The 1153433-nt window shown below is 43.3% G+C and overlaps 3 protein-coding genes across 12 annotated transcripts; 1 reads left to right on the top strand and 2 right to left on the bottom strand.

Annotated features, from left to right (window-relative positions):
* Positions 1-79990: 79990 nt before the first annotated feature.
* VCAN (versican) lies at positions 79991-192981 on the bottom strand. Of its 2 annotated transcripts, XM_073583450.1 has the most exons (15): positions 192746-192981; positions 186275-186350; positions 157475-157852; positions 156586-156760; positions 155018-155145; positions 148433-148720; positions 140860-143259; positions 120652-127674; positions 119943-120059; positions 118319-118432; positions 112212-112370; positions 112035-112117; positions 93562-93706; positions 91474-91656; positions 79991-82608 (listed from the first exon to the last, which is right to left on the bottom strand). In XM_073583450.1, exons 2-15 carry the CDS (start codon positions 186342-186344, stop codon positions 82478-82480), a joined length of 11394 nt encoding a protein of 3797 aa, XP_073439551.1. In that variant the 5' UTR covers positions 186345-186350; positions 192746-192981; the 3' UTR covers positions 79991-82477. The 2 variants fall into 2 exon arrangements, with proteins under 2 accessions (XP_073439551.1, XP_073439639.1); XM_073583538.1 differs by lacking the exon at positions 120652-127674 and having other exon boundaries at positions 192746-192979.
* Positions 192982-564704: 371723 nt separating this feature from the next.
* On the bottom strand, positions 564705-1094854 carry XRCC4 (X-ray repair cross complementing 4). Of its 9 annotated transcripts, none has more exons than XM_073582954.1 (8): positions 1094717-1094854; positions 1015979-1016123; positions 999227-999417; positions 847252-847418; positions 836463-836606; positions 834746-834834; positions 733629-733785; positions 564705-565068 (listed from the first exon to the last, which is right to left on the bottom strand). In XM_073582954.1, the coding sequence occupies exons 2-8, from the start codon at positions 1016115-1016117 to the stop codon at positions 564957-564959; spliced, it is 999 nt and encodes a 332-aa protein (XP_073439055.1). In that variant the 5' UTR covers positions 1016118-1016123; positions 1094717-1094854; the 3' UTR covers positions 564705-564956. The 9 variants fall into 9 exon arrangements, with proteins under 9 accessions (XP_073439055.1, XP_073438795.1, XP_073438995.1 ...); XM_073582694.1 differs by lacking the exon at positions 564705-565068 and adding an exon at positions 694359-694590; XM_073582894.1 differs by lacking the exon at positions 564705-565068 and adding an exon at positions 694359-694590 and having other exon boundaries at positions 834746-834831.
* A 47-nt stretch (positions 1094855-1094901) lies between these two features.
* On the top strand, positions 1094902-1135629 carry TMEM167A (transmembrane protein 167A). The gene is made up of 4 exons (XM_073583361.1): positions 1094902-1095039; positions 1129648-1129757; positions 1132677-1132711; positions 1135204-1135629. The coding sequence occupies exons 1-4, from the start codon at positions 1095037-1095039 to the stop codon at positions 1135272-1135274; spliced, it is 219 nt and encodes a 72-aa protein (XP_073439462.1). The 5' UTR covers positions 1094902-1095036; the 3' UTR covers positions 1135275-1135629.
* The last annotated feature ends 17804 nt before the right edge of the window (positions 1135630-1153433 follow it).

Genomic DNA, 1153433 nt, shown 5'->3' with positions numbered 1-1153433 from the left:
AGTGATTAAAGATAAAAACTTACTTTGAGAAAATTTGTCTATCTTGCTATATCCCAAATTTAAAAATAATCATGCAAGAAAAAGTGAATTTTTTAGGTACAAAAAAAATGTTAAATCATCGATAGTGCTTAGAAATGTGCTTCAATGAGAATCTAGAGGCATCCACTTTTTTAATAAAAATTGACAACTGTTCAGCTCAATGTATGATAATAAATTCTCCAGTCTAAATTTACCAAGTATATAATTTTAAATGTAAGCCGTCATTTGGGCATATAAGACTGCATTGATTATACTTCTGAATCTTCATAATTGATTGTGTTAAAGGTCCTTCCGCACTTCTTACAGGTAACCTTTGCCTCATCAGTAGGATTTTGGACAAAGAAGTGCCACACTGCACTCTTCCTACTATGGTATACATTTTCTGGCCTTGCACGCTGTGCTAAGTTGACCATCTGGCCAAGCTGTCCTGCAACTCTTAGTTTTTGTTCCACGTTTTTGGACAGCTACGGGCCTGACAGATAACTGTTGCTGCGATATCAATGCCTGCTGCGGATCCTTCTCCTTATCTGAACTATTGCCAGCGCCACCCTCCTCCCCCAATGGATGTCAATCCGGGTCAAGAACTGGGTCATCCATCACCTCCTCTTCAAAGTCATCTGCACCTTCCTCTTTACCTTCCTCGGTGTCACTGTGTAAGGTGGTATATTATGCGGCACGGGGCACCTGAGTTTCATCAGGGTCAGATTCTGGCTCAATAGACTGCTAGGGCAATGTAGTGCTCTGGGTCGATATACCAGCAGAATCATCTAGCAGTGGCTGTGCATCAGTGCACTCCATGTCAGATTCATCTTGGACTGGGGAAATCTGGATTTGACTCGATAACACAGGCATGGTATGTGAAAAGAGCTCCATAGAGTAATCTCAAGTGTGGGCTGCCGCATCCTTAACTTTTGGTGGGGGTGAAGGACACAAGGAAAGGTGTTTTTCCTGAACAGAACCCTGCACTGACGACTTCGTGCTTGCAGGTTTCTAACGTTCAGAAGAGGAGGCAGCTGGTGGCTGTTTCGGAAATGTATGCCAAAACCTGTTCCTGATGTTCCAGCTTTAAAAGCGGTTTTCCTACTCCAAGAAAAGGCAACCTTACATGCCTTCTTGGACCAGACAATGACGCAGGCTCAACACCTCCTGCCTTAGCTGCTATTGTGCTTTTGCCAGAACCAGCCAATGCACCACCACCATCAGTACCAGCTGCGCCCCTCTGCCCACGTCTGCAGCCTCTTCCACCATACTTCCTCATGTTTGGGAAAATGTACCAAAAATACCAGCAGAGAGATGGTACTGTATGAGGTGTGTCCAGCTGTGTAAGGTGTATTAAAAAAATTAAATCAATGTATATATTTTGTTAGTCACAGACGCTCTCACAATATGTATTGGTCCGTAATCCAACAAGCAGATATACGGAACTGTACCAGAAGTGTACAGCTGTATTCGTTTTTTGTGCAACTAACAATCTCCATATATGTATTTACGGAGTGTCTCACACACACACGCTGACTCTGTATAGATGTGACTGTAATGCGAACGGCAGATATACAATACTGTTTGAGAATCGGACAGCTCTATACGGTGTCTGTATGGAAAATTGTCAATCTCCGTCTATTTGTATACGGACTGACACACACTGTCTCTGTCTAGTTTTGACCGTTTCAAACAGCAGATATACAAAACTGTTTGAAAAGTGGACAGCTCTATAAGGTGTAGGTCTGGAAAAATGGAAAATCTCCTCGGCTTGTTTTTCCAGAGTCACACCCAGATAGCTTCTATTTGTCCGTGATACCAGCCGGTACACGGTAGTGTGTGAGGAGCGTACACCGCTATACGGTGTCTGCATGGAAAATTGTCAATCTCTGTCTATTTGTATACGGACTGACACAAGCTGTCTCTGTCTAGTTTTGACCGTTATCAAACAACAGTTATACGAAACTGTTTGAAAAGCGGACAGCTCTATAAGGTGTAGGTCTGGAAAAATGAAAAATCTCCTTGGCTTGTTTTTCCAGAGTCACACCCAGATAGCTTCTATTTGTCCATGATACCAGCCGGTATACGGTAGTGTGTGAGGAGCGTACACCACTATACAGTGTCTGTATGGAAAATTGTCAATCTCCGTCTATTTGTATACGGACTGACACACGCTGTCTCTGTCTAGTTTTGACCATTATCAAACAGCAGTTATACAAAATTAAAGATACGAGTAACAAATATACACCGGCGCTACCAAGTACAAATAATGATGGATATGTGCAATACAGCCGCTGCTGGCGAATGCCCAGGGTCTGTGCACACCCAAGGAAAAGTAAATAACAAAAAATCAAGAATTAAATTGCACCTGCGCTGACTGACTATATCCTTCAATGACCACCTAAGTAGGTCATGAATGAATGCTGTACTTACTTCCTGTGTACTGTGGGGCTGCAGATGAATCCAGCATGTGCCATGTGTAAAAATGGCTGTACCCCGATGGAAACCAGAGACGCAACACCAAGGAGGCGTCCCTCCTATAGACGGTGGTGTGGGAGCGTCCCTTCAGCTGTCAGCCGCTGGACACGCTGAAAAAGATGGTGGCGCGCTCCGGCTGAGAGGCGCCGCCGGCGTGCAGCGGCAAGGAGGAAGAAGAACCAGGTGACGTCACCGGGAAAAGAGGAAGGGGGCGCGTGCAGGCCAAACTAGAAGCCAACGCATTTCTAAGGTCTGCGGACCTTCTTCATCAGGGCTGTCAGACCCTGCTGCGCCTAACCCTATATGTGGCATAAACCACACCTCCCCCCACCTGTCAGCATAAAGGGCATGCTAGATTCCAATACATCTACCCACTGCCTGTCAGGAAATGATGCAAAAAACATCTAAAAAAAGGTATCCAATGAGAAAATATTCATATATATGATATATTTTGAGAATAATTTAAAACCATTTTTTTAATATAATCCAATTAAAATATATATCATATACAAATAAACATAAAACTTAAGTGTTCATATTTTCTAAAACAAAACAAAACAAAACTTTCCCTTAAAAATGCATGCATAAAATTCGTGCAATAAAATTCGTTGCACGGATAAAAAGGTTTTTTTTTTTTTTTTTTTTTTATAACAATAAAAAAGAAACCATCAACATGAATGTTGCACATAACAGAAAATATGTTGATAACCATTTGGATAAATCTGAAATCCATCAAAAAAAGGCATATAACTCCACTTCTTGATTGAGGCCCCTAGGGGCCAACAATAAAGAGTGAAAATCCACTGCGACTCAACCCGAGACATTTGCGCCAAATAATCACCACCTCTCACGTTTTTGTGTACTCGTTGGATACCACAAAACGATGTTCCCTTAATAGATTTATTATGGTAATCTTTAAAATGTCTAGAGAGGGGATGACCACTATAGCCTTTTTCTATATTATTGAAATGTTCTTTCACTCGATCCATGAGTCTGCGTTTGGTGCGACCAACATATATTTTTTCGCAGGGGCACCTGATTAAATAAATAACACCAGTGGTAAAACAAGTAATCGAGTCCTTAATCTTAAACGACAATTTGTTATGAGAGTCGGTAAATGCAGTCTGTAAAATTTTCTTAAAACTGGTACGACTGCAACAAGAGCATGTACCGCACGGTATAAAACCCCTTGGACGTGCCCCTGATGAGATTGGCAAAAACGGTTTAATAGTAGGGGCTACCAAATTACCCACCGTTTGAGCCCTCCTAAATACAAATCTTGGAAATTCCGGCAAAAGATTACCTATTATTTTATCACCCCGAAGAATAAACCAATGTCTCCGAATAATATTCATGAATTCTTTATGACCAGAATGATATTGGGTGATAATAGGTAAATCCTGGATTTGCTCAGTGATAGTGGGTAACTTTATCTTTATGAGGATCAATTTTATTTACAAACGTGGGGCACCGCTATGGGTACCCGTTTTGCACCCAGCTACGCAAATCTGTATGTAGCCAAATGGGAGGAGACCCATATCTTTCAATCAGGACAACTTCGGTCTGATTTGGTAATGTGGCGACGTTTCATTGATGACGTCTTATTTATTTGGAAGGGGTCTCTGGGGGATCTAGAGGCCTTTATTTCAAGTTTAGATCTTAATATGTTTGGATTGGAGTTCACTGCCACCACTAGTACCACCAATATTCACTTTCTGGATCTTGAAATTTATGTGGAGGAAAATAACTTATATACTAGATGTTTTCATAAAGAGGTTGATTCTAATAGCTTTATTGATTTAAATAGTTGTCATTTACCAGCTTGGCTTTTAAACATTCCTAAAGGGCAGTTCACGAGATTAAGACGGAACTGCTCCAAAATAGAAGATTATACTGTTGAGGCTTTGAATTTAACCAAGCAATTCCTCACTAAGGGTTATCCTGAAGATCTCCTCGATGTAGACCGAAAAAAAGTTGAATTGTTATCTAGGCATGCTCTAATCCACAAATCTGATCCTGATGGTGCTAAGTTACCCACTATCACTGAGCAAATCCAGGATTTACCTATTATCACCCAATATCATTCTGGTCATAAAGAATTCATGAATATTATTCGGAGACATTGGTTTATTCTTCGGGGTGATAAAATAATAGGTAATCTTTTGCCGGAATTTCCAAGATTTGTATTTAGGAGGGCTCAAACGGTGGGTAATTTGGTAGCCCCTACTATTAAACCGTTTTTGCCAATCTCATCAGGGGCACGTCCAAGGGGTTTTATACCGTGCGGTACATGCTCTTGTTGCAGTCGTACCAGTTTTAAGAAAATTTTACAGACTGCATTTACCGACTCTCATAACAAATTGTCGTTTAAGATTAAGGACTCGATTACTTGTTTTACCACTGGTGTTATTTATTTAATCAGGTGCCCCTGCGAAAAAATATATGTTGGTCGCACCAAATGCAGACTCATGGATCGAGTGAAAGAACATTTCAATAATATAGAAAAAGGCTATAGTGGTCATCCCCTCTCTAGACATTTTAAAGATTACCATAATAAATCTATTAAGGGAACATCGTTTTGTGGTATCCAACGAGTACACAAAAACGTGAGAGGTGGTGATTATTTGGCGTAAATGTCTCGGGTTGAGTCGCAGTGGATTTTCACTCTGGATTGTTTGGCCCCTAGGGACCTCAATCAAGAAGTGGAGTTATATGCCTTTTTTTGATGGATTTCAGATTTATCCAAATGGTTATCAACATATTTTCTGTTATGTGCAACATTCATGTTGATGGTTTCTTTTTTATTGTTATAAGAAAAAAAAAAAAAAAACCTTTTTATCCGTGCAACGAATTTTATTGCACGAATTTTATGCATGCATTTTTAAGGGAAAGTTTTGTTTTGTTTTGTTTTAGAAAATATGAACACTTAAGTTTTATGTTTATTTGTATATGATATATATTTTAATTGGATTATATTAAAAAAATGGTTTTAAATTATTCTCAAAATATATCATATATATGAATATTTTCTCATTGGATACCTTTTTTTAGATGTTTTTTGCATCATTTCCTGACAGGCAGTGGGTAGATGTATTGGAATCTAGCATGCCCTTTATGCTGACAGGTGGGGGGAGGTGTGGTTTATGCCACATATAGGGTTAGGCGCAGCAGGGTCTGACAGCCCTGATGAAGAAGGTCCGCAGACCTTAGAAACGCGTTGGCTTCTAGTTTGGCCTGCACGCGCCCCCTTCCTCTTTTCCCGGTGACGTCACCTGGTTCTTCATCCTCCTTGCCGCTGCACGCCGGCGGTGCCTCTCGGCCGGAGCGCGCCGCCATCTTTTTCTGCATATCCAGCGGCTGACAGCTGAAGGGACGCTCCCACACCACCGTCTACAGGAGGGACGCCTCCTTGGTGTTGCGTCTCTGGTTTCCATTGGGGTACAGCCATTTTTACACATGGCACATGCTGGATTCATCTGCAGCCCCACAGTACACAGGAAGTAAGTACAGCATTCATTCATGACCTACTTAGGTGGTCATTGCAGGATATAGTCAGTCAGCGCAGGTGCAATTTAATTCTTGATTTTTTGTTATTTACTTTTCCTTGGGTGTGCACAGACCCTGGGCATTCGCCAGCAGCGGCTGTATTGCACATATCCATCATTATTTGTACTTGGTAGCGCCGGTGTATATTTGTTACTCGTATCTTTCATTCTGTGCAATCACACTCAGGCAGCTCCAATGGCCATTAACGCTTTGAAGCTCGATAGGAAACACCGTTTCTCTCGTGTCAAAGAGCAGTTTACGGTGAATCATGATCCTCAAACTATGGATCACCAAGCACGTACTTTGCTTAAGTCTCTAGAGAAACTTTTGTTCATTGAAATGAGAGATTTATGGGAAGTAACTACACTAGAAAAGTATGCACAGGCCAAAATCATACCTAAAGGGTTAATTATTCATAAATCTTTGGCTGGGGATTTTGGAGATTAATGTATACAACAAGAATGGGATACTATGTTTTTTAATTTTTCCTTAAAGACTCTTGAATTTGTGATTAATAAAAGGATGTCTAATTTGAATGAGACAAGTCGTCAGGTGGAGCTATTGTTGGATCAGCTACAAAAATATAATCATTTGACTGATCTTCATACCTTAGTCACTAATATTCTTTCCAGATTAAAGAATAGGGAAAGAGAGATTATCTCTAAAAAAATAAGAAAATTCCAAAGAGATAAGGTACCTAGTGAGAACTATTCGGATTTTTCATTCTCTCTTTCTCCTAGTACTTCAGTACCCCTTATGGGCACTCAACGTCAGTCTGGGCAATTTTTGATACTCGATGAATACAACATTACTCCACCATGTACTACCCCTGATAATTCATTTGCATTTTCAGTGTATGCTAATACTAATTCTACACAGTACACTCCGGTTTCTGTGCATCAAACCAAACGAGACTGTCCAGGGATTTGCAACCCCATTTCACCATCAGTTACCGCTTTATCTGGAATGCCTCCTAGAGTCAGTACAACTTCCAATAGTGCACTTGGTTCCCCTCATATAAGGCATACTCATGAGGGGACTCCCCCTCCCCCCCAATCTCTAATAGATTCCAACCCCTATTAAATATGGAAATTGATGGGGAATCTCCTAACAATTGGGAGGATGGGGTGCCGTCTAGTTCCCACAGTAATGCATCTGTGGTTACAGAAGGAACCCTCACCACCAATTTTAGAGAAGAAATTGGACAATCTAAAATGCGTTTACATAAAAACACATTTAAGCAATCAGTACAAGCTACTATACCTAAATATATACGATCTAATAAAAATCCAATAACTAGTATTAATCTTAAAAAGGGACCATCTATCCAGCATCCTAAAAAAGGTAGAGGTCCCACCTATCCCACAAATCGGGATTTTTTTCGGGTAAAAACCACAGGACTAAGAGGGGCAAGAGAGGCGGGAAACTCGCCCAAAAGAAAATAAAATCTAATTCTACATCTTTAGATCAGCAGATGATATTTAACTTGAGCTCCTACACTTTAACACTTCATGAAGAATCATTATTAAGAAAAGGTTTAAAATTTGCCCCCACGGCCATAGCTAAACCATTTAATCTCTATATTGGTCTCAAGAAGTTTTTACGTAATTTAGCTATCAAAAAATATTTTTTAAAGAAAGGATCAATAGGACCCAATGCAGACCAATTAAGCGTATCCCAGTATGTACACACGAATTTGGCTAACCCCTCCAGGTTTAACCCCATTCAGGAGTATTCTAGTGCCTTTTGCACTTTTGAAACTATGGTCACAACAGATCTTAGACGCATTAAGAATAATAATCATAGATTTTTACCCCATAATTTGACTCCGCAGGAACGTAAATCTATAATAGACCTCCAAAAAAATGAAAATATTATTATACGTCCTGCGGATAAAGGGGGGGGCATTGTAGTATTTGATCATAATATGTATCATCAAGAATTCTTGAGGTTGTTGGGGGACACAGTTACCTATAAGAAATTAAATGGGGACCCCACTGTTCGATTCATTAAGAAACTAAGTTTATTAGCAGAATGGGGAAAATCCCATGGCTTATTGAATAAAAAGGAATTTCAATATATTGTTAAGAAATCCCCTAGTACATCTATATTTTACCATATTCCAAAACTTCATAAGGATAAATTGTGTCCTCCTGGGAGACCTATAATTTCTGGCATTAATTGTCTAACTTCCAATCTTTCTCGTTATGTTGACATACATCTGCAGAAATGTATGCCTCTGGTACCAGCTTATCTTAAAGACACTAGTCATACATTACAAATTCTTGAAAATATTCAATGGCAAAATGGATTTATCCTTGGGACCCTCGATATCAAATCCCTTTACACAGTGATAGACCATCAAAAAGGATGTGAAGCGGCCAGATATTTTTTGGAAAAACTGGATTTTTATACCAGTACTCAATTGGATTTTTTATTAGAGAGTATTTCTTTCATTCTCACACATAACTATTTTCTTTATGAGGATCAATTTTATTTACAAACGTGGGGCACCGCTATGGGTACCCGTTTTGCACCTAGCTACGCAAATCTGTATGTAGCCAAATGGGAGGAGACCCATATCTTTCAATCAGGACAACTTCGGTCTGATTTGGTAATGTGGCGACGTTTCATTGATGACGTCTTATTTATTTGGAAGGGGTCTCTGGGGGATCTAGAGGCCTTTATTTCAAGTTTAGATCTTAATATGTTTGGATTGGAGTTCACTGCCACCACTAGTACCACCAATATTCACTTTCTGGATCTTGAAATTTACGTGGAGGAAAATAACTTATATACTAGATGTTTTCATAAAGAGGTTGATTCTAATAGCTTTATTGATTTAAATAGTTGTCATTTACCAGCTTGGCTTTTAAACATTCCTAAAGGGCAGTTCACGAGATTAAGACGGAACTGCTCCAAAATAGAAGATTATACTGTTGAGGCTTTGAATTTAACCAAGCAATTCCTCACTAAGGGTTATCCTGAAGATCTCCTCGATGTAGACCGAAAAAAAGTTGAATTGTTATCTAGGCATGCTCTAATCCACAAATCTGATCCTGATGGTGCTAAGTTACCCACTATCACTGAGCAAATCCAGGATTTACCTATTATCACCCAATATCATTCTGGTCATAAAGAATTCATGAATATTATTCGGAGACATTGGTTTATTCTTCGGGGTGATAAAATAATAGGTAATCTTTTGCCGGAATTTCCAAGATTTGTATTTAGGAGGGCTCAAACAGTGGGTAATTTGGTAGCCCCTACTATTAAACCGTTTTTGCCAATCTCATCAGGGGCACGTCCAAGGGGTTTTATACCGTGCGGTACATGCTCTTGTTGCAGTCGTACCAGTTTTAAGAAAATTTTACAGACTGCATTTACCGACTCTCATAACAAATTGTCGTTTAAGATTAAGGACTCGATTACTTGTTTTACCACTGGTGTTATTTATTTAATCAGGTGCCCCTGCGAAAAAATATATGTTGGTCGCACCAAACGCAGACTCATGGATCGAGTGAAAGAACATTTCAATAATATAGAAAAAGGCTATAGTGGTCATCCCCTCTCTAGACATTTTAAAGATTACCATAATAAATCTATTAAGGGAACATCGTTTTGTGGTATCCAACGAGTACACGAAAACGTGAGAGGTGGTGATTATTTGGCGCAAATGTCTCGGGTTGAGTCGCAGTGGATTTTCACTCTGGATTGTTTGGCCCCTAGGGGCCTCAATCAAGAAGTGGAGTTAGATGCCTTTTTTTGATGGATTTCAGATTTATCCAAATGGTTATCAACATATTTTCTGTTATGTGCAACATTCATGTTGATGGTTTCTTTTTTATTGTTATAAAAAAAAACCAAAAAAAAAAAAAACCTTTTTATCCGTGCAACGAATTTTATTGCACGAATTTTATGCATGCATTTTTAAGGGAAAGTTTTGTTTTGTTTTGTTTTAGAAAATATGAACACTTAAGTTTTATGTTTATTTGTATATGATATATATTTTAATTGGATTATATTAAAAAAATGGTTTTAAATTATTCTCAAAATATATCATATATATGAATATTTTCTCATTGGATACCTTTTTTTAGATATTTTTTGCATCATTTCCTGACGGGCAGTGGGTAGATGTATTGGAATCTAGCATGCCCTTTATGCTGACAGGTGGGGGGAGGTGTGGTTTATGCCACATATAGGGTTAGGCGCAGCAGGGTCTGACAGCCCTGATGAAGAAGGTCCGCAGACCTTAGAAACGCGTTGGCTTCTAGTTTGGCCTGCACGCGCCCCCTTCCTCTTTTCCTGGTGACGTCACCTGGTTCTTCTTCCTCCTTGCCGCTGCACGCCGGCGGCGCCTCTCGGCCGGAGCGCGCCGCCATCTTTTTCAGCGTGTCCAGCGGCTGACAGCTGAAGGGACGCTCCCACACCACCGTCTACAGGAGGGACGCCTCCTTGGTGTTGCGTCTCTGCTTTCCATCGGGGTACAGCCATTTTTACACATGGCACATGCTGGATTCATCTGCAGCCCCACAGTACACAGGAAGTAAGTACAGCATTCATTCATGACCTACTTAGGTGGTCATTGCAGGATATAGTCAGTCAGCGCAGGTGCAATTTAATTCTTGATTTTTAGTTATACAAAATTGTTTGAAAAGCGGACAGCTCTATAAGGTCTAGGTCTGGAAAAATGGAAAATCTCCTTGGCTTGCTTTTCCAGAATCACACCCAGATAGCTTCTATTTGTCCATGATACCAGCCGGTACACGGTAGTGTGTGAGGAGCGTACACCGCTATACGGTGTGTGAAAAAATGAATGCTCAGTAACTCACCAGGACAAAATAATAATAGTTGGAGTGCTTTGAAAAAAGCAGTTTGAACAGCAGTGTGCACACAGCAATGCAGCTAGTAGGTAGCCTTAAAAGGCAGCCTAATCACCATCAGCGCTGCTGCACACAACAAAAATCCTCCCCTTTCACTGCACACTTACTGTACAGTGAAAAGCGCTATCAGCAGAAGCAATTTTTTTTTCTTCTTCCCTGCCTAATCCTCTCCCTATTCAAAATCAGCAGCAGCAGCACCTCTCCCTATTCTAAGATCGGCAGAAGTAAGATGGCGGTCGGCGGTCACAGCCTTTTATACCCACTGTGACGCCACACAAAGCCAATCACTTCAATGCCCTTCTCTAAGATGGTGGTGGCCGCTGCCCATGTCATCGCGTTGCCCACAGTGTGCGTCCTCCATCATTGGCTGAGAAAAGGCGCTGGAAGCATTATTTGAAATGCGACTTTGGCGTTCTGATCGGCGACCTCATGGCCGACCTCACGCTGTGGTCATGTTTCGATCGGCAAAACCCGACTTTAGCTAAAGTCGCTATTTTTTAATTTGACTGACCCGTTTCGCTCAACTCTAGTCGCATGCTGTCCATTTCCTTGTGATCCTCCTTGAGATGGTTCTGCTCCTTCATTGGAGTCCAGCTGTGTTTAATTAAGTTGATAGGACTTGATTTGTAAAGTCACATACCGGTTTATATAAGACCTCACAGCTGACAGGGAATGTCAGACCAAATGATAATCATGAGGTCAAAAGAACTGGCCAAGGAGCTCAGAGACAGAATTGTGGCAAGGCATAGATCTGGCCAAGGTACAAAATAATTTCTGCAGTACTCAAGGTTCCTAAGAGCACAGTTGCCTCCATAATCCTTAAGTAGAAGAAGTTTGGGACCACCAGAAGTCTTCCTAGACGTGGCTGTCCAGCCAAACTGAGCAATCGTGGTAGTAGAGCCTTGGTGAGAGAGGTAAAGATAAACCCCAGAATCACTGTGGCTGAGCTCCACAGGTGCAGTAGGGAGATGGGAGAAGTTCCACAAAGTCAACTATCACTGCAGCCATCCACCAGTCGGGCCTTTATGGCAGAGTGGCCCAACGGAAGCCTCTCCTCAGTGTCAGAAATATGAAAGCCTGCATAGAGTTTGCTAAAAAACACATGAAGGACTCCCATACTATGAGAAATAAGATTCTCTGATCTGATAAAACAAAGAAAGAGCTTTTTGTTGATAATTCTAAGCAGTACGTGTAGAGAAAACCAGGCACTGCTCATCACCTGCCCATTACAATCCCAACAATGAAACATGGTGGAAGCGGTATCATGCTATGGGGGTGCAGGGACAGGACAACTGGTTGCAATTGAAGGAACATGATTGCAGCCAAGTACAGAGATATCCTGGTTGAAAACCTCTTCCACAGTGCTCTGGACCTCAGATTTGGTCAAAGATTCACCTTCCAACAAGACAATGACCCTAAGCACACAGCTAAAATAACAAAGGAGAGGCTTCAGAACAATTCTGTGCCATTCTTGATTGGCCAAGCCAGAGCCCCGACCTAAACCCAATTGAGCATCTTTGGACAGACCTTAAAATGGCTGTCCACCAATGTTCACCATCCAATCTGACAGAACTAGAGAGAATCTGCAAGGAAGAATGGCAGAGAATCCCCAAATCCAGGTGTGAAAAACTTGTTGCATCATTCCCAAGAAGACTCATGGCTGTACTAGCTCAAAAGGGTGCTTCTACAAAATGCTGAGCAAAGGGTCTGAATAGTTATGACCATGTGTTATTTCCGTTTTTCTTTTTTAATAAATTTGCAAGAATTTCTACATTTCTGGGGGGTTTTTCAGTCAAGATGGGGTGCAGAGTGTACATTGAGAAAAAAATTAACTTTTTTGAATGTACCAAATGGCTGCAATGAAAGAGAGTGAAAAATTTAGAGGGGTCTTAATACTTTCTGTACCCACTGTATGTGGAGGGTATTGTGTTGTTACATTATTAGTGGAAGTGGCATTTTTTAAGGTATCATATTCTATGATGGTCATGAAGGGAGTATTGTAGTGGGTGAGAATGGTATGGAGTTTCAGTAAAAGTTAGGTTGTATGCCTTTTTACCAAATGTACACACAGTTTGATCCTTGCTGTCAGCACTTCCTGGCACTGCCAGTTATTATAACTTCTTCATGGACTCTTATCATGGCAGCAGCATGGCACAGAACTCTACAGCACAAGGCTGCCTTTGGATCAGAGTCAGGGCTGCCTCTGCACCAGTAACATTATCAAGCTCCTCTCCCTCATAATTGAAAAACCATTAAATTATTTCCTGGCAATCTGGTACATGGTACCTGTTCGACAGCAATCCTAAAAGATGCCAGCATTAGTGATTAAAGATAAAAACTTACTTTGAGAAAATGTGTATATCTTGCTATATCCCAAATTTAAAAATAATCATGCAAGAAAAAGTGAATTTTTTAGGTACAAAAAAAATGTTAAAGCATTGATAGTGCTTAGAAATGTGCTACAATGAGAATCTAGAGGCATCCACTTTTTTAATAAAAATTGACAACTGTTCAGCTCAATGTATGATAATAAATTCTCAAGTCTAAATTTACCAAGTATATAATTTTAAATGTAAGCCGTCATTTGGGCATATAAGACTGCATTGATTATACTTCTGAATCTTCTTAATTGATTGTTACATGAAAAATCATAGTAATCAATGTGTATGAGCAAGCAACTAAGTGACTTCTGATGTGCATGCTGGTGAGTGAAATGTATGAGCTACTATGTGCATAAGCCCTTGGAAAACAGCCACAGCTACTGTTTCAATGCTTTAATCTTATGGTATTTTTGATTTTATTTATTTGCTGTTTTATGCAAAATATAAGCCGCTGGCAGCGTTAGGCCGGGGTTACACTAGAGAGGAATACGGACGAGTGAAAGGCGTTAAAAGCACGCATTAGACACGGACAAATGATTCTCTATGGGGTCACTCGCACCAGCCATATATTTCTCATCCGTATTCTACGGTCCGTGCCAATCGCAGCATGCTGCGATTGTCAGCGTACTTCGGCCGTAGTACGCCAATGCAAGTCTATGGGTGCGCAAAAAATACAGGTTACACACGGACCACACGTGTGACCTGCGAGAAATACGCAGGTCTTTTGGCTGCTGCCAGGAAATGGCCCAATCCATCATCAGGAAGCTGATACATACAAATCACCTCAAATAGCACTCCAGACATCCAGGAAGTCAGCCTCCACGGAGTACAGCAGCGTCATGGCGACATTTTATCTGAATGTGGAAATGCTAATTGTCCTGGTACAGGAGCGTCCCGAACTATGGGACCAACGTGATACCCATTATGCCAACCGGGCAAGAAAGGAGGTGTCATGGAGGTGCATATGTAGGCAGATGTTCTCCATGACTTTGGTGATCGGCCACGTGATGAGCAGCAGAAACTGAGTAAGTACAAGCCAAAAAATTAGTAAAATTACCGCACAACAAAAAATGAATATAGAATCAGCACCCCCCTTCCTGTGCTTGTACTTTTTTCCTCATGAGGCCGTTAGATTTTGATGTGACATGTGGTTTGACACTGCCATCATTTGGGCCAGGCTACAAGCTCCTCATCCTCCTAGCCAAACAAGTTATTAAGTGTAGTTACTTGATACATAAACTAAAGTGACCCTGTGTATCTGGCCTGTATGTCCCAATTAGATATGCCACCATCGGTAGAAAGCACACCCCAGAAGGCCCCATGCCTAGACTACTGGTAGCAAATGTGACCTATCAAATAAGTGAATTTGACAATATTTCCTGTCACATTGCAGTGGAAGATGTGATGAGACGCTGGCGAAGCATCCAGGACCAATACTGTCGGGAACGTCAGCAGCGGTCCAGGAGTGGGGATGCTGGCTACGTCAAGAGAAAGTACATATACTATGACCGCCTCTCCTTCCTCGTCCCAATTCTGGATCTCAGACCGTAAGTAGATACCTCACACCACATTACACAGATACTTTGCAGGGCCAAAAATATTTAGTTATTTTTGGCTCTGTTCTATTTCACAACAGAACTCAGTCCAGCCTTACGGACAGAGGAACTGGCTCCGAAACCGACCCCATCATCGATCCTGTGTGTGCAGGGGAAGAGGTGGCTGGCCCATCTTCTCCACCTACTAGGAGCCTGGCTGAAGATTCTAGTCAGGAAGTGCCATTGCCTGCGCCCCAAACCCCACCACCAGGACCATCTTATGCTGCTGCAGCATCAGCTAGAGCAGATGAGCAGGGCAACATCAGCAGCAGCCCAACTGGCCACATCCGGGGCTCCCCACAGCCTGCTGCCACATCCCGGTGAGGAAGAAGCCGAAGGCAGCAAATACCTGCCACTGATACCCGCACTAATGTGGACACTAGGGTCCTAAATTATTTATCCAGAGTAAATAGTGATGATGGGGAGGAGGCATACTCACACAGCCTGGCCCTTTATCTCCGTGCCCTTTCCCGTGAGATCAGGCTCCGTATTCGAGGATGTTTTCAGATCCTGTTTGATGCGTGCACATACCCCAATACTCCCTACGAATTATTTGAATATATTGAGAGGTGGCAGCTTTCCCCAAGAAATCTCATGCGCCTTAGGCACCCCCCACAAATGCATGCTCAAGCAGGATCTGAGGATCCTCAAATACGTGAGCCTACACCTCACCCCCTTCCTCCCACTACCCAACCTTCAATACAGCAGCCACAAATGTCTGCCTCTAGCCAACCACACCAATATGGCCACTTGTTCCCACCCGGTGTTGGAGGCTGGTCCCAACCTGGTTGGGGACGATATGGCTATGTTGGTGGGTATGAGACACGTGCCTACCACAGCCAACAAGATGCCCCTCCTCATTATTACTCTGGCCAGTACCACCAACAATCACAGGAGGCAGGACACTACCCACATCATGGGCAACAGTATGGCCCCACACAGGGCGATGTTGAGCAGAGTAGCCAGCAGCAACCACAGGCTACTCTTCCGCCTTCTCCTTCTCCAACGTATGAGAATTTATAATTCTGTGTCCACAATCAGTCTGATGCCAGGAGATGTCCAGTGCGGTTTCACTGGTGATACAAATACCAATCCAAAGGAAAAAACAGGTGGTCTCCATCACCAAACTTTGTGAAAAAAGTGTAAGCTCACATTTTTTCAGAATGTTTTCCAATCATATTAATAATCCACCATGACAGGCAAGGCTACCTTACGCCTTTCAGACAGATATTACATGTCTGTACAAAAGAGAATATTTAACCATGCTATACTGGTCAAGTGAAAGGATGAAAATACACTACTCACTTGTTAAGACATAGAGAGAGCATGATGTTCTTAAGGCTGGTCGCCTTGATTTGTGGCTATAGATAGCTGGCAAAAAAATTACTACTTCACTAAGGCCAGCACGCCTTTTCTAGGCATTAGCAAGTGAGTAGTGTATTTTCATCCTTTGACTTTACAGTATAGCGCGGTGAAATATTCTATTTTGTACAGACATGTAATATCTGTCTGAAAGGCGTAAGGTAGCCTTGCCAGTCATGGTGGATTATTAATATGATTGGGAAACATTCAGAAGAAATGTGAGTGTTATCTTTTATCAATAATTTTGGTGCTGGAGACCACCTCTTTTTTCCTTTTGATTGAAAATTTCTAATGTAGCAATGTTGTTATTGCATAATGTTATTTTGTGTTCTGTTTGAAAATGTTACTTTTCAAAAAAGTTTTCTTATGCAAAAAGGCCAATTTGGCCCATTGCCACAGTTTTCATATGGCAATAATATGTTTGCCTTTAAAAAAACAAACAAAAAAAGGCAAAAGTAAAAATTTGTCTACTACAGTTTACGTATCTGTGTGATTTATCAAAAACAGTGTCAGCATACTAACATACGCTTAGCAATGCAATGAAACAGTAATAGAATCAGAAGGGGTATAAATGTATATATTTAGACACACATAAAACCAAAAATTATGTGTGCATAATTGTGACACAGCATGCTCTTGCCAAGAAGTTTCCCCCTCAAGTGAGGTAAAGTAATTAAGTGAAAATATCACGCACTTTGAGCCCAGAGAGCGGTCTACATTGAGGGTTGATATGTGGTCTCACCCTAGGCAGATTGTCCGGCCTACGCACAACACCAGCCGAGGAGGAACAATCATGTATCCTGGTGAAGTTATGAAGAACCACACAGGTTTTTACAACTTCATTAACATTTTTTTCACTCAGCTGAATGGCAGACTGGAGTACCCGCCATTTGGCACAAAGAATGCCAAAGGAACACTCCACCAGTCGCCTAGCACGTGATAGGCGCAAGTTAAAAATTCTGCGCCTGTGGTCAAGGTTGCGCCGGGGATATGGCCTCATGACATTGTGCGTTAACTGAAACGCCTCATCTGCCACAAGGACATAAGGGACTGATTCTTCAGTGGAGCCTGGTAGCTGGCGTGGTGGTGGTAGATCCAACTGGTTGGTGCGTAGCCGCCGAGCCATTATGGAAGTATTGAAGACTCTAGAGTCTCCCGTCCTTCCATAGGCCCCAATGTCAACAATTATAAACTTGTATTGAGGGTCTGCCAGAGCCAACAATACAACAGAAAAGTATTGTTTATAATTGAAGGATTGGGAGCCAGAGTTCGGCGACTTACGCACCCGGATATGTTTGCCATCAAGGGCCCCAATACAATTAGGAAACTGGCATTCCTCTTCAAAGTCCCTTGATATCCTCAACCAGTCTTCCATCCTGGGCTCGGGCATGACGACTTGATGGAGTCTTGTCCGGATTTCTATACATGTTGACCTGACTATGCCAGAAATGGTAGATCTTCCAATGAGAAACTCATGGTGGAGGGCGGCATAAGACAGACCAGTGGACAGGAAGCTGAAGAACAACAGAAATGGATAATTTTAGAATGCAGAAAGTCCAAAAAAATCAGTTACATGCCGACCAAACTTGGTAGGAATTGAGATAGACTAACACACACATATTTGGTTGCACAATGACTAAGTGATATTCAGTACATATTAGACCTAACATTCTGGTCTGTAAGTTTAAACATATGTGGACTAAGATGAGGGCACTAAACTTAGTCCAATAAGCCAAAAATACATACTTTGGCCCACACATTATGAACATAGAGAATGTGGTTTTGTAGTACATACCGTATTGTGAGTAGAAGTCGCTCCTCTGCAGATATAGCTTTGCGCATCCTTGTGTCCTGAAAGGTTATCCCAGGGCGCACTGTCTCCAAGAGTCGATCAAATGTGGCAATGCTTATGCGACAGTATTGGAAAAATTTAACAGGATGCTCCCGCAGAGAAGCATAGAGGCGATGGAAATGACCTCTTGTGAGTCGTTGCCTCAAAAGTGGATGGACCCACATGCGTCTCCTCCTCCGCGGATCAACTATCACTGGGTATGGGTGACCAAAGCGGCGTGACAAAAGCCAGTTGAAGAGAACCTGCTCAGTTGTGTTGAAACTCAGACCCTCTGCCATGTTGCACATACAACACCAACACACCTAGTGAAGGCAAGGTCACAAATGGACAGAATGGAGGCAGCCACCTGTTCCTGAGGCAATAAATAGGGTGCAGGCTAATTATTTAAATAGTTAGCAGGCCTCAAAACTGTTAAATGTCCATTTTGCAAGGCTGCGAGAAAATCTCAGCATACGGATTGCATACGGATGCCATACAGATTACATACGGATGCAGACATGCGCAAAATACGCAACCACACCTTGCTTACGGATAACATACGGAGCACTATTTAGGGGTCATTCATCCGTATTACGCCTGTAAACTACGGACCGTATTTTGCGTCGGTTAGTGTGACCTCGGCCTTAATGAAGAACTTCATGTAAGTGTTTGCGTTCACTGCATTATAACTTGTCGAATGTTCTTCAAGATCGTTTTATTTTCTGATCATTTAATCAGTACAAATTATAATTAAGTCACACTAATCCTTAATTTGCTCTGATGGTAAATTTTTAATATCTGATTTTCATAAAACTTTACTGCTTTATTTTACTACATCATAAAAATGTCTTTCCTTACGTTTCCTCACACTAGCAGATAAAACACCATAACTGTATGACATATTAAGCACATTTTGTCCTCGGGCTCAGAGCATCCAAGTGTTTAGTAATGGAGAACAAAACAATATATTATTCCATTTCAGTAGCATCTTTTTCACCGAGAGTTGTAAAAGTTGAGCTCTTTCAAGGCTGTCGCGCTAAAGTCCACTGGCATTTACACATATTTCTAAGATTGGAAAATCACAAGCTAATAAACCGAACACACAACAAATTATAGATTTCAGGATTTCACTATTATTCTATTTGCTATCGTACATAGAGGTTTTTTACTAGACCTATAATGTCATTTTCAACCTTGCCATTTATGATGAAATTATTAACATATTGTTATGACTTAACTTTATATTTGCAACATAGACCATAGCAAATTTCTGCCCTCTGATTCATTATATTTAACATAACTTACTGTGATGATGAGATAATGGCAAATATGTTTAAAGGGAACCTGTCACCAGGTTTTGCCGATACGAATTACGGCCACCACCTTTCAGATCCAACCTGCAAGAGAAGAAAAATAAGTTTTATTATACTCACCTGGGGGTTGGTCCGGTCTGGAGGCTGTTGCAGGCCCTGGTCCGGCGCCTCCCATCTTCTTGCAATGCCGCCCATCTGCTTGCTTCATGGCTCCCCGGCATCGCGCTTTTGCACAGGCGTACTTCTCTCTACTATTGAGGGCAGGGCAACGTACTGCATTGCGCAGATGCCAGGAAAGATCAGCTCCCAAAACAGGGCTATTTTTTGGAAAGTCTTGGTAACAACATGCCATATCTTTTTCACTCTTAAAAATCATATTGCTCTTTTGTCTTCCTTAAAAACAAGGATAATTTTTGAACTGCTGGAAATAAATCCTTTGTAATTGCCTAATAATTTTCTCATCAGTGAAACTGTTGTTGACCCCTGGTTTAACTCTTTGATTAATGGGATAATTTTTGGACAGCTGCTTCTTCATTTATCAAATTGGTAGGCTCTTTATCCTTCTGAAATGGATAATTTTTGCATTGTTGCAACCAACTATGTGAAAATATCATGGATTATTCCATTGGAACCACCTGTGTATGAAAAACAGAAAGTCAGGCATCTGTCCCCAAACAGAGATAATTTGTGGACCTGTCATACAATATAAGTAGCCTAGAAAGACTAACTCTTCTGTGTTTGGTTAAATAGCTTGCTGGTTACCATCACTTTCCATCTGTTTTTTTCCTAGCCAGATAAGTTGAGGTCACTTGGACATTAAAACAGCTGTATTTGCATTGCAGAACTCAAAATGGCTCAATAGACTTCATGGGAAATTCTGAATGTTATACAATGTGTATCCTCTATCTATTACTGTATTCTTGAAAGATCAGTGTTTTAATTCATATGCAAATGTGGCATTAAGTGTTCTGGGTGTGACAGAGCACTTCCTGAGCTACTGCCTTCCAAGCTTGTTTTCCCGCCTAGCACAAGCCACTAGCTCACTGTCTGTGTGACATGAGACACATGGCAAGAAAGTCAGACATTGTAACATTGTGCTATCAAACAAGGTAAAGAAGCAAGTAGGTGAGTAGGTGGAGAAGTAACCTTGGCAGGCAAAAGCTCAGAAAGTGCGCTGTGATGCTGAAAATACTTAACGCTTCATTGCTTATGAATAAAAATACTGCATTCTTGAGCATGCAGCCATAGATAGAAGATATAAAGGTGTCGATGTAATTAGCATTCAAAGATCTGCATGCAGTTTGAGGGATTCTTCTTACTCACAGTTTCCCTTTAAGATGTCATACTGAAAAGTACTATCTATTTTATATCTGTTTTTAAAGTATACTTTTCAATATCAAAGGTTGTTTTTCTTTTCAAATATTTTAAATGGCTTATCCAACCTTAGAAAAAAATGTAATGTCTTTTCAACCCAGGTAAGCCAGATTCAGAAGGTGCTCTGGGCCCACCGTTTTCTGACGCACTGGAAGTATCCATCCTTATTAAGTAATGGTATCTCTACTTATCAGCACCAGAAATCAATTGAAAGGGGTCATTGGCTTGTTGGAGTCAGCATTGTGATGAAAAGGAATAGCTGTGACTCTAACTATGTGCTGTATGGCCATATACTGTAGTAGCATATGATACATATATTATGGTGTACAGTGCTATTAAGGAGAGCAACTGTCACTAAGCTAACCATGGTCTTAACATGCCATAAACTGTATGGCCATATACTGTAGTAGCATATGATACATATAGTATGGTGTACAGTGCTATTAAGGAGAGCAAATGTCACTAAGCTAACCATGGTCTTAATATGCCATAAACTAATGGCAGAAGTTTTTCCTAGATAAGATCAAGTCACTCATGAACCTCAATAACAGATTGAACTACAGAAGTAGGTACCGCTTTAATAACATTATCTCAATTCAGCACTAGTTTACCAGAGATCATAGGGGAGCAGCTTTTAAAAGGGTTGTCTACATCTTTCAAGTTGATGACCGATCTTTTGATAGGTAACATAGTAACATAGTAACATAGTTTTGAAGGCTGAAGGAAGACCTTATGTCCATCTAGTTCAGCCTATTTTTAGTGCAGCTGTTCTGCATTGTTGATCCTGGGGAAGGCAAAAAACTCACAGAGTAGAAGCCAATTTTCTCCATAGGGAAAAAATTCCTTCCCCTAAGCTGGGTCAACCATCTACCTATAATATTCTGTTATTCATAACCTTCTATACTGTTACTCACAAGAAAAGCATCCATTCCTTTCTTAAATTCATTCAGTGAGTTGGCCATCCCCACTTCCTCAGGAAGAGAATTCCAGAGCCTCACTGCTCTTACCGTGAAGAACCCTCTTCTATGCTGGTGCAGAAATTGTCTTTCCTCCAAATGAAGAGAATGCCCCCTTGTTCTTGTCACAGTCCTTGGTACAAACAGTTCATTGGAGAGTTCTCTGTATTGCCCTCTGATATACTTGTACATATATATTGTCTCCCCTAAGTCTTCTCTTTTCTAGTGTAAATAGACCTAATTTTGATAATCTTTCTGGGTATTGTAGTGAACCGACTCCATTTATCATTTTAGTAGCCCGCCTTTGAACCCTTTCAAGTTCAGTATAGAGATGAGCGACTTTGCCTTTTTTCTGGTCGAGTCGGGTTTCATGAAACCCGACTTTCGCAAAAGTCGGGTCGAGCGAAATCGGCTGATTATCGTGAAAAGTCGAAGGCCGACTGAAACACAAAACCCAATGCAAGTCAATGGGGAAGCAAAGTCAGCAGGGAGTGGAGGACAGGAAACACACGTACAGTGCCCTTTTGAATGCCAAAAACATCAATTCTGATTACTGAAGCTTTTCAACCTTAATTTACTTCATAATACTAGTTACGCACTGAAAAATGGGGGTTATTTGGCTAAATTTGTGGGGGGTAGGGCTGGCTCCAGGTTTTCATGTGCCCTGGGCCAAAGAGCGCCCCTTTAACACATACCACAACTCATGATGATCCGATACCGCAGAGAAATAGCGGCATAGTACAATGAAAAATACTTTACTTTTTACATCTCATGACTGATATCCATTTTTAATAGCTCCAAAAACGGACAGTATATTACTCCATACAGTATTATGGCCACCGCATAGTGCGCTATACAGAGTAATGAGGCCCATATATTTCTCCATACAGAATCATTGGTCCCATATAAAGTTCCATACAGTATATGATGAGCTCCACATAATGCTACAGTATATGTTGGTCCCCATGGATGAAGCTCCACTGTTTTATGGGCCCAAATAATGCTCCATACATAATGGGCCCCATTTCTAATGTTGTAGTGTATAATGTGCCCTGTAAATGCTGCTCCAGTGTCTGATGTCCACCTTTGGAATGCTCCAGTGTATGGTGGGCCCCATATATCATTCTCCAGAGTATGGTGCTCCCCAAAAATTGCTGTCCCAACATTGAAAACAATTATATAAGTCTAACTATGGAATCCCTGTACTAGTCTGGACTCCTCGTCGACCCCATCTTCCATCTCACTGCACTTGGCTGTTTAAGCAGAGGGTATACAGACATGATGTCATTGCGCTCTCTGATCAGACTATCACTGTCAGGAAACGCGGAAGACGTCATGGCGGTGGAGCAGGGAGAGGTAAGTATTTCAACTTTGCAAGTGCTGTGATCCTGAGCAAGCAGGGGGGACCCACTCGTTGGCGACGGCAGTGGCACAGGGCCCCTCTAATAGTACGGCGGTGTGTGGCGGTGTGTCTGTCTCCCACCAGCAGAGACACTTTTGCGTACTATGAGGGGTCCTGTGCCAGTGCTGTCGCCCATGAGTATGCCCCCCACCAGCTCAAGGAACCTGCACTTTCATCTGTACATTCCTCTTTGTCATCGGTTAAAGTGGTATAGTATGCGGGAAGGGGAACCTGAGTTTTCTCTGGGTCAGATTCTGGCTGTGTAGAGTGTGAGGGGAATGTAGTGGTCTGGGTCAATGTACCAGCAGAATCATCTAGCAGTGGCTGGGCATCAGTGCACTTGTGGCGTCCCCAGGAGTACGGTCGCCACAGTGGCATTACCTTCCTCCTAGGGAGTGTGATGTCATGCTTGGGAGCAACGAAGGATCTCTCTAGCAGTTAAACCAAAACACAACACATTTCCCACTCCACGCCAGCAGGGAGACCTCTGAACATGACTGCTGAGGAGCTGCTCTCTGTGGTCGGGAGGAGGTAAGTTAGGCCATTCTGTGCAGGGAAGGGGAAGTGTGTGGACGTGAGAAGGGAAGCTGGAGGATGAGCAGAGTTAAGGCTCACTCCTAGCTGGAGCGCATGGTCCGGATTCCGATCTTCGAGTTTGTAGGGACACTGACGTTCCTGCAGCAGTATCCGGAGGAAGTAGCAGCTGTAAATGCTCTGTACCCAACTGAGGCTCGGAGGCCCCAGCATCGACGTGTGTGAGCCAGAAGGAAAAGGCTGCAGCTGCCAGCCATACAAGAAAGTCCCAAAAGAGAGTCAACAGGGGGAACTTCATTGAACTCAGCACTGCGAGTACCTCAGATAAGCACTAGAACAGAGGCCACACTACCTATCTGCAGAGAGAGAAATCCAAATTGGCTTCCAGGCTGACAAACTCCTTCTCCATCTTTACTCTGGGTCCTGAATAGCACCTACCAAGTACAGCTAAAGGAAGTGCACGACTGTGTCTGTCATCTTTCTCCTGCGCCTGGTGCACGGCTCAGCTACATCCTGCACTGCACACCATCTCCCAACTCTTTCATCTGTCCTGCGACTACGGCCCTACCTGTGCAGGTCTTCTACATCTTTGCTGCACCACAACATCTGTCCCACAGAAGCGACACTGCAGCGCTGGTCAATCTAATCAGAAACCAGAGGTGGCGTCATGCATCATTCACCTATAAACATAATTCACCCCTTTGCATGGACGCCCAGGGCCATGCAACGGGTCACCACCACCGTGACACATCCCTGTGAGACAACGGCCCGGTACCGATTAACCCCTCTGCCCTGGCTGGCCACCCACACTCCATGTCAGATTCATTTTGGACTGGGGAATTCACAATTTGACTTGATAACCCAGGCATGGTATGATAGAAAGAGCTACATGGACTAATGTGAAGTGTGGCCTGCTGCCTCATTCAGTTTGGGTGGGGGTAAAGGACACAAGGAAAGGGGTTCTTCCTGACAAGGAGCCAGCACTTGACCACTCAGTGCTTGCATTTTTTTGAAACTTCAGAAGAGGCGGGCATATTTGAGGGAGTCTGTTTCGGCAATGTAAGCCAAAACCAGTTCCTCATGCTCCGCCTTTAAAAGCTGTTAACCTACTCCCAGAAAAGGTATCATTCCAGGCGTTCCGGAGCCAGACCATGACGCAGGCTCAACACCTCCTGCCTTAGCTGCTATTGTGCTTTTGCCACTACCAGCAGATGCACCACCACCATCATCACCAGCTGGCCCCCCCGCGCCCACGTCCGCGGCCTCTCCCACCAAACTTCAAAATTTTGCACAAAATAGACACAAAATAACATCAGATATATGGCACTGTATCAGAAATGTACAGCTCTATTCAGTCAATGGATAATTGTCAATCTCCATGTATATTCCATCAGTCACACAGAGACGCTCACAGGCTCAGTATTGATTAGACAAGAATATAAAAAGTAGACAAAGTGTACAGTATCATCAGATAGCAGGTATATATAGCATAGTTTAAACATTAACAATGTACATCTATATATCAGGAGTAGTGTTGAGCCACCACGCTAGTGTTTTGGTTCGTCACACAGGAGGCAAATTCGTCAAATGTTCGTCTAACCCCATTGAAAACAATGGCAGGCAAACACAAACACATACAAACACATAGAAAACAATTACAAAACTCCTTAAAAGGTGTCCCAAAGCAGAGAAAATGCTCAGAAGACAAAAATTACATATGGAAAAGGGCAACTACATTTAGAAAAGAGGGGGAGGAGTAAAAGGAGGAGGTGAGGGGGAAAAACAGATATAGGCTTGTCATTCCCTTATGAAGTCAAGAAAGGCTGGAATAAAAATGTAAAATACCAACCAAAAAAAAAAAATTCTGAAATCGAGCACGATCATATACCGTCGGACTTCCCACCAAAAAATTATGCCAACTGGCGTTCGGGCGGCGCTATTCCCACGAACCTCCAAACAGCGTCCATGAAGGCAAAGTGTTTGCTTTCCGGGGGCAGTATGATTGCAAAGCTGAACCTTAAAGGAATGTCCAAAAGGGCACCACCAGGAGTGGAGCCTGCGGCTTAATTGGACTCCACCTGGTAAACCACAACCATGCCACCTCAAGAAAAGATGCACATATTGAAAGCTTTGTCGATTGTGTGTGTGGTGTGGCATGTCCTTTTGTAGTTGTGCTAGCAATTTGTCAGCTTTATTCCGTTGACGAACGAGACTCCGGCATGCCCCCGCGGTACGCGTCAAGCTTACTAGAGGGATACGCGAGGCTCTGACACCATCATGGTCTTTCATGGCGTTACATGTCCGGGGTTGCATGCGTGCTACACTTAAAGGACCAGCTTTTGTCGCTTACAGGTGCAGATAACCAGCAGAACACCGTTAGTGATGGGGATCTGTGATTCCAATTATTCCCCATGAACGATGATTTCCCAGTAAGTGCAGGTCAACCGCAATTCCTGAATTAGGCCTAACCGGCATTCCTGAAAAAAATGCAAAAAATTACGTGTCCAAACCAAAGTTGCTGTAGCTTGCTTTACAGCTCCGCAGCCGTTCTCAGGCCCAGTATGGGTTTGACAAGATTCTAGAAAGTTGATAAAGGGTACAGTTTCACCGGGTACCACGTATATATGTAGCATAGTTTACACATTAAAAACCTATGTCTATATATCAGGAGGCAGGCTCAGACGGTCTCAGGCCCAGTATGGATTAGACGTGATTGGACAAAGGAGAGAAAGGGTACCGTATCACAGGATAACAGGTATGTATAGCATAGTTTACAGATTAAAAACGTAGGTCTATATATCAGGAGGCAGGCTCAGACGGTCTCAGGCCCAGTATGGATTAGACGTGATTGGACAAAGGTGAGAAAGGGTAATGTATCACAGGACAACAGGTATGTATAGCATAGTTTACAGATTAAAAACGTAGGTCTATATATCAGGAGGCAGGCTCAGACGGTCTCAGGCCCAGTATGGATTAGACGTGATTGGACAAAGGTGAGAAAGGGTAATGTATCACCGGATTACAGGTATGTATAGCATAGTTTACACATTAAAAACCTATGTCTATAGATCAGGAGGCAGGCTCAGACGGTCTCAGGCCCAGTATGGATTTGACCAGCTTGTACAAAGTTGAGAAAGGGTACATTATCACTGGATAGCAGGTATATATAGCATAGTTTAAATATTTAAAATCTCCATGTTCTCAGTATGGATTAGACCACAATCTAAAAAGTAGAAAAAAGGAAATGCATTTGAAGCGTACACCAGTATACACTTTTGGTGGTATTTTTAAATCTTAATATATATTTCTGTCTCAGTAAGACAGTCCAGACTCTCCGCAATAGGAAATGAGATGCATACAATTACTGACATAAATTCTAGTGATTGCAGAAATCTAGGAATTCCTATTCATGGGATAAACTTCCGTGACAATTCCCAGAGGCGATGCAGACCCTCAATTAATTAGTGTGTGGAGACAGCGAAAACCTTTCCTTTGCGAAGAAAGTGTTGCTGTATCGCAATACCGTTGATCCCATCGCCATTACTCATATCCATATAATTTTGATCACAGGGAGAGATGTAAACATGGTGCTCACTGCCTATCATGCTCTGTCACGTAACTTTGGAGTTCAAAAGACAGAAGCCACAGGCTGTAGGTGATTCATTTGGATTGGCATGACAGGGCACATTTAAAAATGTGTGCTGGAATGTCACACGTCTGTAGGAAAACTGTGAAAGCTGATGAGAAACCACCACTGCATCTCATTGTGAGTCTACGTCCATAAGAAATGGAAGCCATTGATCATCTGAAGCTAGATCCCGGCCAGCGGGACAGAGCATAGCTATGTCTTAACCATCATCTTCTATCAGTTCACCAAATTTGTAGTGGCAGTCCCAGTGAAGGATTTGACAGCCCAGACTACACAGCTGAGGAGCAGGGAGAGGTAAACATTGCAAATGCTGGGGCCCTGCCCAAGTAAGGGGGGCCCACTCATGGGCGTCGGTACTGGCGCTGGGTCCCTCATAGTACGGTGGTGTGTCTGACGGCGGGTGTGCACCCCCACCATCAGAGACACTTGACTGCACTATGAGGGACCCTGTGCCAGTGCCCGCGCCCAAGAGTCAGCCCAACCACCTGTCCAGGGCAGCGGCACTCGCACGGTTGCATGTGCTAGGTGGTGACCCCGGCCATGGGGGGAGGAGGCAGCCCAGTTAGGGAGGTTTACAAAATGGCATATGTTGATGTGGGACATTCACCTGCTGCTAAAGGCGAAATTGGTCAAGTCCCAGGAAGAGGTGGACCAAAGAAAGCCATTTTTCTGTCAACCTATGTGTCATCAGGGTAAGGTGTGACAAAATCCTTGGAAACCCATGCATGGTTCATTTTAATGATGGTTAGATCATCCACATTTTGGGTCGACAGACGGGTCCTTTTTTCTGTCAGGATTGATCCAGCAGCACTGAAGACTCTTTCCGATAGCACACTTGCAGCTGGGCAAGCGAGCTCCTGTAAGGCATATTGTGCCAATTCAGGCCAGGTGTCCAGTTTAGCTCCCCAATAGTCAAATGGGAATGACCTGTGAGGGAGAACAACGATATGGGAGGAAAAGTAGTTTGTAACCATACTTGACAAGTGCTGTCTCCTGTCACTTTCAATTGATGCAGTATTACCAGTCGTGTGAGCGGGACTTCAAAAATCAATCCACAATAAGGTCATGAAACCCCTGTCTCTAACGCCACTTCTGATGTGTGCACCACCAACACCTCTTCCAAGTTGCCCCCGGCCCCTACGGCTCATGTGACAACCATCACCACTGCTTTGTGCTGGGAATGCCTGAACCAACCGGTTTACCAGAGTTGCTTGTTTGTTAGCCAATATTAGGTCAAGGTTCTCCTGTGGCATGATGTTTTGGAATTTGCCTTTATAGCGTGGATCCAAGATGCTGGCCAACCCGTAGTCATCATCGTTCATCATTTTGTCAATGCGGGGGTCCCTTTTTACGATCTGCAAGGCATAATCTGACATGTGCGCCAATGTTCCCGGTGTCAATGAGGCACTGCGAGTGCTGGGTGGAGGAGCACTTTCAGGCAAATCCACATCCCTCCAGTCATGCACAAACCCAGTACCAGACCTTGCCACGCCAACATTTTCTCTTGCCCCACGAGAAGCATCCTCCTCCACTAAATAATCATCCCCATCATCATCCTCCTCCTCCTCTTCTTCCTCCACCTCGTCCACGACAGTTCCCTGAACAGACAATGGCTGACTGTCATCAAGGCTTCCCTCCTCCTCTTCCTCATTATCCTTGGCTGCAGATGCCTGCTCCTCGATGTGCGTCAAAGTTTGCATGAGCAGACGCATAAGTGGGATGCTCATGCTTACGATGGCGTCGTCTGCGCTTACCAGCCGTGTGCATTCCTCAAAACATTGAAGGACTTTACAGAGGTCTTTCAGCTTCGACCACTGCACACTTGTCAACTCCATGTCTGCCCTCAAAGTGCCTGCCCTTGTATCCTCCCACAAATGCATTATGGCCTGCCTCTGTTCACACAGCCACTCAACCATGTGCAGGGTGGAGTTCCACCTTGTTGCAACGTCGATAATTAGGCGGTGCTTGGGAAAGTGGAGCAATCGCTGAAGCTTCTGCATACGACTGGAGTGTACTGGCGACCGGCGGATGTGCGATCACTGTCTTCGAACCTTATGGAGCAGGCCTGTTAACTCCGGATAATTAGTGAGGAAGCACTGCACCACCAGGTTCAAGGTGTGAGCCAAGCAAGGTATGTGTCTGAGTTTTGAAAGGGCTATGGCTGCCACAAAATTCCGACCATTATCACTAACTACCTTGCCTGCCTCAAGATGTAGACTGCCCAGCCATGACTCAGTTTGTCACTGAAAGTAGTCGGCCAGTAGCTCCACCGTGAGTCTGTTGCCCAAACACATCATCTGCAACACAGCCTGCTGATGCTTTCCACTAGCTGATCGATAGTGGGACACATCGTGTGCACCACTGTCAGCTGCGGATGCAGTGCTCGTGCGACTGCGCTCTGTGGACGAGCTTTCGCTTCTGGAGGAGGAGGAGGAGGGTTAAACGCCTACAGCCAACTGTTTCCTATACAGTGGGCTAGGCAGCACTGTGCCATCACAGCTGTCCCCTGTGGACCCTGCATCCACCACATTAACCCAGTGCGCAGTGATGGACACGTAACAGCCCTGGCCATGCCTACTGGACCATGCATCAGTTGTGAGGTGCACCTTTCCACTAACTGATTGCTTGAGTGGATGGACAATGCGGTCTTTCACATGAAGGTGGAGGGCTGGGATGGCTTTGCGAGAAAAGAAGTGGCGACTGGGTAGGTTATAGCGTGGTACTGCGTAGGCCGTGAGTTCGCGGAAAGCTGCGCTTTCAACCAACCGATAGGGCATCATCTCTGATGAGATTAGTTTGGCAATGTGGGCGTTCAAACCCAGTGTACGAGAGGATGAGTACTTTCTTGTCCTACATATAGTCTCTGGGAGGGTGAGCTGGACTTGAGAGCTGCATATGGTGGAACTAGCGGTGGACAGGGCGGACTGAGAGAGGGTTGATGATGGTGATGGAGTTGGTGTTCTTTCTGATGGCCTAGATTCAGTCTTTCGTTGCAATAACAGCGTGATTCCCTGACTGATTTGCCCTTGCGACGACAACTCAACATTTGCTGCTGGTGGTGTGCTAACCGGTGGACTGACAGTGGGGGAAACAATGTAGCGTTGCTGACTACCTTCTTTGAGAGCAGTAGCACATGTGGTACGTGAGTTTTTGTAGTCCGTCCACTCTTGCAAGTGCATGGTGGTTAAATGTCTTAGCATGCAACTGGTATTCAAATTTCTCAGATTTTTCCCTCGGCTAAAGGTCTTTGCGCACTTCTTACAGATATCCTTTGCCTGATCATTAGGATTTTGTTCAAAAAAGTGTCACACTGCACACTTCCTACTTAAATAATTAAAAAATGCAACATGAGGACCCCTCTTTATTCTTGATAACCAACTTTGCTAACACTGACAGCTGAGGGTTGCAGCCCACAGCTGTCAGTTTTACCTGGCTGGTTATCAAAAATACAGGGGAACCCAATGTAATTTTTTTATATATTTATTCATAGTGCAGGCTGCGGCTGATGAATACTCCCATCAGCTACCACCTGATCTTACTGTTAACAGTTGAATACAACTCTCAACATTGTCCCCTGCTAGCGCTGATCGTAGCACGAGCAGGGGACAGTGATGTGAGCTGTCTTCTTCAGCACCTGGTGTTGGTGCATGTCACATTGATTACACAGGGATGTCATCCTTGTGCACGTGTGTGGGACATTTTGGGGCCTGTACTACTACCGGAAACACTGATGTGTGAAAGAGCCCTTGGTGAAATTGGTCATTTACCAATCTTTCACCGACTTTTGCTGACTTTTAGGAAAAAAGCTCAGGAATCCGAACATGAATCCGAATATGCAACATTCGTGCTGAATTTAGGATTGGTGAATATTTTCCAAAGAAGTTCTCTCATCTCTAATGATAATGACATAAATGCTCTAATAGACAGTTGACACCATGTACTAACATTCATGAAACATTAAATGAGCTGAATTTATAGTTTTAGATAATATTAGTTTTAAAAACATTATTATTATGCACTTTTTTGGAAACTTCATTAAAAAAACACATTGTAGTATGGTTTTTAAAACAATATAGGATATGAAATATAAATGCAAACTGGCATCAACAATAGGTTTGTACAGGGATACAAAACTGTTAACCTCTTACTGCCATGTGACGTACTATCCCGTCCATGTGCCCTGGGACTTAATTCCCAGGGACGTGATAGTACGTCACAGCGATCAGCGGCGCCCAAATGGTGAGCGCCGCTGATCGTGGCCAGGTGTCAGCTGATTATCACAGCTGACACCAGGCACAATGTGTCAGGGGTGGTCACGGACCGTCCCCGACACGTTAACCCCTTGCACACCGCGATCAAACACGATCGCGGTGTACCGGGGGTTAAAGGGAAGCATCAGCTGGGAAGGGGCTCCCTCCGTGCTTCCCTGAGCCCCCCACAGCAGTGCAATGTGCAGTGCTGCTGCGGGGGTCTCCTTCCCTGCAGGTCCCCGAATCCAAGATGGCGACGAGGAACTTCGGGGGCCTGCATGGAGCTGGCTTCCTCAGTGCCTGCAAAGCGCAGGCAAGAGGAAGTCTTCTTCAATGCCTGTGACAGTGATATCCCCTGTTATGAATGAGTCACCGTAGGAGGCAAAAACAGAAATACTAGCTAAGTCCAGAAAACCAGAGAAGGTGGCAGCTATCGGATTGCAGACCCCCTGAACCTAACAACAACAACTAGCAGTAGCCGTGGGGGGTTCCTACGGTGCCCTAGACCCCTCGATCACAGCCGGAGAACTACATAGCCTAAAGACAGAAAGGGATATCTAAACTGCCCCAGAGCAGACCCCAAAGCAATAGGCAGCCCCCAACATACAATGACGGTGAAGCAAGATGAAAAAACACTCACACAGATAGAAAGATAGGCTGAGCAAATGATGGGGCCCAAGCTAACAAAATAGGACAGAATAGAAAAGCTGCTGTCTGCAATCCGCCAAAACCCTCTCAAAAACAAGAGCCAACAGACTGATAGGGAAAAAAGCCCTGAAGACACTAGGCTTCAAAAAGACTATATCAGTACTCGGGTAGTATCTGAAGACAGAGCAAAAAGGAATTCAGCTCATCCAGAAGGGAAAGGCAGGAATCCAGAAAAACAAGGCAAAACAAAACCAAAACACAAATGCAAAAAGTAGAGCAGAAAACTTAGCTTTTGAGGAGCAGGAATCAGACTGGTCTCCAAGAATCCCTCAGAGTAAACACCCGCAAGGCAGAAGGGCGTCGGCTGCCTTATATCCAGTCAGCAATCCCAGTCACCCAGTCATCATCATTCTGCTAAGGTGCTTTGTAATCAGCCTCACTACCTTCCTTCACCAGAAGAGGGAGTTCATCAGACCTCAATGGTGAAGGGGAAAATGAACTCACAACAATCCCCCCTGGGACAACCTAATAAAGTTAAAAAAAAAGTGTAAAAATAATTTTTTAAAAATCGCTAAATAAATTAAAAAAAAATATTCCATAATAAATTCAATTTTTGGAAATAAAAAAAAACAATAAAAGTACACATATTTGGTATCGCCGCGTCCGTAACGACCTGCCCTATAAAACTCTCCCATTTGTTAACCCCTTTAGCGAACCCTGTTGTGTGTTCATTTTCCCCTTCATCGTCGATGTCTGATGAACTCCCTCTTCTTGTGAAGGAAGGTAGTGAGGCTGATTACCAAAACACCTGATCTGGTAGATGATGACTGGGTAACAGGAAATTCTGACTGGATATAAGGCAGCCGACGCCCTTCTGAGTCGCTGGTGATTTCTCTGCTGGATTCTTGGAGACCAGTCTGATTCCTGCTTCCCAAAGATAAGTTTTTGCTCTGCTATTGAACTTATTAGTTTTGTTTTGTTTACCTTGTTTTTTGGAGTTCAGCCATCCCCGGTCGGGGGTGTGCTGAGTTCGATTTTTGTCTCTGATCAGTTTGTCTCTTTGCACTGTCTTCAGAATTTACCTGAGTGGTGATATAGTCTTTTTGAAGTCCAAGCGACTTCAGGGCCTGTTTTTCCTATCAGACGGTTGGGACATTTTTTGGTAGGGTTTTTTACGGATTGCAGACAGCAGCTTTTCTATCCTGTCCTTTTTAGTTAGCTTGGGCCCCATCGTTTGCTCAACCTATCTTTCTATCTGTGTTAGTGTTTTCATCTTGCTTCACCATCATTATATGTTGGGGGCTGCCTATTGCTTTGGGGTTCTGCTCTGGGGCAGTTTAGATTTACCCTTTCTTTCTTTAGGCCTATTTAGTTCTCCGGCTGTGATCGAGTGGTCTAGGGCATCGTAGGAACCCCCCACGGCTACTGTTAGTTGTTGTGGATAGGATCAGGGGTCTGCAATCCGATAGCTACCAACCTCTCCGGTTTTCTGGACTTAGCTTGTATTTTTGTTTTTTCCTCCTTCGGTGACTCATTCATAACAGAACCCCTTAATAAATGAAAATAAAAAACGAAGCAAAAAATAATGATTTATTATCATACTGACGAACATAAAGTGCAATAACGCGCAATCAAAAAGATGCATATAAATATCCATGGTACCGTTGAAAATGTCATCTTGTCCCACAAAAAAAGAGCCACAATGCAGCATCATCAGAGAAAAAATAAAAAAGTTATAGCTCGTGGAATAAAGCGATGCAAAAATAATTATTTTTTATATAAAATTGTTTTTATTGCATAAAAGCACCAAAACATAAAAAAATGACATAAACAAGGTATTGTTGTAACCGTACTGACCCGAAGAATGAAACCGCTTTATCAATTTTACCGCATGTGCCCGAACATGATACCAATAAAAGCGTCAACTCGTCCTGCAAAAAATAAGACCTCAAAATATGGAAAAATTATAGCTCTCAATATGTGGTGATGCAAAAACTATTTTTACAATAAAAAGCGTCTTTTAGCATGTGACAGCTGCCAAATATAAAACCGCCATAAATAGTAAATCAGACCCCCCCTTTATCACCCCCTTAGTTAGGTAAAAATAATAAAATTTAAAAAAGTATTTATTTCCATTTTCCCGCTAGGGTTAGGGCTAGGGTTAGGGTTAGGGCTAGGGCTAGGATTAGGGCTAGGGTTAGGGCTAGGGCTAGGGGTGTGTTGGGGTTAGGGTTGGAGTTAGAATTGGGGGGGTTTCCACTGTTTGGGCACATCAGGTGCTCTCCAAACGCCACATGGCGTCTGATCTCAATTCCAGCCAATTCTGCGTTGAATAAGTCAAATGGTGCTCCTTCCCTTCCAAGTTCTGCCATGCGCCCAAACAGTGTTTTACCCCCACATATGGGGTATCAGCCCACTCAGGACAAATTGCAAAACAACTTTTGGGGTCCTATTTCTCCTGTTGCCCTTAGGAGAAAATTGGGGGCAAAAATATCATTTTTGTGGAAAAAAATGATTTTTTTATTTTCACGCCCAGGCGTTATAAACTTCTGTGAAGCACTTGGGGGTTCAAAGTGCTCACCACACATCTAGATAAATTCCGTGGGGGGTCTAGTTTCCAAAATGGGGTCACTTGTGGGGAGTTTCAATAGCTTAGGTACATCAGGGGCTCTCCAAACGCACATGACACCCGCAGACCATTCCATCAAAGTCTGCATTCCAAAACATTACTACTTCCCATCCGAGCACCGACGTGTGCCCAGACAGTAGTTTTCTCCCACATATGAGGTATCAGCGTACTCAGGACAAATTGGACAACAACTTTTGGGGTCCAATTTCTCCTGGTACCCTTGGGAAAATAAAAAAATTGGGGACTAAATAATCATGTTTGTGGAAAACTATGATTTTTTTATTTTCACGCCCGGGCATTATAAACTTGTGTGAAGCCCTTGGGGGTTCAAAGTGCTCACCACACATCTAAATAAGTTCCTTAGGGGGGTCTAGTTTCCAAAATGGGGTCACTTGTGGGGGGATTCCACTATTTAGGTACATCAGGGGCTTTCCAAACGCGACATGGTGTCCGATCTCAATTCCAGCCAAAAACATCAAATGGCGCTGCTTCCCTTCCGAGCTCTGCCATGCGCCCAAATAGCCGTTTGCACCCACATATGGGGTATCAGCGTACTCAAGACAAATTTCACAATAACTTTTGGGGTCCTGTTACCCTTGGGAAAATAAAAATTGGGGGTGAAAAGATCATTTTTGTGGAAAAAATATGATTTTTTAATTGTACAGCTGTACGTTATAAACTTCTGTGAAGCCCTTGTGAGTTCAAAGTTCTCACCACATATCTAGATAAGTTCCTTGGGGGTCTAGTTTCCAAAATGGGGTCACTTGTAGGGGGTTTCTACTATTTAGGTACATCAGGGGCTCTCCAAACGTGACATGGCATCCGATCTGAATTCCAGCCAATTTTGCATTGAAAAAGTCAAACGGCGCTCCTTCCCTTCTGAGCTTTGTCATTCGCTGAAACAGTGGTTCCCCCCCATATATTAGATATCAGCGTACTCAGGACAAATTGCACAATAACTTTTCCAGTCCAATTTCTCCTTTTACACTTGGTAATATAAAAAAAATTGAACCTGAAGTTTTTTTTTTGTGAAAAAAAGTTAAATGTTGATTTTTTTTTAAATATTCAAAAAATTCCTGTGAAGTACCTGAAGTGTTAATAAACTACTTGAATGTGGTTTTGAGCACCTTAAGGGGTGCAGTTTTTAGAATGGTGTCACTTTGGGGTATTTTCTATCATATAGACCCCTCAAAGTGGCTTCAAATGTGATGTGGTCCATATAAATAAAATGGTGTTGCAAAAATGAGAAATCGCTGGTCAACTTTTAACCCTTATAACTTCCTAACAAAAAAAAATGTTGGTTCTAAAATTGTGCTGATGTAAAGTAAACATGTGGGAAATGCTACTTATTGAGTTTTTTGTGTGCCTTACCTCTGTAATTTAAGGGCATAAAAATTCAAAGTTGGAAAATTGCGAAATTTTCAAAATTTTCACCAAATTTAGTTTTTTTTCACAAATAAACGCAAATTATATGAATGAAATTTTACCACTATCATGAAATATAATATGTCACGACTCACGAGAAAACATTGTCAGAATCAGTGGGATCCATGGAAGCGTTTCAGAGTTTTACCTCATAAAGGGACAGTGGTCAGAATTGTAAAAATTGGCCCGGTCATGAACGTGCAAACCACCCTTGGGGGTTAAGGGGTTAAACAGCATGCGTCAGTGCTCTAAATTCTGCTCGTCTGATGTCTTTGATCAAGCTGACAATGCAGGCACCGCATGCACTTATACTTTGTGTAACAAAAACACAAAATAAATCTTACTTTAAGAGGAAAGTGAATACTTTTATGCTATACGAGGGCAGAGGAAGCAAACGGTTTTGTTTCAGAGGAGTTAATTGATTGTCAGAAGTTGTCACAGGGTTTTAACTTGACTTTTTTCGTGCACAGAATTTTAACAAAACTCTTTCTGCACATTAGAGATAACTACAGTATGTACATGAATGTGTTCCATGGCACTATGTCAGATTTGTTCCCTTTGCAGGCAGTTAAAGTAAATGAGGCACTCATCTTGACAGTTTTCTGCCTTTATAATAATTTGTACAAATGCTTTCAAAACTTTCACAAAACTACAAGTACTAAATATAGAATGCTACTTTTATGTTCATTTAGGTAAGGGAAAGGTTGTGGCCCTGTATATGTTGAAACTTTTAGAAGACATCACCAGCAATATAGCATAAAGTGGTTGTCCAGTGAAAACATAATATCACTTTTCTCAAGAATAGGTGATAATTTGCTGACTGATGCTGGTCCCACCACTGGGACCTGCACAGATTGCCAGATGAGGGACTTTTTATTCCCATAACAAAATAAAATGACAGGCTGGAAACCACCCATTCATTCTCTATGGGGCTGCGTGAAAAAGTTGAGAGCAGAATTCAGCAGCCCCATAGGGAATGGAGCGCCAATTCTGGGATGACTGAGAGCTGATGTTTTTAGCCTGGGGGGTGCCAATATCAGCCCTCAACTCTCTGCCTAGCCTTTGCTGGTTCAATTTTCTAGGGGGACACATGTCAATTTTTTTCAGGGTTCCCCTGAAACTAGCCAGTAAAGGCTAAGCAAACAGCTGTGAGCTGATATTAATAGCCTGGGAACCTTTACGGTTATTGGCTCCTTCCCAGAATGTTAACATCAGGGGTCGGATTTCCCTCTACTGGTTAGGAAAACTATGCGGGAGCCCACGCAATTTTTAAAAAATTTTTTTGAAAGATAAGCACTACAGATATTGTGTTTCACACAGATTTCTGACAGTTGCTTTTTTGTTACAGCATATGTAGGTTAATTATGTTAATGCTCCTACATAGGCTGGTGAGAGTGTATGATAGTGTGTGTGTGTTTGTGTGTGTGTGTGTGTGTGTGTGTGTGTGTGTCTTTATTTAAATCTTTATGTACCATTTTATTAATGAGGGTATCTGGCTAACACCTGTTCATTACTAAACCTTGTGTGTGTAAACATTATAAATTTGAACATGCTATGTAATGATATTATGGTCTTCAATGGAGAATTAAAAAGAAGAGGTTGAACAGGAAATTACATCACAGTTCTTTTTTTTAATAATATATCTTTATTTAGCTCTATGGATTTACAAAAACGCATTTCAAAAACGCATGCAAAAACGCATAAAAAAGCACGTTTTTCTGCCAAGAGATGCAGAAATTTTGCAAGCAAATACACAATGTGCGCACATAACCTTATATCAAGACTGGTATTGCTCAAGGTATAATTAGCACCTCAGGCAAATCACGTTATGAAATCACGATGCCTACTCACAGCCATTATCCACAATACAGAATACAGACAGCAAAGGAGGATGTCATGTTCCAAGACCAGTAAAGCAGAGGCCAAAGGGAGCTGTGTTTAGCACTGAATGAGGGACAGGTTGTAAGAGGGTGAACTATGATTACACCAGAAGAGCACTAGGACTCTGTGGTGTTTGCCTGCTGCAGCTAAGAGCAGATGCTGCAAGTGTTGGCTGTCTAGAGCTGTAAGGGAAGCTTCCAGAAGAGAAGAGAGACTGCCCTGAGAGACACTGTGTGTGGAGCAGATTGTGAGAAGCAAAGAGATTGAACACTGTAAGAAACTGTATCTATAAGATACGCCATTTCTGGGACATTATCCATATCCATTATCCTGGGATTATGCCATTATCCATAGCCCCTTCCCAGGCTATTATCAGCCCACAGCTCTCTGCCTAGCCTTTGCTGGCTCTATTTTATAGGGGGACCCATGTCAATTTTTTTCTGGTGTTCCCCTGTAAACTAGCCAGTAAAGCTGGCTAGGCGAAAGTAAAGTAAAGCTTTACTTTATTTATTTATTTATTTATTTATTTATTTATTATTTATTTTTATTTTAAGTAAAGTAAAGTAAAGCTTTACGAGTAAAGCTCGGCGAAATCTCGCGAGGACGATGTCGGGATCCAAAATGGGGTCGGCGAAATCTCGCGAGATTTCGCCGACCCCATTTTGGATCCCGACGTCGTCCACGCCGGCGACATGTTCTTGCGGCGACGCCATCTTGAGTATCGCGGGATTTCCCGATACTCAAGATGGCGTCGCCGCAAGAACATGTCGCCAGCGTGGACAACGTCTGGATCCAGGATGGCGCTGGCGTAAGAAGTTGTCGGGGATCGTGGAGCAGCGGTGATGACGGCGTGAGAGAGAGGGTCGTATGTGGAGTGAAAGAGGGGGGGACGTGAGTGGAGATGGTGAGAGGAGTGTGTGTTGAGGAGGTGTGTGTTGAGGAGTGGTGTGTTGAGGGTTAACATGGCAAGAGGTGTGCGGTGACGTCACCAGTTACAACTGGACGGAAGTTGTTACAACCCGGAAGCTGCTTAGCGCATTTATTATTATAGATTTATGTTCGGTTTTATTAATGAGGGTTTCTGACTGACACCTTGAGCTTGGTAATATATATATATATATACTGTATATATATATATATATATACATACAGTCATATGTTTAAGTTTGGGCACCCCTATTAATGTTAACCTTTTTTCTTTATAACAATTTTGGTTTTTGCAACAGCTATTTCAGTGTCATATATCTAATAACTGATGGACTCAGTTATATTTCTGGATTCAAATGAGGTTTATTGTACTAACAGAAAATGTGCAATCTGCATTTAAACAAAATTTGACCAGTGCATAAGTATGGGCACCTCAACATAAAAGTGACATTAATATTTCGTAGATCCTCCTTTTGTAAAAATAACAGCCTCTAGTCGCTTCCTGTAGCTATTAATGAGTTCTTGGATCCTAGATGAAGGTATTTGCGACCATTCCTGTTTACAAAACAATTCCAGTTCAGTTAAGTTTGATGGTCGCCGAGCATGGACAGCCCGCTTCGAATCATCCCACAGATGTTCAATGATATTCAGGTCTGGGGACTGGGATGGCCATTCCAGAACATTGTTATTGTTCTTCTGCATGAATGCCTGAGTAGATTTGGAGCGGTGTTTTGGAGCATTGTCTTGCTGAAATATCCATCCCCTGCGTAACTTCAACTTCGTCACTGATTCTTGCATATTGTCAAGAATCTGCTGATACTGAGTTGAATCCATGTGACCCTCAACTTTAACAAGATTCCCGATGCCGGCATTGGCCACACAGCCCCAAAGCATGATGGGAACCTCCACCAAATTTTACTGTGGGTAGCAAGTGTTTTTCTTGGAATGCTGTGCTTTTTAGCCTCCATGCATAACGCCTTTTTGTATGACCAAGCAACTCAATCTTTGCTTCATCAGTCCACAGGACCTTCTTCCAAAATGTAACTGGCTTGTCCAAATGTGCTTTTGCATACCTCAGGCGACTCTGTTTGTGGCGTGCTTGCAGAAACGGCTTCTTTTGCATCACTCTCCCATACAGCTTCTCCTTGTGCAAAGTGCGCTGTATTGTTGACCGATGCACAGTGACACCATCTGCAGCAAGATGATGCTGCAGGTCTTTGGAGGTGGTCTGTGGATTGTCCTTGACTGTTCTCACCATTCTTCTTCTCTGCCTTCTGATATTTTTCTTGGCCTGCCACTTCTGGGCTTAACAAGAACTGTACCTGTGTTCTTCCATTTCCTTACTATGTTCCTCACAGTGGAAACTGACAGGTTAAATCTCTGAGACAACTTTTTGTATCCTTCCCCTGAAAAGCTATGTTGAATAATCTTTGTTTTCAGATCATTTGAGAGTTGTTTTGAGGAGCCCATGATGTCACTCTTCATAGGAGAATCAAATAGGAGAACTCCTTGCAAGTGGCCACCTTAAATACCTTTTCTCATAATTTGATACACCTGGCTATGAAGTTCAAAGCTCAATGAGGTTACAAAACCAATTTAGTGCTTCAGGAAGTCAGTGAAAAGTAGTTAGGAGTGTTCAAATCAAGAAAATGATAAGGGTGCCCATACTTTTGCACCGGTCAAATTTTGTTTAAATGCAGAATGCACATTTTCTGTTAGTACAATAAACCTCATTTGAATCCAGAAATATAACTGAGTCCATCAGTTATTAGATATGTGAAACTGAAATAGCTGTTGCAAAAAACAAAATTGTTATAAAGAAAAAAGGTTAACATTAATAGGGGTGCCCAAACTTTTAGATATGACTGTATACACACACACACATATATATATACACTGTATATTCACATATATTTGTTTTGTGTGTGTAAACATTATAAATATGAACATGGTATGTAATGAAATTATGGTCTTCAATGGAGAATGAAAAAGAAGAGGCTGAACAAGGAAATGACATCACAACTCTTTTTTTAATAATATATCTGTCATGATCCAGAGTGGATCTGACAGGTTAAATGTACATAATGAACTTTTTTTCCTTTGGCTGTGAGCTAAAGTGGTGTGATTGCCCCCGGTGGCCATTAGAATTATTGCACTTCTAAGTTGCCCCGTTGGTGGTGAGTGGTATCGCACTTTAGTTCTTTGGTTTAATGTGCATGTAATTACCAATCAGGTGTGAGGCTCTATAAAAGAGTGTCAGGTGTGTTTGGTCACCGTTGGTGATATTGTGAGTTCGTCATCTGGGAAGCAAGCCTGGGTGATGAAGGAGCTGAATGAGAGTCCTGGGCAGCCCAACCAGAGGGGTTGAGTCAGCTATGGAGTCTGCAAGGAGTGCTGGCATGGATTGGTGGAGTTCATCGTTGGAGTCTGCAAGAAGGGCTGGCATGGCGTGGTGGAGTCGCAGTTTTGGTGTCGGCAGGAATTGCTCGCATGGTTTGGTGGAGTGGCGACTATGGTGTAGAGTTGCACTCACCATGCTGGACCTGGTTGCTGAGAGCTGGACTCAAGCTTGCTTGACTTCTTGGCAGAAAAGTTGGATTCGAGCATGCTCGACTTTTTGGCAGATGCTGGACTCATCTTTGGGACTCTGTTTACTGGGCAGCTGCAACTGGTGGTGGACTCTGCTCCAAGGCTGCACTATTGTGATGGATCCGGTTATGGTGATGGATCGTGTTAGAGGAGAAGATGCACACAGGTGGTGGGCTCTGTTGCTGGGAGCGTAAGCAACAGAGCAAAGCTAAGTGGTGTTCCCCCTGTATTGTCATTTTCCCTTATGTGTGTTTAGTGCAGTTGTGGGATTAGTTTCCGCACCGACCAATTCCCTAGTGAGGGTTTAGGTGCAGGGCGAGTCAGGGTTTTAAGGTACGCGTGGGTCGCCCGGTGCGGAACCGGCATAGGGAACGTTAGGAGTGCAGGGACTCTGGCTCAGGGGAGTTCAGGAGGTCTCCACTTTCCCGTTCCGTATTGCAGGGCCCCATTGTTAATGTTACCGAGGTTTCCCTTTATTATTTAAATTCGCCTTACTGGAGGCGAGGTTTCCAGACTACTGCATATATGACATGTATTACCTAAATTCGCCAGTTGGAGGCGGCGTATCCAGCTGCACGTTTTATTATTTAAATTCGCCCTACTGGAGGCGGTGTATCCAGGGTCAGGCGTGTCATGGGTTCGCCTTGCGGTAGTCGCTGCGTCCAGACACACGCATGACCGTGACAATATCGTTATTTAGCTCTTTGCATTTAGAAAAATGGATGAAAAAAGCATGCAGAAACGCATAAAAGCGTGCGTATTTTCCACTGTGTTTTTCTGCCAAGAGCTGCAGAAACCTTGCAGAAATGTCTGCAAGCAAATACGCAACATGCGCACATAGCCGTATAATATCAAGACTGGTATCGCTCAAGGTCTAATTAGCACCTCGGGCAAATCACGTCATGACATCACGATGCCTACTCACAGCGATTATCTGCAATACAGAATACGGACAGCAAAGCAGGATGTCATGCTCCAAGGACCAGTAAAGTAGAGGCCAGAGGGAGCTGTGTTTAGCACTGAATGAGGGACAGTTGAGTATCAAGGAAGCATTTTTTCACCCTTTTCTAGCTCTTTACAAGTCAGAATAATGATGGCTGACCTGCTGTCATTCACCCGCATTGACACAAAACCAATCATAAAAAAATTACAAACTCTACAAACTCTTTGCAAAACTACAAAGGAGCGGTCCAGACAACAGTTATATAGTTGTTTGCATAGTTTTGGGTCTGAAAATATGGTATGGTGCATGACACAGAGACTCAGCTACAGTTTTACCTGAGGTAAAAAAAATGTGATTTCTCCATTAGCCCACGCCCAAATTGGCTTGTTGACATCTCCCTTGCACTTGGCAACCTGAGTGCCCCTCAGACCATCCATTCCCTAGCTGCGCTGTTGGGCATCATCCTCCTCAGATCGTGTTATCAATAGAACAGCAATATCTGGGATCTTTTTTTCTATGCAGGCACAAAAGCATCAAAAATTAATCTAGTAAATTGTTCTTGTGATAAATCAATAAGAAATTACCTGAGAAAATAATTTGACACAACCTAAAAATAAAGATTCACCCTCTTCTATTGACAAAAATTGAAGCTTAGCAACAAAACAAATCTAAAGTTTTTAGAAAAAAATATTTGCCATAAGCTAAATATCAAAAGTACACAGAAAATCAAACACTGCAGTGCTGCTGAATAGAGGTGATACAAATTGATTCGCAGGACCCAATTCAGTGGCCACTTAATTAATCGACTAGCTGAAGAGCCCGGAGTTGCCCGAGCATAGTAACTACCATAAGTACGGTTAGTCATAACAAATTATAATACTTATATCTATATATAAAGCAGAGTGTATAGCCCCACCCTCTCGGCATAGCCACATTCACTATAATATCCCACATCATCCCGTCAGCCAGAGCTTCCAGACTACTACCTCTAATATCCCACATCATCCCATCAGCCAGAGCCATCAGACTACTACCCCTAATATCCCACATCATCCCGTCAGCCAGAGCCACCGGACTACTACCACTAATATCCCACATCATCCCATCAGAGCCACCGGACTACTACCGCTAATATCCCACATCATCCTGTCAAAGTCACCGGACTACTACCCCTAATAACCCACATCAACTCGTCAGAGCAACCGGACAACTACCACTAATATCCCACATCATCCTGTCAGCCAGAGTCATCGGACTACTACCCCTGATATCCAACATCATCCTGTCAGCCAAAGCCACCGGACTACTACCCCTGATATCCCACATCATCCCATCATCCAGAGCCACCGGACTACTACCACTAACATCCCACATCATCCCATCAGAGCCACCGGACTACTACCCCTAATATCCCACATGATCCCGTCAAAGTCACTGGACTACTACCACTAATATCCCACATCATTCTGTCAGAGCCACCGGACTACTACCCCTAATATCCCACATCATCCCGTCAGCCATAGCCACTAGAATACTACCCCTAATATCCCACATCAACCCGTCAGAGCAACCGGACAACTACCACTAATATCCTACATCATCCCGTCAGCCAGAGCCATGGGACTACTACCCCTAATATCCCACATCGTCCCGTCAGTCAAAGCCACCAGACTACTACTCCTGTTATCCCACATCATCCTGTCAGCCAGAGCCACCGAACTACTACCCTTAATATCCCACATCATCCCGTCAAAGCCACCGGACTAGTACCCCACTGGACTACTACCCCTAATATCCCATATCATCCCATCAGCCAGAGCTACCGGACTACTACCCCTAATATCCCATATCATCCTGTCAGCCTAGGGTCTGAACCAGAGCGCTGAGTGGAACAGTCCTAACTTCTATACCACGGATCCCTTTAAGATAGGCCTGGCATCAGAACCAGAGCGCTGAGTGGATTTGCCCTGACTTCCATACCAATGATCCCTTTAACCCCTTCCTGACATGAGACGTACTATCCCGTCCACGGTACCCGGGCCCGTATGACCGGGGACGGGATAGTACGTCTACCGCGATCAGCGGCGCCCACGTGGTGAGCGCCGCTGATCGCGGCCGGGTGTCAGCTGATTATCACAGCTGACACCCGGCACAATGTGTCAGGGGCGGTCACGGACCGCCCCCGACACGTTAACCCCTTGCACACCGCGATCAAACGCGATCGCGGTGTACCGGGAGTTAAAGGGAAGCATCGGCAGGGAGGGGGCTCCCTCCGTGCTTCCCTGAGCCCCCCACGGCAGCGCAATGTGCAGCGCTGCTGCGGGGGGCTCCTTTCCTCCAGGCCCCCGAATCCAAGATGGCGACGGGGGCCTTCGGGGGCCTGGGGAAGCTGGCTTCCTCAGTGCCTGCAAAGCGCAGGCATGAGGAAGCCTTCTGCAGTGCCTGTGTCAGATCGCTGATCTGTCACAGTGATCTGTGATGTGACAGATCAGCGATCTGTCACAGGACAGTGATGTCCCACCTGGGACTATGTAATAAAGTAAAAAAAAATTAAAAAAAAAGTGTAAAAATAAATTAAAAAAAATCGCCAAATAAATTAGTAAAAAAAAAAAAAATATTCCCCAATAAATTCATTTTTTTAAAATAATAAAAAAAAAACAATAAATGTACACATATTAGGTATCGCCGCGTCCGTAACGACCTGCCCTATAAAACTGTCCCATTAGTTAACCCCTTTAGCGAACCCCTTAAAAAATAAAAATAAAAAACGAAGCAAAAAATAATGATTTATTATCATACCGCCAAACAAAAAGTGCAATAACGCGCGATCAAAAAGACGCATATAAATATCCATGGTACCGCTGAAAACGTCATCTTGTCCCGCAAAAAACAAGCCGCCACACAGCATCATCAGCGAAAAAATAAAAAAGTTATAACTCGCAGAATAAAGCGATGCAAAAATAATTATTTTTTATATAAAATAGTTTTCATTGCATAAAACCGACAAAAACATAAAAAAAGACCTAAATGAGGTATCGCTGTAACCGTACTGACCCGAAGAATAAAACCGCTTTATCAATTTTACCGCACGCGGAACGGTGTAAACGCACCCCCCCAAAAGAAATTCATGAAACGCTGGTTTTTGTTCATTCTGCGTCCCAAAAATCGGAATAAAAAGCGATCAAAAAATTTCACGTGCCCGAAAATGGTACCAATAAAAACGTCAACTCGTCCCGCAAAAAATAAGACCTCACATGACTCGGTGGGTCAAAATACGGAAAAATTATAGCTCTCAATATGTGGTGATGCAAAAACTATTTTTACAATAAAAAGCGTCTTTTAGCGTGCGACAGCCGCCAAACATAAAAACCGCCATAAATAGTAAATCAAACCCCCCGTTATCACCCCCTTAGTTAGGGAAAAATAATAAAATAAAAAAAATGTATTTATTTCCATTTTTCCATTAGGGTTAGGGCTAGGGTTAGGGCTAGGGGTGTGTTGGGGTAGGGTTAGGTTAGGGTTAGGGTTAGGGTTAGGGCTAGGGTTAGGGTTAGGGCTAGGGTTAGGGTTAGGGCTAGGGCTAGGGTTAGGGCTAGGGTTAGGGCTAGGGTTAGGGGCGTGTTGGGGTTCGGGTTGGAGTTAGAATTGGGGGTTTCCACTGTTTGGGCACATCAGGGGCTCTCCAAATGCAACATGGCGTCTGATCTCAATTCCAGCCAATTCTGAGTTGAAAAAGTCAAATGGTGCTCCTTCCCTTCCAAGCTCTGCTATGCGCCCAAACAGTGTTTTACCCCCTCATGTAGGGTATCAGCCTACTCAGGACAAATTGCAAAACAATTTTTGGGGTCCAATTTCTCCTGTTACCCTTAGGAAAATAAAAAATTGGGGGCAAAAATATCATTTTTGTGGAAAAAAATGATTTTTTTATTTTCACGTCCGAGTGTTATAAACTTCTGTGAAGCACTTGGGGGTTCAAAGTGCTCACCACACATCTAGATAAGTTCCGTGGGGGGTCTAGTGTCCAAAATGGGGTCACTTGTGGGGAGTATCAATAGTTTAGGTACATCAGGGGCTCTCCAAACGCACATGACACCCGCAGACCATTCCATCAAAGTCTGCATTCCAAAACGTCACTGCTTCCCTTCCGAGCCCCGACGTGTGTCCATACAGTAGTTTTCTCCCACATATGGGGTGTCAGCGTACTCAGGACAAATTGGACAACAACTTTTGGGGTCCAATTTCTCCTGGTACCCTTGGGAAAATAAAAAAAATGGTGACTAAAAGATCATGTTTGTGGAAAAAATACGAATTTTTTATTTTCACGCCCGGGCGTTGTAAACTTCTGTGAAGCACTGGGGGGGTCAAAGTGCTCACCACACATCTAGATAAGTTCCTTGGGCGGTCTAGTTTACAAAATGGTGTCATTTGTGGGGGGTTTCCACTGTTTAGGTACATTAGGGGCTCTCCAAAGGCAACATGACACCCGCAGACCATTCCATCAAAGTCTGCATTCCAAAACGTCACTACTTCCCTTCCGAGCCCTGACGTGTGCCCATACAGTAGTTTTCTCCCACATATGGGGTAGCAGCATACTCAGGACAAATTGGAAAACAACTTTTGGGGTCCAATTTATCCTGGTACCCTTGGGAAAATAAAAAAATGGTGACTAAAAGATCATGTTTGTGGAAAAAATACGAATTTTTTATTTTCACACCCGGGCGTTGTAAACTTCTGTGAAGCACTGGGGGGGTCAAAGTGCTCACCACACATCTAGATAAGTTCCTTGGGGGGTCTAGTTTACAAAATGGTGTCATTTGTGGGGGTTTCCACTGTTTAGGTACATTAGGGGCTCTCCAAAGGCAACATGACACCCGCAGACCATTCCATCAAAGTCTGCATTCCAAAACGTCACTACTTCCCTTCCGAGCCCCGACGTGTGCCCATACAGTAGTTTTCTCCCACATATGGGGTATCAGCATACTCAGGACAAATTGGACAACAACTTTTGGGGTCCAATTTCTCCTGGTACCCTTGGGAAAATAAAAAAATGGTGACTAAAAGATCATGTTTGTGGAAAAAATACGAATTTTTTATTTTCACGCCCGGGCGTTGTAAACTTCTGTGAAGCACTGGGGAGGTCAAAGTGCTCACCACACATCTAGATAAGTTCCTTAGGGGGTCTAGTTTCCAAAATGGTGTCATTTGTGGGGGGTTCCACTGTTTTGGTACATCAGGAGTTTTCCAAACGCGACATGGTGTCCGATCTCAATTCCAGCCAAAAACGTCAAATGGCGCTGCTTCCCTTCCGAGCTCTGCCATGCCCCCAAATAGTGGTTTACCCCCACATGTGGGGTATCAGCGTACTCAGGACAAATTGCACAATAACTTTTAGGGTCCTGTTACCCTTGGAAAAATAAGAATTGAGGGTGAAAAGATCATTTTTGTGGAAAAAATATGATTTTTTTAATTGTATGGCTTTATGTTATAAACTTCTGTGAAGCCCATGGGGGTTCAAAGTTCTCACCACACATCTAGATAAGTTCCTTAGGGTGTCTAGTTTCCAAAATGGTGTCATTTGTGGGGGGTTTCCACTGTTTTGGTACATCAGGGGTTTTCCAAACGCGACATGGTGTCCGATCTCAATTCCAGCCAAAAACGTCAAATGGCGCTGCTTCCCTTCCGAGCTCTGCCATGCGCCCAAATAGTGGTTTACCCCCACATGTGGGGTATCAGCGTACTCAGGACAAATTGCACAATAACTTTTAGGGTCCTGTTACCCTTGGAAAAATAAGAATTGAGGGTGAAAAGATCATTTTTGTTGAAAAAATATGATTTTTTAATTGTATGGCTTTATGTTATAAACTTCTGTGAAGCCCATGGGGGTTCAAAGTTCTCACCACACATCTAGATAAGTTCCTTAGGGGGTCTAGTTTCCAAAATGGTGTCATTTGTGGGGGGTTTCCACTGTTTTGGTACATCAGGGGTTTTCCAAACGCGACATGGTGTCCGATCTCAATTCCAGCCAAAAACGTCAAATGGCGCTGCTTCCCTTCCGAGCTCTGCCATGCGCCCAAATAGTGGTTTACCCCCACATGTGGGGTATCAGCGTACTCAGGACAAATTGCACAATAACTTTTAGGGTCCTGTTACCCTTGGGAAAATAAAAATTGGGGTGAAAAGATCATTTTTGTGGAAAAAATATGATTTTTTAATTGTACCGCTGTACGTTATAAACTTCTGTAAAGCCCTTGTGGGTTCAAAGTTCTCACCACATATCTAGATAAGTTCCTTGGGGGGTCTAGTTTCCAAAATGGGGTCACTTGTAGGGGGTTTCCACTGTTTAGGTACATCAGGGACTCTCCAAAAGTGACATGGCGTCCAATCTGAATTCCAGCCAATTTTGCATTGAAAAAGTCAAACGGCGCTCCTTCCATTCTGAGCTCTGCCATGAGCCGAAACAGTCGTTCCCCCCCACATATCAGGTATCTGCGTACTCAGGACAAATTGCACAATAACTTTTGCAGTTCAATTTCTCCTGTTACCCTTGGTAAAATAAAAAAAATTGAACCTGAAGTATTTTTTTTATGAAAAAAAGTTAGATGTTCATTTTTTTTTAAATATTCAAAAAAATTCCTGTGACGCACCTAAAGGGTTAATAAACTTCTTGAATGTGGTTTTGAGCACCTTAAGGGGTGCAGTTTTTAGAATGGTGTCACTTTTGTGTATTTTCTATCATATACACCCCTCAAAGTGGCTTCAAATGTGATGTGGTCCTAAAAATAAAATGGTGTTGTAAAAATGAGAAATCGCTGGTCAACTTTTAACCCTTATAACTTCCTAACAAAAAAAAATTTTGGTTCCAAAATTGTGCTGATGTAAAGTAAACATGTGGGAAATGTTAGTTATCAAGTTTTTTGTGTGCCGTATCTCTGTGATTTAAGGGCATAAAAATTCAAAGTTGGAAAATTGCAAAATTTTCAAAATTTTCGCCAAATTTCCGTTTTTCTCACAAATAAACGCAAGTTATTTGAATGAAATTTTACCACTATCATGAAGTACAATATGTCACGAGAAAACAATGTCAGAATCACCGGGATCCATGGAAGCGTTCGAGAGTTATGACCTCATAAAGGTACAGTGGTCAGAATTGTAAAAATTGGCCCGGTCATGAACGTGCAAACCACCCTTGGGGGTGAAGGGGTTAATAAAAGCCTGGGGTGAGAATCAGAGTGCTGAGGGATTTACCCTAAATTCCATACCGGGGATCCCTTTAATAGAAGCCTGGGGTCAGAATCAGAGCTCTGATGGATTTTCCCTAACTTCCATACTGGAGATCCCTTTAAGAGAGGTCTGGTGTCAGTACCAAGGCACAGAGTGTATTTGCCCTCACTTCCATACTGGGGATCCCTTTAAGAGAGACTGGGATCAGAACCAGGGTGCTGAGTGGATTTGCCGTGACTTGCATACCAATGATCCCTTTAATAGAACCCAGGGGTCAGAATCAGAGCATTGAGGGATTTGCCTAACTTTCATACAGGAGATCCCTTTACGAGAGCCTGGGGTCAGAAACAGAGCATTTGAAGGCAATTGCTGAGTGGAACGGTCCTAACTTCCATACCGGGATCCCTTTAAGAGAGGCTTGGGGTCAGAACCAGAGTGCTTAGTGGAATTGTCCTAACTTCCATACCAATGATCCCTTTAAGAGACCCTGGGGTCAGAACCACAGCGCTGAGTGGAACGGTCCTAACTTCCATACCGGGGATCCCTTTAAGAGGGGCCTGGGGTCAGAACCAGAGCTCTTAGTGGAATTGCCCTAATTTCCATACAAATGAACAAATGATCCCTTTAAGAGACCCTGGTGTCAGAACCACAGCGCTGAGTGGAACGGTCCTAACTTCCATATTTAGATGGGATCAGATTAAGAGAGGCCCTGGGGTCAAAACCAAAGCGCTGGATGGATTTGCCCTGACTTCCATACCAATGATATGATCCCTTTAATAGAAACCTGGGGTCAGAATCAGAGAGCTGAGGGATTTGCCCAACTTACATAGCGGAGATCCCTTTAAGAGGGAAGATGTGCCTATGGTATGGAGGATGTGTGATGTGTATATGGGCAGGGAGGGGGTGATTCATTTCTGTCATGTACTCTCTGCTCATGGCTGGGAGCTTATGTTCCCGGGGATGCTAGATTTCTCCCACCAGGTCAGTGTCTTCTGAGGCGTTGTCGTGGAATGGGAAAACTGTTGCTCATAGCAACCAATCACAGCTCAGATTCTTTTAAACAGCTCTGGTGAAATGAAAGATGCTTAGTGATTGGTTGCAAGGAAAACTGTTGCTCATAGCAACCAATCACAGCTCAACTTCTTTTAAACAGCTCTGGTGAAATGAAAGATGCTTAGTGATTGGTTGCAAGGAAAACTATTGCTCATAGCAACCAATCACAGCACAGCTTCTTTTAAACAGCTCTGGTTAAATCAAAGATGCTTCGTGATTGGTTGGTGATACACACATACATTCATTTTTTTATATAGATGGCAGCCTGACATGGGTCCAGCAAACCGCCTCCTACCTGCCAGCTTGTGCAGCTCTTCATCTGATTAGTCCCCCTGGTGCAACATCCCAAGTGAGTCACTCTGAAATGTTGCTGTCACACTACTCAAAAGAGGAGCCGAAGATGGTGTCATGTAGGAGGCAGTTTGCTGTCCTCTTGTTCAGTAGCCACATATTACTGATGTGGCCACTGGAACAGGTGGACAGAATCTTTACTGCTGAGGTTTGTGATCACCATTGTAAAATGGTACTGTATATTCATGATGGATTAATATAACTTTTCAAATTAATGTTTTGCAAACAAAAACATGTTTGTATTAATGGAAGATTTTAAAGAATAAAAAGGTCAATTTACTTGTCCCATAATTAGTTTGGCTACCAAAGTATCATTTAATAGCGGGTGAGCCAAGAAAAAAAAGAAAATTGTAAATTTAGAAGTCTAATATTTCATCACTTTCTGTATATAGCTCTGTAAGTTATTTATTGGACAGTTTTTACATTCTACACTTTTTGACAGCAAGTGCTGTTGACAGTAGAGAATCAGAAGGAGGTATCAGAATCTAGAAAATATGACATGCCATAAAAAGTACAATGCTGGTTGCAGAGCTATGGTTACTCACAAATATACTGTATATCACTCAATCTCCTGAAAAGCATAACTGACAACAAACCTATTTTTATGGATCACTCTCTTTTATGGTAAATCAGCTATGTAGTTTTAACTCAGTGATAAAAAAAATATTGGAGTTTTGTCAAACACATGTATCCAAGTTAAAAATAATCACTGCATTTAGCATGTAAAGGTTCTTACTACTGCACGTGGTTGGCTGAGCATACATTATCTATACAGGGCCTGTATATATTGTCTTGGTGTATAAAGATGGGACCAGGCTGAACTAGGCAGATCAGGTAGTCATTGAAAACAGAGTTGTGCAAGATCAATGAGAATGAGCATAATTTAGTATGATGCTAGAAAACATTAGCAGAGACATAAAAGATGCATTTGCCTGATACTGTCTAGTCTCAAAAATTCTTAAATAAAGACACAGGCTTTATTGCTTGCTGCCATACCTACTGTTCTTCATTAGAGAAGTCCAACAGACCTCTACGGGTTCTGGCCATTCGAGCTGCCATACGGACCGCACCCTCGAGGACTGTTGGACATTGCAAAGCGGACCTGGGAAACAGAGGTTACAGCCCACTGAAGCACCATCAAACTTGTGGCCCAAATGCAGGACAGGATCACGCAAGTGATGCCAATTGTCGGGTAGAACCTCCTTCAAGCAAAAGAGGGCCAGGCAAAGGTCTCCAAACAGGTCTAAAAGCCTGAAACAGTTTAGCCCTGGAGACCAGTGTTAGGCATTGAGTTCCTGCCTCTGCACAGAAGGAAGCCCAAGCCTTGCCTTCTGCAGTCTCCCATTCTTCTCCGGCCACAGAGGAGCCTGCTCAGCAGAGACGTGAGTCCCAGTGTCTTGCCCAGACTAATGCTAGGCGTCTGGGTGCTCCTCCAGGCTCAGCCATCGTACCATGTTTGAGTCAGCAGCGAGCAGACACTCATGGAACTAAGTCCTACTTTGCTCCTACTGAGCATGTCTGTGGGACAAGGGACAACCCCTCATTGGAGGTCGGAGGTCACGTACTCAGGTCCTGTTGCTGCTCCGATTGGACCACCAGGAAGGTCCCGGAAGGCTGCAACTATAAAAGGTTCAAATACAAAAATTGAGCTTGGTTTCAGTTGGTACACATGCAGCATATAAATGCATGTTCACATGGCCAAAAAGCATACAAAACCTACAAAAGACAAAATGAAAAAAACACTGCTATAATTAAATAAGTAAAAAGCAAAAGTGCATTTAAATCATACAGAGTTCTTAGTAATACTGTATTTGATCAAACATAGGATAAAAGCCGTCCCACCATCGACAAGGTGACTCTGTGGTCGGGGCGGTCCTACTCTGTCTAGTATTAGTAACCTTATCATGTGTTAAAGTTGACGTCTGTTGTGAGCTCATTTTCTCGTTCACCTTTGATGTCCGATGAACTCCCTCTGCTGGTGAAAGGAGGTGGTGAAACTGATTTGGATGGGAGAGACCTGTCACCTGAACAGGTGGATTGCGATTGGACATCAGGAATCTCTGAGTGGATATAAGGCAGCCAACGCCCTGTAGGGTTGCTGGTGATTTCTCTGCTCTGAGCTCTGGCCTCCAGATCAGCTCCTGTATTCTAAAGCTAAGTTTTGCTCTGTTATTGTTCCATGAGATTTTGTCTGATTTGCTTAGTTTTGTGTTCAGCTGCCCCGGCTGGGGCTTTGCTGAATTTCCATTTTTGTCCCTGATCTGTTTAATCTCTTTTGCTCTGTCTTCAGAATATATCGGAGTGCTGATATAGGGATTTTGAAGTCTAGTGACTTCAGGGCCGTTTTTCCTATCAGACGTGTTGGAACATTTTTGGTAGGGTTTTTACGGATTGCAGCCAGAATCTTTTCTGTCCTGTCCTATCTAGTTAGTTGGGCCCCATCGTTTGCTCTGCCTGTCTTTCTGTCTGTGTTTGTGTTTTCATCTGTTTTCACCGAAAATACATGTTGGGGGCTGTCTATTGCTTTGGGGTCTGCTCTGGGGCAGTTTAGATTTCCCCTTTCTTTCTTTAGGCTTATGTAGCGCTCCGGCTGTGACGAGGCATCTAGGACCACCGTAGGAACGCTCCACGGCTACTGTTAGTTGTTGTGAATAGGATCAGGGGTCTGCAATCCGCTAGCTACCAACCTCTCCGGTTTTCTGGACTTAGCTTGCATTTTTTTTTTTCCCTCCTCCGGTGACTCATTCATAACAGACGTCTGTGTGAATAAGGGCAGACAATACCGGGTCCCAACCACCTGACACCAGTCAGGGGAAGCCTATAAAAACAATTTCCAGCTCAGTAGAGGGAGGCCACACCCCAGCTTGCAAGAATGTAAAAATACAAAGAAAAAACACAAAAATTGAGCTTGGTTTGAGTTGGTACACATGCAGCATATAAATGCATGTTCACATGGCAAAAAAGCATACAAAACCTACAAAAGACAAAATGAAAAAAACCCTGCCATAATTAAATAAGTAAAAAGCAAAAGTGCATTTAAATCATACAGAGTTCTTAGTAATGCTGTATTTGATCAAACATAGCATAAAAGCCGTCCCACCATCGACAAGGTGACTCTGTGGTCGGGGTGGTCCAAAACTGTCTAGTATTAGTAACCTTATCATGTGTCAAGTTGACGTCTGTGTGAATAAGGGCAGACAAGGACCGGGTCCCAACCACCAGACACCTGTCAGGGGAAGCCTTTAAATACAATTTCCAGCTCAGGAGAGGGAGGCCACACCCCAGCTTGCAAAGAATGCAAAAATACAAAGAAAAACGAAAAAAATTGAGCTTGGTTTGAGTTGGTACACATGTAGCATATAAATGCATGTTCACCTGGCCAAAAAGCATATTAAACCTACAAAAGACAAACTGAAAAAAACCCTGCTATAATTAAATAAGTAAAAAGCAAAAGTGCATTTAAATCATACAGAGTTCTTAGTAATACTGTATTTGATCAAACAGAGCATAAAAGCAGTCCCACCATCGACAAGGTGACTCTGTGGTCGGGGGGTCCTACACTGTCTAGTATTAGTAACCTTATCATGTGTCAAAGTTGACGTCTGTGTGAATAAGGGCAGACAAGGACATGGTCCCAACCACCGGACACCAGTCAGGGGAAGCCTATAAATACAATTTCCGACTCAGGAGAGGGAGGCCACACCCCAGCTTGCACAGAATGCAAAAATACAAAGAAAAAACACAACATTTGAGCTTGGTTTGAGTGGGTACACATGCAGCATATAAATGCATGTTCACATGGTAAAAAAGCATACAAAACCTACAAAAGACAAAATGAAAAAAACCCTGCTATAATTAAATAAGTAAAAAGCAAAAGTGCATTTAAATCATACAGAGTTCTTAGTAATACTGTATTTGATCAAACATAGCATAAAAGCCGTCCCTCCATCGACAAGGTGACTCTGTGGTTGGGGCAGTCCTACACTGTCTAGTATTAGTAATCTTATCATGTGTCAAAGTTGATGTATGTGTGAATAAAGGCAGACAAGGACCGGGTCCCAACCACCAGACACCAGTCAGGGGAAGCCTTTAAATACAATTTCCAGCTCAGGAGAGGGAGGTCACACCCCAGCTTGCACAGAACGCAAAAATACAAAGAAAAAACACAAAAATTGAGCTTGGTTTGAGTTGGTACACATGCAGCACATAAATGCATGTTCACATGGCAAAAAAGCATACAAAACCTACAAATGACAAAATGAAAAAACCCTGCAATAATTAAATAAGTAAAAAGTAAAAGTGCATTTAAATCATACAGCGTTCTTAGTAATACTGTATTTGATCAAACATAGCATAAAAGCCGTCCCACCATCGACAAGGTGACTCTGTGGTTGGGGCGGTCCTACACTGTCTAGTATTAGTAACCTTATCATGTGTCAAAGTTGACGTCTGTGTGAATAAGGGCAGACAAGGACAGGGTCCCAACCACTGGACTCCAGTCAGGGGATGCCTTTAAATACAATTTCCAGCTCAGGAGAGGGAGGCCACACCCCAGCTTGCACAGAATGCAAAAATACAAAGAAAAGCACAAAAATTGAGCTTGGTTTGAGTTGGTACACATGCAGCATATAAATGCATGTTCACCTGGCCAAAAAGCATACAAAACCTACAAAAGAGAAACTGAAAAATAAACCCTGCTAAAATTAAATAAGTAAAAAGCAAAAGTGCATTTAAATCATACAGAGTTCTTAGTAATACTGTATTTGATCAAACATAGGATAAAAGCCGTCCCACCATCGACAAGGTGACTCTGTGGCCGGGGGGTCCTACAATGTCTAGTATTAGTAACCTTATCATGTGTCAAAGTTGACGTCTGTGTGAATAAGGGCAGACAAGGACCAGGACCCAACCACCGGACACCAGTCAGGGGAAGCCTTTAAAAACAATTTCCAGCTCAGGAGAGGGAGGCCACACCCCAGCTTGTACAAAATGCAGAAATACAAAGAAAAAACACAAAAATTGAGCTTGGTTTGAGTTGGTACACATGCAGCATATAAATGCATGTTCACATGGCCAAAAAGCATACAAAACCTACAAAAGACAAAATGAAAAAAACCCTGCTACTGTATAATTAAATAAGTAAAAAGCAAAAGTGCATTTAAATCATACAGAGTTCTTAGTAATGCTGTATTTGATCAAACATAGCATAAAAGCCATCCCACCATCGACAAGGTGACTCTGTGGTCGGGGCGGTCCTACACTGTCTAGTATTAGTAACCTTATCAAGTGTCAAAGTTGATGTCTTTGTGAATAAGGGCAGACAAGGACCAGGTCCCAACCACCAGACACCAGTCAGGGGAAGCTGTTATGAATGGGTCACCGACGAGAACAAAACAAAACAAGCTAAGTCACAGAAAACCAGAGAGGTTGGTAACTATGCAGATTGCAGATCCCTGATCCTAACCACACAACTAGCAGCAGCCGTGGATCGTACCTACGATGGTCCTAGACGCTTCGTCACAGCCGGAGGACTAAATAAGCCTGAAGCAAGAAAAGGGGAAAACTAACTGCCCCAGAGCAGACCCCAAAGGAAAGACAGCCCCCACACATGTATTGACGGTGAAACAAGATGAAAGCACAAACACAGGCAGGAAAATAGGCCGAGCCAGCGATGGGGCCCAAACTAACTAGAAAGGATAGGAAAGGAAAGACACTGTCTAAAATCTGCAAAAAGCCCTACAAAAATAAAGTCCAACACTTCTGATAGCAAAATTAACCCTGAAGTCACTAGACTTCTCCCACTATATCAGCACTCTGAAATATTCTGAGACAGAGCAAAAAGAGACCAATCTAATAAGGGACAAAAAGCAAATTGGCAAATACAGATAAATAAGAGTGGAAATTTAGCGCAGCCCCAGCCGGGGCTGGCTGACCACACAAAAAACTGAATAGACCAAAAAGATCAAGTGTGAACATTAGCAGAAAAACTTAGCTTTAGATTACTGGAACAGAGCTGAAAACCAAGAGCTGACAAGTCAGAAGGAATCACCAGCACCAGAATAGGGCGTCGGCTGTCTTAAATCCAGTCTGAGATTCCTGAGGTCCAATCGTCATCCTCATTATCAGGTGGCAGATCTCTACTGATTAAATCAGCCTCACTACCTCCTGCTACCACCAGAGGGAGCCAGGAAGGAGAACTCACAACTGGTGGACCAGAAAATGAACTCACAACAGGAAGCCTTTAAATACAATTTCAAGATCAGGAGAGGGAGGCCACACCCCAGCTTGCACAGAATGCAAAAATACAAAGAAAAAACACAAAAATTGAGCTTGGTTTGAGTTGGTACACATGCAGCATATAAATGCATGTTCACATGGCCAAAAAGCATACAAAACCTACAAAAGTCAAAATGAAAAAAACCCTGCTATAATTAAATAAGTAAAAAGCAAAAGTGCATTTAAATCATACAGAGTTCTTAGTAAGCATGTATTTGGAAGTCGCCTTGCTACACTTGTAAGGAGAGCTTTAAACTAGAACAACATGGGAAGGGAAGCAAAAGACCAGAAAAAGCCATACACCTGACAGATGCTATTGAGAACTCTGCTAATAGAAGTGGAAAGGAAGAACAAAGACGAAAGAATCTAATTAATAAAAATATTGGAGAAAGAGAAACCAATCACAAACTAAAATGTTTCTATACTAATGCACAAAGCATGGGCAACAAACAAGGAGAATTGGAACTACTAACACAGGAAAAGAAATATGATGTCATTGGAATCACTGAAACTTGGTGGGATGATACACATGATTGGAATACAAGACTAGAAGGATACAACTTATTTGCAAGAAACAGACTTGATAAACGAGGAGGAGGTGTTGCATTGTATGTTAGAAACGAGTATATCTGCACAGAGATTGAAGCTTCAGAGACTGGGAGTTCTGTGGAAACTGTTTGGGTAAGAATACAAGGACAGAACAATGGAAAGGACACCATTGTAGGCATTTACTACAGGCCGCCTGTGCAAGCTGAAGATATGGATGAACTCTTTATGCATCAAATGGCCAAGTTCTCCAAAAAATATGACATAGTTGTCATGGGAGATTTCAACTATCCAGACATTTGTTGGGAATCTCTCTCAGGCAAAACTAACAGGTCAAGGAAATTCTTATCCTCTCTTGCTGACAACTTTATCTTCCAAAAGGTAGGGGAGAAAACAAGGGGAACTGCTACCTTGGATCTAATCCTTATAAACAGGGAGGAAATGGTTGAGGAGGTAAAAGTGGCTGGAACCCTAGGAGGTAGCGACCATGCTATTTTAGAATTTTGGATAACTAGAGGCGGAAGACCTGTGAAGACTCAGACGTCAAGGTTAGATTTCAGAAAGGCAGATTTTAAGGGATTCAGAAAGATAATTGGAGGGATCCAATGGCTGGATATCCTTAAAGACAAAAATGTCCAGGAAGGATGGGAAATCTTGAAAAATGAAATTCTCAAAGCACAGTTGTTAACAATTCCGAAAAGAGGGAAGAATAGGAAGCATTTAAGGAAACCAGGATGGGTGAACACAGAACTTAAGCACATGCTAAAAAGGAAGAAAAAAATGTTTATAAAATGGAAAGAGGGAGGCATATCTAAAGAAGAATATAATGCTGTCTGCAGAATCTGCAGGGCACAAATCAGATTAGCTAAAGCTGAAAATGAATTGAGGCTTGCAAGAGATGTCAAAAGCAATAATAAAGGATTTTGGGGATATGTCAAAAGTAAAAGAAAAGTCAAAGATGCTATAGGATTTTTACAGGATGAAAATGATGAAATGGTAAGACAGGATGTTGAGAAGGCTGAACTTTTAAATTCCTATTTTGCATCTGTTTTCTCTCAGAAAGGAAATGTAACACCAACTGTTATTCACTGTCCTATTAAGGGAATAGAAGAATCCAGGATATCTATAAACAGAAAGATAGTGAGGAAACACTTAGCTAACCTAAATGAATTCAAGTCTCCAGGTCCAGATGAATTACACCCCAGAGTACTGAAGGAGATAGCAGAAGAAATTTCTGAACCACTCTCCATAATCTTTGAAAATTCTTGGAGAACAGGAGAAGTGCCAGAAGACTGGAGAAGAGCAAATGTTGTTCCTATCTTCAAAAAGGGGAAGAAGGTGGACCCAGGCAACTATAGGCCGGTGAGTCTGACTTCTATACCAGGAAAGATCTTTGAACAAATTATTAAACAACATGTAAGTCAATACCTGGATAAGAATGAAGTGATCAAACAGAGTCAGCATGGGTTTGTAACTAATAAGTCATGTCAGACTAACTTAATTTCCTTCTATGACGGTATCACTGATTGGGTGGATCAAGGAAATGCTGTAGATATAGTATATCTTGACTTCAGCAAAGCATTTGACAAAGTCTCTCATACAATCCTTATTGAAAAAATGACTAAGTATGGAATGGACAAGGCAACTGTTAGGTGGATTCATAGCTGGCTTAGTGATCGGACCCAAAGAGTGGTCGTAAATGGCTGCACATCCAGTTGGAAGAATGTCTCAAGTGGGGTACCACAGGGCTCTGTCCTGGGCCCTGTATTGTTCAACATCTTTATCAACGATTTAGATGAAGGAATTGAGGGTAAACTGATTAAATTTGCTGATGACACAAAGCTAGGAGGGATAGCTAATACTAGAGAAGAGAGAGAGAGGATTCAAAAAGATTTAAATAAACTGGAGAAGTGGGCAGTAACTAACAGAATGGTTTTTAACAGGGAGAAATGCAAAGTACTACATCTGGGCAATAAAAATGAAAAAAGCATATATAGAATGGGAGGAATAGGGCTAAGTGACAGCACATGTGAAAAAGACTTGGGTATACTAATAGATCACAGACTGAATATGAGTCAACAGTGTGATGCAGCAGCAAAAAAGGCAAATGCAGTTCTAGGATGTATTAACAGAAGCATACAGTCTAGATCACGTGAAGTCATTATTTCCCTCTACTCCTCTTTGGTCAGACCTCATCTGGAATATTGTGTCCAGTTTGGGGCACAACATTTTAAAAAAGACATCAACAAACTGGAGCAAGTTCAGAAAAGAGCGACCAGAATGGTGACCGGTCTGCAAACCCTGTCTTATGAGGAAAGGTTGCAGGATTTGGGAATGTTTAGTTTGCAAAAGAGAAGACTGAGAGGAGACTTAATTGCTGTCTACAAATATCTAAAGGGCTGTCACATTGTAGAAGGATCAACTTTATTCTCATTTGCACAAGGAAAGACTAGAAGCAATGGGATGAAACTGAATGGGAGGAGACACAGATTAGATATTAGAAAAAACTTTTTGACAGTTAGAGTGATCAATGAGTGGAACAGGCTGCCACGAGAAGTGGTGAGTTCTCCTTCAATGGAAGTCTTCAAACAGAGGCTGGACAGACATCTGACTGGGATGATTTAGCGAATCCTGCTTTGAGCAGGGGGTTGGACCAGATGGCCCAGGAGGTCCCTTCCAACTCTACGATTCTATGATTCTATGATTCTATGATTCTAATACTGTATTTGATCAAACAAAGCATAAAAGCCGTCCCACCATCGACAAGGTGACTCTGTGGTCGGGGCGGTCCTACACTGTCTAGTATTAGTAACCTGTATGATTTAAATGCACTTTAAATGCACTTGCATTCTGTGCAAGCTGGGGTGTGGCCTCCCTCTCCTGAGCTGGAAATTGTATTTAAAGGCTTCCCCTGACTGGTGTCCGGTGGTTGGGACCTGGTCCTTGTCTGCCCTTATTCACACAGACGTCAACTTTGACACATGATAAGGTTACTAATCTAGACAGTGTAGGACCGCCCCAACCACAGAGTCACCTTGTCGATGGTGAGACGGCTTTTAAGCTATGTTTGATCAAATAAAGTATTACTGAGAACTCTGTATGATTTAAATGCACTTTTGCTTTTTACTTGTTTAATTATAGCAGGGTTTTTTTCATTTTGTCTTTTGTAGGTTTTGTATGCTTTTTGACCATGTGAACATGCATTTATATGATGCATGTGTACCAACTCAAACCAAGCTCAATTTTTGTATTTTTTCTTTGTATTTTTGCATTCTGTGCAAGCTGGGGTGTGGCCTCCCTCTCCTGAGCTGGGAATTGTATTTAAAGGCTTCCCCTGACTGGTGCCCAGTGGTTGGGACTCGGTATTGTCTGCCCTTATTCACACAGACGTCAACTTTGACACATGATAAGGTTACTAATGCTAGACAATGTAGGACCCCCCCGACCACAGAGTCACCTTGTCGATGGTGGGACGGCTTTTATGCTATGTTTGATCAAATACAGTATTTCTAAGAACTCTGTATGATTTAAATGCACTTTTGCTTTTTACTTATTTAATTATAGCAGGATTTTTTTCATTTTGTCTTTTGTAGGTTTTGTATGCTTTTTGACCATGTGAACATGCATTTATATGTGTACCAACTCAAACCAAGCTCAAGTTTTGTGTTTTTTCTTTGTATTTTTGCATTCTGTGCAAGCTGGGGTGTGGCCTCCTTCTCCTGAGCCGGAAATTGTTTTTAAAGGCTTCCCCTGACTGGTATCCGGTGGTTGGGACCCGGTCCTTGTCTGCCCTTATTCACACAGACGTCAACTTTGACACATGATAAGGTTACTAATACTAGACAGTGTAGGACCGCCCCGACCACAGAGTCACCTTGTCGATGGTGGGACGGCTTTTATACTATGTTTGATCAAATACAGTATTACTAAGAACTCTGAATGATTTAAATGCACTTTTGCTTTTTACTTATTTAATTATAGCAGGGTTATTTTCATTTTGTCTTTTGTAGGTTTTGTAGCTTTAAAAGGTTCGCATGGCCACCCAGACATGCACTAATATAGAGACTGGTTGCTAAAGTGGTGTGAATGATGATGGATGTTTGAGACTGGTGAATGACTCATTATAATTCCCCTCCCTTTTTATATGCATGTTTTTAGGGTTTAGGGTTTTAGAGTCAGCACCGAGTACTGGCACTGCCTAGTGCCGCAGTGCTCTCAGCTCCTTTTACATATTAGCACTTGAGGATGCCATTCAGCATATGGCTCTTCAGTAGCATTACCGCAGCGTCCGCCAGTGCGGCACTGTACTCATTCAGTGCGGTAAGCAACTGTCTGCTGCACCCTGTGGCTGTTAACAGGGCTCAGCATTCATTAAGAGTCTACCCCTGGTGTCGCAGTAGCGGTTCCATGCGCGAGTGGGTCTAGAGGGGCGCTGACTCCGTGTCTTGGGGCAGCGTCCTGTGACGTCACACTAGCACTCTCCTAGCCATAGTCTGTGAGGCTGAACAAGTTACGGCTCCTACGGCTGTTAGGGTACCCTCTGTGAAGTAACAGAGTCCGCCTCAGTACACACCGGGCGACGTTAACCCACGTGAGTTCAGCTATCCCCTACTATACACTGTCCGTTATTGTCTAGCAGCAGTTAACACCTCTGCACGGTGGTCTGTGGACTGCGAACGCACCTAGTCTCTATGTTTATTTTATTAGGTGCGTTCCGCTAGTCTCTAACATTATATTAGCACCAGGGTCTGGCTAGCAATAATAGATGACCAGCGTCTGCAAAGGTACATCCAGCTGCTGGAGGGCAGGTTGGCAGCTCTTGAGCGGTCAACGTCAGTGGCGGATGTTACTGCGGTCACTGTCCAGGTGGCCGCGGAGGCTGCCTCTTGAGTCTTCACTGACATCCCTGCCTCGACATTGTCCCGCCTCCCGCTACCCGAGAAGTTCTTGGGTGATAGTGTCTCTTGTAGGGGTTTCGTGAGCCAGTGCGCTATTCAGTAAGAGCTGCTGGCCGCGCGATTCCCCTCTGAGCGGGCTAAGGTGGGATTCGTCATCTCTCTGTTGTTGTGCAGGGCTCTGGAGTGGGCTACCCCACTGTGGGAGCGTGGTGACCCCATGGTACAGAGTGCCTCTCAGTTCCTAGTCTCCCTGAAGCAGGTCTTTCTGGGACCATGGGTCACACACGATACTGCGCTCCAGTTGTTGGCATTGACACAGGGTTCGCTCCCGGTCAGACAGTATGCCATCCAATTTCGGTCGCTGGCTTCCGAGCTGGAATAGTCAGACAAGATCCTTATACCCATTTTTTGGAAGGGTTTGACTGATCACGTTAAGGATGCCCTGGCCACTCGGGAGGTTCCCGTCACTCTGGACTAGCTGATTACCATGTCCACCCACATTAATGTGGGTTATAACGCTCCCAGTCCAGACAGAGGGTAAGGTTGGCATCAACCTTCTCCAAACCTCTGGAACCTCTAGATCGAGCGTCCGAGCCGTCAGAGGCTATGGAGGTGTCCCGCACGGGGTCTTTTTCCCGATCTGCCCGAACCGCCATAGTCTGTCTCCATTGCCAACAGTCTGGTCACTTAGCTAATAGGTGCCCACAGCGCTCGGGAAACGCCCGCATCTAGTGGTAATAGGAGGAGGCCTACTAGACACCACACCATTCTCCTCCAAGCTAACCTTCAAGGGAATGCTAGAGTTCGGGTCCTCCACTCTGGTGGTAGAGGTTTGCGTAGATTCCAGAGCGGAGGGCAATTTTATGTCGTCAGCCTTCGCTCTACGGCACACGATCGCCTTGGTTCTGCTACCTCAGCCTGTCACCATCAGAGTGGTGAACGACTCGACACTACCCTCGCAGATTACCCATCAGACCGCTCCACTAAGGCTCTCGCTGTCTCCGTCTCATCACGAGGCAGTGTCTCTCCTTATAATGCCTGAGGGTATTGATCAGGTTCTCTTGGGAGTTCCCTGGTTGCGTTGCCACTCGACCCATTTAGAGTGGTCCTCGGGGAGAATTCTTATTTGGAGCAAGTCCTGTGAGGGTAGATGTTAGAGGGAGTATGTACAGGTTGCCTCCACTGAGGTCCCCACAGATCTTTCTTCGCTCCCTTAGCACTATCGGAAGTAGACAGATGTGTTCTCCAAGAGAGCGGCAGAGACTCTTCCACCGCACCGCCCCTTCGACTGTCCTATAGACCTCTTGCCTGGTGCCGAGCCTCCCCGGGGTTGCGTGTATCCCCTGTCTCTCCTGGAGACAGAGGCCAACTCACAGTACATCAGGGAGAATCTGGCAAGAGGATTTATTAGGAAGTCCGTGTCACCAGCAGGAGCGGGATTCTTCTTTGTTCAGAAGAAGAATGGAAAATTGTGGCCTTGCATCGATTACAGGGGTCTTAATGCCATCACCATTAAAGATAAGTACCCACTGCCCCTGATATCGGAACTGTTCGATAGATTGTGGGGAGCGAGGGTGTTTTCCAAACTCGGTCTGCGGAGGGCTTACAACTTGATACCTATCCGTGAGGGGCATGAGTGGAAGACGGCTTTTAATAACAGGGATGGCCATTATGAGTATCTGGTCATACCCTTTGGCCTCTGCAATGTCCCGGCCATCTTCCAAGACTTTGTAAATGACATCTTCCAAGATATGCTTTCCTCTTTGGTGGTGGTCTATCTGTATAATATCCTCATCTTTTCTCCAGATATGGAGTCCAACCGGAGAGAGGTTTGCAAGGTTATCGACAGGCAATTACAGGTGTACATGGCCATAGATTCTATCATCAGAGAGAATAGGGCTGATAATGCAAATGACCCTCGGATTGAATTTGATCAGAGCGTCAGCGTAGTGTGATCCAATTCTTTCAGATGAGGAAAAGATGGAGAAAAAAATTCTCCATCTTTTCCATTGTGGCAGTGGGCACAAATCAGACCACTCTCAGATGTCATCAGGGTGCAGTCCGATGATTTCCATGCACTAATTGACTTTCATGGACAAAGTGCGATTTGAATATCGGATCAAACTCAGACATACAGCGATTTTTTTCCTTGGACAGACTTTGTCCAAGGATAAAAGCGAATATTTGCACTGCCACATAGAATAACATTGGTCCGGGTTCGATCTGATGTTTTGTCGTATCCCACTTGTACCGATAATGTGGCCACCTACACCTCGCTTAAGATGTTGTAAAGAATGCACCAGTTTCAAAATAACACCATACCCACCTATTTATAGACTCTAAATTAATTATTTAAGAAGAAGAACCTAAGTCATGACTAGAGTTGAGCGACTTTTGCTTTTTTAGGGTCGTGTTTCGTTTCGTGAAACCCGACTTTTCCAAAAGTCGGGTCGAGCAAGATCGTCCGATTATAGGGAAAAGTCGGGGTCGTCCCGAAACACGAAACCCAATGTAAATCAATGGGGAATAAAAGTCGGCAGTGAGAGGAGGACAGGAAACACACCTACAGTGCCCATTTGAATGCCAAAAGCATCAATTCTTCTTACTTAAGCTTGTCAACCTTAATTAACTTCATAATACAAGTTACGCACTGAAAAATGGGGGTTATTTGGCTAAATTTGTGGGGGGGGAGGGATGGCTGCAGGTTTTCATGTGCCCTGGGCGAAAGAGCGCCCCTTTAACACATACCACAACTCATCATGCTCCGATACGGCAGAGAAATAGCGGTATAGTACAATGAAAAATACCTCACTTTTTACATCTCATGACGAGGCCCATCTATTTCTCCATACAAAATCATTGGTCCCATATAATGTTTGAAACAATATATGATGAGCTCCACATAATGCTACAGTATATGTTGGTCCCATGGATGAAGCTCCACTGTCTTATGGGCCCAAATAATGCTCCAAACATAATGGGCCCCATTTCTAATGCTCTAGTGTATAATGGGCCCTGTAAATGCTGCTCCAGTGTCTGATGTCCACCTTTGGAATGTTCCAGTGTATGGTGGGCCCCATCTATCATTCTCCAGAGTATAGTGCTCCCCAAAAATTGCTGTCCCAACATAGAAAACAATCAAATAAGTCTCCTCGCTAGGGAATCCCTGTACTTGTCTGGACAGGTGCTGTAGCTTGCTTAACAGCTCGCCAGCCGTTCTCACGCCCAGTATGGATTGCACAAGATTGCACAAAGGTTAGAAAGGGTACCGTATCCCTGGATAACATGTATGGATAGCGTACACATTCAAAATATATGTCTATACAGCATGAGGCAGGCTCAGACGGTGTTAGGCCCAGTATGGATTGCACATCATTGCACAAAGGTTAGAAGGGGTACCGTATCCCCGGATAACATGTATGGATAGCGTACACATTCAAAATATATGTCCATACAGCATGAGGCAGGCTCAGACGGTGTTAGGCCCAGTATGGATTGCACGTCATTGCACAAAGGTTAGAAAGGGTACCGTATCCCCGGATAACATGTATGGATAGCGTACACATTCAAAATATATGTCTATACAGCATGAGGCAGGCTCAGACGGTGTTAGGCCCAGTATGGATTGCACGTCATTGCACAAAGGTTAGAAAGGGTACCGTATCCCTGGATAACATGTATGGATAGCGTACACATTCAAAATATATGTCTATACAGCATGAGGCAGGCTCAGACGGTGTTAGGCCCAGTATGGATTGCACGTCATTGCACAAAGGTTAGAAGGGGTACCGTATCCCCGGATAACATGTATGGATAGCGTACACATTCAAAATATATGTCTATACAGCATGAGGCAGGCTCAGACGGTGTTAGGCCCAGTATGGATTGCACGTCATTGCACAAAGGTTAGAAGGGGTACCGTATCCCCGGATAACATGTATGGATAGCGTACACATTCAAAATATATGTCTATACAGCATGAGGCAGGCTCAGACGGTGTTAGGCCCAGTATGGATTGCACGTCATTGCACAAAGGTTAGAAGGGGTACCGTATCCCCGGATAACATGTATGGATAGCGGACACATTCAAAATATATGTCTATACAGCATGAGGCAGGCTCAGATGGTGTTAGGCCCAGTATGGATTGCACGTCATTGCACAAAGGTTAGAAAGGGTACCGTATCCCTGGATAACATGTATGGATAGCGTACACATTCAAAATATATGTCTATACAGCATGAGGCAGGCTCAGACGGTGTTAGGCCCAGTATGGATTGCACGTCATTGCACAAAGGTTAGAAAGGGTACCGTATCCCCGGATAACATGTATGGATAGCGTACACATTCAAAATATATGTCTATACAGCATGAGGCAGGCTCAGACGGTGTTAGGCCCAGTATGGATTGCACGTCATTGCACAAAGGTTAGAAGGGGTACCGTATCCCCGGATAACATGTATGGATAGCGTACACATTCAAAATATATGTCTATACAGCATGAGGCAGGCTCAGACGGTGTTAGGCCCAGTATGGATTGCACGTCATTGCACAAAGGTTAGAAGGGGTACCGTATCCCCGGATAACATGTATGGATAGCAAACACATTCAAAATATATGTCTATACAGCATGAGGCAGGCTCAGACGGTGTTAGGCCCAGTATGGATTGCACATCATTGCACAAAGGTTAGAAAGGGTACCGTATCCCCGGATAACATGTATGGATAGCGTACACATTCAAAATATATGTCTATACAGTATGAGGCAGGCTCAGACGGTGTTAGGCCCAGTATGGATTGCACGTCATTGCACAAAGGTTAGAAAGGGTACCGTATCCCTGGATAACATGTATGGATAGCGTACACATTCAAAATATATGTCTATACAGCATGAGGCAGGCTCAGACGGTGTTAGGCCCAGTATGGATTGCACGTCATTGCACAAAGGTTAGAAGGGGTACCGTATCCCCGGATAACATGTATGGATAGCGTACACATTCAAAATATATGTCTATACAGCATGAGGCAGGCTCAGACGGTGTTAGGCCCAGTATGGATTGCACGTCATTGCACAAAGGTTAGAAAGGGTACCGTATCCCTGGATAACATGTATGGATAGCGTACACATTCAAAATATATGTCTATACAGCATGAGGCAGGCTCAGACGGTGTTAGGCCCAGTATGGATTGCACGTCATTGCACAAAGGTTAGAAAGGGTACCGTATCCCCGGATAACATGTATGGATAGCGTACACATTCAAAATATATGTCTATACAGCATGAGGCAGGCTCAGACGGTGTTAGGCCCAGTATGGATTGCACGTCATTGCACAAAGGTTAGAAGGGGTACCGTATCCCCGGATAACATGTATGGATAGCGTACACATTCAAAATATATGTCTATACAGCATGAGGCAGGCTCAGACGGTGTTAGGCCCAGTATGGATTGCACGTCATTGCACAAAGGTTAGAAAGGGTACCGTATCCCTGGATAACATGTATGGATAGCGTACACATTCAAAATATATGTCTATACAGCATGAGGCAGGCTCAGACGGTGTTAGCCCCAGTATGGATTGCACGTCATTGCACAAAGGTTAGAAGGGGTACCGTATCCCCGGATAACATGTATGGATAGCGTACACATTCAAAATATATGTCTATACAGCATGAGGCAGGCTCAGACGGTGTTAGGCCCAGTATGGATTGCACGTCATTGCACAAAGGTTAGAAAGGGTACCGTATCCCTGGATAACATGTATGGATAGCGTACACATTCAAAATATATGTCTATACAGCATGAGGCAGGCTCAGACGGTGTTAGGCCCAGTATGGATTGCACATCATTGCACAAAGGTTAGAAGGGGTACCGTATCCCCGGATAACATGTATGGATAGCGTACACATTCAAAATATATGTCTATACAGCATGAGGCAGGCTCAGACGGTGTTAGGCCCAGTATGGATTGCACGTCATTGCACAAAGGTTAGAAAGGGTACCGTATCCCTGGATAACATGTATGGATAGCGTACACATTCAAAATATATGTCTATACAGCATGAGGCAGGCTCAGACGGTGTTAGGCCCACTATGGATTGCACGTCATTGCACAAAGGTTAGAAAGGGTACCGTATCCCCGGATAACATGTATGGATAGCGTACACATTCAAAATATATGTCTATACAGCATGAGGCAGGCTCAGACGGTGTTAGGCCCAGTATGGATTGCACGTCATTGCACAAAGGTTAGAAGGGGTACCGTATCCCCGGATAACATGTATGGATAGCGTACACATTCAAAATATATGTCTATACAGCATGAGGCAGGCTCAGACGGTGTTAGGCCCAGTATGGATTGCACGTCATTGCACAAAGGTTAGAAAGGGTACCGTATCCCTGGATAACATGTATGGATAGCGTACACATTCAAAATATATGTCTATACAGCATGAGGCAGGCTCAGACGGTGTTAGGCCCAGTATGGATTGCACGTCATTGCACAAAGGTTAGAAGGGGTACCGTATCCCCGGATAACATGTATGGATAGCGTACACATTCAAAATATATGTCTATACAGCATGAGGCAGGCTCAGACGGTGTTAGGCCCAGTATGGATTGCACGTCATTGCACAAAGGTTAGAAAGGGTACCGTATCCCCGGATAACATGTATGGATAGCGTACACATTCAAAATATATGTCTATACAGCATGAGGCAGGCTCAGACGGTGTTAGGCCCAGTATGGATTGCATGTCATTGCACAAAGGTTAGAAAGGGTACCGTATCCCTGGATAACATGTATGGATAGCGTACACATTCAAAATATATGTCTATACAGCATGAGGCAGGCTCAGATGGTGTTAGGCCCAGTATGGATTGCACGTCATTGCACAAAGGTTAGAGGGGGTACCGTATCCCCGGATAACATGTATGGATAGTGTACACATTCAAAATATATGTCTATACAGCATGAGGCAGGCTCAGACGGTGTTAGGCCCAGTATGGATTGCACGTCATTGCACAAAGGTTAGAGGGGGTACCATATCCCCGGATAACATGTATGGATAGTGTACACATTCAAAATATATGTCTATACAGCATGAGGCAGGCTCAGACGGTGTTAGGCCCAGTATGGATTGCACGTCATTGCACAAAGGTTAGAAAGGGTACCGTATCCCTGGATAACATGTATGGATAGCGTACACATTCAAAATATATGTCTATACAGCATGAGGCAGGCTCAGATGGTGTTAGGCCCAGTATGGATTGCACGTCATTGCACAAAGGTTAGAAGGGGTACCGTATCCCCGGATAACATGTATGGATAGCGTACACATTCAAAATATATGTCTATACAGCATGAGGCAGGCTCAGACGGTGTTAGGCCCAGTATGGATTGCACGTCATTGCACAAAGGTTAGAAAGGGTACCGTATCCCCGGATAACATGTATGGATAGCGTTCACATTCAAAATATATGTCTATACAGCATGAGGCAGGCTCAGACGGTGTTAGGCCCAGTATGGATTGCACGTCATTGCACAAAGGTTAGAAAGGGTACCGTATCCCTGGATAACATGTATGGATAGCGTACACATTCAAAATATATGTCTATACAGCATGAGGCAGGCTCAGACGGTGTTAGGCCCAGTATGGATTGCACGTCATTGCACAAAGGTTAGAAGGGGTACCGTATCCCCGGATAACATGTATGGATAGCGTACACATTCAAAATATATGTCTATACAGCATGAGGCAGGCTCAGACGGTGTTAGGCTCAGTATGGATTGCACGTCATTGCACAAAGGTTAAAAAGGGTACCGTATCCCTGGATAACATGTATGGATAGCGTACACATTCAAAATATATGTCTATACAGCATGAGGCAGGCTCAGACGGTGTTAGGCCCAGTATGGATTGCACGTCATTGCACAAAGGTTAGAAGGGGTACCGTATCCCCGGATAACATGTATGGATAGCGTACACATTCAAAATATATGTCTATACAGCATGAGGCAGGCTCAGACGGTGTTAGGCCCAGTATGGATTGCACGTCATTGCACAAAGGTTAGAAAGGGTACCGTATCCCTGGATAACATGTATGGATAGCGTACACATTCAAAATATATGTCTATACAGCATGAGGCAGGCTCAGACGGTGTTAGGCCCAGTATGGATTGCACGTCATTGCACAAAGGTTAGAAAGGGTACCGTATCCCCGGATAACATGTATGGATAGCGTACACATTCAAAATATATGTCTATACAGCATGAGGCAGGCTCAGACGGTGTTAGGCCCAGTATGGATTGCACGTCATTGCACAAAGGTTAGAAAGGGTACCGTATCCCTGGATAACATGTATGGATAGCGTACACATTCAAAATATATGTCTATACAGCATGAGGCAGGCTCAGACGGTATTATGCCCAGTATGGATTGCACGTCATTGCACAAAGGTTAGAAGGGGTACCGTATCCCCGGATAACATGTATGGATAGCGTACACATTCAAAATATATATCTATACATCAGGAGGCAGGCTCAGACGGTGTCAGGCACAGTATGGATTTGACGGCCCAGATTACACAGCGGAGGAGCAGGGAGAGGTAAAGATTGCAAAAGCTGGGGCCCTGGCCAAGCAAGGGGGGCACACTCATGGGCGTCGGTACTGGCACTGGGCCCCTCTTAGTACAGCGGTGTGTCTGACGGCGGGTGTGCACTACCACCGTCAGAGACACTTGATTGCACTATGAGGGACCCTGTGCCAGTGCCCGCGCCCAAGAGTCGGCCTACCCACCTGTCCAGGGCAACGGCACTCGCACGGTGTCGTGCGCTAGGTGGTGACCCCGACCATGGGGGGGGAGGCAGCACAGTTAGGGAGTTTTAGAAAGTGGCATATGTTGATGTTGGACATTCAACTGATGCAAAAGGCGAAATAGGTGAAGTACCAGGAAGAGGTGGACCAAAGCAAGCCATTTTTCTGTCACCCTATGTGTCATCAGGGGAAGGTGGGACAAAATCCTTGGAAACCCATGCGTGGTTCATTTTAATGAAGGTTAGATCATCCACATTTTGGGTTGACAGACGGGTCCTTTTTTCTGTCAGGATTGATCCAGCTGCACTGAAGACTCTTTCCGATAGCACACTTGCAGCTGGGCAAGCGAGCTCCTGTAAGGCATATTGTGCCAATTCAGGCCAGGTGTCCAGTTTAGCGGCCCAATAGTCAAAGGGGAATGACCTGTGTGGGAGAACATCGATATGGGAGGAAAAGTAGTTTGTAACCATAGTTGACAACTGCTGTCTCCTGTCACTTTCCATCGATGCAGTATTACCAGTTGTGTGAGCGGTATCTGAAAAATGAGTCCACAACATTGTCATGAAACCCCTGTCTCCAACGCCACTTCTGCTGTGTGCACCACGAACACCTCTGCCAAGCTGCCCCCGGCCCGTACGGCTCGTGTGAGAACCATCACCGCTGCTGTGTGCTGGGAATGCCTCAAGCAACCGATTTACCAGAGTTGCTTGTTTATTAGCCAATATTAGGTCAAGGTTCTCCTGTGGCATGATGTTTTGTAATTTGCCTTTATAGCGTGGATCCAGGATGCTGGCCAACCAGTAGTCGTCATCGTTCATCATTTTGGCAATGCGGGGGTCCCTTTTTAGGATCCGCAAGGCATAATCTGACATGTGGGCCAATGTTCCCGGTGTCAATGATGCACTGCGAGTGCTGGGTGGAGGAGCACTTTCTGGCAAATCCACATCCCTCCAGTCACGCACAAACCCTGTACCAGACCTTGCCACGCCAACATTTTCACTTGCCCCACGAGATGCATCCTCCTCCCCTAAGTAATCATCCCCATCATCCTCCTCCTCCTCCTCCTCTTCTTCCTCCACCTCGTCCAGGAGAGGTCCCTGAGCAGACAATGGCTGAATGTCATCAAGGATTCCCTCCTCCTCTTCCTCCTCATCAACATTGGCTGCAGACGCCTGCTCCTTAAGGTGCGTCAAAGTTTGCATGAGCAGACGCATAAGTGGGATGCTCATGCTTAGGATGGCGTCGTCTGCGCTTACCAGCCGTGTGCATTCCTCAAAACACTGAAGGACTTTACAAAGGTCTTTCAGCTTCGACCACTGCACGCCTGTCAACTCCATGTCTGCTCTCAAAGTGCCTGGCCGTGTATCCTCCCACAAATGCATTATGGCCTGCCTCTGCTCGCACAGCCGCTCCACCATGTGCAGGGTGGAGTTCCACCTTGTTGCAATGTCGATAATGAGGCGGTGGTTGGGAAGGTGGAGCAATCGCTGCAGCTTCTGCATACGAACGGAGTGTACAGGCGACCGGCGGATGTGCGCGCACAGTCTTCGCACCTTCTGGAGCAGGGCTGTTAACTCCGGATAATTTTTGAGGAAGCACTGCACCACCAGGTTCAAGGTGTGAGCCAAGCAAGGTATGTGGCTGAGTTTTGAAAGGGCTATGGCTGCCACAAAATTACGGCCGTTATCACTAACTACCTTGCCTGCCTCAAGATGTACACTGCCCAGCCATGACTCAGTTTGTCGCTTCAAGTACTCGGCCAGCACCTCGGCGGTGTGTCTGTCGCCCAAACACATCATCTGCAACACAGCCTGCTGACGCTTTCCACTAGCTGCTCGATAGGGGGACACATCGTGTGCAACAGTGGCAGCTGCAGATGGAGTGCTCGTACGACTGCGCTCTGTGGACGAGCTGTCGCTTCTGGAGGAGGAGGAGGAGGAGGAGGGTCGAACGCCTACAGCCAACTGTTTCCTAGACCGTGGGCTAGGCAGCACTGTCCCACCACCGCTGTCCCCTGTGGACCCTGCATCCACCACATTAACCCAGTGCGCAGTGATGGACACGTAACGGCCCTGGCCATGCCGACTGGACCATGCATCAGTTGTGAGGTGCACCTTTCCGCTCACTGACTGCTTGAGTGCATGGACAATGCGGTCTTTCACATGATGGTGGAGGGCTGGGATGGCTTTGCGAGAGAAGAAGTGGCGACTGGGTAGGTCATAGCGTGGTACTGCATAGGCCATGAGTTCGCGGAAAGCTGTGCTTTCCACCAACCGAAAGGGCATCATCTCAAACGAGATTAGTTTGGCAATGTGGGCGTTCAAACCCAGTGTACGCGGATGAGAGACTGAGTACTTTCTTGACCTACTCATAGTGTCTGGGAGGGTGAGCTGGACTTGAGAGCTGCATATGGTGGAAGTAGCAGTGGACAGGGCGGACTGAGAGAGGGTTGATGATGGTGATGGAGTTGGTGTTCTTTCTGATGGCCTAGAATCAGTTTTTCGTTGATATAACAGTGGGATTCCCTGACTGCTGTGGCCTTGCAACGACACCTCAACATTTGCTGCTGTGCTAACCGGTGTGCTTACAGTGGGGGAAACAATGTAGCGTTGCTGACTACCTTCGTTGTGATCAGTTGCACATGTGGCACTTGAGGTTTGGTGTTGTGTCCACGCTTGCAAGTGCATGCTGGTTAAATGTCTAAGCATGCAACTGGTATTCAAATTTTTCAGATTTTTCCCTCGGCTAAAGGTCTTTGCGCACTTCTTACAGATAACCTTGGCCTGATCATGAGGATTTTGTTCAAAAAACTGCCACACTGCACTCTTCCTACTTTGGCAGACATTTTGCGGCATAGCACGCTGTGATCTTTTGACCCTCTGGACAAGCTGTCCAGCAACTCTTTTGATGTTTGGAACCTGTCTTTGGAGTGCTCCGGGCCTGCCAGATAACAGCTGTTGCGATGTCGATGTCTGCTGTGGATGCTCCTCATCTGAGCTATTGGAAGCAGCACCCTCTTCCCCCAATGGATGCCAATCTGGGTCAACAACTGGGTCATCCATCACCTCCTCTTCTATGTCATGTGCACCTTTCTCTGTGTCACCGTGTATGGTGGTATAGTGTGCGGGAAGGGGCACCTGAGTCTCATCAGGGTCAAAATCTGGCTCTGTACACTGCGAGGACAATGTAGTGCTCTGAGTGAATGTACCAGCAGAATCATCCATCAGCGGCTGTGCATCAGTGCACTCCATGTCAGATTCATCTTGGCCTGGGTAATTCACCATTTGACTTGATAATCCAGGCATGGTATGTGAAAACAGCTCCATGGAGTAATCAGTAGTATGGCCTGCGTCATCCTTCAATCTTGGTTGGGGTGAAGGACACAAGGAAAGGTGTGGTTCATGAACATGAGCCTCCAATGACGACTCAGTGCTTTTACTTTTTACAACTGAAGAAGAGGAGGCGATAGAGCTGGAGGCTGAGTCAGCAATGTAAGACAAAACTTTTTCCTGATGCTCTGCCTTTAAAAGCGGTTTGCCAACTCCTAGAAAACTAAGCATTCGAGGCCTTATGTAGACAGACGATGATGCAGGGTCAGCACCTCCTGCATTTGGTCCTATTTTGCTCTTGCCACTACCATCAGATCCACCACCAACACCATCATTACCAGCTGCCAACCCCCGCCCAATTCCACAGCCTCTTCCACCAGCCTTCCTCATTTTTGGTAGAAATGTAGACAAAATCCAACAAACTATATAGTAATGTAAAACAAGGTACAAGGTGTCTATAGGACAGGGGAGTTTTAGAATTTCTGCACACACTTGTGGACAGTGGACACTTGTGGATTGTGTGCGGCCCACTGATATCTGAGCGCTATGTGACACGCTCGATGGCACAGCTGCCTGTGACCAAAGTGACGAGAGGATAATGGAGATTTTGAATCTCTGCGTACACTTGTGGACAGTGGACACTTGTGGATTGTGTGCGGCCCACTGATATCTGAGCGCTATGTGACACGCTCGATGGCACAGCTGCCTGTGACCAAAGTGACGAGAGGATAATGGAGATTTTGAATCTCTGCGTACACTTGTGGACAGTGGACACTTGTGGATTGTGTGCGGCCCACTGATATCTGAGCGCTATGTGACACCCTCGATGGCACAGCTGCCTGTGACCAAAGTGACGAGAGGATAATGGAGATTTTGAATCTCTGGGTACACTTTTGGACACTGGACACTTGTGGATTGTGTGCGGCCCACTGATATCTGAGCGCTATGTGACACGCTCGATGGCACAGCTGCCTGTGACCAAAGTGACGAGAGGATAATGGAGATTTTGAATCTCTGCGTACACTTTTGGACACTGGACACTTGTGGATTGTGTGCGGCCCACTGATATCTGAGCGCTATGTGACACGCTCGATGGCACAGCTGCCTGTGACCAAAGTGACGAGAGGATAATGGAGATTTTGAATCTCTACGTACACTTGTGGACAGTGGACACTTGTGGATTGTGTGCGGCCCACTGATATCTGAGCGCTATGTGACACGCTCGATGGCACAGCTGCCTGTGACCAAAGTGACGAGAGGATAATGGAGATTTTGAATCTCTGCGTACACTTTTGGACACTGGACACTTGTGGATTGTGTGCGGCCCACTGATATCTGAGCGCTATGTGACACGCTCGATGGCACAGCTGCCTGTGACCAAAGTGACGAGAGGATAATGGAGATTTTGAATCTCTGCGTACACTTGTGGACAGTGGACACTTGTGGATTGTGTGCGGCCCACTGATATCTGAGCGCTATGTGACATGCTCGATGGCACAGCTGCCTGTGACCAAAGTGACGAGAGGATAATGGAGATTTTGAATCTCTGCGTACACTTTTGGACACTGGACACTTGTGGATTGTGTGCGGCCCACTGATATCTGAGCGCTATGTGACACGCTCGATGGCACAGCTGCCTGTGACCAAAGTGACGAGAGGATAATGGAGATTTTGAATCTCTGCGTACACTTTTGGACACTGGACACTTGTGGATTGTGTGCGGCCCACTGATATCTGAGCGCTATGTGACACGCTCGATGGCACAGCTGCCTGTGACCAAAGTGACGAGAGGATAATGGAGATTTTGAATCTCTGCGTACACTTTTGGACACTGGACACTTGTGGATTGTGTGCGGCCCACTGATATCTGAGCGCTATGTGACACGCTCGATGGCACAGCTGCCTGTGACCAAAGTGACGAGAGGATAATGGAGATTTTGAATCTCTGCATACACTTTTGGACACTGGACACTTGTGGATTGTGTGCGGCCCACTGATATCTGAGCGCTATGTGACACGCTCGATGGCACAGCTGCCTGTGACCAAAGTGACGAGAGGATAATGGAGATTTTGAATCTCTGCGTACACTTGTGGACAGTGGACACTTGTGGATTGTGTGCGGCCCACTGATATCTGAGCGCTATGTGACACGCTCGATGGCACAGCTGCCTGTGACCAAAGTGACGAGAGGATAATGGAGATTTTGAATCTCTGTGTACACTTTTGGACACTGGACACTTGTGGATTGTGTGCGGCCCACTGATATCTGAGCGCTATGTGACACGCTCGATGGCACAGCTGCCTGTGACCAAAGTGACGAGAGGATAATGGAGATTTTGAATCTCTGCGTACACTTTTGGACACTGGACACTTGTGGATTGTGTGCGGCCCACTGATATCTGAGCGCTATGTGACATGCTCGATGGCACAGCTGCCTGTGACCAAAGTGACGAGAGGATAATGGAGATTTTGAATCTCTGCGTACACTTTTGGACACTGGACACTTGTGGATTGTGTGCGGCCCACTGATATCTGAGCGCTATGTGACACGCTCGATGGCACAGCTGCCTGTGACCAAAGTGACGAGAGGATAAGGGAGATTGGATTGCTTTTAAAAAAGCAGTTTGCGGAGCAGTGGGTAAACAGCAATGCCAGCGTGTCAGGAAGCCTTAGAAGGCAGCCCAACAACCAACACCACTGATACACCACAATATAGCCTCCCCTTGCACTGCACACACAGTGACTTGTGTGTTGTGCAGGCCAAATCGCTAGCAGCAGAAGCAGTTTTTTTGTCTTCTTCCCTGCCTAACGCTCTCCCTACAGAATCAGCAGCAACCTCTCCCTATACTAAGATCGGCAGAAGTAAGATGGCGGTCGGCGTGCACGCCCTTTTATACCCCCTGTGACGCCCACCAAAGCAAGCCAATCACTTGCATGCCCTTCTGAAAGATGGTGGTGACCCATGCCTATGTCATCACGTTGCCCACAGTGTCCGTGGATCCTGATTGGCTGAAAAAGAGCGCAAAACAAACTTTTGAAACGCGACTTTGGCGCGTAAGTCGCCGACATCGTGGCCGACCTCATCCTAGGGTCGGGTTTCGTTTCATGAAACCCGACTTTGCCAAAAGTCGGGGACTTTTGAATTTTTTCGACCCGTTTCGCTCAACTCTAGTCATGACTATAGAAAAATTATAAAGATTTTATTGTTACATCAAAAATACCAATAATCAACATTTACATATTAAAAATTAATGGCAGTGGGTAGAAAAGAGTTTTGATCCATAGGTGAAATAAACATGGCTGAAGGCCAAGTCAGGATTGCATAAAAATAAGAAGTAGAACCACCCATAAATTATAACGACCTACATAAGAAACACCAGCATCTTTTATCATTCTTATATCAGATTAATTTATTTGTTACTTTGTACCAAAAATTAAGCAAGAGGATAATCTAGTGAGGTCGCTATGATGTAAGGTCTATTGTGAAGTTCAAAGTATATATTTAATGTTCACTATACATGTAACATGATGTTAGGGTTGATGGAACAAACTAAATAAAATACTATAATGAAGTGCGTTTGAAACCCGGGGTCCACAGTGCAGAGGTGTAAAACTGCAGCGCTGCACTGCAAGAGTTCACAAAAAGTACACTGGGTTAACTGCACACAGTGTGAACGGAACGCAAAGGGACTGCACTCTGTTGCTCCACAGAGTAGTACAATGCTACAGAGCACCTAAGACAAAGCACACTGCGTTAAAGGTCACATGTGGACTGAACATAAAGAACCTGCCCTGTTACTCCGCAGAGCAGTAAGAAGAAATGAGTCAGAGCACGTGGATAAACTGTGCTCTGTGTACAGCATGTGCTAACTAACAGATGTATGCCACAGCGCGTGGCCTGGCTGTATCCTCTGAACTAAGTGAAGCGTGCACCAGCACGTGGCCTGACTGTGCCCTGTATAATAACGGATGCATGCCACGGCACGTGACCAGACTGTGCCCTGTGTAGAGGATAACCTGCCTCACCAGGAACAACTAACGCATACACTCACAGCCCACACTCACAGACACAGGCTATTTTAAGGCAGAGTCAAAGCCCCAAGCACACACACAACGCAAATATGAATGTGCTGACGGGCACCTCAGAGATCCTTTTATAGACTAGGCCAGTCAGAAAGGACCTTACTTGCTGGCCAATCCGGACTTGCTGCAGGACTTGAGCATCTGAGTAGAGGGAATCCTGGACTCAGCCTCAGGAGTGACTGCTCGCCACTGACTATTACCAGTTACTATAGCTGAACCTGGAGAGGCAGCAGTAACCAAGTGCACAGCCCGAGTGTGAGCAAGATGCTGAGATCGACATCTTTGCTGAGCAGCATTCAATGTGGTTGAGACTGAATGGGGAACCACAGAAGAAGACAAGATTTGGGATCCATCCTGTGCAGAGGGAGAATCCCGATGCCTAACACATAATATTATTAAAAAAGAGGTTAATTACCCATTGGATGAAATTATCCTGTTTGGACTGTGACCACGTACCCCGACGCGCATTTTGTGTGGATGTCGCTTCCTCAGGGGGCGTGGCCTCAGTGTGACGCATAAAGGTGCATGAACACAAATTGAACATCCTATTGGCCGTGGTGCAGTCATGTGACGGGAACGGCATAATATTTATACAAGACAGCTGTAAATGTTGATTATTGGTATTTTTGATGTAATAATAAAATCCTTTGAATTTTTATATAGTTATGACTCAGGTTCTCCTTCTAAAATAACCTCAGTTAAGATTTTTTTTTAAGACCAGTACAAGGGTCTTAATTATGCTTTTCTTCCAAAGTGGCAAACCTGAAGTATGTGCACAGGCTTGTAATACCTGCATGAGACACTTGGACATTTGAGTGTTTATTGGTCTTCGTTATCTAGAATTACACATTGTTCTATTCAGAAACGTATTAAAATTGAATAAATAAAAACACTATAAACCATAGACTAGCAAACAAACAAGGTTTCTTTGGTGAAACAGAAGCAGATATAAAAAGTTACAAAGGTTTAGACTTTCATTCACAAATACCCAAAGGTTCACATTATATACTATACAAGTTATAATATAAATACAGAAAAAAAAAGTATTGTGTGCATTGTAATAGTAGAAAAACATACAGGTCAACACTGTGGTGCATTGCTGTCAAGTACAAAGAATGATAACACAAGGTGCAGCAGTCAGAGGAGTGCATCAATCACACGACAAGTAATACAGACTGTATGCCGAGAAGCCATACTATGGACATTTTACTTTATGGAGTGGCTATCTTCCAGCCTTAGAGCAATTGCCAAATCTTCAATGAATTGGCTTATTGCAATAAATAATAAAAATCATTTTTCCAAAGGAGCGTCTAGTGAGTCATAGCGCCCCCTAGCAGTGAAATTTAGAATTTTCTAATTTCACTTTTGAACATAGTTCCTTTAACACACATTTCACTTCTAACTGAGACATGCCTATGTTAAAGCATGCACACAATGCATTTATATTACATAGTTCAATACATTCCTTTATGATGACATTACAAACTCTTTGCTTGATGTTGATCATTTATCTTATTTAAAGTGCAATTATCACATACACAAAGTAGAGGCAGCCATTTTGCAGACCATTAATAGGAATGTACTGTATCCAGAGTTAATGTATCATGTCATCGGTACCCCCTCCCAAAAAAAATAATGCATTTACTGTATTAAATAATGGAGCAGACCACAAAATGGCTTCTTAAACATTTGTATAGGTAAAATGTACACTTTTATACAATGATAAATACCTATGAAGGGGTCTTTAAATGCAGATAATTTAATGTATGTCCAATATAAATGTATACATATTTTTTCTTTTTTGCCTTTTTTTTACATTTTAGGTAATTATACCACAATTGCAAATACCTAAAGATGATATTTCAGTTCAGGACTGCCCATAGTAATAGGAATAGCCTATACGTATTTCAAGTGAGCAGGCGTCCTGGTGTCTTAATTTGTAAACTTACAGTAACTTGAAATATATTCAACTTGCTCATTAAAACAAGAGATGACATACTGATGCTTAGATCATGGTCGTCATGCATGGCACGGAAGCACCCTAAAAGCTAAATCAGTATGGCTTCCTACATTTATGTCTGAACGCTTCACAGCTGCCGCATTCATCAATAAACATTCATAATTTCATTAAAAAAAAGACCTAAAAATGATTATATATACAAAATAATTCACCTTTTTATTTTTATTTTTTCATTTTTTTTTTTTTTACAAAAATTGCAGAACGCACCTTGAATCTATGCGAATTTAGCGTGTTTGAAGACAATGAGAAAAATTCCCATTTTTGGTGAAAACAACAAAAGTCTCCAACTAGGTGCGAGTTATACAAATTCAGAACCGACATAACTTGTTTTACCTGTGTTGCATCTGTTTGTGCAGCAGTCTAGACATCGTTTATAAAACTTGCATCAGATAAAATGATGCAATCTTTACGGAGAACTTGATGCAAATAGGGCGCGTATATGTCAGGTTTAAGTTTGTATCAACGAACCTTACAAAATTGCTTTCTTTTGATGGATTAACATTACAAAATTCCCTCCAAGAAAACTAAAGAAATTAAACAATGAAAATAATTCATCCAACAAATCCAAATTGCCGAGTGGTCAAGGATGAACAAAGAAATAAAAATGTAAAAAAAAACAAAAAGTGTTGTGGAAATTATGTTCCCCACGTATATTTTTTTTTCTTTTTTTTTCCACGACACAAAAAACAATATTGTTATATGGCACAGGTTTCCTAATAATGCACCTACAGAAAAGTCCTTTAGTGGCACTGAGCTTTTTGTGTTATTTTTTCTTTTTTTTTTCTGGCTTTATCAACTAGAGTTGGCTTTAATTAATGATCTAACAGTTAAGCTGTATTGCAGTTATTAAATACGCCTGACTTTAGTATGACTACTTCAATTTTATATACATGATTAGAAAACATATTTAAATCATCTTATTTACAAAGGTCTTACAAAGGTCATCGGAGTTAGGGTCAAGCAGCTGAAATATTAACATAAGCTGGCATTAATACAATATGTTTGCTTGCCTTGGTGAAATAAACTACATTTCATACTAGAAGTACAATTTCTAGTAGGTTGGATATTACGCTTACATGGGGTTTAGTTCCCTATAAGTTGTACATTTGTTTAAAAAATGTTCTTGTTTTCTTCTGTTGCTTGAGTTACGCCTTTGTCCAAAACATCCATTATTGGAACAGTTAGATAATGCTTCTTGGAATTCAAAAGAAAGGCACTGTTGTTAGGACTTTGGCAGATATGATGTCCATTCAAAAGAAGTCCTGTGCATTCAACGTGGGGAATCCTGCCAAGTCCTGCTCCAACGGTGGAGATGTTTGGGAGCGTTTAGTGGAGTCCTCATCTCTGGTGGGCTAAATTTGTAGTAATATTTCTTGGAGTAAGTCCTTTGGTACACGGAAGCTAAGAATATAAGAAAGAATTATGTTATGCATGTTTAACAAATGTTATAAAGAAATATCGTTTATATCTTACAAATACAGATAAGCATGAGATTAATTAGGATTGCGTCCCAACAAGGGACATTATGATCAATGAAGCCCATACACGTATCATATATACACACTTATCAAGGTTTAAATACACGGTCCCTGTGGGGAAAACAGATTAAACAGGGGTTTGCTGATCATCACATGGATTTCATTTTATCAAGGTGTTATCTTCTTAAGCCAACCCCTTTCAAGAGGTTTAGTAGTTCTCGCCAGAATATTTCTGATGAGATATTTACACACGTTAGAAATTTACACATTTTTCGCCCAGGAATATGATGAGCAAATCAGCTTTACTCTCCTTTATTAGTTTCAGAAAAGGACTCTAACTTATCACAGTGACAATTTTTCCCAATTAAGAAAATGGATAATGAAATTCCGAAATACTTATTTCTGTTGAGAGTTTATTTTCCCCTTCACCATTGAGGTCTGATGAACTCCCTCTTCTGGTGAAGGAAGGTAGTGAGGCTGATTACAAAGCACCTGAGCAGAATGATGATGACTGGGTGACTGGGATTGCTGACTGGATATAAGGCAGCCGATGCCCTTCTGCCTTGCGGGTGATTACTCTGAGGGATTCTTGAACACCAGTCTGATTCCTGCTCCTCAAAAGCTAAGTTTTCTGCTCTACTTTTTGCATTTGTGTTTTGGTTTTGTTTTGCCTTGTTTTTCTGGATTTCTGCCTTTCCCTGCTGGGTGAGCTGAATTCCTTTTTGCTCTGTCTTCAGATAATACCTGAGTACTGATATAGTCTTTTTGAAGCCTAGCGTCTTCAGGGCTTTTTTCCCTATCAGCCTGTTGGCTCTTGCTTTTGAGAGGGTTTGGGCGGATTGCAGACAGCAGCTTTTCTATTCTGTCCTATTTAGTTAGCTTGGGCCCCATCATTTGCTCAGCCTATCTTTCTATCTGTGTGAGTGTTTTTTCATCTTGCTTCACCGTCATTATATGTTGGGGGCTGCCTATTGCTTTGGGGTCTGCTCTGGGGCAGTTTAGATTTCCCTTTCTGTCTTTAGGCTATGTAGTTCTTCGGCTGTGATCGAGGGGTCTAGGGCACCGTAGGAACCCCCCACGGCTACTGCTAGTTGTTGTTGTTAGGTTCAGGGGTCTGCAATCCGATAGCTGCCAACTTCTCTGGTTTTCTGGACTTAGCTAGTATTTCTGTTTTTGCCTCCTACGGTGACTCATTCATAACAGAATCACCCGCCATACCGCAGATCCTAGGGTACTCAATAGCAGGAAAGAATTGTTAAAAAAAAAAGTGTGTATATTTTTTCCTCTACATCTCTGAGGCCGTAGGGGGAATTTTTTTTTTCTCTCAATGGAGATAAAGCAATTGTCTGATCGTGTGGAGCAGCTCGCTGCGGAAGTGCGGGGAATTTCCACCTACCTTGCTCATTCACATGCTGCTGAACCAAAGATCCCTACTCCTGATGTGTTTTTTGGGGATCGTTCTAAATTTTTGAATTTCAAAAATAATTGTAAATTATTTTTTGCCTTGAAGCCTAACTCGTCAGAGAGCTCCGTGCAGCAGGTTAAAATTGTCATCTCTTTGCTGCGTGGCGATCCCTAGGATTGGGCATTTCTTTGAAACCAGATGATCCTATTCTGACTAATGAGAATGTATTTTTTCAAGCCTTGGGGTTGTTGTATGACGAACCTAATGCTATTGATCAGGCTGAAAAGACCCTGTTGGCATTGAGCCAGGGTCGAGATTCTGCAGAATTGTACAGTCAAAAATTCCAAAAGTGGGTGGTCCTTACTACCTGGAATGATAATGCCTTGGCAGCTCTCTTTCGGAAGGGTTTGTCAGAAGCCATAAAAGATACTATGGTGGGATTTCCTGTTCCCTCTGGTTTTGACGATTCTATGTCATTAGCCATTCAGGTTGATCGGCGTTTACGTGAACGCAGGACTGCACGAGAGGTGTTGCCACCTGTTGAACAAGTGTCTGAACCTATGCAATGTGATAGAGTTTTGTCCAGGGAGCAACGTCAGGAGTTCAGAAGGCATAATAAGCTGTGTTTTTTTGTGGAGATGCCTCGCATATTGTTTCTGTCTTTCCTAAACAAGAGAAACGTTTTGCACACACGTTTTCTGTGGGTGGTGTTCAACCTAAGTTTCTTCTGGCAATTACTCTGATCTGCTCCCTGTCCACATTTTCCACCAAGGCTTTTGTGGATTCGGGAGCAGCCCTGAATCTAATGGACTTGGATTTTGCTAAACGTTGTGGATTTCCGATGACACCTCTGTGGACGCCTATCCCTTTGAGGGGGATTGATGCTACTCCTTTGGCGAAAAATAAACCTCAGTTTTGGACCCAGGTGGTAATGTGGGTCGCCCCAGACCATCAAGAGAATTGCAGATTTTTGGTGTTGCATAATTTGCATGATACCATTGTTCTGGGGTTTCCCTGGTTGCAAATTCATAATCCAGTTTTGGATTGGAAATCTGTGTCTGTGGTGAGTTGGGGTTGTCGGTGTGCCCTTAGTGAGGCTCCGGTTTTTTCCACCTCTCCTCAGTCGCATGATGTTCCTGACTATTTGGCAGACTTTTATGATGTATTTAGTGAGAATGAGTCTGCGTCTTTGCCTCCTCATAGGAGTTATGACTGTGCAATTGAACTGAGCCCGGGGTGTAAATTTCCTAAGGGTCGGCTCTTCAATTTATCTGTACCCGAGCACGAGGCTATGCGATCCTATATTAAGGAGGCGTTGGAGAAGGGTCATATTAGACCATCCTCTTCACCCTTAGGTGCTGGGTTTTTTTTCGTGGCCAAAAAGGATGGTTCATGAAGGCCTTGTATTGATTATCGTGCCCTCAACAAAATTACTATTAAATATCAGTATCCATTACCCCTGATTTCGGATCTATTCTCCAGAGTTAAAGGTGCTTGCTGGTTTACCAAGCTTGACCTCAGGGGGGCGTATAATCTTATCCGCATTAAGCATGGGGATGAATGGAAGACGGCGTTTAATACTCCGGAGGGACATTTTGAGTACCTGGTGATGCCTTTTGGGCTCAATAATGCCCCTTCTGTCTTCCAGTGCTTCTTGAACGACATTTTCCGGGACTTTGTGGATACATTTTTGATTTTCTATCTGGATGATATTTTGATCTTCTCCAAGGATTGGGATTCTCATGTGGAACATGTTCGGACTGTGTTCCGGATCTTGAGGGAGAATTCCCTGTATGTCAAAGGATCGAAATGCCTTTTGGGGTACAGAGGATTTCATTTTTGGGATTTATTTTGTCTCCGTCAACTATTGAAATGGACCCGGCCAAGGTACAGGCCATTTATGATTGGGTTCAGCCCAGTTCTTTGAAGACCCTCCAGAAGTTTTTGGGTTTTGCTAATTTTTATTGGAAATTTATAGCAAAATTTTCTAGTATTGCCAAGCCATTGACTGATCTGACTAAAAAGGGTGCTGATGTGTTGAATTGGTCTCCGGAGGCTGTTTCTTCCTTTCAGGAGCTGAAGCGAAGATTCACTTCTGCCCCGGTTTTGCGGCAACCTGATGTCTCACTCCCGTTCCAGGTAGAGGCGGACGCTTCTTAGATTGGTGCAGGAGCTGTTTTGTCCCAAAAGGATCCTGTAACATCTAAAATGAATCCCTGTGCTTTCTTTTCCAGAAAGTTCTCTCCATCTGAACGTAACTATGATGTGGGGAATCGGGAACTGTTAGCCATGAAATGGGCATTTGAGGAGTGGAGACATTGGTTGGAGGGAGCTAAACACTCACTGACCACTGACCACAAGAATTTGATTTACCTGGAGTCGGCCAAACGCCTGAACCCTAGACAGGCTAGGTGGGCCTTGTTTTTTACACGTTTTGATTTTGTGGTCTCTTTTCTTCCTGGCACTAAGAATGTCAAGGCACACGCCCTCTCTAGGAGCTTCTTTGCTGATTCTCCTGTGGTGACCAAGCCTGCTACCATCTTAGGCGAAGGGGTAGTTCTTTCTGCCATCTCGCCCGATTTGAGACGTGCTCTGGAAGAGTTCCAGGAGGACAAACCTGAGCGTTGTCCCAGTGGAAAGTTGTATGTTCCTGACCAGTGGAAGAAGAGAGTGATGTCTGAAGTTCATTGCTCTGCATTGGCTGGTCATCCAGGTATTTTTGGTACTAGAGATCTGGTGAGTCGGTCTTTTTGGTGGCCCGCCTTGTCTCGTGATGTCAGGAATTTTGTGCAGTCCTGTGGGACTTGCTCCCGGTCTAAACCTTGTTCTCGCTCTAGTGGGTTGTTGATGCCTTTGCCGGTCCCCAGGAGGCCATGGACCCATATTTCAATGGATTTCATCTCTGATATGCCTGTCTCTCAGAGAATGACTGTTATTTGTGTGATTTGTGATAGGTTCTCCTCTAAGATGGTTCATCTTGTACCACTCCCTAAGTTGCCATCTTCCTCTGAGTTGGTGCCCCTGTTTTTGCAACAGGTGGTTCGCTTGCACGGGATTCCTGAGAACATTGTATCTGACAGAGGAGTTCAATTTGTGTCTAGATTTTGGAGGACTTTCTGTTCCAAGCTGGGAATTCAGTTGTCCTTCTCCTCTGCTTTTCACCCTCAGACCAATGGGCAGACGGAGAGAACAAACCAGACCTTGGAGTCGTATTTGAGATGTTTTATTTCCGCTGATCAGGATGATTGGGTTTCATTTTTGCCCTTGGCCGAATTTGCTTTAAATAATAGAGCTAGTTCTGCCACTTTAATGTCACCTTTTTTTTGTAACTTTGGGTTTCATCCTCGATTTTCTTCAGGGCAGGTGGAGTCTTCTGCCTGCACAGGTGTTGACACTGTGGTGGAGAGAATGCACCAGATCTGGGACCAAGTGGTGGATAAGTTATCTCTCTCCCAGGAAAAGGCCCAGCGGTTTTCCAACCGACATAGGACCATTGGTCCCCAGTTTAAGGTTGGTGATATGGTTTGGTTATCATCAAAAAATATCGCTAAGAAGGTGGCTTCTCCTAAGTTTAAGCCTAGATTTATTGGACCTTACAAGATTTTGGAGATTATTAATCCGGTCTCTTTTCGTTTGGCTCTTCCTGTCACATTTAAAATTCATAATGTGTTTTATAAGTCCTTGTTGAAGAGGTTTGTTGAACCAGTTCTTCCTGGGGTGGCACCTCCGGACCCTGTATTAGTTGAAGGTAACATGGAATATGAGGTAGAGAAGATACTGGATTCCCGTCTGGCTAGACGGAGACTCCAGTATTTGGTTAAGTGGAAGGGTTATGGTCAGGAGGATAATTCCTGGGTCTCTGCCTCTGATATTCATGCCAAAAGAATGGTGCGTGCCTTTCATCGGGCTCACCCTGATCGCCCTGGTGGCGTGGATGAGGGTTCGGTGACCCCTCCTCAAGGGGGAGGTACTGTTGTGAGTTCATTTTCCCCTTCACCATTGAGGTCTGATGAACTCCCTCTTCTGGTGAAGGAAGGTAGTGAGGCTGATTACAAAGTACCTGAGCAGAATGATGATGACTGGGTGACTGGGATTGCTGACTGGATATAAGGCAGCCGACGCCCTTCTGCCTTGCGGGTGATTACTCTGAGGGATTCTTGGAGACCAGTCTGATTCCTGCTCCTCAAAAGCTAAGTTTTCTGCTCTACTTTTTGCATTTGTGTTTTGGTTTTGTTTTGCCTTGTTTTTCTGGATTTCTGCCTTTCCCTGCTGGGTGAGCTGAATTCCTTTTTGCTCTGTCTTCAGATTATACCTGAGTACTGATATAGTCTTTTTGAAGCCTAGCGTCTTCAGGGCTTTTTTCCCTATCAGCCTGTTGGCTCTTGCTTTTGAGAGGGTTTGGGAGGATTGCAGACAGCAGCTTTTCTATTCTGTCCTATTTAGTTAGCTTGGGCCCCATCATTTGCTCAGCCTATCTTTCTATCTGTGTGAGTGTTTTTTCATCTTGCTTCACCGTCATTATATGTTGGGGGCTGCCTATTGCTTTGGGGTCTGCTCTGGGGCAGTTTAGATTTCCCTTTCTGTGTTTAGGCTATGTAGTTCTCCGGCTGTGATCGAGGGGTCTAGGGCACCGTAGGAACCCCCCACGGCTACTGCTAGTTGTTGTTGTTAGGTTCAGGGGTCTGCAATCCGATAGCTGCCAACTTCTCTGGTTTTCTGGACTTAGCTAGTATTTCTGTTTTTGCCTCCTACGGTGACTCATTCATAACTTATTTCTATATCAGATTGAATATTAATGTTCTGCTCATATCAATGCATTACTTCACACCTCTGCTGAAGCCTTCACAGAAGGTTACGGTCATGTATGACCACAATAGCTTTGATCAGTCTGAACAACTCAAAAATGCATTTCTGTATCTAAGGACAGCTAAAGCTGATCCTACACATATGATAGTTGTCGTCTTATTCAAGCAAAAGATTGCTTTATCCACTTCACTACACATATTGATGCTCAGAGGTTATGTGTTTTCAGTGTTTTCAATGTGGATTTAGAAGAAAGATGCTGTCAAACACTTCTTATAATTGGTTACCTCCTGAAGAACAAAATGGGTGGGTGATTGAAATAAAACTACCTGACCATTATATTCCCAAACGTCATCTGTCATGGTAAAGTTAGGAGACCTTCTACAGCCCCCACCCCCCATACACATTAGATAGCTGTTGGCCAATGGTTTGTCAGATCGTTTGGCCAGCAAATATCTCCACACACATGAGCTCTTGCTCTGCTAAGCACTACTATGTTCTCTGTAAGGCCAGTCACGTGAGTGAGGATTTTCTAATGCTAGTGTCAGAGTTAGAGCCGAGTGTTATGTTAAAGTGATCCAATTCTCTCGCATGAGAGAATGTAGAATTACAGCATAGTTGCGGAGAAGATGGAAAATGTAATTTCTCAATCTATCTATTTTCTGAGTCTGTGGATGGTGGATGTTCGACTGCACTTGAATGACATCCAAGTGCAGACTGGTGCTTCACCATGAAACGAATTCCATAGCCACTAGCAGTATGCTGCGAATTTTAACTCATGTCAAATTGGCAATGAGAAAAAAATAGCAGATCTGCACTGCTCCATAGAAGAACATTGGGCCGAGTGCTGTCAGATAAAACATTGGATAGCACACTGCCATGTTATACATTCATGTGACCAAGTCCTAAGAGAGCAGCATGGTTCCATGATGTGTTAAAATGTTCTGTAATTAACCCCTTCACTCCCGGAGCTTTTTTCGGTTTTTCGCTCCCCTTCTTTCCAGAGCCATAACGTTTTTATTTTCTGTCAATATGGCCATGTGAGGGCTTATTTTTTGTGGGACGAGTTGTACTTTTAAACAATACCATTGGTTTTACCATGTTGTGTACTCGAAAACGGGAAAAACATTCCAAGTGCGGTGAAATTGCAAAAAAAAGTGCAATCCAACACTTGTTTTTTGCTTGGCTTTTTTGCTAGGTTCACTAGATGCTAAATCTAACCTTCCATTATGATTCTCCAGGTCATTACGAGTTTATAAACACCAAACATGTCTATATTCTCTTTTATCTAAGTGGTGAAAAAAAATTCCAAAGTTTGCTAAAAAAAAAAAAAAAAATTGCGCAATTTTCTGGGACACATAGCGTCTCCATTTTTCATGTTCTGGGGTCGGGTGAGGGCTTATTTTTTGTGTGCCAGGCTGACGTTTTCAATGATACCACATTTGTGCAAATATGTTCTTTTGATCGTCCGTTATTGCATTTTAATCAAATGTTGCGGCGACCAAAAAAGCGTAATACTGGCATTTCAAATTTTTTTCTCGCTACGCCGTTTAGCGATCGGGTATCGGGTTAATGCTTTTCTTATTGATAGATCAGGCGATTCTGAATGTGGCGATACCTAATATGTGTATGTGGGTTTTTTTATTGTTTTATTTTGATTGAGGCGAAAGGGGGGTGATTTGAACTTTTAGGGTTTTTTCATTTTTTTTTAAATTTTTAAACAATTTTTTTTTACTTTTGGCATGCCATAGGAGGATAGAAGCATGCACAACTCGTTCGGCTCTGCTATATATGGGCGATGAGCAGATCGCCCATATGTAGCAGATTTACTGCTGTGCTTTGAGCGGCGACCACCGGGCGGCGCTCAAAGCCATCTGCCTGGAACAACCATAGAGGTCTCTATGAGACCTGTGGTTGTCCAGGCAATGTGACGACGACCCCCGATCACGTGACGGGGTCGGCGATGAGCTCATTTCCGGCCCTGAGGCCAGAAGTGCTATTTAAATGCCCGCTGTCAGCTTTGAGAGCGGGATTTAACTAGTTTAAATAGTTAATAGGCACGGGTGGATGGCGATTCTGCTCGCGCCTATTGCGGACACATGTCAGCTGTTCATAACAGCTGACATGTCGCAGCTTTGAGGTGGGTTCATCACCGGAGCCCACCTCAGAGCAGGAGATCCTTACCGATGACATACTATTCCGTCATCGGTAAGGAAGGTGTTAAAGAACCCTATTACTATCTAGAAAAAAATCTGCTGGTTTAAGTTAGTTATAACTAATCATTTTTCAAATGTATAACCAATAAACTGGTTGCACTTAAATGGGTATGCCATAGTTCAGTTCTAGGCTGTAGCTAGGTGGAGACATTTTGGAAGCTACCCAGCTCAAAGTTTTCCTCTGGAATTAAGCTATATCTCCTTTTAGTTAGTTATTTCATTGTCCCTCCAAAATATCTGCAAACTTGGTATAGTCTACATTGCTTTTCTTTACCTTTGGATATGAATCAATTTTAAGCTTTAATGTTTTATAACATGAAATATAGCTATAATAATAATATAATTTCTGAATCTCTATACTTACGTTTCATGCATGTGACTTTAGGTAAATCCCACCTTCCATCCCCTCTGCATCGGATAGTTGGCATATGCCGCTGAATAAAGCCATCTTGGCAGTGGTATCGAATCAGGGAATTTATTTCATATCTTGGTTTAGATTTTCCAAATGCCTTAGCATTTTCCACAAGAGGAGGCTGTCCACAGGCAACTGAAATAATAAATGACCAGGTATGGGTTACTGCGGACTTTTTGCACTAAATTTTACAAAACGTTTTTCTGCCTTTAGGTAAATCTGACAAGTTTCAACAGTCCAGAGAAATCATAGTGTGAACTTGTTACCCTCCTTCCTAATTCGATGCTGTACTTGTCAGCCAGCCACAACTTAATTGTTTTTCTAAAATAAAGATAAACGTCTCAGCAAACCAATTATCTCCCAGCGCTGCGGAGAAGTTCATAAGTTTAAATGTTGGCTTTAAACCACAGAAAAAAAGAGAAATGAATAACGTAGTTGGCAAACCACCTCATTATTTCACTATCACTTAAATATTTTATGAGAGTATCTTTATTACACATACAAAGCAGTTAAAAAAAATCATAGTTTCAGAACATTTTCGCAAGTTAGTTGGAGAATCTGGTAAAAATTGGAATTTCACATTAGAATTATTTAATATCTTTCAAGTTCCCAACCACAGGCTTTCCATCATGGAGGGTTGTAGCTTTGCTGTAGAGCCTTTGTGCTGGAGAGCATATCTTTTACCCCGATTTGCTTGCGTAAACTGGCTGTTAAATGACTGCCAATCAGTAAATATTTAGAGATCGACGATCTCATAATGCTGCCAGTCACCCCATATAAACGGACCCTAAAGCCCCCGTTACACACTGCGATATCGCTAGCAATATCGCTGTAAAGTCACCGATTTTGTGATGTAGCAGCGATATTGCTAGCGATATCGCTGTCTGATACTTACCTCCGACCGGCTCCCCCGCTGGTTATCGCTGATCGCGCGAGAAGGTCCTGGATCATTTCTCGTCATCAGCTTCCTGCGGCGCTTCCTGCTGTGACGACGAGCGATGCGTGGACGCAGGCGGGGGGACGTCAGGATCGCCGCGTCTGACAGGTAAGTAGCAACCCCCGTCCCCTGCGATGTCGCTGGTGAGATCTGCCTGTGTGGCAGCTCACTAGCGACCACTTAGCGATGCACCAGCGATCCATATCGTTGTCGGGATCGCTGGTGCATCGCTATGTGTAACGGTACCCTTAGGTTGAAGGTTGATTCCCCACTAAATTGTTTTTTTTTCAACCCTGCTTTTTGTGGTTTTACTCAGCAATCTAGTGATGACAACTCAAGATTAAAGTGGGATATTATGATATTACCAGCGCCTCTAATTCTTGCAGTCTAAAAGAGAAAGTGCTCAATTGTAAATATTGGTTGATACTTTTTTTATATTTTATTAAAGCACCACTTCAGCACTTTTTTAAAAAAATTCAGTGCTGGAGTGGTGCAACTAATCTTGGTTCACTGACCCTATTACAGTATTATACTTACCAGCTACTTTCTTCAGCTCTTCCCGGTGCCGCTCCGGTCCTGAGCCGTCATCTTGTGATCGCAACTTCTGACTGACTGACCGGAAGGTAACTGTCAAAAGCTCTCAGTGTAAGTTTATGAGAGCCTTGTCTTGGCCTTGTTCTGGCTCTCAAAGACTTACATTGAGATGTAACTTTTGTATCCGGATCAATCCGGCAGGTCACAACCTTCGGGAAATAGATTGGAGCGGCGCCAAGAAAAGAGGAAGGATGATAAAAAAAACTGCTTGAGTGGTATTTTAACAATGCGGGAGTAGAAGAAAACTGCCTATCAGGAGGGTGACTGTATTTATACCGGGCTCAGCATTCTGAGCACTGCTAGATCTACAGCAGAAAAAAGGATTGTATAAAAGTGACAGCAAGCAGACCAACAAGTGACACATTTCTGGAATCAGGGTCTCAGATTATGAGAAAAACAACTTAGCCCTGAGAAAAAGGAACCCTGGGGCCCAATAGTAAAGTCCTTGAAAACCAAATAGCCTAACAAATCTAAAATCATAATTTGTCAAAGTGTAATTTAAAAAATACCTGTTCCCTTCTTGCAAGTGTATGTGAGATGATAATTGCAGGGCACATCATTCCACTGTCCATTCTCATGCCAAATAATTACAACACAATCTTCACCCGCAGAAAAGAAGCTGTCTGGTTGGTTTGGCCTCCAGTTTTCATATTGCTGAAATATTTAAAAAAAAGAAAGAAAGAAAGAAAGAAAGAAAGAAAGAAAGAAAAAAGTTTACATTTACATATTTTTTATGTGATTTTTTTTTCACAGTTCAGTTATATTCAAAATGGATTTTTTTTATTTTACAAGGAAGTTGTTGCTGTTACAATAATAATCAACACCATCTATCTTATATTTTGGATTAACGGTTCACATGAAAACTCTTCAAAATTCAGACATCTGCCAGGCTAATGACTGGCGCAGCAAAGGCTTCAATACAAAATACAGATATTTATTTTTCTCTTCCCTGTTTTACTTATAAGGCTAAAAACCAGCGAGCTCCAACATTTCTGTGTTTTCTCAACATCTCCATGAGTGGCGTTTTATGACCTCACAGTTAATTACATCATCAAACACCTTTATCTTGGCTTAACGACTTTAGTTTTTCTCAAGGTCAATGCCAAAAAGCTTTACAAGAACAAGTTCACTTTCTATTCTTTTTTTTTTTTTTTTACATTTTTAATCTTCTCTTAGCAGCCTGGCTCACTGCCCGATGCCACAATACTTTGCCATAATTTCAAAGAGATAATTACACAGTTGCTGTATATGTACATTATATATATATATATATATATATATATATATATATATATATGTGTGTGTGTATATATTTGCATTAGCTTCAGGATTACATTACCATTGGTTTTATGACTCATACGAGAACTCAAAAGAGTCATTTTTTTATAGTAATTTGCATGTCTGCCACAAGTATGTTGTGGTGGATTATAAATAGATGAATATTTATACTGTTACAGATATAAAGATTTCATTCCGACACATTCAAGGGTAAATACCGACATCTAGAAATAGTGGTAGGCAAATAAATATATTTAGAAAATAATATTTTCGAAAATACTACAAGAAAACGAATACATTGTAATATACTTATATAACCGCTCCTAAGTCTAATACTACATTAAAAAGGTCATTAGTTTACAGTTACTGGTAGAGACATTGATCCCATGATCTATATAAACGCAAATATGGGCTAAAGAAAGATTTTTATGTGTAAGCACACAACGTGTTTTCGGCATAAACTTCAAATTCTTCAAGTAGAAGATGCTTTAGGAAAATTAATGATGGTGTTTTTCCTAAAGCATCTTTTATTGGCATCCTTTCTGTAGTTTTTCACTTTGCGCCCACCGTTTCTTTTATTTACTATTATATATGAGAGTGAGCCATGGAAGCCGCCTGAACAATGGTCAGGTGACTTCTTTAATAGTTTTTAGGTATTAAAGGACTTAGGTCCTGTTTACACACAAACTATAAGTATGTAATCCTCTAGATTCCTAAGAGTTCACAGAAGCAAAATAATAATTTGTAGCACTCCAGTATACTGGAGATGAGTAGGTCACTTGTAATTCAAATTTGTTGGCTTCGCAGAATTTTCCCCAAAGTTTTGATTTGCGGCAGATAAGCTTGCACAAATCTCAAAACTGGAAAGCTTGTATTTGCTCAGAAAATACACATGGGGTAGAGGAGAGATAAGGCCCTGCTGACCATAAGCTTACACTCTACAGAAGAGAGAGAGAGGACCCTGCTGACCATAAGAGCTTGCACTCTACAGAAGAGAGGAAGTACCCTGCTGACCAAAAGGGCTTACACTCTACAGAAGAGAGAGAGAGAAGACCCTGCTGATTATAAGAGCTTCCACTCTACAAGAGAGAGAAGACCCTGCTGATCATAAGAGCTTACATTCTACAGAAGAGTAAAGCACCAGTTACACACGGCAAGATCGATAGCGACAACGATTTTGTGACGCAACAGCGACATCGCTAGCGATCTCGCTAAGTGTGACATGCGGAAACGACCATCTCCCTGCTGAGATGTCGCTGATCGTGCGCGAACGTTCAGGATCATTTTTTGATCGCAGGCGTCACGCTGACCAGCATGCATCGCTGTGTTTGATGCCCCTTATCAACGACGAGCGACCTTGTTGGCGACTCCGAACTCATATAGATAGCGCTGAAGGACGCCTATTCAAAGTCTGAATCGCTATTATAGACAGTGTGTGACACGGTACCAACGATCGCCGTGGTCGTTAGTGACCTCGCTGATCGCTGATGCATCGTTATGAAGATCGGCCTGTATGACTGCTTACTAGCGATGCACAAACGATCTTAGCCAGATCGTATCGTTGTCAGAATCGTTGATGCGTCGCTACGTGTAACGGTACCCTAAGAGGAACCCCGCTGATCATAAGAGATTTCACTCTACAAGAGAAAGAGAAGACCCTGCAGACCATAAGAGCTTAGACTCTACAGAAGAGAGAGAAAAAGGACCTTGTAGATTCTAAGAGCTTACACTCTACAGAAGAGAGAGAGAGAGAGGACCCTGTAGATTATTAGAGCTTACACTCTACAATAGATAGAGGCAGTAACCTGCTGGCCATAAGAGCTTACACTTTACAATAGAGAGAGAGTACCCTGCTGATCATAAGAGCTTACACTCTACAGGAGAGAGAGAATGAGGACCCCGCTGACTATAAGGCCTTATGCTCTAAGAAAGAGAGTGAGGATCCATAATTGCTTATACTCTAAAAAAGAGAGTGAATGAGGGCCCTGTTGACAATAAGGGCTTTAACTCTACAAGAGAGAGAGAAGACTTTGCTGACCATAAGGGCTTACACTCTACAGAAGAGAGAGAGGACCCGACTGATCATAAGAGCTGACACTCTACAGAAGAGAGACAGTGAGGACCCTGCTGACATAAGGGTTTACACTCTAATAGGTTCTTTTACACTTGCTGTATTTTTGAGGGCCGGTTTTGCGGCCCCAACAGATATCTATGGGCCCACAAAAATTCATCGGAACGCCGTGCGGCTGTGAGGGTTGTATATACGACCATGAAAAGATATCGAGCTTGCTCTATATTTTTCACAGCTCACGGACATGGCCGCAATAGATTTCAATGGTGCTGCAAAAACAACAGTAGCTTGTTTTTGTGGTACACCGTATTTGCGGAATGCCGTATTTTTTCCCACCAATTTGTTTAAACAGGGAAAAACAGCGATCCAAGTAGGTTTTTTGCGGTCCGTTTTTGCGGGAGACCGTGATAATCACGGCAATACGGCCCGCAAAAACGAGCCACAAAAATCACAGGAAGTGTAAAAGAAGCCTAAGAAAGAGAGAGAGTAGTAGTCCACCAACCATAAGGGCTTACACTCTACAAGAGAGAGAAACCTGCTGATCATAAGAGCTTACATTCTGTAGGAGATGTAAATATTTATGTCCCCCCAAAAAAATTGAGAAGTATTGAAGGTGTGATACCTTTATTGGCTAACCAGAGAAATTATATTTGCAAGCAAGCTTTCAGGGCTCAAAAGGCCCCTTCATCAGGCTGAATTGCAAGTGAATTACTGCGAAAAGATGGCAACATTTAAATAGGAATTACAACAGGACATGAGATGATGCTAGCTATAGACAGGCCAAGGAAATCAAATTAAGGTTTTTTGGGACATAAGTATTTCCATCTATTTTTCTGGCTAACATGGTACCACAATTTTATTTTGTATTGTACATTCTGTAGGAGAGAGAGACTTACCCGGTGACTCTGGAGATGGAAAATTACTCTTCTGTACAATCTGTGCTCCACTGGGAACCGCAGTTCTGTGATGGGCCATGCACTGACCACCACTGCACAAGATATGATAATCGGCAAGATGTCATAGAAGTGGATTATGGGGAGGCCCAGACGGCAACACTAAAAGACATTAACCCCATCTCTGATGCTTCAGCAGTGTGGGAAATGTTTTGGCTTTTTTGTGAACACATTTCACAAATTTGGACTCAAATTTAATCTTCCACGGATTGATCTGCTCATCTCTATTCTGTACTTTATCAACTTGTTCATATATAGAGTTTCATTGGGTTTTTTTGCGTGTTTTACATGCATATTGATCTTCATTAAGGATAATCAACTAAAATATGAAGTTTTACAGACAATGCACCATGGGGCAAACCAGCTCTATGAAAGAAGAAGAAAACTTTCTCTCCAGTGCCGTCTCTTGGTGGTAGCTACTTTATAAATCAATGTTTAGCTTGTAATATGACTAAGGATTTTTACCAAACCAGAATCCATCTGTGGATAACTGCTTTGAGATTCTAGTGAAGAATTTAGATATTGCAGCTCAAAGAAAACTACCATCTACACCTTGACACCATAGTTATAGTGATACCCCATCCATTTGCCTTCATTTTAGTGCTATTGAGCATTGTTTTACAGCCGATATCTCAATGTTTTTACATAATTATTAAATATGACAGTTGTAGAGATTCAACCATAAATATTCTCCAAAACAGGGACTTTTATCATAATAAATTCTCCTTGATTCAGTATATTCAGTCTTCAGTCATAAAGTTATTGGAATTCTTTAGATGTCAATGCTGTGGCTTAGTTTTTGAAAAATGTCAGAAAATGTAATATTGAGGCATGGAGCGCTATGCTTTTCCATCCAGCATGCTGAAGATTAAATAGTACTCCTTGCAGTTATTGTTAGAGACTAGATGTCAGGCAGCTGAAAACATTGATCACTATTCTGGGCGAGCTCCAGGAACTGCTTCATTTGATCATGTTTGCCCTTGAAATTACAACATTGTTTGTTACTAGGTATAAACTTGAAGAAAAGTACAAAGGAAACCAAGTGTGACGTGAGGTCTCCCGTCTGGGTTTACTGATATCTATACCATATGTATTTCTTGCCTAGGTTTAGTAATTAACATAATGACCTGCTAAACTGGATCTAACATGACAATGAATAATTTATACTGTTGGCAGCTGCCTAATTAGAGATAAATGGATATTTGAAAGCCCTATAGGGAAAGCTTAGGATCGGTAAGTCTGATCATGAAAGTACTAAGGGCTTTTTCACGTATCAGGTGGAGGACGCAGCTCCTTTTTCAGGTTAAAAAAATACAATCATACTATGCCAATTGTCTCTTTAGAGAGAAAGAGGACTAGAACTCTAGCGCCTCCTACTGGAAGTATCAATCCTACAAGTCAATATCATCCATTTAGTGAGCCTTGCCACATGACTTAGGGTACTGTTACACCTAGCGATGCACCAGCGATCCCGACTAGCGATATGACGCAGTCAGGATTGCTGGTACATCGCTGGGTGGTCGCTAGTGAGCTGCCACACAGGCAGATCTCACCAGCGGCATCGCTGGGGACGGGGATCGCTACTTACCTGTCAGACGCGGCGATCCTGCGTCCTCCCACCCGGCTCCACGCGTCGCTCGTCGGCGCCACAGGAAGCGCCGCAGGAAGTGACCGACGAGGAATGGTCCAGCAGCTTCTCGCGCAATCAGCAATAACCAGCGGGGGAGCCGGTCGGAGGTAAGTATCACATGCAGCGATATCTCTAGCAACATCGCTGCTACGTCACAAAATCGGTGACTTTACAGTGATATTGCTAGCAATATCGCAGTGTGTAACGGGGGCTTTAGGATAAAAGACAAATTTAGTTAAAGGGTTGATATTGACTTTTAGGATTGCTACTTCCCATAGATGGCACTAGAGCTCTAGTCTCTGAAGAGTCAATTTTCATATTTATTGTCCCAGAGGAGCATGCATGGTGGATAGAAGTCTCCTCATTACCACTTAGATTTCAGTCAAGCTACTGAGGTATCCTAACGCGCAACACTATCATGGTGTAAAATGTAAAGAGTTAAATATCCTACGTGGCTTTGCAGGTCAAGAATAGGAAACTACAATTTTTCCATACGGAGTATAATTGCAACACTCCCACCAGTAGTGACTAGCATTTCTTAAAATGTCAAGGAAATGTATCATGCAAATGCTAATATTGTGATAGTGAATGTCATTTTGTCTACTCATTTTAATATACAGTAAAGCTGTATATTGCATTAAAACAATTATATGTTCAGATTCCTGACAATCACCGAGATATAAATATCATATATTTACAGTGGATTTAGATGCGGCAAACTTTGCAGAATCCCCAGATCCTAAACTTTCTGTGAGTAGAACAGTGCCCCCTTGTGGCGAATGCTGTACAATACGTCCAAGTGTTGGTCGACGTTCAAATGCCTAAACATTAAATAAGTGAACAAAAAAGTTGTGTTCTGCATGAAGGTTTTTGTAAGTTAGCAACTACATAATATAGTAGGGAACATTATTTATGTCATATTTACTCACCTTGTTTTCTTGCTAGAAAACAATGAACTGAGAAATTTAAAGGTAAATATATTTAGGCCACGGTCACACAAGACATAAGCAAGGATTTTAAACTTTTATGTGGGATCTAAGGGGTAGCGTTTCTCCTTGTGGAGATTGACAAGACAGGCCTGGCATGTCAGAGTGAGGAGGACTTATACGCCACACAATGCTCCTCTGGGAAATGACATATGCAAATTTCCTCTTCACAGAACTCTAGTGCCACCTATTGGAAGTAGAAATCATAAAAGTCAACCCTTTAACTAGTCTGGCCATATGATTTAGGATAAAAGCCAAACTAGAATCTCAAATTGCAGACACAATGTTTCGGGTTGTTGCCCCTCCTCAGTGCAAAGCATGACATCTGATTTGGCTAGGTGAGAGGCTTAAGACTGGAATCTAAGGGATAGAGATTCAGCCATAAATATTCTCCAAAACAGGGACTTTTATCATAATAAATTCTCCTTGATTCAGTATATTCAGTCTTCAGTCATAAAGTTATTGGAATTCTTTAGATGTCAATGCTGTGGCTCAGTTTTTGAAAAATGTCAGAAAATGTAATATTGAGGCATGGAGCACTATGCTTTTCCATCCAGCATGCTGAAGATTAAATGGTACTCCTTGCATTTATTGATAGAGACTAGATGTCAGGCAGCTTGTGGAGAGTGACAAGCCAGGACTGGCATGTCAGAGTGAGGAGACTTATACGCCACACAATGCTCCTCTGGGAAAATAAATATTGAGATTTTTAACATGCTCAATTTTTTTCCAGACAGAAGGACAGCGGTGCAGATTTTTAAATGTCAGTTTCTGTTGACATATGGGCTGAGACTTATTGTGCACCTTTCCTTCAATGAGGAAGTCAAAATCCTCAGAAAGACAAATTTTATCTTGGAAATTTTGATGTGGATTATCTGAGTGCTGCTAAAAAAACCCTGCTATGCTCACATTACTAATCCCTTCTGATGGCAGAAGTTCCCTGGTACCATAGGGCTTTATATACTGACCTGCAGCCATAACTTGTCATCTTGATAAATGACCACTGAAGCAGATTTGCCGGAATCTTCTACAGCAAATCCGTTACGGATCCTGCCTCTCAAAACGTAATAAATTACCCAACATGTAAACACTGTTACCGAGATTGTGCACGGAGAACATACATGTCATGGGGGTTGTCAGGTAGATGATGACTTGGATTCTGAGATCATCAGCAATAAAAAGTGTGGAGAAGAAAAGTAGTTTATAAAGGTTTTCTTTTGTGTACAGACGTCTCGTGGGCATTGAGATCTTTTGTGGGGTAATATAAATAGTAAGTCGGACTTGATTATATTTCAAACGCCATATAAGGCTACGGCGGGATTCGGCAGAAGAAATAGTCTATAAACGTCTGTGTTACTCCTCGAAAGAAATATGCTAAGAGCCACTGGCACCGACGCCCAGCTATGCAGAAATATAATAGAGAACTGCTTAAAGGGGATGTCCGGCTTTCCACTTTACACACGGAGTCCTCCTAACTGCAGCAAGTGTTCAGTTTCCCTGAAGCGCCTCCTTAAGGAAACAGACGCTGTAATGGATGAGCATGCTCGGCACTGCTTGACACTCGTTCAAACATCGGGGTGCGCGATCGAGTGTCACACAGTATCGCATAGTGCTCGAGTGCTCGGGTCCCCGTAAGAAGATCATTTGAATTATCTGTGCCGCACTGAAGAGTGGTGTTCCCCTACTGATATCGCCAGGACTCCTATGTCAGCCGGACTATTTGTGAGCTTTAGAACTCCAGGGACAGAGAGCGCGAAAGAGGTGCGTCCTCCGGAAAATGCTCCAGTTTCACATTCACTTCCATTATGCTACTCAAATCGAGCACTCTAGCATTTCATTGCTCAGTCATCACTAATCAAGATCCTGAACAATTGATGCCGTTCTTGCTACATGAGTTTTTAAAATCTAGTAAACCTTTATTCAATAAGTCCTTAAAGGGAACCTTTGTCAGGGTCCCTTGTCTGTCCCCAACTGCTATTATAGCTGGATGGGTGCAGATTAGTGATGAGCGAGTATACTCGTTGTTCGGGTTTTCCCGAGCATGCTCGGGTGTCCTCCGAGTATTTTGGCGTGCTCGGAGATTTAGTGTTTGTCGACACAGCTGCATGATTTGCGGCTGCTAGACAGGCTGAATACATGTGAGGAATGCCTGTTTGTTAGGGAATCCCCACATGTATTCAGGCAGCCGTAAATCATGCAGCTGCTTCGACAAAAATTAAATCTCTGATCACGTCAAAATACTCGGAGGACACCCGAGCATGCTCAGGAAAACACGAGCAACGAGTATACTCGCTCATCACTAGTGCAGATCTCTTTTGTAGTGAAACCTCCACCAGGGGGAGCTGGTGAGGGAAGAGAGGTTACACACTAAGAGCAGCAACCCTGAGCAACAGCACAGGTGCCACAGGTAACAAGAGAGAATAGTCAGACGAACCGAGTCAGAAACTAGCAGGAGCAGACGTACCAGAAGGAGCAGCAATACACGTAGTTAAAATACCAAGCCGAGAGTCAGAAAGCCAGAACATGAGCTCGGGGTCCAAAACGTGAGACGAAATACGTGGTCGGGGTACAAGCCAGGGGGTCAGATGCCAGAGAGGGAACGTAACAGCAGAGACGCATACCAAGAGACGGGGTCAGAGATCAGTCCGGGTCATACACGTGAATATCAGTCAAAGGCAGGAGGATCACCAAGGTACAAGGGTCAGAGGCTCTAAATTGGAAGCTTGAGCTATCACTAACACTGGTCAGCAGGCTGTGAGAGACTGAAATAGCCCAGCTAGCTCCAGAACAACGCTGAGGAGATTAACTCCCGCATGACCAGTCCGGAGTGAAGACAGCAGAAAATAAACTCCGGACTGGACCATGACATCTTTAGTCCGAAAAAACTATAAAAAAAAGTTATTAAAAATGAACTTACAGCGTCACATATAATAATGAATCAGGACTAGTCCGGAGGAGCGTCTCTTCGCTGGGCTTGTCCTGCCTTAGACCTTCTAATTACAATGGAAATGACTGGCAGCCTGCAATAGGAATGTTATGGAGGCTGTCAATCACTCACAGGGAGGTGTGATTAGATGATACAAGCCAGGGGAAGAGACATCCCACCCGATTAGTCCTGCTTCATTAGCAAATCTCATGCTGCAGGATAAAAGTTCATTTTTTAAAGATGTGCAGCATAAATGACCCCATCAGATTAATGAAATCCATGCACATACGGCGTCAGTCACGTGTGGAGACAGTCAGGGGACCTGACATAATAGTGCCATCATCTATCTTGCTCCATTAAAGCAAAATATATATTTACTATTTAAGGGAGCACAGGGCTCCCATATCAAGGCAACAATCCAACACTCTCTAAATAAGAGCAATCTGTAACTATCATCGCTGTCATTTTTTGCCAACAGCATATTCTTCGTGATGGCCTATAACTAGTAGTGACATTTCCGACACAGTTATTCTACATGCCGGTGACTATTTTTTTAAAACTATTTAATTAATGTTAAAGACCGTAAATTACATTTGAATTAATGTCTACATCTTAATATGTGAAGGCTAACGAGCGAACAACTAGGTGTACAGTATTTATAGCAATAGACCAGAAGAAACTCACTACAAATCCTTAGTAACTGAAGTGCAATAATAGCAAGCTGCCACTAGGTGGTGATGTTTCCCAATGGCTGTCTGGCTTGGAAGGTCCAGAAGTTCATTCTCACAGTTAGCCCCTTATTAATAGACTTGTATTTAGGAATTTTAGGTTATTTTTATTTTGTTTTCTTTCGGAAATATAGGCGCTAAGAATAGCAATGTGATATATTACTGCATGAGCTATTTGTTTCACTTTATAGCTTCATTTTAAACACGGGTGCAGTCTCAGGCTACGAAGTGTTTTCATTTCAGATTATGGGAGCTGAAGGAAAACAAATTACTTTACTGAAAATAATAATAAAAAATCATACCTTTACTTTAATAGCAAGTACTAGTATTATTTAGTTAATAGGACTTTTAAATACACCAGTTTACTATTAGCTTACTTGACCTACTATTTATGGTTTTTGAGTTCCATGTATCATATGAAAAATAAATAGCTATTTCTTATATCAAATTTTGCGTAATAAAAAAAATGAAATTCTTAGAATTTTCACGTTAGCCACTGGAACAGTTTTACGATCATACTTCCGGTAGAAGAAGATTTTTCAGAAGCCTCATTATCATAACAGACAGGAGACGTACAATGACAGGTGACATGACTATACACAGCTGATAACACAGGGTTCACCATTTACAATAGATGATGTCGCAAAATTCCTAAAAAATGACCTGCGCACATTGGATGCTGATATACAAAAAGTATGGTTTGAGTCAAACTGTTGTTGCTGAGGTATAAGGAGATTTCCTGCATGGACAGGAAATTAGAGTTTAAAATAGTCCCAGTGGCCAGTGTGAAAATTTCAACTTTCTTTTAATACAGATTGATTACGAAAAATAATAATAAAAAATATTTCAGCATAAAAACCTGAATCAAACATTAGATAATTTTCTAATGGCATATTACCATCATCAGCGTTAAGTTAACTTAAAATTGCACCAGCCATTGAAGAAAGTCAAGTTAGGTATCTAATTACACTATTTTTGTGTAATAATATCCTATTTATGTGTTATCTGAGCCAATCACCTGACCTGAATCCATCAGAAAATTAATGGATGGTACTAAAGCTCTGAGTTCATAGAAGGAGCCACAGGACTTTCATGATTTGAAGGAGTGTTTGTATGGAAGAATGGACCAAAATCACACCTGAGCAATGCCTGTGACTAGTTTCTCCATGCAAGAGATATCTTGAAGCTGTGATCACCAACAAAGGCATTTGTATGAAGTAGTAAATACATTTCAGTAAGTGTGTTCAATACTTATTCCCTGTGTAATGTCTCATTATTTCATATAACTTACAGTAATTTATGGAATCTATGGCTTTATTACTTTGCCAGTGTGGATTGGGTGGGCTCTTACCAACCTCTGGTGAGAATTTAATGTCAATAGCACTGTTAAATATATTTACTTAGAAAAATGGTGACGTGTTCAATACTTATTTCACCCACTGTATATATATTCAACCAGAAACATGGCTAACTTGGCACTGCCACCAGTGCTGCTGCAAGTGATTGACAGATTTCTCACTATGGAACAGACCTGGCACTGGGAGATGACGGCTAAGGACAGACACAGACTAGTCTCTTGTCTGGAAATGTCCCCAGTCAGCTCTTCAAACACTATTTTCTCTGAAATACAGGATCATTATAGAGACACATACATCTGGCTGTAGTCAGGCTCTGAATCATGATGCACGCAGCTTAGGCAGCATGAATCAGGAGACAGACTCCTAAAGCTGTTGGTTGAACCAGCGCTATACTCTACCTAACAGTAATTAATCACTGACGGCATATTGTAGCCGTTTAAAGTCCCATTTCCTTTCCCTTGCTTGATTTGATCTTCAAAATGAACTTTTTTGGCATCTAAGTGCCATGGTTGTTTGAAGAATTAATATTGCAGCCATATGACATCTGTTTCTTTTAAGATTTTAAGTTTTAGAACAATTTAATACATTTTGGATTCTTCATCAAGTGATGAAACAATGATATCTAGATTTGTGTTATATAATATCATTATAGGTTGTACAAAAGTACTAAGTGTATGGACAATAAGAAGGGATTTTGGAAGGGTCCATCAGGGAATAACTTATTGCAGGCAGATCAAACCAATGAGACCCTCAAAGATTATCATCTTGGGAAGATGCTAGTCAAGTCTCTACTCAATGTCAGGGGCGGACATATCATTGATGCAACCTGTGGTGCCACTCAAGGGCCCAAGAGCTACGGGGGCCAAAGCAGGTGGGATTGTGCATTATCATGAGCTATTGAACTGTAAAGGGCTCATATACTGTTCTTGCTTAGAGGCCTCTTCTGTCCGTCTACGCCAGTGCTCAAAGTATTACACATAACCAATGCGATGAAGGGATGGTTCTTCTAAGTGTGAGCTATTATTTGTGAGGAACCCCATCTATTACCTTTACATGTCCTTCCAGTGCACAGTATGTGCATACTGTTGGTCAAAGTGCACATTACCCTCTATACTAACTCATGAAGATATTATTCATAATGGTAAACTATAGTAATATACATTAAAATAGACAAAAAAAATCCAGAGACTTTTAGTAGAAGTGCTGAAGATTACAGAATTATATACGGTGGGAAAATAATTGTATTATTTATAAGCTAGAATAAGTCCCTTTAAGTATTAAGTGGTTGTAGATTTCTCTTATAACAAGTCAATTCCTGCACAAATCGCATCTGTTCCCTATAATTAACCTTCTCTAAAAGCCAGAAGAGGTTTAATGCAGGGAAATCTCCTAGAATCGGAGCACCCACAGACGAGAGGAGCCTCAATACGGGACCTGTGGAATAACAGGAGAGAATCTCTAGTTGGAACTTGTTACTTTGCTTTGTGCGGCTCCACGTCATCAGATAATCTTCAGCCTGCACACTTCCTTCCTATAAGCTGAGCTATAGACAATGTGATGTAGGACAAGAAACAGCCTCCTGATGGGACGCTAATCTAACATTATAGCAGTGACCTCACCGCCGCGCACAGTGCCAATTATCACCAGCCATTTTCCAAGTATTGTGAATAGCTCTTTGTATGACCTCTGCGAGTGTATGACTTGAGCCCAGCCAGTACAACAATACATTGTATAGATTACGCTGGTCTGCAAATGAGTGTAAAGCGCCCGTTACACATAGTGATATCGCTAGCAATATCGCTGTAAAGTCACCGATTTTGTGACGTAGCAGCGATATTGCTAGCGATATCGCTACATGTGATACTGATCGCGCGAGAAGGTCCTGGGCCATTTCTCGTCGGGCGCTTCCTGCTGGGCTTCCTGTGGCGCTGACGAGTGACGCTTGGACACGGGCGGGAGGACGTCTTCATCGCCTCGCCTGACAGGTCAGTAGTGACCCCCGACCGCTGCTATGTCGCTGGTGAGATCTGCCTGTGTGGCAGCTCACTAGCGACCACTTAGCGATGCACCAGCGATCCATATCGTTGTCGGGATCACTAGTGCATCGCTAAGTGTAACGGTACCCTAAGAATTGTCTATTATTGGCTAATTAATTACATGTTGTATTCACCAATCTCTAATCTAAATTATTAGATAGTTATACCTTAAGTGTGGGACCCAGAATTCAAATCTGTTTTAACCTGGGTTGTGCTTTCTCATGGGCTCATTGCCACCCCATAGTGAGTATTAAACTTTATGTCAATTACCAAATGGTTCTGAACACATTTCTGGCTCAGTAAAAGCAATGTTTGCTCCAGGTCTATGTGATTTGCATTCTGTGACAACTGCTATAGATTTTTCATTATCATTTTGGGGTCCAGATAACTTCCTGATTTCTTTTTAATAATTTTTTGGGGAATGCAAAGAGACCAGAAAACAGCAGTTTCACTATTCCAATTTTTTTTTTTACTTCAGCGGTCATCTTATGAGATAAAAGTGATTGTATTTTATTAGTTTGGATAGTTACACATGCGGTGATACCTAGTATGTTGACTTTTGAATTATTTATTTCTTTTATTTAAGAAAAAAATATATTATCTTCTTTTAGTCCCCATTGGGGACTCAAACCTACACATGCACAATAGACAGCAATACAAAGCTGAAGTGTAAACTAAGTAATCTGCTACGAAGCTAAGCCACAAGTCTACAAACATATCAGATAATACGGGCCTTTAGTAGGTCCTTGGCTGTCATAATAATGCCATTGGCACCTCAAAATCATGTTGTGGGAGGCTGATGGGTGTCAGAATGTAGATATCCACATATCAAATTCCAGCCTCTTAAATATCTTTCATAGGAAACAAAAACGCGGTCTGGTAAGGAGCGCTGAGTAGAAAATGGTGAAAGCAACAAAAATGATTAAAAGCTGCAGACCTTTATTAAAAGATAATCCACAAGCCACCTGATGAAGATGGCAGAACGCCATTGAAACGCGTTGTGGATTACCTTTTAATAAAGGTCTGCACCTTGTAATCCTTTTTGTTGCTTTCACCATTTTCTACTCAGCGCTCCATATCAGACTGCTATTCTCCCTCCCTGAGGGTGCACGGCAGGAGTTGCTCTCACAGGCGCTTCACTGGCAGTTCAGGACCTTCTGTCACGTGACTGCAAGGACCTTCAGTCACGAGACTCCAGTAATGCCTGGTCCTTCCAGGCATCGCACAGAGAATTTTCCTTCAGTAGGGAACGCTGAAGCCCTGCCTGGCCACCACAGTGGATCATCTTGCCATCACTCGCAGCTGTCAGCCATCTACCCCTTGGACGCACTACCTTCAATCACATGCACACTGAGGCTATGCAGGGGTGCATAACCTCCTAATGTTAGTGGCTACACAGCTTCACCTACAGTATATTGCTCCACTGGTCCTGCTCATGCGAGTCCCTATCCTCTTTTCTTTTGTGTCTTAAATATCTTTGTCACGATTGACTGCAGCATCTAAGGTGATGAACTGCTGCAACAGGAACTAGGTCCAATAGCAGAAAATACCTATGCTGTATGTTGCAGGCGTGGTACGTCTGTCATACATCTACAGCAGATATTACCAATCAAAATAAAGGCCAAGATGGCACCAGACACTGAAACTTGGAACTCAACCGGGCTTGCTGACATTAGCCATAAATAAAAAGCATTTTTTTTCACACTAGGCTATAGAATCGATAACTGTGGTGGAAATAAAATATTATAATGGGATCTGAGCTGAACTTCCTGACATTGCCCACTACACAGTGTACGGAGCTGTGCTGTTCTGAGTATGTGCACTGTCTACATCCAGCCTCCGCCTGAAATACCAACAGTCACTGATATCAGTGGTATCAGGTGTCGAACCCTCACCGATTGGATAAATAATTGAGAATTTCCCCCTTTTACAGTGAGAGGTTATATTACACGCAGCTCTGCAAATCTATCACCAACAAAATACAAAGTCAGGAAGTGGGGTGATGATGACACTTCTTCATACCCAATGATTGGCACATTAAGGACATTTTAGGGCTTGTAGCTGCTCCCAAAACAGCAAGTTACAACAGGGTTAGCTTTGATAAAGCATCATGCAACTGCCCTAATACTACATATAAGTAATGAAAACCTTTAAAAAAAAAATCAATGAATGTTTTCTCTATAATCCCATAATTGTCTTATTCTCAGGTCTCTGTCTTGTTGGACACAAGCATCTGTTATGTGGAGATGTTGAGAAACTTTCACTGTAGTTAGGCAAGTAATTAAACTGAACGATGTCCAAACCTCAAGTTTGTGTCACTTCCAAATATCTAGAGTTTGGTTTCTAAGTGAATCTGACAGAGTGGCAACATGCCTGATATGTAGTACATGGACAAAACGCTGAGCTGTGAAGACCAGCTAGGATTGTGCAATGTGCGGCCTCTGCCAGGGACTGTTCTCTGGAATAACATACACTCTGATCCATGTAATGTTAAATACCTAGATACGATGTTTATAGAAAAGTGGCCCTTGGCTCTATAGATGCTCCAACCACACCGTAGATTAAGTCATCTCACAACACAGGTCTATGGCAAAATAATAGCTCCTGATAAATCCTCAAAACACCTGATACTTGAGGCCCTCATAAGTGTACATGAAGAGTAAAGCACATCGACTTCATGAAATACACTTTGTAAGCAATATCAGCAAAAATTACACATTTTTTGCTTTTTATTGTTAATATTGGCACTCACAAAATAACACTTAGAAAGTGCCATATAGTCACATTTGTACGTTCAAAGCAGAGTGATCCCAAACTCTGTACATAGAAATCATGGATGTTTAAGGTTCTGTTTGTCAATCAAAATGTAGTTGTAGTCCTTGACCCCAATTCATCAAGACCGGCATATTGGAGTCTGACGCCCTTGATTCAATAAGATGCGCACACCTCTTAATGAATTAGGCGCGTCTGAAAAGTGTTTGCCTCTGTTCACCTCACCACAAATCTTACTCCAGTCATAAATTAGATGAGCCGAGGCATCACGCTCCCATTCCGCCTCTTGTCCCTCCTCATTTCTGCTCTATTTGGGGTAGCTAATAGACACAATTGTGAAAATGCCAAAAAATGCAACGTTTTTGTGCAAATTCAAGTTTGGCAAAAACTTTGCGTCTAATCGTAGTGTTTTAAGACAAATTTCAATCGAAAATACTTTGATGAATTGGGGCCATAGTTTTTAAGGCAAAAGCTAATTTTACACATCCAACATTCATGATCCAATTACAGACCCTGAAATCCAGACGGGGTCTCTTTGCCCAAATTCAATGACCTCATAGGCTTATATGAGGCAGCTGAATTCAGGTCAGGACACCACTGGTAGATCCATACATTGCTGTAATTAATATCAGAAATGTGAAGCTGGAAATGTTTCATTCTTAAAAATCAGTCTCATATCATTGGTGGGCTTCTTGAACTCTGTGACTGACTCTCTTACTGCCTGTGATAAGCAGGTATCCATTAAAATACATGAGAAAAATAGTGACTCTTTATGGCTCAGGGTTTTGTAACAGATTGCTTTAAAATCTGACAGCTTTTTCATCTACGATATGCAGCAGTCTACCTATTTCCGTGGCAGATTTTTTTTCCAGAGAAGTATATAAGTATCCAGATGAAAATTTTCTGTTGCATATAAACGAGGATGAGTAAACCTGATTAAAAACTGTTACTTAGGTTCCCGTTTCACATAGCGACGCAACAGTGATCCCGACAACGATACGACCTGGTAGGGATCGCTGGTGCGTCGCTACATGGTCGCTAGTAAGCTGCCAAACAGGCAGATCTCTTCAACGATGCACCAGTGATCCCGACAACGATACGACCTAGTAAGGATCGCCAGTGCGCTGTCACACAACAGCTATTCTGAACGATTCCAGCCTGCGCCCCTGAGTTCTGCGTCGCCAACGAGGTCGCTCGTCAGTGTCAAACACAGCAATGCACACTGGCCAGTGGGATGCCGACGATGAATAAATGGCCCAGGACATTCGAGCACGATCAGCGATATCCAGCGGGGGGGCCGGTCGCCGCTATGTGTCACATGTAGTGAGATCGCTGGCGAGATCGCTGATGCGTCACCGATTTGTGACGCAACAGCGATCTCGCCAGCGATCTCACTATGTGAGACGGGGCCTTTAGGATTCATTCAGACATCAGTCTTTTTACATATGAGTTTTACCTGTCTTTCACAGATAAAACTCGTACCTATTATAGACAGTGGAGCTGTTCACATGGCCATGTATTTTTGCATTCCGAGTGGTCTGCACCAAAACACAGAAAAATATCCAATTTTGATCGAAGTCACTGGTCTGTGAAAAAAATCAGACAGCACTCAGGTGCCATTCGTGTATGTTCTGTTTTTCATTGACTGATAGCAGAAGCTTGAGAAACTTTCATTAGTTTTTTTGCATGTGAGAAAAATTGATGAAGCACTGATGGTAAAAAAATGACACTGATCAAACACTGATGAAAATCTGATGCAAAATACCGATTAAAATCGGTCATTTTTTTGCCTTTGAAAAAAATCACTGACGTCTGAATGAGCCCTTACTGTCTTCAGAAAAGACAAATTCAAGATTTTTTTTATTTTGGTCAGTTTTTTATTTTTATAATGAATCTATTTCTACTTTATAAATTTGATTTAGTATATCTTGAAATTAATGATACTTTGCACTTTAAGGAAATTATATGCAGCCAGAAAGCAACTATTCCAGGCTGATGACAACATACACTGTATGAAGAGCAAGGAAAATCCCTGGCCCCTGTATTTGTTACTTTTTCCAAAACTGCCAATTTTAATCAGTTTTAGGTTTTCTATCCCCTTTTGTAGATACCGGGTCTCCAATTCATTTCATGTTCTTATTAAAAATATGCAAGCAAGAATTTACAACATTAAATTCTATGCCCTATAAATAATGTAAGTTTTTAGCCACATAAAGACAATACCATAGGTATATAGGCACTCACCAGTGTGCTGGCATCAGTCCAGCGGAAATCATGTTCGAACATTTTATCATTTAGACCAATCCACTGGTAGTCATGACCCAAACCTTATAGAGATAGGATGAGAATGGGAGAATATTTGTCAAAAAGGTTGTACAGGACAGAAGCCAACAGCAATTTTGCTTCCACATCGGTACTTACGGTTCACAAAGTTTTGCTCCTCCTGTGATAAGATGCTGGTCAGATGGCCTCCTTGGACACGACATTCTCTCTCAGCTGCATCCCACGTGCGCCGGTGAGCAAAGTATTTGTAGCAGTGGCCTTGGAATTTATGCCATCCATAGTCACAGACTTCTGAGTCTAAAGCGAATGAAACAACTGTAAGTGATTTGTCTTTGAGGATGAAGAAGAAATTATAAATATTCTGCTCAGTAATAGCATTTTATTATACTGTAACCAGCTTTCTCTTCTCTATAGAATACCACACGTCTTGGTAAGGGGCCTCAGCTGTGAAAGATATTACAGTACACAGTGGCATCACTTGAACCTCATGGCGCTCAATGCAAATCTCCAGCAGGAGGTCTCACAACTATCCTGGCTCTTTATTTACCGTATTTTTCGGACTATAAGACACACCGGACCATAAGATGCACCCAAAATTTTCAGAAGGAAAATGGGGTAAAAAAAATTAATGCGTCAAAAGGAGGTCCATATTACAGTCCTGAATTCAGCTTACCCGGGGAGGGATCGGCAGCGCTGGTGGCAGTAGGAGTCGGGTGATTCTTCTGGTGGTCAGACGCTGTAGGGCGATGATCTCGCTCCCATCCCAGCCTGGTGCGGCTGGTTCGGCCATGCTTGGTGGTGTAGGGGGCTCCGGGAAAATGGCCGCCGAAGCTGGGGCATGCGGAGCCGAGATCTCAATCTGTGCATGCGTCGCCTCTGGTGGCCAATTTTCCGGAGGCCACAGCATTGAGGCAATAGAAGTGCAGGACTCCGAACTTTCAGAAAATTTTGCTGGAGACCCTGGCACGACCAGGCACTGCCGCACCAGCCGCATCCTCATCGCACTACAACGTCGGACCAGGACCCCGGGAAGAATCGCCCGACTCCTGCTACCACCACGCTAAGTGTAAATACCGTACATTCCAACTATAAGCCGCACCCCTGTTTTCCCCAAAAAAAATTTTGGGAAAAAGGTGCGTCTTATAGTCTGAAAAATATGGTATATTGGTCTTCTCATATGGGTCGTAGGATCATTTTGGGCCCCACTAGCCTCCAGAGCCCTGGATGCAACAGTAAACCCTGCACCCATTAAAGTTTTGCCCGCTACAGCATATGGGTCATTTAAAGTACTGGTCTCTTGATAGAAGATGAAGGGATGTTTTTATCTGGATAGTTTCCAGTTACCAGTTAATCATCCCAAAAATCTAAAAATCTGCATGAAAATAAGCAAGCCAATGCTGCATTAAATTGTGCAGATTTTGGTGCAGAATTCTATGCGAAATATGAAAGGAAGACTAAAAATATCAATAAATTGAATCTGTTCACCTACAAATTTTGCTGCAAATCGCAGGTGATAAACAGCAACATTTGCAATAATATATTATATTGTAGATTTCTTGCAGATTTTTACTTCCCAACTAAAGTCAATGGTGAATATCTGACAATTCAATGAGCAATGCGTGACAGAAATTGAGATTGCTTAGGATTTTAAAATCTGCAAAACAGTTCAATTTCCATGCAAAAAAATTCTGCAGCAAAGCGATGAGATTTGCAGTCTGGTGCGGATTTTGATTGCACAAATGTACAGGTTGAATTCACAGTTTTTCCATCCTATGTGAACTTTCCTTATAATCCAGGGCATAAATGTGACATAGGATAGAAGAATCTTTTCATCTTCTATACGTTCTACAGTGCAAGCAGAATTGCAACCTCTGCACCTCGTACAGTTACACCCCCATATACAGTATATGTGTAAATAAAGTATAAAATTAGTATAACTGGTGGTATAAGTATACAGGGTGCAGAGATTGTATTCGCATCTGCACTCTTGACTCTAACCAAAAGATCCGTTTGTCATGAGGGACTTGATTATAAAAGGCCCTTGGTAACCTGGGTGTGGGTCTGCTATAAGTTTTGCACTGAGGCTAGAGTACCCATCATTGTATTTTTATTTCATTAATCAATAGAACACATGAAATGAAGAAGGTCTGTAATATACCGTATCTTATATGGGAAATGTATTTATTTCTCCTCCTGGACTGATCATTTGTTCACAAAATTCTCAATTCGGGGTAAAATCTGTGACTATAGATTTCCCCATTTCTGGGACAGGACTCTTTAAGTGTATGTGTAGGGTTCAGTGGACAAGAATTCCAGTTCGAGCTATAGTGCAGATACTGCGCATAAATCCTACATAACATAATAAGCATTCTGTTACAAGTGCCTTCTAATTATGGAACCTGATATCAGATGACTTGTCTAACGCTTGTTACAAATATTTTTCACATCTGGCTTGTCAAAAGGTTTGAGAGCGTAGCTTGGTGCTAGTCGATTGGGGTTAGCTCCACAAATATGAAAAGTATTATATTCCCTGCACCTGCGTTCTTTCCCAATGTATGGATAAGTAATGGCTTACATAGTACAATTGTGCAACTATAGCACTAAAACTCGCCAGCGCAGCTCCATCTGCTACGGGAGGCCTTTGAGCCAAGACTATGTGAGAAATTCTGCAAACTTGGCACATTATACAGAAAGCAGTCTACGTAAATGAAAATGCAGAACAGCAAAATAATTTCATTTTCAGATATTTATGTCCTCAATTTTTGCAAAAAAAAAAAAAGATTCATCTCTTTATGATCATAGAAAGTTAAATATCTACCATTTTGGACCTGCTTAGTTTTCAGCATGAGATCATTCTAGGTGTGAGCGCAGTTTACAGACGTAAAACACTTATTGTTTTATGCGAAATGCAGAAATTTGACCAAACTACAAGTAGTAAAAGTTAATCTAAGTATTAACCCACACCCATCCTGTGGTACAACGTGGTACATGATCAATCTACTTGGCAGTTCCCTTATTCCAATGAATTCAGGACTGACGCGGCAAAATGTAGTCTCCTGCCAGACAAGAGTGTCTACATCACTAATACAGCTTTATTTTGTCTGGCAGTATGGAAATTTGGCTGAGGATACCTTGCTCCATTTCCAAACCACTGCAGAGTCCTCCAGTAAAGGAAAAATTAAATCCAGAGACAAGGAACCAAATTTCTGTTACTGAGTGATAAAATAGGAAATGTCTAACCATCTACAGAAGCGGCCATGCTGGCCGGTTTTATTCCTATATGATGAGTTAGTAAAGTAAAAGGGTAGTCAGATTTCTCACTGTGGTAGTCCACTGGCCTGTGCATTACACGAATACTCATTCACTTTACTGGTGAAATTTGCTTAAATGGAATCTGTCAGCAGAATATCACCCAGAAAATATTTACATGTGATATAGCTCTATCAAAGACAAGTTCAGAAATACCTTCACAAGGCCAGTCCATTCCTCTACTCCTGAGAAATCAGTGTTTGAACTGATATGCAAATGAGGCTGAAAAACTATTTTCTGACTGACAGTTCATTTGCCTGCAGTCTTCCAGCTTCGAGGCTGTCAATCAAGCAGGAAGCGGTGGCGCTGGGTGGGGAATAGAATCGGAGTGGCAGAGGTTTAAGATCTACTATAGTCCTTCCGCCTCATTTGCATATTAATTCAAATGCTGGTTTCTCAGTTAAGGAGGAATAGACTGGCCATATAAATGTGTATATAAATAATTCAGGATGTGAAATCCTCCTGACAGATTCCAATGTAAAGGGCAAGCCAATATGGACAATGTACTGGAAATGACCTTCTTACCTGTAAGTGTCCTAGTCTTTTGTCTATAGTCATATCTAGCACCACAGCTAAGAGAAATTTCCATATTACAGAGGTGGCCACCCTTAGGGTACCGTTACACATAGTGCTGCACCAGCGATCCCGACAACGCTATGGATCGCTGGTGCATCGCTATGTGGTCGCTAGTGAGCTGCCACACAGGCAGATCTCTCCAGCGACATCGCAGGGGTTAGAGGTCGCTACTTACCTGTCAGACGTGGCGATCTTGACGTCCTCCCGCCCGCGTCCACGCTTCGCTCGTCATCACAGCAGGAAGCGCCGCAGGAAGCTGACGACGAGAAATGATCCAGGACCTTCTCGCGCGACCAGCGATAACCAGCGGGGGAGCCGGTCGGAGGTAAGTATCACATGTAGCGATATCGCTAGCAATATCGCTGCTACGTCACAAAATCGGTGACTTTACAGCGATATTGCTAGTGATATCGCAGTGTGTAACGGGGGCTTTAACCTTTCTTGAACTGCAATGTACTATAATTTGCCCCGGTAAGTATTCAATTATCTAGCCATCCAGTAAAAAGGTCATGTTAATTGTGCTTTTTCAGCTGAGAACCTATGGGTAATGGGTCAGATGAAGCCAGAGGCAAGACATCAATTGGGCAGCATGGTGGCTCAGTGGTAAGCAAATCTCAACCACCGCTGCGGCGGGGAAACGCGTTGGGGTGACTCCATACGTGATAAGTGGCCACTCTTTCAATCGTTGATGTTTATCTAGGGCATGTTTATTGTAATATCATGCAGATATATGGTGGACCTGTGATTATCATGATGTCTATTTTTATTGTTTTACTCATTTTCTGAGATTGTTTGTACTATACCCAGGGCATTCTGATGATTCATTTCTGCACTATCGGATATTGTTTTCCCACCTGTGATATTAGGGTCTGGCAGGGAAGCGAGGGACAGTCCTCGTTGAGTGGGGGAGCCAAAAAATTGTTGCTTAGGGTGCCAACCTCCACAGGCAGGCAGGGATCAGATAGGCTTAATTTAGGGCCGTGCAGCATCTCAGATTAGGTCATTTTTCTATTTTTTGCCATTTGCCGTTTTTTACTGGGAAGGTGTTTGTTTTAATATTATTGAATAAAATAGCATTTTAAGGGATTATATGTTCACTTGCATTTACTGGTGATTCCTGCAATATTGTTTTTCTTTCCAAATCTCAACAAGGACCACATCTCTGCAAGGAATTTGTATGTTCTCCTCGAGTTTGCATAGGTGTCCCCCCATAATCAAAAACTTACTGATAGGGAATTTAAATTGTGAGCCCCAGTGTGGACCGTAACGAGGATGTCTGGAAAGCGCAGTGGAATTTGATGTTGGGACGTGTTATAAGTGAATAAAATAAATGTACTTTTTTTTTCATGTTGAAAGTCGTAGGTCTCAGGGTTTTGTTCCCATTTAGTTTACTGCTGAATACTTGAGATTGTCTAGTGAACTAATCATTTAAAACAAGATTTTTTTTTATGTGGCTGCATAGGAATACACAAAGCCGTAAGTTAATAACCATCATGTACAAAACTGCCTTTGCCAACTAGCAATACAATGATACAAATAGGGAAGGCTGTCACCTGAAACAACAGCTATTTGTATGGCTGAAATCTACAATAAGAATATTACGACCTTCAGTCCGCACTGTAGCTTTTTACTGCCCAGGTCAAACTTCAGAGACAGAAATATTTAATTAGTTGCTATGGTGTTTGAGCAGATTTGGACCCTTAGGCGATGTAAGTCACTGGTGATATTACAGGATAAGATGTGTTTTTGATTTTATTCCCCGCTATTAGCACAATTCAACATCTGCTTTTCTTATGTGACCGGTCCACCGCACTGCAACTTCAAACAAAGTATAGCCCAAGTCCGCTTCCTTAATCAAGTCTAATTATCCATTAAGTGAAACTTGTTAAATCGAATAAAGATGTTCATCGTTCTCATTCCAGAGAGGAGCTGTCACTCTCAGCCCATATGGTGACACAAGAATATTGGATTGCACTTTGCATTGGGAAATTTACATTTTACAGACTGTAATAATATTATTAACTTACAGTGTATTAGGAAATGATCTATGGCAAAATAAAGGGTTAAGTGTCCTGAGAGGATTGTAAGTGTCCAAATGTCACTGATAAAGCAGATGTTCTTGGAAACTAACGCCAAAGATAAATGTTTCTAGTATAACTTTATATGTTGTAGCCAATCCTTTCATATATTGATTAAACTTTCTCATTTTTTACTCCAGATATAAGGAACGAGTAGTGAAGCGGATGTGGCTATGTAGCTTCCACTAGAGGCATCTGGTGGACATTTTCCAGTTATTGACACTTCTATAATATTTCATGATTTCTGATATGAAATAATTGCCAACCATTTTATTATTTTACCTTGCTCACAAAGCGCTCCACTGTAGCTGGGAAGACAGAGACACGTGAATGTATTAACGCCATCAATACAAGCAGCTCCATTCCGGCAGGGGTTCGACTGGCATTCATCAATGTCTGTGGAAAGTAAGATGATCAGGAAAGGAATGTAGTGAAGGGCCAACTCAATTTCTGGGTGACTAGAAGGAAGTTTCCATAACATATCTTCACGATGAACATATCAGGTAGAGTGACAGCTCATCATAAGTAATTTCTTTATAAAAATCTAAACATCATCGGTAACTAGAACACTTTACGGTATTTGGCATCACCAGCTCCTAGCGAATTGTTAATGGCTACTAAGATACCCACAGATCATGTAGACCCACTAAGAATTTTTATCAGAGTTTCCCTACTTCAATCTGAAATAGTAGAAGGCAGAAATTGAGATGAGAAAAGTGATCCAATTTAGTATCCCAGAGGCCTATCAAAAAGTAAGGGCATATTGGTTTATCACTAAGGCCTCTGATTCATCAAAGTAATTTCTCAAGAATTCTGGCTAAAATTGCTCTGAAAAGTTTCAAAATTGATGCGCAAGTTGTAGTTATGTATTAATTTTTCAATTCCTACTGGTTCTCCCAGCTCTGCCAAAATGGGTGAAGCTGGGGCAGATTGGAGGTGTGACACCACACTTCATCTAATTCATAACGAGCTTTGGTACCTCCTTATGTAACAGATCTAGCTCCAGTCAGAGGTGTAGTGAGGTGTGGTGCCCTCATCAGATTTGCCAGATTCATTAAGAGGCATGCATATTTTAATGAATCAAGAGCATCCGACTCTAACCCCTGCCTTGTGCTATTTGGGTGATCTTATCTACATGCATTTTAGTGGGAGGGAGAAATCTTTTGACAGCAGGGATAAATAAGGGTTACTTAGTCCCATCAGAGGTAATTAGTCAAGCACCCATATATATATATATATATATATATATATATATAGAACATGAGCACATAAACCAAAATAAATTGAGAATCAATCTTCAAAAAATAAATCCCTGGGTGAAGTGATTGACTTCAAAATCATTTCCATATCGAGTTGTCTTCTGGAGACATGATTGTGTCCCCATCACAATAAAGAACCACATCATCAAGAACATATAGGGAGATTTTAAAACTTGCCGTTTTCTGCCCTGGCCAGCAATTCAATTAGTTGTTCACCCTTAGGGTATGTGCAGACGATCAGGAATTGGCAGCGTTTTGGACGCAGAGCATGTTTGCTTAGTCTAAAGCGCTGCCGTCCATTGAACACAGGTGAATTCGCATATGTTCACTGAACCATGTGGATTCACTGCATCCAATACATTATATGGGTGAAATTTCTCTTGCAGAGACTAGCATCTCCGCAAGAGAAATAGACATGCTGCGGTCTGGAGAGACGCACGACATGTCCGTCTCCGTGGGTGAAATCCCATCCACTATGCTGTAACATCTGGCTGTTGCGGGTTGGATGCTGTACAAGTATGCAGCGTCCAACCCGCAGCATTTACTGATCATCGGCACATACCCTAAAACTCCGGACTAGTTCCCTTAATGATTCTGCCAATTTCTTACTAAGCAGCTTTACTTGAATGACTATATCCCTTACATACCAATTTCACAAAGCTCTCCGCTGAATCCAGGCATACATGTGCAGACATATGAGGAAGCTCCACGAGCATAGCATGTTCCACCTTGCTGACAAGGATTTACTCTGCAAGGATCTTGGGCTGCATGAGGCAATATCAAGATCGTTAGTGTAATAGTGTAATACATTATGGAGTAACATTTTTACAAGTTTATCAATGTTGATAAATTAAAATATACTGTATACAACTATTGTTTCAAGTTAACAATTGGTAACTATAAATAGCAGTCATGTTTCATTATGTATGTATACGTCACTAATTCCCAACTTTACCATTTGGACTACGAAGATAATTCTGAAAAAATTTAAATTGCAATTGCTGGATTAATTATGCATAGATAAATATATACAGTACACACAAAAGAGCACATATGGATGAAGACCAGTGAGAAACATTGCCAGTAAAGCTATGCAAGCAATGACAATGACAGCACTGACATTATTAGACCATCCTCGTGCAAAACATAATGATTAATGATGGATACTGTACACACATACACACACACACATATATATATATATATATATATATATATACAGTATATATATACATAACACATAAGATAAAGAACAATCACTCACACAGGGACAATTATGCATACTGAAAACTACACTTTAAATCTGTACCTAAAAGGATATAAAAAAAAGAATAAAATAAAATACTAGTATCTTACTTGTTATGCGAAGTTCAGTTTCATCAACATTATTACTAGTGGAGATCTGGATGTCAATATCTGGTAGTGGTGTCACTCTCTCAAAAGGAGTATCTTCTGTTTCCACTATTTCAGCCTCTTCAGTTTGTATAAGAAGTTGTGGTGTTGAATCCTCATTATCTGGGTCAACTGGTACTACCTCAATACTTTCTGCAGATGCAGTTAACAATGAAGGACTAGGCGCTGCACTTTCTTTGGGATCTATTTCAATATCTGGTTCATCAGTAGGTTCAGAAATATCAGACTTAATAGATACAATTTCGTTTCCAAAAACATACAAAGGACTAGAGGATTCTGCTTCAATTTGCTCTGTAACATCAGAAGGTTCTGGTGGGCTTTCTGTTGCATACATTGAATCAATGCCTTTTGGTTTGTAAGTAGCAGTAATATCAGCACTAGCTTCTTGTCCTGAGACATCATGGTCAGTTCCAGAACCAGAGGAAGGTAAAGTACTAGGAATAATTTTTCCGGTGTACTCTGATGCGCCGTTCACAAGAATGACAGTGACAGGAGCTTTTGGCTCTTCAGTTACTGACACAATACTTTCCAGGTCAGATAGATCAATACTTGATGTCACAATTTCATCTGTACTGTCTGTTATATTGACCTGAGATTGCCTAGAGGTTTCAATCACATCAGTATCTTTTGTTGAAGATTCAGGGCTAAATAATTCATCTTTAAATATTTCAATGGTGGCTTCAGGACTAGATGACAATAAAATTTGAATGTCTGGCTGATCTGTGACAACTTTCTCAAGTGTCACATCCTGAAAATCAATGGAACTCAATGAAATACCTGTTGTAGATTGTGCTTTGTCTTCTTTGACAGTAATTGTAGATGTAGAATATAGCCCTTCTTTTAAGCCTTCAATTTTTTTACTCAAGTCCTCAACCGAAAGAATACTTGAAGTAGGTTGAACCCTGTCTTGCTTAGCTTCCTCACTAGATGTTGATGTGAGATATTGCTCTGCTTCTTTCGTTTCTTTACCTACTTCAGGCTTGTATACATCTGATTCCGATATGGTTTTGGTTTTAGGCGATTCAGTTGCTGTCACATCATCCAATTCTTTACTAACAATTATTAGTACAGTGGATGTAGTAGATGTTTTATCTGAAACAGTGTCTGGAATTTCTGTACTTGGTAAACTGGTTGATTCAACATCATCTCTTTGAGTGGGAACAGGAAATGTAGAAGCAAATACACTTGGTTTAATTGGTTGGTGGGTTGCATCTGTAGCTTTAGAAGTTATGTCTGCGCCAGATCCCTCTGTTGAACCTTCAAATGAATCAATAAGAGGAACAGTGAATGTTTTCTTGATGTCAGAACTAACTGTTCCAGAAGTCGTAAACTGGATACCACTACTTTCACTTCTTGGTAATTGCGTTGACTGTTCCCTGACATCATCTTTACTTGTAACTCTTCTGGATTCGATGACAGAGATGTCACCTTCTGTCACCTCCCTAAAGGTGTCATCTTCAAACGTTGTTTGTGTATTAACCTCAGTTTGTTGTGCAGTTGAAATGTTTATTAGATTATATGGTTGTGGTGTTTCTGGAGATATCGTAGTAGAGTCAGCAACTGTTTTAGTTGAACTTAGTGTAATAATGTTAGGCTCCTCAGTGAATGCATCGTCTCCAGAGAGTTGGTCTTTTTGTGTGTGAACCTCAGTTTGTTGAGAAGTTGAAAGTTGAATTAGCTGATCTGGTTGAAGTGCCACTGGAGATATGGTAGCAGTGTCAGAATCTGTTTTAGCTGAGCTTATGGTAGTAACTTTAACAGCAATAGGTTCCTCAGTAAATATGTCAACCCCAGAACTTTGTTCTCTAAATGGCTCTGTTGACTGCTGTGGCTCAGTTGTGGATTGCACACTTTCATGTGTAGATTTTTCCACAGTTTCTGCTGCAGAAATAGCATGATCATCTGTTTCTTGAGTACCACTCTCATCAGTAATATCTTTAATTTGTGATGATGTAATAATGTCTGTTGAGTGTGTAGCTGACAATGAATCCATTGTTGTTTTGTCTGCACTTTCTTGATACTGGTCTTCTGTCAAATGCACAAAATCAGATGTGACACTTTCTTGTTCATCTTCTTTTCCAGGTGAGGGGGATTTCAAATCAGTGTAGAGTTTGGTTACAGGTGTTTGAATATCAGAATATGTATCTCCAGAGCCTTCAACATCAGATTTTTCTGTGGAAATTTTCTCTTCAATTATAGTAACTGATGAAGGAAGTTCCTCTGTAAATCGTGTGCTAGATTTCTCATCCAAAATAAATTCAGATGGAATGGGTGTAGAACTAGCTACTTCACTTATGGAGTCATTAGGTTGGGATAGACTCCATATGCTACTAATAGTACTTTCTTCTATTACTTCTGAGCTAGGTGTTTTACCAGTACCAATCAAGAACTCCTTTTCATCTTCAACACCAATAGGAGATGTTGTTGCCACCTTGGTTTGCAAAACTTCTTCTGTAGATGACTTTGTTTCATCTGTTAATGAATGAGATGTGCTTGGGCTAAGACTGATCAGTGATGCTGGCCCTTCTGTTTTTGTGGTTAAATCTTCCAAATCACTGACAAATTCAGTCTTTAGTGAAGGCAAAGTTACACTAATGTGTTCTTCTGTAACTAATGTTGCAATAAAAGATTCTGTGTGTGCTTCTAATTCCACACCTGAACCTTCAAATGTCACTTGTGAGTCAGTTACTTCTAATTTCTTTGGTGCGTAATCTGATGTTTCAAGACCTTCATCAATGTAAACTCTGGTAGCTTCAGTAGTAATGTGAGGTTCTAAAGTTTGGTCAGGTTGTAATGTTTCAGATTCTTCAGAAGTTAGCTGAATTATGTCTACAGTTTCAGGAATAGCAACATAGCTTACTGTAGGTGGTACTTCAGAAATAATGGATGATGTTGGTACAGAACTTGAAATCTTATCCAGATCGCCAGAGCCTAATTCATCAAATTGGGTACTAATGACTTTCTGAAGTGTTGAGACAGTGCTATGCTCCAGAATGACGCCAGGATGATCAGTGATTATGCTACTCACTTTAATATCTACTTCTGATGACTCTGTTTCTAATATTTTTACATGTTCTGTAATAAGGGAATCTGAAAGCTGTGGCTGTTGTGTCTGTGTCATTTCACCAGTAGGAGAAGTTGTACTAAACAAATCATCTTCTACTCCAGAACCAGAGTCAATAAATGATGACAATGTGCTCATCTCTTTCTCCAACTGGAGGGATTTTGTATAAGTTTGGAAATCTTCCTTGTCTGTAATTGAGAAAACTGTATCAGGTTTACTTGAAGATGAAGTTGCAAAACTCTCATGTGAGTCTCCAGAGCCCAGATCAGTAAATGGTAAGCTAGCAGTTACTATGTCTTTTAGAGTTGCATGACTAGTTTGTGTTTTTAAACTTATTATGGATTCCTCAGTTGGCACAGCAATAGCATCTTTAGTGAGTTTTTCTATCACAGTACTTGAGGAAGTATTTGAAGATGTAAACAATATATCCTCATCTCCTCCTGAGCCATATTCAGAGGTGGCTATTAGCTGAGAAGCAACCTCTGTGATCACCTTTAGAGGACTGATGGAGGACACAGGTGTAAACTTTGACTCTAAGCTTTCATGTGAAAATATCTTAGGTTCTTCTGTGCTGAACTGAATCGACAGTGGTGTCCTAGTTGAAATTTCTGGCTTAAATTCAGTTTTTGATTCTCCTGCACCCCTTGATAATTCTGTGGTTGGCAAAACTGTAGCAATATCTTCCAATTCTGATTCTTTTTTAACTTCAGATCTTGTCATAAATGAAACAGTAGACAACTTCTCTTCATCACCTGAGCTTTCATCTGTGAATGAAGATGACGTGCTAGCAATTGCATCTCTAGTCTCAGTAATATCAGTCGATGATGTGACTTCTATTTTAACTCTTTCAGAAGATTCAGATTCTGCAGTGGAAGGTGATAATGGTAAACTAGATATTGATTCATGTATCTTTTCTGTCACTATTTCATAATGAAGTTCTTTTGGTGTGATTGTTGAAATAACATCAAAGATTGATTCGGTTTGACCAGACCCAAAAAAGTCTTCTGTTGTTTTAGATGTGGATAATTTTTTTGGTTCCTCTACAGATGTTGTTGTATACAGTTGGGAAGCTTCTATTTCACCTTGGGTATACTCAGAAGATTTAGTAGTAAAAAAGACCTCCTCTCCAGAGCCTTCAATTGTAAAAGGGAATAAAGTGCTGACTTTTTCAGACACTGAAACTTTTGTGACCTCTTGGACAGACGACACTATGTGATCACCTGTAGTGAGTTTTGCTTTTGGTGTACTAAATATTATGGAGTCATCCAGACTCGTTGAAGTTAATTCAATATCACCTGATCCAAATACTTCATATGTACCACCTTTTACAGTTGGTGCTGGTGAACTATGCTCTTCATAAAATGGGACCTCGGTAGAAACTTGTTCTTGTGCCGTCTCAGTCTCTTTATCAACCAGTTCAGACTTCTCTGTAGTTTGTTCACCAGAAAATTCAGATTTGATGTCTGTTGGCGTGATTGTGGCAATTATATCATCTTTCTCTCCAGAGGCTTCAGAATCGAAAAGTTGCTGTGCACTTGTAGGTTTTTGAGATTGAGAATCTCCAGTCTGATCAGCTATCGTAATAAAAGAATCTGTAACGGCTGTTAGTGTCACTTTATCCCCAGGTATTTCTGGTTTTGGTGTGTCGCTACTCTCAGTAAATGGCAATGGTACATTTTGATCATCTTCTGTAGACTTCAGTTCTGCTGCAGAGGTCTCCGTGGAATCAATACCAATCTTTTCTGTCTTCACTTTGGGTGTTGTACTAAATACATATTCACTGACAGAACCAGAATCAACTGAGCTCGCCACTGGTATGATGGTGTCCACAGCAGTAGATACTGTTACTACGTCACTAGTTTCAGTAGTATGTACATCTAAAGTAGATGAGTCTTTGATGGTAAAAACTTCAGCTGACCCTTCAGTGTCATCAATAAGTTGGAATGTTTCTTGTGCTATAGTTGAAATGCTGTCTTCTTCACCTCTTTCAGTAACTACACTATTAGATTCCGTAATTTCTTGAGAAGGTGATGCAGTGGTCTGAAAAGGGGGTTCTGTAGACACAATAATCTTTGCTTCATCTGCTGTTTTTTCCTCACTCTCTTTAAGTACCTGCACTGGAGTTGTCACATTAGTTTTGGACTCTGTCTCGTCAGCTGACCCCTCGGTGTCATCAATAAGTTGGAATGTTTCTTGTGCTTTAGTTGAAATGCTGTCTTTTTCACCTCTTTCAGTAACTACACTACTAGTTTCTGTAATTTCTTGAGAAGGTGATGCAGTGGTCTGAGAAGGGGGTTCTGTAGACACAATAATCTTTGCTTCATCTGCTGTTTTTTCTTCACTCTCTTTAAGTACCTGCACTGGAGTTGTCACATTAGTTATGGACTCTATCTCATCAGCTGACCCCTCGGTGTCATCAATAAGTTGGAATGTTTCTTGTGCTTTAGTTGAAATGCTGTCTTTTTCACCTCTTTGAGTAACTACACTACTAGTTTCTGTAATTTCTTGAGAAGGTGATGCAGTGGTCTGAGAAGGGGGTTCTGTAGACACAATAATCTTTGCTTCATCTGCTGTTTTTTCTTCACTCTCTTTAAGTACCTGCACTGGAGTTGTCACATTAGTTATGGACTCTACCTCATCAGCTGACCCCTCGGTGTCATCAATAAGTTGGAATGATACTTGTGCTTTAGTTGAAATGCTGTCTTCTTCACCTCTTTCAGTAACTACACTACTAGTTTCTGTAATTTCTTGAGAAGGTGATGCAGTGGTCTGAGAAGGGGGTTCTGTAGACACAGTAATCTTTGCTTCATCTGTTGTTTTTTCTTTACTCTTTTTAAGTACCTGCACTGGAGTTGTCACATTAGTTATGGGCTCTATCTCATCAGCTGACCCCTCACTGTCATCAATAAGTTGGAATGTTTCTTGTGCTTTAGTTGAAATGCTGTCGTCTTCACCTCTTTCAGTAACTACACTACTGGTTTCTGTAATTTCATGAGAAGGTGATTCAGTGGCCTGAGAAGGTGGTTCTGTAGGCACAATAATCTTAGCTTCCTGTGTTGTTTTTTCTCCACTGTCTTTAAACACCTGCACTGGAGTCGTCACATTAGTTATGGACTCTATCTCATCACCAGAACCTTCTGGAAAAAGGTATGCAGTTGAATCGTCTACAATTTTCAGTGGACCAGTGGTTGCGACTCCTAGTTCTGCTTGTAAGTCCAGTACAGTTGAAGCATCCTCTGACAGAATAATGTTTGTTGTAGGTAGGATTGATACTGAACCTTGTGTTACAATATTGGGAAGTTCATAGCTTGGAGATGGCTTAACAAACATTTCTGCTGTGCTCTCAGAAATGATAATGGTTGGTTTAACACTTGGAGAAACATCAGATTCTTTATCACCAGATGATTCTTTTTGGAAAATGGGTAATTGTTGTGTAGAACTAGGTTGAAATAGTGTTTTGGACTCTTGTGATGTTAAATTCTTAACTTCTAAAATGGGCTGAGTAGTGGGTAGGTATTTAATTTTAACTTCAGTATCGCCACTTGCTTCAGGTTCTTGGGATTCAAGAGGAGTAAATTCTGGTGTGTCTGTCTGATGGAAACTTTGCTCAGTAACATCACTCAGTGGAGTAACTGATGAAATTAAGGAGGGTGTGACACTTTCAACCTGGTCTCCTTTAGCCTCCTCTGTTTTTGATAGTTTTGGTTCTGGTGTAATTTCTTGCTTTCCATTAATGAATTTTAAGGATGGCGATGTAGCAGCTGCAGTAGAATTGTCACAGTCAGTCTCCTCCTCAGAACTTGAAATTGGTGGTAAAATCTCTATGAAAGGATATTGTATGGAGTCATCAGTAATGTTATGTGTTGAAATACCCAATTTATGAAGAAGATGGTCCACTGGTCCTGTTGAAAAACAAATAGTGATTTTAGCTTGTGGATGGGGTAGTATTATTGCTAATGAATTGTAAATATAGTTAATGAAGTTAAGAACCATGATATGTACTATGAATGAACATGATAGACGAGGACAACGTAGCAAAGCAGACAACATTGTTAAACAATGAAGTGAGGAGTCTGCAACATATTTCACTCATCATTTACATAGTAATTAGTAACACAGGAACAAATTTATAGTTTCACTCTTTTAACTTTAATTGCATATTTCGTCATAATACTAATAACCATAACCATGCTGCAATAAATATTAATTGCATGTAACCGAGTACCAGAGTTTTACAGGCCAATAGCATCTAGTCTTTTATTTGATATATCATCATCAAACCAATAATGGACCTTATAAAAGCAATCAGGAACAACATATAATGAGTCCAAAAAGAGTTTTTCTGGGCTAAAATACTAATGACCTATCCCTAGAATAAGTCATGTCTCTTGAATATCTGATCTCGGTGTCGAACTCTTGCTACCCTCAAAAGTCAGCTGGTTGAATGGGCCATGAGAACCCTGGACTCTTCTCAAGCTCATCTCTGCAAATGTAATGGCTATGCCTGATATTGTATCTCAATTCTATTGACTTGAATAGGGCAATCTGCAGGGAGCTGCAGTACCAGCCACAGCTATTAGACAATATACAGAGATGTAGATGGTAAACAATGTTGATGTCCTAATGATAAGTGTCCTAATAATAAGTCATCATAAGAAAAGATTATCAATACAGAAGTCCAAGAATGCTGCATTAAGGTTTGTGTACATGGACTCAATGTGGATCTGTGTTGCACCAATCAATAAAGAGGCGCATGAAATCAAGGCACCCCTAATGTGCCCCAGTGTGCCACTAATTCTTATAGACGCCACAGGAAAACAACAATGATAACATATTCCCATATTCCATCATAAATCATGTTATAGAATAGTGTACCCTAAAATCAATGTTGTTTTTATCTAATTGCAGTTACTTTGCTGAATTCATGAGGCATAAGGCAATTCTGGTAAGGTCACAAACAATAGATGTGCAATCTTCAGTCTATGTAGCTTTGTATACTATGCAGAATGAGACACATAAAGGTAAAATGACAGTCTCTGCAGTGTTTCAGAGAAGACATAGTTTACAGATCTGGCCAGGACTATAGATGAAACTAATCTGGCGCTGCCCCTGGATGGCTTCTCCCTGCACCACTCTAGTTGACTGACAGATCTCTCACATGTGTGTACATCTGGACAGGCCTGTCAATTAATTGGGCAGGTGCAGGGAAAAGATGGCCGGTGATGGAGCAAGACTAGTTTATTCTATCAGTACACACCTATTCTATCCGTACACTGAAGCATTTTAAAGAAAGACAAACTAGTAACATAGTAACATAGTAACATAGTAATTAAGGTTGAAGGGAGACTTTAAGTCCATCTAGTTCAACCCATATCCTATCCTAACTTGCCCTAACATGTTGATCCAGAGGAAGGCAAAAAAACCCCATGTGGCAAACAGTAAGCTTCACATTGGGGAAAAAAATTCCTTCCCGACTCCACATACGGCAATCAGACTAGCTCCCTGGATCAACGCAACACTAAGGAAACTAGTGTATATACCCTGTAATATTATACTTTTCAAGAAAGGCATCCAGTCCCCTCTAAAATGTTAGTAGGGAATCACTCATTACAACATCATATGGCAGAGAGTTCCATAGTCTCACTGCTCATACAGTAAAGAATCTGCGTCTGTTATTATGCTTAAACCTTCTTTCCTCCAGACGTAGAGGATGCCCCCTTGTCCCCGTCACAGGTCTAAGAATAAAAAGATCATTAGAAAGGTCTTGGTATTGTCCCCGCATATATTTATACATTGTAATAAGATCACCCCTAAGCCTTCGATTCTCCAAACTAAATAACCCCAAGTGTAATAACCTGTCTTGGTATTGCAGACCCCCCAGTTCCCTAATAACCTTGGTCGCTCTTCTCTGCACCCGCTCCAGTTCAGCTATGTCTTTCTTATACACCGGAGACCAGAACTGTACACAGTATTCTAAGTGTGGTCGCAATAGTGACTTATATAGAGGTAAAATTATGTTCTCCTCCTGAGCTTCTATGCCTCTTTTAATGCATCACATTATTTTATTTGCCTTTGCAGCAGCTGCCTGACACTGGCCACTAAATGTGAGTTTGTCGTCCACCCATACACCCAGGTCTTTTTCAGTGACTGTTTTGCCCAGTGTTTTACAATTAAGCACATAATTATACATCTTGTTCGTTCTACCCAAGTGCATGACCTTACATTTATCCTCATTAAAGCTCATTTGCCATTTATCAGCCCAAGCTTCTAGTTTACATAAATCCTCCTGTAATATAAAATTGTCCTCCTCTGTATTGATTACCCTGCAGAGTTTAGTGTCATCTGCAAATATTGAAATTCTACTCTCTATGCCCCTTACAAGGTCATTAATAAATATGTTAAAAAGAAGCGGGCCCAAAACTGACCCCTGTGGTACCCCACTGCTAACTGTGACCCAGTCCGAGTGTGCTCCATTAATAACCACCCTTTGTTTCCTATCCCTGAGCCAGCTCTTAACCCACCTACACATATTTTCCCCTATCCCCATTGTTCTCATTTTATGTATCAACCTTTTGTGTGGCACCGTATCAAAAGCTTTTGAAAAGTCCATGTACACTACGTCCACTGCATTCCCTTGGTCCAGTCCGGAACTTACCTCTTCATAAAAGCTTATCAGATTAGTCTGACAGGAACGGTCCCTTGTAAACCCATGTTGATATTGGGTCATAAGTTTATTCTTCACCAGATACTCCAGTATAGTATCTCTTAGAAAACCCTCCAGGATTTTACCCACAGTTGAAGTTAAACTCACTGGCCTATAATTTCCAAGTTCAGTTTTTGTCCCCTTTTTGAATATTGGCACCACATTTGCTATACGCCAGTCCTGTGGTACAGACCCTGTTATTATGGAATCTTTAAAGATTAAAAATAATGATCTATCTATGACTGTGCTTAATTCCTGCAGTACTCGGGGGTGTATCCCATCCGGGCCCGGGGATTTGTCAATTTTAGTGATTTTTAGACAACGCCGTACTTCCTGCTGGGTTAAGCAGGTGACATTTAATGGACAATTTTTATCCCTGATCATGTTATCCGTCATGGGATTTTCTTGTGTAAACACTGTCGAAAAAAAAAAGTCATTTAGCATATTGGCTTTTTCCTCATCCTCCTCCACCATTTCACCCAGACTATTTTTAAGGGGGCCAACATTATCATTTTTTAGCTTCTTACTATTTATGTAGTTAAAGAATATTTTGGGATTATTTTTACTTTCTCTGGCAATGAGTCTCTCTGTCTCAATCTTTGCTGTTTTGATTTGCTTTTTACAGAATTTATTTAATCTTCTGTATTTAGTTAATGCCTCATCACTACCTACTTGCTTTAATTCTTTAAATGCTTTATTTTTATCTCTTATTGCACCCCTTACAGCTCTATTTAGCCATAGTGGTTTCCTCCTATTTCTAGCATGTTTATTTCCATACGGTATATATTGTGCACAGGTCCTATTCAGAATGCTAATAAACGTCTCCCATTTTCATTGTGTATTTTTATGTCTCAGGATATCTTCCCAGTTAATTGCACCAAGATCAACTAGGTTGGAATTGTTCAGCCAAGGGATCATTCATGCTATTGAAAGTAGATAAACAAGTGAGAAAACTCACACAGTTAATGTCTAACCGAGTATCTGCAAGAAAAGACCGCAAACTGCTTGTCAAAGATGATAGGAAAAGAAATAGCACAGATAATTACATTTGTAGGAACTGAAGAGTGAAGTATCTGTTCCCTGAGGGAGGAGATTGTAACAGACACCAGGTCAAGTGGTAGCGGTTGTGCAGTTATTAATTATAAAAGGACTAGGAGGGCAGTAAAGGGGAAGAGTCGACGCTTGAACCTGCAGCAGAACGGACGCATGGAGCAGTGAGGTTGGTTTATGGCCACCATTATGAGTGACTAGATGCCAATAAATAATCAAGTGACCAGAACAGAGTAAAGAGTCAAGTGACCAGACCCAAGTAAAAGACTGAAAGACCTGGAAAAGAGATAAGTGATCAGGGCCAGAACCAAGTGAGCAATACCGATGACAAGAGAAGTAAGATCATGTTAGAGTGACATTTGTGAGATCAGAATCAAAGCATGGCTAGGAAGAGTATTATTAAAACTTAACCTTTACTCATTACCATAAAAAGGCTAATATATACCCAAAATGGACATACAAATATCACAAAATATGTGCTCATGTTTACCAGTGCTCAATTAAAAATAATGTTTCGATCTTACCAGTATGAATTCTTATCCATGGTTAATCTGCCATGAAAAATTCAGCACGGGGGGGGATAAAGGAGAAGGATCACAATACAAAAATAGTTCCTATATTACTCCCTGGCGTGCCCCTGCTTGACTCCCTCCCTGACAAGTGAAGTACCCAAGTGTGAGTCTATTTACTGCTGCCCTCAAAACATGTAGCCTCCCAACATATGTAGCCTCCCTACGCATTTCTTCCATTCGGTGATTTTAATAAGTGATTGACAGCTATCTTTGTATTTACACTTAAGATATCTGTCAGCCAAACAGTGGCCAATCATTTGACCGACAGCCATTTCTTCTATATACAGTTGGTGTTCATTCGGTCACTTGTGTTCTCTATGAGAAAGTCCCCAACAGACAATTCTGCTGTAGGCTTATCTTCAGGAAGACAAGGTGATTGGCAGAAGTTGGACATGCCCAATCGATATCTCCTCCGACGACCAGTTGGTCGGCGCCCCTATAAACATTAGTATCAGCCGGATCTGTCAATAATACCAGGTTCAGCCAAAATTAGTCTAATGTGAATACAGGGAAAGCAATCAAGATTAACACGGGACTAGAGTGCACGGAAAGAGCAGGGATTTTAGTGCATAAAATATAAGCTAGATTAGGGTCACGTGACAGTAAAAAAAATTGGTCCTATATTAATCCAGAAAAGTGGGATGATTTTTTAATCACTTGTCATTTATGCGCTGTCCGTTAACAATCAATTTTTGTTTTACAGCAGTTATTAATCATTTTCAGGACCATTTACAAGTGGTGACATGTTTCTATTATACTTTTCCTCTAATTGTTTCTCTCTTGGTTTTGGCATATAAGTACTGATGTAAAATACGGACCAAATACTGAACATGTGAACATGGCCAAATACTGAATCTTGTCTCATCGAACTGTATATCAATCTGTTTAGCTCCTCCTGCTGTGTAACACACAGCTAGTTTGTACTGCATTTATCATATTCATAAATATGAAAATATTCTAAATATTAATATTTAACAAGCGCTTTTTGGGTATTGTGTAGTAATAGCCATTGCTCATTTGAGGTGCTGCCTTGATGCCCTAATGGCAAAAATGTGCAGAAATAGACAGCTCATTTTGGCCACATCTTAGTATTTGTACCTGTACCCTTTGAGAATTATTCTAACCTATTCACAGTCAAAAAAATGCTTTAACCCTGGCACCACACATAAACCCTAACCCACATATAATGAGTATGATTTTCAGTCTTGAAATCATCACTAATCCTGAATCTGATAATAAATATGACTGAAAAAATGTCTAAAGATAACACACAAAGTGGGTGGGCAGTGTATTATTTCCCAACTGTTTGGCTCATACACAGAGTTGTCCCCATAAAACACAGTAACCCTTAGTCACTTCCTTCATAATGTTTTTCTATTACGCCCTTGCCACGAAAAAAATGGTTTAAATAGATTTACTGTCTTGGAAAGGGAAACAGATACCTGTGTCTGCACATGTAACACATATGGACATCTGTTTTCCATAGGGGCTTTATAACCTTGGGAAGCACTTTATTTAATATGTGTGTATATACTGTAGCTAGGCGAGACTAGCACCATCTTATAATGCGGGATTTTACATACATTGTTTCCCTGTATGCTCAACTTTGATGTGGTCTGTGATCATAAATCAGCTGGAACGAGCTAAAAATGACAAATAATTTAGAAACTCTTCCACTGGACCATGAGAAGGATCTCACTAACTGATTCTCATAAAAGGCCACGTTCATATATTCAGTATTTGCTCACTATTTTACCTCAGTATTTGTAAGCCAAAACCAGGATAAATCCAGAAGTGGTGACGTGTTTCTATTATTCTTTTTCTCTGATTGTTCCTCTCCTGGTTTTGACTTACAGATACTGAGGTAAAATACTGACTAAATACTGAACGTGTGGCCATCAAAGAAGCACTCTCATTAATATTTTTTCCATTAAATATGTGTATCTATGTATGTACTGTCATGTGAGTGTAGTAATATACTCATCTACCGGCATTCTCTGAGACCTAGCACTGCTCTACTCCGCTCCTCTGCAAACTGTCCCGAGTCACACTGTGCTCTGCGTGACCCTGAACTGTCTTTTACATTGTGAGTCTATAGAACATCACAACGAGTCTCCATGCACTAACATTATAAAAGAGACTTCTGGCTCACGCATAGAGCATGGAGTGAGCAGGATAGACAGAGTTGTGGTGACATCACTGAGTTAGAGGAGTAGAATGGCTCTGGACCCCAGATAAAGCGACGGTAGGGGGATATATTATTACACAACTACATTACAAGGACATATACACACATTCAATGAAAACAAATATTAATGGGCGTGCGTCTGTAACCCATTCTACTGCAAGAAATTGCCTGTGGAACACAGAGGCAACAGAAGGCAACCAGTGCAAAATGTTTTATGAACCCTAAATACAAGCTAGTTTTTTTTTTAGCCAAAAATACATGCTTTTAAGCTAGATTATTTTTAAAAATCGTCTCCATTGGTGGACATCTCTTTTAATAACTCCCCCCCCACAACTGGCTGCAAAGGTTAAGAGGGTGTACATTATCTTGTGATTGATTCACAAGCAATTTTTTAAACAGTCAATTATTATCTGTAAATGGTCTTTTACAAATTAGTTTTGTTGGTGGGTATGCAAAACACTGGAGACAAATATCCCAAAGCCTGCAGGATATGATGCAAAATTATATCTGATATTAAAAGGATAAATGTATGTATTATTTATAAAAAACCATAATGTGACTGTTTTAGCACCTTTGAAGTTGTAAAACCCTAATGGGCCTCAGTTATCACATCTGTCTATCAGTAATCTGGCTTTGTTGCCCATAGCAACCAAATAGAGCTCCGCTTTCATTTCTTACACTGCTATTGAAAAATGAAACATAAGTTCTGATTGGTTGCCATGAGCAACAAAGAACATTTTGCTATCCGTTTTGATAAATGAGGACCAATGTGTGTGATATATATAAGAAAGCAAAAATAGATGACCATTAGTATACTAACAGTATGAAAATGACTCATAGGATATGGCTATCTATAATTGTTGGTATATTTGGTCCAATATGTTTTTCCCATGTATTACCACGATCTTTGACTTGACAAGTGTGAAGTATATAGAGCAAAGTCGATTCCCTGAACTATGGTGGCCTGTAAACCATGATAATGTCTTTCTGTAAACTGTTACTCAATGCAAACAGCAGTCAGAGCTGTCAAACAATATGTCTCTGATTTCAAAGGGGGGCTCACATCTGTATTTCCCATCCTCCAGGCTAATGGTTAGGACGTGCTGTAATTGCTTTTGAGAAGCTCCTCACCTGGACATGAATATTAAACGAAGCATCTCAAGCATGAAAAGTACCAACACTACTGTGGGAAAGTGAGATGAAAGGCGACACATTTACGCCCAGACAGACCCTATGTCAGCTATGCCTATATGAAGCTTGACTGTGATTTCCCCTAAAAAAAATTAAACATTTGCAAATGGTTAAAACAACAAAAAAAAGTAGAAAAGTAGACTTGCATGAATATCTTAGATATATGTGCCTATGTTAAGGTTATGTGCACACGACTGGAGTTGAGCAAATTTTTCAAAATTTGTTACCGATTACGATTGGCGGAAAATACTGTTTTTGAAATATTTGCCTAACAGAGCTGAACGTCATTGAAGCCAATGGGAGTAGAAATTAAGGAATATGTTCGGAATCGAACATCAAACACAAATTCGGCACGAATAGGGTAGCAATATGGCATGAATATGGCAAAGTCATATTTGGCCACTGATTCCGAACATATTCACTCATCTATACACATGTCTTATGGAAGCTGACTTACCCCGTAGTTCTTGAAACAGAACAGAAGGCACGTCAGGAAAACCTTGACAGTGTTTTTCTTGAAGCATCTTTTTTGCTATCTTTTTTTGTCATTTTTATGTGGCTTTACCGTTGGCAGGCGGCAACTTTTTTAATTTTACATATAATAGTGGTGGCTTTTAAGATCCCTAAAGAATGGTCAAGCTACTTTTAGCAGCTTCACACTTTTTAAAACCTATAACGTATAAAAAGAAATAACACAAGACTAAGCATATGAAAAGCAAGTTGTTTTGACACTGCAATGCATATGTTCATTCTTTTTTTATGGTTTTTGCTTTTAGTGCGGATTCAGACACTGTGCACATACCCTAGCAGTAGGGTCACACCACCGTTTTCTCCACATCCAAGGAAAACAGTCCGAATATTTTGATCAGAGAGGCATCTGTGTTTGGCAGACATGGAGGAAAAAAACCCAAGAGTATATCCACCTTCTCCATTCTGTCAGTCCGTGAAAATAAGACCACACTCGGATGACGTGTTTTATACATGCACTCATAGTCTTGCATTGCTGATTTTCATCCAACACTCAGATCAAAATTAGACATGTATCCGATTTTTTCCAAGGACCACTCAGTGCAAGGAAAAAATCAGACATGTGCACGGCCCCAAAGAGTATCAAAAGTCCGCGGATATCACTTGTCTGATAAAATCAGCCCGTATAGTGCTTTACCAATCCCTCTGCATGCACTATAAGGCACACTTTGTGATGGCGTAAGAAGTCATGCTGGTGAATTCAGTAGTATTAGGGTATGTTCACACTGCTTTTGTTTCCAGCATTTTTGAGCAGGTCCATTCACAAAATGCTAAAATGCATCTTCCTATTAATTTCATTGAAAAAATGACTTGCTGTTTTTATGTTGAGTCTTTTGAGAATCATTAAGCTTTGTGGCATGACTGTAGGAAAAAACAGTGTGAACATACCCTTACACTAAGGCTACTTTCACACATCCATTTTTTGCCGTCAGGCACAATCCATCCAATATGAAAAAAAGATGGATCCGGTGTAGTCAGGGGAAAAACTGATGCAACAGATCCGTTTTGTAGCTGGATCCGTTCTGAACTTGTGAACCCGAGAAATGCAGTGTGCGCATGTCTGGGAGAGAGAGAGAGAGTGAGTGAGTGAGTCTGGGCATGCTCAGAGGAGAAAAACTGAATGCGGTGGCTGGATCAGGCAAAAGACTGATCCGGTGGCCGGATTTGTCCATTAAATTGCATTGTAACCAGGAGCTGGTAGCGCCGCATCCGCTGCTGTCCGTTTTTTTCGCCGGACAAAAAAAAGTTACAAGATGCGTTGTGTCCAGCCGCCGGAAACCAAATTGTAGATGGATCCGGAAAAAAATGGACGAAACGCAAGCACATGCAGCGCGATCCGGCGCATGTGCTAGTCAATGAGAAAAAAACGCATCCAGCAGCAAAAAAAAAAACTGATCCGTTTTTTAAAAAACACGCCGGATCGTGCCTGACGGCAAAAAAATTGATGTGTGGAAGTAGCCTTAGAAAGTCAACAGTAGCTTAAGGAAACAGAGAAGCAATGGTGGATACTATGGTCTCTTGGTGTAAAATACGTTACAGAATACTTTAAGCGTGTAATATCGGTTTAGACATTAAGTGTGTCCCTGGCAACTCACAAAAGACTGGAAGGATTGTCTATGTATTGTAAGAACTGTATTTTATATAATGACAACACATCTGTGTCTCTAAGGAAGCCTACAAGTGGGGTAAAATATGGCGAAACTATCAAAATGAAGTCCCCTAACTTGTGAAACAAGACTGGTGATCCCGTAAAAAGACATTTCAGCTTGTTAAGCATTTTCAATACCGCCATGAAAAGAAAAGAATTGTTCTATTCACACCGTTTTATGAACGTTTTTTTCTAAGCTGTAAATCCAATCCAGTGTCCCATTGAAATCTATTCTGTTGTTGGAGTCAGTAAAATCCAGTAGTGACAAGTTTCTAAATACCCCTTAGACGCCAGGACTATAAGAGGCATGCCAGTAACATAACTCCCAACATTGTAAAAGCTTTTCTGCAACTTAACAGCTATTTAACCTGTTCATCACCTTTTATGTTCCTAATTGGAGGACTTAAAAGGGTATTCCATGTAATTACATTTACTCATATTTCTAATGTCTGTTCCCTGGGGGTCCCTAGTCCCCTAAATTATACATGTATGCAAACTTGTCTATTACTACCTCTCCCACAGACCACCAAGAATAATAACCCATACCCTTATTTCTTTAGTCTGGTTGGTGACCAAGAAGTCAAATCATTACCATGAAGTATGACATTGATATGCTTTATATGTTGTACTAGCTGAAGAGCCTGGCATTGCCTTGGCATACTAACCAACTGTGGTTAGTTATAACAAATTATAATGATTATATTGCACATAAAAACTGTGCATCTAATCCTATCCTGTGTGATACTGACTGCTGAGCCGTGTATCTAATCCTATTCTGTGTGATACTGTCTGCTGAGCCGTGTATCTAATACTATTCTGTGTGATACTGTGTGCTAAGCTGCATATCTAATCCTATCCTGTGTGATACTGACTGCTGAGCTGTGTATCTAATCCTTTCCTGTGTGATACTGCCTGCTGAGCCATGTGTCTAATCCTCTCCTGTGTGATACTGACTGCTGAGCCGTGTATCTAATCCTATCCTGTGTGATACTGGGTTCCCCCTGCAGTCTGTGTCAGAGGGTGGTCTGTGTTGGCACAGTAATAAATTGTGTTATTTCCAGCTTTACAGGATGATAACACCATAGAAATGATAAGAATAATAGGCCTCAGTTGCCACAACTGTCTACAAAGAAAACTGTTGCTGATAGCAACCAATCACAGCTCATTTTTCATCTTTTAAACAGCTCTTGGATAGTGTGGCGAGTTTTGAGTGGTGACTTTTGTGTTTCGACTTTTATGTGGCGAGGTTGGTGTATGTGTGGTGAAATGTGTGCTGAGGGTGGTATATGTGTTGAAGCACGTGGTAGTGTGTGGCACATTTTGTGTGTGTGTTCATATCCCGGTGTGTGTGGTGAGTATCCCATGTCAGGGCCCCACCATAGCAACTGTACGGTATATACTCTTTGGCGCCATCGCTCTCATTCTTTAAGTCCCCCTTGTTCACATCTGGCAGCTGTCAAATTGCCTCCAACACTTTTCCTTTCACTTTTCCCCATTATGTAGATAGGGGCAAAATTGTTTGGTGAATTGGAACGCGCGGGGTTAAAATTTCGCCTCACAACATAGCCTATGACGCTATCAGGGTCCAGACATGTGACTGTGCAAAATTTTGTGGCTGTAGCTACGACAGTGCAGATGCCAATACATACATACACTTTTTCCCCATTATGTAGATAGGGGCAAAATTGTTTGGTGAATTGGAACGCGCTGGGTTTAAATTTCAACTCACAACATAGTCTATGACGCTCTCGGGGTCCAGACGTGTGACTGCAAAATTTTGTGGCTGTAGCAACGACGGCCGATGCCAATACATACATACACTTTTGCCACATTATGTAGATAGGGGCAAAATTGTTTGGTGAATTGGAATGCGCGGGGTTAAAATTTCACCTCACAACATAGCCTATGACGCTCTCGGGGTCCAGACGTGTGACTGTGCCAAATTTTGTCGCTGTAGCTGCGACAGTGCGGTTGCCAATCCCGGACATACATACATACACATACATACACACACACCCATATTGAGCTTTATATATTAGATGAGGGCAAAAAATATAAATATGTGTTGGAGCTAGCACTGGCATTATATATATTTACTGTTATATACTTATACATATACTTATTTATTATGTGTCATCTTGCACAATATATGTACATGTTGGCTTAAAACTGAAAGAAGCATAGAAATGCATAATTACACACTGAAGGTGCCCATAATCTGAAAGCTGTCCGCTGAAAAAGCCATCATATGCATGCACAGTTGAATCACCCAATCATGCTTTTTTTTTTTTTAAATACAGTAGATGGAAGGGAGAAAGCCGCTACAAGGCTACTCTACTGGTGACTCATTTACTAGAAGAAAATGGATAAGACGTTGAAAATCAATATGGCTGATCCTACTTCCCCCAATCTCATCTGTCTGAGGAGAGTCAGACCGGCCCCATAAATACTACATGATAGTATTTTCCCACCAAAATTTTTGCAAGGGAGCCTTCAGACATCTGTCCCAACTCGAACTCCCTTACAGCTCCATAATATAAAGTTACAGGAGCTCCATGTACTGCCATGCATTGCTGTGTTAGGTGCAATGTATCATAGCTGTTCTACTCTAAAAGTAAAAAAAAACCTCCAAATGCCTCTGTATAACATGGACATAAGTCCTTCCTAGAAATCTTGCATTTTACCTTAAAATGCTTACGTTACCATAAATTTACACAGTATATTGATTAAACACATAACCAATGCAAAACAAAACCATGTCATCCAAGCCTACTATTTGCTTCATTTGCATTAAGCCTAGCTTAAAGTAGCCACAGTAGGAATTTGAATAATTTATTTTTCCTATAAGAACATGCACTTACATAAATGATGAAGCTATAAATATAAGTTTGTATTAATCAAGAGCTAACAAACATTAAACTAATGTCCTGTCCAAGCTGACCATGGTGTTGCTTTAATTAAAACAATCATAGCTTCCTACATTTTAATCTAGCCTACCCAAGTGATCATGGGATAGTCAATATGCTTTTCCTATTGCTCAATATAAAAATCATTTGTAGACAAATACTTTGAAAGTAGTGTTCAATCATATCATTACAGAAATAAACTACTCTATGAAAATACAGTAGATATGCGTGGGTTTTGAATATAAAATCACTACAAGGTAATCATCCTATGTTTCAAGAGATATAAGTGGAAAAGTTGTACCTGTGTAGTTTTCTGGAACGTCAACAACAATGATTTTGATAAGATCAGGCTTCAGACTGTCTTCAGTAGAATCTGTTGTTGGAACACTTGTAGAATAAGGCTCCTCAGCACTTGCAAAAAATTCTGTATCAATTTCTTCTGTCTTTTTACTTGTCATATCATATTCGATTGTAGTTTTCACAGGAGAAACTGATTCATCAATAACTATTGTTCCTTTACTGGTGTCTTCTTCTGGTTCCAAATCAAATAGGACTGGTTTTTGAGTAATAATGGGTGGAGGTAATAATGTTGTTTGTGAACTTACAACCTCCTCAGGGGCAGTAGTTGCATCTTCTCCTGACAGTATTTTATCTGTCACTGAAGATGAAGTAGCATCTGTTATAACCAATCTGTAAGATACATCTTCTGAGATGGTGGGAATTTCAGATGCAGACAGTACAGATTCATGATCAGATGAAAGCTCTGGTGCTGAAAGTGTTGTTGGCTTGACAATTTTGTCTTCTATCCCTGATGATTCTTCAACTTCTGACTGCAAATCTGTAACAGCATTTTTTGTTGTGACACTGTCACTTGGTCCAGAACTGCTAGTTATGGTAGGCTTTGTGGTTTCCTCTTCTTTTTCTTTCATATCTGATGGGATATGTGTTGAGGTTGTCTCTTGCTTTCGGTCCTTTGCCAAATCTGCAGCTGGCAACTCTGTTATTTCTTTTGAGATTTGTGATGTTTCATCTTCAGTAGGTTTCTTTGTAGGGATACCAGTGCCAAATTCCTTCCCTACTGTAACTTTTTGGACTCTTTCTGTTATGACTGATTCACTTTCTCTTTCTTGATCTAGACCACTTCCTTCAGAGGTCAAGTCTAGTGGTTGAATTGAGGATAAACTGTCTTTTGTAACTGAAGATTCTGGTAAAATTTCAGATGCTGTGGGTAGAATATATGTTCCTGTACTTTCTAATTCTGGCTCATATTCAATGGATATTTTGGAAGTCTGGATATCTTTAGGTGCCACAGTTACATCTTCTGAAACTTTATCTATGGCAGTCTGTGAAGTAACATATTTTGGAGCTACTGAAATTGGTTCTTCTGTTTTGTCTAAATCAGGCAGTTTAGACTGAGTGTCATCTTCAATGATTCCTGAACCTTCTGTTTTATCAAGTGGAGAAAGAGATGTTGCCACTGTTTCAGTTAGAGTATCTTTTGACTGGAGTGATGATACTGTTTGATCTGTAATTTTTTCAGATGTTTCAGACACATCTGGTGAAGAAGTAGCAACTGCCTTAACTAGCAATGGTTCTTCTGCTTTGGTGAGAACCTCTTTTGGTATGCTAGTTGTGTAAACATTCACTGTTTCAGTAAAAATCTGGTCAGTTGAAGTTTCTGATTCAGAAGTCAATACTGATTGGTCTACCACTTTATCTGTTGAGTCTGCATATTTTGGCAGGGTGGCTGTATCCATATCTGGGGATTCTGTGGCTTTTCTGGTAGATGTTTCTCTCGCAGATTGTGTGACAACTTCATCTGGGGATAGCTTACTTGTGTCAGGGGAGAGTTTGAATACTGTAAATACATCAATTTCAGGTGGTATACTGGACACCTCAGGTTCTTGTGGTGCTAATGAATCTCTTGTTGTTATGTTAAGCTCATCTGAACTTTTCTGTGCTTCACTGATGGACTCAGAACTACTAGAATAGGAAATAGTTGAGACAGGTGTTTCATCTGTGTCTTCAGTAATCGCATGTGGAATAATGACTGTTGGAATAATTTCTGCACTTTTAGCTTCCATAGTTTCTTTTGGAGAGTGAGAACTTAAGTGAAGGACTTCTTTAGTCAATGTAATGGGGCTAAAAGTCTCTGCAGCGTCTCCTGGTTTTGATGTTACAACACGAATTTCACCTGTAGACTCAGGAGCAGACACGCTGCTTGGATCAGATGTTGGCTGAACATCTTTTATGTCATCAGTGGACTGGACTTTTTCAGTTTCTACAGTTTTCTCTAAGATAGTGCTCTTTGATGGTGTCTCCATATCCTTTGGAACTTCTGTTTGCACAACTGATGGAAGAGAGGTTATCCTTGCACTTGAGTCCTCCTCCTTTTGAACTGGAGCTTGTTCTGTCTTGACAGTCTCGGGACTTAATGTTGTTTGTTCTTGTATAAACAATAGTGGGCTTCTTTCTGAATCAGTTGATGACTCACTTGGTTGACTGCTTGACTCCTGCACAGAACTTACTGGTATCGTAGACTGCACAACTGCTTCTTTTACAGATGGCTGTGTTGTAGTTATGGTGGATTTTGGCGTCACCTTAACTGGTTGAACTTCTATTTTCTTTATGGTACTTTGCGTTATAACTTCTGTAGGTAATATGAGTCTGACAGAAGCTGATTCTGTGATATTTTTTTTATCTGTGAAGCCAAAACAAAAACTTCATTAAACACAAATTATAATCATACTGTTTATCGTATATGACTTTCCTGCTATGTATTCCTATAAAAAATGTAGAAAGACTTACAATAAATGTGAAATAAAGTTGGATTTTACTATGTTGTTTCAGTAGCTTGTAAAGGCCGCTTGCCAAAATATTACTCCAAATATATACAATATTCAATGGCTTCCTTATTCTCAGGAGTTATTGCCCAACAATTATACTTTTATACTGCGTTTCATAGATTTAAACTGCAATTTCCTGTTCTTGTAAATTGTCTCAAATCATGTGGTAAATACCTGTGCCGCTTAAAGATAGACTTATTTTGTTTCAACTTCTATCTCTGTTGGCTTATTTTTGCAGGGTGCTATAAATTCGTTGTACCATAAATGTTGTGGATGTTATTTCAGGTTTCAGCATAATGTACAATTCCATTGCAATACACTTGGTAAGAAAATACCAACTTGATATTCACTAAGCAAATTTTTAGTCCCATAAGTCTAGCCAAAAATATGATTAAAAAATATTATTTAGGGTATGTTCACACAAAACCTATTATGGGGGTTTCGAAGTGAATCCATTTCAAAATGAACATAAAAAAAGCTTCAAAATTATTTTCCAACAAGGTTTTGAAAATCTTGGAGAGGAAACAATTAAGAAACACGTCAATTTTTATACAGATTCCTCAGGGAATCCTCTGGAAACTTAACAATGTCAATCGTAAGGCTGGGAAAAATGCAAAGCAAGATACAAAATCCTCTTCAGAAACTCAGATATGAAAATCTTGTCAAAAACCGAGTTGAAGATCTTATCTTACTTTCTACTTATTTAACTGCATGCAAAAGAATTCCTTCATTGTGAACTTTTTTCTAAAAAAAAGTCTGACACCTTTTTAGATCTATAAATCTGATCAGTTTTAAGAAATGCCTGTAGAAATCTACACTGCTATCACCAGGCACCTTTTTTGTCAGTGTTTCCCTGCACAATTCCAGATGTGAGTGAAGTCATTGAGTGATTGCAAGATTGTAAAATATGTGGGTGTGTTACAGTCACTCCAAGTTGTAAGAAAAAAAGCTTCTTTCTAGCTATCTAATTTAAGGTTTGCAACAATAGCACAAGTGATGGCTGAAGAATACTGATAAATGCTCTATGTTTAGAGACTGGACCGTCCTGAATTCCATTTCTCTGAGCTTTTTCAAAGTATATTCCACATGATGCAAGAAATCAAATGGACAGATGTTTAAATTCTTTGCTAGATCCCAGATAAGGGTACATATATGATGGGTGGTGCTAGCCCTGAGACAGATCTCACAACGTTGTATCAGACAGGAAATGATTCAAGCAAGTTTTACTCATGCATAAAAGTTGATTAGTTTCTCTGTATAAAGGGCCCAAAGTCTGATCTCATGGGAAAGTATTATTAAATCCCATTTTTTTCCCTCTCACACTTATGCAATTTTACTATTATGTTCCCTTGTGATACATAGAAAATCACAGGGGTTTACCAGCCTCATCAAATCTATTACAAACAGATAACAAAACTTTACCCACTTTACTAACCCTCTGTCATTCCCATGCTTCCTTGGTCCTCTGCAATTTACAATACTCCAGCAATGTGTTATCTCGACATGTAACCACTGCAGCCGATCATTGCGTTGACTGTTCACTGCTACAGCTGGTGATTGACTATAGTGATCATGTGTCAACACGCTATAGACTCACTATAATTAGGCAAACAACCAAGGAAGTGTCAGCACAGTAATAGCCAGGGATTGGTAAGGTGATTGCTTTTGTTTCTTTGAACTTTTTTGTCTTATTGTTTCATTTATTGTCTTCACTTTGGCCCTGATTCATCAATACCAGTGATTTGCTGGGAGGATGTGTAAAAGCTTAGGGTCCCATCACAGTAAACGATGCATCAGCGATCCCGACAACGACACGACCTTGTCAGGATCACTGGTGCCTCGCTACATGATCTCTGGTGAGCTGTCCAACAGGCAGATTTCACCAGCGATCAGGACCAGTGAGGACGCTGGTATCCAAGGTAAATATCAGGTAACTAAACGCGTGCGTCACTTAGTTACCCGCTGTGTACCTTGGATACCAGCTCCCAGCACGAACACGCAGGTATCCAAGGTACACAGTGGGTAACTAAGCAACGCGCGTGCTTAGTTACCCAATATTTACCTTGGATACCAGCTCCCAGCGTCTGCTTACAGAGCTGGGAGCTCGCTGATCGATGGTCTCCCGTTACCACACGCAGCGATGCGTGCTGGCCAGCGAGAGACCAACGATCAAAAAATGGCCCAGGACATTCCTGCACGATCAGCAATACCCGGCGGGGGGCCTGTCGCTGATGCGTGCCACACACAGCGAGATCACTGATGCGTCACAAAATCAGCGATCTCGCTAGCGATCTCGCTGTGTGTGACGGGCCTTTAGTTTGATTATTTTTTTAATGAATGACTCTATGGATTAATAATCGTTGGAAAAGGACAGTCAAACATTGTTTAGTTACATTTATGGGTTCTATATATTACATCCTGTAATGACAATAGAAGCAAGGACAGAAATCTTTGTCTATGATCATCTGTATAGACTTATCCTATACTTCAGGACAAACATGGACATTTGTGGAAAATTAACATTATTTTTCCTCTGACCAAATCTAACTAACTGAATGGCTATTGATGATCATGTACATTATTTTATTATTATCTAGTACCGGACCAATAGTATGTTGTGATTATTTATTAATCTTACAGGTTGGTCCTTCGTTAGATACATCATATATATAGTATGGAAGTAGAGGGAGATGTATGGTTGTCTATCTTAATTAATAAAAAGTGTATTACTTATGAGTATATTATGTAAATGGAACAGCAATACAAATTATTAAACAACATGTACTGTATGTCAATACCTGGATAAGAATGAAGTGATTAAACAGAGTCAGCATGGGTTTGTAACTAATAAGTCATGTCAGACTAACTTAATTTCCTTCTATGACGGTATCACTGATTGGGTGGATCAAGGAAATGCTGTAGATATAGTATATCTTGACTTCAGCAAAGCATTTGACAAAGTCTCTCATACAATCCTTATTGAAAAAATGACTAAGTATGGAATGGACAAGGCAACTGTTAGGTGGATTCATAACTGGCTTAGTGATCGGACCCAAAGAGTGGTCGTAAATGGCTGCACATCCAGTTGGAAGAATGTCTCAAGTGGGGTACCACAGGGCTCTGTCCTGGGCCCTGTATTGTTCAACATCTTTATCAACGATTTAGATGAAGGAATTGAGGGTAAACTGATTAAATTTGCTGATGACACAAAGCTAGGAGGGATAGCTAATACTAGAGAAGAGAGAGAGAGGATTCAAAAAGATTTAAATAAACTGGAGAAGTGGGCAGCAACTAACAGAATGGTTTTTAACAGGGAGAAATGCAAAGTACTACATCTGGGCAATAAAAATGAAAAAAGCATATATAGAATGGGAGGAATAGGGCTAAGTGACAGCACATGTGAAAAAGACTTGGGTATACTAATAGATCACAGACTGAATATGAGTCAACAGTGTGATGCAGCAGCAAAAAAGGCAAATGCAATTCTAGGATGTATTAACAGAAGCATACAGTCTAGATCACGTGAAGTCATTATTTCCCTCTACTCCTCTTTGGTCAGACCTCATCTGGAATATTGTGTCCAGTTTTGGGCACCACATTTTAAAAAAGACATCAACAAACTGGAGCAAGTTCAGAAAAGAGCGACCAGAATGGTGACCGGTCTGCAAACCCTGTCTTATGAGGAAAGGTTGCAGGATTTGGGAATGTTTAGTTTGCAAAAGAGAAGACTGAGAGGAGACTTAATAGCTGTCTACAAATATCTAAAGGGCTGTCACATTGTAGAAGGATCAACTTTATTCTCATTTGCACAAGGAAAGACTAGAAGCAATGGGATGAAACTGAATGGGAGGAGACACAGATTAGATATTAGAAAAAACTTTTTGACAGTTAGAGTGATCAATGAGTGGAACAGGCTGCCACGAGAAGTGGTGAGTTCTCCTTCAATGGAAGTCTTCAAACAGAGGCTGGACAGACATCTGACTGGGATGATTTAGCGAATCCTGCTTTGAGCAGGGGGTTGGACCAGATGGCCCAGGAGGTCCCTTCCAACTCAACGATTCTATGATTCTATGATTCTATGTAAAATAATGATACATGTGATGTAATTTAAGGCTTAAGTTATTCTAGCAGTTGACCTATAAATGAGAATTCCTGGACAATGGTTTGTATTAGTTTCTGTTGCTAACATTTAAGTTGAAGAAAACTTCCAACGCTGGTATTAAAGGTCATAGGATTCGTTTATTACCATGGGAGGAGTAGAAGATTTTGACTGTTAACAGCTGCAAAAGGTGACATCATCTTTCTTGTAACATCTGGATCACAGGCATTAAGAATAGCTAGTGTAAATTATGGGATAAACGTGTATGTTTGAACGATTGTTCTAGCTCTATACCGACCCATTATCAAAAAAATGTGTGATCTAAGCAGTATTCAAGAAGGAAATATATACTTTTTTGTACTTACTGTTTACACTGTCTAAAACGTCTGGTCTCCAAGTAAACATTTCCATAAGTATAAAATTCTTTAAGATCAAAGACTTGTAAACTGTGAGGAGCATTGAGGTCAGCAACAGGACTATGAAGAATAGAAACTTCTAATACAGCTGTTGGCTTTCTAGGCATTTCTTTTTACTTTGAGAATATTTCTAATATCATACAAATGTTATGGAGTCTAAGACATAATAAGAAACAAACATGTCTATCTTACTTCAGATGGTGTTTCCCATGGCTTTCCTGCATGTGGTCTTGAGATCTATGGCTGAAAATACTATTGCAAGTTCATGTCAAGTGATGGTTGAAAAGTGAGGCTGAACCTTATTGTCTTACTGTGAAATACTATAACTTCACTGCAGTAATTAGATTTTAAGTGCAGTGTGGACATCGTATTTTCTCCATCAACCTTTGTTGGTCAGTTTTCACCAAGGTTAAGGTAGCCATCCACCTCCAGTGGTTGTCAGCTAATCTTTTGGCCAGCAGCTTTTCCACCTTAACACATTAGTACTAGTGCTTGGCTGAAATGTGTACCTACCTTGAACACAGTATACATCATATTTTTCTTGTGGTCGAGGGAAGTATGTTTGGTTGGTAAACCGATATTTAGTCCTCACACCGAGCAGTCCACCTCCACATTGTGGCCTTGCAAAAGACACTGGGTAGCGAACACTGCCATCTGAAAGCCAACCATAATCACATTGGTCGAAGCCTTTTCGCCACGCAGCATATATGTCCCCTACTGTGGCAATGACTGCTTTCTTCTCCTCGCAAGCTTTTTTCGCTTCTTCAAATGTCACCTTTTTAGGTAAGTGGAATAGGTCACCTGATAAAAAATATGATTAACCAGTTCATTAGCAATTATTGGCCTTCCTCACAACCATCATACTCGATCAAAATTCATTACACATGCTATAATTTTTATAAACCAAGGTTCTTGACTACGAAATAAGTTTTACATAATACAGGCTGGTTTCCAGAATAATCTAAATAAACTTAGAAATTTAAACAAGAACTAAAAGTTTTCTTCTTCTTTCTCTTACAATGCCTCGTTAATGTTTGAATAAACCATGGCTAAAAGCAACCAAATCCTCAGCAAACACACTAACAATGAAGTATTTTATTTGTAAGGGATTTTCTCCAGTAACTAATGGTATCTGTGAGAGCTTCACTCATGTGCGAAGACCAGGTTACACCTTCATCTCGTGAAATGAAGATCCAGACAAAAAGATTCAGTAGGAAAAATGTGATTATAAATTAATTGTCTCTACTGTCATACTAGTCTTAATTTATTATGGCTGTATGCTATCACAGCTATATAAGAACTGTCTTTTTTATGTCTAGTATTTAATCCATTGTCTCAGAAGTATCTGACATTAACTGCCAGTTAAAAAAAAGTCTACTTGTTACCTAGAAAATTCACCATTCTTGACCATTGGTTGCCTTCTGGATTGCAACTAATCACCAATTAAATGAAAGTGACTGAGCGGCAATACTAGACAAGGCCTATATTTAACAGTGGTGCTGTTAAACAGAGGCTTTGTCTAGTCTAAAGCATCGAGCCACCACTTCTTTATTTGACTTTTTAAATACTATTCACCTTTATTGTTCTAATTTTTACTGAATCCATTCTAATAAATATCTGTGCTCCCTTAATAAATTAGAATGGTCCCAGAACTGTTGGAAATAAAATCCTTTATTATATACACTCACTGGCCACTTTATTAGGTACACCTGTCCAACTGTGTGTTAAGACTTAATTTCTAATCAGCCAATCACATGGCGGCAACTCAGTGCATTTAGGCATGTAGACATGGTCAAGACAATCTCCTGCAGTTCAAACCGAGCATCAGTATGGGGAAGAAAGGTGATTTGAGTGCCTTTGAACGTGGCATGATTGTTGGTGCCAGAAGGGCTGGTCTGAGAATTTCAGAAACTGCTGATCTACTGGGATTTTCACGCACAACCATCTCTAGGGTTTACAGAGAATGGTCCGAAAAAGAAAAAAAATCCAGTGAGCGGCAGTTCTGTGGCCGGAAATGCCATGTTGATGCCAGAGGTCAGAGGAGAATGGGCAGACTGGTTCGAGCTGATAGAAAGGCAACAGTGACTCAAATTGCCACCCGTTACAACCAAGGTAGGCAGAAGAGCATCTCTGAACGCACAGTGCGTCGAACTTTGAGACAGATGGGCTACAGCAGCAGAAGACCACACTGGGTACCACTCCTCTCAGCTAAGAACAGGAAACTGAGGCTACAATTTGCACAAGCTCATCGAAATTGGACAGTAGAAGATTGGAAAAACGTTGCCTGGTCTGATGAGTCTCGATTTCTGCTGCGACATTCGGATGGTAGGGTCAGAATTTGGCGTAAACAACATGAAAGCATGGATCCATCCTGCCTTGTATCAACGGTTCAGGCTGGTGGTGGTGGTGTCATGGTGTGGGGAATTTTTTCTGGGCACTCTTTGGGCCCCTTGGTACCAATTGAGCATCGTTGCAACGCCACAGCCTACCTGAGTATTGTTGCTGACCATGTCCATCCCTTTATGACCACAATGTACCCAACATCTGATGGCTACTTTCAGCAGGATAATGCGCCATGTCATAAAGCTCGAATCATCTCAGATTGATTTCTTGAACATGACAATGAGTTTACTGTACTCAAATGGCCTCCTCAGTCACCAGATCTCAATCCAATAGAGCATCTTTGGGATGTGGTGGAACGGGAGATTCGCATCAGGGATGTGCAGCCGACAAATCTGCGCCAACTGTGTGATGCCATCATGTCAATATGGTCCAAAATCTCTGAGGAATGCTTCCAGCACCTTGTTGAATCTCTGCCACGAAGAATTGAGGCAGTTCTGAAGGCAAAAGGGGGTCCAACCCCTTACTAGCATGGTGTACCTAATAAAGTGGCCAGTGAGTGTATATCATTTTAGTGTTCTCTTTGTGGCTTATCAACAGAATATTCCAATATGCCCGATGGATACATCCAACTCAAAAATTGGGTCCAGGTGTGTACTATCACAAATTGAGAGCCATTTTCAGAGTTCTTATAGAAATGAAAGTAGAGCCAGGGATGGACAACCACCACCTCATTCCTAAGAACACACAACGAGGACCCATTGTCAAAAAAATGAATAATTTTTTAACATGGGAACCTGTTGGTTTTTTGGTTCTGGATGCCTGAGAGATAGCATACATCAGGGGCATTTATCATAGCCATACAATAAAAAATATAGAATGTAAGAACCTATCAATGGGAGATGTCTGATGGATGGTCTAGCAAATGTCATCCACAGAGACATCCATTACATGCACACTTTTTACCGTCTTGGACCATACATCTCAGGATATATCAAATCTAGACACAAATTATTCTGTACACAAGATGTCATGACATAGACTATAGTCTCACTTAGGCCCATGATGTTAACTGAACTGATTTGTGTTTTTACTTCATATATGTTGAATGTTATACTATGATGTCATGTTGTAGCTAATAATTGCTGCAGATTTTTACGACATTTATATGGCATTTACTTACACCATATTGATAATAAAAGGGTAAAAAAGCTAGAAATGTCTGTGATATTAGTGAGTTATGGCTTCCTGCCTATCAGTGAAAGGAAAATGGAGAAAGTTAGTGCAGAATGTTTTTATAGCTGGATCTATGAGGAACTCGACAAAATCAGGATGCTACAATCATGCTAGAAACACATATACACTAGTGGCTTATGTTGTAACTCTGTCATTGCAGAGCAGAACATGGAAACCATGACTAGGTTTATGGTAGAGACAATAATGCAGTGTGTGTTAACCTTGGCAGCCTTTCTCATCCAGGTTGAAGTCAGCACTCGAAGAATTGACGGGATTTTCCTGTTCTGTGTATATGCACTTTAGGATTGAAAGAAAAACACCTGACTGTACGGTTCCTATTTTATGGCCATTAAATACCACAGACTAGACTTATGAGGTAGACTTGCTGGTCCAGACAAAGGCTGATTCAGATTCATCTTACTGGAAAGTGCTAGACGCTGTCTTATTAGCCGGTTCTTCAAAAGTCTGTCAAACCGTAAGCTCTCGGAGCTAGATTCTGCTTTCATGTTTCCTTATTAATATTATCCCACCTGTTTAGTTTCCCACTTTATTTATCCCCAAGCATATATGCATGTGTTTAATGATGCCAGGAGAAAATTAAATAGACAGCTTGCAAAATCTAACATGCCTTGCAGTTTATAGCTCTAGTCTTTTCCTTTTCTTTCCCTTTATTTAAACTTGTGAACAAAATCTGCGACACAAGACCTGGGCAAACTAGCAGGGCTTTAACTAAGGATCAATGCTAGTACAGGGTGTTCCCTTATGCACACAGTATGACCCTGAATATTTCGGTGTGTCACTTGATTTTAAAATATATCTTTTCTAAAATAAAATGCGTTGGTCAGAAAGAATTATGGGACAGAAGGTAAGTTTTGTTTGTTGTCTGTTACCAAGGAGATGAATAAATCTATACAGCAACTATAAGTCATATATACCCCCAAAAAACCCTTTCTGAAACTTTTACCCTCCCAAAACAATAAATATGGTTGTGTAGCTCTTTTAAAAAATAAGCTAGTTGCCTTAAATGTGTTTTTTTCTCCTTTGGAAAAAATGAAAAGCTCCCTCTAATGATACAAAATAACAAGCAACACTCGAATCCATCCTTGCCCAAATCCAGGGGAGAAGCTGCATCATTCCATGTGATATTTGTTTATCAGCGGCCTCAGTGGTCACATACCATATTACTAGCATCACGACTCCCAACGCTGAGCTGTGCAGCTGGGATGCTAGTAGAATCGCACATGACCAGTGAAGCAGCTGATTGACTGCCATGTTCATGTACTGCTGCCTATAAAGATTGTGAGAGGCCGTCTTAGCTTCTGTGCTGGTTCGGCAAGATTTTTAGAAATAAGTACATTTTATGTTTAGTTTTATAATATTTGCTACTATTTTCAAAGATTGGACGATTCTTTTAACCACAAAGAAACTTTTCCAGAACTTTCTGTTGGGCAAAGCAAAGAAAGTAAAAAAAGTCATTCATCTATAACAATAGATTTATATACACTCTATATTTTTTTAGTACAAGCTTTTAGCTGTCAAGTGTAATATAAACCCTGATGTGTTCTGCCAACTTCCCAAGGTCCTTTATATTTTTATTAGGGATTTTAGCTGTGCGATCTCATTTGATCTCATGCTATCACTGAAGAATCTAATTTTAGACAATGTGCATTAGCTGCCAGTATTAATTGTCAAGATGAATCCTATGATGCCAGTAAGCATTATCTAAAATGATGTGTTATTTTCTACTTGTGGATTTTAAAGAAAACTCAATTTACCTGATTTAGATATAATACGGCTAATTTGTGAAGCTCAATTTAGACACTTACATTTCGTACCTATCAGACTGATCTTAGAGATTAATAAATTAGTCTCAGTTGGTATATTAAGGGCTCAATCACACTGGTGTATAACACTGCCGAGTGCACCAATGTTTTATCGGATAGCACTCGGCCCAATGTTATAGTATGGGCCAGTGCAGATCTGCGATAATTTTCTCATGTCGAATCAGCATGCTGCAAGTGGCTCTGGTGTTGGGATCACGTGCACCCTTACAAATCTATGGGTGCATTTGAAACTTTGGACTCCACTCGGATGTTACCTGAGTACAGTCCGATGTACGCTCACAGAGACAATGGAGAAGATGGAGAAATTAAGTTCTCCATCTTCTCCACACCTGTGCTATGATTCTTTCATTCAAGAGAATTGGATCACACTCAGATGACACTCTCACAAAGTTGAACCAAGTATCATTAGCATAATCGGCCGTGATACTCTCCCACGAGAAAATACAAGCCAGCGTAAGCAAACCCTAAGCTGAATTTAGACGCTCAGAATTCGAACTTATCAAACTGATTTTAGAGATGACTAATTTGGTCTGAGAAGGCATTTTTAAGCTGAGTTTGGACACCCAGATGTTGAACCTATCAAACTCAACATAGAAATTTTTAAATTGGTCTGAGTTGGTATTTTAAAGTTGAGTGTAGACACTCAGATTTGAACCAATCAATTTTTAGACATTATTAAATTGGTCTGAGTTGGCATTTTAAAGCTGAGTTTAGACACTCAGATTTTGAACCTATCTGACTGATCTTAGAGGTCATTATATTGGTCTGAGTTGGTATTTTACACCCACATATATTTTATAAGAATAAATCCAATTTTCATCTTTTTCATCTGCTATGTTCCTCCTAAATAAAACCTTTTTTTCCCTACAATACAGTTGCTTACAAGTATCATTCAGATGCTGTTTACCTATTACAATAATGGTGATTTGCAAATATATTTTAAGCACCTTACGTCAGTTATCTGGCAAAACAATTGGACATTTACAATCTCCAGTAAAGATTAATCTTGGTCTGATTGGATAATCCGTTAATGTAAAGATTCTGTTAAGATGCCAATAACTTTTGGATATAATATTTAGGTAACTTTTGGATGTAAGTAACTCTTTCGGTTGACAGCTATTCCTGCTGAACACTGCACACTCTGTTGGATTGAGCATGAATGTAGTAGAAGACCAATTCGAAAGAAAAACAGATGCAGCACTTCTCAATTCCGTTAAAAAACCAAAGTCCTTTATTTAATTTCTGGACAAGGTTAGCATTGGGCTTGGTACATGAAAAACATGCAGAGAAAAAAAGCAGGACTACGACCATTTCGCGTTATACACGCTTCAACGGGTCTATATGCCAATGAGCATGGATGTGTTTTCAATGGGGAGAACAAATGACTTTTCATTACAAACATTTTTTTTTACCCAGGCAGTGCCAAAATTATTCACAAAGTCATTAGAAATGTCAAATGCTCCCAATGACAATGTGGCATTTAATGCATCAAACCTTAATAGTGTCTACTACACCACAGTCTGATAAAAAAAAAGCCTGAACTGACCACATACTGTAAGTATTGGGTTGGGTCAAATGATGATTCTCATTTTACAGAATTGTAATTAACTAAAAAGATATTTCCTGATTGTCATATCACTGTAGAATTAAAATAAAGCAATAAATTCTAGAATCTCACCATTTAGTTCATCCACAAAACAGTACACGTCGTATTTCTCCTCAGCTGGACGCCTTCCATAGGTTCGTATTCCTTCTTTCCCTTTTTTGTCACCATAACAGCCAGCTCTTGGATTACGGATTGGATACCTTAATGAAAACAGCAACAGGAAAATATTATTTTTAATTCGTAGTTACTGGCTGCCTTCACTATCACATTCATTTTTAATTCTTTTACTTTACAGTAAAAAAGCGTAAGCCTTACAATAAAGATCACACAATAACTTCAACATTAAGGTGACTATGCGTCTATCAATAGCCAATATTACATGTTAGAACAAAAGCTATCCGCTTCCCGAAAGGATAATTTGAATCTCTAACTTAAAGGGTTAACTTAAGGCCCCGTCTCACTAAGCGACTTACCAGCGATCCCGACACCGATATCAAGGTGTCAGGATCGCTAGTAAGTCGCTATGTGATCGCTGGTGAGCTGTCACACACACAGCTTCACCAGCGATCAGCACAGCGATGCCGAGCGCCCGGCATCGCTGGCCATCCCTGTAAAAAATAGAATCAAAATAAAAAATATAGTTATTCTCACCTTCCGACGTCCCATTCAGCCGTCCTGCCTCTCTCCACGCTCCGGTCCCAGTGATCCTTTGCACGAATGACCGCGAGATGTCATGGTCTCGAGGGATAACAAAGTCTCGCGGTCATTCGTGTAAAGGATCACTGGGACCGGAGAATGGAGAGAGGCAGGATGGCTGAACCGGACGTCGGAAGGTGAGAATAACAATATTTTTTATTATTTTTTTAATTATTTTTTACACCTGATCGCTGGTCTCCCGCCTGTCACACACAGCGATGCGTGCTGGCCAGCGGGAGACCAGCGACCAAAGAAATGTCCAGAGGTTTCTTCCAGCGATCAGCGATACCGGCAGGGGGGCCGCTCGCTGATCGCTGTCACACACAGCAATCTCGCTGGTGAGATCGCTGTTACGTCACAAAAGTTGTGACTCAGCAGCGATCTCGCTACCGAGATCGCTTAGTGAGACGGGGCCTTTAGATTAGAAGATTCACTTTCTAATACCCTATTTAATAGAGATAAGTGCCTCTGTCATGACTTCAGTAAATTAGCAAGTGCAGAAAGCGCCTACAAATATCAACTCTTCGGAGGACCAAGCATGCCTGCGCATTAAACAGATGATCCATTTATCTTAGTTCAACGGTTTCACAACCGATTACCTATAACCTTAAGGGCTCTTAGAAGTAGAAGAATCTGTGGTCAGTTTCTTTGGGGAAGCAAAATAGGATTGAAAAAAATGATAATCTCTTTAAGTTTCCCATATTGGTTGACCTGTAGAATTCAGGATCTCAAGCACCCAGGTATCAGTGCCCTGGGATCTGAAATCATTAATCCCATCTGTTTTCAAACAACAACTTGAAGGCCTTCAGAATTGACACAAAAGTTTTGGTTTTATCATTTTGCTCCTCACAATCTAATTATTCTTTGAATGGAGATAAAATAAATATTATACAATAGAAAGCAATTAAAAAATTGTAACAATTACAAGTTGGGTAAGAGTTTACCTAACAGTTTGGTCAGCGAGCCAGCCAGCATCACACTGCTCAAATCCATCTTCATAGGCCGCTCTCAGCTGTGCAGGTGTTGCAATTTGGGCACCATTTTCAATGCATGCCTTTTGGGCATCTTCAAAATTTAATATGTATTTGTCTACTGATGCTCGATAGTGAAACACGACTCCTGCAAAATAAGAAAATTAAAACATTGTAATTTTAACCAGAGTTTTATGTGTTTATGGATCTTATGATTTATAATTCATAATTGATTGGAAATGTTATCAATCCATGGTGGAGTTTTAGGCTTGAGAATCAGGTTGATTTCTCCATTTTGTTAGTTTGTGAAAACCAAACTGCACTCAGATGTCAACTAAGTGCTGTCCAATGTTTTCCATGAACTCATTGACTTGGATGGCCGAGTACAGTCTGATATATAACTGGATCCAACTTAGACATGCTACAATTTTTTCCTCGTGTTGGCTTGGACATGTACATGGCCCCATAGAATAACATTGATCCAAGTGCAATCTGATGTTTTGTTGGATCACACTTGGACCAAACATACGATACTCTGCGTGAGCCCTTATAGTAACATGAGCAAAACATGATGGATTTATGTGGTGAGCAGTAGTGATGAGCGAGTATGCTCGTTGCTCGAGTTTTTCTAAGCTTGAATACATGTGTGGAATGCCTATTTGTTAGGGAATTCCCACATGTATTCAGCCTGTCTACAAGTCGCAAATCATGCAGCTGAGACGACGAAAACTAAATCTCCGAGCACGCCAAAATACTCGGAGGACACCCGAGCAACGAGTATACTCACTCATCACTAGTGAGCAGTTTATGTGGACTAAAATATATTGACCATGGCACATGCCAGCTCTTCTACAAGCCTCACCTGAAACATCCAAAGATATGGTATCTTGAGTATCTTCAATGCCAAACAGCACCTCGCAGCGATAAGTACCAGCATCACTAGCCCGAAGTTTGACCATTGTTAATGAAGCATCACCAATGTCTTCTGGATGACTAGGTACAGACACTCTACCCCGATAACTTTGGCCAATTTTTATTCCACCACTCTGGGCAACTAAAACTGTAGTTTCCTTTGGATCTTTTCCATCTCGACTTCTCTCGATTTTTGTCCATTTTATCCTCAAAAATTCATTTGTAATATTATAGCTTGGTGGTAGTGTAGGTATCGTTGAAAAGAAGCATGGTAATGTCACTCTCCCGGACAACGTTCCTTTGACAGGAGGACTTTTTTCCACTTTAACTGAAAAGATACAAAAAAGATAGTTTATGTGAGAATCTAATGAAGAAATAAATCCTTGCATTAGTCATAAAATCGTTCATTTCTCATTGATTTTCAAGAGGTTGATCAAGTTTATTTCTCTTGGATCACATTTTTTTCGAGCAAACAGTATGGTAGATACTTTGCACTCTTGAGGAGCAAACACTGCATTACAAGTTACATTGTGTGGGATGATTTACTCAACATTAAAGTTTAGATTTTTTTGATAATTCTTACTTTTCCTCAATTTTACATTTTTTTTTGTTTCAACAACAAACCTCTAGAATTTTTTCTTTGCCTGGCCACACAGAATGAAATAACGCAATGTCAATGAACATCAGAAATGATTGCCCGTAATCACCGACTGGTGGAATAAAACAGTTCTAAACACTCAAAAGTAAGCAGAACATTCTCAATAACATAATTGTGCTGCATTTGCACTAACCATCTGAAATGACCCCCAGATTATCTACATATAAAGTTCTTTATATTCTACATATCAAAAGAATGTGGTTTCATTATTTTTCTACTTTCCTTCAACAAATTACATCATATTTGTCTGGAATGTATAGGAAGTAAGTATGGACTGCCAAGTGATTTGGATAATGGTTTATAAGTACTCTGCTCAGTGTAAGTGCATAAAACAATAATCTCTATTGTCTACCAAAACCTTTGTGAATATGATTTCCTTTGTAGCCTCAGGACACAGAATAGTCCTCCAGGAGAACAATGATCCTACAAATATTTCAAGAGCAATTTATTTCATCTTCCAGCCTAAATTTGTGGCTACAGCGCTTTTTATCAGGGTTTGTAACTATATCCAGCAGCCAATGTCGTCCTTAAGTGAACTCTCTATAAAATTCATATGGATTTTCATAATATAAAATACTATTTAAAGGTGTTGTCTAGGATAAGAGAAGAGTGTCTGCTTTTTTTCCAGAAAAAGCACCATTTTTGTCTGGTAGCTATGTCTGTTATTGCAGCCCTACTCTACTCATCTGAAAAGAGATGTCCTGCAATCCCAGAAACATCCAAGTGTGATAGTGTTTCTGGAAAAAAAAGGCAACTCTACAGGAGATAACACAATTTAATAGAAGCCTAAACCTAAAGTTGCCTATACACGTAAGCGTAAACTCATATGACAGATTGTGGCTTCTCGACTCTTTCCAGACGGATGATAATGGGGGAAGAAAAATTGGGCATGTTGAAAATTGTTGGGCATGTTCTTTTTGTTCTAAAGGGAGACAAGCTTATGATAGAGGTCTGGACAAAACCAGTTTGGGGAAGTAAAAAAATAAATTTGTCAGTAGAACAAGCATCAATCCAACAGCTACCAAAAGTATAGCTACTCGAGGTAAGTTTCTTAAGACAGCCATTACAGTCTTGTTCTATTTTAGTGAAGCAAATTCCACACATTAAGTTTTGATTTCAAGTTGGCTATACATGATAAAATGGCTGGCCATAGACATGGACAATGAGATACCCTTACATTACTAGACCTGCCGTGAGATACCATTGCAGTGAGGAGTGTTGTGCATCTTTCTATGTGTAGCATTTAGTTTTAGCTTCCCAGTACACTTCACCATCCATGGCTGGATTTCATGTTTTGAACTACAAGAAATTACACCGTAGGATTGGTGGCTTGTTAAATTGATACAATATTTACTTATGTCATGATTAGTCCTTGACTTTTGTTGCTGGTGCAATCATGTCTATGGTATGTTAAAGACCTGGTTACATATAACCATCAATTTGGTACTTATTCCACACTCACGTTTGAGTAAAGGAATATATTCCAAAATATACATATGTTTCTTATTCAGCAATACACTTAATAATGAAGTATCACAGTCAAAACCCACATTGTAATGTGCAAAGAATAGGACTACTCCGCAAAGCCCTGAGAAATAGAAGTTTCATACAAAAACACAACATTAGCAGATATGCAAACAATGTTAATTTTTTTAGAATGCTTTTTTTCTAGACTACATATATATGTGCAGACCTGGAGTTTTTCTGAAGAATTTGTCCTTCTCGACAACATTTCACAGTCAACAAAGATATTACTTACAAAATGATTCTTTAACTATGCAGATGCATTATTGAGTATTAATTGTAAATTATGGCATGGTTACAATTCTTTAATCATCTACAGCCTCAATCAGAATTAGGCAGGTTTTCGGGCTAATATCGCTGAGAATTCCTCACTGGTTTAATATCTATATATTGAATTATATTTGGAAATGTAGCAGATATAAAATAACTCTGCTGGAACATAATGCAGCACAAGCATTGCCTTGTAGGACTAACTTGACAACACAGGGCTTTGTCAAGTTTTTCTCGACTGGTTCCTGTAACAATTATGAACATTCAACATGTTGGCTGCGACTCAGGATAATCTCAACAAAAGAAGAACAATGTATTTGCAAAGCTGCTTAACTTTTTGAATCTTGATAAAATCTGTATGCTGAAAATTATTGTTTATGCTTCATGTTAAATGGGTTGTCTTCTACTGGATAACCCCTGCTTAAAGAGACTCTTTCAGCACAAAATGATGGTTCAAACTAAGTACCACTGTTCTGTGCATCCTGACGCAGCAAAACATTTATATACACCTTCCTACCTGATTAATTTCCCTTTATCTCCAACCTCCCCTCTTCTTTAATTGACAGCTCTGGCTTAATAGAAGCAGGGAACAGTGAAGATAGATGAAAACCAAGCAGGTGGGAAGGTGTAGTTAAATGATTGGACCCACCATGATGCACTGACCGCTCGTATTTGGTTTGAGCAGTCATTCTGTGCTGACAGAGTTGCTTTCATCCCTTCAGAACCCCATTTAAAATAAAAACATCCCACAGCAGCATTTAAGCAAAGTCAGGAATAGAGATGGGCGAACCCAAACAGTAAAGTTCAGCATCCATACCGAACACCTACTGTTCAGGCACGGACACCAAACTCAGACTTCACCAGGAAGTCTGTGGTGCTGTTCGGGATCAGAACCCCAAACACCAGGTGTTTGTTGCTTTGTCATGTGCATGACAGTGCTGCAAACACTGCTTTTGATCAACAGCAAAGTCATTACCACCGGGCAGATGGCTGGGAGCTGGTATTCTTAGACTGGTAAGGAGCCATGGATATTGCCCCCTCTGCCTAAAAACAGCAGTTTACAGCTGCCCAGAAAAGGCACCTTTATTAGATGCCCAATTCTGGTGCTTTTCCGGCTCTTACCACTTGCCCTGTAGCTATGGCAAGTGGAGTTCATATTTGTGGGGTTGATGTCACCTTTGTATTGTCTGGTGATATAAAGCCCACAGATTAGTAATGGAGAGGCGTCTGTAAGACACCTATCCATTTGTTAATCCTATAGTTGTATTGTAAAGACACAGCTAAAATAAAGTCTTTTATTTCAAATAAAAACAAAACATACTTTTCCTTTTTTCATTTAAAAATAACAAACACAGTTATATTCACCTAACACCCATTCTACTGAATCCCTCATCTCCTGTGATAAAACAAAAATAAAAAAACAACAATATCCCTCATCTCTCTGATAATCTGTCCCACATTGTAATCTGGGCATAAATAGTTTTCAACCTGGACGGTGCCAAGATGCGCCCATACAGGCTGAGGACAACTGATGAATGAGCTGCTGAGGGCGCAGTATCAGTAAGCAGCGGTGACCTCATCAAGGCTACTGTGCATCACTGGGGCTGCATTCCCAGCCAGGCTAGTGACGTGCAGTTACATCACAACTAGCACAGTTAGAAAGTCTCATGGTGCAGAGATGAGTTCACCGGTAGAATTTCACTGTGGTTAATTTGAACTGCGGTGAACTCACCTTTGCACCATGAAACTTTTTCTCACTGTGCTAGCGCTGATCTCACCAGAGGGGGGTAACCGCAGTTCATTGGCCTGGCTTGGTATGCAGCCTTTGTGACCTACGGTAACATCGATGAGGTCACCACTGCTTACTGATGCTGCGCTCGAAGCAGCTCATTCATCAGTTGTTCTCAGCCCAGACATGGATTACAAAATGGGACAGAACGTCGGACAGGTGAGGGACATGGTTGATTTTTTTATTTTTGTTAAAGGACTTTATTCTGGCTGTGTGTTAATTTACATTACAACCATAGGATTAGTAATGGATAGGTGTCTTAGAGATGCCTCTCCATTACTAATCTGTGGGCTTGATATCACCGGAAAATATAAAGGTGACATCAACCCCACAAATATGGACCCCCACTTGCCACCACTACAGGGCAAGTGAGAAGATCCAGGAAAAGTCCAAGAATTGGCGCATATAATAGATGTGCCTTTTCTGGGCAGCTGTGTTCTGCTCTTTTTAGGCAGGTGGATGGCCAATATCCATGGCTCTTTACCAGACTGAGATTACAAGCCCCCAGGTGTCAGCTTTAGCAAGCCTGGTTGTCAAAAATGGGGGGACCCCACGCTGTTTTTTTCATTATATATTTAAATAATTAAAAATACAGCAATGGGACTCCTATAGTCTTGATAACAAGCCTTGCTAATGCTGACATCTGAGGGTTGCAGCCCCCAGCTGTGATTTTTGCCTAGCTGGTTCTCAAAAGTACAGGGGAACCATGCCATTTTTTTATTATTATTTACAGCGCAGGCACCAATTGGTGAATACTCCCATCAGCCGCTCCTGCTCTCGCTGTTATTAGAGGCAGCAGGTGGAGGCTAATGGGAGCAGTAGTCCCACCAGCTGATGCCAATGACCGGAGGTGAACTTTTTTCCTACGATCACAGCTGTGCTCACACTGTCATGTGACATTGTGGGAACAATTGCTGTCTCACTGGCGGTAATGATTTTACCGCCAATCAGAAGCAGTGTTTGCCGCGCTATCATAAACAGCATGGCAAACACTGGATGTTCAGGCCCCCATTCAACTAAATGGGGTCCTGGTATTGTTCTGGTACACAAACCTGAACTTTTTTTAACTGTTTGGCTGAACCCTCCAGACCCGAACATCCAGGGGGTCTGTCCATCTTTAGTCAGGAAGGCTACTAAGGGTGGGTCATATGACATTGTTATGTTATGGGTCTGCTGCAGCCACTTAGTAACCTCTTTTTGGCTCTAGCTCATCAATATTCCATAAAGCTTATATTTGGATTCAGCATATGGTCTGTATGTCCATTATACATATTTATTTGTCCTATGATGCTACTGGATTTAGACTTCCACAAGAGTGTGTGATCATTGTTCTATGCAGTGATAAGATTGTGAAGACCTTATTATCAGTAATCATGTTTGCTAACTTTTTGGGTTGTTTGAGAAATATTTTCAACTTTGACCTCTTGATGACACACATGCATGCCACATTCCCACCTTGAAAGCACAATCGGCCGCTTCAGATCCTTCTAATGATAGGTCATTTTCTTGTCAGGTAAAAGTAATTGTTTGGAAATTGTTGTTTGTGAAAGGTTTCTTCGGGATTTAGGTGACCCCTGGGCAGTCTGCTACCTCCAGAGATTGCAGGAGGTTTAGTTTTCAGGGATCCTACTGGATTTCCTGGAATAGCTGGCAAGCTCTGCAATTATGTGTATATCTTTAAATTCAGCATGTGAATTGCTTTTAGTTGGGAAAGTAATGGGTGATGAAACATTTTGGAGGAAAAACATCTTCTGTGTGTCTAACACTTGCAAATGATTTAATATTTTTCCACATTACTAGGTAAGATTATGAGGTGGCCAGACATTTACAGCGAGAGTTGCTTTGTACAAGCGTTCCATTTCACTTATAATTACGTAGCACAGGGAGAAATGGAACTTATGCATCTTACAGCCTGAAGGCAGATACAATGACACAATTGCTTTCAGCATGATCACTGTGATAATAGTGTCTGTCATCATGACACTTAGGGAGGCTCAGTAGTGAAGATATTTTGCTGCCCTCAGTTTACCTTCATAGCTGGAAGAAAACTGTAGAACAAAACGAAACATTTTATGCATTTTATTGAACAATTTGTAACCAAACTTGGAAATGAAACGCTCAGTACAAAAGAAAATCCTCGAAACATGTGTTTTCTGTTATTATTGTTAGGGATCTGCTAAGTAAACCCTATTGAATTGCCCATGTATTTACATGAAGCAAAAGAAAAGAGTCTCATTTTAATGTTCAATGCAGTTTGGCATAAAAAGCTATTGTTAGACAAAGCTGATGAAAAACTAAATTCTTTTTAAGTGAGAGGGCTGGATTTTTTTCTAACCAAACCAGCTTATAAATCACTTTTAGCCTGTTGGAGAGGCTGCTAGAAATTCCCAAGCATTAATGGCAAAGTAGAAACCTTAATAGGACTTCCTTAGAGACTCCTAATAAACATTAGTGAGGGACTGTTGCATTAGCTAGAGTTATTTCCATAAAAAGCAGTATATAGGCTGTGGCTATCTATAATATCTATGTTAAGTGGGGGAGAACAATATAAAAGACTTCATTAGGAGCTTAATGGTGTCATTTTGTAATCACAGTATCACACATTGACAACAAGGAAATAGCTGTCAAATACTTACCCTGTTGAATAACATTACGCCAATAAAAACAATAAAACGCAATTTATATTCACACTCCTGACCACAGCACGTGACAGCCAGGGTCAATTTCTTTTCGAAGAGCAAAAATCAACTGCACTGCCAAAGACAAAGTATCATAGAGTAAAGGCCCCGTCACACATAGCGACTCACCAGCGATCCCGACAACGATATCAACGTGTCAGGATCGCTGGTGAATCGCTACATGATCGCTGGTGAGCTGTCAAGCCTCTCCACGGGCGGCGTCCTGCTGCCTCCTGGTCCCGAGCGTGTGGTGGCGGCACCTGTAACTCGCTGGTAACTAAGGTACACATCGGGTATCTAAGGGACGCACGTCCCTTAGATACCCGATGTGTACCTTAGTTACCAGCTGATCGCTGGTCTCCCGCCTGTCACACGCAGCGATGCGTGCTGGCCAGCAGGAGATCAGCGACAAAAGAATTGTCCTGGGCTTTCCTGCAGCGATCAGCGATACCGGCAGGAAACTTGTGACTCAGCAGCGATCTCGCTAGCGAGATCGCTATGTGTGACGGGGCCCTAACACAAAAAGAAAATGTTTGTAAACTGTCTTGCTAAGGGATAAACAAACCTCAAAGCATCGCTCCAAACTCCGATGACACGTTTAAGAATCCTGCACCAAATCATATAATCAGACAGGGGATTACATTGATTGTGGTCATTGTTATAGCACAGTCATAATATTCTTAAGACGGCTTGACCTTAATCAGGTTACCCAACGCCAGAAAACCAGCTAACAATTATATAAAAGAACTAGCTGAAGAGCCCGACGCTGCCCGTGCATAGTAACTAACTACGGTTAGTTATAACAAATCATAATGATTATATCTATATATATAAAGCTGAGTGTAGAGCCTCGCCCACTCCACACAGCCACATTCACTATAATATCCCACATCATCCCGTCAGCCAGAGCCACCAGACTACTACCCCTAATATTCCACATCATCCCATCAGCCAGAGCCACCGGACTACTATCCCTAATATCCCACATCATCACATCAGCCAGAGCCACTGGACTACTACCTCTAATATCCCACATCATCCTGTCAGCCAGAGACACCGGACTACTACCCCTAATATCCCACATCATCCCGTCAGGCAGAGCCACCGGACTACTACCACTAATATCCCACATCATCCCATCAGCCAAAGCCAGCGGACTACTACCCCTAATATCCCACATTTATCCCGTCAGCCTGGAGTCAGAACCAGAGCGCTGAGTGGAACAGCCCTAACTTCCATACCGGGGATCCCTTTAAGAGAGGCCTGGGGTCAGAACCAGAGCACTGAGTGGATTTATCCTGACTTCCATACCAATGATCCCTTTAACAGAAGGTTGGGGTGAGAATCAGAGAGCTAAGGGATTTACCCTAACTTCCATACCGGAGATCCCTTTAAGAGAGGCCTGGGGTCAGTACCAAAGCGCAGAGTGGATTTGCCCTCACTTCCATACCGGGGATCCCTTTAAGAGAGACTGGGATCAGAGCCAGGATGCTGAGTGGATTTGCCGTGACTTGCATACCAATGATCCCTTTAATAGAACCCTGGGGTCAGAATTAGAGCGTTGAGGGATTTGCCCTAACTTCCATACAGGAGATCCCTTTACGAGAGCCTGGGGTCAGAACCAAAGTGCTGCATGGATTTGCTCTGACTTCCATACCGGAGATTCCTTTAAGAAAGGCCTGGGTTTAGAACCACAGAGCTGAGTGGAACGGTCCTAACTTCCATACCATGGATCACTCTAAGAGAGGCCTGGGGTCAAAACCAAAGCCCTGGATGGATTTGCTCTGACTTCCATACCAATGATCCCTTTAAGAGGGAAGATGTGCCTACGTGATGTAGTATGTGTGATGGGGATATGGGTAGGGAGGGTGGGATTCATTTCTGTCATGTGCTCTCTGCTCCTTTCAAGGGGGCAGACAATGGCTGGGAGCTTATGATCCCAAAGATGCTAGATTTCTCCCACCATGTCAGTGTCTGCTGAGGTGTTGTCAAGTGGAAAAACTTGCTCATAGCAACCAATCACAGCTCAGCTACTTTTAACCAGCTCTGGTGAAATGAGGGATAGTTAGTGATTGGTTGCAAGGAAAACTGTTGTTCATAGAAACCAATCACAGCTCAGCTTCTTTTGAACAGCTCTGGTAAAATGAAAGATGCTTCGTGATTGGTTGATGATACACACATACATTCACACATACATTCACTTTTATATATAGAAATAGGTACAAATCACCCTACTAATGCTGTGCTGATGCATTCTAAATGTCTATTCACACTTTCTAGGAACACTTGATCATGATAGTCATGCAGCCTAAACAGACTACTGATAATTTGACGAATGAGCAAAGCATTAGTCCATCAGGTGTAATGAATGATCTTTTGGTTTGCACTAAAGATCATCATTCTCTGCAATGTATTGTCCTGTGTAAAGAAGACCTGCACTGCCAAGAACAATGGCTCAATGAATGATTTACTACAGATTCTTCCATGCACATCTGAAGGAGGGTGAGCCTGTATAATTTGCATTTACATGACTGCCAATCAGCAAATAAGTACCCGATTGGGGGCTGTTAAGTGTTGCCATTCGGCTAGTGTACACGGACCCATGGTCCATTACCATTCAGGTTTACTGGTCTCTAATGACCAACAGGAGTCACGCTGACAGTAAAGCTGGGCATACAGATGCCATAACTGGGAATCTGGATGACACCTATCTATCCCAACTGCCCCACATAAGTAAACATTTGACTAGCCTGAATGTTCATGTGAGAAAGCAGAGAAAAACACTGCCAGACACCTCTACCAGGAAACAAAATGGTTGACTTTTGTTTCCTCCAACATATAATGTTGGAGAACAGTAAGGAGGCCACCATTACTCACTAGTTATTGACCCATCCAACGGATAACAGTGGTGCCAGCAGACTTTGATCTAATCGGGGCCATTTGCCTTGATTATTAATTGTAAGGGTAAAATGTCAACACTACTGAGGTCAAACTAACCTGATCAGCTTCTATGAGGATGTAAGCTCTCAAATGGACCAAGGAGAATCGTTGGATGTCATTTATCTTGACTTCTCTAAAGCATTTGACACTGTCCCACATAAAAGATTGGTAAGTAAGAAGAGAAAGCTTGGGCTAGGGGAAAATGTGTGTAGATGGGTAGGTAGCTGGCTTAGTGATAGAAAACAAAGAGTGGTTATTAATGGTGCATACTCAGATTGGGCCAGGGTTACTAGTGGGGTACCACAGGGTTCTGTATTGGGCCCCCTACTATTTAATATATTTATTAATGATCTAGTGGATGGCTTACACAGTAAAATATCAGTATTTGCAGATGATACAAAACTATGTAAGGCCTCTTTCACACTTCCGTTTTTTACAATCAGTCACAATCCGCCAGGTTTTGAAAAAAAACGGATCCTCAAATTTTTTTTGAGGATCCGTTTTTTTCCCATTGACTTGCATTAATGGCGGATTGTGACGGATTGCTGTCCGTTGCATCCGTTTTTTGTGAGGATCCGCCAAAAGTTGCTGTCCGTCACCATCCGCAAAAATTTCAAAACGGAGCTTGTAAGGTTTTTTTTTTTTTGTTTTGTTTTGTTTTTTTTCTCTCTCTCTCTCTCTCTCTCTCTCTCTCTCTCTCTCTCTCTCTCTCTCTCTCTCCCCTTCCCGGCCAGCGATTCCTTTAAATTTCTTCATTTTCAGGATCCGTCTGAAAACGGATCCTGTGCCATCCGTTCACATCAGTTGAGAACGGATCCGCTTGTCCGCCTTTTTGGCGGATTATAACTGATGCAAAAAACTGAAGTGTGAAAGAGGCCTAAGGTAGTTAACACAAAGGAAGACAGTTTGCAACTACAGACAGATTTGAGTAAATTGGAGAATTGGGCTGAAAAATGGCAAATGAGGTTTAACACAGATAAGTGTAAGGTTATGCACATGGGAAGGAGAAACAGATGCTATAATTACTTACTAAATGGGAAACTGCTGGGGAAATCAGACATGGAAAAAGACTTAGGCATCTTAGTCAATAAGAAGCTAAATTGGAGTGCCCAGTGTCAGGTAGCTGCCACCAAAGCAAATAGGGTCATGGGATGCATTAGAAGAGGTCTGGGGACACGAGATGAAAACATAATTCTCCCTCTGTACAAATCACTCGTCAGACCACACTTGGAGTATTGTGTGCAATTTTGGACGCCGGTGCTCAAGAAAGACATTACTGAACTTGAAAGGGTTCAAAGGCGGGCTACTAAAATGATAAATGGAGTTGGTTCACTACAATACCCAGAAAGGTTATCAAAATTAGGTCTATTTACTCTAGAAAAGAGAAAACTTAGGGAAGACTTAATATTTATGTACAAGTACAGTATATCAGAGGGCCATACAGAGATCTCTCCAATTAACTGTTTGTACCAAGGACTGTGACAAGAACAAGTGGGCATTCTCTTCGTTTGGAGGAAAGATGATTTCTGCACCAGCATAGAAGAGGGTTCTTCACGGTAAGAGCAGTGAGGAAAAATTTTCTAATTCATGGAAATTTGAAAAGAACTTTGTGTACAGACAAATCCCCTTAAAATATGCAATTTATTACAATAGTCATAAAAAACACCTTCCCAGTGAAAAAATGACAAATGTCAAAAAATTGAAAAAGACCTAGTCTGAAGTGCTGCACAGCCCTGTACTAAGGCCTAACTGATACCTTCCTAACCGTGGAGGTTGGCACCCTAATAGTACGATATTGGCGCCCCCACTCAATGAGGACTATCCCTCACTTCTCTAGTGATCCCTATTATCACAGAGGGGAAAACAATTTTCAGATAGTGCAGAGATGAAAAAATCAGAATGCCCTAGGACTCGTGCAGACCAGACAAAAAAATCAAAAAATAACGATAAAAAATGCATTACAACCATATCATGATATCATGTGACCTATATGATATAATAACCTAAAAAAAGGCAGGATCAGCAGCTATTCTCCCTTAGAGAGATAAACACAGTCAGATACAATTATCAGATAATAAGTGGTCACTTATCATGTCTATGGGGAACCCTCAACGCGTTTCCCCGCCGTAGCGGTTCATCAGGAGGTATAACTGATGCTTTCAAAGATGTTACTGCTGCTTCATGCCTGATACCACAATGATGATAAGAGCAGTGAGGCTCTGGAATTCTCTTCCTGAGGAAGTGGTGATGGCCAACTCACTGAATTAATTTAAGAAAGGAATGGATGCTTTTCTTGTGAGTAACAGTATAGAAGGTTACAAATAACAGAATATTATAGGTAGATGGTTGACCCAGCTTAGGGGAAGCAATTTTTTTTCCCTATGGAGAAAATTGGCTTCTACTCTGTGGGGTTTTTTTTGCCTTCCCCAGGATCAACAATGCAGAACAGCTGCACTAAAAATAGGCGGAGCAAGGCTGCGAGAAAACACTTTAAGCACAGTTAAATGTCTCTCAGTGTGCACAGAGCGCAAAGTGCCAAGCTCTGTTACACCACAGAGCGGTACTATGAAGCAACGCACAAAGGACTATACCCTGTTAGACTGCACAGTCGCATAGAAAATAAAATACTAATGGGGTCCCTATAACTTAACCCCTAGGGAAGACTAAGCTGGTGGTTGACCCTGCTCTGACACACAGTGTGATTTAGCACGCACGCCTGGGGACGCCCGGTGCAGATGCTAAGTTCAAGTGGGATTTCCCTCCCTACATTGCCTGTCTAGACAAATACTCACAGTGCTATTAGCGGCACACGTGCACACAGGGTGGTAAAGTAGCCACCAACACACCAAACACACATGATACTAGCGCACAGGCGTGCGCCATTGAGAGCCTTTTATAACTTAAGCTCAAGTCCAGACAGACAGGACATTGCCTGTGGGCCAATCTGAAGCTGCCACATCACCAGAGCAGTTGACATCCGAGCACCAATGAGAGGGTGCCACATCATGAACATGCTCAGTAGGGTGAAATCTGGACATAGACTCCAGAGTACAGCGCTGCACGTGTATACCAGTAGTCACCATAGGCTTTGCTGGAGAGCCTGGGCAAGGTGCTGGGTCCGAAGTCTGTGCTGAGCAGCCATCCCAGCGGCCGAGCCTGAATGGGAGACCACTGCACCAGACAAGGCTTGGGATCTCTCCTGTGCAGAAGTAGAACAGCAACTATCACAATTCATGTCAACTGACGTCACTAAGGCTGGATGAAAAAAGACCATCATGGATCCAGAGAAGCTTTGACTCAGGAGCAGCAGGCAAATATTAATCATTTTTACTATTATATACAATTATCAGACAATTTTTAAAAATACATGTTGTTGGATGTCAGGCTATTTATGGATTTCAGACAATTCCTTTTCATTAGAAAAGTTTTTTTAAAAGTTGTCTTAAGTCCTACAGTATTACCAGCCATTAAACTTAAGGGGGTTTTACACTAAGCGATATCGCTAGCAATATCGCTAAAACGTCACTGGTTTTGTGACGTTATAGCGATATTGCTAGTGATATCGCTATGTGTGATACTTACCAACGACTGGCTCCCCTGCTGTCCATCGCTGATCGCGCGAGAATGTCCGGCTCCATTTCTCGTCGTCAGCTTCCTGCTGTGACGACGAGCGACGCGTGGAGGCGGGCGGGAGGACGTCAGGATCGCTGTGTGTGAAAGGTGAGTATCATGCGCTGCGTTGCTGCTGCATCGCTGTGAGATCTTTCTGTATGAAAGCTCACTAGCGATAATTTAGCGATGCACCAGCGATCCTGACCGGGTCGGATCGCTGGTCGGATCGCTGGTGCATCGCTAAATGTAAAAGGGCCTTTAGCAGCAAGTTTACAATTTCCTTGTAGTGCCAGAAGCTACTTAATAAGGATTATAAATAAAAAATTAATTAAGCACTAGACATTTTTCTCTTGAACGCCTTTTCAGAAATTGTCAATGTATACACATTGATAAGCAAGATTTGCAGTGACTTGAACTAAAGAACAATTGTTTTGTGATGGACTTGAGACACATAACAATTCATCTACTTTATGTGATCAAGTGCAAGTAGGCTTCCGATACATGCTGTGTAATATTGGCAACCATAAAATAGTGGAGATCCAAAATAAAGGTAACAGAGTTACTACATTTATCAATCATATGGAGCAAGTTATTCAGTCACTTAATGAGTTTGTGCTGAACATAGTGCAACGGTTACATTCTACTTATCAACAAAGGAATATAATTACCAAAAGACACAAAAAATAAAAGAGGAAGAACATTTTACGCTTAATTAGCAACTAACAAATGACTAGTTTATGACAGGTTGATTTCATTAATTAGTTCATGATTGCTCATTCTTCGCACTTACTTGATGTTATAGAAGTCACCAGAGTGTGACAGAGAGAGAGCAACCCACTCAAATGACATTATAAGGGCAGATTTGGCCATAGAGAATGAATCCAACCGGTATATGAATTTTAATTCATATAAACAACTTATTTATAAAATGACCTAAGAAACCACTTAGTTTCAGATGAAAAGTACACACTGCTAAGCCTTTTTGGAACACCACCACAAGTGGTACATTTTCTCAAATTTTTTTACATTTTTTGTTACTAAGCATAAGTTATTCCACCTGTTTTGGATTCTTAGCTTAGTATTTCTGGCTTTTCCAAATGGTTTTCAGTTAAAATCATAATAAGTATATTCTTTATATGTTTATGAGACAAAACTATTGGGTTAAAAATGACCAATTGTTACTCAAAAGCTTACCCTGTAAGGTATTTAACTGTCAATTAAACATACTTTTTGCTTTGTATACTTATCAATACATATTCAGACCAATGACTAATTGAAGACTCCAATATTTTTCTATACTTGAATAAATCTTTGCCATCAAGTCTACTATTTGTATATCCCCAACAATTCTGAAAATGAGGGTCATTAAATTTTTGTGCAGTAGTGCTTCATTTACTGTTCCATCAACTTCTTTGGGGCAAAGACATTGAAACAAGTAGTGGATCCACATGTGCCCTACAGCTCCATTCTCGAGAAGGGCAAGGAGCCAATTCATATATTTTTCTGAAACCTGTTATTAATGGTTTAACTCCATGTACTGGTACTACAAAGGCAAAGCCTGAGCTGCTACATTGTGGATGAACCGCTGAATAGAGTTGGTGCAAATTGATTAACAGGACCCATTATATTGGCCACGTCAGTAGTCTGTGGCCGCAGGACAGGAGCTCTGAGAAAGGAATCCTATTTCCCGGTGTCTGTGGCTCTTCTCTTGATTAGCCAACCTGAAGTGACATCATCATTACAGCATTACAAACATGTGACATTACACAAGGCAGACTAATCACAAAAAGAAACGTGAATCCTGCTTTATAGGGGTGGTTCATAGGGCTCATGTCCATCGGCTACAGATAACTGACCTCACAGAAGGACCGGGTCAATTCATCCCAACTGGAATCAATTCGTACCAACTCCAGAGGTGACCGATGTACTTCAACAAGAGTAAATGGGCTAAGCTGCAACACCACAGACAACTATTGGCAAAAGTGGCACCATATTGCTGAGCAACTCTTTTAAGGGTCATCATTGCTATTTATTTGCGAACTTATTTTTTTAACTAATTAATATTACCAAACTTCATGGTGGCCTCATATATTGGGAAAGGTTTCAGTTACGCTACTATGAACAATTTTTTTTACAACGATTGTCTATGCTTACAAATGTTAAAAAAAAGAGAAGCCCTGAATTCTTTAATTTTCTAAAAAAAATCCTGTTATCAATAATAAGATTAAAATACCGAAACCCACACCTCACAATTTCTACGTTTTGCCTTATAAAAATGTAGACTATTCTCTTGCAGGATATAGTTGCCTATATTAACATGTCTAACTAATCTCTACCCTGTTTAATCAAAAATCCCTTTCACACATATTTATTGCTCTGTGAAATTCAGAAGTGATGCCAGTAATGTGTTCTTGCTGGATATGGTTCAATTTCCCCAGCTAAACACACAACAGTTCACTATTTTCAAATAATTGGGAATTGAATTTTCACACTTCAGAATGTAACAATTTGTCATTTGCAGTTTGGGAGAGCGAGTACATCCAACGGGAACATAACTGGGGTTTGGCGTTTTTAGGTAATAAATAGTAAGGGAACAAAGGCCTCAGTGTTTTCACCAGATGGATTGTGGCAAAGGCTACTATACTGTAAGGAGGAGGATGTTAAACAGGCATTAGGTGCTGAGGGATCAATTACTTGATGTAGACTCTCTATAAATCATTGAAAACCAAGCTAATTGAAATTCCATCTGCGCACTTCATCTTAACTTTGTGACCATTAACTAGTCCTAGAAAGACACGGCTTGAACCGCTACTGTGAGGATTAACTACAGAGCGACGTACTTCTATGCATTTCTGTGGATCCCACCTTAAACCTCTAAGACTGTAACTCAGAGAGAGCTTTAAACTATGAACTCTGTTTCCAATGTATGGAAAAGGAAAGTTGGCACTGACTATTCAAGCACTAAATCCGCATAAAAAAAAACATTATGGGTGAGCTGTATTGAATTAAAAAGCTCGCAAGGTTTTTTTTCTTGGTCCTTTATAAAGTCATCGCTGGGGTCAACAGAAGGACATTAGCTACTTATAAAATAAGTGGAGAGTTTTCTTGTTAGAAGAACTTGACTTCATTTTCCATGGAAGATCCATAAATCCTGAAACTTATCAGAATGGTTAAACTACCATGCTCACATATTGTAAAATGTGGCAATTTGTCTTACAGAGGTTTTCCAACCAAAGGCATTTATCACCTATTCAATGGTTACTGAACCCCCTAACCCCCCCACCAACTACTAGTACAGAGATCCCCATTCTTCCTTCTTCAGGAGATGAATGGAGTGGCATGGTTGGCATGTTTTGTTTCTTATTCATGGGTTAGGTTAGGGTCCATATATATATTGGCCACCAAAATAAATGGTACATATGCTGTATAATGCAATTAAAGAGGACCTTTTACCACATATTCCACGATGAACTGGACACAAGATGTAATAGCGGCTGCAGCACACAATACAACTTGTTTTTTTTTAATAAACTTACCCTCTCTGTTACGGAAATATTAGCAATCAAAGTATTTGGCACCTAATGAATTAACTTTAGTTAAGTCCAAGCTTGTGTTTTCACTGCGGCCATGTACTTCTTCTCCCTCTATTAGTAGATATCTAAAACACCCACTTGGGTTAACGAAAGTTAATGCATTAAGTTCCAAATGATTATATTGCTAATTTCATTGGAAGGGTAAAATAACAAAATGAAATGTTTAATTCCATCGTGTGTCCAGTTCAACATGAAACATTTGGCGAAATTTCCTCTTTAAGAATCTGTTAACAGATGCAAACACCACAATATAGGAGTCCCTTATTACAGTAATGTGTCACTTACTAGACTATGTTTTGATCTTTCAACACAACCAGTTTTAACAGCAGGAGATTATCAATAGAGGACAACCGGCCATGTACATCCTAGTCCAACAACTCACCCAAGACTGGTTAGCAGTGGTGTGAACGGTGTTAAACTCAGCTCAACAACAGAGCTCTGCTAGATCTGCAGCAGAGAAAACTGTAATTATATTATAAGTGCTACACCAAGTAAACTCAGTGATACATCACTGGAATCAGAGTCTTTATCCCTACATTAAGCTGATGTCAGATTATAAAGCAGAAACCTGCTGACATATTCCCTGTAATATTTTATGTGTCCTGCTTGAATATTCATCATCCACAAAATGCAAAATATATCACCTTATCTTTTGGTTTATTCACGTAATATGCTATATTTATGTAGCAATCATATAAGTATTGCAACTAGGAATATCTGGGAGAAAAAAAGGGTCCAATTTTGAAGTTAAATAAAGGGTCAGGTGAAAGAATGAAATGCTCAGGCCTTTGTCTTTTCTATGTTGCCACAGAATGACATATCACACTATTCTTATCAATTCTAATTATGTATTCTTCCTAAAGAGTTTGGTAGGTGACTAATTCTTATTACGGATGTATAGCTAAAGTATGACATCTTGCAGCCAACGCTACATGGGAAAAGTATACAAATTAAATCTTCTCCAGAAGGAGGAAAATAATCTCGTTAGTGCCAACTTCAGAAAGTAGTTAACTTGTCAACATCCATCCCTTTACCAAGCCTAGTAAGAACTCAACAATATCCGTAACCAAATCTAAACCAGATTTTACAACGTCCATGTGAATATGGTTCTGGCTTTTAGGACATTGCAATTATCTACAAGAATTTAGTACAAGTAATTAAAAACCCAACAATATGCAAACTGTCTGCTGCTTCTCAACAAAGAGGTCATCAAAGGGTAGAAAACTAGATGGACATTGAACATTCCACATCTTCCGAGATCTTCACTGTACATTTTTATTTTTCAAAACTGGTATATTTTCCTTTTAAAAGCTAAGTGATCTGAGAAAAGTACTCTTATCCAAAATAAGGAGATGAAGATAGGTCTCCTGTCTGTTAGGATAATGACACCTGCCACAATTTAAGAGGAAATCCATGGCTGTAAGGCAAGGACACTGTGAAGCAATAAGAGACAGCAATTGAGGTAAAAGACAGATAAGACTCTTGACAGACACACAAAGAGTCTTTATTAATGGAAGCTTCCTGTTATCAATCTCTAGCATTTAACTTTTCACATACCTGAATTAGCAATAATGTCTATTGAATGTTAACTAAATACTCAAACTAAACACTAAAGGCCCCCAATCACTTTAGATAAGTGTCATGTTGATGATGGTTCGGCCAGCAACTATCTCGTCCGACTCTCTCATACATAAAAGCAAACAATATGGCAAGCACTCCTGTGTTCTCTATAAGAGAGCAGCTGACAGATATCTTTAGTGGTGGCTTATCTCGGGGACAACAAAAGGAGCATCTGTCCAAATCATACATGCCAGATACAGTATGTATCTCTATCCCTCTCTTAGAGGACCCCATACATATTAATCTGTTGGTCAAACCCATCAATTGGGCTGACTTTAGTCTAATGTGTATGAAGGCATTGACCCTAAAATACCAAAAAACAGTAAAGGCAGTGAGAGTCAATGTGAGCCAAAAGCTTTATAAACAGATTAAAAATTGTGTTAGGTGCTTAAAAGGGTTGTCCAATACTAGGACAACCACTTCTCATACCCCACGCTTGGCCCCGATAAAATAAAAAAGCCTATATTCACCTCCCGTGTCGGCGCTGTTCCACGGTGTTGGCACTCGTTCTCCCTGGGGCTCTCGTGCGGTTGTTGTGACACATGAAATTGGTGCCCAATCAGCGCTAGCGTCACTGTCCTGCGTTCGGACAAATTGAACATGAAGAGCAAGTCAGAAATAATCTCCAGACCGGACTTCCTCTTCATGTTCGATTTGTCTGAATGCGGGGACAGTGATGCCAGCTCTGATTGGTTGCTGATATAACGTGTCACAACAACCACAGGAGAGCCATGGGGAGAGCGAGTGCCGACACTGTGGGAGCAGCGCAAGCATGGGAAGTGAGTATAAACTTTTTATACTGTCAAACTTATACCCCACTTAAGTGTGGGGTATAACAAGAAGCTGTCCAAGAAGTGGACAACTTTTTTAATATCAGTAAAGTTAGATCAATTTTTCTTATGATTAAGGGAAAAACACTTGTAGTTTTAGACTAAGGTTCTGTGGCAAGGACCCATCAGAGGTAACATTTCAGGGGGTCTACCCTTCACCTATGTAGAATATGTGCATGTATGTATTTTTAATTCTATGATAATCCTTGTTGTGGAGTTGCTTGGTCGAACACATTTGAGATCTGACAATTATAACTTTGACAATACTTCTGTGCTGATGTCTTACAACAATTACAAATATATTGCAACCATATCATATAGTTAGTTAGTCTCAAGCTTTGGCTTCAGTTAGAAAAAAAAAAAGATTCAACATTTGTTTGGGTGTCCAAGCCTTCTTGCAGACAAAATGGCTTGACATGTGTAGATTGCCAGTTTAATTGTACTCATTGCTGGTTATCAGAAAGATTATATGGACAACACTGAGCTGATCAGAATGTATTGGACAACTGCTGAATGTTTTGCAATGAAGCTTGTAGGTTGCATGGCGCTTGTGATAATAGTGATCAATTTAGCTATCCTAGCTTTAATTCCACTGATAAGATTAGGTTTATCTTCTTTGTTTGGAATGCTTAGCATCCATAGAGACAAGAATATTTTTGTAATAGCAATAGGACATCTACTCCCTTTACATAAAATGGATACTGAAGCCAAAGCTTAACTCATATTTTAGATATGAAAATAGCCTCAGAGTGGTAGAGTCAATTTTTACCCTTTAAAGTGCTTTTCACATGACTTAAGATACGAAGCCCCTTTAAAGCTTCTATATTGACTTTTAGATCTGCTACCACAATGGGTGGCACTAGAGTTACTTTCCTCTTCCTCTCCATAAGGCTATTTGCTTCTTTAAATTGTTAAAGGAGCATTGCTTGGCTTATAAGACTCCTTAAAGTCTTGTGACGTTATAGCGATATTGCTAGCGACATCGCTGTGTCTGATACTTACCTACGACTGCTCCCCCGCTGGTTATCGCTGATCGCGCGAGAACATCCTGGACCGTTTCTCGTCGTCAGCTTCCTGTGGCGCTTCCTGTGGAGAGACGAGCGACGAGCGTGGAGCCGGGCGGGAGGACGCAGGATCGCCTAGTGTGACAGGTAAGTAGCGACCCCCGTCCCCAGCGATGTCGCTGGTGAGATCTGCCTGTGTGGCAGCTCACTAGCGACCACTTAGCGATGCACCAGCGATCCTGACCGTGTCATATCGCTGGTCGGGATCGCTGGTACATCGCTAAGTGTGACAGTACCTATAGTCGACATGGCACTCTCTACAAGGAGAAACTTTGCCCATTCAATCTCCTATTCTAGAGTAGTAGGCAAAGTAGATAATTTAATAATTAAATTTATTTGGCTTAATATTTGTTATCATCATGATAATCACACAAACCTTATGTCAGAAAATGTAAAATAGACCATATATATCTAATTCTTGAGCAAAACAGACTCTATCCTTGCATCTCGAAAAACATAGGGAACAATTGTCTTCTTACTATACAAATTGGATGTCTCATTGATCACAGTAGGGATTTCAAAAAGAGGACCAACCATTGAAAACCATCAAAGAAGTGTTTAACAGTTGACAATCCCTTTATGGAGTACTTCTCATTAATACACAAAGGAACCAGACTTCTATAGAGACAGAACAATTCATAACAAAACCCATACCAATACCGGCTGTGAATTCACCTAATAAGTTCTATAATTCCTTAACATAGGTCATTAAAAGTATATGTTTTCAAGAGTATGCTTAGTGCCTGCCTAAATGTTGACCATATGCTCTGTAAGAGCGACACACGTCATCATCTGATGTTAAAGGCCTTCCTACGCTGAATGATTATCACAATTTTCTCCTGTTTTTTTACCAATAATTTACCAGCTTAGAACTGTTGATACCAATTATTTTGTTTTGTTATTGATTTTTATTATTCATGCCAACTTAGTAGATACCATCATTGGCTGCATGTTTACATGTACAGACCAAAAGTTTGGACACACCTTCTCATTCAAAGTGTTTTCTTTATTTTCATGACTATGAAAATTGTAGATTCACTCTGAAGGCATCAAAACTATGAATTAACACATGTGGAATTATATAATTAACAAAAAAGTGTGAAACAACTGAAAATATGTCTTATATTCTAGGTTCTTCAAAGTAGCCACCTTTTGCTTTGATTACTGCTTTGCACACTCTTGGCATTCTCTTGATGAGCTTCAAGAGGTAGTCACCGGAAATGGTTTTCACTTCACAGGTGTGCCCTGTCAAGTTTAATAAGTGGGATTTCTTGCCTTATAAATGGGGTTGGGACCATCAGTTGTGTTGTGCAGAAGTCTGGTGGATACACAGCTGATAGTCCTACTGAATAGACTGTTAGAATTTGTATTATGGCAAGAAAAAAGCAGCTAAGTAAAGAAAAACGAGTGGCCATCATTACTTTAAGAAATGAAGGTCAGTCAGTCCGAAAAATTGGGAAAACTTTGAAAGTGTCCCCAAGTGCAGTGACAAAAACCATCAAGAGCTACAAAGAAACTGGCTCACATGAGGACCGACCCAGGAAAGGAAGACCAAGAGTCACCTCTGCTGCGGAGGATAAGTTCATCCGAGTCACCAGCCTCAGAAATCGCAGGTTAACAGCAGCTCAGATTAGAGACCAGGTCAATGCCACACAGAGTTCTAGCAGCAGACACATCTCTACAACAACTGTTAAGAGGAGACTTTGTGCAGCAGGCCTTCATGGTAAAATAGCTGCTAGGAAACCACTGCTAAGGACAGGCAAAAAGCAGAAGAGACTTGTTAGGGCTAAAGAACACAAGGAATGGACATTAGACCAGATGAAATCTGTGCTTTGGTCTGATGAGTAAAAATTTGAGATCTTTGGTTCCCACCACCGTGTTTTTGTGCGACGCAGAAAAGGTGAACGGATGGACTCTACATGCCTGGTTCCCACCATGAAGCATGGAGGAGGAGGTGTGATGGTGTGGGGGTGCTTTGCTGGTGACAATGTTGGGGATTTATTCAAAATTAAAGACATACTGAAGCAGCATGGCTACCACAGCATCTTGCAGCGGCATGCTATTCCATCCGGTTTGTGTTTAGTTGGGCCATCATTTATTTTTCAACAGGACAATGACCCCAAACACACCTCCAGGCTGTGTAAGGGCTATTTAACCAAGAAGGAGAGTGATGGGGTGCTACACCAGATGACCTGGCCTCCACAGTCACAAGACCTGAACCTAATCGAGATGGTTTGGGGTGAGCTGGACCGCAGAGTGAAGGCAAAAGGACCAACAAGTGCTAAGCATCTCTGGGAACTCCTTCAAGACTGTGGGAAGACCATTTCCAGTGACTACCTCTTGAAGCTCATCAAGAGAATGCCAAGAGTGTGCAAAGCAGTAATCAAAGCAAAAGGTGGCTACATTGAAGAACCTAGAATATAAGACATTTTTTCATTTGTTTCACACTTTTTTGTTAATTATATAATTCCACATGTGTTAATTCATAGTTTTGATGCCTTCAGAGTGAATCTACAATTTTCATAGTCATGAAAATAAAGAAAACTCTTTGAATGAGGTGTGTCCAAACTTTTGGTCTGTACTGTACGTAGGACATGTTTGTCTATGAGAGAGATCACTAAGCCTTAAAGTGATTGTAAGGAAAGTAATAACTTTTTACCAATGTTTCAGAATAAAAAAAAGCAGTACCCTCCTTACTGATCACCCTCCACCCCAATTCCAATGCGGTTCACGACCCCCACAGTTTCTACTTCCTGATCTTCTCAATATGCAGGAAATGCTAGGAGAAACCAATCACTAGCTGAGCCAAGCCCACACTATGGCCATAGATTGGAACAGGCATTTCCTATATATCAAGACAAGGCCGGACAGAGAAGCTTGTGTGGGACTTGGCAGAGCTCGACCAGGAACAGTGGGGAAATTGCTAAGATGAGTAATGCTTCTTATTTTAACCTATTTTGCACCATTAGTTAAAAAAAATGATCTACAGGAACAAGATCCCTAATGACACGTTGCCAGCAGAGAAGAGTTCCCTTCATGCCACCAGTGAGAATCACACAGAAGAAAATTTGCATTAGATTCTTGCCAAGAACTACTCAAACCATTGATTATTGACCAAAAGTTTGAAAAAAATTTTAAGCCGGCCTTTAGTAAAGATGAAAAGTGAGATTATTCGTAGAATGCAAAATAACATCAGTTTATTTCCCATTGGAATCCAATGCAGGAATATGCCTGCCAGATAATTATGATACATTTTCCCTGACCACATTCTCATTTTCCCGATTTCACAATTGCCTTTTTAAGAAAAGTGTTTTGTTTTTCCTAATTAGAACTAAAGACGTTTCTTGGCCCATTAAGCTCCTCTGTGAACTGTTTTTTTTACCCAATGCTCTGTTGCTTAATTATTGAGCAGATCTTTTTCTTCCATTTCTGCCAAATGTAATTGTTCTCGCGATCCAGCATTTGAGGAATTATTGTAGCTCATTTAATAGATGTGGTTAAATCGGTATGTTTAGTCCTTTTAACTAGACCTCTGTCTATTATTAAATTACAGGCTTGGTTCTTGCATGGATAATTCAATCAGTACTATAAATATGAACACGATTATTAGGATTCACTCAATTTTACTCATATTTCTTTGTTAATTAAACTCATTAACACAGTTTTAATAAGATGGAATTTATACTGCTAAGTGTCTCTCATGGATACAGTATATCTTATTTATTTCCATTTATTTCTACACAGCCATTAGGTAACCAGACACTCTTGGGCTCATCTAGATTTTGAGTTTCCTGGTTTAATTTTTGCTATGGTATGATCAGCTACCATATACCATTACTCTACTTGTTGGATGCACTACTTTGTACATGAATCCTAATAACTTTGTTAGAACAGTATTCAGACTAACCTGCAGATATTTCAAAGGAGTTGCTTTTTTGTAAGAAATGTTCTTCAAGTGATTAGCTTATTACATGGGATCCCCAACGATCATCAACCTGCTCAATTTCTCTACAATGCCACCACAGGGAAAATGATGTATTACACAGTTCTCATTATAATCAGCAAGTGATCTGTATAAGGCATAATATTCTGTGTCCTCTTTGTAGACACTCTTTGCTCTGTTTCTTTTCTATTTATTTAGAATACTCAAAGGGATTGTCCACTACAAGGACAACCCCTTCTCAGTATGAATATTTGTCGCCATGAAAATGAAAACAATTATATTCACCTCTAATACCGGTGCTGTTGCAGCGGTGTCAACTCTTGCATTCCTAGGGCTTATGTGCGGTTGTTATTAGTGATGAGCGAGTGTTCTCTTTACTAGAGTTTCCCGAGCATTCTCAGGTGTTCTCCGAGTATCTTGGGTGTGCGCATAGATTATGTTTGTGTCTCCGCAACTGCATGATTTGCAGCTGCTAGACAACCTGAACACATGCAGGGTTTGCCTGTTTGTTAGGGAATCCCCACATGTATTCAGGCTGTCTAGCAGCTGCGGAGACACAAAAATAATCTACGAGCCCACCCAAGATATTCAGAGAACACCCGAGCATGCTCGGAAAACTCGAGTAACGAGCACACTCACTCATCACTAGTTGTTATGACACGTGAGCCCGGCACCCAATCAGCATTAGCACCACTATCCCCGCCTTCGGACCTACATAATCAAGAGGAAGTGAGAGCTGCAGCTGGCTGCTCACTTCCTCCCGAGTACTAAGTAGGATTTCCAAAGTAGACAACTTCTTTAACACATGTTTAAAGCTTCTAGCATTTTAAGTTTCCTTTCTTTCCTAGTAAGTTCTAACCAAAGAATATAGAAGAGAATGCAAAGTTCACCACAATTTTTTTTTCTCTTTTGAACTGAGTTTACATTCAATTCTTAAAAAACTTCTGTGTGTTTAATGCAGAATGGAAACATATAACATACTCAATATTGGAAATAATGTGTCTATTACCTCTTGCTCAAACAATCAGCTTAGTTTTCCAGATAGCAAGGAAAAATGTTCTCCTTGGCATGAAGGTAACAGTAAGTGCCAGAGCATAAGCCATGGAAGACTTTAGTAATTGTACATTCTCATGGAAATATAACATTGGATCACTATAATTGTATGAGCCACACTGAAAGAACAAAGCATGCTTATGGCATATAGTTACAGTACAGACCAGAAGTTTGGACACACCTTCTCATTCAAAGGGTTTTCTTTATTTTCATGACTATGAAAATTGTAGATTCACTCTGAAGGCATCAAAACTATGAATTAACACATGTGGAATTATAAAATTAACAAAAAAGTGTGAAACAACTGAAAATATGTCTTATATTCTAGGTTCTTCAAAGTAGCCACCTTTTGCTTTGATTACTGCTTTGCACACTCTTGGCATTCTCTTGATGAGCTTCAAGAGGTAGTCACCGAAAATGGTTTTCACTTCACAGGTGTGCCCTGTCAGGTTTAATAAGTGGGATTTCTTACCTTATAAATGAGGTTGGGACCATAAGTTGTGCTGTGCAGAAGTCTGGTGAATACACAGCTGATAGTCCTACTGAATAGACTGTTAGAATTTGTATTATGACAAGAAAAAAGCAGCTAAGTAAAGAAAAACGAGTGGCCATCATTACTTTAAGAAATGAAGGTCAGTCAGTCCGAAAAATTGGGAAAACTTTGAAAGTGTCCCCAAGTGCAGTGGCAAAAACCATCAAGAGCTACATAGAAACTGGCTCACATGAGGACCGCCCCAGGAAAGGAAGACCAAGAGTCACCTCTGCTGTGGAGGATAAGTTCATCCGAGTCACCAGCCTCAGAACTCGCAGGTTAACAGCAGCTCAGATTAGAGACCAGGTCAATGCCACACAGAGTTCTAGCAGCAGACACATCTCTACAACAACTGTTAAGAGGAGACTTTGTGCAGCAGGCCTTCCTGGTAAAATAGCTGCTAGGAAACCACTGCTAAGGACAGGCAACAAGCAGAAGAGACTTGTTTGGGCTAAAGAACACAAGGAATGGACATTAGACCAGTGGCAATCTGTGCTTTGGTCTGATGAGTTCAAATTTGAGATCTTTGGTTCCAACCACCGTGTCTTTGTGCGACGCAGAAAAGGTGAACGGATGGACTCTACATGGCTGGTTCCCACTGTGAAGCATGGAGGAGGAGGTGTGATGGTGTGGGGGTGCTTTGCTGGTGACACTGTTGGGGATCTATTCAAAATTGAAGGCATACTGAACCAGCATGGCTACCACAGCATCTTGCAGCGGCATGCTATTCCATCCGGTTTGTGTTTAGTTGGACCATCATTTATTTTTCAACTGGACAATGACCCCAAACACACCTCCAGGCTGTGTAAGGGCTATTTGACCAAGAAGGAGAGTGATGGGGTGCTACGCCAGATGACCTGGCCTCCACAGACACCAGACCTGAACCCAATCGAGATGGTTTGGGGTGAGCTGGACCGCAGAGTGAAGGCAAAAGGGACAACAAATGCTAAGCATCTCTGGGAACTCCCTCAAGACTGTTGGAAGACCATTTCCGGTGACTACCTCTTGAAGCTCATCAAGAGAATGCCAAGAGTGTGCAAAGCAGTAATCAAAACAAAAGGTGGCTACATTGAAGAACCTAGAATATAAGGCATATTTTCAGTTTTTTCACACTTTTTTGTTAATTATATAATTCTACATGTGTTAATTCATAGTTATGATGCCTTCAGAGTGAATCTACAATTTTCATAGTCATGAAAATAAAGAAAACTCTTTTAATGAGAAGGTGTGTCCAAACTTTTGGTCTGTACTGTATATACTTATACATCATCTTCCATTGTCACCTCAATATTCATTAGGGAGCCATGAGTTTAAAGAAAATCTGTACCATGAAAAACTGATCAGGGAGGAGTCTACTATATGGCTATATAGTAAGTTATAAGTTGTATACAAATTATCAGAGGTTCTAGTATGAACAGAGGGTCATACGTCTTCAATCTTGGCCCTCCCCATGCAAATGCAAGTTGGGATTGGCCAAGAATGATTGGCTGACATCACTGATGGCGGCTTAGCTCCTCTTAGATCTAAAGGATCAGACATGTTGAAATCTAACAAGCCCAAGTCTTCTTTCCTTCAACATCTGCCATTGAAAGAGTTGGGAAGATCCCATTCACAATGGACAGTATGAAGTTCCTGCCAAATTTAGTGTTCATTTAATATGTATGGACAGCTTACAGGTGTAATCCATCAAATTTTATCTTTAACCTAATTCAGTTTTATTAATTTTTTTCACCATTTTTCTTTTCCAGACTCTTTATTTCCCTACCCATTCAGTTTTGGTGTTGTCTGTGTTCATAAATCAGCTCAAAGGAGATAAAAAAGACAGAAAAAAAATAGTTGGAAACTGTCCCAAAGGACCATCAGATTGAGCTCCTGAATGGATTCTCAGTAAACCCATTCTGTAGCCAGCAATACACAGTGTATCACATAGGCTGTGAAAGATAAATGTTGCAAAATTTTTAATGAAATACAATTTAAAAATGATTTTATAGCCAAAAATACATCCATTTAAGTAAAAAAAAGGTGGAAAACCCTTTAAATTAATATTTATATTCATTAACAAAATCAAAGCACCCACTATGTTGCAGCAACACATGGGAGGGATGGAAGAAGAACCATAGGTGCTGGTGGACCCAACAACTGATATGTGGAAGGGGGGACATCTAGCTCTGTATTTAGAACTGTACTTGCGTTAGTGTGAAGGAGAACAAGTGAAATTGGGATTTTGTATTATATAAAAACAAGATAAAAGTTGATTGGGGAAAAAAAATGAACGATTGCACATTGTAGAGATATAGCGCTAAAGTTTATGAACAAATGGTGGTAGAGTACATAGTCATAACCCTTTTTCGGTACCAAGAGAGCTTGTTCTACATCTGATGGCAGAAGAGCTACAACGGTAATGCCACAAAGTCTAAATGGGGCCCGACTTTTCACTCCAGTGGTCCATAGGAAGACTCTCCTGGGTACCGGCTATGAAAGGGAAGAAACAAGGAGCTTTTGTAGAGGTTGTAAATAATTTTAAGTTACATAAAAGCAAAGAGTCCCATAGCCACAGGTTACTTTGTGATAGTCACCAAACTGACCTAAGAAAAATTCTGATTTATAAATTCTAAAAGATTTTGGTGAAAAGATAAAATCTTACCTGCACGGAATGCATTAGAAATATGGAATGCCGAGCATATCCAAAAGATAGATTTCAGATCTAACAACATATTGACCTGGAAAGAAATAGAAATGTTTATTAAGTAATGACTCAAAGTCCCAAACGTGACATTTCAGTAACAAACAAACACAATTTAGTCATTTTGTCTCTGAACTCGCATGTAATTTCTCGCTCACAATAAGCGGTCTGTGGGAGCCATAGACTTCTTGACAATCAGCTGCTCTGGCCTGCTCCCCATGATGATGTCAGAGGCGTGAGCTAAGGGAGAGGACGGCTGAGAACCTCGTGTTCTGCTCGCTGACAATAAACAGATGTGAGGAAAGGAAACACCTTGAAAAAAATCTAAGCTTCGAGTAAGTCTGGCCATTGATGTTGATTTCATTAATGAGACTGGGCCAAGTCTATAAGTGCATCACAGGTTGTGAAACAGAACATCAATAATAATACAGGAAGACTAGTGTCCAGACGATGGCTTTTCAAGTTTAACTTTGGATTGTAACTTTACCCATGATAATATAAGAACCCTGATAGCTCCTTAGGCTACTTTCACACATCCGTTTTTTTAAATACGGCATGATGCGGCGAAATTTGTGTAAACCGGATCCGGAATTGGATCCGGTTTTTTCACATAGAATGTAATGATCGCCTCATCATGCCGGATGGACATGCGGCGCCTCCGGGTTTTGCCGGATACGGCAAACATGTGCCGTCCGGCGTCTGCAAAAAACGTTGGCTGCAACGTTTTTTTGCAGCGCCGGACCGGCTTTTTCAACTGCGCATGCCCGGGCACTATGAGTTTTAACCCCACAAGTGCCCGGCGCGCATCTCTCTCTCTCTCCCCCTCCCCTTCTCTCTCACCCTCTCTCTCTCTCTCTCTCTCTCCATACGCTCCATACCTTTCTTTGGCTGGCTCTCTCGTCCCCCTCTGTCTCTCTGGCTGCTCTCTCGTCCCCCGCTGTCTCTCTGTCTGCTCTCTCGTCCCCCGCTGTCTCTCTGGCTGCTCTCTCATCCCCCGCTGTCTCTCTGGCTGCTCTCTCGCCTCCCGATCTCTCTCCGGCTGGCTCTCTCGACCCCCGGTGCTGCGGCTCCTTTAAATGTCCTCCAAGCCGCATCAGGGGCCGCATGTACATCCGGTGTCACCGCTGCAGGCCGGATCCGGCGGCCCGGCTATTCGCCGCAGGCCGCCGGACCCCTGACACCGGATGTCTGAAAGAGGCCTTAGTGAACTCACATACATTTTGTACTTCATTATAAAAATACATAAGGAAAGAAATGCAAAGCTACCATATTGGCCGCCATGGATTACTGAGAAGATTAATTAAAAAAATATGCTTTACCATCCTTCACACAAATCCTATGGGCTCAGATATACGTTTCTCTTAACATAAACTTTTTAAAAATTCATAAATGGCAAAGTGAAATATTGCAATAATAAAACTAGACCTAAGCAAGAGAACTTCTGTAAAGATGTAGCATTACATTGTACCCTTGAGGACATGGACAAGCCAAGACAGTAGATGAATGGTCACATTGCCTGTTTCTTCATGAATGATCTTGCCCCCAAGTGTATAGAATAATGTATATATAGCATACATTTTGAAAAGGTGGCACAAAAAAGTGGTTGGTTTCATTAAGGACTAGAACAAATTAACATAAAGGCAGGTCAACCTTATGAGAGGTATAAATTTGGTCATCACTGGAAACTTGAGCCATTTCTTTTCCATTATGGACCACATCTGCAGTTAAGATGGTCATCACTTGTGCTTCTCTGCTGACTCTCTACAGCTACAAGAAAGTTTTTCCCCAGCAAGAGCTATTCATACAAAGGATTAATTCCGACTCTTGGGTGGAAAATTTGACAAGTAAGTCTTTTCTCTACTTGCTGCCCTTTCTCTGTCACGTTCTACATTTTACAAATTCCTGGAGCAAACCCCCACAAAGTAAATCCTGATATAGAGTATACTAGGTCTGTAGATTAGGTCTTTTTAACACTAGTGTCTTCAGTATTGTGTCCAAGTATCCACCAACAGTAATAAAGAGGTATTAACATTTTAGGCATTAATCCACAGGATATGCCATAAGTGCCTGATTACCTACTGGGAGAACAGAAGTCTGGTGGCCCATGTATGGGTTTACGGAAAGTGGAATAAATGTCTAAGATGAAAATTTCCCTTTAATAAATGGCTCTGTGTGGGAGTTCTATGGTGCAAATTGAGTGTAATTCATTTTTCTCCCAGGAAATGATCATTAGCAGCATAGATTGAGTAGGGGAAAGCATGTTTAGCCACTAAAAATGTGCTTTCCCCACTTGCCGCTATAGTGTGAAGACAGCTTTCAGCTAAAGACAAGAGTCACACAGAACAGACTGGTTGCTGGGTATATTACCCAACAGCCATAGTCTTTACAAAGGGTTGTCAGGCTGCACGTCTCTATCTGCCAGCTTGTCCTAAATTTGTCATCAAAGCTGAAGTATTGTTGAACTTAGGGCAGAAAAGGGGCAAGGACGCCAAACTACAACTTTCTAAATCTCATTACTTATAATTTTATAAAAGTGAACCCTAAACTATCATTTGTTAAAAGTTAAGTAGAGTGAATTGTAAAGCCAACCAGAGGATGGATGTATCTAGAGTGCTGTGCCTATTGCACATCTTCAGATTTGGCTAGTGTTGTAATACAAAGCAATATATGCATTGAGCTCTATTCAGATCATGTGTAATATTTTGATATCCATGAAGAGGTTTTCTATGACGATGGCGAAACTTGTGGTCCCCATCGTTGGGTTTGGTTCCAGGTGGCTCAAAAGAAAATGACATCTCCAGCTCCCAAACTAGATAGAATGCCCCAAATCACATTGTAAATGTGGTATATAATATACTGTATATTCACTTCATTACACAATGTACTATACTTTCACTGCCAGGCAAGACCAATGAAATCTAGTAGAACGCCCAACACATATTGTGAGGGCATTTGTTTTGTATGATCTAAAATAGCACAATAAGCATTATAGAAACTAAATACTGAAGAAACACATTTTAAATATTCACGCCATTTGCTATAAAGTCAAAACTTGTAGCACTACTAAGCCTAACAAGAAAATAGAAGAATAAAACCTAAAGCAGATGTTCTACCATAGCATACACATCGGTGGTTGAGCAGGGCATTGCTGGTAAACCTTCTTCACTATTCCAAAGGTATGTCCAAACAATGGCGCCCCTCATATAACATTCAAACCTTCTTGGCAAATACATAGAGGGCTTTGAAGAAACAATCGTCTGCCTACCTCTGGGCTTTATAGTATAAGTGATGTCTTTTCAATCCAGCTGTAAAATGCAACTGAAGCCTTTGATGTCAGGGTCATTCATTGAGTGTCCTACATATTGGCTGTTTAAGGATCCTTAAGTGACAGCCATTTCTCTTTGTAGGCTATGGAAGCACTGTCATCAATGGCGCTGCTCCACTGACCCAGTCTAATCCTTACCTCTCCTTGTAGAGGATGAAGAGTGCTCTGATCCTTTTTTTTTCCCCCTTAGCAACCTCCTCCTTAAGTTTGCACTTTCACACACCCCCCTCCTTAGCTGGTTACTGGTGGTCTTTAACAATAAGCAGTTGTCAAGCTCTGTCGTTTCCTCTAAGTGGGTGGTGATGATGTGGACTTCTTCTTTGGGCATTTCATGTCTGTGCATTTCCAAAGGTAGTGACCCCTATGCAAGATCCCGACACTTCTGGTTAAACAATAACTCACTATAGGTGATTGGCTCCATCAACATTATGGAATAAAGGAGAATATTGGGGGCAAGAAGAGTGTCCTCTCTGACAGAAATGATCCAACACACAGTGCTCTTGGTAGTCTGATGTCTCCTCTAGGCAACTAAAGTGGCAATGTTAACGCTTGATCTGCTAATAAGCAGCTAGTGTTTCCCAATATGTATAGACTTCCTTCCTGGCCACCATAATTATGTTCTTTGTCATCAATTGGTAAAACACATTTGGCTACTTGTTAATAAGATGATAAATACAAAAGACCACCTATTTGAGGTGAATGCCCCCTTCTTCGCACCGGATTTCTTTTACATGCACTGACCCCTAGATGTAGAAGACCACTTTTCAGTGCCATTTTTGGTGGCTGTCTCACTGGACACCACGTGTGGCTCTACTTGAGTCGATGCGATGCGAAAAACGCATTTAATAAAAAGCGCAGGCAAAAACAAATGACATCTTTTATTAGAAATGTAACTAGTGGCTAACAGAATGAGCCGCACTATGTGGGATACGGCCGGGGTCCACGTGGCGACTGATAATACGGACGTTCCCTGCAGTTTGCCCGGTTTTCCAGCGCCGCCTCCCTCCCACCGCTGCTTGCAGTCACCGCCCTATCTGTGGCCCATGGAGACAGCTGGCTTTTGTTATGTGAGACTGATCTGGGACTGCATCTTCTCAGAGGTGAAATCATATCCACCCCGGCCTCTGCATTCACAGGACACCTCTGCTCCGTCGCCTTTCCCTGTCGTTTTGCTTACTTTACCATTCATCACATCAATCTCAGTGGGATTAATGCTATATACACTCCTGGGCTACTCTCTGCATGCAACATGCTTTCATTCACATCTACCCACCAAAGTAAATGGGTCACAGATGCAGAAATCAAGGTAAAACACACAGGGCTATTCTCACATCAAACGTGACACTACAAGTCCCAGCATGCCACGTCACTCAACGGCTCTACCATTCAACCTGTAACCCTTCCAAGGGGACGCAGCCTCATCATTATTTCTTTATAGAGGACCATTGATTCCAATGTGAAGCACATAAGATGCTGAAGATTAATATACACAATGTAATTACTATAATAAACAATAGTGTCATAATAATAAAATAACTGCATCGTGCAGATCACTAGACAGAAGAAATCACTGATGCCAAGCAAAGACCTGACACAAAGGGGGTGTGTGAGAACCTCGTGTTATAGGATGGCTTTGCTGCATGATGCTGCGGAGAGCAATGCTCCTGTCGTCCAGCAGAGGTCGCGCCTCCCATTAGCAGAGCAGCAGCAGGCATTCCTAGACATCCCAGTGCCAGGGGCTGAGCCAGAACAATACCTTCAGCGCTGCGACTCCCATAGAAAGGAGCCCAGCAGCCTCGACACCCACAGAGCTTCTCACTTTCTTTATTAACACACTCTTTTCTTTTTTCTTTTTTTTCTTGTTGCCTGCCTTTAGTAAATCTTTAACCCCATAAAGTCAAAACCAAAAAAAATGCTACACTTCACTTGACTCCCATTACAAGGCTCTATTGAAATGCAGCAGCACGGTGTAACATCTGGGGAGTCAATATTGCCTCTAAGGGTAGCACATTGTTCACACAGCATGGTCAATGTACAGAGTTTGGGGGGGGGGGATCTAGAAGAAATGTACTCATTAACGTGGACCAGGAGCTGACCCCTGCCATAGAGGATTGGGAGCAGCAATAGTTAACTTGGCGAGTAGAAAACTAAGGAAACCAACTCTGTATATTCACTAATCACTCCCCATCCCTGCAAGCCTGGGGCAACCAACAGTGACAACTTCGGGGCTGCTGCATGTGGAAACGTCACTTCATCTCTGTATACCTATCTGGGCATTATAGAGAAGCTTCCCTAGTTTCCCTCACCATAGTCCAGGTCTAAGTCTTTGTCTGTCCCCTGCTTTGTGCAGTGACTCCATGGACCATGGACCCCTTGTGCTGAACACCTACATGTTCTTCTCTGTGTTCCCTTGTTGCTTTCTCCAATATATCCTTGTAGAAGCAAAGAATGGGACTGAGCTTTCCAGGAACAGCAGCCCAGTCCCCCCAGTCCTCCCAGTCCCCCCAGTCCTCCCAGTCCTCCCAGTCCCCCCAGTCCTCGCAGTCCCCCCAGTCCTCCCAGTCCCCCAGTCCTCCCAGTCCTCCCAGTCCCCCCAGTCCTCCCAGTTCTCCCAGTCCCCCCAGTCCTCCCAGTCCTCCCAGTCCCCCCAGTCCTCGCAGTCCCCCCAGTCCTCCCAGTCCCCCAGTCCTCCCAGTCCTCCCAGTCCCCCCAGTCCTCGCAGTCCTCGCAGTCCCCCCAGTCCTCGCAGTCCCCCCAGTACCCCCAGTCCTCCCAGTCCTCCCAGTCCCCCCAGTCCTCCCAGTCCCTCCAGTCCCCCCAGTCCTCGCAGTCCCCCCAGTCCTCCCAGTACCCCCAGTCCTCCCAGTCCCCCCAGTCACCAGATCTGCCCAGATGTCATCCCCGACAATTGACAAGACCCTCTCACACATCTCTCTGGCACCTTGACATATTGTCCTTTGTTTCACAGAACAATAGAGGAAAAAAAAAAGTTGAAAGCAACTGTCAATTATCCCCATATGCTACATTTAACCCTTTCCAGCACCACTCATCCCCCCCTGTTTGGCTCCTCAGCTAGACCCCACACAGGAGGAGCACAGGTAGCTTACCTTCCCAGGTGATTATTAGTGTTGTCTCCGCTTCATCAAGCCCAGTGTTGTGCAGGGATGTAGTCCAGAGGTCCTGACTCCTGCTGCCTGTGTGGGTCCCTGGCTCCGAGGATGCTGCTGTTAGCAGGCAGTGGAGGCTCCCAGGTCGCAGCTGATGATGGCAGCAGCAGCTCTCTCCCTCTCTCTCCCCAGCTTGTGTCTGCACAGAGTCCTAGTGGAAGAAGAACCAGAGTCTGTTTGGCTGCAAGTTCAAATGCGGGATGTGACACCCCTCATGATTATATCATTACCCCGTCAGCACAGTGGGAAGGAGGGGCACTCAATGTGAGAGGAGGGCTCACTCAGCCAGGGCTCACTCAGCCCCAGCCCCCCCACACAGGGGTGAGTGGCCATCCAGTCACTGTGCCAGAAGAAATGGTGATCAGTGTGCTTCCCCTTTAATCATAATAATCTGTGCAGTAGATCAGCCCAGACTTATACTAATCATTCATAAGAAGATGCACATGTGGGATTATGTGTATATATAGATATATATATATATATCATGGCTGGATGCTTGTGGAACTATTGCACCCACAACACTAGGACTGTGCTGCTATTTTTCCATATAGATGTATAAATATGTATATATATAAATTTCATATTCTCTCTCTATATTTATATATATATATATATATACTAAACAACGTATGCATCTCATTATGGAAGATTAGTATAAATCTAAGCTGATGTAATATAAAGATTATTATGATTGAAGAGGAAACAATTATATATATATATATCATATGAATATCTATATTTAGTGTCTTCCATTATTAATGCTGATATTATTTTTACAATTATTATATAATATTAATTACTGTTTGTCATCATGAAAAGTTTCTATTCTTTTCTCTAATGCTCGCCACTTTCCATATGCTAAAATGAAAATCGCCCCATATGATCCATTCAGATAATGTACCAGCCATGTCATGTCCGTCATTATTAAATCAGATGATGGCTCTTGAATCCAGTGGGCGTTTGCGGCTCTTTACGACCGATCGGTTGTATGATGCTTATTGGAAATGGCGCTGATCGAAACATTTCTTAATCAATGATCTTTTTTTTTTCACGACGATTCTTTAGTGTTCGCATTTCGTCTGCGTCCCCTTCTCCCCTATTTGGGATAGCCTCTTTATCATCTCCTGTGTGACAGTCCAAGAAAACGCCCAGCGCCAGCACCGTGTCCCCCACATCCCTTCTGGCCTCTACATTATTCAGATTGTAATACAACTTTCGGACATCTGGTGATTAGAACTTCTGGCAGTCATCGGTTCTCAGCGTGGACTCGCAGGGCTTCTATTGGGAAGCACAGACACGATTCCCATGATGTAAGGATTGTCTTTGCTGGCTTTAGTTACTGGCAACATAGCACCTCCTGCTAGAAACCCTAGATGAATGGGATGATTTTTCCTCCTATGCACCTAATGTGTTTTTGATGAAACATGAGTCTTTTCAGCTGTCACCTAGATAAACCAATGATCTTGTAGGAAAGAAGAAAGGGAAGTTTTGTGCAACCACAGAGAGAAGACTGGGAATGGAGCCAGGACGGTGGTGTAATCGCTTTGGATTCCTTCATGAGACCCATCTCAGCCCTAAAGATGTGATCTGACCACTGTGGTGGCAATAAACCTGATTAGATGGAAGTCTCTGCATTGTGTGTGTTATCTGCACTGACCCCCTAGAGAGCCTTGTAGGGCCATTCCCTGGAATTAGGAGCCTGTCTGTGTTCACACCTGTTGGAGTGAAAACAGCGTAAACAAATAAATGAATTTAGTGACAGTGGTAACAGGGGCTCTTCCTCTGACCCAGGCCCTATACAATGATGATTCAGCCCAAAGGTTAAGCAAGCAGTGCTCATCACATATACCTGGAAGCAAACAGGCTTGGAATGTCTTATGGTCATCCTTCTATTCTCCGTGGCACAATGAGCTAGACACTACCAAAGCCTGACTCATAGATGATCACAGAATAGGTGGATGAGGCGCTCCAGACATTGACTGACGGCTCCTCATTCATTCAAGAACCTTTTACATGTGCGATTATTCTGTATAATATTAGTACGCTCATTTAAAAAGCACCATTCATTCCATAGCGCTGTACAAACATCATCATCGCTGTCCCCATTGAGGCTCACGATCTACATTCCCTATCAGTATGTCTTTGGAGTGTAGAAGACAACCCGGAGGAAACCCACACAAACACGGGGAGAACATACAAACTCCTTGCAGATGTTGTCCTTGGTGGGATTAGAACCCAGGACTCCAGCGCTGCAGTGCTATCCACTGAGCCACCACGATGCTTAAAATATCAGAAGATCCAGTACAAGTTGGCAATAATTGGCTAGTGGAAATATCTGCAGTCATCAGCGAGAAATATAAGCTATCAGTGATCGAATCTCTTATCAAAGCGTTGACAACTGTTATTGGGGAAAGTTATATGACAGATAAGTGATGGTAAAAGAGATCGTTGCAAAAAATGCAATTAGAAATACATATCAATGCATGTTTTTGTGCTAATGACTCATTGAACATCTGCATGGTGTTTGTATGTTCTCCCCGTGTTTGCGTGGGTTTCCTCCAGGTTCTCCGGCTTCCTCTCACATTCCAAAGACATACTGATAGGGAATCTAGATTGTGAGCCCCAATGGGGACAGTGATGATAATGTCTGTAAAGTGCAGTGGAATATGATGGTTCTATACAAGTGAGTAAAATAAATATTAATAAACAATAGATTTTTTTTCTACCAATTTTTTTCAAAAGGATATTTGTTCACTTAATGTAAAATGTTTGCTGTGAATCCAGCCTAAAAATCAGCAATGAAATACATAATTGTTAAATGTGGACTTTGATGCTGATTTAAGCGCACAGTTAAGCCGCAGATTTCATTTACTGCATTGAAATCAATTAAATCTGCTGGGAAAATGCACAAAACACAGGACTTGTTGCAGATATGTCTTTCCGCAGCAAACTGAGAATCCGCAGCGATTTTTAATTTACGTTGCGAGTGAATAGGGTTTGATTAAACTTCATTCCCTAACAATGAGTCGCACTTTGTTGCAGTGATCTCATTCTCGGGATTCTGCCTCGATCTCCTGTTTTGGTTGCAGGATATTGGTGCATATTCCGCAGCTACATTTATGCAACTTATGCGCAACGTGTAAATCTGCCCATACTGTGGTTCTTCAGCCGAAAATGTCCAGGTCCAGTTTCCTGGTGGGGTCTTACCACTAAAAGGGGTGTAACTAGGGTGGGTGCAGGGGTTGCAGCTGCATCTGGGTGTAACTATAGTGGATGCAGGGATTGCAGCTGCATCTGGGTGTAACTATAGTGGGTGCAGGGGTTGCAGCTGCATCTTGGTGTAACTAAAGTGGGTGCAGGGGTTGCAGCTGCATCTGGGTGTAACTATAGTGGATGCAGGGATTGCAGCTGCATCTGGGTGTAACTATAGTGGGTGCAGGGGTTGCAGCTGCATCTGGGTGTAACTATAGTGGGTGCAGGGGTTGGAGCTGCATTTGGGTGTAACTATAGTGGGTGCAGGGGTTGCAGCTGCATTTGTGTGTAACTATAGTGGGTGCAGGGGTTGCAGCTGCATCTGGGTGTAACTATAGTGGGTGCAGGGGTTGGAGCTGCATTTGGGTGTAACTATAGTGGATGCAGGGATTGCAGCTGCATTTGGGTGTAACTATAGTGGGTGCAGGGGTTGCAGCTGCACCTGGGTTTAACTATAGTGGGTGCAGGGGTTGGAGCTGCATTTGGGTGTAACTATAGTGGGTGCAGGGGTTGCAGCTGCATTTGGGTGTAACTATAGTGAATGCAGGGGTTGGAGCTGCAACTGGGTGTAACTATAGTGGATGCAGGGATTGCAGCTGCATTTGGGTGTAACTATAGTGGGTGCAGGGGTTGCAGCTGCATCTGGGTGTAACTATAGTGGTTGCAGTGGTTGCAGCTGCATCTGGGTGTAACTATAGTGGATGCAGGGGTTGGAGCTGCATCTGGGTGTAACTATAGTGGATGCAGGGGTTCCAGCTGCATCTGGGTGTAACTATAGTGGATGCAGGGGTTGGAGCTGCATCTGGGTGTAACTATAGTGGATGCAGGGGTTCCAGCTGCATCTGGGTGTAACTATAGTGAATGCAGGGATTGCAGCTGCATTTGGGTGTAACTATAGTGGGTGCAGGGGTTGCAGCTGCATCTGGGTGTAACTATAGTGGGTGCAGGGGTTGGAGCTGCATTTGGGTGTAACTATAGTGGGTGCAGGGGTTGCAGCTGCATCTGGGTGTAACTATAGTGAATGCAGGGGTTGGAGCTGCATCTGGGTGTAACTATAGTGGATGCAGGGATTGCAGCTGCATTTGGGTGTAACTATAGTGGGTGCAGGGGTTGCAGCTGCATCTGGGTGTAACTATAGTGGTTGCAGTGGTTGCAGCTGCATCTGGGTGTAACTATAGTGGATGCAGGGGTTGGAGCTGCATCTGGGTGTAACTATAGTGGATGCAGGGATTGCAGCTGCATCTGGGTGTAACTATAGTGAATGCAGGGGTTGGAGCTGCATCTGGGTGTAACTATAGTGGATGCAGGGGTTCCAGCTGCATCTGGGTGTAACTATAGTGAATGCAGGGATTGCAGCTGCATCTGGGTGTAACTATAGTGGATGCAGGGGTTGCAGCTGTATCTGGGTGTAACTATAGTGGATGCAGGGGTTCCAGCTGCATCTGGGTGTAACTATAGTGGATGCAGGGGTTGCAGCTGCATCTGGGTGTAACTATAGTGGATGCAGGGGTTGCAGCTGCATCTGGGTGTAACTATAGTGGATGCAGGGGTTGCAGCTGCATCTGAGTGTAACTATAGTGGGTGCAGTGGTTGCAGCTGCTTCTGGGTGTAACTATAGTGGGTGCAGGGGTTGCAGCTGCATCTGGGTGTAACTATAGTGGATGCAGGGGTTGCATCTGCATCTGCGTGTAACTATAGTGGATGCAGTGGTTGCAGCTGCATCTGGGTGTAACTATAGTGGATGCAGGGGTTGCAGCTGCATCTGGGTGTAACTATAATGGATGCAGGGGTTGCAGCTGCATCTGGGTGTAACTAAAGTGGGTGCAGGGGTTGCAGCTGCATCTGGGTGTAACTATAGTGGATGCAGGGATTGCAGCTGCATCTGGGTGTAACTATAGTGGGTGCAGGGGTTGCAGCTGCATCTGGGTGTAACTATAGTGGGTGCAGGGGTTGGAGCTGCATTTGGGTGTAACTATAGTGGGTGCAGGGGTTGCAGCTGCATTTGGGTGTAACTATAGTGGGTGCAGGGGTTGCAGCTGCATCTGGGTGTAACTATAGTGGGTGCAGGGGTTGGAGCTGCATTTGGGTGTAACTATAGTGGATGCAGGGATTGCAGCTGCATTTGGGTGTAACTATAGTGGGTGCAGGGGTTGCAGCTGCACCTGGGTGTAACTATAGTGGGTGCAGGGGTTGGAGCTGCATTTGGGTGTAACTATAGTGGGTGCAGGGGTTGGAGCTGCATCTGGGTGTAACTATAGTGGGTGCAGGGGTTGGAGCTGCATTTGGGTGTAACTATAGTGGGTGCAGGGGTTGCAGCTGCATTTGGGTGTAACTATAGTGGGTGCAGGGGTTGCAGCTGCATCTGGGTGTAACTATAGTGGGTGCAGGGGTTGGAGCTGCATTTGGGTGTAACTATAGTGGATGCAGGGATTGCAGCTGCATTTGGGTGTAACTATAATGGGTGCAGGGGTTGCAGCTGCACCTGGGTGTAACTATAGTGGGTGCAGGGGTTGGAGCTGCATTTGGGTGTAACTATAGTGGGTGCAGGGGTTGCAGCTGCATCTGGGTGTAACTATAGTGAATGCAGGGGTTGGAGCTGCATCTGGGTGTAACTATAGTGGATGCAGGGATTGCAGCTGCATTTGGGTGTAACTATAGTGGGTGCAGGGGTTGCAGCTGCATCTGGGTGTAACTATAGTGGTTGCAGTGGTTGCAGCTGCATCTGGGTGTAACTATAGTGGATGCAGGGGTTGGAGCTGCATCTGGGTGTAACTATAGTGGATGCAGGGATTGCAGCTGCATCTGGGTGTAACTATAGTGAATGCAGGGGTTGGAGCTGCATCTGGGTGTAACTATAGTGGATGCAGGGGTTCCAGCTGCATCTGGGTGTAACTATAGTGAATGCAGGGATTGCAGCTGCATTTGGGTGTAACTATAGTGGGTGCAGGGGTTGCAGCTGCATCTGGGTGTAACTATAGTGGGTGCAGGGGTTGGAGCTGCATTTGGGTGTAACTATAGTGGGTGCAGGGGTTGCAGCTGCATCTGGGTGTAACTATAGTGAATGCAGGGGTTGGAGCTGCATCTGGGTGTAACTATAGTGGATGCAGGGATTGCAGCTGCATTTGGGTGTAACTATAGTGGGTGCAGGGGTTGCAGCTGCATCTGGGTGTAACTATAGTGGTTGCAGTGGTTGCAGCTGCATCTGGGTGTAACTATAGTGGATGCAGGGGTTGGAGCTGCATCTGGGTGTAACTATAGTGGATGCAGGGATTGCAGCTGCATCTGGGTGTAACTATAGTGAATGCAGGGGTTGGAGCTGCATCTGGGTGTAACTATAGTGGATGCAGGGGTTCCAGCTGCATCTGGGTGTAACTATAGTGAATGCAGGGATTGCAGCTGCATCTGGGTGTAACTATAGTGGATGCAGGGGTTGCAGCTGTATCTGGGTGTAACTATAGTGGATGCAGGGGTTCCAGCTGCATCTGGGTGTAACTATAGTGGATGCAGGGGTTGCAGCTGCATCTGGGTGTAACTATAGTGGATGCAGGGGTTGCAGCTGCATCTGGGTGTAACTATAGTGGATGCAGGGGTTGCAGCTGCATCTGTGTGTAACTATAGTGGGTGCAGTGGTTGCAGCTGCTTCTGGGTGTAACTATAGTGGGTGCAGGGGTTGCAGCTGCATCTGGGTGTAACTATAGTGGATGCAGGGGTTGCATCTGCGTGTAACTATAGTGGATGCAGTGGTTGCAGCTGCATCTGGGTGTAACTATAGTGGATGCAGGGGTTGCAGCTGCATCTGGGTGTAACTATAATGGATGCAGGGGTTGCAGCTGCATCTGGGTGTAACTATGGTGGGTGCAGGGATTGTAGCTGCATCTAGGTGTAACTAGGGTGGGTGCAGGAGTTGCAGCTGCATCTGGGTGTAACTATAATGGATGCATGGATTGCAGCTGCATCTGGGTGTAACTATAGTGGGTGCATGGGTTGCAGCTGCATCTGGGTGTAACTATAGTGGGTGCAGGGGTTGCAGCTGCATCTGGGTGTAACTATAGTGGGTGCAGGGGTTGCAGCTGCATCTGGGTGTAACTATAGTGGATGCAGGGGTTCCAGCTGCATCTGGGTGTAACTATAGTGGGTGCAGGGGTTGGAGCTGCATCTGGGTGTAACTATAGTGGATGCAGGGATTGCAGCTGCATCTGGGTGTAACTATAGTGGGTGCATGGGTTGCAGCTGCATCTGGGTGTAACTATAGTGGATGCAGGGATTGCAGCTGCATCTGGGTGTAACTATAGTGGGTGCATGGGTTGCAGCTGCATCTGGGTGTAACTATAGTGGATGCAGGGATTGCAGCTGCATCTGGGTGTAACTATAGTGGATGCAGGGATTGCAGCTGCATCTGGGTGTAACTATAGTGGATGCAGGGATTGCAGCTGCATCTGAGTGTAACTATAGTGGATGCAGGGGTTGCAGCTGCATATGCGTGTAACTATAGTGGATGCAGGGGTTGCAGCTGCATCTGGGTGTAACTATAGTGGATGCAGGGGTTGCATCTGCATCTGCATGTAACTATAGTGGATGCAGAGGTTGTAGCTGCATCTGGGTGTAACTATAGTGGGTGCAGGGATTGCAGCTGCATCTGGGTGTAACTAAAGTGGGTGCATGGGTTGCAGCTGCATCTGGGTGTAACTATAGTGGATGCAGGGGTTGCAGCTGCATCTGGGTGTAACTATGGATGCAGGGGTTGCAGCTGCATCTGCGTGTAACTATAGTGGATGTAGGGGTTGCAGCTGCATCTGGGTGTAACTATAGTGGATGCAGGGGTTGCATCTGCATCTGCGTGTAACTATAGTGGATGCAGGGGTTGCAGCTGCATCTGGGTGTAACTATAGTGGGTGCAGGGATTGCAGCTGCATCTGGGTGTAACTATAGTGGATGCAGGGGTTGCAGCTGCATCTGGGTGTAACTATAGTGGATGCAGGGGTTGCAGCTGCATCTGGGTGTAACTATGGATGCAGGGGTTGCAGCTGCATCTGCGTGCAACTATAGTGGATGCAGGGGTTGCAGCTGCATCTGGGTGTAACTATAGTGGATGCAGGGGTTGCATCTGCATCTGCGTGTAACTATAGTGGATGCAGGGGTTGTAGCTGCATCTGGGTGTAACTATAGTGGGTGCAGGGATTGCAGCTGCATCTGGGTGTAACTATAGTGGATGCAGGGGTTGCAGCTGCATCTGGGTGTAACTATAGTGGATGCAGGAGTTGCAGCTGCATCTGGGTGTAACTATAATGGATACAGGGGTTGCAGCTGCATCTGGGTGTAACTATAGCGGGTGCAAGGGTTTCAGCCGCATCTGAGCCCTGGAGTCTAGGGGGCCTAATAAATACATTTGTCCCATATGAGAAGAGCATGTTACTAAACACAAGTTAATAATTGGCGGTTTTGCATTGGGCCCCATGCTTCAGGTTACGCCACTGATGGCCACACACCGCCATGGACTCATTTTGAGGAAACGTGATTGGACAGATAGCCCCGCTTCTCATGTACAGCACCATGGAATTAATGGCGCTATATAAATAGATAATAATAATAACATAAAGGCTTCCTTTGTTAGTCATTCTGCATAATTTTGATTATGATGAATATCACACAAAATGCAGAGCTGAATCTATGCCATATTGTTGGTGTGGAGTCCTTAGTTATTTCCAGTAACCTAACATGCAGGAAAATGTAAGTGATTAATGATACTGACAGATGTCAGATACCGGTCTGGCAGCTACCTCCCATGTGGAATTTCTGTCACCAACTGGTTTCCCACAGTCTCTTACGGGAACACAGTACAGACCACCAACTTCTCCGAGTCTCACACACTCCATTATAACAATGGAAAATGCCAGCCCTGGTTCCTAAAATAGTCCCTACTGTCATGTAACCAAAAGTGACAGCTATAAATAGGTGTAATGACGTCACAAGCTGTCTGCAGTCTGTGCAGATACAGAGCGCTAAGGAGCACAGGCGGCAAATAATATCCGAACACTCTGTGCAAAGGAGCCCAAAGCCTATGTACAGTATGGGGTCCGGCCTGGGCCCTCAACTGATGTGGGCAGCATTCAATAGATCTTCTTATCTTTCAGGTTTAGATAAGAGGATGACATTGGTTGTATTATTGCTGCTCTAATGGCCATTGATCCATGGAATACAAGAGATTAATCAATGGATGGTGTGGAGCGTGCTGATAGGGTACAACAGAACTGAAGGCAATGTGTACAGATCCTGATAAGCTGCCTAATCACTACTATACCCAAGAAACTACAAGGGCACGTGCAAATGTAGCTGTCTCATATTTGTCTATCTATCTATAGATCTATCTATCTATAGATCTGTCTATTCATCCATCCATCTATCTAGCCATCTTTCTATAGAACTTTCTGTCTATCTATCAGCTATCTATCTCTGTCTATCATCTATCTATAGATCTATCTATCTATCAATCAAATCTATCTATCTATCATCTATCTATCTATCTTTCTATAGAACTTTCTGTCTATCTATCATCTATCTATCTATCTATCAATCAAATCAATCTATCATCTATCTATCTATCTACTATCTATCTATCTATTATGTATCTATCTAGAAAACACTGGTGATTGTCTAAACGCTGTGTCTAACATCATGTCCTCACTATATCTGAAACTGAACATGTCAAAGACTGAACTCCTTGTGTTTCCTCCCTCTACTAATGTACCTATACCGGACATTGCCATTTCTGTGTGTGGTTCCCCTATTACTCCCCAGCAACATGCCCGCTGTCTTGGGGTCATACTTGATTCCGAGCTTTCCTTTGCCCCCCACATTCGATCACTGGCTCGCTCTTGTCATCTGCACCTCAAAAACATTTCTAGAATTCGACCTTTTCTTACTTTTGACTCTGCAAAAACTCTTGCTGTTTCTCTTATTCATTCTCGTCTCGACTATTGTAACTGTCTTCTAATCGGTCTCCCTCTTACCAAACTCTCCCCTCTCCAATCTGTCTTGAATGCTGCAGCCAGGATCATATTCCTCACCAATCGTTATACCGATGCCTCTACCTTGTGCCAGTCATTACACTGGCTACCCATCCACTCCAGAATTCAGTATAAACTTATTACCCTCACCCACAAAGCCTCCATGGCTCAGCACCACCCTACATCTCCTCCCTTGTTTCAGTATACCACCCTACCCGCGCCCACCGTTCTGTTGATGACCTGAGGTTAGCATCCTCAATAATCAGAATCTCCCACTCCCGTCTCCAAGACTTTACACATGCTGAGCCAATTCTTTGGAATGCACTTCCCAGATCAATACGATTAGTCCACAATCCCCACAATTTTAAGCGTGCCCTGAAAACGCATTTATTCAAACTGGCCTATCACCTCAACATATTAACCTAATCTATCCCTGTGTGGCACAGCCAAAAGTTTTACCATAACCAGGTTCCCCGCATCATGTTCCCACATGCTTTATGCATCCATTAGCCCTCTGTGTCTGTACTGATACACACTTAACATTATGGCTGGTCCATACAATCAGGGCAACTGTTACCACCCACCTTTCGTGTCTCCCTTTTTTTTCCTCATAGACTGTAAGCCTGCGAGCAGGGCCCTCATTCCTCTTGGTATTTGTTATAATCTATGTGATTATTGTTATGCTGTAATGTCTATTGTCTGTACAAATCCCCTCCGAAATGTAAAGTGCTGCGGAATATGTCGGCGCTATAGAAATAAAATGTATTATTATTTATTATTATTATCTATCATCTATTTACCAATCTAATATCTATCTCTCCATCTATATGTCTGTCTATTATCTATCTATCTATCTATCTATCTACCATCTATCTATCATCTATCTACCTATCTATAGTGTTGAGCATTCCGATACCGCAAGTATCGGGTATCGGCCGATACTTGCTGTATCGGAATTCCGATACTGACTTCCGATATTTTTTCAATATCGGAATTCGGCATCGGAATCGGAAGTTCAAAGTTGATTGACAGCCTGACGTCATCATGATGCGCGGTGTGTGCGCATCATGATGCGCCGTCATTTCGGGCCTTCCGGGGGTCTCTGCCGGCCTGCCGGGGGGCTGTGTGGACTGCCCGGGGTCTGTACCGGCCTTCCGGGGGGCTGTGCCGGCCTGCCGGTGGTCTGTGCACCCTGTGGGGGTCTGTACCGGCCTGCCGGGGGGCTGTGCCAGCCTGCCGGTGGTCTGTGCACCCTGTGGGGGTCTGTACCGGCCTGCCGGGGGGCTGTGCCGGCCTGCCGGGGGGCTGTGCTGATGTCCGGGGGTCTGTGCAAGCATCGTCCGATGGGACTACAAGTCCCATCTGGCGATGCCTGCTACCATGACAGTGATTGACACATTAGCCAATGATGGGACAGTAGTAGTCCCATCATCCGGCTAATGTGTTAAATGTTTAAAAAAAAAAAAAAAAATACTACATACATACTACATACATACTACATGCTACATACATACTACATATATACTACATGCATGCTACATACATACTACATACATACTACATACATACTACATGCATGCTGCATACATACTACATACATACATACTACATGCATGCTACATACATACTACATGCATGCTACATGCATGCTACATACATACTACATGCTACATACATACCACATACATACTACATACATACTACATACATACTACATGCTACATACATACTACATATATACTACATGCATGCTACATACATACTACATGCTACATACATACCACATACATACTACATACATACTACATGCTACATACATACTACATATATACTACATGCATGCTACATACATACTACATGCTACATACATACTACATATATACTACATGCATGCTACATACATACTACATACATACTACATACATACTACATGCATGCTGCATACATACTACATACATACATACTACATGCATGCTACATACATACTACATGCATGCTACATGCATGCTACATACATACTACATGCTACATACATACCACATACATACTACATACATACTACATACATACTACATGCTACATACATACTACATATATACTACATGCATGCTACATACATACTACATGCTACATACATACCACATACATACTACATACATACTACATGCTACATACATACTACATATATACTACATGCATGCTACATACATACTACATGCTACATACATACCACATACATGCTACATACATGCTACATGCTACATACATACTACATATATACTACATGCATGCTACATACATACTACATATATACTACATGCATGCTACATACATACTGCATGCTACATGCATGCTACATACATACTACATACATACTACATGCTACATACATACCACATATATACTACATACATACAATACATTCATACAATACATACATAGACATACAGTACATATAACATAGAGTAACATACTTACCAATACTTGTCACATTGTTCCCCGAAGCCATTGTCTTTTCCGGAATAAATATTAACATAACAAACCACAAAAATACTCACCCATGATCCGAAGCAGTCCACGAGTTTGTCCCACGACGATCTTGGGTAGAGAACTGCAGCATCAGATGATGCTGCCGTTCTCTACGGGCTGCAGGAATCCAATGACGGAAGGTAGGTATCCTTCCGCACTGTATTCCTCCGCCACTTAAAAAAAAAAAAGTCCCTAGTCTCACTTTATGCCATTGCTGCGTGGGAAATTCCCACACAGCAATGGCATAAAGTGAGACTAGGGACTTTTTTTTTTTAAGTGGCGGAGGAATACAGTGCGGAAGGATACCTACCTTCCGTCATTGGATTCCTGCAGCCCGTAGAGAACGGCAGCATCAGCTGATGCTGCAGTTCTCTACCCAAGATCGTCGTGGGACACACTCGTGGACTGCTTCGGATCGTGGGTGAGTATTTTTGTGGTTTGTTATGTTAATATTTATTCCGGAAAAGACAATGGCTTCGGGGAACAATGTGACAAGTATTGGTATGTTACTCTATGTTATATGTACTGTATGTCTATGTATGTATTGTATGAATGTATTGTATGTATGTAGTATATATGTGGTATGTATGTAGCATGTAGTATGTATGTAGTATGTATGTAGCATGCATGTAGCATGCAGTATGTATGTAGCATGCATGTAGTATATATGTAGTATGTATGTAGCATGTAGCATGTATGTAGTATGTATGTGGTATGTATGTAGCATGTAGTATGCATGTAGCATGCATGTAGTATATATGTAGTATGTATGTAGCATGTAGTATGTATGTAGTATGTATGTGGTATGTATGTAGCATGTAGTATGTATGTAGCATGCATGTAGCATGCATGTAGTATGTATGTAGCATGCATGTAGTATGTATGTAGTATGTATGTAGCATGTAGTATGTATGTAGCATGCATGTAGCATGCATGTAGTATGTATGTAGCATGCATGTAGTATGTATGTAGTATGTATGTAGTATGTATGTAGCATGTAGTATGTATGTAGCATGCATGTAGCATGCATGTAGTATGTATGTAGCATGCATGTAGTATGTATGTAGTATGTATGTAGTATGTATGTAGCATGCATGTAGTATGTATGTAGTATGTATGTAGTATGTATGTATGTAGCATGCATGTAGTATGTATGTAGTATGTATGTAGTATGTATGTAGCATGCAGTATGTATGTAGCATGTATGTAGCATGTATGTAGTATGTATGTAGTATATATGTAGTATGTATGTAGCATGTAGTATGTATGTAGCATGTAGTATGTATGTAGCATGCATGTAGTATATATGTAGTATGTATGTAGCATGTAGTATGTATGTAGCATGCATGTAGTATGTATGTAGCATGTAGTATGTATGTAGCATGTAGTATGTATGTAGCATGCATGTAGTATGTATGTAGTATGTATGTAGTATTTTTTTTTTTTTTTTTTAACATTTAACACATTAGCCGGATGATGGGACTACTACTGTCCCATCATTGGCTAATGTGTCAATCACTGTCATGGTAGCAGGCATCGCCCGATGGGACTTGTAGTCCCATCGGACGATGCCTGCACAGACCCCCGAAGCCTGCACAGCCCCCCGGCAGGCCGGCACAGCCCCCCGGCAGGCCGGCACAGCCCCCCGGAGCCTGCACAGACCACCGGCAGGCCGGCACAGCCCCCCGGCAGGCCGGCACAGACCACCGGAGCCTGCACAGACCCCCTGGCAGGCCGGCACAGCCCCCCGAAAGGCCCGTACAGACCCCAGAGAGGCTGTACAAGGCAAAAACAGGGTTTTTCTTATTCCGATACCGGAAGTCCCATAGACTTGAATGGGACTTCCGGTATCGGAATCGGCGATACCGATACTTTTTTTAAAGATCGGCCGATCCATTCCGATCCGATACTTTGAAGTATCGGACGGTATCGCTCAACTCTACCTATCTATCTATCCAGCTATCTTTTATCTATCTCATATTTATCTATTATCTACCTATCTATTATCTATCTATCATTGTTAAAATAAATAAATAAAAAAAGCCGCATTAAATCCACCAGGTTCACATGCACATTTTTCAATTCACTGGCTATTAGAACAAAAATTTGCTTTTTTTCAAAAAGAAAGGCTCATTGTGGGGGCGAAAACGTCATACACTCTGGGCATGGAATAAACTATTTTTTGGTCATGCCACTAGGAAGCGTTGCCTTCTTTATTGTTTTTCTATCCATCAATGTATCTCTCTCAATGTCTATCTAACTGTATATAAAAGACCGGCGAAACGAGCGTAGGGGCGGCAGGCGGGGGTCCAGGTTTCCTCTTCTTAGGTAAGTTTGGCACACGGGCTATATGGATATAATTTCTGTTTATTTGCACTCTTGCATTTTATAATGATACTATATACATGAAATGCTCTGCGCTAGCAGATAATGTTCTGGGTCTATTATCAGAGTTCCATTGATTTTTTTCTATACTCCTTTTGGTCGCAGTGTTGCCCTTTTTCTATGGTCCTGGCTTCATTTTATATTCGGATGATTAACTGGATACAATTGATTATTATAACTAATTAGCACTATTTAACTTTATGTTTTATTATTATCCTAATTTATCAAAGTTTCTCATCTGTATTTGTTATATGATTAATTATTAATATAAGTAATAATTAAATATTACAATTATTTATAGCTCATTTACATGGACTGTTATGTATATACCTGGTAGAAATTCCCTTTTTGTCCTGCTTGGTTTGTGGTACTCTAACTTAATTTATTATATTGATTTTCTTGGTTAATTGATAAAATATTTGATTGTTTGAAAAACTCATGACCTCATTTTGTTCACGGTATTTATAGAGGTAATTTGGTGTTATGTATATATAACATGTCTAACTCCTGCAGAACGATCGGTGCCATAGAGAAGCAATGAATCTCGCATTTTGCGCCAGTTTGTACATCAGTGATACAGCAGCTGATAATGATGACTCAAGAATGAAATATACCGAGAGGGAGGAATACGGGTGTGCAAGAATTCACAGGGTACAGATGATTAACAATAAGTTGTAGTTTATCCCCAATGTGTTTCTAGGTCGAACGGACTTCTTCCTTACGGCAACCACAATACATTTTGGTTTCTTTTTATGATTGTGGTTCCGCTGATGCAGAGGTCCGTTCGACCTAGAAACGCATTTTATTCATTTGTCGATTGTGAGCCCTCGCGGGCAGGGTCCTCTGTCCTCCTGTACCAGTCATGACTTGTATCGTTTAAGATTACTGTACTTGTTTTTATTATATATATACCCGTCCTCACATGGCATAAATGGCACTGTAATAATTAATAAAAATCTGTATCCTGTGAATTATTCACCAGCAGTGCAGCACACCCGCAATTCTCCCTTTTGGGAGATGTTGGCGCTCTCCAACCATCGGAGTTGGAAACGCCCTATGCAAGTGCTGTGGTTTCACAGCATCACAAAGTGGTAAAACTTCTTGTTATTTGGTTAATGTCCTATGTATGCTTTTTGACAATCCCTAGGCTATCTACATCTTGAGTTTCCTGATCCGCCCGCAGTAGGATTCCCGGCCACATTGTATCTCCTTGAACAGTTAATGTAAATATTTACGTGTTCGGCTACAATATTTGTTATAAAGGGCCATTAATCTGAACCGAAATCTTTACTACAGGCACATAAGGAAAGTGCGAACACCTCCCAGGATGGTGACTGTGCCGCTCAAGGACTCCTCTCTCCAGTGTGCCTTCTGTATAGAGCCGGGACGGATCGCTTTACTAGCAATGTGAGTTAGGCCTGCATCTGAACACAAGGATGCAGTAGAGATCTTAAAACAGAAGGCTGCGTCTCCATTGTAAAATACCAGAAAGGCCACTTGGCTCTCACTGTACATAGCAATTAACTGTACACTCCCCTGCTGCTGAGGGAACCACATGAATTAATACTAGCTGGAGAAAAGAGAGACCGATTGAAAGTATCATAGAGGCAGAACACAGATCGCTCCCCCATGCGGCGTCCACCAGCCTTTCCTATGTATGTCACATAGCTAATTAGTGACCAGGCTACTTATAAAGGGTTAATGCATAGAAAAGCAGACTCCTCAACATTTCCCTCTCTTTCCCTTCATGTCCTTTGTTGTCTGTTAATCTCCCTTCTCCACAAATCCCAACACACCCTGAGCTCAGGGTTTTGTCTTCTCTGTCTCCCGTTTTGCATCAAGTCATCCAGTCACATCAATCAAAGACTATTGTACCTCCTGAGCACTAATTACTTCCTATTACCCGCCACTGCCTAGTACAATGATCCAGGCGGAAAGGAAAGGTTGGTGCCTTATACACCAAGGTTTGTGAAAACTTGTTAGCATTACTAACTGGAAAATTAATTCAGAATTTAGTAAAATGCCTGCAAGCCTTTCATCCCGGTGTTATAATGTCGTGTTCCCCTACTGTAAGATGCTATTTGTCATTTTTTTTATTATTTTTTTGCCTGATTTGAGATAATCAGTCAAACTCAAGTGATCCACAAGGAAAATTTAGCAGAAATGCCTGTTTTTTTGGGTAACTTATCATAATCAAGTCATCAGAACACATCATATTTGAAGGTGTGAGGAGCAATATCCTTAAAGCACATTGACCATAGTAACAGTAGTATTTCTTTGAACCATATAGATCATAGCACAATTCTTTCTAGATAATCATGCACAGATAAACCTAAACCAAAAAGAATAGTTTTCAACAGGGTTGGATTCATGTATCTAAAGCCCCCGTTACACACGCTAGCGATGTCGCTAAGGCCTCTTTCACACTTCAGTTTTTCACAATCAGTCACAATCCGTCAGGTTTTGAAAAAAACGGATCCGCAATTTTCTTTTGAGGATCCGTTTTTTCCCCCATTGACTTCCATTAATGGCGGATTGTGACGGATTGCCGTCCGTTGCATCCGTTTTTTTTGCGGATCCGCCAAAAGTTGCTGTCCGTCAGCATCCTCAAAGATTTGAAAACGGAGCTTGCAACGTTTTTTTCTCTGGCGGATCCTCCAGACACTCATTTAACCCGAAATTCTTTCTGGGTGCCGGACAAAAAAAAAATTCTCTCTCTCTCTCACTCTCTCACACTCTCACTCTCACTCTCTCTCTCCTTCTCCAGGCTGCGACTCCTTTAAAATTCTTCATTTGTCGGATCCGTCAAAAAAACGGACAGGTGGCATCCGTTGTCATCAGTACTAAAACAGATCCGCCATCCGTCCTTTTGGCGGATTTTGACTGATGCAAAAAAACTGAAGTGTGAAAGAGGCCTAAGTGTGACACGTGGAAACAACTGACGCCCTGCTGCGATGTCGCTGATCGTGCGCGAACGTTCAGGATCATTTTTTGATCGCTGGCGTCATGCTGACCAGCATGCATCGCTGTGTTTGACGCCCCTTATCAACGACGAGCGACCTCGTTGGCGACTCCGAACTCATATAGATAGCGCTGAAGGACGCCTATTCAACGTCTGAATCGCTATTATAGACAGTGTGTGACACGGTACCAACGATCGCCATGGTCGTTAGTGACATCGCTGATCGCTGATGCGTCGTTATGAAGATCGGCCTGTATGACTGCTTACTAGCGATGCACAAACGATCTTAGCCAGATCGTATCATTGTCAGAATCGTTGGTGTGTCGCTACGTGTAACGGTACCCTAACATTCATGGTCCAAGTATGAACCTTATTGTCCTGTCCAGCTACGGGAACTCTTCCTCAAACTCAGTAGACTCAAATATGCCTATGAGACACTAGAAATGGTCCTCCTACTATTTTAAAGGGCTATTACCATCATTGAAAAATTCAGCATACATCTCATTCTCTTATCCGCTTATACGAAATAAAGCGCAATGGTGCAATGAAGATATAAAGTGGTCCCATAAGCTGCAATGAATTATAGCATAATGAGAAAGTGAAATGCAATGAGTTAATAGTAAAAAGGAAAAAAGAAAAAAAAAGGGGGATACCTAATTTAATTAGGAAGGTGCCAAAGAAGCGTTTTTAAAGCGCAATGTTGATTCCCGGACGTTTTATGTGGCGCAGAACCTATAGGGTCATCATGGATATAATTAATGTTGTTATCTGAATGGCAGGCAATACTAGTGCGGTAAGTGTGCAGCAGAGGTGTTACCTTATCCCGCTGTATGGCAGAGGGGTGCTCCCGCGCCTGGCTGTGGCAGTGAGCATCTGTGGGGAAAGTCCCACAATTTAAGCCATGAGAGCGCCCAGGACCGGAAGTGTAGCGCTAAAACCGGAAGTGTTGTGCTCTGCTGGCTGTGGGGCGACTGCGCATGTCCATGACGTCAAAGGGAAGCTGCTGCTATGGAAACTAATAAGCACAGTCTTATAACTAATAAATGAAGCAAACAAATGTCAATATTTCGCATATATGTACACACAACCTCCTGAGAATTGCTATGGAAATTAGCTAGCAATTTATACCTTCACTGCACCATTGCGCTTTATGTCGTATATGCATTGAAATCTAAGGTAACAAATACTTCTCTTTTCATGTCTCTGACCTGCTCTTTATACGAGACCTGATGCTTTATTATGAAGTGTATAACTTTATCTCTTATTTGGAGCTGTGTTCATTGTATATATTGGACATATTTTGTATTTTTTCTATTTTGCTCCACTATGTACTCGGGGTGATCCCTTATTTTTAATTTAATATTTTTTATGCTCAATTAATTTTGGTGTACTGTGTTTATATTTATACACGTTATTTATTTTTCTTGCAGCGATATATGATTAAGACCCTGGCAGGGTCGAAACGTCACCTTTAATCGCATATGTAAATCTGCTCCCTTGCTTAATATTTGTATCATAATAAAATTTACTCTTTATGCAAGTCATTCCACTTGAGTGTGCGGTGAACATTAATCCTGTTGTACTTCAAGTATGCAGTCACTATATGTAAAAGGGGTATTCCCAGGTCCAAGATCCTATCCCAATATGTAGTACATGTAATAATAATAATATTAGCACATATATCCAATTAGAAATGTAATACAGTTCTACTGATAAAATGTCTTTCCTCATGTGCAGACATTGCAGGACCTTGGGTATCCATGGTTACGACCACTGATGTAGTGAGTTAGCTAGTTGCAAGTGGTTGCAACCATGGATACCTAAGGTCCTGCTATGCATGCATATGAGGAAAGAGACATGGTGAATGAGAAAAACTATACTACATTAATAATATGAGGTATTTGCTTATGTTATTTTTACACCTACTATATACTGGGATAGAAACTTGGAGATGGGAATATCCCTTTAACTATATAAATGTCATACTTCATTGGTTGACCCCCTACAGTGATGCCTTTAAGAGTTGCTAAGCAAGCACTGCTTGTCTATAATTCCATGGGGAGGATACTGCCTGGAAGATAACTCTGCCTCCAGACATTTATTTTACATGAAGGGAAAGTTACCAGTGTGATATGTAATGGTTACCAGTGTGACCAATGTGATGTGTAATGGTTACCAGTGTTACCAGTGTGACTTGTAATGGTTAACAGTGTGATGTGTGATAGCCACTCTCTGCTCTCCTGATCTTATTGCAGAGTTGTGTGTGATTATACCTGACACATCTGCAGGTTCCTCTCATCTTCAGCTTCCATCTCAAAGGTAGACAGGGCTGCAATACAGAAGAGTTGGGAGAACTGCAGTAGCTAACCTCTTTGTAAGTAGACACAGTTCAGCACCTGCAGGTTCCTCTCAGCTTCAGCTTCCATCTCACCGGTAGACGGAGTTGTAATATTGTTGCAATACAGCAGAGCTCAGAGAGAAGCAAAAATGTCTTTGTAAGAGGACAAAGTTAATTTCTCCTGTTCTGTGTTAGTTACTTGTCTCACTCTGGTAACTCCTCCTTTATGTAATACAGGCTCTGGAGGCAGAGTTATATTCCAGGCAGCGTCCTCCCCAGAGCCTGGAAGAGGTCATTTTCATATAAGAAAAACATGGATTTCTCAGGAATAAGATATCAGATCACAGATATGAAGGTATAATTTTATTCAGCTTCCTATTACTTGCATGTGCATAGGAGGGTTGATCTTACTGACAAATTCCCTTTAAGACATATTCTAAGAACATTTCATAAATGTCTGTAATAAGAATACCTTCCTAAACTAGTTTTTCATAGTAAATTGTTTGATGAGTTCCCCCAAGTGTCAGCGTTTTGTGTTCCATAAGGCATATTAATATAGAAACATTTCTGCTTGCACCTCCATTGATTCCATTGGTCAGTCTTTGTTACATCAAACTTTGAGAGGTGGTAAACAAAAAATGAAAAAGATTGACAGATTTAATGAAAGTAAATGTGATCTGTTGCAAATTATGCTCTGTTCTAAACAGTTTATGTGTCAGTTGTGTTTTTTGGGTGGGAGTATAGTTTACATATCATTTTACATATGTACTGCGTGTATCTTCAATGCCCTTCTCTCCCAGTGACAATTTCTCAGATCTGCACATACACAAGATTTCCAGCTCTTAAAAATCATGTTAAGGGAAATATTTGCAGTTGCAGAAATTTCTGCTGAGTGTAGAAACTCATGCACATGCTGCAAAAAACACATTCAGAGACATAGAATAGAAATTTTTATTACAAATAATTTAATGACCTAAAAAAATGGCATTAACTGTGCTGTCACTGCTGCGTCCTGTAATTATATAGTAGATATACATAGTATTGGAGGCATATTGCCAGCAGGAAGCAGTGGAGGTTCCTGGTCACTGATGGTCACAAGAAAGGTGCAAAATGTTTATTTGTTTACATTCTAAGACTCAATTTTTAGAGGTCAGAAACATATGAAAGCTTGATTTGACAGCACATGCTTTTATATAACCATATATCAATCATAATAAGAAGAACTCTGGTAAATAAGCTCTCTCCTGTCTTCTACAAGCGCATTCCTGTCCGCCTTATGATCATAGAAAGAGGCATTATTTTTCTTCAGTTGTGGTAACTGTCAGGATCAATAAAATGTAAAGTATTACCACATCACTCATACTAAGCAACATAAATCACTGCACAACTGAGTCCGGCCACATGCTATCTGTCTGTGGCATTAAAGACATTCAACAGTTCTGCAATCAACCTGGCTGGACACCCAAGAAGATGGTCTGTTTATTCAATTATCACCGGCTGATGGGTTTGGTGACTGATAAGCGACATGATTGATAATGGATTTGTGGACAATATAGGTATTACAAAATAAAATGGTACTAGGACTTAATGTAGTGTTCCTTTTTGTCTTTTTTTGTTACTTTCTTACATTTGTCTTTCAGTTATTAAGGTTTTATCCAGCTGGATTGTTGCATACATGAAGAGCATATACCCATTTATTCATACACCCAAAAATCTATGCATATACTTTTATATACAGATTATTCATACACACACCCATTCATACATACTTTTATAAAACTATTCATTCATAAACCCATTCATATATACTCCATATATCCAATAATTCATACTCATACCCATTCATACATACTCTATATTCTCATTAATTCATACATTCACACACCCATTCATATATTGTATACTCCATATATCCAATAATTCATACTCATTCACCCATTCATACAAACTGTATATGCAAATTAACTTATTCACTGATTCACACATAATCCATATGCTCATTAACCCCTTTCTGCCATCTGACGTACTATCCTGTCCATGGGACCCGGGCCCCTATGATTATCACAGCTGACACCCGGCACTATGTGTCCGGGGCGGTCACGGACCGACCTCGACACGTTAACCCCTGGCACACTGCGATCAAACACGATCGCAGTGTACCGGGGGTTAAGGGAAGCATCGGCAGGGTGGGGTGTTGTGAGTTCATTTTTCCCTTCACCATTGAGGTCTGATGAACTCCCTCCTCTGGTGAAGGAAGGTAGTGAGGCTGATTACCAAACACCTGGGCAGCAAGATGCTGACTGGGTGGCTGGAATTGAGGACTGGATATAAGGCAGCCGACGCCCTTCTGCCTTGCTGGTGATCCTGCTGGATTCTTGGAGACCAGTCTGATTCCTGCGTCTCAAAGCTAAGTTTTTCTGCTCTGCTTTGTACTCTTCAGTTTTGTTTTTGTTTTGCCTTCTTTTTTGGGAGTTCTGCCATCCCCGGCCGGGGGTGAGCTGAATTCCATTTTTGTCTCTGATCTGTTGATCTTTTGCTCTGTCTTCAGAATATACCTGAGTGCTGATATAGTCTTTTGAAGCCTAGCGACTTCAGGGCCTGTTTTTCCTATCAGTCGGTTGGCTCATTTTGGATAGGGTTTTTGCGGATGGCAGACAGCAGCTTTCATATCCTGTCCTATTTAGTTAGCTTGGGCCCCATCATTTGCTCAACCTATCTTTCTATCTGTGTTAGTGTTTTCATCTTGCTTCACCGTCATTATATGTTGGGGGCTGCCTATTGCTTTGGGGTCTGCTCTGGGGCAGTGTAGTTTTTCCCCTTTTTGTCTTTAGGCTATGTAGTTCTCCGGCTGTGATCGAGGGGTCTAGGGCACAGTAGGAACCCCCACGGCTACTGCTAGTTGTTGTGGATAGGTTCAGGGGTCTGCAATCCGATAGCTGCCAACCTCTCTGGTTTTTCTGGACTTAGCTAGTATTTTGTTTTTTCCTCCTTCGGTGACTCATCATAACAGAGGGGGCTCCCTCCGTGCTTCCCTGAGACCCCCGCAGCAGCGCGATGTGCAGCGCTGCTGTGGGACCCTCCGTCCCTGCAGGTCTCCGGATCCAATATGGCAACGGGGACCTTCAGGGGCCTGCAGGAAGCCTGCTTCCTCACTGCGTGCAAAGAACAGGCATGAGGAAGCCTGTGCAGCACCTGTCACATCGCTGATCTGTCACAGCGATCTGTGATGTGTCAGATCAGCTATCTCACACATGACAGTGATGTCCCCCCTGGGACAATGTAGTAAAGTTAAAAAAAGTGTAAAAATAATTTATAAAAAAATCGCTAAATAAATTAAAAAAAACATTCCCTAATAAATTCATTTTTTGGAAATAAAAAAACAAAACAATAAAAGTACACATATTTAGTATTGCCGCATCCGTAACGACCCGCCCTATAAAACAGTCCCATTAGATAACCCCTTTAGCGAACCTCTTAAAAAATAAAAAACAAAGCAAAATTAATGCTTTATTATCATACCACTGAACAAAAAGGGCAATAACGCGCAATCAAAGAGACAGATATAAATAAACATGGTACCGCTGAAAAGTCATCTTGTCCCGCAAAAAATGAGCAGCCACACAGCATCATCAACAAAAAAATAAAAAAGTTATAGCTCACAGAATAAAGCGATGCAAAAATAATTATTTTTTATAAAAAATTGTTTTCATTGCATAAAAGCGCCAAAACATAAAAAATGACATAAATGAGGTATCGCTGTAACCGTACTGACCCAAAGAATAAAACCGCTTTATCAATTTTTCCGCACGTGTAACGGTGTAAACGCACCCCCCCAAAAGAAATTCTTGAAATGCTGGTTTTTGTTCATTCTGCGTCCCAAAAATCGGAAAAAAAAGCGATCAAAAAATGTCACGTGCCCAAAAATGGTACCAATAAGAATGTCAATGCGTCCCGCAAAAAATAAGACCTCACATGACTCGATGGGTCAAAATATGGAAAACTTATAGCTCTCAAAATGTGGTGATGCAAAAACTATTTTTACAATAAAAAGCATCTTTTAGCGTGTGACAGCTGCCAAACATAGAAACCCGCCATAAATAGTAAATCAAGCCCTCCCGTCATCACCCCCTTAGCGAGGGAAAAATAATAAAATTTAAAAAAAGTATTTATTTCCATTTTCCTGTTAGGGTTAAGGTTAGGGCTAGGGATAGGGCTAGGGTTAGGGTTAGGGCTGATATTAGGGTTAGGGGTGTGTTGGGGTTAGGGTTGGAGTTAGAATTGGGGGGTTTCCACTGTTTGGGCACATCAGGTGCTCTCCAAACGCAACATGGCATCTGATCTCAATTTCAGCCAATTCTGTGTTGAAAAAGTCAAATGGTGCTCCTTCCCTTCCAAGCTTTGCCATGCGCCCAAACAGTGTTTTACCCCCACATGTAGGGTATCAGCCTACTCAGGACAAATTGTAAAACAACTTTTGGGCTCCAATTTCTCCTGTTACCCTTAGGGAAATAAAAAATTGGGGCAAAAATATTTTTGTGGAAAAAAATATGATTTTTTTTATTTTCACGCCCGGGTGTTATAAACTTCTGTGAAGCACTGGAGGGTTCAAAGTGCTCACCACACGTCTAGATAAGTTCCTTAGTTTCCAAAATGGGGTCACATGTGGGGGGTTTCCACTGTTTAGGTACATCAGGGGCTCTCCAAAGGCAACATGACAACCGCAGACCATTCCATCAAAGTCTGCATTCCAAAACGTCACTACTTCCCTTCTGAGCCCCGATGTGTGCCCATACAGTAGTTTTCTCCCACATATGGAGTATCAGCGTACTCAGAAAAAATTGGACAACAACTTTTGTGGTCCAATTTCTCCTGTTATCCTTGGGAAAATAAAAAAATTGGGGACTAAATGATCATGTTTGTGGAAAAAATATGATTTTTTTATTTTCACGCCCGGGCGTTATAAACTTCTGTGAAGCACTGGGGGTTGAAAGTGTGCACCACACATCTAGATAAGTTCCTTAGGGGGTCTAGTTTCCAAAATGGTGTTATTTGTGGGGGTTTTTCACTGTTTAGGCACATCAGGGGCTTTCCAAACGCGGCATGGCGTCCAATCCCAATTCCAGCCAAAAAAGTCAAATGGCGCTGCTTCCCTTTCGAGCTCTGCCATGCGCCCAAATAGTGGTTTACCCCCACATGTGGGGTACAACCGTACTCAGGACAAACTGCACAATAACTTTTGGGGTCCTGTTACCCTTGAAAAAACAAAAATTGAGGGTGAAAAGATCATTTTTGTGGAAAAAAATATGATTTTTTAATTGTATGGCTGTATGTTATAAACTTCTGTGAAGCCCTTGGGGGTTCAAAGTACTCACCACACATCTAGATAAGTTCCTTGGGGGGGTCTACTTTCCAAAATGGGGTCATTTGTGGGGGGTTTCCACTGTTTTGGCACATCAGGGGCTTTCCAAACGTGGCATGGTGTCCGATCTCAATGTCAGACAAAAAAATCAAATGGCGCTGCTTCCCTTCCGAGCTCTGCCATGCACCCAAATAGTCATTTACACCCACATATGGGGTTTCAGCATACTCAGGACAAATTGCATAATAGAATTTAGGGTCCTGTTACCCTTGGGAAAATAAAAATTGGGGGTGAAAAGATCATTTTTGTGGAAAAAATATGATTTTTTAATTGTACAGCTGTACGTTATAAACTTCTGTGAAGCCATTGTGGGTTCAAAGTTTTCACCACATATCTAGATAAGTTCCTTGTAGGGTCTAGTTTCCAAAATGGGGTCACTTTTGGGGGGTTTCCACTGTTTAGGCACATCAGGGGGTCTCCAAACGTGACATGGCGTCCGATCTGAATTCCAGCCAATTTTGCATTGAAAAGTCAAACGACGCTCGTTAACCTTCCGAGCTTTGCTGTGCGCCGAAACAGTGGTTCCCCCCACATATCAGGTATCAGCATACTCAGAACAAATTGCACAATAACTTTTGCAGTCCAATTTTTCCTGTTACTCTTGGTAAAATAAAAAAAATTGGACCTGAAGTAATTTTTTTGTGAAAAAAGTTAAATGTTCATTTTTTTAAACATTCCTGTGAAGCACCTGATGGGTTAATAAACTTCTTGAATGTGGTTTTGAGCACCTTGAGGGGTGCAGTTTTTAGAATGGTGTCACTTTTGGGTATTTTCTATCATATAGACCTCTCAAAGTGACTTCAAATGTGATGTGGTCCGTAAAAATAAAATGCTGTTGCAAAAATGAGAAATCGCTGGTCAACTTTTAACCCTTATAACTTCCTAACAAAAAAAATTTTGGTTACAAAATTGTGCTGATGTAAAGTAAACATATGTGAAATGTTACTTATTAAGTTTTCTTGTGTGCCATATCTCTGTGATTTAAGGGCATAAAAATTCAAAGTTGGAAAATTGCAAAATTTTTAAAATTTTTGCCAAATTTCGTTTTTTTCACAAATAAACGCAAGTTATTTGAATGAAATTTTACCACTAACATGAAGTACAATATGTCATGAGAAAACATTGTCAGAATCACCGGGATCCATGGAAGCGTTTCAGAGTTATTACCTCATAAAGGGACAGTGGTCAGAATTGTAAAAATTGGCCCAGTCATGAACGTGCAAACCACCCTTGGGGGTGAAGGGGTTAATTCATACATTCATACACTCATTCTAACATACTGCACATACCCATTAATTCATACACTCATTCACCCATTCATATATACTCCATATATCCATTATTTCACACATCCATACACCTATTCCTACATAGTCCATATACCCATTAATTCATATTTTCATACACCCATTCATACAAACTGTATATGCAAATTAACTTATTAACTGATTCATACATAATCTGTATGCTCATTAATTAATACATTCATACACCCATTCTTACATACAGCGGGGAAAAAAGTATTTAGTCAGCCACCAATTGTGCAAGTTCTCCGACTTAAAAAGATGAGAGAGGCCTGTAATTAATATCATAGGTACACTACAACTATGAGAGTCAAAATGAGAAAACAAATGCAGAAAATCACCTTGTCTGATTTGGAAAGATTTATTCTTCAAATTATGGTGGAAAATAAGTATAAGGTCACCTAAAAACATGCAAGATTTCTGGCTCTCCCAGACCTGTAACTTCTTCTTTAAGAGGCTTCTCTGTCCTCCACTCTTTACCTGTAGTAATGGCACCTGATTGAACTTGTTAACAGTGTAAAAGATACCTTTCCACAACCTCAAACAGTCACACTCCAAACTTCACTATGGTGAAGACCAAAAAGCTGTCGAAGGACACCAGAAACCAAATTGTAGCCCTGCACCAGGCTGGGAAGAATGAATCTGCAATAGGCAAGCGGCTTGGTGTGATGAAATCAACTGTGGGACCAATAATAAGAAAATGGAAGACATGCAAGACCACTGATAATCTCCCTCGATCTGGGGCTCCCCACAAGATCTCACCCCGTGGGGTCAAAATGATCACAGGAATGGTGAGCAAAATTCCCAGAACCACATGGAGAGACCTAGTGAATGACCTGCATAGAGCTGGGACCACCGTAACAAAGGCTACCATTAGTAAAACGCTACCCCACCAGGGACTCAGATCCTGCAGTGTCAGACATGTCCCTCTGCTTAAGCCAGTACATGTCAGGGCCCATCTGAAGATGGCTAGAGAACATTTGGATTATCCAGAAGAGTATTGGGACAATGTCATTTGGTCTGATGAAACCAAAGTAGAACTGTTTGGTAGAAACAAAACTTGTCATGTTTGGAGGAGACAGAATGCTGAGTTGCATCCAAAGAACACCATACCTACTGTGAAGCATGGGGGTGGCAACATCATGCTTTGTGGCTGTTTCTCCAAAAAGGGACCAGGATGACTGATCTGCGTATATGAATGGGGCCATGTATCGTGAGATTTTGAGTGCAAACCTCTTTCCATCAGCAAGGGCATTGAAGATGAAACGTGGATGGGTCTTTCAGCATGATAATGATCCCAAGCACACCACCAGGGCAATGGTGGTGTGCTTGCACATTTGCACATTTGCACAAGGAAAGACTAGAAGCAATGGGATGAAACTGAATGGGAGGAGACACAGATTAGATATTAGAAAAAACTTTTTGACAGTTAGAGTGATCAATGAGTGGAACAGGCTGCCACGAGAAGTGGTGAGTTCTCCTTCAATGGAAGTCTTCATACAGAGGCTGGACAGACATCTGACTGGGATGATTTAGCGAATCCTGCTTTGAGCAGGGGGTTGGACCAGATGGCCCAGGAGGTCCCTTCCAACTCTACGATTCTATGATTCTAAGGAGTGGCTTCGTATGAAGAATATGAAGGTCCTGGAGTGGCCTAGCCAGTCTCCAGATCTCAACCCCATAGAAAACCTTTGGAGGGATTTGAAAGTCCGTGTTGCCCAGCGACAGGCCCAAACCATCACTGCTCTAGAGGAGATCTGCATGGAGGAATGGGCAAACATACCACCAACAGTGTGTGCCAACCTTGTGAAGACTTGCAGAAAACGTTTGACCTCTGTCATTGCCAACAAAGGATATATAACAAAGTATTGAGATGAGCTTTTGTTAACGACCAAAAACTTATTTTCCATCATAATTTGAAAAATAAATCTTGCGAAATCAGACAAGGTGATTTTCTGGATTTGTTTTCTCATTTTGACTTACATAGTTGTGGTCTACCTATGATGTCAGTTACAGGACTCTCTCGTCGTTTTAAGTTGGAGAACATACACAATTGGTGACTGTCTCCTTTTTTTCCCCACTGTACTCCATATACCCATTAATTCATACACTCATATACCCACTAATACATACTCCATGTATCTATTAATTGATACACTGATTTATACAGACACTCGTGCATTCATTCATTCAAACATATATACACCCACTCTGTTAGGAGCGACAGAATGCACTAAATAAAAATAAATAATAAAGTGCATTCGTCGCTCGGGATCCACCATGCAGTAGGTGTTACACCGCTGCTAGGTAATGACAGATGAGCAATATGGCGGTATAATGCGCACGGGTTAGACTTCATCCGAAGTGCGCAAAGCGGGCTCTGTTCACACACAGAGGCGCCACAACATAAACATACGAAAACGCTGAGCCGCACACCTACCGAGTGTGCGGCGTCACTACTGCGGGCGCCAAGGAGGGCTGCAACTGCAGTGCAGCTTAGGGCACGGCCGCTAGTCGACAAAGCTAGTAGGCAGGCACAATGTCAGACGCTAGAGTAGAGGTGCAGTGTGCACAGTGGCCTAAGGCTTGCCACTGACTGGCGCTGACTGCTGCACTAATTCCCTATCCACATGCGTAATATCAGAGGGAAGGGGTTTCAAATGAGTCAGTCACCAGAGTCATACATCCGTCCATTCACACATTTAGCTTGCAAAGTCTATACTAGCGCATTATCCGAACGGTCATGTGCGCTTATTATAGGCGTGCGGGACCTTCCTGATCTCTGAGATGGACCAATGAGATCTGGAGCAGGACCTGGGCACATGACTCCCGCTCCCCAATGGGAGATCGCCTCATGAGCATGCCCAGTAGGAGCACGGAGGAACTTAGTCTCTGGAGCGGTCTGCTGCAAATTAATCTTCTCTGCAGTAAAGTAGATAGACAGCAGGAGACCGCAGAATGTGAGGCTCTGGACTCCTGCAGAGCAGACGCAGAAACCAGACGCCTAACACACTCTTATATGCTCAGATGCCTATTCATACATGATCCCATATAATTATTAATTCATATACACATCAATATATACTCATATACTCATTAACTCTTACACTAAGGCACCCTTTTATGCAAATACTCATTTGAACATTCATTCTTAATCTCATACATGCCTTCATAAATATTCCATATGCCCATTAATTCATTCATACACCCATTCATATTTACACCATATGACCATGAATTCAAACACTTATACACCCAATAACACATACTGTACATATTCCATATACTCATAAATTCATACTCCCATTAATACACACTCCATATGCAGATTAATTTATTCATATTCTTATTCAATGACATGAAGCAGCCAAAGCAGAGGACTGCAGATGAATTTGCGCTTCCATTCCAATCATGCATGCAGTGATTTAATTGTTAGGTTTAATTGGCAGTTTGTTGAAAGATGCCATACATACCAATACATGGTAATCATTTTCTTATCCTACCAGATTGTATGAATGGGTCTTTCATGTGATTCCAGTCCATACTTTTTAATATTTACATTTCACAATTTCCTGTGATCTTTTTTAAATTAATTCATACTGAATAATCAATTGATGCAATTTTAATTAGCAATTAAAAATAAATTAAGTCATCCAATCAAGAAAAAACATAATTAAATTATTCCAATTGTAGAAGTGTCAATAAAACATAAAACAATACCATTAATATTATTATGAAGGATACATTTTTATTAAATTGTAATGATAACAATTCTGTATTACACTGCATGGATTTACAGGGTGACAAGTTATAACATATTTTTATCCTATGTCCATAACATGCCCATCTATAAAGAGCAATATTTCTTATAAGTATATAAGCATTTCCGCAAATTAAATAATTTCTGATCTTTTCAAAATCATCGGCACAATAATGTATGATGAAATCACATTACGTTTCATGCAGATATACGTTTTAGATGTTTTTCATTGTTTATCCCTCCTGAAATCCTCAGCTGTGCATATGTTGACAATGGGGAGAGTGGATTATTCAGCTGCCAAGCACTCCTAGTGGCTGCATACCTCCTATGAGAAGACAAAGATCAGACATGTTGAAATCTAGCTTGCCAAATTGTTCTTTCTTCCAGTGTTTGCCATTGGTTCATGGTCAGGAGACCCCTACACTGTATACATTAGATGGTTGACGTGTACACCCAACGTTCATGTAATATGTATGGCTGCCTTTAATGTATTTCACTAACGAGATGCTAAATTATGCAGGGTGTTGAGTCAACCTTTTATATTATTGATTTATTTTACTCACTTATATAGCAACAGTAATTCCACAGCACTTCACAGACTTTAGCATCGCTGTCCCCATTGGGGATCACAATCTAAATTTCCTATTTTTGGAATGTGGGAGGAAACTGGAGTACCCAGAGGAACCCCACACAAACACGGGGAGAACATACAAACTCATTGCAGATGTTGTCCTTTTTGAGATTTGAGCTGAGGACCACAGCGCCGCAAGGCAACAGTGCTAACCACTGAGGTACTCTAAAGTTTGCCATATGGAGTAATTCATTTACTCCTTCAGGCCTAAAGGAGTGACTGAACTACTCCATATGACAAACTTTAGAGTAGCTTAGTGGTTAATATGGCAAACCCCTTTAGAGTGGAATATTTACTAAAGGAAGGAGCTGTGCAATAAATAATCATGACTATTTTAACAAAAAGATTTGCAGGAACATGGTGCAACGGCCACCCTGGTAGTCCGAGTGTGACAGCAGAGCCCTGTAAAGCTTGTCCTATCAAACCTCTTGTGATTAGGAGGCCCAGCTGTTGGAATATGTTTGGTGCAACAAATCCTTTCCTGTCTAAGAGTGTTTAGTTGCTAAATTTGTATGCTGTTCATAAAGTTAGAACAAAAAACTCCCAGAGGCTCACACAGGAAGAGCATGTGACTGTTTTTCCTGTTTTCCTGTGTCTGTGTATGAGAGAAGCAGCCTGCTGTAGATGCTGTGCAAATAGAGACACACAAACGATTTATTCCTGATCTATTAAGCTTATCATACATTGTTACTGATTGTTCCTCAATAGAGTTGAGCGACTTTTGCTTTTTTAGGGTCGAGTTTCGTTTCATGAAACCCGACTTTTCCAAAAGTCGGGTCGAGCAAAATCGGCCGACTATAGGGAAAAGTCGGGGGTCCGACCGAAACACGAAACCCAATGTAAGTCAATGGGGAATTAAAGTCGACAGTGAGAGGAGGACAGGAAACACACCTACAGTGCCCATTTGAATGCCAAAAGCATCAATTCTTCTTACTTAAGCTTGTCAACCTTAATTAACTTCATAATACTAGTTACGCACTGAAAAATGGGGGTTATTTGGCTAAAGTTGTGGGGGGGTAGGGCTGGCTCCAGGTTTTCATGTGCCCTGGGCGAAAGGGCGCCCCTTTAACACATACCACAACTCATGATGCTCCGATACGGCAGAAAAATAGCGGTATAGTACAATGAAAAATACTTCACTTTTTACATCTCATGATGAAGCCAATCTATTTCTCCATACAGAATCATTGGTCCCATATAATGTTTGAAACAGTATATGATGAGCTCCACATAATGCTACAGTATATGTTGGTCCCCATGGATGAAGCTCCACTGTCTTATGGGCCCAAATAATGCTCCAAACATAATGGGCCCCATTTCTAATGCTCTAGTGTATAATGGGCCCTGTAAATGCTGCTCCAGTGTCTGATGTCCACCTTTGGAATATTCCAGTGTATGGTGGGCCCCATCTATCATTCTCCAGAGTATAGTGCTCCCCCAAAATTGCTGTCCCAACATTGAAAACAATGAAATAAGTCTCCTCGCTAGGGAATCCCTGTACTAGTCTGGACTCCTCGTCGTCCCCATCTTCCATCTCACTGCACAGTATTTCAACCTTGCAAGTGCTGTGATCCTGAGCAAGCAGGGGGGGCCCACTCGTTGGCGACGGCACTGGCACAGGGCCCCTGATAGTACGGTGGTGTGTCTGACGGCGGGTGGGCCGAACCTGCACTTTCATCTGCAGCTTCCTCTTTGTCACCTTGTAAGATGGAACTGTATATGGGAAGGGTAACCTGAGTTTCATCAGGGTCAGATTCAGGCCGTGTAGCGTGCGAGGGGAATGTAGTGGTCTGGGTCAATGTACCAGCAGATTCATCGAGCAGTGGCTGGGCATCAGTGCACTTGTGTCGCCCCCAGGAGTACAGTCGCCACAGTGGCATTACCTTCCTCCTAGGAAGTGTGATGTCATGCTTGGGAGCAACGAAGGATCTCTCTAGCAGGTTAACTGATTGGGCGGCGTTATTCCCACGAGTCACGACCCTCCAAACAGCGTTCATGAAGGCAAAGTGTTTGTTTTACGTGGGCAGTATGGTTGCAAAGCTGAACCTTAAAGGAATGTCCAGAAGGGCACCACCAGGAGTGGAGCCTACGGCGTAATTTGACTCAACATGGGCAACCTCAACCATCCAGCAACAAAAAAGATGCACACATTGCAAGCTTAATTCCGTTAACGAACGAGACTCCGTGATGCCCCGCGGTCCGAGTCCGGCTTACTAGAGGGACACGCGAGGCTCTGGCACGTGAGATTGGCCAATAACTGGTGTCTCATGCCCTTACATGTCCATGGCTGCATGTGCGCTACACTGAAAAGGCCAGCGTTTGTCGCCTACAGGTGCAGATAACCCGCTGAACAACGTTAGTGATAGAGATCTGGGATTACAATTATTACCCGCGAACGATGATTTCCCAGTAACTGCAAGTCAACCGCAGTTCCGGAATTAGGCCTAACCGTCATTCCTGAAAAAATGAAAAACTTACGTGTGCAAACCACAGGTGCTGTAGCTTGCTTAACAGCTCGCCAGCCATTCTCAGGCCCAGTATGGATTACACGTGATTGCACAAAGGTGAGAAAGGGTACCGTATCCCCAGATAACATGTATCGATAGCATAGTGTACACATTCAAAATATATGTCTATAGATCAGGAGGCAGGCTCAGACGGTGTCAGGCCCAGTATGGATGACACGTGATTGCACAAAGGTGAGAAAGGGTACCGTATCCCCGGGTAACATGTATGGATAGCATAGTGTACACATTCAAAATATATGTCTATAGATCAGGAGGCAGGCTCAAACGGTGTCAGGCCCAGTATGGATTACACGTGATTGCACAAAGGTGAGAAAGGGTACCGTATCCCCTGATAACATGTATGGATAGCATAGTGTACACATTCAAAATATATGTCTATAGATCAGGAGGCAGGCTCAGACGGTGTCAGGCCCAGTATGGATTACACGTGATTGCACAAAGGTGAGAAAGGGTACCGTATCACCGGATAACATGTATGGATAGCATAGTGTACACATTCAAAATATATGTCTATAGATCAGGAGGCAGGCTCAGATGGTGTCAGGCCCAGTATGGATTTGACGGCCCAGACTACACAGCGGAGGAGCAGGGAGAGGTAAAGATTGCAAATGCTGGGGCCCTGCCCAAGCAACTCGTGGGCGTCGGTACTGGCACTGTGCCCCTCATAGTACGGCGGTGTGTCTGATGGCGGGTGTGCACCACCACCATCAGAGACACTTGATTGCACTATGAGGGACCATGTGCCAGTGCCCGCGCCCAAGAGTCGGCCTACCCACCTGTCCAGGGCAACGGCACTCGCACGGTTTCGTGCGCTAGGTGGTGACCCCAGCCATGGGGGGGGGGGCAGCACAGTTAGGGAGTTTTAGAAAGAGGCATATGTTGATGTTGGACATTCAGCTGATGCAAAAGGCGAAATTGTTCAAGTCCCAGGAAGAGGAGGACCAAAGCAAGCCATTTTTCTGTCACCCTATGTGTCATCAGGGGAAAGTGGGACAAAATCCTTGGAAACCCATGCATGGTTCATTTTATTGAAGGTTAGATCATCCACATTTTGGGTTGACAGATGGGTCCTTTTTTCTGTCAGGATTGATCCAGCTGCACTGAAGACTCTTTCTGATAGCACACTTGCAGCTGGGCAAGCGAGCTCCTGTAAGGCATATTGTGCCAATTCAGGCCCGGTGTCCAGTTTAGCGGCCCAATAGTCAAAGGGGAATGACCTGTGTGGGAGAACATCGATATGGGAGGAAAAGTAGTTTGTAACCATAGTTGACAACTGCTGTCTCCTGTCACTTTCCATCGATGCAGTATTACCAGTTGTGTGAGCGGTACTTGAAAAATCAGTCCACAACATTGTCATGAAACCCCTGTTTCCAACGCCACTTCTGCTGTGTGCACCACGAACACCTCTGCCAAGCTGCCCCTGGCCCGTACGGCTCGTGTGAGAACCATCACCGCTGCTGTGTGCTGGGAATGCCTCAACCAACCGGTTTACCAGAGTTGCTTGTTTATTAGCCAATACTAGGTCAAGGTTCTCGTGTGGCATGATGTTTTGTAATTTGTCTTTATAGCGTGGATCCAGGATGCTGGCCAACCAGTAGTCATCATCGTTCACCATTTTGGCAATGCGGGGGTCCCTTTTTAGGATCTGCAAGGCATAATCTGACATGTGGGCCAATGTTCTCGGTGTCAATGATGCACTGCGAGTGCTGGTTGGAGGAGCACTTTCTGGCAAATCCACATCCCTCCAGTCACGCACAAACCTTGTACCAGACCTTGCCACGCCAACATTTTCACTTGCCCCACGAGATGCATACTCCTCCCCTAAGTAATCATCCCCATCATCATCCTCCTCCTCCTCTTCTTCCTCCACCTTGTCCAGGAGAGGTCCCTGAGCAGACAATGGCTGAATGTCATCAAGGATTCCCTCCTCCTCGTCAACATTGGCTGCAGACGCCTGCTCCTTAAGGTGCGTCAAAGTTTGCATGAGGAAGACGCATAAGTGGGATGCTCATGCTTAGGATGGCGTCGTCTGTGCTTACCAGCCGTGTGCATTCCTCAAAACACTGAAGGATTTTACAGAGGTCTTTCAGCTTCGACCACTGCACACCTGTCAACTCCATGTCTGCTCTCAAAGTGCCTGGCCGTGTATCCTCCCACAAATGCATTATGGCCTGCCTCTGTTCGCTCAGCCGCTCAACCATGTGCAGGGTGGAGTTCCACCTTGTTGCAATGTCGATAATGAGGCGGTGGTTGGGAAGGTGGAGCAATCGTTTCAGCTTCTGCATACGAATGGAGTGTACAGGCGACCGGCGGATGTGCGCGCACAGTCTTCGCACCTTCTGGAGCAGGGCTGTTAACTCCGGATAATTTTTGAGGAAGAACTGCACCACCAGGTTCAAGGTATGAGCCAAGCAAGGTATGTGGCTGAGTTTTGAAAGGGCTATGGCTGCCACAAAATTACGGCCGTTATCACTAACTACCTTGCCTGCCTCAAGATGTATACTGCCCAGCCATGACTCAGTTTGTCGCTGAAAGTACTCGGTCAGCACCTCCGCGGTGTGTCTGTCGCCCAAACACATCATCTGCAACACAGCCTGCTGACGCTTTCCACTAGCTGCTCGATAGGGGGACACCTCGTGTGCAACAGTGGCAGCTGCAGATGGAGTGCTCGTACGACTGCGCTCTGTGGACGAGCTTTCGCTTCTGGAGGAGGAGGAGGAGGAGGGTCGAACGCCTACAGCCAACTGTTTCCTATACAGTGGGCTAGGCAGTACTGTCCCACCACCGCTGTCCCCTGTGGACCCTGCATCCACCACATTAACCCAGTGCGCAGTGATGGACACGTAACGGCCCTGGCCATGCCGACTGGACCATGCATCTGTTGTGAGGTGCACCTTTCCACTCACTGACTGCTTGAGTCCGTGGACAATGTGGTCTTTCACATGATGGTGGAGGGCTGGGATGGCTTTGCGAGAGAAGAAGTGGCGACTGGGTAGGTCATAGCGTGGTACTGCATAGGCCATGAGTTCGTGGAAAGCTGCGCTTTCCACCAACCGATAGGGCATCATCTCTAACGAGATTAGTTTGGCAATGTGGGCGTTCAAACCCAGTGTACGCGGATGAGAGACTGAGTACTTTCTTGACCTACTCTAAGCCTCTGGGAGGGTGAGCTGGACTAGAGAGCTGCATATGGTGGAACTAGCGGTGGACAGGGCGGACTGAGAGAGGGTTGATGATGGTGATGGAGTTGGTGTTCTTTCTGATGGCCTAGATTCAGTCTTTCGTTGATATAACAGTGGGATTCCCTGAGTGCTTTGGCCTTGCAACGACACCTCAACATTGGCTGCTGTGCTAACCGGTGGGCTTACAGTGGGGGAAACAATGTAGCGTTGCTGACTACCTTCTTTGTGATCAGTTGCACATGTGGTACTTGAGGTTTGGTGTTGTGTCCACGCTTGCAAGTGCATGCTGGTTAAATGTCTAAGCATGCAACTGGTATTCAAATTTTTCAGATTTTTCCCTCGGCTAAAGGTCTTTGCGCACTTCTTACAGATAACCTTGGTCTGATCATGAGGATTTTGTTCAAAAAAGTGCCACACTGCACTCTTCCTACTTTGGAAGACATTTTGCGGCCTAGCACGCTGTGCTATTTTGACCGTCTGGACAAGCTGTCCAGCAACTCTTTTGATTTTTGGATCCTGTCTTTGGAGTGCTCCGGGCCTGCCAGATAACAGCTGTTGCGATGTCGATGTCTGCTGTGGATGCTCCTCCTCCTCATCTGAGCTATTGGAAGCAGCACCCTCTTCCCCCAATGGATGCCAATCTGGGTCAACAACTGGGTCATCCATCACCTCCTCTTCAATGTCATGTGCACCTTCCTCTGTGTCACCGTGTATGGTGGTATAGTATGCGGGAAGGGGCACCTGAGTCTCATCAGGGTCAGAATCTGGCTCATTACACTGCAAGGACAATGTAGTGCTCTGAGTGAATGTACCAGCAGAATCATCTATCAGTGGCTGTGCATCAGTGCACTCCATGTCAGATTCATCTTGGCCTGGGTAATTCACCATTTCACTTGATAACCCAGGCATGGTATGTGAAAACAGCTCCATGGAGTAATCAGTTGTATGGCCTGCGTCATCCTTCAATCTTGGTTGGGGTGAAGGACACAAGGAAAGGTGTGGTTCATGAACATGACACTCCAATGACGTCTCAGTGCTTTTATTTTTTACAACTTCAGAAGAGGAGGTGATAGAGCTGGAGGCTGAGTCAGCAATGTAAGCCAAAACTTTTTCCTGAAGCTCTGGCTTTAAAAGCGGTTTGCCAACTCCTAGAAAACTAAGCCTTCGAGGCCTTGTGGAGCCAAACGATGATGCAGGCTCAACACCTCCTGCATTCGGTCCTATTTTGCTTTTGCCAATACCATCAGATCCACCACCAACACCATCATTACCAGCTGGCAACCACCGCCCAATTCCACGGCCTCTTCCACCAGCCTTCCTCATTTTTGGTAAAAATGTACATAAAATCCCTCAAACTATATAGTAATGTAAAACAAGGTACAAGGTGTATATAGGACAGGGGAGACGTAGAATTTCTGAACACACTTGTGGACACTGTTGGATTGTGTGAGGCCCAGTTAATATCACACCGCTATATCACAGGCTCAATGTCGCAGGTGTGAAAAATGTCACTCTAGGACAGGGGAGATGTAGAATTTCTTAACACACTTGTGGACACTGTTGGATTGTGTGAGGCCCAGTTAATATCACACCGCTATGTCACAGGCTCAATTTCGCAGGTGTGAAAAATGTCACTCTAGGACAGTGGAGATGTAGAATTTCTGAACACACTTGTGGACACTGTTGGATTGTGTGAGGCCCAGTTAATATCACACCGCTATGTCACAGGCTCAATGTCGCAGGTGTGAAAAATGTCACTATAGGACAGGGGAGATGTAGAATTTCTGAACACACTTGTGGACACTGTTGTGTGAGGCCCAGTTAATATCACACCGCTATGTCACAGGCTCAATGTTGTATGTGTGAAAAATGTCACTATAGGACAGGGGAGATGTAGAATTTCTGAACACACTTGTGGACACTGTTGGATTGCGTGAGGCCCAGTTAATATCACACCACTATGTCACAGGCTCAATGTCGCAGGTGTGAAAAATGTCACTATAGGACAGGGGAGATGTAGAATTTCTGAACACACTTGTGGACACTGTTGGATTGTGTGAGGCCCAGTGAATATCACACCGCTATGTCACAGGCAGAAATTGGCTAGTGTATGACAAACTACAAGGTGTATATAGAATTGGGCAGAATAGGAATCTCCCTAGAGTGTAGGTCTGTAAGAACGGAACATGTCCTCGACTTATCCTTACAGAGTGACACACAGATAGCTTCACTGTGGCCGTGATAACAGCCGTTACATGGTACTGAGAGAGGAGCATGCACGTACACCGCTGTCCGGTGTCCGTAAAATTGTCAAGCTCCATGTTTTTTAAGTATACGGACTGACACACGCTGTCTCTCTATAGTTTTGAATGTGATCAAACAGCAAATATACTTAACTGTTTGAAAAGCAGACAAAACTAGAAGGTGGAGGTCTGTAAGAACGGAACATGTCCTCGACTTATTCTTACAGAGTCACACACAGATAGCTTCACTGTGGCTGTGATAACAGCCGTTACACGGTACTAAGAGAGGAGCGTGCACGTACACCGCTGTCCGGTGTCCGTAAAATTGTCAAGCTCTGTGTTTTTTAAGTATACGGACTGACACGCTGTCTCTCTATAGTTTTGAATGTGATCAAACAGCAAATATACTTAACTGTTTGAAAAGCAGACAAAACTAGAAGGTGGAGGTCTGTAAGAACGGAACATGTCCTCGACATACTTATTCTTACAAAGTCACACACAGATAGCTTCACTGTGGCCGTGATAACAGCCGTTACACGGTACTGAGAGAGGAGCATGCACGTACACCGCTGAACGGTGTCCGTAAAATTGTCAAGCTCCGTGTTTTTTAAGTATACGGACTGACACACGCTGTCTCTCTATAGTTTTGAATGTGATCAAACAGCAAATATACTTAACTGTTTGAAAAGCAGACAAAACTAGAAGGTGGAGGTCTGTAAGAACGGAACATGTCCTCGACTTATTCTTACAGAGTCACACACAGATAGCTTCACTGTGGCCGTGATAACAGCTGTTACACGGTACTGTGTGAGGAGCGTACACCGCTGTATGGTGTGAAAAAATGCACGCTCAGTACCTCACCAGGACAAAAAAAAAATTTGGATTGCTTTTAGAAAAGCAGTTTGCAGAGCAGTGGGAAAACAGCAATGCAGCTATCAGGAAGCCTTATAAAGCAGCCTAACAACCAACACAGCTGATCTAGCAAAATATAGCCTCCACTTGCACTGCACACACAGTGACTTGTGTGTTGTACAGGCAAAATCGCTAGCAGCAGAAGCAGTTTTTGGTGTCTTCTTCCCTGCCTAACGCTCTCCCTACAGAATCAGCAGCAGCAGCAGCTCTCCCTATTCTGAGATCAGCATGAGTAACATGGCGGTCGGCGTGCACGCCCTTTTATACCCCCTGTGACGCCCCCCAAAGCAAGCCAATCACTTGCATGCCCTTCTCAAAGATGGTGGTGACCCCTGCCTATGTCATCACATTGCCCACAGTGTCCGTGGATCCTGATTGGCTGAAAAAGGGCGGAAAACAAACTTTTGAAACGCGACTTTGGCGCTAAAGTCACCGAGCTCGTGGTCGACCTCACCCTAGGGTCAGGTTTCGTTTCATGAAACCCGACTTTACCAAAAGTCGGCAACTTTTGAAATTTTTTGACCCGTTTTGCTCAACTCTATTCCTCAATAAAGAAGCTCTGTTGTCACACGCTTAGAAAGTATCCTGAATAATCCACTGCCAACACCAGCAAAAAGTAATTGTTTTGTTGTGATGGACACATGATGGCCATGAGGCCTACTTTCAGAAGAGGTAGGTAGGAGAAGGTTTATAGGGCTCTAGTCTGGCGGCTATGAACTAATAACATTGCTGTTGAACCAGGGTTCTGTGACTATTTTGCCTTATCTCTAATTATACCTTTTAAAGTAAAGTTAATAGATGGAGCACACCCTCTAGAACATCCATGTGTCCTTTTAGGACATATCCAAGGGGTTTAAGTAATGAAGAAGAACAGCATCTCATCCAGGTGATGGTCGAAACGTCGCATTTTGTCATGGCACAATAAATGTTTATATATTCTTCACCTGGATGAGATGCTGTTCTTCTTCATTACTTGGATTTTGTGTTCAACTGGGTCTTTGGACTTTGAACGTGCCTCTCTTGGATCAAGGAATTGCTGTCAGCCATTTTTTCGTTTATATATCCAAGGGGTTTGTCCCACATTTGGTTTGACCGAGAACACTGACACGCATAGACAGTAGTACCTATAGGCAGCACATGTTGAAATTTTTGGGTTAAAGTCAACACAAAGTATATTTTTCTGTTAGGGTGGGTACGTTATTTCAAAATAACCACGCCAGATATTACACTTAGTACATTTACTGTTTCCGATACGTACATTACTGATAAATGATTGTGCAAATTGACTCTATTCTATCCTTCCTCTTTGACTCATTGTATTTGCTATAGAGCTAAATAAAACAAACCAAGAAACATGATGATACGGATTTTCCTACAAAATGACTAAGAGATCTCATACTTATCATAGTAAAGACCTAGTTTAAGGTCAGACTTTTTTACAATAGGGAAGTCACAAGAGATTGGAAGCATATTGTATCTGCCTTTAATAAGCAGCACTAATTCGTAGAATATTGTTATTTATTTCACTTTTTTTAAGGAATTTTCTTTTGCCTCATTTCCGAAATGTATGAATATTTCACCAAATATTACAACGTATAGCCCTTACCTGAGTTATATATTTGCTATAGTTGTATTTAAAGGATTGTACAAAGTTTAAAAGTTACCACCTGTTCATGGATTATTTATAACTTGCTGATCACTGGGAGTCTCACCAATGGGATCCCACTAATCCTTAAATTGGGGCTTTATAGTGTCCTATTTGAATGAAGCAGCAGTTGATCACGCATACCACAGCGTCATTCATTGCTGAAGATAGCTGTGCATTGTGCTCAGCTATATCAGTCAATGTCGGTGATAATAGATAGAATGCCCAACTGCGGCGTCATTTAGACAGGATTCTACAGAGCCTTCGTTGGTAAGACCTCCAATGATTAGTAAGCTAACCCCTGTTCTGTGGATAGGAGATAACTTTCAACCTTGCCTTAAACCCTTTCGGCTATGTGCCCACGTAGCGTTTTTGATGCAGAATATTCCTGAGCGGAAACGCACACCCTCTTCCCGGGAAAACGTATGCGTTTTATGAAGCGCTTTTGTAAGCGTTTTTGACGCTTTTGCTAAGCATTTCTACATGCGCTTTCTTATGCGTTTTTGCAATACAATTGAATGTATGCGGAAACGCGTGCGTTTCTGCAAAATTAATGAACATAACAAGAAAACACAAAATGACAAATTTGCAAAAATACTCTGCAGTAATAAACATGACAGTAATCAGCAAGTGCTGGATAACAAATACAGGGTATTTAGTCGATACATTTTTTGCAAAAAGTGTATACCAAGCTGCTTCACCACGTCACGGTAACCCTTCACGAAGCAGTCCCTATCTAATGTATTTAAAACCTGAACATGTGAACAGTGTCTAAATGAACAGGATACAGACAGGCGCCTCCTAGTATATGGGCTTGTGGTGTAAGTCAGCTCATTTATGTGCATGTCACACAAGAGAGGGGTGGGGTCTCCCAAACCATGCTGAGCAAGGAAAAAATGGATTTAAAATATATGTGACATGCACAAGTGTGAACAAGTCGGTCAGACAGTGCTCACGCCACCCAATGGCTGAAACACAAGAGAACACAAATGAGTATTTTTACAAATTTGTCATTTTGTGTTTTCTTGTTATGTTTCAGCCAATGGGTGGTGTGAGCACTGTCTGACCGACATGTTCACACTTGTGCATGTCACATATGTTTTTAAAATTAATGACCATGCTGCGTTTTTTTCCGCTTAGCGTTTCCGCAGCGGAAAAAACGCACCATTAGCACAACATGTGCGTATTCCATTATATTACATTGGATGCTTTTCTTAAGCGTTTCCGCAGCAGAAACGCTTGTCTAAAAGCGCTGCGGAAATGCTTAAAAAACGCTACATGGGCACACAGCCTTAAGGCGTTATTTTCACTCTGACTTTTAAACCCTCTTTTCAACAGTGACTAAAGAAGCAGAAAACGGCAAAAAGTTACACAATTCACAAGTCACTGCTTTGTGAGTGAACAGCCCTCTGCTTGAAAGTTCGCCACTTTTGCAGATTGATCTCCTGGTGCTCTTCAAAAAAATCGTGCCTTTGGCAGCACGTGCTCAGATTAAGATCTCAGTTCAGTGACATCCTTTAGAGATTTAAATGAGCCAAGATCTCAATCTGCATCAGTGCCATACTGGTGGCATTTTACTAAAGACTGCCGGGAGATCAATCTGCACAAACGCCATCTGTTGATAAGACCGTGTTGGTGCAAACTTTCAAACAGAAGACAGGTACAGACAACAGAGGCAGGTGGAGTGGCAGGAAGGAGCCAAAGACTCTACCCACAGTGCCACCCCAGCGCACCTAAAGCTTATTACACCAAAAATTCAAATGAAGAACCACCATGCAGATTTCTTCCCTAAACATATCATTTTAATCTGTATAACAGCACTATTATGGCCATGCCTTTACTTTAACAGGCAAAATCGTGCTGACAGATTCTCTTTAAAGAGCTTACCGGCCTGCTCCTATGACCACACTTTCCACCACTGTGCTCTGGCAACTCACAGTGTTCTCCTAGACTCTGTTCTCCTGTAGCCACTCTTGTAGAAAAATATTAAAAAGACATCTAACTGCTGGTTACATGACAAGATGTGTTACAGACATTGGTGTGAAGTTTCTGACCCCAATGCAGTTTTTATTTATAGGGTCGATCCCATGTCAAACATTACAAATATATTCCATAAATGTCCTGCATTCATCTCAGGAATAAGGGCCCCATCACAAGTCACTGTCAATGGGGACATAGCTGGATAGTCACAGTTCTCTTCAGTCACTTGAAAGGGAGATCTAAAAATGTGAAGAGCATGGATACTCTCGGTATATATTTAAGTATACATGTAATAAAAGAAAATGTATAATACAAAGCTATAGTTATATATAGTTGGTATCCATTTCATGGACTGCTGCAATTCTTTCCCTGTTATTACTGTGAATTGTCTTAATATCCCTTCAGTCATGACAGTGAAATTCAGATTAAAGAGTAAGAGAAGATTACATCATGCTGTACAGAATGAGTAACGGAGTAGTATATAGTGGATTATTTTTTGTGTAGCTATGGTTACAAACAATGTAGTGTTGATGCGGCAAAAGTTATTAATAGGGGAAATTGAGGGATGGGTCATTGTAAGCCTCACTTGCACTTAGCAACACGAGAAATTTTAATAAGCATAGTAAACAGTGGCAAGACAATATAATAAGCAAGCTAATGAAAAAGCTAATTTTTTTCATTATATTTCAGAAAAATATCCCACCCTACAGACATGCAGAGCATCAAACCTGTACGTATGTAGATAAAGACATAGCAGGTGGGGCCATGCTGGTGAACAAGGAGGAAGGAGGAGGAAGATGTGGTTTCTTCTACGTATGTGGTTTCTTCAGGGAAGATGTCAATGCTGTATTATGGGTGTAAGGGTTGGCCAGGACCGTAGTCGTGGCCGAGGACTCCGGGGCAACGGTCTCCTGGCCTCCCCTCTCATAGACATGACAGCTTCCTGTCAGCATACCTGCAGCTCCATTCTTTTCAGGGCTTTCTGTAATGCGCTGCACGTTCTCCTCAGTCAATGTGGAACAAACAGAGTCACAGTCCTGTTCAACTTTAACAATAACAGCTTTACTCATTTTTGTACGCAACACATCCATTTTCTTTACAGCGGTTACCTCAGATTCCTCAGTGCACAATTCTGTCACTTTCCCTATGCTCTCACTGTCTTCCTTCAGCATATCTCCAGGACATTCTGTTCAGCATCACAGCATCCTCTCTATCCAGCTTCACCATTTTTGGGAGTTCCCCTGTCTGTTTCGCCCCAGACAAAAAGGCGCCTGCCCACATAGAAAGCTGCCTCATAATGAGCGATCTGTGTTGCCGTACCGCTGTCAACTGTCTCACTACCATCTGTAGTGTAGCCATCTGCACTGCTATGTTCTGCGCTGTTGATAACTTTGCGGCTGTGATCTGCACTGCTGTGTTCTGCAGTGTTGTCATCTGTGGCCCTCAGGCCCTGGACAGCTAGGCCTGTGTCTTTAACGATACAGAAGAGAAACCCTGTCAGGGCGCTCCCGCCCAACTGATTCAAATTCCAGATGCTCCCTGGCTTAACAGCTGATAGCCCCTCCTACTTTAACTACTTACAAGCTGAGCATCTCTAACCCCATCTAGTGGACAAACTAGGGTACTAAACTTTCCCTATCTATATAACAGTGTCCAATGTTAAATACATATAACAGATACAATAAATAGACATTTACATGGCATGTACAATAAATATGAATAGCGTTAAAGGGAAAGGGTACATAACATCCGACATTAAATATATATATATATATATATATATATATATATATATATATATACCTGTACACTTACGGACACTCCTTTGTGTCCCATACATGGGCATGACGTGTATTTACCATATTTTGTTTTTTAAATGTTTTTAATGTTGTCTTTTGTCTGCATTGTTTTTTACTTTTATTTCTGGTGATCCCTATTTTCTCATGCTGCAGGAGATCCCATTTACCATTTAGTTCACATTGCTTCTTTGCACTCCATTTTCTTTTTGTATTCTGGTACTTTGTAGTGAAGAAACAGTGAAGGAACATTACTGACTTTGTTAGTAAAATGTTTTATGCGTACTGTGGTGTAAAAGTAGCTTATCAGGAGGAACAAGTCGTAGGCTCCACATGTAATGTGTTCAGTTTGCGTAGAAGAGCTATAACACTGGTCTAAAGGGAAGAAAGAGAGCTTTCAGTTTGGTGTGCCTATGATCTGGATGGAATTGAGAAGTCATAATGATGATAGATACTTTTGTAAGTGTGATGTGGAAGGATTGAACCCTTCCTGACCATTGACACAGCGTATGCGTCATGAAAGTCTGTGCCAATCCGACCAATGACGCATATGCTGTGCTATGAATTGATAGCCCCCCCGCGGGTCAGGTGACCGGGGTCAATGAAAGGTCACCCGACCCAGAGGTACAGGGGGCTTTGTACTGCACCCCAGGGAGGGTGGCTTTGCCCCCCGTGGCTACGATCGCTCTGATTGGCTGTTCAAAGTGAAACAGCCAATCAGAGCAATTGTAATATTTCACCAATGAAATATGAAATGGCTGGAAACGGAGATCTGATCCCCCCACCGACTGACTGGGGCAATCTGCCCCTGCCACCAACTGACGGCAGCGATCTGCCGCTGCCATCACCATCTGCTCCCCCTCCCCTTTCCTCTGCTCCCCCCACCTTCCGATCCCCTCTCCTGCCCCCGGTACCTCCTATGTCCCTGTGTCCCTCCTGGATTCTTCATGGGTGCCGCCTTCTTCCAAAATGGCGGGCGCATGCACAGTGCTCCCACCGAATCTGCCGGGTGGCAGATTCATTCATTCATTTTGATCACTGTGATAAATCACCACAATGATCAAAATAAAAAAAATGAAATACACCCCCTTATCACCCCCATAGGTAGGGAGATATAATAAAATAAAGAAAATATATTTATTTTTATTTTTCCATTAGGGTTAGGGTTAGGGTTTGAATTAGGGTTAGGGTTAGAATTAGGGTTAGGGTTACAATTAGGGATAGGGTTGGAATTAGGGTTAGGGTTGGAATTAGGGTTAGGGTTGGAATTAGGGTTAGGTTTCGAATTAGGGTTGGGGTTGGAATTTGGGTTGGGGTTGGAATTAGGGTTAAGATTAGGGTTAGGGGTGTGTTGGGGTTGGGATTAGGGTTAGGCTTGTGGTTAGGGTTAGGTTTGGAATTAGGGTTGTGATGGGGTTAGGGTTGTGGTTAGGGTTGTGGTTAGGGTTGAGTTAGAATTGAGGGGTTTCCACTATTTAGGCACATCAGGCAGTCTCCAAAAGTGGCATGGTGCCACCATTGATTCCAGCCAATTTTGCATTCAAAAAGTCAAACGGTGCTCCCTCCCTTCCGAGCCCTGACGTGTGCCCAAACAGTGGTTTACCCCCACATATGGGGTTTCAGCATACTCAGGAAAAATTGCACAACAACTTTGGGGGTCTAATTTCTCCTGTTACCCTTGGGAAAATAAAAAATTGGGGGCTAAAATTTATTTTTATGGAAAAAAATGATTTTTTTACTTTTACAGCTCTGCGTTATAAACTTTTGTGAAGCACTTGGGGTTGAAAGTGCTCAACACACATCTAGATAAGCTCCTTTGGGGGTCTAGTTTCCAAAATGGGGTCACTTGTGGGGTGTTTCTACTGTTTAGGCACATCAGGGGCTCTGCAAGTGTAACATGACGCCCGAAGACCATTCCATCAAGTCGGCATTTCAAAACGTCACTACTTCCCTTCCGATCCCAAACGTGTGCCCAAACAGTGGTCCCCCCCATATGGGGTACCAGCGTAATCAGGACAAACTGGAGCTCAACTTTTGGGGTCCTGTTATGATTGAGTCACCGTAGGAGGCAAAAATAGAAATGCTAGCTAAGTCCAGAAAACCAGAGAAGTTGGCAGCTATCGGATTGCAGACCCCTGAACCTATCAACTCAACTAGCAGTAGCCGTGGGGGGCTCCTACGATTCCCTAGGCCCCTCGATCACAGCCGGAGGACTACATAGCCTAAAGACAGAAAGGGAAATCTAAACTGCCCCAGAGCAGACCCCAAAGCAAAAGGCAGCCCCCCACATATAATGACGGTGAAGCAAGAAGAAAAAACAAAACACAGACAGAAAGATAGACTGAGCAAAGATGGGGCCCACGCTAGCTTAGATAGGAAAGGACAGGAAGGCTGCTGTCTGCAATCCGTGAAAAACCCTATGAAAATAAGAGCCAACAAACTGACAGTAAAAAGGCCCTGAAGACGCTAGGCTTCAAAAAAGCTATGTCAGTACTCAGGAATATTCTGAAGACAGAGCAACAGGCAAAAGGAGATTCAGCTCACCCCAGCAGGGAATGACAGAATCCAGAAAAGCAAGGAAAACAAAACACTAATGCAAAAAGGCAAAGCAGAAATCTTAGCTTTAGATGAGCAGGAATCAGACTGGTTTCCTAGAAGTCCACAGAGAAATCACCCGCAGGCCAGAAGGGCGTCGGCAGCCTTATATCCAGTTATTAACTCCACTCAGCCAGTCATCATCATCAGCCCCAGGTGTTTGACAATCAGGCTCACTACCTTTCTTCACCAGAAGAGGGAGTTCCTCGGGCCTCAGTAGTGAAGGGGAAAATGAACTCACAACAGGGTCCAATTTCTCCTGTTACCCTTGTGAAAATAAAAAATTGCGGGCTAAAACATCATGTTTTGAGGAAATTTTTTTTTTTATTTTCACAGCTCTGCGTTATAAACTTCTGTGAAGCACTTGGGGGTTCAGAGTGCTCACCACACATCTAGATAAGTTCATTGGGGGGTCTAGTTTCCAAAATGGGGTCACTTGTGGGGGAGCTCCAATGTTTAGGCACACAGGGGCTCTCCATACGCGGCATGGTGTCCGCTAACGATTAGAGCTAATTTTCCATTCAAAAAGTCAAATGGCGCTCCTTCCCTTCAGAGTCCTGCCGTGCGCCCAAACAGTGGTTCCCCCCAACATATGGGGTTTCATCGTACTCAGGACAAATTGGACAACAACTTTTGCGGTCCACTTTCTCCTTTTACCCTTGGGAAAATAAAAAAATTGTGGCTTAAAGATCATTTTTGTGACTAAAAAGTTAAATGTTCATTTTTTCCTTCCATTTTGCTTCTGCTGCTGTGAAACACCTGAAGGGTTAATAAACTTCTTGGATGTGGTTTTGATCAGCTTGAGGGGTGCAATTTTTAGAATGGTGTCACTTTTGGGTATTTTCAGCCATATAGACCCCTCAAAGTGACTTCAAATGTGAGGTGATCCCTAGAAAAAATGGTTTTGTAAATTTTGCTGTAAAAATGAGAAATTGCTGGTCAACTTTTAACCCTTATAACTTCCTAACAAAAAAATTTGTTTCCAAAATTGTGCTGATGTAAAGTAGACATGTGAGAAATGTTATTTATTAACTATTATGTGTTACATAACGCTCTGGTTTAACAGAATAAAAATTCAAAATTTGAAAATTGCTAAATTTTCAAAATTTTCACCAAATTTCTGATTTTTTCACAAATAAACACAAAAATTAGTGACCTAAATTTACCACTAACATGAAGCCCAATATGTCATAAAAAAACCACCTCAGAATCGCTAGGATCCGTTAAAGCATTCCTGAGTTATTACCTCATAATGGGACACTGGTCAGAATTGCAAAAAAAAATGGCCTGGTCATGAAGGTCAAAATAGGCTTGGTCATGAAGGGGTTAAAAATAAGAAGGAAATTATATACCCAGACCTCCAGTAAGCGATTTGCCTTGTGCCTCACGATTCAGGAATACCTGCCCCTACACATTTGGAGAAACTTGAAGATACACTTGATTCAGAAGATTCACAACATGATGAGCAGGATTCTGATGAAGACTTTCACACTGGTCCTAATGAGCCACAGCTTTTTTCACAGCTCGAGTTATATGATTTGATCAGGGACTTGGACCTTCTTAAACATTGTGCAGAACTTTTAGTCTCTAGACTAAAGGAAAAGAACTTGTTTGCTCATTGTACCTGTTTTTCAAGGTACAGAAGCAGAGAAAAGGAATTCCTTCCATTCTTTTTTCAAGAAGGTGCTCTAGTGTATTGCAGTGATGGTCCTGCACTGATGGAAAATTTAACAATGAGTACAAGGTGAGCGAGTGGAGACTATTGATTCATCCAAAAAGTAAGAAAGCTGTGCTACTACACAATGGTAGAAAGTATGCTTCAGTGCCGATTGGGCATTCTCTACATTTGAAGGAAAGCTAAGAGAATTTAGACTTTTTTTTCTTAAGAAACTTAACTATGAGAGTTAAGGATTGTCAATATGTGGTGATCTTAAAGTTCTCTTTTTGCTCCTTGGGCAGCAAGGAGCATACACAAAGTACCCATGCTTTATATGTGAATGAAACAGCAGGGATAAGACTCATCACTGGAATCAAAAAAGTTGGCCAATAAGAACATCTTTGCAACCTGGACTCAAGAACATAGTTGGGGAAAGTTTATTTGATCCAACAAAAGTTCTCCTGCCACCACTTCCAATAGGTGGCACTAAAGTTCTAGTCCTTTCTGAAAAACAATGTGCATATCTCCCAGAGGAGCATTGCAAGGCTTAAAAGTCTCCTCACCTTGGCATGTCAGACTTTACATGTCACTCTCCGCAAGTAGAAAAGTTGCCCATTGGATCACTCTGCAAAGTAACTACTTGTGCGAGTTGGTGGTGGTGGTATGTGTGGTGTGTGTCATAGACCTGGGCAAGAAAACTGTTCTAAGCTTCAATATTTTAATTTATTCTTCAACATTTAAAATTGTATCTCATATACAGTAAGTGATGAAAACACAAGTAACGCTTTCTAAACTGTTATAAAAAAAAAATGTTGAGGGCCAAAATTTAATATTACTGAACACAGCGGGTTGTCTAATTTTTAAAATAAGACCCCCACATTCCACAATAGCAGCATTTCTCAGTGTATACATCAAATGCACACTGGGTATACATTTCTTTATAGCTGTCATTTGGCGTTTGTATGAATTCTGAACTTGGCCTTAAAAAAAACTTCTGTGATTAATCAGACTAGTTAATAAATCCCATCTGTGTGTGAAATTATCTGTTGACCTAGCCCAAGTACGATGCGAGGGGGAAACCTACCATGGATCAGCTATGTACCTGGCCATATACATGTGTCTCCAAATTGCTTAAAGAATCAATTGCTTGGTAATTATGTGGCACAATAAGGTTGTGTGTGGCCAATATTATTCATTAAAAACAGTAAATCACTCTGAGATTCTATACTTGAAACAGAAATCTTCAGCTTTCTAGTCGGGGACTGATTACTCACCTGGGAATACCATCAGAAGACATAAACATGTGTGATCATCAGTTTGTACTGATGGAAACCAGAGCAGGAATTAGATGTGAGTGACCACTTATCCTGTTTTATGGACTGACAAACAATCTCTAGACATTTTAAAGAGGACATGCAGCTACCCCTGACATGTCTGCTTAGTAAAAATCTGTATTTCCCATGAAGCTACAATTTTGGATAACGTTCTTTTGGATCTTTACATTCTGTCATTCTTACTAGAAATGTACGAATAAATAACAATAGGGAGTTATAATTCCTCTTCTGAAAGGGATATATGACCTTACACAGCTTATACAGCACTCACAGTGAGTAGTGGATAGTGATAGACTAGGTCGATCCACATCTCCAAGTGTTAACACCCAGTTGTAAATGTATTTAATAATTTGTAGTGGGAATAACAGGAATGGCATAACGCAGAGTTATATGAAAAGATGCTGCAACTGTGTTACATTATGGAATTTAAGTGTCCACAATGGCCAGGATAAAGAAAAGCAGCTACTATAGTGATATAGTCCACAAACCAAAATTTTACTGTTTCGTGACCCTTCCAGAAGTGATGCAGGCAGATATTCTGGGGGCAGGCTTTGGTTTCTTCCATTCATTTATCCCATGAAGAGCAAGCTTTATTATAAAGGGAGCAGTATAGGTCAAAGCCAAACTTATAGATGTCCACCACACCCACCAGTCAGCCATTATTTGCTCCAGTGGAGCCAGATCCAAGCACATGGAACAACGCTTCTAAAGAATAGGAACTGTTCTGCAGTACCCAGCAGAGGCCACTACATATTGAATTCCCATAATGTAACAAAATTATAGAATCTTTTCTTATCTCTGCATTTTAAAGTATTTTTTGGTCGTAAATGACACAGCCTTTCAGAGTCAAATGGCTGAAATCAAACAGCCAGCGTCTAATACAAGCTGCCAGTAGATCAGCAGTTGTCAAGTTCCCTCTAGGTTTTCTGTTAAATATTGAAGTGCCCCCTTTGCTTCTCTTGTACTTACATATTATAATAGACATATCTGGTTCATATTATATATCCCTTTATCTGGTTAATAATCTTCAGATCTGATATTTATTAACAGATTTTTTAATACAGCTTCTGAAGCCAATTAATTCCTGGACACTAGCCAGGTTGCAGCAATCTATGCCAAATCTTTCTGACTTTCTGTTAGCCTTCTACAAACCACATCAGAAGAATTAGCAATCTAGATGAGGGAAGTTAGACTAGGATGGTCATCTTTGGGTGAGACTATAGAGTTCTGCAATGTTGTTCCTTTGGCCATTTATGTATTTTGTACCACAAAGTAAGTTGCCATCAGTTCGTGAAATATACAACCAGAACGCATCAGGTGTTACTTTTAATTGTAATAGGAGAAATTTCAGAAGACAAAACATTCAAATGGGATAATGAATGATAGAACTCTATCATGTTGTTTGTAATCCAGTGCATATTTGGTAGACTGATGACCTGATACAAAGTATATCATGATCTCAAGTATAACATAATGCAGTTAAAAGCTAGAGAAAAGAACAAAGGACCATGTTTGGAAGCAAGCATATGTTGTATCCAAGACTACATCTCATAGTATGTAACCTTGTCGGGTGTGGACCCACTACACAACGGTCTGGGCTTAGCCTGGAGGGGCATAACTAAGTGACTACCAGGTATTCACTAGAGCCACTGATGGTAAGGATAGATTCCAGGGCAGTCCCAAGGTATGAAGCAGCAGACTGGTTATGAGGTTCAGGTGGGCAGAGGCAAAGATGTTGTCAGACAATTTGGGGCAGGGCAGGCAGCACGGGTTGAATATATGTAGGCAAGGAGAAGTGGAGAGGTCAGGATAGACAAGTAGGAATCTAGACAGAGACTGAAGTTGAACTTAGATCAGGTGAGGAATGGTGGGAAGATCTGCCTAAGAAACCCCCTGATACTTGGAGATAGGCCAGAGAATCACACCTTTGCAGGACATGATGGGTTAAATGTCTGCAGGAAGTGGCCAGGCTTCCCCATAGCGAGGTGGAGACTTAAGGTACTGTCACACTTAGCGATGTACCAGCGATCCCGACCAGCAATATGACGCGGTCAGGATCGCTGGTACATCGCTAAGTGGTCGCTAGTGAGCTGCCAAACAGGCAGATCTCACCAGCGACATCGCAGGGGTCGGGGGTCACTACTTACCTGTCAGACGAGGCGATCCTGATGTCCTCCCGCCCGCGTCCACGCGTCACTCGTCGTCACAGCAGGAAGCCCAGCAGGAAGCTGACGACGAGAAACAGTCCAGGACGTTCTCGCGTGATCAGCGATAACCAGCGGGGGAGCGGGTTGTATGTAAGTATCAGACATAGCGATATCGCTAGCAATATCGCTATAACGTGACAAAAACCAGTGACGTTATAGCGACATTGCTAGCGATATCGCTTAGTGTGACAGGCCCTTTATCAGCAGCAGGAAGATCCAGCAGTGTTGGAAATAATACAAGAGGACAGGACGATGGTGAGCGTGAGTAGGGTGGCACTTAGAGCCCTTGCGAGTTGCCAGTGTGACATAGTACACTTCGAGTGATCACAAAACACAAAATTACAAATGTCTAATGTATAGAAAAAGGTGTGTGGAAAAGCAGCTATTTCCACCAATGCAGTTTATACAGCTAATTTTGAACTATTTGCAATTTAATTCACTTCAAAAATAATTCCTGCCACCATTTCACACATTTCAGAAGACTTAATCAGCCACAGAAAGCTCACAAGAACTTAAGGCCCCGTCACACTAAGCGACTTACCAGCAATCCCGACACCGATATCAAGGTGTCAGGATCGCTGGTGAATCGCTATGTGATCGCTGGTGAGCTGTCACACAGACAGCTTCACCAGCGATCAGCACAGCGATGCCGAGCGCCTGGCATCGCTGGCCATCCCTGTAAAAAATAGAATCAAAATAAAAAATATAGTTATTCTCACCTTCCGACGTCCCGTTCAGCCATCCTGCCTCTGTCCACGCTCCAGTCCCAGTGATCCTTTGCGAGAATGACCGCGAGATGTCACGGTCTCGAGGGATAACAAAGTCTCGCGGTCATTCATGCAAAGGATCACTGGGACCGGAGCGTGGAGAGAGGCGGGATGGCTGAACGGGACATCGGAAGGTGAGAATAACTATTTTTTTTTTTTATTATTATTTTTTACACCTGATCGCTGGTCTCCCGCTTGTCACACACAGCGATGCGTGCTGGCCAGCGGGAGACCAGCGACCAAAGAAATGTCCAGAGGTTTCTTCCAGCGATCAGCGATACCGGCAGGGGGGCCGCTCGCTGATCGCTGTCACACACAGCGATCTCGCTGGTGAGGTCGCTGTTACGTCACAAAAGTTGTGACTCAGCAGCGATCTCTCTACCGAGATCGCTTAGTGTGACATCGTGGGCTGCCCCATAATGCCTTTAAGCTATCAAATGACATGGTAGAGCAGAGTCAATCAGGAGAGGCTATCAAAACCTATGTAAAGGCCAAAACAGAGAAAGCAGCAGTCATTTTATCATGATTCATGATAGTGAGAGCACATCATAGCTCACAGCTCAGCAATAGAGATAAAAGAGAAAGCCCAAAAACATTGGACAAATACTGCAAACAGTACTGTGTTGTACAACTGCAGCACTGAAGAAGATGAGTGTAGTAGTCTGTGAATAATCCAGAGATTGAAATGATGCTGGGATACATAGATAGATAGATAGATAGATAGATAGATAGATAGATAGATAGATAGATAGATAGATAGATAGATAGATAGGGTGTCAAGAGCAGTAGCAAACTCAGAGTGATTCATTAGTGATATGGTATAACTGGTATTTGTCCTGTGAATTGTAAGAGCGTAATATAAGAACAAAATGAGCAAATAGCATGCAGTAAGAAAATAAATAGTAATAGTACACATAAGTAACACAAGGTACTTAGTTAACACTATTTTGATTGAAGAAGCATAAAACTGTTGTAGTTCGCCTCACTATGTGACAGCAGATGTCAAAATAGATAGGGGCAGAGCAGGCGCCAGACCTGACTGTTCAGACACCGGCCTATGGTGCCTATGGAAAGCTATATGAACAAATTGACCAGCCCAGATAGGGGTTGCCACGCCCCTGTTTGTACAAAGTGCAGAAAACTAAAGCAAAACCAAAGAAATGAGCCAGAATATATGTTGATATAAATGCAATGTGTAGATGCACATTCACACTGTGGCCATTTCACAGACAGACCCTAAGATAAAAACAAAATGAGCAAATACCCTATAGTAAGTAAATATTAACAGTCAATGTTAACACTATTTTGATTAAAAAAGGTGTAAATGCCATCCTATGGCGACAAGGCCTCCCAATCAGGATGGTCCCTATCTCTTGTAGTTCACCTCACTATGTGTCAAAACACGTCAAAATAGATGGGAGCAGATCAGGACACAGTCTCATCTGTTCAAACACCTTCCCATGGAATGCTATTTAGATTTTTAAAATGCCTAGCCCAAAAAGTGGGGCCATGCCCCTGTTTGTATAGCGTACAAAAATATAAAACAAAACCAGCATCAGCCATTTTAGCATGATTCAGAATAGTGAAGGGATGTCAGATCTCACAGCTCAGCAACAGAGATAGCTAAGAAAGCCCTCAAACATTGGACAGTTACTACAAACAGTATGTAATGTGCTGTGAAAATGCAGTCGTGAAGAAGATGAGTGTTGCAGTCTGTGAATAATATGGTCAAGACTCAAGCAACAATGAAAAAAAAAAAAACTGTAGAAAAAATCCAGCTCACCACGGTAGAATCCAATGGCCGTGCACAGATAGAAGTTCGTGTTAGTAGCAAACAAGCAGTATCAAAGAAGGAAAGGTATCCAGCAACAGATCCATCAGTGAATAAACTATTTAAAAACAAAAATATTTATTGTATAACATGCTTAAATTTATGGTATAAAACCATAAAATAGACTCTGAACTATGATTTAGAACCAGTCGGTTTGACACACATAAGGTCATGAGTTTCCCAAGTTACTTGCCATTTTCTAAACTAATGGTTTTATGCCATAATTTTAACCATGTTATACAATAAAGACTTTTGTTTTTAAATAATTATTGACCAATGGATCTGTTGCTGGATACCTTTCCTTCTTTGTGTCAAGCCTCAAACCCAGCAGCGCTTGTGCACCAGGCGGCAGTTCACACCTCTGAGCTATTCAACTCACTTGACAGTTCATTGCTAAATCAGATACTATTACCTGTGTTGTTCCTGATTGTCTCCACCATGAGTTTCTGATTGTCACCGCCCTGAGTTCCTGATTGACTTCACTCTGTAATCTCCTGATTGAACATCCTTCTTAACCTCTTAAGGACCAAGCCATTTTGTATGTTAATGACCAGGCCTTAATTTTGAAATCTGACCACTGTCACTTTATGTGGTTATAACTCTGGAATGCTTCAACGGATCTTGCTGATTCTGAGACTGCTTTTTCCTGGCATGTACTTCCTGCTAGTGGTAATATTATTCGATATAACTAGCATTTATTTATGAAAATAACGGAAATTTGTCAATTCCCAAACTTTTTATTTTTGTACCCTTAAATCAGAGAGTGGTGTCGCACAAAATAGTTAATAAATAACATTTCCCACATGTCAACTTCACATCAGCACAATATTGGAAACATATTTTTTTTGTTAGGACGTTATAAGGGTTAAAAGTTGACCAGCGATTTCTCACTTTACAACAAAATTTACAAAACCATTTTTTTAGGGACCACCTCACATTTGAAGTGAGTTTATGGGGTCAGTATAACAGAAAATATCCAAAAGTGACACCATTCTAAAAACTGCACCTCTCAAGGTGTTCAAAACCACATTCAAGAAGTTTATTAACCCTTTAGGTACTTCACAAGAATTAAAGCAATGTGGAAGGAAAAAATGAACATTTAACTTTTTCCCCAAAATTTTACTTCGGACTCAATTTTTTTTTATTTTGTCAAGGGTATCAGGAGAAAATGAACCACAACATTTGTTGCTCAATTTCTCCTAAGTGCACCGATACCCCATGTGTGGAGGAAGACCAATCTTTAGGTGCACGGCAATGCTTAGAAGGGAAAGGAGCATCATTTGAGGTTTTGAATGTCAAATTGGCTGGAATCGAGAGTGGATGCCATGTCGCGTTTGGAAAGTCCCTGATGTACCTAAACAGTGGAAACCCCCCCACAAGTGACTCAATTTTGACAACTAGACCCCCCCAAGGAACCTATCTAAATGTGTCGGAAGCACTTTGAACCCCCAAGGGCTTCACAGAAGTTTAGAACGTAGAGCCGTAAAATTAAAAAATCATATTTTTTCCACAAAAATGATCTTTTCACCCCCAATTCTTATTTTCCCAAGGGTAACAGGACCCCAAAAGGTATTGTGCAATTTGTACTGTGTACACTGATACCCCATATGTTGGGGTAAACAACTGTTTGGGTGCATGGCAGAGCAAAATTGGCTGGAATTGAGATCGGACGCCATGTCACATTTGGAGAGCCCCTGATGTGCTTAAACAGTGGAAACCCCCCACAAGTGACTCCATTTTGGAAACTAGACTCCCCAAGGAACTTATCTAGATGTGCGGTGAGTACTTTGAACCCCAAAGGGCTTTACAGAAATTTATAACGTAGAGCCGTAAAATTAAAAAATTATATTTTTTTCCACAAAAATGATCTTTTTGCCCCCAATTTTTTATTTTCACTAGGGTAACAGAAGAAAATGCCAGTTCATTTTCTCAGGCTCCAGGGTTCAACGCGGGCAAGGCTGTGAGGGAGCGCAGCATCAGTGACATCACCGCTATTCACTGAAGTTGCGGGCGCCGGCAGCATATATGTATTCTATCTTTTCTATTCTAACCTGTCAGTGTGATTTTACAGCAGCCGCATATGAATTGCTGGCTTTTCAAAGGACACCGGTGAGTAAAAATCGGACAGCACTCGTATGGTGCGAGTGCTGTGCGATTTTTTTCTTGCACCCATTGACTTCTATTGCGGGTTATGATCCGATTTCTGTTTGCAATCGCAGCATGCTGCGATTTTTTTACAACCCGATCGTGATCCGATCCAAGCTGAAAAAAAAACGCAGATGAAGACACAATCATAGATTAACATTGGTCTGAATTCAATCCTATTTTTTATCGGATTGAATTTGTCCGATTTCATTGCAAGTGGGCATGAGCCTTAACAGTTAATAAACAGCGTTAATTATGGAAAATATAAGTCTAAGCTAATCATTTAAAATCTTTTTTTTTTCTTAATTTTTAAATTGTCAGGTTGGTCTCAAATGCCACAAAACAATTAACCCAGATTTTAGTTATTAATCTTACAGGCAGAAACTGTACATTGTCTGTAGTTTACAGTCACTCATTCTTCTAAGGGTGGAACAGAGTAAATTGCATGGTATCCTGGTTAAAAGTATGTATTCCTTATCTGGTATTTGGTGAAAAGTCAATAAAACAGCAAGGATTTTATTTAAGTCGAAAGATACAAGAGACCACGCACTTGTTCGTTATTCTTCTACTTTTTCGATACACAAAATTAGGGCTCATGCAGACGAGTGTATAAATCAGATGTGTGCAGACATCACACTGAGCCATGTCATTCAGTAAGGCTGTTTAAATGAACAATTTTTTTTTTCTCGGTTCCACTGTCCTTGAGAAAAAAATCGCAGCATGCACTACTTTCTTCCGAGTCTCAGTAGGAGACTTGCGCATTTAAATATATCTGTTAAAAAATATATTGGTTAAAAAATATATATATCCTACAGACAGCATCTGAGTGGCATTCGATTTTACAAATACATTTCTATTTTAAAATGAGGAAACTATTTCATCATGTACATTTTTTTATTGTAGATGTACGAAAAGGGATCTCACATGGATGTCACCCCGAAATAAAAAAAATGAACACACGGATGGCACATGTATGAAAATGAGATTACATTTCTAAAAGAAAATAATGATATGGATGAAACCTAGACAATGGCCGCATATGGTGGGGGGGAGTGGTCCCGATGATGACGTGAGGGGGCTTCTCACCAGGAAGGTGTAAGTGAAGCATCCCTATTACCTCATTGTGGTAGTGGTGCTCTGTGTGGCTCTCTGTGCTGGGGGGCGGCGGCTCTTTGTGCAGTGTGGGGGGCTCCGCCGGCATTTTGTCAAAGCCCGGAGGCCCCCGCAGCTCCATTGCTGTGATGCGGTGGCCTCCAGGAAAATGGCCCCTGGAGGCGGCACATGCTCAGATTCAGATCTCGCCGCCGCCCCCCCAGCACACAGAGCCACAAAGAGCACCGCTGCCGCAATGAGGTAATAGGGATACATCACTTACACCTTCCCGGTGAGACGCTCCCTCACCTTGTCATCGGGACCACTCCCCCCCACCATAAGCAATGACCGCAGATTGCTCCGCACCCACCCTATAAGATAACACCCGGCGCATAAGAAGACCCCCGACTTTTGAGAAGATTTTATATTTTATCTGGAAATGTTGGGGGTCGTCTTATACTGTATGCTGGAAAATACGCTATTTATTCCAATGGGTGTGCAACCAAACATTAAGATGATGATGCAAACAATTTTCTCGGGCCCATGTTTATGCTTTTGTGTGAAAAAATATTCAATTTACATTTATTTTCTCAGTTTCTTTTGTGTTGTTCCAATACCTACATGGGAAATGAATATGAGAATAACAAAACATGTGTAATTGCAATAATTTTCTTGAGGAACTAATTCTTTTTCTGAAAAATCTTTAAGAGTTCCAACTAGGGATGAGTAAACGTGCTCAGTGATACTCTGTTATCACTCGAGTATTATTGTGCTCGAATGTACTCGTTACTCGGCGAGTATTGGGTGGTACTCAATGAAAAACTCTAATCCCCACACCACATGTTTGGCACCTGTTACACAGCCAATAAGCATGTGGGGATTGCCTGTGTGTCATTGTAATGCCATAGCCATCTTGGTTGTGGCATTACTGTGATTTTCTGGCCATGTGACGTCATCAGGGGTTATAAAAGGTGCCGCCCGGCTCGTCCCACTGACGCCATTGCACAGCTCTGCCGCACTTCACATTAGAGGGAGAGTATGCTTGTCTAGGCCTGTGTGTACACAGTAAAAGAACAAAATCGACTGATACATACCAATCAATATACTAGAAAATTGCCTATCTGAAGGACAAAAAATTAATCTGGACATTCCAACAAGCATGAAACCTACACAAAAACAAAGGAGTAAAAAGTCCAAAATTGTATAAAAATATCACAAAGTTTTTATTATCCACATAATTGACATAATATACAGACTCAAAAGAGACAAAGCATAATTCAAAAGCTCATGTGCGAAGAGAACAACAACACTGTTGTAGCAGCATGGATAAGATTAGCAGCCCTCTGTAAGGATTTGCATAAAATTCATGTAAAAAAAAGTGCATAGTGCATGTAAAGTGCAAAAAGAGGGAGAAGTTCAGAGTGGTCTCCAAAAATATTACCCCCGAGGAAGCCCACGCGAAACGGGGCTGCTGCAGGACACACGCTGGCAGTCAAATATGGGTAAGACGTGCATCTCTCTTCTTTAGTAGTAATGCTTCTTCAATTGGGATATAGATTTTTGTGATAGCTGGTTAATATTTTTGGAGACAACTCTGAACTTCCCCCTCTTTTTGCACTTTACATGCACTAAGCACTTTTTTTACATGAATTTTGTGCAAATCCTTACAGAGGCTTGCTAATCTTGTCTATGCTGCTACAACAGTGTTGTTGTTCTCTTCACACATGAGCTTTTGAATTATGCTTTGTCTCTTTTGAGTCTGTATATTATGTCAATTATGTGGATAATAAAAACTTTGTGATATTTTCATACAATTTGGGATTTTTTACTCTGTTGTTTTTGGGTAGGATTCCTGTGTGTACACAGTATAACGAATCAGAGTCCTGTAGTATTGATACTGGTGCTGAAGCTGAACCATTATTCTAACAGCCCTTCTCAAAGCTAATCAATTGCTTTAGGCTAAGTTCACACGTAGCGGATGTTACCACGGGAATTCCGGAATTCCATTCCGTGGGAAAATCTCATTTTAAATTCTTTCGATTTTCCCACGGAAAAACTAGCGATTTGCAAGCGTAATTAGCTGTAGCATCGCTTGGAGAACTGATTGACAGGTTGGTCACACTCGTCAAACATAGTGTTTGACGAGTGCGACCAACTTTTTACTATTGAGGCTGCCTATGCAGCATCAGTAGTAAAAAGATCTAATGTTAAAAATAATTTAAAAAATAAAAAATCGGGTTATATTCACCTTCCGATGTCCCTTGCAGTGTCCCCAGGCTTCAGTGATGCTCCGGCAGGTCCCTTTCCCAGTGATGCATTGCGGCAATGACCTTTGATGACGTCGCGGTCTCGCGAGACTGCTACAGTATCGCGAGACAGTGACGTCAGCAAAGGTCATTATCGCAACGCATTACTGGGAACGGGACCTGCCGCGTGTATCGCTGAAGCCTGGGGACGCTGCGCGGGACATCGGAAGGTGAATATAACCCGATTTTTTTATTTTAATTCTATTTTTTACAGGGATATGGTACCCATAGCCCGGAGGACAGTCTCCTCTCATCCGGACCGTGGGTACCATCCGCAAATGTTCTGCTTACTTTTCGCATGGTGGTCACAGCCACATGCGGAAAGTAAGCAGAACAATGCATTCCTATGTGGGCGGAACTGCCGCGATTCCGCTAAATAATGAGCATGCTGCTTATTTTTCTGCGATGTGATTCTGCCGCGGGAAAATCCGCAGCATTAGCACTGCATTGCGGAATCCCATAGGATTGCATGGGATGCTTTTTTTTGTGTTTTCGCGGCAAAATTGCGCGTTAAAAACCGCGGCGAAAAAAATGCGACGTGTGAACGCAGCTTTACTGTTTGTATCACATACATTCTGCATTTAGTGTAATGAGGGAGAAAGTCATGGGGACAGTGGAAGAATACAGTCTGTACACAGGGAATAAGATTGTGCAGTCCCTTGCAAAATACATAGCAGCGGCTTTTTTTAAAGGGGGTGAAAAAATTGAATGTATTTTGATCCATCGAGCATTACGTGTTTTATGTTACTTTTTTTCTTACTCATACACTATTCTGTGTTTTGGGGTAAATTTTTTGATATGTAACACTCAAAAAATATTTAAAATTTAGCAGGGTTAAATTTCTCACCCTTACAACTTTGAAGGAAGGCACAGTACACCACTCCTGAAGCCAGAGGACTGCAAAATGCGCTCAGTTGGATAGCAGATAATGCTTCCAGCAGGATTGGCAACACCACAGTCTTCCACACCAGTCTCACCAGACTACAGTCTGGATTACTTACTCCTCACCCTGATCCTCTTTCCTCCCACCATATTAAGTTCCAGGAGACTAGTGATCCCACACTAGGACACTCCTCTCAACCTGCATGCTCCAAGAGAAAGACGATGATAACCTTTTTAGTGATGCACAAAACTAAGAGCAGCCATGGCCACAAGGAGATAATGGTGGGCAATGGCAAATTTTGGCTAAAGAGAAAGATGATGATGAGACACAGTTGCCGCTAAGTCTTGTTGTTGTTAGGTCGCGAAGTCAGCAGGACCAGGATGCAGTGGTGGGAAACAAGGCGGGCAACAATCAGATTGCAGAAACCATCCAAAACATCCAGACGCAAGATCTTGCGTCATTGGCTTCTAAGTCACATGCCCCTCACCGTATAACAAGCAAACATGTGGCTTCAGTGCCATTTTGTGAGTGTAACAGCGCAGTGAGGTTGCTGCTGCTGCTGCTGCTGTAAGTAGTCAGATAGTTAGCTAGGCTGTTGATTCTCAGCTAGTTCAGATAGATAAGATCCGGTGTCAAATCTACCTTCCGGCTTATAAATCTGGAGTGCTAATTCTGTGGTGGAGTCGCAAGTCTCAACTTCAGCATATAAATCCTTTTTACTAATAGTGTGGTCAAGCCACCAGTCCACATTTCCACATCTGAATGCTTTGTGCTATTTATGTGGTTCAGCCACACTATCTTAGCAAATAAATACTGATTGTTAATTTAGTGACAGGTGACATGACTGACAGGTCTGGGCCTAGGGTTGTGAAACAGATGGTTAAAAGAGATGAAGGGTACATCTAACATGAGTGGGTAAAAGCCAGGTTGTGGTGGAAGGGGGAATAGGTGTTCGAGGTGTATGTGGGGTAGGTAGTAATGTTACTGAAATCTCTGTTGAACAAACACCTCTGGTCATATCCAAAGACAACTGAAAATTCTGTTACTGGATGGATTACTTAATTGCCTTTCTTTGGCAGCCACACAGCCGTATGCCTTGTAGATGAGGGCCCGAAAAAGCATCTGCTCCAGTGGATGGCAAGCGCTGCATCAAGTGGCCACTCTCCCTCCACCTTAACATCACACACAGTGCAGTCCTCAGAGATGACACTCCATATACCCTTGTTTCCCTTCGTCACAACTCTCCAACGACCCAACTGACTGTGTGGAACCAGAGATGGGCAAGTCTGCACAGCTGTTCACACATTCTGTTCCATGGGCATCAGAGGTCTGCTCCAAAGATTCACAGACTCAAGAGAATTAAAGCATCTGCACGGATGCCCAAAATTTTTTTCAGTTGGATCTGGGGCCGGACGATGTAGGGCCAGAGTAGAATCCAGACATTAACCCCTGGGCGTGGAGGTGATCCTGATGAGAATAAGATACCTGAGGCAAATGCATACTCTAATGTGCTGGCAGGGCAGGAAGAGGAGGAGGGTGACTCTCAGTGCGAGGAGTGGGAGAACAGAAAAAATGACAATGAGGTTGTAGATTCCACTTATTGTGAACCCAGAGGCACACAGCTGAGTCGCTCAGCAGAGGAGGTGAAAGAGGAGGAAGATGAGGAGGTTACGTTGTGGCGTCCCGCATAGACACGGAGTAATGAAACCACAAGCACTGCATCGTCAGCCACAACTCTGGCTGTGGCCAGCAGCTGTCACGGGTCTGCAGTTTGCAGAGGGAGAAAGAGTTGCCTAGCCTGGGCCCTTTTTGAGACTGCAAAGGATGACCCAACGCAAGTTGCCAACTTTGTAAAGAAAAGAATCACTAGAGGCAAAAATTGCAATAATTTGACTACTACATGGGTGAACTGGCACATACGCGATCATCATGTGTTATTCTAGGAATCTCATGCCACTAAAATACGGCCCAGCAGGCCTCACCACACACTGGTCACCCAATCAACCGCATCTGCTGATCTTCCTTCTCCGTCATTGTGACAACTGTTTTCACACAAGTCTCCGGCCACAGAACCTCCACTTGTTTACCAGTCGGAGTTGGAGTGAGTGTTATGGAATTGGACATGCTTGCTATTTTTGACTGAGTGAGGTGCAGGCGAAGATGTTATGGTGCTTGCTGTTTGAGTTTTTAGTGTACACCCTACTCCACCCTCTCTCAGAACAGCATCCAACCCTCGATCCCACAGTTGTGGTCACATAAAAGATTTTTTCCTCCTACACATGCCAAAGCTAAAAGCTTGAACTTCACCATCTCCAATCTGTTGGCCACGGAAATGCTGCCTTTCCGCATGGTGGATAAAGACAATTTCTGAAAGCTGACGGGCGTCGCAGTCCCCCAGTACCAGTTGCCCATTACTTCTCTAAGAAAGCCATGCCTGTGCCACACCAGCATGTCACTGACAACATCACCATTCCTTGAAAAAAATCTATGTCTGACAAGATGCATTTCACCACTGACACCTGGACGAGCAAGCCTGGCCAGGGGCACTACATCTCGTTGACTGGGCACTAGGTGACTCTGGTGGCTACATGGCCAGGAGGGAAAGGGGCTGCTCCACAAGTCTTGGCATCCCCAAGGCTTGTGAGACAAACCTCTGTATCTAACACTTCCTCCACTGCTTCTGCCTTCTCTAGAGCATGCACATGTGTCCTCAACCCCCTCCATAATGATACACTCATTCCAACAGTGCAGAGAAAATCTCCCCCCTTTCCGTACTGTACAGCAAGGGCTCAGCACAATCAGGCAGTGTTTAAATTAATATGACTTGGAGATCTCAGTCACACAGCTCAAGAGTTGTGGACAGCTATGTTGGCCAAGTCTGAGCAATGGCTTCCTCCTCTGAACCCACAGCCAAGGAAAGTTCTGTGCGATAATGGTGTGAACCTGGTGGTGGCCCTATGCCAGGGCAACCTCACATATGTGACTTCCATGGCTCATGTACTCAACCTGGTGGTACAGCAATTTTACGCATCTATCTCGGCCTGAATGCGCTGCTGCAGATAGCATGGTCGCTGTGTGTTCACTTCCGCCGTTTGCACCCTGCACTTCATTGACTTCCATCACTGCCGAGGTCTTTCAGCATACAGATTTACAAGTTGATATGTAATGTGCCAACACAGTGAAATTCCACTCTACACATGTTGCAGCAACTGTGGCAACAGCGACAATCCCTGGTGCAGTATGTAATTTTGCATAGCCTGGGCCAATGCCGTACAGACGTGGCGTAAATCACGCTTGCGAAGTGGGCACAGATAAAGGACCTCTGCACCCTTCTGCAAAGTTTCAAAATGGCTAGTAAAATGGTTAGTGCTGATGATGCTATCATCAGCATCAGTATTCCAGATATCTACATGCTGGAGCACACTTTGAACAGTCTGAGGGAGTAGGTGGTGGTCCCAGTAGAAGAGGATGCAGAAGGCATAAAAATATCTCTAAGTTCCAGACTGTTGTCGCACAGGCAGGTGCCTTGGGAAGATGTATTACAGCGATCGAGGGGGTTAATAGTACCAGACAAACTGTTGGTTGGCAGGAGGGGACTGAGGAAGCAATCTTGAGTGTTACCCCGCCACCAACACACCATGGACTTGGACCTCATGGAAATGCCTCCTTGCTGTACTATCTGCAACATGATATCCAGATTGTTAGCATTAAAAATAGTGCTGACTATCAGGTTGCCACTCTGCTAGATCCACGGTACAAGAGTAAATTTAGCCAGATCCTTCCCCCCGGAAAGGAATGAACGCATGCTGGAGTATTGAAACATGCTTGTAGACAATCTTAAGAGTGGTTTTCCCCCAAGACACCTTTGAGGCACACAAAATGCATCGCAGTTCTAGACTTCCAACCCTGGAGAGCGTTGAGTCGTCAATGCCAATGTCACACCGAGGCAGGCGGAGGTAAGTTAGTGAACCCACTGGACCACAGTGTACACTGTGGAAGCAGAATCCTAGGAACCAGCTGGACAATGACATTATGTGAATGCAAGACTTTATTTGGAGCACAACCTGTAAAACTCACAGGGAGAACCACCCAGACCGAGACACCAAATACCTCCGAGGGAGCACCGGCGAGTGAACCCCTATACAGGGATTGTCCCAGTCAGCCAGGGAGGCTCGAGTGAGATGGTTCCAAGTCCAGAGGGTCAGACCCGAATGGGATGGAGACGCACCAAGGCAAGGAGTGAGAGATCCAGGGAACTGGAGGAGAGGAACCAGGAGGTCTGAGGATACTGCCAGAAACCATGAACAGATGGTGGACAGATGGAGCAGGGTCCTACAGTAGGAGGAAAACACAAGTATCAATGTACGGAACAATAAAGACCACACTCACAAGTGCAGGACAGAGACTCGGGGATGGCAAATTGAAAAATAAGACACAAAGTTGCCTGGGCACTTCCCAAAGGAAGTGTGGACCTTAAATACTCACAAATCCCACAGCGATTAGCTGGGAGGACACTTCAGGAAAAAAGGGTGTGCTGGTGTCATGATCCATGCTGGATCAGGACCGATAAAAAGCACAGGAAACTTTTTTTTTTCTTAAGCTGTGCTTAAGATTGGTTTTTGCCCCCCGGTGGCCATTAGGATTATTACACAGTGGTGTCTTTTGTTCTAAGTTTGCCCCCGGTCGTGGTGAGCGTCATTGCGCTCTGGTTTCTTTAGTTAAGTGCACATGATTATAATGCAGGTGTGATTGCTCTGGCTCTGCTATAAAAGAGTCACAGGTGTTGCAATCAGTATTGGTGATAGTGTTCATTTCAACCATCCTTGGTGGAGGAAGGAGCTGGAGAGCATTCCTTGCAGCACTGTCTTAGCCCTGGTGTGGAAGGAGTCAGAGGGAATTTCCTTGTAGCTCTGACAGAGCTTGGTGGCAGCTATTCAGGAGGAGAGCTGCATTCTGGTGGTGGACTCTGTTGCCAGGAGCAAGAGCAACAGAGTAAAGCTAAGTGGTGTTTCCCTGTTTGTGTCTTTCCTTAGTGTGTATTAGTACAGCGGTGGGGCCAGTGCCTGCGCCACCCAGCTCCCTAGCATGGGATAGGTGTAGGGTGTGCTAGGGCGACAGGTTCCTGATCAGTACCCGGTGCGGAACTGGCATAGGGAACATTAGGAGCGTTAGGGACACTGACTCAGGGGAGTGCAGGAGGTTTCCACGTCCCCTTTACCTATCGCAGGGCCCACCATTGTAACTGTTTCCCCTTTCCCCGTGTCTAGTTGTTTTAGTTACCGGCCTGCGAGCCATGTCACACAGGACAGCTTCACGTGCCGCATCTTGTTGTTTCAGTTTCCGGCCTGCAGGTCGCGTCACACAGGACGGGTCATCGTGACAGCTGGCCCTTTAAACGCTCATACAACGGCACGCGTGCACCCTCTGCTTGCTCCCTTGCAACCAGGAAGCAGGGGAGCAGAGTAAACACGCTGGGCAGACACCACAGCCAAAAGGAGTGCTCCGGGAATGTGGACAAGGTGAGATGTATTGTGGGGACCCAGGGGATGTCCACAAACCGGCGGGGCCCGATCTCCCTGCACTTTGGGGACGGGACCCGCTAGCGGAGATGTTACAACCAAAATATTAGTAGCAGTGTAAGAGGCAAAAGCAATTTCTGTGAGTCATTTCATACATTTTTTAGACCATCCAGTGCACCAGCAGAACAGAGTACAAGTCTGACACATAGTGAATGACTGGAAAGGAAGGTGCAGGAGTACTTTGAGCTGAATATCAATGTCATCAGGGGGAATTTGGACCATTTTACATTTTGGTCTTCAAAAATGGAAGTGTGGCCTGAGCTCGCACCTTGTATATTTTGTGATGCCTGGTAGCCAGCGTTCTGTCAGAATGTGTCTTTAGTGTGGCTAGTGGTATCTTGATGGATAAGCACATTCGGCCATCCCCTATCTTTTTATCAAGATGAACAAGTCATGGATCTCCAGTGACTTTTGAACCCAAGTCACAGACTGGGCAGACTAGGCAATGGTTTAGTTTTCAGTGTGCTGCACCGATCTTGCATTATTGCAATATTGCAGTATGTGACACCTTTGTTGTGGTTGCTGTTGCTCCTCCTGCTGATGTTAGTAACAGGTGCCTTGGTGGTGCAGCAATCTGAAGGTGTGTCCTTCGCTGTTACTTTTACAATTTTACTTTTTTTTAAGTAACTAATATTCCTTCTGTTCCTCCTCCTTTTGCTTCATCCAGAGTCACGACAAGCTAAATTTTTGGTAAATGGAGACTCTTATTTGGTTTTCCTTGTAGTATGTTACCTGTATTGGCAGGGATCTCAGAGCACCATTATACTATTTCTACTGTGGGGAAATTGATGCCACTATAATAATTTTTTGAAATGTGGAGACTCCAAGTTGTGTCTCCATCTGGTGGGTTGCCTGTAGTGGAATGGGTTTCAGAGCACCAAGCCTACAACTGTCACTCATCCACTGATCAATTTGTAAGCTAGAAATGCTGGGCCAGACTCTGTCTCATCCATCCATGTTGCGCCATTATAACATTTCTACTGTGGTTCAATTGATGCCCTTTTTCCTGGTGTCTGTCTCTAATTTTTAGAAATCTTGGGTCTCCTTCATGTGTATTGCCTGAATTTGACTGGGCTCTCAGAGCACCAGGCCTACACCAGTCACTCATCCACCTTTTACTGATCAATGTTTAAGCTATATATGACGATCTAAGCCATATCCCAGGCACTGTCCTATACATCCATGATATGCAATTATACTATTTGTACTCTGGGTCAATTGATGCCACTTTTCCTTGTGTCTGACCCTAATTTGAGCTGTTTTTGCAGCTTTTGGGCCCCCCTGAAGGTATTGTCTATGGGTTAGGTTTTGCACCTCCCATTGAATTTAAAAACCGAACCTTAAAAGGTTTGCTACTCTTTGGTTTTATATAAGCCTCAAAAAACTTGTTAAAAAATGTATTGGTAGTATATTGCTCATCCATACAGTGTTAAGTGTTCTTGGGTACTTTTCAGTGGTATATAAAAAAAAACTTGCAAAATTTTTTTACCTGATTCAATTGCTCATCCATACAGTTTAACAAGCTTTGTGTAAAATTACAGTAGGTTAATAATTTTAACAAACAGTTTGTCCTGGTTCAGTTACAATATTTTTGCTCCACAATTTGATTAATATCATATATACTCTACAAAATGGCTTGTGTGAATTTTCTTTGGATCAAAATAAAATCCAAAATTGGCCAGGCAGAGTTGCTGAAATTTGGTTGTTCAAAAACTGATTATTGACTATTGTGACATATACTCCAAAACTTAATTCGTGTGAAATCTATTTGATTTTAAAAATCACCAAAACATTTGGCTGGTACAGGTTTAGAAATGTGGTTGTTCAAAAACTGACTGTTATCACATATAGGCTAGAACTTGGTTTGTGTGACGTTTCATTGATTTGAAATAAAAAAACAAAATTGACCATTTACTGGTTTAGAAACTTGTTCAAAAATTGACTATTGTTATATGTATTGTAGAACTTGGTGTCTTCGTGTGTGTGAAATTTTTCTGGTTTGTAATAAAAAAAAAACATCTTCCTGCTATAGGTGTACAAATTTGGTCTCACGGTACTCGATCCCAAAGCACTACTATTTCTCCCATTGTGGCGTCCCCGTGCGTTTCCAAGAATATCACTTGTGCCCTTACCAATGCGGTTACTGGGATCATCCACTTAACGACCAACACGTAGACAAATGCTTGTGGCCAGGGATGCTACATTTCCCTGATGGGACACTGGGGGAACATTGTGCAGGCTGGGGACGAATTATTCCCTGACAGAACATTGCTGGCCCTACTTCTATCATGGTTTTCTCCACCTCCTATACCAGTTCCTGCACTCTGTCCTGCTCCTCCTCATCCTCATCTAAGACGTGCTATCTCAGTGCCACATCAGTCAGAAGCTGAAAGCTCTGCAGCACTGCCTCAGCAAAGTGGAAAAAGGTTCTGCTGAAGCTATTTTGTCTAAGGCTGGAGTCACACACAACCATTAAAAAAACGTTCCCATTTTAACGGTCCGAAATCGCACAAAGGTATCTTAACCATTGATCCGTTTTTGATGCAATTTTTCTTAATTGATGCAATTTTAATCGCATGTAAGGATCCGTTTGACATCCGTCTGGCGAGATTTTCTCGCAGGATAGCTAAATGGACATATAATGGAACCCAATGACAGGTTTCCCCACACAAAGAATGAATAGATCTAGACACATATATATATATCTATATACAGTATATTATACATGTCATAGAGACACATTAATATATATATTTCTAATTCATACAGTTCTTCATTACAGAATAGCCGCAGAAACATTTGCCGGCTTTTATATAATTATTCAACAGCTCGACATGAAATGACACATGGTTTACATATAGTTAACCATTTCATTTCATGTTTTTTTTTGTTATGTCTATCACTATTAATTAGATGAGGGTTTGTGAGTAAAATTTTCGACTTGTAGGGGTTAATTTAAGGGGTTAATTCGTTGTATGAAATTACGGGGACTCCCTGCAGCCTCAGTGACATCAGCAGGAGTCCCTGCAATTTAATCCAACGAATTAACCCCTTAAATTAACCCCTACAAGTCCAAAATTTTACCCACAAACCCTCATCTAATTAATAGTGATAGACATAACAAAAAAAAATGAAATGATATGGTTAACTATATGTAAACCATGTGTCATTTCATGTCGGGCAGGAGAATAATTATACAAAAGCCGGCAAATGTTTCTGAGGCTATTCTGCTATGATGAACTGTATGAATTTGTAATATATGAATAAATGTGTCTCTATGACATGTATAATATATATATATATATAAATATATATGTGTCTAGATCTATTCATTCTTTATTTAACCGGTCTCTGTGATTTTACTGTATTGGAAGGATTGCCGGCTTTTGCTTAAGGACACCGGGTGCGATTTTATCGCAAGTCACACATCTAGTCCGTTTTTAGTCCCATTTTTTCTCGCCCCCATAGACTTGTATTGTTGAATCCGATCCGAAAATCGGTGACAATTGCAGCATGCTGCGATTGTCTCGGTCCGAGGATCGGATCCAAACAAAAATCGCATGATGGGAGCTGCCCCATAGAATAACATTGGGACGAATGCAATGAGATTTTTTATCGCATTGCATTCATCCGATTTAATCGCCAGTGTGACCCCGGCCTAAGAGTCAAACCGCACACCGTGGCAGAGTTATTGAAAGGAATAACAGATCAAACACATCTGTGGCTCCATCACTCTGATAAGCATCCACACAACAACTGAAGAGTGAGCATGGATGTCTGACATTTTTACTATGTTTGACAAGGAGGGAAACCTTTTTAACGATGGTCAAGCAATACCTGGCAGAAAAAAACAATAGACTCCCTAAATCTTCTGCGACCTTAATCTACTGGGTTTCAAAGCTGGATGCCAGGCATGAACTGCCCCTCTTTGTCTTAGAGGTGTTGTGCTGCCCTGCCATTAGCGTCTTGTCTGAGTGGGTTTTTACTGCTGCCAGAGGGTCATAAGAGACAGATGCTTTGGCATGTCAGCAGAAACCCGACCATGTCAACCTGACTTTTACACACCACCAGATGATAGCAGCACAAAGTTTTTTAATGCTCTATGTCAGAATGAGGCCCGCCAGTTGTTGCCTTCTAGAGTCTATGGACGACCCTACTTATAATATTTTCCTGGCTTTGCACTTCGTGCAAAGCTTTTATCAGTGTAGGAGTACCATAACTGTACTTTGTTCACAATATTTGAATGAGGCAATACAGATGGTGCCTTCCAGAGTATATGGATTACCCTGCTTGTAATTTTTAATGTGATTTGCACTTAATGCATAGTCTTTATGTGTCTAGGAGTACAAATAAATGACAATTTGAACATAATGTGTGTGAGGCTTTCCTTTATGTCTAATACATCGTGTATCTGATTTTTGGCAGTTTTTAATTACTTCATAAATTACACTGAAATTTCCTATTTTTTAATAAAAAAATCAAGTTGGTTTTCTTAATTTATATTTTTCTAAAATTTTTGCCTTATATACCAGTCATTATACAGGAAAAATTGTTTCTTCACATTTTTATTTCCTGTAAAATGCAATTTCTCCTCAGTTTGGAATGTTTATTGTTAGTCCTTAAAGTGGAGTAAAAGTGTAACACCATTGTTCTCAGCAGTGATCTGGGAGTCAGAGATGTTTCCAGGGGTCTTCCCCATTCTGTTCTCCTTTCATTCAGTACTTTCACATTCATTTAAACATCTTCACTGCCCCACAGACCTTTTTATAGGGTCTGCTGGAAAAATGCTCAGATTTCCCATTGACTCAAATTATACTTGCTACCCGAAACGAGCATTAGGAATTGCTCGGTTCGAGCAACGGGAACCCGAGCAATGTAGCGCTTGCTTATCTCTAGTGCCAACACTTTCAACTAGGAATATATATTCATGGCTGAAAGTGTTTTCACGAGAGATGAGCGAGCACTAAAGTGTTCGGGTGCCTGTTGCTTGAGACTAGTAATTACTAATATATATATATATATATATATATATATATATATATATATATATACAGTTGTGTGAAAAAGAGTTTGCCCTCTTCCTGATTTCCTATTCTTTTGCATGTTCGTCACACTTAAATGTTTCAAATCACCAAACAAATTTAAATATTGGACGAAGATAACACAAGTAAACTCAAAATGCAGTTTTAAAATGAAAGTCTTAATTATTAATCCAAACCTATTGGGCCCTGTGTGAAAAAGTGATTGCCCCTAAACCTAATAACTGGTTGGGCCACCCTTAGGAGCAACAACTGCAATCAAGCATTTGCGATAACTGGCAATTAGAGATAAGCGACTTTCCCTTTTTTCAGGTCGAGTCGGGTTTCATGAAACCCGACTTTCTAAAAAGTCGGGTCGAACGAAATCGGCCGACTATAGGAAAAAGTCGGGGTCCGACTGAAACACGAAACCCAGTGCAAGTCAATGGGGAAGCAAAATCTGCAGGGAGTGGAGGACAGTAAACACACCTACAGTGCCCATTCCAATGCCAACGACATCAATTCTTATTACTTAAGCTTGGCACCCTTAATTTACTTTATAATAATAATTACGCATTGAAAACTGGGGGTTATTTGGCTAAAGTTGTGGGGGGGTAGGGCTGCCACCAGGTTTTCGTGTGCCCTGAGCCAAAGAGTGTCAGTGCGTCCTTTTAACACATACCACAATTTATAATGCCCTGATACGGCACAGAAATATAGGTATAGTACAATGAAAAATACTTCACTGCTTACATGACATGACTGATATCTATTTTAAATTCTACAATAGCTCAAAAAACGGACAGTATATTACTCCATACAGTTTTATGGCCATCACCTAGTGCGCCATACAGAATACTGAGCCCCATATATTTCTCCATACAGAATAATTTGTCCCATATAATGTTCTATACAGTATATGATGAGTTCCACATAATGCTACAGTATATGATGGTCCCCATGGATGATGCTCCAGTGTCTTATGGGCCCAAATAATGCTCCATATATAATGGGCCCCATTTCTAATGCTTCAGTGTATAATGGGCCCCATAGATGCTGCTCCAGTGTCTGATGTCCCCCATTTGGAATGCTCCAGTTTATGATGGGCCAAATGGATGATGCTCCAGTGTATGATGGGCCCCATATATCATTCTCCAGTGTATATTGCTCCCCAAAAAATGCTCCCAACATTTAAAAAAATTAAATACTTTTCCTCGCTGGGCACTGCTCTACTCTGGCTCCTCAGCATTGCCATTTTAAAGCTCTCTGCACTTGTACTGTTTCGGTAGAGGGCATACAGACGTGATGTCATCGCGCTCTGTAACCTGAATGTCACTGTCAGGAAAGGCGGAAGACGTCACGGCGGTGGAGCAGGGAGAGGTAAGTATTGCAAGTGCTGTGGCCCTGAGCAAGCATGGGGGGCCCACTCGTGGGCGACGGCACTGGCACAGGGCCCCTCATAGCATGATGGTATGTCTGATGGTGAGTGGACCCTCCCACCGGCAGAGACACTTTTGCGTACTATGTGGGGCCCTGTGCTACTGACGTCGCCCACAAGTAGGACCCCCCCACCTGCTCAGGGAACCGGCACTTTCATTTGCACCTTCCTCTGTGTCACCGTGTAAGGTGGTATAGTATGCGAGAAGGGGCACCTGAGTTTCATCAGTGTCACATTCTGGCTCTCTAGAGTGCGAGGAGAATGTAGTGCTGTGGGTCAATGTACCAGCAGAATCATCAAATAGTGGCTGTGCATCAGTGCACTCCATCTCTGATTCATGTTGGACTGGGGAATTCAGAATTTCACTTGATAACACAAGCATGGCCTATGAAAAGAGCTCCATGGAGTAATCTGAAGTGTGGGATGCCGCATCCTTCACTTTTAGTGGGGGTGAAGGAGACAAGGAAAGGGGTGGTTCCTGACCAGAAGCCTGCACTGATGACTCAGTGCTTGCATTTTTTAAAACTTCAGAAGAGGAGGCGATAGAGCTGGAGGCTTTTTTGGCAATGTAAGACAAAACCAGTTCCTAATGCTCCGGCTTTAAAAGCAGTTTACCTACTCCCAGAAAAGGGAGCATTAAAGGCCTTCTTGTGCCAGTTGATGATGCAGGCTCAACACCTCCTGCCTTAGCTGCTATTGTGCTTTTGGCAATACCAGCAGATGCACCACCACCATCATTAGTACCAGCTGGCCCCCCCACACCCAGGTCCGTGCCCTCTTCCACCATACGTAATAATTTTTGTGAAAATGGACTAAAAATACCAGCAGATATATGGTACTGTTTCAGAAGCGGACAGCTCTATACAGTATAGGGATAATTGTAAATCTCTGTATATATTTCAAGAGTCAGACACAGATGGTCACAGGCTCAGTATGGATTAGACAATAATATAAAAATTTGCAAAAGGGTACAGTATCACTAGATACAAGGTATATATAGTATAGTTTAAATATACTGAATCTCCGTATACATTTCAGGAGGCAAACACAGGCGCTCTCAGGCCCAGTATGGATCCGACAACAATATAGAAAGTTGAGAAAGGATACTATGGCACCCCTGAGGGTACGATCACCACAGAGGCACTGCACCTCATCCAAAGGTGTGGTATCCCACCCTCAGGTAAGCAGGGATCACCACTCAGGACTCCTAACCCTGCACTCAACACACACTAGTTAGTCAGTGCTTTCTGGGTGTACCCGGCGGGAGGATGGCCTCATCCCAGACTGACTAGGAAAGGCTGTGTGGGGTTAGTGTGGAAGGTAGGTACAGTTGGAGGAGCTTAGGTGGTTGAGTGATTATGAGCATCCAATCAGAGAGAGCAAGCTGACAGTTGATGGGTGGAGCTAGTCTGAGGTAAATGGATCTTTCTAGAGAGTTGTCAGTCGGTGAAAGGACAGAGTAAGAGCAGGATTGCTGTGAGAGGGCTGAGGGTCAGAGAAGAGAGAAAAATCTTGTCCAAGCTCCTAGACAGGAAGGAAGGGGTCCTTGGGGCACGGGAAGTGCAATAAGCCACCTGTGAAACCCGTTTCTGGAGAAGGAAGAACCAGGCCTCATTGGGGAAGGTGGCTCCTGAAGGTAGTGGAGAAATACAGGGCTCAGCTAGAAAGACAGAGGCTGAGGTAACATTAAGTGCCTCAGTCGCAGCCGCATTCAATACTCAAAAAGGCAGCAGTTGGAATAAAGGACCCCGGTGCCTGACCCACATCGCCCAGTGTGATCCATGGCTGCCGGCTTGGGACACTGTTTGCGAAGGCGCACAGCAGGAAGGAAGGGAGAGATCAGCACAGAGATACAGCCTAGAAAGGATACACAAGGAAGAGTCTTGAACAGGTGTTCCTGATCTACCTTGGAGTTTGCCGGACACCTCCCTCGGATGACACAGTACCAATCGGGTCATCTTGTGCACAAAACTTTTGAGGAAAAACTCAGAAACTGCACCCAACTGTGTCCTTGGTGGCTTTTACTTCCCCCTTAAAAGAGCCTGAAAGGCCCGGTACTGAGTAACCCCCTGCCCTGTGTGGCATTTCATTTTAACACCAGATAACAGGGATACATTGTAAAGTTTCAACATTATAAATCTACGTATATATTTGAGGAGGCAGACGCTTTCATGGCCTGTATGGATTCCACAACAATCTAAAAAGTAGAAAAAGGGTACAGTATCACCAGATCCAAGGTATATATAGTATAGTTTCAACATTCAAAATCTCCGTATTTATTTCAGGAGGCAGACACAGACGCTCTGAGGCCCAGTATGGATTACACAACAATATAAAAAGCAGTAAAAGGGGAATGGATCCCAAGCGTACTGCTGTATACAGTGTTGGGGTCATTTGGCGATCTACATATATATTTCAAGAGTAACACACAGCCTCTCACATGCTCAGTATGGATCACACCATAATATAAAAAGGAGATCCGCAAGAAATAATCACACATGTGTGCCAATGTTCCAGGTGTCAATGATGCACTTTGAGTGGTGGGTGGAGGATGAATTTCGGGCACAAAGGGGACTGGATCAACAGATACAAGGTATATAGTATACTTAAAATACAAAAAAATCTGTATGTATTTCAGGAGACAGACACATATGCTCACACGCTCAGTATGGATTTGACAATAATGTAACAAGTTGAAAAAGGGTACAGTATGACTAGATACAAGGTATATATAGCATAGTTTAAACATTATAAATCTCCATAGACATTTCATGAGGCAGACACAGACGCTCTCAGTCCCAGTATGCATTAGCTAAGAATATAAAAAGTATAAAAATGTTACTGTATCACCAGATACAAGGTACATATAGTTTTGTTTAAACATTATAAATCTCTTTATTTTTTTCAGGAGGCAGACACAGACGCTCTCAGGGTTAGTATGGATTACACAATATAAAAAGCAGTAAAAGGGTAATGGATCAGAAGCGTACAGCTGCATACAGTGTTGGGGTTATTGTAAATCTCAGTAGATATTTCCAGAGTCAGAAACAGACCCTCACTGGCTCAGTGTGGATTACACCAAAATCTAAAAATGAGAAAAAGGGAAAAGTATTCGAAACATACACCAGTATACAGTGTTGGAGTACTTTGAAATCTTTGTTTATATTTCAGTGTCAGTCTGCCAGTCGAGACTCTCCGCTAGAGGAAGGTAGATGGATAAAAGTACAGACGTAAAGTCGAGTGATTTTGGATGTTTTTGAATTAGTAATCACGGGAAAACCTCCCGGGAGAATTTGCAGAGGCGATGCTGACCCTCAATAACTTTAACTGTGGATACAGCTAAAATGCAAATTAGCGAAGAAAGGGTTGCTGTATCGCAGTAGCGTCGATCCCATCACCGTAACTCGTCTCCATCAAATTGTGATCACAGAGAGAGCTGAAGACATGGTCCTCACTGCCTATCATGATCTATCTAGTCACTTTGGAGTGCAAAACAGACAAGCCACAGGCTGTAGGGGATTCTATTGGATTGCCAAGACAGGAGACATTGAAAAATGGTGACAGGAATGTCACACGTCTGTGACCATGAAAAATGTGAAAGGTGATCATAAAGCACCACTGCATCCGATTGGGAGTTGACATCCATTACAAATGGTAGCCATTGGTAATCTGAAGGTAGAGGCCAGCAGGACAGGACATAGCTACATCTTAACCATCATCGATCAGTACACCAAATTTGTAGTGGCCGTCCCTGTGACAGATTTAACTGGCCAGACTACACAGCGGTGGAGCAGGGAGAGGTAAGTATTGCAAGTGCTGTGTCCCTGAGCAAGCAGGGGGACCCACTCGTGTGCGCGCTACTGGCACAGGGCCCCTCATAATACGCCAGTGTGTCTGATGGCGAGTGGGCCCCCCACCGTTAGAGACACTTTATTGTACTATGAGAGGCCCTGTGCCAGTCCCGTGGCCCAAGGATGGGGTCACACACCTGTTCAGGGCAACAGCACTTGCCCGGGTGCGGCAGGTTTTGACCCCGGGGCTGGGGTGGGGGGCAGCCCATTTTGGGTGGTTTGAAAAATGGCATATTTTGATGTGTAGGCTGGACTTTCAGCTGCTGCAAATGGAGGAATTGGAGAAGTCAGAGCAAGAGGAGGACAAAAGTGAGCCTTTTTTCTGGCAACCTATGTGTTATCAGGGGAGGGTGGGAAAAAATCTTTTGAAACCCATGCATGGTTCATTTTAATGAAGGTTAGATCATCAACATTTTGGGTCGACAGACGAGTCCTTTTTTCTGTCAGGATTGATCCAGCAGCACTGAAGACTCTTTCAGATAGCACACTACCAGCAGGGCAAGCGAGCTCCTGTGAGGCATATTGTACCAATTCAGGCCATGTGTCCAGATTTGAGGCCCAATAATCAAAGGAGAATGACCTGTGAGGGAGAACCTCTATATGGGAGAAGTAGCTTGTAACCATAGTTGACAACTGCTGTCTCCTGTCACTTGCAATCGATTCTGTATTAGCTGTCGTGTGCGCGGGACATGAGAAATCAGTCCACAACATGGTCAGGAAACCCCTGTCTCCAAACGCCAGTTCGGCTATGTGCACCACGAACACCTCTTCCATTTTGCCCACTACGGCTCGTGGGAGAACCAGCTCCGCTGCTGTGTGCTGAGAATGCCTCAAACAACCTGTTTATCAGAATTGCTTGTTTGTTAGCCAATATTAGCTCTAGGTTCTCCTGTGGCATGATGTTGTGTAATTTGCCTTTATAGCGTGGATCGAGGATGCTGGCCAACCAGTAGGCATAGTCACACATGTGGGCCAATGTTCCAGGTGTCAATGCTGCAATGCCAGTGGTGGGTGGAGGAGCACTTTCTGGCAAATCCATATCCCTCCAGTCATGCACAAACCTTGTACCTGACCTTGGCACGCCCACATGTTCTCTTGCTCCCTGAGAAGCATCCTCCTCCCCAAAATAATCATCCCCCTCAACCTCCTCGTCATCTTCCTCTTCTTCCTCCACCTCATCCACGACAGTTCCCTGACCAGACAATGGCTGACTGTCATCAAGGCTTCCCTCCTCCTCCTCCTGTTGCTCCTCAGCTGCAGACACCTGATCCTTGATGTGCGTCAAAGTTTCCATGAGCAGACGCATAAGTGGTATGCTTTTGCTTATGATGGCGCCGTCTGCACTTACCAGCCGTGTGCAGTCTTCAAAACACTGAAGGACTTTACAGAGGTCTTTCAGCTTTGACCACTGCACGCCCGACAATTCCATGTCTGCCCTCAAACTGCCTGCCCGTGTATCCTCCCACAAATGCATTACAGCCTGCCTCTGTTCACACAGGCTCTCAACCATGTGCATGGTGGAGTTACATCTTGGAGCAACGTCTACGATTAGGCGGTGCTTGGGGAGGTTGAGTGATCGTTGCAGCTTCTGCATACGACTGGAGTGGATGTTTGAGTGACAGATGTGTGAGCACAGTCTTCGCACCTTATGGAGCAGGGCTGTTAACTCCGGATAATTATTTAGGAAGCACTGCACCACCAGGTTCAAGGTGTGAGCCAGGCAAGGTATGTGTGTGAGTTTTAAAAGGGCTATGGCTGCCACAAAATTCCACCCATTATCACTGACTAGATTGCCTGGCTCAAGATGTAGACTGCCCAGCCATGACTCAGTTTGTCGATTCAAGTATTCGGCCAGTACCTCCACGGTGTGTCTACTGTCGCCCAAAGACATCATTTTTAAAACAGCCTGCTGCCGCTTACCACTAGCTGTTTGATAGTGGGACACCTCGTGTGCAACACTGACAGATGTGGATGGAGTGCTCATGCGACTGCGCTCTGTCAACGAGCTTTCGCTTCTGGAGGAGGAGGAGGAGGGTTGAACGCCTACAGCCAACTGTTTCCTATACCGTGGGCTAGGCAGCACTGTTCCACTGCCGCTGTCCCCTGTGGAGCCTGCATCCACCATATTACCCAGTGCGCAGTGATGGACATGTAACGGCTCTGGCCATGCCTACTGGTCTATGCATCTGTTGTGAGGTGCACCTTTCCACTCACTGATTGTTTTAGTGCATGGACAATGTGGTCTTTCACATGCCGGTGGAGGGCAGGGATGGCTTTTCGAGAAAAGAAGTGCCGACTGCGTAGGTCATAACGTGGTACAGCTTAGGCCATGAGCTCTCGGAAAGCTTCGCTTTCTACCAAACAGAAGGGCATCATCTCTAATGAGATCAGTTTGGCAATGTAGGCATTCAAAGCCAGTGTACGCGGATGAGAGGATGAGTACTTTCTTGTCCTACTCAGAGTGTCTGGTAGGGTGAGCTGGACTTGAGAGCTGCATATGGGGGAACTAGCATTGGACATGACGGACTGAGAAGGGGTTGATGATGGTGAGGGTGTTGATGGCCTAGATTCAGTGTTTTCTCGCGAAAATATTGTGATTGCCTGACTGGTTTGGCCTAGCGACGACACCTCAACATTTCTTGATGGTGTTGTGCCTTACAGTGTGGGAAGCGATAGAGTGTTGCCGGCTAACTTCAGTCGGAGCAGGTGCACATGCGCTACCTGAGCTTTTGTAGTCCGTCCATGCTTGCAAGTGCATGTTGGTTAAATGTCTAAGCATGCAACTGGTATTCAAATTTCTTAGATTTTTCCCTCTGCTAAAGGTCCTTCGGCACTTCTTACAGATAACCTTTGCGTCAACAGTAGGATTTTGTTCAAAAAAGTGCCACACTGCACTCTTCCTACTATGGTACAAATTTTCAGGGCTTGCACGCTGTGCTAATTTGACCATCTGGCCAAGCTGTCCTGCAACTCTTTTAGTTTTCTTGCCAAGTTTTTTAACAGCTATGGGCCTGCCAGATAACCGCTGCTGCGATGACGATGCCTGCTGCGGATCCTTCTCCTGTTCTGACCTATTGTCACCAGCACCCTCTTCCCCCAATGGAAGCCAATCCGGGTCAACAACTGGGTTATCCATGACCTCGTCTTCAATGTCATCTGCACCTTCCTCTGTACCTTCCTCTGTGTCACCGTGTAAGGAGGTATAATATGCGGGAAGGGGCACCTGAGTTTCATCAGGGTCTGATTCAGGCTCAGTAGACTGCGAGGGCAATGTAGTGCTGTGGGTGAATGTACCAGCAGATTCATCTATCAGTGGCTGTGCATCAGTGCACTCCATGTCAGATTCATCTTGGACTGGGGAATTCAGGATTTGACTTGATAACCCAGGAATGGTATGTGAAAAGAGCTCCATGGAGTAATCTGAATTGTGTGCTGCAGCACCATTCTCTTTTGGTGTGGGTGAAGAACACAATGAAAGGTGTTGTTCCTGACCAGAGGCCTGCACTGATGACTCTGTGCTGGCAGTTTTTGTAACTTCAGAAGAGGAGGCAATAGAGCTGGAGGCTGTTTCGGCAATGTAAGCCAAAACCTGTTCCTGATGCTTCGGCTTTAAAAGCGGTTTACCTACTCCCAGAAAATGGAACCTTAAAGGCCTTCTTGTGCCATATGATGACGCAGGCTCAACATTTCCTGCCTTAGCTGCTATTGTGCTTTTGCCAGAACCAGCCGATGCACCACCACCACGATCACTACCAGCTGCGCGCCCCCCCACCCACATCCGCGGCCTCTTCCACCAGACTTCATGTTTGGGAAAATGTACCAAAAATACCAGCAGAGAAATGGTACTGTATGAGTAGCATACAGATGTGTAAGGTGTATGTAAGAAGTGAAATCTCCATATATATTTTGTGAGTCACAGACGCTCACCTAGTATGTATTTCACCGTAATCCAACACGCAGATATACGGTACTGTATCAGAGGTGTACAGCTGTATACATTGTTGGTGAAACTGTCAATCTCCGTATATGTATCTACGGAATGTCACACACACACGCTGACTCTGTGTAGATATGACCGTAATAAGAACACCAGATATCCGATACTGTTTGAGAATCGGACTGCTCAATACAATGTATAGAGAAATGTAAATGTCCGTATATGTATTTACGGAGTGTCACACACGCTGACTCTGTGTAGTTGTGACCGTAATAAGAACACCAGATATCCGATACTGTTTGAGAATCGGACTGCTCAATATGGTGTATAAAGAAATGGAAATGTCTGGATATGTATTTATGGAGTGTCACACACACACGCTGACTCTGTGTAGATGTGACCTTAATAAGAACAACAGATATCCGATACTGTTTAAGAATTAGACTGCTCAATATGGTGTATAAAGAAATTGAAATGTCCATATATGTATTTATGGAGTGTCACACACACATGCTGACTCTGTGTAGATGTGACAATAATAAGAACACCAGATATCTGATACTGTTTGAGAATCGGACTGCTCAATATGGTGTATAAAGAAATAGAAATGTCCGTATACGTATTTATGGAGTGTCACACACACACACGCTGACTCTGTGTAGATGTGACCGTAATAAGAACACCAGATATCCGATACTGTTTGATAATCGGACACCTCAATACGGTGTATGTATGGAAAAATGTTAATCTCCGTGTATTTTTTTATGGAGTCACACACATATAGCATGCATTTGTCCGTGATACCAGCCGGTACACGGTAGTGTGTGAGGAGCGTACACCTCTCTACGGTGTGTGAAAAAATGTACGCTCAGTATCTACTGTGCAGAAAAAAGGGAATAAAAGGATTTTTGCTTTTAAAAAAGCAGTCTGCACCAGAGTGTGCAAACAGCAATGCAGCTATCAGAGAGCCTTATAAGGCAGCCTAATCACCAACAGAGCTGCTGCACAAAAAAGTGTGATAAAATGAAGGATTGGTAACTGTGCAGAAAAAAGGAATAAAAATATTTTTGCCTTTAAAAAAGCACTCTGCACAGCAGTGTGCAAACAACAATGCAGCTATCAGGGAGCCTTATAAGGCAGCCTAATAACCAACAGAGCTGCTGCACACAAATATATGTTCCCCTGTCACTCCACACTATACTGTTGTGTTGTACAGTGACATTCGCTATCAGCAGAAGCAATTTTTTATTTTTTTGGCCTGCCTAAACACTCTCCCTATTGAGAACGAGCAGCAGCAACCTCTCCCTATGCTAAGATCGGCAGAAGTAAGATGGCGGTCGGTGGTCACAGCCTTTTATAGGCACTGTGACGCCACACAAAGCCAACCAATCACTTCAATGCCCTTCTCTAACATGGTGGGGGCCGCTGCCTATGTAATCGCGTTGCCCACAGTGTGTGTCCTTGATGATTGGATGAGAAAAGGCACTGGAAGCATTGTGGGTAACGCAACTTTGGCGCTCGGGTCGGCGACCTCATGGCCGACCTCACGCTATGGTCGGGTTTCAATCGGCAAAACCTGACTTTAGCCAAAGTCGGCGGATTCTGAATTTGGCCCGTTTCACTCAACTCTACTGGCAATGAGTCTTTTACAACGCTTTGGTGCAATTTTGGCCAACTTATCTTTTCAGAATTGTTGTAATTCAGCAACATAAGAGTTTCCGAGCATGCCTTTTTAAGGTCATGCCACAGCATCTCAATTGGATTAAGGTCAGGACTTTGACTAGTCCACTCCAAAGTCTTAATTTCGTGTTTCTTAAACCATTCAGAGATGGACTTGTTGGTGTGCTTTGGATCATTGTCCTGCTGCATAACCCAAGTGCACTTTAGCTTAAGGTCACAAACAGATGGCCAGATTTTTTGGTAAACATCCAAATTTATGGTTCCATTCACCACAGCTAGTCTTCCAGGTCCTGAAGCAGCTAAACAGCCCCAGACATCACACTACCACTACCCACACCATATTTTACTGTTGGTATGATGTTCCTTTCCTGGAATGCTGTGTTGCTTCTATGCCAGATGTAGTGGGACTTACACCTTCCAAAAAGTTAAAATTTTGTCTTGTCAGCTCACAGAGTATTCTCCCAAAAGTCTTGGGGAGAATCAAGATGTTTTCTGGCAAAACTGATACAAGCTTTTATTAAGTTTTTTTGCTCAGCAGTGCTTTCTGTCTTGGATCTCTGCCATGCAGGCCATTTTTTCCCAGTCTCTTTCTAAAGGTTGGGTCAAGAACACTGACATTACCTGAGAAAAGTGAGGCTTGCAGTTCTTTGGATGTTGTTGTGGGGTCTTTTGTGACCTTTTGGATGAGTTGTCTCTGCACTCTTGAGGTAATTTGGTTGGCCAACCACTCCTGGTAAAGTTCACCACTGTTCCATATTTTTGCCATTTGTGGATAATGGCTCTCACTGTGATTCGCTGGAGTCCCAAAGCTTTAGATATGGCTTTATAACCTTTTGCAGACTAAAAAAGATCTCAATTACTTACTCGTTTGTTTTAGAATTTCTTTGGATCTCATCTTGATGTCTAGCTTTTGAAGACCTTTTGGTCTATATTATTTTGTCAGGTAGGTCCTATTTAAATGATTTTTCATTGAGAACAGGTGTGACAGTAATCAGGCATGGGTGTGGCTAAGGAATTTGAACTCAGCTTCCCAAAGGTATGATAAACCATGGTTAATTTATGTTTTAAGTGCTGCGGTAAATCACTTTTTCACATGAGGCCCTGTAGGTTTGGATTCCTTTTCCCTTGATAACCTTCATTTAAAACCTGCATTTTGTATTTACTTGTGTTACCTTTGTCTAATATTTAAACTTGTTAGGTGATCTAAAACATTTAATTGTGACAAACATGCAAAAGAATAGGACATCAGGAAGGGGCAAACACTTTTTCACACATCTGTACATGTGCCAGACAAAATTGTTGGCACCTTCACCCTAGACATAATATTTAGCTGCACAACCTTTGAAATAAATAACTTCTATTAATCACTTCCTATAAGCATCAACAAGCTTCCTACTCCTTTCAACTGGAATTTTAGACTCCTATTATTTTGCAAACCATTACAGGTCTCTCACATTTGAAGGATGCCTTCTCCCAACAGTAATTGTAATATCTCTCCACAGGTGTTCAATGGGATTGATATCTGGACCCATTGCTGGCCAATTCAGACCTTTCCAGAACTTTGTTTCCATCCATCTCTTGGTGATTCTTGAATTATGTTTAGGATCATTGTACTGCTGGAATAATCATGACCTAGGATGTAAACCCAGCTTCCTGACACTGGGTACTACACTGTGACCCAAAATCCTTTGGTAATCTTCAGATTTCATGATGCCTTGCACACAGTAAAGGCACCCAGTGCATATTTGACTGTAGGTACTGTGTTCTTTTCTATGTAGGACTCATGATGACTTCAGTAAACAGAAGAATGATATGCTTTACTAGAAAGCTCCATCTTGGTCTCATTTGTCCACAAGACACTTTCCCAAAAAGGATGTTGACTTCCTAATGTAAATTTTGTAAAACTGCAGTCTCATTTTTTTTATGTCTGTGTCATCAATGGGATCCACCTGGGTCTCCTGCCATAGTATTTATTTTCATTCAAATGACAGATAGTTGACGCTGACACTGAAGCCTCATGAGCCTGCAGGACATCTTGAAGTTCTTTAGAATTTAACGGTGGTTGCATATCCACCATCTGATCTACCCTGTGTTGCAATCTTTTATCAATTTTTCTCTGCTGTCCACATCTAGGGAGATTAGCTACAGTGCAATAGTTTGTAAACTTCTTGATTATTTTGCTCCCCATGGACAAAGGAACATCAAGATCTCTAGAGATGGCCCTGTAACCTTGAGATTGAGGACTTGAGAACCAAAATTGTTGAAAAATATCAACAGTTCTCTCTTCTTTCTGTTGTCCATACTTAGTGTGGCACACACAAACGTACAATGCAAAGATTGAGCCAACTTCTCTTTTTATCTAATTTCAGGTGTGATTCTCATATTGCCCACACCTTTTACTTGCCACAGGTGAGTTTGAACGAGCATCACCTGCTTGAAACAAAGTTGTTTACCCACATTTATGGAATGGTGACAACAATTTTGTCCTGCCCTTTTTTGGGGTTTAGAGTGAAATTATGTCCAACTTGCCTTTGCCTTGCTCTACTGGTCAGAGACCCCTGCACAAATATGGCTTTCATGGAAAAGTCATCAGAAGAAAACCTCTCCTGCGTCGTTACTATAAAATTCAGCATCAAAAGTACACAAAAGAACATCTAAGCAAGCTAATGCATTTTGGAAACAAGTCCTGTTGACTGAAGAGGTTAAAATTAAAGGGACCCTGTCACCCCCCCTGGCGTTTTTAAGTAAAAGAGCCACATTGTGCAGCACTAATGCTGCATTCTGTCAAGGTGGCTCTTTTATTTAGGGTACCTTCCACCGCTGAAGTAATCGTTTATAAAATTGGTCAGACATACCTGATATTTGACAGGGGGGCAGGTCTTTCCCCATCTGACAGAGACGCCTCACATCCATCACTCATATCTTCCTGCATTTTTGGATCCGCCTCCACATCGCTTTTCAAATTCTGGCGCCTGCGCTGTCCTATTTATTCTTGGGCTTTCGCAGTTACCGCTGCCCATCCTCTCTCATGACTTCCTGGCCTTCCTATTGCGCCTGCGTGGACGCGCGGCCAGAGACCCCACCCCGCAGTCGGGGGTTTACCTAATACAGTCGGGGTGAGTGAGAGGCCGTCAGCTGATATGGAAGTGGATATGCCTGCTGTTTTTTACTGATATTAGATAATAAGCTCACTCCGCTTTTCTCAATTCACCATAACATCTCCACCTGCTCCTCTTTCACATCTGCGCTAGCAGTGACAGACTCTCGGACGCTGCAGCCTGTGTCCAAGGGTCCATCACAGAATGATGGCACATCGCTAATGCATGACGATTATGGCATGTGTTAGGCTGGTTTCACATTTGCGTTTTTTAGCGCTGGAAAAAAACGCATATGTGCGCATGCGTTTTTTCCCCTATATTTAACATGGGTGCGCATACCTGCGCGCTTGTAAGCGCATGTATGCGATTTTCATGCGCTGCGTTTTTTTGGGGTGTGCGTTTGTATTTTCCAGATGCAGCATGTTGCATTTTTTGGCCCTGCAAAAAAGCGCATGCGCACATATGCGCATGCGCACATATGCGCACGTTTTGCGCTAAAAATGGCCATTATAGCCTATGGATGCGCATATGTGCGCACTGGCATGCTCATGTATGCGTTTTTTTGCATATGCGTTTTTTTTTTTTAAACATGGAATTTAGGGGTTTGGGTTAGAGTTAGGGTTAGTTAAGGGGGTTTAGGGTTAGGGTTAGGGTCAGGGTCAGGGTTAGGGTTGGGGTTTGGGTCAGGGTTAGGGTTAAGTATGGTTTGGTTAAGGGTTAGGGTCAGGGTTAGGGTCAGGATTAGGGTTAAGTATGGTTTTGTTAATGGTTAGGGTCAGGGTTAGGGTTAGGGTTAGGGTTAGGGTCAGGGTTAGGGTTAGGGTTAGGGTCAGGGTTAGGGTTAGGGTCAGGGTTAGGGTTAAGTATGGTTTTGTTAAGGATTAGGGTCAGGGTTAGGGTCAGGATTAGGGTTAAGTATGGTTTGGTTAAGGGTTAGGGTCAGGGTTAGGGTTAGGGTTAGGGTCAGGGTTAGGGTTAGGGTTAGGGTCAGGGTTAGGGTTAGGGTCAGGGTTAGGGTTAAGTATGGTTTTGTTAAGGATTAGGGTCAGGGTTAGGGTCAGGATTAGGGTTAAGTATGGTCTTGTTAAGGGTTAGGGTCAGGGTTAGGGTTAGGGTTAGGGTCAGGGTTAGGGTCAGGATTAGGGTTAAGTATGGTTTGGTTAAGGGTTAGGGTCAGGGTTAGGGTTAGGGTTAGGGTCAGGGTTAGGGTTAAGTATGGTTTGGTTAAGGGTTAGGGTCAGGGTTAGGGTTAGGGTTAGGGTCAGGGTTAGGGTTAGGGTTAGGGTTAGGGTTAGGGTCAGGGTTAGGGTTAGGGTTAGGGTTAGGGTTAGGGTTAGTTAGGGTTTAGGGTTTGGGTTAGGGTTAAGTATGATTTGGTTAAGGGTTAGGGTCAGGGTTAGGGTTAGGGTTAGGGTCAGGGTTAGGGTTAGGGTTAGGGTCAGGGTTAGGGTTAGTAAAGTCTTGGTTTGGGTAGTGTGAGGGGCCACCTTAAAATGTTGGAAAAAAACGCAAACGCGGTAAAAACGCACTAAAAACGCATGCAAACGCATAAAAACGCTGCGTTTTTTTCATGCATGCTCATAAAAATGCTTGAAAAAAACGCAGCAGTTGTATGCTTTTGTATGCGTTTTTTCAATGCGTTTTTTTGCGGGAAAAACGCGCTGCAAAAAAAAGCAAGTGTGAAACTAGCCTTAGCGATGTGCTCATCTATAGCTGTGTATGGGTGGGTTAATGCATCCGTTGCATAGCGTTAATGCCGCTTTGTAACAGATGCGTTAAACGCAGCCCATTAACACTATGCGAACCCAGTTTAAGAAAGAACTGCCTGCGCTACACAAGCATGTCACTGACAACATCACATCACCCTTACTCTGAAAAATTCTATGTCTGTCAGGGTGCATTTCAACACTGCCACCTGGATGAGCAGGCATGGACAGGGGCGTTACATCTCGCTGGCTGGGCACGGTGTGACTCTGGTGGCTGTTAGGGAAGGCGGCCAAAGGTCTGTCCCACAAGTCTTGGAACTCTCAAGACTTGCAGGGCGCTTGGGGATGGAGATATAAACCACTACACACCATACAAAGGAAAACTAAGCTACTAGACAAAAGGCTTTGGTGAAATACTACCAAATACCTAAAGTTGGCTAACTAAATCACTACACACCATATGATGGAGAACTAAATTACTAGACAACAGGGGTTGGAGAACTAAACTACTAAACAGCTAGGGCTGGAGAGCAAAACAAATACACCCCAGACATGGAGAACTAAACTAATAGACAACAGGGTTTGGAGAACTAAAATACTAAACAGCTAGGGTTGGAACATGAAACAAATACACACCAGAACATGGAGAACTAAACTAATAGACAACAGGGGTTGGAGAACTAAACTACTAAACAGCTTGGGTTGGAGAACTAAACTAGTACACATCAGGGGATGGAGAACTAAAGCACTAGACACCAAGGTGTCACTAGACACTAAGTCTTGGAATCTTCACGGCTTACGGGACAAACGTCTGTATCTAACACTTCCTTCAGTGCTTCTACCTCCTCCACCTCCTCTAGGGCCTCCATGTGTTGGAATGTGTGCCTTAATGAGACACACATTCCAGCACTACAGATGTGGCCAAATTTTTGGAAGTAACAGAACAAATTTATATTTTATTATGTGTAGCCCTGTATGGAGAACAATATTTGCACCACAGGATGAAAGCATAGCCTGCTTTTGGTAGCACCATAGTAAGAAAACCAATTTTGACCTTATCATGTGTACCCTTGTATGGAGAATAATATCAGCACCAAAAAATATCAAACTGACATCTAGCCTGCTGTATAACGTTGCTAACAGAAGAACTGTGGGTGAGGCTTGTATGCAATCTAATATATGCTAAAAACAATTTCAAACTCATATGTAGCCTGCTGTATCATGTTAGTAACAGAAAAAATTGTTTTTTTTAATCTGCATGAGCTATGCAGACAACTGAATTTCATCGCCACTAAATGACAAAGTGGGATATGGGGTGCTGAATCACATTAGCAACTGCCCCCCAAAAATTTTCTACTGTGCAACTTCTCCACACTCAAAACAATTTCACCACCACAAAATTACAAGGTGGAATATGGCGGACTCTGTTATGTTTAGCAACAGAATTGTTTTTATTTTTAATCTGTGTGAGCTCTGCAGACAGCTTATTTTCACCGTCACTAAATGAGAGGGTATGACATGGCATGCTGTATCATGATTGTAACAGAAAAAAATGTTTTGTTTAATCTACATGAGCTCTGAAGACAGCTTCATTTCACTGACACTAAATGACAAGGTGGGATATGGCATGCTGTATCACATTTGTAATTGAAAAAATTGTTTTGTTTAATCTGCATGAGCTCTGCAGACAGACTAATTTCACCCCCATTAAATGACAAGGTGGGATATGGCGGGCTGTATCCCATTTAGAAACAGATTTTTTTAAAAAATCTGCATGAGCTATGAAGACAGCTGAATTTCACTACCACTAAATGACAAGGTGAAATATGGCATGCTGAATCATGGTAACAACGGCCAAAAAAATTTTTTTTAGTGGCTAACAGCTCAAAGCACAGAACAATGTCACCACCACTAAATAACTAGGTGACATATGCCTTACTGTTTCTGATTTAATAACTAAAAAAATAAGATCTAGAAAGGTCTACTCGTGCATGGAGCAGAATAGAAGCAGTGCACAACACACTTTTATGAAATGTACACTGCTGTCTTTGTTTGTGGACCTCGGTAATGGCACAAAAAGTTTGCTTGAAGGTCGATTTCACAACCACACAAGACACTAATTACCTAAACTATCTGACTTAGAAACAACCGCCTAGCTAACTAGCTAAAATCTATCAACACCCAGGCCCAGCGTCAGGAGCAGCTCTCGGTACTGTTATATTGACAAAATGGCGTTAAAACAAAATGGACGCTGTTTATATAGAGAGGGACATTTGATTTTAGCAGCCAATGACACAAGCCATTGTGTCAGGACATTGTGGATGTTTCCTACATCCTGATTGGCTAGCCGCAATGTGCACACAGAAAGTTAGAAAAAAAGTTTACAAGCATGCCACTCCTCTGTGCTCTCCCCACCCCTTCCACTATTCAAACACATGCTCAACGCTCATCATATACCATCCCTATAATAGCCAAAATGCTCAAAATACTTTAGCATGCAAATATTTTGCCACAGTCTTTTCTGAATGTTATTGATTTTTCCTGATTTTATAAAAATTTTCCCCTGTTTCTGATCACAAATCCGAATGTGCCATGTTTGTGCCAAATTTATGTTTGGCAATTGGTTTTCGAACATATTCACTCATCACTAATGATAACATCTGTACATTTCCTCCTCCTCCCTCTTTTCTTGATCATTCTCCTCCTAGCCTCTGTTGCGCTAGCAACCAGCTCCTGTTCCTCTTCCTCCCCATCCTCCATCTCCTCAATATTATCCAATCGATGCAGCGCAGATAAGAGGAGGCTGGGCTGGGTAGTATCTCCCTGTCTCATGTCTTCCTACTTCTCCACCTGGTTTGAATGCAAAGATTCATGTTTAATTGTGAGCAGCGACTGTTTAAGTAGGCACAGAAGTCGGATCGTTAAGCTTATTATGGCTTTATCACCGCTCACCATCTTTATGGAGTCCTCAAATTATTGTAAAACCGCACAAATGTCAGACATCCATGGCCACTCTTCAGTTATGTGTGGAGGATGACCAGAATACTGACAGACATGTTGGAGCTGGTATTCCACAACTGGTATCTGCTGCTCACAAAGCCTTGCCAGCATTTGCAGTGCAGAGTTCTAGCATGTGGGCACGTCGCACTCCAGTCGGTAAGCTGGCACTTGCATGTGCTGCCACAGCACAGCCAGAGCAGCGGCAGCTATAGCTGACCTGCAGAAATGGATGCTAACATGGCTAACCTTGACCAGAAACTCGGCCAAATCTAAGTAAGTTTTCAGAAACCGCTGAACTATCAAGTTGAGCATGTGGTTTAAACATTGTACATGTGTGAGCTTGCCAAGCTTCACAGCTGCCACAAGGTTACAGCCATTATCACACATGACCATCCTTGGTTGTAAGTTCAGTGGCGAGATCCACAGATCTGTCTGGTTTGTTAATCATTACAATAATTCAGTAATCTCCTAGTGTGAGATCAATGGTCTCCTGGGACTTGACATGGTGGGAGCAAGGAGGATCAGGGTGAGTATTAAGTGATCCAGACTCTTGGGTGGTGAAACTCAACTTTGTGGAAGACTGGGTGGTGCTGGCAGGCATGTTAGAAGCATTAACTGCTGTCCATCTGTTCGCACTGATGTGGCTTCAAAAGTGGTGTCCTGTGCCTCCCTGCAAAGTGGAACAGAGCGCGTCATGGGTGGGTGTGTTGCTTGTGCTCCAGCATTCAGCGCTGTGGCACCTGCCCCATGTCCTCACCTTTTGCATGCACCATCATTAGTACTTACACTTCCCTGTCCTTTACTGCATACTTAACACATTTTCTAATTGCTAGATCTTTGGAAACCAAATTTCCTTGCTTAATTGAAACTAAAAATTTGTAATAAAAAAATAGTGGTCATCTGGAGCAGGCCAATCAGTTTTTAAAATTTTACATCACCGTAGTTTCACACAAAGCACGTTAAACTGTATTGATTTTTGGAACAAAAGATTGGTCACCTGTAGCAGGCCAAGCAGGTTTTAAAAATTTTAAAACACCATAATTTTATACAAAGCACATTAAATTGTATGGATGACAATGCAGTAAATTTTTCCACCCCAAAAAATGTGGTGACTTACAGCAGCTATATATTTAGCAGTGGACTGCAAAGCCCTAAGTCCTGCCTAGAGGCTGTATTCAGTCACTCTTCCTGCTCCAGCTTTCCCTAGGCTAAATGAAAATTTGAAAATTATGTCACATAGAAACAGCAAAGCACAAGATTAATCCTAACAAAAACTTTTAGTATGATGGTTCAGCAAAGTATCACCGCGAGAGGACTCAAATTACTAAAACTGTGAACACAGTCTTGAACAACTACAGTACTCACTCCCTGCTATAAGACCTGTCCCTGAACTGTGTAATCGTATTCAATATGCCGAGTGTGGCAGCACCGGTCTTTTTATAACCTATGATCTGATGAGGTAATGCAGCCAGCCAATCAAGTAAAGCTACTACCAAGATGGTTATGGCATTACAGTGACTGGCAGGCAATTTTTATCATGTTTATTGGATGTCTAACAAGTGTCAAACATGCGGGACAGGGATTTGACCAATAAATCTTAGCATCAGCTAATGCTCGACAAGTGCAGCCGCCATTTTTCTGAACCATAAAAAGTGCATCAAAATGTTCAAAAAAATTGTATACTCACCTCTCTGCTCACCTGTCCAGCTCTTTTCCTTCTAACTGTCACTTGTCCAGTTCTTGCTGCATGTTTAGGTTTCTAGATAGAAAGATAGATTAAATAGAACAATGCTTCTTCTTGGTTGACTTTGGGAAACTATTAGGTCAGTTTTAAGCTTCCTCCATAGCTAATTGTAGTAGGATTAAGGAAGATCACCTGAATCAATGTGTTAGTTAAGGATGGATTTTTTCAAATCCCATTTGTGTAATCTGTGTCATAAAACTAGTGACCAAGATAAGTAGTACTGGGTCCATGGACTAGTGTCTGCATATTCCTAGAATGAGGTTATGATAATTTTATTATTTTATTTCCCTAGACTTTTATTTGGTTGAGAATTGCAGTTAGGAATGTTCAAAATATCTTCCTATAGCTCCTCCATGTGTGTACAATATCCCATGAAATTCCCGAAAACAAGTGTGGTGGGTTTTTCTAAATGTTTATATATTGTGCTATGAGATATACTGTACCAAATGCAACATTTTAAAGTAAAGCATTAATTTTATTTTTCTCTCACCAATTATGCTTAGCAGAGATGAGCGGATAGTTCCAACGAGAAGCAAGTTTGAGTCGAATTTCCACACAAATTCAAACATGTTGAGATTCAATTTGTGATTCGAAAAAAAAAAATCATCAGAGAGCGGGCTATTATCATTGTGTGGTGCTGCACAAGCTTCCCCATAATGCTCTGTATCTTGAACAGTGGTGGTCAGTTCTTGGGCTGTCACAAGGCAGTGGTTTTCACTGGAGCACAGTTTGTACAGCAGAGCAATTTTCAATCTCCAGAGTCACTGGGTAAGTCTCTTCTGTAGAGAGTGAGCTGTTATGGTTAACAAGGATCTATATTTTCTGTAGTATCAGCTCTTATGATCAGCAGTGTCCTCTCTCCCTCTATCTCTATTCTGTAGAGTGCTAGCTGTTTTGGTCAGCAGGGTCCTCTCTCTCTCTTTCTTACTCCTCTTCTCCATGTGAATTTTCTGAGGAATTGCAAAATTTCCAATATTGAAATTTGAGCAAATTTATTCGCTGCAAATTACATTTTGGTGGAAAATTAATTGAAGTCCGCAAATTTGAATTTCAAAAGATCCACTCATATCTATTGGTTAGACCACTATATACAGACTGGCACAGCGGTAATGTGCATGTCCCCTCAGCGTCGCCCTACTCACACTGGTCCAGCAGGTGGCTTCTAGTCACATCAGCAGGGCTCCCTAAGCTGTTGCCTCTGCATCACTGCTGCATCTGATCATTAGACGTCTCCATGTGGTTTTAGGGGGGATGGCCAATCTCTGCAGGAATTTAACCCTGCTGTGTCTTGCAGAGATTAGGTTCCCTGGCCTATTCAGTGCCAGCAGGCTCTTTATTAGGTAGCTCCTCCCACCACTACTGGCCCAAACATTGATTTCTATCCTGTTAGTCCATGTTTATGCTTGCCTGAGTATTCAAATTCCATTACTGACCCGGCTAGTTATCTTGTCATGTCTGACCTCTCCGTCCCTAATCTCGGTTACGTATACTGACCTTGTGCTGCCTTGCCCGACCTCGGACTGCCTTAGCAATATATTGCAATTACATATAATTCACAGACTAAACCATGAATGATAAATTATGTTATTGGAAGATTAAAAACATCTATATATAGTAAATATATATTATGCACGAAGCATCTATATTGTCCCTCTATATTGTCCTATGTGAGAACATTCCCTATGTCCGAGCTGCCTCCTGAATCTTATATTACATGAAGGAAATGAGTTGAAGTGGTAACATGCACTCAAAGCAGACACGTATCCTTTTCTTTCTATGAGAAGGTTTTATCTATTGGTAACCACCTATAATCACTTATAATTGGATTTCTTGCTCTATCGCTATGATATTATGGTTTATTAATAATTCTTTGTTATCAGTCTATCTAGTAGCCTTTGTCAAATGTTTGAGATTAGTTAGGGATTACTAGAACTTAGCCATCATTGAGCATGGGGTGCCATTTACTTAAATTTAGGGTGCCAACCTCTGTGGCTTAGTAAGGGTTTTTATTAAGGTTTAGGGCCCTATTGCTACTTTATAGGTGTTCAGTCCCTTACCATCTTTTATGTGTAGGGTGAGTTGTATACTCTTACCTTGATATATGTTTACTGCGTCATTATAACTTTTTAGGTTGTAATTTTATAATATAATTTAATAAAGGCTTATTACACTTCAATCCCTTCCCGAAGTGGCCAAATTTCCACTTTTGCATTTTCTTCCTTTACTTTTCAGAGCCATTTTTTAATCATTTCCTTGTGATAGGTCATCGATGTCTGATCAGTTGGCGTTCAACACCAATCCACCTCCCCTCGATCATCTTCTCCTTGAGTCAGTGGCAGCTGGCTGGAAATGCTCATTTGTGAAGCTGCTCCATCTTCTGATATTGACTGTGGAAAGGTACTGCCCCTTCTATTCAAATTAATAGGCGGCTGTGCAGCCTGCAAGAAAATACTTCCATATTTTTTCAATATACTACAATTCTGTATAGAAAACTACTTCTGAAACTGACCATGGCCATATAACGGAAATTTGGAGATTGAGCAAGTTTGTTCTTGGCTTATGTATTGCTATAGTCTCATTGGATCAATTGTCCATGTACCCTTCTCCAACTTATGGCTTAAAAAGTACTTTATCAACATGATTCATCTCTCAAAAATTTCAATAAGACTTGGCTAACTTATTTAACTGCTCCCAATGATGAACTCAAATACAATTTCAGTAGCATGTTCAGGAATTTAGTGGGATAAAAATTAGCTTCTTGCTATAGTGTTCATCATTATAAAAGGTCACCAGATATCGAACACAAAGCACTAGGTCTATCATACACAGCTGTTCAAGAGGGAAGGGAAGACAGATCATTAGTTTACTCAGTAGGAATAAAAACAACTGAAATAACGCAGACTATGGATGATAGAGGATGACCAAGAAGTAGGCATTATTTTATAGGAATTAGGTGATTATCATAAATGGGCTATTAAACGGAACCTGTCAGCACTTTTGGCAGATATAAGATGTGGCTTATCTACAGCATTCTATAATAGAATGCCTGAAAGATTAGATAAATAAGTTTTATTATAATCACCCGGGGGGCGGTCCGGTCCGGCTCCTCCCATCTTCTTGCAATGCTGCCCTCCTGCTTGCTTCACAGGCTCCCTGGCATTGCGCTCCTGTGCAGGAATACTTATCAGCTATGTTGAGGGCAGAGCAAATTCCAGCAGTGGCAGGCGCTGGGTCTCTCTGACTTTTTTCCAGTGCCTGCGCACTGCAGTATTTTACTCTGCCGTCAACAGGGCAGATAAGTATGCCTGCGCAGGAGCGTGATGCCAGGGAGTCATGAAGCAAGAGATTAGTTAAGAGGCAACTGATTAATATGCACCATTTTATTTTGGAAAGCTATCACTGCCATTATTGCTGAATTTTATTTTTAGATTTATTTATTATTTTAAATCAAAGCCTGGAATTTACTGAAAAGGAATAAGAGATCTAAAGAAAGGACTTTTAGTTCTCTTTCCTGATGGATAAAGTTTTGACTATTACCATAAAAACATAATCTATAATAAAAATAAAGTGAGTAAATACCCTGCAGCAAGTAAATAGTAATAGTACATGTAAATAACATAAGATGCTTAGTTGACAATGTTTTGATGAAAAAAGCATATAAGCCATTCCACTGAGACAAGGCGTTCCCAATCGGGTTAGTCCTATCTCTAAAGTAAAACATCTCTATGTGTCATTTGATCTCAATATATGAGGTAGAGCAAGATCCAGATCTAACTGTTTCAACACCTGCCTATCATAAGCTATGTAAACTAAACGCAGAGTTCAAAAGGGGTAGCCACAACCTTGTACAGGTGCTTGTCACAAAATTAAAATATCATCAAAAAGTTATTTTATTTCACTTCTTCAATACAAAAAGTGAAACTCGTATATTATATAGCGTCATTACAGAGTGATCTATTTCAAGTGTTTATTTCTATTAATGTTGATGATTTTGGCTTACAGCCAATGAAAACCCAAAAGTCATTCTCATTAACTTAGAATAATTAATAAAAACACCTGCAAAGGCTTCATAAGCATTTAAAAAGGTCCCTTAGTCTGTTTCAGTAGGCTCCACAATCATGGGGAAGACTGCTGACTTGACAGATGGCCAGAAGGCAGTCTTTGACACACTCTACAAGGAAAGTAAATTTTGCATTTCATTTGGAAATCAAGGTCCCAGAGTCTGGAGGAAGAGTGGAGAGGCACATAATCCAGCTGATTGAGGTTGAGTGTGAAGTTTCCACAATCAGTGGTGGTTTGGGGAGCCATGTCATCTGCCGGTGTTTGTCCACTGTATTTCATTAACACCAAAGTCAGAGCAGCCATCTACCAGGAAATTTTAGAGCACTTCATGCTTCCCTCTGCCGATAAGCTTTATGGAGATAGAAATTTCCTTCTCCAGAACGACTTGGCACCTGTCTACACTGCCAAAAGTACAAATACCTGGTTTAAAAACAACAGTATCATTGTGCTTGATTGGCCCTCAAACTCGTCTGACCTTAACCCCATAGAGAATCTATGGGGTATTGTCAAGAGGAAGATGAGAGACCTAGACCCAACAATACATATGAGCTGAAGGCTGCTATCAAAGCAACCTGGGCTTCCATAACACTTCAGCAGTGCCACAGGCTGATCACCTCCATGCCATGCCAATTGATGCAGAAATTGATGCAAAAGGAGCCCTGACCAAGTACTGAGTGCATTTACTGAACATAACATCATTTTTTAATCTGGTGTTATAAAGTATTCTAATTTATTGAGATAATAACTTTTGGTTTTTATTGGCTGCAAGCCATAATCATCAACATTAACAGAAATAAACACTTGAAACAGATCACTCTGTTTGTAATGACTCTATATAATACTGTGTATGAGTTTCACTTTTTGTATTGAAGAACTGAAATAAATTAACTTTTTGATGATATTCTAATTTTATGAGAAGCCCCTGTATGTGCAAAGTACAAAAAACTAAATCAAAATCAAATAAATGAACTGGAACACATGTTGATATAAGTGTAATTTGTAGGTACACATTCACACTGTGGGCTTTAACAAACATCTCCTAGAATAAAAACAAAAGTAATAAATACCCTGCAGAAAATAAACAAGTAAATGGTAATAGTACATGTACAGTTGTGGTCAAAGGTATTGACACCCCTGCAATTCTGTCAGATAATACTCAGTTTCTTCCTGAAAATGATTGCAAACACAAATTCTTTGGTATTATTATCTTCATTTAATTTGTCTTAAATGAAAAAACACAAAAAGAATTGTCCTAAAGCCAAATTGAATATAATTCCACACCAAACATAAAAAAGAGGGTGGACAAAAGTATTGGCACTGTTCGAAAAATCATGTGATGCTTCTCTAATTTGTGTAATTAACAGCACCTGTAACTTACCTGTGGCACCTAACAGGTGTTGGCAATAACTAAATCACACTTGCAGCCAGTTGACATGGATTAAAGTTGACTCAACCTCTGCCCTGTGTCCTTGTGTGTACCACATTGAGCAAGGAGAAAAGAAAGAAGACCAAAGAACTGTCTGAGGACTTGAAAAACCAAATTGTGAGCAATCTCAAGGCTACAAGTCCATCTCCAAAGACCTGAATGTTCCTGTGTCTACCGTGCGCACTGTCATCAAGAAGTTTAAAGCCCATGGCACTGTGGCTAACCTCCCTAGATGTGGACGGAAAAGAAAAATTGACAAGAGATTTCAACGCAAGATTGTGCGGATGTTGGATAAAGAACCTCGGCTAACATCCAAACAAGTTCAAGCTGCCCTGCAGTCCAAGGGTACAACAGTGTCAACCCATACTATCCGTTGGCGTCTGAATGAAAAGGGACTGTATGGTAGAAGACCCAGGAAGACCCCACTTCTTACCCCGAGACATAAAAAAAGCCAGGCTGGAGTTTTTCAAAACTTACCTGAAAAAGCCTAAAACTGTTATGGATGAGTCACCGAAGGAGGAAAAAACAAAAATAATAGCTAAGTCCAGAAAACCAGGGAAGTTGGAAGCTATCGGATTGTAGACCCCTGAACCTATCCACAACAACTAGCAGTAGCCGTGGGGGGGTTCCTACGGTGCCCTAGACCCCTCGATTACAGCCGGAGAACTAAATTAGCCTAAAGACAGAAAGGGGAAATCTAAAGTGCCCCAGAGCAGACCCCAAAGCAATAGGCAGCCCCCAACATATAATGACTGTGAGGCAAGATGAAAAAACACTAACACAGATAGAAAGATAGGTTGAGCAAATGATGGGGCCCAAGCTAACTAAATAGGACAGGATAGAAAAGCTGCTGTCTGCCATCCACAAAAACCCTATCCAAAAATGAACCAACAGACTGATAAGAAAAACAGGCCCTGAAGTCGCTAGGCTTCAAAAAGACTATATCTGCACTCAGGTATATTCTGAAGACAGAGTTAGAGATCAACAGATCAGAGACAAAAATGGAATTCAGCTCACCCCCGGCCGGGGATGGCTGAACTCCAAAAAACAAGGCAAACAAAACCAGAACTAAAGTGTACAAAAGGCAGAGCAAAACTTAGCTTTGAGAAGCAGAAATCAGACTCCAAGAATCCAGCAGGAAAATCACCGGCAAGGCAGCAGGGCGTCGGCTGCCTTATATCCAGTCATCAGTTCCTGTGACCCAGTCATCATCGACCTGCTCAGCTGTTTGGTAATCAGCCTCACTACCTTCCTTCGCCAGAAGAGGGAGTTCATCAGACCTCACTGGTGAAGGGAAAAATGAACTCACAACAGTACCTCCCCCTTGAGGAGGGGTCACCGAACCCTCATCCATGCCACCAGGGCGATCAGGGTGAGCCCGATGAAAGGCACGCACCAATCTTTCGGCATGAATATCAGAGGCAGAGACCCAGGAATTATCCTCCTGACCATAACCCTTCCACTTAACCAAATACTGGAGTCTCCGTCTAGCCAGACGGGAATCCAGTATCTTCTCTACCTCATACTCCATGTTACCTTCAACCAATACAGGGTCAGGAGGTGTCACCCCAGGAACTACTGGTTCAACAAACCTCTTCAACAATGACTTATGGAACACATTATGAATCTTAAACGTGACAGGAAGAGCCAACCGAAAAGAGACCAGATTAATAATCTCCAAAATCTTGTAAGGTCCAATAAATCTAGGCTTAAACTTAGGAGAAGCCACCTTCATAGCGATATTTTTTGATGACAACCAAACCATATCACCCACCTTAAACTGGGGACCAATGGTCCTATGCCGGTTGGAAAACCGCTGGGCCTTTTCCTGGGAGAGAGACAACTTATCCACCACTTGGTCCCAGATCTGGTGCATTCTCTCCACCACAGTGTCAACACCTGGGCAGGCAGAAGGCTCCACCTGTCCTGAAGAAAATCGAGGATGAAACCCAAAGTTACAAAAAAAAGGTGACATCAAAGTGGCAGAACTAGCTCTATTATTTAAAGCAAATTCGGCCAAGGGCAAAAATGAAACCCAATCATCCTGATCAGCCAAAATAAAACATCTCAAATACGACTTCAAAGTCTGGTCTGTTCTCTCCGTCTGCCTGTTGGTCTGAGGGTGAAACGCAGAGGAGAAGGACAACTGAATTCCCAGCTTGGAACAGAAAGTCCTCCAAAATCTAGACACAAACTGAACTCCTCTGTCAGACACAATGTTCTCAGGAATCACGTGCAAGCGAACTACCTGTTGCAAAAACAAGGGCACCAACTCAGAGGAAGATGGCAACTTAGGGAGTGGTACAAGATGGACCATCTTAGAGAATCTATCACAAATCACCCAAATAACAGTCATTCTCTGAGAGACAGGCATATCAGAGATAAAATCCATTGAAATATGGGTCCATGGCCTCCTGGGCACTGGCAAAGGCATCAACAACCCACTAGAGAGAGAACAAGGTTTAGACCGGGAGCAAGTCCCACAGGACTGCACAAAATTCCTAACATCACGAGACAAGGCGGGCCACCAAAAAGACCGACTCACCAGATCTCTAGTACCAAAAATACCTGGATGACCAGCCAATGCAGAGAAATGAAATTCAGACATCACTCTCTTCCTCCACTGGTCAGGAACATACAACTTTCCACTGGGACAACGCTCAGGTTTGTCCCCCTGAAACTCTTCCAGAGCACGTCTCAAATCGGGCGAGATGGCAGAAAGAACTACCCCCTCGCCTAAGATGGTAGCAGGCTTGGTCACAACAGGAGAATCAGCAAAGAAACTCCTAGAGAGGGCGTCTGCCTTGACATTCTTAGTGCCAGGAAGAAAAGAGACCACAAAATCAAAACGTGTGAAAAACAAGGCCCACCTAGCCTGTCTAGGATTCAAGCGTTTGGCCGACTCCAGGTAAATCAAATTCTTGTGGTCAGTAAGGACCACGACCTGGTGTTTAGCTCCCTCCAACCAATGTCTCCACTCCTCAAATGTCCATTTCATGGCCAGGCCAACAGTTCCCGATTCCCCACATCATAGTTACGTTCGGATGAGGGGAACTTTCGGGAAAAGAAAGCACAGGGATTCATTTTAGATGTCACAGGATCTTTTTGGGACAAAACAGCTCCTGCACCAATCTCAGAGACGTCCACCTCTACCTGAAACGGGAGTGAGACATCAGGTTGCCGCAGAACCGGAGCAGAAGTGAATCTTCGCTTCAGCTCCTGAAAGGAAGAAACAGCCTCCGGAGACCAATTCAGTACATCAGCACCCTTCTTAGTCAAATCAGTCAATGGCTTGGCAATACTAGAAAAATTAGCTATGAATTTCCGATAAAAATTAGCAAAACCCAAAAACTTCTGGAGGGCCTTCAAAGAAGTGGGCTGAACCCAAACATAAATGGCCTGTACCTTGGCCGGGTCCATTTCAATAGTTGATGGAGACAAAATGAATCCCAAAAATGAAATCCTCTGTACCCCAAAAAGGCATTTCGATCCCTTGACATACAGGGAATTCTCCCTCAAAATCCGGAACACAGTCCGAACATGTTCCACATGAGAGTCCCAATCCTTGGAAAAGATCAAAATATCATCCAGATAGATAATCAAAAATTTATCCGCAAAGTCTCGGAAAATATCGTTCATGAAGGATTGGAAGACAGAAGGGTCATTAGTGAGCCCAAAAGGCATCACCAGGTACTCAAAATGTCCCTCCGGAGTATTAAATGCCGTCTTCCATTCATCCCCATGCTTAATGCGAATAAGATTATACGCCCCCCTGAGGTCAAGCTTGGTAAACCAGCAAGCACCTTTAACTCTGGAGAATAGATCAGAAATCAGGGGTAACGGATACTGATATTTAACAGTAATTTTGTTGAGGCCACGATAGTCAATACAAGGCCTTAATGAACCATCTTTTTTAGCCACAAAAAAAACCAGCACCTAAGGGTGAAGAGGATGGTCTAATATGACCCGTCTCCAACGACTCCTTAATATAGGATCGCATAGCCTCATGGTCGGGTACAGATAAATTGAAAAGCCGACCCTTGGGAAATTTACACCCCGGGCTCAGCTCAATTGCACAGTCATAACTCCTATGAGGAGGCAAAGACGCAGACTCATTCTCACTAAATACATCATAAAAGTCAGCCAAATAGTCAGGAACATCATGCGACTGGGGAGAGGTGGAGAAAACAGGAGCATCACTAAGGGCACACCGACAACCCCAACTCACGACAGACACAGATTTCCAATCCAAAACTGGATTATGGATTTGCAACCAGGGAAACCCCAGAACAATGGTATCATGCAAATTATGCAACACCAAAAATCTGCAATTTTCTTGATGGTCTGGGGTGACCCGCATTACCACCTGGGTCCAAAACTGAGGTTTATTTTTCGCCAAAGGAGTCGCATCAATACCCCTCAAAGGGATAGGCGTCCGCAAAGGCGTCATAGGAAATCCACAACGTTTAGCAAAATCCAAGTCCATCAGGTTCAGAGCTGCTCCCGAATCCACAAAAGCCTTGGCGGAAAATGTGGACAGGGAGCAGATCAGAGTAATTGCCAGAAGAAACTTACGTTGAACACCACCCACAGAAAACGTGTGAGCACATCGTTTCTCTCGTTTAGGGCAGACAGAAATAATATGCGAGGCATCTCCACAAAAAAAACACAGCTTATTATGCCTTTTGAACTCCTGACGTTGCGCCCTGGGCAAAACTCTATCGCATTGCATAGGTTCAGACATTTGTTCAACAGGTGGCAACACCTCTCGTGCGGTCTTGCATTCACGCAAACGCCGATCAACCTGAATGGCTAATGACATAGAATCGTCAAGACCAGAGGGAACAGGAAATCCCACCATAGTATCTTTTACGGTTTCTGACAAAACTTTCCGAAAGAGAGCTGCCAAGGCATCATCATTCCAGGTAGTAAGGACCGCCCACTTTTGGAATTTTTGATAGTACAACTCTGCAGAATCCCAACCCTGGCTAAATGCCAACAGGGCCTTTGCAGCCTGATCAATAGCATTAGGTTCATCATACAACAACCCGAAGGTTTGAAAAAATGCATCCACATTATTTAGAATAGGATCATCAGGTTTCAAAGAAAACGCCCAATCCTGGGGATCGCCGCGCAGCAAAGAGATGACAATTTTAACCCGCTGCGTGGAGCTCCCCGACGAGTTAGGCTTCAAGGCAAAAAATAATTTACAATTATTCTTGAAATTCAAAAATTTAGACCGATCCCCAAAAAACACATCATGAGTGGGGATCTTTGGTTCAGGAGCATGTGAATGAGTAAGATAGGTGGAAATTCCCCGCACTTCCGCAGCGAGCTGCTCCACACGATCAGACAATTGCTTCATCTCCATTGAGAGAAAAAAAAAAATTCCCCCTAAGGCCTCAGAGATATAGAGGAAAAAATATACACAAAGAAATTCTGACACCTTTTTTTTTTTTTTTCTTACATTTCTTTCCTGCTATTGAGTACCCTAGGATCTGCGGTACGGCCGGTGATTCTGTTATGGATGAGTCACCGAAGGAGGAAAAAACAAAAATAAAAGCTAAGTCCAGAAAACAAGAGAATTTGGAAGCTATCGGATTGCAGACCCCTGAACCTATCCACAGCAACTAGCAGTAGCCGTGGGGGGTTCCTATGGTGCCCTAGACCCCTCGATCACAGCCGGAGAACTAAATTAGCCTAAAGACAGAAAGGGGAAATCTAAAGTGCCCCAGAGCAGACCCCAAAGCAATAGGCAGCCCCCAACATATAATGACTGTGAAGCAAGATGAAAAAACACTAACACAGATAGAAAGATAGGTTGAGCAAATGATGGGGCCCAAGCTAACTAAATAGGACAGGATAGAAAAGCTGCTGTCTGCCATCCACAAAAACCCTATCCAAAAATGAACCAACAGACTGATAGGAAAAACAGGCCCTGAAGTCGCTAGGCTTCAAAAAGACTATATCTGCACTCAGGTATATTCTGAAGACAGAGCTAGAGATCAACAGATCAGAGACAAAAATGGAATTCAGCTCACCCCCGGCCGGGGATGGCTGAACTCCAAAAAACAAGGCAAACAAAACCAGAACTAAAGTGTACAAAAGGCAGAGCAAAACTTAGCTTTGAGAAGCAGAAATCAGACTGGTCTCCAAGAATCCAGCAGGAAAATCACTGGCAAGGCAGCAGGGCGTCGGCTGCCTTATATCCAGTCATCAGTTCCTGTGACCCAGTCATCATCGACCTGCTCAGCTGTTTGGTAATCAGCCTCACTACCTTCCTTCGCCAGAAGAGGGAGTTCATCAGACCTCACTGGTGAAGGGAAAAATGAACTCACAACATAAAACGTCTTGGAAGAATGTTCTCTGGTCAGATGAGACAAAAGTAGAGCTTTTTGGGCAAAGGCATCAACATAGAGTTTACAGGAGAAAAAAAGACGCATGCAAAGAAAAGAACACGGTCCCTACAGTCAAATATGGCGGAGGGGTTGCTTTGCTGCCTCTGGCACTGGACTGCTTGACCGTGTGCATGGCATTATGAAGTCTGAAGACTACCATCAAATTTTGCAGCATAATGTAGGGCCCAGTGTGAGAAAGCTGGGTCTCCCTCAGAGGTCATGGGTCTTCCAGCAGGACAATGACCCAAAACAAACTTCAAAAAGGAACTAGAAAATTGTTTGAAAGAAAGCACTGGAGACTTCTAAGGTGGCCAGCAATGAGTCCAGACCTGAATCCTATAGAACACCTGTGGAGAGATCTAAAAATAGCAGTTTGGAGAAGGCACCCTTCAAATATCAGGGACCTGGAGCAGTTTGCCATAGAAGAATGGTCTAAAATTCCAGCAGAGCATTGTAAGAAACTCATTGATGGTTACCAGAAGCGGTTGATCGCAGTTATTTTGGCTAAAGGTTGTGAAACAAAGTATTAGGCTGAGGGTGCCAATACTTTTGTCTGGCCCATTTTTGGAGTTTTGTGTGAAATGATCAATGTTTTGCTTTTTGCTTCATTCTCTTTTGTGTTTTTTCATTTAAGACAAATTAAATGAAGATAATAATACCAAAGAATTTGTGTTTGCAATCATTTTCAGGAAGAAACTGAGTATTATCTGACAGAATTGCAGGGATGTCAATACTTTTGGTCACAACTGTAAATAACATAGCGTACTCAGTGTGAATGTGTGCCTAATGCATTAGACATATCAACGTGTTCCAGCTCATTACTTTGGTGTTGCTAATTCATAAAAAAACTACATTAAAACTGCAATGGCATTTTCATCACTAAGGCCCCTTTCACACGTCCGTGTCTCTGGTACGTGTGGTGCGTGACACTTTTCACATGTATCAGAGAAACGTTCACACATAGACACATTCAAATTAATGGGTCTATTCACATGTCAGTGTGTTTCCATGGACCGTGTGTCCTTGGGCAAAACATCCTGACATGTCCGTTTTTTGCCGTCATCACGGACTGCAAAACGTCCCTCACACGTGCACACGAAGAATACACATTGATGTCCTCCGTGTGACATGGACAGCCACCAGGCAAGAAGTGCTACTGTTAGCGCTGTTCCCCAGCAGCTGGTGCTGAAGCTGGCTCCCATTCTCCCCTGCTCTGCCAGCGAGCTGAGGAGAATGATTAGCATTATATTAAAGTCTGAACAACAGCAGGTGGTGGCTTTTGGGACTGTTACCCCCATCATCCGACACCTGCTGTCGCTAATAACAGTGACAGTAGGTGCGGATGATTGGGATATTCCACAGCCCCACCTGCTTTCGTTCGGACTTTAATATAAAGCTCATCATTCTCCTCTGCTCGCTGGCAGAGCAGGGGAGAATGATGACAGCCGGCTTCAGCACCTGCCGCCGGGGATCAGCACTTACAGTAGCGCTTCTTACCCGGAAGCTGTCCGTGTGGTACTGATGCGGCACACGTGTGGCACACGGTTGCCACCCATGTGCCACATGTAGTACACACACGGACACTGATATCTCCGGTACCGGTTTTTCCAGTACTGGAAATATACGGACGTGTGATAGGGGCCTAAGAGACATTACTGCTTGCATTCCATACAATATTGTCTATCATTTTTTGCCACTTTGCTGCCACGTGGCTGTCACCTGGTCGCAGAATAAGAAATCAACGATCTTTTCATAACAGACACACTTTTATATACTTGTTGTCTGATTTTTATTTGTACTACTGACCCAAGAAGAGAAAAAATGTTTTTCTTGACCTACTTGACAATACCGCCCTATGAATGTGCTTTCAAAATTTGTCCAAAGGTCAGTGTTCTTTATTACCTTTTTAATCATTGTGTCCAATCCAAATCCCGGCACTTTTAGTCTGCTCAGATCTGGACTTTGATGAAATAACCTTTCATGAAACCTTAAAGGACACTTTGTTAATCTGTATTATATCTCAGTGCGGTTCAAGTGTGAAGCAGCGTTTATTAAATGGCAGGGTGTGATCGAGAGACTGGCTAGCACAATAAAGTGAAAGTGAAGATTGGCCTCAGACATAACCAAATCCAGACAATTTCAACAGCTTATTCATTCCTATTATGCTCAGTCCAGCTCATTATGTGATATTTCCCTGCCAAACATCACTCAGTTGTGCCTTCATCTGTTACGGGTGGGGTCTTGGAACAGCTGAGATATACGGTTAGCCTCTGTGGAGTTTGAGCCCTCTAAAATGTGAAGAAATTGGCTACAATGAGCACCTGGCATGGAATGTAGGAGCGAGCAGTGAGCTACACTCACATGTATACAGTATATCACCTGTTGGAACAGAACACAGTAATCTATAGAAAGTTCTAAGCATTTTTACAGGGATATTCATCACATCATTCTGTTTTTTATAATTCACAGCATGCAAAGTGAATTAGGCTTGTATTAACTCTGTGAATCTTATGTATTGAGTATTTTGTATATTAAAGGGGTTGTCTACTTAAAGAAAATACGAGTCCCAGCTGCACTAACATCGCATCGACAGTGAGGCAGCCAACTACTGAACTCAGTGGCTCGCCAGTGTAGATACCATGCCCCACTCAGAGCCATGTTTTAAGTGGTGCATGTCAAAGTAGTAAATTCCAGGATGAATTTCAGGGTTTCCCAGGAGAATATTGCACTACCTCCGTTGGCTTACTATTTTGCATCATATTGCCATCTCCTTTCCCCAGTACACGCACCCGGCAAGAAAAGCAGATTCACCAACTTCTTCCATTTTTTTCTATAGCCTAGCTCATGTGTCTCTTTCATTAGTGGACAAGGATTGGCATTGGTACCCTGACTAGTCTGTAGCTACACAACAAACTCTGATGCACTGGCTGCTTTGAGATCTTTCTGTCATAGCCTAGCCATCATGAATCCTTTCAGCATTTTGTGCTATGATAGTTCTTCAATGGAAGTGTACTAGACAAGCTAGTATTCTCTCCCCACAAGTATTACTAAGCCTTGAATGACCATGGCTCTTCTGGCAACTACTAACAACCGATTATCATGAACATTCTTGGCACTTTGGGCTCCATTGTTGAAAAGCTTGCCATTATAGAGAGGTGATTATCCAACCATCTACCTAAGACAACACAATTGGGTAAAAGCTACTTACACCTGACCACTTTTCCTACTTCCAATAAATCAGCTTCAAGAATTAATATATCTCACAACCTGAAAGATACCATTGCCACAAAATGAATGTTATTCCCTTCTCTGATCAGTCATTTTAACTTAATTTATTGGACCTAATGTTGGAGTACTGCAAGGGTGGTCTACCGGGCAAAGTGTTTTGTCAATAGGTAGCCAGCAAGCACCTTTCCCTTGGCTAAAGATGCCCAACACCTTGGATTGGCTATTCTAAATTTATGGTCACTGGACCCATTATGGATTATTCACATTAGTGTATGTCAGTTTCATAATTTTATGCACAATTTTTGCACCAATTCCATCCAGTAACACACTTTCTATTCTCCTTCAACTAGTAATGAAAAATAAAGGTAATATATAGCTGTAATGTATATGCTTTTCTTGTAAGTGAGATCCAAGATTAGTTCAGTTATAATGAAATATCCAATCTAGTGGTGAATATTCTGATGATTCATGTGGATGTAGTTGTATACAGTATATCACCAGAGCCTTCCTAAGTCCAAACGGAATTACTAATTCCAGATAAGATTACAGGGTTTAAAGCTAGCTTCACTTTATGTTACTAGATTAACTTTTTTACATTATGAAGGATGGCTGGAGCTACAACAGTCTGGCATGAAGACAAGATGTTGGATATTTTAAAAGAGGTACAAGCTCTTTATTTATGACTTCAACTATCCCTAGAAAAGGATCTTTTTACCATAATTCAAACAGCATCAGTAAAAGGATTCATTTCTGCAGAACTGATGTCTCCAAACTCCAGAAATGTTGAAATTTGTCATATAGTGATAAATCATGTTCATTGTCTTTAGAAAACTTCATTTAGTCATCTATTGAATATTCCCAAACATTTATGTAACATAACATACAATATACCATACTTTTGTATAATAATAGTGTCTGATATACAGTACACATATGTGGTGCCCTTGAGGGTCCACTCACCACAGAGGCACTGCACCTCAGCCAGAGGTGTGGTACCTCACTCTCAGGTAAGGAGGGGGCACTACCTAGTACCAGCACACTAGCATCCAACACCACACCACTCCAGGCCAGGGGATCCATGCAGAACCCTATTCAGGGAGGGCGCCATCTCAGGCTGGAGGGGAGAACTAGGTAGAGGGTGTGGGTGGAGGAAGTAGATAAGGGTAAGAGACCTGGAGAGAAAGTTGACAGTTGGTAGTGGAGAGTTGTCATGGAAACGGGAGTCAGTTGGAGCAAGTGATGAGGGAGTAGTGATGTAAGGAGGCTCCAGAGTGAAGGAGAAGGGGTACTACGGGCCAGGGAAGTGAAGAATCCACCCGTGGCGCCCGAATCCACGCCGACCGTAGCCAGGTGGAGGGACGAGGTCGCAGTGGGGACTGGCCCCAGACTAGTGGAGAGACTGAAGGACTCAGCTAGCTAACCAGAGGCTGTAGTAGCTGTATGTGTGACCACCAGATCCACACACAATCGCTAAAAAGGCAGCCACATAGGGTCAAGGGGACCAGGAGAACGTTGCCCAACAGGACCCGAGGCTGCTTGCTTGGGACACAGTGTGTGAGGTGCAGGGCAGGAGGGCGTGAGTCAGCACTGAGAGACGACCTGAAAAGGTACACAAGAAGGGGGACCTGGAAAAATGCACCCAAACTACAGGAGAGCTGGCTGGACCACCGACACGGAGGACACAGTGCTGGTGATTGTAGACTGTGAGTAAAGGGTGAAGACTGCACCATGCTGTGTCCTCAGATTTATTTACTGCGTCACCTGTCCTGCACTACAACAGTCACCATCATCAAATCAACCATATAACTGCCCTGGGGCCCGCTCTGGAGATCTCTCAGCTGCCTCACCAACCACCCCAGTGGTCCTGAATCGCAGTGTCGGCCATCTATTGCCGAACACCACAGGTGGCATCACGACTTAATCCCCTATAAACTTTCCCCCTTACATTTTATTGCACGCCCAGGGCCATGGACCGGGTCACTGCTGCCGTGACATCCCCTGAAGAACTGACTGGCCCGGTCCAAGTACCCCCGGTTCGAGTGGGCGTTGCACGTACAGTACCCTCATCATCACCATGGTGTTATTTATTCTTCCACATCTAACAATTACCCTGAGGCTTCATGTTATCCTCCATTGCCATATTAAGGTCATACCAGTAATTCAAATAAAGCACAAAATTTCAACTTTTACAAATAGAAGTCATTTTTTCCTTCACAAGCTGCACAATTGATAATCTAATTGTTTGATTATCAATTTTGCAAACAAATTTTGCAAACATTTCCTCAACATTATTAATTATACAGCGGCATTCCATCTGCCATCATGATTTTTAACTTTATATTTTGAAACAAAAATTTGAAGATTTTATCTAGTTGTCAACACTTGGAATTTTCTCTTCAACCTCATTCCTAATTTTATCTTGATGATGATTATTACAATAAACCTAAAACAACTTGATTATGAAGTAACTGCCATATATTCTGTTTATCCATCACTTGAGATGCACATGCTGCATAAATCCTCCTGAGATATGCACCAAATCTATCAGCCTATTAGACAACTGCATGCTATAAAGTTGCACAGGCTGACCATTGTGAAAAAAATAAGTACACTATTTGTTATATTTTTTTGACAAGTTAAGTCAACTTTACATACATACATATGTATTTACATACATAATACTATGAAATAAAACGATTTCATCATTTGTCAGGACCATTGCAGTGTCACTCACCTGTGTCAGCTTCGCTTTGTTCCTTTACAGCTGACTGCCTTTGTGCCAGCCCATACTGGGTTACTCAAACACCTCTCATGTAATCTCTCAAAGCCTTCAAAGGCTGGCTCAGGCAGCTATACACTGCCTGAGTACTGAGTTAATATAGCACTTTACTACCACATGTTTGTCAAGAGGTTAGCATCACATTACAGTTGCGTCATCCAGGTATCTAATTATCTCCTCATCTACTGATTTTTATCCACCGGCCAGTGTTTTCTACCAAGAATAGTCAGGTTTCTGTAGGTGTTATCTACATCTACAATTTTGCTGTATCAAAGTTTCCAACACTTCTCAACTCTACTAAGTCTTCTCAAGTATTCTTTTTTGTTCACACCACTGTCTGTGCTATCAAGCTACTTGATATTTACAGGGAACCTGTAACCTGATTTATGCTTCCCAAGCCATGGGCAACATGAATCAGGGTCTGGCTGCGAGTTTGCTGCCAGAAATATTTTTCTCTGAAAAAATAAAACTGTAAAGATCCGGCCTGGGACCAGAGTCAAAGATGAGACTGGTTCGGCGACAACTCCTGCCTGGTTCTCTTTGCTCTGCAGCAGGTAATTGTCTGGTCTCTCTCATAGAAAGATACCTGTCAATAACCTAGAAAGATTCTGGGAAAAGCAGGCCAAGGGCAATATTGGATTAGTTTTGTCTCCGGCTATGGTCCCCAGCTCAATCTTAAAAGTATATAATGTCTGAAATGCCAGAGCATATCAGAGGAAAGTATACCTGACTGCAATTGTGCAACCAGACTCTAATTCATTCAGCCCCCAGTTTGGCCAGCATGAATAAAGGGCCCGTTACACATTGTGATATCGCTAGCAATATCGCTGTAACATCACCAATTTTGTGACGTAGCAGCGATATTGCTAGCGATATCGCTACATGTGATACTTACCTCCGACCGGCTCCCCCGCTGCTCATCGCTGATCGCGCGAGAACGTCCTGGACCATTTCTCGTCTGGCGCTTCCTGTGGCGACGCGTGGATGAGGGCGGGAGGACGTTAGGATCGCCTCATCTGACAGGTAAGTAGCAACCCCCGACACCTGCGATGTCGCTGGTGAGATCTGCCTGTGTGGCAGCTCACTAGCGACCACTTAGCGATGCACCAGTGATCCATATCGTTGTCGGGATCGTTGGTGCATCGCTAAGTGTAACGGTACCCTTAGGCAACTGGTTCCTTTTAAGATACCAGTTTGCCTATACATCTCTGTTATTCCTTTGTGTGTAACTGCACTCTTACTGCAATATACCAGTTTGCCTACACATTTCTGATATTTCTTTGAATAACTATTTGCAGATGACACTAAACTCTGCAGGGTAATCAATACAGAGGAGGACAATTTTATATTACAGGAGGATTTATTTAAACTAGAAGCATGGGCTGAAAAATGGCAAATGAGCTTTAATGGGGATAAATGTAAGGGTAGAGCAAACAAGATGTATAATTATGTGCTTAATTGTAAAACACTGTGCAAAACTGTCACTGAAAAAGACCTGGGTATTTGGGTGGACGACAAACTCACATGTAGTGGCCAGTGTCATGCAGCTGCTGCAAAGGCAAATAAAATAATGGGATGCATTAAAAGAGGCATAGATGCTCATGAGGAGAACATAATTTTACCTCTATATAAGTCACTAGTGCAACCACACTTAGAATACTGTGTACAGTTCTGGTCTCCGATGAATAAGAACGACATAGCTGAAATGGAGCGGGTGCAGAGAAGAGCAACCAAGGTTATTAGGGAACTGGGGGGTCTGCAATACCAAGACAGGTTATTATTACACTTGGGTAGAGATGAGCGACTTTGCCTTTTTTAGGGTCGAGTCGGGTTTCATGAACTATAGGGAAAAGTCGGAGGCTGACTGAAACACAAAACCCAATGCAAGTCAATGGGGAAGCAAAGTCGGCAGGGAGTGGAGGACAGTAAACACACCTACAGTGCCCATTTCAATGCCAAAAACATCAATTCCTATTACTGAAGCTTGTCAACCTTAATTTACTTAATAATAATAGTTACGCAATGAAAACTGGGGGTTATTTGGATAAAGTTGTGGGGGGTAGGGCTGGCTCCAGGTTTTAATGTGCCCTGGGCCAAAGAGCGCCCATTTAACACATACCACAACTCATGATGCTCCGATACGGCACAGAAATATAAGTATAGTACAATGACAAATACTTCACTGCTTCTTACATGACATGACTGATCTATTTTAAATTTTATAATAGCTCAAAAAAAGGACAGTATATTACTCCATACAGTATTATGGCCACCACATTGTGCGCCATACAGAATAATGAGCCCCATATATTTCTCCATACAGAATAATTAGTCACATATAATGTTCCATACAGTATATGATGAGCTCCACATAATGCTACAGTATATGATGGGCCCCATGGATGATGCTCCAGTGTCTTATGGGCCCAAATAATGCTCCATATATAATGTGCACCATTTCTAATGCTCCAGTGTATAATGGGCCCCGTAAATGCTGCTCCAGTGTCTGATGTCCCCCATTTGGAATGCTCCAGTATATGATGGGCCCCATAGATGCTGCTCCAGTGTCTGATCTGCCCCATTTAGAATGCTTCAGCATATGATTGACCTCATGGATGATGATCCAGTGTTAGATTTCCCCCCATTTGGAATGCTCCAGTATATGATGGGCCCCATAGATGCTGCTCCAGTGTCAGATGTCCCCCATTTTGAATGCTCCAGTATATGATGGGCCCCATTTTTAATTAACCCAGGCATGGTATGTGAAAAGAGCTCCATGGAGTAATCTGAAGTGTGTGCTGCCACATTCTTCACTTTTGGTGTGGGTGAAGGACACAAGGAAAGTGGTTGCTCCTGACCAGAAGCCTGCACTTACGACTCAGTGCTTGCATTTTTTTAAACTTCAGAAGAGGAGGCGATAGAGCTGGAAGCTGTTTCAGCAATGTAAGCCAAAAACAGTTCCTGATGCTCCGGCTTTAAAAGCAGTCTCCCTACTCCTATAAAACAAAGCCTTACAGGCCTTCCAGAGCTACACCATTACGCAGGCTCAACACCTCCTGCCTTAGCTGCTATTGTGTTTTTGGCACTACCAGCAGATGCACCACCATCAGTACCAGGTGGCCCCCCACGCCCACATCCGCGTCCTCTTCCACCATGCTTCCTCATGTTTTAGAAAATTGAACCAAAATACCAGCAGATATATGGTACTGTATCAGAAGCGTACAGCTCTATACAGTCTAGCGATAACAGTAAATCTCCGTATATATTTCATGAGTCATACATAGACGCTCACAGGCTCAGTATGGATTACCCAATAAAATAAAAAGGTGAAAAAGGGTACAGTATCACCAGATACAAGGTATATATAGCATAGGGTAAACATTCTGAATCTCCATATACATTTCAGGAGGCAGACACAAATGCTCTCAGGCCCAGTATGGAGTACACAAGAATATGAAAAGCTGTAAATGGGTAATGTAACACAAGCGTACACCTGTATACAGCGTTGGGCAAATTTGAAATCTCTGTATTTATTTCTGGAGTCACCCTCAGATGTGTTAGCGTGGCTGGTCTGGAGCCGGAATCTCCAGGAGTGGACCCTCTGGGCCGTGGCAATGAGGGGCCCTGGGCGAGCTGCCGGGTTGAACCGACCCCTATACATGGACCGTTAGGAGCAGGCCCAGGGGTTCGAGTACCACGGTAGCCGATACCGAGAGGGGCGACTCAGGATGGACTGGAGTAGGAGTGTGGGACTGAAGTGTAGATGACAGAACAGAGCTGAAACACAGGAGACAGGAGTGGAGTAAGATTGTAGACTGGAACGTGGAGGGATGGTTGGAGCAGGAACACAGGAGACAGGATTGGAACTGGCGCACTGGAGGCAAGACTGGAGTAGGACGGATGGACTGGAGCAGGATGGAACAGGAGCACCGGAGGCAGGACTGGAGTAGGACAAAAGGACTGGAGCCGGATGGAACAGGAACAACGGAGGCAGGACTGGAGTAGGACAGAAGGACTGGAGCAGGATGGAGCAGGAACACCGGAGGCAGGACTGGAGCGGGACTGCGGAGTACAGCAGGGAACACGGATAACAGGACTGCGAGGCTGCTGCAGGGAGCACACGAGAACGGGACTGTGAGACTGCAGTGAGCACATGAAGAAGCGAGGCCCAGTGTGCTAGGAAACACAACGATCAGGCGCCTCCCTCAGGGGGAAGCAGCCTGATATGCCCCTGTCTGGTCTGCCATTGGTCAGGGGGTTCTTCCGGGTCAGGGCATAGCCGGAGCACAAGAACGGCGTGACAGTACCCCCTCCCCTAAGCCGCCCTCCGCGGAGATTTGCAAGAAATCTAATGAGGATACGGGGAGCATTTATATTCTCCCGAGGTTCCCAGGATCTCTCCTCAGGACCAAAGCCCTTCCAGTCAACAAGAAAAAATGTCCTACCTCTAACCTTTTTCATGGCGATAATGTCCTCCACTTCAAAGACATCATCGGCACCCACCGGCTGAGGACTGGAATCAGGCAAGGAATGAAAGCGATTCAGCACGACAGGTTCCAGGAGAGAGACTGGAAGGTGTTTGGGACCCAGAGTGAAGCAGGCAACCTCAATTTGTAGGTGACTTCGTTGATACGTCCAAGAATTTCAAATGGACAAATGTAACATGGCCCCACCTTGTAGGAGGGCAGTTTCAACCGGATGAATTTGGACGAGAGCCAGACCTTGTCCCCGACACGATAGGGTGGAGGATCCAATCTCTTCTTGTCGGCATAATTCTTCATCCGATCAGCGGACCTCTTGAGTGACGTGTTGATCTCGGCCCAAATCTTGGAAAATTCGGAGGACAAAGCGTTGGCCGCGGGTACCTCAGAGGTAGGGGTTATCGGAAGGGGAACACCAGGATGTCTGCCGAACACAATGAAAAATGGAGACTTGGTAGAGGACTCACCAGCATGTTTGTTGTAAGCGAACTCTGCCCAGGGAAGTAAGTCAACCCAATCATTCTGGTGGGCGTTGGAGAAATAACGTAGGTACCAACGTCTGGTTGGTACGCTCCACCTGCCCGTTGGACTGTGGATGGTAGGCCGAGGAGAAGTCAAGGGAAACGTTCATGAGCTTACAAAGTGATCGCCAGAACTTGGAAATGAACTGAACCCGTCGGTCAGACACAATGCGTTGAAGTAGTCCATGGAATCTGAAGATTTGGTGGATGAAGACTTTGGCCAGCTCCGGAGCCGAGGGGAGACCTGGTAGAGGGACGAAGTGGGCTATCTTGGAAAAACGATCCACCACCACTAAGATGACTATGCAGCCAGAAGAACATGGTAGGTCAGTGATGAAATCCATGGCGATGTTTTCCCAAGGGACCGCAGGGACGGGCAGCGGCAGCAACAAGTCGGACGGAGGTCTTCGTGGCACTTTGCTTTTTGCACAGGATGGACAAGAAGCCACAAAATCGAGTACATCTTGGCGAAGCGTTGGCCACCAGTAGTGACGCGCGATAAGATCCAGCATCTTCTTAGTCCCGGCATGGCCGGCCAGTTTGGAGGAGTGCCCCCATAGGAGGACTTTTCGCTTGAGGTTCTCAGGCACAAGTGTTTTGCCAAGAGGAGGAGCAAGCCAGTTCACTGGAGCCACTGTGATGATCCTAGTGGGGTCAATGATATGCTAGGGTTCCTCCGTGGTTTCATGTGGCTGGAAGACCCTGGATAGAGCGTCGGCTTTGGCATTTTTGTTGCCGGGACGGAAACGGAGCTCGAAGTCAAATCAGGCAAAAAATAAGGACCATCTGGCCTGACGAGGGTTGAGTCTCTGGGCAGACTGGAGATAGGCCAGATTCTTGTGATCTGAGAAGATGACAAAGGGATGGACAGCTCGCTCCAGGAGGTGACGCCACTCCTTTAAGGCCAACTTGATGGCCAGAAGCTCCCGGTCGCCGATCGAGTAGTTACACTCGGATGGAGAAAAGGCCTTCGAGAAGAAGCCACAAGGGTGCAGACAACCGGAGGCAGATCTCTGGGACAATACTGTCCCGACACCTGTCGAGGAAGCGTCCACCTCAAGTACAAATGGTCGGTTGCTCTCCAGGCGATGCAGGAGCCGTGGAGAAAGCCCGTTTTAGGGTTAGAAAGGCCTCTTCAGCCTCCGGAGGCCAATCTTTGGGAGTAGTCCCTTTACGGGTGAGAGCAGAAATAGGTCTTGTGATTGCGGAAAATTGAGAGATGAATTGCCGGTAATAATTGACAAATCTGAGAAATCGTTGTATTGCCCTTACTGCGATGGGGCGAGGCCATTTGAGAATGGCAGACAACTTTTCGGGGTCCATTCTCAGTCCAGCATCGGAGATAATGTATCCCAGAAACGGCAGAGAGGTCTGTTCGAAGAGACATTTCTCTATCTTCGCATACAGGCGGTTATCCCAAAGATGCTGTAACACCAAGCGGACACTCTTTCTATGGGACGAGAGATCCGGCGAGAAGATGAGGATGTCATCCAAGTACACGACAACACAGGAGTACAAGAGGTCCCGGAAGATCTCATTGACGAACTCTTGAAACACCGCAGAAGCATTGCAGAGACCAAAGGGCATGACCAGGTACTTGTAATGGCCGTCTCGAGTGTTGAAAGCCGTCTTCCACTCATCTCCAGTGCGGATATGGACCAGATTATAGGCTCCTCTGAGGTCCAGCTTGGAGAAGACCCGGGCACCTCTGATATGATCAAACAACTCTGGAATGAGTGGAAGAGGGTACCTGTTCTTGATGGTAATCTCATTCAAGCCCCTATAGTCAATGCACGGCCGTAGAGTTCCGTCCTTCTTTTTGATGAAGAAAAACCCAGCTCCCGCGGGTGAAGAGGATTTCCGTATAAAGCCTTTGGCGAGGTTCTCTCGGACGTATTCGGACATGGCTGTGGTCTCAGCGGGAGACAGGGGGTAGATTCTGCCCCTTGGGGGGGTTGAACCGGGAACACGTTCAATTGGGCAGTCAAAAGGCCGGTGTGGAGGAAGGACCTTTGCTTCCTTCTTATCAAAGACATCGGTGTAGGAACTGTAGGCTGGAGGGTGACCCGGAAGGTCTGGGGGTGGCCGAGGAGCGGCCACCAGGCAGACAGGAGTCAGTCAGTGAGCTTGGCACGGGTGGCCCCAGCAGAGTATCTCCCCAGAAGACTAGTCGAGAACAGGCTGATGAGTCCTTAACCATGGGAGACCGAGTAGAATGGCGTGGGAGAGCTTAGGCAAAACGTAAAAGGCTATCTTCTCTCGATGTATGGCACTGACTTGCAACTCCACTTCTTCAGTGACCAAGGTGACGGTCACCTGTAGCGGTTTGCCATCCACCGCGGCAAACTGGAGAGGTTTAGATAGAGCAACCACGGGAATTTGGTATTTGTTCACTTCTTAAGGCCGAATGAAGTTACCTGCCAAGCCCGAATCCACGTAGGCCACCTCGGACCCACGTCTCTCCCCTGAAAGCAAAAGAACAGATATAGTAAGAGGTTGAGAGGGATCATCATCACCTAGGGAGGCCTGTCTTACCTGACCTAGGCGGAGGAGTTTTGCTGTCTCTTAGGACAGGTGCGGATATAGTGTGATGAACCTCCGCAATAAAGGCACAGACCTTGTGCCCGCCTCTCTAGCTGATGCAACTCGGCGAACTTGAGGTGGTCTATCTGCATGGACTCGACCGAGGAGGAAGAAGAGGGCCCGGCCGAACGAGGACTGGCAGAACGGGTGAGAAGGGGAGCTGGCCTGGTGGACCTCCTGTCTCTCGCTGCTCCCGAGCGCGCTCCTGGAAGTGTAGGTTAATGCGGGTAGCCAGCGAGATAAGGTCCTCTAAGGTGGTTGGAGTATCTCGACCTGCGAGTTCTTCTTTTATTCTGCCTGAAAGACCGCGCCAGAACGCCCCTACCAAAGCCGTGTTATTCAGCCGAGCTCGGAGGAGTTAGTGCGAAAGCGGATAGCATAATGTCCGACCGTGAGAGAACCCTGATGTAAGTTAAAGAGTGACTCGGTGAGAGCGGCTAACCGACCCGGCTCATTGAAGACCCTGCGAAAAGTATCCAAGAAAACCGGAAGACTTGAGACAACGGGATCGTCACGTTCCCTGAGAGGGTTCAACCAGGACAGGGCCTCTCCCTCTAGAGGTGACATAATAAAGGCTTCTTTGGCCCAGTCAGAGGGATATTGCTGCGGCATGCATTCAAAGTGGAGGCTACACTGATTTAAGAACCCCCTGCAGAGCTTGGGATCCCCAGTGAGGCGAGGCGGTTTGGCGAGGCGGGGCATCGGGAGAGCTGTAGGAGCGGAGGGAGGAGTCGGAGTTGCGGAGGCAGACTGGAGGACCAACAAGCGGCTATCAAAGGAGGCCATGTAAGACAAAATATGGGCTTGAGTATCTTGTTGCTGGCCCAGCTCCTGTTGAAGACTGGCCAGTAGATTGACAGTTCCAGGGTCGGCCACCTGCAGGGCCAACAAACAGGTGTTCATAGACTTCATGACAGACTTAATGCATCCCTGATTCTCCCGCAGGAAGAGTAACTCTTTCTGGGTAGCAGCAGTAGTACCGGCGGAGTCCATGGCCTGATCGTACTGTTAGCGTGGCTGGTCTGGAGCCGGAATCTCCAGGAGTGGACCCTCTGGGCTGTGGCACGGAGGGGCCCCGGGCGAGCTGCCAGGTGGAACTGACCCCTATACAGGGACCGTTAGGAGCAGGCCCAGGGGTTCGAGTACCACGGTAGCCGGTACCGAGAGGGGCGGCTAAGGATGGACTGGAGTAGGAGTGTGGGACTGAAGTGTAGATGACAGGACAGAGCTGGAACACAGGAGACAGGACTGGAGTAAGACTGTAGACTGGAACTTGGAGGGATGGTTGAAGCAGGAACACAGGAGTCAGGATTGGAACAGGAACACCGGTGGCAGGACTGGAGTAGGAAGGACGGACTGGAGCTGGATGGAACAGGAGCACCGGAGGCAGGGCTGGAGTAGGACGGAAGGACTGGAGCCGGATGGATCAGGAACACCGGAGACAGGACTGGAGTAGGATGGAAGGACTGGAGCAGGATGGAGCAGGAACACCGGAGGCAGGACTGGAGTAAGACGGAAGGACTGGAGCAGGATGGAATAGGAACACCGGAGGCAGGACTGGAGTAGGATGGAAGTACTGGAGCAGGATGGAGCAGGAACACCGGAGGCAGGACTGGAGTAGGACAGAAGGACTGGAGAAGGATGGAATAGGAACACCGGAGGCAGGACTGGAGTAGGATGGAAGTACTGGAGCAGGATGGAGCAGGAACACCAGAGGCAGGACTGGAGTAGGACAGAAGGACTGGAGAAGGATGGAGCAGGAACACCGGAGGCAGGACTGGAGTAGGATGGAAGGACTGGAGCAGGATGGAGCAGGAACACCGGAGGCAGGACTGGAGTAGGACAGAAGGACTGGAGAAGGATGGAGCAGGAACACCGGAGGCAGGACTGGAGTGGGACTGCGGAGTCCAGCAGGGAACACGGATAGTAGGACTGCGAGGCTGCTGCAGGGAGCACATGAGAATGAGACTATGAGACTGCAGGGAGCACACGAAGAAGCGAGGCCCAGTGTGCTAGGAAACACAATGATCAGGCTCCTCCCTCAGGGGGGAGCGGCCTGAAATGCCCCTGTCTGGTCTGCCATTGGTCAGGGGGTGCTTCCGGGTCAGGGCATAGCCGCAGCATAAGAAGCAGAAGGGAGTCGCGGCCGCGGCCTATGGCGCATGCGCATTGCATGCAGAGACGCCGTCAGCCACGTGCCTGTCAGAGGTGACCGCCGTGGCTGTCGGGCGGCGAGGGGCTGCGGCGTCGGAGCGATGGCCGGGTGAGTATGTCCGAACGGCGTGACAAGACGCTCACTCAGTCTGGGTTTGACCATAATAAAAAATGTTGTAAAAAAGGTACTGGATAACAAGATAACAAGTATATATATTATAGAGTACAATTGAAATCTCCGTAAACATAGTCCCGTAGTCAGTCTCAGATGCTTACTCAGTATGGATTTGACCGTAATACTAAATGTCGAACAAAGGTACTGTATAACAAGATACAAGCTGTATTGAGTATAGGGTAAAAATTGGTATCTCCGATTCACCGTATATATAGAAGGCGTAAACCACACAAGCTCACTCACTATGGATGATACCGTGATACAAAATTTGGAAAAAAGGTACTGTATCAGCCCATACCGGGTGTATCCAGTCTAGGGGTAATTGTAAATTTTCGTCTATACTTCCGGAGTCAGACACAGACACTCACAGGCTCAGTATGTATTACATGAGAATTAAACAAGTAGAAAAAGGGAAAGGTAGTCGAAGCGTACAACAGCATTCAGTGTTGTGGTACTTTTAAATCTTCGTATATATTTCAATCTCAGTAAGCCAGTCCAGAGTCTCCGCTACTGGAAACTACATGGATACAAGTACAGACAGAAATTCGAGTGTTATCAGAAATTTGGGAATTACTCATCGTACATGTTGCAGAGGCGATGCAAACCCTCAATTACTGTGTCTGTGGAGACAGCGAAAACGGTTCTTTGTGAAGGAAGGATTGCTTTATCGCAGTAGCGTGGATCACATCACCGTTACTCATCTCCATCAAACTGTGATCACAGGGAGAGATGTAGACATAGTCCTCACTGCCTCTCATGATGTGTCTGGTCATTTTGGCGTGCAAAAGACAGAAGCCACAGGCCGTAGGCGATTCTATTGGGTTGGCATGAGAGGAGACATTGACAAATGGTGGCAGGAATGTCACACGTCTGTGACTATCACAACTGTGAAAGGTGATAATAAAGCACCACTGCATCCGCTTGTAAGTTGATGTCCATTACAAATGGTAGCCATTGATCATCTGAAGGTAGAGGCCAGCAGGACAGGACATAGCTACATCTTAACCATCATCGATCAGTGCACCAAATTTGTAGTGGCCGTCCCTGTGAAGAATTTAACTGCCCAGATTACACAGTGGTGGAGCAGGGAGAGGTAAGTATTGCAACTTGTAAGTGCTGTGGCCATGACCAAGCAGGGGGGCACACTCGTGGTCGACGGTACTGGCACAGGGCCCCTCATAGTACGCTGGTGTGTCTGACGGTGAGTGGGACCCCCCACCGTCAGAGACACTGTATTGTACTATGAGGGGCCCTGTGCCAGTGCTGTCGGCCATCAGTGGGCCCATCCACCTGTTCAGAGCAACGGCACTTGCCCGGGTGCGCCAGATGTTGACCCCAGCCATTGGGGGGGTGGGCAGCCCACTTAGGGAGGTTTAAAAAATGGCATATGTTGATGTGTTGGCTGAACATTCAGCTGCTGCAAAGGGCGGAATTGGGCAAGTCTGAGGAAGAGGAGGACAAAAGCGAGGCAGTTTTCTGGGAACCTATGTGTCATCAGGGGAAGGTGGGACAAAATCCATTGCAACCCATGCATGGTTCATTTTAATGAAGGTTAGATCATCAACATTTTGGGTAGACAGACGGGTCCTTTTTTCTGTCAGGATTGATCCAGCTGCACTGAAGACTCTTTCAGATAACACACTAGCAGCAGGGCAAGCGAGCTCCTGTAAGGCATATTGTGCCAATTCAGGCCAGGCGTCCAGTTTAGAGGCCCAATAGTCAAAGGGGAATGACCTGTGAGGGAGAACATCGATATGGGAGAAGTAGTTTGTAACCATAGTTGACAACTGCTGTCTCCTGTCACTTTGTCACTTTTAATCGATGCAGTATTAGCAGTCGTGTGAGCGGTACTTGAGAAATCATTCCACAACATGGTCATTAAACCCCTGTCTCCAACGCCACTTCGGCTGTGTGCACCACTTCGGCTGTGTGCACCACGAACACCTCTTCCATTGTAGATACAAAAAACCTTGGTGGCAAAGAACAAGCCAATTGATACCATGCCAAAAATCCCTAAAAAAGGGAAAAAACATACCCGCTCAGACTAACCATGTGTGAGAGGTGAAAAAATGAGCTACTAGGTAATCAAATATAAAAATGTGAATTTATTGAATAAATAATCAAGACTTACAACACTTAATTTCAAGAGTAAACACAATGAGGCTGTAGCAGGATAAGCCGGGTGCAAAAGAAGGGGGACACCACTGCCCATTAAATGCATAAGTACCATACAAAAAAGGGTTAATAGCAATTATGTATACTAGTGAGAGGTATATATGCAATGGGTATATACCTCTCACTAGTATACATAATTGCTATTAACCCTTTTTTTGTATGGTACTTATGCATTTAATGGGCAGTGGTGTCCCCCTTCTTTTGTGTTTACTCTTGAAATTAAGTGTTGTAAGTCTTGATTATTTATTCAATAAATTCACATTTTTATATTTGATTACCTAGTAGCTCATTTTTTCACCTCTCACACACCTCTTCCATTGTGCTCACTACGGCTCATGGGAAAAACAGCACCGCTGCTGTGTGCTGGGAAAGCCTCAAACAACCTGTTTACCAGAGTTGCTTGTTTGTTAGCCAATATTATCTCTAGGTTCTCCTGTGGCATGATGTTGTGTAATTATTATTATTATTATTATTATTATTATTTATTTATATAGCACCATTGATTCCATGGTGCTGTACATGAGAAGGGGTTACATACAAATTACAGATATCACTCACAGTAAACAAACTAACAATGACAGACTGATACAGAGTGGAGGGAGGACCCTGCCCTTTCGGGCTTACATGCTACAGGATGGTGGGGAAGGAGACTGTAGGTTGGTGGGTTGCAGCAGTTCCTGTGTTGGTTGAGGTGATATCACCGGTAGTGGTGAGAGAAGGCGGTAGCTGGGTCATTGCAGGCTGTAGGCTTTCTTGAAGAGGTGGGTTTTCAGGTTCCGTCTGAAGGATCCAAATGTGGTTGATAGTCGGACTTGTTGGGGCAAAGAATTCTAGAGAATAGGGGCTATTCTGGAGAAGTCTTGGAGGCGGTTGGGTGAGGAGCGAATAAGTGTGGAGGCGAGAAGGAGGTCTTGGGAGGACCGGAGATTACGTGAGGGAAGGTATCGGGAGATTAGTTCAGAGACATATGGGGGAGACAGGTTATAGATGGCCTTGTAGGTCAGTTTTAGTAGTTTGAACTGGATACGCTGAGGGATTGGGAGTCAGTGAAGAGATTTGCAGAGGGAAGAAGCGGAGGAGTAGCGAGGAGAGAGATGAATTAGTCGGGCGGCAGAGTTAAGGATGGACTGGAGAGGTGCGAGGGTGTTAGCAGGGAGACCACAGAAAAGGATGTTGCAGTAGTCGAGGCGGGAGATAATGAGGGCCATGCACAAGCATTTTAGTAGATTGAGGGTTGAGGAAAGGACGGATTCTGGAAATATTTTTGAGCTGGAGGTGACAGGAGGTAGAAAGAGCTTGGATGTGCGGTTTGAAGGTCAGGGCAGAGTCAAAGGTTACTCCGAGGCAGCGGACTTCTGGTACTGGGGAAAGTGTGATGTCATTAATTGTTATAGCTATTTCAGGTAAAGAAGATCTGTGAGATGGAGGAAAGATGATGAGTTCAGATTTGTCTACATTGAGTTTGAGGAAGAGAGAGGAGAAGAAGGAGGATATGGCTGATAGACACTCTGGGATTCAGGACAGCAGAGTGGTGATGTCTGGGCCAGAGAGGTAGATCTTATTTGCCTTTGTAGCGTGGATCGAGGATGCTGGCCAGCCAGTAGTCGTCATCTCTCATCATTTTGGAAATGAGGGGGTCCCTTTTTAGGAACCGCAAGGCATAATCGCACATGTGGGCCAATGTTCCAGGTGTCAATGATGCACTGCCAGTGGTGGGTGGTGGAGCACTTTCTGGCAAATCCACATCCCTACAGTCACGCACAAACACTGTACCTGACCTTGGAAAGCCAACATTTTCTCTTGCCCCCTGAGAAGCATCTTCCTGCCCAAAATAATCATCCCCCTCATCCTCCTCCTCCTCCTCTTCTTCCTCCACCTCATCCAGGTCAGTTCCCTGACCAGACAATGGCTGACTGTCATCAAGGCTTCCCTCCTCCTCCTCTGCTGCAGATGCCTGATCCTTAATGTGCATCAAACTTTGCATGAACAGACGCATAAGTGGGATTCTCATGCTTATGATGGCGTCATCTGTGTTTACCAGCTTTGTGCATTCCTCAAAACACTGAAGGACTTTACAGAGGTCTTTCAGCTTTGACCACTGCACACCCGGCAATTCCATGTCTTCCCTCAAACTGCCTGCCCGTGTATCCTCCCACAAATGCATTACAGCCTGCCTCTGTTCGCACAGTCTCTCAACCATGTGCAGGGTAGAGTTCAACCTTGTTGCAACATCTATGATTAAGCGGTGCTTGTGGAGGTGGAGCAATCTCTGGAGCTTTTGCATACGACTGGAATGTACGGCCGAGCAACGGATGTGCGAGCACAGTCTTTGCACCTTATGGAGCAGGGATGTTAACTCTGGATAATTATTAAGGAAGCACTGCACCACCAGGTTCAAAGTGTGAGCCAGGCAAGGCATGTGTGTGAGTTTTGCACGGGCTATGGCTGCCACAAAATTACGGCCGTTATCACTGACTACCTTGCCTGCCTCAAGATGTAGACTGCCCAGCCATGACTCTGTTTGTCACTGCAACTAGTCAGCCAGTACCTCCGCGGTGTGTCTGTTGTTGCCTAAAGACATCATCTTTAACACAGCCTGCTGATGCTTACCACTAGCTGTTCGATAGTGGGACACCTCGTGTGCAACACTGCCAGCTGCGGATGGAGTGCTTGTGCGACTGCACTCTATGGACGAGCTTTCGCTGATGGAGAAGGAGAAGGAGGAGCGAAAGCCTACAGCCAACTGTTTCCTATACCGTGGGCTAGGCAGCACTGTTCCACTGCCGCTGTCCCCAGTGGAGCCTGCATCCACCACATTAACCCAGTGCGCAGTGATGGACACGTAGCGGCCCTGGCCATGCCTACTGGTCCATGCATCTGTTGTGAGGTGCACCTTTCCACTCACTGACTGTTTTAGTGCATGGACAATGCGGTCTTTCACATGCCGTTGGAGGGCAGGGATGGCTTTTCGAGAAAAGAAGTGCCGACTGGGTAGGTCATAGTGTGGGAAAGCGTAGGCCATGAGGTCGGGCATGAGGTAGGGCATCATCTCTAATGAGATTAGTTTGGCAATGTAGGCGTTCAAACAAAGTGTACGAGGATGAGTACTTTCTTGTCCTACTCAGAGTGTCTGGTAGGGTGAGCTGGACTGGAGAGCTGCATATGGGGGACGTAGCGGTGGACTGGACGGAGTGAGAGGGGGTTGGTGATGATATTGGTGGTGATGGCCTAGATTCAGTGTTGTGTTGCAAAACCATTGTGATTCCCTGAGTGCTTTGGCCTTGCGACGACACCTCCACATTTAGTGCTGGTGGTGTGCTTAACGGTGGCGGTGGGGGAAGTGATGGAGCATTGCTGGCTACCTTCAGTCGGAGCAGGTGCACACTTGCTACCTGAGGTTTTGTTGTCCGTCCACGCTTGCAAGTGCATGTTGATTAAATGTCTAAGCATTAAACTGGTATTCAAATTTCTGAGTTGTATACCTTGGCTAAAGATCCTTCCGCACTTCTTACAGGTAACCTTTGCCTCATCAGTAGGATTTTGGACAAAGAAATGCCACACTGCACTCTTCCTATTATGGTATACATTTTCTGGCCTTGCATGCTGTGCTAAGCTGACCGTCTGGCCAAGCTGTCCTGCAACTCTTTTAGTTTTTGGTCCACATTTTTGGACAGCTACGGGACTGCCAGATAACAGCTGCTGCGATGTCAATGCCTGCTGCGGATCCTTCTCCTTATCTGAACTATTGCTAGTGCCACCCTCCTCCCCCAATGGATGTCAATCTGGGTCAAGAACTAGGTCATCCATCACCTCCTCTTCAAAGTCATCTGCACCTTCTTCTTTACCTTCCTCTGTATCACCATGTAAGGTGGTATAGTATGCGGGAAGGGGCACCTGAGTTTCATCAGGGTCAGATTCTGGCTCAATAGACTGCGAGGGCAATGTAGTGCTCTGGGTGAATGTACCAGCAGAATCATCTAGCAGTGGCTGTGCATCAGTGCACTCCATGTCAGATTCATCTTGGACTGGTGAATTCTGGATTCGACTGGATTACCCAGGCATGGTATGTGAAAAGAGCTCCATAGAGTAATCTGAAGTGTGGGCTGCTGCATCCTTAACTTTTGGTGGGAGTGAAGGACACAAGGAAAGGTGTTTTTCCTGACCATAACCCTGCACTGACGACTTCGTGCTTGCAGGTTTCGAACGTTCAGAAGAGGAGGCAATAGAGCTGGTGGCTGTTTTGGCAACGTACGCCAAAACCTGTTCCTGATGCTCCAGCTTTAAAAGCTGTTCCTGATGCTCCAGCTTTAAAAGCCGGTTTTCCTACTCCACGAAAAGGCAACCTTACAGGCCTTCTTGGGCCAGAGGATGACGCAGGCTCATCACCTCCTGCCTTACCTGCTATTGTGCTTTTGCCAGAACCAGCCGATGCACCACCACCATCAGTACCAGCTGTGCCCCCCTGCCCACGTCCACGGCCTCTTCCACCATACTTCCTCATGTTTGGGAAAATTTACCAAAAATACCAGCAGAGAGATGGTACTGTATGAGGAGCATCCAGCTGTGTAAGGTGTATTAAAAAAATTAAATCTACGTATACAGTATATTTTGTTAGTCACAGACGCTCTCACATTATGTATTGGACCGTAATCCAGCAAGCAGATATACGGAACTGTATAAAAAAAGGGAACAGCTGTATACGTTTTTTGTGTAACTAACAATCTCTGTATATGTATTTACGGAGTGTCACACACACATGCTGACTGTATAGATGTGACTGTAATGCGAACGGCAGATATACAATCCTGTTTGAGGATCAGACAGCTCTATACGATGTGTGTATTGAAAATTGTCAATCTCTGTCTATTTGTATAGGGATTGACACACGTTGTCTCTGTCTAGTTTTGACCGTTATCAAACAGCAGATATACGAAACTGTTTGAAAAGTGGACAGCATTCACTTTAAGGTGTAGGTCTGGAAAAACGGAAAAACTCCTCGGCTTTTTTTTCCAGAGTCACACACAGATAGCTTCTATTTGTCCGTGATACAAGGCAGTACACGGTAGTGTGTGAGGAGCGTACACCGCTATACGGTGTGTGTATGGAAAATTGTCAATCTCCGTCTATTTGTATAGGGACTGACACACGCTGTCTCTGTCTAGTTTTGACCGTTATCAAACAGCAGATATACGAAACTGTTTGAAAAGCGGACAGCATTCACTCTAAGGTGTAGGTCTGGAAAAACGGAAAAACTCCTCGGCTTTTTTTTCCAGAGTCACACACAGATAGCTTCTATTTGTCCGTGATACAAGGCAGTACACGGTAGTGTGTGAGGAGCGTACACCGCTATACGGTGTGTGTATGGAAAATTGTCAATCTCCGTCTATTTGTATAGGGACTGACACACGCTGTCTCTGTCTAGTTTTGACCGTTATCAAACAGCAGATATACGAAACTGTTTGAAAAGCGGACAGCATTCACTCTAAGGTGTAGGTCTGGAAAAACTGAAAACTCCTCAGCTTTTTTTCCAGAGTCAAACACAGATAACTTCTATTCGTCCATGATACAAGGTGGTACACGGTAGTGTGTGAGGAGCATACATATGTATATTGAAAATGTCCACAAGTATTGTAGACAGTTTTTTTAATTCAGTTGTGTCATGTCTTCACAAACTAAATACATACAAATGAGTGACAATACAAATTATTGTGACTAAAATTAAATTAATCTATTAAAGGGAATCTGTCACTTTTTTTGGCTTTGCAGCTGCTGGCATAGACATTGGGGGCTTATCTACAGCATTTTGTAATGCTGTAGCTAAGCCTCCGATGTAACCTGAAAGAGAAGAAAAACATGTTATATTATACTCACTGAGGTGGGCGGTCCGGTCCGATGGGTGTCGCCGTCCCGTCCGGCGCCTCCCTTCTTCATGCGATGACGTCCTCTTCTCCCGTTCTGAAATGGCTCCGGCGCAGGCGCACTGCTTTGCCCTGTTGAGGTCAGAGCAGAGTTCTGCAGTGCGCAGGCGTCGGGAGAGGTCTGGCGCCTGCGCACTGCAGAATTCTGCTCTGCCCTCAACAGGGCAGAGCAATGCGCCTGCACTGGAGCCATTTCAGGACTGGAGAAGAGGACGTCATCGCATGAAGAAGGGAGGCGCCGGACCGGACCGCAACACCCATCGGACCGGACCGCCCACCTCGGTGAGTATAATATAACGTGTTTTTCTTCTCGTTCAGGTTACATCGGGGGCTTATCTACAGCATTACAGAATGCTGTAGATAAGCCCCCGATGTCTATGCCGGCAGCTAATAGGGGATAAAAAGGGTGACAGATCCCCTTTAAGCCAAATCCATAATAATGGGCTCTTTACAAGATAGGACTGCATTTAGTTTGAAATTTGGCATAAAGTCATAGCGGAATAATTTGGAAAATGCACAATGGTGGTCATTCATAAGGGGCCAATATCTCTATATCTAAACTGGAATCAATTTATGTCACTACTTTGATTTATGTAGCAGAGCTTTGTCACTTCCCGCTATGATAAGAGTCTGGAAAGAGAGGAATACATCGAGCGAAGGGCATCATCCAAATAGTTTCCATGTTGGTTGCTAATGCCATTAAGAACATTGAATGCAGGAAAATGATGGCACACTTATACTGTCAATTCTCTTGTAATATAAAATCACCACATCTATGTCCAAAAAAGATATTGCTGATCCATCAAAGTTTACAAGAATCTATTCTTCAATTTTTAGTGTATTCTTGGTTAAACAGTATGTAGTAACTTGACAATTGACAGAGACACTCATATATGAAGGAAGTCTATATATTGTATGAATCTAATCCAGGGTGCTCTGCTTCTTCAATAAAAGTGACATAAAGGTATTTTGTCAACAGGTTATTTCTATTTAATCTGATAGCAGCAAAAGGTAGGACACAAGACACTGGGATGTGTCACTTTATAGGCTGTGTGCTGTAGCTTCAATCAGCATTTTATCAGCAGGACATTAACACTATCTGACTACAGCTCATGTGCAGCCCAGTCAGGCTAATCTGTGTAACCCCAACCCCACCACTGGGAAGCAGCTCACAATGCCAGTCAGAGGTGTGGGCCGGGTTATACACAGTTTAACTCTTAAGGTACCGTCACACTTGGCGACGCACCAGCGATCCCAACAATGATATGACCTAGTAGGGATCACTGGTGCATTGCTATGTGGTCGCTGGTGAGATGTCAAACAGTTAGATCTCACCAACGATGCAGCAATGATACAGAAGGATACGAAGGTCGTTGGGACCCTGTGTCTCAGACCTGTAGTACTGAGGTTGTTCGTCGTTGTCCCTGTCAAACAGAGCGATGCATGCTGGCCAGCGGGACTCCAGCGATCAAAAAATGGCCCAGGACATTCAAGCACGATCAGCGACATCGCAGTGGGGCCCCGATCGCCACTATGTGTCACACGTAGTGAGATCGCAGGAGAGATCGCTGTTCCGTCACAAAATCGGTGACGCAACAGTGATCTCGCTAGCGATCTATGTGAAACGGGGGCTTTAGCTCTGCCGCATCTCAATTAGACAAAGATAGGTATTCTATGATTAGTACACCAAGCAGCCCCATAAGTGATACACTCCTCGAATGAGGTTTTCTTGCCCTATGTTATGCTGCTATCAGAATATATAGCAAAAACCTGCTGACAGATTCACTTTAATATAAAGTTATGTTCCCTGCATGTGTTGAATTAGATAAATTTGGGAATATAATACATGAGAGAACCTTGAGCTTGGATATACTAGCAGCATATCTTCCATTCCTTGTTTCATATTTTTCTTTACTCCTTGTTTCCGTTTGTGTCCATGTGCACATTCCAATAAGAGAAAACCATTGCATGAAAAGGTGTGTCCAGATTTCAGTCTGGTACTGTAATTGATTGAAAATACACAAGCAGGTAGAAGCCAACAATATAATACAATGGTCCAAAAGCCGTTACATTATTTCACAAAGGGAAGGAAACAACTGAATTATGAGTAATAGCAATCCCCATAGTTATCATCATGTATGCAACTGAAAAACATGTGGAAGTGAATCAGTGTTATCATATGGTTGATACATTCCTATAAAGAGTACGGCCAATTCGTTTTGGAATGTATGGGAAACCTCAGACAATAAGGTCATCCCTTGTAATGTTTACACTTAGGAAAATTATTACTTTCATAAGAATCCTGTCAAAGAAGGCCTAACATTTTTATTAATTCCAGATCTCTTTTTAATTACATGAAACATTCATTAGAGCCTAGAAAAGTTTGTCATTAATATCTTAGTCCCAGACAACACCTTTAAGTTTACATCAGCCAATTAAAAGCAGTTTGTCCATTGAAACAACAAATATGTGAGTTGTCTGGATTATTCTGATTGGTCTAGAACTTTGACTGTAGTTTGCATTTTGTCAGAGGTTTGATAATGGGTAAAGACTGTCCATAAGTAGGAAACAGATGACCTACGTGTACAGGTACCCTGTTAAAATTGCTAGGATCCAATAACTTTCTTTTTGTGTGCATAGCCAACTTAACATCAGAAATGATGTGGACATGTTATGAAGCGATACCCTGATACCCGCAATCTGCAATCCGATGAGTTATTACAGAGAAATAACATTTTTTCTTATAAGTAAATGTGCTGTTCATTACTATGGGCCAGACACTGATCTCTCTGAGAATCTGCCTCCAGACATTATTATAAATGAAAAGGAGGAGTTACCAGTGTGATACATGGAACTAATACTGTCTACTTACAAAGAAGTTAGTAGCTGCAGCTCTCACAACTCTGCTGTATTGTATTCCTGTCTGCCTGTGAGATAGAAGCTGAAGCTGAGAGGAACCTACAGATGTGCCAGGTAAACAGCTCTGGCAAAAATTAAGAAACCACTTCCAAATGTTCAGTTTGTCTGATTTTTCTCTTTATATGTATATTTTTGAGTAAAATGTAAATTGTTCTTTTAGTCTATAAATTACTGACATGATTTTTTTCTGAAAAGGAGAAATGGTCAAAATAAAAAAAATGGGATGGAGGATATATATGACAGGTATATGGCACGAGACTATGGGATAGCGGATATGTATGATGGGTATATGGGCACGGGACTATGGGATGGAGAATATGTATGATGGGTATATGGGCATGGGACTATGAGATGAAGGATGTGTGATGGGTTTATGGGCACTCGACTATGGGATGGCGAATGTGTATGATGGGTATATGGGCATGGGACTATGGGATGGAGAATATGTATGATGGGTATATGGGCATGGGACTATGGGATGGAGGATGTGTGATGGGTATATGGGCACTCGACTATGGGATGGAGGATATGTATGATGGGTATATGGGCACGGGATTATGGGATTGTGGATATGTATGATGGGTATATGGGCATGGGACTATGGGACGGAGGATGTGTGATGGGTATATGGGCACTCGACTATGGGATGGAGGATATGTATGATGGTATATGGGAACGGGACTATGGGATGGAGGATATGTATGATGGGTATATGGGCATGGGACTATGAGATGAAGGATGTGTGATGGGTATATGGGCACTCGACTATGGGATGGCGAATATGTATGATGGGTATATGGGCATGGGACTATGGGATGGAGAATATGTATGATGGGTATATGGGCATGGGACTATGGGATGGAGGATGTGTGATGGGTATATGGGCACTCGACTATGGGATGGCGAATATGTATGATGGGTATATGGGCATGGGACTATGGGATTGAGAATATGTATGATGGGTATATGGGCATGGGACTATGGGATGGAGGATGTGTGATGGGTATATGGGCACTTGACTATGGGATGGAGGATATGTATGAGTGTTAAATTACCGTAGACAAGGCATTTCTGGAAAGAGTGATGCACAAGTAGGATCCAAATCCATCACATATATTGTAAAAACACTTGGCACTCGTTCCGTGTATTCAACAGGAATATATTTATTAATTCTAAAGAAATCCAGATAAAACAAGAGATGTTTAGATCAATACACAAACTTCATCAGATATCTGGATAGTGAGAAAATGCGTGCTGCAGTGCCAGGTGAAGGTCTGCTCAGCCTAGAAGCGCCTTTAACAAGAATATATTAATTGTAAAGAAATCCAGATAAAAACATGAGGTGTTTCAGTCAATACATGACCTTCGTCAATAAAGAAAATATAAAAATAGACAACAATAGAAAAAACAAGAAAAAAGTCACCATAAATGTATGTATGTACAATTTAAACAAACAGGATCTAGATATTTAGATATAGTACTAGTTAACAAAAAGAATTCCCAATCTAATACAGGAAAGATGTATATCTTTGTACCGTGTTAGCCAGTAGATAGAAAAATATTCAGAATTGAGAGTCCTCAGTGGTTGATACCTTTTAATGGATAACTGAAAAGATGGTAACAAATTGCAAGCTTTCGAGACTACTCAGGTCTCTTCATCAGGCATTGACTAATACAACATCTGAAGAATTCCCAATCTAGTAATTGGAGTCCTATTGTAATCAAGCTCTCAGGGTAAGAAAAGAAAAGCAAAACAGTTAACAAAAAAAACAAGAAAACACATGTAGGAGAGCGCGATGAATCGGTGCACAGTACAGTCATAGTACAAGGAATGGATGTAGATATTATCATACAGTATATGGATCTTGGGATAGGTGAAGCCAAGTGACTACAGTTTGAAATAAGCTTGCATCAGTCAGAAACCAGAATGTATCTGCATGCCTAGATGTCATAATGTAAAGTATCACAATAACACTATGCAGGTGTAATCTACAAGGATATTAAATGTACATATCATCTGGATAGTGAGAAATTGTATGCTGAAGCATCAGGTGAAGGTCTGTGGTATCCACCATTCAGACTAGAAGCACTGTGAGGACTTGTGTTAGTGTGGCGCCCCCAGGAGTATGGTCGCCACAGTGGCATTGCCTTCCACCTAGGGAGAGTGATGTCATGCCTGGAAGCAATGAAGGGTCTATCTGACAGTTAATCACTGCATGAAACACAGTTCCCACTCCGGGTCAGCAGAGGGAGCTCTGAACCCAGAACTGAGGGGAGGAGCTGTCTCTGGGGGCCAGAAAGGAGTGGGTAGTTAGTGTGAGGAGGGCGTCGTGTGCAGACAGCAGGTTTCCTATCCTGTCCTATGAGAATCCGTCTGCAGCATTGGCCTTAACATCTTCTTTGCCGAACACCACAGGTGGCATCACGAATCATCTATTCATAAACTTTATTCCATCATGTCACTCCCTTACATGGACGCCCAGGGCCACGGACCGGGTCACCGCTACTATGACACTTCCCTGTGAAATACCGGCCCAGTACCGAGTACCCCACTGTCCTGGCGGGCGATCCATTAGCCATGTTTAAAAGCATGCCCATAGGCATCCAGGAGGTATGTTCAAACCAAAACCAGTTACCCAGGGAAGAGAGAAGGTGTGCGTGCAGTGGAATTGTGGGGTCGTGGTCGACAAGAAGGCATCTGAGGAATGGTTAGATTCCGGAGATAGTGCTGGCTCTGCCAGTCAGTATACGAGAAGAGGGCCAGTAGCATAGTATAGAGGGAATGGATCCAGTCCAGTCACTTCTAGCCTGAGCGGTGGTGCAGCAAACCTTCACCTGTCCTATTGTTGTGGCCAATGGACTAGGACATTCGGGTCAATTTGCACAAATGCTAAAATGGATAAATCCTGAATTCAAGAATGTCTGATCTCTGTTTCATTATTGGTTGCATGGACATTGATACTTTTCAATGAACTCTAAGAAATATTCAGAAACCGTCAATTTAGTGCATTTTGTTGTTTCTGTACTACAATGTAAAAAAAAAAAAGATTGAAAAGTTTTACTAAGGCTGGTTTCACATTTGCGTTTTTTAGCGCTGGAAAAAAACGCATACCTGCGCATGCGTTTTTTCCCCTATATTTAACATGGGTGCGCATACCTGCGCGCTGGTAAGCGCATGTATGCGATTTTCATGTGCTGCGTTTTTTTGGGGTGTGCGTTGGTATTTTCCAGACGCAGCATGTTGCATTTTTTGGCCCTGCAAAAAAGCGCATGCGCACATATGCGCACGTTTTGTGCTAAAAATGGCCATTATAGCCTATGGATGCGCATATGTGCGCACTGGCATGCTCATGTATGCGTTTTTTTGCATATGCGTTTTTTTTTTAACCATGGAATTTAGGGGTTTGGGTTAGAGTTAGGTTTAGTTAAGGGGGTTTAGGGTTATGGTCAGGGTCAGGGTTAGGGTTGGGGTTTGGGTCAGGGTTAGGGTTAAGTATGGTTTGGTTAAGGGTTAGGGTCAGGGTTAGGGTCAGGATTAGGGTTAAGTATGGTTTTGTTAAGGGTTAGGGTCAGGGTTAGGGTTAGGGTTGGGGTCAGGGTTAGGGTCAGGGTTAGGGTTAAGTATGGTTTTGTTAAGGGTTAGGGTCAGGGTTAGGGTCAGGATTAGGGTTAAGTATGGTTTTGTTAAGGGTTAGGGTCAGGGTTAGGGTTAGGGTTAGGGTTAGGGTCAGGGTTAGGGTTAGGGTTAGGGTCAGGGTTAGGGTTAGGGTCAGGGTTAGGGTTAGGGTTAGGGTTAGGGTCAGGGTTAGGGTTAGGGTTAGGGTCAGGGTTAGGGTTAGGGTTAGTTAGGGTTTAGGGTTTGGGTTAGGGTTAAGTATGATTTGGTTAAGGGTTAGGGTCAGGGTTAGGGTTAGGGTTAGGGTCAGGGTTAGGGTTAGGGTTAGGGTCAGGGTTAGGGTTAGTAAAGTCATGGTTTGGGTAGTGTGAGGGGCCACCTAAAAATGTTGGAAAAAAACGCAAACGCGGTAAAAACGCACTAAAAACGCATACAAACGCATAAAAACGCTGCGTTTTTTTCATGCATGCTCATAAAAATGCTTGAAAAAAACGCAGCAGTTGTATGCTTATGTATGCGTTTTTTCAATGCGTTTTTTTGCGGGAAAAACGCGCTGCAAAAAAAAGCAAGTGTGAAACTAGCCTAATTGGGTGTTATCCAACATTTAGTGACACCCTTTAAAATTAGAATTCATTTCTCATGAAGATCTTCCAGATTAGCTCTTCAAGGAAATTGAGGATTTGAGAGCAAACTTTTTTCTGCAATTTGTCAATTTAAAGAGAGTCAGCATAAAATTACTGTTAAAACCAAGCACAAATGCTAAGAGCACCTGGACAAGCAGTTTAATGGAAATAGATGCAAAACTCACTGATTTTCCATTTTTCTCCATACTGTTTTGTCTCATGTAAAGCCAGTACTGTTAATCAAGAAAGAAGAGGCAGAGATAGATGATAAACTAATATGTGGGCCGGTGAAAGGAACTGTCAGGGTCCATGCCCAATGTGCACCAAGCACCTGTTCTTGGTTTGAACAGTCATTTTGTGCTGACTGGCATCCTTTAAAGCAAGTTTTAATTTAGACAGATGTGTATTTTATGTTCACATTGAATTCAAGCATATATCAACTCATTTTATAAAAAATAACACTAGGACGAAAACTGGCAACGCCAATTCTTAGAGAAAACATTTTCCCAGCCATTCTATTGCCCTAGCACAAAGTATCTCATAACAGTCAGGAATGGGTGGTCCCTCCTATTTATTATTTCTTCTCATTTACATTATTGATAAGGAAAAAAGTGAGGAAGAAAAATAAGTGATTTTTGTTACATGATATAGATAAGTGAAGTCATTTAGAAAACATATAATAGGTAGAGGGTGGAGGGAGAGGCCATAAAGAAAACAGTATTAGCTGCGTATATGCAGATAGATCACTTTTAGAAGGATGGGAATCAGACAGCAAAGCGGCTGTTGGCAAGAATGGAGAGAGAGCAGGAAATGAGAACAAGTTATTCAAAACTGCTGTCATATATAAGTGAGCCCGGTCTGAGGGTAGGATATTTACTTTGCTTGGTCCCTCTTGGGAATGGTATATTTACTCTGGATTAATCCTATCTGAAATTCTGGGTAATGTGAAATTGTTTATTGAAGTTATGTTTAGGGAGAACGACGTTGGCACAAAGAACTTTATGTCGGGAGTGAGATAAAGTAATTTTCCAAAGATTAAAACTACGAGCCTAACTCATTTCGAGGAAGTCCTCTCTAGCCTAACATTCCCACCATGATATTGAGGCAGCGATGGCTCACTTAAGTACCTGACATTTTATTTCCTGTTGCTCATATAGCTACAACACATTATGCAGTGCTGTAGATAGATCAAGGAAATTAAGAATAGTTCCTGTCTCCAAAGTGAATCACAATCTGATTTCTTTATCTTAGACACATAAACAATAGAACCGATTTCACAATTTCACAGGAAGCCAATTAACATAGCAGTAAGTTTTTGGAATGTGGTAGAAAACACACAAAAACATGGAGATAACATAGAATCTGCATGGATTTGAATTTATGACCCCCCCCCCCCGTGCAATCCTTTAAAACTTCCATATTATCACTCCTACACTGGCTGCCTCTATTGTTTGTCAATGTTGGGCCAAATCCCCCCACACATAAAATATCCCCCATCCCCACTCCAAATCTCCGCACACATTAAATAACCCCCCCATTCCCACACCAAATCCTCCCACACATTAAATAACCCCATCCCTACTCTAAATCCCCCCACACATTAAATAACCCCCCAATCCCCACTCAAAATCCCCGAAAACATAAAGTATCCCTGATCCCCACTTCAAATCCCTCAACACATTAAATAACCCCCCATCCCCACTCGAAATCCCCCCACACAAAGTATCCCCCATCCCCACTCCAAATCCCCCCACACACATTAAATGACCCCCTATCCCCACTCTAAATCCCCCCCACACATTAAATAACCCCCCATCCCCACTCCAAATCCCCCCACACATTAAAAAAACGCTATCCCTACTCTAAATCCCCACACACAATATGTTCCCCCCTTAATCTTCGGTGGTTTCTTCAGCTCCACAGTGGACACACTTACCACCAGTGTTCCACTTTCTGGGCACTGGCGAGTGACGTCAGCAACGTGATTATATGACCTGATCACGCTGCTGGCATCGCTCTGACCCGGCAGTCAGAGCTTCAATTGTACTGGCATCTGTATACACACCAGTACGATTGATCCCTGGAAGCCGGCGCATGGCAGCTTCTCTGCGCCAGCTGTCAGCTTGACAGCGGACACAGACCGGCCGACTCCCAGTCCAGCCGCCGGGGAGACACTGCGGACCGCCACATGCCCTGCCTGCCCCCCCTAGATACGCCTCTGATGCAGACAATAGAGTAAGTAAAGTTTGAAAGCAGCACAGAAATTTGACTAAAGAAGCATAAAATATAATTTAAATTCTGTTGATTGCACAAAACTCAATTAGGAAATGAATTTATTTATTTTGAGTTGTTTGTTCGGTGAATTGTCTGTTTCATTAAACACAGAGGGAACACATGCAGCTAAAGTTCAGCCTTTTATTTTACAGGTCACAGCTATTGAAGAGAAAAAACAAATTACCCTTATTAAACATTATCTAGCTCACCATCCAAGTGGAAAAAGTCACCCGTGAACCCCTACCGTGGCTAATAAGTTGTGTTGCTCACTACTTAGGATTCTTTATCCATTTTAGGAGTAAGCAACACATATTTCCCTGAATGGACTTTGACTTCAGATGCTTTTACCACTGCTATACTGTTAATACACTTAAAGGGAAACTGTCAGTAGGATCAACCCTCCTTAGCCACCTATACGGACACATACTATAGATCTTAGGAAGCTGAATAGCATGATACCTTGATATCTGCGATCTGATGTGTTATTCCAGAAAAATTCACATTTTTCTAATAAGTAAATGAGCTATTCAGGACTATGGGCTGGACACTTATCTGCATGAGAATCTGCCCCAGAGCTTATTATTAATATAAGGGGCATTACCAGTGTGAGACAAGTACAGTAACTAACACAGGACAGTAGAACTAAACTTTGTCTCCTTAAAAACACATTTGCTAAAGCTCTCACAACTCTGCTGTATTGTAACAATATTGCACCACTGTCTGCCTGTGAGATGGAAGCTGAAGCTGAGAGGAACCTGCAGATGTGTCAGTTATAATCACACACAACTCTGCAGTTAGATCAGGAGAGCAGAAAGTGGCATTCACGCTGGAAATTTCCTCTATTATTTATGATAAACTCTAGCGGCAAATGCTCATTCAGATCAGAGTCTGGCCCACAGCCCTTAACAGCTCATTTACATATAAGAAAACCATGGATTACAATGGAATAAGACATCAGATGGCAGATATTAAGGTATCATTTTATTCAGCTTGCTATGATCTGCATGTCCATGTAGACGGTTTAAAAGCAGTGACATATTGCCAATGACGGGAGACCAGGAGACCGTGCGACATCCTGGATGCTGATAACAAAAGATGAAAGAGGGAGCAGTCAGATGACACTCCCTCTCCCATCTTTTGTCTGTGCCTGAGCTCTGACACCTCAGCACACGGGGCACGATGACATCACTACAGTGCACACTGTGCCAAGAGGTGAAGAGGATTAGAAGATGCACTGAAGAGACCAGAGCAGTGGGGGACTGGGGAGAGGTATTTTTTTTTATTTATATTGTGGGACCCTTAGCACTATATGTAGGACTATGTGGGGCCAATAGCACTATATGGAGGACTATAAGATGCGCCTTTTCTGGCACTAATCCTCTCTATTCCCATTGTCCTGTAGCCTAGACTATGAAAGGGTTTAAAAACACACAGACATTAATTAAAAATAATTTTAATGAAATAAAGACACCAAGTTTTTGACAAATTTTTATTACTCTGCTATTCCAAAATAAAACCATGACCTGCAAAAAAAAACATAAAAAAGCAACAATATCCTTACCTCTCCGCCGTTCAGTCATGTCCCATGCTGTAATCCTTCACAAGGGGTTAAATAGTTTACAATGAGGACCGATGCTAATGCGACCAGCCCCACTGTAAAACTACTTTAGAATGAATTAGTTCAGCTCTGCGCAGCCTCACTGGCTTCCTGGAGATGAACAAATTAGTGTGGGAAAGTTTCTGACTTTTTTCCCACGCTCATCAGTTCACCTCAGGTCAGCCAGTTGCGCCTTTTCTGGGGTGTCTGGGGGCAGATTTTTGTAGCCAGGGGGGGCAAAAACAATGGTCTCTCTCAAGGCTATTAAAATCTGCCCTCACTCACTGGCTTTACCCCTCTGGTTGCGATTTTGCCGCGGGAGCCCACACATTTTATTCCAAATAATTAACCCCTTAATTTAACACCTATTCCTCCCAAATTTTACACACAAACCCTAATTTACTTATTAGTCAGGGACATATACAAAAATACATGAAATGAAATAGTTTACTGTATGTAAACCATGTGTCATTTCATGTCGGGTTGGGGAATGATTTTACAGAAGCCGGCAATTGATTTTGTGGCTATTCTGCTATGTAGAACTGTATGAAATATAAATATATATATATATATATGTGTCTCAATGACATGTATATATATATATATATATATATATGTATTCTATGTGTTTATAGCTATTCTTTCATTTCCATATTAAACCTGTCAGTGTGATTTTACTGTATCGCACACTGAATTGCCGGCTTTTCTAAAGGACACCGGGTGCGTATTTCTCGCAAGTCACACATGTGGTCCTTGTGTAATGCGTTTTTTTTGTGCACCAATAGACTTGCATTGGCGTACTACGGGCATAGTATGCTGACAATCGCAGCATGCTGCGATTGTCTCGGCCCGTAAAAAATACGCCAGAAATATACGGCTGATGGGAGCTACCCATCATTGAGAATCATAGGTCCGTGTGCAATGCGTGTTTTAAACGCCTCTCACTCGTTTGTATTCCTCTCTAGTGTGGCGCCGGCCTAAGCGTATGACTAGTCTGAGGGCTCATTCTCAAATGCGAGAAACTCGGACGAGTCTCGCACGTCAATACCCGGCACTGACGACAGCACTCGTTCAGCTGCATAAAAATACAAGCAGCCGCAGCTCCAGTCCCAAGTGCCGGCGGCAGTGCCGGGTATTGATGTGCGAGACTCGTCCAAGTTTCTCGCATGTGAGTATGAACCCTAAGATTGCAACTGGGTGACTAGCTTTGTAGAATGGATTATTTGTTTATATGATATATCCATCAACATGCCAGATGGAACTGACTGAGGAGAGATAGTTAATAAAGATGGTTAATAAGAGATAGATAGATAGATAGATAGATAGATAGATAGATTTATGTTCTAAGCATCTTCATTTTTCTAATTAGTTATGCTTTGTTTAGCAATAATGCATTGCAGATCTCATGTATTCAGTGTTTGCATGTGTTTTGACGCTTACAATGTGCTGCTGTGCTTTTTTTTGTATATTGTGCAGTCATTGCAGCTGGCACCTATTCACACTACATGCAGCTACTGGTCAGGGATTTGTATTTTATAGTTAGATAAAATGAGACAAAAAAAAACAGAATTGGACTTTGTGCACATGGAGTTTTTCAAGGAGTTTTTGGAGCAGAAACTGAGAGAAAGCTCTCCAACTTGTCCTCCAAAAATCAGGCTATGTTTCCACTGAGGGTTTTTTTTGTATAGTTTGAGGCTATGTTCCCACAATGGCATTTGGTTGAGTTTTTGATGATGCAGAATTTCTGCACTATTTCAGCACCTATTATGTAAAGCTATGTGCACATGTTGAGTGTTGGGTATGCTTTTTACATCAGTGTTTGTAAATCAAGATAAGGAGTGGAACAGTCAGAGGAAAAGAATAAGGCCGGGGTCACACTGGAGAGGAATACGGCCGAGTGAGAGGCGCTAAAAGCACGCATTAGACACGGACCAATGATTCTCTATGGGGTCCCTCGCACCAGCCGTATATTTCTCATCCGTATTCTACGGTCCGTGCCAATCGCAGCATGCTGCGATTGTCAGCGTACTACGGCCGTAATACGCCAATGCAAGTCTATGGGTGCGCAAAAAATACGGATTACACACGGACCACACGTGTGACTTGCGAGATATACGCACTCGGTGTCTTTTAGCAAAGCCGGCAATTCAGTGCGCTATACAGTAAACTCACACTGACAGGTTTAATAAAGAAACGAAAGAATAGATATAGACACATAGAATACATATATATATAAATATATATATATATATATATATATATATGCATTCTATGTGTCTATATCTATTCTTTGGTTTCTGTTATAAACCCTGTCATAGGGCTCCATTATATGTCCATTTTGCAAGCCTGCGAGAAAATCTCGCCATACGGATGCCATACGGATTACATATGGATGCCTCACATGCGCAAAATACGCGACCACACCTTGATTACGGATGACATACGGAGCACTGTTTAGGGGCCATTCATCCGTATTACGCATGTAAAATACTGACCGTATTTTGCGTCGGTTAGTGTGACCCCAGCCTAAGGGTACGCTCACACATGCGTAAAATGATAATAATAATAATCTTTATATAGCGCTAACATATTCTGCAGCGCTTTACAGTTTGCACACATTATCATCACTGTCCCCCCGATGGGACTCACAATCTAAATTTCCTATCAGTATGTTTTTAGAATGTGGGGGGAAACCGGAGTACCCGGAGGAAACCCACGCAAACACGGGGAGAACATACAAGCTCCTTGCAGATGTTGTCCTTGGTGGGATTCGAACCCAGGACCCCAGTGCTGCAAGGCTGCAGCGCTAACCACTGAGCCACCGTGCCGCCCCATAATAATAATCAGTCCCGTTCTAATTCAGGAACATGAGACGATTTGTTTCTCACTTTTTCTCTGTCTGAAGTCCATATGCAATCCATTTTTTTACTCAGCAGCTATTCGTCTTTTATAGGACCATTTACAATTTCCTATGCCATAGAATTGTAATGTAGCTGCAAAAAACAGGGCCATAATGATGGTCCGTATGGCATGCAATTGTTTGTCGCACTGTCTGATATTTCTCTTGCCGAATATAGCTGAGAAAAAATACGAAGATCTGCACTGCCTCACTGAATAACATTGGTCTGAGTGCAAAACGATTTTTTTATTGGATTGCACTCATCCGATTTATACACCATTGTGAGAGAGCCCTAGAATAGAAACAAGTCACCGCTTCAGAATTTTTTACCTCCTCCTGGTTTTGGCTTACAAATACTGATGTAAAAAAAAATCACCAAATACTGAATGTGTGCACATGGTCTCAGGCTACTTTCACACATTCAGTATTTGGTCAGTATTTTCCATCAGTATTTGTAAGACAAAACCAGGAGGGGGTGATAAATGCAAAAGTTTTGACGTGTTTCGATTATACTTTTCCTCGTGATTGTTTCACTCCTGGTTTTGGCTTACACATACTGAAGTAAAATACTGATCAAATACTACATGTGAATACGGCCTAAATTAGGTTATTTGCATTTTTTTACTGCGTTTTTGACACTGTGTTTTTTTCTCTCTTGTTGGTGTATTTCTTTATATAAAGCTGCTTTGTTTTTGATACTTTCTGGTATCTGGCTTTGACAACACTTTATTGACATGCTTAGCTGTGGTTTCATTGGGCCCACCAGTAACCAACACCAGGGCCCCACTTTTCAGCCACATGTAAATGTGACATTATCCTAAATCACAAATTCCTATAGCAATGAACTGGATAGATTGTTACATGAATAAGATGCTGCCTTTGTCTCCACAAAGTGATTCAAGTAAATTGTGCCAAGTGCTCTTCATATAAGAGTGTGGTGGCCTACTCCTGCACAGGGGCCCACCGGTGGATTCACCTGGTCTCCTGTGGACCAGTCCAAACATGTGTGGATTACATATATTTTTGATGCATGTGCATTTTTTACCTGTGGAATTCCCACACTTAATGCAAGTCTACAGGGAAATTCTGCACAGAAAACTCAGCATGCCCACAAGAAAAATTGACATGCTGTGGATACGAAACACGCACCGTAGGTCAATTTACATCACGTTAAAAAGAGTCATAATGGGAATGAGATTATAAGCCTAATATTAGACTCTAACATCCTTTTCCATACCGAAGTCTTTTTACTTGTTTTAGCGTCATAACAATCAGATTCACAATGAAAGGTAGCACTTTTACAGAGCCTTAAAAAAGTATTCATACTGTGAACTTTTCCACATTTTTTCATGTTACACCCATTATATTAAATATGTTAAAAATATAAATCTGAAAATTGTGATGTACATTTATATTTAGCCCTCTGTAGTTTGATACCGCTAAACAAAATCCTGACCGACTAATTGCATCCAGAAGTCACATAATTAGTAAATTGAGTCCTCCTGAATGTAATTTATTCTCAGCATAACTACAGCTATTCTATGATGGCCTTAAAGGTTTGTTTGAGAACATTAGGGATGAAAGAGCATTTTGAAAACCAAGGAACTCACCAGACAGGTCGGGTATAAAGTTGCGGAGAAAAGTAAAGCAGGGTTAGTGTATAAAAAAAGCACAAGCTCTGAATATCTCATAGAGCACTGTTTAATCCATCACCTAAAGTAGTATAGTACTGCAGTAAAAAAGGCAAACGCAGTTGTAGGATGTATTAGAAGAATAGAGTCTAACTCACATTAAGTAAATAATCCCCTTCCACTCCTCCTTGGTCAGGCCTCATCTGGAATACTGTGTCCAGTTTTGGGCACCACATTTTCAAAAAGACGTTGAAAAATTTTAGCAAGTTCATAGAAGAGCTGCCAGGATGGAGAGCAGACTGCATAGTATGTCCTACAAGGAACGGTTAAAGGATCTGGGAATGTTTAGCTTGCAAAAAATAAGGCTAAGAGGAGATTTAATAGCTGTCTACAAATATCTGTAGGGATGTCACAGTGTAGAAGGATCATCCTCATTCTCATTTGCACATGGAAACACGAGAAGAAATAGAATGAAACTAAAATTGAAAAGATACAGATTAGTTATTAGAAAAAACTTTAAGACAGTGAGGGTGATCAATGAATGGAACAGGCTGCCAAGTGAGGTGGTGAGTTCTTCTTCAATGGAAGTTTTCAGATTCTGGACAGACCCTGGAGCTCCCTTCTAACTATAACATTCTATGATTCTAAAATTGCAAAGCTACCAAGACATGACCATCCACCTATACTAACATCCTAAGCAAGGAGAGCACTAATTAGAGAAGCAGCCAAGAAGCTCATGGTCACTTTGTGGATGCTACAGAGATCCACAGCTCACATGGTAAAATCTGTCCACAGGACAACTATTAGTTGACTACCCAACAATTCTGGCCTTTATGGAAAAGTGGCAAGAAAAAAGCCATTTTTTAAAGCAAGCCATACAAAGCCCCTTTTGATCTGGTCAGATGACATCAAACTAGAACTTTTTGGGCTAAATTCAAAATGTTATGTGTGGTGGAAAACTAACACTACACATCACCCTGAATACACCATCCCCACTGTCAAATATCATGGTGGCAGCATCATGCTGTGGGGATGTTTTTCTTCAGCAGGGACAGGGAAACTGATCAGAGTTGATGGGAAGATGGATGGAGCTCAATACAGGGCAATCCTGAAGGAAAACCTGTTAGAGGCTGAAAAAGATTTGAGACTGGTGAGTAGAATGACCTTTCAGCAGGACAACAATCTTAAACATACAGCCAGTCATCGTCATTAAGTTTTGCCAGGCAAAGCTACTTTGTGGTAACTCCAGGGCTCAATTTCCAGAGGTGGCTTTCTTGGTGGCTTTGCAGTCATTCTTGCAATGGCTCCACCAGCGGTGAATGTCACTCCATATTGCTACGTATAAAGAGCTGCCCTAAGAATGTACATGTCAATTATTGTAACCTCTTCAGGGTTTCTGAATCTTGAAGCAGTGAGGCTATGTGCACACGATGCAGATTTCCAGCGGATCCGCAGCGGATTTTACCGAGCAGAAACGCTGCATATCCGCATTGTGATGTACAGTATCATGTAAATCAATTAAAAAAAAAAAACGCTGTGCAGACGCTGCAGATTTTTCCGAGTGGTTTTCTTGCGGTACAAAATATGCAGCATGTCACTTGTTTTGTGCGGTTTTCCACCTGCTCCATTCTCCAAATCCGCAGGGGGAAAACCGCAGGGGAAAACCGCACAAAAACCACAAGAAAACCGCAATAAAAAAGGAAGAAATCCGCAGGAAAAATGCAGGTCATTTGACCTTCGGATTTCTTCAATTCTGCGCGGAAAAATCCGCAGGGCTAAAATGTACGAGTGCACTTAGCCTTAGAAGAAGAGACATAAGACAGAACATGTGCATAGTAATGTTGATGTGACATTGCTGTGCACTATGTTCATTTTATGGAAACACTTTTGCAACACTTTTTCAGGCAGATTCCAGATGGGAATTGCTTTAGTTATGTGCACATGATGTTTTTTCAGGCAGATTCTCTCACTGTAACTGCCTGAAAAACCAGAAAACATTCAAAAGAATGAATATATCTACTATCAAGCTTAATGGCTATTGTAAAAATTGTAAGATTTCTGATTTTTTTTAATATACATTATACAGATAGTGTTGAGGAAATTGTAAAAACACAAAAAATAAAAAAAAATATTAAATTTTCATTTTCTAATTACACATTTTCTTTAGATGAAATCTGTCACTGTAATAAACTCTGCTAAGCTTTCTATATGGGTGTGTAGGTCATAAAAAACTGAATAAAATGATACTTTTATATCTACTATCCAATGTCTTTTTATTTTAATAAAAGGGGCGTTACCAGTGTGATGTGTAATATCTGCTCTCTTCTCTCCTGATCTTACTGCAGAGCTTTGTGTGGTTATACCTGGCACATCTGCCGTTCCTCTCAGCTTCAGCTTCCATCTCAAAGGTAGACAAGGTTGCAGTGCAGCAGAGTTGTGAGAACTGCAGTAGCTAACCTCTTTGTAAGTAGACACAGTTCAGCATCTGCAGGTTCCTCTCAGCTTCAGCTTCCATCTCACAAGTAGTCAGGGTTGCAATAGTGTTACAATACAACAGAACATGTAAGAGCTGAAGCTGCTAATGTGTTTGTTATTACAAAGTTCAGTTCTACTGTTCTGTGTAAGTTCCATGTCTCATGCTGGTAGCATCCCCTTGTATTTATAATAAACTCTGGAGGTGGATTCTCAAAGAGATCAGTGTCCAGCTCAATCTTAAACAGCTCATTTACATATAAGAAAAACATGGATTTCTCTGGAATAAGACCTTGGATCACATATTTCAAGGTATCATTTTATGCAGCTTCCTATGACCTAATTGACCATATAAGCAACAAATATAAACCTAGCACTCACAGTGCTAGGTTTATATTTGTTGCTTTAACGGTTTGGGAACCTAACCTTAGCACCATCTTGAGTTGCCTCACGGTGTTCTTTCTAATTGACCATATAGACGGCCTAGGAGGGTTGATCTTACTGACAGATTCCCTTTAAAGGCATGTTCAATTAATTGGGCTTGAGTTGTTCTTGAAGCATGCGCATGGATTTTTGCTGCAAATCTGCAATGTGCAGATATATGCTGCTCAAAAAAATAAAGGGAACACTAAAAGTTGGATCAGCCTGTTATGTGTTCCCTTTATTTTTTTGAGCAGTATATATTGCATTCATATATATATCGAATTTGTGGTGGATTTATCCCCAGCCTGATGCTCTATTCCTTTGGTTGAATGGTAATCTTTTTACAATGGTAACTGTGCTTCAGTTTTCACCCCACACTACAACACATATTTTTCTCATTTCCATATCTTCGTTTACGATATAAGAAAATTTTCAATGGCTTACTTTAATGAGAAGCAGACACCAGTAGTGACGTACTAAATTGCCATGCAGATGATAAAACAACCATGGCCGCTTAGCGACCACTATGTGTTTTGAAGAGGTGATTGTGACAGAAAAGCTCCGCTGCTCACGGCGTGTTCTATGGGTGCTGACAGCTAGATGACAGGCACATCTACTCACAACACTAAATGAAACATCAGCTATCTGTATCATATTTTAATTTTCTACTTCCTCAGATAACGTAGCATGGAGGATCATTAGTGTCATTGGTTTGCAGTGTGTTTCAGAGTTATAGGACATATTTATTTCAGATCCTGTGTCATTATGGAAATACAGCGGAGTTGTTGCTGAAAATATTGGCTACAAGAGAAACTGGCTCGATATAAAAGAAACTGTTGCTGTTGTGTTGTGGTGAAAGGCATTGTGATTAGCAGAACTAACAATTTCAATGAACTTTTGATCTTGATTTCTGGCCTTGTTGTAAACTCTACTTGTGAGCAAAATGAACCAAATCCCAAAATGCATAAAAACCTTTTCATCTAGATACAGAAATGTGAGCTATCGAGTGTGCACAAGGGGCACAAAGAAACTCTGCCACACAAGAAGACAGCAGTGTGAGCCCCCATTCAGACGTCCATCGTCCATTTTCACATACGAGTTCTGCCATGGTTAGAGCACATGCCCATTGTAGTCTATGACAGGGATGGGCAACTAACTTTCCCAACGGGCCACATGAGAGAATGTGACTGTTGTAGAAGGTTGAACCAAGAAACTGTACTTAATTCTGCTCAGAATCATTATTATTATTATCAATTTATAATAATCTTTTTCACAATATTGGGCAGAATTAAGTCTTTTGACTTGCTGTTACTGCTATGTTAGGGTAGAGATTATTGTAGCATGTATTCTTATAACTAGCAACTAATCAAACCCATAAATTTTACTCTTTTAAAAAAGTTTGTTCTTGGTATTCAACTTTGATCACCCCCCCCACACCCACACACACACACACACAAACAAAGTGAAATTCCCCCGGTCCACCTCCCACCACTCACAAAGTTTTAAAAATACCACATAGAATTGTATTGTATTCCCACAGCCCCACACACAGTACTACATCCCGCACGCAAGTATTATGTCCCCACAGCCCCCCACACAATATTATGTGTTCCTCCATTGTATTCACTGGTCATTTATATCCTTAGGATGAAGATACTGGCAAAATTGTAACACCAGAACATGGGCGGCCACATGGCATGCCACTGTATCCAGCCTTTTTGCTGGCCCTGTCCGCAGACCAGGCAGGAATAACCAAAGGAACAAACTGTTCTCGGGTCTAGTCCATGAGGTTGTATACATGACCACGTTTTTTTCTTGCAGACCAAGAATTTGAAAAAAAAAAAAATCAAAATTGTCAATGCAAGCTAATGGATCCATATAAAAACAACACATGAATGCCATCTATATTTTATCCATACGTGTTCTTTTTATACTATTTAATTTTGACTTTTTTTCCATTTACAAGGAAAAAACTAATGAGACATGGATGTTAAAAACTAACACATTGAAGAAAAGCTGATCCAGTACACCACTGATGAAAGTCAGCCCATTGTCTTTACACATGAGAAAAAATGAACATTAGAATGAGACCGTATAAATGGTACGTGGTCAATGACAGATATGTGAAATTATGTTTTTTTCTGAATTGGTTTATGGCACCATCTTTTTACAAAATTACAGTTATAGCAGGAGGTAAGAGAAGTATAGACAGATGTGGGCTGGGCTAGGGGGCATGTGTCCCCCAGGCTAGTCCCTCTGGAAGGGTATGTGCAAACGCTGCGGATTTGGCCCTGCGGATCAGTAGCAGATTCTCATGCAGTGTACAGTACCATTTTAACCAATGGAATCTAAAAAACGCTGTGCACATGCTGCGGAAAATTCCGTGCAGATTTGCGGCAGTTTATGTTCTGCAGCATGTCGTTTCTTTGTGCGGAATCCGCAGAGTTTTTACACCTGCTCCATTATAGAAATCCGCAGGTGTAAAAGCGCAGGGGAAATGCACACAAAATCTGCAGACAATCCGCAGGAAATCTGCACTAAATCCACAGGTAAAACGCAGATCATTTTACCTGTGGATTTAGCAAAATCCACGCAGAAAAATCAGCAGCAGAATCCGCAACGTGTGAACATACCCTTCATGTTTAGCAACAGAAAAAATAATTATAATATTGGCAGCCAAGAGGGGTTAGAGGCTCTTAGGTGGCATATTGGCACAAAACTGCTCATCTGAATGGCCTGAGGCCACCTAAGCTGTGCAGTCACAGACTGTTACATAGCATAACCTCCAGCAGGGCTGCATTATCAAATGGCAGGGGTCACATGGTGCTTGCAACCACACTTCCCATCAGCAAGCAGCGCCGAACCCTGCCCGAGCCTGTTGTCAACCCTGTTCCCCTGTGGCCAAGCTCTGTACTGGGAGTTACAACTGAACTTGAATTTCACTGTCCATTTTCTGTGAGTGAACCTGTGAGTAGGAAAGTGTCTATGTCTACCTCTGAGTGTGTGTTTTATTTCTGTATGTGAAAGTAAGAAAATGTGCATTAAAGTTTATATATGTTTGTAAAATGCTTTTTTGTGTATGTTTGTAAAATTGTATTGCTGTTTGTATGTATGTGTGTACTCAAAGTGTGCATGGGTGTATAAAATGGAAAAACAGTGATATCTTTGCAGCATATTATGTTCCAATCTTTGCATTTGTTAAAGGGGTTATCCTGAACTATTTTTTATTTTTTTCTTATCTGCTTGAGAACTGACAGGCAGGTCACAAATCGCTCCTGCTGGAGATTATGCTGCTTCATGTGCACAGAGCAGCTGCTTCTCTCTCCAGTATATGATGGGCCCCATGGATGATGCTTCAGTGTATTATGGGCCCAAATAATGCTCCATATAAAATGGGCTCCATTTCTAATGCTCCAGTAATAATGGGCCCCGTAAATGCTGCTCCAGCGTCTGATGTCCCCCATTTGGAATGCTCCAGTATATGATGGGCCTCATGGATGATGCTCCAGTGTATGATGGGCCCTAATAATGCTCCATATATAATGGGCTCCATTTCTAATGCTCCAGTGTATAATGGGCCTGTAAATGCTGCTCCAGTGTCTGATGTCCCCCATTTGAAATGCTCCAGTATATGATGGGCCTCATGGATGATGCTCCAGTGTATGATGGGCCCTAATAATGCTCCATACATAATGGGCTCAATTTATAATTCTCCAGTGTATAATGGGCCCCGTAAATGCTGCTCCAGTGTCTGATGTCCCCCATTTGGAATGCTCCAGTATATGATGGGCCCCATTTTTAATTAACCCAGGCATGGTATGTGAAAAGAGCTCCATGGAGTAATCTGAAGTGTGTGCTGCCGCATCCTTCACTTGTGGTATGGGTGAAGGACACAAGGAAAAGGGTTGCTCCTGACCAGAAGACTGCACTGATGACTCAGTGCTTGCATTTTTTTAAACTTCAGAAGAGGAGGCGATAGAGCTGGAAGCTGTCTCAGCAATATAAGCCAAAAACAGTTCCTGATGCTCCGGCTTTAAAAGCAGTCTACCTACTCCCAGAAAATGGAGCCTTACAGGCCTTCCAGAGGTACACCATGACGCAGGCTTAACACCTCCTGCCTTAGCTGCTATTGTGTTTTTGGCACTACCAGCAGATGCACCACCATCAGTTCCAGGTGGCCCCCCACGCCCATGTCCGCGTCCTCTTCCACCATACTTCTTCATGTTTTGGAAAATGGACCCAAAATACCAGCAGATATATGGTACTGTATCAGAAGCGTACAGCTCTATACGGTCTAGGGATAACAGTAAATCTCTGTATATATTTCATGAGTCATACACAGATGCTCACAGGCTCAGTATGGATTACACAATAAAATAAAAAGTTGAAAAAGGGTACAGTATCACCAGATACAAGGTATATATAGTATAGTGTAAACATTCTGAATCTCCGTATATTTCAGGAGGCAGACACAAACGCTCTCAGGCCCAGTATGGATTACACAAGAATATGAAAAGCTATAAATGGGTAATGTAACACAAGCGTACAGCTGTATACAGTGTTGGGGTAATCTTAAATCTCCAAATATATTTCCGGATTAATAAACAGACGTTCACAGGCTCATTATGGATTACACCAGAATCTAAATAGCAAAAAAGGTTACTGTATCAGAAGCATACAGCTGTATACAGTGTTGGCCAAATTTGAAATCTCGGTATATATTTCCGGAGTCACCCTCAGACGCTCACTCAGTCTGGGTTTGACCATAATAAAAAATGTTGTAAAAAAGGTACTAGATAAAAAGACAGCAAGTATATATATTACAGGGTACAATTGAAATCTCCATATACATAGTCCCGTAGTCACTCTCAGATGCTTGCTCAGTATGGATTTGACCGTAATACTAAATGTCGAACAAAGGTACTGTTTAACATGATACAAGCTGTATTGAGTATAGGGTAAAAATTGGTATCTCTGATTCACCGTATATATAGAAGGCGTAAACCACACATGCTCACTCACTATGGATGATACCGTAATAAAAAATTTTGAACAAAGGTACTGTATCAGCACATACCTGGTGTATCCAGTCTAGGAGTAATTGTAAATTTCCATCTATACTTCCAGAGTCAGACACAGACACTCACTGGCTCACTATGTATTACACCAGAATTTAAAAAGTAGAAAAAGGGAAAGGTATAACAACAGTATACAGTGTTGTGGTACTTTTATATCTTCGTATATATTTCAATCTCGGTAAGCCAGTCCAGACACTCCACTACTGGAAACTACATGGATACAAGTACAGACGGAAATTCGAGTGTTATCAGAAATTTGGGAATTACTCATCGCGGGAAAACCTCCCGGTAGATGTTGCAGAGGCGATGCAGACCCTCAATTACTGTGTCTGTGGAGACAGCGAAAACAGTTCTTTTTGAAGAAAGGATTGCTTTATCGCAGTAGCGTGGATCACATCACCGTTACTGGTCTCCATCAAATTATGATCACAGGGAGAGATGTAGACATGGTCTTCACTGCCTATCATGATGTGTCTGGTCATTTTGGAGTGCAAAAGACAGAAGCCACAGGCCGTAGGCAATTCTATTGGATTGGCATGAGAGGAGACATTGAAAAATGGTGGCAGGAATGTCACACGTCTGTGATGATCACAACTGTGAAAGGTGATCATAAAGCACCACTGCATCCGCTTGTAAGTTGACGTCCATTACAAATGGTAGCCATTGATCATCTGAAGGTAGAGGCCAGCAGGACAGGCCATAGCTACATCTTAACCATCATCGATCAATACACGAAATTTCTAGTGGCCATCCCTGTGAAGGATTTAATTGGCCAGACTACACAGAGGTGGAGCAGGGAGAGGTAAGTATTGCAACTTGCAAGTGCTGTGGCCATGACCAAGCAGGGGGGCACTCTCGTGGGTGACGGTACTGGCACAGGGCACGTCATAGTACGCTGGTATGTCTGACGGCGAGTGGGCCCCCCCACCGTCAGAGACACTGTATTGTACTATGAGGGGCCCTGTGCCAGTGCCGTCGGCCATCAGTGGGCCCATCTACCTGTTCAGAGCAACGGCACTTGCCCGGGTGCGCCAGGTGTTGACCCCAGCCCTTAGGGGGGTTGGGCAGCCCAGTTAGGGAGGTTTAAAAAGTGGCATATGTTGATGTGTAGGCTGAACATTCAGCTGCTGCAAATTTCAGAATTGGGCAAGTCCGAGGAAGAGGAGGACAAAAGCGAGGCAGTTTTCTGGCAACCTATGTGTCATCAGGGGAAGGTGGGACAAAATCCTTTGAAAGCCATGCATTGTTCATTTTAATAAAGGTTGGATCATCAACATTTTGGGTCCTTTTTTTGTCAGGATTGATCCAGCAGCACTGAAGAATTTCAGATAACACACTAGCAGCAGGGCAAGCGAGCTCCTGTAAGGGATATTGTGCCAATTCAGGACAGGTGTCTGTTGTGAGTTCATTTTTCCCTTCATCATTGAGGTCTGATGAACTCCCTCCTCTGGTGAAGGAAGATAGTGAGGCTGATTATCAAACACCTGGGCAGGATGACTGGGTGGCTGGAATTGAGGACTGGATATAAGGCTGCTGACACCCTTCTTCCTGGCTGGTGATTTTCTTGCTGGATTCTTGGAGACCAGTCTGATTCCTGCATCTCAAAGCTAAGTTTTTCTGCTCTGCTTTGTACTCTTCAGTTTTGTTTTTGTTTTGCCTTGTTTTTTGGGAGTTCTGCCATCCCCGGCCGGGGGTGACCTGAATTCCATTTTTTTCTCTGATCTGTTGATCTTTTGCTCTGTCTTCAGAATATACCTGAGTGCTGATATAGTCTTTTGAAGCCTAGCGACTTCAGGGCCTGTTTTTCCTATCAGTCGGTTGGCTCATTTTGATAGGGTTTTCGCGGATGGCAGACAGCAGCTTTCCTATCCTGTCCTATGTAGTTAGCTTGGGCCCCATCATTTGCTCAGCCTATCTTTCTATCTGTGGTAGTGTTTTCATCTTGCTTCACCGTCATTATATGTTGGGGGCTGCCTATTGCTTTGGGGTCTGCTCTGGGGCAGTTTAGTTTTTCCCCTTTCTGTCTTTAGGCTATGTAGTTCTCCGGCTGTGATCCAGGGGTCTAGGGCACCGTAGGAACCCCCCACGGCTACTGCTAGTTGTTGTGGATAGGTCCAGGGGTCTGCAATCCGATAGCTGCCAACCTCTCTGGTTTTTCTGGACTTAGCTGGTATTTTGTTTTTTCCTCCTTCGGTGACTCATCATAACAGAATCACCAGCCATACCGCAGATCCTAGGGTACTCAGTAGCAGGAGAGAATTGTAAAAAAAGAAGAAAGGGGAAGGAAGAAAAAAAAAAAAAGGTGTCAGAATTTTTTTTTTTTGTGTGCATATTTTTTCCTCTATCTCTGAGGCCATAGGGGGAATTTTTCTCTCAATGGAGATGAAGCAATTGTCTGATCGTGTGGAGCAGCTCGCTGCTGAAGTGCGGGGAATTTCCACCTATCTTGCTCATTCACATGCTGCTGAACCAAAGATTTCCACTCCAGATGTGTTTTTTGGGGATCGGTCTAAATTCTTGAATTTCAAGAATAATTGTAAATTATTTTTTGCCTTGAAGCCTAACTCGTCGGGGAACTCCGCGCAGCAGGTTAAAATTGTCATCTCTTTGCTGCGCGGCGATCCCCAGGATTGGGCGTTTTCTTTGAAACCTGATGATACTATTCTGAATAATGTGAACGCATTTTTTCAAGCCTTGGGGTTGTTGTATGATGAACCTAATGCTATTGATCAGGCTGAAAAGACCCTGTTGGCATTAAGCCAGGGTCTGGATTCGGCAGAGTTGTACTGTCAAAAATTTCGAAAGTGGCAGTCCTTACTACCTGGAATGATGGTGCCTTGGCAGCCCTCTTTCGGAAGGGTTTGTCAGAAACTGTAAAAGATACTATGGTGGGATTTCCTGTTCCCTCTGGTCTTGACGATTCAATGTCATTAGCCATTCAGGTGGATCGGCGTTTACGTGAACGCAAAACTACACAAGAGATGTTGCCACCTGTTGAACAAATGTCTAAACCTATGCAATGTGATAGAGTTTTGTCTAGGGCGCAACGTCAGGAGTTCAGAAGGCGTAATAAGCTGTTTTTTTTGTGGAGATGCCTCGCATATTATTTCTGTCTGCCCTAAACGAGAGAAACGTTGTGCACACACGTTTTCTGTGGGTGGTGTTTAACCTAAGTTTCTTCTGGCAATTACTCCGATCTCCTCCCTGTCCACATTTTCCGCCAAGGCTTTTGTGGATTCAGGAGCAGCTCTTAACCTGATGGACTTGGATTTTGCTAAACGTTGTGGATTTCCTATGACACCTCTGCGGACGCCTATCCCTTTGACGGGTATTGATGCTACTCCTTTGGCGAAGAATAAACCTCAGTTTTGGACCCAGGTGGTAATGCGGGTCGCCCCAGACCATCAAGAAAATTGCAGATTTTTGGTGTTGCATAATTTGCATGATACCATTGTTCTGGGGTTTCCCTGGTTGCAAATCCATAATCCAGTTCTGGATTGGAAATCTTTGTCTGTGGTGAGTTGGGGTTGTCGGTGTGCCCTTAGTGATGCTCCTGTTTTCTCCACCTCTCCCCAGTCGCATGATGTTCCTGACTATTTGGCTGACTTTTATGATGTATTTAGTGAGAATGAGTCTGCATCTTTGCCTCCTCATAGGAGTTATGACTGTGCAATTGAGCTGAACCCCCGGGGTGTAAATTCCCCAAGGGTCGGCTTTTCAATTTATCTGTACCCGAGCACGAGGCTATGCGATCCTATATTAAGGAGGCATTGGAGAAGGGTCATATTAGACCATCCTCTTCACCCTTAGGTGCTGGGTTTTTTTTCGTGGCTAAAAAGGATGGTTCATTAAGGCCTTGTATTGACTATCGTGCCCTCAACAAAATTACTGTTAAATATCAGTATCCGTTACCCCTGATTTCTGATCTATTCTCCAGGTGCTAAAGGTGCTTGCTGGTTTACCAAGCTTGACCTCAGGGGGGCGTATAATCTTATTCGCATTAAGCATGGGGATGAATGGAAGATGGCGTTTAATACTCTGGAGGGACATTTTGAGTACCTGGTGATGCCTTTTGGGCTCACTAATGCCCCTTCTGTCTTCCAGTGCTTCATGAACGATATATTCCGAGACTTTGTGGATAAACTTTTGATTATCTATCTGGATGATATTTTGATCTTCTCCAAGAATTGGGAGTCTGATGTGGAACATGTTCGGACTGTGTTCCGGATTTTGAGGGAGAATTCCCTGTATGTCAAGGGATCGAAATGCCTTTTTGGGGTACAGAGGATTTCATTTTTGGGATTTATTTTGTCTCCGTCAACTATTGAAATGGACCCGGCCAAGGTACAGGCCATTTATGATTGGGTTCAGCCCACTTCTTTGAAGGCCCTCCAGAAGTTTTTGGGTTTTGCTAATTTTTATCGGAAATTTATAGATATTTTTTCTGGTATTGCCAAGCCATTGACGGATTTGACTAGGAAGGGTGCTGATGTGCTGAATTGGTCTCCGGAGGCTGTTTCTTCCTTTCAGGAGCTGAAGCGAAGATTCACTTCTGCTCCGGTTTTGCGGCAACCTGATATCTCACTCCCGTTTCAGGTGGAGGTGGACGCTTCTGAGATTGGTGCAGGAGCGGTGTTGTCCCAAAAAGATCCTGTGACATCTAAAATGAATCCTTGTGCTTTCTTTTCCCAAAAGTTCTCCCCATCCGAACGTAACTATGATGTGGGGAATCGGGAACTGTTGGCCATGAAATGGGCATTTGAGGAGTGGAGACATTGGTTGGAGGGAGCCAAACACCAAGTCGTGGTCCTTACTGACCACAAGAATTTGATTTACCTGGAGTCGGCCAAGCGCTTGAATCCTAAACAGGCTAGGTGGGCCTTGTTTATCACACGTTTTGATTTTGTGGTCTCTTTTCTTCCGGGCACTAAGAATGTCAAGGCAGATGCCCTCTCTAGGAGTTTCCTTGCTGATTCTCCTGTTGTGACTAAGCCTGCTACTATCTTAGGCGAGGGGGTAGTTCTTTCTGCCATCTCGCCCGATTTGAGACGTGCTCTGGAAGCGTTTCAGGAGGACAAACCTGAGCGTTGTCCCAGTGGAAAGTTGTATGTTCCTGACCAGTGGAGGAAGAGAGGGATGTCTGAAGTTCATTGCTCTGCATTGGCTGGTCATCCAGGTATTTTTGGTACTAGAGATCTGGTGAGTCGGTCTTTTTGGTGGCCCGCCTTGTCTCATGATGTCAGGAATTTTGTGCAGTCCTGTGGGACTTGCTCCCGGTTTAAACCTTGTTCTCGCTCTAGTGGCTTGTTGATGCCTTTGCCGGTGCCCAGGAGGCTATGGACCCATATTTCAATGGATTTTATCTCTGATATGCCTGTCTCTCAGAGAATGACTGTTATTTGGGTGATTTGTGATAGATTCTCTAAGATGGTCCATCTTGTACCACTCCCTAAGTTGCCATCTTCCTCTGAGTTGGTGCCCTTGTTTTTTCAACAGGTGGTTCGCTTGCACGGGATTCCTGAGAACATTGTATCTGACAGAGGAGTTCAGTTTGTGTCTTGATTTTGGAGGACTTTCTGTTCCAAGCTGGGAATTCAGTTGTCCTTCTCCTCTGCGTTTCACCCTCAGACCAATGGGCAGACGGAGAGAACAAACCAGACTTTGGAGTCGTATTTGAGATGTTTTATTTCTGCCGATCAGGATGATTGGGTTTCATTTTTGCCCTTGGCCGAATTTGCTTTAAATAATAGAGCTAGTTCTGCCACTTTGATGTCACCTTTTTTTTGTAACTTTGGTTTTCACCCTCGATTTTCTTCAGGGCAGGTGGAGCCTTCTGCCTGCCCAGGTGTTGACACTGTGGTGGATAGAATGCACCAGATCTGGGACCAAGTAGTGGATAAGTTGTCTCTCTCCCAGGAAAAGGCCCAGCGGTTTTCCAACCGGTGTAGAACCGTTGGTCCCCAGTTTAAGGTGGGTGATATGGTTTGGTTGTCATCAAAAAATATCGCTATGAAGGTGGCTTCTCCTAAGTTAAAGCCTAGATTTATTGGACCATACAAGATTTTGGAGATTATTAATCCGGTCTCTTTTCGGTTGGCTCTTCCTGTCACATTTAAAATTCATAATGTGTTTCATAAGTCCTTGTTGAAGAGGTTTGTTGAACCAGTAGTTCCTGTGGTGGCACCTCCTGACCCTATATTGGTTGAAGGTAACATGGAATATGAGGTAGAGAAGATACTGGATTTACGGCTGGCTAGACGGAGACTCCAGTATTTGGTTAAGTGGAAGGGTTATGGTCAGGAGGATAATTCCTGGGTCTCTGCCTCTGATATTCATGCCGAAAGATTGGTGCATGCCTTTCATCGGGCTCACCCGGATCGCCCAGGTGGCATGGATGAGGGTTCGGTGACCCCTCCTCAAGAGGGAGGTACTGTTGTGAGTTCATTTTTCCCTTCATCATTGAGGTCTGATGAACTCCCTCCTCTGGTGAAGGAAGGTAGTGAGGCTGATTATCAAACACCTGGGCAGCTAGATGATGACTGGGTGGCTGGAATTGAGGACTGGATATAAGGCTGCCGACGCCCTTCTTCCTGGCTGGTGATTTTCCTGCTGGATTCTTGGAGACCAGTCTGATTCCTGCATCTCAAAGCTAAGTTTTCTGCTCTGCTTTGTACTCTTCAGTTTTGTTTTTGTTTTGCCTTGTTTTTTGGGAGTTCTGCCATCCCCGGCCGGGGGTGACCTGAATTCCATTTTTTTCTCTGATCTGTTGATCTTTTGCTCTGTCTTCAGAATATACCTGAGTGCTGATATAGTCTTTTGAAGCCTAGCGACTTCAGGGCCTGTTTTTCCTATCAGTCAGTTGGCTCATTTTGATAGGGTTTTCGCGGATGGCAGACAGCAGCTTTCCTATCCTGTCCTATGTAGTTAGCTTGGGCCTCATCATTTGCTCAGCCTATCTTTCTATCTGTGTTAGTGTTTTCATCTTGCTTCACCGTCATTATATGTTGGGGGCTGCCTATTGCTTTGGGGTCTGCTCTGGGGCAGTTTAGTTTTTACCCTTTTTTTTTAGGCTATGTAGTTCTCCGGCTGTGATCCAGGGGTCTAGGGCACCGTAGGAACCCCCCACGGCTACTGCTAGTTGTTGTGGATAGGTCCAGGGGTCTGCAATCCGATAGCTGCCAACCTCTCTGGTTTTTCTGGACTTAGCTGGTATTTTGATTTTTCCTCCTTCGGTGACTCATCATAACAGGTGTCCAGTTTAGAGGTCCAATAGTCAAAGGGGAATGACCTGTGAGGGAGAACATCAATATGGGAGAATGTTATGAATGAGTCACCGGAGGAGGAGAAAACAAAAATACAAGCTAAGTCCAGAAAACCGGAGAGGTTGGTAGCTGTCGAATTGCAGACCCCTGATCTTATACACCACAACTAACAGTAGCCGTGGGGGGTTCCTACGGTGCCCTAGACCCCTCGTCACAGCCGGAGAACTACATAAGCCTAAAGAAGGAAAGGGGAAATCTAAACTGCCCCAGAGCAGACCCCAAAGCAATAGACAGCCCCCAACATGTATTGTCGGTGAAAAACAGATGAAAACACAAACACAGACAGAAAGACAGGCTGAGCAAACGATGGGGCCCAACTAACTAGATAGGACAGGACAGAAAAGATGCTGGCTGCAATCCACAAAAAACCCTACCAAAAATGTCCCAACCGTCTGATAGGGAAAAAGGCCCTGAAGTCGCTAGACTTCAAAATCACTATATCAGCACTCAGGTATATTCTGAAAACAGAGCAAAGAGATCAACTGATCTGAGACAAAAATGGAATTCAGCCAGTCCCAACCAGGACTGGCTGAATACAAACACTAAGGAAACCAGACAAAATCTCATGGAATAAGAGCAGGACAAAAACTTAGCTTTTAGTAGACAGGAACTAAGCTGGATGCAAGAGCTCAGAGCAGAAAGGATGACCAGCAGCCCTGCAGGGCGTCGGCTGCCTTATATCCAGATGTCCAATCACACTCCGCCTGTTCAGATGACAAGTTCTTCCCATCCCAATCAATTTCACTACCTGTCTTCACCAGCAGAGGGAGTTCATCAGACATCAAAGGTGAAGGGGAGAATGAACTCACAACAGGAGGAGTAGTTTGTAACCATAGTTGACAACTGCTGTGTCCTGTCACTTGTAATCGATGCAGTATTAACAGTCATGTGAGCGATACTTGAGAAATCATTCCACAACATGGTCATTAAACCCCTGTCTCCAACGCCACTTTGGCTGTGTGCACCACGAACACCTCTGTTATGATCGGGTAGCCGAGGAGGAAATAAAAAAACAATACAAGCTAAGTCTCAGAAAACCAAAGAGCTTGGTAACTATGCAGACTGCAGACCCCTGATCCTAACACGCAACTAGCAGCAGTTGTGGAGCGTTCCTACTGTGGTCCTAGATGCCTCATCACAACCGGAGAACTAAATAAGCCTAAAGCAGGGAAAGAGGAAAACTAACTGCCCCAGAGCAGACCCCAAAGGAGAGACAGCCCCCCACATGTATTGATGGTGAAAAAAGATGAAAACACAAACAAAGGCAGGAAAATAGGCTGAGCAAACGATGGGGCCAAACTAACTTGAAAGGACAGGAAAGGAAAGACACTGTCTGCAGTGGCCAAAAAACCATACAAAATGTCCAACACAACTGATAGCAAAATTAACCCTGAAGTCACAAGACTTCTCTCAATATATCAGCACTCTTAAATATTCTGAGACAAAGCAAAAAGAGGCCAATCTATTAAGGGACAAACGAAAGACAATTTGGCAAATAAGAGTGGAAATTGAGCACAGCCCAGCCGGGCTGGCTGACCACACAAAAAACTGAAAAGACCAACAAGAGCAAGTGTGAACATTAGCAAAAAACAAACTTATCTTAAGAAGACTGGAACAGAGCTGAGTCCTAGACCTGAGAAACAGACTGAATCACCAGCACTAGGATAGGGCGTCGGCTGTCTTATATCCAGTCTGATACTCCAGAGATCCAATCATCATCCTCCTCACCAGGTGGCAGATCACTACCACTTAAACCAACCTCACCACCTCCTGTTACCACCAGAGGGAGAACGGAAGGGGAACTATCAACTGGTGGAACAGAAAATGAACTCATAATACACCTCTTCCATTGAACCCACTATGGCTCGTGGGAGAACCAGCACCGCTGCTGTGTGCCGGGAAAAACTCAAACAAACGGTTTACCAGAGTTGCTTGTTTATTAGCCAAAATTATCTCTAAGTTCTCCTGTGGCATGATGTTGTGTAATTTGCCTTTGTAGCGTGGATCAAGGATGCTGGCCAGCCAGTAGTCATTATCCTTCATCATTTTGGCAATGCGGGCGTCCCTTTGTAGGATCCGCAAGGCATAATCGCACATGTGGGCGAATGTTCCAGGTGTCAATAATGCACTGCCACTGCTGGGTGGAGGAGCACTTTCTGGTAAATACACATCCCTACAGTCACGCACAAACACTGTATCTGACGTTGGAACGCCAACATTTTCTCTTGCCCCCTGAGAAGCATCCTCCTGCCCAAAATAATCATCCCCCTCATCCTCCTCCTCCTCCTCTTCTTCTTTCACCTCATCCAGGACAGTTCCCTGACCAGACAATGGCTGACTGTCAGCAAGGCTTCCCTCCTCCTCCTCCTCCTGTTCCTCCTCCGCTGCAGACGCCAGATCCTTAATGTGCATCAAACATTGCATGAGCAGACACATAAGTGGGATGCTCATGCTTATAATGGCGTCATCTGCACTTACCAGCCGTGTGCATTCCTCAAAACAAAACACTGAAGGACTTTACAGAGGTCTTGAAGCTTTGACCACTGCACACCCAACAATTCCATGTCTTCCCTCAAACTGCCTGCCCATGTATCCTCCCACAAATGCATTACAGCCTGCCTCTGTTCGCACAGCCTCTCAACCATGTGCAGGGTGGAGTTCAACCTTGTTGCAAAGTCTATGATTAGGCAGTGCTTGGGGAGGTGGAGCAATCGCTGCAGCTTCTGCATACGAGTGGAGTGGACGTTTGAGCGACGGATGTGCGAGCACAGTCTTCGCACCTTATGGAGCAGGGATGTTAACTCTGGATAATTATTAAGGAAGCATTGCACCACTAGGTTCAAAGTATGAGCCAGGCAAGGTATGTATGTGAGTTTTGCACAGGCTATGGCTGCCACAAAATTACGGCTGTTATCACTGACTACCTTGCCTGGCTCAAGATGTAGACTGCCCAGCCATGACTCAGTTTGTCGCTGCAAGTAGTCGGCCAGTACCTCCGCGGTGTGTCTGTTGTCGCCCAAAGACATCATCTTTAACACAGCCTGCTGACGCTTACCACTAGCTGTTCGATAGTGGGACACCTCGTGTGCAACACTGCCAGCTGTGGATGTAGGGCTTGTGCGACTGCGCTCTGTGAATGAGCTTTCGCTTATGGAGGAGGAGGAGGGTCAAAAGCCTACAGCCACCTGTTTCCTATACTGTGGGCTAGGCAGCACTGTTCCACAGCCGCTGTCCCCTGTGGAGTTTGCATCCACCACATTAACCCAGTACGCAGTGATGGACACGTAACAACCCTGGCCATGCCTACTGGACCATGCATCTGTTGTGAGGTGCACCTTTCCACTCACTGATTGCTTGAGTGCATGGACAGTGCTGTCTTTCACATGCAGGTGGAGGGCTGGGATGGCTTTTTGAGAAAAGAAGTGCCGACTGGGTAGGTCATAGCGTGGGACTGCGTAGGCCATGAGCTCGTGGAAAGCTTCGCATTCAACCAAACGGTAGGGCATCATCTCTAATGAGATTAGTTTGGCAATGTAGGAGTTCAAACACAGTGTACGTGGATGAGAGGATGAGTACTTTCTTGTTCTACTCAGAGTGTCTGGTTGGGTGAACTGGACTGGAGAGCTGCATATGAGGGAAGTAGCGGTGGACCGGACGGAGTGAGAGGGGGTTGATGTTGGTATTGGTGGTGATGGCCTAGATTCAGTGTTGTGTTGCAAAACCATTGTGATTCCCTAAGTGCTTTGGCCTTGCAACGACACCTCAACATTTAGTGCTGGTGGTGTTCTTAACGGTGGCGGTGGTCTTGCAGTGGGGGAAGCGATGGAGCGTTGCTGGCTACCTTCAGTCAGAGCAGGTGCATATGTGCTACCTGAAGTTTTGTAGTCCGTCCACGCTTGCAAGTGCATGTTCATTAAATGTCTACTGGTCTTCAAATTTCTGAGTTGTTTACCTCGGCTAAAGGTCCTTCCGCATTTCTTACAGGTAACCTTTGCCTCATCAGTAGGATTTTGGACAAAGAAGTGCCACACTGCACTCTTCCTAGTATGGTATACATTTTCTGGCCATGCACGCTGTGCTAAGTTGACCGTCTTGCCAAGCTGTCCTGCAACTCTTTTAGTTTTTGGTCAACGTTTTTGAACAGCTACGGGCCTGCCAGATAACCGCTGCTGCGATCTCAATGCCTGCTGCGGATCCTTCTCCTTATCTGAACTATTGCCAGTGCCACCCTCCTCCCCCAATGGATGCCAATCCGGGTCAAGAACTGGGTCATCCATCACCTCCTCTTCAAAGTGATCTGCACCTTCCTCTTTACCTTCCTCTGTGTCACCGTGTAAGGTGGTATAGTATGCGGGAAGGGGCACCTGAGTTTCATCAGGGTCAGATTCTGACTCAGTAGACTGCGAGGGCAATGTAGTGCTCTGGGTGAATATACCAGCAGAATCATCTAGCAGTGGCTGTGCATCAGTGCCCTCCATGTCAGATTCATCTTGGACTGGGGAATTCAGGATTTGACTGGATAACCCAGGCATGGCATGTGAAAAGAGCTCCATAGAGTAATCTGAATTGTGTGCTGCCGCATCCTTAACTTTTGGTGGGGGTGAAGGACACAAGGAAAGGTGTTTTTCCTGACCAGAACCCTGCACTGACGACTCCATGCTTGCAGCTTTCGAACATTCAGAAAAGGAGGCAATAAAGCTGGTGGCTGTTTTGGCAATGTACACCAAAACCTGTTCCTGATGCTCCGGCTTTAAAAGTGTTTTTCCTACTCCCAGAAAAGGGAGCCTTACAGGCCTTCCAGAGCTACACCATGACGCAGGCTTAACACCTCCTGCCTTAGCTGCTATTGTGTTTTTGGCGCTACCAGCAGATGCACCACCACCACCATCAGTACCAAGTGGCCCCCCACACCCACGTCCGCGTCCCCTTCCACCATACTTCCTCATGTTTTGAAAAATGGACCCAAAATACCAGCAGATATATACCAGCAGAAAAGGGAACCTTACAGGCCTTCTTGGGCCAAACGATGACGCAGGCTCAACACCTCCTGCCTTAGCTGCTATTGTGCTTTTGCCAGAACCAGCCGATGCACCACCACCATCAGTACCAGCTGCGCCCCCTTGCCCACGTCTATGGCCTCTTCCACCATACTTCCTCATGTTTGGGAAAATGTACCAAAAATACCAGCAGAGAGATGGTACTGTATGAGGAGCGTCCAGCTGTGTAAGGTGTAATAAAAAATTAAATCTATGTATATATTTTGTTAGTCACTGACGCTCTCCCAGTATGTATTTGGGTCACCCTCCCAGGGCTGTGGGGTACTCGGTACCAGGCCGGTGTCAGGGGAATGTGTCACAGCAGTGGTGACCCGGTCCGTGGCCCTGGGCGCCCAAATATCAATGGCGGTGGTGTTAAAGGTGTTAGAGTTTATTGGTATAGTTCGTGACGCCACCCGTGGTATTTGGCAAGTGAGGTGTTAGCCAACGCTGCGTATAGATCCTCTGGGACTGATGGTGTGGTGCAGCAGAGATGGTATAGCTCCCCACAGGTGGAGCTGTCGTCCCAGGGCAGTGTAGGTGCAAGGGATGAGGAGAGGCGCAGGATGGTGTGGATGTTGTTACCCAGGTGTAGCGGTGCGGGAATAACTGGAGGACACCAGAGTATGGGGTTCCAAAGCTTTACTCACTGTTTGCAGTTCACACCACTGCCTGCCTCCATACTGTCACGCTCGTGCCTTGGCTGAATGGCGCGAGCCAGGGGGTTGTGGCCCCACTGTGCCACAAACCAGACTACCCTGGAAGGGGCGTAACTACGGCAGCTACCTCAGTCTTCACTGGAGCCTCTGATGGTGAGGTCAGGCTTGTGCGGCAGATAGCTGTCGGGTGCCACTCCAGGGTGGTGTCTGGCTGTATCTGCTGATCCCACTCGGGGACAAGTCACTTGGACAGGTGCTATATACAGGCAGGCAGGTAGACACGACAGGCACGGCTGAGACACTGGGCAAGCGGGCACAGCTTGTAGACACTGGGCAAGCGGGCACGGCTTGGAGACACTGGGCAAGCGGGCACGGCTTGGAGACACTGGACACGGCTTGGAGACACTGGACACGGCTTGGAGACACTAGGCAAGCGGGCACGGCTTGGAGACACTGGATACGGCTTGGAGACACTGGGCAAGCGGGCACGGCTTGGAGACACTGGACACGGCTTGAAGACACTGGGCAAGCGGGCACGGCTTGGAGACACTGGACAGGTAGGTGACGGCTTGAGACACAGGGCAAGCAGGAGTGGTATATGAGAGAACAGGTCTGGACCTGTTCACACAGGAGGTGCAGGTATGGATAGAGGCAGGAAAGAGTGGAATATGAAGGAACAGGTTTGGACCTGTTCACACAGGAGGTGCAGGTAGGCAGAGCCGCCGGAGTGCGGAGCCAGCAGAGCCGCAGAAGTGCGGAGCAGGCAGAGCCGCAGGAGTGCAGAGCAGGCAGAGCCGCAGGAGTGCGGAGCAGGCAGAGCGGCTAGGGAGCCGTGCAGACAGAGCGGCTAGAGAGCCGTGCAGACAGAGCGGCTAGAGAGCCGTGCAGACAGAGCGGCTAGAGAGCCGTGCAGACAGAGCGGCTAGAGAGCCATGCAGACAGAGCGGCTAGAGAGCCGTGCAGACAGAGCGGCGAGGGTGCAGATGCACAGATAAAGCAGCGAGGGTGCAGATGCGCAGATAAAGCTGCGAGGGTGCAGATGCACAGATAAAGCTGCGAGGGTGCAGATGCACAGATAAAGCTGCGAGGGTGCAGACGTACAGACAGGTGAGGACACAAGGAAAGACACGGCAGAAGGAACCACAAACAAGGAGACTGACAGACAGAGGTAAGACTGAGTTCAGACAGAGGCACAGGGACAAAGACACAAGGACCAGGATATTCTACCTCCTGGCAGGCGGACAGAGTACAGACAAGGTACTGGGAACAAGACTCAAGGGCCAGGATATTCTGCCTCCTGGCAGGCGGACAAGGTACAAAGCGAGACAAATAGTATTCCTACAGAGAAGGAGATACACAGAACAGGGCCTGGCTTCCTCAGCAGCAAGATACTAACTGAGATTAGACATTGCACAGGCAATGTTCCAGTGGGTGTGACAGGGTAAAATAGCTCAGGGCTCTAGGTGATTGGTCTGGGACCCATTAGCCAGGTGCACCCAGACTGCATAAGAACAAGAGAGTTCAGGTGCCGCCCCCTATACACACAGTCAGGAAACATGGAGAGCAAGCAGGAAAACAAGAGGCATAGCACATGGAGCTCAGGGCTGGCAACAGACAGATTTCACAGCATTGCTTGAAGCAGAAAGTAAGTTGGTGTGCGGGGGATGGGAGGCCATGCAGTGATGCCAGCAGGGTTGTTACACATACTGTGTTCTCCAGGTCAGGGCTCCAGCCAACCTCCAGGCAGGACAGGACTCTCCCTTCCACACTCCGCCAATATGTACCTTCACTGAACGACTCCTCCAATGCGCATTAAGGTGCGAAGCACTCCAGTACTTAGTTACCCTGGAATGCCTCTCTCTAGGTGTTCCTAGTCTCTACTTGTATGACAGACAGCTGTAGCCTGCTTCGGGGACTCCTCTCCTGAATCCCGGCTCTCTATCCGTTTTGTTGTTGTGTCCCAAGTCTATGGTGGGAGTAAGGCGTTAGCGGCTCACTACTCCTCCAGTGTCTGTTGCCGGACAAATAGATTCCAATCAACCTCGGGGACCAGGCCCCTGCCTCTGTCCGCTCTGGACTGGAAGGGTTCTCTCTTTCTCCACCAGCTTCCCACCGTCCTTCTATTCTCCTTCGTTCCGATCTGTTCTATCTCTCTTATGGAATCTGTAGTCTTCAGTCTACGTCTCTTTCTCCTTCTCTTCCTTCCCTGAGAAGCTCGTTCCACTAAGACCAGTCCTCAGCCTCTCCTGACTGACTGCCTTCCTCCACCTAGAGCTTCTGTCAGGCTGACCTGCTGTCAGCCTGCTCTCTTCTCTGGGTCTCTTCCAGACTGAGCTGACCTCCAATCCTACACTTTCCCTCTCTTTTATCTCATTTAACTCCACCCACCTCCCAGCACATCTCGTGTTACAAAGCAGGGTTCCACGAGGGGTGCTCTGCTAACCCCCAGCCTGAAGCTGTTAGGTGGCCCCACTGAACTATCCTGTGTGTGGAATGCAGGTGTGGAGCGTGGTCAGGAGTTCCCACCTTACCTGGATGGTGGGGCACTACACCTTAGGAGAAGGTGCAGTACCTCTGTGGCGACTGAAGCCTCAGGGGCGCCACATATTTGACTGTAATCCAACAAGCAGATATACGGAAATGTATCAGAAGTGTACAGCTGTATACGTTTTCTGTGTAACTAACAATCTCGGTATGTGTATTTACAGAGTGTCAAACACAGACGCTGACTCTGTATAGATGTGACTGTAATGCGAACGGCAGATATACAATATTGTTTGAGAATTGGACAGCTCTATACGGTGTCTGTATGGAAAATTGTCAGTCTCCATCTATTTTTATATGGAGTGACACACGCTATCTCTGTATAGTTTTGACTGTAAGCAAACAGAAGATATACGAAACTGTTTGAAAAGCGGACAGCTCTATAAGGTGTAGGTCTGGAAAAATGGAAAATCTCCTCAGTTTGTTTTTCCAGAGTCACACACAGATAGCTTGTATTTGTCCGTGATACCAGCCGGTACATGGTAGTGTGTGAGGAGCATACACCGCTATACGGTGTCTGTATGTAAAATTGTCAATCTCCGTCTATTTTTATACGGAGTGACACATGCTGTCTCTGTATATTTTTGACCGTAAGCAAACAGCAGATATACGAAACTGTTTGAAAAGCGGACAGCTCTATAAGGTGTAGGTCTGGAAAAATGGAAAATCTCATCGGTTTGTTTTTCCAGAGTCACACACAGATAGCTTGTATTTGTCTGTGATACCAGCCAGTACACAGTAGTGTGTGAGGAGCGTACACTGCTATACGGTGTGTGAAAAAATGAACGCTCGGTAACTCACCAGAACAAAATAATAAAAGTTGGAGTGTTTTGAAAAAAGCAGTTTGAACAGCAGTGTGCACACAGCAATGCAGCTATCAGGAAGCCTTATAAGGCAACCTAATCACCACCAGCACTGCTGCACACAACAAAAATCCTCCCCTTTCACTGCACACTAACTGTACAGTGAAAAGCGCTATCAGCAGAAGCAATTTTTTTTTCTTCTGCCCTGCCTAACGTTCTCCCTTATTCAGAATCAGAAGCAGCACCTCTCCCTATTCTAAGATCAGCAGAAGATTGCGGTCGGCGGTCTCGGCCTTTTATAGCCACTGTGACGCCACACAAAGCCAGCCAATCACTTCAATGCCCTTCTCTAAGATGGTGGTGGCCACTGCCCATATCATCGCGCTGCCCACAGTGTGCGTCCTCCATCATTGGCTGAGAAAAGGCGCTGGAAGCATTATTTTAAACGTGACTTTGGCGCTCGGCTCGACGATCCCATGGCCGACCTCATGCTATGGTCGGGTTTCGATCGGCAAAACCCGACTTTAGCTAAAGTCAACGATTTTTGAATTTGACCGACCCATTTCGCTCAACTCTACTGGTAACACAAAGGTTCTGGAAAAGTGCTATTGCTCACCCCAAAAGAAATCCATCAAATTATACGCTCTCAAATCTAAATTCCCCCTTCCCATCTGATCCCAAATGTGCATAGACCATTTTTAGTGTCCACATGTTTGTTAGTACTTTACCGATGAGAGCCCGCTAAATTTATGGGGTACGTGTCTCCAGAAGCATGAGCTGGGTACAATGTACCGGCAATACAATGTACTGGGTGCTGCAATGTATGGGCATTACAAAGTACTGAGCCCTACAATGTATGGGCACTACAATGGCATATTTGCAATTTCCCTCAATAACATCTATTGCTGTTTGTTTCTGGAAAACACCCATGGAGTCAAAATCGTCACTACACCTGTAGATAAATCCCAGGAGGGGTGTATTTTCCAAAATGGGGTCACTTGAGGGGTGATTCCGCTGTTCTAGAACTTAGAGGCTCTGTATATGAAGTCCGCAAACTAGTCTAGGAAAATCTTTGCTCCAATAGTCAAATAGCTCTCTGTCCCTGCCGAGTCTCTCTGTATGGCTAAGCAGTACTGTACAGACACATATAGGGTATTGCCATGTTCAGCATAATTTGTGTGACAAACCTGGGGCCATTTTTACAGACCCTGTGTAAAAATGTAAACTCTGCAGCTAAAAATTTTGTGCTAAGAATGTAATTATTTTTTATTCACCGCTCAATGTTATAAGGTTCTTTTTTACACATCTGTGGGGTCAAGATGGTCACCACACGCACCCATGGATGAATTCTTTAAGGGGTGTAATTTGTAAAATTGGGACACTTATTGGAGCTGCTGTTCTGGCACCTCAGGGGCTTAGCCAATGTGACATAGCACCTGCAAACCATAAGAGCAAAATCTGCATTTTATTCTAAAATAATTTTATAATATGACACTCCTTCTGTTCTGAGCTTTGGAGTGTGCCTCAAAAGTAGTTTATTATCATATATGGGATATTGGCATACACAGGAGAAATTGTGCAATGTGCAACAAATTGTACCTGTTTACCCTTGTAAAAATTAAAAAATTGTGGTTAAAACAATATTTTTTGTGGCAAAATTTCACTTTTTTTTATTTTTACAGTTAAACGTTAAAAAATAATCTATGAAACACCTGCCAGTTCAAAGTGCTCAACAGTCACCACACCTCTAGATAAGTTATTTGAGGGGTGTAGTTTCCAAATTGGGGTCACTTGTGGGGGATTTCCACTGTTTAGGCACATCAGGGGCTCTACAGACACAACATGGTGCACACAAATAATTCCATCAAAGTCTACGCGCATAAATGTCTCTCCTTCCTTTCAGAGCCCTGCCATGCACTCAAACAGTAGTTTCCAACCACACATAGAGTATGGGTGTACTTAGGAGAAACTGCACTACAAACTTTGAGGTCTATTGTCTCATGCTACTGTTGTGAAAAAGAAAATTTGATGTCAAATCAACATTTTGTTGGAAAAATGTATTTTTTCATTTTAATGGCCCAACGCCTTCAAATTATGTGAAGCATATGTGGGTTCATCTTGCTGACCACACCGCTAGATAAATTCCTTGAGGAGTGTAGCTTCCAAAATGTGGTCACTTGTGGGGGTTTCAACTGTTTAGGCACATCAGAGGCTCTGCAAACACAGCTTGGTATAAGCTATCCATTCCAGCATATTTTGAGCTTCAAAAGTCAAATGGCGCGCTTTCCCTTCTGAGCCATGCCATGTGCAAACAGTAGTTTTCCACAACTTGTGGGGGGTATTGACATACTCAGGAGAAATTGCACAACAAATTTTCATTTCCCATTGCCTTAATTCCCGTGAAGCACCTAAAGGGTTCCTAAACTTCTTGAATGTGGTTTTCAGTACATTGAAGGGTGCAGTTTTTAAAATGGTGCCACTTTTGCATATTTTCTGTCACTTAATTCCCTCAAAGTCATTTCAAATGTAGTCCCAAAAATGGTTTTGTTGGAAAAATGAGAAATTGCTAATAAATTTTTAACCCTTTTAACTTCCTAACAAAAAATATGTTTCAAAAATCATGCTGATATAAATTAGACGTGATAAATGTTATTTATTTTCCATTTTGTTTTATATATCTCTCTGGTTTAAGGGCATCAAAATTGAATGTTTGAAAATTGCAAAATTTTCAAAACTTTTTCAAGTTTCCTATATTTTCACAAATAAATGCAAAAAATATTTACCTAAATTTATCACTACTATAAAATACAATGTGCCATGAAAAAATAATCTCAGAATCACTGAGAAACGTTGAAGCATTCCAGAGTTATTACCACACAATATGACACCATGTAATAGCCAATACACAATAGAGGGACGACATTCTCTAGTATTTAATGCAGAGTGACATAGCTGTATTGTCCTCTGTATTATTATACTGAGACATCGCTTTTAGAATACTGTAGTTGAATTAATTGTTACACATGATATTACAGCAATATCTCTTCATTTTTACCATCAGCGGGTCATCCATTTGTCCATTTTTATCATCTGTGTAATCCCTGTGTCTGTTTTTACCATCAGTGTGTCATCCATGTCTCCATTTTTACCATTAGTGTGTCATCCATGTCTCTGCTTTTACCATCGGTATGTCATCCATGTCTCCGTTTTTACCGTCAGTGTGTCATCCATGTCTCCATTTTTACCATCAGTATGTCATCCATGTTTCCATTTTTACCATCGGTGTGTCATCCATGTCTCCATTTTTACCATCAGTGTGTCATCCATGTCTCCGTTTTTACCGTCAGTATGTCATCCATGTCTCCGTTTTTACCATCAGTGTGTCATCCATGTTTCCATTTTTACCATCGGTGTGTCATCCATGTTTCCGTTTTTACCATCAGTGCATCATCCATGTCTCCATTTTTATCATCAGTGTGTCATCCATGTTTCCATTTTTACCATCAGTATGTCATCCATGTCTCCATTTTTACCATCGGTGTGTCATCCATGTCTCCGTTTTTACTATCAGTGTATCATCCATGTCTCCATTTTTACCATCAGTGTGTCATCCATGTTTCCATTTTTACCATCACTATGTCATCCATGTTTCCATTTTTACCATCAGTGTGTCATCCATGTTTCCATTTTTACCATCAGTGTGTCATCCGTGTCTCCATTTTTACCATCAGTGTGTCATCCATGTCTCCATTTTTACCATCAGTGTGTTATCCATGTGTCCGTTTTTACCACCAGAATATGTTCTCTTTTATTTGACTTAAGAGTGTGTTAACTACCAGGACACCACCTGCTTCCCCAAACAACTTTCAGCTTCATGTCTCTGAATAGACTTTTCAACTATTTAGATGCCATAAACAACACCTGAGAGTCTGTGCTAAGTGAGAAAATCAAACACCTCACAGATGTGACTATTCAAGACAGGTGTCTGCAATCTGAGATTTTAATAACAGGCTGGAATGTGAGCACAATATAGACAATTGTAGATTATTGCTTTATTAAATACAAACATGGCCAGCAAATAAAATCAAACATTTTGATCTTGATTTCAGTGGAATCCCAAGTCTTCCCAATTAGTTGTAAGGGTTGTGTATGGCAGACAACCTCTGTGCGTGTGCACTAATGGAGCATATGAATATCAGATAGGTGGTCCCCCAACTTCACTAGACTTGAAACTTTTGGGACGTGTACACTTGTGGTTATATGTCTCTATAGTGCACTCTTGCTAATGGCATGGTGAGCTATTAATGTGCACCAGAGTGTTTGATGATGACCTTGGTAGTACTTTAAAGTAGAGGGCACTTCTATCATGTACCTTGCAATGTCCTGGAGCATATCGCATAACCATATAATACAAAGTTGCCCATTTGACTTCAAAAGCCACAGTAAAATCCTATCGTAATAACATCTGACTAATAACCAGTCCACCGATAGGGAAAATTGCCCAGAGAACTTTGCTTTTTCTGAGTGGACATCAGATCAGCCTATTTGAACATATTGTGAAAAGATCCAGACCACTGAAAATGGAAAGTGAACTTCAAAGAGCCAAAGGCAAAAAAGGGAGAATGACCAGCAACAAGTTTGATGATATACTGTATTTCAAAGAGAAGCATAGAGAACCTAAACTGAAGACTGGAAAAAGGCTTTCCTGATGCCTGAGGAAGGAGTAGGTTCTACTCTGCAACAAGTTGCAATAAATTGGAAGTTTTTTATACTTACCATCTGGATTAACCTTTATCAGTGCCAGTGCCCGGGATCCAGTGCACTCTTCTCTCCTATACTAACAATAGGAGCACACTTTCAGACCAATATACGTCTGTCCATAACATGCATCGGAGGTCGTATGCAGAATTCAGGGCATATACAATGTTTATTCTTATTGCAAAGACTGACATAATTTTTAACATATAATGGAAAGGTTCTCTTCTTCTTTTTGAATTAAAGGACTAGATAAAGACTGTAAAACTCCTTTACTACAATAATACATTTATTAAGGTGCCTAAATTGATGTTGAATTATAGGACTTTTCTGACAATAGCGCTACTGTATATCCAGGTATTTCTACTGCAGTCATGCCAGGTCACCGAGGGTGAACCATCACTTTACATTCTGTATTAATAAATGCCAGTGAACAGTGTGGGATCCTGCAATGTATTAATACCGTTACATTCTGTATGCATTTTCTCCAGGTTTACAAAATGACGTGTAAGGCAGTTGGCAATGTATAATGTGGAAAGTATAAATGGAATAAGCTAACAAGTAAATTCTTTGTTCTCTAATACAATTGACCATATTAAATTGTCTCTTAGGATATTTCCTATTTTTATCATTCCTGTTGAAAAACCAGGAACATGGCCAGCTGCCTATTAATTATAAGAAATACCACTGAAAGAAACCGCAATACTTACTCATGTCATGAATCACCCGTGTCCCACCTAGATATATAGCTGGATACAGAGTGTCTAACTCCCTTATATCATTGGCCTCAACCCAGATTCCCAGACCATGAAGCTATCATTCTGGAAGCAGATAAATCCCACCAAACATTCTGTGATGTTAATGGCCAATGTCTGCTCTATGTTGTGCCAAATAATCAGATGAGTTTGACCCAGTAATCTAAATCATTGCAGAGGATCACCCAGGAGTTCCTGTTCGCATTGCTAATGTTGTCTGCCGGTATCTGTGTTTTATGTTCTAGTGATGCATAAAATCCTCCATGTGTTCAGTCAAAAACAGAAGGAATTTAACAAACCCTTTATGCTTCTTTCCACCCATTTAAAATGACCACACTGCTTTTACAATGTGCCAGAATCTATTACGTAAGAACTCCCATTTAGGATGGAAAAAGGCTGGTAGTGTATTTTTTCATTTCAGATCATGTCTGACACCCTTTTCTTAACCAAATAAGTCACTTTTCTTTTAGGTTATACCACCATCATAAAGAAAACTAATTCTAATTAAACTACTCTATACTAACTTTATTTATCTACCTGTTTATTTCTCAATTTGCATGTCATACCTAGCCCAATCTTTCAGGGTCAAATGAACAATTCTATGGGAAGTTCTCATTGACTTATAAAACTTGAAGGGTATGCCTGCTTTGGACAATTCCTTATAATTAGAAGAGTCCTCTAAAACTAAAGCCCCTACACAAATAAGATTAATGTCAGCCAAGCTCACCAATTACCGCTGGACCAGTTGGCCATATAATTTCTATGGAAGAACCTGGTGTAAGGTTCGAAACGCATCAGGCGTGGGGGGTCTGTTTTCCCCTTTATGGTTTTATCATGAAATTATGTGAATAAAACTTATCGTGGATTTTATCAAGTCTCCAGTGCCGGATCTTCCTTCTCTCTTCATGTTTGCAACACATGGTGGTCAGCCATTTGATCCCTAGGCACGACCGGCTTACAGGACTATTTTGGTGAGCACAAATTTCCCTTTCCCCTTCCTAATTTTCTAAATAATTTCTATGTGGACCTTCTCGAACTCCGCTGACAGTTGAGAGAAAGAAGAAATGACCATGTTGAATGTTAATGGCAGATATTTTTGGTCCTGTGGTAGATGACACATCGCCTGTAGAATCATGCATTGGTTTACTCCACTGTCCCCATTGAAAACACAGGGCCTGAATGTGTTTGGGGAGTTCCGGAGTAATAGCTGATGGCAAAATGATCTGACAACTCTTTGGCTTACTACTATTTAAGGTGTGTGAGCACCATAAATGTATCACAAGAATGAACAGTATTTAGAGATGAAGGGATCAGGCAAAATTCAATATGTATGTCAATAAAGTTTTGTGAAAGCAAAAAACCAAGACTTATCAAAAACAAAGCAGCTTTATTTAAAGCATGACACACCAAGCAGAGACGAAAGAACGCTTACAAAAATGCAATGCAAAAACGCAAATAGCCTAATTTAAATAGTAAGTGACAAAATTCTGTAACATCAAAAACTCTCCAATAGCTCATCGTGGGAACGTAGCCTTACGGTTCTGGTGAGCAACCCCATAAATAAATTGAGCTAAATCTATTGGGCAGTGAAATAAGCTGCAAGGATATGAAGCATAATTGTGTATATGTATAAATATGTATAAATCCTTATATACTATGCTTATTATGGTTTTAGAAGCCATGTATTAAGTCTAACAAATAACAACAGTGCTGTGCTTCTCTAGAGATTTTAGGCTTTGAACATCTACCCTGTAACTGTAGAAGGTGGGAGGGCGGCATAGGAAAGAGACTCGATTAAAACATTTGTTAAAATGTAGGAGGGAAACACAATAAGGACTCTAATCCCCGGGCCAGAGCACCACTTAGGACGGCCTCCTACATGGACGCGCTCTGTTTATTGTGTATATACAGCTGCTGGAATGGTGGGTGGCTCGCAGTCTAATGGTACCTGCTTTATTGTACTTTAAAGATATTTACAGTTTAGAATGAAAATTATATTTAAAAGAATTCACGGAGTGCAGCACAAAGAACTCCAAAATATAACAATTACTTCTTATTCCTTATTAATTCATCCTGTGTGTACAAGAAACATTAATCTTGTATTTATAAAAGTCCATTATTCCTGGATCCACCAGACTGCAGTGACATCAGCTTAGCACACTTCTGTTTTGAGAGTCTAATTAAGACAGATGAATTAAGAAGAATCAATTAGGCCAGAGCTATTCAGCAATATGTATCACACAACAGTGAGATTGCGGAGTCAGTGTGTCATTGCATCTAATGCATTCTTACCGTGTTGCATTGCGACCTGTGACCTACCACAACTGTGTCACCATCACAAATGTTTCCAAATATGTTAAGTTTGCTGTTTCTAATCACAAGTCGCATGAAACTCATCTACCATAGAATACAAGCAATTAGCAGGTGACTGTGATTTGCATACATCTTTTCTGCTACTTGACTTTTTCTTAATAGCAAAATTAAAGGTTTAAAACAGTTGCTTGACAGCAAGTCTCAGAAAACTTGAACATATGTTTTTGGTCATGTAACTGTCTGATAATTGTTGTGAACATGTCTGAGACATATGTATTTATGTAGCCTCAGCCTTAAAAAAGCACTCCCATTTAAGTTTTTTATTCCTTAAACGTGTGCATGTATGTATGTATTGTAGTGGTGTTAGTATGCTCACTTATCGCTTCTTTCTCCAGCGTCCAGAGATGATCTTCCTAGCTTCTCAGAGACCAATCTGCAGACACTTTGTGTCACACTGCGCTATGTGTGACCCAGAAGTCTCTTTTATAATGTAAGTCTATGAAGCCTATAGAAAGAGTTTCCATAGACTTATATTGTAAAATAGACTTCCGGCTCACACTGAGCACAGAATGAGCAAGATAGTCACAATTGCGGTGACGTCACTGGGAAGCAAGGAAGAACAGAGATGGATACTGTAGAACATAGCGGTAGGTGATTATACAGTGGGGGAAAAAAGTATTTCGCCAGCTACCAATTGTGCAAGTTCTCCCACTTAAAAAGATGAGAAGCCTGTAATTGACATCATAGGTAGACCACAACTATGAGAATCAAAGAGAGAAAACAAATCCAGAAAATCACCTTGTCTGATTTGGCAAGGTTTATTTTGCAAATTATGGTGGAAAATAAGTATTTGATCATAAACAAAAGTTCATCTCAATATTTTGCTATATATCCTTTGTTGGCAATAACAGAGGTGAAACGTTTTCTGTAAGTTTTCACAAGGTTGGCACACACTGTTGGTATGTTGGCCCATTCCTCGATGCAAAACATATTTCACTTAAAGAAATTATTAACCCTAGGGTTATAACTAAATATGGGATTAAATCAGCTACAGATTTCTTCCAACTGGTTTAGAAACACCCCCCATTAGCTGAGGTTGGTAACCCATTAACCAAAGGAATAGTGGGAGTCATGTACCCCACCAAGAGCACAATTTTCAACCTCCACTCCCATTGGGCTCTTAAACCGTGTATATGCCAACGAAGACCTTATTCAAAAATTTTTTTGTGCAACTTGATCCAAGGAGAAAAAAGTTTTTTATCCAAAAAATATATATTTTATATAAACTGAAAATGTTATTAAAAAAAACTGTAAATAATATACCAAAATAATCACAAATTTCTTAAAAAACGGGATGAGACATGTTTATTGAGGCAATCCATTGCAGTCATATGATCTATAGAAAAAGAGAAAAATAAATTCAGGTTAAAAAATACATAATAACCATACCATAGGAATGAAGTAAGAACCCTAACACAGGCATCAGGGGGCAAGCTGCAAATCTATAAATAATATGTAGATTAAAGTTCACATTCAGCGCATATGGCTTCAATGTATTTAGTTTTCTTTTCCACTCTAGTTCTTTAATTTTAAGCAATTTCATCCTATCTCAACTGGAGTATCTGATTAATAATCCAGAATTTTAGATTTTTTTTCAGAAAGTCTATACTACACAAAAGGTTTTGACACTGGTAAATCTAACCTCTTTTTTCTAATTGTTTTCCTATGGTGGTTTATTCTTGTCTTAAAATCCCATGTCGTTTCACCTATGTACCAAAAATTGCATGTTAAATAATGATTAATAGAGAAACCTTCCTTGGTTATTGGATGTTTCAATGAGTTACCTTTCAACATATTGGGGCAATTTATGTAGTTCAAACAAGGGTAACAACCAGTACTTTGTTCCCTCTTAAAGGGAATCTGTCACCCATATTAGTGATATCATGTAAAGATCTCACCCAATTGTGCGTCCCATAAGGATTCTATTAGTATTTTTTATTCCCCCTGACCCTGCTCCTTTGAGGCATAAATACCTTTTTTTATCTTGTTGGGGATGGATGCAAATCGCTGTGGTTCGGTCCGATGGGTGTGGCTTAGTTGCCTTCTCCTCCCCCCTCCTCGGCTTGCTCAATGTAATCTTCATCTGTGAATATCACAGATAACGTTGGTTTCCGCGCTTGTGCATTGTAAAGGCCTCTGGTGCCTGTGCAGTATGCTTTGCCCAACTGTGGGCGAAGCATATAATCGCTACTGCGCATGCGCCAGTATTTTCCAGTGCGGTCTATGCCCCGGAAGTCTTCACATGCAGGACACACTTCCGGGGCATAGACCGTGCTGGAAAATACCGGCGCATGCACAGTAGCGATTATATACTTCGCCCACAATTGGGCAAAGCATACTACGCAGGCGCCGGAGGCCTTTACAATGCGCAAGAGCGGAAACCAACATTATCTGTGAAATTCACAGATGATTACATTCAGAAAGCCGAGGAGGGGGGAGAAGGCGACTCAAGCCACGCCCATCGGACCGGACCGCGGCGATTTGCATACATCCCCAACAAGATAAAAAAGGTATTTATGCCTCAAGGTTGTGGGATCAGGGGGAATAAAAAATCCTCATAGAATCCTTATGGGATGCACAATTGGGTGATATCTTTACATGATATCACTAAATATGGGTGACAGATTCCCTTTAACGAAGTTTGAATGGACAACTTTTGAGAACCTATATCTGAACGAACCAATTTATCTCTAATGTTTCTGGCATGTTTATACAAAATTAGTCGGGAAGATCTATATTCCTTTCTTTCGGGTAGGCATTTACCGAGCATAGGCCAGTGTCGTTTGATAATACTGGCAACCACCTTGCTCTCCTCACAAAAAGTGGTCACCATTGGTATCCTGTCTATTAATCTGGCTTTCCTAGCTGTGTTATTCAAAAGACTATCACGTTCTATTCCCTTCACTTTAACCCTCCATTTATCCAACAATTTCTTGCTATTTACTATTTCTTGCTATTTATAATAATAACTACATGGTGGCCCGATTCTAACGCATTGGGTATTCTAGAATATGTATGTAGTTTAAAGTTAATCTGTCACCGGAAGTTGCAGGTCTATGTAAATGGACTGGGTCCGGTCCGAAGGGTGGTGTTTCTTCTTTTTTCTCCACCCCATCCGTGGCCCCCATCCGCGCTCTTCTCCGGTATTCTTCTCCATCGTTTGCGAGTGCGCTAAGCAATCTTGCTTCGCGCATGTGCAGTAGTATGCTTTGCCCAACTGCGGGCAAAGCCAAAAATCATTACTGCGCAAGCACCGGTACACTATGTCCCAGAAGTATTTTGCTGGGTTCCGGGACATAATGTACCGGCGCATGTTCAGTAATGATGTTCGGCTATGCCCGCAGTTGGGCAAAGCATACTATGTGTGCACGAAGCAAGATTGTCTAGACTGTCTAGTTATGGACAGCAACAGTTAACAGGGGGGCTGGGCCAGCACCAGTAGGGCCATAGGAAACTGCTGTTTCCCTCCAGAACTGCATGAGACATTGGACAGGGTAGATGTACATGGACACAGGGCACTGCCAGGTCTCCAGGACAGGAGGGAACTGTTGCCCTGGATTCCCAAGGACTACAGAATAAGGAAGGCTAAGGACTGCAATAAGGGTATCAGGGCTCCCGAAGAGCACCAGTTCTGAAGGGTTAATCACCATGCGTGAAATTCCCCTGAACTTTGGCTGCTTCAGCTGCTGTGGGTGCGGCTGGAGAGTGTGACAGGGACAGATCAGGAAAACCAGTATTGTACTCATGTCTTCTTCCTATTTTACCACCATCCAAAAAAAGTTATTTTCCCTGTTCGAAATCTGCTGCATTCCTGGATCCTTTATTTCCTGAACTGCTGAGGCTGGAGAAAAAGCAAGGTATGTCGTAAGGAAGATTGTGTTGGTCTCAACTGTCTATGTGCAAGGGACCACGGGAGTGCTCGCTGACAGTTGGCTCAGTGGACTCTATTCCTCTACTGTGCCTTTAAGAACCCTGCTCTGACTACACTCCCCTGGTTGCCCTTGTTACACTTGGGGTAGTGGCAGCAGGATGGACCCCGGCAGCCTAAAGACTTATGAATCTGAAATGGGTGATGTGCTGCCTGAATTGGAAGTAAAGGATGATAGAGACTTTGAGCAGTGGACCGCCGCAAAAGAAGTAAAGAGGGCGGATGTTTCTGATTTACACATGGTGTTGACCACTATGGAGAAGATGGCAGTCGTTGGCGCAAAAAATGGGAAAATTGGGTGGGACCCAGGAAAAACTGACTACCTGGCGTTTGAAGAGGCGCCATTATATGCAGACAGAGATAAACACAACATGTCACACCGGGGCCGTATTGGCCGCCAAGGTCCGGGTGGAAGCGTGCCTGCAGTATGAGGCCTGGTGGACAGAAGACCTAGAGGAGCGGCCTTCATCCCGACAGCCACCTTTGCTACCTGCGGAGGCTAAGGACTATGAGGAGGAAGATCCAGCAGTACCCCGAAGGATGCCCGCAGGTGAACAGGAAATGCTGGAGGTGGTCCTGCAAGGCATTGTGTCAGATGCAATTGCTGGACCCAGCAGCAGCGCAAGCTCGAGATCGGGCGTGGCGGTGAGTAAAACTCCCAATCGAACTGTCTTGTCATCTCATCGGCCACTTAGCTACTCCCCATTGTCCCGCCATCCTCACTGGAGCTATTCCGTGGATCCTTGTCATTGGCTTCAGCAGCACAGGCCCCAGTGCTTCCTCACGCAGTGCCCACTCCGGCCGACACCCGTGGCGAAGGTGTGGAGGAGACACTTAAATAAAAAAGAACCTATAAATGTTTGGTGTTTGTGAACTCGTAAGGACCTGAAGAATCATAATGGCAGGTCAGTTTTAGCACTTAGTGAATATGGTAAGAAAAAAAAACAACGGTGGAATTGCACTTTTTTTGCACTATATGTTAAAACCAATTGTGTCTTTCAAAAGTACAACTTGTCCCACAAAAAACATGCCCTCACATGGCCATATTGACCAAAAAATATAAAAGTTATGGCTCTGGAAAGAAGGGGAGCAAGAACCTATTGCGCAAAAACAGAAAATGGTTAGGGGGTTAATGCAGTACCCTTTGCTCTTAGGGCAGTTAGTCCTTTTTACTGTGATGTACGCACATCTGTCTCTACAGTGCCACCATGTTTCCAAACCATGTATTCATTAAAGGTTTTTTATTGTTAGCAATTTTGGCATGGTTTATGACCTAACAGTTCGAGTTTTCAATGTTGGTTTTCGTTGTAAGGTTCCTATTTCTCCTATCTGAACCTGATCCTGTCTGAACCTGATCCAGTTGATCCTTCTGAACCTGCTCCTGAATCTATTTTGCCTATACTTAGTCCTGATTCCGATCCACCTACTCTGCACCTATTCCCCTACCCTCTCCTATTCAGTCTGAGCCAGCGACTGTGATCCTGCACCTGAGACCATCCTGTGTTCCTGAACCTGTTCTATCTGTACCGTTCTAGTATCCACTCCATCAACCACCCATGCAGTCTTATTTAGAACCTGCTTTATCTAACCAGCCATACAGCATCCATTCCTTCTGTTAACCAACTCCTGGACAGTCTTACTCTCCAAGAACATCCTCCCTTCACTGCCCCTTTGAGGGTCAGCTACTGTGGCTCTGGGGTCTGTCTCTGAAGTGGTACCTGGCATATCTACCTGCAGTAAAGTCCAACCACACCATCAGAGGCCCTAGTGAAGAACAAGGTGGACACTTAGCTATGCCCCTGCAGGCTCTCCCCAATCCATGGCACAGTGGTTCCACAACCACCGGAGTGACACACATACATACACATTCAATTAATAAAAAACTTAGTGGGAGCGCTTTTTCAAAACAAGATTTTCAGAGCAATGACCTAACCCATGGCTGTGATAGTTTAGTTTCTGTAATTTTTCACTAGTCAAAAGTTGCCTATTCACCTTTGATAGTTGTCACCAGACATTATTTTGGGATCTGTTTCTCCCTACTTCTCTATACATGCATGATAAGTAGTGTTGAGCATTCCGATACCGCAAGTATCGGGTATCGGCCGATATTAGCGGTATCGGAATTCCGATACTGACTTCCGATACTTTTGTCATATCGGATTCCGGAATCGGAATCGGAAGTTCCCATCATGCTAGGAGCCTGCTTGCTTTGATTAAACCAATGGGAATCCTCCGAAGTGTGGGCACATCCTGTTAGGCATGTAGGCATGTTAACTATTGGCATGGCTGTGATTGGCTGCCGAAATGATGTCATGATGCACTATAAAAGCCACCGCAGCCGCCATTTCTGGTCACTCTGCTGTGAATTCAGTTAGGAACAGGCTGCTGTAGAAGACTGTGAGGGACAGTTAGAAATAGCGATTCCACCAAACATCTAGTGCTTTACCCAGGCTACATAAACCACCACTGTAGCCTTCTTTGCCCTAGCAGCAGTGTTCACAGCTGTCTGCAAGGGCTGTGTGAGTGCAGCTCACGCTGTGGAGTGGGTCCTGCAGCCACGTCAGGCTGTAGGCCACCCAGTGTGATCACTGCTGCCTCATACATCTTTTATTTTTTGAGCTGCATTTTTTACATAATTTCAATCTAGTGTGCTTCCATCCGTATCCATATACGTTGGTTGCAAACACTAGTAGTAGACAGCGGAGCCTTTCTGCAGCCTTTCAGTGCTAGTGTCCACTTTGCTGCACTGTTCACGGCTGTCTGAGAGGTCTCTGACTGTGTGTGAGTGCAGCTCACGCTGAGTAGTGTGTCCTGCAGCTACGTCTGGCTGTAGGACGCTCAGCGTGCGTCAGTGCCTCACACATATTTTTATTTGAGTGCAGCTCATTTTTTCTTCTATTAGTGTGCATCCATCCGTCTCCATCTACGGTGGTTGCAAACACTATATAGGAGTACACAGAGGAGCCTTTCTGCAGCCTGTCAGTGCCAGTGCCCACTTAGCTGCACTGTTGACGGCTGTTTAAGAGGTCTCTGACTGTGTGTGAGTGCAGCTCACGCTGAGTAGAGTGTCCTGCAGCTACGTCTGGTTGTAGGACGCTCAACGTGCGTCACTGCATCACACATATTTGTCTTTGAGTGCAGCTCAATTTTTCTTCTCCTATTAGTGTGCATCCATCCGTATCCATCAACATTGGTTGGTTGCAAACACTATATAGGAGTAGATAGAGGAGCCTTTTTTTCTGGCTTGTGCCCTGCCGGCGCAGCCAGATTAGTATTACCCAATTTTTTTGGAGCCTCATCTTTTGCATTGTAGGTTACCTGCCTGCATTGTATTAGCTCCAAAAAGTTAGTGATACTATCAGTTTCAATTCTTTGTTCACATACTTTGAGTTTGTTTCCAACAAAGAAACCACAAAAAAAGTTCACCAAACACTACATTTGGAACTTGTGTAGGCCACATCAGCTCCTATTAAAGTGTAGTCCACACACACACACTTCATAAAATTAGTGTTTCTTGTACCTGTAACCAGCTGTTCAGGAATAAGCACACTAAGGCCCCCCTTTGTACTTTTCTGCCTATCTTAAGCAGTCTGGCAAGATGAAGAAGGCAGGGAGTAAGGCGCGTGGGCGTGGGCGTGGAGTTTCAGCAGGGAGAGGACGTGGGGATTCTGCAGGGAGAGGACGTGGGGATTCTGCAGGTAGAGGACGTGGGGATTCGACTTCAATTACTTCCGCATCCTCTCAGGATCAGAGCACCGAAGAGCAACCATCTGTCTCTTCACCACCTGCCAAAGTGCCCAGGCAGTCAGAGAGACATGGACAGGAGCAATCACAGTCTCTACTTCTGTTCTCGGAATCTGTTGGCTTGGAAAGAGGGGGCCAGTCAAGCAGCATTCCTGAATGTGAAGAAGAGGGAGTATGCAGTGATGCGCAACTTCTTTGTCCCTCTGAATCTGAAGAGGCGAGTGGGCCAGTGCCTATGGTCAGCACACCTCAGTACGCATCAGATGATGACGAGACTCAGTTGCCACTTTCTGGTGCGTACGGTGCTGGCGAGACAACCCCGGAGAAGCAGCTGTTTGAAGAGGGGAGGGAAGATGATGAGGTCCTTGACCCATCATGGCGTGAGGAACAGGAAGGTGGTGGGAGCAGCTCGGAGGAAGATATTCCCCTACCGGCCAAAACAGGAGGCAGAGGGAGGGGGAAGACTTGGTTGCCTGTACCCTCCACTTCGGCACCCGTTAGGAGCATTCCTCATTCCAAAGGCAAACCGGGCGCTCCCAAGAGTTGCAGTGCGTGGTCCTTTTTTGACACAGTTGCAGATGACATTTGCTTTGTCAAATGCAAGCTGTGTCATCAGATAGTCAAAAGAGGGAGAAATGTCAGCAACGTCAATACCACAAATATGTGGAAACATGTGCGCACCAAGCACGAGTTGGAGTTGCAGAGACACCCTGAAGACGTAGGCCAACGTACTGCACCACCTACCACCTCTTCAGTTCGTGTTGGGGCCTCTTCCTCCAGCTCACACACTGCTGGTTCGGCTTCCTCACAGGATCGCCAAGGGAGAACCTCTGCCACTGTTGTCCAGAGACCCTGTCAGATTCCACCCATAGCAGCACATTCCCATCCATCACAGCCATCGGTAGCACAGGCATGGGATAAAAGGCGCCCTTACTCGGCAAACCATCCCCGAGCACAGTCTCTGAATGCTGGCATTGCCAAACTTCTGGCAGTTGAAATGCTGTCATTCAGGCTGGTGGACACTGACACTTTCCGGGACTTAATGGCATTGGCAGTCCCCCAATACAACGTGCCCAGCCGCTTTTATTTCAGCAGGCGAGCCGTCCCTGCCCTGCAGAAACATGTTGAGGGCAAAATAAAACATGCGCTACTAAACGCCGTTAGTAGCAAGGTCCACCTGACCACCGATGCGTGGACCAGTAACCATTGACAGGGACGATACCTTTCCCTCACTGCCCACTGGGTCAATGTTGTGGAGCCGGGTACAGATCTGGAGAGTGGCGCTGTACGTGTTCTTCCAACGCCACGGATTGCAGGACTCCAGTCTGTACACATAGACTCCTCCTCCTACTCAAGTTCCTCAGAAACAGCAGAGCAGGAGCCTGTTACGACCGATATGAGCACAGCCGTGGCCAAACGTCAACAGGCTGTACTCAAATTAATTTCTTTGGGGAATCGAAGCCACACAGCGCAGGAGCTCTGGAATGCTATCAAGCTGGAGAGCGATGTGTGGTTTGGGCCAGCGAATCTCCAGCCGGGCTTGGTAGTGTGTGGCAATGGCCGAAATCTGGTGGCAGCTCTTGGCCTAGGCAACCTCACACACATCCCATGTCTGGCACATGTGCTTAACTTGGTCGTGCAGAGCTTTCTGAGGGACTATCCGGATCTTGATGCACTGTTGCACAAGGTCCGCATAGAGTGCGCTCACTTGCGACGTTCCAGCACGGCATGATCGCGCCTCGCTGCTCTGCAGCGACGATTTGGCCTTCCGGAACATCGCATCATATGTGACCTACCCACCCGGTGGAATTCAACGTTACACATGTTGGAGCGGTTGTGTGAGCAGCAGGCAGCAGTCATGGAGTACCAGCTGCATCAGGTGCAAACAAGTCGCACTGTGCGCCGTTCACACTTCAGCACCATTGAGTGGGCCTCTATGAAGGACATCTGCCTCGTTTTGCGTGCCTTCGATGAATCCACGCGGATGGCGAGTGCAGATGATGCACTAGTCAGCATGACTGTCCCCCTTATCTGCCTGCTTCAACAAACACTGCAAGCACTAAGGGATGAGGTTTCGGAAGAGGTGGAGGATGAGAAGTCCCAAATGCCATCTGCTTCTGGACAGTCTGCGCTACGTGTTTCCTCACAAAGGCCTAGGCAGGGGACACTTTGTGAGGAGGATGAGGAGGAGTTGATGGAGGAGGAAGACATCTCTCCAGAGGAGGGAGGTACACAAACCTCTACTCAGTATGTACAGCGAGGGTGGGGTGATGCAGAGCAGGCCGAGGTCACGCCTCAAACAGGGGACAGCGGTTCTTTGGCAGTTGGGAGTCTGCAGCACATGGTTGTGCCTGAGAAACGACCGCCGCATCGCCCACATTCTCGTCTCGGCTGATTATTGGGTGTACACCCTCCTAGATCCTCGCTACCGGGACAGCGTACAAAGGCTCATACCAACGTTGAACCGGGAGCGTAAACTGCGGGAGTACGAGGAGTCACTGGTGCAGTCCATAATGTTTTCCATTCCACCCGACAGCATTGTTGCTAGTGCTTTACAAAGCAGCTCTGTGCGTCGAGGCAGTGGAGGAAACTCTGCACAAAGAGGGAGCAGAGGCAGCGCCGCAGCACAAGGCAAGACCACTATGGCCCAAATGTGGCAAAGTTTTGTGTGTCCACCACAATTGTCTACACCATCAGCGACGCCTCGAGTCAGCAGGAGGCAATGCTTCCGTCAGATGGTGTCAGACTACATGTCTTGCCCTGTCGCTGTACTCCCAGATGGCTCTTCCCCCTTCAAGTTTTGGGTCTCTAAGCTGGATACATGGCCAGAGCTTAGCCAGTATGCATTGGAGGTGCTGGCTTGCCCTGCTGCCAGTGTATTATCGGAACGTGTCTTTAGTGCCGCAGGTGGTGTACTAACAGACCGTCGCACGCGACTATCTTCCGATAATGTTGACCGGCTGACTTTTCTGAAAATGAACAAGGCCTGGATCTCCAAAGACTTTGCCATTCCTCTTACAGACTAAATTAGTGGTTTGCAACTGTATCCAGGTCTGCTGGTGTGTTCATTTTTCTACCACCTGAACTATAATCCCTGTGCTTCAACACAGCCAGTTGTCGCTCAGATGTGTCGTCTGCACAGAGAAACACACTAGCTCCTGTGTTAGTGGGGTTCAGTAACGCCAGCTGATCCCCTGCTGTGTGGACGGCAAAGTCACCAGCTCCATCAACATTCAAACCACTACTGATTTTTAACCGTGCCCAACTTAGGTCTCTGGCTCCACTGTCTCTACTATTTCCCCTGACCTCCAACCCTGCCATCTACATCTCTGAAGTGGCGTCAGCACAATCTACACTTGTTCCTGTGTTCCTGTGGCTCAGTCCCATCAGTTTATCCCCTGATGTGTGTCCGGCAAGGTCTCCTGCTCTGTCCACATTCCCATAACCAGTAGTGGGAATGAGGACAGAGCTGGCGAACTTGCCGGACAAACATCAGGGGATCAACTGACGGGACTGAGCACCAGTAACACAGGAACAAGTGTAGATTGTGCTGACGCCACTTCAGAGATGTAGCTGGCGGGGTTGGAGGCCAGGGTAAATAGTAGAGACAGTGGAGCCAGAGGCCTAAGTGGAGCATGGTTAGAATCAGTAGTAGTCAACAACCTCCATAAAAACCGCTGCCCATTGGCCTCTGCATGCGGCATGCGTAATCCTGGGCTCCAACAGTGTCAGTTGGTGTTCAGAAGTGTCGTCTCCACAGAGCCAAACACATTCGTTCGAGTGTTAGTGGGGTTCAGCACTGCCAGCTGTTCCCCTGCTGTGGAGATGGCAAGTCTCCTGCTGCCTTCACCTGCCAAAAGCAACAGGCCCCAGCCTGCTCCTCGCCTAATCCTGGGCTCCAACAGCGTCAGTTGGTGTTCAGAAGTGTTGTCTCCACAGAGCCAAACACATTCGTTCAAGTGTTAGTGGGGTTCAGCACTGCCAGCTGTTCCCCTGCTGTGGAGATGGCAAGTCTCCTGCTGCCTTCAGCTGCCAAAAGCAACAGGCCCCAGCCTGCTCCTCGCCTAATCCTGGGCTCCAACAGCGTCAGTTGGTGTTCAGAAGTGTCGTCTCCACAGAGCCAAACACATTCGTTCGAGTGTTAGTGGGTTTCAGCACTGCCAGCTGTTCCCCTGCTGTGGAGATGGCAAGTCTCCTGCTGCCTACACCTGCCAAAATCCAGTAGGCCCCAGCCTGCTCCACGCCTAATCCTGGACTCCAACAGCGTCAGTTGGTATTCAGAAGTGTCATCTCCACAGAGCCAAACACATTCGTTCAAGTGTTAGTGGGTTTCAGCACTGCCAGCTGTTCCCCTGCTGTGGAGATGGCAAGTCTCCTGATGCCTTCACCTGCCAAAAGCAACAGGCCCCAGCCTGCTCCTCGCCTAATCCTGGGCTCCAACAGCGTCAGTTGGTGTTCAGAAGTGTCGTCTCCACAGAGCCAAACACATTCGTTCGAGTGTTAGTGGGTTTCAGCACTGCCAGCTGTTCCCCTGCTGTGGAGATGGCAAGTCTCCTGCTGCCTTCACCTGCCAAAAGCAACAGGCCCCAGCCTGCTCCTCGCCTAATCCTGGGCTCCAACAGCGTCAGTTGGTGTTCAGAAGTGTCATCTCCACAGAGCCAAACACATTCGTTCAAGTGTTAGTGGGTTTCAGCACTGCCAGCTGTTCCCCTGCTGTGGAGATGGCAAGTCTCCTGATGCCTTCACCTGCCAAAAGCAACAGGCCCCAGCCTGCTCCTCGCCTAATCCTGGGCTCCAACAGCGTCAGTTGGTGTTCAGAAGTGTCGTCTCCACAGAGCCAAACACATTCGTTCGAGTGTTAGTGGGTTTCAGCACTGCCAGCTGTTCCCCTGCTGTGGAGATGGCAAGTCTCCAACTGCCTACACCTGCCAAAATCCAGTAGGCCCCAGCCTGCTCCACGCCTAATCCTGGGCTCCAACAGCGTCAGTTGGTGTTCAGAAGTGTCGTCTCCACAGAGCCAAACACATTCGTTCGAGTGTTAGTGGGTTTCAGCACTGCCAGCTGTTCCCCTGCTGTGGAGATGGCAAGTCTCCTGCTGCCTACACCTGCCAAAATCCAGTAGGCCCCAGCCTGCTCCACGCCTAATCCTGGGCTCCAACAGCGTCAGTTGGTGTTCAGAAGTGTCCTCTCCACAGAGCCAAACACATTTGTTCGAGTGTTAGTGGGTTTCAGCACTGCCAGCTGTTCCCCTGCTGTGGAGATGGCAAGTCTCCTGCTGCCTACACCTGCCAAAATCCAGTAGGCCCCAGCCTGCTCCACGCCTAATCCTGGGCTCCAACAGCGTCAGTTGGTGTTCAGAAGTGTCATCTCCACAGAGCCAAACACATTCGTTCAAGTGTTAGTGGGGTTCAGCACTGCCAGCTGTTCCCCTGCTGTGGAGATGGCAGTCTCTCCTGCTGTCACCTCATTCCAAATACAGTAGGCCTCTGCCTACACCCTCCTATTTCCTGGGCTTCAACACAGCCAGTTGTAGCTCGGAAGTGCCGTCCACACGGAAAGAGACACTTGCTCCCGTGTCTCAGTGGGGTTCAGTAACGTCAGCTGATTCCCTGCTGTGTGGATGGCAGTCTCTCCTGCTCTCACCACATTCCAAATACAGTAGGCCTCTGCCTACACCCTCCTATTTCCTGGGCTTCAACACAGCCAGTTGTAGCTCGGAAGTGCCGTCCACACGGAAAGAGATACTTGCTCCCGTGTCTCAGTGGGGTTCAGTAACGTCAGCTGATCCCCTGCTGTGTGGATGGCAGTCTCTCCTGCTGTCACCTCATTCCAAATACTGTAGGCCTCTGCCTACACCCTCCTATTTCCTGGGCTTCAACACAGCCAGTTGTAGCTCGGAAGTGCCGTCCACACGGAAAGAGATACTTGCTCCCGTGTCTCAGTGGGGTTCAGTAACGTCAGCTGATCCCCTGCTGTGTGGATGGCAGTCTCTCCTGCTGTCACCTCATTCCAAATACAGTAGGCCTCTGCCTACACCCTCCTATTTCCTGGGCTTCAACACAGCCAGTTGTAGCTCGGAAGTGCCGTCCACACGGAAAGAGACACTTGCTCCCGTGTCTCAGTGGGGTTCAGTAATGTCAGCTGATCCCCTGCTGTGTGGATGGCAGTCTCTCCTGCTGTCACCTCATTCCAAATACAGTAGGCCTCTGCCTACACCCTCCTATTTCCTGGGCTTCAACACAGCCAGTTGTAGCTCGGAAGTGCCGTCCACACGGAAAGAGACACTTGCTCCCGTGTCTCAGTGGGGTTCAGTAATGTCAGCTGATCCCCTGCTGTGTGGATGGCAGTCTCTCCTGCTGTCACCTCATTCCAAATACAGTAGGCCTCTGCCTACACCCTCCTATTTCCTGGGCTTCAACACAGCCAGTTGTAGCACGGAAGTGCCGTCCACACGGAAAGAGATACTTGCTCCCGTGTCTCAGTGGGGTTCAGTAACGTCAGCTGATCCCCTGCTGTGTGGATGGCAGTCTCTCCTGCTGTCACCTCATTCCAAATACAGTAGGCCTCTGCCTACACCCTCCTATTTCCTGGGCTTCAACACAGCCAGTTGTAGCTCAGAAGTGCCGTCCACACGGAAAGAGATACTTGCTCCCGTGTCTCAGTGGGGTTCAGTAACGTCAGCTGATCCCCTGCTGTGTGGATGGCAGTCTCTCCTGCTGTCACCTCATTCCAAATACAGTAGGCCTCTGCCTGCACCCTCCTATTTCCTGGGCTTCAACACAGCCAGTTGTAGCTCGGAAGTGCCGTCCTCACGGAAAGAGACACTTGCTCCCGTGTCTCAGTGGGGTTCAGTAACGTCAGCTGATCCCCTGCTGTGTGGATGGCAGTCTCTCCTGCTGTCACCACATTCCAAATACAGTAGGCCTCTGCCTACACCCTCCTATTTCCTGGGCTTCAACACAGCCAGTTGTAGCATGGAAGTGCCGTCCACACGGAAAGAGATACTTGCTCCCGTGTCTCAGTGGGGTTCAGTAACGTCAGCTGATCCCCTGCTGTGTGGATGGCAGTCTCTCCTGCTGTCACCTCATTCCAAATACAGTAGGCCTCTGCCTACACCCTCCTATTTCCTGGGCTTCAACACAGCCAGTTGTAGCTCGGAAGTGCCGTCCACACGGAAAGAGATACTTGCTCCCGTGTCTCAGTGGGGTTCAGTAACGTCAGCTGATCCCCTGCTGTGTGGATGGCAGTCTCTCCTGCTGTCACCTCATTCCAAATACAGTAGGCCTCTGCCTACACCCTCCTATTTCCTGGGCTTCAACACAGCCAGTTGTAGCTCGGAAGTGCCGTCCACACGGAAAGAGATACTTGCTCCTGTGTCTCAGTGGGGTTCAGTAACGTCAGCTGATCCCCTGCTGTGTGGATGGCAGTCTCTCCTGCTGTCACCTCATTCCAAATACAGTAGGCCTCTGCCTACACCCTCCTATTTCCTGGGCTTCAACACAGCCAGTTGTAGCTCGGAAGTGCCGTCCACATGGAAAGAGACACTTGCTCCCGTGTCTCAGTGGGGATCAGTAACGTCAGCTGATCCCCTGCTGTGTGGATGGCAGTCTCTCCTGCTGTCACCACATTCCAAATACAGTAGGCCTCTGCCTACACCCTCCTATTTCCTGGGCTTCAACACAGCCAGTTGTAGCTCGGAAGTGCCGTCCACACGGAAAGAGATACTTGCTCCCGTGTCTCAGTGGGGTTCAGTAACGTCAGCTGATCCCCTGCTGTGTGGATGGCAGTCTCTCCTGCTGTCACCACATTCCAAATACAGTAGGCCTCTGCCTACACCCTCCTATTTCCTGGGCTTCAACACAGCCAGTTGTAGCTCAGAAGTGCCGTCCACACGGAAAGAGACACTTGCTCCCGTGTCTCAGTGGGGTTCAGTAACGTCAGCTGATCCCCTGCTGTGTGGATGGCAAAGTCTCCTGCTGCCTACACAGTCGTACCACTACTGATTTTTAACCGTGCTCCAATTAGGCCTGTGGCTCCACTGTCTCTCGTATTTCCCCTGTCCTCCAACACTGCCAGTTACAGCTCCGAAGTGGCGTCTGCACAATCCACACTTGTTCCTGTGTTACAGGTGTTCAGTCCGGTCAATTAATCCCCTGATGTGTGTCCGGCAATGTCACCTGCTCTGTCCACATTCCCATAATGGGAATGTGGACAGAGCAGGCGACATTGCCGGACACACATCAGGGGATTAACTGACCGGACTGAACACCTGTAACACAGGAACAAGTGTGGATTGTGCAGACGCCACTTCGGAACTGTAACTGGCGGGGTTGGAGGACAGGGGAAATACGAAAATCAGTGAAGCCACAGGCCTAAGTGGAGCTTGGTTAAAATTAGTAGAAGTCTACAACCGATCTTAAAATTTCTTCAATGCAGCCTCAGCCTGCTCCGTGCTTGTCCCTGGGCTTCAACACAGCCAGTTGTTGCTCGGAAGTGCCGTCTTCACAGAGTAAAACACTAGCTCCTGTGTTTGTGGGGTTCAGTAACGTCAGCTGTTCCCCTGCTGTTTTGATGGCAATCTGTCCTGCTGCCTCCCAATTGACAGCACATCAGGCCTCAGCCTGCTAAGTGCTTGTCCTGGGCTCCAACATCGCCAGTTGCTGCTCATAACTGACTTTGGCACGGGTACTCCCTCCTGCCCAGCTTGGTTCCAGCCCTGCCTGCTGTTTCCGGGAAGTGTCAATGTCAGTTTGCCACCCCAAGTTGCCATGTCGTGTTGCGGTTGGGTTAGCCGAGGCTAGGGTGCCAGCAGTTTAGGTGCTTCCTATGTGGACTGCGGGTTCTGGTAAAAAAGGCTTGTTCCGTAGTGCCAGTAGGACAAGCACCCCCTGTAGGACTGTGTGATTCGGTAACTGCGGCCAGCTTGCGGCATGCCAACTTTGCTTTTCAGGGGTAACTTCTGCTACCCCTCCGGGTTCCAGCACCGTCAGCTGGTTCTCGTCAGAGCCTTTGGCCTAGGTGCCTCCATCTCGGTATCCGAGTTCCAGCAACGTCTGCTGGTCCTTGGTAGTGCTTTGTAGCACAGGTACCTCCTGCTTAGTAACCGGGTTCCAGCACCGTCAGCTGTCCTCGGTTGTGCCATTGGCTCTTATTCCTTCTGCTGCCCCTCCGGGTGCCAGCACTGTCAGCTGGTCCTCGCTATTTCCATTTGCTCTTGCAGCTTATGCTACCCCTCCGGGTTCCAGCACCGTCAGCTGGTTCTCGTCAGAGCCTTTGGCCTAGGTGCCTCCATCTCGGTATCCGAGTTCCGGCAACGTCTGCAGGTCCTTGGTAGTGCTTTGTAGCACAGGTACCTCCTGCTTAGTAACCGGGTTCCAGCACCGTCAGCTGGTCCTCGGTTGTGCCATTGGCTCTTATTCCTTCTGCTGCCCCTCCGGGTGCCAGCACTGTCAGCTGGTCCTCGCTATTTCCATTTGCTCTTGCAGCTTATGCTACCCCTCTGGGTTCCAGCACCGTCAGCTGGTTCTCGTCAGAGCCTTTGGCCTAGGTGCCTCCATCTCGGTATCCGAGTTCCGGCAACGTCTGCTGGTCCTTGGTAGTGCTTTGTAGCACAGGTACCTCCTGCTTAGTAACCGGGTTCCAGCACCGTCAGCTGGTCCTCGGTTGTGCCATTGGCTCTTATTCCTTCTGCTGCCCCTCCGGGTGCCAGCACTGTCAGCTGGTCCTCGCTATTTCCATTTGCTCTTGCAGCTTATGCTACCCCTCCGGGTTCCAGCACCATCAGCTGGTTCTCGTCAGAGCCTTTGGCCTAGGTGCCTCCATCTCGGTATCCGAGTTCCGGCAACGTCTGCTGGTCCTTGGTAGTGCTTTGTAGCACAGGTACCTCCTGCTTAGTAACCGGGTTCCAGCACCGTCAGCTGGTCCTCGGTTGTGCCATTGGCTCTTGTTCCTTCTGCTGCCCCTCCGGGTGCCAGTACCGTCAGCTGGTTCAAGAGGACAAAGAACAGGAAGACAACCACCAAGATGCAGAACAACAAGAGAGAGAAGACAAAGAAGCATAAAAAAACAAAGCAGAAGAACATTAAGCATAAGACTAATACTCTGAGAAAATGATATTATCTTATTTATAAGCAGAAGAAGACTAAGCAGTGTATGGGGGTGAGTCCGTTCCTCCTCGTGGTGCCCCTGGAAAAGGCCTGCTGCTGCAGGCCAAACTGAACGCGGACAAATCCTGTTGTAAATCTTTTGTGACAGGCAGAACGGAAGGTGTAAACTTCTAACTTTTCTAGATAACAACTACAGGAATGCCTGACACAAACAAGAATATGATGAAGAAGAATAGGAAGAAGATGAAGAAGTTGAATATGTAGAATAATAATTGTTGAATAAGAAGAATATGAAGAATGTAAGAAAAGGAAGAAGAAGAAGAATGTAAAAAAAGGAAGTAGAAGAATTTAAAAAAAGGAAGAAGAAGAAGAATGTAAAAAAAGGAATAAGAAGAAGAATGTAAAAAAAGGAAGTAGAAGAATGTAAAAAAAGGAAGAAGAAGAAGAATGTAAAAAAAGGAATAAGAAGAAGAAGAAGAAGGTAAAAAAAGGAAGAAGAATAAGAAAGAAGAAGAAAGAAGAAAGAAGAAGAAGACATACATGTCTGGCAAAATATAAATGAGGCTAACATAGTCAATATCTTTGTAACTCCTAACGTCTTTAAAAAAAAAGTTTAATTCCTGCTATTCCATTTGATTGGGCTAAACCTCTATGGCTTTAATGTCTCCTCCACCTCCCACAATACATTCTACATTATTCTTAGTTGTTTTTCTTCATGTAGAATTAACCTACAAGGAAAGAAAGGTTTTTTTTTAATTCCGATATTTTGGCCCCATTGACTTGCATTGGTTCCCGGTATCGGAATCGGCGATACCGATACTTTTTTTTAAGATCGGCCGATCCATTCCGATCAGATATTTTCAAGTATCGGCTGGTATCGCTCAACTATAATGATAAGGAATCCGAAAATAAGTCTCAAAACCTCCTTTAATCTAAAGATAAAGGACCAGGTATTTCAAAATCCAATCAGGCTTATCCTTCAGAGAGTCAGACAATCCCCATGCACCATAAATGATCAGCCACACTTCCGTCTAATGTATAAGGACAAGTACATTTTAACTGGATAAATTACATAAGAATTATCCATCACAATTGTCAAAAGGTCAAGAGGCCAGCCATATTTAAGAGAATAGGCATGAGCTGTGAAACCAGTAAACCATTTATAGCTCATACACAAGAGTATTTTTTATTGGAAACATTTATCACCTACCCCATAAATAGGTTATAAATGTTGACTATGCAAGAACCCTTCTAAATTGCTGGGAAAGATGGAACTTGAATTTAAAGAGTGTATAGATTTTATTCTGATACTGCATACATACCAGGGGACATTTATTTTAGTGTTTATACCAGAAAGTGCATTTTACACAACTGATGTGGCTCATTCAGACAAACGTATGTCCTTGTGCTGTCTGTATGCAAACCTAATAGCATTCAAGACAGCACATGGACAAATGCAAATCAATGGTGTTCTTTGCAAGAACATTTTTACAGACAATCATGCTTCATAAGTGAACGGTGCATTAAAAGAAAACATCAAATACCGTTAAACATCCGTATGGCATCCATTTACATGGATCCATGGCCATTATTAACATATAAAATTGTACTCTAATAATTTGTAAGAATTAAATTGTTGATGTAAAAAATGCCATGTGAATGTAATACGAAATCATGCAGATGTAAAAGCGGACACACGGATGACAATACAGATGGACAATTTTGCATTCAGTTGTTTGAACTCTGCTGTAACCTCACCACTTATGTTGGTGCCACACCGCCTATTTTAAAAAGTGATTATGAGAATCTTAAATGGGTTTGATTATGTAGTTAGAAAACTTTAAATGTTGCATGATTTTTTGTTTTGTTACACAATGTATTCCAGTGACTGTCCCTGTATCTGTCGCACAAAACTTGCTATCTTGTCTTTCAAACTCCATATCTAGCTGTGGCTGGAGAAGGAACTCATGTCCCTATTTGTGGCATTCGCGTTCCTATAGTTTCCTTTTATTACTGCAGTTACTATATTACTATATCTTTTCATTGTTTTACATTAGTTACTACACTGTATATATTGCATTTATTGTCACAATGTATTTCTGTAACCATAGTGATTTTTAAGATCTTCATATCTTCTCTCTTCTCTCAATTATTCTAAAAAATGCTGAGAAGCGACAAATCCTAATTGTAAAAAAAGGATATTTCCAAAACTCTTAATGCACATCTCCAGAAAAAGGTATGTGTCTAAATTGTAATGTAAAAAAGTGAACATTGCAGGCTGTTGTGAGTTCATTTTCCCCTTCACCATTGAGGTCTGATGAACTCCCTCTTCTGGTGAAGGAAGGTAGTGAGGCTGATTACAAAGCACCTGAGCAGAATGATGATGACTGGGTGACTAGAATTGCTGACTGGATATAAGGCAGCCGACGCCCTTCTGCCTTGCGGGTGATTACTCTGAGGGATTCTTGGAGACCAGTCTGATTCCTGCTCCTCAAAAGCTAAGTTTTCTGCTCTACTTTTTGCATTTGTGTTTTGGTTTTGTTTTGCCTTGTTTTTCTGGATTTCTGCCTTTCGCTGCTGGGTGAGCTGAATTCCTTTTTGCTCTGTCTTCAGAAAATACCTGAGTACTGATATAGTCTTTTTGAAGCCTAGCGTCTTCAGGGCTTTTTTCCCTATCAGTCTGTTGGCTCTTGTTTTTGAGAGGGTTTTGGCGGATTGCAGACAGCAGCTTTTCTATTCTGTCCTATTTAGTTAGCTTGGGCCCCATCATTTGCTCAGCCTATCTTTCTATCTGTGTGAGTGTTTTTTCATCTTGCTTCACCGTCATTATATGTTGGGGGCTGCCTATTGCTTTGGGGTCTGCTCTGGGGCAGTTTAGATTTCCCTTTCTGTCTTTAGGCTATGTAGTTCTCCGGCTGTGATCGAGGGGTCTAGGGCACCGTAGGAACCCCCCACGGCTACTGCTAGTTGTTGTCGTTAGGTTCAGGGGTCTGCAATCCGATAGCTGCCAACTTCTCTGGTTTTCTGGACTTAGCTAGTATTTCTGTTTTTGCCTCCTACGGTGACTCATTCATAACAGCAGGCTATTAGTGATGAGTGAGTATACTCCTTGCTGGGGTCTCCCCGAGCATGCTCATGTGGTCTCTGAATATTTTGGCATGCTCGGAGATTTACTTTTCGCTGCCTCAGCTGCACGATTTGCTACTGCTAGACAGCTTGAATACGTGTGTGTGGAATGCCTGTTTGTTAGGGAATTCCCACATGTATTCAGCCTGTCTACAAGTCACAAATCATGCAGATGAGACGACGAAATCTAAATCTCCGAGCACGCCAAAATACTCGGAGATCACCCGAGCATGCTCAGGGAGACTCGAACAACGATGCTACTCGCCAATCACTACAGGCTATATAAAGATGCAGGAACTCCTACTTTTAGACTCGTACTGAAACGAAAGATAATTTTTACACTGCTCTTCTCTATTCCATAAAAAAATGTAACTAAGCAGTTTGAATATAGCAACTGAAAACTGTTAGTAATATATATATATATAGATATATATACAGTATATACAGTATATATATATCTATATATATAAACGCCTTATCGTGTCTGTCTGTAACCGAAATCGCGGGCCGCTGATTGGTCGCGGCCGCCAGGCCGCAACCAATCAGCGACAGGTGCAGCTGTTTGTAACGGTAAGCTGCGCCTGCCGCCGATTGGTCGCGGCCGCCAGGCCGCGACCAATCAGCGGCCAGCGCAGTTGGGGACAGCGCTCAATCAGCCGCAGAGATTATTCCATTAAAAAGATTTTAAAAAATAAGTATCACCGACGGCCTCCAATGTCCTTTCCACCCGCCTGGCTTCGTGGTCCCAGTAAGGCTTTGCGACTTAGACCCGCAATGACGTCACTCTCGCGAGAGAGCTACGTTATCAGCGGTATAAGCTGCAAAGCATTACTGGGAACGCTGAGTTACGTCATCTACGGTCTTTAGCGCTAAACATTACTGACACCGCGATGCCGGCCACGTGGAGAGGAGAGCGGGGGGAGAGAGCGGGGGGGGAGAGGAGGCAGAGGGCCGCGACGCTGATTGGTCGCGGCTACATGGAAAGGGGGGTGAGGGGACCATGCATACCAGGAAAGGGGGGTGAGGGAACCATGCATACCAGGATTGGGGGGTGAGGGGACCATGCATACCAGGATTGGGGGGTGAGGGGACCATGCATACCAGGAAAGGGGGGTGAGGATACCATGCATACCAGGATTGGGGGGGAGGGGACCATGCATACCAGGATTGGGGGGTGAGGGGGACCATGTATACCAGGATTGGGGGGTGAGGGGACCATGCATACCAGGATTGGGGGGTGAGGGGACCATGCATACCAGGATTGGGGGGTGAGGGGACCATGCATACCAGGATTGGGGGTGAGGGGCCATACATACCAGGAAATGGGGGTGAAGGGACCATGCATACCAGGATAGGGGGTTGAGGGGACCATGCATACCAGGATTGGGGGGTGAGGGGACCATGCATACCAAGAAAAGGGGGTGAGGGGACCAGGCATACCAGGATAGGGGAGTGAGGGGACCATGCATATCACGAAAGGGGGGTGAGTGGACCATGCATACCAAGAAAGGGGGGTGAGGGGACCATGCATACCAGGAAAGGGGGGTGAGGAGACCATACATATCAGGATTTGGGGTGAGGTGACGATGCATACCAGGATTGGGGGGTGAGAGGACCATGCATACCAGGAAAGGGGGGTGAGGGGACCATGCATACCAAGAAAGGGGGGGTGAGGGGACCATGCATACCAGGAAAGGGGGGTGAGGAGACCATGCATATCAGGATTGGGGGTGAGGGGACCATGCATACCAGGATTGGGGGGTGAGAGGACCATGCATACTAGGAAAGGGGGGGTGAGGGGACCATGCATACCAGGAAAGGGGGGTGAGGGGACCATGCATACCAGGATTGGGGGGTGAGGGGACCATGCATACCAGGATTGGGGAGTGAGGGGGACCATGTATACCAGGATTGGGGGGTGAGGGGACCATGCATACCAGGATTGGGGGGTGAGGGGACCATGCATACCAGGATTGGGGGGTGAGGGGACCATGCATACCAGGATTGGGGGTGAGGGGCCATACATACCAGGAAATGGGCGTGAAGGGACCATGCATACCAGGATAGGGGGTTGAGGGGACCATGCATACCAGGATTGGGGGGTGAGGGGACCATGCATACCAAGAAAGGTGGGTGAGGGGACTAGGCATACCAGGATAGGGGAGTGAGGGGACCATGCATATCACGAAAGGGGGGTGAGGGGACCATGCATACCAAGAAAGGGGGTGAGGGGACCATGCATACCAGGAAAGGGGGGTGAGGAGACCATACATATCAGGATTTGGGGTGAGGTGACCATGCATACCAGGATTGGGGGGTGAGAGGACCATGCATACCAGGAAAGGGGGTGAGGGGACCATGCATACCAAGAAAGGGGGGGGTGAGGGGACCATGCATACCAGGAAAGGGGGGTGAGGAGACCATGCATATCAGGATTGGGGGTGAGGGGACCATGCATACCAGGATTGGGGGGTGAGAGGACCATGCATACTAGGAAAGGGGGGGTGAGGGGACCATGCATACCAGGAAAGGGGAGTGAGGGGACCATGCATACCAGGATTGGGGGGTGAGGGGACCATGCATACCAGGATTGGGGGGTGAGGGGACCATGCATACCAGGAAAGGGGGGTGAGGGGACCATGCATACCAGGATTGGGGGGTGAGGGGACCATGCATACCAGGATTGGGGGGTGAGGGGACCATGCATACCAAGAAAGGGGGGTGAGGGGACCATGCATACCGGGATTGGGGGGTGAGGGGACCATGCATACCCCAAAAGGGGGGTAAGAGTACCATGCATACCAGGAAAGAGGGGTGAGAGGACCATGCATACCAGGATTGGGGGGTGAGAGGACCATGCATTCCAGGATTGGGGGGTGAGGGGACCATGCATACCCCGAAAGGGGAGTAAGAAGATCATCCATATCAGGAAAGAGAGGTGAGAGGACCATGCATACCAGGATTGGGGGGTGAGAGGACCATGCTTACCAGGATAGGGGGTTGAGGGGTAGCATGCATATTAGGATTGGGGGTGAGAAAACCATACATATCAGGATTGGGGGGTGCATTATTGCATTATTATTAAATCTTCAAAAAAAGCTGCATATATATTCTAGAATACCCAATGCGTTAGAATCGGGCCACCATCTAGTGTATATATATATATATATATATATATATATATATATATATATATTCAAAATTTTGGAGTTACCCAGACAATTTTGTGTTTTCCATGAAAACTCATACTTTTATTAATCAAATGACTTGACAAATGAATTTAAAATCTAGTCCAGACATTGACAAGGTTCGAAAAAAAGATTTTTATTTGAAATAATAATTTTCTCCTTCAAACTTCGCTTTCGTCAAAGAATGCTCCCTTTGCAGCAATTACAGCATTGCAGACCTTTGGGATTCTAGCAGTTAATTTGCTGAGCTAATCTGGAGAAATTTCACACCAGAAGTCCCTCCCACAAGTTGGTTTGGATTGATGGGCACTTTTTGCGGACCATACGGTCAGGCTGCTCCCACAACAGCTCAATGGGGTTGAGATCTGGTGACTGAGCTGGCCACTCCATTACAGATTGAAAACCAGCTGCCTGCTTTTTCCCTAAATAGTTCTTGCATAATTTGGAGGTGTGCTTTGGGTCATTGTCCTGTTGTAGGATGAAATTGGCTCCAATCAAGCGCTGTCCACAAAGGTATGGCATTGCAAAATGGAGTGATAGCCTTCCTTATTCAAAATCTGTTTTACCTTGTACAAATCTCCCACTTTACCAGCACCAAAGCAACCCAAGACCATCACATTATCTCCACCATGCTTGACAGATGGTGTCAGGCACTCTTCCAGCATCTTTTCAGTTGTTCTGCGTCTCACAAATGTTATTCTGTGTGATCCAAACACCTCAAACTTGGATTTGTCTGTCCATAACACCTTTTTCCAATCTTCCTCTGTCCAATGTCTGTGTTCTTTTGCCCATATTAATCTTTTCCTTTTATCAGCCAGTCACAGATATGGCTTTTTCTTTGCCACTCTGCCCTGAAAGCCAGCATCCCGGAGTCGCCTCTTCACTGTAAATGTTGACATTGGCGTTTTGCGTGTACTATTTAGTGAAGCTGCCAGTTGAGGACCTGTGAGGCGTCGATTTCTCAAACTACAGACTCTAATGTACTTGTTTTGTTGCTCAGTTGTGCAACGGGGCCTCTCACTACTCTTTCTACTCTGGTTAGAGCCTGTTTGTGCTCTCCTCTGAAGGGAATAGTACACACCGTTGTAGGAAATCTTCAGTTTCTTGGCAATTTTCACATGGAATAGCCTTCATTTCTAAGAACAAGAATAGACTGTCGAGTTTCACATGAAAGTTCTTTTCTTCTGGCCATTTTAAGAGTTTAATGGAACCAACAAATGTAATGCTCCAGATTCTCAAATAGCTCAAAGGAAGGTCAGGTTTATAGCCTCTCTAATCAGCCAAACTGTTTTCATTAGTAACAAAATAGACACAACAGAAGGAAGATGATGACAAAATAAAAGAAATGTATAACAAAATATATATTAAAATTGCACCAATCTTCATATAATGAATCAATTAAATTAAATCAAATAGTGCATATATTCAAATTCTTGAAACCAACCAATCCTCCTTAATGTCACAAATTTGAATGGAAACCATTCGATACTATCGTGAAAACAAGCCACTACGTGTGGACAATCCAATTATATAAAAACAATAGGACTAAAATTGTATATAAAAAAATATATATAATCTTTAATAAATCAGATTTAGGCAATCATAGAATTGTGCAAAAGACAAGTGCCAAAGACATACCAAACATTAATATAGAAGCATATATAAATATATACAATAATATATGGGATCTGTCAGATAATTAATATATAACAATATGGTACATTAATAATCTATCTCAGCATCACACACATATATACATAAAAAATGTGCATAAGCTATAAACAATAGTGTATATAAACATGAAAATCAATCCATTATCATATATCACAAAAAGTGAATCTCCCCACAATTGGGTTGTAAAAAATAAAAAAAGGCCATATCAATAACGTGCCATGGTGATAAGATCACATAACAAAGTGTGTAACCCTTTTAGTGATACTCACTAATGTGTGAGCCGATGACAATATGTATATAACGTACCCGTGATGTACTGACAGCCTCAAAGCGATGCCCGGCACTCCCCGACGCGCGTTTCGGAACTGGCGTCCTTCCCCCTGACGAAGGACGCCAGTTCCGAAACGCGCGTCGGGGAGTGCCGGGCATCGCTTTGAGGCTGTCAGTACATCACGGGTACGTTATATACATATTGTCATCGGAGTGATGGTTGTTGGAAATAGGCCTCTATACACCTCTCAAGATATTGCATTAGAAACCAGACATTTGCAACTAGAATAGTCATTTACCACATTAACAATGTATAGAGTGTATTTCAGAATCATTTAATGTTAGCGTTATTGGAAAAATCTGTGCTTTTCTTTCAAAAATAAGGAAATTTCTGTGTATACAGTGGGGCAAAAAAGTATTTAGTCAGTCAGCAATAGTGCAAGTTCCACCACTTAAAAAGATGAGAGGCGTCTGTAATTTACATCATAGGTAGACCTCAACTATGGGAGACAAACTGAGAAAAAAAAATCCAGAAAATCATATTGTCTGTTTTTTTTTCATTTTATTTGCATATTATGGTGGAAAATAAGTATTTGGTCAGAAACAAGCAAACAAGATTTCTGGCTCTCACAGACCTGTAACTTCTTCTTTAAGAGTCTCCTCTTTCCTCCACTCATTACCTGTAGTAATGGCACCTGTTTAAACTTGTTATCAGTATAAAAAGACACCTGTGCACACCCTCAAACAGTCTGACTCCAAACTCCACTATGGTGAAGACCAAAGAGCTGTCAAAGGACACAGCAAGGTAGAAGGGCGTCGGCTGCCTTATATCCAGTCCTCAATTCCAGCCACCCAGTCATCATCTAGCTGCCCAGGTGTTTGGTAATCAGCCTCACTACCTTCCTTCACCAGAGGAGGGAGTTCATCAGACCTCAATGGTGAAGGGAAAAATGAACTCACAAAATGCATCGCTGTGAGATCTGCCTCTGTGGCAGATCACTAGTGACCATTTAGTGATGCACCAGCGATCCTGTCCGGGTCGTATCATGGTCGGGATTGCTGGTGCATCGCTAAATGTAAAGGGGCCTTTAGTCTGTTTCAGTAGGCTCCACAATCATGGGGAAGACTGCTGACTTGACAGATGTCCAGAATAATTTTTACAATTTTGACAATTTTCAGTTACTAAAAATCATTTCCAGATTAATATATATATTTATATATACAGTACAGACCAAAAGTTTGGACACACCTTCTCATTCAAAGAGTTTTCTTTATTTTCATGACTATGAAAATTATAGATTCACTCTGAAAGCATCAAAACTATGAATTGACACATGTGGAATTATATAATTAACAAAAAAGTGTGAAACAACTGAAAATATGTCTTATATTCTAGGTTCTTCAAAGTAGCCACCTTTTGCTTTGATTACTGCTTTGCACACTCTTGGCATTCTCTTGATGAGCTTCAAGAGGTAGTCACCGGAAATGGTTTTCACTTCACAGGTGTGCCCTGTCAGGTTTAATAAGTGGGATTTCTTGTCTTATAAATGGGGTTGGGACCATCAGTTGTGTTGTGCAGAAGTCTGGTAGATACACAGCTGATAGTCCTACTGAATAGACTGTTAGAATTTGTATTATGGCAAGAAAAAAGCAGCGAAGTAAAGAAAAACAAGTGGTCATCATTACTTTAAGAAATGAAGGTCAGTCAGTCCGAAAAATTGGGAAAACTTTGAAAGTGTCCCCAAGTGCAGTGGCAAAAACCATTAAGCGCTACAAAGAAACTGGCTCACATGAGGACCGCCACAGGAAAGGAAGACCAATAGTCACCTCTGCTGTGGAGGATAAGTTCATCCAAGTCACCAGCCTCAGAAATCGCAGGTTAACAGCAGCTCAGATTAGAGACCAGGTCAATGCCACACAGAGTTCTAGCAGCAGACACATCTCTACAACAACTGTTAAGAGGAGATTTTGTGCAGCAGGCCTTCATGTTAAAATAGCTGCTAGGAAACCACTGCTAAGGACAGGGAACAAGCAGAAGAAACTTGGAAATCTGTGCTTTGGTCTGATGAGTTCAAATTTGAGATCTTTGGTTCCAAAAACCGTGTCTTTGTGCGACACAGAAAAGGTGAACGGATGGACTCCACATGCCTGGTTCCCACCGTGAAGCATGGAGGAGGTGTGATGGTGTGGGTGCTTTGCTGGTGACACTGTTGGGGATTTATTCAAAATTGAAGGCATACTGAACCAGCATGGCTACCACAGCATCTTGCAGCAGCATGCTATTCCATCCGGTTTGCGTTTAGTTGGACCATCATTTATTTTTCAACAGGACAATGACCCCAAACACACCTCCAGGCTGTGTAAGGGCTATTTGACCAAGAAGGAGAGTGATGGGGTGCTACGCCAGATGACCTGGCCTCCACAGTCACCAGACCTGAACCCAATCGAGACAGTTTGGGGTGGGCTGAACTGCAGAGTGAAGGTAAAAGGGCCAACAAGTGCTAAGCATCTCTGGGAACGCCTTCAAGACTGTTGGAAGACCATTTCCAGTGACTACCTCTTGATGCTCATCAAGAGAATGCCAAGAGTGTGCAAAGCAGTAATAAAAGCAAAAGGTGGCTACTTTGAAGAACCTAGAATATAAGACATATTTTCAGCTGTTTTACACTTTTTTGTTAATTATATAATTCCACATGTGTTAATTCATAGCTTTGATTCCTTCAGAGTGAATCTACAATTTTCATAGTCATGAAAATAAAGAAAACTCTTTGAATGAGAAGGTGTGTCCAAACTTTTGGTCTGTACTGTATGTGTATATATATATATATACAGTGGGGCAAAAAAGTATTTAGTCAGTCAGCAATAGTGCAAGTTCCACCACTTAAAAAGATGAGAGGCGTCTGTAATTTACATCATAGGTAGACCTCAACTATGGGAGACAAACTGAGAAAAAAAATCCAGAAAATAACATTGTCTGTTTTTTTTTCATTTTATTTGCATATTATGGTGGAAAATAAGTATTTGGTCAGAAACAAGCAATCAAGATTTCTGGCTCTCACAGACCTGTAACTTCTTCTTTAAGAGTCTCCTCTTTCCTCCACTCATTACCTGTAGTAATGGCACCTGTTTAAACTTGTTATCAGTATAAAAAGACACCTGTGCACACCCTCAAACAGTCTGACTCCAAACTCCACTATGGTGAAGACCAAAGAGCTGTCAAAGGACACCAGAAACAAAATTGTAGCCCTGCACCAGGCTGGGAAGACTGAATCTGCAATAGCCAACCAGCTTGGAGTGAAGAAATCAACTGTGGGAGCAATAATTAGAAAATGGAAGACATACAAGACCACTGATAATCTCTCTCGATCTGGTGCTCCACGCAAAATCCCACCCCGTGGGGTCAGAATGATCACAAGAACGGTGAGCAAAAATCCCAGAACCACGCGGGGGGACCTAGTGAATGAACTGCAGAGAGCTGGGACCAATGTAACAAGGCCTACCATAAGTAACACACTACGCCACCATGGACTCAGATCCTGCAGTGCCAGACGTGTCCCACTGCTTAAGCCTGTACATATCCGGGCCCGTCTGAAGTTTGCTAGAGAGCATTTGGATGATCCAGAGGAGTTTTGGGAGAATGTCCTATGGTCTGATGAAACCAAACTGGAACTGTTTGGTAGAAACACAACTTGTCGTGTTTGGAGGAAAAAGAATACTGAGTTGCATCCATCAAACACCATACCTACTGTAAAGCATGGTGGTGGAAACATCATGCTTTGGGGCTGTTTCTCTGCAAAGGGGCCAGGACGACTGATCCGGGTACATGAAAGAATGAATGGGGCCATGTATCGTGAGATTTTGAGTGCAAACCTCCTTCCATCAGCAAGGGCATTGAATATGAAACGTGGCTGGGTCTTTCAACATGACAATGATCCAAAGCACACCGCCAGGGCAACGAAGGAGTGGCTTCGTAAGAAGCATTTCAAGGTCCTGGAGTGGCCTAGCCAGTCTCCAGATCTCAACCCTATAGAAAACCTTTGGAGGGAGTTGAAAGTCCGTGTTGCCAAGCGAAAAGCCAAAAACATCACTGCTCTAGAGGAGATCTGCATGGAGGAATGGGCCAACATACCAACAACAGTGTGTGGCAACCTTGTGCAGACTTACAGAAAACGTTTGACCTCTGTCATTGCCAACAAAGGATATATCACAAAGTATTGAGATGAAATTTTGTTTCTGACCAAATACTTATTTTCCACCATAATATGCAAATAAAATGAAAAAAAAAAGACAATGTTATTTTCTGGATTTTTTTTTCTCAGTTTGTCTCCCATAGTTGAGGTCTACCTATGATGTAAATTACAGACGCCTCTCATCTTTTTAAGTGGTGGAACTTGCACTATTGCTGACTGACTAAATACTTTTTTGCCCCACTGTATATATATATACAGTTGTGGCCAAAAGTATTGACACCCCTGCAATTCTGTCAGATAATACTCAGTTTCTTCCTGAAAATGATTGCAAGCACAAATTCTTTGGTATTATTATCTTCATTTAATTTGTCTTAAATGAAAAAACACAAAAAGAATTGTCCTAAAGCCAAATTGGATATAATTCCACACCAAACATAAAAAAGAGTGTGGACAAAAGTATTGGCACTGTTCGAAACATCATGTGATGCTTCTCTAATTTGTGTAATTAACAGCACCTGTAACTTACCTGTGGCACCTAACAGGTGTTGGCAGTAACTAAATCACACTTGCAGCCAGTTGACATGGATTAAATTGACTCAACCTCTGTCCTGTGTCCTTGTGTGTACCACATTGAGCATGGAGAAAAGAAAGAAGACCTGTCACATCTTCCATGTCTGTTTTGCCTCATGAACCCCTGGAGCGGTGTGCACGCGCACCTTGTGTCTGCTATCCTGCTTTTTCCCTAGAGCAGTGTGCACACTCACCTCATGTCTGCTAAGCTGCAAGATGCCTGCGTTTCTGCTTTGCCTTCTGTGATCTTCTCGTCATGTCTAGAATCCCTGATCATGTGACGTTTCCTAAGGTCCTGCATTGTATGGTTCTGCAATCATCTCGTCATGTCTGAAACTCTGATCATGTGACCTTTCCTAGGATCCTGCACTGTCTGGTTCTGCAATCATCTCGTCATGTCTAGAATCCCTGATTATGTGTCCTTCCTAGGATCCTGCACTGTCTGGTTTGGTGATCATCTTGTCATGTCTGAAACCCTTATCATGTGACTGCGCTCTGTGATCCTGGAGCATCTGAACTAGGAAGTTCTCCCCTGGTCCTGACCCGGAAGAGGAGGTGCTGTGCCCTATATCAGACCACCCCTTCCTTTGCTCAGGGCCTGATTATTGTGTTGCTTCCCTGCACAGCTCTTGGTCTGTGGGGTTGCTCCCTCTATTCTGTGCCCTTGCACTTTGCTCTGTAGTGCTTCTCTGCACACGCTCCGTGCTCGTATTCCGTCTCTTGTCTTGTGCCATGTCTTGTGTTGTCTCTTGTGCCATGTTTGTCTTTGCCTTGCTTTGCCTTGTAGTCCTTCTGCTGTTCTCTGCTTTAGTCTGTTTTGCTATGTCTCGCCTTAGCTATTCTTTGACTTGTAGTCCTTCCTCTGTTCTCTGCCTTGCCTGTTTCGCCATGTCTGGTCTTTGCTATTCTGAGCCTTGTAGTACTTCTCATGTTCTTGTCTCAGCCTGGTTTTCCACACTCTGTCCTCTGGTGCTCTCTTGCACATTTCCAAGTCTAGTCCCAAGGTTCTCCCTTGGCCCGGCTCTGGGTTTCGGCCTACGCTCCGCTGCTAGACTCTGTCCTCGCTCTGACCTGGCTCTGTTTCTGCCTATGTTCTGCTCCTTGTTCCGCACCCTGTTTCTTGCCTAGTCTTGCTTTGTCCTTGCCTTGAACCCCGGTGTGGGTTCCCCTTGGCCGTCTCCTGTGCCGTGGTAAGTGCTTCGTGTTTGTGTACAGCCGTGTGCACTGGCCAGTGTGGCGTGCCTCCTGCTTGGCTCCTAGCACGCAGCCCTTACTTGAACCTTGGCGTGGCTCCTAGCAAGCACCCTGACCTGAACCTGGCGTGGCTCCTAGCACGAAGGTTCCTTTGCCCGACTCCTGTGCCAAGGTCGTGCCTCGTGCTGGCGTTACAGCCGTGTGCACTGGCCAGTGAGGTGTGCGTCCCGCGTGGCTCCTAGCACGCATCCTGCTCTGAACCCTGGCGTGGCTCCTAGCACGCACCCTGCCTTGAACCCTGGCGTGGCTCCTAGCACGCACCCTGCCTTGAACCCTGACCTTGATGTGTCTCTACACACGCACTCTGTCTTGAACCTTGTGCCTTGGCGTGTCTCTATACACGCACTCTGTCTTGAACCTTGTGCTTTGGCGCGTCTCTACACACGCACTCTGTCTTGTACCTTGTGCTTCGGCGTGTCTCTACACACGCACTCTGTCTTGTACCTTGTGCTTTGGCGTGTCTCTACACATGCACTCTGTCTTGTACCTTGTGCTTTGGCGTGTCTCTACACTCGCACTCTGTCTTGTACCTTGTGCTTTGGCTTGTCTCTACACACGCACTCTGTCTTGAACCTTGTGCTTTGGCGTGTCTCTACACATGCACCCTGCCTCGTTTTGTGAACCCTGGCATGTCCCCTACACACGCACCTTGCTTTGCACCTAGCCTTGAACCCTGGCGTGTCCCCTACACACGCACCTAGCCTTGAACCCTGGCATGTCCCCTACGCACGCACCTTGTCTTGCACCTAGCCTTGGACCTTGGCGTGTTCGCTAACATGCACCATGCCTGGATATCTGTCGTGCCTCCTTGCCTGAACCCTGGTTTGCCTGCCGGATGCCCGGAACCTGACGATCGCTGCCAGAGATCGTAAACTGGATGACTGCGGCCTGATGTCCGTAGCTGATGTCCGCAGCCTGATGCCTTGATCATGTCGATCGTCACCAGCGGTCCGGAGTCCGATGCCATTGTGCCTTTACCTGTACCTAGGCATGCCACCTGGCACGTACCATGCTATGGACCTTGGCATGCCCATGCACGCACTTTGCACGTTTTGCTTGTTTTCACTTTTGCACTGAAGGTGATCCTGAAGATCTTAATGAAGATACCTTGCACTTACCTCTTGTCTTGTCTTGTTTCCTGCTTGTCTCTGGTCGTCAGACACTCCCATAGTGTCCCCCTGAGCCGGCCGTCTGGTCCCAGCAGTCGTGGTGGCTCACCCCCTTGGTCTTGCCCCTGACACTCCCTGTATAGGGGGTGGATTCTCACAAGGTCAGCTTGCCCTCGGTGGGTGGGTGCCACGACCCAGAGGGTCCACTCAAAAAATGAGCTCAGCAGGAGCTGAGTCCGTCACAAGACCAAAGAACTGTCTGAGGACTTGAGAAACCAAATTGTGAGGAAGCATGAGCAATCTCAAGGCTACAAGTCCATCTCCAAAGACCTGAATGTTCCTGTGTCTACCGTGCGCAGTGTCATCAAGAAGTTTAAAGTCCATGGCACTGTGGCTAACCTCCCTAGATGTGGACGGAAAAGAAAACTTGACAAGAGATTTCAACTCAAGATTGTGCGGATGTTGGATAAAGAACCTCGACTAACATCCAAGCAAGTTCAAGCTGCCCTGCAGTCCGAGGGTACAACAGTGTCAACCCGTACTATTCGTCGGCATCTGAATGAAAAGGGACAGTATGGTAGGAGACCCAGGAAGACCCCACTTCTTACCCCGAGACATAAAAAAGCCAGGCTGGAGTTTGCCAAAACTTACCTGAAAAAGCCTAAAACATTTTGGAAGAATGTTCTCTGGTCAGATGAGACAAAAGTAGAGCTTTTTGGGCAAAGGCATCAACATAGAGTTTACAGGAGAAAAAAAAGAGGCATTCAAAGATAAGAACACGGTCCCAAAAGTCAAACATGGCGGAGGTTCCCTGATGTTTTGGGGTTGTTTTGCTGCCTCTGGCACTGGACTGCTTGACCGTGTGCATGGAATTTTGAAGTCTGAAGACTACCAACAAATTTTGCAGCATAATGTAGGGCCCAGTGTGAGAAAGCTGGGTCTCCCTCAGAGGTCATGGGTCTTCCAGCAGCAGGACAATGACCCAAAACACACTTGAAATAGAACTAGAAAATGGTTTGAAAGAAAGCTCTGGAGACTTCTAAGGTGGCCAGCAATGAGTCCAGACCTGAATACCATAGAACAACTGTGGAAAGATCTAAAAATGGCAGTTTGGAGAAGGCATCCTTCAAATATCAGTGACTTGGAGCAGTTTGCCAAAGAAGAATGGTCTAAAATTCCAGCAGAGCATTGTACGAAACTCATTGATGGTTACCGGAAGCGGTTGGTCGCAGTTATTTTGGCTAAAGGTTGTGCAACCAAGTATTAGGCTGAGGGTGCCAATACTTTTGTCTGGCCCATTTTTGGAGTTTTGTGTGAAATGATCAATGTTTTGCTTTTTGCTTCATTCTCTTTTGTGTTTTTTCATTTAAGACAAATTAAATGAAGATAATAATACCAAAGAATTTGTGATTGCAATCATTTTCAGGAAGAAACTGAGTATTATTTGACAGAATTGCAGGGGTGTCAATACTTTTGGCCACAACTGTATACACACACACACACACACACACACACACACACACACACACATATATATATATATACACTCACTGGCCACTTTATTAGGTACACCTGTCCAACTGTGTGTTAAGACTTAATTTCTAATCAGCCAATCACATGGCGGCAACTCAGTGCATTTAGGCATGTAGACATGGTCAAGACAATCTCCTGAAGTTCAAACCGAGCATCAGTATGGGGAAGAAAGGTGATTTGAGTGCCTTTGAACGTGGCATGATTGTTGGTGCCAGAAGGGCTGGTCTGAGTATTTCAGAAACTGCTGATCTACTGGGATTTTCACGCACAACCATCTCTAGGGTTTACAGAGAATGGTCCGAAAAAGAAAAAAAATCCAGTGAGCGGCAGTTCTGTGGCCGGAAATGCCTTGTTGATGCCAGAGGTCAGAGGAGAATGGGCAGACTGGTTCGAGCTGATAGAAAGGCAACAGTGACTCAAATTGCCACCCGTTACAACCAAGGTAGGCAGAAGAGCATCTCTGAACGCACAGTGCGTCGAACTTTGAGGCAGATGGGCTACAGCAGCAGAAGACCACACTGGGTACCACTCCTCTCAGCTAAGAACAGGAAACTGAGGCTACAATTTGCACAAGCTCATCGAAATTGGACAGTAGAAGATTGGAAAAACGTTGCCTGGTCTGATGAGTCTCGATTTCTGCTGCGACATTCGGATGGTAGGGTCAGAATTTGGCGTAAACAACATGAAAGCATGGATCCATCCTGCCTTGTATCAACGGTTCAGGCTGGTGGTGGTGGTGTCATGGTGTGGGGAATTTTTTCTTGGCACTCTTTGGGCCCCTTGGTACCAATTGAGCATCGTTGCAACGCCACAGCCTACCTGAGTATTGTTGCTGACCATGTCCATCCCTTTATGACCACAATGTACCCAACATCTGATGGCTACTTTCAGCAGGATAATGCGCCATGTCATAAAGCTCGAATCATCTCAGATTGGTTTCTTGAACATGACAATGAGTTCACTGTACTCAAATGGCCTCCTCAGTCACCAGATCTCAATCCAATAGAGCATCTTTGGGATGTGGTGGAACGGGAGATTCGCATCAGGGATGTGCAGCCGACAAATCTGCGCCAACTGTGTGATGCCATCATGTCAATATGGTCCAAAATCTCTGAGGAATGCTTCCAGCACCTTGTTGAATCTCTGCCACGAAGAATTGAGGCAGTTCTGAAGGCAAAAGGGGGTCCAACCCCTTACTAGCATGGTGTACCTAATAAAGTGGCCAGTGAGTGTATATATATATATATAAAGCTGAGTGTGTGTATGTTTGTATGTATGTATGTGTGTATGTCCGGGATTGGCATCTGAACTGTCGTAGCCACGTAGCCACGGCCACAAAATTTTGCACAGTTACACGTCTGGACCCCAAAAGCATCATAGGCTATGTTGTGAGGTGAAATTTTAACCCCGCGTGTTCCAATTCACAATTTGGCCTATTATTCTTATCATTTCTATGGTGTTATCATCCTTCTGTAAAGCTGGAAATAACACAATTTATTACCGTGCCAACACAGACCACCCTCTGACACAGACTGCAGGGGGAGCCCAGTATCACACAGGATAAGATTAGATACACGGCTCAGCAGTCAGTATCACAGAGGATAGGATTAGATACACAGCTCAGCAGTCAGTATCACACAGGATAGGAATAGATACACAGCTCAGCAGACAGTATCACACAGGATAGGATTAGATACACAGCTCAGCACACAGTATCACACAGAATAGTATTAGATACATGGCTCAGCAGACAGTATCACACAGAATAGGATTAGATACACGGCTCATCAGTCAGTATCACACAGGATAGGATTAGATACACGGCTGAGCAGTCAGTAACACACATGATAGGATTAGGTACACGGCTCAGCAGTCGGTTTCACACAGGATAGGGTTAGATACACAGCTCAGTAGACTGTATCACACAGGATAGGATTAGATACACTGCTCAGCAGTCAGTATCACACAGGATAGGATTAGATACACGGTTCAGCAGTCAATATCACACAGGATAGGATTAGATACACGGCTCAGCAGTCAGTATCACACAGGAGAGGATTAGACACATGGCTCAGCAGTCAGTATCACAGAGGATAGGATTAGATACATAGCTCAGCAGTCAGTATCACACAGGATAGGATTAGATACACAGCTCAGCAGACTGTATCACACAGGATAGGAATAGATACACTGCTCAGCAGTCAGTATCACACAGGATAGGATTAGATACACGGCTCAGCAGACAGTATCACACAGGATAGGATTAGATACACTGCTCAGCAGTCAGTATCACACAGGATAGGATTAGATACACGGTTCAGCAGTCAGTATCACACAGGATAGGATTAGATACACGGCTCAGCAGTCAGTATCACACAGGAGAGGATTAGACACATGGCTCAGCAGTCAGTATCACACAGGATAGGATTAGATACATAACTCAGCAGTCAGTATCACACAGGATAGGATTAGATACACAGCTCAGCAGACTGTATCACACAGGATAGGATTAGATACACTGCTCAGCAGTCAGTATCACACAGGATAGGGTTAGATACACAGCTCAGCAGACTGTATCACACAGGATAGGATTAGATACACTGCTCAGCAGTCAGTATCACACAGGATAGGATTAGATACACGGTTCAGCAGTCAGTATCAAACAGGATAGGATTAGATACACGGCTCAGCAGTCAGTATCACACAGGAGAGGATTAGACACATGGCTCAGCAGTCAGTATCACACAGGATAGGATTAGATACATAGCTCAGCAGTCAGTATCACACAGGATAGGATTAGATACACAGCTCAGCAGACTGTATCACACAGGATAGGATTAGATACACTGCTCATCAGTCAGTATCACACAGGATCGGATTAGATACACGGCTCAGCAGACAGTATCACACAGGATAGGATTAGATACACGGTTCAGCAGTCAGTATCACACAGGATAGGATTAGATACATAGCTCAGCAGTCAGTATCACACAGGATAGGATTAGATACACAGCTCAGCAGACTGTATCACACAGGATAGGATTAGATACACTGCTCAGCAGTCAGTATCACACAGGATAGGATTAGATACACGGCTCAGCAGACAGTATCACACAGAATAGGATTAGATACACGGCTCATCAGTCAGTATCACACAGGATAGGATTAGATACACGACTGAGCAGTCAGTAACACACATGATAGGATTAGGTACACGGCTCAGCAGTCAGTTTCACACAGGATAGGGTTAGATACACAGCTCAGCAGACTGTATCACACAGGATAGGATTAGATACACTGCTCAGCAGTCAGTATCACACAGGATAGGATTAGATACACGGTTCAGCAGTCAGTATCACACAGGATAGGATTAGATACACTGCTCAGCAGTCAGTATCACACAGGATAGGATTAGATACACAGCTCAGCAGACTGTATCACACAGGATAGGATTAGATACACTGCTCAGCAGTCAGTATCACACAGGATAGGATTAGATACACGGCTCAGCAGACAGTATCACACAGGATAGGATTAGATACACGGCTCAGCAGTCAGTATCACACAGGATAGGATTAGATACACGGCTCAGCAGTCAGTATCACACAAGATAGGATTAGATACACAGCTCAGCAGTCAGTATCACACAGGAGAGGATTAGACACATGGCTCAGCAGTCAGTATCACATAGAATAGGATTAGATACACAGCTAAGCAGTCAGTATCACACAGGATAGGATTAGATACACAGCTCAGCAGTCAGTATCACACAGGATAGGAATAGATACACGGGTCAGCAGATAGTATCACACAGGATAGGATTAGATACACAGCTCAGCACACAGTATCACACAGAATAGTATTAGATACACATCTCAGCAGACAGTATCACACAGAATAGGATTAGATACACGGCTCAGCAGTCAGTATTACACAGGATAGGATTAGCTAAATGGCTGAGCAGTCAGTAACACACATGATAGGATTAGGTACACGGCTCAGCAGTCAGTATCACACAGGATAGAGTTAGATACACAGCTCAGCAGACGGTATCACACAGGATAGGATTAGATACACTGCTCAGCAGTCAGTATCACACAGGATAGGATTAGATACACGGCTGAGCAGTCAGTAACACACGATAGGATTAGATACTCGGCTCAGCAGAAAGTATCACACAGGAGAGGATTAGGTACACAGCTCAGCAGACATTCCAAGAATTCCACTCATTCCATCTGATTTGTTTTTTTATTTTAAACGCCTCCAGTTTCCAGTTCAACTGTTATTTGCAATGTCCATTAACAATGCTCAGGGACAGTCCTTGAAAGTAGTAGGGATCAATTTGCAATCTCCATGCTTTTCTCATGGTCAACTTTACGTGGTCTGTTCAAGAGTTTGAACTGCCAAAAATCTGTTCATCTTTGCACCGAAAGGAAAAACCAAAAATCTTGAATGAGTTGAAAATAAAATACTATCAATACTTGGGTAATCGTTTAGTTAATTTGTTTTGCAAATCTGTAGTGTTGAATATATGATGTGAAATGTTTTTATGCGCAATATAATAATTATAATTTGTTATAACTAACCACAGTTGGTTACTATGCCCAGGCAACGCAGGGCTCTTCAGCTAATATATATATATATATATATATATATACAGTGGGGAAAAAAAGTATTTAGTCAGTCAGCAATAGTGCAAGTTCCACCACTTAAAAAGATGAGAGGCGTCTGTAATTTACATCATAGGTAGACCTCAACTATGGGAGACAAACTGATAACAAGTTTAAACAGGTGCCATTACTACAGGTAATGAGTGGAGGAAAGTGGAGACTCTTAAAGAAGAAGTTACAGGTCTGTGAGAGCCAGAAATCTTGTTTGCTTGTTTCTGACCAAATACTTATTTTCCACCATAATATGCAAATAAAATGAAAAAAAAACAGACAATGTGATTTTCTGGATTTTTTTTTCTCAGTTTGTCTCCCATAGTTGAGGTCTACTTATGATGTAAATTACAGACGCCTCTCATCTTTTTAAGTGGTGGAACTTGCACTATTGCTGACTGACTAAATACTTTTTTGCCCCACTGTATATATATATATAGATTTGACACTGTTGTCATATGTGAATAGGAGATGAATGACCTTGCAATGTCAATCTCTGATCAATATTGGAAAGGAATAATTATAGGATAACATTTATTCTATGTAAATAGCGGTGTAGTTTGAATGTGTTCATGAATCAGTGAAAAAAGCCCAAATTCAAAATCTATGAACTTAACAAAGGTGGCATGACACATTTCGCACAACTTGTAAGACGTGGTTATCACTCCATTTTTTAGCCCATTGTATGACTGGAGTACATTTGCACCAATATGTTGCATTTCATTTGCAGCTGTGCCCTAAAGCCAGAGGGGTCCACATCTACCAGTACCACACTGGACAGGGAGGCCACATTTTTGCAGATCCCATGAGTCTTCAAAGATAATTATCAGGATAATCCTCCCCCCAACTATTGATATGTGATGTAGCTCTTTCAAAGACAGTTCCAGCAATACCTTTACTTGGCCAGTCCATTCCTCCATTACTGAGAAATTAGTGTTTGATTTGATATACAAATGATACTAAAAGTTATTTTAAATCTGAAGTTGCCTAAAAATGATGCAACAATGGGGCGTTCTGTTATATTTGTTATAATATACTGCAGGAATGGTGGGCAGGAGAGTGACTGATGGGGGTGATTAACCATAGTTATCAGTCAATCAATGGTTGGTGGGAGGTTTTTACTAAATCTTCCATCAGATATCATAAAATATGGAATATTTGGGAGACCCACAATACACAAAACATTTCTAGCAGCTCAGGTGAACTTCAGTTTTGCTCACCAGCTGCTCTATGAGCCTAATTATTGCAGGCTGTCTGCACTGTACTGAAGAACAGATGTGCCAAACTAAGATGCATGTTTTTTCCCTCCATTCTGCTTGTCCCAATTGCTTGGATCATCATGCAAAAAATATGTTTAGGTAAAAATAGCATTGAGTACAGTTCACACTATGAGAAAGAAGACATAATATTTAGCTAACTCAAAATAATCATTTGTATTATTACAGTATGTAGCAAGCAGGACAACCCGGACAGGAGAAAATTTTTGTTTTTGCTTCATTTTCTCTCCCCTTCTTCCAAGAACATTGGCTAGTGTTCTGCCCAAGAAGGCTTACTTTTTATGGGACAAGTTGTAGTTTTGCATGATAGCATTCATCTATATATATAAAACTGAATGTATGTATGTGTGTATCACAAACCAATCACGAAGCATCTTTCATTTCACCAGAGCTGGTTAAAAGAAGCTGAACTGTGATTGGTTGCTATGAGCAAGTTTTCCCACTTGACAACACCTCAGCAGACACTGACTGGGTGGGAGAAATCTAGCATCCCTGGGAACATAAGCTCCCAGCCATTGTCTTCTCCCCAGAAAGGAGCACAGAGCACTTTGGTTTTGACCCCAGGCCTCTCTTAAAGGGATCCTCGGTATGGAAGTTAAAACTGTTCCACTCAGCTCTGTGGTTCTGACCCCAGGGTCTCTTAAAGGGATCATTGGTATGGAAGTTAGGGCAAATCCACTCTGCGCTTTGGTTCTGACCCCAGGCCTTTCTTAAAGGGATCCCCAGTATGGAAGTCAGGGCAATTGCCTTCAAATGCTCTGGTTCTGATCCCAGGCTCTCTTAAAGGGATCCCTGGTATGGAAGTCAGGGCAAATCCACTCTGCACTTTGGTACTGGGCAGCGCCGGGCTCTTCAGCTAGTTTCATCATATTCATAAGATTTAATGAATGATAGGGAAAAAATGTGGGTGAAATAGTCAAAAAAGTAACACAATTCCGCCATTGTTTTGGGGTTTATTTCTTGCACGGCAAACTGTTGTTTTCATTAGCACCATTTTTGTGTACTTTTACTGTCTTGATTTCTTTTTTATTGAATTTCTTGGGGAAGAGCAATGAATGAAAATCATCAATTTTGATGATTTGATTTTTCTTTCTCTATGTATATGGGTTACACAATGTTATATAGCAATGTTAGATGACTTCTCCAGATGCAGCAATACCAAATCTGCATATGTATAGGATGCCAACAATTTTGTCAGGCCCATTTTGGGGGTTTTGTGTGAAATTATGTCCAATTTGCCTTTTTTTTTCTATATATTTTTGTGTTGTTCCAATACACACAAAGAAAATAAACATATACAGTATAACAAATAACATGTTTAATTGCAATAATTTTCTGGGAGAAATACTTCATTTTTTGCAACAATTTCAAGGGTGCCAACACTTTCAGCCATGACTATGTAAGGGGGCTCGGGGCAGTGACTGTGGATGAGGGATTTGTCTCCCACACCCCAGCCCACTGCAGATGAACAGGTATCCTGGGTGTGTGCAATGATATTGCTGTAGACACCTTCATGTTCAGCCCTGCTACAATCTGAGTGGCTGGCATTAGACCCCTTTATTCCCATGATGAGGAAACCAGACAGTTTGGTAAAAACAAAGTCCATTTTACTAACCAACCAGCTTACTAAAGATAGCAGGGATTACACTTGCTGTTCACTCTGCACCAGATATAGGCTTAGGCCTCTTTCATATCTCTCTCTCTCTCTCCTTTTCCAGGCGGCGATTCCTTTAAAATTCTTCATTTTGCGGATCCGTCAAAAAAACGGACGCGTGCCATCCGTTGTCATCAGTTCTAAAACGGATCCAGCATCCGTCCTTTTGGCGGATTTTGACTGATGCAAAAAACTGAAGTGTGAAAGAGGCCTTAATGGTAACTGGCGAGGACACATTACTTGTGATAAAAGCTCACAGTTGAAGCAAAGGACCTCCATAATGCGAGTGTAGCACCACCCGGGTTGACTTATTTTGCCGTGACGCTGCACTCGGACTAATCTTTCACTGCGAACAAGCATAAAGGAGATTCTCCTGCTGTCTTCTTCCAATTTGTACCCAAACCCGCTGACACCATCTCACTGACCGCAGCTCCCAGGTCTTTCCAGCACTACGTCCATTCCTACACAGTCTTCCAAAGATGTTCCTATATTCTCTCAAAGTAGAACCCCTGACTTGCCTGTGTAAGGGAGAGCACTGCCGCTGTAAGATAAAGCAGGAACGCGGGATGCAGTGACAAGCAGGAGGCAGATCAAGAGCTAAATGGTATATAATACAGGGAATTGTCCACGCAGGGAGAGAATAAGGGAGGGATGGAGGTTAAGGTTCATAATGAGAATAAGTGTTCAATAAATGGGTAAACCTATCAGTCTGATGTTTCCAGAGGATGGAGGCTTGGAGATCCCGCCGTGGCTCCGTAAGTGACACGTGAAGTCTCTGGCCTGGTCCTGGAGGAACATGAGGCACTGCCTCCTGACAGCGGCGACGTATCCTGGCTCTCCTAGGCGTAGCCTTGTAGTCCTGGAGTGAAGTGTCAGTGAAGAAGGCTTCTGTGGCACCAGCGTAGAAGGATGGAGGTCAGCAGCGGGGATCTGGGATATTCTGGCCAACTCTGTGTGTTTCCCCCGGTCAGGCCTACAGCGCGCACCATCTACAGTCAGCAGGACGGTACAGAACGTCTCCCCAGTATCGGAGGTAAGCGGACCCACAGTCACGCGATGCTCACAGTCTGTCTGCTCGTGTGATGATAGTCGGCAATGCGGCCTGGTCTCCTGATGTTGCACTGCGGAAAGCGAGTCAACCTTCCCCTGCTGCGCACTCTGTCTTTCCACCAAAGACCACCCTTTGGCTCGCTCTGTCCCTTTTATCTCTGATCTGCCCCCTGCAGTCAGGTGCAAAGGTCTGTCCAGGTCAGAAAGTCCTCCCCCCAGCAACAATGGTGACAGTCCCAATAGTTCTGGCCCTGATGCAAGAGAGGTACCACTAGCCCGGTCCATCTCCCTACACCACCACTGAAGTTCTGTTAATGAAACTTACTTCCTTTGCCACTGGTACCCACACACACCCAATGATGATATTCTTCTTCCCAGAGAGTGTCCTGTTCTGTTGTGCTTTTCCGTCTAAGGCTAGTTTCACACTTGCTTTTTTTTGCAGCGCGTTTTTCCCGCAAAAAAACGCATTGAAAAAACGCATACAAAAGCATACAACTGCTGCGTTTTTTTCAAGCATTTTTATGAGCATGCATGAAAAAAACGCAGCGTTTTTATGCGTTTGTATGCGTTTTTAGTGCGTTTTTACCGCGTTTGCGTTTTCTTCCAACATTAGGTGGCCCCTCACACTAACCCAAACCATGACTTTACTAACCCTAACCCTGACCCTAACCCTAACCCTAACCCTGACCCTAACCCTAACCCTAACCCTGACCCTAACCCTAACCCTAACCCTGACCCTAACCCTAACCCTAACCCTTAACCAAACCATACTTAACCCTAACCCTGACCCTAACCCTAACCCTTAACCAAACCATACTTAACCCTAACCCTGACCCTAACCCTAACCCTTAACCAAACCATACTTAACCCTAACCCTGACCCTAACCCTAACCCTGACCCTAACCCTTAACCAAACCATACTTAACCCTAACCCAAACCCTAACTAACCTTAACCCTAACCCTAACCCTAACCCTAACCCTGACCCTAACCCTAACCCTAACCCTGACCCTAACCCTTAACCAAACCATACTTAACCCTAACCCAAACCCTAAACCCTAACTAACCCTAACCCTGACCTTAACCCTGACCCTAACCCTAACCCTAACCCTGACCCTAACCCTAACCCTTAACTAAACCATACTTAACCCTAACCCTGACCCTAACCCTAACCCTTAACCAAACCATACTTAACCCTAACCCTGACCCTAACCCTAACCCTTAACCAAACCATACTTAACCCTAACCCTGACCCTAACCCTAACCCTGACCCTAACCCTTAACCAAACCATACTTAACCCTAACCCAAACCCTAACTAACCTTAACCCTAACCCTAACCCTAACCCTGACCCTAACCCTTAACCAAACCATACTTAACCCTAACCCTGACCCTAACCCTTAACCAAACCATACTTAACCCTAACCCTGACCCTAACCCCAACCCTAACCCTAACCCTGACCCTAACCCTTAACCAAACCATACTTAACCCTAACCCAAACCCTAAACCCTAACTAACCCTAACCCTGACCTTAACCCTGACCCTAACCCTAACCCTAACCCTGACCCTAACCCTAACCCTTAACCAAACCATACTTAACCCTAACCCTGACCCTAACCCTAACCCTTAACCAAACCATACTTAACCGTAACCCTGACCCTAACCCTAACCCTTAACCAAACCATACTTAACCCTAACCCTGACCCTAACCCTAACCCTGACCCTAACCCTTAACCAAACCATACTTAACCCTAACCCAAACCCTAACTAACCTTAACCCTAACCCTAACCCTAACCCTGACCCTAACCCTTAACCAAACCATACTTAACCCTAACCCTGACCCTAACCCTTAACCAAACCATACTTAACCCTAACCCTGACCCTAACCCCAACCCTAACCCTGACCCTGACCCTAACCCTAACCCTAAACCCCCTTAACTAACCCTAACTCTAACCCAAACCCCTAAATTCCATGGTTAACAAAAAAAAACGCATGTGCAAAAAAACGCATACATGAGCATGCCAGTGCGCACGTATGCGCATCCATAGGCTATAATGGCCATTTTTAGCGCAAAACGTGCGCATACGTGCGCATGCGCTTTTTTGCAGGGCCAAAAAATGCAACATGCTGCGTCTGGAAAATACAATCTCACACCCCAAAAAAACGCAGCGCATGAAAATCGCATACATGCGCTTACCAGCGCGCAGGTATGCGCACCCATGTTAAATATAGGGGAAAAAACGCATGCGCACGTATGCGTTTTTTTACAGCGCAAAAAAACGCAAATGTGAAACCAGCCTAAGTTATGCTTATATGGTTTCATAGACTGTATTATTTTTCATGCTGTGTATAATCTAGTCCTGCATTTGCTCTGCTGCCACCTGCTGGTCCTTTTTCTGTATGGCAGCCTGCAGCTAATTAATTCTTGTACATGCCTTTCACTTCCGGGTCAAGGTTCGGGGCTTCTCTTCCTCTTTGCAGCCATTCTTAGTTTCACTTTCACCTGGGAGAGACATGCTTATACCGAGCTGTGAAAAGCATCAGTTTTTTGACCACATGTTGTTGCTCATACTTCGTTGCTCACACCTTGTTATTAACACTCTGCATGTCTGGAGAACCTGCTGCATTACCAGAGAAGGCAGTAAAAACGTATGCCATCATTGACGATCAGGGCAATCAATCCCTAGCTGGACCTAAGTTCTTTGAGGTCTTTGGAATCAAGGGACCAGCAATGCCCTATACTCTGAATACTTGCTCAGGTCGCATAGAGACTAGCGGCAGGAGGGCACAAGGTTTCATTGCTTCTCCTGTCAACGGAGATGTAGAAATACCCCTACCTACGCTAATCAAATGCGATCAAATACCCAGCCAAAGGGATGAGATTCCTACCCAAGAAGCGGCATTCCACCAACCACACCTAAGGCACGTAGTCAGCACCTATCCCACCTATGGACACAGATGCTGAAACCCTACTTCTGCTCGGCAGAGACAATTTAAGGATACATAAGGTCCGCCAACAGTGCAATGGTCCTGACTATGCCCCCTATGCACAGAGACTCGACTTGGGGTGGGTAATCATAGGAAATGTGTGCTTGGACCGAACAAGAGTCGATTCCTTTAAGACCTACGTACGCCGAGACGGACGAACTACTTTCTGCAGACCATGCCCTCATCACAATGAGGTGAAAGAGAAGCCTCCAGATCCCGTACAACTGCCTGATGTCATTCCTTCTCCCTACGCAGACGACTTGGGAAGATCAGTGTTTCATACAACTAAGGATGACATCAAGGTAGCCCCGTCAATGGAAGACAAGGAATTTGTCAGGATAAGGGACAATGAGTTCCTTAAGGACGAGACTAACCACTGGGTTTTTCCCTTACCCTTCCGAGCTACCAGGGTAAGACTCCGAACAATCGTGAACAAGCCTTGTCCAGATTCAACTCCCTCCAGCACACACTTAACAACAACCGGAGATGAAAGAACACATTGTCACCTTTATGAGCAAGATATTCCATAACAATCATGCAGAGCCAACACCTCCCTTAAAGGAAAATGAAGAGTGCTGGTACTACCCTCACTCGGAGTATATCACCCACGAAAACATAAGCAAATTAGAGTTGTCTTTGATTCAAGCGCCAAACATCAAGGCATAGCTCTCAACGATGTCCTCCTCATAGGTCCTGATCTTACAAGCAACCTAGTAGGAGTGTTGATGAGGTTCCGGAAAGAGCCCATTGCCATCACTGCCGACATTGAACAGATGTTCCACTGTTTCATAGTCAGAGAGGACCATAGGAATTTCCTCAGGTTCCTGTGGTACAAGGGCAATGACCCCAGCAAAGAGATGATGGAGTATCACATGAGGGTGCACGTATTCGGGAACAGCCCTTCCCCCCGCAGTGGCAACCTATGGCCTGCGGAGAACCGCACAAGAAGGAGAGACCGAATATGGAACAGATGCCAGAGACTTTGTAGAGAAAGACTTCTATGTAGATGATGGACTAAAATCTGTACCCACAGAAGAAGCGGCGATCAACCTACTCAAGAGAACCCAAAGTATGCTGTACCAAGCTAAGCTTAGATTGCACAAAATTGCTTCAAACAGCCTGGCTGTCATGAGAGCCTTTGAGTCAAGTGACCGCGCACCAGGATTCAAGGACATAGACTTGGGACCAGACTGTCCGCCTGTGCAGAGAAGCTTAGGCTTGAGGTGGAACCTGTCAGTCAACACCTTCAGTTTCCAAAGCAACTGTGCAGACAAACCATTCACTTAACATGGTGTCCTGTCAGTGTTTAATAGCTTATATGACCCACTGGGATTCGTAGCACCAATTACCATACAAGATAAATCCCTTCTGAGACAGGTTTCTGAAACCGTCAAGGACTGGGATGCCCCACTCCCTCCTGATAAGGAACCAAAATGGGAAACCTGGAAGCAGTCTTTGTGTGCTTTGGATGAAATCCATATACCAAGATGCTATGCCAGAATCTCACTTGCTGCTAGCACTAGGACGGAACTCCATGTGTTCTCAGACGCATCCACAGAAGCCATTGCAGCTGTCGCCTACTTGAAGGTGACGGGACCTGACAATCGACATCACGTTGGGTTCGTTTTTGGCAAGGCTAAGTTGACTCCCAAGCCTGATCACACTATTCCCGGGCTTGAACTCTGTGGGACTGTGCTTGCAGTAGAACTCGCAGACTTTATACAGCATGAGCTGGACACCAACATAGACAACGTACAATACTACAGTGACAGTAAGGTTGTCTTAGGTTACATCTACAACCAAACAAGGCGCTTCTACATGTATGTCAGTAACCGCATCGAGAGAATAAGGAGGTCTTCCAAGCATGAACAATGGCATTATATCCCATCTGAACTTAATCCTGCTGACCATGCCACTAGACCTATGTTTATAAGGTCCTTTGCTAACTCTTCTTGGCTTTCAGGTCCTAAGTTTCTGTTGGAACAGAAGGGAAGTGAATGTGTCCTGGAAGTCTTCAGCATCCAGGATCTGGATGGCGATCCAGAAGTCCTCTCTGAGGTCAGTGCTCTGGTGACGAACACTAAACCAACCTCCAACCTCAGTTGCCAGCGCTTGAACGCTTCTCCAATTGGATGAAACTCGTCAAGACTATAGCAAGGTTAGTCCACATTGCGCGATTTTATCCCAACTCACGTGGAGACAAAGACTGTCACGGTTGGCACGTCTGCCATAAATCACTACCAATTGAGGACATTCTGGTGGGATGAACCATGAACAGAACACTGCCCTAGTACATCATCCATTAGATTACCATTGGGTCGGAGACAGTTTGGCCTAGTGCGGCTTCTCCGATCCGAAGATGTGTATCTTTGGATTGTCTCAGGAACTGTCTGTCATCTACCTCGTTTTGAAGTTATTGCATTGCATGCATATTTGTGTTTTTTTTCTAGATTATTGAACTTTATTTAAAAAAAACATTAATATAGTGAAATCCCTTATGGAATTTCAGACGGGGGGTGTGCTGTTCCGTCTAAGTTTTGCTTATAAGGTTTCATAGACTGTATTATTTTTCATGCTGTGTATAAACTAGTCCTGCATTTGCTCTGCTGCCACCTGCTGGTCCTTTTTCTGCATGGCAGCCTGCAGCTAATTAATTTTTGTACATGCCTTTCACTTCTGGGTCAAGGTTCGGGGCTTCCCTTCCTCTTTGCAGCCATTCTTAGTTTCACTTTCACCTGGGAGAGACATGCTTGTACCGAACTGTGAAAGGCATCAGTTTTTCAACCACACTTCGTTGCTCACACCTTGTTATTAACACTCTGCATGTCTGGAGAACCTGCTGCATTACCAATCATATGCTGTATGTCCAGATTTCCAAATAAACAAGTCTGGACTTCACAATCCCTGGTGTGTATCATCTCTCCGGACGCTGAACAGCAACATATGGTCCTGTCTGCCCTGCATTAAGGAAATGAAGGTAGGAATCTCTCCCAGCCCCTATTCACCAGCCACATCTTCATTCGCCTCTTGTGGGGACAGAACATCTGTCTCTTTCTCAACCTTAAGTAACTCACTTCCTTTTTCTGTAATTAACCCAAAATCCAAAGTCCTCCTCCCCAGTATTGGCAGGCTTTACAGTTAACCCTGTATTACCCAACTAACAGGAGCTGTAGCCTAACAGGAAAGTAACACACATAGCACAACACATGAAAATACATTTTCATACATTTAACTAATAGGAGCTATCTGAGGAATGGAACGCCATCCTCACCACCTTCACAATTGTATATAAAAAAAATTTATTATTTTTTTATGAACAGAGGGGTGTTTTCAAAACGTCAGCCTTTAAAATATTTTAGGTTGCCTGTAATAAATTAAAGGGGTTTTCCAACCCCATCATTATTTTGAGCATACCCTGAAACATTGTAGGTAGCAATGTAAGGTTTTAGAAATATCTGCAACCCCAAAGCAATGTTCATAGCATTGATAATCTGCAGAATATGTCATTGATGGAACAGCTTACATTTTTTTTGCCATATAAATATATTTTCTGATGTATATGTTAGTGCAGGCTCCCTGTATATTTCTGTGGCAGTTCTTCAATATATTGTATTTAGAGGATAACCATTTGTTCTTCTTTCTTTGGTTGAGGAACGCTCTAGACATTTTCGTTGTATTAGCTTTTATTCTGACTACTAGTATGCGCATTTATGTGTTGTGTAACGTGGCAATTCACTGAAGCTTCATGGCAAATTCTACTCTTCTCAGCACGAATAATCACTACAGAGACAGTTACTTTTCCGTGGACCGCTGATGCATTTTTCTTTCCCCATTATGACGACTGTGTGGGTGACATAATAAAACTGCCATCAATAATGCTGTTTGGCTTTTCCTTTTGTAAAGAAGCGTTACAATGCTGAATTATGGCTGAGATAACCACAGAAGCTCTGTAATGAAATCGCTTTCACTAGCAAATCATGGCGGATAATATCATTATCTATGTGTTTGTCATCATCGTTTCAGGGATCTCTCAGCTACTGTCATTCTGCTGTCTACATCTAAAAATGGATGAATAGTGATTATCTTTTAGGAACTAACTGAACTAATCACTTTCTCTCCCGGCATCATCTATAAAGCACATTGCAGTATTAAAACCTGGGCCAGTAACTTTCTCAAATTGCTCTGACGCCGTGCAACTCCATCTGCTTATCCGCAAAGTCGCCTGCTGTTGACATTCCCTTGATAAGTGCAGACCAGACAAGTGCAGACTACGATTCTTTTCACACAGACAAATGCACGGGCACACTGGTTGTTACTGGATCAGTGTGATACCCATTAAGTACACTAATCGGAAATACGACCCGGTCTGAGGCCTTATTCAGATGGTAGTGAATTTCACAAAAGCAAAAACTGGTACCAATGTCATCAGCGTTTTGGATCCGCATGTCATCAGTGCTTGGTCAGTGTTTCATCAGTAGTTTTCGTTTATGGATAAATAAATGAATTATAATGCTTCTCCTATGCTTTGCAATGTAAAACTCGGACAAAACACAAATGGCACAGGGATGTCAACCATGTGCTGTCCATGTTTTTCATCATCCCATGGAATTGCTTTGACACTTTTCATTAAAAAATGGACATGTCTCCTTGAGTTTTTCACGGACACAAAGTCTGTGAAAAAATAGGCACATGTGAACAGTCCCACAGAATATAATGGGTGTTGTATCTGTGAAAAAAACTTCTTTAACCCCTTAACCCCTGGGAATCTTGGGCATGCGCAGTAGTTCTCTGCGGCTCTCATGCCCAAGATTCCCAGCCCCGCAGTGTGAATAAATCATAAGCGACTGTGGGGCGGGATCTCTGGCCGCGCGTCCACACAGGCGCGATAGGAAGGCCAGGATGTGAAGTGACAGCAAGGGCAGCGCTAACTGCGCATGCCCAAAGAAAATATAGTACAGCGCAGGTGCCAGGATTTCAAAAGAACGCTGAGGAGGCGGAGCAAAGACTCAAGGAAGAAATGAGTGATGGATGTGAGGCGTCTGTGTCAAAGGGGGAAAGACCCGCGCCCTGGTCAAACTTCAGGTATTTTTGACCAATTTTGAAAACGATTATTTCTGTGGTGGAAGGGACGCTAAATAAAAGAGCCACCTTGACAGAATGCAGCATTAGTGCTGCACAAGGTGGCTCTTTTACTTAAAAACGCCTGGGGGGTGACAGGTTCCCTATAATGACCAAGCCAAATGTTTTGAATCTGACCAGTGTCCATTCATGTGGTCATAACTCTGGTATGTTTCAGCATTTTCCAGTGATTCTGAGCCTGTTTTTCACGACACTTTGTACTTTGTCAGAGGTATATATAGGTTAATATGTTTTAAATTTATTTTTGAAAACATCGGATAAAGGTGGGAATGTGGTATTGTGGCCTGTTGATCTCTATATGGCCGAGGCACAAAGACAGTTGAACAACAACAAGTTCTATGTCAAGTTGCCTTCTGACTCCACAGAGACGTTTGCAACTAAGTTCCACTCTCTGTTGAACCGAGCCTTTGATTATGGTATCGTCAACAAGAGTACCAAACAGTATCTTGAAGTTGAGTTCCCTGTCATTCCCACCTTTTATCTGCTCCCCAAGGTGCATAAGAGTTTAACTGCACCCCCGGGACGCCCAATAGTGTCCAGCATTGGCAGCCTGTGTAAGAAGGCTAATGTCTATGTGGAATATTTCCTCCAGCCCCTCGCAATGAATTTGCCATCTTATACTCGTGACAGCCCATTTTATTCATTCTTGTCGTGACATTGTCTGCATTCAGAAGACTCTATTGGTCACTTGCAATGTCGAGTCGTTGTACTCTAATATCAGCCATCAAGATGGCTTACGGGCAGTGGGCTACTATCTCAATAAGCAAAGTAACCCGGATTCCTTCCATAACTCATTTCTGATTGACCTTCTCCATTTCATACTTCACCATAATTATTTTTTGTTTGACCCGTCTTTCTTTTGACAGGTATCGGGAGTGGCGATGGGTGCACGTTGTGCACCAACCTATGTTAACATCTTCTTAGGCTGGTGGGAGGACACCATTGTCTATGGCTCTGATTCCTTCAAGACGCACATCAGGCATTGGCATCGATTCACTGATGATGTTTTTTTTACCTGGACGGGTACTTAACAGGAGTGTCTTGACTTCCTTCAGGAGTTGAATCACAACAACTTCAACATTATTCTGATGCATTATTTTTCTTTTGTTTCAGTCACCTTCCTTGACTTGAGGGTCTCCATCCAGGAGAAGCGCCTTGTTACTGATCTCTTCCGTAAATCTACAGCCACAAACAGCTTGCTTAGGTATGACAGCTTTCACCCCCTCCACATTAAGAAGGGTATACCTACTGGCCAATTTTTGAGAATTCTCCGCAACTGTACCTTAGATGAGGATTTTTCTATACAATCTAGGGCTTTGATGGCAAGGTTTCGGCAACGGGGTTACTCTAAGAAATCTATCTCTTCGGTCTTCCAGAGGGCCAAGAGACAAAGTCAGGAATCTTTGCTCTCCCCTAACCATCGCCCCCAGGACAAGAACGTGTGTTTCATTACAGACTATAATGACCAATGGAGTAAAGTGAGGACCATTCTCGTTTCCCACTGGGACATCCTTACCATGGACCCCCAGACCTCTCCGTTGGTCACCTCACGTCCCCTCTTGACAGCAAAGAGGGCCCCTAATTTAGGGGACATTCTTACCAGGAGCCATTTTGTGCGTCCTTCTTTTAGACTTTATAGACTCAATAGGGGGTTATGGCTGAGGGGGTCATTTCCATGCAGGGATTGTAGCGTTTGCCCACATGTTCCCTCCTCTAAAGATTTTTTCATCAATCCCCTCGATTCAACATCACACCGTTTAACATCAACTGTAAATCAGTCAATATCATCTATGCCCTCATTTGCCCCTGCCAAAAAGTTTACGTAGGCCAGACTTCCCAGGAGTTTAGAAAAAGGGCACAAAAACATCTGTCCATTATCCATCTGGCAGCGTCGGATCTCAAGAAGGGCAAAACCTTAACTCCAGTGGCTTCACATTTCTTGACTGTACATGGAGGTTCTACTTCTAATATTTTACTTTTTGGTTTACAGAAGATTTTTCCAAACGCCAGAGGAGGGAACTTGAAGAAGGTCCTACTTCAAATAGAATCCCGTTGGATCTTCAACTTGAGAAGCTTATCGCCTAATGGACTAAATGAGGAACTCCTTTTTACAAGCTTTCTTGGCTGAAGACTATATGCCTCCATTGCCCCTACATGTGGACGTATCTTCTTTTTGCCTTTCTACCTTCTTGTACGATTTATTTGGATAGATTCAAGGATATTAAATTCACTCTTCCATGTTCAGTTTTTGTACTGGTTTTTATTTATATTTCCAATGTGTATAATTTTCATTCCTTCACTCAGGGTATTGGGATGGTTTTGAATTGGCTTCAGTCATGGCCCTATTTTGGGCCTGCATTTGCCATCACATCTGTGCATTATTTATCCTTCTACATTTTTTTGGCTCTAATTTGTGGCACCAATTTTTTGCCTAATACTATCATGGTATGTTTATCAAGAAAAGGTTTTCTGACCTTGGTATTATCTCGTTCCATTTTTTGCTCCAACCTTCATTGGCCGCATACCCTAACCTTTGGGTGCCCTATTTTTTCCAAACTTTTGGCTCTGGAAATATCATTATCCTCATCTAAAAGTGCCTGATTATGCTGTTTGGAAAAATACCTTTTGTGCCTGCGATATATTTCTGTACAAGGATATATTTATGCATGTGTGCATTCCCATGCCAACCCGTTTTATTTTCTTTTTTATTTCCTTTTTGTCCCCGCACTTCAGGGTTCATTCAATTTGGTATATGTTCCTTCTAATTGTCCACCCCCTCCCTCTTTTGCTCCTTTTCCTATATATATATTGTTTTGGGGCTCCCTAGTCTGATATGTTTTATTCAGACTTCATATGATTTACATCCTATTTTAGATGCTTCACTGGGGCTCTGGGGCTCTCTATTCTGTGTGCCACCATCGCTATATAGGCACCAGCCTTTCTGATAGGTTTCCTAAGTCATGCTTCTTAATCTTAAAAGGGGCCGTTATGCGCGCGTGCAGCTCACAGACATAGAAATCTTAATTGCTGTGTCTTGCGCAGTATGGATCCTTCTCTGCACTTCAGGGAGCTGTGGCACGCACGCGCAGTCTGCGGGCACACGTCATCTTAATTGCTGTGACTTGCGCAGTCTGTACTTTTTCCACTTCTTCCTCTTTGCACGCCAGCCCATAGCACCGTTGTGCTCATGCGCGGTTCTGACTCAGACGTCACTTTCCTCCAGGAGCCGCTCCTCCATTACTGCCTGCACCCTGGAGCTTTCTGAGCGCCCGCGTTTACTGGGGCTGGTATGTCACTCATGATTTTCATTATTGCTGCACACCTTTTTTGCCTTTTTCCCTGATTGACCGCTACTTAAGACTGGATGATTGCTATTTGCTCTACTTCCCCTGACGAAGCTGCACCTAGCAGCGATACGCGTGGGGCTTCCCACACTACCTTGGTCCCGGGACTATTTTCTCCTGACTGCCTACCCCTGACGCCCTTTGCTGCACTGCCTTCTATAGCATTGGTATCACCATTCCACTGCTTCTATCCATCTTTATTAGCAGGCTCCTTCAGCCCCAGTTCAGCTCATTCCTCCATAAGATAGGTTATGGCCCCCTTTCATTAGTTTTGCCTATAGTGCCCCCTTTTTCTATCTGAGGCCTCCTGGAGTGAATGCTTGTGCGCTATTGATGTTCTGGGGACGCCCAGATTAGGGGTTTTGTGGGTCACGCTTTTATGTAGTATTATGTGCATATAAGCTAACATTTTATACATTGATCTACATGCTTTTGTGATATGATATTTGCTGTGTCACTTGTTCGGGACTAATAGGGGTGTGCATCTTGCCTTTTAAGTGTATTTATTGTGAGTTTATCTGATTCTTCAATAAAATTTATATATATTTGTACATATATTTCTATTTGGGTGTGCGCCTCATATGCTTGGTCCTTTTCTCTCCTTTTTGATTATTGCCTCCCACTGTGCATTGTGCAGCACCCCTTACTTATTGTGCAATTGATTATTGTTATGCCCATTAGTGGTGCTCCCTCCTCCCCTTTTTTCTACAAGAAGGGAATGAGCAGACTGTACTTTCTGCGGAAGCTCAGGTCGTTCAATGTCGTTCAATGTGTGCAGTAAAATGCTGGAAATGTTCTACCAGTCCGTTGTAGCAAGCGCCATCTTTTTTGGTATCATTTGCTGGGGCAGTAGTGTGCAAGTTGCTGACGCCAATAAGCTCAACAAACTTATCAAGAAGGCAAGCGCGGCTGTTGGCCACCATCTTGACTCTTTTAAGGAGGTCGTGGAGGATAGGATTCAAAAGAAGTGCAGGGCTTTAATGAACAATAATACACACCCACTATACGGGCTGTTCTTGAATCAGAAGAGCACATTCAGCAGCCGTCTAATCCTACTAAGGTGCAAGAAGGAGAAATTCAGGAAATCGTTTGTGCCTACTGCTATGGGGATGTATAACAATTCACTAAGGGTGAAAGATGGCTATGACCTAGGGCCGGCGCACTAATGTAAAGGATCAGAGACTTGTGTACCTTTGTTTGTTACATATCGTGGTTAGTCATGTGCAGGATCTGTGTCTAGTAATTACTCTATGTTATGCTGTTCGTAATGTTTTGTTTGTAATGCTGTTGTAACGCTGCTGTGATACACTTTATTGATCCCAAGGGAAATTATGGTATCGTATCGTATTAGCCAAGCCAGATCAGCAGAACACTCACAAGTGACCCCATATTGGAAGCTTCAATGCTTAACTATTTCATTTGGGGGTGTAGTGAGTATTTTGAACCCACAAGTGCACCACAGAATTTTATAACATTGGGAAGGGAAAATGTAACATTTTAGTAGTAAAAAATACATTTTTGTATTTGTTGCAAATTTGTCAGTTACAAGGTTAATAGGTGAAACTGGACCCCCACTATTTAGTGCACAATTTCTCCCAAACACGATGATGCTCCATGTGCCTTTAGAAACTGCTGTTAGGCCACATGTCAGGGCTGAGAATGAATTGTCTTTTGGAGCACATATTTTGCTAGAATAGTTTGTGGGTGACATTTGAGGAGCCCCTAATGTTGTGAGTTCATTTTCCCCTTCACTACTGAGGCCCGAGGAACTCCCTCTTCTGGTAAAGAAAGGTAGTGAGCCTGATTATCAAACACCTGAGTCTGATGATGATGACTGGCTGAGTGGAGTTACTGACTGGATATAAGGCTGCCGACGCCCTTCTGCCCTGCGGGTGATTTCTCTGTGGGATCCTTGGAGACCAGTCTGAATTCCTGCTCCTCTAAAGCTAAGTTTTCTGCTCGGCTTTTTGCATTTGTGCTTAGACTTTGTTTTGCTTTGTTTTTCTGGATTTCTGCCATTCCCTGCTGGGGTGTGCTGAATTCCTTTAGCTCTGTCTTCTGAAAATACCTGAGTGCTGATTTAGTTTTTTAAGCCTAGCTGCTTCAGGGTCTTTTTCATATCAGCTTGTTGGCTTATGTCTTTGATAGAGTTTTGGCAGATTGCAGACAGCAACCTTCCTTTCCTGTTCTGTTTAGCTAGCTTGGGCCCCATTGTTTGCTCACCCTATCTTTCTATCTGTGTGAGTGTTTTTTCATCTTGCTTCACCGTCATTATATGTTGGGGGCTGCCTTTTACTTTGGGGTCTGCTCTGGGGCAGTTAGATTTCCTTTTCTGTCTTTAGGCTATTTAGCGCTCCGGCTGTGATCGAGGGGTCTAGGGCATCATAGGAACCCCCCACAGCTACTGCTAGTTGTGTTGATAGGTTCAGGGGTCTGCAATCTGATAGTTGCCAACTTCTCTGGTTTTCTGGACGTAGCTTCTATTTTTGTGTCTGCCTCCTACGGTGACTCAATCATAACACCCTAAGGTGCCAGAACAGCAAAAAAAAAAGACCCCATTGTAGAAATTGCACCTTAAACCGAATTCGTCCATGGCTGCAGTGACTATTTTGTAACATCCATGTAAAGGTGTGACAGAGACTGTTGAGTGCCTGCCCCTGAAAACCAACAAACTGCATAGTGTGAATATTGTCATATATTTTGACTGCGTTCTATGGTGACATGTGAAATGTAAAATGTAAAGAGTGTAATGTAACTAATGTATATTGGCATAGGTACTGATGCTGTTGTGTAGGTACTACAAAGGTAATACCTAAGGTAACTCTTGTACACTCAGCCCAGGTATAGGGAAAGTAGTTTAGAGCTTAGGTTAGGGTTTAGGAACCAGAGCAGTGACAGATAATGCAGGACAGGTAGTGGTGGACCTTATTAGAGTATAAGTGAAAGAAATAAAGTATGAAATTATTAAATGTTTGGGACCAGCCAAGGATGGAAGGGGAAAATGTCAAGTAACAAGGGGAATTACTTCCTGGTTTAGTTAGTTAAAGACAGTTAGAGTGTTCATGAGAGACAAGGCCGAGATCGAGTTGCAGTGTGCTGGAGGCACGCAAAGTACATATTGTTCTGGTGGTATGAGGTCATATCAAATTTCCTGCAGACCTTCCTGCAACATCTAGGGCTTACGGTCTGAACTAGGCACTGAGGAGAGTGCACTAATCTTTTCTATACAGAGGAAGCAGGATTGATACACATGATTGGAATACAAACCTTGTGTTATGATTGAGTCACCGTAGGAGGCAAAAACAGAAATGCTAGCTAAGTCCAGAAAACCAGAGAAGTTGGCAGCTATCGGATTGCAGACCCCTGAACCTATCAACACAACTAGCAGTAGCCGTGGGGGGTTCCTACGATGCCCTAGACCCCTCGATCACAGCCGGAGAAATAGCTAGGCCTAAAGAAAGAAAGGGGAAAACTAAACTGCCCCAGAGCAGACCCCAAAGCAATAGGCAGCCCCCAACATATAATGACGGTGAAGCAAGATGAAAACACTAACACAGGCAGAAAGATAGACTGAGCAAAGACAGGGCCCAATCTAGCTAGATAGAAAAGGACAGGAAGGCTGCTGTCTGCAATCTGTGAAAAACCCTATGAAAATAAGAGCCAACAGACTGACAGTGAAAAAGACCCTGAAGACGCTAGGCTTCAAAAAAGCTATGTCAGTACCCAGGAATATTCTGAAGACAGAGCTACAGGCAAAAGGAGATTCAGCTCACCCCAGCAGGGAATGGCAGAATCCAGAAAAGCAAGGAAAACAAAAACAAAACACTAATGCAAACAGGCAAAGCAGAAAAACTTAGCTTAGAGGAGCAGGAATCAGACTAGTGTCCTAGAAGTCCACAGAGAAATCACCCGCAGGGCAGAAGGGCGTCGGCAGCCTTATATCCAGTCTGTGACTCCACTCAGCCAGTCATCCTCATCAGGTTCAGGTGCCTGATAATCAGGCTCATTACCTTCCTTCACCAGAATAGGGAGTTCACCAGACCTCAGTGACGAAGGGGAAAATGAACTCACAACAGTACCTCCCCCTTGAGGAGGGGTCACCGAACCCTCAACCACGCCACCAGGGCGATCAGGGTGAGCCCGATGAAAGGCACGCACCAATTGGCATGAATATCAGAGGCAGAGACCCAGGAATTATCCTCCTGACCATAACCCTTCCACTTAACCAAATACTGGAGTCTCCGTCTAGCCAGACGGGAATCCAGTTTTTTCTCTACCTCATATTCCATGTTACCTTCAACCAATACAGGGTCCGGAGGTGCCACCCCAGGAACAACTGGTTCAACAAACCTCTTCAACAAGGACTTATGGAACACATTATGGATTTTAAATGTGACTTGAAGAGCCAAACGGAAAGAGACCGGATTAATAATCTCCAAAATTTTGTAAGGTCCAATAAATTTAGGCTTAAACTTAGGAGAAGCCACCTTCATAGCAATATTTTTTGATGATAACCACACCATATCACCAATCTTAAACTGGGGACCAATGGTCCTATGTCGATTGGAAAACCGCTGGGCCTTTTCCTGGGAGAGAGATAACTTATCCACCACTTGGTCCCAGATCTGGTGCATTCTCTCCACCACAGTGTCAACACCTGGGCAGGCAGAAGGCTCCACCTGCCCTGAAGAAAATCGAGGGTGAAAACCAAAGTTACAAAAAAAAGGTGACATCAAAGTGGCAGAACTAGCTCTATTATTTAAAGCAAATTCGGCCAAGGGCAAAAATGAAACCCAATCATCCTGATCAGCGGAAATAAAACATCTCAAATATGACTCCAAGGTCTGGTTTGTTCTCTCTGTCTGCCCATTAGTCTGAGGGTGAAAAGCAGAGGAGAAGGACAACTGTATTCCCAGCTTGGAACAGAAAGTCCTCCAAAATCTAGACACAAGCTGAACTCCTCTGTCAGATACAATGTTCTCAGGAATCCCGTGTAAGCGAACCACCTGTTGAAAAAACAAGGGCACCAACTCAGAGGAAGATGGCAACTTAGGGAGTGGTACAAGATGAACCATCTTAGAGAACCTATCACAAATCACCCAAATAACAGTCATTCTTTGAGAGACCGGCATATCAGAGATGAAATCCATTGAAATATGGGTCCATGGCCTCCTGGGGACAGGCAAAGGCATCAACAACCCACTAGAACGAGAACAAGATTTAGACCGGGAACAAGTCCCACAGGACTGCACAAAATTCCTGACATCATGAGACAAGGTGGGCCACCAAAAAGAGCGACTCACCAGATCTCTAGTACCAAAAATACCTGGATGACCAGCCAATGCAGAGCAATGAACTTCAGACATCACTCTCTTCTTCCACTGGTCAGGAACATACAACTTTCCACTGGGACAACGCTCAGGTTTGTCCTCCTGGAACTCTTGCAGAGCAAGTCTCAAATCGGGCGAGATGGCAGAAAGAACTACCCCTTCGCCTAAGATGGTAGCAGGCTTGTTCACCACAGGAGAATCAGCAAAGAAACTCCTAGAGAGGGCATCTGCCTTGACATTCTTAGTTCCAGGAAGAAAAGAGACCACAAAATCAAAACGTGTAAAAAACAAGGCCCACCTAGCTTGTCTAGGGTTCAAGCGTTTAGCCGACTCTAGATAAATCAAATTCTTGTGGTCAGTGAGGACCACAACTTGATGTTTAGCTCCCTCCAACCAATGTCTCCACTCCTAAAATGCCCATTTCATGGCCAACAGTTCCCGATTCCCCACATCATAGTTACGTTCAGATGGAGAGAACTTTCGGGAAAAGAAAGCACAGGGATTCATTTTAGCTGTTACAGGATCCTTTTGGGACAAAACAGCTCCTGCACCAATCTCAGAAGCATCCACCTCTACCTGGATTGGGAGTGAGACATCAGGTTGCCGCAAAACCGGGGAGGAGGTAAATCTTCGCTTCAGCTCCTGAAAGGAAGCAACAGCCTCCGGAGACCAATTCAACACATCAGCACCCTTCTTAGTCAGATCAGTCAATGGCTTGGCAATGCTAGAAAATTTTGCTATAAATTTCCGATAAAAATTAGCAAAACCCAAAAACTTCTGGAGGGCCTTCAAAGAAGTGGGCTGAACCCAATCATAAATGGCCTGTACCTTGGCCGGGTCCATTTCAATAGTTGACGGAGACAAAATAAATCCCAAAAATGAAATCCTCTGTACTCCAAAAAGGCATTTCGATCCTTTGACATACAGGGAATTCTCCCCCAAGATCCGGAACACAGTCCGAATATGTTCCACATGAGAATCCCAATCCTTGGAGAAGATCAAAATATCATCCAGATAGATAATCAAAAATTTATCGACAAAGTCTCGGAAAATATCGTTCATGAAGCACTGGAAGACAGAAGGGGCATTAGTGAGCCCAAAAGGCATCACCAGGTACTCAAAATGTCCCTCCGGAGTATTAAACGCCGTCTTCCATTCATCCCCCTGCTTAATGCGGATAAGATTATACGCCCCCCTGAGGTCAAGCTTGGTAAACCAGCAAGCACCTCTAACTCTAGAGAATAGATCCGAAATCAGGGGTAACGGATACTGATATTTAATAGTAATTTTATTGAGGGCACGATAATCAATACAAGGCCTTAAAGAACCATCCTTTTTGGTCACAAAAAAAAAACCGGCACCTAAGGGTGAAGAGGATGGTCTAATATGACCCTTCTCCAACGCCTCCTTAATATAGGACCGCATAGCCTCGTGCTCGGGTACAGATAAATTGAAGAGCCGACCCTTGGGAAATTTACACCCCGGGCTTAGTTCAATTGCACAGTCATAACTCCTATGAGGAGGCAAGGACGCAGACTCATTCTCACTAAATACATCATAAAAGTCCGCCAAATAGTCAGGAACATCATGCGACTGAGGAGAGGTGGAAAAAACCGGAGCCTCACTAAAGGTACACCGACAACCCCAACTCACCACAGACACAGATTTCCAATCCAAAACTGGATTATGAATTTGCAACCAGGGAAACCCCAGAACAATGGCATCATGCAGACCATGCAACACCAAAAATCTGCAATTTTCTTGATGGTCTGGGGCGACCCGCATGACCACCTGGGTCCAAAACTGAGGTTTATTTTTAGCCAAAGGAGTAGCATCAATCCCCCTCAAAGGGATAGGCGTCTGCAGAGGTGTCATCGGAAATCCACAACGTTTAGCAAAATCCAAGTCCATTAGGTTTAGCGCTGCTCCCGAATCCACAAAAGCCTTGGCGGAAAATGTGGACAGGGAGCAGATCAGAGTAATTGCCAGAAGAAACTTAGGTTGAACACCACCCACAGAAAACGTGTGTGCAAAGCGTTTCTCTCGTTTAGGACAAACAGAAATAATATGCGAGGCATCTCCACAGAAAAAACACAGCTTATTACGCCTTCTGAACTCCTAGGAAAAACTCTATCACATTGCATAGGTTCAGATGTCTGTTCAACCGGTAGCAACACCTCTCGTGCAATCCTGCGTTCACGTAAACGCCGATCAACCTGAATGGCTAATGACATAGAATCGTCCAGACCAGAGGGAACTGGAAATCCCACCATAGTATCTTTTACGGCTTCTGACAAACCCTTCCGAAAGAGAGCAGCCAAGGCATTATCATTCCAGGTAGTAAAGACCGCCCACTTTCGGAACTTTTGACAGTACAACTCTGCAGAATTTCGACCCTGGTTCAATGCCAACAGGGTCTTTTCAGCCTGATCAATAGCATTAGGTTCGTCATACAACAACCCCAAAGCTTGAAAGAATGCGTTCACATTAGTCAGAATAGGATCATCTGGTTTCAAAGAAAAAGCCCAATCCTGGGGATCGCCACGCAGCAAAGAGATGACAATTTTAACCTGCTGCGCGGAGCTCCCTGATGAGTTAGGCTTCAAGGCAAAAAATAATTTACAATTATTTTTGAAACTCAAAAATTTAGATCGATCCCCAAAAAATACATCAGGTGTAGGGATCTTTGGTTCAACAGCATGCGAACGAGCAAGGTAGGCGGAAATTCCCCGCACTTCTGCAGCGAGCTGCTCCACACGATCAGACAATTGCTTTATCTCCATTGAGAGAAAAAAAAAATTCCCCCTACGGCCTCAGAGATATAGAGGAAAGAATATACGCACACTTTTTTTTTTTTTTTTTAAACACAATTCTTTCCTGCTATTGAGTACCCTAGGATCTGCGGTATGGCGGGTGATTCTGTTACGATTGAGTCACCGTAGGAGGCAAAAACAGAAATGCTAGCTAAGTCCAGAAAACCAGAGAAGTTGGCAGCTATCGGATTGCAGACCCCTGAACCTATCAACACAACTAGCAGTAGCCGTGGGGGGTTCCTACGATGCCCTAGACCCCTTGATCACAGCCGGAGAAATAGCTAGGCCTAAAGAAAGAAAGGGGAAAACTAAACTGCCCCAGAGCAGACCCCAAAGCAATAGGCAGCCCCCAACATATAATGACGGTGAAGCAAGATGAAAACACTAACACAGGCAGAAAGATAGACTGAGCAAAGATGGGGCCCAATCTAGCTAGATAGAAAAGGACAGGAAGGCTGCTGTCTGCAATCCGTGAAAAACCCTATGAAAATAAGAGCCAACAGACTGACAGTGAAAAAGACCCTGAAGACGCTAGGCTTCAAAAAAGCTATGTCAGTACCCAGGAATATTCTGAAGACAGAGCTACAGGCAAAAGGAGATTCAGCTCACCCCAGCAGGGAATGGCAGAATCCAGAAAAGCAAGGAAAACAAAAACAAAACACTAATGCAAACAGGCAAAGCAGAAAAACTTAGCTTAGAGGAGCAGGAATCAGACTGGTGTCCTAGAAGTCCACAGAGAAATCACCCGCAGGGCAGAAGGGCGTCGGCAGCCTTATATCCAGACCGTGACTCCACTCAGCCAGTCATCCTCAACAGGTTCAGGTGCCTGATAATCAGGCTCATTACCTTCCTTCACCAGAATAGGGAGTTCACCAGACCTCAGTGACGAAGGGGAAAATGAACTCACAACACCTTGGCAAAAATAATGGGTCCAGAAAATTCTTATCTTCTCTTGCTGACAAATTTATCTTTCAAAAGGTAGAATACAGAACAATAGGATCTGCAATCTTGGACCTAATTCTTACCAATGGGGAGGAAATGGTTGAGGAAGTAAAAGTGGCTGGGAATTTATGAGTCAGCGATCATGCTATCCTCAAATTTTGGATTACAAGAGGAAGACCAGCCAGGACTCAGACTTTAAGGTTGCACTTCAGATTTTAATGGACTCGGAAGGAGGCTAGGAAAGGTCCAATGACTGGATGTTTTAAAGGACAGAAATGTCCAGAAAGCATGGGAGACTTGATCAGGGGAAGTAATTATCCCCCTCTAGTCCTCCTTGGTCAAACCTCATCTGGAATACTGTGTCCAGTTCTGGGCACCACATTTTACAAAAGACATTGAAAAAACAAGTTCAGAGAAAAGCTGCCAGGTTGGTGAGTGGACTTATTCTCAATTGCAAATAAAAACACGAGAAACAATGGAATGAAGCTGAAAGGAGAAGATACAGATTAGATATTAGAAAAAACTTTTTAACAGTGAGGGTGATCAATGAGTGGAACAGGCTGCCACAAGAGGTGGTGAGTTCTCCATCAATGGAATTCTTGAAACAGAGGCTGGACACACATCTGTCTGAGATGGTTTAGTGAATCCTGCTATGCATTAAGCAGGGAATTGGACACAAATACCCTTGAGGTCCCTTCCAACTCTAACATTCTATGATTATAAATGTATGAGGGAAACGTTGTGGATCTTGGGAATATTGTGATGCCGGGCGGGGAATCCCTAGGGTTAATAGAAGCTGTAAAGTAGGAATAACATGAGCTGAATGTAAGCAAATGATTTAAACATACTGTATTGATGGAAAATGAACCGAAGGGTGCTGTGCCTGATACTACATATTAAAGAGTAATGTACTTGAACTATTCAGTAAAGTTGAACTTGTTAAAAGGAACTGGTTGTCCCCTGATGTGTGTGGCTGGTTCTGGAACAGAGGACATGGAGACAGCAAAGGCCTTCGGCCTGCAAATGAGTACAAGGCAATGTACACAACACAACAATTATGAACTGGGTTATGATTTGTTTGCAAATTGCCAGGGCATTTAGGAGCAGCAGCTCGCCCACGACCATCCTGGGCACCTTACGTCCATGTGATCTTTTATGCTGGAGAATTGCAATTATGCCAATTTAGTGATAATACATTGAGCCCCCATACAGTGTAGAGCCCACATATATTGTAGCACCCTCATACATTGTGCCCAGGTCATGCTTCTGGCGTCACACACCCCTTAAATGTTTAATTGGGCTCTCCCTGCTACAGTAATGCCATGTGGATACTTACTGTGGTTTAGGCACAGTGAGGCTCAGGCTTTGGGTTTTGGGAGCAAATATTTCACTGGACTTTATCTGAGGTGGTATTGGAGATGTGTCACTTTTCCAGATTCTTTGTTCTACCAGTGACATGGGAACCCCCTATATTTCAAGTGACAGAAAATGGACCTGAGTGGGGGCTGGTTTTGTGCAGGATAAAATACAGATTTTATTGGTATCATTTTGGGCTACAAAACATTTTTTGATTCCAGTATAAGGCTGGAATCACAATCTTGTGTTCTATGCTGAGCACAGAACTATACACTATAATGAGGCAGATATAGACACTTTGGTGTCCGTTTGGCATCTGTTCTGGTGGTATTCATCTTTTTAGGTATTCACAGAACAGTTGTCTTCTACACTTGCTCGCTAAAGAGACATCTAAAATGATGAGACTGTAAGCAGAGTCCATCTTCCTGCTCTAGGCCAGAGAAACCAAGGAAAGACATGCCCACAGGCCGCACGATGCATAAACAGTCTATCTCTCGCTCTCTGTCTCTATGATGAGGAACTTGTCTGTGCTTCAGGGCAGGCCTGTGTGCAGGTCATTCCTTGGTTTCTCTGGTTTAGGGCATCAAGGTAAGGCTCTACCTACAGTCCCTCCCTGGAGCATGAGCATAATGTCAGGAACACCGCACTACACTCGCTCACTGAGCCAGTGCGCATGTCCTGAGTACAAAAACAGTGCTCAAAGATACCTGTGAAGCAGGGCAGCAGCGGTGACAATGCGTGCTTCAAACTATCACACCTGAAGCACATGACTGCTGGGGGCATGGCCTAATCTCCACAGAGCTAGGAGCTGCAGGGAAACTATTAGAAAGGTAACTACGGGACAGGTTACCAAGGGACATAGACAGGGGCGGAAACCAGATCAAGCCGGGGTCAATGCACGAAATAGCAGTACAATACCAAAGGGTTAGACAGAGCGGATAGTCAGGACGTAGCAATAGATCAGAAAACCAGAACGTGCAATAGACGGTACAATAGGGGCAAACGGTAGCGGAATAACAATAGCCAAGCCAGGAGGTCAGAACCAGAGAAGACAATAGTACCTAAAACGTGAGACGGAGTTCAGAGCAAGGGGACAGGCCGGGTCATACACGGGAATCAAACAAGCAATGCAGTACACGCACATCAGGGGGGTCAGTCAGACACACAGCCAGAATAGCAGTATAACTGACAGAGAATGGTAGTCTGGAGTATAAATACCCCTCCCAGATCCAAAGAGAGGCCGGCAAAAGTTAACCCTGTGAGAACAGGACATTAACCATGTCCTAGCCATGACACATATCATTAGCTGAAAACTGCTAACACTGATTACACAAGAAACACAAGACGGATTTCTTCACCCCAGGTATCATTTTACTAAGTATAACAGCGGCAACCTGACAGTGTCTGTAGTTTACTTAGTAAAATCATGCTGACGGGTTCGCTTTAAGCGTTTTGCAGATTTTTTTCACCCATAATAGAAATTAGAAAGCACAAAAATGCAACAAAACCAGTTGCTGTGATTTTTCAGCATATTTGGCTGCCTTTTTGGTGAATGAAACTAACTTTATTGAATATGTACTGTAAACAAATCACACATGTAATCTAGACCAAAAAAAAACAGCTACAAAAAACAGCAAAAACCCGGAAACACCTGTGTATACACAAAACACATACACATATGTATATACACTTATTTTGGAAAATGTAAAATATGTACCAAGTGTGGTGTAGTTACCACTATGTCAGCTAGGGGGCACTGTGTGGGTGTCCCAGGATGGGTGTACAGGCACATTCAGTGTGGTAACAGGAGCAGGGTCCTAAATGACCATTATGGGTCTCAAGGTGGGTGGCCTTGGGATGCAGGCTCCAGGGTGTATTGATCAGCAGAGGTACTGCTGATCTTTCTGTTACACTGTGTCAGGGAAGCCTGTGTGTGTCTATACAACCTTTAGTGATGTCATAGCCATGTGATCACCTGTGGGTGTGGTTACAGGGCTATGTAATTGAGGTGTTTGGCACATGTGAGAGTGTGGAGGGAGTCTGTCTGAGTGTGGACAGACTTCCATGTGTCCAGGGGGGACACTACAGAGAGTGTATATGGGGAGGACTACAGCTCCCAGCATGTGCTGAGACTCTCAGTCCGAGTCTGAAGCCACAGACATTTCTGTTCCTTTGCCTGAAGTGAAGGTTACATTTCAGTGTTATGCTGTCTATGGTTTATGGAGTAATAAACCTGGTGAAATTTTAAAGGAACGTGCCTCATGTTTGTCTCCCGCTGCACCTGAGCGAGTCGAATCCCTACAATTGGTGGAGAATGCGGGCAGCGATTCCCAGAAGCATGTGTGGCAGCGCTGGCGATCCTGAGCCAGGAGAGCAGACGGTCTGACAACCGTGAGTAATACTGACCGAGGTCAGAGAAAGTGACTGTATTAAAATTTGTGGGATACCTCTGAGGAGAAGAGGCGTCCGGGAAACTGTGTGGCCGACACAGATAACAGACAGGAGTCTGTGTTGCACTGACCAGGGTCAGTGAGAGACTGTGTTCCTGGAGGGGTCAGTGAGCAAGGTCCTGGAGGGTCAGTGTTGGGAGGTTCTGGGAGAGGAATCGGATCCCTGGAACACGTGCTATGACCTTGGACCTGGTGAGGCGTGTGTTGGGCAGTCTCAGGCGGAGACGGATGTCCTGAAGAGCACCCGCTGAGCCCCTGGACCTGGTGAGGCTGGTGTGTTGGGACACCCTGGGAGGAGGGTCGGCTCCCTGAATAGCACCCGGTGTGCCCTGTGTGTTGGACGGTCTCAGGTGGAGACGGTACGTCCTGAGTGGCACACGAACAGGACATGTGAGAGACTGTGCATGTGTTTTTTTTCTTTTTTTTTTCTTTTCCTCTGCAAAACCTGAAGGTGCTTGCTGTGGCTCAGTGGGGTCACGAAGGTCTCGCAGCACAAGGACCTGGTGTTTTCTTTAAGGGATCTGCCCTGGGAGCATTGGTAGCAGACGCTGTCTGTCTTCACCATCCTGCTGCAGCTTTATTGCATGTGACTAAGCGGATACAGTAGTTGTGGCTTTACACAACTATTAAGGGTGAGTACCCTGTATTATTGCTGCATAACCCATTATACCTGCACTGGTAAGGCCCTATGGGCGCACTTTTGTGGCTTTTTTATCTTTGAGGGTGACAAGCGGCTTCCAGTAACCCGGCGGGGTTACGAAGGTGACAAGCGGCTTCCGGTGGATCGGCGGGTCCACGAAGATGGCGCAGCAGGAGCTGCAGTGACACCAGCCGCTGTGTATGTGTGTGAACAGCAGCCGGAGGTGCCGGTGATCAGTGACAGCAGGAGCTGTGGTGGTGCCAGCAAAGATTTGTGTGGTATCGTTAAAAGACAAACTGTACTGTGTGAACTGTGGCCTAAGAGGTTCTGCAGGACGGACATGGGGAAATCCCAAAAGGGGGCGGTGACCCAAAAGGGGGCGGTGACCCAAAAGGGGGCGGTGACCCAAATTGGAGTGGTAACCCAAAAGGGGAGGTGACCCAAATTGGAGTGGTAACCCAAAAAGGGGTGGAGTCCCAAAAGGGGGCGGTGACCCAAATTGGAGTGGTAACCCAAAAAGGGGTGGAGTTCCAAAAGGGGACGGTGACCAAAATTGGGGTGGCAACCCAAAGCGGGGTGGTGGTCCAGAAAGGGGCCAAGTGTGAAGAAGTGACAGCACTGGGTGTCTCAGTAGGTATGTCTGGAGTACCGCAGTGTATGTGCAGGTCTTTTTCAGAATGTGGAATATCCTTTCCGGGGAGTAATGATGGGCCACAGATGTGTACAGTGATGCTGCACCGGGAAGGAGCCTTTGGTCGGCTGGAATCAGAGAGTCAGGTGACTCTGACAGGAACTCCTCTCATTTTCTCTCTGACCGAGAAAAACATCAGGGTTCGCTGTAAACACGGGGTCACAGTGAACTACGCAGTAGACAGAGTAGTGTTTGAGGGGACCAAAGGTGGTGAGTGCCAAGGTAGAGGAATACCTCGGGACTTATTCTATGCCTGGGAGAGGGGCCGGGACTTTCTTTTGTTTGATGACGTTTGGTCTGACGATGGAGATGCTTCGACTGTGGGGCAAGCAGACACTGAGACAGTGACGGCTCCTGACATGGACAGGTCAGAGGTAGAACTGACCAGAGGAAGAAGTACATCTGCCCAACTGACGGACCTGACGTCTCGTGATAAGACAGATGGTGGGCTGGGAGATGAGACGACTGGACAAGACACATTGGTGCTGGACGGTAACTGGAGGGTTCACTCGACTGGGGTGACTGACCCAGTGGTACCCTTTAACGATATAATTAAAGAGGTAGTAGTGAGACACGTGATGGACAAAAGAGAGCAGGATCGTGAGATACAGCTGATAAAGGAGACTGTAACAGAACATGTCGAACGGGAAAGAGTCCTAAGGCAAGCAGCTGAGCACAGAGTGGATGAGCTGGAGAAGGAAGTCTCTGAGCTCAGAGGTCACCTGTCAGCGTGCAAAACCATGAACAAGACCCTGTTGGAAGATATGGAGGTGCTCAGAGAGGCCCAAGAGAAGCATCAACAGGAGATTCTCAGGAGAGAGGATGAGCGTCGCTACCTGGCAGAGGAGAAAGATAAAGTTCTGCAAGAACTCAGTGGAATAGTAAAAGGTCTTCTGCAGGAGAAGTGGAGGGGCGAAGACGTACAGCGGCCTTGCCCGACTGATAGCAAGGCAGAACTGCCAAAGCCCATCTTGGAAAAGGGTCCTGAAGACTGTAAATCTCAGGAAGATGGTGAGCCAAGAGCTGCACAAGACAGTCACCCGGTCTTGGCAGATACCTTGAGGGAAGTGTCCGTGGGGAACCCAGAGCCATCTGTCCAGGATGAGAGCAAGTCCATGACCTTCAAGTGTGTGATGGAGGTACCCGAAGACGTGCGAGAAGCGTGTGCCAGCGAAGGTGTGCATGAGACCTTTAAAAAGGCAGTAAAGGCCTATAGTGTGAGCTGGGCACCAGAAACAGACCAGTTGGTGATACTGGCAGAAACGGAAGACACAGAGAGAAGGGTGGCTGTCCTGAAGGAGATGCACCTACAATGTCTCCGCACGAAACAGATGCTCGTGAAGCGTAATTGGAAAGCCGCTCGACGTCTGGAGCTTGCAAGGGAAGCACAAAGTCGGCTGGGCTTTGTGGAAGACATAATTCCGGTGCCCAGAAATCTGGTGGGGAAAGTCGTTGGCAGACTTGGAAAGGTGATGCAGGAGATGGTGAATCGATCCTGTGTGAAGAGAGTGAGGATCCCACCTGCTGGTGAAATCCAAGTCGTTATTGAAGATGACATGGTTCCTGTCATTGTGGTTGGTTCGGTGGAAAGCATTGGGAAGCTTCGCATGCTCCTGGAATATCGGGTAGCGTACCTGAAGGAGATTGAGCAGCTAAGACAGGATCGACTGCAGATGAATGAGCAGATAGAGAACGTCAGGTGGCGTCCCCCTCCAACCCAAGGTGTAAGGACCCGAAGGGATCCTCCAAGGAATGAAAGGACAGGTAGTCGAAGGCAAGAACGTCGAGAGTCCGCAAGTGGCCGTTCTAATCTTAGTAACATAGGCACGAGACTCGGTGGTGGACATAGCGACAGAGGGTCAGACTCAGACCAGCCAGTTGGCCCAGCTGGACGTGGGACTCATGACCGTGCGAACTGGGAGAGCCAGCCAGTGAGAGAAAGGTCGCATGATGAAGCACACTGCAGACAGGTGGAGACTAAAGAGTGTCTGGTCACACTGACAGACGTTGACGGGAAGGCCAAAGCCCAAGGCCGAGATACTGACCGCTGGGGCAGGGGAGGCCTAACGTAAATATGCAGTATGACTACCGAAACAGACGGAGATGGTCCTCCCGACTGGTAGGGCAAGGTGACATGGGTGCCAGGTCTCAAGATCCCTGGGTGATGTCATGTGTTCAACCCCACAAGTTTGAACAGAGGGGGAGGTATGTGGTGTAGTTACCACTATGTCAGCTAGGGGGCGCTGTGTGGGTGTCCCAGGACGGGTGTACAGGCACATTCAGTGTGGTAACAGGAGCAGGGTCCTAAATGACCATTATGGGTCTCAAGGTGGGTGGCCTTGGGATGCAGGCTCCAGGGTGTATTGATCAGCAGAGGTACTGCTGATCTTTCTGTTACACTGTGTCAGGGAAGCCTGTGTGTGTCTATACAACCTTTAGTGATGTCATAGCCATGTGATCACCTGTGGGTGTGGTTACAGGGCTATGTAATTGAGGTGTTTGGCACATGTGAGAGTGTGGAGGGAGTCTGTCTGAGTGTGGACAGACTTCCATGTGTCCAGGGGGGACACTACAGAGAGTGTATATGGGGAGGACTACAGCTCCCAGCATGTGCTGAGACTCTCAGTCCGAGTCTCCGAGTCTGAAGCCACGGACATTTCTGTTCCTTTGCCTGAAGTGAAGGTTACATTTCAGTGTTATGCTGTCTATGGTTTATGGAGTAATAAACCTGGTGAAATTTTAAAGGAACGTGCCTCATGTTTGTCTCCCGCTGCACCTGAGCGAGTCGAATCCCTACACAAGCTATATGTAGGCTGCACTTCCTGCAGACTGAAAGTGATCCATGATGCCAGTTACAACACATTTAAAACTAAACGGTCAATGTCAGGCTTCTCCAGACATTTTTTTAATATACATCAGGCAATAACGCTTCCTCTGCAGTAATGGGCATTGAGAGAGTTAGCTGACCTTCCAGAGGAAGTGACTGGTCAAAGGCGCTCTTGAAATTCGAAGCACATTGGATTTTAAAACTTTAAACTACACATCCCAAATACTTAAATGATAAAACTGATTTATTATATTTACATACATTTTTTGCATGCTATACATATGATGATTTTTTATTTTTTGTTTATTGTTGTTAGTATATGCATTACTATTATACTCTGTCAATGCTATCTTGATATCTATTTCTATGTTGTGTTCTATTTGACATATATGCAGCTTTGCTGTGCCTATTTCATATGTCGGCCTGTGTGCTCATCAGTGCGCATTTAATTCATGGTTGTGTTTAATTACATCTTGTGTCTCTCTTTTTCCTATTCCTTATAAATCTTTCTGACCTGGACACACACATTGTCAGGACTAACAGCGTCTGAGCTCGAAACGGGTAGACCTGTGCCCCTCCCTTACCCCGCCCCCTCCTTTCTTTTTCCACTTTTTTTTTTTTTTTTTTTTTACTTATACCGCACTTGTTTTTTGTTCTTATATTTTCTAAATTGTCAAAAGTTATGGGTCAATATTTTTTCTATGATTGCGGATGCTGGATTTTTTTTATTTTCTTTACATCTTTTGTCAATTTATGCCGCAATTATGTCTGTGCAGGCGATTTAGTAAAAGGAAAAATCCAGTTCTGGATTTTTATCCAGTTATCCAGTTATCCAGTTATCCAGTTATGACTTGTATTGTTTAAGATTATTGTACTTGTTTTTATGTATACCCCCCTCACATGTAAAGCGCCATGGAATAAATGGCGCTATAACAATAAATAATAATAATAATAAAGCTACTGACCAAGAACTGGGATCACCACAATAAGTCACAAAAATATCAACATTTTTTATTTAATGTCAAATTAGACCAAGACACAATTAAAAACATTAAATATGCCATCTTGGGAGGAGCCTGTGGATCATGACAACAACCTGGAACCCTATGGTGTCCAGAATTATGACAATGACCTGGAACCCTATGGTGTCCAGAATTATGACAATGACCTGGAACCTTATGGTGTCCGGGATCACTCTGGCAGCAACTTTTATGCATCTTGGTGTAATGTAGGGATTTATTCAAATTTACCAGTATTTATCTCTTATATTTCTTATTTTAATCTTATTATTTAATTAACATAGGATTGCTGGATATTTATAGCTTGGTAGGCCATAGTGATTATTTTACTGGACTGACCATTATTTTGCCTTGGATATTTGTTCATGTAAATTTAAAAATTACAGCCTGGACTATTCAGTGCTTCTTATGTTTTATATTACTTCTACATAAGTGTAGCCCATGGTCTTACCAAGAGTTATTAAAACTCGTATGTGTCCACACCTATCTTGATGTATGGTCACCCTACATACACTAAGATTGCTCATTTGTTGTATATACAACAATTTATGCTTGAATAAATAACTTGTTTTATCTGTGAATCTCAGCATACTTGCATGCGCTATAATTTATTAAGTATATGTACATGGATTTAACACCGGTACTTGCTATATGCGGTCCGGGGTTATTTTATGCAAACCATATACACTGTTTCAACTGATGCAATATGCGGCTTCTTGAATTATATACTAAGCCCTTTTTTTCCATGTATGTATAATGTGAGAAATGCCATTTTCCTTAAGACACTTTATATGAGCAAGACGCATACGCTATGATTTGGTCGTGTGCGCGGATCTTTCTATAATGATTTCTCCGTTCTGATAGTACTGGGGATCCTAGTATGGAGTGCCTGTTGCGCAAGCGCATTATTCAATTTTGTACACGGCTGCCTGAGTGACCTTCTTCCGCCGGAAGGGACGCCTGGTGTGTCTGATGCGCAAACGCACTAATCTATTTGTGACGTGATGGCCTGGGTGACCCTCTTCCGCCGGATGTGATATCCGAGTGCAGACCTGTGTATGATTGATCACTAGGCCCCGCCTCTCTACACGCTACCATGCAGGTACATACCGCAGCTGTTGCTTATCGTGTATTATTATGATCATATATATTGTACGTCGGTCAGACCAGTCTCTCAGCCCCTGATGAAGCTGCCTGTGCGGTAGCGACACGCGTTGGTCATCCACAGGCTCCCCCTAACTTTGGTATGGTACGGCTGCTATATTTTTAAGCGCACAGGTTATGTGCTACTCTGGAGGATGGTCATCTGGCTCTGAATATATTTCAGCAGGGCTCAGCTGCACCATTGAAAACATTTTTTCCGCCTCTAGATTATGTCCTTTGCTCACACTATGGGGTGGGTTGATTAAGGTTTCATCTTATACTATTTAGCAGTCTATTGTCATTGGTTTTCTATTGTGTCCATTTGGACTCTATTTATTCATCTGCATCATATGTTTTGTGGAATAATACAATGTGACTATTGATTCCATGGACCAATTACCTGTCTGTATTATACCTGTACCTTAAGTTATAGGGGAACCTTTTATGGGTTATATTATTAACCTTATAGGTATATTGTCATTGAGTGACTTTTTAATGTTTTTAATTGTGTCTTGGTCTAATTTGACATTAAATACAAAATTTGATATGATATGTGACTTATTGTGGTGATCCCAGTTCTTGGTCAGTAGCTTTCTCTTATTTCTATTTTTCCAGTTTCTTATACTGACTATTGGTGTATCCCCGTGTTTATTGTTGGTGGTGCCCTCCCCATCTCTACTATTGCGATTTCGTAAAAGCTCATGCAATGTAACATGCAGGTGATTTTTCACAAGTGACTATGTGGGAACTTTTCTTTAAAAATACAAATTAGTTTTACATAAACTGTGATTTCCATTTTAACAATTCTACTGTATAACAGACACCACTTCTATTGCCGATATAGCTGCAGTGTGTGAACGTCGTAGAAATGTTCAGAACAAGAAGAAAGTGGGGAAAAAATACAACTTGGATCTTTACACAGAAAAAGAAACAATCTTTCCTGTAAAGAGGATTTTATAATTGCAATTTGTCCTGTAGAACTTTCTCTGAATCAGTCATTGTGACTCCCGTCCCGGCAGAATGTATTAATCACAGGGTGGAGGGGAGATGTCCCAAAATTAACTATGGACTAGCAGATCTGCAGGTGTTTCTTCATTAAGGATGAGCATCTGCAGACAATTAGGCCAGAACACATTGAAATTCTGAAGAAAGAGGACAGGAAGGTACATTAAACCTGACTCCTGTAGCCAAGAATTAAAAAGAAGACTACTGGAAAGTGTCCACAGACCTACTCTGTACTCATATGTTATAGTTTTATAAAAAAAAACAAACCCTTCATAGAAACAGTCCTGCCTTGAACACAGTAAGCAGCAATAATAGGATGATGAATGGGACAATAGGAAAAGCTTAGTGTCATGGTCAACGTGTGTCTGGACGCAGATGATACCGCAAGGCGGACCCATAACACACGTGACCCTGGATACAGCGCCTCCAGTGGGGTGAATTTAAATAATAAAACGTGCAGATGGATACACCGCCTCCACCAGGCGAATTTAGGAATTACACGTTATACATACATTCTGGAAACCCCGCCTCCAGTACGGCGAATTTAAATAAGGGGGAACATGGGAAACATTTACAATGGTGGGCCCTGCGATAGGGAATAGGGAAATGGAGACCTCCTGAGCTCCCCTGAGCCAGTGTCCCTGCACTCCTAACGTTCCCTATACAGGCTCCGCACCTGTCGCCGCACGCGAACCTTAAACCCTTGCTCGCCCTGACCCTAAACCCTCACTAGGGAATTGGGCGGTGCGGAGACTAATCCCACCACTGCACTAATAACACACATGAGGGAACGAGACAATACAGGGGGACACCACTTAGCTTTATGCTCCGTGCTTATGCTCCTGCAACAGAGCCCTCCACCTGCGTGCGTCTTCTCCTCCACACGGATCCATCACCGTAACAGGATCCTTCACCATAGTGCAGCCTTGGAGCAGAGTCCACCACCAGTTGCTGCTGCTTAGTAACAGAGTCCCAAAGACGAGTTCAGCTTCTGCCACGAAGTCAAGCATGCTTGAGTCCAGCTCAGCAGCCAAGTCCCACATGGCGAGTGCCACTCTCCATAGTCGCCACTCCACCAGTCCATGCAGACACTTCCTGCTGACACCATTACTGCGACCCCACCACGCCATGCCAGCCCTTCGTCCAGACACCATAGCTGACACACGTCCCCCCTGGCTAAGCTGCGCAGGACTCCTCCTCAGCTCCATCCTTCCACCAGGCTCTCACCCACTCAGAATCAAATCAATGGATGAATGAATATCACCAGCAGTGATTGCACACCCTGAGACTCATTCATAGAGCCCCACACCTGAATCATAATTACAGAGAACTTTAAACTGAAAACCTAAGGTGCGATACCACTAACCACCACCGGGGACAGTCAAGTCACCTTGGCAACTTGCCAAAAGGAAAAAAAGTTCACTCTGTGCTTTTAAAACTGTCAGATCACTTCAGATCATGATAGTACCCCCTCCTTAATGAGGGGCCTCTGGACCCTCAAGACCACTCCTCATTAGGGAAACACCTACAGCGGGGACGCCCAGATCCTGAGTTCACCCCACCACTACCTGACACCTCAGGTTTATGACAAACATAGCTGGTATTGGCAATAAAGTTCATTTTGGAGGCACCACTCATCTCCACAGCGCCGACCTGGGGAACGAGTTTGTGTATGTTTGTTATGAGCTGATCAGGCTCCACAACACACTTCCACAAGATGATTTTTGGTGGCACCCATACACGCTCGTTCACACACAGGTCCGGACCTGAACGTTCATTGCACACATTTGTTTGTCATAATTGGTGAACTCATTCTGAACTAGACAGCAGAGGCGTCCCCCTGTGTCACCACACTCACACCCCCGCCATTCACCATGGGACACCACCCTCCAACCCTCTTCACCATGAGGTCTACGCCTCCCACGGTTGGTTAATGGCGAGGGTTGAGATTTGTCCCTACTCCCCCGCAGCACACCTGCTGCTCATACCAGGAGGAGAAGGGACCGGATAAGGAGGAACATCAACTCGCTGGTCGCCTCCACACGACCAGGAGGGGGCGGCCTTAAAAATTTGGCGTAAGCCCCGCGGACTCTACACCAGTCTGCTCATCACTGGAACGTACCCCTTCACCTCGGGGAATACCAAGCAGCTCCGTGGGGCACCATTCCTCCCACCTGCCTGGGTACGCTCGCGTGCATGAGCAAGTCCCGCTCCCCAGCAGCGACTCTAGGGGCTTTTAGCCAGATCACAGCCGCTCTTTTTTTTTTTTTTTCTCTTGGTTGTCTGAGCAGAGGGCCCAGACCCTGATAACTGCTGCAGCGGCCCTAACACACCATGCCGCTCCTCACTCACCTCAGTGAGGCCCGGCAGCAATTACTCACAGGTCTCCACATGGCCACGGCTCACCAAAAAAAAAAAACTGTAAGGCTGGTGATAATGTCATGGTCAACGTGTGTCTGGACGCAGATGATACCGCAAGGCGGACCCATAACACACGTGACCCTGGATACAGCGCCTCCAGTGGGGCGAATTTAAATAATAAAACGTGCAGATGGATACACCGCCTCCACCAGGCGAATTTAGGAATTACACGTTATACATACATTCTGGAAACCCCGCCTCCAGTACGGCGAATTTAAATAAGGGGGAACCTGGGAAACATTTACAATGGTGGGCCCTGCGATAGGGAATAGGGAAATGGAGACCTCCTGAGCTCCCCTGAGCCAGTGTCCCTGCACTCCTAACGTTCCCTATACAGGCTCCGCACCTGTCGCCGCACGCGAACCTTAAACCCTTGCTCGCCCTGACCCTAAACCCTCACTAGGGAATTGGGCGGTGTGGAGACTAATCCCACCACTGCACTAATAACACACATGAGGGAAAGAGACAATACAGGGGGACACCACTTAGCTTTATGCTCCGTGCTTATGCTCCTGCAACAGAGCCCTCCACCTGCGTGCGTCTTCTCCTCCACCCGGATCCATCACCGTAACAGGATCCTTCACCATAGTGCAGCCTTGGAGCAGAGTCCACCACCAGTTGCTGCTGCTTAGTAACAGAGTCCCAAAGACGAGTTCAGCTTCTGCCACGAAGTCAAGCATGCTTGAGTCCAGCTCAGCAGCCAAGTCCCACATGGTGAGTGCCACTCTCCATAGTCGCCACTCCACCAGTCCATGCAAACACTTCCTGCTGACACCATTACTGCGACCCCACCACGCCATGCCAGCCCTTCGTCCAGACACCATAGCTGACACACGTCCCCCCTGGCTAAGCTGCGCAGGACTCCTCCTCAGCTCCATCCTTCCACCAGGCTCTCACCCACTCAGAATCAAATCAATGGATGAATGAATATCACCAGCAGTGATTGCACACCCTGAGACTCATTTATAGAGCCCCACACCTGAATCATAATTACAGAGAACTTTAAACTGAAAACCTAAGGTGCGATATCACTAACCACCACTGGGGACAGTCAAGTCACCTTGGCAACTTGCCAAAAGGAAAAAAAGTTCACTCTGTGCTTTTAAAACTGTCAGATCACTTCAGATCATGACACTTAGCACAGTTTATAATGTCAAGTCTTATGCAAGTTAAGACTAATATGAGGTGAAAACCAAAAAAAAGGGAATTGGAGTATAAGCTGGTATACATGCACACTGGCCATTAAAGGATGGAAGGAAAGGTTTGTGGATCGTTTTTGCACTTTCCGACAGTTAATGAGAACTGTCAAATGACATCCCAGGATATAAAACAAAATGGTGGTTTATTCTACGCATTTCAAAGTACAAATGACTTCTTCATCAGGAAAGACCACAAGTATGCGTCTCATTAACTGTCGGCAAGCGCAGAAACCATCCACAAACCTTTCCTTCCATCTTTTGATGTCTTACGGTCAATTGCTGATCCGTTGATCTGCTGCAGCTGAAATTCCATTTGATATGCTTTTTGAATATGTCTAGAAGGTAAGTGTAATCTGATTTTATCGCCTGTCATATCTCTCCAATAAGACCCTATTTTTGCGCTGATCTGTCCTACAGTTCTGTGATTATTCACACTGGGCATTAAACAGACAAAACCTAAGATTTTTATAATAAAATCACACTTTAAATAATGTGATTTTCTGGTGATACCTTTCGTTCAAGATACAGGTGCTTCTCATAAAATTGGAATATCATCCAAAGTTAATTTATTTCAATTCTTCAATACAAAAAGTGAAACTCATATATTATATAGTTTCATTACAAACAGAGTGATCTGTTTCAAGTGTTTATTTCTGTTTATTTTGATGATTATGGCTTACAGCCAATGAAAACCCAAAAGTCAATATCTCAGTAAATTAGAATACTTAACAAAAAACACCTGCAAAGGCTTCCTAAGCACTTAAAAAGGTCCCTTAGTCTGTTTCAGTAGGCTCCACATTCATGGGGAAGAATGCTGACTTGACAGATGTCTAGAACGCAGTCATTGACACGCTCCACAAGGAGGATAAGCCACAAAAGGTCATTGCTAAAGAAGCTGGCTGTTCACAGAGTGCTGTATCCAAGCATATTAATGGAATGTTGAGTGGATGGAAAAAGTGTGGTAGAAAGAGGTGTACAAGCAACCGGGATAATCACAGCCTTGAAAGAATTGTTAAGAAAAGGCCATTCAAAAATTTGGGGGAGATTCACAAGAAATGGACTGCTGCTGGAGTCACTACTTCAAGAGCCACCACACACAGATGTATCCAGGACATGGGCTATAAGTGTTGGATTCCTTGTGTCAAGCCACGCATGACCAATAGACAACACCAGAAGCGTCTTACCTGGACCAAGGAGAAAAAGAACTGGACTGTTGCTCAGTGGTCCAAGGTGTTGTTTTCAGATTAAAGTAAATTTTGCATTTCATTTGGAAATCAAGGTCCCAGAGTCTGGAGAAAGAGTGGAGAGGCCACAATCCAAGCTGCTTGAGGTCTACTGTGAAGTGTTCCCAATCTGTGACAGTTTGGGGAGCCATGTCATCTACTGGTGTAGGTCCACTGTGTTTTATCAAGACAAAAGTCAGCGCAGTCGTCTATCAGGAAATTTTAGAGCACTTCATGCTTCCCTCTGCTGACAAGCTTTTTGGAGATGGAAATTTCATTCTCCAGCAGGACTTGGCACCTGTGCACACTGCCAAAAGTACAAATACCTGGTTTAAAAACAACAGCATCACTGTGCTTGATTGGCCAGCAAACTCGTCTAACCTTAACCCCATAGAGAATATAAGGTGTATTGTCAAGAGAAAAATGAGAGACACCAGACCCAACAATGGAGATGAGCTGAAGGCTGCTATCAAAGCAACCTGGGCTTCCATAACACCTCAGCAGTGCCACAGGCTGATCGTCTCCATGCCACGCCGCATTGATGCAATAACTGATGCCAAAAGATCCCCGACCAAGTATTGAGTGCATTTACTGAACATACATTCCATTAGGCCAACATTTCGGATTTTAAAATCATTTTTCAAGCTGGTATTATAAAGTATTCTAATTTACTGAGATAATGACTTTTGGGTTTTCATTGGCTGTAAGCCATAATCATCAACATTAACAGAAATAAATACTTGAAGTAGATCACTCTGTTTGTAATGACTCTACATAATATATGAGTTTTTGTATTAAAGTATTTGTATTGAAGTTTTTGTATTGAAGAACTGAAATAAATTAACTTCTTTTTGATGAAATTCTAACTTTGTGAGAAGCACCTGTATTATTGTAAGAGAGACTAATACGTTTACTGAGAAAAAAAAAATTATTCTGTTTAATCTTGCATTGCATTTGCATTGTTTTTAGCCTGTGCCAGATTAATCAACAGGGTGTGCACATGATTGATGAGTCAGGCACAACACTCTCAGGGTGATAAACATGTGCATTTCTACAGTATGATGTACCAAAATAATAAACCCCTCATTACATTTATAAGCACCATGAACACAAAGCCTAAGGTGGGTTCAAGGTGATAAGATAGAGAGCTTGGCTCATTCATTGGGTGATTGGCAGACTGTTTGGACTGCAAGACTATAGGGAAGCAAGTGCTCCTATGGTGCATAACTGTGCCTTTACTCTAGAGTAGGGATGTCAATTTCAAATATACAGTGGGGCAAAATTAAAAATTTGGATAAAGTCACAGACCAACCTTGATATTAAAAACATTAATGGTGGCAGAAAAAAAAGCTGGTGGGGGGCTGAGGGGAAAAAATGGGTTGGGGGAATCTGCCTAGGATAGGTAGATCCCCAATACTGCCAGATAAGTTAGTGTTGTGAGGATGGTAGATAGCAATATACAGGGGAATGCAAAGAATGTGGAGATTCTTAAGTAGAAGGAAATGCAGGGAAATAGAAAACATCAGAAGAAAATAAGTAGCACTGAAACCATACTATTTGCTGAGTCAAAATGATAGAGAGTGAATAAAAAAGGATAAGATCTCCATACAAAGGGAAATGATAACAATGCGCAAAAAAAAACAAAATAGAGAATACAAACCAAATAGAGCAATAAAAATGGCAAATTAACCCCTCTCAACACTTAATGTGCTGGAGGAAAACTTCTTGGTTTTAAATCACTGAAGCCAATAGCCTCAGCAAAATTTATCTCCCTTCCAGCACCTTTCCGGTGACTTTGTCACAGAGCACACTGGCTCAATAGCATACCTGTGCCAAACTTTTGGAGGAGATAGAGGGTAGTAGATGTACTGTATGGAAATGCACAAGGGGAGTGCACACTGAAGTAGAGAGAAGAGGAGGAAACTTCCGGCTCACGTGAATGTCTGTCAAGAAGTGCATCATAGCTGAGTAGCGTGTTACTAAAGGGCATGTTGTAATCAGCCTCCTGGTAACCACTGGAAATGCAGGATTTGTAGTATTAGCATGTGTTGTCTTCCAATGTGCCAGTTCAAGTTGACATTTGTTTTTTTCTTGTGGGATATATAATCACACTGTGGGCCAGATGTGGCCTGAAGGGGTGAGTTTGACAATTATGCTATCTTCTCTAGAGTCTAGAGCTTGAAAAATATAACTTAGTTCCAATGAAGATGAATGAAAACCCAGAGGTATATTTCAGACAAATCCTAAAGTAGACCGACATTACCAGAATGAGGTAGGGGCAGTCTAGAAAGCTGTGGGCCAGATGTGGCCTGAAGGGGTGAGTTTGACAATTATGCTACCTTCTCTAGAGTCTAGAGCTTGAAAAATATAACTTAGTTCCAATGAAGATAAATGAAAACCCAGATGTATATTTCAGACAAATCCTAAAATAGACCGACATTACCAGAATGAGGTAGGGGCAGTCTAGAAAGCTTCACTTGTTATAAATATTTCATTCTCAATGTGGATTTCAGTTATAGTTACATACAAGCATTCATCCAAGACTTGATTTTCCACTCCTGTCTCCAACACTGTCTCTGGTCTGGCATTACATAATACTAGATGATCTTAATAAATACATTGCCGAAGAAAGCAGAGAGATGGAAGATATGGCAAAAGTATGAAAATACATTAACGGATTTAGCAAACCACAGGATGTAAGCGCATTTCTGGGACAAGTAGATTGGAAGACGAGGTTGTGGTACAGCTGGAGGTCAAGTAAAAACTGGATTATGGGACATCAGATACAATAATGGACTTGACGCAATTCTCTGTTATAAGAGAAAAAATCTGGATCCTTTTGTATTTATTAGCAGTAGGCATTGGATTACAGTCATCGAAATGTCTTCACAGAAAAAGTACCGCTAACATTGTACTAATATTAAATTGGGACCTGTGGACTGGGATATGCATCTAGACGTGTCTACTTATATGGCCTTTCAAGTTTTATTTTCCTATTTCTATAATTCATCTGAATGACTGTATCTCTGCTATGTTAACACATTGCTGTGACAATCACATCTGGGTAATGTTTTATGCAGCAAACTTTATTTTGTCCAAGTATTTTTCAACTGCCATGCACCAACGCAAAAAATGTATTCCAGTTAGAGACTGGTGTATATTTTTTGGCATAATTTACACCACTTTTTGGGGTTAAATTATGATGCATTGGTTTCTATTTTTCGTATGTGCGTGTCACTTCTTTGAAGCGGCTCTTGAGAAATCTACTCCAAACTAAGCACCATCAAATCAAAAGACAACAAAAAATACTTTTCAAAAACACCCCCAAGAACGAGCATTCCCTGAAGTGGTTTTGGCTTAAAAAGTTCATTTTTTTTTGAGTATCTAATAAAAACTCCCTGTGAAGGTAGCTATAGTAGAGTATGATGCTCCAAGCTCTCCCTGCCTTTTAGATTCTCCTCATAACTGAGTGATAGTAGCATCTAGTCCATGTAAAATTCTCATATCATTGTCAGGACAAAACGTAAGCCCAAAACTATACAGCCGCTTTTATGCTACTACAGCAAGGGCCTATCACTGCTCCTCTGATGAGTCGATATTAAATAGAACAGTACAGAAAGTAGAAGTGTAATCACAATGACCTTTGTTTCAGAATTATAACTGGAGAATAAAACTGGAGCAAATGCCAAATACCACATTAATTATCTCTTTTAGACACTTTTTGTATCTTGGATCAAAAAAACACGAAACGATACCAATACGACAAGATGTACCCAATCAGCATGGTCACTAACTCGAGTATTTCACCTTGCTATCTACCATCATAGGGTGAGAAACCATCCTGCTTGGGTACACCCTGTCGTGGTAGCATGGCTTTTTCACTTATTTTTATCTAAGTACCCTTTGTTATTTACATTCACAACTACTATATATTTATTGACTTAGTGCAGGATATTTACTCATTATTTCTATCCTAGGTTTTGTCTGTTAATGCCACAATGTGAATGTGCACTACATATTGTACTTATACCAACAGATGTGACGGCCCATTTCTTTGTTTTACTTTTTTGTACCTTGCCTTAAAAATACTTTTCAAGTATCTAAAAATTGCAATATGTCTTTTTTGAGATGCAAAATGAGTAAGATTTATTAGACTATGTGTACACAAAGGGTTTTTTGCTGAGTTTTGGGGGAGAAACTCCTAGTTTTTGAGGAGTTTTGAGATTTGGAAGACATTTGGAGCGTTTCCTACTAGTTTTTCTCAGCTTTTACTCCAAATATTGCTTGAAAAACTGTGTCTGCATATAGCCTTAATGCAGTGCACCTGGTTTTTGGCTCCTCAATCCGAATGGTCTAAAGAAAGTGAGTCATGAGCTTGTTCTTAGGTAGAGAATAGTCTTCAACTTCTATGTGATGGGATGCACAAATCTATCACACACTATGTGCCAGTGTCATAGAATTGGCTGTCTGATCTAGGTTTACATTATTTAATACTATAAAGCATTAGAAGATGAGGGTTGTAACTTTCCATACCCTCTTGGACTGATCAGAAAAATATCATACACTACATTACACTACAAACATCTCCAGAATCCGACCTTTTCTCACCTTTGAAACTGCTAAGACTCTTACTGTCGCTCTTATTCATTCTCGTCTGGACTACTGCAACTCTCTTCTGATCGGTCTCCCTCTTACCAAACTTTCTCCTCTCCAATCCATCTTGAATGCAGCAGCCAGGGTCATATTTCTGTCCAGCCGCTTCACCGATGCCTCCATCTTGTGCCAGTCATTACACTGGCTACCTATTCGCTACAGGGTCCAGTATAAACTCATCTCTCTCACCCACAAAGCTCTCCACTGTTCTGCACCGCCTTATATCTCCTCTCTCATCTCTGTCTATCGCCCTACACGTGCCCTCCGTTCTACAAATGACCTAAGACTAACATCCCCCGTAATCCGAACCTCGCACCTCCGTCTCCAAGACTTCTCTCGTGCTGCTTCAGCTCTCTGGAATGCACTTCCCCAGACGATCAGACTGATACCTAGCCCTGACCTATTCAAGCGTGCTTTGAAAACCCATCTCTTCAAACAAGCCTACCACATCAACTACTCAGCAAGCTAACTTTGCCCTGTTCCCTCCTTCCAAATATTATTCTGAATCTGCACCCTACTATTCATCAGTCTCCACACCCTTCATACACATGATAACTGCACTTGATACTTGTTTATTGCACTTAAACACATGGGCTGATGACCGGATCATGCAGCTTTATATGAAAATCCCTATTATAATTGCCAGACCTGAATTAACAAGCATTTCTCACCTACTGTGTCCCCCCATTTCCTTGTAGATTGTAAGCTTGCTGTCATGATCCAGTGTTGGATCTGGCAGTATTAAAAGCACAAAGTGAACTTTTTTTACTTTGGTTAAGTTCAAAGGTGTTTTGACTGTCCCCGGTGGTGGTTGTGGTATTGCACTTTGGGTTTTTGTGCACTTAATTAGGTATCAGGTGTGACACCCTATAAAGGTGTGCTAGAGGGGTGCAATCACTGCCTGTGATATTGTGTGATTGTTTTCACTCTGGGGGAAAGCCTGGAGGAAGGATGGAGCTGGTGAGGAGTCCTGCGCAGCTTAGCCAGGGGGGACGTGTTTCAGCTATGGTGTCTGGACGAAGGGCTGGCATGGCGTGGTGGGGTCGCAGTGATGGTGTCAGCGGGAAGTGTCTGCATGGACTGGTGTAGTGGCGACTATGGAGAGTGGCACTCACCATGTGGGACTTGGCCGCTGAGCTGGACTCAAGCATGCTTGACTTCGTGTCAGAAGCTGAACTCATCCTTGGGACTCTGGTACTAAGCAGCTGCAACTGGTGGTGGACTCTGCTCCAAGGCTGCACTAAGGTGAAGGATCCTGTTATGGTGATGGATCCAGGTGGAGGAGAAGATGCACGCAGGTGGAGGGCTCTGTTGCTAGGAGTGCACGCAACAGAGCAAAGCTAAGTGGTGTTTCCCCTGTATTGTCTCTTTCCTCATGTGTGTTATTAGTGCAGTGGTGGGATTAGTTTCCGCACCGACCTATTCCCTAGTGAGGGTTTAGGGTCAGGGCGAGCTAAGGCGTTGAGGTACGCGTGCGGCGCCCGGTGCGAAACCGGCATAGGGAACGTTAGGAGTGCAGGGACACTGGCTCAGGGGAGCTCAGGAGGTCTCCAATTCCCTTTTCCCTATCGCAGGGCCCACCATTGTTAAAGTTTCCCAGGTTCCCCCTTTATTATTTGATTATTGTATGTATAACGTGTAATACCTAAATTCGCCAGGTGGAGGCGGCGTATCCACCTGCACGTTTTATTATTTAAATTCGCCCCACTGGAGGCGGTGTATCCAGGGTCACGTGTGTTATGGGTCTGCCTTGCGGTAACATCTGCGACCCGACACACGTGACCATGACACTTGCGAGCTGGGACCTCACTCCTAATGTCACTGTTTGAATTGTCTTAACTTGTATTGAATTTATTGTCTGTACATGTCCCCGCTTAATTGTAAAGTGCTGTGGAATATGTTGGCGCTATATAAATAAAAATTATTATTATTATTATTATTATTATTATTATTATATTTTCCCCAAATGTTCTTCATCTGAATTTTGAGTTCATTTTTACAATAAAAGGAATCACAGCTCTCCTCAAGATGATGATAAATTCTAAGATCATAATTGTAAATTTTGCAGCAGCTTGCATTTCCTGATGTTATATTTGTGCTTGTGACATGTGCCATCTAGACATGAGTGTTTAAGAACTTCCAAACATGCTCTCTGGTAGCCGCTTGGAACACAAAGCCACAAGGTTTTTATATCATAAATGGAATAATGTTTATTTCCATTGGCTGCACAACACCAAAACCATAATCATAAAATCCCTAGATCTAGGCTACTTCATACATGGCTGAGCTATTTCCAGTTTTATTACATAAAACAGTTAATATCCATAGCAACCAGTGACACTTGCAGTTTGCTGCACACGAACTCTGAAAAACAGCAGAAAGAAGGCAGTGATGTTCTCCTCATGAGCATCTATGCCTCTTTTAATGCATCCCATTATTTTTATTTGCCTTTGCAGCAGCTGCCTGACACTGGCCACTAAATGTGAGTTTGTCGTCCACCCATACACCCAGGTCTTTTTTCAGTGACAGTTTTGCCCAGTGTTTTACAATTAAGCACATAATTATACATCTTATTCATTCTACCCAAGTGCATGACCTTACATTTATCCCCATTAAAGCTCATTTGCCATTTATCAGCCCATGCTTCTAGTTTACATAAATCCTCCTGTAATATAAAATTGTCCTCCTCTGTATTGATTACCCTGCAGAGTTTAGTGTCATCTGCAAATATTGAAATTCTACTCTCTATGCCCCCTACAAGGTCATTAATAAATATGTTAAAAAGAAGCGGGCCCAAAACTGACTCCTGTGGTACCCCACTGCTAACCGTGACCCAGTCCGAGTGTGCTCCATTAATAACCCCCCTTTGTTTCCTATCCCTGAGCCAGCTCTCAACCCACCTACACATATTTTCCCCTATCCCCATTGTTCTCATTTTATGTATCAACCTTTTGTGTGGCACCATATCAAAAGCTTTTGAAAAGTCCATGTACACCACGTCCACTGCATTCCCTTGGTCCAGTCTGGAACTTACCTCTTCATAAAAGCTTATCAGATTAGTCTGACAGGAACGGTCCCTTGTAAACCCATGTTGATATTGGGTCATGAGGTTATTCTTCTCCAGATACTCCAGTATAGTATCTCTTAGAAAACCCTCCAGGATTTTACCCACAGTTGAGGTTAAACTCACTGGCCTATAATTTCCAAGTTCAGTTTTTGTCCCCTTTTTGAATATTGGCACCACATTTGCTATACGCCAGTCCTGTGGTACAGACCCTGTTATTATGGAATCTTTAAAGATTAAAAATAATGGTCTATCTATGACTGTGCTTAATTCCTGCAGTACTTGGGGGTGTATCCCATCAGGGCCCGGGGATTTGTCAATTTTAGTGATTTTTAGATGCCGCCGTACTTCCTGCTGGGTTAAGCAGGTGACATTTAATGGAGAATTTTTATCCCTGATCATGTTATCCATCATGGGATTTTCTTGTGTAAATACTGTTGAAAAAAAGTCATTTAGCATATTGGCTTTTTCCTCATCCTCATCCACCATTTCACCCAGACTATTTTTAAGGGGACCAACACTATCATTTTTTAGTTTCTTACTATTTATGTAGTTAAAGAATATTTTGGGATTATTTTTACTTTCTCTGGCAATGAGTCTCTCTGTCTCAATCTTTGCTGTCTTGATTTGCTTTTTACAGAATTTATTTAATCTTCTTTATTTAGTTAATGCCTCATCACTACCTACTTGCTTTAATTCTCTAAATGCTTTATTTTTATCTCTTATTGCGCCCCTTACAGCTCTTTTTAGCCATAGTAGCTTCCTCCTATTTCTCGCATGTTTATTCCCATACGGTATATATTGTGCACAGGTCCTATTCAGGATGCTAATAAACGTCTCCCATTTTCTTTGTGTATTTTTATGTCTCAGGATATCGTCCCAGTTAATTGCACCAAGATCATCTCTCATCCGTTGGAAATTTGTTTTTCTGAAGTTTAGTGTCCTTGTAACCCCTCTACTACACATCTTATTAAAGGATACATGAAAACTTATTAATTTGTGATCACTATTACCCAAGTGACCCCCAACCCTTACATTTGATATGCGGTCTGGCCTATTGGTTAATATTAGTGCCCTCCCTCTTGTTGGGTCCTGAACCAGTTGTGAAAGGTAATTGTCTCTCAAAGTTGTCAAAAACCTATTACCTTTGCTGGAACTACAGGTTTCGGTTCCCCAATGTATTTCAGGGTAGTTGAAGTCCCCCATAATAATGACTTCTCCTTGAGTCGCTGCTTCATCTATTTGCTTTATAGAATCATAGAATCATAGAATCGTAGAGTTAGAAGGGACCTCCTGGGCCATCTGGTCGAACCCCCTGCTCAAAGCAGGATTCGCTAAATCATCCCAGTCAGATGTCTGTCCAGCCTCTGTTTGAAGACTTCCATTGAAGGAGAACTCACCACTTCTCGTGGCAGCTTGTTCCACTCATTGATCACTCTGACTGTCAAAAAGTTTTTTCTAATATCTAATCTGTGTCTCCTCCCATTCAGTTTCATCCCATTGCTTCTAGTCTTTCCTTGTGCAAATGAGAATAAAGTTGATCCTTCTACAATATGACAGCCCTTTAGATATTTGTAGACAGCTATTAAGTCTCCTCTCAGTCTTCTCTTTTGCAAACTAAACATTCCCAAATCCTGCAACCTTTCCTCATAAGACAGGGTTTGCAGACCGGTCACCATTCTGGTCGCTCTTTTCTGAACTTGCTCCAGTTTGTTGATGTCTTTTTTAAAATGTGGTGCCCAAAACTGGACACAATATTCCAGATGAGGTCTGACCAAAGAGGAGTAGAGGGAAATAATGACTTCACGTGATCTAGACTGTATGCTTCTGTTAATACATCCTAGAATTGCATTTGCCTTTTTTGCTGCTGCATCACACTGTTGACTCATATTCAGTCTGTTATCTATAAGTATACCCATGTTGATATTGGGTCATGAGGTTATTCTTCTCCAGATACTCCAGTATAGTATCTCTTAGAAAACCCTCCAGGATTTTACCCACAGTTGAGGTTAAACTCACTGACCTATAATTTCCAAGTTCAGTTTTTGTCCCCTTTTTGAATATTGGCACCACATTTGCTATACGCCAGTCCTGTGGTACAGACCCTGTTATTATGGAATCTTTAAAGATTAAAAATAATGGTCTATCTATGACTGTGCTTAATTCCTGCAGTACTTGGGGGTGTATCCCATCAGGGCCCGGGGATTTGTCAATTTTAGTGATTTTTAGATGCCGCCGTACTTCCTGCTGGGTTAAGCAGGTGACATTTAATGGAGAATTTTTATCCCTGATCATGTTATCCATCATGGGATTTTCTTGTGTAAATACTGTTGAAAAAAAGTCATTTAGCATATTGGCTTTTTCCTCATCCTCATCCACCATTTCACCCAGACTATTTTTAAGGGGACCAACACTATCATTTTTTAGTTTCTTACTATTTATGTAGTTAAAGAATATTTTGGGATTATTTTTACTTTCTCTGGCAATGAGTCTCTCTGTCTCAATCTTTGCTGTCTTGATTTGCTTTTTACAGAATTTATTTAATCTTCTTTATTTAGTTAATGCCTCATCACTACCTACTTGATTTAATTCTCTAAATGCTTTATTTTTATCTCTTATTGCGCCCCTTACAGCTCTTTTTAGCCATAGTAGCTTCCTCCTATTTCTCGCATGTTTATTCCCATACGGTATATATTGTGCACAGGTCCTATTCAGGATGCTAATAAACGTCTCCCATTTTCTTTGTGTATTTTTATGTCTCAGGATATCGTCCCAGTTAATTGCACCAAGATCATCTCTCATCCGTTGGAAATTTGTTTTTCTGAAGTTTAGTGTCCTTGTAACCCCTCTACTACACATCTTATTAAAGGATACATGAAAACTTATTAATTTGTGATCACTATTACCCAAGTGACCCCCAACCCTTACATTTGATATGCGGTCTGGCCTATTGGTTAATATTAGTGCCCTCCCTCTTGTTGGGTCCTGAACCAGTTGTGAAAGGTAATTGTCTCTCAAAGTTGTCAAAAACCTATTACCTTTGCTGGAACTACAGGTTTCGGTTCCCCAATGTATTTCAGGGTAGTTGAAGTCCCCCATAATAATGACTTCTCCTTGAGTCGCTGCTTCATCTATTTGCTTTATAGAATCATAGAATCATAGAATCGTAGAGTTAGAAGGGACCTCCTGGGCCATCTGGTCGAACCCCCTGCTCAAAGCAGGATTCGCTAAATCATCCCAGTCAGATGTCTGTCCAGCCTCTGTTTGAAGACTTCCATTGAAGGAGAACTCACCACTTCTCGTGGCAGCTTGTTCCACTCATTGATCACTCTGACTGTCAAAAAGTTTTTTCTAATATCTAATCTGTGTCTCCTCCCATTCAGTTTCATCCCATTGCTTCTAGTCTTTCCTTGTGCAAATGAGAATAAAGTTGATCCTTCTACAATATGACAGCCCTTTAGATATTTGTAGACAGCTATTAAGTCTCCTCTCAGTCTTCTCTTTTGCAAACTAAACATTCCCAAATCCTGCAACCTTTCCTCATAAGACAGGGTTTGCAGACCGGTCACCATTCTGGTCGCTCTTTTCTGAACTTGCTCCAGTTTGTTGATGTCTTTTTTAAAATGTGGTGCCCAAAACTGGACACAATATTCCAGATGAGGTCTGACCAAAGAGGAGTAGAGGGAAATAATGACTTCACGTGATCTAGACTGTATGCTTCTGTTAATACATCCTAGAATTGCATTTGCCTTTTTTGCTGCTGCATCACACTGTTGACTCATATTCAGTCTCTTATCTATAAGTATACCCAAGTCTTTTTCACATGTGCTGTTGGTTAGCCCTATTCCTCCCATTCTGTATATGCTTTTTTCATTTTTATTGCCCAGATGTAGTACTTTGCATTTTTCCCTGTTAAAAACCATTCTGTTAGTTGCTGCCCACTTCTCCAGTTTATTTATATCTGTTTGAATCTTCTCTCTCTCTTCTCTAGTATTAGCTATCCCTCCTAGCTTTGTGTCATCAGCAAATTTAATCAGTTTACCCTCAATTCCTTCATCTAAATCGTTGATAAAGATGTTGAACAATACAGGGCCCAAGACAGAGCTCTGTGGTACCCCACTTGAGACATTCTTCCAACTGGATGTGCAGCCATTTACGACCACTCTTTGGGTCCGATCACTAAGCCAGTTATGAATCCACCTAACAGTTGCCTTGTCCATTCCATACTTAGTCATTTTTTCAATAAGGATTGTGTGAGATACTTTGTCAAATGCTTTGCTGAAGTCAAGATATACTATATCTACAGCATTTCCTTGATCCACCCAATCAGTGATTCCGTCATAGAAGGAAATTAAGTTAGTCTGACATGACTTATTAGTTACAAACCCATGCTGACTCTGTTTAATCACTTCATTCTTATCCAGGTACTGACATACATGTTGTTTAATAATTTGTTCAAAGATCTTTCCTGGTATAGAAGTCAGACTCACCGGCCTATAGTTGCCTGGGTCCACCTTCTTCCCCTTTTTGAAGATAGGAACAACATTTGCTCTTCTCCAGTCTTCTGGGACTTCTCCTGTTCTCCAAGAATTTTCAAAGATTATGGAGAGGGGTTCAAAAATTTCTTCTGCTATCTCCTTCAGTACTCTGGGGTGTAATTCATCTGGACCTGGAGACTTGAATTCATTTAGGTTAGCTAAGTGTTTCCTCACTATATTTCTATTTATAGATATCCTGGATTCTTCTATTCCCTTAATAGGACAGTGAAGAACAGTTGATGTTACATTTCCTTTCTGAGAGAAAACAGATGCAAAATAGGAATTTAAAAGTTCGGCCTTCTCAACATCCTGTCTTACCATTTCATCATTTTCATCCTGGAAAAATCCTATAGCATCTTTGACTTTTCTTTTACTTTTGACATATCCCCAAAATCCTTTATTATTGCTTTTGATATCTCTTGCAAGCCTCAATTCATTGTCAGCTTTAGTAATCTGACTTGTGCCCTGCAGGTTCTGCAGACTGCATTATATTCTTCTTTAGATATGCCTCCCTCTTTCCATTTTATAAACATTTTTTTCTTCCTTTTTAGCATGTGCTTAAGTTCTGTGTTCATCCATCCTGACTTCCTTAAATGCTTCCTATTCTTCCCTCTTTTCGGAATTGTTAAAAATTGTGCTTTGAGAATTTCATTTTTCAAGATTTCCCATCCTTCCTGGACATTTTTGTCTTTAAGGATATCCAGCCATTGGATCCCTCCAATTCTCTTTCTGAATCCCTTAAAATCTGCCTTTCTGAAATCTAACCTTGACGTCTGAGTCTTCACAGGTCTTCCTCCTCTAGTTATCCAAAATTCTAAAATAGCATGGTCGCTACCTCCTAGGGTCCCAGCCACTTTTACCTCCTCAACCATTTCCTCCCGGTTTATAAGGATTAGATCCAAGGTAGCAGGTCCCCTTGTTTTCTCCCCTACCTTTTGGAAGATAAAGTTGTCAGCAAGAGAGGATAAGAATTTCCTTGACCTGTTAGTTTTGCCTGAGAGAGATTCCCAACAAATGTCTGGATAGTTGAAATCTCCCATGACAACTATGTCATATTTTTTGGAGAACTTGGCCATTTGATGCATAAAGAGTTCATCCATATCTTCAGCTTGCATAGGCGGCCTGTAGTAAATGCCTACAATGGTGTCCTTTCCATTGTTCTGTCCTTGTATTCTTACCCAAACAGTATCCACAGAACTCCCAGTCTCTGAAGCTTCAATCTCTGTGCAGATATACGCGTTTCTAACATACAATATGACACCTCCTCCTCGTTTATCAAGTCTGTTTCTTGCAAATAAGTTGTATCCTTCTAGTCTTGTATTCCAATCATGTGTATTGTCCCACCAAGTTTCATTGATTCCAATGACATCATATTTCTTTTCCTGTGTTAGTAGTTCCAATTCTCCTTGTTTGTTGCCCATGCTTTGTGCATTAGTATAGAAACATTTTAGATTGTGATTGGTTTCTCTTTCTCCAATATTTTTATTAATTAGATTCTTTTGTCTTTGTTCTTCCTTTCCACTTCTAATAGCAGAGTTCTCAATAGCATTTGTCAGGTGTTTGGCTTTTTCTGGTCTTTTGCTTCCCTTCCCATGTTGTTCTAGTTTAAAGCTCTCCTTACAAGTGTAGCAAGGCGACTTCCAAATACATGTTTTCCAGTCTTCGTAAGGTGCACCCCTGTTGCTTCCATTATTTTTGGAGACTTATAGCAAACCTCTATCAGTAATTTATTATTTTTCCCCCCTCCCCTTATCTCTACCCACAGGGACTCTACATTTTCATTAGATTCATATATATTATCACGAAGGAGGGTTTTAAGGATGATTTTACATATAAACACACGCCTCCCCCTCGTTTATTTGTAAGGTCATTTCTGAACAGACCGTAGCCCTGTAAATTAACTGCCCAGTCATGGCTCTCATCCAGCCATGTCTCAGATATCCCCACCATGTCATAATTATGTTCCAACAACATTAACTCCAATTCCTCCATTTTGTTGGCGAGGCTTCTGGCATTAGTATACATGCACTTTATGTATCTCTCTGTACCTCTATTCTTTCTTAAATTATTAACTGTTCTAACCCCACCCCCCATGGTCGCCAGACCGACTGTGCTAGGAAGATGGGTCTGTCTTTCTGTACACGTGAGACGTGAGTGTGAGTTCCCTGGAGGGAATGAATGTCTGCACTGAGAAGCAGCCATGAGGTAAACCCAGACAGGGGATATAACTCTGAGGCTAGAGAGCCTGTGTACTGGACATTGCACAACCTGTGTGACCACAGGAAAAGCAGAGTGAAGCTCTGTCATGGACGCTATGCTGTTTATATGAACTTTCTGTTGCTGTTCCTGGTTTATGATGCCTAATAAACTGCATGGACTGTTGGAGTTATGTTAAGAAACCTGTGCCGGATGTGATTTATTGGCTGCCAAGCGAGTGTCACCTATCTGAATGACAGTGCTGCCTTACACTTTCTCCTTTGCTCTCTGGGGCCCATCAGGCATTTCACGTGTTCCCCGTCAGGCCAGTCTGACCCTGCATACAGCACATAAACGCATATTCACATTAGCCATAAATCATGCAAACCTACAGGAAGCAAAATGAACATAAACCCTGCTGTAACTAAATAAGCAAAAGCCCATTTAAATAACATAGTAACAATGTTTTTGATCAAAAATAGCATAAAAGCCATCCCACCATCGGCAAGGTGACCCTGTTGGAATGGTCCTACACTGTCTAATTTTAAAAACCTTACCATGTGTTAGAGTTGACCTCACTGTGTGAATAAGGGCAGACAAAGGACTGGGTCCCAAACTGAGGACACCATCCTTGAGAAGCTATTTAAATGTAATTTCCACTTCAAGGAAGGGAGGCCACGCCCTGACTTGCACAAGATGCAAAAATACAAAGAAAAAACACAAAAATTGAGCTTGCTTTGAGTTGGTATACATGCAGCACATAAACGCATGTTCACGTTAGCCATAAATCATACAAAACCTACAAGAAGCAAAATGAACATAAACCCTGCTGTAACTTAATAAGTGAAAGGCAAACGTGCATTTAAGTAACATAGGGGTTTTGAGGAAAAATAGCATAAAAGCCATCTCACCATCAGCAATGTGACCCTGTTCGAGATGGTCTTACACTGTCTAATATTAAAATTGTTACAATGTGTCACAGTTGACCTCAGTGTATGAATAAGGGCAGACAAAGGACCGGTCCCGAACTGTGGACACTATCCTTGTAAAGCTATTTAAAAGTCATTTCCAGTCCGAGGTTGGGAGGCCACGCCCGGGCTTGCAGCCAGAAAAGATGAAGTGAAGGATCGGTCAGAGAGGTAGAAGTAGAACCAGGAGAGATCAGTGCCCTTGAAACCGATGGAATGGAGCATAGTGAGGAGGAGCTGGTGATCCTAAGTGTTGAATGCTGCAGAGAGATCCAGAAGAATCAGCTTGGAGCTAGATGAAATGGTGGAAGGGAGGACAGTGCAAGGAATGAAGGGATTGGGAGAAAATTTCCTGGTCAATTTTTTCTTTGAAATAATTTATTTTGTTTATTTATTTTACTCATTTATATAGCGCAATTAATTCCACAGAGCTTTACAGATATTATTGGCCAGATTGTCAGCACTGAGGTTGGTGGTCTGGGCCTGTACTCTTGAAATGAGAAGGGAATAAAAAGTGTCAAAGAGTTGTTTAGGATTATTGGATACTGAGGTCATGAGGGTGCTAAGGTATGTTTGTTTGGAGAGGTGAAGGGCAGAGTCATATGTTTTAAACATAAACTTATAATGGTTGAAATCTTTGTCCAGATTGGATTTTCTCCACAGACATTTGGCGCACGTGGAGCACCGTTGTAGGAAGCGTGCTTGTAGCTACTAAATCTGAGGGTTATATCAAAGAGAGTGAAGACAAGAATCTCATTTGAAAACTACAAAAATCTCTCTTTGGTCTTAAGCAAACAGCAAGAGGAAGGAACATCAAAATGAACAAATTGCTATTGGAAAAAGGATTCAAAAGAGGTCAAGCAGATCTGTGTTTATACACAAAAAATATACAGATGGAAAGTGGATGTGTATTCTCTTATATGTGGACAATGTGATTATAGTTCAACAAGAGGAATCAGAAATTGCAAAGATAACTAAAATCCCAGATCAGCGTTTTTATGAAAATTGTCTCTTCAGAGAGGAAGAGGACTTAAACTCTATAGCATCACCTGTTTGAAGCATTGCACAGCGAATAAGCCTCCTTAACGTGGCATGCCAGAATCAGTATATCACTTTCCACAAGAAGAGACTTTACCCCTTAGACCTCAGTCCAGAGCTTCTCACCTAGCCAAATCAATTTTCATATTTTGTACTGATGAGGGCCAATAGCCCAAAACACCTTGTCTGCAAATTGATAGTCTGCTTTGGCTTTTATACTAAGTCATATTGCAAGACTCGTTAAAGGGTTGATTCTGACTTGTAAGATTGCTACTTCCAAAAGATGGTGCAAGTCCTCTTTCTCGCTGAAGAGTCAAATTGCATATTACTTTTCTCAGAGCAGCATTGCATGGTAAATAAGCCTTTTTACTTTGGCATGCCAGAGACACCTCACCACTTACCTTTCTAGCCACTCTCTGCCCACTGTTCAGTCCTCTCTGCCTCCGTAACATCGAATCTCTGACCCGGTGTTCACTCTAGGCTAGGGCTTCTGGCCGTGACTAGACCCCAGAGTTAACTGCACCAGCGGACGGAAGTCAGGACCCGGTGTTCACTCAAGACTGGAACTTCTGGCCACGAGCAGGCTTCAGAGTATGTGCATTGAACTCCAGGGCCTACACAAGACCGGAAGCCCTAGCCTAAAGTCAACACCATCTGGAGATGCAGTGCAATAAACATTGAGGTGTGAGCCCTCTAACGTTTAGCAAGATGGCAACCACAATTGGCCGAAATTTCACTGAATTTGCATGGAACGAATTCCAACAAATTTCTAGAATGCAACATTTTGTAGAATTAATTTCCACTCTAATAAATTTGTGCATCTCTACTTTCCTTTAGTCCATTTGGACATTGTATAGCAAAGATCTGAATTGTTGTTAGCAGAAGGAAAGACGGCCATGACTATGATCATAGAATAAAATAATCTACAATCAGAAAAAAATCCATTTCCAAAAAAAGCAATTTATATGTATCGAGTTTTGATTAGTATAATAACATAGCTGTGATGCAAGTCCCTCAAAACCAATAGTAAATCAATAAAGCGCAATAACACTGGGGAAAATAAAGTCTGGTGGCAAGGAAATAGCTATCACTTGAGCCCTAAGACACCAGTTTTAGAAATGGTACAAGGTAGAACCCCTAATCCTTGTTACAAATATTGCACTGAATATCTCCCAGGCCCTTTTCTCCCAAACTTTAGCATCACCATAATGCCACTCTTTAAGTCACAAATATCAGTTATCTTTCAAGGCATAAAGATTTGAAGCAATTCTATCTTTAAAACTCTCAATTTACCCCATTTACTGCCCATTTTATTCTCATAATTTCTCATTTGCTTGTGCATTTCATGAGGTTATTAGTATCATAGTCATAGCCAAAAACACCAGAAGAGTGGATATGCTTGCTACTTCTTTTAGATGCATGAAGTTTTTAAAGGCCTGAAGAATTTAAAAGCTTGAACATTTGAACAGCAAGTCATTTTCCCATACAAATTAATAGTACTATTCTTTAATAGTGTTGTTAGTAGAGTTGAGCGATACCGTCCGATACTTCAAAGTATCGGATCGGAATGGATCGGCCGATCTTAAAAAAAAGTATCGGTATCGCCGATTCCGATACCGGAAGTCCCATTCAAGTCTATGGGACTTCCGGTATCGGAATAAAAAAAATCCTGTTTTTCCCTTGTACAGCCTCTCTGGGGTCTGTACAGGCCTTTCGGGGGGCTGTGCCGGCCTGCCAGGGGGTCTGTGCAGGCTCCGGTGGTCTGTGCCGGCCTGCCGGGGGGCTGTGCAGGCTCCGGTGGGCTGTGCCGGCCTGCCGGGGGGCTGTGCCGGCCTGCCGGGGGGCTGTGCAGGCTTTGGGGGTCTGTGCAGGCATCGTCCGATGGGACTACAAGTCCCATCGGGCGATGCCTGCTACCATGACAGTGATTGACACATTAGCCAATGATGGGACAGTAGTAGTCCCATCATCCGGCTAATGTGTTGAATGTAAAAAAAAAAAAAAAAAATTACATGCTACATACATGCTACATTCATACTACATACTACATACATGCTACATTCATACTACATATATACTACATGCAACATAGATACTACATATATATTACATGCATGCAACATGCATACTACATATATACTACATGCAACATACATACTACATATATACTACATGCAACATACATACTACATATATACTACATGCATGCAACATGCATACTACATATATACTACATGCTACATACATACTACATATATACTACATACATACTGCATGCTACATACATACTACATGCTACATACATACCACATACATACTACATACATACTACATGCTACATATATACTACATATATACTACTTGCTACATACATACTACATATATGCTACATACATACTACATACATACTACATGCTACATACATACTACATATATACTACATACATACTACATACATACTACATGCATGCTACATACATACTACATGCTACATACATACCACATACATACTACATACATACTACATGCTACATACATACTACATATATACTACATGCATGCTACATACATACTGCATGCTACATGCATGCTACATACATACTACATACATACTACATGCTACATACATACCACATATATACTACATACATACTACATACAATACATTCATACAATACATACATAGACATACAGTACATATAACATAGAGTAACATTCTTACCAATACTTGTCACATTGTTCCCCGAAGCCATTGTCTTTTACGGAATAAATATTAACATAACAAACCACAAAAATACTCACCCACGATCCGAAGCAGTCCACGAGTGTGTCCCACGACGATCTTGGGTAGAGAACTGCAGCATCAGCTGTTGCTGCCGTTCTCTACGGGCTGCAGGAATCCAATGACGGAAGGTAGGTATCCTTCCGCACTGTATTCCTCCGCCACTTAAAAAAAAAAAGTCCCTAGTCTCACTTTATGCCATTGCTTCGTGGGAAATTCCCACACAGCAATGGCATAAAGTGAGACTAGGGACTTTTTTTTTTTAAGTGGCGGAGGAATACAGTGCGGAAGGATACCTACCTTCCGTCATTGGATTCCTGCAGCCCGTAGAGAACGGCAGCAACAGCTGATGCTGCAGTTCTCTACCCAAGATCGTCGTGGGACACACTCGTGGACTGCTTCGGATCGTGGGTGAGTATTTTTGTGGTTTGTTATGTTAATATTTATTCCGTAAAAGACAATGGCTTCGGGGAACAATGTGACAAGTATTGGTAAGTATGTTACTCTATGTTATATGTACTGTATGTCTATGTATGTATTGTATGAATGTATTGTATGTAGTATGTATGTAGTATATATGTGGTATGTATGTAGCATGTAGTATGTATGTAGTATGTATGTAGCATGCATGTAGCATGCAGTATGTATGTAGCATGCATGTAGTATATATGTAGTATGTATGTAGCATGTAGTATGTATGTAGTATGTATGTGGTATGTATGTAGCATGTAGTATGCATGTAGTATGTATGTAGTATGTATGTAGTATATATGTAGTATGTATGTAGCATGTAGTATGTATGTAGCATGCATGTAGTATATATGTAGTATGTATGTAGCATGTAGTATGTATGTAGCATGCATGTAGTATATATGTAGTATGTATGTAGCATGTAGTAGGTATGTAGCATGCATGTAGTATATATGTAGTATGTATGTAGCATGTAGTATGTATGTAGCATATATGTAGTATGTATGTGGTATGTATGTAGCATGTAGTATGTATGTAGCATGCATGTAGTATGTATGTAGTATGCATGTAGTATATATGTAGTATGTATGTAGCATGTAGTATGTATGTAGCATGCATGTAGTATATATGTAGTATGTATGTATGTAGTATGTATGTAGTATATATGTAGCATGTAGTATGTATGTAGCATGCATGTAGTATATATGTGTTATGTATGTAGTATGTATGTATATATGTGGTATGTATGTGGTATGTATGTAGTATGTATGTAGTATGTATGTAGTATGTATGTGGTATGTATGTAGTATGTATGTAGCATGCATGTAGTATGTATGTAGTATTTTTTTTTTTTTTTTTTAACATTTAACACATTAGCCGGATGATGGGACTACTACTGTCCCATCATTGGCTAATGTGTCAATCACTGTCATGGTAGCAGGCATCGCCAGATGGGACTTGTAGTCCCATCGGACGATGCTTGCACAGACCCCCGGACATCAGCACAGCCCCCCGGCAGGCCGGTACAGACCCCCACAGGGTGCACAGACCACCGGCAGGCCGGCACAGCCCCCCGGCAGGCCGGTACAGACCCCCACAGGGTGCACAGACCACCGGCAGGCCGGCACAGCCCCCCGGCAGGCCGGTACAGACCCCGGGCAGTCCACACAGCCCCCCGGCAGGCCGGCAGAGACCCCCGGAAGGCCCGAAATGACGGCGCATCATGATGCGCACACACCGCGCATCATGATGACGTCAGGCTGTCAATCAACTTTGAACTTCCGATTCCGATGCCGACTTCCGATATTGAAAAAATATCGGAAGTCGGTATCGGAATTCCGATACAGCAAGTATCGGCCGATACCCGATACTTGCGGTATCGGAATGCTCAACACTAGTTGTTAGCGCTTTTTTCTCTATTTGTTGGAGTGAAATCACTCAAAAAAACAGCAGAAAAAGACAGTGTGAATATACTATAAGTCAGTTTTATGAGGTGGTCAAAAACAATGAGTTTTACAAGCAGAATCCTTTTCTGGAAATTCTCCTGTTTTGGGGAGTTTTTGGAAGTTTTTATTTTCCTGAAGACTTTCTTGAAGCGGTTTAGAAGAGCTTTTAAAGAGATTTTTCCTGAAAAGTTCTGTGCAGCCTTTTTTTGGACATTGAGTAGTTTGGAGCGGTTTTGCTTCAGGATCCTTTTTAAAGAAATGATATGTACATTCTTTTTTTCCACCAGCAATTTTCCCTTAAATGTTTTCAGCAAAAGCAAAAACATAATATAATAGTTGATTTACTATAGAAGTGAACTGGGAAAGTTTTTCAAGGATTTTTTTAAGCAGTTTTCTAGAAAAATTTTTAGAGGAATCACTCTGCAATACTGCAACACCTTAAAAGTGAACACATTATGTTTTATTCACGCAGACAAACCCACCGAGAAGATGCTTCAGGTTACAGCTGTGTTTGGAGCGCCCCGCGGGGCCTGGGGGTACTTGGTACCGGGCCCGTCGACTTCCATGGGGGACAGTGTCACGGCGGCAGCGACCCGGTCCGTGGCCCAGAGGCGTCCAGTAATTAAATAGGGGAAAGTTCTGTGGTATTTATGTGGTAAAAATGAAAATAAAGTTATTAGATGGTGAAATACGTGACGCCACCTGTGGTATTCTAGTCAGAGGTGACCAGCTCTGCGGTGTTGCTTCTCTGGGATGGATGTTGGGCGCAGCTATGATGTTGTAGCCCTCCACAGGTAGGACTGTAGTCCCAGGGCAAAGATGTTAAATAAATAGTAAAAGTGGCTGTAAACGTTGAGGTGCAGATAAATGAAAGACACAGAGAGGTTCAGTTTCTTTACCTTTTACTTGTAATTGGTTGTAGTCCAGAGTACCACATACAGGTGATGGAATGAGTCCGGCTTGCATGGAGGCATTCAGGGGATCTACCTTGCCAGGTGGGGATTTAGGACCTTCCTTTCTGCGCTATGTGTGTGGGTCTCCGCTGTTTATAACTATGCTGCGACCCTCTATTCGCGATGGTTTCACTAATCTGTACAGCTGTCAGCGTGAGCCTATTCCACGGGTACCGTCCTTTTCACCATCAGCCCCGGGCTCCATATCCGCTGACGTGCCCTCAGATGTTTAATGTGCACAGGAATTTACAATCCGCTGTACTTTCAGATTCGGCTATCAAGGCGTACAGTTCCTGTCAGCCTAGGACTCTGATCTCCCTTTTCTCTTTATTAGCGCTTCACTCAGGGGTCTGCTATATGTAGTATTTTAGCTTCCCTAGAGTCTCTGCTCTTGTCCTTTCCCTCTTCACAGATCAACTCTGCCTATCGAGCTCCTCTCAGATCAGCTCCCTGTCTTCATCTGACAGCATCTTCCAGAAAGATCTTTTTACCTCACATCCTCATGTTTAACTATTGTTTCTCCTGACAGGTCACAGCTGCTTCGTTTCCATGACAACCCCCTCAGCTGACTTCTAGCTGACTCACCAACCCCTCTGCTGGCCAGAATGTATAAGGCATCTCCCTTTTCTGACCTGCAGCAGGAAATTGTGATTTTGTGATTAAATCTATGCTGCCTAGCATGGGGGTCCCTTTACTGCCTCCAAGCATGACTTTACCCATTAGAGGGAGGTAATGTCACTGTGACAACCGGACTCTGGGGTGTCACATGTTTTTTTCATAAACCATCTTTTTGTAGTGTGTTTTTGACTACCGGCGATTTTTTGGAGAGGTTTTCAAGAGTTTTGAAGAATTTTTTTCGGAATAGTTTTTGCAATCTTTTGATTGAACAGTGCCTTGTTTGGAGCGTTTTCCATCAGTAGATGCTTCAAAGAGGTAATGTGCATTTTTTTGACCATTTGAACAAGTATTCATTTTTTGTGAGTATTTTATGAGTGTTTTTTTTTACATTTTTAGGAGCAAAACAGCTCATAAAATACCTGACAAAGATGCAGTGTTAATATATTCATAGACTTACATGGGAGATTTTGATCCGCAACATGGTACAAAAATGAAAATGTCTCTTTTTAATTTTGCATACACTCCGTGCACAATAACAACAGACATGTGAACAGCCCCATAGATTATAATAAATATGTGTTCTATCCGTGAAAAACACAGAATATGCACAAGAAAATCGGATATGTGAAAGGGGCAGTGTGAAAATCGAATGTGTGGAAAAGAGAAGTAGGAAGGGGTCAAAGAGTGAAAGAATCTTGTGTTCTTATGTATAGCAATGTATATATATATATATATATACAGAATATATATATATATATATATATATATATATTAGATATAGATGGTGTTTTTGATCAGTAATAAGATGATTAGAAAATAATCATCATTTCCAGTAGAGATTGAATTTAACAGTTTAAGACTAATGAGATTTCTGGTAATGAAAAAGTCGAGGTGAACTCCAGAGTCCCAAATGCAACCACTGCCTGACAGAGCAAGCTTTGTTGCTGCAACATACAGGATGTAGCAGCTGCTTTTCTTATCGTACGCCTTCTGAATAAATTCAATACACTTTTTGTCATTCACATAAGTTGGGTCACTGTTTCTTTTCTTTCTCCCCTTCCATTTCTTGTGCATGTGATTAGATTAGGAATGAGTGCATAATATTATTCCTGAATATGACGAGAATTGTTCCTTTATAAGTTTTGAGGGTGATGGCAAGGGCAAGACTGGCATCTTTATGAGGGGCATTGATGGGTGCACATAATTAGCTAATTGGAAAATGTAATGTTTTCAGGTGCAATAGGAATCACGAGATCAAGACTGTCCAATATATCTTCTTGCGCAAAAGGTTTCATGCTGGTGTGGATAATTATTACCCCATGTAATAGACCATGCAGTACATGTTATGGTTATAGTGAAGGCATCGTGCAGTGTTTTGTGCTCAGTCAGGACATTTGCCTGAACATTTTAATCCTACAGTGCAGGTACATGTGAAAGTAAACTGGCTTCAACGGAATCTTTCTCCAGTTTTTTGCTACCTCATCTGAGAGCAGCATGATGTAGAAAAAAAACATGATTTCAACAATATGTCATTTAATTTACTGGGCGCAGCCGTTGTAATACAGTCAGAGTTTTTAGATGTAGCATAAAGCAGGGCTCAGAAAACTAACCCCGCCCACACCACAGCTTTCTGCATACGATGTCTATTGACAGTGAGCTGCTTATCAGAGAAGGGGGCGTGGTTGGTCTATGAGGCCATGAGCTGTAGTCCCAACAGTGATAACGTCCTAGTGATAACATCTTAATTGTAAGTAAATAACAGCACACAGCCTAATAAATTACATATCCTTGGAACCTGTGTTTCAGCTTCTATCTTCTCCTGCCTTCAGATTATGTAGCAAAAACCTGCTGAGAGATTCCCTTTAAGACCCCCATGTTAGTTTTGCCAACTGATATCTAAGGTGTATGAGCACTAGAGATAATCAAATCTGTTGAAATTCAATTTCGCCAGAATCAAGGAGTTTTCACCAAAATTTGATTTACAGCAAATCAATTCACTGTGAATTCTGATGCTGCAAAATCTCCTAGTGCCCTGAAAAGATCTGTGTAACAATAATGTATCCATCCCTTCAAGCTCTTTAACACAAACACAGAGATTATAATGTGAATGTGCCCTGACCATAGAAATGGATGGTAACCCAGTAGTAACCAACAGCCCATTAATTAACAGTACAATTAGCTGACAGACTTTTCGTGATTTTTAACTATTTGACAAAAATTATGCATAGATACATCAGTGTTGGGGTGCCCGTGTGTGGAAGGGGAATACAAGCTGAATTCTCTCCACATGCTGTAGATGCTGGCTATGTGACATAGCTAGCATGTGTGTTTAATACCAGAGACCGGAGCTGAGATCCAATATTTGCTGTAACTATTAAATTCCGTTATCAGTTTCTTATAGCAGTGAAGTTGCCGGGACTTGTATACCTGCTCCTGTTAGTGCCCTGCATTGCCATCAAGGGGTACCTGTGGGTTACCATGGCAGCCAGCGGCCTGCTGAAGGCTCCCTTGATGCCATCTTGGTACTCATATGTAGGTCAGCCACAGGCAGAACTTGAAAGTGAACCACAATATTCACTATATACTGTGGTATTGCAAAATACAATACACGCAATCAGGTTACCGCCTGTTCAAGTCTCCTGCCCAGTCTGAAAAAAATGAGAGAAAACTAAACAAAAATGAAAGAAAAATGTATAAAAAATGAAAACATAAAAATTTGAATCATTCAACTTTGCTAAAGAAGTTTAAGAAATCAAAAAATAAGCACATTTGATATAACCATGTCCATAAAAGTCAGTATGTCCGTAAAATATAAAATTGTTTAACCCGTATGGCAAAGCGATGTAAAGTAAAAGAACTGAAGAGCCACAATTGCTGGTTTTTGGGTCACTATGCCTCCTACAAAAAATGCAATATACTAAAAAACATATATAGACTAAAAAATAAAGAATGAAAACAAAAGATAATGCAATAAAAAACAGAAAATAAACATATTTAGTATTGACTCTAAAAGTATAGTCTAATAAAAAATAAAATAATTAACCCATTTGATAGGTGCCTTAAAGAAAAAAATCAACATTGCAAAACTGTAATTTTTTGGTCCCTACACCTCTCTACAATAGTGCAACGCAAAGTGATCAAAACATTGTATTGGAATCAGTAAAACTGTCAAGTTGGCAAAGAAGAAAAGAAAACCAATCACTAAAAATGTTACTGGTCTCGGAAAATGGTGATACAAGCTAAAAAAGAATATTCACCACTTAAAAAACAATCTATGCAAGTTTGGAAATGCCGTATTCGGATAGACCTGGAGAATAAATATGCCTGGTCATTTTTATTTTACAATTCAAGCCAAAAAATAAAGACAAAAAAACTATGGCAGAGTTGCATTTTTTCACCATTTCCCCATTTTTGAGTTTACTACATGGTAAAATGTATGGTGTCATTTAAAACTACAGCTCACTTTTCAAAAAACAATCCCTCATACAGCTAAGGCTAGTTTCACACTAGCGTTCGGCAGGGCTGCGGAGGGCTGCGGAGGGCTAAGTACTTCCTCCTTTCTTCCTCCGTTACACCCTGCCCACTGCCACACCTCTTCCATTAAGCTCCACTTACGTTGGCATGCGTCCTGCGTACCTATCTTTAACATTGGGTACGCAGGCCATGCGAATGTATGCGGATGCCTGCACATGCGTCATTTTGACACTGCGCTGACTGCAACAAAATGCAACATGTTGCGTTTGGCATAGCTCTGCGCAGCGTCAAAACGACGCATGCGCAGGCATCCGCATATATTCGCATGGCCTGCTTACTCAATGTTAAAGATAGGTACGCAGGACGCATGTCGACTTAGGCGGAGCTGAATGGAAGAGGTGTGACAGTGGGCGGGGCTTAACAGAGGAAGAAAGGAGGAAGTATGCAGCCAACTGCAGCCCTTCTGAATGCTAGAGTGAAACTAGCCTAAGTGATGTAAAAATAAAGACATGTCTTTTGGGATAGGGGAGCAAAATACCTAAATATAAAAATTAAAATTGGCTGCAGGGGGAAAGTGTTAAAATGAAAAAAAAATAAAAAAAATGAATAAAGGCTACATTTACACATCCATGTGACACGTCCGAGTGTTGCTTGTTTTTTTTCTCAGATGCACAATGGGAGTGAAATCAGCGAGTTGAGTGCCGATCAGACTCTGTCACTTAAGTTTATCGGGATCTGTGAGACATGGTTGAAATTGGAAGATTATCTTCTGCTCTGCACATGTGTCTTATGGATCTGTTGCTTAATGATAAATTAGTGAGGCAGGAAATGTTTTGTGCATAATCTACAACTGTACAACTGATTTGCCCCATTCACTAGTATACAGTGGTGTACCAACAATGGTGGCAGGTCATGCGGCCGCTATAGGGCCCGTGACTCAGAAAGGGTTCTGTGCCAGCAGCTGCACTGGGCCCTCACTACCCATCATCGCATGTTCATCTGTATCGGCATCCTGATGCGTCCTCTTCCATCAGTCTTCCTTGGCATCTGAAGTCTTAGTCTCAGCACAGAAGACATCACTGTGTGGTGTGGCATCTGCTGCAGAGGTATGCGGCACTTCATAACGCTCACTGCAGAGACCGGAGCAACGGAGGACAAGCGAGTTTTGCATTTTAATTTTTTAAAATTGTGATGTCTAGAATACTGTATGGAGGACTATGGAGAGTGCAGCACATTTTATGGAGGACTGTGGGGAGTGCAGTATACTATATGTAGGACTGTGGGGAGAGCAGTATGGTGAAAGGAGGACTGTAGGGAGTCCAGTATACAGTAATATATGGAGGACTATGGGGGTGCAGTATGATGTATGGAGGACTATGGGGAATGCAGTATAATGTATGGAGGACTATGGGGAGTGCATTATGCTGTATGAAGGACTATGGGGAATACAGTATGATGTATGGAGGACTATGGGGAGAGCATTATAATGTATGCAGGACTATGGGGAGCTCAGTATGCTGTGGGGAGGACTATCGGAAGAACAGTATGTTGTTTGGAGGACTATGAGAAACAGTATGCTTAATGAGGAGAGAATTATATTTTATGCAGAACTACTGCAGTATGCTAAATACAGGACTATGGGAAATAAAAAAAACGAAAATTGAGCTTGGTTTGAGTTGGTACAAATGCAGCATATAAATGCATGTTCACATGGCCAAAAAGCATACAAAACCTACAAAAGACAAAATGAAAAAAACCCTGCTATAATTAAATAAGTAAAAAGCAAAAGTGCATTTAAATCATACAGAGTTCTTAGTAATACTGTATTTGATCAAACATAGCATAAAAGCCGTCCCACCATCGACAAGGTGACTCTGTGGTCAGGGCAGACCTACACTGTCTAGTATTAATAACCTTATCATGTGTCAAAGTTGACGTCTGTGTGAATAAGGGCAGACCGGAGGGGTCATTTTGACCCTTTTGCTATTTCTTTTTCCTATAATTTCTAAAATTTTAACAAATGAGTTCTGACTTTTTGTGACTTTTATTTATTCATGGTAGTGTATATTTTAGGACACAAAAATGAATTGTAACTTTTTCAGGGACCCCATACATAAAAGTAGTAGTAGGCAAGTCACCTAATATTACAGAGTACAGAAAATCACAGTGCTTCTCCCTAGTCGTAAAGTGTAATCATATCTTTGCATATCAGGGATGATTCAGCATTTTGTTGTGTCTAAACTTGTTTGATCCATGTCTCTTGTAGCGATTTCTGTCTGCACTTCAGTAGCAAACATTACAGTTGAAGCTACAACTCTGCATGTTTGTACAGTGTCGTTTTATTACTTCTGCGATCTTACAAGTCCCTTTTTGTGACGTATAGTTGAAGCATGAGTAAGCAGAGGGGTCTGATAAGTGATGAAATTTTGAAATGTCTTCAGAATTTATCTGAAAATCAGTCAGAAGAAGTGGCCCATCATCCGCAATGTCTGAACCACAAACAAAAGGACAAGAAATCCGCAAGCGTCGAAAATGTGGAGTTGGAAGATGCAACGAAAACAAAACAACTAAAACTTGCGCAAGCTGTAACAAACCATTTTGTGGAAAATGCACTGGGAAAGTGGAAGAAAGTACTGTTTGTGTTAACTGTTGGACACCGCATGCTATGACAATGTAAAAGGAAAATGCGTGCTGTACTTGATCTTAACACTGTTCCTACTAAGTTAAAATAAACGTTCTTTAATTTGCTGGCAACAAAAAAGTTATTTTTACTCCAGAGTCAGTACTTTTGAATGGGGGTCAAAATTACCCCTAATGGTAGTTATAGGTATTATGAAACATGCGGTAGTTCTAGTGTTAATAACCTTATCATGTGTCAAAGTTGACATCTGTGTGAATATGGGCAGACAAGGACCGGGTCCCAACCACCGGACACCAGTCAGGGGAAGCCTTTAAATACAATTTCCATCTCAGGAGAGGGAGGCCACACCCCAGCTTGCACAGAATGCAAAAATACAAAGAAAATCACAAAAATTGAGCTTGGTTTGAGTTGGTACACATGCAGCATATAAATGCATGTTCACATGGCCAAAAAGCATACAAAACCTACAAAAGACAAAATGGAAATTGTATTTAAAGGCTTCCCCTGACTGGTGTCCAGTGGTTGGGACCCTGTCCTTGTCTGCCCTTATTCACACAGACGTCAACTTTGACACATGATAAGGTTATTAATACTAGACAGTGTAGGACTGCCCCGACCACAGAGTCACCTTGTCGATGGCAGGACGGCTTTTATGCAATGTTTGATCAAATACAGTATTACTAAGAACTCTGTATGATTTAAAAGCACTTTTGCTTTTTACTTATTTAACTATAGCAGGGTTTTTTTCATTTTGTCTTTTGTAGGTTTTGTATGCCTTTTGGCCATGTGAACATGCATTTACATGCTGCATGTGTACCAACATATATACGACTCATTATACTGTATGGAGCAATATATGGGGCTCATTAAACTGTATGGGGCCCATCCTATACTGTATGCAGCATTATATGGGGGTCCATTATATTTGGAGCATTATATTGGGCCCATCATACTGTACACTGGAGCATTATATGGAGCCCATTCTGTATTGATCATTATGTGGGGTCCATCATATACTGTATATGGGGTTTATTATACTGTTTAAGCATTATATGGGGATCATTATACTATATCGAGCAATATAAGGGGCTCATTATTCTTTATGGAGCATTATACTGTATGGAGCTTATAATACTGCATAGAGCAATATGTGGGGCCTATCAAATACTGTATGGAGCAATATATGGGGCTGATTATTCTGTATGGAGCAATATATGGGGCTTATTATACTGTATGAAGCTGTCATGCTGCAGCTGTGCTGGTAAATGCAAACTCCACAAGATGGCAGCAGAGTGGAGAGAAGACGGAAATACTGCACAGAGCAGACCAGGAGCACTGCAGCAAGGCTACCACCAGGTGGCAGCAGAATAGTAAAACAAGCCAGGTCGATACCAGAAGGTAGCGCAGTACCAAGAGAAATGCCAAACACAGTGTCAGAATGCCAAATAGGTCAGTACCAGTCAGAAGCAAAAATACCAGAAGCAAGAGACAGAAGCAGGTAAGAGTCAATGCAGAGTCAGATACCGTGGAATCCAAACACACAAGGTCACACAGAGTCGGGACAGGCAGGGACGGAGCACATAGACACAAGCAAAGTCAACTAAGCGCAGCAGAACAAACCAGGGGTTCTCCAGACTCAGCTGCACAAGCCATAGGCAGGAAATATAACTGACACTGCCTGCAGGAAGCAGCGCAGAGAAATATCCAACCTGACACCACCATGAGGCAGAGAAAAGTTAACCCCCAAATGACCAGACCGGGAAAAGGAGAGACAGGAAAAACCCGGTCTGAATCATGACAGGAGCATTATATGGGGTACACTATTCTGTATGGAGCAATATATGGGGCTCCTTATTCTGTATGGAGCACTATGTGGTGCCCATAATACTGTATGGAGCAATATATGGGGCTCATTGTTCTGTATGGAGCACTATGTGGTGCCCATAATACTGTATGGAGCAAAATATGAGGTTCATTATTCTGCATGGAGCACTATATGATGCTCATAATACTGTATGGAGCAATATGTGGGGCTCATTTTTCTGTATGGAGCACTATATGGGGCCCATAAAACTGTATGGAGGACTATGCTGTCCAGTTTCTAAACTATTGTAGAATTTACAATAGATATCACTCATGCAATTTAAGAAGTAAGTGAAATCTTTGACATTGTACTAAACCTATATTTCTGTGCCGTATCTGTGCATCATGAATTGTGGTATGTGTTAAAGGGGCCCACTGAGACTCTTTTGCCTGGGGCCCACAAAAACCTGGAGCCGGCCCTGGTTCCGGTGGCCCATATGTAGCCTGTTTACATCAGGCTGCTGCATAAAACAATAGCAAGGCTTTAAAAAATGGTGGTTTTCATAGAAGGATCACACACATCTGCAATTCTACATACCATATCGACCTGTTAGTAACCACTCGATCATTTAGAAGGACTAAGAATTACTATTGCAATTTATTTTGCATTAAATGTAGTTGGTGCAATGTACTACAGTGATATAATACCATAATAACATTATACAGTAGAGATGAACAAGAGACCGTGCTACTAATAAAATATTAAATTTTATTTTTATTATTTTACAGGTAAAACATAAAAACCACATGTATCAATAGTGATAAAAGCAAGTAGGTATACTTGCTGTATCAGTGAAGAAATCCAAGAAAAATAGAAAATAGGGCCACAGTTGTTGCCTGTGTGTATTGATAAATGTTTTTATAATGAGGATGATCTAATCATTATTAGCTCAATACATCGAAGTGGTGCAACATCCCACCTGTCACGCTGCTGCTATGCAGGTAGATGAAAACTCCACTAGATTGCAATAGAGTGGAGGGACGACTGCACACAGCAAGAGCAGACCTGCAGCACAGCGGGGAGGCCACCAGCAGGTGGCAGCAGAATAGTCAAACAAACCGGGTCGATATTAATCTGTAGCACAGTACCAAAGCAATAAACAAACTCAGGGTCAGAAACAAGCCAAATGGGTCAGTACCAGTCAGGAGCAGATATGCCAAAGACAAGAGACAAATAGCAGGTCAGGATCCAAGCCAAGTCAAATACCAGAGTCCAAAACATGAAAGGGAGGACACAGAGTTGGGAAGGAAGAGGGGAACAAAACAGACACGGGTAAACTCAGCAACAGCAGGAGGACAAATCAGGGTATACACGGAGACAGCTACTCATGCTGTAGACAGAAACTATAACTGACATCGCCTGCAGAATGCAGTGGAGAGAAATAACCAGCCTGAAGCCAGAATGAAGCAGAGAAAAGTTAATCCTTGACATGATCAGACCGGGAAAGAGATAAAAGATACAAAACCCAGCCTAGATTATGACACCACCATAAATGAAATAAGCTACATTTTGTGTATAGCAGAAAGTGATGTATTGGAGAGTGTCTCAGTTGGGTCAATGTGCAACTTGGATTCAAGCAAACGGTGCTGGAAGGCTGTGCACCCTGGGCTTTCATAAAATATCAGCTGTGAGCAGAAATCTCAATCTGCCATATCCAGTCTCCGGTGGGCATTTTCCTAAAGCCCAATACGGGGAAATCAATGATTAAGGGTCTTTTATGAAAGCCATGTCCCCACAGCCTTGCCCCCCCAGTATAGGGCCTGCAGCATTGCCTGACCCCTGCTGACACTGGTCTCCTGCAGTAACGACCCTACCTCCTGTGACCCCACTCCACCGCAGCTGCCCTACCCGATAAGATGCACAAACATTTTTTTTTTTTTACATTCCTATTTTTTCCCAAAAATTTGGGGTGCGTCTTATGTTCCGGTGCATCTTATAGTCCGCAAAATATGGTATGTAAAAAGATAAAGCTATAAATCTCAGCTATTGGTAAAATAAGTTACATTATAATAATTAGAGAAAGAAAAAGATAAAAAGATAATTAACAATCAGAAATTAATCCCAGCAATCTCCATATGAAAACCAAGAATTGGAGCAGTGATTATTTTACCCAGTTGGACTCTTCTCCTCCTTCCTATCGCTCTAGAAGACATTGCCTTTTTTTATTAATTTTCTCTCTAAGGAAATTAATGGCGATATTTAAGTGACTAAAATAAATAAACTAAATTGAAAAAAATTCCATTTAAACCACTTTTTCACCTTTAGACACCTGTTGAGATTCCCTGGTTTGTTCTGCTTCTGGAGTCCAGAATGAAAACTAAGCCCAAATACAGCTGCTCATACAATTTAGATACTTGTTAGCCAAAAAGGTATTCCCCCTTCAAAATCTCCAAAAGGACAGCGTTACAGATTAACATACCCGATGCTCAGGGGAAAGTTAGAACATCCTTTTCCCATTAAATAAAAGGAAGATCCAACCCAAATTTGTGGGTTATACTGACTGACTTTCTTTTCAAAAATATTTATTAGCTTGTTGAGTATTGAGTAAGCAGTCATTATATGAATAGGTAGCTGTAATCAGTACACAACAGAGTTAGTCCTCTTTCACACATCGGTTTATTTCCAGTACTGTAAAAACTGGTACCGGAGATATCCGTATCCGTGTGTGTAACACTTGCGGCACACATGTGGCAACCGTCGTTCCGTCCCACGCCGTAATCCATGTCTGGGGGAGAATTAGTTTTCAACATGGACGTTGCCAAGATGCAACCATCCAGGCTGAGAACTACTGGTGAATGAGATGCTGAGAGCGCAGCCTCATTGACATCACTGAGGCCGTGTCTCCAGCTGGGCTGAACTGCGGTGACCTCAGGACTGTGGGAAAATGCCAGTGATGAGGTCACCGCCGTTCAAGCTCAGTGTCTTCACAGGAGATCACCATGAAAAATTCTGAAATTGCACAACAATTTTGGGTTCCATTTTCTCTTGCTATCTTTGTGAAAATAATAAATGCACTCATTTTGAGAGCTATAATTTTTCCATATTTTGGCCCACAGAGTCATGTGAGGTCTTGTTTTTTGCGGGACGAGTTGACGTTTTTATTGGTACTATTTTTGGTCACATGACATCTTTTGATTGCTTTTTATTCCAATTTTTGGGAGGCAGAATGAACAAAAACCAGCAATTCATGAATTTCTTTTGGGGGGTGGGTGTTTATACTGTTCCACGTGAGGTAAAATTAATAAAGCAGTTTTATTCTGTGGGTCAGTATGATGACAGCAATACTTCATTTATTTCCTTTTTTTATGTTTTGGCGCTTTTATACAATAAAAACTATTTTATATAAAAAATAATTATTTTTGCATCCCTTTATTCTAAGAGCTATAACTTTTTTAGTTTTCTGGTGATGGAGCTATATGGCAACTTGTTTTTGTGGGACAAGAAGATGTTTTCAGCGGTAGCTGGTTTATTTATATCCGTCTTTACGATCGAGTGTTATTCCACTTTTTGTTCGGCTGTATGATGATAAAGCATTGTTTTTTTGCCTTGTTTTTTTTTGTTAACGGTGTTCACTAAAGGGGTTAACTAGTGGACAGTTTTATAGGTCGGTTCGTTACGGATGCGGCGATACTAAATATGTGTACTTTTAATGCTTAGATTTTTTTATTTAAATATTTATTTATTGATGGAATACATATTGATTTATTTTATTATTTTTTATTATTTTTTTAAATATTTTTACAATTATTTAAAACATTTTTTTATTTCATTCTTACTTTTACACCTTGTCCCACTATGGGACACTGTTTTTGTGCAGTCTGATCGCTTCCATAGCATGCAGAGCTGCATGCTTAAGAAGCCTAATATAATAACAAAGGTATATAGCAGCATCATCTATATCCCAAAAATGAGTTCAGCTGCTGCAAATCCAGGACCATTATAGGATCAATCACTATATAATGTATTTATAAGCAGAAATGTGGAAACCAGAAGATCTTTAATTTAGCAAAAATGGTATCAATCTTTATTAAAGTGACTTTTCCAGCAGAAGTCTTTGGAAAGACAACAGTTCGGAATTCAAACATTCTTGGGATAAAAAGGAATCTTTTCTTAGTAACTGGCCATTCATAACTGAAATTAATATACTTAGAGGTCGATTTCATCCTCTGGAATAGAATTCACCAAATTCATCAATATTCATCAGTCGGACTCGTACCAGAGACAGAAAGAAACTCCAGTCTAACTCCTATAACTTATGTAATTTTTGTGGCATTAATTCTATTGATTTTATTGGGGCAAGCTAGGCCATGACGCTCCCAATGAGTTCTGGACACTGTTCAAAAAGTTAGGTGAGCTGGGGTAAATAAAACCCTGCAAAATTGCTCAATTTTTATGCAGCTATGTCTTGTACAAAAATTTTGGGACATTTGTAAATGCTTTATGCCAGTTTTCAGTGGTAAACTGTGTGATGAATAATATTTTGTTCATCAGATTCCTGTGATGGAAATTGAGTTATGTATTTATTGGCAACCAATAAATTGTAGTAAATTTTCATAGACAACTAATAGATAACATACACTTTACAAGTACAGGGGCTTGAAATGCATAGGCCAGGTGTTTGTTTTCTTTTTTTCTTTAAATGATTAAATAATTTTTTATTTTTTTTTGAATTGCGGATTCTGGAATTATCCACTTTAACTTATTTACATCCTGAAAACCGGATCACACCTTTGTCCATGCACCACCCCCAAAAAGATACTAATGTTACCTTGAAGTGGTGAGCTGTTGAATTTTGTTTTCCAGTATTAAAGGGGTTTTCGCGTTTTCAGAAAATCCTTGTCCCCAACTGCAGTTTGTTTAAAAAAAAATAAAATTCTTTACCTACCTGCAACAGGTCCAGAGCCGAGTCTCTCCCCGAGTAGCCACTGAACTCACTGATTGGCTGCAGCGGTAAAGTGATGTCAGCACTGTAGTCAATATTAGACATTGGAAGCAACAGGGGAGATTCAGCACTGGACCCAAGGAGGGTGGATAAAGTACAGTTTGTTCTTTAAAACAAACTGCTCCAGGAGACTGGTTCTTTAAAATAAAAATGTTAAACCCCTCTAAACCTTTGATAAACATCTTTCCATCTAACACTGTAGATTTACTTGTCCTTCAGAGAGCTATTTCTCCAAACTCCTCCATGCTCTGAACGTTCCGGTTGGGCATGTGTTCTTGATCTGTCAATGGAAAGAGAGCCACTGCCAGATACTTCCCAAAATGGCTTATTTTTCCTGAGAACAAAAGGATTGGGCATTTAAATGTAACTTCCCTGATCCTTACCTTCCCAATATCATCTGTCGTTGGAAAGTCAGGAGGCCCATAAACATTAGACTTGGTTAAAATAGTAGAGTGGCAGTGTAAATTTACTTGGGTATCTAAAGGAACTGTCTGGGACTGGTACTATCCCTGTTCTTCTTGACCATTTTAACCCCTTTACCCCCAAGGGTGGTTTCCACATTAATGACCAGGCCAATTTTTACAATTCTGACCACTGTCCTTTATGAGGTAATAACTCTGTAACGCTTCCATGGATCCTGGTGATTCTGACAATGTTTTCTCATGACATATTGTACTTCATGTTAGTGAAAAAATTCTTTGAAATGACATGCATTTATTTGTGAAAAAATGGAAATTTGGCGAAAATTTTGAAAATTTAGCAATTTTTCAACTTTTCATGCCCTTAAATCACAGATATATGGCACACAAAATCCTTAAGTAACATTTCCCACATGTCTATTTTACATCAGCACAATTTTGGAACCAAAGTTTTTTTGTTAGGAAGTTATAAGGGTTAAAAGTTAACCAGCGATTTCCCATTTTTACACCATTTTTTGGGGGACCACATAATAATCTAATAATAATAATAATAATCTTTATTTTTATACTTTGAGGGGTCTATATGATAGAAAATACTCAAGTGATATCATTCTAAAAACTGCACCCCTCAAGGTGCTCAAAACCAGATTTAAGAAGTTTATTAACCTTTCAGGTGCTTCACAGGAATTTTTTGAATGTTTTTAAAAAAATGAACATTTAACTTTTTTTCACAAAGAAATTATTTCAGGTCCAATTTTTTTATTTTCCCAAGGGTAAGAGGAGAAATTGGACCCCAAAAGTTATTGGGCAATTTGTTCTGAGTACGCTGATACCCCATATGTGGGGGTGAACCACTGATTCAGCGCATGGCAGAGCATGGAAGGGAAGGAGCGGCGTTTAACTTTCAATGCAATATTGGTTGGAATTGAGAGTGGACACCATGTCGCGTTTGGAGAGCCCCTGATGTGCCTAAACAGTGGAAACCCCCAACAAGTGACCACATTTTGGAATCTAGACCCCCCAAGGAACTTATCTAGATGTGTGGTGAGAACTTTGAACCCCCAAGTTCTTCACAGAAGTTTATAGCGTAGTGCCATAAAAATAAAAAAATCATATTTTTTTTTCCACAAAAATGATATTTTCACCCCTAATTTTTTATTTTCTAAAGGGTAACAGAAGAAATTTGACCCCAAAAGTTATTGTGCAATTTGTCCTGAGTACACTGATACCCCATATGTGGGGGTAAACCACTGTTTTGGTGCATGGCAGAGCTCGAAAGAGAAGGAGCACAGATTGACTTTTTCAACGCAGAATTGGCTGGAATTGAGATGAGATGCCATGTCGCTTATGGAGAGCCCCTGATGTGCCTGAACAGTGGAAACCCCCCCAATTCTAACTCCAACCCTAACCCCAACACACCCCTAACCCTAATTCCAACCCTAACCCTTATGGGAAAATGGAAATAAATAAAAAAAAATTAAAATTTTATTATTTTTTGCTAAGTAAGGGGGTGATAACGGGGGGTTTGATTTACTATTTATAGCATGTTTTTATGTTTGGCAGCTGTCACACGCTAAAAGACACTTTTTATTGCAAAAAATAGTTTTTGCATAACCACAGAGTCATGTGAGGTCTTATTTTTTGCGGACAAGTTGATGTTTTTATTGGCACTATTTTCGGGCACATGACATCTTTTGATCGCTTTTTATTCCGATTTTTGGGAGGCAGAATAAACAAAAACCAGCAATTCATGAATTTCTTTTGGGGGGGCTCTTATACTGTTCCGCGTGTGGTAAAATTAAAAAGATAAAGCAGTTTTATTCTTCGGGTCAGTATGATGACAGCGATACCTCATTTATATTTTTTTATGTTTTGGCGCTTCTATACAATAAAAACAATTTTATATAAAAAATTATTATTTTTGCATCTCTATTCTGCGAGCTATTTATTTTTTTATTTTTTTGCTCATGATGCTGTATGGCAGCTCATTTTTTGCAGGACAAGATGATGTTTTCAGCGGTACCATGGTTATTTATATCCGTCTTTTTGATCGCGTGTTATTGCACTTTTTGTTCAGCGGTATGATGATAAAGCATTTTTTGTTGCCTTTTTAAGGGGTTAACTAGTGGGACAGTTTTATAGGGCGGGTCGTTACGGATGTGGCAATGCTAAATATGTGTACTTTTATTGTTTTTTTATTATTTACATAAAGAAATGAATTTATTGGGGAATATTTTTTTCTTCTTTATTTAGGAATTTTTTAAAAATTATTTTTACACATTTTTTTTACTTTTTTACTTTGTCGCTAATCTGACACTTTGCACAGCACTGTGTCAGATCAGCGATCTGAAAGGCAGTGTAGGAGGCTTCTCAGCGCCTGCTCTGCAGGACCCGGAAGGACCCCACGCCATCTTGGATCTGGGGACCTGCAGGGAGGAGGCCCTCGGAACAAAGCGATCACATTGCGTTGTTGTGAGGGTCTCAGGAAAGCATGCAGGGAGCCCCCTCCCTGTGCAATGCTTCCCTATACCACCGGAACACTGCGATCATGTTTGATCGCAGTGTTCCGGGGGTTAATGTGCCAGGAGATAATCAGCTGACACCTGGCCGCGATCATCCGTGCTCCCCCCGTGAGCACAGATTGATGATGACGTACTATTCCGTCCATGGGCATTAAGTCTCAGGGCACATGGATGGAATAGTACGTCCAATGTCAGGAAGGGGTTAAGGTAGCCTATCATATTGGATAACTCTATTAACCTGTATATATACAATTAATTTGCAGGTTCACAGCATTAAGAAGGTGCCCAGCTGCTGAACTGAAAGTGCAGCACCAGGGAGAAAATAAACTTTATTACTTGAGAGAGCATGTGAGTGGCGGCTGTATGTCCCGGCACTTTGACAGCCGGCCGCGCAGCGCATCAGTGCACAATGAGCCGTTGGTCAAAGTGCCAGGGTGTGCTTACAGCTGTGGCTTGCAATTCTGTAAGTGGTGACTGTAGCCATGCAGGCATGCATGTAGGATTAAAAACTGGCGGCTTCCAGGAGGAATAAAGATCATTTTTTCCTGGGTGCTGCACTTTCATTACAGCGGCCGGGCACATTCCTAACTCCATTTACCTGCAGATTACCCTATATATGCAGGTTAATAGCATTTTATTTTTAAATAATGACAGCTGTCTAATAATAATAATAATAATAATAATAATAATCTTTATTTTATTTTAGCTGTCAATCATAGATGACTTTTCTTGGTGAAAGTGAAGCTGTGCCAATGGCCTCACTGAGACATGAAAGTACAAAAAAGATTGAGCAAGAAGGGATTAATAGACGTTTTTGTATTTGATGTGGCCCAACACTACCTGTAATATTAGAGAATAACACATGCGCTACAAACATGTGGGCAGTCGGACCATTACTACAATACTTTGAATTAAGGCAGTGTCTGAACACATTTTTCCACTGGCTTTATTAATACTGTACATGTCAGAAGAAATCATATCATCATCAGTCAAATAAATGATAGTTCACCGCACCTCGTAGCATCACAGGGTTAACTTTACCCACAATGGAGGTGCACATGAAATCCAAGTAGTCCTTCTTGGAAAGCGTCCAAAAATCACATAAAGAATGATGGCAGAATAAAGGAGATGTAATATTCACCAACCTGTGAGGCGCTGTCCTTATTCTTTATGTGATGTAAGAAATCATATCATGTCTTGATTTTTCATTAGTCCCTTTATAGAATTATTTCAGGCTCGGATGCATTATTGCACTGTACTTGAAGCCGGAATGATCTGTGCACTTTGGAAGTCCAAACTAGTCAACTATCAATTTGCTTTCTAATACTATCAATATACAAAGTCAAGATGTTTTAGTAGGAAATTAGAACTCTACAAAACAGGGAAATCCCGAACTGGATGGACTCCATAAAAGGGAGTTGAAATTATCTAATACATGACCCATCTTCTTATTTCCTCGGAAAAAGGGATTGGAATTTTTCCCACGTGGGCTTTCCTGAACCTCAATCAACGTAAATATTTTCTTTTATATCTAAGAAGGAAACCGAAACACTTTTTTTTGACAGGCTTTAGAGAATTCCTTTTGAACAGATGTCTCACTGTTTATCTCTGTCAGTCTCTTAAGTAAACTGTGTTTTTGTTGTTTGCACTAAACGCTCTTATTTACAAAGACCTGTCTGTTTGCTTCCTTTCTAACAAGAAATGTTGTCAGAAAGTTGAACATTATAGTGAGGGTTCGATAATCTGAGAGCACATAAGAATAAGGCTAGTTTCACACTAGCGTTTATTCCACGCACGCACGGTGCCGCTAAGCCCCGCCCCTGCCAGCTCCCTGCCCGCCCCATCCGGTCATCGCCGCCTACTATCACACATGGACGCTTGCGATCTGCGCACCCTATCTTTAGCATAGGGTGCACAGATCGTGAGCTGGCCGTGCGCTAGTAGGATTTTGGCGTGCGCTGCGCACTTTTGAAGGTGCGCCCGTGCACGCCAAATGCAGCATGTTGCATTTCGGCGCTCTCGGCGCACCTTCAAGAGTGCGCAGCGCACGCCAAAATCCTACTAGCGCACGGCCAGCTCACGATCTGTGCACCCTATGCTAAAGATAGGGTGCGCAGATCGCAAGCGTCCATGTGCGATAGTAGGCGGCGATGACCGGATGGGGAGGGCAGGGAGCCGGCAGGGGGCGGGGCTTAGCGGCACCGTGCGCTGCATGGAATAAACGCTAGTGTGAAACTAGCCTAAGATGGCTTTATAACAGTCCTTAGTAGACCAGTTCTAAGCTTCTGGCAGAATGAGGATCTTCATGTGTGTAAAGACAATTCTAGATAATGAGATCTGCACTACAAGCCAAAGGCAAGAGGGGAAGTTTCATGACATGAACCTTATTAGAGATCAGCAAATATCCTGGTATTCATAAACAGAAAGTCCATCCATCAAATCAGCTGGAAGATTCTATTTGGTCCAAATAAAATTTGTGATGAATCAAAAGTGTCTCAATTGCTGTGAAAAATTATTTACAATGCTATGAAGTTTCTCCAGAACCCAAAGGATAACAAAGAATAAAATATGCAGAATCTCACCTGACCTAAGCTCCACGGACCTTCAGTTTGGTTTTTCCAGCATTGAGGCCAACAAGGTTACATGTAGGTGGGTGACACATTTACTTGACTAAGACCCAAGGCACAGCCTAATAGGCATATAACCATGGGATGTCTGTTAGGTCACAATTGCCATTACAACATTTTGGTACCCAGAATCTTGTCACAGATTTCTAACCATGCAGTCATAAGGGGTAAATGCATCCATTCTCTGCTTCTGTAAATTCCTTGTAGCAAGGCTTAGCAAGGTCATTGGACACTGGGACACTGAAATTTCAGCTGCCACATAAAATACCGCACCTTGATAAAGTGCAGCGAAACGCGCGTCAGTGGCGGCGGGCTCAGGTCCAGGCTGACACAATATGGGTAAGCACTTCGCTTGGATAATCCATCATATTCTTTCTACACTTGGAATGGAGTTTATGGTTTAAATAAGGATCTTCTTATACACCCTGTTTTTGTGTCTATATTCTGTTGGAGCACTGCAGCGTTTTGTACATTTTTATACAAAGTGACCTTGGCCATCACTACCTGATCCTGTTGTGTATTATTGTCTGTATTCCCTATATGATACATGTTTAATAAAATCTTTATATTTTTATAATATTATGGACTTCTTTTACACCTTTATGGTCCTTTGGTTGTTACACATAAAACTAGTGCTAAAAAATTAAACAGATAGTACTGCAAAATGTAAAGTCATTCAGCTATTTCATTTACAGCACTCGGTCATTGGCTTGATCCCTACACCATTGTAGTTATAAGGCTCAGTGTGAAAGCTCCCAGTATTGTAATCTAGCAAGCGCAGCTGGGTCAGACACAGCTCAGAAATCTAGGGAGAAGACAGAAGCAGTTTATCACCACTTCTGTCTTCTCTTTTGCTTGCTACATAGCGTTCAATGAGCATTAGGCATAATGTGTGTGAATGTGTATGTGAGTGTGTGTGTGTATAGAACATCTGCAAATAAAAAAGTAATAAAAAATAAAATATCCCCACAGTGAAAATAATTCAATTTTATTCATGTAAAAATAATTCTGCACATTAAAAATGATTTAAAAATAGAACTGTTAGTTTACTTTTATGAATTGAAGAGGTTGTCAGACCCCAAAATTTCTACCTTTTGTTCCTCCTGAATTTCACTTCATTCCCTGCACCCACTTTGTTTACCTGCGGCTCTACCAAACTTGACAGCTCCTTGTGCTTTACTATCTAACTTCACAGTCACAGCTGTCACTTCCAGACCACAATGTCCAGCACCGCCCTCTGCACTCTCATTGGCTGTCAGTAATCTGCCCCTGCACTGACCTCTGTCATCACTCCAGTGTTGGAAATAACAGAGCAGTGTCTTCATCTGTGGAGAGCAGCGCAATCACTGCTCTCCACACCACATTCAAAGTGGTGACAGCGTTTCACATGTCCTCACTAGACAGGAACAAACCTGTTCAGGAAACATTCGCCAATCTCAAATTCGGCATGAACGTAGCACATTTGGATTAGTGTTCGCTTTCACAAGCATTTTTATTCAAAGTCGGCAAAATTCGGTCACAGTTCAGTAAATCATTGCGTTTCCACTAATGCTTTTGTTATTACTTTGAGTAGGATAGAGGTGCTGTATGATGAGTGGGGGAGATGAGAGGACATGTTTAATGAGGGGAGGGGGTGTGAAGAGGTTAGAGGAGCGTGTGAAGAGATTACAGGAGTGCTTTTTTCCCCTGAACTTTATGTGTGCTGATTCCGGCAACCAATGAGGATGCATAAACCATCCACAACATCATGACACAAGGTCTTCTGTGATTGGCTGCCAAAGTCACATGTTCCTGGCCATACTAAAAGTGGACATCTTGTTTTGCTGGCGTTATTGTCTCAGTGTCACAATGCAGAGAAGCCGCTCCTGTGCTACTGCTGGTGCTGAAGCTGAACTTGTCAGTTAGATAAATAGGATGTTGTCCTGTGAGAAATCGATCATCCAGCATCGAAGCAAAAACTGTTTAACAGTCTCCGGAAGCCCCATTTGCTACTCCAAATCATTTGTGTTCAAACTGTGTTTCAGTGGCAAACCAGGAGGTCATACGTCCACTTAAAAATCATGAGGCCTAATATTGGGGTGCAGCCATGAGGTCCAATTAGCTACTCCAAATCATTTGTGATAAAACTGTTTTTCAGAGACGAATCAGAAGGCTAGATTTCCACTTAAAAACCATTAGGGCTAATATTGGGGGACAGCCTGGAGGGCCAGTTAGCTAATCTAAATCGGTTGTGATACAACTGTGTTTCAGTAGCAAGTCAGAAGGTCAGATTTCCACATAAAAATCGTTAGGTATAACAGTGTGGTTCAGGCACACCATCTAAGAAAATAATTAGCAATTGTTCATTTAGTGACAGGTGACTGACAGCTTTTGGCCTAAGGTTGTGAAACAGCAGGTTACAAGAGGGGAAGGCTACTTACAACATTATTGGGAAAAGCGAGGTCATGGTGGAAGGGGGAATAGGCTTGGTAATCAACATGTACATGGGTTAGGTGTTAATGTGAATGAAAGTTCAATTGAACAAACACCGTTTCGTCCTATCCAAAGAACATTGACAACATCTGTTATTGTCACGGGCTCAGAAAGAGCATATGCTATAGTGGATGGCAAGCAATACATCAAGTGGCCTCTCCTCCTTTTCCTCCACCTTAACTTCACACACAGTTCAATCCTCAGTGGTGGCACCCAAATCACCCATGTTTCCCCCATGCGTCAAAAATTTCCAAACGCACAAATGACTGTGGGGAACCACAGATGGGCCATTCTGCAGAGCTGTTCACACATTTTATTCCATGGGCATGAAGGGTCTGCTCTGAAGAATCACAGAATGCAAAGGAGGAAAGCATCTACACCAATGCCCAAAATTTTTTCATATTGGATATGGGGCTGGACAAAGTTGGGTCTGAGCAGAATCCAGACCCTTGTCACTAAGCACCAAGGGTGGAGGTGACCCAGATGAGACTCAGATACCAGAGGCGGACTGTATTGTGGTGTCAGGGCAGGAAGAGGAGTAGGGTGACTCTCAGGGTAAGAAGTGTAAGAACAGAGAGAATGTCTATGCGACTGTAGATCCCATTTCGTGTGAACCTAGAGGTACACAGCTGAGTATGTCAGCAGAGAAGGAGGAGGTGGAAGATGAGGAGGTTACATTGCGGCTCCCCATACAGACATGAAGTGATGCAACCATGACAAGCACTGCATCCCCAGCTCCAACTCTGGCTGTGGCCAGCATCGGTCGTGAGTGTGCAGTTCGCAGGAGCAGCAAGGGTTGCCTAGCCTGGACTATTTTTGAGACTGCAAGAGATGACCCAACACACGTTATCTGTCAAATTAGCAAAAAAAATCAGAAAAATTGCAGTCATTTGACAACTACATCTCACTGCGTCAAAATGCGGACTACAGGGCCTCGCCAACCACCGTCCCATCAACCTTATTTGCTGCTTCTTCCTACACCATCACCATTTCAAGTCTTCTCACACAGGTCTCCAGCTCAGAAACAACAATTGTTTACCCACCACAGTTAGGTTGAGCAGGTCAGCCATTACAGAAGTAGACATGACTGCTGCTTTTTTGACACCTAGCACAACTCATCTTTCTCAATCCAACATAACATCACCGTCCGTACCTCACTCACAGTCCAACAGTTTTTCTTGTTCTCCATACTCCACCCTCTTTCAACACAGCAGCCAGCCCTTGGTACTCCAGTTGGGGTCATGTAAAAGAATGTTTCCGCCTACACATGGCAAAGCTAAGAGCTTGAACTCCACCATCTCCAATTCGTTGGCCACGGAAATGTTGCCTTTCCGCCTGGTGCATACAGTTTCAGAAAGTTGATGGCCATTGCAGTCCCCCCGTACCAGTTTCCCAGTCACCATTATTTCCCTAAGAAAGCTGTGTATGCGCTACACCAGCATGTCGCCGACAACATCACTCGTTCCCTGAAAAAATTTATGTCTGCCAGGGTGCATTTCACCACTGACTCTTGGATGAGCAAGCATGAGCAGGGGCATTACATCTCGCTGACTGGGCACTGGGTGACTAGGGTGGCTGTGGGGGCAGGCGGTCAAAGGGCTGCTCCACAAGTCTTGGAATCCCCAAAGCTTGCTGGCCAAACCTCTGCATCTAACAGTTCCTCCACTGCTTCTGCCTCCTCCACATTTTCTAGGGCCTCTAGTTGTGTCCTCAACCTCTAACTAAGGCTATTTTCACACTAGCATTCAGGAGGGCTGCGGATGGTAGCTTACTTCCTCCTTTCCTCCATGAAGCTCCGCCTACTGCCGCATGTGTCCAGCGTTTCCCTGCGTACCTATCTTTACCATTGGGTACGCAGGGACATGTGTTGCATGTGGATGCATCTGCATGTGGTGATTTGATGTGTGCGGCGACCACACAGAAACGCTTGTCCCTGTGTACCCAATGTTAAAGATACACAGGGAAACGCTGGACGCATGCAGCAGTAGGTGGAGCGTAGGTGGAGCTTCATGGAGGAAAGAAGGAGGAAGTAGGCTGCCATCTGCTGCCCTCCTGAACGCTAGTGTGAAACTAGTCTTAATCAGATACGAGTTCCAACAATGCAGATAGAATCTCCCCCACTCTGTACTGCACAGCTATGGCTCACCACAATCAGGCAGTGTTTAAAATAATATGCCTTGGAGATCACAATCACATAGCTCAATAGTTGCTGACAGGTATCCAGGCTGAGTTAGAGCAATAGCTGTCTCCACTAAACCTAGAGCCAGGGAAGGCCGTGTGAGATAACAGTGAAAACTTGGTGGTGGCCCTACGCTGTGGCAAACTCACACACATACCTTGCATGGCTCACATCCTCAATCTGGTGGTACAGCAATTTCTCCATCACTATGCCAGCCTGGATGTGCTGCTGCAGAATGCACGGTCGTTGTGTGCTCACTTCTGATGATCGCACCCCACAGGTCATCGACTTGCATCGCTATAGTGGTCTTTCGGCCTACTCGTTAACTGTTTGATTAGCTATGTTCCGACTTGGTGGAATTCCACTCTGCACATGTTGCAGTGGCTGTGGCAGCAGTGGCAAGCCATAGTGCAGTTTGGCCTTTTGTATAATTTGGGATAACGCAGTCTGGACATGGTGCAAATCACACTTCTGAATGGGCACAGGACATCTGCACCCTTCTGCACAGTTTTGAAATTGCTACTAAGATGGTTAGCACTGATGATGCCGTCATCAGCATCACTATTCCGGTCATCTACATGCTGGAGCACACTTTGAATAGTCTGGGTGAGGAGGTGATGGTCCCAGAGGAAGAGTTGGAAGCAGAGGATGTGGAAGGGATAACAATATCTCAAATTTCCGAACTGTTATGGTGGGTGCCATGGGAGGATGGCTTACTGAAATCAAAGAGGGCTCATGACACCAGACAAACTGTTAGTGAAGATGCAGGAGCTAAGGAACAAATGAGGAGGATGAGGTGATGGACATGCAACAGTCAGGAGATGAAGAGGATAATGATCCCCTCTCTGTTGTCTCTGTTGGCGGGGAAATGGAGGAAGCAACCTTGAGTGTTAATCCAAAACCAACACAGCATAGACTTTGACCTCATGGAAGCGCCCGACACATGAGCGTCTTCTTCCTGCACCATCTTCAACATGATGCCCGTATTCTTAGGGTTTAAAATAGTGCTGACTATTGGGTTGCTACTCTGTTGGATCCACGGTACAAGAGTAAACTTAGCCAGATCTACCCCTGGAAAGGGATGCGCACATGCTGGAGCATCAAAACACACTTGTAGACAATCTTAAGAGTGGTTTTCCCCAAGATAGCAGTGAGGCACACAGAGTTCATGCCAGTTCTGGACACCCAACCTCAGGAAGGTCATGGAGTCATCGCAAAAACTTTAGCAGCAGCAGTGTAAGTGGCATAAGCACTTTCTGTGAGTCGTTTAACACATTTTTTAGACCAGCACCTGCACCAGCAGAGCAGAGTACAAGTTTGGCACGTTGTGAACAACTGGAAGGGATAGTGCAGGAGTATCTGGAGCTCAATATCAATGCCATCATGGGGGGGTTGGGATCTTTTGCATTTTGGTCTTCAAAAATTGAAGAGTGGCCTGAACTCGCCTGTCACACCTTGGAAGTGTTGTCATGCCTAGCAGCCAGCGTTCTTTCAGAATGTGTCTTCAGCACTGCTGGTGGTGTCATGTGTCCTGATAGATAAGTGCATCCGGCAGTCCCCTGAAAGTGTAGACAGCCTAACTTTCATCAAAATGAACAATTAATGGATCTCCAATGACTTTTGCACCCCAATCGCAGACTGGGCAGATTAGGCGATGGTGTTTTTAGTGTCATGTATTGATCTCGGCTTATTGCAGTCTGTGCCATTTTTGTGGTGTCTTCTGTGCTTGCTGTTGCTACTACTGCTGATGTTGCAAAACATTTTGAAATGTGGATACTGCAAGTTTGGTCTCCATCTGGTGGGTTGCCTGTAGTAGAAAGTGTGTCAGAGGCCTCTATTATACTGTTTCTACTCTGTGGAAATTGATGCCACTTTAGTGCTGTGTGACAATTATTTTTTAAAATGTGGAGACTACAAGTTGGCTCTCCATATGGTGTGTTACCTGTGGTGGAAGGTGTGTCATAGGCATATTATACTATTTATACTCTATGTAAATTGATGCCACTTTAATGGTGTGTGACAATTATTTTTTTGAAATGTTGAGACTCAAAGTTGCGTCTCCATCTGGTGGGTTGCCTATAGTAGAAAGTGTGTCAGAGGCCTATTATACTGTTTCTACTCCATGGAAATTGATGCCACATTAGTGCTGTGTTACAATTATTTTTCAAAATGTGGATATTTCAAGTTGGGTCTCCATTTGCTGAGTTACCTGTGTAAGTAGGGCTCCCAGGCAGGCCTGCACTCACTTTCAGTCAACTACCTGTTTTACTTTTCTTACATTTTTGTACCAATAGTACTGTATGAAAAGTGATGTTTGTGCCATCTGAGTGTGGCTGGAAAAAGAAAGGTGTTGCATGAGGTATCAAGGCTCCCAGATAAGAAGGCTTACACCGCTCCCTTAGCCACCAAGTCTTAATTGAAACTTCAGTTCAAAGCTCTAAATGCTGGCCCAGGCCCTGATACCTCATTCATGGCTGACTTCTGCTGTGCCATTATGAAATTTCTACTGTAGGTAAATTGATGCCACATTTCCTGTTGTCTGCCCCTAATTTTGCAAAATATTTGTACTCCAAATTGGGTCTCCTTCATATGTGGTGCCTGTTGGCTCCCTGACAGGCAGGCCTGCACTTACTTTTAGTCTACTATCAGTTTTACTAACCTTACTTTTTTCTAACATTAGTGCTCTACCAAGATGATATCTGTGCCACCTGGGTCTGGCTGAGAAAAAAAAATTGAGCTGTTGCATGAGGTATCAGGTCTCCAAGCTAAAAATGCTTACACCGCTCCCTTAACCACCAGATCCTCATTGAAGCTTCAATTCCAAACTGTAAATTCTGGGCCAGACCCTGATACCTCATTCATTGCACATTGATTCTTTTGCTGTGCCTGGCTAACTTCTGTTGTGCCAATATCAAATTTCTACTGTGGGTCAACTACCTGTGCTACTATTCTTACATTTTCTACCAATAGTAGTCTATGAAACTTATGCTTGTGCCACCTGAGTGGGTCTCCTTCATATGTGGTGCCTGTTCGCTCCCTGACAAGCAGGCCTGCACTTACTTTTAGCCACCTGAGTCTGGCTGAGAAAAAAAAATTGAGATGTTGCCTGAGGTATCAGGTCTCCCATCTAAGAAGGCTTACACCACTCCCTTAACCAACAGGTCCTCATTGAAGCTTCAATTCCAAGCTGTAAATGCTGGGCCAGACCCTGATACCTCATGCATGGCTCATGGCTGACTGCTGCTGTGCTATTTGCAAATTTCTATTGTGGGTCAATTGATGCCAGTTTTCATGGTGTTTACCCCTAATTTTAGCTGTTTGGGGAAGCTTTTTGTCACCCAGTAAGATGTTGTCTATACATTTGAATCTAATGGGTTTCGGGTACGTTCATCAAACATGTTCGGCGAACGTCTAATTGCTCAGCGAATCGAACCAAACCAAAGTCATCTCTACTTAGGAATAGGAAAAGGAAGAGGAAAAATCCTCAGTAGGGTGGCCAGGGTGGAGGAGCATTGGACAGGGGGGTCATTGTTGGGATTTGGATAGGGGCTATAGTCCTTTTACCTCCTTAACCTCTTTCTTACTGGACTTCATGGCCACTGGGGCTGCAGCTTGGGTCTTGGACAATGGAGATGGAGACATAACCACAACCAATGCCCAGGATCTCTTTCTCAGGGTAGTACTAGTAGAAAATCTCAAATCTATAAGTCAATGTGCCCATAGACTTTAAGGGACAGATGTGCCAAAAACATGACCTTTTAGCAGGGGCATATAAGAGTCCTATAAGTGTTTGGGTATCTTCTGAACATTGTTGCTTGGATGCACCAGTGCTGCTGATAGTATCTATAATACTTAAAGATGCCACAGATAATTTAAATATATACAATTTTCAATAAAAATGACAGTATATGCCTATAGCTAGCAAGAAAAATAAGTCTAAAGAAGAGAAAAAAAAACTTTGCATGCAAATATTGATCAATAGAATTGCTAATTTAACAAGTGAGAAAAAGGACTAATCTCAGGAGAGACAGTTGTAGAGGACTCAATATGGCCAGCTGTCCATACAATTTAGTTATGCATAATTGCTCTTTACAACTCTCTAGCTAGTGCATAGAAAAAATTGTAAAAGATTGGGCAAGTTTTACATGATTATTATGTTCAATCTGGTAGCTCTTAGAGATTATATGAACATTAAATATCTGAACAGATTTGCATTCTGCTTGTGTCTTCGATCATTTCCTTCATAGACCATGGACTTTTTGTATGTCAGGAAAACTGATAGAAATATCTCTACATATTACATAAAGGGTGCCCCCAGCCCTAGTATGTGCTGTAAATGATGGCTTTCTCTCTGCATGTGACTTCTCTGGTTCCCTTAACAATGCATTAAATTGTATTTGAAACTTTCTCTTGGTGATTTCCAAGAAATAGATTTTGAAGTAATATCACAACTGAAAATTGGACATGCTAAAGTTACATCATTTACTCTGGATTCCAGCATACGATTGATGATTTACGAGTGCCTGAATACTTACACTGATAAGATTGAATGCCCTATTGTACTACAGTGCTTGTCAGGGCCCAAGGGAGCAATAGATATTTAATGCATTTTTTTAGCTGACATCTGTTTCAGTGATGTATGTTTTGCGTTTTATCTAAATACACATTTGAAACATCTCAGTAGCAAAATAAACAGAAAGAATGGATCCTTTCAATAAACATTGCCAAGGGGCAATTCTGTTTTGGACCCCTGGGCCGCATGTTCTGCTAGGCATTGCTTGACCAATTCCTTTGTCATGCCAATATATTTTGTTTTTCAAAACATTTAAGGAAATGTAATAATTCTTTAACACTTTATAACTAAAGTAAAATTAAAGTCAACAAATAATTTCTAGAAAAGCAAAATCAAACATGAGAGAACATACATTGCACAAGGCAGGCGTTGCTGAAGCGAATACACCTCCACAGCAGTGATCTCCAACCTGGAGCTCACCAGTTGTGGTTAAACTTTGATGCTGAAACTTGTACAGTAGTTTCGACTTGGATGGGAAACAACAGGTTAGTGGTCATTACTTTATGGAATGTTAGACATTAGATTATTTTAAGTGGATTTGCTAACAATTTAATTACTATGATCATGTAACCTGATATCAATTAGAAGATTTTAAGAATAACTATACTTTCGTACAAATTTTAATATATATTAATATATATTTGGCCCTTAAATTCCCTGCTGATTGGTGGGGGTATGGTTCCTGTGACTTCCAAGTAATCACTTAAAAAGCACAGAGAAGTGTGCAATGAGGAGTCTGAAGCACACAGCTTCTGTCTGATTGGGCACATAAAGACGATTAAAGATTAAATTCAATTGATTTTCTATTAAATCAGTACTGTAAGCTCTGTACATACACTCTGGTGTTCACTTCTCAGTGGTTTTTTGAATGATTGAGGGTCTCAGGACCGATTGAATTAAACTACCAATAAAAATAGCAAGGAATTAAACTACCAATAAAAAAAAAATGTAGTTACTCTTTTACTGGATAGAATCTTCCTCTTCAATTTTTTTCTTCCCTGTGGAGATGCCTAACTACTGCTGGACACCCTAGCTTCACCCCAATAACATGGCAAACTGGATGAACCAATGAAAACAACATGCAATCTCCAGAAGAGGTTCCATAACACTAACTAAATTATAGTGGGTATGGCTAGTGAAATTCAACCAGTAAAACCATATCAACCATTAAGGACAGAGCCACTTTGCATGTTAATGACCAAGTCTCATTTTATAAATCTGACCAGTGTCACTTTAAAAAGTAATAACTCTGGAACACTTGAACTGATCCTACTGATTCTGAGAATGTTTTTTTCCGGACATGATGCACTTCATGATAGTGGTTAAATTTGTTTAATATGACTGCTGGCTTAAGCAAGGGGACACTGCAGGATCTGAGTCCCTGGCTGCGTAGTGTGCTACTGATGGTAACCTTTGTTACGGTCATCCCAGCTCTATGCATGTCATTCACTAGGTCCCCGATGTGGTTCTGGGATTTTTGCTCACCGTTTGTTGTGAACTCATTTTCTGGTCTGCCTCTGGTATCTGGTGAGGAAGCTGGTTGTGCTGACAGAGGAGTTGTAAGTTCTCTTTCCGGGCTCCCTCTGGTAGTGGCAGGAGGTAGTGAAGCTGATCTAATTAACAGAGACCTGCCACCTGATAATGAGGAAGAGGATTGGACAACTGGAGTCTCAGAATGGATTTAAGACAGCCGACTCCCTATTCCCATGCTGGTGATTTTTTCCTGTCTCCTGAGGTCTTAGTTTCCAGCTCAGTTCCTGCCTTCTCAAGCTAAGTTGTTCTCTGCTTATGTTCTCATTTGATTTGGTCTATTCAGTTCTTTGTGCCGTCAGCCAGCCCCGGCTGGGGCTGTGCTGAATTTCCACTCTTATGTCATTGTATGTGCTAGTTTGCTTTTTGTCCCTTATTAGATTGGCCTCTTTTTGCTCTGTTCTCAGAACATGCCAGAGTGCTAATATAGTGGGAGAAGTCTAGTGACTTCAGGGTATTTTTTGCTATCAGAAGTGTTGGACATTTTTGCAGGGCTCTTTGGCATGATTGCAGACAGTATCTTTCCTTCCCTGTCCTTTCTAGTTAGTGTGGGCCCCATTGTTTGCTCAGCCTATTTTCCTACCTCTGTTTGTGCTTTCATCTTGTCTCACCGTCAATACATGTGTGGGGGCTGTCTATTCCTTTGGGGTCTGCTCTGGGGCAGTTTAGATTTCCCCTTTTCTTGCTTTAGGCTTATTTAGTCCTATGGCTGTGACGAGGCGTCTAGAATCATCGTAGGTACGCTCCACGGCTGCTGTTAGTTGTGTGGTTAGGATCAGGGGTCTGCAATCCGCGTAGTTACCAACCTCTCTGGTTTTCTGTGACTTAGCTTGGTCTTGTTTTCCTCCTCGGTGACCCATTCATAACAGAATCACGAGCCATACCGCAGATTCTAGGGTACTCAAAAGCAGGAAAGAATTGTTAAAAAAAAGTGTCAGAATTTTTTTTTATATGTATTTTTTCCTCTTTTTCTCTGGGGCCGTAGGAGGAGTTTTTCTCTAATGGAGATTAAGCAATTGTCTGATCGTGTGGAGCAGCTCGCTGCTGAAGTGCGGGGAATTTCCGCCTATTTCGCTCAGTCACATGCTGTTGAATCAAAGATCCCTACTCCTGATGTGCTTTCTGGGGATCGGTCTAAATTTTTGAATTTTAAGAATAATTGTAAATTATTTCTTGCCTTGAAGCCTAACTCATCGGGGAGCTCTGTGCAGCAGGTTAAAATTGTCATCTCCTTGCTGCTCCGCGATCCCCAGGATTGGGCTTTTTCTCTGACACCTGAAACTCCTATTCTGACTAATGTGGATGCATTTTTTCAAGCCTTAGTGTTGTTGTATGATGAACCTAACGCTGTTGATCAAGCTGAGAAAACCCTATTGGCATTGAACCAGGGTCAGGATTCTGCAGAGTTATACTGTCAAAAATTCCGAAAGTGGGCGGTCCTTACTACATGGAATGATGGTGCATTGGCAGCTCTCTTTCGGAAGGGTTTATCAGAGACCGTAAAAGATGTTATGGTGGGATTTCCTGTTCCCTCTGGTCTTGATTCTATGTCATTAGCCATTCAAGTTGATCGGCGTTTACGTGAACGTAAAACTACACGAGAGGCGTTGCCACCTTTTGAACAAACTTCTGAACCTATGCAATGTGATAGGGTTTTGTCTAGGGCGCAATGTCAGGAGTTTAGAAGGCGTAATAAGCTGTGATTTTTCTGTGGAGACGCCTCTCATACTATTCTGTCTGCCCTAAATGAGAGAAATGATTTGCACACATATTTGCTGTGGGCAGTGTACAACCTAAGTTTCTTTTGGCAAGTACTCTGATCTGCTCCTTATCCACATTTTCCGCTAAGGCTTTTGTAGATTCAGGAGCAGCTTTCAATCTGTTGGATTTGGACTTTGCTAAACATTGTGGTTTTCCTATGATACCTCTGCAGACGCCTATTCCTTTGAGAGGTATTGATGCTCCTCCTTTGGCGGAGAATAAACCTCAGTTTTGGACCCAGGTGATAATGCGAGTTGCCCCAGACCACCAAGAAAATTGTAAATTTTGGTGCTGCACAATTTGCATGATACAATTGATCTGGGTTATCCCTGGTTGCAAACTCGTAATCCAGTTTTGGATTGGAAATCTGTGTCTGTGGTGAGTTGGGGTTGTCAGTGTGTTCTTAGGGACACTCCTGTTTTCTCCACCTCTCCTCAGTCTCATGATATTCCTGATTATTTGGCTGATTTTTCTGATGTATTTAGTGAGAGTAAGTCTGCATCTTTGCCTCCTCATAGGAGTTATGACTGTGCAGTTGAGTTAATGCCCGGTTGTAAATTTCCCAAGGGTCGGTTTTTCAACTTATCAGTACCCGAACATGATGCTATGCGATCCTATATTAAGGAGTCGTTGGAGAAGGGTCATATTAGACCATCCTCTTCACCCTTAGGTGCTGAGGTTCTTTTGTGGCCAAGAAAGATGGTTCATTAAGACCTTCTATTGACTATCGTTCCCTTAACAAGATGACGGTTAAATATCAGTACCCGTTACCCCTGATGTCTGATTTATTCTCAAGAGTTAAAAGTGCCTGCTGGTTTACTTAGCTTGACCTCAGGGGGGCATATAATCTTATTCGCATCAAGCACGGGGATGAATGGAAGATGGCGTTTAATACTCCGGAGGGACATTTTGAGTACCTGGTGATGCCTTTTGGGCTCACTCATGCCCCTTCTGTCTTCCAAGCCTTTATGAATGATATTTTCCGGGACTTTGTGGATAAGTTTTTGATCATCTATCTGGATGATATTTTGATCTTTTCCAGTGATTGGGATTCTCATGTGGAACATGTCCGGACTGTGTTCCGGATTTTGAGGGAGAATTCCCTGTTTGTTAAGGGATCGAAATGCCTCTTTGGTTTACAGAGGATTTCATTTTTGGGATTTATTTTGTCTCCGTCGACTATTGAAATGGACCCGGCCAAGGTACAGGCAATTTATGATTGGGTTCAGCCCACTTCTTTGAAGGCTCTCCAGAAGTTTTTGGGTTTTGCTAATTTCTATCGCAAATTTATAGGTAATTTTTCTAGTATTGTCAAAACACTGACTGATCTGACCAAGAAGGGCGCTGATGTGCTGAATTGGTCTCCAGAGGCTGTCTCGGCATTTCAGGAGCTTAAGCCGAGATTCACTTCTTCTCCGGTTTTACGGCAATCTGATGTCTCACTTCCATTTCAGGTGGAGGTAGATGCTTCTGAGATTGGTGTGGGAGCTGTTTTGTCCCAAAAAGATCCTGTGACTTCTAAAATGAATCCCTGTGCCTTCTTTTCTCGAAAGTTCTCCCCATCTGAACGCAACTATGACGTGGGGAATCGGGAATTGTTGGCCATGAAATGGGCATTTGAAGAGTGCAGACATTGGTTGGAGGGAGCTAGACATCAAGTTGTGGTCCTCACCGACCACAAGAATTTGATTTATCTGGAGTCGGCCAAGCGCTTGAATGCTAGACAGGCTAGGTGGGTCTTGTTTTTCACGCGTTTTAATTTTGTGGTCTCGTTTCTTCCTGGCACTAAGAATGTTAAGGCAGACGCCCTTTCTAGGAGTTTCTTTGCTGATTCTCTTATTGTGACCGAGCCTACTACCATCCTAGGTGAGGGGGTAGTTCTTTCTGCCATTTCGCCCTATTTGAGACGTGCCCTGGAGGAATTTCAGGAGGATAAACCTATGGGAAAATTGTATGTTCCTGACCAGTGGAGGAAGAGAGTGATGTCTGAAGGTCATTGCTCTGCATTGGCTGGTCATCCAGGTATTTTTGGTACCAGAGATTTGGTGAGTCTGTCTTTTTGGTGGCCTGCCTTATCTCGTGATGTCAGGAATTTTGTGCAGTCCTGTGGGACTTGTTCTGGGTCTAAACCCTGTTCTCATTCTAGTGGGTTGTTGATGCCCCTGCCGGTGCCCAAGAGGCCATGGACCCATATCTCAATGTATTTTATTTCTGATCTTCCTATCTCTCAGAGAATGACTGTTATCTGGGTGATTTGTGATAGATTTTCTAAGATGGTCCATCTTGTACCACTCCCAAAGTTGCCATCTTCCTCAGAGTTGGTGCCCTTGTTTCTACAACAGGTGGTTCGGTTGCATGGGATTCCTGAGAACATTGTGTAGGACAGTAGTCCAGTTTGTTTCCAGATTCTGGAAAGCCTTTTGTTCCAATCTGGGAATTCAGTTATCTTTCTCCTCTGCGTTTTATCCTCAGACCAATGGGCAGACTGAGAGAACAAACCAGACTTTGGAGTCCTAGCTGAGAAGTTTTATATCTGCTGATCAGGATGACTGGGTCTCATTTTTGCCCTTGGCCGAATTCGCGCTGAATAATAGATCTAGTTCTGCCACTTTGATGTCGCCTTTTTTCTGTAACTTTGGGTTTCATCCTCGATTTTCTTTAGGGCAAGTGCAATCTTCAACCTGCCCAGGTGTGGACACTGTGGTAGAGAGAATGCAGCAGATTTGGGACCAAGTGGTGGATAAGTTGTCACTCTCTCAGGAAAAGGCCCAGCGGTTTTCCAACCGGCTTAGGACCATTGGTCCCCGGTTTAAAGTGGGTGATATGGTTTGGTTGTCGTCAAAGAATATCTCTATGAAGGTTGCGTCTCCAAAGTTCAAGCCAAGATTTATTGGACCTTATAAGATCTTGGAGATTCTTAATCCTGTTTCTTTTCGATTGGCTCTTCCAGTTACGTTTAAGATCCATAACGTGTTTCACAAATCTCTGTTGAAGAGGTTTATTGAGCCAGTAGTTCCTGTGGCGGCGCCTCCTGACCCTGTATTGGTTAAAGGCAATGTGGAATATGAGGTAGAGAAAATATTGGATTCTCATTTGGCTAGACGGAGACTCCAGTATTTGGTCAAAGGAAGGGTTATGGCCAGGAGGCTAATTCTTGGGTCTCTGCCTCTGACATTCATGCCAATAGATTGGTTCGTGCTTTTCATCGGGCCCATCCTGATTGGCCTGGTGGCATGGATGAGGGTTCGGTGACCCCTCCTCAAGGGGGGGTACTGTTGTGAACTCATTTTCTGGTATGCCTTTGGTTTCTGGTGAGAGAGCTGGTTGTGCTGACAGAGGAGTTGTGAGTTCTCTTTCTGGGCTCCCTCTGGTGGTGGCAGGAGGTAGTGAAGCTGATTTAATTAACAGAGACCTGCCACCTGATAATGAGGAAGAGGATTGGACATCTGGAGTCTCAGAATGGATTTAAGACAGCCGACTCCCTATTCCCATGCTGGTGATTTTTTCCTGCCTCCTGAGGTCTTAGTTTCCAGCTCAGTTCCTGCCTTCTCAAGCTAAGTTGTTCTCTGCTTATGTTCTCATTTGATTTGGTTTGGTCTATTCAGTTTTTTGTGCGGTCAGCCAGCCCCGGCTGGGGCTATGCTGAATTTCCACTCTTATGTCACTGTATGTGCTAGTTTGCTTTTTGTCCCTTATTAGATTGGCCTCTTTTTGCTCTGTTCTCAGAATATGCCAGAGTGCTGATATAGTGGGAGAAGTCTAGTGACTTCAGGGTATTTTTTGCTATCAGAAGTGCTGGACATTTTTGCAGGGCTTTTTGGCGTGATTGCAGACAGTATCTTTCCTTTCCTGTCCTTTCTAGTTAGTGTGGGCCCCATCGTTTGCTCAGCCTATTTTCCTACCTGTGTTTATGCTTTCATCTTGTCTAACTGTCAATACATGTGTGGGGGCTGTCTATTCCTTTGGGGTCTGCTCTGGGGCAGTTTAGATTTCCCCTTTTCTTGCTTTAGGCTTATTTAGTCCTACGGCTGTGACGAGGCGTCTAGAATCATCGTAGGTACGCTCCACGGCTGCTGTTAGTTGTGTGGTTAGGATCAGGGGTCTGCAATCCGCGTAGTTACCAATCTCTCTGGTTTTCTGTGACTTAGCTTGGTCTTGATTTCCTCCTCGGTGACCCATTCATAACATCGTTCTTGTGATCATTTTGACCCCATGAGGTGAGATCTTGCGCGGAGTCCCATATTGAAGGAGATTATCAGTGGTCTTGTATGTCCTCCATTTTCTTATTTTTGCTCCCACAGTTGATTTTATCACACCAAGCTGCTTGCCTATTGCAGATTCAGTCTTCCCAGCCTGGTGCAGGGCTACTAATTTGTTTCTGGTGTCCTTCGACAGCTCTTTGGTCTTCACCATAGTGGAGTTTGGAGAGTGACTGTTTGAGGTTGTGGACAGGAGTCTTTTAATACTGATAACAAGTTCAAACAGGTGCCAATACTACAGTTAATGAGAAGTTACAGGTCTGTGAGAGCCAGAAGTCTTGCATTATTTTAGGTGACCAAATACTTATTTTCCATCATAATTTGCAAAATAAATCTTGCCAAATCAAACAAGGTGATTTTCTGGATTTGTTTTCTCATTTTGACTCTTTTAGTTGGGGTTTACCTTTGATGTCAATTACAGGCCTCTCTCATATTTTTAAGTGTGAGAACTTACACAATTGGTGGCTGCCTAAATACTTTTTTCCCTCTGTAGCCAGTGTCTGACATTTTCCTAAACCGTAGGTGTTCGTCAATAAGTTAAAAAAATCCTTATATTCACCTCACCTCTCCACCACTTCGCCTGTTGGGTCCTCTCTGCATCTTCAGATCACCACCGTTCACTCTGAAATCAATGAGCCTCTCATATTGAGCCTGGACTTCAACTTTTATGATGCTCATTGTATTTTCTGATCCTCACCACTCATACCAAAATGTGACAATGACCACACCGGTGATGGTTAGAAGTGGAGAAGCCGGTTAGTGGTGTAGTGAATATAAGAATTTGTTTTATTTTTTATATAGTAAGTCTATTATGCTTAGATGTCTGCAGAGACAACAGGGGATAATAAGGGACATTAAATTCACAGAAGATAACTTCTCTGTAAATCGAACTTCCAGGGAAAATACAAATTCAAATTTTTCCTTATCCACTCATCTCTTCTGGGAACCACTTGGTATTGCACACTATAATACAAAAGGAAAGCATTATACAACATGAATTTTGTTTAATACCTCAATTTGTAATACCATCGCTACTATTTAATACTGTTAATAAAAATTATTATAGAAATATTATAGTAGGAGTTTATTTTAATGGATAACATCAGCTGTTCCTTGAAAAGGGTTTGACACTTTAAATCAATGTTACCCCAGAATCTGCAGGTTTAACTTACATCTTCTACTGATAGCCAAATACTGGGACTTAAGGTTTTGTAAAAAAAAAATGGAGACCTATAAGAAGAGGAAACTGTAGTGCCAGAATGTGGTTTCTGCCATGCACACACAGAGCAAATCATTTATAACGTAGGGTATTTGTAAATCAACTTATGTCCCACGCTAGTAGCAAGCGATGAACTCCATATAGGGCTGCCTGTCTTCTGCTGGACTTTTAGTGTCCATCACTGTGTCAGATACTATTTCAACAGTTCTATAAATATATAAGGTACTGCGCTAAATCTGCAGTATATCCAAAAAACAGTCTTTATTCATTAATAGGCATACCTACGGTAATTTACAATAATTGGGGACACACTGACTACATCACCAGTAATTAAGATTCAGATATCCAAAACAGTATTTCCACTGAAAAATGTAATATACCATAAATATCTTATGAATAAAGAAAAATACTTGATTTTTATAAATAAAAATACCATTTAAAAAATACTGAAATGTGTGCATTTGTTTTCTGCAAGATTTTGGAGGACACAGGATTTTTTGCCCATTCATTCAAAACAGAATTTTTTGGGCTAGATATTGACAGGGCAGGCTCACACTCTCCATTTTAGAGGATTCCAAAGGTGTTTGATGGGGTCAGGAAATCTGCCCAACCCTGTCATTAATTATGCGCCTTCGTTTGAATAGTGAGCGCAGTCATGCTGGAACAGAAAAGTCTTTCTTAAAGGGAACCTGTCAGCAGGATTGTGCACAGTAACCTACACATAGAGTCAAGTCAGCGCCATTAAACTAAAATGATACTTTGGATGATGAAATCCGTCTTGTGGTTGTTGTTTAATCTTTATTTTCAATTTTGAGTTAATGATATGCCCATGCCTCGGGGCGGCCTAGAGGGGAGGTCTTTATGTGATGCTCTGCTTAGGTATTCATAATAATGCAGACTGCTGACTGATCACTGATACCTCACTGACCTGCCCCTAGTTTACATAATGAATATATGTACAAAATATATATACTGCAATAAAAAAATCTCTCCGATAGCTGCTACTGCACAGGAATTTTTTCTTCTTCTCTAGCAAGATGGCGCCGCCGACGGTTGCGCAATAGGAGCTATCAGATCACCTCTATATACACGGATAGCTGCTACTGCACAGGTCGCCATTTTAAAAAAAAAATTTTATACTCCCAGGATAACCTCAAGCACATTTGTTATTTACACAGTAAACATGCAATTACACTGCAGCGCAGGTGCCACAACAAGCACCTGAATGTAGAAGGTTTTTTTTTCTTCAGTATGTACAGGTATTCATTATGCAAACTAAGGGCCACGAGCATATCAATAACTCAAAACTGAAAATAAAAATGTTCAATAAATCCTTTCAATCAGTATAATGGCGCCGACCTGACACTGTCTGTAGGTTACAATGCACAATCTTGCTAACAGGTTCCCTTTAAACTGTTCCCAGAAAGTTGGAAACTACAATTGTTCAAAATGCTCTAATATGCTGAATCACTAAGATTTCCCTTTACTGGACTAACGCCTAAAAAACAACCCCACAGCATTATACCTTCTCTTATAAACATTATTTTTGGCACAATGCAGTCAAGCAGGCAATGTTCTCCTGGAATTGGCAAACCCCGACTCATGCGCCCGACTGCCAGATAGAGTAGTATGATTTGTCACTCAGCAGAACATGCTGTCCCAGCTTCAGAGCAGTGAGTGCCTACTTTACACCAATCCATCTGTCACTTGTTGCTTGGTGATGTATCGCTCGACCATGAAAATGTTTATGCCATATAGCCCCAAGCACACAGTTTTTGTGCTGATGTTGATACGATAGGAGGTTAGGAACTCTGGAGTTATTGTGTGAGCTGAGCATTGGCCACTTTTATGCACTACACACCCCAGTAAGAGATGAGGGGAACAGGCAAAATTCAAATTTACTTGTTCACGTAGATTTTTCCAGGGAAATATTATTTGCAGAGAAGTTATTCTCTGCAAAGTTAATGTCCCTTAATATGTTCTCTAGTTAGAAATAAAACATGTAAAAAATAAAAAAAAAACATGTATTCTCTCCTTACTGCCCACCTCTCCAAGCCCTCACCTACTAACTGCATCCCATCCGGTTTTTATTTTTCTTACATTTTTATGGCAATTACAGTTCAGCAAAAAGGAAGCCAGCAACTGCCGTTTTACTGAATCCACACGGAAATTAATGACGCATTTTGGTGAATATGGATTTTTGTAAAAGTCTAGAATACAATTCCACTCAAATATATTAGCTCATTAGCCCATTCCTGCACCCTGGAACTCTTCAACCCTATTCTGTAACTTTACATGGTCTTCATCTCATTGGTCAGTTATTGTTGTTCCTAAATTATTCAATTTTTCAGTGATAGCACTTACAGATGACTGAGGAATATTTTTGAGGGAAGAAATTTAATGAACTGACTTTAAAGGACCACGCTGGTATCAGTGAGCTCTTTAGAATGACCCATTCTTTCACACATTGTTGTAAAGACTGAATTCAATGATTAAGATGGGTCCCAATTAGTGATGAGTGAACGTGCTCGAATATTGTGCTATCCAAGCATGCTGGGTGTTATCCGAGTATCTCAGGTGTGCTCAATTAATATGTTCAAGTCCCCAAGGCTAACTAATTCGCAGCTGTTAGACATCGGCAACACAAGGGGATGTGCTGCGGAAAAATATGGTGCCTTTAGTCCTGTCCATGGGCGTGACAACATTGCTTTGAGTAACTTGGTATGATAGCGTGCACTAAATATGCTGTGGTTCACTCAATTAAGAGTTCATATAACTTATATACTGTATAAATATACATAAAGCAGAAATTCTGTGTGTGGTAGCCCGTTGAATATAAAACTACATTTTCACTCGATTTGTGTGAAATTTTGCAAGGCTCGTCTTTAACACCAGACTAAAAATACTGCGAACATTAAAACTCTAAATCTATCCCCCTTCACAGGATTTGGCCCCCTGAATTTAAGATCTTTAAAAATAAAGGAGAAAACAAAACAGCTCCTGAATTGCTAGTTTTTGTTCTGACTCCCAAAAATCAGAATAGAAAGCTATAAAAAAATGTCATGTGGCCGAAAATGGTACCAATAAAAATGTCAATGTCCAGCAAAAACAAGCCCATACAAGACTTTGTTGGCCGAAATATGGAAAAATTAGAGCTCTCAAATTAGGGTGGTTTCACATTAGCGTTTAAGGCCGCAGCGTCAGCCTGCGCACAACCGCCGCTAAGCCCCGCCCCCTGCCGCGCCTCCGCCGGTAGCTCCGCCTACGGGCGCATGATGCTGCATGCGTCCTGCGTCCCCTATCTTTAGCACTAGGGATGCAGGCCGTGTGCAGGTATGCATTTTGCGGCGCATGCGTCCTTTTGACGGTGCGCCAAGCGCACCAAATTGCAACAGGTTGCGTTTGGCGCTGTTCGGCACACCCGTCAAAAGGACGCATGCGCCGCCAAATGCATACCTAAGCACGGCCTGTGTCCCCAGTGCTAAAGATAGAGGACGCAGGACGCATGCAGCGTCATGCGCCCATAGGCGGAGCTACCGACGGAGGCGTGGCAGGGGGCGGGGCTTAGCGGTGGCCATGCTCAGGCCGACGCTGCGGCCTTAAACGCTAATGTTAAACCACCCTTAAGGAGATGCAAAAACTTGTCTTTGCAACAAAAAAAAAGGCTTGGCTCACATTTATCCTGCGTTCTGTTTACACCTGGGTTTCTTTGTAAATCTCTGAAATATATGATTCAGACGAAATCTCCGGTGGAAGATTCCCTATAATGAGGCAGATGGAGGCACTGTGGACGCCATAGGACCTGTGATTCGGCAGTGTTCATCTTTTTAGTATTTCAAAAAAGTGCCATTGGCCACAGGTATGTGCCCTTCTGAAAAGAAGTACCACGCAGAACAGAGGCCAGACGGAGTTCAGAGTATCTCTGCTGCCTCATTATAGTGAATGACTCCTTCAGAGGCTTTCATCTAAATCACGTTATTCAAGGATTTGGATGGAAACCCTGATGTAAGTGTTTAGAGTAGAACGCCTTGTATATGTAATCCCAAAAGTTATGTAAAATGTTTCCAGTAAAAGCTGCATCTCAATCCACATATAAAGCAAGACTCCACTCAGGCACTTTATCTGTTAATGGGGCCTGTGTGGAGCTTCAACTTTACTTGCAATACAACGGCTCTGAAAAAGAGAAATAGCTCCTCACCCCCCAAAAACAAATTCTGCAAATTCTGCACTCCCAAATACAAATGGCCCCCTCCCTTCAGAGCCCTAGCGTGCCTAAATCACATTAGTGTACACATGTTTGGCATTTCTGTAGCTATGAGAACCCGCCTCATTTACAGGTGCATTTCTCCAGAAGCATGAGCTTGACACAATATACTGGTCACTACAATGTACTGGTCATTACAGCATACTGATCACTAAATGGCAGTTTGAAATTTTTACTCAGCAACATCCGCTGCTGCTTGTTTTTGGAAAACACCCATTGAATCAAAATTGTCACTACACCTGTAGATAAATTTCCAAAGGGGTATAATTTCCAAAATGGGATCACTTTAGGGGGAATTCAGGTCTTCTAGCACGTAGGGGCTCTGTATATGGAGTCTGCATACTATTTTAGGAAAATCTGTGCTCCAGGAGGCAAATAGCGCTTCGTCCCTCCCAAGTATAGCCATATGGCTAAGCAATACTATACAGTCACAAATAGGGCATTTCTACATTTAACAGAAATTGTGGGACAAAAGTTGGTGCAATTTTTACCCATTTCTGTGTAAGAGCTGACACCCTGCAGCAACACCAATGATTGATGCTTGCACCGATCACAGGTATTTAACCCCTCTGATGCCTCTGTCAGTGCTGACAGCAACATAGAGGAAAATCTCGTGGAATGATTTACATCAGAACATCGCGATGCGATAGCATTGTCCTGATGGTCTCTATGGAGACCCTGGGCCACAAGATGGCCACGGGGTCCTTCAGGGAAGGTGGCTTCGCAGTGTATGCAGAGAGCATTACCTGAAATGCCTCGTTCCCTGCCTGTCAGTCACTGCTCCAATGTTCTGCAGATGCATTGCAGAGCATCAGATCAATGATCTGATGATATACAGTAATGTCCCATCCTGGAATAATGTAAAAAAAAAATTTTAAAATAAACAAATAAAAAGTGTAAAAATATATTTTTTAAACTCCCCAAGAAAAAAAAGAAACAAATAATTTTCCAATAAATACATTTATTTATGTAAATAAAAAAATAAACAATAAAAGAACACATATTTGGTATCGCCGCGTCTGTAACAACCTGCTCTATAAAACTGTGCCATAATTTAACCCCTTCAGTGAACACCATAAAAAAAGGCAAAAAACAACGCTTTATCATCATTCTTCAAAACAAAAAGTGCAATAAAACGCAATCAAAAAGATGAATGTAAATAAAAATAGTACCACTGAAAATTTCATCTTGTCCAGCAAAAAACAAGCCATAATACAGCTCCATCAGCAGAAAAATAAAAAAGTAATAGCTCTCAGAATAAAGCAATGCAAAAATAATTATTTTTTCTACAAAATAGTTTTTATTGTGTAAAAGCGCCAAAACAAAAAAGAAATATATATAAATTGGGTATCGCTGTAACTGTACTAACCCAAAGAATAAAGCTGCCTTACCAATTTTACCACACGTGGAACAGTATGAAAAAAAAAACAAAAAGCAATTCCTGAATTGTTGGTTTTTGCTCATGCTGTCTCCCAAAAATTGGAATAAAAAGCGATCAAAAAATGTCATGTACCTGAAAATGGTACCAATAAAAACATCAGCTTATCCTGCAAAAAACAAGCCATAACATGACTCTGTCAGCCAAAATATGGAAAAATTATAGCTCTCAAAATATGGGGATGCGAAAATTAATTTCGCAATAAAAGGCATCTTTTAGTGTGCCAGCAGCCAAACATAAAAACCCAATATACATCTGGTATCGCTGTAATCGCGCCGACCCAAAGAATAAAGAATAATTACTTATACCGCACGAGGAACGGTGTAAAAAATAAATAAACCAATTCTTCACATTCTGTTGATTTTTTCATTCTGCCTCCCAAAGGTCATAGTAAGGCTCCGCGCACATGCGCACATTTATCCTGCGTTCTGTGCTGAGCGCTTACATCAGGGTTTCTATGTACATCTCTGAAATATGTGATTCAAACAGAACCGCCGGTGGAAGATTCCCTATAATGAGGCAGATGGAGGCACTGTGAATGACATAGGACCTGTGATCCGGCGGTGTCCGTCTTCTTAAAATTACATAAAAGTGCCATTGTCCACAGTTTTGTGCATTTATGAAAAGAAGGACACCGCTAAGCAGAGGTCAGACAAAGTCCAGAGTAACTCTGCTGCCTCATTATAGTGAAAAGATCCATCGGGGGTTTCATCTGTCACGTAACTTAGACATTTAGCTGAAAACCCCTATGTAAGTGCTTAGCGTAGTGCGCTGGATAAATGTGATTATAAATGTTATGTAAAATGTTCCAAATAAAAGCATCAACTCAATCCACAAAAAAGCAAGCCCTCACTCAAGTCTGTTATCTGTTACCGGAAATATAGGGGCTTACACATTACTGGTAGCACGAAGGCTCTGAAAAGCAAAATGGCTTCTCACCCCACAAAAGAAATTCAGCAAATTCTCTGCTCCCAAATCCAATTGCCCTACTCACTTCTGAGCCCCAGTGTGCCTAAACCACATTTAGCGCCCACATGTTTGGCATTTCTGTAGTGATGACAGCCTACCTAATTTACAGGTGTGTGTCTCCAGAAGCATGAGCTGGGCATAATGTACTGTTCACTACAGCATACTGGTAACTAGCGCATACTGGTCACTACAGCGGCAGTTTGCAATTTTCACTCAGCAACATCCACTGCTACTTGTTTCTGTAAAACACCCATGGAGTCAAAAGTGTCACTACACCTGTACATAAATTGCGAAAGGGTTATAATTTCCAAAATGCGGTGACTTGAGTGGGGATTCTGTCTTTCTAGCACTTAGGGGTTCTTTATTTGGAATCCGCAAATTATTCTAGGAAAATATGCATTCCAGAAGGCAAATAGCGCTATGTCTCTTCCAAATTTCTCCGTATGGTTAAGTAGTACTGTAGAGCCACATATGGGGTATTGCAACGTTCAGTAGAAATTGTGGGGCAAATTTTGGTGCCATTTTTACCCATTTCCCAGTATGAAAATATAAAAATCTTGGTGGTAAAAATATAAATTATTTTATCTTCACTGCTCAATGGTATAAAAGTCTGTGACACACCTGTGGCGTCAGTATAATCATTGCACCCATAGATGAATTCATAGAGAGGTTTAGTTTGTAAACTGGCGTTACTTATGGAGGGTTCTGCTTTGTTGGCACCTCAGGGGCTCTTCCAATGTAACATAGCATCCTCAAACAAGTGCAACAAAATCTACAAATCTGGTGTTTCTTCTCTTCTGAGCTTTGCACTGTGCCTCAAAAGTAGTTTGCGATGAAATATGGGGTATCTGTGAACTCAGGAAAAAATGCACAATACATTTTGGGGTCCATTTTCTCCTGTTACCCTTGTGAAAATACAAAATTTGGAGCTAAAAAAGATTTTTGCGGGAAACGTGATTTTCTTATTTTCATGGCTCTATGCTATAAAATTCTGTGAAGCACCTGTGGGTTCAAGGTGCTCAATACAAAATGGTGTCATCTGTTGGAGGTTTCCACTGTTTAGGCACATCAGTGGTTCCTCTAACACGACATGGCATTTGTTATTTATTCCAGCAAATTTTACATTCAAAAAATCATATGGCGCTCCTTCCTTTCCAAGCCCTGCTGTTCACCCAAACAGTTGTTTTCCTCCACATGTTGGGTATCTGCACATTCAGGAGAAATTGCACAACTAATTGTATGGAGCAATTTCTACTGTTAGCCTTATGAAAATGCAAAATTTAGAGTTAAAATAGATTTATCTGGGAAAAATGTTATTATTTTTATTTTAACAGCTAATAATAATAATAATAATTTTATTTATATAGCGCCAACATATTCCGCAGCGCTTTACAGTTGAACAGTTTCAAAACACAAGTCATAAGTAACAACATTAACAATACAATAATTAAAGCAAAATAAGATGACCCTGCTCGTGAGAGCTTACAATGTACAATGAGGTGGGGGAGATACAAGGTACAGGTGTGTATTTACAATGATGTATTTACAATGATGGTCCAGCCATCTTGAGGGCATGAGGGATAGATGGAAATAGTGAATGGGCTACACACACACACTTACACATAAAATGACTTTGATTAGTGAACGTGATAGGCCGCTCTGAACAGATGCGTTTTGAGGGAGCGCCTAAAACTGTGCAAATTGTGGAGAGTCCTAATTTCTTGAGGTAGAGCATTCCAGAGGATTGGCGCAGCGCGGGAGAAGTCTTGGAGTTAGGAGTGGGAGGTGTGGATTAGTGCAGAGGTTAGTCGAAAGTCGTTTGCAGAGCACAGCGGTCAGTTAGGCCGATAGACAGAAATGAGGGAGGAGATGTAGGGGGTGCCGCACTGTGGAGAGCTTACGGGTGAGAACAAGTACTTTGAATTGGATCCTATAATGAATGGGCAGCCAGTGTAATGATTGGCAAAGACCAGACGGGTCCGAGTACCGATTAGCCAGATCGATGATCCTGGCTGCTGCATTAAGTATGGACTGGAGAGGGGATTGTCGAGTGACGGGGAGGCCAATTAATAGAGCATTGCAGTAGTCCAGGCAGGAGTGGATCAACAGCTCTACGTTATAAACTTCTGTGAAGCACCTGTGGATTCAAGATGCTCAATACACATCTAGATAAGTTCACTAAGGCCTGTTTCACACTTCAGTTTTTTGTGTCAGTTAAAATCCACCAAAAAGGCGGAAAGCGGATCCGTTCCTAACTGATGTGAACGGATGCCACCGGATCCGTTTTTTTTTACGGATCCGCCGAATGAAGAATTTTAAAGGAACCGCTGCGAGAGAGAGAGATCTCGGCGGACGCAAAAAACGGATCCAACGGATGGCCATCCGTCAAGATCCGCCGGTAATGCAAGTCAATGGGGAAAAAAACGGATCCGCCAAAAAAAAATGGCATATCCGTTTTTTTGCAAAAACGGCGGATTTTGACTGATGGTCAAAAACGTAAGTGTGAATCAGGCCTAAGGGATCTACACTGCGTTCCAAATTATTATGCAAATTGGATTTAAGTGTCATAAAGATGTAATTTTTTTGTTTTTCAAATAAACTCATAGATGGTATTGTGTATCAGGGCTCTTTGGATCACTGAAATCAATCTCAAATTCCTGTGATAATTAGTTTACCAGGTGAGCCCAATTAAAGGAAAACTACTTAAGAATGATGTTCCACATTATTAAGCAGGGCACAGTTTCAAGGAATTTAGGAAAGAAAAAGGACCTCTCTGCTGCTGAAAAGCATCAAATAGTGCAATGCCTTGGTCAAGAGATGAAAACATTAGATATTTCCCAAATATTTAAACGTGACCATCGTACTGTTAAGAGATTTGTGGTTGATTTTGAGCACAGACATGTTTGTGCTGATAAAGGCAGAATGAGGAAGGTTTCTGCCAGGCAAGTTCATCGGATTAAGAGAGCAGCTGCTAAAAAGCCATTACAAACCAGCAAACAGATATTTAAAGCTGCTGGTGCCTCTGGAGTCCCTCAAACCTCATGGTGTAGGATCCTTCAAAGGCTTTCTGTGGTGCATAAACCTACTATTCGGCCACCCCTAAAAAGTGTTCACAAGCAGAAATTGTAGCAGTGGGTCCAGACATACATGAAGACTAATTTTCATACAGTCTTGTTACTGATGAGTGTCGAGCAACCCTGGATGGTCCAGATGGATTGTTGGTGGATGGCCACTATGTCCCAACAAGGCTGCGACTTCAGCAAGGAGGAGGAAGAGTCATGTTTTGGGCCGGAATCATGCGGAAACAGCTGGTAGGGCTCTTTAAGGTTCCTGAAGGTGTGAAAATGACCTCTGCAAAGTACTGTATATAGAGTTTCTGACTGACAACTGTCATCCATGGTATAAAAAGCAGAAATGTGCCTTCAGGAGCAAAATCCTCTTCATGCATGACAATGCACCATCTCATGCTGCAAAGAATACCTCTGAGTCATTGACTGCTATAGGCATAAAAGGAGATAAACTCATGGTGTGGCCACCATCTTCCCCTGACCTCAACCCTGTAGAGAACCTTTGGAGTATCATCAAGCAAAAGATCTATGAGGGAGGCAGTTCACATCAAAACAGCAACTCTGGGAGGCTATTCCGACTTCATGCAAAGAAATCCAAGCAGAAACTCTCCAAAAACTCCCAAGTTCAATGGATGCAAGAATTGTGAAGGTGATGTCACAGAAGGGTTCCAATGATAGCATGTAACTTGGCCTGTTAGGATGTTTTGGAGTTAAATAGCTTTTTTGTTCAGTGAATGTGACCTCCTAATGCTGCAAATTCCACAAATGAACATTTTCAGTTCTTTAAAACAGATCAAATGTTTAGAAATTCTACTGTGCCTAATAATTTGGAACAGTGCAATTTGAGTTTTTATTCATTTTGGAGATTATACTGCTATCATTGGGAGGTTTCTTCAATAAAATTTCATGTATACTCTAACGGGTGATGACTTTTATTAGAATGACTGTCATTTGTACTAACTATTTAGGAAAATCATAGAAAAATATAATTTGCATAATAATTTGGAACACAGTGTAGTTGTGGTTAGAGTTGAGCGAAACGGGTCGAAAAATTTCAAAAGTCGCCGACTTTTGGCAAAGTCGGGTTTCATGAAACAAAACCCGACCCTAGGATGAGGTCGGCCACGAGGTCGGCGACTTACGCGCCAAAGTCGCGTTTCAAAAGTTTGTTTTGCGCTCTTTTTCAGCCAATCAGGATCCACGGACACTGTGGGCAACGTGATGACATAGGCAGGGGTCACCACCATCTTTCAGAAGGGCATGCAAGTGATTGGCTTGCTTTGGTGGGCGTCACAGGGGGTATAAAAGGGCGTGCACGCCGACCGCCATCTTACTTCTGCCGATCTCAGTATAGGGAGAGGTTGCTGCTGATTCTGTAGGGAGAGCGTTAGGCAGGGAAGAAGACAAAAAAACTGCTTCTGCTGCTAGCGATTTGGCCTGCACAACACACCAGTCACTGTGTGTGCAGTGCAAGGGGAGGCTATATAGTGGTGTATCAGTGGTGTTGGTTGTTGGGCTGCCTTCTAAGGCTTCCTGACATTCCTGCATTGCTGTTTACCCACTGCTCCGCAAACTGCTTTTTTAAAAGCAATCCCAATTTTTTTTTTTGTCCTGCTGAGAAGAAAAAAAAACTGCTTCTGCTGCTAGCAATTTGGCCTGCACAACACACCAGTCACTGTGTGTGCAGTGCAAGGGGAGGCTATATTGTGGTGTATCAGTGGTGTTGGTTGTTGGGCTGCCTTTTAAGGCTTCCTGACAGGCTGGCATTGCTGTTTACCCACTGCTCCGCAAACTGCTTTTTTAAAAGCAATCCAATCTCCCTTATCCTCTAGTCACTTTTGTCACAGCTGTGCCATCGAGCCTGTGACATAGCGCTCAGATATCAGTGGGCCTCACACAATCCAAAAGTGTCCAGTGTCCAAAAGTGTGTGCAGAGATTCAAAATCTCCCTTATCCTCTAGTCACTTTGGTCACAGCTGTGCCATCGAGCCTGTCACATAGCGCTCAGATATTCATTGGGCCTCACACAATCCAAAAGTGTCCAGTGTCCAAAAGTGTGTGCAGAGATTCAAAATCTCCCTTATCCTCTAGTCACTTTGGTCACAGCTGTGCCATCGAGCCTGTCACATAGCGCTCAGATATTCATTGGGCCTCACACAATCCAAAAGTGTTCAGTGTCCAAAAGTGTGTGCAGAGATTCAAAATCTCCCTTATCCTCTAGTCACTTTGGTCACAGCTGTGCCATCGAGCCTGTCACATAGCGCTCAGATATTCATTGGGCCTCACACAATCCAAAAGTGTCCAGTGTCTAAAAGTGTGTGCAGAGATTCAAAATCTCCCTTATCCTCTAGTCACTTTGGTCACAGCTGTGCCATCGAGCCTGTGACATAGCGCTCAGATATCAGTGGGCCTCACACAATCCCAAAGTGTCCAGTGTCCAAAAGTGTGTGCAGAGATTCAAAATCTCCCTTATCCTCTAGTCACTTTGGTCACAGCTGTGCCATCGAGCCTGTCACATAGCGCTCAGATATTCATTGGGCCTCACACAATCCAAAAGTGTCCAGTGTCCAAAAGTGTGTGCAGAGATTCAAAATCTCCCTTATCCTCTAGTCACTTTGGTCACAGCTGTGCCATCGAGCCTGTGACATAGCGCTCAGATATCAGTGGGCCTCACACAATCCAAAAGTGTCCAGTGTCCAAAAGTGTGTGCAGAGATTCAAAATCTCCCTTATCCTCTAGTCACTTTGGTCACAGCTGTGCCATCGAGCCTGTGACATAGCGCTCAGATATCAGTGGGCCTCACACAATCCAAAAGTGTCCAGTGTCCAAAAGTGTGTGCAGAGATTCAAAATCTCCCTTATCCTCTAGCCACTTTGGTCACAGCTGTGCCATCGAGCCTGTCACATAGCGCTCAGATATCAGTGGGCCTCACACAATCCAAAAGTGTCCAGTGTCCACAAGTGTCTGCAGAAATTCAAAATCTCCCCTGTCCTATAGACACCTTGTACCTTGTTTTACATTACTATATAGTTTGTTGGATTTTGTCTACATTTCTACCAAAAATGAGGAAGGCTGGTGGAAGAGGCCGTGGAATTGGGCGGGGGTTGGCAGCTGGTAATGATGGTGTTGGTGGTGGATCTGATGGTAGTGGCAAGAGCAAAATAGGACCGAATGCAGGAGGTGTTGAGCCTGCGTCATCGTCTGGCTACATAAGGCCTCGAACGCTTAGTTTTCTAGGAGTTGGCAAACCGCTTTTAAAGCCAGAGCATCAGGAAAAAGTTTTGTCTTACATTGCTGACTCAGCCTCCAGCTCTATCGCCTCCTCTTCTTCAGTTGTAAAAAGTAAAAGCACTGAGTCGTCATTGGAGGCTCATGTTCATGAACCACACCTTTCCTTGTGTCCTTCACCCCAACCAAGATTGAAGGATGACGCAGGCCATACTACTGATTACTCCATGGAGCTGTTTTCACATACCATGCCTGGATTATCAAGTCAAATGGTGAATTACCCAGGCCAAGATGAATCTGACATGGAGTGCACTGATGCACAGCCGCTGATGGATGATTCTGCTGGTACATTCACTCAGAGCACTACATTGTCCTCACAGTGTACAGAGCCAGATTCTGACCCTGATGAGACTCAGGTGCCCCTTCCCGCACACTATACCACCATACACGGTGACACAGAGGAAGGTGCACATGACATAGAAGAGGAGGTGATGGATGACCCAGTTGTTGACCCAGATTGGCATCCATTGGGGGAAGAGGGTGCTGCTTCCAATAGCTCAGATGAGGAGCATCCACAGCAGACATCGACATCGCAACAGCTGTTATCTGGCAGGCCCGGAGCACTCCAAAGACAGGTTCCAAACATCAAAAGAGTTGCTGGACAGCTTGTCCAGAGGGTCAAAAGATCACAGCGTGCTAGGCCGCAAAATGTCTGCCAAAGTAGGAAGAGTGCAGTGTGGCACTTTTTTGAACAAAATCCTCATGATCAGGCCAAGGTTATCTGTAAGAAGTGCGCAAAGACCTTTAGCCGAGGGAAAAATCTGAAAAATTTGAATACCAGTTGCATGCTTAGACATTTAACCAGCATGCACTTGCAAGCGTGGACACAACACCATACCTCAAGTGCCACATGTGCAACTGATCACAACGAAGGTAGTCAGCAACGCTACATTGTTTCCCCCACTGTAAGCCCACCGGTTAGCACAGCAGCAAATGTTGAGGTGTCGTTGCAAGGCCACAGCAGTCAGGGAATCCCACTGTTATATCAACGAAAGACTGATTCTAGGCCATCAGAAAGAACACCAACTCCATCACCATCATCAACCCTCTCTCAGTCCGCCCTGTCCACCGCTACTTCCACCATATGCAGCTCTCAAGTCCAGATCACCCTCCCAGACACTATGAGTAGGTCAAGAAAGTACTCAGTCTCTCATCCGCGTACACTGGGTTTGAACGCCCACATTGCCAAACTAATCTCGTTTGAGATGATGCCCTTTCGGTTGGTGGAAAGCACAGCTTTCCGCGAACTCATGGCCTATGCAGTACCACGCTATGACCTACCCAGTCGCCACTTCTTCTCTCGCAAAGCCATCCCAGCCCTCCACCATCATGTGAAAGACCGCATTGTCCATGCACTCAAGCAGTCAGTGAGCGGAAAGGTGCACCTCACAACTGATGCATGGTCCAGTCGGCATGGCCAGGGCCGTTACGTGTCCATCACTGCGCACTGGGTTAATGTGGTGGATGCAGGGTCCACAGGGGACAGCGGTGGTGGGACAGTGCTGCCTAGCCCACGGTATAGGAAACAGTTGGATGTAGGCGTTCGACCCTCCTCCTCCTCCTCCAGAAGGGAAAGCTCGTCCACAGAGCGCAGTCGTACGAGCACTCCATCTGCAGCTGCCACTGTTGCACACGATGTGTCCCCCTATCGAGCAGCTAGTGGAAAGCGTCAGCAGGCTGTGTTGCAGATGATGTGTTTGGGCAACAGACACACCGCCGAGGTGCTGGCCAAGTACTTGAAGCGACAAACTGAGTCATGGCTGGGCAGTGTACATCTTGAGGCAGGCAAGGTAGTTAGTGATAACGGCCGTAATTTTGTGGCAGCCATAGCCCTTTCAAAACTCAGCCACATACATTGCTTGGCTCACACCTTGAACCTGGTGGTGCAGTGCTTCCTCAAAAATTATCCGGAGTTAACAGCCCTGCTCCACAAGGTGCGAAGACTGTGCGCGCACATCCGCCGGTCGCCTGTACACTCCGTTCGTATGCAGAAGCTGCAGCGATTGCTCCACCTTCCCAACCACCGCCTCATTATCGACATTGCAACAAGGTGGAACTCCACCCTGCACATGGTGGAGCGGCTGTGCGAGCAGAGGCAGGCCATAATGCATTTGTGGGAGGATACACGGCCAGGCACTTTGAGAGCAGACATGGAGTTGAGAGGTGTGCAGTGGTCGAAGCTGAAAGACCTCTGTAAAGTCCTTCAGTGTTTTGAGGAATGCACACGGCTGGTAAGCGCAGACGACGCCATCCTAAGCATGAGCATCCCACTTATGCGTCTGCTCATGCAAACTTTGACGCACCTTAAGGAGCAGGCGTCTGCAGCCAATGTTGATGAGGAGGAAGAGGAGGAGGGAATCCTTGATGACATTCAGCCATTGTCTGCTCAGGGACCTCTCCTGGACGAGGTGGAGGAAGAAGAGGAGGAGGAGGATGATGATGGGGATGATTACTTAGGGGAGGAGGATGCATCTCGTGGGGCAAGTGAAAATGTTGGCGTGGCAAGGTCTGATACAGGGTTTGTGCGTGACTGGAGGGATGTGGATTTGCCAGAAAGTGCTCCTCCACCCAGCACTCGCAGTGCATCATTGACACCGGGAACATTGGCCCACATGTCAGATTATGCCTTGCAGATCCTAAAAAGGGACCCCCGCATTGCCAAAATGATGAACGATGACGACTACTGGTTGGCCAGCATCCTGGATCCACGCTATAAAGGCAAATTACAAAACATCATGCCACAGGAGAACCTTGACCTAATATTGGCTAATAAACAAGCAACTCTGGTAAATCGGTTGCTTGAGGCATTCCCAGCACACAGCAGCGGTGATGGTTCTCACACGAGCCGTACGGGCCGGGGGCAGCTTGGCAGAGGTGTTCGTGGTGCACACAGCAGAAGTGGCGTTGGAGACAGGGGTTTCATGACAATGTTGTGGACTGATTTTTCAAATACCGCTCACACAACTGGTAATACTGCATCGATGGAAAGTGACAGGAGACAGCAGTTGTCAACTATGGTTACAAACTACTTTTCCTCCCATATCGATGTTCTCCCACACAGGTCATTCCCCTTTGACTATTGGGCCACTAAACTGGACACCTGGCCTGAATTGGCCCAATATGCCTTACAGGAGCTCGCTTGCCCAGCTGCAAGTGTGCTATCGGAAAGAGTCTTCAGTGCAGCTGGATCAATCCTGACAGAAAAAAGGACCCGTCTGTCAACCCAAAATGTGGATGATCTAACCTTCATTAAAATGAACCATGCATGGGTTTCCAAGGATTTTGTCCCACCTTCCCCTGATGACACATAGGGTGACAGAAAAATGGCTTGCTTTGGTCCACCTCTTCCTGGGACTTCACCTATTTCGCCTTTTGCATCAGCTGAATGTCCAACATCAACATATGCCACTTTCTAAAACTCCCTAACTGTGCTGCCTCCCCCCCCATGGCCGGGGTCACCACCTAGCGCACGACACCGTGCGAGTGCCGTTGCCCTGGACAGGTGGGTAGGCCGACTCTTGGGCGCGGGCACTGGCACAGGGTCCCTCATAGTGCAATCAAGTGTCTCTGACGGTGGTGGTGCACACCCGCCGTCAGACACACCGCTGTACTATGAGGGGCCCAGTGCCAGTACCGACGCCCACGAGTGGGCCCCCCTTGCTTGGGCAGGGCCCCAGCATTTGCAATCTTTACCTCTCCCTGCTCCTCTGCTGTGTAATCTGGGCCGTCAAATCCATACTGTGCCTGACACCGTCTGAGCCTGCCTCCTGAGACATATATTTTGAATGTGTACGCTATCCATACATGTTATCTGGGGATACGGTACCCTTTCTAACCTTTGTGCAATCACGTGCAATCCATACTGGGCCTAACACCGTCTGAGCCTGCCTCCTGAGACATATATTTTGAATGTGTACGCTATCCATACATGTTATCCGGGGATACGGTACCCTTTCTAACCTTTGTGCAATCACGTGCAATCCATACTGGGCCTAACACCGTCTGAGCCTGCCTCCTGAGACATATATTTTGAATGTGTACGCTATCCATACATGTTATCCGGGGATACGGTACCCTTTCTAACCTTTGTGCAATCACGTGCAATCCATACTGGGCCTAACACCGTCTGAGCCTGCCTCCTGATGTATAGACATATATTTTGAATGTGTACGCTATCCATACATGTTATCTGGGGATACAGTACCCTTTCTAACCTTTGTGCAATCACGTGCAATCCATACTGGGCCTAACACCGTCTGAGCCTGCCTCCTGAGACATATATTTTGAATGTGTACGCTATCCATACATGTTATCTGGGGATACGGTACCCTTTCTAACCTTTGTGCAATCACGTGCAATCCATACTGGGCCTAACACCATCTAAGCCTGCCTCCTGAGACATATATTTTGAATGTGTACGCTATCCATACATGTTATCCGGGGATACGGTACCCTTTCTAACCTTTGTGCAATCACGTGCAATCCATACTGGGCCTAACACCGTCTGAGCCTGCCTCCTGAGACATATATTTTGAATGTGTACGCTATCCATACATGTTATCCGGGGAAACGGTACCCTTTCTAACCTTTGTGCAATCACGTGCAATCCATACTGGGCCTAACACCGTCTGAGCCTGCCTCCTGAGACATATATTTTGAATGTGTACGCTATCCATACATGTTATCTGGTGATACGGTACCCTTTCTAACCTTTGTGCAATCACGTGCAATCCATACTGGGCCTAACACCGTCTGAGCCTGCCTCCTGATGTATAGACATATATTTTGAATGTGTACGCTATCCATACATGTTATCCGGGGATGCGGTACCCTTTCTAACCTTTGTGCAATCACATGCAATCCATACTGGGTCTAACACCGTCTGAGCCTGCCTCCTGAGACATATATTTTGAATGTGTACGCTATCCATACATGTTATCCGGGGATACGGTACCCTTTCTCACCTTTGTGCAATCACGTGTAATCCATACTGGGCGTGAGAACGGCTGGCGAGCTGTTAAGCAAGCTACAGCACCTGTGGTTTGCACACGTAAGTTTTTCATTTTTTCAGGAATGACGGTTAGGCCTAATTCCGGAACTGCGGTTGACCTGCACTTACTGGGAAATCATTGTTCGCGGGTAATAATTGTAATCAGTGATCCCCATCACTAACGTTGTTCAGCGGGTTATCTGCACCTGTAAGCGACAAACGCTGGCCTTTTCAGTGTAGCGCACATGCAGCCACGGACATGTAAGGGCATGACACACCAGTTATTGGCCAATCTCATGTGCCAGAGCCTCACGTGTCCCTCTAGTAAGCCAGACTCGGACCGCGGGGCATGACGGAGTCTCGTTCGTTAACGGAATTAAGCTTGCAATGTGTGCATCTGTTCTGTAGCTGGCATGGTTGAGGTTTCCCAGGTGGAGTCGAATTTAACCGTAGGCTCCACTCCTGGTGGTGCCCTTCTGGACATTCCTTTAAGGTTCAGCTTTGCAACCATACTGCCCACGTAAAACAAACACTTTGCCTTCATGAACGCTGTTTGGAGGGTCATGACTCGTGGGAATAACGCCGCCCAATCAGTTAACCTGCTAGAGAGATCCTTCGTTGCTCCCAAGCATGACATCACACTCCCTAGGAAGAAGGTAATGCCACTGTGGCGACCGTACTCCTGGGGGCGACACAAGTGCACTGATGCCCAGCCACTGCTCGATGAATCTGCTGGTACATTGACCCAGACCACTACATTCCCCTCGCACGCTACCCGGCCTGAATCTGACCCTGATGAAACTCAGGTTACCCTTCCCATATACAGTTCCATCTTACACGGTGACAAAGAGGAAGCTGCAGATGAAAGTGCAGGTTCGGCCCACCCGCCATCAGACACACCACCGTACTATCAGGGGCCCTGTGCCAGTGCCGTCGCCAACGAGTGGGCCCCCCCTGCTTGCCCAGGATCACAGCACTTGCAAAGTTGAAATACTGTGCAGTGAGATGGAAGATGGGGACGACGAGGAGTCTAGACTAGTACAGGGATTCCCTAGCGAGGAGACTTATTTGATTGTTTTCAATGTTGGGACAGCAATTTTTGGGGAGCACTATACTCTGGAGAATGATAGATGGGGCCCACCATACACTGGAACATTCCAAAGGTGGACATCAGACACTGGAGCAGCATTTACAGGGCCCATTATACACTAGAGCATTAGAAATGGGGCCCATTATGTTTGGAGCATTATTTGGGCCCATAAGACAGTGGAGCTTCATCCATGGGGACCAACATATACTGTAGCATTATGTGGAGCTCATCATATACTGTTTCAAACATTATATGGGACCAATGATTCTGTATGGAGAAATAGATGGGCCTCGTCATGAGATGTAAAAAGTGAGGTATTTTTCATTGTACTATACCGCTATTTCTCTGCCGTATCGGAGCATGATGAGTTGTGGTATGTGTTAAAGGGGCGCTCTTTCGCCCAGGGCACATGAAAACCTGCAGCCAGCCCTCCCCCCCACAACTTTAGCCAAATAACCCCCATTTTTCAGTGCGTAACTTGTATTATGAAGTTAATTAAGGTTGACAAGCTTAAGTAAGAAGAATTGATGCTTTTGGCATTCAAATGGGCACTGTAGGTGTGTTTCCTGTCCTCCTCTCACTGCCAACTTTTATTCCCCATTGACTTACATTGGGTTTCGTGTTTTGGGACGACCCCGACTTTTCCCTATAATCGGACGATCTTGCTCGACCCGACTTTTGGAAAAGTCGGGTTTCACGAAACAAAACGCGACCCTAAAAAACCAAAAGTCGCTCAACTCTAGTTGTGGTGTCACTTGTTCAGGGTTAATGGTGTCACTTGTTGAGGGTTTCCACTGTTTAGGAGCATTAGGGGCTCTCCTAACATGACATGGTGCCCGCTAATTATGCCAGTAAATTTTACATTCAAAAAATGAAATGGCGCTCCATCCCTTCTGAGCCCTGCTGTGTGGCCAAATAGTAGATTTCCCCCACATATGGGGTATCGGCATGCTTAGGAGAATTTGCAAATCAAATTCTATGGTCCATTTTCTCCTGTTATCCTTGAGAAAGTTAAAAAAATATGTCTAAAGAAAAATGTTTGTGAAAGAAAAGTAAATATTTAATCTTTCCTTCCACATTCCAAAAATTCCTGTGAAGCACTTGAAAGGTTAATAAACTTCTTGAATGTGGTCTTGAGCACCTTCAGGGGTGCAGTTTTTAGAATGGTGTAACTTTTTGGCATTTTCTGTCATACAGGCCCCTCAAAGTCACTTCAAATGTGAGGTGGTCTCTAAATAAAATGGTTTTGCAATTTTTGTTGTAAAAATGAGAAATCGCTGGTCAACTTTTAACCCTTATAACATCCTAACAAACAAAATTATGTTTCAAAAATTGTGCTGATGTAAAGTAGACATGTGGGAAAAGCTATTTATTAACTATTTTGTGCGAATTGACTCTCTGATTTAAGGGCATAAAAATTAAAAGTTTGAAAATAAACGCTAGTCATATCAAAGAAATTTTACCACTATCATGAAGTACAATATGTCACGAGAAAACAATCTCCGAATCAGTGAGATCCATGGAAGCGTTCCAGAGTTATTACCTCATAAAGTGACAGTGGTCAGAATTGTAAAAATTGGCCTGGTCAAGAAGGTGAAAACAGGCTTCAGGGCGAAGGGGTTAAATGTCAGTCAAAGATGCAATGCAAAATGTGCTGCAAAATTTTTATTTTACCAGCCACTGAAATCCAGCATATGTTTCTTGTGGTTTGAGTGATACACATTGTATAGGTAATTTCTCTAGATTCATGAGCAATGTAAAAAGCTACTTCCATGAGCTCAAAACATATTATTCACAGTTTCATTAAATTTCTGCAATAAAATAAAGATGGGACATTGAAAAAAAGACATAATTAAACGAAATGTTCCATTTTTCAGTCTGGGACTCATTTGTTGACTACTTTGAAGTTGGGTAAGTAAATGCTTTCTGGACATATGGCTGCCATTCCTGAGGATTTTGCACAGGTAACGACTTATCATGACAAATAAAGTCATTTAAACAATTTCTTGGAAAAATGAAATAGGGCATTTGTTTAGAAAGAAACCATTCTCCGTTAATAAAGTAGCATGCTATAGGTACCATTAGGGATTAATGTAAGCAAACAGTTCTTAAATCAAGAAGCCATTAAAACCTGATATCTCATGTATATCACTGGCAGTTTCAAAGCTTAGCAGCACTGCAGGGTACTGTGGATTAGCATTTCAGAGAGTGCTCTAAAAATTTATGACCACTGTCAACAAACTGTAACATTTCTTATTAATTCAGAGGCTACCGGGTGTACAGCAACAGCTTTAAGAAATAAAAAAAATATCGAAGAAGTCTGTTTTTTATTTCAGAAGATTTTAAGAGCAGAGAGTTCCTTGATGAAATGTATTCCTAGTAAAAGGTAATTATTTAAAGGTAACATATTCAGAAAGATCCTTGGTGTCTAGATAGCATGTCAGAGGTGACTTTCAGATCAATCCATAGAGGAATAATAATAATAATAATAATAATAATAATAAATTTTATTTCTATAGCGCCGACATATTCCGCAGCCCTTTACATTTCAGAGGGGACTTGTACAGACAACAGACATTACAGCATAACAATAATCACATAGATCATAACAGATACCAAGAGGAATGAGGGCCCTGCTCGCAAGCTTACAAACTATGAGGAAAAAAAGGGAGACACGAAAGGTGGGTGGTAACAATTGCCCTGATTGTATGGACCAGCCATAATGTTAGTTGTGTAACAGTACATACACAGAGGGCTAATGGATGCATAAAGCATGTGGGAACATGATGCAGGGAACCTGGTTACAGTAAAAACTTTTGGCTGTGCCACACAGGGATAGATTAGGTTAATGTGTTGAGGCGGTAGGCCAGCCTGAATAAATGAGTTTTCAGGGCACGCTTAAAATTGTGGGGATTGGGGACTAATCGTATTGACCTAGGTAGTGCATTCCAAAGAATTGGCGCAGCACTTGTATAGTCTTGGAGACGGGAGTGGGAGGTTCTGTTTATTGTGGATGCTAACCTTAGGTCATCAGCAGAATGGAGGGCGAGGGTAGGATGGTATACTGAAACAAGGGAGGAGATGTAGGGTGGTGCTGAGCCATGGCGAGCTTTGTGGGTGAGGGTAATAAGTTTGTACTGGATTCTGGAATGGATGGGTAGCCAGTGTAATGACTGGCACAAGGTAGAGGCATCGGTGTAACGATTGGCGAGGAATATGATCCTGGCAGCAGCATTCAAGACAGATTGGAGGGGGGAGAGTTTGGTAACAGGGAGACCGGTTAGAAGAGAGTTACAATAGTCGAGCCGAGAATGAATAAGAGAAGCAGTAAGAGTTTTTGCGGAGTCAGGAGTAAGAAAAGGTTGAATTCTAGAAATGTTTTTGAGGTGCAGATAACAAGAGCGAGCCATTGATCGTATGTGGGGGACAAAGGAAAGCTCAGAGTCAAGTATGACCCCAAGACAACGGGCATGTTGCTGGGGAGTAATAGTGGAGCCACACATGGAAATGGCAATGTCGGACATAGGTACATTAGTAGCGGGAGGAAACACAAGGAGTTCAGTGTTGTGAGCTCATCTGTTCATTCATCTTTTGTGTCCGAGGATCTCCCTCTTCTGGTGAAGGAAGGTAGTGAGGATGATTTGGATAAAAGAAACCAAACACCTGATCAGGTGGATAGTGACTGGGTAACGGGAACTACAGACTGGATATAAGGCAGCCGATGCCCTTCTGAGTCGCTGGTGATTTCTCAGCTGGATTCTTGGAGACCAGTCTGATTCCTGCTTCCCAAAGATAAGTTTTTGCTCTGCTATTGAACTTATTAGTTTTGGTTTTGTTTACCTTGTTTTTTGAGTTCAGCCATCCCCAGCCGGGGGTGTGCTGGATTCTTTTTCCTTGATCAGTGTTCTCTTTCGCTCTGCTTCCAGAATATTCTGAGTGCTGATATAGGGTCCTTTTTGCTTATCAGTTGTGTTGGTAGTATTTTTTGTCAGGGTTTTCTCAGATTGCAGACAGCAGCTTTTCTGTCCTGTCCTTTTTAGTTAGCCTGGGCCCCATCGTTTGCTCAACCTATTTTTCTATCTGTGTTAGTGTTTTCATCTTGCTTCACCGTCATCATATGTTGGGGTCTGCCTATTGCTTTGGGGTCTGCTCTGGGGCAGTCAGTTTTTCTCTTTTCTCTCTTTAGGCTTGTGTAAATCTCTGGCTGTGACGAGGTGTCTAGGATCACCGTAGGAACACTCCACGGCCACTGCTAGATGTGTGATAGGATCAGGGGTCTGCAATCTGCTAGTTTCCAACCTCTCTGATTTTCTGGGCTGAGCTTGTGTTTTGTTTTTTCCTCCTCGGTGACTCAATCATAACAGTTCAGTCTTTGACAGGTTCAGTTTCAGATATAGTAAGGACATGATGCTAGACACAGTGTTTAGACAATCGTTGTTGTTTTCTAGAAAGGCAGGCGTGATGTCAGGAGAAGAAGCGTATAATTGGGTGTCATCAGCATAAAGATGGTACTGGAAACCAAATCTACTGATTGTTTGACCAATAAGGGCAGTGTACAAAGAGAAGAGGAGGGCCTAGAACTGATCCTTGAGGAACCCCAACAGTAAGGGGAAGATGAGAGGAGGAGGAGCCAGCAAAAGATACAGTAAAGGAGCGGTCAGAGAGATAGGAGGAGAACCAGGAGAGAACGGTGTCCTTGAGGCCAATGGAATGGAGCATAGTGAGGAGCTGATGATCCACATTGTTGAATGTTGCAGAGAGATCCAAGAGAATTAGAAGGAGTAATGACCATTTGATTTAGCTGTTAGTATATAATTAGAGACTTTAGTGAGGGCAGTTTCAGTGGAGTGTAAAGAGCGGAAACCGGATTGGAGAGGGTCGAGAAGAGAGTTATCAAAGAGATAGCGGATAAGACGGGAGTGGACCAGGCGTTCCAGGAGTTTAGAGATGAAGGGAAGATTAGAGACAGGTCTATATTTAGCGGCACAGTTTTGGTCGAGGGATGGTTTTTTAAGTAGTGGATGTATGATGGCATGCTTAAATGAGGAGGGAAAGATACCAGAAGAGAGAGAGAGGTTAAATATTTTAGTTAGGTGAGGGGTGACAGCAGGGGAAAGGGACTGGAGGAGATGTGACGGAAATGGGTCACTGGTGCAAGTGGTTGGGCAAGAAGATGCAAGGAGCCTGCTTACTTATTCTTCTGTGACTGGTTCAAAATCAGAGAGTGAGCTAGATGCAGTGGGGGAGGGAGGACAGTGCATGGTATGAGGTGATTGGGAGATAATTTCCTGTCGGATCTGGTCAATTTTTTCTTTGAAGTAATTGACCAGATCATCAGCTCGAAGCTCTGTGGTTGAGGCCTGTACTTTTGGATTGAGTAGAGAATGAAAACTGTCAAAGAGACGTTTAGGGTTATTGGACAGTGAGGTGATGAGGGTGTTGAAATAGGTTTGTTTTGAGAGGTGAAGGGCAGTGTTGTATGTTCAAAGCATAAACTTATAATGGATGAAATCTTCGGGTAGGTTGGATTTTCTCCACAGACGTTCGGCGCACCTGGAGCACCGCTGCAGGAAACATGTTTGCAGGGTGTGCCAGGGTTGTCGCCATCTGTGTTGTGGTGTTCTATGTATAGGAGGTGCAAATTCATCCAGGGCACTTTGAAGTGTTTCATTGTAATGCTTCAATGCAGAATCAGGACATGAGAGGGAGGAGATAGGGGCCAATGAAGACTGCAAGTTCTTCATAAGTTTCTGGGTGTTAATGGCCTGTATGTTTCTATAAATATGGACAGTAGGGGTGACCTGAGCAGCCTGGCAATTCTTGATAGAGAATGAAAGAAGGTTGTGGTCAGACAGCGGGAGAGGGGAGTTTGCAAAATCATCCACTGCACAAAGCTGAGAGAAGACCAAGTCGAGGGAGTTTCCGTCTTCATGCGTTGGAGAATTAGTAAGCTGCGAAAGGCCGAACAAGGAGGTTAGAGATAAATGGTGAGTAGCAGATGGGGAGAGGGGAAAAGCAATGGGGATGTTGAAATCGCCCATGATGAGGTTAGGGATGTCACAGGAGAGAAAATGTGGAAGCCAAGTAGCAAAATGATCCAGGAACTGATGGGAGGGGCCGGGAGGAAGATATACCACCGCCACTCGCATGGAGAGGGGGGTGAAGAGCCTGACGGCATGGACCCCAAAAGAAGGGAAGTCAAGTGAGGGTACTTAAGGGATAACCTGAAAGGTACATTTTGGTGATAGGAGCAGACCAACGCCTCCACCTGCTCTATTGTCTAATCTTGGGGTATGAGAGAAGTGTAGTCCACCTTATGAAAGAGCAGCAGCGGTAGTGTCTGACTGCTGGATCCAGGTTTCAGTAAGAGCCAGAAGGTTAAGAGAATTAGAATTGAAGATAGATTAGAGGATTGAATACAAGTCGAATTTCCTGAAATTCAAACACTGAGATTTTACTCACATTTCATAAAAACTTACCAAGCACCATTTTCAACACTAATGAAGCATCAGAGAGAATGCAATGTCTCTTTCTGAATGTCCTTGTGGGATTCCCGATAATGCCCTGCTACTATGACATCTTACAGATTATCATACTTTATATAGGGGTGGTCAAAAGACATCAAGTGGCAAAGAGAAGTGCGTAGACCTTTCTTCGGGCATCTTCCACTCAGTCTCTGACAAAGAGATGCCTTTCCAGCTCTTCCACTTTCCATAGAATTCTATAGTCCGAAGTACCGATATTAATTCCTTTCTGAAGTCAGATCCATAGACAGATTTGACAAGTTTTGAGAAAGAATGATCATTGCAGGAGGCAAAAATGTACGTGGGGAAAAAAGCAAATTTCTCTAATAGGACCTAGTACAAAGTTTCTTATGTTCAGTTGCACTGAGGATTAATTAAAAAATAAGTGTTTTTACCATGTAATAAGGTATTTGGCTGTAAAGGTAGAATATCTAAGTCTCCACTGCCAATTGTATAGTGAAACATACATTGAGGAATACAATACTTTTGTAAGACTGAACATGAACTCTAGAACAAACACTGATTTTTTGAAATGGGCTCAATGAAGAATAAAGATTGACCCATTGAGTGATCAGATGCAAGCTATCAAATAGATATTTTACCTCATCAATTTCACAATAATAAAGTTTAAATCAGAATAAAAAGATAATATTTGAGAAAAAAATTTAAAAGGCAAATAGAAATAAATAATTAAAGGGGTATTCCCACCTCCAAGATCCTATGCCAATATGCAGTAGGTGTAATATTAGAGATGGGTTAACCTGAACAGTAAAGTTCAACGTCTGTGCCGAACACCTACTGTTCAGGAACAGACACCGAACACTGACTTCACCAGGAAGTCCGTGTTACTATTCGAGTTCGGCCCCCCTGAACACCAGGTGTTTGTTGCGCTGTCATATGCATGACAGCATGGCAAACGCTGATTCTGATTGGCAGTAAAATCGTCACCACCGGTCAGACAGCTGTGGTTCCCACGCTGTCAAATGACAGCGTGAGCATGCAGCTGTGATGGGAGGTATAAAGTTTATCTCTGGTCACTGGTGTCAGCTGATTGAACTACTGTTCCTGTCAGCTGATGCCTGCTGCTGCTAATAACAATGAGAGGAGGAGAGGCTGATGAGAGTATTTATCAGCCGGTGTCTGCACTGTAAATAAATAATTTTTTTTACAAAATGGCGTGGGTTCCCCTGTATTTTTGATAACCAGACAGACAAAACTCACAGCTGGGGACTGCAACCCTCAGCTGTCAGCTGTAGCAAGGCTGATTACCAAGAATAGAGGGGTCCCCACACCGTATGTGACGAAACCAGAGTGTATCTTAATTTCCCAGACAACCATGTTTTTGCAAACCAAGAAGAATTGACTTTTTATCTGTATATTGGCTTGTGGATTCAAGTGTTTATGTCTGGTGGGTCAAAACAGACTTGCAAATTGATATACCATTTACCATACTGTGTAAAGGGGGTTTTACACATAGCGATATCGCTAGCAATATCGCTAAAACGTCACTGAATTTGTGACATTATAGCGATATTGCTAGCGATATCGCTATGTGTGATACTTACCTCCGACCGGCTCCCCCGCTGTCCATCGCTGATCGCGCGAGATCGGGCGGCTCCATTTCTCGTCGTCAGCTTCCTGCTGGGGCTTCCTGCTGTGTGAGACGAGCAACGCTGGACACGGGCGGGAGGACGTCAGGATCGCTGTGTGTGAAAGGTGAGTATCGTGCGCTGCATCGCTGCTGCATCGCTGTGAGATCTTTCTGTGTGAAAGCTCACTAGCGATCATTTAGCGATGCACCAGCGATCCTGACCGGGTTGTATCGCTGGTCGGATCGCTGGTGCATCGCTAAATGTAAAAGGGCCTTAAGTCTGTAATAGTGACTTGTACATAGTGTGTTTATCTTTGTTTATTGTGTGCTGATATGCTAATTGTGTATTGTATTCTATAACCAGTTTGTTGTCTTCAAAGGTAGATAGGGAAAGGCTGTGAGGGTGGACTGAAGGACACTGGGTAAATCTAAAAATAGATCACATGCCTCGGGTATAAAAGAGACTTCTTTTCTTATGGTTGGCTTCACTCTTCAGGATCTTAGCTCAGGGTACATCGGACCTGGCTGAAAGAACACAGGACTTCTCTTGGTTATCTCCCTATGCTCGTCGTTATCTCCTCTCTGCATGTGTATCACAGGTGGAGTAGCAACCCTGGGAGCTCAGACATAACATCTACCATTATCCTGGCGAGTCATTGGAAGGGTAAGACCCTGTAGTGTGCACCATCTTGGAGTAATTGCTCAGATTGTTCTGTTTGTTATTGGGTGAGTGGTTCAATAAAGTATTGCCACACTGTTTTACCCTAACCCTGTGTTGTCTGTGTACTGTATTGCCCAATTGGAGATAGAGCGGGCATTCAATGGTTTGAGCCCTGGTCCATGCAGTCTTGCTAAAGGCAGCCAGGCCAGAGGATGAGAACACCCACTGACCCCGTTTCTCCACAGTATAGTTTATAATTATTTAAATAAATAATTTAAAACAAACGGCGTGGGGTCCCTTCCATTTTTGACAACCAGCCAAACTAAAGGAGACAGCTGGGGGCTGGTATTCTCAGGCTGGTAAGAGGCAATGTATATTGATCCCCCAGCCTAAAAATAGCAGCCCGCAGCTGTCCAGAAAAGGCGCATCTATTAGTATACGGGTGCCAGCTGGACTGGACAATCCAAAGAGTCAATGTAGATAATCAGGTGCACTCACAAAATATGTTTCAAATAATCCTTATTTTTATTATAAATGCAAAATTAATTCACCATGGTGTTGACAATAGCAATAGGTACAGCGATTAGTTATGTTTCAACCCAGCCAGGGTCTTTTTCAAACATTGCTAGCATAAAAATATACATTAAATTAATGTGATATACAAATATACATGTGAATAAACGAATACACAGAAAAAGTGCAAATATAACCAGCTTCAGAGAAAAATGTAAAATTACAATTACAAAAACAGCAATATAAAGCCAAAAGGCAAAAAACAGTAGGCAGCTAGGCTTTATCATTAAGTAAAGAAAACCACCAGAACATGAGACTAAAGTGTACTAGGGAGGGACCTGATTATATGTAGTAGTAAAAATGGAAGGAGAGAGAGGGGGGAGAGTGACATAAGGATAGACATTGTTTATGGTGATAATTGAGATACCAGATGGTAATGCTGGAAAACAAGCAGGAAAATAAGCTTGAATATAAACATAGTGTTGTCTGCTTGGGGATGTCACTATACAAACCTAAGTCCAAATAAGCCAGGTAGATGTGGTGTATCGCACTTTCTAAGCAAGTCACGAGTAGTCAGGTAGCATCTATATGAGTTATAGTAGATATGACTGTTAGTGGCTGAAGCAGGACATTTTCATTTGTTTATTCACATGTTTATTTGTATTGCACATTAATTTTATATATATATATATATATATTTTTTTAGCGATGTTTGAAAAAGACCCTGGCTGGTTGAAACATAACTAATCACTGTACCCATCGCTATTGTCACCACCGTGGTGAATTAATTTGCATTAAAAATAAAAATAAGGATAATTTCAAACATTTTGTGATAGTGGCTGATTATCTACATTGACTCTTAGGACCGTCCACTGGACATATACATACAAATAATAGGGATTTCAATGAATTTTATGCAGGCATTTCAGAAACTTTTCTCACACAATTGTATATCATATCGTAGATCAGCTCCTCCTACTCTATAACATTATGCCTGCAGATCTAAAACGATTTTCCCTTTAAAGAAGTCTTCTCTCAGAATCCATTACACTGATGCACTTTCTTAGATCCATTCTGTAGGTTTTTCAAAGCCATATTATAACACTGATATTAGAGGTGTTATTTTGGTTGTCTTATTATTCTAAGCTTCCGTTGTCAGCCTGAACTTGTTGTGGGCCATGAATCTTACTGTCCGATATGTGTAACAATTATAAAGATACTATAGAATCTGATTACAAAGGATAAAAACGAATCTGAGACCGAGGTTGTGACAAAATAAACTGTATTAACGAGCAAGGTGTACAACATAAACTAACAGAGATTATCCTGAATTTACAACGAAGTGCAAACAGCACAAAACGAAAATATCCAGCAACAGCGCTAAATGAAGCTGAGTGCGACAGGAACTTATACGTAACAAAAATGTCCAGCAACAACGTAATATGAAGCAGAGTGCGACCGGCACTTATACGTAACGAAAATGTCCAGCAATTTTCATGGCAGTCCCGAAATATGTGGTTGATGTTCAGCAATTTGGAGGATTTCCAGTGTACTACGTTATGGCTGAAAAAGTCCCGCAAATTCCAGCACCGCAGCCCGCACATCCAAAGTTCAAGACTTAGTACAATAATAATGTCAAAGGTTCTTACAGACACAGCAGTTCCAGAAAACTAACTCCTCACTTAGACGTCTGAACAAAGGTAACCACAGACAGGATCAGGAAGCAGCACAGATGACTGAAGGCAGCTGGAAGTGATGAGGCAGAGCACCGAGTAACGAGCAGCAGTGTGAACTACAGAAGCAAGCCAGGAGGAAGCTCAGGAGCCAGCAGCACACAAAATACTCAGGCAAGGAGTCTTTCCCAACCCGGACTTAAATAACAGGACAGACTGGAAGTTCAAGGCAGGACGAAGTACCAGACTCAATCTTGGACAAGGGCAAAACAGGCTCCATGGAACATCCGGAATCCTTACAATGGCTATTGATTTTATTATACTACTAGCTGAAGAGCCCGGCGCTGCCCGGGCATAGTAACTAACTGTGGTTAGTTATAGAAAATTATAATTATCCTCCATCCCATAGTCCCTTGCCCATATACACATCATACATATTCGCCATCCCATAGTCCCATGCCCATATACCCATCACACATCCTCCATCCCATAGTCGAGTGCCCATATACCCATCACACATCCTCCATCCCATAGTCCCATGCCCATATACCCATCATACATATTCTCCATCCCATAGTCCCATGCCCATATACCCATCATACATATTCTCCATCCCATATACCCATCATACATATTCGCCATCCCATAGTCGAGTGCCCAAATACCCATCACACATCCTTCATCTCATAGTCCCATGCCCATGTACCCATCACACATCCTTCATCTCATAGTCCCGTGCCCATATACCCATCATATATATCATCCATCCCATAGTCCCGTGCCCATATACCCATCATACATATCCTCCATCCTATAGTCCAGTGACCATATACCCATCACACATCCTCCATCCCATAGTCCCGTGACCATATACATATCCGCCATCCCATAGTCCCGTGCCCATATACCTGTCATACATATCCTCCATCCCATAGTCCAGTGCAAAAATATACCCATCACACATCCTCCATCCCATAGTCCCGTTCCCATATACCCATCATACATATCCTCCATCCCATAGTCTAGTCCGGTGCCCATATACTCACACACATCCTCCAATTCATAGTCAACCATTATGACATCATAATGAGCGGCGGCGGGGCTTGCAACCTTTGATGACATCAGCGTCGCCATGGCAACCATTGTGACATCATAATGAGGCGCGGGGCTTGACACGCACACACTGCTTCCCCAGTATGCAAATAGGGGCATTGTGACATCACAATGAGGTGCGGGGCTTGACGCGCACACACTTTTCCCCCCAGTATGTAGATAGGGGCAAAATTGTTTGGTGAATTGGAACGCGCGAGGTTAAAATTTCGCCTCACAACATAGCTTAGGACGCTCTCGGGGTCCAGACGTGTGACTGTGCCAAATTTTGTGGCTGTAGCTGCGACGGTGCGGATGCCTATCCCGGACACACACACACACACACACACACACACACACACACACACACACACACACATACATACATACATACATACACACTTTGAGCTTTATATATTAGATTACTGCGGCGTTTATTATCCAGAGTATGATTACAATAACATTTGTGTTTTGTAGTTTTTTATTAGCCATAATTCTAGTCCTCCGCCAATTTTTCCTTTTAATCGCAAGGCAGAATCATTGTGAATGTTTCTTCAATCAGAAAGCAAATTTTTACACAGTCTCCCATGGCCCACACATCAGTAGTCCTTCAACATGTAGAGCAGAAGCCCCAGCTGTGCACACTGACAGCACAACTCATCTTCCAAAGTCTAGTTTTCAAATGAGCATGCTTCGTATAAACCTATTATTTCTCCTAGTCCAGTTTCTCCAGTTGGATTCTCAGGCTGGCTGCTGGGATAGCAGCGGGAATATGAGTAATTCATCACTAAGCTCATATTGCACAAAGCAGTAAAATAAGATAAATTATACATCTGTGGAGAACAGAGTAACAAAGTTGTCCTTGTGATACTGTACTTGGTGATAAATAGTAATTTTCATAGAAACAAGTTAACCCTTAAACGTAGGAGAGGGGATAACTTGCTGATTGCAGGGAATCTGACAGCTAGTCCTCCCACCGATCCCAAGAATGGGACTCCGGAAAACTGAGAACAGAACATTTGAGGCCCCACTGGTCAAATCCCCAGCAATCGACAACTTATACCCTTTTCTATAGAAAGGGAATAACTTGAATTTTTGGAAATAACTCTGATATTAATTTAAAGAAACGTATAGATTAGAACATATGGTTAGAAACCAAGGAACATGTTAATCGTATCTCACAGCTGAAGTGTACCTACGATAAAAATTACAGACCTCTCCATTCTTTGTAGATTGGAAAACTTGCAAAATCGACAGTGTATCAAATACTTATTTTCCCCACTGTATAGGCCCCAATTAATAAAATTGTTCATGCCAGAAATACCTGAAGGAGGTGCCGCGATGGGGCCAAGCTACTCTCACCCTTCAATTTCTTCAAAAGTGGCAGCATTTCTTATGCCAGAAATGTTATCCCAGACCCTAATGGAGGAACATTTCTGGTGAGGTGCACTCAACTGATAATATGAGCTGGATTCATTAAGTGATGTGTGCCTCTTAATGAATTCGGTGCATTTTATTCCTGCACACCCCTTATTAATGCTGGCATACAAAACACCAGTCTTAACGAATCAATGGCCATAAACCACATACATTTGACTAGATGTGCAACAATTAGCCTAATAGCTCATCCAGGATGATAAATTTGGTGCATGTTTAGACACTTTTGCCTTTACACCACCTCTTGGTTGACTTTTAGATCAATTTTTTTGCACTGATATTTTGCCACACATTTTAAACCATGACCTCCCCTCAAAGCCATGCTTGTTTTTTAAATGAGATGAAAATTGTTTTAAAGGGAATTGGTCACAAAAATATAGTATTTATCTGCAGCCATAGTGGTAATCTACAGGTAAATACCATACCGCATTTCTATTTAGACACCTGTACATGTTTAAAATGATGCTCGGTGCCCGCATTTAGACCCCCCACTGTTGGGAGGAAAATAACTTTGCTCCTCCCAATAGCGTTTGGGTTTAAGTAATGGGGGTGGGGCGCAGGTGCGGGTTCAGCCACTCTGTGTATAGAGCACAATTGCTGTAACTGCGCCCCCGGGACTGACCGACACAAGGCCCTAATGGTGATCCGGTGTCAGTTAATGATTGCAAGGTGGTCACAGCAGCCTCTCTCTATATACAGAGCAATCAGTGAACCTGCGCTGGTGCCACCCCCATTACTGAAACCTGAATGCTACCGGGAGGAATCAAGTTCATTCCTCCCGGAAGTAGAGGTCCAAGTGATGCCACCAGGCAGGTTTAAAGCACTATTAACCTGCAGATCAACCCCATATCTGCAAGTTAATAGAGCCTTTTTCACATGATAGGTTCCCTTTAAGGTTATCACTATGGCTGCAGGAGAATACCATTTTATACTGACATATATAATGAAAAGGTGTAAAACTAGATGCAACAATTTGCTACGAAATTTGCCCCATAGTTTCTTGAAAGTAGCTATAACCTAAAATCAGCTGCTGAATTGAATGACATGGGTACATTGACCGTGACGTTAGAGCTGTATTGTGTGGTGTGGGTTGCACATGTGGGAGGCCATAATAGCAATGAGTTAGAGAAGGATAGAACATTAATGTTTGATCAGCAGGGATCTGCCCCTCAGGACCACTGCCTATCAGGAGAACAAGTATGATTTTAACTTTATTAACCCCTTAATGACCACCAAATGTCTGTTGACATTGTTTATTACAACATCGAGAATCTTTTAGGAGGTGTTGGTCAAGTTGCCTGAGGAGAAAAGGAGACAACACTTTTGTCTTCTCTATTTCTTGCTACTTAGCACTAAATTGACAATATGTAGTGAACATAGGAAACAGCAATGCAATCTTTAAAGAAGTCCAGCACTTTCTTCAACTCTACTGGACACACACACACACACACCCTGTCACCTTCCCCCGATTGTCTATCATGCTCTTTAGTTCAGCCTCTATCTTGATTTCCAGGGTTTACCATGCAGGTTATTCCTCTGTTCTCAGCTAAAAATGTCATTATGTTTCCACAGCTGTTATGAATGGGCACCAAGGAGGATAGCAGGCCCAAGCTAAAACACAGAAAACCAGAGAGGTTGGTAACTAAGCGGATGCAGACCCCTGATCCTGTCCACACAACTAGCAGTAGCCGTGGAGCGTGCGTACGATGATCCTAGATGCCTCGGCACAGCCAGAGAGCTAACTAAGCCTAAAGCAAGAAAAGGGAAATCTAAACTGCCGCGGAGCAGTCCCCAAAGGAATAGATAGCCCCCAAACATATACTGTCAGTGAGACCAGATGAAAACACAAACGCAGGCAGAAAAATAGACTGAGCAAATGATGGGGCCCAAACTAACTAGAACGGAAAGGAAAGACACTGTCTGCAATCACGCAAAAAACCCTGCAAAAAGTCCAACACATCTGATGCACAAAAACACTGAAGTCGCACGAATTCGCCCCATCTATATCAGCACTCTGTTATATTCTGAAAGCAAAGCAAAAAGAGACCAATATAACAGGGGACAAAACAAACTGGCACATGCAGTAACATATGGGTGGTGATTCAGCACAGCACCAGCCAGAGCTGGCTGACCCGCACAAAGCAGAGATAAACAAAACCAGATCAAATGCAAACAGAATAACAAATGATCCACTTAGCTGAACACTGCAGGGAAAGAGCAGGAGACATCAGATCTCAGAGGGCACAGGAAGAAAATCACCAGCAGGGATAGAGGGAGTCAGCTGTCTTAAATCCCAATCAGAAACCCCAGATCTCCAATCGTCTTCCTCATTATCAGGTGGCAAGCCTCTGTCAATCAGATCTGCTCCACTACCTCCAGTAACCACCAGAGGGAGTCGAGAAAGAGAACTCGCAACCCCTATGTCAATCTGACCAGCTCCACTACCTTCAGTAATCACCAGAGGGAAGCCAGAGAGAGAATTCACAACACATAGCATCACATGGTCATCTTAAGCCATCGGTGCCTCTGCCTGCCGAGGGCCTTTCCTTTATATTCTCTTAAATAAGCTAATATATAATAATCATAGGGTGGCTGAACTGTTATGTCCTACATTAGAGCTATGTGACAGGAAATGTCTAGACATCATCAGTAAGATCTGGTGACTGAGACGTTGACCTCCTTCAGAGAACGTCAAGCCTTTAATTTATTAGGGGTCAGTCTGAGATTATATGAGCCAACTGAAAAGGGGGAATCCACAAATTTTCAGATAGAAATGGACTAGTAAGGTAATACTAACTGAATTATATATACTAAGGGACTAATGACAGAATGAAGTAAAACAAAATCACTGTACTGCTACTATACTTTGAGTACTTGCATTTTTATTTATTATTTTAGCGGTAAGGTATTTCCTCTGCAGCTCAGCGAGGGTCAAAGACTTTCTATTTAGCCTGTACACCACTGTGAAATGAGCTTTGAATAATCAGTGAGGATCGTCATTCACGTTTACCATAAAGGAACAAGAAGCTCCAGCGTTCCAATGTGAAACTTTAAGCTTTATTAAAGTGTTGTCTTGTGCTACATCACAACCCGTGTTATTTCACACATCCCGCTCTATTTCAGCCTGCTGCACATGTCTTACAGCATAGGTGGGCAATTAATTTACCCAAAGGGTCAATTGAGATACTGTGACAGTTGTAGAGGGCTGAACAAACCGGCTAAATTGAATTCTGCTTATTAATAATAATAATGATATTTTATATTAATTTTTATCAATTAATACTAGGCAGACTTAAGTACGCTGAGCAGCATCTACTGTTAGCACATGTTACAATATTATTATTATTTACTGCCTTTTATAAAGCTTATGATCATACTGCTCCTGATATTCAGCCTGAAGTATATTTATCAAGTATAGATGTACCTTCTTCTCATACAATATGATATCCTAACAGTCTCCATACACAGTACATTACCCCTGCAGCCAGTACTTAGTAGAGGGGGAGGCAGTTGCCATCTTAGATTTTGAGCTCCAGTGCACACTTCAACACTGCTCCGACCGACTCTCCACTATCCTCTTTAGATGAACTGGTCGGAATAGTGTTGAAGTGTGTCCTCACCTCGCGAGCTGCATAGAATGACATGGCGGGCCGGATTTGGGCAGCGGGTCTTGAGTTTGCCACCTATGGCTTAGAGAATCCATCTCACCAGACAAGTCTAACAGTGAATGCATCTGCACCATGGTCCAAATTATTATGCAAATTGCTTTTAAGTATCATAGCGGTTTTTTTTGGTTTTTTTTTAATGAAACCCATTGATGGTATTGTGTCTCAGGGTTCTTTGGATCACTGAAATCAATCTCAGATACCTGTGATAATTAGATTGCCATGTGAGCCCAATAGAAGGAAAACTGGATGTTCCACACTATTGAGCAGGCCACAGTTTTCAAGTAACATGGGAAAGAAAAAGAATCTCTCTGCTGCCAAAAAGTGCATCAAATAGTGCAATGCCTTGGTCAAGGGATGAAAACATTAGATATTTCCTGAAAACTTAAGCGTGATCATTGTACTGTTACGAGATTTGTGGCTGATTCTGAGCACAGACTTGATTGTGCTGATAAAGGCAGAATGAGGAAGGTTTCTGCCAGGCAAGTTCATCAGAATAAGAGAGCAGCTGCTAAAAAGCCATTACAAACCAGCAAACAGATATTTGAAGCTGCTGGTGCCTCTGGAGTCCCTCGAACCTCAAGGTGTAGGATCTTTCAAAGACTTGCTGTGGTGTACAAACCTATTATTCGGCAACCCCTAAAGAGTGCTCACAAGCAGAAACGGTTGTAGTGGGCCCTAACATACATGAGGACTAATTTTACTGATGAGTGTCGAGCAACCCTGGATGGTCCAGATGGATATTGTAGTGGATGGTTGGTGGATGGCCACCATGTCCAAACAAGGCTGCAACGCCAGCAAGGAGGAGTGATGTTTTGGGCCGGAATCATGGGGAAACAGCTGGTAGGGCCCTTTAAGGTTCCTGTAGGTGTGAAAATGATCTCTGCAAAGTATATAGATTTTCTGTCTGACAGCTTTCTTCCATGGTATAAAAAGCAGAAACGTGCCTTCAGGAGCAAAATCATCTTCATGCATGACAATGCACCATCTCATGCTGCAAAGAATACCTCTGAGTCATTGGCTGCTATGGGCATAAAAGGAGATAAACTCATGGTGTAGCCACCATCTTCCCCTGACCTCAACCCTATAGAGAACCTTTGGAGTATCATCAAGCAAAAGATCTATGAGGGTGGGAGGCAGTTCACATCAAAACAGCAGCTCTGGGAGGCTATTCTGACTTCATGCAAAGAAATACAAGCAGAAACTCTCCAAAAACTCACAGGTTCAATGCATGCAAGAATTGTGAAGGTGATATCAAAGAAGGGTTCCTATGTTAACATGTAACTTGGCCTGTTAGGATGTTTTGGAGTTAAATAGCTTTTTTGTTCCGTGAATGTGACCTCCTAATGCTGCCAATTCCACAAATGAGCATTTTCAGTTCTTTAAAACATATCAAATGTTTAGAAATTCAACTGGGCCTAATAATTTGGAACAGTGCATGTTGAGTTTTTATTCATTTTGGAGATTATACTGTTATTATTGTGAGGTTTCTTCAATACAATTTGTTGTATACTCTAACGGGTGATGACTTTTATTAGACTGACTTTCGTTTGCACCGACCATTTAGGAAAATCAGGGAAAAATATCATTTGCATAATAATTTGGAACATGGTGTATGACATATTAGATCATTTCTCTTCTTAGAAATACAAGTGGAGAATTCTAACATCTAAGTAATCTGCCATCACGTAAATGGGTGAATTAGCTTGATTTAAAAGTAAAATAATAAGAATATACACATTTACTAAAAACAAGTAATTTATTAACATAGTCTATAATCTAACATTAGAAGTAGCAGTCACCTAAGCTGCCCGACAGTCTTTGTAGAGTGATATGTGACATTAACGTCTGCTAAGCCCATAAATTAATTTAGAAAAGGACACATCGGATTTGACTTTTCCTCTTCTCTTACAGATGGAGCTGAGCTGCAATGTGCACACAGCACTTGTAGCCTGGAGATATTAATGACTGGTCTACCTCAAGGCAATACTTGTCTCAGAAGGATGAATTAGCAGTTAGATCTTAGCTTACTCAGATATATTTATTACTGCAGTAGTAACATATGTATAGACCAATCACAAAGACTGAAGTGCATTATAAATGAGCAAAAACAATCATTTGGCAGCACAAAAGGCTTTCATCCTGACTGTCATCGGACATAGATATATTGTATTGCTTAGAAGAAAATGCAAAGCAGCACATATTTAAGGAACTGCTGAAGCAGCCATCATAAAGAGCATGATTATCTATGGTAGGAGATGGCATTGTAAGATGTCATTTATTTTATCTTTTATATCCTATCACTTCCACATTTGCAGACAAGTCCCAGATACTGAGGTTTACCATATAATGAACACAACTGAATGTTACAAAAAAAGTAACTGGATTTAGTACCAAAAATGTTTAGCTGGTTTTACGTGTTGGCCACACAATGGACTGCATGGACAAATACATGGACATCCTTACTGAGTGAGAATACTGTCAAATGCAGTGGCCGGGTCACACTCATGGAGCAAACGGGTCACACTAATGGAGCAGCTGGGTCACACCCATGGAGCAGCCAGGTCACATTGAAGGAGAAGCCGGGTCACACTCATGGAGCAGCAAGGTCACATTGAAGGAGAAGCCGGGTCACACTAATGGAGCAGCTGGGTCACACCCATTGAGCAGCCGGGTCACACCCATGGAGCAGCCAGGTCACACTGATGGAGAAGCCGGGTCACACTCATGGAGAAGCTGGATCACTCTCATGGAGCAGCCACGTCACACTTATGGAGCAGCTTTTATTATTTTAGCATAAGCCAAAGAGCATTTTTGTGATTATTTAACAAGTAATCACTTGATTTTACTGGAAAACAACTGTTTTACCTGCATATCCAATTGTAATGGCCTCGTGGTTATGCCTGTAAAATAGCTGGTAACCTGCCTAATTAATCAATTGTTTAAATAGGAAATTGAAAGTATGTCTTATGCTAGTCTAGAAAATCAGATCACAATATGCCATGCTCTAAGTCACTCGTTATGTCCGTGTGCCATTTGCTAAAAAAAAAAATCGGGCAGCACAATGCCAAGTCACAGGGATTTATGAATGGGGCTGTATGAGGCTTGCACGCATTTAGCAAAGCATCACAATAGCTGAGCATCCAGCAAAAGACAGTTACTACATGACAAGGAATTAGCATCCACCTTCTCTCTTCACACAGGTAATCATGTCATTCAACTTCTGATCTGAACCACCCTGCATGTATTTCACTCCATTCAATGTTAGAAAGCAGTGTGAATGGTAATCATGTCATTCAACTTCTTTGCTATAATTCATCTGCTACATTGTTCTCAGTACTTACTATTGTATATCCATGGAGGAAGGAGACTCTGTAGATGTTCTCTCAGGAGAGGTGCTATAGCATAGAGATGGTATCAGGACTGCACCTTTGATCATGTTTTGCACACCAGGATGTGTTGAGCAGCTGTTGCTAATTTATAACTAAGCAGCTCCCAGAATACCTCTCTCCTGGCCCTGTAGTGGGGTGCATACATTAAGAATCATTCTAAGGGGTGCACGCATGTGTGGGGCTTGCACGCATTCAGCAAAGCATCACATTAGCTAAGCAACTAGCAAAAGACAGTTACTAACATGACAAGCAATTAACACCCACCTTCTCTCTTCACACAAATGTTATGAATGAGTCTCTGAGGAGGATAGCAGGACCAAGCTAAGCCACCAGAAAAACAGAGAGGTTGGAAACTAAGCGGATTGCAGACCCCTGATCCTATCCACACAACCGTGTAGCCGTGGAGCGTACCTACGATGCCCTAGACGCCACGGCACAGCCGGAGAGCTAACTAACCTAAAGCAAGAAAGGTGAAATTTAAACTGCCCCGGAGCAGACTCCAAAGGAATAGATAGCCCCCAAACATATTGTCGGTGAGACAAGATGAAAACACAAACGCAGGCAGAAAAATAGACTGAGCAAATGATGGGGCCCAAACTGACTAGACAGGACAGGAAAGGAAAGACACTGTCTGCAGTCACGCAAAAAACCCTGAAAAATCCCACACGCCTGATGCACAAAAAACACTGAAGTCACACGACTTCGCCCCCACTATATCAGCACACTGGTATATCCTGAAAGCAAAGCAAAGAGGCCAATATAACAGGGGAGAGAACAAACTGACACAAGCAGTAACATATGGGCGGTGATCCAGCACAGCCCCAGCAGGAGCAATCTGACCCGCACAAAGCAGAGATAGACAAAACCAGATCAAATGCAAAAAGATTAGCAAATGAACCACTTATCTGAACCATGCAGGAACAGAGCAGGAGACCTCAGACCTCAGAAGGCACAGGAAGAAAATCACCAGAAAGGACTGAAGGAAGTCAGCTGTCTTAAATAATCCAGTCAGAAACCAAAGATCTCCAATCGTCATCATCATTATCCGGTGGCAAGTCTCTGTCAATCTGACCAGCTCCACTACCTCCAGTAACCACCAGAGGGAGCCCAGAAAGAGAACTGGCAACACCTCTGTCAATCTGACCAGCTCCACTACCTTCAGTAACTACCAGAGGGAGCCCAGAAAGGGAATTCACAACACGCAGGCAATCATGTCATTCAACTTCAGATCTGAACCACCCTGCATGTATTTCACTCCATTCAATGTTAGCAAGCAGTGTGAATGGTAATCATGTCATTCAACTTCTTAGCTATAATTCATCTGTTATATTGTTCTCAGTACTTACTATTGTATATCCATGGGGGGACTCTGTAGATGTTATCTCAGGAGAGGTGCTATAGCATAGAGATAGAATCAGGACTGCATCTTTGATCATTTTGATCATTTTGATCATCTTTTGCACATCAGGATGTGTTGAGCAACTGCTGCTAATTAATAACTAAGCAGCTCCCACAATCCCTCTCTCCTGGTCCTGTTGTGGGGTGTATAAATTTAGAATCATTCTAAGGGTAACACACATGTGAGGAGTCACACGCATTCAGCAAAGCATCGCATTAGCTAAGCAACCAGCAAAAGACAGTTACCCCACGGCAGTTAGTCAGGGCAAGAGTCAGGTAATTCACACTTTGCTCTCCCTTTTAACCATGTGCTTTTTCTCTATCCTCCTGTGTTCCCCCTTGCCATCCACATTCACTGCCCCATCCCCCCTCCCTCACCATTCATCCACATCAGCCCCTCTATACTTCCCTCTCCCATTTAGAGCTCCCATGCACTTCTCACCTTCCTGAAAAACCTCAGCCCATCTTGCCCAAACACATTGCACAAAAACAATTCTCACATTTCAAAGAACTACTTGCTCTTTATGTCCCTACTCCTACTGATTTCAGAGGACATCTCCCCCAACCTCAAACCCTACCCTACCCATATCAAAACCATAATAATCTTATTAGGCTACGTTCACACGTAGCGAAACTCTTGCGGAAATTACTGCGAGAATTCCGAATTCCATTCTGCAGGAAAATCGCATTTTAAATTCCAGCGATTTTCCTGCGGAAAAACTAGCATTTTGCAAGCGTAATTAGCTTGCAGAATTGCTAGCGTTTTACAAGCGATCTGTAGCATCGCTTGGAGAACTGATTGACAGGTTGGTCACACTCGTCAAACATAGTGTTTGACGAGTGTGACCAACTTTTTACTATTGAGGCTGCCTATGCGGCATCAACAGTAAAAGATAGGATGTAAGAAATAATAAAAAAATATTGTTGTTCTTACTTTCCGGCGTCCCGCGCAGCCTTACCGCCTCTCGCCATGCTGCCGGTCCCAGTAATCCTTTGCGAGAATTACTGCGATGACGTCTGTTCTCGCGGGATCGCGACGTCTCGCGGTCATTCGCGATGACTGCGAGACATCACGATCCCGCGAGAACGGACGTCATCGCTCGCAAAGGATTACTGGGACCGGGAGCGTGGAGAGAGGCGGGAAGGCTGCGCGGGATGCCGGAAGGTGAGAATAGCAATAATTTTTATATTAAATTCTATTTTTTACAAGTATATGGTACCCAAAGCCCGGAGGACAGTCTCCTTTCCTCCGGACCGTGGGTACCATCCGCAAATGTTCTGCTTACTTTTCGCATGGTGTGCACAGCCACATGCAGAAAGTAAGCAGAACAATGCATTCCTATGGGTGCGGGATCGCCACGATTCCGCTAAATTAATGAGCATGCTGCGTTTTTTACTGCGAAGCGATTCCGCTGTGGTAAAAACCGCAGCATTAGCACAGCATTGCGGAATCCCATAGGAATGCACAGGATGCTTATTTTTCGCGTTTTCGCGGTTAAAAGCGCCGCGAAAACGCGAAAAAACCACCACCTGTGAACATAGCCTTAATATTACTTGCACTCCTGCATCTCCTTAATTTAATTGTGCCTTCTGGAATCTGCGGTCTGTATGTAACAAACTTCCTTTCCTGCACAATTACTTTCTGAATAACTCTCTGAGTCTGTTGGCTCTCACTGAAACCTGGTTTCAGGATTCTGACAGTCTCCCCTGCTGCCATTTCCCATGGTGGCTTACAATTCACCCATTCCCCGAGACCCACAGACTTGGTGGTGGAGTCGGCATACTCCTGTCCCCACAATGCACTTTCCAGGTCATCTCCAGTTCCATCACTCTCATTCCCTTCTTTTGAGGTCCACACCATCAGGCTCTTCCATCCCCTCCCCCTCAGAGTAGCGGTCATATACCGGCCCCCCAGGCTCACCCACCCACTTCCTTGACCACTTCTCAGCCTGGCTGCCGCACTTCGTCCTCAGAACTACCAACCCTTATCCTGGGAGACTTCAACATCCCCATTAACAGCCCCACTTCCACATCTGCATCCCAGCTTCTATCACTAACCATTTCTCTTGGACTCTCACAGCTCTCAACCTCTGAGACACACAAAGACGGTAACACCCTTGACCTGGTCTTTGTCTGGCTCTGCTCAATCTCCTACCTAAATAACTCACTGCCTTCCCTCTCTGACCACAATATTCTCTCAATCACACTCACAAATCCTCACCCACCCCAGCACGCTCCTACCTATCACACATTAAGAAATCTACAAGCCATTAACCCTCAGACACTTTCAGACTCCCTATAATCTTCCCTGTCCCCAATTTCATCTTTTTCCTGTCCTGATCTGGCTGTTCATCACTACAATTACACTCTTAGAAGCACCCTTGACCAAGTAGCGCCCCTCACCCTCAGAACATCCAAATACAGAGTAAAACAGCCTTGGCTCACATCGCAAACTCGACTTCTCCAGCGATGCTCTAGGAATGCGGAATGCCGATGGAGAAAAAGTCGTACACCAGAAGACTTCATCCACTTCAAATTTATGTTAAGAACCTATAACTCTGCCCTTCACCTCACCAAACAGACCTACTTCACCACCCTGATCTCCTAACTAGCCAACAACCCCTAGAAACTTTTTGACACCTTTCACTCCCTCCTCATGCCAAAAGCACAAGCCCCTATCACAGGCATTTGTGCGGATGACCTGGCTCCCACTTTATAGAGAAAATAGATAATATCCGTCAGGAAATACGCTCCCAACCACCAAGTGCTGACTCCCATCCCTCCCTGCATTACCCCTGGCTCACTTTCCACATTTGATCCCATCACAGAAGAAGTCTCCAGACTCCTCTCTGCTTCTCGTCCGACTACATGCACTACCGACCCCTTTTCCTCACATCTCCTCCAGTCTCTCTATCCAGTCGTCACAACTCCCCTAACTACAATCTTTAATCTCTCCCTCTCCTCAGGCATTTTCCCATCCTCCTTAAAACACTATCATTAATCCATTACTAAAGAAACCCGCTCTTGACCCAACCTGCACAAATTACAGACCAGTCTCCAATCTCCCCTTCATCTCTAAACTTTTGGAGCGCCTAGTCTACTTCCGCCTTATCCGTTACCTCTCCACTCACTCCCTCCTATACCCTTTACAGTCCAGCTTCCGCCCCCTACATTCGACTGAAACTGCACTCATCAAAGTGACCAATGACCTTTTGACAGCAAAATGTAATGGCGACCACTCTCTGCTCATTCTTCTAGACCTTTCTGCAGCTTTCAACACTGTTGACCACTGTCTCCTACTCTCTAAGCACCAGTCACTAGTCATTAAGGACACTGCTCTCTCCTGGTTCTCTTTCTATTTTTTGACCACTCCTTCAGTGTTTTGTTCGCTGGCTCCATGTCATTTCCTCTTCCTCTCGCTGCCGGGGTACCTCAGGGCTCAGTCCTTGGCCCCCTTCTCTTCTCTCTCTACATGGCCCCAGTTGGACAGACCATCAGCAGATTTGGCTTTCAGTACCATCTTTATGCTGATGACACACATCTATACACATCATCCCCCAACCTTACCCCCACGGTACTACAGAAAACTAGTGACTATCTGCAGTCTCCAACATCAAGTCTGATCTCTGTCTGAAACTTAACCTCTCAAAAACTGAACTTTTTCTGCTCCTGCCATCTACTAACCTCCCTAAATCTGACAATTCCCTCTCTGTGGGTGGCACCATAATAACACCCTGGCAGCAGGCATGCTGTCTAGGTGTTATGCTTGACAGCAATGTCTCCTTCACATCCCATATACAATCTCGTGCCCGCTCTTGTCGCTTACACCTAAAGAACATCTCCAGAATCCCTTTTCTCACTATGGAAACAACAAAACTCCTCACTGTCGCACTGATCCACTCCCGCCTGGACTACTGCAACGCTCTATTAATTGGCCTCCCCGTTACTCGACTTTCCCCTCTCCAGTCCATACTGTGAGAATCATGTGGGAATAGTGGATGAGGGCAGGTATATCTCACCCAGATTCCTTTCCTATGTGGCCTAGTCTGGTCAGTATCGCACCTGCTTGCTAATGAATAATGGGAGGTGGATATAAAAGGATGCCAGGTGGTTGTGTGAGTGTCTCAGCCTGGGAACACAGAGAGCCTGTCTGTGTGAGAGACACACGTGAGTGGAAGCAGTGCCCACTGCAACTGTGGTTTGGCTGGACGGGAGAAGCCCGCCAGTTGGTAGTTAGGTTGTCCATTGTTTAGTTAGTGCCGGACAGGCAAGGATTTGTTTTATGTTTTATTTCCTTTTTGCATTGCTTTCACCTTTAATAAACCTGACCCAGGGTCAGTTACACCCGAATCCCAGCTCTGCGCTTGAGTTTCATGCTGAACGCACGTGACCTTTGACCCCAGCAAAGCCGATCCCGGAGTGTTTTATCACATTGTGGTGGGGAACGCGGGCATCACGTTGCAAGCATGAGCATGGAGGACGTGGTGAAAGCGCTGGTACAGTCCACCGCCGTCCAGCAAGAAGCTAATCGGGTGATGATGGCCCAGCTGAAGGAGTTGGTGGATATGACAGCTACCGATCGTTCGCTTCTCCAGCAGGTGGCGCAGCGCCTGGCAAGCTTACCTGAGGTTAACCTGGAAGCAGAGTCAAGAGTGATTCACGTGAGTCGGTACTGGCAGAAGATGACGACCGAAGATGACGTCGAGGCCTACCTGACCACGTTTGAAGGGACGGCGGTGCGAGAAAAATGGCCGAAGGCACGATGGGCCGGCCTGATTGCTCCGTTTCTTTCCAGTGAGGCCCAAAAGGCGTATTATGACTTGGAACCTGAAGCTGCGCAGGACTTTGACAAATTGAAAGCCGAGATCTTGGCCCGGCTGGGAGTGACGACCGCTGTCCGTGCACAGAGAGTGCATCAATGAACTTATCAGCTGGATAAACCACCGCGGTCACAGATGTTCGACCTGGTCCACGTGACGAAGAAGTGGCTACAACCCGAGGTGTTGACAGCGCCAGAGATAATCCAGAGAGTCGTCATGGACAAGTACCTGAGAGCTCTACCGCCAGCCCTGAGGAAGTGGGTAAGCCATGGAAATCCTACAACAGCAGATCAACTGGTGGATCTGGTTGAACGTTACTCCGTGGCGGAAGGACTCCGAGACGACGCTACCCCACCTCGTTCTTCATCATCTCCACGTGGAACCAGTATGACTGTTCCAGGGAGTAGGGGAGATGGAAAAATCCCTAAGACAGTGGGGGAGGAAAATGGGACTGCCCGCACTGCGAGGCCGAGAGTAACGAACTATGGTCTTAGCAAGGGGCCCGTTAGGTGTTTCCGCTGCCAAGAGATGGGACATATTGCTGCGAACTGTCCGGTCACTACTGAACCCATGCAGTGCGACATCACAGACTCTAAAAACCGCATGTATATGGTTGCACAGGTAGTGAGTGTGAATGCCGGTCAAAAGGATGTGGAAAAACACTTGTGTGATTTAACTGTTGATGGCAAAAATGTGGTGGCATTGTTAGACTCGGGAAGTGTGGTGACTCTGGTGAAGGCCAGTCTGGTGTCAGCCCCGACTGGACCATCAGACAAATTTTCTGTAACGTGTGTGCATGGAGACACCTGTTCGTACCTCACCATGGTCATATGCATTACTACTTCCTATGGGTCTGTGCAACATAAAGTGGGACTCGTCCCGGGGTTATTGCATGATGTTATCCTGGGCCGGGATTTTCCCCACTTCTGGCAATTGTGGGAGAATCAGTTGATGCCCTCGGGTAATAGTGTACATGGTTCTTCTCCCAGGGCGCGTGTGGGTCCCGAACCCCTGGGAGAGGTCTCCCCGGAAGACTCGGGGGAAGAGTCTGCGGGAAATGACGTGCAGTTCCCGTTTTCAGTCATGGCGGGTGATACGGAGGAGACCGGGGAAGAGGAGGAGGCCGACAGCCGTCCACCTCCCCGTTTGCCGGATTTAGAAGTTCAGAAAGATGACTTCCAAAGCGAGCAAATAAAGGATCCTACCCTTTCTCAGGCTAGGACGAATGTAAAAGTGATAAATGGGGTACCCGTAGAACCTGGCTATATGCTGGCATATCCTTACATGGTTCTGGAGAATGATTTACTCTATCAGATAGAGAAAAAGGGGGAAGATACGGTGCAACTATTAGTCGTGCCAAAACCCTACCGGCGGCAGGTGCTGGACCTGGCCCACGGACATGTGATGGGAGGTCACCTGGGAGTCCAGAAAACCACCGAAAGGATATTACACTGTTTTGTTTGGCCAGGCATGCATCACCATATTCGTGTATATTGTGAGTCTTGTCCTGACTGCCAAGCCTCTGCACCTAAGCCCCGGTTCTGTAGCCCTTTGGTACCCCTACCTATTATTGAAGTCCCGTTTGAGAGGATTGGGATGGATTTAGTTGGGCCCCTTCCACGGTCGGCACGAGGACACCAAGATATCCTGGTCATCTTGGATTATGCCACTCGTTACCCGGAGGCCATCCCTTTGCGTAACACGGCCACCAAGACGATTGCCAAGGAACTGGTGCATGTGTTTAGTCGGGTCGGTATACCAAAACAGATACTCACCGACCAGGGGACCCCCTTTATGTCCAGGGTAATGAAGGAGCTCTGCTGATTGTTACAAATCGAACCGTTACGCACATCCGTGTATCACCCTCAAACAGACGGGTTTGGTCGAACGGTTCAATAAAACTCTGAAGCAGATGCTGAGAAAGGTGATAGACAAGGATGGGAAGAACTGGGACTATTTACTTCCGTATTTGCTTTTTGCCATCAGGGAAGTACCCCAGTCTTCCACGGGATTCTTGCCTTTCGAGTTATTGTACGCCCGACGTCCTCGCGGACTGTTAGACGTTGCAAAAGAAACCTGGGAGGGTCAGGTCACTCCGTTTAAAACAGTGATAGATCACGTCACACAAATGCAGGACCGTATTGCGGCTGTTTTGCCTATCATCAAAGAACACATGATACAGGCTCAAGGAGCCCAAAAAAGAATCTATGAAAGGGGCGCCAAGATCCGTACGTTTGCACCCGGAGATAGGGTGTTGATCCTGGTCCCCACGGTGGACAGTAAGTTCCTGGCAAAGAGGCAGGGCCCCTTTGAGACTAAGGAAAGAGTTGGTGAAGTAAACTACAAAGTATACCAGGCAGGTAAACGGAAACCTGAACAGATTTATCATGTAAATCAGATAAAACCCTGGAAAGATCGGTCTGCCTTGTCAGCGGAGCTGGCCCGTCCCGTCTGCTCGCATACCGTACTGGAGGTACGGGTGGCAGAGACTCTCTCAGAGCGGCAAAAGACTGAGGTCAGGCAGTGTCTACTTCACAACCAAAAGTTTTTCTCAGAAAAGCCTGGGCAGACTACACTAATGGAACATGACATCGTAATCTGTCACAGTTCACGTAAAGCCCTACAGAATCCCGGAAGCGCGCCGTGAAGCCGTTTCCCGAGAAGTGAAGGCAATGTTAGAGTTAGGCGTCATTGAGGAATCGCACAGTGCTTGGTCCAGCCCGATTGTGCTAATTCCTAAACCTGACGGCACCATCCGGTTCTGCAATGACTTCAGGAAACTGAATGCGGTCTCAAAATTTGATGCCTACCCTATGCCCCGGGTCGACGAGTTAATAGATCGGTTAGGAAAAGCCCGGTATATTACGACTCTAGACCTAACAAAGGGGTATTGGCAGATCCCTCTGGCGGAGGCTGCCAGAGAAAAGACGGCATTTGCTACCCCAGAAGGTCTATTTCAGTATGTGTATATGCCGTTTGGACTGCACAGAGCACCGGCGACCTTCCAGAGACTGATGGATCGAGTCCTGAGGCCACATAGGCAGTACGCTTCGGCCTATTTGGACGACATTGTCATTTACAGTTTGGACTGGGAGACTCATCTCCAGAAAGTACAAGCTGTGATTGACGACCTGTGGGAGGCAGGTCTAACTGCGAACCCCAAGAAATGTCACATCGGCTAGAAGCCCGGTATTTGGGGTATGTAATTGGGAGGGGTGTTGTTAAACCCCAGTTTGATAAGATTCAGGCGGTTCAGGACTGGCCACAACCTGTCAACAAGAAGCAGGTGCAAGCCTTCCTGGGGATCGCCGGCTATTATCGCCGGTTCATACCCAATTTTGCAGCCATCGCTACCCCCCTGACAGATCTTACAAAAGGGAAAGACTCCGTCATGATTAAATGGAGTTTAGCGGCTGAAGAAGCCTTCCATAGCCTAAAACGGGCACTTTGCTGTCAGCCCGTACTGGTGACTCCGGACTTCCGCAGCGAGTTTGTGGTACAAACGGATGCCTCTGATACCGGTATCGGGACAGTACTCTCACAAGTGAGGGACGGAGTGGAACACCCAGTCCTCTATCTCAGCAGGAAGCTGAATAAACACGAGCAAAGGTATGCAGTCGTAGAAAAAGAGTGCCTCGGCATTAAGTGGGCTCTAGAGGCCCTCAAATATTACCTGGTGGGCCGAAAGTTCAGGCTGATCATGGACCATGCCCCTCTCAAGTGGATGCACTTGAACAAGGAACGGAATAGCCGGTGACCCGGTGGTTCCTTGCCCTGCAGGCCTACACTTTTACGGTGGAGCACCGCCCAGGGGTACAGATGGGGAATGCAGATGCCCTGTCCCGAGTGCACTGTTTGGCGGGTGTCATTGCTCGACCGGAGTGGTCTGAGCAGAGGGGTGGGATATGTGAGAATCATGTGGGAATAGTGGATGAGGGCAGGTATATCTCACCCAGATTCCTTTCCTATGTGGCCTAGTCTGGTCAGTATCGCACCTGCTTGCTAATGAATAATGGGAGGTGGATATAAAAGGATGCCAGGTGGTTGTGTGAGTGTCTCAGCCTGGGAACACAGAGAGCCTGTCTGTGTGAGAGACACACGTGAGTGGAAGCAGTGCCCACTGCAACTGTGGTTTGGCTGGACGGGAGAAGCCCGCCAGTTGGTAGTTAGGTTGTCCATTGTTTAGTTAGTGCCGGACAGGCAAGGATTTGTTTTATGTTTTATTTCCTTTTTGCATTGCTTTCACCTTTAATAAACCTGACCCAGGGTCAGTTACACCCGAATCCCAGCTCTGCGCCTGAGTTTCATGCTGAACGCACGTGACCTTTGACCCCAGCAAAGCCGATCCCGGAGTGTTTTATCACAATACTTAATGCAGCAGCCAGGGTCAGCTATCTGGCTAATCAGTACTCGGACGCATCTGCTCTTCGCCAATCGTTACACTGTTTGCCCATTCATTATAGGATCCAATTCAAAGTACTTGTTCTCACCCACAAAGCTCTCCACAGTGCAGCACCCCCTACAAGCTCTGCAAACGGCTTTTGACTAACCTCTGCACTAATCCGCACCGCCCAATCCCGACTTCAAGTCTTCTCCCATGCTGCATGAATCCTCTGGAATGCTCTACCCCAAGAAATTAGGACTATCCACAATTTGCAGAGTTTTAGGTGCTCCCTCAAAATGCATTTGTTCAGAGTGGCCTATCACGTTCACTAATCAAAGTCATTTTATGTGTAAGTGTGCGTGTGTAGCCCATTCACTATCTTCATCTATCCCTCACTCCCTCAAGATGACTGGACCATCATTGTAAATACATCATTGTAAATACACACCTGTACTCTGTATCTCCCCTACCTCATTGTAGATTGTAAGCTCTGATGAGCAGGGTAGTCTTATTTTGCTTTAATTAATGTATTAACATCGTTACTTATGACTTGTGTTTTGAAACTGTTAAACTGTAAAGCTCTGCGGAATATGTGGGCGCTATATAAAGATTATTATTATTATTATTATTATTATGTAGCTTAGATCTCACCTCCACATGTTGTCACATTCATACAATCTTGAGAGGTAAATAGCAATAGGATGTCTCTCACCATGTGGATCAATGACATTATGAAAGGATGTACTACTTTCAGACCAGTTAGTGAATGTACTATGCTACTGTTGTGTAGGTATAGGCATTAAGGAAGAGTTATTTCAATTGGATAATTCTTAACAGGGAACCAGTCCTTAATGGCAGCTGGTGTACACTGCTGCATCCAGCATCCAGGACATCTCTAGGATAAGCTATCAATATTAGGACAGGTTAGGGTCTATCTCTATACTTCCCAGTAGATACACTGATCCTACCCTTTGTGATGCTTGTGTGAGTATTATAGTCTCTTCAATGTTTCTACTACTTAAACAATATTGAGTGGTGGAAGAGCAGGATATTAAATTTCTCAAATCTATGTCAATTAGACAACACTACAATACCCAACATCTCCGCTACTAATTCAATAATGTGAACTCACACATACCAAAATAGTGGTAATGATCCGCCTAAGGACACAAAGTTATTCCAGCAATAAACATTAAAATCATAATTTATATGGGTTTGGGTATGTGCGGCTATACTGGTCCTCCCCTGGTTTTCTACTGATCATTGTTCATTCAAGGTTATGTAATCTTTTCCTTATGTATTGGCACTTGTATTGCACAAATGTATGACATACAGTTGTTGCCAAAAGTATTGACACCTCTGCAATTTTGTCAGATAATACTCAGTTTCTTCCTGAAAATGATTGCAAACACAAATTCTTTGGTATTATCTTCATTTAATTTGTCTTACATGAAAAAACACAAAAAGAATTGTCCTAAAGCCAAATTGGATATAATTCCACACCAAACATAAAAAAGAGGGTGGACAAAAGTATTGGCAATGTTCGAAAAATCATGTGATGCTTCTCTAATTTGTGTAATTAACAGCACCTGTAACTTACCTGTGGCAGCTAACAGGTGTTGGCAATAACTAAATCACACTTGCAGCCAGTTGACATGGATTAAAGTTGACTGAACCTCTGTCCTTGTGTGTACCACATTGAGCATTTAGAAAAGAAAGAAGACCAAAGAACTGTCTGAGGACTTGAGAAACCAAATTGTGAGGAAGCATGAGCAATCTCAAGGCTACAAGTCCATCTCCAAAGACCTGAATGTTCCTCTGTCTACCGTGCACAGTGTCATCAAGAAGTTTAAAGCCCATGGTACTGTGGCTAACCTCCCTAGATGTGGACGGAAAAGAAAAATTGACAAGAGATTTCAACGCAAGATTGTGCGGATGTTGGATAAAGAACCTCGACTAACATCCAAACAAGTTCAAGCTGCCCTGCAGTCCGAGGGTACAACAGTGTCAACCCGTACTATCCATCGGCGTCTGAATGAAAAGGGACTGTATGGTAGGAGAACCAGGAAGACCCCACTTCTTATCCCGAGACATAAAAAAGTCAGGCTGGAGTTTGCCAAAACTTACCTGAAAAAGCCTAATACGTTTTGGAAGAATGTTCTCTGGTCAGATGAGACAAAAATAGAGCTTTTTGGGCAAAGGCATCAACATAGAGTTTACAGGAGAAAAAAAGAGGCATTCAAAGAAAAAAACACGGTCCCTACAGTCAAACATGGCGGAGGTTCCCTGATGTTTTGGGGTTGCTTTGCTGCCTCTGGCACTGGACTGCTTGACCGTGTTCATGGCATTATGAAGTCTGAAGACTACCAACAAATTTTGCAGCATAATGTAGGGCCCAGTCTGAGAAAGCTGGGTCTCCCTCAGAGGTCATTGGTCTTCCAGCAGGACAATGACCCAAAACACACTTCAAAAAGCACTAGAACATGGTTTGAGAGAAAGCACTGGAGACTTCTAAGGTGGCCAGCAATGAGTCCAGACCTGAATCCCATAGAACACCTGTGGAGTGATCTAAAAATGGCAGTTTGGAGAAGGCGCCCTTCTAATATCAGGGACCTAGAGCAGTTTGCCAAAGAAGAATTGTCTAAAATTCCAGCAGAGCATTGTAAGAAACTCATTGATGGTTACCGGAAGCGGTTGGTCGCAGTTATTTTGGCTAAAGGTTGTGCAACCAAGTATCAGGCTGAGGGTGCCAATACTTTTGTCTGGCCCATTTTTGGAGTTTTGTGTCAAGTGATCAATGCTTTGCTTTTTGCTTCATTCTCTTTTGTGTTTTTTCATTTAAGACAAATTAAATGAAGATAATAATACCAAAGAATTTGTGATTGCAATCATTTTCAGGAAGAAACTGAGTATTATCTGATAAAATTGCAGGGGTGTCAATACTTTTGGCCACAACTGTATATATAGACTCTGCAAGGATAGTATTGTGCATTTGCATGATAATCAGTTCATAATTGATCTTTTTCTCCTCTTTTGCACTAAAATCATGTATAAATTTTGTTTTATATACAAACATTGTTGACTGACTGTCATGCTTTGATGTACATCATATGTGCAGTACATCACTTTTTTCTTCTAAATTGTGAACCTGTAGTAGAATCTGATTATTTTGCACATCCCCTTTTTAGGAGGCTTATTCCCACCGTTTTTTGCTTTGTATTGTTATTTGTTTATCTCTTTGTCAACTAATTATGATTTTAATATTTATAACTGGATACTTTGTGTCCTTAGGTGGATCATTACCGCTATTTTGGTATGTGTTCTAATGTTTGGAGCGTCCAGCTCTCTTACTTTAAATATTAGACATTTGTGTTGAATAATTCAATATTGTGCAGGTAGACTAGGAATGAGTTTTGGTTCTCACAAGAGTGTTGAGGCAACCAATGTCTATTTTTTGGAAAAGTGGTGAGGCCTTCAGAAAAAAGGTATACAGTGTCACAGTTCTGCCTGCTTAAAATTTTGTGATTTTTATCACCACGTTTTTGTGTCGCGCAGCCCTTCATAGATATCTTCTGAATAAAAAAATTGAACAATTACTGTTAAGCCCCCACCACAAATATAACATTAATATCGGCCACACCCACCAATATCAACGCACTCTGCTGACACTCTAATGGTGGCGCTGTGCATGCCCGATTTTGGACTACCAACTGCTTTGTTCTCCCCGAGATGTCTGTTGAAGGCTTTCTCATAGTGAACTCAGGTACGATCGGCCGAACGAGCGCTCCTCTGCGTGAGAGAGACAGCTGAGATGGCAGCCTGGTCAAAGCAGTCTTCAGCCAACAGACAACTAATGTGTATGGAGGGCTTTATAAAGAGATTAATCAGTGCATCTAAACTTAGTGTTAGGGTACCGTTACACCTAGCGATGCACCAGCGATCCCGACCAGCGATATGACGCGGTCAGGATCGCTGGTGCATCGCTTGGTGGTCGCTAGTGAGCTGCCACACTGGCAGATCTCACCAGCGACATCTCTGGGGACGGAGGTCGCTACTTACCTGTCAGACGCGGCGATCCTGCGTCCTCCCGCCCGGCTCCATGCGTCGCTCGTCGTCACAGCAGGAAGCTCCGCAGGACTTGGCCAACGAGAAATGATCCAGGAGCTTCTCACGCGATCAGCGATAATCAGCGGGGGAGCCGGTCGGAGATAAGTATCACATGCAGCGATATCGCTAGCAATATCGCTGCAACGTCACAACATTGGTGACTTTACAGCGATATTGCTAGCGATATTGCAGTGTGTAACGGGGGCTTAAGATCCAAAATTTCAATGATGTGAAGACAAGTATGAAAGGAAACCTTTATAGAACAGACAAATACAAAACAAACTTCTATTTATACAGGCACAATGCATTGTACATCCAGCATATGTGTATTCGCTGATACCGCCCCCTGCCGAGTGAAGCGTACAGTTTATTCTTCTGACCACAGGCACTCAAGTACTAATAAACACTAATCTAAGGCAAAGTCAGTTACCACTATTAGTTTTGGACAATGCTAGAAAACCACGAGGAATAAAATTAGAAAACCAATACAATCAGGACGTTCTGGCACAAAAAGACCAAAAGTTCTATTTTTATGGAGAGTGATATTTACCCAGCCATAATTACATCTCAACACTGAGAATTACTATAAAATTTTGGGTATTGCTTCCACAGTCCTCTACCCAATATAGCACATATGCAAAAGTGAATAAATGATTTTATGAAACCTAACACATTATTGGGAATTGTAACTCCCAGAAATAGTAAATTATCACTTTCATTCACAAAAGGTTCCTGGAACACAACCATAACTTTTATGTCTGATCCAACAAGCTTGAAAGCTGTATCATGTATGTCGAATACATGTCAATACCTTGCCATGAATATAGACCCACGCTAACAAACTGCACTCGCTACAGAATATAACATTCAGCCTTGTCCTTATTGCCAAAACCAGGATCATTCAAAGAAGAATGAATGTTCTAAATTCACAATGTCCCATTAGCCAAAAAGAAACATTTTCTCAGGAGTCAGCTAAATCTTTTTTTTGATGTTGTGGCTCCGAAATTTTAGAATATCTGAGAAACAAAGAAAAAAGTGGACAATCACAATAATTGTAAACCCATTTATTTCATTTTTTTTTCTGTTTATAAAAGTCATATTTCAGATAGTAAGAAAATCACTCATTAATATGGAAGCAAGAAATATATCTCATATAGCTGAAAATACTCTGAAGATTACTGTACTCCTAGCACTCAGCCGCTCTGCGGAACAAGTGCTACATTTGCAGGAACAATATACATTTATCATGCGATAATTGCTCCAGATCTGTTTGTTTAAGCAGAAGTGGATTAGAGTTTTAGCTAAAAGTCACTGAAAAGGTCATCGGGATCTGGAGAGCTTTTTGATGTTGGTAAAGGAGGATTTACTGATGAAGGATTCTTGCCAGTCGCCTTTGAAGAGCCTGGTTTACATCTGCAAGAACAATGAATAGGAAGAACTGTTAGGTTTTGTTCTTGATTTATAGTCTATCATCGAAAAAATGAGGTGTACATTGTGTCATACGTGTGTGTATGTGTATACATCTAGAATTATTCCTTTAATCCGACACAAGTGATATATATATTATTTTCTGTGATGATTTACATTTATAATGGTACGAAACAGATGTGAATGCATAAATATACAACTACTGTTTGTAATGGCATTATAGAAATACACATATCTACAGATAAATCCACCAAGTATGACAAGGACACATGGTACCAATAATTAGCTGTAACTCATACTCGCCATGTGACCACAAGGATTATAACGCCTATCATCAACTACCATAAAGGATCAGAACAAAGAAACGATGATCAAAAGGCAAATTTTTACAAAAAATTCATACAAATTTTATTATAGAAAAATATTATTAAAATACATAACGCCAATAGGGAAAAAAGGGGAAATAGAAAAAACACACATGTATAGTGCGATTACACACATGATGACGCACACATCCAGGCACATGGCATATTTATAACAATATGTATCTAAATATATATAATTATCGCATAGTGGTCTCTGCTTACAATTATGTAATTGGTTAGACTGCAAGTAATAAATCTATCACCGTGTCATATATATATATAGCCACAATAGGATATCATGAGGTTATAAATTATAGCAGCATATGTATGCACAGAGACGGTAAATCCTAACTACCCACATTACAAACCCACCATTAAATCTGCCATAATGACCGCTATAATAACAAGAGACATCGCCCAATAAATTGTAATAGTTACCGGTGGGTGGTTGTCAGGGAGTTACTCCAGTGCCTAGAGAGCACGTCTGCCCCGACGCGCGCCTTTTTCAGGGGGCCTGACCAGAATGCTAACCGGCATCTTTTTATATTTTAGCCGGTCGCCAAGCAGTAAACGGCGTTACCGGAAGTAGCGCTCCCAGCCCGGAAATGACGCGCCTTGTCACCGAGGCAACTGCAACGCTGGCCTGCGTCGACGTCACACATTGGGAGTAGACGGGGCGGGATCCACCACCGTGTAGAGACGCCGAGAGCAGGCAGGGGAAGCGATGACAGGGAAACAGGCGCGTACTGGGCCGGAAGTGCTAACTTGTGCACATATACATCACATACAACAATTAAGACAAACAGAGGAGGATACATAAAACAACAGTGCATATATGTAGAATACATAACGTACATGATAACACACTATCAAAAGGACAACATATATATACCTATGCATCTATCTGTATAATATCATTCTCCAGAATATTTATTACTATATAGCAAGTATAACACACACATATATATATATATATATATATATATATATATATATATATATATACACAATTATACATCAATCATATCAGACCACTAATGGAGATATATAACCTATGGTGGACGCAATACAATAGAATAACAATTATTATTGACTTCTTCATTTCTTGGCTTTTAATGACCACCTGCAACGGGCCAGAAATTATATTCAGTATCCACCAATTAATATACCGAATATAATTTCTGGCCCGTTGCGGGTGGTCATTAAAAGCCAAGAAAAATTACACCATGAGGAAAGTAAACATCAAAAATAACCACAAAAAAGGGGGGTAAAGCTGTGAGCTGTGATGTCTTATATAGGCAGGTGTGCGCCTTTACAAATCAAGTCCTATTAGTTTACTTAAACACAGCTGGGCTCCAATGAAGGAGTAGAACCATCTCAAGGAGGATCACAAGGAAATGGACAGCATGTGACTTAAATATGAGTGTCTGAGCAAAGGGTCTTAATACTTATGACCATATAATATTTCAGTTTTTCTTTCTTAATAATTTTGCAAAAATTTCTACATTACTGTTTTTTCAGTCAAGATGGGGTGCAGGGTGTATATTAATGAGGAAAAAAATGAACTTTTTTTATTTTACCAAATGGCTGCAATGAGAAAAAGAGTGAAAAATTTAAAGGGGTCTGAATACTTTACGTACCCACTGTATATAGGATTGGCTGTGGTGTTACTGAACTTTGTTTAGATAATGGCAGAATATATGTTCTTTGTCTAGGATGACTTTTGGCTTTGTAGTTGCATACAGGAAATCAAATACCGGTAATACAGATGTAGCCTTCCTTCCCTGGTGTTTGGTTCAACTTATGCAGAGATGAGTGGTGCAAAGTTAACAGTTTAAAATAAAAATATGATTCTTTGATACTCGGTCTCAAGATATCTCCACTATCTATATCAGGAGGGCTTTAAACTAGAAGAAGAGGGGATGGGAGGAAAAACAGCAGACAAGAACATGCAGCAGAAGGACAAACTAATCAAGGATACTAGATGTGGTAAAGAGGGCCCAAGACAGGGTACTCAGAAGGAAGCTAAGAAAAAGGAAGCAAAACTTCTTTCCTGCATGCTGACCAACGCAAGAAGCCTGACCAATAAGATTGAAGATCTGGAGTTGTTAATGTATGACGAAAAATACGACATAGTAGGAATAACTGAGACATGGTTAGACGACAGCTATGACTGGGCGGCTAACCTGCAAGGATATGATTTGTTTAGGAGGGATCGTAAAAAAAAAGGAAAGGGGGTGGAGTCTGTCTATATATAAAGTCCACTTTAAAGCCCACACTAATACAAGATTTACAAGAGGGAAATGAAGAGGTGGAGTCTCTATGGGTGGAGATACAAGGAGAGAAAAGTAATAAAATCCTCATAGGGGTTTGTTATAAGCCACCAAATATAACAGAAACCACTGAAAATGTATTATTGAAACAGATAGACAAAGCAGCAAATCACAATGAGGTGATTATTATGGGGGACTTCAACTACCCCGACATAGACTGGGAAACTGAAACCTGCGTATCTCAGAAAGGAAACCAATTTCTGTCAGTGACCAAGGATAATTCTGTCACAACTTGTGCAGGGCCCAACTAGAGGGACAGCCCTTCTGGACTTAATTTTAAGCAACAGGCCAGATAGAATATCAGAAGTACGAGTCGATGGGCACCTAGGGAACAGTGACCACAATATAAGACAATTCCACTTGTCCTTCAGTAAGGTGCCCTGGAAGGGGGTTACAAAAATGCTGAATTTCAGGAAAGATCAGCTTAGAGAGGACCTTCGCCGAATTGATTGGGACAATGTCCTCAAAAATAGGAGCACAGAAAATATTTAAATCAGTTTTACACACCCACTGCGAGCTAGCCATACCGTACAGAAATAAAAGGGCTAGGAACAGGAGAACACCAATGTGGCTAAATAAGGATGTAAAAAGGGCAATAAATAACAAGAACAAGGCATTTAGGAAGCTAAAACAAGAAGGCAATGAAGAAGCATTAAAAAGTTATAGAGAAAAAAATAAAATGTGTAAAAAACAAATACATTTAGCAAAAGTGGAAACTGAGAGACTCATTGCTAAGGAATGTAAAACAAACCCCAAACTATTCTTTAATTATATAAACAGTAAAATGATTAAAATTGATGGTGTCGGCCCTTTAAAGAACAATGAGGGTGAAATCATAGAGAGCGATGTGGGAAAAGAAAATGTTTTAAATACTTTTTTCTCAACAGTGTTCACACAGGAAAAGGATTTGCCAGGGGAAATGCAGAGTGATAATGTAAACTCCCCATTAAGTATTACCTGCCTAACCCAGGAAGACGTGCAGAACCGCCTCAGTAAGATTGAAACTGACAAGTCACCAGGCCCTGATGGCGTTCACCCTCGGGTATTAAGGGAGTTAAATAATGTGATCGACAGGCCTCTATTCCTTATATATAAAGACTCTATAGAAACAGGGTCTGTTCCTTTTGACTGGCGGCAAGCAAATGTGGTACCAATATTCAAAAAGGGGTGTAAAAGGGAACCTGGAAACTATAGGCCGGTAAGCTTAACATCTGTTGTGGGTAAAATTTTTGAAGGGTTTCTAAGGGATATCATTATGGAATATCTCAATATTAATAAATGTTTAACTCCATATCAACATGGATTTATGAAGGATCGCTCCTGTCAAACTAACCTGATCAGCTTCTATGAGGATGTAAGCTCTCAAATGGACCAAGGAGAATTATTGGATGTCATTTATCTCGACTTCTCTAAAGCATTTGACACTGTCCCACATAAAAGATTGGTAAGTAAGATGAGAAAGCTTGGGCTAGGGGAAAATGTGTGTAGATGGGTAGGTAACTGGCTTAGTGCTAAAAAACAAAGAGTGGTTATTAATGGTGCATACTCAGATTGGGCCAGGGTTACTAGTGGGGTACCACAGGGTTCTGTATTGGGCCCCCTACTATTTAATATATTTATTAATGATCTAGTGGATGGCTTACACAGTAAAATATCAGTATTTGCAGATGATACAAAACTATGTAAGGTAGTTAACACAAAGGAAGACAGTTTGCAACTACAGACAGATTTGAGTAAATTGGAGAATTGGGCTGAAAAATGGCAAATGAGGTTTAACACAGATAAGTGTAAGGTTATGTACATGGGAAGGAGAAACAGATGCTACAATTACTTACTAAATGGGAAACTGCTGGGGAAATCAGACATGGAAAAAGACTTAGGCATCTTAGTCAATAAGAAGCTAAATTGGAGTGCCCAGTGTCAGGCAGCTGCCACCAAAGCAAATAGGGTCATGGGATGCATTAGAAGAGGTCTGGGGACACGAGATGAAAACACAATTCTCCCTCTGTACAAATCACTCGTCAGACCACACTGAGCCGGTGCTCAAGAAAGACATTACTGAACTTGAAAGGGTTCAAAGGCGGGCTACTAAAATGATAAATGGAGTTGGTTCACTACAATAATAATAATAATCTTTATTTATATAGCGCCAACATATTCCGCAGCGCTTTACAGTTGAACAGGTTCAAACACAGTCATAAGTAATAACGTTAACAATACAATAATTAAATCGAAATAAGACGACCCTGCTCGTGGGAGCTTACAATCTACAATGAGGTGGGGGCGATACAAAGCACAGGTTTGCATTTACAATGATGTATTTACAATGATGGTCCAGCCATCTTCAGGGGGTGGGGGATAGATGGAGATAGTGAATGGGCTACACACAAGTATAAAATGACTTTGATTACTGAATGTGATAGGCCGCTCTGAACAAATGTGTTTTGAGCGAGCGCCTAAAATGATGCAAATTGTGGATGGTCCTAATATCTTGGGGTAGAGCATTCCAGAGGATTGGCGCAGCACGGGAGAAGTATTGGAGTCGGGAGTGGGAGGTACGGATTAGGGCAGAGGTTAGTCGAAAGTCATTTGCAGAGCGCAGTGGTCGGTTAGGCCGATAGACAGAAATGAGGGAGGAGATGTAAGGGGGTGCCACACTGTGGATAGCTTTGTGGGTGAGAACAAGTACTTTGAATTGTATCTTCTAATGAATGGGCAGCCAGGATAACGACTGGCGAAGAGCGGATGCATCCGAGAAACGATTAGCCAGATGGACAACCCTGGCTGCTGCATTAAGGATGGACTGGAGAGGGGAGAGTCGAGTGAGGGGGAGGCCAATTAATAGAGCGTTACAGTAGTCCAGGCGGGAGTGGATCAGGGCGACAGTGAGGGTTTTTGTTGTTTCCATGGTGAGAAAAGGGCGGATTCTAGAGATGTTCTTTAGGTGTAAGCGGCACGAGCGGGCAAGAGATTGTATATGGGAGGTGAAGGAAAGATCGGAGTCAAACATAACACCCAGACAGCGCGCCTGCTGTCGGGGTGTTATTATGGTGCCACCCACAGAGAGGGAAATGTCAGATTTAGGGAGGGTAGTAGATGGCGGGAGCAGAAGAAGTTCAGTTTTGGAGAGGTTGAGTTTCAGATAGAGAGCAGACATCATGTTGGAGACTGCAGACAGTCAGTGGCGTTCTGTAGTACAGCGGGGGTAAGGACAGGGGATGATGTGTATAGTTGTGCGTCATACTCATAAAGATGGAACTGAAAGCCAAATCTGCTGATGGTCTGTCCAATTGGGGCTGTGTAGAGAGAGAAGAGAAGGGGGCCAAGGACTGAGCCCTGAGGTACCCCAACAGTGAGAGGAAGAGGAGATGAAGTGGAGCCAGAGAACAGAACACGGAAGGAGCGGTCAGAAAGATAGGAGAACAGTGTCCTTAATGCCTAGTGACTGGAGCCTAGAGAGTAGGAGAGGGTGGTCAACAGTGTTGAAAGCTGCAGAAAGGTCGAGAAGAATGAGCAGAGAGTGGTCACCGTTACGTTTTGCTGTCAGAAGGTCATTGGTCACTTTGATGAGTGCAGTTTCTGTTGAATGTAGGGGGTGGAAACCGGACTGTGAAGGGTCTAGGAGGGAGTGAGTGTAGAGGTAACGGGTAAGGCGGGAGTATATCAGGCGCTCCAAGAGTTTAGAGATGAAGGGGAGATTGGAGACTGGTCTGTAGTTCTTTGTGCAGGATGGATCAAGGGTGGGTTTCTTTAGTAATGGAGTAATGATAGAGTGTTTGAAGGAGGAGGGGAAAATGCCAGAGGAGAGGGAGAAATTAAAGATTGTAGTTAGGCGAGTTGTGACGACTGGAGAGAGAGACTGGAGGAGATGTGAGGGAATGGGGTCGGTTGTGCATGTACCCAGAAAGGTTATCAAAATTAGGTCTATTTACTCTAGAAAAGAGAAGACTTAGGGGAGACCTAATATATATGTACAAGTACATCAGAGGGCAATACAGAGATCTCGCCAATGAACTGTTTGCACCAAGGACTGTGACAAGAACAAGGGGGCATTCTCTTCGTTTGGAGGAAAGACAATTTCTGCACCAGCATTGAAGAGGGCTCTTCACGGCAAGAGCAGTGAGGCTCTGGAATTCTCTTCCTGAGGAAGTGGTGATGGCCAACTCACTGAATGAATTTAAGAAAGGAATGGATGCTTTTCTTGTGAGTAATAGTATAGAAGGTTACGAATAACATAATATTATAGGTAGATGGTTGACCCAGCTTAGGGGAAGGAATTTTTTTCCCTATGGAGAAAATTGGCTTCTACTCTGTGGGTTTTTTGCCTTCCCAGGATCAACAATGCAGAACAGCTGCACTAAAAATAGGCTGAACTAGATGGACATAAGGTCTTCCTTCAGCCTTCAAAACTATGTTACTATGTGTGGCTACACAGTTTTTGGGATATGAACTGCAGCTTATCGAGGGTTTTACTAGCATGCTGTGATTTTGTATTGAACTTGTTTTATGAAAAATTGGAGTCCTTAAACAAAGATAAGAAAACTGTAAGGGTAGACACATCTGTATGTAAGTAGAATGGCGAGAAACAGCAAATTATGCATTAGGTAACACAATTTATTTCCATAATAGCTGCAAAATCAGTGTTTAAACACCAGTAGGCTCTGGTATCACCATGATCTTGCTGGGACTCAAGCAGAAAAATAGTTTGAACTGTTGCGTCAATTGATTTACTCTGCACTCTTTTGTTTCTTGATTTTGGAAATTCCAAATTATTCAGCAGCTTATGTCATGGAAGCTGTAGGGCCGTGGAGAAGGAGTCGAAGAGCTGGAATTAGTTTTGGGTGGGGTAGGATGAAATGTACTGACTCAGCTCTAAAAAAAAAAAGTGATAAACAGGGTGTACTGGTGGCAGGTACGGACTGGGACAGAAACTCAGCCCTGGCATTTGAAATCACACAGGCCCATGCTGTCCTCGTCCCCAAGCACCAGATGAGATATATTACTAATATTACCCTGGAAGGAGGAAAGGAAGATTTGCTAAAAGACCAATATTTCTAATGATACCCGTGGCCTGTTGGAATAAGTGACGGAGTCAGCGACTTTGTGCTCTGTCACAACTCTTATTAATATGGATGTCTAAAGAACACCGATTCTGTTAACAACATAGCAGACAAAGCGGCCCATGACCAGACAAGCCCTTCTGGCATTTGCCAGATGGCCAGTCCGGCCCTGACTGGTGGTAAAACTGAAGAGCATCAGTTATCACCTCTTGTGTGCACTATACTATGCTTTAGGATGGGTTCACACCTGTGTATTTCATGGTCTCTATAATCAAATTTACAGGCTAATAGACGCATATGAAGTGTCAGTTCTGGTCAGGAAAACCAGAGTCAGTCTGGGCATTGCAATCAGCATATCGACCATGAAACACGTGTGAGTTAACCTAGCTCAAAGGTACTTAGTTAAAAATGTCTCTGAAAAACATTTGCTATTACTATTCAGGGTCAGGTTTCAGGTTGTTGCGCAAGTTTGTGATAAGAGGTGCTTGCCTATCAGCATTTCTGAATGATCAGATGCTAAATTAAAGTACATTGATCTAGAAAAAGAAAGTATTGAACGGCTAATGTTTTCTAGCTCAGTCTACTAAGATGGATGCAGTTCTTTCATTGCTTTTCTAGGTAAATTGCTCTGAGAAGTACCTGAACTAGATTTCACATCGGGCAATTGCTTTAATGCTGTAGAAGACAACAGTTACTGCTTACACATAACAAAAATAGAAATACTCTAAGTCCACGTCGCGTGAAATCTGCAGTATACATTCTGATTTTCTTCTTTATATAATATTATGCTCACAATTATACCAGCAGTATAATGCAAACATAAAAATAATAATGAGAAAATGAAATTAATAAAAAGCCACAGTCATAGTAAATTACATAGCCATAAAAAAGCTGCTATATGGATAGTACAGTACAATAAATATAGAAAACATAGAATATACTATAAAATAGTTTTACAAAACCAACAACACATCACAAAGCGAGACGATAACTGGAGCTGAATATATTCATAAAATAACTAAGGAATAAAATTGTGTATGAAATAATATAACTCCTAACAAGTCATTCCTGGAGGAAGGTGATGGCGTTAGCTAGCGGCACTATATGCCGATACTAGAAGATAAAATAAAAATTATAAATCACAGAGCACTTAAAAGCTCAAATAGGTTTTGGCACTTGTATTCTTCTAATCTGCTTTTAATCTTCTCCTTGGCCAATTTGGAACTTGTTTCTGGAAGCGGATTGAAATCTATCTCTTGGAGACAAGGGGCTTACCAAAACAAGCAGGAAATCTGGCTGCTGTAAGTATATGTTTAGACATATCTCCTGAAACACAAACGCAGACTGTTCCTTCCAGCTGAACGTACTAATGGCGTACAACAATTACACCCAATAAAACAGAAAATGATATCAAGGCTTAGTGTATGATGACACTGGTATTAGACAGACACTATTATTTTGTGGGGGGCCAGGGTGTTTAACCTTAGGCTTGTATCATGTGACACCTGGAATAAAGTCTTAAAGTAGAGGTTCCATAAATGTTTGATAAAAAGCTCTGAAGCCCAATGTCTGAGGCTCCTGTGTCCCAGTGCCAAACTGATGGTCCCTGCCTCTATTGTAGATGTTATGTGTTGCAGTCAGTTATAGAAGCATAATGTGGCCCTCTTATTTGTCTGAATAGTGGCAGCTAGGATGTGAGTATTGATATAGGTAGTGAATTAGATGCATGTAATATCCCTGTTACAGAACTGGATGGAAGAATTTCCCATTTTTCACATCAAGCTGTCTATTCGTGCTATACTTACACCATTGACCTTATCCATAATAAAGTCAAACTATGTTTATTCACAAAAGTCAACTTCGCCTTCAGCTGAACAAAACTACAAATATAGTACTGCTATTCCATTTTTAAAATTTAAAAATGTAACTTACACTCATCAATGTTGAATTTGCAACACTAAGAAGAAAAAGTTGGGGAATCATAGCAGGATAGACAGACATGTAAATGACAAGCAAATGATGAAAAATGGAAACAAGTTTTTCAAAACATCTTAAATTTATTCAGTATCAGTTATGAGCTCATCTCCTAGAAACCTCCACACTTAACACGCCTTGGTTGCTATCAATAAGGTTATTTAATGTTCTGCAACGATTAATGCACTTGGGCAGGGAAATCATCAAGATCCGCTGCTGGCAACTCAATTTGTAATTGCTGATAAATAAGGTCCCACATGTACGACAAGTCTGAAGATGCTGCAGGATGTGGTAACACGTTTAGGCCGTGCAGGCCGCTTATAATAGCGTGAGCAACATGCTGCTTGGCATTGTCATGATAAATAACAGCTCCTGGGACACTTTCATGTTCCCTCCTGAAGGCCTCTTCATGGCATTGCCCACATTGTCTCCAGATCAATTTCTGGCTATAACTGTGTCCAAGAAAACAAGTAAGGCAAGTGGTAAGGCCTTTCTTCCAAAGTGTTCCAGGAGCCATTTTCAACATGACAACACAAGGTCGCATGTTGCCCATACCACTGTGAGTAGTTTGTGTGGTCTAAATGTGCTACTAAGGTCTGAGGCATCTATGGACTTGTTTCCCACCAACCATATCTGGGACACCATCAGTTTTTAATCTAAAAAAGAGCTGCCAGCAGTGGATCTTGATGATTTGCGTGCCCAAGTGCATTCAGCGTGGCAAAACATTCCTCAGACAACCATTAATAACCTCACTGAATGCAGCCTAGTGTGTGTGTGTAAATATGCTTATTTTGACGCATGGCTATACTAAATAAATCAAGAAAACTGAGACATTTGTTTCTATTTTTCATCATTTGCAAATCATTAACATGTCTATCCATCCTGTGATTTTCATAATTTCATGACTTTTCCTTCTGGGTGTTGCAACTTTAGTGCTGAAAAATGCATAATGGGGGACAGTCAAAAATGTTTTGTGCAAATTTTTATGTCTAACTCCTTGGAACAATTCCTTTTGGAGTGATTGTAACATACAAAAAATTTCATCACATTGCAATATTGTTTACTGGTGGCTCGATCATCACAAAACTAACAATTATTTACAATAAATGTCTTGCAGCAAAGTAAATGTACAATTTTATAGTAGTTATTTGGTTGAGGATAGTCATGGCGATGCTTCTCCACACACTGGAGAATAAACTGTTTCTGGTCTTCTTTAGTGCTCAGTGACGAACTGAAGGTACTCATGAGTTCAATGGAGCGCTCAGTGGCATCATTCATGATTTTTTATCTGGTGAATTTTGAGGATACATCGATTTAATTTGCGTTAGTGTGCTATAGACAAGTATCTTGAAGAAAATATTGGTTTATTTCCAGTGCAACAAACGCAACAAACAGTTTTTTTGTGTTGGATGACATGAAATGATGAAGCCTCTTGTGTGATACAAGGTCTTCGACAAGATGAACAGACGTTTTTGCCTTTCTTCTGCAGAGTCAGCACATCTCAATCTTTTCTGCGGTTGGAACCTCACTGTAAAAAAAAAGCCGGACCCAACCTAATCTCACTGAGGTACCACAGGTGTGTGTTGAAAGTTTTTATTGCTGCTTCAGCAACAGGCGCGTTTACTCCTTTGTACGCTATGAGTTTTTGCAGTAACGTCAAGTCATATCTCGGCTATGCGGCTGGGATCTCACAGAGGTACCAATCCTTCAAGTATATGCAGATAGTAAAAGTGCAAAACTGACGGACATTTTTTAGCTCTGTCAAAGTTAAATGAAATTGGTGCCAAAACATGATCTTCAGCGCGTATATCACTTTGGCCATCCATCGGGGCCGATGATATGCGCCTGGCGTATTGATGTGTATGTCCGAACGAATGAACAGGAGTACCAGTGTTAATTCCTTGTAATCATCTCTTGGATGGCATTCTTCAAGATGGTTGGTGCAAAATTCAACTAGACTCTCCTTAAGTGTACCATGCTCAGTTGAAACGGTCATCTTCCATTCTAGCTGAAAAGTTGGCTTTATCCAATTGATTACAGGAAGACGAGAATTTCTCGAACACCTTTATATTTGGACCTGCTGCTGCCGGCAACAATTTATCAAATACGCTTGCAATGATTAGCTTGTGAATGTGGTGCATACATGGCAAATTCACTAGTTCTTCCTGCAATTTCTGTTTCAAGAGGATGGATGCACCAGCCTTTGTACCAGTGTAACTACTAGTCATGCTGAATGACATAAACTTCAGTTAATCCAAGAGCTTCCAATCATGCAGAACCTCGAATGATGCCTTAGCTTGTGTTGTTCCTGTACTGTTAGATATCTCAGGGACCAACCACAACTTCTCTGTTCCTTCTCCTGACACTAGTACTGCCAGTCTCTCAGCAGTTTCATTTTGGGTCTGGCTTGCAAACCTTTTCCTATCCCGGTTTACAGTCAGTGGACCACAGCTATTGAAGGAATCTTTGATCACATTTGCTGCAATCTCTTGATGCCAACAACAAGCCTGTCTAATAGATTTCTTATTCATCATGAGACTATCTGGATCACGGCCAAGAGACTGAGAAGCAGCAGCAAGCAGAGAGGTCGCTTTTCTATCACTGATATTAGTTCTGTCTAGAGCCGCAGGAACTTCATGAGTCACAATGTTGACAGATTTTACAGAGTTACTTTTCTTGGGACTAAAATGCCCTTCACCCTCATCAGTATTGTTGTCGGAAGCGCCGTTGTCGCTGCAACTGCTGCTACTGCAAAGTTCAACCGATGCTGTCGACTGCTGAACTCGCTCAGCTTCCTTTTTCTTCGTTTCTCCGCCTGTAATTCTCCCATAAATCTTCTTTCCTCGACCTTGGACAGCTTTTTGTCTAATGGTCCCATGGTTAAAAAAAAACCTTTTTCTTTTTGAGCAAGTCAGTCTTCCTGAAGTTGTATAAGTTTCACGACATCGAACAAATCATGAAGTTTATTAATGAATTCCATCTCCTTGGATTCTTGTGTTTTGTTTCACCATTTAGCATTCTTCTTCAGACTCTTCCACTGACCAGACTCTTCACCTTACTGATCACGTGATATTGTTGCCTTGTTGGGATTCTCATTTTTTCCCAGAACGGAAGCACTTTGTTGGATGCAACGGTAGCATTGGTACATGTTGGTTGCGATTCTGTATAGTGCAGAACATAAAACCTGGACAAAACCTGCCAATTGACCGGCAGCTTAGAACCAGTAATACTGCCTGTTGTCCCTCCAATTAACCAATTCCTCTAACACTGCAATTTGAAGACACCATTTTTACTGACAACAGTGACTAAACCTGTGTGAGGCCCAAATAGAAAACACACACTGCTAGAGATAAGCGAATCCCTGTGTATTTGGCTGTACACATTCTCCTTCGCCATTTGCAACCTTTGCTAATGTCTGAGGGAGGGGCTGCAGCTGCAAAGTTAGTTGATTGGATGCCCTGAACTCAGCATTTCAACAAACATTACTGTCCGTTATGGACGCCAGGACAGTGAATGAAGCGCAAGTGCACGCTACTGCGCATGCTCGCCCTCCGCTCCATTTACTTCCAGTGCAAGCTGGTCAGAAGCTGAAGTCGAATGCACACGGATTCACTCATCCCTATTTGCTGTAAATCACCCTAATATCGCTCATCAACACTTGCAAATTACCATTATAAATTAAAGAAAGTGAATTTCAAGCAAAAATGTAATTAGACAGTAAAAGACACAAGGGAATGGTGTAGGCTGCTGAGTAAATATTTAGAGATTAGAGTTACCTAAAACAGTGAATAATACTGAATGCTGTCTGTAATCTGGCAAGTTTACAGGAAACAGGAAATATAAACTAATATTAATACTAAATATTCTTTACAAATTACAAATAACTAAATTGGAGAGAGTTTGAAGGAGCAGTGGTGCTCTTATTGCTGGTCTATATTAAAACTATCCAAATCCTATTTTAACGGCTAGTAAAGGGTTTAAATTATTAAATGATTCTTTCTTTGAAGTAAAACATTGTTTAAAACCAGGCAGGGTAATGTTTGAAATCACAAAATGAACCAGCTGCGATGCCCATCATGCTTCCCTCCTGCCCAGGAGATGTGGTATGATCAGACCATGTCCCTGTACGGTGAGACACGGCCATTACACAGTACACAGCAGGAGAACATTTATAAGATTATCTCAGCACAGGAGTATTTTATTAAAACCCATCCAATTGTGGAAAGTATCATTATTCCAAGATCAATTGCTTCAAATTAACTTTTGTTTGTGGGAAAACCTTTTTAAGTGTTCAAGTGTAGACACTGAACCACCTTTTAAACACAATCAAAAGCAATTAATTTTTAACCCCTTCCTGACATCCGACGGTATATCCCATCCATGGGACCTGGGCCCCTATGCCCATGGACGGGATAGTACGTCGGGCGCGATCAGCGGCGCCCACGTGGTGAGCGCCGCTGATCGCGGCCGGGTGTCAGCTGATTATCACAGCTGACACCCAGCACAATGTGTCAGGGGCGGTCACGGACCGCCCCCGACACGTTAACCCCTTGCACACCGCGATCAAACATGATCGCGGTGTACCGGGAGTTAAAGGGAAGCATCGGCAGGGAGGGGGCTCCCTCCGTGCTTCCCTGAGCCCCCCACGGCAGCGCAATGTGCAGCACTGCTGCGGGGGACTCCTTTCCTCCAGGCCCCCGAATCCAAGATGGCGACGGGGGCCTTCGGGGGCAAAGCGCAGGCATGAGGAAGCCTTCTGCAGTGCCTGTGTCAGATCGCTGATCTGTCACAGTGATCTGTGATGTGACAGATCAGCGATCTGTCACAGGACAGTGATGTCCCACCTGGGACTATTTAATAAAGTAAAAAAAAAATAAAAAAAAAGTGTAAAAATAATTTAAAAAAAAAATCGCCAAATAAATTTGAAAAAAAAAAAAATATTCCCCCAATAAATCCATTTTTTGGAAATAATAAAAAAAAAAAACAATAAAAGTACACATATTAGGTATCCCGCGTCCGTAACGACCCGCCCTATAAAACTGTCCCATTAGTTAACCCCTTTAGCGAACCCCTTAAAAAATAAAAATAAAAAACGAAGCAAAAAATAATGATTTATTATCATACTGCCAAACAAAAAGTGTAATAACGCGCGATCAAAAAGACGCATATAAATATCCATGGTACCGCTGAAAACGTCATCTTGTCCCACAAAAAACGAGCCACCACACAGCATCATCAGCGAAAAAATAAAAAGTTATAGCTCGCAGAATAAAGCGATGCAAAAATAATTATTTTTTATATAAAATAGTTTTCATTGCATAAAACCGACAAAAACATAAAAAAACGACCTAAATGAGGTATCGCTGTAACCGTACTGACCCGAAGAATAAAACCGCTTTATCAATTTTACCGCACGCGGAACGGTGTAAACGCACCCCCCCAAAAGAAATTCATGAAACGCTGGTTTTTCTTCATTCTGCGTCCCAAAAATCGGAATAAAAAGCGATCAAAAAATTTTACGTGCCCGAAAATGGTACCAATAAAAACGTCAACTCGTCCCGCAAAAAATAAGACCTCACATGACCCGGTGGGTCAAAATACGGAAAAATTATAGCTCTCAATATGTGGTGATGCAAAAACTATTTTTACAATAAAAAGCGTCTTTTAGCGTGCTACAGCTGCCAAAAATAAAAACCGCCATAAATAGTAAATCAAACCCCCCGTTATCACCCCCTTAGTTAGGGAAAAATAATAAAATAAAAAAAATGTATTTATTTCCATTTTTCCATTAGGGTTAGGGCTAGGGTTAGGGCTGTGTTGGGGTAGGGTTAGGGCTAGGGTTAGGGTAGGGATAGGGTTAGAGCTAGGGTTAGGGCTAGGGGCATGTTGGGGTTCGGGTTGGAGTTAGAATTGGGGGTTTCCACTGTTTGGGCACATCAGGGGCTCTCCAAATGCAACATGGCGTCTGATCTCAATTCCAGCCAATTCTGAGTTGAAAAAGTCAAATGGTGCTCCTTCCCTTCCAAGCTCTGCCATGCGCCCAAACAGTGTTTTACCCCCACATGTAGGGTATCAGCCTACTCAGGACAAATTGCAAAACAATTTTTGGGGTCCGATTTCTCCTGTTACCCTTAGAAAAATAAAAAATTGGGGGCAAAAATATCATTTTTGTGGAAAAAAATGATTTTTTTATTTTCACGTCCGAGTGTTATAAACTTCTGTGAAGCACTTGGGGGTTCAAAGTGCTCACCACACATCTAGATAAGTTCCGTGGGGGGTCTAGTGTCCAAAATGGGGTCACTTGTGGGGAGTTTCAATAGTTTAGGTACATCAGGGGCTCTCCAAATGCACATGACACCCGCAGACCATTCCATCAAAGTCTGCATTCCAAAACGTCACTACTTCCCTTCCGAGCCCCGACGTGTGCCCATACGGTAGTTTTCTCCCACATATGGGGTATCAGCATACTCAGGACAAATTGGACAATAACTTTTAGGGTCCTGTTACCCTTGGAAAAATAAGAATTGAGGGTGAAAAGATCATTTTTGTGGAAAAAATATGATTTTTTAATTGTATGGCTTTATGTTATAAACTTCTGTGAAGCCCATGGGGGTTCAAAGTTCTCACCACACATCTAGATAAGTTCCTTAGGGGGTCTAGTTTCCAAAATGGTGTCATTTGTGGGGGGTTTCCACTGTTTTGGTACATCAGGGGTTTTCCAAACGCGACATGGTGTTCGATCTCAATTCCAGCCAAAAACGTCAAATGGCGCTGCTTCCCTTCCGAGCTCTGCCATGCGCCCAAATAGTGGTTTACCCCCACATGTGGGGTATCAGCATACTCAGGACAAATTGCACAATAACTTTTAGTGTCCTGTTACCCTTGGGAAAATAAAAATTGGGGTGAAAAGATCATTTTTGTGGAAAAAATATGATTTTTTAATTGTACCGCTGTACGTTATAAACTTTTGTAAAGCCCTTGTGGGTTCAAAGTTCTCACCACATATCTAGATAAGTTCCTTGGGCGGTCTAGTTTCCAAAATGGGGTCACTTGTAGGGGGTTTCCACTGTTTAGGTACATCAGGGACTCTCCAAACGTGACATGGCGTCCAATCTGAATTCCAGCCAATTTTGCATTGAAAAAGTCAAACGGCGCTCCTTCCATTCTGAGCTCTGCCATGCGCCGAAACCGTCGTTTCCCCCACATATCAGGTATCTGCGTACTCAGGACAAATTGCACAATAACTTTTGCAGTCCAATTTCTCCTGTTACCCTTGGTAAAATAAAAAAAATTGAACCTGAATTATTTTTTTTTATGAAAAAAAGTTAGATGTTCATTTTTTTTTAAATATTCAAAAAAATTCCTGTGACGCACCTAAAGGGTTAATAAACTTCTTGAATGTGGTTTTGAGCACCTTAAGGGGTGCAGTTTTTAGAATGGTGTCACTTTTGGGTATTTTCTATCATATAGACCCCTCAAAGTGGCTTCAAATGTGATGTGGTCCTAAAAATAAAATGGTGTTGTAAAAATGAGAAATCGCTGGTCAACTTTTAACCCTTATAACTTCCTAACAAAAAAAAATTTTGGTTCCAAAATTGTGCTGATGTAAAGTAAACATGTGGGAAATGTTAGTTATCAAGTTTTTTGTGTGCCGTATCTCTGTGATTTAAGGGCATAAAAATTCAAAGTTGGAAAATTGCGAAATTTTCAAAATTTTCGCCAAATTTCCGTTTTTCTCACAAATAAACGCAAGTTATTTGAATGAAATTTTACCACTAACATGAAGTACAATATGTCACGAGAAAACAATGTCAGAATCACCGGGATCCATGGAAGCGTTCCAGAGTTATGACCTCATAAAGGTACAGTGGTCAGAATTGTAAAAATTGGCCCGGTCATGAACGTGCAAACCACCCTTGGGGGTGAAGGGGTTAAAGGATATTACAGATCATTATGTGTAACAATTATAGGGGTAGAGACGTTGAACAAAACTAATTTTTATTTTCTATAGAATGCATTGTCACCCTAATGTATAACAATTATATAATGCAAGAAAAAATATTTTGATTGATCAGTCATGTTATGTAGTTTGTCTAGGCCTACTGTGAACTTTCGCTCATGTTGAATCCCCATTCCAACAACCTGGGCTCTGTATTCTGCCCACCCTTAGGTCTGAATGCTCTCCAGTTAGAGCTGTCAATCTTATCTACTACTGAACATTTCGACTAATACACTTCTGTTATTCCATGCAAGAAAATAGGTATTTTACCACCATTAGACAAGCCGGAAATTTGACCTTCATCGCCATTTGTCTGAATATTCTTACAGTATATATTTTGTAATACAGTATATGTAATATATTCCAGTTTACAGTGAAGGAAATAATTTGATCCCTTGCTGATTTTGTTAGTTTGCCCACTGACAAAAACACGAACAGTCTCTAATTTTAAGGGTAGGTTAATTTTAACATTGAGTAAGAATATCAAAAATAAAAGCCAGAAAACACATTGTATAAATTACCATATATAAATTTATTTGCATTTTGCAGTGAAAAATAACTATTTGATCCCTCTGGCAAACAAGACTTAATACTTGGTGGCAAAACACTTACTGGCAAGCACAGCAGTCAGACTTTTTTGTAGTTGATGATGAGTTTTGCACACATGTCAGGAAGACTTTTGGTCCACTCCTCTTTCTAGATCATCTCTAAATCATTAAGTTTTTGAAATTGTCACTTGGCAACTTGGAGCTTCAACTCCCTCCATAAGTTTTCTATGGGATTAAGGTCTGGAGATTGGCTAGGCCATTCCATGACCTTAATTCGCTTCTTTTTGAGCCACTCTTTTGTTGCCTTGGCTGTATGTTTTGGGTCATTGTATTGCTGGAAGACCCAGCCACGACCCATTTGTAATGTCTTGGCGGAGGGAAGAAGGGTGTCACTCAGGATTTTACGGTGCATGGCTCCATCCATTCTCCCATTGATGTGGTGGAGTAGTCCTTTGCCCTTAGCAGAGAAACACCCCAAAAAACAATGTTTCCACCAACATGCTTGACAGTGGGGACGGTGTTCTTTGGGTCATAAACAGCATTTCTCTTCCTCCAAACACGGCGAGTTGAGTTAATGCCAAAAAGATCAATTTTTGTCTCATCTGACCACAGCAAATTCTCCCAATCACTCACAGAATCATCCAGAGGTTTACTGGTAAACTTCAAATGGGCCTGCACATGTGCCTTCTTGAGTAGGGGGACCTTGCGGGCTTTGCAGGATTTTAAACCTTTACGGCGTAATGTGTTACCAATTGTTTTCTTGGTGACTGTGGTCCCAGCTGCCTTAAGATCATTAACAAGTTCCCCCGTGTAGTTTTATGCTGATCTCTCACCTCCCTCATGATCAAGGATACCCCATGAGGTGAGATTTTGCATGGTGTCCCAGATCGATGTCGATTGACAGTCATTTTGTATTTCTTCCATTTTCTTACTATTGCACCAACAGTTCCTACTCACCCAGCAACTTACTTATGGTTTTTTAGCCCATTCCAGCTTTGTGCAGGTCTATGTGCTTGTCCATGACATCCTTACCAGGCTCTTTGTTCTTGCCCATGTTGTAGAGGTTAGAGTCTGACTGATTAATTGAGTATGTGGACAGGAGTCTTTTATAAAGGTGACTATGTAAGGCCGGTTTCACATTAGCGCTTTTTAAGCGCACGCACGGCCGGGGGTAGCTCCGCCCCCGAGCCGGCTCTCTGCCCGGCGTGCCCGCCCCTTGCTTGTAGCGCCACCTACTAGCGGACAGCGGCGCCTGCGATCGGCGCACCCTATCTTTAGCATAGGGTGCGCAGATCGTGCGCAGGCCGTGCGCTAGTTGCGCTTTGACCTGCGCTGCGCACTTTTGACGGTGCGCCGTGCGCGCCAAAATCCGAAAAGTTTGATTTTGGCGCGCACGGCGCACCGTCAAAAGTGCGCAGCGCAGGTCAAAGCGCAACTAGCGCACGGCCTGCGCACGATCTGCGCACCCTATGCTAAAGATAGGGTGCGCCGATCGCAGGCGCCGCTGTCCGCTAGTAGGTGGCGCTACAAGCAAGGGGCGGGCACGCCAGGCAGAGAGCCGGCTCGGGGGCGGAGCTACCCCCGGCCGTGCGTGCGCTTAAAAAGCGCTAATGTGAAACCGGCCTTAGACAGCTGTTTTTAATGCAGGTAACGAGTTGATTAGGAGCGTCTAGTCTAACTGGTCTGTAGGAGCTAGAACTCTTAATGGTTGGTAGGGGATCAAATACATATTTCTCACTGCAAAATGCAAATAAATTTACATAATTTATACAATGTGATTTTCTGGATTTTATTTTTGATATTCTATCTCTCAATGTTAAAATTAACCTACCCTTAAAATTATAGACTTTTCATATCTTTGTCAGTGGGCAAACTTACAAAATCAGCAAGGGATCAAATAATTATTTTCTTCACTGCATATTTATCCCCCATTTCCTGGACCGGCACTAAGAGTTCTTTGCAGACAGAATCATTCGCGAACAATACGGTATACACATACTCAATTATTACCCTGGATATCTGTCTTTTTTCAGTCGTGGTGCATTTTTTCCACTTTATGTATTATCCAGAGGAAGGGAAATCCCTGATAAAGGAAAACGTAATTTTTTCCGAAACGTGTAGGAAATGGTCCTAATTCCCCATCATCGTGGAAGAGTGTGCATCACACGATCGCAAAAGAGTCACGTGACTGAAGGCGTCACGCAGGTCCTACAGGTCCTGTGACTGGATATATACGCGCTCACACACGCTTCCCACAGTATCACAGGATGCTACTTCCCAGCATTTGTCACCGTCCGGGACAGCGCTGCAACTATACCTACACTTGTCTCAAAGCACCGGCTTTCCTTCTCTTAGTCTGTGTATTATCTCATCTAGAATACAATTAAACCAAGGACTTGCGCACTGCAGCACTTTCATATGATCAGTAATCCACATCGTGGAACAAATTTGTGCAATATCCTATCCAGGATTTATTTAATCTAAGGACAAGAGCACCGCAGCACCTTTGTACGATTAGTAATCCACATTGTGGAAACATGGACTTGAGCACTGCAGCACCTTATATGATCAGCACTTTATACCGTGAAATTAAAGTAATTAAATCTCTACTGTTCATATTGTCTCAAATGAATATACCATTTTCAAGCAGATTGTAGAGGCTAGAATTTTAAGTGCATCTGGAACCAGCACAAAATTGTATTTATTTTGTATTGTTTTATTTTTGTTCTTGTTGGTATAGACCCTAATTTTTGCTGCGGTTCGCAGTTAGGCATAAACGCGCCACTAATTTTATCCAGTTTCATCTACAAATAGCTATAACTTTTTATTTCTTCATCAACAAAGCCATGTGAAAGCTTATTTTTAACAGGACGAGTTGTAGCTTTAAATAGCACAATTTATTTTACCATGCAATGTGCTGAAAAGCAAAAAAAAAAATCTGAGTGTGGTAAAATGGTGAAAAAAATGGAATTCTGCCATAGTTTTGTTTTTACCGCATTCATTTTACTGTAAAAATGGCATGGCAATATAACTATTTAAGTCAGTATGACTATGGTGATTTGACGTTTTATTTGTATTCTTCCATACACGGTGAAGCGAAATTTATAATTTTTTAAAATATTTTTGTAGTCTAAAAAATTCAGAACTTTGTAGAAAAAAAAAGTTTGGTTTGTGTTGTCATTTTCTAAGACTTTTTAATTTTTGGAGCTGTGTGGCGGCTTGTTTTTTGTGGACAGAGCTGACATTTTTTTATTGTTGACTTGAACCTGTGAATGTTTGATCGCTTATACTATACTCTGTATTGCAGTATATGAGTGGCTGCTGATAAGTCTTTGGCTTTACCCAGAAAGAAACGAGACGTGAAGATGAAACTTTACATTTATTCCACATACTCTCCACTGATGTCAACATACTTCTTACATCGGTATTCCAAGTTCTGTAAGCCTTGCAAAAAAATGGATTTCGGTTGTGCCTCAATCCAGGCATCCGTAACAGCCATGTCATCAGAAATGGTGTGAAATTTGGTACCCTTGAGGTGTTTATTCAGGTTTGGAAACAGATGAGTCGGAGGGAGCTAGATCTGGTGAATAAGGTGGGTGGTCAACCAGCTGGAAGCCCAGCTCCACCAGTTTTGCCTTGGTCGCTTGTGCAGTGTGAGCGGAGGCATTATCTTGCAGGAACAAGATTCCTTTGGACAGCTTGCCGTGCTTTTTGGCCTTCAGAGCTGCCTTCTATTGGTCCAAAAGTTCAATGTAATACCTAGAATTGATGGTGGAACCCTTTTGAAGGTAGTCCACTAGAAGCACGTCCTCCTTATTCCAGAACACAGACACCATCACCTTGCACTCTTAACTTCTTTGGACGAGGACAACCACTGTGCCTCCACTCTTTTGACTGCTCCTTGGTTTCAGGGTCATCCAAATAAATCCAGGTCTCGTCCATAGTGACCAGTCGATCCATAAAGTTCTTATCAGTCTGGAAATGCGGACAAATGGACCAAAAAGTTTTCACTCGCATGCTTTTCTGATCTGTTGTCAAACATTTGGGGACCCACTTTGCAAATAGCTTCTTCACATCCAAATGTTCACGGATAATTACACAAACACGTTCACAGGAAATCCCCATGATGTCTGCTCTTGCTTTAGTTGAAATTCTCCGATTTTCCAGTATGAGGTTGTGCACAGCATCGATGACCTCTGGAACAACAACCACTCTCAGTTGTCCAGGACGTTCCTCATCGTTGGTGCTGAAGTGTCCCGTTTTAAATTTTGCAACACAGTTCTTAACTGTATAATAAGAAGGGCATTGATCCCCCAATGTCTGCGACATATCATCATGAATATACTTTGCGGACTTTCCTAGCAGAAACAAGAATTTTATCACTCATCTGCTCTCATTTGCTGTGAATAACGCATTAGACTCCGCCATTTTGTTTTCCCGCGTGCGTAGAACAAAGTTGCCATAAGCTTGAAACACAGAATTTTGAAAACATATATGAGACACATAAGGCTTTCATGTGATGTAACATTCGTTACCATAGAAACAAAAAAAATCAGAAAGCCAAAGATTTATCAGCAGCCCCTTGTATAGTGAAATCTATGAAGCTTGGTCTGAGGATACGCTTAATAGGAGGATCAACATGGCAGTTATAGGGGTATTCAGCAGACCCCCAGCTGCCAGTCTAGCCTCAGTCTCTTGATGAAGCGAGTCATGGCGAAACATGTCAAGGACGATATGAGTTATTTTTAATAGCTCTAGTGGTTTTGCAACTGACATCTATAATTGTCCTGAGCAAAGCTATCCTAGCAAGTGGACTGCAGCCATTAATCTGGGTAAGAGATTGATATTCCATAGAGGAGTGCCAAAGAAATGCTTTATAGTAATACCACCGTAGCTATTTTATCTGTTAGACCATATCAATTAATTACAATAAAAGTCAAGTTTTGATCACATTATTCCTTAAGTTGGGTCCATTTACTTTCTGGGTAATCTGTTAGTAGGACAGCTGTCATGAAAATCCATCAGTTCCCCATATTCGCATCATGAGAGGCTGACAAACAGCAATTGCACTTGCACACTGGCAATGACATCATTAAAATGCTGCTATCAGCGATTGACAGCAGTATTTAAATGGTTAAACAGCAGCGATCAGAGCAAGCTTCGGCTGCTGCTGCAGGCAGATGCTGGCTATGCAACATATCCGTACGAGCTCAGAACCTGAGCCTGTTCCACACACCCACTGCAATTTTATGTTAACTGGTAGCAAAAAGGTGACAAAAGCAACAAAAATGGTACGTGAATGAGCGCAAAACAGCAGCTGTGCCTGGTATTGCAACTAAGCCACGTGCAAATACAGAAATTCTTTTGTAGTATGTATAAAATGTAGAAATGTCTACATTTCTGTTTTTTTCAGTCAAGATGGGGTGCAGAGTGTACATTAATGAGAAAAAAATGAACTTTTTTGAATTTACCAAATGGCTGCAAAGAAACAAAGAGTGAAAAATTTCAAAGGGTCTGAATACTTTCCGTACCCACTGTAAATGGGACTGAGCAGCAATATGAGACACATGTTATGGAGAAATATGACAATATATTTTTAAGAATCAAACTTTTTTTTAATTTCTTTTTAATCTCCAACCACAGCTTTGAGGGTTCTCCTTGCACTGTATTAATGCATATACAACTTAGAGTTCCTGGGAATTCACATGCCTATGGCATAGATCAGGGATCCCCAACCACCGGTCCGCGGCCCAGGACCGGGCCCCGTTGCAGTGCTCTTGCCAGTCTGCGGAGCAGGACACAAGGGGAGTCGGCAGCTGTAGCTTCCAGACCACCTGGTCATGGATACTCACCCTCAGTTCCTGCATCCCTGTCCCTGGCGGCTTCATCCAGCGCTGAGGGGGTCACGTGGTACCGCTCATTTAAGGTCATGAATATGGACGTCACTCCTCTCCCACAGGCGTAGCATCCATATTCATGACCTTAAATGAGCGGTACCACGTGACCGCTCCGCACAGGAAGCTGACGCGCCGCGAGATGCAGGGAAGGTTAGCGACGTGAGGGTAAGTATGATGGGGGAGGACGGGGGAGCCCAGCCATGCATACATGGGTGGGAGCAGAGCCATATATACAAGGGAGGGAGGGTGGGAGCGGAGCCATATATACAAGGGTGGGAGGGTGCTTGCGGAGCCATATATACAAGCGTGGGATGGTGGGCGCAGAGCCATGTATACAGGATGGGAGAGTGGGAGCAGAGCCATGTATACAGGATGGGAGGGTGGGAGCAGAGCCATGTATACAGGATTGGAGGGTGGGAGCAGAGCCATGTATACAGGATGGGAGAGTGGGAGCAGAGCCATGTATACAGGATGGGAGAATGGGAGTGGAGCCATGTATACAGGATGGGAGACTGGGAGCGGAGCCATGTATACAGGATGGGAGGGTGGGAGCAGAGCCATGTACACAGGATGGGAGGGTGGGAGCAGAGCCATGTATACAGGATGGGAGCAGAGCCATGTATACAGGATGGGATTACATGTGTGGGGCCATCATATATATGGGGCATTACATGTGTGGGGCCATCATATATATGGGGGATTACATGTGTGGGGCCATCATATATATGGGGGATTACATGTGTGTGGCCATCATATATATGGGGCATTACATGTGTGGGGATATCATATATATGGGGGATTACATGTGTGGGGCCATCATATATATGGGGATTACATGTGTGGTGCCATCTTGCTATACATGGGGGATTATATGTGTGGGACCATCTTGCTGTACATGGGGGATTATATGTGTGGGACCATCTTGCTGTACATGGGGGATTATATGTGTGGGACCATCTTTCTTTACATGGGGGATTATATGTGTGGTACACCTTTTGAATATTTGTCAAATATGGGACCATCTTGTTGCAGGAAAACAAGCCCAGTGCTCCCACTGATACAGGGAAACAAGCCCAGTGCTCCCACTCATTCAAAACCTATGGTGAGTTGAGTCACATTCACATTATAAATGTTATATTAATTGATAAGTATTCACTGACTTCTAAACTACAACCCCGTCCATATCCCCGCCCCCTTATGACCAAAGCCCCACCCCTGCCACACCTCCATCCCCGCCCTGTCGGGCCATGGAAGAATGGTCTTGCTTGAAGCCGGTCCCTGGTGCAAAAAAGGTTGGGGACCACTGGCATAGATAACCAGATACCTGCGGTGCCCACAGAACATAGATCACCCCATACAAATCTGTGGAAGATATGTCACCACCTGAAAAGGCATGAGTAACACCAATACTGATGTCATGGCAATTATTATTTAGGAGAGTAGGCGCTAAATACAGATGTAGAGACAATAGGAGCAGTCACCTCCAGGGTAAGAGAAGGAATTTATGCTCCATAATTAACCACTTATCTATCTACAATGTTGTAAATGTCCTAATATATTCATTATCACTACTCTAAGGGTACCGTTACACTAAGCGCCGCACCAGCGATCCCGACGATACGACCTGGTAAGGATCGCTGGTACGTCGCCAATAGGTCACTAGTAAGCTGTCAAACAGACAGATCTACTCAACGACGCAGCAACGATCCGGCGATCCATATAACGACCTCGGCGGTCGTTGGTACCTTGTCACACAGCAGCTATTCTGCTGCATCCCTGAGTTCTGCGTCGCCAACGAGGTCGCTCGTCGGCGTCAAACACAGCGATGCATGCTGGCCAGCAGGACACCAGTGATCAAAAAATGGCCCAGGACATTCGAGCACGATCAGCGACATCGCATCGGGGGCCCGGTCGCCGCTATGTGTCACACGTAGCGAAATCGCTAGTGAGGTCGCTGTTGCGTCACAAAATCAGTGACGTTTCAGCGATCTCGCTAACGATCCCGTTATGTGAGATGGGGCCTTAAGACCTTGTTCACATGGACGGGATCTGCAGAATCGAATATGCCAAGGATTTTCGGTTGAATCAGAGAACACAATTTCTAAGTCTAATATTTTTCAAAAATTACTCAAAATTCAGAAAATAATAAAAGCAGTATTATTCATTTTACCATTTCCCCACTGCTCCCATGTAAACACTTCTGGTTTCCTCCTCAGGTCTCTGTACTTGGACAAACATTTGAACGCTACAGCAAATCATAAGCCTCTGTGGTGACCAATAGGTCACTGTGACATCCAGTTATGGGCTGTAGTGGTCACATCTGCCTAAACAAAGCAGAAAGTAAAGTGTTGGCCTGTTTACTTTCTGTGTTGTCTGAATAGAAAAGTGAATGCTGGAGCCAATCATTGACCACAAGAGTGATCAACGTGTCACCACTACAGCCCGTGACTGGCTGCAGCTGTGACATGTTTATAAGGACAGAGCAGGAAGAACGGCCCATGGTTGCCTACAGTTATGATGTTTGTTAAGACAGACCAAGAAGTGAAGAAATTGGTTGGGGACCAAGGAAGCATGAAAACTGAAAGGGCCTGGCTTGGTAACATGATGTTTAATTTGTTTTATTTTTTAACACTATTCTGAGCGATTTTTGTTTTAGAAATTGCCATGAGACCGATATCATCGTCAATACAAGAACTACAAACAGTATCCATATTGCAGATCAATTAAGCCAATATCATAATTTTTAGCTCCCGTCACTCACACGTATGTCAATATCCTAATGACAAAAATATCACTTGAAACCTGCTACTGGTCATTGTGTGAAAGTCAGAAGACTTAGCCACTGCAAGTTCAGAAAATAATTTAAAATGGTAGCATCTTCATCTCAAGTATCTACTAATTGTCATGGATAAAGAACAGATCAAGAGGACAAGACTGATATCATCAATACCAGACATGATCACTGATCTCAACAGTGACCCAATAAAATCTAAGAAAACTAATGGGACCAGATAGTGACCTAAGAAAAAATATCATTTTTAAACTGTCTGTCATGGGTTTACCACAGCAGAGAGGAGTCAGAAGACCGCAGCGTCTGATTTCTCCTATTCCTGCACTGATTAGATGCACTTCATGCAAGAACTATTTGCCAGAGATAGCTTATGCTGCATTGTTGGAGGTTGTTGGTTGTTATTTGAGAAGGCGTTTAGTGGATTTATCTGTGACAGTTGCTAGGTTTTGGGTGTGTGCTAATTTCCCCTTCTCCTACTTTAATTTTACCCCATCATCCACTTCCCGATACATTCCTCTGTAGTATGTGTGAGTATGATTTGTATTTTATATTATCCCTGTTTGTATTACCTCGTTAGTCTGGTTGGTGTACTACGGTATACTATTACTCCTCTCTTTCCTGGGTGGGGAAAGGGTACAGACTGAGGGTGCACTCAGGAGCTAAGACAAGGTACCTGACCCTGGCATCTTCACCATCAGAAGTAATCCGGGGAACAGGGCAAGCTAGGGCGCGCCTATTGTTAGGGACAGGGGGCTCCATAGAATATGCCCCCATATGCTGCTCCATAGAATATGCCCCCATATGCTGCTCCATAGATTATGCTCCCATATGCTGCTCCATAGTTTATGCCCCCCATATGCTGCCCCATAGACTATGCCCCCACATGCTGCTCCATAGACTATGCCCCCATATGCTGCTCCATACACTATGCCCCCATATACTGCTCCATAGACTATGCCTCCATATACTGCTCCATAGACTATGCCCCCATATGCTGCCCCATAGGCTATGCACCCATATGCTGCCCCATAGAATATGCCCCCATATGCTGCTCCATAGACTATGCCCCCATATGCTGTCCCATAGACTATGCACCCATATGCTGCCCCATAGAATATGCCCCCATATGCTGCTCCATAGACTATGCCCCCATATGCTGTCCCATAGACTATGCCCCCATATGCTGTCCCATAGAATATGCCCCCATATTCTGCTCCATAGACTATGCCCCCATATGCTGCTCCATAGAATATGCTCCCATATGCTGCCACATAGAATATGCCCCATATGCTGCTCCATAGACTATGCCCCCATATGCTGCGCCATAGAATATGCCCCCATATCCTGCTCCATAGAATATGCCCCCATATGCTGCCCCATAGAATATGCCCCATATGCTGCTCCATAGACTGTGCCCCCCATATGCTGCAAAAAAAAAGAAGCCATACTCACGTCTCCTGGGTCCATTGCCGCTGTCTGCCGCTTCTTGTGTCAGTGACTGTTCAGCCAGCAGAGGGGCGGCGCACACTAACCACGTCACCGCGCTGCGCCACCTGCTGCCTAAACGTTACTGACACAGGATGCAGCAGAGAAAGCGGTGAGCAGCAATGGACCGGGGGACAGGTGAATATCGCTATACTCACCCATCCTGCCGCGGTCTGTGCAGCCTCGCTTCTCCACTGTCTCCAGCGGTCACGTGGTACCGCTCATTACACTCATGAATATGCGCATATTCATGAGTGGTAATGAGCGGTACCACGTGACCGCTGAAGACAGGAAGGGAGACAGTGGAGAAGCGAGGCTGCACAGACTGCGGCAGGACAGGTAAGTATGATCTCTGACACCCCCGCTCCCCCTCCCCCGCCGACCCCCAGGTATATGACCCGTGTATAAGCCGAGAGGGGGACTTTCAGCCCCAAAAAATGGGCTGAAAATCTCGGCTTATACATGAGTGTATACAGTAGTTTATTGTTATTAGTTATAGTTTACAGTTGGATAAATAATTATTTTTGTATGTGCAAATATGCAATATGCATAAATATTCCAATAAAGCCATGTTAAATGTTTTGACATAAAAAAAAAATAAAAAGTAAGTTTTTCATCCCATTTTTGATTTGTTTATAAACCACCAGGTTCACATACAATATAATACTGCAAAAATTATTCAATTAAACCACTTAAATTAGCTAAAAATCAAGACTTTATTAGTTCCGGTCAAAAATGACCGGAACATAACAAGTGTATAGTGGTAACGAACAGAATAGCAGGATTAAACTATGAGCAGACTTGAACCGGACGGACACCAGGTAGTTCACTTTGACCACATTTGCATGTGCTGGTTATCATTTACCTACAGCTTGTATCTGTGGTATGTATCATCCATAAAAACAGTCACAGCTTGAGACGTCTTCATGTAAACTTAACACTATGTATACTGAGAACGCAGTAACACGTCTTGTAATATCTGAGCTCAGTCTTCTTACTGAGGCTGCTTTGGCAGTGATTGTCACACCCAAGCAGCTCCCCTGCAAACATTATTACGTTCAACATGTACTAAGTAAGCCTGCCAAAATACATGTACTCTGGATTATGTACTGTGGAGCTGTGACCCCTCCTGTTGTTGGAAACCTTTAATAATGCACTAAAAACATGTCTCGTAAAATAAGCTAAAAAATATTGATAAATAAGACAAGAGGCGACAGAGAGGGTACAGCTTAATGCGATGGAAAAGAAATGGGTCATACAATGAACACTGTAACACTGATATGATCGATGGTGGCTGTTGTGCTTTTACATTGTGCTAACGTCACAATCCTAATTTAAAGATCATGTATTAATAAATACGTTTTTGACCCAAAAGAGAACGCTAGAGCATTACCACGAAGTCTCTGTATCCCAGAATCTCCCTAGACTGAAGTTACTGTAAGTAAAAGTAGACGTTAATATACATGTCAGAAGATACAGTATATATGGTAACACTGGACTTCTACTTTAAATGGGGACTAAACTTCATAATTTGATATCCCCTTGACATATAATGCAACAATAAATGTGGACAGTATTCTTTGAAGAAGGAACTTCAAGTCCACAAATGTTGAGAACCAAATAGGAAGAGTCGTTTAGTTTCAATAGGAGCCCATAGAGTTCAGCCCTTTGTTTAGGACGACTCGGTAAAAACCAGAGAAGAGAGGGTCTAGATAGGGCAGTCTTTGCCCCGGCAGATCCTAATGGGAATAGAAAGTCCATGGAAGACACAATAATTAAAGAGGTTGTCATCTACCCATTTTATGGCAAAGATCGGACCTCACGATGACATCGTGGGAACGCTGATCAAAAGGCAGAGGGAGCTCCTGTCCCTCTGCCTCCCCCCTGAAAGCTGCGATTGTGCTCAATTGCAGCAATTAGGGGATTAACAGCCAGGGGCAGCGTGGACACCGCTCCTTGCTGCAGCTCAGCTACCGGCAGCGCTGAGCTCCTGCACTGACCAGGTAGGAGGTGCTGATATTTCAGCATCTCCTGCGCGTTCATGCTGTGAATGGTCAGTCAGATTGACTGACCGATCAGAGCGATCTGGGTGCAGGGACCAACGGCATGGGTCCCTGCACCCATTGCCATGCCTCTCAGCTGTCTGCACTGAACTACCACTGCATGTTTACACGCAGTGGTAGTTTAAATGCACGACGGGCATAGCCCGTCATGGTGCAGGAACTGACATCCTGCCATGACGGACTATACCCTCATTGGTTGTTAAGGGGTTAAACCTCTTCATGACCAGAGGTATTTTTGTTTTTGCGTTTTCGTTTCTTGCTCCCCTTTTCCCAGAGCCACAACTATTTTATTTTTAGGTCAAAATGGCCATGTGAGGACTTGTGTTTTGCGGGACAAGTTGTACTTTTGAACAACACCATTGGTTTTAACATATCATGTACTGGAAAAAAGGGAAAAAAATTCCAAGTGCGGTGAGATTGCAAAAAAAAATGCTATTCCACAGTTATTTTTATTTTTTACCATTTTCACTAAATGCTAAAACAGACCTGCCAATATGATTCTCCAGGTCATTATGAGATCATAGACACCAAACATGTCTAGGTTCTTTTTTATTTAATTGGTGAAAAAAAATCCAATCTTTGGTTAAAAAAAAAAAGAAAAAAAAAAAAGGTGCCACTTTAAGAGACCCGTAACGTCTCAATTTTTCATGATCTTAGGCTGGGTGAGGGCTTATTTTTTTGCGGGCCGAGCTGACGTTTTTGTTGATACCATTTTGTTGTAGATGCGATCTTTTGATCGCCCGTTACTGCATTTTCTTGCAATGTAGCGGCGACCAAAAAAACGTAATTCTGACGTTTTGAATTTTTTTCTCACTACACCATTTAGCGATCAGGTTAATTCTTTATTTATATTGATAGATTGGGCGATTCTGAACTCGGCGATACCAAATATCTGTATATTTCAATTTTTTATTGTTTTATTTTGAATAGGGCGAAAGGGGGGTGATTTGAACTTTTATTTTTTAGCATTTTTAAAAACATTTTTTTTTTACTTTTTACATGCTTCTATAGTCTCCGTGGGAGACTAGAAGCTGCAATACTTTGATCGGCTCTGCTACATACATGCAATGATCAGATCGCCTGTATGTAGCAGAAATGCTAACTTGCAATCCGGCTAGGAAAGCCATAGAGGTCTGCTGGAGACCTCTGGTTATCATGCCAACCCATGGTTGACCAGCAATCACAGGGTCACCGACGAGCAGGATATCCGGCGCGCTTCCGGAGAGCGCGAGTTAATTGCCGCTGTCAGAGACTGGCAGGTTTAACAGCCGCGGGTGGATTGTGATTCCAACCGCAGCTGTTAGAGGCACATGTCAGTTGTTCAAAACAGCTGACATTACCAGGAAGATGTGACCTCAGCGCCAGAGCCCACTTCAAAGGGAGGGAGTAAGATGTGGGCGTATTATTACGCCCAACATCAGAAAGGGGTTAAGATCCGATTTCTGAGATCCAACACCCAGCAATCCAACCAATCAGTAGCCTTTCCGGCAGTGGTTGAATGTAAACAATCAAATAAATCGGATCTTATCTGCTGTACCCGACAACAACAGCTAAAGAGTACAATGGAGCTATCTAGTTTCACTCAAAAGCAGTTTACATCTGGATACTGCTAGTCAATGGGGGTGCCAAGCATTAGACCCTCACCAACCTGATATTCATGACTTATCCAAAGGACCGGCCATCAATATCATAGCAGTGGCAAACACCTCTAAAGCCAACTATAAATTAAAGTGTTTTTTCCAAGACTTACAACTTTAACATACCGTTAGGTATCAGGATCAGATCAGAGGGGCTTTGATGCTTGGCACACAAAACCAACTAATTGAATGGACTTGCTGTGCCCGAGTGAGCGCTGTCAGCCCTTTACTACTGACTCCTTTAACAATAAGCACACAGCTGGATTTCTTAAAGAGAGGCATAATTCAAACCAATGCAGGCATACAAGCATGTAACCAAGTGATACATTTGTAATAGATGTAAGGTATGCAATACATGACATTTGCAATAAGTCCATCAAACAACCAAACACTAGATCATAACCAGTTGATACATTTAATACCATGCCAGATTATTTTAAAAAAATGAGAAATTCCCAGTTTCGTTAGTTTCTAGACATCCATGCTATGAATTACATGTCACATTGTCACATTTACACAAACAGAAATATGTATATCATTAAAGCATAAAAATAAACCACCGCGCAAACGCTTCATGGTCCTAAATAAAACTATTGTCCTGTTTCTGAGAACTGATGTTAAAATAAGTCGTGTGGATTCAATAGGTATGTGATCATGGACATATGTCAAAGGCCTAAATAGCATATGTGACTTTGACAAATGAGGCAGAAAGTATGAAATGTTTAGTCTCAGAGCAATTTTCTAGTGAAAAAAAAGGAATAAAAAGGAAAATAGTAGAGCTTAATGGAAATCGGCCAAAGTCTAGTAAGAGTGAGTGACATAATTTTCTCCTTAAACTCACTTTTTAGAACAGCAGACGTGATAGTCGGTGGCCGCACCACCTGGTGGAAGGGACACAAGAAGGTGGTGAAGCATTGCAAGCATTCTTGTGTGATACTCGTAATACAGAGGCGACTGGTTTTGTGTCTTTTTAAGACAGGACATTGATTGATAAAAAGGAACAGTTGATACGGGTAAATTATTTGTAAGCAACGAAGAATGGGAAGTATGTCTTGTATCTCAATGCTCAGCCTGAGATAGGGTTCAGAGGAAGCGTGTAGCGTGTATATGTAGGGGACCTGATGCTTCATCTGGCCTGGGAGCTTTATTAGGTGAGTGCAGATGTCAATCACAACTCAGTAACCGCTATACATGCTGAAACCAGATGCTTCTAATGTACCATAACCCAGGGCGGTATACAGATGGAGCACCAAAATCTGAAGTCAGACCAGGGGTGGAAATATCATTTGTGCAACCTATGCGGCTGCATAGGGGCCCAAGGGTAAGGGGGGTCCATTTAAATTTTCAAAGTAGGTGAAATTTAGCATTTTTAGGAGCGATGGCACTGCAAAGGGCCCATATTATGTTCTTGCACAGGGTCCCTTTTTTGTCTGTGTCCGCTAGTGCATCAGACTTTCCTATTAGAAAACAGTACAGTGTTTTGAAGAACAGGACTAATCATCCAATGGCCATCTGCTTTTTTTTTTCCTCTCTAACAGAATTTAAATTGAAAGCATTTGTGCTCCATGTCATACAAAATGGGTGTGATAATCAATGTAAAAATATACCATCTGTAATATGACCAATGGTGCAAGACATCGATGAATCATCAAGAGTCACAAAGCCTAAGCCTATATCATCTCATGTGATACAAGATCCTGATGAATGAATATTCCCCATAGCAGGGTTTGATGTCAGCTCATAGGTATATACACAAGACCTGTATAGTCTACAATTCAGGGGAAATACAGATCAATGTTAAATGCTTAACATGTAACTGTACTTTCAAAAACCACTTGACATGTTGTAGAGACAGAAGTTTTGATTGGTGCGGGTCAGAAGTGCTCACCTTAGCACTACTCTCTCCCATAGTTCAAGTCTATGAGCTATGTTGGAGGGGAGCAGGCGCAAGATTTCCCTTGGCAATGTGGATGACACAAGAAGTCACCAATGTCAATTAAAGAAGGAGGAGAGCGAGCAGCACCTGGGGGGAGGGATGGAGAGAAGCGATACCACGCCCACGAGACCGACCAAATTATCATTCAGCACGAGAGAACTTAAAAATGCTTCTTGGGGGCAGGGCCGGTTTTAGGCAAAGTGGGGCCCTGGGCAAAGTTTAAAATGGGGCCCCAAATGCTACCATATTGCAAATCACACAAAAGCATTTCGGTTGTATTTACATGCGTTGAGTTCAGGACGCTAAATGAGTGTGATCAACAATATTGAAATCGTTCAACTTTTGTTTCCCGGCCTCTTTCCAGCATTCACCATCTGAGAAAGAATGATGGGGACAGAATGATCACTAATAGATCAATCTGTCCCCATACAGTATCATGTTATCAGCAGCATATCTACAGTTTACACCGGCGATGTGCTGCTGAGAACAATGATTTTTGCTCCAGCATAAGCAATCCAATCACTCGATGAATATACAACATTTTGCTTGTTAGCATAATACACCGCATAGTCCTCCATATATTATAATGTGCACCACAGTCCTCCATATTGTAAAATGCACACCCTGTTATGTCCCATGAATGAGACATTTTACAGACTGTCCTGTGCATTTTACATGCTGTATTGTAGTCTTGCATATTGTTTACTGTTGCTATGTGTTCCTGTGTTTTGCATAGCTGAAATCCTCCCTCTCCATCAGATTGTTCCTTCTGTCTCTCTGTCTCCCTCTTCTGGGTGTGATGTCACTTCCTTCTTCTTCCCCCTGTGTCTCATTCTCCATCTTGGCTTCATTAGAAGCACATGTATTTTCAGCTTGTCTGAAGAAAGTCTTTTTTACCTGCTGCTGTTTGTATGCATTCAACAAGAATTCTTAAAGAAATCAAAGTCTCTTCTGGATTCTTCATAACATGTGTGCCAGCAGCTGAGTTGAGCTATATGTGACCGTCGCCAATTGTAACTAAGGTGAAGGGATCCAGCATCTCACAGAGCCATATTTGCAGCCACAGGCTCCGGGGACAGAATACACCCCATAGTCCTCCATATAATATAATATGCCCCTTAGTCCTCCGTATAGTATAATACACTCCTCAGTCCTTCATATAGTATTATACACTTCCCATAGTCCTCAATATAGTATAATACACTCCTCATAGTGCTCCATATAAGTATAATGCACTGCCATAGTCATCCATATAGTATAATATACTCCTCATAGTCCTCCATATAGTATAATACACTCCTCATAATCCTCCATATATTAAAATACACTGCTTAGTCCTCCATATAGTATAATCCACTCCTCATAGTGCTCCATATCGTATAATGCACCGCCATAGTCATCCATGTAGTACAATTCACTTCCCATAGTATAATGCATCCCATAGTTCTTCATATAGTATAATGTATTCCCCATAGTCCTCGATACAGTATAATGCAGCCCACATATAGTATAATGCAGCCACCCAGAGCATAATGCAGCCACCCCACAGAGTATAATGCAGCCACCCCACAGACTCCCTTTTGATAAAGCCAAAAGGGACACAGCCTCCCCCATAGAATATAATATTCCCCCATAGTATACAACACAGCCCAAATAGTATATAACAGAGCCCGCATAGTATATAGCACAGCCCATATAGTAAATAGCACAGCCCAAATACTATATAGCACAACCAGCATAGTATATAACACAGCCCACATAGTATATAGTACAGCCCGCATAGTATATAGCACAGTCCGCATGTCATGTCGGACACTGTTCACACCAGGGTGTCCGGCAGACAGCGGTAATACCCTGTTGGGTATTCTGTTCCAGTCGGGATAGGGTTAACCAGGTTGTCATGCTGGCTGAGGGCTGGGCCATGCCCTTGGTCTTTAAATAGTTCGTCCTGACTATGGGCGTCGCCGACTATAGCTTTAGCCTAGTGCTAGCAATACCGGTCAGCAGTGGTGGTGTTGGAGCGTCTGATATCTGGTGCAGTATATCCCTCAGTGGTTCTTTCTCCAATCTGTTATATATATATTTGGTTGCCCTTGCACATTATTGTATTCCCTTGTGTATTAACTGTGTGGTGTTTCTTTTACCCCTGTCCATACGTATTTGTGGGGTCTGGTGTCTGGTCCCCTCACTGGGTGGAGGGTGGTGGGTTCAGCTTAGGGCTGGACAGGAGACAGGGACAGGGTGGAGGCTCAGGCAGGCACACCTTCAGTGTAAACCCTGGGTAGAGGGACAGACAGGGTTCCCCTAGTCTGAGGGACATCGCAGGGGTCACGGGGTTTTTGCCTAAAGTAACCTAGGCATACCATGACATTATAGTCGGCCCAAATAATAAAGCGAGAGAAAAAAAAGAAAAAAAAAAAGGTACAGTTAGGGAATATAGGGGTTACTTACTATGGATCCTATACTTTCCCTAACCAAGCAGCTGGAGGCTCTATCCATACAGGTCACTGAACTCAGGGGGGCGGTCCAGCAACAAGGCCTGTCAGCTCCTGCAGTACCTGCTGAGGCTGAAGCCAGGGCAGCTGAGCCCAAGTTTCCCCTTCCTGAACGATTTGCTGGTGATCGTGGTAAGTTCACGGTGTTTCGTGAATCATGCAAATTGTATTTCCGTATGCGTCCACAGTCCTCAGGTAATGAGGCTCAACGCGTGGGCTTGGTGATTTCTTTGCTGAGTGGTGACCCACAGGCCTGGGCCTTTTCACTCCCTTCAGACTCACAGGCATTTGAATCTGTAGATTTTTTTTTCTCTGCTCTGGGTTTGATCTATGACGATCCGGATAGATTAAACTTAGCAGAGTCTAAGATACGCTCACTGCTACAGGGTGATCGACCAGCTGAGGATTACTGCACGGAATTCCGGCGCTGGGCGGTGGACACGCAGTGGAATGACCCTGCGCTTAGAAGTCAATTTTTGCATGGGGTTTCTGGAAGGGTTAAACAGACTCTCCTAATGTACGAGACTCCCGCCTCTCTGGAGGCTGCGATGGCACTTGTAGTACGCATAGACCGACGTCTCCGTCAGGGGGCGCTGGTTTCGTTGCCTCCGGGAGGTGGGGGAGTGGTCGGTGAGGTTGCCGCGGGTGAATCCGTGGAACCCATGCAGATCGCTGGTATAGCACAGTCACCGAGTAACAAGCCTAAACGTCCTTGGCACAGAAGGCAGGGGCTCTGTTTTTTTTGCGGCAAAGGAGGACATTTTATTAACGCTTGCCCCCTGGTACCTAAGAAGGGCACGCCGGCGGAAAACTGATAGGCTCAGAGGGTTTGGAGGAGTCTAGTCTGAGCCTTTGTGTATCCTCCGTCATGGTTTCCCAGTGTATGCTCCCTGCTAGGGTGGTACTTGGGGGGCAAATGCTCTCTATTACAGTATTTATTGATAGTGGCTCAGCTGCTAATCTCATTGATGAGAGGTTCGCGCATACAGCGGGATTTCCGGTGGAGAGATTGCCGAACCCCATCCGGGTGGTTACCATCAATGCTTCCCCGTTGTCTCAAGGGGAGATCACAGAGTGTGTGTTGGATATACAACTCCACATCGGAGTATTACACTCAGAGCGGGTAACTTGTAAGGTGCTTAGTAACTTACCGGCTCAGATGGTTCTGGGCTTTCCATGGTTGTCAATGCATAATCCTGTTATTGATTGGAAGACCCAGGACATAATTCAGTGGAGCAGGGAGTGTCAGGAGAGGTGCCTGGCTACATGTATTTCCGCTTTGACCCCCAGTATCCCGGAGCCGTTGCTGGATTATGCGGATGTATTTTCTGAGAAGGGTTGTTCGGAACTACCACCGCATCGCCCCTATGACTGTGCTATTAGGTTGAAACCAGGGGCCAAGTTACCTAAAGCTAGAATGTTTAATATCTCAGGTCCCGAGAGGCTAGCTCTCAAGGAATACATTGCGGATAGCCTGAGCAAGGGTCATATTAGACCTTCCTCTTCTCCTCTGGCTGCTGGCTTCTTCTTTGTTAAAAAGAAGGATGGCGGTTTACGCCCGTGTCTGGATTTCAGAGAACTCAACCAGATTATGGTCCGTGATCCTTACCCTATGCCACTTATACCCGATTTATTCAACCAAGTGGTTGGTGCCAGGTGGTTCTCCAAACTGGACCTCAGGGGGGCGTACAATCTTATAAGAGTCCGTCAGGGGGATGAGTGGAAGATAGCGTTCAATACCCCTGAGGGTCACTTTGAGAGTTTGGTAATGCCGTTTGGGTTGACTATGGCACCGGCGGTCTTTCAACACTTCATTAATGATGTCTTCTCTCAGTTGTTGGGGAGGTTTGTTATAATTTATCTTGACGACATCCTCATTTTCTCTCGCGACCATGATACACATATAGAGCATGTTAGACAGGTTCTGCAGTTGCTCAGAGAGAACAGGCTCTATGTCAAGCTTGAAAAATGTGTGTTTTTCGTACAGGAGCTACCGTTCTTGGGTTATATAATCTCCGCCTCAGGTTTTAAGATGGACACCGCAAAGGTGCAGGCGGTACTACATTGGGATCGGCCTGATAATCTTAAGGCGCTTCAGCGATTTCTTGGCTTCTCCAATTACTATAGGAAATTTATTAAGAACTTCTCTATGATTGCCAAACCACTGACTGACATGACTAAGAAGGGTACCGACTTTTCTGACTGGTCTGAGCCTGCGGTACAGGCGTTTGAATTCCTCAAGAATAGTTTTGCCTCAGCGCCCATTCTGGTGCAGCCCGATGTGTCCTTACCGTTTGTCGTGGAGGTGGATGCGTCGGAGGTTGGAGTGGGGGCTGTACTGTCTCAGGGCCCTTCTTGGGCCAAGTTGCATCCGTGTGCCTTCTTCTCCAAGAAGCTGTCGCCTGCGGAGCGTAATTATGATATTGGCAACAGGGAACTATTGGCCATCAAATTGGCATTTGAGGAGTGGCGACACTTCTTGGAGGGGGCTGTTCATCAGATTACTGTGATAACCGACCATAAGAACTTGCTTTATTTAGAATCTGCTAAGCGCCTGTCCTCCAGACAGGCTCGCTGGGCATTATTGTTCACCCGGTTCAACTTCATTGTTACCTATCGACCTGGGTCGAAGAATGTTAAGGCAGACGCTTTATCCAGGTGTTTTCCTGGTGGAGAGTTATGTGAAGAGCCGGTGCCTATTCTCCAAAAGGGTGTGGTGGTATCTGCCATCACGACAGAGATTGAGGCAGAGATTGCCGAGGCTCAGGAGGTGGTACCGCCGGGGTTACCTGCTAATAAATCTTTTGTGCCGCTACATCTACGCTCTAGAGTGTTGGGCGAACATCACGACACGGTACTGGCAGGTCATCCAGGGGTTAAGAGCACTCTGGAATTGGTATCGCGTCGTTTTTGGTGGCCTAAAATCCGGCAGGATGTGGCCTCATATGTGGCTGCCTGTACCACGTGCGCACGGGCCAAGACTCCTCGTTCCCGTCCCGCTGGTAGCTTGCAGCCTCTTGGGGTGCCCAGTAAGCCATGGACTGAGATTTCCATGGATTTTATTACTGACTTGCCCGCCTCGGCGGGGAACTCGGTCATTTTGGTAATTGTTGATAGGTTCTCCAAAATGTCACATTTCGTTGCTTTACCGTCTTTGCCCAATGCTAAGACTCTTGCTCAGATATTTATTCGCGAGGTGGTCAGACTTCATGGTGTCCCGTCTGACATTGTGTCTGATCGAGGTACGCAGTTTGTGGCAAAGTTTTGGAGAGCTTTTTGTTCTCGCCTTGGAATCAAATTATCTCATTCATCGGCTTTCCACCCTCAGTCGAATGGACAGACTGAGCGGATGAACCAAAACCTGGAGCAATACTTGCGCTGCTTTATTTCCGACAATCAGGAAGAGTGGTCAGCGTTTCTTCCTCTGGCAGAATTCGCAATAAACAACCATTGCCAGGAATCGTCTGGGGAATCTCCTTTTTTTTGTGTGTATGGTCAACATCCTCAATTTTGCACCTTGCGTCAGGGGTGCTCAGTTGGCGTCCCTGAAGAGGACCAGTTGGGAGCTCAATTGTCGTCTGTTTGGAGGAGAGTCAAGCAGCGCTTGTTGAAGGTGGGTTCCAGGTACAAACGGGTGGCTGACTGCAGACGTGTGCCAGGTCCGGACCTGTGTGTGGGTGATTGGGTGTGGTTATCTACTAGGAACATTAAGCTCAAGATACCGTCACTTAAGTTGGGTCCCAGGTTCATTGGCCCATTTAGAATCTCTGCAGTGATCAACCCAGTGGCATTTCGTTTGGAGTTGCCGGCTGTGTATAAGATTCATAATGTATTTCACAAAGCATTGCTAAAGAAGGTCGTGGGTTTGGTGGATGGTTCCCCCGGGCCACCACCTCCCGTCTTGGTGGATGGCGCGTTGGAATTTGAGGTGTCCAAAGTGGTGGACTCTAGGGTTGTGCGTCGCACTCTACAGTACCTGGTCCACTGGCATGGCTATGGTCCTGAGGAGAGGACATGGGTGCCGGCCTCTGACATTCATGCTGATCGACTGGTTACTATGTTCCATCGTCGCCATCCGGACAAGCCAGGTCCTCGACATGGTGAGGTTCCGGAGGTCCCTCGTAGAAGGCGGGGTACTGTCATGTCGGACACTGTTCACACCAGGGTGTCCGGCAGACAGCGGTAATACCCTGTTGGGTATTCTGTTCCAGTCGGGATAGGGTTAACCAGGTTGTCATGCTGGCTGAGGGCTGGGCCACGCCCTTGGTCTTTAAATAGTTCGTCCTGACTATGGGCGTCGCCGACTATAGCTTTAGCCTAGTGCTAGCAATACCGGTCAGCAGTGGTGGTGTTGGAGCGTCTGATATCTGGTGCAGTATATCCCTCAGTGGTTCTTTCTCCAATCTGTTATATATATATTTGGTTGCCCTTGCACATTATTGTATTCCCTTGTGTATTAACTGTGTGGTGTTTCTTTTACCCCTGTCCATACGTATTTGTGGGGTCTGGTGTCTGGTCCCCTCACTGGGTGGAGGGTGGTGGGTTCAGCTTAGGGCTGGACAGGAGACAGGGACAGGGTGGAGGCTCAGGCAGGCACACCTTCAGTGTAAACCCTGGGTAGAGGGACAGACAGGGTTCCCCTAGTCTGAGGGACATCGCAGGGGTCCCGGGGTTTTTGCCTAAAGTAACCTAGGCATACCATGACACCGCATAGTATATAACAGCCCTCATAGTATATAGCACAGCCCACACAGTATATAGCACAGCTGCATAGTATATAACACAGCCCGCATAGTATATCACACAGCCCGCATAGTATGTAGCACAGCCCGCAGAGTATATAGCACAGCTGCATAGTATATAACAGCCCGCATAGTATATAGCACAGCCCGCATAGTATATAGCACAGCCCGCATAGTATATAGCACAGCCTCATAGCATATAACACAGCCCACATAGTATATAACACAGACCTCTTAGTATACAGCACAGCCTCATAGTATATAACACAGCCCACATAGTATATAACACAGACCACAAAGAATATAACACAGCCCACAAAGTATATAACACAGACCTCATAGTATACAGCACAGCCTCATAGTATGTAGCACAGCCCTCATAGTATATAACACAGCCCACAAAGTATATAACACAGCCTACATAGTATATAGCACAGCTCGCATAGTATATAACACTATATAGAATATTATGTAGCCCCATCAAATAGTATGATGCAATCCTTCCTCATAAAATCTAATACAGCCCCCCATGGAATATAATACAGCCCACCTCCCCATAGTATATAATGTAGCCCCTCAAAGAATATAATGCAGCCCCGCATAGTATATAACACTGCCTCCCCCACAGTATATAACACAACCTCCTCCATAGAATATAATGTATAATGCACCCCCCATAGTATATAACACAGCCTCCCTTGTTGTGAATTCTCTCTCTGGCTTCCCTCTGGTGATTACTGAAGGTCGTGGAGCTGGTCATATTGACAGAGGGGTTGCGAGTTCTCTTTCTGGACTCCCTCTGGTGGTTGCTGGAGGTAGTGGAGCTGATCTGATTGACAGAGGCTTGCCACCTGATAATGAGGAAGACGATTGGAGATCTGGGGTTTCTAATTGGGATTTAAGACAGCTGACTCCTTCTATCCCTGCTGGTGATTTTCTTCCTGTGCCTTTTGAGGTCTGATGTCTCCTGCTCTTTCCCTGCATGGTTCAGCTAAGTGGTTCATTTGTTATTCTGTTTGCATTTGATCTGGCTTTGTTTATCTCTGCTTTGTGCGGGTCATCCAACTCCGGCTGGGGCTGTGCTGAATCACCGCCCATATGTTACTGCATGTGCCAGTTTGTTTTGTCCCCTGTTATATTGGTCTCCTTTTGCTTTGCTTTCAAAATATACCAGAGTGCTGATATAGTGGGGGGCGAAGTCGTGCGACTTCAGTGTTTTTGTGCATCAGACCTGTTGGACTTTTTGCAGGGTTTTTTGTGTGATTGCAGACAGTGTCTTTCCTTTCCTGTCCTGTCTAATCAGTTTGGGTCCCATCGTTTGCTCAGTCTATTTTACTGCCTGCGTTTGTGTTTTCATCTTGTCTCACCGACAACATATGTTTGGGGGCTATCTATTCCTTTGGGGTCTGCTCCGGGGCAGTTTAGATTTCCCCTTTCTTGCTTTAGGCTTAGTTAGCTCTCCGGCTGTGCCGAGGCGTCTAGGATCATCGTAGGCACGCTCCACGGCTACTGCTAGTTGTGTGGACAGGATCAGGGGTCTGCATCTGCTTAGATACCAACCTCTCTGGTTTTCTGTGTCTTAGCTTGGGCCTGCTATCCTCCTCGGTGCCCATTCATAACACTTCCCCACAGAATATAATGTATAATATACCCCCCATAGTATATAACACAGCCACATAGTATATAACACAGCCTCCCCCAGAGAATATAATGTACCCCCCAATAGTATATAACACAGCCAGATAGTATATAACACAGCCACATAGTATATAACACAGCCTCCCCCATAGAATACAATATACCCCAATAGTATATAACACAGCCTCCCCCATAGAATATAATATACCCCCCATAGTACATAACACAGCTGCATAGTATATAACACAGCCTGCATAGTATATAGCACAGCCCGCATAGCAGGGCTGTGGAGTCGGAGTCGTGGAGTCGGAGCTCATTTTGGTGGAGTCGGAGTTGGAGTCGGTATAAAATGGTCCGACTCCGACTCCTAAAATATATAATAAATTGGGTACAGTAGTTCAATGCAGAATGTGCTGAATATTTTTTCATAGGAATTTGGGAAAGTTATGAAATGTCCTATAAATGGCTGTTCAATTCCTGATCTAAGGCTACATTCACACACAGAGTTTTTGCTGCGTTTTTTGAGGATACGTTTTTCAGCTGCAAAAGCAAATCAGCTTTTTAAAAACCGCATCACCTGAAAGGTTTTTGAGCTCATAGATAATAGCAAAAGCAGATTATAAAAACACCACACAAACTGACATGCTCATTCAGCCCAAAAACGGATCCTCGCAAAACGATGTGTCTGAATGTCATATCTTGAAACCCATTGACTTTGCTGGGATGCCCAGAGTCACTGTATTTTACTGCAAAAAAAACGGATCCGGCAAAACGCTGTGTGTGAAACAAGGCCGTAGCCAGTGAGAGGCAGCCGCCCCCCCTAGAAGCAGGGGCACGCACCTATCAAAACTCACTTGTATGCTTGTATGCTGTAGTTCTCCCATCCTGCACCGGCTCCAGACTGCAGGGGGCAATCTCCCCTCCTCTGTCCTGTCTTCGCCGTCTTCACCAGAGAGAGGAGGGGGAGGGGTGCCTGCCCTGCACAGGATCCGAGTCCTGGGCCCCGAGCTGGAGAAAGTGAGAAAGATGTGCACACGCTGCAGTTGGCAATAAGAGATAGTCTGCAAGAGGGACATGCTGGAAATCTGATTGGAAAAGTGAGGAAATTGGTTATTGCAGCCAGAACCCCTAAAATTGATTCCATCTTGAAGAGACGTGCTGGGAAAAGGGGCAATTGTCGATCAAGCCACTCGGTGGGGCAGCTCTTATTTAATGATTGAGCGATTGCTTGAACTAAAACCATTTCTTATAAATATGGCAAACCCTCAGGTAACCCTAAATGAAGGTCAATGGACACAGGTGGCTGAATTGAAGGAATTGCTTAATCACCCATTTACCGTGACTAAAGAATTACAAACTGAGGATTTCCTCCTGGCATTTTCATAAGGGAGTGGAAGAACTTGCTATTTTGCCTGTCCCAAAGAGGAGGTTTAATCGCAGATGGCATTTCTGCTTCAATGAAACGAAGAGAGACACAGCTATTGGAAAATAAAATTTTTCTGGCAGCTGTTTATGTGGACCCAAGTCATCGTATACTGCTGGATGATCAACAGCTTACTAAAAGGAAAAGAAGCTCTGACTGAGGTAGCAGTTAGGATGAGTGGCCTACAGGAGGACTGCCAGGCGCAAGAGGACTTGGGTCCTGACAGTGCTATTGCTGCCATATCTTCATCCTCATCAGATGAGGAGTTTGACTTTGACAAGTATTTAGATGTCATGGAGCAGGCAAAGCGTTGCCGCAAGGAAAAAGATTTCACTCCGTCTCCTATAGCAAGCAGATTGACCATATTTCAGCAAAATGTTTCACTTGCTCTCAAAGAAATAGAAAAATTCAACCATTCATCAAAACTGACTGTGCATGAGGCAATTCCTTTATACCCGGAAATTGTTAGAGATGTTGCCCATGTGGTTACGGCTTTGCCTCCAACCCAAGTTAGTGTAGAGAGGTTGTTCTCTAGCCTTATTATTAGGTTAGATTTGAGGTCATCTATGAAGGAGGATCTGATGGAGGTAATTCTATTTCTTAGAACAAATTCATAGACTGCACAAATGTTATTTATTATGTTTTTGTTGAAAACTGTTTTTTGCCACTTACATAGTTTATTACATAGTGTTATATATATATATATATATATACACTGTATATATATATATATATATATATATATATATATATATATATATATATACACACACACACACACATACACACAATATATATGTAAACAACAGAAAAAATGCAGGAAAAAACAGAATGCCTCACCGTGTCAATGTGCTTGGTAGCCTTGAATTTGCCAGCAATGATCCAAAACATTCCGTCTGATCACAATGAGAGGAAAAAAAAAAAAGGGTTGTCGGACTTGTCGGATCAAACAGCTGAGGTGTAGTTGCTAATTAACTGTGATGTCATAGAAACTCACACCTGTATACATTTTTTCTATTACTACTAGTGTTGAGCGATACCATCCGATACACTAATATACGAAAAAATATCAGGTATCGCCGGTTCCGATACCGGAAGTCCCATTCAAGTCTATGGGACTTCCGGTATCGGTATAAGAAAAACCCTTTTCTGTCCTTGTATAGCCTCTCGGGGGTGTGTACGGACCTTCCGGGGGTCTGTGCCGGCCTGCCGGGGGTCTGTACCGACTGCCCGGGGGGTCTGTACCGGCCTGCCGGTGGTCTGTACCGACTGTCCGGGGGTCTGTGCAGGCTGTGGGGGTCTGTGCAGGCATCGTCCGATGGGACTACAAGTCCCATCGGGCGATGCCTGCTACCATGACGGTGATTGATACATTAGCCAATGATGGGACAGTAGTAGTCCCATCATCCGGCTAATGTGTTGAATGTAAAAAAAAAAAAAAATTATATACTACATACATACTACATGCTACATACATACTACATACATGCTACATACATACTACATATATACTACATGCATGCAACATGCATTGGCATTGCTGTGTGAGAAATTTCCCACGCAGCTTTTGCCATAAAGTGAGACTAGGGACTTTTTTATACAGTGGCGGAGGAATACAGTGCGGAAGGATACCTACCTCCCGTCATTGGATTCCTGGAGCCCGTAGAGAACAGTAGCATCAGCTGATGCTGCTGTTCTCCACGCAAGATCGTCGTGGGACACTCGTGGACTTCTGCGGATCAGGGGTAAGTATATTGGTGGTTTGTTATTTTAATATTTATTCCACAGATGACAATGGCTTCGGGGAACAATGTGACAAGTGATGGTGAGTATGTACTCTATGTTATATGTACTGTATGTCTATATGTATGTATTGTATGAATGTATTGTATGTAGTATATATGTATGTTGTATGCATGTAGTATATATGTAGTATGCATGTTGCATGCATGTGGTATATATGTAGTATGTATGCAGTATGTATGTTGCATGTAGTATATATGTAGTATGTATGTTGCATGTAGTATATATGCAGTATATATGTATGTTGCATGCATGTAGTATATATGTGGTATATATGTAGTATGCATGTTGCGTGCATGTAGTATATATGTATGTTGCATGCATGTGGTATATATGTAGTATATATGTAGTATGTATGCATGTATGTTGAATGTAGTATATATGTAGTATATATGTATGTTGCATGCATGTAGTATATATGCAGTATATATGTAGTATGTATGTTGCATGTAGTATATATGTTGTATGTATGTTGCATGCATGTAGTATATATGTTGCATATATGTATGTTGCATGCATGTGGTATATATGTAGTATGTATGTGGAATATATGTAGTATGCATGTGGTATATATGTAGTATGTATGTATGTTGCATGCATGTAGTATATATGTAGTATGCATGTTGCATGCATGTAGTATATATGTTGTATGTATGTTGCATGCATGTGGTATATATGTAGTATGCATGTAGTATATATGTGGTATATATGTAGTATGCATGTTGCATGCATGTAGTATATATGTTGTATATATGTATGTTGCATGCATGTGGTATATATGTAGTATGCATGTAGTATATATGTAGTATGTATGTATGTATGTAGCATGCATGTAGTATATATGAAGTATGTATGTTGCATGTAGTATATATGTAGTATATATGTATGTTGCATGCATGTAGTATATATGTTGTATATATGTATGTTGCATGCATGTGGTATATATGTAGCATGCATGTAGTATGTATGTATGTTGCATGCATGTAGTATATATGTTGCATGTAGTATATATGTTGTATCTATGTATGTTGCATGCATGTAGTATATATGTTGTATATATGTATGTTGCATGCATGTGGTATACTGTATATGTAGTATGTATGTAGTATATGTGTGGCATATATGTAGCATGCATGTTGCATGCATGTAGTATATATGTATGTTGCATGCATGTGGTATATATGTAGTATGCATGTTGCATGCATGTAGTATATATGTATGTTGCATGCATGTGGTATATATGTAGCATGTATGTTGCATGCATGTGGTATATATAGTATGCATGTAGTATATATGTGGTATATATGTAGTATGCATGTTGCATGCATGTGGTATATATGTAGTATGTTGCATGCATGTAGTATATATGTAGCATGCATGTTGCATGTAGTATATATGTAGTATATATGTATGTTGCATGCATGTAGTATATATGTGGTATATATGTAGTATGCATGTTGCATGCATGTAGTATATACGTTGTATGTATGTTGCATGCATGTAGTATATATGTGGTATATATGTAGTATGCATGTTGCATGCATGTAGTATGCATGTAGTATATATGTAGTATGTTGCATGCATGTAGTATATATGTGGTATATATGTAGTATGTATGTTGCATGCATGTGGTATATATGTAGTATGCATGTAGTATATATGTAGTATGTTGCATGCATGTAGTATATATGTAGTATGTATGTTGCATGTAGTATATATTTTGTATATATGTATGTTGCATGCATGTAGTATATATGTATGTTGCATGTGGTATATATAGTATGCATGTAGTATATATATATGGTATATATTTAGTATGCATGTTGCATGCATGTGGTATATATGTAGTATGTATGTTGCATGCATGTAGTATATATGTAGTATGCATGTTGCATGTAGTATATATGTATGTTGCATGCATGTAGTATATATGTGGTATATATGTAGTATGCATGTTGTATATATGTATGTTGCATGCATGTGGTGTATATGTGGTATATATGTAGTATGCATGTTGCATGCATGTAGTATATATGTTGTATGTATGTATGTTGCATGCATGTAGTATATATGTGGTATATATGTAGTATGCATGTTGCATGCATGTAGTATATATGTTGTATGTATGTTGCATGCATGTAGTATATATGTAGTATGCATGTTGCATGCATGTGGTATATATGTAGTATGTATGTATGTTGCATGCATGTAGTATATATGTAGTATGCATGTTGCATGCATGTGGTATATATGTAGTATGTATGTATGTTGCATGTATGTTGCATGTATGTAGTATGTTTTTTTTTTACATTCAACACATTAGCCGGATGATGGGACTACTACTGTCCCATCATTGGCTAATGTGTCAATCACCGTCATGGTAGCAGGCATCGCCCGATGGGACTTGTAGTCCCATCGGACGATGCCTGCACAGACCCCCGGACAGTCGGCACAGACCACCAGCAGGCCGGCACAGCCCCCCCGGCAGGCCGGTACAGACCCCGACAGTCCGCACAGACCCCCAGGCAGTCGGCAGAGACCCCCGGCAGGCCGGCAGAGACCCCCGGCAGGCCGGTACAGACCACCGGGCAGGTCGGTACAGACCCCCCGGAAGGCCCGAACTGACGGCGCATCATGATGCGCACAGACCGCGCATCATGATGACGTCATTTCAGCAGCCATTCAGAGTCACAACAGTGGCTCATTGCATTATGGGAACTTCCGATTCCGATATTGAAAAAATATCGGTACTCGGTATCGGAATTCCGATACAGCGAATATCGGCCGATACCCGATATTTGCAGTATCGGAATGCTCAACACTAATTACTACTAGTTGTCATTTTGATACATTCTATGACTAAGGGCTGATAGCCAGAAACGTGCAAGAATGTGACTCTGTTTTTATCTATTTGTGGATATATCTACACATTTTTATGATGGTGTGAAATAAAGAAGAATTGTTTTTTTTATTATTCAGCTGTGTGATCCGACAACCCTTTTTTTTCCTCTCAGGCTGTGTGCCCACGATGCGATTTTTAAGCGTTTTTGCCGCGATTTTCGGTGCGAAAACGCGGCGAAAACGTTTAAAAATCGTGTACAGAACTCACCCCATGCATTCCTATGGCATTCCGCACATGCTGTTCTAATGCTGTGCTTTTTTCTGTGGCGGAATCGCATCGCGGAAAAAAATGTTCATTCTTGTGTGCGGAATCGCAAAGAATTGCCGCGATTCCGCACCCATAGGAATGCATGAGAATCGCTTACTTCCTGCATGTGGCTATGCCCACCATGCGCGAAGTTAAGCGTCTCATGTGCAGATGGTACCCACGGTGTGGAGGAGAGGAGACTGTCCTCCAGGTCCTGAGTACCATACCCCTGTGAAAAAAAAGAATAAAAAATCGGTGTATATTTACCTTCCGACGTCCCGCGCTGCATTCCCGGCCTCAGCGTTCCCAGTAATGCCTTGCGGCAAGGTCCTGTGATGACGTAGTCTCACGTGACTCTAGCGGTTTCGCGAGATCGCTATAGCAACGCGAGACCAACGTCATCACAGGTCTCGCAAGGCATTACTGGGAATGCTGAGGCCCGGGAATGCAGCGCGGGACGCCGGAAGGTAAATATACACCGATTTTTTATTTTTTTAGCATTTTTAACATTCTTTTACTATTGATGCCGCATAGGTGGCCTCAATAGTAAAAAGCTGCTCACACTTGTCAAACACTATTTTTGACGAGTGTGATAAACCTGTCAATCACTTTCCAAGCGATGCTTCAAATCGCTTGGAAAGTGCTTGAATATCGCACACGAAAATCGAGAACATAATCGCGGTGAAATCACGCGGAAAAAAACGCGCGATTTCTGAGAAGGAGTCCGGTTTTTAGTGTCCGGAATAAAACGCTACGTGGGCACATAGCCTCAATATGGATGTAATCGATATTACATAGTGTATTACATATTTACAATTTATTACAGTTTTTTGTGTTCTAAAGTTAAATTCCAATAAATATTATGTTCTATCTTTTCACTTAAATATAAGCAATATATGTGGGAGTTGGAGTCGTGGAGTCGGAGTAAGAGAAATTGAGGTGTCGGAGTCGCAGGTTTGGCTTACCGACTCCACAGCCCTGCCGCATAGTATACTGTATAGCACAGACTCATAGCATATACTGTAACACAGCCCACATAGTATATAACACAGTCCTCATAGTATATAGCACAGCCCACATAGTATATAGTACAGCCTCATAGTATATAGCACAGCCCTCATAGTATATAACACAGCCCACAAAGTATATAACACAGTCCACATAGTATATAGCACAGCCCGCATAGTATATAACACAGCCAGTATAGTATATAACACAGCCCACATAATATATTGCACAGCCTCATAGTATAGAACACAGTCCTCATAGTATATAACACAGCCCACATAGTATTTAGCACAGCCCATAGTATATAGCACAGCCCGCATAGTATATAGCACAGCCCGCAGAGTATATAGCACAGCCCGCAGAGCATATAGCACAGCCCACACAGTATATAGCACAGCCTGCATAGTATATAGCACAGCCTCATAGTATATAACACAGCCCACATAGTATATAACACAGCTCGCATAGTATATAGCACAGCCCACATAGTATATAACACAGCCCGCATAGTATATAACACAGCCCACATACAGTTGTGGCCAAAAGTATTGACACCACTGCAATTCTGTCAGATAATACTCAGTTTCTTCCTGAAAATGATTGCAAACACATTCTTTATTATCTTCATTTAATTTGTCTTAAATGAAAAAACACAAAAAAATTGTCCTAAAGCCAAATTGGATATAATTCCACACCAAAACATAAAAAAGAGGGTGAACAAAAGTATTGGCACTGTTCGAAAAATCATGTGATGCTTCTCTTATTTGTGTAATTAACAGCACCTGTAACTTACCTGTGGCACCTAACAGGTGTTGGCAATAACTAAATCACACTTGCAGCCAGTTGACATGGATTAAAGTTGACACAACCTCTGTCCTGTGTCCTTGTGTGTACCACATTAAGCATGGAGAAAAGAAAGAAGACCAAAGAACTGTCTGAGGACTTGAGAAACCAAATTGTGAGGAAGCATGAGCAATCTCAAGGCTACAAGTCCATCTCCAAAGACCTGAATGTTCCTGTGTCTACCGTGCGCGGTGTCATCAAGAAGTTTAAAGCCCATGGCACTGTGGCTAACCTCCCTAGATGTGGACGGAAAAGAAAAATTGACAAGAGATTTCAACGCAAGATTGTGCGGATGTTGGATAAAGAACCTCGACTAACATCCAAACAAGTTCAAGCTGCCCTGCAGTCCGAGGGTACAACAGTGTCAACCCGTACTATCCGTCGGCGTCTGAATGAAAAGAGACTGTATGGTAGGAGACCTAGGAAGACCCCACTTCTTACCCCGAGACATAAAAAAGCCAGGATGGAGTTTGCCAAAACTTACCGGAAAAAGCCTAAAACGTTTTGGAAGAATGTTCTCTGGTCAGATGAGACAAAAGTAGAGCTTTTTGGGCAAAGGCATCAACATAGAATTTACAGGAGAAAAAAGAGGCATTCAAAGAAAAGAACACGGTCCTTACAGTCAAACATGGCGGAGGTTCCCTGATGTTTTGGGGTTGCTTTGCTGCCTCTGGCACTGGACTGCTTGACCGTGTGCATGGCATTATGAAGTCTGAACACTACCAACAAATTTTGCAGCATAATGTAGGGTCCAGTGTAAGAAAGCTGGGTCTCCCTCAGAGGTCATGGGTCTTCCAGCAGGACAATGACCCAAAACACACTTCAAAAAGCACTAGAAAATGGTTTGAGAGAAAGCACTGGAGACTTCTAAGGTGGCCAGCAATGAGTCCAGACCTGAATCCCATAGAACACCTGTGGAGGGATCTAAAAATGGCAGTTTGGAGAAAGCACCCTTCAAATATCAGGGACCTGGAGCAGTTTGCCAAAGAAGAATGGTCTAAAATTCCAGCAGAGAATTGTAAGAAACTCATTGATGGTTACCAGAAGCGGTTGGTCGCAGTTATTTTGGCTAAAGGTTGTGCAACCAAGTATTAGGCTGAGGGTGCCAATACTTTTGTCTGGCCCATTTTTGGAGTTTTGTGTCAAATGATCAATGTTTTGCTTTTTGCTTCATTCTCTTGTGTTTTTTCATTTAAGACAAATTAAATGAAGATAATAATACCAAAGAATTTGTGTTTGCAATCATTTTCAGGAAGATACTGAGTATTATCTGACAGAATTGCAGGGGTGTCAATACTTTTGGCCACAACTGTAGCATATAACAGCCCGCATAGTATATAACACAGCTCGCATAGTATATAGCACAGCCTGCATAGTATATAGCACAGCCCGCATAGTATATAACACAGCCCTCATAGTATGTAGTACAACCCACATAGTATATAGTACAGCCCACATAGTACATAACACAGTCCGCATAGTATATAGCACAGCCCACACAGTATGTAGCACAGCCCACACAGTATGTAGCACCTCCCGCATAGTATATAGCACAGCCTGCATAGTATATAGCACAGCCTGCATAGTATATAGCACAGCCCACATCCCACCGAGAATGGCCCCACAGTCAAGTACTCACTGTTAGTAATAGTTAAAAAAGACAAACAAAAAAACAAAACAATCCTACCTCTCCTGTGCCCGCGCTACTCCCGGCTGGCTCCAGTCACAACGGCTGCACTGCCGTCACACAGTGAGTGCACGATGACGTCATCGCCCAACCACAGTGCCAGAGAGGGGAATGATGGGAGAGGGTGCGTCCTCCATCACTGCTTTGAACTGTACCTGCAGACGCCGGTATAATTCAATGCGGCGACGGGGGGAGTCGGCGCTGGCGGCAGGGGGCCCCCCTGCCTCAAGGGCCCCATACCGGCTGCATGATGTGCCGCTAGCTGGCAGCCCCTGGGGGAGCGGGGGCCCTAGGCAGCTGCCTGGTCTGCCTGCCCCTAACGCCGGCCCTGCTTGGGGGTATACAGGGGAAATCAGGGAGTTTTATACAGTTGTGCTCAAAAGTTTACATACCCCGGCAGAATTTATGCTTTCTTGGCCTTTTTTCAGAGAATATGAATGATAACACCAAAACTTTTTCTTCACTCATGGTTAGTGGTTAGATGAAGCCATTTATTGTCAAACTACTGTGTTTCCTCTTTTTAAATCATAATGACAACCCAAAACATCCAAATGACTCTGATCAAAAGTTCACATAATAAATGGCTTCACTCAACCACTAACCATGAGTGGAGAAAAAGTTTTGGTGTAATCATTCATATTCTCTGAAAAAAGGCCAAGATACTAAAAATTCTACCGGTGTATGTAAACTTTTGAGCACAGCTGTAAGCATTTGTGGAATGCAGCACAAGCACTGAATAAGGTGATAGTTTTAGTTCATATATGACAAAACTGGTGACAGGTTCCTTTTAAAGCACCGCTCCAGAACTTTTTCTATTTCACCTGTAAAGTGGCATCACTAATGAGTGTTCCCTGTCTGAAGTAAAATACTTACCAATCACTGTCTTCTGCTCTCCTCACCACTCCAGTTGTCTTCTGCTAGTTGTGACCTGCCAGATGGCTCCACTGTTTGCTGGGTGGGCCGGAAGTCACTGCTTAACGTAACTCTATCTCTGCCAGAACAAGACTCTCATAGACTTATATTGGGAACTAATGGCTGTTACCTGAGACTCCCATTCAGGAGCTGTGGTCACAAGATGGTGGAAAGCGACCAAAGCAGCACTGGGTAAAACAGAAGACCGTGGCTGGAAAGTATTTTACTAGACGTAGGGTACAGACATTAGTAATACCATTCTGGGGTGAAATAAAAAAAACCCATTGGAGTGGTGCTTTGCCAACACTCAATCACAATGTTATCTTTCTCATTAGTACCTAAATAGGCCGATCCTAAAAACAAAGAATAAATAAACTTTTACTTGTTTTAGTTATTTTGGTGGAGTTGGCCAGGACTGGTGTGAAAACGCCAAAAGGCGCAATTTTTTTTTGACTTTTCAAAGTATTTTACATGAGAAAACTGGTATAAACACTTTGATATATTGGCTCTGTAGTCAATAAATACAAATCAGCTTTCAGCATGGTCTTGTGGAATATAGATTAGTGTCGTCCTCACAACCGCCCAGTTGTTAAGCAACACATATCTATGAACATCTGTGTTAATGTGAGAGAACAGCAACGCCAAATAATTAAAATGCATTTCTAATGTTCAGATCGAGCAGAAGTTTTACTTCATCTGGGCTTCCCTTGACCACAGCTCTTGCTTGGCTAACCTAAATATATTCTGACATCACTTGAGCAATGTAGTGTTCTGTTTTATCTCTTAGCCGGGAAAATTCAACCACAATTCATTCTGTAATTGATTCGCTAACATGCAGCGTCCACTCTGTGAGCCTGAATAAAAGAATCGCTAATACAATCAGATCACATGTACTTTTTCTGCAAGACAAATACATGTAGGAGTGTGGGAAATTAACGGGATAAAATTCAATCATGAGATTCAAAGACACATCCGTGGAGTAATCTTGTCCTCTGCTTATTTAACAAATTCCGGATAGTGAATTATTTAGCGATCTCCAAGGTTCTAGTCACAGGACACCACTTTTACATACCGTATATAAAATAAACTAACAAACTGAGAAAAAAATGAATACTGAGCTGAACCTGTCCATTTTTAACATACAAATGCATCTCTCACATTAAGAACACATTTTTTCTAAGGTACAAATTCACTCAATCAAAATAATTCTTGTTTTTATACAGTACACATCAGTGAACAAATGGATGCAAAGGTATAATATCCCGCGTTGCGCCAATCCTCTGGAATGCTCTACCCCAAGAAATTAGGACTATCCACAATTTGCATAGTTTCAGGCGCTCCCTCAAAACACATTTGTTCAGAGCGGCCTATCACGTTCACTAATCACAGTCATTCTATGTGTAAGTGTGCGTGTGTAGCCCATTCACTATCTCCATCCATCCCTCACTCCCCCAAGATGGCTGGACCATCATTGTAAATACACCATTGTAAATACACACCTGTACTTTGCATCTCCCCTACCTCATTGTAGATTGTAAGCTCTCACGAGCAGGGTCGTCTTATTTTGCTTTAATTATTGTATTGTTAACGTTGTTACTTATGACTTATGTTTGGAACTGTTAAACTGTAAAGCGCTGCGGAATATGTTGGCGCTATATAAAGATTATTATTATTATCATCATGTAAATCTATTTGAACATTAGGCTTCTGCATCCAGCTTAGAGAGAAACAAAAATGTCAAATCCATATGGGTTCAATTAACCATATGGTCTTATAAAGAAACATAATGGAATTGTACTGTACTTCACACTGACCACAATCATCAACTTTAGGAAACAGAATGCTGTTGGGCCTTTTTCTCTCCTGACCTTCACATGCAGAGCATGTATCTAATCTTTGAAGCTCCTTTTGTTTATATAGCAGTTCCCTTAATCTATGGCAGACCTGGGCAACCTGCGGGCACACCCGACCCTCTTTCAGACTGGCCCATGAACCGAGATAGCCGAAGGGTTGCAACAATAGGCCAGGGGCCGAACTGCTCTCTCCCCTGCCCACTGACCATCCACTGCTCTCTGTAACTGCTATCTGCATCCTCAAAATGCAGACAGAGGTGAATGCACTAGTGAAGGAGGGGCCACCATCGTCCACCAATTAGCATGTCAATCAGTAGGTGCGATAATGTCATTTCATTGCGCTGCTGATTAGACATCGTGCACAGGAGACGAGAGCAGGGTCAGTATGTGTTGTTTTTTTCTTGTGTATGGGGTATTTGTATGTATATTGGAGGCTATGTGGGTCTCATACTATATATGAAGGTTATGTGGGGGCTCATACTATATATAGGAGGCTAAGTGCAGCTTAGACTGTATATAGGAGGCTATGTGGGGAGTTCATATTGTATATAGGAGGCTAGGTGGGGTGCTCTTAATGTATATAGGAGGCTGTGTGGGGGCTTAGATTGTATAAAGTAGGCTATGTGGGGGTTCATTCTGTATATTGGAGGCTATATAGTGGTTCATACTGTATATTGGAGGTTATGTGGGGGCTGATACAGTACATTGGAGGCTATGTGGGGGCTCATATGGTATATAGGGGGCTTCGTGGGGGCTCAAACTGTGTAGTGGCATGTAAAAGTTTTTCCACCCTTGGGAAAAATTACTGGCATTATGAACAGTAAAGGCCCTTTTACATTTAGCGATGCACCAGCGATCCGACCAGCGATCCGACCAGGTCAGGATCGCTGGTGCATCGCTAAATGATCGCTAGTGAGCTTTCATACAGAAAGATCTCACAGCGATGCAGCAGCGACGCAGCGCACGATACTCACCTTTCACACACAGCGATCCTGACGTCCTCCCGCCCGCCTCCACGCGTCGCTCGTCTCACACAGCAGAAAGCCTCAGCAGGAAGCAGACGACGAGAAATGGAGCCGGACATTCTCGCGCAATCAGCGATGGACAGCGGGGGAGCCGGTCGTTGGTAAGTATCACACTTAGCGATATCGCTAGCAATATCGCTATAACGTCACAAAATCAGTGACGTTTTAACGATATTGCTAGCGATATCGCTTAGTGTAAAACCCCCTTTAAGCAAGTCGAGGCTGAAATAATCTCTAAAAGATCTAAAGTTAAAGATTACACATTTCATTTTTTAAGGAAAAAATAATTGACATTTCTTTCATTTTAAAAATCACAAAAAAAGGAAAATGGACTTATGCAAAAGTTTAGACATCCTTGGAGATTTGTGTGCTCAGATAACTTTGACTAAGGTTTCCTTAACCCCCTTCCGACTTTGGGCGTAATAGTACACCAATGTTGGACATGTGGAATCGTGATCCATCCTCGTTTGTTAACCTGTTAAATGCTGCTGTCAAACTCTGACAGCGGCATTTAACCCGCTCATCAGTGCCCGTGGGTTGGCATGACAACTAGAGGTCTCCATCAGATCTCTATAGTTGTAACATCCAGATCGCCGCCCGATGGTCGGAGCTCATAGCAAGTCAGCAATTCTGCTACATACAGGCGATCTGATCGTTGTCTGTATGTAATAGAGGAGATCAGGTTATGGCAGCTTCTAGTCTCCCATGGAGACTATTAAAGCATGCCAAAGTTTTTAAAAATGTTAAAAAAAATAAAAAAATATAAATGTTCAAATCGCTCCCCTTTTGCCCCATTCAAAATAAAACAATAAAAAAAATTAACATACACATATTTGGTATCGCAGCATTCATATTTGCCCGATCTATCAATACAAAAAAGAATTAACCCGATTGCTAAACGGCGTAACGAGAATAAAGTAAAAATGCCAGATTTTTTACATTTTATTCGTCGCCGCAACACTGCATTAAAATAATAACGGGTGATCAAAAAATCATATCTGCACGAAAATGGTATCTTTAAAAACCCTTTAATGACCCCAGCTTTTTGCGGTTTTGCGTTTTCGTTTGTCGCTCCCCTTCTTCCCCTAGCCATAACTTTTTTATTTTTCCGTCAATATGGCCATGTGAGGGCTTATTTTTTGGCGGGATGAGTTGTACTTTTGAAAGACATTATTGGTTTTAGCATGTCGTGTACTCGAAAACGGGAAAAAAATTCCAAGTGCGGTGAAATTGCAAAAAAAAAGTGCAATCTCACACGTTTTTTGTTTGCCTTTTTTTGCTAGGTTCACTAAATGTTAAACTGACCTGCCATTTTGATTCTCCAGGTCATTACGAGTTCATAGACTCCAAACATGTCTAGGTTCTTTATTATCTAAGTGGTGAAAAAAAATTCCAAAGTTTGCCTAAAAAAAAAAAATGCGCCAGTTTCCGATACCCGTAGCGTTCTCCATTTTTCGTGATCTCAAGTTGGGTGAGTGCTTATTTTTTGCGTGCCGAGCTGACATTTTTAAGGATACCATTTATGTGCAGATACGATATTTTGATCGGCCGTTATTGCATTTTAATGCAATGTCGCAGCAACCAAAAAAACGTAATTCTGGCGTTTTGATTTTTTTCCCCGCTACACCGATCAGCGATCGGGTTAGTCATTTTTTTATTGATAGATTGGGCGATTCTGAACGCGGCGATACCTAATATGTGTATGTGTGATTTTTTTTTATTATTGTTTTATTTTGAATAGCGTGAAAGGGGGTGATTTAAACTTTTATTTTTTTTCATATTTTTTAAAACATTTTTTTTTAATTTTGGCATACTTCAATAGCAGTGGCCATAGCCTGATCGGATCTGCTACATATAGCCTATATGTAGCTGAATTACTGCATTGCTATGAGCGCCGACCACCAGGTTGCGCTGACCCCCGATCAGGTGACGGTATGTGCGTATTTCCAGACTCTAGAAAGATTTAGCAAACTCTGGCATTGTGGAACATTGTTTTACTGTTCAGAGACACCTGCACAAATATGGCGTTCATGAAAAAGTCATCAAAAGAAAACCTCTCCTGTGTCGTCACCATAAAATTCAGCATCAGAAGTATGCAACAGAACATCTAAACAGCTTGATGCATTTTGGATACAAGTCCTGTGGACCAATGAGGTCACAACAGAACTCTTTGGCCACAATGATCAAAGGTATGTGTGGAGAAAAAAGGGAACAGAATTTCAGGAAAAGAACATCTTACCAACCATTAAGCATGGGGGAGGATCAATCATGGTTTGGGGTTATGATGCAGTCAATGGCATGGCAAATATTTCAAGGGTAGAGGGAAGAATGGATTTAATGAAGTTTCATTATGCAAATTGTCTTTTCAGAGAGGAAGAGGAATTGAACTCTAGTGCCACCTATTGAAAGTAGAAATCCTACAAGTCATAATGGACCCTTTAACAAGCCTTGCAATATGACATAGGATAAAAGCCAAATCATTGCAGTCACAAAAAAATAGACAAAACCTTTAATTCTGCTCAATATAAAGTGATACAATTAATATACATAATAATATATTGATATTGTGAGGAAATAATTTAAGCCTATTGGTTCGGCCCTCCACAACAGTCACAGTCTCTCATGTGGACCCTCGGATTTTGCCATCTAAGACAAGATTTTGCTTTGCCACAATGCATTTGCACAGGAGAGTCGAGTCCTTATGCCAAATAGTAGCAGCGAGGATGTGACCATTTCTTCCCTCTCAAAGACCAGGAAATAGCCATGTGGTCACCCTCTAACATATAAATGTCATCTGATAGTTATGCTTTCTTGTGATATAACAAGGTAACTGATGATTTATTGAATTATAAAGCTTGTGTGAGTCAGTGAGGGCAATCATGTACAATGGTCGTTATGTGTCCCCCAGGATGCACATAGAAGCATACTTAACCCGCAGGAGCGCATTGTAATAACAGTCATAGCTGTGGTTACAATGCAAAACAGAAGAGAGTGTGGATTTTGTTAAGCTATTTGACCAAGTCACATTTAGGAAATCCTCACATGGGCTTTTATTTTTGGAGAGATCTGCAGGATGATAGTGGGGCAGCTCTCTCCCTCCACTCTGGATCTTGAGCATGGCCCATGTCCACAACTCACATTTAAACTTTCAATTAAGATATAGGTGCATCAATTTTGATTTGCAACCATCAGAGCAGAAGGCTCTATAAAAGTCAGGTCTATGTGAGACTGAACACAGGCCTGAGCCAAAGAAAGCAAAGCCACTGAAGCACCCATGAGTGATACGGCGGTGCAGTCGTCCAGGGCAAGGATTTGATACAGACTGTTATGGACGATTCTGCTGCGAAATGGAGGATGAAGTTTGAGTTATTTTTGTAAGTTGCCAAAATAAAGACTTTTAAGTTGGACTAACCTGGGTTACTGCATCTTTTTCCGCACTGTCATTAAAGCCGCTGCATTACACTTGCTAAAGTGCCAGTGAATGCCGTAAGAAAAATTTGTCATGCTAATCTTCCCTAAAAGAGTGGCTTAGTGGGTTCATCACTAATTTTTCTGACGTTCAATCAATTTCACATACATTGGATGCCAAGTTGAAGGTCCATTTAAATTAACTCTGATGGCCAATCTTGTTTTTTCTGGAAAAATAATGTTTCCCAGTGCACTTTTATGAGCAGAATTATGGAAAAGTTCACATCCTCTGTAAACTCTTGTGTACCAGAACGCTTCAATTCTACAAACAACAGATAAGGAAATCGATTTCCAGGATCTTGGTCCAGAGGTAACATAATTGATCCAAGGCCACCAAACTGAAGCCCTATGAACTGTCTTCTACTTGCCAGAATCACCGATGATTATTTTGACTAGTAGGCTTGACGACGTTCCGGGTCTACATATCAGATAAGGTCCCGATTAAAAGCGAGTAGGAGTCTGTTCAGAGGGCTCTCGCTTGGCTGCTCCCGACGTGGTCTCTAATAGCTCAGAGTCCTGCAAATCCATTCTTTCATCTCTAATAAAAACATTTTTTAACATTACCTTTTTGTGTTCTAGTAAAGCTTCTGTGCTTTTCTGAACCATCCAAAATACAAATGGAACTGTCATAGCATACACTTGAATGTTTAGATATTACACCTCTTCTGTATTATGTAAAGACCCCAATAGTCACCATGTAATTATCCCTTCTTTGCTTACTGATGCTTTACCTGGCAAAATCATCTTTTTTTGTGGATCTGTGCCTGCAGCAGGACAAAGGGGAGTGAGATACAGTAATTGATCTGGAGGCCTCAGTCTAAATGAGGTTTGCTTTGATGAGACACCCCATTTTTGACTTACAGTGCAACTTTTGCAAACCTGCTTGAATAATGTGGGTACATTGGATAGAAGTCAGGAAATAAATGATTGTATATAATGCATAATTTGCAAAATGAAAAATGTTAGGTCTGTGAATTTATTGCTGCTTTCACTTTATAATAAAATTGATTTTGAGTCTACAGAGCAGAACAAATACAGTACATGCGAATTAGTAAGCCTATACCATTGGGCCCAGACAGCTGTTAATAGTTTCCTCTCTTTTGCAACCCTGCTTCATGTCTGACTTTTAGAAAAGAACATTAAAGGATATTGCCACATTTTATGGCAATCCTGCAGTAACATCCCCATAAATATGTAGGACAGTAAATAGGAAGCACATGATTCTGAATCAATCTATTTATTACCTTATGCTTCATAGTTTTATTTTACTACAATGTGTCTGTAATTTGTTTTATTGAAATTTATACTGTGTCTTTATTTTTCCATATGTTACATGTTGACTGATTAAGCCGTCTTTGACAATTGGGTTCAGTTGTCACAGGGAGGTTCTGTTCACTTCTTGTATTCAATATACAAACAGTAAATCTTCACGTCTCGTGAATCTTGATACATAAGGAAAAAAATAGTCAGTACACCTTGCCGTATAGGATTATATATGCCAAACCTTTTATTCCGAGTGCCAAAAAGTTCTCTTCCGCTTATATTCAGCTCATGAAATACTAGCGATTCATTTGTTGGGAGTTCAAACCAGACTATACACTGAAAATACCAAAGTACTCAAAGATAATTGTCATATCTAATATTGTAGTAAATCCACCAGTTTAAGGCCGGAGTCACACTGACGAGGAATACGGGAGAGTGAGAGGCGCTAAAAGCACGCATTAGACACGGACCAATGATTCTCTATGGGTTCCCTCGCACCAGCCGTATATTTCTCATCCGTATTCTACGCTCCGTGCCAATCGCAGCATGCTGCGATTGTCAGCGTACTACGGCCGTAATACGCCAATGCAAGTCTATGGGTGCGCAAAAAATACGGATTACACACGGACCACACATGTGACTTGCGAGAAATACGCACCCGGTGTCTTTTAGCAAAGCCGGCAATTCCATGCACGATACAGTAAACTCACACTGACAGGTTTTATAAAGAAACAAAAGAATAGATATAGACACATAGAATACATATATATATATATATATACACTCACTGGCCACTTTATTAGGTACACCATGCTAGTAACGGGTTGGACCCCCTTTTGCCTTCAGAACTGCCTCAATTCTTCGTGGCAGAGATTCAACAAGGTGCTGGAAGCATTCCTCAGAGATTTTGGACCATATTGACATGATGGCATCACACAGTTGGCGCAGATTTGTCGGCTGCACATCCCTGATGCGAATCTCCCGTTCCACCACATCCCAAAGATGCTCTATTGGATTGAGATCTGGTGACTGAGGAGGCCATTTGAGTACAGTAAACTCATTGTCATGTTCAAGAAACCAATCTGAGATGATTCGAGCTTTATGACATGGCGCATTATCCTGCTGAAAGTAGCCATCAGATGTTGGGTACATTGTGGTCATAAAGGGATGGACATGGTCAGCAACAATACTCAGGTAGGCTGTGGCGTTGCAACGATGCTCAATTGGTACCAAGGGGCCCAAAGAGTGCCCAGAAAAAATTCCCCACACCATGACACCACCACCACCAGCCTGAACCGTTGATACAAGGCAGGATGGATCCATGCTTTCATGTTGTTTACGCCAAATTCTGACCCTACCATCCGAATGTCGCAGCAGAAATCGAGACTCATCAGACCAGGCAACGTTTTTCCAATCTTCTACTGTCCAATTTCGATGAGCTTGTGCAAATTGTAGCCTCAGTTTCCTGTTCTTAGCTGAGAGGAGTGGTACCCAGTGTGGTCTTCTGCTGCTGTAGCCCATCTGCCTCAAAGTTCGACGCACTGTGCGTTCAGAGATGCTCTTCTGCCTACCTTGGTTGTAACGGGTGGCAATTTGAGTCACTGTTGCCTTTCTATCAGCTCGAACCAGTCTGCCCATTCTCCTCTGACCTCTGGCATCAACATGGCATTTCCGGCCACAGAACTGCCGCTCACTGGATTTTTTTTCTTTTTCGGACCATTCTCTGTAAACCCTAGAGATGGTTGTGCGTGAAAATCCCAGTAGATCAGCAGTTTCTGAAATACTCAGACCAGCCCTTCTGGCACCAACAATCATGCCACGTTCAAAGGCACTCAAATCACCTTTCTTCCCCATACTGATGCTCGGTTTGAACTGCAGGAGATTGTCTTGACCATGTCTACATGCCTAAATGCACTGAGTTGCCGCCATGTGATTGGCTGATTAGAAATTAAGTCTTAACACACAGTTGGACAGGTGTACCTAATAAAGTGGCCAGTGAGTGTATATATATATATATATATATATATATGCATTCTATGTGTCTATATATATTCTTTCGTTTCTGTTAGAAACCCTGTCATAGGGCTCCATTATATGTCCATTTTGCAAGGCGGCGAGAAAATCTCACCATACGGATGCCATACGGATTACATACGGATGCTGACATGCGCAAAATACGCGACCACACCTTGATTACGGATGACATACGGAGCACTGTTTAGGGGTCATTCATCCGTATTACGCATGTAAACTACGGAGCGTATTTTGCGCAGGTTAGTGTGACTCCAGCCTAACACTAGACATGTCATGTAGTTTCCACCAAAAAATTCGAGATGAGTAAAATTTATTGAAGTATACCGATATTTCTCAGTTGAATTCCACCTACCCTCCCCCCAAAAAAGTTTATTCGCTTTTGAAAGACAAAATTTGCTTTTCTTTTCCAAATATTTTGAAGTCCATCCAAAATCCACATCAAATACTCTATAAAAATGCTTTCTATTGATGTAAATGGAAAATCCACATTGCTGTTCATCTGGCTAGTTTGTTTCCAATGAGGTTTTGAAAACCTCGCCTCAGACAAGAAGAGACATGTCAATTATTTGATGCGGATTCCTTGTGAAATCCTCTAAAAACACTGCATGAAAAAAAAAAGCTTACAAACCACATCAGAAAACCTCATAAACACATGGATTCCAAGATATCTCTTGAAAATCACAATTAATTTTTTCCCCTTAAAAATCTGTTTGCACATATCCTCAGTGTATGGGCACACAAAGCCTCGAGATTTAAATGGAACCCACTTCAGGAGAAAGCCGGCATTTTTCCAAGCATTTCTAAAACCCTATGGGTAAGTTCACACTGGGTGTTCTTGCTACTTTTTTTTCTGCAGCAAAACCTTATTTCTTGGCAGGAAACAAGCTGTGGCAAAAACGCAGGTTTAGGTGCATTTTTCTGTGCGTTTTTGGTGCCTCTTTGTCCATGCTAATGTCCATGACTTTTCTGCAGAAAAAACGCTGCAAATAATGATACTTGCGTTTTTCAACACCCATTCAAGCCAATGGATGAAAAACGCTGCCAAAATGCTGAAAGAAGTGACATGCTCTATGCCCAAAAGACTCAGCAAAGCACAAAATCCTGATGACACAAAAAAACAATGTGTGTGCATGAGATTACTGAAATATCATAGCCTTTGCTGGTACTGTGAAAAGCAGCTGAAAATTAGTATAAAAAAGCAGCAAAAACACCCAGTGTGAGCATACCCTATAAAAGACAATAGGAGTCTTTATGGGCTTCTTTAGTTCGTTTGTGGTGTCTTCCAAGAGGAAGATGCCAGAAGAATAGTCAGGTCATGTTTCTTAAGCTCTTTGACTAACATGATGTGGTTAAAAGATGATAAAAAAAACTGAACATATGAACTGCAAGTGATTTTGACACAAAAATGAAAATGTTCAATCTCAGTCTTTTTAACACACTTTTTCAAGCGGGTTTCGGAGCAGAGTAGCCAAAAAAAGAGATGTGTGCACATACCCTTTGGTTGCCTTCACACATAAGAAGGAATTCATTACATCGAGTAGCATAATTCTATAACAGAATACGGAGATACACATCACTTAGAAGAGGCGCCAAAATCATGGCATGAGCCTCTTAATGAATTTGGTGCCCTGTACTCCGTCAAGCCTGGCATAGCGCAAGCTTGTGCTATGCCAGTCTTGATGGAGTGTCACCAATTAATTTCAAGCCTTTTTTAAATGTGTCTTTGGGTGACATTTCAAGCCCTAGAGGCCTTTGGCTATTGCCATGAAAAAAAGGCTTATTTAGAGCATGCACACAAACAGGAAAACACTGTTTGTCGTGCCTTTTATATTTCAATATTGGCTTTCAGCCTTATGTTTTGGCTCTGCTTGCAGCAGGGAGCAAAGTGAGTAGGTGCGAGATGGCAATGTCTCAACGCAGGTGTGAGGTTTGGATGGTATACAGGGGGAGGCAGAAGGTTACATACCCATTTATGGAATGTAGCACAGGTGCTGATTAAGGTGCTAGTCTTAGTTCAGACATGAAAAAATTGGTGAGATGTTCCCTTTAAATCCAAGAAAAAAACCATTTTTCTAATTGGGTTTCATGAATGTTGCACCATTTTGCTTTTACATGCTCTTCCTTTCCTGCATATTTATCACGGGGTAACCGCGACAGTGTGGAGCCAGAAGACCACAGCATCTGATTGCTCCTACTCCGGTGCTGAGAAGAAGCACTTCTTCATTTTAATGGTGTTTATTCCTTCTGGCAAAACAGGGGTTAATCAGCCATGTTGGAAATCTCTGCGCTCGCAGATGAGCTAATTTAGCCACTCATTTCCCCTTTATAATCTGTGCTCTGATGCAAATCCTTGTCAGAGCTAGCATTTGTTGCATGACTTCCGGAGGGACAGGTGTTCATATGAGAAGGAGAGTTGGAGGAGTTATCTGTGACTGTTGCTTGGTTTGTAAATGTGGTAATTCCCTATCCTTCTCTATTTTGGTTTATTCCCCTACCTCCATGCCAAGCTGCAATCCTCTGTTACATATGAATGAATATTTTGTATGCCTGGAGATTTCTGTTAGCACTTGTTTGCGTTTCCTTGTTTGTTGGGTTGGTGTGCTACAGTGCACAGAAGCCCCTCCTCTTCCTAAGGTGGGGGAAGATAACAGACGGAGGGCTAACTCAGGGGATAAGGCAAGGGTAGAGGTCACAGCATTTTCACCTTCAGAAGTATCCATGGGAATAGGGCGAGCTAGGGTTCCCCCTAGTGTTAGGGACAGGGAAGGAACCCCAGGCGCCGGGTCACCCACCAGCTATGTCATGACAGTTTAACTGTAATGTTGTATGTGGCCACAAATCAGCTAAGAGGAGCTCAGAAAAAAGAGAGTTACTTCATTGGCTTTGTGCCTGTGTTCTTCTCTAGTTTTGTGTGTTTTGCACCTTTTTTTATGTTTGCACTTATTATTATTATTAATATTTATTTATATAGCGCTGTACATGAGAGCACTTAATTCATTATTCTATGTGTGCCCTTTTTAGGCCTATTTTCTATTAACTCAGCTGATTGTTTTTTTGCTTGTCTAGCAATTCTAGATGTTCTAGCTTGCTTCCTCATCTGCAGCTTTTTAAAAAGCATAAAAATTTGGTGCAACTTTACTTCAGTTACCCCCTTGCGTATTTTTGAGTATGCCAATATTTTGGAGCACTTTTTTCCGACTTTTGGCTCCAAGGTACAATTTTTGGTGTCAAAAATAAACAAAAACTGTTCAAAACAGGAAGAGATCCCATTTTTGGCATTGCATTAAATTCATGAATCGTTGTGTGCCAATTTAATGTAATAGGAAATAAAAATGCCAACTAATACCACAAGACAAAAAAGGAAAAGGACTTAACCCCCCCACTCCCCCCAAAAAAGATATTCAGCTTTTGAGGGGGTTGATGCCACAAAATTTCCTGATAGACTGTCAGTACAACAAATGAAAATGACGTAACTCCCCCCCAAAAGATCAATTGATGCCACAACATTTCCTGATAGACGAGCTCTAAGTTGGAGTCTCAAGTTAAGAGGTTAGTCACTTTCTCTTGTTAGTGCAGCTTTCCTCACACCCTGACCAGCTCTTCTGCCCATACAATGGCCACTGGTGGAGGAAAATGTGACCACATGTGTCCATCAGTCTCCTGTGATAAAAACAAAAAACAAAAGGTGGAGGAGGCTGATGGACCGGTGTGGATGGTGTTTGATATCAGACATGGCAATATTTCAATAGCTAGGTGACATATTGCATTGTGTGTCAGTATAATACATAACTCTAAAAAAACAAAACCCTACAGGAAAAGAAAATCATCCAAAATATCTCAAAAGATGGGAGTCATTTTTAACAGCCTAAAAATAAAAATTAGTATATACATATCCTAGAGCAATAATCACACACAGTTTCTGAGGTATTCAAAAATATCAAGCTTTTCAAGAAGAAACAGCTTAAAAAAAACTCTTGTTTTACTAAAGGGGATTTGGAATAGTTTTATTTTGCAGCCTTTTATTTTGGAAATGCTGAGATTAAAGTGGATTACATTATAATCAGCTTCAAAAAAGTAACATGCAAGCTATATTTTTTCCACCAGCTGTTTTGTAAAACCAGAAAAAAAAACACAACACAGGCTAAAAATCCCCCTCCTCACATGAACCTCATAAGAACTGCTAAATGGGTTTCCATAGAAATGAATAGGAAGATACGTTCCTATAATACAAATCTCCAAAACCTGTGTGTAAACACAGCCTTATACCATACCCATTGCCGGTATCAGCTGTACAAATTGCTATTCCCTATCTGCTGATCTTAATTGACAAATTAGGGAAAGTAGGTCATGTGACTTTGAAAATAAAAAAAAAATCACAATACAGATAAATTAAATGTTCACACAGGAGTTACAGTTTTTAGGAAGAGAGATAAAGAAACATGAGTAACAAGCTTTAAGGGATTTCCTCACATATGTGTACGTGACTACTTCTCTTCTATCACAGAAGACCAAAGGTCAAGCGAGTGTTTACTCTAAGTGTAGACAAGCATTGCACTATTCTTTTAAGATGGTCTAGATTTGGCTTCTGATAATTAAGGCTGGCTCTGTGGAAGGTCACATCCCTTGACGGTAGGAATCTAAAAAACTATCTAAAGCTGGAGTCACACATAGCGACTTACCAGCGATCCTGACAACGATATAAACGTGTCAGGATCGCTGGTAAGTCGCTATGTGATCACTGGTGAGCTGTCACACAGACAGCTTCACCAGCGATCAGCACAGCAACGCCCAGCGTCGCTGTGTTTGTTAGTTACCAGCGCGCTGATGCAGGGAGCTGGTAACTAACGTACACATCGGGTATCCAAGGGACGTGCGTTCCTTGGATACCCGATGTGTACGTTAGTTACCAGCTGATCGCTGGTCTCCTGCCTGTCACACGCAACGATATGTGCTGGCCAGCGGGAGATCAGCGACGGAAGAAATGTCCAGAGGTTTCTTGCAGCGATCAGTGATACCGGCAGCGGGTAACTAAGTGCCGCGTGTGCTTAGTTACCCGCTGTTTACCCTGGATACCAGCTCCCAGCGCAAGCACGCTGGTATCCAAGGTACACAGTGGATAACTAAGCGCGCGGCACTTAGTTACCCGTTGTTTACCATGGATACCAGTGTCCTCGCTTCTCCTGATCGCTGATGAGATCTGCCTGTTTGACAGCTCACCAGTGATCATGTAACGACGCACCAGCGATTCTGACCAGGTCGTATCGTTGTCGGGATCGCTGGTGTGTCGTTTAGTGTAACGGGACCCTAAAGCACTCCAGTGGACTCTGGAGCAGTGAAAATGTGCTCTGTGGAGTGATGAAAGAAGATATCTGACACTTCGATAGCAGAGTCTTGGTTTGGAAATGCCAGAACATTACCTGCATGACTACACTTTGCCGACAGTAAAGTTTGATGAAGAAAGGCTAATGATGGCCTAGGTCCATTAGTTCAAGTGAAGAAAAATCTTAATTCTTAAGCATAGAAGACATTTTGGACAATTCTATGCTTGCGACATAGTGGGAATAGTTTCGGGAAGGCCCTTTTGTGTTGCAACAAGACTTTGCCCAAGTGATCAAAGCAAGGCCCACAAAGGCATGGTTGGGAAGAGTTTGATGTGTAAAAACTTCACTGAACTGCACTGAGCCCTGAACTCAACCCCATCTAACATCTTTGGTTTGAACTAGAATGGAGACTGTGTGCCAGGTCCACTCGCGCAACATCAATGTCTGACCTCACAAGTGGTCTTCTAAGAAAATGGGCAAATATTCCCACAGACCAGCTGCAAAATCTTGTAGAAAGCCTTTCCAGAAGAATGGAAGCTATGATGGCTGCAATTGGGTGATCACCTCCATATTAGTAGCTATGGTTTAGAATAGGATGTCATAAAAGATCCTGTGCTGAAAATGACACAAATTTTGGCTTGCACAAAGTTCCTGGGAGAAGGTTCTCTTGCAATATGTATAGATCCTGTTCTTTATTCATTGCAGTGTTCTTCGGGAAAATTGTGAGTGAGCCCTTCTTGGATGAAAAGCAATCTCACACTTGACTGGCATCGCAATGCTTTACTGTTGGCATGACACAGGAAACATTGTTTCTTCCAGACGTGGCAAACATTTAGAAAGGGGTTTCATTAGCGAAAATAACTTTACCCCAAACCTCTGCAGTCCAATTCCTGAACTTCCTGCAGAAAGTCAGTCTGACCTAGATATTTATCTTGGAAATATGTGGCTTCTTTTCTGCCCTTCATGACACTAAGTGAGTCTCTAAAAGCCTTTGCTTAACTGTGCATGCAAATGTATTAACACCTGCCTGCTGCGATTTCTGAGCAAGCTCTGCACTAGTTTGAACTGATCGTGTTGCTGAATCCTCTTTGGAAGACTGCCCTGGCATTTGCTGCACTTTCTTCTCTTGTATGTTCTTAATGATCTGCTAAATGGGTGATTTACAATCTTATAATCAACAATGTCCTTGCCTATAAAGCCCCTTAGATTTTAAGTAATAATGAATGTGCGTGGAGGTAGTCATGGTTAAAAGAAAGCAATAATTTTATAAGACTCCTTTTAAAGCAACCAGTCTGCTCAAAGAATTCAATCATCATGACAGAGTGATTTCACCTACATTGTCCTTGTTAATACTTACTCCTGCGCTAAATAGAATATCACTGAAATGATGTAAGCAGTCATTTCAGGACAGGGCTGAAATTCAGTGGAAATGGAGTTTTCGTGATTAAGTTGCATGGCAAGGAATGATTTTGAAATTTATCTGATTACTCTAGATAACAAGATGGTTAATTCAAATTGCCACTAAAATAACCAAAGCTGCAAACTCTGTCAAGACCAAAATTTGTGTCATTCTCAAAACAAATACCATAAAGTTCTTTATGTGACAAAACATGGATTTAGACAAGTCATCTCGTCCCTGGCCATGCTTTTGTTCTTTATGAAACACATCAGCATTTCAGTGTAAGGCATTCATGTTTGTAATGCAGGAGCTGTTCTCTTATTCATGCTGTCTTTAGTTTGACAAAAAAGGAAAAAAAGCCAGCTCACCTGAAGGCATGTGTAGTGGATAGCCCGGACCACGTGCAGTCTTCACGCAATGATCAAGGAAATGGAAAAAAAAAGGTCCAAGCTTTGCAAATTCAAGTCCAATTTATTGTTAAAAACAAGTCCAAGACAGAGCAAAAAATGGTGTGTTCACATGAGTAACAAGTAGTAGATTACGCGTTTCGAACAATAGCTTGTTCTTTCTCAAAACAGTTTTGAGAAAGAACAAGCTTTTTTTTCCTTTTCCTTGTCTGTAGTTTGGGCAGCAAGAATCAATTGACAGGTTCCTTTTAATGAAATGTTGTTGTTATTCTGTGGAGCTTACAATTAAAGTTGAGTGAATTTGTTCGGATTTTGTCCCCGAATCTGATTTTGACATGTTTGTGCCATATTCGAACATTATTCATGCCGAATGTGTCTTATGATCGGTTTCGAACATATTCGGTAATTTCTACTCCCAATGACTCTAATGACGTTCGGCTGTGTTCGACCAATATTGCAAAAACAGTATTAGATTCCGATCGTATTCTTAACCAAATCCGAACAAATTCGCTCATCTTTACTTACAATCAAATCAAGCTCAATCTTAGGCCGATTTCAGACATCCGTATGCTTAGTGATATGTGGATTGGCAGCAGGAGTCCCGATCCAAAATCTACAGCCTCATATATGCCCATGATGCCTTCAAATTTGGGTCAGAAGACCCGCGGACAGTACGTAAATCAAGCGGCCGTACTCAGACCATGATGGATGTGTGAATTCGGTCTTAATTAATCATCTTAGAACGCTAGTGTGAGACTAGCCTGAGGCGCAGCGGACACTCTCTGTGAAGCTCCACCCCCTGTCGCGCCTCCTCCGGTCAGCTCCGCCTATGGGCGTATGACACTGCATGCAACCTGCGTACCCTATCTTTTGCATTGGGTATGCAGACCGTGCACAGGTATGCTTTTGCCGGCGCATGCGTCCTTCTGCGTTTGGTGCACCATCAAAAGGATGCATGCGCCGGCAAAAGCATACCTGCGCACGACCTGCGTACCCAATGCTAAAGATAAGGTACGCAGGTTGCATGCAGCGTCATGCGCCCATAGGCGGAGCTGACCGGAGGTGCGGCAGGGGGCGGAGCTTCACAGCAAGCGACCGCTGCGCCTCAAAACGCTAGTGTGAAACTAGCTTTAGAGGTTATGCGTATAAGTATGAAACCAACCAACTTGCTTTTTCTGGTGGATTTGTATTTAATCATCAAATTTCAGTGAAATGTGGGAACTGTTGAGGATTTGAGCAGCACTATGACAGTAGAGTAGAGAACGTATAAACAAGGCAGAAATGCAACCATGTACATGAGCCTATAGGTAAAAAAGGATTTTGGATTTGGGAACGGAAGAACTTGAGGAAACGCATAGAGGATACAGTAAATGAAAAACATACAGCATCTGACATTTTGTCACATCGTACAATCACTCTATCCTGCTTGTTATATGAAAAAAAATGCTGGTACAAGGAGCAGGAATGGTCTCCTAAATCTTTGCTATATCCTGCAAGGTTTTGACTACAAAAACTTACTTTTCCTTCACTTCCAGCTCCAATCCCGACTGTCTGTGGCAAAACGTAATATAAGAAAACCTGGAATGCACGCTTATTCAAAAAAACAGATGTCCCTTTATGTCTCTGTTGACCTTGGTTTGACTTATTTTATCTTGCTACATTTTTACCCCATCCCTACAGGTGGAAAGCAAAAAGTCTCTTCTGTTCTAGCCTAATTCTCACAGTTCTGCTTTATATTTGGTGCGGTGCTGACATGTATTATCAATAAAGGTTCTCTAGTCTTAATGATATTGGTGATTTAATAGATGAATATCCTTCTGGTTTATTTCATCTTGAAGTCTCATTCCTATAAACCCTTTGCTGGTTTTGTCTTCATTCCAACCTAAGTTATATTTCGATTATAGTTATTATATTTTATTTGTATTAAACTTTGGACAGCGAACATAACCAATAAAAATTGTGGCAGAGCAGATGAAGAAAAATTTGCCATGAATAGCCAAAAACACAGCAGAGGTCAATAGGGTCCCATGATAACACTCGGTTCTGACTGGGAACCACGTAACTCGTATATTCTATTTTTTCTCGTGTCTCCGTATGGTCTCCTTGTTGCATCTGTTTTTAAAAAGTGAATTAGGAAGGCTGATCTTTTATTTATCCATTGACTCTTAACAGTACAAAATATGTCTTCTGTGTTCCAAGTGTTTGATATGGATCCCCATAGACTTTAATGTCCGAGCCTGATCCCCATTAACAGCTCGCTCACACAACCGTATAACACGGCCAATTCGGCATGAGAAAACAATTGCAGCATGATGCCACTACATCAGATAATCAGATCATGTGCACCCATACAAGTCTATAGGTGCATGTAAAACATTGCTCTGCAATTGGATGTCATCCGAGTGCAGTCCAACATCCACGGATAGAAACAATGGAGAAGATGGAATAATTAAGTTCTCCATCTTCTACACACCTATGATACGATTCTCTCATGCGAGTGACCCCAGACCAAGGATAACAATAAGAGCTGCTCGGAGTATCAAGGATGGGACACGTGGATACGTTTTTACAGCTGATGTGTGTATGTATCAATAAAATGCAATGGATCTGTGTGCAGTCAGAGAAAAAACGGAAAGCATTAGGATACGTCACATGGATGTGGAGAAAGGCTCCTGCCCTGCAGATAATATCATACGAAGGAGCTGGCCCATATGGTATGCAATGTTCATCCAATAGAGTTCAAGGCACCAATTACTTACAAAGTAACCAATATTTTCATTTTTATTTAATAAATATATTGTCCATATCAGAATAACAAACTTTGTAATACATCTCATCAGAGAAATTTGCTTCTTTCTCTTCCACCAATGATCATTTGTTTTCAAAATTCTCAATTCACAGATAAAATCTGTATTCATGAAGACAGATTGTAACATTATTGAGACAGGAGAGGACAGCTGCTGCTGATGAGATGCAATGTAGATGGCTGAGGGAGGGGCTCTGCATCTAGCTCCTCCCTCCTCACATTTACATAGATTCTCATCAGCAGCAACTTCAATCTCTTATCTAAGTAATGGGAGAGTCTGTCATCACTGAATACAGATTTTATTTTTGAACTTAGAATTTTGGGAATGATCAGTCCGGGAGATTTCAAAGTTTCTTATCTTGATAAGCATTATTGATTTATGAAATAAAAGTTAAAATGATGGTTACTCTTTAAACAAAACTTTAATTCAAAATGGAAAATATAACAAAGATGGTTAGGGCCATGCAGTAGGGCAATGCCCCAAATTTAATAAAATAAAACCTACTTCCTGGACTGGTAGCACTTGTCTGTTCTGAGCGCTTTGTCCATCAACTATCTTGTGACATTGTTATTTCACATGGCCTCTGCAGCCAATCAGAGCCTACTTTACTCTTACTTTCTTTAGACATAACTGACATTTCGAGGAAGTAGAAGAGGAAGAGCAGCAGCAGCTCTGACTTCTTCCAGGTATCCCTTTTGTCTGAAGGAAGTGAGAGGGAAATAGGCACTGATTGGCTGCAGGGCCCTGGGAGAGCAAGCGCCCACATCGCTGGAACATTGCCAGCACCAGAGGTGAGTATAGCTGATATTATTTCACATGGGGGAACTGTGGCGATTGAGAAGGGTTTGTGCAAGTAGTGGACAATCCCCTTAATTGTATTCATTGTTCTTTGCAGTAGATTGTGAGCAATCCGGATCACACTCGAGCACTGTGAGAATTTTCTCACGGTGCTCGTGGTGATCTCATTGAGGTTACCGCAGTTTATCGAGCTGATCACAGTGAAGTGTGGGAACGCAGCTTCAATGACCGTGGCGACCTCTATGACGTCACCACTTGTCACTGTAGCTGTGCTTCCAGCACCTCAATCTCCCATGGTTTTCGGCTTGGGCGGTCGCATTATGCCACCGTCCAGGTTGTAAACTACATATTGCAGAGATGGATTTAAGCGTGGTACAGTATTGCTAATATTCACTTTGGACAGGTGAGGGATATGGTTGTTTGTATTTTTATTTTTGTAAAGGAGACAAGGGCTTCAATGGAATGGGCGTAAGGTGAGAATTACTGTTTATTATTTTCTGTTTTTTACACGGGAAAAGGGCTTCAATGGAATAGGCGTAAGGTGAGTATAACTTTTTTATTTTTAAATAAATTTGTAATAAATTTGTAAAATGGTGTGGATTTTTATTTCAAATAAAGAACTTTATTCTGGCTGTGTCTTTTTTACAATATGATTATGGGTTAAATAATGGAGAGGCGTCTTATTGACACCTCTACATTACTAACCCCTTGGCTTGATGTCACCTGACAATACAAAGGTGACATCAATCCTATAAATATTACCCCACTTGCCACCGCAATAGGGCAAATGGAAAGAGTGAGGCTAAGCACCACGTTTGGTGCATCCTATGGATCGGCTGAGAGCTGATACTTGAAGCTGGGAGCGCAATATCTCTGACCCCTTCCCAGGCTATTAACATCAACCCATAGCTGTCAGTTTAGCCTTTGCTAGTTTGAATTTATAGAGGGACCCTACGTCATTTCTTTTCTGGGATCCCCCCACAAATTCTCCAGTAAAAGCTAAGCAAACAGCTGTGAGCTGTTATAAATAGCCTGGTAATGTCATGGAGTAAAGGAGTATTGTACCTTGTCCCAGATTATTAAAATCAGTCCCTTATCGTGAGCTTTCCCTCTGTTGGTTATGAAAATTGCACGGCAGCCCAAGCCATTTCTTTTATTCAATTCTTTAATTTGCACCGGCGTTACCCAGCTGCTGCTGAATACAACTCCCATCATTGTCTCCTGTCATGCTGATCTCAGTGCGAGCAGGAGAAAATTATGAGAGCTGCCTTCAGCAGCAGGCTGGTGCCTGGGAACAGCACAAACTGTACTGCCTTTCCCAGGAGCCGATACGTATCACACGGACATATGGATGGCACATGGACGGCACACGCTGATCTCTGTGCGATCAAGCAACAATAATAAGAACTGCTGTCAGCAGACGGTGCTTGGGATCAGCGAGAACTGTACTGCTTTTCCCAGGCGCCGGTATATGGATGTGAAATACAGACACACAGACAGCACATGGATGTCACATAAGGATGGCACACGGACACGGAATATGGATCTCACCAGTACTGGTGATTGGGTGAAAATGCAGAATTGGTGACGTGTTTCTATTATACTTTTCTACTGACTGTTCCACTCCTGATTTTGTCTTTTAAATATTGCTGTACAATACTGACCAGATACTGAACAAATGAATATGGCCTTTATGGTTAGGAGAAGCCTTGTATTTTTTTTTTTTTATTTTGCACATGAAAAAAATCACTGAAGATAAAAACTGACACTGACCAAAAACTGGTGAAAATCTGATCCAAAACGCTGATGAAACGCCGTCAGTTTTTTCCTATAAATGAGGCCTGACATAAAGCTAAATATTAAAATTGAGGTGTGATTATCAATCATTGTCCATTTTGATGAATGCGTTAACTGATTGGAAGGATGACACAAAATGTACACATTCACTGTGGTTTGCAGAGAAAGGTCCGTTTGTGATTTACATGATGGCTATTGCTACATGTCGTTAAACCTTATAGCGTTTTATTACAAACAAATGTGCTTTCATTTAACACAATTATGTCTTGCAGAAACATAACAGTTGCACAAGCCATTCACAAAGTCAATATACATTTTGCAAATCCCCTCCGATACATTTAACAAGATTTCACACATGGCACACTTCAGGATAATATAATGGGAACCATTACACTATCCTCCGGGGCAGAGTCAGCGTAGCACAAGCACATTAACAGCAATGAACTAGCAGGATGCTTGCACACTATAAATGTGTGTCATTCCGTTCGGCGTGGTGTTAGGTGAACCATTAGGAATAGTTCATTTTAACGACAGAATCCATCTCTGGGCTAATGCAGTCAGTGCTTGGGCTAAAGATTGATGGTCGTCACCTTACAGCTTGCCTTGACATACTAGGAGACAACGAACACAGTCTGGATCAGTCTACTTGTGCTACAATGTTTTGCGGTAATATAAAGAGCAGGAAATTATTAAAGCCGTGAATCCTGGAAAGACTGCAGGCACATAGATCTTATTCACACAAAGGTGTCTGCCAAAAAACACATCAATTTTCATCCGTTTGCTGACCGTGTGTCCATTTTTTTTTTACTACCTATGCATTAACAATTTTTCTTCTATACTTAAAATTGGAAGGGGGCCGAAAAGGAGTTTTTCCAAGAATCCCCTAGGAACTGGCTCATAATTAATGGGGAGCACAGGGATGGCATCAGTATGCTGTGCGTTGTATTCCCTAACCCATGTAATAGGATTAAGTCAGCAGGTTTTTGCCACCTTATCTGAGAGCAGCACTATATAGGAAAGAGAACCTAATTCCAGCGCTGTGTCACTTACTGGGCTGCTTAATGTAGGAATGATAAAATCCGTGTTTTATCAGCAGGAGATTATCACTACAGGACTAGTAAACCTGCTGCCAGGTAGTCCTCCATACTCATGAGCTCTGTACAACCCCGCCCATTCCACTGATTGGCAGCTGTGTACACTGTACATGGGCAGAAATATGCCAATCAGTGGTGGGGGCGGGATTTTAAAGAGCTCAACATTCAGAGAGCTGCTAGATCTGCAATACAGAAAACAATGATTTTATCAAAACTACAACAAGAATCCCAGTAATTGACACATCACTGGAATCAGGGTCTTTCTCCTTATATCACACTGCTCAGATGGGACAGCAAAAACCTGGTGACAGATTCCCTTTAACCCCTTTACCCCCAAGGGTGGTTTGCATGTTAATATTTACAATTCTGACCACTGTCCCTTTATTTGGCAATAACTCTGGAACGCTTCCATGGATCCCGGTGATTCTGACAATGTTTTCTTGGGACATATTGTATTTCATGGCAGTGGTAAAAATTCTTTGATATGACGTTTATTTGTGAAAAAAATGGAAATTTGGTGAAAATTTCACAATTTTCCAACTTTGAATTTTCATGCTCTTATATCACAAAGATATGTCACACAAAATACTGTATAAATAACATTTCCCACATGTCTACTTTACATCAGCACAATTTTGGAACCAAAATTATTTTTTTGTTAGGACGTTATAAGAGTTAAAAATTGACCAGCGATTTCTCATTTTTACAACACCATTTTTTTAAGGGACCACATCACATTTGAAGTCACTTTGAGGAGTCTATATGATAAAAAAAATACCAAAAAGTGACACCATTCTAAAAACTGCACCCCTCAAGGTGCTCAAAACCACATTCAAGAAGTTTATTAATCCTTCAGGTGCTTCACAGGAATTTTTGGAATGTTTAAAAAAATGAACATTTAACTTTTTCTCACAAAAAATTTACTTCAGATCCAATTTTTTTATTTTAACCAAGAGTAACATGATAAATTGGACCCCAAGAGTTGTTGTACAATTTGTTCTGAGTACGCTGATACCCCATATGTGGGGGTAAATCACTGTTTGGGCGCGCAGCAGAGCTCGGAAGGGAAGGAGCGACGTTTGACTTTTCAATGCAAAATTGAGATCGGACGTCATGTCGCGTTTGGAGAGCCCCTGATGTGCCACAAGTGACATCATTTGGGAAGGTAGACCCCATATGGAACTTATCTGGATGTGTGGTGAGCACTTTGAACCCCAAAGTGCTTCAAAGAAGTTTATAATGTAAAGCCGTATAAATAAAAAATAATTTTTTCACAAATATGATCTTTTCATTCCCAATTTTTATTTTCCCATGGGTAAAAGGAGAACTTGGACCCCAAAATTTGTTGTGCAATTTGTCCTGAGTCTGCTGATACCCCATATGTGGGGGGAACCACTGTTTGGGCGCATGGCAGAGCTCGGAAGGGAAGGAGCAATTGGCTGGAATTTAGATCAGACTCATGTCGAGTTTGGAGAGCCCCTGATGTGTTTAAACAGTGGAAACCCCCCAATTCTAACTCCAACCCTAACCCCAACACACCATTACCCTAATCCCAACCCTAACCACAAGCCGAACTCTAATCCCAACCGTAATTCTAACTTTAGCCCCAGCCCTAACCCCAATGGGAAAACGGAAATAAAAAAATAAAAAATGAAATTATTTTTCCCTAACTAAGGGGGGGTTTGATTTACTATTTATGGCAGCTTGGCAGCTGTCACACACTAAAAGACGCTTTTTATTGCAAAAAATAGTTTTTGCATCACCACATTTTGAGAGCTATAGTTTTCCCATATTTTGGCCCACAGAGTGACGTGAGGTCTTGTTTTTCGTGGGTCAAGTTGACGTTTTTATTGGTACCATTTTCGGGCATATTGTCAGAATGAATAAAACCAGCAATTCATGAATTTCTTTTTGGGGGATGGCGGGTGTTTATACCGTGCAATTCCACAATTGTTCTTTGGGATTTTTATTTACCATGTTCAATATGTGGTAAAACTGACCTCGCAATATGATATGAAGTCAGTAAGAGTACAAAACATTAAATCATCCATCAAGTGCAGCGAAAAATGTGGGCTCAGCGCCGGAGCTCACTTCAAAGCTTGGGTTAAACTAGATGGACTTAAAGTCTTCCTTCAACCGTAAATAAAGTTTTCTTTCAACCTTAAATACTATTTTATTAAAGGCAGGGACATAAATATACATCATGGATCGTGAAGGGTTTTAATATCTGACACTAGAGTTGAGCGAAACCGGTCGGTCAAATTCAAAAAACGCCGACTTTAGCTAAAGTCAGGTTTCGCCGATCGAAACCCAACCATAGCGTGAGGTCGGCCACGAGGTTGCCGAGCCGAGCGCCATAGTCGCGTTTCAAATAATGCTTTCAGCGCCTTTTCTCAGCCAATGATGGAGGACGCACACGGTGGGCAACGCAATGACATGGGCAGCGGCCACCACCATCTTAGAGAAGGGCATTGGAGTGATTGGCTGGCTTTGTGTGGCATCACAGTGGCTATAAAAGGCCGTGACCATCGACCGCCATCTTACTTCTGTCGATCTTAGAATAGGGAGAGGTGCTGCTGCTGCTGATTCTGAATAGGGAGAGCGCTAGGCAGGGAAGAAGAAAAAAAAATTGCTTCTGCTGATAGTGTTTTTCACTGTACAGTTAGTGTGCAGTGAAAGGGGAGGATTTTTGTTGTGTGCAGCAGCGCTGGTGGTGATTAGGCTGCCTTTTAAGGATACCTGATAGCTGCATTGCTGTGTGCACACTGCTGTTCAAACTGCTTTTTTCAAAGCCCTCCAACTTTTATTATTTTGTTCTGGTGAGTTACCGAGCGTTTATTTTTTCACACACCGTATAGCAGTGTACGCTCCTCACACAATACCGTGTACCGGCTGGTATCACGGACAAATAGAAGCTATCTGGGTGTGACTCTGGAAAAACAAGCTGAGGAGATTTTCCATTTTTCCAGACCTACACCTTATAGAGCTGTCCGCTTTTCAAACAGTTTCGCATAACTGCTGTTTGAGAACGGTCAAAACTAGACAGACAGCGTGTCAGTCCGTATACAAATAGATGGAGATTGACAACTTTACATACAGACACCGTATAGCTGTGTACGCTCCTCACACACTACCATGTACCGGCTGGTATCACGGACAAATAGAAGCTATCTGTGTGTGACTCTGGAAAAACAAGCTGAGGAGATTTTCCATTTTTCGAGACCTACACCTTAGAGAGCTGTCCGCTTTTCAAACAGTTTTGTATATCTGCTCTTTGATTACGGTCAAAACTAGACAGAGACAGCATGTGTCAGTAAGTATACCAATAGTCGGAGATGAACAATTTTCCATACAGACACCGTATAGAGCTGTCCGATTCTCAAACAGTATTGTATATCTGCCGTTCGCATTACAGTCACATCTATACAGAGTCAGCGTGTGTGTGTAACACTCCGTAAATACATATATGGAGATTGTTAGTTACACAAAAAACGAATACAGCTGTACACTTCTGATACAGTTCTGTATATCTGTTTGTTGGATTACGGTCAAATACATACTGTGAGAGCGTCTGTGACTAACAAAACATATGCGTAGATTTAATTTTTTTAATACACCTTACACAGCTGGATGCTTCTCATACAGTACCATCTCTCTGCTGGTATTTTTGGTACATTTTCCCAAACATGAGGAAGTATGGTGGAAGAGGCCGCGGACGTGGGCAGGGGGGCGCAGCTGTTACTGATGGTGGTGGTGCATCGGCTGGTTCTGGCAAAAGCACAAGCCTGCGTCATCATCTGGCCCAAGAAGGCCAGTAAGGTTCCCTTTTCTTGGAGTAGGAAAATCGCTTTTAAAGCCGGAGTATCAGGAACAGGTTTTGGCGTACATTGCCGAAACAGCCACCAGCTCTATTGCCTCCTCTTGTGAATGTTCGAAACCTGCAAGCAAGGAGTCGTGAGTGCAGGGTTCTGGTCAGGAAAAACATCTTTCCTTGTGTCCTTCACCCCCACCAAAAGTTAGGGATGCGGCAGCTCACACTTCAGATTACTCTATGGAGCTCTTTTCACATACCATGCCTGAGTTATCCAGTCAAATCCTGAATTCCCCAGTCCAAGATGAATCTGACATGGAGTGCACTGATGCACAGCCACTGCTAGATGATTCTGCTGGTACATTCACCCAGAGCACTACATTGCCCACGCAGTCTACTGAGCCAGAATCTGACCCTGATGAAATTCAGGTGCCCCTTCCCGCATACTATAGCACCTTCCACGGTGACACGGAGGAAGGTAAAGAGGAAGGTGCAGATGACTTTGAAGAGGAGGTGATGGATGACCCAGTTCTTGACCCGGATTGGCATCCATTGGGGGAGGAGGGTGGCGCTGGCAATAGTTCAGATAAGGAGAAGGATCCACAGCAGGCATTGACATCGCAGCACTGGTTATCTGGCAGGCCTGTAGCTGACAGAAAAGTGGAACAAAAACTAAAAGAGTTTCAGGACAGCTTGACCAGACAGTCAACTTAGCACAGCGTGCAAGGCCAGAAAATGTATACCATAGTAGGAAGAGTGCAGTGTGGCACTTATTTGTCCAAAATCCTACTGATGAGGCAAAGGTTACCTGTAAAAAGTGTGGAAGGACCTTTAGCCGAGATAAACAACTCCAAAATTTGAATACCAGTTGCATGCTTAGACATTTAATCAACATGCACTTGCAAGCGTGGAAGGACTACAAAACCACAGGTAGCACATGTGCACCTGCTCCGACTGAAGGTAGCCAGCAACGCTCCATCGCTTCCCCCACTGTAAGACCACCTCCACCGTTAAGCACACCACCAGCAGTAAATGTGGAGGTGTCGTTGCAAGGCCAAAGCACTCAGGGAATCACAATGGTTTTGCATCACAACACTGAATCTAGGCCATCACCACCAATACCATCACCAACCCCCTCTCACTCAGTCCGGTCCACCGCTAGTTCCCCCATATGCAAATCTCCAGTCCATCTCACCCTTCCAGACACTCTGAGTAGGACAAGAAAGTACTCATCCTCTCATCCGCATACACTGTTTGAACGCCTACATTGCCAAACTAATCTCATTAGAGATGATGCCCTACCGTTTGGTTGAAAGCGAAGCTTTCTGCGAGCTTATGGCCACCGCTGCCCCACGCTATGACCTACCCAGTTGGCACTTCTTTTCTCGAAAAGCCATCCCTGCCCTACACCGGCATGTGAAAGACCGCATTGTCCATGCACTAAAACAGTCAGTGAGTGGAAAAGTGCACCTCACAACAGATGCATGGCCCAGTAGGCATGGCCAGGGCCGTTACGTGTCCATCACTGCGCACAGGGTTGATGTGGTGGATGCAGGCTCCACAGGGGACAGTGGCGGTGGAACAGTGCTGCCTAGCCCACGGTATAGGAAACAGTTGGCTGTAGGCTTTCGACCCTCCTCCTCCTCCATCAGCGAAAGCTCGTCCACAGAGCGCAGTTGCACGAGCACTCCATCTGCAGCTGGCAGTGTTGCACACGAGGTGTCCCACTATCGAACAGCTAGTGTTAAGCGTCAGCAGGCTGTGTTAAAGATGATGTCTTTGGGCAACAACAACGCGGAGGTACTGGCCAACTACTTGCAGCGACAAACTGAGTCATGGCTGGGCAGTCTACATCTTGAGCCAGGCAAGGTAGTCAGTGATAACGGCTGTAATTTTATGGCAGTCATAGCCCGTGCAAAACTCACACACATACCTTGCCTGGCTCACACTTTGAACCTGGTGGTGCAGTGCTTCCTTAATAATTATCCAGAGTTAACATCCCTGCTCCATAAGGTGCGAAGGCTGTGCTCGCATATCCGTCACTTAAACGTCCACTCCACTCGTATGCAGAAGCTGCAGCGATTGCTCCACCTCCCCAAGCACCGCCTAATCATAGACGTTGCAACAAGGTGGAACTCCACCCTGCACATGGTTGAGAGGCTGTGCGAACAGAGGCAGGCTGTAATGCATTTGTGGGAGGATACAGAGGCAGGCAGTTTGAGGGAAGACATGGAATTGTCGGGTGTGCAGTGGTCAAAGCTGAAAGACCTCTGTAAAGTCTTTCAGTGTTTTGAGGAATGCACATGGCTGGTAAGCGCAGACGACGCCATTATAAGCATGAGCATCCCACTTATGCGTCTGCTCATGCAAAGTTTTATGCACATTAAGGATCAGGAATCTGCAGCGGAGGAGGGAAGCCTTGATGACAGTTAGCCATTGTCTGGTCAGGGAACTGTCCTGGACAAGGTGGAGGAGGAAGAGGAGGAGGATGAGGGGGATGATTATTTTGGGCAGGAGGATGCTTCTCAGGGGGCAAGAGAAAATGTTGGCGTTCCAAGGTCAGGTACAGTGTTTGTGCGTGACTGTAGGGATGTGGATTTGCTAGAAAGTGCTCCTCCACCCAGCAGTGGCAGTGCATCATTGACACCTGGAACATTGGCCCACATGTGCGATTATGCCATGCAGATCCTGAAAAGGGACCCCCGCATTGCCAAAATGATGAAGGCTGACGATTACTGGCTGTCCAGCATCCTTGATCCACGCTACAAAGGCAAATTACACAACATCATGCCACAGGAGAACCTAGAGATAATATTGGCTAACAAACAAGCAACTCTGGTAAACAGTTTGTTTGAGGCTTTCCCAGCACCCAGCAGAGGTGCTGGTTCTCCCACGAGCCGTAGTGGGCACAATGGAAGAGGTGTTCGTGGTGCACACAGCCGAAGTGGCGTTGGAGACAGGGGTTTAATGACCATGTTGTGGACTGATTTCTCGAGGGCCGCTCACACGACTGTTAATACTGAATCGATTGCAACAGACAGCATCGATTAAAAGTGACAGGAGACAGCAGTTGTTAACTATGGTTACAAACTACTTCTCCTCCCATATCAATGTTCTCCCTCACAGATCATTCCCCTTTGACTGTTGGGCCTCTAAACTGGAAGCCTGGCCTGAATTGGCACAATATGCGTTACAGGAGCTCGCTTGCCCTGCTGCTAGTGTGTTATCTGAAAGAGTCTTCAGTGCTGCTGGATCAATCCTGACAGAAAAAAGTACCCGTCTGTCAACCAAAAATGTTGATGATCTAACCTTCATTAAAATGAACCATGCATGGGTTTCAAAGGATTTTGTCCCGTCTTCCCCTGATGACACATAGGTTGTCAGAAAACTGGCTCGCTTTTGTCCTCCTCTTTCTTGGACTTGCCAATTCCGCCCTTTGCAGCAGCTGAACGTCCAGCCAAAACATCAACATATGCCATTTTTTAAAGCTCTCTAACTGGGCTGCCCCCCCAAGGGCTGGGGTCAACACCTGGTGCACCCGGGCAAGTGCCGTTGCTCTGAACAGGTGGATGGGCTCACTGATGGCCAACGGCACTGGCACAGGGCCCCTCATAGTACAATACAGTGTCTCTGACGGTGGGGGGGCCCACTCGCCGTCAGACACACCAGCGTACTATGAGGGGCCCTGTGCCAGTACTGTCGACCAGGAGTGTGCCCCCCTGCTTGGTCATGGCCAGAGCACTTGCAGGTTGCAATACTTACCTCTCCCTGCTCCACTGCTGTGTAGTCTCGGCAGTTAAATCCTTCACAGGGACGGCCACTTGAAATTTGGTGTCTTCATCGATGATGGTTAAGATGTAGCTATGGCCTGTCCTGCTGGCCTTTACCTTCAGATGATCAATGGCTACCATTTGTAATGGACGTCAACTTACAAGTGGATGCAGTAGTGCTTTATGATCACCTTTCACAGTTGTGATAGTCACAGACGTGTGACATTCCTGCCACCATTTTTCAATGTCTCCTCTCATGCCAATCCAATAGAATTGCCTACGGCCTGTGGATTCTGTCTTTTGCACTCCAAAACGACCAGACACATCATGATAGGCAGTGAGGACCATGTCTACATCTCTCCCTGTGATCACAATTTGATGCAGACGAGTAACGGTGATGTGATCCACGCTACTGCGATAAAGCAATCCTTTCTTCACAAAGAACCGTTTTCGCTGTCTCCACAGACACAGTAATTGAGGGTCTGCATCGCCTCTGCAACATCTAGGTTTTCCCGCAATGAGTAATTCCCAAATTTCTGCTAACACTCGACTTTCCGTCTGTACTGTGTCCATGTAGTTTCCAGTAGCGGAGAGTCTGGACTGGCTTACTGAGATTGAAATATATACGAAGATTTAAGAAGTACCACAACACTGTATACTGTTGTACACTTCGACTACCTTTCCTTTTCTACTTTTTAAATTCAGGTGTAATACTTAGTGAGCCTGTGAGTGTCTGGGTCTGACTACGGAAGTATAGATGGAAATTTACAATTACCCCTAGACTGGATACACCTGGTATGTGCTGATACAGTACCTTTGTTCAAAATGTTTTATTATGGTATCATCCATAGTGAGTGAGCGTGTGTGGTTTACACATTCTATATATACGGTGAATCGGAGAGACCAATTTTTACCCTATACTCGATACAGCTTGTATCTTGTTATACAGTACTTTTGTTCGACATTTAGTATTACGGTCAAATCCATACTGAGTAAGCATCTGAGAGTGACTACGAGACTATGTATATGGAGATTTCAATTGTACGCTATGATATATATACTTGCTATCTTGTTATCCAGTACCTTTTCTACAAAATTTTTTATTATGGTCAAACCCAGACTGAGTGAGCGTCTGAGGGTGACTCTGGAAATATATACCGAGATTTCAAATTTGGCCAACACTGTATACAGCTGTATGCTTCTGATACAGTAACCTTTTTAGCTATTTAGATTCTGGTGTAATCCATAATGAGCCAGTGAACGTCTGTTTGTTACTCCGGCAATATATTTGGAGCTTTAAGATTACCCCAACACTGTATACAGCTGTACGCTTGTGTTACATTACTGTTGTGAGTTCATTTTCCCCTTCGTCACTGGGGTCTGGTGAACTCCCTATTCTGGTAAAGGAAAGTAATGAGCCTGATTATCAGGCACCTGAGTCTAATGAGGATGACTGGCTGAGTGGAGTCACGGACTGGATATAAGGCTGCCGACGCCCTTCTGCCCTGCGGGTGATTTCTCTGTGGACTTCTAGGACACCAGTCTGATTCCTGCTCCTCTAAAGCTAAGTTTCTGTTTTGCCTGTTAGCTTTTTGTTTTGTTTTTTGTTTTCCTTGCTTTTCAGTATTCTGCCATTCCCTGCTGGGGTGAGCTGAATCTCCTTTTGCCTGTAGCTCTGTCTTCAGTATATTCCTGAGTACTGACATAGCTTTTTTGAAGCCTAGCGTCTTCAGGGCCTTTTTCACTGTCAGTCTGTTGGCTCTTATTTTCATAAGGTTTTTCACGGATTGCAGACAGCAGCCTTCCTGTCCTTTTCTATTTAGTTAGCTTGGGCCCCTCTTTGCTCAGTCTATCTTTCTGTCTGTGTTAGTATTTACATCTTGCTTCACCGTCATTATATGTTGGGGGCTGCCTATTGCTTTGGGGTCTGCTCTGGGGCAGTTTAGATTTCCCCTTTCTTTCTTTAGGCCTATTTAATTCTCCGGCTGTGATCGAGGGGTCTAGGGCATCGTAGGAACCCCCCACGGCTACTGCTAGTTGTGTTGATAGGTTCAGGGGTCTGCAATCCGATAGCTGCCAACTTCTCTGGTTTTCTGGACTTAGCTAGCATTTCTGTTTTTGCCTCCTATGGTGACTCAGTCATAACAGAATCACCCGCCATACCGCAGATCCTAGGGTACTCAATAGCAGGAAAGAATTGTGTTTTAAAAAAAAAAAAAAAAAAAAAGTGTGTGTATATTCTTTCCTCTATATCTCTGAGGCCGTAGGGGGAATTTTTTCTCTCTCAATGGAGATAAAGCAATTGTCTGATCGTGTGGAGCAGCTCGCTGCGGAAGTGCAGGGAATTTCCGCCTAACTTGCTCGTTCGCATGCTGTTGAACCAAAGATCCCTACACCTGATGTATTTTTTGGGGATCGATCTAAATTTTTGAGTTTCAAAAATAATTGTAAATTATTTTTTGCCTTGAAGCCTAACTCGTCAGGGAGCTCCGCGCAGCAGGTTAAAATTGTCATCTCTTTGCTGCGTGGCGATCCCCAGGATTGGGCGTTTTCTTTGAAACCAGATGATCCTATTCTGACTAATGTGAACGCATTCTTTCAAGCTTTGGGGTTGTTGTATGATGAACCTAATGCTATTGATCAGGCTGAAAAGACCCTGTTGGCATTGAACCAGGGTCGAGATTCTGCAGAGTTGTACTGTCAAAAGTTCCGAAAGTGGGCGGTCCTTACTACCTGGAATGATAATGCCTTGGCTGCTCTCTTTTGGAAGGGTTTGTCAGAAGCCGTAAAAGATACTATGGTGGGATTTCCTGTTCCCTCTGGTCTGGACGGTTCTATGTCATTGGCCGTTCAGGTTGATCGGCGTTTACGTGAGCGCAGGATTGCACGAGAGGTGTTGCCACCGGTTGAACAGACGTCTGAACCTATGCAATGTGATAGAGTTTTGTCTAAGGCGCAACGTCAGGAGTTCAGAAGGCGTAATAAGCTGTGTTTTTTCTGTGGAGATGACTCGCATATTATTTCTGTTTGTCCTAAACGAGAGAAACGCTTTGCACACACGTTTTCTGTTGGTGGTGATCAACCTAAGTTTCTTCTGGCAATTACTCTGATCTGCTCCCTGTCCACATTTTCCGCCAAGGCTTTTGTGGATTCGGGAGCAGCGCTAAACCTAATGGACTTTGATTTTGCTAAACGTTGTGGATTTCCGATGACACCTCTGCAGACGCCTATCCCTTTGTGGGGGATTGATGCTACTCCTTTGGCTAAAAATAAACCTCAGTTTTGGACCCAGGTGGTCATGCGGGTCGCCCCAGACCATCAAGAAAATTGCAGATTTTTGGTATTGCATGGTCTGCATGATGCCGTTGTTCTGGGGTTTCCCTGGTTGCAAATTCATAATCCAGTTTTGGATTGGAAATCTGTGTCTGTGGTGAGTTGGGGTTGTCGGTGTGCCTTTAGTGAGGCTCCGGTTTTTTCCACCTCTCCTCAGTCGCATGATGTTCCTGACTATTTGGCGGACTTTCATGATGTATTTAGTGAGAATGAGTCTGCGTCCTTGCCTCCTCATAGGAGTTATGACTGTGCAATTGAACTAAGCTGGGGGTGTAAATTTCCCAAGGGTCGGCTCTTAAATTTATCTGTACCCGAGCACGAGGCTATGCGGTCCTATTCTAAGGAGGCGTTGGAGAAGGGTCATATTAGACCATCCTCTTCACCCTTAGGTGCCGTTTTTTTTTTTTGTGGCCAAAAAGGATGGATCTTTAAGGCCTTGTATTGAATATCGTGCCCTCAATAAAATTACTATTAAATATCAGTATCCGTTACCCCTGATTTCAGATCTATTCTCTAGAGTTAGAGGTGCTTGCTGGTTTACCAAGCTTGACCTCAGGGGGGAGTATAATCTTATCCGCATTAAGCAGGGGGATGAATGGAAGACGGCGTTTAATACTCCGGAGGGACATTTTGAGTACCTGGTGATGCCTTTTGGGCTCACTAATGCCCCTTCTGTCTTGCAGTGCTTCATGAACGATATTTTCCGAGACTTTGTCGATAAATTTTTGATTATCTATCTGGATGATATTTTGATCTTCTCCAAGGATTGGGATTCTCATGTGGAACATATTCGGACTGTGTTCCGTATCTTGAGGGAGAATTCCCTGTATGTCAAAGGATCGAAATGCCTTTTTGGAGTACAGAGGATTTCATTTTTGGGATTTATTTTGTCTCCGTCAACTATTAAAATGGACCCGGCCAAGGTACAGGCCATTTATGATTGGGTTCAGCCCACTTCTTTGAAGGCCCTCAGAAGTTTTGGGGTTTTGCTAATTTTTATCGGAAATTTATAGCAAAATTTTCTAGTATTGCCAAGCCATTGACTGATCTGACTAAGAAGGGTGCTGATGTGTTGAATTGGTCTCCTGAGGCTGTTGCTTCCTTTCAGGAGCTGAAGCGAAGATTTACCTCCACCCCGGTTTTGCGGCAACCTGATGTCTCACTCCCGTTCCAGGTAGAGGTGGATGCTTCTGAGATTAGTGCAGGAGCTGTTTTGTCCCAAAAGGATCCTGTAACATCTAAAATGAATCCCTGTGCTTTCTTTTCCCGAAAGTTCTCTCCATCTGAACGTAACTATGATGTGGGGAATCGGGAACTGTTGGCCATGAAATGGGCATTTGAGGAGTGGAGACATTGGTTGGAGGGAGCTAAACATCAAGTTGTGGTCCTCACTGACCACAAGAATTTGATTTACCTAGAGTCGGCTAAACGCTTGAACCCTAGACAGGCTAGGTGGGCCTTGTTTTTTACACGTTTTGATTTTGTGGTCCCTTTTCTTCCTGGAACTAAGAATGTCAAGGCAGACGCCCTCTCTAGGAGTTTCTTTGCTGATTCTCCTGTGGTGACCAAGCCTGCTACCATCTTAGGCGAAGGGGTAGTTCGTTCTGCCATCTCGCCCGATTTGAGACTTGCTCTGCAAGAGTTCCAGGAGGACAAACCTGAGCGTTGTCCCAGTGGAAAGTTGTATGTTCCTGACCAGTGGAAGAAGAGAGTGATGTCTGAAGTTCATTGCTCTGCATTGGCTGGTCATCCAGGTATTTTTGGTACTAGAGATCTGGGGAGTCGCTCTTTTTGGTGGCCCACCTTGTCTCATGATGTCAGGAATTTTGTGCAGTCCTGTGGGACTTGCTCCCGGTCTAAATCTTGTTCTCGCTCTAGTGGGTTGTTGATGCATTTGCCGGTCCCCAGGAGGCCATGGACCCATATTTCAATGGATTTCATCTCTGATATGCCGGTCTCTCAAAGAATGACTGTTATTTGGGTGATTTGTGATAGATTCTCTAAGATGGTTCATCTTGTACCACTCCCTAAGTTGCCATCTTCCTCTGAGTTGGTGCCCCTGTTTTTGCAACAGGTGGTTCGCTTACACGGGATTCCTGAGAACATTGTGTCTGACAGAGTTCAGTTTGTGTCTAGATTTTGGAGGACTTTCTGTTCCAAGCTGGGAATTCAGTTGTCCTTCTCCTCCGCTTTTCACCCTCAGACCAATGGGCAGACAGAGAGAACAAACCAGACCTTGGAGTCGTATTTGAGATGTTTTATTTCCGCTGATCAGGATGATTGGGTTTCGTTTTTGCCCTTGGTCGAATTTGCTTTAAATAATAGAGCTAGTTCTGCCACTTTGATGTCACCTTTTTTTTGTAACTTTGGGTTTCATCCTCGATTTTCTTCAGGGCAGGTGGAGCCTTCTGCCTGCCCAGGTGTTGACACTGTGGTGGAGAGAATGCACCAGATCTGGGACCAAGTGGTGGATAAGTTATCTCTCTCCCAGGAAAAGGCCCAGCGGTTTTACAATCGACATAGGACCATTGGTCCCCAGTTTAAGATTGGTGATCTGGTGTGGTTATCATCAAAAAATATTGCTATGAAGGTGGCTTCTCCTAAGTTTAAGCCTAGATTTATTGGACCTTACAAGATTTTGGAGATTATTAATTCGGTCTCTTTTCGTTTGGCTCTTCCTGTCACATTTAAAATCCATAATGTGTTCCATAAGTCCTTGTTGAAGAGGTTTGTTGAGCCAGTTGTTCCTGGGGTGGCGCCTCCGGACCCTGTATTGGTTGAAGGTAACATGGAATATGAGGTAGAGAAAATACTGGATTCCCGTCTGGCTAGACGGAGACTCCAGTATTTGGTTAAGTGGAGGGGTTATGGTCAGGAGGATAATTCCTGGGTCTCTGCCTCTGATATTCATGCCAAAAGATTGGTGCGTGCATTTCATCGGGCTCACCCTGATCGCCCTGGTGGCGTGGTTGAGGGTTTGGTGACCCCTCCTCAAGGGGGAGGTACTGTTGTGAGTTCATTTTCCCCTTCGTCACTGGGGTCTGGTGAACTCCCTATTCTGGTAAAGGAAGGTAATGAGCCTGATTATCAGGCACCTGAGTCTAATGAGGATGACTGGCTGAGTGGAGTCACGGACTGGATATAAGGCTGCCGACGCCCTTCTGCCCTGCGGGTGATTTCTCTGTGGACTTCTAGGACACCAGTCTGATTCCTGCTCCTCTAAAGCTAAGTTTCTGTTTTGCCTGTTAGCTTTTTGTTTTGTTTTTTGTTTTCCTTGCTTTTCAGTATTCTGCCATTCCCTGCTGGGGTGAGCTGAATCTCCTTTTGCCTGTAGCTCTGTCTTCAGTATATTCCTGAGTACTGACATAGCTTTTTTGAAGCCTAGCGTCTTCAGGGCCTTTTTCACTGTTAGTCTGTTGGCTCTTATTTTCATAGCGTTTTTCACGGATTGCAGACAGCAGCCTTCCTGTCCTTTTCTATTTAGTTAGCTTGGGCCCCTCTTTGCTCAGTCTATCTTTCTGTCTGTGTTAGTATTTACATCTTGCTTCACCGTCATTATATGTTGGGGGCTGCCTATTGCTTTGGGGTCTGCTCTGGGGCAGTTTAGATATCCCCTTTCTTTCTTTAGGCCTATTTAATTCTCCGGCTGTGATCGAGGGGTCTAGGGCATCGTAGGAACCCCCCACGGCTACTGCTAGTTGTGTTGATAGGTTCAGGGGTCTGCAATCCGATAGCTGCCAACTTCTCTGGTTTTCTGGACTTAGCTAGCATTTCTGTTTTTGCCTCCTACGGTGACTCAATCATAACACATTACCCATTTACAGCTTTTCATATTCTTGTGTAATCCATACTGGGTCTGAGAGCGTTTTTGTCTGCCTCCTGAAATGTATACGGAGATTCAGAATGTTTACACTATACTATATATACTGTTGTGAGTTCATTTTCCCCTTCACCATTGAGGTCTGATGAACTCCCTCTTCTGGTGAAGGAAGGTAGTGAGGCTGATTACAAAGCACCTGAGTAAAATGATGATGACTGGGTGACTGGAATTGCTGACTGGATATAAGGCAGCCGACGCCCTTCTGCCTTGCGGGTGATTTTTCTGAGGGATTCTTGGAGACCAGTCTGATTCCTGCTCCTCAAAAGCTAAGTTTTTCTGCTCTGTTTTTTGCATTTGTGTTTTGGTTTTGTTTTGCCTTGTTTTTCTGGATTTCTGCCTTTCCCAGCTGGGTGAGCTGAATTCCTTTTTGCTCTGTCTTCAGAAAATACCTGAGTGCTGATATAGTCTTTTTGAAGACTAGCGTCTTCAGGGCTTTTTTCCCTATCAGTCTGTTGGCGCTTGTTTTGAGAGGGTTTTGGCGGATTGCAGACAGCAGCTTTTCTATTCTGTCCTATTTAGTTAGCTTGGGCCCCATCATTTGCTCAGCCTATCTTTCTATCTGTGTGAGTGTTTTTTCATCTTGCTTCACCGTCATTATATGTTGGGGGCTGCCTATTGCTTTGGGGTCTGCTCGGGGGCAGTTTAGATTTCCCTTTCTGTCTTTAGGCTATGTAGTTCTCCGGCTGTGATCGAGGGGTCTAGGGCACTGTAGGAACCCCCCACGACTACTGCTAGTTGTTGTTGTTAGGTTCAGGGGTCTGCAATCCGATAGCTGCCAACTTCTCTGGTTTTCTGGACTTAGTTGGATTTCATTTTTCCCTTCTACGGTGACTCATTCATAACAGAATCACCCGCCCTACCGCAGATTCTAGGGTACTCAATAGCAGGAAAGAATTGTAAAAAAAAAAAAAAAAAGTGTGTGTATATTTTTCCTCTATATCTCTGAGGCCATAGGGGGAATTGTTTTTTTCTCAATGGAGATAAAGCAATTGTCTGATAGTGTGGAGCAGCTCGCTGCGGAAGTGCGGGGAATTTCCACCTACCTTGCTCATTCACATGCTGCTGAACCAAAGATCCCTACTCCTGATGTGTTTTTTGGGGATCGGTCTAAATTTTTGAATTTCAAAAATAATTGTAAACTCGTCAGGGAGCTCCACGCAGTAGGTTAAAATTGTCATCTCTTTGCTGCGTGGCGATCCCCAGGATTGTGCGTTTTCTTTTAAACCAGATGATCCTATTCTGACTAATGTGAATGCATTTTTTCAAGCCTTGGGGTTGTTGTATGACGAACCTAATGCTATTGATCAGGCTGAAAAGACCCTGTTGGCATTGAGCCAGGGTCGAGATTCTGCAGAATTGTACTGTCAAAAATTCCGAAAGTGGGCGGTCCTTACTACCTGGAATGATAATGCCTTGGCAGCTCTCTTTCGGAAGGGTTTGTCAGAAGCCGTAAAAGATACTATGGTGGGATTTCCTGTTCCCTCTGGTCTTGACGATTCTATGTCATTCAGGTTGATCGGCGTTTACGTGAACGCAGGACTGCACGAGAGGTGTTGCCACCTGTTGAACAAGTGTCTGAACCTATGCAATGTGATAAAGTTTTGTCCAGGGAGTAACGTCAGGAGTTCAGAAAGCGTAATATGCTGTGTTTTTTTGTGGAGATGCCTCGCATATTATTTCTGTCTGTCCTAAACGAAAGGAACGTTTTGCACACACGTTTTCTGTGGGTGGTGTTCAACCTAAGTTTCTTCTGGCAATTACTCTGATCTGCTCCCTGTCGACATTTTCCGCCAAGGCTTTTCTGGATTCGGGAGCAGCCCTGAACCTAATGGACTTGGATTTTGCTAAACGTTGTGGATTTCCGATGACACCTTTGCGGACACCTATCCCTTTGAGGGGGATTGACGCTACTCCTTTGGCGAAAAATAAACCTCAGTTTTGGACCCAGGTGGTAATGGGGGTCGCCCCAGACCATCAAGAAAATTGCAGATTTTTGGTGTTGCATAATTTGCATGATACCATTGTTCTGGGGTTTCCCTGGTTGCAAATTCATAATCCAGTTTTGGATTGGAAATCTGTGTCTGTGGTGAGTTGGGGTTGTCGGTGTGCCCTTAGTGAGGCTCCGTTTTTTTCCACCTCTCCTCAGTCGCATGATGTTCCTGACTATTTGGCAGACTTTTATTTTGTATTTAGTGAGAATGAGTCTGCGTCTTTGCCTCCTCATAGGAGTTATGACTGTGCTATTGAACTGAGCCCGGGGTGTAAATTTCCCAAGGGTCGGCTCTTCAATTTATCTGTACCTGAGCACGAGGCTATGCGATCCTATATTAAGGAGGCGTTGGAGAAGGGTCATATTAGACCATCCTCTTCACCCTTAGGTGCCGGTTTTTTTTTCGTGGCCAAAAAGGATGGTTCATTAAGGCCTTGTATTGATTATCGTGCCCTCAACAAAATTACTATTAAATATCAGTATCCGTTACCCCTGATTTCGGATCTATTCTCCAGAGTTAAAGGTGCTTGCTGGTTTACCAAGCTTGACCTCAGGGGGTCATATAATCTTATCCGCATTAAGCATGGGGATGAATGGAAGACGGCATTTAATACTCCGGAGGGACATTTTGAGTACCTGGTGATGCCTTTTGGGCTCACTAATGCCCCTTCTGTCTTCCAGTGCTTCATGAACAACATTTTCCGAGACTTTGTGGATAAATTTTTTGATTATCTATCTGGATGATATTTTGATCTTCTCCAAGGATTAGGATTCTCATGTGGAACATGTTCGGACTGTGTTACGGATCTTGAGGGAGAATTCCCTGTATGTCAAAGGATCGAAATGCCTTTTTGGGGTACAGAGGATTTCATTTTTGGGATTTATTTTGTCTCCGTCAACTATTGAAATGGACCCGGTCAAGGTACAGGCCATTTATGATTGGGTTCAGCCCACTTCTTTGAAGGCCCTCCAGAAGTTTTTGGGTTTTGCTAATTTTTATCGGAAATTTATAGCAAAATTTTCTAGTATTGCCAAGCCATTGACTGATCTAACTAAGAAGGGTGCTGATGTGTTGAATTGGTCTCCGTTGGCTGTTTCTTCCTTTCAGGAGCTGAAGCGAAGATTCACTTCTGCCCCGGTTTTGCGGCAACCTGATGTCTCACTCCCGTTCCAGGTAGAGGTGGACGCTTCTGAGATTGGTGCAGGAGCTGTTTTGTCCCAAAAGGATCCTGTAACATCTAAAATGAATCCCTGTGCTTTCTTTTCCCGAAAGTTCTCTCCTTTCTTTTCCCGAAAGTTCTCTCCATCTGAACGTAACTATGATGTGGGGAATCGGGAACTGTTAGCCATGAAATGGGCATTTGAGGAGTGGAGACATTGGTTGGAGGGAGCTAAACACCAAGTCGTGGTCCTCACTGACCACAAGAATTTGATTTACCTGGAGTCGGCCAAACACTTGAACCCTAGACAGGCTAGGTGGGCCTTGTTTTTTACACGTTTTGATTTTGTGGTCCCTTTTCTTCCTGGCACTAAGAATGTCAAGGCAGACTCCCTCTCTAGGAGCTTCTTTGCTGATTCTCCTGTGGTGACCAAGCCTGCTACCATCTTAGGCGAAGGGGTAGTTCTTTCTGCTATCTCGCCCGATTTGAGACGTGCTCTGGAAGAGTTCCAGGAGGACAAATCTGAGCGTTGTCCCAGTGGGAAGTTGTATGTTCCTGACCAGTGGAAGAAGAGAGTGATGTCTGAAGTTCATTGCTCTGCATTGGCTGGTCATCCAGGTATTTTTGGTACTAGAGATCTGGTGAGTCGGTCTTATTGGTGGCCCGCCTTGTCTCGTGATGTCAGGAATTTTGTGCAGTCCTGTGGGACTTGCTCCGGGTCTAAACCTTGTTCTCGCTCTAGTGGGTTGTTGATGCCTTTGCCGGTCCCCAGGAGGCCATGGACCCATATTTCAATGGATTTCATATCTGATATGCCCGTCTCTCAGAGAATGACATATTTGGGTGATTTGTGATAGGTTCTCTAAGATGGTTCATCTTGTACCACTCCCTAAGTTGCCATCTTCCTCTGAGTTTGTGCCCCTGTTTTTGCAACAGGTGGTTCGCTTGCACGGGATTCCTGAGAACATTGTATCTGACAGAGGAGTTCAGTTTGTGTCTAGATTTTGGAGGACTTTCTGTTCCAAGCTGGGAATTCAGTTGTCCATCTCCTCCTCTGCTTTTCACCCTCAGACCAATGGGCAGACGGAGATAACAAACCAGACCTTGGAGTCGTATTTGAGATGTTTTATTTCCGCTGATCAGGATGATTGGGTTTCATTTTTGCCCTTGGCCGAATTTGCTTTAAATAATAGAGCTAGTTCTGCCACTTTGATGTCACCTTTTTTTTGTAACTTTGGGTTTCATCCTCGATTTTCTTCAGGGCAGGTGGAGCCTTCTGCCTGCCCAGGTGTTGACACTGTGGTGGAGAGAATGCACCAGATCTGGGACCAAGTGGTGGATAAGTTCTCTCCCAGGAAAAGGCCCAGCGGTTTTCCAACCGACATAGGACCATTGGTCCCCAGTTTAAGGTTGGTGATATGGTTTGGTTATCATCAAAAAATATCGCTATGAAGGTGGCTTCTCCTAAGTTTAAGCCTAGATTTATTGGACCTTACAAGATTTTGGAGATTATTAATCCGGTCTCTTTTCATTTGGCTCTTCCTGTCACATTTAAAATTCATAATGTGTTTCATATGTCCTTGTTGAAGAGGTTTGATGAACCAGTTGTTCCTGGGGTAGCACCTCCGGACCCTGTATTAGTTGAAGGTAACATGGAATATGAGGTAGAGAAGATACTGGATTCCCGTCTGGCTAGACGGAGACTCCAGTATTTGGTTAAGTGGAAGGGTTATGGTCAGGAGGATAATTCCTGGGTCTCTGCCTCTGATATTCATGCCAAAAGATTGGTGCGTGCCTTTCATCGGGCTCACCCTGATCACCCTGGTGGCGTGGATGAGGGTTCGGTGACCCCTCCTCAAGGGGTAGGTACTGTTGTGAGTTCATTTTCCCCTTCACCATTGAGGTCTGATGAACTCCCTCTTCTGGTGAAGGAAGGTAGTGAGTCTGATTACAAAGCACCTGAGCAGAATGATGATGACTGGGTGACTGGAATTGCTGACTGGATATAAGGCAGCCGACGCCCTTCTGCCTTGCGGGTGATTTCTCTGAGGGATTCTTGGAGACCAGTCTGATTCCTGCTCCTCAAAAGCTAAGTTTTTCTGCTCTGCTTTTTGCATTTGTGTTTTGCTTTTGTTTTGCCTTGTTTTTCTGGATTTCTGCCTTTCCCTGCTGGGTGAGCTGAATTCCTTTTTGCTCTGTCTTCAGAAAATACCTGAGTACTGATATAGTCTTTTTGAAGCTTAGCGTCTTCAGGGCTTTTTTCCCTATCAGTCTGTTGGCGCTTGTTTTGAGAGGGTTTTGGCGGATTGCAGACAGCAGCTTTTCTATTCTGTCCTATTTAGTTAGCTTGGGCCCCATCATTTGCTCAGCCTATTTTTCTATCTGTGTGAGTGTTTTTTCATCTTGCTTCACCGTCATTATATGTTGGGGGCTGCCTATTGCTTTGGGGTCTGCTCTGGGGCAGTTTAGATTTTTCTTTCTGTCTTTAGGCTATGTAGTTCTCCGGCTGTGATCGAGGGGTCTAGGGCACCGTAGGAACCCCCCACGGCTACTGCTAGTTGTTCTTGTTAGGTTCAGGGGTCTGCAATCCGATAGCTGCCAACTTCTCTGGTTTTCTGGACTTAGCTAGTATTTCTGTTTTTGCCTTCTACGGTGACTCATTCATAATAATATACCTTGTATCTGGTGATACTGTACCCTTTTTCAACTTTTTATTTTATTGGGTAATCCATACTGAGCCTGTGAGAGTGTGTCTATGACTCATGAAATATATATGGAGATTTACTGTTATCCCTAAACTGTACAGAGCTGTACGCTTCTGATACAGTACCATTTATCTGCTGGTATTTTGTGTCCATTTCCAAAAGATGAGGAAGTATGGTGGAAGAGGACGCGGACGTGGGGGGCCACCTGGTACTGATGGTGGTGGTGCATCTGCTGTAGTGCCAAAAACACAATAGCAGCTAAGGCAGGAGGTGTTGAGCCTGCATCATGGTGTAGCTCTTGAAGGCCTGTAAGGCTCCGTTTTCTGGGAGTAGGTAGACTGCTTTTAAAGCTGGAGCATCAGGAACTGTTTTTGGCTTACATTGCTGAAACAGCCTCCAGCTCTATCGCCTCCTCTTCTGAAGTTTAAAAAAAATGCAAGCACTGAGTCGTAAGTGCAGGCTTCAGGTCAGGAGCAACCCCTTTCCTTGTGTCCTTCACCCACACCAAAAGTGAAGGATGCGGCAGCACACACTTCAGATTACTCCATGGAGATCTTTTCACATACCATGCCTGGGTTAATTAAAAATGGGGCCCATCATATACTGGAGCATTCCAAATGGGGGACATCAGACACTGGAGCAGCATTTACGGGGCCCATTATACACTGGAGCATTAGAAATGGGGCCCATTATAAATGGACCATTATTAGGGCCCATCATACACTGGAGCATCATCCATGAGGCCCATCATATACTGGAGCATTCTAAATGGGGCAGATCAGACACTGGAGCAGCATCCATGGGGCACATTATACACTGGAGCATTAGAAATGGTGCCCATTATATATGGAGCATTATTTGAGCCCATAACACACTGGAGCACCGTCCATAGGGACCATCATATACTGTAGCATTATGTTGATCTCATCATATACAGTATAGAACATTATATGTGACCTATTATTCTGTATGGAGAAATATATGGGGCTCATTCTGTATGGCGCACAATGTGGTAGCCATAACACTGTATGGAGTAATATACTGTCCTGTTTTTGAGCTATTGTACAATTTAAATTAGATCAGTCATGTCATGTAAGCAGTGAAGTATTTGTCATTGTACTATACCTATATTTCTGTGCCATATCGGAGCATCATGAGTTGTGGTATGTGTTAAAGGGGCGCAGTGACACTCTTTGGCCCAGGGCACACGAAAACCTGGAGCCAGCCCTACCCCCCCAACTTTAGCCAAATAACCCCCAGTTTTCAATGCGAAACTATTATTATGAAGTAAATTAAGGTTGACAAGCTTCAGTAATAAGAATTGATGTTTTTGCCATTGCAGTGGGCACTGTGTGTTTACTGTCCTCCACTCCCTGCCGACTTTGCTTCCCCATTGACTTGCATTGGGTTTCGCGTTTCAGTCGGCTTCCGACTTTTCGCTTTAGTCGGCCGATTGCGTTCGACCCGACTTTTGCGAAAGTTGGGTTTCATGAAACCCAATTCAACCCTAAAAAAGGCAAAGTCGCTCATCTCTATCTGACACTAACAAATAGTAGACTTTTGAAAAAACATTTAGGCTTTGTTATAGCCATGCAATTGCTCTGCATTTTTTGCCACAATTTTCTGTAATTTTGGTAAAATCGCAGTGAAATTGCTGCACAATTGCTTCACACGAACATGGCCTCATGCTCACATTCTAAGGCAGCGTCCCATATACAGTATATTTGATCAGCATTGCAGCTGAAGGTGCCATATGTGCGTCACGCTGGCACATAGAAATCAAGCCTGCTTATCAGAAGAGGAGCTGGGGATGGCGGTATGTAGGACGAGATTTGTAGTTGTAGGGCCCTGGTCCAGGACCACAGATTAGCAACATATCCACATTATTACCTTGTGGAGACCATGCTATAATGAGCAGTCTTGATGGCACAATATTAGTCGGGGTGGTTTGATTATTATTATGCATATGTCCTTTATTTCCAGATTCCTACAATAATTCATATGACGTCTTTCCATTCTAGGTGTTAATTCACCTTTATAGAGAGTAAATGAAACACGGCAGTAGTTAGATATAATCATCAATATCATGTCAGGAATAAAATGAGGTCTTCGGCTGATGAAAGATGCCATCTGTTACTGCTCAGTACCCGTTGTGAAAATTAGGCCTTTTGGGAATTTTCCACCATCCCCTCTGATTTTTAAGACATCCTCAAGGTCAAAACTCATGTCATTTATAATGTTACTTGCTCTTTTTTATATACACGTTTATGACATCCATATGAGGCGAAAACAGTGAAGCCTGAGATGTGTTAGTAAGAGCACAGAGTAAATTCAAGGAGGTCTTTTAAAGTATCCCTTAAATTCAAATGTTAAATGAAATGATAGCGCAGAAGCGGCACAACCTCTAATGCAACACAGCACGGGTTTACAAGAATATAATGACATTTGCTACTCTATCCTCTACTTATTTGCAGATGACATACATTATATTAGGCTATTCATTTTACTCCAAACTAATATTGGGCATCTGAACTGTATTTTCAGAATGACGATTTCACCCAGTAGAGACATATTTCCAAAAATCCTAACATTTTCCATTAGAATCAATTTGCTTAGATTAAAAATAACCAACAAATACTTTTTTTGTCTATTAAATACATTTTCATAAGAAATTAAATTATCCGATATTGGGATAGGGAATAACACACCGATTCTGAGAAAAGGGCTCTGCAGACACCTATATGCAATACACGCCAGTTACTTAAAAGGGTTTTCCCAAGATAATAAGTAATTCACTATCAGTAAAATACTTGATAACTTACTAAGTGCAGGGGTCCGACCACTGGGGAGAGACCAGTAGGAATGATATTATTGAGATACTGAGCATGTGAGCATGTGCACCTCTGCTCCATTCATTCTTCTGTTGTGAGCTCTGCATTTTCCAACATCCGCCAGACAATTTTCTAAAGAAAGTAAGGAAGCTGTACTTACACTGAAAGATTATCAGTGTAAACAGGTTGATGACCCAATGAACGAGCAAAACACTCCATGATAGGGTTAAATGATCTTTTGTGCTGCACAAAAGATCCTTGTTTTCAGCAGCACATCATCCTGTGTAACCAGGACCCGCAGTGGCGAGAATTATGGCAGCCTATGTGCGCTGAGGTTTTATTACTGATCATTCACGGTCTGCCTGTGTAAACGACAGCCGATCGGTAAATTTTCACTGGTTAGTGGTCGTTTATGAATACTTACTTTCTTAGAAAAATCTCTTTGAAGGCTAGATAAGTAAGTAGACTATATGCCACACAAGGAGATGTGAATCCTGGTGCTTAGACTAGGGGATCAGGGTAACGTGAAATCATATTTTACTCACAAGCTTGACCCCCACTCCTTTCATTCTCTACAAGACTGCTGGAAATAGCCTTACACTATACTCCGCTTTCTCTGGCTATCACATAGACAAGGAATGAAGAAGAGCATGGGCACCTCAATTCAAGATTCCAGTCCGTAGCATCTCAAGCTATCAGACACCCAAAAATCTGTAAGTTAGCACCTATTCTTATGGACTGGAGCTAACTTTTAATTCTGGGAATACCATTTGACCTGTGTGAGGTTGTTTTATTATTAGTCCACCAACTTGTTAACCATTACTACAGCACTTGCAGGTTCGCTCTCTAGGAGTGATGTAACTGAGTATCGGGTGTGAGCCTCGGTGCAGAAGTTGGTTGTTACTAGTAATGACATTGACTCCATAACAAATTAGTGAAGTAATGTTAGTCCCAGGTTATTTAGCATAGTTTATATTACATGAAGCTATATTTTCTTGTGACAAATAATATTCTCCATTAGAGAACATATAACACGTACGACATGTATGACAAGTATGACAATCGCATCACAATGCTCAGACTGGCTGGCGGCTCTCTTCTGTCCTGACCCGAGTGTGTCAGCATGTATTTCTATGCAGCTATAACGCTCAGGTCAGGAGAGCAGTCAGAAGGTCTTAGCAATCGTCATCAGTGTTATAATGCCTTAGGGCGCCAATTGAGTACTCGGACACTTGTAGTTACCCTACCCAGTCCTGATGCTGTTTCATTAACATCCTGCTTACATTCTGTTGTCCGTGGTATTATACTCATTATTGAATATTCATTTCTCTTAAGTAGCGGCACATGTGACCGCCGGCAGCAGCAGGAAGCCGGTGGCTGACACTGCGCGCTACTGAAGAGCAATGAATACTCAGTGCTCTCTGCACGCATAGTCCTGGCAAGTATTCCGGTAGCTGTGCTCTGCTTGTGAGCAGCGCATGACGTCCCTGCCAGGTGCTGCTTACCAGCATAAAGCAGTTGACTGCGCCGGAGAAGGACGCTGCAAGGGAGCGCAGGAAGGTGAGTGTAATGTTTTTTTTTATGTTTTCTGCATACCAGGATGGGAGTGGGGGCCAATTATAAGGATGGGGCCATGCATGCCAGATCAAGATGGGGGCCATGCATACTAGGACAAGATGGGGGTCCTGCATACCAGGATAGGGATGGGGACATGCATACTAGCATAGGGATGAGGGTGATCATTTTTGCCAGAATAGGAATGAGGGGGTATGCATACCAGTATATGGATGGGGCCATGCATACCAGGACAGGGATGGGGCCATGCATACTGGTATAGGGATGAGGGTGATCATTTCTGCCAGGATAGAAATGAAGGGGCATGCATACCAGGATAGGGATGAGGGGAGCCATGTGACTCAAGATGGAGATGAGGGGACCATATATACCAGGATAGCGGATATTAAGTACAAAATTGACCACATTTTTTGCTTCAATTTTTTTTAAAATTTACTCCAAAACCTAGGCGCGTCTTATGGTCCGATGCGTCTCATAGTCTAAAAATATGGTACACATTAAGGGCTGCGTGTTGAGTTATTTAGAGTTCACACCGAATTTACACTGTTATACAAGCTGTACACTGACTACTTTACATTGTATCAACGTGTCAGATCTTCAGCGTTATCCCAGGAAAACATAATAAAATATTTACAAAAAATCTGAGGGGTGTACTCCCTTATGTGATATACTTTATATATAGCAAAACTTCTCTTAAAGACCAAATCAATCTACACCCAAATGTTACTGTGATGTTCCAACTCTCTTATTTCCTGAATATAAATGCCTTCTTTTAAAAAAATATACAAACATTAAAACCACATATCAACACTCATGGTGCACCTCAGAAAGACCCCTGTGTCGTAAAAGGCTGCACTTAAAGGGAATCTGTCAGCAGGTTTTTGCTATGAAAGTTGAAGACAGCAGGAGATAGGGGCTGAAACAGTGAATTCAGTGATGTGTCACTTATCAAGGTGTGTCTGTTTACTTATAATGATTGTTTTATCACCAGGTTAACATTGCCGCCCCCCTCCTGTGATTAGTAGCTCACGGTCCACAGAATATAGGCCCTTTTACATTTAGCGATGCACCAGCGATCCGACCAGCGATCTGACCCGGTCAGGATCGCTGGTGCATCGCTAAATGATCGCTAGTGCGCTTTCATACAGAAAGATCTCACAGCGATGCAGCAGCGACGCAGCGCACGATACTCACCTTTCACACACAGCGATCCTGACGTCCTCCCGCCCGCGTCCAGCGTCGCTTGTCTCACACAGCAGGAAGCGCCCGACGAGAAATGGAGCCGGACATTCTCGCGCGATCAGCGATGGACAGCGGGGGAGCCGGTCATTGGTAAGTATCACACATAGCGATATCGCTAGCAATATCGCTATAACGTCACAAAACCAGTGACGTTTTAGCGATATTGCTAGCGATATCGCTTAGTGTAAAACCCCCTTAAGTATGACATGCTGGGTGAGGGAGAGGCTAGGTGCACAACAACAGGAAGAGGGTGGGGGAGCCCAAACACTAGGAAAGGGGGTGTCATGATCTCAGTGCGGGTTTGACTCACACACGTGGGGTTAATGTCTGGAACCAGTGCTGATGACTGGCATTTCTGGGGTTAAAGGTTGTGATCCCGGTGCAGGCTTACCTTCACACCTGGGGCTATGATTGTGGCCTCTCCCTGGTTCTGGGGGAGGCTTCTTATAGCCTCAGGACGCTCCCATCCCTGTCAGTTATACTCTTGCCCTTGGCATTGTGTGGTGACCCCTGAGTGTGTTAGTGCTGTGTTCTGGTTACTTGATTCTCTGTGTATGACTCGGTCTGTTCCCTGGATATCGCTTTGGATTCTGCCTGGTACCTCCTATGTCTGTTTGGCTTTGATCTCTGCTTGGCCCTGATTATCCGCTCTGTCTCCTCCCTGGTACTGTACTGTGATCCTGTGTATGACCTTTGGCTTAGTCTGACCTCCCGTCTGTTTATCCCTCCTGTACCTCGCTTGACTGTACTGTACATGACTTCTGTTTTGCCTGAATCTGAGTTCTCTGGCTTCTCTGACGCTAAGCCCCGCCCCTTGCAGCCACATGACCGTTCACATGACCGAAGGTCCTGTGCCTGCTTTCTTGTCTTCTTAGTGCATTTTCCGGCTATTCTTGTCCCTGGGGGTCCCTGCGGTGCGGGTGAGTCCCTGCTTAGCAGAGGCTGCTCGCCGGCGCTGTCAGGACCCTGACATTATAACTGACCGTTTCAGTTTTTTTTTTTTTCTGAAGGAAAAAAAAAAAAAAAAAAGTGTGTGTTATCCTCATCGATCCCATAAAAGCCTTGGCTGATCAGGTCAAGCACCTGACTCAAATGTTCCATAAGCTCAATGTGGAACAACGCACGATGGCCCAGACCCAGCAACAGTTGGTGGTTACTGTGCAGGGGGCTGTCGATGCAGGGGCTTCTAGTTTTGGGGGTAGGGATGTGTCATTAGCATTCCCCGAATCTCCGGTCAAATTGCCAGACCTTTTCTAAGGGGATAAAAAGGAGTTCAGGTCTTTCAGAGAGGGATGCAAGCTTTTTTTTTCTCTAAGGCCCCGCTCCTTCGGGGATGAGTTCCAGAGGGTGGGGGTCATTATTTCCCTACTTCTGGGGGCTCCGCAAGCATGGGCTTTCTCTCTGTCTTCCTCTGCTCCTGAACGTATGTCAGTGAACGCATTCTTTGAGGCCCTCGGGCACATTTATGATGAACCTGACCGAGTGCGATTGGTAGAGGACATGTTGATGAGTGTCTGTCAGGGGAAACACTCAGCTGAGTGGTTTTGTTCTGAGTTCCGCCGCTGGGCGGCAGAGGTCTGTTAGAGCGACGCCGCACTCCGAGGACTCTTTCGCAGAGGCTTGTCCGAGCGGCTGCAGGATGCCTTGGCGTTACATCCCCCACCTAACTCTCTCGAGGACGCCATGACCCAGGCCGTCCAGATAGACCGCAGGCTGCGGGCCAGAGGGGTGATGCAGGTGGATACTCCATTATTCCCCAGTGGAAAAGAGACTGCCCCTGAGCCCATGGATGTAGGCGCCCTCTCCCTTAAGGATACGGAGAGGAAACGCCGGAAGGACAAGCAGTTATGCTTTTACAGCAGTAAAACGGGACATTGGAAAAGGGAGTACCCGAATTGCCCGTCTTCAAACCCGGTCGGCGGGAAACGACTAGGTCTGGGTAGTCAACGGGGAGGCTGCTCAGACCCTCAGGTACCATTTTCCTCGTTTTCTAAAGTAGTACTGCCTGTGGAACTGTTTGTGGATTGTAGTTCTTTTTCCTCTACAGCCTTCGTGGACTACGGATCATCTCTTAATCTTATTGACTCCCAATTGGTCACACACTGCAAGATAGGGACAGTTAGGCTCAAGGTTCCGATCAAGGTGATGGCCATTGACTCATCTCCCCTCACTAAGGAGGGAATTAGCTTTATGTCTGATGTGTTTTCGCTCAGAGTGGGCGCTACTCATGTGGAAAACATAAGTTGTTTTGTGCTGGACAATCTACCTGCAGGGTTGGTGTTGGGCATGCCCTGCTTACAACGCCATAACCCAGTTATTAACTGGAAAACGGGGGAGATTGTTCAATGGGGGTTTAATGATTTTGAGTTATGTGATAAAACCTGTTAAATCTGTGTCTGTATCATTTGTCAAGCTGGAAGGTATTCCGGAATGCCTGAAGGACTTCGAAGATGTATTCTCCGAAAGCGAGGCCGAGACGTTACCGCCACATAGACCCTTTGACTGCGCTATTGAGCTGGTCCCGGGGGCTAAATTACCCAAAGCCCGTCTGTTTAATTTGTCCGGTCCTGAGCGCTTGGCTATGAAGGAGTACATTACTGAAAGTCTGCGCAAAGGACACATACGTCCTTCAGTCTCACCTGTGGCGGCAGGTTTCTTTTTTGTAAAGAAAAAAGATGGCGGGTTACGTCCCTGTCTCGACTTCCGGGAGCTTAATCAAATTACTGTACGGAATACGTACCCCCTTCCGTTGATTCCCGATTTATGTAACCAACTATCAGGGGCAAAGTGGTTTTCTAAACTGGACCTTCGGGGGGCATATAATTTGATAAGGGTCCGAGAGGGGGATGAATGGAAAACCGAGTTCCTCACGACCGAGGGACTATTTGAAAATTTAGTCATGCCGTTTGGTCTTACGAACGCCCCTGCCATATTTCAGAATTTCATCAACGTGGTATTCTCGGATCTCATTGGTCGTTTTGTCGTTATCTACTTAGATGATATTTTGATATATTCCCCCGACAAGTATTCTCATTTGGAACATGTACGAACTGTGCTCCAAAGGCTTAGAGAAAATCATTTGTATGCCAAATTGGAGAAATGTGTATTCTGTGTACGAGTTGTCCTTTTTGGGGTTAATTGTATCCGGTGAGGGTTTTCGCATGGACCCCAAGAAGGTGCAGGCCATTGCGGATTGGGTGCAACCCTGAGATCTTAAGGGTCTTCAGCGCTTCTTGGGGTTCGCCAATTATTACCGCAAATTTATCCAGGGGTTTTCGCAAGTGGTCAAAACCTCTCACGGATCTAACATGCAAAGGTGCGGATGTGAGAAATTGGTCCTCGCTCGCAAAAGAGTCCTTTGCGACGCTGAAAAAATGTTTTATGTCTGCTCCTGTGTTAGTGCAGCCAGATCCGTCCAAACCATTCGTCGTGGAAGTGGACGCCTCTGAGGTGGGGGTGGGGGCCTGCCACTCTAACCAACCTCAGGCCATGTGCTTTCTTTTCCAAGAAGTTCTCTGCTGCGGAAAGAAATTACGACGTAGGCAATAGAGAGCTTCTTGCGGTCAAATTGGCGTTTGAAGAATGGAGGCACTTTTTGGAGGGGGCCGGTTACGGTGATCACGGATCACAAAAATTTGTCGTACATTGAGTCTGCTAAAAGACTAACGCCCAGACAGGCCCGTTGGTCACTTTTTTTTCCCGTTTTCAGTTTACGATTACATTTCGTCCAGGGTCTAAGAATGTCAAGGCTGACGCCTTATCACGCAGTTTTCAGCCGGTGTCGCCCCCTGAGCCACCGTCCTCCATTCTTCACCCTGGGGTTGTGATAGCAGAGGTCTCATCTGAATTGGAACGGGAGATTCAGGGGGCCCAATCGCAGGCCTCGGCGGCCAAGCCGGAGGGGAAGTTGTTTGTCCCAGAGCAACTTCGCCTGAAACTCTTGCAGGAGTTCCATGAATCCAAGCTGAGTGCTCACCCTGGTATTTCAGCCACACGTCTGGCGGTGGCTAGGATCTTTTGGTGGCCTACCCTTGGTTCGGACATAAATAATAATAATAATAATAATCTTTATTTATATAGCGCCAACATATTCCGCAGCGCTTTACATTTGAACAGTTTCAAACACAACAGTCATAAGTAACAACGTTAACAATACAATAATTAAAGTGAAATAAGACGACCCTGCTCGTGGAGCTTACAATCTACAATGAGGTGGGGGAGATACAAAGCACAGGTTTGTATTTACAATGATGTATTTACAATGACGGTCCAGCCATCTTCAGGGGGTGGAGGTTAGATGGAGATAGTGAATGGGCTACACACACACAAACATGACTTTGATTACTGAATGTGATAGGCCGCTCTGAACAAATGTGTTTTGAGCGAGCGCCTAAAATGATGCAAATTGTGGATGGTCCTAATATCTTGGGGTAGAGCATTTCAGAGGATTGGCGCAGCACGGGAGAAGTCTTGGAGTCGGGAGTGGGAGGTACGGATTAGGGCAGAGGTTAGTCGAAAGTCATTTGCAGAGCGCAGCGGTCGGTTAGGCCGATAGAAATGAGGGAGGAGATGTAAGGGGGTGCCGCACTGTGGAGAGCTTTGTGGGTGAGAACAAGTACTTTGAATTGTACCCTGTAATGAATTGGCAGCCAGTGTAATGACTGGCGAAGAGCGGACGCGTCTGAGTAACGATTAGCCAGATGGACAACCCTGGCTGCTGCATTAAGGATAGACTGGACAGGGGAGAGTCGAGTGAGAGGGAGGCCAATTAATAGAGCATTACAGTAGTCCAGGCGGGAGTGGATCAGGGCGACAGTGAGAGTTTTTGTTGTTTCCATGGTGAGAAAAGGGCGGATTCTAGAGATGTTCTTTAGGTGTAAGCGGCATGAGCGGGCAAGAGATTGTATATGGGAGGTGAAGGAGAGATCGGAGTCGAACATAACACCCAGACAGCGCGCCTGCTGTCGGGGTGTTATTATGGTGCCACCCACAGAGAGGGAAATGTCAGATTTAGGGAGGTTAGTAGATGGTGGGAGCAGAAGAAGTTCAGTTTTGGAGAGGCTGAGTTTCAGATAGAGAGCAGACATCATGTTGGAGACTGCAGACAGACAGTCAGTGGCATTCTGTAGTACAGCGGAGGTAAGGTCAGGGGATGATGTGTACAGTTGTGTGTCATCAGCATAAAGATGGTACTGAAAGCCAAATCTGCTGACGGTCTGTCCAATTGGGGCCGTATAGAGAGAGAAGAGAAGGGGGCCAAGGACTGAGCCCTGAGGTACCCCAACAGTGAGAGGAAGAGGAGATGAAGTGGAGCCAGAAAACAGAACACTGAAGGAGCGGTCGGAAAGATAGGAGGAGAACGAGGAAAGAGCAGTGTCCATAATGCCTAGTGACTGGAGCCTAGAGAGTAGGAGAGGATGGTCAACAGTGTCGAAAGCTGCAGAAAGGTCGAGAAGAATGAGCAGAGAGTGGTCACCATTACGTTTTGCTGTCAGAAGGTCATTGGTCACTTTGATGAGTGCAGTTTCTGTCGATTGTAGGGGGCGGAAACCGGACTGTGAAGGGTCTAGGAGGGAGTGAGTGGAGAGGTAACGGGTAAGGCGTGAGTATATCAGGCGCTCCAAGAGTTTAGAGATGAAGGGGAGATTGGAGACTGGTCTGTAGTTGTTTGTGCAGGATGGGTCGAGGGTGGGTTTCTTTAGTAATGGAGTAATGATAGAGTGTTTGAAGGAGGAGGGGAAAATGCCAGAGCAGAGGGAGAGATTAAAGATTGTAGTTAGGTGAGTTGTGACGACTGGGGAGAGAGACTGGAGGAGATGTGAGGGAATGGGGTCGGTTGTGCATGTAGTCGGACGAGAAGAGGAGAGGAGCCTGGAGACTTCTTCTTCTGTGATGGGAGCAAATGTGGAGAGTGAGCCAGGGGAAATGCAGGGAGGGATGGGAGTCACTGAACTTGGTGATTGGGAGCGGATTTCCTGACGGATATTGTCTATTTTCTCTATAAAGTGGGAGGCCAGGTCATCAGCGCAAATGTCTGTAATAGGGGCTTGTGCTTTTGGCCTGAGGAGGGAGTGAAAGGTGTCAAAAAGTTTCTTGGGGTTGTTGGATAGTGAGGAGATCAGGGTGGTGAAGTAGGTCTGTTTGGCGAGGTGAAGGGCAGAGTTATATGTCCTTAACATAAATTTGAAGTGTATGAAGTCTTCTGGTGTGCGTGTTTTCCTCCATAAGCGTTCAGCACACCTAGAGCATCGCTGGAGAAATCGGGTTTGCGATGTGAGCCAGGGCTGTTTCACTCTGTGTTTGGAGGTTCTGAGGGTGAGGGGAGCTACTTGGTCAAGGGTGCTTCTAAGAGTGTCATTGAAGTGATGTACAGCCAGATCAGGACAGGACAAAGAAGAGATTGGGGACAATGATGAGTGTAGGGAGTCTGAAAGTGTATGAGGGTTAATGGCTTGTAGATTTCTGACTGAATGGTAGGTAGGAGGGTGCTGGGGTGAGCGAGGATTTGTGAGTGTAAAGGAGAATGTTGTGGTCAGAGAGGGGAAGCGGTGAGTTATCTAGGTAGGAGATTGAGCAGAGTCGGGCGAAAACCAGGTCCAGGGTGTTACCGTCTTTGTGTGTTTCAGAGGTTGAGAGCTGAGAGAGGCCTAGAGAAGTGGTTAGTGATAGAAGCTGGGATGCAGATGTGGAAGTGGGGCTGTTAATGGGGATGTTGAAGTCTCCCAGGATAAGGGTTGGTAGTTCTGAGGGCATGAAGTGCGGCAGCCAGGCAGAGAAATGGTCCAGGAAGTGGGTGGGTGAGCCTGGGGGCCGGTATATGACCGCTACTCTGAGGGAGAGGGACGAAAGAGCCTGATGGTGTGGACTTCAAAAGAAGGGAATGAGAGTGATGGAGCTGGGGGGATGACATGGAAAGTGCATTGTGGGGACAGGAGTATGCCGACTCCACCACCAGGTCTGTTTGTCGGTCTCGGGGAATGGGAGAATTGTAAGCCACCATGGGAAATGGCAGCAGGAGAGACTGTGTCAGAATCCTGAATCCAGGTTTCCGTGAAAAAATTCATTGCTGGTTGTGGGGTCTGCGCTAGTTCTAAAAGCTCTCATAGCCGGCCGGCAGGGGAGCTGATACCCTTGGCAGTGCCCGAAAGGCCATGGACTCACTTATCCATAGATTTTGTTACCAATCTCCCTCCATCTAAGGGTAATACAGTGGTATGGGTAGTGGTGGACAGGTTTTCTAAGCAGGCTCATTTCGTACCCCTGTCCGCACTACCGTCAGCTGAGACGTTGTCCAGGTTGTTTGGGCAGCATGTGATCCGGTTGCATGGGGTACCCCTGAATGTGGTGTCTGATTGTGGTGTGCAGTTTGTGGCTAAGTTTTGGTGTGCTTTCTGCAAAAAAATTAGGTATGTCTCTGTCCTTTTCGTCTGCATACCATCCTGAGAGCAATGGGCAGACGGAGCGCACTAACCAGTCCCTGGAACAGATCCTCAGGTGTCTAACCTCTGCTAGACAGAATGACTGGTGCGATGCACTGCCGTTGGCTGAATTTGCCTTCAATAGTTGGGTGAGTCAATCCACTGGTAGGTCCCCTTTCTTGATTAACTATGGGTTCAGTCCTCATTTTGGTGAGTTTTCTCGTCTGGATTTGGGGTGTCCCGGGGCTGAGGACTCTGTTCAGCGTTTAAAAGATACATGGGCAGAAGTCCAGCGGCGTATATCTAGGTCTCAAGGCAGGTATAAGTTTTTCGCTGACAGGAAACGAACACCTGGTCCCATGTTTCGGGTGGGAGAGAAAGTTTGGCTCTCCACGCGAAACATTAAGTTAAAGATTCCGTCAGCCAAGTTGGGACCCAAATTCATTGGCCCGTACAAGATTGTGGAAAAAATCAATCCAGTGGCGTATAGGCTGTGCCTTCCACAAATCTCTACTGAAACCTTTTGAAGCAGTCCGGGGAGACTCCGAGTCTGCTGCTCCTCCTGTTTTGGTCGAGGGGCAGGTGGAGTACGAGGTTGGTCATATCGTAGATTCCAGGTTGGTACGGCGGTCGGTACAGTACCTGGTTCATTGGAAGGGGTATGGACCGGAGGACAGGTCCTGGGTACCGGCCCGGTTGATGCATGCTGATCGCCTGGTGCGGGCTTTCCATGCCAAGTACCCAGGCAAGCCTGGGGGTCCAGAGGCCCCCCATTGACAGGGGGTACTGTCATGATCTCAGTGCGGGTTTGACTCGCACACGTGGGGTTAATGTCTGGAACCAGTGCTGATGACTGGCATTTCTGGGGTTAAAGGTTGTGATCCCGGTGCAGGCTTACCTGCACACCTGGGGCTATGATTGTGGCCTCTCCCTGGTTCTGGGGGAGGCTTCTTATAGCCTCAGGACGCTCCCATCCCTGTCAGTTATACTCTTGCCCTTGGCATTGTGTGGTGACCCCTGAGTGTGTTAGTGCTGTGTTCTGGTTACTTGATTCTCTGTGTATGACTCGGTCTGTTCCCTGGATATCGCTTTGGATTCTGCCTGGTACCTCCTATGTCTGTTTCTTTTTGATCTCTGCTTGGCCCTGATTATCCGCTCTGTCTCCTCCCTGGTACTGTACTGTGATCCTGTGTATGACCTTTGGCTTAGTCTGACCTCCCGTCTGTTTATCCCTCCTGTACCTCGCTTGACTGTACTGTACATGACTTCTGTTTTGCCTGAATCTGAGTTCTCTGGCTTCTCTGATGCTAAGCCCCGCCCCCTTGCAGCCACATGACCGTTCACATGACCGAAGGTCCTGTGCCTGCTTTCTAGTCTTCTTAGTGCATTTTCCAGCTATTCTTGTCCCCGGGGGTCCCTGCAGTGCGGGTGAGTCCCTGCTTAGCAGAGGCTGCTCGCCGGCGCTGTCAGGACCCTGACAGGGGGCAGTGGAGACCCCTAGGCAGATCTGACCACACTCTGTCTGCCCTAACGTCCCTAAATAGGTTCCGCACCTATCGCTGAGCAGGAACCTAATCCCTGCCTGACCTTAGCTTTGGGCTCTGGATAGCGAGGGGACAGGGTATGCACTAGTTAGCCCCCACAACAACTAAAGACAAAGCAGGAAAACAAATAAGGGAATACACTTAGCTTGAGACGATACAAGAGAGCTCACGTCAGAAATCCACCAAGAGGCTTCAAGAAGAAACTAGTCGACTTCTAGCACTTTCAACAGAAGTAAATAGAGCTATCGCCGGCACCTTGCTGAAGCAACTAAAGGTATTTAAACATCCAGCAAGGGTGTGTTAATCAGCAGCAGATGGTGGAGGTCACCATTAGGTCCTAGAGGGAGAAGGATATCACTCCACAGCAGAGGTGAAAAATCCAGAATGTGCCTGCACAGCCAAGTGCAATGACATTCTACAGCAGGATCCAGAATGACTGTCTGTCACACCCGTGACAATGTACATAGAAAGCTGTGGTCTGGGCGAGGAAACTTTCTCAGCACTGCTTCTCGTTGCATCTAAGAACTCTTGATTGTGTCACAACTAACTGCTCCACCCGGCAAACTAAGTAACACATCGCTGGAAATAGGTGTTGACTATGCATCCAAAACTATGAAAGAGATGAAAGGGTGGTTGCAGTGCATACACTCAGGTAAAATAAAATCTTCTTTTATTAGAACAGTTTAAAAATGTTTAGGGAAAACCCGCCAAACCTTACGCGTTTCTGGCGCATTTCAGCGCCCTTAGTCACAGGGTGCGATTGCTATGTTTTTCACAGCATGTCAAGATCCGACCCTCCCCCCTCTTCCCTACCTAAAACCCAAATTATGTTTGTCCGAAAGGACTTCACTCAGCTTTACTAACTGCTCAGAGAATTAAAGCTTCTCATACACTTTCATTAGCCCTTTACTCCTGCAGTTTCATTCCATGCACAACTTTCAATGCAAATACTAATTTTCTAATCAGTGTGAGCAAGTCAGAGATGTAACTTTCTACAGGAATTCACATTTTGCCTTCTTATTATCATTCCTTCGGTTGACACCTAAAGCGCAACATAATTTAAGGGAAGAAGAATTCCAGCCACATTGTAATTACTCCTTAAGTGAGGGAATTCCACCCAATGCCTCCAGTGTCATTCTGTTTTCTCTGGACCAACTGGATCTTTCCCTAAACATGTGTTACTACATGTCACACACACACAAAAAATGTACTTTCATCTGGTGTTTGTTAGTAATGAAAACATGTCGTCAAGCTAATTTTCTGTGAATGATGTCCCTTACTGACCTGGTTCATGGGAAAATTCTTCGGCAAAACATTTGCTGACTACTGGCTTTAAATGACCGTCCATTATTTAATGTATGACCCCACAAGAGAAATAACAGTTAGGCCACGTTCACACGTTTAGTATTTTACATAAAAACCAGGAATGGGTGATAAATCCAGAAGTGGTGACGTGTTTTTATTAGACTTTTCCTCTGATTGTTCCACTCCTGATTTTGGCTTACATACTGATGTAAAATACCCAAGACTGAACATGTGAACATGGGCTTAGGCCAGGTTCCGATTAGTGTATGAAAAGTCATCTGATCTTCATCCAGAAAAGACGAATTCTCATCCTTATGTGTCATCCATCTAACTGTATTTTGCGGCCCTGTGGTGTCCGTATTTATACGTCAACGGTTTCAATTGTACATGACCAAATATAGTTTCTTGGGTGAATAATGACAATGTATCGGTAACAATCAAGTGCACTGTGGGTGATCCCTATAGGATCTGATTTTTTAGGTATTAAACGACTTGAATAGGCAAATCTCATCCAAAATACAGAATAGTGCATGCTGCGACTTTTTTCAAGTGGACACTCGGCCCAAGAGCAATAAAATGTCTGGACGAGCCCTTACCGGAACTTGTTTTCCATATTTTAGATGTAGTCCTATTACACAGCATTTCACTTTCATACATCTGTGCTTATAACACTATTTCCATACAGCTAGTCTCATGGACAGGACCATCAGAAATATCTGGTCCTTAAAGGGCACAAAATCGGTCTTGTGGGTCCCTGCCCTAAGTTTCTTACACTTGATCTTTTACCCCATTATGTATAGCTAAATTTATAGGATTAGTATCAACTTTGTAGCATATTTACGCCAGCTTCAAACATCTATGAAATATGGGCAGTGCCCACCTAGCAAACCTGACCCGACCGTCTGGTCTCCTGATCTGAGCTAGCTGCTTTATGCATGCCTATGAGAAAGTTGGCTTAGGAGAGGAGGTCTGGCAGTCAGACTGGGTATTGTGACCTGAGCATGGTTGGTGTTGTGTGAAACTGGCCTAACAGTGCTGCAAAGTAGACTCAATGCTATTCGAATAAATATAGATGTGTTTCATGAATGTGTGACAGAATACATTACCTTTGGTTCTTCTTCCTATGGGGGCAGGACTCTATTCCTTTTTCCAAAATTGTTTACACTCTAGGAGTGTTGGACACAGACAGAAGAAGGCCCCTGTGCAATAACAATATATGGGCCTCTTGCAATCCAATAGCTCATTATATTGCACAATTTCTCCTGCTTTGGAGGTGGTTGTGGCTCCCTGAGCGACTGCACAGGTTGCACCAATGGTATGGCCACTCCTGCACTCTAGGGAGGCTAGGATATTCTTGATGCCATGTATTCACCACAGAATTAGGTGAGATTTTATTTTTTCAGCTTTTTTCAGTTGTTGGAGCAATTGGAAATATATCTAACTGCAGTTTTGATATTTATGGTTGTTGGAGATACACGTTCTCCTTTAGGTATACAGATGCGTGGTTACTCTCCACGGTTTTCCTTCAAAATGCAGGTCTCCAATGAATACAGATTTTACCTGGGAATTGAGCATTTTCAAAACAAATGACCAGTCCTGGAGGAGCTTTGAACTAGAACAATGTGGGAAGGGAAGCAAAAGGACAGAAAAAGCCATACACCTGACAAATACTTTTGAGAACTCTGCTATTAGAAATGAAAGGGAAGAACAAAGACAAAAAAAATCTAAATAATAAAAATATTGGAGAAAGACAAAAAAAATCACAAACTAAAATGTTGCTATGCGAATGCACAAAGCATGGGCAACAAACAAGGAGAATTGGAACTACTAACACAGGAGAAGAAATATGATGTCATTGGAATTAATGAAACTTGGTGGGACGATACACATGAATGGAATACAAGGCTTGAAGGATACAACTTATTTGCAAGAAATAGACTTCATAAACGAGAAGGAGGTTTCGCATTGTATGTTAGAAAAGCGTATATCTGCACAGAGATTGAAGCTTCAGAGACTGGGAGTTCTGTGGAAACTGCTTGGGTAAGAATACAAGCCGCTTGTTCAAGCTGAAGATATGTATGAATTCTTTATGCATCAAATGGCCAAGTTCTCCAAAAAATATGACATATGTCTATGTCCCATGCTATTTTAGAATTTTGGATAACTAGAGGAGTAAGACCTGTGAAGACTCAGACGTCAAGGTTAGATTTCAGAAATGCAAATTTTAAGGGACTTAGAAAGAGAATCAGTGGGATCCAATGGCTGGATATCCTTATGGACAAAAATGTCCAGGAAGGATGGGAAATCTTGAAAAATTAGATTCTCAAAGCACAATCATTAATAATTCCAAAAAGAGTAAAGAATAGGAAACATTTAAGAAAACCAAGATGGATGAACACAGAACTTAAACACATGCTAAAAAGGAAGAAAGAAATGCTTATCAAATAGAAAGAGGGAGGCATATCTAAAGAAGAATATAATGCTGTCTGCAGAACTTGCAGGGCACCAATCAGATTATCTAAAGCTGACAATGAATTAAGGCTTACAAGAGACGTCAAAAGCAATAAATAAAGGATTTTGGGAAAATGTCAAAAGTAAAAGAAATGAGCAATATGTAGTTTTTTAAAAAAAGGAGAGTTTTTTGGGGGGGGATTATTTTTTTTTAATTGGACAGGGTTTTTTATTAGTTTTTTATGGAATATTGATGAATCTTGTAACCTGCAAAATGTATAATGATTGTCTAACGAATGTTTTTTTTATAATGTTTTTATTTTTAATGTTTTCATTGGGGATGTAAGGGTTAACGCGCAATATCAAGGGGAGGTCGCATAGGATTGTGGGTTGTTCCAACTAGGGCTACCTATAAAGGCTGTAATAATTGATGCTTCCTTTATTCCACCTGAGGAAGACGGCTGTGACCGTAGAAACGCGTTGTGGGTATTGGAGGAAGTATAAAAGTTGCTTTTTACCCTTTTTTCTGGTTTCTGCCTCTCGTTTAGCGCTCCTACAGACCGCCTTTTTTTGCTTCACATTGTCTTTTCCTCCTTGAGGATTAGCGGCTGGAGCAGCTTGGAGGGCAGTTGTTTGTGGGAGAATCTGCGTTTGCTGGGCGGTGCTGGGAAGCTCCGGGACCCCTGGTGTTCACTTACGGCTGGGATCGGTCTCAACACCACGTCCGGAAGCCGGTGTGAGATGGACTGACCAGGAGAGCGGAGGTTGCTGACAGTCACGTGCAGTGCCCTTCTGGGCTGCGAGGACACGCTCCCAACTACCATTTACGTTCACACCGTGGTTGTACAAGGGTGGCACAACCCTGCAAAGTGAGCAACTTATTGATTTAGTTAGGAAAGCAACTTAATACAGGTACACTCATTGCGCCTCTCTTTGCATTTTATTTTTCATGAAAAGTAAAAGAAAAGTCATAGATGCTGTAGGATTTTTATAGGATGAAAACGAAGAATTGGTAAGACAGGATGTTGAGAAGGCCGAACTTTTAAACTCCTATTTTGCATCTGTTTTCTCTCAGAAAGGAAATGTAACATTAGCTAATATTCACTGTCCTATTAAGGGAATAGAAGAATCCAGGATGTCTATAAACAGAAAGATAGTGAGGAAACACTTAGCTAACCTAAATGAATTCAAGTCTCCAGGTCCAGATAAAATACACCCCAGAGTTATAAAGGAGATAGCAGAAGAAATTTTTGAACCACTCTCCATAATCTTTAAAAATTCTTGGAGAACAGAAGTCCCAGAAGACTAGAGAAGAGCAAATGTTGTTCCCTTTCAAAAAGGGGAAGATAGACCCAGGGAACTATAAGGGGGTGAGTCTGACTTCTACACCAGGAAAGATCTTTGAACAAATTATTAAACAACATGTATGTAAGTACCTGGATAAGAATGAAGTGATTAAACAGAGTCAGGATGGGTTTGTAACTAATAAGTCATGTTAGACTAACTTAATTTCCTTCTATGACAGAATCACTGACTGGGTGGATCAGGGAAATGCTGTAGAAGTAGTATATTTTGACTTCAGCAAAGCATTTGACGAAGTATCTCACACAATCCTTATTGAAAAAATGACTAAGTATGGAATGGACAAGGCAACTGTTAGATGGATTCATAACTAGCTTAGTGATTGGACCCAAAGAGAGGACATAAATGGCTGCACATCCAGGTGGAAGAATGTCTCAAGTGGGGTACCACAGGGCTTTGTCCTTGGCCCTGTATTGTTCAACATCTTTATCAATGATTTAGATAAAGGAATTGAGGGTAAACAGATTAAATTTGCTGATGGCACAAAGCTAGGAGGGATAGCTAATACTAGAGAAGAGAGAGAAAGGATTCAAAAAGATATAAATAAACTGGAGCAGTGGGCAGCAACTAAGAGAATGGTTTTTAACAGGGAAAAATGCAAAGTACTACACCTGGGCAATGCAAATGAAAAGAGCACATACAGAATGGGAGGAATAGGGATAAGCATGTGGCATCATGAATTGATAGCCCCCTGTGGGTCGGGTGACCGTGGTCACTGAAAGGTCACCAGACCTGCACGCACAGGACCCTTTCTTCTTCACCCGGGGGGAGGTGGCTTTGCCCCCACATGGCTACGATCGCTCTGATTGGCTGTTAAAAGTGAAACAGACAAGAGAGATTGTAATATTTCACCAATGAAATTTGGTGAAATATTACAATCCAGCCATGGCCGATGCTGCAATAGCATCTGCCATGGCTGGAGACACCGATCAGACCCCCCCACCAACTGACACGCTGATCGGCTGCCGCCACCGACTGATGGCGCCAATCTGCTGCCACCGTCATCATCTGCTCCCACTCCCCTTCCGATCACCCCCCTTCACCCTCCACAGTGCCTTCGATGTCCCTCTGGCCGTCCCAGATCATGGGCGCCGCCATCTTGGAAAATGGCGGGCGCATGCGCAGTGCACCTGCCGGAATCTGCAAAGCTGCAGATTCATTCATTTATATTGAACACTGTGATAAACTCTCACAGTGATCAAAATAAAAAAAAAGTAAATCACTGCTCCCCTTTTCATCATAAGCAGGCACACATAATAAAATAAAGAAAATATTTTTATTTTTCCATTAGGGTTAGAATTAGGGTTAGGGTTGGATTTAGGGTTAGGGTTGGAATTAGGGTTAGGGTTGGAATTAGGGTTTTAATTAGGGTTAAGATTAGAGTTAGGGGTGGGTTGGGGTTGGGATTAGGGTTAGGCTTGTGGTTAGGGTTAGAGTTGGGATTAGGGTTAGGGTTGAGGTTAGGTGTGGAGATAGAAATTAGTGGTTTCCACTGTTTAGGCACATCACAGGGTCTCCAAACACGACATGGCGCCACCATTTATTCCAGCCAATTTTGCGTTCAAAAAGTCAAACATTGCTCCCTCCATTCTAAGCCCTGATGTGTGCCCAAACAGTAGTTTACCCCCACATATGAGGTATCAGCGTACTCAGGAAAAATTGCACAACTACTTTGGGGGGTCTAATTTCTCCTGTTACCCTTGGGAAAATAAAAAATTGGGGGCTAAATAAATTATTTTCACGGAAAAAAATGATTTTTATTTTCACTGCTCTGCGTTATAAACTTCAGTGAAGCACTTGGGGGTTCAAAGTGCTCACCACACATCTAGATAAGTTCCTTGGGGGGCGTCTAGTTTCCAAAATGGGGTCAATTGTGGGGGTTTCCACTGTTTAGCCACATCAGGGGCTCTGCAAACCTAACATGACACCCGCAGACCATTCCATCAAGTCGGCATTTCAAAACCTCACTACTTCCCTTCCGAGCCCCAACATGTGCCCAAACAGTGGTTCCCCTCCACATATGGGGTATGAGCATACTCAGGAAAAACTGGACAACAACTTTAGGGGTCCAATTTCTCTTGTTACCATTGTAAAAATAAAAAATAGCGGGCTAAAAAATCATTTTTTGAGGAAAAAAATATTTTTATTTTCATGGCTCTGCGTTATAAACTTCTGTGAAGCACCTGGGGGTTTAAAGTGCTCACTATGCATCTAGATAAGTTCCTCAGGGGGTCTAGTTTCCAAAATGGGGTCATTTGTGGGGGGTTTCTACTGTTTAGGCACATCAGGGGCTCTGCAAATGCAACATGATGCCCGCAGAACATTCCCTCAAAGTTTGCATTCCAAAATGGCGCTCCTTCCCTTCTGAGCTCTCCCATGCTCCCAAACAGTGGTCCCCCCCAAATATGGGATATCTGTGTACTCAGGACAAATTGCACAACAACTTTTGTGGTCCAATTTCTCCTGTTAATCTTGTGAAAATAAAAAATAGCGGGCTAAAAAAAATCATTTTTGAGGAAAAAAAATGATTTTTTATTTTCACTGCTCTGCGTTATAAACTTCAGTGAAGCACTTGGGGGTTCAAAGTGCTCACCACACATCTAGATAAGTTCCTTCGCTGGTCTAGTTTCTATAATGGGGTCACTCCAATGTTTAGGCACACAGGGGCTCTCCAAACGCGACATGGTATCCGCTAACGATTGGAGCTAATTTTCCATTCAAAAAGTCAAATGGCGCTCCTTCCCTTCCGGGCCATGCCGTGCGCCCAAACAGTGGTTTATGACCACATATGAGGTATCGGTGTACTCAGGAGAAATTGCCCAACAAATTTTAGGATCCATTTTATCCTGTTGCCCATGTGAAAATGAAAAAACTGAGGCTAAAAGAAAATTTTTGTGAAAAAAAAGTCCTTTTTTTACGGATCAATTTGTGAAGCACCTGGGGGTTCAAAGTGCTCACTATGCATCTAGATAAGTTCCTTGGAGGGTCTAGTTTCTAAAATGGGCTCACTTGTGGGGGATCTCCAATGTTTAGGCACACAGGGACTCTCCAACCGCGACATGGCAACCGCTAAATATTCCAGCATATTTTCCATTCAAAAAGTCAAATGGCGCTCCTTCCCTTCTGAGCCCTGCCGTGCGCCCAAACAGTGGTTTATGACCACATATGAGGTATCGGTGTACTCAGGAGGAATTGCGCAACAAATTTTAGGATCCATTTTATCCTGTTTGCCATGTGAAAATGAAAAAATTGATGCTAAAAAATTTTTTGTTGGAAAAATTAAAATGTCCATTTTTTCCTTCCACGTTGCTTTAGTTAATGTGAAGCACCTGAAGGGTTAATAATCTTCTTGAATGTAGTTTTGAGTAGCTTGAGTGGTGCAGTTTTTAGAATGGTGTCACTTTTGGTATTTTCTGCCAAATAGACCCCTCAAAGTGACTTCAAATGTGAGGCGATCCCTAAAAAAATGGTTTTGTAAATTTTGTTGTAAAAATGAGAAATCGCTGGTCAACTTTTAACCCTTATAACTTCCTAACAAAAAAAATGTTTTTTTCCAAAAGTGTGCTGATGTAAAGTAGACCTGTGGGAAATGTTATTTATTAACTATTTAGTGTCACATAACTCTTTGGCTTAACAGAATAAAAATTCAAAATTTGAAAATTGCGAAATGTTCGCCAAATTTCCGTTTTTTTTCACAAATAAACGCAAACATTATCGACCTAAATTTACCACTAACATGAAGCCCAATATGTTACGAAAAAACAATCTCAGAATCGCTAGGATGCGTTGAAGCGTTCCTGAGTTATTACCTCATAAAGGGACACTGGTCAGAATTGCAAAAAATGGCCAGGTCATTAAGGTCAAAATAGGCTGGGTCACCTCCCATTCTGCTGTACAAATTTTAAGATTACATAGCAACCTTACAAAGAAAGAACTGTGTGCATTATACTAGTATTTTTTCTTGTGACATAACTAAACTCCAGTTTGGAAGGCAGATATATTCAAGCCACAAAATTCTGTGGACGCAAAACTACAGAGACCACAAATGATGGATTGGCAAAGTCCTCAAACCAGACTGCAGGACTGCTGGTGGAATGATAAAGGCAGAAATTAAATTGCGGAAACAAAGAGGAAATTGTCTCTTGTTTAAAAACTTTCAATTGCTCTTAGGCTAAGACAAATAAAGCGAGTCCTTCATATCCTCACCGCAGCAGCCATTACATTACATTGTTTTTTCTCATTTTCTGCTTCTTCATGTTCACAAAGCCTGGGCAGTTGTTTGAAGAGGCTCTGAAATAACAGCTTTGTAGACTGAGAACAAAACCCTGTTTTATTTCACAGATGTGCCATGAAACATGAGGGCTGGAGACTGCGCTTCTTTCTCCTCTGACATGTCCCATGTTTCCCAATCCTGGATCCACTTCATTATACCTTGACAGCACCTCCATGTTCCAGGGAAGGTAAACACAGGAACCATTAAGATTTCCTTAACCATTTCAGCCTGTTAGCTCTCACATCAATTGCAGCCTTCACCTTTGTTTTTAGACACAGCCATGAATAAAAGGATTACATGGTTTTCAGAAAATGCCCTGATCACTAGTCTGCAGGGTACTTTCATGTAATCTGTTCAACGTATTGCTGCTGCTGTCATATGGGATGAGAGATCATCGAAAGTTGATCTAATGTTCCATTAAATTGCTTGGGAATCCACCATGACCTGCACTTTTCCTGCTGACCAGAAAAGCCAAGCACTCATGATAGGACTTACCTAAATATTAATAACTAGATTATGGCCTGATGCTATCGCATCGGGAGGATGCGATAGCATCACACCTCTTGCCATTTTAACCCTCAACACACACACTCCTCAACACACACTCCTCTCACCTTTCACCATCTCCACTCACTCTTTCACTCCACATACGACCCCTTCTCTCACTCCGTCTCTCATACTCACGCCGTCATCGCCGCTGCTCCACGATCCCCGACATCTTCTTCCGCCGGCGCCATCCTGGATCCAGACGTTGTCCACGCCGGCGACATGTTCTTGCGGCGACGCCATCTTGAGTATCGTGAAATCCCGCGATAGTCAAGATGGCGTCGCCGGAAGAACATGTCGCCGGCGTGGACGACGTCGGGATCCAAAATGGCATCGACGAAATCTCGCGAGTTTTCGCCGACGCCATTTTGGATCCCGACGTCGTCCTCGCCGGCGACATGTTCTTGCGGCGATGCCATCTTGACTATCGCGGGATTTCGCCGATCCAAAATGGCGTCGCCGCAAGAACATGACGCCGGCGTGGACGACGTCGGGATCCAAAATGGCGTCTGCGAAATCTCGCGAGTTTTCGACGACGCCATTTTGGATCCCGACGTCGTCCTCGCCGGCGACATGTTCTTGCGGCGACGCCATCTTGACTATCGCGGGATTTCGCCGATCCAAAATGGCGTCGCCGTAAGAACATGTCGCCGGCGTGGAGGACGTCTGGATCCAGGATGGCGCCGGCGGAAGATGATGTCGGGGATCGTGGATCAGCGGCGATGACGGCGTGAGTATGAGAGACGGAGTAAGAGAAAGGGTCGTATGTGGAGTGAAAGAGTGAGTGGACGTGAGTGGAGATGGTGAAAGGTGAGTGGAGTGTGTGTGTTGAGGGTTAACATGGAAAGAGGTGTGCGGTGACGTCACCGGTTACAACTGGACGGAAGTTGTTACAACCGGAAGTTGCTTAGGGCATATTAATAATTCCGTGTATATAAACTCATCAGCTACAGTGGGGAAAATAAGTATTTCATACACCTGTGATTTTCCCACCTACAAAGAATGGTGAGGTCGGTATTTTTATCGTAGGTATACTTCAACTGTGAGAGAGAGAATCTAAAAATAAAAAACAGAAAATCACATTGTATGATTTTTAAATAATTAAATTGTATTTTACTGTATGAAATAAGTATTTAATTACCTACCAAAAGCTAGAATTCTGGCTCTCACAGACCTGTTAATTTTTCTTTAAGAAGCCCTCCTACTCTGCACTCATTACCTGTATTAACACAGTCCCAACGGTGAAGCATGGTGGGGGAAACATCATAGTTAAGGGGTGCTTTTCTGTAATGGAGACAGGACAACTGCACCCTATTGAGTGGAGAATGGACGTGGTCACGTATCTCGAGATTTTGGCCAACAACCTCCTTCCCTCAGTAAGAGCATTGAAGTTGGGTTGTGGCTGGGTTTTCCAGCATGACAGTGATCTAAAACACGCAGCCAGGGCATCTAAGGACTGGCTCCGTAAGAAGCATTTCAAGGCCCTGGAGAGGCCTAGCCAGTCTCTAGACCTGAACCCAATGGAAAATCTTTAAAGGGAGCTGAAACTGAATGTTGCCCAGCGAAAGCCTGGAAACCTGAAAGATCTGTAGAACATCTGTATGAAAGAGAACGAAAATCCCTGTTGCATTGTGTGCAAACTTGGTCAAGAACTACAGGAAATTTCTAACTTCTGTAATTGCAAACAAACGTTTCCGCACCAAATATTAAGTTCTGCTTGTCTATTGTACCAAATACTTATTTCATGCAATAAGATGCAAATTAATCATGTAACTGCAGGTTAATAGAGTTCTAAAGCTGTGTGGCTGCCAGACTGAAAGCCTGGCCTACCGGGAGGAAATTAAATTTATTCCTACCGGACGACTCCAGCTTTCAGTCATAAATGTACAGCGAGCTAGGCATCAGTCACTGGTCAGTACATGAAGAGCAGCATCTGAAACCACACCCAGCAGTGATTGACAGTCAACTGTCTATTGGTGCACTGATGGTAGAGCTGTCAACCAGTGCTGGAACAGAGTTCCATCTGATGCTCACTATGTACAGAGAAGTGACCAAAGCAGCACCTCTATGACTGAAAGCCGGAAAATTAAAATTTCCTCACAAATTTTTTAAATGCTTGCATATTTTGCCATGTATCTGATGGATTTCTTTTTTTACAAGTGTTTTTGGTGGTGTTTATAACTTTCTTACATTGTGGTTTTTTTTTCTAAGTTTGTATAAAATGACTTCAAAAACCTAGAGGAGCACCATTACCTAGCATTTTTTAAATGAATGCAGTGTAAAATGCTAACGAAAAACACTATATTCATGAATTCACAATCTTTGCCTCTCCTTTGATAGCTAATGGCTATGTTCACATGCCTGTTTGGCATCGGTTTGTAAAAGATGTGGCAGAAAAAACCCCCCTGTAAAAAAAAAATGGGCCCAAACGAATGCCAAATTCAACTTAAAGTTTTCAATTTTAAACGGTATCTGTCTGATGGATTAGTTTAAAAATCGATGTATCTACACCTGTTTTTATTCTGTTTTGAATAGATCTGATATTACTACCGTAGGAGAGACTCTGAACAATGTAAGAGATCAATGGGTAAATAAATGACCCTTGTGTCCTCAGCAGGATTTCTACAAGTCTGTTCAGTTCAGGGACACGCAGAACTCTCCACAGACTGACAGGCGGATTATCTTCCGATTACTTGTCATTCTTTTCTGGGTTTATTGTTCATATAAACTAAAACTTTCTAAACTCACAGCAGACTACAGGCCTCTGTATAGCAACCTTCATTCCGCGATAAGACTATTCATACTATTGATGTCATTTTCTGATCGTCTCTGATTGATCACACAGTACAACAATTGCCATAAATGAGGGGAATTGATTTGTGCGCAGTTCCAGCAGTCATACCATCTACATCACTTCTGACATTATATTAACCCCTTCTCGATCAGAGTTATTTCCGTTTTTTGCTCCCCTTCTTCCTAGAGCCATAACTTCCTTTATTTTTCGGTCAATATGGACATATGAGGGCTTGTTTTTTGCGTGACAAGTTGTACTTTTGAAAGACACCATTCGTTTTAACATATTATGTACTGGAAAACAGAAAAAAATTTCAAGTGTGGTGAAATTGCAAAACAAAGTGCAATTCCTTATTTTTTATTGTTTTTACCATGCTCACTAAATGCTAAAACTAACTTGTCATTATGATTCTCCAGGTCATTATGAGTTCATAGATACCAAACATGTCTAGGTTCTTTTTTATTTAAAGGGAATCTGTCACCTATTTTTTCGACCTCGAGCTGCGGCCACCTCCATCAGGGGCTTATCTAGAGCATTCTATAATGCTGTAGATAAACCCCCGATGTAACCTGAAAGAGAAGAAAAACTAGTTATATTATACTCACCCAGGGGCGGTACGGGTCCGGTTTTGGTCCGGAGGGTCCACCGGGAAAGCTCAGAGAGGTCCAGCGCTTGTGCACTGCAGGACTCTGCTCTGCCCTCAACAGGGCAGAACAGTGTGCCTTTGCCGGAGCCATGACAGGAAGCAAAGAAGAGGACGTCACAGCTAGAAGATGGGATGCGCTGGACCGCGACACCCTCTGGACCAAAACCGGACCCGGACTGCCCCTGGGTGAGTATAATATAACTCGCTTTTCTTCTCTTTCAGGTTACATCGGGGGCTTATCTACAGCATTACAGAATGCTGTAGATAAGCCCCTGATGGCGGTGGCTGCAGCTTGAGGTAAAAAAAATAGGTGACAGATTCCCTTTAAGATTTTGTGCACACGTGTGCCATTCCCGCGGAAATTCCGGAATTCCATTCTGCAGGAAATATGTGAGAAATCCACATTTTAAATTCCTGCGTATTTCCCGCGGAAAAACTAGTGATTTGCGAGCGTAATTACCTTGCAGAATACTAGCGTTTCCAAGCGATCTGTAGCATCGCTTGCAAAACCGATTGACAGGTTGGTCACACTCGTCAAACATAGTGTTTGACTAGTGTGACCAACTTTTTACTATTGAGGCTGCCTATGCAGCATCAGTAGTAAAAAAAATCTTATTTTAAAAATAATAATAAAAAAATCGTGTTTTTCTCAACTTCCGGCGTCCGCGCAGCGTTCCCGATCATCGCGATGATCGCGGCAAGTCCCGTTCCCATGGATGCCTTGTGACAATGACCTTTGATGTCATCAAAGGTCATTCTCGCAAGGCATTGCTGGGAACGGGACTTGCCGTGAGCATCGCTGAGGCCAGCTGACGCTGCGAGGACCTCCGGAAGGTGACAATAACATGATTTTTTTTTTTTTTTAACAGGGATATGGTACCCAGAGCCTGGAGGAAAATCTCCTCTCCTCCAGACTGTGGGTACCATCCGCAGATGTTCCGCTTACTTTTCGCATGGTGGGCATAGCCACATGCAAAGTAAGCGGAACAATGCATTCCTATGTGTGGAGATTTTTCCGGGATTCCGCACAAAGAATGAGCATGCTGCCTATTTTTCCGCGATGCAATTCCGCTGCGGAAAAATACGCAGCATTAGCATAGCGTGTGCAGAATGCCATAGGATTGCTTTTTTTTTTGCGTTTTCGTGGCAAAATTGCGCATTTAAAAACGCCGTGAAAACACAAAAAAAAGCTAGGTGTGAACTCAGCCTAAGTCGTGAAAATTTTTTTTTAAAAGTTTGGTTTAAAAAAAAAAAAAAAATTACACCATTTTCCGGGACCTGTAGCGTCTCCATTTTCCGTGATCAGGTACTGGGTGAAGGATTATTCAGTGCTGAGCTGACGTTTTTATTGATCCCATTTTGGTGTAGGTACGTTCTTTTGATCGCCAGTTATTGCATTTTATTTCAATGTAGCAGCGACCAAAAAAACGTAATTCTGAAGTTTTGAATTTTTTTCTCGATCAGGTTGTTTCTTTTTTTTATATTGATAGATCTGGCAATTCTGAAGGCTGCAATATCAAATATGTGTATATTTGATTTTTTTATTGTTTTATTTTAAATGTGGGGCAAAAGGAGGGTGATTTGAACTTTTTTTAATGTTTTTAATATTTTTAAAAACATTTTTTTTTTTTACTTTTTGCATGCTTCAATAGTCTGTATGGGAGACTAGAAGCTGCAGTTCTTTGATTGCCTCTGCTACATACAGATTGGGGTCACCGATGGGCGGGATGTACGACACGCTTCAGGCAAGCGTGAGTTAAATGCTGCTGACAGAAACGGACAGCGGCATTTAACTAGTTAACAGCCATGGCTGTTGAGGGCATATATCAGCTGACATGTGCCCAGAAAAGAGCGTGCTCAGCGTCGGAGCCCGCACCAAACAGGGGGAGTCTGACATCAGCGTACTATTACGCCCGATGTCGGAAAGGGGTTAAGAAAATTCCATGATAGTTTTCCTGAATACATTTTTCAGAGGAGCTACAGAAAAAGCAATAACACAGGGACATTCATCATTTTCAATATAGGCAATGTCAAACACAATTGTATGATCAAAGTTGAAGTCCCTGGATAACAAGTAAATGAGGCCACATGGGACACAATGTTCCCAGTATTATTATTTCTGTGTTTTTTTTTATTGAACGGAACACCTGTACATCACAAACTGAATGTCTTATTTTAAGTTCAGACTCCACAAAATGAGAATGAAAAATAAAGACTTGATTATAAGTCAAAGCAGAGATTGTGATTATTGTGGTTATCAGAACTTAAGTAATGTGCTACAAGGGGAAAAAAACAGAACTATTCCTAACACACATGACTTGGCAGGAAAACAGCACACACCTCACGATTATTCGGGAACTCCAGTTGCTTCACAAAATGCAAGATGTATGTGAAATTTTTGCACATGATTTTGCTAGCATCATTAAAAAATGACGCAGGAGAACTCGGGTGCGAGAGATGGACGACTGTGTTTTGCACACAATGGTGTTTCAACGGGTTCAATCCCACTGAAGCACCGTTGTGTGCGAAACGGCTGTCGTCCGTCTCTTGCGCGAGCATTCTCCTGCATCCAATCTAAATGATTCTGCAATAAATTACGGTTTAATGGGACAGAGAGTGCCGCCTTTTCTCTCTTTGAAGAACTCAACCTATGTTTAAAGTAGCACTCCGGCAATTATTTTTTTATATTATTATTTATCCCCTTAGCCATAATTATTGTGTGCACAATGTATGGTATGTATTAAAACACATAACTAATACCACCACTCTCAGCATAATTATTCCCATAAACTTCAATTTTGCTTTGCGACAGTGAGACAGAAGGCCCACAAAATGAACAATAAATAAATTGTGGCTTTCACCAGGAAGATGAACATGTTAAAGAGAACCGGAAGTGTGTCCTGCATGTGAAGACTTCCAGGGCATAGACCGCGCTGGAAAATACCGGCGCATGCGCAGTAGCGATTATATGCTTTGCCCACAGTTGGGCAAAGCATACTGCGCAGGCGCCAGTGGCCTTTACAATGCGCAAGCGCGGAAACCAACGTTATCTGTGATATTCACAGATGAAGATTACGTTCAGCAAGCCGAGGAAGGGGGGGAGGCAACTAAGCCACGCCCATCGGACCGGACCGCGGCAATTTGCATACATCTCCAACAAGATAAAAAAGGTATTTATGCCTCAAAGGTGTGGGGTCAGGAGGAATAAAAATTCCTAATAGAATCCTTATGGGACACACAATTGGGTGATATCTTTACATGATATCACTAAATATGGGTGACAGATTCTCTTTAAATTGTGAAAGACCTCACTTGAATCTTTTGCTCTGGTGCTCAGTCACGTCTATGTATAATCTCTACAAGATTATTTATGTTGACAATCGACTGATGGACACCAGGAACATCTGACATTGGTATAGCAGTAACTGTATTCTCTGCTAAACATAATTCACACAAGAACACACACGCCACTCTTTAACCAAATGTAAATGTTTGGGAGAAACTCCATCATCTACTCTCTGTTCAGCTACAAGTAAGGCTGGCCATACACATGAGATACACAAGCTGGCTGAACGGCTGAACAGCTGAACAGACAGCAAACTCACCCAAATGCCCCGCACACGTGAGCGCTCAGCTGGTAAGCACTGTTGCTTTGCAGCGCTAGTATCCTGAGTTCAAATCCCATCAAGGACAACATCTGCAGTTTGCATGTCTGTGTGGGTTTCCTCCAGGTTTCCCGGTCTTCTCCCACACTCCAAGACATACTGATAGGGAATTTATAATATGAGCCCCAATGGGAACTGCGATGATGATGATGTCTGTAAAGAACTGTGGAAATTATTGCCGCTATATAAGTGAGTAAAATGCATAATTATGAATATTGTAGGTAGTTGATGGCAGCTCTATCTAATCTCTATGATGTATGCATTTAAACAAATACTGTGGGAACAGAAAGTATTCAGACCCCTTTAAATTTTTCACTCTTTGCTTCATTGCAGCCATTTGGTAAATTCAAAAAAGTTTATTTTTTATCATTAATGTACACTCTACACCCCACCCCATCTTGACTGAAAAAAAACAGAAATGTAGAAAATTTTGCAAATTTATTAAAAAAGAAAAACTGAACTATCACATGGTCATAAGTATTTAGACCCTTTGCTTGCTCAGACACTCATATTTAAGTCCCATGTTGTCCATTTCCTTGTGATGCTACTTGAGATGGTTCTACTCCTTCATTGGAGTCCAGCTGTGTTTAATTAAACTGATAGGACTTGATTTGTAAAGGCACACACCTGTCTATACAAGACCTTACAGCGCATGTCAGACCAAATGAGAATCATGAGGTCAAAGGATCTGGCCAAGGAGCTCAGAGACAGAATTGTGGCAAGGCACAGATCTGGCCAAGATTACAAAATAATTTCTGCAGTACTCAAGGTTCCTAAGAGCACAGTGGCCTCCGTAATCCTTAAATGGAAGAAGTTTAAGACCACCAGAAGTCCTCCTAGACCTGGCCATCCAGCCAAACTGAGCAATCATGGGAGAAGAGCCTTGATGAGAAAAGTAAAGAGGAACCCCAAGATCACTGTCGCTGAGCTCCACAGATGCAGTAGGGAGATGGGAGAAAGTTCCACAGAGTCAACTATCACTTTATGGCAGAGAGGCCTGACAGAAGCCTCTCCTCAGTGCAAAACATATGAAAGCCTGCTTAGAGTTTGCTAAAAAAAAAAAACACATGAAGGACTCCCAGACTATGAGAAATAAGATTCTTTGGCCTGATGAGACGAACTTTTTGGTGATAATTCTAAGTGGTATGTGTTGAGAAAACCAGGCAGTGCTCATCACCTGTCCAATACAATCCCAACAGTGAAACATGGTGGTGGCAGCATCATGCTATGGGGGTGTTTTTCAGCTTCAGGGACAGGACGACTGGTTGCAATTGAAGGAAACATGAATGCGGCCAAGTACAGAGATATCCTGGATGAAAACCTCTTCCAGAGTGCTCTGGACCTGACTTGGCCGAAGGTTCACCTTCCAACAAGACAATGACCCTAAGCACACAGCTAAAATAACAAAGGAGAGGCTTCAGAACAACTCTGTGACCAATAAATAAATATGCAAAAATTTCTACATTTCTGTTTGTTTTCAGTCAAGATGGGGTGCAGAGTGCACATTAACGAGAAAAAAATTAACTTTTTTGAATTTACCAAATGGCTGCAATGAAACAAAGTGAAAAATTTAAAGAGGTCTGAATACTACTTTCCGTACCCACTGTACTATACATTTCTCTATATTGTAGTTATTTTATTAGTACATTTTGGAATAGAAATCACAATTCATCTGTTTGTATACCTGTGCATGTAGAGAAAAGGGTCCTAGATAAAACTGTTCAATGAATTTACTAAGAAATGCACATTTTGCTCTAAAATGTTATCACACATAAATATCACAGCTGCATTAGACTGATGAAAACAATTGACAGTTTTATCTTTGTGGGGTATCTGGAAATGACCTCTTTGAAAAACAATATCAGGTATTCGGTTTCAGTTCACCTAAAGCTTTGAAGGAACATTAGTTGAAATTTGGTGTAACAAGAATCATCTGTGCGATTGCTGCAGCTCAAGGTCACGTGGTCACGGCCCTATAATGTGCTTATGTTCATGTTACCCAACATCCCTGATGAGAATAATGACAGTGCAGGGTAAAAATTCTGAGAAATGGGTGCCTTGGCCACGCTACCTATTGACCAATTACTAGGAGCACAGTTACATTTGATATGATTATTAATACTGTTCATCCTGAAAGTTTCCAGCAAGTTGCTGCAGATCACAACTATACTCTATACATGAAATACAGTCATTATAAACCAGCAAAACTTTAGAAAATTGAAATACAAAAAAGTGACCTATATTTAACCCCTTAAGCCCCAAGGGTGGTTTGCACGTTCATGACCAGGCAATTTTTACAATTTTGACCACTGTCCCTTTATGAGGTAATAACTCTGAAACGCTTCCATGGATCCCGGTGATTCTGATTTTGTTTGCTCGTGACATATTGTACTTCATGTTAGTGGTAAAATTTCATTCAAATAACTTGCGTTTATTTGTCAAAAAAAACGGAAATTTGGCGAAAATTTTGAAAATTTTGCAATATTCCAACTTTGAATTTTTATGCCCTTAAATCACAGAGATACAACACACAAAAAACTTGATAAGTAACATTTCCCACATGTTTACTTTACATCAGCGCAATTTTGGAACCAAAATTTTTTTTTGTTAGGAAGTTATAAGGGTTAAAAATTGACCAGCGATTTCTCATTTTTGCAACACCATTTTATTTTTACGGACCACATCACATTTGAAGCCACTTTGCGGCGTCTATATAATAGAAAATACCCAAAAGTGACACCATTCTAAAAACTGCACACCTTAAGGTGCTCAAAACTACATTCCAGAAGTTTATTAACCCTTTAGGTGCGTCACAGGAATTTTTTGAACATTTAAAAAAAAATGAACATTTAACTTTTTTTCACAAAAAAAATACTTCAGGTTCAATTTTTTTTTATTTTACCAAGGGTAACAGGAGAAATTGGACTGCAAAAGTTATTGTGCAATTTGTCCTGAGTACGCTGATACCTGATATGTGGGGGCGAACCACTGTTTCGGCGCATGGCAGAGCTCAGAAGGGAAGGAGCGCCGTTTGACTTTTTCAATGCAAAATTGGCTGGAATTCAGATCGGACGCCATGTCGCGTTTGGAGAGCCCCTGATGTACCTAAACAGTGGAAACCCCCACAAGTGACCCCATTTTGGAAACTAGACCACCAAGGAACTTATCTAGATATCTGATGAGAACTTTGAACCCACAAAGGCTTCAAAGAAGTTTATAACGTCCAGCGGTACAATTAAAAAATCATATTTTTTCCACAAAAATGATCTTTTCACCCCCAATTTTTATTTTCCCAAGGGTAACAGGACCCTAAAAGTTTTTGTGCAATTTGTCCTAAGTACGCTGATACCCCACATGTGGGGGTAAACCACTATTTGGGCACATGGCAGAGCTCGGAAGGTAAGCATTGCCATTTGACGTTTTTGGCTGGAATTGAGATCAGACACCATTTCGCGATTGGAAAACCCCTGATGTACCAAAACAGTGGAAACCCCCCACAAATTACACCATTTTGGAAACTAGACCCCCCAAGGAACTTATCTAGATGTGTGGTGAGCACTTTGAACCCCCAAGGGCTTCACAGAAGTTTATAATGCCCGGGCATGAAAATAAAAAAATCGTATTTTTTCCACAAACATGATCAATTAGTCCCCAATTTTTTTATTTTCCCAAGGGTAACAGGAGAAATTGGACCCCAAAAGTTGTTGTCCAATTTGTCCTGAGTACGATTATACCTCATATGTGGGAGAAAACTACTGTATGGGCACACGTCGGGGCTCGGAAGGGAAGTAGTGACGTTTTGGAATGTAGACTTTGATGGAATGGTCTGCGGGTGTCATGTGCGTTTGGAGAGCCCCTGATATACCTAAACTATTGAAACTCCCCACAAGTGACCTCATTTTGGAAACTAGACCCCCTGAGGAACTTATCCAGATGTGTGGTGAGCACTTTGAACCCCCAAGTGATTCACAGAAGTTTACAACGCCCGGGCGTGAAAATAAAAAAAATCATTTTTTTCCAAAAAAATGATATTTTTGCCCCCATTTTTTATTTTCCTAAGGGTAACAGGAGAAATTGGACCCCAAAAGTTGTTTTGCAATTTGTCCTGAGTAGGCTGATACCCTATATGTCGGGGTAAAACACTGTTTGGGCTCATGGCAGAGCTTGGAAGGGAAGGAGCACCATTTGACTTTTTCAACGCAGAATTAGCTGGAATTGAGCTCCGACGCCATGTTGCATTTGGAGAGCCCCTGATGTGCCCAAACAGTGGAAACCCCCAATTCTAACTCCAATCCTAACCCCAACACACCCCTAACCCTAATCTCAGCCCTAACCCTAGCCCTAATGGGAAAATGGAAATAAAAACATTTTCTTTTAATTTTATTATTTTTCCTAACTAAGGGGGTGATAACTGGGGGTTTGATTTACTATTTATGGCGGTTTTTATATTTGGCAGCTGTCATAGGCTAAAAGACGCTTTTTATTGTAAAAATAGTTTTTGCATCACCACATATTGAGAGCTATAATTTTTCCATATTTTGACCCACCGAGTCATGTGAGGTCTTATTTTTTGCAGGACGAGTTGACGTTTTTATTCGTACCATTTTCGGGCACGTGACATTTTTTGATCGCTTTTTATTCCGATTTTTGGGACGCAGAACAAACAAAAACCAGCGTTTCATGAATTTCTTTTGGGGGGGTGCGTTTACACCGCTGCGCGTGCGGTAAAATTGATAAAGCGCTTTTATTCTTTGGGTCAGTACGGTTACAGTGATACCTCATTTATGTCGTTTTTTTATGTTTGGCGATTTTATGCAATGAAAACTATTTTATATAAAAAATAATTATTTTTGCATCGCTTTATTCTGCGAGCTATAACTTTTTAATTTTTTCGCTGATGATGCTGTATGGTGGCTCGTTTTTTGCGGGACAAGATGACGTTTTCAGTGGTACCATGGATATTTATATGCATCTTTTTGATCACGCGTTACTGCACTTTTTGTTCGGCGGTATGATAATAAAACATTTTTTGCTTCGGTTTTTATTTTTATTTTTTAAGGGGTTCCCTAAAGGGGTTAACTAATGGGACAGTTTTATAGGGAAGGTCGTTACGGACGCGGCGATACCAAATATGTGTACTTTTATTGTTTTTTTCTTTTTTTATTTCCAAAAAATGAATTTATTGGGGAATATTTTTTTTTTCTAATTTATTTAGCGATTTTTAAAAAATTATTTTTACACTTTTTTTTTTTCAACTTTATTAGGTTGTCCCAGGGGGGACATCACTGTCCTGTGACAGATCGCTTATCTGTCACATCACAGATCACTGTGACAGATCAGCGATCTGTCACAGGCATAGACGCAGACTTCCTCATGCCTGCGCTTTGCAGGCACTGAGGAAGTCAGCTCCCTACAGGCCCCCCGAAGGTCCCCGTCGCATTCTTGGATCCGGGGACCTGTAGGGAAAGAGACCCCCGCAGCAGCGCTGCACATTGCGCTGCTGTGGGGGGCTCAGGGAAGCACGATGCTTCCCTTTAACCCTCGGTACACCGTGATCGTGTTTGATTGCGGTGTGCAAGGGGTTAACGTGTCGGGGCGGTCCATGACACATTGTGCTGGGTGTCATCTGTGATAACTAGCTGACACCCGGCCGCGATCAGCGGCGCTCACCACGTGGGCGCCGCTGATCGCTGTCACTTACTATCCCGTCCCTGGGAATTAAGTCCTAGGGCACATGGACGGGATAGTACGTCACATGGGATTAAGGGGTTAAAGATCAACAGCAAAAAAATGTACTAAGCATAATAGGCTACAGAGGAACAGCCATTAAACTATGCGCCAAAACCTGCATGACTTAGGCCCCCCACACACATTAGACTAATGGTCACAGAAACTGTCGAAATCAACAAGCTTGGCGAAAGTTTAATGTCTCTCTTTTGGACTTCCGTTCCTTTTTTCTCTAATAGATAAGCTGCTGCCAAATATGTATGATAGCGGCTCTTTCATAGAGAGCACAGGCGTGCTCCTGGGTAGATGAGAGTTGGGCAATACAGCTGCCAAATGAACGATCAGCCAAACTATCGTTTAGCCGAAACCAGTCTAACTTGTGTGGGGGGATTTATATGCAGGTTTGGCCAAAGATGTTACAGGGAGCATACTGTTTTCATAAGTGAAAAGTAGAATATACAGGTGTTTCTCACAAAATTAGAATATCATCAAAAAGTTAATTTGTAAAACTCATATATTATATAGAGTCATTACAAACAGAGTGATCTATTTCAAGTGTTTATTTCTGTTTTGCTTGACCAGCAAACTCGCCTAACCTTAACCCCATAGAGAATCTATGGGATATTGCCAAGAGGAAGACATGGGACACCAGATTCAACAATGCAGACAAGCCGAAGGCTGCTATCAAAGCAACCTGGGCTTCCATAACACATCAGCAGTGCAACAGGCTGATCTCCTCCATGTCACGCCGCATTGATGCAGTAATTGATGCAAAAGGAGCCCCGACCAAGTATTGAGTGCATTTACTGCACATACATTTCAGTAGGCCAACATTTCGGATTTAAAAATCATTTTTCATGCTGGTGTTATAAAATATTCTAAGTTGCTTAGATAGTGACTTGAGTTTTCATTGGCTGTAAGCCACAATCATCAACATTAACAAAAGTAAACACTTGAAATAGATCACTCTGTTATGTCCCTATATAATATGAGTTTCACTTTTTGTATTGAAGACCTGAAATAAATTAACTTTTTGATGATATTCTAATAGTGTGAGAAGCACCTGTATATGAAGTACGTATATATAGACAAGCTAATTGGTAAAAAAAAAAGACTCAAGTATGAAGGTATGGGGTCAGTACATAACTATAAGGACAGGGAGAATGAGTCACCTGGGAACAGTAGTAATTGTGAACCATTGTAAACCCAAAGACAAAAGACAATGTAACCATTTGTATACCCAGATAAGCCACTTTTACCCATGTGAGATCCCAGACTTGGCAGCCCCAAAGCGCATTTCATGTGGGCTTCCTCGGGGGGATGTGATTGTGATCTCGTTGTGCCAATGGTCTACGTGTTGAACCCGGGCCGAAAGATGGCCAAAGAGTCACCCAAGTATGTGTCATGGTTTATTCAGGATCCTGGACAGGGTGTGCAGGGGAGAGCCTCTCTTTGGGGTCAGGGAGGGTTTTTATAGCTTCAGGTGAGCACCCCTCCCTGTCGTTTACACTCCTAGTGTGAGTGTGCCCGACCCTGCTCCGTTTGTGCCTCTCGCCTGTTCCTGTACGTTTGCCTGGTGTATGACCTGTTTTGGACTTGGTTTACGTCTCTTGGATTCTGACTTGGCACCTGTCTGCCCAACCCATGTATGACCCCCCTGGCTTTGTCTTGACCTCTCTACGTTTGCTCCTCTGGTACCTCTGCTGCTTCTCCTGACTACCCGCTGTTTCTTGCTCCTGTACTACGTTGCCTAACCCGTGTATGACCCCTTGGCTCGTCTGATTACTGTTATTGATTAATCTCTGTATAGCGCTGTTTCCTCTGACCAGCGCTGCTGCATCCCGGAGGTAAGCTCCGCCCACTCCCCTGACGTGCGGTCACATGATAGGAAGGTCCTGCGGGCACAGAGCTTCCCTGCCTCTCCTCCCCTCCCGCAGGTCCTGGAGCAGGATTTCTTTCCGGACGCCGTTCTCCTGCCTGGCATCTGTGACTACCGTGCCTCCAGTGCACTATCTGAACAGGGATCTCTGCCACCTGACAGGCACACCACTCCTGACTGCTGTCACGGTAAGCGTGACATCATAAATGACCATACCGTTCTTTTCCTTCTCTCCTCTTGTTTCCCTCTGACCAGACTAGTGTGTGTGTAGGGGTTTTTTTCTGCTACTATCATGGATCCTATGCAGGCACTGTCTGAGCAAGTTAAGCAGCTCTCACAAATGTTCCAAAAAATGAACGTGGAACAATGCAGTCTGGCCCACACCCAGCAACAGCTGGTCGATACTGTGCAAGGGGCTATGGCTCCCGAGAGTAGGGATGTGTCCATTACGTCTCCAGAATCTCTGGTTAAATTACCCGATTTCTTTTCCGGAGACAAAAAGGAGTTCAGGGCTTTTCGGGAGGGATGCAAATTATTCTTCTCCCTGAGGCCCCGTTCGTCTGGGGGAGAATATCAAAGGGTGGGGGTAGTTATTTCTCTGCTGCGGGGTGCCCCACAAGCCTGGGCATTTTCGTTAGCACATACTGCACCCAAACGTATGACTGTAGATGCGTTCTTTGAGGACTTGGGCCGTATTTATGACGAGCCTGACAGAGTATGCCTGGCGGAGGATATGGTGATGAGTGCACGTCAGGGTCGGCACTCTGCGGAGTGGTTCTGTTCGGAGTTTCGGCGGTGGTCAGCCAAAGTCACTTGGGATGATGCTGCACTCTGAGGACAGTTTCGTAGAGGCCTGTCGGAACGCCTTCAGGACGCTTTGGCCCTGCACCCGCCCCCGATACCCTGGATGAGGCCATGACCAAGGTGGTATGGATGGATTGCCAGCTGAGAGCCAGAGGAGAGATGCACTCCGAAACATCTCTGTTCTCTGGAAGCAAGGAGGTGGAGGCCAGTTCTATACCCATGGAAATTGGCGCCACCTCGATCAGAGAAAAGGAGAGGAGACGCCGGCGTGATAAACAACTATGTTTCTACTGCGGGGAATCAGGACACTGGAGGAGAGACTGCCCGTCTTGTCTGGCATCTGCCAAGCCGTCGGGAAACTACTAGGTTTGGGTAGTGATCGAGGAGGCTGCCCAGACCCTCAGGTACTTCTTTCCTCATGCTCTAAATTTTTGCTTAATGTCGAGCTGGTGGTAGACAATACTCGTTTTATTTCTACAGCTTTGGTGGACTGCTGTTCATCCCTGAACTTGGTCAGTTCCAGCACCGTCTCCAGGGTCAAGATAGGGTCAGGTTGGAGACCCCCCTGAAAATCTTGGCCATTGACTCTTCCCCTCTCACCCGTTCAGGTATTCGTTGGGTTACCAATAATTTTGTTTTGCAGGTTGGTTCCTCCCATGTTGAGGAGATGAGATGTTTTGTTATGGACAATTTGCCCGAAGGGCTGGTGTTGGGCATGCCGTGGCTTCAACGGCACAACCCGGTTATTGATTGGGAGAGAAGAGTGATTGTTAAATGGGGCCCGAAATGTATTGACTGTTCCTATAAAGCTGTGTGTTTCCTCTACAAAACCTGTCTTTGAGTCTTCTGTTTGTCTGGAGGGTATTCCGGAATACCTTAAGGACTTTCAGGACGTGTTCTCCGAAAGCGAGGCCGAGGCATTACCCCCACACAGGCCATATGACTGGCATCATCGACCTGATTCCAGGGGCCAAATTACCCAAAGCCTGATTGTTTAATTTGTCTGCACCGGAGCATTTGGCAATGAAAGAATATATAACGGAAAGTCTCCATAAAGGGCATATCAGACCTTCGGTTTCCCCGATAGCAGCGGGGTTCTTTTTTGTCAAAAAGAAAGATGGTGGCCTGCGTCCCTGCCTCGACTTTCGGGAGCTCAATAAAATTTCCATCAAGAATGCATACCCCTTACCCCTGATTCCAGATCTGTGCAAACAACTTTCGGGGGCAAAATGGTTCTCCAAATTAGATCTTAGGAGGGCTTATAATTTGATAAGAATAAAAGAGGGGGGATGAATGGAAAACTGCTTTTCTCACCACTGAGGGGTTATTTGAGATCCTTGTAATGCCATTTGGTCTCGCTAATGCTCCAGCAGTTTTTCAAAACTTTATCAACGTAATATTTGCGGACCTAATTGGCCACTTTGTTGTAATTTATTTAGACGATATTTTGATTTATTCAACTGACGAGCACTCTTATTTATCACATGTAAAAACCGTTCTTCAGAGACTCAGGGAGAATCAATTGTTTGTCAAATTGGAAAAGTGTACATTTTTTGTCCAGGAGCTGACCTTTTTAGAGCTTATAATTTCTCCACAGGGGTTTCGGATGGATCCCAAAAAAGCGCAGGCCATTGCAGAGTGGCTTCAGCCCCAGGACCTAAAGGGTCTGCAGCGCTTTTTGGGATTCGCAATTTATTATCGGAGATTTATTAAGGGCTTTTCACAGATAGTGAAACCCCTCACCGATCTCACATGTAAAGGGGCCGATATCAAAAATTGGTCTCTCCCGGCCAAACAATCTTTTTTGATTCTGAAGAATTGTTTTATGTCCGCTCCGATTCTGGTACAGCCTGATCCATCTCTGCCATTTGTTGTGGAGGTCGATGCTTCCGAGGTGGGGGTGGGGGCTGTTTTGTCTCAAGGGCCAGCTACTCTGACTAATCTCAGACCCTGTGCATTTTTCTCCAAAAAATTCTCTCCGGCGGAGAGAAATTACTATGTGGGGAATAGGGATCTCCTGGTAATAAAATTGGCGTTTGAAGAATGGAGACATTTTTTGGAGGGGGCAGAGCATCCAATTACGGTCATCACTGACCACAAAAATCTGGAGTACATTAAAACAGCGAAAAGATTGACTCCCAGACAGGCCCGGTGGTCACTTTTTTTTTCTCGGTTTCAGTTCTCTATCACTTTCCGGCCTGGATATAAGAACATGAAGGCAGATGCATTGTCTCGAAGTTTTGAACCACTGTCTGCCCCCGAGCCACCGTCATCCATTCTTCAACCCGGGGTGGTTATAGCCGAACTTTCGTCAGAACTGGAGCGAGAGAATATGGGGGCTCAATCTTTAGCTCCAAGGGCCAAGCCTCCTAATAGATTGTTTGTACCTCAGCATTTGCGTTCTGAGCTTTTACGGGAGTTTCATGACTCTAAGTTGGGTGCTCACCCAGGTATTGCGGCCACATGTGAGGCAGTAAAAAGAGAGTTTTGGTGGCCATCTATGTCTGCAGAAATTAAGAAGCATGTCACAGCCTGTGGGGTTTGCGCCCGTTCAAAGAGCTCTCATTTCCAGCCGGCCGGGGAATTGGTACTCTTGCCAATTCCGAGAAGACCATGGACTCATCTGTCCATGGACTTTATTACCAATCTCCCTCCATCTCGGGGTAACACGGTGGTCTGGGTAGTCGTAGATAGATTTTCAAAGATGGCACATTTCGTACCCATGGCCAAATTACCCTCAGCTGAGGTTCTTTCAAAGCATTTTCTTTCCCAAATCATTTGTCTCCATGGGGTACCGACTAATATTGTATCTGATAGGGGGACACAATTTATAGCAAAATTTTGGCAAGCTTTTTGTAGGAAGTTGGGGATATCTCTGTCTTTCTCCTCAGCCTACCACCTGAAGAGCAATGGACAAACGGAGCGCACCAATCAGTCATTGGAACAAATCCTCCGGTGTTTGACTTCAACATTGCAAGATGACTGGTGTGACGCATTGCCCTTGGCGGAGTTCGCTTTTAATAACCGGATTAATCAATCCACTGGTAGGTCACCTTTTTTCATTAATCTGGGATTAAATCCGCATTTTGGTGAGTTTTCACGTTTGGATTCAAACTGTCTGGGGGTCGAAGATTCGGTCAGACAGATTAGTGATCTGTGGGCAAAGGTTCGAGCAAGTATTGGGAAGGCGCAGGAAAAATATCAACATTTCGCTGATAACAAAAGGGATCCGGGTCAGACTCTACACTGTGGGGATAAGGTATGGCTCTCGACACGAAACATAACGTTAAAACTGTCTTCCGCGAAGTTGGGCCCCAAATTTATTGGGCCCTATGTGATAACGGAAGTGATTAACCTGGTGGCTTATCACTTGCTCCTTCCGCCCTCTTTGAAATTGCATAACGTTTTTCATAGATCCTTACTGAAACCGGTAGGTTCGGTGCGGGAGGAACCCACACCTTTACCGCCCCCGGTATCGGTGGACGGTCATATGGAATTCGAGGTACAAAACATTGTGCAGTCTCAATGGGTTTGTGGGTCTCTACAGTATCTCGTCCAATGGAAGGGATATGGTCCGGAGGATCGATCATGGGTACCGGCCAGGTCAGTGCACACAGATCGTCTGGTCAGGGCGTATCATGCGTGGTACCCGGGGAGACCTGGGGGTCCGGAGGCCCCCTGTTGAAGGAGGGGTACTGTCATGTTAAATTCAGGATCCTGGACAGGGTGTGCAGGGGTTAATAGGGAGAGCCTCTCTTTGGGGTCAGGGAGGGTTTTTTTAGCTTCAGGTGAGCACCCCTCCCTGTCGTTTATACTCCTAGTGCGAGTGTGCTCGACCCTGCTCCGTTTGTGCCTCTCGCCTGTTCCTGTACGTTTGCCTGGAGTATGACCTGTTTTGGACTCGGTTTACGTCTCTTGGATTCTGACTTGGTACCTGTCTGCCCGACCCGTGTATGACTCCCTGGCTTTGTCTTGACCTCTCTACGTTTGCTCCTCTGGTACCTCTGCTGTTATCTCGTGTTCTGACCCTCTGCTACTCCTGACTACACGCTGTTTCTCGCTCCTGTACTACGTTGCCTGACCCGTGTATGATCCCTTGGCTCGTCTGATTACTGTTATTGATTAATCTCTGTATAGCGCTGCTTCCTCTGACCAGCGCTGCTGCATCTCGGAGGTATCACCGCCAACTCCCCTGACGTGCGGTCACATGATAGGAAGGTCCTGCGGGCACTGAGAGCTTCCCTGCCGCTCCTCCCCTCCCGCAGGTCCTGGAGCAGGATTTCTTTCCTGACGCCATTCTCCTGCCCGGCTTCTGTGACTACCACACCTCCAGTGCACTATCTATCTGAACAGGGATCTCTGCCACCTGACAGGCACACCACTCCTGACTGCTGTCACGGTAAGCGTGACAGTATGGTGGCCTGTAAACTCATGCTCAGAGCAAGAGCTGACATGCCTCCTCCCTGTTTGCGATTGCCTGATCTAATGCCCTGCAATGCTTTTGTATTAAATCATCAATCAGGGCAGGGAAAGTTGACGTATCTATTTTTATTTTTTAAATTTACCAGCAGCTGCTGCATTTTCCACCCTAGGCTTATACACGAGTCAATAAGTTTTCCCAGTTTTTTGAGGCAAAATTAGGGGGGGGTCGGCTTATACTCGGGTCGGCTAATACACAAGTATATACGGTAGTCTTTTAGTGTTTGATAGCAGTCAAGCATAGAAAAATATAAAAAAAAATAAATCTGGTATCACTGCAATGATACCGATCCAAAGAATAGAGTCAACTAATCACTTATACTGCACAAGGAACGGCATAAAAAATAAATAAAACCAATTCATTCTGATAATTCTGCCTCACAAAGATCACAGTAAGGCTTGGCTCACATTAGTCCAGCGCTATATACTGAGACGGAACCCTCGGCAGAAGATTCCCTACAATGAGGCACTGTTGACACTGTCTGACTTATGCTCCAGCAGTGTCCATGTCACGACTATCGTCGGCTGTCCAAGGACCAGGTGTTCCTTCCCTGTCACTAATGCTAGAGGTGCCCTAGCTTGCCCTGTTTACTGGATTACTACTGGTGGTGAAGATGCAGGGGCCACATAACTTGCCTTAGCCCCTGAATCAGCCCTCAGTCTGTACCCTTCCCCCAACTAGAGAAAAGGGGAGTAGCAGTGTACAGTAATACACCAAGCACACTAACAAGGTAATACAAACAGGGAAAAAGGAAAATACCAATCATATAAATATACAAACATAAACAACAGAGGTAAACAACGAGTGGGGGATGGGGTTAAGCTAAAGTAGAAGAAAGAATTCACACACACGCAAAACCTAGCAACAGTCACAGAAAAATCCACTAAACGCCTTCTCCAGTAACAACTACCAACTTCCAGCCATGCAGCATAAGCTACTCTGACAATGAGTGCTAGCCAGGGCCCTGTTTATATAGAAGATTGGAGTGGCTAACAGTGAACAGCTGACAAAGCTTCCAGGAGCTCTCAACTAAGCAGATTAAACCCTGCACTGCTAAAATAAATTTACACCGGGTAATATAAAGGTGAAGTTCTTCTGGCTCCTGTCGCAGTAATTACGTGACAGTCTTTCTTTTTAAGCGTGCATAAAAGTGCGGTTGGCCACAATTTTGTGCCCCTCTAAAGAGAAGGATGCCTTTGAACAAAGGCCAGATGAAGTCCACAGTAACTCTGCTGCCTCATTATAGGGGGTTTCATCTGAATCACTTTACTTGAAGATTTACATGAAAATCCCGTTGTAAGTGCTCAGTGTAGAGCAGAGGATAAATGTGATTCAAAATAATATGTAAAATGTTCCCAATAAAAGCTTCAACTCAATCCACTAAAAAAGCAAGTTCCCACTTGCAGGCCCCAGCTGTCAGTTTTGCCTGGATGAGTATTAAAAATACAGGGGAACCCATGCCTTTTTTAAAAATTATTTATTTAGAGCGCAAACAGCGGCTGATGAATACTCCCAGTTGTCCCATCAGCTGTTGCCAGTGTCCGGAGGTAAACTTTTTACCTTCGATCCTAGCTGTGGGCTCACACTGTCATCTGACAGCATGGGAACCGTGGCTTTCTAACTGGTGGTAATGATTTACCGCCGATCAGAAGCAATGTTTGCCGTGCTGTCATGTAGAAAACCCCAGCGTTTGGGGCACAAAACCTGAACAATAACACAGACTTCCTGGTGTATGGATGCAGAACTTAGGCTAAGTTCATATTTATATACACTCACTGGCCACTTTATTAGGTACACCTGTCCAACTGTGTGTTAAGACTTAATTTCTAATCAGCCAATCACATGGCGGCAACTCAGTGCATTTAGGCATGTAGACATGGTCAAGACAATCTCCTGCAGTTCAAACCGAGCATCAGTATGGGGAAGAAAGGTGATTTGAGTGCCTTTGAACGTGGCATGATTGTTGGTGCCAGAAGGGCTGGTCTGAGAATTTCAGAAACTGCTGATCTACTGGGATTTTCACGCACAACCATCTCTAGGGTTTACAGAGAATGGTCCGAAAAAGAAAAAAAATCCAGTGAGCGGCAGTTCTGTGGCCGGAAATGCCATGTTGATGCCAGAGGTCAGAGGAGAATGGGCAGACTGGTTCGAGCTGATAGAAAGGCAACAGTGACTCAAATTGCCACCCGTTACAACCAAGGTAGGCAGAAGAGCATCTCTGAACGCACAGTGCGTCGAACTTTGAGGCAGATGGGCTACAGCAGCAGAAGACCACACTGGGTACCACTCCTCTCAGCTAAGAACAGGAAACTGAGGCTACAATTTGCACAAGCTCATCGAAATTGGACAGTAGAAGATTGGAAAAACGTTGCCTGGTCTGATGAGTCTCGATTTCTGCTGCGACATTCGGATGGTAGGGTCAGAATTTGGCGTAAACAACATGAAAGCATGGATCCATCCTGCCTTGTATCAACGGTTCAGGCTGGTGGTGGTGGTGTCATGGTGTGGGGAATTTTTTCTGGGCACTCTTTGGGCCCCTTGGTACCAATTGAGCATCGTTGCAACGCCACAGCCTACCTGAGTATTGTTGCTGACCATGTCCATCCCTTTATGACCACAATGTACCCAACATCTGATGGCTACTTTCAGCAGGATAATGCGCCATGTCATAAAGCTCGAATCATCTCAGATTGGTTTCTTGAACATGACAATGAGTTTACTGTACTCAAATGGCCTCCTCAGTCACCAGATCTCAATCCAATAGAGCATCTTTGGGATGTGGTGGAACGGGAGATTCGCATCAGGGATGTGCAGCCGACAAATCTGCGCCAACTGTGTGATGCCATCATGTCAATATGGTCCAAAATCTCTGAGGAATGCTTCCAGCACCTTGTTGAATCTCTGCCACGAAGAATTGAGGCAGTTCTGAAGGCAAAAGGGGGTCCAACCCCTTACTAGCATGGTGTACCTAATAAAGTGGCCAGTGAGTGTATATATGTGTGCCGTGCATCATCTGAATGCCAAAACGCATGCAAACGCAGCATTTTTTATCCGCATCATCCTACGCATGATGCCAAAAAAATGCTGCGTTTGCATGCGTTTTGACATGCGTTTGCGTTATTTATGCGCATGTGTTTGATAGGACAATGCTTTTCCAGGAGTTTCCAGGAGAATTTCCTTGACGCAAGCCACGTCCAATGGGCATGACTCATGGAAAATCTGTATATAAACCCTTGTACAGATGAACGCCTCAACTTTTGCTGTTGTATCCAGCTGCAAGAAGGATCTTAGCACGGAAAGCGTCATGATTAATCTGGATTTGGACTTGCAATTGGCTGTTGTCTTTGCTGTGGCTTGTGAAGAAGAAAGAAGAAGACAAAGATGGAGAAGACATCGTCATCGCTACTGGCAACACCCAATCGGCGAACTCCGAGAGCCATGGAGCCTATTAGTTGTTGTACACCGAGCTGCGTGCAAACCCTCAGAAGTTTTTCAACTACACGAGGATGTCGGAACAGAGCTTTGATGACTTGCTACTACATGTCCGAGGATCCATCACCAGGCAGGACACACAACTACGTTGAGCAATTCCTGAGGAACGTCTCTTGGTGACCCTAAGGTACGTAATTTTGAAAAAGAAACACCTGTCATTAATATTATTGTTATAAATGTCATGTACTGATTTTATCCCATTTTCTGTTCTGCAGATTCCTGGCTACCGGAGAGACCTTATCATCTCTACATTTTTAATTCCGCATTGGAGTGTCCACCCTTTCTGGGATTGTTGGAGGCACCTGCCATGCTTTATGTGACGTTCTGCTTGAGGAATTCCTCTCCCAACCCACAACTGAACTCTGGCTGGAAAATGCTGCAAAATTCCAAGACATTTGTAATTTTCCTGTTTAGGGGCTGTGTATGGCAAACACATTCGGATTAGGAAACCTGCTGGAACTGGATCCGAGTATTTCAATTACAAAAAATATTTTTCTATTGTTCTCATGGCGATTGCAGATGCTGTCGATTTGTCACCGTGTTTGTTGGCTCATTTGGATGAGGAAAAGACTCACAGACTTTCAAAAACTCTAACATGGGCCAACGTTTGAATGGGAATAATTTCAATGTTCCACAGCCACGACCTCTTTCGAACACCAATGCCGTTTGCTGTGGTTGGGGATGAGGCGTTTCAAATGTGTGCCAGCCTCATAAATCTGTACTCAAGTCAGGACTTGAACCACACCAAACGGATTTACATCTACTGACTGACAAGGGCACAAAGAACTGTGGAGTGTGCCTTTGGTTTGCTGACATCTAAATGGCGCATTTTGGGAACACAGATCAATCTAAAAACTGAGACAACTGATGAGGATGTGAAAGCGTGTGTTGTTCTGCACAATTACATCCTGGAAAAAGAGCGACCCAACTTAGAACTTGATGAACCTGTTGCTACCACATTGCAAGATTACCAAGATCACCCACTGAGGACACCAGTGGAAGTTGCCCAAATGAGGGATACATTTGCTGCCTACTTTGTTTCTGATATTGGACATGTGGCATGGCAAGACGAAATGGTTTAAGCCACTAATAAGTAAAATGTACATATACTATTTGCTGACTTTAATACTAACACCTTCACTGTAACTTTAATACTAAACACCTTGACTGTAACACCCGTTAATACTTCACTCAACAATACACACATGTTTAAAGAGAGAGATAAAGAAACACAGGGAGACAGGGATTGTGAAAAAAAGAATTTTCATTAACAAAAATAAAAACAATGTTTAATTTACCGATTCCTGGACCTGCTCATTTTGAAGAACGCATGCATAGCGATCGCATGCGTACGCATGTCCTTGCATACCAATGCATTCCCATAGACAGTAATGCATTGTTTTGACACACTTCATACGCAATCATCCGCATGCGTATGGCTGCGCAAATTTGACGCTTCAAAAATACAACATGTTGCGTTCGCTGCACACCGCGAAACGATGCATGGGTACGCATCCGCAAGCGAAAGCATGCAAACACAGATACGCAAATGTGAAACCAGCCTTAACTGTAAAATGTGTCACGAAAGAACAATCTCAGAATCAGTGGGATTCGTTGAAGCGTTCAAGAGTTATTACCACATAAAGTGACAGTGGTCAGAACTGTAAAATTTGGACAGGTCAGGAAGGTGAAAACAGGCTCAGGGGTTAAGCAGAATCATTATTGGTTCATCCAAAAGTGAGTGATTTCAGGTCAGGCATATATGTGTTAAAAGGTTAAATATATTTTAATTATATCTAGGGCGGAAAAGAATGTCAGGTTAACTTTTATTGAAATTCTTTACAAGATTGAAACATTTTACACGACTAAAGAGTCATTTTGCTGCACTGTAAATCAGTATTATTTGTCCTTTACCATAACTAAATACAAATGTTTCACAAAAATTACAAATCGACCATGAAGGAAGCCGAACACTTGTGAAAACAAAAGGCCAATCTCACAGCACAGCCTGCGCTTTACAGATGCCATAGTAAGGAAAGTAATGCAGCGCTACAGTGGAGGAATCATATTCATGGGACAATGGCTACTTTATCTTGCAGTTTTTTTAGAAACAACACTAGTACCAGGGCTATGCCACACAGCAGAATTTTAGATCATTATTTTCAATGAAGTAATATACATGGAAATGACCTGAGTGTATAGTAGCACTGCCTGACACTAAAATGGAAAGTCAGCAATTCCAGTGACAAGCTGTCCCCATAGAAGAATGAACTTGGCCATGACTTTACATTGTGAAAATAGAAAATTCTTTTACTGTCACAGCAACAAAATTTCATGACAGCCCGATATGTATGTGGCCTTGTACAAGTCAATGGAAGGTCACATTTCTGCTGCTCCAATATGTTTACAACCAAATGCAATAGTGATGGAAATAGCCGCACATCTTTACTCCCACATACTTATGGAGACATACATGGGAATATTACTTTAATTTTATACACATTGTACAACATCTACTTTAAAGCTAAAAACAATGTGTGGTGCAAAGATGGGACAATGTATTGTAAGGTAGCGCTTATTGTTAGTGTTGGGGGACACTCACTTGGCAGCAGATCAATAGGGTCAGGCACAGGTTTTTCCACAGAAACAGTCCATTTTGGTTTATTCAAGCATCATAAACCGCTGTAGGCCATGTTACACTTCAAAGGCTTAACACATAGTCCAGAACATTCACAGGTTATGGCTTTTCCTTGCAGTCCCTAAACACGCTGGACCTCTCTGTCCAGTGAGCGTGGGCGCCCGCACGCCAAACAGTTCATTAATGTTCATAGAACCTCCCAAGCACCAACAATTATTTCCCCCTGTCTAGGGTTACCGCTTAGGAGCTCCTGCTCCAGATGCCGACTCATAGGTAGTTCTCTCTCTCAGGGAAGCTGCCGAACTGGGATCACCATCCCGGACAACGCCTTGCTCACCAGGCCACCTGACAGTCCAGATCCACAGACGGACGGTAGCTCCCCCAATGTAGTGACGTCACAGACTCCGCAAACACACGTGGCCTGTCTGTGTGCTATTCAGGACGTCCGTCCCCACTTTGGAACCGTCCAACACACAGGCCTCACCGGGTGCTATTCAGGGATCCAACCCTCCTCCCAGGGTCTCCCAACCACACCGGCCACCAGGTCCAGGGCCTCAGCACGTGCTATTCAGGACGTCCGTCCCCTCCTGAGACCGTCCAACACTCATGCCTCACCAGGTCCAAGGTCGCAGCACATGCTCCAGGGATCCAATCCTTCTCACAACACTGACCCTCCAGGACCTTGCACCCTGAACCATTCAGGTACACACTCTCCCTTCATGTGACCAGACCTCAGGCACATGATATGGTACATAAGCACACCCACAGGTGAGGTATGGATCACATGGTCATGACCTCACTACAGTTCCTATTACTCACACCCAGCCATACACATACAGGCTTTACTTTGGGCATTCAGACACATGCCCCTGGGTGGGTTTGTAGGTGACTGGTCCCACCCATCTCACCATGTCACCTGGAATCTTCCCTTATACACAGTAACAAACCCTTAGCAGTCCCTCTGTTGATCAATACACGCTCCAGCTTCCATCACAAGGCACCCACCCTTGTGATATATATCGGCCATTTACAATCCTGCTGCTCACCATTTCCCCATCACAATAAAGGAAACGCCTGCAAAAATGTCCTGGGAAGCCTATACAGCGCCCCCAAGCTGTCACAGGGGTCCCTGCATCACAGTATCAAAATATCAGAAATTAATAATAATAATAGGCAATAGAATGTTTTCTATTTTCACATTTTTCGTCTAATTCATATATAATTGTTTGAATGTATCTTAATTATTGTATTTGGGTCAAATCAAGTAAAACCAAGGCTGGGATTTAATTACAACAGGCTCCCTTGATTGGTGTTCTCACAAGGGTGAGGGACAGCTTCTATCACCGCCCCCAAAAGGGAGAAACACTAGTATCACTCACACTGCTTCTATCTCTGCCCCCTGGTAACGATTCATTTCAGGGAACTGCAGTATTAGAAGCAGAGTGTGTGATGGTAGCGGCGACGAAAGATGTGGTCACTTCTCAATTACCTCTACTGAGTCAGTATGTCATCAGCGGACAGAAGTGATAGTAGATGTGGTAAGTGACAGCAGAGCTGCCCCCTGATGACGTTCATGGTGTTCTGTTTCAGGAAGGCAGAAAGACGCTGCAGAGAAGAGCACCCCAGCGTCCTTTGACGTTGAGTATTATATCAAACGAAACGTCACAGGAAATAAAGTATAAATAAACACATTTAGGGAAAAGCAGGATATGGAGAAGTGTAGGGAATGTAATAATAAAGCTAATTACAACAGTGGATAGGATTTAAAAGAAGGTATTTGTAAAGGGCTTAATTGGTATCAGAAAACCCCTTTGACATTGTTACAACCGTAACGCAGTTTCCTAAAAAACCTAAGGACATGCGGGATAAATAGTAGGAAGAGGCAAGAAGATGAATAAATACTGCAGTAGGTTTACATCTCATACCTTGGAGGATAATCATTTAAGAAACGTTTGTGAATCGTTTGATGTATATATTCATGAATCTCTGACCGGGGGAGGACATGTCTCTTACATGCTTGAGTTATGCTCCTGAAAGTGGCTGATAAATATGGGCAACCACCCATAAATAAATTTCCAGTACCTGCAAAGATTTTCACACGAGACATAATCTTTATTCACTGTAAGAACAATAACCGTCTGACCGGTATTATGTCCCTTCTACCCACAGCTGCTAAACAGAGACAAGCAATCTAGCTTTGATTTAGATACAGTAAGTTTGTGGTCTAGAGAGGAAAACTACTTCAAAGGTTATGGATTTTATGAACAACAATAAATCTGTGTATATACCGATGTGCCCTGAGGAATGTATACATAAGACTGTAAATAATACACACTGGCTTCATGGAAAAGCTAAAATACAGATCGACCAGCCTTTTCTGCTGGAAATTAGTATTCTAGAATATCTGGACACAAACACATTAAATATCAATTATAGAGGAAGAGTGTCTATCGATATAATTTATTCTTCAGGTTAAGTCCACGCAGCACAATGTTAAAGCCTAACTTTACTCCAAACATGAAAAATTCCTAAAAACCCTAAAATTGAGTCGGGTTTTGGAAACAGCGGACTTCGGTGGTGGAAGTTGGCAATTTTCCCTGCAAAAATGAAGTATTACAGATTGGTAATTCACATGATAATACCAGGATGACACGAGTCCACCCCAGGAAGAGCTTGGTCAAACATCCGGCTCATAAGTGAACCCTATGTAATCATTTACAGAACCAATTTTATTAATATTTACAGGTAGATATGTACAGTATATGTGTGAAAATGCTGTATATAGTCCTCACAGATTGAGACAGAAACCAGCAGGGCATCCCTGATCAAGAGCAGCATTTTGACCAAGTGAATTTCATTTGCAGTGAACTTGTCCCATTGAAATTGCAGTTCAATCTCCAGGCAGTATGTCATAGAGCAGGAGGATATTAACAGATTGACATACAGTGGCACGTAAAAGTGCAAGTTGAAGGTGAAATGATGCCTAAAAGGACTAAAGTTAAAAAGAGGACACATTTCCTTTGTATTTAGGCAATATTATATATATACACACATTTTAAAAAATAAAAAAAAAAGGAAAAATGGGATGATGCAAAAGTTTGGGCAACCAACCTGAATGGTTAGTACCTAGTAGCACCCCCATTTGCAAGTATCAGAGATTGTAAATGCATTTTGTAGCCAGCCAAGTGTCTTTCAATGTTCGTTTGTGGGATTTTCATCCTTTCTTCCTTGTAAAACTCTTTCAGTTCTGTGAGATTCTTGGGTCATCTTGCAGGTAATGCTATTTTGAGGTCTAGCCACAGATTTTCAATGATGTTCAGAAACTGGGAGGGTCATAGTAAAACCTTCAGCTTACACTTTTGAGGTTGAGGCAGTCTATTGTGGATTTTGACATGTTTTAAGGATCATTATCCATTCGTTTGGTACTGCTGATTGATGGAGGTCCCAATAATGGCTCAAACCAAGTGTCAGAAGGGTCCACTTTGTCTTTGAGCATGACCATTGAGGTATAGGGTCCAATAGACTTTACATCTATGCTTACATTTTTGTGTGAGCTGAGGCTTCTGCCCCTTGGTTTGAGTGCTCGATTGGGTTACACTTTGCACGGCACTAAAAGAGTTATAGAGGTTGTCCACTATTGGGCAACCCTTTCTTAAACTAAATGTTCTGCCCCAATAAAATAAATAAACCTATACTCACCTCTCATACTGGCACAGTTCCAAAGATGTGATGTGGTGAAATGACATGTGATGCGCGGCAGCGAATTAAAGCTGGTGTAATTGTCTCCGTCTTCGGACAAACCGAACATGCAGGTGATCCCGGACTTCCTCTTTATATTCATTTCGATAGGAGGTGGAAACATTGATGCCAACGCTGATTGAGCGCCGGGTATCATGTGTCATTTCACCGCATCACAGCCCCGGGACCACGAGTGCAGACATCACTGGCACAGCACCGGCACGGAAGTGAGTATAGGTTTATTTTAACAGGGATGAACATTTATTTTAAGAAAAGGTTGTCATAGTTGTGGACAACCCCTTTAAAGTGTTTCCTTTGATTTCTTATTTCTTACTGGAAAATGCAATATCTATGGAAAGGAAGTATATGAAAATACATGTCTATAAATACATCATAACAATATTTGTAACAATGGAAACAGAGAAAAGGGAATCTGTTGTGAATTCTCTAGATCTTACTTCTGAGTCGGGGCTCCCTCTGGTGGTTGATGTGGTCGCATTGACAGAAGTCTATCACCTGAAGACGATAATTGGAAGTCAGGAGTTACTGACTGGGAGGATTTAAGTGAGCAAGCTTCCTTCAGTTGCTGCTGGTGATTTGGTTTCTCTTCCTGTGCATTGTGAAGTCTGCTTTTTCCCCTCCTTGGTCTTGCATCATTCAGATAAGTTATTTGTTTGCTGGAATCTTTTGCATTTGATATAGTTTTTGCCTTTCTCTGCTTTCTGCTTTGCTGTGTGGGTTCAGCATTATTCCCTGCTGGGATTTGTGCTTGATCCCGCTCATATGTCACAGCTAATGTCTTTTGCTTTGCTTCCAGTTCACACCAGAATACTGATCTAGTGGGGGAGAGGTCGTGTGGCCTCAGTGTTTTTGTATGTCAGACGTGTTGGATTTTTTAAGGGTTTTTGCGTGATTGCAGACAGTATCTTTTCTGTCCTGTCCTGTCCTATCTAGACAGTTTGGGCCCCATCATTTGTTCATTCTATTTTCTAGAGAAAACAAAAAGCAAAAAACACAAATATCCTAAAATAAAAAAGTAAAAAATAAACTGCAAATAATGGATAAAGGTAATAATAATAATAAGGGTATTTAGTAAACATAATTTTGATCAAAATAATGTACAAGCCATCCCGCCACGTCACGGCAACCCTTGAGGGACAGTCCTACTCTAGTATTTAAAGCCTTTTCACTTGCCAAGTGACGTGAATGTGAACAAGGATCGAAGGACTTAGGATTAGTTAACTCTTTGGCTGTGCCGAGGTGTCTAGGGCATCGTAGGCACGTCCCACGGCTAATGCTAGTTGTGTTGTTAGGTTTAGGGGTATGCAATCCGCTAAGTTGCCAACCTTTCTGGTTTCCTGGTTGCTTAGCTGATTTCCCGGTAATCCTCCTCGGTGACCGAATCATAACAGGAATCGATTTGTAAGACCCATCAGTGTTTTGTCACCTTCATATGGGAGCCCTTCAAACCACCTCGTACCTGTCGATCATCCCCAGCGCCTCTGTTTAGTAGGTAAAGTGCGATGTTAAGTGTCCATCAAGCCGCACTGATGACGTTGCACCCGGCCTATAGATCAGAGCAGTCACCGGGGATTCCTGCAAGTGGGAGGCAGGTAGAAGGGCTTTGGTGTGGCGGCTACGGAACACTGAAATGGGGCCACCGGACCAAGTTCCTGTGAATTTACTTGCTCCTCTGTAAATGGGAGCCATTTTTTTCATAAATGAAAAAATCCTTAATTTGAAATATCTCTGACTAGAAAACACTAATTTTGTATAAAATGTTTTTGGCACTTCTGATAAATCAAGATGGAGCCCCCTTCAATAGTTAGCAGCAAGGGGGATCCATACAGTGCATTCGATTAGTTATGCCTTTAAGCGGTGTCATGAATCACTGCTACAACCTCTTCCTGAGTATAAAGAGCTTCTTAGAAATTTATAGCAGAAGGTTACGGGAGGGCGCATTGACCAAATATGTTTCAGATGTGCACAAAACCTACAGGCAAGCAAAGAAAGAAAACAAGCAAGCGCACAGATCAATGTTATAACAGGGGCTGCTTTATTACAAGTGGCGGAAATATGCAGATTTTAATGAGCAGGCAGATATAAGAGACACGCACGAGGATGTCTGTACGTTACATGGAGATTATGTGTGTCGCACAGTGGTAAATAAATTCTCATTAAAGCCTGGTATCTACATGACCGGGCGCTCTCTCTGCTCTCCTACATTTTAGCTAATGAATCTTTGGAAAAATATTTCCAAGAAAAAAATAAAATAAAATATTGTACTCACTTTTGTAGAATCCCCATTAGTGAGAACATATATCATGCTAGTTACCGAATATTACCGCTAAGGGAAAGCTAAATCAAGCACATAAGCTAGAAAAGACAGATATGAGCTTCATTTCTGCAGCCAGTCTAGAACAGAAGCTTTTTCCTTATGCCATACAATACTAGAATGGATCATTTTAAGATTTATGTGCACCATGTCCTCTGTACCCTGGGATGTAAGAGAAGCTCACAGACAGCATGGCGTATGTAAGTTGTAATCATACACAGCTACCTACTGACCTACACTAGGGCAGGGGAGGTATTACGATACGCCGGACTACGTCATCGGTTGCTTCACAAGTCTCTGGAACAGCCAGTAAAATGGAAATGATTCCTGGGAGTCTTGTCCCATGATTGACGCAGTAGGGGATGAAGGATTGGTTCTGATTATGAGGCCTGCAAACCCCCCAGCTACACCTGAGTAGTACTATTCATTCACTGTGCCCCTCCTCCAAAAAACTGGCTACAATGGGGAGAGTTGTGCATTTATCTGAAAAATCTAAAAATCCTTCAAGCTATAGAACTCGAGGGACTGATTAATTAGAAATTTTGAATACATAAACATGGATACACCAATTTGCCCTTTTGTCCTCATATTTTGCTTCAATGCTGTAAGAAAGCGCTTGCCCCTTTGCTAATTGTCCTTATTTTTGCATATTTGTCGCACTAGAAAGTTTCAAACAATAAACTATTTTAATGGAAGACCACGATAATACACATAACCACAAAATTTATTGAAGGAAACACGGTATTCAGCCGTACCTGGGCTCATGTAGGAAAAAAGCAATTGCCCCCTCCAGTTCCTAAATTAACATAATTACATACGGTAGGTAGAAAAAAGACCTCGGTCCATCAAGTTCAACCTTTCTCCACCAATTGTACATTTTCTCAATAACTTATCTATAACCCGCAATGTTATGTGTACTGATGAAATCATCCAGCCCTTCTTTAAAAGCTGTTATAGTGTCCGCCATTACTACCTCCTGTGGTCGGCATTCCACAGTCTGACTGCTCTAACTGTAAAGAACCCTTTCCTATTTAGCTGCTGGAATCGCCTTTCTTCCTCCTGTAATGAGCGACCCCTGGTCCTCAGTATGGTCTTTGGAAGGAATAAATCGTGCACCAGTCCTTTGTACTGACCAGTGCCACATATATTTCTACATGTAAATCTGATCTCCTCCAAGGCGTCTTAACCAGTTAACACAATTCAATAGCCACACTCAATCATGATTACTGACAGACCTGTTGTTCTACATCACATAGATGCTACCTGACAATGTGAAACGTGCATTGATGACCCATCCAAAATGAACCCAGACAAATATCTAATGAACTGCAAGTATGACTCATGGTATCTCTTCTAAGGTCATGTACATGATTCTACAACAAGAAATGCACTGGATAAAAATGTCATCCATGGCAGAGCTATAATGTGCAAACTACTGCGGACCAAAGAACATTAAGTTTTGTTTTATTTTTGCAAAAAATATCAGGATGAAACCATAAATTCTGTTCTCTATGAGAAAATCCAGTAGAAGAGTTCCTATCAGTTTGTGACCTAAAGACCTAAAGTTCAAGTGCAGTTGGGTTATGAAGCAGGATAAAGATCTGAAGCATCTATGAAATGATCAAAAAAAGTAAAATGTTATATTAAAGGGAATCTGTCACCTCATTTTTGGCCTATGAGATGGGGCCACAGCCATCAGGGGCTTATCTACAACATTCTGTAATGCTGTAAATAAGCCCCCGATGTAACCTGAAAGATAAGAAAAGCAAGTTAGATTATACTCACCCAGGGGAGGTCCGGGTCCAGTCCGATGGGTGTCGCGGTCTGGTCCAACGCCTCCCATCTTCTAGCGATGACGTCATCTTCTTTGCTTCCCCTCGCGGCTCCGGCGCAGGCGTACTGCTCTGCCGTGTTGAGGGCAGAGCAGAGTCCTACAGTGCGCAGGCGCTGGTCCAGGTCAGAGAGGTTCTGCGCCTGCGCACTGCAGTACTTTACTCTGCCCTCAGCACGGCAGAGCAGTACGCCTGCGATGGGAAGCAAAGAAGGGGACATCATCGCTAGAAGATGGGAGGCGCCGGACCGGACCAAGACACCCATCGGACCAGACCGGACCCCCAGGTGAGTATAATCTAACGTGTTTTTCTTATCTTTCAGGTTACATCGGGGGCTTATCTACAGCATTACAGAATGTTGTAGATAAGCCCCTGAAGTCAGTGGCCGCATCTTATATGCGAAAAAATAGGCAACAGAGTCCCTTTAACAGTTACAGCTCCCATACACAATAGATGGCTGTTGGACAACTAATGGTACAGCCAATCATTCGGCTGGCAGCTATATACTATACTTAATATATTGGAGCACTCACTCTGGCGAATGCTCCGGTGTAATAGGCAGATATAGTTGGCAGACTTGGTGACCATCGTAGAACTCTCAGATGCCGTTGTAACCATTAGCACTTTGCGACAGTGTCACAGGGGGCCGATTACCTGTTTGTTAGGTAACCCCTGCATGTGTTGTGGCAGTCTATCACCCGCGAGACAAGCAGCCACGGTGACTCGAACCTAATATTAGAGCATGCCGAAGATACTCTATTAGCACTCGAGCATGCTTGGATAACACCTTATCCAAGCACGTTTGCTCATCACTAATTGCTCATCAGTGTATAGAGTTTATATTTACTCTTTGAAATCTGGTGACGGATCAGCTTTAACTGAAATACAGCACTTTGTGGAGAAAGACAAGGCAATGCTAAGGTATTCTTATTTCAGTACAGTGGTCTTTGTCTTCTTCGTGTGTCGGAAAGTTCCCTGGGGCTCACCAGACAGTGATATATATGTGTTAGTGAGCACGTGGACATAACATGGACACTGGGAACAGGTCTGCTCTTTTACGTCAGCTATAGACTTTAGTTACATTCCAGAAAGTGAGTTAAGTATATGACTATGACTCAGACACAAATGTGGCATCTTCAAGTACCATACAAAGTGCAAGGGACCACAAAGAACTCTTACTAATGCTTTGCGCCATATATCTTACATGCAATACGTACACAGTCATGAGTCTGTAGACAAAAATGCAATAGACGTTTCATTTCTGATGTCTACTAATGAGTCATTCATTCCTCAGGTATCTTCTAGAAGAATTAATGATGACAGTGTTTAGTGTAGCAGTTCACAGACGAGATTATTACTATAGGAGACAGTCTAGTCTAATACAAGGGCTCTCATCTAAATTAATAGCACAACATTTCAGTAAATTATAGATTTCATATTTTTCTATCTACTGGCTAACACGGTACAAAGATATACATCTTTCCTGTATAGATTTCATAGAATTTTACACCGCCGGCACTGTAAATGTTTGTTTCTCTTGGTGTTCTTGCTGTTCTTTTGTGCTCTTTGCAAGAACAGAGTTGTCTGCAGCACAAATGTCTGTTAAAAATACTAGAACTCCAACTGAAATCTGAAGAACCAAGGGGTAATAACTGGACATGTGGAAATGATTACATTAGTGGGGTCCCATTGACTTATGTCTTTCATTCTTCCCTGGCTGCAAGAATGGAACAGTTGGCTACTAGTGATGAGCGAACATGCTCAAAGTGTTATTTGAGCATGCTCAAGCGCTAACCGAGTGTCTTTGGCGAGCTCGAATAATATGTTTGAGTCCCCGTGGCTGCATGTCTCCTGGTTCTTCAACAGCCGCAACACATGCAAGGATTGCCTAACAAACGGGCTATCCCAGCATGTGTTGCAGCTGTTGAACAGCCATGAGACATGCAGCCACGGGGACTCGAACATATTACTCGAGCACGCTGCAGACACTCGGTTAGCACTTGAGCACGTTCGTTCATCACTATTGGCTACACGAGTTTAAATCTATGGAACTAAATATATGAAGATCGTTGTGTGCAGTGCTGCCCTCACCTGTTTATCGTCAGTGCCATGGACTTTGAATGGAGCAACAAGGGGCATTTCCTAAAATATTGTTATAGGAAAGTTTAACCAATATTTTAAGAATAGCAGTAAGTTCAAGAAAGTTAGTAGATTCCCAAATGTCAGTGTAACAGAATGTTCCACCATTAAGATATTGGTATGTTTGTTAGTTAGTGCTTTATTACTATGACATTATTGGTCAATACCAGGATGTGCATGTTCTCGCTCTTTCAACTAAAGTTATTGGAAATTACGGAGACAAGTTCTTTTATTCCTTTCTTGGATTATATTGACATATCATTAAAAAAAATCAACTCTGACTGTCTGAGAAAATTTTGAATTAGTTACGGTAGTTAAAAAATACTAATTCATAACCATGTCATACCCACAAAACCACGGGGCCACGGTCAATCAACACGTCACTGAAGATAAATTTTTAGACGGTCTTGACCTGCGATGTCCCCTATCCTAGTGGAGATGGAGAGAGCTGCAGACATGCATACTAACCTCTGCTTGGATGTGGGTGTCACTGTTGTTAATCTACTTTACCTGAGAGAGAAGGGTCAAATTGAAAGAATGTAAAAGAATAAAAAACATGGCTATCTAAAAGTTCTGCCTGGTTTGGGAACTCAGCTGCAAAACAACACACAACTAGTAGACACAAGTATTTTTTTTTAATTCTACGTAACCTCTTTAATGGCGAGTCCACTGGAAGATAAGTCTAAGATGGGAAATTCCTTTAAATGCAAACTATTGTAAAATTGTCAAATAACCTTCAACAATGTGTATCAGATACAAAGCATTCCTCCTCAAGAAACAATGTAGTCTCCAGCCCACAAACCTGACCAGGACAAGACAATGGTTAGTAGGAGAATGTACACATTCACACTAGGAGACTATTATACTGCTTGTACAAGCGGAGACCCAGGTGCACAATTATCAACTTTATAACCTTTCTAAAGGCAAATAAAATGAAGTTTCAAATGAACCCCTTTCACACCACTAATCTTCCCATAAGGTTTTGGCCACACAAGATGAAGAATGCCTAGTTCCGGGAAAATGAGCATCAATATTGTAATGTGTAAAGAAGGCCCTGCTGTATTTGGCAGACTATAAAACAAAAAATGGGTACAGTGGTTCCTGCATCTCATTTTCTAAACAAAAGCAGTTCTTTTTGTTACTTTCTAGAAGTAATTTTCTCTATGCAAATATGGAGATTCATATCAAGAATGTCATAGATGCTTTAAGATGGCCAGATACACAGGATAAGTACAACACCAGCAAAAATGCAGCTGATCAATCACATGTTGTATCATTGGTACAAATGATACGACTGTAACCATGCCAGAGTAACCGGGCATACCAGGCGGTAAAAGAAAAGTGAAACAGCCCAGAGGGTTTGCTCAAAGTGGCCATAATCAACCAACGACCTGAGAAATCACATTTTGTGGTTCGCACATAATGTTAAGTTATAAAATCGCGCCATTTCCATCCCAAACTTTTCCATCAATGAATATACTGTAGGTTGGAAAAAAAAATTAAATAGGGCCATACTGGACAGAAATGCTGCAGGTTTTCCATCCAGATTTGTGCACAGAAAATCAGCGGTAGATTACGGTATTGGCCATGTAATTGAGACTTGAACAAATCTTATCTACTATGGATTTCTAAAGTAAGATTTTAATTTCAGCTTCTGATTTTAACAGATAATTTAACCCCATTCCATGTACAGTGGTAAAAACCATCATGAAAACCTTCTCAATTCTACATCAAAATCTATATGCTACACATGAGTACTTTGCTTCAGATCCCATCAAAGGAAATCCATCATTAAGATCACACTCATCCTCCCAACACAGATCACTTTGGGAATGCAGGTCTAAGGGCCCCGTCACACATAACGACTCCACCAGCGATCCTGACAACAATATCAACGTGTCAGGATCGCTGGTGAGTCGCTATGTGATCGCTGGTGAGCTGTCAGACAGCTTCACCAGCGATCAGCACAGCGACGCCAAGCGCGCGGCCTCACTGTGTTCGTTAGTTACCAGCGCGCTGATGCAGGAAGCTGGTAACTAGAGTACACATCGGGTATCCAAGGGACGTGCGTCCCTTAGATACCCGATGTGTACGTTAGTTACCAGAAGGTCGCTGGTCTCCCGCCTGTCACACGCAGCGATGCGTGCTGGCCAGCAGGAGACCAGCGACCAAAGAAATGTCCTGGGCTTTCCTACAGCGATCAGCGATACCGCATAATAATAATAATTCGCATATGAACTAAAATGCGAATTATTGAAAAATGCAGCAACAGAAAAAAGATATAAGGGTGTCAATGGATTTATAATTCAAAGACCTGCCTGCCCATTTATGCAGCTTGGAAAGGTTGATCTTACTGACAGATTTCCTTTAAAAATAGGGATCATTACCACAGCAAGTTACAGAGTATTCTGCTGTCAGATTTGCTGAGGACCTTTTGGTGCCGTGTAAGACAAAGTGTTTGGCTTCTGAACATTAATATTAAATTGTAGTATACAGTATACATTACACAGCATAGAAAGTTAGCATTAAGATAGTCTTCCTAAATGTCAGCCGCAAGACATCTGGAAAGGAGGAAGATATCTTATGCCGTACAATTGTCTTTATAGCTGGCAAGGGACACGTTAAGATTCATGATGTGCTTACAAATAAAAGGTAAGTTAAGTAAGCAAAAGCAGTGAGCATAGTGTAAACTTTATACACCCCGTGGGTGCAGAAAACTGATCGTATCATAGAAGGAGTCAGATTGCCTCCAGGCCGGCGTACTGGAAGCAATTATTTCATGCTTCAGACAGTTAAACCTGCACATGGATGCCAAACTGCATTCCAAGATAAACCGACTACCTGAATCATCGGATCTACTACGAGCCCAGCTAGGGACACATGTGAGAAGAGACTTCAGTACCAGACTTTTATCTGTTACAGGACATAGATAAAAGTCAGAGTACTTACCTAAAAGAAAAAGCCATCAGAAAATAGGTGTTACATAGCTCGGCTTGGTCACCTGTCCAGTACAAAAATCTGTTTCTGGTTCCGTTTTGAGATGACAAAAATGGAAATAAAATAATCCAATACAGGATCTATTCATATGAATGAAGAAATGCCATGTTGGCTGTGTGACCATCCAGTTGTAATCTGCTTTTTAGCTGGATCAAAAAGAGTAGACTGCGGAATACTTTTGTCCAAACAACAATACGGATAACAACTGGATCTGCTTACTTTACATGGAGGTCTATGGGGAACGGATCATAACGGAGAGTCAACTGTTATGTCATACATTAGAGGACTGGACAGGACATTACAGATGCTCATAGACACCTCTAGTAACAATGGATCTGTTACAAACGGAACAAAGTTGGGTGCAAAATGGAAACCATAGTGTACGACTGTTTTTGCTTCATTTATAACTAATCTAGATATTTACGTGGCGTGGATCAATGACATCATCTCCCTAGGCCTATTTAAAGCCCATTGACACACAAACACACACCTGTGTCTTGGGCTTGAGTTTCTAGTCCCATGTTAGGTGTGCTCCACCATTTGTGCTGTTTATGTTCTGTGTTCCTGCTGGGTTCAACTGCAACTGCCCTGCTGATCCTGGATTACCAGTGATCCATTCCAGTCCTCGCTGCCATGCGGCTTTCTGGTCTCTGCATCGAAGCCAGGGGATCGTGTGCCCACACATACCTGGGGCTTAGAGGATCCACCTAACCTGGTGACCCATGGCAGAAGTAAGTAACGGAAAGGAGAATGACTTGTGGATCTGACTACATAAGGTTTGTTGGCAGTCTGTTACCGCGGAGACAATTTTGCATTTTACCTGTGCACCAAAAATAAGTTTGCAAAGTTGCTTGACTTTCAATTTAGATTTACTGAAGTGTAATGAACTTGGGGATTAAGGGTGAAGAAAGAGGAACCGTAGGGTTTGTTAACCTTAGCACCCTGGTTAGTCAGTTGTGGAATAGAGGATCTATTATACCAGCAATTTGTGTTACAGTAGAAAATACATAAAACATTAGTTTAGTGTACTCTTTCCATACATACTAGCTAATTGTCAGTAATATTATAAAAACACAACTTGCCCTGCATATTACTAATGTCCTGCACTGTACACACATGGCCCATGCACAGTGTAGTGAGCTTTGGAGGTCTGCAACAACCTGTACCTGAACGTTCACCATGTGTGCCTATTGTGGAAATGCAGAATTCAACTGTTAGCATAACTTTACTACGGCCAACTGCAATTGTGAGAGCAATGAATAAATCACAGCTCTATGTAGCATAGCCAGTCCGCTAATGTTCAGGTCAGTAAATCACAATATGCACAAGTCTCCGCTCAATACTGTCCAGGAAGCATTCTGAGCTGCGATTCCTCCGCTCGCTTTGTAAGTGAAGAATGACAGGCCGAACATCCCAACATGTGCGCACACAATTATTGCATCCATACACAAAGCACATACATCACATACATGAATTGATTTCCTTTGACCTCAGCAATTGGGCCTGTTAATCACAGATTCATCATCTGACAACAACGCAATCTGTGCTCCTTTTATCCAGCAAGTACTTGTCCCATAGATCATTTTCACATGACAAATTGCTTTCTAAATGGAATTAAATGGTTCAGCAAAAAGATAATTAAGTGGAAAAAAATATCAGCAAAGATAATGGCAAAAAGCACAAAAAAAAAAGAACAAAAACAGATGTTCAAATTACCCTTGCTATCTGCGTGCCTTGGGAGAGCTGGCTAACAAGTCATTTGGTCACCATTACAGATCTCATACCCAATTATCCTAAAGTCCCGATAACCAGTATAAGCATGTATTGGTTTACGTCCTTTCAAAAGAATGACCTTAATCAGTTGGAATATCGGGGTCAGGTGGTTATAGGGCGCAGTCAAACAGCTGTATAAATCGAACTCCGATCAAAACCCAGTGCATGGACTGTTCGGCGGCTCTTCAAACCCAAACATGACAGCTTCTTGTATTTCTATGCAGCTGTCACACTTGGATCGGGAGAGCCGCCGGCCAGTCTGTGAACTGCATTCTGATCTCGGTCCAATTTATATGGTTGTCTGAATGAGCCTGGGCCGTTTCTCGTCATCAGCTTCCTGCTGGGCTTCCTGCTGTGGCAACGAGCGACGGGTGGACGCGGGCGGGAGGACGTCTTCATCGCCTCGTCTGACAGGTAAGTAGTGACCGCTGCTATGTCGCTCTTGAGATCTGCCTGTTTGGCAGCTCACTAGCGACCCTGAACGGGTCATATCATTGTCAGGATCGCTGGTGCATCACTAAGTGTGACAGTACCTAAAGGGTGAAGTCCTGCCCTGTAATTAACTGATTGTTGCAGCTCTGCATCACTAGCCGCTGATGATTGGTTGTAGGTAGCCACTAGCCCCTGATGATTGGTAGTAGGTAGCCACTAGCCCCTGACAATTGGCAGTATTTAGAACTAGCTTCTGCCATTATTATTGACTATGTCCTTTAGGAACACTTAACTGCTTTGTAAAAAGAAGGAACGACTTGAGTGTGCACATTAAAGGGTGCAATGTTCTTCATACCGCCTGAGAAAATTGTCCATGTCAGCACAGAAACCAAAAACATATCAGCATTAGCCAAACTCAGAAAAATCAGAAGAGATTATGTCTTGTGAGAGGAATTACAGGATGAGGTCTGCAGGGCTGAGATCTGGCTACAAAAATATTTATTCACACAGCTATGTGGTCGGGAAGTAGGCTAATACAACACTGAACTGTTGAGTGCTGTCTCCTTTAATCTTCCATCTTTCCATGTACCCTCAGCCTAAAATTATAATCATAAGGACATTATTCCTCTGTTCTCTATCTGCTCATGAATGTTTCTACAAATTGCACTAAAACATCTGGATGACCCGAACAAAAATTAAGATGACAGCCAGGATTAAAAGGGGTGTTGACAAGTCAGATGATTGACAGCCTATACAAACTGAACTTTGACAGCTTTTAAAACTTACCTTAGGTGACCCCAGAATATCACAGAGCAATGGAAATTAACTAAATAGCTAAATGATGTGACACTGTTTAAGAGGGAAGGGTGGAAGGCTTGGGATATGACATGTGAAGACTGGAGACTTTAGAAAGAAAAAAAAAGTTTTTAAATTGTGAGAATGTGGAACAGATTAAGCAGATTCTCAGCGCGCTGTTCTGCTGACTTACACGTAATAGCTTCTAGAATATCTGCCTTAGAAACCAGAGGCTTTGTTGTTCCATAGAGGTCCCAGGCAACATTCGGCACGGGTGCAGCAACATCCTAGGTGTGGCGGTTAAGAAGCTACTTCATAAAAATCGCAGCGGCTTCCATCTGAATTATTAGAAATTAATTGCAATTTGCTTTCTTATTATTAATGGCTGTGCGTCTTCTGTAAAACCGGCATTTAAAAACAGGCAAGACATTAACAATTCAGCTCCAATGACGCTGCCGAAAGCTGCTGCCAGTGACTTATGATGCGGTTTCTTAGCAGCTGTCCATCTGGCGCATAATATGAGTGCTGATCGCTACGTGGGACCCAGCCGAACAGTCACAATGGTTAAGCTATCAGGAAAATAAAATGTTTCAGCCAATATTTTCTACTGACGCGTCATGTTCATGTGCACATGTTTTACCATGAAAAAGTGGAACCCTGCTTGTCTCCACAATTGGATGTCAGGAGGTTTCCACCAGCTGCATTGTTGCCACGATGTAGGTATTTAAATAACTGTCATCCGGATAAGTGTAGGATTACCGAGTGCCGACGCTTGATGTGGTGCCATGTTGGTTGGCAAATCAAATGTCTAAATTGAACTTTAGAAACCTTACATAGCCAAGTACAATGCTCAGCTGTCCCAAAGACAATGAAGTGGAGCTGCGCATGCTAAATTCAGATGCAAAGGAACCTTGTGCATATATGTATACATGTGTATATGCTTCCTAGAATGACTATGCAGGGAGGAAGTGGGGAGAGCACCTTATCGTCACACATGCCGGAGGTCATTGGAGCGAAAGCCACAGTGAATTGCTAGCACCTGCGCAGAAAAAGCCTGAATACACTGCCCATAGAAGCGAGGAAAAGGTACGGATTGTGGAGGGAGTGCAGGGCGCAGGCGCGGGATTCTGGCGCCACAGCTTCACATCACAAGGTACTGTGTGTGACTTGCATGGTGGGTGGTATGCTAATGAAGACAGGAGGCAGAGATTTCTTACAAGCACCGCACGCCCCGGAGCCTGGAAGAAATCTTTAGCATACAGAAATAAAATAAGATTTCTCAACAACAACACGGCAAATATGAGGCATACAGGTAGGACTAGTATAACATTTCTATCACCTGTATGCTCATATTAATGGGTTATATACATCTCCGGGGGGGGGGGGGGGGTGACTGATTCCCTTGTAATGCTTGTCAATGAAAAGAAAATACAAAAAGCAGAAATGGAAATGGAAAAAAACAAGGTTCACCACGAAGCAGACACAGTCCTTGAATCTACACGTTTACGGTAAATGCATTTTGGTGGTAATAGTGACTAAGGAGTAGCATGGAGAGAAGCAAAAAAAGAAATTAGAAAGGGTCCACATTCTAGGTATTAAATTTACTCTCATTGTGCTTACCAACAAAGTTCATCTAGGACACAGTGTCCCTGACCCTCACATTCTACATTAGTAACGTTGGGTAGAAATGAGAGCAAACAATCTGTTCACAGCGGAGTGTCATTGACTGTCCAGAAATCTGCTGCATCTGGACTGGTCAGTCAAGGCGGAAGACAAGGACGACATGCAGATGTATGCAAGTGAAAGTGAGAACTTACTAGCTGTATCTATAGCCTGTCGCAAACACTTAAAAAAAGCTGCAATTAATGAGCAAGCCCAATTCAAAATATTCACATGTCCTATAAATGAAGCAACTGATTGTAATTGCAATTAAAAAAGTGCTCCCATGTATAGATTACTTATTGTAGGTCTGTGCATATAATGTGCTGTGAGTGTATTAATATACTCACCTACCGCTGCTCTCTCCAGTGTCCAGCAATGTTCTGCTCCCCTTCTCAGTGACATCACTGCTCTGCAGGGTCTCCGGGTTTCACTGTGCTCTGCATGAGCCGGAAGTGGGTTTTATAATGTAAGTTTATGGATCAAGCGTCAGAATGAGGCACCATAGACTTACATTGTAAAAGAGACATCTGGCTCAAACATAAGGCATAGCATGAGATGAAATGTCTGCAGAACGGTGATGTCACAGAGAAGAGGTACAGAATGGGCTGGATCCTGGAGAGAGCGGCACAAGGTGAGAATATGATCACACTACATACACATAATGAAAAAGCTATATTCACGGGAGTGCTTCCTTAAAGGCTGTTGTGCTTACAAATTATATGTAACTCATTATTTATTGGTACTGCTTTACTACGATTTATTTTTTAATTCCTGTCTACTGGTTGGCTGCTTTTTTAGCTCAGCTTCAAAAGAGCAGAGCTGTGATCTGTGACTACAGAAGAGATACGGTGCCTACCGGAAGCGTGGGACACACCCGTCTCATTATTGGTTAAGCTGCCTCTCCCTCCTTCCACCCTTTGAGTGGTTGTCTTCCTTTGTAGTCAATTTTCTTTTACTTAAATGCACATATATTTGGGGTTTAAAATTATTTGTAAAATTTCATAAAAAAATTTTTTTTACACTGTTTTGTTTTACAGGCTGTTCTTTTCCCAGGACAATTAACTTTGAGGTGTCACAATGAGCTCACTGACGTATTTTCAGATAACTCATTCTACAGCGAGCAATAGAGTAACACAGAGAAGGCTGCAGAAGGCAAACAGTGAAAATTTTAAAATTAAACCCAATTGCAAAAATGATTTTTAGATCCAAATACATCCATTTAAGATAAAAAAAAAAAATCCCTCTCTAATTTTTGCCTCCTGTATAAAGACATCTGAGCAGGAAAATGAGTGCTTATATTCATTATAGTAAGGGCAGAAGATACAAAATGTACATTTCTAAACCAGCGATCATGTAACTGGCAGACGTGCACTGAGTGGCTACTTTACTAGAGACCCCATCTAGCAGCGTGTTGGACCTCATGTAAATCTTTTGAACCTTGATTGTGTCATACACTATACAGATACAGGTGCTTCTCACTAATGTAGAATTTCATCAAAAAGTTAATTTATTTCAGTTCTTCAATGCAAAAAGTGAAACTCATATTATATAGAATCATTACAAACAGAGTGATCTATTTCTAGTGTTCATTTCTGTTAATGTTGATCATTATGGCTTACAGCCAATGAAAACACAAAGGTCATTATCTCAGTAAAGTAGTAAACTGTATATACTCGAGTATAAGTCGACCCGAGTATAAGCCTAGCACCTAATTTTGCCACGAAAAACTGGGTAAGCTTATTGACTTGAGTATAAGCTGGGTATGCATTGTCCCCTCATCCCTATCCTGGTATGTATGGCTCCCCCGTCCTGTCCTTGTATGCATGGCTCCCTATCCTTGAATGCATGGTTCGTATAAGAAAAAAAAAAACATCCTACTTACCTTGCCTGCGCGTCCTCGCTACATCTTGTTCAGGCGCCAGCAGCTTTTCCGGCAGAGCGATCACCTGGCCCTGCTCATTAAGGTAATGAATATTCACTCCACGCCTATGGGAGTGGAGTGGCGTGAATATTCATTACTTTAATGAGCGGGGCTACGTGATCGCTCGTCCGGAAGAGCTGCTGGCCTGGAACAAATTAGATGTAGCGATGGCGCGCAGGGAAGGCAAGTAGGATGTGTGCTGCAAGCCGGTGGCAGCGGCTGTCACTGTCCGCTATTACAGAGAAATTAATATTCATTTCTCTTTAGCAGTGGAACAGGCTTTAGCCATAGCCGCCGGCTCCTGCCTCTGTGACCAGCTGTTCTGCCGTTCACCCTCCCCCGTCGTCTTTCTGGCACAACTGCCTCGTGTATTAGCCAAGGGGGCATTTTCAGCACAAAGCAATGTGCTGAAAAACTCGGCTTATACACGAGATATTCTAATTTTGTGAAAAGCATCTGTATATAGTAACAATCCGGTAAATAATAACATAAAATGAAATAACAACAGCTCTTTTTTCCTTTCAGGACAAGTGAAGTGCTGTACTACCTTTGGTCCTCTGGAGCTCCAAGTTGTGAAGGTTTATGCTTCACTTGTGTGTAATATTCTTTTTGCCCTCGTTGTCTTCGCTTTCTGCTTGGAGCAATATCTGTAGAATCATCAGGGCTGATTAAAAGAGACTGGCTCCTGGATACAGATGGTGGAGCTAAAAAATGAAAACAGTAGTATTAGTAAAGTAACCTGCCATTATACCTTGGAAATACATTGTGGATCATTTATTACATCTTGTGACCTCTACTAGGCTTATTGCATGGGATTTATATATACAAAATGTGTATGAATAACTATATATAAAACCAATTAACGGGAAGCTGTCACTAGAAAAACTCTATTAACCTTGAGATATGGGGTTAATCTGCAGGTTAATAGCGTTAACAAACCTGTCTGGCGCCTGCACGCAGCCGAACGCTGCAGGGAGAAAAATAACTTTATTGCCCCAGGCAGCGATCTGGCTTCAGTCACAGTGGCGGCACCGGTTCAGTCACCGCTCTGTATAGAGATGTTTTTGGAATGAAGTGAGAGTCTTAATAAACAGGGTTCTCTATGTGGAGGTGGGGCTTCACCTGATTATCTATTTGCTTAATGGAATTTGCTTATAGATGCCATCATACTACAGCGCAGGCGCCTGCCTGCTGAAGGTGATTTTTTTTAAATACATATTATGTTTAGTATGTAAAGTAGGAGACTGGTCGGTGAAGGATCAGTGACCTGTCATAAGCCATCAGTATGAATACCTAATCAGAACATCACATGAAGACCCCCTACAGGCCGCCCAGGGGCACGAGCATGTCATTAACACAATTCTGAAAATAAAGATTAAACAACAACCACAAGATGGATTTAATAAACCAAGGTATCATTGTAATCAGTATAACGACACCAACCTGACAGTGTCTGTAGGTTACTCAGCACAATCCTGACAACAGGTTCCCTTTAAGCGTGGACATGTACAGATGATAGAAATAATACAATGTAACACATTTTAACAGTTACAGGAGAGCCCTATCTACAAGCTTACAATAAAGATTGAGCAGACAATCCGATCGAAATTGGGAATTTCTCTGTGATTTTGTGAGCAAAATTATACAAACTCATACTAGAAAATTGAAGTCTAAATGAGGCCTTAGAGTGATGATCATAAACGAGTTCCTATGAATGTTCGTTTAGGCGATGGATAGTGAGTGTAGAAAGACCTCAAAACTATGGCTCCTAGACCAATAGAATTGGAGTATTACTGCAGCCTGACTTGTCCTATACAACTGCAGCCCACTGTTTACACATGGAATTTGACTTTAAAAAGGTTATCTAATTGGCTGTACATGGGCTCTTTTGATTTTCAGACCTTGATGCTACTTCAGATGAGGATTTAACAAAAATTATAGAGGTTTTCCAGGCTTATGGTCAGTTTTTGTAGTGAATGCATCTTGATGAATCATGACAGTATGCACTGTACACACTGTTAAGATTCGCCTCAATTTCCAGAAGGATCAGGCAGTCACGTGCTGACTAAATTCTGATCCACTTCGCTCATTAGCACAATCTTTTATTGCATCAGACTGATCTGCTATTGAGAAATGTGGATGAGAATCTAGTTAGCAAGCGACCGCCAGTATGCAAATAACGTAGTAGCATTCATGTTACTGCTCGCTCAATCTGACAATCGAGTGGAGTCCTGACATTGTGCACAATGTGCAACAGAATGGCTGTAGAAATTTACCTGAAGCGTGGAAATCCCCTTTAAAACTAAAAGTACAATTTTATTTTTAACAAAATATACACATTTCTACGTAAAGAAATTTGGGTGGAGAAAGAAAAAAAAAAATCACTCAACGTGCTGTGTCACACATGTCCAAAGCAGCATATCACACCATGCTCTCCAGGACTCATTTCACAACATAGTTCTAGAAAAAATGCGGGATTTCTGTGTCGTACAGGGCACGCAGGGGTAATAGGTGTCTTCAAGACAGCTCTGAGGAAATAAGTTAAATGTCTAATCAGACGCAATCTGTCAAGTTCACAAACACCGCTCTCCCCACTCATTTACTGTCAACTTGTCTAGTTTAATCTTCCTTCCTTAAAGATTACAACATTCTTGGAGCAGTGGTCTTCATTTCTTAGGGGTTCTGATAAGACGACAGAAGAACGAGGAATCACAATGTGAACTGTTAGGATCTGTGACATCCATATCACTTCAGTAAGAAGAAATTACTGCTTATAACATGATAATTTTGTAGAAAGGTTCAGCCAATATTTAATTTAAAGGAAAAATAGATTACAATATGCAGAGAAAGAAATCTTCATTATTGGGCATAAGATGCCATTATCATCTCCACCGCCTCTGCACTCTCTTCACCTTCCTTATCTGCCCTAATGTTTCCTTTAGTCTATTCTGTTCACTTCCGCTTTCTCAAAATCCTCTTTGGGAGAAGTGTTGAAAAGGGAGTATAGAAAAAGTGTACATGACGTAGAGGCATCAAGGACGAGAAGCCAAACCGATAGTCTTGTTTGAGATTGCACCATAATGAAGCGGTGTAAATTGTGTGTCTACTAATTCTAGTCTATACTGAATAACATGTAAGAACCTCAGGAAGCATCACAAGCAGGACAATATTACACGAACACAAGTATAAAGGGTCACACATCACAGACATTATCTATAGTTTTCTTTATTAATAATTTAGAATACATGAATTGGTAGACCATGTCAATGTAAACATAAAAACACCCCATCCACACTTCCAATTTTTGCTTACAGTGGTGGAAATTAGTATTTGATTCCTTGCTGATTTTGTAAGTTTGCCCACTGACAAAGACATGGACAGTCTATACTTTTAAGGGTAGTTTAATTTTAACACAGAGATAGAACATCAAAAATAAAATCCAGAAAATCAAGTTGTATAAATTATATAAATTTATTTGCATTTTGCAGTGAGAAATAAGAATTTGACCCCTCTGGCAAGACTTAATACTTGGTGGCAAAACCCTTGTTGGCAAGCACAGCAGTCAGACGTCTTTAATAGTTGATAATGAGGTTTGCGCACATGTCAGGACGAATTTTGGTCCACTCTGCTTTGCAGATTATTCCTAAAGCATTAAGATTTTGAGGCTGACACTTGGAAACCGGAGCTTCAACTCCCTCCATAAGTTTTCTGCAGGATTAAGGTCTGGAGACTGGCTAGGCCACTCCATGACCTTAATGTGCTTCTTTTTGAGCCGCCACTCCTTTGTTGGCCTGGCTGTATGTTTTGGGTCATTGTCTTGCTGGAAGACCCAGCAATGACCCATTTTTAATGTCCTGGAGGAGGGAAAGAGGTTGTCACTCAGGATTTTACGGTACATGGCTCTATCAATTCTCCCATTAATGCGGTGAAGTGGTCCTGTGCCCTTAGCAGAGAAACACCCCCAAAACATAATGTTTCCACCACCATGTTTGACAGTGGGGACGGTGTTCTTTGGGTCATAGGCATCATTTCCCTTCCTCCAAACAAGGCGAGTTGATTAATGCCAAAGACCACAATTTTTGTCTCATCTGACCACAGCACCTTCTCCCAATCCCTCACAGAATTATCCAGGTGTTTACTGGCAGACTTCAGATGGGCCTGCACATGAGCCTTCTTGAGCAGGGGGACCTTGCGGACACTGCAGGATTTTAAACCTTTACGGTGTAATGTGCTACCAATGGTTTTCTTTTTGACTGTGGCCCCAGCTGCCTTGAGATCACTAACAAGTTCCCCCCGTGATCCTCATGAGATTTTGCATGGTGCCCCAGATTGATGTCAATTGACAGTTATTTTGTATTTCTTCCATTTTCTAATTATTGCATCAACAGTTGTCTCCTTCTCACCCAGCGTGTTACTTATTGTTTTATAGCACATTCCAGCTTTGCACAGGTCTATGATCTTGTCACTGACAACCTTATAAAGCTCTTTGCTCTTGCCCATGTTGTAGAGGTTAGAGTCTGACTGATTAATTGAGTCTGTGGACAGGAGTCTTTTATAAAGGTGACTATGTAAGACAGCTGTCTTAAGGCCCCGTCACACACAGCGACTCACCAGCGATCCCGACAACGAAATCAACGTGTCAGGATCGCTGGTGAGTCGCTACATGATCGCTGGTGAGCTGTCAAAGAGACAGCTGCACCAGCGATCAGCACAGCGACGCCGAGCGCGCGGCGTCGCTGTGTACTTTAGTTACCAGCGCGCTGATGCAGGGAGTTGGTAACTAAGGTACACATCGGGTTTCTAAGGGACGTGTGTCCCTTAGAAACCCGATGTGTACCTTAGTTACCAGCTCCCTGCATCAGCGCGCTGGTAACTAAGGTACACATGGGGTTTCTAAGTGACGCACGTCCCTTAGATACCCGATGTGTACCTTAGTTACCAGCTGATCGCTGGTCTCCCGCCTGTCACACGCAGCGATGCGTGCTGGCCAGCGGGAGACCAGTGTTCAAAGAAATGTCCAGGGATTCCCAAGAGCGATCAGCGATACCGGCAGGGGGGCCGGTCGCTGATCGCTGTCACACACAGTGATCTCGCTGGTGAGATTGCTGTTGTGTCACAAAACTTGTGACTCAGCAGCGATCTCGCTAGCGAGATCGCGATGTGTGACGGGGCCCTTAAATGCAGGTAAGGAGTTGATAAGGAGTGCCTAACTGGTCTGTAGGAACCAGAACTCTTAATGGTAGATAGGGGATCAAATACTTATTTCTCACTGCAAAATGCAAATAAATTTATATAATTTATACAATGTGATTTTCTGTATTTTATTTTTGATATTCTATCTCTCAATATTAAAATTAACCTACCCTTAAAATTATAGACCGTTCATGTCTTTGTCAGTGGGCAAACTTACAAAATCAGCAAGGGATCAAATAATTATTTCATTCACTGTATTCATTATGCAAACTAGGTCACTGAGGGATCACTGACCTGTCATTAGTCTGCATTATGAATACCTAATCAGAGCACCACATGAAAACCCCCCCTTTAGGCCCACCCCGCAGCACGGGCATACTATTAAATAAAAACTCAAAATAAAGATTAACCTCTTCGCGACCGCCCACAGTAGATAAACGTTGGCGCTTGCTGGGCTTTGTGCAGCGCCGACGTTTATCTACTGTCGGCAGTTTTGTGCCCCCCGGGACCCCCTCATACCTTATAACGCGGGGATCCCGTGCACAATGCATGCTGGGACCCCCGACGTCATCGAGACCTGATTGGTTCAGGTCCTGATGACGTCGCGTCACAGCAGCCAATGAGAGAGCTCGCTGGGAAAGCTGCTTGTTTCCCGGCGATCTCCCTCATTATAACGCGACTTCTCCTCTGAGCTCATGCTGACAGATGAGCAGAGGTGAAGCAGCGTTACAGTGTGACTAGATCGCTGCCTGGCACAGCTGATCGCTGCCTGGCACAGCTGTGTCAGGCAGCAACGCTGCTTCTCCTCTGATCATCTGTCATTGTGAGATCAGAGGAGAAGTGGCGTTACTATGTGCCGGGCAGCGATCTTGTCACATAGTAACGCTGCTTCTCCTCTGATCATCTGCCAGTGTGAGATCAGAGGAGAAGTGGCGTTACTATGAGTCAAAAATACAAAAAATAAAAAACACAAAAATAAAAAAAAAAGTAAAGAAAAAAAAAGCAGGTAGGCAGGCTAGGGCTATGTCTAGGGTTAGGGCTAGGGTTAGGGCTAGGGTTAGGGCTAGGGTTAGGGCTAGGGTTAGGGGTGTGTTGGGGTTAGGGTTGGAATTCGAATTGGGGGTTTCCACTGTTTAGGTACATCAGGGGCTCTGTAAATGCAATATGATGCCCGCAGACCATTCCATCAAAGTCTGCATTCCAGAACATCACTACTTCCCTTCCGAGCCCCACCGTGCGCCCAAACAGTGGTCCCCCCCCACATGTGGGGTACCAGCGTACTCAGGACAAATTGGACAACAACTCTTAGGGTCCAATTTCTCCTGTTACCCTTGTGAAAATAAAAATTGGGAGCTAAAAGATCATTTTTGTGGAAAAAAAATGATTTTTTTATTTTCACGGCTCTACATTATAAACTTTAGTGAAACACTTGGGGGTTCAAAGTGCTCACCACACATCTAGATAAGTTCCTTGGGGGGGTCTAGTTTCCAAAAAGGGGTCACTTGTGGAGGATTTCCACTGTTTAGGCACATCAGGGGCTCTGCAAACGCGACATGACACCCGCAGACCATTCCATCAAAGTCTGCATTCCAAAACGTCACTACTTCCCTTCCGATCCCCACCGTGTGCCCAAACAGTAGTTTTCTTCCACATATGGGGTACCAGTGTACTCAGGACAAATTGGACAACAACTTTTGGGGTCCAATTTCTCCTGTTACCCTTGTGAAAATAAAAAATTGGGGGCTAAAAGATCATGTTTGTGGAACAAAAATGATTTTTTATTTTCATGGCTCTACGTTATAAACTTCTGTGAAGCACTTGGGGGTTCAAAGTGCTCACGACACATCTAGATAAGTTCTTTAAGGGGTCTAGTTTCCAAAATGGGGTCACTTGTGGGGGTTTCCACTGTTTAGGCACATTAGGGGCTCTCCAAATGCGACATGGCGTCCTATCTCAATTCCAGCCAATTCTGCATTGAAAAAGTCAAACGGCACTCCTTCCTTTCTGAGCTCTGCCGTGTGCTCAAACAGTGGTTTAGCCCCACATACGGGGTATCGGCGTATTTTGGAGAAATTGCACAAAAAATTTTGTGGTTCATTTTCTGTTTTTACACTTGTGAAAATAAAAAAAATGGTTCTGAAGTAAAATGTTTGTGAAAAAAAGTTAAATGTTTATTTTTTCCTTCCACATTCCATTCATTCATGTGAAGCACCTGAAGGGTTAATAAACTTCTTGAATGTGGTTTTGAGTACATTGAGAGGTGCAGTTTTTAGAATGGTGTCACTTTTGGGTATTTTCTGTCATATTGACCCCCCAAACTCACTTCAAATGTGAGGTGGTCCCTAAAAAAAATGGTGTTGTAAATTTTGTTGTAAAAATGAGAAATCGTTGGTCAACTTTTAACCCTTATAACTTCCAAAAAAAAAAAAATTATGTTTCCAAAATTGTGCAGATGTAAAGTAGACATGTAGGAAATGTTATTTATTAACTATTTTGTGCGATATCACTCTCTGATTTAAGGGCATAAAAATTAAAAGTTTGAAAATTGCAAAATTTTCAAAATTTTTGCCAAATTTCGATTTTTTTAACATATAAGCGCAGTTCATATCTAAGAAATTTTACCACTATCCTGAAGTACAATATGTCATGAGAAAACAATGTCAGAATCAGCAGGATCCGTTGAAACGTTCTAGAGTTATGGCATCATAAAGTGACACTGGTCAGAATTGAAAAAATTGGCCTGGTCACGAAGGCAAAAACAGGCTCAGGCGCGAAAGGGTTAAACAACAACCACAAGATGGATTTCATCAACCAAGGTATCATTGTAATCAGTACAATGGCGCCAAACTGACACTGTCTGTAGGTTACTGTGAACAATCCTGCTGACAGGTTCCCTTAAACACCCCATGTTGGATCCTAAAATCAGGAGGAGTTGAACGTGCCTCTTACTACATTGCTGACCAGACCATACCACTCATTTTCAACAATGACAATGGATTCCAAACTTTTATCTTGGATGAACCCTTGAAAATGTTAGTGATTTCTTAAAAAACCCTTAGCTACATTTAATACCCTAAGAGTCTTGGCATAAGGAGAGATTAAAAGGATTGTCTCATTGTGTTAAATGGTTAAAATTGCAAACTTCTACTCAGCCTCTATACACATGAACAGATTAATCTTTAGTTCTATAGTTTACTGCTCATTATCTAGTGCGAGGAACACAGGGGATATCATTTTGCCAATCGACTGTGTCATATCCAGTCCAAGATTTTAGATGTCCTTCAAAGTGTGAAGCTGAGACAGGACACCTGGCCCAGCAAGTGGTCCAGCTTCAAAAGCTCCAAAGTGGAAAAACTCACCCCCCCAGCAGTTTAGATGATACCAAGGCCTTCCTGGCAGGATGATCACCTGCTCGGGGCACAAGCTGTTTAATTGCTTCAAACAAATCCCACCCAGACAAATGGGAGCTGTAATTTCATAAGGAGTTGTGGCGTTATCGTACATATACTAGCCATATGCCGGATACATTTTCGAGATCTTGGCAGAGGGACAAACACCAGCCTAGGTCTCGACCCGTTCCAGCACCCTGTGCCGGAGATACATAGAATCGCTAGTAGAAGCCTGGTACAGAAGTTGTGTTTGGTCTCTAAGTATATCATTATCCTGTTCAAATCCGATGGTGGCAAAACCGCCACTCTATGACCTTCCATTGAGAAGTTATGATCCAACATAGGTTTTGGAGTTTCAGCTACCAGAGCCAAAAGGAGGGAAAACTAGGACCATTCCAGAGGTGGGAAAGTGACTGACCAAGGGGTTAAGAGCTCGTGCAAGGCTGTGGCTCTTCTTTACTTCTAAGGGAGGTCACGCCATGTATCGTGTTGCAAAAAATCAGAAACAGCTAGCATCCTATGACTCCCATGTGACTGTCAGCCGCAAGGCCTAACACTTATGGAAACTGACCTTTGTGTTATTTTCTTATAGTTATTGTACTACCACCTGTATTTGCATATCTAACCACTGTATAAGTATATTCATTGTGTATATAGTGTTTTTGTCTAGTGTGCCCAGAAGGCAATTAAATATCCACTTTAACCTCGGGCTGCTTTTTTATTTCAATCTACAAATCCAACCATCCTACTGTATCAATACAAAAAATGGTGGGGGGAACAAGAGGCGCAATAGTGCCCTATCACTAGTGACACTTGAAGTATGAGCGGTATAATACAGTTCCACTCACCTATTCCAGTTGTGTAACCCACAACTGGCTTGAGAGCATATCACAGAATCAGCTGCTGCAGGACCTCCACCAACCACTCGCACGTGGAAAAACCTTCAGAAAGTTGTGGGAAGCAGGGTGTGTTGCAGTCCGCGCTGCCGAGATTAACAAATCACCTGGGATGCAAGATGTTGTAGCAGTGTACTCCTTTATTTCCTCCTACGCGTTTCAGCGCCCTTCCTGGCACCACCTGAGGAAGGTGCCAGGAAGGGCACCGAAACGCGTAGGAGGAAATAAAGGAGTACACTGCTACAACATCTTGCATCCCAGGTGATTTGTTAATCTCGGCAGCGCGGACTGCAACACACCCTGCTTCCCAAAACCATCCTACTGGGCTGGCAAGGCTCTGTTTCACTGGTACTGGTGAAAGTGGTTTATCAGTCTATCAGAGTTTGGAACGAGAGTTATGCCATGCTGGCAGTTGCCTGGGCCACCCTTTCTGACTCACCATTCCTCCCTGTGCCCGTGTGGACAAGGCTTGTCTGTGTAAAACTGTGCCAAGCTCCATATTCCCAGGGGGTATGGAATGTCACGTTGGTGAAAGTGGGGAGACCGTACCGCGTGACCCTCCCGACATATTAGTGATGTCAGATGGGGCTGTGAGGTGCGGTTTTTCACACCTAGATTACTGGCTACTGCTGCAGTCTATCAAAGGTGGATAGTCTCCAAGTAAAGGAGCACGTGCTTGCTAGTTTTGTTCTTTAGAGCTTCCATAACCTGATCTGAAGATGGCGAGATTGTTGAATTCAGCCAGCTTCTGTGTTCCTGGGCTTTTCCGATGTTGCTCCAGCTGGCAGTTTAAAAAAACGAACAGTTCAGCCAGTGTCGCATACTCTTGGTCTGATCTGTCATCCTTCCAAATCTCACAAATGCTCCATGGCAAGTAGCTCAGAGGCAAAAGAGCAGTGCGCTCCTGAACGAAGAACATGAAACAACCCCTTTAAAAGAGTTGTCCACTACTAGGATAAGCCCTTTTTTATCAAAATCTTTGGCTCCCATAAAATAATAATGCTTTTATTCATCTCTTGTGCTGGCGCCGTTTTCACGGTGTCGGCAATCGCGGTCTCGGGGCTCCAATGCTGTTGTGACAAGTGACGACGGCGCCCAATCAGCACTGTTGTCACTGTCCCCGCCTTCGGACAAATCGAAATGAAGACGATGTACAGGTTGCAGCTGATCTCGGACTTCCTCTTCCTGCTTAACGTGATAGGAGGCGAGGACAGTGACTCCAGCGCTGATTGCGCGCCGACGTCACGTGACACAAAAGCAGCACAGGAGACCGAATGAAAACACCGCGGGACCTGCCCCAGCACAGGGTGGAGTGTAAGCTTTATTATTCTATGGAGGCCAAACGAGGGGTATGAGAAGTCGTCCTAGTAGTGGACAACTTATTTAAGCATTCAAAATTTTTTCACAAAACTACATATTGGCCCAAAAGTACTGAATGTGTTGCTTAGTATGTTTGAGCAGAATTATATTAGCCCATTTTAAAGGCCCCTTTACATTTAGCGATGCACCAGCGATCCCAACCACGATACGACCCGGTCAGGATCGCTGGTGAATCGCTAAATGGTCGCTAGTGAGCTGCCACACAGGCAGATCCCACAGCGATGCAGCAGCGATACAGCGGTCGTTACTTACCTTTCAGGGGCGGCGATCCTGACGTCCTCCCATCCGCGTCCACGCGTCGCTCGTCGGCGCCAGCAGGAAGCGCCCGATGAGAAATGGAGCTGTGCGATCAGCGACAAACAGCGGGGGAGCCGGTCGGAGGTAAGTATCACACAGTGATATCGCTAGCGATATAGCTGCTGCGTCACCAAATTGGTGATGCTTTAGTGATATTGCTAGCGATATCGCTATGTCTAAAACCCCCTTTACTGTAAAAGTAACAGATTACTGCTGTAGTATTCTGGTAAACTTCAAACCAAGTAAGCACAGGGTTTAAAAGGAACCTGTCTCTAGATGCATTCTGCCTTAACCACAGGCAGCATGAAATAGTGCTTGGCTGCTTCATTGTATTAATGTAAAATGCAGTGTTTCAGAGAAAACACAGCTTGACCTACTTATATTTATCTATTATGCAATGCCTTCAGGGAAGCTTGATTGGCTCTAAATTTATTCTGCAGCAGGACAATAATCAGGAACGTATATCTGATGTCATGAAAACCTATCTTCAGTGTGTATGTTGTGTCATCATGCTGTTTATATACTGTATTAACTAGATGGTGGCCCGATTCTAACGCATCGGGTATTCTAGAATATGTATGTAGTTTGTTTATGAAATTTTAATAAAAAAAGCAATAATGCACACCCCAATCCTGATATGCATGGTCCTCTCACCCCCCTATCCTGGTATGCATGGTCCCCTCACCCTTCAATCCTGGAATGCATGGTCCCCCCTCATCCCTATCGTAGGATGTATGGTCCCCTCCCCCCCAATCCTGATATGCATGGTCCCCCTCACCCTCCAATCCTGGAATGCATGGTCCTCTCACCCTCCAATTCTGGTATGCATGGTCCTCTCACCCCTCTTTCCTGGTAAGCATGGTCCCCTCACCCCCCCTTCCCGGTATACATGGTCCCGTCACCCCCTTTCCTGGTATGCATGGTCACCTCACCCCCCTTTCCTGGTATGCATGGTCCCCTCACCTCCCTTTCCTGGTATGCACAGTCCCGTCACCCCCCTTTCCTGGTATGCATGGTCCCCTCACCTTCCTTTCCTGGTAAGCATGGTTCCCTCAACCCCCCTTTCCTGGTAAGCATGGTTCCCTCAACCCCCCTTTCCAGGTATGCATGGTACCCCCACCCCCCTTTCCTGGTATGCATGGTCCCGTCACCCAATTTCCAGGTATGCATGGTCCCCTCACCCCCCTTTCCTGGTATGCATGGTCCCACTCACCTCCCTTTCCTGGTATGCATGGCCCCCTCACCCCCCTTTCCTGGTATACATGTACGACTCACCCCCCTTTCCTGGCATGCATGGTCACCCTCACCCCCTTATCCTGATATTCATTGGAAGAGACTGGTGGTCACTTTTGGTATTTCTTTTCAGTACAGGATTTTGTTTAAAGAACAAGGAGCCCTGAAAGTGATAAAATGGCCCCACAACATCATCTACTCTGGGATTATATGAAGAGAAAGTAGGATTTGAACAAGTGTTTATACATATAGGATCAGTGATTAGTTTTCCAAGATGTCTGTAACTACCTCTCTGCTGAGTTCCTTCAAAAACTATGTGAAAGTGTATGTATAAAAATATACTTTGATACTCTATTGAAGGCTGTCATAAAGAAAAATTTAAACCAATAGACATCTCCAGAGAGGGAACATATCACCCTAACATTGACCCTATGGGATTAATTATAAGTGGGGAGCAAGTAAGACCTGGCACTTCGACCTCCATTGAAGTATGGACATCCTGTCTTGGACAGGTATTTAAAGCAGATATATACTCTGAGAATAAGCGACTAAAACTCCTACCCTTTCTGGATTAAAAATATAAAATTCTATAGCGCTGTCCCTCTTGCTTTGTACACCACACCCCCTTGAAGCCATATGCTACCTGTAATGTGTGTCTAATCGGCCTGTATAAACGATTGGTGGTGGCAGCTAGTAGATCCCTTTGCTATTGTGGTGTTGGCAGTGATCACACCGCGCTACATATATACAGTGGGGCAAAAAAGTATTTAGTCAGTCAGCAATAGTGCAAGTTCCACCACTTAAAAAGATGAGAGGCGTCTGTAATTTACATCATAGGTAGACCTCAACTATGGGAGACAAACTGAGAAAAAAAAATCCAGAAAATCACATTGTCTGTTTTTTTTTCATTTTATTTGCATATTATGGTGGAAAATAAGTATTTGGTCAGAAACAAAATTTCATCTCAATACTTTGTGATATATCCTTTGTTGGCAATGACAGAGGTCAAACGTTTTCTGTAAGTCTTCACAAGGTTGCCACACACTGTTGTTGGTATGTTGGCCCATTCCTCCATGCAGATCTCCTCTAGAGCAGTGATGTTTTTGGCTTTTCGCTTGGCAACACGGACTTTCAACTCCCTCCAAAGGTTTTCTATAGGGTTGAGATCTGGAGACTGGCTAGGCCACTCCAGGACCTTGAAATGCTTCTTACGAAGCCACTCCTTTGTTGCCCTGGCGGTGTGCTTTGGATCATTGTCATGTTGAAAGACCCAGCCACGTTTCATCTTCAATGCCCTTGCTGATGGAAGGAGGTTTGCACTCAAAATCTCACGATACATGGCCCCATTCATTCTTTCATGTACCCGGATCAGTCGTCCTGGCCCCTTTGCAGAGAAACAGCCCCAAAGCATGATGTTTCCACTACCATGCTTTACAGTAGGTATGGTGTTTGATGGATGCAACTCAGTATTCTTTTTCCTCCAAACACGACAAGTTGTGTTTCTACCAAACAGTTCCAGTTTGGTTTCATCAGACCATAGGACATTCTCCCAAAACTCCTCTGGATCATCCAAATGCTCTCTAGCAAACTTCAGACGGGCCCGGACATGTACAGGCTTAAGCAGTGGGACACGTCTGGCACTGCAGGATCTGAGTCCATGGTGGCGTAGTGTGTTACTTATGGTAGGCCTTGTTACATTGGTCCCAGCTCTCTGCAGTTCATTCACTAGGTCCCCCCGCGTGGTTCTGGGATTTTTGCTCACCGTTCTTGTGATCATTCTGACCCCACGGGGTGGGATTTTGCGTGGAGCACCAGATCGAGGGAGATTATCAGTGGTCTTGTATGTCTTCCATTTTCTAATTATTGCTCCCACAGTTGATTTCTTCACTCCAAGCTGGTTGGCTATTGCAGATTCAGTCTTCCCAGCCTGGTGCAGGGCTACAATTTTGTTTCTGGTGTCCTTTGACAGCTCTTTGGTCTTCACCATAGTGGAGTTTGGAGTCAGACTGTTTGAGGGTGTGCACAGGTGTCTTTTTATACTGATAACAAGTTTAAACAGGTGCCATTACTACAGGTAATGAGTGGAGGAAAGAGGAGACTCTTAAAGAAGAAGTTACAGGTCTGTGAGAGCCAGAAATCTTGATTGCTTGTTTCTGACCAAATACTTATTTTCCACCATAATATGCAAATAAAATGAAAAAAAAACAGACAATGTGATTTTCTGGATTTTTTTTTCTCAGTTTGTCTCCCATAGTTGAGGTCTACCTATGATGTAAATTACAGATGCTTCTCATCTTTTTAAGTGGTGGAACTTGCACTATTGCTGACTGACTAAATACTTTTTTGCCCCACTGTATATATATATATATATATATATATATATATATATATATATATATATATATATTCCGTGCTCTGGAATCAGAGGTGTATATACCACTGTGAGTTTCCCAATAACCAGCCAACTAGTGGAAGCCGCAGCGGCCTCGTCCATCATTTGTCAGTCAGTTGCGTAATTGTTCTGACGATTAGAGGCAGCGGGGTTGCATCTCCTGACAAATTAGTGACACCAGTGGGATGTGTGTGATCTCTCTGATGTTACCAGTGACAAATTTGCAGTAGTGATGGGATCTGCAAAATTCCCCCTGCTGTTATCCTTGACAAAGACAAAGTGTTGGCACACAAAATATTGTGTTGATTTAGAATTATGCTTTGTTCATTAACTTTGTATTTTATTAAATAATAAAAATTAACTATTAATACTTACTTTGCAGCATTCTGTCTACACCTGACAGAACTATTCTTTACAATATCTTCAGTTTCATTTTTCTGATTTATATTTAGAGCCATCATATTTCAGAATTTATCTAACTTACACAAATACCCTATATTAGGTGCACATAAACTAGGGCCAATCTGTTAGGAAATGATTTTGAATTAAAGGATCAAAAATTAAGAGTTTCAGAGAAAATGATGATTTTCTTTGATTACAGGTGTTTCTCACAAAATTGGAATGTCATCAAAAAGTCAATTTATTTCAGTTCTTCAATACAAAAAGAGAAACTCATATATCATACAGCCAATGAAAACCCAAAATTCACACAGATAACAGCATGGGGAAACAGGTGGTAGGGCCCTTCATGGTCCCTGAAGGTGTGAAAATGACCTCTGCAAAGTATATAGAGTTTCTGACTGACAGCTGTCTTCCATGGTATAAAAAGCAGAAACGTGCCATCAGGAGCAAAATCATCTTCATGCATAACAATTCACCATCTCATGCTGCAAAGAATACCTCTGAGTCATTGGCTGCTATGAGCATAAAAGGAGATAAACTCATGGTGTGGCCACCATCTTCCCCTGACCTCAACCCTATAGAGAACCTTTGGAGTATCATCAAGCAAAAGATCTATGAGGGTGGGAGGCAGTTCACATCAAAACAGCAGCTCTGGGAGGCTATTCTGACTTCATGCAAAGAAATACAAGCAGAAACTCTCCAAAAACTCACAAGTTCAATGGATGCAAGAATTGTGAAGGTGATATCAAAGAAGGGTTCCTATGTTAAAATGTAACTTGGCCTGTTAGGACGTTTTGGCGTTAAATAGCTTTTGTGTTCAGTGCATGTGACCTCCTAATGCTGCCAATTCCACAAATGAGCATTTTCAGTTCTTTAAAACATATCAAATGTTTAGAAATTCTACTGGGCCCAATAATTTGGAACAGTGCATGTTGAGTTTTTATTCATTTTGGAGATTATACTGTTATCATTGGGAGGTTTCTTCAATACAATTTGATGTATACTCTAACCGGTGATGACTTTTATTAGACCGACTGTCATCTGCACCGACCATTTATGAAAATCAGGGAAAAATATAATTTGCATAATAATTTGGAACATGGTGTATGGAGCCTAGGAGCAAGGACCGTACTGTCAAACTAAATATTTTAACCTAATCTTAATGTTTGAAACTTGAAGATGGTAAATTAGGATTTTGGCAAGTTTATCAGTGTAAGAGGATACATAAATATAAGTGTAAAAGTAAATGTAACAGGGAACATATATCAGTTTTCCTTTCTACAGTTCATTGTCATTTTACCCATGTATGCACTTTGCTCAATAAACTAGAACAAAACTGCATGTTTGATTCAAACCATAAATGAATCTAGGATTTTATGCATATTGCAAGGCTATAAGGAAGACAAGTGATTATCAATCTGTCACTTTACAGCAGCACTCGCTCAGGAGACTCCAGGGTATAAAAATTTACATCAAAGGGTATTTTTCTGGTGCTATTTAAATGGATTGACTATAAAGATTTACTACCGCAACTAAAGATATTAAACGTTCGGCTTACAGTAGCAGGATAGAATGACTTAATAAGTGAGCTATTAGACTGCACGTTGCCAGATTTTTGCTATAGATTAAATGGCGCTTTAGGTGACAGTATAAAAGCTTTAGTAATGCTGCTCTTGAATTACCCGTCATGTGATAAATGAGCTATGCAGATACCGCTCTCCGGAGAAGTCAAACTTCCCTCAGCCAACACAGCTGGGGATCACTTGTTAATAACGTTTAGCATCCAGTGTTTGGTGTAACCGGAGAAATCTTTAGCAATGCAACACTTTCAGTCTTTAGGAGTAAAGCCATAAAAGTGTCATGATAAACCAAGGCTATCAAAGGGGGAAAGGAGCAGCGTCTTATGTTTACTTAAACAACTATTTATCCTGTACTTTATCTTTGCTTAAAATGCATGTCTTTCCGCAGTCACAGAGCTGTGCGATGTATTCCCTTATTTTTCTCGTTCGCGGAGCTGAGCGACATACACCTCTGGCAAAAACTAAGAGACCACTTTCAAATGTTCAGTTTGTCTGATTTTTCTCTTTATAGGTATATTTTTGAGTAAAATATAAATTGTTCTTTTAGTCTATAAATTACTGACAACATAGCTCCGAATTTCCAATCAATAAATTTTGTATGTTTTCTCTGACAAAGAAAAATGGTCAAAATTTAAAAAAACCCAGTGCTTTCAGACCTCACATAATGCTAAGAAAACAAATTCATAATCATTTAGAAACAACAATACTAATGTTTTAACTCAGGAAGAGCTTAGAAATCAATAATTTGTGGAATAACCATGATTTTTAAAGAAAATGCACTCAGCTCACCACTGTGTACATTCTGTCAGCGAACGCCCAACACGGTTCCAAATGAGCAAACATCAAATGAAAAGGGAGGAAGGATCTAGCGATGTTGGTAACAGTTAAAAACAAACTTTTATTCCACTTCAAATAAAACATGGAGACTGGCACATATTGTCAGGTATATTGCACATGTGGACAGGTCGACGCGTTTCGACTGAAAAAGTCTGACAAGATCTTGACAGACTTTTTCAGTCGAAACGCGTCGATCTATCCACATGTGCAATATAACCGACAATATGTGCCATTCTCCAAGTTTTATTAGAAGTGGAATAGAAGCTAATTTTTAACTGTTACCAACATCGTTGGATCCTTCCTCTCTGTTCACATGATTTTTAAAAACAGCTTTCAGGCGTTTTGGCATGCTTTCCACCAGTCTTTCACACTGCTTCTGTGCAAAAATTTAAGCAGTTGTTCTTTGTTTGATGGCTTCTGACTATCCATCATCCTCTTGAATACATTCCAAAGGTTTTCAATGGGGTTAAGGTCTGGATAATGGGCTGGCCATGACAAGGTTTTGATGTGGTGGTCTCTTAGTTTTTGCCAAAGCTGTATTCCATTGCTTTCCTCGCTCACAGAGCTGAGCATTTCATTTTTTTCTCTCATTAATGTACACACTGCACCCCATCTTGACTGAAAAAAAAGAGAAATGTAGAAATTTTTGCAAATGTATTAAAAAAGAAAAACTGAAATATCACATGGTCATAAGCATTCAGACCCTTTGCTCAGCCACTCATATTTAAGTCACATGCTGCCCATTTCCTTGTGATCTTCCTTGAGATGGTTCTACTCCTTCATTGGAGTCTAGCTGTGTTTAATTAAACTGATAGGACTTGATTTGTAAAGGCACACACCTGTCTATATAAGACCTCACAGCTCACAGTGCATGTCAGACCAAATGAGAATCATGAGGTAAAAGGAACTGGCCAAGGAGCTCAGAGACAGAAGTGTGGCAAGGCACAGATCTGGCCAAGGTTACAAAAGAATTTCTGCAGTACTCAAGGTTCCTAAGAGCACAGTGGCCTCCATTAATACTTAAATGGAAGAAGTTTGGGACCACCAGAAGTCTAGATCTGGCCATCCAGCCAAACTGAGCAATTGTGGGAGAAGAACCTTGGTGAGAGAGGTAAAGAAGAACCCCAAGATCACTGTGGCTGAGCTCCACAGATGCCGTAGGGAAATGGGAGAAAGTTCCACAAAGTCAACTATCACTGCAGCCCATCACCAGTCGGGTCTTTATGGCAGAGTGGCCCGACAGAAGGCTCTCCTCAGTGCTCGCCATATGAAAGCCAAAATAGAGTTTGCTAAAACACTAATGAAGGACTCCCAGACTATGAGAAATAAGATTCTCTGGTCTGATAAGATGAAGATAGAAATTTTTGGTGTGGCGAAAACCAGGCACTGCTCATCACCTGCCCAATACAATCCCAACAGTGAAACATGGTGGTGGCAGCATAATGTTATGGGAGTGTTTTCAGCTGCAGAGACAGGACGACTGGTTGCAACTGAAGAAAACCTGAATGCGGCCAAATACAGAGATTTCCTGGATGAAAACCTCTTCGAGAGTGCTCTGGACCTCAAACTTGGCCAAAGCTTCATCTTCCAACAAGACAATGACCCTAAGCACACAGCTAAAATAACAAAGGAGTGGCTTCAGAACAACTCTGTGACCATTCTTGACTGGCCCAGCCAGAGCCCTGACCTAAACCCAATTGAGCATCTCAGGAGAGACCTAAAAATGGCTGTCCACCAACGCTCACCGTCCAACCTGACAGGACTGGAGAGGATCAGCAAGGAAGAACGGTAGAGGATCCCTAAATCCAGGCGTGAAAAACTTGTTGCATCATTCCCAAGAAGACTCATGGCTGTACAAGGTCAAAAAGGTGCTTCTACTAAATACTGAGCAAAGGGTCTGAATACTTATGACTAGAGATGAGTGACTTTGCCTTTTTTAGGGTCGAGTCGAGCTTCATGAAACCCGACTTTCTGAAAAGTCGAGTCGAACAAAATCGGCCGACTACTGGGAAAAGTCGGAGGTCCGACTGAAACACAAAACCCAATGCAAGTCAATGGGGAAGCAAAGTCGTCAGGGAGTGAAGGACAGTAAACACACCTACAGTGCCCATTTAAATGCCAACGACATCAATTCTTATTACTTAAGCTTGTCAACCTTAATTTACTTTATAATAATAGTTACGCATTGAAAACTGGGGGTTATTTGGCTAAAGTTGTGGGGGGGGTCCTGGCTCCAGGTTTTCGTGTGCCCTGGGTGAAAGAGTGTCAGTGGGCCCCTTTAACACATACCACAATTCATGATGCTCCGATATGGCAGAGAAATATTGGTATAGTGCAATGACAAATACTTCACTTCTTACATTACATTACTGATATCTATTTTAAATTCTACAATAGCTCAAAAACCGGACAGTATATTCCTCCATACAGTATTATGGCCACCACATAGTGCGCCATACGGAATAATGAGCCCCATATATTGCTCCATACAGAATAATTGGTCCCATATAATGTTCCATACAGTATATGATGAGCTCCACATAATGCTACAATATATGATGGTCCCCATATAATGTGCCATACAGTATAGGACGGTCCCCATAGAGTAGAATGAGCCCCACATATTGCTCCATACAGTATAATGAGTCGCATATAAAGCTCCATACAGTATATGATGGGCCCCATATATTGTTCCATACAGAATGGGCTCCATATAATGCTCCATACAGAATAGGCCCCATATGTGCTCCATATAATGCTCCATACCTTATATGATGCCCCATAAATAATGAACCCCATATGATGCTCCAGTATACGATGGGCCCCATGGATGATGGTCCATTGTATGATGGGCCTACAGTTGTGGCCAAAAGTGCTGACACCCCTGCAATTCTGTCAGATAATACTCAGTTTCTTCCTGAAAATGATTGCAAACACAAATTCTTTGGTATTATTATCTTCATTCAATTTGTCTTAAATGAAAAAACACAAAAAGAATTGTCCTAAAGCCAAATTGGTTATAATTCCACACCAAACATAAAAAAGAGGGTGGACAAAAGTATTGGCACTGTTCGAAAAATCATGTGATACTTCTCTAATTTGTGTAATTAACAGCACCTGTAACTTACCTGTGGCACCTAGCAGGTGTTGACTCAACCTCTGTCCTGTGTCCTTGTGTGTACCACATTGAGCATGGAGAAAAGAAAGAAGACCAAAGAACTGTCTGAGGACTTGAGAAACCAAATTGTGAGGAAGCATGAGCAATCTCAAGGCAATAAGTCCATCTCCAAAGACCTGAATGTTCCTGTGTCTACCGTGCGCAGTGTCATCAAGAAGTTTAAAGCCCATGGCACTGTGGCTAACCTCCCTAGATGTGGACGGAAAAGAAAAATTGACAAGAGATTTCAACGCAAGATTGTGCGGATGTTGGATAAAGAACCTCGACTAACATCCAAACAAGTTCAAGCTGCCCTGCAGTCCGAGGGTACAACAGTGTCAACCCGTACTATCCATCGGCGTCTGGATGAAAAGGGAGTGTATGGTAGGAGACCCAGGAAGACCCCACTTCTTACCCTGAGACATAAAAAAGCCAGGCTGGAGTTTGCCAAAATTTACCTGAAAAAGCCTGAAACGTTTTGGAAGAATGTTCTCTGGTCAGATGAGACAAAAGTACAGCTTTTTGGGCAAAGGCATCAACATAGTTTACAGGAGAAAAAAAGAGGCATTCAAAGAAAAGAACACGGTCCCTACAGTCAAACATGGCAGAGGTTCCCTGATGTTTTGGGGTTGCTTTGCTGCCTCTGGCACTGGACTGCTTGACCGTGTGCATGGCTTTATAAAGTCTGAAGACTACCAACAAATTTTGCAGCATAATGTAGGGCCCAGTGTGAGAAAGCTGGGTCTCCCTCAGAGGTCATGGGTCTTCCAGCAGGACAATGACCCAAAACACACTTCAAAAAGCACTAGAAAATGGTTTGAGAGAAAGCACTGGAGACTTCTAAGGTGGCCAGCAATAAGTCCAGACCTGAATCCCATAGAACACCTGTGGAGAGATCTAAAAATGGCAGTTTGGAGAAGGCACCCTTCAAATATCAGGGACCTGGAGCAGTTTGCCAAAGAAGAATGGTCTAAAATTCCAGCAGAGCATTGTAAGAAACTCATTGATAGTTACCGGAAGCGGTTGGTCGCAGTTATTTTGGCTAAAGGTTGTGCAACCAAGTATTAGGCTGAGGGTGCCAATACTTTTGTCTGGCCCATTTTTGGAGTTGTGTGTGAAATGATCAATGTTTTGCTTTTTGCTTCATTCTCTTTTGTGTTTTTTCATTTAAGACAATTTAATAGAAGATAATAATACCAAAGAATTTGTGTTTGCAATCATTTTCAGGAAGAAACTGAGTATTATCTGACAGAATTGCAGGGGTGTCAATACTTTTGGCCACAACTGTATATAATGCTCCATATATAATGGGCCCCATATGATGCTCTAGTATATGATGGGCCCCATGGATGATGCTTCATTGTATGATGGGCCTATATTATGCTCCATATATAATGGGCCCGATATGATGCTCTAGTATATGATGGGCCCCATGGATGATGCTCCAGTGTATGATGGGCCTATACACTGTGTGCAGAATTATAAAGAAAATGAGTATTTTGATCACATCATCCTTTTCATACATGTTGTCCTACTCCAAGCTGTATAGGCTTGAAAGCCAACTGCCAATTATGTAAATCAGGTGATTTACATGTTTGTAATGAGGAGGGGTGTGGTCTAATGACAGCAACACCCTATATAAGGTGTGCTTAGTTATTATGTAACTTAATTTCCTTTGGCAAAATGGGTCAGAAGAGAGATTTGACGGACTCTGAAAAGTCAAAAATTGAGAGATGTCTTGCAGAGGGATGCAGCAGTCTTGAAATTGCCAAATTTTTCAAGCGTGATCAATGAACAATCAAGCGTTTCATGGCAAATAGCCAACAGGGTCGCAAGAAGCATGTTGATAAAAAAAAAGGCTCAAAATAACTGTCCATGAATTGAGGAAAATCAAGCGTGAAGCTGCCAAGATGCCATTTGCCATCAGTTTTGCCATATTTCAGAGCTGCAACGTTACTGGAGTATCAAAAAGCACAAGGTGTGCCATACTCAGGGACATGGTCAAGGTAAGGAAGGCTGGAAAACGACCACCTTTGAACAAGAAACATAAGATAAAACGTCAAGACTGGGCCAAGAATTGTGTTAAGACAGTTTTTTGTAAAGTTTGATGGACTGATGAAATGAGAGTGACTCTTGATGGGCCCGATGGATGGGCCCGAGGCTGGATCAGTAAAGGCCAGAGAGCTCCACTCGGACACCATCAAGGTGGAGGTGGGGTACTGGTATGGGCTGGTATCATCAAAGATGAACTTGTGGGACCTTTTCGGGTTGAGGATGGAGTGAAGCTCAACTCCCAGACCTACTGCCAGTTTCTGGAAGACACCTTCTTCAACCAGTGGTACAGGAAGAAGTCGGTATCGTTCAAGAAAAACATGATTTTCATGCAGGCCAATGCTCCATCACATGCATCCAAATACTCTACAATGTGGCTGCCCAGTAAAGGTCTAAAAGAAGAAAAAATAATGACATGGCCCCCTTGTTCACCTGATCTGAACCCCATAGAGAACCTGTGGTCCCTCATAAAATGTGAGATCTACAGGGAGTCAAAACATTACACCTCTGGGAACAGTGTCAGGGAGGCTGTGGTGGCTGCTGCACGCAATGTTGATCGTAAACAGATCAAGCAACTGACAGAATGTATGGATGGAAGGCTTTTGAGTGTCATCATAAAGAAAGGTGGCTATGTTGGTCCCTTTTTTTTGGTTTTGAATGTCAGAAATGTTTATTTCTACATTTTGTGTTGTTATATTGGTTTACCTGGTGAAAATAAACAAGTGAGATGGGTATATATTTGGTTTGTATTAAGTTGCCTAATAAGTCTGCACAGTAATAGTTACCTGCACAAACAGATATCCTCCTAAGATAGCCAAATCTAAAAAAAAAAAACCACTCCAACTTCCAAAAATGTTAAGCTTTGATATTTATGAGTCTTTTGGGTTGATTGAGAACATAGTAGTTGTTCAATAATAAAAAAGAATCCTCTCAAATACAACTTGCCTAGTAATAATTATGCAAACAAGTATCAACCTAGGGCCTTGTCAGATCACTCCCCTGTTATGGCGACATTTAATTGAAAAAATGGCGGGTGAGGGGAACGGGCATCATGGTCGTTTAACGCATTCTGGTTACCTATTATTCAAGCAGATGCTAGGATCTCTGATTTGCTAAAATAATTTTTTGCTACTAATGAGGGTACAGCCCACAGGGAAATAATATGGGATGCGTCTAAAGCTTATCTGAGAGGACTGTTGATCTCGGAATTGAATAGAGTTTAGAACTAAGTCTAGAGAATATGAGGAAATTTTTCAGAAGGAAGCTATCTCTGCAGAATTGCAATATTTGAAAACTCCGTCGGATCTACATTTTAACGCATTAAAAGATGCGGAAAAACGATCAGCCCAACATAAGCTTTCAAAAGCTGCAGATAAACGATACTTCCAGCGGCAGGTCTATTTTGGGGAGGGGGAGGGAACTGGACATCTACTAGCTACCCTGATCAAGACTCAATCTGGCCCCGCAATGGTAGCGGAGATAAAAAACAAAAAATGGGGAACTAGAAAGATCTTCTGGGGCAATTCTAGCAACTTTTAGCGAGTTTTTTGAGACATTATATAATTCGCAGGGCGGGTTCTCTGACGCGGTGCTCAGTAGCCTTTTGGGGACTGCTGGTCTGCCTACTCTGTCGGAATCGGAAGCTGTTTGGCTGGAGGCACCAATTAGTCTGGAGGAATTAGAGGAGGCTCTAGATTCTATGGCGGTGAATAAAACACCGGGGTCTGATGGGCTGCCTATGGAGGTATACAAACAGTACTCAAATATAATGCTTCCACAGCAGTTGAAGGTGTTTGAGGCGGCTGGGGAAGATGGGCACTTGCCCCGGTCCTTGAATGAAGCAATCATAGTGGTGACCCCCAAGGCTGATAAGGATCCTTGTCTACCAGAGTCTACAGGCCTATCTCCCTTTTAAACGTTGATGTCAAGATTTTTGCAAAGATTCTGGCGATGCGGCTGTCTAGAGTAATATCTAGCACTATTCATCCAGATCAAACTGGTTTTATGCCAGAGAAATCAACTGCAATTAATATTCGGCAGTTGTATCTAAATATACAGATCCCATCAAAGGGAAAAGAACCTAGGGTTGTTGCATCTTTGGATGCTGCTAAAGCAGTTGACAGCGTCGAATGGCCTTATCTGTGGGCTATATTAGCCAAGATGGGTTCCCGTAAAAATTTTATTGCCTGGATACAGCTGCTGTATTCGAGTCCAGAGGCCAAAATTAGAATTAATGGGGAGATCTCAAATACAATTAAATTACACAGAGGGACCAGACAGGGGTGCGCCCTGTCTCCCCTACTGTTTGCTCTGGCAATTGAGCCCTTGGCAGTAGTAATTCGAGCGACACCTGAAATTAAGGGGTTTGGATATGAGTCTTTCCAAGAAAAAATAGCGTTGTATGCTGATGACATGCTCTTGTTTTTGGGAGAGTGGCCGTCTTCTCTGAGGGTGGCAATGGAAGTCTTTGGATCCTTCGCAGTGATCTCTGGTTTATGTATTAACTGGGAGAAATCTTCAATTATGCCGTTGGGAGATGCTCCCAGGAACTCCTTGGAATTGGCCGGACGATTAAATGTAGTCAAAGAGTTTAAATATTTGGGAATTCATATTGGGTATAATATACAAGATATTGAGCGCTTAAATATTACCCCGCTACTTGCTAAACTTCATTAAAAAATAAAGGACTGGTGCAAGTTGCCACTGAGTATGGTGGGAAGGGCAAACCTGGTAAAATGGTTCTCATCCCACAAGCTTTGCATGCCCTCCACAATGCGCCCATTTGGATTCTTGGTCAAATCTTTTATCAGATAAACAGAATGTTTAGAGAGCTTATCTGGAAGAGGAGTGTTTCAAGAATTCGGTTGGAGATTTTGCGTACATCTAAAGAACTGGGGGGATTACCGGTTCCTGAACCGTTTCTGTAGTATCTTGCAGCGCAGTTGCAGCATTTCAGAGGATGGGGGAGGAGGATTCCTTCATGCAAAGTTCCTTGGGATGTATGCTTACATGCATAGTGGGAAAGGACTTACTGGTGCAGGCGCTAGACTCAGGGCGGTTCCGTCAGGGTCAAGCTATCAAGTCCGATAATGAAGTGCATGGATAAGGTATGGAACAGGGCCAAAGAAATATTGGGTATACAGGGAGTCACGGCGCATTCCCTGATCTGGAGAAACTTGACATGTACAGAGCTACATAAATTAGAGGGTTTTGAGCTATGGGAGAGGAGAGGTCTTAAACTAGTAATCACAGCTTTATTCGGAAGGGGAGTTTCAATCTTTTGAGGATCTCAAACAGACATTTTCCAACCCTAATAAAAGATTTTTTCAATATCTCCAGCTGAGACATGCTTGTGAAGCACAACAGCGACTCACTCCACTAGGGAATCCAGCTAAAACTCCGCTGTTGGATAGAGTATTGATGGGAGGAGGGTCAAGAGGTATTATATCCATGATATATGAAACCATGTTGGAAAAGAGTGTGGCAAGTTTGGAGACGCTGAAGAATAAGTGGCAAGTTGATGTAGGTGATTTAACAGATGATGAATGGGAGGATGCATTGCAAGAAGTGAGGAAAGTCTCGGTTAGCGAGTCGCAGAGAGCGTTGCATCTTTATTTGCTTCATCGAGTTTATCGAACCCCTGTATGGCTGTTGAAAATAGGCTGTGCTAGAGAGACAGATTGTTGCAAATGTGGAACGCCCAATGCGGATCTGATACACATGACCTGGAACGTAGGTTTTGGGGAGGTGTAAATGATTTACTTAATACTGTCTATAAATGTCAAATGGTACTAGACGGGGGCGGGTGGAGACTTTGCTGCTTTCGGAGGAGCACCAGCTGGCAGTCTCACGAATATTATATCAAGCTCGTAAAAGGGTGGCGGCTCACTGGAAGGGATCTTCTGTACCCACAATCACGGAAGTTACCGATGCAGTTAATAATAATATACCGCATATACTCGTGTATAAGCCGACCCCCCTAATTTTGTCACAAAAAACTGGGAAAACTTATTGACTCGCGTATAAGCCTAGATTGGAAAATGCCGAAGCTACTGCCCTTAAAATGCTGCACAGTGAGCGGCCCCTTACAATGATGCACAGTTATTAGTGGCCCCTTATAATGCTGCACAGTGAGCGGCCCCTTACAATGATGCACAGTTATTAGTGGCCCCTTATAATGCTGCTGCTGCCTCAATTTAAAAAAACAAAACTATATACTCACCTCGTCCCTGCTGCTGCAGCTGCTGCTCCTCAGCGTTGCCAGCTCTGCACAGTGACTGTTCAGGCAGAGGGCACCTGCTAACCACATCATGGTGCCCTCTGACCTGAACGTCACTGCCAGAGGAAGCAAGACAGCAGAGCGACGCGCAGCGGTGGAACTAGGGACAGGTGAATATGGCTCCCTCCGCTATACCCACCTCTCCTAGCATGTCTCTTGCAGCCCCCGTGCTTATTCCATCTTCTCAGCGCTGTTCTTCCTGCTTTCAGCGGTCACGTGGTACCGCTCCGTACATATGCGCATATGTAATGAGCCGCTCATTACATATGCGCATATGTAATGAGCGGCACCACGTGACCGCTGAAAGTAGGAAGAACAGCGCCGAGAAGATGGAATATGCACGGGGGGCTGCAAGAGACATGCTAGGAGAGGTATGATCTCCTACACTCCCACCCGGCCGACCCCCGGTATATGGGCTGAATATCTCGGCTTATACGCGAGTATATACGGTAGATATGGAAAAATACTGTATGTGCATCAAAAGAGAACTAAGAAATGGGAAGATATGTGGGCACCTTGGTTGGACACACCCGGGTTGGTGCCTCCTAGATTAACATGGATGAGAGCGTTGAGGAGGATATAACCCAAAAATTGTAGCTGTCAGAGACCAAATGCATTGGGAGAGATGAGAGGTGTTTTTTCGGGTGAGGGTGGGGGATGAGTTGGGAGGGATTTTTGTGGGGTTCTATTGTGTTTATGCAATACACTATTTGGGAAAATCCTGTTTTTTCAATTTTTGAAAATGTTTAATAAAAAATTACCTGATATAAAAAAATAAATATGCAAACAGTGTATAATGCTCCATATATACTGGGCCCCATTTATAATGCTCCAGTGTATGATGGGCTCCATTTATAATGCTCCAGTGTATGATGGGCCCATATAATGCTCCAGTGTATAATGGGGCCTATCTATGATGCTCTAGTGTACTAGTGTATGATTGGCCTCATATATAATTCTCCAGTGTATAATGCTCCCCATATATTGCTCCAAACATTAAAAAAATGAAATACCGCTCTTCGCTGGGCACTGCTCTACTCTAGACTCCTCAGTGTCGCCATCTTCCAGCTCTCTGCACTTGGACTGTTCAGGCAGAGGGCATACAGACGTGACATCATCGCGCTCTCTGATCTGAATGTCACTGTCAGGAAACGCGGGAGAGGTCACAGCGGTGGAGCAGGGAGAGGTAAGGATTGCAAGTGCTGCTGCCCTGAGCAAGTAGGGGGTCCCACTCGTGGGCGACGGCACTGGCACAGGGCCCCTCATAGTACGACTGTGTCTGTGACGGCGAGTGGGCCCCCCCACCATCAGAGACTTTTGCTTACTGTGAGGGGCCCTGTGCCAGTGCCGTCGCCCACGAGTGGGCCTCCCCACCTGCTAAGGCCCCGGCACTTGCCCGGGTGTGCCAGGTGCTGACGCCGGCTCTGGGGGGGTACAGGCCAGTTAGGGAGGTGGAAAAACTGGCATATGTTGAGGTGTAGGCTGGACGTTCAGCAGCTGCAAATGGAGGAATTGCAGAAGACGGAGGAAGCGGAGGACAAAGCGAGCCATTTTGCTGGCAACCTATGTGTCATCAGGGGAAGGTGGTACAAAATCCTTTGAAACCAGGGCATGGTTCATTTTAATGAAGGTGAAATCACCAACATTTTGGGTCGACAGCCGGGTCCTTCTTTCTGTCAGGATTGATCCAGCAGCACTGAAGACTCTTTCTTATAGCACACTACCAGCAGGGCAAGCGAGCTCCTGTAAGGCATATTGTGCCAATTCAGGCCAGGTGTCCAGTTTAGAGGCTCAGTAGTCAAAGAGGAATGAACTGTGAGGTAGAACATCGAGAGGGGAAGAGAGGAAATTTTGAACCATAGTTGACAACTGCTGTCTCATGTCTGTTGCAATCGATTCAGTATTAACAGTCGTGTGAGCGGTCCTTGAGAAATCAGTCCACAACATGGTCATGAAACCCCTTTCTCCAACGCCAGTTCGGCTGTGTGCACCACGAACACCTCTTCCATTTGGCCCAGTACAGCTCGTGGTAGAACCTGCACCGCTGCTGTGTGCTGGGAATGCCTCTAATAAACGGTTTATTGTTTGTTGGCAAATATTGGCTATAGGTTCTCCTGTGGCATGATGCCCTGTAATTTGCCTTTATAGCGTGGATCGAGGATGCTGGCCTACCAGTAGTCATCAACCTTCATAATTTTGACAATGCAGGGGTCCCTTTTTAGGATCCGCAAGAGATAATCACACATGTGGGCCAATGTTCCAGGCGTCAATGATGCACTGACAGTGGTGGGTGGAGGAGCACTTTATACCCAAATCCACATCCCTCAAGTCATGCACAAACCCTGCACCTGACCTTGGCAAGCCAACATTCTCTTTTGCCCCCCCGAGAAGCATCCTCCTCCCGAAAATAATCATCCCCCTCATCCTCCTCTTCTTCCTCCACCTCATCCAGGACAGTTCCCTGAGCAGACAATGGCTGACTGTCATCAAGGCTTCCCTCCTCCTCCTCCGCTGCAGACGCCTGATCCTTAATGTGCGTCAAAGTTTGCATGAGCAGACGCATAAGTGGGATGCTCATGCTTATGATGGCGTCGTCTACTCTTACCAGCCGTGTGCATTCCTCAAAACACTGAAGGACTTTACAGAGGTCTTTCAGATTTGACCACTGCACACCCGACAAATCCATGTCTGCCCTCAAACTGCCTACCCGTGTATCCTCCCACAAATGCATTACAGCCTGACCTGTTCGCACAGCTTCTCAACCATGTGCATGGTGGAGTTGCACCTTGCTGCAACGTCTATGATTAGGCGGTGCTTGGAGAGGTGGAGCGATCGCTGCAGCCTCTGCATACGACTGGAGTCTACAGACGAGCGACGGATGTGCGAGCACAGTTTTCGCACCTTATGGAGCAGGGCTGTTAACTCCGAATAATTATTTAGGAAGAACTGCACCACCAGGTTCAAGGTGTGAGCCAGGCAAGGTATGTGTCTGAATTTTGCAAGGGCTATGGCCGCCACAAAATTACAGTTGTTTTCACTGACTACCTTGCCTGGCTCAAGATCTAGACTGCCCAGCCATGACTCAGTTTCTCGCTGCAAGTAGTCGGCCAGTACCTCTGCGGTGAGTCTGTTGTCACCCAAAGACATCATCTTTACAACAGTCTGCTGACGCTTACCATTAGCTGTTCGATAGTGGGACACCTCGTGTGCAACACTGGCAGCTACGGATGGAGTGCTCGCGCGAATGCGCTCTGTCGACGAGCTTTTGCTTCTGGAGGAGGGTCGAACGCCTACAGCCAACTGTTTCCTATACCATGGGCTAGGCAGCACTGTCCCACCTTCGCTGTCCCCAGTGGAGCCTGCATCCACCACATTAACCCAGTGCGCAGTGATAGACACGTAACGGCTCTGGCCATGCCTACTGGACCATGCATCTGTTGTGAGGTGCACCTTTTCACTTACTGATTGTTTGAGTGCATGGACAATGCGGTCTTTCACATGCAGGTGGAGAGCAGGGATGGCTTTTGAGAAAAGAAGTGCCGACTGGGTAGGTCATAGCGTGGGACAGCGAAGGCCATGAGCTCTTGGAGCGCTTCACTTTCAACCAAACTGAAGGGCATCATCTCTAATGAGATCAGTTTGGCAACGTAGGCGTTCAAAGCCAGTGTACGCGGATGAGAGGATGAGTATTTTCTTGTCCTACTCAGAGTGTCTGGTAGGGTGAGCTGGACATGAGAGATGCATATGGGGGAACTAGCGGTGGACCTGACGGACTGACAGGGGGTTGGTGATGGCCTAGATTCAGTCTTTCGCTGCAAAAACATTGTGCTTCCCTGACTGCTTTGGCCTTGTGACGACACCTCCACATTTAGTGCTGCTGGTGTGCTTACCAGTGGGGGAAGCGATGGAGCGTTGCTGGCTACCTTCAGTCGGAGCAGGTGCACATGTGCTACCTGAGTTTTTGTAGTCCATCCATGCTTGCAAGTGCATGGTGGTTAAATGTCTAAGCATGCAACTGGTATTCAAATTTCGCAGATTTTTCCCTCGGCTAAAGGTCCTTCCGCACTTCTTACAGATAACCTTTGCCTCATCAATAGGATTTTGGTCAAAAAAGTGCCACACTGCACTCTTCCTACTTTGGTATAAATTTTCAGGGCTTGCACACTGTGCTAATTTGACCGTCTGGCCAAGCTGTCCTGCAACTCTTTTTGGTTTTTTTTTACCACGTTTTTGGACAGCTACGGGCCTGCCAGATGACCGCTGCTGCGATGACGATGCCTGCTGCAGATCCTTCTCCTCTTCTGACCTATTACCAGCAGCACCCTATTCCCCCAATGGATGCCAATCCGGGTCAACAACTGGGTCATCCATCACCTCCTCTTTAATTTCATCTGCACCTTCCTGTGTCACCGTGTAAGGTGGTATAGTATGCGGGAAGGGGCACCTGAGTATCATCAGGGTCAGATTCTGGCTCAGTAGACTGCGAGGGCAATGTAGTGCTCTGGGTCAATGTACCAGCAGAATCATCTAGCAGTGGCTGTGCATCAGTGCACTCCATGTCAGATTCATCTTGGACTGGGGAATTTAGGATTTGACTGAATAACCCAGGCATGGTATGTGAAAAGAGCTCCATGGAGTAATCTGAAGTGTGGCCTGCCGCATCCTTCACTTTTGGTGGGGGTGAAGGACACAAGGAAAGGTGTTGTTCCTGACCAGAAGCCTGCTCTGACGACTCAGTGCTTGCAGTTTTTGAAACTTCAGAAGAGGAGGCGATAGAGCTGGAGGCTGTTTCGGCAATGTAAGCCAAAACCTGTTCCTGATGCTCCAGCTTTAAAAGCGGTTTACCTACTCCCAGAAAAGGGTACCTTACAGGCCTTCTTGAGCCAGACGATGACGCTGGCTCAACATCTCCTTCCTTAGCGGATATTGTGCTTTTGGCATAACCAGCAGATGTACCACGACCACCATCAGTACCAGCTTCCCCCCGCCCACGTCCTCTTTCACCATACTTCCTCATGTTTGGGAAAATGTACCAAAAATACCAGCAGATATATGGTACTATATGAGAAGCGTACAGCTGTATAAGGTGTAGTGAAAATTTTAAATCTCCGTATATATTTCCTTATTCACAGACACTCTCACAGTATGTATTTGATGGTAATCCAACCAGCAGATATATGGTACTATATGAGGAGCGTACAGCTGTATAAGGTGTAGTGAAAAATTTAAATCTCCGTATATATTTCCTTAGTGACAGACGCTCTCCCAGTATGTATTTGACCGTCATCCAAACAGCAGATATACGGTACTGTGTCAGAAGCGGACAGCTCTATACGGTGTATGGAAAAATGTAAATCTATGTATATTTATTTCCGGAGTCACACACAGATGCTGTCTCAGTATGGATTTGACCGTAATCAAAACAGCAGATATACGGTACTGTATCAGAAGTGGACAGCTCAATACGGTGTATTATGGAAAAATGTAAATCTATGTATATTTATTTCCGGAGTCACACACAGACGTTGTCTCAGTATGGATTTGACCATAATCCAAACAGCAGATATACGATACTGTATCAGAAGCTGACAGTTCTATACGGTGTATGTATGAAAAATGTAACTCTCTGTCTATTTTTTTCCGGAGTCACACACAGATAGCATGTATTTGTTCGTGATACCAGCCGGTACATGGTAGTGTGTGAGCAGCGTACAACCCCAATACAGTGTGGGGAAAAATGAACGCTCGGTCACTGTTCAGAAAAAAAGAATAAAAGTAGGAGTGCGGTGTAAAAAGCAGTCTGCACAGCAGTGTGCACAGTGCAATGCAGCTATCAGGCAGCCTAATAAGGCAGCCTAATAGCCTAAAAATCCTTCCCTGTCACTGCACACTAACTGTACAGCACAATTGCTATCAGCAGAAGCACAGATTCTTATTCTTCCCTGCCTATCTGTTTTCTTTACCGGCCTAACACTCTCCTTATATGAGAAACAGCGGCAGCCAGCAACCTCTCCCTATGCTAAGATCAGCAGAAGTAAAATGGCGGTCGGCGGTCAGAGCTTTTATAGCCACTGTGACGCCACACAAAGCAAGCCAATCACTGCAATGCCCTTCTCTAAGATGGTGGTGGCCATTGCCCATGTCATCGCGTTGTCCACAGTGTGCGTCCTTGCTCATTGGCAGAGAAAAGGCACCTGAAATCATTATGGGAAACGTGACTTTGGCGCTCGGGTCGGCAACCGCATGGCCGACCTCACGCTATGGTCGGGTTTCGCTCAGCGAAACCCGACTTTAGCGAAAGTTGTCGACTTTTGAATTTGACCGACCCGTTTCGCTCAGCTCTACTTATGACTATGTGATATTTCAGTTTTTCTTTTTTAATAAATTTGCAAAAATTTCTACATTTATATTTTTTCAGTCAAGATGGGGTGCAGAGAAAAAAAATGAACTTTTTTGAATTTACCAAATGGCTGCAATGAAAGAGTGAAAAATTTAACGTTGTCTGAATACTTTCCGTACTCATTGTATGCATTTCCTTGTTTTCCTTGCTCACAGAGCTGTTCGACATACTCCCTTGTTTTCCTTGCTTGCAGATCTGCGCAATGTATTCCCTCGTTTTCCTTGCTAGCAGAGCTGCGCTATGTGATCCCTTATTTTCCTCGCTCGCAGAGCTGTTCGATGTACTCCCTTGTTTTCCTCGGTCGCAGAGCTGTGCAATGTATTCCCTTGTTTTCCTCGCTCGCAGAGCAGCGCTATGTATTAGCTTGTTTTTCTCATTCGCAAAGCTGCGCTATGTCTTCCCTTATTTTCCTCGCTCGCAGAGCTGCGCGATGTAGTCCTTTGTTTCCATCGCTAGCAGGGCTGCGCAATGTACTTCTTTGTTTGCCTCGCTTGCAGAGCTGTGATGTATTCCCTTGTTTTCCTCGCTTGCAGAGCTATAATAATAATAATAATAAATTTTATTTTTATAGCGCCGACATATTCCGCAGCACTTTACATTTCAGAGGGGATTTGTACAGACAATAGACATGACAGCATAACAATAATCACATACAGTAGATTATAACAAATACCAAGAGGAAAGAGGGCCCTGCTCGCAAGCTTACAGTCTATGAGGAAAGAGGGAGACACGAAAGGTGGGTGGTAACAGTTGCCCTGATTGTATGGACCAGCCATAATGTTAAGTGTGTAACAGTACAGACACAGAGGGCTAATGGAGGCATAAAGCATGTGGGAACATGATGCGGGGAACCTGGTTATGGTAAAACTTTTGGCTCTGCCACACAGGGATAGATTAGGTTAATGTGTTGGGGTGGTAGGCCAGTCTGAATAAATGCGTTTTCAGGACACGTTTAAATTGGGGGGATTGGGGACTAATCGTATTGACCTAGGAAGTGCATTCCAAAGAATTGGCGCGGCACGTGTAAAGTCTTGGAGACGGGAGTGGGAGGTTCTGACTATTGAGGATGCTAATCTCAGGTCATCAGCAGAACGGAGGGCGCGGGTAGGGTGGTATACTGAAACAAGGGAGGAGATGTAGGGTGGTGCTGAGCCATGGAGGGCTTTGTGAGTGAGGGTAATAAGTTTATACTGAATTCTGGAGTGGATGGGTAGCCAGTGTAATGACTGGCACAAGGTAGAGGCATCGGTGTAACGATTGGTGAGGAATATGATCTTGGCTGCAGCATTCAAGACAGATTGGAGGGGGGAGAGTTTGGTAAGAGGGAGACCGATTAGAAGAGAGTTACAATAGTCGAGACGAGAATGAATAAGAGAAACAGTAAGAGTTTTTGCAGAGTCAAAGGTAAGAAAAGGTCGAATTCTAGAAATGTTTTTGAGGTGCAGATGACAAGAGCGAGCCAGTGATCGAATGTGGGGGGCAAAGGAAAGCTCGGAATCAAGTATGACCCCAAGACAGCGGGCCTGTTGCTGGGGAGTAATAGTGGAACCACACACAGAAATGGCAATGTCGGGTATAGGTACATTAGTAGAGGGAGGAAACACCAGGAGTTCAGTCTTTGACAGGTTCAGTTTCAGATATAGTGAGGACATGATATTAGACACAGCGTTTAGACAATCGCCGGTGTTTTCTAGAAAGGCTGGCGTGATGTCAGGAGAAAAAGCGTATAATTGGGTGTCATCAGCATAGAGATGGTACTGGAAATCAAATCTACTGATTGTTTGACCAATAGGGGCAGTGTACAAGGAGAAGAGGAGGGGACCTAGAACCGATCCTTGGGGGACCCCAACAGTAAGGGGAAGATGAGAGGAGGAGGAACTGGCAAAAGATACAGTAAAGGAGCGGTCGGAGAGATAGGAGGAGAACCAGGAGAGAACGGTATCCTTGAGGCCAATGGAACGGAGCATAGTGAGGAGGAGCTGATGATCCACAGTGTCGAATGCTGCAGAGAGATCCAAGAGAATTAGCATGGAGTAGTGACCATTTGATTTAGCTGTTAGCAGATCATTAGAGACTTTAGTGAGGGCAGTTTCAGTGGAGTGTAAAGAGCGGAAACCGGATTGGAGAGGGTCGAGAACAGAGTTTTCTGAGAGATAGCGGATAAGACGGGAGTGGACCAGGCGTTCCAGGAGTTTAGAGATGAAGGGAAGATTAGAGACAGGTCTATAGTTAGCGGCACAGTTTTGGTCGAGGGATGGTTTTTTAAGTAGTGAATGTATGATGGCATGCTTAAATGAGGAGGGAAAAATACCAGAAGAGAGAGAGAGGTTAAATATTTTAGTTAGGTGAGGGGTGACAGCAGGGGAAAGGGACTGAAGGAGCTGTGACGGAAATGGGTCACTGGTGCAAGTAGTTGGGCGAGAAGATGCAAGGAGCCTGCTTACTTCTTCTTCTGTGACTGGTTCAAAATCAGAGAGTGAGTTAGATGCAGTGGGGGAGGGAGGACAGTGCATGGTATGAGGTGATTGGGAGATAATTTCCTGTCGGATCTGGTCAATTTTTTCTTTGAAGTAATTGGCCAGATCGTCAGCTCGGAGCTCCGTGGTTGGGGCCTGTACTCTTGGATTGAGTAGAGAATGAAAAGTGTCAAAGAGACGTTTCGGGTTATTGGACAGTGAGGTGATGAGGGTGTTGAAATAGGTTTGTTTGGAGAGGTGAAGGGCAGTGTTGTATGTTCTAAGCATAAACTTAAAATGGATGAAATCTTCGGGTAGATTGGATTTTCTCCACAGACGTTCGGCGCACCTGGAGCACCGCTGCAGGAAACGTGTTTGCACCGTGTGCCAGGGTTGTCGCCGTCTGCGTTGTGGTGTTCTATTTATAGGGGGTGCAAATTCATCCAGGGCACTTTGAAGTGTTTCAATGTAATGCTTCAATGCAGAATCAGGACAGGAGAGGGAGGAGATAGGGGCCAATGAAGACTGCAAGTTCTTCATAAGTTTCTGGGTGTTAATGGCCTGTATGTTTCTATAAGTATGGACAGTGGGGGTGACCTGAGCGGCCTGGCAGTTCTTGATAGAGAATGAAAGAAGATTGTGGTCAGAGAGCGGGAGAGGGGAGTTTGCAAAATCATCCACTGCACAAAGCCGAGAGAAGACCAAATCGAGGGAGTTTCCGTCTTCATGCGTTGGAGAATTAGTAAGCTGCGAAAGGCCAAATGAGGAGGTTAGAGATAAAAGGTGAGTAGCAGATGGTGAGAGGGGAAGAGCAATGGGGATGTTGAAATCACCCATGATGAGGGTAGGGATGTCACAGGAGAGAAAATGTGGAAGCCAAGTGGCAAAATGATCCAGGAACTGATGGGAGGGGCCGGGAGGACGATACACCACCGCCACTCGCATGGAGAAGGGGGTGTAGAGTCTGACGGCATGGACCTCAAAAGAAGGGAAGACAAGTGAGGGTACTTGAGGGATAACCTGAAAGGTACATTTTGGTGATAGGAGCAGACCAACGCAAGCTACATGATGTATTCCCATATTTTCCTTGCTCGCAGAGCTGCGCGATGTATTCCCTTGTTCTTTGCCCACACTGTGGTTTTTTACAATCCTCTTTATTTGATGAAAAGACTGAGTAGGTTCTAGTGGTAAAATCCCACAGTTTGCATCTATTGAAGATTACTGTTTTATATTCATTTAGAAAATCTGAGTGCTATTCAACCCACACAAATCCGATCCCAATATAGTAGAGTGCAGAATATTTCCAACATCGTACACAATCCAACATTTAGCGGGTAGCATGTAATTATTTCAAATGTACAATAAAATCATTATAATTATCTATTTATTATTTCACAAATGCCGAAAAAGTACAGGCTTGTCTGTGACAGAGGAGGTAAGAGACCTTGTGACAGCCATTTCCCAATTTCTCATTCTCCATATGCTCTACGGGAAAGTGCGGATCACAGTTTTTTCTCCATCCGAAAAAATCGGTCTGATGATAATTACACGCAGTTTGATCAGAGTGGGATTTGATTTTTTCAGAGGTGGAGAGAAAAAAAATCAGACCGCACTTAGATGTCCTTCAAGCACGGTCAGGTTTATTCCACAGGGCAGTAGAGCTAAATGGCTCTCAGAGGCAAATTGGTTCTAGGAGAAAATCGGACATATGTACAGCCCTATAGAATGAGTGCGAGTACGACTGCAATCCGTCAAAACCATGCATAGCACTCGTCCAATTAATTAACCCGTGCTTATATGCTTATAGAAGTTTATGGAAATCTAGTGTAACATAGCGATCACTAAGCGAGTTGGGGTACACTCCCTTGGCAGCGATATTCAAAAAAACAGCAGCTGTTTCTCATTTACAAAAGTCCGTGCCTGGTTTATTACACCTCCATAAACCACGGTAGGGCATTTGAACATCACCGCACCGACATACAGTCCATTTCAGTTGCGGTTACGCTCCATACCGGACGCCCGTCAGGTCACAGTTCCCCAGGCTCTGGGTTACCTGCTTAACAGATACTCCGGTTTTCCCTGTCTGAATTCGTATAGGTCCTGTCTTTAGTTCTTGACCCTCAGTGCTCCATAGACTCTCAGGAGCTCCAGTCTCACACATTGTCATCTTCCATGTGGTGCAACCAGGAAAACATATAGGACCTTCCTGACGTCACAGGAACACACCCCCTGGGGGGTATGTGGTTAACCAGTCTCACCCATCACATTCTGGTTAACCCTTAAATCCAGCCCTTTACTAAAATACAGGTTTGTGGGACTATAAGACCCAGCAAACTGTCCTGGATTCAGATCGCTGCAGACCTCTGTGCGATACATACCGGTCTTTCAGTAGGCCACTAGTTGGTACATCAAACTAGTAAAAAGCAGACTAGGTAATTTTAAAACTCTTATAGAAGCGAATGCTGAGAGACGCACAGACACGGCCACTTTTGCTCTCCTGGACCCTAGTTTGAAGTCAAGTTTGGGTCCCAGAGAAGGAAACTGCATCTATAAAAACATTTACAGCATGTTTTGTGAATATATTATATACTGTATGTCTTGATTGTAATACAACTCTCAGTCATCTTGAATTCACTCATATTAATGTAACATGGCCCAGCGTGGGAGCCATGGGCGAGGTACTCATCTTCCATGCCCCATAACGTGCACATGAAAATAGGGGTCCTGGCTGGGTGTGTTTGCTTAGGCTAGTTTCATACTTGCTTTTTTTTGCAGCGCGTTTTTCCCGCAAAAAAACGCATTGAAAAAACGCATACATAAGCATACAACTGCTGCGTTTTTTTCAAGCATTTTTATGAGCATGCATGAAAAAAACGCAGCGTTTTTATGCGTTTGTATGCGTTTTTAGCGCGTTTTTACCGCGTTTGCGTTTTTTTCCAACATTTTTAGGTGGCCCCTCACACTACCCAAACCATGACTTTACTAACCCTAACCCTGACCCTAACCCTAACCCTGACCCTAACCCTAACCCTGACCCTAACCCTTAACCAAATCATACTTAACCCTAACCCAAACCCTAAACCCTAACTAACCCTAACCCTAACCCTAACCCTGACCCTAACCCTAACCCTGACCCTAACCCTGACCCTAACCCTGACCCTAACCCTAACCCTGACCCTAACCCTAACCCTGACCCTAACCCTTAACAAAACCATACTTAACCCTAACCCTGACCCTGACCCTAACCCTGACCCTAACCCTAACCCTAACCCTGACCCTAACCCTTAACAAAACCATACTTAACCCTAATCCTGACCCTAACCCTGACCCTAATCCTTAACAAAACCATACTTAACCCTAACCCTGACCCTAACCCTAACCCTGACCCTAACCCTAACCCTGACCCTAACCCTAACCCTGACCCTAACCCTTAACAAAACCATACTTAACCCTAATCCTGACCCTAACCCTGACCCTAACCCTTAACCAAACCATACTAAACCCTAACCCTGACCCAAAACCCAACCCTAACCCTGACCCTGACCCTAACCCTAACCCTAAACCCCCTTAACTAACCCTAACTCTAACTCAAACCCCTAAATTCCATGGTTAAAAAAAAAAACGCATATGCAAAAAAACGCTTACATGAGCATGCCAGTGCGCACATATGCGCATCCATAGGCTATAATGGCCCTTTTTAGCGCAAAACGTGCGCATATGTGCGCATGCGCTTTTTTGCAGGGCCAAAAAATGCAACATGATGCGTCTGGAAAATCCAATCGCACACCCCAAAAAAACGCAGCGCATGAAAATCGCATACATGCGCTTACAAGCGCGCAAGTATGCGCACCCATGTTAAAGATAGGGGAAAAAACGCATGCGCAGGTTAGCGTTTTTTTCCAGCGCTAAAAAACGCAAATGTGAAACCAGCCTTAGCGGTGCCTTCGGCTGGCCAGGTCCAATTGCTGTAAAGTTTAGTGAGGGAGACCACCACTCAAAAATAAACTGTCTTTTACTGAATATCAATGCAGAAAGGAATATGTACAGTGAATAGCGGGACGTACAGTACAGTATGTACAGTGAACAAAACAGTGAATAGAAACAGACGTTTCTCTTAGCACATGGAACATCTTCACATACATTATCTATTTCTCTTCCTAAATTCACTCGATTCTGCCTCAGTTATTTCCTCTGCCTTCACCACCACCCAAGCACAGTGCTTTGAGAACTTCCCTCGTCCCCAATAACGGTACTACAGTCCAGTAAGCGAGAGTCCTCTACTTCAACCCACACTTTTGCGTCTTTTTCCCCTTAGGGGAGCTACTTATGTCATTATGGCCTTTACGTAGCTTCTCTGTTTGTCTTGGAACTACTGCCCGGGGCACTCTCTTCCTCTCCCGTTTCCTGCTCCAATTTGTCCCATTGCCGCCATGGCTTGCGAACTCGGGAAGGTTAGGCCTTCTGCCCAGATCCAGTCTTCGGTAAAAAGCACACTCCAATCGTCATCATGCCTCGGTCTCTACTCTGGATCTCGCTATCCATTGCCTCGGTCTACTCTTAATTCAGGGTCACCCAATAAGTGAAGCTCGGTTCACAGATCTGACCATAGGTCTGCTGAGCCCTATCTAAATTCTTAACAGGAAACAGTCTCTGTCCCTTCACTTTAGCTCTTTCCACTCTGGACTAGTCCCAACTATAAAAACCTAACCATTCTTATTAATCCCTGTTGTGGGGCAGAACACGACTTATCACTAATAACTCACATTACTAAACATGTCGCACATAAAATACACTGAAAAAATACAACATTCTATTAGGGTAAATTAGAGCAACATTTCCATCTTTTTACAGGGCCCCTGTGCAAGAACAACATATGGGCCCTTTGCAGTCCAATAACTCCTCATAATGAAAAATACCTCTGCCCAGGCTGCCCCAATGGTATGACCGTCTCTCCTCTCGTGGTTTGAGCAGCATGAATCGTAGCTCTTCAAATATCCAAAATAACTTTGAAATTAATATACAGTGGGGAAAAAAAGTATTTAGTCAGTCAGCAATAGTGCGAGTACCACCACGTAAAAAGATGAGAGGCGTCTGTAATTTACATCAAAGGTAGACCTCAACTATGGGAGACAAACTGAGAAAAAAAAATCCAGAAAATCACATTGTCTGTTTTTTTTTCATTTTATTTGCATATCATGGTGGAAAATAAGTATTTGGTCAGAAACAAGCAATCAAGATTTCTGGCTCTCAGACCTGTAACTTCTTCTTTAAGAGTCTCCTCTTTCCTCCACTCATTACCTGTAGTAATGGCACCTGTTTAAACTTGTTATTAGTATAAAAAGACACCTGTGCACACCCTCAAACAGTCTGACTCCAAACTCCACTATGGTGAAGACCAAAGAGCTGTCAAAGGACACCAGAAACAAAATTGTAGCTCTGCACCAGGCTGGGAAGACTAAATCTGCAATAGCCAACCAGCTTGGAGTGAAGAAATCAACTGTGGGAGCAATAATTAGAAAATGGAAGACATACAAGACCACTGATAATCTCCCTCGATCTGGTGCTCCACGCAAAATCCCACCCCGTGGGGTCAGAATGATCACAAGAACGGTGAGCAAAAATCCCAGAACCACGCGGGGGGACCTAGTGAATGAACTGCAGAGAGCTGGGACCAATGTAACAAGGCCTACCATAAGTAACACACTACGCCACCATGGACTCAGATCCTGCAGTGCCAGACGTGTCCCACTGCTTAAGCCTGTACATGTCCAGGCCCGTCTGAAGTTTGCTAGAGAGCATTTGGATGATCCAGAGGAGTTCTGGGAGAATGTCCTATGGTCTGATGAAACCAAACTGGAACTGTTTGGTAGAAACACAACTTGTCGTGTTTGGAGGAAAAAGAATACTGAGTTGCATCCATCAAACACCATACCTACTGTAAAGCATGGTGGTGGAAACATCATGCTTTGGGGCTGTTTCTCTGCAAAGGGGCCAGGACGACTGATCCGGGTACATGAAAGAATGAATGGGGCCATGTATCGTGAGATTTTGAGTGCAAACCTCCTTCCATCAGCAAGGGCATTGAAGATGAAACATGGCTGGGTCTTTCAACATGACAATGATCCAAAGCACACCGCCAGGGCAACGAAGGAGTGGCTTCGTAAGAAGCATTTCAAGGTCCTGGAGTGGCCTAGCCAGTCTCCAGATCTCAACCCTATAGAAAACCTTTGGAGGGAGTTGAAAGTCCGTGTTGCCAAGCAAAAAGCCAAAAACATCACTGCTCTAGAGGAGATCTGCATGGAGGAATGGGCCAACATACCAACAACAGTGTGTGGCAACCTTGTGAAGACTTACAGAAAACGTTTGACCTCTGTCATTGCCAACAAAGGATATATCACAAAGTATTGAGATGAAATTTTGTTTCTGACCAAATACTTATTTTCCACCATAATATGCAAATAAAATGAAAAAAAAACAGACAATGTGATTTTCTGGATTTTTTTTTCTCAGTTTGTCTCCCATAGTTGAGGTCTACCTATGATGTAAATTACAGACGCCTCTCATCTTTTTAAGTGGTGGAACTTGCACTATTGCTGACTGACTAAATACTTTTTTCCCCACTGTATTAGAAAGGTCATTTAGATGTCATTGATTTCTGAAAATCAAAATGACAAAAAAAAAAACTTTTTTCATTTTAATCATTTCAACAAAATTTTAAAGAAAATTTCTTACATACTTTCTGGATATACAGTGTAATCAAATCAGAGTTTTGCTATACTGCTACTGCAATTAGACATGGGAAAACATTCAGACAATGCACGATGGTGAAGCAAAACAAATCATATATAAGAAATAATTGGTGGCACTACTTGGCCTGGCCAAATAGAAGAAAGAATGCCGAGATGCCAACATTACCATTCAATCTGTCAAGTTTCTATAAATAATAAACTATGGAAAACCACTTTAGTGGATAATAGGTCTCAAATAACCGAAATACAACGTCTTAGCTTTCACCGGCTGCATAATTGGGGCCTCTATCTCTGACCCATGTCAGAGAGCGCTTTACCGCTAACATAATGCTCTCATTGTTGCACTGTAAGTCAGGTACTGTCTTCTGAACACCCCACAAGCTGCATTCCTCTGCGCTGGTATCATAGTATCTCAGATCGCAGCATATAGATTATTATTTTATAGTGGACTATGGGCCACAATGCACAACTAGGAGCTCCATCAATCTCCTCCATGACAGACCCGGATATCACAATTAAGGACACATTTAGACAGCAGCTGCCTGTACTTTACTGCTGTTCATTCCCTTCATGTCGTCCATAGAATGAAAGTATAGGAAATTATAGAAGGCATTACAGAAAGTAAAGGTGTGAAAGACTAACACCAAATTACACAATGTGGTAATACACAGCACTGAAAGACACTGCCGGACACTGTAAGAATGTGGAACCGTCCAACAAATGTGTCTCGTATTACCTCGTCCAATCAGGATTTATCAAATAAACCTTCGCAAATAATGTTTATAAAAGATATCCTACAGTTTTGAGTATGCAGCTCCTATGCAGACAAATGGTCACAGACTACAAGCAATCCCCAAGTAGCCTGATACCCCCTTCCACCTGTCAACTAATTATTGCTAGTTTCAAGGAGCATTCCTATTTTATAATGAGGATATGCCATCACTTATCAATTTATGGGGGTCTGACCTATGGAACCCCCACTAAAGTCTCTTTCATTAAGCAGTGATTTTTCTTGTTCACAAAAAAAAGACCGAACTTCATCAGTGTTTGGAATCAGATTTTCATCAGTGATTCAGTTTTTACATCAGTGATTTTCTAGTAAGAAAAAATAAATACATTGAAAATCGCTTGTACATTGCAATATCATGGACAGCACATGGCCTGCACACTGATGGCAATGTGTGAGATCAGTGATTATTCATGGAACCATATGAACAGCACATGGCCTGCACGCTGGTCGCAATGTGTGGCGTCACTGATTCTTCATGGAACCATATGTTTAGCATACGGTACGGTTTGCACACTGATGGCTATGTGTGCAGTCAGTAATTCTTCAAGTAACCAAACGGACAGCACATGGCCTTCACACTGGTGACAATGTGTGCGGTCAATGATTCTTCACAGAACCATGTCAGCATTTGCGAAAGAGATTCGTGATTCAGATCAAAAACAGATGTCTTGGTTTTTTTTTGTCAACCAGTCAGTGAGCAAAATAACACAGATATAACCACCATACTCTCGCCTGTCCATCCGACTCCACGTAATCCCGAGTGTCCCACGGCGATTTCACATGTAGAACAGTCACATCGGGAGATGTGACTGCTCTAACCGGCCGCCGGCAATATAGTGACAGTAGTTAATCGCTCCCGCAGTGTATCACTGAGCTAACGTGAGAGAGGTCACTGGAGTTCATCAGCTGATGAGCTCCGGTACTCTCACTTATGACACCACCGCTGCGATAGAACTTTCTCACACAGCTGTGGTGCTATAAGGGAGATCGCCGCAGCTGATCAGTTGATGAACTCTGGTGAACTCTCTCACCGCAGCTTAGTGCTATACACTGCGGGAGCGATAACCTCCTGTGTCAGTGTGTAACCAGATGCCTTTGAGCGCAGTCACATTAGTGACTACTCTCAAAGTCATCAGGATTGTCAAGGGACATTATGGATTACATTCTCTGCGGACACGTGAGGAATATTGCTTTTTTTATTTTTATTTTATATTTGCTACAGGAGACGTTGGCTTCAGTGGATTAAGCATTGGTAAGTATAGTTTAATTTACATTCAATAAAGGAGTCTGTGTTATTATTTCAAGTAAAGGACTTTATTCTGGGTGTGTGTGATTTTTTATAATATCCCTATGGGATTAGTAATGAGGGGTGTCTTATCGACGCCTCTCCATTACTAACTTGTGAGCTTGATGTCACCTGACAATACAAAGGTGACATCAACACCCCCAACCATTACCCCACTTGCCACTGCTACAAGGCAAGTGGAAAGAGCGAGGCTAAGCACCAGATTTAGCGCATCTTATACATGCGCCTTTTCTTGGGCGGCTGAGAGCTGATGTTCTTAGTCTGGAAGGGGGCCAATATCCATGGCCCCTTCCTAGGCTATTAATATCAGCCCACAAAAGTCTGCCTAACCTTTGTTGGATAGATTTTATAGTGGGACCCAATATCAATTTTTTTCTGGAGTCCCCCTCTAAATTAGCCAGTAAAGGTTAAGCAAACAGCTGTGAGCTGATATTAATAGCCTGTGAATCTTTATGGCTACTGGCTCTTTGCCAGAATATTAACATCAGTCCTCAGCCATTGGCTTTCCCTCTGCTGGTTAATAAAATTATGTGGGAGCCCGCGCAATTTTACTTTTCATTTTTTTATTTTGAATTAATAGTTGTTTGGTTACAGCGTATGTAGGTTTATTCTGTTAACTCTCCTACATAGGCTGGTGACAATGTGAGTGTGTGCTTGTGCATGTTTATTTGCATGTGTGTGTTTGTGTTTACTTACAGACTTAGTAATGAAAGTTTCGAGCTGACACCTTTTCATTACTAAACCTAGGGTTTGGTGTCAATGATAGCAGGTGATACCAAGCCCTAATTCCATTACCCTGATGCTACTGCATCAGAATGAAAAAGGTGGTTGTGAAGCAGTGACTGGGGTAATATGTGAGAGTCGCTATGTGTCCCCCAGGATGCGCAAAGAAGCATATTGAGGCTGTGGGAGTGCATTGCAGTCACAGGCATAGCAGTGATTGCAATTCAGAATAAAAGTGAGCGTTGGTCTTGGGCAAGCTATTTGTCCAAGGAAGATATAGGAAAACCTGCCATGGGCTTTTTAAATGGATGACAGGAAGGTAGTGGGGTGGTCTGTTTCTTCCCATGCCCGGGTTTTCCTTGTGGCCTAGTCACAGATTCTTTGGTAAAAACCCCTGCAGCAGAGGGTTGGGTGTGTCAGTGTGGAGTTTGCAAGGTGCAGAGCAGACAGCTCTGCAAAACCTCAGTCTGTGGGAGGGAACACAGAGCCAAGCAGAGCGAACTCCTGGCACCCCGCAGCATAATCCGGTGGTGCAGTCGCCCTCGGCAACCGGACACATTTACGGACTGTCTTGTTTCCCGGCTGTGATCCGAAGGATATCATTTGTTTTGTTTTTAAGTTTTGGACAATAAAAAACTGGGGAAAAAAATGCACCAAAAAACGCGGCAAACCTTTTTGCCACAGCATTTTTGCTACCAAGAGATGCAGAAACCAGGGCTGTGGAGTCGGAGTCGTGGAGTCGGAGCTCATTTTGGTGGAGTCGGAATAATATGGTCCGACTCTGACTCCTAAAATATATAATAAATTGGGTACAGTAGTTCAATGCAGAATGTGCTGAATATTTTTTCATAGGAATTTGGGAAAGTTATAAAATGTCCTATAAATGGCTGTTCTATTCCTGATCTAAGGCTACATTCACACACAGCGTTTTTGCTGCGTTTTTTGAGGACACGTTTTTCAGCTGCAAAAGCAGATCAGCTTTTTAAAAACCGCATCACCTGAAAGGTGTTTGAGCTCAAAGATAATGGTTTCAATAGCAAAATCAGATTAGAAATCTGCTCTATCTATCCATTTATCCATATCTGTCTATCCATAACTTATCTGTACCAAAAAGAATGAAAGCCGGGTAGCACACAGACTAACACTCCCTTTTTTTTAGCACCAGTCAGGTACACCTCATAGCTGCCCAAAAGGACGCCCAGGACAGACATTGCTCGTCTTCAGTAACACATCAACATCTTAAGTTGCAGGCTTTATTTTCAAGTGTAGGGGTGTGCAGTATAAGGTTCTGCAGCAGCTGAGGTGTGCAGTATGAGATTCTGCGGAACAGTATGAGGTTCTGCCCCCCCTAGTTTTGATCCTGGCTAAAACCGTTTCTTATAGATATGGCAAACCCTCAGGTAACCCTAAATAAAGGTCAATGGACACAGGTGGCTGAATTGAAGGAATTGCTTAATCATCTATTTACCGTGACTAAAAAATTACAAGCTGAGGATTTAACTCCTGGCATTTTCAAAAGGGAGTGGAAGAACTTGCTATTTTGCCTGTCCCAAAGAGGAGATTTAATCTCAGATGGCATTTCTGCTTCAATAAAACGGAGACACAGCTATTGGAAAATAAAATTTTTCTGGCAGCTGTTTATGTGGACCCAAGTCATCGTATATTGCTTGATGATCAACAGCTTACTAAAGGAAAAGAAGCTCTGACTGAGGTAGCAGTTAGGATGAGTGGCCTACAGGAGGACTGCTAGGCGCAATAGGACTTGGGTCCTGATAGTGCTACTGCTGCCATATCTTCATCCTCATCAGATGAGGAGTTTGACTTTGACAAATATTTGGATGATATGGAGCAGGCAAAGCGTTGCTGCAAGGAAAAAGATTTCACTCCGTCTCCTATAGCAAGCAGATTGACCATATTTCAGCAAAAAGATTCATTTGCTCTCAAAGAAAAAGAAAAAATTCAACCGTTCATCAAAACTGACTGTGCATGAACCAAATCCTTTATACTTGGAAATTGTTAGAGATGTTGCCCATGTGGTTACGGCTTTGCCTCCAACCCAAGTTAGTGTAGAGAGGTTGTTCTCTGGCCTTAAAATTATTAGGTCAGATTTGAGGTCATCTATGAAGGAGGATCTGATGGAGGCAATTCTATTTCTTAGAACAAATTCATAGACTGCACAAATGTTATTTAGTATTTTTTTTTTGAAAACTGTTTTTTTGCCACTTACATAGTTTATTACATAGGGATATATATATACACTCACTGGCCACTTTATTAGGTACACCTGTCCAACTGTGTGTTAAGACTTAATTTCTAATCAGCCAATCACATGGCGGCAACTCAGTGCATTTAGGCATGTAGACATGGTCAAGACAATCTCCTGCAGTTCAAACCAAGCATCAGTATGGGGAAGAAAGGTGATTTGAGTGCCTTTGAAAGTGGCAAGATTGTTGGTGCCAGAAGGGCTGGTCTGAGTATTTCAGAAACTGCTGATCTACTGGGATTTTCACTCACAACCATCTCTAGGGTTTACAGAGAATGGTCCGAAAAAGAAAAAAAATCCAGTGAGCGGCAGTTCTGTGGCCGGAAATGCCTTGTTGATGCCAGAGGTCAGAGGAGAATGGGCATACTGGTTCGAGCTGATAGAAAGGCAACAGTGACTCAAATTGCCACCCGTTACAACCAAGGTAGGCAGAAGAGCATCTCTGAACGCACAGTGCGTCGAACTTTGAGGCAGATGGGCTACAGCAGCAGAAGACCACACTGGGTACCACTCCTCTCAGCTAAGAACAGGCATCTGATGGCTACTTTCAGCAGGATAATGCGCCATGTCATAAAGCTCGAATCATCTCAGATTGGTTTCTTGAACATGACAATGAGTTTACTGTACTCAAATGGCCTCCTCAGTCACCAGATCTCAATCCAATAGAGCATCTTTGGGATGTGGTGGAACGGGAGATTCGCATCAGGGATGTGCAGCCGACAAATCTGCGCCAACTGTGTGATGCCATCATGTCAATATGGTCCAAAATCTCTGAGGAATGCTTCCAGCACCTTGTTGAATCTCTGCCATGAAGAATTGAGGCAGTTCTGAAGGCAAAAGGGGGTCCAACCCGTTACTAGCATGGTGTACCTAATAAAGTGGCCAGTGAGTGTATATATACTGTATATATATATATGTAATCGATATTACATAGTGTACAGTTTTTTGTGTTCTAAAGTTGTATTCCAATAAATATATATTATGCTCTATCTAAATGTCTTGATTATTGTATCATAAAAATGATTAAATGTCTGATGTTCACATTGTACTACAATAAATTTTTCACTTAAATAAAAGCAATATATGTTGGGAGTCGGTGGAAGGGAAATTGAGGAGTCAGAGTCGCAGGTTTGGCTTACCGACTCCACAGCCCTGGCAGAAACCTTGCAGAACTTTCAGCAAATAATCAACGTGCACACATATCCTAATAGATACGCATGCTATCCCTGAAGTACATGGCTAGAACATATATGCGAAAAACGGACATTTAATTGAGGTGCAGATGTGCGGACTTAGCACTTCACCCCCTTCTAAGCGCCTTTTTATAATGCATTTTCTCCCACAATCAGGGCCCACGTCGGGACTTATGGCCGAACCACCTGCAAAAGAAGATTCGCCAAATGGGGCCATTGACTATAATGATGCAAACAGTCACCATGTCTTCTGCCATCCATAATTTTCATCTGTAAACACCTATTAGAGGTGGACAACTAGAGGTATTAGACTATGCCTTAGTTTCAGCCTAAAATGACGCATTATAGGGCACAGGGTGACTCCGTCTGCACCATTATAGTCAGTGCTCCGTCGGCACATATGCTGAATCATTTTTTGTGGGGGGGGGGGGGGTTGGGATGTAAGCCCCTATGGAACCACTAAACAAAGAAGAAAATGAAATATGAAAGGGGCCAAAGCCCTACCTGAGCAAAAAGTAGCACAGCTTTTCAGAAAACTGTAGCTAGCACAATTCACGTGAATGACTGGGACTTACTGTACTGTGCAGGGTAAATCAATACATGGAGTGAATGGAATAAAACAGCGAGGGCCCTTCAGGCTCAAAATCTAAGGTGGTCCCGTAGGTGGGTGTACCTACAAGTTAGTGATATGTCCTCATTTTATAAGATGGAAATAACTCTTTAATGAAAGTATCTAAACAAAACGGAGATATATGAAATGTGACATGAACCTAACTAAAGAACTAGATAATTTTCATGATCTGATTGATATGAATAAATGTAAGCAAGTTAGAGTGTAAACATTTGTCTAGAGCCAATATATACTCAGCGGCCACAAGCATCTATAATTATATTGAAACAAGAATCCATTTATACAGGTTCTAATTTTTTTTATTTGCATTTTGATTAACTTTTGCAAAACTACATTTAATCAAAGTTTGAAGAAAAGCTCAACAGAAACAGAGCAAAGGAAAAACACACGGTAAATGGTCAACAGGGAAATCAGCACCACTAAACGTATTACAAAATTGTAGAACGGTTAAAGTCTATCCTCTGCCATTCAATTAAAGCCAGCTGAACTATGTGACAGCGAGTAGTGATGGGTCGGCTATTTAGAAGCCTGTGGTTGGTGAGGCCGTTTATCCCTGGCAGAATGTAAGGCATGACTTAGTGCTCGTTCACACGTCTGTGGACCTCGATCACGGACAGCAATGCACGGTCTGGCCACGGGTCTCCTGATCAAAGTATGACTGCTTCATGTATTTCTATCAGGCTGTCACGGTCAGGTCATGAGACTTGCAGCCAGTCCGTGAATTGCAATCTGTGACTGGACCGAGATCCACACATGTTTGTATGAGCCCTTACTTATAAAGTCAAAAGCTGGATTTGCTGCAAGTAAACAGTAGGAAAAATATTTTCGCCTCCATTTCAGTCGGTGTTATTAATCAGGTATGAAGTTAAAGGGTTTTCTCATCATCATCATCATCAATGGGTACAATTGCAAAGTAGCAATTGTACAATTTAGCTTTTATTAGAAATCCTCTTTGTTTTGAAAAAAAGAGGGAATATTAATTCTGTAATGTGCTGCTGATTACCTAGGTTACCGTCCACCTCTGCAGTCTATTAGCGGCAGTCAGTCTCATAGGCAATGAGAACGTGATTACATGCTTCATGCAATAGAACTTGCAAGCACTGCTCCGAAGCTGACCAGACGTTGCAATCCATCACTGTGCTCCTCTGATGCTGAAGAGCCAAAGGAGCAAACAGTTTGGCCCTACAGCCTAGTAATCCCGCTGGAACAAAAGGTCAATCATTCAGGAGCGCATTGCCCCCTAACAAGCAGGAAGCCGAGAGGTAGGGGAGCAACACATCCTGGAAGATAGGATCAACCCTTCAAGTTACTTTTTTAAGTAATTAATACTAAGATATTAGACCACCAGTATACCTCTTCATAAAGGGGTTGTCCGGCCTAAGGATAGTGCAGCTCCATTAACCTGGGAACAGATCATGATGTTATTATTGTTGTCTCTAACATTTCCCCGTTTACACATCTACAAAGACTTAGGCAATCCTCTGTGCCCTCGATGCCTACGCCGACGTAACTTTAGCCTCTCTACAATGATCAAATATCTCAGAATTTCAAAGTTCCTAAAATGTCATAATAATAAGTTCCTAATAAAAGACCATCAAGAGATATCTGATAATGTAATAACCTGAAGACTAAAGTGGAGCAGATGTGAAGTGTTTTGTCTAGCACATGGAAAGTGAATATTGTACATTAGGGGGACACAATCTGTAAAGCTGCAGTTAAACCTTTATATCTTGAAATAAGTTTGTGAATCAAATAATACAAAGCTCCAACATGTGTTTTAAATGATATTCGATATGTTCAGGTTATAACCCAAATACAATGTAGCAGATAAGCCCCGAACCATGGAAACGTAGACTTGTGTGTGGCTTATACGGATGAAGTAGGCTTGGTGGGAAGATTATCATCCGAGATTTGTACTTGTTAATTACTTTAATGATGCAATTTCTGTAGCGAATGACATAGTACAGTAATTTTCAGTATTAAAAGCTGCTATACAACATGGACAGAACGACCAATTCCTGGAACAAACGTGCAGAAGTGATTAACCGCTTCTATCTAATCATATGATACTATTAGAAAGAACTTTTCCCAATTATGCAAAATATTTGACCTCACAAAAAAAGGAGATAGAACTTGTCTACTCATGTAAAACTTCTAAATAACCCATTAAAAGTCACATTATGTCAGAGAAATACCCACAAAAAGACTATTACTGCTGTGAATCTATGTGTTTCTACTGCTGATGAGTCTCATCCACACATAAGAAAGGACCAGGAGGTTTTGAGGGGGGCGTGGCCTGCATGCAGATTGTGATGGCTGCTTAGAGCCAGAGCTCCAACATCTACCGACCGAAAGCAGCACATTTCAGCTCTCCACGGTGCACCCGACCTTCAAAAAAGTAACTGCCGGCTGCCTCACATATCTGGGCTCATGATGACACACGGTAGGATGCAGAATAGAAGCTCCCCGCCGCGGCTGCCAGATTTCTTTCCTAAGGGACAGACTGCACATGCTTCAGGGAAGATGGCGGCTGCATCCCCCTCCAGGTCCTCCATGTCCTCACAAGGCTCTGGAAGAGGTATGAACGCAGAGGGGGACAGGCATAGCAGGCTCTACCCCAATGACTAAAGGGGATATGAGGGAATTCTTAGCCTCCATCCGTTCCTCCCTAAAAGAGGACATGCACTCCATGTTAAAAAAAAAATAAGAGGGGACATACACTCCCTGGGAGAACGTACTTCACATGTTGAAAACAAAATGGTGGAATATGCTATTTCCATTAATGCCTTGGTGGATGAAAATGAGACACTTAAGGGGGAACTATTTCATGTGCTTGACAAATTGGAAGATTCCACTGCCACCTAGACAGCCGTCTGCAGGGGAGAAAAGAATTGTTCCAGACTGGCTTGAAATGAGGGAAGGGTCGTGGTCGGGATGAAAGGAGCTCGCTGACGGGTCCTTTCTCTGTTTGGACTCCTGGACTGTTTCACCTTGCCCTTTGCAGATTTTGATTCTGCGCCACATCTGACCTATGTCGGTCATTACCCGATGTCTGCCAGGACCCCAGTTCATGGTTATGTGTTACAATTTTTTCCTTTTTTCTCTTTTTATTTGTCTATGTTCTTTTTGTTTTTTCAGGCGCGTCTACTTTGGTAGCTTAAGTGCGATGGAATATATGCTTATAGGATATAATTATGTGAGAGCCAGTATATACCCCTCTGAGGCAAAATGAATATATACATTCATGCAAAAGTATTTCACCCACGTTTACAGTCATGAGTGTGCAGCTCTTATCGTTATATGTTAAAGGGCTAACCGCCCCTGGTAAACGATCCATGTTGTAGAGGGAAGTAAGGAAATCTCGGGCTGACATCGTTTGTCTGCAGGAGACACATTTGCTAGAGAAGGATAATTGTAGGGTTCATCATCCTCATTTCCCACATATATTTTTCACCAATAACTCTAATAAGAAGGCGGGGATGTGTATTAAGGTGAAGCATACAGTGGCCTTTAAATGCATGCAGAGATATGCAGACCCGGAGGGTAGATTTCTGATTCTTGTATGCACCCTTAATGGTGAACCTCACACCAATGCGGCTGTTTATGCTACTAATAAGGGACAACATTCTTTTCTGAGGAAAGTTTTCAAAAAAATTTCCGAATTGGAACAAGGGGGGAAAATAGTATGTGGGGATTTTTAACCTCCCTATGGATAGAAATTTGGATTGTTCACAAGGAAAAAGGTGAAGTCGGAGGATGCTAAGATTGCTAGCACATGAATATCACTATCACGATTTCTGGAGATACTCCCATGCGAGTGAAAGGGACTATACATTCTATTCCTTCCGACATCGTACATACAGCAGCATAGATCCTTTCTTGATAGACAGCGCTGGCCTCCGGAGGTGTATAACTGCGGACATAGGCCTAATCACATGGTCTGACCACGCGCCTATTTCTCTACAACTAGCACTCTCTCATCAGGTTAGCTCAGCTTTCAGGTGGCGATTGAATGAGTCGTTATTACTGAATGATGGGGTAGTTGCAAAGGTTAAATCTGAACTGAAGCACTATTTCCAGACAAATGACTCCAAAGAGATCACTGATGAGACTCTATGGGCTGCTCACAAAGCGGTGATTAGGGGAATTTTACTACAACAGGTGTCTTTTTTAAAACGTGAAAGGGAAAAAAGCAGAAATGACCTTATATCCCGCTTACACCATTTAGAGTCCACAAATAAGCCTAATCCTTCTCTTGCTGTTTCAAAAGAAATTTTCCAGATTAGATTTAAACTACGTGAAACTTTCCTGTCTATATATGCCCATAATCTAAAGAAATTTAGAATTAAATTATATTCCACAGGTGATCGGGAAGGTGCCCTGCTAGCTCGTAGAGTTCGCCATAGGGAAGTGAAATCTAGAGTGGAATATTTAGTGGATTCTGAGGGACGGCTTGTTAGAAATCCGATTGAAATTGTAGAAGTATTTTCCAAATACTATAGCTATCCTTATAATTTAAAAGACGATACATCTACTCCGCAACCTGATCAACGAGAAATAGACAAATATCTTCAATCAATCAATCTGCCCCATATTTACCCAGAATCAATTAACGCTTTTGAATGCCCCTTTCACTGAGGAAAAAGTTCAATTCGCTATAAACCATAGTAAAACGATATGGGGCCCTTGGTCCGGATGGATTCTCAAATGTCTATTATCGATGTTTTCAACAAAATTTGATTCCCTTTCTATTACGTCTATTTACAGCGTGGAGATAAACGGGCAAAGTGTCTACGCCTGGGTTGGAGGCTACGATCACTACCCTCCCTAAACCCGGAAAGTCCCCCACTGTCCCAGGCAATTTTAGACCTATAGCACTTTTGAACTGTGATGTCAAGCTATTTACAAAGATTCTGGCGTCATGTTTGAAATTGATTATTCCATCACTGATTTCTCCGGACCAGGTAGGGTTCGTGGCTGGACGCGAAACAAAAGATGGTACAAGGAGAATGCAGGATTTGATAGGGGTAGCGGAGCTTTCTGGTGTCCTCAGTGTATTCCTGTCACTGGATGCTGAAAAAGCGTTTGACAGGGTGCACTGGGGATATTTACGGGCTGTCTTGACTAAATTTGGCTTTGTGGGTCCCATCTTTTCAGCAATTAGTTCAGTGTATTCGACTCCCTGTGCTAGGGTACTGTCGTCGGGTTTCTTGTCTGGAATTTTCCAAATAACAAACAGAACACGATAAGGCTGCCCCCTATCCCCCATTATATTTTCACTATGTATGGAATCGATGGCTGAGCGCATAAGATTAGAGTCCAATATCTCGGAGATCAAAGTGGGCTCGGTAACACATAAAGTGGGACTTTATGAAGACGATGTCACAATCTCGTGTGTGAATATTGGGCCATCGTTCTCAGCTGTCATGTCTGTGCTGGAGGAATTTGGTAAAATATCATATTACAAACTAAACCCTACGAAATCCTTGATATATCCAGTTGCAGTCCTAGATACACTGCGCAGATCTTTTGAGAATAGATTCACCTTTAAGTGGATGCCAGACAGTATCCCATACTTAGGAATTACACAAACAAGCTCCCAAAATGTAGTGGATAATAACTTCTCTAATCTAGCTAAAACTTTTAAATCAGAGTTAGATAAACTTCATAATATTATGACCTCATGGATAGCGAGAATCAATATTTTTAAAATGATAATACTTCCCAAAATTATCTATTTCTTTAGGTGCATCCCTTTTAAATCCCTAATAGGAATATCCTGTTACTTCAACGAATGGCCAATCATTATAGCTGGGCACATAAACAGCCAAGGAAAGTGAGTAACCTATTATATTTTCCATATGATCTTGGAGGGATGGGCATGCCGAACCTCTTGGCATATCACAGAGCATCTGTTCTAACTGGACTCAGGGACTGGTGGCATATGGACAGGGACCACAGATGGCTTCAAAATGAAATATTCTATGCTAAAAGGAACTCTCCTCACCTAGTTTTGGAAGCTGGAGCTATTAAGATTAGCCAGTATACACCAGGTTTGCCAACAATGGTAGTCGCATTACACTATTGGAGGAAATTAGCCCTGTCTCTACTTAAAATCCCCCTAAGTATTGTGTTTCTGAGAGCTCTTGAGGCACATATTCCATATATAGACTTACAAGTCTGGATAACGGTGGGGATTAGGAACCTTCAGGACTTGATGGGGAGATCGGGGATTCTGTCCTTTGATCACTTAGCATCCAAACACCCAGGTATACGCAGATATATCTATCAGTACTTACAGATACGCCATCTTTTGTCAACTTCACCGGAATCACCCTTTCTTAACTCCAAAATAGATCGCAGAGCTAATGGATATTTCCTAATACCAGAATCTGGCCCCAAAGGAGTGTCCATCCTATACAAGGCTCTGAATGATCCGGACTTGGATATAAAACTTCCTTATATGCATCTCTGGGATCGTTCACTGGGTATATCCCTGGAGCCGGGGGCTTGGAGAGATGCTCTGGGAGATGTGATCTTGAACAATTGAAAATAATTCACCTTTGTTGGTATAGGTTTCCGGTACAAGTGGCTCACTTTGGCCCGGACCAATCCCCATTATGTTGGAGGAGATGTGGGCTTCGGGGGAAAAAAGAACACGTGGTGGGACTGTCCAGCTCTAAATAATCTATGGAAGGACATTGCCAGATTAATACTAGAAGTCCTTGGGGTAGGCCTGACGCTGTCTCGGAGCCTGGTAATTTTTCATATTGGAAGAGCGGAGTTTCCGCATATAATTAGGGGGGCCTTATCTCACATACTGATAGCACTTAGATTGCTAGTGGCGGCTAAATGGAAATGTGCTACAGTTCTGACCGTTACAGAAGTAGTTGAAAAAATTAACTTTCACTGTGAGCATGAATTAGCCCTTACACAAACAGCCTCTGCAAAAAAGAAGACTCAGTGTATATGGGATCCCTGGCTGCAAAGCCAGTATTCAAATGTGTCGAGGTCATTTGATATATAACATATGTTTTGAAAACTGGTTCTACTGTTTTAGTGTGTGGGGTTTGGGTCCTACCTTTGAAATACATCTGATGGCAAGAGACTTATTACACTATCATTCCGGGAGATAAGCCTGAGTTTTTTTTTTTCCTGTTTTAATTTTAATGCAAGACATTTACTGTACGTTAATGCTTATGTCTTCTTCTGTCATGTTATGTGCTAATGTTGTAGCACTGATGCTTTTTTATGTCAGTTTTTGTTTGTCATGTTTAAACACCAATAAATAAGATCGGTTCAAAGAAAGGACCAAGACTGCAAGGAGCTTCAGGAGACTGCCTTGCCGATATGACGTTCATTTGGATATTTCCGTGCTGCCGGTATCGTTTTCTTCAGACTAAGCCTACATGACATGGCACGGGGATGAACTGATGTATGCTGTATACCTTGCTCTCTTCTCCCCATGGCTTTCTCATGTTGCATTCAGATAAAGCACAGGAACATAAAACCCTGGCCTGCATGTGGCATTAGGCCTCATTCACACATATCCATGTCATGTACTGTTAACATATTAATACGTGAAATGGCAGTTCCACATAAAACTGACAATACCAATATTATTCCCTCATTAGAGTTCTGACATATATTGCAATCATTTACGATGAGCGCACACATGCCAAGGAGAGAACAAAACCACTGAACATTAAAAAGCAATGAAATAGGAGCAGTCAGCCCTCAAGCCTATTGTACTAAATATTCATCATGAAATAAGATCTCATTTCCATTTATCAGGCCATATACAATGTTATTTTACTACTAAACTGAAAAATCTTACAAAATGATGGTGCTCAACATACAAATTAGCCAATTAACCGAGCAGTCCATTCATCAGACGTCAGTTTTTCTCATACGAGTGCTTTTTGTGTTTTTCACGCATAGCACTCTTACCTGTGATATTCTATGGGTCTGTTCACATGTCTGATTTTTTTCCTCGGACTGAGAGGTTGGTTTAAAAATACGGATGTTAGATTTTGAACTGATAATAGAATCAAAATCGGCAATGCAAGTCTATGGGTCCCTAAAAATAATTGTACTGCACTCGGATGACACAGACTGTCCCATAGTAGAAAGTGGAAAAGTGGAATTTTTTTTCTTTTCTCCACAACTGAGAAAAACGATGACGCTTGGATCAAAATAGTTTGTCTGTTTTTCTGGTACATGAGAAAGATGGACATCTGAATGAGCACTGAGGCTATGTGCAAACTATGCGCTTTTGAATTTTTTTTAGGCTATGTGCACATGGTGCGGATTTTGCTGCGGATCTGCAGCGTTTCAGGCTCTACGGGTCCGCAGCAGATTTAGGTGCGTTGTACAGTACCATTGCATTCAATGGTAAACTGAAAAACGCTGTGCACATGCTGTGGATTTTTCCGCGCGGATTTGCTGCGGGTTACAATCCGCAGCATGTCAATTCTTTGTGCGGATTCCGCTGCAGTTTCACACCTACTCCATTGTAGACGTGTGAAACTGCAGGGCCAAACCTCAGGCTAATCCGCAGGCCTTTTGACCTGAAATTTTACCTGTGGATTTTTACAAATCCGGGCGGAAAAATCCGCAGGACCACCTGAAGGCTGAGCTAACCTGATGAGAGAGTGCTAGTTGTAGAGAAATAGGCGCGTGGTCAGACCATGTGATTAGGGGGTTAGTAATGGATAGGTGTCCTATAGACACCTCTCCATTACTAGCCTGTGGGTTGATGTCACCTGATAATACAAAGCTGACATCAACCCCACAAATATGAACCCCACTTGCCACCGCTACAGGGCAAGTGGGAAGAGCGAGGCTAGGTGCCAGAACTGGTGCATCTATAATACTTTTTCTAAAGATTTGTTTATGTGCGTAATGCAATACAGGGACTGTTAGGTACTGTTTACATATGCAGATGCAATTGCTGGTGGTTCTGGTGAAATGAAAGGTTCCCTTTCAAGCAGGGAAGATCCTGATGCCTTTAAATTCCATCCCCTGTAGCAATGCCAAAGGATGTTGCCAAAGACTGAGGACCTGTCAAAAGACAATGGGCGGTAGTTAAAAAGAACCCGTCCACGTGAAAATGAAGACCAATCCACAGGCACCATGAAAGAGCTAAAGTATAAATGATGAAAACACAGGCTATAATGAGTCTTTTCTCCCAAAACTATACATCAATCTTCTCCACTCCCCCTGCTTTGTAACATGGTGCCTGCAGGTTGAACTGCATTTTCATGATGACAGGTTCCATTTAAGCAGTTGATGAAGATATAATGGACTACAAGGTGATGTTACACCATCCTTCTTGAAGGTATTGTGCATCTATATATGCTGCTTATTAGTTATATGAACAAGGGCACCTACCACATTGCCTCACTGTTGACTAGTAAATTCAAGAAATTAAGGTTCAGCCTAGGATAAAATTATAAATTATGGAATAATTCACCAAGGTGTTATAACCAAGGCAATTTCAGATTCCGCTGTTTAAATTTACTGCCACAATTAACATCTATCTTTTTTGCTAATTGTGTTAAATTATTCAGAGTCCTTCGCTATGCTTAGGACTGAGCTCCAGTAATGGAGTGTGGTGCATCATCAGAATCTGCATAAGTGAAGTCAAGTACTACATTTAAAGGGAACCTGTCACACCCCCCAGGGTGTTTTTCAGTTAAAGAGCCACCTTCAGCACACTAAGGCTGCATTCTGTGAAGGTGGCTCCTCTTTTTCTGACCCCCATTAATAAAAAAATAATGACTTTTATAATTAGCTCCTCATACCTGCTGTGTGATTTGCCTCCATTGGAGGTATGCCATTCGATTGAGAAGGGGTTGTCTGAGTAGTGGATGACGCCCTTAAGGCATGGAAAAGTCTACTAGATTTTATTGCTTAAGGATGATTCGTGTTCATGAGGAGTAAGAAGCTACACATTTCTGAAATTGTTTGGGATTCTGTTCTAGTACATGCCAGTCTTTCACATTAGATTAACGTGATTCTCAGGTGAAAAAACTTTCTTGAACCATTTTGGACAGCGGTCACAGCCTCGACTTCATTATTGTATTCCTCAATCTACACAATTATCCAACCTACAGCTGAAACAACATCTGCCAGGAGATCAGTTGCTCCACTTTTCATGTACACTCAAAAAATATAATTGAAGGGTATTTAGTTGGAACATTAAATACATATAGAGTTCTCAACATTGTAACACCAAGGAGGAAAGGTCATGGGATTATGAAAATCACAGGATCGATAGACATGTCAGTTATGCGCAAATGATTAAAAAAAAAATGGAAGCAAAAATGTCAAAACATGTCAATTCATGCAGTATGGAATATAAGCACCACATGCAAAAATCCCCACACTTACACACCTTGGCTGCTAGCAATGAGGTTATTAATGGATGTCTGAGGACTGTTCTGCCACACTGAATGCACTGTCGCACATCATCAAAATCTGCTGCTGGCAGCTCCCTTTACAATTCCTTACTAATGACATCTCAGAGGTGTGCAACGGAAGACAAGTCAGGAGATGCTGCAGGTCTTGATAGGCTATTTAGGCCAAGTAGACTGTTCACTACTAGTAGCACAAGAAACATGCAGCCTGGGGTTGATGTGTTGAAAAATGGCTCCTGGGATATTTTGGAAATATGACTGTACGACTTGTTTTATGGCCAAATCAATGTAACGCTGAGCTATTAGTATACATAAAATGAAGACTAGAGATGTTCGGATTCCATAAATGAGGCCACCCCATAATATAATCCTGAGAGTATGACCGATGTGATATTCCCTAGTGAAGGCCTCTTCATGGCAGTGGCCACGAGCCCACTTATTTTTCTCATACATTCGCCAAACAGCGATGTATAAAAGTGGTCAATTAATTCACCAATGCATCCCAATGTGATGAGGATCATCAAATCAGGCAAGCATTTTATTCATCAACATTACCAGGAGCCTAGATTCCACTATATATAGAATACTGTTATAGATCAATCCACCTACAAACCTCAACCTCAATATTAATATGCTTCCCTCAAAACAAATCAAGTGCCTACAAAGTACAAACAGTGGCCAGTGTATTTAAAATATATAAAAGTAATTGAATCACAAATAATAAAGATTAAATATGCAGAATTATTGGGACAAAGGTGGGGTAAATAATGGTCCCTTACACTGAAAAACACAGAAGAATAATCCTATCCACCACTCGTACCTTTCCAAAGCACAATATACTGTAATAATATTCAAAAAAGTCAAATATCCCACAATATCTGTTGAAGAGCAATCTATAATTTGGTTATGGATTTATAGGTTGGATCAAAAACCCAACAATAAATCTGTCAAGTAACATGAAGAGCACCAAGTGGTAGTCACTGTGCTACTCACCAAGGGGCCACTATCAGGCTATGGTCGGGGTCAGACTTGCGAGAAACTCGGACGAGTCTTGCATGTCAATACCCAGCACTGTTGTGTATGTATGTATTTCTATGCAGCTGAACGCTCCGATCCGAGTGCCGGGGGCAGTGCCGAGTATTGACGTGCGAGACTCTCCCGAGTTTCTCGCAAGTCTGAGGCTATCTACCCACGTTGCAGAAATATTTCCGCAGCATTTCCGCAACTCCCGCCGCGGGAAAAATGCATGGAATTCGCATGTGCTTTTCCCGCTGAAAACAAGCGGTTTTCCTGCGATTTTCGCATGCAGAATTCAAGCGCATTCCAAGCGATTTGAAGCATCACTTGGAATGTGATTGACAGGTTGGTCACACTTGTCAAACATAGTGTTTGACTAGTGTGACCAACTTTTTACTATTGAGGCTGCCTATGCAGCATCAATAGTAAAAGATAGAATGTTAAAAATAATAATAAAAAAAAAAATCGTGATATTCTCACCTTCCGGAGTCCCGTGCAGCGTCCCCAGGCCTCAGAGATGCTTTGCGACAATGACCTTTGATGACATAGCGGTCTCGCAATACTGTAGCGGTCTCGCGAGACCGCTACGTCATCACAGGTCCTTGCCGCAAGGCATTACTGGGATCGGGAGTTGGCGGGAGCATAGGTAAAGCTATTCTTTTTTTTACTGTGATATGGTACCCAGGGCCTGGAGGACAGTCTCCTCTCCTCCAGACCGTGGGTACCATCCGCACATGATATGCTCACTTTGCGCACGGTGGGCATAGCCACATGCGGAAAGTAAGCGGATCTCATGCATTCCTATGTGTGCGGAATTGCGGCGATTCTTTGCGGAATCTCGGCGATTCCGCAAAAATAATGAGCCTGCTGCTTTTTTTTCCGCTATGCGATTCCGCCGCAGAAAAAAACGCAGCATTAGCACAGCATGTGCGGAATGCCATAGGAATGCATGGGGTGCGTTCTCGTGGCGAAAAACGCGGCAAAAACCCATAAATCCGCAAAGTGGGTACACAGCCTAACCCCGGCCTATGAAGATGCCTCTTGGAAAGATTGTTACTAACTTTGCAAACTAAATTCAATGAAAAACTAGATATTCGCACGTCTGGCTTTCATTTTAATGGACTTATTTACAAAGTCAATGAGAACAGGGTGTGAGCTGTCTGTTTGGAATTCTGCAGCCAAGATTTGTGAATAATGTCAGAATATGCATAACTGGTGTAGTTACAAAAAGAGTGAGGCAATTTTTATATTAATATCCAATAGACCAACCTTGAAGCTGCAGTAATACCAAAGTATAATACTGTCACCACCTGGAATGGGCTTGTCTGAGAACAATTAGGCAAAAAATGTTTTGCGCTAAGCATGTATTATGATTGTGCATCAAAACAGAATGAACTTCGGGGAACAATTACAAAGACATTTTTTAATCCACCAGTATAAAACCGATCAGCAAATCCACTGACAGCCATTAATAATTTTGGAGCACCTTTGGCTGTCTGTGAGTCAGATTTTGCTCAGATCACAATTGGATCTCTCATCATATAACACTTGACAATTTTTCATTTGGAATAGTTTAGAGGGTATCCAGAGTGATCTCACTTCTGCAGAATCAATATGAAAAAGTGCAGGATTGGAGCGCGCTACCTTAAGCCTCATTCAGACATGCATGTTGCACGTACGTGTTGTGTCCTTTTTTATTCACAGAGAAAGCATGTACCTATTATAATCTATGGTGGTATTCACATGTTTGTGTTTTTTCGCCAAAACTCATGGAGAAATATCAGTGTTTCTCCAGTGTCATGGATGAGAAGTGCTAATACAAGTCAATTGGTCCGAGAAAAACTCATACACCACAGGGATGACATCCGTGTGCCGTCTGTATTTAATATTGAAAGTATTTGAGAAGCTTTGTAATTCATTTATTTCTTTATCCATCTGTCAAAAACACTGATGAAATAGTGATGGTGAAAATGGACACACGGACCATACACTAATTACACACTGATCCGAAACACTGATGGCACAGTACCATTTTTAACATACACGTTTAAAAATGACGTGTGAATGAGGCCTAATGATAATCCTCTTGTAATAAGACAGTATAGCATCATGTGCAAATCGGCTTTTGGCTCTGGTCTGCAGCCTTCATCAGGCACTTGGATGAATTTATCATGGTCGCTAATTTGGATGAATTTATCATGGTGCTTTATTCATTAACAATACAGTGATTGGAGATAAGCTCCCATCAATTTTTAATGCCACCGCTATCATGTTAACACATCCTCTCCTGTCTCCTATAGCACCTGATGGTGCACCTGTCCTGTTATTTCGACTACTAGTGCCCAGTAAATGTCTCACTACTAGGATCCTCTTTTACAAGCTGCATACATGTACAGGCCAGGAAAAAAAAATCTTGGAAGTAAAGGACTGACTTCACTCACATGTAGTGAACAGATTAGGTTGAGCTTCTACTTAAAAAAGGAACATTACAACAACAATCTAAACACAGGAGAATTTAGTCCCATGCTTGAGTTGAAAAATTGCTGTTCTTTGCATGATAAAACAAAAAGTGTAATTACTTGACAATCCCCTTAGAAAGTACATTTCCAAAGTTTGATCTGATAACAGGTTTACATCAAGATTGGAGAGCCATTTTCTTAGAAATCGTTCATGGAAAAAAACAAAATCAGATATGCAGCATTCTACTGTTTTCAGAGCTGGATTCACAGGTACACTGTTTAGTATTGATGTGTAAAGTCCTCCATGCAGCTGCTGTTTCTATTGGTGTGATACGCAGGAGACCAAGAACTCCGTATGTCTCTGTATTCTGTGTATAGGAGGCATCATAACAGCTAATCTTCACCAACTGAGGGAAAGATGGCAATTGCAACTAAAGTCTGCAGAGGGGAAAACTGGTGAAAAAAGCAAAACGCAAATTTCGATATACTGTATATTGTCATGAAAAATAGAATTAGTCTTACCGGTAATTCGGTTTCTAGGAACCTTCCACGACAGCCATATTGGAGGATGTCTCCCCGCCCTAATGGGCGACAGGAAATGCACAAGAGGTTAAATAACCCTCCCCTTCCTGCTACCTCCAGTGTTTTTTCTGTACACACCAGCATGTATAATTACCACCAAAGAGCAGGAATCGTCCAGTAAGCATCAGATAGGGAGGGAAAATAGTGCTGTCGTGGAAGGTTCCTAGAAATCGAATTACCGGTAAGACTAATTCTATTTTCTCTAGTCACCTTCCACGACAGCCATATCGGAGGAATACCAACAACTAATTTCTTAGGGAGGGACAACAGCCTGCAGAACACGTCTGCCAAACTTTAAATCCCAGTTGAAATTTAGTCTATAATGCCTGGTGAATGTATGGACAGACAACCAGGTGGTGGCTCTGCATATCTGCTCAGAAGATGCGTTCCCTCTTTCTGCCCACGATGTTGATACTGAACGAGTAGAGTGGGCTTTCAAAGATGTAGGAGGGGGAATGTTCTGTGAAGAGTAGGCGAGGCTGATAGCTTGCTTGATCCAATTCGCGATTGTATTTTTTGCCATCTTTTTGCCTTTATTCCGACCGGAAATTTGAATGAATTAGTTCTGGTCAATCCTCCAACTCTCTGTCTGGTGGAGGTAGAAGAGATCTACTCTACGGACATCGAGGGTGTGAAAGGCTTCTTCTTTCGTGTTGGAGGGGTTTGCACAGAAGGAAGGCAATACAATGTCTTGGAACCTATGGAAGTTCGAGACTACCTTAGGCATAAAGGAGGGATCTAACCTCAGGATAATGCTATCCTCCGTGATGGTTAAGTATGGCTCCTGTATTGAAAAGGCCTGCAATTCAGCTATGCGCCTTGCGGTAGTAATTGCCACCGGGAACACAGTTTTTAGCGTTAAGTTTTTCAGAGTCGTGGAAGACAGTGGCTCAAACGGCTCCCTGGTCAAGCCCGAGAACTAGGTTCAAGTCCCAGGGGGGGACCAGACTACAGAGTCTGGGACGGATCCTAGAAGCTGAGGTTATGAATCGCTTGATCCAACGATGGTTTGCCAGATTATGATCGTAGAATGAACTAAGGGCTGACACCTGGACCTTTAGAGTGCTAGGTGTGAGCCCCAGGTCTAGGCCATCTTGAAGAAACTCTAAAATCTGTGCGATATTAGGATGGAAGGAATCTGGAGGATTTGGGGAACATCAAGATGAGAACTTCTTCCAAACCTTCCTGTAAATGGCATTAATCACTGGTTTCCTACTCTTCTGTAGAGTTTGGATTACTTTTTCGGATAGGCCTTTAGCCCTTAGAATTTCGCCTTTAGTAGCCAGGCCGCAAGGTTCATTTTGTGCGGGTCTGGGTGCAGTAGAGGGCCCTGGTGAAGGAGATTGGCCCTCTGGGGCAGAAGTATTGGAACTTCCTGAGCCATGTTTCGTAGGGCTCCGTACCAACTTCTCCCTGGCCACAAGGGAGCTAAATAGGATTGTAGTGACTTGCTCTGCCTGTATCTTCTGTAGTGTTCTCGCTATCATGGGAATCGGAGGGATGGCGTAAGCCAGATCGAACTGCCACGGATGGGAGAAGGCATCTACTTTCCACGCTCCATCAGTGGGACTGAGGGAAAAAACCGTTTCCACCTTCGGGTCCACATCGGGATTTTCCCACCTTGACACCAGAGACAAAAAAACTGTTTGGTCTAGGCACCATTCCCAAGGATGAACATCCTTCCTGCTGAGGAAGTCTGCCTCCACATTATCCAATGCCCTCAGATGTACTGCTGATATGGACAGCAGATGTTTCTCAGCCCAAGAAAAAATTCTTGCAGCCACCAATTTTAGGTTGAAGAATTTCGTGCCTCTTTGGTAATGGATGTAGGACACTGTAGTCATATTGTCTGAGTAGACCCGTACATGATGGTTTTGGACAAGGATTGACGCTGCCTTCAACGCTTCTTCTACCGCTTTCAGTTATCTCTCATTTGAGGAGCTGGCTCTGACGTCTGGGGGCCTGTTGTGAATTCTCTTTCTGGCGTACCTCTGGTTACTACTGAAGGTAGTGGAGCTGGTCAAATTGACAGAGGGGTTGCGAATTCTCTTTCTGGGCTCCCTCTGGTGGTTACTGGAGGTAATGAAGCTGATCTAATTAACAGAGGTTTGCCACCTGATAATGAGGATGACGATTGGAGATCTGGGGTTTCAGACTGGATTTAAGACAGCCGACTCCCTCTATCCAGGCTGGTGATTTTCTTCCTGCCTCCTGAGGTCTTAGTTTCCAGCTCAGTCCCTGCATGTTCAGCTAAGTGTTCATTTGCTATTCTTTTTACATGTGATCTGGTTTTGTCTATTTCAGTTTTGTGTGGGTCAGCCAGCTCCGGCTGGGGCTGTGCTGAATCACCGGTGATCCATATGTTACTGCTTGTGCCAGTTTGTTGTTGTCCCTTATTAGATTGGCCTCTTTTGCTCTGCTTTCAGAATATACCAGAGTGCTGATATAGTGGGCGAAGTCGTGCGACTTCAGTATTTTTTTGCATCAGACGTGTTGGACTTGTTTGCAGGGTTTTTTGCGTGATTGCAGACAGTGTCTTTCCTTTCCTGTCCTGTCTAGTCAGTGTGGGCCCCATCATTTGCTCAGTCTATTTTCCTATCTGCGTTTGTGTTTTCATCTTGGCTCACCGACAATATTTGTTTGGGGGCTATCTATTCCTTTGGGGTCTGCTCTGGGGCAGTTTAGATTTCCCCTTTCTTGCTTTAGGCTTAGTTAGCTCTCCGGCTGTGCCGAGGCATCTAGGATCATCGTAGGCACGCTCCACGGCTACTGCTAGTAGTGTGGATAGGATCAGGGGTCTGCAATCCGCTTAGTTACCAACCTCTCTGGTTTTCTGTGGCTTAGCTTGGGCTTGCTCTCCTCCTCGGTGACCCAATCATAACAAGGGCCATATTCCCTGGAAGCGTGATTTCTCCACTACAGCACCCCAGCCTCTCTGACTGGCGTCTGTGGTGACGATTTTCAGGGGGAGCTGATCCCAGCTGACACCCCGTTGGAGATTCTGGTAGTTCAGCCACCATAGGAGGGAAGCCTTCACATGACCTGGAAGAGGGATTCTCTTGGTCAGTGTATTCCGACATTTTTTTGAGCATCGAAGTACATAGGACTGAAGGATCCGAGTATGGGCTTGAGCCCAGGAGACGGCTTTGATGAATGCTGCAAGCGAACCTAGGATGGACATTGAGTCCATTGAGTCTCTCAGGGTTGGTGCCCTCTGGTGTCTGAACTTGGAGACTCTCTGAACGAGGTCGAGCTGTCGTTCCCTGGGTAGAAAAGATGTTCGCTTTTATGAGGCCAGGAGTATTCCCAAGAACTTTTTCCTTGCTGAGGGATGAAGGTCTGATTTTTCCAGGTTGGGAATCCAGCCCAAGAACTGTAAAATTTCCAGAGATTTCTCTACATCCTGGTTCAAGCGAGATATGGATGGAGCTATTATTAGAAGGTCGTCTAGGTGTGGGACAATCAGATCCCCTGCTGTCCAATGAAGATCATTGCTTCTGCCATCACTTTGGTAAACACTCGAGTGGCTGACGACACCCCGAACGGCAGGACATTGAACTGGTAGTGGTTGACCTGGGACACCTGGGACACCGTAAGTGTCCTTCAGGTCTATAGCGGCCATCACCCAATTTTGTCCTATTAGGGGGATTGCTGATTTGACCGACTCCATCTTGAATCGTCTGTACTTCACCACTCGGTTCAAGGGCTTTAGGTTTATTATAACCCTGTGCTTCCCTGACGGTTTCACAATTACGAAGAGGCGAGAGTAGTGGCCTTTGCCTATCTCCTGTTGTGGAACTGGGGAGATCGCTGTTGCTTGCAGAAGTTTTTTTATGTCTGACAGCAAGGATCTTTGGAGGTGCGCCTGTAGGGAGGTTATTCTCAGGCATTGAGGGGGAGGACTCTCGAATTCCAATCTCAGTCTGTCGCGAACGGAGCGAAGAACCCATTGGTTTGGGGTTATGGACTGCCATTGATCTATGAAATTTGAGAGTCCGCCCCCGACCGGAATACTGTCATTGTTTGTCAGTAGGGTTTTGTTGTTGTTGGGGGGCCAGAATATTTCTGCCCTTACCTCCTTTCGGATAACTCCACCGGCCCGTTTTGCCCTTCGCTTTGAAATCTCTCTGGGAGGGCTGGTCACAGGGGGGGATGAAAAACTCTTTTCCTAGGTTTCTTTTGTTCTGAAAGCGACTTCTTATCCGTGGCTTTCTCCAGGATGTCATCCAGAGCTGGGGCAAACACAATTCCCCTGGAAGGGAATCGCACAGAGTTTTGTTTTTGACATAAAGTCTCCGGCCCAAGATTTCAGCCACAGTGTTCTTCTGGCTGAGTTGGAGAGGACCGCAGACTTTGCTGCTACTCGTATGGATTCCGCAGGAGCATCAGCTAGGAACCCTGTTGCTTTTGTAAGGGGGGAAGAGAGTCAAGTATTTCTTTACTGGAGGTCCCTTGAGTGAGGTGGTCTTCCAGCGTACGCAGCCAGCAAAATAGGGACCTGGCTACACACGTAGAGGCTATATTGGCCTTAAGCAGGGTTGTGGAGGCGTCCCAGGATTTCCTGAGCAGGCACTCCATTTTCCAATCCATGGGATCCTTGAGCTGAGATGAATCTTCGAATGGAAGAGCTGTTCTCTTAGTCACCCTGGACACCTGCACGTCCACTTTAGGGACCTCCCATAGGGAGCAATCTCCTTCTAAGGGAAACCGATTCCTCAGATCTGAGGGGACACAAAGCCCTTTCTTGGGGAGGGCCCATTCCTGCATAACCAGGTTTTGGATGTTTTCGTGAATGGTAAACCCCTTTTGGTCTTTGGGCTTCAGTCCCCCAAACAACTCATCCTGGATAGAGCATTCCACTTCCGCCTCCTCAAATCCCATAGTGCCCCTTACCATACTAACTAAATCCCCCATGTCCTCAGATGAGAAGTAGTATTTTTTGTTATCGGGTTTGGGGGCGGAAGTGGAACTCTCATTTTCCCACGCATCCTCTGAGTTAGAGGTATCAATTTCGTCCGAGTGAGTCAGATTCCACAGGGGCCACTTTCCTTTTCCTAGCAGGAGAGGGCTGCGGCGTCGGGGTCTGGGCAACAGTCATCATAGAAGTTTGGACTTCTTGTTTGATGAGGGTTTTTATACTGTCCAGTAGGGAGGGCTGCTCTGCACGTATTACGTCATTCGTGCAGGGCTGAAATAACTTCTTCCTATATGCCGAGGGAAGTTTGGTACCACACACACTGTTGAGGCTCGGTTTCTTTATAGGGTCAGGGGCCTTTTCTCCCTAAAACTGAGAGAGAAGGCATACTAAGTCACCTCAGACCCCTTGAACAGAATAAAGGGGGACCTACCCTGCTACTTACAGTAGGAGGGTGAACGCTGGGCTCCGCAGAAGCAGATCGTGAGGGCTTAGCGCCGTCCATGGTCAGTCTGTCACAGTCACCAGTACAGACATGGCCTTACCTGGACGCACCCAGACCAGGGTTTTAATAGCCGAGGTCCACCAGCGTGTCCATGCTCCTCCTCCCCTGGTCCACAGGTGGGGGTCATTGTAATCACCCCTCCTCGTAGCTGATTCTGCAGCGGCCGTCTTGTTCCCCCACCCTGTCTGGGGTTGCTGGCTCCGCCCCAGTGACCCGGTCCAGCCTCTTGCTTTACCGGCCGGTCGGTGTGACGCTGGGGGTCAGTAGAGCCACTGACGGGGCCCGAGACGCTAACGGCGGCCCGGTAATACCGGCCGCATAAGCATTCCATCCGGGTACGCAGGGAGGCCAAACCAAAAGTTCGGCGCCGGGCACTTCCGGTGTGCATGTGCGCCTCCCGCGCATGGGGAGGACGCCGGGGAGCTCACAGAGGACCCCGGCCGCACATCACTGCCTCGCTTTACCCCACAAAGGGGAGCAGGAGAGGCGGACAGGGGTCCCGAGTCTCGTCGAAGCGGAGACAGGCACAGCCATGACACGGAGGAGAGCGGAGCCCCCGACCGTCGGCCGCCCGGCTTCAGGTAACCAACTTAGTGCCTCCGGTCGCCGGCCACAGCAGTACTATCGAACCTCTTCATGCCCCATAGGGGACAGGAAAAGCACTGGAGGTAGCAGGAAGGGGAGGGTTATTTAACCTCTTGTGCATTTCCTGTCCCCCATTAGGGCGGGGAGACATCCTCCGATATGGCTGTCGTGGAAGGTGACTTGAGAAATATGTTATTGTTCACATATATACACTAAATAGCTTAATCTGAAACATTATTTAAAACATCAGGTAGGTTCATTTTAAAGCCTATTAAGCAACTCATGCTGCCAAAATCCATGACAGCATCAACTGCAATCTGGCTATGCAACTAAAGACAAGCTCTTTTAGACAATTGAGTTTAGGAGAAAACATACCGGTACTTTGAAGATCTGTTGGGGGAGCACAGACAGAAACAAGTCTAGTCTGGTGTCGCCCAAGGACCAGCTCTTCTCAGCACCATAGCATGTAATTGACAGGTCTCTCTTTCGCAACTACACAGGGAGAGACCTGTCAATCACCTGCTGCAGAGCTGGAAAGAGCCAGCTGGGGGACAGATCTTCAAATTCTATTTTCTCGGAAAAGTCAGATCATTTCAGAGAATACTATACCTGGCTGAAATCATGTAACTAACCGTTCCTCGTAGGTCATAGTTTGCAGTCCGCCTACCTAGGACCTAAGGACAGTGATGGCAAACCTTTTAGAGATTGAGTGCCCAATCTGCAATCGAAAACCCACTTATTTATCGCAAAGTGCCAACACGGCAATTTCACATGAATACTGAGGTTTTAGATCAGAAAAACAACTCGTACATTAGCGCGCTATAGAGTCTATAGCAAAGAGCTTGTAAGCTCTGCACTCCTAGCCACCGATTGAATTGCAGGTCTGTTCTTGAGGATGGCAAGTATTTTTAATCAAAAGTCAAACTGCAAAGTTGTTTGTTTTTACAACCTCTTTGCAATTGTAACCTTTTATCATGATCAGAATAAAACTTTAAGCCAGGGATATTACACTCAAATAGAGGGCCAAAGTTAAAAGCTTGTGCAAAGTCGAGGGCCAACCCTGATATTGGTAAAAAAAAAAAAAGTGTCTACAATTGAGAAAGTTTTTCCTTATCAAATAAAACAATTAACTTTTGGAATTATGGTAGAATAGCAGAATATGTTATGTAAGAGCAATAAAAAGCATATGGCCCAATGGCCTAATTTTAATATATAAAAAAAGGATAAAAAACCTTGAATAAAACAGATAAAGTAGGATGCAAACAAAAGTGTCCCCAAACACAATGATACCCCCCACAGTAAATTCCTCTACACGCACAGTATGATGACCCTACTGTACCGCTCTCCCTCAATTCTCCTAACAAAGAATGGTGACCCCATCACAGTATGATTCTCCAACTGTAATTCCCACACTGCTCTCCATACAGTATAATGGGCACAAAAGGTCTTCAATACAGTACAATGGCTCCACATAGTCCTCCATACAGTGTAATGGGCCCCAAATACTGCTTCATACAGTATAATGGGCCCCACATAGTGCTCCAGTGTTTAATGGCCCCACATGATGCTCCATACTATATAATAGCCCCAAATAATGCTCCATACTGTATAATGTGCCCACATAGTGGTACATATTGTATATTGTGCCTGCATTGTGCTCCATACGGTTTATTGGCCCCACATAGTGGTCTATACAGTATAATGTCCCACATATTGCTCCATACAGTATAATGGCCCCACATAGTGCTCCATACAGTATAATGGCCCCACATGATGCTCCATACAGTATAATGGCCCCACATTATGCTTCATACTGGCCCTACATAGTGCTCCATATAGTATAATGGCCCCACATGATGCTCCATAAAATGAAATGGTCCTGCATGATGCTCCATACTTTATAATGGCCCCACATAGTGCTCCACACTGCTTAATGGCCCCACATGATGCTCCATACTGTATAATGGCCACACATCATGCTCCATACAGTATAATGGCCCCACATAGTACTCCACACAGTATAATGACCCCACATGATGCTCCATACTGTATAATATGCCCACATAGTGGTACATATTGTATACTGTGGCCGCATTGTGCTCCATACTGTTTATTGGCCCCACAAAATCCTCCATACAGTATAATGGCCCCACATGATGCTCCATACAGTATAATGGCCCCATATAGTGCTCTATACAGTATAATGGCCCAACATGATGCTCCATACAGTATAATGGCCCCACATTATGCTCCATACTGTGGCCTCACACCGTGCTCCATACAGTATAATGACCCCACATGATGCTCCATACTGTGTAATGGCCCTACATGATGCTCTATACTCTATAATGGCCCCACGTATTGCTCCACACTGTTTAATGGCCCCACATGATGCTCCATACTGTATAATGGCCCCACATAGTGCTCCATACATTATAATGGCCCCACATGATGCTCCATACAGTATAATGGTCCTACATGATGCTACATACAGAATAATGGCCCCACATGATGCTCCATACAGTCTAATGGCCCTACATGATGCTCCATACTCTATAATGGCCCCACATAGTGATCCACACTGTTCAATGGCCCCACATGATGCTCCATACAGTGTAATGGCCATACATGATGCTCTATACTCCATAATGGCCCCACATAGTGCTCCACACTGTTTAATGGCCCCACATGATGCTCCATAGTGTAATGGCCCTACATGATGCTCCATACTTTATAATGGCCCCACATAGTGCTCCACACTGTTTGCCACATATGATGCTCTATAATGTATAATGGCCCTACATAATACGCTATGCAGTATAATGGCCCCACATGTTTCATACTGTATCATGGCCCCACATGATGCTCCATACTGTATAATGGCCCCACATAGTGAGCCATACATTATAATGGCCTCACATGATGCTCCATACAGTATAATGGCCCCACAGGATGCTACATACAGTATAATGGCCCCACATAATGCTCCATACAGTATAATGGCCCCACATGATGCTCCATACAGTATAATGGCCTCACATTATGCTCCGTACAGTATAATGGCCCCACATGATGCTTCATACTGTATCATGGCCCCAAATGATGCTTCATACTGTATCATGGCCCCACATTATGCTCCATACAGTATAATTGTCCCACATAGTGCTCCATACTGTGTAATGGTCCCACATAGTGCTCCATACTGTATAATGTGCCCACATAGTGCTATATACAGTACAATGGCCTCACATAAAAAAAAACTACTCACCTCAGCCCGTTCCAATGCTTCTCTGGTTTCTTCACATATCACAGTCCCACCTGGGGGCACATGTGCCATCTCCTCAGCACTAGAACTGCCGCCACTCTCCTCAGCCCACGCGCCACCCCTCCTCATCACTAGCATAGCCATCCTCACCCTCCTCAGCAAGTGCTACACTGATGGGAGGGCGCGTGTCCTCATGGGACGGCATGCATGCAGAGGAGAGTGGCCGTGGTGCTAGTGCTGAGGAGATGGTGCATACTGAGCCTTCCCAAAATCTGTCTGATGACAAATGCACTTCTAAGCAAGATGCAGCAGGCCCCCACGAATAAAAGTAGGGGCAGCACAGGTGCAAACTAGGTTTTGGGAAGGCTGTAGCCTTATGGTATGTGTTTTTTTGAATTTTTCTATGTTAGCCATTTTTAAAATTAGTATTAGGACTCACAAGCATGAGGACCCTTGACGTTGGGTTGTGAGATTATCTATTTTGGCCAAACTATTAACCAAGACCTCATTTAATGTATTTATCATATGCATTAATTTTTTTGCACTTTTTATCATTTTTTGTAGGATGAAGCTAGGCCTCTTTTTGTTGGCTTGGTGTATTAGGGTGTCTGTCTCTGTGTGGTGCATATATATAGTACTGGGCAGCCCGCCTGATAATACTATGGGCGTCATCAATAGGCTGCAAGCCGGACACTTTGCATCGCACATACCTGTGTGACTGGGGTTCTATGGAAGCCCTAATGGTGTGATATTTTTTCTACTAAGCAGCCAACCCCTCCATAATCTGGTAGGTGTGTGGGTTCCTGTTTTTATTAGTAGTTTGCACCGGTGCTGCCCTTCCCTTTACCAGTGGGGGCTGCTGCATCCTGCTAGAAGTGCATTTGTAATCAGACAGGTTTTGGGAAGGCTGTATCCTTATGGCATGTGTTTTTTTGAATTTTTCTATGTTAGCCATTTTGGAGATGATGCGTGCCCAAGTTGAGGGCTCTGCGTGCCCCTTCTGGTACGCTTGCCATAGGTTCACCACCACTGTCCTAGAAGGAACGGTTAAATGATCTAGGAATGTTTAGCTTGCACAAAAGAAGGCTAAAGGCCCCGTTACACACTGCGACATCACTAGCAATATCGCTGTAAAGTCACCGATTTTGTGACATAGCAGCGATATTGCTAGCGATATCGCTGCACGTGATAATTACCTCCAACCCGCTCCCCCGCTGCTCATCGCTGGTCGCGCTAGAACTCCCTGGACCATTCCTCCTCGGCCACTTTCTGCTGCGCTTCCTGTGGCGCCGACAAGCGAGGCGTGGAGGCGGGCGGGAGGACGTCAGGATCGCCGTGTCTGACAGGTAAGTAGCGACCCCCGACCGCTGCTATGTCGCTGGTGAGATCTGCCTGTTTGGCAGCTCACTAGCGACCACTTGTTGTTGTCGGGATCGCTGGTGCATCGCTAAGTGTAACGGTACCCTAAGAGGAGACTTATTAGCTGTCTACGCATATCTGAAGAGCTGTCACAGAGTAGAGGGATCATCATTATTATCATTTGCAAAAGGAAAGACTAGAAGCAATGGGATTAAACTGAAAGGGAGAAGATGCAGATTAGATATTAGAAAAACATAGATTTTTGTGATAAACTCACCATAATATCCTTTTCTCTGAGACGCTCATTGGGGGACACAGGTACTGTGGGTGTATGCTACCGCCGCCTGGAGGCTGACACTAAGTGAAAAAAAGAGGTTAGCTCCTCCGCCGTATACACCCTCGCCCCGATTGAGGGCGGAAACCAGTTTAGTGTAAAAGCAGTAGGAGAACAACAAAAATAAGCCTTAGTGCAGAAAACAATATGTCTAGAAAAGAACCACCCTAATATCAACAAAAATGCACATTAATTAAATAAACAAGAGCCAACTGGCTATCAGAGTAGGCGCTGTGTCCCCCAATGAGCGTCTCGGAATAAAGGATTTTACGGTGAGTATCACAAAAATCCATGTTTCTCCTTCGCCTCATTGGGGGACACAGGTACTGTGGGACGTCCAAAAGCAGTCCCTAGGTGGGAAGTTGACTCACCAATCCAAGCTCCATGCACCTCGTGTCTAAAGGTGCGCCACCGCTGCTTGGAGAATCCTTCTACCTAGGCTCACATCCGCTGAAGCCTGAGTATGGATATTGTAATGTTTGGCTAACGTCTGCAGGCTGGACCAGGTTGCTGCCTTGCAAACCTGTTCCGTCGAAGCCTGGTGCCGAAGCGCCCAAGAGGCGACCACTGCCCGTGTAGCGTGTGCTCTGATCCCTGCTGGAACTGGCACACCCCTGAAGCGGTAGGCCTCCTGAATAGTCAGACGGATCCACCTGGCTATGGACGAATTTTGAGGCAGCGAGTCCCTTCCTGCGTCCCTCGGGGAGCAAGAACAGCGTGTCTGTCTGCCGAAAGGGTGCCGTCCGTGACACATACCACCTGAGGGCTCTTACCAGGTCCAATGTGTGAAGAGCCTTTTCCACGCGGTGTTCTGGCGCTGGACAAAAAAAAAAGGGCAAGATAATATCCTCATTAATGTGGAACGAGGAAACAACCTTCGGCAGAAAGGGGGGAGCTGGTCTGAGGACAAGCTTATCCTTGTAGAAGGTGAGAAACGGTGCTCGGCAGGACAGGGCCGCCAGCTCAGAGACTCGCCTGATGGAAGTTGTGGCTACAAGGAATGCCACCTTCCAGGAAAGGTACGACAAAGAAACATCTTGTAGCGGTTCAAATGGGGCTTCCTGTGGAACCTTTAGGACCAGGTTAAGGTCCCAGGCATCCAGGGGCGCCCTATAGGGAGGTACCAAGTGGGAGACTCCCTGGATGAAAGTTTTCACCTGCATATTGGTAGCAATTTTGCGCTGGAAAAGGACAGATAAAGCCAATATCTGTCTCCTGAGGGAGCTCGGGGCCAACCCTGAGTCTAGGTCAGACTAGAGTAAGGCCAAGATGTTGGGAATAGAGAATCTCTGTGGAGAATAACCGCGGTCTCGACACCAAGCAAAGAAAACCTTCCAGGTGTCATGGTAAATTCTCGCCGAGGTAGGCTTCCGGGAGCTAACCATTGTAGCGATCACCTCGCGCCCAAACCCCCGCCTGGGTCAAAATCCAAGATTCAACGGCCATGCCATCAAGGGCCCTTGAGCTTGGGTGGAAGATCGGGACTGGGACAGTAGATCTGGGCACTCTGGGAGTCGCAAAGGAACGTCGGTGAGCAGCTGCACTAAGTCTGCGTACCATGCTCGACGGGGCCAGTCTGGGGCCGGCAGAATTGCTGGAACCCCTCCTGTTTTGATCTTCTTGATGACCCTCGGAAGTAGTGGCAGCGGGGGGAACAAGTATGGGAGGCGAAATTGGTTTCATGGCAGAACCAACGCATCCACGGTAACGGCCTGTGGGTCCCGGGACCGAGCGACAAACATGGGTACCTTGGCATTCACCCTGGAGGCCATCAGGACCACGCCCGGGATGTGGACCGCCGATATCACCGAATGGTTCTTCTCAGCCCAGTGAAGAAAGTGCCCTTCCTCGCGCATGGTTGCTCTGCTGCGGGTGCCCCCTTGATGATTTATGTAAGCCACCGCCGTGGCATTGTCCGATTGAATCCAGACGGGGGGGCCTGCTAGAAAGTGTTGAAAATGTTGCAGAGCCAGCCAGACCGTTCGTATTTCCAACAAGTTGATTGGGAGGCGTGCCTCCTGTTGCGACCATTGTCCCTGGGTCGTGTGGTGGCGAAAAACTGCTCCCCAGCCGAGGAGGCTGGCGTCAGTTGTGGCTACTAACCGCTGGTCTGGGGGAAAAGGTTTCCCCTGAAGCAGGGAGGAACTGGCTGTCCATCACTCGAGCGACTGTCTGACCTGAGAGGATAACCGGCACCGGTGATTGAGCGTGAATGAGTTCTTGTCCCAGGATGACAAGAGGGCATGCTGCAGGGGGCGAAGATGAAATTGGGCGAACGGAATCGCTTCCATTGCTGCCACCATTTTTCCTATCCTCATCCCGAAATGAATGGTGTGAGGGACTGGTTGGAGAAGTGTCCGGACTCCCTGCCGGAGAGCTAGGGCTTTGTCTTGAGGGAGAAATACCAACCCTCGGAAGGTGTCGAAGATCATCCCTAAAACAGAAATCCTCTGGGCTGGGACAAGGGATGATTTCTTCATGTTGACTAACCACCCTAAGCGGCAAAGGGTATCCAGCGTAATGCTGACACTCTCCTCGCATGCCCGAAACGAAGGGGCCTTGACCAAGAGGTCGTCTAAGTACGGCAAGACGACTAAGACACGAGAGTGCAAGATGGCCATGACGACCACCATGACCTTTGTGAACACTTTGGGGGCGGTGGCTAGCCCGAAGGGCAGCGCTGCAAACAGGAAATGTAGGCCATTGATGGCGAAGCGTAGAAACCTCTGATGCGGAGGAAAAATGGGGATGTGCAGGTAGGCGTCCTGGATGTCGATAGAGGCCAAGTATTCTCCCTGCCCTGTTATGAATGGGTCACCGTGGAGGAAAAACCCTAAACAAGCTAAGCGCAAGAAAAACCAGAGAGGTTGGTAACTATGCAGATTGCAGATCCTTGATCCTAACCACACAACTAGCAGCAGCCGTGGAGCGTGCCTACGATGAGATGCCTCGTCACGGCCGGAGGACTAAATAAGCCTAAAGCAAGAAAAGGGGAAAACTAACTTCCCCAGAGCAGACCCCAAAGGAATAGACAGCCCCCTACATGTATTGATGGTGAAACAAGATGAAAACACAAACATAATCAAAAAATTTTTGGCACTCAACTCGTTGCAAAGATGAAGAATTTTTATTTGCAGTCACAAATATAGATGTTTCGGCTGTTTCAAATAGCCTTCATCAGTAAACTGCAAAGTCGACAAAAGTATATACAATATACAATCAGATACTACAGATAATCAATCCATGAAGATATCAATAACAGAAGAAACAAGTATTGGTATGTGCACAAGTGGTAGGGAGGACGGAACAAGGTATATAGGAAATGTGGCTCATGGAAGGAAAAGAAACAGAAATACACATAAAAGTAAAAGAAAAGACATCAAACCTACGAAGACTGCTCCTATCTCTATAATTTTCTGGACATCTATGGTGAGACAAGATTTAAATCAATAAAATTATCCTGTTAAGAAGTAATCAATGGAGTCTATAACTGTAGAATATATATATATATATATATATATATATATATATATACTCACTATATTATATGACCAATAGCAAATTAAGTGCTATTGGAGGTGATACCATCCACCATGTAAGAACTGGTATATAAACCTGAAGGCGATTTGATACAGCCGAAACGTCTATATTTGTGACTGCAAATAAAAATTCTTCATCTTTGCAACGAGTTGAGTGCCAAAAATGTTTTGATTATTCTATACTGGTGTGGGAACCTTCTTTTGTGCACCGACACAGCTGTGCCACGTTATACTATTGGTTGGAAAACACAAACATAGGCAGGAAAATAGGCTGAGCAAACGATGCACTGTCTGCAATCTGCCAAAAACCCTACAAAAATAATGTCCAACATTTCTGATAACAAAATTAACCCTGAAGTCACTAGACTTCTCCCACTATATCAGCACTCTGAAATATTCTGAGGCAGAGCAAAAAGAGGCCAATCTAATAAGGGACAAAAAGCAAATTGGCAAATGCAGATAAGTAGGGGTGGAAATTCAGCACAGCCCCAGCCGGGGCTGGCTGACCACGCAAAAAACTGAATAGACCAACAAAATCAAGTGTGAACATTAGCAGAAAAACTTAGCTTGAGCTGACTGGAACAGAGCTGAGGACCAAGACTTGTCAAGCCAGAAGGAAGCACCAGAATAGGGCGCCGGCTGTCCTAAATCCAGTCTGAGATTCCTGAGGTCCAATTGTCATCCTCCTTATCAGGTGGCAGATCTCCACTGATTAAATCAGCCTCACTACCTCCTGTTACCACCAGAGGGAGCCTGGAAGGAGAACTCACAACTGGTAGACCAGAAAATTAACTCACAACACTGCCCCCATGGCCGATATAACTGAACGGAGAGACTCCATTCGGAAATGTCTGATCCTGATGAATTTGTTCAGGAGCTTCAGGTCCAAAACAGGCCTGACGGTCCCATCCTTTTTGGGGGCTGCAAATAGGTTGGAATAGAAGCCCTGAGCCCTCTCGTGCTCCGGCATGGGAATAAGAACTCCGCTGTGCTGGAGTGACTCGATGGCTCCTAGCAACTCAGTTGCCCGGGTCTCCCCTTTGGGAAGATGGTAAAGAAAGAACCGTTTTGGGGGGTACCTGACAAACTATCATGTACCCTGAGGACACCAGCTCTGTCACCCATGAGTCGTGTGCTATGGTGACCCAGACGTGGCGAAACTAGAGTAGGCGGCCGCCTACTTTGCTGATGTCGCATAAAAAATGCTTCAAGTCATTTGGCTGAGGATCTTTGGGACCTGGTTCCCCTCGACCTGGGCTGGTGAGCACGCATCCTCCCCAACGGGTTGGCTCTATATGAGACCTGTCGGTCCCTATCCTGGTTGGAGCGACCTGAAGCGGCGGAACTGGCCGCTGTAGTCCACCTGGGGTTGAGAAATGCCCGAAACCGTGCCTGAAACTGGTGGCGAAACGGCAGCTTGACTCTTTGTTGAGGGAGAAAATTGCTCTTTCCCCCATGGCATCGGAGATGAGCTGGTCTAGTCTTTCTCCAAATAGGCTGCCGTACTGGTAAGGCAGGGAAGTCAAGGACTTCTTGGAGGTTGAATCGGCCCGCCATGTCCTTAACCATAGAGCTCTCCTAATGAAAATTGCGTTTGCGGCCGCAAGCGCCGTGCAATTGGCCGCATCCAAAGAAGCATTGATTAAGTAGTCCCCAGCCATAGCGATCTGACTCTCCATCTCTGGTACCTCCGCAGGTAGGTCCCTATCCTGCAAAGCTCTGTTCAATGTTTCTGACCAAGAAATCATGGCCTTGGCTACCCACGTTGCCGCAAATGAGGGAGAGAGTGCTGAACCTGATGCTTCAAACACTGAGCGAGCCAAGCTCTCTATGAGACGATCAGTGGGATCCTTAATAGAAGAACCACTAGGTACAGATAACAGGGTTTTAGAGGCCAAGCATGACACAGGTGGATCCACCGTTGGGGATTCCGTCCATTTCTTACAGAGGTCCAGGGCAAATGGATAACTCGCCTCAAGTGCCTTCTGGCCCGAAAAACACCTGACCGGCCATTCCCTGTGTCGTTGCACTATGTCCTCGAACTCTGGGTGAGTGCAAAATACTCTATGCGGCCGCTTAGCCTGCTTAACCATTTAATGACCGGCAATACGTCTTTTAACTGACGTGAGATATAAGAGAATAGCATCCCCATACAGGTGACAATCCAGCAGCTGTCGGCTGTACACTATAGCTGACAAATTGTTGCATCAGCCACGAACAGTGTTTGCACCGTTCAAATCATTTTAACCCATTAGATGCTGCTGTTAATAGTGACAACATCATACAAATGGTTAACAGAGTGTGGGGGCTTCCTCTTTATCTCCATCGGCACCCTGAGATCATGATTGTGTGGTCCCGATGTTTGCCATGGCAATTCACGACCAAATAGCGGCCTTAGAGCCTGACGGCTGTTGTAACCTGTTCAGAAGTCAGTGACATTTAGGTGGTAAAAGTACACTTTTTCATTTCTGTCATGCCACTTTGCATTAATTCCTGAAAATGACCTGAAGGGTTAATAAACTACCTGACAGCAGTTTTCAATATGTCAGGGGGTGCTGTTTTAAAAATGATATACCGTAACTTTTGGGCGGTTTTCCAATATACAGGATCCCCAAAGTTACTTCAAACCTGGATAGGTCCCTAAAAAATTTTTTTTGTAAATTTCCTTGATAAAATGAAAAATTACTGCTACATTTTTAAACCTCCTAAAATACTAACAAAATAAAAGAACATTTTACAAATGGTGCTGATGTAAAGAAGGCATGTGGAAAATGTTATACATGAATGTTTTTGTGTAGTATGACAATCTGGATTAAAGGGATAAGCATTCAAAGTTTGAAAATTGCTAATTTGTAAACATTTTTCTCAAATTTCTGAAATTTTTTATAAATAAACACAAAACATATTGACCTAAATTTACCGTTATCATAAAATACAATGTGTCACGAAAAAACAGTCTCAAAATCACTGGGATTTGTTGAAGCGTTCCAGAGTTATTACCACATAAAGTGACACTGGTCAGATTTCAAAAATTTGGCTCCATCACTAAGGGGTTAAAAGACACCTTATGGCCTGAAGCCTGGGTGGAATCATCCTCAATCCCCAGTGTCTGATTGACAGCTTCGATAAGGCTGTCCACTGTTTCTCGACACCCCGGGGTATCTAGGTCCAGGGGTTCGACTACTGGTGAAGGAGAGCGAGACGCAGAACTCACGGATGCCGAGGCACCGGATGGGCCGGGAGACGCCATGTGGGTTCATTTCCCCCGCATTTGCCTGGAGTGAGAGCGGCTCCTGCAGGTCGGAGGCTCTTGTGAGGTGGAGGATTCCTCCAAGACCGGCAAGCCACTACCCCTGCCCCTATCTGGGGCGCGAAAGGACTCTATCGCCTTTGTAAGCGATGCCATAGACTGCGACAGTGATAGGGCCCATTCCGGGGGGACTTGGAACACTGGGCTCGGTCACAGGGGAGGGCTCCTGGGCGCGTTCGGAATCGCAGGCTTCACATAATTGTTTGCTTTGCGCCCGCGGAAAAGCGGGCCGACAGGAGGTGAATGCAGCGTATAGGAACGCGTGCGTCTTTACTTTTCCGGCCATATTGTATCTGCCAGGCCTCAATACTGCCCTGCTGTGGGGGGGGAGGGCACTCCTCGATTACACGTAGCGTGGCTCTAGGGTTGGTGTGCAGCACTTACCCCAGTCCTGTGTCCCCACGTGTCCTGGAAGCGCCGAGCGCTGCTCCTCTGAAAGACGTGCGTGCCTCAGCTGCGGGCGGGCCGTCGGAAGAAGCGTCCTGACGGTACTTCCGGTTGCGTCCTAGCCCTGCTCCGATGCCGGGGGCTCAATTTATTTGGCACCCGCCGGAAGTGACGCGGAGAGGGGAGGTGGGACTTCTGCCCACGGCCTAGCACCGGCCGAAGCCACGGGCTGGATTTTTAGCGACTGCCCGCGACGGGGGGGTGGGTCGCCAACCACCCCGAGGAAGCGTGGCCGGACGTCAGGACATGCCGCCATGTGCACAGGGAGGGGGAATACCTTCGCCCAACCGAACGAGACTAAGGGCTCCAGCCCTGTGGACATTGCTGCAGGAGCCCTCCCAGGCCACCCCCTCTGTGACGATACTCCACTTCCAGTTCAGTTAGAGGGGAGGGGGGCCACATCCAGGACAGTGCAGGCTCCATCGTTCCTTACCCGGGATGAGTAGAGGGACCGTCCGCCGCCTTGCAGCACCGCAGTCTAGCATTGGTGGAGCAGTGGGAGCCACACGGACTATGCTTGTGCCTCTGTACAGCCCATGGTTTCAATACCTAGGGGTCGTCAGGGCTAAGTCCTGCATCGCGTCCCACGTTGCGGGAGAGGATACGTGGAGGCTACACTCGCACATACTCGCCCGTTGATGGTTTGGGGAAATCAGACCCTTTCGATAGGGTCCGTTGCCCCTGTCTTATCTTCATGGAAGGTAAAAAATAAAAAGTCTGGGAAAAAAGACCAGACATGTCCCACGTTGCGGTGGAGGATACGTGGAGGCGACACTCACACATGCTCGCCCGTTGTTGGTTTGGGGAGATCGGACCCTTTCAATAGGGTCCGTCGCCGCTGTCTCATCTTCATAGAAAAGGGAAAAAAAAAAAGAAGTCTAGAGAAAAACAGGTGTGTGCCTCCAACGTACACTAAGCATGAACTGGTTTCCGCCCGCAATCGGGGCGAGGGTGTATACGGCGGAGGAGGAGCTAACCTCTTTTTTTCCACTTAGTGTCATCCTCCAGGTGGCGGTAGCATACATCCACAGTACCTGTGTCCCCCAATGAGGCGAAGGAGAAAACTTTTTGACAGTGAGGGTGATCAATGAGTAGAACACGCTGCCACGGGAGGTATTGAGTTCTCCTTCAATGGAAGTCTTCAAAGGCTGGACAGACATCTGTCTGAGATGGTTTAGTGCATCCTGCATTGAGCAGGGGTTTGGACACGATGACCCTTGAGGTCCCTTCTAACTCTAACATTCTACGATTTTATGATACTATGAACTAGGCAACTGAGTATAAGGATTACTTATATAATAAGCAAAGAAGTGTAATTTATGATGACTTGATTTACTGTAAGGTACTCTAAATAATTTTCACACCTAAAGAACACATGAAGGTGAATGTGAATATAAAGATCTTTGCCTCTATGGAATCACATTGAAGCATATGAAAGTACAGCTGTGATGGATTGCTTTAAGGAGGCTTAGCAGAAAAACATAACATGTCATCACATAGTTTTCCATCAATGCAGGACATGTGAATAATATATGACATCATACATGTAAGATTGAAAATTCACACATTTTCCAGAGGCCTTTATAGGAATAAGCTCCATACAAGTCACATATCTCATTAAGCTTCACACGAACGCTTTGAGTGAAAAAATCATGGACATCATCAAACATTGTTTTCCTCCGGTAATCCATGACAGACACTAAACCACCATTATAAGGACTAATAAAATGTCTTACGAAAAAATCCAATGGAGTAGTGGAAACCCTTTAAATTACTTTATTTAAATTAATTCAGAAGGAGGGTAGAAAAATCCCATGTTCATTAAGTGAGAATGAACAAAAATGGACACTTACGTTAAGATATCTCATTTATGGCATAGAATGACTCAATGTGCCAACGTACGCAATAAATTGCCAAAATCATTTTCTAAAAAGTGTGATTTGTTGCTTGTTTTATGGAACAAATAGGATGTGTCAGCCTATATTCATTTGCTAGTCCTTTATTCTTACGATAACTAAGCTCAATGGGAGAGCAATTCATCAAAGTATTTTCACCAGAAAACTGGTGTTAGATACTTTACAAAGTCGCAAGAATTTTTGCGCAATGCCTGTCAAATTTAGCAAAAAGTGACTGGAGTGGTATATACTGTACGCTACTGAGAAGATACGCTGAGTTCATAAAGTGGCATGCGCTTCTTAATGAATCCGGCACAATGTACTCCAGCAAGGACTTCATTAAGATCTGTGCAACACCCATCTTAATAAATTGGCCCCAATAAGTCTGTCCAACACACACAAGGCCATAGACAAGCCAAGGATCATCCTGCTGGCTATCTAGCATATAATTTGCCCACATCAGTTTTCCGTTCATATAGCCATACAAGGGCTCGGTTTCTTGCAGGACTGGTTGTAGCTTTGAATGATAACTCTGCCCAGATTTGGGGGGGTTTTGTTTTACTGGTAGTGTGGAAAAAAAAAAATCTTGTGTATCATCATGACTTACCAGGTCAGAACGATTATGGTGATAACAAACTTGTTTTTTTGGCTTTTATTTCATTTAAGTGGAGAAAAAAAAGTCAGACATTTGAAAACTTTTAGGTTGAGTTGCCGGTTTTCGTAACATTTTTCTTTTTCTGTCACTTCAGCTGTCTGCGGGCTTGATTTTTTGATTGAAGAGATGTCTGCTTTAATTGATACCAATTGGTGGTAGGTGTAACGTTTTGATCTGTTTTTATTGCATTCCACGATATTTATTTTTTGTTTATTTATTTTTTTCAATGGGGGAAAAGTAGGGTGGTTTGAAAGTCTAATTTTTTTTTCTTGTAATGTTTTTTTACTTTATATTTCCACAGAGGACTTGAACACGTTATCGTCCAATTGTTTATACTACACAATACGATACCAGAGTATTACAGTATGAAGTGTAAATTGCCATCTCCTTTGAAGCTCTGCTTACAGCTGAGCTTCAAAGGAGGAATGAGATGTCAGAAACGGGCGCCTTTAGCAAGTCCCCCAGCTGTCATAGTAAACCTTGACAGCTCCGTGATTCCATCGCGGGGCAATGATCGGAGCAGGTACACACATTCCATCTAAACGCCGATGTCAGAAATGGAAGGAGGCGATTAAATGGTTAATAACCATGGAAGGAGCTCATCATGCCGGGCATTTAATACAGCTGGCATCTGCCACGTGTGGAGAAAGCTCACATACATGAAGGTGTTAAGAGGCTAAATAAATATTATTTCATATTTCTCCAACATTTTCAAAACTGGAAGAAAGCATTGATTCCTCATAGACGGAGAATGATGTATTGCCTTCATTAACATAAACCACTTAACACAGTCATTCACCATATCATTTCTCAAACGAATTCTTCAGAAATCAATTAAAGTATCTCCATGAATCTTCGATAGACAATAGCACTGATCAACAGAACTGTGTTAATGACTGAAGTTGCCGAACACAGTGATAAATTGCTAATTGTGGCTTTTGATATCCCAAATGTAACATAATCGGGATTATGGGCACACTGGCTTTGAACTATGCTTAAAATTTATTTTATATATTCATGTATTGAAGCACATACAGAATGATGCCTACTGTTATGGTAAAATGCTTATTACTCAACATACACTTGAGGAAAATTAATTTAACACACCCCTCTATGGCAGTTTGCTAGATAAATACACACATTTTATTAACGCTCAAATTCCTGATTATGATTATTTATTATGAAGGCCTCGTGCTTCCTAATATATAGCTTTGCGCCATCTGCTTTACACAGTTAGGTCCAGAAATATTTGGACAGTGATGCAAGTTTTGGCATTTTGGCTTTTTACCAAAACATATTCAAGATACAGTTATATAATCAATGTGGGCTTAAAGTGCAGACTCTCAGCTTTAATTTGTGGGTGTTCACATCCTAATTGGAGTAAGAGTTAATTACAGCTGTTTAATATGTAGCTGCCGCCTTTTCAAGGGACCAAATTTGACAATTATCTCAAAAGATCTTTAATGGACTGCATGGGTTTTTTCCTTGTGAATTCATAATCAATTAAGCAGTTAAAAGGTCTGGAGCTGATTGCAAGAGTGGCATTTGCATTTGGCAGCTGTTGCTGTGAACCCACAACACATGGTCAAAGGAGCTCGTAATGGAACACATCATTAGGCTAAAAAAAAAAAAAAAAAAAAAACATTCTACAAAAAAAAAGGACACTAATGAGCTTGGTTAAATCAAAAAGGCCTGGACGTCCACGGAACAACAGTGGTGGATGATCGCAGAATCCTTTCCATCCTGAAGAAAAAAAACCTTAACAACATCCACCTGTGAAGAACAATCTCTAAGACGAAAGTTTTCAGCATCTAAGTCTATCATAAAGAGAAGTTGGACAATGATCCCAAGTCAAAGAAGTATAAAATTCTGCAATGGCTGAGTCAATCAAAAGATCTCACTTCATCATGCATGCATTTTACATGTTTAAGACTAAACGTAAAACAGAAAGACCCACAAACAACAACTCAAGTCAGCTGCGGTAAAGGCCTGGCAAAGCATCATAAGGGAGAAAACCCAGCGTTCTGTGATTTTCATGGCTTCAAGACTTCAGGCAGTCATTGTCTGCAAAGGATTCTCTACAAAGTATTAAAAATTAACATTTTATTTATGGTAAAGTTAATTTGTCCAATTACTTTTGAGTTCATGAAATGAGGAGGCTTTGTAGAAAAATGTATGCAATTCCTAAATGGTTGATGGGATATTTTAGCTCATCCCCTTTAATTAAATCTGAAAGTCTCCACTTCAATTGTATCTCTTTTGTTTCATTTTCAATCCAAAATTGTGACCTGCAGAGCCCAAATCACGGAGATTTGGTCACTGTCCAAATTATTCTGCATCTAACTGTGTTTGTGTGGTTGCATAAAATAATTTGCTGTAGCTCATAAATGACATGGGAACATCTTTATGGAGATCATCTTGTATCACTAACATGGAGAGGGATGAAATATTTTCCTCAACTCTAAAGACCACATAAACCTTAGATAACTCTCAGACAATAGTTGTCTCTGCTCAGCTTAGGCTAGTTTCACATTTGCGTTTGGAGGCGAAGTGCTGGACTGCGGACGCTCATCGTGAAACTCCGCCCCCTGCCGCGCCTCCTCCGGTCAGCTCCGCCTATGGGCGCAGGCCGCTGCATGCGGCCTGCGTACCCTATCTTTAGCATTGGGTATGCAGGCGGTGCACAGGTATGCGTTTGCCGCCGCATGCGTCGTTTTGATGGTGCAGCGACCTGTGCCAAACGCAACGTTGACAACTTTTAGGCATTAATTCAGAAAAGGGAAACAAAATGCAAAAAAAATCACTACCGTTAATCACAAAATCTTTACACCAGTTTTTCTTTCCACGCGTTGGGAACATTGCACACTGTTTTCTAATTCAAAACATGAACAGAAATGTATATAATTTTAACTACTTTACAAAAAATAACAAAAAATTAACATTGGGCTGTTTTAAAAAATAGAAGTGTCTGCATTTTTCCAAACTGACAATATGTACTATTTTTTTTTTGAGGATTTAGCATTCCTGTGAGTCACTAACCTAATACTTAGCTGTATACCCATAGATTTTTAGAACTGCTTCACATCTATGTTGCATAGAGTTATCAAACTTCTGGCACCTGTCAGCTGTTATTCCAGCCCAGGATGCTTGGACTACATCTCACAATTTTTTGGCATTTGTTGGCTTTGCCTCAGATGCGGCATTTTTTATGTCACTCCACAAGTGTTATATCAGATTAAGGTCCGGCTGGCCAGTCCATAACCTCAATTTTGTTGGACGGGAACCAAAATTATGCTTGTTTACTGTTGATTTTAGGGTTGCTGTCTTGTTGAAACACCCATTTCAAGGGCACAGCCTCTTCAGCATAAGGAAATATGACGTCTTCAAGTATTTTAATATATGTAAACTGGTCCATGATCCCTGGTATGCGGTAAATAGGTCCGGCACCATGATAAGAGATACATGCCCATATCATGATGCTTGCACCGTCCACCATGCTTCACTGTCTTCAGCGTGTACCTTCTCTTGATTGCAGAGTTTGGGGGTCGTCTGACGAACAGTCTGCGGCTCTTGGACCCAAAAAGAACAATTTTACTTTCATCAGTCCACAAAATGTTTCTCCATTTCTCTTAAGGCCAGTTGATATGTTCTTTGGCAAATTGTGTTCGCTTCAGTACATGTCTTTTTTTATCAGTGAGACTTTGCAGCGACTTCTTGATACGAGATTAACGTCACACAGGCGTCTTCTGCACAGTCCTCAATGGTAACTGGAGACTTTCTTTGATCAGCCTTTGCCATTCTTCCTTCCATTCGAGTTGTAGTCTTCCGTTTTCTTCCATGTCTCTCTGGTTTGGTTTCCACTTTAAAGCATTGGAGATCATGTTAGCTGAACAGCCTATCATTGCCTGCACTTCTCTACAAGTTTTACCTTCTCCAATCAACTTTTCAATCAAAGTACGCTGTTCTTCTGAACAATGTCTCGAACGACCCATATTTCTCAGGCTTTCAAGGGGAAATGCATGTACAACATGTCCTGGCTTCGCCCTTAAATAAGGGCCACCAGATTCACACTTGTTTCTTCACAGAATGATTGAAATCACTAATTGAACTCCACACTGCTATTATTTTGATCAAACCCCCTTTCAATTAATTATTCCAACATACAGACTCAAAAATATGCAGATCATCAATGCTGACTCTGGTGGTTTTCTTAGAATCTACTGCACCAACTGGTAAATTGTCTGACATGTGGTAATATACAGTAATTTATACCAAAAACAGTGATTAATCTGGTCATATTGTATTGCTAGTATTTTGAAAACTACTGTATATAAAAAAGGATTTAAAAAAAAAATGGGCCATAAAACTAAACATAAGCAGTGAGGGCTGGGCGGAGAAGTGGCAGTTTAGATCTGGTCTATTTATTCGGCAAGTGCTCCCCATACCTCTCTACTCTTACCCTCAACCCCCAATGCAATGAATGGCAGGCTGTGCATGTCAAACACTCAGGACAGAAGTAAGGTGTGGCGTAAAGAATATAGAATACTGCTCCGTTCTTAAATTTACCGAACCCGAAGCTCATGTGTCTTTTGTATTCATTTCTGCATTCCTTCACAAGTAGGTAGCTTAGCAAGTATGGATCTGCGTTTCAACAGGCGCACAAGGTTGAAACAAGATCAATTTGTATTTTCCATGACATATGACACTCATACCTTGATGATCAAAAAACGGACAATTTCTCAGTCAGGACCCCAAGTATGGGGAAATGTTTGGCACCCACGCAATATTGGTGCATCAATAGTTAAAATGTTAGTAAACGGAATTGTGACCCCCAAGGTGACATAATAAACTATGTAGACAGACAGTCCTGGCAACAAATTTGCTTGTCTTGGCTGTCAGAATTGTGGTTTAATTATTGAATGAGAAATTAACATTTAATGAAGGACAATAAAATACTGGACTCTGGTTATTATACAAAAAACCCCAAAATGTGTCTTCACAAACTGCCCTTCTGCACAGGGTAATATTGGACAATCTTCAAGGCCCATTAATATTATGCTGAACAAACATAAATCTATATTCAGATGGTATAGAGCAAGAGAAATAAGGAGGAAGGCAGTAAAGTCACAGATAACACCTAATTCACGACAGGGAGAAGACTACTTACATGTGGAGATACATCTGCCGCTAAAGACTTTTACTAATAATATTGACCGCTTGTAATAGATTTGTGGTGGCATGTTGCAGGGGCTGATTAAGAAAAAAAAACAACAATGGATCGTTCATGGAATGGCTGCTCAACTGTGACTAGTCATTGCCATTTCTTCAGTAAAGAGCCATGATATACTCATACACCACATAGCCATAGCTGTAACATGCTGACCTTACAGGGCAGTAGAAGCTCACACATCTGCATTAAAAATTCAAAGTTCTTTTGTGCCACCAACATTCTCACCTTGAGGAGATTAGAATTTTTCAAAAGAAACTCCTGCTCCAAATCAGGCAGGTTGTGAGAAATCGCACACTACATATATGTCATTATGACACTCTTTGAGTTTTGTTGGTTGAATCTATTTGTAATCTAAGGGCTCATACTCAATGAAAACCCGACACTGGGACCGGAGCATGCGGCTACATATATTTCTATGCAGCCGCACACTCCGGTCCCAGTGCCGGCGGCAGTGCAAGGTTTTCATGCGAGAGACTCGCACGAGAATTGTGCGAGTCTCTCGCAAGTGAGTATGAGCCCCAATAATATAGGCGTCACTAATAGGCTGTAAGCCAAACATTGTGTGTTACCTGTGTGTGAACAGCGCCCTATACAAGCTGCTTTTATACAATGTAACAATCACCCCCTCCATGAATTAGTAGGCTGTGAATGGTTGTTTCATCAGTATTTTGCCGCTATCTTTACTACATAGGTTTTCTACATCCTGAAAGTGCATTAGTTCTGAGACCTGGGCAGGTAAGCACTGCTGCCACAATTTAACGGTGTTAATTCTTGAATGTCAGATCAAAGGTTTTGGATGGCTATTGTGTGACTGAAATGAGGTTAGAAGCCAATAAAGCACTAATTTGGCAAAATCAAGAAAAACTCAAGGTAGACCATAAATAGACTTTTCACATATGAACTCCAAATAAGTGTTGGGTCTGTCACAGTAGTTTTGGTTGCAGATTTCAGGTGTGCTTTGCCTACAGCACGTTTAACAAAGTTAATTTTTTCATGCAAAAAAGCTTCAAAAACACCGTTAAACCGAAACAAAAATTGCCATTGCGTTTATGACATTGTTATTCTCTTTCTCATTGCAAAAATGCTGAAAGAATGGACATGCTGCAGATTTAAAAAACTGCTACAGTTCTCAAATGTAGTCAGGAAAATGAAAACAAGTGTTTGGATGAGATTTCTGAAATTGCATAGCTTTTCCATGTACTGTAAAAAGAGGCTTTCATTTGCATAAAAAATGCTGAAAAAACACTGCATGTGAACATAACCTAAAGGGGCTGTCACACTAAGCGATATCGCTAGCAATATCGCTATAACGTCACTGGTTTTTGTGACGTTATAGCGATATTGCTAGCGATATCGCTATGTCTGATACTTACCTCCAACCGCTCCCCCGCTGATCGCGCGAGAACGTCCTGGACCGTTTCTCGTCGTCAGCTTCCTGCTGTGATGACGAGCGATGCGTGGATGCGGGCGGGAGGACGTCAGGATCGCCTCGTGTGACAGGTAAGTAGCGACCCCCGACCCCTGCTATGTTGCTGGTGAAATCTGCCTGTGTGGCAGCTCACTAGCGACCACTTAGCGATGTACCAGCGATCCTGACCGCGTCCTATCGCTGGTCGGGATCGCTGGATCATCGCTAAGTGTGACAGTACCTAAGGGGTTGTCCACATGGCTGGCTGCAGTGGTGAGCAACGCATCACCACACAGATCAGTCTGAGTTGCAGCAGACACGCACCTCCCCCGCAGAAAATTGGCCTGGAAGCAAGGCAGGGGAAGAAAGGCGCTTTCGGGGAGAGGTAGGTGAGCAGATGTTGTCTTTATTCTTAGGCTATATTGTGGCAATTTTTTAAATAAAATGTGGATGTTAGTGATTAGTGAGCGTGCTTGGATGAGGTGTTATGCAAGCATGCAGGTGTCCTAATCGAGTATTTTCGTTGTGCTTGAAAAAAAATGCTTGAGTCGCTGTCGCTGCATGGCTAACAAACAGGCAATCCCTGTATGTGTTGCAGCTGTCGAACAGCCACGAGACATGCAGCGGCGGTGACTTGAGCTTTTTTTTCGAGCACACCAAAAATACTCCATTAGGACATGAGCATGCTCGGATAACACCTTATCCAAGCACGCTTGCTCATCACTAGTGGATGTACCTAGTCGTCATTAGAACTACAATTCCACATCACGGCAAATTTCCTGACAGCCCAGCTCCACCTCATTTTCTACCCCTGGCCCAGCTGCTCCACTCCTCCTCTGCCATAGACTTTACAGTGATGTAGAATTGAAGTTCTAATGATTACTCATGCAGGGAAAAGAGACTTCCTGTTTCTATATTGGCCTTAGAAGGATTTAACTAGTCTGTTTTTAAACATGTGATGTCATAGACCTAAGGCTGGTTTCACATTTGCGTTAAAACAACGCTGCGCCCTGCGCCATTAAGCCCCGCCCCGAGCCGGCTCCCTGCCCGCCCCATCCGGGATCACCGCCTACTTTCGCATTTGCACGCATGCGATCGGCGCACCCTATCTTTAGCATAGGGTGCGCAGATCATGCGCTGCCAGCGTGAAAGTAGCATGCTGCGCACTTTTGACGGTGCGCCGTGCGCGCCGAAATGCAACATGCTGCATTTCGGCGCGCACGGCGCACCGTCAAAAGTGCGCAGCACGCTACTTTCACACTGGCAGCACACGATCTGCGCACCCTATGCTAAAGATAGGGTGCGCCGATCGCATGCGTGCAAATGCGAAAGTTGGCGGTGATCCCGGATGGGGCGGGCAGGGAGCCGGCTCGGGGCGGGGCTTAACGGCGCAGCGTTGTTTTAACGCAAATGTGAAACCAGCCTAATAGAATACAGAAGTATTAGCTGGGCAGAAAGACAAAATGAGCAATTGTAAAAACACAGTGCTCTGTAATATAACTTCAATATAGTAAGATGATAAAAACAATGATGGGAGTGCCTCCTTAATAAACTTGATAGCTTCGTACATTTATTTTCAGATATTTTTTATTTTTTGGAGGTTACATATTTTTTGAGGTAACATCATTGGCAACAACTATTATGAATTCTGCTTTACAGTCTCATGATGAAAGCAGAAAGTATATATTGAACAAATTTCAGCAATATTTCTGGCCGGCCCAAACTAAAGCATATTTCTATGGCTGTAGTCCTTGAGAAGTAATTGGAAAGTGACACTGCTCTTCTTTGTAATGGAGGTAGTGTCATCAAATCCTTTTTTTCTAGTCAGTGTAGACTATGGGCAGAATTCATTAAAGCTTGTAGCTAGTAATCTGATATAAAAAGCTTTAAAAAGTCGCATAATTTTGTTAAAACCTGAGGCTGCACTAAAATTTTTAGACATTTGGTGCTCTCACACCATTTTCACCCAGCTATAACAAAGTAGGCGAAGCCTGGGTAGGACGGGGTTGTGGGGTAGGACGCTTCTCAAATTTGTGATGAGCGGCCGTGTTTCCTATGCCAAAAATCGTACTCCAGGCCGGAGTAGAATTTTTGGCGATCAAACACTCAGGTGTACAACACTCCTCTGATGCTCCTCTTCATGAAGCAGGAACGTCTGACTCCAGCATATCTTCTCATCAATACCACTGTGAACAATGACAGTTTTATTGAATCAGGTCCAAAGAGTAACATTTTGGAAAACTAAAACATTTGTAGCTCAGAAGGGATTGTCTAACTATCTCATTAGTTGTCTACATGCAGCAATACAGCTAAAGTAAATAAGATACACTCACCCCCTTGACTCGAACTGCTGATTCTCTCTGCTAGTCAACTGTTTACAATGGCTGCAACCATTACAACTTGTATACCCCACCTGACCACTGCAGTCAAACACTAGCCTTGGAGGTATATGACAACAGGCATCTCCTGAGATCTTGGTGCCAAGATCTCCATCTGCACATGCGCCACCCCGGCAGCCATTTTCACGGAGTGCACCGCATAAGACAACCATGGAACTGCGGGGGCTCTGGCCTTCCACAAAATGTCAGCAGAGCCCCCGCTGCACTGGAGGCACCTACAGCACTGTCGGAAACCCCCGCAGCACAGTCGGACACCCCCTCATCTCAGCCCGCGGCCTTTCACAACGGTACCGCTAGGGTATATCCACATTATAAGACACACCCCCATTTCCCCCCCCCAAATTTGGGAGGAAAAAATGAGGCTTATAATCCGAAAAGTACAGTACTTGTGGCAAGAAAAAGGTGTGGTCAATTTGAAAATCACACCTGAAACCAGATAAAAAGGGAGAAGTTGACTCAGTCTTTGAATTGTGCATCTGTGTGTGCCACACAAAGCATGGAGAACACACAGAGGAGAAAGCACTGTCTGAGGACTTGAGAACCAAAATTTTTGAACAATATCAACATTCTCAAGGTTAAAAGTCCATCTCCATATATTTTGATGTTCCTTTGTCCATGGTGCCCATCATAATCAAGAAGTTTGCAACCCATGGCACTGTAGCTAATCTCCCTGGACGGCAGAGAAAAATTTATGAAAGTTTGCAATTCAGGATAGTCTGGATGATGGACAAGCAGCACCATTCAAGATCGAAAGAAATTCAAGCTGTCCTTCAGGCTTAGGGTGCATTGGTGTCAGCGCAATTTATCCGGCAACATTTGAACAAAATGAAACGCTAAGGCAGGAGACTCAGGAGGACCCCACTGCTGACACAGACAAAAAAGTTGGATAGTCTGTAGATTGTTAAAATGTACATGAATAAGCCAAAATCCTACTGTATTGGAAAGTGTGTTGTGGACAGATGAGACCAAGATAGAGCTTATTGGTAAAGCACATCATTCTACTGTTTACTAACAGAATGAGGCCTTCAAAAAAAGAACACAATTCCTACAGTCATATATGGTGGAGATTCAAAAATGTTTTGAGGTCATATTGCTGCCTCTGGCACTGGATGCCTTGGCTGTGTGCAATGCATCATGAAATCTGAAGATTACCAAAAGATTTAGTGTCCAGTTTCAGAAAGTTTGTTTTGTGTGCTAGGTCATGGGTCTTCCAGCAGGACAATGACCTAAAACATACTGTAAGAAGCACGCAGAAATGGAAACAAAGCGCTGGAGAGTTCTGAAATGACCAGCAATGAGACCGGATCTAAATCCCATCGAACACTAACGGAGAGATGTTAAAATTGCTGTTGCCAGATGGCACCCTTCAAATATGAGAGACCTGAAGCAGTTTGCAAAAGAAGAGTGGTCCAAAATTCCAGTCAAGAGGTGTAAAAAGCTTATTGATGGTTATAGGAAGTGATTGATGGTAGATATTTATTCCAAATGGTGTGCAACCATTTTGGGGGGTTTCTGTGAAATTATGTCCAATTTGCCTTTTTACCTGCTTTTTTTGTGTTGTTCTAATACACACAAAGTAAATAAACATGTGTATAACAAAATCTTTGAAATTTCGATAATTTTCTAGGAGAAATACTTCATTTTCTGGAACAAGTTCAAGGATGTCAACACTTTCGACCATGACTGTAGGTCAATGCTCCATGGGAAAAACATATTTAAATTAGCACTCTCACAGAACGAAAGAAACTATCTAGATCCTGTAAGTACCAACTAGGAGAGGTAGCTATAAGTCAATGTCTGACCCTTTAAACAAGTCTTGCAACATCTAGAGAGATGAATGCCAAGCCAGAAACTCATATATAGACTGCCAGTTTCAAGGTTGTTTGCCTTTTAGTCAAGTGGATGCTGCTCTACACTGATGAGGGGCAAACAACCTGAAACAGGCTCTCTAGAGATGAGTTTCTGGCTTGGTATGTATCCCTAGTAATTTTGCAAGGCTTGTTAAAAGGTCAGACATTGGTTTCTTTGTTAGCTACCTCTCCTAGGTGGTAATGGCCAGACAGTTTCATAAAATAAATCATCTGCGCTCAAATGAAAGCGGAGAGACACGTTATCAAAGGAGAACATTTCCAGTAGCAATGCAAGCAATTCTAACGGGTCTGTTGCGATGCATTTTAACCAGCCATGAAATAATCAATTCTGATTGGCTAAAAAGCATAACATTACAGGTACTTGCACTAATCTTCTCTGTACCCCTTCAAACAGACTAGATTCAGGAAGTTTTTCTGTCTGTGATGTAAATTATGTAAGAATTTATGCCTCACAATTTATAAACATATTTAAGAGAAATGCACATTCAAATACATGTATTTCGTAAGGGAAAACACGGTCAAACTTTCTTTAAAAAGGAACGTTTAGGTTTTACATAACCTTTTTGGGATTCGCCAAAAATAAAATTTGTGCTAATAATGCTTAATTGATACAGTAGCTTTATTGGACTGCTGGCAACTAGATAGGCAAGAAAGAAAGCTGAAAAAGGGCTATGTTAAAGATTAACAATTCTGAAAAAGCCTGTCATGTTTTCTGTAAAGCCTAATGCTGTATTAAAATACATCAGCATAAAAAAAGTTTTAGTTCACATCGCATAAGTACTCTGTCCTTTTCCATAAAAGCAGCTGTTTTTGGCATCATAATATAAGCCAACATGCAAAAAAGTCGTATGCATGATGCTTGAAACTGGGAGAGAGAAAAAGGACTGTATGGAGTCTGCATGGAGACTGTATGGAGACTGTATGAAGTCTGTATGGAGACTGTATGGAGTCTGTATGGAGACTGTATGGAGTCTGTATGGAGACTGTATGGAGTCTGCATGGAGACTGTATGGAGTCTGCATGGAGACTGTATGGAGACTGTATGGAGTTCCCTAAGTTACTGCCTTATGCAAGTGGAGAAGATGTATCATGGAGGCCATATGAAGCTATGAAATGCTTCTTCTTGCCATTGGTCTCATTTATGTCTACCAACGTAAAGTCTCTACATGTTGCACTGTGCCTACCATATGGCAGCACAACTCTAAAAATAAAAGACTATGTCTAAAAAGTAAATACATATGTTCATGTCATTAATAAAACTAGGACAAGACTGATGACTGATTTCTTGCATAATTAAACACTAAGGCGTACTGTAGAAATGTGACAAAGAACAGTGAAATGAAATAACTTTTTCCATCGTCCAGAAGATGATCAACAGTTCAGTATTGGCGCAATTTCACTTGCTGACCTGTCTTGGAAATGTTTAAAGCATTAGTTTTATTTTCTAGACAACTAACACAAATTCTTTCCAGCACGTATATGTTGTAGTAATAGTGTAAAGAGGAAGCAGGTGGAGCCTTGTACTGACATCTCTCATCACAGTTTGCAGTTCACAGATGACTGATCATTCCGCTTTTCCTGCTACAGTACTGGATTGGCATTGCACAAGAGAGGTTTCACATGCCTAAACCTTGGGTGTATCAGCACTATTGTACTATTTTTAAAGGACATGCTTCTCTTTAAGTGCGTAAACCACAAGTGATGGTGTGAGGAAACACACTTATAGAAAAGATGAAAACGTAAGTCATGACTCCAAGAAGGTTGTAACGGAATGAGTTCATAGTGAAATGCATGTAGATGATATTAACTAGAAAACTATATATTATTATATAAAATCAACATTGTAGGTACAAAATTATAGCTCCAGATTAAAACAAAAAAAAGAAATGGAAAAAAAAAAAACCTATGCGCTGATGAACTACAGCAAGGGTAGGCAATTAATTTTCCAGAGGGGCACATGAGAGACCGTGACTGTTGTGGACGGCTGAACCAATAGGCTGAAATGAATTAAGATCAATATTAAAATCAACGTTTAATTATTAATATAATAATTAATATTAATTATATCACTCAATATTGAGCAGAATTAAGTATGCTGACATTCCCCTATACACCGTTTGAACCCGAATATAGCCTCTTCTACATATTGTATGAGCCCCACACAGCCTTGCACAAGTCCAGCAAAAAGGCCCACAGCCTTCCCATGTCCAGCACGAGGCCCACACAGCCTCCACATGTCCAGCACATGAAGCCCACACAGCCTCCCCATGTCCAGCACGAGGCAAATGACAAATCCATAGTCTCCTTATGTCCACAGTAAAACACCCATTGTCTCCTCATGTCCACAGTAAGACTCCCATAGCATCTCCAATGTCCACAGTAAGACCCCCATAACCTCCTGATGTCTACAGTAAGACACCCATAGCCTCCTCATGTCCACAGTAAAGGGGCCTTTACACATAGCGATATCGCTAGCGATATCGCTAAAGCGTCACCGATTTTGTGACGCAGCAGCGATATCGCTATGGGTGATACTTACCTCTGACCGGCTCCCCCGCTGTCTGTTGCTGATTGCACGAGATCGTCCAGTTGCATTTCTCGTCGGGCGCTTCCTGCTGGCGCCGACGAGCGACGCGTGGACGCGGGCGGGAAGACGTCAGGATCGCCGCGTCTGAAAGGTAAGTAACGACCGCTGCTGCGTCGCTACATCGCTGTAAGATCTGCCTGTGTGACAGCTCACTAGCGACCATTTAGCGATGCACCGGCGATCCTGACCGGGTCGTATCGTTGTTGGGATCGCTGGTACATCGCTAAATGTAAAGGGGCCTTAAGACTCCCATAGCCTCCCCATGTGCAGCCAAACATCCCATATACATAAATAACTAAAAAAAACACCACATACTCACCTCGGTCCCGTTCCGCGGTGCTCTGCTTCTGCGCCTGTCTCGGTGTCTGACTCTCCGCAGTACATAGCTGATGCAATGAAATGATGTCATCACATCAGCTGTTTCACACGCTGATTGGTGGAGAAAGTGGCCAGAGGCCTCTCCTCCACCAATACAGTCAGCGTGGATATAGACAGCGGAGACCGCGAGTGGGCTGGCTTAGTGCGGACCTTGGGCCAATATTTTCAGCCCCTTGGTTGTCTTGGTCCAGACAGACAGTCAGAGGGCCGGATGTGGCCCGCGGGCTGCATTTTGCCCAGGTCTGAAGTACAGCATTTACACTAGGTTGTGGACCTACAGGCAACACTGATTACACTGGACCACTAGGTATCCGAGCACAGAATTTACATTGAGAACTGACCGACTGCAGCACATGCACTACACTGTGGACTGACCAAATAATAATAATAATAATACATTTTATTTCTATAGCGCCGACATATTCCGCAGCACTTTACATTTCAGAGGGGATTTGTACAGACAATAGACATTACAGCATAACAATAATCACATAGATTATAACAAATACCAAGAGGAAAGAGGGCCCTGCTCGCAAGCTTACAGTCTATGAGGAAAGAGGTAGACACGAAAGGTGGGTGGTAACAATTGCCCTGATTGTATGGACCAGCCATAATGTTAAGTGTGTAACAGTACAGACACAGAGGGCTAATGGATGCATAAAGCATCTATAAATGATTATAGAGTTTCATCAGGCTGAGAACTGACCGACTGTAGCACATATAGTAATTTGTGGACCGACCAACTGACCCGTTTCCACTCACAGAATTAAAAGAGTGTTCTAAAGTTTGGAATATACCACCCAATCCGATGGATAGAGGATAACTTCCTGATCACTGGGGGTCTAACAGATAAAACACTCACCGATCTTGATAACCAGGGCTCTCAATATCCCTGTGTGAATGGAACGGTAGCCTATCATACTCACTGTTTCTCTAGTTATTCTTATGGGAATGCCGAAGACTGGCTTTCTCCAGCAGTCCCATTAGAATGATCCACCATAGCACCATTTACGCAGTGTTCTTCAGAGTCCAGGTTTTCTGGATCGGTGGGAGTTGCAGTGGTCAGAAACTCAGCAATTAGAAAAATCACTGACAGCAGTATTTCAATGGCTTAATCACATGTGCACCAGCACCCTTGGATGCGGAAGGGTTACCATGGTAGACAGAATCCTGCTGAAGGCTCTCAAGACTGCCATGTTGGAACTCACGTGAAGCCCAGCCATATGAGACAATTATCTACAATATATACTGCAATACTTTGATATTGCAGTAAAAAGGATTGCAAGTTCAAGTTCCCTAAGGGGACAAAAAAGCTATGGTAAGTATAAAAAAAAGGTTTACAAATATTAAATACATAAAAAAAAAAAAATAGAACCCCCCTTTTTCCCAATTTCAAAATTAAGAAAAAAAATAAGCATATCTGATATTTTCACGTTCATAAAAAAACAATCTATCAAAATATAAAGGTCAGAAATCGATTCAGTAACAAAGTTGTGCATTTTTTAAACCATTAAAATAGTAAAAGCTATATAATTTTTCACAAGTCATTTGATCATATAATGAACACCATAAAATCAAAACCCAAAATTACAATTTTTTTCACTGCTTCATCCCAATTGCAATATCTTTCTCAATACCTTGCATGATAAAATGAATGGTGGCATTCAAACCTACAACTCATCTTACAAAAAAAAGCAAAAAGCTCAAACAAGTTTGTCGATGGAAAAGTAAAAAAATATATAGTTCATAGAGAAAAAAAGTAAAAAATTACTGGTCTTTAAGGAGGTAACAGACAACATTATTTTAACATAATCTGCATCCTATTCTGCATATTAAAAACCAAATACTGCTTTTAGTCAAAGATTATTCGCTGCCCATATCTAGTGCACGGCCCATAATAACAAATCAGATACTGCGCTAGAAAAATGAAACCGATACTGTGATCAACAAAAACAGTTTTTCTATTATACAATTTTCATAAGTCAGGGTCACACTGCGTTTGAGCCACTGGCTTCACTGAGGCTTCTGACTGATGTCTTGAAAATAAGAGATTGGGGCGAAATAGAAGCACCGTTAAAACAGTCCACACAAAGAACAAAGTGACATCTCAATGTGGACATCCCCTTATAGCCACACTGCAGTGAGCAGGAGGAGAGGGACATGGCTGATCTGCTGATGCTCAGGGTAGATAACTGTATGCGCCTCTTAGTTTTAGAAGATTTCTCTATGGGTCTATAAGGTTGAATTGTGGCAAGAGGCAAAATAGGAACAGAGAAAAAAAAGAGACGAAAAGAGGAATTACTAGGATTTTTTTGTGTGAATTTTCGCTTTCCTTTAAACTGCCAGTTCCCAGCAGGATGCAGACATGCCACATTTTACATGAGAGAGATTGCAAAGATGCAAAATACAATAATGCGGCATATAAGGCTACTTTCAGACTTGCGCTAAGCTCCACCCCTGGCCGTGCCTCCTCCGGTCAGCTCCTCCTATGGGCGCACGACGCTGCATTGCATACGACCGGCTTACCCTATATTTAGCGTTGGGTACGCTGGCCGTGCGCTAGTATGCTTTTGCTGGCGCATGCGCCCTTTTGTGCTGCGCCGAGCGCACAAAAATGCAACATGGTGCTTTTGGCGCAGCGCAAAAAGGGCGCATGCGCCGGCAAAAGCATACTAGCGCACGGCCAGCATACCCAACGCTAAATATAGGGTACGACGGTCGCATGCAGCGTCATGCGCCAATAGGAGGAGCTGACGGAGGAGGCGCGGCCGGGGGCGGAGCTTAGCGGCGGCCCTGCTCTGCGCCTCATAACGCAAGTCTGAAAGTAGCCTAATATGTATTTTATAGTGCATTGCATTTAGGATATTATAATTTTGGATATTTACTAATTTTATTTTTCTCATACCAGTCTCCTCTTTAACCTCGGAGCTTTCTTCATCCATTGAACCACTGTAGTCTGCAATCGGGAGAGTATCAAATGGAAGAGAACTGCTGCTGTGGAACAAAGAGAAACAATGGTTGAGATCCATCTAATAAGGAACTTTTTTTATATTAGTGAATGGCTTGCTCAAGTGATCGCTATTACAACTAACAAAGAGCCCACTGTTATCAATCATGAGGATCTACAGCTCTATCTATGTACTTAAAACATCTTACACCATAGATGGCTGAAATCTGGTTTAGTTGAGGGTTCAGCCAACAATTATCTACTCCAACTTCCCCACACACAGGAGTGCTCAGGTGGCCGAGGGCTCTTCTGTTCTCTATGACAGAGCCACTGCCAGACATTTCTGGCAGAGCTGAACTCTTAGTGTCTGAAATAATGACATGCCAGATCCATTAGTTCTCTGACATCATCTATCTGGGGACAGTTGGGATAACCCTATACACATTAGACTGTCAGCTGAACCTGTGAATGTTGGCGGGTTTGGCCCATTAGCTCTCCGACATTATCTATCTAGGGACAGTCGGGATAACCCTATACACATTAGACTGTCGGCTGAAGCTGTGGATGTTGGCGGGTTTGGCCCATTAGTTCTCCGACATCATCTATCTGGGGACAGTTGGGATAACCCTATACACATTAGACTGTCAGCTGAACCTGTGAATGTTGGCGGGTTTGGCCCATTAGCTCTCCGACATTATCTATCTAGGGACAGTCGGGATAACCCTATACACATTAGACTGTCAGCTGAAACTGTGGATGTTGGCGGGTTTGGCCCATTAGTTCTCCAACATCATCTATCTGGGGACAGTTGGGATAACCCTATACACATTAGACTGTCAGCTGAATCTGTGAATGTTGGCGGGTTTGGCCCATTAGTTCTCTGACATCAACTATCTGGGGACAGTCGGGATAACCCTATACACATTAGACTGTCGGCTGAACCTGTGGATGTTGGCGGAATTGGCCCATTAGTTCTCCGACATCATCTATCTGGGGACAGTCGAGATAACCCTCTACACATTAGAGGGCTGAACCTGTGGATGTTGGCGGGTTTGGCCGCTATGTTCACATGTTGCATTTTTGCAGTGTGTTTTTTGCTGCAAATTAAAATCTACTTTTTACAGCACCTGCAAAAGTTATGAGAATCCAAAAATCTTTTGCACACGGTTGCTTTTGTTTTTTCCTGGCTGAATTGGAAAACTTTGTTTTTTTTTCAAATCTGCAACATGTCAATTATCAACTTTTTTGCATTTTTTCACCATAGAGTGCAATGAGTAAGTGCAAAAACGCTGCAAAAAACACAACCGTGCACCTTTGATGTATTTTTGGTGAATAAAACTAACTTTATTAAGCATGTAAATGACACATGTAATCTGCACCAAAAAGACATAAAAAAGCAGCAAAATTTGCTTTTTGAAAGCAAAATCTTTAGGGCCAAGAGAGCAGGTTTTGCCTGCAGAAAAAATGCAGGAAAAGCGCAACGTGTGAACATAACAAAATAGTCTAAGACCTCCTTCAAATGCCATCATTTCATGCTCAACATTGTCCAATTGCACAGGAGCCTTTGGTAGACTGGTGTCACCAGATGATAATGAGAGACGGGGTGGTCACATTTTCTGTCTCCAGCACTTGTAAGAATTGATAAAAAATATCCACAACCCATTTCTGCACATACCTCTTCTCTGACACCTTTTGTCCAGTCTGCGACAACTTTTGATTAAGACTTCTAATCTTTGTCTTCTTTTCATTTAGCACCAATGTAAATCGAGTATAAAGACCTCGCTCCAGTTCCTCCTTGCCGCTTACAAATTTATCAAGCCTACAAAAAAAGGAAAAAAAAAAATAATAAAGTGGCTGTGCGCCTTTTACAGTCCTTTGTGGTTAGTAAGAACAAGACAGACACAAATTGTCCTACTGCTGTAAACTCTGTGATCATCACTAATCTATGGTGTAAGGCTATGTTTTTTGAGTCAACCGAAAAGTTTTTTAATCGGTGTTTCAGGAAGAGCTCTTTTTTAGGAAATGTGCAAAAGACGACATTTAGATGCTATCACAGCAGCCAAGTCTTCCCAGGTGAAGCCAATATAGGAAACACTGGCAGTAGCTCTCCTGAGGTGGCTTTGCCGATGTTCTTATCGGGGTGTCATTGCCAGCGGCTTTCACTCTTTAATGTTCAGTACAGACAGTCGGCATCTCCCTTGTGTAAGTCGCTTAAGGAATGAGCATATCACTTCTTTTACCCACTTTCGGGTTTCCAAACTTTACAATGGTTAAAAGAAATGACTTAAGACAGAACATGTGCACAGCAATTTCCTTTTGACATTGCTGTGCATTATAGCGATTTAATTTTCAATACAAGTCTATGATATCGGTAGGTCACAGATGCAGTCACAGCGTGGTCATGCAGGAACGGACATTAAACTGGGAGAGGGTGGCGACCGGAGAGTATGTGACTACCTTTGGGACACTTACACACATGAAACCTATCAAAGGGGCAAATAAAAAAAATCACTGAAGTGGGGCTTTAAGTCTTTTATTCATCTCACATCATGGTGCAGTATTTCAACATACAAAGTAAATATAAAAAGTCTACCCACCCCTGTTAAGATGTTATAATCAGTACAATTCAATTGAAAAAAATAAACGGAAATCTTTTTGGTGGAAAATAGCTTAGTTACTCACCGATAACGGTGTTTCTCAGAACCCATGACAGCACCACGGAGAGAGGGGGTCCACCCATCAAGGACAGGAACCTACAGATAAAAAGGCGGCACCTCTCCTCCGCCCCCAGTTGGTTACAGAGCATCAGAGGGTCTCCTAGTTAGTTAACAACAAAAGTATATACATAACATTATAATATTGCATATTATGGAGAAGCCCCATGTCTAACAAAAAACACTTTACACACATTAACTCGTCCTCACCGCACACGTGAAAGGGGGGGGGGGATAAGCGGGTGCTGTCATGGGTTCCGAGAAACACCGTTATCGGTAACTAAGCTATTCTCTCTCACCCATGACAGCACCACGGAGAGAATTTCAGAGATTGGTAGCTTAGGGAGGGACCACCACCTGAAGGACCTTTCTCCCGAAGGTCAGACGTAGTGGCTAGATCTAAGCGATAGTGCCTAAAAAAGGTAGAAGGTGATGACCAGGTGGCCGCCTTACAGATCTGCTCTATTGATATCTCTGATCTTTCTGCCCATGAGGTCGCCATTGCCCTTGTAGAGTGAGCTTTTAGACCCTCCGGGATGGTATTCCCACTGGATGAATACGGCAGGGCAATCGCATCCCTTATCCACCTTGCTAGGCTACTCTTGGATGCCTTGAGTCCCTTCCAAGGTCCCTGGAAACACACAAAGAGAGACCCTTCCTTCCTACATCCCTTGGTGGCCTCTAGGTACTGAACTAAACACCTTTTCACATCCGGGGTGTGAAATTTCTCCTCTCCCCTATTCCTAGGGTTTGGGCAGAAGGAAGGACCACTTCTTGGGACCTATGGAAGTGTGTCGACACCTTAGGTAGGTATGCTGGATCAGGTATTAATATGACTATCGTCCAGGATTTTAGTGAACGGGGGTATTGCTGACAGAGCCAGAATATCGCTCACTCTGCGAGCGGATGTTAGGGCCACTAAAAGTATAGTTTGTAATTATAGGGTTTTTAGGGGTGCTGATTGGATGGGCTCGAATGCGAATGGGGGCCCTGTTAGTGCAGACAACACTAGGTTTAGATCCCATGACGGTATTTTCTGGGTGGTTATTGGCCTAGACCTGGCTGCGGCCCTCATAAACCGTGCCACCCAAGGGTTGCTTGCCACATCCTGGTTATAAAGGGCACCTAGAGCCGCTATCTGTACCTTCAATGTATTAGTTGCGAGCCCCTGTTCTAACCCTTTTTGTAGGAATTCGAGAATTTTGTCAATCTGGATTCCATCTTGAACCCTTACCCCAGAGCTAGATAGAAATTTCTTCCAAGTTCTACCATAGGCCCTGGTTGTGATCGTTTTCCTACTCTTTTGTAGCGTGGAAACCAGGTTTTCTGAAAACCCTCTCCCCCTCAGCAGTGCCCTTTCAAATTCCATGATGTTAAATGGAGGTTCACTGCCCGAGGGTGTAACATGGGACCTTGGGACAGAAGGTCGGGGAAATCTGGTAGAACCCAGGGGTCGGTTATTGACAGTATTCTCAGCCAGGAAAACTATGTTCTTTTTGGCCAAAACGGGGCTATTAGAATCATTCGTGCCCTGTCTTCTCTGACTTTCCTTATGACTGCCGGGATGAGAATGGGCGGTGGAAAGGCATACATTATGCCCTGCGTCCATGGAAACATAAACGCATCCAGGGTCCTGGGATTCCCCCTGGGGTCTAGGGAACAAAATGCTTCCACTTTTTTGCTTGTGTGGTCGGCAAACAGATCCATGTCCGGGGTTCCCCACATTTTTACAATTTTCCGAAAAATGGACTGTTTTAGTACCCACTCCCCTTGATGTAGCTTGGTGCAACTTAGAAAGTCTGCTGTCTGGTTTTCTGCTCCCCGTATGTGTATTGCAGATAGGGACAGTAGGTTTTTCTCGGCTAGCGTGAATATTTCGGAGGATGTGTTCATTAGTGTTCGGGACCTGGTTCCCCCCTAATGATTTATGTAGGCCACCGTCACTCGATTGTCCGAAAATATTCAGACATGATGTCCCTTTAATACCGGTAGAAAGTGTGTTAGGGCGTCGCCTACTGCCAGCAGTTCCTTTTGGTTCAAGGAGGCTTCTAGTTCCTGACCTCCCCTTTCCCCCTGAGCCACCCTGTTGCTCATGTGTGCTCCCCATCCCTTGGGACTGGCATCCGTGGTGATTATGTGTGTGACTTTTATCACCCAGGGAATCCCTTTGGATAGGTTGTCTCTGTTTCCCCACCAAGCTAGGGAACGAATAGTTTTGGAGTCTAGTGTAACGTAACCTTCCAAGTGACCTCTTAATGCTGACTGGTTGGCTAAAACATCCCATGGGAGATCTGTCTTATGTAGCTGTGCCCACTGGACCGCCGGCAGGCATGCGGAGAGGAACCCTAACAGTGACATTGCTTTTCTTAGCATCATGGAAGGGTTCTGCGTTGCTCTTGCTACCATCTGAGCCATCCTCTCCTTTTTGTGGTCTGGCAGGTAACACTCCTGGGTGTTTGAGTCCAGTGTCAGGCCTAGGAACTCCTGGACTTTCCTGGGCTCCAGCCTTGCTTTTTTAGGTTTAGGAGCCATCCAAGGTTTTTTTTTTAGAGTGCCCATCACTCTGTCCCTCTGTTACCTGCATCTTTGGGCTGAGTTGCTCGCTATTAAAAAGTCATCCAGATATGGGACTATTAGAACATCTTGTTCTCTTAGGCGAGCCATCATCTCTGCCACTAGTTTCGTGAAGATTCGCGGGGCTACTGAGATCCCAAATGGCAGGGCCCTGTACTGAAATTTCCTTATTCAGCCTCCTATGGAGACCGCAGGTCTGAGGTATTGTCGGGAGTCTTTGTGGATGGGGACGTGATAGTAGGCATCGCTGAGGTCTAATACTACCATGAAGCAATGTGGAAAGAGAATTTTGAAGGTCGACTTGATCGACTCCATTTTGAATTTCTCGTTTTTGACATAATCGTTCAGTCTTTTGAGACTTATAATTGTCCGTAAGGTACCGTCCGGTTTGGTTATTAGGAAGAGAGGCGAGTAGAATCCTCTGCCTTTCTCTCACAGGGGAACCTCCTGGAGGACTTTTTTGTTCAACAGGCTTAGGACCTCTTTTTTGAGGGCTTCTTGTTCTTTTACTGATGATCTTAGTGGGATCACTACATATTTTTGAGGTGGGAGAGAGAGAAAGTCTATCCTTAACCCTGATCCTATCAGATTTAATAACCAAGGGTTGTTCGATATTTTCCTCCAGGCTGGGAGAAAAAAGCTTAGCCTCCCTCCCACCCTGGGCAAACAGTCACTTGGAGGGCTTTTTGTCTCGGGACGAGTTACCAAAGAAGAACCCCATGTCTCTCCTTCTGTTGTCCCATTTCTGTTCTCTCGGAGGTCTCCTCTGAAAAAAATTTTTGTTCCGAAAGGACCTATTAAAGCCTGTGGGGCCTGTAGGGCCTAAATTTGGGAATCACTTCTTTTTGTCCCCCGTCTTTTCAAGGATGTCATCCAAAGTCTCTCCAAATAGGAATTTCCCTTCACAAGGGATGGCACATAGTTTTATCTTAGTTTGTAAATCCCCAGGCCAACATTTAAGCCACAGCGTTCTTCGGGCTGCGCTTGACAGGGCTAAGAAGGCCGCCGCTCCCCTTATCACGGGAATGGATTCCAGGATCTTCTCCCTGGGTGTACCTTCCCTTAGCTGCTTCTCTAGTCGGTCTACCCACACCATGAGGGCTCTGGAGGTACAAGTTGACGCTATCGCTGGCCTAAGATTTCCTCCTGCTGATTCCCAGGTGCCCTTGAGGAAAGTATCAGCTTTTTTGTCTAATGGGTCCTTTAGAGTACACAGATCCTCAAAAGGAAGTGCAAATTTTTTCGAGGCTTTGGCGACCGCCACGTCTAACTTCAGGGCTCTGTCCCAGGACGTGGACGCTTCCTCGTCAAATGGGTATTTTCTTTTAAGGGAGGGAACCGTGGAGTTCTTCCTATTTGGCCTCTCCCATTCTTTTTTTATCAGGCCTTGTACATTCTCGTTTAGCGGGAATACTCTGCGTCTCTTTTGGCCTAATCCCCCGAACATTTTACTAACGCTTTTACTAACGCTTTTACTAACATGTCTACCTCATCCAGGGGAAAGCAATGACGCCCCTCTGTTTCCTCATCTGAGGATGACGAGTCGGTGTCTGAAGTATTTGATGTAACTTCCCCTGACGTCGAGGCCTCTGACTGGGAGGCCGCTACTGTGTCCCTTTTCTTTCCCCTCTCTTTGCGTTTTAGGGATGAAAGGGCACTTTGAAACTCCGATCGGATTACCGCTCTTAGATCCGAGGCGTAATCCGGGGTTTCATCACAAAGAACTTCCTGTATGCAGGAGTCGCAGAGTTTTTTATCCCAAGCTGCTGGTAGCGGCATTCTACAGGTGGGGCATTCCCTGTTCTTTTTCTTTTCTTTCTTCTTTCCCTAATAAGGGAAAGAAGCCTATTATAATGGGGGACATTCACGTAGATCACCCCATCATGCGCGGTTGCAGGTACCGATTCGGGAGGTGGATTCGGATCCCTCATGGGCTGATCCACCTGCGGGAGTGGCTACTGGACTGCGTGGAGTGGCTACTGGACCGGCCCTCTTGCCCGTCCTTTTCTTTTTGCCAGCGATGGTGCCTGTGCTGCTGCTGCTCCTTATGCTGCTGCATTGGCTGCTCCTCATGCTTGTCGCTGTCCTCCATGTCTATAGGACGCTTCCAGCAAGGAGCAGCTCCCACCGTCTTCTTTTGACGTCACCTCCTTCTCCCAGCCTGCCCCGCTGTGCCCCAGGGAGCGCACAATGCGCATGCACCGACCGCGGGGACCCGGAAGTCTTCATTCCATTTCCGGGGCAGCGCCATATTGGTACACCTCTGTACCGCGCGGAGCCCCCGCGTGTACTGGCGTCCCTCCAGCCCCATTCTCCTTTTCGGAGCAGCGGCTCGGTCCTCCCCGCCCGCTCACCCTGTACAGCCCCTCGGCTACAGCGGTTGCTGCTTCAGGCACCGACCCCACCGCGGCAGGGGCCTCCCCGCTGCCAGGACTATGAACGGGACGGCCCTGGCTCCTCTTCAAAGGTAAGCCTGCCGCCTGCTGCAGGATCCACGGGTCACCCGTCAAGGACAGGATCCCAACTGGGGGCGGAGGAGAGGTGCCGCCTTTTTATCTGTAGGTTCATGTCCTTGATGGGCGGACCCCCCTCTCTCCGTGGTGCTGTCATGGGTGAGAGAGAAAGATACCATAAAATAATGTGATTACAACCTTAAACTAACATTTTGCTGAAGTATCCTTTAAATTTATGACAGCATTTTTGTGGGTAGGAGTCTATCAGAATGGCACATTAAGAATTGGCAATCTTTGGCCACTCTTCATCGGTGTTGCTCTCCAAATCTGCCAAACCCCAGCTTCTCAATTGGATTCAGTTCTAGGCTCTGGCTGGGCAACTCCAAACCTATGATAATCTTTTGGCAAAGCCATTTTTTGTTGTTTGGAGATATGCTCAGGGCATGTCACAGCCCAGTATCCAGAGCGCACTTTCCCACTCCCTGCTTTCAATAGCCGCAAGCGCGAGCTGGAAACTAGGCTGTGACGCGCGGTGAAACACTGCCCACAACCCAGTCAATCAAGAGAAGTGTGCACAACTAGGTCACACCTGGGGGAATACAGGAGATCAGGAACTTGACATAAAATGATAACAGATGCTGCAGCCAAAGTAACGTGATGCTGAGTGAGCAGTCAGCGATAAAGCCGCTCACAGGCACAAATGACAACAAGAGGTTCTTACAAAAATATTTCTTCACAAGGTTTAAATCTGTGGGGGCATTTAGTAGACAACCTCTTTAAGCAAGATGAAGGTGAAATGATCTCTAAAAGGCCTAAAGTTAAAGATGACATATTTCCTTTTGTATATTAGGCACATAAAATATAAATATTTTCATCAATTTACATTTTAAAAATTACAAAAAAGAAAATGGGCCAATGCAAAAGCTTGTGCAGTAGAACAATGAACCACGACTCTAGAGTCTGATAAATCTTTCTGAAGGTCTTTTGCAGTAAAACGGGGGTTCTCATTTGCCCGTTTTCACCTTCCTGACCAAGCCAATTTTTTTATTCTACCCAGTGTCACTTTATGAGGTAATAACTCTGAAACGCTTCAATAGATCCTAGTGATTTTGAGAATGTTTTTTTTCAAGACATATTGTACTTCATTATAGTGGTATAGTTAGACACAATTTGCATTTATTTGTGAAAATATCACAAATTTGGGAATATAGCAATTTTCAAACTTTTAATTTGAATGCTCTTAAATCTGAGAGTTAGGTCACACAAAATATATAATAAATAACATTTCCCACATGTCTACATGAGCACAATCAATTTAAACAATTTTTTTTGTTAGGAAGTTAGACTATGACCAGCGATTTCTCATTTTTACAACAAAATTTACAAAACCATTTTTTTTCATTTGAAGTGACTTTGATGGGGCTATATGACAGAAAATACCCAGAAGGGACACCATTCTCAAAACTGCACCCCTCAATGTCCTCAAAACCATATTCAAGGTGTTTATTAACCCTTCAGGTGCTTCACAGGAACTGAAGCGAAGTGGAAGAAAAAAAATTAACATTTAACAATTTTTCATAAAATTTTTCCATTAGATCCAACTTTTTTTTATTTTCACAAGGTTAATAGGAGACAATGGACCTCAAAATTTGTTGTGCAATTTCTTCTGAGCACGGCAATACCCCTTCTTAAGGGAAGGAGCAACATTTGAATTTTTGAATGCAAAATTTGATGGAATCATTAGTGGATGCCATGCCACATTTGGAGAGACCCTGATGTGCCTAAACAGTGGATCCTCCACAAGTGATCCCATTTGGAAACTATACCCCTCATGGAATGTATCTACATGTGTAGTGAGCACCTTGAACCCACAGGTGCTTCACAGAAATTTACAACATTGATCAGTACAAATGAAAATAAATGTTTTTTTGAACAAAAATGTTTTTTTAACCTCTATTTTTTATTTTCACAAGGACAGCAGGAGATAATGGACCCTTAAATTTGTTGTGCAATTTCTCCTGAGTACAGGAGTACTCATATAGAGCTAATAACCGCATTTGATTGTGGTGACGCTCAGCGTTAGCCCACGTGAACATCAAGCAATATATATGATGGTTTGCGGGAACGCAGTTCCTGCAGCGCCGTACATGTTGGGAAAGGGTTAAGGTCTGAAACCTTGCTCCAAGTTAAAAGAACACACAAATCTCCAAGGGTGTCCAAACTTTTGCATACATTTTTACATAAAAACAAAGTAAATGAGTCATCTTTAACATTAGGCCTTTTAGAGATCATTTTATCTTCAACTTGCTTTACTGTTCACAATAAAAGGTAATTTTGACCAAAGGTGCCCTAACATTCCACAATAAATATGGCTTATAAGCGAGCCAGACTATAAGAAGGTAAAAGTGTAAGAGCACATTCACACTTCACATTGTGGCAACTTCATAGACAAAACTCAATAAAAGAAACAAAAAAACAATCAGCATACATTTTGGGTACTTCGTTAATGCTATATTGCATAAAAAATAGCTCATTTGATTACTGAAATTTTTAACACAAGGTAATGTTTCAATACTAGAGGACAGGTTAGGACCATCCGATGGGTACACCTTGTCGTGATGGGTTGGCTTTTATGTATTTTTTAATCAAAACAGCGCTAACCAAGTAACCTATGTGATATATACAGGTGCTTCTCACAAAATTAGAATATCATCAAAAAGTTAATTTATTTCAGTTCTTCAATACAAAAAGTGAAACTCATATATTATATAAAGTCATTACACACAGAGTGATCTATTTCAAGCATTTATTTCTGTTAATGTTGGTGATTATGGGTTACAGCCAATGACAACCCGAAATTCATTATCCCAGTAAATTAGAATACTGAACATCGGCTTGAAAAATGATTTTAAAATCCGAAATGTTGGCCTACTGAAATGTATGTTCAGTAAATGCACTCAATACTTGGTCGGGGCTCCTTTTGCATCAAATACTGCATCAATGTGGCGTGGCATGGAGGCGATCAGACTGTGGCACTGCTGAGGTGTTATGGAAACCCAGGTTGCTTTGAAAGCAGTCTTCAGCTTCATTATTCCTCTTGACAATACCCATTCTCTATGGATTTAAGGTCAGGTGTTTTTGCTGGCTAATCAAACACAGTGATACTGTTGTTTGTAAACCAGGTATTGGTACTTTTGGCAGTGTGGACAGGTGCCAAGTCCTGCTGGAAAATGAAATTTCCATCTGAAAAAGGTTGTGGAAAGCGGGAAGCATGAAGTGCTCTAAAATTTCCTGGTAGACGGCTGCGCTCACATTGGTCTTGATAAAACACTGTAGACCTACACCAGCAGATAACATGGCTCCACAAACCATCACTGATTGTGGAAACTTCACAGTAGACCTCAAGCAGCTTGGATTGTGTCCCTCTCCACTCTTCCTCCAGACTCTGGGGCCTTGATTTCCAAATGAAATGCAAAATTTACATTCATCTGAAAACAACACCTTGAACCACTGAGCAACAATCAAACACACTTGTATGGCCCATGTCCTGGATACGTCTGTGTGTGGTGGCTCTTGGAGAAATGACTCCAGCAGCAGCCCACTCCTTGTGAATCTTCCCCAAATTTTTGAATGGCTTTTTCTTAATCCTTTCAAGGTTGCAGTTATCCCGATTGCTTGTGCACCTTTTTCTACCATGCTTTTTCTTTCCACTCAACATTCCACTAATATGCTTGGATACTGCAGTTTGTGAACAGCCATCTTCTTTAGCAATGACCTTTTGTAGCTTACCCTCCTTGTGGAGTGTGTCAATGACTGCCTTCTGGACATCTGTCAAGTCAGCAGTCTTCCCCATGATTGTGGAGCCTACTGAAACAGACTAAGGGACCTTTTTAAATGCTTAGGAAGCCTTTGCAGGTGTTTTTATTAATTATTCTAAGTTAATGAGAATGGCTTTTGGGTTTTCATTGGCTGTAAGCCAAAATCATCAACATTAATAGAAATAAACACTTGAAATAGATCACTCTGTAATGACGCTATATAATATACGAGTTTCACTTTTTGTATTGAAGAAGTGAAATAAAATAACTTTTTGATGATATTCTAATTTTGTGAGAAGCACCTGTATGTACTATTACTATTTTATTATTTACTTGCTCAAGGGTATTTGCTCATTTTGCTTTTTTGGGGTTTTATCTGTGCAATGGCCACAGCGTGAACGTGCTCTTAAACTTTTCACGTATACCAGCTTATAGTCCAGCTCATTTCTTTGGTTTTGCTGTAATCTCTTGCACTTTGCACAAACAGGGGCATGGTTCCTCTTTCATCGCCCTTATTCACATTGAAGTTGTTTGACACAAGGTAAGGTTTTAATACTTTTTTGATCAAAATAGGGTTAACTACCCTATGCTATTTACATGTACTATTACTCTAGGGTATATTCTCATTTTGTTTTTTTATTGGGTTATGTCTTTAAATATGGCTCATGCCTAAACAGTGGCAAAAGGCTCATTACAGGGTTGACAGGATGATTTCAGGTCACATTTCTAATTCAACTTAGAAAATGAAAGTCGCAATTAAATGACAATCAATGAACATTTGTAAACCTTTTTTTGTCCTGAAAGGTTTCATACATTTTGGGAATTGTGACTAGCAGATTAGACAGTGCCAACAGATTCTGCGTGTTGCTACATAGAAGTGCATTAAAAAAAAAAACATCTCTTACTGTTCATGCATGTCATTCCAGTCCTGTCGCAGCCTTTCATTTTCCTTCAGCAGATGTTCATTTCTACCATGTAATTCTGTGGCGCAGCTCAAGCAATAATCAATTAACTCTTTGACGATTCCAGAAGGGTCTGCGGCATTCCGGAGTCTGAGCGATCCAAGTTTGAACTGTAAAGACGCAGAATGTGATATAGAAGCATAGAGACAGTAGTAAGAAAGCACCCTCACTTATGTACTGTATAAGGCTGAGTTCACACGTGGCGTTTTTTTTGGCGTTTCCGCGGCAGTTTTAACCGCGCGATTTTGCCGTAAAAACGCGAAAAATAAGCATCCCATGCATTCCTATGGGATTCCGCAATGCTGTGCTAATGCTGCGGTTTTTACCGCGGCACAATCGCTTCGCGGTAAAAACCGCAGCATGCTCATTAATTTTTTCGGAATCGCAGTGATCCCGCACCCATAGGAATGCATTGTTCTGCTTACTTTCCGCATGTAGCTGTGCACACCATGCGAAAAGTAAGCAGAACAATTGTGGATGGTACCCATGGTCCAGAGGAGAGGAGACTGTCCTCCGGGCTTTGGGTACCATATCCCCCTAAAAAATAGAATTTAAAATAAAAAATATTGTTATTCTCACCTTCCGACGTCCGGCGTAGCCTTCCCGCCTCTCTCCACGCTCCCTGTAAGCCTTTGCAAAAATGCCCGCGATGACGTCCGTTCTCGCGGGATCGCGAAGTCTCGCGGTCATTCGCATGACGTCATCGCGAATTACCGCGAGACGTCGCGATCCCGCAAGAACGGACGTCATCGCGGGCATTTTCGCAAAGGATTACTGGGAACGGGAGCGTGGAGAGAGACGGGAAGGCTGCGGGAAGGTAAGAACAACACCATTTTTTATTTTTTTTATTATTTTTTACATTTTATCTTTTACTACTGATGCTGCATAGGCGGCCTCAGTAGTAAAAAGTTGGTCACACTTGTCAAACACTATGTTTGACGAGTGTGACCAACCTGTCAATCAGTTCTCCAAGTGATGCTACAGATCGCTTGGAAAACGCTAGCATTTTGCAAGCTAATTACGGGTGCAAAATGCTAGTTTTTCCGTGGGAAAATCGCGGGAATCTAAAATGCGATTTTCCCGCGGAATGGAATTCCGGAACTCTCGCGGTAATTTCCGCGAGAGTTCCGCTACGTGTGAACCCAGCCTAAAACTGGTTAAAAAAAAAACAATATCCATCCATCTGCAGTTACTAACCAAATAAATTGGGTGCCATACATTACTGAGGTTCTGCTAGAGTATTATAGCACAAAGTGTGGGGTCTCAGAGAAGGACATCAACAATGTGAGCCCCATGGGAGACAGCATTGATGTTAGTGGCCACAAGCTTTGTACAGTTATGTGGAATATGTTGATGCTTTAAAACCAATGAGAAATATTCTGCAGCCGAAAACTGCATTTGTACTTAATTTTTCACTATGAAACAGTGCAATTGCAAAGTAGTAGCTTTTATTATAATTCCACTTTTAATAAGCTTTAAACATTTCCGTGTTCGGGTATGAAATAAATGGTTATTTTCTGTAATTTTGTTATAGCAAGATGTATGATTCTAATTATATCATGATAATTGCCCATTGTAAATGCATAAAATGATTAACAATAAAACGACCGCTATGTTTTATTGAACTGTAACAAGTAAATGGCCGTCCTCTGACTTCTCCGAAGGAATCAGCTATTTCTAATTGATGTAGCAAAATTATAAACATGAGTTAAGGTCACTTTCACAAAGTATCTGCCAAACCCAAAAGCGAGACTAAAACCCAGGAGGTGCAAATCTTTGCAGTACAGTTTCTCAATTCTTAAAAATAACCTGTCAACAAAATTATGTAATTTAAATTTGTGGCTGTAAGGACACTAACACAGATTATATTGATACCTCTGGTGAAGAATTCCGCTTTGTGATTCTTCTTCAACCAGTATTTGAAGATTTCTGCTAATTTGATTTCGGTGCCCAGGGACTGGGGCTGCGCACTGGGTCTTCTCCTCCCTGTCTGTGATTCCCGACCTATCCGCCTGTCTTCCCTGTTTGAAGAGCAAGTCGATGCTTCTTCTATTGAAAATCTCATCTTCAAACAGAGGAGATAGTTGGAGGGTTCGGGGAATCACATATGGGGAGGAGAAGACTGGGTGCGCTGTCTGGCCCCTGTGCACCGAAATCTAATTAGCAGAAAACCTCAAATGGTGATTAAAGAAGAAAAATAAAGTGGATTTTTTCACCAAAGATCCCAGTTTAATCGGTTGTACAGAGCAATTACAGCCACGTCTACCAAATTGTGCTAACAGGTTCTCTTTAACTACTTGTGGCCCACTCAATATCCTAACACGATAGGACGGTCACCACATGACTCTCCAAGGATGATATTGAGTGTCCACTCAGAGTAAATAGCTGCAAATTCATTCAAGTGCAGGAGTGGGGAGCCAGCTGTCATAAGCCAGCCAAAGTTTCCATCGAGAAAGTAGAAACGGTATATTACCATCTCTGTCTTCCTCATATTTGTGTATACATTTCACAAAGCATTATCAGTGCCCGTGCCTCCCACCATAACGATGATGTGATTGAAGTGTCCTAGGAGGGAGCAGGAGCTGCTGAATCTTAACAAACCAAGATCAGCTTTGCAGACAGAATACTCAATTTGCCCTGCAGCTGGAACTAATTTTGCAGTTTTAGTATATCAATGTATCATATATACTTGCAAATAATTAAATATAATATATGGCAATATCCTTTCTAAAAGTTTTGATCATTCCAACTACCGTATTTCATAAAACAACACTACAGACAGGACATCGGATCACCTTACTCTGCAGTAATTAAAAAGCCAAGGACAAGTCAGGCTGGATTGTACATGATGAAAGTCTCTGGGTTGAAATGCCAAGGTAAAGTCGATGTAACGTAAATGAAAAATACCATGAAATATAGAGAACTATCAAAGTATGATATTCACTGCTCACAGTATTGAAATACTATCAGTGTGTATCTAAATCATATCACACATGAGATGATGGGGATCAGTGCTGCGATGGACTCAGTGAATTTTTTACTGATGTTGTAGATTACTCTAGATAATTTGACATATGTGACGGTAAAGTTGGAGTATGTGATTTCAGTGACCTTCACTTAAATTACACCTCAGTAAATTAAATCTGTGAAGGGAAATATCTCTTTACAGATATATTTCTTTACGTACTGTACAGTAATATCCATGTTATGGCCTGCTTGAGTAAGAAATGGCCAGAGAGGAGGCTGAATTCTGGTAGACTTTTGGAGGCTTTGATGACCCCTTTGGTATTTGCCAAGTCTTACAGGTGTCAGAAGGTTCCCTCTTTTTCCAGGAGCTGCAGTCTTCTAAAAACTTTTTGATGGCTTCGTAAATTATATAATTAGATAGGGGAGCTTAGGGATAGGCACAGGTTGTGGTTAGGAGGTACTCCATCTCTCACTTCCTACTGTTAGGGTTTTCCTCTCCAAAATCCATCCCGTTGTTGGTGCTTGTTGTGTCGTCCTCTGGACCTATCTGTGTCGGTTGTAACTAACTGTTCATCTTCCAAATACTGCACAGCCTTTAGAATACTTTATGTTTTTACCGAATATTCATTCTTTTGTGGTCAAAATTCATTCTTGGAACAAAATCACCCATTGCAATGGGTCTGCCAATAATCTAGTATTGCTAAGTAAAGCTTCTTATGGCCATGGGAAAAAAAATAGGTCACGGTGTGAAAAATGATTTTGTCAATTCTGGCATAGACGATGCAGCTCTTTGAAATGGATCTCCTCCTTGACTCATTAAGAGAGGTCTGGAGCAGTGGACTCCATTTCTAAAATGTCTGTGTCTTATTAGGGTATATATACAGGGATTGGCCAAATAATTACCGTACCAACAAAGTTAGTTTCAGAAGCGATGGGGAAAGAATAAAGATGAAAGTCCCTACATATAAGTGACAATATATTAGAAAACAACTCTACAAACTTTCATACATCTTGCTGCTCAGTACAAATTCCCACCAGCCAAATATGTCAAGTTACAATTATGCTGTCGCCTTCAGAGCCGACAACTGGATTGACAATCCACAGTTTTGAATCTAATCTACAGGCTTTAACAAAGATGACCATTTGTGTTGGGAAAATCATTTTCAGGGCTTAGATGGCACACTCCTTTAGGATGGAAAAAAAATTCATGCCACATACTGCAGTAAGACAAATTAGCTGTGTAAACACATGAAGACAGATAACTGGTTGTTTCTAATCTCACAAATTAAGTGAGGGATTAAATGTCTAATAATTTGAGACATGTCTGATTTGTGTATGAGTAAGTGCGGGAAATGAAGTGCTTGCCAGTGATTACATGGACTAATGGTGACATATCATTGGGGGATGCAGGCTGGCAGAACACGGAATCTTCAGTAATCCCATTAGCAGGTCAGATTCCATTGTCAGCTTCACTGTGTTATGTGGTGGTGTCAGAGAAGTTGTTGTCACATTTAAGTAATGAATAGGATTCATTTAGTAGAAATCTTTTTCTATTTGCTGAGTACATTCCACAGAGCATCCTTTTTTTACAACTAATGGTGTGTTTAATATTTAGTTAAGTTATTAAATTATGCCATGAACAGTTGCCAGATACAAGATATTCATCTCACTATTGTTTAAAAAGAATCGTCAAGTCACATCATGTTTATGAGCCATACTTCAGTTGGGGACAGAAGCTGGATGTGTGTATATACGGCTACAGGACCAGAGGAAGTTCATGATGGTGGTATATTTCACCCAGGTCCCTGTATTATGCGGTGTAAATTAATTAGCCAGGGAGTTTGGTAGTAGGAATCTATGGACTTCCCTGATCTAGGTATTGGGAAGATTGTAGCCAGTGGTGTAACCAGAGTCTGATGGGCACGATGCAAGATTTTGGACTGCCCCTACCTCCATTCGGAATATAAATAACTATATAATTTTATTTCTATAGCGCCAACATATTCCACAGCACTTTACATTTTAGAGGGGACTTGTACAGACAATAGATATTACAGCATAACAATAAACACAGATCAAAACAGATACCAAGAAGAATGAAGGCCCTGTTCGCAAGCTTACAATATATGAGGAAAAAGGGGAGACATGAAAAGGTGGATGGTAATGGTGTGTGCACACGCAGCGGATTGATCCGCGCGGATTTTGCAAAATCTGCAGGTAAATCCTGCAGGTAAATATCTGCGGATTAGCCTGCGGTTTTGCCCTGCGGTTTATCATCTCTACAATGGAGGAGATGGTGAACCGCAGCGGAATCCGCAGAAAGAATTGACATGTCAATTCTTTCTATGGATTAGAAACTGCAGCAGATCCGCGCGGAAAAATCCGCACGGTCTGCACTGCGGTTTCCATTTCCCATAGGATATTATGGTACTGTATTATGGTACTTTTGGCAGGGCGAAAACCGCTGCGGATCTGCAGCAGAATCCGCAGCTTGTGCACACACCCTTACAATTGCTTTAATTGTTCGGACCATCCATAGTGTAGGAATCAGGTGTTCATGTTGCTGCATGAACAGGTTATCAGCCTAAGTATGTAACAGTACAGACACAGAGGGCTATTAAATGCATAAAGCATGTGAGGACATGATGCGAAGAACCTGGTTATGGTAAAACTTTTGAATGGGCAACAACAGGGATAGTTAGGTTGCTGCGTTGAGGCGGTAGGCCAGTCTGAACAAATGCATTTTTAGGGCACGCTTAAAACTGTGGGGATTAATCGTATTAACCTGGGTAGTGCATTCCAAAGAATTGGCGCAGCACGTGAAAACTTTTGGAGACGGGAGTGGGAGGTTCTGATTATTGCAGATGTTAACCTCAGGTCATTAGCAGAATGGAGGGCACGGGTGGGATGGTAGGCTGAGACAAGGGAGGAGATGTAGGGTGATGCTGAGCCATGGAGTGCTTTGTGGGTGAGGGTAATGTTTGTACTGGATTCTGGAGTGGATGGGTAACCAGTGTAATGACTGGCACAAGGTAGAGGCATTGGTATAACGAGTGGTGAGGAATATGATCCTGGATGCAGCGTTCAAGACAGATTGGAGAGGGGAGAGTTTGATATGAGGGAGACCAATTAGTAGAGAGTTACAATAGTCCAGATGAGAATGAAAAAGAGGAACAGTGAGGGCCTTGTTACATTTAGCGATGCACCAGCGATCCGGACCACAATATGACCCGGTCAGGATCGCTGGTGCATCGCTAAATGGTTGCTAGTGAGCTGCCAAACAGGCAGATCTCAGCAGCGACGCAGCAGCAGTCGTTATTTACCTGTCAGATGCGGCGATGATGACGTCCTCCGCCCGTATTCACGCGTCACTCGTCGACGCCAGCAGGAAGCCCAGCAGGAAGCCGCTGACGAGAAATGGCCCAGGACATTCTCGCGCAATCAGCGATAGCCAGCGGGGGAGCCGGTCAGAGGTAAGTATCACATGTAGCGATATCGCTAGCAATATCGCTGCTGCGTCACAAAATCGGTGACGCTTTAGCGATATTGCTAGCGATATCGTTATGTGTAAAGCCCCCTTAACAGTTTTTGCAGAGTCGAAAGTAAGAAAGGGTCGAATTCTAGAAATGTTTCTGAGGTGCAGAAAACAAGAGCGAGCCAGTAATCTGATGTGGGGGGTGAATGAAAGCTCGGAATCAAATATGACCCCAAGACAGTGGGCATTTTGCTGTGGAGTAATGGTGGAACCACACACAGAAATGGCAATGTCGGGTTTAGGTAGGTTAGCAGAGGGAGGAAACACAAGCAGTTCAGTTTTTGACAGGTTCAGTTTCAGATAGAGGGAGGACATGATGTTAGAGACAGCGGTAAAACAATCACTGGTGTTTTCTAAAAAGGTAGACGTGATATCAGGAGAAGTGTATAATTGGGTGTCATCAGCACAGAGATGGTACTGGAAATCATATCTACTGATAGTATACTGCCCCTATTGGACAAACAAAGAAGAGGAGGGGGCCTAGAACCGATCCTTGAGAAACCCCAACAGTAAGTGGAAGATGAGAGGAGGAGGAGGAGCCAGCAAAAGATACAGCGAAGGAGCTGTCAAAGAGATAGGAGGAGAACCAGGAGAGAACTGTATCCTTGGAGGCCGATGAAGCGGAGCATAGTGAGGAGGAGCTGATGATCCACAGTTTTGAATGCTGCAGAGAGATCCAGGAGAATTAGCATGGGGTAGTGAACATTAGATTTAGCTGTTAGTAGATTGATAAAGACTTTAGTGAGGGCAGTTTCAGTAGAATGTAAAGAACGGAAACCAGATTGTAGAGGGTCGAGAAGAGACATGGAGCTGTAACTGCCAGCATCCTTCTTTGGAAAATGTCTTTCCCTTTTAGTAACTAGTAATAAAGTACATTTTTTACCTTTTCATTCCACGCTGGATTTTTTCTTTTTTATTGCACTTTCTGGTTTCCCTGCCTGATCCGTGCGAGGAATTGGATTGGAACTTATCTACAGACATTGGGGTAAGCTGACATTTTTTTGCCATATTTGTGGTCGAGAAGAGAGTTATCTGAGAGATAGTGGATAAGACGGGAGTGGACAAGGCGTTCCAGGAGTTTAGAGATGAAGGGAAGATTAGAGACAGGTCTATAGTTAGGGGCAGTTTTGGTCGAGGGATGGTTTTTTAAGTAATGGATGAATGATGGCATGCTTAAATGAGGAGGGATAAATACCGGAAGAGAGGTTGAATATTTTTGTTAGGTGAGTGGTGACAGCAGGGGAAAGGGACTGGAGGAGATGTGAGGGAATAGGGTCACTGGTGCAAGTAGTAGAGTGAGAAGATGCAAGGAGCCTGATTACATCTTCTTCTGTGACTGGTTAAAAATCAGAGAGTGAGCTAGATGCATTGGGGGTGGAGGACCATGCATGGTATGAGGGGACTGGGAGATAATTTCCTGTTGGATATGGTCAATTTTCTCTTTGAAATAATTGGCCAGATGGTCTGCGCGGAGATCCGTAGTTGGGGCCTGCACTCTTAGGTTGAGTAGGGAACGAAAAGTGTCAAAGAGACGTTTCAGGTTATTGGACAGTGAGGTGATAAGGGTGTTGAAATAGGTTTGTTTGGAGAGATGAAGAGCAGTGTTGTATGTTTTAAGCATAAACTTATAATGGATGAAATCTTTTGGTAGATTGGATTTTCTCCATAGTTGTACGGCGCACCTGGAACACTGCTGTAGGAAACGTGTTTGCAGAGTGTGCCATGGTTGTCGCCATCTGTGCTGAATTGTTCTATGTACTGTATAGGAGGTGCAGTTTCATCCAGGGCACTTTGCAGTGTTTCATTGTAATGCTTCAGTGCAGAATCAGGACATGAAAGGCAGGAGATATGGGCCAATGATGACTGCAAGTTCTTCATAAGTTTCTGTGTGTTACTGGCCTGTATGTTTCTATAAGTGTAGAAAGTGGGGGTTGACCTGAGCGGGATGGCAGTTCTTGATACTTGAGAATGAAAGAAGGTTATGGTCAGAGAGCAGGAGAGGGGAGTTTGTAAAATCAGACACTGAGCAAAGCCGGGAGAAGACCATATCGAGGGAGTTCCCATCTTCATGCGTAGGAGTTAGTAAGCTGCGAAATGCTGAAAGAGGTTAGATATAAAAGGAGAGAAGTATATGGGGAGAGGGGAAAAGCAATGGGGATGTTGAAGTCACCCAATATGAGGGTGGGGATGTCACAGGGGAGAAAATGTGGGAGCCAAGTGGCAAAGTGGTCCAGGAACTGATTCAGAGGGGCCTGAGGATGACACACAACCGCCACTCGCATGGAGAAGGGGATGTTGAGTCTGACAGCATGGACCCCAAAAAAAGGGAAGACAAATGAGGATACTTGAGGGATAACCTGGAAGGTACATTTGGGTGATAAGAGCAGACCAACGCCTCTACCTGCTCTGTTGTCTGATCTTGGGGTATGAGAGAAGTGTAGTCCACCATATTAAAAAGCAGCAGCAGCTGTGGTGTCTGACTGCTGGATCCAGGTTTCAGTAAGAGCAAAAAGATTTAGAGAATGAGAAGGGAAGAAGTCATGGATGAAAGAGTTTATTACACACTGAGCGAGAATTCCAAAGGGCACAATTAAAAGACAGAAGGCACACAGGAAATTTTAATGAGATTTGAGGGGTTTCTGAGTGTAGCAGTTGAGGGGTTTGACTTACTATAACATGGGGGGGCCGTGGTTGGGACATATCTCCTGCGACTAGGAGAAGCAGGATAGAAAGAGTGAGCAGATGGTTAAGTGATTTGTGAGAGTGTCTCTTGTGTTGGATGATGGGACTAAATGGATCTGTGCAGTTTAGCAATGTGAAAAGAGCATGAGTGCTATACATAGGAGAGGAGAGGACTGAGGGGCCGATATGGATGGAGAGTAAAGAGTTAATGCAAGGGCAGTGGATGCAAGTAAAAGCAGCAGCCAAGATATAAATTCTACAAATGCATAAAGTAAATATTTTTTGTAGTCCAAATATACAGGGAATAGATTTATTTAATTGTCTTACCTGTCTCCTGCCCTGTCTAACTGCCATGGTATAATTACCAGTACTTTGATAAAATGTAGTTCGATTAAATGTACATAAATGCACCCCCTGCATAAATGCTTCCCCAGGCTATGCCTCAATATATAGCAGGCTGGCTCTAAGATCTCTCACTATTTTACCTCCTTAGCAGTCAATCAAACTGAGTTGAGAGAGCAGGACACAATAAATGTAGTGAAGAGATAAACAAGTGTCCAGGCCTACATGGATCATACACCACTTTGAGAAAGGTACTTGACCTCACAACATAAGGGGACAAGCAGAGTAAGTTGAATTAGCTATATACCATTATGTTAAGAATGAGTCACCGTAGGAGGCAAAAACAGAAATGCTTGCAGACCCCTGAACCTATCAACACAACTAGCAGTAGCCGTGGGGGATTCCTACGATGCTCTAGACCCCTCGATCACAGCCGGAGGACTATATAGCCTAAAGACAGAAAGGGAAATCTAAACTGCCCCAGAGCAGACCCCAAAGCAAAAGGCAGCCCCCAACATATAATGACGGTGAAGCAAGAAGAAAGAACACTAACACAGACAGAAAGATACACTGAACAAAGACGGGGCCTAAGCTAATTAGATAGGAAAGGACAGGAAGGCTGCTGTCTGCAATCCATGAAAAACCCTATGAAAATAAGAGCCAACAAACTGACAGTGAAAAAGGCCCTGAAGACGCTAGGCTTCAAAAAGCTATGTCAGTACTCAGGAATATTCTGAAGACAGAGCAACAGGCAAAAGGAGATTCAGCTCACCCCAGCAGGGAATGGCAGAATCCAGAAAAGCAAGGCAAACAAAAACAAAACACAAATGCTAACAGGCAAAGCAGATAACTTAGCTTTAGAGGAGCAGGAATCAGAATGGTCTCCTAGAAGTCCACAGAGAAATCACCCGCAGGGCAGAAGGGCGTCGGCAGCCTTATATCCAGCCCGTGACTCCACTCAGCCAGTCATCATCATCAGGCTCAGGTGCCTGATAATCAGGCTCATTACCTTCCTTTACCAGAATAGGGAGTTCACCAGACCTCAGTGACGAAGGGGAAAATGAACTCACAACAGTACCTCCCCCTTGAGGAGGGGTCACCGAACCCTCATCCACGCCACCAGGGCGATCAGGATGGGCCCGATGAAAGGCACGAACCAATCTTTCGGCATGAATATCAGATGCAGGGACCCAAGAATTACCCTCCTGGCCATAACTCTTCCATTTAACCAAATACTGGAGTCTCAGTCTAGCCAGGCGAGAATCCAGTATCTTCTCAACCTCATATTCCACATTACCTTCAACCAATACCGGGTCAGGAGGTGCGACCACAGGAACTACTGGCTCAACAAACCTCTTTAACAGAGACTTATGAAACACGTTATGGATCTTAAATGTAACAGGAAGAGCCAATCGAAAAGAGACTGGATTAAGAATCTCAAAAATCTTGTAAGGTCCAATAAATCTAGGTTTAAACTTTGGAGAAGCCACCTTCATAGCGATATTCTTTGATGACAACCAAACCATATCACCCACCTTAAACTGGGGACCAATGGTCCTATGCCGGTTGGAAAACCGCTGGGCTTTTTCCTGGGAGAGAGACAACTTATCCACCACTTGGTCCCAGATCTGGTGCATTCTCTCCACCACAGTGTCAACACCTGGGCAGGCAGAAGGCTCCACCTGCCCTGAAGAGAATCGAGGATGAAACCCAAAGTTACAAAAAAAAGGTGACATCAAAGTGGCAGAACTAGCTCTATTATTTAAAGCAAATTCGGCCAAGGGCAAAAATGAAACCCAATCATCCTGATCAGCGGAAATAAAACATCTCAAATACGACTCCAATGTCTGGTTTGTTCTCTCTGTCTGCCCATTGGTCTGAGGGTGAAAAGCAGAGGAGAAGGCCAACTGAATTCCCAGCTTGGAACAGAAAGTTCTCCAAAATCCAGACACAAACTGAACTCCTCTGTCAGATACAATGTTCTCAGGAATCCCGTGCAAGCGAACCACCTGTTGCAAAAACAGGGGCACCAACTCAGAGGAAGACGGCAACTTAGGGAGTGGTACAAGATGAACCATCTTAGAGAACCTGTCACAAATCACCCAAATAACAGTCATTCTTTGAGAGACCGGCATATCAGAGATGAAATCCATAGAAATATGGGTCCATGGCCTCCTGGGGACCGGCAAAGGCATCAACAACCCACTAGAGTGAGAACAAGATTTAGACCGGGAGCAAGTCCCACAGGACTGCACAAAATTCCTGACATCATGAGACAAGGTGGGCCACCAAAAAGAGCGACTCACCAGATCTCTAGTACCAAAAATACCTGGATGACCAGCCAATGCAGAGCAATGAACTTCAGACATCACTCTCTTCTTCCACTGGTCAGGAACATACAACTTTCCACTGGGACAACGCTCACGCTTGTCCTCCTGGAACTCTTGCAGAGCAAGTCTCAAATCGGGCGAGATGGCAGAAAGAACTACCCCTTCGCCTAAGATGGTAGCAGGCTTGGTCACCACAGGAGAATCAGCAAAGAAGCTCCTAGAGAGGGCGTCTGCCTTGACATTCTCAGTTCCAGGAAGAAAAGAGACCACAAAATCAATACGTGTAACAAACAAGGCCCACCTAGCCTGTCTAGGGTTCAAGCGTTTAGCCGACTCTAGGTAAATCAAATTCTTGTGGTCAGTGAGGACCACAGCTTGATGTTTAGCTCCCTCCAACCAATGTCTCCACTCCTCAAATGCCCATTTCATGGCCAACAGTTCCCGATTCCCCACATCATAGTTACGTTCAGATGGAGAGAACTTTCGGGAAAAGAAAGCACAGGGATTCATTTTAGATGTTACAGGATCCTTTTGGGACAAAACAGCTCCTGCACCAATCTCAGAAGCATCCACCTCTACCTGGAACGGGAGTGAGACATCAGGTTGCCGCAAAACCGGGGCGGAGGTAAATCTTCGCTTCAGCTCCTGAAAGGAAGCAACAGCCTCCGGAGACCAATTCAACACATCACCACCCTTCTTAGTCAGATCAGTCAATGGCTTGGCAATACTAGAAAATTTTGCTATAAATTTCCGATAAAAATTAGCAAAACCCAAAAACTTCTGGAGGGCCTTCAAAGAAGTGGGCCGAACCCAATCATAAATGGCCTGTACCTTGGCCGGGTCCATTTCAATAGTTGACGGAGACAAAATAAATCCCAAAAATGAAATCCTCTGTACTTCAAAAAGGCATTTCGATCCTTTGACATACAGGGAATTCTCCCTCAAGATCCGGAACACAGTCCGAACATGTTCCACATGAGAATCCCAATCCTTGGAGAAGATCAATATATCATCCAGATAGATAATCAAAAATCTATCGACAAAGTCTCAGAAAATATCGTTCATGAAGCACTGGAAGACAGAAGGGGCATTAGTGAGCCCAAAAGGCATCACCAGGTACTCAAAATGTCCCTCCGGAGTATTAAACGCCGTCTTCCATTCATCCCCCTGCTTAATGCGGATAAGATTATACGCCCCCCTGAGGTCAAGCTTGGTAAACCAGCAAGCACCTCTAACTCTAGAGAATAGATCCGAAATCAGGGGTTACGGATACTGATATTTAATAGTAATTTTGTTGAGGGCACGATAATCAATACAAGGCCTTAAAGAACCATCCTTTTTGGCCACAAAAAAAAACCCGCACCTAAGGCTGAAGAGGATGGTCTAATATGACCCTTCTCCAACGCCTCCTTAATATAGGTTCGCATAGCCTCGTGCTCGGGTACAGATAAACTGAAGAGCCGACCCTTGGGAAATTTACATCCCGGGCTCAGTTCAATTGCACAGTCATAACGCCTATGAGGAGGCAAAGATGCAGACTCATTCTCACTAAATACATCATAAAAGTCCGCCAAATAGTCAGGAACATCATGCGACTGAGGAGAGGTGGAAAAAACCGGAGCCTCACTAAAGGCACACCGACAACCCCAACTCACCACAGACACAGATTTCCAATCCAAAACTGGATTATGAATTTGTAACCAGGGAAACCCCAGAACAACGGCATCATGCAGACCATGCAACACCAAAAATCTGCAATTTTCTTGATGGTCTGGGGCGACCCACATGACCACCTGGGTCCAAAACTGAGGTTTATTTTTCGCCAAAGGAGTAGCATCAATCCCCCTCAAAGGGATAGGCGTCTGCAGAGGTGTCATCGGAAATCCACAACGTTTAGCAAAATCCAAGTCCATTAGGTTTAGCGCTGCTCCTGAATCCACAAAAGCTTTGGCGGAAAATGTGGACAGGGAGCAGATCAGAGTAATTGCCAGAAGAAACTTAGGTTGAACACCACCAACAGAAAACGTGTGTGCAAAACGTTTCTCTCGTTTAGGGCAGACAGAAATAATATGTGAGGCATCTCCACAGAAAAAACACAGCTTATTACGCCTTCTGAACTCCTGACGTTGCGCCCTAGACAAAACTCTATCACATTGCATAGGTTCAGACGTCTGTTCAACCGGTGGCAACACCTCTCGTGCAATCCTGCGTTCACGTAAATGCCGATCAACCTGAATGGCTAATGACATAGAATCGTCCAGACCAGAGGGAACAGGAAATCCCACCATAGTATCCTTTACGGCTTCTGACAAACCCTTCCGAAAGAGAGCAGCCAAGGCATTATCATTCCAGGTAGTAAGGACCGCCCACTTTCGGAACTTTTGACAGTACAACTCTGCAGAATCTCGACCCTGGTTCAATGCCAACAGGGTTTTTTCAGCCTGATCAATAGCATTAGGTTCGTCATACAACAACCCCAAGGCTTGAAAGAATGCATTCACATTAGTCAGAATAGGATCATCTGGTTTCAAAGAAAACGCCCAATCCTGGGGATCGCCACGCAGCAAAGAGATGACAATTTTAACCTGCTGCGCGGAGCTCCCTGACGAGTTAGGCTTCAAGGCAAAAAATAATTTACAATTATTTTTGAAACTCAAAAATTTAGATCGATCCCCAAAAAATACATCAGGTGTAGGGATCTTTGGTTCAACAGCATGCGAACGAACAAGGTAGGCGGAAATTCCCCGCACTTCCGCAGCGAGCTGCTCCACATGATCAGACAATTGCTTTATCTCCATTGAGAGAAAAAAAATTCCCCCTACGGCCTCAGAGATATAGAGGAAAGAATATACACACTCTTTTTTTTTTTTTTTTTTAAACACAATTCTTTCCTGCTATTGAGTACCCTAGGATCTGCGGTATGGCGGGTGATTCTGTTATGAATGAGTCACCGTAGGAGGCAAAAACAGAAATGCTAGCTAAGTCCAGAAAACCAGAGAAGTTGGCAGCTATCGGATTGCAGACCCCTGAACCTATCAACACAACTAGCAGTAGCCGTGGGGGGTTCCTACGATGCCCTAGACCCCTCAATCACAGCCGGAGGACTATATAGCCTAAAGACAGAAAGGGAAATCTAAACTGCCCCAGAGCAGACCCCAAAGCAAAAGGCAGCCCCCAACATATAATGACGGTGAAGCAAGAAGAAAGAACACTAACACAGACAGAAAAATACACTGAGCAAAGACGGGGCCCAAGCTAACTAGATAGGAAAGGACAGGAAAGCTGCTGTCTGCAATCCGTGAAAAACCCTATGAAAATAAGAGCCAACAAACTGACAGTGAAAAAGGCCCTGAAGACGCTAGGCTTCAAAAAGCTATGTCAGTACTCAGGAATATTCTGAAGACAGAGCAACAGGCAAAAGGAGATTCAGCTCACCCCAGCAGGGAATGGCAGAATCCAGAAAAGCAAGGCAAACAAAAACAAAACACAAATGCTAACAGGCAAAGCAGAAAACTTAGCTTTAGAGGAGCAGGAATCAGAGTGGTCTCCTAGAAGTTCCCAGAGAAATCACCCGCAGGGCAGAAGGGCGTCGGCAGCCTTATATCCAGTCCGTGACTCCACTCAGCCAGTCATCATCATCAGGCTCAGGTGCCTGATAATCAGGCTCATTACCTTCCTTTACCAGAATAGGGAGTTCACCAGACCTCAGTGACGAAGGGGAAAATGAACTCACAACAATTATATATGCTTGCAAGGATGAATATAAATGACTGGGCACATGCAGGACAAATGCAGAAGTTGAAATGGGCTAAATACCTGTATGAAGAGAATATAGATGAGCGTTAGATACTGCTATAGTGATATGGAATAACTGCCAGTACTTTGATCAAATGTACTTCGACTAAATGTACATATATGCACCCCTGTATGTGTGTGTATATATATATATATATATATATATATATACACATATACACTCACTGGCCACTTTATTAGGTACACCTGTCCAACTGTGTGTTAAGACTTAATTTCTAATCAGCCAATCACATGGCGGCAACTCAGTGCATTTAGGCATGTAGACATGGTCAAGACAATCTCCTGCAGTTCAAACCGAGCATCAGTATGGGGAAGAAAGGTGATTTGAGTGCCTTTGAACGTGGCATGATTGTTGGTGCCAGAAGGGCTGGTCTGAGTATTTCAGAAACTGCTGATCTACTGGGATTTTCTCGCACAACCATCTCTAGGGTTTACAGAGAATGGTCCGAAAAAGAAAAAAAATCCAGTGAGCGGCAGTTCTGTGGCCGGAAATGCCTTGTTGATGCCAGAGGTCAGAGGAGAATGGGCAGACTGGTTCGAGCTGATAGAAAGGCAACAGTGACTCAAATTGCCACCCGTTACAACCAAGGTAGGCAGAAGAGCATCTCTGAACGCACAGTGCGTCGAACTTTGAGGCAGATGGGCTACAGCAGCAGAAGACCACACTGGGTACCACTCCTCTCAGCTAAGAACAGGAAACTGAGGCTACAATTTGCACAAGCTCATCGAAATTGGACAGTAGAAGATTGGAAAAACGTTGCCTGGTCTGATGAGTCTCGATTTCTGCTGCGACATTCGGATGGTAGGGTCAGAATTTGGCGTAAACAACATGAAAGCATGGATCCATCCTGCCTTGTATCAACGGTTCAGGCTGGTGGTGGTGGTGTCATGGTGTGGGGAATTTTTTCTTGGCACTCTTCGGGCCCCTTGGTACCAATTGAGCATCGTTGCAACGCCACAGCCTACCTGAGTATTGTTGCTGACCATGTCCATCCCTTTATGACCACAATGTACCCAACATCTGATGGCTACTTTCAGCAGGATAATGCGCCATGTCATAAAGCTCGAATCATCTCAGATTGGTTTCTTGAACATGACAATGAGTTCACTGTACTCAAATGGCCTCCTCAGTCACCAGATCTCAATCCAATAGAGCATCTTTGGGATGTGGTGGAACGGGAGATTCGCATCAGGGATGTGCAGCCGACAAATCTGCGCCAACTGTGTGATGCCATCATGTCAATATGGTCCAAAATCTCTGAGGAATGCTTCCAGCACCTTGTTGAATCCCTGCCACGAAGAATTGAGGCAGTTCTGAAGGCAAAAGGGGGTCCAACCCGTTACTAGCATGGTGTACCTAATAAAGTGGCCAGTGAGTGTATATATATATATACACACACACATACATATATATACATGTATACAGTAAATACACACACATACAGGGTGGCCATTCATATGGATGCATCTAAATAAAATGGGAATGGTTAGTGATATCAACTTCCTGTTTGTGGCACATTAGTATATGGGAGGGGGGAGAACTTATCAAGATGGGTGGTGACCATGGCGGTCATTTTGAAGTTGGCCATTTTGGATCCAACTTTATTTTTTTTCAATGGCAAGAGGGTTGTGACACATCAAACTTATTGAGAATTAAACAAGAAAAACAATGGTGTGCTTGGTGTTAATGTAACTTTATTCTTTCATGAGTTATTTAGTGCTGTCCATTGTGCTGGATTGTCAATGCAACCCTCTTGAGCACTCTTGATACACTGATAGCAACACCGCAGAAGAAATGCTAGCACAGGCTTCCAGTATATGTTGTTTCAGATGCTGCACATCTCGTATCTTCACAGCATAGACAATTGCCTTCATATGACCACAAAGACAAAAGTATAAGGGGGTCAGATAGGGAGACCTTGGTGGCCATTCAACTGGCCCACGACGACCAATCCACTTTCTAGGAAACTGTTCATGTAGGAATGCTCGGATCTGACACCCGTAATTGATGGTATGGTGTGGTATATGTGATACAAAGATAGTGGGGCCATTCTTCAATGGAAACCTCAATGCCACTAGATATCTGAAATTGCTACATGATGATGTGTTGCCCTCTTTATGCACTGAAGATGGCATGTTCCTTGACTTTTTCCAGCAAGGCGGTGCACCACCACATTATGGATGTCAGGTCCGAGCATTCCTGCAAGGAATCTGATCCCCTTAGACTAGCGTATTTTTTGTAGCCAGCAGAAAGTCTTTGAATTATTTTTTAGAAGGATTTTCATCCATTCTTTATTGGAAAACTCTTCCAGTTTTGTAAGATTCCTGGATCGTCTTTCATGCACTGCTGTTTTGAGGTCTAGATAAAGATTTTTTTAATGATGTTCCAATCAGGGGACTGTGAGGGCCATTGTAAAACCTTCATCTTGCAACTTTTGAGGTAGTCTATTGTGGATTGTGAAATGTTCCTCGTGCCAGTGGCTGCAACACAACTCCAAAGCATGATTCATCCACTCCTATGCTCTTTTGCTGAAAATCTGTGCCTCTTTTCTCCACACATACCTTTGGTCATAGAGGCCAAAGAATTCTATTTTAACCTCATTGGTCCACAGGGCTTGTTTTAAAAGAGGATCAGGTTTCTTTAGATGTTCTTTTGCATACTTCTGATGCTGAATTTTAGGGTGAGGATGCAGGAGAGGTTTTCTTCTGATGATTCTTCCATGAAGGCCATATTTGTGCAAGTGTCTCTAAACAGTAGACCACTTTACCACAGCTTCAGACTCTGCTAAATCATTCTGAATGTATTTTGCTATCAGGGGGGGGGTTTGGATTTGCCTCTCTAGTAATCCTACGAGCAGCTCTCACTGAAATTTTGATTGGTTTTCCAGACCTTATCTTGACTTCCACCGTTCCTGTTAAAGGGAATCTGTCACCGGAAGTCGGCGGCATATGTAAATGGACTGTGTCCGGTCCGATGGTCAGTGTTTCTTCTTTTTTTTCTCCACCCCATCCATGGCACCCGACCGCGATCTTTTCTGGAATTCTAGTAGTTCTACTCCATAGTTCGCACGTGCGCAAAGCAATCTTGCTTCGAAGACGCGCAGGATGCTTTGCCCAACTGCGGGCAAAACCAAAAATCACTACTGCGCATGTGCCCGTACACAATGTCCCGATACACAGCGAAATACCTCCGGGACATAGTGTACCAGGGCATGCGCAGTAATGATTTTCGGCTTTTCCAGCAGTTGGGCAAAGCATACTGTGCGTGCGCGAAGCAAGATTGCTTTGCGCAAGTGCGAACTATGGAGTAGAACTACTACAGTAGAATTCCGGAAAAGATCGGGTGCCACAGATGGGGTGGAGAAAAAAAGAAGAAACTGTCCATCGGACCGGACACAGTCCATTTACATATGCCGCCAGCTTCCGGTGACAGATTGCTTTGCGCACACACGAACTATAGAGTAGAACTACTAGAATTCCGGAAAAGATCGCAGACGGGTGCCACGGATGGGGTTGAGAAAAAAAGAAGAAACACCGCTCACCAGACCAGACACAGACCATTTACATAGGCCAGAGAAAACAAAAGCTTTACTTTTATGCATTATTTGCAGTTTTTTATTTATTATTTTTTATTTTTTTATTTTTTACTTTTTATTTCAGGGTATTTGTGCTTTTTGCTTTCTCTGGTTAATGGTCATGTGTTAATATGCACTTACATTGTGCATACACATTAATTTACTTTTTCAGTTCAGTTTTTTATTCATTTACATAAGCCGCCAACTTCCAGTGACAGATTCCCTTTAACTGCCATTTCTAAATTACATTTCAAACTGAGTTAAGGTAAATCTTAAAATGCTTTGCTATCTTCTTATAGCCTTCTCCTGCTTTGTGGGCCTCCACCATTTTCAGAGAGCTAGGCAGATGATTATAATAACCTATGGCTGTTGTTTTTTGGTACAAGGTTAAAGGAGTCTGGGTTGTTATAAAGTGGGGAAATTTGCAACACCTGACCTTTCTTAACGATGATAGTGAACAGGCCATTACCCTAACAGGCTAATTAAGGTCTGAAAGCACACAAATCTCCAAGGGTGCTTAAACATTTGCATTGGCCCATTTTCCTTTACGTAATTTTTAAAATGAAAAAAAAAATTACAATATATACTTTTTTTGCCTAAATTACAAAGGAAATGTGTCATCTTTAACTTTAGGCCTTTCACTATGTGCCCTGAGGGAATACCTACCAGTGTGGGATTCCTTAGATATTTTCAAGAAGAGGCACTTTATAAGAACAAAGACACTTTATTTATCTACATTGGAACAACTTGAGTGTCTTCATGCTCATGGCTCTAGATAGCAAGTACAATCCTCTGATTACTTCTGCTAACGGAAAAAGAAACATGTCGGGAGTGTTAGAATCTGTTTAGTTTGTGACTATCCGCCATTTTCTTGCAGTGTTCTGGCTGCTGGGCTTTTTCCTCTGGTGCTGGGCTTGTCTTTGGTCAGGTGATTGTCTCACCCTTTATTAACCTGCACCTGTCTCGCAGTCCTTGCTGGACAACAGTGTCAATCCGCTTGAGCTCTGGCTTGGAGCTTTGCTTTGCCTTCTGTGTGTTTAATTAGTTCAGTGCTGGGACCTCCAGTTCTGCTAGTCTTAGTTTCTGTTTTCAGTTTGTTTCTGCAGCCTTCTCTTTGTTTTCAATTAGGAGGTTACCCGTTTTTGTACTCAGTCCTTAGATCCTTCAGGGACCTCCTTCCCCCTTATCTATAGGTCTTTGCTTGAGATTAACCTAGGATCGTCAGTGGGTCTATTTGCAAGGAATGGGTTGCCCATTCCATCGTAGGGTATCAGCCTAGTCGTAGTGCAGGGTCAGTTTTCCCCTTTCTTCCCTAGTCCTGTGCTGCAGATCCGCAACAAGGAGGAAACCTCTTTTTGGGATAATAGCTCCACTTGGGTACTACCCTTGTTAGGACAGGAGCAACTGCAGAGGGCATGAGAGGGCAGAGTGTTATGAGTTCATTTTCCCCTTCACCATTGAGGTCTGATGAACTCCCTCTTCTGGTGAAGGAAGGTAGTGAGGCTGATTACCAAACACCTGAGCTGGTAGAGGATGACTGGGTGACGGGAATTGCTGACTGGATATAAGGCAGCCGACGCCCTTCTGCCTCGCTGGTGATTTCTCTGAGGGATTCTAGGAGACCAGTCTGATTCCTGCTCCTCAAAACCTAAGTTTTCTGCCTTGCTTTTTGCATTTGTGTTTTGGCTTTATTTTGCCTTGCTTTTCTGGATTCTGCCATTCCCTGCTGGGGTGAGCTGAATTCCTTTGTGTCTTTTTGCTCTGTCTTCAGAAAATACCTGAGTACTGACATAGTCTTTTTGAAGCCTAGCGTCTTCAGGGCCTTTTTCCCTGTCAGCCTGTTGGCTCTTGTTTTGATAGGGTTTTTAGCGGATTGCAGACAACAGCTTTTCTATCCAGTCCTATCTAGTTAGCTTGGGCCCCATCATTTGCTCAGTCTATCTTTCTATCTGTGTTAGTGTTTTTTCTTCTTGCTTCACCGTCATTATATGTTGGGGGCTGCCTATTGCTTTGGGGTCTGCTCTGGGGCAGTGTAGATTTCCCTTTCTGTCTTTAGGCTATGTAGTTCTCCGGCTGTGATCGAGGGGTCTAGGGCACCGTAGGAACCCCCCACTGCTACTGCTAGTTGTTGTTGATAGGTTCAGGATATAATCCGATAGCTGCCAACTTCTCTGGTTTTCTGGACTTAGCTAGCATTTCTGTTTTTGCCTCCTACGGTGACTCGTTCATAACAGCAGAGTGAGGGATGCTTCTACCCATATGGACATGACACGGAGAACAGTTTGCACATCAATTGGGTGAGATCTATGATGTTTTCTTCCTTTTTCCTTCACCTTATTTCACTGTGACACTTTACTAATTTAGTCCTAGCATCACTAATCAGGTATGTTAATTAGCATTGTTATGAAAGGATGGGAATGCTTTTTTGTGTTGATTATCTTGATAGTAGGTGTTAGGTTTGATTTGAGATCTTGCTGCTCTGCAGAATTTTTTAAGTTAGGACTTAATTAAAAGTTAATTTTTAATAGTGTCCTCTAGGCTGGATGTGTGAGATGACACTTGGCTCAAACTCTGTTCAGAGTTTCTATGACCGTGTGAGCAAGTCCTGATTGTTTTTTAGCAAATATAAACTTTAGAAATGATATAAACAGAATTATGATTTCATGAATAATACCATCATAACCATTTAGCTGTTAGTCATTTCTATATTTACATCTTTTAGCTATTCATGTACTCAAAAAGATTGTCAGTCGCAATATGAATAGTTGGAGTATGGTTTTGATAAAATTACCACTGTCCTTATCAGAGAACAAGTCCTCTCTTGCTTGTTTTAGGACAGGAATAGAGGGAACCATGAAAGACAGAAATTGACGTGTGGTGGAAACAAAGAATTACTTGTGTCACCACCTTGGTGAGGATGTGACACATCATTAATGTGTGTGGTTTCTTTGACCTTGAATGTAAAAGTTGTCTTAAAGGGCCTGTCACACTAAGCGATATCGCTAACAATATCGCTATAACGTCAATGGTTTTTGCGACGTTATAGCGATATTGCTAGCGATATTGCTATGTGTGATACAGTCATATGTAAAAGTTTGGGCACCCCTATTAATGTTAACCTTTTTTCTTTATAACAATTTTGGTTTTTGCAACAGCTATTTCAGTTTCATATATCTAATAACTGATGGACTCAGTTATATTTCTGGATTCAAATGAGGTTTATTGTACTAACAGAAAATGTGCAATCTGCATTTAAACAAAATTTGACCGGTGCAAAAGTATGGGCACCCTTATCATTTTCTTGATTTGAACACTCCTAACTACTTTTTACTGACTTCCTGAAGCACTAAATTGGTTTTGTATCCTCATTAAGCTTTGAACTTCATAGCCAGGTGTATCAAATCATGAGAAAAGGTATTTAAAGTGGCCACTTGCAAGTAGTTCTCGTATTAGATTCTCCTATGAAGAGTGGAATCATGGGCTCCTCAAAACAACTCTCAAATGATCTGAAAACAAAGATTATTCAACATAGCTTTTCAGGGGAAGGATACAAAAAGTTGTCTCAGAGATTTAACCAGTCAGTTTCCACTGTGAGGAACATAGTAAGGAAATGGAAGAACACAGGTACAGTTCTTGTTAAGCCCAGAAGTGGCAGGCCAAGAAAAATATCAGAAAGGCAGAGAAGAAGAATGGTGAGAACAGTCAAGGACAATCCACAGACCACCTCCAAAGACCAGCAGCATCATCTTGCTGCAGATGGTGTCACTGTGCCTGTGTTCTTCCATTTCCTAACTATGTTCCTCACAGTGGAAACTGACAGGTTAAATCACTGAGACAACTTTTTGTATCCTTCCCCTGAAAAGCTATGTTGAATAATCTTTGTTTTCAGATCATTTGAGAGTTGATTTGAAGAGCCCATGATGCCACTCTTCATAGGAGAATCAAATAGGAGAACTACTTGCAAGTGGCCACTTTAAATACCTTTTCTCATGATTTGATATACCTGGCTATGAAGTTCAAAGCTCAATGAGGTTACAAAACCAATTTAGTGCTTCAGGAAGTCAGTAAAAAGTAGTTAGGAGTGTTCAAATCAAGAAAATGATAAGGGTGCCCATACTTTTGCACCGGTCAAATTTTGTTTAAATGCAGATTGCACATTTTCTGTTAGTACAATAAACCTCATTTGAATCCAGAAATATAACTGAGTCCATCAGTTATTAGATATATGAAACTGAAATAGCTGTTGCAAAAACCAAAATTGTTATAAAGAAAAAAGGTTAACATTAATAGGGGTGCCCAAACTTTTACATATGACTGTACTTACCTCTGACCGCTCCCCCGCTGGTTATCGCTAATCGCGCAAGAACGCCCTGGACCGTTTGTCGTCATCAGCTTCCTGCTGTGGAGACGAGCGACACGTGGACGCGGGTGGGAGGACGTCAGGATCGCCTCGTCTGACAGGTAAGTAGCGACCCCCGACCCCTGCGATGTCGCTGGTGAGATCTGCCTGTGTGGCAGCTCACTAGCGACCACTTAGCGATGCACCAGTGATCCTGACCGCGTCATATCGCTGGTCGGGATCGCTGGTGCATCGCTAACGCCTGTTTCACACTTCCGTTTTTCACCATCAGTCAAAATCCGCCGTTTTGCAAAAAAAACGGATCCGCCATTTTGCTTGGCGGATCCGTTTTATTCCCCATTGAGTTGCATTACCGGCGGATCTTGACGGATGGCCATCCGTTGGATCCGTTTTTTTGCGGATCCGCTAAATTTTTGCCGTCCGCTGAGATCTTCGATCGGAGCCTGTAACGTTTTTTTGCCCTGCGGATCTGCATTTTCCCTTTTTAACCCTGGATTTTTTCTGGCTGCTGGAAAAAAAATTTCTCTCTCTCTCTCCTTCCCCAGGCGCGGTTCCTTTAAATTTTTACCTTCGGCGGATCCGTACATCCGCCAATCCGCTCACCCCCGTTTCTGTCAGTCCGCCTCCGGATCCGTTTTCCGCTATTTTGGCGGATTTTGACTGACAGAAAAAACTGAAGTGTGAAACAGGCCTTAGTGTGACAGTACCTTAAGTCCATAGCTTTGAGCACAGCACTGAGCAGATTTTCATGTTTTCTGAGTGCAGGACATTTAGAGTCTTTACAGCTTTATAAGCTTTTCTGTTATTATGCAACATTATTATTGTAATTGGATTATTATGATTGAAGCATCAGTGAAAAAAAAATCGATATCCAAAAATTAGCACTTTAATAATAATATTGCACCAATATTTAGATATTCAAAAAAGGTAAACTGCAATTTGTGAGGCGGTTTGGCAAGTACATAAAAAGAGTCTCAAACATGTGAGTAAATGTCTGCCTGCACTGGTACATGGGCATTCATTGCGTGCTCAGATAAGAACATTTAGTGCAGAACAGAAGAAAAATAAGTTCTCAAATAGATAGAAAATGAGCAGGTTTGCTGAGCAGAACACTAAAAAATCTTAGAAATGCTTTGTTTTCAGATATGTAGTCACTGAAGGTTATATTTATTCATATCTGACAGGACAAAGTATACTCTAGTCTTGTCTGGTACCAGCAAGGTAAGTATATGTACACAATCCGCATCTGTCCCCAAATAAAGCACTTTAAAGGAAAAAAGGGAATTTGAGTACAAAAAGTATATATTACTAGATAGACACTGTAACCTTTTAGAAAATGCATGTTCGTTAGGGTATTTTCACATGGGGCTTTTTTGCAGCAAGAAAAAATACAGTGATTTTAAGTAGCGTGCTGCTGATGGACCAGCAGTGCTGGGGTGGAAATCTATAGCGCACACAAGTAATGGTCATTTTATTGTTCTATAACAATTCCTGCTGGTGGTCAACTTTTTGAAGACATAAATTAACTCTTTATCAATACTTATAATTGTGTTATCACCGCACTGCAAACCTGAAATATGGTACACGTGGTATACAAACTATTGTTTGGTAATCTTAGGAAGTCAATCGAGAAGTGTGCAAGCGCAAGTCAACTGTAAATAGGACAGATGAAGAAGGACCGCAAGCTTCAAAACACATTGGTCTCATTTGGCCCTATCACACACCCGTCGTTCAGTTTCCGAGACGTCACTCCCTCCACGCCGCCGCGCTAATCTTGCCACTGATTTGGCGGCGCTCCAAGCCAGAGCTCGACGCCAGCCTGCATCTCCATGTACTTGGGAGAGCCACATCAATGGGATGACGCTCCCTAGCCTCTCGTCTCACCGCACCGGAGCTTGCCTCATCCTTGGACTATCGTGGCACACACTACAAGCCGACTGCACAAGTATGTGCTACCAGTTCATACTGCCATATTTACAGATGACTTGCCCTGCACACTTCTCGATTGGCTTCCTAAGTTTACCAAACAATAGATTGTATACCACATGTACCATTTTCAAGTTTGCTGCGCAGTGATAACACAATTCTAAGTTTTAAGCACATATGCAATCAAGACAGGAACATGCATAGATCCTGTCATATCAGCAGCAGCCACAGCCTATCCAATATTTCAGAGTGCCAATGTGATTCCTCCTTTTTTTTTTTTTTTTTTTTTTTTTAGTCTTTTTCAACACTGGCAAAGGGGGAGTGAAACATTACATTGAAACCAATGAGTTGTCCACTGAATGTATACTGATGGCGATGAGTCCTCCTAAATTAGAACTACTAGTTTGTCTAAGAGATAACTAATGAGGATCCTGAACCAGCGGAGTCCATTTTTTTAACTTGTAATCCTTATTAAAATGTAAATATGAGTTTAGATAACAAAAATTATGCAATTACCAGAATGCTAATAAAGCTTGTTAATAGAGCAGATTAATTATAATAATGCAATTTATTACCAGATTATTAAATGGAAATACCTCTCTACGGGGATAAACTTTAGACAGGACTGTTTAGAACATTAACGGAAGTGCAGCTTACTGTATCAGGCAGCTGAGATTATGGACCCTTTGGGAGAGAAAAATAGAGTCTAAAAGCTTTCCAAGAAAATATGTTGGGGTAGAATTCTTGGAAAAGGAAATGACTGCAAAATGGAGATACCTAGAGCTGTTTTAAAAGGGTAACTTCTGTGACCTGAACCATTCAATTCCTTGACATGTCTTTATTAGAGCGTAAAGTGCTGCAAATTATATTGAAAACCAATCCATGAGCATCAGCTGAAAACATCTACCATATAACTAATGCAACAGAAAAACATACGACAGAAAATGGAACATAACAGTAGATACCACAAGCAGATAATGACTTTGTGCCTAATAGCTAAATGTTTCTATAACTGTGCTCTGCAGTTTTTAATAAGTACATAGAATAACATAGTAAATGCGCTCATATGCAATAAAAATCACAAGTGAGAAGTAAATCAGATCTGTAGTGGGAAAGAACAAGATATCAATGCTAGACATGTAACCTAATGGTAGTCATCATTACCAAGGTGAAAGGGCATCATTATTTCATTCCATTGCCAGGAAGAGATGTACTTGACCAGTAACAACGTCTAGGTAGAACAATGTCCTACAGAACACTATTCAGAGCACCACACTGCCTTTTCTGGCTTACCTTACAATAAAAGATTCACATTTACTCAACTCTCCACTTTTATTAAAGCAAAGCAATTACCATGAACCACTATTTCAATCTGCAGGCACCATGTTATAGAGCAGGGGAACTGAGTAGATTGTTATATGGTTTTGTGAGAAAGGATTCAATATAACTTTGTTTTAATAGGCAGTGGAGTAGATCTATAGTCCACAAGCTGGAACCATGGTTCCTGGGGTGACGTCCTGTATTGTCATCCCGTTGACAGGAGCAGGGCTTTTTTATATTTCACAGCTCTCATTTCAGGAAATTGTCCCACGGATTGGTGGAGGGTGGGGGAGGTAATCCCTCATTCCCAATTAGACTGCATATTTGTCCTCCTAATTGTGCAGACTATTACACCGCAGGAGTCTCATGCAATATGTATTCAGCATGCATTTCACAAATTAACATACATCAAGGGTCAACAGACAGTCCCACATGAAAAAATGGCTCATGTTCCTTGACCTACCAAACAAAGGAACAGTACCTCTGGCATAATTAAGTAACCACTACACCAGTGGCCAGTTTGACCCTGTGTCGTCGCATTAGGTTTGCCAGATAATCCTCCTTGCACAATATTTACTATGTACTAACCACTGCATAGATGAACACCCCACAAGACCTACTCTGACCTAGTCAGCCAACCTAATTTGGCCCCTCTCTTAAGGCCCTGTCACACAGCGATATCGCTGGCGAGATTGCTGATTTTGTGACACATCAGCGATATCGCTGTGTGTGACATCCAGCAGCGACCGGCCACCCCGCCGGGTATCGCTGATCGCGCTGGATCGTCCTGGGCTGTTTTTTCATCGCTGGTCTCCCGCTGGCCAGCGTGCATCGCTGCATGTGGCAGCGGAAGCCAGCGATCAGCGACGCTGCACGCTGGTATCCAACGTAAACATCGGGTTTCTAAGAGCCGTGCGGCTCTTAGAAACCCGATGTTTACGTTGGATACCAGCTTGCTCACTGGTCCTGATCACTGGAGGGGCTGTCTATGTGACAGCTCACCAGCGATCAGCCTAACATTTCCCAGCGATCCCATCCATGTCGGATCGTTGGTGGGATCGCTGGGACATCGTTATGTGTAACGGGGCCTTTAGTCCACATGAATCTTATGTTTGCCCATTTTTCTGCTTTGCATTTACATCCCCTTCAAGAACTGACTGCTCAGTATTTTTATATAGCATTTATTATTTTAGATATATTAACATGCATTATGCTTGTTTGCATCTTGACAGGTACCATTGTAACCAGATAAACAATGCTACGCCCACATAGAGCCATTTTAATGTTAGGGTATCTGCACACGATCAGTAAAGGCTGCGGGTAGGATGCTGCGTACTTGTGCAGCGTCCAACCCGCAACGTCCAGAAGTTACAGCATAGCGAATAGTATTTTAAGAAATCCCATGCCCACTATGCCTCCACAGACGTCCACAGCTCATCCGTGGAGACAGAAATGCTGCGCTTCTCTGCAGACCACAGCAGGTCAATTTCTCTTGAGGAGACGCGAGTCTCTGAAAGAGAAATTTCACCAATAGAGTATTGGATGAGGTGAATCCGCACGCACAGTTCAGTGATCACATGTGGATGCCCCTGCGGACATGCGCTGCGTCCATAGCACTGCCACTTCTGAATTGTGTGCACCATACCCTTATAGCTGAGAGGTGTCTTACTAAGTTTCATTCCTATGCCAAAATTGATGATAGGTATCCTTTAAGTAAACGAGCCAAATCTATTAAAAGTCAGTTTTCATTGCCTTAAAATAATCATCGCAAAGTCCAGTGATGAGAGCCACGAAGAGACTCCTCTCTGTGACTAAAAAAGGGATCGGCTCTAGAATGAAATGGAATTAATGACAGTAAAGTGTAATGAAACTGCTTAGAAACAAAAGTAGGTAATGTTCCCAAACTAATAGTAACTTACATAGGAAAATAACAATAAGCACTGTCTAGATGAAAATACTTTTATTAGATGAGTACAAACACGTCATACAGGAATAGGAATAAGACTCTCACATGCATACGTCTATTAGAACTTTTGTAGGTAGGTCATTTCCTAACATTTAGAAATTTCACTCTGACGTAAAGTGTTTTCTCTTGGAAGGAAACAAATCCATTTTCCATGTTGCTTTACTAGCAAAGGTAAAATGTAATCCATGTATTGGCAGACCCCACAGAGCCCACCCTTTGGCTGACTGATGGCTTCCTGGCTTCTTTAAGATGAAATTCTGCATAATACATCAGAGACGTGAATGTGAAGCAGAAGATGCTTTAGAAATTTGTTGGGTCTCTTACTATATATCCGACTGCAGAAGATACTGTCACTCGTACTGAAGGTTTCATGCTTTATAAAAAGTATTTTAGTGAATTACCACCTGTATTCCCAAAGTGTCTTGTGAAATACGTACCATATCCAATTAAAAAGTAACAGTAGCTCACAGCTAGAAGAACTTGGATAATCCCTCTGGAGACATTGCGACAAATTGCAAAATTGGATTCTGAGAGGAAAAGTTAGACGACTTCTTGTGATCTATGATGTTAACTCGTCTCATTCAATCATTGCGCCGAGATACTGAATCAACGTTCTGAAGAGGAGCGCTATGTAGTACTGATACACTAGAGAGGACGGCGTTACACCGCAGCCAAACATCACATCTACAAATCGAGACTCTGCAGTGGATTTAATGAATTAAATAATCAAAACCAAATTAATTATTAACCCCTTAACCCCCAAGGGTGGTTTGCACGTTCATGACAGGCCAATTTTTACAATTCTGACCACTGTCCCTTTATGAGGTAATAACTCTGGAATGCTTCCATGGATCCCGGTGATTCTGACAATGTTTTCTGGTGACATATTGTACTTCATGATAGTGGTAAAATTTCATTCAAATAACTTGTATTTATTTGTGAAAAAAATGGAAATTTGGCGAAAATTTTGAAAATTTCGCAATTTTCCAACTTTGAATTTTTATGCCCTTAAATGACAGAGAAACGGCACACAGAAAACTTAATAAGTAACATTTCCCACATGTTTACTTTACATCAGCACAATTTTGGAACCAAAATTTTTTTTTGTTAGAAAGTTATAAGGGTTAAAAGTTGATCAGTGATTTCTCATTTTTGCAACACCATTTTATTTTTACGGACCACATCACATTTGAAGCCACTTTGAGGGGTCTATATGATAGAAAATACCCAAAAGTGACACCATTCTAAAAACTGCACCCCTTAAGGTGCTAAAAACCACATTCAAGATGTTTATTAACCCTTCAGGTGCTTCACAGGAATTTTTTGAAAATTTAAAAAAAAAATGAACATTTAACTTTTTTCACACAAAAAATAATTCAGGTTCAATTTTTTTTTATTTTACCAAGGGTAACAGGAGAAATTGGACTGGAAAAGTTATTGTGCAATTTGTCCTGAGTACGCTGATACCTGATATGTGGGGGGAACCTCTGTTTCGGCGCATGACAGAGCTCAGAAGGGAAGGAGCGCCGTTTGACTTTTTCAATGCAAAATTGGCTGGAATTCAGATCGGACGCCATGTCACGTTTGGAGAGCCCCTGATGTATCTAAACAGTGGAAACCCCCCACAAGTGACCCCATTTTGGAAACTAGACCCCCCAAAGAACTTATCTAGATATGTGGTGAGAACTTTGAACCAACAAGGGCTTCACAGAAGTTTATAACGTACAGCGGTACAATTAAAAAACCATATTTTTTCCACAAAAATGATCTTTTCACCCCCAATTTTTATTTTCCCAAGGGTAACAGGACCCCAAAAGTTATTGTGCAATTTGTCTTGAGTACGCGTATACCCCATATGTGGGTGTAGACGACTATTTGGGCGCATGGCAGAGCTCCCTGCAGGCCCCCGAAGGTCCCCGTCGTCATCTTGGATTCGGGGACCGGCAGGGAAGGAAACCCCCGCAGCAGCGCTGAACACTGCGCTGCTGTGGGGGGCTCAGGGAAGCACGGAGGGAGCCCCCTCCCTGCCGATGCTTCCCTTTAACCCCCGGTACACCGCGATCGTGTTTGATCGCGGTGTGCAAGGGGTTAACGTGTCGGGGGGCGGTCCGTGACCGCCCCTGACACATTGTGCCGGGTGTCAGCTGTGATAATCAGCTGATACCCAGCCGTGATCAGCGGCGCTCACCACGTGGGTGCCGCTGATCGCCGTGACGTACTATCCCCTCCCTGGGAATTAAGTCCCAGGGACATGGACGGGATAGTACGTCACATGGTAGTAAGAGGTTAAATCAAGATAAATTAACTTAGTTTTTTAAAAAGACCGAAAGCAAGAGTTATGTTGACCAGGACCTTATTTTGTGTGCTTTTTGATGACTTTGTTCACTTTTTCATCAGCGCCTTGAGACATGTATCAAAGACACCTCATATAAAACAGTTTAAGATAATGTCTCCACATAAACCATGTGGTTTTATGTGCAATATAAAAAATAGTGAGCTTCCAATAGGGCCATCTGCTACTTACACGGCACTCCAGGTTCCTTGTGTCTTACACCCTGTAAAAAGCAAGACCTTTTCAAAAGTCTAGACCAGTTTTCAGTTGAAGTAAAAATACCTGCATACACCTTAAAGCACCACTACCTTGAGACAGACATGTGACAAATAATGGCATTGCTGGGAAAAGCTGTCAGTGTGTACAGTACAGTGACATGTAAAAGCTTGGGCACCCCTAGTGAAAATTACTGTTGTTGCGAACAGTTAAACAAGTTGAAGATGAAATGATGTCTACTTTAAAAGGCCTAAAGTTAAAGATGACACATTTCCTTTATACTTTAGGCAAAAATCTATGTTTTGATCTTTTATATTTTAAAAATTACAAAAAGAAAAATTGGCTGAAGCAAAAGTTTGGGCACCCTGCATGGTTTGCACCTAGTATCACCCTCCTTTTGAAAGTATCACAGCTTGTCAACGCTTTTTGTAGCCAGCCAAAATGCCAAGGAGTGATACGACCCAACGGGTGGTCAGTCAACTAATGGCACAACTCACATACAACGGAATGGTAAAAGGTGAGAGGAAGGCCTTAGCAATAGGGAATGAGGGATGGTCACCACCTGAGCTCCAACCAGAGCCTGTCCCTGCACTCCCTTAACGCACTATGCGGGTCCTTCCCCCCTGCCGCCGTCAGAATACCTTGTCCCTATTTGTCACCTAACTCTGCCCTGGCTAGTGCACTGGCCGGCAAGGAGCACTAGTCTTACCTCTGCAGATAATAAACACAGGGGAAAGTGAGACTCCAAAGGGACAAGGCAACAAAATACCAGACTTAGCTTATGTACACCACTGCTAAGCTCCACCCCGCAGATAATTACAGCAACTGGACTCCAAATGCCAGATGTGGCTGACACCAGAGAACTGCTCCTGCTTGGCTGGTGTCCAGAAAGGACCTGTATCACCAACAGTCAGCTGATGCATCAGGTGACATTTTACAGATTGGTAGGAGTGGTCACCACCCACATCAGCTGACCCAGCAGAACTGCAGTAACACCAGATTGCCAGCGGGGAAAAACTAACATTAACCCCCGATGGTCCAAAAGGAAAAAAGTTTTAACTGAGAGGAACCAGAGCTGCCACAAATCCAAAAATGAATCATGACACAATGGTCTTTCAATTTCACATTGAGTATGGTTATGATTATGTTAATTGCCATACTTCTGATGCTGAATTTTATGGTGCGTATACAGGAGAGGTTTTCTTCTGATGACAGGTGTAGGTGTATCTGAACAGTAGAACAATGTACCACAATTCCAGACTCTGCTAAATCTTTCTGAAGGTCTTTTGAAGTCAAGAAGGGTTAGAGGAAGTTGCTTAACTGTTCACAATAACAGCAATTTTTACCAGGGGTGGTCAACCTTTTACATGCCACTGTACCTTAACATTCCCTTAGGCCCCCATTCACAGTCACGGTCAAATGAGTGATATTTAGCTGAAAAAGAATAATTTTGCTATGCTACCTTAAAGCATTAATTAAAGTGAATGCTCCATCTTCTTTGCTCTAGAGGAAAAAAATGAGGGAATCTGTCACCAGGTTTTTGCTGAGTACTCTGACAGCAGTGTGATGTAGGAGCTGAGTCCTTGATTACAGTGATGTGTCACTTGCTGATATGAATGCTGTCATGTTGATACAATCACAGTTTTCTTTGCTGTAGATCTAGCAGAGCTCAGAATAGCCATATTGGCAGCTTTATGTGTACATCATATATTGACAGGAAGTTGCTAAACAGTGGTGTGGGCGGGGATATACCAAGCAGTTGACTAGGAGGTATGAGACAACTAGTGATAATCTCCTGCTAACCTATTAAATGACACATATAGTGGCTTGTGAAAGTATTCACAACCTTGGAATTTTACTTAAGATGAAGTGAGAGAAATATAGGCAGAAATTAAATTTATGGGATCAAATACCTAGAAATTGGCATGTTCATATGTATTCACCCCTTTTGCTATGATGCCCCTAAACATTTTTGGTGCAAGCAATTACCTTCATAAGCCACAGGCATAGTGACAGGAAGTCCACCTGTGTGCAATCTAATTGTCACATGGTCTCAGTATATACACACCTTCTCTGAAAGGTCACAGAGGCTGCCACACCATGAACAAGAGACACCACTAAACAAACAACACCGTTAAGGAGATCTTCAAAATCAAAGTCAGGGAGAAAGTTGTTGAGAAATACAAGCCATGGTATTGTTTTATAAAAATATCCTAATTTCTGATAATCCCCAAGAGCACCATTAAATCCATTATCATCAAATGGAAAGAATATTGTACCACAACAAAGCTGTCAAGAGAGACCCGCCCATCAAACCTCTCAAACCGGGGAAAGAATGCATTAATCAGAGAGGCAGCACAAAGACAAAGGCAGCCGTGAAAGAGGTGCAGAGTTCTCAAGCAGAGACTGGAGTATTTGTCCATACGACCACAATACGCCATACACTTCATAGAGGTGGTCTTTATGGAACAGAGGGAATAAAAAAGCCTTTACTTACACACAAAAATTGTAAGATTCATTTTAAGTTTGCCAAAAGACGTGGGAGACTCCCTAAATGTATGAGGAACGTCCTGTTGTTAGATGAGCCCAAAATGAACCTTTTGGCCACCAAGGTAAATGCCATGTCTGGCTCCAAACCAACACAGCTCATCCCCCCAAGGACACCATCCCCATAGTGAAACATGGTGGTGGCAGCATCATGCTGTGGGAATATTTTTAGAACAGCAGGGCCATGGAAAATGGTCGGAGTCAAAGGGAAGATGGATGGTCCGAAATACAGGGATATTCTTGAGCAAAACCTGTTTCAGTGTGTTAGTTATTTGAGACTGTGACTGAGGTTCACCTTCCAATAATACAATGACCCAAAGCATACTGCTAAACCAACACTTGAGTGGTTTAAAGGGAACCTGTCAGCAAGATTGTAACCTATAGACAGTGTCAGGTTGGTGCCATTATACTGATTAAAATGATACCTTGGCCGATGAAATCCATCTTGTGGTTGTTGTTCATTCTTTATTTTCAGCTAAAGGAACCTGTCACCACATTTTTGGCCTACCAGCTAAAAATGTCAGTCAATTGAGTGTTAGCTTTGCACTCCGCAACTACTCCTGAAACCCCCTGACTCCCCATGTATCACCCAGAAATACCTTTTTTTATTTCTCCAGAGCTGTATGTTAATCAGTTAGGTCCGGTCCGATGGGCATTGTCTCACACCACCACTCCTCGGCTGCTGTACTAGAGGAAACCATCTAACTTGAAGGATCTGGAGCAGTTTTGCCTTAAGGAATGGGCAAAAATCCCAGTGGCAAAATGTGGAAAGCTCATAGAGACTTATCCAAAGCCACATGCAGCTGTAATGGCCACAAAAGGAGGCTCTACAAAGTACTGACTTTAGAGGGGTGAATAGTTATGCACACTGAAGCTTTCACTTATTTTTTACTATTTGTTAGCTGCTTCACAATAAAAAGAAAACCAAATGTTCACAGTTGTGAACTGATGCAAACTCTGAAAAAACTGTGAAATCCCAGGTTGTGAGGTAGCAAAACACGACAAATGCCAAGGGGGTGAATACGTTTGCAAGCTATTGTAGCAGGAATCAGGCTTTCAGCCCTTACAGAATGCTGCCCTCAGATTATATACAAAAGAACTGCTAACAGATTCCCTTTAAGAAACCCTCTGGTGAAGGGACTTAATTTAACATCTGATAAAAAATAAAGAGAAATTATACCTGATCCATTTTCTTCTCTCTGCCATAAACCCACGGTTTTAAGCCCCCTTTTCTTTTCTCCCAACTTGGTTGCATACTTCTGAGAGTAGCAGATGCACAGTGTGCATTTGAAAACTAAGCTACACCCTTTATCCCCAGAGGAGCTATATACACTATATACATGCGCATCGGCTATTCTGGAAGAGTCATGCTAGGTCAATAAGGAAGAGACCCTAAAACGTTGAATCGGTGGCATAGTGAAACAAAGTGAGGGCACCAGGCTCCTTATACTCCATTAATTCTTCAATGAACTTGAATATTACTTTAGCTGATATTTAGGGGGTTTTCCCCTTCCAATTAAGTCTTTACACCGGCTGCAGTTTGTTATGAAAAAGCAAATTGGGCAGTACTAACCCTCCTCAGGTTGGCCCACCCCGGAGTCTCAGAAGCCAAACAGTGAGCTCAGCAGCTCTACCAGTGTAGCCGGAACAGTCCTCTCGGAGCCGCTGAGCTCACAATTGGCTGACATCAGCACTGCAGACAATTCCAGACACTGAGAGCACTGGCAGAGACAGAGCGGTGGACCCAGGGAAGCTGAGTACAGTACGACTTGTTAGTTTCATAAGAGACTGCAGCCAAAGGAGAAACTACCGTAATTGAAAGTGAACAACCCCTTAAAGGCTGTGCTTCTGCAGATGTTACAAGAGTGTCTAAACATATAAACTTTAAAAATAGAGGACAGCAGCCTTGATTATGCCACCAGAAATTAATGTGTCGTCTCTTCTCACAATTTACTGGTTAATGGCACCTGCATTTTAACACAAAGCCAAAAAAGCCTCCAGGAGGATTTGAACCCTCAACTACTAAGGTCCTCTATTACACAAATCCCTTCTGCTTGCTATGGTATGATGAAATTGCTTATAGTGAAATTTCCATCGCATATTAAACTTGCTTGAAAAGAGGAACTTCACCGACACAAAGCCATGGATTCATAGGACGGAGTCATTATTACTCAATGGACAATGGAAACTTTCTGGTACATTGAAGATGTAAAAGAAAAAAACAATCACATCATAGCTTTGCAAATAAAAGGAACAGAATAGGCTCACCATAGATATTGCTGGCCACCAGAGACAATACCGGCCACCAGAGACAGTGCTGGCCACCAGAGACAATGCTGGCCACCAGAGACAAAATGCTGGCCCACCAGAGACAAAATGCTGGCCCACCAGAGACAATGCTGGCCATTATAGACAATGCTCGACACCAGGGACAATGCTGGCCCACCAGATACAATGCTGGACCACCAGAGACCAATGCTCGACCACCAGAGACAATGCTGGCCATCAGAAACAATGCTGGACCACCAGAGACAATGCTGGCCATCAGAGTCAATGCTGGCCCACCAGAGACAATGCTGGCTCACCAGAGACAATGCTGGCCACCAGAGACAATGCTGGCCCACCAGAGACAATGCTGGCCCACCAGAGACAATGCTGGCCCACCAGACACAATGCTGGCCCACCAGACACAATGCTGGCCCACCAGACACAATGCTGGCCCACCAGACACAATGCTGGCCCACCAGAGACAATGCTGGTCATCAGAGACAATGCTGGACCACCAGAGACAATGCTGGCCAACCAGAGGAAATGCTGGTCACTAGACACAATGCCCACCACCAGAGACAATGCTGGTCACCAGAGACAATGCTGGCCCACCAAAGACAATTCTGGACCGTCAGAGACAATGCTGGCCCACCAGATACAATGCGGGCCCAAAAGAGACAATGCTGGCCCACCAGAGACAAAATGCTGGCCCACCAGAGACAATGCTGGCCATTAGAGACAATGCTGGCCCACCAGATACAAAGCTGGACCACCAGAGACCAATGCTGGCCATCAGAAACAATGCTGGCCACCAGAGACAATGCTGGCCCACCAGAGACAATGCTGGCCCACCAGAGACAATGCTGGCCCACCAGAGACAATGCTGGCCCACCAGAGACAATGCTGGCCCACCAGAGACAATGCTGGCCCACCAGAGACAATGCTGGCCCACCAGAGACAATGCTGGCCCACCAGAGACAATGCTGGCCCACCAGAGACAATGCTGGCCCACCAGAGACAATGCTGGCCCACCAGAGGCAATGCTGGCCATCAGAGACAATGCTGGACCACCAGAGACAATGCTGGTCATCAGAGACAATGCTGGACCACCAGAGACAATGCTGGTCATCAGAGACAATGCTGGATCACCAGAGACCAATGCTAGACAACCAGAGACAATGCTGGCCATCAGAAACAATGCTGGACCACCAGAGACAATGCTGGCCCACCAGAGACAATGTTGGCCCACCAGAGACAATGCTGGCCCACCAGAGGCAATGCTGGCCCACCAGAAGCAATGCTCGTCATCAGAGTCAATGCTGGCCCACCAGAGACAATGCTGGCCACCAGAGACAATGCTGGCCCACCAGAGACAATGCTGGCCCACCAGAGACAATGCTGGCCCACCAGAGACAATGCTGGCCCACCAGAGACAATGCTGGCCCACCAGAGACAATGCTGGCCCACCAGAGACAATGCTGGCCCACCAGAGACAATGCTGGCCCACCAGAGGCAATGCTGGCCCACCAGAGGCAATGCTGGTCATCAGAGACAATGCTGGACCACCAGAGACAATGCTGGACCACCAGAGACAATGCTGGTCATCAGAGACAATGCTGGATCACCAGAGACCAATGCTAGACAACCAGAGACAATGCTGGCCATCAGAAACAATGCTGGACCACCAGAGACAATGCTGGCCCACCAGAGACAATGCTGGCCCACCAGAGGCAATGCTGGCCCACCAGAAGCAATGCTCGTCATCAGAGTCAATGCTGGCCCACCAGAGACAATGCTGGCCACCAGAGACAATGCTGGCCCACCAGAGACAATGCTGGCCCACCAGAGGCAATGCTGGTCATCAGAGACAATGCTGGCCCACCAGAGACAATGCTGGTCATCAGAGACAATGCTGGATCACCAGAGACCAATGCTAGACCACCAGAGACAATGCTGGCCCACCAGAGACAATGCTGGCCCACCAGAGACAATGCTGGCCCACCAGAGACAATGCTGGCCCACCAGAGACAATGCTGGCCCACCAGAGGCAATGCTGGCCATCAGAGACAATGCTGGACCACCAGAGACAATGCTGGTCATCAGAGACAATGCTGGACCACTAGAGACAATGCTGGTCATCAGAGACAATGCTGGATCACCAGAGACCAATGCTAGACAACCAGAGACAATGCTGGCCATCAGAAACAATGCTGGACCACCAGAGACAATGCTGGCCCACCAGAGACAATGCTGGCCCACCAGAGACAATGCTGGCCCACCAGAGACAATGCTGGCCCACCAGAGGCAATGCTGGCCCACCAGAAGCAATGCTCGTCATCAGAGTCAATGCTGGCCCACCAGAGACAATGCTGGCCCACCAGAGACAATGCTGGCCCACCAGAGACAATGCTGGCCCACCAGAGACAATGCTGGCCCACCAGAGACAATGCTGGCCCACCAGAGACAATGCTGGCCCACCAGAGACAATGCTGGCCCACCAGAGACAATGCTGGCCCACCAGAGACAATGCTGGCCCACCAGAGGCAATGCTGGCCCACCAGAGGCAATGCTGGCCCACCAGAGGCAATGCTGGTCATCAGAGACAATGCTGGACCACCAGAGACAATGCTGGTCATCAGAGACAATGCTGGATCACCAGAGACCAATGCTAGACAACCAGAGACAATGCTGGCCATCAGAAACAATGCTGGACCACCAGAGACAATGCTGGCCCACCAGAGACAATGCTGGCCCACCAGAGGCAATGCTGGCCCACCAGAAGCAATGCTCGTCATCAGAGTCAATGCTGGCCCACCAGAGACAATGCTGGCCACCAGAGACAATGCTGGCCCACCAGAGACAATGCTGGCCCACCAGAGGCAATGCTGGTCATCAGAGACAATGCTGGCCCACCAGAGACAATGCTGGTCATCAGAGACAATGCTGGATCACCAGAGACCAATGCTAGACCACCAGAGACAATGCTGGCCATCAGAAACAATGCTGGACCACCAGAGACAATGCTGGCCCACCAGAGGAAATGCTGGTCACTAGAAACAATGCCGACCACCAGAGACAATGCTGGTCACCAGAGACAATGCTGGCCCACCAAAGACAATTCTGGACCGTCAGAGACAATGCTGGCCCACCAGATACAATGCGGGCCCACCAGAGACAATGCTGGACCATCAGAGACAATGCTGGCCCACCAGAGACAAAATGCTGGCCCACCAGAGACAATTCTGGCCATTAGAGACAATTCTGGCCCACCAGATACAATGCTGGACCACCAGAGACCAATGCTGGCCATCAGAAACAATGCTGGACCACCAGAGACAATGCTGGCCATCAGAGACACTGCTGGCCCACCAGAGGCAATGCTGGCCCACCAGGGGCAATGCTGGCCCACCAGAGGCAATGCTGGCCCACCAGAGGCAATGCTGGCCCACCAGAGGCAATGCTAGCCCACCAGAGACAATGCAGGTCACTAGAGACGATGCTGACCACCAGAGAACGGTTAGTGGGTTACCCAAACAAACAAATAATCAATGAGCCTTTGAGAACTGCTGACATTCTGCTAGTTACACAGAGAAACTATTATTTCAACGGAATTTAGTCTGGAAAACATTAAGAATTCTTAATTCCTTAATCAGTCAACGAAAAATCTTGTTTTTTTTTTCTGCTGAGCCACCATTATCTCAGGGGAAATCGTGCAAGAGTAGCCATGACGTCCATAGGTGTGGTGTGGAATCACTATTACTGAGGGATACATTGTCATGGAAATACAGAAGCCCTGCTAGCGTATGTTATTTACTAGCAAAATGCAGAAGACAGTACCCGCTGCCAAGAAGCGTGAAGCCGAGTGCTGGAGCCGCAGGCAGGTTGTCTCATTAACAACTGTTAACTGGAGTGAAATGAGATGCAAAAGAACCTAATTTATATGTCACAGATGACACGGCTGAGGTCAGGATATCCTACACTATATTATCTTATAGTTAGAGATCAGGATTGCGATATTGACACATGAAATAAGACGTTTGCTTTGAGCGTAGAAAACAGAACCAGCACGTGTGCACACTGATGGACAACATGCCAGGAAAGTTTCTGCCTCATCTTTTTTCTTTCCAGTAAAAGATCTTAGGCTTCTGGATGGAAGAACCGTCATTTGCTGCAGGGCACAAAGGCACACTTTCCGAGCCATCAGAAAGTCACATTCTCTCCACAGTTTATGACTGCTTCAAGACAATTCCACCAAAGGGGAGATTCAAGTGTCTCAATCCTTACTATGAGGTGGCACAAATCTCACTCCCAGGGTTGTTGAGAGTTTTGCTGCTATAGTCCTGCAGCACGGGGATCCTGTATACAAGTTCAGGCTAAGTCCAGCCAAGTTCCTGTAACTTCCAGACACACTCACCATGTGCCAAACACCAACCTCCATTACATAGCCCATAACCCCTCCTACAAGTGAGGTAAACATCACATGGGCTGATCACGTGACCATGACATCATCGCAGGTCCTGTCTTTAGGGAAAAACCCGGCCAGACATTGATCTGCTGGGAGAAATGTATCTCCCATTCAGTAAAACACCTTTTACTGTACCACAATAGGTACTTTCAATAGGTGATACTAGAGTTTTTCTCTTTCTATCTGCAGAAGAAATTTAATTTCCTAGAGGAACATTGAACGGACCATAAGTCTCCTTATACTGACTTGTCACTCTCCACAAGGAGAAACGTTACCCCTTACACCCTCTCCCTATGTAAACTGTAGAACAGCTCACCTTAGGCAAATGGGTTTCCCACCCAGGGACTGGTCCATAAGAACAGCTGTGCCTGCTACTGTAGCTGACTCCCATTCAAATTGCCAGCCTCTTTATTCTGCTGATGTAGTAATCAGAGGAAAGTCACCCACCATCTTTTTTTTATCTACCTAATGGATAGGTCGTACACCCCTCCCAAGATCCAAATTGGCTACAAATGTGATAAATTACTGTAACTTTTCATTTGTTGGATATCAGATCCAGAATGAAAAGTTGAGGGGGGACTTTTTTTCCACCAGTCTTAATAAAAAGACTTAAATAAATGTTGGCGGTTTTTTGAAGCTGACCATGCTTTAGAAACTGAAATCTATGTCAAACATGAGCTGGCACTGATTACTGCTGGAATTTATGTCACGTTTCAGCATAAATTATGGTAAGCCAATGATAACCACCCAAAAAGTGTGAAAGTAGGACCACAATGAAACTGAAAATAAAGGGAGTCTGTCAGTGCAGAATAGCTGTTCAAACCAAGTACAGGCGCTAGGTGGACCCTTGGTGTAGCCAATATTTAAGTGTACCTTTCCATGGACTTGTTTCCCCTTTATTCATGCCCTCTCTATTTTAATTGACAACTGTAAATTTATATAGTCAGATAAAGAAAGAGATAGATGGAAAACAAGAAGGTGGGAAGGTGTACTGAATTGTTGGGTTATGCCGAGGGTTCACCAAGCACCTGGAAGTAGTTTGGATTAATAATTGATTATACCTGGTGATGCCAACTACTGCAGGTATTACATGCATTCAAACTTATTAGCGCTAAAGTTTGTAAAAACAGGAAAAACAAATTCAATACAACCCTACAGGTCAATAAGTATAATGTATCCAGTCAATTGCATGTCGAAGAGGAAGACGACTAAAAATCTACCTCCCATCACTGCAAGGATCGACATAGGCCATCTTTGATGTTACTGTCAACAAGGATTTCATTATTCTGGACACTGCCTTGCAGGTAATCATTTTCAGATTGCCCCCAAAGTTGTTTCTATGTTTTCTGTGGTTTTGATCAGAAATTACAAAATGTGGGGACATTTTCAATAGTAATTGTTACACCTATTAGGGCTTGAGAACAGGCTGTTTAAGAGGAATGAGATAACACACGATGCAGAAAGTTTAAACATTTTGGAAATGACGGTCAGTCTATGATATTTATAAATAATCTCTCTGATCCAGCACTCCACCCATCAGCCTATGGCGGTTTTAGTCACAGCAAAATGCTACCTACCCATATTATTGTGGGCTAGCAGCCCAGCAGTAGAAACACGTTTAGGTTAGGTTCCCAGCAAAGAAGATTGCCTTGTCATGGCTGCTGGGCACCCATGAATTTATGAGCCAAGTATCTTCATTTTAACCTATTTTCTAGAGCAGTAATGTATTTCAAATGTGATATATTTCATCTTTGCATGCTATAGCGCTATACAGTGCTACTTTATTTTTTAGTTGGACTATTAAGTGACATAATTTCAGTGTGCAGAATGAAAACAGAAATCAGAACTGCCATGTTTCTACTGTATTTTATGTGAATATTTAGAGAGAAAAAAACATGAGTTTTGTTGTACTCTGTTGAGAGTTGTTCATGCTGTGTGTCTATCTGTGGTCACCCAGTGGCTGTCATGCAAACTACAGTCTGAATCTTGATATTAGTGTTTTTAACAAAATTTGGAAAAGGTAAGTGTTGACACAACTGTATGTGGGTAATCAATTTACCTCCATTATATAAAACTCTAGAGAGCAGGCTATGTTAGTTTATGATTTCCCAACACATAAAACTAGGTATGAATGCAATATTCAAAGAGGTTTAAAAAAATAATCACTAAACATTTCAGTACAATGCATAATGTTACATTTTTTTGCCAATTGTGATTTCCCCATATTTTGTGTATTATCCCTGAAAAAATGAACATGTTAAGCCCTTTAATCCCACTATCCTGTATCAACGCTAATTACCTCCCAGTATGGAAGGAGGAGAAGGAGAAGATATGTGTTCAGCCAATAACTTGAATGTTTTTACTACTTATACCTTTCAAGCCCACCCGGAAAGGAGGAAAGTTCTTGGAATTCGTAACTCTCTAGAGAAGACATAATGCACTTTACCTTGCAATCTAGTAACTAATTCTCTATGCTAGAAGGCCCAGTTGGAAAGTTGCATATTAAGAATGCACCGTCTTAATCCCACAAAAATTAGAGGCATAACGTACTGCACGGAGCCCTTAGACTTGCTCAGTAAAGCACAACATTCAGCACTTTAGTAATATAATAATATGATGTACATTGGATATAGTCATATGTAACGTAGATCCCCAGTAGATGCCTTTATTGTACCTACATGGTAACCAATGGTATTCTTCACCGCACATTATGCTGCAGACTAAATGATCTCCGCAATAGAGAACTTCAACATCTGGTAAAATCATATCAAATTATTCTGCTTAGTCATATTTTGTTAAATTAGATTTTTTTTGTGTGGGATAAACACTAGAGAACCCAATGATGTATTCAAGCATATCGGAAATATTTCATCTTTAATAACAATTGCATACCCACAGATGTAGTAATGGCTATTCCAGTTCTCTTTTCCTTCTTAGTCATCTATGAAACTATTTGCTAGGCTGATGTGATAATTGCATTTCGAAGTAACAGCAATAAAAAGGAAGCAAAAAAAATGATCTATTATTTAAGTCAAGTTTTTACGGTAAATACAGTGGGGAAAAAAAGTATTTAGTCAGTCAGCAATAGTGCAAGTTCCACCACTTAAAAAGATGAGAGGTGTCTGTAATTTACATCATAGGTAGACCTCAACTATGGGAGACAAACTGAGAAAAAAAAATCCAGAAAATCACATTGTCTGTTTTTTTTTTCATTTTATTTGCATATTATGGTGGAAAATAAGTATTTGGTCAGAAACAAAATTTCATCTCAATACTTTGTGATATATCCTTTGTTGGCAATGACAGAGGTCAAACGTTTTCTGTAAGTCTTCACAAGGTTGCCACACACTGTTGTTGGTATGTTGGCCCATTCCTCCATGCAGATCTCCTCTAAAGCAGTGATGTTTTTGGCTTTTCGCTTGGCAACACGGACTTTCAACTCCCTCCAAAGGTTTTCTATAGGGTTGAGATCTGGAGACTGGCTAGGCCACTCCAGGACCTTGAAATGCTTCTTACGAAGCCACTCCTTCGTTGCCCTGGCGGTGTGCTTTGGATCATTGTCATGTTGAAAGACCCAGCCACGTTTCATCTTCAATGCCCTTGCTGATGGAAGGAGGTTTGCACTCAAAATCTAACGATACATGGCCCCATTCATTCTTTCATGTACCCGGATCAGTCGTCCTGCCCCCTTTGCAGAGAAACAGCCCCAAAAGCATGATGTTTCCACCACCATGCTTTACAGTAGGTATGGTGTTTGATGGATGCAACTCAGTATTCTTTTTCCTCCAAACACGACAAGTTGTGTTTCTACCAAACAGTTCCAGTTTGGTTTCATCAGACCATAGGACATTCTCCCAAAACTCCTCTGGATCATCCAAATGCTCTCTAGCAAACTTCAGACGGGCCCGGACATGTACAGGCTTAAGCAGTGGGACACGTCTGGCACTGCAGGATCTGAGTCCATGGTGGCGTAGTGTGTTACTTATGGTAGGCCTTGTTACATTGGTCCCAGCTCTCTGCAGTTCATTCACTAGGTCCCCCCGCGTGGTTCTGGGATTTTTGCTCACCGTTCTTGTGATCATTCTGACCCCACGGGGTGGGATTTTGCGTGGAGCACCAGATCGAGGGAGATTATCAGTGGTCTTGTATGTCTTCCATTTTCTAATTATTGCTCCCACAGTTGATTTCTTCACTCCAAGCTGGTTGGCTATTGCAGATTCAGTCTTCCCAGCCTGGTGCAGGGCTACAATTTTGTTTCTGGTGTCCTTTGACAGCTCTTTGGTCTTCACCATAGTGGAGTTTGGAGTCAGACTGTTTGAGGGTGTGCACAGGTGTCTTTTTATACTGATAAGTTTAAACAGGTGCCATTACTACAGGTAATGAGTGGAGGAAAGAGGAGACTCTTAAAGAAGAAGTTACAGGTCTGTGAGAGCCAGAAATCTTGATTGCTTGTTTCTGACCAAATACTTATTTTCCACCATAATATGCAAATAAAATGAAAAAAAAACAGACAATGTGATTTTCTGGATTTTTTTTTCTCAGTTTGTCTCCCATAGTTGAGGTCTACCTATGATGTAAATTACAGACGCCTCTCATTTTTTTAAGTGGTGGAACTTGCACTATTGCTGACTGACCAAATACTTTTTTTCCCCACTGTATCGTTTTGAAAACATTTTTGGATTTTTTTTTTCATATTATATATTTGTATAAAAAAAAAAATAAGAAATCTTGCAATTTTCTTACTGGCCAGCAATTTCATGAAATTCACACATCCATTAGTAGCAATAGACTTAAACCTTATCTTTTGTACTGAGCATGTACAGAGGTACTTTCCAAGGATTGGAGGATGAGGGGGAGCAATGGCTCCATCTATTATGAATGATGGATCCTGTGTCATCAGCTGTGTATAGAGCTATTATTACCTGTCATTGTAGTCCTACCTGTAATAATAAAAATGAGACTGCTGAAAATTGTTTGCACAGAACATTAACAGGTTGGTCCGGTACCTAAGATGTCCTTTCTAAATATTTAACTTTTGTAATTAGCTTAATTACACAATACCCTACGCTTCTCTCTAGCTATATGATCTCTAAGGCTAAGTGCAGACGTACTTTTTGGCCCTGCGGATTTTTGACCTGCATTTTTCCTGCAGATTTCTTCCGGTTTTCTTGCGGTTTTTGTGCGGATTTCCCCCTGCGGATTTGGAGAATGGAGCAGGTGGAAAACCGCACAAAAGAAGTAACATGCTGCATACTTTGAACCACAAGAAAAATCCGCTGCGGAACCGCTGGAAATCTGCATCGTGTGCACATGCCCTAAATGTGACATTTACTTTGAGAGGAGTCTCAAACAGGACATCACAGGAAGCGGAGGCTGCCCTCACTTCAACACAACGTCCATCACCCATCCTGGAACAGGACATCATCAGGGGGAAGCACTGCCCTTGGAAGATGCTCTGGATCCAGGGTGAGAGACCCTGCAAGAGATGTGAGCGCAGTCTTGGTACTCTGCATCTATGTCCGCAGCCGCATCTTCTGTGAAAGAAGACTTCGTCAGAGTGCATAGATAGGAGCAGTGAGAGTCACTAGCACAACTCCGCTACTTCTGTCAAAACGCTCACACAAAATCATCATCAGGGGCGGTGATCGACTCAATGACGGTCCTGATGACGATTCTTTTGAGGGTAGTGAAAAATGGAGCCACTCACTTCTTCTGTTGCTGACCCCTGACAATACCTTTCACCATTACAAGCAGCGGAGGCGGAGATAGATGCAGAGTACGGGCGTTGCCCTCACCTCTCCCGTGGATTCTATCACCACGACCATGGATCCAGGACATCTTCAGAAGGTGATGATACAAGAAACTGTAGTAAGTAACTGCAGTGCTGCACCTGATAACATCCTGTTCCAGGGGGCGTTAGACGCTGCACCATTTTCCAGGTCCTTTGTACTTCCTATAACAAAGGTTATACAAGCTGCTTCATTGATCAAAGAAGTACCACAATCCTGATGACAGATAACTATGATATGTGCAATATTTAACCACAAAATATGTTTAAAACTTATACTTGAACCCAAGATTATTCTTTAAACAAAACATCCAGACCTTATGTCACAACACTTCTCTTATCATGTGTATACAGTGCCTGGTCCATCCCACACAATGATTCCTTCAATAGCGGATGTGATACTTTTTGTTTCTCATGACTTATAAAAACAGTCATGTAGTAAAAAATTACACTAAAGTCATCTGTGTTTGGCAATCACTGCATTTTGTTGGTGGGGGAGGAAGGGTGGGGACTTGTGCATGCTCATCTGAAACCAAATCTGTTTTGCCAGGTCAAGCATGCTGAGGGTTAATGGGAATTGTTAGTGGATTTTTCTTTCTTTGCTTGGAAACTAAGCTGTATGCCCCTGTGAATAAGCATGAGATAATGCCTAGACTGAGGAAAAATAAAAGTTTTACCAAAGTGTGCACTACAAACAATTTTCCAGAATGAGTAATACCATGGATTTAATGTGAACAAATCGAGGACTGTTTGCTTGCATTCATTCTACTGTTCTTAGCATTGCTTAAAGACTCCACCCCATGAAGCTGTTAATTATATAAGCATCTGAAGGAGAAAGCACACAAATTGCCCCTCTCTTAATATCCTACCGGAGCTTTAATTAGGCATTGACATTTATTTGCCTTGTAAAACATTCGGCTGGGCATGTTTTGACAGCGAGCGTTAGGCCATAGGTAGACTGTTCAGAAACGGTAAACTTTCCAAGCACCTGAACACTTGGGTTTGTGACTGATCTTGTGTGAACTGAGCGAGTTCTCACCTAAAAAAAAGGGAATTGAGTAATTAAAAAGCATGTAAACAGGGTGTAAACGGAGCCGGTATTATACGGAGGGGTCTGCTGGCAATCACTGGGAATTTGACATTTCTCAACACCTTGCAATTATTCTCTGGGAATTCAATTTTCGGCAATACCATTATATCAAGGAATTGCAAGGCATGAAAATCGGGAATAAAAAGATATGTTTCTCCGAAGGGGGAACGCCATTTCTATTTGCCTATTTGTTCTCTCATTAAAGCACCATAATGAATGTTATTAAGTTCTCAAAACGTAATCTTTTTCTCTACAGTGAAATCAGTGGAAGGATGGTAAAAGATAAAGATGTAGGAAGAGTAAAACAATTATTAGTTATCCAGTTACATTTATGCCATTTTGGTAAAGATATGAGATTGTGATTTACTGCATTTTTGTGGCAAAGAAAATAACTGCAAATTTGGTGGGGGGTTTTCTGCTTAAGCTGTTTAACGAGGGGGTTAATTCATTTTATATTTTGATAGATCAGACTTTTTTCGACTCGGCAATAAGAACGATGATTTTTTTTTATTTATTATATCTTTATTTTTGTTGAAGGAAAAGGGTGATCATTTGAAATTTATGTTTTTAATTTTTTCACATTTTTAAACTTTTTTTTTTATATTTTATTGTATTTGTAGGGCATGTGCCCACGATCTAGAGTCGCTGCGGGTTTGACGCTGCGTACTTAAGCAGCATCAAACCCGCAGCGGCCAGCTGTTACAGCATAGTGGATGGGACTTCAAGAAATCCCATGTCAATTATGTGTCCACAGATGCCTGCTGATCATCACCAGAGACTGACATGCAGCACGTCTCCGCAATAGAAATTACATCTATAGAATGAAGTAAACGCGGTGAATCCACGTGGTTCTGTATACACCTGCGTTCAATAGACAGCAGAGCGAGCATTCGCTGTGTCCAAAGTGCTGCTAGTTTTGGATCGTGTGAACCCTGCCTTAGTCTCTCAGGGGACTTGAACCTGTGATGATTTTATCACTTGTTTTATATACTATATAACTAAAAAATGATGGCCTGTTTTGAAGCCCGGCCACATGATGAGTTTCAAAGCAGCTCCACGACAGTAGCCATGGGGGGGTCATCAACTAACTGCCAGCTGTGAAAGCAACCCCTCACCGACCTGCAATCACTCTGCGGGGTGGTCGATCTGGGAAGGGATGTACATGCACCCACGCGGATACATTATTAACCCTTTCAAGACATATGATGTACGTATACATCATATGTCGTTACTACCCCTTTGATGCAGGCGGCTCCGGCCCCGCATGCATAGCGCAGGCGCCGGACCTCTCTGACCTTTCCGGGTGCCTGCGCACTGCAGTACTCTGCTCGGCCCTCAACAGGGCAGAGCAGTGTGCCTGAGCTGCTACGGGAAGCAAAGAAGAGGACGTCATCGCTAGAAGATGGGAGGAGCCAGACCAGACCGCGACACCCATCGGACCCGGACCGCCCCTGGGTGAGTATAATATAACTCATTCTTCTTCTCTTTCAGGTTACATCGGGGGCTTATCTATAGCGTTACAGAATGCTGTAGATAAGCCCCTGATGGCGGTGGCCGCAGCTTATAGTCGAAAAAATAGGTGACAGATTCCCTTTAAATGCTGCTGTCAATCTGTGATAGTGACATTTAACATGATCACACGGGAAGCACCCATCGGCGGACGTGTCACATGATCGCGAAGCACTGATGGAAACTCCTGTAGTTGTCATTGCTGATCAGCTATGAATGTGGCCAGCATTCATAGCAGATGAGCTTTTCTGGGACACATAGCAAGGCTGAAGCCCTGCTATGTGTAGCACAAGCGATCAGAAGATTGCAGCTTCAAGTCTCTTTGAAGCAAGTCAAAATTGTAAAAAAATAAGTTTGTAAAATATAAGAAAAATTAAAAAAAACAGTTCCACACACACCCTTTCGCCCCATTCAAAATAAAGCAATAAAAAAAATCAAAAATACACCTATTTGGTACTGCCACATTCAGAAACTTCAGATCTACCAAAATATAAAAATAATTAATCCGATCTTTAAACGGCATAAGAAAAAAATTAAAACTGCCAGAGCTGCAGTTTTTTGGCTGCCTTAACATTGCAATAAAATGCAATAATGGGCGATCAAAAGTTCATATCTACCCCAAAATGGTATCGATAAAAATTTCAACTCGATGTGCAAAAATAAAACCTTACGCAATCCCTAGATACCTAAAAATGGAGTCACTATGGGTCTCGGAAAATCTGTAAAGTTTTTTTCTTTAACAAACTTGGGATTTTTTTTCATCACTAAAATAAAAAAAAAAAACTATACATGTTTGGTATCTGCAAACTGGTAATGACCTGGAGAATTATAATAGCTAATCAGAGTAAGCATTTAGTGAACATGGTAAAAAATAAATAAAAAAACGTTGTGGAATTGCACTTCATATGCAATTTTACCTCACGTGGAATTTTTTTCTGGCTTTCCAGTACATTATATGCAAAAATCAATGGCGCCGTTCAAAAGTACAACTTGACTTGCAAAAAATAAGACCTCACACGGCCATATTGATGAAAAAAATAAAAAGTTATGGTTCTGGGAAGGAGAGCAAAAATCGAAAAATGGCCCGGGGGTGAAGGGATTAATGCTGTCAGCAGCATTCAGCAGGTTAACAGTCACAGGTGAAGCTCTGCTCCATGCATGGCTGTTAAAGGTATAGCCAGTCTGTGAGCCCGCTTCATATACCGTACCTGATTTGCACCGTGTATGTATGGCAGATGTAAGGAAGTAGTTAAAGATTCAGCTGGGGAACATAGCAGAACACGAAACTCGTGCACATCTACTTTTTCCACTGTTGCTGTAGGTGAATGACAGGTTTTTTGCTATGAGAGAGACCTGTCAATCGCTTGCAGTGGCGATGGGAATAGTGGGCCAGGAAAAAGCTAGACTAACCTTGTCTCCAGCTATGGACCTCAGACCAGATCTTTAAACTATACTTTTTCTGAGAATCCAGAGCGTTTCATAGAAAATTGTACGTTCATGCAGCCAGGATCTGATTCAAGCTGCCCGTAGTTCGGGTAGGATTAACTAGATGACATGTTTCCTCTAAAACTTGTATTTGGTTTGATATGAGCTTTTCCCTAGAGCAGCTGTGCATTTTCAACATTTCCATGCATTCCATGACTCCGCAAAGAAATTTACAAATGTCTTTTCAAAGGCATATGCACACCAGCTCAACAACATCTAAACACGTTGGGTGGTTTGCAAGCAGTTAATCATACCTCCAGCCGAAGATGAAAACATGAGCAATCTTTCTCTTGTAAGTTCGCAGGTTTGTGCTCTGAATACTGCTTGCACACAGCTTCTTTCTGTGAATGAGACTAAAGACACGACTCGACAGCATTTTTTGTATGATTCTGTACTAATAACTCGTAACAACTCCAAAACATTACTGTCCACAGTGGTGGCTCAGGTTTAGCTAATAACACATTTCAAGGCTCTTTAAAGGGAACCTGTCAGCAGGATTGTGCAGAGTAACCTACAGACAGTGTCAGGTTGGTGCCATTATACTGATTAAAATGATACCTTGGTTGATGAATTCCATCTTGTGGTTGTTGTTTAATCTTTATTTTCAGTTTTAAGTCAGTGATATGCTTGTGCTCCAGAGCGGCCTGTGGGGGTCTTCATGTAGTGCTCTGATCAGGTATTCATCTGTATAGCTTCTGACAGGTCACTGAGCCCTCACTGACCTGCCCCCTAGTTTACATACTATTATATCTAATATATAAAGCTCAAAGTGTGAATGTATGTGTGTGTATGTTTGTATGTCCGGGATAGGCATCCGCACCGTCGCAGCTACAGGAGGATGTGTGATGGGTATATGGGCACTGGACTATGGGATAGAGGATATGTATGATGGGTATATGGGCACGGGACTATGAGATGGCGGATATGTATGATGGGTATATGGGCACGGGACTATGGGATGTCGGATATGTATATGGCACGGGACTATGGGATGGAGGATGTGTGACGGGTATATGGGCACTGGACTATGGGATGGAGGATATGTATGATGGGTATATGGGTACGGGACTATGGGATGGAGGATATGTATGATGGGTATATGGGCATGGGACTATGAGATGAAGGATGTGTGATGGGTTTATGGGCACTCGACTATGGGATGGCGAATACGTATGATGGGTATATGGGCATGGGACTATGGGATGGAGAATATGTATGATGGGTATATGGGCACGGGACTATGGGATGGAGGATAATTATAATTTGTTATAACTAACCACAGTTAGTTACTATGCCTGGGCAGCGCCGGGCTCTTCAGCTAGTAATATATATATATATATATATATATATATATATATATATATATATATATATATATATATATATATATATATATATATATATATATGCATACATATAGCTTGGAAAAAAAAAAACCTTCAGCAGGCAGGCGGTGGCGCGTGCGCTGCAGTTTCATCACATATGTAATGTGCATATAATTAATTTGTTTGATGTAATCTTGGTATTCATAAAAAAAAAAAATCCAATTGAAAATGGCGCCGGCCGCGCCTGTGCAGTAGCAGCTATTGGTGATCAAACTACGCACAGTGGCATGTAAAATTTTGGACACCCCTGGTCTAAATTATTGTTATTGTGAACAGCTAAGCAACAGTTAAGCAAGTTGAAGATGAAATGATCTCTGAAACGTCTAAAGCGAGACATGACACATTTCAATTGTATCTTAGGCAAAAATATATATACCGTATATATATTGTCTTTTTTTTTTTCATTTTAAAAATTCCAAAAAGGAAAATGGGCCTATGCAAAAGTTTGGGAATTCTTGGAGATTTGTGTGCTCACATAGCTTTGAACAAGGTTTCAGATTTTAGATAGCCTGCTATGGCTTCTTTACGGTCATCATTAGGAAAGGCCACATAATGCAAGTTTCCCAGCTTCCTCTAACTTTGTGCCAAAAACAGCAGCCATGGTTTCTTCTAAACAGCTGCCTAGTACTTTGAAACTGAAAATAGTGAGAGTCTACAAAGCAGGAGAAAACTATAAGAAGAAATGTAAATACGAAATGGCAGTTAACAGGAACAGTGGAGGTCAAGATAAGGTCTAGAAAACCAAGCAAAATGTCATTGAGAGTTGCTCGAAGGTGTTATGATTGAGTCACCGTAGGAGGCAAAAACAGAAATGCTAGCTAAGTCCTGAAAACCAGAGAAGTTGGCAACTATCAGATTGCAGACCCCTGAACCTATCAACACAACTAGCAGTAGCCGTGGGGGGTTCCTACGATGACCTAGACCCCTCGATCACAGCCGGAGAGATACATAGGCCTAAAGAAGGAAAGGGGAAATCTAACTGCCCCAGAGCAGACCCCCAAAGCAATAGGCAGCCCCCCACATATAATGACAGTGAAGCAAGATGAAAACACTTACACAGACAGAAAGACAGGCTGAGCAAAGACGGGGCCAAAAACTACCTAGATAGGAACGGATAGGAAGGCTGCTGTCTGCAATCTGCCAAAACCCTATCAGAGACAAAAGCCAACAAGCTGATATAAAAATGGCCCTGAAGCAACTAAGCTTCAAAAACTAAATCAGCACTCAGGTACTTTCAGAAGACAGAGCTCAAGGAACACTGCACACTCCAGCAGGGAGTGGCAGAATCCAAAAAGCAAGAAAAACAAAAACAAATCTTAGATGCAAAAAGGCAAAACAGAAAACTTAGCTTTAGGAGAGCAGGAATCAGACTGGTGTCCAAAAGTCCACAGAGAAATCACCCGCAGGGCAGAAAGGGCGTAGGCTGCCTTAAATCCAGTCAGTGACTCCACTCAGCCAATCGTCTTCATTAGTCCAAGGTGCCTGATAATCAGGCTCACTACCTTCCTTCACTAGAATAGGGAGTTCACCAGGCCTCAGTGACGGAGGGGAAAATGAACTCACAACACGAAGGATTGCTACAGAGCCAAATCAAAACCCCGCTTGACTGCAAAAGACCTTCAGAAAGATTTAGGAGTTGTGGTATAATGTTCTACTTTTCAGACACACCTGCACAAATATGGCCTTCATGGAAAAGTCATCAGAAGAAAACCTCTCCTGTATCCTCACCATAAAAACCAGAGTCAGAAGTAAGCAAAAGAACATCAAAACAAGCCTGATGAATTTTGGAAACAAGTCCTGTGAAACGATGAGGTTAAAATAGAACTCTTTGGTCACAATGATCATAGGTATGTGTGGAAAAAAAGGGCACAGAATTCATGGAAAAGAATACCTCGCCAACCATTAAGCATGGGGGTGGATAAATCAGGCTTTGGAGTTGTTTTCCAGCTCTAAACACTGGGAACATTTCACATGTGGAGGAAAGAATGGAATCATTAAATTCTTGATACAAACATAAAACCATTTGAAAAAAAGCTGAAGTGAAAAGAGGATGGCTTCTACAAATGGATAATGTTCCTAAAAGTTTTACAATGGCCCTCAGAGTCCCATGATCTGAATATCATTGAAAATCTGTGGCTAGACCCCAAAATAGCACTACATGCAAGATGACCCAGAAATCTCAGAGAACTGGAAGAATTTATCAAGATAGAATGGATGAAAATCCCTCAACCAAGAATTGAAAGACTTTTATCTGGCTACAAAAAGCATTTGCAAGCTGTGATACTTTCAAAAGGGGGAATGATTAAGTACTAACCATGCAGGGTGCCCAATCATTTGCATAGGCCCATTTTCCTTTTTTGCAATTTTTAAAATGTAAAAATTGAAAACATTTTTTTTTCCTAAAATACAAAGAAAATGTGTCAACTTTAACTTTACAAATCTTTATTAATTGGTTAAAACATGAAAAAACAAATGAAGCATGCCCGCAAAAACAACTGTACGCATTTCGAACACGCATGGTGTTCTTAGTCTTCTTAGTCTTAGTTCTTGTAACTGATGACTAAGAACACCTTGCGTGTTCGAAATGTGTACAGCTGTTTTTCGGGCACTCTTCCTCCATCATTACCGGTTTATTGTCCAGCAGCTTCGTTTTGTTTTTTCATGTTTTAATCTATTAATAAAGATTTATGGATTTTATCCCTGGAGCTGGATACTTTCGTTACTTAGTGAAAACAGAAACGTTGTTCCATAAACAGGACTTCCTCACAGCTTGTGAGAATCAAAGTAAGGGTGAGCTGAATTTTCACTTCTATTTAACTTTAGCCCTTTTTGAGATCATTTCATTTTCAACTTGCTTAATTGCGCGCAATAAAAGTAGTTTTGACCAGGGGTGTCCAACCTTTTGCATGCCACTGTAGCTGTTGACCTGAACTTCATTTGGTGGACAGCTATTTCTCTCAACCTACCATACATACCAGTGTGGATTTTTTGAGGGACAGTGTGTTTTCAGCGAGTAGAGAAGAACAAGCTGCTGCCAAACACTTTTGGCAGTGGTTTATCTCTTCAGAAAAAAAATGGATGTTGATATTCCAATGGTTCGATCCTTCTTTCCCCCCGATATTCTCCCTCAACATCATCTATTGGGGAATAAATGGTGCAACATCATCTATTGGGGAACAAAGGGTGCTACCAAAATCTAATGTTCATGGAGGACTTAAGGGATCATTCCTTTCTTAACCAGTCACCTTTGCCTGAAGTTTGGCATTAATATATCAGACTCACAAGTCACAGGCCTCTAGAGTAGTCAAGAGATGCTGTCGGAACTCTGAAGCAATGTTGAAATTGAAGTGTAATCAGGTGGAGTAATGGGAATTACAAATTCAAAACGTCAAACCAGAGTATAAAGATAATGAAAAATCAAAGTAGTCCGGTGAGAAGCAAAGTGTAAGACAGTAAAGTTGGGACAAACACAGGCAGGTTACTGAATAAATTGTAGGATAAAGGCAACAGAAACTGTCATACAAGCAAGGTTCAGGTGGCCCTAGGCTACTTAAATTGGCCACCATAATTGTATTGCAATGGTAAAAGTTGTTGAAGTATACAACAGCTTCAGGCTAATGCTGTAGGAAAGAAGCTTAAGCAGACAGTTCTGCGCAACCTCTGTCATTTCTGTGTTAAAGTTTTTTTTTTCCTATAATCCTCGAAGCTGTTGATGAAGAGGATAATGGTTGCCGGTCATACGAAGTAAAACATTTAATTCTCACAATATCACTGAGTGCTACTGAATCTGCTTATAGCTGAATTCTGCAACTACAGGGTGCACAGGATGGTGGAATCATTTCTCAGTGCCTGGTAGCCACTGCAAAGAAGTGCAGATATCATTGAGACATGGTGGAACGTTGCTGAAGTTGGGTAGCCTGTGTCACATTGTGCCAAGAAGCTCATGATGGCACCCTCTTTAGTGGAGAAGGAAGGCCACCATTACACATATCAGGCTGGACAATCCCTAACCTTCTCCATTAACACTATGTTTTTGCAGACAACACAATATAAAGTGACTTTTTACTTTTGAGGACGAGCACGTGTTCCCTCACTTAATATAGCGCTATCTGCCAAGACTAAGCAACATAAAAACAATTAAGTCAGGAACCCATGAACAAGGCATAAAAAAATAATATTGCTTTTCATGGAAATGTGCCACTTGCTTCTATGTCAATAAATGCGGTATGATACGATTTCCAGACGTGTGCGCCTGCAGTGTATCTCAAGATTAGTGCTCAGTTACCTCAGACATAAAGAAGAACCCTTGTAAAGATGAATATGTATTTTATTCAGATTTATGCAGAAACAGCTATTCCGGAGTCTCTCCTAAAATGGGAATTACTCCGGCCGAACGAGTTTTCTTACTGGAAGTGTTGATGTTGAAGTGTTGCCAGCTCTTGCGCCAAGTAAATTACACTTATCTGATGCATACTCATGTCCTCGCTCTAACATAATGCCTTTCATTTCACAGGAGGGTGGAAAAACAGAATTTAGCTGTTTAGCCATATTGTCTTATTGGAGGCAAGATGGACTTTTTCAAACTGCATCATTCATCACGAAAGCACAGACATATGATAGTCATTTTCTACGACATGTTAAAGCGATTGTATGTCTTTCCATGCTGCAATGCTACAGAGTCCATTAAATGTGTCTGTGGGAGGAGATTCCGCAAGTGATTTAAGTGCGACCAACACTAAGAAATGCAATGAGCTGAGACTGGAGAGCATTTTACTATGTGGCCATTCATGCCTACATTAAAACTACATTTCAATAGGTAATGAAAAAAAAATAACTATAAATCAAATCCAAATTAACAGTGATGATCCAATACATAACTACGGTATTTACCTAGTTTCTCCTAAAGTATATGATCTCTCTCCCACACCTCAGGTAACATAAGAGGTATTTTCAGACAAAGATTCTCCAGAAAAGGTTGTCACAGCAGAAAACCCCATGCAAGCAACAGATAAATCGCATTACATTGTACAAAAACGCCCACTAGATGTTACACATTAATCTGTATATTTTACACCCTTTTCATGTTACACACTAATCTGTACAATGCAGGAAATATTTATTTGATCCCTTGCTGATTTTGTAAGTTTGTGCACTGACAAAGACATGAACAGTCTATAATTTTAAGAATAGGTTAATGTTAACATTGAGAGATAGAATATCAAAAATAAAATCCAGAAAATCACATTGTATAAATTACATAAATTTATTTGCATTTTGAAGGGAGAAACAAGTATTTGATTCCTCTGGCAAACAAGACTTAATACTTGGTGGAAAAAACCCTTGTTGGCAAGCACAGCAGACTTTTTTTTGTAGTTGATGATGAGGTTTGTGCATGTCAGGAGGAATTTTGGTCCACTCCTCTTTACAGATCATCTCTAAATCATTAAGATTTTGAGGCTGTCGCTTGGCAACTCGGAGCTTCAACTCCCTCCATAAGTTTTCTATGGGATTAAGGTGGCTAGGCCAATCAATTACCTTAATGTGCTTCTTTTTGAGCCACTCCTTTGTTGCCTTGGTTGTATGCTTTGGTTATATTTTTTATATTCTATCTCATGTTAAAATGAACCTACCCTTAAATTATAGACTATTAATGTCTTTTACAGTGGGCAAACTTACAAAATCAGAAAGGGATCAAATACTTATTTCCTTCACTATAACATTCTTAAATGGTATGGTGCCATAAAAGAAAGAAGTGAGAAGATGATTTCCTTCACTGTATATTTTACGCCCTTTTCATGTTACACACTACTCAGTATGTTTTATGCCCTTTTCAGGTTACACACTAATCTGTATATTTTATGCCCTTTTCATTTCACACATTAATCTGTATATTTTACAACCATTTCATGATAAACACTAATCTGTATATTTTAATGGGGAAATATTTATATATTCAGATTAAAAGGGTGCATAGCTCTATTGTTCAGTGCTTCGGGCTATCTGAAGCAAACCAGAAGGCCACCTTAGCACCCACTTAGTGACATCTCACAAACTAGTCAATTAATAGGACTAATGGTAATTCAACTACACCACCAAACTATATTCGTACGATTTTAAGTTTAGTTTTTGGTTTATCTGTAGGTGGGTGGTTAGATATCTAGCTTTCTTTAAGGATTAAGTGTATGTAGTCTAATGATCAATACTCCTTTGGAAAAAGTATGAAAACTAGCTCTCAGAAAACAATCTATCGATGGTTTAGGTTTATTCTATCCATTCCTTTATCAAGCCTTTCAACCTGAATGGCCATCCCAAATGCCCATCCATAAGTCAAATGTTTAAGGGTACTTGTCCCTCATCAGTGAAGAGCAGGTTTCATTGGCTCAATTAGACTACCATGATAAAACTTTTCTAAAGCAGACAGCTACATATGAAGTCTAAAGCCCCCGTTACACATAGCGATATCGCTAGCAATATCGCTGTAACGTCACCGATTTTGTGATGTAGCAGCGATATTGCTAGCGATAACGCTATGTCTGATACTTACCTCAGACCGGCTCTCCCGCTGCTCATCGCTGATCGCACGAGAACGTCCTGGATCATTTCTCATTGGGCGCTTCCTGCTGGGCTTCCTGTGGTGCCGACGTGCGACGCGTGGACACGGGCGGGAGGACGTCAGGATCGCCATGTCTGACAGGTAAGTAACGACCCCCGACCCTTGCTATGTCGCTGATGAGATCTGCCTGTGTGGCAGCTCACTAGCGACCACTTAGCGATGCACTAGCGATCCATATCGTTGTCGGGATTGCTGGTGCATCGCTAAATGTAACGGTACCCTAAGGCCAGTATCACACATTTGCGCTATTACAGTACAAATATGGGACAGATGTATGGACGTCACATGAACTCAATTGTCTTAATGGGGCATATAAGACTTCTGAGTTTGAGTGAGTAGACCAGCATACATGATACACGGATGAGTGAAATTACGGTAGTCTAAGTTGCATATTATTTTCCCATGTAGTATTGCCAATAAGACTTCTTATACAGCAAGTCTTCTAAGAGAGCTAAGCCGACTTTCCACCAAAGCTGTATGCAGTGTCTCAAATCCTGCTCTGCACTGATTAGGGAAAATTATTTCATGCTTCTGGGTTCGAACCCTGGATCCTGTGATTTGTGGTTGGCTTCTCTATCCTCTGAGCCACAGCTGTCACACCTTTTCTCCAGGTGTTGATTGCCTGCTATCTTAGCTTTAGTCATTATAGGTGAACAGGTGTTTTCAATTATTTATTTGCCTGCCCAATCAACTTTCGGAGGCAGCTTTATATTCTATCTCCCTTCTTGTATTTCCTGCTGATAATATTCTACACCTATCTTCTGTTTCTTATTCAGGAAGTAGGCGGCATACTCTCTAGCAGTACGTTCCTTATCTTTTCATTTCATATTTTCATATTTCATGGTTTGTTTTAACTCACTCTGGGATCTCTTTCTCTGCTCTGCCCTCCGTTTTCTTAGAAGGAACGTGAAGTGCTCAACGGCCTTTTACGCAGCATAGCTCTGAGTTGCCACTGTTTTGTCTGTTAGGGCTATTCCAGCCCACGTTAGAATCACCAGGCAATGCGGGTCAGAATCTTTAGTCTGTACAGGAACCGACTGGGTTAGTTACAGCGTTTTAGTGTTTTACCCATTTTCCCTTGTGAGTTGTTACACAGTCATAAAAATTACCCATGAAACCGCTGTTTGAGGATGAGTGGTCTGGCTTAGAAAATATACGTAGTCATTTTGCAAGACTCAGATTTTTATTTTAAGAGGCTACGAATTTATAACTATATAGCTGCTATCTTATTGTTTTGCCTAGAGCTGATCCTGCTGGAGATTCTACGACTTTTATTGATGTCATGTTGACAGAGCAGCTTCTTCTCTTCCACTCTGCTCTGTTGATGGGTGGCCTCTGCTGATGTCATGCTGATGACCTGCTCTCCGCTGCCTGTCAATCACCATGACATTGGCAGTGAAGCCCTGACGACAGAGCAGACCAGAAAACATGAACTATTGACAAGTCGGATGAAGCAGAATTGTCTGCAGAAGTGGTCAGGACAGCTCTGAGCCAGCAGAGATTGGTGTGAGGCAGAATGTAAGTTCTTAATGCCACAAGAAATAAATACAACAGTTTTGAATAACTCATTTAAAGTATCAGACACTAACTTACAGAATACCAATCTCCAAAAAGGCAACATTAGTTTCCTTTGCTTCTGGGAAAAGAGCAATTTTGCAGATTTTTAAGTGAAATATATGCTTTATACTACTACTTTTTGGAGGCAGATTCCCAGTGAGATCTATGTCCAGCCTATAGATCTTAACAGCTCATTGATATATTAAGAAAAATGTGGATATCTTGGGAATTAGACAGATATCAAGGTATCATTCCATTCAGCTTCCTATGACCTACATGCCCATATAGATTACTTAGGAGGGTTGATCCTATGGACAAGGTTCCCTTTAAAAATCTCCCTTTCCTCTGACAAATGCTTTTTTTTTTTCTACAAATTTACGTTAAAATAATTAAAAAAAACACCAACAAATGTCATGTGCCAGGTTTTGCTGACGTAGAGTAGGTCATCATCCACATCTTAAGCAATGGTGATGTACAGATAGAAGTTATTATTGGTAATAATGCAAGTCTTTGTTCACAGAGAATTAAGTAGCAGTCGTTTGACTCCAAGTAAAACAAATGCTAAAGCACAACTACCACACGGAGGCTATTTAATTGCTAACAGCCTACAGATGGGATCCATTTTGTTGCTTGCATTCAACCATTGATTAGGAAGACACAAATGACCCAACGAGCAGAGGTGCGCTGTGCAGTGGTGAATTCACAATATAACATACTAAATGGCAGAACTTAGTTTAGGTAAAACTTTTCCACATTCGAGTTTCAAAACATTGTCAGAAAGACATACTGCAGAGACCACAGGGCAGTATGGCATATTACGGATTTCTGTATGTGTGTATGCAGCTGTAAGAGCCAAGTCATAGTAAAAGGAAACTATTGCAAAGAACAGCAATGCATATAGCAGTGAATTAGACACTGCGACTATGAGTCTGTCACCAATTCCAAAGCTGTCAAGCAACTAAGTAAATAATGAAAACAAAAAGAGGAAAAAAAAGTGACGTTGCATTAATTTCAATAAAATGCTTCTGAGCGCTGCATAGAGAACAGTATGGGTATATCTATACAAGAGTGTTTTTTACTGTGAGGCCAAAACAAGCAAAAATTTTTGCAGTTTTCAATAAAGTTTTTAATAGGGCTGTCACTATCTAAGCACATTGTAACGTCCCTGAACCCAAAATGCTGTGCATCTAGAATTTTACTATAAACTCTAAAGAAATGCATGGCCACAAGTCTTTTAATCAAAAATATGGGTAAATGTTGTATGGCAAATTCAACTGAAAATGAATATATTGCAGAAAAAAAATGAGAATACAATTAGAATATCGGATGTTTTTGCAGCTCAGATGTTCGGGGCTGTGAATACTGACCTAGGGCGCATCATGCACCTTCATCACCTCACTGGCTGATTTGTTTGTTTTATTTAACTTTTTGTCCCTAGTTGTACAAACCTTCCCAGTGTGTTCCCTACCGCTCTAACATATAATCACCTTTGCTGTTTTTTTCTAGGTTTATTTATGGTCCCAGCATTATGCAAAGCTTCCTCTGAAATCCCCAGGCAGCCAATTTAGCAACCCGACAATCCTTTCACTGGGGTGGTCCTAAAAAATTTCACTCCACTCCATCCGTAGAAACTAATGGATACAAAATAATAGTGATTACCTCTAAAAATGCTATGTGGAAGAGAGGTCCGTTACAAAACTGGATACAAAAGGGAAGATCTCCACTGATTATAATGGGGCCCATAAGGTTTCCACACTGTGCCCATTTTTTTAGAACAAAACTAAGTAAAAATGGAATTTACCAGGTATAAGCCATCTAAGGGGTAAGACAGAATAAAGAATATCCCTCTGTTACCTCATTACCTCCCCCTCAAGATGTAATCTAGGGGGTCCCAATGTATTGTCATGGCTGCCATGTTATTACCAGAGACCCAAACAAAGGGTTTCCTCTCAACTGCATGCTGACCGGTAGAGTATAGTTCAGTACTGCAGTGTACAGTTTAGCATAACAAATCAGAGTTTTAAAAAAAGTAAAAATAAAATGTTTGCAAATATTAAAAAAAGGAAAACAAAACATCAAAATCCAGTGACTACAGTATCTATAAAAAAGAAAAAAAAGACGTGCTGTTTTTCGTCTACATAATAAGATTGATAAAAAATAAAGGATAAAAAAAAGGTATAAAAAAAGTTTTATGTAGGCTGAAATGGTACTAAAGACAATGGTAACTAATCCGGCAACAAACAAACCCTCAAACAGATCAGGTGATAAAAAAATAAATAAATAAAAAAGTTATGGCTCTTATAACTTGCAGACTTGCAAAATAAAGGTTGCATGTCATTTATTCAACACAGTGGATGTTGCAAAAGTGAACCTCCCCAAAAAGAAAATATCCAAAACTGTGCTTTTTATCAGTTCAAAAGAATAAAGAAAAAGTTTTTCAATATTCACTACTCACAAATAGTTTGGGCTATTTGGCTTTAGGGTGAAATTTCAGGATGATCCTAAAATAACCTCTAACCTTTTCAGGTGAACTTAACGTGACCTTCTCTAAGCTTTTGGATGCACACGTCCAACTGTTCAATGTTTCAGGCCTTTTTGCACAACTTGCTGTTCTCTAACAAGGAGCTTAATGGCAAAATAACAACAGGCAGGATTCGGATCCAAGAATCACCCAATTAGCTTGGGGGTTCAATTAGAATTGTTATATAACAGTCCTCGTCATCATGCTGAAAACATTTTGACATCATGTGACCAAGATGACATCTAACAATTGATCACCAGTACCGCGCCACTGTGAGGCTTCAAGCAGGACCTTCTCAGCAGGTGACAACAGATACAGTGGCTGGTAGAGGCAGAGAAGTGGACGTCCTTTCACCACATCCCACACGGATGACCACTTCATTGTGAATAATGTCCTTCTGAATCGGATACCACTCAACTACCCCAAAATCACAGTATTCAAAAGTACAACTCAAGATGCAAAGAAAGTAAGACTGTTGCATACACTAAATGCATACATATACTTTTTATAACAGTTTCCTATGGGGACAAATACTACCGTGGGATTATAATGGCAGCCATTGGGGAACATTGTCTGATGATGTGACATTGCTTGTGTAGAGGGACAGAACCCTGACTGGTAAAACCCAATTATCAATTTATTAACCTCTTCACAACGGGGACAATTTCGTTTTTTACGTTTTTGGTTTTTCATACAATTCTTCCCAGAGCCATAACTCTTATTTTTGTGTCCACATAGTCATATGTGGGCTTGTTTTTTTTGTCAGACTTGTACTTTTGAATGACATAATTCATTTTACCACATAATGTACTGGAAAATGGGGGAAAAAAAATCAAAGTACGGTGAACTTGTGAAAATAAAAACCACAATTCTGACATTGTTTTTTTGGGAATTGTTTTGAAGGTGTACATTTTGTGGTAAACATGACATTGTAATATGATTCTCCTCCTCAATGCGATTGCGGAGAAACCAAACATGTCCATTTTTTTTATTATTTTAACTATAAGTTACCGTATTTTTCAGACTATATGACGCACCGGACCATATGATGGGAAAACAATGATTGCGTCAAATGGGGGTCTGTCTTACAGTCCTGAATTCAGCTTACCTGGGGTAGAGGGGGATCGGCAGTGCTGGTGGCAGCAGAAGTCGGGCGATTCTTGCGATGGTCCGACACTGCAGGACAATCTCACTCCCATCCCAGCCTGATGCGGCAAATTCGGCGATGCTCGGCAGTGCGGGGGGATCCGGCGACATTTTGTGAAAGCCCGTAGCCCCAGCACTTCTATTGCCTTGATGCTGTGGCCTTCGAAAAAATGGCCGAGATCTCAATCTGCGCATGCGCCACCTCCGGCGGTTATTTTCCCAGAGGCCAGATTGATTCCCCAGGCGCAGATTGAGTTCTCGGCAACGAGATCTCAGGAGACAAGATCTCAATTTGCGCATGCGTCGCCTCCCGCGTCCATTTTCCTGGAGGCCACAAGATCGAGGCAATAGAAGTGCAGATGCTACGGGCTTTCATAAAATGTCACCAGAGTCCCCCACATCACCGAGCACCGCAGAACCTGCCACACCAGGCTGGGATGGGAGTGAGATCATCGTTCTGAAGCGTCGGAGCACCGGAAGAATCACCCGACTCCTGCTGCCACCACAATAACTGTAAGTACATTCTGAATAAAACATGCACCCCCGTTTTCCCCCAAAATTTTGGGGGAAAAAGTGCACCTTATAATCCGGAAAAGACGGCATACATAAACTTTTTCTCCACTCATGTTTAGTGGTTGGGTGAAGCAATTTAATGTCAAACTACTGTGTTTTCTCTTTTTAAATCATGACAACCTAAAACGTCCAAATGACCCTTATCAAAAGTTCATAAACCCTGGTTATTTTGGGCTGATAACATGCACAGAACTTGACACAAATGGGTTTGAATGGCTACTAAAGGTAACATCCTCACCTGTGACCTGTTTGCTTTTAATCAACGTGTGTGCTTAAAATCTGAGTGAGTTTATGGGATCCAGATAGACCCTTGCACCTTTCATCCAGCCACTGACGTTTCTGGGTTGTGAGTAATGGGGAAAGCAAAAGAATTGCAACGGATTTACAGGAAAAGATAGTTGAACTGTATGAAGCAGGAAAGGGATACAAAAAGATATCCAAGGAATTGATAATGCCAGGCAGCAGCGTTCAAACTGTAATTAAAAAAAATGGAAAATCAGGGGCTCTGTAAAAACAAAACCACCATCAGATAGACCAATAAAAATGTCGTCCACACCTGCGAGGAAAATTGTTTGGGATGCAAAGAAAAACCCAAAAATGACATCAGCTGAAATACTGGAATCTCTGAAAACTACCGGTGTGGCTGTTCCAAGATGCACAATAAGGAGACACTTGAAGAAAAATGGGTTGCATGGTGGAGCCGCCAGAAGAAAGCCATTACTGTGCAAATGCTACAAAGTACCTTGCCTACAATATGCAAAACAGCACAGAGACAAGCCTGAAAACTTCTGGAACAAAGTAATTTGGAGTGATGAGGCATCTCAGTCTCCTGACCTCAATATCATTGAGCCACTCTGGGGAGATCTCAAGCGCGCAGTTCATGCTAGACAGCCTAGGAATTTACAGGCTTTTTGCCAAGAAGAGTGGTCAGCTTTACCATCTGAGAAATTAAAAAACCTCATCCACAACTACCACAAAAGACTTCAAGCTGTCATTGATGTTAGAGGGGCAATACACGGTATTAAAAAATGGAGTGTGTGAAATTTTGATCATGGTCATTTGGATGTTTTGGGTTGTCATCATGATTTTAAAAGAGAAAACACAGTAGTTAGACAATAAATAGCTTCAGACAACCACTAACCATGAGTGGAGAAAAAGTTTTGGTGTTATCATTCATTATCTCTGAAAAAAGGACAAGAAAAATAATTCTGCCAGGGTATGTAAACTGAGCACAACTATATTTCATGGGGAATACAATAATTATATAAAATAAACATGTCAAGAGAGGTGAAGAATCTTCTTTTATGTATTGGTGGCCTATTAGAGATTACCAGTAACAAGGCTTTGAAAAGGTTAATTTGAAGGGGATTCAAAAAGAACCACTTCTGTTATGTTCATTACTGCTGCTAACCGGGCTCTGTACTGCTTGGCCTGCAGATTACAACGTCATGCATTAAAGAATGTATGACTTCCACCGCACGTCATGTTAGCATACAATGCTATCTACTGTCTAGTTTCCACAGCAATGTGCATGTTTGTCCTAACACATCGGTGTGTGATCCTTGATACATCTCAGGGACTTTGTGTTCAGCATCACTTTTCTTTTTCCACGTACAGTAGTTCAAGAGCCAGGAATGCAATGGCTTCAATTAAATATACATCAGCTGCAAAACGTGCCCAAGTTTTCGGAAAATAGAGGTCATTCCTTACAAGTGCATGGTCTGAGAGGATCTATTGTAGCCCAGTGTCTTTAATTAATAATTTCAGAAGAATAAAACAATCTGATTTTTCCTTAGCAGCTGTAACTGTTGCCACAACATGCAATTGTGAAGAGCACAGATTAAAAACGAACACTGCCTGTAAAAGAATAATAATAACTATTAGAACTAAAAAATAAAAAACATAAGAATTTTTTGGCCAATAAAAAATTCACACGTCCCTTTAGAAGGGCTTGTTATGGAATTATATTCAATTCTAAAATAATGAGCAGAGCAATCACCATCAATAAGACTACCATCCACCAATCATTACAGCAAGCATGCAACGAATGCATACCAACTTAGATCCACGCCATTCAGAGTTACATCAGTTTTTGAATTTTTTGGGGGGGATGCACATCAATTTGTACTATCCATTTTTTCAATTTAAATGTATAGATACTTAAAGGGGTTTTCCCATGAAAAAAAAATTAAAGTGAAACTGTCATAAGGATTTGGCTCAGTAAACTACAGACACTGTCAGGTTGGCACTGTTACACATATTACAATGATACTGTGGGGAGGAGGACCCCCATATAGTGTTTGGGCTGGAACCAAGGGGACCACCATCAGAGTTATTGAAGGAAGCACAACAGGGGGATTACAAAGGGAGACATGCGACTGAGGTTGTCAGGGCAACAGGGGGTGGGGCTAGGGTAAAAGGAGCAGGGGACGCGCTGAAGTGGCAGTTGGGGAAGAGAGGGAGTGAAGGCAAGACGCAGGGTGACTTGGAGGGACACCGAGGAGCCTGCGAGGAGAAAGCGGGCGATTTACCGACAAGAGAGACGTGAGAGACTGTGCCCAGAGACTGCTCCCCGCTCCCGTTCTGAGAGTATTATCCCCGCTAACCCCCGCCTTGGAGAGAGAGGAACTATACCTCAGGTTGTGGTCGTGAGTACCGGTAACCAGGCCACAGAGACCTGGGCCCTTCCCCCATCACGCCGACCCGGCCATCATCGGCCTCAAGATACGCCACCTTGTCACAGGCGGGATAAAAGACTCGCTACCCTGGCTTAGGAAGAGACTCCTTGGTAAAGGACAGCTACAGGCCTTCTGGGGAACTGCGTCATCACCGCGTGCCACCTCCATCACTTTCTTCAGGGCCTGTTGAGCCCCAACGGCATTGTTTTCTTCAGGGCCTGTTGCGCCCCAGCGGCGTTTCCTTCAGGGCCTGTTGCGCCCCAGCGGCAGCGTTACCTTCAGGGCCTGTTGCGCCCCAACGTCCTCATTTCCTTCAGGGCCTGTTGCGCCCCAGCGGCAGCGTTTTCTTCAGGGCCTGTTGCGCCCCAGCGGCAGCGTTTCCTTCAGGGCCTGTTGCGCCCCAGCGGCAGCGTTACCTTCAGGGCCTGTTGCGCCCCAACGTCCTCGTTTTCTACAGGGCTTGTTGCGCCCCAACTGTATTATTTTCCTCAGGGCCTGTTGCCCCACCGACATCACTTTCCTCAGGACAGCCACCTCAGCGACCTCAACGTGGCCACGCTACCGAAACCAGCAGTCCCTGGAAGGCTAAGTGATACTATACTTGGTTAAGATTGTTGAGTCCCTGTGCGGACTGTTTGTGTTGTACTTTATTCTTGTTCTGTTCAGCCAAGCCCATCGGCTAAAGTATATAAAAGTGATTTCGAAAACCACCATTCGTCTAGTGTCTCGTCACTGCATCCTGCTCAACCCTACAATACCTTGGCTGATGAAATCTGTCTTGTGGTTGTTGTTTTATCTATAGTTGTAGTTTTCACTTAAAAAGATTCTTGTGTTCCAGGGCGGCCTGTGAGTGGGGCTGTGGGGGTCTTCATCTGATGCTCTGCTTACATATTCATCTGTATGGGCTTATGAAAGGTAACTGATTTTTAAATGACCTGCCCCTTATTTTACATACTGACTATACTATTGTGGATTTACAAGAAAAAAAAGAAATTCAACTTCATCAAAATGGCACCGGCACCTGCGCTGTAACATAGTTAGCAAGGCCGGAAAAAAGTCATTTGTCCATACAGTTCAGCCTATATTCCATCAGAATAAATCCCCAGATCTACGTCCTTCTAAAGAGCCTAATAACTGTAAGATACAATATTGTTATGATCCAGGAAGACATCCAGGCCTTTACTGAACCCCTCGACTGAGGTCGCCATCACCATCTTCTCATGATACGTGCCTAATATGCCTATATGCATTTATGCCTTATTCCTACAGTATCGTGGGGTAAAAAAATACATTATTTTTATAAAAATGGCGCCGTTGCGGCGCCTGAGTAGTAGTATCTATCAGAACGCAATAGATAATACTGCGCAGGTGGTGTGCCATTTTGATGAAGATAATTTTTTTTTTAGCCCACAATAGTATATGCAGTATATATGCAGCTGCCGCAGATACTGTTTTGCAAGATAAGGAAAAATTTGGCTCCATCAAAATGGCACTGGCGGCGCCTGTACAATAGCATCTACGGGATGTGATAGATGCTACTGTAGTGCGCAGATGCCTGTGCCATTTTGATAAAGATAACTATTTTTTAATCCCACAATAGTATATGCAATATGCAAAATAGGGGGCAGGTCAGTGAAGGATCAGTGACCTGTCATAAGCCCATACTGATGCATATGTAAGAGAGCACCACATTAAGACCCCACCCACAGGCCATCCAGGAGCACAAGAATCTCATCCGGGACGGATTTCATCACCCCAGGTATCATTTTAGGTAGTATAACGGCGCCAAGCTGACAGTATCAGTAGTATACTGAGTCAAATCCTGAAGACAGGTTCACTTTGAATTTAATCAATACATCTAGGAATAACAATAAGTTCTGCAATTGGATGTGTTTAACCCCTTTACCCCCCGAGGTTGGTTTGCACGTTAATGACCGGGCCAATTTTTACATTTCTGACCACTGTCCCATTAGGAGGCAATAACTCTGGAAGGCTTCCATGGATCCCGGTGAATCTGACATATTGTACTTCATGATAGTGGTAAAATTTCTTTGATATGACTTGCGTTTATTTGTGAAAAAACTTAAAATTTGGCGAAATTTTTGAATATTTCGCAATTTCCCAACTTTGAATTTTCATACCCTTAAATCACAGAGATATGTCACACAAAATACTTAATAATTAACATTTCCCATATGTCTACTTTACATCAGCACAATTTTGGAACCAAAATTGTTTTTGTTTTATCGGTTTATCATTTTTACAACATCATTTTTTTGCAGGGACCACATCACATTTGCGGTCACTTTGAGGGGTCTATATGATAGAAAATACCCAAAATTGACACCATTCTAAAAACTGCACCCCTTAAGGTGCTCAAAACCAAATTCAAGATGCTTTTAAACCCTTCAGGTGCTTCACAGGAATTTTTGGAATGTTTAAAAAAAATGAAGATTTAACTTTTTTCACAAAAAAATACTTCAGATCCATTTTTCTTTTAATTTTACCAAGGGTATCAGGAGAAATTGGACCCCAAAAGTTGTTGTACAATTTGTCCTGAGTACGCTGATACTCCATATATGGGGGTAAACCACTGTTTGAGCACATGGCAGAGCTCGGAAGAGAAGGAGCGCCGTTTTACTTTTTCAACGCAAAATTGGCTGGAGTTAAGATCGGACACTATGTCGCGTTTGGAGAGCCCCTGATGTGCCAAAACAGTGGAAACCCCCCAAGTGACACCATTTTGTAAACCAGACCCTCTAAAAAACTTATCTAGATTTCTGGTGAGCACTTTGAACCCCCAAGTACTTCACAGAAGTAAATAACGTAGAGCCGTAAAAATAAAAAATATTTTTTTCACAAGTTATCTTTTTGCCACCATTTTATTATTTTCCCAAGGGTAACAGGAGAAATTGGACCCCAAAAGTTGTTGTGCAATTTGTCCAGAGTACGCTGATACCCCTTATGTGGGGGTAAACCACTGACATGTCTGTTTTTTAATGTCAGCAAGGGCCACAAAACATCAAACACACGTGCAAAGGCATAACACATATATGTCATCCATGTGACACGCATCGGTGCCGGGGAAGAAGCGTTACAGTAAGCGCTGTTTCCCGGCACCGGGTGCTGAACACGACTCTCATCGTTCTCCCCTGCTCTGCCGGCGATCTGTGCAAGCGGGGAGAATGATGAGAGTTACAATTAGATAATAAAAGAGACAGCAGGCAGCGGCTGATGGGGCTATTTCTACGATCAGCCTACCCCTGCTGCTGCTAATAACAGTGACAACAGGAGCGGCGGATGGGAGGATTCATCTGCCGCTCTTGTGCTGTAAATAAATACGGTAGTTTTTTTTTTTTTTAAACGGAATGGGTTCCCCCTATTTTTGATAACCAGACAGACAAAACTCACAGTTGGTGGCTGGTATTCTCAGGCTGGTAAGCCGGTGGTGGGCTTGATGTCACCGGACAATGCAAAGGTGAAATCAACCACACAAATATGAACCCCACTTGCCACCGCTACAGGGCAAGTGGGAAGAGCTGGGCAAACCGCCAGAATTGGCGCATCTAATAGATGTGCCTTTTCTGGGCAGCTGCAGGCTGCTATTTTTAAGTTGGGGGGGTCAATATCCATGGCCAGTTACTAGCCTTCAGGGGTAGGCTGATGGGAGTAATAGTCCCATCAGCCACCACCTGCTGTCTCATTTATTACTTAAATGTAACTCTCATAATTCTCCTCTGCTTGCGCTGATTGCCGGCAGAGCAGGGGAGAATGATGAGAGCAGTGTTCAGCACCCGGCACCGGGGAATAGCGCTTATTGTAACGCTTCTTCTCTGGAGCCCGTCCTTGTGGTACTGATGCAGCACACGCATGCCACACATGTGCCGCAAGTATTACACACACAGACACTGACATCTTCGGTACCGGAAATATCAGGACACGTGAAAGAGGCGTTATAGCGGGTTATGTTTGGCTGCTGTCACACACTAAAACACGATTTTTATTGCAAAAAATAGTTTTTGCATTACCACATTTTTTGCGGGACGAGTTGACGTTTTTATTGGTACCATTTTCGGGCACATGACATTTTTTGATCGCTTTCTATTCCGATTTTTGGGAGGCAGCATAAACAAAAACCAGCAATTAAGTAATTACTTTTGGGGGGGCTGCGTTTATACCGTTTCATGTGCGGTAAAATTGATAAGGCAGTTTTATTCTTCGGGTCAGTACGATTACAGCGATACCTCATTTATATTCTTTTTATGTTTTGGAGCTTTTATACAATAAAAACTATTTTATATGAAAAATATTTTTGCATCGCTTTATTCTGAGAGCTTTAACTTTTTTATTTTTCTGGAGACGGAGCTGTGTGGGGGCTTGTTTTTTGCGGGACAAGATGAGGTTTTCAGCTGTACCATGTTTATTTACATCCGTCTTTTTGATCGCGTATTATTCCACTTTTTGTTCGGTGGTATGATGATAAAGAATTGTTTTTTTTTTGCCTTTTTTATGGTGTTCACTAAAGGGGTGAACTACTGGGACAGTTTTACAGGTCTGCTTGTTCCGGACGTGGCAATACCAAATATGTGTACTTTTATTGCTTACATTTTTTTTTCATTCAAATATTTATTTAGTGATAGAATATATATTGGTTTTTTTATTATCATTTTTTTTTATATTTTTACAATTATTTAATAAATGTCTTTTAATTTTTTCTGACCTTTTTACTTTGTCCCACTAAGGAACAATCAAGCAGCATCTGCATGCTATAGAAGTTGTCAGAGCTACACTTAGTTCACTGAAGCTGAGAGACTTCCTGATCATGAACTGCGCATGACAGGAAGTTTCTTAGCTCTGGTGGCCCGGATGTTGTCATGACATCAAGTTACAATGACAGCGATCGGGACCCCGCGCCACGCCATGGGGTCTCCGATCCAAAGGCAGTGGGGCTGTCAGCCCTCTGCCTGCTCCCGAAATGCTGCGATCGTGTTCGATGGTGAATTGGGTTCGATGGTGATGTAGGTGAATTCAGCTCAAGGAAGCAAAGAGAATATTGTAGATATTCTTTAAACTTATTCTTTCAGTTTGTCCATTACTTTGAAGATTATAGGCAGAGGAGGAGTTTAAGGAAATATTCTGATTCTTACAGAGTGCCGTCCAGAACCTGGTTGCAAATTGCTCACCAATGTCAGACACTACATGAGTTTGAACACCATGGAGCTGAAACATTTCTTTGATGACCACTTGGGCCAGCTGTAGCGCAGATGGAAGTAAAAGAACAAAATGAGACATCTTGAAGAAACAGTCCACTATGATCCCAATCGTAGGTAACCTTGTGTCTCAGGAAAATATGTACTAAAGTCTATGGGAATCTAAGTCCATGGCTCTTGTGTACAGGTGGAGGCTCAAGAGGACACTGTGGTACTTGCTGTGGAGATCTGTGTGACGGTTTCGGGAGTGGACCCTCTGGGTCGTGGCACCCACCCACCTAGGGCGAGCGGACCTAGTGAAGACCACCCCCTATACAGTGTTGGGGCAAGCCCAAGGGGGTGAGCGACCACAACTGCTGGAACCAGATGGACGGCTCACGGAAGACACGAGTGTGAGTGTCTAGCAGCAGAGAGTGTGCAGAGTACAAGCGAGTGCAAAGCGTGGTCACCGGGTTTCGCCAGGTGCAAGACAGTACAAGACATAGTCACGAGGGCACGGTGGATACAAAACAAAGCAAGGTGAGTGCAGGAGGGCACACCAGGATCCAAGGCATGGTGCGTGATAGGAGACACGCCAGGGTCAAAGGTACAGGGCATGGTGCGTGTTAGGAGACATGCCAGGGTCCAAGGTACAGGGCATGGTGCACGTTAGGAGACACGCCAGGGTTCAAGGCATGGTGCATGCTAGGAGACACGCCAGGGTTCAAGGTATGGCGCGTGCTAGAAGGCACGCCAAAGTTTAAGGCATGGTGCATGTTAGGAGACACGTCAGGGTCCAAGGCATGGTGCGTGCTAGGAGGCACGCCAGGGTATAAGGCACAAGGCATGGTGCCTGTTAGAAAACATGCCAGGGGCCAAGGCATGGTCAGGACATGTGCTAAAGGAGCATGACAGGGCAGAGTATAGGAACGTAGCACAAGGTACAGGAACAGAGCACAGGACTGAGTATGGTACAGTGCTTGAAGCAGAGTATAGGCACAAGGCAGGGTATGGTACAGAGCACAAGGCAGAGTACAGAGCCAGAGCGCATGCCAGACAGCACGGCAAAGCGTACTGCAAAACATGGCTTGTGCAAGAGAGAAAAATAGGGCAGAGTATAGGAAAGCAGAGGTTGTGCTAAAGGAGCACAATAGGGCAGAGTATAGGAAAGAAGAGCTTGTGCTAAAGAAGCACGATAGGGCAGAGAATAGGAAAGACACACTAGGCAGGATACAGGATACGAGACAAAGTACAGGCACAGAGCATGTGCGAAGAAGCACCACAGAGCAGAGTGCAGGGGCGCTGAATATAGGAAGCAACCTAGCAAAGACCACGCAGGCCTAGCAGGGAAGTGCAACAATAATCAGGCGCCTCCCATAGGAAGGAGACCTGACATAGGGCATGAGCACTTGGACTTCCGGGTCAGATCCTCCAGGACCATAGAGCGGACTTCTGGGTCAGATCCTCCGGGACCATAGAGAGAAATTCTGGGTCAGGTCCTCCACGACCATAGAGAGGACTTACAGGTCAGGTCCTCCAGGAGCATGGAGAGGAACGGCTGCAGACAGGACAGAGACGGGAGCACACGTACGCCGGGCATAGGCGTCCAGCCAAAGGATCCAGTATAGTAGGTGCGTGTGCGCACTAGCAACGGCGTGCATTCATAGGGTGAAATGCGTGCACGCACTCGAGAAAGCCCCCGGAGCAGCTGTGGGGACCTGGCTTCAGGGGTCATGCGGCGCAAGAGGCATGACAGGCATGACAATCTGAACTGTGCACAGTAGGGATAGGATGCCATAAACACTTTCATATTTTGTTTCAATCTATGCCACCAATAGAAATGGGAAAGACATTACACTAAGGGTGGATGTCGGCAAGGATAGCATTCTCTGTATTAATACAACGAATTCATAAACTTTGTGTCTGGTGTTTTATCTGATCACTTATGTTAGCCACAAGGCTGTGGAGTCGGAGTCGTAGAGTTGGAGCTCATTATGGTGGAGTCGGAGTCATGGAAATTGAGGATTTGGAGTCAGAGGTTTGGCTTACTGACTCCACAGCCATGGTTAGCCAAACAAGATAATCATTTTTACATCAGCCAATTATGAGAACAGATTTTCTTCATACTGTTTTTTTTTTTTTTTTACCAATTATGCTTTAAATATAAAAACTTTGTGATAGTTACATAGTGTAAGCCAGGATCAACCACTCTACAGAGCCATATTTGTAAAGTTTAAGAAATGGCTACAGTTCTTCATAGCAGCAGATACTATAACAAAATCATTTCGGTATGATACACACACTGATTTACCGCATGTTACCGCGCTGCAAACAGATTTTATTTACAACAACACACAGCAACATCTTCCCTTTTCTCCAAAGGAACTGGTGAGGCATCTGGGAAAAAAAAAACAGATGTTCTTGATTTTAAGAGCAGGGTCACCTGTTTATATTAACTTTCCAGTAAGGATGTCCACAGCTCCGAAAAGTATAGCAGAAAGCAAAAGATTATGAAAATACAGTATATCATTTTCTTCTACACTGAACAGATCATTATTAAGTTACAAGACATATGGTAAAAAATCGAAGCAAGAAACATTGAGATTTAATTACTATATGAGCAAGTAGCAGAGGCCTAAAGAAATATTGACAGCACATGGGAACGGATGACAGTGCCACCAAGAGAGTGCTAAGGTGCCTTCAGAAACCAATTATACTAGTCAGAAAGCTCTTATCAATTCAAATCTCCAAGGTTTAGGTACATAGTCATTATGTTTTGTATCTACAACATTTTCATGTATTATATATCCATGTGCAATAAGTACTGTATGCAACTCACAATGATCTTTCCTATAAAGGGACCCTGTTATCAGATTCTTGCTGACCAAACCACGGACAGTATAAATCAGCGTCTGGTTGTGAGATACTTGAAAAAGCCATTTGTAGACAATGACCCAAATTCATCAACATCGCAAACTTTCGGCGCAAAGTAAGGTTGCAGGAAAATTTTGCGACTTTTGCTATTTTCCCAACAGTTTTGGCCAGCTCCGCCAAAATGGTGGGAGTTAGGGCAGGACGGGGGCTGGACAGGGCGATATTTCGCTGAATACAGGAACAGCCTTCAAAATTTTGACAAGACTGAAAGTCACAGAACATTTTTTTAACCCAAAATTCTTCTCTTTTCCATTATGTCTATGACATCACGTAATTAAAAACACATTAGCGGAATCCTTCTAAGCTCTATGTAGAAACAGGAGGTCAATTTTCCCTGTATGAGTCACTGCAGTGGAATGGGGGAGAAGCTGGGTCAGGAATTGAAGAGGGGAATGATAAATGTAAGGAACAGACACTTCCTGTTTCTACATAGAGCAGAGAAAAATTTAGTTGGGTAGAAAGGCAAAAGGATCAATTGTAAGTACACAGTGCTATATGACGACTCCAATATATTAAGCGGATAAAAATGTTGATAGGAGTGCATCTTTAAAAATCAAGAACATCATACAAAATACTAGATGTAGTAGTAATTGATGTGGGGTGTACTCATTTCTACATCAACAAATCTGAGAAAAATGGAATATTTTGTAATGAGAGTTACACTAATAATCTTACTTTCATGTTATGGGTTAAAAAATGTTCTATGAAACGGTCTTGCCCAAATGTTGGAAATTGTTCTTGTGTTCATTTACAGTCATGGCCAAAAGTTTTGAGAATGACACAAATATTAATTTTTACAAAGTCTACTGCTTCATTTTTTCTAATGGCAATTTGCATATACTCCAGAATGTTATAAAGAGTGATCAGCTTAACAGCAATTACTTGCAAAGTCTATATTTGCCTAGAAAATGAACTTTATCCCCCAAAACACATTTCAACATCATTGCAGCCCTGCCTTAAAAGGAACAGCTAACATCGTTTCAGTGATTGCTCCATTAACACAGGTGTGGGTGTTGATGAGGACAGGGCTGGAGATCAATCTGTCATGATTAAGTAAGAATGACACCACTGAACACTTTAAAAGGAGGCTGGTGCTTGGCATCATTGTTTCTCTTCTGTTAACCATGGTTATCTCTAAAGAAACACGTGCAGTCATCATTGCACTGCACAAAAATGGCCTAACAGGGAAGAGTATCGCAGCTAGAAAGATTGCACCTCAGTCAACAATCTATCGCATCATCAAGAACTTCAAGTAGAGAGGTTCCCTTGTTGCCAAAAAGGCTCCAGGGGGCCCAAGAAAGACCAGCAAGCGCCAGGACCGTCTCTTAAAAGTGTTTCAGCTGCGGGATCGGGCTACCAGCAGTGCAGAGCTTGCTCAGGAATGGCAGCAGGCAGGTGTGAGTGCATCTGCACGCACTGTGAGGCGGAGACTCTTGGAGCAAGGCCTGGTCTCAAGGAGGGCAGCAAAGAAGTCACTTCTCTCCAGGAAAAACATCATGGACAGACTGATATTCTGCAAGAGGTACAGGGAGTGGACTGCTGAGGACTGGGGTAAAGTCATTTTCTCTGATGAATCCCCTTTTCGATTGTTTGGGACATCTGGAAAATGGCTTATTCGGAGAAGACCAGGTGAGCGCTACCACCAGTCTTGTCTCATGCCAACTGTCAAGCATCCTGAAACCATTCATGTGTGGGGTTGCTTCTCAGCCAAGGGAATGGGCTCTCTCTCAGTCTTGCCTAAAAACACAGCCATGAATAAAGAATGGTACCAGAATGTCCTCCAAGAGCAACTTCTCCCAACCATCCAAGAGCAGTTTGGCGATCAACAATGCCTTTTTCAACATGATGGAGCACCTTGCCATAAAGCAAAGGTGATAACTAAATGGCTCAGGGAACAAAACATAGAGATTTTGGGACCATGGCCTAGAAACTCCCCGGATCTTAATCCCATTGAGAACTTGTGGTCAATCATCAAGAGACGGGTGGACAAACAAAAACCTTCAAATTCAAACAAAATAAAAGCATTGATTTTGCAAGAATGGACTGCTATCAGTCAGGATTTGATCCAGAAGTTGATTGAGAGCATGCCAGGGAGAATTGCTGAGGTCTTGAAGAAGAAGGGTCAACACTGCAAATATTGGCTTGCTGCATTAACTCATTCTAACTGTCAATATAACCTTTTGTTACTCATAATATGATTGCAATTATATTTCTGTGATAAATTATAGATAATTATATTATGTGATAAAAACATCTGACAAATACACATAAAAACCAGAGGCCAGCAGATCATGTGAAAATATAATATTTGTGTAATTCTCAAAACTTTTGGCCATGACTGTAGATACTGATTAAAATCTTACGTTTCAAAGGGGTGTACTCATTTATGTTGAGCACTGTATATACATAAAATGTTAACATTTCTTTGTATCTATGGATTCTATCAATTCTTCTGGTTTGGCTTTTATCCTAAATCATATGAAAGGTCAATATTGACTTCCAGGATTGCTACTTCCTATTTGTATAGTTACTTATGTACAATGTATCACTTCATCTTATGGATTTTGTCATTCTTATAATTATCTATAGCCACAGCAATTATTCTGTAACTGATTGTGTGACTTTTTTTTTTTTTAACTAATCACTGTAAAGCTTCTTCTAGCTACCTGCGGAATCAGGACACCACAGCAAATCTACTCTGAGGCCTCTGAAAGCTCCTTCATTTCCAACACCTCATTTGGTCTCCCGATTAATTGAGACGACGACTGTCGCTACATATGATTTCTCCAGGTAAAGGTAAGACATGGCAATATTACCAGCTCTGCTAATTCACTGACAGTTACACCTCCTATAAGAGTGCCCTCTATTACCCGACCAATTTTATACGTAAGACCTATTGGTTATCTATCATCTACTGTCATGTAACTCCTCATTAGGCCGGGATCACACATGCGAGAAACTCGGACGAGTCTCGCATGTTAATAACCGACACTAGCACCGGCACTCGGGAGTGGAGCGTGTGGCTGCATGTATTGCTATGCGGCGGCACGCTCCGATCCGAGTGACGGCGGCAGTGCCGGGTATTAAGTTGCGAGACTCGTTCGAGTTTCTCGCATGTGTGATCCCGGCCTTACACACATTGTATATGATTTATATATATCACATTTTGAATCACGTGCAAAATCTATTTGGTCTTTGTGTAGTTTTACGGCATTTAGTTTATGTACTGTGTACTCTTCCTCCTCTTCAGACACTCCCCTTTCAGGCCATTTTTTTGGCACCCATTCTCTTTTTAAATGACTTTCTCTTACCTGTATAGAGAAGTACGGCTTTGAAATATCTGGTGTTTTTTACCATTTTATTTCATACAATGAAAACATCCACAACCACTTCTAGTGAGTTTAACCCTTTCATGAAGGGGCCAGTTTCCGTTTCTACCTCCCCTTCTCCCCGAGCCATAACTCTTTTATTTTTCTGTCCATATTAGACACATGCGGGCTTGTTTTGGCCAGGACGAGTTGTACTTTTGATTGACACCATTCATTTTACCACATAATGTACTGAAAAATGAAAAATAAATTCCAAGTGTGGTGAAATTGTGAAAAAAACAACAAAATTCTGCCATTTTTTCAGGAATTGTTTTTACGGTGCACATTTTGAGGTATGATTGACCGTGCAATTTCATTCTCCTCATCAATACGATTACGGTGATACCCAACATGTCGTTTATTTTATTATTTAGTGGTGAAAAAAATCAGAAGCTTGCAAAAAAATAATTTGGGGTTGTGTCGCCATTTTCTGACACCTGTAACATTTTTATTTTTTGTGGGGTGAGACGACGTTTTAATTAATACGATTTTGTGATAGATGTGACTTTTTGATCACTTGTTAAAGATTTTTTTGTACCAATACGTGTATAATGTTTACATTTTAATATCTTTATTTTCAAAGGGGGAAAAGCGGGGTGATTTGAACTTTATTCATATTTTTTAAAACATTTTTTATTTTGCTTTTCATTGTTATTGTTAGCCCATTTGAGGAACTTGAAGATGAGATCATCCAATCGCTTGTGCTATGTACAGTGATGCCACAGTATTGCTGCATGCAGCAAAAATCATGGTGTCCTTCGAAGCCTGGCCGCAGGCAGTGTTCCAAAGGAGTTCCAGACAGGTACATCAATTGACTCCCTGTTGTCATGACAACCCATCGGCGACCTGCAATCAAGTCACTGGCACGCCGATGGGCAAAGAAAAGGACACTGGCGAGTGTTAAATGCCGATGTCAGAGAGTGCATCATTTAACAGTTTGTGTTCCACCCATGATTGTTAGCGACAAGTCCTAGCTGTCATACAGTTGTGGCCAAAAGTATTGACACCCCTGCAATTCTGTCAGATAATACTCAGTTTCTTCCTGAAAATGATTGCAAACACAAATTCTTTGGTATTATTATCTTCATTTAATTTGTCTTAAATGAAAAAACACAAAAGAGAATGAAGCAAAAAGCAAAACATTGATCATTTCACAAAAAAAAAGTATTGGCACACTCAGCCTAATACTTGGATGCACAACCTTTAGCCAAAATAACTGCGACCAACCACTTCCGGTAACCATCAATGAGTTTCTTACAATGCTCTGCTGGAATTTTAGACCATTCATCTTTGGCAAACTGCTCCAGTTCCCTGATATTTGAAGGGTGCCTTCTCCAAACTGCCATTTTTAGAACTCTCCACAGGTGTTCTATGGGATTCAGGTCTGGACTCATTGCTGGCCACCTCAGAAGTCTCCAGTGCTTTCTCTCAAACCATTTTCCAGTGCTTTTTGAAGTGTGTTTTGGGTTATTGTCCTGCTGGAAGACCCATGACCTCTGAGGGAGACCCAGCTTTCTCACACTGGGCCCTACATTATGCTGCAAAATTTGTTGGTAGTCTTCTGACTTCATAATACCATGCACATGGTCAAGCAGTCCAGTGCCAGAGGCAGCAAAGCAACCCCAAAACATCAGGGAACCTCCGCCATGTTTGACTGTAGGGACCGTGTTCTTTTCTTTGAATGCCTCTTTTTTTCTCCTGTAAACTCTATGTTGATGCCTTTGCCCAAAAAGCTCCACTTTTGTCTCATCTGATCAGAGAACATTCTTCCAAACCATTTTAGGCTTTTTCAGGTAAGTTTTGGCAAACTCCAGCCTGGCTTTTTTATGTCTCGGGGTAAGAAATGGGGTCTTCCTGGGTCTCCTACCATACAGTCCCTTTTCATTCAGACGCCGACGGATAGTACGGGTTGACACTGTTGTATCCTCAGACAGCAGGGCAGCTTGAACTTGTTTGGATGTTAGTCGAGGCTCTTTATCCAAAATCCGCACAATCTTGCGTTGAAATCTCGTCAATTTTTCTTTTCCGTCCACATCTAGGGAGATTAGCCACAGTGCCATGGGCTTTAAACTTCTTGATGACACTGCACACGATAGACACAGGAACATTCAGGTCTTTGGAGATGGACTTGTAGCCTTGAGATTGCTCATGCTTCCTCACAATTTGGTTTCTCAAGTCCTCAGACAGTTCTTTGGTCTTCTTTCTTTTCTCCATGCTCAATGTGGTACACACAACGACACAGGACAGAGGTTGAGTCAACTTTAATCCATGTCAACTGGCTGCAAGTGTGATTTAGTCATTGCCAACACCTGTTAGGTGCCACAGGTAAGTTACAGGTGCTGTTAATTACACAAATTAGAGAAGCATCACATGATTTTTTGAACAGTGCCAATACTTTTGTCCACCCTCTTTTTTATGTTTGGTGTGGAATTATATCCAATTTGGCTTTAGGACAATTGTTTTAGTGTTTTTTCAAATTAAATGAAGATAATAATACCAAAGAATTTGAGTTTGCAATCATTTTCAGGAAGAAACAGTATTATCTGACAGATTTGCAGGGGTGTCAATACTTTTGGCCACAACTGTACATAGCCATCTCCTGCCAGGTATGGTGCGGGATCGCTGCATGAGCCCGCTCCACACCCGCTTCTGACTTGCGCCATACATATATGGTAGATGTCAAGATTGGTTAACCCCTTATTAATTCCTGGTTGTGGCACTGCAACATTGACTCTCCTTCCACTAACAAAGCCCACTTTTGTGGTTTTTATCCTCTAAACTGAAAAAGAAATGGATATGGGAGAGATTACTGGCCAGACTTAAGTACACTTTTCAAGTTCAGCAAACACTTGATGAGGTAGGATTTACTTTTTCTCCACTGTTACTATTATAAATGATAAAATATAAACGGTATGGCTATAAAAGGGGTTTGCTTAGATACTTCAGGTGAAAGTCTTTTTTCCTTTACCCCATCTCTTATCTACATCTTCCTTCTTCCTTGCTTCTTTCTCGCTTTACCCCTTTTTCGGTTGTCTCTAGAATCTGACTTTTCTTCTTTTCCTCTATCCCTGTTTCTTCCCTTTTCCTCTTATTTTCTGGTGATTCTGCAAAGTTTAATTGCAAAAGTTACTGTTATGAGTGTACTTCGACTACTGATTACACTGTATAATTGTAAATATTAATGCATTCCAGCTTTATCACTTAGCCGTTTTGACTTTACCCCGTGAAAATTTAATAAACTTTCAATTTACCCTAAAATAGGAACTCTGTTTATCTCCATGGCCAATTTTCACCTTCACCCTCCTGAGCTCCATTTTTCAAATTTGACATGTGTCACTTTATGTGGTAAAACGTTGGCACGCTTCTACATTATTTTTATATGTTCATAAAACAAAGAACATATTAAACAATAGATCTTGGAATAATAATATGCTCCACAATTGAAATTATTCAAAAAAAATGTTCCTGTGCCGAGATAATCTTATAAATGTGCCCCTGCTGAGTACTGTGTAATGTCTTACCATACAGGAACATGGTCTGATTATTATTATTTATTTATATAGCACTATTAATTCCATGGTGCTGTACATGAGAAGGGGGGGTTACATACAAAGTTATAGATATCGTTAACAGTAAGCAAATTTACAATGACAGACTGGTACAGAGGTGAGGGGACCCTGTCCTTGCGGACTTACATTCTACGGGATAGTGGGGAAGAGACAGAAGGTCGGGGGTGCAGCAGCTCTGGTGGTGATGAGGCGCCAGCTCAGGCGGTGGTGAGGCGGCAGAATGGTCATTGCAGGCTGTAAGCGTTCCTGAAAAGATGGGTTTTCAGGTTCCATTTGAAGCATCCGAGGGTGGTGGATAATCGGATGTGTTGAGGCATGGCATTCCAGGGGATAGGTGATATTCGGGAGAAATCTTAGAGGTGGTTGTGTGAGGAACGAATAAGTGTGGAGGAGAGTAGGAGGTCTTGGGTGGATCGAAGATTACGTGAGGGAAGATATTAGGAGATTAGCTCAGAGATATAGGGAGGGGAAAGGTTGTGGATGGCTTTGTAGGTCAGTGTTAGTAGTTTGAACTGGATTCGTTGGGGAATTGGGAGCCAATGGAGGGATTTGCAGAGGGGGGAGACGGGAGTAGCGAGGAGAGAGGTGGATTAGTCGGGCAGCAGAATTGAGGACAGACTGGAGTGGTGCAAGAGAGTTAGCAGGGAGGCCACAGAGGACAGTGTTGCACTTGTCAAGGTGGGAGATGATGAGGGCATGTACAAAAGTTTTAGTAGATTGAGGGCTGAGGAAGGGATGTATTCTGGAAATATTTTTGAGTTGGAGGCGACAGGCGGTGGCAAGAGATTGGACGTGTGGTTTGAAGGACAGGGCAGAGTCGAGTTACTCCGAGGCAGCGGATTTCACGTGCTGGAGAGGGCGTGATGCCGTTTACCATAATAGATAGATCGGGTAGGGAAGAAACGTGAGATGGAGGAAAGATGAGTTCAGTTTTGTCTACGTTGAGTTTTAGGAAGCGAAAGGTGAAAAAGGAGTATATGGCTGATAGACAATCCAGGATTCTGGACAGCAAAGAGGCGACATCTGGGCCAGAGAGGTAGATCTGTGTCATCTGCATACAGGTGGTACTGGAAGCCATGGGACTTTATGAGTTGTTCTAGGCCAAGAGTAAAGATGGAAAAAAGTAGGGGCCCCAGGACAGAGCCTTGGGGGACTCCAACAGAGAGGGGGCGGGATGAGGAGGTAGTGTGGGAGTGGGAAACGCTGAATGTGCAGTCAGAAAGGTATGAGGAAATCCAGGACAGGGCAAGGTCTTTGATGCCAAGGGAAGAAAGAATCTGTAGCAGTAGGCAGTGGTCGACTGTGTCAAAAGCAGAGGACAGGTCAAGAAGGAGGAGGATGGAGAACTGTCTGTTAGCTTTGGCTGTGAGTAAGTCATTAGTAATTTTGGTCAGGGCAGTTTCAGTGGAGTGGTGGGGGCGGAAGCCAGATTGCAGGATGTCAAGGAGAGAGTTAGATGAGAGGTGGGAGGAAAGTTGAGCATGGACATGCTGTTCAAGGAGTTTGGAAGCAAACGGGAGCAGTGATATGGGGCGATAGCTGGGCATAGCAGTTGGGTCAAGGATTGATTTTTTGAGGATGGGTGTTATGATGGCATGTTTGAAGGCAGAGGGGAAGGTACTAGAAGTTAGGGATAGGTTGAAGAGATGGGTTAGGGCTGGAATGATCATGTTAGTGAGGTTGGGGAGCAGGTGGGCAGGGATGGGGTCAAGTGCACAGGTGGTGAGGCGTGATTTGGAAAGGAGATTAGTAAGCTCTCCTTCAGAGATGTTGGAGAGGGAGGTTAATAGGGAAGGTCAGAGGTCAGGTATGTGGAGCGGTTGGGGTGGTGGAACTGTAAAGGTTTGCCTTGTTTGGTCAATCTTGTCTTTGAAGTAGGTGGCAAAGTCCTCAGCAGAGATGAGGGGAGTTGGAGGTGGCAGTGGTGGACGGAGTGATGGAGTGTGGTGTGATTACACCACAGCTCCTGGGTGGGATGAAAGCAAAAGAGAGTATACAGAAAGGACAGCATGGGATCACAGCTGATTATTTCTGTGTGGTAAAACATTTCACTGCCTGTGATGTTTTACCTAACATAAACAATTAACTGTGATCCCATGCTGGCCTGTCTATATATCACTTTCCCTCCTACCCTGCCGATGAGCTGTGGTATGATCAGTCTATCATCCTGCACGGTCAGACACGGTCATTACACAGTACAGTATGTGAAATCTCTGCTTTGCAGTCCAACACAGTCTTTTTTAGGGGCATGGCTTTCAGCCCTCCCAGACGTTACATATTATAGCTCGGCAGGTTATCTAGCAGATTAAGACGCTGTTGCAACGATAATGCTGGTGTCCCTCCGTGTTCCCACTCCCTCGTCCTTGCAAAAGCACTGACATACGGCCATGGCTGCGCAGCATTGTCCTTGTTCAATGCTGCGTTTCCCTTGGGACTGCGCTTGCCACACAGGTCTTCTGGCGGCTTGGCAGGTTAAACAGCAAAAATCCCTGTACCCTGTGTTGTATGTGTTTGAATCCTTTCCAATATCCAGTGTTGCGTAGTCCAGAACCCTTATGCCAATTCGGTGGTACCCCAGCCTTGGAGCCACACCTGCGGTACCTGAAGCCTGATACCACTCCAGCGGTACCGGAGCCTAAAGCCACACAGTACCTGAACCTCAACACCGCTCCTGCAGTACCTGAGCCCTGACACTGCTCCAGCAGTACTTGAACCAGAACCAGTGTCTGTCTTGGATAGCGTTCCAGAGTCCATAGTGTCCTGCCTGTGACTCCGAGTATGTGTCTGATCACTCCAGTGACCCAGAATCCTATCCTGCCAGAGACTCAGAGTCAGTTTCTGTTCAGCCCAGTGACCCAGAATCCGTGCTGTCTGAACAATGTCCGAATTCTGTCCTGAAAAAGACTCCAAGTCTCTGTCCATCCAGCCCGGTAACCCAGAACCCGTGTTATCTGAACAGAGTCTGAATCCTGTCCTGCCAATGACTCCGAGCCCATGACAATGTCTGAGATCCTGACCCCTAGGGTCAGCAGCTGCATTTCTAGGGACTGCTTAGCAGCGGTACCTGGCAGCTCAAGTCCAAATGCACTATTCAGGAGGTCTAGCAAACACCAGGTAGCCGCTTAGCTACGCCCCTCCTAGGCAAGCCCGGATTGTAGCACAGTAGATCTACAATCCACATATGTCAGTTGTCGAGCTGTGAACGGCAGTGTCTGGAAGGGAGGGGTGAAAGCAAGCGCCATTAGAGATACTGTGAAGAAACGTACAGTTGCACTACAAGCAGAGATTTCATGTAGTGCACTCCAGAAGAAGCAAATGTGAATATCTCTGCAATGGAGTGATGCAGCACACAATGGAAAACAGCAGCAGAATCAAGGGAATCTAAAGCAAGTGACATGCCCTCTTTAAAAAGATGCTAAATTTGTACTTCAGTCAGTCCTGGGGTAATCATAAAACGTGATGCTTTTTGTGCTAAAACATAACAAAAGTAAGAGACAAAATACTTTTTATATAAAACTTTATTTTACTTTATGTAAAATTCATGAACTACATGCATTGTTTTTAAAAATTTGGAGAGAAAAAAGCCAATGAATACCACAGGACAAAAAAGAAAAGTGCTTTAAAATAAAATGGAAGTGATGAATCAAGGCTTTGAAGTCTGTATATGACTTTGGAAGCTCTATTATAAGATCATGTGCACACGCTGGGCAGATTTGTTAACAAAACTTGATGCCAGCAAAGTGAATAAGAAACCTGATGTCTCATGCACACGTTGCTTATTTTTGACTTTCAGATTTGGTGTAGAAAATAATCTGCAGCGTGTCAATTCTCTATGCGTTTTTCACCATTGAATTCACTAAAATCAGTCAAAAGCGCAAGGTGAAAACGCACCAAAAACAAGCAGTTTGCAGCTGCATTTTTCCTGTCAAAAGATGCAGAAATGGTGCAGAACTTTCTGCATCCATTTACTCAATGTGTGCACGTAGCCTAACACTACAGCTTCATTTACTTTAAAGAAAAGTCCTTAGTTAAATTACAGATTTGATATAGAGTCACTGCACACGTTGATTTTGCTCAAATTGAAATATTTGTATTCGACGGTGAGGTAGCGACAGCTGACATTTCGGCCTGACAATGGCCTTTATCACATAGTCGCTCTGTGGCCAGTGGTCCTGGTTCCTGAGAAGCCAAAATTTTGAGGAAGTGAGCCCGAGGATAATAGGTGGCGTAGTGGGGGATGCAGGCACCGCTGTGCCTATGCGGTGCCTGCATCCCCCACTACGCCACCTATTATCCTCGGGCTCACTTCCTCAAAATTTTGGCTTCTCAGGAACCAGGACCACTGGCCACAGAGCGACTATGTGATAAAGGCCATTGTCAGGCCGAAATGTCAGCTGTCGCTTCCAGACCGTCAAATAAAAATAAAAATATTTCACTTTGAGCAAAATCAACGTGTGCAGTGACTCTATATCAAATCTATACTTATGGGACCATTGGTTCCTTCTCACTAGCACCGTATACTCAAATCATTTAGTCGAGTGCTAACCATCTCTACTATCTTAGTTAAATTACAACGGAGTGTTCATACGCCTAAAGAGGAATCGCTCTTCTCACTTCATGAACACTGCACAGCACGAACTTAGCGGAGACACTTCTTTTTACAGGGAGCTTAGTACCCATTAAGGCGTTAACCTCACAAGAAACTTTTATGTTTGGCTTCATGAGCCACAAGTGGCTTCAGGTGATTTTGACGTTTCTTCTAAGAATTTTAGTACTCTTGACTGATCCCATCTATTTCCTTATTAATGTGTCTAACGGAGATTAAAAACTCTTCATACATACCGTATATAGATATATAGAACTAAAAAGACAGCGATAGAAACACATAATCAAACTTTACCTCCCAAAACCAAATGCTTAATCGGATTTCTATGGGAATGTGGATTAATGTGAATGGTGACAATTTTTGTACCTCGCTATTGAAAATGATAGTGCCGAATGAGCAGCAGAAAAATAAGCATTAATTTACGAACTGCAGTACCTTGTTTAGCAATTACATTTAATGGGGTATTGCCTTTCCAAGATCCTATCCCATTATGTTGTAGGAGTAATAATAGTATTAGCAAATACCTCCAATTATAAATGTAGTATAGTTTTTCTGATTCACTATGTCAATTACCCCATGTGTAGAGCATTGAAGAGAACACTAACAGCTAATTAACTGTCACAATATGAGTGGTCATTACCATGGAAACCAAAGCTACTGCAATGCTCTGCACATGGGGTAAGCCACATAGCTGATCAAAAGAAATAAAGGTGCTTCTCACAAAGTTAGAATATCATCAAAAAGTTAATTTGTTTCGGTTCTTCAATACAAAAAGTGAAATTCATATACAGTATTATATAGAGCAGGGGTGGGCAATTAATTTTACCGAGGGGCCACATGAGAGACCATGACTGTTGTGGAAGGCCGAACCAATAGCTTGAACTTAATATTGAGCAGAATTAAGTATGCTGACACCCTGTCATGTGGACCCGTCCTGTGTGACGCGACCAGCAGGCCGGTAACTGAAACAACAAGACACGGCACGTGAAACTGTCCTGTGTGACACGGCCCGCAGGCCGGTAACTAAAACAAGACACGGGGAAAGGGGAAACAGTTACAACTGAGGGCTCTGCGATAGGGAACGGGGACGTGGAGACCTCCTGCACTCCCCTGAGTCAGTGTCCCTCACACTCCTAACATTCCCTAGGCCGGTTCCACACCGGGCGCCGATCAGGATACCTGTCACCCTAGCACACCCCTACACCTATCCCTTGCTAGGGAGCTGGGTGATGCAGGCACTGGCCCCACCTCTGCACTAATAGACACCAGGGAAAAATACAGACAGGGAAACACCACTTAGCTTTGCTCTGTTGCTCTTGCTCCCAGCAACAGAGTCCACGACCAGAATGCAGCTTTCCTCCTGAATAGCTGCCACCAAGCTCAGTCAGAGCTGCAAGGAAATCCCCTCTGACTCCTTCCACACCAGGGCTCTGACTGAGCTGCCAGGACCTCTCTCTAGATCCTTCCTCCACTAAGGATGGTTGAAATGAACACTATCACCAACCGTGAGTCAGAGAACAAGACACACCTATATAGTTAAACCAGAGCAATCACACCTGTTAGTGATAATCACGCAAGACTCCGCAACACACTTCCACTGGATGTTTTTTGGTGGCCACCCATACATGCTCGTTCACAAACAGGTCCAGACCTGAACGTTTATTGCCACACATTCGTTTGTCACAATTCGGTGAACTCTTTCTGGGATTGACAATAGAGGCGTCCCCCTGTGTCACCACACTCACACCCCAGCAATTCACCATGGGGTACACCACCCTCCAACCCCTTCCACCACGAGGTCTGCGCCTCCCAGGGTTGGCTAAAGGCGAGGGTTGAGACTTGCCCCTATTCTCCTGCTGCACTTCTGCTGCTCTCACTGGAGAGAAAGGGGTCGTTGAAGAGAAAAGGCAGAGACAGTAGTCCCTAGGCAGCAGCCCTCACACGACTGCCCCCAGCTGACTACTTCCCTCGCCCGACAATCTATCACCTTCGGTACGCCGCCAGCCAACACCTCTGCTGACATAGTACCTTGGGAGGGCAAAATGGAGGAAATATACACTCCCTGGTCGCCTCCCTCCAAGCGACCAGGGGAATGCGGCTTCTCAGATGGCACAGATAATTTGGCGTGGGTTGGGCAAGCCTTCAGGACATGACCAGTCTGCCCACAGTAAAAACATGCCGACACCACTCCCCGAACCATAGGCAGCTCCGTACACAAACTAGCTCCTCCTACTTGCATAGGTTCGTCTGGAGACTTGGCACGCACTGGGCAGGCTCTCATGAAATGGCCCGGCTTCCCACAGGAAAAGCATCGCCCCCCACCACGACGAGCCGCAGACACCCCATTTTTTGTACCAACAACACCGGGCTGTCTGGGTTCCTCCGTCCGCACTGGTGGGTCCTCCTCCCTAGCGAGGAGAACAGGGGGCACATTTTGTGTATGTCTCTCCCTAAGGCGGCTATCCACCCGGATGGCAAGGGACATGGTGGCCTCCAGCGACCTGGGGGCGGCGTACTGCACCAGAGTATCCCGCAACTTTGGAGACAGATACTGCACAAATTGACTCCTAAGTGCAGGGTCATTCCACTGAGTGTTAGTGGCCCACCTCCTAAACTCTGAGCAGTACTCCTCAGCAACCCGGGCTCCCTGTTTACACCTACGGAGTCGGGTTTCCCCCAGAGCGACGCCATCAGGATCCCCATACACTAGCGCAAAAGCCACAAAAAACTCGTCCATGGACTCTAATGATGGTGAATCGTACGGCAGGGAAAAGGCCCAGGATTGGGGATCCCCCTTAAGAAGGGACATAATGATTTCCACCCATTGCTCTTCACTCTCTGACGAACGAGGGCGCAGCCTGAAGTATAGTTTACAGGCTTGCTGAAATACCAAGAATTGATCTCTCCCTCCAGAAAACCTGTCAGGGAGGGGTATCTTGGGTTCTGGCTGAGCCTGTTCCTGAACCAAGCTACCAAAGCTCACCAACAGCCGCAGCTGCCGCACCAACCCTCCGCGCAGTCCCCTAATCTCAACAGTAAGGATCTGCAGCATCTGGGCAAAGGGCTGCATTGGGTCCATGGCTCAGCAGAACAAAAAAAAAACGTATTGGTTGGTGATAATGTCACGTGGACCCGTCCTGTGTGAAGCGACCAGCAGGCCGGTAACAGAAACAACAAGACACGGCACGTGAAACTGTCCTGTGTGACACGGCCCGCAGGCCGGTAACTAAAACAACAAGACACGGGGAAAGGGGAAACAGTTACAACTGTGGGCCCTGCGATAGGGAACGGGGACGTGGAGACCTCCTGCACTCCCCTGAGTCAGTGTCCCTCACACTCCTAATGTTCCCTATGTCGGTTCCGCACCGGGCGCCGATCAGGATACCTGTCACCCTAGCACACCCTACACCTATCCCTTGCTAGGGAGCTGGGTGATGCAGGCACTGGCCCCACCTCTGCACTAATACACACCAGGGAAAAATACAGGCAGGGAAACACCACTTAGCTTTGCTCTGTTGCTCTTGCTCCCAGCAACAGAGTCCACGACCAGAATGCAGCTTTCCTCCTGAATAGCTGCCACCAAGCTCTGTCAGAGCTGCTAGGAAATCCCCTCTGACTCCTTCCACACCAGGGCTCTGACTGAGCTGCCAGGACCTCTCTCTAGATCCTTCCTCCACCAAGCATGGTTGAAATGAACACTATCACCAACCGTGAGTCAGAGAACAAGACACACCTATATAGTTAAACCAGAGCAATCACACCTGTTAGTGATAATCACGTGCACTAAACTAAAGTAACCAGTGTGCAATGACGCTCACCACCACTGGGGGCAAACTAGAACAAAAGACACCACTGTGTAATAATCCTAATGGCCACTGGGGGCAATACCAAACTTAAGCACACAGCTTAAGGGAAAAAAAAAGGTTACATGTGCTTTTATCGGTCATGATCCAGCATGGATCATGACACACCCCCTATAAATCTTTAAACCCCCCCACAGCCCCTTATATACAGCATGAGCCCCACACAGCCTCCCCCATATGCAGCATTAGCCCCACACAGCCTCCCCCATATGCGGCATGAGCCTCACACAGCCTCCCCATATAAAGCATGAGCCCCACACAGCCTCCCCATATACAGCATGAGCCCCACACAGCCTCCCTATATACAGCATGAGCCCCACATAGCCTACCTATATACAGCATGAGCCCCACATAGCCTACCTATATACGACATGAGCCCCACACAGCCTCCCTATATATGGCATGAGCCCCACAGGGCTTCCCTATATACTGCATGAGCCCCACCCGGCTTCCCTATATACTGCATGAGCCCCACACAGCCTCCCTATATACAGCATGAGACCCACACAGCCTGCTCATGTACTGCATGAGCCCCACATAGCTTGCCCATGTACTGCATGAGGCTCCACACAGCCTTCTTATATACAGCATGAGTTTTCCAGTCTTACCACATACTGAATGAGGCCACACACAGCTTCCCATATAATGCATGAGGTCCCCACAGCCTCCCCATATACTGCACGAGCCCCACATAGCCTTACATACAGCATGAGTCCTACAGTCTTTCCACATACTGAATGAGGCCCCCACAGCTTCCCCATATACTGCATGAGCCCCACACAGCCTCCCTATATATTGCATGAGCCCCACACGGCTTCCCTATATACTGCATGAGCCCCACACGGCTTCCCTATATTCTGCATGAGCCCCACACAGCCTTCCCACATACTGCATGACAGTATACAGCCTTCCCATAGCCTCCCCATGTGCAGCATGTCACCCTATAGCCTCCCCTTGTGCTGCACGTCACCCCCATAGAATCCCCGTGCTGCACGTCACCCCCATAGAATCCCCGTGCTGCACGTCACCCCCATAGAATCCCCGTGCTGCACGTCACCCCCATAGAATCCCCATGTGCTGCACGTCACCTCCATAGAATCCCCATGTACTGCACGTCACCCCCCATAGAATCCCCATGTGCTGTCACTCCCATAGAATGCCCATGTGCTGTCACCCCCATATAATCCCCATGTGCTGTCACGCCCATAGAATCCCCATGTGCTGTCACCCCCATAGAATCCCCATGTGCTGTCACCCCCATAGAATACCCATGTGATGTTACCCCCATAGAATCCTTTGCTGCCACCCCCATAGAATCCCCATGATCACCCCATGAAGAAAAAAAAACACCACATACTCACCTCGGTCTTGTTCCCAGGCGCCCTGCTACTGCCTCTACCTCCAGAGTGCTGACTCTCCTGCGGTACACAGCTGATGCGATGACATGACGTCATCGCCTCAGCTGTTTCACACGCTGATTGGTGGAGGAAGTGGACGGAGGCATTCCTTGTGTCAAGTCACTCATGACCAATAGACAACGCCAGAAGCGTCTTACTTGGGCCAAGAAGAAAAAGAACTGGACTGTTGCTCAGTGGTCCAAGGTGTTGTTTTCAGATGAAAGTAAATTTTGCATTTCATTTGGAAATTAAGGTCTGAGAGTCTGGAGGAAGAGTGGAGAGGCACACAATACAAGCTGCTTAAGTTCTAGTGTGAAGTTTACACAATCAGTAATGGTGTGGGGAGCCATGTCATCTGCTGGTGTAGGTCCACTGTGTTTTATCAAGACCAAAGTCAGCGCAGCCGTCTACCAGGAGATTTTAGAGCACTTCATGCTTCCCTCTGCTGACAAGCTTTTTGGAGATGGAAATTTCATTCCCAGCAGGACTTGGCACCTGTGCACACTGCCAAAGGTACCTGGTTTAAAAACAACAGTATCACTGGGCTTGATTGGCCAGCAAACTTGCCTGACCATAACCCCATAGAGAATCTGTGGGGTATTGTCAAAGAGGAAGATGAGAGACACCAGACGCAACAATGCAGACAAATCTGTACCTGTGCCATTTTCCTCCTAAAATAAAACTGACTCCATCTTAATACGAGAGCCGTAATACTGTAGGGTATGACCGGTGGCTGTACACATTTTAGACTCTTTGAGATTCCTATCTTTACGTAAATTGGATTCTTTTTTAACACTGTTGGGTAAATTCTGAGCCTGACTGGGAGGAGGAACCAATTCTTCTTTAATATAAAATGCCCCATGGTTGTGCATGAGCTTTGTAGGTGCACAGGAATCAATGTCCACGAGAGTCTCTCTTTCAGAAGATGTTTTACCAACCTCGTTGTGGCCATTTGTCTCATATCTTGTGTCAATGTACACAATGTATTTGTAAGTTCGAGGATCTTCCGATCATTAGTCTCCGCTATTAAAGTATGGGGTGATGGCACCATGATGGAGGTCTGGGTCCTTCTCAATTCTTGTGCAGCACTGGGTATCATAAAATCTCCAGATTTCTTCACAACCATATAATCCTCTCCAGTCAGTAGGTAAACCACTTCCAAGGTAATGGTTATTATAGTCTCGCTCATGGGGACCTGATCCATGTCCATCTTTGGCCATGCAGGATTCTCTCATGTAACGCAGACAGAAATTATGTCCTGTGTGCAGAGACGGAGGGCGGCGGATGAGATCACAATACGTGGAGGTGAAGATGAGAATGCTGCTTCTGCTCTGGACAAGCTGAAGGCTGCTATCAAAGCAACCTGGGCTTCCATAACACCTCAGCAGTGTCACAGGCTGATCACCTCCATGCCACACCGCACTGATGCAGTAATTGATGAAAAAGGAGCCCCAACCAAGTATTGAGTGCATTTACTGAACATACATTTCAGTAGGCCAACATTTCAGATTATAAAATAATTTCTCAAGCAGGTGTTATAAAATATTCTACGTTGCTGAGATAGTGACTTTTGGGTTTTCATTGGCTGTAAGCCATAATCATAAAAATACACACGTGAAATTGATCACTCTGTTTGCAATGACTCTATATAATACATGAGTTTCACATTTTGTATTGAAGAACTGAAATAAATTAACTTTTTGATGATATTCTAATTTTGTGAGAAGCACCTGTATATTACATTTCTTATTGGAGGTATTTTCTAATAATTATGTTTAATACACCTACGGTACTTTATATTGGGATAGGAACTTGGAGATGGGCATACCCCTTTAACTTTTGTAAATATATTCTATCAGGGTCCAGCGTTCTGCTACACAAAAATACAAAAACAATAAACTAATGTCTGGGATAAAACAATTAGATGTACGGTCACTTATCTCCTTTCTTCTCGATCACATTCCTCTATAGAGTATGTATAGATTCTCAATCACATTCTATAGATTACTTATAGAAAGAGTCCGGCCAAGCTCACACACTGAAATCCTCTCCTGACTACACTGAAGCACTGACCAGTGTCCTCTGATAACCTACTGCCATTTACAAAACTGACAAAGGATCTATCTTGGCCCACTTTCCCCTGCCAATCCTATGTGAGTGATGAGGAAACTATGCTTCTTATCAATCCTTCATTCAAAAGAACACAGGGGTCACACACATCTATCTATATTGTTGAAACAAGCATCACTTACTCCCATACATATGTACAATGTACAACAAGAGAGGGCATGCCGGTGTGTACGTGGATGTCCTCCTCAATAGTCCTGCATAACTCTGCTATTCCTGTCTCCTATATGGACTGTCTTTTATGGGGTTGTAGAAGATATGGGGTTACCACTGACTGGCATTCCTTGCATTGCAATGTTCTCCACGTGTGTTTCTCAAGAAATGTCCACGACAGAAAAAAACATGTTCCAACAATACAATAGCTTTTACATGCTCAGGGAAGGATCAGAATCACACAAAGTGGAGTAAAAAAGCGGGGCTTACACCAACAGAAGGCACTTTGAAAAAAGGACACATGCGAGAAATAAGTGACTTTTTTCATTAAGGAATCCGGTTTCTCACAATGACAACCCATGCCTATATGACCTAAGTAGCATACAGACTTCATAAAGGAGCATCTTCCACTCGGTCCTCTATAGACTACTATTGGCTGTACGTGTAGTGGTTTGCGAAAGTAACCCGTGTTTAAATATTTTCAGAATCCGATTTGTGTGTGAAGAATCAGCACTAAATAGTCCAAGTTGGTGAAGTGAAAAAAATATAGGCAGAAACTAAATTTATGAGATGAAATAACTAAAAATTGGCATGTCATTATGTATTCACCCCTTTTGCGATGAAGCCCCTAAAATTTCTGGTCAAAGCAATTACCTTTCTAAGTCACATACTTAGTGACAGGGAATTCGCCTGTGTGCAATCCAAGTATAACATGATCTCAGTATATTTATATCTTCTCTTAAAGGCCACAGAGGGTGCAACACCATTAAGCAAGAGGTACCATTACCTAACAACATGAAGACCAAGGAGATCTCCAAACAAGTCAGGGACAAAATTGCAGTCAGGGTTGGGTTATAAAAGAAAAAACCCAGTCTCTGATGATCCCCCGGATCAACATTAAATCCACTATCATTAAATGGAAAGATCATGGTACCACAGCAAAGCTGCCAAGAGAGGGCCGCCCACAAAATCTCTCAGCCAGGGCAAGGCGGTCATTAATCAGAGAGACAGCACAGAGACCAAAGCTAATCTGAAGGAGCTGCGGAGTTCCCAAGCATAGGCTGTAGTATCTGTACATACGACTACAATTGTCATGATCCAGGTTGGATCTGACAGATTAAATGTTCAAGTAACCTTTTTTTTTTTTCCTTTAGCTGTTCTAAAGGTAGTTTTCCCCCCGGTGGCCATTAGGGTCATTGCACTCTGGTTCCTTTGGTTTTGTGCACGTAATTATAAGACAGGTGTGATTGCTCTATAAAAGAGTGTCAGGTGTGGTAATCACTGTTGGTGATTAGTCCTCAGTTATAAGCAAGCCTGGGTGAAGGATGGAGCTGAAGGGGAGTCCCGGACAGCTCAGTGAGAGTCCTGGAGTGGCAGCTATCGTGTCTGCGAGGAGGGCTGGCAGGGCTTGGTGGAGTTGCAGCTATGGTGTCAGCAAGGAGTTCTTGCATGGCTTGGTGGAGTGGCAGCTATGGTGTAGAGCTGCACTCATGATGCGGGACTCAAGATGCTGGACTCTTTTGCTGGAAAGCTGGACTCATATGCTGGACTCTGTTTCTGGACAGCTGCACGCAGGTGGTGGACTCTGTTTGCTCCAAGGCTGCACTATGGTGTTGGATCAGGTCGGAGGAAAAGATGCACACAGGTGGTGGGCTCTGTTGCTGGGAGCGTAAGCAAGAGCAAAGCTAAGTGGTGTTTCCCTGTTTTGTCTCTTTTCCTTATGTGTGTTTTAGTGCAGTGGTGGGATTAGTTTCCGCACCGTCCACTTCACTAGTGAGGGTTTAGGTGCAGGGCTAGTCAGATTTTTTAGGTTCTTGATCATCACCCGATGCGGAACCGGCCTAGGGAACGTTAGGAGTGTAGAGACACTGACTTAGGGGAGTGCAGGAAGTCTCCACTTCCCTGTTCCCTATCGCAGGGCCACCATTGTTATTGTTACCCAGGCTTTCCCCTTATTGTTTAAATTCGCCTTACTGGAGGCGGGGTTTCCAGATATACATGTATTTCCGAAATTCGCCTGTTGGAGGTAGCGTATCCAGCTGCACGTTTTATTATTTAAATTCGCCCAACTGGAGGCGGTTTATTCTGGGTCACACATGTCATCTAAATCCGCCCTGCTGGAGGCGCTGTGTCCAGCCACGCGTGACCGTGACATAATCACCTACCCTTACAATTTTTTTTTTCTGGTGAGCCTTGGGCCATGTTCAGATCTGTGAGCATTTGCTGCTGGGCCTCACTGAGGTGAGTGAGGAGCTGCATGGTGTGTAAGCAGTTCCAGCAGCAGTAATCAGGGTCTGGGGCCTTCCCTCTGACTAAACCGGAAAATCAAATAGCGGCAGGCAATGAAGCCCCATAGAGTCGCTGCTGGGGAGCGGGACTTGCTCATACAGGCGGACGAACCCAGACAGGTGGGTGGAGTTGGTGTCCCCATGGTGCTGTCTGGGGTTCCCCGAGGTGAGGGGGTACGTCCCGGTAGTGAGCAGACTGGTGTCATAGTCCGTGGGGCTCACGCCAAATCTTCCATACCACCGAAGCCGCCCCCTCCTGGTCGTGTGGAGGAAGGCGACCAGGGAGTGTATTTTTCCCTCCATATCCCAGGCCCCTCCCTCACCGGTGTGAGCAGCAGGTGTGCTGCGGGGGAGTAGGGGCAAATCTCAACCCTTGCCATTAGCCAATCCTGGGAGGCGCAGACCTCGTGGTGTAAAGGGTTGGAGGGTGGTGTTCCCTTGGTGAATAGCAGGGGTGTGAGTGTGGTGACACAGGGGGACGCCTCTGTTGTCGATCCCAGAATGAGTTCACCGAATTATTGACAAACGAATGTGTGGCAATAAACGTTCAGGTCCGGACCTGTGTGTGAACGAGCATGTATGGGTGGCCACCAAAAAACATCCAGTGGAAGTGTGTTGCGGAGTCTTACCAGCTCATACCAAACATACACATATATAACTCGTTCCCCTGGTCGGCGCTTTGGAGATGTGTGGTGCCTCCAGAACATACATTTCCAATACCAGCAGTGCATTTGTCATAAACCTGAGGTGCAGGTAGTTGCAGGGGTGAACTCTGGATCCGGGCGTCCCCGCTGTAGGTGGTTCCCTAATGAGGAGCAGTCTTGAGGGTCCAGAGGCCCCTCATTAAGGGGAGGGTACTGTCATGATCCAGGCTGGATCTGACAGATTAAATGTTCAAGTAACCTTTTTTTTTTTCCTTTATCTGTGCTAAAGGTAGTTTTCCCCCCCGGTGGCCATTAGGGTCATTGCACTCTGGTTCCATTGGTTTTGTGCACGTAATTATAAAACAGGTGATTGCTCTATAAAAGAGTGTCAGGTGTGGTAACCACTGTTGGTGATTAGTCCTCAGTTACAAGCAAGCCTGTGTGAAGGATGGAGCTGAAGGAGAGTCCCGGGCAACTCAGTGAGAGTCCTGGAGTGGCAGCTATGGCGTCTGCGAGGAGGGCTGGCAGGGCTTGGTGGAGTTGCAGCTATGGTGTCAGCAAGGAGTTCTTGCATGGCTTGGTGGAGTGGCAGCTATGGTGTAGAGCTGCACTCATGATGCTGGACTCGCTTGCTGGACTCTGTTTCTGGACAGCTGCACGCAGGTGGTGGACTCTGTTTGCTCCAAGGCTGCACTACGGTGTTGGATCCGGTCGGAGGAAAAGATGCACGCAGGTGGTGGGCTCTGTTGCTGGGAGCGTAAGCAACAGAGCAAAGCTAAGTGGTGTTTCCCTGTTTTGTCTCTTTTCCTTATGTGTGTTTTAGTGCAGTGGTGGGATTAGTTTCCGCACCGTCCACATCACTAGTGAGGGTTTAGGTGCAGGGCGAGTCAGGGTTTTTAGGTTCCTGATCGTCGCTCGGTGTGGAACCGGCCTAGGGAACGTTAGGAGTGTAGAGACACTGACTCAAGGGAGTGCAGGAGGTCTCCACTTGCCCGTTCCCTATCACAGGGCCACCATTGTTATTGTTACCCAGGTTTTCCCCTTATTGTTTAAATTCGCCTTACTGGAGGCGGAGTTTCCAGATATACGTGTATTTCCGAAATTCGCCTGTTGGAGGCGGCATATTCAGCTGCACGTTTATTTAAATTCGCCCAACTGAAGGCGGTGTATCCTGGGTCATGCGTGTTATCTAAATCCGCCCTGCTGGAGGCGCTGTGTCCAGCCACGCGTGACCGTGACACAATAAGCCATACACTCCATAGAGATGGCTTTTACAGACAAGTGAGCATAAAAAAAGCCTTTACTTGCACATAAAAATTGTAAGGCTCATCTTGAGCTTGCCAAAAGACATGTGGGAGACTCTCCAAATGTATTGAGTAAGGTGCTGTGGTCCGATAAGACCAAAATTGAACTTTCTGGCCACCAAGATGAAAAAAATGTCTGGCGCCAAACTGCTACAGCTCATCACCCCCAAAACACCATCCCCATAATGAAACATGGTGGTGGCAACATCATGCTGTGGGGATGTTTTTCAGCAGCAGGAACAGGGAAAATGGTCCAAGTCCACGGGAAGATGGATGGTGCAAAATACAGGGATATTCTTGAGCAAAACCCGTCTCAACCTGTCAGTGATTTGAGACTGGGATGGAGGTTTAGCTTCCAACAACACAATGACCCAAAGCATACTGCTAAAGCAACACTTGAAAGGTTTAAGGGGAAACAAGTAAAAAATACCAAGGGGGTGAATACTTTTGCCACTATAAATGTATGGCATGGAGACACACTTGCCCAACAGCTGATCAATAAGGTAGAGAGAGTTATAGGACAGCAATATTATGATCCAAAAAAGGGGCACCATGTGTCATACAATAGCAAAAGAGCCACGGGACTGTGAGTGCAGACACTGCTGGAACGGGAGGGGAGTATAAGCTGTTTTAATTTTATAGGGTCAAACAGTAGTAATCCCTTTAATACTAAACATGAAAACAAGAAACTTTGTGACATATCTTATCAGAGAAATCTGCTTCTTTCTCAACCAGGATTGATCTTTCATTCTCGATTCATGGGTAAAATCTGTTTTCAGATACAGGAACTAAGAGCTAGAGCTTTAAAAATTCCAAAGAGGAGAAGGAACAGGGAGGAGCTAGAGGCAGATACAGACATTCTGCTGCAAGTTCACCAGAAATGACAGTTACAGTTCCCCATAGAACTTAATGCGCACCAACTGTCATCTCCTATCTTAGTAATGGGAAAATCTGTATTCACTGAAGCCAGATTTTATTCAAGAATTGAACATTTTGAGAATGAATGATCAGATCAGGAGAAAGATGCAGATTTCAATAATAAAATATATAAAAAAAGGTATTATTTTCACATGTACTATTGATTTATAAGGAAAAAAAAACAAGATTTCTTCATAGGTGTTAGCCACTTTCTCTTGTTACTGCAGCTTTCCTCACACACACTGACCAGCTCTTCTGTCCATACAATGGCCACTGTTCGAAGGAGGCTAATGGACAGGTCTTGTCACAAGCCCCCTCACCAGCGGCCATTGTATGGACAGAAGAGGTGGTCAGTGTGTGAGGAAAGCTGCAGTAACAAGAGAAAGTGGAAAACCTCTTTAAATCTTTAAATGATATCTACCCCAATGCATCACCATTTTGTTTTTAAGGCTGCATGTGGTGGTCTTGTACCACGATGGCTTCTTTCTGGACCTATATAACCGGCCTGATTGAAGAAGTGGCAGAAAAAAGCATGCCCGAAACTACCAGCAATATTAGCTGACAAAGCTATGAATATGCCTAAACCTATCTACAAGCGATCTCCATATATTGACTTAGCTAGAAGAATCCATATATGATCTTGTGTCTTCTAAACGGACAACACTACACTTCCTGCTTGCTGGGGTTAAGTCGCTATGGAAAATGATCCTTTTTTGCTGCATATTACATCTCCATATACCTCTGTAATAGCACTACAGTATTCATGACCATTAGACACAAACGCCTATGCAGACATCACATATGTCATGCGAAACGTTAAGACATGCAGTCATTGACCCCTGCATGTTTAGGATCACTGGTATATGTGCTGGATGGGCCTAGTATTATGTTCTAGGGAATATTATGTAAGAATACATTCAGGGATAATATTTAATTCTGCACTACAGTTACAGGATCGAAAAACTTTCCATCTCTATAAGGCTGTTTTCCAGATGCTCTGGGTACAATGATCTCCCCTATCAGGAAGCTTCCTGTTGAGGCATGTCTCGGGAATAATAAACAAATCTTCCACCAAGTTCTCACATGCCTGCTGGACGCACAATCTACCTTTTCTTTGTAATATAGTGTATGCTGTATATGGAAAAACCTATTAAGTGACCATTTATGATCCCACTTTAGGACCCGCCATCTGACTCCTAACAGCAATATAATTGTGAGGAGAAACATTGCAATTATGATGGTCTGCTCTTGTCATGCCGACCTAAGAGCTTCTATACAGGTAAAGTTCTGTTGATATCAAGTGCCAGGATTGGAGGACTACTAGTATGCTGCCATTGCAGAAAAAAAATGTATGTTGCGCCGTGTACGTATTTACTGTATGCCTTTATATAATGTAGAATAGGAGAGTGTAGTCTACTAATCAATACCACAAAAATAAACAGTATGCTGATGTATATTGGCCAAATGAAAGTAAAAAATACACTGTTTGGGCTATTGTCAAGGATAGAAATAATTGATATGTTTGTCATATGTATCGGGTGTGGCTGTGGGATAAATCAGGGAGGGGCAAGGTATTTTACCACTATTACAAGGTCTTAGGGTACCGTTACACTCAGCGATGCACCAGCGATCCCGACAAAGATATGGATCGCTTGTGCATCGAGTGGTCGCTAGTGAGCTGCCACACAGGCAGATCTCACCAGCGAGATAGCAGCAGTCGGGGGTCGTTACTTACCTGTCAGACCCGGCGATCCTGACGTCCTCCTACCCGCGTCGCTCGTCGGCGCCACAGGAAGCCCAGCAGGAAGCGCCCGACGAGAAATGGTCCAGGACTTTCTCGCGCGATCAGCGATAATCAGCGGGGGAGCCGGTCGGAGTTAAGTATCACATGTAGCGATATCGCTAGCAATATCGCTGCTACGTCACAAAACCAGTGACGTTACAGCAATATTGCTAGCGATATCGCTATGTGTAACGGGGCCTCTAGAGATTTTACATTTTTCATCTGCTATTTAGACAGCTAATAAAGATATGGGGACACCCTCACGTCCTGACAATTGAATGCCCTTGTGCACCACTGTCCACAGAAATAAATGGGACCATTGCATAATTCTATACATCTTTAAATGAAGTGGATCCACACGCCTGACAAAAGTCCCCCAAACACATTAGACTAAAGTCAGCCTAAACTACCAGTATTGGAGTCGCATCTTCCTGGGAGATCAGGTGTTAGAAAATCACTACGTATTGTGAATCGCAGATCTTCCATTTAGCCTGTGTTTCATATTAAAATAGATTTTGTTTCCTTTGGTGCTGAAGAGGGTAACAACCCTTTCTATGCTGGCTAGAGACTTGCGGCTCCATCTCACAGCTGCTCCTGACCTGATCATTTCCTCTCGCTATAAAACCTGGCCAGACCTTCTGTTCCTTGCCAGTGAAAGTTTTACTTCCTAGCTCCTTGGAGTCACTGTGCTGAATTGGAGATTGTTGTTGCTACTAGAGATTGTGGCATACTATTTCCTCATTGACCTATTTCCATTTGGTTTGTGCACACCTAATCTTCCCTATATACCACTCTGCCTTTGTTGAGTGTTTTGTATGTTAGTTGCTTTTTTGTTATTGTCTTACTTGTTTATACAGTGGCATTTCTCTCCCAGGCCTCCTGGAGAAGGGACTGCTCAGGGTATAGCAGGAAAACACTAAGGCCGGTGGCTCAAACCTCCTCACCTTTAGAGGTACCCTTGGGAGCAGGGATAGTTAGGGTCCGAGCCCTAGGGACAGTGAAGGGCCCATTTCCCAATTTACGTACAGTCACAATGTGACAGTCGGACAATATTCTAATGACTATGGGGGTTCTTCCAAGTGTTCCCTGACAGATTACCATATGTTAAAAAGAAGAAGGGTTCTGCCTGTTGAATTTCCTCTGAGACGTTTTCACTTTAGGTGATAAACTGCTACCAGAGGAGCATAGCAGCGGCTCTCATGGAAAACACAGGAACGTTCTGACGGTGTATGGGAGATTCAGAAGAGAAAGCTGTTGGAATCACGTTCGCTCAGCCGACATATATATAATGTGCTTATGGGCCATGAAACATAACTTAACCTTTGTTCTAGCTTTTCGTAATGCAGGATTCCCCATCTATAAACAATAGATTTAAGTGACTTTTTAGTGGAACCACTATCTACAAAAATCAACAGGATCACTAGAAAAAGCCGTGTAGTCACCTTTGCATGTTTCATATTGTATTCCAATTTATGGGAATTTGTACATACCTTACCTAATGTCTGGTCACTAAAAGAGACTTCTTGGCCCTTGTGCTTGATAATGCAAGACTCCTACCTTTAAACCAACACATTACACTCAGGTAACAGGAAATCAGAGTTATGTAGCTAAACATAAATACACAGATTAGCAGACTTGACTATAATGTTGTCAAGGAGGCAAAAAAAAGTAAGGGAAATGGTAATGAGCCCATAAACGTTAATAGATGCAGCAAAAATACTACTTTATTTAAAAAGTCAAGACATGGGTAGGTCAGTAAAAACAGGTGACATACACAGGAGAGGACGTGGTAAAATGTAAATTGTCACATGACATGTTACAAATGGGCAATGGGTGGTTATAGAGCTAAATGAAAATAAAGTAACTTATATGTATGTACAGCGTAACAAAAAAGTGAGTGCACTCGCTCTTTTTTTTAAGTATTTTATTATGTATTTTCATGGGACAACACTGAAGACCTGACACTTTTATACAATGTAAAGCAGTCAGTGTACAGCTTGTACAATAGTGTAAATTTGGTGTGCCATCTAAATAACTCAGCACAGCCATCAATGTCTAAACAGCTGGCAACAAGGAGGAGTACACCCAAATGAAAATAGTCAAATGGTGCCAAATGCTCAATACTTTGTGTGGCCACCATTATTTTCAAGCGCTGCCTTTACTCTCTTGGGCATGGAGCTCACTGGAGCCTCACAAGTTGCTACTGGAATCCTCTTCCGCTCCTCCATGGCGACATCACGGAGCTGGTGGATGTTAGAGACCTTGCGCTCCTCCACCTTTACATTGTGTCAAAGTCTCATTCAGTATTCAGTATAATAGAATATTTACCAAAACGTGAGGGGCGAACTCACTTGTGTGATATATTGTATAATTTATATAAGCATACCCATAGTTTTCCTCTCTCTCTGGAATGACGCCAGCCTTGACGCGCATTCTGACGCAAAACCTTTGTCTGGCGGCAATGCCAAGATAAACTCTGGAGCTCTTTGAAATCTGCTAGTAACCTGAATTTTTCACGAGTAAAAGATTTGTCATGTTTTCGTTAAATTTTGACGTTGTGGACGCGGATAATATATCTTCTTTTATGTGAAGAATAAACGTTCCCTTCCACAGCAGCGTACACAGATGTGCTTGGATAATTAGACATAATACGATACATACATATAATGTAACATGCCCTAATGCTGCCATAATCCCTCAAAGAAACAAGATCAAAGATTTAGTAAATATTTACAAAAGCTGATACCTAAACCTTTGTTTCTTCCTAGTACACCGAGATGCCGCAGCCGTCTTGTAGCCGTTGGTACAGAGACGCGGCTCCCGATAAGCAAGGACATTCCCTAAACATTTAGTGTGCAGCCTCGCAGGACTTGGCACAGATTCTCCCATACAACGTAGTGGACACAACATTTCTGCCCCATCAAAAACTCTCAGGGACGGTAAGAATACCTAGTTTTAGAGTATGGAAAGATATGTTCTATGTGGATCATGAAGCTGTATAGCTGCAAAACAAGATGATTGCAAAAGGGGTTAAACCAGTAAATCTAATGAATGGAAATGACCAAGCTGCACCAAGGGAGTTCAGCATAAAGGATGTAAACGTATAAATTTCCCATCTCCCAGCTGTGAAATAGAAAAAAATGTTGGTTGTTTTTTTTTAGTTTACCCCATAGTAAGCAAACAGCTTGCAGGAAACATGAAACGTAACCGACTGAGCAGCTTTACAGGGTCTATTAGTTCCACTCTTCCTTATATAGCCACATTGTCAATGGAAACTTTTCTCATGAACCAAAGGACCATATTACAAGGCAATCAGCATGTCCATCCTTTAATTTCCTGCTTACACTCCTTATTTTCTATCTCAAATGAATGGATTTGTAAAGTGGCATTCGGCTATTTAATACATCAGTTTTAGGTTTAACCTTCATAACATATTTTATGCAGGACATGTAACACCTAATGTATGTGCAAAACAATGGTAATGTTTCCTGTTGAAAAGTTTTAACGCAGTTCCCCCTCACTAATAAACTGAGTGAGCAGAAATGATGAGTCCCCTCATTGCCCACTTTACATGGATTCCAATGATATTATTGAAAACCTGAGTTAGATTACAGACAGGCCTACAGAAGCTTTTAAGGTCCCCATACACATTAGACTAAAGTTGTCTGAACCTGCCAGATGTTGGGGGGAGAGAAGGATTTGGCTGTGACTCCCTCAGAGAGAACACAGAAAGTCTAGAGACATAGCAGTTTGCCTAAAGATCATTTGGCCAACAGCTATCTAAAGCAGGGGTCCCGAACCGCCGGTCCGCGGCCCAGCACCGGGCCGCTGAAGTGCCCTTGCCGGACCACGGACACAAGGGGAGCCAGGGGCGGTGCAGCAGCTGATTCTCCTAGCCGCGGTCAGTGGCGTAGCGGGGGCGGGGCGCAGCAATTCCTAGATTGCCCTCATGTGTAGCGGCGGCCAGGGAGCGATCCAAGCAGCTCCGCTGCCTGCAAGAGTGAATAGCAGGAGCGGCGCTGCAAGGACCCGTCCAGAATCCTGCCCGCCGCCCGCGCTTCCTGTCTTTGACTGACACAGAGAGGAGCATGCCGCTGAATGACGTTATCATTCAGCGGCCGCTGCTGTGTCAGAGCGAGGAAGCGCGGGCAATGCTGCGGACAGGTGAGAGGACAGAGGTGGTGACTGTGTGTGTGTGTATATATATATAATGTGTGTATGTATGTGTGTGTATATGTCTGTCTGTGTGTGTGTATGTCTGCGTGTGTGTGTATGTCTATGTGTGTTTGTCTGTGTTTGTGTAGGTTAGCCTGGTCCTGGAGGAGATGGAGACATGAGAAGACCGTGATGGGGAGAGAAGGCCATGATGCCTGGGGTGATGGGAGAAGGCCATGAGGGGGTAATGGGAGAAGGCATTGATGGGAGTGATGGGGAGAAGGCAATGATGGGAGAGATGGAGAGACGGCAGTGATGGGGTGATGGAGAAGGCAATGATGGGAAGAAGGGAGTGATGGGGTGAAGGCAATGATGGGGTGATGGAGCAGGCAAGGATGGGGGTGATGGAGCACTCATTCAAAGCCTATGGTGAGTTGACTCACATAATAAATGTTATAATTAAATGATAAGTATGCACTGCTACACTACAACTGCGTCCATAGCCCCGCCCCCTTATGACCAAAGCCCCGCCCCTGCCACACCTCCATCCCCGCCCTGCCGGGCCATGGAAGAATGGTCTTGCTTGAAACCGGTCCCTGGTGCAAAAAAGGTTGGGGACCACTGATCTAAAGGATATGGGGCCTTTTGACCCATTTAAATCCTCCAAATGTGAACCTGTCTGGTTCCATCCCTGATTTGTAATCAAGTGTCAACTGTGAGTTATCTATGGATCCATGAGCAGCATAAATACCTTTGTATTGGTGCTCATGATATGGTAATTAGCCAGAACCAGTCTGGAGGGGCCTGTATTCGTAATCTGCAGGACTAGCTCAGCCATGGATGCTGCAATCAAGCCCACTCTGCGGTATTGATAACTTCTCCACTGTGTCCCGTTAAATTTAAAGTGCTATTGAGCAGGTGCACAATGTCTGCTAATGAAGCTATGACTAGTGTAGCAGAGCCAAGTAGGACTTGGTGAGGTCCTAGCTCTGCAGGATTTGATTACAAGGGCTGGGGTTCACTAGGTGTGCCAGTTAGCTGGATGCTGAGCAGTCGAGTGTGTTGTTGGGAAGTGTCCAGCTAAAATGTGAGCTGTAGCTGGGAGAAAGACATGCCAGGATCTCTCTCTGTATGGAGACTGCAAGTATCAGCTAATTAAATCCAAAAACCAATGGACTGCAGTATTGGCCAGAGGAACTCCTACTTCGCCTACCCTGTCTGTAGTGACATGACTTCGGGACTCAGGGATTTTGGTGCTAGTCCTTGGGAAGAGGTTGGGTGTAAGCTGTATCCATGGAAAAGCCAAGAACTATCCCATGGCCCAGGTTGACATATGCACAGGCTGCAGTTCCGTGTCCTACCAAGTGGAAGCGGTCAAGGACTTGCTGCATGCTATTGTTATTGGCTGAGAGTTTCCTTTCACTGAACAAGCTAGACAAAAGTACAGTATGTATTGTACTGAGCACAGGCCAGCATCAGGGCATGTGTAGAAGATCTGTGTGTGAGGCTGTGTGTCTGCAGAGCAGTATGGTACCTACATATTTGCTTGTAGTACTAGACTGACTGCATCTTGTAGGCAGTGTCTTTGTAATATGCATACAGCAGAGCCTGTGTGTGGGATGTACAGGCAGGCATCAGAACCTGTATGTGGGATGTGCAGGTGGCAGAGCCTTGGTGTGGGATGTGTAGGTGGCAGAGCCTGTATGTCGAATGTCCAGGCATCAGAACATTGCTTGTAATTTGTAGGTGGCAGATCCCTGTAGTCTTTGTGTGTTGGCAGATGATGCCCAGCTCGTGACTTTGGGCAGAAGGAGGGAATACGTAGTAGAGCCAGGTAGGACAGGGTTAATCCCTAGCTCTGCAGAATTTCATCAGATGCACCTGCCTAGCATTTTACTAAGAACCAAGGCCTGGGTTCACTAGGTGTGTCAGTCTGCTGGATGATGAGCAGAGTCAAGTGGTGTGCTGTTGGTGAATGTCCAGACAAAAGGTGAGCTGCAGCTGGAATAGACACATGACAGGATCGCTCTCTCAATGGAGACTGCATGGGTCAGCTAGAAGAAGCTATGCAGTCTGTGGGAGCTGCAGAGAACCATGTGGAAGCTGCAGCTTGTTCAGTGTGAAATGTGCCCAGAGTTGAACACTTTTGTTTGGCACTGGTAGCTGCTGGAGCTCAGGCTGAAGGGGATACCGAGACTGGTGGGATCGTCAATCTCTTTGCTCTGGGAGAAAGAACTATAACCTGGTTAGGTGAACCCACATGTACATATACTGTATGCGCGCTGCTAAATTAACTGATTGTTTGCTTTTACACCTTTATGCCCAAAAGAGGCTATTTGGGTTGTGAATCCTTGGAGTTTTATGAAAGCAATAAAACTGCACACGTTTGGACCAAAGAGCATTGCCTGTCTGAGTGCTACCTCATGACTTCCTGAGAGCATTGATCCCTACACTGGGCATTGTGAAGCAGACGTCAGTCATATTGAGTAGGCGTGATTACAGCACCTGAGGTTAGGACTAATCCAGGGAGATAGAGGCCCTGTCGGACTTATCATGATCTGTGAAACAAAAGTGTTTTTGCTGCTCATAGATCCAAAGTTTTCTAAAAATAACAGAGATAGAGTTCTTGAAGAGGGTCTGGTGGAACTTTGGGTGCTCAAGGGATTCTGACAAGTTTCCTTTAAACAGATTCTATAATTGCCTTTGTGTCAAAGATGGCATTGTATGGGGTTCGTTACTCAAACTATATGACTAGCTGTTGATGTATAAGTTTATATGATGCCTGTGATGAATTCTCTCCAGTTGCAACAGTCAGACAGAGATTTAAATGCTAAAAAAAATGAATATTGTCCACTTACTTTATTTGATATCATTGTTTGGAACCGTATGGTTTACATTGGTATACTAAGGTAAACTAGTCAGAAAGAAGCCAAAAAGAACTCTCTCATGGCCTTGTCTCAATAATGGAGCCCTAAAGACAAGTTCAGCATCTGCATAGAGAACTTTCCCACATACAAGAAAAACAGTAACAAAAATCAGGATGTGAACGGGACTTGCGATATTTCCAGTAATATGTCCTTGTACAATATATACCATATCCAATGTAAAGTGCTGCGGAATATGTTGGCGCTATAGAAATAAAATTTATTATTTTTACCATATCCTAATATCTCCTGGGCCTCTGCCTGTGTGACATGCCATAGTACAATACTGAAGTTTACTGCATTTTTAGGTATCAATTGGAGTGAAGCTTTGGTAAAATACAGAATAATCCAGATTATGGAGCACAATCCTGGGGTATATTAAGAGGACAGCATGTAAGGCTGGTTTCAGACTAGCGCATTTTACATGCAGCGCACGGCGCCGCTAAGCCCCGCCCCTGCCCGCCCCATCCGGTCATTTCCTCCTACTATCACACACGGCTGCATGCGATCTGCGCACCCTATCTTTAGCACAGGGTGCGCAGACCGTGATCTGGCCATGCGCTAGTAGTATTTTTGCGTACGCTGCGCACTTTTGAAGGTACGCTGAGTGCACCAAAATGCAACATGGTGCGTTCGGCGCACACCGGCGCACCTTCAAAAGTGCGCAACGCACGCAAAAATCCTACTAGCGCACAGCCAGATCACGGTCTGCGCACCCTATGCTAAAGATAGGGTGCGCAGATCGCATGCAGCCGTGTGCGACAGTAGGAGGAAATGACCGGACGGGGCGGGGCTTAGCGGCGCCGTGCGCTGCATGTAAAATGCGTTAGTCTGTAACCAGCCTAAAACTGGTAATAATAAGCAAACATATTATTTCAGAAGGGTATGAGAGAACAAAACTCCTCATAGGGAGAATCTAAGTCCTCAAAGGATGAAAGCTTCCGTGCTGGACAGAATGAAAGTGACAGCCACTATCGTACAGCCTCCCAACAGTTGTCACACGTCCACTTCTACATCTCAACACAGAGATTCTTTTTTTCGGAAGAAAAGCTGTTACGTTTTACGCTGCTCTGTAAATAGACTTCTGCCTGGGAACATGAATTTCTATGCTTGACAGAATGAAAGGACCTTCGCTGTCAAATAACTGGACAAATAGCAATTTACTTAGTGAAATTATAGGATATGTCCATACTGGGACAAGAGCATATTACTGCATGCCCAGGTAGCCTGCTAATCGTAGTCCGGGCCATCAGTCAGCCATCAGGGTGTGACTTGTCTTTTATATGGGGCCTGTCAAAATAGCAGCCTGGGAAACTAGATGAACTTTGCCTAACCTTCCCTGTCTAACAAGCTACGTGTGATTTCTAAGAATGATTACGCTTATTATATACACACATTTAATCCAAATAAAAAATGAATAACAATTTGTTTTTGTCCACCTTGAGTAGCGCACAGATGTGTCACTGTCTAACCGCGCAAGGAAAACAGAAAGTGACAGCAATCTAATTTGTTAACTATTATGTCACATGTTTCATACAGCCTAAAGGCCCACATACACATTAGAGGGGTATTCTCAGCTTTGATCTTCAGGAGAATAATTTTACCCTTCATCCTTGATAGTTTGGAACAGACGAATTGCTGCACCGTGGCCTCAAATTGTGCCCTCTCCCATGTGGCAAGTAGAGGCAGCTTCATCTCAGAGACCAGGGACACTGAAGCTGGAAAAAGATGGCTAGCACATGGGCCTTGCCTAGAACACCAGCCATCTCGGAAAGACTGCAGCGGTGGCCAGTAACAAAGACAGCTGGCGGCAAACAATAGAATTAAACATCTCTCCAATCTTGGGAACAGAGAGAATCTTTTAGTAAGAGGTAAATTGAAAGTAACGGGGTTTTTTCCCATTCATGATCATGGGTTAACCCCAGGCAAGTCTGCTGATTTTGGCGGGACTAGCAATCGATAGATGTTGGTAGAACAAATGGACCAATATAGTTGACTTAACACATAACAGCAAATATCATATCTAGAATTGTGTATATTTACAGACAAGATACATGTAAAATAGTGCTATGTATGTAAAAAAAAAAAAAAAAAACCTAAGTAGTGGCTTATCTGTCATAAAAACAAATGATCGAGTATTCTGAAATCCAACGTTTTTGATCCATTGACATCTACTGTCATGGGACATTTGTGACACTCCATACATATAAAGTGGTTAGCCAGTGTGGTTGATGTTAACATAAGGTGTATTGCCATATCATGTATATAAATCAAGTCAACCATGTGACAGCGTCTCTTCTCACGAACAAGCCATGAGTCAGGATAGTGAAGGAGTCTAAGGTCAATAGCCAGGAGGGTACATCATAAACAAAGGGAGGAGACAGTTGTAGTCAGGTAACAGTCCGAGGTCAAAATACCAGGAGGATAGCGGATCAGAGCAAAGGGGCTAAAACAGATGGATGGTCCAAAGTCAGGCAGTGATATATCAATAAGCAAAATATAAGGCACACTGAGCTGAAGCTACGGCTGACACTTAAGTGTGACTGCCATTTCACTTTAACAGCTAAACAATCAAGGGAACTGGGAGAGCCTGAAGAGAGCTCAGCACCTCCCAGTATCAGACTGGATGGCCGAGCTGTCAATCACTGCACAGACAACTCAGCAATCCCCTGCACCAGACTGGACAACTAAGCTGTCACTCACTGACCAGACAGCTCAGAGGAATGGAATCATTACAAACTTTGTTTAACCACATCACTTATTTTGAAAATGAACAATTAGGGTATGTTCACACAGTGCTTTTTTCCACATGAATAATGCAGTGGTGACAGGAAAAACATTGTGTATATGATGCCAGTTTTTCATACTTTTTTTTTTTTTAAAAGGAAGGTGCCGTGATGTACATTTTTGCATTAATAATTATTGATTATACAATCAATTATTTTTAACCCCTTCATGACCCAGCCTATTTTGACCTTAATGACCTGGCCATTTTTTGCAATTCTGACCAGTGTCCCTTTATGAGGTAATAACTCAGGAACGCTTCAACGGATCCTAGCGATTCTGAGATTGTTTTTTCGTGACATATTGGGCTTCATGTTAGTGGTAAATTTAGATCAATAATTTTTGCGTTTATTTGTGAAAAAATCAGAAATTTGGCGAAAATTTTGAAAATTTCGCAATTTTCAAATTTTGAAAATTTCATTCTGTTAAACTAGAGAGTTATGTGACACAAAATAGTTACTAAATAACATTTCCCACATGTCTACTTTACATCAGCACAATTTTGGAAGCAAAATTTTTTTTGCTAGGAAGTTATAAGGGTTAAAAGTTGACCAGTGATTTCTCATTTTTACAACAAAATTTCCAAAACCATTTTTTAGGGACCACCTCACATTTGAAGTCACTTTGAGGGGTCTATATGGCAGAAAATACCCAAAAGTGACACGATTCTAAAAACTGCACCCCTCAAGCTACTCAAAACTACATTCAAGAAGATTATTAACCCTTTAGGTGTTTCACAGGAACTAAAGCAACATGGAAGGAAAAAAAGGACATTTTAATTTTTCCAACAAAAATTTTCTTTCAGCATCAATTTTTTCATTTTCACATGGGCAACAGGATAAAATGGATCCTAAAATTTGTTGGGCAATTTCCCCTGAGTACACCGATACCTCATATGTGGTCATAAACCACTGTTTGGGCGCACGGCAGGGCTCAGAAGGGAAGGAGCGCCATTTGACTTTTTGAATGGAAAATATGCTGGAATATTTAGCGCTTGCCATGTCGCGTTTGGAGAATCGCTGTGTGCCTAAACACTGGAGCTCCCCCACAAGTGACCCCATTTTGGAAACTAGACCCCCCAAGGAACTTATCTAGATGCATAGTGATCACTTTGAACCCCCAGGTGCTTCTCAAATTGATCCGTAAAAAAAAAAAAGTACTTTTTTTTCACAAAAATTATATTTTAGCCTCAGTTTTTTCATTTTCACATGTGCAACAGGATAAAATGGATCCTAAAATTTGTTGGGCAATTTCTCCTGAGTACACCGATACCTCATATGTGGTCATAAACCACTGTTTGGGTGCACGGCAGGGCCCGGAAGGGAAGGAGCGCCATTTGAATTTTGAATGGAAAATTAGCTCCAATCGTTATCGGACACCATGTCGCGTTTGGAGAGCCCCTGTGTGCCTAAACATTGGAGCTCCCCCACAAGTGACACCATTTTGGAAACTAGACCCCTTAAGGAACTTATCTAGATGTGTAGTGAGCACTTTGAACCCCCAAGTGCTTCACAAAAGTTTATAACATAGAGCAGTGAAAATAAAAAATCATTTTTTTTCCTCAAAAATGATTTTTTAGCACGCTATTTTTTATTTTCACAAGGGTAACAGGAGAAATTCGACCAAAGAAGTTGTTGTCCAGATTGTCCTGAGTATGCTGGTACCCCATATGTGGGGGGGGCACTGTTTGGATGCACGGCAGGGCGCAGAAGGGAATGAGCGCCATTTGACTTTTTGAAATGAAAATTAGCTCCAATCGTTAGCGGACACCATGTCGTGTTTGGAGAGCCCCTGTGTGCCTAAACTTTGGAGCTCCCCCACAAATGACCCCATTTTGGAAACTAGACCCCCTAAGGAACTTATCTAGATGCATAGTGAGCACTTTGAACCCCCAGGTGATTCACAGAAGTTTATAATGCAGAGCAGTGAAAATAAAAATTCTTTTTTTTTCCTAAAAAAATTTTTTTTAGTTGGCAATTTTTTATTTTCACAAGGGTACTAGGATAAATTGGACCCAAAAAGTTGTTTTCCAGTTTGTCCTGAGTACGCTGGTACCCCATTTGTGGGGGGGAACCACTGTTTGGGCACACGTTGGGGCTCAGCAGGGAAGTAGTGACATTTTGAAATGCTGACTTTGATGGAATGGTCTGCGGGCGTCATGTTACATTTGCTGAGCTCCTGTGTGCCTAAACAGTAGAAACCCCCCACAAGTGACCCCATTTTGGAAACTAGACCCCCCAAGGAACTTATCTAGATGTGTGGTGAGCACCTTGAACCCCCAAGTGCTTCACAGAAGTTTATAATGCAGAGCCGTGAAAATAAAAAATCATTTTTTTCCCTCAAAAAAAAATGAATTCTAGCACGCAATTTTTTTTTTCACAAGGGTAACAGGAGAAATTGGACGCCAAAAGTTGTTGTCCAGTTTGTCCTGAGTACGCTGATACCCCATATGTGGGGGATGACCACTGTATGGGCACACGTCAGGGCTCGGAAGGAAAGTAGTGACGTTTTGGTATGCAGACTTTGATGGAATGGTCTGCGGGCATCATGTTACATTTGCAGAGCCCTTGATGTACCTAAACTGTGGAAACCCCCCACAAGTGACCCCATTTTGGAAACTAGACCCCCCAAGGAACTTATCTAGATGTGTGGTAAGCACCTTGAACCCCGAAGTGCTTCACAGAAGATTGTAATGCAGAGCCATGAAAATAAAAAATCTTTTTTTTTCCTCAAAAAATGAATTTTTAGCTCGCAATTTTTTATTTTCACAAGGGTAACAGGAGAAATTGGACCCCAAAAGTTGTTGTCCAGTTTGTCCTGAGTACGCGGGTACCCCATATGTGGGAGGGAACCATTGTTTGGGCACAGGTCAAGGCTCGGAATGGAAGTAGTGACGTTTTGAAATGCAGACTTTGATGGAATAGTCTGCGGTCGTCATTACGTTTGCAGAGCCCCTGATGTGCCTAAACAGTGGAAACCCCCCACAAGTGACCCCATTTTGGAAACTAGACCTTCCAAGGAACGTATGTAAGATGTGTTGTGAGCACTTTGAACCCCCAAGTGCTTCACAGAAGTTTATAATGCAGAGACGTGAAAATGAAAAAATCATTTTTTTCCACAAAAAATTTTTTAGCCCCCAATTTTTTATTTTCCCAAGGGTAACACGAGAAATTAGTCCCCAAAAGTTGTTGTGCAATTTTTCCTGAGTACGATGATACCTCATATGTTGGGGTAAACCACTGTTTGGGCACACGTCAGGGCTTGGAAGGGAGGGAGCACTGTTTGACTTTTTGAACGCAAAATTGGCTGGAATCAATGGTTGCACCATGTCGCATTTGGCAACCCCCTGATATGCCTAAACAGTGGAAACCCCTCAATTCTATCTCCAACCCTAACCCTAACACATCCCTAACCACAAGCCTAACCCTAATTCCAATGCTAACCCCAATTCCAACCCTAACCCTAATTCTAACCCTAATTCTAACTCTAATTCCAACCCTCTTTCCAACCCTAACCCTCTTTCCAACCCTAACCCTCTTTTCAACCCTAACCCTAACGGAAAAATAAAAATAAAAATATTTTCTTTATTTTATTAGTTGTGCCTACCTATGGGGGTGATAATCGGGGGGTTTATTTACTTTTTCTTTCATTTTGACCACTGTGAGAGTGATCAAATTGAAAGAATGGAATCTGCAGCCGGCAGATTCGGGCGGGCGCACTGCGCATGCGCCCGCCATTTTCTAAGATGGCGGCGCCCATGAACCGGACCCGCCCCCGCCGGACACCGGGAGCGACAGGGGGACTTAGAAGGTGCCGGGGGAGGTGAGAGGGGGTTATCGGAATCTGGCGGGGAGCAGAGGGAATGGGAGGGGGGCAGATGATGACAGCGGCGGCAGATCGCCGCTGTCATTCAGTGGCGGGGAGGGCGATCGCCGGTGTGGGGGGGTGGAATCGGTGTCTCCAGCCATGTCTGATGCTACAGCAGCATCGGCCATGGCTGGATTGTAATATTTCATCATTTTTCATTGATGAAATATTACTATCGCTCTGATTGGCTGTTTCACTTTTACCAGCCAATCAGAGCGATCGTAGCCACGTGGGGGCGAAGCCACGCCCCCTGTGGCGAAGAACAAAGCCCCCTGTATCTGCGGGTCGGGTGACCTTTCAGTGACCTAGGTCACCCGACCCGCAGGGGGGCTTTAAAGTCATGACGCCACATAGGCGTCATGGGTCGTTCTGGCACGACTTTTCATGACGCCTACGTGGCGTCAAAGGTCGTGAAGGGGTTAATGCAAAATTAAATTAACTACTTTAGTAGTTTTTTATTTATTGACTTTATGCTTGCCATTGGGGGCTGCCATTTTCATTATTGTGGGCATAAGTGTCTGGGCACGACACTTGCACACCTCACTTATGGCAGCCATAAGCATAACAGCTAACCGTCGGACTCCGACCATATCTCTTGCATTGAGGCCGCTCCTACTGCCTCTTAGCTGTGACTTGGGCACGCGCCCGTGGGCTGTCCAGGTCACAGCTGTGGGAGTAGATTGTGATCATTTTGTTGTAGCCCGCAGAGTATGCTTTGGGTTTATTTTTCCCTGTGATTGCACATACTGCTCAGTGCATGCGATGACAGGAGCTGCCGGTAAGACCCCCGATCAGAGTGCTGTGGCATCATGCTATCCGATGTCAGCATGATCTTGCAGCTGTGACTGTCACCTGCGGTAACGCTACCACCGGTACTGCCGGTCACAGTGCTGCGGGATCATGCTGGCATGGGCCGATGAGACTGCTGCTCCCAGCAGCGTGCATGTGTATTTTCTTGTGTGTGAGCATGCATGTGTGTGAGCGTGCATGTGTATTTTCCTGTGTGAGAGCGTGCATGTGTATTTTCTTGTGTGAGCGTGCATGTGTATTTTCCTGCGTGTGATCGTGCACGTGTGTGTGTGCATGTGTATTTTCCTGTGTGTTATCGTGCATGTGTGTGTGAGCGTGCATGCGTATTTTCCTGTGTGTGAGCGTGCATGCATGTTTTCCTGTGTGTGAGCGTGCATGTGTGTGAGCATGTATGTGTATTTTCCTGTGTATGAGCGTGCACGTGAGCATGTGAGCATGAGTAATTTCGTGTGTGTGAACATGTATATGTGTGTGAGCGTGCATGTGTATTTCCCAGTTTATGACACAGCAAACAGCACCAACTAACAGAATCCTTGCTGCCTGCCATCGTCGGTGACCGTCTACTTGTCAGTATAACTTGTCACCAAAAAATGGCTGCTCACTGTGTTCCTAAATCTCATCCTCTCTTCTCCCTTAGCAAACACCCAGAAGGGGAGGAGAGGAGTGACTTCACATCCATGTCAGCAGATTCCGCCCATATTTACTCCAGTAATGTGAGCTAGTTGTACACTAGGTTTTTGTGTCAAATTTCAGTAGCTGATCCCAACAGTGTTTAAAGGTGGAAATACCAAACCTTTTAAAATTATTTTTTATATTTTACTAAATTATAAACAAACGAAAATAATTTTTAACTAAAGTTAAACATTAATTCTTTTTTTTTTTTTTTATTTCTGAATAAAAAATTTTTTATGGCATCTTCCCTTTAACCCCTTCCCAACATCGGGCATAATAGTACGCCGATGTCGGACTCCCTTCCTTTAATATAAGCTGCGGCGATGAGCCCACATCTTGCCCGAGCCCACATTAGCAGAGGGTGAAATCGCAATCCGGCCACGGCTATTAACCAGTTAAATGGCGCTGTCAAACGCTGACAGTGGCATTTAACAAGCAATTCACGCAATTGCACCGGAAATCCGTCAACCGGTGACCCGCGTCACGTGATCGCGGGTCACCGGTGTGTTGGCATAAACAACCCGAGGTCTCCTGGAGACCTCTATGATTGTCACTGCCGACTTGCTGTGAGCGCCACCCAGTGGTTGGCGCTCGTATCAAGTGAGTAATTCTACTACATTGAGGCGAACTGATCATCGCCTGTATGTAGCAGAGCCGATCGGGTTATGGCAGCTTCTATTGAATCATACTAAAGGTAAAAAAAAAAAAAAAAAAAATGTTTAAAAACATTAAAAAAAAAATTAAAAAAGTAAAAGTTCAAATCACCCCCCTTTCGCTAAATGGCGTACCGAGAAAAAAAGTCAAAACGCCAGAATTACGTTTTTTTGGTCGCAGCCACATTGCATTAAAATCAGTATAATATCTGCACCAACATGGTATCAATAAAAACGACATCTCGGAACGCAAAAAATAAGCCCTCACCCAACCCCAGATCATGAAAAATGGAGACTCTACTGGTGTAGGAAAATGGCTCCATTTTTTTTTTTTTTTTTTTAACAAAGTTTGGAATTTTTTTTCACCACTTAGATAAAAAGAACCTAGACATGTTTGGTATCTATGAACTCGTAATGACCTGGAGAATCACAATGGCAGGCCAGTTTTAGCATTTAGTGAACCTAGCAAAAAAGCCAAACAAAAAACAAGTGTGGGAATTTAACTTTTTTTTTGCAATTTCACCGCACTTGGAATTTTTTTTCCCATTTTCTAGTACACGACATAGTAAAACCAATGGTGTCGTTCAAAAGTACAACTCATCCTGCCAAAAAAAAAAAAAAAGCCCTCACACGCCAATATTGACAGAAAAATAAAAAAAAAGTTATGGCTCTGGGAAGAAGGGGAGCGAAAAACGAAAACGCAAAAATGAAAGTACCTCTAGGAGTTAAGCATTCAATTGAATGGGTACAAAAAAGAATACAAATTCTGTACGAATTCACATGCTGTCGTTTAAAAAAAAAATGCTAGGAAATGAAAACGCATCATTTTAGGCATCTCTTATTTTGCGGCGACTGTAAAACACTGCATTTTTCCGCTATAAAAAAAAAAAAAAAAATGCAAACTGTATAAAAAAATGGATTTAAGGCAGTTTAAGGCCTGGTTCACATCGCGTTGGAGCATGCGTTAAACGGACTGCGCTATCGCTACTCATTTTTTGGACCGCATTATGCGATTGCTAGCCATGACAGACCCTCGTACACTGCAGACCGCGTCCGAGGGTCCGTCACAGCATAACGGCACATCGCTATGGCTGGTTTCACATTTGCGCTTCAGGGCGCAGCGACGGCCGCCGCTATGCCCCACCCCCTGCCGCGCATCCGCCGGTAGCTCTGCCTCCGGGCGCATGACACTGCATGCGTCATTCGTCCCCTATCTTTATCACTGAGGACGCAGGCCGTGCGCAGTATGCGTTTGGCGGCGCCTGCATCCTTCTGACGGTGCGCCGAGCGCAACCAAATTGCAACAGGTTGCGTTTAGCGCTGGTCGGCGCACCGTCAAAAGGACGCAGGCGCCGCAAAAACGCATACTGCGCACGGCCTGCATCCTCAGTGATAAAGATAGGGGACGCATGACGCATGCAGCGTTATGCGCCCGGAGGCAGAGCTACCGGCGGAGGCGCGGCAGGAGGCGGGGCTTAGCGGCGGCCGTGCGCAGGCCGTCGCTGCACCCTGAAGCGCAAATGTGAAACTGGCCTAACGTATGCCGATTATGACATGCATTAGCGATGCGCTACGTTATGGCAGTCTATGGTAGCGTTAACAGATGCGTTACATCGCGTTAATGCCGCTTGGCAACGCAATCCATTAAACGGACTGCCATAACGCAATGTGAACCCAGCCTAACTGGTAGCACATGCAGTGGTGGGCACTAATATTTTACATGGCTGCATGTATAGAAGTGGCTGAATGAATGGATGACTATGAATGAGAGTAATGGACAGACGTCTTGCTGCTTATGTGACATGCAGTCAGGTAAAACGTATCCCCTCCACTGGACCGCCAGCAAATCGGGGCCCACCTAACAATACAAAATTCGGAGCACTCACTTATTCTTTTAGAACGTTTGTAAAACAAAATAACAAATATAAATGGCACCCTGACAGGCTGAGTGTCCGAGCGGTCAGACACTGGGCACGCTGAAGTCATATTCGGTTGTACTATTTGTAGAAACTAGTAAACAGGGAGACTCCGCTTTATATAACGCCTGAGCTCTACTACAAAGAGGGCAAAAACAGATTGCCCGCTGTCCTCTCCATTATACACACATCTACCATGGTGGGTTTTAAGGTCTTCTAAAGCATGGAGCTTTGGGGTCATTAATGAGATTTTCTGCACACATTGTAGAAGAAGCCGACATCAGTGTACAAAATGAGATCTAGGTGGAGTATATATATCCCCTCATATACCAAGATAAAGAAATAAACCACACGGCCTCCAGGCCATTGTTTGCTTAGGTGGCAGTAGTTTAGCTCAGTGACCCCTCGCAGAGTAGTGTGTGTGGCCCCGCTCGCAGCTGGCTTGACACACTAGTGCCCAGGATACCGAAGCCATTGTTTTCCTGTGTGACACTTTACGTGTGCTCTCCTAATTACCCTAATAGCTGGACTTCTTGCCTACAGCAAACCAATTTATAAAAAAGAAAATAGTTTACCACAAATGCAACCTCGATGGGAATAGTAGTCCCATGGTTCGCTGCAAATAAATATTTGTCTTACTTTTTGACCTTTATGGTAATTGAAACAATTTTTGTGACTGAATAATTACAAAATCGCTTCATCCTGCCTCTCTGAGCGTATTACCAGAAAGTATCAATATGACCATTGACTGTTCATAGGAGAAACCATCCTGCTGAATTATCGGTAGCAATTCCTTTCTGCAGAATTAATTTGTAGTGGACTAAAAATAATTTACGAGAATTGTAAAATAGCTACAAAATGAAAAAGATTTTAAAAAAAGTCTGAAACACAAGTCTACTGGGCATTAACTCAACAATGTATTCATATACTTGCATTCATATGGACTTTTCTCATGTTGCACCAGCATTCTAGAATAAACTACCCCAAACGATTAGGTTAATCCTAAGTATTCACTATTTTAAAAACAGAACACCAATCAAGTTATTTGGCGTGAACATCCCTTTCCTTCAAAACAACATCAAAGCATCAATTCCTCTAGACACACTGGCACACAGCTTTTGGTGGAAGGCAGCAGGAAGGTTGTTCCAAACATCTTGGACAACTAACCACAGATCTTCTGGGGATGTAGACTGTGCAAATCCTTCTGCTTCTTAATGTAATCCCACAAAGACTTGATGGAATCAGGCCTCTGTGGGTACATTTCATCACTTCCAGGACACCTTGTTTTTCTTTATACTGAAGATGGACCCTAGCAACATTCGCTGTTTGTTTAGGGTCGTTGTCTTACTGCAGAATAAATTTGGAGACAATTAGACGCCATCTTGATGGTAATTGTATGATAGGTATCTATTCACAGGTGGAAACACCATTGCTTCCTGACCAAATCCCCAACACAATTTTTTGAAATACAGCTTCATACTTTAAATTGTTGACCAGTGATGACCTACATATGCACGATGGGAGACAAGTCCAGAAATGCTGCCGGCCAGTGTGGCGGAATTAGGCTATGCACACTGATGGTAGTAACACAACTAACATGCAACCCGGTGTAATCAGCAGCAGGTCCTGATTAGTTGTGTGCCCAAGTGCATATACAGCCTCAGTAGGGATTTAAATATGTGTATTACTTTGGCACTCATACTCAATACTACATAAATCAAGATTTTGTTTTCCATTTTTTTCACAATTTGCATATCATTAACCTTGATCCGTCCTGAAATTTCCATAACTTTATGACTTTTCCTTCTTGGTTTTGCAATGTCAGTGTTGAGGAGTGAACCTTGTGTCTTGCTGCAGTGCTCAGTCATGTCATGGTGTATGACCTGTGACATGAAACGGTCTTCCACAACCTCACCTTTGCAGTTTTACGGTTTCCGTTAATGACTGTACGGTATGAAAACGATGATAACTATCATACGCTTTGTATGCTTAGTTAGCCATACACCTGAACATAATCTTACAAAATCTTTGACTTTGTGCAAGAAGAATTGATGCAATATTAAAGGTAAAGGGCGGACATATCAATTACTGATTTGATTCAGATTTCCTTCTCTTCATTCACATTGCATTTTGTTAACTGATGAAAAACTTGTGGTTCTCCTGATGAATAAACAGCAAGACATACTGATAGGGAATTTAGATTGTGAGCCCCATTGGGGACAGTGCCAATAATGTCTGTAAAGCGCTGTGAAATTAACAGCGCTATATAAGTGAGTAAAATAAATAAATCATCTAATCCCTCATCACGTCCTCTGGATTTCTTGAATCTAGCACTGCAGTGTAGACTACCACTCCACCAAATGTTCTACACTGCGGGATTCCCCGACCTGGGGATACTGCAGCGGCTGTGACACCTTATAGATGTGGCCAAAAGTATTGACACCCCTGCAATTCTGTCAGATAATACTCAGTTTCTTCCTGAAAATGATTGCAAACACAAATTCTTTGTTATTATTATCTTCATTTAATTTGTCTTAAATGAAAAAACACAAAAAGAATTGCCCTAAAGCCAAATTGGATATAATTCCACACCAAACATAACAAAGAGGGTGGACAAAAGTATTGGCACTGTTCGAAAAATCATGTGATGCTTCTCTAATTTGTGTAATTAAGAGCACCTGTAACTTACCTGTGGCACCTAACAGGTGTTGGCAATAACTAAATCACACTTGCAGCCAGTTGACATGGATTAAAGTTGACTCAACCTCTGTCCTGTGTCCTTGTGTGTACCACATTGAGCATGGAGAAAAGAAAGAAGACCAAAGAACTGTCTGAGGACTTGAGAAACCAAATTGTGAGGAAGCATGAGCAATCTCAAGGTTACAAGTCCATCTCCAAAGACCTGATTGTTCCTGTGTCTACCGTGCGCAGTGTCATCAAGAAGTTTATAGCCCATGGCACTGTGGCTAACCTCCCTAGATGTGGACGGAAAAGGAAAATTGACAAGAGATTTCAACGCAAGATTGTGCGGATGTTGGATAAAGAACCTCGACTAACATCCAAACAAGTTCAAGCTGCCCTGCAGTCCGAGGGTACAACAGTGTCAACCCATACTATCCATCGGCGTCTGAATGAAAAGGGACTGTATGGTAGGAGACCCAGGAAGACCCCACTTCTTACCCCGAGACATAAAAAAGCCAGGCTGGAGTTTGCCAAAACTTACCTGAAAAAGCCTAAAACGTTTTAGAAGAATGTTCTCTGGTCAGATGAGACAAAAGTAGAGCTTTTTGGGCAAAGGCATCAACATAGAGTTTACAGGAGAAAAAAAGAGGCATTGAAAGAAAAGAACATGGTCCCTACAGTCAAACATGGCGGAGGTTCCCTGATGTTTTGGGGTTGCTTTGCTGCCTCTGGCACTGGACTGCTTGACCGTGTGTATGGCATTATGAAGTCTGAAGACTACCAACAAATTTTGCAGCATAATGTTGGGCCCAGTGTGAGAAAGCTGGGTCTCCCTCAGAGGTCATGGGTCTTCCAGCAGGACAATGACCAAAACACACTTCAAAAAGCACTAGAAAAAGGTTTGAGAAAAAGCACTGGAGACTTCTAAGGTGGCCAGCAATGAGTCCAGACCTGAATCCCATAGGACACCTGTGGAGAGATCTAAAAATGGCAGTTTGGAGAAGGCACCCTTCAAATATCAGGGACCTGGAGCAGTTTGCCAAAGAAGAATGGTCTAAAATTCCAGCAGAGCATTGTAAGAAACTCATTGATGGTTACCGGAAGCGGTTGGTCGCAGTTATTTTGGCTAAAGGTTGTGCAACCAAGTATTAGGCTGAGGGTGCCAATATTTTTGTCTGGCCCATTTTTGGAGTTTTGTGTGAAATGATCAATGTTTTGCTTTTTGCTTCATTCTCTTTTGTGTTTTTTCATTTAAGACAAATTAAATGAAGATAATAATACCAAAGAATTTGTGTTTGCAATCATTTTCAGGAAGAAACTGAGTGTGACCAAAAAACTGAGTGTGACCAACTATTGAGGCTATTTACTATTGAGGCTGCCTATGCTAATGTTAAAAATAATTTAAAAAAAAAATCATTATATTCTCACCTTCCAGCGTCCCCAGGCCTCAGCGATGCTTCCAGCAAGCCCAGTTCCCAGCGATGCCTTGCGACAATGACCCCAGATGAAGTACCATCTCGTGAGACCTTTACGTTATCACAGGTCATTGTCGCAAAGCATCGCTGGGAACGGGAGTTGCAGGGAGCATCGCTGAGGCCTGGGGACGCTGTGGGGGACGCCGGAAGGTGAGAATATCGCGATTTTTTATTTTAATTCTATTTTTTAGAGGGATATGGTACCCAGGGCCTGGAGGACAATCTCCTCTCCTCCAGACCCTGGGTACCATCCACACATTTTCCACTTACTTTGCGCATGGTGGACATAGCCACATGCGGAAAGTAAGCGGAACAATGCATTCCTATGTGTGCGGAATACCCATGATTCTGCAAAAAGAATGAGCATGCTGCATATTTTTCCGTGATGCGATTCCGCTGCGGAAAAATATGCAGCATTTACACAGCATGTGTGAAATGCCATTGAATACAATGGGTTGCTTATTTTATGCGTTTTTGAGGCGAAAAAACGCTGCAAAAACGCATAAAATCCGCGGGAATTCCGCACGTGTGCACATAGCCTTACTCCTCTTGGATTGTTGACTTTCTTGTTACTCTGCTATCTCCGATATATTGTTTGCACATGTAGCATCTAAACCAGGGGTCCTCAAACTACGGCCCGCGGGCCGCATGCGGCCCTCCAAAGACTTTTATCCGGCCCCTGGCCAGGCCGACTTTGAGCTCATGAACTGCACTGCAGTTCAGTGCCGGCGGGCCATGTAATTGCGGGTGGGACGAGGCGCCGAGGAAAGGCGCAGCACAGTGCACAGAGACGACGTGATTGTCATCACACCGCCTGCGCGGTCTGATGATGTCACGCCGCCTGGGCCTGTGCCGGAAGAAGACGGAGACGAGCGGGCGCCTCTTCAGAGCAGCGCGGGGACATAGGTGAGTACTTTTTTTCTTTTTAATGCCGGGTCCTATTGGGGTCTTTGTTCTGCCTAGTGGGGATTTACGCTACCTATTCGGGATATTTTCCTGCCTAGTGGGGATTTGCGCTACCTATTGGGGACATTTTTCTGCCTAGTGGGGATCTGTGCTCCCTATTCGGGATATTTTCCTGCCTATTGGGGACATTGTTCTGCCTAGAGGGGATCTGTGCTACCTATTGGGGATATTTTCCTGCCTAGTGGGGACATTTTCCTGCCTAGTGGGGATCTGTGCTACCTATTGGAGATATTTTCCTGCCTAGTGGGGACATTTTCCTGCCTAGTGGGGATTTGCGCTACCTATTGGGGACATTTTTCTGACTAGTGGGGATCTGTGCTACCTATTAGGGAAATTTTTCTGCCTAGTGGGGACATTTTCCTGCCTAGTGGGGATCTGTGCTACCTATTAAGGATATTTTCCTGCCTAGTGGGGATATTGTTCTGCCTAGTGGGGATCTGTGCTACCTATTGGGGCATTTTCCTGCCTAGTGGGGACATTGTTCTGCCTAGTGGGGATCTGTGCTACCTATTCGGGATATTTTCCTGCCTATTGGGGACATTGTTCTGCCTAGAGGGGATCTGTGCTACCTATTGGGGATATTTTCCTGCCTAGTGGGGACATTTTCCTGCCTAGTGGGGACATTTTCCTGCCTAGTGGGGATCTGTGCTACCTATTGGAGATATTTTCCTGCCTAGTGGGGACATTTTCCTGCCTAGTGGGGATTTGCGCTACCTATTGGGGACATTTTTCTGACTAGTGGGGATCTGTGCTACCTATTAGGGAAATTTTTCTGCCTAGTGGGGACATTTTCCTGCCTAGTGGGGATCTGTGCTACCTATTAGGGATATTTTCCTGCCTAGTGGGGACATTGTTCTGCCTAGTGGGGATCTGTGCTACCTATTGGGGCATTTTCCTGCCTAGTGGGGACATTGTTCTGCCTAGTGGGGATCTGTGCTACCTATTGGGGATATTTTCCTGCCTAGTGGGGACATTTACCTGCCTATTGAGGACATTTACCTGCCTATTGAGGACATTTACCTTCCTATTGGGGACCTGTGCTACCTATTGGGGACACTTTCCTGCCTAGTGGGGATCTGTGCTACCTATTGGGGATATTTTCCTGCCTAGTGGGGACATTGTTCTGCCTAGTGGGGATCTGTGCTACCTATTGGGGACATTTTCCTGCCTAGTGGGGACATTGTTCTGCCTAGTGGGGATCTGTGCTACCTATTGGGGATATTTTCCTGCCTAGTGGGGACATTTTCCTGCCTAGTGGGGATCTGTGCTACCTATTGGGGATATTTTCCTGCCTAGTGGGGACATTTTCCTGCCTAGTGGGGATTTGCGCTACCTATTGGGGACATTTTTCTGACTAGTGGGGATCTGTGCTACCTATTAGGGAAATTTTTCTGCCTAGTGGGGACATTTTCCTGCCTAGTGGGGATCTGTGCTACCTATTGGGGATATTTTCCTGCCTAGTGAGGACATTGTTCTGCCTAGTGGGGATCTGTGCTACCTATTGGGGACATTTTCCTGCCTAGTGGGGAGATTGTTCTGCCTAGTGGGGATCTGTGCTACCTATTGGGGATATTTTCCTGCCTAGTGGGGACATTTACCTGCCTATTGAGGACATTTACCTGCCTATTGAGGACATTTACCTGCCTATTGAGGACATTTACCTGCCTATTGAGGACATTTACCTTCCTATTGGGGACCTGTGCTACCTATTGGGGACATTTACCTGCCTATTGGGGACCTGTGCTGCCTTTTGGGGACATTTACCTGCCTATTGAGGACCTGTGCTGCATATTGGGGACCTGTGCTGCCTATTGGGGACATTTACCTGCCTATTGGGGACATTTATCTGCCTAATGGGGACATCTACCTGCCTAATGGGGACCTGTGCTGCCTAATGGGGACCTGTGCTGCCTAATGGGGACCTGTGCTGCCTATTGGGGACATTTACCTGCCTATTGGGGACCTGTGCTGCCTAATGGGGACCTGTGCTGCCTAATGGGGACATTTACCTGCCTATTGGGGACCTGTGCTGCCTAATGGGGACATTTACCTGCCTAATGGGGACATTTGCCTGCCTTTTGGGGACCTGTGCTGCCTATTGAGGACATTTACCTGCCTATTGGGGACCTGTGCTGCCTATTGGGGACATTTACCTGCCTATTGGGGACCTATGCTGCCTATTGGGGACATTTACCTGCCTATTGGGGACATTTACTTGCCTATTGGGGACCTGTGCTGCCTATTGGGGACATTTACCTGCCTATTGGGGACCTATGCTGCCTATTGGGGACATTTACCTGCCTATTGGAGACGTATGCTGCCTATTGGGTACATTTGCCTGCCTTTTAGGGACCAATGCTGCCTATTGGGGATTCTTGCACCACACCAGTCTGAGCCTGAGGTAAAAGTGGAGTTCCACCAATATGGGCACTGGTGAGGCTGCATTGATAGGCACTGATCAGGCTGCATTGATAGGCACTGATCAGGCTGCATTGATGGGCACTGATCAGACTGCATTGATGTGCACTGATCAGGCTGCGCTGGTGGGCACTGATCAGGCTGCATTGATGGGCACTGATCAGGCTGCATTGATGAGCACTGATCAGGCTGCATTGATGGGCACTGATCAGGCTGCATTGCTGGGCACTGATCAGGCTGCATTGATGGGCACTGATCAGGCTGCATTGATGGGCACTGATCAGGCTGCATTGATGGGCACTGATCAGGCTGCATTGATGGGCAGTGCAGTCTGTATGTCTCTGTGTGGGCAGTTTTATTGCTGGTATATTGTTTTTGTAGCGCTGTATATATGTTGGTATTTTACTAATAGCAATTTTGAATCCCTAGGAAACAATGATATCAAGAAAGAGAAAAAATTGACTCGAAGTGTAGGATATTCGAAGAACCCAAAAAAAGTTTGATGATTTAACTTCATTTTTAATAATGTATTTGTTCCTATTTTTGTTTTATTACTTCTAAATAAGATATGTGCAGTGTGCACAGGAATTTATTCATAATTTTTTTTAAACTATATTCCGGCCCTCCAAAGATCCGAGGGACCGTAATCTGGCCCCATGTTTAAAAAGTTTGAGGACCCCTGATCTAAACTGTGAAGTGCTGTGAAATAAGTTGGTGCTACTCTACAACTACTTCAAGAACTTCAAGAAAAAAGGGTACTTTTCTGCCCCATTCAAAAGCAGTGGAAAAAATATGTATGGAGTAATGACTATATGTATCATAAGTCTGAATGTAAAAAAATTACAAGGCAGCACATCTAGGAGGTGAACATCAAAACGCCTGCACTACCCAGGAATTTATTGAATATCCTCTTAAGTCTATTAAGTAAAGAGTTCATAATCCATCAAGCATCATGGCATTGGTTAATGATTGCTGGTACATCTGTAGGGTTTTTACAGCCTTGACATGCCCCTTGCACACCAACTGCAGACATCCAATAAAGCAGTCAGTGGTACAGACTCTGTTTGCCCTAAATCATGTTTTTAGCATATTTTGTAAATGTTACGTGGCATTCACTTCTGAATTAGAGAAAAAACACAAAGATAGAAAAGTCAGTAAAGCACTGCAAAAATTCGGATATTGAAAAATTTAACTGTGAAATACATATTAGTTTATATGTAAAATATGAAAAAAAACATGAAGTGAATTTATTATTAGTCTGTATTCAATCTATCAGAGATCCAATGAATGGCAGTGGCCGTGGCTATGCCCTTTATGTGAGTCATGGTCACGTGTGTCTGGGCGCAGATGTTTCCGCAAGGCGAACCCATGTGACACACGTGACCCTGGATACACCGCCTCCAGTAGCGGCGCATTTAAATAATAACACGTGCAGGTGGATACGCCGCCTCCACCTGGCGAATTTAGGAATTACACGTTATACATACAATCTGGAAACCACGCCTCCAGTAAGGCGAATTTAAATAATAAAGGGGGAACCTGGGAAACAATTACAATGGTGGGCCCTGCAATAGGGAATGGGGGACGTGGAGACCTCCTAAGCTCCCCTGAGCCAGTGTCCCTGCACTCCTTACATTCCCTATACAGGCTCCGCACCTGTCGCCGCACACGTACCTTAACGCCCTTGCTCACCCTGAACCTAAACCCTCACTAGGGAATAGGTCGGTGCGGAGACTAATCCCACCACTGCACTAATAACACACATGAGGAAAGAGACAATACAGGGGAAACACCACTTAGCTTTGCTCTGTTGCGTGCGCTCCTAGCAACAGAGCCCACCACCTGCGTGCATCTTCTCCTCCACCTGGATCCATCACCATAACAGGATCCTTCACCTTAGTGCAGCCTTGGAGCAGAGTCCACCACCAGTTGCAGCTGCTTAGTAACAGAGTCCCAAGGATGAGTTCAGCTTCTGACACGAAGTCAAGCATGCTTGAGTCCAGCTCAGCAGCCAAGTCCCACATGGTGAGTGCCACTCTCCATAGTCGCCACTCCACCAGTCCATGCAGACACTTCCCGCTGACACCATCACTGCGACCCCAACACGCCATGCCAGCCCTTCGTCCAGACACCATAGCTGAAACACGTCCCCCCTGGCTAAGCTGCGCAGGACTCCTCACCAGCTCCATCCTTCCTCCAGGCTCTCAAACTCAGATTGAAAACAATCTCACAATATCACAGGCAGTGATTGCACACCCTTAGCACACCTTTATAGGGTGTCACACCTGATCCATAATTAAGTGCACAAAACCCTAAAGTGCAATACCACTAACCACCACCGGGGACAGTCAAGACACCTTGGAACTTTCCAAAGTAAAAAAAGTTCACCCAGTGCAATTTAAAACTGTCAGATCATGACAATGTGTGAGCACAGGTTGAGCTTGAAACTGGGTACTACTTGCAGGCTATGTGCACTATAAAATTATATTTGCTCTTAAATGCCTCCCCGACCCTTTCCAGTTTTGTCACAAGCAGGATGCCACTTAAAATGCTTTCCTCCTGTTTCTAGTGCCCATTTTCGTGCTGATAAGTTCGAACCCTTGAGTCTGTGTTTTGTATTTGGCTTCTCTGTCCACAGAGCCACAGCAGACACACCTATTATCCAGGTGTTTAGGTTGTTATTCTCTGTTTAGCATAATGCAGGTGTTTTAATTTGTCTGCCCTATTTGATTGTTCAATTAACTTGCACTTTTGTCCTTCAAGGTGTGTAGACTAGTAAACTGCAGGGAGCTGATACAATACCTATCCAGCAGGCATTCCACAGATTAACATACAACAAGCGTAAAGGCACATATGAGCTCATGTCCATTGACCTACTGAACAATACGTCTGACATATTAAGAATAAATCCTGTGTCATCACACCACCATACACATTACACTGTCAAATGAAACCAGTGATATCAGTGGGTTTGGCCAACGTTCGTCTAATATGAATAGGGGGCTTTAGCTGCAGTACCTACTATATGTCTATATGCCTCTGCATGCTTCTAACAAAGGAAAAAATATTACTCAACACCGAAGACAAAAGCAAATACAACTTTAATTTCAATGTGGAACAAAATCACATACCAGAAACGTTGTCAGGAAAAATTCAAAGCATTTACCGTATGTTTATTATGAGGCTTGCAAATTAAAGCGAGTACTTAAAAGTTAGTACTGTGCATACGCACACAGCCCCTCTTTCAGAGGAACTATACCCATTATTACTGCTCTCAAAGAGTTGCAGATTAACACTACTATGAATTTTTTACTAATGTGTGCAAAATCAGTGTAACTAGACTTTGAATAGACAAACAGTTTCATTGTTTGATACAAACAACCATGAAAAATTCATTATTCCACAACTGAAATATGCTCTGAAATGCATTTGCAATTTGTAAGATTTTGGTGTTTACCAAGGTTTTAATGTTCAAAATATCAAATATTTGTTTATACTGATGCTTGAACTTGGTGCTGAAAAATGTTCTGGATTTTTCTCAATTTACCATAGGAATATTTGTAATTCTCCATTATATATCTTAGACAACAGGTTGTCCACGATAATCAGTTCAGCCCTAGTCTTCTATTTTGATAAGCAGTTCCTTTTAATATGAGAGAATGTTCAAGTCTCAATGTTGTAACGACTAAGTAATTACGAAAATAGTTTTTAGAGGTTTTGTGAAGATTTTTAAAGTATTGTACTATTAGGCAATCCATTACGGGTGTTCTTTATTCCAGAGGTTAAAATGATCTTTGGTGCTTTCACATCAGGTGCATAAATAATTTTCAAGAATAAATTCTTACTTAATACATTTCAAGACCAAAGTTCCTGCAAAAAATAATTGGTGCACTGTTCCTTGATGTACATGACATGTTGTTTAAATTTATTCAATCATAAAGTGAGAAAGCTAGTGAAGGCCAACCATCTTGTGAAAAAAATAATATTTTACTTCTAAAGAGCTTAAATATTGGTTAACATCACCACATTGTAAGAAAAAGAACCACAATTTTATCTTCAGAAATTATAACTTATTGTAGGTTTCTTACCGCTTTTGCCCTGAAGGCATGAAATTCATTGGTTCAACCAATTCCCTATGTGAATAGAGTGATATGAGTAGATGAAATCCTCTCCTATTCATGCCGTGAGTAATACAATCTAAAGAATATTAACAACTTCACAAATTAGCAAGTGTGATGAATTAGCTATTTCCGCTCTATCTGTACTTACATTACCTGTCATACAGTTGAAACCAGAAGTTTATATACACTATATAAAAAGACACATATGCATATTTTTCTCAATATCCGACATGAAATTTTAATAAACGTAGGACAATTAGGATTACCATAATTATTAATATTTGCCAAATGACAGAATAATGAGAGAAAGAGAGAATGTTTTAAGGCATTTGTATTACTTATGGCAAAGTCAAAAGTTTACATACATTTCATTAGTATTTGGTACCAATGCCCTAAACTAAATGACTTGGGTCAAACGTTTGAGATATCCTTTCACAAGCTTTTCACAATAGTTGGTAGGAATTTGGGCCCATTCCTCCTGGCAAAACTGATGTAACTGATCTAGGTTTGTTGGTCGCCTTCCTCACACCTGCCTTTTCAGCTTTATCCATAAAGTTTCAATAGGATTGAGATCAGGGCTTTGTGATGGCCACTCCAACAAATTGACTTTGCTATCCTTAAGCCACTTTGTGACCATTTTGCCAGTATGCAAAAGGCATCTGTTGTTTGTGGAGGAAGCGGACCTTCTGAGCCCTGTCCACACATGAGGACCCCTCACCAGGGTGTTAAGACAATGTCCCTTTGCAGGAAAAGGTTAGTAAATTAAATGAGTTTAAACTTAAAATACCTTTATTACTCTTTAGATAATGCCTACTAACTGACCCCAAAGACTCTTCATCCATATATTTTAATTGATTTTGGTGCTGCCATGAGGCAAGAGTCAGTCTGACTAACCTATGAGGTATCTGATTGATATATTCTTCAGAAATTTGGAAATTATTTGATATTATTGTGATATTGTCTTCTAACTGAATGTTTGGATACATCAGATATGGAAATAGCATTAAAAATGTGGAAAAAATACTTAAACGACATTTATTAAATTTTTCAATCCCTGTATTTTGCTAGATTTGTTTAGTGGCCCTATTACTTTTTTTTACCTATTTACTGTATATTGCATTTGAGGTATGTGCTCAATATATGTTATTTATGGCTATATTTCTTGTGTTTTTAATGCATATCTAATTAAAATATGTTTTAGTGGAGCTATTTTTTGCTTGTATTTAGTTGATGGATGCTATTATATAAGAAAAATTTGAGATGAAAAGCAGCAAGAGGAGAAACCAAGGCGCAGCAACAGATAAAACTCGTCAGTCTTCTTTTTATTGTGGCTGCCATGAGCAATGTTCAAAACACTCTGAATAACCCCATTAAGCAAGTGTATGCTACTCTTGCACAATAAACGTTTAGTTGCATATGTGTCCTCATCTTACAGATTAACCTTTTGGATGCAGCTATGTCCTCCTTTTCCTGATTAACCCATTCAAAGCAACTATAGTGACTCTACTCACTTCTCAAAGCCAAGCCATGTGTCAGGATTGTCAAGGAGTCCAAAGTCAGATGCTAGGAGGGTACATCATAAACCGACGGAAGATACAAAATCATAGTCAGATAATGTTCTGAGGTCAAAATACCAGGATAGCGGATCAGAGCAGAAGGGGTTAAACAGACAGATGGTCAGAACGAGGTCCAAGGTCATCAACAAAATAGCAACAAACAGAACTCAAGGCACAGAGGAAAAAAAATACACTTAGCTGAATGTACATCTGACAGAGGTCTGGGAGAAACAGCTCAGTTAAGTAGCATGGCAATCACCTGGGATAATGAACACTTGGAGACAGCCAGCACTTCCCAGTCTTAGATTGGTCGGCCGTGCTGTCAATCAACACATCGACAGCTTAGTAAGCCCCTCTACCAAACTGGATGACTGAGCGGTCAATAAAATCACCGACAGATTCAACACGCCCTGTACCAGATTTCATGGCTGGGCTATCAATAACTATATCCCAGACAATGAGGGGTGGAACCGTGACAACTATATCCTCATTGTCAACCTCATGACATTTTATTACATATCTGATAAAGAAAACATTCTGCATATAATAGAGTTGAAGCTCCTGGCAGCAAGTGAAGAAAATATTCTCCTGACTTAGGGGCCCGTCACACATAGCGAGATCGCTAGCGAGATCGCTGATTTTGTGACGCATCAGCGATCTCACTGTGTGTGGCAAGCATCAGCGACCTGCCCCCCGCCGGGTATCGCTGATCATGCAGGAATGTCCTGGGCCATTTTTGGATCGTTGGTCTCCCGCTGGCAAGCACGCATCACTGCGTGTGGGAGAGGGAGACCAACGATCAGAGAACTGCTAGCGCTGTAAGCAGATGCTGGGAGCTGGTATCCAAGGTAAAAATCGGGTAACTAAGTGCCGCGCGTGCTTAGTTACCCGATATTTACCTTGGATACCAGCTCTCAGCGCGAGCACGCTGGTATCCAAGGTACACAGTGGGTAACTAAGCGACGCGCGAGCTTAGTTACCTGATATTTACCTTGGATGCCAGCGTTCTCGCTGGTCCTGATGGCTGGTGTGTCTGCCTGTTTGGCAGCTCACCAGCGATCACGTAGCGATGCACGAGCGATCCTGACCAGGTCATATCATTGTCAGGATCGCTGGTGTATCGTTTGGTGTAACGGGACCCTTACATATGGCTGGTCAAACAAAATAGGAAGCACACTGTAGCGCCATAGCATGCAAACATGAAATATGAAAAATTAAGTGCATTACTGCATTAGAAATATGAAAAATTGAGAAAGCTTAGCGCATAAAATGGCCAATTTATGTGTACCTGAAAGCCACGGTAAGGTATTTCTCGTTTTCCAGGACCCTAACCTTGCCAGTCCTCACTAATGGCCCTGTCACACACAGCAATCTCGCTAGTGAGATCGCTGATTTTGTGACGCCACAGCGATCTCGCCAGCGAGATCGCTGTGTGTGACAGGGATCAGCGACCGGCCCCCCTGCCGGGTATCACTGATCGTTCTCGATCGGCCTGGGCCGGTTTTCGATCGCTGGTCTCCTGCTGGCCAGCACGCATCGCTGCATGTGGCAGCGAGAGACAAGCGATCAGTGACGCTGGACGCCGATTTCTAAAGTAAACATCGGGTATCCAGGAGCCGTGCGGCTCTTAGATACCCGATGTTTACCTTGGAAACCAGTGTGTACGCCGGTTTCCAAGGTAAACAGCGGGTATCCAGGAGTCGCGCGGCTCCTGGATACCCGATGTTTACATTAGAAACCAGCGTCGCTGGTCCTGATCGCTAGGGCTGTCTTGTGACAGCTCACCAGCGATCAGCCTAACGATGTCCCAGTGATCCCATCATGTCAGATCGTTGGTGGGATCGCTGGGACATCGTTATGTGTAACGGGGCCTTTAGACTAAAGTCTTCATCTGTATGGGAACCAGGGCTGTGGAGACGGAGCTCATTTTGGTGGAGTCTGAGTCGGTATAAAATGGTCCAACTCCGACTCCTAAAATATATAATAAATTGGGTACAGTAGTTCAAAGCAGAATGTGCTGAATATTTTTTCATAGGAATTTGGGAAAGTTATGAAATGTCCTATAAATGGCTGTTCTATTCCTGATCTAAGGCTACATTCACACACACAGCGTTTTTGCTGCGTTTTTTGAGGATACGTTTTTCAGCTGCAAAAGCAGATCAGCTTTTTAAAAAACGGCATCATCTGAAAGGTTTTTGAGCTCATAGATAATGTTTTCAATAGCAAAAGCAGATTAGAAATCTGCTCTATCTATCCATTTATCCATATCTGTCTATCCATATCATATCTATACCAAAAAGAATGAAAGCCGGATAGCACACAGACTAAAGGCCCCTTTACATTTAGCGATGCACCAGCGATATGACCCGGTCAGGATCGCTGGTGCATCGCTAAATGATCGCTAGTGAGCTTCCACACAGGAAGATCTCACAGCGATGCAGCAGCGATACAGCGGACGATACTCACCTTTCAGACGCAGCAATCCTGACGTCCTCCGTCCGCGTCCACGCGTAGCTCGTCAGCGCCAGCAGGAAGCCCAGCAAAAAGCGCCCGAAGAGAAATGAAGCTGCGCGATCAGCGATGGACAGCGGGGGAGCCGATCGGAGGTTAGTATCACACATAGCGATATCGCTGCTGCGTCACCAAATCGATAATGCTTTAGCGATATTGTTTGCGATATCGCTATGTGTAAAACTCCCTTAACGCTCCTTTTTTTTTTTTTAGCACCAGTCAGGTACACCTCATAGCTGCCCAAAAGGACGCCCAGGACAGGTATTGCCCGTCTTCAGTAACACATCAACATCAATTGATAGTTGGAATAAATAGACTGCATTCACCGCATCTTAACCTCTTAATGTCCAATGACGGACACAGTCCATCATTAGACATCTCCCCTGCTTTGATGAGGGCTCCGGCGCTGAGCCCGCATCAAAGCCGGGACAAGTCAGCTATTTTGAACAGCTGACATGTGCCCGCAATAGGCGCAAGCGGAATCGCCGTCCGACCGCGCCTATTAACTAGTTAAATCCCGCTGTCAAAGCTGACAGCGGGCATTTAAATAGCATTTCCGGCAGCCGGGCTGGAAGTGAGTGCATCGCTGACCCCAGTCACGTGATCGGGGATCGGCGTAATGTTGCCTGGACAACCAGAGGTCTCTATGAGACCTCTATGGTTGTTCTAGGCTGAAAGCACAGGAGTAAATCTGCTACATATGGGCGATCTGCTCATCGCCCTTATGTAGCAGAGCCGATCGAGTTGTGCATGCTTCAAGCCTCCTATGTAGGCTATTGAAGCATGCCAAAAGTAAAAAAAAAAAAAAAAAAACAATGTTTAAAAATAAAAAAACATAAAAGTTCAAATCACCCCCTTTCGCCCCAATCAAAATAAAACAGTAAAAAAAAAAATCCCACATACACATACTAGGTATCGCCGCGTTCAGAATCGCCCGATCTATCAATAAAAAAAAAAGCATTAACCCGATCGCTAAACGGCGTAGCGAGAAAAAAAGTCAAAACCCCAGAATTACTTTTTTTTGGTCTCTGTGACAATGCATTAAAATGCAATAACAGGCGAACAAAAGAACGTGTCTGCATAACAGTGGTATCAATAAAAACGTCAGCTCGGCACTCAAAAAATAAGCCCTCACCCGACCCCAGAACACGAAAAATGGAGACGCTACGGGTCTCGGAAAATGGTGGGGGGTTTTTAGCAAACTTTGGATTTTATTTTTCACCACTTAGATAAAAAAAGAACCTAGGCATGTTTGGTGTCTATGAACTCATAATGACCTGGCGAATCATAATGGTGGGTCAGTTTTAGCATTTAGCGAACCTAGCAAAAAAGCCAAGCAAAAAACAAGTGTGGGATTGCACATTTTTTGCAATTTCATCGCACTTTGATTTTTTTTTCCCGTTTTGTAGTACACGACATGGTAAAATTAATGGTGTTGTTCAAAAGTACAACTCGTCCTGCAAAAAATAAGCCGTCACATGGCCATATTGACAGAAAAATAAAAAAGTTATGGCTCTGGGAAGAAAGGGAGCGAAAAACAAAAACGCAAAAACGAAAATAACCCCGGTCCTTAAGGGGTTACGGCGCAGGCTTTATTTTCAAGTGTAGGAGTATGTAGTATAACGTTCTGCAGCAGCTGAGGTGTGCAGTATGAGGTTCTGTGGAACAGTATGAGGTCCCCCCCCCTAGTTTTGATCCTAGCTAAAACCGTTTCTTATAGATATGGCGAACCCTCAGGTAACCCTAAATGAAGGTCAATGGACACAGGTGGCTGAATTGAAGGAATTGCTTAATCACCTATTTACCGTGACTAAAAAATTACAAGCCGAGGATTTAACTCCTGGCATTTTCATAAGGGAGTGGAAGAACTTGCTATTTTGACTGTCCTAAAGAGGAGATTTAATCGCAGATGGCATTTCTGCTTCAATGAAACGGAGAGAGACACAGCTATTGGAAAATAAAAATTTTCTGGCAGCTGTTTATGTGGACCCAAGTCATCGTATATTGCTTGACGATCAACAGCTTACTAAAGGAAAAGATGCTCTGACTGAGGTAGCAGTTAGGATGAGTGGCCTACAGGAGGACTGCCAGGTGCAAGAGGACTTGGGTCCTGACAGTGCTACTGCTGCCATATCTTCATCCTCATCAGATGAGGAGTTTGACTTTGACAAGTATTTGGATGACATGGAGCAGGCAAAGCGTTGCTGCAAGGAAAAAGATTTCACTCTGTCTCCTATAGCAAGCAGATTGACCATATTTTAGCAAAATGTTTCACTTGCTCTCAAAGAAAAAGAAAAATTCAACCGTTCATCAAAACTGACTGTGCATGAGGCAATTCCTTTATACTTGGAAATTGTTAGAGATGTTGCCCATGTGGTTACGGCTTTGCCACCAACCCAAGTTAGTGTAGAGAGGTTGTTCTCTGGCCTTAAAATTATTAGGTCAGATTTGAGGTCATCTATGAAGGAGGATCTGATGGCGGCAATTCTATTTCTTAGAACAAATTCTTTAACAGCACAAATGTTATTTAGTATGTTTTTGTTGAAAACTGTTTTTTGCCACTTACATAGTTTATTACATAGTGTGATATATATATATATATATATATAATAGATATTACATAGTGTATTACATATTTACAATTTATTACAGTTTTGTGTTCTAAAGTTGTATTCCAATAAATAGATATTATGTTCTATCTAAATATCTTGATTATTGTATCATAAAAATGATTAAATGTCTGATGTTCACATTGTACTACAATACATTTTTCACTTAAATATAAGCAATATATGTGGGAGTCGGAGTCGGTGTAAGGGAAATTGAGGAGTCGGAGTCGCAGGTTTGGCTTACCGACTCCACAGCCCTGGGAACCTATGTAAATCCCCTCCTCAGAGTGAAATCTATATCTCTGTGGATGGGGGTGGCCCTGCTGTGATTAAAAACGCCTATGGCTAAGAGGTGGAGTGCTCAGTTAGAAGGTTAACGAATACAATTTTCAAAAAACTGACCGTCACATTCAAGCATAAACTAAGTGTGAACAGGTGCTTAACCTAGAGTCACCAACTCATATACACTCAAACAAAATAGGAAGCACACTGTAGCACCATAGCATGCAAACATGAAATATGAAAAATGAATTGCATTACTGCATTAGAAATATGAAAAATTGAGAAAGCTTAGCGCATAAAATGGCCAATTTATGTGTACCTGGAAGCCATGGTAAATTTTTCATATTTCTAATGCAATAATGCATTTATGAGAACAATAAGCGCATTAATCCTCCCATTCCCATTATTTTCTATGGACCAGAAACTAAATGAAACGTTAAAAAAGGTAAATCAATCTGTTCACCCTAAATTTTTACAGATCTGAGCACAAGTTACACAGGACTGCAATGGTAAAATTTTTGAAAAGAGGTGATTTTTATAAACTTTTGATCACTGATTAAAAATATAAAAAAAGAACTCCATCACCTACAGTTTTTTCACATAAACCAACTCCATAGGCTTTTCCTTGCACCATACTTTGACCCCTTTGTGTGAATTTTAGCGAATGATTTGGTTCCATTAGATTGATTTTAAATTAATGGACGCTGTGCTGCGATTGGCTGTTGTGGGCAGATAAGATTTTCTTAACCCAGCTTCCAAATAGTGTGGTGGTGTCAATAGCATCCAATCATAGCATACCTTTCATTTTACCTCAGCAGTATAAGAAATGAAAGCTGTGCTGTGATTGGCTATAATGGACAATAAAGAAAGACATTTTTCTTACTCACAGTTCATGATGGTGGTGGTAGTGCCTATAGCAACCAGAGCACAGCTTTTATTTTATAAGAACTGACAGCTGCACGGTGAACGGTCGCAGATTTTCTTTTAGACGGACTTCATAATGGAGGTGTGCTAACCACAATTCCTTTCAGTATTTAGTGGTTGTGTTAGATTAATCTTTTGTTTCTCACAACGTGATCAAAATGGCTACAAGGGGATGCCGTAATTCACCTGACAAACTTTTGCTACATTTGTGACTGTTTTATTGTGAAGAAACAACAAAACATTGCGGACTTCGTTGAAAAAGTGTATTATGCGAACTTTGGTGTAAAAGTAGCTCATCAGGAAGAACAAGTCGTGGGCTCCACACGTAGTGTGTTCGTTTTGGAGTGATTATGATCTGGAGGAAACTGCAAAATCATAGTGATGACTTCTACTTTGGTACGTGCAACATGGAGGGATTCAACCTCAAATATAAGAAGGAAATAATATATCTGGACGTCCGGTCAGTGAATCGGTCTGTGCCTCATGGTTCAGGAATACCTGTCCCTTCACCGCCACAGAAATTTGAAGATAAACATGATTCAGAAAATTCCGAACATGAAGAGCAGGATTCTCCTGAAGACTTTCACGTCAGTCCCAATGAGCCATAGCTTTTTTCACAACTTGAATTCAAGAGAACCAGTCATCAAGACTATCCATGTTAAACTAAAGGTATGGACAGAATGGCACTCTCATACTGATTTAATATATACCTTTAGTGTAAAAATCTGCAGCCCGGTTTTCATTAAATCATGATCAATTTTGGTTTCCTCGGTGCTTCATGCTTCAGCACAGGACTTGTGGGCGGGACTGTTAGTAAGGTCTTCGATTCAGAGGGCCCAGCCACGGCCGTTCTGCCTCTGTTGTTCATTTACATTTTGGGCTGGCACCATCTTAGCTGTGGGCAGTGCTCTCGTTGGTGGCAGTCTTCATGAAATTGGCAGTGTTTTATGCCCAAAATGAGATCTCAGCTCGTTACTGAGCTGTGGAGTAGCTGTGGCTGAGCACTCTGAGCTGAAGAGCCTAGCCACAGTCCCGCCCCAAAACAACCAAAATATATCATGATTTAACGAAAACCAAGCTGAAGATTTTTACACTAAAGGTATGTATTAAAGCAGTATGACAGCGCCATTCTGCTCATACTTTTAGTTTGACATGGATGTTCCTGATGACAGGTTCTCTTTAAATGATTTGTTCAGGGACTTGGACTTTCCTAAACATTCTGCAGAACTTTTAGGCTCTGAACTATAGGAAAAGTACTTGCTAGCTCCTAGTACCTGCTTTTCATGGTACAGAAGCAGAGAAAATGAAATCCTTCCATATTTTTCTCAAGACGGTGTTCTAGTGTATTGAGGTGATGTTCCTGGGCTTATTGAGTACAATGTCAGCGAGCGTAGAATCTTTATTGATGCATCCAAAAAAAAAAAAAAAAAAAGTCTGAAAGCTGTGTTTCTGCACTATGGCAGCAAGTATGCTTCTGTGCCCTTAAAGGAAAACTATGAGAATTTAGACATTATTCTCAAGAAACTTAGGCCTGTTTCACACATCAGTTTTTGTCCATCAGTCAAAATCCGCCGTTTTGCAAAAAAAACAGATCCGCCATTTTTTTTTGGCCATCCGTTGGATCCGTTTTTTTGCGGATCCGCCAAAATTTTGACGTCCGCCGACATGCCCGAACGGACCATGTAACGTTTTTTCGAGCAGCAGGATCTGCACTTCTCACTGCGCATGGCTGAAAGACTTCACTCAGCCGGAAATTTAACCCTAAACTCTGTTCTGGCGGCTGGAAAATCTCTCTCTCTGGCAGCGGTTCCTTTAAAATTCTTCCTTTCATGGATCCGTTAAAATAACGGTCCGGTGACAAACGTTGTGGTCAGTTCAGGAACGGATCCGCTATCCGCCATTTTAGTGGATTTTGACTGAACACAAAAACTGATGTGTGAAACAGGCCTTAATTACGAGGCTCAAGGATGGTCAATATGTGGTGATATAAAAGGTTCCCCTTTTCTCCTTGGGCAGCAAGGAGGATACATGAAGTGCCCATGCTTTTTGTGGGAATTGAAGAGCAGGTATACCACTCATCATTGGAGACAAAAAAGTTTGCCAACAAAATAATCTTTTCAACCTGGACTCAAAACATAGTTGGGGAAAGTTAAGTTGATCTCACTAAAGTTATCTTGCCACCACTTCACATTAAGCTTCGACTGATGAAGCAGTACTTTTAAGTACTTGTGTACCATGTTTCAGAACTATCCAAAGGCATTTTTGTGGATCTGGATATTCTGAAACTCATGAAAGAAGACGTGTTTGAAACAGAAATGAAAGCTGTTGAGAAAAGGGATTCTTGTAAAGAAGCATGAAGAAACAACAAAGATCCAAAATTTAAGTTACCGTATAAACTCGAGTATAAGGCTAAGTGCACACGTTGCAGAAAATTTCTGCTCAAAAACCTGAATCCCTTCCCAGAAACCGCACCTATTTTTCCGCGGCGGTTTTGATGAGTTTTTTTCCACAGCCGTTTCAAACCGCATGGAAGAAGCCAAGACCGCGGAAAAATCCACAAAATTAATGAGCATGCTGCGTTTTTTACCGCGATGCGTTTTTTTCGCGGTAAAAAAACGCATCAATGTGCACAAAAAGTGCAAAATGCATAGAAATGACTAGGAAGTTTATTTTTAGCGGTTTTATAGTGAAAACCGTTGTAAAAACCGCTAAAAAAAGCTGTGTGTGAACACAGCCTTAGCCGAGGCCCCCTAATTTTGCCACAAAAACAGGGAAAACTTAGTGATTCGAGTATAAGACTAGGGTTGGAAATGCAGCAGCTACTGTATTTCAAAAATTAAAATAGATGCCAATAAAAGTACAATTAATTGAGAAATCAGTAGGTTACATGTTTTTGAATATCCATATTGAATCAGAAGCCCCATATAATGCTCCATACAGTTCATGATGGTCCCATAAGATGCTCCATACAAAATACGCCCTATCAATATAACCAGCACCCAATATAATGCTCCATAAAGTTCATGATGGGCCCCATAAGATGCTCCATACAAAATACGCCCCATATAATGCTGCACAAAGGTTAATAATGACCCCATAAGATGCTCCATAGCCATAGAATAATATGCCCCATATGTTGCTCCATCAAGGTTGATGGTCCCATAAGATGCCCCACATAATGCATAAAGGTTATGGCCCCATAAGATGCTCCATAGAATATGCCCCATCTAATGCTCCAAATATCTTGATGGCCCCATAAGATACTCCATAGAACACGCCCCATATGCTGCTCCATAAGAAGCCCAATAGAATATGCCCCATATGCTGCTCCATATATCTTGATGGCCCCATAAGATGTTCCATAGAATATGTCCCATACGCTGCTCCATAAAGGTTATTGCCTTATATGATGCTCCATAGAATAAGCCCCTTATACTGCTCCATATATCTTGATGGCCCATAAGATGCTCCATAGAATATGCCCCATATGCTGCACCTGCGATAATCACCTGTCCCCGTTCCACCACCACACGCTGCTCTGTCTTCCGGGTCTCTGCAGCTACTGTTCAGGCAGAGGGCGTGCACTAACCACGTCATCGCGCCCTTTGACCTGAACGTCACAGCCAGAGGACGCGGCGGTGGATCGGGGACAGGTGAATGTTGCATGGCTCCCCCCGTCCTCCCCATCATACATCATACTCACCCCCTCCTGGCGCGTCTCTGCACTTGCTTTTACGATGGTCACCGGCAGCTCCTTCCAGTGTTCAGCGGTCACGTGGTACCGCTCATTAAATTAATGAATATGCGCATAATGAGCGGTACCATGAGACCGCTGAACACAGGAAGAGCTGCGGCGCCGGAGAACATCTGAGAAGCAGGAACTGCAGAGACCGCGCCAAGAGAAGGTGAGTATGATCTGACAGCCGCGCGCCCCCTCCCCAGCCGACCACTGGGACAATGACTCGAGTATAGGCTGAGAGGGGCACTTTCAGCCTAAAAAAATGGCCTGAAAATCTCGGCTTATACTCGAGTATATACGGTAATCATGGAGAACATGCTGAATCGTTTCAAGGCCTTGGGTTGTCTGATGAATTTGAAGTCACATTTTTTCCATTCCCATTTGGACTACTTTCCTGAAAACCTTGGTGCTGTTAGCAAAGAGCAAGGAAAAAGATTTCATCAGGGTATCAAGGAGATGGAACGTGAACATGATTGGGGACTACTGCTGGATGCTTCACTGAGAAGATCCGCAGGCCTTCTACAAGAGAAAAGGTATCAAGAGAAGCTTTGACGAGAAAATAAAAAGGCGCAAGAATTAATTTTCAATAAAGTGGCAGAATGAATGTTCAATACATTTTTATAAATAAGATTATGTACATTTGTGACTACAATAAAAAATTTTCTTGTTCATCTCATTAGTACGTAATTTCAAGTGCGTTTTGTGCAAAATCCATACGTGATGGGGTTACAAAAATAAGTCTTTTTTAAAGAAAATTCAGGGCAAAAAAAAACAAGAATCAGTCACAGGATTTGAAACAATTTTCTTAAACCCAAATTTTGCAAACCTGAGTTATCAATTCAGATTCTGTGAAGAAACTTCCTCCCATTTGCCATAATTGGTATCTTACTGAGAAGAGAATATGACCTGATTTTTGAGCTCCGGCCAGTGAAATAAAAGTACAACCTGTGCCACTTTAGTACTAAGGGAAATTATCTAATTCACTAATAATATGTTTTTCAGAAAAGTCTTTACTTTCATCTTTTTTTTTTTTTTTTTTTTTTTTTTTTTTTAACTTTCTGTGTTTTTCTCAGAACTGACAGGTCCTCTTCAAATGTGCAAACAATACTTAAGGAGTTAATGCGGGTAGTTAAAACTCTAAAGTCAGTAAGGAAATGACAGTGTTAGAAAAGAGCTCCGGTGGTGGTAAAGCAGACAGTCTGAAGAGCTCTGTAATGTCAGGATGAAAAATCCAGGCACAGATTTTCGTTGGAACATCCCAGATGATGTATGTTACCCAACCATCATAGACGATTTCTATGCGTCTGAAGTGTGAGAGCTTAAGTAAGCAGATCTTCATGGAAAACATATGTGGAACCGTAAGCAGAACCCCCTGCTGGATTTCTTTGTTTTCTGAATCAGGAAATAAACAAATCTAAACAATAAGAAAATACAGTCCATCCATTTCCTGTGGATTATTTAGATTGTACTTCATGTGAACAAAGAGCTGTTCAAGGGAAAATAACCAGAAAGGGATGCGTTTCTGGAACGTTTAGCAGTATGTCCCAATCCTAATGCATTTGGTTTTGTGACATGAGGCAACATGTGCCACAGAATCAGCACTGGGGAAAAAAAATAATTATTTTCTCCCCTTGTGTGACCTACTGGTAAATAAGATTCCTGGCAGTAATGGGACGCATATTGCATAATGTGTATGTTATTTTGTATATCACATTACGCAGCCAGACCGCAGTAACTGAATAGCGACCATAAATGAAGCAAGGGACAGTTCAATTATACCCAATGCCACAACTTAACCCCATACCTGCCACATGTACCGTGCTCAATATTACCTCCCCTGTAAGGTATTCTGCCAGTAGCACTCTCATCCACATTGCTTAATAGGAAAAAGATGGATTGTCCTACCTAGGCCTCTTGCACACAACTGCGCACACTAAATATGCATTCTGACATTCAGCATGGATGCGTACGCTACATCAGTTACATCCCATGTGCTACCATACCACTTTATGAACACTTCCATAGCGGTCAGTAAGGGTATCTTATATGTTCGGTCCATTTCTACATGGACTTCCTATTGGTTTACTCAACTCATGGTTAGTCGTTGGGTCAAGCCATTTATTGTCACACTACTGTGTTTTCTCTTTTTAAACCATAATGACAACCCAAAACATCCAAATGACCCTGATCTAGAGTTCACATACCCCATTTCTTAATGCCGTGTATTGACTCCTCTAACATCAATGACAGCTTGAAGTCTTTTGTGGTAGTTGTGGATGAGGCTCTCTATTTTCTCAGATAGTAAAGCTGCCCACTCCTCTTGGCAAAAAGCCTACAGTTCCTGTAAATTCATGGGCTGTCTAGCATGAACTGCGCGCTTGAGAGCTCCCCAGAGTGGCTCAATGATATTGAGGTCAGGGGACTGAGATGGCCACTAAAGAACCTTCACTTTGTTCTGCAATAGCCAATGATAGGTCGACTTGGCCTTGTGTTTTGGATCGTTGTCATGTTGAAACGTCCAAGTGCATCCCATGCGCAGCTTCCGGGCTCATGATTGCAAATTTGCCTCCAGTATTTGCTGATAACGTGCTGCATTCATCTTTCCCTCAACACTGACCAAGCTTCCTGTGCCTTTGTAGCTCACGCATGCCAAAAACATCAGCGATCCACCTCCGTGCTTTACAGTAGGAATAGTGTTCCTTTCATCATAGACCTTGTTGACCTCTCTCCAAATGTAACGTTTATAGTTGTGGACAAAAAGTTCAATTTTGGTCTCATCACTCCAAATTAACTTGTTCCAGAAGTTTGGAGGCTTGTCTCTATGCTGTTTTGCGTATTGTAGGGGAGATACTTTGTGGCATTTGCGCAGTAATGGTTTTCTTCTGGCGACTCGACCATGCAGCCCATTTTTCTTCAAATGCCTCCTTATTGTGCACCTTGAACACCGCTAGTTTTCAGGGGCTTTTCATTTGTGGAGAATAAAGCTAATCTTTCATATTCAGAAGAGTGCTGGACCTCCTTTTCTTGTACTACAAGCTGTAAAAAAATGCTGCATCTTGACCATGCACTTACTCCAAGGGTAAGCTGGTTTTTCGTCTTGATTCAGTTTGTGTCCCTACATACTCTCACATCGTTCTATACAGTATTAGGATAGGGCTGGTCAGTGTGGCTCGCTACATGTGGCCAGAACAATTGTGTGGTCATTAGCACACAGTACGGTCTCACTGCAGCCAGATAATCCAAAATTAAGAATGTCTATGGACACACCGCTTTGGTATCACAATTGTCAATTTAATCATAAATTTCTAGAAGGAATAACAGAGGAACTAAACAACAGAGTTCTAAGTAAAGATTATCCAAATTTGCTATTTCAGGGAGATGTGACGTCTAGGGAATGACGTGCTTCCGAGAGTGGTCCCTCTGGGTTGCGACACTGACGCACCCCCGAGTGAGCGGACCAGGTGGGGCCAACCCCTATACAGCGATCTTTTGGGGCAGACCCGATGGAGTCAGGTACCGCGACAGCTGGCACCAAGAGGGATGGCTCAAGAGGAGGCAGAGAAGCCACACAGACAGGACTAGAGGAACAGATGGGCTAAACCCGGAAGGGGCTAGAGATACGGAGCCACCAGGGCAAGACAGGGAGATAGGACTATCTGGATGGAGCAGGAGGTCAGGGTAACAGGATAGAGCAGGAGAATCAGGATAACTGAACGTAGCAGGAGGTTCAGGATGACAGGACGGAGCAGGAGGGTCAGGACAAGGCAGGAGGTACCGGTTAACAGGACGGAGTAGGAGGGTCAGGATGGAGCAAGAGGTACAGGTAAACAGGACAGAGCAGGAGGGTCAGGACGGAGCAGGAACAAAAAAGGTAGTGGGCAGAACCCACAAACAAGGCCAGGATTAATGTACAGCATTCACACGGTAATCAGGCGCCTCCAATATGGAGGAGCTGCCTGATATACCCTGTGTCAGAACCTGATTGGAGCACTAGTGCTTCTAGGGCAGGTGCTACAGTGTTAAAGAAGCTGGGGAGCGTGCATCGGCAGCCTAAGGCTAATTTTATATTAGCTTTTTTTGCGCAGTGCATCGTGCGCAATAGAAACGCATGCAAAAAACTCATCATGCGTTTTTGCATACGTTTGCGTTTTTTATGCGCATTTGTTCTCTAGGGGTTAAAACCAGTGTCTACACATTTTTACGCCAAAAACGCATGTGCACGAAAACGCATACAAACACATGTCCATGCACACGCCTGCATTCCCATAGACTGTAATGCGCTATTTTGTTGCATTCCGTGCGCATGAGGTTTTTTTACGTCTTTCGGCAGACCCAAAAATGCAGCACGTTGCGTCTAGCGCGCCTAGGCACACACCTTGAAAAAACGCATACGAACGCGAGCAAATGCAAGACCATGCGCACGCCATGTTAAACATAGGTACGCATGACCCATGGACGCGCACGATGCGCTGCGCAAAAAAACGCTAATGTGAAACCAGCCTAAGGCGTATGTGCAGGACTGCTGCTGGTCGGAAGTCCGACAGAGAAAAGACACACCGGATCCCCTGGGCAGCAGGATGTCAGGACGGGGAGGCAGCGCAGTGCAGGAGCATGAGTGGAGAGATGCGAGGAGGGCACAGCAGCGGAGGTCGCGGCGGAAGCGGACGCCGTCATGACAGGAGAATTCTACTTTAAATGTCATTAATGTAATACTCAGACAATTGTAATGCAAATGAATCAGGATATCTATTCATTATAATGGACTCATTAGATATGGGGTCCCAATCTTATTAACTCAGCATTTCCCAATAGAGTGGTCTATTCAGACACAATCTGCATTGAACAATGCAACTTGACCAGAATTTCTACCAAATGTACTGTGTAGCTGTGATTTGTTTGGTCATGGTAAACCGCACACTATGAGAACTGCATACAGTAAACCATGACTACAAGACACAAACAACATTCTAGGAAATGAAGAAGCATGTTGATTGAAGACATCTTCACAGCTGACTTGGCATTATTGATATCTTCATAGAAGTCTGTGATTCTGTTCTGAGAATGGTACCAAGTAATAGAAGTTTTAAGGCAACTTGTCACCTCCAAAAATGCAATTTATCTGCATATACAATGGTAAATTGAAAATGAAGTTTTATTCTCATTGCAGTTGCTCGCTGTCAGTCATCAGAGGGCTAACAGCCACAGCTCCCTCCCCAGCCCTTTGTCAGTCTGCTCTGTGCAGTCGGCTGTCAATCAATGTGTCAGAGACCGATTTCAGCCACTGTATTGCTCCAATGACTGGAAGCAAGCAGCTGCAGGGAGAAAAGAGCTTCATTTTTTCCCTGTAGCCACTCTTTCAGTAAGTCTGCTAAAAATGATTTAAAACAATTCACCTGCAGAATACACTATATATCTGCAGGTAAACATCATTTTTTAGGTCAGAGGTTCTCTTTAATTCACTACAGAGAAAGTTGAAAAACTAAAGGAGCATTTACTCTGCAAGACAATCATGAGCGAGTGTTAAAAACACTTTGTTTCACGATTATCTTGCTGTGAAAACAGGCTGCCGATCACCCAATGAACGAGCAAAACGCTTATTCAACTGATGAAATGATCTTTTGTGCAACGTAAAAGAACATTTTTCTCAGTGGTGCATCATCCTGTGGAAACAATGCTTGTGCTGCCGAGAACCATGGCAGACTATGTGCACCAAGAGATCTAGTATATAGTAGATCTAGTATAGATAGCTCAGTGAGCAATGTTTGCTTTGGTCTGCCTGTTTAAACATGCAATTAAACAACCACCGATCAGTATAAGATTACCAATTGGGGGTCGTGTTGTGTCGCCAGAAGGTCCATGTAAATGGACCTTAAAGGGGGCTTCACACATAGCGATATCGCTAGCAATATCGCTAAAGCGTCACCGATTTTGTGACGCAGCAGTGATATTGCTAGCGATATCGCTATATGTGACACCTCCAACCGGCTCCCTCGCTGGCTATCGCTGATCGCGCGAGAACGTCCTGGGCCGTTTCTCGTCGGCCGCTTCCTGCTGGCGCCGACGAGCGACATGTGGACGCGGGCGGGAGGACGTCATCATTGCCGTGTCTGACAGGTAAGTAACGACCGCCGACCACTGCTACGTCGCTGGCGAGATCTGCCTGTTTGGCAGCTCACTAGCGACCACTTAGCGATGCACCAGCGATCCTGACCGGGTCGTATCGTTGTCGGGATCGCTGGTGCATCGCTAAATGTAACGGGACCCCAAGTCATTCCAGAAGTGCAGGAATAGGATAACTCTGTATACTCATATGCTGCCTGGTTTTGATATGTCAAGTACAAGCCAGGTGTTCCACAGTATACAGCACATTAGAAAAAAGCAAAGCACCTATCTCATGTCTGGGCTGCAATTTTTATTTAAGAATACAGCAAACAGCCACAGATTTCACTAAATATGACTTAAAATAACTTACAAAATATAACCATGATTTTACTAAGTATAATTCAGAACTGTAGAGAAGTGTCCCCATTGGCAGACTAATAGATCCTACTCTCTAGCAAAAGCCAAGTCCGAACTTTCTGGGGATGTTGGATCATGGTATGCGGTGACATTTTCCACAACCCTCCTCGACCTCACACACAGATAAAGCACAAACTATTGCAAGATCTGTGCAGTGTTGCAGCACACTTCAGTAAGCAATTACCATGAGAAACCCCTCTGATCATGCTACAGATGGGTAAATGATGCAGCAGCGCTGATTCACTTCAGAGCACGAGATCATGTGGAATGGTATGCCAGAACCCTTCATTGAGAAAGTGAGAGACCATTTTACCCCAAGATCTCAGCCTTTAAATTAAGCCAGTGCTGTCACATCATTTGCTAGCCAGTTATCAATCGGTACCATTATTATTATTATTATTACCAATCGGTACCATTATCGGAGTGAGGTGGAAAGAATATGTGACTGGTGTAAAGCCAATAATCTTGTACTCAACACTAAAAAAACTGCTGAGATGGTTGTGGATTTTAGGAAAGATCAACATGAGATACTTCCAATCTACATCCATGACGAAGTGGTTCTTAGGGTCACAGAGACCAAATTCCTTGGTGTTATCATCTCTCATGATCTTAAATGGGGGAAAAACGTGGATGCTGTTATAAGAAAAGCACAACAGAGGATGTTCTTCCTGCGTCAGCTGAAAAGATATGGTTTGTCTAAGAATCTGCTGATCTTATTCTTTAATGCTGTCATCAGATCTGTGATTTGTTCCTCTCTGATAGTCTGGTATGGGGGAGCCACTGCGCATGACAAACTCCGCTTACAAAGGACTTTCAGAACAGCAGAGAGAATTATAGGTTCCCCCCTGCCTAAAATCCAGGATCTTTATGATAAGAGTATTCGATCCCACGCATTGAAAATCTCATCCGATCCCTCTCACCCGGGACACTCCTCATTCCAACTACTCCCTTCAGGACGTCGCTTCAGAGTCCCCAAATGCAGCACCAACCGCCATATGAACAGCTTCTATCCACTCTCTGTTCAACAATTAAATCGTCATGTGTAGACTATATACTGTATCTGTCTTGTTAGATGTTACTTGTTGTATCTGTTGTTATATATTATGTTGCCTCTTTGCCACAAAGAATTCCTTGTATATATGTAATATGTACTTGGCGATAATAAATTTGATTTGATTTGATTATTAGAGCTGCTACTGGCCGGTAACTGCTTAGTAAAGGTTGTGGCAGCGTCGGTTTAATTCAATGCGTGAGATCTTGTGCTTTCAGAGCGATGGGGGGCTGTGGAGGGCTCTTCAGGTCACATCTGACTTTTGTTGGAGAGATGGGTCCATTAGCCTGCTATTAGGGACACTTATCGGCATTTTGGATCATTTAGGAAAATCATGAGTCTACGCCTGCCTTCTGTATTCTTAAATATAACGGGCAGCCCCAGACTGGTGAACTCTTTAAAGTTTCTACATCTAATGCAAAAAAGCTTATAGAAGACCCCATTCGGTTACTGCCACAGAAGCCATCCTCCATGGTGATGTGACGAACAGATGCCAAACAATAAAGAGAAAGAATCCACAATACAGTTATAAACAATTGGCAACTAATACAAACAAAAGGAAACAACCAAACTAACATTTAAGAGTGTACATTTCCAAAGTGCTACTGTACAAAATCTGATATGACAGGACTAAAGGGAATGGCTACTCTGGGTAATATGAGCCTTATTCAGGATCCGGTTATTATCATATGGTGTGAACCAGTGATAAAGTTCAGCCTTGTAACGACAACCCCTGGGGTCAACGGTGCCCAAGTATTTCTGCAGCTGCCAACAACTAAGGAGCCACATACAGTAGGCCGAAGCTGGCAGCCAGGAACGTACTGCAGTATAGCATCTATTCACACTATATATGTTACCACACGGCACTACAAACGGCGAAGGACTGAAAATAACATTCATCAGCAGCAGATTCTTCTGTTATGTACCAGAGAGCACGTTAGGCACCAAATATGACTGATACACATTTTAAAGGGAATCTATCACTAGGTGTTTTGCTACCCCACCTGAGGAGAAAATGATGTAGGGGAAGAGAGCCTTATTCCAGCGATGTGTCACTTCCGTTACTGCTTCCTTCAGTTTTGACTAAAAACTGTTTTATCTGTGGAAGATCTAGCAGTGCTGTTAATGCTTAGCTCTGTATAACCCCGTCCATATCACCGATTGGCAGCTTTCTGTGTGCACTGTGAATAAGTTTGGTGGGCCACTGGGAAAGAGCCAGATGTTGCAGAAGGGCCAGCTGGGGCATGTAGTCTCTCTGGCAGCAGATAATGATGTCACGATAGTTGAAGTGGGTCACTGGACCCTTCAACACTTCCCTCGTGTCCACAACAATTGTCAATATGTGCAACTTTACCTCTCCTGACTGGATGAGGCTTCACTCCTTTGTGAAGTTATATGGAGAAAGATGTCCCCTCAGCGTGGACTCAAATGGAAAATTATGCTGGGAGCAGTAGTGTTTGGTCCCTCAGGCAGCTTTAACCGCCCAGAATTGAAAGTTACCCCAGGAAGTGTGTGAGCCCTGAGCAGGTAGGCTCCTCCCTGCCGTTTCTATGGCAGCTTGTTTTGTAGAGAATAATCACTTTACTTTCATATACACACATTGGCCAGTAGATGGCAGCAAAGCAAATTTATGAATCGCCCGTATATAATGCAATGTATTACATCTTCTAACTCACAGTGCCCAAACTAATTCTGACACACTTGAACAAATCTACTGTCATACGACAACTGTCTCATTCAGCAGCAGTAGAACAGGTACTGGGATACCACATAGGCAGAAAGCTGCTAATTAGTGGTGGTTTTGGGATAACATAGAGCTCATGACTATGGTGGACTGCATAGCAGAAGGTTTTCTAGTTTTCTAAAACTGCCAATCAATGGTGAGGTTGTGGTTAGACTATTATGTAGCAGCTTTACTAGTCCTTTGGTGATAATCTCCTGCTGATAAAACAATGATTTTATCTAAACTACAGCAAGCAGCCCAGTAAGTGATACATCGCTGGAATCGGGTCTCTGCCCCTACATCATTCCACTCTCAGATTAGTAAAAACCTGGTGACAGATGCCTTTTCATAAACATTCCTGTTTTATGCATGTTGACTATCTATTGTCAGCAAATTACTAATGGTATTAACAGATTTTGTACTCACCGAAATAGCGTTTAATGTTTTCTCGTATGTAAAACAATACATTTCAGGGTTTTCTTCATCCTTTACAAGGTCAAAGCTGTACTTGCTACCAGTCTGCGGTGCAGTGATTAAGGCTTTTTTTAACTCTTCCACGTACTTTGAATGATTCATCTCCATATCTGCAGCTTCCTTGGACAAATCCTCCTTGGACACTTTTAGAGAAAAGCATATTTAGCGCTATGTACTCCAGACAATGAAAGCAGAAGAGTGTGTAATGTGATATTGGCCTTAGGAGACGGCAAAATTTTGGATTGCTTTCTTCCCATTATGTTTTAAGTACATGGGGCCCTGAAATTATTATATTGGAATGGTCACCACAATCTTTTTCCAGATCAGAAGAAAAAAATACGAAAGCACAGCAACGTACATCACGAAACGCCATGATTCTCCTACTAAACTCATTTTCATCCCGGAAAGAGAAATATTTGCAATTTACAGCAAGAGGTAAAGAGATGGACATGTTCTTATAAGATGTTGTATAGCCTACATTATCTTACAATCACTGCATGCAGTCCGGCTAAAGCCAGCATCAAACGCTACCAGAAAAGACGACAGTAATAATGGTTTATGAGAGCCACCGAGTAATGGACGTCATGCTAAGAAGATGCACGATGATGTTTCATTTTCCCACGTCAGGCAGCCTTATCTTCTGGGTTTTAACTTGTCAATTAAATCATCCTTCTGAATAGCTTCTGAACTCTTACCCTAAACATACAAAGTTCATCAGTCTTACAGCTACAGAAACGCCATTTCATCTACAGGTTTAAGAGAAAACCGTCACTTCGATTAGCTCCTCTAAACAAACACCATGGTATAGTAGCTGTTGAATAGCAATATGCTCTTCCATAAAATGTCAGATATATCACTTGGTGTAAAACGATGGCTTAAGACCTGGTGCGGTCAATTCTAAGGTCTTGCCTTGGCTTCATCAGCACACCGTGCATCTTCTTACGAAACACCCATGACATAGAACTTTGGCTTACAAGAAAATACTGCGGCATTTATTTAGAAAGACCAGTGCCCAGTGAGAATGGAGTGCCCTCGAAGGTATTCAAGGAGGTGCGAATGATGACCCTAATCTAATAAAGGTGAAAACTTCACTGCACACTCAGTAATGTGATGCAAAATGCCCATTGAGCAGTTACAGTCATGCACAATTCACAGAGCAGGCCAAGTAGTAACACGCCGGTTGATAGTAGGTGACAATATAAAACATTTCGACACTCTTGGGTCTTTTCAAAACAGTTTCTGTTGACGAGATGATGGGTACATATCTCACTAGTAGCATGCCTCTTCTTCGGCACTAATAGCACGGTACATAACCACCATCTGCTCAACCAATATGAAATGACTGACCGGACTTCCAAACAGAAAGTCAAATGTAAACAGGTGCAAGCTAAGAGAGCCACTCTACATGTAACTAATAAATTAAAGCTGCACTCTGTTAAATGCTGTAGCATACAGACATGGAATATACGAAATTGGAACTGCATTACTGCTACAGAAAATAAGCTAAAAAGTGAAGGTACAAGAGCAAAAATTGGCCGATTCATGTGTGCCCAACAGCCAACGACAAGACGACCCTCTCGGTTGGGTCAAAGATCAAGCTCTGTTTAAAATTGTCATAGTGCTTGGTCAGAAGGCGTGGCTTGACTTTCTGTTTGGAAGTGACGGTCAGTCTTTTGATAATTCTAATACACACCTTCTGACTGAGCACTCCAGCCATCAGCCTACAGTCATGGCCAAAAGTTTTGAGAATGACACAAATATTAATTTTTACAAAGTCTACTGCTTCATTTTTTCTAATGGCAATTTTCATGTACTCCAGAATGTTATAAAGAGTGATTAGCTTAACAGCAATTACTTAACAGCAATAAAGTCAATATTTGCCTAGAAAATGAACTTTATCCCCCAAAACACATTTCAACATCATTGCAGCCCTGCCTTAAAAGGACCAGCTAACATCATTTCAGTGATTGCTCCATTAACACAGGTGTGGGTGTTGATGAGGACAGGGCTGGAGATCAATCTGTCATGATTAAGTAAGAATGACACCACTGGACACTTTAAAAGGAGGCTGGTGCTTGGCATCATTGTTTCTCTTCTGTTAACCATGGTTATCTCTAAAGAAACACGTGCAGTCATCATTGCACTGCACAAAAATGGCCTAACAGGGAAGAGTATCGCAGCTAGAAAGATTGCACCTCAGTCAACAATCTATCGCATCATCAAGAACTTCAAGGAGAGAGGTTCCCTTGTTGCCAAAAAGGCTCCAGGGCGCCCAAGAAAGACCAGCAAGCGCCAGGACTGTCTCTTAAAAGTGTTTCAGCTGCGGGATCAGGCTACCAGCAGTGCAGAGCTTGCTCAGGAATGGCAGCAGGCAGGTGTGAGTGCATCTGCACGCACTGTGAGGCGGAGACTCTTGGAGCAAGGCCTGGTCTCAAGGAGGGCAGCAAAGAAGCCACTTCTCTCCAGGAAAAACATCATGGACAGACTGATATTCTGCAAGGGGTATAGGGAGTGGACTGCTGAGGACAGCGGTAAAGTCATTTTCTCTGATGAATCCCCTTTTGGATTGTTTGGGACATCTGGAAAACGGCTTATTCGGAGAAGACCAAGTGAGCGCTACCACCAGTCTTGTCTCATGCCAACTGTCAAGCATCCTGAAACCATTCATGTGTGGGGTTGCTTCTCAGCCAAGGGAATGGGCTCTCTCTCAGTCTTGCCTAAAAACACAGCCATGAATAAAGAATGGTACCATAATGTCCTCCAAGAGCAACTTCTGCCAACCGCCCAAGAGCAGTTTGGCGATCAACAATGCCTTTTTTTAACATGATGGAGCACCTTGCCATAAAGCAAAGGTGATAACTAAATGGCTCAGAGAACAAAACATAGAGATTTTGGGACCATGGCCTGGTAACTCCCCAGATCTTAATCCCATTGAGAACTTGTGGTCAATCATCAAGAGACGGGTGGACAAACAAAAACCTTCAAATTCAGACAAAATAAAAGCATTGATTTTGCAAGAATGGACTGCTATCAGTCAGGATTTGATCCAGAAGTTGATTGAGAGCATGCCAGGGAGAATTGCTGAGGTCCTGAAGAAGAAGGGTCAACACTGCAAATATTGACTTGCTGCATTAACTCATTCTAACTGTCAATATAACCTTTTGCTACTCATAATATGATTGCAATTATATTTCTGTATGTGATAAAAACATCTGACAAACACACATAAAAACCAGAGGCAAGCAGATCATGTGAAAATATAATATTTGTGTCATTCTCAAAACTTTTGGCCAATTTTTATTTCAACATGTAATAAAAAATAAAGTGCCTCATACCATACAAAAGATCAAAATTTAGCGAATACATAAGTTCAATAAGTCTTATATTTATCTCTCTAAGAAAATTTCACACACTGCAGAAAATATTTATGCACAATTTTGAGATGTATTTTACAATATATGTCTCTCTTTCATGTTCCTTGAACTTATGTATTCGCTAAATTTTGATCTTTTGCATGGTATGAGGCACTTTATTTTTACATGTTGAAATAAAAATTGGAATTTTATTTAATGAGTGTTTCTATCACACTTTTTTGATCTAGATGTAGTGTATTATATACAAAAATCAGTACGTTTCATTGATATTTAAAATGTAGCCAATCCCTTGGTAAGGGAAATGGGTTTGGGTAGTGTGCTTATCTGCCCATAAGATTGTAGGCTTTTAGCCTAGCATCATGTTAGGTTAGGGTGCCAGCAGAGAGGATCGCCTTGTTGTTGGCTGTTGTACAAACATGAATTGACCAATTTATGTACTAGGCTCCTTAAATTTTAAACTTATTTTCTATAGTTGTAATGCAATTTTAGTTTCATATATTCAACGTCTGCATACTATAACAGCAACATTATTGAACATGACCAGTGAAAGTTCAAACTTTTTAATTGTCAGTTTTTTTTAACTAATGTGTTACTTCTTGGCCTGTGAATGTACATTACAATAAAGCTCACTGGATATTTTGCATCACCTAATTGAGTGCATTTTTTTTTATTAGAACAAGCTGGGCATGACCACTGGCCTCTCCTTATCTCTGTATTGATACAGCGAGCTGTTAATCAATCCGAGACACAGCCATTAAAACCAAGATGTAGATCTTTGTCCTCAGAGCCTGTGGGTATGTCATGCTGCCCATGATAACTTGTATGATTAACCCCTTCACGACCCAGCCTATTTTGACCTTAAAGGGGTTGTCCGGGCTTTTCACATAATCTCAGTACATATCTGGGCTGCAGAATGGTGACCATAAGTAATTTACCTTCTGTCACCAGTTTGCAGTGTTTTCTAGATATCACTCTCTTGCTTCTGATCAGAACGTCCAGGGGGGTATGTTCTGGCATTGAAATGAGAACTGGTTGTTTCCTCCTACTCTACTAAAAACCTGCCCTCTATATCAACAACCCCACCCTCCAAAGCAACAGGCCCTCCCTTGTCCACATGAAAAAGCCACTCTCACACAGTAACACATCCTCCCCCTCTAGCAGCCTCAGTGCAGAGAGCAGAACCACCCAGCTGCTCCTCCCCCAGACACACACTGAACAGTGATCTATGGAAAGTGAAACTCTAGTGAGGAGGGAAAATCGTCCTGTATTCTGGGCCACTCCATGATTACAATATATAACTCACTCATTATCAGTGATTCCTTCCCTCAGTGTCCCAGGCTGCAGGCAGTGATGGGGCTTGGGCTGGCAGTGATGGGGCTTGGGCTGACAGTGATGGGGCTCGGCTGCTGGCAGCAGTGAGAATAGACTGTGTGATGGCCAGTAATGGGGGTCTGCAGCTTCTAATCTGCACAGGGGATGGCAGTCACTGATGTAATCTGTTGTGTGACAAAGCCTCTGCTGTGTGAATGAGACAGCTCTGTGTCAAATCTGCTGCTGTGTGAAGACATCAGTGACACAGAGCTGTCTCATTCACACAGCAGAAGCTTTGTCACAGAACAGATTACATCAGTGACTGCCATCCCCTGTGCAGATTAGAAGCTGCAGACCTCCATCACTGGCCATCACACAGTCTGTTCTCACTGCTGCCAGCAGCTGAGCCCCATCACTGCCAGCCCAAGCCCCATCACTGCCAGCAGCCTGGGACACTGAGGGAAGGAATCACTGATAATGAGTTATGTATTGTAATCATGGAGTGGCCCAGAATACAGGACGATTTTCCCTCCTCACTAGAGTTTCACTTTCCATAGATCACTGTTCAGTGTGTGTCTGGGGGAGGAGCAGCTGGGTGGTTCTGCTCTCTGCACTGAGGCTGCTAGGGGGGGGAGGATTTGTTACTGTGTGAGGAGGGCTTTTTCATGTGGACAAGGGAGGGCCTGTTGCTATAGAGGGCAGGTTTTTAGTAGAGTAGGAGGAAACGACCAGTTCTCATTTCAAGACCAGAACACCCCCCCCTTGGACGTTCTGATCAGAAGCAAAAGAGTGATATCTAGAAAACCCGGCAAACTGGTGACAGAAGGTAAATTACTTATGGTCACAATTCTGTAGCCCAGATATGCACTGAGATTATGTGAAAAGCCTGGACAACCCCTTTAATGACCAGGTCATTTTTTTGCAATTCTGACTAGTGTCTATTTATGAGGTAATAACTCAGGAATACTTCAACGAATCCTAGCGATTCTGAGACTATTTTTTCATGACATATTGAGCTTCATGTTAGTGGTAAATTTAGGTCGATAATTTTTGGATTTATTTGTGAAAAAAAAAAATCGGAAATTTGGAGAAAAATTTTGAAAATTTCAGAATTTTCAAATTTTGAATGTTTATTCTGTTAAACCAGAGAGGTACAGTATGTGACACAAAATAGTTAATAAATAACATTTCCCCACATGTCTACTTTACATCAGCGCAATTTTGGGGAAAAAAAATTTTTGTTAGGAAGTTATAAGGGTTCAAAGTTTATAAGCAATCTCTCCTTTTTCCAGGAAAGTTTACAAAACCATTTTTTTAGTGACCACATCACATCTGAAGTCCCTTTGAGGGGCCTACATGACAGAAAACACTCAAAATTGACACCATTCCAAAAGCTGCACCAATCAAGCTACTCAAAACTATATTCAAGAAGATTATTAACCCTTCAGGTGCTTCACAGGAACTAAAGCAACGTGGAAGGAAAAGATAGACATTTTAATTTTTCCAAAAAAAATGTTCGTTTAGCCTCAATATTTTCATTTTCACATGGGCAACAGGATAAAATGTAGCCTAACATTTGTTGGGCAATTTCTCCTGAGTACAATGATACCTCATATGTGGTCATAAACCACTGTTTGGGAGCATGGCAGGGCTCAGAAGGGAAGGAGCGCCATTTGACTTTTTGAATGGAAAATTAGCTGCAACGGTTAGCGGACACCATGTCGCGTATGGAGAGACCCTGTGTGCCTAAACATTGGAGCTCCCCCACAAGTGACCCCATTTTGGAAACTAGACCCCCCCCCCAAGAAACTTATCTAGATGCATAGTGAGCACTTTGAACCCCCAGGTGATTCACAAATTGATCCGTAAAAGTGAAAAAGTACTTTTTGTTCACTAAAAATATTTTAGCCTCAATTTTTTCAATTTCACATGGGCAACAGGATAAAATGGATCCTAAAATTTGTTGGGCAATTTCTCCTGAGTACACCGATACCTCATATGTGGTCATAAACCACTGTTTGGGCACACGGCAGGGCTCAGCAGGGAAGAAGCGCCATTTAACTTTTTTAATTGAAAATTAGCTCCAATCGTTAGCGGACGCCATGTGGCGTATGGAGAGCCCCTTTGTGCCTAAACAGTGGAGCTCCCCCACAAGTGACCCCATTTTGGAAAATAAACCCCCCCCAAGGAACTTATCTAGATGTGTGGTGAGCACTTTGATCCCCCAAGTGCTTTACAGAAGTTTATAACACAGAGCCGTGAAAATAAAAAAATCATTTTTTTTCCCCTCAAAAATGAATTTTTAGCCCGCAATTTTTTATTTTCACAAGGGTAACAGAAGAAATTGGACCCCAAAAGTTATTGTCCAGCTTGTCCTGAGGACGCTGGTACCCCATATGTGGGGGGAACCACTGTTTTGGCACACGACGGGGCTCGGAAGGGAAGTAGTGATGTTTTGAAATGCAGACTTTGATAGAATGGTCTGCGGGCGTCATGTTACGTTTGCAGAGCACCTGATGTGCCTAAACAGTAGAAACCCACCACAAATGACCCCATTTTGGAAAAGAGACCCCCCCCCAAGGAATTTATCTAGATGTGTGGAGAGCACTTTGATCCCCCAAGTGCTTCACAGGAGTTTATAACACAGAGCCGTGAAAATAAAAAATCATTTTTTTCCTCAAAAATGATTTTTTAAGCCCGCAATTTTTTTATTTTCCCAAGGGTAACAGGAGAAATTAGACCCCCAAAGTTGTTGTTCAATTTGTCCTGAGTACGCTGATGCCCCATATGTGGGGTAAACCACTGTTTGGGCACACGGCAGAGCTCAGAAGCATTTTTGAATGCAAAATTGGCTGGAATCAATGTGGCGCCATGTCACGCTTGGAGACCCCCTGATGTACCTAAACAGTGGAAACCCCCCAATTCTAACTCCAACCCTAATACAGCCCTATCCCTAACCCACCCCTAACCCTAATCCCAACCCTAAGGCTGGAGTCACACTAACCGACGCAAAATACGGTCAGTATTTTACATGCGTAATACGGATGACAGACCCCTAAATAGTGCTCCGTATGTCATCCGTAATCAAGGTGTGGCCGCGTATTTTGCGCATGTCAGCATCCGTATGTAATCCGTATGGCATCCGTATGGCGAGATTTTCTCGCAGGCTTGCAAAATGGACATATAATGGAGCCCTATGACAGGGTTTATAACAGAAACCAAAGAATAGATATAGACACATAGAATGCATATATATATATATATATATGTATTCTATGTGTATATATCTATTGTTTTGTTTCTTTATTAAACCTGTCAGTATGAGTTTACTGTATCGTGCACTGAATTGCCGGCTTTGCTAAAAGACACTGGGTGCATATTTCTCGCAAGTCACACGTGTATTCCGTGTGTAATCCGTATTTTTTGCGCACCCATAGACTTGCATTGGCGTACTACAGGCGTAGTACGCTGACAATCGCAGCATGCTGCGAGTGGCACGGAGCGTAGGATACGGAGGAGAAATATACGCCTGGTGCGAGTGACCCCATAGAGAATCATTGGTCCGTGTCTAATGCATGCTTTTAGCGCCTCTCACTCTCCCGTATTCCTCGCCAGTGTGACTCCGGCCTTACTCTAATGTACCTAAACACTTCAAACCCACAATTCTAACTTCAACCCTAATACATCCCTAACCCCAACACACCCCTAACCCTAATCCCAACCCTAACCCTGAGGGGTAGATCGCCAGGGCAGGGAGGGGGAGATTGCTGGGGCAGGGAGGGGGTGATCGCTGGGACAGGGAGGGAGCGGAGGACAGCACAGAGGGAAGCACATACAGGTGAGGAGCAGCAGCGGCGGCAGATCGCGGGAGGAAGATCGTGGTTGGGGGTGATGGCGGTGGTGGGGTCATCGGCAGGGAGGTCATTATTGGCGGGGTCGTTGGCGATGGCGGGAGGGTAATTGGCAGGAACCAGAAGGAGGGCAGCCATAGATGACACCGTCCCTCCACATCTGATTGGAGCGATAGCGTCACATGGACGCTAGCTCCAATCAGATCTGGGGGCCGTGACACAGAGGTCACTCAGCTCCAGCCAAAGGCCGATGATATTGCAGCATCGGCCATGGCTGGATTGTAATATTTCACCAAGTTTCATTGGTAAAATATTACGATTGCTCTGATTGGATGTTGAAAGTGAAGCAGTCAATCAGAGCGATCGTAGCCACGGGGTGGCAAAGCCACCCCCGGGGTCAAGTATAGGTCCCCACATACCTGCAGGTCAGGTAACATTTCAGTTACCCGGGTCACCCGACCCGCAGGAATGCGATCCCGACATAACGCATACGTTGCGTCACAGGTTGGGAAGTCACAAGTTTTCATGACGCATATGCTGCGTCACAGGTCGGGAAGGGGTTAATTACAATATGGTTTTACCTTGCTGATCTATACCAAACTTCTACTTTTGGGATCTACAGTATCCACGAATTGTAAAAATGAATATATTTAGCACCAACAATCCCGTAGGTTAAAATAATGATCTTTATTCCTGCATAATAGAACATATTACCACAAGAATATATAAGCACATACATGTTTTGTAATATGTACTTAATTGAATCATAAAATACAAGATATTAAAAATCCTTTTAGGTCTCATCCTGAAAATTCCCATGGCTATGGTTTGCCAATAGGAGATGTACATAATCTGACTAGCATCCGAATTTCATTCTCTGTCTTAGGGGACATTTTTTTCTTACTTAAAGGGAATCCGTCACCAGGTTTTCAACACCTAATCTGATAGCAGCATAATGTAGAGACAGAGGTCCTGATTCCAGGGATGTGTCACTTACTAGGCTACTTTAATTTTGAGAAAATCACCATTTTTAGAGGCATGGTACACCTGCTGCCAGGTAGTCCAACCACAACCTCACCACTGATTGGCAGCTTTCTGTCTATGCAGTGCACACAAAAAGCTGCCAATCAGTGACATGAGCGGGGGTTATACATAACTCAGCATTCAGAGAACTGTTAGATCTGCAGAAGATAAAGTAGCAATTTTATCAAAACATCAGCAGTCTAGTAAGGGGTACATCGCTGGAATCAAGAGTCTCTGTCCTTACATCATGCTGCTCTCAGAAGGGTTAGCAAAAACCTAGTGACAGAGTCCCCTTAAATGTATGCGTCTTTGGCTAAAAAAACCGTATTTGTTAATGAGTTTTGATAAAAACACTGCACTGTTTACCTTCTATAGCCTATATGTTGCTGGTTGCAGAACTGGTTAACCGAGAATCTATCAATAGGCATATTTGACGACTAATGGGAGAGTTTTCAACTCTTGTGTTTTCCTGAGCTCCTCACAGCTGTTTAATAATCACAGACCAAGAAGAACTATAATAATATTCAAATAAAATATATTTTGTTAAATCCTGTATCAGTTTATGCTGAGCCAATCTACCACAGGTGGTGGAGAATGTGGGCAATGTTCCAGGAACACAAGTAGCTGCTCCAGAGAATGTTATATGTCCTGGGAATAGGCAGCTAGCCAGAGTGAGACGTACGACAGCATGGAGGGCATAAACAAACACCTGGTCCAGACGCAGCAGCAGGTGACAAACAAGCTACTGCTACAGCAAATACAACAGCAGCGGCAACATATGCAGCATCTGGTAAGTGCCATCCAGGGCAGGTTAACTGCTCCACCCCCAGGTCCGGCTGTTAACTACCAAGTCCGGAAGGTGGTAAGACGAGCCATGACGGGAATGACCCCGGGGATAATGTGGAAGCCTTTATGATGGTTTTTGAAAGGGTGGCTGATTGGGATAAATTTAAGCCAGGGCAGGGGTGCTTGCGCCATATTTGACGGGTGAAATCCCTCAGGAAACCCGACATCGTCACTTCCTTGTACTGGAATACCCAACGGGGAATGGGCTCACCACGGAGGGGGTCTGGAGCCAAAACCGGAGAGGGGGTGTCCCAATCTCACTGAGGAGCCTTCAAAGGCTGTTGTTAGGGATGTGGTCTGTTTGCGATGTCACAATCCTAGATACGTAGCCGCCCTGTGCCATACGTCCCTTGAACCAATGCAGCCTAGACCGGTGTTGTTCCTATTCTACCTATCCAGCCTGAAGTGTGGACTGTCGACCCGGCGAGGGGACGCAGGCATGTGCCATGTCAAATAATAGGGTAATGGTACTTGACTGTTGGACTCAGGAAGTCTGGTGACCTCGATCAGTGCTACAATTCCCCACCGGCTGATCCTTGCCAAATTTGCTGTATACACGGAGACGCCAATAACTACATTGTAGCCAGAGTAACAATGAGAACAGGCTGTGGTGCCCAGGTCGATGTAGTCAAGAATTTGATACAGTCATATTGGGGCAGGATTTTTCCTTGTTTTTAGACTTGTGGCAAAAGGGGGTCGTACCGAGTATCTCAGACAAGACCAAGATCCCTTGGGAAGAAACTCCATCGCTATCAAAAATGGAGTTTTCCAAGTGTGTCCTTGCCAGGGAGGAGAATGAAATGGTGATCGAGGAGCCCAACCAGAGGTGTCCGGGAGAGAACTTTGGGGTAGCTTAAATTAGGGACCTTACCGTCTGTAACGAGGTTGCTCAAGAGCTGGGGCAGACACCAAGTTCCCACACTTTGCAGTTAATGAGGAGTTATTGTATCAGTTGGCCAAACTAAGGGGAGAAGAGATAGTGGAGCAGCTGTTGGTTCCAGGATCGTAACAGCAGAGAGTTTTAAACATAGCCCATTTGCATGTTTTGGGGGGACATCTGGGTGTAGAGAAAATTGAGGAAAGGATAATACGAAGGTTCTATTGGCCCGGATGTTACTGGAAGATCCTACATTATTGTACGTCCTGCCCCACCTGCCAGTTAACCGCTCCTCTTCTTATTTCCGAAGTCCCTTAGTCCCGTTACCTGTTATAGAGGTCTCATTTGAGAGAATTGCCATGGACCTAGCAGATCCCCTAATTAAGTCCTAGTGGTCATGGACTATGCGACCAGCTACCCAGAAGCAGCACCACTTTAGTCACTCTTCTGTCAAGAGTATAGCCTGAGAACTTGTCCATATTTTAATAGGACATGCCTGCCAAAGGCTATCTTGTCTGACCAGAGAAACCCCTTCATGAACAAGGTGATTAAGGAGCTGTGTAAGATCCTCCAGATTGTCCAGCTGCGAACCTCAGTCTACCATCCGCAGACAGACTGCCTAGTAGAGCTTTTCAATAATACCTTAAAAACCATGCTCAAGAAGATAATTGAGAAGGAAGGTCGAGACTGGGACTATCTGCTTCCATTTCTTCTCTACTCCTTCATATAAGTTCCTAAAGCCTCCACTGACTTCTTTCCATTTGAGTTCCTGTATGGTCAACATCTGCAAGGGCTCCTAGACATAGCCAGGGAAACCTGGGAAGCCGAGATCATGACCCACTTTAGCATCATAAAACACGCCGTCCAGTTGCAGGAGAGAATGGCAAAAGTGATGCCTATCGTGAGGGTGGATTTTCTTCAGGCAAAGGAGGAACAGACAAGGGTCTATAACCGATCAGTGAGGCTGAGGCAGTTCCAACTTGAGGACCGCATGCTGGTGCTTATCCCCACGGAAGAGAGCAAGTTCCTTGCCAGTGGCAAGGCCCATACGAGGGGGTGGAAAAAATGGGCGAGGTTAATTACAAGGTCCACAAGCCAGGATGAAGGAAGCCTCACCACATGAACTTGTTCAAGCCGTGGCGAGATCGGGAATCGCTGGAAGCTCCTTGCCTAGGAGCACGTCCCGAAGCCAAAGAGGAGGAGGTCATGATTGCAGAGACTATCGCCGGCTCAGAAACAACAGTGTCAAGAACTGCTTCAGCAAAATCGTGACCTGTTCTCGGAATTGCCAGGGCATACGCGGGTGGTGGAGCAAGACGTTTTGACAAAGTCGCATATATGGGTGAGCCTTAAAGGGAACCCGTCAGCAGGATTGTGCACAGTAACATACAGACACTGTCAGGTCAGCGCCGTAATACTGATTAAAATGATACCTTGATTGATGAAATCCGCCTTGTGGATGTGCGTTATTTTCTGTTTTCAGTTAATGATATGCTCGTGCTTTGGGGCAAGCCTATGGGGGGCTTCATGTGGTGCTCTGTTTAGTTTACATAATGAATATTATTTATACATATTGAAAAACAAATACCCTTCTGCAGGCAGGCGCCGGCTGTGGCACCTACGTTGCAGCATAATCATATGTACTGTGTATATAATTAATATGTTTGAGGTTATCTTGATATTAAAATGAAAAAAATCAATTTGAAAATGGCACCCGCCGCGCCTGTGCAGCAGCAGTTGTCGGTGATACTAATAGCTGCTACTGCGCAGGAGGTGCCATCTTGGAGAAAAAAAAAAATGGCGCTGCTAATGCCTGCGCAATACCAGCTATTGGGGATCGCCAAATCTGACGCATATCCGATGCCCCACGTTGATGAATTGAGAGACTTGAACCCGCGAGGTACATTACCACCCTCGACTTGACGAAGGGCTACTGGTAGATCCCCATGTCCCAGAGGAGAAGACTGCCTTCTCGACACCTGATGGGTGGTTGTTTTCAGTACACCAGAATGCCTTTCAGACTGCATGGGGTCCCAGCCATCTTCCAGAGGGCGATTGATCGGATCCTACTTTGACAAAAGATATATTCCGTAGCCTACCTCCAGGTCATTATAGTCTTCAGCCCAGACTTGGGTAGTCATCTACTAAAGCTACAGGCAATCCTGGGTGCTCCGAGAAAGGTGATGTTGAAATGAACCAGTAGTAGACTCATTCATGTGTTTTTCTCCGAGAGCAGCTGAGTGAGCCTATCACAGTATATATCCACCATGATTCCTATTTAAACTTTTCCATTCATAATCTCTCCTTACCTTAAGCCTAAAAATTCTCACTATATCAAATCTATACGTCTCCTATAGGCTAAGCCTCACCATGCAACTTTTAAGGATGTATTATAAGAGGATTTTTTATATCTTGCATTTTACGTGACAATTACTCATTTTTACAACTGCTAAAGACTCTTTCCTTTTCCAATAATTTTTATTAGAAGGTTTTCAAACAGTAAATAAGGGAAGAAGAGGGGGGGAGAGGAGGAGGGGGGAGGAAGAGGAGGATGGGGGAGGAAGAGGAGGAGGGGGAGGAAGAGGAGGTAGGGAAGGAGAGGAAACAATCTTTAGGAGTTTACAATTGTGATCAAAAGCATTAGGAATGCATTAAAGTTGCAATTTGGTCATTTACAGAAAGTGAAATAGCGACAATTAACAAAATTATTTACAGTAAATACATAATCATTTGCGGAGTCTGCGCCAGGATGGACGTGAGACAGAGGCGAAGGGGGAGGGAGGGAAGGGGTCAAGGGAAGTGTTTGTCCCAGTATATCCATTTATTAAAGTGCTTGGAATGTGAATTGTTAGCTAGAGCAAATCTGAGTTTGAATGATCTGTGGAGGGATATTTGATCTGTTAAGTCTTTGAACTTAGGGGGAGCTTGGTTTTTCCAGTTGAAGGCAATAGCTCTTTTAGCTTATAGTAGAATGTGGATAACTAGAGCTCTGAGGATGGGTCTAAGTTGAATGATAGCAATGCCATCTGCGGGGATAGATAGATGTTTTGATTGGAAATTTTATTAATGAGAGACGAGATCCGGGACCAGAAAATGCGTAGGATCGGGCAGGACCAAAGTTGTGGATTAAGTTGCCCCTAAGACCGCAATACATCCAGCAAAGGGGAGAGTTTGTGGTGTCTATGTGAGCCAGTCTTGTTGGGGTATAATACCATCGGAGACTAGTTTTGAGTGGGTTTCATGGAGGGTCATTGAAATGTTAGAGGAGTAAGTGGATGAAAGAGCATCTTCCAATTTTTCTGGGAGACATGACAGGTTTAGCTCGTTTTCCCATTTCTTCATACTTGGGCATTTTACCAGGTCTATATCATGGTTGAACCAATTGTAAATATACTTATGGCTGCAAAAATGTTGTGGTTAGGGTTATTCAGAAGATTTAGGGAAGCTTCGGAGAGTTTTGTTTTTTTGTCCAAACAGGTTTGAATTTGGTCTTTTAAAGTGAGGAATTTTAGGAACATCGATGAGGGTAGGGAGAATTTATGTTTCAAGTCGCTGAATGGTAGAAAGTGTACCCCTGTAAAGATGTCCCCCAGTTTTTTAATGTTGTGATCTTGCCAAATTGTGGGGAGGGATTGATTGGTGAATGAGAAAATCAGAGAGAGCGAGATTTTCTTCCTGATTTCAGAACTCGGGAGACCTATTTTAAGCCTGTGGAGTTTTTTCCATACTTGGGTAGAGGTGTGAAGACTATTTCCAAGCATATGACCTATCATCAATCATCATCATCAATTAGCTGACCTTCCTTTTCCTTAATGTTTGATCAAAATTTGATCTTTATCACCAAGGAAAAAATATTCTCCACTTGCTGAACATTTAGGTTATGTTCACACGCAGTGTTTTTTTATGCAAATAAGAAGCTGCGTTTTACAGTACCAACAAAAGCTGAGATTTCAGAAATCTCATGCACTCGCTGAACTTGAGAACTGTCACTTCTTTGAGCATTTTTGCAGCGCTTTTTCAGCCAGAGAAAATGCAGTAACCAGGTTTAGCTGCATTTTTGTGAAAAAAACTAACTTTATTAAACATGTACTGTAGGCAAATCATACATGTAATCCACACCAAAAAAACGCTGCAACAACACAGCAAAAGCTGAGTGTGAACAAAGCTTAACTGCCATTTATGGTTGAAAGAAACTTGTTGTAGGGCTGAGTAAATACTCCTTAACATAAAGGAGACTGCAGCATTACAGTACACAGCTTTGTCTTATAGTCTATTGTAAGGCTTCAGCTCTTTGGTAGCTGCTTGGATGCGCATCAGCACAAGGTTTTTATACCAAAACAGCATAAAGTCTATTGTCTATCATAAACTTTACAGCTCCAAAACAAAAACAGCTTTTCTCTAGTACAAAGGAACAACATAAACAGTCCTTTTTTCAGGCACAATGAAACATAGTAACTGTAGTAGCCTGTCCAGTCGTGGGATTCCAGGTAGTGATGAGCGAGGGTGCTCGGATACCATGTTATGCGAGCATACCCCGGTGTTAACCTAGTATCGCGGGTGTGATCGATTAATATGTTCAAGTCCCCGCGGCTGCATGTTTCGCGGGTGTTAGGCAATCCCCGCATGTGTTGCGTCTGTCTAACAAACAGGCAATCCCACATCTGTTGTGGGTGTCTAGCAGCCGCGATACATACAGCCGCGGGGACTTGAACATATTACTCGCGCACGCCCAAGATACTCGGATAACACATAAGAACACTCGGATAACACAATATCCGAGCACGCTCATTTATCCCTAGTTCCAAGCAGAATCAGCACAAGCAGTTTAAATGCTTTCACCGAATAAACACACCTCTGTTCAGCTCCAGCACAATTCCACTCTGATGAGAAAACCCAGGTGCCTGTAAGCCCCAGGCTGGATTATGGAAACGAGCTTTCTCACTTAGACTCTTTTTGCCTTAGTTTTACTGGTAAAGACTTTATATTACCGAGCCTAACCACCTCGGTGACACATATTTGCCATCCAGGACCTTAACTCCTGCTTTCTTACATTACTACTGATTTTCTCTGTTCCAGAAATAGAATGCCCTAAACAAAGTGCAGATTGATGCTATCCCGACTTTTAGTGTGAGGGGACAATTTATTAATGGTTGCACACCACCTGAATGGCACACCAGTAAGGCCCATATGGTTGGGTGCACAAGAATTTTGCTGCTGCATGTGTTTGGTCTCATCCTAATGTGGCAGATTTTCTGGGGATTTTCAATGAAAATTCTAAAAACCTTTATCAAAGTAAAGTACAATACATGTGAGTGGGGCTTTCATGGAGGAGAATGATGAACAAGATGAACAAAATGTTGTAAGAAAGATATGGAAAGTCTTCACACAACAGGACAGCTCGAGAACATTGTTCTGAATTTACCTTCACCGGTCCATGCGTCATGTCCGTCACAGAGTGTGACATTAAATCCACTGTCTAATTCTCTCTCCCATCCAATCTGGAGAAAGTACGTAGCGTCTGGTTTTGATGCAATTGTGATTTTCCTCACTTTTCTCTCCATGTTCAACTATAAACATAAAATAAGTAAATGTAAAAGAAATCTAAAATGAAGTTACAGGATCTACTGGGAAAATGACAAAAGAACATCATCGCCCTGTGTATATGTCAGACCTAACACAACCAGATGTGATTAATGAGCCTCTGTGAGGACTATCCTGTTACACTTTCATCTGTATGGGAAGGCTCGCTGCAAGTTAAAAAAGCAATAAATTCATAGCAGTCAAAATAATAGATCTCATAAAAAATATTTCACTCTTCACAACCAAACCAAATTCATTAGCTTCATTTCTGTAGTTACCGACTGTCTCGTTGATTTTCGCACTAAGTCTTCTGGACTCCTAGGAGTATGTCTAGGATGGGAGTGGGAGATTACGATTATGGAAAGATTAGTGCACAGTTTGCCAAAAGGAGGAAAGAACCTGTCAGTTGTACTAGCACTCGTCTCCTCTATGTGTGTAGTGCAGAAATATTCTCCCACAAAACTATTAATCTGCTTAGATATTGGTCTCTACCATGCAGCTTACTAGCTATATTTAACATTACGGATTACATTTAATGTATACAATTTTTTAAACCTTAAAGGGAACCTGTGATTAGATGGATGCTGCCTTGATCCCAGGCAGTACGAATCAGAGCCTTGCTGCCCGATTGCAGCCAGGTTTGTCTTTTTCTGAAATACCACATATGGTAGCTTGAAATGCTGTCCGGATCCATAGGTAGAGACGTGAATAGTCTAAGACTGGTTCCCGACCGGCTCTAGCTGATTGACAGGTCTCTCCCTATGTACACACATTGGAAAGACTTGTCAATCAATTGGAGTGGGAAGAGGAGAATCCGACTGAGGGCATTTCTGGACTAGTCAGGTCTGTCTTTATTGCCAAGGCTTTACAAAATCAGCAGTTTAAAGAAAGACAAACTGTATCTTGCTGAAATTGCGCAACCAGCATCTGATTCATGTTGCCCAAACTTATGAGGATAAAGGTGACCATATACATAAATGTACAGAATATGGGGGGCACCGGCTGACTGATCGTCAGGAGAGATGTTGATCGTGCATGTTCAACTTTGGACTATTACATTTTCCTCCTGGACATAACCCACCAGCTGGAGTGACAATCAGCAGATTTCTCATAAAGAACCCCCGGTTATGATTGGCAGAATGAGCGTCCTGTGTATGGGAGAGTCAGCTGAGACGGCTGTCAACTGAACGATTGCCAGAAGCATCGTTCAACCAACAGCTATCTAATGTGTATGGCCACACTAATCGATCATACCACTTGACAGATTTATTCTTATCAGAAGCAAAGACAACGCAACTGATCACAGCAGAGATCTAAGATTTGCAGTTTTAACTTATGGCTTTATTGTATGAAGTGACATGTTTCACAGACCAACCATAAACTACAAGTTGTTTGTAAAGCGTCTGGTATAAAGGTCACTTTTAATGTAGAAATTTCTGTGTGATTTCTATACAAATCAGACTTACAATCAATATAAATTACATGATTTATGCAAGTGACTAGTTGATAAATGTTTTGAATATAGTTAAAGTTATTGAGCGGTCAATAAACATCTGCGCATATAGATGATAGATAATAAGTATGATAGATGATAGATAGATAGATAGATAGATAGATAGATAGATAGATAGATAGATACTGTAGATAGACAGAATGATCATATTCACAGCATTCTCAAACTGTTAAAATATCAGTTTATTTCTTAGAAATTAGGATAATGAGATAAACAGACCATTATTGTCTAACTTTCCTATAATGAGAAATCCTTTTTGCTTTCTTTTAAAGGGGGTGTACAGTATTTTATAACTGACAGACAAATATGCAGACAAGCATATCTGTAATTGTCTAAGGCTTCTTTTACACTTGCCGTGCTTTTGCGGCCCCAATGCATTTCTATGAGGCAGTAAAAACGGCCTGCAAGAATTAGTAGGAGGGCCGTGCTCCGTATGGCCGTATTTGCGGCCATGAAAAAATATCGAGCTTGCTCGATATTTTTCACAGCTTATGGACACGGCTGCAATGCATTTCAATGGTACAACAAAAACAACGTTAAGTTGTTTTTGCGGTACACCGTATTTGCGGATCGCCATTTTTTTTCCCCTGCTATTTGTTATAACAGGGAAAAACGGCGATCAGAGAAGGTTTATTGCGGCCTGTTTTTGCGGAATACCGTGCAATACAGCCCGCAAAAACGACCTGTAAAACGGGCCGCAAAAAACACGGCAAGTATAAAAGCAGCCTAAGCCGACATTTCACTGACAATCACGTGATTCAATGTGTCTCTACAATTTTTCCCTGTGTGTTCTATTTAACCTCTTCAGGGCTCTGGATTCTTACACATTGTCAACATGCTCCCTCAGGAGGAGAATGTGTGATGAGATGGTGACGATGCATCAAATTCAGAGGTTGGAAGAGGGGCAAACTGGAAGACACCATTGTATCACATGTCTGGCAGCAAAATGCGGGCTTAGAAGCATGCAGTATAATGACTATTACAAATATGCTTGTCTACAGCTGTTAGGACACATGGAGGCAGGTTATAAAGTAAGTTGAAATAATATATTTTGTAAAGGCAAAACAAAGAAAAGCTCAATTAACCAATGTCAAAGGACTAATTTACTCCAATTTCCAAACTGCACCTAGTGTCTCAGTTTGCTATTGTAGAAATCAGAATTCCATCTCCCACTCAGGCTTCAATATAAGGCTATGAGCACACGTTACAGAACTCCATTCCGCGGGAAAACCGCATTTTAAATTCCCGCTATTTTCCCGCCGAAAAACTAGCGATTTGCAAGCATAATTAGCTTGCAGAATGCTAGCGTTTTCCAGGCGATCTGTAGCATCGCTTGGAGAACTGATTGACGGGTTGGTCACACGCGTCAATCATAGTGTTTGACGAGTGTGACCAACTTCTTACTATTGAGGCTTCCTATGCAGCATCAGTAGTAAAAAGATCTAATGTTAAAAATAATTAAAAAAAATAAAAAATGGTGTTTTTCTCACCTTCTGACGTCCCACACAGCGTTCCCGATCCTCGCGATGCTCCCGGCAAGTCCTGTTCCCAGTGATGCATTGCGACAATGACATTTGATGACGTCGCGGTCTCACGAGACCGCTACGGTATCGCAAGACCGCAACGTCATCAAAGGTCATTGGCGCAATGCATCACTGGGAACGGGACCTACCAGCAGCATCGCTGAAGCCTGGGGACGCTGCGAGGGACATCGGAAGGTGAGAATATGATGATGTTGTTATTTTAATTCTATTTTTTACAGGGATATGGTACCCAGAGCCCAGAGGACAGTCTCCTCTCCTCCACCCCCTGGGTACCATCCACAAATGTTCTGCTTACTTTTCGCATGGTGGGCACAGCCACATGCGGAAAGTTAGCAGAACAATGCATTCCTATGTGGGCGGAATTGCCGCAATTCCGCAAAATAATGAGCATGCTGCGTATCTTTCCCGATGCGATTCCGCCACGGGAAAATCTACAGCATGTGCGGAATCCCATAGAATTGCATGGAATGCTGGGTTTTTTAGCGTTTTCGCTGCAAAACGCGCGTTTAAAATCGCCACGAAGATGCAAAAAAATAAGCTACGTGTGAACACAGCCTAAGAGTACTACATAGTAATACAGAATAACTGTATATTTATATTAATTGGAAATTAGAACGGTTTAGAACTTGTAATCATGGGTGTTCTATCAATCTTAGTCCCCTATTTACAGTTTTACCAAGTAAATTTGTTACTACATACAACAGATCTATGGGTCATTTATGAAATAGTTGGCGTAGGAGGGTGGAAAAACATAGAAGCCATAGTTTGGCTTTCTGACTCCACAGATCTGGGTGCTGAAGCTTTCTTTTTCATTGGTAGACTATTTGTAGCACGGATGCACAGAGCCTTGTGTCAACTGCAACACAAGTCTCTCCACAGCTGAAATTTCTCAAGCACTCTATATGATATCCTATGTAATACAAGTGATCCATAACGATCAATAATACAGGATTGGCAGGACTTCCCCATGCAGTGTTCTGGTTAGAAAGGAAAAGCCTTTTTCCTTCTGAGTCCTAATAGTCCAAGAAGAGGAAAAGTACATTGAAGAGTTTGCTCAAAGCTGCATCAAGACGATGATCAGAGATGGTCATTTTATGCACTTCATAAAGTTGCAAGCTAACCACAGACTTGGTACAGAGCTGTAAAGGTACTGAACAGCTGGAACCCTCCGTGTTGTCGGCTACAGAAGACTTTTTGGTCAAGTATACAAACGCGTCTTGTTTTGCATCTTGCAATTTGACCCTTAAGTGTTTTCAAACGACAGAGAGCTGATGGGAACATTTCTATTTCTCGGTATTGAATATCACACAAATAAACAAAGGGCAGACGAAGAGGCTCCAACACTACTGGTAGAGAGATTCTACCTTCTAAATTATGTTTATTTTACCTAAAAACTTTATTTTTCATCAAAGAAAAAGATGTTGTTTTATTACTTATTTTCTACTTTTATGTTGCTAATTTGTTAAAAAGGGATTCTTATTTGGCTGAACAGAAAAGTCTGCACTCTGTGGGACTGCAATGCTCACACTGGCACAATTCCCACATGTTTGCAGCGATAGCGGACAATCACACTATGTGTAATTTGCGTACTTATGGTCAAGTGCCAAAAGAGTCTCAGCTGCTTCTCGAAATGTTTTATTGAGAGCGGCATGTGCCCACATTTATGAAAATCACATACGTGCCGTCATGTGGCAGCCCAATCGTGCTGCAAATACATGGGAATCTGTTATGAATAGGTCACCGAGGAGGATAGCAGAAATAGGCTAGGCCACCTGGAAACCAGAAAGGTTGGTATCTAAGCGGATAGCAGACCCCTAATCCTAACAACACAACTAGCAGTAGCCGTGGGGGGTACCTACGATGCCCTAGACGCCTCGGCACAGCCAGAGAACTAACTAAGCTTAAAGCAAGAAAGGTGAAATCTAAACTGCCCCAGAGTAGAACCCCAAAGAAATAGATAGCCCCCAAACATATATTGTCGGTGAGACAAGATGAGGCACAAACACAGGCAGAAAATAGACTGAGCAAATGATGGGGCCCAAACTGTCTAGATAGGATAGGAAAGGAAAGACACTGTCTGCAATCACGTAAAAACCCTAAAAAATCCAACATGTCTGATGTACAAAAAACACTGAGGTCTCACGACCTCTCCCCCCACTATATCAGCATTCTGGTGTGAACTGGCAGCAAAGCAAAAGAGACTAATATAACAGGGGACTGAACAAACTGACACAAGCTGTAACATATGGAGGGGGGTCCAGCACTGCCCCAGCAGGGAGCACGCTGAACCTTCACAGCAAAGCAGAAAGAGGCAAAACCAGATCAGATGCAAAGGATTAGCAAATGAACAACTTAACTGAAAAATGCAGGATCAGGCAGGAGACAGCAGACCTCAAAATGCACAGGAAGAAACAATCACCAGCAGCAACTGAGGGAAGCCTGCTCACTTATATCCTCCCAGTCAGTAACCCCTGATTTCCAATCATCGTCGTCAGGTGGCAGACTTCTATCAACCCGGCCAGCTCCACAACCCGCAGTAACCACCAGAGGGAGCCCCAACTCAGAAGTCAGATCAAGAGAATTCACAACAGGAATCGTGACAGTGTGCACACTGAGTAACTGCAGATTTTTCAGCCTGGAAAACACCTTCAATACTGTGATAGCTTATTTGACATAGATATGTGTGGCCAATACTACAGCATAATAAGAGAACAGACCAATTTCTGTAATGATAGTTAAGATTGCTATGTCATCACAACTATCTTATTTTCCTTAAGCCAAGAGATATAGAATGCTATTTTTATGTTGACTCTTCTTGTAGGTGAATTTATATTTGTTCATTAATGAATGGTTGTTACTTACCTCTTATATCAGCTCCTACAGTTAATTGTACTGTTATCTTTGCAAAACAGGGATGCAGGGTCACTGAACAATGATGTATGCTGATATGTTGATTATTCATTATACCAGGCAATGCAGTTTGATGACTTGGAAAAAAAGGAGTAAAAACTATGCAAAATGATTAAATAGTCAAACAATGAGAGCTAATATCATCACATCTTCCCCTTGACCTGTGAATAATGGCTTGAAGAACAGTTGTGAACAATAAAAAGGTATAAAGGGATAAGCCTCTGCAACAAGACATCCAAGATATCAAGACATCCAAGAGATTCAAAGAACCAGAGACTCTTTACAAAACCACAGACAGGAACACTCTACAGGATAGCTGCCAGATCATTGCTACATCACGAGGGACACAGATTTGACATTCTACAGGATGCCAGCTTAGAGGACCATGGACCTTGCTGAAAAAATACATATCTGCTCCATTGACCATCATTGAACCCATGGAGATATTTAAAGTAGTCAGGATGTGGACCCAACACTCACCTCAGCCCCAAGGAGTTGTTCGGAGATGCCTGGTTGTGACCATCCGGTCAACTGGCCTTGTACCTCAATGGACTGTCATCTTCCAAACCTTGTCGTTACCATCTCTCTGGGCGTGCCTCAGGTGGGTGTAATTGGCCCTGGAAGCTCTCAAGTCACAGCTGCTCTTATCCCAGTGAGTCAGTGGAAGAGTGAGACTCTGTAATTTTGCACCATCTTGGGATATTTGCTGGGACTGTTCAATAAGTTATTGTTTGTTGGTGGTTCAATAAATTATTGCCACACTGTTTTATCCTCATCCTGTGTTGACCGAGCAATATTATGCCCAAAGTAAAAAGAGAGTGGACATTCAGTGGGATGAACCCTGGTCCATGCGGTCTCGAGCCAGCGGACTAGAGAACCCACTGAACCCATGTCTTCACAATAGTCAGATTCGATTATCAGGAAATAGCCAACTAAATGTAACTAAATGGCTAAATAAATTTAAATAGCAATGATGGAACAACAACTTAGTAAAGTCTTTAAGTAGTTCTATAAAATATAAATAGGGACCTGGCTAAGGCCGGTTTCACATTTGCGTTTAAGGACGCAGCGTCGGCCTGCGCACGGCCGCCGCTAAGCCCCTCCCCCTGCTGCGCCTCCTCCGGTAGCTCTGCCTCCGGGCGCATGACGCTGCATGCGTCCCCTATCTTTATCACTGAGGATGCAGGCCGTGCGCAGCATGCGTTTGGCGGCGCCTGCGTTCTTTTGACGGTGTGCCGAGCGCAACCAAACTGCAACAGGTTGCGTTTGGCGCTGATCGACACACCATCAAAAGGTCGCAGGCGCAACCAAAACGCATACTGCGCACGGCCTGCGTCCTCAGTGATAAAGATAGGGGACGCATGACGCATGCAGCGTCATGCGCCCGGAGGCGGAGCTACCGTAGGCGCGGCACGGGGTGGGGCTTAGCGACGGCCGTGCGCAGGCCGACACTGCGGCCTTAAACGCAAATGTGAAACCGGCCTAACAAGAACATTTTAAGGCTCTAAAGCTTTGTTAACTATCAATGAAAATTCTTTCAACTGTTATTGTACTTGTCATAAATTTCTAAGGGCTCATGCAAACATTTGTGCAAATTAGTGCAAGCACAGGGCACTAATGCAAGGACTAGAAGCGGTTCTTCTCATCAGAGCATGACAGGCTCAACGAAATATATGAAGCTGTCACCCTTGAGTCGGTAGAGCCGCAGCCAGTCCATACAGTGTGGTCCGAGATCAGACCAAAATCCAGGAAAGTCTGCACAAGTACTAATGATTGTATGTGATTACACTTGGCACATTGGTTGCCAAAATGCATTTCATTCTGCAGTTGTCTGTCAACATGACCTAAAGGGTGTCTATACACATCTTTTTTGCAGTCCAGTGCTGAATATTTTTAGGAAATGGTCATCCCAACTGACAAAATATGTTTCAACTGGCAAGAATTGTATTTTATCTGCTTGAATTATTTTCTCACACACACAATCCAAAAGACAACACTATTAAACAATTTTATTTTGGTAAAATAAGCACAAGTGCCTTTACAGCCTCCCTCTGCTCTGTATTTCCCGCCTGGTGCCACACACCTCTGGTTGCTTGACAGTTCATTAATTGTTAAGTCATGCAACAAAGCCAACCAAACAGAGGAAGGTGGAAGTAGATGGGGAATACAGAGGGAAGCTGAGAAGCTTGCAGTGCATCATCACTCCCCAATGAACTTCTGGAATTATGTGTATGTGCATTCAAAAGGTGATTTCTCACAATTGAGCTGCACTTTGGGGGTATATATCCCTTAACCTGAGTCCCATCCTGATATTAAAAGTTTGGGAACCTCTGGTCAAAAGGACTGTTTGTGACGCTAGTCACTTCTCACGGCCAAGCCGTGAGTCAGAGTGGTCAAGGAGTCCAAGTACAGAAGCCAGGAGGGTTTGTCATAAACAGAAGGAAGAGACAAAAGCGTAGTCAGGTAACATTTCGAGGTCAGAGTACCGGGAGGATAAGGATCAGATATGAAGGCGTTAGACAGGCGGATGGTCAGAACGAAGTCCAAGGTCAGGCAACAGGTCAACCAAACAGAACACAAGACAAAAGAAAGCATAAACCTCACAGGCTGAATGTACGTCTAGCGATGTTCTGGGAGACCCAGCTCAGTTAAGAAGCATGGCAATTAACTGGAATAATGAACACATGGAGACAGCCGACGCATCACAGTCTCAGATTGAATAGTCGAGCAGTCAATCAACACACTGACAGCTCAGCACACCCCTGTACCAGATTGGATGGCAAAGCTGTCAGCAACTGCATCCCAGACACACTGAGGGGTGGAACCATGACACTAATATTGTGAACAGTTAAGCAAGTTGAACATGAAATGATCTCTAAAAGACCTAAAACTTAAACATGACACATTTTCTTTGTAAGCAAAAAGTGCATACTGTATATACTCGAGTATAAGCCGAGGCACTTAATTTTGCCACGGAAAACTGTGTAAGCTTATTGACTCGTGTATAAGCCGGGTATGCATTGTCCCCTCATCCCTGTTCTGCTATGCGTGGCTTAACCCGTCGCTATCCTGCTATGCGTGGCTCCCACCATCGCTGTCCTGCTAGGTATGGCTCCCCCCAGTCCCATCGTTGTATGCATGGGCTTGCCCCGTCCCGTCGTTGTATGCATGGCTCCCCTGGTCCTGCCATTGTATGCATGGTTCCCCCAGTCCCATCGTATGCAAGGCTCGCCCCTCCCATCCTGGTATGCATGCTTGCTATTAGAAAGAAAAAAACATCCTACTCACCCTCCTCCAGCGTGCCCTCGAAGCATCTCGCTGGGGCCGGCGTCCAGCAGCTCTTCCTGCTGAGCATTCACGTGGCACCGCTCATTAAGGTAAAGAATATGCGCTCCACGCCTATGGAGATGGAGATACGTGCATATTCATTACCATAATGAGCAGGGCCATGTGATCGCTCAGTACAGGAAGTGCTGCCGGCGCCGGGAACAACGGAGATGCAGCGACAGCGAAGAGACAGGCATGTCTTCTGGAAGCAGGCGGCTGTGAGCGCTATTTAGCAGTGGCACAGGCTTTAGCCACAGCCGTGGGCTCCTGCCGCTGCTCCACCGCTCCCTGTGCCCGGCTGGCTTTCTGGACAATCACTCATGTATAAGCTGAGGGGGACGTTTTCAGCACAAAAAAATGTGCTGAAAAACTCTGCTTATACATGAGTATATATGGCATAATTTCACCTTTTAAATTTTAAAAATTGCAAAAAAGAAAATGGGCCGATGCAAAAGATACAGCACTCTGCATGGTTAGTACCTAGTAGCTCCCCCTTCTGCAAGTATCACAGATTGTAAATGCTTTTTGTAGCCAGCCAAGAGTGTTTCAGTTCTTGTTTGAGGTATTTTCATCCATTCTTCCTTGGAAAATTCTTCCAGTTCTCTGAGATTCCTGGGTCTTCATGCATGCTGTTTTGAGGTCTAGCTACAGATTTTCAATGATGTTCAGATCAGGGGAATGTTAGGGCCATTGCAAAACCTTCAGCTTGCGCCTTTTGAGGAAGTCTATTGTGGGTTATGACGCGTGTTTAGGATCATTATCCGTTTGTAGAAGTCATCCACTTTTCAACTTCAGCTTTTTTCCAGATGGTGTCATGTTTGCATCAAGAGCTTGTTGAAATTTCATTGAATCCATTCTTCCCTCTACCCGTAAAATGTTGCCTGTACCATTGGCTGCAACAGAACCCCAAAGCATGATTGATCTATCCCCATGTTTAATGGTTGTCGAAATGTTCTTTTCGTGAAATTCTGTGCCTTTTTTTCTCCACACATACCTTTGATCATTTTGGCCAAAGAGTTCTATTTTAACCTCATCAGTCCAGAGGACTTGTTTCCAAAATGGATCAGGCTTCTTTAGATGTTCTATTGCATACTTCTGACTAGAAATGGGCGAATCCCTGGATGCTCGGGTCTGGCCGAACTGTTAAAAAAAAAAAAAGTTTGGTTTGGCTACTAGAACAGTACACAAACCCGGACACCATTCACATGAATGGGGAGCCCAAACATCCAGTGTTTGCCAGGCTGTCATGTGCATGTATTAATTTTACTGTTTATCAAACACCCATAGATTCTAACCTCCCATCACAGCAGCTGGATCATGCTGTCAAGCAGCTGTGATCAGAGGTAAAAAGTTAACCTCTGACCACAGGAGCTGGCTAATTCAACTACTACTCCCATCAACCTGTTACCGCTAATAACAGCGACAGCAGGTGGTGGCTGATGGGAGTATTCAACAGGCTGGTTGTCAAAAATGGGGGGATACCCCGTTCTTGTGTAATCAGTGTTAGAAGTTTGAAGCTAATGATATGCTCATGCTCTGGGGTGGGACTGTAGGTAAAGTCTTTACAGGCCTGCCCTGAAGGATAAATATGATCCTCATCATAGAGACAGTCTGTTTGTGCTTCGTGGCGGTCTGTGGGCAGGTCTCTACTTGGTTTCTCTGGCTTAGAGAAAAGAGGAGGAAGATAAGACTCTGCTTACAATCCCACCCCGGAGCACGAGCATATCACTAGTTAATTTATTTTACTCATTTATATAGCACCATTAATTCCACAGAGCTTTACAGACATTATCATCACTGTCCCCGATGGGGCTCACAATCTAAATTCCCTATCAGTATGTCTTTGGAATGTGGGAGGAAACCGGAGTAACCACTGAGTCACCGTGCCATGCAAACTTCTCCCTTATATATCTGGGTGAGATGCCTTTCCGTACCGATGCACTGACTTTGTATATTTATTAAGAGAGGGGCTCTTCCTCCGCCCCTCTGAGCAAGGACCAAATTGTGCCTTACACAGATATATATGTCTGTCCTTTACATTGACATAATGGAAGACTTATGCCATATATAGACGTTTCTTGAAACTTGCTTTTATGGTATCATCTCCCCCTTTTTATTACTGACATTTGCAAAGAGATATGTCTAACACTGCCTCTATATGATTGATGGGTGTCACTTTTGTCTATCTTTTTGCACCTTTTTTCAACATGTTTTAGAATTGCTTGTTAACTAATAAAGACTTTCTTACCTGTTTGAAATATATACACTCTGTTTTCTCCTTTCAATATGCTAGCTTGGAGTGGTTTCCTTGTTTGTGAACAAGTACAACTGGTTGGTATTTTCTTGTCACAATTAATTATGAGACTGGGTTCTTGTCGAATTCCATCAGTCTACACCTGTTGCGGCTAATAACAGAGAGACAAGGCGGCGGCTGAGGGGAGGATTCAACAACCGGCCGGCTGACAAAAATGGGGGGGGGAGTTTTTAGTTAGTGAGATGCTCGTTCTCCAGGCGGGACTGTAGGCAGAGTTTTATCTTGGTGCTCTAGGCCAGAGAAACCAAGAGGAATCCTGCCCATAGGCTGCCCTGAAGCCCAAACATGTTCCTCATCATAGAGACAGACTTTTTGTGCTTTGGGGTGGCCTGTAGGAAGGTCTTTCCTTGTTTTTCTGGCTCAGAGAAGAAGATTAGACTCTGCCTACAGTCCCGCCGTGTGGCATGAGCATATCATTGGCTGAAAACTTCTAACACTGATTACACAAGAATCACAAGATGGCTTTCTTCACCTCAGTTATCATTTTAATCAGTTTAGCACTGCCAACCTGGCAGTGTCTGTAGGTTACTTAGCAAAATCCTGCTAACAGGTTCGCATACACCTGCTTCCTGACCCTGGTCTCTCCTGACATTTGTACAGTTGGAAGACCAGCATTTATGGTCGGCAAGTCCCACTGAAAGAAGTAGATTCAAAATCCTTTAAAGGGAATCTTTCACCCCTTTTTTGAGATATCATATAATGATATCATTCAATTGTGTGTTACGTAAGTATTGTAGTCGTATTTTTTCCCCCCTGTCCCCACACCTTTGATGCATAAATACCTTTGTTATCACTCTTCAGATTTATGGAAATCGCCGCGGTCCGGTCCGATGGGCGTGGCTTATTCTTCCCCCCCACACACCTTGGCTTGCTCTGCGTATTTCGCTATAGTAAGTCTTGCGTTCATGTACGTAGTATATCTGCGGCTGCGCATTGAAAAGACCGTTCGCGCTTGCGCAGTATGTTTTGCCCAAATGTGGGCAAAGCATATAATCGCTACTGCGCATGCGCGGATATTTTTCCCGGCGTCTATGACCCGGAGGTCTTCATATGCATATGAAGACTTCCGGGTCATAGACGCTGGGAAAAATAGCGGCGCATGCACAGTAGCAATTATATGCTTTGTCCACATTTGGGCAAAGCTTACTGCCAAGCGCGAGTGGCCTTATGAATGCACAGGTGCAAATAAACAACGCCATCTGTTAGATTCACAAAAGAAATTACGTCAAGCAAGCCAAGGTGGGGGGAGAATAAGCCATGCCCATCGGACCGGACCGCGGCGATTTCCATAAATCTGAAGAGTGATAACAAAGGTATTTATGCATAAAAGGTGCAGGGACAGGGGGGGGGGAAATTTGACTACAATACTTAGGTAACACACAATTGAATGATATCATAAGATATCTCAAAAAAGGGATGACAGATTCGCTTTAAGGAGGATCTTTTACCAGTAGAGCATGTTATACTAGCCATGTCATGGAATAATGGCTGCATAGGCGAGTACATAGTCTTTGCTAGTTTATTTTTTTAATTATTTTTCCTCTTCGTTGCAGAGATATTAGATTGCAAAGTTTAAATAATAAATTATGAATTCAAGGAGGCGTTACCAGAGATATATCTCTGGGGGGATGTGGATTTTTTCCTCTGCATGACGTTGACTAATTATAAGCAACATGCGTCATGCAGGGGAAAGAAGGAATATGCCCCCAGAAGATCAGAAGAACATGCTTTCTCCTGTGAGATGTAATGACAGAAAGCATCTGATCTCTGCAGCTATTGTGTAGCATAGAGCAGAGCTGAGTGTGAGTACAAACACTTCTTGTAGCTTTCATCTCACTGTAGTCAGTGTGGGGGGAGGGGTACAACAGATTATTTGAGAAAAGCAATCGGTGACGATGATGAAGCTTACAACATGGATAGCACCAATCTTGAGGAACCCCTGTTAGTATCTGTCATCTGATGGCTATAGCACCATGCTCTGGCCCCCAATTATACAACTATATCCCATACAGTGGTATTCAAATGGTCAATGACTCCCAACGTAAAAAAATAACACCCCCACCTTTTTTAAAAGGGCGCATCTGTATTAAAAAAAAGGCAAGTGATATAATTTGCAGACTGTTTATGGACAAACCAGAAATCTTCCTTGCAAATATTTTATCCTAAATAGAATTGAGCGAATATCTTCGGTTCCCCGCTTATTCGGGAAGATATAGCGCTTTGCCGAATAAGCTGCAGAGGGAACCCGGCTTTCTGGATCGCGCCAGCTGATCAGCTGATCGCCGAAGCTGCATGCATCGCGGATGTGTCACAGTCCCAGCACATGCATGGACAGCCTGTGTGTTGGGCTCTCCATGCATGTGCTGTGACTGTCACACAGCAGCGACACATGCAGCACCAGTGCCGATCACCTGTCCAGCCAGCGTGATCCAGGAAGCCGGGTTCCCTCTGCAGCTTATTCGGCAAAGCGCTATATCTTCCCGAATAAGCGGGGAACCGAAGATATTCGCTCAACTCTAATCCTAAACAAGGCCACATAATATACATTATATGAAACAATGAGTGCTGTAACCAAAAAGCTTTGAGGGGAACAAATCTGAAGAAAAATGCCACTCCATTAACACTCTATAATCATAAAGAAGATGTACAAAAAAAAAATTATATATATATGCGTGTATATATATATATATATATATATATATATATCATACTGAGAGATTTCCCTGTGACAGGACTGTATTTATTCATTTTTATTTCACAAATTGCTTAAAAGAAAATCTCCTCTTAGCTTGTGGCCAATTGAACTTACTGAGCTATTTCCACTGATCAAAGGTAGAGTTAAAGGATTTCTCGATTATCCATAGAGATCAGTAGTATGATATGTTTTTGAAGAGAAGAATCAGGTGTCAGGTGTATGGCAGCGACATTGACAGCAGCTCTACAGGAAAAGGAGGAAGAGATTTAGAAGATAAGGAAAAGCCCTTAAATGTGAAACAGATGGGCGCAATGAGGGTTTGATGCGCAGTATCAATGAAAGTGTTGCTAATGGGAGGCATTTCAGGTAAAATCTCTCTTTTCTTTTATATAGTGACATCCCCTGACAAGGTGTTAGTACAATGTCTCTATTGCATAACTGTTAAGGTGTGTGCACACGCTGCGGATTCTGCTACGGATTGATCCGCGGATTTTGCAAAATCCGCAGGTAAATCCGCAGGTGAAAAGACCTGAGGATTAGCCTGCGGGTTTGCCCTGAGGTTTCACACCTCTACAATGGAGGAGATGGTAAACCACAGCGGAATCCGCAGAAAGAATCGACATGTCAATTCTTTCTGCGGATTAGAAACCGCAGCAAATCCGCACCGTCTGCACTGCGGTTTCCATTTCCCAAAGGATATTATGGTACTGTACTGGTACCCTAAGGGTATGTGCACACGCTGCGGATTGGGGTGCGGATTTGGCCACTTGAATTTTGTAAAATCCGCAGGTAAATCTGCAGGTCAAAAGACCTGCTGTTTTACCGGCGGATTGCTCTGCGGTTTTTCATCTCCACAATGGAGGAGATGGCAAACCGCAGCGGAATCCGCAGAAAGAATTGACATGTCAATTCTTTCTGCGGTTTCAAAACCGCGCAGAAAAATCCGCACCGTCTGCACTGCAGTTTTTTATTCCCATAGGGAATAATGGTACTGTACACCGCAGCAAAAACTCCTGCGGACCCGCAGCGGCCGGAACCGCAGCAGAATCCGCAGCGTGTGCACACACCCTAACAGTATGATCGGATTTCCCAGATTGTAACCCCACAGCTTACAAAAATCTATGGGCAAAAGAAACTTGATGGAACCAAATAGTGATGTCAACTTGGAGACATTCAGTGCTTTTCTTTTTGGGGCCTCACCTAGGATGTGATGATGTCTCAGCCATAACTGATGATCAGAGTGCATCCAAAATTAAAAATACAATTTACTTTATATGGCTCTTAAAGGGAATAGGTCACCAGGTTTCTGCTCCCATGAAAGCAGCATAATGTAGGGGCAGAGACCCTGATTCCAAAGTTGGCCAGAGCTCCAATGCATATTAGGGTCTACAGAACTTGTCAATATGAGCGATTTTTGCCGACAATGCATGGATGTCCATGCTGTTGGCGTCTCTGGGCCACATTGGAAGAAGAAGAGTTGTATTGGGCCACACAATCAGCTTTGGTGATGTGACCATGATGTCACCAAAGGTGGTCCTTCTCTTTAAAACTGTACTTATTAAACTGACCTCACATTATCAGTGCAATTTCTAGGAGTTTTTTTTTTTTTTTAAAGAACAGGCAGCCCAGCTAGTAACTATCCCATCAAACCTGAAGCTGTGCAGGGTTTGCAAGGTGCCCACTTAGTGATAGGGGGCCATTAGAAAATAAATTGCTTTTCTCCCTCATTCCCACCACAGGGGTGGCCCGTGCCAAGAAGGTGCGAGGTCACTGCTAAGGGGGTGAGGAGTAGAGATGAGCGACTTTGCCTTTTTTAGGGTCGAGTCGGGTTTCATGAAACCAGACTTTCTCAAAAGTCGAGTCGAATGAAATCGGCCGACTATAGGGAAAAGTCGGGAAATGTCGTGAAACACGAAACCCAATGCAAGTCAATGGGGAGAAAAGTCGGCAGTGAGTGGAGGACTGTAAACACACCTGGCATGAATTTTAACCCTAGAGGCAGCGAAATCTCTCTCTCTTCTCCCTCTCCCGCTATGCTTCGCTTCTCTCATTGGCTGAAAAAAGTCACGTGCAAGCATTCGGCGAAACCCGACTTTGGAGCTTGGGTCGCCCACCGCATGGCCAACTTCACACTGTGGTCGGGTTTCGTTTTATGAAACCCGACTTTGGTGAAAGTCGGCGACTTTTGAATCTGACCGACCTGTTTCGCTCAACTCTAGTGAGGAGGCTTGTTTGCATTTTATGGCATCACCTGAAATGGTGGCTTTGCCTTTCTTTTGCCCTGCTGACCTCCAGGTAGTTCACTGCCCATGGATCCTCTCTCCTAACTCCTGCGCCTCTTTCAGGTTACTTCCACTCCACGTTCTCCTGCTTCACCTCTTTCATTCATTTTTGGTCGGTCTTCTTTTTCCATGCTTTATGCTCCACTTTTATTATTATTATTATTATTTATTGTTATAGCGCCATTTATTCCATGGCGCTTTACATGTGAGGAGGGGTATACATAAAAACAAGTACAATAATCTTAAACAATACAAGTCATAACTGGTACAGGAGGAGAGAGGACCCTGCCCGCGAGGGCTCACAATCTTCAAGGGATGGGTGATAATACAGTAGGCGAGGGTAGAGCTGGTCGTGCAGCGGTTTGGTCGATCGGTGGTTACTGCAGGTTATAGGCTTGTCGGAAGAGGTGGGTCTTCAGGCTCTTTTTGAAGGTTTCGATGGTAGGTGAGAGTCTGATATGTTGTGGTAGAGAGTTCCAGAGTAGGGGTGATGCGCGAGAGAAATCTTGTATGCGATTGTGGGAAGAGGAGATAAGAGGGGAGTAGAGAAGGAGATCTTGTGAGGATCGGAGGTTGCGTGCAGGAAAGTACCGGGAGACGAGGTCACAGATGTATGGAGGAGACAAGTTGTGGATGGCTTTGTATGTCATGGTTAGGGTTTTGTAATGGAGTCTCTGGGCAATTGGGAGCCAGTGAAGGGATTGACAGAGGGGAGAAGCTGGGGAATAGCGGGGGGACAGGTGGATTAGTCGGGCAGCAGAGTTTAGAATAGATTGGAGGGGTGCGAGAGTGTTTGAGGGGAGGCCGCAGAGCATGAGGTTGCAGTAGTCAAGGCGAGAGATGATGAGGGCATGGACTAGGGTTTTTGCAGATTCTTGGGTGAGGAATGAACGGATGCGTGAAATATTTTTGAGTTGAAGTCGGCAGGAAGTGGAAAGGGTTTGGATATGTGGTTTGAAGGAGAGATCAGCGTCAAGGATTACTCCGAGGCAGCGAGCTTGTGGGACTGGGGAGAGTTGGCAGTCATTTACTGTAATTGATAGGTTCGTAGGGGGGGTCACGTGAGATGGGGGAAAGATGATGAATTCTGTTTTGTCCATGTTGAGTTTCAGATATCTAGTGGAGAAGAAGGATGAAATAGTGGACAGACATTGAGGGATTCTGGTTAGTAGGGAGGTGATATCTGGTCCAGAGATGTAGATCTGTGTGTCATCAGCATAAAGATGATACTGAAAGCCATGAGATTCTATGAGCTGTCCCAGGCCAAAGGTGTAAATAGAGAACAGCAGGGGCCCTAGGACTGAACCTTGTGGGACTCCGACAGATAGGGGGCGAGGTGAGGAGGTGGTGTGTGAGTGGGAGACGCTGAATGTCCGGTCTGTTAGGTATGATGAGATCCAGGAGAGGGCCAAGTCTGTGATGCCGAGGGATGAGAGGGTCTGTAATAATAGGGAATGGTCCACTGTGTCAAAGGCAGCCGACAGGTCCAGGAGGAGGAGGACAGAGTAGTGTCGCTTGCTCTTGGCAGTTAAGAGGTCATTGGTGACCTTAGTAAGGGCAGTTTCAGTGGAGTGGTGTGACCGGAAGCCAGATTGTAAGCGGTCGAAGAGGGAGCAAGAAGAGAGATGGGAGGACAGTTCAAGGTAGACGTGTTGTTCCAGTAGCTTGGAGGCGTATGGGAGAAGTGATATAGGGCGATAGCTAGATACAGAGGATGGGTCAAGAGAGGGCTTTTTGAGGATAGGTGTGATGGAGGCATGTTTAAAGCTTGAGGGGAAAACACCAGTTGTTAGTGATAGGTTGAAGAGATGGGTTAGGGTTGGGATGAAGACTGTGGTGAGGTTTGGGATGAAGTGGGATGGGATCGGGTCGAGTGCACAGGTGGTGAGATGTGATCTTGAGAGTAGAGTGGAGAGTCGATCTTCTGTAATGGTGGAGAAGTTGGTTTTGAAGGTGGAGGGCTGGGAAGTCGGGAGGAAGGGCTCTGGGGGTTGTTGACCAAAACTGTCCCTGATGTTATCAATTTTCTGCTTGAAAAATGAGGCAAAGTCTTCAGCTGAGATGAGTGGGGAGGGAGGAGGTGCTGGGGGGCGGAGGAAAGAATTGAAGGTGTTGAATAACTGTTTAGGGTTGTGAGACAGGGAGGATATGAGAGATGAGAAGTAGGTTTGTTTAGCTGTGGCGAGTGTGGTCTTGAAAGTAGTGAGGGACTGTTTGAATGCGATGAAATGCTCGTTGGAGTGGGATCTTTTCCATCTGCGCTCAGCAGCCCTGGAAGCTCGCCTCAGCTCTTTGGTCAGGCTGGTGTGCCAGGGCTGTCTGTTGATTTTGCGAGTTTTGGTATGTGTGAGTGGGGCAGCGGATTTCTTCCTTAATGCCCACCCCGTTCCCTGCGCAAGGACTGACAGATGGGGACAACCATCGGTGTGTTCCATATCTGCATTCACTGCTGTCTTTGCTGTCTAGGAGCGCCCGCTGGTTCCCCTGATTCCTCCCACTGTGGATGGCCCACCACGATTCCATTTGGGCCAGTGAATTGGGGGGAGTACTAGTTGCAAAGGAAGAGGAGTTACTTAAGCTGCCACATCACGCTCGGCTCTATAAGTAAAGCAGTGTACACATGCACAGTGTGCAGTTTGAGAGCGCTACGGAGCGGTGCAGTTTTAAATAAAATGAACTTTATTTAAACCTGTGGCATTATTACATTTTGGGCGATGGACCTATCATGCCGGGTAGAGTTGAGCGACTTTGGTCGGATCGGGTTTTATGAAACAAAATTTGTTTCAGATGAAACTGGTCCTACTAGGGCAAAAAAAGTCGGAGTTTCGTCCGAAACCCGACCCCAATGCACGTCAATGGGAAATAAAAGTCGGCATTGAGTGTTTGACATTCATCCACAAATTTTGTTTCATGAAACCAGATCCGACCAAAGTCGCTCAACTCTAATGCCGGGTACTGGCCCCAAATCTGTACATAGCCCTCTATGATCCACAGCAGAGGGTCGGTCATAAAGGAGTTTGTGAGGTGCTGCGGAGGTGTAGATGTGCCCTTAATAATCAAATATACAAAAAAAGGTTGCACTCTATCATGCTAAAGCATGTCAATGTGGAATATGTGAAATTTGAATAGCAATACATCTTTGGAGTATTAAAAAAAATATGAGACACTTAGCATAAAATTTGGCCAAATATTATTGTCAGTTGGGTCCCTGACCGAGCACTCCGCCCTCCACCAGGTGGTGATTTTAATTACAGCAGGTCCCTACTTACCCATAAATGCAGGCATTGCTGACAGAGGTGTCCACATTCACCCAGGAATTCAGACATCAGCCTTAGAGAGGTATTCACACAGGTCAGGGACCCATCAGACTGAGGCCACCTTGACGATGGTTGATGGGCAGATAAAATTTGGCCAAATATTATGCTAAGCGTCTCATATTTTTCCTAATACTCTAAAGCCGTATTGCTATTCAAATTTCACATATTCCACATTGACATGCTTTAGCATGATAGAGTGCAACCTTTTTTTGTATATTGTACATGGGGGTAGCTCCTCCTGGTTTGCACCTATTCACACTAGTCTGGATGTGCCAGTCAGTTTTTTGTCTTAATAATCAAATAGGCCTACCTGACCTCCAAATAACATTAAATGCCTAATGGTGCAGTTATAGGTTGAAATATTATTGGTAATCACTGCCTCGCCATATCACTATGAGCCATGTAATATCTGTTGGTGTCAGCTTTACAAATAGCAAGAGAGAGTATGAATTACATGTCATTGTGACACATAATCACAAACCAATTCACATAAAATGTTACCTACATTTACAATCCTGTGTTGGGTCGCAATCAGGGCCATCCTGGACTGGATGCAGTCCCTGGGCCGCAGATTGGACACTCCAGGTCTAAAGTGTATGGGGGCCAAATCTGTGCTCCTTGCTGTAGTTTGATCAAATCACTGTCAGCTTTATCAGTAGGAGATTATCACTAAAGAACTAGTAAACCTTCTGCCATGCAGCCCTCTATATTCATGAGCTCTCATGAGCCACCATCAGTGATCGGTACAGTGTATACAGAAAGCTGCCAATCATTGGTGTGGGTGGTGTTATACAGAGCTCAGCATTCAGAGAACTGCTAAATCAGCAGCAGATAAAACAGGGATTTAATTAAAAGTGCAGCAAGCAGCCCATTAAGTGATACATCGCTGGAATCACAGTCACTGGCTCTACATCATACTGCTCTCAGATGGGATAGCAAAAACCTGGTGACAGATTTCCTTTTAATCCAGTATACCATTAAAAAGGTATTCATAAATGACTGAATTGGAAATAACTGGTTATATGCGGCCTTCAAGACAATGGAAACAGACAAGCAGGCTGCTACATAGTGGCAGAGAGGAAGAAAAGTGAGGGGGGAGAGGGGAGAAAAGAAAGGGGAGAAAAGAGAAATGAAAAAAAGAGGGGACAAAAGGGAAAGGTGATAGGGGTATAGAAAAGGGAAAGAGAGGGGAGAGAAAGAGAGGGAGGGGCGTTGAAATTGAAGAGGTGGGAGAAAAGGGAAAAAAGAAAAAAAAGAGGGGAGAAAAAAAGAGGAGAGAGAAAAGAAGGAAAGAAAGAGAGGAGAGTGGATAATTAAGCAAAAACAATTTGCATGACCCTGGCCTTATATGCACTTTGGTGGTCCGTGGCAGCTGAACCAGGGCAGTGCAAACTACCTCGGCCAGCACTTGAACGCCAGCATCCTGGGCAAACGCCCTTGTGGAGCACGAGGGTGCACGTTTTAATATCTTTATTTTCATTTTCAGAAAAGGATGCGTTTCTTAATTAGAAAATTACCAATAGGGGAGAACAACTGTGAGTGCAAATTCTAGGACAATGTACTGCATACAAAAACAGAGAAAAGCTTTCACATATAAACAGACAGAAAACATTGTCTCCTAGATACTAGGGTCACACATGACCCTTACAGGGTGACCCATGGCGTCTCATTGGATTTATGCATCTCAGAAAACACAAGTGCCTACAAGACTAGTCAATTCCCTCAATGAACTGAAAATATGTGCAGCTTGTTTTCCTACTTTTCTGAAAAACTAGTGTTTAGATTACATTGTCAGCGATGCCCAACATAAACAGATTCCCTGAAATCAGGCTCTAACATGCAACAGCTCAGCTGTAATGCGAAAAGCACATACTCAGGCTTAAGACTGGAAAAGTAAATTGATTTTATTATGCCACACAAAAGGATTTTAAGACGTTTCTGGGAACATTACACAGTGACAGTTTACTACAATGTTCTACTCTTTATAAAAAATTTAAAAAAACAGCAAGAACATTGAAAAGTAATTTTTAACTTGTGTATTTAATTAATTTTTTAAGCATGTCCTGCCTATGGCTCCTCATCCATAAAGTAACTGACTAATAACACAATTTCAGTGGGATCAGCCTACTCATTTATGCACGGTCTTTGCTAGCGGGATCCTGCTGTCACATTGATATAATCAGTGCCCTGCCACTAAAATCCTTCAAACGCAGCTCTTACGTTAGAGGGGTTGCCCACTAGTAGGCCATCCCCTTCTCAATCTTTATGTTTTGCCCTGTTAAAATAAACACACTTATACTCACCTCCAGTCCCAGCGCCGTTCCGGCGGTGTTGGCACTCACGTTCGCGGGTTCACATGAGGGTGTTACGTCACCTGAGCCCAATCAGCGCCGGCTTCACAGTCCCCTCTTTCGGACGCATTGAATGCCAACAGGAAGTCCGGGCTGCGGCTGCTCTCCGACTTCTTCTTGTTGTTCGATTTGTCCGACGGTGGAGACAGCAACAGACGCCGACTGGCTTCAGCCTTCCCTATTTCGTCAGAACAGAGTACGCTCTGATGGAATATTGATGAGCTGCAGCCGATCAGTGACCAGACTGACTGCAGCTGTCAGGTGATAGAACAAGGTCATGTGATCTGCCAGAAATAACAGCGCCAACATCTCTGGAATAACGACACTGGGGGAGGTGGGTATACAGTGTCTTTATGTTGGGACCCCAGTGTGATTTCCCAGGGGTTGTCCAGTAAGGCCTCTTTCACACTTCCGTTTTTGACAATCAGTCAAGATCCGCCAATTTTGAAAAAAAAACGGAGCCGCCATTTTTTTTTACGGATCCGTTTTTTCCCCCATTGACTTTCATTATTGGCGGATCCTGACTGATTGCCGTCCGTTGCATCTGTTTTTTTGAGGATCCGCCACAATGGTAGTGTCCGTAAACATCCTCAAAGATTTCCAAACGGAGCTCTCTCTCTCTCTCTTCCCGGCCAGCGGTTCCTTTAAATTTTCAGGATCCGTCTAAAAACGGATCCTGTACCATCCGTTCACATCAGTTGAGAACGGATCCGCTTGTCTGCCTTTTTGGCGGATTTTAACTGATGCAAATAACTGAAGTGTGAAAGAGGCCTTAGCCTCTCTTCCTGTATACGGCCAGAACATAACTCTCAATCTATGTGGCTTATTGATGTTTCTCTCCGGCCGGATGCATACCATCCGGATTTAGCAGCGCTTTGGACGCAGCACATGTTTGCTGCGTCCAAAGCGCTGCCGTCTACTGAATGCAAGTGAATTCTCAATTGCTCACTGAACCATGTCTGGAAAGACGTGCCGCCTGTCCGTCTCCATGGTTGATCCGCGGGCATCTGTGGATGCATAGTAGGCATGAAATTTCCTGAACCCCATCCACAGTGCTGCAACAGCTGAACGCTGTGGATTTGACTCTGCACAAGTACTCAGCATCAAACCCGCAGCAACTCCGGATTGTGCGCACATACCCTCAAGCTGCCCGATTTGTCGGCTAGTGTTCTCAAACTTCATATCTGCCTCCATTTAGAACTTTTGACCATTTGGTCACGTTGGTCTCATTTATTTACTCATGTGGCTGCAGGAAGACGCGCTTACTAGGCAGCCTCATCTAAGAACTCTAGATATTACATCAGGACAAAGGCCTCCATGAAATGTAGAAAGATATCTCTGAAGAGTTATGCTTTGCTGATTTCACCATGTGAATGCAGACACGACAGTGGGGTAAGGCGTTTACACAGTACACGATGATTAATTATGAACACAATTGGGTGTGCCACTTCGGAGACTCTTGCGGACCCCAGTAACCCAATAATTCTTTCAAGTGCTGGGAACTGTTTGGCATTGCCCAGTCATTTAACTAGGAAAATGTGACACAGTTCCTGTATATGAGAGCTATTTTTTTTTTATAATCCACAATATTTATCAGGAAAATATTTCAAACCCATTTAGGCTGATAGAATTGGTTGTATCTTTCCCGGGCAGTTTTGGCGGCCCGGCAATTAGTGATCTGTCTACTGTAATTACATTCCATCACTCCACTATTCCTGAGACTGACATGACGCTGGTTCTAACATCACGGCCTCTTGCAAGAGGCGTCTGCACTTCAACCACTGTCTGCACAGAGATTCATTATGGCTTAAAACCTACAAAGTGTTTCCTGCTCTGTCATCACCCATGCTGAAGTGCAACTACTCTTTCTTGCCAAATATATGAAGTGAACAAATGGGCTCATGCATATGATCACCCAAGAACACCAATCATCCGCGTCACTGCCGGTTTTATAGCAGAGCTTCCAGCACCTGTCAAAAGAGCGGAACCATTATTGTTGTCTCTACTAAACATTCCCTGATAAACAAGTGAAGTCCATGTTGCTGTCATTATAATGAGCTACGAATTAAATCTACATCCATTTGTCTGTCCAGTGCTCACAAACATATCTTCTGAGCCATAGGCCTTGGTCACATTACGATTTTTTTGTGGCACTACTGATTTACAGTAACCTAATAACTGTTTCCTTGAAAATAAAACAGGGTCTTACATTATTTTTTGCTGCATGTGAAGCAGGTCAACATTTTCCAACATCTTTTCCTCTGTTTAGCATATGTCAGTCTGCATACACTACAGACCAAAAGTTTGGACACACCTTCTCAAAGAGTTTTCTTTATTTTCATGACTATGAAAATTGTAGATTCACTCTGAAGGCATCAAACCTATGAATTAACACATGTGGGATTATATAATTAACAAAAAAGTGTGAAACAACTGAAAATATGTCTTATATTCTAGGTTCTTCAAAGTAGCCACCTTTTGCTTTGATTACTGCTTTGCACACTCATGGCATTCTCTTGATGAGCTTCAAGAGGTAGTCACCGGAAATGGTTTTCACTTCACAGGTGTGCCCTGTCAGGTTTAGTAAGTGGGGTTGGGACCATCAGTTGTGTTGTGCAGAAGTCTGGTGGATACACAGCTGATTGTCCTACTGAATGGACTGTTAGAATTTGTATTATGGCAAGAAAAAAGCAGCTAAGTAAAGAAAAACGAGTGGCCATCATTACTTTAAGAAATTAAGGTCATTCAGTCCGAAAAATTGGGAAAACTTTGAAAGTGTCCCCAAGTGCAGTGGCAAAAACCATCAAGCGCTACAAGGAAACTGGCTCACATGAGGACCGCCCAGGAAAGGAAGGCCAAGGAGTCACCTCTGCTGTGGAGGATAAGTTCATCCGAGTCACCAGCCTCAGAAATCGCAGGTTAACAGCAGCTCAGATTAGAGACCAGGTCAATGCCACACAGCGTTCTAGCAGCAGACACATCTCTACAACAACTGTTAAGAGGAGACTTTGTGCAGCAGGCCTTCATGGTAAAATAGCTGCTAGGAAACCACTGCTAAGGACAGGCAACAAGTAGAAGAGACTTGTTTGGGCTAAAGAACACAAGGAATGGACATTAGACCAGTGAAAATCCGTGCTTTGGTCTGATGAGTCCAAATTTGAGATCTTTGATTCCAACCACAGTGTCTTTGTGCGACGCAGAAAAGGTGAACGGATGGACTCTACATGCCTGGTTCCCACCGCGAAGCATGGAGGAGGAGGTGTGATAGTGTGGGGGTGCTTTGCTGGTGACACTGTTGGGGATTTATTCAAAATTGAAGGCATACTGAACCAGCATGGCTACCATAGCATCTTGCAGCAGCATGCTATTCCATCCGGTTTGCGTTTAGTTGGACCATCATTTATTTTTCAACAGGACAATGACCACAAACACACCTCCAGGCTGTGTAAGGGCTATTTAACCAAGAAGGAGAGTGATGGGGTGCTACACCAGATGACCTGGCCTCCACAGTCACCAAACCTGAACCCAATCGAGATGGTTTGGGGTGAGCTGGACCTCAGAGTGAAGGCAAAAGGGCCAACAAGTGCTAAGCATCTCTGGGAACTCCTTCAAGACTGTCGGAAGACCATTTCCGGTGACAACCTCTTGAAGCTCATCAAGAGAATGCCAAGAGTGTGCAAAGTAGTAATCAAAGCAAAGGGTGGCTACTTTGAAGAACCTAGAATATAAGACATATTTTCAGCTGTTTCACACTTTTTTGTTAATTATATAATTCCACATGTGTTAATTCATTGTTTTGATGCCTTCAGAGTGAATCTACAATTTTCATAGTCATGAAAAGAAAACTCTTTGACGGAGAAGGTGTGTCCAAACTTTTGGTCTGTATTGTAGCTCTGCAAAGTTTAGGAGTTAGAGCTTACCTTTAGGGGATATCTTATCTTTTTTTTCCATGAACAACAATCCACGTTTATTTTTTAACAAAAAAAAAAAAAAATCAACATTTGATCTTGACGTCGCACACACAAACTGCACATAAAGTTTGGACACACCTTCTCCGTCAAAGAGTTTTCTTTTCATGACTATGAAAATTGTAGATTCACTCTGAAGGCATCAAAACAATGAATTAACACATGTGGAATTATATAATTAACAAAAAAGTGTGAAACAGCTGAAAATATGTCTTATATTCTAGGGGAAGAGTCTTGAGGAGATCATTTGCATATTCCCAGTGCCTTCTGGGATAAGTGAAGAGTCTCCGCGAGCTCAACGATCACTGGGTTTTGGCCGTTGCAGCTGAAAAGAGGAAATCGGAAAACCAGGGGAAGAGTCTTGAGGAGATCATTTGCATATTCCCAGTGCCTTCTGGGATAAGTGAAGAGTCTCCGCGAGCTCAACGATCACTGGGTTTTGGCCGTTGCAGCTGAAAAGAGGAAATCGGAAAACCAGGGGAAGAGTCTTGAGGAGATCATTTGCATATTCCCAGTGCCTTCTGGGATAAGTGAAGAGTCTCCGCGAGCTCAACGATCACTGGGTTTTGGCCGTTGCAGCTGAAAAGAGGAAATCGGAAAACCAGGGGAAGAGTCTTGAGGAGATCATTTGCATATTCCCAGTGCCTTCTGGGATAAGTGAAGAGTCTCCGCGAGCTCAACGATCACTGGGTTTTGGCCGTTGCAGCTGAAAAGAGGAAATCGGAAAACCAGGGGAAGAGTCTTGAGGAGATCATTTGCATATTCCCAGTGCCTTCTGGGATAAGTGAAGAGTCTCCACGAGCTCAACGATCACTGGGTTTTGGCCGTTGCAGCTGAAAAGAGGAAATCGGAAAACCAGGGGAAGAGTCTTGAGGAGATCATTTGCATATTCCCAGTGCCTTCTGGGATAAGTGAAGAGTCTCCGCGAGCTCAACGATCACTGGGTTTTGGCCGTTGCAGCTGAAAAGAGGAAATCGGAAAACCAGGGGAAGAGTCTTGAGGAGATCATTTGCATATTCCCAGTGCCTTCTGGGATAAGTGAAGAGTCTCCGCGAGCTCAACGATCACTGGGTTTTGGCCGTTGCAGCTGAAAAGAGGAAATCGGAAAACCAGGGGAAGAGTCTTGAGGAGATCATTTGCATATTCCCAGTGCCTTCTGGGATAAGTGAAGAGTCTCCGCGAGCTCAACGATCACTGGGTTTTGGCCGTTGCAGCTGAAAAGAGGAAATCGGAAAACCAGGGGAAGAGTCTTGAGGAGATCATTTGCATATTCCCAGTGCCTTCTGGGATAAGTGAAGAGTCTCCGCGAGCTCAACGATCACTGGGTTTTGGCCGTTGCAGCTGAAAAGAGGAAATCGGAAAACCAGGGGAAGAGTCTTGAGGAGATCATTTGCATATTCCCAGTGCCTTCTGGGATAAGTGAAGAGTCTCCGCGAGCTCAACGATCACTGGGTTTTGGCCGTTGCAGCTGAAAAGAGGAAATCGGAAAACCAGGGGAAGAGTCTTGAGGAGATCATTTGCATATTCCCAGTGCCTTCTGGGATAAGTGAAGAGTCTCCGCGAGCTCAACGATCACTGGGTTTTGGCCGTTGCAGCTGAAAAGAGGAAATCGGAAAACCAGGGGAAGAGTCTTGAGGAGATCATTTGCATATTCCCAGTGCCTTCTGGGATAAGTGAAGAGTCTCCGCGAGCTCAACGATCACTGGGTTTTGGCCGTTGCAGCTGAAAAGAGGAAATCGGAAAACCAGGGGAAGAGTCTTGAGGAGATCATTTGCATATTCCCAGTGCCTTCTGGGATAAGTGAAGAGTCTCCGCGAGCTCAACGATCACTGGGTTTTGGCCGTTGCAGCTGAAAAGAGGAAATCGGAAAACCAGGGGAAGAGTCTTGAGGAGATCATTTGCATATTCCCAGTGCCTTCTGGGATAAGTGAAGAGTCTCCGCGAGCTCAACGATCACTGGGTTTTGGCCGTTGCAGCTGAAAAGAGGAAATCGGAAAACCAGGGGAAGAGTCTTGAGGAGATCATTTGCATATTCCCAGTGCCTTCTGGGATAAGTGAAGAGTCTCCGCGAGCTCAACGATCACTGGGTTTTGGCCGTTGCAGCTGAAAAGAGGAAATCGGAAAACCAGGGGAAGAGTCTTGAGGAGATCATTTGCATATTCCCAGTGCCTTCTGGGATAAGTGAAGAGTCTCCGCGAGCTCAACGATCACTGGGTTTTGGCCGTTGCAGCTGAAAAGAGGAAATCGGAAAACCAGGGGAAGAGTCTTGAGGAGATCATTTGCATATTCCCAGTGCCTTCTGGGATAAGTGAAGAGTCTCCGCGAGCTCAACGATCACTGGGTTTTGGCCGTTGCAGCTGAAAAGAGGAAATCGGAAAACCAGGGGAAGAGTCTTGAGGAGATCATTTGCATATTCCCAGTGCCTTCTGGGATAAGTGAAGAGTCTCCGCGAGCTCAACGATCACTGGGTTTTGGCCGTTGCAGCTGAAAAGAGGAAATCGGAAAACCAGGGGAAGAGTCTTGAGGAGATCATTTGCATATTCCCAGTGCCTTCTGGGATAAGTGAAGAGTCTCCGCGAGCTCAACGATCACTGGGTTTTGGCCGTTGCAGCTGAAAAGAGGAAATCGGAAAACCAGGGGAAGAGTCTTGAGGAGATCATTTGCATATTCCCAGTGCCTTCTGGGATAAGTGAAGAGTCTCCGCGAGCTCAACGATCACTGGGTTTTGGCCGTTGCAGCTGAAAAGAGGAAATCGGAAAACCAGGGGAAGAGTCTTGAGGAGATCATTTGCATATTCCCAGTGCCTTCTGGGATAAGTGAAGAGTCTCCGCGAGCTCAACGATCACTGGGTTTTGGCCGTTGCAGCTGAAAAGAGGAAATCGGAAAACCAGGGGAAGAGTCTTGAGGAGATCATTTGCATATTCCCAGTGCCTTCTGGGATAAGTGAAGAGTCTCCGCGAGCTCAACGATCACTGGGTTTTGGCCGTTGCAGCTGAAAAGAGGAAATCGGAAAACCAGGGGAAGAGTCTTGAGGAGATCATTTGCATATTCCCAGTGCCTTCTGGGATAAGTGAAGAGTCTCCGCGAGCTCAACGATCACTGGGTTTTGGCCGTTGCAGCTGAAAAGAGGAAATCGGAAAACCAGGGGAAGAGTCTTGAGGAGATCATTTGCATATTCCCAGTGCCTTCTGGGATAAGTGAAGAGTCTCCGCGAGCTCAACGATCACTGGGTTTTGGCCGTTGCAGCTGAAAAGAGGAAATCGGAAAAACCGCGCGCCGATAATTTGGGCTCATCTTTCATCGTTTTTAAGAAATCTCAAGATGGAAGAGGCCAGGAGCCATTTGGTGAGCTGCATTTCTTGCTACATGTTCACAGACTTACCAGTGGAAAAGCCAAACTTCACATGCCACAAATGCAAGCTTGTGTCCCTGTTGGAGGAAAAGTTGCAAAATCTCGAAGAGAGGTTAGCTACGTTGAAGATCATTAAGGAAGGTGAAGAGTTCTTGGACAGAGCAGAATTATCTCTTCATGTTACAGAAAGAGAAGAAATTCGAAGTGCACCTGAAGAAACAGAGGAATGGAGACATGTGACCCAGAGAAGCAGGAGGATCAGGAGGCAGTCAGCACCCATACTGCTCAGAAACCAGTACCAGGCTCTCACGCAGGAAAACAATGAAGAAATACATCAGGATAAGACTTTGCCAACAAGCAGCAACCTTGTACGCCTTAAGAGTCCTCCTGGATGGAGAAAGAAAAATGTTGTGAAGAAGAAACGGAGAGTGGTGGTCATGGGGGATTCCCTGTTGAGAGGAACTGAGGCCGCTATCTGCAGACCGGATATAACTTCAAGAGAAATGTGTTGTCTTCCAGGTGCAAAAATTAAAGATGTGTCTGACAGGATATCAGGACTCTTCAGACCTACAGATGACTACCCATTCCTGCTACTACATGTGGGGACAAATGACACTGCAAGAAACGACCTGGAAACCATCTGCAGAGACTTTGAAGACTTAGGCAAGAAAGTGAAAGAACTGGGAGCGCAGGTGGTCTTCTCTTCCATCCTCCCAGTGGATGGCCATGGAACAAGGAGGTGGAATAAGATTCTGCAGGTGAACAACTGGCTACGTCGATGGTGCCGTCAGCAACGATTTGGATTTCTGGATCACGGAGTGAACTACTTATACGATGGACTACTTGCTAGAGATGGGGTGCACCTTACGAAGACTGGTAAGCATGTATTTGGAAGTCGCCTTGCTACACTTGTAAGGAGAGCTTTAAACTAGAACAACATGGGAAGGGAAGCAAAAGACCAGAAAAAGCCATACACCTGACAAATGCTATTGAGAACTCTGCTATTAGAAGTGGAAAGGAAGAACAAAGACGAAAGAATCTAATTAATAAAAATATTGGAGAAAGAGAAACCAATCACAAACTAAAATGTTTCTATACTAATGCACAAAGCATGGGCAACAAACAAGGAGAATTGGAACTACTAACACAGGAAAAGAAATATGATGTCATTGGAATCACTGAAACTTGGTGGGACAATACACATGATTGGAATACAAGACTAGAAGGATACAACTTATTTGCAAGAAACAGACTTGATAAACGAGGAGGGGGTGTCGCATTGTATGTTAGAAACGCGTATATCTGCACAGAGATTGAAGCTTCAGAGACTGGGAGTTCTGTGGAAACTGTTTGGGTAAGAATACAAGGACAGAACAATGGAAAGGACACCATTGTAGGCATTTACTACAGGCCGCCTGTGCAAGCTGAAGCTATGGATGAACTCTTTATGCATCAAATGGCCAAGTTCTCCAAAAAATATGACATAGTTGTCATGGGAGATTTCAACTATCCAGACATTTGTTGGGAATCTCTCTCAGGCAAAACTAACAGGTCAAGGAAATTCTTATCCTCTCTTGCTGACAACTTTATCTTCCAAAAGGTAAGGGAGAAAACAAGGGGAACTGCTACCTTGGATCTAATCCTTATAAACAGGGAGGAAATGGTTGAGGAGGTAAAAGTGGCTGGGACCCTAGGAGGTAGCGACCATGCTATTTTAGAATTTTGGATAACTAGAGGCGGAAGACCTGTGAAGACTCAGACGTCAAGGTTAGATTTCAGAAAGGCAGATTTTAAGGGATTCAGAAAGAGAATTGGAGGGATCCAATGGCTGGATATCCTTAAAGACAAAAATGTCCAGGAAGGATGGGAAATCTTGAAAAATGAAATTCTCAAAGCACAGTTGTTAACAATTCCGAAAAGAGGGAAGAATAGGAAGCAGTTAAGGAAACCAGGATGGATGAACACAGAACTTAAGCACATGCTAAAAAGGAAGAAAAAAATGTTTATAAAATGGAAAGAGGGAGGCATATCTAAAGAAGAATATAATGCTGTCTGCAGAACCTGCAGGGCACAAATCAGATTATCTAAAGCTGAAAATGAATTGAGGCTTGCAAGAGATGTCAAAAGCAATAATAAAGGATTTTGGGGATATGTCAAAAGTAAAAGAAAAGTCAAAGATGCTATAGGATTTTTACAGGATGAAAATGATGAAATGGTAAGACAGGATGTTGAGAAGGCTGAACTTTTAAATTCCTATTTTGCATCTGTTTTCTCTCAGAAAGGAAATGTAACATCAACTGTTATTCACTGTCCTATTAAGGGAATAGAAGAATCCAGGATATCTATAAACAGAAAGATAGTGAGGAAACACTTAGCTAGCCTAAATGAATTCAAGTCTCCAGGTCCAGATGAATTACACCCCAGAGTACTGAAGGAGATAGCAGAAGAAATTTTTGAACCCCTCTCTATAATCTTTGAAAATTCTTGGAGAACAGGAGAAGTGCCAGAAGACTGGAGAAGAGCAAATGTTGTTCCTATCTTCAAAAAGGGGAAGAAGGTGGACCCAGGTAACTATAGGCCGGTGAGTCTGACTTCTATACCAGGAAAGATCTTTGAACAAATTATTAAACAACATGTATGTCAATATCTGGATAAGAATGAAGTGATTAAACAGAGTCAGCACGGGTTTGTAACTAATAAGTCATGTCAGACTAACTTAATTTCCTTCTATGACGGTATCACTGATTGGGTGGATCAAGGAAATGCTGTAGATATAGTATATCTTGACTTCAGCAAAGCATTTGACAAAGTCTCTCATACAATCCTTATTGAAAAAATGAGTAAGTATGGAATGGACAAGGCAACTGTTAGGTGGATTCATAACTGGCTTAGTGATCGGACCCAAAGAGTGGTCGTAAATGGCTGCACATCCAGTTGGAAGAATGTCTCAAGTGGGGTACCACAGGGCTCTGTCCTGGGCCCTGTATTGTTCAACATCTTTATCAACGATTTAGATGAAGGAATTGAGGGTAAACTGATTAAATTTGCTGATGACACAAAGCTAGGAGGGATAGCTATTACTAGAGAAGAGAGAGAGAGGATTCAAAAAGATTTAAATAAACTGGAGAAGTGGGCAGCAACTAACAGAATGGTTTTTAACAGGGAGAAATGCAAAGTACTACATCTGGGCAATAAAAATGGAAAAAGCATATATAGAATGGGAGGAATAGGGCTAAGTGACAGCACATGTGAAAAAGACTTGGGTATACTAATAGATCACAGACTGAATATGAGTCAACAGTGTGATGCAGCAGCAAAAAAGGCAAATGCAATTCTAGGATGTATTAACAGAAGCATACAGTCTAGATCACGTGAAGTCATCATTTCCCTCTACTCCTCTTTGGTCAGACCTCATCTGGAATATTGTGTCCAGTTTTGGGCACCACATTTTAAAAAAGACATCAACAAACTGGAGCAAGTTCAGAAAAGAGCGACCAGAATGGTGACCGGTCTGCAAACCCTGTCTTATGAGGAAAGGTTGCAGGATTTGGGAATGTTTAGTTTGCAAAAGAGAAGACTGAGAGGAGACTTAATAGCTGTCTACAAATATCTAAAGGGCTGTCACATTGTAGAAGGATCAACTTTATTCTCATTTGCACAAGGAAAGACTAGAAGCAATGGGATGAAACTGAATGGGAGGAGACACAGATTAGATATTAGAAAAAACTTTTTGACAGTTAGAGTGATCAATGAGTGGAACAGGCTGCCACGAGAAGTGGTGAGTTCTCCTTCAATGGAAGTCTTCAAACAGAGGCTGGACAGACATCTGACTGGGATGATTTAGCGAATCCTGCTTTGAGCAGGGGGTTGGACCAGATGGCCCAGGAGGTCCCTTCCAACTCTACGATTCTATGATTCTATGATTCTATGATAACATGTATTTACCCACACACAAACACACATGCATATACAAATACACATGTATATACACACACTGCACACATGATACATACTAGCCTAGTTCCTCTAGACTCCAGCAGTTAAAGAACCTTTGGTGACATCATGGTCACATTACCGTGATGTCACTAAAGGTCCTTAAGAAGTCTTAACCTCGGAATAGAAATGCTGGGGTCTCCTAAGAGAGTGGGGGCCCTGACAAACTGCTCAATTTGCCCCCTTTATCTTTAACGTCAACCCTGCACACCATTCTCCTCTTCAGTTCCCCTACATCCCAGCAGTTAAAGGACCTTTGGTGACATCATGGTCACAAGACAATGATGTCAGAGGTCCTTAAGTGGTCTTTAGCTTGGAATAAAAACCCTGGAGGCCCCTAGAAGAGTGGGGGTCCTGGACAATTGCCCATTTTTACCAAGCCCCTAACACTGGCCCTGACTTTAACTAGGGCTTATTTTTGGAGTAGGGCTTATATTTCAAGCATACTCAAAACTGTAAAATCAAGCTATGGCTTAGTTTTCCTATAGGTTTTATTTACGGAGAAAAAATGGTATTAAGTGGCATCTGCAGTCCACCCAATTGCATACAAATTAATATATTGCTTTGGACTACAGTGATAGCTAAATAGTTAAAATCAATCAGCGGTGCAACAAAAAGCCACAGCATAACTTATCTCAGGTAAATTCAGATGCTGTCAGATGGCCTTATAAATTGGAGCGAGACTGGACTGGCTGGAGGCTCTCCTGACCTGATCATGACCGTTGCATAGAAATACTGTATATACTCGAGTAAAAGCCAACCTGAGTATAAGCCGAGGCCCCTAATTTTGCCACAAAAAAACTGGGAAAACTTATTGACTTGAGTATAATCAGAAGGTGGGAAATGCAGCAGCTACTGGTAAATTTCAAAAATAAAAATAGATACCAATAAAAGTAAAATGGTGGCCCCATAAGTTGCTCCATATTAAAATACGCCCCATATAATGCTGCACAAAGGTTAATGGTGGCCCCATAACATGCAGCAAATTAATATATGCCCCGTAAAATGCTGCACAAAGGTTAATGTTGGTCCCATAAGATGCTCCATATTAATATATGCCCCATATAATGCTGCACAAAGGTTAATGTTGGCCCCATAAGATGCTCCATATTAATATATGCCCCATATAATGCTGCTGCTGCGATTTAAAAAAAAAAAAAATAGACATACGGTACTCACCTCTCATCGATGACCACTGCTCCTCAGCGTCGCCGGCTCTCTGCAGTGACTGTTCAGGCAGAGGGCGCACACTAACCACGTCATCGCACCCTCTGACCTGATCGTCACAGCCAGAGGACTCGGGACACTGAGCGCAGTGATGGAATGGGGACAGGTGAATTCGGCATGGCTCACTCTTCCCAAGTGCTACTCACCCTCCATGCAGGTAGACCTGTTTACTCACTGCCCCAGCCTTACGGCAATGGCTTTTGACGTGTCCCTGTCACTCCCTGGTCAGTGTGCGTGCCACAGTCTGAGGGCGCGCGTCTAATACGCACGTGCCCACGCTTCACCGTTCTTAAAGGGGCAGCGCGTACATTATGGTAAATGCTCTCAGCCTGTTGCTGAGAGGTATTTAGAATAAGTAGTACACCTGCAAGTTGTCTCTCACCCAATAGCTGGGAGGCATCTTGTACAAAAAAGACTGCCTGACCCCTAGGGAGTCAACAAACAAACTAGTGAATCACTAGTTAGTAAGGTGTACTACTAGTGAGTTGTGAGGTCCAATGTTCCTGGTGTGGCCAGTGTCTTGAACCTGTATCCCTGATCCCAGAGTGGTCATTCTGTATCCGTCTCGGAGAAGCCAATGCCTGAACCTTGTCCCTTGGTGAATATACTGCAAATACGGGACTTCAACACTAATGAGGTTGTCCACTAATTTTACATTGATGACCTATTCTTAGGATAGCATAGGTCATCAATGTCTGATCAGCTGAGGTCCGACACCTGGCAGCCCCACCAATAAGCTGTTGTCAGTAACGGCAGCCGGTCGTAAGTACTCACTTGCTGGCCGTCTTCTGTTAGTGGCCGTCGCATGGTCCTGCATGTCCACCTACTATTGATTTGTATAGGTGGCAGATGTGCAGTACCAAGCCACGGCCACTACAAGAAGATGGAGCAGCTCGGCAAGCAAGTACTTCTGGCCAGTGACCGCTGCCACATAACAATCGGTGCCGGGTGTCGGACCCTGGCCGATCAGACATTGATGACCAATCCAAAACTATTAAAAATAGTGGACAACCTCTTCAATAAAACTGTGTGGTACAAGCGATTAAGAATGCTGAAGCTGCAACATTTAGCATCAATGCTTCCATCACTCATCCTCATATATAAGCTTTCTTGTATTCATTCTGAATGGCCGTACAGTTGGATCCATTCAGAAAATAACAGACTGACATTCAATCTCCTTACAGTCTTCCAAATGAATAAAGCTCAATCTGACTGCTTCATTAGTAAAACACAGTTCTTCCTTTCTAAGCGCCCATTGCTTTTACGCATTTCTCCATAGAGGTTTGAAGACACCTGCAAGCCCAGAAGACGGGAATGGCTAAACATGAAGATGACATGAACCAAACTCATTTTTAGTAATCAATGACACTTTGTTATAAGTAGCTGCAGTAGATCTGACAGCGCTGGCTTCCGCCCTCTACCCTGTGGCCATTCAACGCCAGATAGAATATTCTTTGTAAGTTAATTTAAACCATGCCTTGTTTATTCAGAAGACACTGTGTAAGGGAATTGTTCTGCACTGAAACCTCTGTCAGTGCCAGATCAGCCAACAACTAGTTTTTCTTTTCTTGTACATTGCTTAATTTAGCTTACATGAGCCAAAGGAAAGGAAGAGATATGGACGTCTATAGATAAAGCCCCCCGAATAAACGGCTGATTTACACTTCTTGAGTGGGCCTTGCATGCTCCCACCTGCAGGATAGCTTTCCAGGTTCTTTTTGACTTGTAGAAGTGCTGATATGTAATGTGACCTCTGCTCCAGCCTGAACAAAGCGCTGACTTTCTGCTCATCCCAATCAGTCATTCCTTCTGCAGACATCTGCTGCGCCAGGTAATTGGACAAACGTAATCATTTTCCTTTATCCATAATTTAATAAAGAAGATACAATCTTAGCGTCAAGCGTCCGTATCTCCTTGTGTAGCTTTACTTTTTTGGCATCCGGCCTTTATTGAAGGTATGTAGTGTGTGTAAGAAAAGGCAAGATCCACAAAGACCTCCAAGAAAAAGCGGAAAACAAAAAAAGCTCATTAGCATGCTCCCTGCCACCTCCTGCGCTCCACGGCTGATAGTCTATTATTTGTCTATAGCCGGTGATATGTAAATGTGGGATGCATCGCTGCCTTCCTGTAACACCACCGAGGTCATGTAAAGCGCCGCGGTCACACATATCGGTGCCATAGACAGCGTTCAGACACGTGTGCGCCTACAGTAGTCCCAAGTGTCTCATGGCAATGACAGGAAGCGCTCTCCGGAATTTAGCTCTGGAAATGAGCATTCACCACCAGTGAAGTATAGAGGCACGATTCATAGGAGAATAAAATAGCAACTGTACTTGGCCATGTGAACTTTAGTTTACCGAGAAATGTCACAAAGAAAGTAAACAGATTTACATCTACATCACAGACATGATTCATCTCCAGGAAGCATCTAAAGCTTCTTCCAAATGTGGATCTTCTATTCTCTTCTTAGACTGTAAGCTCTTGTATGTCCCAACATACAGATTTTGAAATTATTTTTTTTGTCTGATTTATGAAAAATTAGGAGTATTATTAAAAGGGTCACATATTAAGGACTTATCTTTAGGATATATAATCAATAGAATATCAGAAGGGGAGGAGGTTCAAGAGGATAGAGACCGATCTATGGTAACCGACAATGGCCAATATACCGTTAATGGGGCTGTGCTGTTCAAAGCAGTGAGGGCACCGGAGCGAATAACAGGTGAGAGATGGGGGTATAGCGTGTTGGGCCCTCAATGATCTGATATTGATGACCTGACTAAAGGATATGATCAGAGAACCCCTTTAAGAATCTAACCAGATAGAGAGGAGAAAAAACTCAGCTCTCAGGTTGAGCAGAATACTTAATCCAATTGCAATATATATTAGATGTTTCAGTCCCAGATTCCAGACCTTCATCAGAAAGCAATGCTTTGCTGTGGATGGGGTACGTGAGAAGACACGGAGGGTCAGCGCGCGCCCTAGTCCGCTTGCCGAAACCAAATGGACCAGGGATCATTTCATCGAATGCCCATTCCCCTTTTACCTTGGGCGTAAGACTACTCAGACAACACAGGGTGAGGGTAAAACAGTGTGGCAATACTATGGTGAACCACAAAAAGGAAAATAACACAAAGAAAAGTCCCAGCACAACACCCAAGATGGTGTAAAATTAGTGTCTCACTCTTCTGCTGACTCACCGTCAAAAGAACAGCTGTGACTTCAGAGCTTTCAGGGCTGACTATCCCACCTATGGCAGGCACACAGAGAGGAGGTAACGACAATCTTAGGAAGACGACAGTACATTGAGGTACAAGGCCTGCTGACCAGAGGGTCACAATCTGGGTTCTCTGAACTTTTCCATGGCGCCAGGTGACCAGTGGCTCCCATTCCTGGCTTTCACAAACGTATCCATGGGGCTCAGGTGACTGGTAGGTCCAAATCCTGACTACCCCAAACATATTCATGGTTCAGTGATGGTCAATGGAGCAGATCTGTATTCTTTCAGCTGGGGCCATGGTCCCCTAAGCAATTTATATAGACTTGGCACACACCAAAAAGATTCTGATGCAGAAAGGTGGTTTTAATGAATTTCAGTACATACATACAGACGTTTTGGTCTAGGACCTTCATCAATGTACAATAAGTTGTACTGTGAGCTCTCAGTGACTGGGCTTTAAGGGAGACACCAATACTGCAAGGAGGCACCTGCGGCCGTCCCAAGTGGTTCTATATAACAAGTGGACGCAGTATCCGCCGCGAATCCTGTAGAATGTGAAATCTGTGTCACTCGTCATGGACCCATTATGCCTTGTCTGCTGTCTTGTAAAGAGTCTCTGGTTCTTTGGATCTCTGACTGTCTTGGACGAATATATGGTTACAGAGGTGCACATACCCTCATTTTATAGTTAACAACTGTCCTTCAAGCCAGCATTCACAAGTAAAGAGGAAGAATAGTGAGTAGATCAACTCACAGAGTTTGATTATTAAATCCTATTTGCATAGTTTATCCTCCTCTGTAATCATTAATCATCATTACTGCACTGTTAGTAGCTGGTCTATTACATAATCTATTTAGTCTATGAGCCTTCAGTATCCTATTACCTTGGGGTGCCCAATCAAAAAAACTCACTCATTACTGCTGCATCACCTACTTTTATAAATGCTCAATGTGTAAGGTATACATCTTTAGGATTTTTTAGCTTAGGGTCTTAGCATATTGACATGTTTCTATAAGTATTTTTCCGATATGCCTTGTTCTTGCATTAATAGAGCGGATAGTTTTTACTACACGCTTGTGTTATGAATGGGTCACCGAGGAGAGCAGGTCCAGGCTAAGCCACAGAAAACCAGAGAGATTGGTACCTAAGCGGATTGCAGACCCCTGATCCTATCCACACAACTAGCAGTAGCCGTGGAGCGTACCTACGATGATCCTAGATGCCTCGGCACAGTCGGAGAGCTAACTAAGCCTAAAGCAAGAAAGGGGAAATCTAAACTGCCCCAGAGCAGACCCCAAAGGAATAGATAGCCCCCAAACATATATTGTCAGTGAGACAAGATGAAAACACAAACACAGGCAGGAAAATAGACTGAGCAAATGATGGGGCCCACACTGACTAGACAGGACAGGAAAGGAAAGACACTGTCTGCAATCACGCAAAAAACCCTGCAAAAAGTCCAACACGTCTGATGCAAAAAACACTGAAGTCACACGACTTCGCCCCCCACTATATCAGCACTCTGGTATATTCTGAAAGCAGAGCAAAAAGAGACCAATCTAACAGGGGATAAAACAAACTGGCACAAGCAGTAACATATGGGCGGTGATTCAGCACAGCCCCAGCCGGAGCTGGCTGACCCACACCAAGATAGACAAAACCAGATCAAATGCAAACAGAATAGCAAATAAACCACTTAGCTGAAAATGCAGGGACAGAGCTGGAGAAATCAGACCTCAGGAGGAACAGGAAGCAAATCACCAGCAGGGATAGAGGGAGTCGGCTGTCTTAAATCCCAATCTAAAACCCCAGATCTCCGATCGTCATCATCATTATCAGGTGGCAAGCCTCTGTCAATCAGTTCAGCTCCATTACCTCCAGTAACCACCAGAGGGAGCCCAGAAAGAGAACTCGCACCCCCTCTGTCGTTCTGACCAGCTCCACTACCTTCAGTAATAACCATAGGGAGGCTAGAAAGCGAATTCACAACACGTTTGCTTCACAAAGGGAAAAAACTTGACTACCATGATAAGGAAAGCCTACAACCTGTATTTTGGGTGCAGGAAGAGTTGGGCTCCACACATATGCTGCAATAGAGGCAATCTATGCCTTTTGCAGTCCAAATGATCTGGAGAGAGCCAACAAGTCACACTGCTAATTGCTATTTCTGAATGGTGCCCCCCATTAGGAAAGGTGTTTCAAGTAAGAAGAAATGGACTTTACAGCATCCAAATATTCCACCTGTAATATTCCCAGTACCACATACACAAGAACTGCCGGTCTAAAAGCACCAGAAACATTTTCAGTTGTGTCAAGTGAGGAAAAAGTGGGCACTTGATGCATTAAACCATCTGCCTATCACGACCCAGTCTTTTTGCAACCTCAACTAAACCACACCTTATAACACAAACTGAACAATCTTGTTAGAGATTTGGATCTTCCCAAGAGTAAAGCCCCCGTTACACACTGCGATATTACTAGCAATAGCGCTGTAAAGTCACCGATTTTGTGACGTTGCAGTGATATTGCTAGCGATATCGCTGTGTGATACTTACCTCTGACCGGCTCCCCCGCTGGTTATCGCTGATCGCGCGAGAAGCTCCTGGACCGTTCCTCGTCGGCCACTTCCTGCAGCGCTTCCTGTGGCGCCGACGAGCGACGCGTGGAGCCGGGCGGGAGGAGGCAGGATCGCCGCGTCTGACAGGTAAGTAGCGATCCCCGTCCCCAGCGATGTCGCTGGTGAGATCTGCCTGTGTGGCAGCTCACTAGCGACCACTTAGCGATGCACCAGCGATCCTGACCACGTCATATCGCTGGTCGGGATCGCTGGTGCATCGCTAGGTGTAACGGTACCCTAAGGCTGAGCAATTAGGGTCCAGAGTACAGGAATGGAATCTCCTAGCGGGATTTCTTTGTTCTGCAACCGTAATAAACATCTTGTCCATTACCTCTTCATGGAGGGTGATCTTGTGGCATGCCACAAAATCAACAGTAAGCTCTGAAGATAAGTCATACACCAGAGGAATAGAGGCTTTTTATCAGTTCGTCACAAACCAAGCGATATCGCTAGCAATATCGCTATAACGTCACTGTTTTTTGTGACGTTATAGCGATATTGCTAGCGATATCGCTATGTCTGATACTTACCTCCGACCGCTCCCCCGCTGATTATCGCTGATCGCGCGAGAACGTCCTGGACCGTTTCTCGTCATCAGCTTCCTGCTGTGGAGACGAGCGACGCGTGGAGGCGGGCGGGAGGACGTCAGGATCACCTCGTCTGACAGGTAAGTAGGGACCCCCGACCCCTGCAATGTCGCTGGTGAGATCTGCCTGTGTGGCAGCTCACTAGCGACCACTAAGCGATGCACCAGCGATCCTGACCGCGTCATATCGCTGGTCGGGATCGCTGGTGCATCACTAAGTGTGACAGTACCTTTAGTCTTGCTGCATAATGACAATGCACTACCTTCAATTCCAGTTGGTTTTGCAGTCCACAAGAAAAAAAACCTATGACAACATGAAACGGCTGCTGAGGTGCCTGAACTATGACCAACATTTGTGGCCCATTTATAGTGACTTAAAGGTGGTTGCCCTCTTACTTGATATACGGGGTGGATACAAAGAGTACTGCTGCTTTCTGTGTCAGTGGGTTAGTCATGCAAAAGAATATCACAATAAAAGAGAATGGCCTCTCTGAGGTTCACTTCAGCCAGAGAGTAAAAATGTCCTGCATGCAGCACTTGTTGACCCACATGAGATTTTGTTACCACCAATGAAGATCCAATTGGGCCTAATGAAGAACTTTGTAAATGCATGGATAAAAGTGCAAAAACATTCAAGTATCTTACTGATAAATTTCCAAGGTTGAGTGAAGTAAAGATAAAGGAAGGAGTCTTTATTTGACCTCAGATTGGTAGGAATCTTCTAGATGAGAAGTCTCTCCGTTTGTTGCAAAGCAAAGGAAAGGCTGCAAGGTTAGCATTCGGATTAATGGTAACTCATCTTTGGGATAACTATACAGAGTTGGTGGAAAATCTCCTCAAAACATATCAATTTTTTGGCTATAATATGTCCTTAACCCCTTTACCCACAAGGGTGGTTTGCAGGTTCATGACCGGGCCAATTTTTACATTTCTGACCACTGTCCCTTTATGAGGTAATAACTCTGGAACGCTTCCATGGATTCCGATGATTCTGACATTTTTTTTTTCGTGACATATTGTACTTCATGTTAGTGGTAAAATTTTATTGATATAACTTGCGTTTATTTGTGAAAAAAATGGAAATTTGGAGAAAATGTTGAAAATTTCCAACTTTGAATTTTTATGTCCTTAAATCACAGAGATACAGCACACAAAAAACTAACAACATTTCCCATATGTTCACTTTACATCAGCACAATTTTGGAACCAATATTTTTTTTTTGTTAGGAAGTTATAAGGGTTAAAAGTTGACCAGCGATTTCTCATTTTTGCAACACCATTTTATTTTTACGGACCACATCACATTTGAAGTCACTTTGAGGGGTCTATATGATAGAAAATACCCAAAAGTGACACCATTCTAAAAACTGCACCCCTTAAGGTGCTCAAAACCAGATTCAAGAAGTTTTTTAACCCTTCAGGCGCTTCACAGGAATTTTTTGAATGTTTAAAAATGAACATTTAACTTTTTTCACAAAAAAATTACTTCAGGTCCAATTTTTTTTTATTTTACCAAGGGTAACAGGAGAAATTGGACTGCAAAAGTTATTGTGTCCTGAGTACGGTGATACCTGATATGTGGGGGGGAACCACTGTTTCGGCGCATGGCAGAGCTCAGAATGGAAGGAGTGCCGTTTGACTTTTTCAAAGCAAAATTGGCTGGAATTGAGATCAGACGCCATGTCACGCTTGGAGGCCCCTGATGTGCCTAAACTGTTGAACCCCCCCACAAGTGACCCCATTTTGGAAACTAGACCCCACAAGGAACTTATCTAGATGTGTGGTGAGCACTTTGAACCCCCCAGTGCTTCACAGAAGTTTAAAATGCCCGGGCGTGAAAATATAAAAATATTTATTTTCCACAAAAATGATATTTTTGCCCCCAATTTTTTATTTTCCTAAAGGTAACAGGAGAAATTGGACCCCCAAACGTTGTTTTGCAATTTGTCCTGAGTAGGCTGATACCCCATATTTGGGGGTAAAACACTGTTTGGGCGCATGGCAGAGCTTGGAAGAGAAGGAGCACCATTTGACTTTTTCAATGCAGAATTAGCTGGAATTGAGATCAGACGCCATACTGCGTTTGGAGAGCACCTGATGTGCCCAAACAGTGGAAACCCCCCAATTCTAACTCCAACCCTAACCCCAACACACCCCTAAAACTAGCCCTAATGGGAAAATGGAAATAAATACATTTTTTTAATTTTAATTTTATTGCTTTCCCCTAACCAAGGGGGTGATAAAGGGGGGTTTGATTTACTATTTTTGGCGGGTTTTTATGTTTGGCAGCTGTCACACGCTAAAAGATGCTTTTTATTGTAAAAATACTTTTTGCATCACCACATTTTGAGAGCTATAATTTTTCCATATTTTGACCCACCGAGTCATGAGGTCTTATTTTTTGCGGGACGAGTTGTCGTTTTTATTGGTACCATTTTCGGGCACGTGACATTTTTTGATCGCTTTTTATTCCGATTTTTGGAATGCAGAATGAACAAAAAAGAGCATTTCATGCATTTCTTTTGGGGGGTGCGTTTACACCGTTCCGCGTGCGTTAAAATTGATAAAGCGGTTTTATTCTTCGAGTCAGTACGATTAAAGCGGTACCTCATTTATGTCTTTTTTTTATGTTTTGGCGCTTTTATGCAATGAAAACAATTTTATATAAAAAATAATTATTTTTGCATCACTTTATTCTGCGAGCTATAACTTTTATTTTTTCACTGATGACGCTGTGTGGCGGCTCGTTTTTTTGCGGGACAAGATGACGTTTTCAGCGGTACCATGGTTATTTATATCTGTCTTTTTGATCGCGCGTTATTGCACATTTTGTATGGCGGTATGATAATAAAGCATTGTTTTTTGCTTTGTTTTTTAGTTTTATTTTTTAAGGGGTTAACTAATGGGACATTTTTATAGGGCAGGTCATTACGGATGCGGCGACACTAAATATGTCTACTTTTATTGTTTTGTTTTTATTCCCACAAAATGAATTTTTTTTAAAATTTATTTAGCGATTTTTTTATAAATTATTTTTACCCTTTTTTTTTTTTTTTTTTTTTACTTTTATTACATTGTCCCGATGGGGGACATCACCGCCATGTGTCAGTCAGATCGCTGGTCTGACACGTCACACAGCGCTGTGTCAGATCAGCGATCTGAAAGGCGCTACACAAAGCTTCCTCATGCCTGCGCTCTACAGGCACTGAGGAAGAAGCATCCCTGCAGGCCCCTGCGGCCATATTGGATCCGGGGACCTGCAGGGAAGAAGGCCCCCAGAGCCGCGCTGGGGGTCACAGGGAAGCACGGAGGGAGCCCCCTCCCTGCCAATGCTTTTCTAAACCCCCGGTACACTGCGATCGTGTTTGATCGCAGTGTGCCAGGGGATAATGTGCCAGGGGCGGTCCGTGACCGCCTCTGGCACATAGTGCCGGGTCTCAGCTGTGATAATCAGCTGACACCCGGCTGCGATCAGTGGCGCTCCTCCTGTGAGCGCTGCTGATCGCTATGACGTACTATCCCGTCCATGGGAATTAAGTCCCAGGGCACATGGACGGGATAGTACGTCCAATGGCAGAAAGGGGTTAAAGATTAATTTCTTACATTCGAATCTAGACTTTTTTCCACCAATCTGCGGAGCTGTGAGTGACGAGCAGTGAGAGATTTCACCAAAATATTGCAGCTATGTAGAAAAGATATCAAGGAAAATGGAATCCATCAAAGCTTGCATATTACTGTTGGACAATTGTAATGGATGATCCGATGCAGGAGTAAAAGAGACGAGCAAGAAAGAGTTGTCAACGATTAAGGTGCAAATTTTGTAGTGCAATTTCTGTAACTGTTTATAATTCGCCATAGTATTTACGCATATTTTAGTTATTTGAAATGCTGCTAAGTTTCTTCTACACAAATATCAGAAAATTGGTATAAAATATTCTGAATCTTTATATTTGCAAAAATAATGATGCTCCAAATTACTGAAACTTTTATGTATTAATTATATGTAGCAGTGAAAGGAAAACTGTTTGATATCATACAAACAAGAGCCAAATAAAAACGTCATTGTCAGATTTGAAATCAGGTTAAAATCATGAAGAAATTACTCATTTCATAACTGAACCTGGATCGTCGATAGCTGCTACTGCGCAGGCAGCACCATCTTGCTAGAGAAAAAAAATTGTCTCCACTATGATGGCGTCGGCCGATTCAATGGATGCTACTGTGTAGGCGCTGGCGGCATCATCTTGGAGGAGGAAATTTTTCTTTTTCTCCAGCAAGATGGTGCCGCCGGCGTAGTAGCAGCTATCAGATCGCCGATAGCTGTTAATGTGCGGGCGGCGCCATTTTCAGAAAGATTTTTTTTTTAAATGTATGTATACCATCAAAAACAATAATTAAATACACATTATAGATGCGATGATGCTGCAGGTGATTTTTCTTTCCAAGATAGATTTAATATTCATTATGTAAACTAGGGGGCAGGGCAGTGAAGGATCAGTGACCTATCAAAAGCCATACACATGAATACCTAATCAGAGCACCACATGAAGACTCCCCCCTCCCCCCACAGGCCGTTCCGGAGCAAGGGCGTATCATTAACTCAAAACTGAAAATAAAGATTAAACAACAACCACAAGACGGATTTCATCAACCAAGGTAACATTATAATCAGTACAACGATGCCAACCTGCTGACAGGTTTCCTTTAATCATTGAATGCTTGTTCTCTATTATTGGCTCATCTAATTTTGGCATTCAATCACTACTCCAGCGGTTTTATTTTTTCAGCACTAGAGCGGTGATTCTAACATAAGTTCCCTGCCTACAATCTTACACTCACCCTCCGGCATCTTCACTTTTTTTCAGCTCTGCTTCCGTGGTGACATCTTGTGAATGCAACTTCTGACTGCCCGGAAGTCAGAAGTTAAGTTACAAGCTCTCAATGCAAGTCTGTGAGACCTAGAATGAGGCTCTCATGGACTTACATTGAAGAGTGAACTACGGCTCGCTCCATGAAACACTGGAGCAATCTAGCAGGTCACAAACTGATGGAAACCAATGGTCGTGGCGGCGTCAGAAGATAGACAGAAGTTAGACATTAAGTCACAAGCTCTCAATGCAAGTCTATCAGACCCAGAATGAGGATATCATAGACTTACATTGAGACTTACATTAAGTCCATTCATCCTCTACGAGACCTCCGGCTGGTCTTCAGGGCGCCCACTAAGAGTGAATGAAGAAGAGGTGTGCATGATTGAGAACAGCTCCATTCACACGAGGCTACTTAATGTTGTCCTTATTCATAGAAACCACACAACTTTCTCAAACTTATTGGAGAATCCTCTGCTCACATATAGTAGGTTGAATGTGACTACATGAACATTTACTAGACAAATTCATACATATGAGTAGGAGTCTCCAACGTGCTTATTATTTCTACCCGACACTAAGCTTTCCATAGTCACAGTGCCATTAGTCCACAATGCCTCCGGTTAGCAGATAGGCCAGCGACTCTCGAACCCTTCACTTTAATCTTCTGACATAGTAAGAAAGCATTATATCCGGCAGCTCTAATACTTGGATATTGCATAAATTGGCTTTAAAAGTGCAGTAAAATGTTGTGTCTGAGTGAAAGATGATTTGGCCTCACAGAGTACATCCACATAGTCATCAGTGACAGGACTCAGAATAGAAGTTATTTTGACAGGCCAAGACTGAGAGGATTGTAAAAAAAAAATCCCTGCACAGACATGGAGGCCAGCGATAAGAGGATGCTAAGCTCTCTTTAGCATGTGCAAAGTAACTGATAAAACCTTGAAAAAGTTGCAGATAAAACAACAAAGAAAAAAAAATATAGCAAGTACTTAAACATAAATGGATGAGCGATATATTTAAAGTATAAATGCAACCGTGCTGATGAAAGCATTCTGGTAATGAGCCCACTTTACTTTTCCAGCAATTCCTGAAGCCCTGATAACCACATACCCTGTACTAAACTAAGGAAATCCTGAAAACGTGAGCTGAAAACCTCAAGAGTCCTATAGACTAGATGTAACGTTCCATATCTATGGTAACTGAAACTTCTCCTAAAGTCATGAGATGAAAATGTTATGTCCAACGATGAAGAGTGGGATGACTGACGTGATAAATCCATGCATATGGAGATTACCACATGCCCAGGTGAAACATAACCTGCAGTCAGCCAGGGATCAACCTTTACTGGCACAAATAATTTACATAACGAAAAACTGACTGTCACTTCCAAATAGAAAACTGTTTTTCAGAACAATTTTAGAGAACTTCATGCTTCCCTCTGCCGACAAGCTTTTTGGAGATGGAGATTTCAGTCTCCAGCAGGACTTGGCACCTGTCCACACTGCCAAAAGTACCAATACCTGGCTTAAAGTGAACTTGTCGCCCCCTCCAGGCAATTTTAAGTAAAAGAGCCACCTTGTGCAGCACTAATGCTGCATTCTGTAAAGGTGGCTCTTTTATTTAAGGTACCTTCCACCGCAGAAATAATCTTTTTTAAAATTGGTCAGACAGACCTGATATTTGACAGAGGGGCAGGTCTTTCCCCATCTGACCTAGACGCCTTACATCCGTCACTCATTTCTTCTTGCCTTGTTTGCTCTGCCTCTTCATTTTTTTCAAATCCTGGCGCCTGCGCTGTAGTATGCATTCTGGGGCATGCGCAGTGACCGCTGCCTGTCCTCTCTCATGACTTCCTGGACTTCCTATCGCGCAGCCAGAGATCCCGCCCCGCAGTCCCTTATGATTTATTCACACTGCGGAGCTGGGAATCTTGGGAATGCGCAGTAGTTATCTGCGGCTCTCATGCAGCGCAGTGCGCCTTCGTCGGAGCCATGACAGGAAGTGTAGAGGACGGCATCGTATGAAGATGGGAGGCACCGGACCGCAACACCCATCGGACCAAGATCGGACCACCCCCGGATGAGTATAATACAACTCCTTTTTCTTCTCTTTCAGGTTACATCAGAGGCTTATTTACAGCATTACAGAATGCTGTAGATAAGCCCCTGAAGTCGATGCCGGCAGCTCAGTCCAAAAAAAGGGGTGACAGATTACCTTTAACCCCATAGAGAATCTATGTGGTATTGTCAAGAGGAAGATGAGAGACACCAGACCCAACAATGCAGAAAAGCTGGAGGCTGCAATCAAAGCAACCTGGGCTTCCATAACACCTCAGCAGTGCCACAGGCTGATCGCCTCCATGCCACGCCGCACTGATGCAGTAACTGATGCCAAAGGAGCCCCGACCAAGTATTGAGTGCATTTACTGAACATACATGTCAGTAGGCCAACATTTCGATTTTAAAATCATTTTTTCAAACTGGTGTTATAAATTTTTCTAATTTACTGATATAATGACTTTTGGGTTTTCATTGGCTATAAGCCATAATCATCAATATTAGCAGAAATAAACACTGGAAATAGATCATTCTGTCTGTAATGACTATATAATATACTGAATGAGTTTCATTTTTTGTATTGAAGAACAAATAAATTAATTTTTTGAAGATATTCTAATTTTGTGAGATGCACCTGTATATTACACAGCACTCAATGTGCAAAACATATATAAAGACAGTCTCTGAACAGTTTGTAGTAACAAAGCATAGATGGCTGGAAACAAAGGGTGGAAAAGAGAGGAGAAGTTATAGGTGATATTACTTACCCATGGTAGGGGAGAATCGGGAGGGCCAGGTGTGCTGACCATGGGTAAGCCCTGCATGACAACGGAGAGTGCTTCCAGTGTTGGCACATAATTACTGCTGTGTGAGGGGGCTGGCTGACCAGTTCATTTCAACAACTAAGTCAATGCCATTCGACTGGCTTAGAGACGGAAAAAAGGCAGTCAGACAGCCCCTTACATGCATAGCATTGATGATGTTTAGACGTAAGAAACACCTGTGTCAAGCGCAAGTGGAAATGAAGTTGCTAAAGCCAGGACTGGAGGGGATAATCGAAGATCCAGACACCTTTGATAATACTAGTACACTAGTAAGTTGCATGTATTGATACAGAATATTATTGGAAGGTGACAATCCTGTAAAGACTTTATTAAAACCGGGGTCATTGCTATAGTTGAGCGAATTTTTCAAAATTCGGTTCTGATTATGTTCGGCGGTGAATATTGATTTTGCAATATTCAAGTCAGTCTTTGGAGAAAATTTTAAGATGCTGTGTCGCCGATCAACAGGAGGATTGGTCATCATTTCTTCTGCTGGCTGAGTTTGCCTTTAACAGTCGGGTTAATCAGTCCACGGGGACCTCGCCATTTTTCTGTATTTACGGGTTTCATCCTCATTTTGGTAAGTTTTCCAGGATAAGTTCTGGGTGTCCTGAGGTGGATGTCACCATTCAAGACCTGGGGGATGTTTGGAGGAAGGTTAAAAAGAACATTGGGGTGGCTCAGCATTGGCAGAAGTGGAAGGCCGATAGGAGGCGCTCGTCAGGGGTTGCCTTCAAAGTGGGAGGTAAGGTATGCCTTTCCTCTAAGAATATTAAGTTGAAGGTGCCCTCGCTAAAGTTGGGTCCTAGATTCATTGGTCTGTATGAAATTCTGGAGGTGGTCAATCCAGTTGTCTTCCGGTTAAAGCTCCCTCGGTCTTTCGTTATTTCTAATGTGTTCCACAAGTCGTTGTTGAAGGAATTTATTCCCCCTGTTCTGTCGTCTTCGCCCCTGCCTCCTCCGGTTTCTATTCAGGGAAGCTTGGAATACGAGGTACAAAGGGTCATTGATTCCTGAATGGTCCGAAATTCCTTTCAATACCTGGTACATTGGAAGGGGTATGGACCTGAGGAACAATCCTGGGTTCCAGCTCATTCTGTAAGGGCTGTTCGGTTGGTCCAGGCCTTTCATCGGAGGTTTCCTGGGAAACCTGGGAGTCCGGTGGCACTCCTTGAAGAAGGAGTACTGCCTCGATTTCCACTCTGTTTCTGACTTTTTGTTACTTTGTTTTGGGGCTGTCAGTCTGTGCTGTATGCTGTGTTCATTTTCCTTTATCAGGCTTCTACTTAAGCATGCTAGTTCACCCCCAGTGTCAATCGTACACTTGCTGTTGCCTGTGGAACATTGATCCCTCTGCGCTCGGTGCCTGACCCTGCTTGACTTGATTCTCTTCCCGGACTCAGACCCTTTGCTTGTGACCTGACTTTTCTTGCACCTGCTCCCTGTAAACTGCTTTGTCTCTCTGGCTTTCCTGACCTCAGCTCGTGTATTGACTTCGTCTCTGACTTCCCTTTGTCGTACTGTGCCATTTCCTGGACCTGACCTCAGATTGTTTGACCTCCCTTTACTTACAGTAAGTAGTGTATATATTTACTGCTGTGACTCACATCACATTTGGCCTATAAAAAAAACTTATTCTGCATAGTTACATAATAGATTCCTTTCCCCCGTGCTTACGAAAACCAAAACTCTGGCCATGCAGAACAGCGGTTTAAAAAAGTTGTCCAGGTTGAAATGAAAAATCTGTCACTTAACATGCACACTGTTATGATTCCCCATGAGGGTGGGCAGTCATGTGACCACTTGTAAACCGATTTACATACCTGAGGCCACGTGCCGACCAGGTCATCTGACTTCTCTCAATATAAAAGAATTGAGAGGAGAGCAGGAGTCTAGTACTTGGCACGTGGCCGCAGGTATGTAAATCGCATACATGCAATCACATGACCCTCACCCTCTCAAATAGGTTATACAGGGGAATCATCACAGTGTCATTAGGTTGTTTGCATTCAAACAAAATTCAACGTGACATATAGTTCAACAGTTACACGAGTGAGGGTCCTGCTCAAAATCTTACAATCTATAAGGAAATAGGGGGACACACTAGGTAGAACGTGCTGTCATGTATGGTCCAGCCACCATTATAATAAATAGGGGTTTTCAGATAATGCTTCAGGATCGATCATCAACTAGGATCTAAGTGCAGTTACCATATGCTATTGGGTGTATGGAGGATATGGAGTCAGATTAACAGGTGGGATCAGATCCTGAGGAAAATTTAGAAAGCAGGGAAACATTAGATTAGTGAAGTGAGGTGATAGGTCTGTCTGTCTAAAGAGATGTGCTTTTGAAGCACGATTAATAATACGGGGGCTAGGTATTAATCGGATCGTCGAAGCTTACAAGTGTTTAAAATGTTTAAAATTTAGATGGATGCTGGATTTTTGTTTGTTTCACATTGCTCTTTCCCCAGCTACCGGTCTGGAGTCCGTGCAACACATATCATCGATGGAGACATCACTTTCACACTTGGTGAGCTGAACATTTTCCCCCTGCCCCATTTCATTTTTTTTGCTATAGGGTGATAAGAGATGTAGGGTGGTGCAGAATAGTGGAGAACGTTGGGGTAAGAGAGAAAAGTTTATACTGTACTCTGTAGTGGATGGATAACCAGTACAGTTACTGGTACAGGGTGGAGGTATCGGTGTAGCAGCTGGACAGAAATAGGAACCTGGCTGCCACATCCAAGAAGTATTGGAGAGGAGAAAGTTTGGTAAGAGGGAGAACGATCTCTAGAGCGTTTCAGAAGACCAGACGAGAATGAATGAGAGCGACAGTAAAAGTTTTTGCAGCTTCAAAAGGTGAGAAATGGTTGGATTCTGGAGAGGTTTTTAATTTGACCTTGTGAGTGAATGGACATAGGGAAGGAATAAAGGAAAGTTGTGTTAAATATAACCTCAAGACAGTGAGCGTGCTGCTTGGGAGTTATGGTTGAGCAACTGAAGGAAATTACAATATCAGGTATAAGTTAGTAGTGGGAGGACACAGAAGAACTTAATGTTTGGAGAGATTCAGTTTCAGATAGAGGGAGGATATGATGTTAGAGACAGTGGACAATGATTGGTATTTTGCAGTAATGCAGGGGCGAGTTCAGGAGTTGATGTGTATAATGTCATCAGCATATAGATGGTACTGGAAACCAAAATCTGCTGATGGTTTGTCCAATAAGGGGCACTGTATAGAGAGAAGAGAAGGGAGCCTGGGACTGAGCTATTGGAAACCCAACAGTAAGGGGAAGAAGAAATGCCAGCAAACGATACAGTGAAGGAGCGATCAAAGAGCTCCAGAATTGGCAGGTAGTCGTGACTATTAGATTTAGCTGTTAATAGATGGACAGCCCAATACACAGTCTCTCCATGCATGTGTTGTGACTGGAACACAGTTGCGACACATACAGTTATGGAGCCGATCAGCCGGAGTGCCCAATTTATCTTGGTTCCAGCTGTAGCTTATTCAGTAAGCACTAAAGCTTGCCGTATAAGCAGGGACCCAAACAAATTTGCTCATCTCTATTAGAGACTTTGTGAGGGTAGTTTTAGTAGAGTGTAAAGAGCAGAAACCGGATTGTAAAGCAGGGAGTTCTCTATAAGATACCTTAATTGGATTAGACCAGAGTGGACCAAGTGTTCCAGGATCCCCTTAACTGTGAAGATCCACTACTAACAGCAGCATGGTTTGTCTTGCTAATAGGATAATGCATGCACTTCGGGACTGTAAATCTACATATTCCAGATTTTCCTTAATTCCACATGGTTATCAAAAACAATGGATGCACAGAGGTGATATTGAGTTATGTCATATTTCATACAACTGAGAGGGAATTATTTAATGTGTGGTGACAGGATATCCAGGAACATCTGCTGTACCATAATGGGGCACTGTGCTGAAGTAAAAGATTTTACTGTCCTTGGCTTTAGTAATTTACGTGAATCTTCCAGTTTTATGGGTTCAGGAAACAGCTTTTGAAGACTGACTTTTTCAGTGCTGGTTAAATGTATGTATGACGATAACAGACATAAGCCAAGTTGCTACAAGATTTAAGCATTGGTATGGAAAATACAATGTACAATACAGTACAATAATACTACATATTCCGGAAGAATTTTTGCTTTTTTGGACTTTTTTCAGAGAATATGAATGAGAACACACAAACTTTTTCTCCACTCATGGTTAGTGGTTGGATGAAGCCATTTATTGTCAAACTACTGTGTTTTCTCTTTTTAAATCATAATGACAACCCAAAACATCCAAATGACCCTGATCAAAATTTTACATACCCTGGCGATTTTGGCCTGATAACATGCACAAAAGTTGACACAAATGGGTTTGACTGGCTACTAAAGGTAACATCCTCACCTGTGACCTCTTTGCTTGTAATCAGTGTGTGCATAAAAGCTGAGTGAGTTTCTGGGATCCAGACAGATACTTGCATCTTTCATCCAGCTACTGACATTTCTGGATTGGGAGTCATGGGGAAAGCAAAAGATTTGTGAACGGATCTATGGGAAAAGATAGTTGAACTGTATAAAACAGGAAAAGGATACAAAAAGATATCCAAGGAATTGATAATGCCAGTCAGCAGTATTCAAACTGTGATTAATAAATGGATACTCTGGGGTTCTGTAAAAACAACACCACGGTCAGGTAGACCAACAAATATTTTGTCCACAACTGCCAAGAAAATTGTTCGGGATGAAAAGAAAAACCCACAAATAACATCATCTGAAATACTGAACACTGAAAACTAGCGGTGTGGCTGTTTCAAGATGCACAATAAGGACGCACTTGAAGAAAAATGGCCTGCATGGTCGAGTCGCCAGAAGAAATCCATTACTGCGCAAATGCCACAAAGTATTTCACCTACAATACAGAAAGTAGCATAGAGACAAGCCTCAAAACTTCTGAAACAAGATAATTTGGAGTGATTAGACCAAAATTGAACTCTTTGGCCACAACTATAAACATTACATTTGGAGAGAGGTCAACAAGGCCTATGATGAAAGGAACCCCATTCCTACTGTAAAGCACAGAGGTGGATGGCTGATGTTTTGGGGATTTGTGAGCTACAAAAACACAGGAAACTTGGTCAAAGTTGAAGGAAAGATGAATGCAGCACGTTATCAGCAAATACTGCAGACAAATTTGCGATCATCAGTCCGGAAGTTGCGCATGGGACGTATTTGGATGTTCCAACATGACAACGATCCAAAACACAAGGCCAAGTTGACCTGTCATTGGCTACAGCAGAACAAAGTGAAGGTTCTGGAGTGGCCATCTCAGTCTCCTGACTTCAGTCTAATTGAACCATTCTGGGGAGATATCAAGCACGCAGTTCATGCTAGACAGCCCAGGAATTTACAGGAACTAGAGGCTTTTTGCCAAGAAGAGTGAAAGAGTGGGCAGCTTTACCATCTGAGAAAATAAAGAACCTCATCCACAACTACCACAAAAGACTTCAAGCTGTCATTGATGTTAGAGGGGGCAATACTTGGCATTAAGAAATGGGGTATGTGAACTTTTGATCAGGGTTACTTGGATGTTTTTGGGTTGTCATTATGATTTAAAAAAAAAAAAAAAAAACAGTAGTTTGACAATAAATGGCTTCACCATTTTATTTATTTTATTTTATTCTCCACTCACTAACCATGAGTGGAGAAAAAAATTGTTGTTATTCATATTCTCTGAAAAAAGGCCAAGAAAGCAATAATTCTGCCAGGGTATGTAAACTTTTGAGCACAACTGTACAGTACATACATATATTTATATGAAAAACGGAGAAAAGAACCGAGAACAATAGACCAAAAAATTGAAATAAATAATTAGCTTTATTAAATAAACAATATAGACCAATGTGGTAAATGTGGGAAAACACCAGAGGAAATAGGACACATCACAAGGGAACAGAGTAAAAACTCACTTTAAGTTGTAACATAATTATAAATTAATTGAGTGGTAGTGAATCAATCAATAAATAAATAGCAGCAAAAATTGGGGCAGGAAATATGAACTGAAATTGAGAAGGGTAAAAAATAAAAATAAGGATAAAGCTGTGCCTCTGTGCAAAATGACAGCTATAAGGTGCACAAAATGTAGTAAGAAGCATACATTTTTATAATGTTGCTAAATTGAAAATAGTGCAATGCATGATGAATATATTAGGGAATAAAGGACTGAAGTGAGAAAAATATATTATAAAGTGCCAGTGCAATAAATAATGAATCCTGATAAATCACCATGTGTTCAAATTGCCATATTGGTAGAGTAAATATTCTATAAATACCTTGAACAATTGCAGTGTCCCTCGGATGCGCCCCACCCCGCATGGAATATTTACTCGACCAATATGACAATTTGGAAAACGGCCGGCGTTGTTTCAATGTGCTGGACCCATTTTATTCTGGATCTCAAATCTTACAACCCTTGCTACATTCATTTTTCTTGAATAAAAAAACCCATAAAACAGTAAAATACGGACAGCACATGACTGAAATCCATGGCTGTTTATTTCACGGGGACATTGACTTGCATTGGCGAGTTTGATCTGCAACACAGATCAAAGTAGGACTCGTATAAGTTTGGGGTTTTTTTGTGGACAATTAGTCCACAAAAAAAAAAAGAACATGTGAAAAGGCACATTAATTGTAATGGGTCTATTGTCTATTCCTCAAAATAATGGAGCACATATACCAACAAGACTGGTGTGCGAAACTCTCTTACCCAGTCCTAAACTGAGCTAACAGATTCAAGTAACACTGTTTTCCTCTTCGTCCTTCATAAAGAAGTGCAATAAAAACTAATTACAGCTCGGTATTACAATTATCACACAGCATTCTCACTTTAGGGGCTCTCTCGAAATTACCAGTAATGGCCCCATTACTAATACAGAAGGATGCATTTACATTGGTATGAAAACTATATACTTCTAGAACAAATTCTGCTCACAAATTAGGGAAGGAATTTTAGCTCTGGTGTCTGTAAACTCCAAACGTAGCTCTGGGCTACAACACAGACTGTAACTCATGGACAGGGAAGTATAGGAAATGTATTCATGACATTACTCTACTTTTCACATCTTTTATATTTAACAAATTTTAATTGCATTTTTGCAAGGACAGTAAAGTCCCAACCCTTCTGCGGCTTTCAGAAGCCACAGAGGTGCTTCCTCACTTTGGGACTAGAATCGGCTACTGGGAACCTGTTACTTAATACTTGAGCGTAGCAAAAAAATACATTACACTGCATTCTGTGGAATTCAACGTGCAGCGCATGGATTTCAATAGTTGTACCTGTTCCCCAGGGCAAGAACTGCTGTCTGCACCAGGAAAAGAAAGGGATTCAATTTGGCTTTTATTAAAAGAAAATACCGTTACGTAGTATTTGACAGCCCCCTTTAAATTGACATCACTACATAATGATCATATTCAAGGATGCTTACTTTTTAGTAACCGGCCACAAAAATATGGATTGAGGGCACCTAGGTCTGGGCCCATAAACCACAAGCATGACGTTTTGCAGCTGGGATAAGGAGCTTTATTAAACATGACCATATTAAAAGTGGCCATTCCAGTCTTCAGTAATAAAAGGCCTTTGCTTTCACATTACTCCTAAAATGCATCCATGGGCAACAGTACAACTTGCAATGCATGCGTCCACTGCTGGACTTCTCTTGGCAATGAATAAATCCTTATACTATCCAATACCTAAATGCCTGATGGACATATTTTCTATACTAAACAAGCTACTAGTTTAGTGGCCCCAAACCTAGAGACAGGCTACCGTTAAACATAAATGCTTTGTAATCTGTGCCCTCTGCATTATATTCTGCCGATGATCTCTCTTCAGAATGGAAGCCACGATTCACAGTCTTTAGAATTTGACACACTCAGTGCAGGAATGAACGTGTCGCATGGATTTATGTCTTTTTACTTCAATTAAGGAATTTGCTCTTCAGACCTTCTGGGGGCATCACAACACAGTACCAGACCCCAATCAGAGGACAATAAAACTTTCACACTCCTTATTAATGAACTGTTCCAATATTTATGTTTATCCCTTTCCCATAATAATTCTGCTTCATGTCACTTGTCTTGTTGCATTATTTCTGTGCTGTTTTGTGTATAAATATGTGATTCTTCAGATGTTGTACTAGTCTTTGCCTGATGAAGAGACCTGAGTAGTCTCAAAAGCTTGCAATTTGTTACCATCTTTTCAGTTAGCCATTAAAAGGTATCAATCACTGAGGACTCTCAATTCTGAATATTCTTCAGAAGACATTTCTCTATAGAAGGCAGAAGAAAATCTGGATCTCTCTTCTACGTTGCCTCATCTCGATTCCAATATCCTCTGATAACAGTAACTGCCAGTGCAAGTGATCAATATATAAGAACCATTCCCGTATTCTGTCCTTTACGAGAAAAGAATGGGAATAGGAACATTAGAAGGTTCCAAAGACAAAGCAAGTGCCGAGACTAGAGAGCTCATTCTTGATAAAAAAGAAAAGACTTGCGGAGCTCGATTTTAACAGCAAGATGACTACGTCACCCAAGTCCACAGGAACCAAATCCCATTGTAACGTAATTCATTAGGTTTTTATTTTACTCGACCTCTTCTCAAGTGGAAGCGCATTAAAGAGCAAATATATAGCTGGGTCTCTCCGCATGTGTCATGGTAAAACAACTTGATGCCTTAATGACTCAATTATGTGGACTATCGGCCATTAATGGAGGATATTATAACGTGACTCTGTCTTTGAGATGTGACGTTATCAATGTGAACAATGGTTGTATATGAACGTAATTTTACAAGGGAGGAGAAAACTGTTAACAGACAAAAAACATGTTATGAGGTGTCAAAAGGTCATGTCCTACATTTATAATTGTCTTCTAAGTGCATGAAATATGCTGGAGGGTTAAGTGACACAACACTGCAAGAGGTCAAGGAGCAAAGAGAATCTGCTTTCCAAAGTGCTGCACATTGTTGACCTTTCTTTTGCAGTAATGGGACATTTTGCCGCTGAATGAATTACGGAGATGCACAATTCAACATTTCATCATAATAGAAGTTATTAGGAAGCCTACTAGGCTGTGGTGTTACAAACGGCCTTCATGTCTCTTTCTCCTTGGATCTTTTATAAAAGCAGAGTTAGTGTAAGAACCTAGACAATCCTTATTCAAGCCATTACAAAGCTTCATTCAAGTCCCCAGCTGCAAGCATACACGACTTTAGAAAGCATTTATAGAAAAGTGGTGGAGGCAAATGTTCCTTTTGATTAAAAAAAAAAAAAAAAAAATTTGTACAAATTATTTTGGAATGTTTAAAAAAAAAAAAAAAGACTTAGGGGTTGATTAATTAAGACTGGTGTATTTAACGGGAATGGTGGGGTAAAATGCACCAAATTCATTAACAGGTGCACGCCATTTAATGAATTTGGCGCATGTTCTGACTGGCATGCGCTTCCGTGCGTCTTATGAGAAATACTACTCCTCTCGGTGACTGGAGTAACATTTCTGGCGGAACTTACATCATCAAAGTGGCATAACTTTTTGTATACCTGAATTTTTATTAATTATTTTTCAAATATTATTAAATACAAAAAAAATAAAGGCAAACAATCAAAGCAATAAAAGTAAGACAAGCAGAATGTGTATCGTCTCTATCCATTAGAGTAATTATCATTTAAACAAATATGGAGTCTATTCATCAAAACTTATTCTTAAACAATTGCATAAACAGATACAAGGATATGACAAGACATTGACCCACAATGATAGGAATGGAAAGGGTAGAACAAGATCCATAAATATTCCTACTATCTGACCAATGTCAACTCTTACAACAAAGTGGCATAACTTTTGACAAACTCAGTGAACGGGCGCTGCCATGCCCTGTCTCATAAAAGAAAATGCTAAAAATTGCAAAAATTTTGAGCAACTTCATAATGCACACTTTTTTTTCCCCATCTTTTAAAATTGTTTTTTTTTGTCAGAAAAGACTTATGTCGGCCCTTACTATCTTGTAAGGTTATTTTTTTTGTTATAATTATGATGATTGACAAGTGGGTCCATGCACAGTAAGGCTCTGTGCACACGGTGAGGATTCTGCTGCGGATCTGCAGAGGATTTGGCCCTGCAGATCCGCAGCAGAACTGCAGGTGATGTACAGTACCATTATTGGCCATGTAAAAAAAAAACGCTGTGCACATGCTGCGGATTTTTCCGTGCGGATTTTGTGCGGAATAAAAAAAAGCAGCATGTCACTTCTTTTGTGCGCTTTTGCAGCAGTTTTCCACCTGCTCCATTCTACAAATCCGCAGTGGAAAACTGCACAAAAACGGCAGTAAAACCACACAAAAAATGCACTAAATTCGCAGGAAAAATACACGTCATTTGACCTGCGGATTTACTAACATCCGCAGGAGGATCCGCACCGTGGGCACATAGCCTTGGGTCCAGAATTTTTTTTGACAGTGACACAAGTTTTGGCATTTTAGCCGTTTACCACAATATATACAAGACACAGTTATATACAGTTTTTTTCTAACTACAAGATGCACTTGAAAATGCTTAAGGCAGAAAGACCCACAAACAAGCAAAAACTGAAGTCATTTTAAATAAAAAAAAAACTATGGCCTGCATATCCCAAATCACAAAGATTCGATCACTGCCCAAATATTTCTGGACCTATCTGTATTTAATGAAGCACTCATTTTTGTCACCTGATAGACTGTACTTTTCCTATACTGTACATATTGTATTAATTGCCAGGTACTTCACACTCCATCTAAATTCCTAGCCCTCATCCTACATTTAGTTCAACTATGCTCTGCTATAAATCTCATAAAGTATCAGCACAGCATCGTGTGACCAGCTAGTGTCAGTAGCATCAGTCTGCTGGAATGGCACTGTGATAACGCTTCCTCCTAATTTCCATCAAATAAGCTTATATAAGTGTAAAGTCAGGAGGCTGAACAGTCATCTCCTACATTATAATCGTGAGACAGGAGATGTGTAATCATCATCATTATCTGTAATAGGAGCTTATGTCCCGACTGTGGAAAACTTCTCTGGTACAGTCCATTCAGTTTCATCATACAGGGTGTTCTGGTGACTGAGCTGGTAACCCGCATCAGAGAAAATAAACTCACATGACCTAACTGATGAGAAGTACGCAATGAATTTCCAGATAGAAAAAAAGCAATACTAGCACAATTACGGTATCTATACAGAGGAACCATTGATGTAACAAATTAAAATGAAATAACATGGAGTGCCACTTTAAACAAATTAGAAAAAAAAGTTAGTAAAGTGTGTTAATATTGTTGTTATATTCATTATTCATCTAAGAGACTAAATGTGTATACACTCCTCAACAACCCCAAAACATACAAAACGGAACAGTCAAAAATGTTTATTTTTTTAATTTATATTGTATGCAAATAAAAAGCCAACTTGTGTGTTTTATGACACAAATGTATGTGGCCTGTAAAACAACCTATCTTTCTGCAAGAAAATGTGGGAAACAGATGTCAGATAAAGAGAACACTGACGTGAAAGGCAAGATTTAGCCAAATACAATTTCTTGTAAACTGTAAGGCACCGCAACATACACATGAACAAGCTAAGCATAAATTACATAACCATAGGGTGGCGAGAAAGGGAACGCCTGATCCTTAGAAGAGGTTTTCCTGGAGTATAATAGCCATGTTCTGTTATGCCAATTAAAAGATAAGCACAACTGTACATTTTCTATGTTAATGGCATGACTATACTCAGGAGTACTGTATGGGAACGATCTCAAATGTAAAGTACAGACCAAAAGTTTGGACACACCTTTTCATTCAAAGAGTTTAATTTATTTTTCATGACTATGAAAATTGTAGATTCACTCTGAAGGCATCAAAACTATGAATTAACACATGTGGAATTATATTATTAACAAAAAAGTGTGAAACAACTGAAAATATGTCTTATATTCTAGGTTCTTCAAAGTAGCCACCTTTTGCTTTGATTACTGCTTTGCACACTCTTGGCATTCTCTTGATGAGCTTCAAGAGGTAGTCACCGGAAATGGTTTTCACTTCACAGGTGTGCCCTGTCAAGTTTAATAAGTGGGATTTCTTGCCTTACAAATGGGGTTGGGACCATCAGTTGTGTTGTGCAGAAGTCTGGTGGATACACAGCTGATAGTCCTACTGAATAGACTGTTAGAATTTGTATTATGGCAAGAAAAAAGCAGCTAAGTAAAGAAAAACGAGTGGCCATCATTACTTTAAGAAGTGAAGGTCAGTCAGTCCGAAAATTTGGGAAAACTTTGAAAGTGTCCCCAAGTGCAGTGGCAAAAACCATCAAGAGCTACAAAGAAACTGGCTCACATGAGGACCGACCCAGGAAAAGAAGACCAAGAGTCACCTCTGCTGCGGAGGATAAGTTCATCCGAGTCACCAGCCTCAGAAATCGCAGGTTAACAGCAGCTCCGATTAGAGACCAGGTCAATGCCACACAGAGTTCTAGCAGCAGACACATCTCTACAACTGTTAAGAGAAGATTTTGTGCAGCAGGCCTTCATGGTAAAATAGCTGCTAGGAAACCACTGCTAAGGACAGGCAACAAGCAGAAGAGATTTGTTTGGGCTAAAGAACACAAGGAATGGACATTACACCAGTGGAAAGCTGTGATTTTGTCTGATGAGTCCAAATTTGAGATCTTTGGTTTCAACCACCATGTCTTTGTGCGACGCAGAAAAGGTGAACGGATGGACTCTACATGCCTGGTTCCCACCATGAAGCATGGAGGAGGAGGTGTGATGGTGTGGGGGTGCTTTGCTGGTGACACTGTTGGGGATTTATTAAAAATTGAAGGCATTCTGAACCAGCATAACTACCACAGCATCTTGCAGCGGCATGCTATTACATCCCGTTTGCGTTTAATTGGACCATCATTTATTTTTCAACAGGACAATGACCCCAAACACACCTCCAGGCTGTGTAAGGGCTATTTAACCAAGAAGAAGAGTGATGGGGTGCTACGCCAGATGACCTGGCCTCCACAGTCAGCAGACCTGAACCCAAAGGAGATGGTTTGGGGTGAGCCGGTCCGCAGAGTGAAGGCAAAAGGGCCAACAAGTGCTAAGCATCCCTGGGAACTCCTTCAAGACTGTTGGAAGACCATTTCCAGTGACTACCTCTTGAAGCTCATCAAGAGAATGCCAAGAGTGTGTAAAGCAGTAATCAGTAAGCAAAAGGTGGCTACTTTGAAGAACCTAGAATATAAGACAAATTTTCAGTTGATTCACACTTTTTTGTTAATTATATAAGTCCACATGTGTTAATTCATAGTTTTGATGCCTTCAGAGTAAATCTATAATTTTCATAGTCATGAAAATAAAGAAAACTATTTGAATGAGAAGGTGTGTCCAAACTTTTGGCCTGTACTGTACATCTAATGAAAGTGTTATTGATGGGTATAATTGGAAGGTACTTATAAAAACAAGCAGTTTCCAAATGACTTCTTATTACAATTATGCATTAATCCCCTGACAATAACACTTATTTTTCAATTATTACAGCTCATTGCCTAGGATACCGGCTGAACGTGTGCAGTGCTTACAAGGTCTTTTCTAGTGAGCTTGTGAGTGCTGCTTTGAAGTGAGTCAGGGAACTTGATGTTAGTGCTGGGTCCAAGCCATCCTCAGTGGAACTCCTCAGAGCACACAGTTCAGGCCAGAAGTGTAATAATGGTGCTTGTCCTCCCAATCAAGCAGGAGCATCCACTTCACCCCAGGAAACAGGAATTTGGAAGGATGGGTAGCAGTGCGCCCCTATAAAGAATGGGTGAAACAAGCCCTTTCATTCATATCCTGTCTGTAGTCCACAGCTCCCTATAAGGTGCGAGACAGTGCTGCCATGCTGCTCAGACAATCTCCACACCAGTTTAGGGATAGTCTGCTTCTCCACATTTTTTCGGAGGTCTCCTCATGAGATAACTGTATGTCTGCCCGGTTAGAGCTGTGTAGTCCTCTGTATCGCATCCCTGCACTCATCTTTATGATCAATGTATCGAGAGCACAGCATACAAGCAAACTTTATCCTCCTTACAGCCCATACAACTCTTGAGCCTTGAGGGATAAGGTTAAACCCAAACACTACCCAAGGACACTAAAGATCTTTCAAATTAACTCCTTCTCTACCGTAAATAACCAGATATACTGACTTAAAGCATATCAATTGGTTAAGATGACTTTTCAGAGTAAATGACTTGCACGCTGCATATTCCACCAGTTTTCCCCTCTCTAGGCGCTATCCTTAATCAGTTGTCTCTGAGATAGTGGATGGAGACTAGCTGCTGGCAGGCATTATGGTGGATCACTTATTAGCACTGCTGCTTTGCTCTGGGGATCTGAGTTCAAATCCCATCAAGGACGAATCTGCAAGGAGTTCGTATGTTCTCCCTGTGTGAGTTTCCTTAGGGTTCTCTGGTTTCCTCCCATGCTCCAAAGACATACTGATAGGGAACTTACAATGTGAGCCCAAATGTGGACAGTGATGATCATATCCGTAAAACCCTGCAGAATATAAAAGGGAATAGGATCCCCCAACAGCGATGACCTATCCTAAGCATAGCCAACTCAGAGCTAGCTCTGGAAAACATCTAGTTCAAGCTTTTACAAAAAAAATTTCCATATTTTCTAGTCTATACATTAAAATCTGATTAAAAAAAAGCCTTAGGCTGTCATGATCCAGGACGGGGTTTCGCTTTGGCCCGTCCTGATCAGACTGGGGGTTAATTGTTCCGCCTATCTCTGGCAGAGGGCGGCTATTTAATGCTCACTGGACCTAGGTCCGGTGTCAGTTATACTCCTGCCCTCGGCTGAGTTAGTTGACCTTGTGCGTACGTGTGCCTTATATCTTGCTTGCTTGTTTGATTTTGATCCGGTTCTGTCCCTGTTACGAGTTCTGCCTGCCCCTCTTGCACTGCGCTACCTTTCGTGTATGACTCTCTGCTTGTGACCCGATTTCTCTCTGCTCGCCCCCTTGGTACCACATCGCCCTCTTGTGTATGACCTTTGGCTTTGTCTGACTACCCGTCTGTTTGTCCCTCCTGTGCCTCGTTTGCCCGTACTGTTGTGACCTCCGTTTTGCCTGACTCCGAGGTGTTGTATGGTGTCCTGTCATATCTGAAAGCAGGACGCTAAGCCCCGCCCCCTTGCAGTCACCTGACCATAGGTCCTGTTCCAGCTTGCTAACTTCAGTGTCTGCAGGTCCTGTGCATCTTTACTTTCCGGCGCTGACTGGACCCTGATACTAATAGTTTGAAGCACGCATTGTCACCTCTGCTGCCCTGCTCCACAGGTATCTTTTAGCACTGTTTCTGTACTCAGGACACGCGCACTGGCTCTGTGAGCGAGTGTAGTGCGGTGTCTCTGACATTGGCTATGTTCACACGCTGCGGTTTTTGCTGCGGTTCCGCTGCGGTTTTGGCCGTTCTGCAGACAGTGTACAGTAGCATGTTATCCTATGGGATTAACATTCTGCTGTGCACACGCTGCGGATTTTTAACTGCGAAAAAGCTGCGGTTTTGAATCCGCAGAAACAATTGACATGTCAATTATTTCTGCAGATTCTGCTGCGGTTTGCCACCTATTCCATTGTCCAGGTGGCAAACCGCAGGGCAAAACCGCAGGTAAAACCGCAGGTATTTTACCTGCGGTTTTACCTGCGGTTCTGCAGATAAAAATCCGCAGACCAATCCGCAGTGTGTGCACATAGCCTTAGTCATCAATATACTGTGTTTTTTCCAAATGGCTTGTCTTGGTGCAGCATAGGTTTTTTTAACTCTGCGAATAAAATATCAAGCGCTGTAGCAAGACATTATTTATAAAGTGAGCACAAAGCGTTTTCTAATAGCGGAAGACTGGAAATAATGAAGTGTCACCAAAATAGTTCTCGAAATTCAATATCTCTATTTAGTTTAAAAAAAAAATTGAGAGAAGCACAGGCTATCCGACTTCCAGTTTAGATACCTGCAGGGATAGTAACTTCACTGCTTAGCAGTCCCCTGGGCTAGAAGATTCATTAACCCGGGAATGGAACAGACAGAATGTCTGGCAAGAGCTTCCTCGCTCACGTCTCTCCACTTGATGACAGGATACTTATTTTTTTGGCCACACAGAAGCTGTAAGAGACCTGTGAAGCTGGAGGCAAATGGTTATCAGGTCCATGAGAGCAACAGTGTTTTGGGTCGTTGCCTCAGTTTTGGGAATTATATTCCCTCTGCCAATACTTGTAAGAAATTTCTGGTAATCGGATACTTAAACAGGGGCTCAGTGAACTCAATGGGTTTTTCAGAGCTATCCCTAGCAGTCAATCTTCAAAAATGAAAGTGTAATATAGTGGTTAACATTATAATAGAAACTCTACATAAAATAATACCGTACCTTATCTATGGTCAACCTCGAAGAGACATGAGCTTTCATGAACCACACCCATCTGCTAAATAAAGATTTCTCGCCCAAAAAAAAAGCAGCAGAAAAAAAAAACACGCAGAATGTAAGCCGCGTGGGAACATGGTTTCTGGAAAAGTTATATCATACAATTAAGTCCTTTCTGTATGCTCTGTACAATCAAATTCATGCCATTCCCATTGGTATCTTTGATCAAATAATATAATAATTTTATTTGTATAGCGCCAACATATTCCATAGCACTTTACAATTGATTGAGGACAGGATTTTTCATGCAGGCCACAAACTAACAATTTTTGGATATCTGCACCTGTGATGGTGTGATATGCTATATGGATATCATTTTGTGTATATTGCTATTTCACTGATTTGCATAGTGTTAATCTTGATGCCTTGTATGTCTGCAGCCTGACTTTTATCTATGACTCTTGATGACCCCCTGTAGTGTCATAATCCCCCAGGCACCTTTTGTCAAGTCTGGGAGGCCTGAAAACCGACCCAACCAGTTTGACTCTCCCTGGACATAATGAGGGGGCTGGGGAGGACAGGGGCTGGGCAAGTCAGTTGCTGTGTGCAGAGCATGGTGTGAAGACAGGACTTCGGAGAGAAAGAAGAATATATGGAACATGTTATCACTGTCAGCTGGATTTTGGACTCTCATCTCCCTGGACATGTTATACTGTTACTGAACTGCATTCAGATTCTGGACTATCTATCTTTTGTGGGGTGGACTGAATATGGACCTTTCATATTTTTGCCTAAATAAATGTCTTGGAATTGTTCACTCTCCTCTTGCTCTGTTGATTGTGTGATACCAGAGAAGGACCCCGTGACAGCACCGATCATGAATTGGTCCAAGAACTATAATGTCACATTCCTTCTTTCCAACATGATCTTGACGGGAGAACCCCATAGCTAATTAAAAGTGGACCTTTGAAAGTCCATGCATTTGCTGATGTAATAGGAGAAACCCTTCGATTTAGTACCGTATGTATAAAGCGTGCCTCTATTAACCAGTTTATTGTAACTTTTGGCTGCTCCCAAGGCTCTATGTCCAGCTATAACTTATTATAAAACATAGGGCTTCATTGGTGTGGCCTCCTAGGATCTTCCATAAAAAGTAAAGAAATGGAAAAGGAAGAAACAAAGTTTAAAAACAAAATTGCATTACTACTTGAAAAGAGAGGTTTCACACTAGTTCACAAGCAAGATGACATGGAATGCCCAACAAGTTCAATACATTTCTTTAAGTTCTTCCAAGGAGGCACATGCATAGATGAAGGACTTCTCTATAACAGATGGTGAGCCACATACTTCCTCCAACTAGTAACCCATGGCCAGAAAACGAGCCCAAGTCTGTTATCACAATGTTGTTAACCTGCAAAAAGGTTTTACAGTTGGTTTGTGTGGGAGCATTAAGGCACGCTCACAGTAGTCTTCTCAAGGGCATGCTAAACATCCTCACACAGCTGTTATCCATCTTTACTACTAACAGATATTTTACAGCTGTAAAGTCACGACATGCATTCATTTAGGAAATGTGATCACACAAAACTTTCTGAATGCTGCTTCCTCTTTAAGTCACCCTTACGAAGGTGGAGCAACCCCACGGTGAGGACAGTTGTATTATCACTGGTAGGAAACCATTGACTGCTCGTGGTATGATGAAAGACTGTGGTGCATCCAAGGAACAGCGGCTAAGCTGAATGTGAGACTTCAATTAGTATTTCTATCCTTGGGTCACTAAGTCTTACCCTACAGTCCTGGGCAATTATAGGGCTCAGCTCACACAAGAAACATGGCTCCTGTTCAATACTGAGCCTTTATTGCTAAGTTTACCAGCAATCCTTGATGGACCAGCTGACTTTATTGGGGTCTCATGGGGTCCTGGTATTTTTGACAGAAGAATATTAAAATCAAGTGACTTGAATAACACTGACCTTGTGACAATTCCATATACGGTATATAGTATGCAGAAGTCAGCTGTCAGGTAAAGAAACTGATGAGTTGACAGCAGGAAAAATGGGTGAATGTAAGGAACGCAGATACTTAGACAAGGACCAAATTGCTATAACTAGATATCTGCAAAATGGTAGCTGTAAGGTTGCCACCCTGATAGGGTTTCTGGCACACATTCATTGATGCAAATGGGAAGCAAACGTAGCTACAAGTAACAGACCACCCAACAGAGAATTTGTATTGCTTTGGCCAATGTTGCACTGGGAAAATCATCTTGGTTCCAGACACCACAGTGCTCTTTCAGAGGACTCCTTGCTTGGATGGATCAGGGAAATTTTGCCAGCCCAATGGAGGTTAACACAAGATTAGCCATGTAGTTCATTTTAGTTTTGCTATGGCTAATCAGGATATAATGATGTTTTACAGGATGCTTCTTTGAGCTATAATCCCAAAACTAATCGCACAAGATACACCATATGAGCAAAAGTATTGGGACACATCTCAGGCTGAGTGCACACCTTGCTGTTTATATATTTTTTTTTATTAAAATCGAGGCAAAACACTGCATAAAAACACAGCCTCAGCACCCTTGCCACAAATCTATAAAATCTAGTCCCTCACCATGTCATCTGCCCTTACTAACATTTGTGAAAAAATGGCTGATTCTAAAGTGCTCACTGACACCCGGGTGATCCTGTACAGCGGCTTCCAAAAGTGTTCACCCCCTAGACTTTTTACCTAAGTTGTTAAATAAAAACCTGTGTGTAAATACAGTTGCTTCTAAAGGGTTAATCAGGAAGAGGAGGACATAGCTGCATTCAAAAGGTTAAACTGCAAAATGAGGACATAGCTGCAACTAAAGGTTAAGTGTGCAAAATGAGTATACCATTGCTTTATGGTGTTATTCAGAGTGACTTGCACATTGCTAGGAGTCGCCACAATAAAGAGAAGACTGACAAGATTTTTGCTACTTCTATCCTCCTCCTTCTGCTTTTGCGGCACAGGAATTAATCTCATCATTTCCAATACAATAGCATCCAACATGAACAAAAAAAAACACTATATAAAACATATTGTTATTAGATATGCATTAATAACACATGAGATATAACAATAAATAACATACAGTAGCTTGCGAAAGTATTCACCTCCCCATTTTTTTTTCCAATTTTGTTACATTACAACCTGTGTTTAAATATTTTTGTAATCCAATTTATGTGCACTGCATCAGCACTAAATAGTCTAAGATGGTTAAGTGAGAAAAATAATAGACATAAATTAAATTTATGGGATCAAATAACTAAAAATTAACATGTGCATGTATTCATCCCTTTTGAGATGGAACCCCTAAAAATTTGTCGTTCAAGCAATTACATTCATAAGTCACATGCTTAGTGAAAGGAAGTCCACCTGTGTGCAATCTAAATGTCACGTGATCTCATTATATTCACACGTTTTCCGAATTGCCACAGAGGCTGCCACACCATCAAGCAAGAGGCACCACTAACCAAACAACACCAGGAAGGCCAAGATTCTCTCCAAACAAGTCAGGTACAAAGTAGTTGAGAAGTACAAGTCAGGGTTGGGTTATAAAAAAATAACTCGCCAAATGTATGGCAGAAGGTGCTGTGGTCAGATAACACCAAAATTGAACTTTTTGGCCAACAAAGTAAACGACATGTCTGGTGTCAAACCAACACATCTCATCACAGCAAGAACACTATCCCCACAGTGAAACATGGTGGTGGCAGCATCATGCTGTGAGGATGGTTTTCGAGAGCAGTGACAGGGAAAATGGTCAGAGTCGAGGGGAAGATGGATGGTGCAAAATAAAGGGATATTCTCAAGCAAAACCTGTTTCAGTCTGTCAGTGATTTGAAACTGGTATGGAGGTTCACCTTCCAACAAGGTATTGACCCAAAGCATAATGCTAAAGCAACACTTGAGCGGTTTAAGGGGAAATAGGTAAATGTTTTGAAGTGGCCTAGTCAAAGCCCAGACCTTAATCCAATTAAGAATCTGTGGTCAGACTTGAAGATTACTGTTCAGCACAGAAAACCATCTAATTTGAAGGATCTGGAGCAGTTTTGCCTTGAAGAATGGGCAAAAATCCTAGTGGCAAGATGTGGAAAGCACATAGAGACTTATCCAAGTGACTTGCAGCTGTAATAACCGCAAAAAATGGCTGTACAACATACTGACTTTAAGGGGTGAATAGTTATGCACACTGACGTTTTTAGTTAATTTGTCCTTTGTTTGCTTCACAATAAAAATAAAACCAAATGTTCACAGTTGTAGTCATGTTCCTTACATGAACTGAAGCAAATGCTCAAAAAATGTGAAATTCCAGATTGTGAAGTAGCAAAACATGAAAAATGCCAAGGGGGTGAATACAATCGCAAGCCACTGTAATAGGAGCCTCCAGTGTAGCTAGTCAGATGTCAAGTTTCAAAGCAGTCTTGCCAATTGCTGAGGCGTATGGTGTATAAAAGTCGCCAACGCTCTGCTGACTCAATAACTGGGTCCAAACCTCCTCTGACATTAGCATAAAAACTGTGTGCCAGGAGTATCATGGCATGGGCATCCACGGCCGAGCAACTGCATCTCATCCGTACATCACCGAGCATCAGATGGAGTAGTGGACTACAGAGCAGTGGGAACATATTCTGTGGCACGATGGATCATGCTTCTCTACCTGACATCTGATGGACGAGTCTGAGTTTGGCGAATGCCAGGAGGAAATTACAAGCCTGACTGCTTTGGGCCAAGTATAAGGTTTGGTGGAGGAAGGGTATAGCCATGGGATGGATTTTCAGAGGTCGGCCTCCACCCCCTAATTCCAGTAAATGTAATACTTTTCACAACCTGGACGCTCTTTACTGTTGGGCATTTTCTCTTCCAAAGGGGGTTGTCCCTGTACAATCTGATACTGTTAGATTTTAAAAATATTTACACTAGAAAACCACAGTTTCAAGAGGTGTCTGAATCTTTTTTGGAAATATGGTAAATACAAAGGTTTTTTAAGTATGTTTTCTATTTACTTCATTGAGAACAAAAACATAAAAAGCATTTATCTTTTGTGATCACTTTACAATATTTCCTAGAACAGCAGCACACTCCTTTACCTTGCATGTTACAAACCCAGATAATGCATTCTATCAAAAACCAGAAGACATAATGGAAGGGAGTATAACTGTAGGGTCAGACTACACAGGTCTTGTTTGTAGTCGGTCACCATAGAGAGACATTGGTCTGTGCAGGAGCTGTACACACATAGATTATTCTTGGCCAGAAAGCCACAACTTCTTGAAGCGTGCCTCCATTGAAAAAAGGAAAATGTGACAATCCTCCTAATTCCTTATGTAAGGTACTTGTGTGGCCTCTAATAAGGCACCCATTGAATTCTGTTGATCTCTATGCCTTTATACAAGCTTATACCAAGTGTTTTCTTTCAAGGATGTGATATGTGGCTATGAAAATAATCATGCAATACTTGGTTCTTTTTCAGAAGTATCTTCTTCTTATGGAGACACACTATGGCAGTATTCAGACCGCTTGTGGTTATATAACACAGGACTAAAGGAACTTCCTGCAGAAGTATGGGGGCATAGAGAATTGATTTTTAATGGCCTCAAAAGGCCTTAGTCAAGGAATGAAAACCAGCGACCAGCGTGTTCATTTCTTCCACAGGCAGATACTGAAATATCATGAGCACCTCTACCATATGAGCAGCCCAAGATCTCATTGTACCGGAGCCCTGGTAGTCACGTGTGGAGAAAAGGAGGTAAACAGTGACACCCAGATCTACAGTAATAGGTATCTAATAGGAATTAATATAACGATATACGATTGTACTCACAATCCCCGAGTCTAACACCGGCTCTCTGAGAGCTGCCGACATGACATCAGTAACAAAAATACTGATACTGGAACAGCAAGGGAGAGCTGGCAATGGACACAGGGAGGGTGAGTACTATCTGATTTTATTATTTTAAATCTAATGTACCAATATATAGTCGTAATCATGATCTCCTATCAGGTCCAACAAATGGAGTGCAAAGATGACAACCACAGAGGCTTTCAGTAGGGATCACATCACTGACATACCACTGTCATGGATAAACAGCGGCGTTTAACAGGTAGGTTAAAAAGCAGCTATGAAATCGAGCTCCAACTGCTGCTTTCAGAGGCAGATGTCGGCTGTATAACACAGCTCCTAAGCCCGCTCAGTAAGATATGTACAGTTAGGTCCATATATATTTGGACAGAGACAACAATTTGAATGTTGATACCCTCAAATGAAAGCTGAAAGTCTGAACTTCAACTGCATCTGAATTGTTTTGTTTAAAATTCATTGTGGTAATGTCTAGAACCAAAAAGAATGTTGTCTCTGTCCAAATATATATGGACCTAACTGTACATCATGGAGCGGAAAATTAGTAAATGATTAAGGGAAGAGTCACACGGTCGTATAACTCGGACGAGGATCGCAACACAATGCTCACATTGGCTGTCGACTCTCCTGACCCAAGTGTGACAGCTGCACACAGATACATGCTGTCACACTCAGGTTAGACTGCGATACGATCCTCATTCGAAATATACGGCTGTGTGACTCTTCCCATACAGATCCTTTGGGCCAAAACGGACATGCAACCAATCACTTTCCACAATGTTGATGGGGTGGTCACTGTTGTGATCACAGATTTGCAGCAGCGGTCACACATTGTCACCACCAGAAAGGGGAGACTTGGACAGCAACACGGGAGGAACAAAGGGGAATCTATAGAGACATATGTTTTGGGTTTTTTTCAGAGAAAAAGTATTACACATTCCCTTTAAGAGACAGTTGAAACCAGAAGTTTACATACACTATATAAAAAGACACATCTGCATGTTTCTCTCAATATCTGACATGAAATCAGAATAAACCTTTCCCGTTTTAGGTCAATTAGGATTACCATAATTATTATTATTTGCCAAATGCCAGAATAATGAGAGATAGTGTTTTAAGGCATTATTCTTACTTACTGCAAAGTCAAAAGTTTACATATACTAAGATTACTATGCCTTTAAACAATTCTGGACGGCCCATATGATGATGTCATGTGTTTGGAAGTTTCTGTTTTCCTTTTTTTTTTGCAACATCGGAGTTAGAGACACGCCTGTGGATGTATTTTAATGCACACCTGAAACGCACTGCTTCTTTGTGTAGCATCATGGGAAAGTCTCAAGAAATCAGCCAAGATATCAGGGAGAGAAAACTGTGGACTTGCACAAGTCTGGCTCATCCTTGGGTACAACTTCAAGATTCTTGAAGGTGCCTCATTCTTCTGTACAAACAATTATACGCAAGTACAAATAAGATGGGAATATCCAGCCATCATACCGCTCAGGAAGGACGAGTTCTGTGTCCCAGTGATTAATGTGCTTTGGTCCGACATGTGCATATCAACCCAAGGAGAAAAGCAACAGACTTTGTGAAGATGAAGGCAGAAGCTGGTAAGATTGTGTCAGTATCCACAGTGAAACGAGTACTGTATCAGCATGGGCTGAAAGGCCACTCTGCCAGGAAGACATTACTCCAAAAGAAACATAAAAAAGCTAGATTAATGTTTACAAATGCCCACAGGAACAAAGACCTTAATTTTTGGAGACATGTCCTGTGGTCTGATGAAACTAAAATTCAACTTTTTGGGAATAATGACCATCATCATCACATTTGAAGGAAAAGGGGAGAAGCTTGGAAGCCTAAGAACACTATCCCAACCGTGAAACATGGGGGTGGCAGCATCATGTTGTGGGGTTGTTTTGCTGCAGGAGACAGGTGCAGTCCCCAAAATAGTTGGCATCATGAGAAAAGAAGTTTATGTGGCAATACTGAAGCAACATCTCAAGACATCAGCCAGGAAGTTAAAGCTTGGGCGGAAATGGGTCTCCCAAATGGACAATGACCCGAAGCATACTGCCACAATGGTAACAAAGTCAATGTGTTGGCCGTCACAAAGTACTGATCTCAATCCTAGTGAAAATTCATGGGCAAAGCTGAAAAGGCAGGTGCGAGCAAAGTGACCAACAAACCTGGATCAGTTACACCAGTTTTGTCAGGAAAAATTGGCCCAAATTCCGACCAACGATTGTGAGAAGCTTGTGGAAGGATATCCCAAATGTTTGACCCAAGTCATTCAGTTAAAGGGCAATGGTACCAAATACTAATGAAATGTATGTAAACTTTTGACTTTGCAGTAAGTAAAAAAAAAAATGCCATAAAACATTCTCTCCCCCACTATTCTGGCATTTTGCAAATATTAATAATTATGGTAATACTAATTGATCTAAAACTGGATTTATTCTGATTTCATGTCAGATATTGAGAAAAACATTCATGTGTATTTATATAAAGTTTATGTAAACATCTGGTTTCAACTGTATATTAGTCCAAAGCAGAAAGACTGCAGAGATTCATACACACTACACAAAATATGTACCGGAAATTTCTTCAACCAATCTGCTAACGCGACCTTATGGCCTGATTCGGACGTCTGTGAATCACGCATGTGTTCGACCCTTGATGTTCACGTGTCCAGATTTTGCGCAGACTCAGTAGCCCTCAAAAAATCTGACATGTGTTTTTGATCCGAGTCATGGATCAAAATTACCCATCCAAGTCAATGGGTCTGTAATATTGTGGGCATCACACGGATGGCGTCACGGAGGCCTGGTAATTTATATATATTTGTAGTGAAGAATCACTGATGGTAAAAACTGACACCGACTGAACACTGATGAACAACGGTCCGTGTTATTGCGCCTGACAACAATCAGGGACATCTGAACGAGGCCCAAGGTGCGTTTACACTGAGGGAGTCTCACCACTGAGGGTCTCCTGATAATTGTGCAGTGTGAACAGGCTGCCGATCAGCCCACGAACGAGAAAAACTCTTCATCGGGTGAAATGACTCTTTTACGCTGCACAAGAGATCATCGCTCTCTGCGGCACACCATCACGTGGAGACAGGACTCGCGCTGCCGAGGATAAGGCCGATCACTCAGTGCGCATTGTTTACCGCCGTAGACATTTAGTGCCGCCGGTCATTAGCTTACACCGCCAGACTATATAAATATCTACCGGTCGGCGGTCACTTAGCAGCCTTATTACGCTGGGGGTGCTTCAGATGTGTAATAAGTCGCTCAGTGCACCCAGATTATTACTGTTCTCGGCAGCACGAGTCCTGTATACACAAGATGATACGCTGCCGAGAACGATCTTTTCTGCAGCACAAATTATCATCTCACCAGACGAACAAGTGCTTTACTCATTCTACTCATTTTACTTTTCACATTGTTAAATTGCACAGATCCAGGCAGTCCCACTATTCAACACCAGAGACGCTCTCACAAATCACTTAACCATCTGCTCACTCTTTCTATCCTCCTTCTCCTAGTCGCAGGAGGCATTGCTCCCAAACCTGGTCCCCCATGTTATAGAAAGTCAAACCCCCCCACTGCTACACTCAGAAACCCCTCTAATCTTATTAATATTCCCTGCATGCCATCTGTCTCTCTTAATTGTGCACTTTGGAATTCTCGCTCAGTGTGTAACAAACTCTCCTTCATTCATGACTTCTTCCTTTCTAATTCTCTTAACCTCCTGGCTCTTACTGAAACCTGGATCCAGCAGTCAGATACTACCGCTGCTGCTGCTCTTTCATACGGGGGGCTACACTTCTCTCATACCCCAAGATCAGACAATAGAGCTGGTGGAGGCGTTGGTCTGCTCCTATCACCAAAATGTACCTTTCAGGTTATCCCTCAAATACCCTCACTTGTCTTCCCTTCTTTTGAGGTCCATGCCGTCAGACTCTACACCCCCTTCTCCATGCAAGTGGCGGTGGTGTATCGTCCTCCCGGCCCCTCCCATCAGTTCCTGGATCATTTTGCCACTTGGCTTCCACATTTTCTCTCCTGTGACATCCCTACCCTCATCATGGGAGATTTCAACATCCCCATTGCTCTTCCCCTCTCCCCATCTGCTACTCACCTTTTATCTCTAACCTCCTCATTTGGCCTTTCGCAGCTTACTAATTCTCCAACGCATGAAGACGGAAACTCCCTCGACTTGGTCTTCTCTCGGCTTTGTGCAGTGGATGATTTTGCAAACTCCCCTCTCCCGCTCTCTGACCACAATCTTCTTTCATTCTCTATACAGAACTGCCAGGCTGCTCAGGTCACCCCCACTGTCCAGACTTATAGAAACATACAGGCCATTAACACCCAGAAACTTCTGAAGAACTTGCAGTCTTCATTGGCCCCTATCTCCTCCCTCTCATGTCCTGATTCTGCATTGAAGCATTACAATGAAACACTTCAAAGTGCCCTGGATGAATTTGCACCCTCTATAAATAGAACACCACAACACAGACGGCGACAACCCTGGCACACGGTGCAAACACGTTTCCTGCAGCGGTGCTCCAGGTGCGCCGAACGTCTGTGGAGAAAATCCAATCTACACGAAGATTTCATCCATTTTAAGTTTATGCTTAGAACATACAACACTGCCCTTCACCTCTCCAAACAAACCTATTTCAACACCCTCATCACCTCACTGTCCAATAACCCGAAACGTCTCTTTGACACTTTTCATTCTCTACTCAATCCAAGAGTACAGGCCCCAACCACGGAGCTCCGAGCTGACGATCTGGCCAATTACTTCAAAGAAAAAATTGACCAGATCCGACAGGAAATTATCTCCAAATCCCCTCATACCATGCACTGTCCTCCCTCCCCCACTGCATCTAACTCACTCTCTGATTTTGAACCAGTCACAGAAGAAGTAAGCAGGCTCCTTGCATCTTCTCGCCCAACTACTTGCACCAGTGACCCATTTCCGTCACATCTCCTCCAGTCCCTTTCCCCTGCTGTCACCCCTCACCTAACTAAAATATTTAACCTCTCTCTCTTCTGGTATTTTTCCCTCCTCATTTAAGCATGCCATCATACATCCACTACTTAAAAAACCATCCCTCGACCAAAACTGTGCCGCTAACTATAGACCTGTCTCTAATCTTCCCTTCATCTCTAAACTCCTGGAACGCCTGGTCCACTCCCGTCGTATCCGCTATCTCTCAGAAAACTCTGTTCTCGACCCTCTCCAATCCGGTTTCCGTTCTTTACACTCTACTGAAACTGCCCTCACTAAAGTCTCTAATGATCTGCTAACAGCAAAATCAAATGGTCATTACTCCATGCTAATTCTCTTGGATCTCTCTGCAGCATTCGACACTGTGGATCATCAGCTCCTCCTCACTATGCTCCATTCCATTGGCCTCAAGGACACCGTTCTCTCCTGGTTCTCCTCCTATCTCTCCGACCGCTCCTTTACCGTTTCTTTTGCCGGTTCCTCCTCCTCTCACTTTCCCCTTATTGTTGGGGTTCCTCAAGGATCGGTTCTAGGCCCCCTCCTCTTCTCCTTGTACACTGCCCCTATTGGTCAAACAATCAGTAGATTTGGTTTCCAGTACCATCTCTATGCTGATGACACCCAATTATACGCTTCTTCTCCTGACATCACGCCAGCCTTTCTAGAAAACACTGGCGATTGTCTAAACGCTGTGTCTAATATCATGTCCTCACTATATCTGAAACTGAACCTGTCAAAGACTGAACTCCTGGTGCTTCCTCCCGCTACTAATGTACCTATACCCGACATTGCTATTTCTGTGTGTGGTTCCACTATTACTCCCCAGCAACATGCCCGCTGTCTTGGGGTCATACTTGATTCCGAGCTTTCCTTTGCCCCCCAAATTCGATCACTGGCTCGCTCTTGTCATCTGCACCTCAAAAACATTTCTAGAATTCGACCTTTTCTTACTTTTGACTCTGCAAAAACTCTTACTGTTTCTCTTATTCATTCTCGTCTCGACTATTGTAACTCTCTTCTAATCAGTCTCCCTCTTACCAAACTCTCCCCTCTCCAATCAGTCTTGAATGCTGCAGCCAGGATCACATTCCTCGCCAATCGTTACACCGATGCCTCTACCTTGTGCCAGTCATTACACTGGCTACCCATCCACTCCAGAATTCAGTATAAACTTATTACCCTCACCCACAAAGCCCTCCATGGCTCAGCACCACCCTACATCTCCTCCCTTGTTTCAGTATACCACCCTACCCGCGCCCTCCGTTCTGCTGATGACCTGAGGTTAGTATCCTCAATAGTCAGAACCTTCCACTCCCGTCTCCAAGACTTTACACGTGCGGCGCCAATTCTTTGGAATGCACTTCCCAGGTCAATACGATTAGTCCCCAATCCCCACAATTTTAAGCGTGTCCTGAAAACGCATTTATTCAGACTGGCCTATCGCCTCAACACATTAACCTAATCTATCCCTGTGTGGCACAGCCAAAAGTTTTACCATAACCAGGTTCCCAGCATCATGTTCCCACATGCTTTATGCATCCATTAGCCCTCTGTGTCTGTACTGTTGCACACTTAACATTATGGCTGGTCCATACAATCAGGGCAATTGTTACCACCCACCTTTCGTGTCTCCCTCTTTCCTCATAGACTGTAAGCTTGAGAGCAGGGCCCTCATTCCTCTTGGTATTTGTTATAATCTACTGTATGTGATTATTGTTATGCTGTAATGTCTATTGTCTGTACAAATCCCCTCTGAAATGTAAAGTGCTGCGGAATATGTCGGCGCTATAAAAATAAAATTTATTATTTATTATTATTATTACTCATTCACCGGCAGACGGTGAAGCAGCGCCTAGGACACACGTTCACACTAATCCTGCAGGGTAATGCTCCGAGCCGCCATACTGCTGATGGAGTCATTCACAGAAGATAGGATGGCGCCTGCATATAGTGCAGCGCAGTACAGAGGCTCCTCACTGTCAGCTATGGATATCTGCGCAGTACAGGGGGTTCATACATGACCGCTCTGTTATGGGAAAACTGTGACCTATGAAGGGGGTCATGGTGAATATTTACCCCTAACCTCTCCCAGGTACACCGGGGCCGTGGGCGCCCTTGTTTGGCACGGCCTGGCAGCACCGGTGGTATACACGAGCCGTGCAGCCAAGGCTCTAACACTTAGACCACCGCACACATTGTCGTTGCTCCTACCTCACTGAGTGACCAAAGAAACTCTCCGCTTCCGACATACAAGCGCGAATTTCGCTTCCAGCCAATCAAAATTCACCGCGAAATTACGTCACTGCACATAGTAACAAAAGGCAGCGTCTTCACCATCTTAGGAGTCCGCTACCATGGAGTTTTAGGCCGAACACAATCACTTGCAAGTCAATGACCAGAAGACTACAAGAAAATGGCCGCCAGGCAAAACGAAAGGAGGCAAAAGAGACCTGGTTAAACGCGGAAGAGCGGAGATGACGTCACGGCGTGCGACTCTGCTGAAAGTGTGATGTGGCTGAGAGGGGCTCACCATGGTAAGTGCTGTGCAGCGGCTGCTCCGTGTGTGTGCAGTAATGGGGGACACGCAGTAATGGGGGACACACAGGCTGTGTGGAATAATAACCTGGAGAAATTAGCAAATGTCACCCAGAGTGTGTATACTGCCTGTCCACAGCTGAGGTGCAGTATTGTGTGTCATCTCAATAAATGCAGGGTCACTGGGGTCCACCACTGATCTTGGAAAGGGGCTTCAGTCTCTCCTGAGGGACTGACGGTCAGATGTCTCCGCAGGGTGATGTTCTGCTACATCTCATGATTGATGTACGTGTTGCATTGCTGGGAGTGCTCCTTCCTACTTTACATGTCCGACTTGTGGACCTGTGTGCGAGAGATGGACGAGGGAGGCACGGCATGACGCCGTGCGAGAGGCGGACGAGGGAGGCACGGCATGACGCCGTGCGAGAGGCGGACGAGGGAGGCACGGCATGACGCCGTGCGAGAGGCGGACGAGGGAGGCACGGCATGACGCCGTGCGAGAGGCGGACGAGGGAGGCACGGCATGACGCCGTGCGAGAGGCGGACGAGGGAGGCACGGCATGACGCCGTGCGAGAGGCGGACGAGGGAGGCACGGCATGACGCCGTGCGAGAGGCGGACGAGGGAGGCACGGCATGACGCCGTGCAGCCATCCCCAACACGCTCAGATTCTTAATATAAAAAAAAAAAAAAAAATCCGAGTAATATGACTAAGTACACAAGAGACTACCTGGAAGAAAAAAAGAGTCTGCTCATTGTACAGCATTCAGCAAAACATTTAGACAGGTGTGGAGAAAAATGGCACAAAGCAAGAAAGAATAAAAATTAGAAGTATTAATAGTTCATTATCAATTACCAAAAAGCAAAGTGCGCAAAAGAGACATCTAATTCCGATCAACGTTTGCTGTGACCGCCCTTCTCCATCAGTTCTTCTTGGTTCACTTGTACGCAGTGTTTGAATGAACTCGGCAGGGAGGTTGTTCCAAACATCAGGTAGAACTAACCCCAGATCCTCTATGGATGTAGGCTTGCAGAAATGTCTGTCTCTTTATGTAATCCCAGACAAACCCAATGAGGTTGAGATCAGGGCTCTGTGGGGTCATATCATCACTTCCAGGACTCATTGTACTTTTTTAATTCTGGAGTTACCCACTTTACCCCCGTCAATATAACCTGTACCTAGAAGAATTGATGTTTTGCAGGCAAAGGGCGGTCACAACAAATATGGATTTGATTTAGATTTTAATTTTGTTCATTCATAATCTTTCTTACTTTACACAGTTTTTCCACACCTGCCTAAAACTTCTTCACAGTATGTCTGAAGGACCCCGTGTTGGCATATGATGGGTGTAGGGGAGTCTTTGTGCATATTTTGCATCTATGGCGATATGTGTATCTAGCCATGGAAAAAATCTTGGACAATCACAAATCCTAGGGAATGGCCAGTTGAACAAGTTGTCCAAGATGCAGCTCCAGAAATTAAGCCCTTAGTGGAAATATCCATCATGGAGTGGGTCAGAGTATGTGGGAGGGAATCATACTGATCTCTGGTTGCTGCTGTTCACCATTTAGATTCCAGCGCCAGTTTCTGACCGCACCATTTAAATGGAGAAGTAGCCGATGAGCACATCCGCTCCCCAATATGTGAACTCTGGAGGGGGGGACCAATGGGATATCATGGCAGCCAGGGGTCTCCTGACTCTTGGCACTGCTGTGGCGGGCCGACACGGGCTGAGCTCCATAGGTGACCATGATTTACATTGTATGCTGCAATACACTTGTATTGCTGTGTATATTGTAATCTATTGAATAATCAGAGGTTGAAGTCCCTTATTAGACTAAAAACTGGTGTTAAAAAATGGAAACATTTTTACAAAGATAAAAGTAAACATATTTGCTATCACTGCGTTTATAAAAGGCAGGACTGACAAAATAAAAATAATTAACCTGTACGGTAAATGCCTTAAAAAGAAAAAAGAATTGTGATGCCAGATATACTATTTTTTGGTCACCACACTTGCCTACAAAAATGCAATAAAAAGTGATCAAAATGTCATATGTATTTCATAATGATATTAAAACCGGTAGAAAGCAGGCCTACACAGCTGTGTCAATGGGAAAATGTTGTTTTTCTGTTGTTTTTTTTTTGTTGTGGTTTTTTTTGTTTTTGTTTTTTTTTTAATGCTTGCAAGTTTGGTATGTCTGTAGTTATGCTGACCTGGAGAATTACTGTATGTTGCCAGGGAATTTTTTGCCATCCAATGAATGCTATTAAAACCACACCCAAAGACAATGGTGGAATTGCAGTTTGTTTCCCATTTTCCAGTACATTGCGCGGTAAAATAAATGGTGTCGTTTAAAACTACAGCTGGTTCAACAAAACAGAAGCTCTCGTACGTCTATATCAATTAAAAGATAGAAAACGTATGCCTCATAGAAGAAAGGGAGGAAAAAGATGTAAGCACAATAATGGAAAATCACCCTTAAAGGGAAGCTGTCAGCAGGATTGTGCCCAGTAACCTACAGACAGTGTCAGGTCGGCGCCGTTATACTGAATAAAATGATACCTTGGTAGCCATTGTGGCTGTTTCTTAATCTTTATTTTCAGTGTTGTGTTAATGAGATTCTTGTGTCCTTTAGGCGGGGTTCATGTATGTGGTGCTCTGATTGGGTATTCATAATGCAGACTGCTCATAGGTCACTGATCAGCCCTTTAGTTTGCATAATGAATACCATCACATACTGAATTAAAAAAAACGCTTCTGCAGGGAGAACTGTACTGTGCACTTAGTCCCTTTTGCAGATTTACTTGAGCGAGGAGAAAAAAAAGTCATTTTGAAAATGGCGCCCACCGCTCCTGCGTAGTAGCAGCTATCGATTTGTATAGAGGTCTGATAGCTGCTGTTGCGCAGGCGGCGCCATCATGCTGGAGAAAAAAGTGTCCTCCTCCAAGATAGCACCGCCGTGCAGTAGCAGCTCTCGGAGATCGCCGACAGCTGCTATTGCACGGGCGGCACCATCTTGGAGCAGGTCATTTTTTTTTTTTCTTCTCCAGCAAGATGGCCCTGCCTTAGGATACAAGCATATCACTAATACAAAGCTGAATACAAAGATTAAGAAACAGCCACAAGACGGATTTCATCAACCAGGTATCATTTTATTCAGTATAACTGCGCCGACCTGACACTGTGTGTAGGTTACTGTGCACAAGCCTGCTGACAGGTTCCCTTTAAGGGGTTAGAAAATAGCAATAATCTTCCTCCCCAGGGCCAGCATTGCCTCACCACTGATGCTTCAGTCTGCAATGGTGATATCATGACTACAAACTCTGTCAATGCTGCAAGCAATCACAGAGCTCAGCAGTAATGCCCAGGTACAGTAGTTGGCACGGAAATGCTGAGCTTAGCGATTGGCTGCAGCGGTTACATGTGCTCTAGTCATGCAGCCTATAAATGAAGGCTACAGCAGTGGCAGAGAGGGAGCAGTGGACCTGGGGAGGGGGGAGTAAAGGATAATTTTATTTTTAACCAAGCGCGTTCTAATATAGAAAAAGTAGTTATAGCTGGAAAACCTCTTTAAGGATAGAGCTCCACGTGTCGTGTGGCAAAAACATGTTCAGCTTTTCTGCTCCTTGCCGTCCCTCGACTATTGTAGAGCTCTGATATTGCTGTAAATAAAGCGGCCAAGTTGCCGATAAATCACATGTGACTTGTATTGAAGTCTATAGTAAGTTTGTCGCGTGCGACACATTTGGAAACATTTGCGACTCGGAATATTATAGGAAATCCTTACATCCAATGTTGCAGTGGATAGCTTTAATGTCTGTATCCTGTTACCATCCAGCCCTAGCCCAAGTGCAGCGCTTGGCAGCTCCATAATTCCATCTCCTCGCCTGGTGCCCCTCTAGGACGCCCAGCAGTAGGCTACTTTCACACATCAGGTTTTCGGCGTCAGGCGCGATCCGGCGTCGTGCCGGAATGCCGGATCCGGCAAATGTTTTGTAAAACCTGAAGTGCCGGATCCGGTTTTCTGCCGGATCCGTCTTGTTCTTGACAGACAAAACCGGATCCGTCTCATCCGGTTCATCCGTTTTTCTATCCGTTTTTCGACGGATTACGCCGGATCCGGTTTTTAAAATTGACCCTTGTGGCCTTCCGAACGGGATTGGCTACTGGAAAACTAGATATAGCATGTTCCTACAGCCCTTCTTTGACAGGTTGTAGAGAAGAAAGTGCAGGTTGGAGAGCAAGTTACTGGCGAAGATGGATGTTGTCATTGGAAATATTACCACTAGAAGTTCTGTGACGGTTTCAGGGACAATTTTCCACTATACTTTATGACTTTATGTCACCTCAAGGCAGAGTACACTGGGATGACAGAGTGTGAAAGATTTGTGCCCTAAACTTGTGTACCTTCTGGACCAACAGTATATACCTTTGCCAACCAAAGTTGGCTATCTTGTCATGGTCTTACTATTTTTAGCTTTAGGCCACAGGTGTGTACCTGGTTGTGTTTTATGCAAAGTATTTCACCTTTTAACAAAAGTTGTGTACATTGTTAGGAAATCACCAACAATAAACACAACTTTTTAGGTGAAATACTTTGCTTCAAACACAACCAGGAACACAACTGTGGCAAAAAGCTAAAATTTACCCACAGTTATATACCTGGTTTTGAATACCTTTTTACCTTTGAAATACCCTGTATTTAACCTTTTTTTAAAACATAGTTCGCCGCAGAAAGAAATGACAGACAACCATTGTGAAACGATAATTTAACTTTTATTTAAATTTTTTTTTTTTTTATGTTTTTAAAGTGCAAAAAACTTTTTTAATAAAGGTTTTAAACCCAATGGGCATTTTTATTACAAAAAAAAGATTACAAATCTGTGTACTGTGGGGTGGAAATACTGCTGGAGGGGCTGCGGGACACTTCGACACTGGGTGTGTGGAGAGAGGACTGGGATTGTGGTGGGGAAGGAACAGTTAGAGGTGAAGGTGTGGAAAAAGCTACAGAATGGGTGGACATGTGGGAGGCAGAAGAGGTGGTGGGCGGTGGAGTGGAGGGTTGGGCAGGGACTGTAGGAGCAGATGATGTTGATGGAAAGTTGTGTGGGGAAGGAGTTTGGTACGGGGAAGGAGTTTGATACGGGGCAGGTTGCTGGAAGAGGGGAGATGACTGGTACTGGGGAGGTTGCTGGTACTGGTGAGGTTGCTGGTATGTAATAGGAGGGGGAGGATGGAAAGAGGCTGGAGGGGGTGCAGATGTAATAGGAGGGGGAGGATGGAAAGTGGCTGGAGGGGGTGCAGATGTAATAGGAGGGGGAGGATGGAAAGTGGCTGGAGGGGGTGCAGGTGGAGGAACTACAGTGGTGGGAGGTGGAGGTTGGGAGGTAACCTGCTGTAGAGCACCGTGGCACGAATGCATTACATGCATCTGCTGGGTAGGAGATAGTGTTGCCATGCGCTCCACAACAGACCTGAAAAAGGTGTGGTTTGGCGAAGATCTTGCTTCTGAATGCATGGTTTGCAGAAGTGTCTTCACCTCCAGAATGCTGGAGTTGATCTGCTGAAAGCCTGCGGAGATTTGCTCTGACAAGACTTTTAGACAGTTCTGGAAAGATGCATTCAGATGCAATAACTCTTGCGCATAACTCTTTTCCTGACCCCTCTCCCGCTGCCGCCCAGTACCCGCAGGTGTACTAGAGGCGGCAGGGGCAGAAGGGTGGGGTAAAGGGAAAGCGATCTCCTCACCAGCAGCTTCATGTAATGTAGACGGCCACGATGCTCCTGTGCTGGTGGATGGGACAGATGGGTCGAATGTGTGGGAAGGCTGGGAAGGTGCAGATGTACCGGGGCGGTCGAAGTGTCCCTCGGTGCAGGTCTCCTCAGGGATCGCCTCAGAAGGGTCCAATCGTGCAGGCTCCCGAGTGCTGCTCACCGTGCTGTGTAATAAAGAGAAAAAAAAACAATTAAAATACTGACATGGTATGGCCCTGGCTGAAAAAAAAAAAGTTACATCTAACATTTTTTTCACATGTGGTGTGTAATATTTACCTTCTGGTGAGCATTGTTTCCCGGAGGAACGACAGGGCTTGTGCGTACTTGTACTTGCTCCTGCGTCCTCCAGATCCACTCGGGGCCCGCATCTCTTTATTGAACTCCTTCTTGAAACGATCCCTCACAGACCGCCACCGATTCACAATTCTGTTCCCTGAAACGAGAAAGGAGTGGTTAGTATACAACATCAGTGTTTCCAAAACTCCAGTCCTCATGGTCCCCAGGGGTCATGTTTTCAGGATTTCCATAGTAAATAGAAATCCTGAACACATGATCCGTGGGGACCACGAGGACTGTAGTTCGGGAAACACTGGTTACATCAAGCAACCGTTACTGTATATACTTACGCTCTTTAATCTGGGCCCGAGCTTCGAGGTCCTCCCAGCGGCCCACAAGGAGAGAACAGATTTCCTCCCAGAGTCGTTGGGTAATGATCAGGTCAGCGTGGCGGCGGTCAGCCATATTCCAGAGCGGCTCCCTTTCTCTGACGAGATCGATGAGGCGGTCCACATCAATCCCTCCATCCTCACCGTCAGAGTCGGGAGCACGCTGTGAAGGCTGTTAAAGAAAAAGACAAAAATAACATAATTAGCCTCCACAAAAGAAATGAAATAAAAAGTGCAAAAAAACAAAGCAAAAATATTTATACTTACACGCTGGTGACCGCCGCGTTGCTGTCGCCGACGACCCTGGGAGGCACTGCGAGGACCTCTTGGCCGAGCACCAGATTGGGAAGACTAGAGAAGAAAACAAAAAATGTTATGTCTTTGGATGTAGGCATTTGTTTGCTGTGTGTGGTCTGCAGAACATTGTTTTCTATGTGTTGTGTGTAGTGTGATGTTGTGTTTCTGCGTTTGATGCAAAAAACTTACGAATTGTGAGCCCACTCCAGGTGTCTGTCCACCCCTTCCTTCTTCTTCTGGGAGCTCCTCTTCATCTTGTGATTCCTGTTTTGAAATAAAAGGCAATGAATAGACATATATTACAGAGATGATGGATTTTGGAAATAAAAACTTACCGTCAAACGCTGACGATGCGAGGGAGGGCTCCCAGAAGAAGATGTGCTGTCCTGTTGATGGCCAGACTCCATGGCTGTGGGTATTGCTGCTGCCAGTGATGCCATTTCTGCTGCTGCTGCTGCTGCATCTGTTTGGCGGCTGTTGAATAAAGAGAAACAAAGGGCCAATGAATATCTTGATATTCCATGGCCCTAGTTTGGAGGAATGGGGGATTTGATAATTACCGTCTCTCATCTGCTTCTGGACTCCCCTCCCGTTCAGCATGCTGCTCCATTTGGGGTGGTGCTGATGGTGCTGCTGCTGCAGATGTCTGCTGCCTTCTCCTGCGCCTGGTTGCTGTCTTGGGTGGCATGTTGGATGTGGCTGTGGGTCCCACTGTCTTGCTTTTATATATGTCTTGTGGGCAGAGCTACTGAGCATGCTCAGACCAAAAAAACCGGATCCGGCGCATTGCGGCGCTCATAGGCTTTCATTGTGTGGAAAAGCCGGACGCGCCGGATCCGGCGGGTACGGCTTTTTCGCCGGAGACAAAAAACGTTACAGTAGACGTTTTTTCCAGACGCCGGATCGCGACACATTGCGACACATTGCCGGATCCGGCGAAAACCGGATGAAACGCATGGCCATCCGGCGCAAATGCAAGTCAATGGGGGGGAAACCGGATCCGGCATTGCATTTCGCCGGATCCGGTTTCTGTCAAAAGCGCCGGATCGCGCCTGAAGGCGAAAATCTGATGTGTGAAAGAGGCCTAAGAGTGTGTTCTAACTTTACCTGCAATCCATAGGATCCGGAATGAATTTCCGACTGCTGAAACGCACGAGAACCACCATGAACAAGACGTTATTTAATATTGTCTGTTCCCCCTATATCCACATAGCAATGCTATTCTGGGGTGCAGAAAAGTGGTGGAAACTTTAGTGCTCCTCTTCTGCCATCATCACATGAGTGTCCTGGACCCGTAATACACTGATATCTTCACATCTTGATTTTTTTTTTTTTTATCAATCAGAACACTAGGCAGTGATATCACAGATGTTACAGTTGGAGAAGCCTCTTTTAGCTTCCATTGCATGAGGGCAAAATGCTCCTAACAAATGGGTAATGACTTAACAGTAGTTTTATTGCTTGCATGCATGTTTAGCGTTTATTAGTTTTTGACATCTCACAAAAGCAGGAAAAAGAGGAAGGATGAGGGGGCAGAAATAGAAATATTTGCCAGATGTCAATATAAGAGCTGTTCGCTAACCCTGGGTCAGCGGTTATGTGTTCTTCTTTATTGAGGCTGGCGATGATGGATGAATTTTCTTTTGTTCGTAGGTGGTTAAATTTTGTGCAGTAAGCAACCTCAAAGCATTATTTCCAATGTCAGCATCACATTGTGTGAAATGAAGGCTGGATGTGTACGATGGGATTCCTAAAGTAAAAATATCTGCGGCACTGCTGCATACTGGGCAGATGAAGGGCTCTGTATATACGGTAGAGCATGCCCTTTATAAGCTATGAATGCATTGACGTTGTGCTAACATACTCCTAAAGGGTTGTCCACCGCTAGGACAACCCCTTCTTAAACTAAATGTTCGACCCCGATAAAATAAAAAAGCCTATATTCATCTTCCGTTCCGGCGGTGTCGGCACTCGTTCTTCCTGGAACTGTGATGCGGTGTTGTGATGCCATTGTCCAATCGGCGCTGGCATTACTGTTTCCGCCTTTGTAAGAATTGAACATGAAGAGAAAGTGAGGGCTGGAGCTTGTCCCGGTTTCCTTTTTATGTTCAAGTTGCCCGAGTATGGAGACAGTGACGCCAGGCCTGACTGGACGCCGGGCATCATGTGTCATTTCACCGCATCACAGCTCCGGGACCGCACGTGCCGGAAACACTGGAACGGAGCCGGCACGGGAGGTGAGTATATGCTTTATTATTTTATTGGGGCTGAACATTTAGTTTAAAAAGGCCTGTACACATCTATATGAACAATCATGAGGACGGCAGTATCTTTTCTGACTCACCTTTTAGGCTGGATGCAGACGAGCGTATGAAAAATCATCCGTGTTTCATCCAGAAAACTTTGACAATTTTCATCCATGCGCCACCTGTGTGCCTTTTTTTTGGTCCACATGACATCTATGTGCGATCTTTTTTGAGTAAAAGCTATATCAAAAATGTACATGAACAAATACAGTTCAATTCAAAATCTAGGCAATGTATCTGTGAGAGTTTGGATGCCACTCGGATGTTCCATTTGGGATCTGATTGTTTTTTTTTTTTTTTTTTTTTTCCTTCTTATCGTGCCCATAGACTTGAATGGGTGAGTCTTATCCAAGACTTCAAAGAAAGTAGTGCATGCTGAGATTTTGCATATTTCTTTCTCATGGACAGTCAGGCCCAGGGTTGCCCCAAGCATCCAATAATTCCTGGACAGTCCGTAAAAATAGGGCACTTTTTTCCCCTGTCTAAAAATAAATTAATGTGTCCGTGATTTTTTTGACGCTGGAGTCACTTGCACAGATTTTTATGACAGTATTTATCACCCTTTTACAGTTCACTGTGAATACAGCTCATGTCTTCTGTAGACAGGTATCACTTATAATTTTAACGATTCGTTATGGTTAGCTAATGTGTCTGTAAAAAAAAAAAAAAAAAAGGTGTCGTTTTTTGTTTTTTTTTTTGGTTTTGTTTTTTAAACTGTCCAGGAAACATAAACATGCTAACCTGGGCAGACCAAAAATCAGATGTCACATGTCCAGTTTATACACTCGTCTGCACGAGTCCTTACAAAGGATCTCTGTTTCCTGTGATGGAGTCACCGCCACACTCTTCTGATGATGGTGGTTTCTCTCCCAGAGAACACAAGGATCAGCCATTGGAAATCCAACAAGCCCAATCCTTCTCTCCTCCGACATAATCTGTATGGAAAGAGTCATGAAGCTTCCATACATCTTGGACTGTTTGCCGATTTCCCCCTCCCCCCGACATCAGCGGCTTTGGCTGACTTCATTCTAATGTGTGACCTTTACAATGGCACAGGGATCCATGAAGCTGAGACTTGTGGAGTTGGTTTGATTTGCATTTCAGCCGACAAGCTGGTGACCAAAAGTTATTTTTCTTTTACGGGAAACACTTCTTATACTTTATAAAACATACACACGTGTTCGGTACCCCTCGTTTAATGACAGAAAAGCCCACAATGGTGACAGAAATAAATCTGACAAAAGTAATAATAAATCAAAAATCTATGAAAATGAGCAAATGAAAGTCAGACATTGCTTTTCAACCATGCTTCCAACAGAATTAAAAAAAAAAAAAAAATAAAACTGAAATAGGCCTGGACAGAAATGTTGGTACCCCTGAAAATAATGTGACAAAAGAGACATGTTAAATCATGGTGTGTCCACTAATTGGCATCACAGGTGTCTACAATCTTGGAATCAGTTAGTGGGCCTGTATAGAGGGCTACAGATACTCACTGTGCTGTTTGGTGACATGGTGTGTATTGCACTCAACATGGACCAGAGGAAGCGAAGGAAAAGTTGTCTCAGGAGATTAGAAAGAAAATTAAGACAAACATGTCAAAGGTAAAAGTTATAAGACCATCTCCAAGCAACTTGATGTTCCTGTGACTACAGTTGCACATATTATTCAGAAATTTAAGCTCCATGGAGCTCCGTGGCCGCAGGATGAAAATTGATGACAAATCAAAGAGACGGATAATATGAATGGTAACAAAAGAGCCCAGAAGAACTTCTAAGCAGATTAAAGCTGAACTTCAAGCTCAAGGAACATCAGTGTCACATCGCACTATCCGTCGTTGTATGAGCCAAAGTAGACTTCATGGGAGACGACCAAGGAGGACACCATTGTTGAAAAAAAAAATCATAAAAAAGCCAAACTGAAATTTGTCAAACTACATATTGACAAGCCACAAAGCTTCTGGGAAAATGTCCTATGGACAGATGAGACAAAAATGGGACTTTTTGGCAAGGTACATTAGCTTTATATTCACAGACGTAAAAATGACGCGTATCAAGAAAAGAACACTGTCCCTACTGTGTAACATGGAGGAGACGCTGTTATGTTCTGGGGCTGCTTTGCTGCATCTCGCACAGAGTGTCTAGAATCTGTGCAGGGTACAATTAAATCTCAAGACTATCAAGGGATTCTAGAGAGAAATGTGCTTCCCAGTGTCAGAAAGCTTGGTCTCAGTGGCAGGTCATGGGTCTTGCAACAGGATAATGACCCAAAACACACAGCTAAAAACACCCAAGAATGGCTAAGAGGAAAACATTGGACTATTCTGAAGTGACCTTCTATGAGCCCTGACCTAAATCCTATTGAGCATCTTTGGAAAGAGCTGAAACATGCCGCCTGGAAAAGGCAAACTTCAAACACAAGATAACTGGAGCAGTTTGCCCTTGAGGAGTGGGCAAAAATACCTGTCGAGAGGTGCAGAAGTCTCATTGACAGTTAATGGAATCGTTTGATTGCCTCAAAAGGTTGTGCAATAAAATATTAAGTTAAGGGCAACATCATTTCTGTCCAGGCCTATTTCATGAGTTTTATTTTTTTGTAAATTCTGCGGAATCATGGCTGAAAAGCATTGTCTGACTTTCATTTGTTCATTTACATAGATTTTTGATTTATTATTACTTTTTTCAGATTCAAGTTATCTCTGACCATTTTGACAACGTGTGTGTGTGTGTGTGTGTGTGTGTATTCATCTTCATGTGTTCTTGGGCCTAAATGGCAAAAGTCTTTTTATATTGATATCACACCCTTCTACATGGGAAACCCAATTGAATTACTTTGTAGGTGATGTCTTCCTCCCCACAAGGATGCTAAACAGCTTTCTAGGGGTTGTGTCCATATGAGTAAAATAAGTAATGCTGCAATCTGATCATGTGGCATTTACTCGCTGCACCTCTGGTCTCTTGGTGGAGCAAATGGGACGATGTGCAGTACGACAACCACTGAAACTCTTATTATGCAACAGATCAATCTCAGACTGAGGCTTGTCCAGAAGGGACCTATCCACTCTCGGTCTTGTGCAGGTGCTGAGTGTGTTCAAAGGAAAGGGTGAAATTCACAGTGATAATCCACGGCATATACAGGCCACTTTACGGTTAGGATTATTTACAGAGTGTTTATTGAAATTTTATCGAATTTATAAAAACGCCGGTACCACATAGACAATGTGTTTTCCTCTAGTTGTATGTCTGCCCTATATGCACATGCCTTTATGGTACAGCAATAGGGGTTTATACTACATCTGAGAGCTTTAAAGAGGACCTGTAACCAGGTGAAAAATGCACCGGTTTTGCTCTTATTTCCCCCACATATTTAAGACTTTGTTTCCTCTTTTTAAATCCACTAAATCGTTAAAATGTGGGCCTTTTTATTTAGTGCTAATTGTTAAGGTGTTTACCAGGGGACTTGGCTTGCAGGGTAATTATGCAGAACAACTTAACGATGCCCCATTGGAAAAACTATAAAAATTTGCATAAAATTCTGACATCTCTTAAACCATATGGTAGATTTAAAATAAAAAAAAAACAGAATATTCAAGGGGATCAGTGATAAATGAAATAATAGGAAGAACTTGGCCTCTTTTCTCCTGGTGACGAGTCGTCTCTAAATACCCTTAAGGGTCCAGCTATGTATCTGTTGACAACTTCCGTAGACTTGGAAAGGACTCCACCTAGCATATCATATCTTTACATCCACGTTGACTCTAATCCTGACTATATAATGACCCTTCACCTTAATAAGTAGTCATTACTTTCTGCAAAAAAGAGAAATTTGTGCATCATAAAAGATGGAAAAAGTGTGACGATCAGGCCTTCTGAAAAATGTGACAAACTGTGTTGAAGGCTTTCAAACTATTACACTTCAGTAGGAAGCATTATTTCCTAATGGAGACTTGAGGTCTTATTAGAGTATATTCACTATAAAAGTTTTCAGAAACCCAAGGCTGCCAGTCTGATATCTGCCACAGTTGTTACTGGTTGGCAACTGATCTGCCCTCTGATTAGCTCTGTTGGCATTAAATGTCGAAACTCGTTCTTTACCATGCAGAATCAGTATAGATATGTGGCATGCTAATTATTTCTACAGCATTTTTCCATCTGCATAGGTTTGTAAAAATCCCATTCTCATGCATCGGATGTGGCTCGTCCTTGTGTATCTCTGTCATATCTGATCCTTACTTCTATTTGAGCCATTTATGTGCAAATCTGTGTTCATGTTTCAGCCACGTGTGGTCAAGACTATTTCTAAACAGCCAACACTGAGCAAGTAGTGTGAAGAGGTACAGAGACATAACTGTAGAAGGTAAAAAAGGTTTTATAGGACAAAACACAGGGATACCATGTCAGCTGTAATACACCATTGTCAAATAAAATAAAGGGTACAAATAGGCAGAAGAAGGCATCTAATATGGGATGTGGGAGGTACTACCTGCAGTATACCAAAAAACAGCCCTCAAGTAAATGAGGCACATAACCTTTATAGTTTTAAGAAAGGTATATAGTATGTTGTATTGTGTCTCCACATAGAAGGAGGAGCATATGGTGAAGGAGAGGGGATGCCTGAAGCACAAAAACAGTACCTTCAACCAAAAGTGGATCACAGCAGGTGTACCCTATGTCAGTGGATGTACCAAATGTGGACACATGAAGTAAATCCCTGCACCGCGTCAGCGTGATAAAGGGCTGTGTGAATGAGTTTACCATTTTATATTATGATGAGTGTTGTCCTCCAATGGAAGAATCTGTATACCTTCCACAAGGGTGGACAACTCACAGCAGACCCTCCATGATTTGCTTGCCATTTTTATTTAGTTGCCAGGCAATAAGAACATCACTAAAAACATAACTAAAATGTTGGCACCTGCAGTAACTTGGCCACTTTGCACCTGGGATTTATCCTGCCTTGGCTTGAAAATGTCAGGAATGACAAGTATTTTAGAAGTTTGTGTGTGTCCCGACCCTGGAGACCTATGGGACTATGTCACTGCGGCCTCATTCCTAATGGATCCGTTTCCTCTACACTTATTCTTCAGCTGGTCTTTGCCGTGCTCTCCTATTGTTTTGTTATGTTCATAGAGGTGAGATACTATGAATAGAAGTACTTATGCTAGCTTTCATTGACTTTGTCTTTGATGACAGATACATAGTGGAACCATGTACATCTGTTGTGACGTGTCTCATGGGATTTACAGAACAAATACTTTTTCTTCCTCATTTTTGGTTAACATTCTAAAAATGCAAAGGTGTATACGCTCAACTTTTTGTTACATGTAGTTTAGCTCAGATTAACATGACAATTTTTGGGGGAAAATATTTTTTCAGGCCGCTAATTGTGATCCATCACTAGTTGTATCTCCACGTCATGTCACACTTCTGTTGGACCTGTCAGTTACCTGATCACTGAGTGTCCCAACAGCAAAGGAAATGGGGTCCCAGCAAGCAAATCCTGATCAGCTCTGCCAGTAATTTGGCAGGACAGATGGCTGTGTTTTCCTGAAACTTGGCCTGCTTTGGAAGCCCCAAGTACAGTAAAAATATGCAGAATTAAGGGGGGGAAGCATTTTTTTTTGTTTTTCTTTTTTTTACAATAAAATACATTTTCTTGTGCAACAAAACCCTACATATATTTGGTATCCACATGATCATAACTTGAATAATCAATGTAGCAAAATTATTTTTATCTTTTTTTTGTAAAACAGTGAAGAGTATGAGGAATATATACGGTATATAACTTCCTTCTCACCCCCTAATAGGGTGGTCTTTTTCTTTGTTTTTCCTCATTTTCGAGTCCTGGAAGTTTGAGGGTTCTGTGCAGGATCTTGGCTGTTCCCAGCATTACGCTTTTCTGGAAAGAGAGTTCAGATGTTGCTCCTGGGAACTTTTGTAGCCATGTTCTCAACTTAGGGGTCACTGCTCCAAGTGCTCCTATCACCACATCTTCTCCAGTTCTCCTTTGAGGTCCTGGTATTTCTCCAGCTTCTCATATTCCTTCTTTCTGATGTTGCTGTCACTTGGCACTGCCACAACTATTATCATTACTGCTACTAATAATAAAATAATTTATTATTTCTATAGCGCCAACATATTCCGCAGCACTTTACATTATAGAGGGGACTTGTTCAGACAAAAGACATTACAGCATAACAATACAGGAAAGATGTATATCTTTGTACCGTGTTAGCCAGTGGATAGAAAAATATTCAGGATATTAGTCACCTACAACCTACTACCCAGGGTAGTCACCTACAACCCAAATCTGGAGGTGCTAAGGGGAGCTGCACGGAAATTACTACCTTTACTACAAAAAGATGCCCGATTAAAATCCATTTTTCCAGACCCCCCACTGCTGTGTTTTAGGCAGCCCCCAAATTTAAGAAGCATCATTGTCAGAAGCTCCCTGTCCTCTCCAACAGCTGCAGGAACCTTTCCGTGCAACCAGAAAAAATGTAAAACCTGTCCATTTATAATGACCACGGACAAGATAAAGATCCCCAACTCACATCAGGACTACAAGATCCCAGGTACTTTCACCTGCATTACATCTAATGTGGTATACTTAATTATTTGTACTAAATGTCCAACTGGGGGTCTGTATGTGGGGGAGACAGGGCAAAAGCTTAGAACAAGGATGAATGCTCATCGTCACACAATAAGAGAAAAAAGAATGGATCTACCTGTGGCAAAACATTTCTGTATCCCTGATCACAGCAGCGTGGATATGAAATTACTGGTATTGAAAGGTTACTTCACATCTCAGAGAGAGAGACGAGTTTGGGAGTACAAATTTATGACGAACTTTGACACTCTCAGTGCTGGAATGAATGTGTCGCATGGATTTATGTCTTTTTACATCAATTAAGGAATTTCCTTTTAAAACCTTGCGGGGCATCACAACAGGGAACTAGACCCCAATCAGAGGACCATAAAACATCCAGACTCCTTATCTATGAACTGGTCCAATGTTTATATTTATGTTTCTCCCTCTCCCATATTGATAGTTCTGCTTCACGTCACTTGTCTTATCTATTGCATTTTTTCTAGGCTGTATTGTGCATAAATATGTGACTTCAGATTTTGTATTAGTCTAGCCTGATGAAGAGACCTGAGTAGTTTCGAAAGCTTGCAATGTGTTACCATCTTTTCAGTTAGCCATTAAAAGGTATCAACTACTGAGGACTCTCAATCCTGAATATTTTTCTACAGCATAACAATAAACACAGATCAAAACAGATACCATGAGGAATGAGGACCCTGCTCGCAGGCTTACAATCTGAGGAAAAAGGGGAGACACGAAAGGTAGTAACAATTGCTTTCATTGTTCGGACCACCCATAGTGTACGAATCGGGTGTTCCTGTAATGCTGCATCATTGCTATCTTCTGATCCTTGTCTACTATCACAATGTGTGGTTGGTTAGTCAACACCTGTTTATCCATCTGGATCTTGAAATCCCACAGAATTTTAGCCCTTTCATTCTCCACCACTTTTTCTGGGGTCTCCCACCTGGACTTAGGGAGACTTGGCCCATATGTTGTGCATATGTTCCTGTGTACAATTCCTTCTACTTGGCTGCGACATTCAGTATATGCTTTTCCAGCTTGCATTTTGCATCCTGCCACTATGTGTTGGATGTTTTCTGAGGTTTCTTTGCATAGTCTGCACCTTGGGTCTAGTCTTGTGTGGTAGATATCTGCTTCTATGGAACTGGTACTTACTGCTTGCTCTTGTGCCGCTATGATCAGTGCCTCTGTGCTGTCTCGGAGTCCAGCTTTCTCCAGCCATTGGTAGGTTTTCTCCATGTCAACCACCTTAATTATCTGTCGATGGTACATCCCATGCAGCGGCTTGTCTTGCCATGGCGCTTCATGTTCCTGTTCTTCCTTCCAGATCTGTTGTTGCTGCTGCCTGAGGCATTCTCTCAGCATCTCCTCTTTTGGTGCCATTTTTGTGATGTATTCCTGGATACTCCTTGTTTCATCCGTGATGATGGCTTGGATCCTTATCAAGCCTCGATCACCGTCCTTACTGTTGGTATCCAATCTTTTGGGTGTTAGACTTAGGGTGGGGAACTCCATGCATTGTGAAAAGCTTTTGCGTCTTCTCATCTGCAGCTTCCATCTCTTCTTTTGCCAGCACACTATGCCAGCAGGGTATCTGATAACTGGCATATGTATTGATGGCGTTAATTTCATTCTTCCCATTGAGCTGGCTCTTCAGGACTTGTCTTACCCTTTGATGGTATTTGGATGTTGCTGCTTTCCTTGCCTCCTCATCATGGATACCATATCCCTGTGGGATGCCAAGGTACTTGTAGCATCTCTGTACATCTTCTATGTGGCCTGCTGGTAATTCCACCCTATCAGTCTTGAATACCTTACCTCTCTTTATTACCAACTGGCCGCACTTCTCCAGTCCGATGGACATCCCAATGTCTTCACTGTAGATCCTTGTCAGGTGGATCAGTAAATTGATGTCTCGTTCGTTTTTCGCACACAGCTTGATGTTATCCATGTAGAGGAGGTGGCTGATGGTGCTTCCACTCTTGCACTTGTATGCATAGACAGACTCTATAATTATCTAACTGAAGGGATTCAGGCCTATGCAGAACAGCAATGGGGACAGTGCAACACCTTTGTATATGACGCAATTGATGGTCACTTGTGCCAGTTGTCTTGAGTTGATTTCCAATGTTGTTCTCCATTGCCCCATTGACTTTGAGTAAGGTTCTTAATTTCCTGTTGACATTATAGAGAGCCAAGCATTCACAGATCCACGTGTGTGGCATTGAGTCATAGGCTTTCCTGTAGTCAATCCAGGAAATTGGTCTGTCTGGATCTTAAGTCTAGGAGCTGGTGCTTAGAGCCTCTGGTGTTGGTCCCAATGCCTTTCTGAGTTGGATTCATGTACTGGTTCATATGGTTGACAGGAGTTTCCATGTTATTGTAAAGCAGGTTATTGGGTGGTAGTTGGATGAAACTCTTCCTTTGTGAGGATCCTTCATGATCAGCACTCTTCTTCCTTGTGTTAGCAAAGCTGGGTGGTGGCTTGCTTCTAGCAGTTGGTTTATCTGCTTTGCCATGCATTCATGTACCGCTGCTAATTTCTTTAGCCAGTAGGTGTGGATCATGTCTGGGCCAGGTGCTGTCCAGCTCTTCATGTTCTTGACCCGTGGTTGGATGTCTGCTTCTGTAATGGTGACTGGTTCTTGCTCTAGATGATTGCTGTGTTACATTTACATTCTCAGATCTTGCAGCCACATTGCACTGGTGTTGTGTGTTTTTTCCTTTTCCCATCTCCCCCTCCAGTATTGTTCAGTCTCTGCTGTTGGTGGAGTTGCTGCCTTTGTGCGGTTACTCTGTAGTTGGGAGTACACTTTGGATGATTCTTTGGAGAACATGGCATTTATCTTCTTGGCCTCAGCTTCTCCAGCTGAAGAGCCCGGCGTTAACAAATTATGATTATTCTCCATCCCTTAGTCCATTGCCCATATAACCATAATACATATCCTGCATCCCATAGTCCCGTGTCCATATACCCATCACACATCCTCCATCCCATAGTCCAGTGCCCATATACCCATCACACATCCTTCATCCCATAGTCCAGTGCCCATATATCCATCACACATCCTCCATCCCATAGTCCAGTGCCCATATACCCATCATACAATATCCTCCATCCCATAGTCCCGTGCCCATATACCATCACACATCTTCCATCCCATAGTCCCGAGCCGGGTGGCGCTGAGCAGGAAGTTCCTGGAGATGTGCTGTTATGTAACCTGGCAGTGAGGCTCTGTGTGCGGCCGCTAATGATACAATTTTCTAACAATAGAACCTGGCAGTAATATGGAGGGGCTGATTCATTTCTGTCATGTGCTCTCTGCTCCTTTCTGGGGGGCAGACAATAGCTGGAAGCTCATGTTCCCGGGGATGCTAGATTTCACCCACCCGGTCAGTGTCTGCTGAGGTGTTGTGGAGCGGGAAAACTGTTGCTCATAGCAACCAATCACAGCTCAGCTTTTGTCTTTTAAACAGCTCTAATATATGTATATATTAGATATTTATTATACTGGGCTTTGTGTGGAGTCGGTGTGGCTTGATACACACACGTGTGTGTGTGTGTGTGTATATATATATATATATATATATATATATATATATATATATATATATATATATATATATATATATTTTGTGTGTGTATGTGTGTGTGTATATATATATATATATATATATATATATATATATATATATATATATATATATATATATATATATATATATATATATATATGCTTTTTTAGATAATTTATTCATAAAAATATTATGTTTTCTAAATCTTTACAAAAAACATGGATAGAAATCACACATTTAAGGTCAGGGACACTAACTCTTGCATTTACAGTTTCAATCAGTTATTCAACTCTCCATTTGCAAATTAGGGTTATTTACAATCTTTCTGTTGGCAAGAAACCACATTTCTCAAGCTCTCTATACTGTATGTAAGGCAATTCAGGGCCCATTATACTGTAAGGTGTACTATGTGAGGTACTTTATGCTGTGGAGGACTATGTGGGACCATTTCACTGTATGGAAGGCAGTGTGCAGCCAATTATACTGTATCCAGGACTACGTGAGGCCCATTATAATGTGCAGAGGACTGTGAGGCCTATTATACTGTATGGAAGTCAATGCAGGGCCCATTATACTGTGTGGAGAACTACCGTATTATGAGTCCATTATACTGTATATAGGACTATGTCGGGCCCATTATACTGTGTGGCAGGCTCTGTGGGGGTCACTGTTAGGGAGCTCTGTGGTGCGCTCACTATACCTTGTCGAGGGGGGTAGTACAGTGGGGTCATCATAGCATACAGGTGGAGGAATTCACTGTGGGTGTAGCTTACTGTGTTTGACACTTTTATTGTCATTATACTTTATCATATGTATTATTCAAGGTTTTTTTATGCTTTGTTATTGCATATTTAAAAGATGCCTGTCACTAGTAATAGCACGGTTAACCTGCAGATATGGGGTTAATTTGCAGGTGAACAGCATTATGATGCAGCAGGGAGAAAATTATCTTTATTCTCCCCGCCAGCATTCGGTATTCAGTCTTGGGGTTTGGGGCGGCACCGGATTAGTCACCGTTCTGAGTATACAGAGCAGCCGCTGTAGCCATGACCCTGACCGACAGCCGCAATGTACAGCCAGTGTTAGTTAGGGCCGGGGACGCGGTTACAGCAGTCGCTCTGTATCAGAGGTCTCAAACTGCATTCCTCAAGGGCCGCAAACAGGTCATGTCTTCAGGATTTCCTTGTATTGCACAGGTGAAAATTTAATCACCTGCACAGATAATGATTCCAGCACCTTGTGCAATGCAAGGAAATCCTAACAACATGACCTGTTTGCGGCCCTTGAGGAATGCAGTTTGAGACCTCTGTTCTGTATACTCAGCAGTGACTGAACCAGCGCTGCCCCTATGACTGAATGCAGGCGTGAGGGAATAAAGATAATTTTTCTCTCCGCTGCATTCAGCTGCGGGCAAGCGCCGGACAGCATCATAACGATATTAACCTGCAGATTAACCCCATATCTGCAAGTTAACGGCATTATTCCTGGTGACAGATTCCCTTTAAATTAGGCTATTCGGCCATATGCTTTTGCTGCTCTTGCATAACATGCTATATTATTCCAGTATGCCCCATTTGTGATTAGGTGTTCAGTTTATGCTAAGATTTATTAATTAAAATCTACTTTGTTCATTGGAAAACCCCTTTTAAGTTTTTTTTTCCATGTGAAAAGGTTCATTGTTATATTTGATAACGAAAAACTTCTTCAATTGTAGACTCGTTTTTTAAATTACTATTGAGGTTGGCCCACAGCTTTCTCCAAGTTTTTAATTTTGGCCCATTGTCTATGAGTTTGCCATACCTGCAATAATCCAATGAAACAAGAATTTTAATAGCTCAGTGTAACTAACAAGTGGTTTCTCCAAAAGCAACACAAAATTTCTACTGTAGTCACAGAATTATTCAACCCCTTTATGACAAGCAAATTTAGTACTTAGTTGAGCACCTTTGGCTGTTATGACCTACTGCAAACATTAACACCAGCATTTCTGAGGAATGTTAGCCTATTGGGAAAGGGCCTAAAGTTCACTAAACTTCATTGGTGTTAGCGTGGCTGGTCTGGAGCCGGAATCTCCAGGAGTGGACCCTCTGGGCCGTGGCTCCGAGGGGCCCCGGGCGAGTTGACAGGTGGAACCGACCCCTATACAGGGACCGTTAGGAGCAGGCCCAGGGGTTCGAGTACCACGGTAGCCGGTACCGAGAGGGGCGGCTCAGGATGAACTGGAGTAAGAATGTGGGACTGAGGTGTAGATGACAGAACAGAGCTGGAACACAGGAGACAGGAGTAGAGTGAGACAGTAGACTGGAACGTGGAGGGATGGCTGGAGCAGGAACACAGGATTAGAGGAGTACGGAAGGACTGGAGCAGGATGACCCTGGAACACCGGAGGCAGGACTGGAGTAGGACGGAAGGACTGGAGCAGGATCGAACAGGAACACCGGAGGCAGGACTAGAGTAGGACGGCAGTACTGTAGCAGGATGGAACAGGAACACCGGAGGCAGGACTGGAGCAGGATGGAACAGGAACATCGGAGGCAGGGCTGGAGTAGGACGGCAGGACTGGAGCAGGAGGGAACACGGATGGCCGGACTGTGAGGCTGCTGCAGAGAGCACACAAAGAAGCGAGGCCCAGTGTGCTAGGAAACACAGCGATCAGGCACCTCCCTCAGGGGGAAGCGGCCTGATATGCCCGTCTGGTCTGCCATTGGTCAGGGGGTGCTTCCGGGTCAGGGCATAGCCGGAGCACAAGAAGCAGAAGGGAGGCTCGGCCTATGGCGCATGCGCATTGCATGCAAAGACGCCATCGGCCGTGCGCCTGTCAGAGGTGACCGCCGTGGCTGTCGGGCGGCGAGGGGCTGCGGCGTGGGAGCGATGGCCAGGTGAGTATGCAGAGACGGCGTGGGAGCGATGGCCGGGTGAGTATGTCGGCACGGCGTGACAATAGGTTTTCAGGAGTGGTTCAAAAAGTTAAGAAGTGATGATTACCTTGCACAAACAATGGGAAGATGAAGTAAAATGGCAAAGGCATTGAAAGGTTTTATACATACCATTGAAAATCAATTTCAGAGTTATAGGAACTCACTGGCTACCCTACCTGGACGTGTCAGAAAGAGGAAGGTATCAGTCTGCGCTGAATTCACTAAGTGGGGTGCAGCTCTTAGTGAATTCAGCACTGTGCACTCTCGTCAGGGCTGGCGTAGCCTTTGCTTGCCCCATGATGTCTCTCTTGTAACTATTGTGCAAGCTTACAGAGGGAAGGGATATTCCATGACTCTACTATAAAACAATATTTAAAAAAAAAAAAAACTACTGTATATTAACATAGTAAGAAGTTTTGTGGTTCGGTAGTTTTCTACAGACATATAAAATGTGTGCCCAGTTTTAAAGATGCGTTGAACCGTTAAAAAGCCATCTCGTCTGCAAACGCCTAGGACTGTTGTCTCCCGCTGACCTTCCCGTGATAAGAGCTGACATACTTCCTGGACAGAGGCTTTCAGATTTTAAGTGGTAGAAGATGAGTTAAACAGTTAGAGGGAGGGTGACAGTCGGCTAAGAGACTCTCGAAAGCTTTCTTAAGAAAGATAATGTGTGTACTGAATGTTGGATATGGGAAATTGATGAATTTAGCATAAGAGCAGGTAATTGCTTGTTTTGATTATCATAAAACAAACAAAAAATATTTTTTCTTTTCATGGGGTGGCACATGGGCACAGTTGTGTTACAGATCAGTGTTAGAATATGCTCCACTTTATGGATCCTTGTATCGGGCCATACTTTACCACTACGTATTTCAGATCTTATGTTCATACTGGGTATTTTTTATTTGCTCTCATATATTTGATACTATACCCTGTTTTCAGATTAGTCTCTTCTCGAATCGTAAGAGTTGTCTGCGCTGCTCACTTCGACATAAGCAAATGTCACTGATGTCAGTTCTGCTTGTGCACACCTAGCGTATTTCGGCACACATGCAGATGTTCTGTCTTCAGCGATCCTCATCTTGCAATGCAGCACAGCGTCCTTCCATTTGGGAAATTACACCCTTAATGGAGTTCATCCAATTTGGATTCACCTGTGTTTCACCAAAGTTTATAAAATTGAGACTCAAAAATAAAATTATTAAATTGTTGCTTTTGCCCCTAAGTTTACATTTTACAAAGGATTGCAGTAAAAAATAGACTTAATTGGCTAATTTCTCCTGAAAACAGCAATATGTCACATGGGGTCATACTGTCATATTGAGCACACATCATGTCATGCTGGAATAGGTTATGAAGGCCATGCCGCAATTCCAAAGCACCAGAAGTGCAGAAACCGATTTTCTTACAGTAGGGCTGAATGAAAATTAAAGGGAACCGACATCAGGGGCTTATTTACAGCATTCTGTAATGCTGTAGATAAGCCCCCAATGTAACCTGAAAGATAAGAAATAAGAGTTATATTATACTCACCGGGGGGGGCAGTCCTGTCCAATGGGTGTCGCGGTCCGGTGCCTCCCATCTTCATAAGATGCCGTCCTCTTCTTTCCTTCCTGTCATGGCTCCAGCGCAGGCGCACTTGTGACACCCAGAGTCCGGTTGTCACAGTGACACTGCCTCCCTCTAAGGGGTAAGGTCATGCCTGGAGGCAGAAGGGGGGCCCCCATGCCAGGTAACATAGATTACATGACAATTCCTGCTGCAGGTCAGAAAGGAGAGCTGCCTTATAAATTCTGGCCCGCAGAGGGGGTTAGTGAGTCAGCAAGCAGTCAGCTGTGAGAGAAAACAGGGGAGTTGTCATGGAAACGAGAGCAGTCTGAGCAGATGACAAGACAGTTAAGCCTGAGGTGAAGGATCTTTCTAGAAGATCCAGTCAGTTGGTGAGGGTGAGCTGATCTGTGAAGAAGGAAAGGACACGAGCAGAGACAGAGAGGCTCTGGGGAAGCTAAAAACTCACCTGGCAGGGTGGATCCCCTGAATGCCTCCAGGCGAACCGGACTCAATCCATCACCTGTATGTGGTACACCGGATTGCAACCAATTACCAGTAAAAGGTAAAGAAACTGCACCTCTCTGTGTCCTCTTCTCATTTCTCTGTACCCCAACGTTCACAGCCATCCGAACTATTAATCAAATATATTTGCCCTGGGGCTCCCCGCTCTACCCGTGGGGAGCTGAACTATCTTGGCTGCGTCACCATCAGCCCCAGAGGACCAAAAACCGCAGCGTCGGCCATTAATTGCCGAACACCACCAGTGGCGTCACACTTAAATACCACACAACTTTCCTCTATTTTATTACTGGATGCCCATGGTCACGGACCGGGTCACCACTGCTGAGGCACGGCGGTGCCTGCATCCTCCACTGCACCACCAATGTTTTTTTGCCATACCAACAGGATTCCTGCTCCTCTGGCACCTGGACTATTAGCTACATTGGGCAATCCGCATTTTTCTGAAATATTGCCTAGCAGTGATATACTATTAACCGGTGACTATCAAAACTCTACTTCAAAAGGGCGACTATGTGATAAAGGCCGTTGTTAGGCCAAAACGTCAGCTGTCGCTTCATCACCGTTAATTAAATAAAAGAGCTCACTAAAGCATAATTTACGTGTGCAGTGATTCTATATTGACTTCATATTTACGGGACTATAGGTTCCCTTTCACTAGCACCATATATTCATCTCACTAGTCGAGTGCTAGCCATCTTCTATATCTACCGTCACCGTGACATCCCCCATTGAAGTGAACCGACCCGGTACCGAGGAACCCATGGCCCTGCGGGGCACTCCACACTGCTCTGCCTTGTTGAGGGCAGAGCAGAGTCCTGTAGTGCGCAGGTGCCAGGAGAGGTCCCCCCCCCCCGGTGAGTATAACACTTTTTTCTTATGTTTCAGGTTACATCGGGGGCTTATCTACAGCATTACAGAATGCTGTAGATAAGCCCCTAATGTCGGTGTCGACAGCTCATATTCGAAAAAAGGGGTGACCGATTCCCTTTAAATATTTGTTACACTAATGAGTAGATTAAACATTTTCATTTAAATCTTTACAACAGCTAATAAGAAAAAAAGAATCCTATAATTTATTACGCTGTGTCTCCCCAAGTACGGCTATATCCTAGATGTGCCTGTTTGGGCGCACGGCAGGGTTCAGAAGAGAAGGAGCACTTTTGGGCTGCAGATGTTAGTAATGTGATTTCTAAAGACCCTAAGTTTCCAAAATGGCATAAATCCACAAAAAGTGACCCCATTTTGAAAATTACACTCTGGGAAATCTACATGTCGAAAAATTGCATTATTCATCAATTTCTTCCATATGGCGGGTCAGATTTGCCTATTCAAGTCTATGCGTGTGCAGAAATAAAACAGATCTTATACGCAACCTCAGTATAGCTTCAGATTTTTTTTTGTGGAAACATTCTAATTCTTTAACAAAGAAAACTGTTAATGGTCTTGTAAATTATTAACTGCTGCACTTAAAAAAAGCAAACACTGCACACTGATGACAAGTGACAAAAAATTGTCCAGGTTTCTTGGATGAAATTCTGATGATTTTGTTATACACTCGTGTGAATTCGGCGTTACAGAAAACTGCCAGGTGAGCATATATACAGATCTCCATGATGTGGGCAAGAAAGAAAGCATGTGCAGTCTCAAGGAAGGCAGAGAAAAAGTGGTATGGAAATATAAAAAGAAGCACATGAAGAGGAAATGTGTGCAGGATATGATACATGAGCTAATGAGGACTTCAGCACACTTTATACAGATAAACCTCACAAGCAGCCTATATTACTGGGAGAGACACTCCCAGAAGAGAAAATCTTGTATCGGGCTGTAAACTCCGTATCAGGGCATCTGAAAATGAATGAAGATTTCAGACTGAAATTTAGATCAATTTTATTAATAAAAGGTACCCACTAACATGTAAAAATATATATTTTTTTTTTCATATCAAGAGAGTCTACAGCCTTAAACATGAAAACTTAATTTAAAACCTGGATAACTTTCTAATCGCACATTTTTAATCAAGTTGTTGCATAGCAGGTTTCAAAGGTCTCAGACAGGTTAAACAATATTTAATAGTATTCCTCACCGATTCTCTGGCAGCTCCTATTGTGACACTTAAGCAGCATCCATTTATCCTACCTCAACACTCCCAAAATGGCAGAAAAAGCTTGTTCATCCAATTAGGTGCTTACGTAGGAAAAATTTGGATCAGCTTCTAGTTGTCGTCAGGCGACAATGAATGGAGCTATGCAGTGCAACTCCTTTCATTATTTCCATCTAACCACTGCCATAGCTGTTAACAGTGGTGGTGCGGAATGTTGGTCCCCCAGTGGTCAGATGGTGCGGAGGGGCTCAGTGGGTATACATCAGACAGACTGGTTGGTGGTCCTCCCAACCCCAATGTGGCAGCTTGATATATTTCTATGCAGCTGTCCCGCTGTGGTCTGGAGAGTCGTGGCCAGTCCGAGCATTGCGGTCCGATTTATACAGCTGTCTGACTTCCACCTAAGGATATGTTATCAGTAGGGTATTACTGGAGAATTATTATTATGTAGCTTTTCCTATTTTAAATAAATAAAAGCTTGGTGTCATTACAGATAACAGGTCCTAGATCATTCCAGTACACAAACCCTCGCACAATTGTGTATAAATCTGCAGTAGCTATGCAGTGAAAAAGTACAAAGGCAAAACTGCACGAGTTACATTTTGCTGTAGATTTAGTTGCAGATTTCACAATGGGTAAAATCGGCATTGAGTCCTCCGCTTAACATATTGCAAACTTAAACATTTGCATCCCATGTCCGTTTCTATTCTGCAAATATTTGTATTTTTAGGATTTCTAAAGCATCATCGACATAGCTGGAGCTCGATCTTACTTAGGATTTTCTTTGCACAAGTCCACAAAGAAAGAAAATCCACATCAAACCCACTTGCGAGCGTTTATTTTTGACAATTCGATAGGTCTCAGGATTTCAGGCTGGTACTGTAGGACTTCCAATTTTACTTGTCAGGTCGTGGCATACTACCAGCACCATTTTTGTCATTTCAGCTCTCCTGTGACTCCTCTGGTTAATTATTTTGGACATCCAGAGGTTTCCTTTCCTGTTAATACTTGAATTAAACATGCAGAGGTGTAAGTATTGATGACCTCCATAGCGTGCACATTCCTACGCGTCTTTTGTGTTAAAAGATACATTAGGACATGAAGATAGAAGCCAGAAGTCTTATTTCCCCTTCATCAGATAAGACCCAAGGTTAGGCCCAGGAGAGATGGTTCTGATAGCCAGGCTCTGGTATCCATTGTCTTGACAGCTTTCCAACTGGTGCCCGAGGCAATGCTAATGTTTTGTCTTTAGAGCATATCAAATGGTTAAATTCAATTTCTCCTTTCCAGTGCAGTATATGTGAGGTCAAGCAAAGTCAAAATGAAAGCGATCCTCGTCCCCTTGAGTCTTTCACTCTAACCAGGAATTGCAAGGTATTCTTCAGGAAGCCCAATGGCACACAGTCTGCCGGGGGATGAACGTGCCCCATCTTGTACTTCTATATCTTTGACCTCACGGGTGCTTCACAGGAGGACACCCAGTAAATTATTTGTGCTATCCCAGTTAGTTCGCATTTGCTCGCTCGCCGTTTTACACTAATTTCATTGTAATTCATCCACCCTAATACAACCTGGATTGCAGCCGGCCTACAATATCCTTCAGAGGTCGATGCAGAAATGAAATCCAGATGTTCAAATTAGGTTGTTCCTCTGGCCAGTATACTTCTAATTACAGGCAGCATTGCTTTGTTAGGGGATTAAATGGTTACTGTGGTTTCAACAACGTTGCATAAATCGATAGTACACTTGAATATACAAAACGTTCTAATGTATTTTATCGGAGAAATCGACTTTTTTGCCTTTTGATCTCCTTATTCACTATGGAAAAAAAAACAGCTCAAATATGTCTTGGTCAGTGACCTACTGCTAGCTCACACAGGTCTCAGGTTAGAGCTGCTGTTAAACTCTATGGAGAGGTAAAGAGGAGCTCTCGGGACAGTGCGCGACCAGGCAGATAGTGATGCAGCTCTCAGAAAATGATATTTTACTGCAGTGTCGCACAGATCAGTACTGGTGTATATTCTCTGTCTTGCTGCTGCTTCTGTTTGTGTTCTACAGAGAGAAAGAGAAAATCAGGAATCCATCGCTCTGTGTCATTTACGGGAGACATCATAGCACCTAGTCTCTACCCACTAGTTCAGAGAGAACTGAAACCTGGAAAGAGGGCAGCAGAGAGGAAAATCCGGGATACAAGTCATACAATGACCAAAAATCATTTTATTCCTCATGTAAACCAATAACAGCTTATTCTGAAAAATTACTAGAAACAATACTTTTTAAGGTTCTCTTCACACTTAACTATTTTAGAATTGCATAACATACCAAATGTTTTGTTCCAAGTAGACCTTTATCTCCTTAATGCTCTATGACGTATATTTTTTGTCACAGGTCGCTAAGAAAAGTATTTTTTTTTCTTCACTGTCTCCATTAGGGCTCACAATCTAAATTCCCTATCAGTATGTCTTTGGAATGTGGGAGGAAACCGGAGAACCCACACAAACATGGAGAGAACATACAAACTCCTTGCAGATGTTGAGATTCAAACCCAGGACGCCAGAGCTGCAAGGCTTTAGTGCTAACCATTGAGCCACTGTGCCGCCCTGTATGAAGCTGGCTCAGGAGCTGAGCTTGCCTCATACCAGGCGGATGCCGGCTGTGTTGCAAAGTCGGCATGTCTGTAACAGCCTGCTCCAATCGCTGCAGTTTAGCTATTTAAATGCCACTTTCACAACAGTATATAGACTACGTCACTGCGATTACAGGGAACCGATGAGTTATCTTCAGCCTGATGAAGGCCTGGGAGACCACGATCTTGGGCCTGTGATTGTGATCCTGCCTCTGATAAGCCTGATGAAAGCTCTTCTTGAAAGAGCATGAAGTACGAGTCTTAAGGCCCCGTCACACATAGCGATCACGCTAGCGAGATCGCTGCTGAGTCACAAGTTTTGTTGCACAACAGCGATCTCACCAGCGAGATTGCTGTGTGTGACAGCGATCAGCGACCGGCCCCCCTGCCGGTATCGCTGATCGCTCTTGGAAACCTCTGGACATTTCTTCCATCGCTGGTCTCCCGCTGGCCAGCACGCATCGCTGCGTGTGACAGGCGGGAGACCAGCGATCAGCTGGTAACTAATGTACACATCAGGTATCCAAGGGATGTGCGTCCCTTAGATACCCGATGTGTACGTTAGTTACCAGCTCCCTGCATCAGCGCGCTGGTAACGTACACAGCGACACCGCGCGCTCGGCGTCGCTGTGCTGATCGCTGGTGAAGCTGTTTGACAGCTCACCAGCGATCATGTAGCGACTCACCAGCGATCCTGACACGTTGATATCGTTGTCGGGATCGCTGGTGAGTCGTTATGTGTGACTACAGCTTAAAGGCCTCGTCTCACATGGCGAGATCGTTAGCAAGATCGCTAAAACGTCACAAATTTTGTGACGCAACAGCGACCTCGCCAGTGATCTCGCTACGTGTGACACATAGCGGCGATCGCCCCCCCGCTGCATATCGCTGATCGCGCTCGAATGTCCTGGGCCATTTTTTGATCACGGGTGTCCGACTGGCCAGCATGCATCGCTGTGTTTGACGCCGACCTCGTTGAATTCAGGGACGCAGGCGGGAGTCGTCATAATAGCTGCTGTGTGACAAGGTCCTAACGACTTCCGAGGTCATTATACGGATCGCCGTCAGATTGCTGCATCGTTGAATATGTCTGCCTGTTTGACAGCTTACTAGCAACCATGTAGCGACGCACCAGCGATCCTTACCAGGTCGTATCGTTGTCGGGATCGCTGGTGCGTCACATAGTGTAACGGTACCCTAATGAAGCTTCAGTGGTCAGTGTGAAATGTCGGGTTACTATATTATTATTTTTTTTTTTTTTATTTTTTTTTTTATAACCCCTTTCCTACATTAGACGTACTATTCCATCCATGTGACCTGGGACCTAAGTCCCAAGGACTGAATAGTACGTCTAGCGCGATCAGCTGCGCTCAAGGGGGGGAGCGCATCTGATCGAGGCCGGGTGTCAGCTGTTTATCACAGCTGACACCCGGCACTATGTGTCAGGGGCATCATGGACCGCCCCCAACACGTTAACCCCTGACACACTGCGATCAAGCACGATCGCAGTGTACCGGGGGTTTAGGGAAGCATTGGGAGGGAGGGGGCTCCGTGCTTCCGTGAGACCCCCACAGCAGCGCGATGTGCAGCACTGCCGCGGGGGTCTCCTTTCCTGCATGTCCCCGAATCCAAAATGGCGGCGGGGACGTTCGGGGGGCCTGCAGGGAGGCGGCTTCCTCATGCCTGCAAAGCGCCGGCATGAGGAAGCCTGCAGTACTGCCTGTGATGTGACAGATCAGTGATCTGTCACATGACAGTTATGTCCCCCCTGGGACATTGTAATAAAGTTAAAAAAAAAAAAAGTGTAAAAATAATTTATAAAAAATTCGCTAAATAAATAAAAAAATTCCCTAATAAATTCATTTTATTGAAAAAAAAAAAAAAACAATAAAAGTACACATATTTGGCATCGCTGCGTCCGTAGCGACCCGCCCTATAAAACTGTCCCACTAGTTAACCCCTTTATTGAACCCCTTAAAAAAATAAAAAACGAAGCAAAAAATAAAGCTTTATCATCATATAGCTCGCAGAATAAAGCGGTGCAAAAATAATATTTTTTATATAAAATTGTTTTCATTGCATAAAAGAGCCAAAACATAAAAAAAATAAATGAGGTATCGCTGTAACCGTACTGACCCGAAGAATAAAACCGCTTTATCAATTTTACCGCATGCGGAACGGTGTAAACGCACCCCCCAAAAGAAATTCATGAAACACTGGTTTTTGTTCATTCTGCATCCCAAAAATCGGAATAAAAAGCGATCAAAAAATTTCACGTGCCCGAAAATGGTACCAATAAAAGCGTCAACTCATCCTGCAAAAAATAAGACCTCACATGACTCGGTGGGTCAAAATATGGAAAAATTAGAGCTCTCAAAATGTGATGCATAAACTATTTTTTACAATAAAAAGCGTCTTTCAGCGTGCGACAGCTGCCAAACATAAAAACCGCCATAAATAGTAAATCAACCCCCCCGTTATCACCCCCTTAGTTAGGGAAAAATAATAAAAAAAAAAAAATGTATTTATTTCCATTTTCCCATTAGGGCTAGGGTTAGAGGTGTGTTTCGGTTAGGGTTGGAGTTAGAATTGGGGGGTTTCCACTGTTTTGGTACATCAGGGGGTCTCCAAACCCGACATGGCGTCCGATCTCAATTCCAGCCAAAAAAGTCAAATGGTGCTGCTTCCCTTCCGAGCTCTGCCATGCGCCCCAATAGTTGTTTGCCCCCACATATGGGGTATCCGCATACTCAGGACAAATTGCACAATATCTTTTGGGGTCCTGTTACTCTTGGGAAAATAACAATTTTGGGTGAAAAGATCATTTTTGTGGAAAAAATATGATTTTTTAATTTTACGGCTGTACGTTATAAACTTCTGTGAAGCCCTTGGGGGTTCAAAGTGCTCACCACATATCTAGATAAGTTCCTTGGGGAGTCTAGTTTCCAAAATGGGGTCACTTGTAGGGGGTTTCCACTGTTTAGGCACATCAGGAGCTCTCCAAACTTGACATGGCATCCGATCTGAATTCCAGCCAATCTTGCAGTGAAAAAGTCAAACGGCGCTCCTTCCCTTCTGAGCTCTGCCATGCGCCCAAACAGTGGTTCCCCCCACATATCAGGTATCAGCGTACTCAGGACAAATTGCACAGTAACTTTTCATATCCAATTTCTCCTGTTACCCTTGGTAAAATAAAAAAAAATTGAACCTGAAGTATTTTTTTTGTGAAAAAAAGTTAAATGGTTTTTTTTTTTTTTTTTTTTAAACATTCAAAAAATTCCTGTGAAGCACCTGAAGGGTTAATAAACGTCTTGAATGAGGTTCTGAGCACCTTGAGGGGTGAAGTTTTTAGAATGGTGTCACTTTTGGGTATTTTCTATCATATAGACCCCTCAAAGTGGCTTCAAATGTGATGGGGGTCCTTAAAAATAAAATGATGTTGTTAAAATGAGAAATCGCTGGTCAACTTTTAACCCTTTTAACCTCCTAACAAAAAAAAAAAATTTTGGTTCCAAAATTGTGCTGATGTAAAGTAAACATGTGGGAATGTTACCTATTAAGTATTTTGTGTGCCGTATCTCTGTGATTTAAGGGCATAAAAATTCAAAGTTGGAAAATTGCGAAATTTTCAAAATTTTCTCCAAATTTCCATTTTTTTCACAAAAACGCAAGTTATATCAATGAAATTATACCACTAACATGAAGTATAATACGTCACGAGAAAACAATGTCAGAATCGCCTAGATCCGTTGAAGCGTTCCTGAGTTATTACCTCATAAAGGGACAGTGGTCAGATTTGTAAAAATTGGCCCGGGAGTTAACGTGCAAACCACCCTTGGTAGTAAAGGGGTTAATAAAGATGATTTGAAAGAAAAAATGTTTAAAAAGGCATGTAACACAGAAATCTAATTCAAACAATATCAATTTCTGATTATGAGGTTGTCTTGTGATTTATAATCACAACCATTGGATCTTCTTGCACACATATAGGAGAGTGATTTCTATCTTGAATCTCTGGAAGTTTTCAGAGTGAATCATAGATTGGTATAGTTGTATGGGACCTCCTGGGCCATCTGGTCCAACCCCATGCTCCAATGCAGGATTCATTCATTCAACCCAGACCAGTGTCTGTCCAGCCTTTGGACAGAAAAAAATATAGGGCAAAATAACAAGTTTATAGTGATATATAGTATATGTGTTAGGGTTTGTTTTTTTTACTTTGGGTGTGTGTGTATATGGTCTTTTTCATTTTTTTTTTTTTTTTTTTTTGACCGCATCAATCATTATATGAAAATAAATATGTAAATTCATTGATATGCTATTAAAGTGAACGTCTCAACGTTTTTGCTGTTTTCTGAGAGCAACATAGCATAGTCACAGAGATTTATTCCAGTGATGTATCACTTATTGAGCTGCTTTCTGTCATTTCTATAACATCACTGTTTTTTCTGCTGCTGATGTATTAGTTCTCTCAATGCTGAGCTCTGTATACCCCGCCCTTACCACTGATTGTACATGGACAGAAAGCTGCTAATCAATGAAGGGGGTGGGGATATACAGAGCTCATGAATATGAAGGACTAGAAGGGGGCAGGTTTACTTGTCCTTTAGTGATAATATCCTGCTGATAAAGCAATAGTAACATAGTAAAATAGTTATTAAGGTTGAAGGAAGACTTTAAGTCCATGTAGTTCAACCCATATCCTATCCTAACTTGCCCTAACATGTTGATCCAGAGGAAGGCAAAAAAAACCCATGTGGCAAACGGTAAGCTTCACATTGGGGAAAAAAATTCCTTCCTGACTCCACATACAGCAATCAGACTAGCTCCCTGGATCAACGCAATATTAAGGAAACTAATGTATATACCCTGTAATATTATACTTTTCAAGAAAGGCATCCAGTCCCTTCTTAAATTTTATTAGGGAATCACTCATTACAACATCATATGGCAGAGAGTTCCATAGTCTCACTGCTCTTACAGTAAAGAATCCGCGTCTGTGAGTATGCTTAAACTTTCTTTCCTCCAGACGTAGAGGATGCCCCTTTGTCCCCGTCACAGGTCTAAGAGTAAAAAGATCATTAGAAAGGTCTTTGTACTGTCCCCGCATATATTTATACATTGTAATAAGTTCACCCCTAAGCCTTCAATTCTCCAAACTAAATAACCCCAAGTGTAATAACCTGTCTTGGTATTGCAGACCCCCCAGTGCTCTAATAACCTTGGTCGCTCTTCTCTGCACCCGCTCCAGTTCAGCAATGTCTTTCTTATACACCGGAGACCAGAACTGTACACAGTATTCTAAGTGTGGTCACACTAGTGACTTATATAGAGGAAAATTATGTTCTCCTCATGAGCATCTATGCCTCTTTTAATGCATCCCATTATTTTATTTGCCTTTGCAGCAGCTGCCTGACACTGGCCACTAAATGTGAATTTGTCATCCACCCAATGAATTTATAAAACTAGACTCAGAAGCCCAGTAAGGGATACATTGCAGGAATCGGGGTGTCTGTCTCTACATTCTGCTGCTCTCGGATTAGGTGACTAAACCCTGTTGACAGATTGCCTTTAAGTGACTTATTGTTATAGTGGGTAGATGTAGAGAAGGTTTCCTGTTGTGATTTGTAAGATATTTTATGTTTATCCCTCAGTCTGCCATTTTTAACTTCCAAAGCCTGTTGACCGTGATCCTTCTGCTAATATGCACCTGTGCGTATCTCCGAGCCATGGTTCCCAATCTTCTTGATAAAAACAAAACTGGGTACGTAACCTTTCTCTATGTGGTGAATTTTAATAACCGATCTGTATGTGGAGGCAGGTTCGGGAGCTTTGTTTTGTTTTTGTACATGTTATAGATAATTATAAGTCACTAGCTGCTGGCCCGATTCATCAGGTACTCTAGAATATGGCCAGCGGCAGATTAAAATAAAAAATGTGATATACTCCCCATCCGACGGCCCCAGGAATCTGTCCCTCCTCTCCACGCTGCCGGCATCTTCCGTTCCCAGTACTGCTTTGCGCCAAAGACCGCTGCTGACGTCCTCTCGAGAGAGCGTGATGTCATCAGCGGTATTTCGCGCAAAGCAGTACTGGGAACGGAAGATGCCGGCAGCGTGGAGAGGAGGGACAGATTCCGGGGGCCGTCGGAAGGTGGGTAGATCACCATTTTTTATTTTAATTCTATTTTTTACACGTTTATGGTAGCGAGGGTCCGAAGGAGACTCTTCTCCTCCGGACCCTGGGTACCGGCTAGCACCGGGCATCTCCAGCTGCGTCGCCGCTGACGCCCGTGCGCCCAGAGATGACCCGCAGCAACTGTCAGGAGATCAGCGGCTAGCGTCGCTGATCTCCCGACGGCACGGTAGCGGTGGCGTGCGTCCTGCTAATTGCGGACTGCGCAGTGCGCCTGTTGCTGTTTGGTTGCGGTCTGGCGGCCGCGACCAGTCGGCGCAGCGGGATTTCGGTTACAGACAGACATGATAAGGCATATATACAGTATAATATATATATATATATATATATATATATATATATATATATATATATATATATATTTCTTGCTAACTTCCATTTTTACACTATGAACCAATTCTTGTAGAAAGCATTTTTCATAACTTTACATTTCCAGCTATTATGTGCTACTGCTCAGGAAATACAAGTGAAAACAGTTAAACGTCTTTCTTGGGGAAAACACCCATATCACCTAGCCACAGGGGATGACCGGGATGCCCACCTCTGAGACCTCTAATGATCATTAGAACTAGGGTCCAATCTCTTCCCTACTGGTCGGGATTGAGGAAATCATACTGGTCGCACTTAAGTCCTGCCATTTTAGTCAATTTCTATGTGACTATCCAAGATAGCCGAGTAGTATGGTCAGTCCAAGGACATAAACGGTGCTGCAGCAATCATACATGACTACACCATACCACTCATTCCTAACCTCACTGGGGAAAACCAGGGAATCAGAACCTCTGTTCTTTTGATCCGACATTTACTACATATCCTGCTAGATGATAAATGTACACTGTGTGCAGAATTATTAGGCAAGTTGTATTTGAGCGGATTCTTTTTATTATTGAACAACAACTATGTTCTCAGTCAACCCAAAAGACTCATAAATATCAAAGCTTAATATTTTTGGAAGTTGGATTGAGTTTTTCTTTAATTTTGGCTATTTTAGGAGGATATCTGTTTGTGCAAGTAACTATTATAGTGCAGAATTATTAGGCAACTTAATAAAAACCAAATATATACCCATCTCACTTGTTTATTTTCACCAGGTAAACCAATATAACAACACAAAATTTAGAAATAAACATTTCTGACATTCAAAAACAAAAAAAATCAGTGACTAATATAGCCACCTTTCTTTACAATGACACTCAAAAGCCTTCCATCCATAGATTCTGTCAGTTGCTTGATCTGTTTACGATCAACATTGCATGCAGCAGCCACCACAGCCACCACACTATTTGTAGAGGTGTACTGTTTTCCCTCCCTGTAGATCTCACATTTTATGAGGGACCACACGTTCTCTATGGGGCTCAGATCAGGTGAACAAGGGGGCCATGTCATTATTTTTTCTTCTTTTAGACCTTTACTGGCCAGCCATGCTGTGGAGTATTTGGATGCATGTGATGGAGCATTGTCCTGCATGAAAATCATGTTTTTCTTGAACGATACCGACTTCTTCCTTACCACTGCTTGAAGAAGGTGTCTTCCAGAAACTGGCAGTAGGTCTGGGAGTTGAGCTTCACTCCATCCTTAACCCGAAAAGGTCCCACAAGTTCATCTTTGATGATACCAGCCCATACCAGTACCCCACCTCCACCTTACTGGCGTCTGAGTCGGAGTGGAGCTCTCTGCCCGTTACTGATCCAGCCTCGGGCCCATCCATCTGACCCATCAAGAGTCACTCTCATTTCATCAGTCCATAAAACCTTAGAAAAATCAGTCTTAAGATATTTCTTGGCCCAGTCTTGACGGTTTATCTTATGTTTTTTGTTCAAAGGTGGTCGTTTTTCAGCCTTCCTTACCTTGGCCATGTCCCTGAGAATGGCACACCTTGTGCTTTTTGATACTCCAGTAACGTTGCAGCTCTGAAATATGGCAAAACTGGTGGCAAATGGCATCTTGGCAGCTTCACGCTTGATTTTCCTCAATTCATGGGCAGTTATTTTGCGCCTTTTTCTTTCAACACGCTTCTTGCGACCCTGTTGGATATTTGCCATGAAACGCTTGATTGTTCAGTGTAAACACTTCAAAAGTTTGGCAATTTCAAGACTGCTGCATCCCTCTGCAAGACATCTCACAATTTTTGACTTTTCAGAGTCCGTCAAATCTCTCGTCTGACCCATTTTGCCAAAGGAAAGGAAGTTGCCTAATAATTAAGCACACCTTATAGGGTGTTGATGTCATTAGCCCACACCCCTCCTCATTACAGAGATGCAAATCACCTGATTTACATAATTGGCAGTTGGCTTTCAAGTCTATACAGCTTGGAGTAGGACAACATATATAAAAAGGATGATGTGATCAAAATACTCATTTTCCTAATAATTCTGCACAGTGTACTTTGTGAAAAAAGGAGAAATTAAAATTCTTTTAGGGTATAAATAAATGGAATATAAATACACATTTTGATAGAAACTTTACATTTTTTTCCTTTTTATTGCAGAGTACTTGGCATTTTTTGGAAGTGTGCAAGAATTGGTAAGTTGTCTTGTTCTCTCTTCACCTCCATAATGCCTGCACAGAAATTGACATTTGTATTGAAAGTTGACAAAATGACTGATTACTTTTAGCCATCAATTAATTTTCCAAAATTTCATGCTGGGTTCATCATGCCCAACTGGAGGTTTATTTTATTAGAGAGAAGGGGAAAAATCTCTGGCAGTGGCTTATCTCATGTGGAAAGATCGGGAAGGTTTCGGTGCATCTCACTCACAATTAGATCATCGGCCAAACTGGCAGGTTTGGTTAAGCATTGTTTAAACTGCATGGTCCTCTTTACTGCAGGTAGATCAAACCACCATTTTGATAACACATTCATCTTTTTTTTCTTAAAAAATGTTGCCTTATCTCTTTGGAGGTCTAGGTAATATTTGGGTATTGGAATGATCTAAAGCCGTCCATAAGCGTTAAGATTTTAAGCTGATAAAAGTCCTTTCCGTGAATATAAAAAAGTCCTTAGATAATGACATGAACTATGAGAGTCAAAACAATCTGAGGCTTTAGGCTACGTTCTCACGATGAGCTTTAGGTATATATTTGCTGCGTCACAAATGCAGCGTCTTACAGTTCCAGCAAAGTGGATGGGATTTATAGAAATCTCGTGCCCACTGTGCTTTTATTTTACTCAGCGTAAACTGACCTTTGAGGTTTCAAATCAGCAATGTCAATTTCTTTTGCGGGTATGCTGAGTTTTCTGTGATTTTTTGTTTGTTTGTTTGTTCCTTCATAGACTTGCGTTAGATTTGGAAAATCTACCGGTAAATAACGCACATGGGTTTTTAGTGAGTTTCCTCAGCGGAAACACAAGTAATCTGCATCTAAGTATGTCAATAAAGTTTTGTCAAAGCCAAATACCAGGAAGTATCAAAATCAGAGAAGCTTTGTTTAAAACATGACACCAAGAAGAGATAAAAAACACTTGTTGAAAAAACGCAAGTAACCTAATTTACATATTAGGTGCTGAAATGGTGCAGGATGAAAAACTCACAAAAGCTCATTGTGAGAACGTAGCCTTAAAGTGTTTTTTCTTCTTTGTGAATTTAAAGCACAACCCCTTCTTAAATTAAATGTCCGTCCCCGATAAAAATAATAAAGCCTATACACACCTTCCGTGACTTCACCGTTCGCGCAGTGTCAGAACTCACTCTCCCCAGGGCTGTGATGAGATGTTGACACGTGACGCCGTCACCCAATCATCGCTGGCGTCACTGTCTCCGCCTTCAGACAAACTGAGCATGAAGTGGAAGTTCGGGCTGCAGATGATCTCCAACTTTCTCTTCATGTTCAAACTGAAGGCAGAGACAGTGACACCAGCGCTGATTTAGGCACCGGCGTCACATCTCATCACACTCCCAGGGAGAGCAAGTGCCAACTCATCGGGAATGGCGCCGGCGCGGTAATGACTGTAGGGTTATTTATTTTATCGGGGCCAAACATTTAGTTTAAGAAGGGGTTGCCCTAGTAGTGGACAACCCCTTTAAGGTATATGTACAAAATTTGCCATGAATGATAGATCCGCAAATCTGACTGGAGATCTGGCAACAGTACATAGTTGATGACGAGTTTAAACCACTTTTATCTGATGTGTATGAGCATATTAAAGGGGCAATACAAGATTATAAAAAATGGCTGTTTTCTCCTTGAAACAGATCCACACCTGTGAGTTAACAGCCAAGTCTGGTATTAACAATAGGCTCAATTGACATAAATGGGGATGCAATACCACACACAACCTGTGGTCAGGTGTGGCGCTGTTTTAGAAGAAAACTGACACGTTTTTCTAATCTTATCCCCCTTATGTCTTCGAACTTGTGTCACCACCCACCCCCCTTTTTCAGAATTCTGGCATAAAAGCTTTGATGAATTGGGGTCAATGTGTACATTTTTGGTGCTTTAGAAGACATGTTTGTAGAAGTGTCCTAATATTTTAGGAAATAGCTTTTTCAGAAATGTCTGCTTTTGTATATATGGCCTCAAACCAAGAAGCAGAGGGTCACACACACCTTGGCCCCATCTTGACAGTCATGATCTATGAACTTGAATTGATTTTTTTTTTTCCTTACATCTGCACATTCATCTTAAGAACATTTTGCTGCCCACAATCCTGAATAAATGTGCTCGCATACAGGCGAGGCTCACGCGATACCCACAGCTGTCTAAATTCATCAGATAGTTCTTCACTAGACATTATAGCAATGTACCATAATGTTTATCACAGTGATTGACAGGCCGTCTTGAGCTCCAGAACCATTCTTGTCTGCAATCTATTTCAAGGTGACTTCAGATGCCAAAAATGTGTTAAGCTTGGTTTGCCTCCATCTGTTTTTTCCACATCTTGAAATTTTTAGCACTGATACAAAATGCAAAATATTTTCTGCCATGGAAAGTGTGAATATCATGATATTTAACAATTTAGAAAGTCATGAAACATTAATATTGCTTAAAAGTATTTATTTTAATTCATTTTGTAGGTGAAAGGAAAAGTCCTTACGTGGCCGTGTGTTGTGTGGTGATGGCTTTCAGTATACTCTTCATGCAATAATCTGCCGAGGATTCCAGCTGGCTCCATTTATATTACTTGTGGAATAAATATCATTGTGGTGATTAATGTGTTCATAAATAATTTCTTTGCTAAGTTAAGTACCTGACAGATTAGGCTTCATGTTATGGGTCCAAGACAGTCAAGGGATCCTGAGGATGTATGAGACCGGAAGACAAGACGGGCAGCGCCATGTTTTTGTTTTTGAAAATGTCATTTTATTCTACAAGTGATATTTATTGGGAGGGTAATCAACTTCTTTTTTTTTAATGGTCTGGTTAATCATCTCCAAATGTATTGTTTCACGACCATGTTTTGAATTGATAAATAAAATATACTGCGTGTTTTTCAGAAACTATTTTCTTGTATATAACAGTGTGTATTTTATTTTTTATTTTGCAAATATCAAGTTACTTTGTGAAGTTAAAGACAGGGCTGTGGAGTCGGTAAGCCAAACCTCTGACTCCTCAATTTCCATAACACCGACTCCAACTCTGACTCCCTCATACCACGGCTGTGGAGTTGTTAAGCCAAACCTCCGACTCCCATCTCCTCAATTTCCATGACGCTGACACAACCAAAATGGACTCTGACTCCACGACTCCGACTCCACAGCCCTGGTTAAAGAAAGACCTATGTCCATCAAATTAATCTAAGAGAGGAAAGTGACTGTGGCCAATTTTCATAAATTTGTATTATCCAATTGATGTAAGAAAAGGAGGATAAAAAAGCCCCATAAGGGTATGTTCACAGGTGGCATTTTTCAGGTGGCACATTTCACAGTACCAGCAAAGTGAATGAGATTTCAAAAATTTCATTCACATGGTTATTTTTTATTCCTTGCATTTTTTGTGCTGCTGGCTGTTCTTGAATGGGAAAAAAACACAGCAAAAACGCACGTATGATACACACCTTTCTTCCTGCCAACCGTGCAAAAACACAATGTCTGAACATCATATGACATTTGCCAGTCTACTTTAAAATGGAAAAATGTTGCTTCCTGAATTAATTCACACCGTGATTTTATACAAACAAGACCATATAGATTAAATAGAAATGCTGGCGATGGGAGTCGTCTGAGAGCTACTTGGAGGAATTATGTCATCCTTCACAAGAATCTACACAAAATAGAAAATAACCCGTCCATAATTTAAAGGCTTCATAATTGCATGTATGCAGCTTAGCTGTCATAAAATGAAATACAACACTCTATTGCTGGCAAGTTAACATGAAAAAAAAAAACATTGCTGCCGGGGCGTGCTACTTTGGGTAATTTACTAGGACAACCCCTTCTCAGTCTAACTGTTTGCCACCTTAGAATAAAAACACCTATATTCACCTCCAGCGCTGTTCCCTGGGCTCACGTGAGGTTGTTAAATCACGTGAGCCATGCGCCCAGTCGATGCTGGAAGTACTTTGCCCACCTTCGGATGTATAAGTAACCAACATGACCTCAATCATACTTCCGGTTTTGGTGTGCGTTCCACGGTGGAATGCGTAAGAAAGAGACAGACAATGCTTTTATTACCTATGCCTAGGGGGTCACGCTGCCTGCTGTCAGGCGCACGATGGAGGAAGCAGACAGAGGAGATGGCCAGGACTGCATGGTGAGTGATCTGTGCAGACTCACTTGTATTGCAGGGTCCTGGGGTTATTTCTCCCGTTAGAGATGAACAGCTGTCATTCCTCTCGGAGATGAGATCCATGATACGAGAGGAGGTTCAGGCCACTATAGCTAACCTAGTTATACCACAGACCACCAACCCAGGTCCACGTGCTAAAAGACCGAGTTGGGAGATGGAGTTGAGCTCAGAGGAAGAGCTGCAGTTCATGGGATCGGACCAAGAGGAGGAAGGCGAGAATCTTGACGGGGTAAAAGATATCTTTTCCCTTCCCGCATGACGGCACACCTGATAGAGGGGATCTGCCCGGTCAGGACAGGAACCCTACTGAAGATAAAAGGGCGGTACCTCTCCCTCGCTTCAGTTGAGTTTCCTGTCCTGACAGGAACCCGTGCGCTGAAGACGGCAGATGCAAGATATTTTATCTGCCCACTCTCGTCCCGACGTGGAAGAACAGGCAGGGCCTGTGCGCTGGGCTTCGGGGGATGGAAGTGCCGCTCGGGGTCTCGGCGTCCGAGCGGGCATGGGTGCAGCACGGTCAGGAGTTTCCGGGCTTTTCCGTGGCTGCCGCCCTGCCCTCCCCCCTCTACTGGGTCCAGGAGGGGTGGCCGCTTCCGGGTTGCGTGCGTCTGACATCACGTGCAAGGCACGCTGGGAATGGGCGTGCCCACGTGACATCAGGGGCGGGCGCCGGATCCAAGATGGTGGCGCCCATGAAGAAAACTCCGGCCGACACAATCATCCCGGTGGCGTGGCAGGGGGGAGGGGCCATCGATGGTAACCGGAGTAGGCGAGTGCAGTGGGTCCCTCATAAAGAGGGATGACCACAGAAGATCACACATGCTCAGAGATTCACCATGAAAGTGGGGCAACAAGTCGCAGCAGCAGCCATTACAGCAGGAGCTCTCACCAGATGCCTTACCGAGCTGCCAGCATATCAAGAGGAGTAGCCGCTCGAGTGGTAGGAGTGGCAGTCGTCCTGACCGGCAAGACCCCTCGATGTCCAGAAGGGACGTCATACGCGCATCTGAGCAGCCTCGGAAACCGGTACCCTTGATTGACAGTGGTGGTGAGTGATCTATGTGAATGTCACCCTTATGGTAACGGGGTCCATATTTCTGCTTGATCACTAGGGGTCGAGGAAGTCTAGTGGCAAAACAGAGAATGTGCCCTATGCAAAAACCCGCTAGCAGTTCAGTGGCAGAAAAATCTCTGTGTTGACCATCGATAAGACCATATGGGATGAGACCCCTGACTTTGGGGGGCCTTAGGGCTATAATACAGGAGGAAGTAAAAGGCTCCTTAAAGGCAGCCCTTAAAAAAAAATGGAAAAAGAAGCCGCAAACTGGATTCTGATTCAGAGGCCTCTCTAGTGCAGGAGGGTCGTGAAAGATACCAGTCTCCCTCTGCCTCCTCCTCAGTCCTCAGAATCCTCCTCTGACAGTGATATAGGGGGCCAACCATATTTTCCAACCGAGGATATAGAAAGACTGGTCAAAGCAGTCAGGTCTACAATGGGCCTAGGTCATTAGAGGACATTATGTTCAGAGGGTTGGAAGAGAAAAGAAAACACTTTCCCTGTCAATGACAAAATAATAGTAATCTTTATTTTTATATAGCGCTAACATTCCGCAGCGCTTTACAGTTTGCATACATTATCATCACTGTCCCCGATGGGGCTCACAATCTAGATTCCCTATCAGTAGGTTTTTTGGAGTGTGGGAGGAAACTGGAGTACCCTGGGTATTTCGCATGGAAAGCCCGAACCAGGCGATCTGCGTGTACAGAGTGAGCAGGGACCCATGAGCGATCCTCTGGTCCATATCCCTTCCAGTGGACCAGGTACTGCAAGGAGCGGCGCACCCGCCGAGAGTCCACAATATGTCGAACCTCATACTCCAATTGACCCTCCACCAACACTGGAGGAACAACAGACTCGGAGTCCTCCTTGACAGACCCTACGGGTTTCAACAGAGATTTATGGAACACATTGCATATTTTTAAAGAGGCAGGGAGACGCAACCTATATGCCACTGGATTGACTATCTCCATAATCTCATACGGACCAATGAACTTTGGACCCAATTTAGCTGATGGTACCTTTAAGTTGATGTTACGTGTGGAAAGTCAAACCTTCTCTCCCACCTGAAACATGTCTCCCGGGGCTCTCTTTTTGTCAGCAAAATATTTGTACCTCCCCTGGGCCCGAGAGATATTATGCTGGACCTCAGCCCAGAGGTTTTTTAACCGTTGAACGGACCCCTCTGCCCCTGGACAACAAGAATCCACCCGAGAAAACTCCCCAAAATGAGGATTAGACCCATAATTAATCAGGAATGGGGACATGGTGGACTGACTCACCCGGTTGTTAAAAGCGAATTCTGCCAACGGTAACGCATCACACCAATCCTCCTGTCTGGCAGAGGTCAGACACCTGAGATTGATTGGTGCGTCCTTTCTGACCATTACTCTCCGGGTGATATGCCGACAAGAAGGAGAGTGAGATGCCCAATTTCGTACAGAATGCCCTCCAAAATCTGGCCACAAACTGCACACCTCTGTCAGACACAACATTCAGGGGTACCCCATGCAATCGGACCACATGCTGCACAAACAACCTTGACAATGTTTCTTCTGAGGGTAATGCTGCCAAGGGAATGAAATGGGCCTGTTTCGAAAACCTATCCACCATGGGATAGGAGTTTCTCATGGGTATAAGAAGCTCTCCCTGAACCAAAGAGGGGCCACAATAATTAACCCCAGGCATGCAGGTCAAAGCCTGCACTGGGCTCCAGACATTAACCCCTGATGTGCAGGTCAAAAACTGCACTGGGATCATGACAGTTCCTGTCCTGACCGGGCGGATCCTCTCAGGTAAGCCATCATGGGCTACGGAAAAACCGCTACCGGTAAGTAACCTTGGTGTTTTCGCCTCAGTGGATACTGACGACCTTATCCATGCAGTCAGAAGCACCATGCAGTTGGAGGAAACCCCAAAGCCACAGACAATCCAGGACAATATGTTTGGAATTATCAGGTCCCAAAAACATTGGGTATTCCCGGTATTCAGTGATCCTGGAGGAATGGGAGGACGCAGAGAAATGTCTGATCATACACCGTGATTTCAGGATTCAGTTGCACTTTGAACCTGAGGATATTAAGAATTCAGAGGAAATCCCTAAGATTGACGTTCCTGTGACTAAAGTGGCAAAAAAGACTTCTATACCATTCGAAGACTCCTCAAGCCTGAGAGAGCCGATGGATAGAAAGGCGGATAACCTTTTAAAGGAGGGACTGGGAAGCATCAGTGGTGATAATGAAAACTAACATAGCTGCCAGCTCAGTAGCTACATACAAGTTCTTGTGGATCGGGCAACTAGAGGAGCATCTAAGTAACAAAACCTCTAGGGAGGACATCCTTGCTTCCCTCCATTAATGAAATCAGCCATGGAGTTTATGGAAATGGCATTAAATAAAATGATGGAATTCCATGAGAATAGAATTAGGAAATTTCAGCCCTTTCTATACACTATAGAGGGAAAGGAGAATCCGGCATGTGAAGTTACCCCAAAGGGGGAAGGAGTAGAGGCTCCCTTTTTGGCATAAGCTCAGGCCCAAGGAAACAATGATGCCAACCACATAGAGGGGTGGCTCAGGCAGTTCACAAAAAATTGGCTGCACATTACCCAGGACCAATGGACACAGAGCACGAATGCAGAAGGGTACGCAATTGAATTTTAAGGGCCTCCTCTGGAAAGGTTCATAAATCCTCGCCCACTGGCCGCCAGTTCTCATTCATGGTCAAACATAGGAGAGCTGGTGGAAACGTGTGATAGTACCAGTTCCCCAATTGGAAGAAGGCCAGGGCCACAAGTACAACAGATTCGGGATGGAGTCTATAAGCTCAACAATTCCACTAATAAGCAAGGATGCAGTTCTGCGCACTAGATCTAAAGAGCACATATTATCATGTACTAATACATCCCTACTGTCAGAAATTCCTACAGTTTGCAGTAAAAATTCAAAACCAGAACTGCCAATTCCAGTGCCTTCCATTTGGTCTGGCCTCAGCTCCCCGGGTCTTTATGATACTGGTTGCAGAGATCGTGGCCTATTTAAGGAAGATGGGTGTAATTATAATCCCTTATCTGGATGACTTCCTGCTGGTAGCCAACTCAGTGGAAGAACTTCAGGCCCACAAGGACAAGACGATATCAATGTCGGAGTATCTGGGTTGGGTCCTGAATTTAAAGAAGTCAGACTTAGTACCAGGAACTTGGATAATCCTATCTGATTTGCAGGTAGGAAAGCCCCTACCCTTAGTAACATGCTATCTTCAAGTCTATATTTGAATCAGGAAATGAATATAGTTAAAACTTGGCTCCATCAAATAGAATTTTTTAAATGTGGGCACTAAATATGCACTTGCTGCAAGCATGTAGATAACTCAACTCAATTTAGTTCTAATGCAACAAAAAAAATCATATAAAATTCACAATTTTATCAATTGCAACACTACATATGTTCTATATCTCCTTGTCAGTCTTGCAACATTCAGTATGTAGGTTGTACCACCATCCCCCTGAAAGTTAGAATCCGACGTCATTTGTCAGATGCTGCAAATAAGACAAGTTTTTAAATTTTCAGTGGCAGGCAAACACATTTCACAATATCATAATGGTGATACCGCAAACTGCAGAGTCACGGGCATAGAGAGGGTCTCTAAACCCTCAACAGATGGGGGATCACCTTAGGAAACTTCTGAGCAGGGAGGCCTGGTGGATATACACGTCACAGACTTGAGGTTCCCAGGGCATGAACGTGAATCAAAATCTCTCATATTTCTATGAATAATCAATGCGGCTTTTGTATCATCTATGCAATTATGTGATGACATGGAGTTAGGCTTTATAGTTATACTAAAAATACATATTTTGTGTGTGTTTTTTGTTTGTTTGCTTTTTTTCTTTTGCTGATTGTATTAACGTGTGCTTTTTAACTCGATAATATCAGTGATATAGGATTGAATTTGCAGTGCCTTGCGAAAGTATTCAGCCCCCTGAAACTTTTCAACCTTTTCCCCCATATCATGCTTCAAACATAAAGATAGCAAATGTAAATTTTTGGTGAAGAATCAACAACAAGTGGGACACAATTGTGAAGTTGAATGAAATTTATTGGTTATTTTAAATTTTTGTGGAAATTCAAAAACTGAAAAGTGGGGCGTGCAATATTATTCGGCCCTTTTACTTAATACTTTGTTGCACCACCTTTTGATGCGATTACAGCTGCAAGTCACTTTGGGTATGTCTCTATCAGTTTTCTACATCGAGAGACTGAAATTCTTGCCCATTGTTCCTTGGCAAACAGCTCGAGCTCAGTGAGGTTTGATGAAGATCATTTGTGAACAGCAGTTTTCAGCTCTTTCCACAGATTCTCGATTGGATTCAGGTCTGGACTTTGACTTGGCCATTCTAACACCTGGATACGTTTATTTGTGAACCATTCCATTGTAGATTTAACTTTATGTTTGGGATCATTGCCTTGTTGGAAGACAAATCTCCATCCCAGTCTCAGGTCTTTTGTAGACTCCAACATGTTTTCTTCAAGAATGGTTCTGTATTTGGCTCCATCCATCTTCCCATCAATTTTAACCATCGTCCCTGTCCCTGCTGAAGAAAAGCAGGCCCAAACCATGATGCTGCCACCGCCATGTTTGACAGTGGGGATGGTGTGTTCACGGTGATGAGCTGTGTTGCCTTTACGCCAAACATATCGTTTGGCATTGTTACCAAAAAGTTAGATTTTGGTTTCATCTAACCAGAGCACCTTCTTGCACATGTTTGGCGTGTCTCCCAGGTGGCTTGTTGCATACTTTAAACGACACTTTTTATGGATATCTTTGAGAAATGGCTTTCTTCTTGCCACTCTTCCATAAAGGCCAGATTTGTGCAGTGTATGACTGATTGTTGTCCTATGGACAGACTGTCCCACCTCAGCTGTAGATCTCTGCAGTTCATCCAGAGTGATCAAGGGCCTTTTGGCTGCATCTCTGATCAGTCTTCTCCGTGTTTGAGATGAAATTTTAGAGGGACGGCCGGGTCTTGGTAGATTTGCAGTGGTATGATACTCCTTCCATTTCAATATGATCACTTGCACAGTGCTCCTTGGGATGTTTAAAGTTTTGTAAATAATTTTGTATCCAAATCTGGCTTTAAACTTCTCCACAACAGTATCATGGACCTGCCTGTTATGTTCCTTGGTCTTCATGATGCTCTCTGTGCTTCAAACAGAACCCTGAGACTATCACAGAGCAGGTGCATTTATACGTAGACTTGATTACACACAGGTGGATTATATTTATTTTCATTAGTCATTTAGGACAACAGTGGTTGATTCAGAGATCCACAATGAACTTCTGGAGTGAGTTTGCTGCACTGAAAGTAAAGGGGCCGAATAATATTGCACGCCACTCTTTTCAGTTTTTGAATTTCCAAAAAAATTTAAAATAACCAATAAATTTCGATCAACTTCACAATTGTGTCCCACTTGTTGTTTCTTCACTAAAAATTTACATTTGGTATCTTTATGTTTGAAGCATGATATGTGGGAAAAGGTTGAAAAGTTCCAGGGGGCCGAATACTTTCTCAAGGCACCGTATTTAGTTATATTTAAAGTATATATTTTTTGTGGGTTTTTTGGTTTGTTATTTTTCTTTTGTTGATTGTATTAACGTGCGCTTTTTAATTCAATAATGTCAGTGATATAGGATTGAATTTATTTATATATTTTACTCATTTATATAGCGCCATTAATTCCACAGCACTTTATATGCATTATCAATTCAATCAACTGTTTCATACAGGAAATAGTATATAAGGTTTAGGGGTAGTACAATATGGGATGCAAGCGCGTCTGCCAGTGTGATCCCTATAGGTTTAGTGGCTACAATGCTGTTACAATGGATTTTAAGAATTTTCAATAAACATGGGTTTTATGGGATTCCTGGAGCTGGATTCTTTTTTCTTCACTCGATTAATATTCCTGCTGCACTGCTGACCTGTCTGTGCCTTGGATCCCTGGCCTCAGTTGGGTGAGCTGACTTTTTTCCTTTTTCTTATCTCGGTTGGATCCTGAATTTAAAGACGTCTGACTTAGTGCCAGGAGCCAGGAAGGTATTCCGGAGAGCGTCCTTCCTACAGGAGGATAAGCAGAAAACTTTAAAAGACAGAGTCCAGTTGTTCCTGGTAGAGTCGCGGTTCAATCAGGACGGAAATAAAGATCTTAGGTCTTCTAACATTATGCATTCCCTGTGTCTGGTGGGCCCAATTCCACTCCAGGGCATTACAGAGGGCTATTCTATCCTCCTGGGAGAGATGTCAGATGCTCGACAAAGAAATGTGCTTATCCATTGCAGTAAAAAAATCGTTGCTCTGGTAAACTATTCTCAAGAATCTTCGGTTGGAGGCCCGAGACATTGTGCGCTTCAAGATTTGTCATCAAGGATCTTCGCCTGGGCACAAAGAACAGTCCTATCAGTCTCAGCAGTTCATCTGGAGGGATCCTGGAACGAGATGGTGGACTATTTGAGCAGACGGAAGATATGACCTACAGAGTGGGAGTTAAACGGGGAGGTATTTCAGCAGTTATGCCAACTCTGGGGTATACCTCAGATAGACCTGTTTGCAACAAGGAAAAATTCAAAGGTCGACAAGTTTTACTCCCTGAATCCCAGGGACAACCCAGAAGGGATCGATGCCCTAAACCAGAGGTGGAACATGACACTATCATACATTTTTCCACCTGTGGCACTCATTCCTAATGTGCTCAGGAGGATCAGGCAAAGATACTTCTAATTGCTCTCTTCTGACCAAAAAATAAGTTGGTTTCCTCTGCTAAAGACCATGGCCCAGGAGGAACCTGTCTTACTTCCCCTGAGGAAAGACCTAATCTATCAAGGCCCAGTCTTCCACCTCGACCTGGAAAGACTCTATGTGTTGGCTTGGATCCTGAAAGGAACATTCTAAGGGCCAGTGGTCTGTCTAACCAGGTTATAACCACAATCCAGGCAAGTAGGAAACTGGTTACCTCGGCAATCTATAATAAGATCTGGAAGAATTTTCTGGGAGAATGTGGTAGTCCCCACATAGACACTTTCCTGCCGGATATCCCCAAAATTTTAGATTTCTTACAAGCTGGGTTTAATAAAGGTTTCAGGCCGAACACACTTAAAATCCAGATATTGATTTGAGTGTTTTCTTCCATCTTCCCCTGGCATCTCACCTGTGAGTGACTAGATTTTTTAGAAAGATACAAAGGCCAAGACCCACTATAAGGCAATCAGTGCCTCCTTGAGACTTAAACCTAGTCCTTAACGCCCTTTGTAAACCCCCTTATGTGCCCGTGGATCACATAAACATCTCAAGACTGACCTTTAAGACAGCATTTTTAGTGGCCATTACTTCCGCCAAAATAGTCGGGTAGATACAAGCCCTGTCCATCCGAGATCCGTATCTCCAGATCCTGGACGGCCGGATAGTTCTTAAACTAGATCAGGCCTTTCTGCCCAAAGTAGTGTCTACCCAGAACCTAAGCAAGAAAATAATTTTACCCTCTTTTTGCAAACATCCTACAAACCAGGAGTCTCTCTTCCATGCCTTGGACGTAAGGCAGGTGGTCATTTAATTTGTTTATCCAATAAGGGGAAACAAGATTCAAAGCCCACTATAGCAAGGTGGATCATTTCTGCAATATTCCAGCTTACAGTTCAAAATGGATTTGCCCTCCAGAGAACCTAAGGGCCCACTCGACTAAAGCAGTCTCCACCTCCTGGGCTGAGAGGGTGGGGACATCAGTGCAATAGGCTTGTAGGGCTGCAACATGGGCCACAATAAACACTTTTTGCAAACACTATAAATTGGATGTGTTGTCAAGTCAACAGACTGCTTTTTTAAGGAAAGTTCTCCAGGCAGTGGTCCCACCCTAAGGAGGTACTTTGGTATTCTCCATGTTGCTGTCAGGAGGGATGTCCTGGAAAATGGGCATTAGACCTACCGGTAATTATGTTTCCAGGAGTCCATCCTGACAGCACGGTTAGTTCCCTCCCTGATAAGTTCCTCTTGCTATTGTGTCTTGACATTGTATGGGAATTTAATACATTTTTAGTTGCATCAGTTACTGTTGTGGTACTTGGAAAAACACTGAGTGAGGTGGGTTTAAGGGGCCTTTAAATCTCTTGTGTGTTTCCTGTCCCTGTAAGGATGAGAAGGACGACCTCAATGGTGCGGTCAGGAAGGACTATTGGAAATATAATTACCGGTAGGTCTAATACCCGTTTTTCAGGCCATCCCTCCTTCACCCATGACATCATCATGAGAGAGGGAAGCCACCCATCAAAGACCGGAAACCTATAAAATAAAAGGGCGGAAGGTCTCTACCACATCAGTTGTTATCCTGTCCCTATCGGGGAACCTATGCACAGAGTGTCCAGTGGTGTAAGTAAGAAAGAAGCACCTGTCTGGTTTAACTGGAGAGCAGTGGTGTGCCTGTAGTGCAGGCATGTGGTTCCTGGAAGTGCCTCAGCAGCTGTAATTGAGGTTTTAGCTGGCCTGCGGGTGCAGACTGCAGCAGCATCTCTGCGTGTCTGCCGACTGCTGAGTCATCAAGGGCCTGCACTGGAAGAGGCATGTCCTGATGACAAGTGCAAGAGACCTGGAAGTGTTAATGCACTTATGGGAGAAGTCTGGAGGAGGTGGCCAATTGGAGGGAGGCGCTGTCCAGGCTAGTCCTGCATTTAAGTGCAGTTTATGACCTCCAGGAGAGCTGTGACTCCGGTACTCCCATCAGTTTGACATGGAGCACCATCAACAACATCTGCTCAGCAGTAGCGAACACACTGGTAATGGGAGAAACACCATAGGCAACAGTAAGACCAGCCAAGAGAGCTGTAGCACAGCTTCCTGAGGATATCACTCTGGTTATTTAATTCTGTCTCTGAATTCAGTACCCTTTCTAGCTGCTGATTGGTGAGTGATCTTAGAAAAAGTTCACTGTTGTAATAGACCCTCTTGTTTGCTTATTTGTAAGGAGAGGCCTAAGCATGTAGCAAAGCTCAAACATAAAGAGTGTATGGAGAAGGATTATCCAGCACGTGGCAGAAAAAATCTCTGCCACGCCTGTATTGAGAAGATCATATGCAAAGAGTCCCCTAACTTTGCTATGGAGCTGAGATCAGTTATTAAGGTAGAGGTAAAAAAATTCCATTAAGTCCTTAGTCCACCATGAAGGCAACAAACGTAGGAAGGGGAAAAGATCAACAATTGTGTCATCTAATTCTGAAGAATCAGAGAAGTCAGAAAGGGAATGTGTGTCCTCAGACGATGGGAAAGGGGTCACCCATGCTTGGACCCATAGTTGGTTGGAAAAGGCAGTAAGGTCCACCATGGACATAAAAGATGCATAGTCTCTGCAAGATATCATGTAATTGAGAAAATGCAGGCCTACATTAAGTGAGAATTGAAAAGACCTGAGTGGAAAGGTTTGCTGTCCTTATCATAGAAAAGGAGGTATCTGCTCTGAGGCAAAGCTCCAAAATTAGATTTGGCAGTGAACAAGTCGTCTAAGAAATCTTCCTTGTCCTTTGACCCCGGCTTGATCTGTTTTCGCCCCGTCTATGCCCCTTGGTAACTTTGTCCCGTAGTTACCCTGCTAGGAGTTTTCCTGCAGCTCCTAGCTCTCTGAGGTTTAGGCTACGCCCCCAGCAGTCACGTGCTTCATGTCCTGCTGTTCTGAAGTATGCACCTTCTCTGCTGCTGCCCGCTCCACACGTATCTCTGAGCACAGTTTGTTTTACTCAGGACATGCGCACTGGCTCAGTGAGCAAGTTCTGTGCGGTGTTCCTGACAAACAGGCTATATAACTGATGCTTAGAATGGGGATTGTAGTAAATTTGTTAAGAAAGGGCTACAGACAGAATAAGTGACTAATAGTTCTTTACAAAGAAGCAAACATAGAAAAAGTAGAACGGCACTAAGAGCAGCCTACTTACAGGTGGAGTAGATTGTCTCTGAATCAACGACACATGGCAGGTGTAGACACGGTTGGTTCGGTGCTTGCAAGGAATTAACATGTAGAAAAATTCATGTCCAAGAACAAGAAAGAATGCAGCACTCGCAAAAAACGAATAAAAAAAACACAGTCATGGACCCGTGGAAGCGTGATTAAGGCGAAACGGCCGTAGTCCTGTTTTCTTTGCTGCATGCTTGCACGTACCTAGCCCTTTTAAACCTTATCCATGTACTTATGGTTTAAATAAAGGACTGTGGTTTTTTATACGGTTTTTGCGAGTGCTGCATTCTTTCTTGCTCTTGGACATGAAAACTTCTTTACAAAGATCATGACATTGATATACATGGCTTTGATTAAATGGAATCTGTCACCTGAAAAAATGTTATTAACCTGACGATATAGGGTTAATCTCCAGGTTAATAGCATTCTGAACCTTGCCCGGTGCCTTCACTTAGACCCATGCTGCTGATAGGAAATTAATTTTATTCCTCTAGGTAGTATTCGGTGTTCAGCAATGGGACGCCGGCGCAGGCTCAGTCACTGCTCTTTGTATAGAGAGCTGCCGGTGTAACCACGCCTCCAGCACTGACTGACAGCAACTCAGCATTAGTGCCGACTGTAACTCAGGGCTTGGGCGCGATTTTAGGCTCCGCTCACAGTACACAGAGAGGTGACTGAACCTGTGTTTGTGCTGCCCCATTGCTGAAACCCAAACATTGGGGTACTAAAGTTTTTTTCTCTTGGTAACAATGGCCTAAGTGCGGGTACGGGGAGGTTCACAACACTATGAACCTGCAGATTAACCCCATATCTGCAGGATAATATTGTTTTTTCAGTTCACAGGTTTCCTTTAAAAGCCTTTTGAAGTTATGTGATTTATCTAGTTGTTTAGATCCTGTATTTTCTTTTTTCAAAACATTTCTTTCTGCTAAGTATTCACCTTAAAGATGTTTGCATGAGTAGTGTGGTAATGTGGGAATGGTTTTAAGAAGTCGTGTGATTTGTGGTAAGGCATGTTGGCATTGATAAATAATTCTGGAATTAAATTTGGCAAATTCTGAATCCAAATGCAATATTATCTAGTTAGTTTCATGTATCCTGTGGGACCTTGGCATTAGACGTTTGTAAGATTTCCAATTTGGATCATTTGGTTACAAGCGTCTCTGTTTCAGAACATGTACCTTCTGGGATTTAGGAGTAGAATCCTAAATTATCCATGTAATGAAATTGCTTGCTTAGAAGAAAATGACCAACAAGAACTACTTTGTTAGATTTGTAGAAAGATTTTGTAAAGTGGACTGAAATATATGCCACAACATATTCAGACTGACTATCATACTGCATTGCTTATTTATGGCTTCAGAAGGAGGACACTGATAATATTATGCCTATGTCCTAGACCAGGGCAAAGTGTTGCCCATGGTCCACATGCTGCCCTTTGGCTGTCCTGGTGCAGAACAGGACAGCCAAAGGTCTTTATGCAGTGGCTACCGGCGCCACACCGCCGCCCTCCATCCTGCCTCTCACTTTCACTGATTTCTGCACTCTCGGGACACAGATACTGGTGAAAGCAATGATGGAAAAAGGAGTCGTTAGGCTACCCTTTCCCTTTGACCTCCCTTCCTGCTTTGTTCCCCAGTAAAGATTATCAAACGCTAACTCCCCTACCTCCTTTCCCACTTTTACCTAATTCCCTTTCCTATCCCACATTTTTGTATGTTAAAATTTTCAATAAAGTTTGTTTGAAAAAGGGAGTTGTCAGGTTAACATAATGCCATGGTTGACCACTCGTCAGGTTGACATAATACCATGTTAGGGGAATGTATGGGGAAATAATATTATGGGGGTTATGTGGGGGTCATAATACTGTGTATGGTGGCTGCTTAGGCACATATTACTGTGAGTGGGGGACATAATATTGTATATGGGGACATTATACTGTGCAAGGAGACTGAGTGGGGGTATAATACTGTGCAAGGGGACTGTGCGTGAACACACTGTAGGGGGGGCTTAGCAGAGGACATAATACTTTAACAGACCGGACATTCAGCATCTCCCACTCGCACACCACCTCCTCACCGCACCCCCTATCCGTCGGAGTCCCACAAGGTTCAGTCCTAGGGCCCCTACTCTTCTCCATTTACACCTTCGGCCTCTGACAACTCATAGAATCTCACGGCTTTCAGTATCACCTCTATGCTGATGACACACAGATCTACATCTACAGACCAGATATAACCTCCCTACTAAAAAGAATCCCTCAATGTCTGTCTGCTATTTCATCCTTCTTCTCCGCTAGATTTCTAAAACTAAATATGGACAAAACAGAATTCATCATCTTTCCCCCATCTCACCTATCCATTAAAGTAAACGGCTGCCTACTCTCTCCAGTCCCACAAGCTCGCTGCCTTGGGGTTATCCTTGACACTGACCTCTCTTTCAAACCACATATCCAAGCCCTTTCCACTTCCTGCCGACTTCAACTCAAAAACATTTCATGGATCCATACATTCTTCAACCAGGAATCTGCAAAAATGCTAGTCAATGCCCTCATCATGTCCCGCCTTGACTACTGCAACCTCCTGATCTATGGTCTCCCCTCTAACACTCTCGCACCCCTCCAATCTATTCTCAACTCTGCTGCCCGACTAATTCTCCTGTTCCCCTGCTATTCCCCAACCTCTTCCCTCTGTCAATCCCTGCAATGGCTCCCCATTACCCAAAGACTCCAGTTCAAAACCCTAACCACAACATACAAAGCCATCCACAACCTGAGTCCTCCATACATCTGTGACCTCATCTCCCGGTACTTACCTGCACGCAATCTCCGATCCTCACAAGATCTCCGTCTCTACTCCGCTCTTATCTCCTCTTCCCACCAATCGCAAACAAGATTTCTCCCGCACATCCCCCCTACTATGGAACTCTCTACCACTGTTAGGCGTCAGGTTCTGGTTACTGCACAACAGGAATCCCGAGCCTTGCATTCGGCAGTCTACCATTCCTCTCCGGCCGCACAGGAGGTTGCTCAGCAGACTCGTCGATCCAGGCGCTCTGCTCAGACCAGCTCTGTAGGTTTAGTTGCTGCTGCCACCTCTGGTCCAGGTATAGCAACACAGGCTGGTCAGCAGCGAGCTACTCCAGGGACTAAGTCCTCCTTTCGGTCCACTGAGCATGCTCGTGGGACGATCTCTCTTTGGATCGAAGGTCACATGCTCAGGTCCTTCTCCAGCTCGGATTGGACCATCAGAAAGGTCAGGAAGGTCCGGAAGGACGCAGCTATAAAAGGTTCGCATGGCCGCTCGGCCATGCGCTAGTATAGATTGCATTATCAGACTATGAGGAGTGAGTGTCGTATGCATGTATGAATGTCTCTGGTGAATGACTCATTAAGAAACCCCTACCCTTGTGTGGAGGAAAGACCGGTTCCTCCCACGTTACCAATGTGATGTAACTACACAGGCACAGCTCTCCGGCACCCCCTTTGTCTCTCAGGTCAGTAAGGGAACTGCACCTAGAGCAAATGGTCGCCGGGGGAGGATGTCCTGTTACACGCTGGGTATTTTAAGATCTGTAATCAGAGTAAAAGCATCAGCCCAAGATTAATTTTATGGTTTAATTGCCTTAAGGGCGCACTAGATAATTACAGAAATATACAGTAAGCTATACAACGGAATTACAGTGGATTTGCAATATAACAATAATGGTACAAGACTTAGAGATATTAAGATGGAGGTCAATTTACCAGGTTGTGGGTTGCATGTGGATGCCGGGAGCTCTGCAGTCCACAGGTACAAGAATCTTAATTGCCTGACAGACCCCAAAGCGCATGCCGCTGCTCCCTTGGCAGATGTCCCCAGTTCCTTCTTAGATCATCATCATCATCTGGTTCTTCTGGGAGAGAGAGTCTCTGCCATGTGCTCCCAGTTCTTAAGTATGCTGGGTTCCTCCCCCCTGTGTCAGAGGGTGCGCTAATAATCTCCACATTTTAGCACCCTGAAGAACTTATTCCCAATATCTAAAAAAGGGGCTAACTTCCTCCAGGACGATCGGATCAGGACATGAGAGGTACCAGTGAATGCGTTTTGTTTTGCCTGTCGTGTGGAGAACAAACATGGCCCCATTGGGTCGCTGTGGAGGGCCAAGCTCTATATCTCAGGTCCCAGAGCCCTCACCGACTCAGGAGTCGCACTGCCAGATGCGCGATTTCCTCAGGGTCTGTAACTCGAAACGTGTGCTCATAATCCATGATCCTAGGATGGAGTCGGAGTGGCTAGGAGAGACAATGGATGTGTATTTCTGTGTCCAGCTGATAGGTATATTCTTATTGAAGCCCCCAGGCACCTTTCTGCCCCATGCTGGCGTGGCTCCTACTCAAGCTTTGAAGTTCTGTTTTGGCCTTTTCTCATTATTGTAACAACCCTGCTGGCGTCACTGCATGGCCTCCCATCCCCCGCACATCAACTTACTCACTGCTCTGGGTCATGCTGTGAATTCTGTCTGTTGCCAGTCCTGTGCTCTTTGCCTCTGCTCTCCTGTATGTTTCCTGGCTATGTGTGTATAGGGGGGCGGCGCCAGAACTCTCTGGTTCTTATGCAGTCAGGGTGCACCTGTCTAATCTGTCCCTGACCAATCACCTACAGCCCTTGACTATTTAGCTCCACCACACCCACTGAAACATTGCCTGAGCAATGTCTAATCTCAGTTAGTATCTTGCTGCTGAGTAAGCCAGGCCCTGTTCTGTGTATTTCCTCCTTCTCTGGAGAAATACTTCTTGTCTTGCCTCGTACCTTGTCTGCCTGCCAGGAGGCTGAATATCCTGGCCCTTGAGTCTTGGTTCCAGTACCCTGTCTGTACTCTGTCCTACCTTAATCTCCCTTTCTCCTTGTCCATGTCTTCCTTCCCTGCTGTGTCTTTCCTTGTGTCCTCCCTGTCTGTGCATCTGCACCCTTGCAGCTCTGTCTGTGAATCTGCACCCTTGCAGCTCTATCTGTTCATCTGCAACCTTGCAGCTCTGTCTGTGAATCTGCACCCTTGCAGATCTATCTGTTCATCTGCACCCTTGCAGCTCTGTCTGTGAATCTGCACCCTTGCAGCTCTATCTGTTCATCTGCACCCTTGCAGCTCTGTCTGTGAATCTGCTCTGCCTGCACGGCTCTCTAGCCGCTCTGCCTGCACGGCTCCCCTAGCCGCTCTGCCTGCACGGCTCCCCTAGCCGCTCTGCCTGCACGGCTCCCCTAGCCGCTCTGCCTGCACGGCTCCCCTAGCCGCTCTGCCTGCACGGCTCCCTAGCCGCTCTGCCTGCACGGCTCCCTTGCCGCTCTGCCTGCACGGCTCCCTTGCCGCTGTGCCTGCACGGCTCCCTTGCCGCCCAGCCTACTCCGCACTCCTGCGGCTCTGCCTACTCCACACTCCTGCCTATATCCATACCTGCACCTCCTGTGTGAACAGGTCCAAATCCTGTTCCAACATA

The sequence above is a fragment of the Dendrobates tinctorius genome, unplaced genomic scaffold (assembly GCF_039654945.1).
Source record: "Dendrobates tinctorius isolate UK_male_01 unplaced genomic scaffold, ASM3965494v1 ptg000003l, whole genome shotgun sequence".
NCBI classification, from domain to species: domain Eukaryota; kingdom Metazoa; phylum Chordata; class Amphibia; order Anura; family Dendrobatidae; genus Dendrobates; species Dendrobates tinctorius.
Note: the sequence above shows the minus strand (reverse complement) of the source record. Positions and strands in the feature narration are given on the sequence as shown.

Excerpts from the sequence above, each read along its gene's own strand:
- VCAN (XM_073583450.1), bottom strand. The coding sequence starts at position 186,344 with ATGTTGTTAGATCTGAAATCTATCTTTTGGATATGCTCGGCATTCCAT. Across the intron at positions 156,761-157,474 it reads CATATCTTTGGATGTTTCAG|GAGTCGTGTTTCACTATCGA; the intron begins GTGAGGCTTGTA and ends CTTATTTTGCAG. Across the intron at positions 112,118-112,211 it reads GGAGCAAAACTTTGTGAACC|GTTTGGGTCATGACTACCAG; the intron begins GTAAGTACCGAT and ends TATCTCTATAAG.
- XRCC4 (XM_073582694.1), bottom strand. The coding sequence starts at position 1,016,117 with ATGGAGAGAAAAGTGAGGAAAATCACAATTGCATCAAAACCAGACGCT. Across the intron at positions 999,418-1,015,978 it reads TGACGCATGGACCGGTGAAG|TGTCCAAGGAGGATTTGTCC; the intron begins GTAAATTCAGAA and ends TTTCTCTAAAAG. Across the intron at positions 694,591-733,628 it reads GGAGCTCCAGAGGACCAAAG|ACATCATCATCATCGCAGTT; the intron begins GTAGTACAGCAC and ends AGTTCTTTACAG.
- TMEM167A (XM_073583361.1), top strand. Across the intron at positions 1,129,758-1,132,676 it reads CTTGATAAAAACAAAACTGG|AGTACTTGGCATTTTTTGGA; the intron begins GTACGTAACCTT and ends TTTTTATTGCAG. Across the intron at positions 1,132,712-1,135,203 it reads TTGGAAGTGTGCAAGAATTG|GTGAAAGGAAAAGTCCTTAC; the intron begins GTAAGTTGTCTT and ends TTCATTTTGTAG.